Below are 952482 nucleotides of genomic sequence, written 5' to 3'. Positions count from 1 at the left end.
ACTCTGAAAGAAGCCGGCCACTGTGTCATGAGGACACTCAAGCAGCCCCATGGAGAGATCTATATGGCACGAAACTGAGGCTTCTGCCACCAGCACTAACTTCCAGTCATGACAGTGAGCCATCCGGGAAGCAAATTCTCCAGCCCTAGTGAGGCCTTCATTTGACTGCAGCCCTTGCTGATCACTGTCCCTGACCCTCAGCCACTGTGAGATATGAAGTGTTTATTGTCACTACATTTTACAGTATGTTTCAGCAACAGATCACTAATACGGAAGGTGAAGTTCACACGTGAGCTGTTGATTTTGCTCTGCAAGAATCCCTTAGAAATGCGAAGCACCTGAAGAGGGAGTGACTTTAAGCTGTAACTTGAGACCTTGTGAAGGGTAGGTTTGAAAAGGGTGAGACAGGCAGGACAGCAAGGCAGTTAGGAGGTTAGTCCAGGTGAGCAAAGATGAAGCCTGACCTTCATCTGATGAGTCAGGGCATGGAGTGTGGAGACAATGAGAGGGAGCTGAGGGGTGAGGGCTGCCTGGGGTGGGTAAAGGAGGAGGGTGTTGGTGAGGCTCCTAGGTTTCCAGCCAGGGGCCGCTGGGCAGGCGGTGGGCATACACAGAGGTGGGGTTACAGGAGACGCAGGTGGGGGAGAAATACTGAGCTCATTCCTGGGTGTGCTGGACTTGAGGCATTTGTGGGGTATTCAGGGGGAGAGGTCCAGGTATGAACTGGAGGTGTCTGAAAAGTTCTGTCCTCCTAGTGAAATGGATCCACCTGATGAGCTCCAGACAACACAGCCGTGGATATTTTTGATGCTGCACCTGCAAATAACCAAGAAGAGGGCTGGCTTCTGTAGAATGCCACCTCCTTGAAGGCTGCTGGATGTGATTGCAGGTATGTGAATGCCTGAAAATTAATAATAACAGCAGCATCTAACACTTTCAGTAGGTCCTTTTGGATAAACACCAACAGGCTCTAGCTGGCAGCTCTCTGAGGGTAGCACCTCCTCTCCCTCCCTCCCTCCCCCCTCCCCCCCATTCCTATACTCTTCAAAATCAGTGGTTCTTAATTTTGGGTCTGCATTTGAAACACCTGGGAAATTTTATGAGAATTAAGTGGGATGATGTAAAATTTCCTGACAGATGGGAGATGCTGGTTGCAGTCCTCTTTTGCCTAAAAAGTGAGACCAGATCCTCACCTCTCTCTCCCTCTCCTGGACCAAAAGGAATCCTATCTATGAAACGGTTTTGTGAAATGCAAAGCTTTATTCAACTGTAAATTATAACCTTTACCTTTAACTTCATGAGAAGTCAAAGTGCTTTTTATTTTTAACTTTTTACTATGAAAAACATCAAATTATATTAAAGAGAATAATATAATAAGCCCTTGTTAGGGAACTGTCACTCAGCTTCAGAAATGATCAATTCGTAGCCAATCTTACTTACAGTCTCACCCATTACCCCCTCACTGGCTAAATTTTTATCATTCATAAATATTTCAGCATGTATCTATAAAACATAAAGACTCTTTTTTGTAAAAAGCCACAATACTACTATCACATTTTAAGCATGATCAATAATTCCTATATATCAAATATCCGCTCAGTATTCACATCTCCCCTACTTTCTTTGTTTCTTCAGATTAGGATACAAGTAATCCCTTCACTAGATATGTCTCTCAATCTCTTTTAGTGTATAGATTCTACCCCCATCTCCTTTCCCCATGCAATTCATTTATTGAAGAAACCAGCTCATTTCTTTCGTAAAGTTTCCTTCAGTCTAGATGGCATAATCCTGATTTTTAAAAAAAATAAACTTTAGGGGCTTCCCTGGTGGCGCAGTGGTTGAGAGTCCGCTTGCCGATACAGGGGACACGGGTTCGTGCCCCGGTCCGGGAAGACCCCATGTGCCGCGGAGCGGCTGGGCCTGTGCGTCCGGAGCCTGTGCTCCGCAGCGGGAGAGGCCACAGCAGTGAGAGGCCCGCGTACAAAACAAAAAACAAAAAACAAAAACAAAAACAAAAAAACCCTTTATTTTTTAGAAGCATTAGATTTACAGAAAAATTGTGAAGACAGTACAGAGACCCCAGACGGTTCACGCAGTTGCCCCTATAATTAACCATCATAGCACGAGTGCATACCAGCCACAGGACTTACCACTGTTGATGCTGCCCTGGATCACCCGGCAGAGGCCCCACCCCTACCCCCTTCCATTATGCCCCCTTTGGAAAGAAGTGGCTGTTCCCAGCAGCCCACGCTGAAGGAGTTGGCAATTACACTTCACCATCTTCAGGGCACAGCTCCTATATAAATTATTTCAACTACTTCCGCATAGGAGATCTTCTTTTCCCCCATTTATGTACTTATTCATGATTTAGATCAGTATAGACCCATAGAGATTTATTTCATCCTTTGGGTTATAATCCAATACTGCTTTATTTTCTTGCTCAGACTGTTTCAGCTTTAGCTGTAGGGAGCTCTTTAGCTCGAGTTGGCTCCTGTGTCCTTATCCCTTTGACAAACTCCCATCGATATGGGTGTTTTTCTTTGTTTGTTTTTTCATTATTGATTTTTGGATTTTTGGTGCACTTCCTTATTTTCTGGCATCAAAAGATGCTCCAGGCTCATCATGTATCCATTGTGTATATTTCCTGCCCCAGTGCCTGAATCAGCACTTCTCCAAGGAGTCTTGGTTGCTTTTATTGGGAAATGGTAACAGAAACCAAGATCTGGGCACTGGGTGTGCTTGTTGCTCCTGGGGAATCGCTGCTTCTAGGCCCTCCCAGCTGACAGAGCAATGAAATTTATATGTGTACGAAATAACCCTTGAATATACACTTATCCAAAAATGTTTCTGTATGTAACCATCTGTATCTAAACAAATTCTTACTGATGTCTCCAACTCTAATCCACTACCACCTGGATCATTCTAGCTTCTTCCTGATATTTGAAAAAGATGTTCTTTTGTATTTCTTATAATATGGTAGATAGATTCAAATTCAAGAATATTTCATAGGTGGTGCATTCTTCCATCCATTTAGTGATGTTAGCAGCCATTGATGATCATTTCCTAGGATCTCTTAATTCTTTAAAGTCTAAAAAAAAAGCAAAGTTTTGATTGGCTCCATCTTTCTTCTCTGAATAACTGGAATTCTCTATAGAAAGAAAAACCTCCCCTCATCAACTTTTTGGTTACCCTAAGGTAGAGCCCATATAAAAAGAATAAATGCTTAATTCCTTGCCTCATTATCTTATAAATAATGAATATGTTCCCTAGCATCCTCTGAGGCTGAACACTGAGCTATTTTTGGTTTTGAACTTGCAGCATCTCTGGAGGCACATGGCTCAGCTCTCTACCTTCAGCCCCGACTGCTAGGCAGTCTGCCTCAGGAGGTGGAATAGCAGAGGGTAAGAGGCTGGGCTCCTCCGGCAGAGGCAGAGAGCAGTTTGGAAGGGGAGGCAAGATTGGAGGGTCTTGAGGGCTTCCATATTCATTCATCCTGAAAAAGCTCTGGTCTCCAGTCATTTTCTTGTAGAGCTGTTGCCTTGCTTTCATAGTTTTTCACATTGCCTTAGAAATAGCTGAATCCATCTTTAAAAGTCTCCTCAAGCAACCATAAAAGAAAAATACAACAGCCAGAAGCTCTGGAAAGTGCATGTTTGACCCTAAATCCTCAAGGAAACCCTTCTAGGAGAGAAACCAAGAAACCCTTTGGAGTGTTAGGGGTAAGGGTTAGGGCACTGTTCTCAGCCCTGGTTCCTTATTAGAGTCACCTGAAACACATATAAAAACCACTTACACTTAAGCACCACTGCCAGATTCTGATTCGATTGGTCTGGGGTGGAACCCTGGAAGCGGCAGGTCTTTTTTCTTTTATTATTTTTTTTATTGAGGTATAGTTGATGTATAATATTATATAAATTACAGGTGTATAATGTAGTGATTAGTAATTTTTAAAGGTTGTACTCCATTTATAGTTATTATAAAATATTTGCTATATTCCCCATGTTGTTCAATGTTATCCTTGTAGGTATTTTGTACCTCTTAATCCCCTGCCCCTATACTGCCCCTCCCTCCTTCCCTCTCCCCACTGGTAACCACTAGTTTGTTCTCTATACCTGCTTCTTTTTTTGTTATATTCACTAGTTTGTTGTATCTTTTAGATTCCACATGTAAGTGATATAATACAGCATTTGTCTTTTGCTGTCTAACTTATTACACTTAACACAGTATCCTCCAAGTCCATCCAGGTTGCTGCAAATGGCTAAATCTCATTCTTTTTTATGGCTGAATAGTATCGCATTGTATACCACATCCATTTGTCTGTCAACGGGCATTCAGGTTGCTTCCATGTCTTGGCAATTGTAATGTTGCCACAAACAACAGGGTGCATGTACCTTTTTGAATTAGTATTTCTGTTTTTTGTTGTTGTTTTATCTTTTGTTTTTTTTGGATATATACCCAGAAGTGGAGTTGCTGGGTCATATGGCAGCTCTATTTTTAGTTTTTTGAGAAACCTCCATACTGCTTTCCACAGTGGCTGCACCAATTTACATTCTGGAATTGGCAGTTTTTATGAGCTTTTTGCAAGGCTTAATCGTTTAACCAGGGCCATTTTCAGGCCCCCTAGAACTCTAAGAGGGGAATGAGTGTGTCACACCTACAGTCTCATCACCTCGATCCAGTTGCCTGATGTCAGTAGATACCATCTCTGCCATGTTACTCAGAAGACTAAGCTAGGAAAAATGATGCCAGGAACGTCTCACTCCACCCACATCCCCTCCCTCACCCCCCCATGCTGAGGCCTGGTGAGTGTGGCTCAGTTCCAGACAGCGGGCCTTTAACATAAGACTCTACCCCACCCTTGACTCCACAGATGGCTACATTCGCTGTGCCTGGCACTGTTCTAAGTGCTTTAAATCTCTAACATCCCTAATAGGTTGGAATACTCTGAACTTAACAGATTAGAGACTGGGATCTGAGAGAACTGACTGCCTTGCTAAGGTCGCCAGCCTGTGTCTGGGTGGGTTCTTGGGCTCTTTCGCATCACGTGCTGTTACTAACAGGCTGTGACTCCAAGCCCAGCCCCTCTCGAGAAGCTGCCTCCTCCTTTCCTTTGTGTAATAAATATTGACTCTTGAGGAGAGACAACCTGCACAGAGTGCAGGGCCTGAGAAAAGGTGGGGAGGCCTGGGGCGAGGGATTCTGAACCCCTGTTCCTCACTCAGCATCAGGTCCTGAGGAGGCCCCTGCCCTGGGGGTTCCCCACCTTCCTTCACAGCTCAGTGGTCTGAGCGTATGTGAGAGTAAAGTCTAGAAATCCTTGGGCACTTCTTCTACCTCTGACCCTTGCCCTCTCTCCTTCCTGTGCCTACAGGGTTTCACCCACAGCCCTTTCCTCCCTTACCCTTTCCCGGAAAATCTCGTGGGTCTGTCCATCCTATCCACCACCTACTGCCACCCCCAATTTCAGAACTACACTATCGTTGCTCACCCCCCTCCTATAATCCCCATCCCAGAAAGTGACAGCGCCATCCACCCTGACGTCATGCTGGCAAAGTCCCCCCCGACACTCAATCAGCTACTGAGTCCCCGCAGTGTCACCCTCAGGATGACTCTAACACCCATCGCTCCTCTGTCCCCACCACCCAGGGAAGGCCGCGGCTCGGAAGCCAACTCTGCTAACCCTTACCCCACCCCAGGCCCCGGACTTCGTGTACCATCCAGACCAACTAGCTGTGGCTCCCAGGATGCGTCCCTAATTAGATAATTAAACTCTGCTCAGCCTGCGAACCTCTTCGCAAGACCCAGCTCGCCCAACCGGCTGGGGAAGTCCCCTGGAAGACTGTGACGTCAGCACTATTAATGGCTTCCCGCCGCGTCCAGGACCTAGCCACGCCTGCACCCTTGCCCGTGCCAAGAACCACTTCCCCCGGGTCCCACTTGGCCATAGGCTTCCCGGGGCCGGATACCCGCCGCCGCGCCCCGTTCTGATTGGCTGCCGCCCGGGCCCACGGCCGCGCCCCGCCCCAGGCCCTGCAGGGATTGGTCCTGGCCGCCGGGCACTGCAGGGATTGATCCTGGCTGTCCCGCCCGCTACCCACGTCGGCCCCCTGGACAGCCGAGCGGGGAAGTCCGGTCATGGCCGGGATACGCAGGCTGGAGCTGGCGGAGGCCTTGCAGCTGGGGCCGGGCTGGCGGCACGCATGCCACGCGCTGCTCTACGCGCCGGACCCGGGGCTGCTTTTCGGCCGCATCCCGCTGCGCTACGCCGTGCTGGTGAGGAAGGGGCACGCCCGGCCCCCGCCCGCCCCCGCCCCGCGGCCACGCCGCCTTGGGCGCCCCCGGCCATCTCCGCTTCCCTCTCCCGCAGATGCAGATGCGCTTTGACGGGCGCCTGGGCTTCCCCGGCGGCTTCGTGGACTTAAGGGACTGCAGCCTGGAGGACGGGCTGAACCGCGAGCTGGGCGAGGAACTGGGCGAGGCCGCGGCCGCCTTCCGCGTGGAGCGTGCCGATTACCGCAGCTCCCACGCCGGGTCCCGGCCGCGCGTCGTGGCGCACTTCTACGCCAAGTGCCTCACCCTGGAGCAGCTGACTGCGGTGGAGATGGGCGCGCCGCGCGCCCGGGACCACGGGCTGGAGGTGGGGCCAGCCCAGGACCCCACCCCACGTCTTCCAGCTCCCGAAGGCCTGTCCCACAGTTTCCTCGTGTAGTTGAGATCTGGGTGACTAGTTGCAGCCAGCCTGGTCTCCCTGCAAAGATCAAACCCCCTCTCCACTTCACAAGCCTCTACAGGTGTCTTTGTAGAACATACCCATCCAAGTCACTCTTCTAGTCCCCCTTGATGGTGGCAGGCGTTGCACCTTAGGCCCCTGTTTTTCTTGCGTAGGAGAAGTGGCCTGATGTTTTGAGGGAAAACCCTGGCACTTAGGCGAGGGGAGAGGGGGACATTGTGTATGGTGGTGGTTCTCAAACTTTGGCGGGTATCAGAATCATCTGGGAGGCTTATGAAAACTGATTACTGCCGCACTCCCAGAATTGACGGCTCAGTGGGGGAGGGGTAGAAGGACCTGAGAATCGCAGGTTTCAAAAGTTACTAAATGGTGCTTACGCGGCTGCTCTGGGGACCACATTTTGAGGACTACTGGCGTAGGGCCCAGGGTGCATCCCGGAGGCAGGAGCCACTACTGTGATGTGGGAAGGGTTAGCTTTTGCGGAGCTGGAGAGCATGACCTGGCTCATTTGTCTGCAAAGACCTGGGCCCTTTAGGGCCACAGAGGTGTGCGTCCTCAGGCCTGGTTCTGCTGGACTGATAAAGGGGTGAGACCTCTGATCTAGAAAGATCTGGCTGGGACGAGCTCCCTGCGTTCCCAGAGTCTCATGTCTCCTTCCTTTCCCAGGTGCTGGGCCTGGTACGGGTGCCCCTGTACACCCTGCGGGATGGTGTGGGAGGCCTGCCTGCCTTCCTGGAGAATACGTTTATTGGAAATGCACGGGAACAGCTGCTGGAAGCCCTCCAGAACCTCGGACTGCTGGAACCTGGCTCTTTCGCACGCTTTAAGTTCTCAGCTCGTCCCTAGAGGCTGCCCTCCGCGAACCCATGGAACCTGCCTGAGATCAGGGCCTTTGTACTGGGGAGGGAGGGAGGAAAAAGGGAATGTTTTCTCTTCTGGGCCTGGGCCTCATAGATGATAACAGATTAAAAGGAAAAGGTGTGTAGTGTGTTCTGAGCAGAGGGCCCCGTGGCGACTCATGGCGCCAGTGGCAAAAGTCCGCAGCTCATCCTGGGTGCCCTGGCAGATTCACAGAGCCTGCATCTTCCCTGTACATGTGCGCACATACAACCTAGTGGCCCCCAGACACGCACTCACACACAAGCTGATGCCTCCCCCATCCCTCGCCATGTCCAGTTTAAGCAGGAAGTGGCACGTGTGGGGTGTAGCTTGTTGCCATACCCATCTCCTTGCTGGGGAGGAGCTTCTGAACCAGGGAGGGTTTCTCCCCACACTCCTACATGGCTGTTCCCAGGGTCTAGCCCAGCCCATGCTTGTTGGGGAGAACAGAGAAGCAGAGGACCCGTTTTCCCCCTGAAAGTAGTTGCATCCTTGCCTGGGGGTTGGCCAGAGCAGTATCCCCCCAAAAGGGTGGTAGAGGGCCCTAACCTAACCCCCTGCCCTCTTCTGGAACTGAGCAGAAGGGGTGAGGAAAAGGTTTGGCCTCCTTGGACTGACCTTGGACTTGAGACCCCTGCGTTCTGGTGCATTTCCTCCAGGGCTTTCATTTGGGATCCCTTAGACTCTGGGGACAGTGAAGGGAGCTGGCCCAGACCTGATCTAGACCTGCCCCAACAAAAAAGAGCCTCCCAGTAAAGAAGGGCTTGTAGCCGGGCCTCAAAGCCCTTCAGTTCCTTCAACAAATTAGCTGTATGAGGTATTGGTGATCTAGGGATGAGAGAGCCATAGATTGCTCTCCGTGTGGCCAGGAAACTTTTTCTTAAAGGGCCAAATGGTAAATATTTTAGGCTTGGTGGGGCACATGGTGTTTGTAGCAACTGCATAACTCTGCCAAGTCAGAAGTAGCAGTGGACAATACATAAATCAGTGGGTGTGGCTGTGTTCCAATAAAACCATTTAAAAAGGGATGTGGCCAGCCTGTGGGCCACAGTTTGCCAACCACTGCTCTAGAAATGAAGATAAGATTAATTAAATTATGATGCTTATTTTCTTGTTTTATTTATGTCCGTGTTAAGAAGGAAATAAAGGATTGCTACAGGTCCCACCTTGGTATCTTTCACTTTTAGTTGAGGTGGTCCAGAAGGGCCTCTGTGAAGAGCATTTAGGCTGAAGGATGGAAAGGACAGAGCCAGGGAGGAGTGTGGGGAGAGGATTCTGGGTGTTCCAGGGAGGAGCACGTGTTAAGGCTCTGGGAATGAATCTTGGCAAATTATCCCAGAACAGAGGTAGGGAGTAAGACTCCATTTCTCAGTTGGGGGTGGCAGTGGGGGGGGGGGAAGCAGAGAATTTGCAGCAAAAGGCCAGTGTAATTAGACTAAAGTAAGCAAGGGGGGGGTGCGTGAAGCAGGAGCCAGATGGTACAGAGCCTTACAGGCCATGGTCGGGGCGAGGTGTGTGGAGCACGGACTGGAAGTGGGTAGGAGGGGAAGTGGGAGCTGGTGCTGATCTGGGCCTGGATGGCAGAGGAGGTGGAGAGAAGTGGGGACCCTTGAGAGATGGTGGTGGCGGCATTGACAGGCCCTCTGATGCGTGGGGTGAGGGGAGAGAGGACTCAAGGGTGACTTTTCAGCTGGTGCCTTAAGGTGTTCAACTTATGGATGAAGGGAAAGCCTGGCGAAGCTGGAAGGGGGACCACAGGCTTTTGCAGGGGATGGAATCAAGGTCATTTTGGATGTGTTGTGACCTAAATTTGTGAGTCATCCACATAAAAATGGTGTGGCAATACTTCAGACTGGATGGGGTCATCCAAGGAGAAAAGAGGAGACGACTCAGGATGGGGCCCTAAGGGAGCCCAGCCCTGAAAGTCGAGGGGGCGGAGCAGGACATGTTCAGGAGGACAAGGAGGTGGGAGGAAGCTGCTTGAAGAGGGTGGACATGCCAGGCTCTCAGGAGCGTTTCGGTGAAAGGAGGGCAGAACTGTCTCTTGGATCTTAGCGTGGAGTCTTGGATGACCTGGAGGGGAGCCGTTTCAGGAAGGGGTGGGAGTTGCTTGAGTGAGTAGGTGGTGGTGGGGTGGACAGTGAGAAGCAGGTCCAGAGGGTGTGAGAAATGCGGTGAGAACTGGAGAGGGCTGTCAGGTCAGGGAGGGTTTGCAGTGGGAGAGCCTGGGTGTCGGTGGGAACAGTCAAGGTGGAGAGTGGAGAGAGGGTTCCTGAAGGGGCACAGTCCGTGGAGAAGGAGGCGGGCTGAGCCCTCTGAGAGGAGGACAGCCAGTCCTGCAACACAATGGGCTCAAGAAGAGGAGGGGAAAGTATAGAGGAGGAGGGGCTCAATTAATGGTGAGCTGAAGGAGCTGTAATCTCTTCCTGGTGAAATGAAGTGAGACCGTCAGCTGGGCGTGGGTGGAGGATGTTCTCAGAGGGCGTGAGGCAGCCCTTCATCTGCACCTGGGAAAGCAGGTCGATTACAGAAACGCAGAAGGGAGGCGGGGCTGAGCTCTGAGATGAGAATCTAGGCGCTTAGATGTACCACTTGGGGGGGGGGGGAGGTGTACACACACATGCACGCGTTTCCCCCGCAGTTGTGTTCAGGTGGGACGAGGTCACTGAGGCAGAGCTGGGCCTTTCCCAGAGGAGCGCAAGGGAGGAGGGGCAAGGCGGCTGTGATTACAGGAGACGTAATGCTGGACTGCGGGGTGTAAGGTTTAATCTGAATAAGACAGGAGTTGAAGGCAGGAGGTGACTCCGGAGGGGTTAGTGAACTGGAGGTCTTGGTGAGGTAGGACTCCAGCATGGGCTGCGGTGGGTGGGGAGGGGTACTTCAGCCAGGGAGGGTGTTTCTGAAGCTGAGGTGGAGCCATCATGGGAAAGTCAAGGTCCATGGGATGAAGCCAGAAACTGACGGCTGCTGGAGAAGGTGGTGTGAGCTACTAGCCAAGTCCTCCGCGAGGCTCCAGGAGGGGAAGGAGGGCATTGACAGGGCAGGAGCCTTGGGCGAGAGGGCTGTGAAAAAGGGGTGGGTGGGGACGGGTAGCAGCTCTTGGCCTTTGAAGGGGTGGGGGTGGGAGCAGCATTGGAGATCAGGTAGGTGCTTGGAGAGGTGGACGACTCTGTCCTTTGTCTCCTAACCTGGCCCTGACCCCCCGTCAGCTCCCCAGGTAGGCAGGCCAGGGGAAGGGATGCCTGAGAGCCTCCCAGGGCACAGCCTGCACCCGCTCCATCTGTGCTGTGTGTCCGCAGCCCTCGCTCATCCCTGTGAGGAGGCAAGGTCCCTGCGGCCGAGCGGGATCGGAGTGCTGGCACCGCTTACCTTGCCTGGAGCTGGGCCTGCGCAGACCTGGCCCGGGGCCCAGCTGCCACACTGCTTCACAGCCCTTACAGACGGCATCTTACTGCTGGGCTGTCCCGGCACGTCAGAGCCTCCTGGCAGTGCAGTCGTCAGCTTGTCTTTTTGTTTTTACTAAATCTTTTTATTTTTTGGCTCTGGGGATTGTTGACGGGGGACAGCCCGTGGCTTCCCTGTATCATCCCCACACACACTCTCCCAGTGAGAGGTTGCTGACTCAGCCAGCCCCCCTAGAGTGGTCATCTTTCTGTGGCTTGAGTTCGTTTTGCCTGCCTCATCTTCCCGTCTGCAGGCAGGCAGGGAGGTGATGGTACACCCGCCTGTGGTCTCTCCCCTCTTATCCAGCACCTTCCTGCGGCAGCGTGAGGAAACCCCCTGGCCTGGAGAAACCAGTCATCAAGGGGAGAGAGAAGCCGGGCAGCTCCGTGGAATCCTTGACCCCATTAACTGTGGTGGTGACTCATCCAGCACCTGACCTCTTCCTCATCTGAGCCACTGGGTTTGTGGTTCCTGTGGGGAGGGTAAAGCAGGCTGCACTTACCCAGCACGGTCTCCACCTCATGCTGGCCCCTCTCGCATTTTGTTTCATGGGAGGTGAGTGGCCCTGGCTGCATCCCCCCAAACACATATTTCTGCCTTTCTCAGCAGAGTCAGCAAGTTGCTCACACTTCTCATTTCTCTGGTTTTTCCTTGCAGCTGCGGCGGGTGTTGCTGAATTCACACTTCTGGGCCCCATGCTGTCCGGAGCCAGGGTCTCCTTGGTTATCGAATTTCTGGCAAAGCTGCTGCTTTGAGCAGAAACATTTCAGGAGAGTGGCTGCCACCTTCACAGTTACTCAGGCCAAAGGCTGCTGAGTAAACCAGACCAGGGCAGACGTGCAGATGAGGGAAGGCGGGGGTCCTATGACTTTGGTTTATTTCACAGAAAACTTTTTTTCTCTAAACCCTCCCCTCCACACAGACAAATGAACGTGAGAAAAAAATAGAGAAATTTTATCTGATGAAATTAGTGAATGGCGACAGAAGCTGAGCCCAGCTAAGAAACGCTGTACCTTGGCCCTCCTCAGGGACAGGCAGTGAGCAGGAGGTGGGGGTTATATTTAAAACAGGTTCACTTCTGAGGAGGAAGGACAGGGCATGGGCAGGGCAGAGGAAAGAGAAACACCCACCGTGGACTTAAGGCTACAGAAAACTCCCAGGAAAAGAAACCACATGGCCTCGCCCCCTAACACCACAAGAGGCAGGAACGTGGAAGTTCACGTTCCCTCCAGGTAAAGGCAGCCTGGTAGAGGCCAGAGGCAGAGAGATGAAGCTGCCTTCCAGGGCCTCCTCCCCCATCCCCGCCCCACCCCTGCCAAGCGCTCTGCTCACCCTGATGCGTGTACGAGCGCAGCCCTCTCCTACCACCCCACCCCCACCCCCGTGCCTGTTACACGCCACAGGCATTCCCAGGGGACCCAGTTGCTAGGACCTCTCTCCTTCCACTCAGATGACCCTGGTGGGGTTTTCAGTAATTATAAACAGCCCTTGGAAAAGCCCTGGGAGGGCGGCTGTTACCCACAGCCCCGGTCCCCCAGCCTCTCCTGGCCGCTGAAGAACAGACTGATCCATTCCCACCTTCCTGCGGTCCAGGACTGGTTCCAGGTGGGGATGTAGGCAGAGGCCAGGTAACAGGGAGGGGCGAGCAGATGAGTGAGCCATGTGCTTGTTGAGGGCAAAGGAGTAGAAGGATCGCCTCCAATTCACTGAAGTAAACAGGAAATAACAACATGGGGTCTGTTCATGAAAGGGACGTGAACTCCGGCTGGCTGTAAATGATAAAGAGCATTCTCTAGAAGACTGATTCCCCAACAGAAGCAGGCTTTGCTCAGGGAATTTAAGGAACACATGGACTGGGGAATAAGAGGAAAGATGGGATAAGACACAAACAGCTGGCAGCCCCGAGGAAAGGGTTTAAGGGGCTAGATCTCTATTACCTTTCTTTAATTGATCAAGAGTTTATCCACAATGACCACATGAATTTCAGATTATATACAGGATATCTATGGAAAATGCAAGGAGAAGTCAACACAACGGTATTGGGAGACCACAAACTCAGTCCTTGGCAGATAAAATGTCAATGTTTAAGTACAGAACCTAGGATATATAATAAAGATGATGATGGCAACAAATATTCTGGCAGTGCTTACTGTGCTGTGGGCACTATTCTAAGTAAGCTCTTTTCATGTGTTAACGTATGTAACAAGCCAACTATATCAGATAGAGATACTATTATATTATCTCCAGACTCCAAACAAAAAACTTAGGCACAAACGTCAGCAAAATGAAAGATAAATCCTGAACTCTGTTGATTGAAGCAGAGAATCTACCTTTAAGGACCCAGGAAACATTTACCAAATTACTCATCTATTGGGCCTTAGAAAACCTCAGTAAACACTCTCCAGTCTTGTACCACCTCTGAAATGACAGAGTACACATCACACTCTCTGAGCACAACGTGATAAAACTGGAAATAAATGACAGGGAGAGACACTCATAAACTTTCTTCTTTATGCTCTTTCATATTGCCTGAACCTTCTACAATATGTATGTATTTTGTTTTTAAAATGACCAGTTAAAAAAATAAAAAGGAAATTGTTTTTTTCTTGTGAGTTTACAGAAACCCAACCCAAATGAATCTAAAGAAACAAGGAAAGGATTCAGGACGGACATGAGACCCGTCTCAGGAAGAATGTTGGGTAGTTTGTTGAGTTGAAGGAGGACTGAAGTTCTTCAGCCCCAAATGAGAAAGTCACGGTAGAGCTTGAGCGGCCAGGTGTGGTCACGTGCTCACCTGGGCCCTCCCTGCCGACACTAGAACTATGCAGTCGATTGACCAGGTCAGGCTCCTCCACCCTCGTAGTGGCTGGGGGAGCAGAGAGGAGATCTAGGGATGTAGCAGACCCCCGAGGGAGGGGGCAGGGATGCTGTGTAGCACAAACAACCCATGCCTACCACAGGTGGAAAAAAAGGCTAGAGACTCAAACTTCCTCTTTGTTCCAATAGACATCTTGTTCATGAGATTCCATAATTCTTCACGTGGCTGTACTTCACAAAGTGTAGAAACTCATGCTTGCAATTTGCAGCCAAAGTGTTGCTCCCTGCTGCTACGTAGCCCCCACAGGATCCCTTTTAATGGCTGAATAATGTTCCACGCAGGCATTTCCCCTGCATTTTGATCACCTCCCCTTTAGTTTCTCGCCCTCCAACCCACCAGAGCTGAGAAAGCCACTTTGACCTCAGGCTCATTGCAGGGCAATCCTCATCCCCTTCCCCAGGCCACTGACCCTCCACCCCTGCCCCAGCTCCCCCTCCCACATGCACCTTTTGCCTCACTAACTCCCATTCTTTCTTATTTTTAATGTCACTTCCTAAGGGAAGCAGTCTCTGGTCCTGACCTTCTGGACTAGGTTAATCTACCTCATACTATATAGAAAATGATAGTATAAAATGGAATAAAAGAGTATGCAACCCCCCAAAGTAGGGAAGGATACCATAAAATCATGTCAGGTAATTAACTCATCATAATTTTATAGGTTTTTTTCCCCTGGATTTTGTCATGTTTGTGGTATTTTTCAGCTTTTAAAAGTTGTAATTGGTTGTGTTTCTACAGCCTATATCGATATTCCCTTTGGTTTCCTTTTTCTAAACTTGGTTTCTTTTTTTCCTAAAGAACATTCTCCAAGTTGTATGAGATTCATGTCTCACGAAGACTAGTCCGGCTGAGTGTGGAGGCCTCGATGCCCTCGCTATCGGCGTGGAGCAAGGCAGGCAAGGCCTGTCACCACCTCACACCCCCTGAAGCCCCCAATGCCAGGATGGAGCCCCAAAGCCAAGGCCAGGGTGTAACTAAATAGGGAATTATCTGTCATCCGTTTGACATTTTTCCAACTTCTAGAGCTAGCTCAAGTTGTTCCTTGTTTATGCGATAGACGGTAAGTTATCTAAATTTTCCATCCTAAGACTTCAGGGTGATGAAGAGGAGAAGAGGGCATGGAGAAGGTAATTGAAGCTCTGTGAGCAGGAAGTGGTCAAAACAGTGGTCTCGGAGCTCCAAGCCTTTCCCTGGTGACGCTGTTCTTGGTGGTCATGTGGAGGATTTAATGACTCTAGGCTGATCATTCCCCATGGGAATGACACCCCATCCACAAAGGGTGGGTTCCATCTGCTATGATCATGTAACAAATCATCCCCAAATGTAGTGGCTTAGAGTAACAGCAGTTCATTTATCCTTCATGGCTGGGGTCAGATCCAGGCTGGACTTGAACAGCTGCAGGCTGGTCAGGCCTGTCTCCTGCCACGCAGTCTCAGGCTTTTTCATGGTGACTGGTTTGGGTGCCTCAGAGTGGTCACCTCACGGTGGTCAGACTGCTTACCTGGCCGTAAGGGCTCCAGAAAGCAAGATGGAAGTTGCACGGCCTTGTCTGAATCAGCCTCAGAAGTCAACTTCATTTCTGCCATGTTCCATTGGTCACAAACAACAAAACTCACATAGATTCGAGGGGTGGGGAGGCTAGGCTCCATCTCTGGATAAAGGAGTGACCAAGTTCTAGAAGATCAGGTGGGACAGATATCTTTGCAGCCATCTTTGGTGTCTAGAAGTGTTGATTATAAAAGAGTGTATTGGGTGTGAGAACTCTCCTTGCAGGCCTACCCTACCTCAGCACACCACTCCAGGAACTCTTCAGAGGGATCCAGGCATGAATTTGACAGGTTTGAATTCAGAGTCCTTGAACGCAGGTCCTGCTGTGGTGCTGGCTTTGAAGCTCATCCTTCTCCCACTGGGGTGGGGCTGCCAGAAACGAGGCCGCCGGGAAGAGCCAGTCCCAGCTTAGACATCTCTGGAGATGCACGCAGGGTGGTGCCATGTCAAAAGGCTGAGGTAGACAAGTTCAGGTCCTGGGCTTTTCCCTGGTGAGTTTTGCAGTGGTGGTCGTGTGTGGGGAACAGCAGGTCTGACGTCCCCTTGTTTCCATTATTCTAAGACAGACATTAAACTCTCTGAAGTCAGGATAGGTCTTACAACTCATGCCGGGTGGTGGTCCTGACATGGTCGTCACCTGCTGCACAGGGCCTGAAAACCTGTGGGATGAATGTCAGCAGCTTGGGAGGAAATCCCAGAGACTCAGGTGGAGAGCTCTTAAGAAATGTTGCTCTTGATGGCACAGAGGTCGATGTTTTGTAGAAAAACACGAACACCTAACGCCTCAGGTTGAAAAATGATTCAAAAGAGTTGAACACTCTGCAGAAGTTTTAGGAATATTTAAATCACTTTACTTTGGGTATATTTTCCATGTATGCACAAGAGTGATCTATGATAAAAACCATGTCTAATGAAGTAAAAAAATCTTCAATATATAGAAATTTTTAGAAAATGAAGTGATAAGAAAACCTCGTGTTATGGCTTAATGGCAGAATTTTTCTTTCTTAGAAGTACATAAAATAATAATGCATGTAGCAGTCAATGATGTCTTACAGTGGGTGAAATGCAGGAGGGGAGAAGCTCATTTCTCACCCTGGAGGCATCTGGAGTCCTAAGTGACTTCTAGGAAATAGGGCACAGCATGCAGTTGGGGCTGAGAGACAGGGGTCAGAAAGGCCAACGACTGGCTGGTGTGGCTCATCCACCACTGCCCAAAGCACCAGGCAGAGACCAGGATGAGCAGCGCTGAGCGTGGAAGCAAGAGGTGAGGTGCTGGAGACCAGACAATGTGGCCGGAAGTGGTTCTGGGGCGGGTGGGGCAGGATGCTGGTGGAGGCCTCCCCAGCGTGGAACAGAATGGAGGTTCAGGGTGCAAGGCTTGGGAGGGTGAGTGCCTCTGCCTGTTGGTGCCATCGATGACCAGACCAGCCCCAAGTCTCCTGTGAAAGAGAGGGCCCAGCCAAGCAGGGAGGAGATAACAGTGGACACAAAACTGTCTCCAAAGACAAGGGCTAACGGTGTAGGACAGGCAGCCTGGAGGAGGCGGGAGCAAAGCCTTTATGGATCTGGTGTTAAGGAAGGAGTTAAAACTGTGCTGGGTCTGTGATTGGCACAAACGTTTCAGGCAGAATAACTCAGCCACTTGAACCATTCAAAGTGACTCCAGCACCATGTACTTTAAGATCTGTTCAAATATTGGCTTCAATACCCCATTTCCCAAACTAGAATATGGTTGGTTGAAATGGCTCCAACTTTGGGGGACAAAGTTGTTGACTGTTTAAACTGAACACATGGTCCCCATAGGTATCAGGCACCTGCCCTCAGGCACTGCTGAGAAAATGCCAGTCCTCGCTGTAGTAACATATTAATTACATCACATGGAGTCCGTTTCTGGAAAGACCTGCTTGCCCCAAGCCTTCTTAATGCCTACTTGTCCTTCAAAGCTCATCACCCCTTTAGGGCAGCTTTCATTCCCCTCATTTGGGCTGCCATGGCAACTTGAGCATGCCTCCACAAGAGAACCATCCCACTGGCCAGAATTCTTCCTTTAAATTTCTTTTGGCCCTACTAGAACATGACTGTGTTTCCCCAGCATCTGGCATGTTACAATAGAGTAGGCCCAGTAAGCACTCAGTAAAATGCTTATTGAATACATGCTTCTTGAAAAGTCTGTTCTCTTATGAAAACTGAGCAAGCCAATAGAAGCTCATTTTGAATATTAATTCATATTAATTTTTGTCCAAGTGTTTTCTTTTTTTTTTGAAAAAATCTTTTTTTTAATCTATTTATTTGGCTGTGTCAGGTCTTAGCTGCAGCACACGGGCTCTTCATTGCAGCACCTGACCTTCTCTCTAGTTGTGGTGTGCAGGCTCAGTAGTTGTGGCACATGGGCTTAGTTGCCCTGTGGCATGTGGGATCTTGGTTCCCTGATCAGGGATTGAACCTGCGTCCCCTACCTTGGAAGGCAGATTCTTAACCACTGGACTACCAGGGAAGTCCCTCCAACAAGTTTTTTCACATTGTGGCAAATATCACTGGACTGGGATTCAAGACTCTTGTACAAGTCCAGGGGCCTTGTGTCCATTAGGCAACTTCCTAATCTCTCTGGGTCTTGGTCTCCGCATCTCCTGTGCACATCTCAAGGGTGCCCTGTGTCTTCCATTATTTATCACACTGCCTGGTACATAATATGTGCTCAATCAATAGTTGAATAAATTAATCCGTGAAATGAACAAAAGGTTAGGATAAATTATCTCAAAGGTCCCTATTTGACTTCCTAAATAATGCAAAGAAACACTTCTCGTCACTCTATCCAATCAAAACAAATATTAGTTCTTAATCCTTGTGATACCGTTTAACAAAGTCAGCTTACACTGGCTGCTTGGAGGTATCCTACTAACTTATTACCATGGCAACATCACACTTCCTAGTCTTCAAATATGGGTACAGTCGAGATGAGCTGACCTAGTATTTACATTGAGATTTGGAACTCAAGACCAACCCGGCTGACTGTGATGTAATAAGGTTTTTGTGGTCCCTATGGAATGGACACTCCTCAAATTCTCTTCCACCTATTGGCTGATAACTGAAATTCTATGGTTCATCTCAGTGTGAAGGGCTTTATGTCCTTCAAAAAACATAGAACATCCACTTTTTTCAAACAATGTCCAATATCAGAACAAATATCTTTGTGTATTGGCTGCATGGAAATTTTAAAGATAACACTGGTGAGTTGAGAGGTCATGTTGCTTCAGTTTCATGATATTATTTTAAAGGAGTTAAACTCACAAATCATTGTTTCAGGTCTGCTAGCATGACAGCTGATGGCAGTTTATCAGACCGCAAGATAGGCCTCCAAGTGCATTCATTATAGCTAATTGTAATTACACTAAGATATAAATTATTTATAGCAAGTGTTATTTTCATACATTTTAACAGATAAACCAAGTCCATTGGATGAATGATAGATTTTTCTGATGTGAAAGAAAATCATTCTGCGTATGTAAGACTGTCCACCTTGATTATGCACGCCACTGCAAGGAATTTGGGTCTGGGATGAAATGCAGGAAGTCAAATATAATTTTGGAAAGGTATATACCTTTTCATTTTCTGATGGGCATATATTATTTATGAAGTTTTGGGTTGTAAGTAACAGAAGATCCAATTTAAACCTTTTTATCTCATATACCTGGAAATCTGAGAAGTATGTAGATTTCAGGAATAGTTGACCCAAAGTCTCAATGACTTAGTTTTATTCTCTCTCTACACTATACTACTATAGTGAGGGGTCCATCTCAAGGCTGGTTCCCCTTATTTGTATCCAAAGCAAGAGTCCTTAGCTTTGCCATGATTGACCAGCCCTGACCAACCCCTATGGTCAAAGGGCAACTGTGAAGTTTGGCCTGGGAGGCCTAAAGCTGTGACTGTGCCCAGGGGAACAGGATTAAATGAGGGTCTGTTCTATTCAGATCTCATGGCTGCTATTCAATGAGGGAGGTAAGAAAACCACAATGTCCAAACCACCCATAATGGTACCATGGAAGACAGAACATTACCTCTGAATAAGTACATAATTACTTTTGTCAATCAAAGTGTAAAGGGAGCACAAAGGAAACTTGTATTGTTCTGCCTGTATTGTATTGTATTGTTCCCTATAGTTGAAGAATTTATGTGAAACCATTGGCTCTCCTTGGCAGCTTTCCCAGTTCCGTCCCACATTCAATTAGAGACTGGAGTCAGAAATGGATTTTGTAGCTTATACACCATGGTAACGGGGAGGCCATAGCTAATCTTGTGTCCTAGCTTTTGTTGTTTAGAATGCGTGGGCAGAAAGAGTCAAATGGCCTGTCCTCTGTCTGGCACAAGCGTTCTGCTCTGAATCAAAGTGGAATAGTCAGGCCTCAGCGGCATTATCTCAAATGGCCGATTTAAAAAAATTACTCACAAATTAGGCTGTTCTCCAAAGCGTGTTTAGAAACATTGATTTGCTTAAGTGACTATAAAATCAGTAATATGGTTAAGACTCAAATTAATGGGCTGGTATAGCCTTTCAGGTTTATTTCACAGGCTCTACTTGGCCAGAACATTTTGCATTGATTCTTGTCATCCTTAAAGCAGACAAAGCACCACACTCCTTCCTCTGGAGGATCCAGAAGTAAAACACTGTCACCCCTCAAGTCCCTGGAGGTTGTGTGAGTGTGTACGTGTGTGTACATGTGTACCAAATGTGCTCACTTATGAACAGAGAACTGTGTGTCTACTCTGTACAAGCACTTAATCTAAATCATTTTATTTAATCTTCAGAGTCATCGTATTAAATATGAGTCCAGTTTCACAGATAAGGAAACAGGTTTGCAGAGGCTAATGATTTGCCAGCTGTCCTAGAGCTGTAAGTTGCAAATCCTGACTTGAACTCAGGTCTGCCTGTGATCACAACTCAGGATCTGACCCACCAAGCTTCACCGCCTCACTCTTTGTCTGGGAGTTGCATTAAAGTTTTCATTTTGCTGTTAGCTTTGCCTCCTTCCCTGCCCAGTCAAACTCTATATTCATTGACTTGCTACTGATTGAGCACCTCCCATATGCCATGTTTCAGGAGACACAGCAGAGAACAAAGCAGACAGAAATCCCTCCCTTCAGGAGCCTACATTTTATCAAGAATAAGCTCAGTTGTCTGTGTCCTGCTTTCCCAGATTTTCCCCCTAAATATCCTTTTCCTTCCAGTCCTTCAATAAACTCAGAGCCTATTTCCCAAAGGTTCCTTGCCCTGAAATATGATTCAACATTTCAGATTCATAAGGGCAATGGGAATTTGCTTTTATTCTTCTGATCCAAGATACTCAGCTGCCCCATTGTTTTGGCTTCAGGGGAGGCATCGGAGCCCTAAATTGACTGCTTGCCCAGTGGTGCATGGGCATATGCGCACGGAGGTGACCAGTGCGTCGAGGGATGGGTGTTTGGACTTAGTGCCGCAGGCCCAGTTTCCAGCGGAGCAGGTCCTGAGATAGAGATTTTCAGGCAAGAAGTTTGTTGGGACGGGCTCTCAGGCACAAACTTGATCAGAGGGAAATGAACTGCTGTGCAGCTACTTGACCTTAAACTGGCTTCCTCATTTTGGTCATACCAGGAACATGTATTTGACTGGCTTCTATTATTATTTAGCTCCTTTTTCTCTTAAGGACTATGATATTATTTTCTTTAGTTGTAGTTACATTTGGACCTCAAGTTATACAGATTATCTCCTTTAATCCTCAAAACACCCCAATGAAATAGATATCACCACCCCCATTTAACAGAGGAGGAGACTGAGGCACAGAGAGGTTTGGGAACATCCATGTGGTTACACTACTATGTGGCAGAGCTGATATCTGAACCCAAGACTTCCTAACACTGGGGCCCGAGCTTTTACCACTGTGCTACCCTGACTCTCCCCCTTTCTCAAGGTTGGCCTCAGTCTCCTCTAAGTTTAGTAGTTAAGATATACTCTTGGACTGTCTATGACCTATTGATTTATTTATCAAATCATTCAACAAGCATACCATATTCTGGACAGTGTTCAGGGAACCAGAGCTATGATTTATAAGACAGACCCTCAGAATATCTCACAGGAGGGTGAGGGGCTTCAGAGAAGTAAAAAAGCACTTAGGAGACAAAGTAATACGTGCTAAGCTGTGGAAAGCCTTGTGTACAATGGAGTACATAGGAAGGCTCTTAACCGTCATGGGGGTGGGGAGATGCTCCGTGAAAGTGTCAAGAAGGGGATGTATGAGCAGGAACCTAAAGCAAGTATCCAGGTAAACGTGTGTGTGCGCATGCAGGAGTGGGCATGGGGAGATGTTCTAAGAAGCAGAAGGTTGCTTGGAGTGGACCCAGAAATTGAGAGAAATCCAGGATGTCTGGGGCCCCACTTGAGAGGTTGGACATGGTAAGAGCTGCTACCGGGCAGGGGCAGACCAGGAAAGCCTTCCAAACCCCGTTACAGACTGGGTTTTGCCCCGAGAGAACTGGGAAGCCACTGCAGTGTGTTAAATAGGGCGACATTATCCAATTTGCTTTTTGTTTTGTCAATATGTTTTTATTTTGTTTTCTTTTTTAAAGCTTTATTGCGATATAATTGCCATACAATAAACTACACGTATTTAAAGTATACGTTTGGTATATGTATAACTGATTCACCTTGTTATAAAGCAGAAACTAACACACCATTGTAAAGCAATTATACTCCAATAAAGATGTTAATATATATATACTTTGAGACAAGAAGAACCTAATACAAAAAAATTAAGTATACATTTGGGTGAGTTTCCACACACATATATCCTGCTGAAACCATAAACACCATCAGGAGAGCGAACATGGCCACCACCCCAAGCATTTTCTCCTGCCCCTTTTTAAATCCTCCCTCCCCGCCTCACTCCTAGCCCCAGACGACTGCTGATCTGCGTTCTGTCAGTAGAGATTAGTTTTTATTTTCCAGAGCTTTGTATAGATGGAATCAAAATTTATATGTATTCTAAAGAGTACACATTTTTGTATTATGTCAGCAAGATTATGGGGACTGCCAGGTCAAGAATGGATAAGAAGACTAGGGGCTTTAGCCAGTGAATTATTATCTAAAGTAACTAACGCATTCAGAAAGGGGCTCTTTTTGAAGTCACTCTTCATTGCATCACAAAGTGGCAAAGCTACCCCCTCTCCCGTCCCCTCTTAGGTCCTTGTTTCCGGGAGTCAGAAACCTAATTCAAGCTGTCTGGAGTGTGTGCGCACGCACACGTACACAGGATTTTATTGGCTCAGCTGTGGAAAAGCCCAACAGTGGTTGCCTTTAGGCATTTCTGCTCAAACGACTTGATAGGACTTAGTTTTTCTTGATCACTTAGTTCTCACCTCTTTCACCTCCTGTAACCACCGTTTCTGTTGCTGTTGTTGTGAGGACATTTAAGATCTCAGAGCAACTTTCATTGTATACAACCCCCAGTGTTGTTAACTATAGTCTGCACACTAGCTCCCTGGAACTTATTCATCTTGTAACTGGAAGTTCGTGCCCTTTGGCCACCATCTCGCCTCTTCCCCACCCTCCAGCCCTTTAGAGAATATTTATTGTGTTTATTTAAGCTCTTGCCCAGTGAGTTCCAATCAATGTCTGCTGTTCTGTTTGTTGTCTTTAGGTGCAAGGTCATTTCACCCTGGGAACTCATGTTCCTGTTTTAAGCTATCCTCTCTGGTTTTCAGGAAGAGCCAGATCCCTCCACGGGAGTTTAAGGAGAAGGGAAGGGACGAGCCCCTGGGCAGACCACTTTGGACCCCACAGAACCCCGAAGACTACAGCCTTCAGTACTGCGCTGCCAGGCACCTCCTGTGAGCAGGGGTTTCCTAGGTTAGAATCCGTCATCCTGGGGAGCTTGAGGGGGAAGAGGTGAGTGAGCGGATGCTAAGTATCAGCTGCTGGTCCTGTTTCCATCAGCTCCTCGCACCAGCAGGGCTTCTGTGGTACTTTTACGTACCCTGAGAGCACTGGCCACCTGCGCTGATGCTGCAGGTTTCTGTGGCCAAGAGGCTGCTCTGATCCATCCAAGGCCAGGCCGTGGAGAGGGAAGAGAATTTAGAGTCCTTTCTCTGCCCATACCCTCCGTCTGCTCTGCCCTCCCGCTATCTCCCCCATCACACCTGCCTAGACAGCCTGCCTTCTCCCCAGGGGCATCTCACACTTTGGAGGTGTTGTTGATAGTTTTTCAGATGCATGACTGCACCTGCTTCTACAGCTTTTCTAGGGAGGCTCTGGGTGGAGGGAGTTGGCAAGGTGGTCAGCACGCTACTTTGTCCGAGTTAGGGAAAGGCCTGCGCACACATCTCATTTTACAGAGCAGTCAGTGTGCCTGTGAGTACCACTCCTCTCCTAGAAGGAATGATGGGGAGGGCAGGACCAGGAAACAGGGTCAAGGACCAGTACTTTCTTTTTTTTTTTTTTTTTTGCAGTACGCGGGCCTCTCATTGTGGCCTCTCCCATTGCGGAGCACAGGCTCCGGATGCGCAGGCTCAGCAGCCACGGCTCACGGGCCCAGCCGCTCCGTGACATGTGGGATCTTCCCAGACCAGGGCACGAACCCGTGTCCCCTGCATTGGCAGGCGGACTCTCAACCACTGCACCACCAGGGAAGCCCCAAGGACCAGTACTTTTTAAGGCAGAAGAAAACTGTCAAATTTGAGCCCTGTATTTTCTTCTCAAATTAAACCCGTTAGATATTCTTTTAGGCAATGACTCAGAAACTCTGTAAAGGGTTTAATAATAGCTGTTGATGATTCATATGAATATTTTACTCTGAAGTTGGTTGTCTTTGAGGAATGTTGGTATGCAACTTTTGCTCCCAGGAAATATGGGTGAAGATCTAAGTACTCACTGCTTTGTGAAGTGGTTATGATAGTAGCAATTAATAATTGTATTTCTCTATGCTCTGCCAAAGCAGTTGGGCATTGCAGAAACACTTCATTATAAAGCTATAAATAGATAAGTAGCTAAAAACTTTAATTAAGCTGCTTAATTAAATTAATTAAGTGGTAATTAAATTACCGTTTCATTCTTTTTTTTTAAAGCGTCTACAAACTTTAAAAAATAATGTTTGAACTAATTGCTTCAGGAGATACCAAAGATTACCATTTGCAGAAATACATTATTAGAACTTAAAGTCCAAGATTCTAAAATGCATTCGATAGCATTGATTCGAGTTGAAGCAAACCCTTTCCTAATGATAGAACCAAGAGGGTTCTCAGTCTGACAGTTTTAGGCCTCACCTGCTACTAGCTAGCTATGTGACCCAGGGCAAGTCTCTTACTCACTGGGCCTCAGTTTCCTCTTCTGTTAAATGAGGTCACTGGAATAATCTCTTAGATGAAAGGGCTATGGGACCTTTATGCTTGAGAAGAGGGAGAGGGTCCCAGTGTCTGCAAAATAGACATACCACCAGTTTCTACTACTTCTGCAACCCAAGGATAAGGAAGAAAGGAAGCAGCCCAGAGCAAATTCCAACCTCAACTCCAGGAACCAGGAAAGATTCTCAGCCACTTCCCAAATTATTTAAAACATAATTCAGGAGAGACTAGCCAAGATGGCAGAGTGGAAACAACTTGAGCTCACTTCCTCTCATGGGCACACCAAAATCACAGTTATCTGCAGAGCAACCATGAAACGATGAAAAAGACCAGAACTTACCAGAAAAGATCTTCTACAGCAAAACACAAGGAAGGAACCACAAGGACGTGGGTAGGAGGCACAGTCTCACAATACAGTCAAGTCCCATACCCCCAGGCACCAAATTAGCACCAGCACCTGGCTCCACCCAGCAGCCTGTGGGCACAGGTGCTGGGACCCCTCAGACTGAGCAACCGACGATCACCAGCAGACAGCCTGCCTACAGATTTCCTGAGCCTACAGCCACCTCTAAACACGGCCCTGCCCACCCTGGGAAATCTCCGAGTACAACTGGATTTAGACTCATGAGCTCAAAGTAGCTCTGCAGTTTTCAGAGGGAACTGTAGCTCTCTGGACCCTGGTTTTCATATCTGTGAAATAAAAGTGTTGGATGAGGTGATCTGTCTGGACTTTGGCAGCTGTGAAATGCCACGTTCCCTGATGATCTCTGTGACTGGTATGCTCTCACAGCAAAGGACATCAAGAAGATCCCATTATTATGCTGAAAAAAAAAAGATTATTTTGTCTGAAGTTCTCTCTAAATTCCGTTTTGGAAATAGGCAGGGTGTGCATTTTTATAGGAATTTGTACTCGTTTTCTTAAAGCACTTGCCAAAGTCACACTCTTGGTTATTGGAAGAATTGAGGGGAGGCCCTCAGTCTCCAGACCCCAAAGCCAGAATGTGGGCCATTTCTCCAAGGACGGAAAGAGGTGCCGGAAGGGGACCGAAAAGGCACCGAAAGGGCAGGCTCTGCTTCTGTAGAAGTCCTTTGGAGCTTGCTGACTGTTTCAGTTTCAGCCACACTCAGAGGTGCGCTCTTGCTGCTGCTCCCATTTTCCGCATGAAAGTTGCTAGGGCTCTTTCAGACTTTCCTTCTGAATTACTACAACACGGTTTTAGGATTATTCCTATTTCACCTGGAGGGTTTCCTTTGAATGTATAGTGTGTGTGCACACACCTGTTTACAGTTCGCTGAAATCTCAAGTGTGATTCCATAACATCTGTTTCTTTTTGCATGGGGGATGGATGTCTCCCTCATTTTAAGCCTAAGTCAGGGCTGTCCAAGTCTTTTCACATCAGGGCACTCATAAAAATTGTATTTGCACAGTGGATGGGGCTACTTCAGATCCTGAGGTGCCTGTCTGGAGACTCCAGCCTTTACGTACCCCGTCCCAGCCCAGCATCTCTGAGGACTGAGGGCATGACAAGGCCACCATCCACGGCTCACTGGTGTGCAAACTGCCCCTGGAGAAACCAAACCCCAGCCCAAGCCAGTGGGCAAACTGGGCTTGATACACCAGAGCACTCTTGTCACACAGTCTTCCAGGAATGGATGTGCTGGAGCATGAAATGTATCAGAGAGGTAGGTATCATGAGAGAGAATGGAAAATTGGAGCAGCCCAGCGTCCATCAACAGAGGAACAGTTAAACCATGGTGCATTTATGCAGTGCCGTTTATTTGTTATTAAAAGCTACAGATTAGTTAGTAAAAGTACAGATCCCATGCAAGCACATGTATGAATGTCAAAAACACACTGAGTGAAAGCTGGGCTGAGAGAACATATTGTATTGTTCCATTTACATGAAGCTGTAGAACATCCAAACCTGACCTGTAGGGGTGAGGTGGGGTGGTGGGCGTGGGGATGGAGTGGAAAGTGCAGTAGGGAGCTTCCTGGGTGATGCAATGCTCTTTATCTTGATAGAGGTCTGGGTTACACGAGTGTATGGGTTTGCCACTTAAGATTAGTGCATTTCATCACAGACATGGAAAACAAATTTATGGTTACCCAGGGGAAAATGGGGACCAGGGGGAGGGATAAATTAGAAGTTTGGGATTTGCATATACACACTACTATATATAAAATAGATAAACAACAAGGACCTACTACATAGCACAGGGAATATACTCAATATCCTGTAATAACCTTGTAATAATGGAAAAGAATCTGAAAAAGAATATGTATACACACATATATGTATAACTGTATCTCTTTTCTGTATACCTGGAACTAACACAACATTGTAAATTAAGTACAATTCAATTTTTAAAAAATGGTTAAAATAAAGATTAGTGCATTTCACAGTACATAAGCTTCATCTTAAAAAAATATTGAAGCTCTAGTTACTAGTACTATGTGTGCTGAAAAGTTTAGGGTGAAGGATGCTGGCATCTACAACTTACATTGCATTACACCACAAAATATGATGGCTGGATAAAGGGTGGATAGATGAATACAAATGTAATAGGGCAAGTAAAGTAAAACCTTACTGGTAGAATTTAGGTGGTGGCTACATGGGTATCCTCTATATAATTCTCTTAACTTTTATTTATGTCTGAAACTTTTTTTTTTTACATCTTTATTGGAGTATAATTGCTTTAAAATGATGTGTTAGTTTCTGCTTTATAACAAAGTGAATCAGTTATACATATACATATGTTCCCATATCTCTTCCCTCTTGCGTCTCGCTCCCTCCCAGCCTCCCTATCCCACCCCTCTAGTTGGTCACAAAGCACCGAGCTCATCTCCTTGTGCTATGCGGCTGCTTCCCACTAGCTATCTATTTGACGTTTGGTAGTGTATATATGTCCATGCCACTCTCTAGCTTTGTCACAGATTACCATTCCCCCTCCCCATATCCCCAAGTCCATTCTCTAGTAGGTCTGTGTCTTTATTCCTGTCTTACCCCTAGGTTCTTTTTTTAAATTTTATTTTACAAATTAAATCAGTTATACATATACATATGTTCCCATATCCCCTCCCTTTTGCGTCTCCCTCCCACCCTCCCTATCCCACCCCTCCAGGCGGTCACAAAGAACCGAGCTGATCTCCCGGTGCTATGCGGCTGCTTCCCACTAGCTATCTACCTTACGTTTGGTAGTGTATATATGTCCATGCCGCTCTTTCACTTTGTCACAGCTTACCCTTCCCCCTCCCCATATCCTCAAGTCCATGCTCTAGTAGGTCTGTGTCTTTATTCCTGTCTTACCCCTATGTTCTTGATGACATTTTTTTCTTAAATTCCATATATATGTGTCAGCATACAGTATTTGTCTTTCTCTTTCTGACTTACTTCACTCTGTATGACAGACTCTAGGTCCATCCACCTCATTACAAATAGCTCAATTTCATTTCTTGTTATGGCTGAGTAATATTCCATTGTATATATGTGCCACATCTTCTTTATCCATTCATCTGTTGATGGACACTTAGGTTGCTTCCATGTCCTGGCTATTGTAAATAGAGCTGCAATGAACATTTTGGTACATGACTCTTTTTGAATTATGGTTTTCTCAGGGTATATGCCCAGTAGTGGGATTGCTGGGTCATATGGTAGTTCTATTTGTAGTTTTTTAAGGAACCTCCATACTGTTCTCCATAGTGGCTGTACCAATTCACATTCCCACCAGCAGTGCAAGAGGGTTCCCTTTTTTCCACACCCTCTCCAGCATTTATTGTTTCTAGATTTTTTGATGATGGCCATTCTGACTGGTGTGAGATGATATCTCATTGTAGTTTTGATTTGCATTTCTCTAATGAGTAAAGATGTTGAGCATCGTTTCATGTGTTTGTTGGCAGTCTGTATATCTTCTGTGGAGAAATGTCTATTTAGGTCTTCTGCCCATTTTTGGATTGGGTTGTTTGTTTTTTTGCTATTGAGCTGCATGAGCTGCTTATAAATTTTGGAGATTAATCCTTTGTCAGTTGCTTCATTTGCAAATATTTTCTCCCATTCTGAGGGTTGTCTTTTCGTCTTGTTTATGGTTTCCTTTGCTGTGCAAAAGCTTTGAAGTTTCATTAGGTCCCATGTGTTTATTTTTGTCTTTATTTCCATTTCTCTAGGAGGTGGGTCAAAAAGGATCTTGCTGTGATTTATGTCATAGAGTGTTCTGCCTATGTTTTCCTCTAGGAGTTTGATAGTGTCTGGCCTTACATTTAGGTCTTTAATCCATTTTGAGCTAATTTTTGTGTATGGTGTTAGGGAGTGATCTAATCTCATACTTTTACATGTCCCTGTCCAGTTTTCCCAGCACCACTTATTGAAGAGACTGTCCTTTCTCCACTGTACATTCCTGCCTCCTTTATCAAAGGTAAGGTGACCATATGTCCGTGGGTTTATCTCTGGGCTTTCTATCCTGTTCCATTGATCTATCTTTCTGTTTTTGTGCCAGTACCATACTGTCTTGATTACTGTAGCTTTGTAGTATAGTCTGAAGTCAGGGAGCCTGATTCCTCCAGCTCCGTTTTTCGTTCTCAAGATTGCTTTGGCTATTCGGGGTCTTTTGTGTTTCCATACAAATTGTGAAATTTTTTGTTCTAGTTCTGTGAAAAATGCCATTGGTAGTTTGATAGGTATTGCATTGAATCTGTAGATTGCTTTGGGTAGTAGAGTCATTTTCACAATGTTGATTCTTCCAATCCAAGAACATGGTACATCTCTCCATCTATTTGTATCATCTTTAATTTCTTTCATCAGTGTCTTATAATTTTCTGCATACAGGTCTTTTGTCTCCTTAGGTAGGTTTATTCCTAGATATTTTATTCTTTTTGTTGCAATGGTAAATGGGAGTGTTTCCTTGATTTCACTTTCAGATTTTTCATCATTAGTATATAGGAATGCCAGAGATTTCTGTGCATTAATTTTGTATCCTGCAACTTTACCAAATTCATTGATTAGCTCTAGTAGTTTTCTGGTAGCATCTTTAGGATTCTCTATGTATAGTATCATGTCATCTGCAAACAGTGACAGCTTTACTTCTACTTTTCCCATTTGGATTCCTTTTATTTCCTTTTCTTCTCTGATTGCTGTGGCTAAAACTTCCAAAATTATGTTGAATAAGAGTGGTGAGAGTGGGCAACCTTGTCTTGTTCCTGATCTTAGTGGAAATGGTTTCAGTTTTTCACCATTGAGGACGATGCTGGCTGTGGGTTTGTCATATATGGCCTTTATTATGTTGAGGAAAGTTCCCTCTATGCCTACTTTCTGCAGGGTTTTTATCATAAATGGGTGTTGAATTTTGTCAAAAGCTTTCTCTGCATCTATTGAGATGATCATATGGTTTTTCTCCTTCAGTTTGTTAATATGGTGTATCACGTTGATTGATTTGCGTATATTGAAGAATCCTTGCATTCCTGGAATAAACCCCACTTGATCATGGTGTATGATCCTTTTAATGTGCTGTTGGATTCTGTTTGCTAGTATTTTGTTGAGGATTTTTGCATCTATGTTCATCAGTGATATTGGCCTGTAGTTTTCTTTCTTTGTGACATCCTTGTCTGGTTTTGGTATCAAGGTGATGGTGGCCTCGTAGAATGAGTTTGGGAGTGTTCCTCCCTCTGCTATATTTTGGAAGAGTTTGAGAAGGATAGGTGTTAGCTCTTCTCTAAATGCTTGATAGAATTCCCCTGTGAAGCCATCTGGTCCTGGGCTTTTGTTTGTTGGAAGATTTTTAATCACAGTCTCAATTTCAGTGCTTGTGATTGGTCTGTTCATATTTTCTATTTCTTCCTGATTCAGTCTTGGCAGGTTGTGCATTTCTAAGAATTTGTCCATTTCTTCCAGGTTGTCCATTTTATTGGCATAGAGTTGCTTATAGTAATCTCTCATGACCTTTTGTATTTCTGCAGTGTCAGTTGTTACTTCTCCTTTTTCATTTCTAATTCTATTGATTTGAGTCTTCTCCCTTTTTTTCTTGATGAGTCTGGCTAATGGTTTATCAATTTTGTTTATCTTCTCAAAGAACCAGCTTTTAGTTTTATTGATCTTTGCTATCGTTTCCTTCATTTCTTTTTCATTTATTTCTGATCTGATTTTTATGATTTCTTTCCTTCTGCTAACTTTGGGATGTTTTTGTTCTTCTTTCTCTAATTGCTTTAGGTGCAAGGTTAGGTTGTTTATTCGAGATGTTTCCTGTTTCTTAAGGTGGGATTGTATTGCTATAAACTTCCCTCTTAGAACTGCTTTTGCTGCATCCCATAGGTTTTGGGTCGTCGTGTCTCCATTGTCATTTGTTTCTAGGTATTTTTTAATTTCCTCTTTGATTTCTTCAGTGATCACTTCGTTATTAAGTAGTGTATTGTTTAGCCTCCATGTGTTTGTATGTTTTACAGCTCTTTTCCTGTAATTGATATCTAGTCTCATAGCATTGTGGTCGGAAAAGATACTTGATACAATTTCAATTTTCTTAAATTTACCAAGGCTTGATTTGTGACCCAAGATATGATCTATCCTGGAGAATGTTCCATGAGCACTTGAGAAAAATGTGTATTCTGATGTTTTTGGATGGAATGTCCTATAAATATCAATTAAGTCCATCTTGTTTAATGTATCATTTAAAGCTTGTGTTTCCTTATTTATTTTCATTTTGGATGACCTGTCCATTGGTGAAAGTGGGGTGTTAAAGTCCCCTACTATGATTGTGTTACTGTCGATTTCTCCTTTTATGGCTGTTAATATTTCCCTTATGTATTGAGGTGCTCCTATGTTTGGTGCATAAATATTTACAATTGTTATATCTTCTTCTTGGATTGATCCCTTGATCATTATGTAGTGTCCTTCTTTGTCTCTTCTAGTAGTCTTTATTTTAAAGTCTATTTTGTCTGATATGAGAATTGCTACTCCAGCTTTCTTTTGGTTTCCATTTGCATGGAATATCTTTTTCCATCCCCTTACTTTCAGTCTGTATGTGTCTCTAGGTCTGAAGTGGGTCTCTTGTAGACAGCATATATATGGGTCTTGTTTTTGTATCCATTCAGCCAGTCTGTGTCTTTTGGTGGGAGCATTTAGTCCATTTACATTTAAGGTAATTATCGATATGTATGTTCCTATTCCCATTTTCTTAATTGTTTTGGGTTCGTTATTGTAGTTCTTTTCCTTCTGTTGTGTTTCTTGCCTAGAGAAGTTCCTTTAGCATTTGTTGTAAAGCTGGTTTGGTGGTGCTGAACTCTCTCAGCTTTTGCTTGTCTGTAAACGTTTTAATTTCTCCATCAAATCTGAATGAGATCCTTGCTGGGTAGAGTAATCTTGGTTGCAGGTTTTTCTCCTTCATCACTTTAAGTATGTCCTGCCACTCCCTTCTGGCTTGTAGAGTTTCTGCTGAGAGATCAGCTGTTATCCTGATGGGGATTCCCTTGTGTGTTATTTGTTGTTTTTGCCTTGCTGCTTTTAATATGATTTCTTTGTGTTTAATTTTTGACAGTTTGATTAATATGTGTCTTGGTGTATTTCTCCTTGGATTTATTCTGTATGGGACTCTCTGTGCCACCTGGACTTGATGAACTATTTCCTTTCCCATATTAGGGAAGTTTTCAACTATAATCTCTTCAAATATTTTCTCAGTCCCTTTCTTTTTCTCTTCTTCTTCTGGAACCCCTATAATTCGAATGTTGGTGCGTTTAATGTTGTCCCAGAGGTCTCTGAGACTGTCCTCTGTTCTTTTCATTCTTTGTTCTTTATTTTCCTGTGCAGCAGTTATTTCCACTATTTTATCTTCCACCTCACTTATCCGTTCTTCTGCCTCAGTTATTCTGCTATTGATCCCATCTAGAGTAATTTTTATTTCATTTATTGTGCTTTTAATCGATGCTTGATTCGTCTTTAGTTCTTCTAGGTCCTTGTTAACTGTTTCTTGCATTTTGTCTATTCTATTTCCAAGATTTTGGATCATCTTTACCATCATTATTCTGAATTCTTTTTCAGATAGACTGCCTATTACCTCTTCATTTGTTAGGTCTGGTGGGTTTTTATCTTGCTCCTTCTCCTGCTGTGTGTTTTTCTGTCTTCTCATTTTGCTTATGTTACTGTGCTTGGGGTCTCCTTTTTGCAGGCTGCAGGTTCGTAGTTCCCGTTGTTTTTGGTGTCTGTCCCCAGTGGCTAAGGTTGGTTTAGTGGGTTGTGTAGGCTTCTTGGTGGAGGGGACTACTGCCTGTGTTCTGGTGGATGAGGCTGGATCTTGTCTTTCTGGTGGGCAGGTCCACGTCTGGTGGTGTGTTTTGGGGTGTTTGCGGACTTTTTATGATTTGAGGCAGCCTCTCTGCTAATGGGTGGCGTTGTGTTCCTGTCTTGCTAGTTGTTTGGCATAGGGTGTCCAGCACTGTAGCTTGCTGGTCGTTGAGTGAAGCTGGGTGCTGGTGTTGAGATGGAGAGCTCTGGAAGATTTTCGCCGTTTGATATTATGTGGAGCTGGGAGGTCTCTTGTGGACCAGTGTCCTGAAGTTGGCTCTCCCACCTCAGAGGCCCAGCACTGACTCCTGGCTCCTCAATTTGGGATGATTTGTTGTCTGTTCATGTATTCCACAGATGCAGGGTACATGAAGTTGATTGTGGAGCTTTAATCCGCTGCTTCTGAGGCTGCTGGGAGAGGTTTCCCTTTCTCTTTGTTCTCACAGCTCCTGGGTCTCAGCTTTGGATTTGGCCCCGCCTCTGCATGTAGGTCGCCGGAGGGCGTCTGTTCTTTGCTCAGACAGGACAGGGTTAAAGGAGCAGCCTCTTCGGGGACTCTGGCTCACTCAGGCCGGGCAGGAGGGAGGGGCACGGAGTGCGGGGCGAGCCTGCAGCGGCAGAGGTCGGCGTGACGTTGCACCAGCCTGAGGCGCGCCGTGCGTTCTCCCAGGGAAGCCGCCCCTGGATCCCGGGACCCCGGCAGTGGCAGGCTGCACAGGCTCCCGGAAGGGCGGTGTGGACAGTGACCTGCGCTCGCACGCAGGCTTCTTGGCGGCGGCAGCAGCAGCCCCAGTGTCCCACGTCCGTCTCTGGGCTCCGCGCTTTCAGCCGCGACTCGTGCCCGTCTCTGGAGCTCCTTTACGCGGCGCTCTTAATCCCCTCTCCTCGCGCACCAGGAAACCAAGAGGGAAGAAAAAGTCTCCTGCCTCTTCGGCAGCTCCAGAGTTTTCCCGGACTCCCTCCCGGCTAGCTGTGGCACATTAGCCCCCTTCAGGCTGAGTTCTCGCCGCCAGCCCCAGTCCTCTCCCTGCGCTCTGACCGAAGCCCGAGCCTCAGCTCCAGCGCCGCCCTCCCCGGCGGGGGAGCAGACAAGCCTCTCGGGCTGGTGAGTGCCGCTCGGCACCGCTCTTCTGTGCGGGAATCTCTCTGCTTTGCCCTACCCAGGTATGTGGGGGAGTTTCTTGCCTTTTGGGAGGTCTGGGGTCTTCTGCCAGCGTTCAGTAGGTGTTCTGTAGGAGTTGTTCCACGTGTAGCTGTATTTCTGGTGTATCTCCCCCTAGGTTCTTCATGACAAATTTTTTTTCTTAAATTCCATATATATGTGATAGCATACGGTATTTGTCTTTCTCTTTCTGACTTAATTCACTCTGTATGACAGACTCTAAGTCCATCCACCTCATGACAAATAGCTCAATTTCGTTTCTTTTTATTGCTGAGTAATATTCCATTATATATATGTGCCACATCTTCTTTATCCATTCATCCGATGATGGACACTAAGGTTGTTTCCATCTCCGGGCTATTGTAAATAGAGCTGCAATGAACATTTTGGTACATGACTCTTTTTGAATTATGGTTTTCTCAGGGTATATGCCCAGTAAGTGGGATTGCTGGGTCATATGGTAGTTCTACTTGTAGTTTTTTTTTTTTTTTTTTTTTTTTTTGCTGTACGCGGGCCTCTCACTGCTGTGGCCTCTCCCGTTGTGGAGCACAGGCTCCGGACACACAGGCTCCGCGGCCATGGCTCGCGGGCCCAGCCGCTCCGCGGCATGTGGGATCTTCCGGGATCGGGGCACGAACCCGTGTCCCCTGCATCGGCAGGCGGACTCTCAACCACTGCGCCACCAGGGAAGCCCTACTACTTGTAGTTTTTTAAGGAACCTCCATACTATTCTCCATAGTGGCTGTATCAAGTCACATTCCCACCAGCAGTGCAAGAGTGGTCCCATTCCTCCACACCCTCTCCAGCATTTATTGTTTGTAGATATTTTGATTATATGGCCATTCTGACTGGTGTGAGATGATATCTCATTGTAGTTTTGATTTGCATTTCTCTAATGATTAATGATGTTGAGCATTCTTTCATGTGTTTGTTGGCAGTCTATATCTTCTTTGGAGAAATGTCTATTTAGGTCTTCTGCCCATTTTTGGATTGGGTTGTTTGTTTTTTTGCTATTGAGCTGCATGAGCTGCTTATAAATTTTGGAGATTAATCCCTTGTCAGTTGCTTCATTTGCAAATATTTTCTCCCATTCTGAGGGTTGTCTTTTGGTGTTGTTTATGGTTTCCTTTGCTGTGCAAAAGCGTTGAAGTTTCATTAGGTCCCATGTGTTTATTTTTGTCTTTATTTCCATTTCTCTAGGAGTGGGTCAAAAAGGATCTTGCCATGATTTATGTCATACAGTGTTCTGTCTATGTTTTGTGCCAGTACCATACTGTCTTGTTTATTGTAGCTTTGTAGTATAGTCTGAAGTCAGGGAGCCTGATTCCTCCAGCTCCGTTTTTCGTTCTCAAGATTGCTTTGGCTATTTGGGGTCTTTTGTGTTTCTGTACAAATTGTGAAATTTTTTGTTCTAGTTCGTGAAAAATGCCAGTGGTAGTTTCATAGGAATTACATTGAATCTGTAGATTGCTTTGGGTAGTAGAGTCATTTTCACAATGTTGATTCTTCTAATCCAGGAACATGGTATACCTCTCCATCTTTTTGTATCATCTTTAATTTCTTTCATAAGTGTCATAATTTTCTGCATACAGGTCTTTTGTCTCCTTAGGGAGGTTTATTCCTAGATATTTTATTCTTTTTGTTGCAATGGTAAATGGGAGTGTTTTCTTGATTTCACTTTCAGATTTTTCATCATTAGTGTATAGGAATGCCAGAGATTTCTGTGCATTAATTTTGTATCCTGCTACTTTACCAAATTCATTGATTAGCTCCAGTAGTTTTCTGGTAGCGTCTGTAGGATTCTCTATGTATAGTATCGTGTCATCTGCAAACAGTGACAGCTTAATTTCTTCTTTACCGATTTGGATTCCTTTTATTTCCTTTTCTTCTCTGATTGCTGTGGCTAAAACTTCCAAAACTATGTTGAATCAGAGTGGTGAGAGTGGGCAACCTTGTCTTGTTCCTGATCTTAGAGGAAATGGTTTCAGTTTTTCACCATTGGGCATGATGTTGGCTGTGGGTTTGTCATATATGGCCTTTATTATGTTGAGGTAAATTCCCTCTATGCCTACTTTCTGGAGGGTTTTTTTCATAAATGGGTGTTGAATTTTCTCAAAAGTTTTCTCTGCATCTATTGAGATGATCATATGGTTTTTATCGTTCAGTTTGTTAATATGGTGTATCACGTTGATTGATTTGCATATATTGAAGAATCCTTGCATTCCTGGAATACACCCCACTTGATCGTGGTGTATGATCTTTTTAATGTGCTGTTGGATTCTGTTTGCTAGTATTTTGTTGAGGGTTTTTGCATCTATGTTCATCAGTGATATTGGCCTGTAGTTTTCTTTCTTTGTGACATCCTTGTCTGGTTTTGGTATCAAGGTGATGGTGGCCTCGTAGAATGAGTTTGGGAGTGTTCCTCCCTCTGCTATATTTTGGAAGAGTTTGAGAAGGATAGGTGTTAGCTCTTCTCTATCTGTTTGATAGAATTCACCTGTGAAGCCATGTGGTCCTGGACTTTTGTTTGTTGGAAGATTTTTAATCACAGTTTCAATTTCAGTGCTTGTGATTGGTCTATTCATATTTTCTATTTCTTCCTGATTCAGTCTTGGCAGGTTGTGCATTTCTATGAATTTGTCCATTTCTTCCAGGTTGTCCATTTTATTGGCATAGAATTGTTTGTAGTAATCTCTCATGATCTTTTGTATTTCTGCAGTGTCAGTTGTTACTTCTCCTTTTTCATTTCTAATTCTATTGATTTGAGTCTTCTCCCTTTTTTTCTTGATGAGTCTGGCTAATGGTTTATCAATTTTGTTTATCTTCCCAAAGAACCAGCTTTTAGTTTTATTGATCTTTGCTATTGTTTCCTTCATTTCTTTTTCATTTATTTCTGATCTGATTTTTATGATTTCTTTCCTTCTGCTAACTTTGGGATGTTTTTGTTCTTCTTTCTCTAATTGCTTTAGGTGCAAGGTTAGTTTGTTTATTTTAGATGTTTCCTGTTTCTTAAGGTAGGATTGTATTGCTATAATCTTCCCTCTTAGAATTGCTTTTGCTGCATCCCATGGGTTTTGGGTCATCGTGTCTCCATTATCATTTGTTTCTAGGTATTTTTTGATTTCTTCTTTGATTTCTTCAGTGATCACTTCATTATTAAGTACTGTATTGTTTAGCCTCCATGTGTTTATATTTTTTACATATCTTTTCCCGTAATTGATATCTAGTCTCATAGCATTGTCGTCAGAAAAGATACTTGATACAATTTCAATTTTCTTAAATATACCAAGGCTTAATTTGTGAACTATCAAATGATAAGTATGATATGATCTATCCTGGAGAATGTTCCATGAGCACTTGAGCAAAATGTGTATTCTGCTGTTTTTCGATGGAATGTCCTATAAATATCAATTAAGTGCATCTTGTTTAATGTATCATTTAAAGCTTGTGTTTCCTTATTTATTTTCATTTTGGATGATCTGTCCATTGGTGAAAGTGGAGTGTTAAAGTCCCCTACTATGAATGTGTTACTGTCGATTTCCCCTTTTATGGCTGTTAGTATTTGCCTTATGTATTGAGGTGCTCCTATGTTGGGTGCATAAATATTTACAATTGTTATATCTTCTTCTTGGATTGATCCCTTGATCATTATGTAGTGTCCTTTCTTGTCTCTTCTAATAGTCTTTATTTTAAAGTCTATTTTGTCTGACATAGAATTGCTACTCCAGCTTTCTTTTGCTTTCCATTTGCATGCAATATCTTTTTTTTTTTTTTTTCGGTATGCGGGCCTCTCACTGTTGTGGCCTCCCCCGTTGCGGAGCACAGGCTCCGGACGCGCAGGCTCCGGACGCGCAGGCTCAGCGGCCATGGCTCACGGGCCCAGCCGCTCCGCGGCATATGGGATCCTCCCAGACCGGGGCACGAACCCGTATCCCCTGCATCGGCAGGCGGACTCTCAACCACTTGCGCCACCAGGGAGGCCCTGCAATATCTTTTTCCATCCTCTTACTTTCAATCTTTATGTGACCCTAGGTCTGATGTGGGTCTCTTGTAGACAGCATATATATGGGTCTTGGTTTTGTATTCATTCAGCCAATCTGTGTCTTTTGGTGGGAGCATTTAGTTCATTTACGTTTAAGGTAATTATCGATATGTATGTTCCTATTCCCATTTTCTTAATTGTTATGGGTTCGTTAATGTAGGTCTTTTCCTTCTGTTGTGTTTCTTGCCTAGAGAAGTTCCTTTAGCATTTGTTGTAAAGCTGGTTTGGTGGTGCTGAACTCTCTCAGCTTTTGCTTGTCTGTAAACGTTTTAATTTCTCCATCAAATCTGAATGAGATCCTTGCTGGGTAGAGTAATCTTGGTTGCAGGTTTTTCTCCTTCATCACTTTAAGTATGTCCTGCCACTCCCTTCTGGCTTGTAGAGTTTCTGCTGAGAGATCAGCTGTTATCCTGATGGGGATTCCCTTGTGTGTTATTTGTTGTTTTTGCCTTGCTGCTTTTAATATGATTTCTTTGTGTTTAATTTTTGACAGTTTGATTAATATGTGTCTTGGTGTATTTCTCCTTGGATTTATTCTGTATGGGACTCTCTGTGCCACCTGGACTTGATGAACTATTTCCTTTCCCATATTAGGGAAGTTTTCAACTATAATCTCTTCAAATATTTTCTCAGTCCCTTTCTTTTTCTCTTCTTCTTCTGGAACCCCTATAATTCGAATGTTGGTGCGTTTAATGTTGTCCCAGAGGTCTCTGAGACTGTCCTCTGTTCTTTTCATTCTTTGTTCTTTATTTTCCTGTGCAGCAGTTATTTCCACTATTTTATCTTCCACCTCACTTATCCGTTCTTCTGCCTCAGTTATTCTGCTATTGATCCCATCTAGAGTAATTTTTATTTCATTTATTGTGCTTTTAATCGATGCTTGATTCGTCTTTAGTTCTTCTAGGTCCTTGTTAACTGTTTCTTGCATTTTGTCTATTCTATTTCCAAGATTTTGGATCATCTTTACCATCATTATTCTGAATTCTTTTTCAGATAGACTGCCTATTACCTCTTCATTTGTTAGGTCTGGTGGGTTTTTATCTTGCTCCTTCTCCTGCTGTGTGTTTTTCTGTCTTCTCATTTTGCTTATGTTACTGTGCTTGGGGTCTCCTTTTTGCAGGCTGCAGGTTCGTAGTTCCCGTTGTTTTTGGTGTCTGTCCCCAGTGGCTAAGGTTGGTTTAGTGGGTTGTGTAGGCTTCTTGGTGGAGGGGACTACTGCCTGTGTTCTGGTGGATGAGGCTGGATCTTGTCTTTCTGGTGGGCAGGTCCACGTCTGGTGGTGTGTTTTGGGGTGTTTGCGGACTTTTTATGATTTGAGGCAGCCTCTCTGCTAATGGGTGGCGTTGTGTTCCTGTCTTGCTAGTTGTTTGGCATAGGGTGTCCAGCACTGTAGCTTGCTGGTCGTTGAGTGAAGCTGGGTGCTGGTGTTGAGATGGAGAGCTCTGGAAGATTTTCGCCGTTTGATATTATGTGGAGCTGGGAGGTCTCTTGTGGACCAGTGTCCTGAAGTTGGCTCTCCCACCTCAGAGGCCCAGCACTGACTCCTGGCTCCTCAATTTGGGATGATTTGTTGTCTGTTCATGTATTCCACAGATGCAGGGTACATGAAGTTGATTGTGGAGCTTTAATCCGCTGCTTCTGAGGCTGCTGGGAGAGGTTTCCCTTTCTCTTTGTTCTCACAGCTCCTGGGTCTCAGCTTTGGATTTGGCCCCGCCTCTGCATGTAGGTCGCCGGAGGGCGTCTGTTCTTTGCTCAGACAGGACAGGGTTAAAGGAGCAGCCTCTTCGGGGACTCTGGCTCACTCAGGCCGGGCAGGAGGGAGGGGCACGGAGTGCGGGGCGAGCCTGCAGCGGCAGAGGTCGGCGTGACGTTGCACCAGCCTGAGGCGCGCCGTGCGTTCTCCCAGGGAAGCCGCCCCTGGATCCCGGGACCCCGGCAGTGGCAGGCTGCACAGGCTCCCGGAAGGGCGGTGTGGACAGTGACCTGCGCTCGCACGCAGGCTTCTTGGCGGCGGCAGCAGCAGCCCCAGTGTCCCACGTCCGTCTCTGGGCTCCGCGCTTTCAGCCGCGACTCGTGCCCGTCTCTGGAGCTCCTTTACGCGGCGCTCTTAATCCCCTCTCCTCGCGCACCAGGAAACCAAGAGGGAAGAAAAAGTCTCCTGCCTCTTCGGCAGCTCCAGAGTTTTCCCGGACTCCCTCCCGGCTAGCTGTGGCACATTAGCCCCCTTCAGGCTGAGTTCTCGCCGCCAGCCCCAGTCCTCTCCCTGCGCTCTGACCGAAGCCCGAGCCTCAGCTCCAGCGCCGCCCTCCCCGGCGGGGGAGCAGACAAGCCTCTCGGGCTGGTGAGTGCCGCTCGGCACCGCTCTTCTGTGCGGGAATCTCTCTGCTTTGCCCTACCCAGGTATGTGGGGGAGTTTCTTGCCTTTTGGGAGGTCTGGGGTCTTCTGCCAGCGTTCAGTAGGTGTTCTGTAGGAGTTGTTCCACGTGTAGCTGTATTTCTGGTGTATCTCCCCCTAGGTTCTTCATGACAAATTTTTTTTCTTAAATTCCATATATATGTGATAGCATACGGTATTTGTCTTTCTCTTTCTGACTTAATTCACTCTGTATGACAGACTCTAAGTCCATCCACCTCATGACAAATAGCTCAATTTCGTTTCTTTTTATTGCTGAGTAATATTCCATTATATATATGTGCCACATCTTCTTTATCCATTCATCCGATGATGGACACTAAGGTTGTTTCCATCTCCGGGCTATTGTAAATAGAGCTGCAATGAACATTTTGGTACATGACTCTTTTTGAATTATGGTTTTCTCAGGGTATATGCCCAGTAAGTGGGATTGCTGGGTCATATGGTAGTTCTACTTGTAGTTTTTTTTTTTTTTTTTTTTTTTTTTGCTGTACGCGGGCCTCTCACTGCTGTGGCCTCTCCCGTTGTGGAGCACAGGCTCCGGACACACAGGCTCCGCGGCCATGGCTCGCGGGCCCAGCCGCTCCGCGGCATGTGGGATCTTCCGGGATCGGGGCACGAACCCGTGTCCCCTGCATCGGCAGGCGGACTCTCAACCACTGCGCCACCAGGGAAGCCCTACTACTTGTAGTTTTTTAAGGAACCTCCATACTATTCTCCATAGTGGCTGTATCAATTCACATTCCCACCAGCAGTGCAAGAGTGGTCCCATTCCTCCACACCCTCTCCAGCATTTATTGTTTGTAGATATTTTGATTATATGGCCATTCTGACTGGTGTGAGATGATATCTCATTGTAGTTTTGATTTGCATTTCTCTAATGATTAATGATGTTGAGCATTCTTTCATGTGTTTGTTGGCAGTCTATATCTTCTTTGGAGAAATGTCTATTTAGGTCTTCTGCCCATTTTTGGATTGGGTTGTTTGTTTTTTTGCTATTGAGCTGCATGAGCTGCTTATAAATTTTGGAGATTAATCCCTTGTCAGTTGCTTCATTTGCAAATATTTTCTCCCATTCTGAGGGTTGTCTTTTGGTGTTGTTTATGGTTTCCTTTGCTGTGCAAAAGCGTTGAAGTTTCATTAGGTCCCATGTGTTTATTTTTGTCTTTATTTCCATTTCTCTAGGAGTGGGTCAAAAAGGATCTTGCCATGATTTATGTCATACAGTGTTCTGTCTATGTTTTGTGCCAGTACCATACTGTCTTGTTTATTGTAGCTTTGTAGTATAGTCTGAAGTCAGGGAGCCTGATTCCTCCAGCTCCGTTTTTCGTTCTCAAGATTGCTTTGGCTATTTGGGGTCTTTTGTGTTTCTGTACAAATTGTGAAATTTTTTGTTCTAGTTCGTGAAAAATGCCAGTGGTAGTTTCATAGGAATTACATTGAATCTGTAGATTGCTTTGGGTAGTAGAGTCATTTTCACAATGTTGATTCTTCTAATCCAGGAACATGGTATACCTCTCCATCTTTTTGTATCATCTTTAATTTCTTTCATAAGTGTCATAATTTTCTGCATACAGGTCTTTTGTCTCCTTAGGGAGGTTTATTCCTAGATATTTTATTCTTTTTGTTGCAATGGTAAATGGGAGTGTTTTCTTGATTTCACTTTCAGATTTTTCATCATTAGTGTATAGGAATGCCAGAGATTTCTGTGCATTAATTTTGTATCCTGCTACTTTACCAAATTCATTGATTAGCTCCAGTAGTTTTCTGGTAGCGTCTGTAGGATTCTCTATGTATAGTATCGTGTCATCTGCAAACAGTGACAGCTTAATTTCTTCTTTACCGATTTGGATTCCTTTTATTTCCTTTTCTTCTCTGATTGCTGTGGCTAAAACTTCCAAAACTATGTTGAATCAGAGTGGTGAGAGTGGGCAACCTTGTCTTGTTCCTGATCTTAGAGGAAATGGTTTCAGTTTTTCACCATTGGGCATGATGTTGGCTGTGGGTTTGTCATATATGGCCTTTATTATGTTGAGGTAAATTCCCTCTATGCCTACTTTCTGGAGGGTTTTTTTCATAAATGGGTGTTGAATTTTCTCAAAAGTTTTCTCTGCATCTATTGAGATGATCATATGGTTTTTATCGTTCAGTTTGTTAATATGGTGTATCACGTTGATTGATTTGCATATATTGAAGAATCCTTGCATTCCTGGAATACACCCCACTTGATCGTGGTGTATGATCTTTTTAATGTGCTGTTGGATTCTGTTTGCTAGTATTTTGTTGAGGGTTTTTGCATCTATGTTCATCAGTGATATTGGCCTGTAGTTTTCTTTCTTTGTGACATCCTTGTCTGGTTTTGGTATCAAGGTGATGGTGGCCTCGTAGAATGAGTTTGGGAGTGTTCCTCCCTCTGCTATATTTTGGAAGAGTTTGAGAAGGATAGGTGTTAGCTCTTCTCTATCTGTTTGATAGAATTCACCTGTGAAGCCATGTGGTCCTGGACTTTTGTTTGTTGGAAGATTTTTAATCACAGTTTCAATTTCAGTGCTTGTGATTGGTCTATTCATATTTTCTATTTCTTCCTGATTCAGTCTTGGCAGGTTGTGCATTTCTATGAATTTGTCCATTTCTTCCAGGTTGTCCATTTTATTGGCATAGAATTGTTTGTAGTAATCTCTCATGATCTTTTGTATTTCTGCAGTGTCAGTTGTTACTTCTCCTTTTTCATTTCTAATTCTATTGATTTGAGTCTTCTCCCTTTTTTTCTTGATGAGTCTGGCTAATGGTTTATCAATTTTGTTTATCTTCCCAAAGAACCAGCTTTTAGTTTTATTGATCTTTGCTATTGTTTCCTTCATTTCTTTTTCATTTATTTCTGATCTGATTTTTATGATTTCTTTCCTTCTGCTAACTTTGGGATGTTTTTGTTCTTCTTTCTCTAATTGCTTTAGGTGCAAGGTTAGTTTGTTTATTTTAGATGTTTCCTGTTTCTTAAGGTAGGATTGTATTGCTATAATCTTCCCTCTTAGAATTGCTTTTGCTGCATCCCATGGGTTTTGGGTCATCGTGTCTCCATTATCATTTGTTTCTAGGTATTTTTTGATTTCTTCTTTGATTTCTTCAGTGATCACTTCATTATTAAGTACTGTATTGTTTAGCCTCCATGTGTTTATATTTTTTACATATCTTTTCCCGTAATTGATATCTAGTCTCATAGCATTGTCGTCAGAAAAGATACTTGATACAATTTCAATTTTCTTAAATATACCAAGGCTTAATTTGTGAACTATCAAATGATAAGTATGATATGATCTATCCTGGAGAATGTTCCATGAGCACTTGAGCAAAATGTGTATTCTGCTGTTTTTCGATGGAATGTCCTATAAATATCAATTAAGTGCATCTTGTTTAATGTATCATTTAAAGCTTGTGTTTCCTTATTTATTTTCATTTTGGATGATCTGTCCATTGGTGAAAGTGGAGTGTTAAAGTCCCCTACTATGAATGTGTTACTGTCGATTTCCCCTTTTATGGCTGTTAGTATTTGCCTTATGTATTGAGGTGCTCCTATGTTGGGTGCATAAATATTTACAATTGTTATATCTTCTTCTTGGATTGATCCCTTGATCATTATGTAGTGTCCTTTCTTGTCTCTTCTAATAGTCTTTATTTTAAAGTCTATTTTGTCTGACATAGAATTGCTACTCCAGCTTTCTTTTGCTTTCCATTTGCATGCAATATCTTTTTTTTTTTTTTTTCGGTATGCGGGCCTCTCACTGTTGTGGCCTCCCCCGTTGCGGAGCACAGGCTCCGGACGCGCAGGCTCCGGACGCGCAGGCTCAGCGGCCATGGCTCACGGGCCCAGCCGCTCCGCGGCATATGGGATCCTCCCAGACCGGGGCACGAACCCGTATCCCCTGCATCGGCAGGCGGACTCTCAACCACTTGCGCCACCAGGGAGGCCCTGCAATATCTTTTTCCATCCTCTTACTTTCAATCTTTATGTGACCCTAGGTCTGATGTGGGTCTCTTGTAGACAGCATATATATGGGTCTTGGTTTTGTATTCATTCAGCCAATCTGTGTCTTTTGGTGGGAGCATTTAGTTCATTTACGTTTAAGGTAATTATCGATATGTATGTTCCTATTCCCATTTTCTTAATTGTTATGGGTTCGTTAATGTAGGTCTTTTCCTTCTGTTGTGTTTCTTGCCTAGAGAAGTTCCTTTAGCATTTGTTGTAAAGCTGGTTTGGTGGTGCTGAACTCTCTCAGCTTTTGCTTGTCTGTAAAGGTTTTAGTTTCTCCATCAAAGCTGAATGAGATCCTTGATGGGTAGAGTAATCTTAGTTGCAGGTTTTTCTCCTTCATCACTTTAAATGTGTCCTGCCAGTCCCTTGTGGCTTGCAGAGTTTCTGCTGAGACATCAGCTTATGTCTGAAACTTTTTATAACCAAATGTTAGAGAAAACATGTGGGCCTTGTCATGACCTCAGTCCTCAGTGATGATGGGCTGGGACAGCATACGTAAAGGCTGGAGTCTCCAGACAGGCACCTCAGGATCTGAAGTAGCCCCATCCACTGTGCAAATACAATTTTTATGAGTGCTCTGATGTGAAAAGACTTGGACAGCCCTGACTTAGGCTTAAAATGAGGGAGACATCCATCCCCCATGCAAAAAGAAACTGAGATGTTATGGAATCACACTTGAGATTTCAGCGAACTGTAAACAGATGTGTGCACACACACTGTACATTCAAAGGAAACCCTCCAGGTGAAATAGGAATAATCCTAAAACTGTGTTGTAGTAATTCAGAAGGAAAGTCTGAAAGAGCCCTAGCAACTTTCATGCGGAAAATGGGAGCAGCAGCAAGAGCGCACCTCTGAGTGTGGCTGAAACTGAAACAGTCAGCAAGCTCCAAAGGACTTCTACAGAAGCAGAGCCTGCCCTTTCGGTGCCTTTTCGGTCCCCTTCCGGCACCTCTTTCCGTCCTTGGAGAAATGGCCCACATTCTGGCTTTGGGGTCTGGAGACTGAGGGCCTCCCCTCAATTCTTCCAATAACCAAGAGTGTGACTTTGGCAAGTGCTTTAAGAAAACGAGTACAAATTCCTATAAAAATGCACACCCTGCCTATTTCCAAAACGGAATTTAGAGAGAACTTCAGACAAAATAATCTTTTTTTTTTCAGCATAATAATGGGATCTTCTTGATGTCCTTTGCTGTGAGAGCATACCAGTCACAGAGATCATCAGGGAACGTGGCATTTCACAGCTGCCAAAGTCCAGACAGATCACCTCATCCAACACTTTTATTTCACAGATATGAAAACCAGGGTCCAGAGAGCTACAGTTCCCTCTGAAAACTGCAGAGCTACTTTGAGCTCATGAGTCTAAATCCAGTTGTACTCGGAGATTTCCCAGGGTGGGCAGGGCCGTGTTTAGAGGTGGCTGTAGGCTCAGGAAATCTGTAGGCAGGCTGTCTGCTGGTGATCGTCGGTTGCTCAGTCTGAGGGGTCCCAGCACCTGTGTCCACAGGCTGCTGGGTGGAGCCAGGTGCTGGTGCTAATTTGGTGCCTGGGGGTATGGGACTTGACTGTATTGTGAGTCTGTGCCTCCTACCCACGTCCTTGTGGTTCCTTCCTTGTGTTTTGCTGTAGAAGATCTTTTCTGGTAAGTTCTGGTCTTTTTCATTGTTTCATGGTTGCTCTGCAGATAATTGTGATTTTGGTGTGCCCATGAGAGGAAGTGAGCTCAAGTTGTTTCCACTCTGCCATCTTGGCTAGTCTCTCCTGAATTATGTTTTAAATAATTTGGGAAGTGGCTGAGAATCTTTCCTGGTTCTTGGAGTTGAGGTTGGTATTTGCTCTGGGCTGCTTCATTTCTTCCTTATCCTTGGGTTGCAGAAGTAGTAGAAACTGGTGGTATGTCTATTTTGCAGACACTGGGACCCTCTCCCTCATCTCAAGCATAAAGGTCCCATAGCCCTTTTGTCCTCAAATTTCCTTCTGTGCCTGGAAAGGTGTTTGGAACCATGGTGAAGGAAAGGGTCAGGTAGGGCATTAGCCTCTTGCTCCCATCCCTACATGACAGTGAGGCTCTGTAAGCAGCTGCCAATGCCTGTGGCAACAAGACCCTGAGTAAGGTGTGGTGGGGGAGAGAAACAGCATTTGCACATTGTGAATGAATGGTATGGGAGTTGGGGCAGGTGATGTGGCACTGCTCCCAGGGAGGAAGTAATCTCTAACATCTCCAGCTGGATGGTGGCTCCTTTTGGAGTAGGCAAGGAAGGAGAACCAGAGCTGAGCTCCACTGGGGAAAGGGTAGAGTGCCCTCCAGCACTCTGCTCCATCAGCCAGCCTGATGCACCTGCTGCTGCCTTTTGTGGAGTCAGCTGTGTCTCCCAGCTGTGATGTGCCATCAGCCCCACCCAGGAGGAGTTTGAAATGCCTACAGGGTAGGTTTCATCACCCCCATTTTAGAGGTGAAGTAACAGGTACCCAAATGATGAAGAGACTGGCATAAGTTGCACCGCTGGAAGTAATTGGAAGAGCTAAGGCTCCAGTCAGGCTTTTGGCCCCAACTCCAGTGCTCTCAGGTCTGTAACTCAGCATAGTCGTTTGGAAAGTTCTTCCACTTTAGTATTTGTAGGGCCTTGGACAAGACACTTGAGGTTCTAGTAGAGATGATGTGAAGTCATATATGTGGAAGTGTTTACCACAGTGCTAGCAATAACAGGAGCTCAATAAATGGGCTAGGCATGGCAGGGTGGGAGTCGGGGAGGTAAAAACAAGAATAACACTGGGTTTTGCCCCTGAGGAATTTCATTGTTATGAGCAGTTAGGCTCATGACCTGGTTTTGAATCATGGCTCACTGTAAAGCTGTGTCACTTTGGGAAAGTTTCTTTTTCTCTCCATGCCTCAGTTTCCTCATCTGTAAAATGGGTATAATTGCAGTAAATACTTCCAAAGATTATTGTGGAGATTAACTGAATGAATGCATGTGAATGCTTTGGCCATGCCTGATCACAGAAGGCTTGTAAAACATGGTAGTTTTAAGTACTATTATATAAATACGTAAAAATGTAAATAAAAGATTTAGGGAACAGACAACAAAAACAAAGGAAGGAATGGCACAAGAGAAAAATGGGAACTTTGCAAGTATGTTCTAAGGAAAAAATTCGCTGCTATATTTGGAAACATCTGCAGGTACAACTCATGACCAGATGGCAAATGATCTCATTCTTAGTTGATCACGAAACAGAGTCCAGAGGATGATGCCAAATCTTTCTTTAAAAAAAGTGCTGTCTACTTATGCTATAGTTCACTCTTAGGCATCTTCTGCAAGGTCAAGTCCTCTGAACTTTCCATGTTCCACCTGGAGAAAGTCTTTGGCATAGAGCATTGTATTCTTTTCCTTTTGCTACTGTAGCAAATTAGTGCAAAGTTAGTGGCTTTAAGCAAAACAAAATTACTATTTTATAGTTCTGGAAATCAGAAGTCTAAAATCAAAGCTGCATTTCTTTTGGAGGCTTCAGAGAAGAATCTGTTTCCTTGCATTTACCAGCTTCTAAAGCCTGCCTCCGTTCTTTGACTCATGGTCCCCCCCTTCATCTTCAAAGCCAGCCATATGTAGCATCTTTCCTCTCTGACCTCCCACAGCCTCTTATAAATATTTTGGTGATTATACAGGGCCCACCAGGATAATCCAGGATAATCTCCACATCTCAATGTCCTTAACTTAATCACACCTGCCATATAAGGTAACATATTCACAGTTTTGGGGATAAATGTGTAGACATCTTTTGGATGCCATTATTCAAGCCTATCACAAGCATCTCCAAGCCAAACACATCCTTCCTTCGCTAAAATGGGCGACCTTGTTTAGAATAACTTGCAGGATCTATTATGCAAATTCTTCACCCCACCATGTGTAAGGAGAGGAAAAAATGCCAATGGTGAGGGGAAGTAAGAACCCTGTCCTACTTCATCCATATAATAATTGCGGTGGGAATTCTGGTGAGATCAGTAAGGGCAGTCTTTTTTTTTTTTAATTATAAGAATGAATTTTACTATTCATTTTTATCTTGCACATCAAAATTCATCAGGCATTGCAATCGCTGCACACACATGGGAGAAGCAATGAATGCCAGACATTTCCTTTGTTCATGTGCCAAACTCATCGGACATCAATCACAAGACCCAAATTCAAAGATGGGAGTTTCAGGACTTCCCTGGTGGTCCAGTGGTTAAGATTACACTGACAGCTTCCACTGCCGTGTGGCACGGCCAAACAAAACAAAACAAAACAAAAGATTGAAGTTTCAAGGATGCAAATGTAGACCTTTCTGGTAGGGGTTACCAGAATTGTTCCTCCTCATGGATGCTGACTAAAACACTTAACCTGCTGAAACCCGGGATTGAACCAGGGACCTTTAGATCTTCAGTCTAATGCTCTCCCAACTGAGCTATTTCAGCTCCTTAGGGGTGAGCTGCCCTGACACTCATTTTTCAAAACTGAGATTGTTTTCAATCCATTTTTAGAACATTTCAGACTTCGAAAGGGTTGCTGTCTCATTGTCCAATATATTTATCCACCCAAAAAGTTTGGAATGTCTTCCATGTATGGTGCTTGCATCCAATTCCTCGTGGTGTGGGATGGTAGGAGGAGAGAGACAGAAGAGAAATGATGGAGATTCATTGGAAAGCCTCTCAGCTCCTCTGACACAACTCAGAAAATGACAGAAAAATTTTTTTTTAAATTTCTTAGAGTCCCTTATTTTTTCTCTTCTTTTCATTCGTTCTTGAATAATATTCAAAGATTCTGAGAAATGGATTAATTTTTGTTAATGTGGAATCAGTTTTCTGTTTCCTGGTGATAATTTCAAGTGAGCTGGTTTCTTTGTTTTATACGCTTCCATCTGCTCTGTCATAGTCTTTTGGCCCCAGTGAGAAGGTCTTGGAGAAAACTGACCCAGTGGAGAAGAAACTAAGAGCAGGAATGGTAACAATTTGGGTCTAGAATTTACTATTCTTGAGCATAGCCATCCACCAAAAATAGTCTAATTTAAAAATTGTAGAAATAGTGGAGTTAACAGAATAAATTTTCTGACAAAAGGAAATAGCTTTGCCAAAGAATACAGAAAATAGGTATATTTCCTAACATATGGAAAAAAGAGGCAACTGTCACTTGGGGGTGTAGCTCAGTGGTAGAGCCCATGCTTTGCATGTATGAGGCCCCGGGTTCAATCCCCGGCACCTCCATGAGGATTTTATCTTTTTTCTCATCTCCAAGATATTTTATACCCATACCTTCCTTCAGTCCTGCGGAATATGCTCTCCTACTTTTCCACTTTTCACTACTTTTTTTTTTCCCTTGTAAACATGATCGGTGCAACTGCAGAAGGAAGAAACAAGAGAAGATGAAGGGAAAAAAAAGGCTTATTCCACATCCACGAATGTCACCAATTTAAACAGCTTTTTCACCTAGACTACCATTTTACGATACTACTTAAGAGAAGGAAGATCCAAAGTAAGACAGGGAAAAAAATAAAAAGAAAGAAACCTGTGTGCACTTTCTTTAGCCAGAATAACAAATCCTAAAGACACTAGCCATGGGAAAAATTAGGGTGCTGTGAGCAGAATTCCAAGCACCTCTGGAAAAACACTTTGGAATGCAAACTGAATACCTTAGACACATTCATGAACCTTTATTACATACCTGGAATAGAACACATGAATTCGAACAAGGGCTTCTGTTTCTCTAGTAAGAGCCTGGAAAAAGACAAAATAAGGAAAGCTCCACCACCGACATACTTTAATTTTGGAGACAAAGTGTTGTTCATCCCCTGCCATAGAGAACACTTGGCTTTCAGATAAATTCAAGTAATGGAGAGGTCTTGGTTCCTAAATAGTCAACCATCTCTTTGTTTCCTTCCCATCCCTTCCACTGAATTCTCAAAAAGTTGAGAAGCAGATGCTCAGCAGCAAGTGGGTGCTGTGGAGGCAGGAGACGTTCCCTTTCAATAAACCAGACCCCGTGGGCAGTATTTCTGCTCAAAGGTTGTCCTTTGGGGACTGGTGGAATTGACGCTGTTTCCTTTTACAGATGGCTTAAGGGATCTGCAATTTCTGAAGAGATAATCACTTTACCTGGAAGCTGATGGCAGAAAATGAGACTTTTATTGGTCTTCTTCTAAGGAAATTTTAGGACCATAACAATAACCAGTATAAACCAAAAAAGAATGAGATCAGCCTAGGAGCAATCTCATTTCTTTGTTTTTTCACAAATACTAATAATAAACTCCTTAGCTACTAGTCTTTTTTTTTGGCTGTGCCACATGGCATCTTAGTTCCCTGGCCAGGGATCGAAGCCATACCCCCTGCAGTGGAAGCACAGTCTTAACCACTGGACCGCCAGGGAAGTCCCAATATCTACACATCTTAATGCATAAAAACTCTCACTCTCTCTATTATTCAGAGAGCTTCCACTTCTAGTTGCATAAATGTCCAAACTTGAGATTCAGAGATATCAACAGAATTCCAGATTCAGTTTACAATGTGTGTAGGCAGACATCCTCAAGAGGCTATCTTGTAGGCATTTAAAATGTCATATCCAAGCCCAAACTCAACATTTCCCCTTTATTGAAGGTCAGTCTTTTTTATTGGAACCAAAAATTTTAAAATATCTTGGGAAAGGAGCAGGTCCAAAATAAATTTTATTTACCCACCAAAACACTTTTATAGCACATGATATATGCCAGGCACTGCTCTAAGCACTTCACACATAGTCATGCAATCTGTTAACAACCTCATGAAGTACATTCTATTATGGCCCTCATTCTATAGACCAGGAAACTGAGACAGGACCAAGGTGAAGGGATGAGCCCAAAGGTCACACAGCTAGAAGTGATGGCTCCTAGTGAAGTGGTATCAGATGATCGTGGACAGCAGAACCCCTGGTTCCAGTGACCTTGGGCATTCACCACCCGGGGCTTTATGTATCCTCAAACCCACAATTCTCAGAATGTCCCATCAGGGCGGCTTTTTGTATAGATGGTACAGCACGAACATGAGGAGAAGTAGTTTTCACCTACTGGCATATCTTTGTCTCACCTCTGAAAAGAATAAGGGCCCCAGGAGAGAAAGGAGGAGGTACTTTTAGAATCCAAGAGCTGGGACAGATCTTAATGATTAACCTGATTATCAAGGTTACCCAAATTTCTAACCCCGGGGCAAAGCAAAGTAGCTGAGCTAGCCTGGGGCTCCAAGTGTTTTGCTTGGATCTTCTGCCTCAAGCAAGAAAACATCTTTCAAGACTCAAACTCTATGCTGGGGGATGGTGGTGGTGGTGGTGGGATGAACCGGGAGATTGGGATTGACATATATACACTAATATGTATAAAATAGATAACTAATAAGAACGTGCTGTATAAAAAATAAATAAAATAAAATTCAAAAATAAAGAAAAAAAAAGACTCAAATTCTAGCTTAAAAATTCATGAAATATTTTTTTTTAATTTTCCTATCCTTTCTTTAAAATTGAAGTATAGTTGATTTACAGTGTTGTGTTAGTTTCAGGTGTACAGCAAAGTGATTCAGTTATATATATATTCAGTTTTATATATATATATATATATATATATATATATATATATATATATATATATATATATATATATATGCTTTTTCAGATTCCTTTCCCTTATAGGTTATTACAAAATATTGAGTACTGTTCCCTGTGCTATACAGTAGGTCCTTGTCGGTTATCTATTTTATATATAGTGTTGTGCATATGTTAATCCCAAACTCCTAATTTATTCCTCCCCCATTCTAAACCTTCAATGTTTCTCTATTAATGAACTGTTTTAATAAAAATAATTCTTTGAATAAAATTATCAGAACATTGAGGAAAAAAATTTTTTTCTTTCGTTCTCCCTTCTCCCCAGCCTTTCCCTAATTTAACTAACATTTGTAGTATTTTTTTATCTTTATTTTGGTCTTCCCAGCACAGGAAGTGTTTTGAATCTGAGGGGAGCCCTCCCATCGTAGAGCCTCCCCTTCCCCCGACAGGGGCTGAGCTAGCAGGTAGAGTACTCGCTTGCCCAAACTCCCTCCAGCCAGGGCTCTGGCCTGGACTGGTGATCTAGGCTGTGCCAACCTGATACACTTGACAAGACTTGCACTCGGGAACCGAAGGGAAGCAGTGGTCCCTGACAACATATGTTGGCATTGGAACAGCAGTGAGACATCACTTGGGGGTCTTCCCTCTGGGCTTGAAACCTGGTCCTCCAGACATCTCAACATTTCTGTGAGCCCACAGGTATCCAATGAGTAAATTCTTTAGCCAGAGTCTCCTATCACTTGCAACTAAACCCTTGGTAATATTTGTATTTGCAAATACTTATCAAACATCACATGCCAGGAACTGGTCTAAGAGTTTCTCATGTATAGACTCACTTAATCCTCACAGTAACCCCATCACACGGGCACTATGATTATGCCCCTTTTACTGGTGAGGAGACTGAGGCATAGTAAAGAAAGCAATTTGAGGCTAAGTAATTTGCCCCAAATTATTACTTTTTAAAATATTTATGTATATATGTGTGTATGTATTTATTTGTCTGTGCCAGGTCTTATTTGGGGCATATGGGATCTTTGTTGCAGCATGTGGGATCTAGTTCCCTGACCAGGGATCAAAGCCAGACCCCCCGCATTGGGAGCGTGGAGTCTTAACCACTGGACCACCAAGGAAGTCCCTTAAAAAAAAAAAAGTTATTTATTTATTTGGCATTTGCTCCAAATTATAAGCAATGAAGTAGCAAGGCTAGGATTTGAACCAAGCTGTCTGGATCTAAATCTGAGCTCTTAATCACCACACATACTGCTTCTTTACAGGTTTTAAATTTTATTTATTTATTTATTTTACTGATTACATAATAACTGCTCATCATAGAACCACTCAAACACTATAAAGAGTAGAAAAAAGAAAATAAAGCAACAGTACTGCTTATAGTAAACCATTGTCTATAGCTGCACTAGCTATTTAAGTTTAATTAAAATTAAATAAATGAAAGATTTGGTTCCTTGGTCACACTAACCACATTTCACGTGCTCAGTAGCCACATGCATCTCTTGGCTACTGGTTTGGATAGCACAGCATGAATAGAACACGTTTCCATCATCATAGAACGTTCTGATCGGCAGCCCTGAGTAATATGGCCTTTTTTCATAGTTCTCTGGGATAGTGAACAAATACATGTAATTTTAGATAAATGGAGTATTTTCCATGCTGTTTTTATTGTGGGACTCTTTAGTTATTCTCTCTTACCTACGGCTTATTTTCTCTTGCTTTGACCCTTCCCTTCTCTTGTCAGGATAAGCCAGGTGGGTAGGAGCCCTTCCGGGCCTTCCCCTGGGCTCTTACCCTCATGGAAAATTTCATATCACACGTAGAAGGGCTTGTAGTTGGTAAACATTTGCTTTTTTTTCATTAATAAAACATCGTGGAAATACTTCTGAGTTAGCCAATCCAGTTCTTACTTATTCTTGTTAGAATTCCACGGTTCAAAAAAAAAAAAAAGAATTCCACGGTTCAGATATTACGATATTTTGGGTACATTCAGCCTCTTTCCCAGGAGTAGGTTGATTAGATTGAAAGGCATGTTTATGTTTAATTTTCATAGATATTACCAGATTCTAGCCCAAAGGTGAGACTGATCCCCATGTTCTCCTGCAATGAGTGAGTATATTCTGCCTTCTCCCTTCCCCTTCTATCTCACTGCCCCCAGACACTCCACATCTTCGTCCAGCATTAGGTGCTGTCACACATCTAGATTTTTCCAGAATTATGATTGAAAAGTGGTGTCTCTCTACAGTGGCAAAGCGACCCTGGTGAGAGCAGGTGCCCAAGGTAAAAGAAATAAAAGATTGCAAACAATGTTAGTTTGCTTTTATCCATCACCACATGTAGGCCATTCTAACAATGTCAGTGATAACATACTCCACCCCTCAAAAATCTTTTGTTGCTGTTTGTGGGAATGTAAATTGATACAGTCACTATGGAGAACAGTATGGAGGTTTCTCAAAAAACTAAAAATAGAGTTGCCATATGATCCAGCAATCCCACTCCTGGGCATATATCTGGAGAAAACTCTAATTAGAAAATATACATGCAACCCTATGTTCATAGCAGCACTATTTACAATAGCCAACACCTGGAAGCAGCCTGAATGTCTATTGACAGATGAATGGATAAAGATGTGGTACATATATACAATGGGATACTACTCAGCCATAAAAAAAGAATGAAATAATGCCATTTGCAGCAGCATGAATGGAACTAGAGATTATCATACTAAGTGAAGTAAGTCAGAAGGAGAAAGACAAATGCCATATGATATCACTTATTTGTGGAATGTAAAATATGACACAAATGACCATATCTATGAAACAGAAACAGAAACAGACTCACAGACATAGAGAAGAGACTTGTGGTTGCCAAAGGGGAGGGGGTGAGGGAGGGTGGATTGGGAGCTTGGGATTAGCAGATGCAAACTATTATATATGGAATGGATAAATAACAAGGTCCTACTGTATAGTACAGGAAACTATATTCAATATCCTATGATAAACCATAATGGGAAAGAATATGAAAAAGAATATATATATGTATAACTGAGTCACTTTGCTGTACAGCAGAAATTAACACAACATTGTAAATCAACTATACGTCAGTAAAATAAATTTTTAAAAAATCTTTTTTTGGCTTACATTCTAAGCTATTGCTGTGGGTACTGTTGAGTTTTAAAAATATGTGTAAGCTTCGAGTCCCAGCTATACAACTGGCCTCAAACGCACGCAAATTCAGCCACACATATTTGTTTAAAAGTGAATTATAATGTTTTTCAATAATTCTAGCTCATTTCAGGTGTGGCTTGTGTCTCCAGTCCCTATGGTACCACACACTCGTGTTTACACTGGAGATTCATAATAAACCAGGAGAGTTGGATGTAATTTTTCTGTTTGGAGATTAAAGTACACAACAACTTTTTCAAATAGAATCAGCCTTGAATCACGTATTCTGAAGCGTCAAGCTTTAACATTGTTCCTTGAAGGTCAGTGCACAGAAACTGTGGAGAAAACCAGGAATAATACAACAACTGCAAAAAAGTAAGGAAATAGGCAATTCCATGGAAAACAGAGTCAAATTTTGAAGAAGAACTCCAGGAAACATGACAAAAGGTGCTGGTCTTCTATTGCCAGAAGAAATCAAAAGGACAGTCTTTGAACACCTGGATAGTTTTCACCAGGAACAAGACATTCATTCTAAAGCAATGGATCAAATAATTTCAATGTTCACTATTTAGTCATTTTCTCTAAATTCAGTGTAAGAGGAAAATCTTCAGGGATTTTACTAAATGCAACAGAAATTTATGATGAATCTTCTGGTGAAAACATTCCAGTGGAACTGTTTGAGCTACAGAGACATATGAAGACTGCTGAGAACAATCCTGAAGAAACAAAGATGTGGAAAATGCTGCATTTCTGACATTCATTATAAATTGAGGTTTTTATGAATCGGTCAAATTTATCTTTATGTTTAAGACCTTTTTTTGAGAACTAGGTGCCTCTCTTTTTATTTATTTATTTATTTGGTCACGCTGGGTCTCTTAGTTGAGGCAGGCAGGCTCCTTAGGTGCTGGAGGTGGGCTCCTTAGTTGTGGCATGTGGGATCTACTTCTGTGAGCAGGGATCGAACCTGGGCCCCCTGCATTGGGAGCATGGAGTCTTACCCACTGCGCCACCAGGGAAGTGGGTAAAAGTCCGTTTAAGACTTTTCTTAATGATTTGAATAACTTACTTCGAGTGAAAGAAAACTTTCAGAATTAAAATGAATAAAAACTGTCTTCGGGCTTCCCTGGTGGCGCAGTGGTTGAGAATCTGCCTGCTAATGCAGGGGACACGGGTTCGTGCCCTGGTCTGGGAGGATCCCACATGCCACGGAGCAACTAGGCCCGTGAGCCACAACTACTGAGCCTGTGCATCTAGAGCCTGTGCTCCGCAACAAGAGGCCGCGATAGTGAGAGGCCCACACACCGCGGTGGCCCCCACTTGCCACAACTAGAGAAAGCCCTTGCACAGAAACGAAGACCCAACACAGCAAAAATAAATAAATTAATTAATAAACTCCTACCCCCAACATCTTCTTAAACAAACAAACAAACAAACAAACAAACAAAAAACCTGTCTTCCATGAACTGTTAGTGAAGAGATAGGTAGGCAAATCTGGCTATGCTGTTGAACATGAATATGCAAATTTGGACCAAATCATTGACATTTGCAAAAGTTAAGGCTCATACACAAGAACTATAATGCTATTTCATCACTGATATGGCATAGGTAAGTTTTTCTTTTTCAAAAATTGCATTTATATAATTTAAAAATGTTAATCATCTTTTATCTGTTGTAATACTTATTTAAAAATTTATTTACTGACATAATTATGCACATGCAATTCAATAATAGAAACATTTACTGTCTTCATTTCCCTTCTGATCATTGTTATCATCAGTTTCATTTCATAGTTATTACTGAAAATCCTTTCGCAGTAGAGAGGAGGGTAGGCTGTTATAAAATGATTCAAAAGATACAAAATATTTTCAAACAGCTAGAATCGGCCTTGAATAATATCCTGATACACTGAGTTCCTTGAAGTTTGGTGCACAGAAATTGTGAAGCCATTGGGCACTTGGCGTGATTAGCGCAAGAATGACAACAGACATCATTCAGGAGAGGCACGACCACAAAAGGAGCCATAACTGATTGAATGAGCCATTTGCAGCTTCACTGCACCACCTCAGGTCCTTGGATCCTCATGGCTTATCTTTGAAATAAGCCCCTTTCTTTCACATGTATTTCTCTGACTGCAGAGAAGCTGAGCAGTTTTTCATGTTTATTGGACAACTGACAACCTTCTTCTATAAATTCCTCATCTGTATCCTCTCTGGGATGGTGAGACTCAAGCTGTTTGCGTCTGGGACCCCTTTGAGAATATGATGAAGCTTCTTACGCATCCTTTTCTGAGAAAAATACACACGTGTTAACTTGTGCAGACCTCCGCACCCAACTTCAGGGCGCTCAGAAACCTCCTCTTCCTCATTTTACAGATATAGAAATTCAGGCCCACGACCTCAGACTAATTTGCAGCAAGTTCCATGCCCTGTGAGGCTCAGTTTTCTCATCTGCAGAATGGGAACACTCCCACTTAACCTCACAGGATTAATGTAAGAATCGAATGAGTTAATGTCTAAACATACTAGTCTAGAAATTCCAAAATTACTGCAAGGGTTGACCTTATTTTTATTTTTTCCCCCTCAGAGCCCCCCCCCCCCGGTATAAATTAGTTCCAATGTTTAAAAATTGAGCATTCTCACACTTTAATAACCTGCAGCCCATGCTCCATCTCAGAAAACTGGAAGCTCCAGCAATACTGTCCCGTGCTAGGGAGGGGCTGGACTGGAGAAGCAGCATGCCTTTGTTAACAAGGCAACAGCACGGGCTGCAGGTTATCCTCTGAAAGCGGGGAGGCCTCACTCACTCACTTCACCTGCCAGGCCAGGTGGGCCCTTGGGCTGGGGAGTCCTGCCCTGGGCATTTACTATTCCTCTGCACATGCCTCAGGTCAGGTCAAATTAGTCACATAAAGGTGATAAGGCTTGATACTGATTGAGGTGACGCTATCTTTGTCTGGGAGATTTGCATTCTAATGGGATTTAAGGGAAAGACTGTCCTAATCCTACCACTCCCTGACAGCGAAAAATCCCAGTAATTATGTAAGAACTTTTTTGCACTCTTGGCCAGGGACTAATGGTAGAATTGTGTTGCTTTTGCCTCCAAACTATTTCGTATTCAGTCTGTTTCTCTCCATCACCACTTTTTTTTTTTTTTTTTTTTTTTTTTTTTTTTTTTTGAGGTACGGGGCCTCTCACCGCTGTGGCCTCTCCCTGCCGCGGAGCACAGGCTCTGGACGCGCAGGCCCAGCGGCCATGGCTCACGGGCCCAGCCGCTCCGCGGCATGTGGGAACCTCCCAGACCGGGGCATGAACCTGCGTCCCCTGCATGGGCAGGCGGATTCTTAACCACTGTGCCACCAGGGAGGCCCCCAAACTGCAATTCTTACGACCCTAAAAAAACTCTTGTTTGCAGCCTTCTGTGGGTTTTTTTTTTTTTTTTTTTTTGGTCGACAAGGACTAGCATAGCACCTGGCCCATAGTCCAGCTCTCAGTAAACACAGGCTGTGTTATCACTACAGATGAGGACACTAATTCAGAGAAATCGGTGGCTTATTCTAAGTCATCTAGTGAATAGATGGGAAATCCTTGGCTCAGAGGATGGGCTTACCCCTTCTCACAGCAGCCCTGTCCCTGTGGATCCCAGCTCACTGTCCGTAGCTCAGTTTGGGCACTGGGATTCCAGGACCTGTCCCCAAGTCCTTGTCAATAGCAGCTTCAGGGGACTTGCTGGTGGGCTCTCTGTCTGTGCTGTGATGCTGGATTAAAGAGCTCTAGTCCCCACCTTTAGGGACAAGAATCCACAGGTAGCTGTTGATTTTCATACCAAAAAAAATAAAAATAAAAAAGCCAAAAGATACTGATTTTCATACCAAATGCCAAAATTGGGAGGTAGGGCTCTAGTTCTCACAGGTCCTACTTTCTTTGGATTGTGGGCCAAAGGCTGTCCTTGAAGTCACCAAACGCTGAGGGAACCAGAGTGAAACTTGCATTCAGCCAGGAGATGGATGACCCAAATTCCATTACATTCAGCAGATTCCTGTGTTCATGATCTGGTCCCTGGGATCTTTCCTCTTTTCCCATCTGTAGAACGGTCATATTCACACTGAGTAGATATTTGGCCTTTTAGGAGTGAAAGCTTTAATGAAAAGATTGCATATGGGGTTTTAGGAACAATCCACAAACTTTGTGGAGAAGCAAGAACGTAGATGATTGTGGGATCATTGTTGAGGACTTTCTGATGCAAATCCTAAAATTCTGAAGCCCCAAAATGGGATGATCTGCTTGTTTCAACACAGAGCTGATCTGAGAGGTATTTGTGGGCCTTTTGAAGGATGTGATGATTTCAATCATTCTGTAAAGACTGGGTAGAATTCTGGTGGGGCTGAAGACCCATGTCCAATTATCTACTATTTCTAGAGCAGTGGTTCTCAAAGTATGGCCTTTGGACCATCAGTATCAGCATCACCTGGGAACTTCCTGAGATGCAAATTTACCCCAGAACTATTTAATCAGCAACTCTGGAGTTCAGACCCAGCAATCTGCGTTTTAACAAAACTTCCAGGTGATTTTGATGCAGCTCAAGTTTGAGAACTACTGTTCTTGAGTATAAATAACTGCAAATCTGAACAAGCCTCTAAGAACACTGGAACCCAGGGCGGTAAGGAGTGTGCTGGAAACGGGGTGGGAGGCAGAGGGAAGAGGTGAAGGACTGGCAGCTTGGTGTGTAAATCTGTAAGTAGGTACTGTGGGAGTCCCCAGGAAAGGAGAAGCAGGCATGACTTTCTTGATATAAAAGAAGCCATTTTGGGATCTAAGCCTGGCCACAGTGCTTGCCCTTGAACAGGTCTCAATAATTAATGATCTTAAGGGAACAAAAGAACAAAGAAACGAAGGACTGTTATCAGGCAAGAGAGTAACAATAGCAAAGATAAGAAATCAGGTATAAAGGATCCCAGTTCTACTTCAATGGTAAAGATTTGTCTGAAGCTCAACCACCAGATCTACTGGAACCTAAGGGATGATGATGACATTTTCTGACCCTCGTGACTTCAATCAGCTAAAGCTTAGACTGTGTTGACCTCTGCCCCAGTTCTATGCTGAATTCTCCTCTGCCTTCATGGATATGCATACACCACCCAAGCCCCTCATGAATATGCCTGTACCCTTACCTTAAAACTTCCCCATGTTTGTTGTTTGGGGGAGAAACTGCTTTGGGAAAAATCCCAGGTGTTCTCCTTATTTGCTGCAGTTAGTAAATCCTTCCTTCTCCTGATCTTTGGCTTGGTTGTGTCTTTTGGCTCAACACCCACCAAGAGGCAAACCCAGTTTTTGGGTAATAAATCTACAGATTATAGCATTTCTCCAAGTATAATTATCCAGTCTGAACTGGGAGTCAGCCTGTTACCAAATACAAGTCCATGTGCCCAATGCACAGTGAGGCCAAACAAACCAAAATGTCAGAGTTTGGAGCAGAAAAAGGTTTATTGCAGGGCCATGTGAAGAGAATGTGTGGCTCACGCCCCCCCAAACCCTGAACTCCCTGAAGGGTTTCAGCAAAGAATTTTGAGGACCAGGTGAGGGAGGGGGGATCATAGGGTGTGTGATCAACTCCTGCATAATTCTCTGATTGGCTGATTTTGAGGTAACAGGGCGGTGTCACAGGGGTTAACATTATCAATCCTTAGGTGCCAGTAGGTCGGGGGGCTCTGTGCTCATGATCATCAAGAAATTAATTTCTTCCTCTTGGTGGCGGTTTTTAGGATCTGAAAAACTCAGGAAATATAACAAATACTATTATCTGGGTACTTCAGAGAAGAGCTACAACAGAGGATATGCGGGGAGGGGTCTGTCCAAGGAAAGCCCCACAGTGTCCTGCTTGGTTACAAACCTTGTTCCACCTGTACTGGAGCACATTTATGCTTAAATGTTATCACAGTTTGAAATTTCTCATGACTCAGTTGGTTCCCAAAGCTACCCGTGTTCCATCTGGCCCTCCTCCTTTCCAGAGGTGAACAGATAGCTGTCTGTGATTGGTTTTCAAGAACCTCCTACAGAGAGATATGAGCCTCCTCTTTTTCCTTCCTCATGTGCATGCAGATTATCTTTTAAAAAGGATGATTCAGATTCCCAGCATTTGGCCTCCTCCCCTCACCTCTGCTTCCCCACACTGTAACCTGCATGCTAAACAGAGCCCAAAGGGAACACATTAAAAGCATGGGAAAGTGATGCCATAAAGGCAAGCAGGAGTCCCAACCAATCTCATCTTGCATGTAATTGACACATTATACAATCTTAATAAAAAATTGCAGACATCTAATTGCCTTTATGGCCAAACACGATGAGTCCAGACCCCTGAGACCCTTCAATATATTCCAAAGCCATAATGCCTAAATCTAGGACTGCAATATAACTCAGTAGTGGTAGAATATAATCAGAAAAAAAATCAGCTTCTGACATAGAGAGCTGTTAGGAGAGAGGAGCCTGTCTTAATCTGTAGGAAAGAAGTTGAATTACTTGGCTGGGAATCTCTGCAGAATCACATCTTGGGCTGTTGGTGCTCTGAAGGCTGCTTACTGGGAAGAACTTTGACTCTCCTTGAGCATTTCTGTCTGGAGGAGGGAGCCAGCTTGGCCCGTGTGCAGAGCAGCTGCAAGTGTCAGGAGACAATGTCCCCAGAAGTAACACTCAACCAATGACAGATGGGGAATCAGTAGATAAATACACATCTTGTCCTCACTGCTTGGTTGGGACAGCTCTGAGGAGGGTCCTGCTCTACCCCCCAGGACACCTCAGTCGAAGTGAGCTCCATTTGTTATGGAATCGGGTCCCACTGCTTGCACCTTACAAAATCAATACTCACAGATGATGGTAGAGAGGAAAGTTGCCTTTAATCAGAAAGCCAGTACTCTGGGGAGATGGTGGACACAGGGTCCCCCAAAACCACCTCTGAAGATTCTGCTCAGCCATGAAAGCTTCTAAAGGTAAACAGGGATGTAATCTCAGTTACTCATTGAGATAGAGGGTCAGAGTCATCACTAATCCCCACTGTGTGCAGGCTTGTGGTCTTTCTTCAGATACTATCTTCTTCACACAGTTTGTTCATGAGTTTACTGAAGGGGAAGCTGGGGAAGAGATCAGGTCATCTGTTAGTTACTTATTCTTCATTTCGACTTCTTTGTTCTACAGAAAGAACCAACAAGTTAGGCAAAGTACTGTGTGGTCAAAAGATTTGAAAGGTGTGCTTCAGCCAGAGATGAGTAGATCATGGGGGTGCCTGGCTTAAGGTTAGCGTCAAGAGAAAAGGGGCCTCCTGCAGAGAACCTTTTCCTGCAAAGTGGTCTTTCCTGCCAAAAGCTGCTTACAAATCCCCACTTCTCAGAACATCAATTCATTTCCATGGGATCATGGGTTAAGGTCCATCTTCTATAACTTCTTCATGATGACACAAGGTACCATGTTCTTAGAGTGGAAGATGTCGACATGGGTCTGTAGCATCTTTTTGCTGACAGTTGTAGTTGCCCATTTTCATACATGGGCAGAACAAACTGCAATTAGTTGGATGCCCACAAAGATAAGGATTATTATGAGCAATAGTGTTAATCCCACTCTCCTAAGGCCAGTTCTTGGAATTGTACTAGCCATACATTCAATACTGCTCAAGATGGAGCAGCTTATGTCATGGCTGCAGTCTGTTCATCATGCAGTTAGCTTTTTCCCTCTGGTGGCAGTTACAGTATCTGTAAGACAACTCAGGAATATTCATCAGTCACTGAGTCTGTGACTCCATTGTCCTAATCATTAGCTGCTTGAGCCTGCTCTTTGTGACTCAGAGTGGCCTGGGAGACTTCAGCTCTTCTATAAACATGGAGGGGCCTTTTCACTTGCGGGTGTGGGCACGGGTTCTGCTCGGTTTCACAGTTACATACCATGGGAGCTGGCTTCATCACACACCCTCTGTCACATTGTTCTCTTCCCAGGCCACCTTTTTTACATCTTTGCTGGAGTTTTCTCAAATCAGCTCTCAAACGACTGATCCTTAAAACCTTGTCTTGGGCTCTGCTCCTGGGGGAGGCCAGATGAAAAATACTTTAGGGGGGATGCCCAATAAGGGAAAGGGACAGCTTTAATTCTTAACAGCAGAAAGCGAGCCGTTACATTCAGGTAAATGGTATTAATGAGTTCAGTCATCCATTTGTTACCACACATTAATTAGGTACCTACTGTCTACCTGAAGCCAAGGGTAGATCTAGAGAGGTTGGGGCATGATTGTAAGAGGCCTGGGATACCAAACTAATGTATTTGAACCTTCTTGTATCAAGAGGAGGGAGCTATTGAAGAGTTTTGAACAAGGGGGTGATAGAGTCAGAGCTGGACAATGGGAAGCTTAATCTGGCTCCATAGTGTGAACTGGAGTTTAAGACTGGGCTAAGGAAGCACATTACAAAACTGCTGGAATATTTTTAGTGCATGTGTGATGAGGAAACCTGGCCTCTATGCACCAGCACTGAACTGAATCTCGGAGACAAAGTTCTGGGTAAAGCAGAAAAGAATTGCTTTGACAGGCAAAGTGGGCCACAGCAGGCTAAGGCCCTCAAAACTCTGTGTCCCAACCTGGGGTGGGGGTGGGGGTTGTGAGGAGTCTTATAGTCAATGGGCAGAGTTGCTGATAGGGATCAGGGTGCGTGCAGGGCCTGCATTCCTTCAATCTAGAGATCATCTGGTGTCAGGTGGTCTCATGATGGGCTTCTGTGGTTCTCAAGGCTATTGAACTGTGACCTTCTCTCTGGAATAAAGAATGCTCCATCGAGTACTTATCATCTTCCATTTGGTGGGGGTTTTAGTTCTGCTCAAAGAGAGTGTGATGTGTATCACTTGAGGGGGGACCAGGACCCTGCCACAAGGTTGAACTATTGTTTCTTGGCTGCTCCTCTCTTGTCTCTGCATCCCCTCCCTTCCCTGATTAGCAACTGTTTGAATCTATCCTCTGGAACTCAGGGAAGGTCAAGGAAGCTGAATGAAGCCTATTTCCTACAAATAAGAAATGGGGGACATGGAAAGACTTTTGTGCCCAGGAGCCCCACAGGGTCCTGCTCAGTTTCGTGTGCTGAAAAATACTTCTCAAAAAGTTGCATACATGACTTCATAAAAATATAAAATGAACACGTCAAAGATTTTATTCCACTCATTAGGGAACCAGTAAAATGTTAAAACTAATTCAAATGAGAATTTGAAGAACAGAGATTTACAAGAGTCAGACCAAAGAAAATGTTGAAATGAGTTTGTTCAGAGATGCAGAATTGGTTAATATCCTACAGACAATAAAGAGTAACTTTGAAGGTTATCATTTTTACAGATGGAAATCAATTGTCTTACTACCAGACAAAATCAGCACTTGTCAGGCAGCCACTGTATTGCTTTCAGGCAAAAATGATTTGCACTGCCGTCAGTTTTCTGTAAGTTTGCCTCTACCCCTACAGAGCTATAAAATAGCCTGGTCCATAGAAAGCCAGTCAGAGGAACACTCCCAACATTACTCTGAAAGAATGCCCAATAATCTCCTTGGCCTATTTTCAAGTTTAGGATAATTTTTCTTGACAGTCTCCTCTACTGGGATCGTAAGTAATCTGCAAAGTTTAAGAGGTGCAGGGAGAGTGTTAAGTAACCCTAAAGGCTTCCTCAAGTTTGCTTTTCAAATCTAGAGCCATATAGTATTGGGTAACTATATGGATTAGGAATCTCAAATTGGACTTTATAAAGTCTCTATTATTTTCTTTCCTAGGCTTGAGGAACGAAACCCAAGAAACTATGTCCACCAGATTTAACCTAGAGAACCTATCAATTTGGTAAATTCCTCTCTTCTTGAGGTCCTCTCAATTTTCAACTTTTTCAGCTTTGTGGGTGTCCTCTCAATTTTCAACTTTATCAGCTTTGTGGCCTCCCAGGAAGTGACCTTCCCTTCCGTCTGTGAGGCTGGGACGTGTCAGCCAGGCAGCAGGCCAGTTTTCCTAGGAGAGCTTTGTGGGCCTTGGCTCACATACAAAGTCAAACCCTTAATAGAATGTTTATTGTATGTGGCTGGGTCTAGGAATGGCTTTTAGTATACTGATGTGATAATTCTTTAATATTGCTCAGTGCACAGGAAAACCTGACATGCCTTGAAATCTTCCAGTTTCTACATCTGTGAAAGAAACTGGATACTTTTCTATTTTGACAATAGTTCTAAAATTTTACATAACTTTACTAACAATGAGCAGTAAAGATAAAAGAAACTTTTAAAAACTATTAATAACAATGATACTAATAATAATACATTTCAATCAACCATGATAAAGAAGAGAATAAACTAAGGGTGGGGTCAGGACACACTACTGCAAAATACGTCACCTTGGCACATTGTATATTGCTGTCGAACCCAAGCTCAGTTCATGTGCCTGACATACAGTGAGGCCAAACCAACTGAAAAACTGGAGTTTGGAGCAGAGAAAGGTTTATTTCAGGGCCAAGCAAGGACAGTGGGCAGCTAGTCCTCAAAAAACCCCCAAACTCCTTGATGGTTTGTAGGGAAAGAGTTTTTGCGGTACGAGGGCCTCTCACTGTTGTGGCCTCTCCCGTTGCGGAGCACAGGCTCCGGACGCGCAGGCTCAGCAGCCATGGCTCACGGGCCCAGCTGCTCCATGGCATGTGGGATCTTCCCGGACCGGGGCACGAACCCATGTCCCCTGCATCGGCAGGCGGCCTCTCAACCACTGCGCCACCAGGGAAGCCCCAGGAAGAGTTTTTAAAGGCAACATTTGGCGTGAGGGCTATAGGGTGTGTGACTTCCTTCTGACTGGTTGGTGGTGAGGTAAGAGGGTGGTGGTCCAGGAATCTTGTGCTCAGTCTGGTGTTACCATCCTCCACCTGGGTGGGGGTTTTAGTTCTTGTAGCAGAACTCAAACACATTGTTATGTATATCCCTTGAGGAGGAACAAGGACCCTGCTTTACTCTGCACTGTTTTTTGTTTTGTTTTGTTTGTTTTGACTGCTCCTCCTTTGCTTCTGCATCCCCTCCCTTCCCCAGGGAAGGTCAAGGAGGCTGAATGAAACCTGTTTCCTATGAACAAGAAGTGGGGGACATGGAAAGGATTTGTACCTGGGAGAGCCCCCACAGGATCCTGCTTCGTTTCAACATGAGCTACTCTGTGCATTCTCATTATTTAAATAGCCCTATTCTACCTGCCTTTGACTGTGAGTAGATGCATTTACATAAAAATTAAATCATAATATAAATCATATTTTGAGTAGAGAGGAGAGCACTTCCATGTGGAGCTGTGCAGCAGCCCCAGCCCCTGCACATGTGAGACCTTCCACATCTTTGCTACTCACACAGACTAAGGAAACAGCAAGAACCCCAGCAAGTTTTGGGACTGGTCCCACACACTGCATATGCTTCCAGGTGGGAACATAAATAGCAGTGACCAGGGAGTGTTGAAAGGAGAGATCTGGGAACCTGTCATTTGAAGAGACAGGGCAAAGGTCCTCAGCCATTTTCTAGCAATTTTACAACCTCTACGGAAGGAAGTCAGCATAACATTTGCAGCCTGGCCTGTGCTCAGGAAAAAGAAGTGACTAATAGCAATAATAATAATTCCCATCAAGGGAATTGTGGTTTGAATTCTCTCTAAACGTACATTTATTTCTTTTATCCCAGCTACATCTGTTTGCACCTTGCTGTGAAACAGTGTAATTAACCACTGGGTTTCAGAGAGAGGTGATAATTTTCAGCTTATTCTCAGCTCATTTTCAGTCCAAATTTTAACTTGAAAATGTTTTTTCTTCTCCCTTTGGCAGCAGCTCTCAGAAGTGGATTTTGCTGGAAGGCTTCTATTTTCATCATTCTGATTGCTTTATTTATGTTGCAAATCACTGATTTGGTGTTTGGAAATTGCCATGTTTGGGGCAGCAAAGTTTTTCGTTAATGGATTGATGAGTTTTAAAGTTGCTTATAAAAATTTTTTTTTTCTTTTTAAATAAAGACTTAAAGTTCCAACTCATCATGCCTTATGTTCAGGATAGCGATAAACAGTGACATCTTGCCATTTACCTCAACCCTTTGTTGCATGAAAAAGAGTGGGGCACGAGAGGATTGTCATGTCCCAGGTCTCAGGTGAATCCTTGGGACAGCCACCAAATGTGGGTTCTTGGCTTCACATGGGAAAGAATTCAAGAGCGAGCCAAAGTAAAGTGAAAAAAGATTTATTCAGGGAGATACACACTCCATAGACAGGGTGTGGGTCATTTCAGAAGGTGAGAGAGAACCCAGGGTATGGGGTTGTCAATTTTTATAGGGGTGGGTAATTTCATAGGCTAATTAGTGGGAGGAGTATTCCAGCTATTTTGGGGAAGGGGTGGGGATTTCCAGGAATTGGACCACCATCCACTTTTTGACCTTTTATAGTTGACCTTTGAACTGTCATGGCACCTGTGGGTGTGTCATTTAGCATGCTGATATGTTAAAATGAGGGTATACTGAGGCTCAAGGTCTAGTGGAAGTTGACTCATCTGCCATCTTGGACCTAGTTGGTTCTAACCAGTTTATGTCATGTCCTTGGGCCATATCGTTCTTTAAAAGGTTGTTCCCTGGCCCCTTCCTGTCTCACCTTGTTATCAGATTAAACCTGAAGACCAGGCATCTAAGCTTCCCTCAAGCACATCTTGGTACTTGCCTTAACAACCAGGTTGGATAAGCCAGTCTTTTCTCTAAACCAAATTCTGAATATCTTGTTCTCTCAATATCTGATCTTGTTGAATGCTATGGAATGAAGTAGCCATCAAAGTTGTGTGCTGGTTTGGTTTTGCCTTGACTCAGTTATGTCGCCATATCTTGATCTTTCTTGGCTCTATTTCTAATTAATGAATTAAGAAGGTTAGATTACATGGATACTAAAATTTTTTGTTTGCTGTTGTTTTCTTTTACACAACAGAGTTCTTCAAATGAAATTTTACTTGGAATTCTGATGTATAAAATCATGTATTGGTTTCCTATTACTGTTAAACAAATCTCCCCAAAACTTAGTGGCTTAAACAAGTAATAATTTATTATGTCTCACAGTGTTACCTAACACAGGTTCATGTGCCTGACGCACTGTGAAGCCACACAAACTGAAACATCAGAGTTTGGAGCTGTGTAAGGTTTATTACAGGGCCATGGGGATGGGTAGCTTCTGCTCAAAAATCCTGAACTCCCTGATGGTTTTGGGGAAAAAATTTTATAGGCAAAATTTGGGGTGAGGGCCACAGGGTGTGTGGCTTTCCTCTGATTGGTCAATGGTGAGGTAACAGGATGGTGCTCTAGAAATCTTGTGCTCAGCCTGATTGGTCAATGGTGAGGTAACAGGATGGTGCTCCAGAAATCTTGTGCTCAGCCTGAAGTTAACATCCTCCACCTGGGTGGAGGCTTTAGTTCCTGCAAAAGAACTCAAAGGTATCCTTATGTATATTACTTGAGGAGGAACCAGGACCTGCCCCAAGGCTGTACTATTGTTTCTTGACTGCTCCTCCCTTGTCTCTCTCCCTCCCTTCCCTGATTAACAACTGTTTAAATCTGTCCTTTGGAAGTCAGGGAAGGTCAAGGAGGCTAAATGAAGCCTATTTCCTGCAAACGAGAAATGGGGGACACAGAAAGGACTTGTACCAGAGAGGGCCTTACAGGGTCCTGCTTGGCTTTAACAGTTTGTGTGTGTGAAGAATTTGGGAGCAAACTGGCGGAATGGTTCTAGCTTGATGTTTACAATGAGGTTGAAGTCAGTTGTCAGCTGAAGACTTGACTGGGGCGGCACTTCTAAGGTGGATTACTCATGCATCTGGAAAGGTAATTCTGGTTCTTGGGACAGGGAGGGAGTTGGGGGGAGGAAGGTGGAGAGTTTTTCTTCATGGGAGCCTCTCCACAGGGCTGCTTGAGTGTTTTCACAGTACAGCAGCTCCCTTCCCACAGACAGGTTTCTGCCCTAACCTGGGGTAGAGTTTTTCTTCCATCCTTCCTCCAGATACATGGGCCTTTGTGCCCTGGAGACAGCAAGCTTTACTGCCGCTTCCGCAGCTGTGTAAGGCTTTTGTTTTGTAGGAGACTCTGGTTCAAGAAAGAGAGAAGGGCCTTGTGCCTTGCCCCCACTCCCAATTATTGTAGACAATTGTAGCAGGGAAGAACAGGATCTGACTCCATGTTAGATCTGTTTCTTTTACTTTATCTTTGCTTTTTGTTGCTTTTGTTACTATAATCACTAAAACGATGCTCTCTATAGCTGTAAGCATACATAATGGCCTGCCTCGGGGAACCCTGCCCCTCCACCTGCATGTTAAACTGAAGTGCCTTTGTTCAGCTCACAGGGAAACACCCTGACCCTGCCCACCTGTGAACGGCTGCAGAAAAGAAGAAATTAACACATCCCCTCCCTCAGGCTGGCCAAGCCAGGAGATACTTTGGAAGACTTATGGCCTTTTAATTTTACTTCCTCACCCACCCTCCCCCCCCCCCCGTTTTATGAAAGAAACTGGCACCCAGACCCCAATAAGATGGGACTCTAGGACATTAGTCTGCCATATTCTCAGACGCCCAGCTTTCTGAATAAAGTTGTTATTCTCTGCCACAACACCTTGTCTCTGATTTATTGGCCTGTCGTGTGGCAAGCAGAGTGAGCCTGGACTCAGTAACACAATAAGACCAGCTCACGGAGGTTTGCACCCCATTCCATTCTCTCCCAATTTCCCTCCAGGCTCATCAGAGCCAGAGGCAACAGCGTTCACAAGACGGGGGGTGGAGATGGGCTCTGTTCCAGGCTCCATACACCACCTGATCAAACCCTTTGTCATTTTCAGCTCTCCTCTGAGAAAATCAGGGGCCACAAGTTGGGGTTGGGAGGATGGGCTCCTTGGTCTCATCCGCACACATGTGTTTTGTTTTAAAAAGGCCCACAGCCTGTGCCTGATTGACAGCAGATGCTTGCGGATACTGACTTTCCTTCAGGTCACATGATGAGCCCCCTGCTGCTTGTTCAAGTTGACTTGGGGGAAAGAGTAAATGGTGGGGAGGGCTTTGGGTTTTCTAGAGCGAAAGTAAACTGCCATCTGCCGAGCACTAGCTCAGCTCCAAGTGTGTTGTGTTCGCCACCTCCTCCTTAGACCCCCGCTGCGAGCACAAGACTGAGTGGGGAGGAAAACTTCCCTTCTTCTTTTCTAGATCCTTTGGCTGGTCTAACAGTTAAATTGACATAAAACAGATTAAGGGGGGGGAAAGCAAATTTAATTTCCTATGTACGGGAGTCCCATAAAAATATGAGACTCAAAGAAGTAACGAAAGCAGGAAGCTTTTGTACATTTTAGACAAAGAAATAATACATTTGTGAAGAATTGACAAGAAAAGGGGTTTGGGCTTGGGGTAGTGAACTGGTGAAGAAGTAACAGGTGTGTTTAAACAGACTTCTGGGCCCTGAATTCCCTATTTCTGGTGATGAGGGTGCCTTCTACCCTCCTAGCACTGGGGGGTACTTTTCACATGGAAGATTCACCTCCTGCTTTCAGAAGATTCAGAGTGTCTTGTAATGGCAGCTTCTCAAGTACCTTTCATTCAAAATAATCAATATGCCCGAATGGCATGTTTTGGGGTGACATATTCTGAATCCCCACAACTACTATCTCAATTCTCCTGGCAAGGAAACAGGCGTCAAGAGGTTGCTACTTTTGCAAGTACTCTCATCTTGTAGGTGCTGGGGGTAAGTTTGAACCCCAGTTTGCCTAGTCTTCCCGCTCCAGGCTGCTGCCTTCTAATCCGGGGAAGACAGCATTCCAGGGTAGGATGAGCTTCCTGTTTGCTGTGAGAAGTGGAAAGGGCCCCCTTACAGCTGTTTTTCCTCCCTGCCTGCTCCCTGTCATGGTGGGTGGGAAAGAGGCAGGTGAGGAAGGGGCGTCTATTTTGATGGGGGGGTGGCCAAGAGGGTCAGGCCTCTGTCCCCTTACCTGCCTGCCTCCTGCCACCCAGAAGAACTAAACAGGTTCTCTTCCAGGTGGGTGTGAGGGCTGCCGGCAAGGCCCTTAGGGGAAATGGTCTCGCGGGTGGACAGCTGATAAGTCTCCGTGCTTTTCTCCCCACAGGTGGGCTCCTCTGCGGACAGGTAAGACCTAGTCCGTTAATGCAGGAGCATTTATGTGTACTGTGGTTGGAAGAGGGAAAAAGTTAGGTCCCGGCAGGGCCCATTCATAGGCACGATTCCCTTCAGCCCTCAGCAGCCCTCTCTCTGCGTTCCCCTCCTCAGCTCTCAAAGGCTGAGCCCAAGGGGAGGGGAAGGCAGGGAAAGGCAGCTCCAGGCCCAGAGAATGCTCCATGCCCCTACACACACATGCACACACACGTGCACACAGGTATATACACACACACGCACTCTCTTTCCCAGGTGACTTGGGGTGGGGCAGTGTCTCTGTATCTGATTAGCATTCTTTAAGTGACCTGGTCAGAGGACATCCAGGCTCGGCCATTGCAGAAGCAGTGGACACCAAGCTGGAGGTACCTGGCCATTTTCCAATCAATCTGACCCAGCACCACCTGGACGTGTCAAGTCCTCCAAAATCCTGGCCTCCTTAGTATTTGGGGAGACTCTTGAAGGCACATGTTTCTCCTAGTTATCGTTGCTCTGATTTCCTGTTTCTGCTGATTTCTGTATCACATTCTGTCTCTTGTGGCCATTCCCTTCTTTTGGATGTGAACCACCCCCCCTGCAAACACCAGCCCCTGCCTCCTTTCCCTGCTGCTCCCAAGCCACTCACACTCCTGTGAAGTCTCCGCTACCGATGATTTGCAGAACACCGGGGGGTTGGGGTGTCTGGGCCAGTCCGGCTGGTCTGTAAACACCAGACATCAGGGATCCCTGTTCTTAGAAGTCCCCCAGCCACAGCTGCCGCCTGTGCTTTGCCCCTCACTGTCCTACTGTCCAGCTTGACCTCCACTTGTCTCCTCCTCCCACTTCTCCATGGTTCCAGCCCCTCCACTCCCTCCCTCTGGGGCTCCCAGAAGGGCTTTACATGCACAGCTATTGCATTCTTCAATTGTGCCCTAGTTTGATCCAGGGAGTGTATTGAGGATTATCTTTCCCTAACTAAAATCAACAAACATAAATGTATGGAAGCAAATACTGATCTGTATCTGTATTCTCCCTGAGGCTTCCCCTGCCTAATATTGAACTAGCGATCATCTCTTCAGCCCCTGCTACTTTGGGAAGGACTGCATGGTGGGGAGAGAGCCATGGGCATGATGGCTGTGCAGCAAAGCGCTCAGCCTCTGCGTCTCACCCAGGATGACACATGCCTGTGTCTCCTGTTACTCATCACACAGAGCACTTTGCTCTGACGCTTCTGGTCCCCAAACGTCTGGGCATTTCCCTTCACCAAGAGATTCTCTGTGACCAGCTGGGTATCCCACAATTCAGTTCAAGTCTGACTTGGAGTTAGCACAGACCCCGCAGGTTAGGGGCTCAGTTCCACAAGACTGTCCCCTGAATGTTAGATGCAGGTCACAAGCAGTAGGTTCCCAGGTGACCCACAACTTCTGTCCAAACTGCCTACAAATCAGAGGTTCCCACAACCCCTTCCCTGGATTCCATCATTTGCTAGAACAGCTCACAGAACTCAGGGAAAATGCTCATGTTTACTAGTTTCTTATATAATGAAGGAGATGATAAAGGATGCAGCGGAATGGCCAGGTGGAGAGATACATAAGACAAGGTCTGGAAGAGCCCCAAGTGCAGGAAATTCAGTCCCTGTGGAGCTGAGGTGTGTTGGGGCCCAGGACAGGCTGCCCCCAAATATGTCTCAATACCGTATTGATTGTTTTGAATTAAAGTTATTTAAGAAACAGCTGATACGAGAGAGACTTTTACCCTCCTCTCTGTCTGCTGAGAGCAGGAAACAAATCTCCCACATGAAAGGCATCCTCCCCATTCCAGGAGGTAGAGAGACATCCAGAGGCAGGGAACCCAGGGCCGAGAAGCTCATATAAACAAACCTTGTTACTTCTTTACTAATTAAGCACCCAAACCTAAGTTTCTTTGTCCTTTCAAATTTACTGTTTCTTTGTCTAAAAAGTATAAAAGCTGCCTGCTTTGGCCACTTCATAGGTGCCATTTCTATGTGACCTCTGTGCTCACTATTTAAACTGTTTCTTTTCCACCTGTTAATCTGTCTTGTGTTAATTTCATTATTAGTCCAGCCACAAGAACCCACGAGAGGTAGAGGGAAAATTCCCCCCTCCACCACAGGTGTACCAACCCCCTGGTACCTGGATGTGTTTGCTAACCCAGAAATCCCCTATTGGGATTTTTATGGAACCTTGTCACATAGCCATGATCGATTAGGAACTCTGTTTCCAGCCCCCTCCTCTCTTTGTAGAATGAGGGGAGGGGCTGAAAGTTCCAAGCTTCTAATCATGGCTTGGTCTTTCCTGTGACCAGCCTTCATCAAAGAGCACACCCAGAGTCATCTCATTTGAACAGAAGATGTTCTTGTCCCCCAGGAAATTCCAAGGGATTTAGGAACTAGTATTAGGAACCAGGATCAAAGACTAAACATTAGAACTAAAGATTCTCCCAGCATCCCTTTTTATAAGGATTTTAGGAGCTCTGTGTTAGAATCTTGGGGCAGAGACCAATACATGTATTTCTTATTATCTCACACTCTGGACACAGAGAGACCCAGATTTGAATCTTAGCTCCACGACTTACTGGTTTTGTAACCTTGGGCAAGTTATTCAATCTCTCTGAACCTCAACTTTCTCATCTGTAAAATGGAGATATTAATGACAACCACTTTGTAGGGTTCGCAGGAAGATTAAATGGGAAAATACATATAAATCTTAGTGTTTGCTGCTTCATGCACCCTCATTAGGGAATTCTTTTATGTGAATCACTGTGTGAAGTTGAATGGACAAGGAGGTTTTTGCCAAAGGAAGAAATATAATAATGTTATTAGCATATTCCATTCCCTCTGCCAGGCCCTCTACATGCATTAGCTCAATTAATCCACACAATAACTGTCTAAATGCTACCAAACAAAAGTTTGTGTGCACACTAACACACAGTGAGGCCAAGTGTCAGAGTTTGGAGCAGAGAAAGTTTAGTACAGGGCCACGCAAGGAGATGGGTGGCTCGTGCCCCCCAAACCCCAAACTCCCTGAAGCGTTTCAACAAACATTTTTTTTTTTTAAAGAAGATGTTGGGGGTAGGAGTTTATTAATTTATTTATTAATTTTTTCTGTGTTTGGTCTTCGTTTCTGTGCGAGGGCTTTCTCTAGTTGTGGCAAGAGGGGGCCACTCTTCATCGTGGTGCGCGGACCTCTCACTATCGCGGCCTCTCTTGTTGTGGAGCACAGGCTCCAGACGCGCAGGCTCAGTAGTTGTGGCTCACGGACCTAGTCGCTCCGTGGCACGTGGGATCCTCCCAGACCAGGGCTTGAACCCGTGTCCCCCGCATTAGCAGGCAGATTCTCAACCACTGCACCACCAGGGAAGCCCTCAACAAACATTTTTAAAGGCAAGGAAAGGGAGAAACGTGGTTGGTTGTTACAAACTTCTTGGCATTGGAATCCTTCGTTCTTGCACCACATAGGTCAAGTCATAATGTTCCTGTAAACCTCCAACAGGACAAATGTTATTCTCTGTTCTGCAACTTTTTACCTCTATTTGAATGGACTCTTAAATGTCAGAGCCTTGAGAATGTGCTATCCTATATATTTCAGGCTCTAGGCAATATTCTTTTACAAAAGGTAAAGAGCCAGCATGATTAAGCACAGGAAACAGAGCACAAAGTTTAAAGTAAAAGGAACAGATCTAAATCCCACTCCTGGGCATATACCCAGAGAAAACTATAATTCAAAAAGATACATGCACCTATATGTTCATAGCAACACTATTCACAATAGCCAAGGCAATGAAAACAACCTAAATGTCCATCACCAAGTGAATGGATAAAGAAGATGTGGTATAGATGTATACAGTGGAATACTGCTCAGCCATAAAAAAGAATGAAATAATGCCATTTGCAGCAACACGGATGAAGCTAGAGATGATCGTGCTAAGTGAAGTAGGTCAGAAAGAGAAAGACAAATACCATATGATATCACTTATATGTGAAATCTAAAATATGACACAAATGAACGTATCTATGAAACAAAAAACAGTCACAAATATAGAGAACAGACCTGTGGTTGCCAAGGGGGAGGGGTGGTGGGGGAGGGATGGACTGGGAGTTTGGGGTTAGTAGATGCAAACTAGCATATATAAGATGGATAAACAGCAAGGTCCTACTGTACAGCACAGGGAACTATATTCAATATCCTGTGACAAACTGTAATGGAAAAGAATATGAAAAAGAATATATTCAGTTATATATTGATATAACTGAAGCACTTTGCTGTATAGCAGAAATTAAACAAAACATTGTAAGTCAACTGTATTTCAATAAAATTAAAGAAAAAAGATGAACAGATCTAATATGGAGTCAGGTTTGTTCTTCCCTATTACACAAAGGAGAAACTGTTGTCTGTCTTTCATAGATGTGAAAATTTAAGTCCTTTACTGAAGGCCACATAGCTGGGAAGCATGAAGATTCAAACGGGGTTGACTCTGAAGCCTTACTCTACTGTATTTTCTCCACTGGTCTTTCCACATAGATGCATAGAGCCAGGAAGGACTTTGAGAGACTATGGAGTGTATTGCAGATTGGGTTCTCCAGAAGCAGAGACTGAGATAGAGTTTGGGGCACAGGATGTTTACTAGAAATCAACACCCGTAGAAGGTGGAGGAGGAGGCAGGTGAGTTGGGATGCATGTCTGACAGAGTCATGGCCAGCCTGGCCCCTGGAACCCCTGGGGCATTCTGACATCAGTACATCAGAGTGTTTCTTTTGCGTGTGTGTGTTTCCATTCACTTTATTGAATTAAAATCAACTCATCTTCTAGGAAGTAAAAAGTATGAGTTCACTGGCCAAAGTTGCATGAAATATTTGGCATTTCTTTTTTTTTTTAATTTAATTTTATGTTTTATACAGCAGGTTCTTATTAGCTATCTATTTTATATATATTAGTGTATACATGTCAATCAAAATCTCCCAATTCATCCCACCACCACCACCCCCACCACTTTCCCTCCTTGGTGTCTATATGTCTGTTCTCTACATCTGTGTCTCTATTTCTGCCCTGCAAACTGGTTCATCTGTACCATTTTTCTAGGTTCCACATATATGTGTCAATATATGATATTTGTTTTTCTCTTTCTGACTTCACTCTGTATGACAGTCTCTAGATCCATCCACATCTCTACAAATGACCCAATTTCGTTCCTTTCTATGGCTGAGTAATATTCCATTATATATATGTACCACATCTTCTTTATCCATTGGTCTGTCGATGGGCATTTAGGTTGCTTCCATGACCTGGCTATTGTAAATAGTGCTGCAATGAACATTGTGGTGCATGTGTCTTTCTGAATTATGTTTTTCTCTGGGTATATGCCCAGTAGTGGGGTTGCTGGGTCATATGCTAAATCTATTTTTAGTTTTTTAAGGAACCTCCATACTGTTCTCCATAGTGGCTGTACCAATTCACATTCCCACCAACAGTGCAAGAGGGTTCCCTTTTCTCCACACCCTCTCCAGCATTTGTTGTTTGTAGATATTCTGATGATGCCCATTCTCACTGGTGTGAGGTGATACCTCATTGTAGTTTTGATTTGCATTTCTCTAATAATTAGTGATGTTGAGCATCCTTTCATGTGTTTGTTGGCAGTCTATATGTCTTCTTTGGAGAAATGTCTATTTAGGTCTTCTGCCCATTTTTGGATTGGTTTGTTTGTTTGTTTTAATACTGAGCTGCATGAGCTGTTTATATATTTTGGAGATTAATCCTTTGTCTGTTAATTCGTTTGCAAACATTTTCTCCCATTCTGAGGGTTGTCTTCTCGTCTTGTTTGTAGTTTTCTTTGCTTTGCAAAAGCTTTTAAGTTTCATTAGGTTCTATTTGTTTACTTTTGTTTTTATTTCCATTACTCTAGGAGGTGGATCAAAAAAAATCTTGCTGTGATTTATGTCAAAGAGTGTTCTTCCTATGTTTTCCTCTAAGAGTTTTATAGTGTCTGGTCTTACATTTAGGTCTTTAATCCATTTTGAGTTTATTTTTGTGTATGGTGTTAGGGAATGTTCTAATTTCATTCTTGTACATGTAGCTGTCCAGTTTTCCCAGCACCACTTATTGAAGAGACTGTCTTTTCTCCATTGTATAGCCTTGCCTCCTTTGTCATAGATTAGTAGACCATAGGTGCGTTGGTTTACCTCTGGCTTTCTATCCTGTTCTGTTTTTGTGCCAGTACCATATTATTTTGATTACTGTAGTTTTATAGTATAGTCTGAAGTCTGGGAGTCTGATTCCTCCTGCTCTCTTTTTTTCCCTCAAGACTGCTTTGGCTATTTGGGGTCTTTTGTGTCTCCATACAAATTTTAAGATTTCTTGTTCTAGTTCTGTAAAAAATGCCACTGGTAATTTGATAGGGATTGCATTGAATCTGTAGATTGCTTTGGGTAGTATAGTCATTTTCACAATATTCATTCTTCCAATCCAAGAACATGGTTTATCTCTCCATCTGTTTCTGTCATCTTTGTTTTCTTTCATCAGTGCCTTATAGTTTTCTGAGTAGAGGTCTTTTACCTCCTTAGGTAGGTTTATTCCTAGCAGAATTATTTCTGATCCAACCAGTGTTGCCCCAGGATGGAGGTCAGTACTAAGGGGGATGTGTCAGTTAGGGCCTGTATTTGCTAAGTATCAGACCCCACTCTGACCCCACAAGACAAATGAGGGACTGGATTTTTCTCTCACAGGAAGGAAACCTGGCCATCACCATCTCTATACTACACTTCATGATACGATCAGGGAGACTTTCATCTTTCTTAGTGCCCCATCTTCAAAGTGCCCTCAAGTTCTAAGATGGTTGCTGAAATTCCAGCTATTACATCCACATTCAGAGAGGAAGTAAAGGAACCAGGGAGGAGTAAAAAACTGTGTGTCCCTCACTGAAACCTCCCCCCACCCAACCCAAATTCATATGTAGAACCTAATGCCCAACCTAATAGTATTAAGAGGTTGGGACTTTGGGAGGTGTTTAGTGCCCTTATAAAAGAGACCCCAGGGCTTCCCTGGTGGCGCAGTGGTTGAGAGTCCGCCTGCCGATGCAGGGGACACGGGTTTGTGCCCTGGTCTGGGAAGATCCCACATACCGTGGAGCGGCTATGCCTGTGAGCCATGGCTGCTGAGCCTGCGCGTCAGGAGCCTGTGCTCCGCAACGGGAGAGGCCCCAACAGTGAGAGGCCCGCGTACTGCAAAAAAAAAAAAAGAGACCCCAGAGAGCTAGATTGCTCCTTTCCCACCACGTGAGGACACAGCACAAAGACACTGTCTATGAACCAGAAAAAGGGTCCTCACCAGACACAATCTGCTGTGCCTGGCCTCCAGAATTGTGAGAAACAAATTTCGGTTTATAAGCCCCATGGTTTACGGTATTTTGTTATAGCCACCCGAATGGACTAAGACAAAGTAAGGTGGAATACTGTTCAGCTTTAAAGGAATGGAATTCTGATACATGCTACAACATAGATAAAACTTGAAAACACGCTCAGTAAAATAAGCCAGACACAAAAGGACAAATCCTATGTAATTCCAGTTATATGAGGTCCCTAGAGTCATCAAATTCAGAGAGTAGGTTGATGGTGGCCAGTGTCTGTGGAGAGAGGGGACCAGGAGTGACTGCTTAATTGGGTCTTATTTGGAAGGGATGCACAGGTTTTGGAACTAGATAGAGGTGATGGTTGCACAGTATCGTGAATGTACTTAATGCCATTGATGTGTTCACTTTAAAATGTTTAATTTTGTCATGTTAATTTCACTGTATTAAGAAAAGATTTTTGAGACAAATAAAAAAATCCAAAAACCCACAATGAGATACCACTACACACTTATTAGAATGGTTCAACAGAGAAAGACTGGCCACACCAAGTACTGGTGAGGGCATGGAGGAACTTGAACCTCAGACTAGCTGGTGGGAATACACAAACGCTTTGGAAATCAATCTGGCCATTTCTTAAAAAGTTAGACATACATTTACCACATGACTGGTATGTCATATGGTATGACTGGAATGGTATGTCATATGATATGACAGGTATGTCATGTGACTGGAGACAGAGTAGAATAGTGGTTACTGGGGGCAGGGGAGGGTGGGGAAGGTGTTTAATGGGGACAGAGTTTCAGTTTGAGGTGATGAAAAAGTTCTGGAGATGAATAGTGGTGATGGCAACACTACAATGTGAATATACTTAATGCCACTGAATTGTACGCTTAAAAATGGCAAAAATGGTAACTTTTATGTTCATGTATCCTTTATTGCAATTTTAAAAAGCACCTCACCATCAATGACTGCTGCTTACACTCTTGTGATCACTGTCAGTTGCAAGTGAAGCTGGGAAATGTAGACTTTTGGGTTGTATGATTTTGTACCCCAAATAAAATTAGGGTGCTGTGAGAAAAAAGGGGTGTTGGGGAGGGTTCCAGTGGTCTCTGACACATAGAACAAAAGTTAGAAGCACCTTTGCTGTCCTCACTGACTTGTACACAGATGTGCCCATGAACTTGGTCTATCTGTTTTCATTATACATGCGTCAAAATCCTCTACAGGTATAATTTTTTAAAAAATTTATTTTACTGAGTATTGTTGATTTACAATGCTTTGTTAGTTTCTGGTGTACAGCAAAGTGTCTCAGTTATACATATACATACATTCTTCTTCATATTTTTTCCATTATGGTTTATCACAGGATATTGAATATAGTTCCCTGTGCTATACAGCAGTACCTTGCTATTTATCCATCCTATATATAGTAGGTTGCATCTGCTAACCCCAAACTCCCAGTTCTTCCTTCCCCCACCCTCTGGTCAACCACATGTCTGTTCTCTATGTCTGTGATTCTGTTTCTGTTTCACAGATAAGTTCATCTGTGTTATATTTTAGATTCCACATATAAGCGATATGGTATTTGTCTTGGTCTGACCTACTTCACTTAGTGTGATAATCATCTCTAGGTCCATTCATGTTGCTGCAAATGGCATTATTTCATTCTTTTTTTATGGCTGAGTAGTATGTCATTGTATATATGTATCATATCTTCTTTATCCATTCATCTGTCAATGGACATTTAGGTTTTTCCATGTTTTGGCTACTGTAAATAGTGATGCAATGAACATTGGGGTGTATGTATCTTTTCAAATTAGAGTTTTATCTGGATATATGCCCAGGAGTGGGCTTGCAGGATCATACAGTAACTCTATTTTTGGTTTTTTAAGGAAAATATTTTTTAAAATGTGTCTAATCGAATCTTGTTATTTGCAGTCATGATATTCTATAAAGCTGCCATGGACACTAGATTTGTGAACATGGAACCACTGCTCTCAGGGGAAATAAAGGGTTAGGGTCCTGGTCTTCTGGTCATGGTGTTTTTGTCAACCAATGGATACATACCTTGTTTAATGTGTGTTTCTTTTTAAAGACACCTTTTAATATATTTGATTGATTCATTGGCATTGAATTCATGGCCAATAGCACTAGAACTTACGCCTGAATGAAGCTTATTTAACACGTGTATTTTCTCCATAAGACTCATCACAGCCTTCTGCACTTAGGACCCTAGACAGCACTTCTGTACTAGGCTCGGAAAAGAGCAAAATCACCAACACAAAGCACAAAAAATGTATAAACTAGCACTAAATAAAAGTCAAAAAGGACCCTTGTTTACAGGAAGAGCTGAAGCAAGGAGGCTTCAGCCTCCCAGACCTCGGCTTGGAACATGGTGGCAGGGTCTCAAGGTTTTCCCTCCTCTGTGTCTGCAAATGACCCCAGGCCCACAAGTATTGATTTTCCATTTACAGAGGAAGTTTAGTATGTAGGCGAATTCACAAATCCATGAATAATGAGAATCAACTGTATAAAGTCAGAGTTTTCACTTTTGCCACTTGGACTTAACATCACTAATGAACACTATTTATCCAAATGAGCTTAATTTTGCTTCGGTGGTTGCTACCAATTTTCATTCCCCTCCTCCTCATCCCTTTTCCCTACAATGTCTGGGCCTTGACTGCAGGTGAGTATTGCAGATGATGAGGGTTATGAGGAACATAAAAACAGGGAGAGGGCTTCCCTGGTGGCACAGTGATTGAGAGTCCGCCTGCCGATGCAGGGGACACGGGTTCATGCCCCGGTCCGGGAAGATCCCATGTGCCACAGAGCAGCTGGGCCCGTGAGCCATGGCCGCTGAGCCTGCGTGTCTGGAGCCTGTGCTCCGCAACGGGGGAGGCCACAGCAGTGAGAGGCCCACGTACCGCAAACAAAAAACAAACAAACAAAAAACAGGAAGAGGTGATAGGTAACCTTCTCAAAGTGGGTGGTCAGGTGCAAGCTCTCAGAACTTGAGAATCTAGTCCTCTGATTGTAGTTTTCTAAAACCAAAGAAAAACAATGTGGAAGAAGGAAATACTCTGAAATCCCAACAGTGGGTGGGTGCATTTAGAGAGGTGGGTGTATGATTTTTTTCCCCTTCTATTCTGTTTTACAAATTTTCTGTAAAATGCTTATATATTTTAATTATGAAAAGTAAATATTAAGAGAAAGAAGTATTTGTTTAAGAGATCCCAGACTCCCCTTGGGCACAGCATAACTCACACCCACCAAAAGGGATTTTTTTTTTTTTTTTTGCCATTCACACTAGCCTGGGGAAAGGGTAGGTCTGAGAGGCTAGAGACATTTTTATTCATTGAACGTTTTGGTTCTTCAGCGTCTGTTGGACAACACTGGGGTTGGGTGAACTCAAGAAAGGAAGGGGCTTTCTGCAAATGGTTTCAGCCCCTGGTGCTTCCAGCCCCTCTAAACCAACAGCCTTCAGTAGCATCAGCTTATCCTGGGCCTTCCTCTCCTGCCAACCCCAGGCTCCTCTGTTTGCCAAACTGAACACTGGAAGTTTGCACAGGCCATGACATTTCAAGAAAGGTCACCTCCCTGAAGGCTTTCCCTGTAAATTTTTCTATTCCCAAAATGGTTTCCCCCCCCCCCCCCCCCGCCAAGAAATGCTGGTTTTTAGCTGAGGGCTTCTGGGTTCATCTGAAGTCATGAACTTTCTGCCTCTTTTTGGGTAGTGACCCTCATTGCCCAAGTGGACAGGTCAAGAGCAGAAACATGGACAGACACTTGGCTGGAATCCCCTTGCTGCTCCACACAATTTCTTTGTCTTTCTGAGTCTGGTGCCCACTCTGTGCTCCCGGCAGGCTGCTCACCAGCTCACTGGCAGGAGAGGGAGAGGTGGGACCTCCTTATACTAGTTCCCTGGGGAGGCTGTGACAAACTATCAAAATCTCAGTGGCTTAGAGATAAATGTAGTCCTCCAGTTCTGGGGGGCGGGCAGAGGTCTGAATCAAGGTGCTGGCAGGCTGGACTTCCTCTGGAGGCTCCAGGAGAGAATCCATTCCTGGTCTCTTCCAAGCTCCTGTGGCTGTCGGTGTTCCTGGCCATGTGGCTGCATCTTCCATCACTCTGCTTCTCCTCTTTGCCTGTCTTCTCTTTGCCTCCCTCCAGGGAGGATGCATGAGCTTGCATTTAGGGTTCCCTCCCCTAATCCAGGACAATCTCCCCATCTCAAAATCCTGAACTTCATCACTTCTGCAGAGTTCTGTTTTGCCACATAAGGTATCTTTCTCAGGTTCCAGGGATTAGAACATGCGTATCTTTTGGGGGGCCATTTTCAGTCTACCACACTCCCCAAGAAAGAATGCTTTCCTACTGCCATGTGGGGGCATTGACACTAGATGCTCTGAGACTGTGGCTTGTGCAGAAATGTTTCCTTTATTAATACTGGAGATGTGTTTTGGGAAAGAGGCAGGTGATTGTGGAGCTCGAAAGGAGAAGAATGGCTCAAAATAAGAGAAGAGCTGTTCCACATCACAGGAGAGACGAGGCAGAGGGCTTGTGTGTCAGGAGGTGGGGCGAGTCCACGCCTGTCTAGCGCTGTGGGTGTGACAACAGTGGGGAGGGTGGGGGGGGGGATATCCAGAGACCAGACCGCTACAGGGCTCTCTGCCCTGCACGCAACGGCAGCACTAGGCTACTTGGTAGTGCTTTTTAATTAAGTGAACCTCTTTCTAAAATATTGTAAAAGGGCTTGTGAATGCGATGGTCCAGAACTTGGGGGATGAGGAGTAAGAGGTCATGCTCCCAAAAGGAATTTGTTTCTTTCTACCCCAGAGACGTGAAATGCCACTTTCTTCCACTGGAAGCCAGTGCTTCTGAAGATGACCCCTCACTTCTGATCCCCTTTCCTTCATGTTTTCTCCCCCAGGGCCTCTCAGTTCTATCTCAAATCCCTCTTCCCTTCCCTATGCATTGCCCCGCTCAAATCGCCCCTGGGGGAATCGCCTGCCCCGTCTGTTCCGCAGCCTGAGAGCATGTGTGAGCATCTGCAGTGGCCCTGCTCCTGAGCCTAACGTGAGGCAGCCCAGCTGATGCTGTGAGTCTCTTCGGCCTCGTCCAGCGGCTGAGGCCAGGCCCGGGGGAGGTGAATAGCTTGGCTTTGCATCCGTGAGATCCATGCGTCTGAGGTAAGGCTTGTGAGCTAGAAGAATAGGAAATGGTGGTCCGAGAAGAGGGTGTACGGAATCAGAAATTAGGAGATCCATTCCACAATTATATCTGGAGTGGCCACTGTGTGTCAGGAGAATTCTGTGATTACCCAAGTAATTACCCGAGTAATCTCACCTAGAAGGAGGGAGGAATAGACCAAGGCTGGTGCTGGGAAAGCAGCAGCGGTCACTCAGCCAGGATAGGGGACTTGGTCAGTTTGTGGTTTAGACAATGATCACAATTTGTCTGTGTTCATATATGATTGTAGGGTGGTCTTTTTTGGTCTGCATCCATCAGCATCACAGAATGGGCTCCTCTGATGCTGATGGTCTGTGCAAATGTTATATTCCGCAAGAGGACCACAGCCCAGCAGAGAGCACCAAGCCAGCTCCCAGGTGTCAAGGACAACTTTTCTCTTTTTCACCCTACACAACTGACCAGGCATGAAGAGCAAGAAAACTCCAGCTTTCAATAAATTGGCCATGTAGGTATAACATCCAGGAGAAACAAAAAAGGCAGGGTTACCAAATTCCCCATATCCCAGCAGCAGACATACAATGCCTTTTGAAGACTCATTAAAATTTCATGTCAAAACCATTTAAATGCAAGAGCAATGAAAACATTTGAGCTTCGGTTAGGTACAGTCTAAAGACACATAATCCCAGAATCTGACCTACTTGAAGCATGCGATAATCTTTTGGGGGGATTCTTTCGTGGATGCTAAATAATTTACCATGAAATTCCATTACATTTGCTGTGGTTTTTTAAATTTTTTATTTATTATTATTATTTTTTTAATTAATTTATTTTGTTTACAACTTTATCGGAGTATAATTGCTTCACAATGGTGTATTAGTTTCTGCTTTATCACAAAGTGAATCAGTTATACATATACACCTGTTCCCATATCCCTTCCCTCTTGCGTCTCCCTCCCTCCCACCCTCCCTATCCCACCCTTCCAGTCGGTCACAAAGCACCGAGCTGATCTCCCTGTGCTGTGTGCTGTGATTTTTTTAAAAATGACAACACTGTTTCTATTTTCATTACCTTGAATATATTGTGTCTTCTCTTCCCCATGTTATAGTTGTTTTAGTAAACAAACGTCTCTGGAATAAATGTATGGTTCCCAAATTCATACTATTCAGGAGAAAATCAAATAATAAAATGTTGATGCTGGAAGGAAGCTACCAGGGCCCCAAACAACACAAGGGCCCCAGCTAGAGGGGAAGCACGATTGCTGACCCTGGGTCAACCGGACAATGAGACACTTTCCCCCTCAGTCCTGAGAAAGTCAGCTCTGGGTGGTCAGAGCCATTTTCTATCTGGTTTCCTGCTGGATTCCCCAGGGTCCAGCATAGTGCTTAATGAATCGTAGGTGCTCAATCAATGACTAAGTTACTTTTTTGGATAAACAGAGACATAAAACACATTTCTGGAAAGTCAGTGCTATGGAGGTGTAGGGACACCAGGTTCTGTTATTCAGAATATGGTCTGTGGGCCAGCACTGTTAGTGTCACCTGGGATCTTCTTAGAAATGCAGAATCTCCGACTCCACCCAGACCCACTGAATCAGAATCTGCATTTTTTAACAAGATCCCTGGATGACTGACAGGCATGTTGAAGTTTGAGATGTGCCGCCCTAGACATCACCCGGCCAGCATTTCTCAACCTCAGCTGGCTGGCTACTGCTGGGGGGAGCTTTTAATACATATGGATATTTCGGTCCCATCTCCAGAGAATCTGATGGGTGGTCAGGGTTGAAGATCACTGACGGTAGCCCAGTATCCTGTGTGACCTCAAGTCAGTTACTTAGCTTTTCCAGGCACAAGTTTCTTATCTGGTAAATGGCTTTGTCAATGCCCTCCAGCCAAAGACCATAAGGAGTACATTGTAGTTGAACAAAGTGGATTTAATGACCTGCGGCAATGCTGGAAATAGCCATCCACATGGAACCTCGAGGCTTTTCAGAAAGGGGCTGTTAGGAGGGGGCTGTTGCTGGATTTGAACCTGTGTTAGGTGATTTGGGAGAGAATTCAAAGGCAGGTGGTTTTGCTCTGACTGGGTGCTGTGAGCAGGAACAATTCTGCTAAACCTTAATAATTTTTATCCCTCAGAGGTGAGAGAAACAAAACAGAATAAAAGCTGTAACTGGTGAAGAAGTCACTTGTATTAGCTGGGAGTTGGGGCGTTTGGTCATTTTTATGGTCTGGACTGTGTTCTTGCTCTGTTTGTGCTCAGACACAATTTCAGTGATCATGTTTTTGTCCTGCTCCGTCACGGTCACAGAGTAGATTTGTTGGCTGTTGGCATGTATGAGATTGTCTGTGTCCAACATGTAATAAATATAAAAATTATTTATTTATTCAAAAATTTTTGGCTGTGTTGGGTCTTCATTGCTGTGCACGGCTTTCTCTAGCTGTGGTGAATGGGGTGCATGGGCTTCTCATTGTCGTGGCTTCTCTTGTTGTGGACCACGGGCTTTAGGTGTGCAGGCTTCAGTAGTTGTGGCTTGTGGGCTCTAGAGCTCAGGCTCAGTAGTTGTGGTGCATGGGCTTAGTTGCTCTGTGGCATGTGAGATCTTCCCAGGGTGCGAACACAGGGTGCGAACCTGTGTTCCTTGCACTGGCAGGCAGATTCTTAACCACTGGGCCACCAAGGAAGCCCCTATAAAAATTATTAATGAAATGTGTTATTCTTTTATTCTTTTTTTTTGGTACTGTGTCTTAAAATCCTAGTGTGTATTTTATGTTTACATTATATCTCAATTGAGACACATTTCAAGTTTTCAAGAGTCACATGTAGCCAGTACTTTGGAAAGTACAACCTTAGAGAACTGTTTTTAAGATTAAATTAGGTAACAGAGTAATTAGCCCTTGGTCTGGCTCAATAAATCTCAGCAATTATTATCGTCACTGATGCAATAATGGCAGAAATGATAGGCACCTTATCTAGGATAAGGCTGGAATGAATCTTCCAGAAACAGCAAAGTATTAATTAATGCCTAGAAGAGTCCGGAGAGACCTTTGTGCTGCCAGGGTGTAATAGTTCCGTAAATACCCATTAGATTAAACTTGTTAACTGTGTTGCTCAAATCTTCTATGTCCTTGTTGATTTTGGTCTGCTTCTTTTATCAGTTTATTTTAACATACCCAATAAAGATACGTTAACATTTTCTACTCTAATCATTGATTTGTGATTTTTTCCCATGAAATTTTATTTTTATATGCTTTATATATTTTGAAGTTAAATTGTTAGGAGCATACCATTTCATGATATAGCAATCCATTCTTATTTCCTTTTGGCCTGTTTTTATTTTGTCATTTCCTACCATGTTGAATGAAATTTATAATTTTAGTCATCTCTTTGAGCATCCTAAAGACATTAATTTTAAGATCTTTGTTGAACTGTTTAAAACTTTCATGTGGAGAGAATTCATTCTGATTGGTGGTTGTTTTGGCTCTTTCTTAGAGTTTGATTTCTTTTTATGGTAAAAACATAACAGCTTAAAAAAGAATTTTGTTTTTGAATGGGAGATATTTTGTTTATTTACCCATAAAGTGTATTTTCTTTTTCTCTTTTTGCCTCATTGCTCATCTGTCTTCATCTGATGTTTTTTTAGTTGCTTCTACCTGGCTCCTGAACCCTTAGTCCAGAAGGATTTCAGAAGATCCTGATCTCTGGTAATAATGAAGACTTTGCAAATCCAGTTACTGAGTCAGCAGGAACTTGGTTTATCTCTGGGTAATAACATTTATTAATTGATTGATTGACTCAGTTTGGATTTTAATCTAAAAACAACAGAAATCATTGCAGGGTTATAAACAGGAAGGGCAATATATATGTATATTTTAAAATAGAAATATAGTTGATTTATAATGTCATAATAATTTCAGGTGTATAGCCTAGTGTTTCAGTATTTTTACAGATTATAATCCATTAAAATTATTATAAGATAATGGCTATATCTATTTATATATTAAAATAAATAAAATAGCTTATCTATTTTATACCTAGTAGTTTTTATCTCTTAATCCCATACCCCTAAATTGCCCCTCCCCTCTGGTAACCACTAGTTTGTTTTCTATAACTGTGAGTCTGTTTCTCTTTTGCATATACATTCATTTGTATTATTTTTTAGATTCGACCATATAAATATCATACAGTATTTGTCTTTCTCTGACTTATTTCACTAAGCATAATATTTTCTACTTATTTCATTAAGCATAATATTTTCTATGTCCAACCACATTGCTGAAAATAGCAAAATTTAATTTTTTATGGCTGAGTAATATTCCATTGTGTGTGTGTGTGTGTATGTGTGTGTGTGTGTGTGTGTGTGTATGCTTAGGCCAGTAAATGACATAGACAAATTTTTTTTCCCTTGTCTTTATTTGGTGAGGATATTGGGATGGTGTAGCCCTTCCTCTGGCTTTGGTCTCCCCTCTTTAATCAAGCATTTTGGCCCCTTTAACTCCACAGCAACAATTTTTTTTCTCACCCATGTCTTAAGAGGCGTGTGCTTCAGTTTGTTCTCTGCTTTACATATTTTTCCTTTTCTGGTTTATTTGTTGTGGAGTCTGGCTATGTCTATTTACATATCTTGTGCATCACTGTTGTGTTTTGGAGCAGAGGGGGTGCAAAAAAGTGTGATCTCATTTCACTTTGCGGATGAGAGGTCCCAACTTGCCATTTTTAATATGACTCTTTGTTATGTATTCCTATGAGTGTGTAAGCTCTTTGGGGCTTTGAGGGACACATCTTGGTCTCCCAAGAATAGCACTTTTGTCCAGGACATGGGAGAGGCTCCTCTCTAAATGTGGGTTTAAGTATGTAGACTTGCTAAGTGCCAAACTTCTCTTGCAGCCCCATGTCTCGAGAATCCATCATCATCTTTTTTTTTTAATACTTCTCCTCAGAGAAATAATATATGCTCTTTTATTTCTTTACCTTACAGATACGACTTTCTTCAGTTCTATACTTGTGCATTAAAAAAAAAAAAAAGACCAAGCCAGTCTCAGATGAAAGCCTCACCAACCTAAAATCTTACATAAATGGTTGAAGAAGGGAAATTAGTAAGTATGCTGTGTAATCCTCTTCCTCTCCAAATCCTATATTTCCTTTCAAGCCTCACGTCAAGTTTCCTGGAGATCTTTCCTAATCAACGTCTCTACCAATCCTTCTCCAACTTAGCATTTCTTGCACAGCGATTGTATCATTCTGTTGTGTGTAGTCCTATGGTTATTTAGAATAGTTTGTTTCATTTGTGAAAGTTCTGAGGCCAATTTTGAAGTAGTTTTTCTTGGTCCCATTTCATTACAAATGCAATTTCATTGCATTCCTCATTTTCTATTCCTACACTTTCATACATGACTTGCTCTCAACCACAATTAATAAAAAAATTTTTTAATTAAATTTATAATTGAGGTATAGTACGTATATGTACACAAATTCTAAGCAAACAACTCAATAAATGTTTACATATAAACATACAGTCACGTAGCCATTACTGAGACCCAGGTATAAAATGTCTCCAACACCACACCTGACTCCTGTGAGCCCCACCCACTCAGTACCTCTATAGTAGTTTTGTCTATCCTTTTTATAAATTTTATTCTTTAAATTATTTATTTGGCTGTGTCAGGTCTTGGTTGTGGCATACAGGATCTTTATTGTGGCATGCAGGATCTTTCATTCCATGCCAGAGTGCACAGGCTCAGTAGTTGCATCACATGGGCTCTCTAGTTGTGGCATGCAGGCTCTAGAGCTTGCAGGCTCAGTAGTTGCGGCACACAGGCTTAGTTGCCCCACAGAATGTGGGATCTTAATTCCCTGACCAGGGATCAAACCCACATCCCCTGCATTGTAAGGTGGATTATTAACCACTGGACCACCAGGGAAGTCCCAGTTTTGCCTATTCTTGAACTTTATATAGATGGGACCATAACTGTGTGTATTCGTTTTACTTTCTTTCTTTCTTTTTTTTTTAGTATTTTAAAATTGTGGACATATATATATATTTTATAAATTTATTTTATTTTATTTTTATTTTTCGCTGCATTGGGTCTTCGTTGCTTCATGTGGGCTTTCTCTAGTTGCGCCAAGCGGGGGCTACTCTTCATTGCAGTGCACAGGCTTCTCACTGTGGTGGCTTCTCTGGTTGTGGAGCGTGGGCTCTAGGCACACGGGCTTCAGTAATTGTGGCATGCAGGCTCAGTAGTTGTGGCTCGTGGGCTCTAGAGCACAGACTCAGCAGTTGTGGCGCACAGGCTTAGTTGCTCCGTGGCATGTGGGATCTTCCTGGACCAGCGATCGAAACAATGTCCCCTGCATTGGCAAGCAGATTCTTAACCACTGCGCCACCAGGGAAGTCCCAACTGTGTGTATTCTTAAAACAAAAACAACAAAAGAACACTTTTTATTTGGAAATAATTTCAAAGTTACAGAGAAGTTGCAATAATAGTACAAAGAACATCCATGTACCTTTTACCTAGATTCACCTATTGCTAACATTTCGTACCCATTTGCCTTATTATCTATCTACCTATTTTATATAAATATTTTCTCCTGAGTCTTTTCCTGAACTTTTGAGAGTAAGTTGCACTCCCTATGACTCTTTTCCTCTGGATACTTCAGTGTGCATTTTCTAGAAATAAGAATTTCTCTTACATAACCACAGTAGGGTTGTCAATTTAAGTAAATTTAACATTGATACAATACCTTAATCTAAAGTTCATGGTCCAGGGGAGGGATAAATTAGGAGTTTGGGATTAACATTTATATACTACTGAATATAAAATAGACAACCAACAAGGACCTACTGTATAACATAGGAAACTGTACTCAGTATTTTGTAATAAGCTATAGGGGAAAAGAATCTGGAAAAGAATATACATATATATAGATATATAGATATGTATAATTGAATCACTTTGCTGTACACCTGAAACTAACAACATTGTAAATCAACAATACTTTAATAAAAAAAAAATAAAGTCCATGTTCCAATTTTCGCAATAATGTCCTTCTTAGCATCCCTCCCCACCTCCAATACAGGATGTAGTTTAGGATCAGGTATTACATTTGGTTGTCATGTCTCTTTAATCTCTTTTAATCTGGTATCTATACCCAGTCTTTTTTTTTTATTTTATGCATTTGACATTTTTTGAAAGCATTCATTCCCTTTTTCTTTGGGAGGAATTGCCTGACATTCCTTAATGACTAAATTCAGATTATACATTTCAGCTGGGATATGATAGAAGTGACATTTTGTCTCAAAGTATTATATCTGGTTTCATGATATTCATCTGTCCCATATTGGTGCTATTAGTTTTGATCACCTGGTAATTACTGTATAGTTAGTGTTTTCCCCTTTTAACTAGTAAGAAATCCATGGGAAGACACTTTATTTTTTTTTCCATTATGATTTGTCACAGGATATGGAATATAGTTCCCTGTGCTACACAGTAGGACTTTGTTGTTATCCATTCTATATATAATAGTTTGCACCTGCTAACCCCTAACTCCCAATTCATCTCCCTGCCCTCCCAGCAACCACAAGTCTGTTCTTTATGTCTATGAGTGTGTTTCTGTTTCATAGGTAAGTTCATTTGTGTCATACTTTAGATTCCACATATAAGTGATATCATATGATGTTTATCTTTCTCTGACTCACTTCGCTTAGTATGATAATCTCCAGGTCCATTCCATGTTGCTGCAAATGGGATTATTTCATTCTTTTTATGGCTAATATTCCAGTGGTGTGTGTGTGTGTGTGTGTGTGTGTGTATACCACATCTGTATCCAATCATCTGTTGATGGACATTTAGGTTGCTTACATGTGTGGGGAGACACTTTAATACCATGCAAATATCTTGCTTACCATCAAAATCTTTCCCTCCCTCCCCCTTGACTTAGTATCCACTGATGATTCTTGTCTGTACCATGATGGCTGCAGAACAATGATTTTCCAACTCTAGCACCCCTTCCACATTTGTCAGCTGGGCAGTCAACATTCCATTGAAAGCCATAGTCCTCCCTTCTCTCCCACTTATTTATAGGTATTATTGTATGGAGTTATGGATTCCTGTGTTTCAAATATCTTAAAATTAAAAAAACTGACTACATGTAAAAGCATCTTTCTGTATTTGTTCTATTGTTTTTTTTTTAGATCTACTTATTTGTGTGCCAGTAGCACATGGGCTTTGTTCATTCTTAAAACAGTGTTTATGGTTTAGAGTTTGGAAAGATAAATCTTTTCCCATTTACTTATTATCTTTAGAATTTCTTTTGAGATTTCCTCTATCTTATTATTCTGGATGAATTTGAGAACCATTTTTACAGAATTATACCCTCATGCCTTTTCTGTTCACTGCCTTCCCTCAACTCTGGTGGGATTATGATGGAACGGCCCTGGACCTTTAGGTACAATTTAGAAATAACAGGCAATTTTATGGAATGTTGTCTTTTCACCAGGAACAAGTCTGCCCTCCACTTATTCAAGTTTTAATGTGACCATTAACATCTAGAAGTGTAGGGTACATAAATGTGTGATTTTCCCTGTGGGCCTCTGAAATGGTTTCAGACCTTTACAAGAATGTCACTATGGTGCTTGGAGTCAACCAAGAGAAAGGCAAATAGAATAACCAAGGAAATTGAAAGAAAAAAAAAAGAAGAAGATGCTCCAGTATGTTCAGTATGTTCATTTCATTCACTTACCAAATAAGCCTTCTGGAGGTTCTGCCTGTCACCTGCCGAGCACTATGCTGGTCAACAGCATGCAGAGGGGAAGCCAGACCAGAGGAAAGAATAAGGTCAAATGAATAGAAGGAAAAATAAAATCTTCAATATGCTCATTCCATTCCCTTCTCATGTGTGCCTCTTGGAAGCCTTCCCATGTCACCTGTGAAACCTGCCCCTGGGAGTGCACAGAAGACTAAAGCTGATGTCTAATGAAGTGGGCAAGGAATGATCGAGAATCTTCCTATCAAATTTCAAAAATTTTGACCACCATGCAGCCTCTTAGAGCTTGAAGAAAGGGGTTTTTAGGATAGATAATAGGAAGTCCTGCTTAACACAGCAGGTAATAAAGTGCAGGCTGGACAATTACTAGTAGTTTGATAATGAGTTTTGAGTAAATGTAATATGATTAATTCATCATGTGTTAACTTACAGCCTAGGGGACTGCACACACATGAGGCAGAAAGAAGAAAGGAGAGTTTATATGTATATCTGACCTTTGTTTTTTTACATTTTATTGAGAAAATTATAACTTAAAATCTGGAAACTTTTCCTGAAAGCTTCACTCTTTACCTCCTGCACTAGGGGACAGAGCTGCCTAGAATGGCAGGTACTTCCAGTGGCGTCACTTGGCAGCATTTAGATCCCAGTTTTCTGGGCTCCACAATTAAGATCATGGACTCCACTGGCAATGACTGTGAATGGGTCTAAGAAGTGCTCATCAAGTCTCTTCAGCTTTTATCAGCTTCTCAGCACCGTTTAGGAGACTGTCAGCTCCTGGGATGTGGCCCAAATCACTTGCCATGCTGTCAGGCCACACCTGAGCCCCCAGAGCAAGCATCGTGCCCCTGCTGGGAGAGCAGCCAGTGTCACCACCCTGCAGTGATTCCAGGCTTGGGCCCTCCCTGTGGTTTAGGAGATGTTCCCAGGCCATAGCTCATTTCTCCCTCCTTCTCTTCTCCCTTTGTTTTTCCTTCCATCCCCTTCCCTCCATCCCCTCCACAGGTACCTGGGAAACACTCCTGAATTTAAGTCTTTAGTAAACAAGAATTTAACAATTATTTATTATGTCCCTCTTGTTCTGGATAAATGGAAGGGAATAAATTCCTTCCTGTATTTAAGTAAATTAAAGTGGAACTCAAGACTCACAGTTAAGTTTCAAATCTGCCACTCAGAAAATCCTCCAGGTGACCTCCTTCCCTTCCTACCTCCCCGCTTTCTTTCCTTCCCTGTGAGAGGTGGTGTGACTTACCATAAAAGCACATACACCGTAGGACTATATATACCTGGAAATACAAACCTAAATATTCTTTGCAGGCAACACAGATAGGAAAGATGGAGTGAGGAGAGATGATTACACCAGAAATGAGGCTAAGAATAGTTGGTTCACTTTTACTTTGCTTTCAAGGAGGCAGGTAGGATTAAATACCTTTCTTTACCTGAGTCAAGGAGTCATACTCTTTTTCACAGGAAAGACAGCTCTTCCTGACATTACTCCCTGAGAGGTTTGAGCTGTGCAGCCCCTGGTATAAAGAACATGGACAGTGTCCTCAGCAGCAGGGCTGTGACAACACCAGCCCTCTCTTGCCCTCACAGAAATGGTTTACTGGAGACAGACACAACTATGGTGTCAGTGTTAATACCACTCCCATCCTGCCAGCCGAATCACCACCTCCTACCAGGCAGACCATGTGGAGTCAGCCTCCTTCCTCCCTTGCCATGTAAAAGCCCACTCTTCCCAGGGCTGTGGACTGGTCCTGATGAAGATACTTGGACCCATCCCATACTCACAAGCTAGAGTCATATGTGCTTTTGCATTCCTTCCTGCTTTCCACATAATGGCCTAATAATTTCACCCAGGGCATTAGCTCCTCTCTGAGATCCTGGGAATTCCAAGATGGTATTAAGGGTCCTTGCTTGACTCACTGGGGGTGATAATCCAGTCCTAGGAGTGGAGAGAGAAAAGGGAAATAAGGGAAGGGTGAGCATTGCCCCCTCAGGAACTTGTTAAAGGAAAGAAAAACAGCGATAGCCTCAGTTGGAAGCAGGGGAGGAATTACTGGTAAGTGGAGGAGGAAGCCTGTGCACACCTCTCAGGGAGAGCCCAGCTACTCTTGTCTTAAATAGAGGAGATTTTGAACACATGTAACTTGGTACAGTCTTTCTGAGGGGCAATTAGGTACTCCATATCCTTTGATCCAGTCATTTCCCTTTCAGTAATTTACTTAAGAATAATTAATGATGTCCACAAAGGTTTAACCATAAAGATGCCCATCATAGGCCTGTTTCCAACTGAAAAACCAAAACCCCCCAAACTTTAAGACACTGAAGGATATATTACCAATGGAAAAAAAGACTATGAAACAACATGCACAGTAGAATCCTATACAGACATACACATGCATAGGCACAGAAGTTCTAGAAGATGTTAACAGTCTTAGTAACTCTACAAGGTGGGATCATGAAGTATTTTTCTCTTTTTTTTCTAAACTTATATAGTAAACAAATATTACTTTTATAATACAGTTTATTTTTAAGTTTTAAAAATCAGTTACTCCTTTTCTTTCATGTCCTCTTAAAATCCAACTGGATTATTGACCCATAATGATTTTTCCCTAATTTTTATTTATTCAGTCAGTGGGTTCTCTGAATGTCTCTCTAATTTCAGTGAGACTAGGAAGCACCCCTGGCTCAATGTAGAATCAACAAACAAACAGTTCAGGACGTAACAAAGAGGAATCATGCCCCCTCACTGTGGCCAGACCAATAATTCAACACAGAGATGAGCAAATAAGAAATGGTGCCTGGGAGCACCAAGGTCCTAAAAAGCTCAGGCACTTTTCTGACTGATGGTGAAATAGAAGGGTCACTAGACAATGTCTCAAAGTTGGCATGATTGTTGACCTTCTGTGTTTGATAATTAGGTCAACCTAACTTACCACATAAATAGAAGAAATGACTAATCCACAGACATTCTTCATAGGTCTCCCATCCATGAAGAGGCACAGAGTCCAAGAGTGACTACCTGCCTTGTGCAATGCTCCTTCCCACCTCATTAGATGGAGAGAAAGTTGAGACAACGTCCTTAAAAAGATGCAAGAGTTCACTATTCTATTACATTTTGAATCAATGCTTATTTTTAAAGAAGTTGGTTCAGCAGTTTTAGCTGGTATGACTTCTTTGATATTCCGGAAACTCAGGATTTTTTTAAGTCTCCTACTGTTTTACTGCTTAAATCTATTTGCAAGTCTAATCAATATCTACTAGTCAGGCTTAAGACCCTTGCTCAGGTCAAAACAATAACTATGGAGTTGACCAAGAAGGTAATATAACTATTTAGATTTGTAACGTGGAGTGAAGAGCAGATGTTTTCATCCTTACTTTCTATTCACCACTATTAGCACCTGACCCCTCAATACATACTTGGTCCTCTTGCTCTTCGAGGATGGGAAGCTAAGTTAGCCCTGCCAATAGAGCATTTCACTTGGTTGTAAATACAAGTGGCATCAACCAGAGCTCCCCAGTCTGGTGGTAGGTGATCCCCCACCCAAGGCCAGCCCTTCCTCTCACACTCACTCCCATCCAGTTCTCATCAGGCCTGGCTCTGGCAAACCAGTCTTCTTTCCACTCCTTTCCCATCTCAGGTGATGGGAGAAGAGGTGAGAAGTTGTGAATTTAAGGGACATGACACCCACCTTTTTTCCTGCAGACTTGGGAGAAACTGACTCCCAGAAAAGTTGTCTAAACCACATCGACAGGTGTGCCCTGGGGAAGGGGGCTCCTGTTTCCCCACAGCTGAAGAGAGGGCTTTCCACCAGAACAGTTAGGAAGCTGGGGCCCTGCCCAGAATGTGTGACCAGGAGTCCAGAGGGGCACGACTTTCAGTTCTCACCCAGCTTGGCCATTCACTGGATATTTGACTTGGAGATGTCACATAATCTCTGAGTTGCAATTTCCTCATCTGTAAAGTAGAGATGATAACAACTGACTCACAGGGTGGTTGAGGATTAAATGAGAGACTATGGGTTAAATGAGATTAAATGAGATTAAATGAGAGACTTGGGGGGTTTCAATAACTGTCATGCGGTTATTACCTTCAATTCCTGAGGGAGAGGGGCCCTGATGAGTCCTGAGAGGGGGACTCATTGAATCAGTCAGTCAGCTTCACCCCCACTAGAGACCCTCCAGCTCCACAGCGGCTTCTCTAGGTTCTTCTAAGGCATTCAGCCAGGAGAACAGTCTTCATCTATCCCAATTTGCATCCAAAGAAACTAAGTTAATAGATAAAGTTTTCTCCACTTTCCATTTTTCCTCTCAGTAGTTTTTCCTAAACTTCTGATACTTGCTGCAGGTGCAGGACAAGTGAAAAAAATACAATTGCAAATATTACAACAACAATAACAAACTTTGAAAACTTCAGAGGAGCTAAAATTGAGTTTGTTTCACTTGTGATCTTATCATGGAAATACTAAAGCAACATATTTCTAAGGCAACTTAGAGCAATTTTTAACACATGTTTGTACATGAGGCTAAATCACAGTTCATAATAGAGGAAACCAAATATGTCAATCTTTTAGGGAGATCTTCAAAGATAATTCTGACTCCCAAGTGTTGTGGAGAGGACACAGGAAAGTCAGGGACCCAATTTTGGTAAAAGGTCTGCCAGCCACTTGTTTGGTGAGAACTGACCGAGTCCCAGGTCTCTCATTCTGCTCATTTCCTCAGTGATCACACAGGCTGATTACTTCTTTTTTTTTTTTTTTTTTTTTTTTTTTTGGCCATGCGGCATGAGGGATCTTAATTTTCCAATCAGGGATCAAACCCTTGCCCCCTGCAGTGGAATCACAGAGTCTTACGCACTGGGCTGCCAGGGAAGTCCCAGGCTGATTACATCTAACATTTGTGTAGTTTTACAACATGCAAAGCATTTTCCCAGGGGGCACTCTCACAAGCACATAAAAACACTTTATAATATAAAATTGTACTATGCACGTATACACATTATTATTATTACATTTTAATAAAATTTTCTCCCATGTGAATTGCTCTAGGGAGGTTCCCAAATAACTGACCCAGGTGCCCTACATGACTTGCCCATCTGTACGTCATGCTGTTTCAGGCCAGTGGTTCTGAACCTTCACTGTGCTTTGTATTATCTGAGCTTTAAGAAACACTGACATCTGGGAACCAGCTCCAGAGATTCTGAGGATACTGGACTTGGGTTTTAAAAGCAACCTGCGAGGTTCTAAGTTGTAGCCAAGGTTAACAAGTACTGTGTCAGGTGAGGGTAAGACTTGCCTTTGTAAACCATGGTGAGAATTTCCTGTGTTTGACGTGGTTTGGATGGGCCTCCTCATAAACACACATCTCAATGGCTCCTGGGCCACAGAATCTTGAGCCTCTCTCTTTATGGGAAATGGCATTTAACAAAGCGCTTTGGGTCATTAAATCACAATATTCTTCCCATGGCAAAGGCGTCCTCATGGTTATTGGCTAGAGAAAGGAACCATGTAAGCAGGGAAGAGATGCTGCCGGTTCTAATTTTACAGGTTGAAAAAAGTCTAGAGTTTTTATAGAATAGATCTTTTCCTTATCTACTTTCTTTTCATCAGTTCTTTTTTCTTTGCCTACTTCCTCTGCTTTGACTCATGTTTTCCTAAATATCCATGTCCTTTGTAGATACTGTAACCTCAGCTGTGTCCCTTATGGTGACATTTCAGCAGCAGGCTGGCTGTTATTGGCAGCTGGTAAAACTCTCTGTTGGAGGAGGGAAGGAGCCCCCTCCTTACAATCACCAGTACTCCTTTGTGAGGTAAAACATCACGTTCATTGTTTCTACAGTTAGCAGAAAAAAGTGGACAGTCAGCCAACAGTTCTATTGTCATCTTTGCTTCATCATCTCAACATACCATTTTAGATAAGGACATTTATGTTGGATGCCCAAGAAAACCATTTATTATTATTCATTCTGACAGAGTCCCATTAATATCTTTGTCAGAACTTTTGTGATGCAGTTACTTCCTTCTCAAATAAAGCAAATTCAACGCAGTGCCGAACTTGATGGATATCTTATCCTTTTTCTTTGAAAAAAACAACACATTTTCTAAATGCCCTGACACATACTCAATGCTCATTAAAAATCTGCTTTAAGAGAATCAAGATCATGACTGTCACTTTCACTCTTCCTGTCGAATGTCAGGAAGGAAAAATTAGGCGCCTCCCATGCCAAAAAGATTCTTTGGCAAGCAGAGTTAAAGTCACTTATTTGCTTTTACGGTGTTATGGGTTGCATTCATTGAGATTAATTTGGCTCATCTAACTTGAGCAGGCCACCTCATTAATCTAAAAAGAATGAAAAACAATGCATGGCAGGGACTGCTGTAAGTTCTTTGGAAACAACATTTAAAAGCAGAAAAGTCAATAATGGGATGGAAGCTGGCAACCATGCACACGCAGGACTCTGGCTGTTTTCCGGAGGGGACGATGATATTTTAATTAGGTCCTCTCACTTCAGGGAATCCTGGGCAGTCGCTAGAGGCAGGATGTTGATGGCAGCTGTCTTGTACTGCATGCTTTGTTGTTTCTGGGGCCCAGTTCCCACTAGTCCTCAGGAATTACAGCTGGAAGCTGGCAGATGGGACTTTATAGCAGATACAGCAATAACACTGGAAACTGAAGGAGAAATGTCTCTGGTTACAATGAAGTCAACTTGATAGAAAATTTCTGAAAGCAGGGGAAAGTTCTTCCATCATTAGTCAAGTAAACTCTTCTGTGAAGAACCAGTTACTGTACAGAAGACAGGTAGCCACCAAGTGACGTGTGATAAGGAAGCTCCTAAAGACGTTTGCCCAAGGGGGCCTCATAGCACGAGACCTACTTTTGTCTGTCCGTATTTACATGCTCTGGGGACAACATTTCAGCAACACTGGTATCAGCAATGTGCCCCACATCATCACAAGAACACTCCATTATGAAACAATTTATAGAAGAAAGATAAGCACCACCAGCCCATTCTCCTGCCATACTTCCTGCAAGAGTAGGGGGAACTTCCAAAGCAGTGACCTTCAGCCAATGCGGGCACTAATGGGCCTTTTTTTAAAGTGTATTTTATTGTATAGTTGATCTACAATGTTGTGTTAATTTCTGCTGTACAGAAATGTGATTCAGATATATATATACTCTTCTCCATTATGGTTTATCACAGGATAATGAATGTAGTTCCTTGTGCTATACTGTAGGACCTTGTTGTTTAACCATTCTGTATATACTAGTTTGCATCTGCTAATCCCAAACTCCCAATCCAGCCCTCCCGTGCTGCTCCACCCCCTTGGCAACCACAGTCTGTTCTCTATGTCTGTGAGTCTGTTTCTGTTTCGTAGATAAGTTCATTTGTGTTACATTTTAGATTCCACATATAAGTGATATCATGTGATATTTGTTTTTCTGCCTGACTTACTTCACTTAGTATGATAATCTCTAGGTCCATCCATGTTGCTGCAAATGGCATTATTTCATTCTTTTTTATGGCCGAGTAATATTCCATTGTGTGTGTGTGTGTGTGTGTGTGTGTGTGTGTGTATAAAACATCTTCTTTATCCATTCATCTGTTGATGGATATTTAGGTTGTTTCCATATCTTGGCTATTGTGAATAGCGCTAAAGCAGGTATGTCTTGACCAGTTGGCCTTACTGAGGCCTACAGAATTTATATGAGGCCCAGTATTTACCTATTTTATAACTAATAGCTAATACCAACTAAGTATTTTTGTAACCAACTATTTTTGGTTACAAAAATTTCCTCATTTCAAGAGAAAATCTAAAACAGTGGATCAAGTTCAAGCCCATTTGAACTCCATGCCTTTCCATCTGCCAACACAGCTCAGGAGTCAGCCACTAGTATTGCATGGGCTCCAAACAGAAAGGTGAGTGACCCATGTCCAGACCATGTACTGCTTATCCATAGTAGGCAGAGTTCCATTTTCCTCGAGTTGAATATTTGATGACAAGAGCTGGAGCCAGAAAGTGACCTAAGATTCTTATCAAATCACAGGTGTTTTGCTTAGTGTCTGTTGGACCAGGCAGACTTTGGCTTTTGTACCCTGTAAGCGTAGAGAAAGCATCCTCCTTTCCCACCTGGCTCAGTAGAACTCAGGTCACTTCTTCTGGGCCACTGGAAAAGTTTGCGGGAACGGGGTCCTGAGCCTCTTCAAAAATAAGGAGCTGTACAAGGTGCAGGTGGTGGGGAGCGGGGGTGAAGTGGATCCTCTGCTCCCTGTCTGGCTCTAAGTGACAGGGCTCACACTTGTGATCCTAAAAGGTGATCAGAAAATTTCTCCTTCAAACTCAAATGCAGACACACAGTCCATCTGCAGATGTAATGGGAAAGAACCTTTGTATTGTATTATAAGTTAATCACTAAAGGGATGTTGCCTATAAGCTTAAATTATACATAATGGCCCGTCTTTGGGAACCCTGCCTCCCAGGTAATGAGCATTAAGCTAAAATACCTTTGTTTAGGTTACCCTGTTGGAGAGAGGAGAGAGTTGTTTGACTTTTACTAGATTTGTGAACTGGTTTGTTTGCTTCTTTGGATGCTAGCATTTATATGTGCCATTTGTGTTTTGTCTTTAATTTTTGTCTTTAAAAATGGGGAATGTTTTAAATATCCCTTAAAGAAAGTCCTCTGAGGTAGGTTTTGGATAAGTGATCTGATTACAGCCATGAACCCATGAGTGAGAAGAAGATGATATTTTACTGTAAAAATGTGTGGCCACTGTACCTGTCCGGATCTCCACAGGGGGTTTAGGCATGGTTATCTTGGGACCCTGTGCACCATGCACTGCTACCCTTGCTGTGTTAATTACATCATTTATGGTCTCCTGTGTCGTTGTATATGTAAAACTCCAAGACCAAACTTGAGGGTTTATTTAGGATTTACTCTTTGTCCTCTGAGTTTTTCACTTCATTTTGTTTGGTATTGTTTCTTCATTTACAGTCAAATCAATTTTGTGATATTTAAAATTTTTTACTGATGTCAAATGGAGAAAAGGAATGGGGGGAGGGGAAAGGTGTGTCTGTGGGTCATTCCTAGGGAGAAGAGAAAAAGATTACACTTGGTTCCTAAAATCACCAAAACCCTCAGCCCAGAATTCTCCCTGTTTGGTTGATGCCAAGGCAAAATGTCATCCTTTAAAGGTTAGAGATGATCAATTACTATTTATGGCTATTCTGCGAAGAAGCAGGGAAGAATGATGAAATCCTTTATGAGCAAGCATTTGTGCTATTACATCAAGGAAAATAAGAAAAGGAAGAGAATGAGAGTGAGAATATGTTGCTTCAAATATTAACTCCTCCATTCTTTTTTATTGCTGAGTAATATTCTACTGTGTATGTGTGTGTGTGTGTGTGTTTGTATATATATAACACATCTTTATCCATTCACCTGTCAATGGACACTTAGGTTGCTTCCATGTCTTGGCTATTGTAAATAGTGCTGCAGTGAACACTGGGGTGCATGTGTCTTTTCGAATTAGAGTTTTGTCCAGATATATGCTGAGGAGTGGGATTGCAGCACCATTTGCAGCACCATGGATGGATCTAGAGATTATCATACTAAGTGAAGTCAGGGAAAGACAAATATCATATGATATCACTTATATGTGGAATCCAAGAAGAAATGATACAAATGAACTTGTATTCAAAACAGAAATAGACCCAAAGACATAGAAAACAAACTTATGGTCACCAAAAGGGAAAGGAGGGGGAGGGATAAATTAGGAGTTTGGGATTAACATATACACACTACTATATACAAAATAGATAAACAACAAGGTCCTACTGTATAGCACAGGGAAGTATACTCAATATTTTCTAATAACCTATAAGAAAAAAGAATCTGAAAAAGAATATATATATGTATATACAGTATAACTGAATCACTTTTGCTGTACTCCTGAAAGTAACAAAACACTGTAAATCAACTATATTTCGGACTTCCCTGGTGGGGCAGTGGTTAAGAATCCGCCTGCCAATGCAGGGGACATGGGTTCAAGCCCTGGTTGGGGAAGATCCCACATGCCACAGAGCAACTAAACCTGTGCGCCACAACTACGGAGCCTGCACTCTAGAGCCCGCGAGCCACAACTACTGAGCCCAAGTGCCACAACTACTGAAGCCTGTGCGACTAGACCCCACGCTCTGCAACAAGAGAAGCCACTGCAATGAGAAGCCCACACACCACAATGAAGAGTTGCCCCTGCTCTCCACAACTAGAGAAAAGCCTGTGCACAGCAACAAAGACCCAAAGCAGCCAAATAAATAAATAAATACAATTAAAAAAATCTATTATACTTCAATTTAAAAAGTCTAATTCTGGGGGGAAGATAAAATACCTTAACTCCTCCAGCTGTTATGCCAATATATCCACCCCTTCCGCCACTTTCCGTTCCTATCCAACCCCAATTCCTGACACTGGAGCTCAGAACTGCCCCTCCTTATAGGGATCAATTAGAAAATCCTGTGTTAGTTCCTGGGGCACAGGGATTTGGTCTAGTATCGCTATCTAAGACCTGACAGGGCACCCAGTTTGGGCCCCTCCCAGGGCAGGGCAATTTCCCTTACACCTTTATCTCATATGGGGACTAAATGCAAATCATCAGTCAGATGTGTTTCTCAGACTTCTTTAACTGGAAAGATTGCAACCCTCCTTCATAAGGAGGGTCCTCTACAACTGGAGCCCAGTTGGCATCACCCACAGCTGAACTAAAATGGGACCCCAATGAGGGAGGAATGCCCTTATTTATAACGCTACTTATTAGTGCATCTGGGCAGGGCTTTGAAAAGGGGAACCAAAGCAAAATAGTTCAAACAAAATTCAAGAAATTCAGCAAAAAACAAATCCCTCTGAATTTTTGGAAAAGATTTATCAAGCCTACAGACATTATACTAATGCAGATCCTGAGGCCCCTGAAAATATTAGAATGATAAATTTGATCTATTTTGGGCAAAGTGTCTCAGACATTGGGAGAAAGCTGTGAAGATTAGACGGTGCATTTGGAATGAACCCTTCTTAATGGGTAGATGTTGTTTTTAAAGTGTTCAACAGGGAACAGCAACAGAAGAAGGAAGATGTAAAACAAAATGCCACTTTTTTGGCACTGGATTCCCAAAAGGGGAGTAACTGGAAGAGAGGTAAGCCCCTACTGGGGGAGAAACAATGAGCTTTCACCCTTAAGTTTTTCTTCAGAACAGCTTGACATCAGTGTTCCATGAGAACACTCTTTAAGTCTACAGATGGTTCTCATGAAAACCCCAGGAGACAGAGCTCTCCTCCCCCTCTCCCCCCACCCCAGGTCTATGAAAAGGTAAGACCAGAGTGTGTGCTAACAGCACTCCAGGGAAGGCCAAAAACACATGGCCAATAGACATCCCCTTAAAAAGGGACCCTGGGACACCTAAAGCAATATCCTCTGAGGCAAGAGGATCACTTCTCCCACAGACTGACTTGTCAAAATACCATCCAGTTTATTCAGAAAAGGACAAAGAGAGGGTCAAGGAGTGGGGTTTCACTTGGATTGCACCTTGCCTGGCTGGAAATGTAGTGCACAATTGTTTTGATTCCTGAGGTGATCTTGGACCCTGTGCTGCAGCACATTCATATTAGTACCCATTACAGGAGATGCCACCTTACAATGGATTCAAATATATATAATGGGGCCTAACCTATAGAAGACCATACAGCGAGTCACTCAGAATTGCATGATTCGTGCTAAAAACAACCCAAAGACTGCTGTTGGACCTTCCCAGATAGGGGCCCAACACAAAGGAATCTGTGCCACCAACGACTGGACACAAATGCCTTGAGCTACAGGAAATTTCAGATACCTGCTAGTGTTTGTGGTCACTTTTTTTCAAGATGGGTGGAAGCAATCTCACCTGGACGGAAAAAGTCTCTGAAGAGGATTGCCTGGGTCTTGGACAAACTGAAAGCTGAACATGAGTGTGGTACCACCATCAATATCTCCCTGTGGGAATTTGAGACCATAAGTACTATGTGACTATTACTGATGCCTCAGGACACAGAGACTTTATCAAAAACATGATTCCAGGCACATCCCAGTCTGACCGTGATGTTCTCATTGTTGCTGCTGATGCTGGTGGATTTGAAGCAGGTATCTCCAAGAATGGGCAGGCCCATGAGCATGCCCTTCTGGCTTACACTCTTGGTGTGAAACAACCAAATGTTGCTGTTAAATGGATTCCACTGAGCCACGCTACAGCCAGAAGAGGTATGAGTAAATTGTTAAGGAAGTCAGCACTTACATTAAGAAAATTGGCTACAACCCCAACACAGGAGCATTGGTGCCAATTTCTGGCTGGAATGGTGACAACATGCTGGAGCCAAGTGCTAACATGCCTTGGGTTCAAGGGATGGAAAGTCACCCAAAAGATGGCAATGCCAGTGGAACCATGCTGCTCTGGATTGCATCCTGCCACCAACTCATCCAACTGACTAGTCTTTGAGTCTGCCCCTCCAGGACATCTACAGAATTGTTGGTATTGGTACTGTCCCTGTGGGTTGAGTGGAGACTGTTTTCAAACCTATCGTGGTGGTCACCTTTGCTCCAATGTTACAACTGAAGTAAAGTCTGTTGAAATGTACCATGAAGCTTTTGTGAAGCCCTTTCTGGGGACAGTGTGGGCTTCAATGTCAAGAACTTGTCTGTCAAAGATGTTCGTTGTGACCATGTGGCTGGTGACAGAAAAAAATGACCCACCGATGGAAGCACCTGGCTTCATGCCTCAAGTGATTATCTTGAACCATCCAGGCCAAATCAGTGCTAGATATGAACCTGTGCTGGAATGTCACACAGCTCACATTGCTTGCAAGTTTGCTGAGCTGGAGACTGATCATTATTCTGGGAAAAAGCTGGAAGATGGGCCCAAGTTCGTTTTTATTTTATATTTATTGTTATTTTTTAAATTTTTGGCTGCATTGGGGCTTCATTGCTTCTTGCAGGCTTTCTCTAGTTGCAGCCAGTGGGGGGCTACTCTTCATTGCAGTGCACAGGCTTCTCATTGTGGTGGCTTCTCTTGTTGCAGAGCATGGGCTCTAGGTGTGCAGGTTTCAGTAGTTGCAGTGTATGGGCTCACGTTGTGGCGCACAGGCTTAGTTGCTCTGTGGCATGTGGGATCTTCCCAGACCAAGGATCGAACCCATGTCCCCTGCACTGGCAGGTGGATTCTTAACCACTGTGCCACTAGGGAAGTCCTGGCAACAAATTTTTGATCTGGTGATGTTGCTTCTGTTGATTACGGTTCCTAGCAAGCCCGCATGTGTTGAGTTTCATATCCTCCTCTGTGTTGCTTTACTGTTCATGACATGAGACAGACAGTTGCTGTGTCATTAAAGTGGTGGAAAAGAAGGCAGCTGGAGCTGGCAAGGTCACCAAGTCTGTCCAGAAAACTCAAGAGGCTAAATGAATATTATCTCCAATACCTGCCACCCCAGTCTTAATCAGTGGTGGAAAAATGGTCTCAGAACTCTTTGTAAAAAGACTGATTAATGATAACAATGAATTGTATAAACTTCAGAAGGAACAGAGACTTGTGCACCACTGGTTTTGTGTGTGGCAGTTTAAAATTACCAGTTTTTAAAATCAGTACTTTAAAAATTATTTTATTTTGTATTGTAGTTGATTTACAATGTTGTGTTAGTTTCAGGTGTACAGCAAAGTGATTCAGTTACATATATTTTTTTTCAGATTCTTTTCCCATATAGGTTATTATAGAATACTGAGTTCCCTGTGCTATACAGTAGGTCCTTGTTGATTATCTATTTTATATATAGTAGTGTGTATATGATAATCCCAAACTCCTAATTATCCCTCCCCCCCAACCTTTCCCCTTTGGTTTCTTAAGTCTGTGTTTCTGTTTTGTAAATAAGTTCATTAAAATCAGTACTTTTTAATCAGTTAAAGCCCTCCTTAAGGAAATTATCCCAATTTGGTTTAAGGCATTGGAACTACATTAATCCCAGAGACCACAATCAACAGGAAAAACTGAGAAAATGAATACTAACTTAACTTGGGATAAGGCCTTGCCAGTTGCCCTACTATGGATTAGTGGCTCCCAGAACCAGGCTTAAATTAAGCCCCTTTGAAATACTGTGTTGTAGTTCATTCTAGGTGTCTGCCCATACCTACCGGAGAATCTATAAATGCTCTGAAAGACCTAGCAGTTGCCAGTTATGCTAAAACTTTGGGCATTATATTAAACCCTGTTCATGAGTTTGACTCCAACAGGTCTGCCTATTGAACTGAAGTAAATGGTAATTTCATTATGGCCAGAGAGGGGTCAACCTATTTAATTTTTTCCAAATAAACAGCACAGGAACTTAGTATATGTATTGGGAACTGGAACTGAACCCCAACCCCAAGTTCAATTACAAATTAGACAACAAAGTGCTAAGGAGTTTCATCAGGTTCAAATGGTTGTAGATAAAAAAGGAAAGAGGATTTTACTGCTAAAGATTCTAAAGAATATTCATTGCCCCTGTTCAGCAGGAAGTAGCCAGAGCAGTCTTTGACCCTTTCCCCACAAGACTGTGGAATGGACATTGGCAGTGGGGAATTGTAATAGGGAAGAACCTTTGTATTCCATTACAAGTTAATCACTAAAGGGATGTTGCCTACAAGCTTAAAGTATATGCAATTCCCATCTCTGGGAACCCTGCCTCCCAGATTTGTTTAGCTCACAGGAAACATCTGGACCAGGCCCACCTGTGAATTAACACATCCCCTCCGGAGGCTGGCTGGAACCAGGAAATGTTTGACTTTACTCCCTCTGCTTTTATTATATAAGAAACTTAAATTCTAACTCAGACAAGATGGTTCTTTGGGATAGGAGTCCACCATCTTCTTGGTCTGCTGGCTTTCCTTGCCCCAACAGCTTGTGTCTTGATTTACTGGCCTGTCATGGGGTGAGCAGCACAAGCTTGGACTTGGTAACACAAACTCTAGAGGAAGATGGTGATGGGTCTGGGTCAAGCTCTCTAGTGGAGAGGACTCCCTGCCTTCTTCAAAATGCCATATGTCCTGGCTCTCCTTCTGTCATCTGGCTACTTTCAGATATGATTCCTTTCCTGCACTGTGTAAAGCATCCTTCCTGAGTAATGATTCCCCCCATCAATGGCTTCTGGGCAATTAAACACAGTGTTTCATTCAGAAGAGGTTAGGGACTCCTGATACAAACCTGCAAATACCTTATTCAGAAACAAGAGTTTATGTTCTCCCAGCAATAACTGTTCATTTGTTTTGCAAGATAACAGCTGCTTCCCGTAACTTCAGTAACCTTGACGTATCTATAAGTTCACTAAAATCTTTTGGTCAAATGCAGCTAATTAAAGGAGTAGAATTGATGCATACAGTATTCAGAATTTCAAAGTTAAATACATATAAATAGTCCCTAATCATAGTATGGGGCAAACCTAACTAATGGGTACCATTTTAAGTTTTGGTTATTCTTGAATTTACACATTCATATCAATTTTAGAATCAGTTTCAGCAGTTCTATGGTAAGTCCTGTTGAGATTTTAAAAATATGATTGAGCTGAATTCTTTACAATATTAAGTCTTTTCATTCATAACTTACAAAATGGAGAGGACTATCTTGGTTATCTTTTATGTCCTTCAATAACATCTTATCTTCTCCAATAAGACCTTAGAATATTTGTCAGGCTTTTTTTTCTCAGTAACCTTTTAAAAAATTGCTGTTGTGGATGGTATCCACTTTCCTCCCACAGAATTTCCCAATTAAATATTGCTATTATATGTTTGTATATTGATGCTGTATTCAGTCACCAGAACCATCAAAGTCACAAGTCTTAAATGAAAAGAGATGAAGTATAAATGAAAACTTTAAAAGAGATGTGGCTACAGTTGGATTTAAAACTAAGAATGAGAAATGCAATGTGGGCAGGAAAATACTGTTAGGTTTTCGTGTGATTTCCTGATAACTAATGGACTTGTTATTAAAAGGTCTAACACTGTGGTTATTAAGTCTCTTGGGTGGCCATGTGAATCAAGTCTCAGAAGATACCTGGACTTTAAAAAGTTAGACTCTGTGGATCCTCAGGAATCTGGTCCAGAGGAAATCCAGTAGTTAAATGAGGCCTGCTTATACTTAACATTTTTAAGCTTAATTATCTGTTATAAGTAGCCATTAGTAAACATTTTCATTCCATACAATGAAGAGAAACCCAGGAGCTATTAACATTTTGAGTAATAAGTGATTAATAAGTTTGTTGAGGGACTTCCCTGGTGGCACAGTGGTTAAGAATCTGCCTGCCAATGCAGGAGACATGGGTTCGAGCCCTGGTCTGGGAAGATCCCACATGCCACGGAGCAACTAAGCCCGTGTATCGCAATTACTGAGCCTGCACTCTAGAGCCCGCATGCCAAACTACTGAAGCCTGCATGCCTAGAGCCCGTTCTCCATAAGAGAAGCCACAGCAATGAGAAGCCCGCTCACCACAACAAAGAGTAGCCCCCACTTGCTGCAACCAGAGAAAGCCCACGTGCCACAATGGAAACTCAACTAAGACAAAAAAAAAAAAAAAAAGTTTGTTGAATGTACATCCATGCCATTTCAAATCCCTTTTGGAAGGCATCAAGAAAAAATAATTACAGGACTTCCCCAGTGGTCCAGTGGTTAAGACTCTGAGCTTCCACTGCAGGGGGCAGACTGGATCCCTGGTCAGGGAACTAAGATCCCGCATGCTGCAGGGCATGGCTGAAAAAAAAGGAAAAATAATTACACCTGTCTAACAGTTGAGTGATCTAACTAAAAAATAACTATACCTCCCAACAGAAGTGTAAATAAGACCCATAATTTATGATCTTATTGTGTCAGGCCTTTAACTATGACATAAACATTTCTATAATCTAGATAAAAATCTCAATTCCTTTTTCTTTTTCGGACTCAGGAAATAGTTTCTTTTACCTAAATAGGTAACACCATAGTCCCCATATGATTTGACATTGTTCCACAACCACCCTTTCACAAAGACAAATCTTTAGTAAAAGAAGCTAAATTTATAAACATTTAAGATAACTTGAGAAATACATAGTAAAAAAAGAACAAAGCCCACAAATTACAAAGATTTTACTAATATGCAAACTGCCGGTCCATCTAAATTCGGCATATTCAATCTACTTAACTGATTTGCTTAATGTGGTAATTTTTTAAATGAAATTCAGTTGGAGGATGAATGATAAATTTATGCCCTTGACAAAGATAACCAGTGTGGTATGTTGTTACCAAGAAAAGAAAACATAATTCCTGGTTATATTATTGTTCTGGTTCATCAGAATTCACAGGACATATGGGAGTCTGTCATGTCCAATGAGGTCAGGCAAACGTAATAGAAGGCGCCCCAGGATGACACAGGTCTTCATCGAACAAATCTTCTGGTAGCTCCTCTTCATCTCCGTCAGGGAAATATGTTGGGAATGGTAGATTTTTACAGAAATCTTTATATGCAGGCAATTTAGAATCTTTGATCTGGGGGGAGGAAGCAAAGATCTTATTAATAAGTGATACCAATTAAGTTATTTAAAGATAGTCTGGTTTACTTATTCATAATCAGAGAACAGCTCTTCCTACATTTCCTTTTTCTTTGTTTTTTGTTCTTTCATTTTCTAATGTGAATAACACAGCTGTTATACACTGAGTTCCTTTTACTTTATACATGTATTTTTATTCCAATAAACTTAACTAATTCAATGACAGAAATATAACCTTCCTCAAGTTAATAAGCTATCTCATGGGAATAAAATTACTCTGATTATATTTTATCCATAAACAGAACTGCCCAACAGAATAAATCATATTCTACAATTACTATATATCAATTATACCCAAATTGATTTTTCAAATATAAAGAACTGATATAAACTATATACCTAAAAGGTATTACTGTCTACTTCTCAATTATTAATTTTATTATCTACTCACATCATATATTTTAATTATTCTATATTCTACCATAAATTTTTTGAGCTTGGGTTAAAAAATATAAAATTTACCTAGTACTTTTGTTAGTCTTAATTCTAAGAGCACATAACCCAAAATATCAAGTTTTGTTAAGGAAATTAGCTTATATTTAACAAGTAGTGTTCTCTTTGAGAAGCTAAGGACAGAATAGTATTTAGCAGAAACAATAATAAACCCAGAAGTCTTGAAAACAGCTGTATTAGCTCCTTATATTCTAAAAATATTCTAATTACATTTGTACATTCATTAACTGAGGAATAGTACAGATATTGATATGATCTAAAATGTTGGGTTAAATTTTTGGAAAACACTGGGTTCTTTAAAGCTTCTGACTCATTCTACAGCCTTCATTCAGAGAGAAGTAAAAAAAACAATTACACATAATTACACAAAAAGATTAAAATAAGGCATACTCATTTTGGCAATAAGAAATTAATAATATGGTTGAAGTAAGTACACAGCCGCTAGAAATAGCTAAGCACAGAAAAACACCTATATTAATTTTTCTCATTAAAATCGTTCCAAGAAATTATCAGTAAGTTGCCCAGAAGAAAATACATTTGTTTAACCTTTTTTTTCCAATCCACTAATCTTGAGCTGAACTTTAACTTGGGAAAAAAACGTCAAATTCTTACCAATTCAATTGTCTCAGAATTTGTAACTGAAAATAAAACCCAAGCAGATAAACAACAAAACGAACAACAAAACTTTCTGTGCAAATTTGATAACTGTGAAAATTTAGTTATAAATTGCCTAAATGGTGAATTCTCAGGTACTTTCAAATTTTTATAGATTATACCCAAGAAACAGCAAGGTAATTCAGTTACACATATAAACATATTCTTTTTCATATTCTTTCCCATTATAGGTTATCACAAGATATTGAGTATAGTTCCCTTTGCTATACAGTAGGTCCTTGTTGGTTATCTGTTTTATATATAGTACGTTGTATCTGCTAATCCCAAACTCCTAATTTATCCCTCTGTCACCCCTTTCCCCTTTGGTAACCATAAGTTTGTTTTCTATGTTTGTGAGTCTATTTCTGTTTTGTAAATAAGTTCATTTGTATCATTTTTTAGATTCCACATATAAGCGATATCGTATAATATTTGTCTTTTATCTGGCTTTCTTCACTTAATATATCTCTAGGTCCATCCATGTTGCTGCAAATGGCATTATTTCCTTTTTTTATGGCTGAGTAGTATTTCATTGTATACATGTACCATGGCTTCTTTATTCATTCCTCTGTCGACGGACATTTAGGTTGTTTCCATCTCTTGGCTACTGTAAATAGGGCTGCGATGAACATTGGGGTGCATTTATCTTTTTAAATTATCGTTTCCTCTAGATATATACCCAGGAGTGGGATCGCTGCACCATATGGTAACTCTGCTTTTAGTTTAAAAAAGTCTCCATACTGTTTTCCATAGTAGCTGCACCAATTCACATTCCCACCAACAGTGTAGGAGGGTTCCCTTTTCTCCACACCTACTCCAGTATTTAGTATTGGTAGACATTTTGATGATGGCTATTCTGACTGGTGTGAGGTGATACCTCATTATAGTTTTTTTTTGATTTGCATTTCCCTACTAATTAGCGATGTTGGGCATTATTTTTCATATGCCTTTTGGCCACCTGTATGTCTTCGGAGAAATGTCTACTTAGACATTCAGTGTCTTTTGCCCATTTTTTGATTGGGTTGGGTTTTTTTTTTTTTATATTGAGCTGTATGAGCTGTTTGTACTTTTGGAAATTAATCTCTTGTTGGTAGCATCATTTTGCAAATATTTTCTCCCATCCTGCAGGTTGTCTTTCCATTTTATGGTTTCCTTTTCTGTGCAAACGCATTTAAGTTTAATTAGATCCCATTTGTTTATTTTTGTTTTTATTTCCATTACTCTAGGAGATGGATCAAAAAAGATATTGCTGCAATTTATGTCAAAGAGTGTTCTGCTTGTTTTTTCCTCTAGGAGTTTTATAGTATCTGGTCTTATATTTAGGTCTTTAATCCAGTTTGAATTTATTTTTGTATTTGGTGCTAGAGAATGTTCTAATCTTGTACACAGAGTTGTCCAGTTTTACCAGCACTACTTATTGAAAAGACTGCCTTTTCTCTATTGTATATTCTTGCCTCCTTTGATGTAGACTGACCATATGTGCATGGCTTTATTTTTGGGATTTCTATCTAGTTCCATTGATCTATATGTTTGTTTTTGTGCCAGTACCATACTGTTTTGCTTACTGTAGCTCTGTAGTCAAGAAGCCTGATTCCTCCAGCTCCATTCTTCCTTCTTACGATTGCTTTGGCTGTTTGGGGTCTTTTGTGTTTCCATACAAATTTTAAAATTTCTTGTTCTACTTCTGTGAAAAATGCCATTGGAAATTTGATAGGAAATGCATTGAATCTATAGATTGCCTTGGATAGTATGGTCATTTTAACAATATTGATTCTTCCAATCCAAGAACATCATATATCTTTCCATCTGTTTGTGTCTTCTTTTTTTTTTTTTTTTTTTTTTTTCTTTTTGCGGTATGCGGGCCTCTCACTGTTGTGGCCTCTCCCGTTGCGGAGCACAGGCTCCGGATGCGCAGGCCCAGCGGCCATGGCTCACGGGCCCAGCCGCTCCGCGGCATATGGGATCCTCCCAGACCGGGGCACGAACCCGTATCCCCTGCATCGGCAGGCGGACTCTCAACCACTGCGCCACCAGGGAGGCCCTGTTTGTGTCTTCTTTAATTTCCTTCATCAGCGTCTCATAATGTTCAGAGTACAGGTTTTTTGCCTCCTTAGGTAGGTTTGTTCCTAAGTATTTTATTGTTTTTGATGTGATTGTAAATGGCATTGTTTCCTTAATTTTACTTTCTGATTTTTGTTGTTACTGTATAGAAGTGCAACAGACTTCTATGTATTAATTTGTACCCTGCAACTTTACAGAATTCATTGATGAGCTCTAGTAGTTTTCTGATAGCATCTTCAGAATTTTCTATGTATAGTATCACGTCATCTGCAAAAGTGACAATTTAATTACTTCTTTTCCAATCTGGATTCCTTTTATTTCTTTATCTTCTCTGATTGCTGTGGCTAGGAGTTACAAAACTATGTTGAATAAAAGAGGCAAAAGTGGGCATTTGTCTTGTGCCTGACCTTAGAGGAAATGCTTTCAACTTTTTGCTGTTGATTATGATGTTAGCTGTGGGCTCATCACATATGACCTTTATTATACTGAGTAGGTTCCCTCTATGCCCACTTTCTGGAGTTTTTTTTTTTCTCTTTATCATAAATGGATGTTGAATTTTATCAAAAGTTTTTTCTGCATCTATTGAGATGACCATATAATTTTATTCTTCAACTTGTTAATGTGGTGTATCACACTAATTGATTTGCAGATACTGAAAATTCATTACACCCCTGCGATAAATCCCACTTGATCATGGTGTATGATCCTTTTAATGTATTGTTGGATTCAGTTGGCTAGATTTTCTTTTTTATTTGGTTTGATTTTGTTGAGGATTTTTGCATCTAAGATCATCAGTGATATTGGCCTGTACTTTTCTTTTTTTGTGGTATCTTTGGTTTTGGTATCAAGGTGATGGTGGCCTCATAGAATGAGTTCAGAAGTGTTCCTTCCTCTGCAATTTTTTTGAAATCATTTCAGAAGGGTAGGTGTTAACTCTTCTCTAAATGTTTGGTAGAATTTGCCTGAAGCCATCTGGTCCTGGACTTTTGTTTGTTGGGAGTTTTTAAATTACTGATTCAATTTCAGTACTGGTAACTCATCTGTTCATATTTTCTATTTCTTCCCGGTTCAGTCTTGAGAGATCGCACCTTTTTAAGAATTTGTCCATTTCTTCAAGGTTGTCCATTTTATGGCTGTATAGTTGCTTGTAGCAGCCTCTTATGATCCTTTGTATTTCTGTGGTATTGGCTGTAACTTCTGCTTTTCCGTTTTTTATTTTACTGATTTGGGCCCTCTCCTTTTTTTCCATAATGAGTCTGGCTAAAGGTTTACCAATTTTGTTTATCTTTTCAAAGAATCAGCTTTTATTTCATTGATCTTTTCTATTGATTTTTTTAAAGTGTCTATTTCATTTATTTCTGCTCTGATCTTCATTTCTTTCTTTTTTTCTGCTAACTTTAGGTTTCGACTGTTCTTTCTCTAGTTGCTTTAGGTGTAAGGTTATGTTGTTTATTTGATATTTTTCTTGTTTCCTGAGGTAACATTGTGCTGCTATAGACTTCCCTCTTAGAACTGCTTTTGCTATGTCCAATAGGTTTTGGACCATTGTGTTTTTGTTTTCATGATTTTCTAAGTATTTTTTGATTTCCTCTTTGATTATTTCAGTGATCCATTGGTTGTTTAGTAGCATATTGTTTAGCTTGCACGTGTTTGTGTTTTTTGCAGTTTTTTTCTTGTGGCTGTTTTCTTTTCTTTCTTTCTTTTTCTTGGGCTGCATCAGGTGGCTTGTTAGGATATTAGTTCCCTGACAAGGGATTAAACATGCACCCTTGGCAGTGAAAGCATGGAGTCCTAACCACTGGACTGCCAGGGAATTCCCTGGTTGTCTTCTAAACTCATAGTTGTGGTCTGAAAAGATGCTTGATACAATTTCAATTTTCTTAAATTTACTACAGCTTGCTTTGTGGCCCAACATATGATCAATCCTGGAGAATGTTCCATGTGCACTTGAAATGTGTATTCTGCTTTCAGATGGAAGGTTCTATACATATCAATTGAGCCCATCTGGTCTAATGTGTCATTTAAGGCTTGTGTTTTCCTTAGTGATTTTCTGTCTGGACGATCTGTCCATTGATTTAAGTGGGGTGTTAAAGTCCCCCATTATTATTACTGTCAATTTCTACTTTTATGTCTATTAACATCTGCCTTATATGTTGAGGTGTTCCTATGTTGGGTGCATATATATTTACAATTGTTGTATCTCTTCTTGGATTGATCCCTTGATCATTATGTGGTGTCCTTCTCTCTTGTAACCATCTTTATTTTAAAGTCTTTTTTGTCTGATATGAGTATTCCTACTTCAGCTTTCTTTTGATTTGCATTTGCAATGGGATACCTTTTTCCATCCCCTTACTTTGTATGTCTCTAGATCTGAAGTGGGTCTCCTGTAGACAGCACGTATATGGGTCTAGTTTTTGTATCCATTTAGTCAGTCTATGCCTTCTGATTGGAGTATTTGATCCACTTACATTTAAGGTAATTATCAATATATATGTTCTTATTGCCATTCTGTTATTGGATTTCTGTAGGTCTTTTGTCCCTTTCTTCTTAGTTCTCTGCTCTTGTGATTTGATGACTATCTTTGTGTTATGTTTGGATTCCTTTTTCTTTATTGTATGTATATGTATTATAGATTTTTGGTTTGTGGTTACTATGAGGTTTTAGTATAGCAGTGTGTGTGTGTATACACATAAATATAAATATATATGATTGTTTTAAGTTGCTGATCTCATTTGAACTGCATTTTAAATACCCCACATTTGTACTCTCCTCCCTTCACAATTACTGTTTTTGATCTATTTCTTTTTTTCCTTTAATTAATTAATTATTTTGGTGGGCTGCATTGGGTCTTTGTTGCTGTGCACAGGCTTTCTCTAGTTGCAGCGAGTGAGGGCTACTCTTCATTGCAGTGCGTGGGCTTCTCATTGTGGTGGCTTCTCTTGTTGTGGAGCACGGGTTCTAGGCATGTAGGCTTCAGTAGTTGTGGCATGTGGGCTCTAGAGCGCAGGCTCAGTAGTTGTGGTGCAAAGACTTAGTTGCTCCATGGCATGTGGGATCTTCCCGGACCAGGGCTTGAACCTGTGTCCCTTGTACTGACAGGCAGATTCTTAACGACTGCACCACCAGGGAGGTCCCTGATATCATATTTCACATCTAATTGTTTTGTGTATCCCTTAACTGCGTATTGTGGATACAGATGATTTTACTACTTTTGTTTTGTAACCTCCCTACTAGTTTGTGTATGGACAATTTCCCTTTGTCATATGTTTGCCTTTACCAGTGAGCTTTTCCATTTCATAATCTTCTTGTTTCTAGTTGCAGCCTTTTCTTTTCCCCTTAGAAAAGTTCCTTTAGCATTTGTTGTAAAACTGGTTTGGTGATGTTGAATTCTTTTATCTTTTGCTTGTCTGTTTTGATTTCTCCATCAAATCTGAATGAGGACCTTGCTGGATATTTTTTTTTTTTTTTTCTTTTTTTGCGGTACGCGGGCCTCTCACTGCTGTGGCCTCTCCCCTCGCGGAGCACAGGCTCCGGACGCACAGCCTCAGCGGCCATGGCTCACGGGCCCAGCCGCTCCGTGGCACGTGGGATCCTCCTGGACCAGGGCACAAACCCGTGTCCCCTGCATCGGCAGGCGGACTCTCAACCACTGAGCCACCAGGGAAGCCCATGGGTATTCTTGATTGTAGATTTTTTCATCACTTTAAATACATCATGCCATTCCCTTCTGGCCTACAGAGTTTCTGCTCAAAAATCAGCTGACCATCTTATGGGAGTTCCCTTGTACATTATTTATAGCTTTTCCCTTGTTGCTTTTCATATTTTTTCTAAGTACTGTCAATTTGATTACTATGTGTCTTGGTGCGTTTCTCTTTGGGTTAATCCTCTATGGGACTCTGTGCTTCCTGGACTTGGGTGATTGTTTCCTTTCCCAGGTTAGGGAAGTTTTCAGCTATTATCTCTTCAAGTATTTTCTCAGGCCATTTCTCTCTCCTTTTCCTAGAATCCCTATAATGGGAATGTTTGTGTGCTTGATGTTGTCCCAAAGTTCTCTTAAACTGTCCTAATTTCTTCTCATTCTTTTTTATTCTGTTACACGGCAGTGATTTCTAGTACTATGTCTTCCAGTTCACTGCTCTATTCTTCTGCCTCATTTATTCTGCTACTGGTTCTTTCTAGTGTATTTCTCATTTCAGTTATTATATTAATGTTTGGTTGCTCTTTATATTTTGACTCTTTGTTAAAAACTTCTAACTTCTTGCTCTGTGCATCCATTCTTTCCCCAAATTCCTGGATCATCTTTACGATCATTACTCTGAACTCCTTTCTCGAGTACACTGCCTACTTCCACTTCACTTAGCTGTTCTTCAGGGATTTTTATCTTGTTCCTTCATCTGAAACATATTCCTCTGCTGCCTCAGTCTGTCTAAATTTCTACTTGTATTTTTATGTGTGTGGTAGGTTAATTACATTTCTCAACCTTGGAGAAGCGGGATGTCCTGTATGTCCCAGCAGTACACTTCCCTCTCATCCCTGAAGGATCAGGGACCAGTCTGTTTGCAGACCCAGTTCCACAGGCTGTGTGATCATAGTTTTCTTGCTTCTGGTGTCTGCCCCTGGCTGGATGGGGCTGCTCTAGAGGCTTATGCAGGCTTCCTGGCAGGAGGGGCTGGTGCCAGCCCACTGGTTGGTGGAGCTGGTTCCTTGCCCTCTGGTGGGCAGGGCCGTGTCAAAGGGTGTGTCCAAAGACGGCTGTGGGCTCAGGAAGTCTTTAGGCAGCTTGTCTGCTGACAGATGCAGCTGTGTCCCTGCCCACTTGGTTGTTTGCTTGAGGTGTCCCAGCACTGGAGCCTACAGGCTGTTGGGTAGGGCCAGGTTTTGGTGCTAATGACCCAAGCAAGATGTCAGCCTCCAGCAAGAGTTCATGAAGATGAATACTCCCTAATGTATCTGCCACTGGTTTTTATGTCCTCAGGGTGAGCCACAGCTGCCCCCTACCTTCCAGGAGACCCTCCAAGACCAGCAGGTAGGTCTGGCACAGGGTCCTATGAAATTACTGCTTTTGCCCGGGTTCCAGGTGCATGAGATTCTGCATGTGCCCTTTAAGAGTGAGGTCTCTGCTTCCCCCAGTCCTGTGGAGCTCCTGCTATCAAGCCCCACTGGCCTTCAAAGCCAAATGCTCTGGGAGCTCCTTTTCCTGATGCCAGGCCCCCGGCTGGGGAGCCTGACGTCAGGCTCAGAACTCTCACTCCTGTGGGAGAAGTTCTGTGATATAATCATTCTCCAGTTTTTGTGTCGCCAGGTAGTAAAGGATTTGATTACATCACGAGTGCACCCCTCCTATCATCTCATTGTGGTTTCTTCTTTATATCATGTGGAATATCTTTTTTGGTAGGTTCCAGCTTTTTCTTTAATTGATGATTGTTCAGCCGTTAGTTGTGATTTTGGTGGGCTCATAAAAGAAGGTGGGCTCAAGGTCCCTCTACTCCACCATCTTGTCCCGAATTTGCTGGTACATGTTTTTGTGCACAGAATCTTATCCCTGGCTTTATTATTTCCCTGCTTTCAGGACTCCCTCTCATTCTTTATATATTTATGTATATTGGCAAACCAGTTCAAACACTTTTTAGGAAAGCTGGAGGTAGGATACACACACAAAAAACAGGCAAATCTGAAAATAAACTTAAATTATAAATTAGGATATAGGGACGAGCACACACAAATATTACAGTACACTATGCTATAAATAAAAGTTCTTTAGGCTCTCTTAATACATTTAGTGAATCCAAAGAAGAACAAAAAGCTTACATTAATTAAACAGGTTGGTTATCCCTAAGACTATCTTACTAACTTTAGAATGAATGACAGGCAGCCCTGTACTCTGTACTCTGATGGAACCAAAAGCTCCTGTGCAGTGAGTGGATGCCAATGAGGCTGCCTGTCCAGCAGGACGAGCCTCAACCTCCAATGGCAAGGGGCTTATTCACCTGCTATGGGATCACTGGGAAGAATGGACAAAGTGGGGTGACTGTTTTCAGAAGATTTACCAAACTTTTGACATTTAAAACATAAGCCAACAAAAAACTCCCCCAAACCCACACCTTAATGTTTGGGACAGACATTTAAGGTTATAAAAGACAGTTAAAAGGCACTGTATGTCAAAGATTTTTTTTCAAGATGAGTTCTTTTATCAAAATCTGTTTGTTGGAAATATATCCACCTAGTGTGTTAACAGTTCAAAGTGTCTAGACATTTCTCTGATGGTATAGTTTCTCAAAATGTATTTGGACTCCTCTTTTGGAATTGCCTTCATTGTACCTTCTGAAGATCTTCAGTGATAGCAGGCCACCATCCATTAAATGGATTGAGTTTTTGGAGGCAATCTTTATTGAAGTGGGTGGAAAAATCTGAGTAATAAGTGTTGTTGATTATAAACTGTTTATAACAACCAGATCAGAACCCTGCACATATGGTTTTTCAAGGCAGTTCACCTGTTCATCCTTGCTGGAGTCAAGGAGGATGCTGAGGTGAACCTGAGGAGTCACGGCAACAGTGAGGCTCAGCTGGAAGCCAGCCTAGAACTGTATACAGTAAATGGGGAGAAAAGGAGGATTTGACAATGTTTAAAACTTCATCTGCTATCCAGTATAATTTATTATGAAAAATGATCATTTTCCTTTTTTCTTTTTTATTAGGTTGTTATATTTATAACAATGTAATAAATCTGGAGGTAGGAATACACTGAATTATGAGGCCAAAATGTTAGGAAAAGCACAATGACAACCTGCTGGCTTCCAGTACCTGTCACTATGTACATGACTTGGGTCACTGGGGGACTGAAAACTTACTTAAACCTAAAAAACTGCAAACTTAAAAAAAAGAAGACCAAAAAATCTTGCAAGAATTAATCAAATGCATTTTTTCTTTAAAAAAAAACAATGAGAATACCCTAGTCAAAAAAGTGAAGAGTTCCAGAAAGGGAATTTTAATTACGGTAAGACTGAAACAAATATTGTACCTATGCTAGTAACGGAACCTACTTTAAGAAATGAAAAGAATACACAGAAAAAGACAGGTTTCTTGAAAAATCTGAGGGTTAAGTTTCAGCCTATTTTTGTTGTTATTGTTGGAAGAGTAATGAAGAATCTATTTTGGGGAACTGCTGATATCACTTCAACTACAAATTTATTTTCAGAATGGAAGATTCAAAATTCAAAAGTGATGTCTCATTTTGTATTATGTTGACTTCAATCCCACGCTGAACATTTATTTTGTATTTTATTTGATGGAAATAAATCTCTGAGAGCTTAAGAACGTTTTTTTCAAGTCTGTCTTGTATAACATGTTTTCTTCTCTTCATGTTTTGAACATAAAAATGTATTTTTAAGGAAAACACAGAGCAATGCTAGTAATAATAATAAATCTTTCCTTAAAATGTCCACCTCAAACCACCTTTCTTGTTGATTCTCATTTTATTTCCACCACACATACTTCTGGTTCCCATGTCAAAGTACTCTTAAAAAATGAAAAAGTTATTTTTTGGAAGGATAGAGATATATTGATATTTTTGCAAGTAGTTTTGCTAATATCCTTTTTGTATTTCTAAAGAACCTCTTACTGGACCTACCCTTTGTGCAGGTTCATGGTTTTAGAGACATAGGCTATAGGCTATTTTGTGCAATTTTCTCACTCAGGTGCTACTAAAAAGCAGAAAAAATAGCAAAGAACATGTGGAGAAACAGCTACTTATTTTCAAGACACATTTATGGGTGAGAGGAGAACTTATGGCACACATCCACATCTCTGAACAAGGGAAAATAAAGACAGTTATACATACCTTTACTAAGCAATTTTTGTGTCCAGGTACAGAGCCATTTACATAGATTATATTGTGCTTTGTGTTTATTCTCCACACCTAAAGTGGAAATAAAATCAAACCTTAAGAGTTAAAAATATGAGAATATACTTATATCAATACAAACAAAAGCTGAGGCTATAAGTAGCCTGTAAAGAAATAATCATGTTAGCACCTCAAAATACTGAATGAGAATAAGAATTTCAAATCCTATGGATGACTTGTACTGTAATCCTACAACAGATATGTCTCATGTAAGTGGTAGAAAACTCTCATTTTAAGTATAAATGTGACTGAACGATCAAGACTACTTAGATATTTCAATATTCTTCTGGCACCATTAAGAATAACACGTGAAAATTCAATTTTATTTTATTCTTAGTTAACATGAGCTTGCTGCAACTAGAAACTGGGAAGCTGCAACCTCTCTGGGTCTAATTTTTTTAAAAAGTGTGCTGAGCAGATGGCCTTCAAACAGATCTTCACGTGGGAAAAACATTTACACAAATGACAGAACAGTCAAGAAATGGTACTGAGAAAGTATTTGGGGGTAAAATCAAGTTTGACCCATACCTCATGGCTAAATGTTAAATACTAGGGAAGCTGAAATCTCTCTCCTGTCACACATATGCATACATGAAAAGAAAATGCACAAAAACAGATACAAATAGTTGTCTATGGCAAATATAAATGTAACAGAAGAAGGAAAAAAAATCTTAAATTACATAAAATTTTAAAAACTTCTGCTGGTTAAAATTTATAAATAAAATATACCTAGAATAGAGAATGAAAGAATATGTACCAAAATGTTACCAGTGGTTGTCTTTGGGGGTTGTTCTTTTGAATGGCCTATTTTCTTTTTTGTACTTTCTATACTTTTCACACATATAGACAGATTAGTTGTTTTAATAAAAATATAATTACATGGCACCTATTATGAACAACTCATTTTCACTTAGATATTACATATGTTCCTCAAGTTAGTAGAGAGTGAATGTAACTCCCTGCCCCTTTTAAATATATAATTATTTTACAAAAATGGATGTATACCACAATGCTTTTTTGGTACTCTATTTTCCTATTTTGATTGTCTCCTATTTTGTCTTCCTCCCTCCTCTTCCTCACTCACATCCATCCACACATTTGACATTTAATCGAAAGCAATATGATAACCATCTACTCTTCTCTGTGCTTACATGGCATGGTGACATATATATGTAGGGAGTTTCTGTTTACTCTTATATAAGAGTATTATACATAATGCTCTGAATCTCTATTTTTTCATGCAACAACACTTTGTGGAAATCTTCCAGGTCAAATAGTAGACAATTAACTTTTTCTTTTTAATGAGTGCATTTTTCATGGCTTGCATGTTAAATGAACATATATGACAACTCCAACACACACACACACACACACACACACACACACAGAGTTCACGTACCCCCCACCCCTCAATAATTGTAAAACCTATTAGAACCACCATACGCAGACACATGTTAAATATGTATGCTGCTGTGTTTGCCTTTAGGCACTAATTTAACCACTCCTATAAAAAGCCACTCCAGAAACTTACTTTCAGTCCAAATGCTGTCCTCTCTATGTTCCCCAATTGTCCAGGCATTTTAGTTCCAGGCCAGACTCTGGCAATATCCTAAAGGAGAGAAACAAAAGTAGCACTTTTAAGCAGTACTCTCAATTTCAAACACTACCAATCAAACCAAAATGCAAATAAGATATGTCATTAAAATGTTTTATTTTTTCCTCCATTTTGCTAGCCCCCAGTAAAGAACTAAACATGGATTTAGTCACATTTACCCCTAGAGAATTCCCTTTCTAAATTAGATTAGAACAAAAAAATATAGACTAAGAACGTATTTAGGAGAGTAACAAGAGAGCAGCAACTGAGCCAATAATGGCTGAGAAGGACATAAAAACATGTCACACCACCATTCAAAGAAAAAATGGACTGCCTGGCCTGTTTTTACAAATCTTCTGTATTAACTGACTTGGACTCCATCCAGTCCGCAGCTGCTGGAATGGTCCTACTCTCCCACCCTGGCTTTTGATGTTACTATCCTTCTGCAGAGTGACTAAAGGAGAGAGTTAGTTACCACCGATAGTGAGAAACTTGGCTTCCATTATCAATATATTCACTTATCTGGTCAATCCTATAATTCACAGAAAATTATCTCAGAATGGCTAACTAATACTACTAAAAAACATAATTAGAACTCAACACTTGCACACAGTACATTTTAAATTTAGACTCTGGGTATACAGCCAACAACCATGTGTTCACAAGTTACTTGAGTTATTAGTCCACTCTAGTCCCCCAATTTAGTGAGGTTCTGTTACTCATTTGAAATAGTTATGTTCATTTCCTAATTATATTCCATTATGGATCCCCCCCATTTTTATTTTACTTTGAATTTGTAAAACATTAACATGGTTCCAAAGTAAAGAGTATTAACAAAAAAGTATATCTAGTTAAGTGCCACTCCTGCCACTCCTGAGCCCTTCCATACTCTTCCCACCCAAGAGTAAGAATCCCCCAGGCTCTTTATGGTACACCTCTGGGAGAGATATTCAGTAGGACTAAATTAGCAGTACAAATCTCCTTCTCTCCTTCCTATGCTCTTATTGTCTATTTCTCCATTTTTTCTCTATTACTTTCCCCTTCATCATTATATTGTCCTTGACAACTTTTCCCAACGGTGTCTTCTAAGGCAAAAACAAATCTGTGAAGAAACCAGTGAGGGCAGATGGCAGGGCATTCTGATCCCTGATCACTTACAGCTGACTTCAGAGTGTAGGATGGGAGACAGAGATGGGACAGAAAGTAGGCAGACAAGTACTGAGACACTGGCCGTACACTGGCCAATGTACACTGGCCATAAGTACGTAGGATACAACCAAATGATTCGAGTCTGGCTCTGGAAAGTAAGGCCAGGACTCATAAATCTGTGACTTTTATTAGGACCCACCTGGAGTAAGATTCAAATAATGTGACTTGATCCCAAGGACAGACTAAAGCACCATATACACAAAAGCTGAATCTTTAGTACTAAAAAGAGCATCACTAAGTTACACTTACACCAGTTGAAATAGCTCCAGGCCTTCTGTGGGTTTTTGTTTGACCGTGAGTAGCTGGCTGGCCTTTAAATCCCCATCTTTTCATGACACCTTGGAAACCTTTACCAATACTGAACAAGATAAACATTAGAATTTACATAATGAACAGAGGATAAAATCCCCCCAAATGTATACTTTGATAGTACCTTAGAGTTTATAGCTAAGTTCCTTATCCAAATAACTAGAAAAGGCCATACAAGCAAAACTACAAATGAACATGCCTTTATCTCTGTCCTGGTTTGCACCCCTTCCTGGAGTCTCATTCTACATAAAATGATTAGTTCAAGATTGTGAGACAACAGCAAGCTAAGCAGTTCTATCATCCTAATCCTGTGAAACAACACAGTAAAAGTGGGACATTTTATAAGTTCAAAGTACTTGTAAGCGATGCAGCAGGCCACCATTAAGACCCCCACCTCCTGTAAAGCAACTATACTCCAATAAAAATTAAAAACAAGAACAAAAACCTGAAGAAACCCACCTCCTGGTACACATGCCACTGTGTGATCAAGCACCTCCCCTTGAGTCTGTGTGGACCTAGCAACTCATCTCTTAAGGAATAAACTACGGCAGAAGAGATGAGATGTCACCTCTGACTCTTGGTTACAAAGACACTGGCTTCCATCTCTGCACTCTCGGTTCTGTTATGCAGCAAGGACCTCTCTAGCCAACAACTGTGGACCTGACGCTCGCCAGTGGTCATGTTAATGAGCTTGCAGGCACTTCTTCCCAAGTTGAACCCTATGATGACCACAGCCTTGACTGTTGCCTCAGCTGCAGCTTCGTGAGAGACCCTGAGCCAGAGGCACCCAGTTAAGCTGTACTGGGAGTTATCACCACAGAAACTGTGAGGTAATAAATGTTTGTTGTTTTAGGCTGTTGTATTTTAGGGTAATGTGCTAGGCAGCAATATAGAATAGAACACAAAATAAAACAGTAATAATGCTCTAAATGCTGAACAAGTTTAGAAGATGGATCTTGGTTTCAAGGTTTGAATCAGAAGCCAATGGAGAAATAAAATCAGAGAAAAAAATCTAATATTTCAATTTTTAAACAAAACCATTCTATTTTCAAATTCTGCTAACTAGAGAAACATTATGCAGTGTAGGTAGAAACAACACTAAGGTTCAAGCAGTATTAGAGTTTATCTCTGTCAAATATATCAGGACAAATGATACAAGGAAAGGGCTAGAATGAATTGTAAGACTCTACCAGGCTTATTTTTATAGACTCTTAAGATGAACACTTCTTCCACCTTTCATTAGATAATATGTCAACATATTTTTCACGTTGTGTTCCCTTAATCTAATAAAGCTAGCTATTATTAAATAAATAGTGCCCAGTTCAGGACATTTACAAAAAGGACCAATCACAAAAGATTTTGAAAACTATGTTACTTCCACAGGACTTTGCTATGCATTTAACAAAGAATTATCAGAGAGTAATGGATTGAAGTAAGCCCACATGACTAAGATGGTTTGTTTTAGATAAATCAAGAAACCAGCATAAAAATAATATGAATATGTATAGAATATAACAGTCGAATAATATCATATCACATGTCAAGTTATTTGTATATGAATAATTTAAATGTAGCTTTTTTCACATTAATCAACTGAACACATCACTTACGGAGTACACTGACCAGCACACCTTGTTTTATTATGCTCTGCAGATACTGTGGTTTTTATAGTTTGAAAGGTTTGTGGCAACCTTGTGTGATCAGATAATGATTAGCACTTTTCGGCCAGGAAGTTTTGTTTTTTTTTTTTTTTTTAATTGGAGTATAGTTGCTTTACAATGTTCTGTTAGTTTCTGCTGTATAGCAAAGTAAATCAGATATACATATATCCACTCTTTTTAAAATTTCCTTCCCATTTAGGTCACCACAGAGCATTGAGTAGAGTTCCCTGTGCTATACAGTAGGTTCTTATTAGTTATCTATTTTATATATAGTAGTGTATGTATGTCAGTCCTAATCTCCAAATTCATCCCACCCTACCCTTACCCCCTTGGTAACCGCAAGTTTGTTTTCTACATCTGTGACTCTATTTCTACTTTGCAAACAAGTTCATCTGTACCATTTTTCTAGATTCCACATATAAGTGATATTATACGATATGTCTTTCTCTTTCTGACTTACTTCACTCTGTATGACAATCTCTAGGTCCATCCATGTTGCTGAAAATGGCATTATATTTCGTTCATTTTTAAGCCATGAAGTATTTTTAAATTAAGGCACATACATTGTTTTTTTAGATATAATGCTATTGTACAGGGTACAGTACAGTGTAAACATAACTTCTATACGCACTAGGTAACCAAAAGCTTGACTCGCTTTACTGCTGCTGTCTGGAACCAAACTGCAGTATCTCCGAGGCGTGCCTGTACATAATTGTTTTTTTTGCTTCCAAAACTCAAAATAATGCTTATGCTTGATCAAAGAGCTAAAACAGAAATTTAACATATATTCATTGAAAAGTCACTATAAACTTTGCAAGGTTAACATCTAAGAAGGGAAACTATGATAATCAAATATTTTACTGAAATTTTGCTTCAGAAACTTAACAAATATTTCTACTTAATGCTGTATTTTAGAATATATTGATATTTGAAAAACAAATGCTTTGCAATTTAAAAATAAAAAAGTACCTAAAGAGTCATTTGAACTTATGATATTGTTTGGCAAATAACATTAAAAATTTTTTTAATAAATTTATTTATTTAATTTATTTGATTTTTGGCTGCACTGGGTCTTCGTTGCTGCAAGTGGGCTTTCTCCAGTTGTGGTGAGCGGGGGCTACTCTTCGTAGTGGTGCATAGGCTTCTCATTGTGGTGGCTTCTCTTGTTGCAGAGAGTCTCTAGGTGCGCAGGCTTCAGCTGTTCTACAGCACAGGCTCAGCAGTTGTGGTGCATGGGCTTAGTTGCTCCGCAGCATGTGGGATCTTCCCAGATCAGGGCTCGCACCCATGCCCCCTTCATTGGCAGGTGGATTCTTAACCTCTGCACCACCAGGGAAGCCCTGGCAAGTAACACTTTAAAGAAAACAAGGGAACGGACTGGCAATGCCAAATCTAAAATGAGCATGTTTTCAAAATACGGCATTCTAACACTGGTCATTCTTGGTAGAAAGTTTGTTGGTAACTTCTGAGTTCTCAAACTGATTCATCTCCTGCTTAAAGAGAGAGCATGCATGTGTGCATCAGTAAAAAACACTCCAGGTAAATTACAGGAGATAATTTAGCTCATTTTACTAGCAAACGATTACAAAATCAAAGTGGTATCCTGAAAGTGCTAATTACTGTCAGCCAATTACAGACTGTTTTTCAATCTAGCTCTAGAACACATCATGTTGTTATACTGTGTACAACAGGAGCCTCTTCAATAAATAACCTTTAAACAAAAGGGTTAAGACACACGATGTGACAAATCACTGGCTGAATTGAGACTACGGAGAACAGAGCGCACCTGTTGCTCCACAGAGGGGGCACAGGTGTCTATTCTGTTGTTTCTCTCAGTTGTCACCCAACTGGAGAACAAAAATGAAACAAAAGCAAGATATGAATGAATCTACACTTAGCAAACCCATGCAGAGTTCAAACATAAGGTTTTCACAGGTCACATAAAATAATACCTTCACTTTACTAAATAGGATATAAAACACATAACATACTTTATCTCTCCCACCCCTTTTCTGCTGCAGTTTTTAATGACAGCAGAAAAAACCAAATAAAGGAAAATTCAAATCAGCTATGAACACAATGTTAGAAGTTCCAAATTTAGTGAAACATATCTGAAAATTAGGAAAACATAGAAAATTTATTTTATTTAGAGCATTCATACTTGCTAAAACCAAAACTCCATCAAAAAATCTCAGAGATGCAATTTAAATTTAGACTTTATTGCCCTTGTTTCTGGGTATATTTCCTTACTATACTTTAAGTTCATGAAGTGCAGGGATTGTGCAGCATCTAACCCTAGTGCCCTGCCTAGAGAACTCAGACTAATTTTGTTACTGGCTATAACTGTGTCTTAGGAAGAGAGATGATTATTTCCTTTATTTTGTCCTGTAGTTTCCAAATGCTGTATAATGGGTTTGTCTTTTATAAAAGTTTATGAAGATTATATTAAGAAAAGGCAATGAGGGACTTAAAGGTTTGACTGTAAGAATCTTGCAGAAGAGAATGCATAATTGTTTCCAACTGCATTCTATAAATCTCTAGAGAATACTATGAATTTCATTTCCCTGTCACATTGACAAATGCCTAAATACCTACCAGCAGACACACAGGTTTTAATACAAACCCATCATGCATTTCCCCACTTTGTGGGAAACTGCCTTTGACTGCGTGGTTCTGGATACACTTGTGTATACGCATAAAACAAAATGTCCATGAGGTGAGGAGTGCTCTCGAGTCCATCCATTCTGAGTCGTCAGGGAAATTCCTCCAAAATTCTCATCACTGAGTTTTGCCCTTGCCACTGAAGATCCCTGTAAATGCTGGGAGTCAATTTCTGCTCAACTCGGTGTTGTTGTCTAAACCTATTCCATCAGTGATATAAAACAGCTCCTGAGCACACAGGTAAGTCATGGTGGAATCTTCCAGTTGCTCTGTGTCCCATCACATACAGTTAAAAGCTGGCATGGAAGATCTGTATGGCTGTTACTCTCCAGGATGAATTTGTGACAGCATGACCTGAACTGCAGGTATTCTGTTTATGTCTAAAAACTATAAAGCTCCCATCAATATCTGGGAACATTGTTATCAACAACTGACTGCTAAGATTGCACCGTTTACAGCTTTCTGACATCAAATCTAGCTCATTCAATAGTACGAAGAGCCAAATGTGCAGTGATTCCTTTGAGTCCTCTTACAGAGGGAGCATTTTCCAGCTGTTCTAAGTAAACCCAGAACACCATGTTTGCTGTCCTGAGTTCAGTCTGCTCTTCTCAAAGAAGAAAACTCAAAAACTCAAATAATTCTGCAATATCATGAAAAGACACAACAGTTTTCTGAGTATTACTTCTTCATTAATATAGAAAACAGTGAGTTATGCCACTTGGAAAACTGAGGGATTATTTTTTGGAAACAGATTTTTAGAATTGAAAGGAAACTTAGAACATGTGGAATCTAAAAAAGAAATGATACAAGTGAACATTTACAAAACAGAAACAGACTCACAGATCTAGAACACAAATTTATGGTTACCAGAGAGGAAAAGGGTGGGGAGGGATAAATTAGGGGTTTGGGATTAGCAGATACAAACTACAAAATATAAAATAAATAACCAACAAGGACCTGCTGTATAGCTCAGGGAACTATATTCAATATCCTGTAATAAACCATAATGGAAAAGAACATGATAAAGGATATGTAATGTATAACTCAATAACTTTGCTGTACACCTGAAACTAACACGATACTGTAAATCAACTATACTTAAGAAAACAAAAACCCACATTAAAAAAAAAAAAAAAGAAAGGAACCTTAGAAACCATTTACTCCCAAACCCTTATGTTAAAGATAATGAAATCTACATCCAGAGAGGTTAAGCCACTTGCCCAAGGTCAAATGCCTGGTAAATGAAAGTATCTGGTCATGCTTTTAATCCAGGTCATACTGCCTCTTGAGAAATAGAGTAAAGCAAAAATAAAGTAGCATATCAGAGAAGCATGGAGTTATTTCAAGGGCATCCTCATTACACTGTAAATTCTAGATGTAGCAGGTATTATGTATTCTTAAAATTACCTAGAGTGTTTTGTAAAGCTACTACTTTGCTATACAACAGTCTAAAGTAAGAGGCAATAATTTGATGTATTAGAAAATACCACAATCTAATTCCTAATGACTTAATATTGTTAATTCATTTAAAAAGATATTTCCTTTAAAATTTTGAAACAAATGAAAAAACAGTAATATCACCAATAGCAATAGCAGCCAATACTCCTGAGCATTCACTATGTCCCAGATCGTGAGCTAAGAGCCTCTATGCATTATCTCATTCAGTCTTTACAACATGGCTATGAGGTAGGTGCTGTAATTAGTCTCGTGTTAAACGTGAGGCGACTGAGAGGTTAAGAAAGCTGTTTAGGTCACAGAGCTGCTGAGAAGCAGATCCATGCTTTCAGCCACTCCCTAGACCGCCTCTGATGAGACACTCACTTTGACTGACTGAAGAGGGATTATTTTTTACAGAGACTACTTCCCTCTATAGTTTACTCATTTTGAAAACTGTTTCACTAGTATACTTAAAAATTTACTGCTTTGAATAACTAGTAAATAAAGTAACTTATTAAAAATGAAATAAAATTGCAAATGTGCACAGCTGGAGAGCAATTGTTCCCTGAAGGCAGCATCCACCTTGCTTTCCCTCCGAGTTCCCAGCAAACACCCACCAGTCAGGATAACAAGCTAGTGGGGAAGGCTTTGGACCATGTGCAGGCACCCTTCTCTGAACAGTGTGCAGGACTGCTCACACAGCCCAAAGAGTCTTTGCTTTGTTAAGAACCTACCTGGCTTTTTAATCACCTTAAGGCTCTGATGGACAATATTTCTGTACATATTTTGATATTTCAGTGAAAGAACCCAAATTAACTCTCCCCAACTCCTTTCATTTTTACTACCATGGATAACATTATCAAAGTAAGCGCCTATTTTTCTATTTTGAGGCCAAAGGGTAATGAGAATTTAAAGGGCACTGTTAACTTCAAAAATAGTAAGATTATGCCAGAAATTGCTATTAAAGTAATATGACTGTGCCTGAAAATATATGTGTTGTTTTCATTAGCCCAGACTCGTAGACAGAGTTTTAGATTCTTTCACTCAGAAAGAAGTAGCTGAATGAGCTGTTTTCTGATTTCAATCTGGGATTCAAGAAATCACTTCAGGCTTCACTGTCATGAATTCAAAGTTCAGTAAGACAGCTGGCAGGAAAGTGCCCCCATGCTCACCACTATGGATGTATCACCACCTGTGTCCTTCAAGTCCTTTGAGACAGGGACCTAACATTTTCTCCTAAACACTGCAGAATGCATTTTTAGAGTTTTATTTTTATCTTACTTTAATTCTTTTCTGATTTCGTTCCTTAAAAAAAGAAAAACTCTGCAAGTTAAAATAAGCACTGCTAGGATTCAACAGAAAACAATGGACTAAACATCCTATGTTGAGGCTAGAATCAACAGTCATACTTTATCTCACCCACTCTTTATATATTATCTAGAGAGGTTTCCTCCTCAAAACTGAGAAGGAAAGGGAAAACGTTAGGCCCCCAAACCCATCATCTATTAGAAGTTATGGTGGAATATAATTACAGAATAAGAATATAATCTTTAAAAGGGTCCGAGTACAGGAAGTGCGTAGTAGTGGTGGTGTGGGGAACACATCAATATATGTGCTACACTTTAAATTTTATTTAGAATAAATTACATAAAACTGACATATTTCAAAGACTGGGCCATATTTCCTATTTATAGCATAATGAAAACTGTGAAAAATTATTCTGCTAGAATGGTTTTATATATTAGATGTAAAGATCTTTCCCATATAATCTAACTTTGTATACTCAGACCTTTTAGATGAAAAACTATTTCTGGTTTAAAAGTAAAAATTAAAAAGAACTCTAGTAAATATATATTCACCTCACACTCCAACACAACAATGGTAAATTTACTTATTTATATAGAAAATTATATCCAAATTCAGCACAGGTAAATACAATGTATCTTTCAGTGTAAGCAGATTTCCCAATGCAATCATTAAAAGAGGAACATTTTAAAAATTTAAGGAAGCCTTCAAGAGGCTGCTACTGTTGGTTACTGGTCACTAAAAAGAAAATGTCTGCAGACAATTTTATTCTTGAAGTAGAAAGATTCTATTAACACTGTATTTTCTTAAATTAGTATTTTTCCATTTTAATTTTTCTTATTTAGTTAGTTATTTCTAAAGTATATTTAATCCAGCAATTAAAATTGAAGGTATAGGTAAAAAACTTGAAATATAAGTATAGATTTAACCATTAAATATCACTATTACAACGTGAGAAAAATGAACAATTTCAATTAAGAAAAAAGTCTCAAACTAATCTCTAATGGAAAGGAGATGATGAAGCCAGTTACTAAGGAGACCAGTTTTCAGTTTCATGCTAACTAAAATGTGGGTAATACAAAGGCCTGCTTTAACTGACAATGTTATTTGAAACTGAATTAGACTTGCCTGCTTTAACACAGATGTTCATATGTTATAATTTGAGTAGAGTTGAGAAAAGGCAGGCACTGGGACTCTGTGCTGGGTAAAGGAGCAGCAGGAAAAGAAGGTCCACCGGTGAGTTTCTGACTATTCTCCAGTAGAGTGATTCTCAGAGTGTGGTCCCTGGACTAGCAGCAACCACACAACCTGGGAACTTGTTAGAAATGCAAATTCTCAGGTACTACCCCAGATCTAATGAATCTGAAGATTGGTGGGGGAGTGGAGGTAGGGGAGATTATGAAGCCCACTCAAGTGTGGGAAATGATGCTCTAGGCTGTGAACCCATGTCCCTCATCTGACCTAACCATGTCACTGCACCATTTTTTCTCTAGCGTTTGCACCTGCAACAGGATTAATAATAAAGACAATGGAGCCCAGAAGTTTCAAAATTTTAAAACAGGGGCTGAAAATGGAGGACAAGGTAGAAAATCTCTGGCTGTAAGTGAGCCATAGCAAGAGACTGCAAGAACTCAGAGCCTATGTCCAAAAGATAATGGTTCCATTTACAGTCAACAAGGAAAAAAAAACATTCTCACTGGCTGCGAGGGATAAAACGCCAAGCGGGGGGAAAAAATGAGAAGCATCAGGGAAAGGATGTAGAAGAATTTAAAAAGGAAAAAGAAAAGCAAGCAAATTCATGTGTGCGTGCACATACACATGCACAGGAAAGTCAACAGCAAAGAGACAGCTTCCACCAGGACTGGGTGTAGCTGAGACCTAATAAGCCTGCACCCAGGAGGAATCCAAAACATCTCCACATGAGGACAGAGCTCTGTAAATTCGCAAGCACTTACAAGCATCCTGAGGCCATAATAACATGCCAGCTCCCAGAGCTGCAGCCATTGGCAACATTTAGTGAAAGGTCAAAGTCTGTTTCATTTTGATCTCAAGTAATACCCCGAAAAGGTACGCACACCAGAGTACAGTGCACATGCTACACAAAGTCAAACAGAAGACGGTACTGCAGCCCACACAACAATAAGGGTTTTCTCAAATGCAGGTGCCCCTTTTCCAGAGTTGAATGTCAACTACTCTAAATCCCAGGGTTAGTTACTCTCACAGCTCTCATCAGCCATCTAGTCCTGAGGCTGGCACATGGCTGTACACACTCTTGTTTTCTAGGTACGTGATCTTAAAACACAAAACAAAACCAACACACTCTCCTTCCACTTTACACTCACAAGGAGAAGCCTGAAGTTTTAAAAATAGCTTTTAGGAAGCCAAGGAAACCCAACAGTAGCATATGAAATGAAAGCATCTAGTGAACACAGGCACTGAAAGGCTAGGCTCCAACCCAAGCTAGTCACAAACACTGCCACAGAGCATCTGCTAACAAAGGAATCTGACTTTGCAGGGCTTCCTGAATATCTCATTTACCTTGTAAAATATGTAATGGAATGCACACATTATTAACTGTGTGTAAATTAACAAATTACCGTGAGGCATTTTATCATACATAATAATTCAGGAATTTAAAAAGTAAAGCCATCTAATTCACAACACACACGTCTTCCCACTTACTCAAACCAAAGCTTTACAGCTCCAATATTTTGACTTCTTCACAAGGGCAGGCAGGACAAACGTTACCAAAAGACCAGTAATTTCAGACGCCCCAGCAAGTAAGAATGAGTTCTCAACAATCAGGAAGCAGAGAGAAAAAGAGGAAGGTTCACAGTCTCTTTAAAGAGGCCCCACTTTCCTTTACTCCACCGCCAACCTAGCCCACTCCACTTCTAAATAGCTAATCAAAAGTTAAGGCCCCTGGGCTTCCCTGGTGGCGCAGTGGTTGAGAATCTGCCTGCCAATGCAGGGGACACGGGTTCGAGCCCTGGTCTGGGAAGATCCCACATGCCACGGAGCAACTAGGCTCGTGAGCCACAACTACTGAGCCTGCGCATCTGGAGCCTGTGCTCCGCAACAAGAGAGGCAGCGATTGTGAGAGGCCCGTGTACCGCGATGAAGAGTGGCCCCCGCTTGCCGCAACTAGAGAAAGTCCTCGCACAGAAACGAAGACCCAACACAGCCAAAAATAAATAAATAAATGAATAAATAAATGTTAAAAAGTTAAGGCCCCTAGGACCTGTGTGCAATGGCCCGTATTTAAAAGTAGGCAGTAATAATGTGGAAGTGAAGAAATACCTGACCGCATTTAAGAAACTGATGCTGGATTTATCTGGTTTCCTCGGATATAAGAAACTGCTCTGTCTCAGTCACTATGATTCTAAGGTTAACCCAGAGCACCAGTGGGCCACTGTTCATTTTCAAAGGGTTCTCAGTCAGAATATTCCAAAAAGAAAACTGAGGCACATAAATCAGTGAAACTACCGTCTATGTTGATAGAACAAGAAACAAGAATGGACAAGAGCTGGGAAATTGCCTGGTGGTCCAGTGGTTAGGAATGGGCACTTTCACTGCTGTGGGCCGGGGTTAGGGAACTGAGATCCTGCAAGCTACATAGACAAGAGCTGATATCTGGAGTTAAGCTTAGCCTAGATCACGTGGATTCTAACAACTGATACTGAACAATTTATTTCTAATTTTTTTAATTTTAATTTTTTTATTTTTGGCTGAGTTGGGTCTTCATTGCTGCATGCCGGCTTTCTCTAGTTGCAGCTAATGGGGGCTACTCTTTTTTTTTTTTTTTTTTTTTTTTTTTGCGGTATGTGGGCCTCTCACTGTTGGGGCCTCTCCCGTTGTGGAGCACAGGCTCCGGACGCGCAGGCTCAGCGGCCATGGCTCACGGGCCCAGCCGCTCCGCGGCCTGTGGGATCTTTCCAGACCGGGGCATGAACCCGTGTCCCCTGCATCGGCAGGCGGATTCTCAACCACTGCGCTACCAGGGAAGCCCCTGGGGGCTACTCTTCATCGTGGTGCGTGGTCTTCTCATTGCAGTGCCTTCTCTTGTGGCAGAGCATGGGCTCTAGGTGCGCGGGCTTCAGTAGTTGTGGCACACAGGCTTAGTAGTTGTGGCTCGCGGGCTCTAAAGCAAAGGCTCAGTAGTTGTGGCGCATGGGCTTAGTTGCTCCACAGCATGTGGGATCTTCCCGGACCACGGCTCGAACCTGTATCCCCTGAATTGGCAGGCGGATTCTTAACCACTGAGCCACCAGGGAGGTCCCTAAACAATTTCTATATAAACATATTTAAAGGCTTGGTGACTTCATTCCATAGTGAGGTAACCTCAACTGATTTTTGAAAAACTACTTCTGTAAGATCTAAAGTTTCCTGGAGATTATCTAGCCAGTACTGGGCTTATCTTAACAGATGGTAAGATATTAAAAAAAAAAAAACTACAGTACCCCAAATACCACCACCCAACATAAGTATGATTCAAAGTCAGCATTTCTGTTAGAGTGAAAATTAAATGTTGATTTCTACCAAATTTGAACCCTTGTTTACACATGACAAAATATTTTGCTTTTATGGAAGAGGTCTCTTCTAGTGCCAAGAGATGATGCCACGCTGTTGAAGACGCCTAAGGTGTAATCCTATTTCTTCTTTCAGCTCATGATAGGATTTTAACACAGTTCCACAAATGCTTTATACAATTAGTTATCTTAGGGGAACCTTAAGCACAACTATCGCAAATAGTGCAAGATGTTTGTAATTTAACTGCTTCCTGTATCCTTCACCAACAAACTGTATGCCGCCTTTGGTCTTCAAACAGATGTGGGCCCAGCCCACAAGGAACCTGAGTTCCTTGTGGGAACTCAGTAATGGACCTTTCTCTTAATCCCATCTCAAGAAGCACACATCTCAGTTTAAAAGCTGTAACCCAAAGTGAACTCTTCACATACAACTAATTCGGTGCAATTTAAAAACCAGTACCATCAGTAACATTAAGGATTAGAGTCATGAATGAGAATAATGGTTACTTATCCTTTATTCACTGACTTTGAAAGGCTGCACTTCTTTCACTCACTCTGCTGTTTTTTAATATACAAGGAAAACAAAAGGAAAAAACCTGTTACGTGGACCTACGTTTTGGCCGTGACATCCACATATTGTCCTGGGCGAAAGTGAGCAGCATAAAGAGGAGTGCCTTTATGAAAAGAAAACAAAAAATCAGTATGAAATCAGCCCAAAAACAACTTCATTAAACATAAACTATATACAGGAAGACTTCTAGCTATCAGATTTCAAAATGTCAGGAGAGTCTCTTCTGCAATTTTAATTATTAGAAATGTCAACAATAAAATAATAAAACTGCTCAACAAATGTATTTTAATGGACTGTATGTAGGCTGAAGTATGGGGCACATGGTGCTGGAGTGGCCAACAGCCCATGGTCACTGGCACGCTTGTGCCTTCACAGAGGCCAACGTGATACTGGCTGAAACAGGCAACTCCTGTGACAACACTGTTCCTGCTGGTAAATACATGAGATTCTTGGTTGTTTCTGTGAATAACAATAATGTGAAGATGTATTTCCTATTTCAAATAAGAAAAATAAAAATAAGAGAATGACTCAAAAAACACTGGGGCTGGATCAAGTCTTTTTTTTTTTTTTCCTATTGGAGATAAGTTATCCAAAAATAGGAATCAACATTAACATCATCCAGTAAAAGACTTTTTTTTTAAAGCTGAAACCAATGTAGTAGAGAATGTAATCAAAAGCTATTTTTGTTTGTTTAAAACAGGGAGTAAAGTGCTGTAGGTTTAGTGTCCTTAAGGTAGGACCCAACGTGGATTTATATGGGCAGAGAAAAACCTTCATTTAAGAAAAAATAGGGGAGATTAAAAAGTGACCAAATTTCTATGAGGTTGAATGACCTGAACTGATGATATTTGACCATTTTTCACCCACACACAAAAAAATATCATATGGTTTGTGCTACAGCAAAAGTTAACGTGGACTTAATTTTTATACTTGTTAGTTTAATTCCATGTACTTTTACTTCAAAGATGAAAAACTTGCACTTCAAAAAATACCTTCAATTCTAACTTATATCAAGGCTGACTCTACCGCCCCTATTAATAAGGCCTATTGCAACTGTATTCTACTTCAAGAAATTCAGTTCAGGTATTAAAATATTAAATCTTAAAACACCCTTCTACAGTCTACTTGTTAGAGAACTCAAGTTCAAGAGATCAGGGAGCTTTTCTGAAGTTCAAAGACATCAAAATGCCATTAACTATATGAACCAATATAATCATACTGCCAAGTCTTACTTTTTGACATTCCATGGAGTAGGTAAAATACTTGGAAATTTTTAAGTAAGAATCTTTACATCAAGGTGCTATCGTCAGTCACTTTCTTGTTTCAGGCTACATTTTTTCAAATTATCCTATCTCAGTGAGGGTCTATTCTTCACTTAATAAAATGCCAGCCTACAAACAGTGAACTTCACAATTTAAAAGTTCGTTTATTTGGAGTGGCTTTTCCAAATGTGAAACTCTCTGTACGTTAAAAACAAAAGTGTTCCTCCCTCTTTCATGGAAAACAAAGAATTCTCTACAGTTCTTTCCACTTAAAAAAGAAGACTTGTTTGCCCCTAGTGATTAAATCAGATACAGTTCTATATTTAAAAATAAATGTTTGGGAGTTTATATTGTGAATTCAGCTTTATTGAAAGGGCTGACATTAAACAAATCACATATTTGGGTATTTTTACCTCCCTCTTCTCCCCGACCTCAGATTACCTGGCTTAATTACAGCATTATCTGTTACATTAAAGATTTTAACTTTCTGTTTTGGTGGCAATCCAAGTTCTCGGTAAAATTCCAATATAGATGTAGATTTCTAGAGGAAAAGCAGCACATATAAGTAACACATTAATTACAAAAAGCAGAATTTAATGCCTAGAGATCTAAACTAAGTTACTAACACTCCAGGAAAACAAATTAAAGAGCTTCCCCAATGAACAAAAGAGTACTCTATTGCCCTTATTTAAGGGAGGTGAGATTTTCATCCATCACACTCAGAATTGGCATAGTGTAGTTCATATAAAGAACTGGCATAGTGTAGCTCAAAGTATACGGGGAAAGACTCTTGTTCCACAGGAAAAGAAATACAGTCGTGCTCATATTTAGATTTTTTTTTTTCCTTTTCTTTTGCGGTACACGGGCCTCTCACTGCTGTGGCCTCTCCCGCTGCGGAGCACAGCTCCGGATGCGCAGGCTCAGCGCCCATGGCCCATGGGCCCAGCTGCTCTGCGGCATGGGGGATCTTCCTAGACCGGGGCACGAACCCGTGTCCCCTGCATCGGCAGGCGGACTCCCAACCACTGCGCCACCAGGGAAGCCCTCATATTTGGATTTTGACTGGAGACTGCCTGTATCAAGAACCCGAATCCTCGGAAATTTGACTCTTGTCTAATTTCCCTGCTATGTCCAAGCAGCTGGGAGAAAACATGACAAGTCACATTCAAATGTACAACCAGACTTCACAGTGAGTCCCAGAGTGGCCTGGCCAACCCACATTCCCCTGTTAAATACCTCTCACTCCCCAAGGCAGCTCCGCCACACCCTCTTAAAACCTCCAGCACTCTCCCCTCCTTCTCCCTGCTTTGAGCTGATAATGTTGCTTCTTATTTCACTGAAAAAAACGGAAGAATCGAGAGCCCTTCCCCAAGCTTTTACCACCAAATTAATCATCACACTCCCACCCCACTCCAGGTGCACAAGAGGCACATGGGCAGCTTTCAGAGAACACCAAGGCCAAGGCCTCAGCTTGGAGGCTGTAACTTCACCGGTCTAAGGGGGCATCCAGGTGTCAGCGTTTTTTCAGCACTCCATATGGTTCTGATGTGAATCTGGGACTGGGAACCACAATAACAGATGAACTGTCCATGTTCTTATTAAAGCCAAATCCTTCACTGTGTACTGACTTCTACCTCCTCTCACCTACTCAATGGCTTTACTCCTGAAACTGTCCCCACCATCTTCTGAATCAACAATTTCCCCCTTTCCACTGGAACTTTCCTAGGAGCATAAAAGAATCACAATAACTCACATTAAAACACAAACTTTTCCTTGGCCACATTATCTACTCCAGCTAATCTTTCTGTGCCTGCCCACGACAAGGCTTTCATCAGGGGCTTCCAGCCCCTCGTACTCAACGGAACGTGCTGGTCAAAATCACCAAATGCCCTAGTCACTACAAGCACTGCTTGGCATGGGCAGCTGCTCTCTCCTTGGAAGGCCTCCACTCCACTTCCAGCTACTACTCCCTGGTTCTTTCACAGGCTAATGATCCACTTTTCTAACATCCACCCCCAATTCTACTCTGAACTACAAATTCTTCTGCCCAATTGCCAAGTCAACATTTCACTTTGATGTCACACAATAACTCAAGTTTAACACATCTAAACTTGAACTCAACACGCCCCTGCCCCGCCAGGCCTGCTCTCCTCGTCTTCCCAATCTCAATAAACAGCAGCTCCATACTTCTGTTTAGACCAAAAATTCTATGGTCCCCTACAACTCTTCTCTTTCTCACATCCCATGTCCATCCATCAGCCACTCCTGTAGCCTCTATTTAAACACATAGCCCACATCAGCCATTTCTCACCCCGACCCCAGCCAGCCATATATTGTCTGGATTATTTCAGTAGCCTCCTATCAGGTCTCCAACTTCTATACTCCTGACCCCCTGGTATGTTCTCCATTCACAGGCTGGCATGATCCTTCTAAACTCAAGTTACGTTAGTCTCCACAATGGCCTGCATCTTGTGCAGAAGAATCGAGTCCTAAGTCCTCACCATGGTTTCCAAGGTTCTACACCACCTACTCTCCTCCCAGCTCGCCCTGCCTCGGGGACAATGTGCTCCTTACCAGTCTAAGAACTCACTAAACAACAGCCTCAGGTCCTTTGCACATACTGGTCCCCCTGCCTGAAATGCCATTCTGCCAGATTTTTTTCCCTTTACCTTTTCCTCTCCATAGTCTTAAACTGCCTATGCTATTTACAACTGTAGAAAATGTCTGCCTCACTATTATAGGTATACAGAATAACGACGTGACTTACACACATCATGGAAAGATCATCTCAATAAGTTTAGTGAGCATCCATCATCTCATATAGATAAAAAATTAAAGGAAAAGAAAACAAATTTTTTCTTTGTGATGAAAACTCTTAGGATTTACTCTTAACAACTTTCACATATAATGTACAGCAGTGTTAATTATATTTATCATGTTGTACATACATCCCTAATATTTACCTTATAAACTGGAAGTTTGTACCTTTTGACTGCCTTCATCCAATTCCCCCTCCCCCATCACCTGCCTCCGGTAACCACAAAACTGAAATCTTTTTCTATGAATTTGTTTGTTGAAGTATAATTGACCTATAACACTGTGAGTTCCTGGTGCAAAACAAAGTGATGCAATATTTCTATATATTACACAATGATCACTATTGTAAGTCTAGTTACCACCTGTCACATACACAGGTATTACGTAGTTACTGACTATATTCCCCACGCTGTCATACCCATGACTCATTTATTTTGCAACTGGAAGTCTGTACCTCTTAACCTCCCTCACCTATGTCTCTCCTCACGCCTCTGCCAGATTTCTGTATAATATGCTCCCTCACTTCATTCAGGTCTTCACCCAAATATCAACTTACCTTTCCTGATTATTCCACCTAAGATAGCACGACTTTCTGTCTCTTGTAATGCCCTCAGCACACTTTATTAATCTTCAAAGCACTTCCCTCCATCTGTCACAATACACATTTTTAAATTGTTTATCTTCTGTGCAATAGTTTCCCTGTCTCACCCCCAAGCCCACCAAAATGTAAGCTTCTAGAGAGCAGAGACTGTAGTGGCTGCTCCATCCCCAGCTCCTGGCAGGTCCTACTGTCTGCTCTTCCCTCCACCCCTGCTTTTTTGTTCTGCTATTGTAAATATCCTTGAATAGAAAATATCCTTGAATAGAAAACTTTATGGACAACTTATTTCCTTACCATAATGTCCTGTTGTCTTTCTTTTCTGTTTTAATTCTTAACTCTTGATATAGATACTGTAAGACTTACCAAAAAAGCTGTACCACTTCCTGATGTGAAGAGCCTCTTTCATGAGAATATAAGCAATAATATTTATCTTCCTGCTGTTCCCTCTCCCTCTGCTTCCCCGCTGATCGTAAACGAAGCACCTGCAGGACCCCAATGAGCCACAGTACTCTACGTATGCTTACCTGTGCCTGCCCATGCCAGTCTGTTGGCCTATAATCTCCCGACTATGTACTTCCCAAACTCACTGAAAGTCTGTTAAATACATGTCTAGTCCCAGGTCCAGTGATAAGCCACACTTATCTGAAGAACATGTATTTGAATATGCAGCAAACTTCAGGTACTTGCTAATTTCAGTTTGAAATAAGAACTGTGCCCCTTTATAACTTACTGAGTAGGCTGTCCTCAGCTGACATGAAATTGGGTGGCATTGGCCTATAAGCAGAGAACTTTAGTTTCTGGATCAGTCCACAGCCCCCCGAGAATCTCCCTGGAGCCCCCCAGTGGGACTGTGCAACAAATGCTGAACAGCTCTGCTCTGGATGTCCACAGAAGATTGCTCTCTACCTCACAGAGTTCCCTCGGGAAGCTATCCTTTCTTCCAACAGTGATAACATACATTCACTCCGGTCATTCTTTATGGTTTCACTTCCCATATGCTGAAATCTAAGACTGATATTCAACATCGCTTTTACCAAGGCCCCTGCTTTTCATCCTCAGTCATACTCATTTCTTCCACAAAAGCAAACACAAAAGTTCATTTAAAAATGTGGCTCCGGGCTTCCCTGGTGGCGCAGTGGTTGAGAGTCCACCTGCCGATGCAGGGGACATGGGTTCGTGCCCCGGTCTGGGAGGATCCCACATGCCGCGGAGCGGCTGGGCCCGTGAGCCATGGCCGCTGAGCCTGCGCGTCCGGAGCCTGTGCTCCGCAATGGGAGAGGCCACTACAGTGAGAGGCCCGCATACCGCAAAAAAAAAAATGTGGCTCCTTGAAAAAGAAATAAAAGAAATCCAGACTGGAAGGGAAGAAATAAAACTATCACTGTTTGCAGATGACATGATACTATATATGGAAAATCTTAAAAGATGCCATCAAAAAAACTATTAGAATAAATGAATTCAGTAAAGTGGAAGGATACAAAATTAATATATAGAAACCTGTTGCTTTTCTATGCACTAACAATGAACTATCAGAAAGAGAAATTCAGAAAACAATCCCACTTGCAATTTCAAATTATCAAAAAAAAAAAAATACCTAGGAATAAATCTAACCAAGGAGGTAAAAGACCTCCTACACTTGGACAACTAAAAGACACTGATGAAAGAAAGTGAAGATGACAGAGAAATGGAAAGATATACCATGCTAATGGACTGGAAGAATTAATACTGTTAAAATAGTCATACTACTCAAGGCAATGTAAAGATTTAATGTAATCCCTATCAAAATACCAATGGCATTGTTCACAGAACCAAAACAAAAAATCCTAAAATTTGTCTGGAAACAGAAAAAATAGACAAAACAATTTTGAGAAAGAAGAACAAAGCTGGAGGTATCATGCTCCCTGATTTCAAACTATACTACAAAGCTACAGTAATCAAAGCAGTATGGTACTGGCACAAAAAGAGACACATAGATCAACAGAACAGAATAGAGAGCCCAGAAATAAATCCACACTTAAATGGTCAACTAATCTATGACAAAAGAGGCAAGAAAATACAATGGGGAAAAGACAGCCTCTTCAATAAATGTTGTTGGGAAAACTGGACAGCTACATGCAGAAGAATCAAACTAGACCACTTTCTCATATCATATACAAAAATAAACTCAAAATGGACTAAAGACTTAAATGTAAGACCTGAAACCATAAAACTCCTAGAAGAAAACATAGGTAGTAAAATCTTTGACCTAGATCTTAGCAAAATGTTTTTGGATCTGTCTCTTCACGCAAGGGAAACAAAAGCAAAAATAAATAAATGAGACTACGTCAAACTAAAAAGTGAAAGAAACTATTAAGACAAAAAGACTACCTACTGAATGGAAGAAGATATCCACAAAAGATATATCTGATAAGGGGTCAAAATCCAAAATATACAAGGAATTCATACAATTTGACAGCAAAAGAAACCCAATAACCCAATTAACAAATAAGCAGAAGACATGAATAGACATTTTTCCAAAGACATACAAATGATCAAGACACTTGAAAAAACATGCTCAACATCACTAATCATCAGGGAAATGCAAATAAAACCACAATGAGATATTGCCTCCCACCTGTCAGAATGGCTATTATCAAAAAGACAAGAAATAACAAGTTTTGGAGAGGATGCGGAGAAAAGGGAACCCTTGCGCATGGTTGGCAGATATGTAAATTGGTGCAGCCACTACGGAAAACAGTATGGAGGTTCCTCAAAAATTAAAAATAGAAATACCATATAATTTAGTTACTCTATTTCTGGGTATTCTTCCAAAGAAAACAAAAACACGAATACGAAAACATATATGCACATCTATGTTCATCACAGTGTTATTTACAATAGCTAAGATACAAAAGTGACCTAAGTATCCAACGCTAGATGAATGGATAAAGATGTGTATATGTGTACACACACACACACACACACACACACACACACACATGCACATCTATGTTCATCACAGTGTTATTTACAATAGCTAAGATACAAAAGTGACCTAAGTATCCAACGCTAGATGAATGGATAAAGATGTGTGTATATGTACACACACACACACACACACACACACACACACACACAATGGAATATTACTCAGCCATGAAAAAAAGAAATCTTGCCTGCAACAACATGGATGGGTCTAGAGGATATTATGCAAAGTGAAATAAGTCAGATGGAGAAAGACAAACACCATGTGATTTCACTTATATGTGGAATCTAAAAAACAAATGAACAAAGGTAACAAAACAGAAACAGACTCATAGATACAGCGAACAAACAGGTGGTTATCAGAGGAGGATGGGGTGGAGGGGATGAGTGAAACAAGTGAGGGAGGTTAAGAGGTAAACTTCCAGTTACAAAATAAATGAGTCAGGAGGATGAAATGTACAGCATGGGGAATATAGTCAATAATATTGTAATAACTTTGTATGGTGACAGATAGTAACTGTGAGGATCATTTTGTAACGTACATAAATACTGAATCACTATGTTGTGTATCTGGAACTAAGTGTTTTAGGTCAATTAAACTTCAATAAAAATTTTAAAAATGTGGATCCTTAAAATTATTCTCCTGATGTACTGGATTCAGATTTATTAAATTTTAGAACAGACTTCAATTTTATTTTTGACCTTCACCTATTCCATCTGGTAATTTAAAAACATTATTTTATTAATATTGATTTTTAAGTATTCCAGGAGGCTTATGAGAAAAATCCTGTACTTTTTTCAGTAATACAAAATGGACAAGATAAACATCTTGACTAAGTAACTACAGACTGAGACATAAAAAGGACAAAGGTAATACATACTTCCTGATTATCTTCCAATTTCACTAAAAGTGAATAATTTTTTTCTTTTAAAATCAAAATATCATAAAACTAATTGGGTATCTGTCCTGAGAAAAACCAGATGTTCAAGTTGAGTTGAGTCAACAGCAGCGTAACAAAGGGCTTTTTATCCCTCTAACTTCCAAATAAATGATTTCAAAAGGCAATTTAAAAGACTGACAGCAGAGTCACACTTGGATAATCCTATCTATGAGGTTGCATTTTTTTCCTCCCTCTTCAGAGTTCTCTGCAATTATCCTCCTCACAATTAAAATGTTTCTCTGCTCCTAAGATGAATTGATTTAACCAACTTTAAGGCCACTTAGCTTCCTTATTCAAAAACACTATGTACCACATCAGTTTTTATTTATTATAAGGTACACAAATAGCAAAAGCAAAGCAGTCTAGTTTCTTGGAGGCATAAATTCTTTACAGATTAAAAAAAATAACATTCTAGCCTTATTAAAAATAAAACTGATTCAATCAACTCATTTTAGAATGCTTAACTATTTAATATTACCTATTCATAGGTGTCTCTTCTCTCTCTCAAACCCTCTATAATCAATCTACCTGCAGTTTCCCTGAGGGTTACAATGAAAGTTTGTATACTTTTAGTTTCAAAAATCTTTTTCCTTTCTGAACCAAAATGCTTTACTTATAAAGAATTCTAGGACTTCATTTTCACAACCTATTCTGATGAAAGGTCATTCAAAGACAAAACTTTTTTCTTAATATTATAATACATGACCTCTGGTCCTAGAAAAACAATATCTTGAAGAATAAAAGGGCCTCTGTAGCACTTCTATACCAGAGTAGTGAACAGTTTTAAAAGTTTATGTCAGATAAGTGGTTAAAATTCACCACAGGATAAGAATTACAGCATCCGAATCACGCTGCTGTGCTATATATTCATTGGTGAGATAAAGCTTAAGGTATGAAGACCAGAGTCTCAAACATGAAAGTAGAAATAAAAGTACTATCATTTCTGTAATAGTTTAGTTATTATGTTATGTTATGTTATTTATTTATTTGCGGTACGCGGGCCTCTCACTGTTGTGGCCTCTCCCGTTGCGGAGCACAGGCTCTGAACGCGCAGGCTCAGCGGCCATGGCTCACGGGCCCAGCCGCTCCGCGGCATGTGGGATCTTCCCGGACCGGGGCACGAACCCGTATCCCCTGTATCGGCAGGCGGACTCTCAACCACTGTGCCACCAGGGAAGCCCTAGTTATTATGTTAATAAGACTTCATCAAGAAGAGTATCTTTATCACTAAGTAAAATAGAATAAATTGAGCTGACAAGTTCATTTTTGGAAGGGAACTTTTGCTTTTTCTTAAAAACTAAAATATTTGAGAACCAACGTGAGACTTAGAACTGGGAGAGAATTCAGAGACGATCAAGTCCAATTCCTTGTCTTCATGGGTAAGAGAATGGCTGTTCAAAAAGGTGGAGTGAAGGAGCTACTGGCAGCCACAGAAGAACTCAGCTCTTCGATCCCACGTCCACTCATTTCCCACTACCGCACAGTCCCAAGGGAGTAATGTTCACAAATCCGCTGGAGCAGAATGGATTATCCCAACAAGACACCTGACTTACAAATACCAAGGCTGTAGAGTCATAAATTTACAAAATCGGTAATGAAATAAAGATGACAGTGCTAGTCCTAACAAAAACACAGAAATACAATGAATTAGAAAACAGAGGTGTCTATCAAACTAAAGAATTGTTCACATGATTCACAGGAAGTTGGGCAAATATTTACACACTTAAAAATTCAAACGTTTGACATTTAAAAAAAAATGTTTCCCGGGTTTCCCTGGTGGCGCAGTGGTTGAGAGTCCACCTGCCAATGCAGGGGACACGGGTTTGCGCCCCGGTCTGGGAAGACCCCACATGCCGCGCGGAGAGGCTGGGCCCGTGAGCCATGGCCGCTGAGCCTGCGCGTCCGGAGCCTGTGCTCCGCAACGGGAGAGGCCACAACAGTGAGAGGCCCGCGTACCACCAAAAAAAAAAAAAAAAAAAAAAAAAAAGTTTCCCAAAATATCACATTGTGCTTTTAATTATCGTGGTATTATCTGAACCCTGTAATTATTAGGCAATAAACTGTCAGGAATACCAGATATTACTATGAAGCCTTAATGAAAAATAAACTAACTATACTACCATAATATGCAAAAATAGCTAAGTCCTCTAATACTTACGAGATAGGCCTATTAAACCATAGGACTCCAACCAGCGCCAATTTGCTGATCAGTATATACTTATAGGACAATTCCACCTGGATTTTCTGAAACACTTTAAACACGTCTTTCCTCCAAAGCATCCCTTTCCTTGTCCCTGTCCCAGGTCATGGCATGAGCACTGACCTGCTGGGTTCTCTTCCCACACGCTCACACTCACCTGGTCTTTTATAATCCCTGCCTCTTCCAAGCCCAATGCAACTGCTCTGGGGCAAAAGACTTTTATCAACTCTCCCTGAGGGCTTAAAACAACCTCCTAAATGTCCTCCCTGCACCTGGCATCTTCTAATTTAGTTAACCATGATAACAATTTGACCACTGCCCTGGTTAAAGAATTCAGAAAGTTCCTCAAAGTTTACATGATGAGGTCTAAACGTGTTAGCCCTCCATCCTGACAACCCCACCTGTCACACCTTTATCACATTCTCCCCGACTGCACACTAAGATCCAGACATACGGGCCCTCCTCTTCCCAAGCACCAATGCTCTTCCATGCATCTGCTTCTGCAGAGCCCACTCTGCCTGGCATGCCTTCAGCACCCACCCTCCTTTCTGGTCTCCTCCCTGTGAAACCTCCTAAGATTTCCACAAGCAGAACTGGACAATGTGCTTGTTGCAGTTATAGTACTGTGTTGAGATAGTCAATTTATTAGTCCACCTTCCCTATGTATTCCCAAAGGGTGGATATCAATACACAATTAACAAAGTAAGGCTTTCAGAGTCTAACTGTCACTCTACCTCTTATTGGTGGGTGTCCCTGAGGGAGTTACTTAACTTCGTTATCTTTAGAGTCTGAAAAAGTAAGTTAATAAATGTAAAAGACTTAATGCCTACATACCCAGCATGTAATAAGTGCTCAAAAGTTAACTATGACGAGGAAATAGGAGGCAATCGAGAAACACTTGTTAGTTTTGACAGCTGCACAGAACAGGTTGTCTCCTAACTTTCATTCATGTTCATTTCATAATTTATAATGGAAAAATGTTAATCTAGAGACAAGCAACGTTTTAGTAAACCTAAAGATGTTTTAGCAGCCATTAGTGAAAACCATCACCATTTCTAGAAAGGCATTCTCTGCTTTTAGTCATCCCCAAACCCCCCAAAATACTAATTGTGCAGATTTTTTCACATTTAAACTATAAACTCAGTATTCTGTTAGTATTCTACTTGGGAAATACACTTTATTCAGAAAAATCTGATGTGACTTCATACACAGCTTTCTTCCCAATACTGAAAACTTCTAATATATGAAAAATTAATCCTCACATGCTGTTGGAGTCAGGAGTTGAGACAATTTAGGAAAAAAATGAAATTAAACATAAAACAACCACAAAATAATCAAATAGCTACCATCTTTTGAGTGTCTGTTACATGCCAAGCACACGTGAAAAGTCTCACGTAATCCTGGTACCAAACCTCTTAGGTAAGTAGTATTTTTATCCACATTTTACATCTGGGCAAATACTGAAGCTTAGAAGGTGAAGTTACTTGTTCCAGAGAGTGAAGGGAGATACTGGAGCAAACTCAAAGTCTCCCAGACTCCTGGGGTCAGTGGCTCTAACAGACTGCCTCCCCGCAAATCCACAGTTCACCTCCTGAGCAAGTCTGTGGCTATGGAATATCCTCAAAACTTAAAGAATTCAGAATCTCAAAGAATTCAGGTCTAAAACTAATGAAATGCACTATTCTAGGAATGAAAGTGCACCCTTACATGGAAACGTGATACAGTTTTTCCTCCTACAGTCAGGGCTGCCATTTTTCCATTATGATTTTCCTTTGGAGTGTATTTTAGGACGTGACAGTCTTGTACCTAAAAAAACAAACATAAAAAAACTAAGTATGTGCCAGGACCCATGTTAACATTACATACCAGCCACACTGAGGCCCTCGGACAGTTAGCAATTCCCTAAAGTTTCTTATCTCACCATCCCTCTCATACCACCCACACTCTTAAAAAAACACTGTCAAATACTGAATACAACGCAAACAGAGAAGTGCTTAAAACACAAATATACAAGATGAGTATTTATAAAGAAAATATGCATGTAACCAGTATGCATTGTCAAAAACCCCCCAAACCTCTGTGTCTCTTCCCAATTCCCCCCTCACACCCATTCCTCCTCCCCACCCTTTTTACCCCTAGAGCAGTGGCTCTCAAAGTGTGGTCCCCAGGCAAGCAGCATCAGTCACCTGGGAACTCTGTGAAAATGCAGGTTCTCAGGCCTCAGCCAGGACCTACTCAATCAGAACCTGTGTTTTATAAGCCCTCCAGGTGATTCTGAGGTAAAGCCTGAGAAGAACTGTCCTAGAAATAACCACCTCTCTTGACATTTATGGTAATCATTTAACTTTTCATTATAATTACTACCTTTGAAAGTATTGTTTAATCCTATAGTTCAGTGCTGCCTGTTGAACCTTTATGTAAATGGAGTCAGACCACATATACTCCTCCATATTTTCCTGCTTTCACTCAAGATTCTATTGGTAAGCTTCTCCCATACTGTTGTGTGCGGCTCTATTCTGTCCATTTTCACTGTCACCCAGCACTCCATCATGTAAATACACCATGATTTATTTACCCATTCTACCATGATGGACATGGGAGTTATTTCTACTTTTGGAGTATTAAGAGTAATGCTGCTATAAATCAACTGTTCACGTTTTCTAGTAACACTCAGGAGTGGAACTGGGAGACCACAGGTTCACGTACCTCAACTTTTCCATAATGCTAAACTATTTCCTGAAGCAGCTGTACCAATTTACAATCCCCCCCATCATTCCTAAAAGCTCCTAAAGTTCTGTAGAGTTCCAGAAACTATAATCCTTTCCTTGATCATTCAGAGTCAGTAAAAACTTACTAAGGGCTTACAGGCCACCTGTGCCTGTCAGCACTGGAAGCACTTACATGCATGAGGTCTCATTTTACTCCCCATCACCTGCCTAAACGCTTGTCTAAGGCTTGACTCCAATATGAACTGAGCTGTTCAAAGTGATCTGGGGAATGCAGGTCTCAACTTTATCAGTGATCTTTTTATAATAATGATAAAGACAATAACAGCTAACATTTATTGGACATTTAATATTGTTTTAAATTTTAAGTGCTTGACATTTAGCATCTTGTGCAAGCCTCACAATAACCCTTTGAGAGAGATCATAGTGATTTCTTCTACAAAATAAAATTATTCTTTTACAGATAAGACACAGTGCTCCAAGGAACACAGCTAGAAAATGGCAGAACCAACATTTGAGGTATTCTGGTTCCAGGGCCTACATTCTTAACCCTCAGAGCTTAACCTTATCTCAGAGAACAAAATGCTGCTTCCCCAGACAAAAGTGTTACATTCTGAGTTAGTAAAGAGATCAAAATTACAATTTTGAATTGAAAGAACTCCATAAATGAAAATAAGATGGGACTGAGATTTTCTTCTGATTATGAATTTAACTAGTAGATCTGTAAGAAGCTAGGTTACAATTTTTTTTTAAATTAATTGCCCCAGTTATCCCAATGCCAGTATAAAGAAAGCCACCACTCAGGCATGAGAGAGAACATTCACTGACACCATCAGAAGTAAAGCTCTTTTACAGTATCTATGCTCGACTTTATCTCTTCTTCACCACACAGTCAAATGTTTCAGGATACAAATATTGCCCATTTAGGTTTGCACAAATAGATCTCAGCACACACATAGATTTGTTACATCTTCTGTTTCTTACCTGAAGTAATGTGACCACATGCTTCTGACCACCTTTGGTCCATAAGGGCATCATGCCTAACTTCAGTGCAATAAGGCCTACTCTAGAGGAACCTGGCAATTAAAAACAAATCAATATTCACACAGACTTTTCAACATTTGTCAACACGATACAACGGTATTTCCTAAATTTTGCTTTCATATAAGGAGCAAGCAGATAAGAAACATGCTGATATATTCATACAGTAAAACACAACTGTTCCTTACAGATATAAATGCCTTCAGCCATGCCTGACATAATATACTGGTACTCAATGAATCTCTGTAAAATAAAAAATATAAGAAAACCATACAAAATAAAGAAAATAGTTACACTGATATATTCTGGTATTTAAAATAGTGGTATTAGTAGAGGGCATGATAAGTTCATCATTATGCTTTGCTTTCCTAATATCAATTCATATCCAACCTCATTAATTAGGAAACAAGTACTACTCAAATTCTAAGGAGTTAGCTGGAGTTACTGAGATGGCACGAGCGGTCATGTTGCTAAAATATGTCAGCATCCACCACGACACTTAGACTGGTTGCATAAATTGATAACGTTGCTCCACTAAGATAGCCATTAAACAATTCAACAGCCACAATAACCGCCAACCAACGACAACTCCATGAACAGGAAAGGCCTTATGCTTTTTGGTCTGGCCGCACATGGATTTAGCACTCTACCAGGCACATAGAGGGGTTATGCTTAGCAGGCGGCGTGGAGTGGCAGAATACCCCAGCTACAAACGTCTGTGTGATACATTACAGTTTAGATCACACTATTCCAGCTTTTCTTCCCTGATTTATTTTATATTATTTTTCATCTGAAGAAAACAAGAAAACGTTTGCAGAACAATTCTCTTTTCACCTACAAAGCAGTTTCTTGAGGAAGTCTTGATGATCATCAGACATTTACTAACAGTAGACTAGGATGCTGGAAATATACTTGCAAAGCAAACCACAACGAAACAGACACACTTAAGACATGAAAAATAAATTAAAGAGATGATAAATTGATTCAGAAGTCACTACGATTTTAAACGTGCCAGCCAGACAGTAATTAGGCGATGAGAACACAACATATACAAAATAACCACCTGGTTCCCAAGGATGCATAGGCCACGGCTCATCTTTCAGAGGACAGAGTTTACTTGCTAATTGGGCTTTATTTTCATCAGAGACCAACTGCTTAACAAAGGGAACGTTTTCTTCAGAAAGATGCTCATCCCACCAAGTACCACTTTTGCCATGGAGACTTCTAACCAAAAGCCAGATGTCTGTTCTGTAAAAATAAAAATTAGAAAACAAAGCACAATTCAAAAGGTTCCCCACTTAATGTACAGAAGGGAGGTCACATGAGTTGGAAAGTGTAGTCAGGGCCTTTGGAAAGGGTCTGGATTCTGTTCTAGTTTTTTCCCTGACATTCCTCATGATAATAATGGGGCTCATATTTCAACTGTTAATAGTTACCCTGGAGGAAAAGTTCTTCCTCTTCTCCTCTGGGATAAACAGATTTCGAACAGAGTAGTCCTATGTAGACAAAAGAAGCCGCAGGTCCACTAGAACACGTACGTTAACAGTTTACATCCAGTAGAGGTGACAACATGTGGTGTTACTGATCTTTCTCTGATAAACCCCTGTAATGACATGGCCTTGGCTCTGAGTGGTGAAGAAACTGGGTGTGCAAATTCTAAAATCCATAAAAGACATGACCTGTGACTAGCTGAACACACCAAGATAGACCTTACGGGACGGAGGTCAGGAAAGAGATGTGTAATTCTTGCCAGGAGGGTCAGAAAAGAAGTAAATCTTCCTGCGATCTATCTCTTTTGTAGGCAGGTAGATACATCCAGGCTAGAGTCCCAATTTTTCACTTATTAGTTAAGTGACCTTGGGCAAATCACTTTTCTCTAAGCTTCCCTTTTACCTGCAAAACGGAATAATGATAGGACGGGAAAATGATGGTATCTGTAAAACGGATGATAGCAGCTCTAACGTGAGGCTACATGACCTAAGGAGCCTAATGTTCCTAAAAGAACATTTATTACAGAGTAAACGCTCACTAATTGGCAGATGATATTATTGCTATTGGTAATGCTTGTTTTAATGCTCATCATCATTAAAAAGCAAAAAAACCCACCCCTCCAATCCTTCAAAGGGCACGTCCTTAGAGCAATGATTCTTACTCTTCAGGCCTGGACGGAACCCCCTCCTACCCCGCGCCGGGCCAGGCCACAGGTGCAGGGACCACCCCGCACCCTCGTCTCTCCTCCGCACCCACCTGTTCTCCGAGCCCCGGGCAGCGCTCAGGCCGCCCGCGCCGCGGTCCAGCACCCGGGCGCCGGTCCAAGCCAGCAGCCTCCAACCGGGCATGACTAGGCCGGGAGGGCGCAACCCCTTCACCTCCGGGCGCCCCGCCGCTCCGCTATCAGGGCGTCCCAGCGGCGGCGACCCAGTCCGCAGAGCCCTCCCGAACCGTCCAGCCGGCCGCCCCCCACTGCCCTTCCGGACGAAGAAGAGCTGGAGGAGCCACTTCCGGTCCGTTCGCAAAGCGCACCGGTGCCGAGGTGAGCCCCGAGAACTAGAGTTCCGCCTCCTGAATAGTCCTACGTCGGGATCGAGTCGGCTACGGAGGGTGGGGTCTGACTGACTCGGCTCTCCAGGGGTGGAAAAAAAAAGGATGCTCGGAGTTTAAACTTTAGGAGAATGAGGCGAACTAGGGACAGGGTTCCAAAGGAAACGAAATCACTTCTAAGTAATGCCTGTTGTGGGGCAGCTCATTGTACTAAGCAGCGCTTGATAATCTTATATTGACTTACGTTCAAAACAGCCCTGAAGGGAGGTTGTTATTTTTATATTATAAATGAGGGCACACAGACTTAGAGTTTTGGTGCTGGTCCAAAGTAGCACATCCGGCAGATGGGCAGAGTCAGCACTGAAACAGGGTTGGCATGTACTAGTAGAATATGGCCAAGTTAATGATGTGTGACTTCCAGGGGTGGATCATAAAAGGTATTGCTACTGTGTCTTGGGCTCTTGGACGGCTCCCTATGGGGAAAGCCAGCGGTCATGTCCTGCAGACACTCAAACAGCCCTGTGGAGAGGCCCATGTGAAAAGGAACCAATTTTCCAGCTAGGAGTGAACCACCTAGGAAGGGGATCCTCTGGTCCCAGGCAACCTTTCAGATGATTGCAATTCATGAAAGACTTTGAGCCTGAACCACCCAGCCAAGGAACTCATGGGTTCCTGACCAGAAGAAACTGCCACAGAGAATAAATGATTACTCTCATTTTGAGGCACTAAATAGATACCTAATACACTTTAGGTGCAAATAAACCTAATCACCATGGATGTATCTTGGGCATTCATTCTATTACTCCAAAAGTTTGTTTCCTTCTTTGTCAAATGTGTGTTTGTAGAAATTCAGAAATAAAAACTTAAAAGTTTAGCTATTTCAAGACCCTCTTTTATTCAAGATCTGGCTACCCTAGCTTAAAAAGTCCAGGCAATGGTCAATTCCTGGTAACTACTTGGGCTGTTCTCTAAAAATAAAAATTAGAAAACAAAGCACAGTCTCTAAATGTTTGCTTTGTTTTCTCATCTTAGCCTGGCTTTCCAGTTATTTGAGAATAGCCCTTTATTTAACAAGCATGTCTTGAGGTGTGCTGTATGCAAGAAGCTGGGAATAAAAAGACGTGCCTACTACTGCCAGTGGCTAGCATTTCTTGTGCATATAGTATGCTCTTATATGTGCTGAGTATTGTGGAAGCCCATTAGTCAGAGACCACCAGGGGCACGCCCAAACTCAAACAAGGTTAAGTTTAGTTAGCTTGCTGCAGCAAGAGAGAGCATACACCTGAGGATGTCTCTATACAAACGAGTTATAAGATTTGGACTTATGCTGGGTGGCATCAGGAAAACAGGGACTTGTTTTGGAATGGATGCTATCAAGGACAATTGAGCATTTGGGCGTCTCAATAATTTTGTTCTGGAGGAACGAAGGACAAAGTGAGACTAGGGATGATGATGATGAGGGAGCAGAAATCACTCAGATGAAGGAACTGTTAGTCATTTTGTAGCTGGGGTGTGACCTTGGGTGTGTTCTGTTAGAAGTATTGTGTTGACATTCCATTATAAATTAAACACCGCAGTATGATTCCTAATGGGATTCATGTTCACTCTTTCAGTGTATTTCCTCACTTGATCTTTATGATAACCCCATGTGATAATACTATAATTATCTCCATTTTACAATTGAGAAAATAAACACAGAGAGTTTGCACAACACAAGTTCACTCAACTAGTAAGGGCCAAGATTTAAATCTCAGCAGTGTGCCCACAGAGCCTGTGCTCTCAGCCATTCTGTTTCTTTGATTCTGTAAGACAAATGTGTTATTACTCTTCTGTTGGAATTCCTCTATCACTAAGAGGAAAATTGGTAAGTGATCCTATCACACACTGTGGTCTGTGAGGCCTGAGGAGTCAGCCATTCAGTCTAACTTTGCCCCTAGTGCCAAAACTCTCCTGGTCCATAATGGCAACCTTGAGTCAATGAAATCCTTAGCAGACGCTACTGCTGAACCGAATCAAAGCAAAACATGCTTTGTCTGCTGTCACACAGCACACATCTCCTGATTGCCAGCTGGGTCTGGGAGGTATCATCTTACTTGATTTAGTCACTACGGAGTGCTGCTAATTCACAAGGACCAGTCCAGTTCTCAAGCGACCCAGCCAGGTCTCCTTCAGGGAGCTGAGCTCAAGCTTCCCAGCATTTCTAATGTCATCCTTCAGAGACCACCCTGGACCCTGGGACCCTGATATCAGCCTCTCTGGGACTTCCGTTTCTCACTGGAGCAAAGATAGCCCCCATTATCTCCCTTTAGTGCTACCATTCTGTAATCCTTGCTCCTCTAATTCAGACCAAAGCTGATGTAATAAATGTTCACTTCTGAACTTCTAAAGCCACGGCCAACAAAAGAGAACCATCTTAGAAGGAGTAGGTTTCAAACCAAGGATTTATTGGAAAGTATCTTTTTCATGTGTTCCTGCCTTTAGGCCCTTCAATTAGTTCTTACACTGTTTGTGATATGTCCTGTTTGGTTGGCTGCTTGCAGAATGATACATTTTTCATTGCTGATTAGTTTATATTTTACATTCCTTTATGCTATCTCTTAGCTCATAACATGCCTTATATTTGAAATTAAAAATTGTTTTGAGTTTAAACTTCTAATTAAATTATCCTTGGCTTTCTTCCATTTTTCTAAAGTTGTGAGAATTTAGCATATTTTAAAATTGGTAGAGATTTTATGAAAGTCTGTTGAGCATTAGGTGGGAAATAGATTAAATGAACTTTAGGAAATTTTGAACTTTGAAATCCCATTGCTAATTAGAATAGAAAATTTAAATGGCCATATTGCAGAATCAGTAAGAAGACGAATTCTGCCTCAATGTCCTCCAGTAAGACTAAATTACAATTTTCAATTTCAGTATAAAGCTTTTAAAAACATAGTTTTTTATTTATAAATCCTAATTCTCCCACAGATTTTAGGGTTCCAAGAGCTGATCAGCATGGAAGCACATTTGTCTTGAAACCTAAAAAGGAAGAAGAAAAAGAGGAGGAGGAGGAGGGGGAAGAAGAACCAGCACCAGCATCAGTGTGACCATGTGGTGATGTGGGTTACAGTTTCCCAGCAGTCTGTCCTTATACTCAGAATGGTTCTGAAACTTAATGTAATTAAACCCATATACATTTCTTTACAGTTCTCTGATGGCTGAACAAAAATGTTGGTGGCAGACAGTGGAGCATCACACACCCAAGGACCAGATGCTTTCAGTCAAGGGCGTCTCCTTCCTCCTGGTCTTCTCCAGATGCTGTGTAGTTCTGATGGCTGAAATGTAGCTCTAGACCAATGAATACTCTTGTTATCTGGAGCCATGGTCGTGGTCCTGTCTGAGCCCAGAAGATACAGAGTCTTGAGAAATTCTAGAGAATGAGTTCATTTGGGATTTTGATTATAGTTGGAAAGGGTCCCATAAGAATGAGACATAACCAACACTTAAATTGTGCTAAGTGGAAAGCACTGCTCTAAGTGCTTTTCAACTCACTCCTCACCTATGAAGTATGTACTACTATTCTCATCCTCATTTACAGATATGGAAATTGAGGCACAGGGAAGATAAGCAGCTCATCCAAGGTCACAAACCATAAGTTTATCAAGTAAGTCATGGAGCCAGGAGTTGAACCCAGGCAGGCTGACTCCAGAGTCCAGTGCTTTACTGCTCTGTTGCACTGCCTCTCACCCAAGAGAAGAAAAATGTGCATCTGAAGGGTAACAGTTGAATTATTCCTTGAGGGGAGGGTAAGAGTCCCCAGGAGCAGAATAGAGAAAGGACAGCCTAGGAAGAAAATGTAGTTCCAGTTACTGTTGCTGGGTAATAAATCACCACAAACTTTTTGGCATAGAACAACCACTATTTAATTTTTTGTATGCCTCCTGTTGGTTGAGAATTCAGAAAGGGCACTGTGGGGACAGCTTGTTTCTGCTTCATGTTCCATGAGATGTCTCAAAGACCAGGTGTGATGTCAGCTGTGGGGCTGAAATCATTTGAAGGTGCCTTCACTTCATGTCTGGTGTTTGATGCTGCCTGTCAGTCAGGACCTCAACTAGGCTGTTCTCTGGAACACCTATATGTGGTCCCTCCATGTGGCTGCTTGGGGTTCCTCACAACATGAGGGTTGGATCCCAAGAGCAAGCATCCCAAGAGAACCAGATATAAGCTGTGTTACCTTTTATGACCTAACCTCAGAAATCACATGTAATTACTTCGCTTCAGACACAGCTGGCCCAGGTTCAAGGAATAGAAACCCATGCCTCAATGTGAGCATTGAGTCACATTGTCACATGGGATGGGAGACATGGTTACCACCATCTTTAGAAAGTATAGTCTGCCACAAACACCATGAGTGTGTCCCTGTGAAAGGATAGAATTGCATCTAGGCAGTTGCAGGGATTGATCAATTGCTGATTGACCAATACTGTGACAGGTCTCCCTTGTGAAAATGTTTCAGATTATGTCTGGCTGGAAAGAAAATAAGATTTATTCCAGATTTTATTCTGCTTCCTAGTACAACTTTTTGGTAAATATCTAGTATTTCCTCTATTCGGAGAGACAAAGGCCAGGCTTGAAGGACTGTGGGTGTCCAGGAAGAGTTGAATATGACCCAGCATGAACAGCACATTCTGGGACAGAAGAGGAGATTGACCATCAAACGGTTGAGCCACTGACCCTAAATGCCCTTCAAGTGGTGCCTATGCCCCCTAGTTGCAAGGACTGGGCAGCTGAGGTGGGTCCACGAGGGGTGGCCGGCTTCAGGGGCAGGGAGGGCACTGCCAAGCTGCTCAGGGGTCAGGTAGTGACAGCGGTTCCTCCCTCTGTGGTATTTAGACTCCAACCAGGCCTAGCAGGATTGTCATGGCAACTCACCTGTCTGCACCGCTGAGCTGAAACAGGATTCCCTTAGTAACCAAGGAGCCCAGAAGATGATGCTTAAAATAATCTTTTATGCCCAGGCAGAAATGCCTTTGCAGTTTTAACCATGAAACATCATGAGGCATGACTTTCACTTCCACTTTATTTCAAAATGGAACAAAATGGCTTTTAAAAGCAGGAATTTCCACCATGGGCCAAATGCTGTCTTTGCTCCGCAAAGCATGCATCCTGCTGAAACCAATGAGCATCACACCCAAGTTACTGAGAGGAGACACTGGTCACTATTATATAAATTACCTTCAAATAGGGCAGGCCATCTCTGGCTGAAATCACTGGGCTTCATCTGATCTGTTTTGTATTTCCTATTGAAGTCCCAACAAGTCTCTCAGTAGGGCAAATAGTTACGTTTGGCAAGTTTAACACTTGGGCCGTTTAGCCTGACAGCTTCTTGCATCTGATGCCCTCCCCACTCACACCACCTCTCCAATTTTTCCTCATCTCCAAGGCCTACCTCCCCACTGAGGACTCCCTCATCATCACTAGACCTGCCTGTTAATTCCTCTCTCTTAGCATTTATTGCATATATTACATTCTTGTATGGTATTATTCTCTTTTATTATAAGTAGTGAGGAGCCTTAAGTTTATAAGCCATGTGTTCCTGACAAGACTGCAAACTCTTTCAAGGCAGGGTAATATTAATGTATTTCTTCAGTTCTCCCAGAAATCCTACATTTATAATAAGAGCTCCAGGGGAATTCCCTGGTGGTCCAGTGGTTAGGACTCCACACTTCCACTGCCAAGGGCGTGGGTTCAATCCCTGGTCAGGGAACTAAGGATCCTACAAACCATGTGTTACCCACCCCCACGAAAAAAATATATATATTATATATATATATTATATATATATAATATATATATATTATATATATTATATATATTATATAATATATATAATATATATATATAAAATAAGAGCTCCAGAAACACTTGAAAATTTTAGTGGTGATGGTGGCACAACTTTGTGAATATACTAAAAACCACTGAGATGTACATTTTGAAAGGGAGGATTTGAGGTAAGTGAATTATACCTCAGTAAAAAATATATGAATCTGATGTGAAATATCAAGAGTAGTCAGAATTATCACACCAACAGGAGTTGAGGCAACCCCAGAACCATAGCTTGGGTGAAAGGGCCTGAACTTGGGTTACCAAATGACTAACAAGAGCAAAAGACTCTGTTTTGCTCACCAACATGCTCCTTTTGCCTCATCCACCAACATCAGGAACAAAGGACTTGATCTACTCATATAATAGCTAGGAGCAGAATTTTTTTAGAAGTGGGAAAGTCTAGGTTCAGATCCTGTGTCTGCTACTATTTCCATGCACCTGGGGGGAATCACTTAGTTTCTCTGAGCTTCCTCATCTATAAAAGTCATTTTAAAAAAACCCTCTTAAGGCAACAGTACAGAGGAAATGAAATGATGCATACAAAGTGCTTAACACAGTAGTTGGCACATAGTAAGAACTAAAAAAAGTGTCGACTACTATCACTATTAATAATATTTACATTCACTTTCTGTTAGATATTGCAGTAATTGTGAAAAATCTTGACTTATCCTTTTCTAACTTTCTCACTGGTATTTTGTACATGAACAAGTTCATCTTGATGCACTCATGCAAGTTTCCTAACAGGTGTTAGGACATCTGTTTGTCATTGTTTTGCCTCTAGTGTCCTTTATCTCCATGTTTTCTGATCTCCTTCCAATACTACAGAAATACAGAATATGAAAGAATAGTGTTTTCATTGTTTAAAAACATCACCATTATCATCACCATCATCATCATCGTCACCATCATTTTATCATCACCATCACCACCACCATCATCATCAGCTTTATCACCATCACCACCACCTTCATCATCAGCTTTATCATCACCATCACCATCATCACCATCATCATCTTTATCATCATCATCATCACACTAACATCAAGGAGACTGGGCTCCTTTCTGGACAAGGTATAATATGCTAAGCCTACTCTTCTCTCTTCCTTCTGTTTCTTTCTTTACCCTTGGAATCCACACTCTCCAGTCCAGGAGCAGTGCAGAGAATGCCAGGTGTGGGTAGGCAAACTTTGTCTTAAAGTTTCCTTCAAGTGAATAGTCATTATGGGAAGAGTAATTTGTCTGAGAGAATATGAGTTTTCTGGAAAAAGAACTGCTGCTATATCATAGCAGTAGCAATAGTAGTAATGAAAAGACTCATAATAATTTTTTGAGCCACTTATATAGTGTTGGGTGTAATGGTAAATGTTTTGCAAATATTATTATTTAATCCCCACAACAATCTATGAGGAAAGTATTGTGGCTGGAGAGGTTAGATAAATTTTACAAGATGGATATTTAGTAAACATCCGTAGGAAAGCCATGTACCTAGTCCAGCCTGCTTTAGAACCCAGGTCTCCTAATTCCCGTTCTATTTTTCCACTTTACATGATGCTGAGCCCTTGGGTTTGCTGTTTTGGGTGACTGAAAGTAGAAGTTATTTATAAAACAGCTCCTTGCTTAAGTTATGACCAGTAGAAAAGGTGGGGAATGATCTTTAAAGTGAAATATCAGCTAGATTGGAACTGTCTAAATGTAAAATGTCATTCTGAGGCAAGGCCTTCTGTGAAAGGGAGTTTGGGACTTGGTCAAACAACAAAATAAAATATATCAGAAATTGATTCTTGGGGAAATTGACTTTGCCACTGAAATCTGGCTCTTCCTCCCATGAGCACAGGGAAGCATCCCAGGACTGGAAATTGGAGGTCTCAGGCAGCAGAAAGATGCTGGTCCTGATAGATGCTTTCTTGGACTCTAAAGCAGAGTCCAAGGAGGAAAAAGACACTAGCCCATGGACAAGGAGCCATTCTCCCTGAAACTTCTCTCAGTTTTTCCCCTTAAACTTCTAGCAAGTTTAGAGAACACCTTAATTAGAATGTCCTTCCTGCTTCCAAGAATGTGAGAAAGATTTGATTTTAATCTCTCCTTTGTTTCTGAATTATTCCAAATCCTGAAATGAAAAATGTAATGGGTCATCATATGGGAAATAGTAAGAAGTGGTAGATATAGAATATTAAGAAGGAATAGGGTGGGTTTCCCTCAGGCAGAAGAGAGGAGAACTTTCCTTTTGCCCTTTACCTGCAATGGCAACTCATATGATTTGATCCATTCCAGAAATAAATTGCCTGTATCTCCTCTGTCTCTTTTCCATCTCACACAAGGAAAAATTGGTGAATGGGCAACATGTTTGTTTCATTCAATGAATATGCAAAGACTTTCTACGTTCCAAATCCCACCTGCTATCTCTACCCTAAATCCTACAGGGAAATCAAAGACGAGCCTGTTCTCCAAAGTCCTAATGTGGAAGACTTACAACCAAATATTAATAGATGAGTAATTTATATTAATTTAGATAGTTCTCAGCCCCACAAGGGTTCAGTAACCAGAAAGAAGTGAGGGGAATGGGTTCCCTTCATAGCTGGTGAGAGAAGGAACAGCCATGCAGCACCACCTCTCTCAACCCCTGACCTGCCATCTTTCTTCTCTGCCCAAGGTCAAGCTACATTAGTCAAAAATCTCTGGCTGTGAGCAACAGAAGTCCAACTTCAACTGGATTAAGAGAAAGGATAACTACAGGCTTTGGTGGTGGTGAATTCCAGGGGTGAGGCTGGATCCAGAGCCTGGCTAAGGTCATCAGGATGCTGCCTTCCCTTTTCCCTTTTTACCTCTTCATTCTGCACTGGCCTCATTCCCATGAGGCGCCAGCGAAGTCTTCCCCCACCTGCAGGTTCATGTCCTCACAGGGCAGCAATGTCAGGGCACAGTTACTCTCTCCCGGGAGCTCCAGTCAAAGTCCTGAGTTTGGATTTTCTGGCCTGGCTGATGTCACATGTTTATCTGTGAGCCAGCCACTGTGACAAGGGTCATCAAATGCTACAGTTTTGTGCATTTTTCATTGTACTTATTATTTTTTTAGCCATCTTTTTTTTTCTTCCAGGCTATACACCTTGCCCATTATGCTACAAATAAAGACTTAGAGACTGCTTATTATATGCCACACAATTAAGCTCAACATTTTAAAGATATTATCTCCTGAAGTCCTCACAAGGACTCTAAGAGGCAGATAGTATCATTTCCATTTTGCAGATGAGAAATCTGAGGGTCAGAGAAGGTAACTAAATTTATGTTCTCTAGGAAACATATTTGTGCCTGACACCAAAACTCTTGCTTATAACCATGTTGAGTCAGCCTTCTTCAAGAGCGTAGGACCAGCTTGTTAACTGCTCTCGCTAGAATGGATAAATGCACATTCTAGAATGAACTGAGACGTGCAGGATGGCAGCTCAGCTAAGTTCATTCTGATCCTGAGGCTATTAAATAAAAAGACACAAACAGAACATGATGGTAATTTCTCGACTGTGGCTATATTTAATGGTATTTTTAATCACTTTCAATTCATATTTAACTCTAAATGAATTAGATTATGAAATTATTTTCTTAGCCTAATCCAGTCCCTGTGGGTGTACATATTTTTCATATCCCACACTCCAGTCCACCTGGGTTTGACATTTGGTGCTCTGATCGTTTTCCATAATGCAGGGATTGTGGTCCCAGCGGATCCCAGCTGGTTGCCAACGATTTACCTGTGGATTGTTAATGAAGGCAGGTGGTACTCCTTAGCATTTTGTGTCATTTAGAAAAATCATTCAATATGCAAGAGGGAAGAAAAGATCTTTCTTTTGAAATACACCATGCCTTTTAATCACCTGTGAAAGAAATTCCTTTCTTAGAAATCACACCTGGTCATCAGGATGGGGCAATAATGAGGGAAATCCTGTCTGTTCACCTTAGAGGGAACCCTGCCAACCTTCAGCTCTGCTTTCAATTTTACAAAGTGAAAGCTAATGAATATATGTGCATATATGTACATAGATGTATAAAAGAACAGGGCACTCCATATACTATAAGAAACCAATGTATGTTTGAATCTATTTTATTTTTCTTTCAGAAGTTTCTGGGCAAGACTAGAGAAATGATTCATGATGCCAGAACTTGAAGCTGTGTTTATGTTCTGGAGAAAAGTATTCTTTGTTCCATTAGCAAGGCTGCAGTTTTCGGATCCTTTTATGTTCTCAGGAGCCACAGAAACATGCAGGAATGGAATGGCCAACTGGTGTTCCTTTGTGAATCCACACTGGGCTTTTAAAATTAGAAACCACTGTAAGTTTCATCAAATTGGAAACACATACAAAACCTCAGTGTTCTTGGGTAAATGTCAGAATTATATTATCTGCCCTAAAAATCCCAAAAGGTCAAGGTCCCAAGCAGTTACAAATCCCAACATTTATATGTGATGCTCTGCTTATGTGTAAATGGTAGAAGCACGTTTAAAGTCACAACATGAAGAAGGCTTAGATGAATTTTGACTCTAAAGAAGAAAGAAGAATGGGATTTGGGGGATAAATGTGTGCTTTATTGGCAAATGTGAAATTCTTGTAAATATTTTATGGTGTTTCTTTTTCTCTTAGGAGTTATGATATGAATGGTGCATCTTATAATCCACAAGTTCTTAGAGCAAATACGGCATCCCCTTTTACATGCATCTCCATCACATTAAAAATGTTCTTTGTTCAGTTCAAACATTCAGGAAAGCTTTGTTGAGCTCTACTGTCTGTTCTTGGCTGTACTTTGGGGAATTAAGCATGGGGACTGTGTCCATGGTGGTGGTGGTGATGGGTGGGGGGAGGTGGGGTGGAGTATGATTGAGAGAAGATGCAGCAGCCCAGAAATGTGCTAATGTGGAAGGAGGGTGATTAGCAGAAGAACCTGGAGCCACATCCAAGGTGAGAAGTGAGGGTGGGTCCAGGAGGAAACCTGGTGAATGACTGGACTGTCTGCTCATCAAATAAGCTGGGGTATATATTTTTTTTTTCTAAAATTGAGGTGAAATTCATGTAAGATAACATACATAAGATAAAATTAGTCATTTTGAAGTGAGCAATTCAATGACAGTTCATACATTCACAGTGTTGTGAACCTCTGTTTCTAGTTCCCAAACATTTTCATCCCTCTATTCTGTTGGTGTTTTTAATGAAAGGCAGGAGAAGTTTTGGAAACATCTGGATTATGTAATTGTATCACATCAACCTTGAGATACTGGTCACATTCTCTTATAAGTTTGTTATACTTCATCCTGTTGGTCTGGAAATCTTTGTGTTAAACAGTGACTTGTGGTGGAATGGAAGTTAATGCACCAGAATCTGATTTGTGTGTGGCAGCTGCATTTCTCAGAAGACTGTGGGGAGGTCTGTCACTGACCAGAAGGGCACCTCCTCTTACTGGTTTAGCCCTGCATGCTCTGATATTGTATCTGTGCTGATTGTACAATAGGAACTGAGGACTCTGCTCTCTGGGAGAAACTCAGGTCCTAGTTGGAAGGACTTCTGACATAAGTATGCCCAGATGAAAAGGGAAATGATAAGAAGAATACCAATACTTGGCCATGTCTTGGTTTGGGGGGGTGGGGGCTTCTGAGAGCAGTTACCACCTGAGCTGAGACCTCAAAGATAAGCAGAAACCAACAGAGTGAAGAGGTGGGTTGGGGGAAACGTCAACAAATGCAGTGTGAAGAGGTTGTCAAATAGCAGTGGCGTGGCCGGGGTGGGGGGCAGTGAAAGTGGGCAAGGATCCGATGGGAAAGTCAGGTATATGTTATGTTCAAGGTCACTTTAAAGTGAACTTGTTTTTATTCTGAAGTTTGTGGGGAGTCAATGGAGGATTTTAAGCAGGGCAGTGAGAGGCTTAGATTTTAACCATCACTCTGGCAATGGTATGGAGAACAGATCTGTGGAAGACAATGTAGATTAGGAAAATAGGAAAACCAGTTAGGAGGCTCTTTTATATCCCAGACAAGAGATGATGAAGACTTAAACTAAGTCAGGGCAGTGGCTATAAAAAGAAGGATAAAAATGATGCTGACAATTATAATAGAAAGTGTCACAATGTGTTAAGTACTTGCCATATACCAGGTGTCATGCATGTTGTGCTGTGAAATCCAGATCTCCCCTTCAGGACTGAAGGACTTATTCACTCCAAACCACCCCTCTTCTTTTTTTTTTTTAACATCCTTATTGGAGTATAATTGCTTTACAATGGTGTGTTAAGTTTCTGCTTTATAACAAAGTAAATGAGTTATACATATACATATGTTCCCATATCTCTTCCCTCTTGCATCTCCCTCCCTCCCATCCTCCCTATCCCACCCCTTTAGGTGGTCACAAAGCACCGAGCTGATATCCCTGTGCTATGTGGCTGCTTCCCACTAGCTATTTTGCATTTGGTAGTGTATATATGTCCATGCCACTCTCTCACTTTGTCACAGCTTACCCTTCCCCCTCCCCATATCCTCAAGTCCATTCTCTAGTAGGTCTGTGTCTTTATTCCCATCTTACCCCTAGGTTCTTCATGACCTTTTTTTTTTTCTTAGATTCCATATATATGTGTTAGCATACGGTATTTGTCTTTCTCTTTCTGACTTACTTCACTCTGTATGACAGACTCTAGGTCCATCCACCTCACTACAAATAACTCAATTTCGTTTCTTTTGATGGCTGAGTAATATTCCATTGTATATATGTGCCACATCTTCTTTATCCATTCATCCGATGATGGACACTTAGGTTGCTTCCATGTCCTGGCTATTGTAAATAGAGCTGCAATGAACATTTTGGTACATGACTCTTTTTCAATTATGGTTTTCTCAGGGTATATGCCCAGTAGTCACCCCTCTTCTTGAGGCAGCTTACATCACTGGCTGGTCTATGAGGGAGTATAAAGGCATGGCCACCTTGCCCCAACTCGGGGTAACTTGGAAGGACTATGCTGCAACCCAACATCTCCTCTGCCCAGTAGTACCTCCTTCCCTCTCCTTCCACAGCTCATAATCCCAAGAATATTCCCTTAATAATGTTCTCTTAATAATCTACCTGCACAATAATCTCAGTCTTAGAGTTTGCTTCTTGGGAAACCCAACCTGCAACCCTAGACAGGGTTACGCATATTATCTCACATCCTCAAGGAAACCTGTCAAAGTAGAAATTATTCTCCCCATTCCACAGATGGGAAAGTTGAGGATCAGGGATATCATACAACTCTGAAGTAGCAAAGATTGGATTTGTATCCAGGTTGTTCTGGCTGAAAAATACTAGGTATTTCCACTGAACTGTGCTCAGTGGGAGGGCAGAGTGTCTAGATGTATTGAGACAGTAGAATTTTTTCAGGACTGATTTGAAGGTCAGTCTCATGTAGGGGGCAGCGAGGAGGAGGAGGATGAGAATGGTTGGCAGGCTTGCTGTTTCTTCTCACGTGTCCCTACCTCTTTCCCTGCACCACGCTTCTTTCAATATTTAAGAGCATCTTCATGAGAAAGTCCTTAAATCTTGTGTGTCTTAATGTTAAGGCATGCATGGTATGTCTAACAGGATTCCAAAGTCCTAGAATCAGAGAGCAGCTCTGGGCTGGGAGCTCCTCTGGACTCAGAGACCATGTGTCCTCTGCTTCCTTCACTCCTAACTCCCCCCTACATCCTCATCCCCACCCTCAAGCTTAGTGCAGGTTGGTATTTAGCAAGTGATGGAAAGACTGAAGAAACAAGATATTCAAACAGATTTAGAGGATGCTCTCCTGGGCAGCGATTTGGAATCAGCAGGTATTTTTACCATCACTCCTTGGCCTTGTCTGTATTCTCCTTCTGTCTCCATGGGCAACCTTTTTACACTTCTTGAATACTCCATGTTTCCTTTTAGAATCATCTGGCAATATCCTGCATTCCCTCTGGGGTAGGCAGAATGGCCACTCAAACATGTCCAAGCCCTAATCCCTGGAAGCTATAAACATGTTATATTCCATGACATCAGGGATGTTGCAGATGTCATTAAGGTTACAGATCTTTGGATAGTAAGTCCTGGATCACCTGGGTAGTTCAATGTGGTCACATGAACCTTGAAGGCAGAGAACTTTCTCTTGCTGGAGTCAGAGAGATGCTGCAGAAGAAGTAAGGGAGAGTCAATGTCTGAGAGGTGCTTGACCCAGCAGTGCTGGAGGGGCCATATGGAAAGCAGGGAAGGGAGGCTGGAGGCCTCTAGGAGTAAAGACCACTCCCTCCCGACCTCCCAGCTGACAGCCAATGAGGAAACAGGACCTCAGCCTGAAGGAGCTGGGAAGCAGATTCTTTCCCAGGGCATTCCTCAAGGAATGCAGTCCCAATGACATCTTGATTTCAGCCTTATGAGGCTGAGAGGACCCAGCTGAGTCTCCCTAGACTTCTGACTTCAGGGAACTGTGCAGTAATAAATGTGTGCTGTTTTAAGCCACGGAGCTTGTGGTAATTTATTACGGAGAAATAACAAAACAATAGACCTATTGTCAGGAGGTCTAGAGCAAGCAGTTCTCAAAGTGTGGTTTCCGAAGGTCCCTCAGACCCTTTCAGGAAGACTGTGAGGTGAAAACTTTTTTTTTACAATAACACTAAGATGTTATTTGCCTTTTCCACGTTGTCGACATTTGCACCAATAGTGCAAAAACATCAGTGGGGAAAATTGTTTGTGTCTTGGCTCATGTCAAGGTGGCATCACTTTACCAGTGGTCATTCTATTTTCACCAGCACAACCTTGCAGGAAAGAACATGCAGTTTCACTTAAAGATGGTCTTAAGGAGAGAAAAATTATTAGTTTTATTAAATCTCAACGCTTGAGCCCATGTCTTTTTCATACGCTGGGTGATCAAATCAAAGCACCAGAAAGCCCTTCTACCTCGAAGAAAAGCCCGTGTTCCCTTTCCCCTCATGGAACACCATTTTTACTCAACAAAAGGCTGATACAGAAATTGGAGTTATTCACACATGGGTATTTGGGAGATATTTTCTTGAAAATGAATGAAGTGAGCCTGCCACTTCAAGAAAAACAACTGACAGTACATGTTTCCAATGATAGCATTTGAGCTTTCTAGCAAAGAATAGAATTTTGGAAAACATGAGTCTGCCACTGGAATTTGACAGATTCTCAATACTTAGACTGTCTGATGAGATCAGCTGTGATATTATACAGCAGAAGAATATGATTTTATTTATGCTGTAAACTGTGGAAGTATTTGGAACATGTGAATAACTGAGTGGGTCATCATTTTCTGAATGACCAATGCATGATGTTGCAGAATCATGCATGGGTAAAGGAACTATGGAAAATGCCAGGAAGCATTTATTGATATGCTTCCATATTCCAAATTGCAACTAACCTTCAAGAAACTACCATTGGTTGAATTTTGTCGTGGTAAAAAGAAGAATTAGCACAATTATCTTAAAAATATTCCTCCCCTTACCAATTACATAGCCACGTAAGACTAGATTTTCTTCATTGTACTTCAACCAAGACACCATTTCACAACAGGTTGAATGCAGAAGCAGATATAAGAATCCAGCTGGCTTTTGTTAAGCAAGGCACAATGCAGCTTGTCTCACTGACTGTTTTATGGTTTTGAAAATATAGGTTTTTCTAAAAATATTCTTATGTTAATATGTAATTTGACATAAATGAATTAATAAATATATTATAGCTTCAGTTTCAATTTAAAATACAGCAAATATCAATAGATGTAAACCACAGAAATAATATCTCTTTGGGGTCCTCAGGAATTATCTACTGAGGTCTGTTGGAGGGCAGGCCACACATGCATATAACTTAGTGGTTCTGAATTTGCACTCCAGCACCAACGGGAACCCAGAAGTATTTTTCATTTGATGCAGGCACTTTAGGCCTTTTAGTGTTTAAAACGATTGTTGAATTTTGAATGAGTTTTTTCTATTTACAAACTGGCAGGTTTTATGTGAAATATCATATTTTTCAATGGTCTTGAAAAACTGAACGGCCTGGCTGCACTGGGGCCATGGTCCTGCCTGACCCCTGGAGCTGGGCGGAGCAGCCCTCCTCTGCACACTTGCCTTCCAGTTTTCCTCCATCCTCACCACACCCCTTACTTTACATCCCTCCCTTTAAACCTGTTCCTCCTCAGTTGTTCATATGGTGTCTCGGCTCCTGGAAGCATCTGTGTTTGAAATGCCTCATCTACATGATCTCCTTGGTAGCAAGAAGCTGGGAAGACCTGGGTGTGTCTCGAGACTCTTCCGCTGCTCCCAGCGGGATACTATACATCACGAGATGCCAAAAGCCCACGAAAAGAAGATGAGATCACCAGATGTGACAGAGACTTCTGAAACGGAGGCAAAGGCCATATTTTAAGGCTCATTCTCTCAAATATCTTAATAATCTGCTGCTGAATATGGCAAGTAGATGGGTAAGGTGCCAGGAGGGTAGCTGAAATGGGAATAAAACGAGTTTGTGCTCAAGAGCTAGAGTATCTGGTTCAAATCCTGGCTATGTCTTTTAATAGCTGTATGACCTTGGGTTAGTCACCCAAACTCTGTGTGTTTAAGTTCCTTATCTGCAAAATGAGACTCATAATACTATCTAACTTCTGGGGCTGTTGGGAGAATTAAATGAGGTAGCCTGTGACAAGCATTTAGAACAGTGGCTGGTACAATGACTGTTAGTTATTATTTTTATTATTCTTTTGAGCTGGACTCTGTCCTTAGCACCCTATCATCCAGACCCCAGGCATCCTGGCATGAATGTAGTGGATCCCAACAGATATTTGAGAATGACATGGTGTCTCATTTTGATTGACAGCTACAGCCATTCAATCCACACCTGTTAAATCTACAATCGATTTGGCAGGAGACCTAAATAGACATTTCTCCAAGGAAGACACGCAGATCGCCAACAGGCACATGAAAAAATGTACAACATCACTAATCATTAGAGAAATGCAAATCAAAACTACAATGAGGTATCACCTCACTCTGGTCAGAATGGCCATCACCAAAAAGTCTACAAACAATAAATGCTGGAGAGGGTGTGGAGAAAAGACGAACCCTCCTACACTGTTGGTGGGAATGGAAATTGGTGCAGCCACTATGGAGAACAGTGTGGAGGTTCCTCAATAAACTAAAAACAGAATTACCATATGATCCAACAATCCCACTCCTGGGCATATATCCAGAGAAAACCATTAAAACCATTAAAAGATACATACACACGAATTTCATTGCAGCACTATTTACGATAGCCAACTCATGGAAGCAACCTAAGTGTCCATCAACAGACGAATGCATAAAGAAGATGTGGTGCATATATACACAATGGAATATTACTCAGCCATAGAAAGGAATGAAATAATGCCATTTGCAGCAACATGGATGCACCTAGAGATTATCATACTAAGTAAAGTAAGCCAGACAAAGAGAAATATCATATGATATCGCTTATATGTGGGGTCTAAAATATGATACAAATGAACTTATTTACATAACACAAATAGACTCACAGACATAGAAAGAAAATTTCTGGTCACCAAAGGGGAAAGGGGGGCATGGAGGGATAAATTAGGAGGTTGGGATTAGCAGATACACACTATTATATATAAAATAACCATGTTCTTGGATTGGAAGAATCAACATTGTGAAAATGACTCTACTACCCAAAGCAATCTACAGATTCAATGCAATCCCTATCAAACTACCACTGGCATTTTTCACAGAACTAGAACAAAAAATTTCACAATTTGTATGGAAACACAGAAGACCCCGAATAGCCAAAGCAATCTTGAGAATGAAAAATGGAGCTGGAGGAATCAGGTTCCCTGACTTCAGACTATACTACAAAGCTACAGTAATCAAGACAGTATGGTACTGGCACAAAGACAGAAACATAGATCAATGGAACAGGATAGAAAGCCCAGAGATAAACCCATGCACATATGGTCACCTTATCTTTGATAAAGGAGGCAGGAATGTACAGTGGAGAAAGAACAGCCTCTTCAATAAGTGGTGCTGGGAAAACTGGAGAGGGACATGTAAAAGTATGAGATTAGAACACCCCCTAAAACCATACAAAAAATAAGCTCAAAATGGATTAAAGACCTAAATGTAAGGCCAGAAACTATCAAACTCTTAGAGGAAAACATAGGCAGAACACTCTATGACATAAATCACAGCAAGATCCTTTTTGACCCACCTCCTAGAGAAATGGAAATAAAAACAAAAATAAACAAATGGGACCTAATGAAACTTAAAAGCTTTTGCACAGCAAAGGAAACCACAAACAACACCAAAAGACAACCCTCAGAATGGGAGAAAATATTTGCAAATGAAGCAACTGACAAAGGATTAATCTCCAAAATTTACAAGCAGCTCATGCAGCTCAATAACAAAAAAACAAACAACCCAATCCAAAAATGGGCAGAAGACCTAAATAGACATTTCTCCAAAGAAGATAAACAGATTGCCAACAAACACATGAAAGAATGCTCAACATCTTTACTCATTAGAGAAATGCAAATCAAAACTACAATGAGATATCATCTCACACCAGTCAGAATGGCCATCATCAAAAATTCTAGAAACAATAAATGCTGGAGAGGGTGTGGAGAAAAGGGAACCCTCTTGCACTGCTGGTGGGAATGTGAATTGGTACAGCCACTATGGAGAACAGTATGGAGGTTCCTTAAAAAACTACAAATAGAACTACCATATGACCACTACTGGGCATATACTCTGAGAAAACCATAATTGAAAAAGAGTCATGTACCAAAATGTTCATTGCAGCTCTATTTACAATAGCCAGGACATGGAAGCAACCTAAGTGTCCATCATCGGATGAATGGATAAAGAAGATGTGGCACATATATACAATGGAATATTACTCAGCCATCAAAAGAAATGAAATTGAGTTATTTGTAGTGAGGTGGATGGACCTAGAGTCTGTCATACAGAGTGAAGTAAGTCAGAAAGAGAAAGACAAATACCGTATGCTAACACATATATATGGAATCTAAGGGAAAAAAATGTCATGAAGAACCTAGGGGTAAGATGGGAATAAAGACACAGACCTACTAGAGAATGGACTTGAAGATATGGGGAGGGGGAAGGGTAAGCTGTGACAAAGTGAGAGAGTGGCATGGACATATATACACTACCAAATGCAAAATAGCTAGTGGGAAGCAGCCACATAGCACAGGGATATCAGCTCGGTGCTTTGTGACCACCTAGAGGGGTGGGATAGAGAGGATGGGAAGGAGGGAGATGCAAGAGGAAAGAGATATGGGAACATATGTATATGTATAACTGAGTCCCTTTGTTATAAAACAGAAACTAACATACCATTGTAAAGCAATTATACTCCAATAAATATGTAAAAAAATAAAATAAAAAAATAAAATAGATAAACAACAAGTACCTACTGTACAGCACAGGGGACCATATTCAATTTCCTGTAATAAACCATAATGGAAAAGAACATGAAAAAGGATATGTGTGTGTGTGTATATATATATATATATATATATATATATATATATACATACATATAGCTCAAACACTTTGTTGTACACCTAATAGTACAACATTGTAAATCAACTATACTTCAATAAAAATGTAAAAAAAAAATCTACAGTGGATTTGATGTTGATCATGAAGCCCATTAAGAAGTCCATTCATTCATTCTTTCATGCATTCACTCATTTGAGTAGTATTCCATTTATCCATTAACTATCTATCTATTGAATAGTTATCTATTCATTACACATATTGCTTACTATGGCCCTGGCACATAGACATTGAAGCTCATGTCCTTGTTTGGGGTTAGAAAAAAACACCAGCTATTTCTGGTGAACAGGGTCTAAGTATTTTAATTCCTTGTCTGTTAAAAACCATGATCCACATGTTTCTATGGGACTGTGAAAGAGCTATTCCTAACCTGAGGCCAAGTCACTTACATGAACACTGTTCAGAAATTGCCTTGAAAAGAGAAATAAGACTCTAAGTCTTAGAAAAAATCCCATTAAATACCAAATTTATTCATAAAATACATGGTTATTTGCTGTGGACAAGTTTCCACTGTCATGGGTCTATTGAAGACTCTTTGTGGTCATTCCTAGGGAGTGACATAAACATGGGACCTGAAGTGGCATCATCTGGGACTCAGAGCTGTCGGATCTTGGGCCCATGCAGACCTATTGCATCACAGTAAAAATTTAAACAAGATTCTCTAGTGATTTGTATACACAGGGAAGTCTGAGAGGTGTTGGATTGGGTGCCCCAGACCCGCTTCAGGAAGACCACCTCTAGGTGGCTAAGTCCCTTTTTCAGTGGAGGGACCATTCTCAGCAGGGAGGAATTATGGATGACAACTGCAAAAACAGCATGTTTTTTTTTTTTTATTTTAAACATGCAAAATACAGTCCATGCATCTGCCATTTTAAAAAGTCTCTCATCCTGTAGCAGATAAAACCAAATATGTTTTGGCTATCAACATTCAAGAAATGTTTCAAAATGCTTTACAGTGTAAAGATAATAAGAAATTTAGCAAAATTTCAACAAACCTGTATAAAAAACAGATACAGATAACATTTTATATCAAGGCAACATGCTGTAATGTAAAGAGTAAGTTATAATTATCTGTGTTTCTTTGTAAAAAGTCTTTAACAATACAAGGGCTTAGCAGATCCAGGCCTCAGGGCTACACATGCAAAAAAAATTGTTAGTTAAAAATCACCAAAACGTGCTATTTTTAAAGGTGTACCTTTGTGTCTTTTTAGGTACAGGATAATAGAAGTATTAAGTATCAGCAGGAATAGTATTTGAGGACTCTGTAAAAGTGTGTAGACTTCATGGAGCCAGTGTCCGGGAAGAGTCATACATTTCTGATGAACATTTTGGCTTAATCCCTTTGCCATTGTAATAGTCCACGACTTGGTTTGGGACTTCAGCCAACACACTCTTTGCCAGGGCAGCTGGAGATGCCTACAGGGAAGAAGAAATCACAGTGACTTTGGCCAAGGGAATCTGACCCAAATCAGCCCAAAAGACTTGAGTCCTGCTCTAAGCAGCTGGTCCCATTCATTCATTCATTCATTCATTCATTCATTCATTCATTCATCATTCATTCTGTACTTGTCAGCGTCTACTCCAAGCAAGAGTTGTCAGATTGTTGGAAAATGAACCTTTAATTTCATAATTACATTTTTTCATGTCTGTCTCAAAATATAAAACTATTCACACCTGAGGATGGGTGAACACTGGATGGCAGAGAGAATTGCCTTGCAGTTTTGTGTCTGATTTACATTCAAATCCATACACCTATTTATGTTCCAGGTACTATGCTAGCGTTTATAGGGTCTATGATTCTTGCCATTAGGAAGTTACAGTCATGTGAGGGGAGCCTGGTGGGGCCAAAATTAACCCTCCTATGAGGCAGAACATGATACATCCCACAGACCAGCAGATCTCATCAATGGGAGCTTGTTAAAAATGTAAAATCTTAGACCTATCCCAGAGCTAATGAATCAGAATCTGTATTTTAACTTGATGCCTAGGTGATTCCTGTGCATATTGAAATTTGAGAAACACTGCTTTAGGGAGTCACAGACACTGTGTGACCAGAGCACAAAAAACCAAGACTAAGCCATCTTGGAGGAAATCACAGCAGGCTTCCAAGAAGAGATGGCATTTACATTGGGCATATTTTAAAACAGGGAGAAGGAGAGGATTGGCATTTGATCATTCTAGGGACAGTGATTCATCTGATGGGGCTCTAAAGGAAGTGCGTGTGTGTGTGTGTGTGTGTGTGTGTGTGTGTGTGTGTGTTGGGGATGCAGGATTGGTGGGGCATTCAGTTGGAAAATGAGCTTGTGGCCAGGTGACGGAGAGTCTTGAATACTGTGCTAATTTATGTAGCCTTTCTTGTATCAGCATTATGGACTCACTGCGGGCCTTGGGGCAGAGGAAGGTAGAGGTTGATATTCTGCATGGACTCTGGACTCATGCAGAGCTGGGCCTGACCTCTGACCCTGGCACTCACTACTAACTCCCCAGCCACTGGGCAAGTAAGATTGCCTGAACCTCATTGTTAGCAATTACTGAAGAGGTTGAAAATTTGAAGCAGAGAGAAATGTTTGAGGTCCCTCTGGAGAAGTCCTGAAGGAAAGGGGGATGGTCTACATGCCAGATGACCAGGTTTCTAACTCTTTCTTTCCTATGTGGCTTGTCACTCAGCCATTCAACTTTGCTAAGCCCCGATATTCTGAGACAAGAAAGGAAAGAACAGGAATTCATTCTATCTCAGAGTTTTTTGGAGGCTCAAAATGTAAGAGACACGTACCTTAAAAACAATCTGAAAACACTGTGAGGAGTGTTTCTAAAGCGACTGCTCACATTTTGAAGGTGCCATAGTATGTTGGACATTGGTATCCATGAATGCTCTTTTAATTTATAAATAACTGCTCAGGGTCATGTGTTAGATCACGGTCCACTTTTACACTGGGGAAGACACAATAGTCATTTCCTCCCTTTTCTCTCTGGTCATTGCTCACACAAAGTTTAGAAAGATAAAGACTTGACTTCCCAGTCTCCCTGGCATCTAGGGATGGCCATGTGATCCAATTTCATTGTACGAGACCCAAGTGGGAGTTTCCTGAGGGGTGTTTCTTGGAGCTCTTTAACGGACATCACTGGCTCTGTTTCTCTTTCTTCTTCTTTTTTTTCCTTTAACTAGAATATGATTCCTAGGGCTATGGCAACCATTTTATCATTGTGAGGGAATAACAAAAAGAATCTCTAAGTGCTGGTCCTGACACTATTGAATCATTGAAAAAACTAATGTCAGCAGCCACCAGCCCCTAACATCTAGCTACACGAGAAAAGTATATTTGTACTTATATAATCCAAGGTTTCTCAATTTTGGCACTATTGCTATTTTGATATATTGGATATATTTGATAATTCTTTGTGTGGGGACTGCCCTCTGCATCATAGGATGCTTACTAGCATCCCTGGCCTTTACCCACTGGATGCAAGTAGCCATCAAAAATGTCTCTAGGGCTTCCCTGGTGGTGCAGTGGTTGAGAGTCTGCCTGCCAATGCAGGGGACATGGGTTCGAGCCCTGGTCTGGGAGGATCCCACATGCCGTGGAGCGGCTGGGCCCGTGCTGAGCCTGCACGTCTGGAGCCTGTGCTCCGCAATGGGAGAGGCCGCGACAGTGAGAGGCCTGTGCACCGTGATGAAGAGTGGCCCCCACTTGCCACAACTAGAGAAAGCCCTCGCACAGAAACGAAGACCCAACACAGCTAAAAATAAATTAATTAATTAAAAAAAATGTCTCTAGACATTGCCAAATGTCCCCTGGGGAGAAAAATCATCCTTGGTTAAGAACCACTCATGTAATCCACTGTGAGATGGATTTGCTGTTATTCGAAGACAAAAATATTCCTGAACAGTATGTCAAGCAGAACTTGCTCGGATGATAAAAGTATTCTGTATTTACACTGTCCAATGTGGTAGTCACCAGACACTTGCTGTCACTGAGCCCTTGCAATGTGGTTAGTGTGACAAAAAACTGATTTTTAAATTTAATTTTAATGAATTTAAATTTAAATAACAACATGTGGCTCTTTGTTACTGTGTTGGACAGCACAGTTCCCAATGATGCTCCCGCCCTTTGCATATCTGTGCTGGTGGTTCTGGGGAGCAGAGAGGGCCTGGAGTTCCATTAACTTGGAATAAGGCAGAAAAAATATGAAAGTAGCTGGCAAGAACAGTAATAAAAGTCACATTTATTAACTACCTACATGCCCCAGGCGCTGTGCTGAGCGTTATATAAGCCCCACCTCTAATCTTCCAATGTGTGTGTTATTTGCCCCGTTTTACAGATGAAAGTCTGTGACACAGAGAGGTTAAGTAACTTGCCCCAAGCCACACAGTTCAGAGCCTCTGCCTTGTCCGAAGCTCTGAGTTACCATGCAGAGCAGAAAAAGAGAGGCGATTCCTGGGTTCCTGGCTGTATGAAATGATATCAGTGCCTCACCTTGAGTTTTGTTTATGGTTTATTGAATTCAGAATAGATTAGTTTGGAGAATGAAACGGTTCTCAGTATCTAATTTGAGGTTCAGGAAGCTGAGGTGGGTGCTAAACCACAGGGAGCCGGGAGCCTAGAGCAGAGGGGCAGTGAGTGCGCCCCCTTCCTCGCCCTCATCAGGCACTTCTTTGTTGCGGGTGCCCCTCACCTCCCTGCCCACACCCCAAGGTCTGTCCTCCTCATGTCCCAGCTCCAGCCGCTTCTCTGAAGTTTTGTAGCCACAGGGTGGCCTACCTCAATCGCCCACAGATCGCTTGGTGTGAGAGTTTTCTGCGGACACCTGTGTCCCAACCGGGCAGTTCTCCAGTAAATTCCTGGAGGCTGGGCCCCATGGCTCCTCCTCTCACTGTGGTGCAAGTGCTAGTACACAGCAGGCACTCTGTGGGTGTGTGAGGGAGAGCAGGGGCTGGGTGGAGGCTGCAACAGTGCATGGCCCCATGGCATGTGTGTGTGTGTGTGTGTGTGTAGGGGGCGGGGAGAGGGTGGTTTGGAGAAGCTCTTGGACCCCTCTTCACTCAGGCAATGCTGTGGGTGGTGGTCAGTCCTGTGGTACTTCTGTCCAGCTGACAAGACGGGGCGCGACATCACAGTCTGGAAGAACACCCTCCCCCCACCTTGGGCACCATGTGAGCAAGTGGTTTCACTGATGAACACAACTGTGGGTGATTCAGCTCCAGAGCACCCCAACTTGAAGAGGATGCCCCACCTTGCTGTCCTGTGCAGACAACTTGGGGGCTTGGAAACCTCTCCTTGGGCAAGTTGAAGATGGGTTATGGTAGCAGAGTTGCCTGCTGTGCGTCACCCAGGCTCACTGCCCACACACTTGTGGGAGCTTTCACTGGGGCATGGAATGAAAGAATACAGGGGGCTGTCTGTGACACAGTGGGGGAGGCTCTGCAGGGCTCTTCAGGGCCACCGCCATCCCAGAGGGAAACTTTGTATGAATCAGAAAAGATTTTTTTTTTTAAACCCTGTGGGTCATGAACCAGTTTTGCTTCTGCCTTAGCAAACTTATTCCAGCATTTTCTCCTACTGACCACAAACAACTGTTTAATATCATCCTTTAAACTAACTTTGTTATCTTGCTGGTTCCCTCATTAATGAATTGAATAAATCTTTGATGCTACTTACTGTACATTTATACAGGATTTAAGTTCCTATAATTTTGAAAATATACTTTGCCAAGGCAAACACAGACCTCTGCCAGGGCTCATGGCTTGACAAGGAGAACGAAGGACGAATTTCAGCTCCTCTTTGCTACTTCAGCCAGGCAACCTTGAGCAGGGAACAACCTGCCCAACTGTACATGGCAGTCCTGGGTACACTGGAGACCCTAAATTCTGTGGATGAGGCCAAGCTCCAGTGAAATGTTGGCTACATAGTTAGCATGACTCCTCATCAATGACTCAGGTTATACTTCTTTCTCCAGCAAGTCAAGCTCTACATGTCCTGGGTGGGAGTCGGCCTGGCCCAGGCAGGGACAGCTGGCATTGCTTCACTATGAACACTGGTGGAAAAATGGGGGGGGGGGCTTCTGCTCTCCCAGGGGAAGCCCTCGAGATATACGTACGTGTTTGAAATTCCTGAAGGGCACGAACTGGACGATGTCGCGAAGGACGGGCTCTCCCTTGGGCGACCTCAGAATCCCGTCGTCGCCGTCCAGCATCTGCATGTCACTGAAGTCTGCGTTGCCCACTCCCACGATGATGACCGACATGGGGAGGTGGGAGGCATGGACAATGGCCTCCCTCGTGTCGGCCATGTCTGTGATGACCCCGTCAGTCAGGATCAGCAGGATGAAGTATTGCTGCCATCGGTGGGATACCAGGAGACGATGGGGATGGAGAGGTGGGAGAGACAAGGACAAAGCCAGTTACACACTCCGGCAGCTCCAGTGCATAATGACCACAGCAAGTGACAACTGACTTTTCCTGAGTGCCCGTGTTGACAACCCTCAACACTGAAGACTTAGGATGAATGGAGCTTAAATGCAGGCACAGTAATTGCAGGTTAATTCTAATAATCACCTTAGTGATGGTTACAAGGCACAGGGTGTAGACAGAGCAGCAGAAGAGTCAGGGGGGCTGGCTTCGAAGGCTCTTGCTCTAAGATGCTGGGCATTTTTTTTTTTTTTTTTTTTTTTTTTTTTTTTTGCGGTACATGGGCCTCTCACTGCTGTGGCCTCTCCCGTTGCGGAGCACAGGTTCCGGACGCGCAGGCTCAGAGGCCATGGCTCACGGGCCCAGCCGCTCCGCAGCATGTGGGATCTTCCCGGACTGGGACACGAACCCGTGTCCCCTGCATCGGCAGGTGGACTCTCAACCACTGCGCCATCAGGGAAGCCCAAAGATGCTGGGAATTTTCCCTTAACACTTCTGGGTCTCAGCCTCTTCATCTCTCAAATGAGGGGTGGGGCTAGATCATTCGTAGGGTCCTCTTCAGCTTGGAGATTTGCAAGAGTCTAAAGAAGAGCTGCCTAATATTTACAATAGCCACTAGCTCCATGTAACTATGGTGCCCTTGAAATGTGGCGAAAGCAATGGAGAAACAGAATTTTTCATTTTATTTCATTTGAATGAATTTAAATTTAACTTTAAAAAGTGGATACCCGATTGAGTTATTGGAAATCTTTTAAGTACGTTTGGAGCAACTATAAATATGTGAATCCACTTTCTCAATTATCAATTTATAAAACCTATATAAGGATCAAGTATTTTCTATGGTAGTTTAGCATCCAAATTGAGATGATGTGAGTATAAAATACACACTGGATTTTGAAGACTTAGTACAAAAAAAAAGAATGTATAATACTTTATTAGTAATTTTTTATTTGGAATACCTCTTAAGATGATAATGTTTTAGTTATACTGGGTTAAATAAAATGTATTATTAACATTAATTTCCCTGCTTCTATTCACCTTTTAAAATGTGGTTACTGGAGAATTTAAAATCTCTGCATGCCTCCCACTGTATTTCTAGTGGATGGCGCTGCACTAAAGCCCTGCTAGAAAAGGCAAGGGTCACAGTCTCTCCCTCTGAAGGCTGTGTGCCCTGGACTAGTGAGTGGCCTGCAGGTGGCTGCCCTTCTCCAAGGATGTGGGCAGAAGACTCTTCCTGCTCTAAGTCCTGGTTGGACAGGCTGGTGGGTGACTCATCTGAGCTGGAGATTGGAGAGAAGGCTCCATGCTCATCAGCACAGGAAGGGCTTGGGAAGGGCTACGGGGTCTGGAGAGGGAAGGCCCAGTGGAGGACATCACTGTCCTTAGTCGTTAGAGGCATCATGACAGCCTCTCAGGTGAGAGGGGAGGGAAGGAGGTCACTGAGATGCTGCTTATGCCAAACCCAAAAGAATTTCTAATGTAATCTTTGCAATATGTTCTACATCTACAGGGAATAAATGTGGGATGATGAAACCATTCCAAGTTGCCACATTTCAAAGGAGAAATGCTAGGTAGAATAATCACATGTTGAAAACATCTGGTTTTGAGAATCACACTTAGAAAGCTGCATATAGGCTGGCAGTGCTAAAGAGTTCCCATTTTTCTCTGTGAGTTTGAAAAAAATGTTTTTAAACAAAACAACTCAGTCAAACATACAATTAGAGAGAAGAGAAATTCACACTATGATGAAGACAGTCACATGTCCTGAATGCTTTCCATACAGTTTAATATAAAGATTAATTCTGGGGCTTCCCTGGTGGCGCAGTGGTTAAGAATTTGCCTGCCAATGCAGGGGACACAGGTTTGAGCCCTGGCCCGGGAAGATCCCACATGCCGTGGAGCAACTAAGCCCGTGCACCACAACTACTGAGCTTGAGCTCTAGAGCCCACAAGCCACAACTACTGAGCCCACATGCCACAACTACTGAAGCCTATGTGCCTAAAGCCTGTGCTCTGCAACAAGAGAAGCCACGACAACAAGAAGCCTGTGCACCTCAACGAAGAGTAGCCCCCACTCACCGCAACTAGAGAAAGCCCGTGCACAGCAACAAAGACCCAATGCAGACAAAAATAAATAAATAAATAAACAAACATATATATACATATATATATATATATATATAAGACTAATTCTGTTCCATGTCCACTAACTACCCAACCCTAGTTCTAGTTGATCAATTTTCAAATTCATTCAAGTTGTCAATTTTCACCCATACCTATGCTTTTTAAGTCTTATACATTCACAGAGAAGGTGACCTGGGAGTTTGAAGGAAGGTTTCAGTTGGGTGAAGTGATGGAGGAGCTAGGGAGTTGCAAGGAGAAGGCAACTTGGAGAAGGCAGAAGGAGGCAGCTTGGTGGCCTGGGGATGGAGGGAAGCAGTGTAGGAAACCAGAAATGACTCCTCCCAGGGTGTGCCTTGGAGGCCATGGCAGATGCCACACCTTGGAGACTCATCCTGATTCCTGAGCAGGTGGGCTCATGAGTGAATCACCCTTCTGTGCTCTCATCGTCCACTCCCCACCCTCCCCTAACTCCTGTCTGATCCAATCCTCATGGTCCAGGGCACGGATCTCCCCTACCTGCCCCCTACAATACCCCAGGAGCAAACAACCTGACAGTCACACGACCACATCAAGAAAGTTTAGAGTTGTTGTGGTCTAGAGTGGGCGTTGGCAAAATATTTTCTGTAAAGGGGCTATAATAAATACTTTAGGCTCTGCAGGCCATAATGATGTCTGTGGCAATGACAAAACTCTGCCTGTTAGAATGAAAACAGCCATAGGCAGTGCTTGATAGGAATGTGCATGGCTGTGTTCGGATAAAACTTTATTGATGGACACAAGTTTGAATGTCATATATATATATATATATATATATATATATATTTTTTTTTTTTTTTTTTTTTTGCGGTATGCGGGCCTCTCACTGCTGTGGCCTCTCCCGTTGCGGAGCACAGGCTCCGGACGCGCAGGCTCAGCGGCCATGGCCCACAGGCCCAGCCGCTCCACGGCATGTGGGATCTTCCCAGACTGGGGCACGAACCCGTGTCCCCTGCATTGGCAGGCGGACTCTCAACCACTGAGCCACCAGGGAAGCCCTGAATGTCATATAATTTTTGTGTGCTATGAAATATTATTCTCCTTTTGATTTTTTCCAACCATTTAAAAATGAAAAAGCCATTCTCACCTAGCAAGCCACTGAAAAACAGGTTGCAGAATGTGGCTGGCTTTTCATTTAGAGCAGGGGTTCTTAACCTAGGCTTGTGGACTGTTGAGTTGAAAGAATTCAGGCAGTCTGTGCAGCTGGGGTAAATTAAAGTTTTATTTTCACTAACCTCTATCTAAAACTTATCATTTTTTTCAATTCTAAACATAATCAACAAATAAAATTAGTTTTAACTGTACTTGTGACTGTGTCACTAATAGAAATCACAGAATACTTTCTTGTTATCTTACAGTGTTTGCAAATATCTCAATGTGTCATTTACATTCAACACTGCTTAGAAATTACAGAATTATTAGGCCAGCCACAAATGCTCATAATTTAATTTTATTACTATATTTATGATGCTTCTATGTCACATTTAAAGATATTTTGCTAACTGCATTTCAATATAACTGGTTTATTTTATAACATATATTTTATTTTGTGCATTTAAAGGTCCTTCTGAGGAGGGGTCCATGGGCTTCACCAGCTGCTAATGGTGTCCATGGAACAAAAATAGTTAAGAAGCTCTGGTCTGAAGAGACTGTCAAGGTTCTAGAACCTGATTCTTCCAGGTTTAATCTAGCTAAAAGTAATAGGCTTCAGACTGTTGGATCAAAACCCTGATGGAAATTTCCAATAAAGGTCGCAGTAACAGTTGCTTCCAAAGTCAGGCTAGGAAAGTGCTCATGGGTGAAATATTATAGTCTTTGAATGTACTTGAGGTCCTGCTTACATAAGGAGAGGACTTTTTTTTCTTTCTAGAAGAGTTCCACAAAACTGAGGAGAAAATCCTACAGCCACAGACTTCCTGGCACCACTTGCGTTCAAGGTTCAAGGTTAGGACCCTTAGCAATCAGTGATAACAAGGGGCCCTGGACCACACACTGTTCAAAAGATAATGGAAACTGCTGGGGGAAAGCATCAGTGTTCCTGGCCTATAGGAGTGAGTTTATTTGGGGAGATGTGGATTAGATGCTTCCGGTACTGTTTCCTGACCTGTCCTTTCAGAGCATACCCATCTGTCCCTGGAGGAGTGAGTAATAGCCAAAACCTCATGCTGGTTTGTATTAGTCCAGAACTCAGACCTGTGTCAGATTCTCTTTACTCCTATGAGTCCTGGTACCCCAGATGATTCAAATTGGGCTCCGGGGAGCCCTAGGGATGTCTTGGATGCTCTTGGGGATAAAGGGAGTCAAGGAGAATAGACAAGTTTGGACCCCATCCTTCAGCCCATATTTAGCAAAAATAGTCTGTTTTCTTAAAATCTATTTTATGTCTTTGGTTTCTGAGCAAGGTATTATTTGAAGTATTTGAACTTGAAGCCCTGGTGATGAAAAAAAAAAGGTTAAAAATAAAATGAAATACTGATCCTGTCCAACCCTATGCCTAAATCTTGCATCTGAGAGGATTCAGATTTGCTTCAAGGCCTCTGTGGGTTTGGCAAGATAGAGATGCTATTGACTTTTACAGATGTGGTCTTCACAGGGGTGTTGGGGAGCAAAGTTTGGGTGGTACAGGTGGAAGGGCCAATGGGAGGAGAGATGGAGGCAGTGAATATGGGCAGTTCTTTCAATGAATTTTGCTGTAAAAGAGAGTAAAATAAGGGACAGTACCTAAAGGGTAAAGTGGTGTTGAGAGAGAGTTTTGAACCTAAACAAGAGATATTGTAACATGCTTTATTTGCTAATAGGAATGAGTCTTCAGTAGAAAGGGAAAAATAGGTGATGAGGAGAGAAAGGGAATATAAGTATGAGGTCAGTGTCCCTAATAGTTGGGAGGTGTGTGCTGCAGTGCACAGAGCAGAGGTCGCCATGAGACAGGAGTGTGGTCCAGCCGATCCTAACATGAGAGAAGCTGAGAACACAGGCACAGGGCAAGGGGGTCAGATGAGATCACATAAGAAGGTGAGGGAGCAGCATATCATGTTCTTCATGCAAATTCAGTGTCTTGGAACCCAGGATAAAGTCACAGAGAAAATTTCAGACACAGCAATATTCTGCTACATCTGAGAAAAGGTCATAAAGCTAAAAAAGGATATAGGACAAAATGACGGTATTGAAAAATGATGCATAGAAAATCTATTACAGCAATATATTTAAGTCTAATATATTAGGGGGAAAAAACAAACTCTATTTGGCCTTGTAACCTTGGTTTGCATTTTTCTTAAGAAAACCACTAATAGGACCTGAAATAAACCTTCACTGTGATGTTGTGTGTTACTTCACTTGACCACCAGGCGGAAGAATAACCCATTGTTTTACTTCACTTCCATCTGTAGTCTGGGTACACTGGAAAGCAAGCTTAGTTTTGGACAGTAGTTTTTTTTTTCCTTCCTAGGAACTGAAGGAGAGTATGAGTATTATGAGGATGACCTACACTCCAGTGAATATAGTGGCTTTCCCTGTTGAAAGCCTTCTGTGTTCAGGTAACATTGCAGACATTTGAGTTGTGTCATCTCTAAACCTCATATTAATCCAGCAGAGATAGGCATGATTATCCCCATTTTCCAGGTGAGGAGACTGAGGACAGGGGGAAGGTTAAGTCACTTCTTCAAACTCACACAGGTAGAAATGCAAATTTATTGTCAGATTGGGATGGGTGCTATGGCCAGTATCCAGGTGAGGATAGGTAAATGCCCATTAGCAGGCAGACCACCCCTCTCCTTACCGATGCCTCCTTAGTGTTGGTCTCCTCTGATGCTGACTTGGCGACCTTCTGGATGATGGGAGCGATGTTGGTGGGGCCATAGAGCTGGAGTTTGGGAAGGCAGCTCTGGTAGGCTTCCACAACTCCTTGAATCCCTGAGGAATTGACAAAGATCAATAGCTAAATAGTCCCCCTAAATAAATTTATAATCAAACACACACACACAAATGAAGCATTAACTTCCCCCAAATAGTCCTTATCAATAGCACATTTATGTTCTTAAGATAAAAAAGAAAATACCACATCTGGGCTGGTATTTCTGCCTCCACTCCCACTAAAATCATTTTCTTTATTCATTTTACTTATTTTTTTTTTGAAATTGACTTGGGAAGAATTTATTAATGAATAATTGTGTTTGCTACAAAATACAAACAAGCTTTTTATGACAAAGAGAATATTCTAGACCCATTAAAAAATGTCAGTTACAAACCTATGTATTCCCAAATCTTTTTCTACACTTTCAAAAATAAGGGATTCATATTGGGAATATTTTGCAACCCTACAACTTAAAACTCAGAGAGAAATCATTTTGCTCTAAAATCATTTTCTTTAAAGGTTCAAATCAAAAGCGATCATTTCCACCAATGTCTCCCTTATGTCTCACCTTACACAATAGATTTCATTAGATCCTCCTATTGTAATGAAGCCAACATTGTACCCATTTTACAGTTAAGAAACTGAGGCCCAGAGAGGTTTGCTGCAGACTCAGGATTCACACCCAGGTGTGTCTGGCTCTAAGGGCCATGCTCACAGCTTTAACATCCCTCTCATTTTCACACCATTTCACACCATCCTGTTGACTCCAGTATAACCACCCCAGGCCACCTATGTGAGTGATGTGTACCCACAACCGTCTCTCCAGATGTTAAAGTCCTTGTGGGTAGGAATTGTGACTTTCTTTCTCATGAGCTCGAGGCAGGTCGGGCACATGGTAGCTGCTCCCCAAATGTGTGATGAATGAGCAAAATGACGGTCACAGTCATCTGCCGGGGACTGTAGTACAAGTGAGTGACGTCCATCACCACGGGCACCCCTCATTTAAGGGGGGCTTCCATCCAAGAGATCATGACAGGTGGGCTCTGCTGGAAGAGGCAGCCCTGCTAGTGTAGCTCCTCCCAGCATAAGTCTTGGCTGCACACTGAATGTTTTAACTGTGATCCCACAGAGACAGTCCCATTACCAATGATTTTTGTTCAAATGGTCCTCTCTGTGTCTGTGCCTGTGTTACCTCTCTCTTCCCCTGTTTCATATCATCCTCCTGCACCCCTTTCTACCCTGAAACAGCACACTGGTCCTGTTTTAAGCCAGAGAGACCCACAAAGCCCCTCCTGTGATTGTTTTCCTGTCACATCCGGCCAACCAGATTTTGGGCATCTTGGATGAGCAAGTTGTGTTCTGTTCTGCCTTTATACACATGCATGTAACAAAATGTGTATGAAAATGACTGAAAATGCTTCATTCTCTTTGTCCTGCCCCAAAGTCTGCCATTCTAAAGACAGGTGCCAAAAATCATTACATAGCCTGGTTTTGAAGTTAAGTGATGTGGAACAGAAGCTCTTTATCTGTTTTGGTTTTTGAGGTTTTGCCTAAGATAAACAAGTCTGAGTTCTCTTCCAAAAATACCAGGCAGGTGAATTCTAAGATGTGAAATGGGTTAACACTGGATATGTCCTTCATTCTGCTTTGATGGAAAACCATTCTTACAGTTGAAGAGTGGGAATGGTTTGAGATGAGGGAAGCCTAAACTGTAATAAACTTGGCGTGAGGGATGGTGAGAGGGAATAAGGGCAGAATGGAGATCTGGTCTCATAGGTTGTTGTGTGCAGACCCGGGGATATTGATGTCATGTTCTTGGACAGTTAGTGCCAAATTTGTGAAAGAAACTGTGGGATGTGCTACATCACCCACAGGATCTGAATTAACCCTGTTCAGCCCCTTCCTCCTCTACAGGAAGGAGGAGAGACACAGACATTTCCACCAGCCCACTGCAAAAATGTCTTACCATTTTCATAGCAACAGGTGTACTTGGCTCTATTTATTGTTTAGAAATCAGGAAAAATGATTCTAGGATACAATTTATCATCATAGTCATCATCATTATTTTGTGGAATGTCTTGGGGAATTTCTAGCTGGAAATAACATAATACAGACCAAAGCCTTTGAGAAGGCTCTTTCTGGCACAATACCATGAAGTGACTTGTTTGAAGTTGCTGCGGGCATATCCTTTGCCAACATGCTGAAAGTGTCACATGATCTCCACGCTTCCCCCTTTCCTTATTACTTCACAGAGAGGAAGTTGTGCAAAATAAATATTTGATGATAACTTGGAAAGCAGAAAGAGGGGTACCTCATCACTGCCCATCAGGTGATCCTTCCCTCAAATTTTTTTTTTTTTTTTTTGGCCAGAAGAATCCAGAATTGGAATCAATATGCTTGCTCTAAGCTCAAGGTCTCTTCTGCATTCTGTCTTTTCCAGCTCTTACATCTCTGCTCTGTTGTGGCCTTCAGAGTAGTGTGTTTATTTGGGTCCAGCCAGCCTACTTCTCCTCTGTGGACAATCATCACTGACATACTGCATCAAGAGAGAGAAACTAAAATGGGAAAAGTACGAAGGGAAGGGCTGTGAAACACTGACTTCCTTTCACGTTGTGATTTACCTGCACATTCTGGGTTGTCTTCATTAAAGTTGATTGCGAAGTCGTGAGATACCTGGACACCAATTAAAATTTACAAAAGGAAAAAAGGAGAATGACAACATTAATCCAGTAAGGAGGCACTGGGGCTTAGAGTTTGCCAACAGATGCTCATTACATTCATTATGTGTCAAGCAGCGGGAACCATTTTAAGCCTTTACACAATCACTCTGAGATGGAGGGTGGATTCTAAGCTCCCTGTGGAGTTGAGGTGACAGGGAGATTTTTCTAGAATCAGATAAATGCTGGCAGGAGGGGGAGAATAAGGCATATGAAAAAAAATCCAAGAAAATATTTCATAAAAATGTAACTCCAAATAGCTTCCTGATAGAAGTGGCCACAGACCAGAGACTTAGATTTGGTTGAGTTCTATTTGGACCCAGTGATTAAAAAATGATAACTCAATAACCTAAGCTGTCTGCTTGACATGGCCATGGTTACAAAGGCTCCAGCAAAGCTGTTGACATTTAAGACTCATTCTAACATAATATACAGAGCTGCCAGGCAGGAGGATTTTCACATACATACAGGTAAAAATAGACTCTTGCTTTTGGAAAAGTAATAAAGTAATAATTACAACACAAATTCCTCTACCTGGCAGGACATATGTACAAGGTCAAATAATATGTGGTTTATTTTTTTCTTTCTAAAACCTGATAAAATAAGAGGGGTGTCCTGGCATCTAGACATTTTTATTGGGTCACTTGGAATTTTACTGAGACTTCCATTTCAAAGGCTGTTTCCCACAGGACTGACTCTCTGGGGCCTAGAAAATAGGTCATTGTGTTAAAAGACCCCTCTTTTCTCAGTGGGGGTCAGAGCTGATGCTGTCGGTGCCTCGCTCACACTCCCTTGCCCTTGGCTTTTCCAGGCAACTCAACTGACTGCCAACCATCCTGCGTGCTTTATTTACCTTAAGTTTTTCTTGGGCTTCCAGAGCCTGCTTTGCCTGCCCAAGTGACAGGCTAAACATGGTGGGGAATTAATGTCCCCTGGCAGTAATGTCCCCAGGGAGTAGCTCTTCATCATGGGCTGATGGGAGGTGGTGTGTCCATATCCCAGGTCTCTTACCCCTCGGGGTCTGTGTGTGCTCTGCATTGTCTCCCGGGATTCAGCTCTGGCTGTCCATGCTGGTAATGGCTTGTTAGTAAACCCTATGTTGACTTCTCTCCATTTCCCCACTCTCTACTGAGGTTTCCTCCACCTCTCAAATAAACTGCTTGCCTCCAAATCCTTGTCGCAAGGTCCCAGGAGAGCACAAACTAAGGCGGAGGTGCTTGTGGCTCAGTTTCAATGCAAACTGAGATTTTATCCTCAAGAAGTAAGTCATGGTAATTTTGTAAACACTCTAGGGGGCACCTGAGTTGCTGAGACCATCAGGGCCTGTCTAGGGCAGAGGGGAGATGAGGCATGGAAAAGGGTATCTGAATGGCTCTGGGGGAGCAGAGTGAGAATACGTAAGGGGTGACTGTTAGGGCAGCAGTAATAAGTTAGCTGCCAGTCAGAGTGGAGCTAGGGGATCAGGACTTTAGCAAACAGCAAGAAGAAGAAGTTGCTTCAGGAGGGTGACCAGGCAGATGTCAGGCGTGAGGACAGGAAGGCCTGGAGCCAGGTATGCTGCACACCTTTGTCCTCAGCCCCACTGGGTCAAGCTGAGACCGGAAGGCTGTCTGGGGGGATGTGAGGAGGACACTCAAGCATCTCAGGGCAGCTGGACTGGTGGTTGTCCAGGTGCATTCCAGGCTCGAGACTCAGCACCTCTGTGAGGAAGGTGGGCACCCACCCGCCCACATTCTGGAACTGATATCCCATCTGAAGGGGACTGAATCTCCTGAGCTCTGGCTAATACTTTTATGTGTAATCTTTTAATTATAGTGTTATCAGGCCTTTCAGTTTTTCCAGAGAAGCCAGAAATCTGACATTTTATATGAAATTGTCTAATTCTTAAAAAAAAAAAAACAACTGTGTGTCAAATAGAATATGGCCTGACTAATGTCTACAGGCAACCAGTCGACAGCTCTTGTTCTATATTCTTCCCCCACAATGTACTCATTTCTGACAAATGCTTCTAGAATTCTGTAGCATGGTCGGCAGGAAGGCCAGTGTGGGCTGCAAAGCAAACAAGGAGGAGGACAGGTCAGGGAGACAGGCTACTCCATCATCTCTCACTCCAGCAGGAAAAGGGAGGTGAACTCCCTCTTTCACTGAAGGCCCTTGGTCTGATGGCTCTGGGGTGGAAGCAAAAGTTGGCACCTGCCTCCTGCTGTGCAGCTCAGACAAGGTCAGTAAAAGAGAAATTGATGACTGGGTGGTATTGCTTGTACTTAGCTGGGACCTCAGAGGCTTCCTGAGGCTGCAGCAGGAGCCCTGCTCCTCTCCAAGGTTCTCCCACCTGGGAGGCTGAGTCCCCTGTGGAGAGTGTCCCACAGGGCCATCTGGTATACCATGGGAGAATGCCTCAGTTCCACTGCAGCACAAATCTCTCCACGTACAGTCTCTGCCTTCTTTGTGAGAAATCGGCATCGAGACCAAATAGGATTCCAGTGTCTTTACATGAGCCTTTCAGCTCCAGATTCTCTGAGCTCGAGCAGTGCTTTCTTCAGGATTTTTCTCTGTCTCCCACAAAAGACTGGTGCTTAGGGACTTGGGATGAGAGAGTCTATAGACCTCACTGTCATGGACTTTCACTGTCAACATGGTCAATAGGGTCTTTCTCCAGGGGAGATCTGAATACATGGGTTCTGAGCCACTGGAGATCAACTTCTGAGTGTTTCCACAGTCTCTGACTATGTCTATAAGAAGCTAAACAATGGAACACTTCATTTGGAAATGACTCTGAGAAGGCCAATACAGAATACCAGGAGATTGGCTGTCATCAAAACAGAGGCTCCGAGGAGCTAAGCTCACTGGTTCTGAAGACCACTTCTGCCTCTTTGGGCCCTTACATAATTATTTCAAAGGTCGAAAGAGTGAGACTCCTGTGAGGGAAACCCAACTCATCCTTTGTTTATAGCAAAACACTCACTCACCGTGTACTCTGGGGGTATCCTGGCACCGAACCCAAAGGCTGGGAACATTTTGTCACTGAAATTAAAAAAAAGAAGTTGCTACATTTGTCCATTTAATGAGGAAGAAAAACACGAACTTGCATTACCTTGCTAGAATAGGTCATTATGCCAAATACTGACTCGTGCTTCTTGATTACCTGTGGTAACAGGCGATAGCAATAGTGTGAGCAACTAAAATCAAGAAATAATCCCCAAAGCTCATCATTTTACTGCTTTCCTATACTATAGGTGAGACGATGGGCAGGAGGAGAATAAACACTGATTGGCACTACAATATGCCAGATATGTTGCTAGGCCATGTACATACTTAGTTAATTTTCACACAATGTTTGATGGTCCACCTACTTATTATTCTTGTTTTACTGATGAATAAACTGAGTCTCAGAAAGGCTAAGAAAATGACCTAAGATGTTTACCAGCAAGCACTGTGTGATTCCAAAGCCCATGCCTTTTCTATTATACCATCATAACTTACTGATTATGTACAGCATTAAATGTGATTTCCTCTTGCACTTCCCATAACTGGGCCTCCTGACCAGATCACAAATAAGATTCTTCTTAAGCAAAATTTGTGCTGTCAGGGGATTGTTGCAGTGGGACTCTGGAGTATTGCTATTGGAAGAAGACATGCCCCCCTCAGGCTATCTACCTTTTACTTTCTCTCCCATTAAAAACACAACTGAGATTTGTTCTTGGAACTGTTCCTCCATTTCGCAGTTCTTGCAGAGCCAGCCAAGGAGAAAAGGAAACTCAGATAAGGGCTCACTGTCCCAGAATGTCTCTGGATGCAAAAGGGGAGCCCCAAGCTGAGAAGTCAAAGGATCAAAGCCAGACCGTCACCCATCACTATCTAACTGATTTAGAGGTTATCAGTAGCCAATGATGGCTTTGATAGAACTTCACCAAAATACAGCCCATTTGACCAAATTTGGGGTAGGGGTTGAGAGGTATAGGGAAACCAGAATTCTCTGAAATCAATGTCTAAATTTGCCAGAAAATCACCAGTTCCCTCTTTCCCTTTCTGTTGTGTGAATATGGGTTTCGTGGGGCATTGCATCTAGCAGGTATTAGAAAAGGTATTAATGATGATAACTAAGAAATCATAAAATCTTATAAAGGATTAGCCACAGCTCTGAGAAAAAAAAATACTTCTGGTCCTTGGAAATATTGAAATACTTTGTCTCAGAAATTCCTTCTTAGCCAAGACAAAGGTGAGCAAATGTGGGGAGGAATCAGCAAGGGAGATTTTAGAGGTACTTTCTAGTTAAGTCTGGAAGAAAACTGTTCTGGGTGGAGGATGGGTCTTGCTTCTTCCAACTTGGATGGCTCAGAAGTCAAAACAGAGAAACCTAGAAGGCTCTACTCTTTTTAATTTCTTTGATAAGTTTAGGAGGGGTGAGATTTAATATTCCACCCATTTCTAATCACAAAACCAGTGTTCCAGACATAATGATATTCCTTTTAACCCTTCAAGCCACCCTTGCGAATTTAAGCTTGCTGAGCATGATGCACTGTTATATAACTGAGTTTCAAGAGTAGGGAGGTAGGGAAAATGCCTCACCTACAAGGGGAAAAATTAATGAGTCAGAAGAGCGTCAGTTCTCTGTAGTCACAAAGACTCTAATAAACATACTAAAGAAAAATATTCAAGCCTAAGCACAATAGATTTAAGCATTCATTTTCCCTGGTTAGAAATAAAACTAGGAAGAGAGGAGTCTTATTATGCAAGAGGCAAGGGAAGGCAAGCTGAGCACACAAGCAAGCATCAGCATGCCAAAACATCAGGGAACTTAAGATAGGATCCAGCAGCACTGAGTAAAGGGGTCATTTAGCAATTATTGAGGACTTGATTGGTAGAAACTTCCAACCTGGAAAGTTCAGGGCAGATCACCACATTGCTGAAGGCAGTATTTCTTACTGTTGGAATAAAATAATATAAAATACTATCTAAGAGCCCAGGGTCTTCAGTGGCAATGAGCTTGCTGTCTTGAACTTCTTAGGGAAAGACCTTGATCAGATGATCTGCAGATGGAAGATGCATTTTTACCCTCCCTGGTAAGGAAAAGTGGGCTAAAGCAAGAGATTAATAAAAGAAAAGACAAACGACTGCATCCATAAGGAAATGGAGATGAACTCAGAGCAAAACAGCATTTCAGAACAACTAGACATTTAATAAAGGCTGTTCTCTAAAGCAGTGGTCTTAAAGCTAGGGTACATGGAAATGCAAAGCCCTTCGAGGGATATGAGAGCATGGCTTCTTTGTTTTTAAAGGAAATCAGTATTCAGTTCCTCTACCTCCCCACTGAAATTACTGAAGTTCATCTTCTGGGAACATCTCTGATGGAAATACCTGCTCCTCATTCACACCTCCCCTCTCCCAATTAACCTCCGCTCACCCACTAGGAATTTCAGCCACCATGGTGCGTTGCTCCCGAGTGGAAAAGCTCCACAGAAGAAAATAAAGAGATACTTCCTGATGTGAATGACTCACTAGCAAACAAATCCTTTTGTAAGTCAGGTACTTGCTCATTTTTGCTTTAAAAAAATTGTAGGAAGTGCTGATGTCAGGCGGTAGATCATTAAAAATACCTTTTGATGATAGATATGTAATTTTTTGATATAAAACTTAGAATTGAAAGAATTACATAATGCTCATAGGCAAAATCTTTCCATTACCATGGACTTATAAAAACAAGCTTTCTTAGTATTTACATTGATAAAAACAAAAAATTGGATTAGAATTGATGCTAGATTTTCCCATTCTGGTCATAGGTAGCAGTCATCCACAGATATGTAAACTAATTGGGAAAATAACCTACTATCTGTTTCATTAAGATTTTTTCATTTCTATTTTTTATAGACAATAATCAGGTGTTGAAATTTCACAAATATTTATGATCAATTACACACTAATAAGGATTATAATAAAAACTAAACCAGAAGATATTTTTTAAATACTTGGAATCTTTTCATTACAGTGAATTTTAGAGATTGGAAACTTAAAAATTTATATTCATATTTTAATTAGAGACATGTGTGATACAGTGATCAATAAAGGAATTTCAAACCAAATTTTTAAAGATACATTGGAATGAAGTTCTATGGGGGAAGGGAATGTAAATATGAGTTCAAGAAAAAGAAGAAACAAAATTCTCAGCTCAAACTGATGAAAGTGTTCGCGCATTTTTTAAATGGACGATGGTGGGTATCAAATAGCTATGGCATTTAGATTCTGCTGGATGCATTTGCAAGAGTTAGGTAAGAGTTTTATTTTTAAATGTCCATATTTACATTACACTAGAATTTTCATTCTTTGTCACTATTTAAACTCTTGATGGAAAATGTTAGATTTCAATGCAAAAGTGTGTGAGGGCTATATGTTTTAACACTATTTTTAGGAGTATGTGAGCCAAAAAATTTTAAAGGTCATTGGTCCAAAATGACTTTTAAGTCTGACACTATGGTCCTTTTCCCTTTTGTGTAAGAGTATTAAAGAAAATAGCCTCTATCACTTATCAAGTATGTACAAAAGGCAAAACTTTTGTATCTGATCCTTACAACCACTCTGCAGGGGAAGTTAGATAAATCTCTCATTTGCAGTCAAGGAAACCAAAGCCCAGTATAACCTCAGGAGAATAAAGGGAGCAGAGCTGGAATCTGAACCCAGGCCCTCCTGTCACCAAGACCCTGTTGACTCTGCCCTTCATAGGAGGTTGGTCTGGTCTAATGATTCAGAATAATGTGCTAATAACAACAAAGAAGAGAATTAGCAGAACTCACCACCCTCAGGAGGCCCTCCTCGACTGTCAATCTCTCTTCCCACAAAGGATAGAGTTAATCCTTCCTTCCTCATGCGTCCCCATCCTTACCTAGGCCATGTAGGGCTGTGATTCATTTATGTGCCTTTCTCTCCCATGAGACTGTGAGCCACTTGAGGGGAAACCGTGCTTATTAATCTCTCTGTGCCTTTACAGCACTGCGTGAGGGGCCTGGCACCCAGTAGGTCCCCAGCCGCTCCATCTCACCTATCTCTCCCAATTTGACTCTGGGTCTCAACCCTGGATGCCCACTGGAATTAAAAAACTCTGATCCTCAGGATGTGCACCAGACTAATTAAATCAGGGTGTCTGGGGGTAGGGCCCAGGTACCAGCTTGTTTTAAGGCTTCCTGAGTGGTTCCAATGTGGAGCCAAGGTTGAGAACAATGGACTGGTGTCAGCAGAGTGGAAAAGGTAGCACTGTGATGTGACCCTGCCTTCCGACTTCTAACCCAACCCTCTGCACTCAAACTGCACTGTGTCAGTTCTAACCTTGCCTCCGCACTGCTCTGAGCACACCTCAGAGGAGATGCCTGCCTCAGTGGTTTCCAGTACCCCTGCCTTATTCTGGGGTGGCCAAGCCTATCAAACGTCAGTATGTATTTGCGAGAAATGTACCGTATTTATACTCTCTTGGTAGCAGCTAGACCAGCCTTTCTATGAGGGACATGGCAGGTGGTCAGAGACTCACATCTCTGCTGAGCCCAAGGAATGGATACCACCTTGGCCTTGAGCAGCCTAAAGAGACCAGGTTGTTCGTAGGAGCTGGGGAAGGGCTATAACCAACCGGGAACAGATGAGTTCGTTTGTGAGTGCACGTTCTTGGGGAGTTGGAGGGGAGAGAGGGCAGGGGTCTCTCTCTCAGAGGTGCAGAGAAAATTAGCTGGTAGGGCTGCCTTCCGGGCTCAGGACCTGAGTCTGGCCTCCCCTCAAGGCCACCCTGAGAACTCCGAGCTTCACGCCTCTCTCAAGCTGTTCAGCTTCACGGATCAGCTCATCATGTCCCGTGAACAGTGACTGTACAAGGCAGGAAGAAAGCCCTTGGCTGTCAGAGGCTGGGAGGAATTTCCAAGCCTCCTGGGGATTAAAAACCTCCGTGTCGCTGCAGGAGGGGGAAAGGCGCCTTCTGTCAGTTTTTATTGAAGTGTTTCTTTTTGAGCAACAACCTCACTGACTTTGATGCAAGAATAAATTAATTCCAAAACCCCGACTTGAAACGTCCTGAATTCCTGTCTATTGTCTTTCCACCCACACAGAGGAGAAGCGGTGGAACCTTGTCAGTTTTCAAGAAGCGATTAGTGTGCCTATTTCAATGCTGAGGTGCCTTCTTTATATGAAAAATAAAAAAGCTCCACTGAGCTGAAGAAACCTGATTTTCTTGGCCAGTTGGGGCTGACAACTTTGGTATTTTATTTTTAAATTTTTAAAAGAATCATTTGCAATGATTCTTCATGTAACCCCCAAAGTGTCATCTCTTACTTTTAGAATGAATCGGTATTTTTGAGGGAATACAAAATCCTCCCCAGGCTTTGTCTGGCTCACGTTATAAAGGGATAACAGCTCTAAGATGTGCAGGTCCCTCTGACTGTTGTATCTGCATCTTTCATGCAAGGCAATCAGGAAACAGAAGTTCTGCCGCTTGTCCAGTAAATCTGCTGCAGAACCGCAGCAAGGACTCTGGGTGTCAGCATCTTAATTTCTGGCCAGGCCACCAAATCTCCTCTTTGGAATTCATTATTACACTGCCTTGTGCCTTGCAGAGTCGGTCAGAGTCAACTTTATTACTAAGCAGCTATTGTGTTGTATTAAGTGCTTTTACCTACTTTATCTCTTTTATGAGAATTTCAACATTTAAAAGTTATTAAGAATCCAGATGTTCCCTCTCTTCCTTCTTCTCTCATATGGACACACTTGTGTGTGTGTGTGTGTGTGTGTGTGTGTGTGTGTGTGTGTGTGTGTGTGTGTGAGTGTATGTGAGAGTGAGAGAGAGAGAAAGGAGAGAATTACTGTGTTGTTGTTTTGGGGATGTTTGGAGAAGTTTCTGACAGTGAGGATGCAATATATGTCCATCTTTTCCCTCCTTGGTAGAAATCTCCATATGACACAAGCCTCTCTAAGAACCTCCCCGAATTGGGGCCTAAAGAAATCAGAGCTGAGATTCAAGTTGTCTTCACAGACAATATTTCAAGGTTAAGTACAAGTATCATTTTAACAAGGTAATTAAAAATGTTATTATTGCCCTCTGTTCCAAATGTGGAAAAGAGGAAGTGTTAGCAGGGGCCTTGTGTTTAGAAATGTCAGATTTGACTGTACGTGTTCATTCATCCCCAACTGGCTTCACACCCATCTGAGTTATTGGTGATGAACAATATGAATCCAGAGACTCGCCAGTGGGAAGTCCACTGCTGGAAGCTTTCCTATTACCTGTCCTTTTCGTTTCTCTGCCCTTTCTGGTCACTAGGTTGCGTCACTCCCTGTGGTGTCTGGGTATCAGGTTATCATGGTTTATAACCAATTATGAGACTAGAAAGAACAGAAATCAGGCTATTCCATGAAATCTCCCTGAAACTGGAGGACAGAGTCACTTTCTTTATTTTCCTGGTTTAATGGGTCAATTAGTTGCTGCTCATTACAAACTAGTCCTATATTACAATCAGACCAGGCTGTCAACTGAGATTTACCCATATTTATATTTACACTGGTTCTACTTCAAAGAGCCTTCTTGATCAAACATGTGAACAACTTCACCTCAATCTGGAAATAATAGAAAGGCAGAATAAATTCAGTTCAATGTAATTTATGTAAATCACGTCTTACAGGGAATTCTCTTGGTGGGCAAGGTCAATATTTATTATCAAGTAAAAATAAATGTAATACTGATCTGATCTCAAAATCGTGTTTTCTATGCAGACTTACAAACACATACACACATTGTCGTGGGCACACACACACCTTCTGTTAAAGTTACCAACAGCTTTTGAGGTCCATGAAACCCCACTCTTACGAGTTTATGCTGTGGAATGAGCTGGATCTGGGTTTAACTCCTGCCCCTGGGCGTGGAGCAGAGCACAGGTCACTTCACCTCCCTGCACAGTTTTCCTCTTCTGTTAAACAACACCCGTGACAGGATGTTTAATGTGAGGATCAGATAGAACAGTGCCCAATAAACCAGTGCTTCTCAAACTCCAAAGTGCACACGAATCATCTGGGAATCTTGTTACAGTGCAGATGCTGATTCAGATTCTCAAGTGGGACTTGATGAAGTTCCTAGGTGACGTTATGCTGCTGGTCCATGAACCAAACTTTCAGTAGCAAGGCACATACTGAAATTACAAAAGGGAAACCAAAATTGCTATCCAGTGGTCCTGCCAGCCAAGTAAGAGAAGAAAGCTAAGAGAGGATTGTTTTGGTGGTCAATGTGAGCTTGGCATGAACTCAGTTTCTCTAGGTGTGGAGAGGATAACACATTTGGGACAAAGCTTTATTCTGTCCCCTCATGAGCCTCAGCATAACTTCATTTCCATTCTTTGGCCCAGGGTCATGCAAGGGCCACAGGAACCCACAGAGATGAGGAGTCTCATACCTGTCATAGTCTTGGCAAATCTCCCCCACAGCCACCAAGGCCTTCAGGTACTCATTGGGCTGGTAGGGGTGGATGTAGTGCAGGGAACAGCTGTTTCTGGGGTCCCCATTCGAGGCCGTGAAATCTATAGCTACCTGGAAGAGAAGATAGGCAAATGGGTGGATTTAAAATGAACACGTTTCGTAGGAATTGTGATTAGCCCTGAGAGAGACACAGCCAGAGGGTGGGGTGGGGGGGGGAAAGCAGTATGTTACACACCTGCCAATAAGCAGAGTTAGAGAAGAAATTCATCAGCTTTAAAAACTAGTTATTCAAATAATGGAGAGGATGTGGAGAAAAGGGAACCCTCCTGCACTGTTGGTGGGAATGTAAATTGGTGCAGCCAGTATGGAAAACAGTATGGAGGTTCCTCAAAAAACTAAAAATTGAATTACCATATAACCTAGCAGTCCCACTTTTGGACATATATCCAGACAAACTCTATTCTAAAAAGATACATGCACCCCTATGGTCATAGCAGCACTATTCATCATAGCCAAGATGTGGAAACAACCTAAATGTCCATCCACAGATGAATGGATGAAGAAGATGTGGTACATTTATACAATGGAATACTATTCAGCCATAAAAATGAATGAAATAATGCCATTTGCAGCAACATGGATGCAACTAGAGATGATCATACTAAGTGAAGTAAGTCAGAAAGAGAAACACAAATACCATAGGATATCACTTACATGTGGAATCTAAAATATGACACAAATGAACTTATCTACGAAACAGACTCACAGACATACAGAACAGACCTGTGGTTGCCAAGGGTGAAGGGGTATTGGGGAGGGATGGAGTGGGAGTTTGGGATTAGCAGATGTAAACTATTATTTATAGGATGGATCAACAACAAGGTCCTACTGTATAGCACAGGGAACTATATTCAATATCTTGTGATAAATCATAATGGAAAAGAATATAAAAAATAATGTATATATATGTATAACTCAGTCACTTTGCTGTACAGCAGAAATTAACACAACATTGTGAATCAATTATACTTCAGTAAAAAAACTAGTTATTAATTTGGTTGAGGCCATTTCTATAGTCTTCAACCTCCCTCTCCCCTATGCCCTCTCTTCTCCTTGTCCAAAACGGAACTTGAGATTAAAGTTCAGGTCAGAAAACCCAGCATCTGATCCATGATGTCACCAGACAGCAAGTGTAAGGGTGGAATATTGTAATTCACTAAAAAGAGTCCTTAGTGCTCTCCGGGCAGGATGGTTCCATCTCTGAGGCCTAACTAAACTCCCTCAAAACTAAATTCTGTGTTAAAGATGTGGTCTGTATAACAAAGCCACTGTTATTTTCATGAGTGACCAGTGGCAGAGAGAGATGCTGAAGTGGTTATAATAAAATTTCTGCCAGAAGCAGCTCTGTGTAAGGCTCATTCATGTAAAAACTCCCACCCACAACAGAGAAGATGCCTGAAGTCTACAGCATTGTCAGTGGCAAGTGGAGAAGAGAAACCTCTGTCTGGCTACCTAGTTGGCATTATCTTTGAACTTAAGTTTTTTCTGACACCCTACATCATCATCATCATCTAAATAAAAGTTGACTCACAGGACATTTTTTTTTTTTAAATTTTGGCTGTGTTGGGTCTTCATTGCAGTGCATGGGCTTCTCTCTAGTTGTGGCGTGTGGGCTCCAGAGCGCGTGAGCTAGTAGTTGTGGTGCGCAGGCTTGGTTGCCCAGAGGCATGTGGGATCTTAGTTCCCCATCAGGGATGGAACCTGTATCCCCTGCATTGGAAGGTGGATTCTTAACCACTGGACCACCAGGGAAGTCCCACACAGGACACTTCTTAACAACAACAACAACAAAATTCTTTAACCTGGGGTGGTGCTAAAACGGGAAGGTGTTCTGATTTCTAATATCTGATTTCTGATTTCTAATATCATCACCAATTCAATGAAAGTTAACCTAGCAAACACCTCTCCAAAGAAATGCTTAATCTTGGAGGTGGAGAGTGGGGAGAGAGGGATTAAAATGAAAGGAGTTGTAGGGAAGTAAAGGAATGTTCATGGTGCATCCAGCTCAGCAGAATCCATTCACTAGCTGACTGATGATAGAAAGGCTCTATTTTCTCTTATGATCTTGTGAAAGGCAAATGCTATTTGCATAACATTTGGCAAAATTGCATTATAACAAACCACTGGAATATCTCATTGGATTTAAGGTGGGATGTCAGTTCTGGAAGGACAGAGGAAAGGGGCTATGTGCTCTGTGTCTGCTTCTGAAAGACCAGACTCAGAGTAACATTGATGGAAAAAAATGTCACCTCATCTTATATTGTAAGCCTGCAATCAAATCAAAGTAACTAGAAGAGAAAAAGCGTTGACTAACAGTAATTCACTAAAAACCTCTCTCATTTTTCTTTATAAAGTTATTCTTTCATCACTGAATTTTCCCCTTTTCTTCCTCACCCCTCGACAGGACTATGTTGAAAGTAAATTTAAGCAGGATTCAAATTCTATTTTCAGAACCTCCAGATGTTTTCAATAAGGGAGTACAAACTGTTAAAACACTAATATAATACTAAGTGTTTCAAAAGAAAAGGTCATATGAGTATTCCCCCAACGCTTAGATGCCCTTACTTTGGACAACAAAGGGAAGAAGGGAGGGGTAACCTCTGTTGAAACCCTACTATGTGTCAGACACCTACACTGGCAGCTTTACAGGCATTGTGTTATTTCATTCTCAAAAAAACTCTGGGAGGCAGAGATTATTATTCCTTTTTATTGATGAATCTGATGCCTAAAGGTGATGAAGGTCACAAAGTCATAGGGGATGGAGCTGGGTTTAAACCCAAAGACTCTGCTCCTTCATCATATCATTATATACCCAAGAGAATGAGTAAGTCTGTGACCCGCATGTGCAGACATCTCGTGGGCATGTTTTATTCTTACGAAGGATGAGGAGGTTTGGCCTGGAGGTAGGGATATTAACCAGGAGGCAACTACATTAATGTAGAAGAGAAGAAATACCTTGAATGAACAACACTTTATGACCAAAGCAACTGTAAAAGGTAGGAAAACGGCAACTAAAGTGTGTGTGTGTGTGTGTGTGTGTGTGTGTGCGTGTATGAAGAACAGTGGGAGTTAATTTCTTCTGTACAGCAAAGTGACTCAGTTATACATATATATTGTTTTTCATATATTTTCCATTATGGTTTGTCACAGGATATTGAAAATATAGTTCTCTGTGCTATACAGTAGGACCTTGTTATTTATCCATTTTATATATAATAATAGTTTGCCTCTGCTAATCCCAGACTCCCATTCCTCCCCTCCCTTACCCCCCCACCTATGTCTGTGAGTTTTTGTTTTGCAGATATGTTGATTTGTATCGTATTTTAGATTCCACATATAAGTGATATCATACAGTACAATCAAGTATACTTCAATAAAATAAAAAAACAGAATGGATAAACAACAAAGTCCTACTGTAGAGCACAGGGAACTATATTCAATATCCTGTGATAAACCATAATAGAAAAAAATACAAAAAAGAAAGTATGTATAACTGAATCACTCTGCTATACAGCAAAAATTAATACAACATTGCAAATCAACTACACTTCACTAAAAACATTTAAAAAAATTTAAAAAGAAAAAAAAAACAAAACAGTGGGCGAATGGGTTACTGAGGACAACTGGGGGTGACCTAAAAGGACCAGTGAAATCCAGTATCTTCTGAGATTTCATCCTGAAGGTGAAACCCAAGCCACTGAAGAAAAGAGAGGAAGACAACACGAACTGTGGTGAAAAGCTAGTTGAAGCAGCAGGAGTGGTGTTGGGGAGCCTACATGCATTTTGTGAACGAGAAGGAGGTGTAAAGCATTCCAGGTCTCACCCATGGGGCCCCAACCAGACAGAGGTCCAGATACATGCAGACAATCCCTGGAAAACTTCTCCAAGGAGGACACTCGAGAGGTACCTGAGAGACAGTGTTTGGAGAAATCAAACATCTCAGGGACTCTTGGATGTACTAAGCTCCAACACACTCACCATTCTCTGCCTTTTTGTCCTGATGAAACACACTTAAGAGACCATGGAACCTCACATGTGTACATAGTGTTTAGAAGGTAAAAATAGTGCTGGGAAGGCTAGAGGTAAAGCCACCTCTTTCTCTACTGAGGAAAGCACTTTAGAGCTGTAGAAAATTCTAGAGGATCCAAGGATGTTATTATGGAGACAACCTTGATTCTGCTCTGATTTATTAATATCATTGCAAGTATTGCAAATCACTGGCAGGTTTGATATTTTATTATTAATAATGAGTACCTGTGGCTCCCCTCACTTGTGTTTATGATGCCCCTCTTCATGGAGCATCCCAATCTACCTGTGTTTCTTTTTTTTTCTTTTTTTTTTTTTTGCGGTATGCGGGCCTTTCACTGTTGTGGCCTATCCCATTGTGGAGCACAGGCTCCGGACGCGCAGGCCCCGGATGCGCAGGCCCAGCGGCCATGGCTCACGGGCCCAGCTGCTCCGCGGCATGTGGGATCCTCCCGGACCGGGGCACGAACCTGTCTCCCCTGCATCGGCAGGCAGACTTTCAACCACTGCGCCACCAGGGAAGCCCTACCTGTGTTTCTTAATACTGCAACTGACAACCTGTACCATGTGTTGATTACCTGATTGTCAAGGGTATCCTGTGATGACAAAAAATACGCTGGTGTCTTGATGTAAAACCAGAGAATGAAATCAGATAATATAAAGAACAGAGGGGAAAACCTCCATAAAGAAAAATGGCAACTCAAGAAACATAATTGAACATCTTATCTTCCCAGGCATAGGCAAGATCCTCCAAGCATGCAGGCACCAAGTGGCAGCATCTGAGCCCAGGTGTATCACCTGGATGAGTACCTGTAGTATGGGGAGAAGTGGACGTAACATCTGGATAAGCTTAACAGATTTTGGCAACAATCTATACTAAAATTAAAAAAAAAAATCATAGGGCTGGGATTAGGGTAAAATAAGAGAGGTGACTAGGGCATAAGCTCAGGAAGGCACTCATCTGAGCTGACCCTACACTTGCCTGATCTGAGAGTGATGCCTCCTTAAATTCTGCATCCTAGGTGCCTCTCTTTCTTTACTCTGGTCCCAGTGCTGCTATATCTTTTCATTTCTATCAACTCTTCATCCTCAGGCTTGGAATAATTCCCCTACACTTAACAAACTGGGGTGGGGCAGAGATGGTGGTGAGAAGAGGATTGTGATTGAAGATATTAAGCATAGAAAACAAATAGGATTCGGTGACTGAATGTGAAGTTGGATGCCAGTTAGGGAAAGGGAGCTGCCAGATCTCCTTGGGGATGGAGGAGATTATGTAGTGGGGCAACCTGAATTTCAAGGTTAGAAGGAGGTATTGTGCTGCCTGTTCCTGGTGGTCCTGTAGGGACATACAAACATGCCCAGTGGAAACTGCTCTTTTTCTGCAGGCAGGCCTCTGGGGTTTCCACTCTTCCCATGGGGATGGCTCCCATGTTTGTGACAACCACAGAGGCTATTCCAGCTCAGGAGATGTTGATGTAACTCTGGGGAAGGGTGTGAACTTAAAAATTACCTGATGAAAAAGGAAATAAACCAATGACCTTTATCACCTACTACTTTCTGTAATTCCCACAGCTCATAAAAATATTTTATCGTTTGACTAGACAGTAAATGGACAGTCTCGGGTACAAGGCAGCTAAAAGATTTTTTTTTTTTCCTGGCAACTGATGGTTTCTGGTCTCCTTGATGAGGCTGGAGATAAAATCTCTGTGTTCAGGAGGTGGCCTTCTACCAAGAATTCTCTGCGCTCTTTAAGTTAGCATGAGTGCAAAGAGAACAGAGAGAAAGGTTAAGTTTATTTTAAAAAGCAACAGGGAGGCTGTGAAAGATGGAATTAAGTTGAGAAATAAAAGCAGGAAAATGACCGAAAAATGCCAGTTTGCGGAGGAGGCTCCCGGCTCCTGGCTTCCTTAATGTGGCGGGCTTGCAGAGCTGCCGTTTTCATCTTCTGCTATGAAGCATTCAGGAAAGCCTGCGGTTCCGATGTGCACTCCCAGCTTCCCAGCGGGCAGCCCAGGAACAGGCCTCCTTTGTTTCCCCTTCTGCCCAGGAGGTCTCGCTCTTCATTAAGCAGAGCCATGGAGCAGTTTTGCAAAACCTTGTAAAGTAAGAAAGCAAAATCCTTGCTTCCTCCATGCTGCCAAATCCCCAGTGTGGGGAACTGCTTCCAGAAAAGGCTGGACGCTAAAGGTGAGTATCCTTCCTTGGACATTTTTAGCTTCTTACCTGAAACGAGCCCAGGCCTCATATCCCTTCCCTGACGGTGAAAACATGCGCCCTTTGAGAACCTCCCAGATGTTTTCTGGGGAAAGCTGCTGTGAACCCATCTCCGGTTAGCTGCCTGATCTCTCTGCAACCTTTGTGATATCACCTGCTATAGGGCAGCTTTGTTTGTTTGTTTGTTTGTTTTTTAGATTTGTATACAATTTGGACCTATAAAACAAGACTTGTAGGTGGAGATACTCTTTAGTCTGGACTATTTCTTAAATAATAGGTTTAATTATTGTGCTTTTCTGTTTCCTCAAAACCCTATAGCAGGCAAAGAAAGAAGAACCTAGGCCAGATGGGAAAAACCCCAGAGGTTGCCTGGTTCATTTCCTGGAAAGTGAGAGGCATTCTCCTCTTCATCCCAGGATTCATCCTCATTTCTCAGGGTTCTACACCAGAATCTGTCAGTGTTTAGTCTGGGATATAAATCAGGATTTAAAACTTTAAACGGAGACACAGCTTGGGCATAGGATGTCTCAAGTGCGTTAGGGTCAGAAAAGATGACATGAGAGGACCTTTAAGAGGTGCTCTTTTCTTAGGCTTCAAGGTTAATCTGGGAGAAGCCACATTCAGCTCATTATATCATATTATATTATTAAAATGTAGACTATAAAATCAGAGATAAAGGAAAGCAATACCCTCTAAATTTTTAAAAATTTATTTATTTATTTATTTATTTATTTTTGGCTGTGTTTGGTCTTTGTTGCTGTGTGTGGGCTTTCTCTAATTGCCGCGAGCAGGGGCTACTCTTCCTTGCGGTGCGCGGGCTTCTCATCGCAGTGGTCTCTCTTGCTGCAGAGCACAGGCTCCAGGCGTGCGGGCTTCAGCAGTTGTGGCATGAGGGCTCAGCAGCTCTGGCTTGCGGGCTCTAGAGTGCAGGTTCAGTAGTTGTGGCGCACGGGCCCAGTTGCTCCTCTGCATGTGGGATCTTCCTGGACCAGGGCTCGAACCCGTGTCCCCTGTATTGGCAGGTGGATTCCCAACCACTGCGCCACCAGGGAAGCCCAATACCCTCTTTAATTAAAAAAAAATTACAGATAATAAAAAGGGCCGTCTGAATATAATAAGAAAGAAATGACGACTCAGGATTCTGCTAGTCTGGTAAATCATATTTTTTCTTTTTAGTTATATACAATATATATATATCCAAAATATTTTTTAAATTTATATATAAAACATACAATATAATTATATATAAACATTTAACATAGTTGTAATCATAGGGTAGCTTTGCTTTATGTTCTTTTTTTCTTCACTTAACACTATGACATAAACATATCCTCATGTTATTACCAATCATTATAATTACCACTTAAAATGGCTTTATCATAGTCCACCTAAATGAGGAACTGCGATTTATATAGCTATTACCTTATTGTTGGACATTTGTGTTGCTTACAACCTGTCTCTGTGAAAATTCATTTTACAATGAACATTTTTTTGCATCTGGAAAGGCAATAACTTTCAAAAGAAACATTGAATTCTACCATTTTCTCTTCAAATGTCTTATGGAGTGGGCCTCGTCTATGTTGTCTGGAGTTGTGTACTTTGTATATGAAATTCTGGTATCTGGTTTTCCTTTCAGCTGCTGTGCCATGTGCCAAACACATGGAACCCAATCTCTCTCCCTCAAGTCTCTGCTTCACCTCTGCTCAGGTCCTCCAAGACCACAACACGACTGTTGCCCCGGAGTCCTTACGACTCAAAGATTCACACGAGGAAAAAAAGTTGTCCTCAGGGGTGCCCTTGACATCCTGAAATGGTGTGCAGAATTGGGTGTGTGCACTTTCCAGTGAGAGGATATAGATCTTGTATCAGATTTCAAATGGTCCATGTGACCAAAAAAGAGGAAGAATCATCGACTGGTTTTTTTTTTTATCATCCTTTATGTCCTTCCCTCCCCGGGGCCTTCTCTGCTTATTTCATAGCCTAAAACTCCCCTCTTCTCATCCTCAGGTTGCCACTCTCCTTTCCACCTCTTGTCTTCCCTTCACTGTCGGCCTTCTTGAACGAGTAGTTACACCCACTGTGTTCACCTCCTCACCGTATGTTACACCCCACCTCCTGGGTCTCCTGTCTCATTCTGCTGACGTTGCTCTTCTGAAGATGATTTGTGCCTACTCATCACGTGGCCCAGTCACCGTTTTTCATTCTTCACCTTCTATCTTCTCTTTAGCATATGAGATTATTGCCCCTGATCCTGTAACACTTCCTCCTGATCATCTGAGTTACTGTCTCCTCTGGGACCTCCCCCTCTGGCATCTCTTTACTGTTTGCCCCTCTTTCCCCTGCTGACAAATGCAGATCTTCCACAATATTCTGTCACCAGGCCCCCTGTCTTTCTGTATTTTTCTCTTTAGCCATCTCCTCCAGACACATGTATGTGCAGTTTCCACCTCTCTCCTGAAACTGAGGTCCGTACTTATAAATGCTATCTCCATTGGGATACTTGAAAATACTTCCACCGCATCCATGAGGAAGTTCATCTTGTTGTCTGGCAGCTCCTCTTGATTTCCATATTTCTGTGAATGGGACTGCCATGCTTTGTCTTCAGGCACAAAAGATTTGATTCATCCTGGACTCATCATTCTCCTGTGCCTTCCGTCTCCTCCTGTATCATAAGTCAAGGCTAGTAGACTCTCTTTCCACAGTGCCCCTTCCTACTGCTGCCCCTCTAGTTACCTCTTACTACCCATGACCAGGACGGCTACAGTGGGTTTTAATGTCTTCTTTCAGAGTCCCTTTCATGAAGCCCTCCCAGATTTACTTCCCTAAAGCCTGTGCCTGATTGCTCCCGAGTCCTGCCCAAGAGTCTTCTGGACATTCCCACATCCACCTAATTACCTCAAACTTCAAAGCCCTTCAAATTCTCAATCTAAACCATTTCCCCAACAATCCCCTAAATATATCCTGCATATTCACATTAACCCATGTAAGCTTTCAGTATTTATCATCAGAGTATATGGATGCATAAATATTTAAGTTCACAGGGGTGCTTTTTAAAGCAAAAACATAGTATCACATTTATTTATCCAATTTCTTCTTTTCCCTAAACCTTATCTCTTCTTGAAGATTTACGCTTTGATCCACCACCATTCAACAGAAGTATTCTGAGCAACTTATATCAGCCTACTGCCTGAAGGGAAAGAGGCTCTGCTCTTGATATTCTTAAGGTGGAACCAGGAGGTCCAGGCGTCAGTGGAAGGTGCAAAAGCTTTCTTCTCACCACTCTTTGTAGTGTGTATTGGTCAGAGTCTTGACAGGAAGAAAATGGTCCACTCAAAAGGGATGATTGAGAAGAATTTAATAAAAGGACGATTCTAAAATATTAAGGGAGGCTGAGTAGAAAGGGTCAAGAGGGGCAGCTAGTAGAACCGAGTAAGAGTAGTGTTTGCAGGGCAGGCCACCTGAAGGGAACTGTGTCCTTCTGTAGAGGAACGTGGTCACTGCCAAACAGCAGCCTGGTGGGTAGAGAGTGGGGAAGAAGTGCCCCAACTTCATTCTCCTCCTCTTGTTTGACCTCTGGCTGCTGCCTACCATTGGTCAAATCCAACCAAAATCCATGAGCAGGGGAGTCCGGCCGATGCACCCGAAGAGGAAGTCCTCCTGGGCACAGGGGCAGGGCCGAGAAGCCTGAGGAGGGGAGGAAACATGCAGAAGTGTATTCCACTGCTGGCTCCTGAAGGTCTGTCTCCAGGGAGATGGAGGCTTATCCTGGATGAAGCTCCGGGGCCTGCTTAGGAATCTCGGGCCATCCTCTGCACCAGTGGGAGATTTCGACTCTGGAGAGCTCAGGGGTGGGGTGACTGCAACGGAACCTCGTTCCTCCCTCCCTCTGCTCTGCCTGTCTCTACGCCAGGAAGCCCTCTTCTCATTTCTCATCCCTCTGCCACATTCCCTTCATTTTTCCAGATGGCCTCAATAAAATGATTGAGCATATAATAAATACCAAATTTATTAAGACATGTTAATTATTAATAGTGTGTATTACAGCTTACCATTTACATTAGATGGCACTGCTTGAGTAATAAGAAATTAATAATGGGAAAGCTGACTTAATTTTAGAGGAACATGACAATGAGGTGGCTGGTATGTTTTCTTTAATAGAAAGCTCATAATAGAACACCTAGCAACCTTCTCCTGCGTCCTCGGCCTGGAGCCCTCCAGGAGGAAGGGCTTTGTTGCAGGCACTGCTGATGGTCTGGTCTCCTCGGCATTTATCTGCACATGCTCCCCCTGTTCACGTGCCTTACTCCAGACTTGCTCCAGACCTCCCGCAGGTCGGTCCATGGACCCTGGATGGCTGAGAAGCTGGGGCTGGGAAAGTGGTAGTGAGAACCACTGAGGTGGTCCCTTCCAGCTGGGGAGCGTCAGCAAAAGTGAGAAGGAGGGGAGAACAAAGCCAGGAGAGCAATCCTCCTGTCAGGTGAGCCACACGATCTCCCCTCCCCTCCCCTTCATGAGTCAGGATGTAGAGCTGGAAACATTCTGGGGTCAAACGTCAGTTTTCCCTGGGGCCAATTCTTTGTAGCCCAACTCCAAGGGCAAAGCAAGTCCCTGAAGGTTGAATAAAGAGTTGTTCAAAAGCATGGGATCTATAGAGTCTAAAACAGACCCAAATTGATAGAGCTTTCCCTTGAAGAATCTAGAAATAGTTTTCTGCATCATTCCTTTGCCTAAGATCATGGGACACTTTCTCCTCTGTGACACTGTTGGCTCCTCCACCTCCATTTGCCCCGGACAGCTGGAGGCAGGGGTGTGTGCCCACAATGCACATGTTTGCTACCTTCTAAACATGCCGGTGTGTATATGGTGGGGGGGGGAGGAAGGGGTGGGTGCTGTGTGGGTGTTGTGTGGGTGTGTCTTTAGAGAAACTTAGACTTCAAAGAAATGACCAAAATCTATAATTAACTCCTGTAAGTATTCAGGGGCAAATGAACAATGGCCTGAGCTTAGGCAGGACATAGATAGACTCCTCTGAGGTTATAGCAGAGGACAAGCCTCTATCTAGGGAGATGCCTTATCTCAACCCCTCGGGGAACCCCCTTCTAGTCCTTTGGGTACCACTATCCCTCGTCTCAGGAATACATTGCTCCTGTCTACTTTCTTGGGCTCAAAGCAATTTCCTTGCCTTCCTCACATGACTGAGCCTGTCCAGGGAGTTAAACAGGGCTGAATTTCACGAGTACACTTTTGCAAGATGAGGAAAAAGTGCTGCACAAATTGGGCTCCTCTTGTTTACATCCACGTTGATTTTCCATAAGTTTTAGCAGATCTATTCCTTGTCATCTGGGTATTCTCTTTCTGCAGGTCATGTCTGCCTAAACCTAGTAGGATTTTGAATACGAAGCCACTGAAAGCAAATTGTTCCAGGGCAGGATGGACTCACAACCTTGGCCCACCCAGGCACTTAAGAAAGACCCAGTCCACCCCGACCCGCCAATATGTATTAGGAGTGTGCAAATCCCATGGGCTTACAGATTCCATGTAGGAGATGATCCTCAATCCACTCACTCATTCTATTTTTCAACCTTGCGAGACTGGTTCCCCAATCTTTTGGAATTTGCTTTCTCATTGACCGGTGAACCATTTGGATGGTTTACTCTTGGCACTGACCATTGGGCATGACATGGATGCTGGTGGTCTGGCCACACGAAAACAACCAAGACGTCTGCAGTTGTCCAGTGGGATGAGCAAGCGTGGCTCACTTCCCCCACCCTTTTCAAGCAGTGATGGCACCTGGCAACCCACCCACTGCCTCCTGCCTCACATAGTCATGGAAAGAACGGAAAGCATTAGGCTGGTTGCCCGAACCACTTGAGGTTGAATGGCAGGAATTTCCTGACATGACGCTGAAAACCATACTCACTGAGGAAAACAGAAGTATGACCTCCTTGTATGTTACTGTATGATATTTCAGTGGTGAGACGTGAGCAAACCTGACCCAGGGTCTTAACAGACTTTTGTTTCCTTGTGCCCCACACCCAGCACCACTCCCCAACCTTATTCCTGAACAAGGACAAATATGGAAACAACTCACTGTAAACTGGATTTGGCAGCCACCCATGATGTAGTCCAAGAAAGAATGCATCTTGTGGATCTGCACGGGAGGAAGAGAGGAAACTGTATTAGAAACAGTATGATCTGTGTACCTATAGATTAGAGGCCTAGACTTTGGGGTTATGCTGATGTAGAGGAAAAAGCAGAGAAAGATCTGTGGGAAAAAGATGGGTCAGCTGATTTTGTTCCATGAAAGGAGAGAAAGAAAGTAATGCTGAATTTAGATGGGCCTGTAAGGGCTGCAGCCATCCATCCCCTGCTACCCTCTCTTTTCGTTTACACATGATTTTAATCAGCCTCTGCCTCTGGGGTGAGACTAATACTGTGTTTTCAAGGGTCACCACTGGTTTGAAATGAATGAAGTCTCACACTTGGCTTCAGTCTTGCTGCCCATGTCTAAGTCCCAGTTCTGGTAACATTCCTAACACCACAGTAATCAAGATGGGCAGCTTCAAGATCACAATTACTTGAGAAGGTCTTTACTGTTAGCTGCCAGCTAGTGAGATTCCTTCCATGCCATGAGCAACAAGGATTAACATTTATTGAGCACTTACTGTATGCCAACCACTTAACATACATTACCTCATTTAATTCTTAGAACAAGCCTGTGAATGTGATGCTATTGTTATTATTGTGCCCATTTTATAGATGAGGAAACTGAGGCTAAGATGATGGAGGTGGAACTCAAATGATGGCGGTCTTGACTGCACAGTCCATCTTTTCAAAATCTAGGCTGGAAATCAGCAGGGTCCCTGCTTTTTTCCCAACCCCTGGCATCTGTGTTCTCACACACCTTACTGATTTCTAGTCTTAATTTCTGCTTCATTATGATTCTGATGCTTGAGTCTTGGTGACATTCATCTACTTATTTATTCAACAAGGATTTATTAAGCCCCCACCATGCACTGGATGCTAGGGATACGGGGATGTGAGAAACAGGCATGGTACCTGCAGCCACTGAGCTCACAGTCTGGATACTTTTACCAGGACAACTACTAGCTGATTTTTGACCCTCACTTCTCAGACTCCATTTGACGCTCAGGGCAGCTTCTCAGAGACTGACCCATAAAACCCCACGGTAGTGTTTCCAGGCACCACCTCCAGGTGGCACACATCTATTGGCAGACTTGTCTCAGGGCTGATATTTACTGGGCTCCCAGAATAGTGCCTGCTCCTGGCTTCCTTATGGCGATGCTTTGCCTGATAGTTGGGATAACCTATTACTGTCTGTACACCAAAAAAATGAGTTCGATCACCATGGCCTCTGAGTGCCAGACTCTTAGATCAAAACCGATATGTACACAATCACCTTACAGAGATGGACAGTTGACCTGGCTCATCTAGATCTTCTTTTCTCCTGCTGCTATGGGCACGGAGATGGTCACAGGTCTATTCTGAATGTACCAGGATTTGGTCTGTACAGGTAGGTAAGATGACCAGAGACAACTGCCTTTGAAAGAAGAGTTTATTACTCACAGCTCCCCAAGGGACAGGAGGCATGTCCTGCCACACAAGGGGGCCACACGGGGAAGCACTAGGGTCAGTCAGGAGGCAAGAGGAATGAGGGGAAATCACAGGCAAAAATCTTTATCATGGTTTTTGTGGGAAGGAATGCATGAAGCAAGGTAAGCAGTTAAGCAGGTTTAGGATTCAAAAGTTTGAGTAACTTACGAGGCTCTGGGTGATAGGGATGGTCTCTAATTGTCTGAAACCTGGCTCTGGGGTGATACAGGGCAGGCAGAATATTGGCTTGGTGTGTGAGAGTTCAGGAAAGGGGGTGGCTGGGGGTATAGGCTCTGGATGGATTGGTCTGCATGTCAAAGACAGGCTCACAGGCAAGTTGATTGCCACCTTTAGGAATTAGGTAACCCTGGGAGGGGCAGTTCCTCCCCAGTATGCAAGGCCCCAAGATGTCAAAGCATCATAAAATACAGAAAAAAAGCCATTATTAAAACAGTGACCCCAGACGGCCAATCATAAGCCTTATCTCCTAGTTCCAGTGATTGTTTCAAGGGGTGGGCATGTGACCTAAGCCAGACCCATCAGTCTTTTCCTTTACTCTCTTGTTATGTAAGGATGAGCTCCTGCAGCTCCTGGCAGCCAGGAAAGGCCAACTCTGAGTGAAGGAACCTGATATATATAGAGAGAAACTGGATGGCACATAAGTCTTATGTTATGGAGTCAGACAGACGGAGACTAAAATCTCAGCTCTTAAACTTACCATGTGTGTGACGAACTGGTTACACAATCTCATTTGAAAGTAGAAATCTCAGGGTTGTGGTAAGAGTAAACAGAACGCATTATAGTTATTTTCACATAGTAAGTACTCAACCAGTGGCAAAATTATTCCCAGATGGGATTTTCTGCGAAGTTAGAGCCCCTCTGGGAGGAATTTTTAGGCCCTTTAACCTTCCCCCACTGTCTTATTTTCATGGTACCCTCTCGGCATGGGGGAGGTGCCACATATAAAGCACCAAACTCTGGGATAGGCACAGAGTAGGTGCTTTAGAAATGTTGGTGACCCGCTCTGGGGACCTCCTTCTGGTGCTGCCCTGGGCAGACCAGAACTCTCCTATCTTTGGGGGCAGGACTGTCCTTGTGGAGGGGATGGTGACATTGGCCTACCACAGCTCCAAGACAATCCATGCTTACAATGTATGTCCATTAATACCTTGACTTTCTGATTTTTGTTTAAAAAAGATCATATCTCTTTGACACTCTCTCCTTCTGTCCACACAACCTTCCTCCCAGACAGCCTTAGCTTCATACCCCTGGAAGACAAGGACTATGTATATACCTTGCACTGATTCAAAATCACAATGCCCGAGTTCTTATAATTCTTCTTCTTGGCTTTGTACTTGGGGTTGATGCACTCCCACTGCACCTGAAACAAGAAAGGTTATAGCATGATTGCCAGCTCAGGAAGAAGTGGAGTCATTTGCGACGAGGCCCCTGGGCACTGTTGCAGATGGACTTGAGGGCTGACCCATGGTCTCTAGCTGATCCCCTCACATCTGGAGGGGCAGTAAGGAGGAGTGGTGCAGTGGGAGACTCTGACATTACTCTGCCTGGTTTGAATCCCAGCTCCTCCATTTTCCAGCTGTGTGATTTTAGGCAAATTACTTGATTCCTCTATCCCTTGCATGTCTCCTCTGTAAAATGGAGCTTATAATTGCAGTTATCTCATAGGGTTACTGTGAGGATTGAATGATTAACCCCTGTAATACATTTAGAACAGTGCCTGACACTTATACATGCTTGCTATTAATGGGATCAAATTAAGCAGCAGAGGGAAGGAGAGATCTGGGGACACACAGCTGAGTAACCCAAATGCTGAGTCTTAGTGTCTGGGAATTGACTTAAGAGGTAGGAAAACTGAGGGACATTGAATACTGGCTACAGGAAGCTGGTGGGGATGATGATAAGTTTGCTTAACTTCACAGAGAACTAAAATAATGGATTGACACAGTCACAACGGTGGCACATTAGATTGCCAGAGAGGCTTCTGTGAGGGGTAGAATCAGAAATGAGGAGGTAGCTGGGAGCTAAAGGGTGAACAGATCTCAACCCTTCCAGCCTACAGAAGGTTTCAGGGGACAAAGCCAACTGCATCTTGACCACTGACAAAGTCAAACATCCAAAAGTCATGGAATGCTCCTGCCCACTATCCTATGGGAGTAGATCCTTGGATTTCTACTCAAAAGACAAATTTTCACTCTCTGACAATTGGAAGTATCTGAAAATGAAGCAATTTCTGAGGCAGATGTGAGTGGGTAGACTGATAGAGCATTGGTGCCAATGACCCATTCCTCCCAGTGCACAATGACTCTGAGCTTAGTCAGGTGACTTGTTTTGACTGATGGGACGTTAGCAAAAGTGATATGAGCAGAGACTTGACAAGCCCCTGTGCACTGGGGCTTGCCCTCCTCTTGCTGCTGGGACATTTTCACCATGTATTAGCTTAAGCTTGTGTCCTGGAGGATGAAAGAGCACGTGGAGAAACATCTCAGCTACCTCAGATGTGTAGGCACAAGTGCAAGAGTGAGTCTCATTTGGAACAGAGAGAAGTTTCCCAGGGGAACTCAGCCCAGATTGCCAACCTCCTGTCCTGCCTATGGTAGTAGCCTCCTAACAGATCTCCCTGCCTCACTCTCTTGTCTCTCTCTGTAATTGATTATCTACACAGTAGCCAGAGTAATCTTTAAAAAATTAATGTCATTCTCCAGCCTAGACCCCTTTGCAGCACTGCCCAATAGAACTTTCTACAATGATGGGAACATTTCATGTCTGCACCGATCAAATGTGGAAGACACTAGCCACACGAGCACTTGGGGCGTGTGTGTGTGTGTGTGTGTGTGTGTGTGTGTGTGTGAGAGAGAGAGAGAGAGAGAGAGAGAGAGAGAGAGAGAGAGAGAGAGAAAGAGGTGGAGGAATTGAAATTTTAACTTAATGTAACTTAAACTTACTAAAATTGAAACTGAAATAGGTGTATGTAGCCAGTAGCTACTAAATTGGAGACTGTGGATTCAGTGTGCTCTCAGCACATTTATAGGAAAACTGAAACTCTTTTCTCCGAGCTATCAGAATCTGCTTTTCCTGGCCTCGGCCTCTGTCCTTAACCACATCTCATGCATGGCTCCCTCACCTTCTCTGATCCAGATACACTGGTCTCTTTCCAGATCCTTAATCACACCAAGGTCTTTCCTGACTCAGTACTTTGCAATGTTGTTCCCTCAGCCTGAAATACTGTTCCCTTGCTTGTTACATGGTTGGCTTCACTTCATCTTTAAGGGCCCTCAAGTTAAATGTCACCTTTTCAGCTGATCTCTTCTATGTTATACCTTTATAACTAAACTGTTTCAGTTTTTTTATAGCATTTGCCACAATGTATAATTACATATTTTGTTTACTTGATTCATATTTATATTTTACTCTGATGCACACTCATGTCACACCTAGAGCCTGACACTTAGCAGGTGCTCCTCAGTAAATGTTAGTGGAGTCAATAAATAATAGAACAGTTCCCTGGGTGCAAACGTGCCAGAATAGGGACTGAGTCGTTGTACCAAAACCTTTCTGGTGTCTCAGTGATACAGAGAAGTACAGTAACATATCATCCATTTCCTCAGAGGGACTTCAAGATTCACTTCTGTTTGTTTGAAAGCATCAGACTTCAGCATGCTTCAATTGTGATGTATGCTATAATATCCTCCTAGGATTCTAAAGATGAAGTGTTTCCCATGTTTACTGGTTTGGCTATTTCTATTTGTAAAGCAGAACAAGGCAAAACTTCGTAAAACTCTTTAGAACTCTACTGGGTGGTATGGATAACTGTCATTGATTTATTAGCTCAACAGAGCCTGGTCTTGTACTTTCAAAGAAGCAACAACGTCTCTGGATAAATTCCTAGTTATTTGGGTAGTGACTTTATTTATAGTTTAGTGTTCGTTTTCATTGTACCCCTGAAACTCTGCAAGCCTGCTCGTGGGTGAAGGTCTCTGTGTGTCTGACAAGTTTCCTCAAATGCTGGGTATGTAACAGTGTATATAGCAGGTTGTGGGAGCTATGCAGAAAGCTGCCCTTGACTTTTCAGGCCAAAGAGAGGTATTCAACAAATGGTCTGATTCAGATTAAGCCTCTGGTTCTAAAGAATATTAGTTTATTTCCATCCAGTCTGGTTACATCTTGACTTCATGTGAAAGGAGAAACTTGAACAGTGAGTTGGGACAATCTTCCCCAAACAGCACTTCTGAGCAGGCCAGGCACAGGGTCTTTAGGGGAAAAAGTCTTTCTCTGCTGTCACTCCTTTTTGTTCTATGGGGACAGTGGCTCCCAGAGTAAGGATGGCAGGTAGCTTGGTTTGACTTCCTCCAGAAGCTAAAGCCGAGGCAAGGATTTAAGTCCAAGTAATTCATCTGAGAGGTAATACCAGGAAGGAACAATAAAAGAGTGGGGAATTGAAATAGGGAAGCAGCCAAAAAGGGGTACGTGATCCATTCAGGTAACCCTATGGGCAACCAGGGCTGCTTCCTGCTGGGGAACTCTGGGCAACTTCACAGAGCATGCCTCAGAGTTTTGCCGCCTGAAGGGCAAGAGAGCTGGGGTATTTATATCCCATCTCCCACTAGCAGTTTGTTGAGGGCTGGTCCCTGAAATGTGTATGAATCCCCCGACATGTCCAGCCTGCAGTAGGCGTGGGTAGAGCAGGCTCCAGCAGCCACAGAAATCCCTCAGCCAAAGAGATTCAGGTTCTGCAGCTGACACTGGGAGGGTGAATCCTGAACAGATCAGAGAAGAAGTTACACGATCAGGGTCCAGACGACAGCAACTGACCAATAGATGTATGTATGTATCCATCAGAGTATGGGTGTCTGAGAGATACACAGAGGAGGTGTAGGCTTCTGTGTGATGCAATGAAATCCATTATGTACCCCTGTGGTATGTGGTAGTGTTTGGGTTTATGTCTTGGTATCAAGAGTGTAAGAGTGAAATGGTGAGACTAGATGAAAATCTGGTGCCCAAAATAAAAATTTGGAGTAATCAAATAATTTGCCCAAAGCATTAAATGTGTAATTAATGCCACAAGGTCATGGAAATGTAGATCTAGAAAGAATACTGTAACATGATAATAACACCAGCACATATTTTGGAAGTTCCAGACACCCTGCCAAGTGCGTATCATGAATTATCTCATTTAATCTTCACTGAATGCTACTGGGTAGGTACCATTATCACCTTCATTTTTTTTTTTTAGGTGAGAAAGCTGAGGCACACAGAGATTAAGTCACTTGTCCAAGGCTACACAGCTAAAGGAAATTAGAAACTTTCTCATCTGACTTCTCCATTTTGCCAGTGGAGAAACTGTACCGCCTTGGAGCAGGGTCCTGTCCAAAGTCACAACCAATTGCTATGAGCTGGGTTGGCAGTAGAACCCAGATTTCAGTTCCCACCATGCTCCCTCCTGGCCACGTTTAATCATGTATTAATGTCTCACCTCTAGCTGCTCGGTGTATAGCTGGGTGCTAAGGAGGCATTGTGAGAGGCGAGTCTGGGGGAACTGCCATGAAGGGCTTACCACGTACCTGTTTTCCTTCCATTACTCCTCTCATCTCCTTGAATGTTGAGGTAAATTCTCCAATGAAGTCATGTTTGCCATTGGAGTCCCAGTCCCATACTATGCACTGCAAGAGAAAATAAGTATTTTTTTTTAAACTTAAGAGTTCATCCACAGCAGCTGAAGGCAATGCAAACTTTATGAGGAAGACTTGATGAACGACAGTTGGTCTGGATCAAAATTCTAGGATGACAGCATGTGGGAAGAGGTATCCCTCTGGTTTATATTGGTTTTACTTAGACTTTTTGTCATAATCTTCAAGCAGCCCTGTGATGCAGCAGTGACTAATAATTTGCCCATTTTTCGGGTAAGGCCAGTAAGACCAAAAGGAGATAAGTCACTTGACAAAGGGATCATCCAGTGAATGAAAAACCTGGGATTTGAAGGCAGGTATCCTGACTCTAATTCCAGTGCTGTTTTTCCCGCAACAGAGAGCCTCTGTGGTTTACAGCTGGAATCAGGTGCCTGAGTCCATGCCTGTAGCTTCCACAGTGGCAGCTTATGTTTAATGATTTGACCATATGAATCACATTTTCTTTTCTTTTTTTCTGAAGGCAAAAGAGCGATGCTAAGAAAAACAAGTAAGAGAGCAAAAAGTGAGATCTTTAATTGTACCCACAGGAAAAATCGGCAAAGAACAGTGAGAGGTGAGTTACACTGGTAAAAAGCAGGTGTCCATCACACGTAAGATGCGACCTTCCAACAAGAGGGCTCCATCTAACACCACTAAGGCTAACTTCTGGGCTTGCAAGTAACACTTTGCAGTGTGATGCAGATTAAATCAGTAGCCATCCCTCTGCTTGGTCACACATCTTTAGATGAAGAGGGAGTCCCCATTTTTTTCTAGGGTGGAGGTTAGACTAAGGTTTCAAGCACTTCAGATATCACTTCTACATCTAAAACCAGGGATCTGCAGCCAGGAACCCCAGAAGTCAGATAAGATCGAGGCAGCAAGGAGACATTTACTCAGAGGTTTTCCCTAGAATATTGGGGTTCAAGGGGCAGCCTAGTTCTTTCTTGGGATGAAGACCCCACTGGCCAGTCTGGCCTGGAAAACCTGGTTTGTAAATCTATTTTCTGACCTGTGGGATACCACACAGACCTAAAATGAAATATGCCCCAAATGAAACATAATCCACCCCCCCCAAACTTATTCCTACTCATTTATTTTCTGTCACAGTGGATTGTATCAACATCCACCCAGTGGGAAACATCACTCAGGATGTGCACTGTGAACATCACACTGTCAAACACTTGTCTACTGATCTCAGTTACTCACAACAGGGGTTTTTCTCTCTATTTGCCAGCCTCTCCTTACTGACCCTGACACTCACACAGTCATTACCTGGAGCCAGAAGCAAAAGAAAGCTTGCCCGGCCTGGGCACAGAAAGAGAAGGAAGTGTGTTTCTGGGACCTTGCCTCTCAGGCTCTTAACTGTGCCCAGTAGTGAACACAGCCCTGGGACATCTGAGTCTGACACTTAGATACTCAGTCTTCTATCTTGGGGGGAAGCAGATAAAAAGGCAAAGGGGCCAAAACAGTCTTTTCAACACCCCCTTGTGTTTCTTTTAATCTCTTCATTAGAATATAGGAAAAGCTAGAGGGAATGTATGTAGTACTTTGGTTTGTCACCAAATCTCAAGCAAAACCACCTATCTGTCATCTCTGCCTTCTCTTAGATTTCCCGTCATGCTTCGGTTAGTTACTGCCCTCCTTCCACCTGCCACCATAACACTCAGGACGTTTGTTCTCTCTGGGGCAGAATCCCCCTGGGCTGGATGATGAGTCAGGCCCAACAGGGCTCCAGGCCTGGCCTCCTGGGGGGCAGGCACCGCTGTTTACACGGGCCCTGCTTCTTAAATCGGTGGCATTTCTCATCATGGCAGTTGCAGAATTCTGTTTGGACCTTTCTCAGAAGGGTCCCAGAGGAAAGAAGACACAGTGAGGCAGAAAAATAAAACCACGGTCTTTCTCTCCCTGCCATGAAGCTGGCTTATGATAGCTCTGATACAGCTGACAGGGGAACATGTCATGGTGAAAAGTAAACAGATCAACTGCCCTGAAGAAAAGCTGAGACCGAGGCAGGTTCTTGGTGTGAATCAATAAGGAAACTTTGACAGATTGGTGACAGAGCGGCAGCTCAAAACCGTCTACAAGTCAGGAGGCCTTCCACATTCCCACAGCTCACAGTGTAGTTTAGGTATATCATCTTAAAATGTCTGAGCTCGACAGATGGTCTTGTCAACTCCCTCATTTTACAGAGAAGGAAATTAATGGAAGAGAAAGGAAGTGACTCCTGCAAGTTCACCCAGTGCAGACGAAAGTCCAGGTTTCCTGCCTACTTAATTCCCTCTGCCAACCACAAAACAGCAAATTATAATAATTACAACATATATAGTGCTTACTATGTACCAGAAACTGTTCTGAACACTTTACATATGTAAATTCACTTAATACCCAGAACAATTTTTCATTATGCTCATTTTACAAATGAGGAAACTGAGACACAGAGAGGTGAAGTAAGTTTTCCAACACCACACAGTTAACAATAGGTAATCTTTGAACTAAAAGAAGTTAAATTTTGGAGCTTGTCCTAAATGATCATCTCTTATGAACCCAGGCCATTTGTGTTTATGGTCTCTAATCCTGTATGATAACCCTGAAATGACAGTATTATTATTGCCATTCATAGGTATCAGTCACAGGCTTAGAGAGGTCAAGTGACTTGACTAGACATCTAGAAAGTGACAAAGATGGATTTTATTACTTTTTCTTGTCTAATTGCTCTGACTAGGACTTTCAGCACTATGTTGAAAAGAAGTGGCAAGAGAGGGCATTCTTGTCTTATTCTTAATCTTAGAGAAAAAGCTTTAACAGTTTTACCATTGAGTAATATATTAGCTGTGGACTTGTCATATATGGCCTTTATTATGTTGAGGTAATTCCTAGTTTGTTGAGCATTTTTATCATGAAAAAGTGTTGAATTTTGTCAACACAGAATTGCTAAAGCAATCTTGAGAAAAAGAACAAAGCTGAAGACATCACTTCAAAATATATTACAAAGCCATAGGAATTAAAACATCATGGTACTCCCATAAAGACAGATCTATAGGCCAATGGAACAGAATAGATAGCCCAGAAATAACCATACATATATGGTCAATTGATACTTGACAAGGGTGCCAAGAATACATCATGGGGAAAAGGGAGTCTCTTCAACAAATGATGTTGGGAAAATTGAATATCCACAAGCAAAAAAATGAAACTGGATCCCTACCTTACACCATACACAAAAATCAACTCAAAATGGATGGAAGACTTAAACATAAGACTTGAAACTGTAAAACTGTTAGAAAAAAAAACACAGAGGAAAATATTCTTGACATTCATCTTGGCAATGATTTCTTGGATATGATACTAAAAGCACAAGCAACAAAAGCAAAAATAGACAAGTGGGACTATATCAAACTCCTACAGGAGCTATAAAAATCTGCTGCACAGCAAAGGAAACCATCAATAAAATGAAAAGGCATCCTACAGAATGGGAGAAAATATTTGCAAACTGTATATCTGATAAGGGATTAATTTCCAAAATGTATAAGGAACTCTTACAACTCAATAGCAAAAAAAACCCCCAATAACCTGATTAAAAAATGGTAAAAGGACTTGAACAGATGTCTCTCCAAAAAAGATATACAAATGGCAAACAGGTATATGAAAAGATACTCAACATCATTAATTATCAGGAAATGCAAATCAAAATGACAATGAGATATCACCTCATATCTATTAGGATGACAATTATTAAAAAAACCCACAAAAGATAAAAATTGTTGGCAAAGATATGGAGAAATTGGAGCCCTTGTAACCGTTGGTGGGAATATAAAACAGTGCAGCAGCTATGGAAAACAGTATAGTGGTTTCTCAAAAAATTAAAAATAGAACTACTATATGATCCAGCAATCTCATTTTTGAGTATACATCCAAAGAACTGAAGTCAGGATATCGAAGAGATATCTTCATTCCCATGTTAACCTCAGCAGCATTATTCACGATAGCCAAGATATGAAAATAACCCAAGTGTATGACTAAAAAACATGTGGTATATACATACAATAGAATATTATTGAGCCTTAAAGAAGAAAATCTTGCCATTTGTGACTTGGATGGACATTATGCTAACTGAAATAAGCCAGTCACTGACGGACAACTAGTGCCTGATTCCACTTATATGAGGCATCTATAACAGTCAAACTCATAGAGGCAGAGAATATAATAGAGGTTGCTGAGGGGTGGGGCCATTGGGGTCTTTTTGTTCAATGGGTGTAAGGTTTCAGTCATGCAAGATGTGTAAGTTCTAGAGACCTGCTGTACAACATTGTGCCTATAGTTTGTAATATGGTGTTGTGCACTTCAAAACTTGTTAAGAGTGTAGATCTCAAGTTATGTGTTTTTATCACAAAACAAGTCAAAAGGACATAAGAAAATGTTGGGACATGTGGGATCTGTCTGTTACCTTGATTCTGGTGACAGTTTCACAGGTGCAAACTCATATGCATATGAGTTTGCATATGTCCAAACTCATCAAATTATATGCATTAAATACGTACAGTTCTTTATGTAATCAATTAAATAAAGCTGTTAAGAAATCTCAAAGTAAAGGAGATTTCCTTAATAATCTGGGTAGGTCTGATACAATCCACTGAAAGCCTTAAGAGCAGAATGAGGCTTCCCTGAGGAAGGAGAAATTTTGCCTTTGGACCATAACTTAACTTCAGTTAGCCTGAGAGTTCCAGCCTGCCTTTCCTGAGGGTATGCTCTAGGGATTTCAGACTTGTCCAGCAAGCCCGCACACTAGCATAAGCCAATTCCTTGCAATAAATCTCTTAATGTCTATCTTCCACTGGTTCTGTTTCTCTGGTTAACCCTGGCTGACGCACCTTCCCTCATCTTCTCCCTTGGCATTCATACCTTCATATTAAGAAGTGAGTTTTCAGTGACAATCGGTCTTCTCATACTGATATGCCAAAGTTTATTGAACATTTACTTTGTCCCGGGCGTTGTTCTAAGCCCTTGACATGCTCTGATAGTTAATCTTCACAGCAACCCCATCAGTGGGACACTATTATTGTCATCTCCACTTTACAGATGAGGAAACTGAGACACAGAGAAGTGAATGATCTCCTGCTATTATGGAATATTTTGGGTTTTAAAGTACAATTGGCTTTAACATCAGAGTTCTCGGGATCTGAATGTGATCCAGGTCCTGGAAGGCCAGGGTGAGCTGTGGTTATAAAACTGTGGTTATAAAATTACATAACTGCAGCTCATCACTGCAGAATTCTCATGTTTAAAGGAAATCTGTTCTTCCCTTGACTTTTAAATTTTTATATATGTTTTAACATTGTAACCTGTCATTTGTCCAGGTGAAGTAGGGTTCACTGTCCACTTTCTCTTGGCTCCTTGGTAACCAAGGTTACACCTTGGTTTGGGGGTGTAACACCACCCCCAAAGTTTCCATTGCAATCTGTTTACATCTGCTTTAACGTGTCTCCAGCTATGTGGTCACCACTGGTCTCTATCAACTACTTGAAGGAAACTTCTGAGTACTCAGCTTTCTATCGGGTTTAGCACAGTTCTTGGGCACAAGTAAGAACTCAGACAAATCTGTGATGAGTTCATGAAAAAGGTCTTTCTCCTTGAGTTGAGTGGATGGCAGTCCTCAGATTGGCCCTGTTTCCACACTGCAAAGGGAAGGTACTGCAATCAACTGGTTAATTTTTATTAAAGGAGATGATCAAACTCAGTAATATGTTTGGTGGTGGTAGACATAGGCACAGGCAAAGGATTGTCTGCATGGGATTGTGGACACAGTTTAATTTTTGTAGACACAGGGGCCAGGGCCTGGGAAGCAGCAGGCCAAGTTCTGTCCTCGCTCTGCAGATAGCACTGTGAGACCTTAGGGTGTCTTCTCAGTATCTCTGTGTTTCAGTTTCCTTCTCTATGAAATGGGTGTCTGGGGAATGGGAGCTGGAGTGTGTTCTCTGAGGTCCTTTCAGATCCAGAATTCCCTAGTTACATGACATTTCATCTTTATTCCTTTTTCAACTTTCTGTTCCAAAGTCTGAGATAATTATATTAAAGTCATAAAATTCTTAATTATTTATCAATAACTGATTAATATAACACTACTCCCTTTATTTTCTTTTTTTAAATTAATTTCTATTGGAGTATAGTTGCTTTACAATGTTGTGTTAGTTTCTACTGTACAGCAAAGTGAATCAGCTATACATATACATGTATCTCCTCTTTTTTTGGATTTCCTTCCCATTTAGATCATCACAGAGCATTGAGTAGAGTTCCCTGAGTTATACATAGGTTCTAATTAGTTATTTATTTTATACATAGTATCAATAATGTATATATGTCAATCCCAATATCCCAATTCATCCCACCCACCCCTTCCCTCCTTGGTGTCCATACATTTGTTTTCTATGTCTGTGTATCTATTTCTGCTTTGCCAATAAGATCACCTATACCATTTTTCTAGATTCCACATATATGTGTTAATATATGATATTTGTTTTTCTCTTTCTGACTTACTTCACCCTGTATGACAGTCTCTAGGTCCATCCGTGTCTCTACAAATGACCCAATTTCATTCCTTTTTACGGTTGAGTAATATTCCATTGTGTATATGTACCATATCCTCTTTATCCATTCCTCTGTTGATGGACATTTAGGTTGCTTCTATGTCCTGGCTATTGTAAATAGTGCTGCAATGAACATTGGGATGCATGTGTCTTTTTGAATTATGGTTTTCTCTGGGTATATGCCCAGTAGGGAGATTGTTGGGTCATATGGTAGTTGTATTTTTAGTTTTTTAAGGAACCTCCATACTGTTCTCCATAGTGGCTGTATCAATTTACATTCCCACCAACAGTGCAAGAGGACTCCCTTTTCTCTACACCCTCTCCAGCATTTATTGTTTGTAGATTTTTTAATGATGGCCATTTTGACTGGTGTGAGGTGATACCTCATTGTAGTTTTGATTTGCATTTCTCTAATAATTAATGATGTTGTATTTCTATTCACTACTCTCCCTGTTAAAGGAGATAATGATAGTGATTTGCATTTCTCTAACAATTAGTGATGTTGTTTAATCTTTTCATGTGTTTGTTGGCCATCTGTATGTCTTCTTTGGAGAAATGTGTATTTAGGCCTTCTACCCATTTTTTGATTGGGTTGTTTGTTTTTTGATAGGGAGCTGCATGAGCTGTTTGTATATTTTGGAGATTAATTCTTTGTCAGTTGCTTCATTTGCAAATATTTTCTCCCATTATGAGGGTTGTCTTTTCTATGGTCACCTAATCTATGACAAAGGAGGCAAGACTATACAATGGAGAAAAATAGCCTCTTCAATAAGTGGTGCTGGGAAACCTGTTCAGCTACATGTAAAAGAATGAAATTAGAACACTCCCTAACACTACACACAAAAAATAAACTCAAAATGGATTAAAGACCTGAATGTCAGGCCAGACACTATAAAACTCTTAGAAGAAATATAGGCAGAACATTCTTTGACATAAAACGTGAGATCTTTTTTGACCCACCTCCTAGAGTAACAAAAATAAAAGCAAATAAACAAATGGGACTTAATTAAGCTTAAAGGCTATTGCACAGCAAAGGAAACCATAAACAAGACAAAAAGACAATTTCCTTTGTTTTCTTTCACTAGATATATTTATACCCCTTGGACAACTGAAAGTCAGTTGTTCATCTTCTCATGGTGATTCTCACAAGAGCACCATGAGATGGCAGGTCCATTTTCATAGATGGTGATCTTAAAATTCAATAGAGCAACTGAAGGTGGCTTATTCCCAAGCACAGAGATAGCAAGAGTTGAATTAGGCTGTGGACCTGGATTTATTTCTCCATACTCAGGACCCTTTTCATTATACCACATAGCTTCATAACATACTCATGCCATGTGCCTTTTCAGTGGTAGGGCTTTTTTCTTTTCCTTTTTTTTAACTAACCAACTAAATCATGGATATCTGACCTCTCTCAGGGAAGAATATACTTATATACATCTTTAATGTTCTTTTTGATAATAAGCACTCTAAGACTGCCCAGAATGATTAATCTAGGTGGGGCCTTACTGAGCTCATTTAAAGGTGGAATTTTAAATTGAGACCATCAAAATTAAATGCTAACAGAATAAGTAACATAGGAACCAAACTGTGTCCTCACATCACTTAGTCTAGACCAGTCTCCTAACTGCAGCTTTTGGGAAATCAGGCAATCTGATTTCTATCATTTTAAGGAGTTTTAGGCAAATACATAAAATTATATTTCAGGATGGCTATGATTAGGGATTTGGGACAATTTCATTCATAATTTAGTACTCGGAATGGCTTCTTTTTTGTTAAAATTTAATGACAACCCTTAACACAAATTGGTTTAATGGTTTACACAGGACTGTAAACATCTAAAAAAAAGTATTAAATGTATATTTTCTATTCTGGTGCTTGTGTGTGTCCATGGGAAGAGGGTCCACGTCCCTTTGATTATTTTCTCATCACTTGATTGCTTTTACTCACTGCAGACTTGGCAATAACCTTCGAACATCAACTCAGCTAGTTGGATGGGAATTTAAAGTAGCTCCCCGATTTGTAACATGAACACTCTGATTTGGACCTCTGAGGTTTGGCAGAGCAGGATGCCACAGGGAGCGAAGACAGAAATCTTCACAGTAGAGCAGGGATGAAGCTGGGTACAGCTCCAGAAATGGTGGGCAGGGCTGGGGCCTCAGCCATGTGCATCTCTGGCAGTCATCTTTGCTGGGCTGGTGGGCAGGACTAGCAGACGTCTGTCGGTATGAGAGCCTGAGTATCTTCTGGGGACTGAACCTAAGGTGAGGAGAGAGTGGGGCAACAAGATGGGCCCAAGAACAAAGAACCGCATCTTAGAGGAGTGGGGCAACGCTGAGTAGAGTCTGGTGACAGTCGCTCAGAATTTTCCACAGGTCTAACCCCTATGGATTCATGTCTGAGTTCTGGGGAGGGAGCTGTAAGTAGAAAAGTAGCTTGAAAGAAAAGTTTTCACAAAATAGCAGGGTCTTATGCAGGTCAGGAGAACAGAGGGGTTAGATGCACTAAGAGGCCCAGATTTGAGCATCCTGAAGGCTCAGTGTTTCTTCATGCAGGGGAGGTGTTGCTGGGGGCTGAGGGCAGAAGGACGGCAGCGGTAGCAGCAGCAGCAGCAGCAGCAGGCATGTCTGGCAGCCTCTTAGAGGGCGCAGCCTTGACATCCATACACTCAAGCACACATGTACCAAGGCAGCAGCAGCAATGGAGAGAAAATGGTGCTGAAATCTTTCGTATCTGTGGAAGGTGACTCCCCTTGGCCTGGGGGTTAATACTTCACATGAGCTTCTGATACAATGAGAGTGGGGAAGGGCCCTCAGTGAACTTCAGGGGAGGCAGAAACGGGAGGCGATGCACAGGAAGAGGATGGGAGCATGGCCCATGCCAGAGGTAGCTGAAATGACATGTGGGTGAGCATGTGCAAGAACCTGCTTGATATTTTCAAAGAAATAATTGAAAAGTGAACTTTAAAGTGGAGGGGAGGTCAGAGGTCCTGCTTTAGTTGATGGAGCAAGACCAAGTGAAATGTAGGCTCTACCATCAGTCTTTATTTTCAAATCCATACTAAACATTGGGTACAACAGCTTGCCTTAACTCCAGGTGCAGACCCCTACCTGAGTCTGTGCATAGTCATCCACCACCTGTTTTCCCTGCCTGGCCTGCCCTCACTCACTGACTCCACCTCAAGAGGAAACACTGAGCATCTGGGACATGCAGTCCAGCGGCAGTGAGGGGTGGGTGCTCTGTGCTCATCCTGGGGGTGCACCACCTTCATCATCAGCACCCTATGTCCAGACTGATGGGGCTCCTTCTAATCCTGAAACTCAAACCAGGTGCTCAGTGGGAGAAGCATCTCGAAGCACGAGTTCCCCTTGCAGACTTGGGTCAGCGCCATTTACCTCACTCTGCTCCTTACATCTTTTTTTTTTTTTTTTTCTAAATGATGGGGACTTTTTATTGTAAAAGGCAAACTGAAGTTTATTGAACGTTTGTTCCTATATGCCTAATAATATGTTTTTTTTTCATTTAATCAACTGTTGAAGTATAAATCATATACACAATAAAATTTCATGATGTTACCCACAAGCTTCTGGCTTGGGTGATGCAGTCAGTGTACCATTCACCTGGGTAGGAATCACAGGAAGAATAGGCTTGAGGCCCAAGGGATAGTTTAGTATTTGGTCATGTCAAATGTTGAATCCCACATTCTTGACCTCTAATAAACACCGTGAATCTCCAGACTCATGACAGGTAATCACTGTTTCTTCTAGAAGAATGCCTGTGTCTTTATTCCTAAATGAGCCATGCTGCTCACGGTTTATTGATTGCTGTACTTTGGTGCCTGGAGGCAACCTCCATTGGTCCCTGAGGAGGAAAAGGTGCTTGAAGACCAGAAAAGAACAGATGACTTGATTCGTATGGCTTAATCAGTCTGAAAACCACAAACTGGCAACGTGGTGCTCGGGGCAGCCAGGAGGGAGCCCCGGTGCAGCCAGGCAGCTTGATTACAGTGTGTTTCTGACATAAGCTCATTTACTTGCTTCTCTTGTTTAATTATTGCCCATGGAACCATCATAGGTGTTCAAGACTTGGAGGTTTTAAAACAAGGGAACAAAACAGATCCTAAAAGCATGGAGAAACGAGCCATTCCTAACCAATCTCATGAAATGATTTATGGAAAACAGATTTGTTGCTGCCACGCCCAAGCCAATTCTGGGAGTTTAAACTGGACTAACCCTCTATCAATAGACAGTATAAAATAACTGAAGCATTCCAGTCACAAACATTGTTCTGGATCCTCCTGCCTCATTACCACCACTGACTGGTCCCTGCTCTGTTCCCGTGTTTACAATGTTTCTTTGGCTTGCTGGGGCATCCAGCTTATCCTTTGGGCACGAGGGGACCTTGCATGCTCATGCTCTTCAGGGCCTGGCTACTCCTTGGGACCCTCTCACCCATGTCTCTTGTGGGCTGACATCACTTCTGACCTTGGTCTGGATCCTGAGTCTTCATCCAGGAACTGGCTTCTGACTGAAGTCTTGTGTAGATTTACCCCAGCCACACTTGAAACCAAGCTTCCAGTAGTCCAATACTTTTTATTAATTTCATTTAGTTCCTTGTGATGGGGTCCCTCTGTCACTTAGCCTTTCTACATAGAACCAGCCCTTCCTGGTCAATCTATACCTCCCTGAGCTATGCTGCTTACTTAGTGAGTGTGAGGAAGAGTCTACACAGTTCCTACATGAAACAAGAAAACCCAACAATAGTACTAAGTTATTACCCTAAAATTGCTACTGGTGAAACTCTCCTTGTCAGAAAGAATCATTTCTCCTCTTCTAAGCAATAATTATCATAGACAGACTTTTGAGTCAAACACTTTCGTGCGAGATAGGAGGGCTTGGTTATGAGTCATCCAGGAAGATACCTTATTCTTTACATCCGGATGGAGTCAGACACACATTTGCAAGATGGACAAGCAGAGAGCTGAGATTTTGAAAGTATAAAGCAGGGGCACTGACCTAGCTTATCAGACTTATTACCCAAGTAATTGCACCTTTCTTCTCATTCCATTTTTATCACTGTACAGAGCAATAGCTTTATTTGTCTCTGGGGAGATGACACAGATCTTCTTTACCCATGGATGGGTGGGTGTAAACCCATCCATTCACTGATAGGAAGGCCCTCCTAGTAACGGACTCATCAATAACTATTTTAAAAGGCAGCAAAAGTAGTGGAAAAAAAATTAAAATTTTTTTTCTGGCTTTCATAATAGTCAATGCATTTTCAATGGTGGTTTATGATAAATGGACCCAAGTTTCCATCTAAATTGCATTCTCCACATCAAGGTTATCATTTTAAAGGGCAGAAATCAAAATCCATATGGTAGCAAAGCATTTTAAAAGTTCATTTCATAGAGCACCAGGTTTATGGGAGGTTAATAGGGTATTAATAAAAAATAAAAAAGGGCTGAATTCTCAAATAAGCTTGGGTTACGCTGAGATAATAGAAGTTAAACAGTTTTCTCTATTGCAGACTTTGAAATGCCAACGTGAGGCCAACCAGCCATCAAGGGCACAAAATTTAAGGAGGCATTTGTTCTTAGGGCACCACAAGCACAGGGTTGCCACTTGCATAAAGCTGAGAGTGACAGCTTCCTTAAATTTTGTGCCAATACTCCTTTTGCCTTCCCCTACTCCAGGTCCTGCTAATGTGTATTGTGAATAATTTCCAAGATTAGGGCATAATACACAGTATATAATACACAGCTTACTTGGTCAAGGAACTTGGCTGTGTATTTGTAGAGTGAGTGGAAAAGAAGGATGCCCTAGGCAGGTGGACAGTACATTCTGGAGAAGCTGTGCTTGGATGCAAATTCTTTCTCCTGAATCCATCTTATTTTTCTGTTTTGGCAAGTTTTATGGTGAGCTCACATTTTCCTTAAGCTCTGTGTCAGCGATACAAAAATCCCTGTTTCCTTATGATCAGCATTTATCAGGGGATTTAAAAAAAAACTACAAAACAAAATATGTTTGTTCCTCCTTTATTGATGTATTCATTGCCTGTATCAGTATGAATGATGCCTTGGCAAAAATGGGAGCAGAATAGCCCATTATGCTAAGGGATATAAATTATCTTTGATGGAGAAGATCCCTGTTCATCAATACTGATGTAGCTGTGTCATCAATTTAATAGCTGAACACTAAGGACCATTAAACCTAGCACTGTTTGCCATACCATTATTTATAATAGTGCCCAAGAGTAACATGTAATTAACTACATGACTGACTGACAAAGCAAACTGCAGGGTGATCAATCATATTGTGTAAACACTTGTCACCAGGCTACATGTGGGATGAGAAGGTTGACTTGTGATGTTTCAGTGCTACCCTGTCTAGACTGTTGCTCTGGGCTGGTGTGAGGCCCACCACTGATGGGGACTTTATTCTCAGATCCAGATTTAAAGTTGGTGGCTGTACCTTGATATTCAGTCTCATCTTGCCATCTAGCTTGATCTTTGGGAGGGTGACCAGTATGAAGAATCTGTCAGTTCCTCTTTATCTAGAATGGCTTCCTCTTTTTAGGTCCCTCCAGACTCATGATTTTTTCCTTTGCCTAGTCCCTGCTTTCACTAAGTTTTCCTACTGCCACTTGCCTTTAAAGCAATCAATTTCCCCTCTTCTTCAGGTTTCCCCTCACTACAGCTATTTTGTAACTTGTCTTCCTCTTTGAGCCGATCAGGGATGACTTCACCACAAGCAAGCAGAGATGAGGCACAGTCAGATTTTCCCTCTCATGCAGGGACTGTTTTGTAAAGTTTACTGTCACCCCACAGGGTTAGCCTTTTGCCTGTGACAGCTACTTGTAACTTCAGAAACTCCAGGTCCCGTGTGGCCAAAAGGAAGACTGAGACTGTTATGGAGATTCATTCCAGAGAGAAAAATGGCTGATGGAAAGATATGCCTCCCCCATCAGCATGAGTTTCTTCTGTGTGAATACTGAGGCTAATATGCGAGAGTCTAACACGGCTGCCTGTAGAAATTGGATGTTGTTCTTAGGTGGGGTCTTCCCTGAAATGGGGAGGCATTATTTCAAGTATTAATCATAGAGGAAGAGTAAGTTCCTTAGGGTAGAGAAAGAGAGAATTCTGTACCTCTGTCTTGGTATCTCTTTCTTAGGTCTAGACCAGGATGCCAAATACCTGGCACAGGCATAGTCATTTCCCCACTACTTCCTGTCCATCCTCTTATCCTTGTCCATTGCAGACATCACCAGTCAATCATACTTTCCTCACTTAGACTCCTCCTCAATCCAGCATCCCAGGCAGTCATTACTTATTGTTCAGAGTTGGAATATAAGATTAAAACCTGTTTCCTACTGTCAGTCTCAAGTCTGATGAGTCAGGATGCATGTTTGTAGGGTGAGTGCTAGGAGGAAAAGAACTACCTGAATGTCATTGCCTTACCCATTGGGGAAGGGAAGGGATATAAGCCCTGAAGGTGAGCATTATCTTATAAAACACATATTTTCACTTAAGACTACTCCCTGGGTTTACTTTCTATTTGCTCTTACCTGTCTGTTAGCAACATTTGGTTTGAGTAATTTGGCTTTGTCATAGCTAGACCTCACAGCACTCAGAGGAGAACCATATGCCCATGTTTGGGTCAGAGTTAAGTGGGAAGCGGGTTACCTTGAGACTGCTAATTAATAAACACTCCTAGGAAGCCTAGGTCCCATAGTTCAGCTGCCTTTTCTTACTCTGAGATTCTTCCTCCTACTGGCAACTTTAGTGATCCTGAGTGCTCTATTTTACTTAAAACGGTAGCTTTCATTTTTGCCACCTTGCCAAGACTGTCAAGAATCATAATTAGGCAGCAAAAAATTATTTCATTCACAGAAATTACCATCCCATCCGTTTTCTTCCCACCTCTCCTATTCACAAAGTCATGTGTTTTCCATGACGAGTCCTTCTAATTTTATGTCACTAAAGCCACATATTCAGGTAGCAAATCTGAAAGTTTCCTGATGACTCAAGCCCCAACATCCCATGATGATGATGATTTCCCTGGTATGAGTTTCTAAGAGAGCCACAGGAAACTTGTCTTCTTCTCCTTCTGTCCTTACTTAGAAGCTTAAATTTTCTTTTAAAGATCTTTATTGGAGTACAATTGCTTTACAATGTTGTGTTAGTTTCTGCTGTATAACAAAGTGAATCAGCTATACATATACATATACATATATATCCCCATATCCCCTCCCTCTTGTGTCTCCCTTCCACCCTCCCTATCCCACTCCTCTAGGTGGCCACAAAGCACCTAGCTGATCTCCCTGTGCTATGCAGCTGAGAAGCTTAACCTTTAAGATGCTCTCTGGAGCTTTGATCTATGAAGAGCTGAACAAATTGGCAAACATGGACTTTGTAATATCTTATTTTTCATATTGCCAACAGTTACCTTGGCAAGCAGGTATGTGCTCTATAAACCTAAGTACTGACTTGACATGTGGATCAAAAGAGAGTTTGTAAGCAACCTGCAGGCAACTGCTCTTGGAGGATTCAGCTTGGCATGTAATCTAATTCAGCTGAAAGACGTGGACATATAACAGCTACTACACAGACCATCATTCTCCTCTGTGTCTCTCTGGTCATGTACAAATCATTCATTTGGCAGGTTCTTTGTAATTCCACTAATTAAGGGAAAACTATTGGTCTTTTTGGTCCTAAGTCAGGATTCTACAAAATTTTTCTTCAAAACCCAAACATCATCCCAACCAAAAGCAGGGTGTAGAATTAAGGTACAGATTTAAGATTTATTTTTAAACTTTTAATTGGCATTTGACCTGGTGGCTGGCCTGGCATTTGTTGTGATTCCCCTGGCCCAGCATGGAGAAACATGAATCCACTTTTTTTTCAAGCAAGTTGTCTTTGTGATTTTATTGGTTTCATAACCCAGGTAAGTGGGTAAGAGTGACTCAAAGGGCAGAGGAAGAAAAGACAGAGAGGCTTACCATGAAGGTACTGAATCCATTCTGTGCACATCTATACTACTGTTTCAACCATTACCTCATTCATTCAACCCAACAACATTCCCCCAACATCCTCTGCAGGCTGCCAGGAAACACGCAATATACAAAATGAGTTTAAAAATGTGGTCACTGCCCTCAAGGAGCTTGCCATCTAGTAGGGAAGATAAACATATATTGGAAGTAACCTAAAACCAGAGCAAAGTTGTCTGGCAATTTATTAGGAACTGTAGAGAAAGGTTTGAGTGAAAGCAAAAAAGGAGCATCATCTGTTGTGTGTCCTCACTGCACGGGAGAACAGGGACAGAGTCTTATTTGTCTTTGTAACTTGTGCCAGGGAAAAAGTAGGTGTTCAATAAATGCTTGATGAATGCAGCTGAGAGAAAACATGGAAAATTCTTGGAAGAAGTCCCTTTTGAAGCAGAACTGGAAGGAAACATGGAGTTTAGGTTAACAAAGAGGAAGGAGGAGGAAATACTATGTAGGAAACAGAAGGAACTAAGACATGGTGAGGGACAGCCTGCTGGAGCAGAAGGGAAGGACAGAGAATAGAGAAAGAGAACAAATGTACATTGATGACATTCATCCTTAGTCTGGGCTTCCTCCCAGATCTGACCCCAGTCAGAAATACTTAGAGAAATAATACACGCTCTTGTTCCTAACCAAGTGATGGGGATACTGCATTGTTCTTATGGAAGTAGAGTCTTCCTGGGGTCTTCTGAAGCTCACAAAAGTCTTAGTTCAGCATTCTTAAACTTTAGTATACACAAGATTCTTTTGGAAGGCTTGTTAAAATACAGATTTCTGGGCCCCATCAGCAAACTTTCTGATTCAGGAGATTTGGGGTAAGGCGTGAGGATTTGTACTTCTAACAAGTCCTCTGGTGATGCTGATATGCTAGTTCTGTGATCACAGTTTGAGAACCACTGTCTTAGATAAATATACAGTTACCTTCCCTCATATTTACACCATTTCCCAAGACATGGAGAGAATCAAATGCCATAAGATGGCTGTGATGATCAGAGATTTTAAAAATGTCTGCTGAAGGTGGCTGTTTCAAAGATGCTTGGTTTCAGGTGATATAAGATTTCTGCATTAATTTCCAATTTATAAATGACTATAACTCTGGAAGTTCTTACTGTTAACTGGATGTTGAGAACTCAGAACAACAAAGTTGTAAATAGTGTTTAGGTCTCCAGTTCACCACAAAAGCCCAGGTCACCTGAAATATATCTAATGCACTCAATTCTGCAATAGATAATCACAGAAAATAACACCACAGCCATACCACTAGTTAAATCAAACACAACCTTGAACATGTGTGCTTCACTCTGTCCAACAGATGATACTTAGAAGTTATATGACAACTGTATTTTGATAAGTTTATTTAGTACATTAGGAACTTCACTAATTGAATGATCTTTAACCAAAGAATAGCAGAGGTGCATGGAATAAAAATAATGAAATGGTGCATAAAGGAGTTCTTAAAACCTTTGTGCTTTTTAAGTTGGATTTTCTTTTAATATACCACAGTTACTTGTAGGAAAGAATATCTGGTTCAGATAGGCATCTCAGCCCATTATGGCACTGACTTTGAATGTGTTACTGGAGGCTGGGCTTCAGAACATCTGCTCCTCGCACATCCCTCTTCTGAGGGTTTCTCTCCACACAAGCTGCCACAATGGTGACTTTTGCCTGTGCTCCCCTGAAGTGGGCACTTTGTCTAAGGACAGCCCACCTGTAGGTTGGCCAGGAGTCTATGAGATGACCTGGTGTGGAAGTTTTGTTCATCATGGACAACAGGAACTAATTAGACCAATCAGAACTTGAGACAGAGAGAAAGAATGAAGCAGCTGGTTTTGGGAAGAGTAGTTGAAGGACACAGGGAGACTAGCCAAGTTGCCACAATGATAGAGCATGAGAATAGATATTTGTAAACTCCTGTTGCTTAGGAGGTTGACCAGATGACCCAGTCACTTGTGCTGCTCTGAATTCTGTATGATTTATTGAGTCGAACTACTTAGTAAGCTCTGTGAGACCTGGTGGTTTAGCAGTTCCCAGAATCCTGAGGCCGTAGCAAAACCCCCATATCTTCTTCCTTTTTTTCAGGTGAGTTCTTACTTAACTCACCCAAACTAAAGGCCATCAAAATTCCTGTTAACAAAAATAGCCTAACCAAAATAAACTCCTATGGAAATCCCCTAGCGACAGATTAGCTGAAGAATTGGGTTAGTATTTCTCTCCTCTCCCTCCTGATCACTCCCAACTGATGGATTAGGAAGTTAAAATCCTCATAGCTTTGAATTCATTAGAACTGAAGGCACATCAAAATGCAAGGAATTAAGGAACAGACAGTACATAAAAGAGAAAGGAAGAATGGGAGTCAGCAGATCAGCCCTTCATTTGTGTTGACAAACGAAGGTGCAAAGTCTTTGATGAGCTGCATCTATAAATAATTAGCTCTGCCACTCTCTATGAGGCTTTGGCCAATTGGTACAGGCCCACTAGGGATAATAAGGGCTAGAAATGCTTTCAACAAGCTCAGCTATAACACGAGCCAGAGGACAATGTGCTTCAGATACTCACGCTGCACTCATGTGATGTAGATTTATAGGGTCTAAGCACTGTTCTGAGGAGTGCTGGTATTCTTAGATTCATTAAATGGGAACTTATTCACCATGCCTTGTCTCAAGCATGTCACTGACATATTAATATCTTAGTTCAATAGTAATTTGGGGATCATTCCAGTAGGACTCTCTAATTTTAAGGATAAGAAAACTGAGGGCGAACTTCACAAAATTTATTCATGATACTATTGCTTTTAAAGTCTTGCTCTACTTGCTCTTAGCTCAGAGGCAGTAAAAACTTCATCTTACTGACCTATTCAGTCACTTATTTTGTGGAATCATTTATAATAGATCCCCAGACTCACTTTCCCACACCAGCAGCTATGCCTGTAAGTTTTAAAATAGCCATAACATATCTTATCTCATTTGATCCTCTCAACAACCCTTTGAGATGGGCATATATGTATCATTTCCATTTTGCAAATGAAGAGGCTAAAGCTCAGAAAGGTTAGGCCACTTTTTGGAAACCCAAATTCTCTGATGTCTAATCCAGATGTCTTTCCAGTGAATAACATATTTGAAAACAATTTGTAAACTAAAATTTGAAATAGAAGCACTAGTCCTCATCATAACCCTCACCTTAATTTCCATGCCATATTCCCTGGAATATAGCAAAGGTCCATCCTTGAGGACAGTGTCTTCTTCGTACCTTTGGTTCTCTGAACACATTGCAATTGCAGCAATTTTCCCCAAATTAAATCAAACAGGATCCTTTAGAATGCTGGTAACTTTAAAAAATTCCCCCCAAAAAACATTCTGACCATTTTCTTCAGAGGCTTTTGTTTGACCAACATTAATCTACCACCACCCAAACCATTAATTCATTCATTCACCATTTTTTGGGCAGCTACTATGTGCCAGACACTGTGTTAAAGGCTAAAGATATACAGATGAAAAGGCGGGTACCTGTTTTCCCAGGAGCTTATAATTTAGTGTGTGTAGGGAGGTGAGGTACTAGGCAGAGAAGGGGGAAATAGGAAAGACAGGCAAACGCACCAACAAATGACATATCTTTGTTATATTAGAGATGAGGACAGGATACTGTAAAACCACAGAAGAAGGTTCTAAGTCAGAAGGAGGGGTCAGGGAAGGCATTTTGGAGGAGATGATATGCATCTCAGGAACCCTCCCTCTGTAAGGACCACGTGCCCTTCTGAATCTACAGGAGAGCTCTTGGTGCCAGTCAAGATGGCTACAGATGGAGATTGGTTCAAGATGGCAGAGTGGAAAGATGTGATCTTACTCCCTCTTGCGAGAACACCAGAATCACAACTAACTGCTGAACAATCATTGGCAGGAAGACACTGGAATTCACCAAAAAGATACTCCACATCCTTGGGCGTCCCTGGTGGTGCAGTGGTTGAGAGTCCACCTGCCAATGCAGGGGATGCGGGTTCGTGCCCTGGTCTGGGAAGAACCCACATGCCGCAGAGCGGCTGGGCCTGTGAGCCATGGCCGCTGAACCTGCGCGTCCAGAGCCCATGCTCCGCAACAGGAGAGGCCACAACAGTGAGAGGCCTGTGTACCACACACACAAAAAAAAAGATACCGCACATCCAAAGACAAAGGAGAAGCCACAATGAGACAGTAGGAGGGGCATCATCACAAGAAAACCAAATCGCTTAACTGCTGGGTGGGTGACTCACAAACTGGAGAACACTTACACCACAGAAGTCCACCCACTGGAGTGAAGGTTCTGAGTCCAACATCAGGCTTCCCAATATGGGGACCTGGCAATGGGAGGACAAATTCCTAGAGAATCAGACTTTGAAGCCTAGCAGGATTTGATTGCAGGACTTCAACATGACTGGGGGAAACAGAGATTCCACTCTCGAGGGCACACACAAAGTAGTGTGTGCATCGGGACCCACGGGAAGGAGCAGTGACCCCATAGGAGACTGAAGCAGACGTACCTGCTAGTGTTGGAGGGTCTCCTGCAGAGACAGGTGGTGGGTGTGTCTCACCGTGAGGACAGAAACACTGGCAGCAGAAGTTCTGGGAAGTACTCCTTGGTGTGAGGCCTCATAGAGTCCACCATTAGCCCCAACAAAGAGCAAGGTAGGCTCCAGTGTTGGGTCACCACAGGCCAAACAAAGAACAAGGAGGGAATCCAGCTCCATCAGTCAGCAGTCAAGTGGATTAAAGTTTCACTGAGCTCTACCCACCAGAGCAACAGTCGCTCTACACACCACCAGTCCCTACCATCAGGAAACTTGCACAAGTCTCTTAGATAGCTTCATAAACCAGAGGACAGAAAAGAGAAGCAAGAAGAACTATAATCCTGCAGCCTGTGGAACAAAATCCACATTCACAGAAAGTAAGCCAAATGAAAAGGGAGAGGGCTAAGTACCAGATGAAAGAACAAGATAAAACCCCAGAAAAACAACTAAATGAAGTGTAGGTAGGCAACTTTCCAGAAAAAGAATTCAGAATAATGATAGTGAAGGTGATCAAGGACCTCGGAAAAAGAATGAAGGCAAAAATGGAGAAGATGTAAGAAATGTTTAACAAAGACCTAGAAGAATTAAAGAACAAACACCTAAAAGTATTAAAGAACAAAAAACAGAGATGAACAATACAATAACTGAAATGAAAAAGACACTAGAAGGAATCAATAGCAGAATACGGATAAGCGTATTCTGAGGCAGAAGAACGGATAACTGACCTGGAAGACAGAGTGGTGGAATTCACTGCCATGGAACAGAATAAAGAGAAAATAATGAAAAGAAGTGAAGACAGCCTAAGAGACTTCTGGGACAACATTAAATGCAACAACATTCGCATTATAGGGGTCCCAGAAGGAGAAGATAGAGAGAAAGGACCCAAAAATATTTGAAGAGATTATAGTCAAAAACTTCCCTAACATGGGAACTGAAATAGCCACCCAAGTCCAGGAAGTGCAGAGAGTCCCAGGCAGGATAAACCCAAGGAGAAACACGTCAAGACACATAGTAATCAAATTGATAAAAATTAAAGACAAAGAAAAATTATTGAAAGCAACAAGGGAAAAACGACAAATAACATTAAAGGGAACTCCCATAAGGTTAACAGCTGATTTCTCAGTGGAAATTCTACAAGCCAGAAGGGAGTGGCATGATATATTTAAAGTGATGAAAGAGAAGAACCTACAACCAAGATTACTCTACCAAGCAAGGATCTCTTTCAGATTCGATGGAGAAATCAAAAGCTTTACAGACAAGCAAAAGCTAAGAGAATTCAGCACCACCAAACCAGCTCTACAACAAATGCTAAAGGGACTTCTCTAAGTGGGAAACACAAGAGAAGAAAAGACCTACAAAAAACAAACAAACAAACAAACAAACCCATAGCAATTAAGAAAATGGTAATAGGAATATACATATTGATAATTACCTTAAATGTGAATGAATTAAATGTTCCAACCAAAAGACACAGACTCACTGAATGGATACAAAAACAAAACACATATATATGCTTTCTACAAGAGACCCACTTCAAACCTAGGGACACATACAGAATGGAAGTGAGGGGATGGAAAAAGATATTCCATGCAAATGGAAATCAAAAGAAAGCTGGAGTAGCAATACTCATACCAGATAAAATAGACTTTAAAATAAAGAATGTTACCAGAGACAAGGAAGGACACTAAATAATGATGAAGGGATCAATCCAAGAAGAAGATTTAACAATTATAAATATATATGCACCTAACATAGGAACACCTCAATACATAAGGCAACTGCTAACAGCTATAAAACAGGAAATAGACAGTAACACAATAATAGTGGGGGACTTTAAAACCTCACTTACGCCAATGGACAGATCACTGAAACAGATACTTAATAAGGAAACACAAGCTTTAAATGACACAATAGACCAGATAGATTTAATTGATATTTATAGGACGTTCCATCCAAAAACAGCAGATTACACTTTCTTCTCAAATGTGCACGGAACATGCTCCAGGATAGATCACTTTTTGGGTCAAAAATCAAGCCTCAGCAAATTTAAGAAAATTGAAATCATATCAGGCATCTTTTCTGAAGACAATGCTATGAGATTAGAAATCAATTACAGGGGAAAAAACGTAAAAAACACAAACACATGAAAGCTAAACAATACATTACTAAATAACCAAGAGATCATTGAAGAAATCAAAGACGAAATACAAAAATACCTAGAGACAAATGACAATGAAAACACCATGACACAAAAGCTATGGGATGCATCAAAAGCAGTTCTAAGAAGGAAGTTTATCGCAATACAAGCCTACCTTAAGAAACAAGAAAAATCTCAAATAAACAATCTAATGTTACACCTAAAGGAACTAGAGAGAGAAGGACAAACAAAACCCAAAGTTGGTAGAAGGAAAGAAATCATAAAGATCGGAGCAGAAATAAATGAAATAGAAAAAAAGAAAACAATAGCAAAAATCAATAAAACTAAAAGCTGGTTCTTTGAGAAGATAAACGAAATTGATAAACAATTAGCCAGACTCATCAAGAAAAAGAAGGACAGGACTCAAATCCATAAAATTAGAAATGAAAAAGGAGAAGTTACAACAGACACCGCAGAAATACAAAGCATCAAAAGAGACTACTACAAGCAACTCTATGCCAATAAAATGGACAACCTGGAAGAAATGTTCAAATTCTTAGAAAAGTATAATCTTCCAAGACTGAACCAGGAAGACATAGAAAATATGAACAGACCAATCACAAGTAATGAATTTGAAACTGTGATTAAAAATCTTCCAACAAACAAAATCCCAGGACCAGATGGTTTCCAGGTGAATTCTATCAAACTTTTAGAGAAGAGCTAACACCCATCCTTCTGAAACTCTTCCAAAAACTTGCAGAAGAAGGAACACTCTCAAACACATTCTATGAGGCCACCATCACCCTGATGCCAAAACCAGACAAAGATACTACAAAAAAAAGAAAATTACAAACAAATATCACTGATGAATACAGATGCATAAATCCTGAACAAAATACTAGCAAACAGAATCCAACAACACATTAAAAGGATCATACACCATGATCAAGTGGGATTTATCCCAGGGATGCAAGGATTCTTCAATATATGCAAATCAATCAATGTGATACACCCTACTAACAAATTGAAGAATAAAAACCATATGATCATCTCAACAGATGCAGAAAAAGCTTTTCACAATATTCAACACCAATTTATGATAAAACTCTCCAGAAAGCGGGCATAGAGGGAACGTACCTGAACATAATAAAGGCCATATATGACAAACCCACAGCAAACATCATTCTCGATGGTGAAAAACTGAAAGCAATTCCTCTAAGATCAGGAACAAGACAAGGATATCCACTCTCACCACTATTTTTCAATGTAGTTTTGAAAGTCCTAACCATGGCAATCAGAGAAGAAAAAGAAATAAAAGGAATCCAAATTGGAAAAGAAGTAAAACTGTCACTGTTTGCAGATGACATGATACTCTACATAGAGAATCATAAAGATGCTGACAGAAAACTATTAGAGCTAATCAATGAATTTGGTAAAGTTCCAGGATACAAAATTAATGCACAGAAATCTCTTGCATTCCTATACACTAATGATGAAAACTCTGAAAGTGAAATTAAGGAAACACTCCCATTTACCACTGCAACAAAAAGAATAAAATACCTAGGAATAAACCTACATAGGGAGACAAAAGACCTGTATGCAAAAAACTATAAGACACTGATGAAAGGAATTAAAGATGATACCAACAGATGGAGAGATGTACCATGTTCTTGGATTGGAATTAACAATATTGTGAAAATGACTATATTACCCAAAGCAATCTACAGATTCAATGCAAGCCCTATCAAATTACCAATGGCATATTTAACAGAACTAGAACCAAAAATATTAAAATTTGTATGGAGACACAAAAGACTCCAAATAGCCAAAGCAGTCTTGAGGGAGAAAAACGGAGCTGGAGGAATCAGGCTCCCTGACTTCAGACTAAACTACAAAGCTACAGTAATTAAGACAGTATGATAGTGGCACAAAAACAGATATATAGATCAATGGATCAGAATAGAAAGCCTAGAGATAAGTCCGTGCACCTGTGGTGAACTAATATATGACAAAGGAGGCAAGGATATACAATGGAGAAAAGACAGTCTCTTCAATAAGAGGTGCTGGGAAAACTGGATAGCTACATGTAAAAGAATGAAATTAGAACACTCCCTTACACCATACACACAAAAAAACTCAAAATGGATTAAAGACCTAAATGTAAGACCAGACACTATAAAACTCTTAGAAGAAAACATACGAAGAACACTCTTCGACATAACTCATAGCATGATTTTTACTGATCCACCTCCTAGAGAAATGGAAATAAAAACAAAAATAAACAAATGAGACATAATGAAACTTAAAAGCATTTGTGAAGTAAAGAAAACTACAAACAAGATGAGAAGGCAACCCTCAGAATGGGAGAAAATATTTGCAAACGAATCAATGGACAAAGGATTAATCTCCAAAATATATAAACAGCTCATGGAGCTCAATATTAAAAAAATAAACAACCCAATCCAAAAATGGGCAGAAGACCTAAATAGACATTTCTCCAAAGAAGTCATAAAGATGGATAAGAAGAACATGAAAAGCTGCTCAACATCACTAATTATTAGAGAAATGCAAATCAAAACTACAATGAGGTATCACCTCACACCAGTGAGAATGGGCATCATAAGAAAATCTACAAACAACAAATGCTGGAGGGGGTGTGGCAACAAGGGAACCCTCTTGCACTTTTGGTGGGAATGTAACTTGATAGAGCCACTATGGAGAACAGTATGGAGGTTTCTTAAAAAACTAAAAATAGAATTACCATATCACCTAGCAATACCACTGCTGGGCATATAACCAGAGAAAACCATAATTCAAAAAGACACATGCAGGGAGGAGCTTCAAGATGTCGGAGGAGTAAGATGTAGAGATCACCTTCCTCCCCACAAATATATCAGAAATACAGCTACATGTGGAACAACTCCTACAGAACACCTACTGAAAGCTGGCAGAAGACCTCAGACCTCCCAAAAGGCAAGAAACAACCCACATACCTGGGTAGGGAAAAAGAAAAAAGAAAAAACAGAGACAAAAGAATAGGGACGGGACCTGCACCAGTGGGAGGTCGCTGTGAAGGAGGAAAGGTTTCCACACACTAGGAAGGCCCTTCATGGGTGAAGACTGCGGGTGGCGGAGGGGGGAAGCTTCAGAGCTATGGAGGAGAGTGCAGCAACAGGGGTACGGAGGGCAAAGCAGAGAGATTTCTGCATAGAGGATTGGTGCCTACCAGCACTCACCAGCCCAAGAGGCTTCTCTGCTCACCCGCCATGACGGGTGGGGGCTGGGAGTGAGGCTCGGGCTTAGGTCGGATCCCAGGGAGAGGACTGCGGTTGGCTGCGTGAACACAGCCTGAAGCGACTAGTGCATTACAGCTAGCCGGGAGGGAGTCTGGGAAAGTCTGGAGCTGCCGAAGAGGCAACAGACATTTTCTTGCCTCTTTGTTTCCTGGTGTGCGAGGAGAGGGGATTAAGGGCACCACTTAAAGGAGCTCCAGATATGGGTGTGAGCTGGGGCTATCAGCATGGTCCCCAGAGACAGGCACCAAGTAGCCTATGTGCAAGAACAGGTGACTATCCACACCTCCCCTTCTGGGAGCCTGTGCAGCCCGCTACTGCCAGGGTCTGGTGATCCAGGGACAATTTCCCTGGGAGAACGTAGGGAGCGCCTCAGGCTGGTGCAAAGTCATGCCGGCCTCTGCGGCCGCAGGTTTGCCCCTCATCAGTACCCCTTCCTTGCCCTGGCCTGAAAGAGCCAGAGCCCCTGAATCAGCTGCTCCTTTACACCATCCTGTCTGAGTGAAGAACAGATGCCCTCAGGAGGCCTACACACAGAGGTGGGTCCAAATCCAAAGCTGAACCCCAGGAGCTGTGCAAACAAAGAAGGGAAAAGGAAATTTCTCCCATCAGCCACAGGGGCAGCGGATTATATCTCCGTATTCAACTTGATGTACCCTGCATCTGTGGAATACCTGAATAGACAACGAATCATCCCAAACTGAGGAGGAGGATTTTGGAACAACGATATATATATATATATATTTTATCCCTTTTTCTCTTTTTGTGAGTGTGTAGGTGTATGCTTCTGTGTGTGATTTTGTCTGTATAGCTTTACTTTTACCATTTGTCCTAGGGTTCTGTCTGTCCTTTTTTTTTTTTTTTTACTTAAATTTTTTTTCCTTCATAATTATTTTTTTATTTTTTGTTTTTATAAATTTAATTTATATTATTTTATTTGACTTTATTATATTTTATTTTATCTTCTTCTTTCTTTGTTTTTCTCCCTTTTTTTTTGTGAGCCATGTGGAGGACTGGCTCTTGGTGCTCCAGAAAGGCATCAGGGCTGTGCCACTGAGGTGGGAGAGCAAATTTCAGGACACTGGTCCACAAGAGACCTCCCAACTCCATGTAATATCAAATGGCGAAAATCTCCCAGAGATCTGCATCTCAATGCCAAAACCCAGCTCCACTCAATGACCAGCAAGCTACAGTGCAGGACACCCTATGCCAAACAACTAGCAAGACAGGGACACAACAGCATTCATTAGCACAGAGGCTGGCTAAAATCATAATAAGGCCACAGACACCTCAAAACACACCACCAGATGTAGACCTTCCCAACAGAAAGACAAGATCCAGCCTTATCCACCAGAACACAGGCACTAGTCCCCTGCACCAGGAAGCCTACGAACCCACTGAACCAACCTTAGCCACTGGGGACAGACACCAAAAACAATAGAAACTACGAACTTGCAGCCTGCAAAAATGAGACCCCAAACACAGTAAGTTAAGCAAAATGAGAAGGCAGAGAAACACACAGCAGATGAAGGAGCAAGATAAAAACTCACCAGACCTAAAAAATGAGGAGGAAATAGGCACTCTACCTGAAAAAGAATTCAGAATAATGATAGTAAAGATGATTCAAAAACTTTGAAATAGAATGGAAAAAATACAAGAAATGTTTAACAAGGACCCAGAAGAACTAAAGAGCAAACAGACTATGATGAAGAACACAATAAATGAAATTAAAAATTCTCTAGAAGGGACCAATAGCAGAATAACTGAGGCAGAAGAACGGATAAGTGACCTGGAAGATAAAATAGTGGAAATAACTACTGCAGAGCAGAATAAAGAAAAAAGAATGAAAGGAATTGAGGACAGTCTCAGAGACCTCTGGGGCAACATTAAACACACCAACATTCGAATTATAGGGGTCCCAGAAGAAGAGAAAAACAAAGGGACTGAGAAAATATTTGAAGAGATTATAATAGAAAATTTCCTTAATATGGGAAAGGAAATAGTTAATCAAGTCCAGGAAGCACAGAGAGTCCCATACAGGATAAATCCAAGGAGAAACATGCCAAGACACATATTAATCAAACTATCAAAAATTAACTACAAAGAACAAATATTAAAAGCAGCAGGGGAAAAACAACAAATAATACATAAGTGAATCCCCATAAGGTTAACAGCTGAACTTTCAGCAGAAACTCTGTAAGTCAGAAGGGAGTGGCAGGACATATTTAAAGTGATGAAGGAGGAAAACATACAACAAAGATTACTCTCCCCAGCAAGGATCTCATTCAGATTTGATTGAGAAATTAAAAGCTTTAGAGACAAGCAAAAGCTGAGAGAATTTAGCAGTACCAAACCAGCTTTACAACAAATGCTAAAGGAACTTCTATGGGCAGGAAACACAAGAGAAAGAAAAGACCTACAATAATAAACCCAAAACAATTAAGAAAATGGGAATAAGAATATACATTTCAATAATTACCTTAAACATGAATGGATTAAATGCTCCAACCAAGAGACTTAGACTGACTGAATGTATACAAAAACAAGACCGGTATATAGGCTGTCTACAAGAGATGCACTTCAGACCTAGGGACATATACAGAGTGAAAGTGAGGGGATAGAAAAAGATATTCCATGCAAATGGAAATCAAAAGAAAGCTGGAATAGCAATTCTCATATCAGACAAAACACACTTTAAAACAAGGATCATTACAAGAGACAAAGAAGGACACTACATAATGATCAAGGGATCAATCCAAGAAGAATATATAACAATTGTAAATATTTATGCATCCAACATAGGAGCACCCCAATACATAAGGCAAATACTAACAGCCATAAAAGGGGAAATCAAGAGTACCACAATCATAGTAGGTGACTTTAAAACCCCACTTTCACCAATGGACAGATCATCCAAAATGAAAATAAATAAGGAAACACAAGCTTTAAATGATACATTAAACAAGATGAACTTAATTGATATGTATAGGATATTCCATCTGAAAACAACAGAATACACATTCTTCTCAAGTGCTCATGGAACATTCTCCAGGATAGCTCATATCTTGGGTCAAAAATCAAGCCTTGGTAAATTTAAGAAAGTTGAAATCGTATCAAGTATCTTTTCCGACCACAATGCTATGAGACTAGATATCAATTAAAGGAAAAAAATCTGTAAGAAATACAAACACATGGAGGCTAAACAATACACTACTTAATAACAAAGAAATCACTGAAGGAATCAAAGAGAAAATCAAAAAATACCTAGAAACTAATGACAATGAAAACACAATGACCCAAAACCTATGGGATGCAGCAAAAGCAGTTCTAAAAGGGAAGTTTATAGCAATACAATTCTACCTTAAGAAAGAAGAAACATCTCAAATAAACCACCTAAACTTACACCTAAAGTAATTAGAGAAAGAACAACAACAACAACAACAAAAACCCCCAAAGTTAACAGAAGGAAAGAAATCATAAAGATCAGATCAGAAATAAATGAAAAAGAAATGAAGGTAACTATAGCAAAGGTCAATAAAACAAAAAGCTGGTTCTTTGAGAAGATAAACAAAACTGATAAACCATTAGCCAGACTTAGAAAAAAGGGAGAAAAAAAGGAAGAAGACTCAAATCAATAGAATTAGAAATGAAAAAGGAGAAGTAACAACTGACACTGCAAAAATACAAAGGATCATGAGAGATTACTACAAACAACTGTATGCCAATAAAATGGACAACCTGGAAGAAATGGACAAATTCTTAGAATGCACAACCTTCTGAAACTGAACCAAGAAGAAATATAATATATGAGCAGACCAATCACAAGCCCTGAAAATGAAAGTGTGATTTAAAATCTTCCAACAAACAAAAGCCCAGGACCAGATGGCTTCACAGGAGAATTCTCTCAAACATTTAGAGAAGAGCTAACACCTATACTTCTCAAACTCTTACAAAGTATAGCAGAGGGAGGAACAATCCCAAACTCATTCTATGAGGCCACTATCACTCTGATACCAAAACCAGACAAAGATGTCACAAAGACAGAAAACTACAGGCCAATATCAATGATGAACATAGATGCAAAAATCCTCAACAAAACACTAGCAAACAGAATCCAAGAGCACATTAAATGGATCATACAGCATGATCAAGTGGGGCTTATCCCAGGAATGCAAGGATTCTTCAATATATGCAAATCAATCAATGTGACACACCATATTAACAAACTGAATGAGAAAAACCATATGATCATCTCAATATATGCAGAGAAAGCTTGTGACAAAATTCAACACTCACTTATGATAAAAATCCTCCAGAAAATAGGCATAGAGGGAAATATCCTCCACATAATAAAGGCCACATATGACAAACCCACAGCCAACATTGTCCTCAATGGTGAAAAACTGAAACTATTTCCACTAAGATCAGGAACAAGAAAAGGTTGTCCACTCTCATCACTATTATTCAACATAGTTTTGGAATTTTTAGCCATAGCAACAAGAGAAGAAAAATAAATAAAAGGAATATAAATTGGAAAAGAAGAAGCAGATCTGTCACTGTTTGCAGATGACATGATACTATACATAGAGACTCCAAAAGATGCTACCAGAAAACTACTAGAGCTAATCAATGAATTTGATAAAGAAGCAGGACACCAAATTAATGCACAGAAATCTCTTGTGTTCCTATAAATTAATGATGAAAAATCAGAAAGTGAAATTAAGAAAACACTTCCACTTACCATTGCAACAAAAAGAATAAAATATCTAGGAATAAACCTACCTAAGGAGACAAAAGACCTGTATGCAGAAAATTATAAGACACTGATGAAAGAAATTAAAGATGATACAGATAGTTGGAGAGATATACCATGTTCTTGGATTGGAAGAATCAACACTGTGAAAATGACTCTACTACCCAAAGCAATCTACAGAGTCAATGCAATCCCTATCAAACTATCACTGGCATTTTTCACAGAATTACAACAAAAAGTTTCACAATTTGTATGGAAACACAAAAGACTCCACATAGCCAAAGCAATCTTGAGAACGAAAAACGGAGCTGGAGGAATCAGGCTCCCTGACTTCAGATTATACTACAAAGCTACAGTAATCAAGACAGTATGGTACTGGCACAAAAACAGAAATATAGATCAATGGAACAGGATAGAAAGCCCAGAGATAAACCCACGCACATATGGTCAGCTTATCTTTGATAAAGGAGGCAAGACTATACAGTGGAGAAAAGACAGCCTCTTTAATAAGTGGTGCTGAGAAAACTTGACAGCTACATGTAAAAGAATGAAATTAGAACACTCCCTAACATCATACCCCAAAATAAACTCAAAACGAATTAAAGACCTAAATGTAAGGCCAGACGCCATCAAACTCTTAGAGTAAAATATAGGCTGAACATTATATGACATAAATCACAGCAAGATCCTTTTTGACCCACCTCCTAGAGAAATGGAAATAAAAACAAAAATAAACAAAGGGTACTTAATGAAACTTAAAAGCTTTGCACAGCAATGGAAACCATAAACAAGACCAAAAGACAACTCTCAGAATGGGAGAAAATATTTGCAAATGAAGCAACTGACAAAGGATTAATCTCCAAAACATACAAGCAACTCATGCAGCTCAATATCCAAAAGCAAACAACCCAATCCAAAAATGGGCAGAAGACCTAAATAGACACTTCTCCAAAGAAGATATACAGATTGCCAACAAACACATGAAAGAATGCCCGATATCATTGATCATTAGAGAAACGCAAATCAGAACTACAATGAGATATCATCTCACACCGGTCAGAATGGCCATCATCAAAACATCTACAAACATTAAATGCTGGAGAGGGTGTGGAGAAAAGGGAACCCTGTTGCACTGTTTGTGGAGATGTAAATTGATACAGCCACTATGGAGAACAGTATGGAGTTTCCTTAGACAACTAAAAATATAACTGCCATACAACCCAGCAATCGCACTACTGGGCATATATCCTGAGAAAACCATAATTGAAAAAGAGTCATGTACCAAAATGTTCATTGTAGTTCTATTTTCAATAGCCAGGACATGGGAGCAACCTAAGTGTCCATCAACAGATGAATGACTTAAGAAGATGTGGCACATATATACAATGGAATATTATTGAACCAGAAAAAAGAACGAAACTGAGTTATTTGTAGTGAGGTGGATGGACCTAGAGACTGTCATACAGAGTGAAGTAAGTCAGAAAGAGAAAAACAAATACCGTATGCTAACACATATATATGGAATCTAAAAAAAGGAAATAAAATGGTCAGAAGAACCTAGGGGCAATCCGGGAATAAAGATTGAGACCTTCTAGAGAATGGACTTGAGGATACGGGGAGGGAGAAGGGTAAGCTGAGACAAAGTGAGAGAGTGGCATGGACATATATGCAGTACCAAACGTAAAATAGATAGCTAGTGGGAATCAGCCGTATAGCACAGGGAGATTAGCTTGGTGCTCTGTGACCACCCAGAGGGTTGGGATAGGGAGGGTGGGAGGGAGGGAGATGCAAGATGGAAGAGATATGGGGACATATGTATATGTATAACTGATTCACTTTGTTATAAAGCAGAAACTAACACACCATTGTAAAGCATTATACTCTAATAAAGATGTTAAAAAAAAAAGACACATGCACCCCAATGTTCACTGCAGCACTATTTACAGTAGCCAGCTCATGCAAGCCACTTAAATGCCCATCGATAGACCAAAGGATAAAGAAGGTGTGGTGGGCTTCCCTGGTGGCGCAGTGGTTGAGAGTCTGCCTGCCGATGCAGGGGATGCAGGTTCGTGCCCCGGTCTGGGAGGATCCCACATACCGCGGAGCGGCTGGGCCCGTGAGCCATGGCTGCTGAGCCTGAGCGTCCGGAGCCTGTGCTCCACAACAGGAGAGGCCACAATGGTGAGAGGCCCGTGTACCGCAAAAAAAAAAAAAAAAAGAAGGTGTGGTACATATATACAGTGGAATATTACTCAGCCATCAAAAGGAACGAAATTGGGTCATTTGTAGAGACGTGGATGGATCTAGAGACTGTCATACAGAGTGAGGTAAGTCAGAAAGAGAAAAACAAATATCGTATATTAACACATATATGTGAAACCTAGAGAAATAGTACAGATGAACTGGTTTGCAGGGCAGAAATAGACACAGATATAGAGAACAAACGTATGGACACCAAGGGGGGAAAGTGGTGGGGTGGTGGTGGTGGTGTGATGAATTGGGAGGTTGGGATTGACATATATACACTAACATGTATAAGATGGATAACTAATAAGAGCCTGCAGTATAAAAAATAAATAAAATAAAATTCTAAAATTCAAAAAAAAAGATGGCTACAGATTGCAGAGAATGCTTCTTTCTCTTTCTATATTCTGCTATCCCAAATCAGTGGAACTTCTATGGCAAAAAGTAAATATCAAGAAGGAATAATAATGAAACCTTGCTAACATCTAAGCCTAAACTTATATTAAGCTAGGGCACAGCGTTTCTTAAAAGTATCTTATCCAAGGATCCACTTTATAAATAAGCAGAGACTCAGTGAAATTAAGTGAGTATTCCAAAGACAGGTAGTCATTGCTTGGGATAACTGAAACCCAAGTCTCCTGAGCACAGCTGCCCCCTCCCTCAATACGTTTCCCTTTAAATTAGAAATAGGTTCTTTTGTCTTTGTTTTCTGTGTGCACTGACAGGCCAAAAGGAATAAGGCTGGGCTTTGTACAGTCCTGAGCTGTTTAGTTTCACAATAATTTGAGAGGATAAGGATATTTATTGTCTTACATAAATATAGAGAAGGCCTGTCTAATAGGATTTGAAGGAGCATGCCCCAAAGATCCTTCTGCCCCTAAAATATTTATCTTTCAGGGGCCAGAGTGTCCATCATAAGTGGGGCAAAGCTGGATGTCAGAGCCTTCTGGGAAGAAAGCACAGTCTATCATCGCAACCTTAGAGTTCATTACTTTATCAACTATGAGCAGCTTTGTCACCACAAATCTGTGAGGGAACTGAGACATCACTTTGGAGTTGGGTATAGTCCCAAGTCCCCGCAATGGCATACAGGACCCTACACAACGTGTCCCACCATCAATTCCTTAGTTAAATCTCCCAGCACCTTCCCCCTTGTTCATTCTGCCCCATATATGGTGTCCTCCTATCCCTCCTCAAATTTGTCTGGAATGTGCTTGTCTCATGGACTTTGTGCTTGTGTTTGCTTGCCCTAACACACATTTCTCACAGATTGTGACATGGTGTGTTCCCTTCCCTCCTGGTTTGTGTTAACCTGTCACCTCCTTTGAGGTCTTCTCTGACCATCCTAATGACAACAGTTTTCTTCTCTGCTCCTCATATTTCTCTTGCCTATTTAATTTTTCTCCATAAGACTTATCACCGTCCGACATGCCATATATTCTGCCATATATTATTTGTTTTCTGTCTATCTTCCTTACTAGAATTCAAAGACCATGAGGGCAGGATTTTTTGGGTCTGTTAACTGCTGTATCCTCAGAGCTTATAAAAGTGCCTTGATTTAGTATGTGCCCAACAAAAAGATGTTGATGGAAGGAAGCAAGAAGGAGAGAAAGAAGGAAAGAAAAAGGAAGAAAGGCATGTTCACTTTCACGTGGTAAGAGAGTTTGATGAGGGAGACCTGCAGCACATTTTATGGAGCAATTGGTTTCCACCTGCCCTCTCTCCAAGACTCCTCAGTAAAAAGGAGCTCAGTTTGTTGATTTGCCCCCTCCTCCCATTTCCTTTACTCATTTGTGGTAGTCATGTTAATGATGAGCAGAAAGTCTACAAGGGTGATGGAGAGCCAAGAGAAGGAGAAATGTAGAAAAGGAGGGAGAGCAAAGGGAAAGAACATGAGTCTTGTGAGAAGAGTATTGAATATAATTCATGGTTTCAAGAGGCATCTCCACCACTCACTAGCTGTGTGACTTTACACAAGTTACTTCCTTTCCCCGGGCCTCATGGTAAAACTTGTGCAGGGCACTTTGCTGCTACTTTCCATTTCAGCACCTGTCAGCTTTTACTCATTGAACTTGAACATGACCTCAGAATACCACTCAACATGACAGTCCAGGTCTCACAACTGAAATAACACCACTACCACATTTGGCTTAGACTATCTCTCAGGTGATTTCCAGTTTAGCTTATTATGCTTTAAATTTTGGAAAGGGGGCTGTGGAGAATGAGATAGTGGCTCCATGTCCATGGAGTGGGGGAAGAAAATCTGAGGGAAAAGAGAATTAAAATGAGGTCAGTTGGGATGGTGGGGAGGACTCCTAAGCATTCTATGGACAGCTTGGTGGTATTCCAAGCTACTAACAATTAAATTGTGAGTGTGCTTTCAGGAGATGGCTGATAGAGAGGAAGTTGCTATAGTGCGATGAACCTCAAAATAAAGTACATCTGAATCACCTAAGGCTTTTAAAGCACAGATCTCTGGACCTCATTCTCAAAATTTCTGACTCAGCAGATCTGGGGTGGAGCCCAAGAATTTCCATTTCTTACAAGTGCTCAGGTGATGCTGCTGCTCTAGAGGTCTCACTTTGACACTTTGCTATAGTGTCAGTAGTGGGAAGTATAGAGAGAAAGAGATGTAAATGGTTTGGGCAAGAATTCCTCAAAAAACTAAAAACAGAACTACCATATGACCCAGCAATTCCACTCCTGGGTATATATTGAGAAAAAACAAAAACACTAATTCAAAAACATACATGCACCTCAATGTACAATAGCCAAGGTATGGAAGCAACCTAAGTGTCCATCAACAGATGAATGGATAAAGAAGATATGGTATATATATACAATGGAATCCTACTCAGCCATACAAAAGAATTAAATTTTGCCATTTGCAACAACATGGATGGACTTGGAGTGTATTATGTTAACTGAAATAAGTCAGACAGAGAAAGAGAAATACTGTATGATATCACTTATATGTGGAATCTAAAAAATACAACAAACTAGTGAATATAACAAAAAGGAAGCAGACTCACAGTTACAGAGAACAAACTAGTAGTTACCAGTGGGGAGAAGGGAGGGGCAACATAGGGGTAGGGAATTAATAGGTATAAACTACTATAAGAGCATGATCATCACTCTGCACTCACTGCCATCACCTTAAGAAGAAAAAGAGGATTGAGACTTGAGACAAGTGGTAAAGAGAGAGAATAAAATAGGGCATCAGTCATAATATACTCCCAAGATTCTTTGGAAAACTAAAATGTCAAGCCTAAAATTGCCAAAAATAAAATGGGGATGGTAATTAAAATCGAGCTGATTCCACAGCACATGCTAAATGTATATATCATAATAGCATGTAGCCTGTAGCATGTGACACATATTCCTGCTGCAGGGAGACATGAGACTTTGAGACTGGTGAAGAAACTCTAGCCAGCAGGGGCCCCTGTCTAGGGTAGTAAAACTGCCATGATTCTTTCTCTTGTATAATAAAAGTCAAGCACTTCCTGGAGGCACTTCCTAGAACTATGAAGTTGGTTGACACAGCTGTGGGGGAAGATTAGATTACTTTGGGTGCTGTGAAGAAAGGAGAACCTGTGTGGACAGTTCCTTGCATACGAGAGGAAGCTGTGTGGCAGGGAGGCCTCTGAAAGCCCATGTAATTACACAATAAAGTTGATGACTGGATAGGTAAGGAAGGTCCTGGCAGAAAGATTAACCAAATGTTGCTGGTTGTCATTTTATGGCATGTGCAGTCAGTCAGTACCCACCAGGTATGAAAACCACAATACGGCAGGTACTATGGGGAGAGGCATGAAGGGCAGGGAGAGAAGATAATTCACAATCTGTGTACAGTGAAAAGTGCAGACAATCCTATTAAGTTCTCCAAACAACCTATGAACTCTTCATTGTACAGGTTCCGGGAAGCTAAGTAACTTGTCCAAGTTCACCAGCTTGAAAAATATTGAAGAAGTGTGAAAAAGTGTGCATGATTTCTCAGCCTGGCTTGGAAATATGTCTTGTCCATCATTGCCAGATAATAGAATTGCTTGGCCCCTTCAAATTCCTGCAAGACTTAGAATCAGAATTTCTAAGTGGGGTGCCTGGGATGTTTTATACACATCCTAGGCGGTTAGTAGGATCAGGTCATTTTGGGGAAGTCTTGCAATGTAAATATCACCCTGTCTTGACGAGTAGCATGAGATTGGAGAGGAAGGGGGTGGCGTAGAGAGAGATTAAGGAGGTAGAATTGTCCGACTTGACAGTGACTACAGGAAAATAAAGTCTCCAGTCCCTGATCAGCACTTTCTGTCCAGAGTTCTGTGGCTCTAAACCCCTGCCTCACAATCACATCCTCCTCTAACCAGGACAAAAGCAGCGATTGGCCCTGTGGCCACATTCCCTTGGGTGTGAGCCCCCCAAGAGAGCTTCAGCCAGAGCATATCAATATGCAGCTCTACTCATCTGGAGATGATTTTCATAATACTCATATGTGGAAAGAAATGTAAAAGGGTTTCTGGGAGAGCAGCCAACTATCATGTCTCTGTTTTCAGAACACAAAAATTACTGTAATTGGTTGATTTAAAAAATAATGATGATGATGTATTGTAATGAGATGACTTAAAGAGAGGGTTTCTTGGAGCAAGAAGTTATGTTAGTTTTAAAAGGTTTTAAATTGACCAAATTGTACCAGGATAAATCCTTTTCTTTTTAGTACAACAGGCCATTTTCCCTGAGCCCTTGGGTCCAGAGTTACTGGCTACCTGAAGGTCAGATTAACATTTGTTAATTTTTTGGCCTTCAGTGAAAATACCACCTATGATAGGCAAAATAATGGTTCTTCAAAGATGTCCACATCCTAATCTCTAGAACCTGTGAATATGTTACTTTATAAGGCAATAGGGACTTTGCAGATGTGATTAAAATAAGAATCTTGAGATAGGAAGATCACCCTGGATTATCCAGGCGGGACCAATGTAACCTAAAGGGTCCTTATAAAAGGGAGGCAACAAGGTCAGAACCAAAGAAGAAGTGGTAATGGAAACAGAGGTCAGAGTGATTGATTGCTGGAAAGAGGTCATGAGTCAAGGAATGCAGGCAGCCTCCAGAAGCTTGAAAACACAAGGAAGTTGATTCTCCCCTTGAGCATCTGTAAGGAATGTAGCTCTCCTGACACTTATTTTAGGCTGGAGAGAGACTCATTTTGGATTTCAGATCCCCAGAACTGTAAGATAATAAATTTGTGTTGTGTTAAGCCACCAAGTTTGTAGTAATTTGTTACAGAAGAAATAGGAAATTAATACACCATCATTGAGTGACTTCTGTCTGTTATTTCCATGTTGACTAGGAAGGCTCTTGAAGCCAAGAGGGACACTTAGGAAAAGCCAGCATATGGGGTCAAATTAAGACCTGAGTTCAAAGTCTATGGTGTTGACTCTGACTTGGAACCACCATTGGGCAAAAAGCCCTAATTTCCTCCCTTGACTACAAGATCCATGGAGTATTTATTCTTTATGGATACTAGTAACAGGGCCCCATCTCTATGTTTTTCCTATGGCCATCTGCTCTTACTTCTCCTGATGCTGCCACTTCAGGTGTCCCCTAGGCCATTATCCCTTAGAATTGTAGTGCTCATGGCCAGCTTCAGAGAATCTTCCCCTTTGACCATTTCAGCCTGCAAATCTCATTCTGAGGAAATTAAAATAAATGTTTGCTAGAAACGAGGCCATTTGTTTCTGGGTATCTCATTCCAATGTGTCCTTTCCTAATGATAATCAACTGGCTCTCTTGGCTGAGACCTATGCTTCATGACTCTGTAACTCAGAGAAAGTTTCTTATATGTAGTCATCAGCCCTGATTTTGGTTTTTGTCTTCTGCCTGGTTTCACCCCTCTCAGGAACCTTCTTTTTTTTTTTTAATTTTATTTATTTATTTATGGCTGTGTTGGGTCTTCGTTTCTGTGCAAGGGCTTTCTCTAGTTGTGGCAAGTGGGGGCCACTCCTCATCATGGTGAGCGGGCCTCTCACTATCGCGGCCTCTCTTGTTGTGGAGCACAGGCTCCAGACACGCAGGTTCAGTAATTGTGGCTCATGGGGCCAGCTGCTTCATGGCATGTGGGATCTTCCCAGACCAGGGCTCGAACCCGTGTCCCCTGCATTGGCAGGCGGACTCTCAACCACTGCGCCACCAGGGAAGCCCCTCAGGAACCTTCTTTAACTTCACTTCCTTACTACAATTTTGGTCTTAGGGTGTGCAGTTAATCCCCTACTGCAAAGGGGATGTCACATGCTATACTATACTAGGAAGAGCGGCAGCTTGATTTTGTTCAGCTTGTCAATAACTTAGAATATCTGAGTACCCCACACATGACCTTAAGATTGTTGTGCTATGACATGTATCACTGATTCTTGTCGTAAAGTGTGCCTCATGTAGAAGTTTTGAAGATCACCTCCTACTCCAATGTGCATGAGGAGATGTCATCTGACAGCCATTAGCTGAGAGATACACACCAAAGCAGAGTAGAAAATCAGTATGAAACAGTCTAGGAGCTAACAGTGCATCCTGGAGAACTTGTTTGATATATGGGTGCCTAGTTCCAGTAATGAAAATGGCAAAGCCTGCCCATGGGAAAAGGAGTATGTTGTCCTGTATGCATAAGCACAGCAGGAAACAGTCTTGTAATATAAAGGATGGGGGCATAATTGGCAGGAAAGGTGGGCACTTGATAGGGCATGTCACAAATGACTGTCCTCTGCACAGTGGTGAGAGGGGGGGAGATGCCCTGCAAGGCTCATACTGAAACCAGAGTTGTGTGTCCACAGGGATTTACCTCTGTCCCCGGTGCTGAAGTTGCTGATCTCAGAACACAGAATGTCATTACGGTAAATGTGGGGTTGATTCTGCATCACTGCTTGGGACTGTTGCTTGGAAGCCATATCTAGGGTCATCTATAAGAGATGAAGGTATTTTCCAAGTTCTCTTTAAACCCAGACCACATACTATAGTTCATAGAGGACAATAGGTACAAGGTCAAGGAGGGGTCAGTTAATGGGAGGCTACAAAGTGTTCATGTGATAATGATCTGTCTGCAATGTCTACAGTTTCCTATTTCTACCCTTTTGTGACACACAACTCTATTTTTATATCAGCTTTCTATGTCACTAAGCTCCACTGTAGTGATATACCCAAACTAAAAAAATAAGCCTGAAGTTTTATTTTAATTCAGTAAGATAGATGGGCATGCTGAAATGAAGTCCATCATTGGATGAGTTTTGTTCAGGTTATGAAAAATTGTAACGGCTCCGGTGGATAAACCATTTTACACATGTTGCTCTCCCCCAGTTCTGCATGTATAATTCTGGGCCACTGTGGTCTCCTCTTTCTGGGCACAGGGCTGTTGGCAGCCACTGTCCCAGGAAAGTTCCCCAAATCATTCTTCTCAAGAACTGTCATTTTGCCCAAGCTTGACTTCCTTACTCTTGAAAGATACTTTCCTTATTTCCACTCGCAGTCCTTCTTCTTGTAATAGATTTCTGCCTTAACAAAAAGCTAATACAAGATGCTGAGTTGAGTCAAGGCCCTTATTACTCAAATTAAGGGGTGAATCAGTGTATCTGTGGTAGTCACAGGCACGTTAGAAATGTACACTCTCAGGTCCCATCCCAGACCTACTGAACTAGAACCTGCATTTAAACAAGATCCCCGAGTGATTTGTATGCACATTAAAGTTTGAGAAGCATTGGTTTAGGTTATCCGTTGGCTGACTTAGAAGAGTCAGTTTTCAATATCCTAAATCTGTTTGCTGGGTTTATGTATTCATTCAATAGTTACTTTATATTAGGCATGTCCTTAGGTTCTGTGGATAAAAGGTAAAGAGGATACAGTTCCTTTTCTTTCTATTTGTCATGGCATTTGTTCACCACATTGCCATGCCATTTAGCTCTGACAGGTCTTCCCCTTTCTCACCATTCTTCTTAATTTTGAATGCCTGACTTGGCTCTATTCTCTGCTACATGTGTTTTTCTAAACTTTTCCTGATAATTTGGCTGTTTTCTTTTGTGCTGCCATGAATCCATCTGGATTTTCTGATTATAATTTGAGACATCTTTCTGACCATCAATTTCTGGCTTATTTACCAAGTTTCCTGAGACTCTTTTCCCTGTGGCCATGTCCCCTTGTTACATCTGCCTTTGGAACATAGCTTTCTCATTTTAACTATGGAACACATACTATCCTAGCTGCTGCTGAGATCTGTGTACAGGTTCTAGGAAATTTGGCTGTCCCTAGAGACTTCCAGCAACATACCACAGGGAGAAGTAACCTGCCCTTGACAGGAAAACAAAAGGCCTTATTTTCCAACTACACAAGGTAGATACTTCCTCTAGAAGCTCCTTTTTGTCCCTTCCCCAATTTAAGTGTTTCTTTTCAATATCAGAGTAATGAGTAATATCAGAGTAATAAGCCACAGTTGGAATAGCAAATGGGTCTAGTTTTTAGACAGCCTGTTAACTTTCTGTATTCTTTTCATTCCCTTTTATTGCTGACAGAACTTACTATACATTCAATTCAACCCCAAATACAAGTAGATTCAATTAAGTTGAGAGAGCTGGACTGGTACCTACAGATCTTAATTTGGAGTAATATTTTTAGGTGAGCATGATTTGTGCTTTTTACTCTCTTCAACGGAATAACATTTCACTGTAGATTGGCCCTATTTAAACATGCTCTTTCCTTCTACATTCATATAGCACTTTACTGGGTTTCTTTTATCTCATTTGATGATACAAAAACTCTGTGAGGTCTCATGTGGGTGTATCATATCCTATTTTCAGATAAGGATCTCATAGTTAGCAGGTTAAGTGAATTCACTGTACTTTTGGCAGAATTGACTCAAACACAAGTCGACCCAAGGCTGGTGCTCTCTGTCTACAGTGCCTAATGCGCCCCTAGGGGGGACAGAGGATGGCCATTTTGATGCCCAACAACCCAGAGGCCAAAAGTGGACTCTGCACAAATCCCAGCCTATGTCTTGGGCCCAATAGGCTTACGCCTTTCCAGAAATCCTCAAATGGGTTTCCCAGTTTTTGCATCTTCTGGATAAAATCTGAATGGATCAGACAGAAAGGAATATAAAAAATATTTCCTCTGCAATTTCAGTTTCAGTCTCAGGAATAACAAAATACTCTTCTTCCTTTATTTTTCTTCTTCTCTCATGATCTGACTATCTCAATTCTCACTCTGTCCTCAACTGAAGTAAGGTCCCAGAAATGTTATTAATTAAAATATTTCTAGCAATGAGCCACACGTGTTCAAGCAGAAATGATGGTCATTTGCAGAGTTTCATAGTCACCCTCTTACCCCAAGTATCTTAAGCAGTCTCCAGTTAGACCCAGAAACCAACCTGTCTAGCTGCATCCCCATGGGGCATGGTCATGTTTCTTTCTTTCCTGCTCAGCCTCTTGCTTAGCCTCTTAAGGTTGCCTTATGACTGCAGCTGCCATTGGCATCCAGAATGATGCCTCCATCAAGGAAAGTGGCCCTCAAAGTTCTCAAAGCTCCAAGATGTGGGAGGCCCAGCACCCAGAGGGCTGGGTTTTACAGAAGTGAAGAGAGAGACCCTCTGCTTGCACCCTGAATCATTACCTGGACCCTAAACCTGCACTTCTTGTACACGGAAGCTCATAAAGATGCTTATTAAACAGTGTCTTTAGCTTTCAGTCTCCCACTGTGCAAACAGGGCTACATCCTAGCCATAAAAAGAAACGAAATTGAGTTATTTGTAGTGAGCTGGATGGACCTAAATTCTGTCATACAGAGTGAAGTAAGTCAGAAAGAGAAAAACAAATACTGTATGCTAACACATATATATGGAATCTAAAAAAAAAAAAAAAAAGGAAAGAAAAAGGTTCTGAAGAACCTAGGGGCAAGACAGGAATAAATACACAGACCTACTAGAGAATGGACTTGAGAATACAGAGAGGGGGAAGAGTAAGCTGGGACGAAGAGGGAGAGTGGTATGGCTTTATATATACTACAAATGTAAAATAGATAGCTAGTGGGAATCAGCCGCATAGCATAGGGAGATCAGCTCAGTGCTTTGTGACCACCTAGGGGGGTGGGATAGGGAGGGTGGGAGGGGAAGCAAGAGGGAGGAGATATGGGGATATATGTATATGTATAGCTGATTCACTTTGTTATAAAGCAGAAACTAACACACCATTGTAAAGCAATTATACTCCAATAAGGATGTTAAAAAAAAAAAAAAGAAGCCAGACCAGGGTGATGCTGTCCCACCCATCTTAGTTATTACTGGTTGAAGGAAGCATCATTATTTTTGGTTTCAATATGAAACTAAAAAACATCCATGAAGAGGAGATTAATAGGAAATTATTTCTGCATGTTGGAACTCAAGGGCCACCCTCTGAGAGTAAGAGCAGGTGAGGAAAAAAAAAGTCTACATGCAGGAAGGGATGGCAGGAAAATTTACATATCTCAATATTGACACTGGTTAAAGGGAGGAAAAGAAAAATCTCTTCTGAGAATTTGAGCCAAAGCTGGTATTCATTCAGGGCCATGATCTGAAATCACACTACCAGAGCAGTGCAAAAAAGCCTCAAACAGAGAATTTAAAGGAGTCTCAAGTTGATCATTCCTCAAGTGTGTGGAAGGAACAAATGAAAATACTTTCTGAAAGAATTCAACTGGTACTTGTGTTGTCCAATATGGTGGCCACTAGCCACATGTGGGTATTTAAATTTAAAACAATGAAAATTAAATAAAATTAAAAATTCAGTTATTCTATTGCATGAGCTCCATTTCAAGTGTTCAAAGCCATAGGTGGCTAGTGGAGACCATATTGGACAGAACATACCAACAGCATTTCAACATTTCCAACATAACAAAGTGTTCTTTTGAATGGCACTGACCAACAGCAACAGTAACAAGCCATTGATTGTATGATGTGGTCTGATTTCTGAGATAAGAATTTGAGAAAAATGTGTGTCTTAAGACTCAGTGAAATATAGTAGATGCAGAAGTAGAGAGATGAATGAAAGCTTTGCTTTGAGGAATTGGAAGATGTGAAAATCAGGTTGCCTCAGAATCACTTGGAACTGAGTCATGACATGAAGTTCCAAATCATGGAGAATTCCTCTTCAGCCTTCTGAGTTTCTAGAGCAGTCAGGAGCCACTTGGGCTGAGAGCTCATAGTGTGTGACTGACGGGAATTAGCACAAAATCTCATTACTTGGATGACCTTCCAGGGCCCTTAGTTCTGTGAAAATTAGAATTGAATGCCAAATGACATATTTTCAGGTAGCTTTTCCCCCACAATATAGCTACCTTTGACCTTTTGAAACTCAATTAATTTTATAAAGTTACTGTGCAATCATTATAGTAATATAATCATTTTATGAGTCTCAAGAGAAGACATCAGTGGGAGACTCCAGAGTAAAAGGTTTTAAGGAGTGAATGTCCACCTCTCTAGATTTTTCCCAATCTCCATCCTTTGACATCCCTTTGAGGATTTTTGATTTTGATTGAGAGGTTGAAATAGAGGAGTTTTATGTGAAGAAAATATGTAGAGCTACAGTAGATCTAGTACATGGGACAACTGTTTCAGGCTTGCACAATTCCAAAACTGTAGAAAGACTTCATACATAATGCAGCTTAACAAGAGATACTTAAATTAATGAGAAATTACTTTGTGATTCTGTATATTTTTAAATTGCTACCTGGTTCTCTCCCAGTACAATTTATCACCTTATACAGAAAAACTCAAGTTATTAACACATTTCTTTTTCTTCAGTTCATAATAAGGGATAATTCAAATATGGTTCCCATCTTAAAGTGTGTTTAAATGAAAGAACTGCCTCATCTGATACTAAATAGTACCTACAGTGTGATAAGGCACTGAAGCAGCAGGTTTGTATGTGAGTGTAGGGTGTGCAGGAGGAGAGAAGTTGGAAATGATGGAATAGTTGTGGAAGGAGATCTTACATTTATTGAGTGCCTACTATGTGCCAGTTCTGATCTGGTGCTCTACATACCTTGTTTTCATTATCTCATGCAACTCTATGATATAGGTTATTATCTTCATCTTATGAGTGAGGAAACTAAAACTCAGAGAGGCTAAGTAGCTTGCCTAAGGTCACTCAATGACCTTTTGCCAACACCACTCTGTTAAAACTGCTCTTGACAAAGTGGGGGTCTTTTCAGTGATTCCATGATGAAAAATCCAATGGTCAATTTTCAGTCCTCATATTTCTTGACCTATCTTCAGTGTTTGACATAGCTGATCACTTCTGCTCCTTAATAGACTTTCTAGGCATGACTTTTAGTGTATGATACTCTCTTGGTTTCCTTCCAGTGTCACTGGACATATACCCTCCAATTCCTTACACCCTCCAATTCCTTTGATTGTTTATCACCTCCTTGAACTCCTAGGAAGGAGTGCCCAGAGCTGAGTCTCTGAGTAGCTTCTCTTCTCCAGCCTCTCTCATGCCCTCATGCCCCAGGGTCAGATTTTATCAACCTTGGCACTGTTGACATCTGGGCCAGATAATTCCTTGTTATGATGAGATGATCCTCTGCATTACAGGATGTTTAGCAGCATCTCTGACCTCTAATCATTACATGCCAGTAGCAACCACCCCAGTCACTCTCAGTTGAGAACAATTACCCTAGGTATTCTCATCTACTTTTATGCTTTAAAAACCACCAGCAAGCCAAAAATACCCAAGTTTATGTCCCAAGTTTGTATCTTCAGTTCAGACTTTTCCTCTGCCTCCTTGACCTCTCCATTTGGGTGTCTAACACAAATTCTCCATTTGAGTCTTTGCCCCCAAGCCTGCTCCACCTATAGTCCCACCCATCTCAGCTGCTTAGGCAAGACTTCTCTCTCTCCTACATTCAATCCTTTAGGAAATCCTGTTGGTTTTACTTTGAAAATACATCCATAACCCAATTGTATCTCATCACTTCCACTACTACCTTCCTGATCCCAGGCACCATCTCTTGCCTAAATCGTCACAATAGCTTCCTAACTGGTCTCTTTGCCCCCACCCTTGCCCCTTTCTAATTCCATTCACCTCCCCACCCTCATTCCCACCCTGCCATAGGAGTCCCTTCCATGTAGAGGAAACATACTTTTCTCAAGCATACATGAAATCTTTATGAAATTAACCTCTGGATCAAAAAAGTCAAAGAATCAGTATAAGACAGACCATGTTCTGTGATTACTACTAAGTTAAAAATCGATTTTAAAACACAACTACATCTCCATATATCTAATTTTAAAAAAACACAATGGAATATTCCTCAGCCATAAAAAGGGATGAAATTGGGTCATTTGTAGAGACATGGAGGGAACTAGAGACTGTCAAAAAGAGTGAACTAAGTCAGAAAGAGAAAAACAAACATTGTATATTAATGTATATATGTGGAATCTGAAAAAATTGGTATAGACGATCTCATTTACAAAGCAGAAACAGAGACACAGACATAGAGAACAAACGTATGGCTACTAAGGGAGAAAGGGGTGGGTGGGATGAATTGGGAGATTGTGACTGACATATATACACTATTGATACTATGTATAAAATAGATAACTAATGAGAACCTACTGTATAGCACAGGGAACCCTACTCAGTGCTCTGTGGTGCCCTAAATGAGAAGGAAATCCAAAAAAGAGGGGATATATGTATATGTATAGCTGATTCACTTTGCTGTACAGTATAAACTAACACAATATTGTAAAGCAATGATACTCCAATAAAAAAATAACTCATGAAAAAAGAATAATGGAAACTGAAAATAACTTGAAACTAGATAACAGTGAAGATACAAAATATCAGGTTTTGTATAATGTGGTTAAAGTGATCCTTCAATTAAAATTTAAAGCCTTATATATTTACAATAGTGATGAAGAAAGGTTAAAAATTGATGAGCCAAATGTTCAAATTAAATAAATTAAAAAAAGAACGGAATAAACCAAAAATCATTAGAAAGAAGGAAAAAAATTTGCAGATGATTTTAGCTCAAACTCTACCCCACCACATGTCATATTTTTTTGGTAACATTATTTTTAAAGGATGCATAAAATTCTGTTATGCAGATTGTTCTATTGTAAATATTACCTTTCATCTTATGCTGAGCATTTCATTTTAAAATATAAAATCCATAATGATTTCCATAGAATAAGCTTTTAAAAATAGAACTGTGAGGCTAACAGATGTGTATATGCTTAACATACTACATATATTTGGAGATGTTATGGTTAGCCATATTCACCTCAATTAATGTTAGAGATTATACCACAACCTTGGTACATTTAATAACAACCTACTTCCCCTGTTATTAATCTTGCACCTTGTGTGATGTAACAATGCATCCCCAGAGGGCAGACAGCAGAAGTAAGAAGAACTACAATCCTGCAGCCTGTGGAACAAAAAAAAAACACTCATAGAAAGATAGACAAGATGAAAGGCAGATGGCTATGTACGGGAAGAAGGAAAAAGATAAAACACCAGAAAAAAAAAACTAAATGAAGTGGAGATAGGCAACCTTCAAGAAAAAGAATTCAGAATACTGATAGTGAAGATGATCCAAGACCTTGGAAAAAGAATGGAGGCAAAGATCAAGCAGATGCAAGAAATGTTTAACAAAGATATAGAAGAATTAAAGAACAAACAAACAGAGATGAACAATACAATAACTGAAGTGAACAATACACTAGAAGGAATCAATAGCACAATAACTGAGGCAGAACAACGGATAAGTGACCTGGAAGACAGAATGGTGGGATTCACTGCTGTGGAACAGAATAAAGAGAAAATAATGGAAAGAAATGAAGACAGCCTAAGAGACCTCTGGGACAACATTAAAGGCAACGGAATTTGCATTATAGGGATCCCAGAAGGAGAAGAGAGAAGTAAAGGACTCAAGAAAATATTTGAAGAGATTATAGTTGAAAACTTCCCTAACATGGGAAACGAAATAGCCACCCAAGTATAGGAAGTGCAGAGAGTCCCATACAGGATAAACCCAAGGAGAAACATGCTGAGACAGACAGTATTAAACTGGCAAAAATTAAAGACAAAGAAACATTATTGAAAGAAGTAAGGGAAAAACAACAAATAACATACAAGGGAACTCCAATAAGGTTAACAGCTGATTTCTTAGCAGAAACTCTACAAGCCAGAAGGGAGTGGCATGATATACTTAAAGTGATGAAAGGAAAGAACCAAGATTACTGTACCTGGCAAGGATCTCATTCAGATTCGATGGAGAAATCAAATGCTTTACAGACAAGCCAAACTAAGAGAATTCAACACCACCAAACCAGCTCTACAACAAATGCTAAAGGAATTTTCCTAAGTGGGAAACACAAGAGAAGAAAAGGACCTACAAAACAAACCCAAAACAATTAAGAAAATGGTAATAGGAACATTCATATCGATAATTACCTTAAATGTGAATGGATTAAATGCTCTAACCAAAAGACACAGGCTTGCTGAATGGATACAAAAACAAGACCCATATATACGCTCCCTAAAAGAGACCCACATCAGACCTAGGGACACATACAGACTGAAAGTGAGGGGATGGAAAAAGATATTCCATGCATATGGAAATCAAAAGAAAGCTCGAGTAGCAATACTGATATCAAATAAAATGGACATTAAAATAAAGAATGCTTAAGAGACAAGGAAGGACACTACATAATGATCAAGGGATCAATCCAAGAAGAAGATATAACAATTACAAATATATATGCACCCAACATAGGAGCACCTCAATACATAAGGCAACTGCTAACAGCTATAAAAGGGGAAAATGACAGCAACACAATAATAGTGGGGGACTTTAACACCTCACTTACGCCAATGGACAGATCACTGAAACAGATACTTAATAAGGAAACACAAGCTTTAAATGACACAATAGACCAGATAGATTTAATTGATATTTATAGGACAGTCCATCCAAAAATAGCAGATTACACTTTCTTCTCAAGTGCGCACAGAACATTCTCCAGGATACATCACATCTTGGGTCACAAATCAAGCCTCAGCAAATTTAAGAAAATTGAAATCATATGAAGCATCTTTTCTGACAACAATGCTATGAGACTAGAAAGCAATTACAGGGAAAAAAACGTAAAAAGCACAAACACATGGAGGCTAAACATTATGTTATTAAATAACCAAGAGTTCACTGAAGAACTCAAAGACGAAATAAAAAAATACCTAGAGACAAATGACAATGAAAACACAACGATCCAAAACCTACGGGATATGGCAAAAGCAGTTCTAAGAGGGAAGATTATAGCTATACAACCCTACATCAAGAAACAAGAAAAATCTCAAATAAACAATATAACCTTACACCTAAAGGAACTAGAGAAAGAAGAACAAAGAAAACCCAAAGTTAGCATAAGGAAAGAAATAAAGATTAAAGCAAAAATAAATGAAATAGAAACAAAGAAAACAACAGCATAGAGCAATAAAACTAAAAGCTGGTTCTTTGAGAAAATAAACAAAATTGATAAACCATTAGCCAGACTCATCAAGAAAAAGAGGGAGAGGACTCAAATCAATAAAATTAGAAATGAAAAAGGAGAAGTTACAAAGGACACCTCAGAAATACAAAGCATCCTAAGAGACTACTGCAAGCAACTGTATGCCAAAAAAATGGTCAAACTGGAAGAAATGTACAAATTCTTATAAAGGTATAACCTTCCAAGACTGAACCAGGAAGAAATAGAAAATATGAACACACTGATCACAAGTAATGAAATTGAACCTGTGATTAAAAATCTTCCAACAAACAAAAGTCTAGGACCAGATGGCTTCACAGGTGAATTCTATCAAACATTTAGAGAAGAGCTAACACCGATCCTTCTCAAAATCTTCCTGAAAATTTCAGAGGAAGGAACACTCCCAAACTCATTCTATGAGGCTACCATCACCCTGATGCCAAAACCAGAGAAAGATACTACAAAAAAAGAAAATTACAGACCAATATCACTGATGAATATAGATGCAAAAATCCTCAACAAAATACTAGCAAACAGAATCCAACAACACATTAAAAGGATCATACACCATGATCAAGTGGGATTTATCCCAGGGATACAAGGATTCTTCAGTATACACAAATCAATCAATGTGATACACCATTTTAACAAATTGAAGGATAAAAACCATATGATCATCTCAAAAGATGCAGAAAAAGCTCTTCACAAAATACAACACCGATTCATGATAAAAACTCTCCAGAAAGTGGGCATAGAGGGAAACTACCTCAACACAATAAAGGACATATACGACAAAACCACAGCAAACATCATTCTCAACGGTGAAAAACTGAAAGCATTTTGTCTAAGATCAGGAACAAGACAAGGATATCCACTCTCGCCACTATTATTCAACATAGTTTTGGAAGTCCTAGCCATGGCAATCAGAGAAGAAAAAGAAATAAAAGGAATACAAATTAGAAAAGAAGACGTAAAACTGTCACTGTTTGCAGATGACATGATACTATACATAGAGAATCCTAAAGATGCTTCCAGAAAACCACTAGAGCTAATCAGTGAATTTGGTAAAGTTGCAGGATACAAAATTAATGCACAGAAATCCCTTGCATTCCTATACACTAATCATGAAAAATATGAAAGAGAAATTAAGGAAACACTCCCATTTATGATTGGAACAAAAAGAATAAACTACCTAGGAATAAACCTACCTAAGGAAACAAAGACCTGTATGCAGAAACCTATAAGACACTGAAGAAAGAAATTAAAGATCATACCAACAGATGGAGAGATGTACCATGTTCTAGGATTGGAAGAATCAATATTGTGAAAATGACTCTACTACCCAAAGCAATCTACAGATTCAATGCAATCCCTATCAAATTGCCAATGACATTTTTTTGCGGAACTAGAACAAAAAATATTAAAAATTTTTTTGAAACACAAAAGACCCCGAATAGCCAAAGCTGTCCTGAGGGAAAAAAATGGAGTTGCAGGAATCAGACTCCCTGACTTCAGACTATACTACAAAGCCACAGTAATCAAGACAATATGGTACTGGCACAAAAACAGAAATATAGATCAATGGAGCAAGATAGAAAGCCCAGAGATAAACCCACACACCTATGATCAACTAATCTATGACAAAGGAGGCAAGGATATACAATGGAGAAAAGACAGTCTCTTCAATAAGAGGTGCTGGGAAAACTGGACAGCTACATGTAAAAGAATGAAATTAGAACACTCCCTAACACCATACACAAAAATAAACTCAAAATGGATTAAAGACCTAAATATAAGACCAGACACTATAAAGCTCTTAGAGGAAAATATAGGAAGAACACACTTTGACATAAATCACAGCAACATCTTTTTTGATCTACCTCCTAGAGTAATGGAAATAAAAATAAACAAATGGCACCTAATGAAACTTAAAAGCTTGTGCACAGCAAAGGAAACCATAAACAAGACGAAAAGAAAACCTTCAAAATGGGAGAAAATATTTGCTAACAAATCAAAAGACAAAAGATTTATCTCCAAAATATATAAACAGTTCATGCAGCTCAATATTAAAAAAATAAACAACCCAATCCAAAAATGGGAAGAACTAAATAGACATTTCTTCAAAGAAGACACACAGATGGCCAAGAAGCACATGAAACTCAACATCACTAATTATTAGAGAAATGCAAATCAAAACTACAATGAGGTATCACCTCACACCAGTTAGAATGGGCATCATCAGAAAATCTACAAACAACAAGTGCTGGAGGGGGTGTGGAGAAAAGGGAACCCTCTTACACTGTTGGTGGGAATGTAATTTGATACAGCCACTATGGAGAACAGTATGGAGGTTCCTTCAAAAACTAAAAATAGAATTACCATATGACCCAGCAGTCCCACTACTGGGCATATACCCTGAGAAAACCATAATTCAAAAAGATACATGTACCCCAATGTTCATTGCAGCACTATTTACAATAGCCAGGTCATGGAAGCAACCTAAATGCTCATCGACAGATGATTGGATAAAGAAGTTGTGTTACATATATACAATGGAATATTATACAACCATAAAAAGGAATGAGGGGCTTCCCTAGTGGCGCAGTTGTTGAGAGTCCGCCTGCCGATGCGGGGGACATGGGTTCGTGCCCCTGTCTGGGAAGATCCCGCATGCCGCGAATTGGCTGGGCCTGTGAGCCATGACTGCTGAGCCTGCGCATCTGGAGCCTGTGCTCCGCAACGGGAGAGGCCACAACAGTGAAGAGGCCCGCGTACCACAAAAAAAAAAGGAACGAAATTGGGTCATTTGTAGAGACGTGGATGGCTCTACAGACTGTCATACAGAGTGAAGTAAGTCAGAAAGAGAAAAAGAAATATCGTATATAAATGCATATATGTGAAACCTAGAAAAATGGTACAGATGAACCTGTTTTCAGGGCAGAAATTGAGACACAGATGTAGAGAACAAATGTATGGACACCAAGAGGGGAAAGTGGTGGGGGTTGGGAGTGGTAACAAAAAAGAAAAAACAAACAAACAAACAAAAACCAATGCATCCTCCCTACCAACAGGTATGTTTATCCCTCAGATACTGGAAACACATCCAATAGTCTCCTGAACTTTACATACTCTGAACATCCATTAACTCAATATGTTTAGAAGACATGAATGTCAAGGTTAGCAAATGTTTTGCCAAAGCCTTATCCATAGGAAATGTAGATTAGAAAGAGCGATTCACTTTGGATCATTTCCCCAGGTAGAGCTGTCAGAACCAATGAAGAAAGTAAATAATCAAACTCACATATTATCACAATCCAATTTGGCTGAACTTCAGCCAGCAAAGCAATTCTAGGGACAATTAAACCTGGGTCTCCAATGAAGGGGCCAGGTCAATAATTATAGTCAATTATTTCATAGTCAGCCTTTTTTTGCTCATCTCCATTCTTGAGGTGAATGTTTCAGATTGGGTAAATATGATTACTTCTACCTGAAACCTACTCTGGCCTTCAGGATTGTTGTTCTTGAGCCTGACAATATGTTATAACTGGAAGGGAGATGAGAGGATAGGAAGATTATGTGGAAGCAATGTCCTTTCTGAACAGATGTGAGAAACTTAAGTTTAAAGAATCTCTAGCTATGTTTTAAGAGAGACTATTCCTTGTTTTTTTATCATTATTTTGTAAACTGAAATCGTCCTAAGTGTAAAATGAAGGGAGCGGGCATTGTTCCTGTTGGCCAAGAAAATTACTGGACACTTAAAAACATCTGGCACCATCAACTTGACAATACATCAAATATTACTCAGATACAGTCACATATGAACTTCTAAACTTCAAATTCTTTTATTGAGAGCTTAATCTTTTGCAAAATCTGATAATCACAACCTTTTAATGGGTGACATCACTCAGGATAAAAAGTGAATTCACATTTTTGGAACAATTTTTGTATGGTTTCTGTTGAAGAACTGTTATTGCACATTCTATGATTTCTTTCAAAGTTGGATCCAGCAACCTTTTGTCATTTAAAATAGACATCAAATAAGTGAAGTTATAAAAAGTCTCAGAAAACCCACTGGTCCTAGAATTATTAAAACCCATCATGAATGGAAGGCTCCTAACTTTGTCTAACTATACTAATAAACGATTAGACATAATCACTTTTGGATTGACCCTAAAAGCTGTCCACTTATTTAAGAAAAGACTGTCTTAGATTATCAATTTGTCAGTTTTCTAAATAATCTAATTATACATGTCTACTCGCTACCCTACTGGACAACACTGATACTGAACACAGAATAGAACAGCCCAGAAAGTCCTACTGGACAGTGCTAGCTGAGACACATTTATCTGATATCCTGCATAAAGAGTAAATAGGAAAACCATAATTTGAAAAGATACATGTGTTCCAATGTTCATTGCAGCACTATTTACAATAGCCAAGACATGGAAGCAACCTAAATGTCCATTGACAGATGAATGGATAAAGAAGATATAATATAATGGAATATTACTCAGCCATAAAAAGAATGAAACAATGCCATTTGCAGCAACATGGATGGACCTAGAGATTATCATAATAAGTGAAGTAAGCCAGACAGAGAAAGATAAATATCATATGATATTTTTTACATGTGGAATCTAAAAAAAAATGATACAATGAACTTATTTCCAAAACAGAAAAAGATGCACAGACATGAAAACAAACTTATCGTTACCAAGGGGAAAAGTGGGTGGTGGGAGGGAAAAATTAGGAGGTTGGGATTAACATATACACACTACTATATATAAAATAGACAACCAACAAGGACCTACAGTGTAGCACAGGGAAATATACTCGATATTTTGTAATAACCTATAAGGGAAAAGAATCTGAAGAATATATACCTGTGTGTATGTAAAACTGAATCGCTGTGCTGTACATCTGAAACTAACAGGATATTTTAAATCAACTATACTTCAATTTTTTTTAAAAAAGAGTAAATAGCGCTTAGGCTGAGTAGTAAACTCAAATGTCTTCAGAGACCAGGAAGGTAAAATATGTGGGTAGAGCAACATAGTGTAAGACTAGAGAGAGATTTAATATCTCTGTTGAATTGGACAGTGCAGAGTACATGTTCTATTCAGAGAAATAACTGCTTGCATCTAGCAGTGTCTACCCTGGATCCTGATTTTTTTCAGCCACATCTGTGATCCCACAGGGCCCTGAAAACACTTCTGCTAATTTCAGTAAAACTTTGGACCTTGAAATGTATTAGTTTATCTTGTCTTTCAGGTAAAATTACAGACTTGAAATTCAAACATACCTCTGAAATCCAAACACAATTTTCATGCATCAGTGGCCATTTAATGGCCTTATGTGATCAAGGTATATGATTTTGACACAGCCTGTACCATAGGTTCTCAAACTTTAGCATGCATCAGAATCACCTGCAGGGCCTGAATTTCTGCTTCTGTAGGTGTTGAGTGGAGCCTGAGATTCTGAATTTCTAACAAGTTCCCCCAGTGATGCTGGTGCTACTGGTTAGAGGATCACACTTTGAGAAATACTAGTTTAAGTATTTGCTAATCATTCTTTTAAGCTTAGGCCATTTTCCACGTCCAGTTTGTAGCTCTGAGTCACATTTATGTTTATGGGAGAAGAGCTCATCCATATAGAAAGTAAAACAATTCTATAATGAAGAGTTAGGAGACCTTGCTTCTTGTCTCAGCCTGTGGATTGAATCTGCAACTTCAAGCAAGTCATACGACCCTCTGGGCCTTAGGAGAATGGGAAAGGTCTAAGGATGATATGGACTCCAGATAAAATTAGCAGGAATATAAGAGGGGCATAATCAAGGAAAGTCAAGAAAAGTTGGGCACAATTTAAAGTTTAAATGGCTTTCTAGTAGTGGACAGAAGCAAAAAAAAACCAGCAAACAATTTATTCTAGCTTTAGATAATCCAAGAGCAGCTCAATAAAAAAACAGGTTTCAGATAAGGAGGGAAGAGATGGAGAGTGATATTGCACTAACAATTCGCCTCTGATGAACCAGGACTGGGAATCTATTGCCAAGAGAGATGCTTGAGATACCAAACCATCATCACTGCCTGGAAGAGGAAACAGGTAAAAGCTGGAAGGCTGAAATCACCTTGGGGAAAAGTTCTCCAAACCAAAAGGACACAGATGTCTTAAATCACACTGCTGTGTTGCTATCCATCCACTGTCCATCTATGATGTCCAAACTAATACTGCACATACCTTGAGATGAAATGAGGCCTTCACCACTAAAACCTGGAGTTATCTACGCAGACACCCTCTTGGTTACCAATTACAGATAGTATCTCCACATCTTTCAGGTTTAGCCATTTTTTTCTGGAAATCCTGACACTGTATATCGTGGTGGCTGGTGTCTCAGGGAACACATGTACATTTGATTTCATTTGGTCCCTGGCCAATAAAACATCTTAATGAATGATCTATTATAACCTCTAAGAAAGGTAACATAGCTCATGCTTTCTGAGCACTTATTATATGCTGAACGAGTTGTTTGCACTTCTTCCTTTAATCCTAACAACAGCTCTATAAAGTAGGTACTATTTATGCCCATGATGGAGGTCGAGCGAAGTATCTCACCTAATCATAAATTTAAAAAGTCCAAAGTTTCAAGTATAGAGTTTGGATAAAGTGAACTATGAGCTGGGTTTTCATTCTTTGAAGTCTCAGCATTCAAAGCCTTTGTGGCATCTGTCTGGTTGTCCTGACTGCTAAGAAGGCATTTCTAAAATAACAGGTCCTGTAGAGCAATCCAAGTGCTTTTCAGACATTCTCATTGACTCAAAACATGTCACTGGGAAGTGGGTGGGGGCATACATTACCATCTTTATTTTGTAGGTGATGCAATTTAAAAACAAGAAGGTTATTTATCTGAAGTCAGTAAGGAGAGTTTCAGAATCATTAGTGGAACTCAGACCTTGAGCTTAGAGAGGAATCAGGAAGCTGAAGAACCAGCCCATAAAAGACCTCTCTTTTCAACAGCTGCAGAATATCCAACTTCTAACGTAGGAGGTTACTTTGTGCAGAAAGCAGTCAGAATCTTATTCTTTGTGATTGACTAAGAACACAAACTCTGCTGCAAAAAGGTGACGAAGTATACACAGATAGAAGGAAGATAACAGAAAATCGTTCATTGCATATCAGGCTAAGATACTGAAGAGTTCGGGTTATATTTCTCTTAAAACATACAATGCCCCAAGAATTGAGTCAGGTCAAAGTGTTTTTCCCCCATCCACAGCAACATATTTCTTATTATAAAATGAAATGAAATTATCTAAATGCTTTAGATAATTTTATTGATAACTTTCACTGAAATCACCTCTTCTGTGAAACAAGGAAAATTCTTCCCCTACATATTATGATAGCAGAACTCACAAGGCAGAATTCTGTATTCAGGAAATCTCGTCATAAAACCTCTCCCAGGTCTCCAAGGCCCACAAATGTCACAGGGTAAATTCGGAGAGTGAGTCCTGCTGAGGACAGCTACAGTGTGTAGTATTAAGAAACCATCTCAACTCTGGGCTATTAGCATTCTTTGACATTTTCTTTGGCAATCTGGAGCAGCAGTAAATAGTCAAGTTGAAGAAGAAGAGAAATGCAAGCACATCAGGATGAGGAAAAGGGCTGGGGAGCCAGTGATGACAGCTAGGTATCATCTCTGGGCTCCACTGCTGCTAGGTAACATCTTTGCTACCTTGGAGATCATTACTGATACAGAACTTTGGTCCACAGATGGCACCATTCTGTCATCGGAACCACTAACCGCCAGTCTTTGGGAGCAGAGCCTCAAGGAAAAGATGGGGGAAGAGGGGCTTTCTACTCTACCCCCAGCTGTCTTAAGACTGCTGTGCAGATCCAGAGGAAACTCTGAATGGTAAAATAGCTCCCCCCACTGTCAAGATACTGCTCTGGCCAGAAAGAAAGTTCTGCCTTGCAAATGACAGCTGGAATGAGGATGCAGCCTGAGAATGCTGGTAAGCAAACAGCAAATTAGAGTTTCCTGATTCTCATCTGTTAAATGATTCCCTTTGGAGCACATTGGATATATCCCCAAACCTGGAGATGCTGTGAGAAATCCCAGAAAATGTGACTGCCAGGAGCCACTGCAGAGACTGCCTGTGCTAATTCCTATAGACAGGACCAGGTTATGAGGAGGGCCCTGAGCCCCTAGAACCATGCACCTGATGGTGGAGAAGAGAGGTGGGGAAGGGATGCAGATGATGGAAGAGAGAGAATACTGTTTAGCAGACTCACCCTTTTCCTGCCCTCCATCATCTCCAATCCTGCCGTACCCTTTCTTTTCCCTTGTCCCATCTAATGGTCCAGGAAACAGATTTTTGAATCTAAGAAGAGGGGTTTAGGACTTCCCTGGTGGCACAGTGGTTAAGAATCCGCCTGCCAATGCAGGGAACACGGGTTCAATCCCTGGTCCAGGAAGACCCCACATGCCGCAGAGCAACTAAGCCCGTGCACCACAACTACCGAGCCTGCACTGTACAGGCCGTGTGCCACAACCACTGAAATCTGTGTGCCCTAGAGCCCGTGCACCACAACTACTAAGCCCATGGGCCACAACTATTGAAGCCTGCGTAGTCTAGGGCCCGTGTTATGTAACTACTGAGCCCACGGGCTGCAACTACTGAAACCCGTGCACCTAGAGCCCATGCTCTGTAACAAGAGAAACCACCACAGTGAGAAGGCCGTGCACTGAAACGAAGAGTAGCCCCCGCTCACGGCAACTAGAGAAAGCCCGCGCGCAGCATCAAAGACCCAATGCAGCCAAAAAGAAAAAAAAGAAAAAAAAAAAAGAAGAGGGGTCCATAGAAAGACTAATATGAAGATCCTGGAGGGGGCTGGGTTTTTAGTAGAAAAGCATGGGCTTTGGAATCAGGCTGTGGGTGTGAATCTTGGCCTTGACCTTACTAGCTACTTGATCTTGAGGCTCTGAGTAAAATGTCAATAACAATACCTACCCTGCAGTGCTGACCAGGGGAATTAAGATTACTTAAGCGAGAAATTGGAGAGGAATATTAATCCCCCGTTCCTTTCTCCTCTTCTCCATCTGATTTCTAGGCCATCACTATTTCCTGTAAAACGTACTGCCTAAATAGTCTCCATACGACTCCTTTGCTCTCTTACACTCAATGTCACTGCACTTCAGGACATTATTATCTCTTGTCTGGACCACAGAAGCACCTTAATTGCTTTTTTTCTTGTTCAAGTTCAGGGAGTCAGATTAACTCTCAGAAATGCAAGTCTGACCATAGCTTTCATGTCTCATAGCCCAGGATGGGTGTCCTATAGATTTTTCTTTCCCTGGTATTTCTGCACTTTAAAAAATATCTGTCTGCTTACACATTGAGATCAGGTTTCCTCATCACACTTTGAATGTCCTGATGGTGGAGACATTCATCTCTGTACCGCCAGAAACTAGCATGGTGCTTCACAGACAGTAGGCCTTATATTTTTAATTGAAGTATAATTAATTTGCAATGTTGTGTTAGTTTCAGGTTTACAGCGAAGTGATTCAGTTATAGTACATATATATATTCTTTTTCAGATTATTTTCCATTATATGTTATTACAAAATATTGAGTATAGTTCCCTGTGCTATACAGTTGGTCCTTGTTGGTTATCTATTTTATATATAGTAGTGTGTATATGTTAATCCCAAACCCCTAATTTATCCATCCCTCCACCCTTTCCCTTTGGTAACCATAAGTTTGTTTTCTGTGCCTCTGGGTCTATTTCTCTTTTGTATATAAGTTCATTTGTATCATTTTTTTAAAGATTCCTCATATAAGTAATATCATATGATATTTGTCTTTATTAGGTTTACTACACTTATGATAATCTCTAGGTCCATCCATGTTGCTGAAAATGGCAATATTTCATTCCTTTTATGGCTGAGTAATATTCCATTGTGTGTGTGTGTGTGTGGTGTACATATACACCACATCTTCTTTATAGGTCTTTTTTTTTTTGAAAGGGAGGAATTGCCCCTTATTTAATTTATTTTTTTACATATTTATTGGAGTATAATTGCTTAACAATGGTGTGTTAGTTTCTGCTTTATAACAAAATGAATCAGTTATACATACACATATGCTCTCATATACCCTCCCTCTTGTGTCTCCCTCCCACCCTCCCTATCCCACCCCTCCAGGCGGTCACAAAGCACCGAGCTGATCTCCCTGTGCTATGCGGCTGCTTCCCACTAGCTATCTACCTTACGTTTGGTAGTGTATATATGTCCATGCCTCTCTTTCGCTTTCTCACAGCTTACCCTTCCCCCTCCCCATATCCTCAAGTCCATTCTCTAGTAGGTCTGTGTCTTTATTCCTGTCTTATCCCTAGGTTCCTCATGACATTTTTTTTCTTAAATTACATATATATGTGTCAGCATACAGTATTTGACTTTCTCTTTCTGACTTACTTCACTCTGTATGACAGACTCTAGGTCTATCCACCTCATTACAAATAGCTCAATTTTGTTTCTTTTTATGGCTGAGTAATATTCCATTGTATATATGTGCCACATCTTCTTTATCCATTCATCCGATGATGGACACTTAGGTTGTTTCCATCTCCGGGCTATTGTTAATAGGCCTGCTATGAACATTTTGGTACATGACTCTTTTTGAATTATGGTATTCTCAGGGTATATGCCCAGTAGTGGGATTGCTGGGTCATATGGTAGTTCTATTTGTAGTTTTATAAGGAACCTCCATACTGTTCTCCATAGTGGCTGTACCAATTCACATTCCCACCAGCAGTGCAAGAGGGTTCCCTTTTTTCCACACCCTCTCCAGCATTTATTGTTTCTAGATTTTTTGATGATGGCCATTCTGACTGGTGTGAGATGATATCTCATTGTAGTTTTGATTTGCATTTCTCTAATGATTAAAGATGTTGAGCATCCTTTCATGTGTTTGTTGGCAGTCTGTATATCTTCTTTGGAGAAATGTCTATTTAGGTCATCTGTCCATTTTTGGATTCCATTGTTTGTTTTTTTGTTATTGAGCTGCATGAGCTGCTTATAAATTTTGGAGATTAATCCTTTGTCAGTTGCTTCATTTGAAAATATTTTCTCCCATTCTGAGGGTTGTATTTTGGTCTTGTTTATGGTTTCCTTTGCTGTGCAAAAGCTTTTAACTTTCATTAGGTCCCATGTGTTTATTTATTTATTTATTTATTTATTTATTTTTTTTTTTGTGGTACACGGGCCTCTCACTGTTGTGGCCTCCCCCATTGCGGAGCACAGGCTCCGGAAGCGCAGGCTCCAGAAGCGCAGGCTCAGCGGCCATGGCTCACGGGCCCAGCCGCTCCGCGGCATGTGGGATCTTCCCAGACCGGGGCACGAACCCGTTTCCCCTGCATCGGCAGGCGGACTCTCAACCACTGCGCCACCAGGGAAGCCCCCCCATGTGTTTATTTTTGTCTTTATTTCCATTTCTCTAGGAGGTGGGTCAAAAAGGATCTTGCTGTGATTTATGTCATAGAATGTTCTGCCTATGTTTTCCTCTAAGAGTTTGATAGTGTCTGGCCTTACATTTAGGTCTGTAATCCATTTTGAGCTTATTTTTGTGTGTGGTGTTAGGGAGTGATCTACTCTCATACTTTTACATGGACCTGTCCAGTTTTCCCAGCACCACTTATTGAAGAGACTGTCCTTTCTCCACTGTACATTCCTGCCTCCTTTATCAAAGATAAGGTGACCATATGTGCGTGGGTTTAACTCTGGGCTTTCTATCCTGTTCCATTGATCTATATTTCTGTTTTTGTGCCAGTACCATACTGTCTTGATTATTGTAGCTTTGTAGTATAATCTGAAGTCAGGGAGCCTGATTCTTCCAGCTCCATTTGTCTTTATCAAGATTGCTTTGGCTATTCGGGGTCTTTTGTGTTTCCATACAAATTGTGAAATCTTTTGTTCTAGTTCTGTGAAAAATGCAAGTGGTAGTTTGATAGGGATTGCATTGAATCTGTAGATTGCTTTGGGTAATAGAGTCATTTTCACAATGTTGATTCTTCCAATCCAAGAACATGGTCTACCACTCCATCTATTTGTATCATCTTTAATTTCTTTCATCAGTGTCTTATAATTTTCTGCATACAGGTCTTTTGTCTCCTTAGGTAGGTTTATTCCTAGATACTTTATTCTTTTTGTTGCAATGGTAAATGGGAGTGTTTTATTGATTTCACCTTCAGATTTTTCATCATTAGTATATAGGAATGCCAGAGATTTCTGTGCATTAATTTTGTGTCCTGCTACTTTACCAAATTCATTGATTAGCTCTAGTAGTTTTCTGGTAGTGTCTTTAGGATTCTCTATGTATAGTATCATGTCATCTGCAAACAGTGACAGCTTTCCTTCTTTTCTGATTTGGATTCTTTTTATTTCCTTCTCTTCTCTGATTGCTGTAGCTAAAACTTCCAAAACTAGGTTGAATAAGAGTGGTGACAGTGGGCAACATTGTCTTGTTCCTGATCTTAGTGGAAATGGTTTCAGTTTTTCACCATTGAGGACGATGTTGGCTGTGGGTTTGTCATATATGGCCTTTACTATGTTGAGGAAAGTTCCCTCTATGCCTACTTTCTGCAGGGTTTTTATCATAAATCAGTGTTGAATTTTGTCGAAAGCTTTCTCTGCATCTATTGAGATGATCATATGGTTTTTCTCCTTCAATATTTTAATATGGTGTATCACGTTGATTGATTTGTGTATATTGAAGAATGCTTGCATTCCTGGAATAAACCCCACTTGATCATGGTGTATGATCCTTTTAATGTGCTGTTGGATTCTGTTTGCTACTATTTTGTTGAGGATTTTTGCATCTATGTTCATCAGTGATATTGGCCTGTTGTTTTCTTTCTTTGTGACATCCTTGTCTGGTTTTAGTATCAAGGTGATGGTGGCCTCGTAGAATGAGTTTGGGAGTGTTCCTCCCTCTGCTATATTTTGGAAGAGTTTGAGAAGGATAGGTGTTAGCTCTTCTCTAAATGTTTGATAGAATTCGCCTGTGAAGCCATCTGGTCCTGGGCTTTTGTTTGTTGGAAGATTTTTTATCACAGTTTCAATTTCAGTGCTTGTGATTGGCCTGTTCATATTTTCTATTTCTTCCTGATTCAGTCTTGGCAGGTTGTGCATTTCTAAGAATTTGTCCATTTCTTCCAGGTTGTCCATTTTATTGGCATACAGTTGCTTGTAGTAATCTCTCATGATCTTTTGTATTTCTGCAGTGTTCATTGTTACTTCTCCTTTTTCATTTCTAATTCTATTGATTTGAGTCGTCTCCCTTTTTTTGTTGATGCGTCTGGCTAATGGTTTATCGATTTTGTTTATCCTCTCAAAGAACCAGCTTTTAGTTTTATTGATCTTTGCTATCGTTTCCTTCATTTCTTTTTCATTTATTTCTGATCTGATTTTTATGATTTCTTTCCTTCTGCTAACTTTGGGGTGTTTTTGTTCTTCTTTCTCTAGTTGCTTTAGGTGCAAGGTTAGGTTGTTTATTCGAGATGTTTCCTGTTCCTTAAGGTGCGATTGTATTGCTATAAACTTCCCTCTTAGAACTGCTTTTGCTGCATCCCATACGTTTTGGGTCGTCATGTCTCCATTATCATTTGTTTCTAGGTATTTTTAAATTTCCTCTTTGATTTCTTCAGCGATCACTTCGTTATTAAGTAGTGTATTGTTTAGCCTCCATGTGTTTGTATTTTTTACAGATCTTTTCCTGTAATTGATATCTAGTCTCATAACATTGTGGTCGGAAAAGATACTTGATACAATTTCAATTTTCTTAAATTTACCAAGGCCTGATTTGTGACCCAAGATAGGATCTATCCTGGAGAATGTTCCATGAGAAAATGTGTATTCTGTTGTTTTTGGATGGAATGTCCTATAAATATCAATTAAGTGCATCTTGTTTAATGTATCATTTAAAGCTTATGTTTCCTTATTTATTTTCATTTTGGATGATCTGTCCATTGGTGAAAGTGGGGTGTTAAAGTCCCCTACTATGATTGTGTTACTGTCGATTTCCCCTTTTATGGCTGTTAGTATTTGCCTTATGTATTGAGGTGCTCCTATGTTGGGTGCATAAATATTTACAATTGTTATATCTTCTTCTTGGATCGATCCCTTGATCATTATGTAGTGTCCTTCTTTGTCTCTTCTAATAGTCTTTATTTTAAAGTCTATTTTGTCTGATATGAGAATTGCTACTCTAGCTTTCTTTTGGTTTCCATTTGCATGGAATATCTTTTTCTGTCCCTTTACTTTCATTCTGTATGTGTCTCTAGGTCTGAAGTGGGTCTCTTGTAGACAGCATATATATAGGTCTTGTTTATGTGTCCATTCAGCCAATCTGTGTCTTTTGGTGGGAGCATGTAATCCATTTACATTTAAGGTAATTATCGATATGTATGTTCCTATTCCCATTTTCTTAATTGTTTTGGGTTTGTTATTGTAGGTGTTTTCCTTCTGTTGTGTTTCTTGCCTAGAGAAGTTCCTTTAGCATTTGTTGTAAAGCTGGTTTGGTAGTGCTGAACTCTCTCAGCTTTTGCTTGTCTGTAAACATTTTAATTTCTCTATCAAATCTGAATGAGATCCTTGCTGGTAGAGTAATCTTAGTTGCAGGTTTTTCTCCTTCATCACTTTAAATATGTCCTGCCAGTCCCTTCTGGCTTGCAGAGTTTCTGTTGAAAGATCAGCTGTTAACCTGATGGGGATTCCCTTGTGTGTTATTTGTTGTTTTTCCCTTGCTGCTTTTAATATGTTTTCTTTGTATTTAATTTTTGGTAGTTTGATTAATATGTGTCTTGGCGTATTTCCCCTTGGATTTATCCTGTATGGGACTGTGTGTTCCTCCTAGACTTGACTGACTATTTCCTTTCCCATATTAGGGAAGTTTTCAACTATAATCTCTTCAAATATCTTCTCAGTCCCTTTCTTTTTCTCTTCTTCTTCTGGAACCCCTATAATTCAAATGTTGGTGCATTTAATGTTGCCCCAGAGGTCTCTGAGAGTGTCCTCAGTTCTTTTCATTCTTTTTTCTTTCTTCTGCTCTGTAGTAGTTATTTCCACTATTTTATCTTCCACGTCACTTATCCGTTCTTCTGCCTCAGTTATTCTGCTATTGATCCCATCTAGAGTATTTTTCATTTCATGTATTGTGTTTTTAATCATTGCTTGATTCATCTTTAGTTCTTATAGGTCCTTGTTAACTGTTTCTTGCATTTTGTCTATTCTATTTCCAAGATTTTGGATCATCTTTATTATCATTATTCTGAATTCTTTTTCAGGTAGACTGCCTATTACCTCTTCATTTGTTAGGTCTGGTGGGTATTTATCTTGCTCCTTCTCCTGCTGTGTGTTTTTCTTTCTTCTCATTTTGCTTATCTTACTGTGTTTGGGGTCTCCTTTTTGCAGGTTGCAGGTTTGTAGTTCCCATTGTTTTTGGTGTCTGTCCCCAGTGGCTAAGTTTGGTTCAGTGGGTTGTGTAGGCTTCCTGGTGGAGGGGACTGGTGCCTTTGTTCTGGTGGATGAGGCTGGATCTTGTCTTTCTGGTGGGCAGGTCCACGTCTGGTGGTGTGTTTTGGGGTGCCTGCGGACTTTTTATGATTTTAGCCTACCTCTCTGCTAATGGGTGGCGTTGTGTTCCTGTCTTGCTAGTTGTTTGGCATAGGGTGTCCAGCACTGTAGCTTGCTGGTCGTTGAGTGAAGCTGGGTGCTGGTGTTGAGATGGAGATCTCTGAAAGATTTTCACCATTTGATATTATGTGGATCTGGGAGGTCTCTTGTGGACCAGTGTCCTGAAGTTGGCTCTCCCACCTCAGAGGCCCAGCACTGACTCCTGGCTCCTCAATTTGGGATGATTCGTTGTCTATTCATGTATTCCACAGATGCAGGGTACATGGAGTTGATTGTGGAGCTTTAATCCGCTGCTTCTGAGGCTGCTGGGAGATGTTTCCCTTTCTCTTCTTTTTTCTCACAGCTCCTGGGTCTCAGCTTTGGATTTGGCCCTGCCTCTCCATGTAGGTCGCTGGAGGGCGTCTGTTCTTTGCTCAGACAGGACATGGTTAAAGGAGCAGTTGCTTTGGGGACTCTGGCTCACTCAGGCTGGTGGGGGAGGGAGGGGCACGGAGTGTGGGGCCAGCCTGCAGCAGCAGAGGCCAGCGTGACGTTGCACCAGCCCGAGGCACGCCGCGCGTTCTCCCAGGGAAGCCATCCCTGGATCCTGGGACCCCGGCAGTGGCTGGCTGCACAGGCTCTCGGAAGGGGGGCGTGGACAGTGACCTGTGCTCACTCACAGACCTCGAGGCGGCGGCAGCAGCCCCAGCATCCCACGCCCGTCTCTGGGGTCCGCGCTTTCAGCCGCGGCTCGCGCCCATCTCTGGAGCTCCTTTAAGCAGCGCTCTTAATCCCCTCTCCTCGCACACCAGGAAACAAAGAGGGAAGAAAAAGTCTCTTGCCTTTTTGGCAGCTCCAGACTTTTTCCCGGACTCCCTCCCGGCTAGCTGTGGTGCATTAGCCCCTTCAGGCTGTGTTCACACCACCAGCCCCAGTCCTCTCCCTGTGCTCCAACTGAAGCCCTAGCCTCAGCTCCCAGTGCCGCCTGCCCTGGCGGACGAGCAGACAAGCCTCTCGGGCTGCTGAGTGCCAGTTGGCACTGATCCTCTGTGCGGGAATCTCTCCGCTTTGCCCTACCCAGGTACGTGGGGAGTTTCTTGCCTTTTGGGAGGTCTGAGGTCTTCTGCCAGCATTCAGTAGGTGTTCTGTAGGAGTTGTTCCACATGTAGCTGTATTTCTGGTGTATCTGTGGGGAGGAAGGTTATCTCCGCGTCTTACTCTTCCGCCATCTACCGAATTGCCCTGAACTGGAAGAAGCTGAAGGAGAGCTGGTGGGAGCAGGAGCCGCCATATTCACAGCTGAGGCTTGATTCCAGTGAAGTCAAAACCTCTTTATAGGTCTTGAATGGAGATTTATATATAATTGAGTGAATGAGTACATATTTAATGTAATAAGGAAGCTGGCACTTAAAAGATATTCAGCAAATGATTATCAGTTTCAAGGAATAAATGGTTTAAATATTTGAAATTGAGATGGTTCTGAAAATTCTGGTTTTATTCCTTGATGACATGTTTTTTGGTGTGGATTGTTACGGCTGTCTTGGTATATAGTAGGTGATCCAAGATTTGTTGACCAAATGAATGAATGGATGAATGAATGAATCCTATAGAATAAGGCAGGTACTATTATCTCCATTTGACTAAGGAAGAAAATAAGGCTTAAAGAAGTTGCTACTAAGCTCTGGGACATGCCCAAGGAGGTCCAATCACCTGGAAGTAGGTGGCAGGGCCAGAAGTAAGTGCTGGTGGTTTGCCTGCCATATCGGTTCTGCAAAAGTCCTTCCTCACCAGAACACAATGCAACCAGCTGGGCAAGTGTGGAAACCAAGAATTTTTCCTACTTTGCTCTATTTTCTTAGGGTTGATTAGTGATGGATTTGCAAGGCCGGGAACATGGAAATGCAGGAACAGCAGCTGCTAGAATAGCTATTGCCAGGTGAAAAGCTGATTTACAAAAAGCAGCAGTTGGGGGCACATTGTTCTACTTTATTAGCACATCACAGTAGAATGAAAGGAAGGTCATATCAAATTGCTTCCAAGAGCTCCAAGCTCCACTGATACTGAATCATTCAACTGTTTGAACTCTCCAGCCCAATACACAATATATTTTTTGGCCCTGATAGATGGTTCTCACATAGACTACTTCTCATGTGTAACTACAGAACCCACTGTTGTCACTTAAGAGATACAGGCCATAAGATGTATCGGCGCTAAAGTAAATGCATTCAGGACAGTGTGAATAGCATAAATGGAAACTCAGTAGAAAGGCTAGTTAAGGGCTGACTTCCTTCCTATTATAGGAAGAACCAGAAGGAGAGGGGAGCATCAGGTTATCTACCTCTGCTCCCTCCCTGCCATGCTGAGGTTCTGGCAGTACCTGTGTTCCTTTGTCACCACAGCTCCTGGGGGAAAGAGATGGGTTCTACAGCTTTACTCTCTGGTAACATAATTCCTTGTCTTGTTCCTTTCAACATGGGTGGTAAAAGCTTCCTGCTATTGTTATTCCTGGGCTCTTAACCATCTCTCATTTTACATCTGTAAAACAGTCCTTCATTAAATGCCCTGCCAGGATCCTGACTGGTATAGAGGAGAAAATAATTTATCAACTTTCTCCTTAAGAGAGCAGGTTGTTAGCTGTCCTAGAAAAATGTGGGAAGAAAACACACTGCCAGAGACTTGGTAGTAAAACATAGTGTGGACTAGATTCCCTTAAGCAGAGGATATTTGTTGTCATTCTCTTAGCCAAATTGCTTGCAAGAGTAGGGCAGCCTGATATGTGTTACTTTTTAAGACTTATCAGAATACATTGTACATAGTCAGTAAGCATTTCACGAGTAGATAAAGGCATGGGGAATGTTTCCTGTTGTATTCTATAAGGTCATCTGGATCCAACAGAAGAAGTGAAGAAAGTAACTGGCTTTATTCTCAGCTCCAAGCTGAGGGTCAAGACCCTTGCCTTTCATTTCTGACTGTGGGGCCTGTGGAAAGTTGCTTAATCTTGCTGATCTCAGTTTTATTACCTCCAAATAGGTACAAAAATATCAACACCATAAAGTAGGGATGACTAAATGACATCTTACAGGTAAAGTGCTGAGCAGAGTGCCTAGTGCTTAGTGCTCAGATTTTTGACTAGAAAATAAGGTCTGCAAAACCAAAGGGGTGCAGAGACCACCCTCTGGTGTATTCATTTTATTTTATTTATTTATAAATTTATTTATTTATTTTTGGCTGCATTGGGTCTTCTTTGCTGCATGAGGGTTTTCTCTAGTTGTGATGAGTGGGGATTACTCTTCATTATGGTGTGCAAGCTTATTGTGGTGGCTTCTCTTGTTGCAGAGCACGGGTTCTAGGCATGCAGGCTTCAATAGTTGTGGCATGTGGGCTCAGTAGTTGTGGCTCGTGGGCTCTAGAGCACAGATTCAGTAGTTGTGACGCACGGGCTTACTTGCTCCACAGCCTGTGGGATCTTCCAGGACCAGGGTTTAATCCCATGTCCCCTGCATTGGCAGGTGGGTTCTTAACCACTGTGCAACCAGGGAAGTCCCTGGTGTATTCATTTTATGTTGTTGTGTAAAAAGTTACTACAACAGAGTGGCTTAGAAGAACACACGCTTGTTATCTCACAATTTCCATGAGTCAGGAATCCAGACACACCTTAGCTGCATCCTTGCTCAGGCTCTCACAGGCTGAGATCTAGGTGTGGGCTGGGCTGCATTATCATCTGGATGCTGGATTAAGGAAGGATCTGCTTCCAACCTCCCTCAGGTTGTTGGCAGAATTTGTGGCTGTAGAATTCATGGCAGCTTTTTTCTTGAAAGCCAGAAACAGAGAGACAGGGTCTCTGCTCCTTGAAGTCTCTGACTTCAGGGAAGGCATAGGTCCTCTCTTAAAGGGCCTATAGTTAGGTCAGGTCCACCAGGATGATCTCCCTTTGAGCAATTAAATGTCAACTGATTAGGGCTCTTAATGACTTCTTCACCTTTGCCATATAATGTAACATAACCACAAGAATATGTGCCACCACTTTTCATGTATCTACTGGTTAAAAGGTCACAGGTCCTGCCCACACTAAAGGGGAGGAAAATACACAAAGACATGGATACTAGGGGGTGGGAATCACCACACCCTGGGTGTGTGAACAACTGGAGTGAAAGGGGAATATTAGCACTTGCATTTATATTTATTTTTATCACAGCCCTGAAAATTTTATTATTGTATAAAATTTAAAATATACATACTGTATTAGTACAAGATTAAAGGTGTATAATTCATAAAATATGTATATGTTGAAAGTGCTTTTTTTGATAGAAATGCATCATAAAAAATTGTGATTTCAAGCAACAGCTCTTTCCCCTACTTTCTCTTCTCACTTTTGCTAATTATCTGTGATATCTTGTGCAAATGATTTAATCTATGACTCAGCTTTTTTATCTGCAAAAATGGGAATAATAATTCCTGCCCTGTCTACCTCCTAGATGAGGTTCTAAAGAGAAAATGTTGGGAAGCATTTGGAAATAGACACAATACATACAAAGTAGGCAGAAAATCAAAGGAGAGATTATCATCTCTGATTTTACACTAAGAAAAGTGATAAAGAATTGTTCAAGGTGCCATCTCCTTTCTGTCTATACTTGATTTCTCCAACATATATGCAAGATCCTCCCAAGAGATTTAAAATACTATAGGGCTCTCTGGGATTTTACAAACTTACAATAACGCTTGAGGTTCTTATTTCCTGGCTGTTCACTGCTAAGGGCACTTCACCTGAAATGTGATGGGTGATATTAAGTTTCAGGAAAGTCCTTGGTATTTCTCCTCTTCCCTCATCCTTCAATCATTGACAATGATGGATAAACAAACCTGCTATTTTGTTTTTTCTCCTACCTTGGAGACAGCAATTGAACCCATTCTCCCATTTCCCCCAGGCATCAGAATTCGAGATATAAAGAAGGGCCTCCAGAAACCTTCAGGAGGTATCAGATGGACTTCGGAGTCAACCAGGCCTAGGCTCAGGTTCTGTCCTTAAGAGGTCTGTGAATTTTTAGGGGTTTATTCAACTCTCTAAGCTTCAGTTTCCTTCTTTGTTAGTCCTGCAACTTTGCTGTGTGGATTAGAGGGGACGGAAGATGGCAAAGTACCTGGCATACCGTAGGTGAACAGTAGGGGCTTAATGCTCTTTTCCCTTCTGTAAGTCCAGGTTCAAGTCATGATTTGGTTTCTAACGAGCCATGTGGTCCAGAGCCAGTCCTTTCTCCTCTCTGGGTGTCTATTCCACGATTCTAAGGACCCCTAGGTTCAAACCCCAGCACTGCTGCACAAGATACCACGGGACCTGGGACAAGTCACAGAAGTGTCCTCCATGTTGTCCTCCTCATTCCAGTGTCGTCATTCTCAGCACACTGATTTTAAAGAACAGTTGATTAAATCTGTGGTCACATGTTTTGTAAAGAAGTTAGATGCTGCAGCTACAGTCTCAAATATACACACAGCTCTGTGTATAATAGGTTGTGATCAAGAATGAACAATGCAGAAATGGGGTAAAAGACAAATCCATTTCAGAAAACTAACACAAGTATAGGACAGTACTTCTACTTGTGTAAGTTTGTTATCACCAGACAATCACTCTATTGCCAGGTTACTTTAAGCCTAAAGTTACTTTAAGCCTTTAAGACACTGGAATTTAAGAGGAGGTAAGCCAAATTGATCTATAGTCTATTTCCTAATTTTATATAAGGTATACAAAATTATAACAAAATAAAGTATGTATCCAAAAATAATTTTTGGATACAAAAATTTTTTTGGATACAAAAATAAGGTATGTTTGCCTATCACCAGGAAAACCCGCAGGGACTTTAAAAAATAATTACTTCAATTTTTACTTTTTCAATAGGAACTAAAAAGGACTAAGCAAATAGAGACTGTTGGCATGGATACTAAAAATTGTATGTGTATTTTAAACTGGTCTTTTCTTTTTCCTTTTTGCAATAGTAACACATTCTTAAGGTAGAACATTTTTTTAAATTCTTAAAAAATAGTTTTATTGCTTAGCCACTGAGAAATGTGTACTGTTAACATCATTTTGGTGTGTTTCCTTCTAATCTCATGCATATATGCACTTGCACACATGTTCAAACACACACACACACATGCCATCTATTCATTGACAACGCTTACATTCATGCTCCAGCCCAGCTCTCTCTTCTGAGAGTCAGACTAGTGTCCTGGTTTGCCCAAGACTGATGGTTTCCTGGGATGCAGGACTTTCTGTTCTAAAACTGAGGCAACCCTGGGCCAACTGCCACTGGATGACCCACACACATTCAACTTAGCAGGTACAAAACTGAACTTATCATTCTCACCCCCAAACTCCTGCCCCTTTGATGGTCTGGTCTTAAGGAATGGTACCATTTTCCACCCATGTGACCAAGTCACGAGTTAGGGACTGATGCTTGAGGCATTTCTCTTCCTGTCTCTCCATCCAACAGTCAATCTAGTAACAAGTCTCATCATCCCTGTCTGGTAAGTAACCCTTACCTGGATGACTGCCCTGACTTCTAATCATATCTCCCACTTCAAGCCTTGCCCTCCTTCAATCCAACTTCCACAAATAGGCAGAGTATTGATCCCAAAAATTCAAGTATGACCATGTCACTCTCCTGCATAGAAACTCCAGTGCCTCCCATTGTTCTCAGGATAAAAATCCAAATTCCTTAAAGTGGCCCACAGGGTTCTGTTTACCCACCTCTAATCCACCCCTGGGGCCTCTTCCCCAACACATTAAAAGCCTGCAGCACTGGGCCTATTAATCATGATCTTCTGGGCCTTTTTACATATCTCCACTTAGATGCTCTATTTTCACAGGAAGCCTGCTCTGAAGGCTGTAAATATTTTATATTCTTTATAATTAATTTAAGTTACATGTCAGCAGAATTTTGAAGAGGAGTTGACTGAAAAAGACTTACAAAACTTCCTGAGAGATCTTGTATCAGACTGTTGTCTCCTCAGTACCCTTAAGAAATATCCAACCAGGGACTAATTTTCCTTTGTCTATTTGGTTAAAGTAGAGGTTCTCCACCTTGGGTGCACATTAGAATCACTTTGGCAGCTTTTCAAAACTTCTGATGTTTTGGGCTCATACCCAGAAATTTTTTAATTGGTCTGAAGTGGGATCAATACTTTTTAAAGGTCTCCAGGTGATTCCAGTATGTATCCAAGGTTGAGAACCACTGCCTTAGTCATGCCACTGCAGTGTCCCCTGGTGTAGCCACACAATTATTTTTTGCTCATCCTGAGTTTAACTATGGGCTTCCTTGCCTATTGTTACTTACAAACCTCTCTAGCAGGAGTCAGTTTTAGCAACAATGAAGTGATATTTTGATCTCCATCCTTCTGAAATCTGTCCTAATTGCTCAATTGGAACAAACTCAGGAAGGGATGCAATGCATTTTCACCCTTAAACCCCAACAGAGAGGAAGATAGTAAAGATACAATTGACTAGAGGAGTGGTTCTCAACTGGGATAATTTTGTCCCTCAGGGGACATTTGGCAATGTCTGGAGATGGTTTTGGTTGTCACAATGGGGAGTATATTACTGGCATCTAGTTGATACAGGCTAGGGATACTGCTAAATATACAATGCACAGGTCAGCCCCCTACAGTGAAGATTTATTTGGCTCCAAATGTCAGTAGTGTTAAAGCTGAGAACCCCTGATTGATAGATGAGATGACTCCAAAGCTTCTTTCTAGCTTTCAAATACTTGCATCAAATTGGTGAAGCCACTATGTAAAACCGTATGCAGGTCCCTCAAAAAACTGAAAATAGAGTTGCCATATGATCCAGTAATCCCATTACTGGTCATATATATAGACAAAACTATAATTCAAAAAGATCAGCTCTGGGCTTTGTGACCACATAGAGGGGTGGGATGGGGAGGGTGGAAGGGAGACACAAGAGGGAGGAGACATGGGTATTTATGTATATGTATAGCTGAATCACTTTGTTATAAAGCAGAAACTAACACACAATTGTAAAGCAATTATACTCCAATAAAGATGTTAAAAAAAATACATGCACCCCTATGTTCATAGCAGAACTATTTAGTATAGCCAAGACATGGAATCAACCTAAATGTCCATCAACAGATGAATGGATGAAAAAGATGTGATATTTTATATATATATATATATATGTGTGTGATAGAATATTACTCAGCCATAGAAAAGAATGAAATAATGCCATTTGCAGCAACATGAATGGACCTAGAGATTATCATACTAAGTGAAGTCAGACAGAGAAAGACCATATGATATCACTTATATGTGAATCTAAAATATAATACAAATGGACTTATCTACGAAACAGGAACAGACTTACAGACATAGAGAACAGACTTGTGGTTGCCAAAGGGGAGGGGGTGGGGGAGGGGTGGATTGGGAGCTTGGGGTTAGCAGATGCAAACTACTGTATATAGAATGGATAAACAACAAGGTCCTACTGTAGAGCACAGGGAAGTATATTCAGTATCCTGTGATAAGCCATAGTGGAAAAGAATATGAAAAAGAATGTATATATTTGTATAACTGAATCACTTCACTGTACACCAGAAATTAACAGAACATTGTAAATCAACTGTACTTCAATAAAATAAATTTAAAAAGTACTTGTGGAGGAGCTTCAAGATGGTGGGAGACTGAGAAGCGGAGATCACTTTCCTCCACACAAATACATCAGAAATACATCTACATGTGGCACAACCCCTACAGAACACCTACTGAAGGCTGGCAGAAGACGTCAGACCTCCCAAAAGGCAAGAAACTCCCCACGTGCCTGGACGCCCTCAGGCGACCTACACTCAGAGGTGGGGCCAAATCCAAAGCTGAATGCCGGGAGCTGTCCAAACAAAGTAGAGAAAGAGAAATCTCTCCCAGCAGCCTCAGGGACAGCGGATTAAATCTCCACAATCAACTTGATGTATCCTGCAACTGTGGAATACCTGAATAGACAAGGAATCATCCCAAATTGAGGCAGTGGACTTTGGGATCAACGATACATATATATTTTTCCCTTTTTATCATTTTGTGAATGTGTATGTGGATGATTCAGTGTGTGATTTTGTCTGTATAGCTTTGCTTTTACCATTTGTTCTAGGGTTCTGTTTGTCCATATTTTTTTTTTTTAGGATAGTTTTTAGTGGTTGTTATAATAGGTGGATTTGTTTTTTGGTTTGGTTACTCTCTGCTTTCTTTCTTTCCTTCTTTCATTTTTTATTACTTTTTAAATATTTTATCTTATTTTAATAATTATTTTTTATTTTAATAAGTTTACTTTATTTTATTTATTTATTTTTCTTTCTTTCTTTCTTTTTATCTCCCTTTTATTCTGAGCCATGTGGATGACAGGGTCTTGGTGCTCCAGCTGGGCATCAGGGCTGTGCCTCTGAGGTGGGAGAGCCAAGTTCAGCATATTGGTCCACCAGAGACCTCCCAGCTCCATGTAATATCAAACGGCAAAAATCTCCCAGAGATCTCCATGTCAATGCTAAGACCCAGCTCCACTCAACAACCAGCAAAGTACAGTGCTGGACACCCTATGCCAAAGAATTAGAAAAACAGGAACACAACCCCATCCATTAGCAGAGAGACTGCCTAAAATCATAATAAGGTTACAGATGCCCCAAACCACAACACCAGATGTGGACCTGTCCACCAGAAAGACAAGATCCAACATCATGCACCAGAACACAGGCACTAGTCCCCTCCACCAGGAAGCCTACACAACCCACTGAACCAACCTTAACCACTGGAGGCAGGCACCAAAAACAACGGGAACTATGAACATGCAGCCTACGAAAAGGAGACCCCAAACACAATAAGTTAAGCTAAATGAGAAGACAGAGAAACATTCAACAGATGAAGGAGCAAGGTAAAAACCCACCAGACCTAACTAATGAAGAGGAAATAGGCAGTCTACCTAAAAAGAATTCAGGATAATGATAGGAAAGATGATCCAAAATCTTGGAAATAGAATAGAGAATATACAAGAAACCTTTAACAAAGACCTAGAAGAACTAAAGAGGAAACAAACAGTGATGGAAAACACAATAAATGAAATTTAAAATTCTCTAGAAGGAATCAATAGCAGAATAACTAAAGCAGAAGAATGGATAAGTGACCTGGAAGATACAATAGTGGAAATAACTGCTGCAGAGCTGAATAAAGAAAAAAGAATAAAAACAAATGAGGACAGTCTCAGAGACCTCTGGGAGAACATTAAACACACCAACATTCGAATTATAGGGGTCCAAGAAAAAGAAGAGAAAAAGAAATGGACTGAGAAAATATGTGAAGAGATTATAGTTGAAAACTTCCCTAAGTAGTTAATCAAGGCCAGGAAGTGCAGAGAGTCCCATACAGAATAAGTCCAAGGAGAAATATGCCAAGATACATTTAATCAAACTGTCAAAAATTAAATACAAAGAAAAAATATAAAAAGCAGCAAGGGAAAACCAAAAAATAACATACAGGGGAATCCCCATAAGGTTAACACCTGATTTTTCAGCAGAAGCTCTGCAAGCCAGAAGGGAATGGCAGGACATATTTAAAGTGATGATGGAGAAAAACCTACAACCAAGATTACTCTACCCAGCAAGGATCTCATTCAGATTTGATGGAGGAATTAAAACCTTTACAGACAAGCAAAAGCTGAGAGAGTTCAGCACCACCAAACCAGCATTACAACAAATGCTAAAGGAACTTCTCTAGGCAGGAAACACCAGAGAAGGAAAAGATCTACAATAACAAATGCAAAACAATTAAGAAAATGGGAATAGGAACATACATATCGATAATAACCTTAAATGTAAATGGATTAAATGCTCCCACCAAAAGACACAGACTGGCTGAATGGATACAAAAACAAGACCTGTATATATGCTGGCTACAAGAGACCCACTTCAGACCTAGGGACACATACAGACTGAAAGTGAGGGGATGGAAAAAGATATTCCATGCAAATGGAAATCAAAATAAAGCTGGAGTATTAATTCTCATATCACACAAAATAGACTGTAAAACAAAGACTATTACAAGAGACAAAGAAGGACACTACATAATGATTAGGGGATCAATCCAAGAAGAGGATATAACAATTGTAAATATTTATGCACCCAACAGAGGAGCACCTCAATACATAAGGCAAATACTAACAGCCATAAAAGGGGAAATTGACAGTAACACAACCATAGTAAGGGACGTTAATACCCCACTCTCACCAATGGACAGATCATCCAAACTGAAAAAAAATAAGAAAACACGAGCTTTAAATGATACATTAAACAAGATAGACTTGATTGATATTTATAGGACATTGATCCAAAAACAACAGAATACAATATCTTCTCAAGTGCTCATGGAACATTCTCCAGGATAGATCATATCTTGGGTTACAAATCAAGCTTTGGTAAATTTAAGAAAATTGAAATCATATCAAGTATCTTTTCCAACCACAATGCTATGAGACTAGATATCAATTACAGGAAAATATCTGTAAAAATACAAACACACAGAGGCTAAATAATACACTACTTAATAACCGAGAGATAACTGAGGAAATCAAAGAGGAGATCAAAAAAATACCTAGAAAAAAATGGCAATGAAAACATGATGACCCAAAACCTACGTGATGGAGCAAAAGCAGTTCTAAGAGGGAACTTTACAGCAATACAATCCTATATTAAGAAACAAGAAACATCTCAAATAAACAGCCTAACCTTACACCTAAAGCAATTAGAGAAAGAAAAACAAAAAAACCCTCAAAATTAGCAGATGGAAAGAAATCATAAAGATCACATCAGAAATAAATGAAAAAGAAATGAAGGAAGCCAGAGCAAAGATCAATAAAACTAAAAGCTGTTTCTTTGAGAAGATAAACAAAATTGATAAACCATTAGGCAGACTTACCATGAAAAAAAGGGAGAAGACTCAAATCAATAGAATTAGAAATGAATAAGAAGTAACAACTGACACTGCAGAAATACAAAGGATCATGAAAGATTACTACATATAACTATATGCCAATAAAATGGACAACCTGGAAGAAATTGACACATTCTTAGAAAAGCACAACCTTCTGAGACTGAACCAGAAAGAAATAGAAAATATAAACAGACGAATCATAAGCACTGCAATTGAAATTGTGATTAAAAATCTTCCAACAAACAAAAGCTCAGGACCAGATGGCTTCACAGGAGAATTATATCAAACATTTAGAGAAGAGGTAACAGCTATCCTTCTAAAATTCTTCCAAAATATAGCAGAGGGAGGAACACTCCCAAACTCATTCTACGAGATCACCATCACCCTGATACCAAAAGCAGACAAAGATGTTACAAAGAAAGAAAACTACAGGCCAATATCACTGATGAACATAGATGCAAAAATCCTCAACAAAATACTAGCAAAAAGAATCCAACAACACATTAAAAGGATCATACACTATGATCAAGTGGGGTTTATCCCAGGAATACAAGGATTCTTCAATATACACCAATCAATCAATGTGATACACCATACTAGCAAATTGAAGAATAAAAACTATACGATCATTTCAATAGATGCAGAAAAAGCTTTCGAGAAATTCATCACCTATTTATGATAAAAACCCTCCAGAAACTAGGCATAGTGGGAACTTACCTCAACATAATAAAGGCCATATATGACAAACTCTCAGCCAACATTGCCCTAAATGGTGAAAAACTGAAACCCTTTCCACTAAGAACTGGAAGACGACAAGGTTGCCCACTCTCACCACTCTTATTCAACATTGTTTTGGAAGTTTTAGCCACAGCAATCAGAGAAGAAAAAGAGATAAAAGTAATCCAAATCAGAAAGAAGAAGTAAAGCTGTCACTGTTTGCAGATGACATGATACTATAGAGATACATAGAGATACATAGAGATACATAGAGAATCCTAAAGATGCTACCAGAACACTACTAGAGCTAATCAATGCATTTGGTAAAGTAGCAGGATACAAAATTAATGCACAGAAATCTCTTGCATTCCTATACACTCATGTTAAAAAATCTGAAAGTGAAATTAAGGAAACACTCCCATTTACCATTGCAACAAAAAGGATAAAATACCTAGGAATAAAACTACCTAAAGAGACAAAAGACCTGTACGCAGAAAAGTATAAGACACTGATGAAAGAAATTAAAGGTGATACAAATAGATGGAGAGGTATACCATGTTTTTGGATTGGAAGAATCAATATTGTGAAAATGAGTATACTACCCAAAGCCATCTACAGATTCAATGCAATCCTTATCAAACTACCACTGGCATTTTTCACAGAACTAGATCAAAATATTTCACAATTTGTTTGGAAACACAAAAGACCCGATTAGCCAAAGCAATCTTGAGAAAGAAAAACGGAGCTGGAGGAATCAAGCTCCCTGACTTCAGATTATACTACAAAGCTACAGTAATCAAGACAGTATGGTACTGTCACAAAGGCAGAAATATAGATCAATGGAGCAGGATGGAAAGCCCAGAGATAAACCCACGTACATATGGTCACCTTATCTTTGATAAAGGAGGCATGAATATACAATGGAGAAAAGACAGCCTCTTCAATAAGTGGTGCTGGGAAAACTGGACAGGTACCTGTAAAAGAATAAAATTAGAACACTCCCTCACACCCTACACGTAAGTAAACTCAAAATGGATTAAAGACCTAAATTTAAGGCCAGACAATATAAAACTCTTAGAGGAAAACATAGGCAGAATGCTCTTTGACATAAATCACAGCAAGATCTTTTTTTATCCACCTCCTGGAGTAATGGAAATAAAAACAAAAATTAAAAAATGGGACTTAATGAAACTTCGAAGCTTTTGTGCAGCACAGGAAACCATAAAGAAGATGAAAAGATAACCCTAAGAATGGGAGAAATTATTTGCAAATGAAGCAACTGACAAAGGATTAATCTCCAAAACCTAAAAACAACGAATGCAGCTCAATATCAAAAAAACAAAGAACCCAATCCAAAAATGGGCAGAAGATCTAAATAGACATTTCTCCAAGAAGATATACAGATTGCCAACAAAGACATGAAAGAATGCTCAACGTCACTAATCATTAGAGAAATGCAAATCAAAACTACAATGAGATATCATCTCACACCAGTCAGAATGGCCATCAAAAAAATCTACAAAAAATAAATGCTGGAGAGGGTGTGGAGAAAAGGGAACTCTCTTGCACTTTCAGTGGGAATATAAATTGATACAGCCACTATGGAGAACAGTATGGAGGTTCCTTAAAAAACTAAAAATAGAACTACCATACCACCCAGCAATCCCACCACTAGGCATATATCCTGAGAAAACCATAATTCAAAAAGAATCATGTAGCACAATGTTCATTGCAGCTCTATTTTCAATAACCAGGACATGGAAGCAATCTAATGTCCATTGACAGATGAATGGAAAAAGAAGATGTGGCACGTATATTCAATGGAATATTACTTAGCCATAAAAAATGAAATTGAGTTATTTTTATTGAGATGGATGGACCTAGAGTCTGTCATACAGAGTGATGTAAGTCAGAAAGAAGAAAAACAAATACTGTATGCTAACACATATGTGGAATCTAAAAAAAAAATGGTCATGAAGAACCTAGGAGCAAGAGGGGAATAAAGACGCAGACCTGCCATAGAATCGACTTGAGGACACAGGGAGGGAGAAGGGTAAGCTGGGACGAAGTGAGCGAGTGGCATGCACATATATACACTACCAAACGTAAAATAGATAGCTAGTGGGAAGCAGCTGCATAGCGCAGGGAGATCAGCTTGGTGCTTTGTGACCACCTAGAGGGGTGGGATAGGGAGGGTGGGAGGGAGGGAAGAGATATGGGGATATATGTATATGTATAGCTGATTCACTTTGTTATAAAGCAGAAACTAACACACCATTGTAAAGCAATTATACTCCAATAAAGATGTTAAAAAAAAGTACTTGTATCAGTGACTAGCCAAGGAAGAGTCTGAGTATTATAAGGAACTGGAGTGAATGAATGAGTTACTTAGTTTTGGCAAGAAGGAAACAATGTATGCAGATACTGAGATATTTTAAGGTGGAGATGGGTGAATTGAAGGAAAGATGTTGTTGAGGTCGTCTCTTGACTGCTTCTTCGGTATCAGTGATTCTCTGCATGTGAACTCTGGACCAGCAGCATCAGCATCCCGTGGCAACTGTGAGAAATGGAAATTCTCCGGCTCTACCCTGTACCAACTGAATCAGAAACTCTGGGGTTAGAGCCCATATATGTGTGTTTTAACAATCCCTCCAGGAGATTCTGATGCATGCTCAAGTTTGACAACATTGTTCTAGATATGTTGACCTATCTATCACATATCACATATGTTGATATGTGAAAAGGTCTGTTGAGGTATGGTACGTTATACACCTCCAAGAGTTGGTTTCATTATTGGGAGCAGCAGGGATGAGTGAATTTTAAGAGAGTGTAGGAAGAGGGCCAGCTGGTCTCCAGGGGAGATGAGCTGGAGGTAATACTTCCTGACAAGTCCATTTAGTGGTTTTACTCTTTTGTGAGATAGCTGTCATAACATATTTTAAATGAGAGTGCAACCAGGCATGCTGGACGGTCAACAACAATAAAATTTGGGTAGATGTTTAATTGCCAAGGGAAAGACAAGAACAAAAAGACAAGGAAATTATAGAAAACGTTCTGAGGATCAGAATATAGAAAATAGTCCTTTCTTTTCTCACCCACTCTGGGACTTAATTGAATCCTGCTTGTCTTACTCACCCTACCTCCGTCTCCTGATTATTTCCATTGAAAATCTTACAGCTTACAGGTGAGCTAGAATTTATCATTCTTAGTCCTAGCCTTGGTTCTAGCTATTTCAGAGATTGTCTGAAGGAGGTAAATACCTGACCAGGAAATATGCTGTGAAATGAGATCCCTGACATTTGGAAAATCCTTAAGGCTGCTTTCCTTCCCTTTTCTGAGAGGAATTTAGGCCCCTTTGGCCTCCAAAAAGTATGATGTGAGATCCAGGTGAGGCCAAGATCTTGTTTATTGTCTTTGTAGCTTTCATTCCAGGCCCTCATTCTGAAGAAGTGTCTTTCCCTATTGTTTTCTCCCTCATCCAGACTCCTCCCTTCCTTTCTTTCCTTCTTGCAACCCTACAGGGCTGGTGGAAGGAAAGATGTGCTTTAATTCGAGGGAGAAAACTATTAGGAGAGAGTATGATTGTAAATGGGCTGTAGTGGGGTGTTCTCCAAGACACTGACAATGAGGAAGGAACATTTCTATAAAGCATTTACCTTTGCCTTACATAAAGGTAGTACCCTAGGTCAAAAGTGATGAGGTGGCAATAATAAGTTAATCAGCAGTGTCAATATATGTGAGGGTAAGAATAAGTAGATGAGAGGAGTGTTTTTCTTGGAGACTTTAAAAGGGCAGACCAAATAGCAAAAATTTGGCAGGAAGTCTTCCAAAAGATGTCACTAATGTAACTAGGCATGCATACATACCATCCATCCATGCCCCCATGCATGCATCCATCCATTAGGCAGATATTTATCAAGCATTCACTATATGCCCAGCACTGTTTTAGGAGCTGAGGATATAGAGGTGAATTAGATAGGCTGATTCCTTTCCCTTGGACCTTGGTACTTGCATTTCAGTATAGCAGACAGACAATAAACATGTAAAGAAATAAACATGATGATGACAGATGATGGTAAGTGCCATCAGAGAGATTAATGGGGTGATGAGTTGGAGAGTACTTGGAGGAAGGTATGCATGAACCATGAGCTCTGGGAAGGCATCTCTGAGCAGTTGGGTTCTGAGCTGACATCTGAAATTTAACAATGTGCCAGCCATTTAGAGATGGAGAGGGAGCAAAGGAGGACAGATAGGAATTTCAGGCATGTATCACTTTCTAGAAATATGAACTAGGGGGCCAATGAGTTTAAGAAAAATTATCCATAACCTGGAAACAAGTCAAGCGTGTGACTGCAAGTCCTTTCAATGGCATACTGAAGCTTTGGTTAACAGGCCCAAGGATGATTGATTTCCCTACAAGAATGTACCATTGCATGATTTTGCTCTTTATTATTTATTAATTAAGAGCTCAGACTCTGTGAAGTTATATATGTTAAAATTACATACGATGCAATGATTTCTATCTAGTAGCAAAGATAACCCTGAAGTTTATGATTTATTGCTGTGAAGGACACTGATCAATTTTGTGTTAGAAATCTTAGTCATGTTTAAAGAAAAAGACTGTGTAAAACCTATCCCTCTTGGAAAATAGTTTATCCTCGTATTGGTTTCCTCATTCATGAATGAGCTGATTAAAATCTTTGACACATGATCATTGATAGTTGGATGGGTTATGCTTTTAATTTTTTGGAAATTATATTTTGACAGGACTCACCATGGCTCATCCCAGGGCTCTGGAGTCCAGAGATCAGCCTTAATGAGTTCATGTATTCTGCCTTTTAAAAGGCAAATATCCTATTAACTTAATCAAACTCTCCAAAGGGTCTTTGTTTCTAACTGCTGACCACAGTACAGTCTCTCAAGACTCCTCGTATGCCCTGGCCTTGATTTTTCCATGCTCACCAAGCAATGTTCTTATGGCTAACTCTGCTTCACAAAAGTTTAGACATCAGGGAAGGAGTATGGTGGAGCATGCTTATAGTTTTTATTAAATAAATAATAAATTGTATTAAAAATTTTATAAATTCATATATTGGCCTCCTGATGTATGCATCTGACTCTTACATGAGTCACTTTTTCCAGGACCCATCAAGTGTGAGTGGCTGTCTAAGCAAAGAAGCTGGAGACCACAGCTGGTGGACAGGGCCTGGGCTGGATCTGTCTAGCTGAGCGGCCACACTAGGCAGCACAAGAAGGCATCTCACTTGTTTCTAACTCATTGGGCAGAGGCCAGGGTAATGATCATTCTAGCTTTCTTCTCCTTATTGGGATGGCTCAAAGGCATCTGTATCCTCTGTCGTGAGTTTAAGGTCACAGGAAGGAAGGTCCTCACATGCTCCCAGGGGACAAATACTTTATTTCTTATAATGTCAGTCAGTCTGTTCTCCTCTGACAGTGGTTTCATGTGGTCCCCAGAGACAAAATCTTGGCCTTTCCAAACCCATTTTGGAAGTCTGAGCACCTTATAGCAGCTGGGGTTTCATGAGCACCGTGGCCTCCTCCTGAGGAGGAGGGCCTGTGGGACTGTTCTGCCCAGCACCTAAGAAAGGGTCATTTCTCTTGGCCTCAAGAACTCTATAAAAGCTGTCCTTCTTCCTAAGAGAGAGCTCTCTTAATGCTTTATTTGAAAATTCTATTGAAAAGAAAGTCTATTGAAAAGACTTTCCACAAGAAATGCCCAGGATGGCTGCAGATTGCAATACTTTTTTCAAAAAACCTACATTCCTCTTTAATGTTTAAAATGTGGGAGAGTAGCTGAATTCCCTATAGAAACGGACTCAGTACAATGGCCTCTAGGGATGTCAACCCAATTTGTGAAAACCTTCCTATTGACAAGGCTACATTTCAAAACATTTCCAAAAGGGCAAAAATGAAAATTGAGATCTTGAGGCAACATTTGCAGCTTCAACATTAACAAAGTGGTGCAATGAATGATGAAAAGTGGCCTAAATAAACACAAACACACAAGCAAACAAGAGCAACCGGCATAAGAGAATGTCCATGTTGCCCACACACAGCATTATTCAGACGGGACAGGGAGCCTCATCGGGTTGAATTATGCCTCAAGGATGCACAGAGCATCCTCATACTTTCCTTAGAACATTCCCTCCCCATCATCATTCAGCAACTTGGTCCAGCTGCCTAGTTCTCCCCAAGCATCTTCCCAGAAGCTGGTTAGCTATCTTAATTTTCAGTGCAGATGCAGGCATACAAGGGTTAAATAATGTGAGGCAATTGCTTCTCCTCACAGCAATAAATCACAATTTATTGGAATAGATGTTCTCTCTAACAGGAAAATGTCCACCTTGGAAGACAACACGGCTCCCTCTTCACTTTACACGAGAGATCTCACCAGGACACGGATTAGTGTTTATTTGTTTCTCTTAGTTCAGAATTTCAAAGTATTTTCCAAAGGTAATTTCTTCAAAAATCTTTTTTGAGTTAATCAGACAGAGCTTGACCAGACAGAGAGTGAGCGTTTTCTCCACAAAACAGTTGTACCAGATCATGCCAACTCTTCTATGCTTTTCACTCATAATGGTGCAATGAAGGACCTCCCCTGTACCACACAAGGGTTTCTGAGAGGGAGAAGGAGGAGTCTGGGCATCTGCAGAGCTGCCACACCCTCATCCCAGGCTGCAGTGAGAGCAGGAGCCATCCTAGGTGAGGTTTGCCAGGTACGAGCAGCACTCGAACACTCCTTAGTACAGTAACGCCAAGCAGGTGTTCCACGAGGGGCAAGTTCAAAGTCACATCAACAGGAAGAAGATTCTTTTTTCACACACTTTTTTTTTTTTGTGGAAAAAGATACATAACATAAAATCTACTTTTAACAATTTTAAGTGCACAGCTCTGTGGTATTAAGTGCATTCACATTACTGTGCACACATCACCACCATCCATATCTGGAACTTTCTTATCTTCCCCACTGAAAATGTATACCCATCAAGCACTAACTTGCAAAGTTCTTTTTTTTTTTTTAATGTAAGACCCGATTATATAGTTTCCTGGGGAGAAAAAAACATAGCACTTGCTTTGACAGGGTGTTCTCTCTTCTTAGGTATTGAGGAAATCAGACTTGATTCTCACTGATGAAAAGATTATCTCTGCATGGCAGTACCTACTTTTGACCTCATTTTCAGGACACCCATTCCTCCCCCTTTGGAACTTGGCAGAGGAGGGCTCCCATGAGCTGTGGAGGCTTGACACATGAAGGGGTGAAATTTTCTCCTGGGATGGTGTTTATTGGAGAAGAAGGAATGTGTTCCCAGCATGGGATGAATGAGAATAGGAAGGCTTCCTGAAGAGAAAGAGAGGAGAGTGTGGGCAAGGATGACTTTGGCCACATATGGGCAGTGGGTTACTCTCTTGAACATCACAGGTACAGAATATTCCACCAGCACAGAGAGTTTTACTGGATAGAGTCAGACAGACCTGAATCTGGTTATGTCACATGCAAGTTCCATGAATTTAGTCAAGTGATTTCAGTTTTCTCATCTGCAAAATGGGATATTAACAGTGTCTCCCCATGGAAAAGCCAGCTCAATAGTCACCAAAAACCACCCCAAATCCAACTAGACCACATTTCTCAGCCGCTCTTGCAGTTCAGTGTGGCTGTATGACTGAGTTCTAGTCATTGTAATATAGGCAGCAATGTCAAGTGCTGTTTCCAGCTGAAACTTCTAGAGAGAACACTCTTCACATTCTTTTTTGACGTCTTTATTGGAGTATAATTATTTTACATTGTTGTGTTACTTGCCGTTGTAAAACAAAGTGAATCAGCTACTCATATACATATATCCCCATATACCCTCCCTCTTGTGTCTCCCTCCCACTCTCCCTATCCCACTCCTCTCGGTGGTCACAAAGCACCGAGCTGACCTACCTGTGCTATGCGGCTGCTTCCCACTAGCTATTTTATATTTGGTAGTGTATATATGTCCATGCCACTCTCTCACTTCATCTCAGCTTATCCTTTCCCAACACCATGTCCTCAAGTCCATTCTCTAAGTCTGTGTCTTTATTCTTGCCCTGCCCCTAGATTCTTCAGAACCATTTTCTTTTAGATAGCATATACATGTGTTAGCATACACTATTTGTTTTTCTCTTTCTGACTTACTTCACTCTGTATGACAGACTCTAAGTCCATCCAACTCACTACAAAACCCTCAATTTTGTTTCCTTTTATGGCTGAGTAATAATCCATTGTATATATGTGTCACATCTTCTTTATCTGTTCATCTGTTGACGGACACTTAGGTTTTTCCATGTTCTAGCTATTGTAAACAGTGCTGCAAAGAACATTGTGGTACATGACTCTTTTTGAATTATGGTTTTCTCAGGGTATATGCCCAGTGGTGGGATTACTGGGTTGTATAGTAGTTCTATTTTTAGTTTCTTAAGGAAGGTCCATACTGTCCTCCATAGTGGCTGTATCAATTTACAATCCCAACAACAGTGCAAGAAGGTTCTGTTTTCTCCACACCTTCTCCAGCATTTATTGTTTGTAGATTTTTGGATGATGGACACTCTGACCAGTGTGAGGTGATACCACATTGTAGTTTTGATTTGCATTTCTCTAATGATTAGTGATATTGAGCATCCTTTCATGTGTTTGTTGGCAATCTGTATATCTTCTTTGGAGAAATGTCTATTTAGATCTTCTGCCCATTTTTGGATTGGGTTGTCTGTTTTTTTTGATATGGAGATGCATGAGCTCCTTGTATATTTTGGAGATTAATCCTTTGTCCATTGATTAATTTGCAAATATTTTCTCCCATTCTGAGGGTTGTCTTTTTGTCTTGTTTATGGTTTCCTTTGCTGTGCAAAAGCTTTTAAGTTTCATTAGGTCCCATTTGTTTATTTTTATTTCCATTTCTCTAGGAGGTGGGTCAAAAAGGATCTTGCTGTGATTTATGTCAAAGAGTGTTCTGCCTATGTTTTCCTCTAAGAGTTTTATAGTGTCTGACCTTACATTTAAGTCTTTAATCCATTTTGATTTTATTTTTGTGTATGGTGTTAGGGAGTGTTCTAATTTCATTCTTTTACATGTAGCTGTCCAGTTTTCCCAGCACCACTTATTGAAGAGACTGTCTTTTCTCCATTGTATATTCATGCCTCCTTTATCACAGATAAGCTGACCATATGTGTGTGGGTATATCTCTGGGCTTTCTATCCTGCTCCATTGATCTATATTTCTGTTTTTGTGCCAGTACCATACTGTCTTGATTACTGTAGCTTTGTACTATAGTCTGAAGTCCAGGAGCCTGATTCCTCCAGCTCCATTTTTCTTTCTCAAGATTGCTTTGGCTACTCGAGGTCTTTTGTGTTTCCATACAAATTGTGAAATTTTTTGTTCTAGTTCTGTGAAAAATGCAAGTGGTAGTTTGATAGGGATTGCATTGAATCTGTAGATATCTTTGGGTAGTATACTCATTTTCATAATATTGATTCTTCCAGTCCAAGAACATGGTATATCTCTCCATCTGTTGGTATCATCTTTAATTCTTTCATTAGTGTCTTATAGTTTTCTGCATAGAAGTCTTTTGTCACCCTAAGTAGGTTTATTCCTAGGTATCTTATTCTTTTTGTTGCAATGGTAAATGGGAGTGTTTCCATAATTTCTCTTTCAGACTTTTCATCATTAGTGTATAGGAATGCAAGAGATTTCTGTGCATTAATTTTGTGTCCTGCAACTTTACCAAATTCATTGATTAGCTCTTGTAGTTTTCTGGTGGCATTTTAGGATCTCTATGTATAGTATCATGTCATCTGCAAACAGTGACAGTTTTACTGCTTCTTTTCCAAATTCTATTCCTTTTATTTCTTTTTCCTCTCTGAGTGCCATGGCTAGGACTTCCAAAACTATGTTGAATAATAGTAGTGAGAGTGGACATCCTTGTCTCGTTCCTGATGTTTGAGGAAATGTTTTCAGTTTTCCACCTTTGAGAATGATGTTTCCTGTGGCTTTGTGTTACATGGCCTTTATTATGTTGAGGTAGGTTCACTCTATGCCCACTTTATGGAGAGTTTTTCTCATAAATGGGTGTTGAATTTTATCAAAAGCTTTTTGCTCCATCTATTGATATGATCATATGGTTTTATTCTTCAGTTTGTTAATATGGTGTATCACATTGATTGATTTGCATATATTGAAGAATCCTTGCATCCCTGTGATAAATCCCTCTTGATCATGGTGTATGATCCTTTTAATGTGTTTAATGTGTGTTTAATGGATTCTGTTTGCTAGTATTTTTGCACCCATATTCATCAGTGATATTGGTTTGTAATTTTCTTTTTTTTGTAGTATCTTTGTCTGCTTTTGGTATCAGGGAGATTGTGGCCTCATAGAATGAGTTTGGGAGTGTTCCTTCCTCTGCAATTTTTTGGAAGTGTTTGAGTAGGATGGGTGTTAGCTCTTCTCTAAATGTTTGATAAAATTCACCTGTGAAGCCATCTGGTCCTGGACTTTTGTTTGTTGGAAGATTTTAAATCACAGTTTCAATTTCATTGCTTGTGATTCGTTTGTTCATATTTTCTGTTTCTTCTTGGTTCAGTCTTGTAAGGTTATACCTTTCTAAGAATTTGTCCATTTCTTCCACGTTGTTCATTTTATTGGCCTAGAGTTGCTTGTCATTGTCTCTTAGGATGCTTTGTATTTCTGCAGTGTCTGTTGTAACTTCTCCTTTTTCATTTCTAATTTAATTGATTTGAGTCCTCTCCCTATTTTTCTTGATGAGTCTGGCTAATGGTTTATCAATTTTGTTTATCTTCTCAAAGAACCAGCTTTTAGTTTTATTGATCTTTGCTATTGTTTTCTTTGTTTCTATTTCATTTATTTCTGCTCTGATCTTTATGATTTCTTTCCTTATACTAACTTTGGGTTTTGTTTGTTCTTCTTTCTCTAGTTCCTTTAGGTGTAAAGTTAGATTGTTTACTTGAGATTTTTCTTGTTTCTTGAGGTAGGCTTGTATAGCTATAAACCTCCCTCTTAGAACTGCTTTTGCTGTATCCCATAGGTTTTGGATCATCGTGTTTTCATTGTCATTTGTCTCTAGGTATTTTTTTATTTCCTCTTTGATTTCTTCAGTGATCTCTTGCTTATTTAGCAACGTATTGTTTAGCTTCCATGTGTTTGTATTTTTTACATTTTTTTCTCTGTAATTTATTTCTAACCTCATAGCATTGTGGTCAGAAAAGATGCTTGATATGATTTCAATTTTCTTAAATTTACCATGGTTTGATTTGTGACCCAAGGTGTGATGTATCCTGGAGAATGTTCTGTGCGTACTTTAGAAGAAAGTGTAATCTGCTGTTTTTGGATGGAATGCCCTATAAATATCAATTAAATCTATCTGGTCTATTGTGTCATTTAAAGCTTCTGTTTCCTCCTTTATTTTCATTTTGGATGATCTGTCCATTGTTGTAAGTGAGGTGTTAAAATCCCCCACTGTGTTACTGTCGATTTCCTCTTTTATAGCTGTTAGCAGTTGCCTTATGTATTGAGGTGCTCCTATGTTGGGTGCATATATATTTATAATTGTTATATCTTCTTCTTGGATTGATCCCTTTATCATTATGTAGTGTACTTCCTTGTCTCTTGTAACATTCTTTATTTTAAAGTCTATTTTATCTGATATGAGTATAGCTACTACAGCTTTCTTTTGATTTCCATTTGCATGGAATATCTTTTTCCATCCCCTCACTTTCAGTCTGTATGTGTCCCTAGGTCTGAAGTGGGTCTCTTGTAGACAGCATATATATGGGTCTTGTTTTTGTATCCATTCAGCAAGCCTTTGTCTTTTGGTTGGAGCACTTAATCCATTCACATTTAATGTAATTATCAATATGTATGTTCCTATGACCATTTTCTTAATTGTTTTGGGTTTGTTTTTGTAGGTCCTTTTCTTTCTCTAAGTGTTTCTTACTTAGAGAAGTTCCTTTAGCATTTCTTGTAGAGCTGGTTGGTGGTGCTGAATTCTCTTAGCTTTTGCTTGTCTGTAAAGCTTTTGATTTTTCCATCAAATCTGAATGAGATCCTTGTTGGGTAGAGTAATCTTGGTTGTAGGTTGTTCCCTTTCATCACTTTAATTATATCATGCTGCTCCCTTCTGGCTTGTAGAGTTTTTTCTGAGAAATCAGCTGTTAAATTATGGGAGTTCCCTTGTATGTTATCTGTCATTTTTCCCTTGTTGCTTTCAATAATTTTTCTTTGTCTTTAATTTTTGACAATTTGATTACTATGTGTCTCGGTGTGTTTCTCCTTGGGTTTATCCTGTATGACACTCGCTACACTTCCTGGACTTGGGTGGCTATTTCCTTTCCCATATTAGGGAAGTTTTCGACTATAATCTCTTCAAATATTTTCTCTGGTCCTTTCTCTCTCTGTACTCCTTCTGGGACCCCTATAATGCGAATGTTGTTGCATTTAATGTTGTCCCATAGGTCTGTTAGGCTCTCTTCATTTCTTTTCATTCTTTTTTTCTTTAGTCTGTTCTGCAGCAGTGAATTCCACCATTCTGTCTTCCAGGTCACTTATCCGTTTTTCTGCCTCGATTATTCTGCTATTGATTCTTTCTAGTGTAGTTTTCATTTCAGTTATTGTATTGTTCATCTCTGTTTGTGTCTTCTTTAATTCTTCTAGGTCTTTGTTAAGCATTTCTTGCATGTTCTCAATCTTTGCCTCCATTCTTTTTCCGAGGTCCTGGATCCTCTTCACTATCATTATTCTGAATTCTTTTTCTGGGAGGTTGCCTATCTCCATTTCATTTAGTTGTTTTTCTGGGGTTTCATCTTGTTCCTTCATCTGGTATATAGCCCTCTGCCTTTTCATTTTGTCTATCTTTCTGTGAATGTTGTTTGTGTTCCACAGGCTGCAGGATTGTAGTTCTTCTTGTTTCTGCTGTCTGCCCTCTGGTGGATGAGGGCATCTCTGTATTTAATTTTTGATAGTTAGACTTATATATGTTTTGGCATGTTTCTCCTTGGATTTATCCTGTATGGGATTCTCTGCACTTCTGGAGTTGATGGACTATTTCCTTTCCCATATTAGGGATGTGTTCAACTATAATCTCTTCAAATATTTTTTCAGTCCCTTTGTTTTTCTCTTTTTCTTCTTGGACCCCTATGATTCACATGTTAGTGCATTTAATGTTGTCCCAGAGGTCTCTGAGACTGCCCTCAATTATTTTCATTCTTTTTTTCTTTATTCTGCTCTGTGGTAGTTATTTCCAGTGTTTTATCCTCCAGGTCTCTTATCTTTTCTTCTACCTCAGTTATTGTGCTTCTAATTCCTTCTAGAGAATTTTTAATTTCATTTATTTTTTTTTCATCATTTTTTGTTTGCTGTTTAGCTCTTCTAGTTCCTTGCTAAACGTTTCTTGTACTTTCTCCATTCTATTTCCAAGATTTTGTATCATCTATACTGTCATTACTCTGAATTCTTTTCCAGGTAGACTGTCTATTTCCTCTTCATTTGTTTGGTCTGGTGGGTTTTTACTGTGCTCCTTCATCTGCTGCATATTTCTGTCTTCTCATTTTGCTTAACTTACTGTGTTTGAGGTCTCCTTTTTGCAGGCTGCAGGTTCATAGTTCCCATTGTTTTTTGTGTCTACCCCCAGTGGGTAAGGTTAGTTCAGTGGGTTGTGTAGGCTTCCTGGTTGAGGGGACTGGTGCCTGTGTTCTGGTCTCTGAGGCTGGATCTTGTCTTTGTGTGGGCAGGACCACATCTGGTGGTGTGTTTTGGGGTGTCTGTGAATTCAGTATGATTTTAGGCAGCCTCTCTGCTAATGGATGGGGTTGTGTTCCTGTCTTGCTAGTTATTTGGCATGGGGTTTCTAGATCTGGAGCTTCCTGGTCGTTGAGTGGAGCTGGGTCTTAGTGTTGAGATGGAGATATCTCGGAGAGCTCTCGCCGATTGGTATTATGTGGACAGGAGGTCTCTGGTGATCCAATGTCCTGAGCTCGGCTCTCCCACCTTAGAGGTTCAGGTCTGACACCCAGCTGGAGCAGTAAGACCCTGTCAGTCATATAGCTGCTAGTGTTGGAGGGTCTCCTGCAAAAGTGGGGGGTGGCCGTGACTCACCACAGGGATAAGGACACTGGCAGTGGAAGTCTGGGAAGGACTCCTTGGCCTGAGCCCTCCCAGAGTCTGCCATTAGCCTCACTCAAACTTCTATGTAATATTGGATGTCAGACAACGTTGAAAAAAATTCTACAGTTAAATCCATTGCCTTTTACCTGTAGAGCCTTCAGTAGATTTTCTTTGATTATACAGGGCCTCAGCAAATACACCTCCTATGTACCCTAGGTCGAGGCATCAAACGAGCCTTCTTAGAGAGGTAAGAACCAGGTGGAATCTTGAAGGACAAGCCATGATTGGCTAGGGTGCAGCAAGCCAGAACTTGTGATGCCAAAGTTTGCATCAGAGAAAGTCTTTATTCATGAGGCAGCCAAGTGAGGAGACGGGTGAGCAAATCTCAAATCCCTGTTAGCAAAGTTGAAGGGCTTGGGATGTTTATGGGATAAAGCTTGGGTGTGGGGAAAGTGGGGAAAGGTGATTGGAGATAAGAAAAAGCTGAGGCACTCCTAGTTCTGCACAGGCACAACTAAGCTACTGGCTTCTTCATGGGCCTCGCATCCCTCTCCACATTTTTTACCCTTCTTCCTGTGGATACAAATAACAGTGAGGCTCTAAGGTATGGAGGAGCCACAAGATAGAAGCAACTTGGGTTCTGAATCACTGCACGCAGGAGAGGCAGACACTGATTAGAAAGCTTTAGTTCTGATTGTTATGTGAGTGAGAAACTTATATTTCATGGGGGCACTTTGTTACCACAGCATTGTATAACCTAGGGTAATTATAGGGTTAAATGAAGTCACTTAAGCAGTGTCCAGCGAAGCAACTGGGAGCTGGTGGGTGAATGTTCGGTGAATGTTAGCTGTCCTTCAATAGTTAAGGACAAGAACGATGGAGCATGAGAGAGCTGGGTTTAAACTAAGGCTGCACTATTTCACTGTGTAATCTTCAGCAATTTCCTTAAACAAAGAGTTTTGAATTCCTCGTCTGTAAAAAGGGGGATAATATTAATGAAAAGGAAAAATATTATTAAAATTAAGAGAATATGTAGTTTTTCTCTCATTCAGAAGTTTCTCTATTCCTGCACGATTTAACAGTATTTAAGCTGGCTGTTGCTTTTCCTTGCTGCAGTACTGTATAGATTACAGATCTCAGTAGAGGCAGCCTGCTGGGCTCAGGTGCCATTTACTTAAGTGGCATTGAGAATTCCTGTGTCAGGGCTGATCTAACACAGAGACACCTTGGTGAGTCTGCAGTCCTCTGGTAATTGCAGGGCATCTAGGGTGAGTGGGCTATCGACAGGCATAAAACCAGCAACCCTCGAGACCAGAGGCCATCAAGAAAGCACTTACATTTTAACAGATCTCAAGAAAGCTTCATAGGACCATGAGCCACCCCCAAATTTTCCCTTTCCATTATAAGGTAGGTAGAGAAGGAAGTAAACTTGCTTCCACCCACCTGGGAATGTCAGATTCTTTACTACAGGTGTTTCCAGCCACACTGAACATAGCAATGAACCCCTAAATTCCAAATTCCCATGTTTTGTAGCAAGAATAGGGAAATGCTGGTGTAAGCCATGGGCTATCTAATGATTGAAGCCCCTTCTATGAATTTGGGGGAACTATGGGGCTGAATTGGGGCCACTGTCAAGGATTGAGATCTGGGGGTTGGAACTAGGGTGGGGTTTCTTCCTTTCTAAGCAGTAAGAGCCAGAGGTTTGTTAGAGAAAATCAGCATGAAACAAGTATGGAACTAAGTCCAAAGGATCAGAGGCCAAATAAGAGGTACTTAGGGGTCCAGGATTTAGGAGTCATATGGGGTTGGGAATAAAGGGGGAATGTCCAGGGCAAATTCCAAGAACACACTCCAGGAGTCCAATCCGTTTGGCCGTTGTGAGCCAGTCTGGCTCAGAGAATAAGCAAAGACAGTGAATTTGTGGAGAAGATGGCTTGGTCACACCTGAGAAGGGAGGATGGGAATAGCTGGATAGAAGCCAAGGACGAACGAATGTTAGGATTTCATAGAGAAGGAAGAGCAAATATATACACACATTAGATTTGCAGTGAGGTGGCAGGAAAAACACTGAGCTACCTAAGAGAGGTGCCAAGAAGTCAGCTAGGTTTGCAGAATCAGTGGGAAGACACTGCTTCTTCATGTGCTCTTGGCAAATGGCCTGCACAAGAATTGTTTAGGAAAACCATTAAACTGAAGATTCTAGGACCACTGGGATTCTGATTCAACAGAGCACTTTTCTGACCTGCCAGGAGTCCAACTTTGGGCTGTCAGGAGGGAGCTTGTGAACATGCTGTTTTAAATCACCCAGGCACCGCTACAGAGGAAGGGAGGGCATGAAGAATGAGCAAGATATTAGGTGGGTAAAAATGCCATTTATGGTTGCTTTAGACTTGTGTCCGGGCCTCCTCTCAACCCTCATGGCCTCCTGAGTTTCATCACCTCTGCTTTGATTTTGGGGACTTGCTTCTCCTTCTTTTCTGCTGCTTCCTTCTCCTGGTTCTGTCTTGCTTGTGTCCACCCCACTAAGACCTCAGTTAATAACCTGGGCCTCTCTCCAGAATAAGGCCTGGGGGCAGTTGATACAGAAACAACTGGTCCTCCTCACCCTAAAGCCCTCTTCAAAGCAAGTGGCTTCTATCAATTATCCTCAGAGGATGTCCGATAAACTCTAGGGGAAAGTCTCCAAGTTACCTGTGCAGTTTGAGCACCAGAGAGAGGGACAGGAAATGACCTCAGGGTGCTTACATGGTATTTGTCTCGATTGTTCTGGCATGACCTTTACCCCAGTACTAGGCACAGTTAGGGTGTTAATAATACTTGCTGGTGGTCCCTTCTCCTTCTCTTTCTAAGACCACCATCTGGAAGAATCTATTCTGAATATCAGCACTGTCTCCTAACAAATACATACTAGGTATTAATAATGTGTTGATAAAATCAAAGGAAATGATTAATATCATATTTCATAGAATCAAAGAGGCACATATTTATTTTCTTAACAACCACAAATTGATAGAAAAGCACTGTGTTATAGTTTCATTGAGAGTGTTTTTTCCCCTTTAGTGGTATGGTGAATAGTTGATAGTTTCTCAGACTTTATGAAATATGTTACATAGAGACAAGTCTTCTTTCTGTTAAATGTTTGAATGATGATAAGCATTTTAGTTGAGTGAGAGTAATGGGATAAATCATCCTTTATCAGGATGATTTATTTTCTAAGAATACAACAAAATAGAGGCAGCACAATTCAACAAAAAGCATGAAATTTGGCATTTGACTGCATGGCGTTTTGAGCCTCAGTTTCTTCATCTGTAAAATGAACACAATGGAATCTACCTCACAGTATGGCTAGAAGTAAATGAAGTTGTGATTTTGATAAGGACTCTAATATGCCATAGAAATCATGGATAATTTCATTCAATAGCTAAATATTAAATATATTTCATTAAGTAGCTAGTATTAAATATTAAATATATATTTCATTAAATAGCTAACATTAAATATTAAATATATGTCATTAAACAGCTAGTATTAAATATTAAATACATATATTTCTTTAAATAGTTAATATTAAATGTAACCCTAAATCTACTTAGGAAGTAGTGCAATGTCTTTTACATAGTTCAGAAGACATTTCAGCTTGTCGCAGGGTTTTCTCTTGAGTTACTGAGAGAGAATCCTCTCTGAGTCCGACTGTAGGTATTTAAGGCTCAGTAGATGTGGCTGAGAAAACTCTAAGCCTCTGACACCTTCACAATTACTTTAAAAAATTAACTTCTGTCAGAATTAATGGGGAAACACCAGAGCATTTTCCACCATACTGGTGAATAAGACCAGAGGATGCCCTCCAACTCTGCTACTATTTAACATTGTGTTGGGAGCACTGGTACACACAAATAAAGAAAAGAAATAAGGAGAACGACTAGTTAAGTAAGGAGGCGCAAAACTGTCTCTATTTCCATATGATCTATATTTTAAAAACTCCAAAAAATTAACAGAAAATTAGTATAAACAACAATAAAACTTAATAAAATAGTTATTTAAGAAAACAATTCAATAGCTTTTATGTATACAAACAATAGTCACTTAGAAGGTGTAATGGAAGAGAAAGACAGAAACAAACAAAGTAGGCATAAACTTAAAAACAAACATTCCAAACCTCTAAGAGGAACAGTAAGTGCTCCTGCAAACACAAAAGGAGACCTGAATGAACTGAAAGACGAACCATGTTCTGGGCTGGGAAGACAACATTAGAAGAGATTTCCGCAAGAGGGAAGGGATATGGGAACATATGTATATGTATAACTGATTCACTTTGTTATAAAGCAGAAACTAACACACCATTGTAAAGCAATTATACTCCAATAAAGATGTTAAAAAAAAAGAAGAGATTTCCTTTGCAATCTCAATAAAAATACTATCAATTTTTTTTTTATTCTGGTACTAGTTGCTTATAAAGCTTAATGGAAAGAACAAGCAAAATATCCAAGCAGACCTGAAGACCCTTAAAAATACAAAGAATACAGAAGTGAGAGAGGCTGGTTCTATCAGGTATTAAAATGTGCTACAAAATGATTACCTGTAAGGGAAGAGAGTAAAAACTAGAGAAACAGGAATGGGAGTTAAACTTTTCTGAATATACTTTGTTTTGTAGTTTTGATTTTAGAATCATGTAAACATTTTATATAATTATAAGACAAAATTAAACTTGAAAAAATAAATTCTAAATGTTGAAAGCAAAATGAAACAAAGGAACCCAACCGTTCTATGGGTTAAAGTTTCAACTAGAGAGAGGAATTGTCTCTAGACTTTAAAATATGAGTTAGCATCTATAGAGAGATACATATCTTACAAAAAAAATAATTTCAAAATTTCAAAATTCATGAATTAAAAAAATTCATACCAGAAAGCAAGTAAACTATTAAGAACTCAAGAGCCAACTTGAAGGGATTTTAACTGGTTAAACAAGGGACGATACAAGATTTCAAAGGAATAATTATAACTGAAATAGATTGAAACACTGGGATATATTAAAAAATCCATGAATTCTTAATAATAGTGAGGGACCCCATTAGTCACCTATGAAGGATGCTAGAGAAGTAACTTGTTATACTGAAAATTGTTTGAAAAAAAGAAAGAATAAAGCATTTTCCGGACTTTCTTGTACAAATCACACCTCAGGGAACCAAACAGCTGTTAAAGGGAGCTCTTCTTTATAGAAGAACTTTAAATAATAGATAAAGAAGGAGTAATAGAATTAGAAAATTACCATTTTGGAAATTCTAATGAAATAATGAATCTAGGCAATGCTCCTCAATAACTGTTAAGACCATAAAAGAACACCACTCCTTGTAAAACGTTCTTGCTACAAAACAGCCGCTGAATCTGATCAAGTGCCAGCTAGCTGTTTATAGAGAACACAGAGTGGGGGAAATGTGACAGAACAAACCAGCCTGGTTTCTTCAAGTAAAAGAAGTTTCTTTAATTAAATTGCAAGGAAAAAAAAAAGAGGGAGAGAGAACTAACAGATTGAAAGAGACTTCAGAGACATTTCAGTCAAATGCAATGCTTGGACCTTGTTTAGATTCCAATTTGAAAAAAAAACTATTAAATAAATTAGATGGTCACATATGAATAGTGGCAGAACACTTGCTGGTATTAAGGCAGCTTAGATAATATTCTAGGTATAAAAATAGGTTCGTGGTTATGTTCATAGAAAGATTCCTTGTCCTTTAGAGATACATATTGCAGTATTTTCAGATGAAATGGTATGGTGTTTGGGAGAGGACCCCATAGTGACTTACATTGACCCCAGGTCCTTTTGCCTTCATGGACCCCCTCTCACCATAATAGATTTTGGGGATCCTAAAAATGTTATTGTTTTCTGATGTGAGAAAAAAAATGGAAACAGTTTATTCAACCTTATAAGTTCATTTTTCCTTCTCACTTTAAAATAAATTAAAACGTTCTTGTAGGTTCTTAAAAGTATCATGTGTTCTGGCACTATGCTTGCTTTCCCTAATGAATGAGTGAGCCCTGGTCCGAGATTGGCTTCAAAACGATCTAGTGGTGGTTGGGGGCGGGGGGGGCGGGGTGACAGAAAATGAGTATTGGGAGTATGGATGAAATAAAATTGGCCACAAGTTAATAATGGTTGAGGCTGTGTAATGGGTGTGGGGAGCGGGGTGGGTTATCATAACCCACTACTTTTATGGATGTTTAAAATTTTTCATAATAAATAAATTAAAGTATCAATTTCCGAAAAATACTTATTTGAATGCTTTAAAAAATTTTTCCCATAGAGGAGGAAAAAAATAAATAAAACCGAAAGAAAAACCTGGTTTTATTTAAACTTGGTGTTAGTGTGGACCCTGAATAAATGAGATTTAAAGATATCAAGTCTCATTTGGGACAAAGACCTCATTATTAGAGTTTTGCCAAGACTGAGAATCTAAATGGACAGAAGGTTTTAAAATGTTTTCTTTTTTGGTCTTTTTTTTGATGTGGACCGTTTTTAAAGTCTTTATTGAATTTGTTACAATATTGTTTTTGTTTTATGTTTTGGTGTTTTGGCCGCGAGCCATGTGGGATCTTAGCTCCTTGAGCAGGGATCAAACCCATACCCCCTGCATTGGAAGGCAGATTCTTAACCACTGGACCACCAGGGAAGTCCCCAAAGTTTTTAATTTAAAAGTTCACTTTCTGGGTTTTTTTTTTTTTGGTGGTGAGGAGATGCTGCCTGCCAATATGGTACCATTTTATTTCAGAGAAAGCTGAATGGGAACAACATTATGAGCATTTCTCAGTGGCCTTTGTGATGAAATAATCAATACAAATAAAGGGCAATACAGGAAGTCTCTCCAGCTTTTCAGAAAAGCTGCATTTGGTGATTGTGAGCAGGTGAGTGATGATATTGGGTTTGTCACCTAGTGAGCTCAGCACACCTGTGTGGGCTGATTTCCCCCCCACCCCGCCAGTGACGCACTGCTGACCTCTTAGCACCTCCCTGCTCTTCTGTCCATTCACTCCAGAAACAGTTACTGAGTATCTGCTCTGTGCCGCGCGCTGGGCTGGATGCCTGGATACACAGGGGAAAAAACATGGTTCTCACCCTGAAAAAACATGGTTCTTCCCAAACTGGGAAGAAAGAGTCACCTGCTGGGGAAAGAGATGGAAACGGAAATGTTCCAAACAAGTGGAGAAGTATCTCTATGAGGTGGGTACAGAGGGCACCCATAGAAGCTAAAGAGATCAGGGAAGGTTTCTGGAAGTGGAGGGATATTGGAGAGACCCGGAGGAAAGTAGCAGATGATGATAATCTAAGAAAAGCAGAAGAATGAAGAAGGCATCAGGCAGAGAGAGGCATGTGCCAAGCCCTGAAGGCTTGGAGAGGGCAGGGTGGGTATGAGTGCTGGACAGAGAAAAGGTGGTGGAGGGGAGGTTGGGTGGTGGAAAGTGGTGGGGGGCACTGAGCCGCGGAAGGACTGTAATGAAGAAGCAAATGTCTGTACCAGGGGTTCTCAGTGTGGGCTGGGACCAGCAGCATTAGCGTCACTCAGGAATTGTAGAATGTACATTCTCAGGCTCACTCCAGACCCACCTAATCAGAAACCCTGGGGATAACACCTAACAATCTATGTTTTAACAAGCCTTCTAGGTGATTCTGATGCATTGGTCTAAATGATTTTACCCTCTAGGGAACATTTTATGTCTGAATACACTTTTGGCTGTAAGACTGATGGGGGTGAAGTATCACTACGAGTGTTTAGTAGCCTGGGATGCTGCTAAACACCCTGCAATGCACAGGACAGGCCCCCACAACAAAGTCCAAATGTCAATGGTGCAGCTGTTGAGAAATCCTTATCCTCCCTTTCTCTGTCTCTCTCTCCTTCCTTCCTTCATTCCTTTCCTTTTCCTTCCTCCCTCTCTCCCTCTCTCTCTGTCTCTCTCTCTCCTTTATTCCCACTTGTCCTCTACAGACAGCAGAGCACTCAAAAGGCCACAAAATGCTCCTTTTCTGCATTTTTATTTATTCAATTACAGATAACCCTCCCCTTTTATCTGATAACTCCCCATGACTAAGTTGACCTATGGCTAATGTAGGCATTATGTTTTTTCTGCCCCAAAGGGTCCATTTATCTCCCTGGGAGTGGGATGGGGTGGCTCAGAGTATAGGTGACAATCCCCAACCCAGGCCTGAAGCTGTAGGTCTTGGCCACTGTGCATATGAGCTTATACACGAGACCCAAACAGCCAGAGTCCTGATTTTGGCACGAAAGACAATTCCAGTGGAAGTGGAGCCTCCCACAGGAGATATTAGGGACAACTCTGAGCAGCTCCTCCAGACCACAGAAGTAAGCATGTCCACAGATAGTACAAAGTCCAAACAAAATGGTTTTAAACAAAGATGTAAAGTCACATTAAGAGTTTGGGACTAACCAATGGATAGGATTCTAAACTGATGGATGACATTGACAAATGCAAATAATTATATCCATTAGAAGAAGGTTTACAGGGCAAAAAGAGTGAGGAAAGTGTAAAGTTACAAAGACAAATATTGGCAGTGCCCATCTAATACTTTCCAGGGGAGTCAGTGCCCCCAACATGAATGTTTAGCCTGCCTAACAGACCTATAATCCCATTGGGGTGGTAGGTGTCCCAGGCTTTTAAAGTCTCAAGCTATTAATCACCTCCACTATCCAGCTTCCCTGGCTCTGCTTTTAGGCTGTCACACAACCTTCTGACAAGTGTCCTCCCCATGGTTTGCCCACATGGAGAAAATGCTCTGGTAAAGCTGATATGAATGTTGAGTTGGCTTGAGGGTCATGTTTCTCACTGAACATGAACCTGTCGGCCTTTTGATTTATAGCTCTGGCCTCTATTGAATTTACTCAGTCGTCCTGAGTTGGTAGAGTCACCTCTGGGACACTGACAACATGGAGCTTCTGGACTTCCAAGGTAGAGAGAGAGACAGACCAGTGACCATAAGGAATGACTCTGGGAGTCTGCTTCGGGCACTTAGCCTATTGTCCTCCTTTGGTTGTCCTGACTCTTATAATGAGTCTTTTCTTCCAACTTCTACATTCCCATGATACTCAAAACGCATGTGTGGTAGACTGAAAAAAGTGGCCACCATACTCTGCAGCTCCTCCTGCCAAGAGGTAGAGTCCATGTCCTATTTCCTCATCCCTGAATCTGGGATGGCTGTGTGACTGGCCAATAGAATGCAGAGGAAATGACCTCATGTGAGTCTGAGACTGGGCCTCGAGATGTGCATGTTTTGTCCTGGCTCTTTTGGACCCTAAGGTTGCTGAGTGTGTAAGTCAAGCTAGCCTGCTGATCGATGAGAGACAAATGGCCCCGCCACCCTGATCATTCCAGATGACAGCCAGACAAACCCCAGAAGCAGAGGTGTCCTGCTCAGGTACAGCTGACAGCAAATACATAAGGAAGTCCATGCAAGACCAAGAAAAGAGCCTCCTAGATGAACTCAACTTGACAATGTACAGAATCATAAGCTAAATAAATGGCTATTGTTTTAAGTATTAAATTTTGGAGTAGTCTGTCATGCAGCAGTAGATAACTGATAACAACAGTATTTGTGTTTTTAATAACTCCCAAATATACCCTGAACTTATTGCCACAGTTTCTCTCCTAGAGGCCATGGGATTTGCCACTTAATGTAACATGATTGAGATTTATCTCATGTTATCTCAGGAGCCTCAATGGCTCCAGCAGAAAGGAGAGCCCTTGTTTCTTCCATCAAGATGCTAAGAGATTTGGGTAAATGATAAAGAAAATTTTGGGTTTGCCAACATTCACTTGAAGAGAAAGAGGAGGGGTAAATATGTAAAATTACATTTCTCAGACATAGAGTTCTGACCTTCAGCCGGCGGTCGGGATCTCCACTGCATAGAGAATTTACTGATACTTTGAATGATTTCCAGGCTGGGCTTAAGTTATTCATCACAACCTGAGGAAAAAAAGAGAGGAGTGGTGGGTGGGAGAGGAAGTGCTTGACATTTTCACATTTCAACATAAAAACTGCTTGAGAAACACTGTGGTGCTTATGAAAAGGACAATTGTCTGGAACAGGTGCCTTAATGAAAACTTGGAGTAGTAAACCTTTCAAGGGTGCCCACTAGGTGGATTGTTATAGGCAGAACTCTTGCGGTCGCTGGCCTGGCTGTTATTTCATGAATAATGACAATAATATTGTCCAGTATGTGGATGCTGGAGATGACCCCTTCTACATCAAAAGAGATTGGGATTAAGGAGATGGGCTACCTCTGCCTCTGATAAAGTATCCCCAGTTCTGTAGGACTGTCAGTCCTATGGCATAAATTCTCTTCTACTGAGGTCAGCATACGTAAAACCTATTGGTGTGTGTGTGTGTATGTGGCAGGACAATTCTGCTGCTGAAGAACTGAGCGGTCTTTGGTGACTTGTGACCTTGGTTAGATCAGATTGCAAGTCAGAAGAAAAGTTTCTAGAAGAAAAATCCCAGGAATACATTTATACTAGGTATGCGCGGGAGGCATAAGAGGGCAGATCTTCAGAACTTCAGTATCACAAACTAAGACTGCAATATCATGAAACCCTTTTAAGAGCAGTTTACTAATCATGAACTTGGCTAAATCCTGCCTGAGAGTCTATTCAAGTCAAGTCTTATTCTGCCCATCAGATGATTCAGTAATTCAATTTGGTTTAGCTTATGAGTATTTGCTCTGTGCCTAAGGTTGTACTGTGTACTCTAGGGCAGGGGCTCCCAAAGTGTGGTTCCTGGACCAGCAGGAACTTGTTAAAAATGCAAATGTCTAGATTCCACCGAGACCTACTGACAGAAACTCTTGAGGTGGGCCGCTATGTGATTCTGATGCATGATATTTGAGAACCACTGCTCTAGGGGACATACAAACGAAGTTAAATGGAGTTCTGTCATATTGACTTTTCTTTCTATGAAGTTTTTAGTTAGCAGAGCCTTAGAATTGTAAAAAAAAAAAATTCTCTATCTACATAACATAATTATTTTATAAGTGATTCCCTCTTCTCCTGAATTCCTTAATATAATGATGAATTATTGAGTATACTGTAGGCTCATTATTAAATTTCCTTTAATGCATTAAAAAGTAGAAAAATAATGTTCCTGTGTGACTGCTTTTTGCTCTCATTCCCTGAATGAGCAAAGTGATAGTGAGAAGAAAAGTTAGATAAAATTGTTTTGGTTAATTTAAATTTCTCACCTTTGTATAGAAATACTAAAAAGTGAATATGTTTCATTATAACAGCTTCATAAAACTCAATAGCAGATCAAAATTTCAACTAGAAATTTCCTCTGAAATTAAAATCTGTGTGTGTGTGTGTGTGTGTATGCACACACACATGTGCTTACCCAGAGAGAAAGGTATTGCCTGGTATTTATTTTGTATCTATTGAGTAAGAAAGAGGAAAAATCAATTCTATGTTGATTGACTCATTGGAAAACTTTACAATCACAATTCTTATGAGATTCCAGGAGCCCCTCGCAATGGGGTATGGGGAAGAGTTAGAGGGGAACAGGGAAATTTACCAAGAAGAGGGAGGGATGCCGTCAGGAGTGAATAAGAGCTCTAACAATATGCCACCCCTCTTCTTTCTACCTGCACATTCAAGTCTCTGTGCACTGGCTGGAGCAAAGGCATGAATGGGTACCACTTCTGATTCTCCCCAACATTTAGTTACTTCTCCTGAGAGAACTTTGTTCCACCAAAGGAATCTTTATGTGGGAAAAGTTCTATTTGGTGATGGTGATGGGGTGCCACTCAGGGAAACCATCGCAGTTGCATTTGAAACTATTCCCCAGGGAATAGTTTGTGACTGTCCAAATAATCACATTATAGTATCACAGGGAGTGGACATACTATCAATATTCAACTCCATTCATGTATTCATTCTTTAGTAGACACACTTTATTAAATGCTAACCATGTACCAGATGACATCCACAGAACTAGCCCATCCAAGACTATTCGATTCTTGTTTACCTTAAATATGACATGAAAAGTTCCCCTAATGCTACCTGCAACTCTGCTACTTCAGGAAAAAGGAAATGGATTTCCAGTGTGGGGTATGGGAACACAGCACCCCACTATCATCCTGAGAGAGTCATGAGAGTTCCTTCGTCCTTTACCCCACACTGGAAGCACATTTTTCTCCCAGCTCCAAGCCATTCCTCCTCATCAATGCACTTCTCACCCCCACACAGTCTCTCTTTAACTGGCTTGTATATAAAATAAAATTAAAAGTGGAGACTAGGGTTGATTGTTAAGTGGGTGTGTGGTGGTGGGTAGTGGGGGGTGGGATAGTGAAGGATAGGGTTTGGAGTCACGTGGAGAGAATGTAGGAGGGTGAGAGGGAGATGCAGCCAGACCAAGTGCCTGCTGATACAGGACAGCCGTTCGTACGACAGATCTGACATCAGTCCCGTGTGTGGACTTTCCCTGGGGAGGCAGATTGGCTTCTCAAATCGCAGCAAAACTCAGGGTCAAACTCAATTCAAACCTCAGCTCTACCTCTTGCTCACTGGGAAGGTGACTTGACCTCCTCAAAGTTCAGTTTCTTCAACTGTAAAATGGGGTAATAATAATCATGTCAATGCATAGTTGTCAGAAGTAAATAAAATGATGCATATGAGATCAGTCAGTCAAATGCTTGGTACCTAGTCATGTTTATTAAATATTAGCTAGTATTCATCTTTTTATTATTAATAAGTTGCTGGTTTTCTGCATTAAAGGTCAATAATGGAAAATCTGGGTGAGAAAGGTTCTCCTCTTATAACACCCACACTGAGAATAAAGAGCCCTCTTAAAGACTGGGAAGACTTCAGGAATTGAGGGATAGCTACAGACATTAAGAAAGGGAAGGGGTTTCTCAAAACAGGTCAGTGTTTCATCTTAAAGAGACGAGATGGCACAGCTGTAGATGGCTCTTCTCACCTCAGTTCGGTGCACAAGTTGCTGAGTTGCATCATCATTCATTCGAAAAATTTCCAGAAATGGGTCAGACTTACTGAAGAAATCCTACAATAAATAAGCAGAAATGAGTTGTTTCCCTGCCCCCTGCACAAACACATTTGATCCAGCCCTGGATAAAATACCCCTGAATTTGACCCTTCCTTGCTTTATTCTTCATCCCTGAGACCCACCTTTGGCTAGAATGAGCTATATCTTAACGCCGAGTCCTTTGAGAAGTAAGGATTGGTTGACTGAAATCCCAAGTAGTCTTCAAAGATCCACCCAAATGCTGGTTCTCTAAGAAGCAGTCTTAACATCTGCTATCTTAAAATGTTAATTCTAGTTATTGTAAAGCCTATGTCTGATGACTACAGTATCTGGAACACTGTGGGTCTGTTTTTATTATCTGTTTCTACATTCTGCCTCTTGTTATGCTTTTTAATTGTTGCTTAAATACTAGACACTGTGTAAAAAAAAATTATAAAGGCTATAGATGAGTCCAGCTTCTGGCAAGCAATTAAAATGGGAGCAGTCACCTGAATCCAATTAGGATTGAGCTCTTTAGAGACTGGTTTCTTCAAAAGTCTTTAAAGGCCCAATCTATTTCTGATTCCTTTATTCCTTAGGTATAATCCTTAAAGGGCTCTCACTCAAAAACTCACTGTTTATGAGGGCTGTTCCTTCTTGACAAGCCCTCAAGGCTCATTTCTGTTTGTGAGATTCTGAAAGACTCTGTTTACTTCCATAATCTCTTGGTTCTATAGTTATTGGTTCAGTTTCTCTCTATGCTGCTATTTGCTAATTAGTGAATGCCTTGAGGGGATAAGTCACTCCAACGGTTGGGCTGCTTCCCTTCTCTGAAGCCTCTACAAGTAACCTAAGCTTTCCCTGAAGCCCTGAACTCCAGTTTTACTTCCCCAATTCCATGAGGCTATTAATATCACTGCTCAGTTTCTCTGTTTCTTAGTAGCTATTTTCTGCTAGGCTTCCCAGCTTCTCTATCCCTGGGTTTTATGAATCAGCCTTATGGAATTGCCTTGAGTGGAAAATCTGCATAGAATGTCTGAATCACCTCAATGGATTTCTCTTCTCTCCAACTTCTCTGACCCTGAATCTTGACTGCCTTAAGACCCTCAAACAGATGTCTCTTGTATCTTGTCCAGTGTTTATAGTTGTTTTCAGTAGTAGAGTAATGTAAAACAAACAGGCACTTTAATACTGGAAGCAGACCTGTCCATATCCTTCTTTTAAACTTGGCTTTTTACACTGATAGATTATAAACTCTCAGACAGGAGCAATTATGTCTTATTTTCCTTTATATTTCTACCATAGCATCGTCCATAGCACCTAGCTTTTAGTGGCACACAGTGTTTACTGAATGTATGAATGAATACATAAATGAATGAGCGAGTGACAAGAAAACCAAGTACAGAATAGGAGGTTATCTGAGCAACAGCTTTGGTCACCACATTCTTACTATGTATTTCACTAGGTAATTCCCCGCCCCAGAAATCTAGACAGCAGCAAAGCAGAATAAAGCCTACAGCCATCCTAGTCTTTAGCTAGACAAAATACTCTCAGGGGATATGCTGATCATGGAGCCCTTGTGCTTGATATTAAGATACAAGGAAGGATAAAACCTTTTCTCATCCCTCCAAAGGGCCATAAACATAACAAAGGGCTGAGTATTAATGAATGAATGAATGAATGAATAACAGAGAAGAGGGAAAGTCAATGGATTTTGACTGCAAAATATGGTTGTGAGGAGGATGTTTCTAGGGAGGGAATGGAGTGAGTGAAGGTGTAAAAAAGTAAACATAGAAAGGACACACCAAGTAGCTGAATTACCCTGCAGCCTCAGGATGTGTAGGGGAGGAATCTGAGGCAGTACTGGTGGAGGTGGCTCCATGAGGTGAAGGGCCTTAAATGAACCAGAACCTCCCTCCCCAATTCCTAGTGTGGGCACTTTAGCTTGTTCTGTGTGCCCTTGGGGCCCTTCTCCAGGAGCCGCAGGCTTTGACCCCTGAGATAGATTGTTGGTCCCTCAGGGAATGTATATGTCAATTGTACTTAAGAATTGCTCAACACACTGGAGGAACGCTATCAGTTATTTTTCTTTTTCCTTTTATTGATAATTTTAAATGTTTGCTATTGTTTTTTCAAAAAAATAGAAAATACAGAAAGAAGGAAAAAATAGCCCATAATCCCACCCATAATACCACAACTATCAATAACATTTTGATAATTTTTTTCTAGAATCTAGACATAATTTTCTTTCTTTCTTTTAAAAAATATTTGTGGGGCTTCCCAGGTGGCGCAGTGGTTGAGAGTCCACCTGCCGATGCAGGCGACACGGGTTCGTGCCCCAGTCCGGGAAGATCCCACATGCTGCAGAGCGGCTAGGCCCATGAGCCATGGCCACTGAGCCTGCACGTCTAGAGCCTGTGCTCTGCAATGGGAGAGGCCACAACAGTGAGAGGCCCGCATACCGCAAAAAAAAAAAATTTGTAATAGTACACTAAATACACTTTGGTACCCTATTTTTTTCTCTTGGAAGTACATTACAATGTTTTTTCTGCTTTATTTCACATGATTTTTAGGATTGGCATGGAGTTGTTGTCAGGAGGATGTACTGTAACAGGGAAGAGCAAAATCTGACTCCATGTTGGATCTGTTTCTTTGACTTTAACCTTTGCTTTTCATTGCTTTTGTTACTATAATCATACATAATGGTCTGCCTCAGGGAACCCTGCCCCTCTGCCTGAATGTTAAACTAATGGGCTTTTGTTCAGCTCACAGGGAGACAATCTGACCCTGCCCACCTATGAATGGCTGTAGAAAGGAAGAAATTCTCACATACCCTCCTCGATGCTGGCCAAGCCAGGCAAAACTAACAGCCCTTTTACTTTACTTCCTCACCTCCTCCCCCTCTCTGTTCTATAAAAGAAACTGGCATCCAGACCCTGGTAAGATGGTTTTGGGGACACTACTCTGCCATCTTCTTGGTCTTCCAGCTTTCTGAATAAAGTCACTATTCCTTGCCTCAACATCTCATCTGCCAACTTATTGGTCTGTTGTGTGGGGAGCAGAGTAAGCTTGGACTTGGTAACAGTACTATAAATCAAAAAAGAAAGATCAGGATATAATCTTCATCTTCAAGTAAATAAAAAATCGAACATGTAGCACACTGGCTTTTAAATCCTGATTCCACCATATACAGTCTGGGTGATCTGGGACAGGATATTTAATTTTTCCACCTCTCAGTTTCTTTATCCATAAATGGAGAGGGTATCACCCTTTTCTCATAGCAATGCAGAAGGATTATAGCTGCTGATACACCTAAGTGTTGAGTCCAGTGCCTGGCACATGGTCAGCACTCAGAAAGCACTACTGCTATTAATTATTACCAATAAAAGAGAGAATGCTTGAGGACACTTAGTAAAGCACTATACAAATATCAGGGATGATTACTATTTTTTTTTTAATGTTAGCAAGAGCTCTTTTTTTAAAATAAATTTATTTATTTTTGGCTGCATTGGGTCTTCATTGCTGCATGTGGGCTTTCTCTGAGGCTACTCAGAGAAAGCAGGGGCTACTCTTCGTTGTGGTGCACAGGCTTCTCATTGCAGTGGCTTCTCTTGCTGTGGAGCACAGGCTCTAGGCACGTGGGTTTCAGTAGTTGTGGCATGTGGGCTCAGTAGTTGTGGCCCGTGGGCTCTAGAGCACAGGCTCAGGAGTTGTGGTGCATGGGTTTATTTGGTCCACGGCATGTGGGATCTTCCTGGACCAGGGCTTGAATCTGTGTCCCCTGCATTGGCAAGTGGATTCTTAACCACTGTGCCACCAGGGAAGCCCCAGGGATGATTAATATTAAGAAGGCATCTGATTTCTGAAAATAAAACAACTCATAAGCAGCTCAAATACATCTAAAATGTACACTCAGAGATTCATAGTTAAAAACAACAAATCTGTGTCTAATTGTACAGTTACTTGACCACAATCTGGAATTTTCAGCTTCCTCTGCTTGACCATCAGCATTAAGATGGTCCTTGGGACAGTCCAGTACAATGAAAATTAATGATATAGGCATTTTACTGAAGTTTTGCTATGGTAAAATGTTTTAATAACTTGGAGGCTATGTCCCTGCTTTTTTAGTCCAATATGAAAGAAATTTAGTCAAGTGAGAGGTCAGTAAGCAATCAGCTGAGGTTTGAAAGAGAAAAGGAAGCAGTGCATAGCCATGACAGTGATCATGAAAACAGAATATCGGAACTAGAAAAGATTGTTTGAATGATATGGGGTCATATCCAGACTCTATAGCTTCCTCGCCTTGCGACTTTGGGCAAATTCTTTGACCTCACTATGCATCATCTGTAGACTGGAAATAATAAGACCCATTTTTAAGAGTATGGTGAGTTTGTGGGGGTAATGTAGTTAGACACCTGACACCTGGTACATTGTAGATGCTCATGAATGATAATTTGCTTTCATTAATGCAGGCTGGATTAGTTTTCAGGCAGGCATACTTGAACATAGTAAAATCACAGCACAGCATGAGAGAGTTAATGTTGCTGTAGAACAGGGGTCAGCAAAGTATGGTAGGTGGCCCAAATTCAGCCCACTGCCTGTTCATTTCGGTTTTTTTTTTAGTTTTTTTTCTTTCTTTAAAATTTATTTATTTACTTTTTGGCTGTGTTGGGTCTTTGTTGTTGCATGTGGGCTTTCTCTAGTTGCAGGGAGTGAGGGTTACTCTTTATTGCGGTGCATGGGCTTCTCATTGTGGTGGCTTCTCTTGTTGCAAAGCATGGGCCCTAGAGCATGCAGAGTTCAGTAGTTGCGGTGTGTGGGCTCAGTAGTTGTGGCTTGCAGGCTCTAGAGCGCAGGCTCGGTAGTTGTAGTGCATGGGCTTTGTTGCTCTGTGGCATGTGGGATCTTCCTGGACCAGGGCTTGAACCCATGTCCCCTGCATTAGCAGGCAGATTCTTAACCACTGCGCTAGCAGGGAAGTCCCCCACTGCCTGTTTTTGTGAATAAAGTTTTATTGGAACATTGCTATGCCCATTCATTTACGTATTGTCTATGGCTGTTTTCATGCTGCAAAGGCAAAGATGCATAGTTGGGACAGAGACCATACAACCTGCAAGTCTAAACTATTCACCATCTGACCTTTATAGGAAATGTTTGCCAACCTCTCCTTCAGAGACAGATTCAACTGCTTATACAGCACCCCATCGAACTAGCATCATGGCAATATTAAAAAATACAGCTTATAATGATCATGATTACATATATGAAGAGCACCAGCGTGAGAATCAGTTCCAACACACCATCATGAATACTTTCTCAGGAAAGGGAGGAGAAAGAACACTTTGTCAGCTTGAATGTTCCAAAGGGATTACATTCATATCTCTACTTGTTAGATTAATCACCAACTAGCTGCTAATGTAATAAACGTGATTTAGGAGTTAAAAAGCCTATCTCTCCACAAAGTGAATTGCATTAACAGTAGACAAATAAGTTATTTCTTGCAAACCTCGTCTATTTTATATGCGGCTCTCATGAAGCCTACTTCTCAGATTTCAAAGACTCTGGGTTTCCGTCCTGAATAGATAGCTGCTGGTTTCCTGGACAGCATTGGAAAGGGGAGTTTAAAATGACAGAAAATGACCAAAAAGGGACATTATCTGTCATTGTGGTTTGCAAAAGTACTATTATACTCCACAATAGCAGTTCTCAAACTTTTTGGTCTCAGGACACTTTTACACTTAAAAATTATTGAGGACACCAAGGAACTTTTGTTTATGTGGATTATATCTGTCAATATTTTACCATATTATAAATTAAAACTGAGAAATTAAAAAAATATTCATTTGCTATATCATTTTAGAAGTAGTAAAGGTAAACCTATGACATCATAATAAAAAATAACATTTTAATGGAAAATAATTATATTTTCAAAATGTATAAAATTGTCAGGAGAATGATATCATTTTACATCTTTATAAATCAGTTTAATGACTGAATCAATAGAAAGCAGCCGGATTCTCTTATCTCTTGCTGCATTCAATCTGTTGTGATACTAGGCATCATGTAGCTTCTGGAAAACCACTGTACACATGTGACAGAATGAGAGTGAAGAAAGAAAATAATGTCCTAGTATTACTATGAAAATGGTTTTGACCTCATGCATTCTTCTGAAAGGGTCTTGGGACCTGGGACCACACCTTGAGGACTGCTGTCTTGTAGCATATGCACCCTCACCTTCCTCTTCTCTGGCTCCCCACTTCCCCAAAATACACGGGAACATAACCAAGTTCTCCACAGCCCAAGACCAGTCCAAATTGTATTCATTAACCCTCTGCCCTGAAGAATATTTAGATTGTAGTTAGGCAACCTGATTGAGTCCCTCTCTGTTACTGATTATCTGTGAGTGTGTGTGTGTGTGTGTGTGTGTGTGTGTGTGTGTGTGTGTGTGGCCTTTGGTAAGTCATTTGACATCTCTGAACCTCGATGTTCTCATACGTAAAAGAAGGCAATTGTATTAGGCAGAGCTTTCTGCCAGAGGTATGTGGATACCTGGAGGTTACCAGAGTTACTTCAAGGGGAGTGGGGTTCAAGATCTCCATAACTATTGTCTGAATTGGATATAGTGTATTTGCCCCACATATCCATACTGCAATTTTTCAAATGTATATAGAAATTAGTTGCTTTCATGATACTAATTGGCAAAATGTTTCAAATTAAGAGATTTTTTTATTTCAGTGGCTTTTAGTCATGGTCTATTTTCTCAATTAATATAAGATTAACTGTTAACATGCAGGTAGTTACATCCTCATTTAGTGCTAAAGGCTAGAAGGAGGTCCTCCTTGAGAACCTTTGGGAATGCTTTTTCCAGTTGTGACATGAAATAATTGTCCTCTATTATTCTGATTCTATCACAAAAATACTGTGGCAGGTTGACTTTCCACTACAATGTCCACTGTCCACACACTTTTCTACATTATGACTCCCCCATCAAGGCATGGAGTGGCTCTCCTCCCCTCGACTCTGGGCTGCCTTATGACTCACTTGCATGACTTTGAAGGCTAGGTCAGAAAAGGCCACACAACTTTTCTCTGCTTCTCTTGGGATGTTCTCTTTGGGAAAAGCCAGCCACAATGTAGAAAGTGTGACAAACCTAAGACCACCATGAAGGCAGTCTAGCTGACCGAGCTGGTGGAGCCCAGCCTTCCAGCTATCCCATGTGCCAGGCATGTGAGTAAAGCTCCTCCACCAGCTGAGTATAACTGAAGAATTGTCCAGTTGAAACCTGTCTGAATTTCTAACCTCAAAATTATGACATATAATAAAGTAGTTGTTAGTATAATTTGCCCGGTTTTGAGGTGGTTTGTGATGCAGCAATAGATAACCGGGCAGCAGTGTCCTTGTGTAAGTCATCCGGCCTTACTGAGCCTGTTTCCTGAAGAGGTTGTGTGAGATGATCTTCATAGTACCATCTTGCTCCTCAACTCTACAACTTTGCCCTCTCTCCACTTGAGACCGTTCACCCCCCAGTCCACTGGTCTCAGCAATGAGCAATTGAGGACCCTGGGCAATCAGCACAGCCGAGGGTGGGAACGGCCATCGAGAACCATGGTAAGTGCTGCATGGGGCTCTTTCAGTTCTGTGAGCAAGCAATCACTCACTTGGATGAAGGGAAACTGCTCAAACATCTTAGAGCCAATGGACCCACTAACAAACCCCCATAGCCCCTTGCATTATAAAATAAGTCAGCTAGAGGACATGACTAAGTGGAAAGAAGCCATTATAAGACATTAAGTGAGTAGCTTAAAACTGAAACACACTGACCCAATGGCTTATAACTGTCACCAGGAAAGATGCCACAAAGCAGTCTGGTGAGTTATTCTGAAACTTGAAGATGACGGGAGAGAAAGAGCACGATGATCACAGGAAGTGAGGGATAAGAGCTTACACCCCACAGACATCAACGCACTCTACAGCTCCCAGCACCTCACTCACCTAATGTCAAAAGGTAGCAATTTGTGAAAGTGTCACACAATCCCCTCAGGACAAAAAAATCCAAATATAATTCTCTCTTAAGAGCAAAGTATTTCCTAATGTCCCCAGGCAGAACGGATTACCCTTTTCAGGATTCTCTGATTGTGTATCATCCTCTTATGGCTCTAGTATCATTATATCACTTGTTGTTTAAATCGATGTGTCACTTAGATGGTGAATTCCAGGTTGTGGGTGTAAGAGTTGTTCAAAGTGTGCCCTTTTCCTGCCAACTGATGCATAACAAGCATACAACAAAGGTTTGGTAAATGAATGATGAATGAGTGGATAAATGAACAAATAAGAGAGTGAATTAATGAATGCATAAATTGACTGAGTACTTTTTGTAGGTGAAAATGAACTATGCCAGGATATAAACTGCTGCTTAAGGCTATGGGGAATTGCTTGAGTGCTTTACCTTTTTCAGCCTAATGCCTGTAAGCAATTGTTTGAAAAAGCAGTCCCACATCCCCTTATCGCCTCTTCCTTAGTTGTACGCTTGGAAAATGGAGTCCTTTGTGAATACATTTATGGATATGATGTGCTTTTTGACTCAAGGATATGATTGGAGGGAAATAATAAATATATGGTGAGGTTGGAGAGGAAACTTTTTTTTAAAGGGGTGGAGCCTGTAGAACTTTTTCTGTATATACAAGACTAATAAGGCCTGTGATAGTGTGGAAGTTGTGAGATACAACAGAAAGAGTACAGATGGGAGTCAGATTGACATGGGACTGAGTCCTCAGCTTTACCGCCAACTAGCAGGGTATGGTGGCCATGAGCACATGCTTTGCAGACCTCTCACTCCAGGGTGTGTAACCTACCATGGACCCCAGCTGCTGTGCTCCGAAATCCAGCCCTGCCCTCACTCCGAGGCCAGGCTGCCTGTGGGCTGCTCCCAGCCAGCGCTGTGTGTGTAGGGGATATAAAGTCACTCTTGGGAGACACAGGACTCTCTTGCTGGCTAGTTTCTGCTCTAAGGCTCCTTGATGGCCTTGTGGAAACTTCCTTAGACTACATGGTGTTGCAGGAGCTGCCACTTCTCTCCTGCTCTCCTTTACTTATATTCAGACTTATATTGTGGTCTGTCAGCTCTCCCAGATTTCCTCCCAATGTTCCCTACACAGGCATTTCTTCTAATAAAATCCTCGCATTGTTAACCCTGTCTTGTTGTCTCTTTCTTGGACTCTCTGGATAACACATGGAGTGACCTTAGACAATTACTTCATCTTTGAATCTGTTTCTTCACCAAGGTCTAAACAGGGTTAATAATACCTGTTACATGGGTGCTATAAGAATGACTAACTGTGATCATACTTGAAAGGCTCTTAACCAGGTACCTGGCAAATATAGATGCTTAATAAATGTCACTTTTCTTCCCTTTCACATCTCCTCTTTTCCTTTGAAAAGTTCCTAGCACTGGGGTTAAATTGCATTTACTTATGCACATATGACCTGTGGCATTTGGGAAGAAATGAAGTCTTAGTGTAATAAAGTGGTCCTGTTTTAATTATAGTCCCTCCCACTTCTCATTAACTGCTTCTTAATTTGGGGGAAGCCTAACTTTGCAGACCTCTCTGAAATCTTTGATGTGTTTAATAATGTGAGTTGAAAGGGAAAAATAGCTGTGAGGGAGAACCTTATTAAGCTTTGTGTGTTAGTTTTATTACTACCTTCAATAAAGCTGATGCCAAACACTTTACCTTGTCATCCAGTTTCCGTGCATTGAAGGCAAGTTCAACGTAGTCATCATTGCCAGATAATTCCTCAGCAATCACCTAAAGGAAAAAGGACACATCAGGTGCAGTGGCAGTTGGACAACTAAGCCCAGGAATTCATGAACAATTTAGCTCACGTTTGATCCAAAAATCAACAAAGACTGACATTTGGCATGGAGTTTCCCACAACACAGTAAAGATGGCACAGCATCTCCAGGTGTACAGGGAACTCCCTAGAACAGACCACAGAAGATAACTAGATCTCATCTGTGCTGAGCATGAGAACATGAGATATGGGGGGAAAGCTAAGAGAAGAGGTTTTGGAGGAGCAATTAGGAAGAGCTTTTCCTTCAAAGGTCACACAGCACTGAATGGCACGTCCATATAATTATATACATTTTCTTCTTTGGGAAGTGACAAAAAAGGAGGAGCAGGCCAATATTTCTTCACTGTTTTGAATCACACCAATAAGGGGCGGGGAATAAACTGGTCTCTACATCCCTTCCAGACCAATGATTACCAGGTTATCAAATAAATGTTCTAATTCCAGTGTTTCAAAAAAGACTGTCCTTGGGCTTTGAGATAGAGAGAGAGAGAGAGAGAGAGAGAGAGAGAGAGAGAGAGAGAATAAGGAACTAAACATTTAAATCTCAAGAACAGAGAATTCCTGACAAAGACTTTGACAAAAGTGAAGAGATAATAACCTAAAACCCTTTTTCATAAAAGATCACTTCTCAATATTGAATACCAACTCTCAAAACCTTGGAACAGAAACTGGTGGAAAAGAAGTGAGGACACAGGCCTGAGGAGCAGGGGTGGGAGCATCAAGAATAAGGTGGCATGAGAGCCATGTGGAGGACAGGCTCCTTGGGCTCTAGCCAGGTGTCAGGGCTGTGCCACTGAGGTGGAAGAGCCAAGTTCAGGACACTGGCCCACAAGAAAGCTACCAGCTCCATGTAATATCAAATGGCAAAAATCTCCCAGAGATCTCCATCTCAATGCCAAGACCCAGCTCCACTCAATGACCAGCAAGTTACAGTGCTGGACACCCTATGCCAAGAAACTAGCAAGACAGGAACACAACCCCTCCATTAACACAGAGACTGCCTAAAATTATAATAAGGCCAGAGACACCTCAAAACACACTACCACACGTGGACTTGCCCACTAGAAAGACAAGAACCAGCATCATCCACCAGAACACAGGCACTAGTCCCCTCCACGAGGAAGCCTACACAACCCACTGAACGAACTTTAGCCACTGGGAACAGACACCAAAAACAATGGAAACTACGAACCTGAAGCCTGCGAAAAGGAAATCCAAAAAACATTAGGTTAAGCAAAATGAGAAGACAGAGAAACACACAGCAGATGAAGGAGCAAGGCAAAAACCCACCAGACTTAACAAATGAAGAGGAAATAGGCAGTCTACCTGAAAAAGAATTCAGAATAATGATAGCAAAGGTGATCCAAAATCTTGGAAATAGAATAGAGAATATACAAGAAACCTTTAACAAGGACCCAGAAGAACTAAAGAGCAAACAAACAGTGATGAACAACACAATAAATGAAATTAAAAATTTTCTAGAAGGGATCAAGAGCAGAATAACTGAGGCAGAAGAACGGAAAAGTGACCTGGAAGATAGAATAGTGGAAATAACTACTGCAAAACAGAATAAAGAATAAAGAATGAAAAGAATTGAGGACGGTCTCAGAGATCACTGGGACAACATTAAACACACCAACATTCGAAATATAGGGGTCCCAGAAGAAGAAGAGAAAAAAAAAGGGACTGAGAACATATTTGAAGAGATTATAGTTGAAAACTTCCCTAATATGAGAAAGGAAATAGTTAATCAAGTCCAGGAAGCACAAAGAGTCTCATACAGGATAAATCCAAGGAGAAACACACAAAGAAACATATTAATCAAACTATCAAAAATTAAATACAAAGAACACATATTAAAAGCAGCAAGGGAAAAACAATAAGTAACACATAAGGGAATCCCCATAAGGTTAACAGTTGATCTTTCAGCAGAAACTCTGCAAGCTAGAAGGGACTGGCAGGACATATTTAAAGTGATGAAGGAGAAAAACCTGCAACCAAGATTACTCTACCCAGCAAGGATCTCATTCAGATTTGATGGAGAAATTAAAACATTTACAGACAAGCAAAAGTAAGAGAATTCAGCACCACCAAAGCAGCTTTATAACAAATGCTAAAGGAACTTCTATAGGCAGGAAACACAAGAGAAGGAAAAGACCTATAATAACAAACTCCCCCAAATTAAGAAAATGGTAATGGGAACATACATATCAATAACTACCTTGAATGTAACTGGATTAAATGCTCCAACCAAAACACATAGACTGGCTGAGGGGATACAAAAACAAGACCCGTACATATGCTGTCTACAAGAGACCCATTTCAGACCTAGGGATACATACAGACTGAAAGTGAGGGGATGGAAAAAGATATTCCATGCAAATGGAAATCAAAAGAAAGCTGGAGTAGCAATTCTCATATCACACAAAATAGACTTTAAAACAAAGACTAGTACAAGAGACAAAGAAGGACACTACATAATGATCAAGGGATCAATCCAAAAAGATAGAGCAATTGTAAATATTTATGCACCCAACATAGGAGCACCTCAATACATAAGGCAAATACTAACAACCATAAAAGGGGAAATCAACAGTAACACACTCCTAGTAGGGGACATTAACACCCCACTTTCACCAATGGACAGATCATCCAAAATGAAAATAAATAAGGAAACACAAGCTTTAAATGATACATTAAACAAGATGGACTTAATTGATATTTATAGGACATTGATCCAAAAATAACAGAGTACACATTCGTCTCAAGTGCCCATGGAACATTCTCCAGGATAGATCATATCTTGGGTTACAAATCAAGCTTTGGTAAATTTAACAAAATTGAAATTGTATCAAGTATGTTTTACGACCACAATGCGATGAGACTAGATATCAAGTATAGGAAAAAATCTGTAAAAAATACAAGAACACGGAGGCTAAACAATATGCTTAAATAACCAAGAGATGACTGAAGAAATCAAAGAGGAAATCAAAAAATACCTAGAAACAAATGAAAATTAAAACACAATGACCCAAAACCTATGGGATGCAGCAAAAGCAGTTCTAAGAGGGAAGTTTACAGCAATACAATCCTACCTTAAGAAACAAGAAACAACTCAAATAAACAATGTAACTTTACACCTAAAGCCATTAGAGAAAGAAGAACAAAAATACCCTAGAGTTCGCAGAACTAAAGAAACCATAAAGATAAGATCAGAAATAAATGAAAAGGAAATGATGGAAATGATAGCAAAGATCAATAAAATGAAAAGCTGGTTCTTTGAGAAGATAAACAAAATGGATAAACCATTAGCCAGAGTCATCAAGAAAAAAGGAAGAACACTCAAATCAATAGAATTAGAAATGAAAAAGGAGAAGTAACAACTGACACTGAAGAAATACAAAGGATCATGAGAGATTACTACAAGCAACTGTATGCCAATAAAATGGACAGCCTGGAAGAAATCGACAAATTCTTAGAAATACACAACCTTCCGAGACTGAACCAAGTAGAAATAGAAAACCTAAACATACCAATCACAAGCACTGAAATTGAAACTGTGATTAAAAATCTTCCAACAAACAAAAGCCCAGGACCAGGTGGCTTCACAGGCCAATTCTATCAAACATTTAGAAAAAGGTTAACACCTGTCTTTCTCAAACTCTTCCAAAATATAGCAGAGGGAGGAACACTCCCAAACTCATTCTACGAGGTCACCATCACTCTGATACCAAAACCAGACAAAGATATCAAAAAGAAAGAATACTACAGGCCAATATCACTGATGAACATAGATACAAAAATCCTCAACAAAATAGTAGCAAACAGAATCCAACAGCACATTACAAGGATCATACACTATGATCAAGTGGGGTTTATCCCAGGAATGCAAGCATTCTTCAGTATATGCAAATCAATCAACATGATACACCATACTAAAAAATTGAAGGAGAAAAACCATATGCTCATCTAAATAGATGCAGAGAAAGCTTTTGACAAAATTCAACACCAACTTATAATGAAAACCCACCAGAAAGTAGGCATAGAGGGAACTTTCCTCAACATAATAAAGGCCATATATGACAAACCCACAGCCAACATTGTCCTCAATGGTGAAAAACCATTTCCACTAAGATCAGGAACAAGACAAGGTTGCACACTCTCACCACTATTATTCAACATTGTTTTGGAAGTTTTAGCCACAGCAATCAGAGAAGAAAATGAAATAAAAGGAATCCAATTTGGAAAAGAAGAAGTAAAGCTGTCACTGTTTGCAGATGACATGATACTATACATACAGAATCCTGAAGGTGCTACCAGAAAACTACTAGAGCTAATCAATGAATTTGATATAGTAGCAGGATACAAAATTAATGCACAGAAATCTGTTGCATTCATATACACTAATGATGAAAAATCTGAAATTGAAATTAGGAAAACACTCTTATTTACCATTGCAACAAAAAGAATAAAATATCTAGGAATAAACCTACCTAAGAAGACAAAAGACCTATATACAGAAAATTATAAGACACTGATGAAAGAAATTAAAGGTGATACAAATAGATGGAGAGATAGACCATGTTCTTGGATTGGAAGAATCAGCATTGTGAAATAACTCTATTACCCAAAGCAATCTACAGATTCAATGCAATCCCTATCAAATTAGCAATGGCATTTTTCACAGAACTAGAACAAAAAATTTCACAGTTTGTATGGAAACACAAAAGACCCTGAATAGCCAAAGTAATCCTGAGAAAGAAAAACAGGGCTGGAGGAATCAGGCTCCCTGACTTCAGATTATATTACAAAGCCACAGTAATCAAGACAGTAAGATACTGGCACAAAGACAGAAACAGAGATCAATGGAACAGGATAGAAAGCCCAGAGATAAACCCACACACATATGGTCACTTTATCTTTGATAAAGGAGGCAAGAATATACAGTGGAGAAAAGACAGTCTCTTCAGTAAGTGGTGCTGGGAAAACTGAACAGCTACATGTAAAAGAATGAAATTAGAACACTCCCTAACACCATACACAAAAATAAACTCAAAATGGATTAAAGACCTAAATGTAAGGCCAGACACTATCAAACTCATATAGGAAAACATAGGCAGAACACTTTATGACATAAATCACAGCAAGATCCTTTTTGACCCACCTCCTAGAGAAATGGAAATAAAAACAAAAATATACAAATGGAGATTAATCCTTTGTCAGTTGCTTCATTTGCAAATATTTTCTCCCATTCTGAGGGTTGTCTTTTCGTCTTGTTTATGGTTTCCTTTGCTGTGCAAAAGCTTTTAAGTTTCATTAGGTCCCATGTGTTTATTTTTGTCTTTATTTCCATTTCTCTAGGAGGTGGGTCAAAAAGGATCTTGCTGTGATTTATGTCATAGAGTGTTCTGCCTATGTTTTCCTCTAGGAGTTTGATAGTGTCTGGCCTTACATTTAGGTCTTTAATCCATTTTGAGCTAATTTTTGTGTATGGTGTTAGGGAGTGATCTAATCTCATACTTTTACATGTCCCTGTCCAGTTTTCCCAGCACCACTTATTGAAGAGACTGTCCTTTCTCCACTGTACATTCCTGCCTCCTTTATCAAAGATAAGGTGACCATATGTCCGTGGGTTTATCTCTGGGCTTTCTATCCTGTTCCATTGATCTATATTTTAATCTCCAAAATTTATAAGCAGCTCATGCAGCTCAATAGCAAAAAAACAAACAACCCAATCCAAAAATGGGCAGAAGACCTAAATAGACATTTCTCCACAGAAGATATACAGACAGCCAACAAACACATGAAAGGATGCTCAACATCTTTACTCATTAGAGAAATGCAAATCAAAACTACAATGAGATATCATCTCACACCAGTCAGAATGACCATCATCAAAAAATCTAGAGACAATAAATGCTGGAGAGGGTGTGGAAAAAAGGGAACACTCTTGCACTGCTGGTGGGAATGTGAATTGGTACAGCCACTATGGAGAACAGTATGGAGGTTCCTTAAAAAACTACAAATAGAACTACCATATGACCCAGCAATCCCACTACTGGGCATATACCCTGAGAAAACCATAATTCAAAAAGAGACATGTACCAAAATGTTCATAGCAGCCCTATTTACAATAGCCCGGAGATGGAAACAACCTAAGTGTCCATCATCGGATGAATGGATAAAGAAGATGTGGCACATATATACAATGGAATATTACTCAGCCATAAAAAGAAATGAAATTGAGCTATTTGTAATGAGGTGGATAGACCTAGAGTCTGTCATACAGAGTGAAGTAAGTCAGAAAGAGAAAGACAAATACTGTATGCTGACACATATATATGGAATTTAAGAAAAAAATGTCATCAAGAACATAGGGGTAAGACAGGAATAAAGACACAGACCTACTAGAGCATGGACTTGAGGATATGGGGAGGGGGAAGGGTAAGCTGTGACAAAGTGAAAGAGCGGCATGGACATATATACACTACCAAACGTAAGGTAGATAGCTAGTGGGAAGCAGCCGCATAGCACAGGGAGATCAGCTCGGTGCTTTGTGACCGCCTGGAGGGGTGGGATAGGGAGGGTGGGAGGGAGACGCAAAAGGGAGGGGATATGGGAACATATGTATATGTATAACTGATTAAATTTGTAAAAAAAAAAAAAGTATTAATAGGGAAGTATGCTGGGAAAAAACATGTAAATACTAAGAGTTAGAAAAAAAAAATATACAAATGGGACCTAATGAAAGTTAAAAGCTTTTGCACAGCAAAGGAAACCATAAACAAGACGAAAAGACAACTCTCAGAATGGGAGAAAGTATTTGCAAATGAAGCAACTGACAAAGGATTAATCACCAAAACATACAAGTAACGTATGCAGCTCAATATCAAAAAAAAACAAACAACCCAATCCAAAAATGGGCAGAAGACCTAAATAGACATTTCTCCAAAGAAGATATACAGATTGCCAACAAACACATGAAAGAACGCTCCACATCATTAATCATTAGAGAAATGAAAATCAAAATTACAATGCGATATCATCTCACACCGGTCAGAATGGCCATCATCAAAAAATCTACAAACAATAAATGCTGGAGTGGGTGTGGAGAAAAGGCAACCCTCTTGCACTGTTGCTGGGAAAGTAAATTGATATAGCCACTATGGAGAACAGTATGGAGATTCTTTAAAAAACGAAAAATAGAACTACCATACGACCCAGCAATCCCACTACTGGGCATATACCCTGAGAAAATCAGAATTCAAAAATATTCATGTACCATAATGTTCACTGCAGCTCTATTTACAATAGCCAGGACATGGAAGCAACATAAGTGTCCATCAACAGATGAATGGATAAAGAAGATGTGGCACATATATACAATGGAATATTACTCATCCTTAAAAAGGAACGAAACTGAGTTATTTGTAGTGAGGTGGATGGACCTGGAGACTGTCATACAGAGTGAAGTAAGTCAGAAAGAGAGAAACAAATACCATATGCTAACACATATATATGGAATCTAAAAAGAAAATGAAGAAAAATGGTCAGAAGAAGCTAGGGGCCAGAGGGGAATAAAGATGCAGACCTACTAGAGGATGGACTTGAGGATACGGGGAGGGGGAGGGGTAAGTTGGGAAGGAGTGGGAGAGTTGCATGGACATATGTGCACTACCAAGCATATGATGGATGGCTGGTGGGAAGCAGCCGCATAGCACAGAGAGATCAGCTTGGTGCTTTGTGACCACCTAGAGGGGTGGGATAGGGAAGGTGGGAGGGACAGATATGCAAGAGGGAGTAGATATGGGGATGTATATGTATGTATAGCTGATTCACTTTGTTATAGAGCAGAAACTGACACACCATTGTAAAGCAATTATACTCCAATAAAGATGTTAAAAAAAAGTCAGTAGAAAAACAATAACAACAACAAAAATATAGGGACCAATGTAGCTGCATATAGGTTAAACCACTTCTAAATCATGTTAGGACTTCACCATGCATTCGGAGGCCATAATGTGTGGAAACCCTTATCAAATTTGTTATGTGGAGACACTGAGCTTTAATTCAATTTCATCTCCATTCTATCTGAGATCAAATTTTCCATTATGAGTTCGGTTCATCTGTTCTGAGTACACATTGGTAGCCTCTGGAATATTTATTTTATGCATAATATTAAAGCTAAAAGAGTTGTCTAAAGAAGGAAGGATCCCTCCAAACGTGTGAGCACTTGAAGAGTAGGGAACATGGGTCCAGATACATAGTGAAAACTGAAGAACTACTTGATAAACCAGAAATCATCATATTTCCATTTTTCATTCAATTCTCTTTTGTCCCATGTCATCTTAATGCCTCTTACACTCCACTTGAGCTGTGGTCTTTAACTATTTTGTGGTTACAGACACCTTTGGAAAGATGATGAAAGTTATGACCTCCATTTGCAAAGCCTAGAAAATTTTGCACATACTTTCAAGTGTATTCCAGAAGCTATGGAAGCCATTGTTCTGATCCAAGGACATAGGATTAAGAGGAGTATTTAAATATTTAAAATTAGGAAGGAGGTTAAGTTTTTCTGGGCTGTGTAGAGAAAGGAAATTCCCAAGGAGTCTTAGAGAAAAGTGACAAGATGAGCTTTTGTTCACCTGGGAAAGAACCGTGGCAGATCTCACACCTGGGTTCACCCTCCCAAGTCTTATCTAAGATTGTGGGCTTTGGTAGGGAGCCCATGGGTCCATGGAATTTTAGAGTACCAATGGCCTCTTTAAAGACCATTTGAACCATTTGTTCATGATTGAACCTGGCAGTCAAGAATAAACTCTGACATGACTGCATCATTTTAATATTTAATATTCAAGCCAACAAGCTCAGCTAAGTGCTTGTGAGAATGGTCCTAACTTTCACCAGTGGAAATAAAATATTTTTGAATTTTTCCTTTAAAAATGGCTTAAATTTTAAAAAATGAATCAGTCACTTTCAAGTTAAAAAGGCATGTTCAGAGGAACTTAGGAGGTTTTCCTCCCAAGACAATCTGGCTTGCAATCAATTCAGATTCTCCTGGTACTTTTTTCTACCTATTACTATTATTTTTTGTCCACACAGCTAAATGGTTAGACTATCTTTCTTAAGGGCACTAATACAAGATGCCAAAGTTTCAAATACTGGAGTTCTACTTGAACATTTAATATTTTATTTAGAAATACTTGCAGTATTGCCTTATAGAACATTCTGCAATGTTACAGAACAGAAATGTTCTGTAATCTGCACTGTTCAATATAGCAGTGGCCAGCCGCATGGAACTACTGAGCACTTGATACGTGGATAGTGGAAGGAATGACTATTTGTTTTTATTTAATTTTAAATAATTTTAAGTTCAAATAATCACATGGCTACCAAACAGAACAGTGTGGTTCCAAACTATATTAAAGAGGAGAGTTAAATGCTGGGCTCTCTCATCCTTAGGCAACAGACCAAACCTTGGACTAAATGCTATTAGAACATTTTTTTTTTTCTCAAGAAACTGAGAAGCAGGGACAGGTAGCTTTTTTTGGCGGGGGGTGAGGGGGATAGGTAGCTCTGATGATTTGAAAACTCCAGGTAATTCTGTATTCTTACTGTGCTCAATAACTCTATCTTTGTCCCCTGCTAAAACCTACATTTAATTACAGAAGTGCTTATTTGAAGTGAATGGCCTCACTTTCAAATCCTTTTTCCTACAATGGAAAGGTCAAAATTGTATTGTCAGGAAGGAGAAAGATGGAAAAAAGAAAGGGCAACTGGGACAGTTGAGCAGTTATGGGTTCAACTCCCAACATCCAGAGGGTCAGCTTCCCACGTGGCTGAGTCGGACCAGCCAGCTCCATTTTGGGCGCCTGGGCAGGTGGCTGCTTAGGGAGGGCTCACCATGATGGAGGATTTCCCTGCCGTGTTCCCGTGCTTCAACAAGGATTTGGACAGCTTTCTCTGGGAAACAATCTGTACAAAAGGAAACACAAGGTGGACATACTAGTCATATACTTGCAGGTATACTCTTTAGTATTTCCCTTACAAAATTTTGCACTTACAGCTCTCCTTGAAATTATGACATCAATGTTCATTTATTTTCCAAGGTTCTTCCACAAACCTCTCCTAAATACAGGTCATTCCCTTCTTTCCTGTGCTGTAAGTGTGAGTGTGTAAGGGATTACGGACAATTCAGTACTAATGGAGGTGGCTTAATCGTTGCTGAGACATTTATATTAAAATTAGACAAAACATGTTGGATATGTACATTAACATAAATGAGATGAAGTTTCAGAATGATCTCAAATTAGCACTAAAACCTCTGTGCAGAGTGGAGGATGGGGTGAAGGGAGGAAAGAAACTCAAGGTATAAATATACACTTCCTGTATCGATAACCTCTAGAGTTCTATTTTTAATATATTCAGTAGGAAGCAATAAAGTAAGTCATGAGGAGACTGATGCTCAGACAAGCCAAAAGGAGTAACTGGGGTCATCTCCACTGGGAGCTATTCTCAGCAGAACCTACCCCATTCTCTCTTGTTTTCTTTTCTGAAAGGGAAAGGTGGCAAGGCAGTGAGGCCCTGATGGGCCTGCACCCCATGATCCCCCAGGATTCCCAGAGGAGACAAGACTTAAAAGACTTGAGTGAAAGCCGTTCTCTGCTCTCGGCAGAGGGAGAGCATAGTCCTCTGCCGTGGGTGGCAGCTTCTATCTGGATGGCCCCAGTGATCCCCGCTTCCTGATATTCTTGCCATTGTGTAATTCCCTCCCCTTGAGTGTTGGGTGGATCCAGTGATTTGCTTCCAATGAACAGAATACTACAAAAGTGATGGGATATAACTTCAGGGATTAGGTTCCAAAATCACTGGCTTCCTTCTTGCTCATCATCTCTCATTGTCTCTCTTAGAGCCTTTGTTCTGGGGGAAGCAGGCTGCTAGGTTGTGAACAGTCCTGTAGGAGCAGCCCACATGGCCAGGAATTGATGTCCCCACTCAACAGCCAGTGAGAACCAGAGGCTATCCAGCAGCCACACAACAGCCTGGAGCAGGTCCTCGCACAAGGTGAGCCTTGAGATAACTGCACCTCAACAGCAGCCTTGTGAGAGACCCTGGTCCAGAAGACCCAGCCACACTGCCGCAACTCCTGACACACAGAAGTTGTGAGATAATAAGTGTTTTTAAGCTTTGAACTTTTGCAGTAATTTTTAATGCAGCAATCGGTAAAAGTACACATAAGAAAGGGAAGGAGATCACTGTGACGAGTGGGGACATAAACCCATTCTCTGAAATCCTTATATATTTTGTCTCTGTGTTAGAGCAATAAAAATATTAGGAGTGTGTTAATATCAAATGCAAAAAGTTCAGAGACCTTCCCTAGGCCAAGCAGATTAAAGATCCTAATGTTCAGTCTGCTGTCATCTGAAGAAGGAGTGTTTCTATAAAGAATCACCAGGTGATGATGATGATGTTGATGACATCAGTGAGAGCAATGGGAACTCCCATGTAAGTATACAGATTATGTGAGAGATGCCTTATTCATTCCAAAAATAATTATCTAGTCCCCAAAATATGACAAACTTGGTGCTGGCACTAAGAATAGAGTGGTAAGCAAAGTCAGAAGCAATAGCTGACCTCATGGAGCTTACATTTTAGTGGGGGAGATAGTAATAAACCAAATGGTCAAACAAATATAACTCATCACAAAGGAGAGATGTGCTGGCCATGGTGGGGATGATGAATGGGGTGGCTGAGAGTGGACCACTTATGAATCTCTGGCAGCAGTACAGGTGAGAGGTAATAGTGGCTATGGAGATGGAGAGAAAAGACCAGATTTATGAGATAGGTGTAAAATAGTCAGAATTTGGAAATGGATTGAATACGAAGAGAGTGGGAGGCATCTTAAATGTATCACTGGATCAGAGAATTATGCCCTTCAGTGAGTTAAGAGTCACAAGAAGGAGACATTAAATTGGAAGGCAAAGAACAAAGTTTGGGGCAGAACACAGACTGGAGTGGGTTGAAGAGGAGAGAAAGAGGAAGTAAATGGACAAGAAGAAAATTCTTTCAATGAGTTTGGCTATGTAGTGGGGAGGAGAGAATAGACCCTGAGGGGAAGGAGAAATTCAGTAAGGTTTTTGTCTTAGTGGTCATTTTGTTGCTAAATTTACAGCCTCACAAATTTGGTATTATTAATTTCCTTTTATAGAGGAGCAAAGTTGGACACAGAGAGTTTAAGTAACTTTCCTAAGGCCATAGAGCTAGAAGGGAGTGTGGCTGGGATTTGAACATAGGTCTGACTCCAGAAACTGAACTCCAGTTACATTATGACTGGTAAGTGAACTCCTAAAACAGGTTCAGAAAATGTGCACAGCTGGATTTGTACTACATGTGTTTGCTTTTAAGCCCTAGATCTCATGTTAGTGCTTAAGCCTCAATGTGTAAGCATGGAGAAGATGGTAAAGAAATAATCAAGTTAAAGCTTAAGAATGAAGTAATCTGGAGACACTGGCTTTGGTTAAGTGCAGTGTAGCATAATGATTAAGAACATAGGTTTTTTATTTATAGTTGACTATCAATAAAATGACATGAAAAAATTCAGGTGATAAAGGAATTGGCTTTCCTTTCCATAGTTAATTCTGAATTCAAACTCACCTTTCCCACCCTACTCATTAAGAATGTTCCAGTGCTTTTAGTCTTATTGGCAAAATCATTATTCCCCCCCCCCAATTCTCAGATTGTCACTTGTTCTAGAAAAGCTACCATTTCCTAGAATAATGTAGACATTATTTTTTAACTTGAGATAAACCAAAACACAGGAAACACAGAAGACAAACAAACACAGAAGACTTTGTGGTTTCTCTCCAAGGGTTTTTCAGTGGGGAGTGGAAGGGAAGACACATGAATAGAGACAAAACAAGGGTCACTGATAAGCAGTAGCCAGGTCAGTATCTCTCTAAAGAAAGGTAACAGATTTATTTGGGAACATTATACCCTGTTCCCAAATAAATCTGGTATCAGAAATACTCTGGTCCACTGTCACTGCATTTCATCCACATTGGTTACCTACCCCAATAACTCCAAGTGACCCCAACAAACTTGTCAGCCCTGAGATGATCCATGCATTGGATTACCAGGTATTGGTAGACTGTCTTTACAGACTGTGTCTTCCAAGATCCACATTCTCTTTCTTCAAGGAAGACCAAGGATGGTACCAGGTCTTTCTCACTCTTTTTTAGAAATGCCAACATTTCCATTTGTAGGGTCTGAAGAGAATGCTACCACTACCACCTCCTGCCTTTTACAAATGCTAGGAAGACAAGCAATTTCCCAGGAAATATTCCTTCTTAAGAAATGGTCATATGGGTAAACAAGTGGCTAATCAAGGAGGGATTAAAACAAACCTTCTACAGCCCCAGGCTTCCAACTCAGCTCCAAAGAATGAGTAATAATTAAGGTTTCAAACCTTTAATTGTAATAATGATTGACAATGAGTTGCCATTGGCATTGCCGTTCTTAGGACTTCGGGCAAAAATAGTAGGATGCCCAGCTGAAGCAGCGATCTATAGAGAAAAGTCTATTTGTTGCCAATCCCCTTTTCACGCAGGCTTTGTTGCAGCTGAAGCAACTGCATCATACTCAAAAACAGCCTTAGGTCATGTCAGAGGATGAGGGGTTTAGAGTGACAAGGACTTACACTTGTCCCAGCTGATACTGAGGCCAAGAAATAGGCAGCATTTAGCACTGGGCTAAAGGGGATGCACTTGTCAGAAGTCCTCTAATTTGATTCTTCTCACCCTATAGTGGGGTCACAGTTGCAATCCTTAGACTTCAACGGAAGGATGAAATATAGGGGGAGGAAACACTCTTACTAGCAAAGTCGAATCAGAGGGACATTAGTACCATCAAGTCCCTGATCTGCATTCACACATGGATCTGGGGAAGAAGTGCTTCTCTCCCTGTGAAGTGGGCGGTATTCTAACAGCAGGGATCCTCATTTTCAGGGAAGACCACTGTTTCATTTAGATAAATGGGAACAAAACCAGGAGAATAAAAAACATTTTGGTCAATATTTCAACAAGTGTTTTTTCATCTGGATTTGCTTACAAAGACTTTCAAAGCAGTCATTTTGGGAACTAGACAGTCGTGTTTCATGAGATCTCTTTTACTGAAAATATCTTCAGATTATTTCTGGAAATTGCTTTAAGACTCTATTGCAAAAACAAACATTTATTGAACATCTTTTCTGTGCCAGGCACTGTTCTGAGATAACAGTGGTGGACAGGTGAAAACATAATTACAATACTTGACATTTGTACCTCTGTTAGCCAGAATTGATAATTCCCAAAACATGTGTCAGAGAACTTTCATTTCTTAAAAGGTAAGTAAATATTGTATGAAAAAGTCTTTGTGTAGATAAGTCTGGAAATCACACGATTAGAAAAAGTTTGACATCTTTAACTGCAGGATATTAACAGAGCTTTAGTTGTGAATCACCCTGAGCACAGCCATGGAAGGAGCATTCTTTACACTTTTTTTTTTTTTTTTTTTTTTGCGGTATGTGGGCCTCTCACTGTTGGTGGCCTCTCCTGTTGCGGAGCACAGGCTCTGGACGCACAGGCTCAGTGGCCATGGCTCACGGGCCCAGCCGCTCCACGGCATGTGGGATCTTCCCAGACCGGGGCACGAACCTGCGTCCCCTGCATTGGCAGGCAGACTCTCAACCACTGCACCACCTGGGAAGCCCTCTTTACACTTTTTTGACCCCAGAACCTTTTGTCAAGGAGCATCCCTGGTGTTCTGCAAACTAGCAATTACTACTCCCATCACTACAGGGTACAACCAAGGGCTCCTGATGGCTCCTGTAGCAACAGGGGGGGACCGGTCCAGGTCCTCTCAGGCCTGACTCTTGCAGAGCTGGCTGGGCTCCCAACAGCCAGCATTGGCATTTCTTTGCCTACAGGTTCTTCTGGAGTCTGTGCCCACTGTCCACAGGAACAGTAAACTGAAAGTGGGGGGGATTAGCACCCTTGGGAGTGGAGTCAACCAACTGATGGGCTTTGGCACAGAAATCTCCCAGCTCCTTTGGCCCAGGGATGGGGGTAACTCTGCGGTGTTTGTTCTGCACAGAAGCTGAGTTTTCCCAGTGGATGGAGCTCCAGTTACTTCCAGTGGTGATTCCTTAGACATCACAGCCTTTGCTTTATTGGCCACTCCCCCTTTCCTGCCACTTCTCCACTCCCTTTCTAGTGTTTCCTTCACTTTCCAAATAATCTACTTTCCAGGAGACACTACCAAAATTCAACTCTGTGTCAGATAATGTATTGAGCATTTCACATATATTATCTCATTTACTGTCATTTAACGAGCAAAACTCTCTCTTGCCCCAAGCAACTGGTATGAGAGAAGCAAGGCTTTGAGAAATTGAGTTTATCTAAGGTCACATAGCATTATGGACTGAATTGTGAACCTTCCCACCCCTCCTCCCCTTCATATCTTGAAGCTCTGACCCACAGTGTGACTGTATTTGGAGACAGGGTCTATAATGGAGATAACTGAAGTTAAATGAAGTCATAAGGGTGGGACCCTAATCCAACAGGACTAGTGTTCTTATAAAAAAAAGGAAGATCCATCAGAAGTCTCTCTCTCTCTCTCTCTCTCTGCATATGTACACCGAGGAAAGGGTATGTGAGGACACCATGAGAAGGTAGCTGTCTGCAAGCCAGCAGGAGAGGTCTCACCACAAACTAACCCCACTGTCACCTTGATCTTGGAATTCCAGCTTCCAGAACTATGATAAAATTGCCATTGTTTAAGACACTAGTGTGTGATATTTTGTTATGGCGGCCCTAACAGGTTAATACACATAGCTTATAAGAGTTGAAGCCAGGATTCATTCCTTCACTGAGTATCATATTTATTGAGCATCTATTATGTGCTGGGTATTGAGAATAAAATGATGGCACAAGACAGGCACACAATTGCCCTTTCAGAGGTAGCTACACAAAACCCATGTCAAATTCTAACTCTGCAAGGAGAAGTAATGTCTTGCCGTGAGAGGGGGGCTCACCAGATCCAAGAGGTCAGGTAAGGCATTTCTGAAGAAACTGCCCCTGACCTGAAGGCTCATGGATGATAACTGAGTAGTCAAAGAGGAGAGGGAATAGTAGGTACCAAGGGTATATATGAGTATGAGGAGCAGGCTGAATATGAGGGACAGAAAAGAAGACTTTTAATTTATCCCCAGAGACCATGTTCTTGGCCATGTTGTCCTCTGATCGACACTAGGTACTTTAGCAACGTTGGCTATGGTAGGTAAAAAATGACTCCCTAAAGATATCCATACCCTAAATCGCTGGAATCTGTGTGTATTACCTTATATGGCAAAAAAAAAAAAAAAAGTCTTCACAGTATAATTAAGCTAAGGATCTTAAAATAGGGAATTTGTCCTGGATTATTTGGGTAGACCCTAAACGTAATCTCAAGTGTCCTTATAAGAGGGAATCAACCACTTAGAGGGGTGGGATAGGGAGGGTGGGAGGGAGGGAGATGCAAGAGGGAAGAGATATGGGAACATATGTATATGTATAACTGATTCACTTTGTTATAAAGCAGAAGCTAACACACCATTGTAAAGCAATTATACTCCAATAAAGATGTAAAAAAAAAAAGAGGGAATCAGAGGGAGATATAATTTATGCCATACACTCAGAAAGGATGAAAATATGAAGACAGAGCAGAGAAATACTTGAAGATGTTGGACATGGCAAGGAATGGATTCTCCCCTAGAGCCTCCAGAGGGAGCACGGCCCTGCTGACATCTTGATCTCAGACTTCTGCCCCCAGAACTATGAGAGAACAAATCTGTGTTGTTTCAAGCCACCAAGTTTGTGATAATTTGTAACAGTAAATACAGGAAACTAATAGACTGACTTAGCCCATGACCAGGTTCAAAGTTCCAGGAAAAGATGTCATGATGGCTTCAGTGATGACTGATTTTAGGGAGATCCCTACCTTCCCATTTCCCTCCCAAGACTGCTGGGCAAGATTACTTCACCTGATAGAAGTCAGACTCTCTCAAGATAAATATGCCTGAAGACCCTGGCCTTGACACTCTTCCTCCCTCTCCTGGTCATCTTGCTCCCACCACTGACCCAAAGGAGCCACAATCCTATCTGAGCACAGAATAACCGCTAGGAACCTTGGCATCTTGTGTGCACTACCAATAAATGGAAGCCTTAAAATGGTTTTAAACATCATTAAAAAATAGCCTTTAAGAGCTATGCTTTTTCTTATGCTGTTCCCTCTGCCTAGGATGACTCATACCTTCTCCCTTCAATTGGAAAATTTATTCATTTTTAAGATCTTCATTAGAAGTTTGGGATGGTTGCTGTGGTAGGAGGGATGTGAAGTCACCTGTGGGATGGAGAACTATTTCTTCTCCCCTCACGCGTGTCCTCCCCTTCTCATCCTAGCTGGTTCCCTTCAGCAGCAGCAGCAGCAGCAGCAGCAGCATGGCCTGGGTTTCTAGAAATGCAGGCTTTCAGGGCCCGCCGCAGACCTGCTGAATCAGAATCTGCATTTTAATGAGGTCCCCAGGTGACCTGCATGTATATTAAAAGTGAGAAGCACTGAGCTAAAAAGAACTGCACATTGACAATTTCAGTACAATATGATCAGATTTAAAGGATTTCTAGAAAAGGGCTTCAAAATGAATCTGTTCTGCTGATTTAGACTTTCATTAAAGGTAAAGCTGTAGGAGCTAAGAAGCTTTCTCAGCCATTCGGGGGAGAGAACAGTGACACGCGTGTGTACGTATGTTTTAGGTAAACTCAGTCTGGCCCTCAGATCCCCAGTGGAGACCTATAGAAGGACCAGCCTAGAGAGAATGATTCCAAGTGACAGGAGTGATGGGTAATCTGCTTGCTTGGGCTTCCTTTCTTGAGATTTCTATTAAGCAGGGTTCTAATTACTTCAAGTGTAATTACAGGCTTTAACCCTTTCTCTGACTTCATTAGTAAGGGAGGGAGAGTTTCGGAGAGAGATTTAAGGACTACCTGTGTATTAATTATGCACCTTTGCCTCCTCATCACAAATGACCTGGTCCAGAGACCACCTCCCCACCTTCACCTAAGCTGCACCACATGGCGATCAGGAGAAAGAGAAAGAGCTGCATCTCCAAGCAGCTGCTGCCTAGGGTAGGGCACTATGTCAGGTCAAGGGCACAAGGCAGCTTTTCAACCATTGCCTTGGCAGGCGGTGACTCGTCTTCAGTGAGGCTGGCAACCAAACACTTATAGTCCACAGGACAGAGGAGGATGGGAGAAAGCCCTTGACCATTTTTAAGCGAAGTATGCAAATTCCAGCTTTCAGGTTGTTAGATTAGGTTAACTAGGTTGTTAACAGGTGAAGAGACCAGAAGCTCAAAGATAACTAAGGTAATAAAGCTACTGAAGAGTCATGATACTACTGCAGGAAGAGCACTTACTGTGTGCCAGCTACTGCTCTGAAGTGCCTTATGTGTACTGATTAATTTAATTCTCATGACAGCCCTATGGAGTAAGTATTATGCCCACTTACAGATAAGAGAACGAAGTATAGAGAGTGTATTGGTTTGCTAGGGCTGCCATAACAAATTACCACACATTTACATAAAACAACAGAACCATATTCTTTCATGGCTGCAGAGGGCAGAGTTTGAAATCAAGGCATCTGTGGGGGTCGTGCTCCCACTGGAGGCCCTAAGGGCGATTTCCATATCTAGTCTTTTCAGTGTCTGGTGCCTGCCACTGTCCCCTGGCCTGTGGCTGCATCACTCGGCCTCCTTCACAAGGCCCTCTCCTGTCTGCATCCCTCCTCTGTGGTTCCTTTATAAGGACAGTTGTCACTGGATTTACCCCACATGGATAATCCAGGATGAGCTCTTCATCTTAAGATCCTTAATTAGATCTGCAGAGACTTTTTGTCCAAATAAGGTCACATTCACAGATTGTGAGGCTGAGGATGTAGACATATTTTGTGGGGCCACCATTAGGTACACTACAGAGAGGCTAGGTGACTTGCTCAAGGTTCCACAGCCAGGAAGTAGCAGAGTTGAGATTTGAACCCAGTCAGTCCAGCCCAGAATCTATCCTCTCTCTGCTGCCTCCCATAAATGACAGAGGCTGGACTTCATCCTGTGCTAAACCCTGCCAGATGTGTGTGGTGATTCACACTCACTCCTCGCCCTGGGGGAGCTGGCCTCAGAGGGTCATTCCCTCTCCCTCAGACCACTGCAGGGGCCACTTAACTGGTCCCCTAGATTCACTCTTGTTACATAATGTAGAGTAAGAGCCACACATAATGATAAAGAAGACGTGGTGTGTGTGTGTGTGTGTGTGTGTGTGTGTGTGTGTAATGGAATATCATTCAGCCATGAAAAAAATGAAATAATGTAATTTGCAACAACATGGAGGGACCTAGAGATTATCATACTAACTGAAGCAAGTCAGACAGAGAAAGACAAATACCATATGACATCACTTATATGTGGAATCTAAAAAAATGATACAAATGAACTTATTTACAAAACAGAAATAGACTTACAGACATAAAAAAACAAACTTATGGGAGACATCCCTGGTGGTCCAGTGGTTAAGAATCTGCCTTCCAATGCAGGGGATGCAGATTTGATCCCTGGTTGGGAACTAAGATCCCACATGCCATGGTGCAACTAAGCCCACGTGCTCTGGAGCCTGCATGCCACAACTAGAGAGAAGCCCACACACTGCAATGAAGAGCCCGCTCACCTCAATGAAAGATCTCACATGCCGCATTGAAGATCCTGTGTGCCGCAACTAAGACCTGACACAGCCAAATAAATTAAAACAAAACAAAACAAAACAAAAAACTTATGGTTACCAAAGGGGAAAGGGAGGGCAGGGACAAATTAGGAGTTTGAGATTAACATATACACACTACTATATATAAAATAGATAACCAACAAGGTCCTACTGTATAGCACAGGGAACTATATTCAATATCTTGCAATAATCTATAAGGGAAAAGAATCTGAAAAAGAATAGATACATAATGTATCACTTTGTTGTATAACTGAAGCTAACACAACAGTCTTAATCAACTATATTTCAATTAAAAAATTAAAATAAATAAATTAATAGAAAGAAAAAGGTCACACATGAGGGTCCAAATGCTGAGCATGGTGTGGGACCAGGCAGGGTAACCTCTCCAAGCCTCAGTTTTGTCTTCTCTGAAATGGTGATGATACTATCCATCCCACTGGTTTATCATGTGCATAATGAGTAGCAACAAAATCCCAGTATCAGGCCCATAGAGATGTTTAGGAAGTGCTCCTTCCTCTTCTCTTCTCTCTTGTCTAGTCAATTCCCACAAAGAGATGATCATAATCATTGATTGGCTTGGACTGGGGTTCTGGCAGTGGAGTGGAAAGAGAGGTAGAGAGTAAAGATATTTAAGACACTGAGTTGATGGGGCTTTGGGAAAGGCTGATGGGTGGGCTGTGGGGCAGAGGGAGTGAGTGAGTGGTACAAGGGAAGGCTCCTCGGTTTTGGGTCTCTGCATCTGGGAGGACAGAGGTGTCATTCCCTGAATGGGGCAGATGGAGGCTGTGGGCAGGGAGAGCAAGAGGACACGGTGAGTTTGATGTGGGGCTGTTGAGTCTGAGGTGCCTGTGGTCATCTGAGTGGAGTCAGTATCTAGATACTGTTGGATACATGAATCTGGGGCATGGAGGAGAGGCCTGAGCTGGGAGCCTCCAACATGTGGAGGATGAATAGAAGGGCAGGAGCTGAGGAGGAAATATATGAAGGAAAGAAAGGAGCGGTCTGAGAGTGAGGCAACCTTCCCAGACTGAGAACCACAGCAATGTCTCCTCACTACCTGCAGCCTCTGAACACATCCTGTAGGGGCCCAGCCTCCTCCATCCCACAGGTGGGGGCCTGAGGGATCACAGGCTGTGTCCTCCCTGCTCAGGCTGGGGCTATGCTCTGTGGTGGGCAGCCAATTCAGGGCAGGGGCTGTCTTCTTTTCTGTGTGCTGATGGAGGCTTCAAAAGGAAGAATATTAAAAGTGCAAGGCATACACTAACAGTGAAATATCAGAAAGAGAAATTAAGGAAACAATCCCATTTACCATTGCATAAAAAGAAGAAAATATCTAGGAATAAACTTATCTAACAGGGCAAAAGACCTGTAATCTGTAAAATATAAGATGCTGATGAAAGAAATTGAACAGGACACAGTTGGAAAGATATACCATGTTCTTGGATTGGAAGAATCAATATTGTTAAAATGACTATACTACCCAAGGCAATCTACAGATTCAATGTATTCCCTATCAAATTACCAATCACATTTTTTCCCAGATCTGGAAAAAAATTTAAATATTTATGGAAATACAAAAAACACTGAATAACCAAAACAACCTTGAGAAAAAAGAATGGAGCTTGAGGAATCACTCTCCTTGACTTCAGACTATACTACAAAATTATAGTAATCAAAACACTATGGTACTGGCATGGAAACAGACACATAGATCCATGGAACAGGATAGAAAGCCCAGAGATAAACCCATGCACTTATGGTCAATTAATCTACAATCAGGGAGGTGAAAATATACAGTGGAGAAAAGATAGTCTCTTCAATAAGTGGTGCTGGGAAAACTGGACAGCTACATGTAAAAGAATGAAATTAGAACATTCTCTAACACCATATACAAAAATAAGCTCAAAGTGAACTAAAGATCTAAATGTAAGACAGGATACAATACAACTCCTAGAGGAAAACATAGGCAGGACACTTGTTGACATAACTCGCAGCAATACTTTTTTGAATCCGTCTCCCAGAGTAATGGAAACAAAAGTAAAAATAAACAAATGGGACCTAATTAAACTTAAAAACTTTTGCACAGCAAAAGAAACCATAAACAAGTGAAGTAAGTCAGAAAGAGAAAAAGAAATACCGTATGCTAACACATATATATGGAATCTAAAAAAAAAAAAAAGGTTCTGAAGAACCTAGGGGCAGGACAGGAATAAAGACACAGAAGTAGAGAATGGACTTGAGGACATGGGGAGGGGAAAGGGTAAGCTGGGATGAAGTGAGAGAGTGACATGGACATATATACACTACCAAATGTAAAATAGATAGCTAGTGGGAAGCAGCCGCATAGCACAGGGAGATCAGCTCAGTGCTTTGTGACCACCTAGAGGGGTGGGATAGGTAGGATGGGAGGGAGACACAAGAGGGAGGGGATATGGGGATATATGTATATGTATAGCTGATTCACCTTGTTATAAAGCAGAAACTAACACATCATTGTAAAGCAATTATGCTCCAATAAAGAAGTTAAAAAAAAAAGAAACCATAAGCAAAATGAAAAGACAACCTATGGAATGGAAGAGAATATTTACAAATGATGCAAGCAACAAGAGATTAATTTCCAAAATATACAAACAGCTCATACTGCTCAATATCCAAAAACAAAATACAGCACTAAACAACCCAATAGAATAAATGGGCAGAAGACTTAAACAAATAGATATTTCTCCAAAGAAGACATACAGATGGTTAACAGGTACATGAAAAGATGCTCAACATCGCTAATTACTAGAGAAATGCAAATCAAAACTACAGTGAGGAATCACCTCACACCAGTCAGAATGGCAATCATTAAAAAGTCTACAAATAAATGTTGGACAAGGTTGCACTAACATGGGAAGAAATATTTTTATGTGAAAAAAGCAAGTTACAAAAAGCATGTATAAGTCACCAGATGGTTGTTCTTTTAAAAAAGAACTGTATGTATATGCATACATCAAAAAAAATCTAGAATAACATGCACTAGAATATTTAAAAGCTATCTGTCAATATTGGGATGTGGGCCTCATGGTCCTCCAGCAGAGCAGAGGGAGGGTCTGGGGGTCAAAGACCTCCAGCAGTTGTCACAGACCAATATCCGCTGAGTGGTCCCATTTCCACTGGGGCTGTTGTCTTGTTCTGCACATGTACTGTCTCAGAACCCACTCACCCGATTGTGGTGTGCTCCTTCCTATCCCACTTACTCCAGGCCTGGGCCCAGATCGAGGATCCCTGCTTGCCTGTGGCTTGATTGGTGAACTCTGGGACACAGAGATTTAAATTTCCCATCCTCATGGGCCCGTGAGGGTTCTTAACTTATTGATTATTAGTGCTCCAAGCCCTCTCAGGTCTCTTCTGTAATCAAAAATAATGTTACAAAATGTCAGAACCAGATGCAGAACAGGATGGGTGATACAGGCTTTATAGAGGTCGTTTCCTAGTCGTCCTCTAAATCTTGTGTTGAAAGTGCTGGTGCTTGTTACCCACAGGCCAAGGCACAGAAGTGCACAGGAGCTGCAGTGGGGACATCATCTGGGAGTCGGGAGGCCTGGGTTTAACTCCCCGACTTGAAAATGGCTTGCACTTAAGCAAGTCACTTCAAGGTTCAGGTGCTTCGCAGGAAATGTGGAAATATGGTACTTTCCCCTCAGGGGTTCTGTGAGAATGAAATGAGATGTTTGGTGCAGTTTTCAGCATAAGGTCTGGCAGTATGTAAGAGCAGTCACTCTGCCCTCTGTCTAGACTGCTTTCCTGGATTTCTCTGCATGGCTCATGCCACTTTTTTTCTGGTCTCTGCTCAGAAAGGGCCTCCCAGACACTCCTATCTAAATGAGCACTTACTCGCTTCCCATCACTCTCTATCCCTTACCCCATTGGGATTTTCCTTCACAGGACTATCACTGTCATTATTTTACGTAGGAACAGGTAAGCTCCATGATAACAGGGCTTTGTCCCCTTTTTTCACAGCTGATGCCCCAGGGTCTAGAAGAGTGTCTGGCATACAGTAAGTGCTCAATAAATGAATGAGTACATACATATTTATTTGAATGAGTGAATAAATGTATATTAGCTTTTTATTATCATTGTTGGCATTGATGTGTTTTTCACTGAATGAATGAATAAATGAATGAGTACATGTCAGTTATTTTTATCTGATTGTTATCCTTAACTGGTACATAAGCAATAGGTCCGTGCCCATCGAAGGATGAGGCCTGAATACTGTAAGCTGTTCAGACTCTGTTGTCCAGGAGTATTGCAGATAAACATTCACAAATGAGTTGTCTATTTGAAGATGGCTGCCACAGGCCTTCCTGAGCTGGGAGAAAGATACAGAAGTCAATTTATCAACGTGTGGAAAAGGTCACTTCCTTCTTGACCTCACTGAGCAGTTTACAGTGATAGCACTTAGGGAGAATTACTCTCCAGTTTTTCCAGTCTGTAAAGCGTTGTAGAAGTGGGGGTGATACTGGCCTTGGGTAACTCAGCACCTGGGATACAACAAGGCCCCCAAATATCAGTCTCCTCCCTTCAACTGAGCACTTATAAGAAAGTCAGTAGGGGGAGATTTGTAAACGGATATGGATCTTTTTCTTATTAGGTATATGAAACAGAAGTCCAGAGATAGTGCAGCTCGGGGGTGAGGGAGGAAGAGCTTAGTACTCTGACTCTGAATCCAAATGCCTGTTGTTGCATCTTGGCTCTGCCACTTAGGAGGCGTGGATCTTGGTCTGGTGTTAAAGATTTCCCTGATCACTTATGATGACAGGAAGCAGGAGGTTCTTGGTTATAACACATATCTTCTGACTTTTGGGGGAAGAAATACACTGAAGAGCAGCCACATGACAGAGAGGAGAGGACTTCACACAGTGTAACAGTCCTCCAAGCCACAGAGGAGAGAAAATGCCTGCAAGAAAAGCAATGATGAAACCCAGGGTAACCATGAATTTGGATAATGGGTTTATGCAGCATGGTTTATGGTGAAAAGACCAGGAGAGAACACCTTCTGGATGGTGAATTTGTAAGGTTCTTGTTTGGGGAGGTTAACACACTATTTAAGAAGCTGTGTTATATTTCAAGTGAATTCAGTGTGCAAACCTTAAGGAGAGATAACCAAAGCTATTTTTTTCTTTTTCTTTTTTTTTTTTTTTGCGGTATGCGGGCCTCTCACTGTTGTGGCCTCCCCCGTTGCGGAGCACAGGCTCCGGACGCGCAGGCTCCGGACGCGCAGGCTCAGCGGCCATGGCTCACGGGCCCAGCCGCTCCACGGCATATGGGATCCTCCCAGACCGGGGCACGAACCCGTATCCCCTGCATCGGCAGGTGGACTCTCAACCACTTGCGCCACCAGGGAGGCCCCAAAGCTATTTTTTTCCCCAAGAGAATTCCTATGTTGCCTCTATCAGCTTTGTACAAGACAAACTTAAGAAAAAACAAACTAGCAAGGTAAACTACAACCCGGATTTGCATTAATAGCTGCTACATCATAATTTACACTAGTTAGTGATAAACTATTAGAGCAAAAGGAAAAAAGCATGAGAGGCTTAGGAGCCTAAGAGCTCTGTACTGAAGATCCAGCTCGACCCCTCACCAGCTACGTGACCTTGAGGAAGCTACCTAGCCTTATTCAGTCTCAGTTTTCTCAAAAGGAAGTAGAGATAATGGTAGTGCTTGGCTTGCAGGGATGCTGTGCTGATTAAATGAGTTGAGATCTAGTGAGTGCCCAGCCCAGTGGCTGGTAAATAAAAGTGCCTAGCGAAAAAGTAGATGTTATATTTATTATTTTTATTATTTCGGACTCACTGTCCACTAGATTGGTGCATGAAGGAGTGGAAAAATATGGGGATGAATGAATGAGTTAATAAGCAGTGAGAGAAAATGAAGGCATCACATTAAAGAAGGTCTGCTTGCTGTTCAAGATAGTAAGGGGTCGCATTTCTCCCTGGCATGCCCTCTGTTGGGTGCAGCAGGAACGGGGTTTAGTTCCTGGTCTTCTTTCAGCCAACAGAAACCCAAGGATGGTCTCCACAGTCACCGAGAAGGCTTACACAGCTTTCCGAGCACCCTGCATCTCTGTGATTCGCTCCCCTCATCCATCTGCCGAGAACACAGTTCTGCCTTGAGTACTCTTGGAGGATGTGAGCCTTCAACTGGCATCACCACTCAGTGGTAAGTCACTTGCTGTGCTGGTACCCAACGTCATGGGCAATGCCAGTTTCTAGCATGCTGAGGGCTGCTATTTCCCCTTCCGAAAGGCCATGAGTCCTGCTGGTTCACATGGCAGAATGAGAATGTGACAAACTCAGACGGGTAGAGCAAGTACCTGTAGACAGCCTTGAGGAGAGAGGCTCTGAATGTGTGACTTTCTGGATGGGTTTTGGGAAGTCATTTTATCTTTCCCTTTGGGTTTCAGTTGTGGAAGATAAGAATCGGAACATCTGTCCCAAATTATTTCAGAGATCTTACTTGAAACTATTTTTACTAAAAATAGCCCCATAAGAGTAAATATTATACACAAACTGAATCTTTGACTGTATAAAGCATGCAAAAATCCTAAGGCAAAAGTGTAAGTTCAGTTTTACTAATTGCCTGGGACATGGGTTCTATCATAAGGTTTTCACCTGTTTTCCTTCCACATTCACTTCTGAAACGATGTTGGTCCCTACAAGTGTCTGTAGTGGTATCTCCTCAATAACAGGTTCTAGACCCTGAGTGTTCTTTCTGTGCCAGAGACCTGCTAAGCACCTTGTAAGTATTTTCTCACTTGATCATCACATTCTTTCTTTCTTTCTTTCTTTTTTTAACAAACATCTTTATTGGAGTATAATTGCTTTAAAATGGTGTGTTAGTTTCTGCTTTATAACAAAGTGAATAAGTTATACATACGTCCCCATATCTCTTCCCTCATGTCTCCCTCCCTAACACCGTCCCTATCCTACCCCTCGAGGTGGTCACAAAGCACTGAGCTGATCTCCCTGTACTATGCGGCTGCTTCCCACAATCTATTTTACATTTGGTAGTGTATATATGTCCATGCCACTCTCTCACTTTGTCCCAGCTTATCCTTCCCCCTCCCCATGTCCTCAAGCCCATTCCCTAGTAGGTCTGCATCTTTATTCCCATCTTGCCCCTGGGTTCTTCTGACCAATTTTTTTTTCTTTTTCTTTTTTTTTAGATTCCATATATTTGCATTAGCATACGGTATTTGTTTTTCACTTTCTGACTTACTTCACTCTGTATGACAGTCTCTAGGTCCATCCAACTCACTACAAATAATTCAGTTTTGTTCCTTTTTATGGCTAATATTCCATTGTATATATGTGCCACATCTTCTTTATCCATTCATCTGTTGACGGAAACTTACGTTGCTTCCATGTCCTGGCTATTGTAAATAGAGCTGCAGTGAACATTCAGGTACATGATTCTTTATGAATTATGGTTTTCTCAGGGTATATGCCCAGTAGTGGGATTGCTGGGTCGTATGGTAGTTCTATTTTTAGTTTTTTAAGGAACATCCATACTCTTTTCCATAGTGGATGTATCAATTTACATTCCCACCAACAGTGCAAGAGGGTTGACTTTTCTCCACACCCTCTCCAGCATTTATTGTTTGTAGATTTTTTGATGATGGCCATTCTGACTGGTGTGACATGATATCTCATTGTAGTTTTGATTTGCATTTCTCTAATGATTAATGGTGTTGAGCATTCTTTCATGTGTTTGTTGGCAGTCTGTATATCTTCTTTGGAGAAATGTCTATTTAGGTCTTCTGCCCATTTTTGGATTAGGTTGTTTGTTTTTTTGATATTGAGCTGCATGTGTGGCTTGTATGATTTGGAGATTAATCCTTTGTCAGTTGCTTCATTTGCAAATATTTTCTCCCATTCTGAGGGTTGTCTTTTCATCTTATTTATGGTTTCCTTTGCTGTGCAAAAGCTTTTAAATTTCATTAGGTCCCATTTGTTTATTTTTATTTCCATTTGTCTAGGAGGTGGGTCAAAAAGGATCTTGCTGTGATTTATGTCATAGAGTGTTCTGCCTATGTTTTCCTCTAAGAGTTTGATGGTGTCTGACCTTACATTTAGGTCGTTAATCCATTTTGAGTTTATTTTTGGGTATGGTGTTAGGGAGTGTTTTAAATTCATTCTTTTATATGTAGCTTTCCAGTTTTCTCAGCACCACTTATTGAGGAGGCTGTGGTTTCTCCACTGTATATTCTTGCCTCCTTTATCAAAAATAAGGTGACCATATGTGCGTGGGTTTATCTCTGGGCTTTCTATCCTGCTCCATTGATCTATATTTCTGTTTTTGTGCCAGTACCACACTGTCTTGATTACTGTAGCTTTGTAGTATAGTCTGAAGTCAGGGAGCCTGATTCCTCCAGCTCCATTTTTCCTTCTCAAGATTGCTTTGGGTATTAGGGGCCTTTTGTGTTTCCATATAAATGGTGAATTTTTTTTCTAGTTCTGTGAAAACTGCCAGTGATAGTTTGATAGGGATTGCATTGACTCTGTAGATTGCTTTGGGTAGTAGAGTCATTTTCACAATGTTCATTCTTCCAATACAAAACATGGTATATCTCTCCATCTATTTGTGTCATCTTTAATTTCTTTCATCAGTGTCTTATAATTTTCTGCATACAGGTCTTTTGTCTCCTTAGGTAGCTTTATTCCTAGGTATTTTATTCTTTTTGTTGCAATGGTAAATGGGACCGTTTTCTTAATTTCACTTTCAGATTTATCATCATTAGTGTATAGTAATGCAAGAGATTTCTGTGCATTAATTTTGTATCCTGCTACTATATCAAATTCATTGATTAGCTCTAGTAGTTTTCTGGTAGCACCTTCAGGATTCTGTATGTATAGTATCATGTCATCTGCAAACAGTGACAGCTTTACTTCTTCTTTTCCAAATTGGATTCCTTTTATTTCATTTTCTTCTCTGATTGCTGTAGCTAAAACTTGCAAGACTATGTTGAATAATAGTGGTTAGAATGGGCAACCTTGTCTTATTCCTGATCTTAGTGGAAATCGTTTCAGTTTTTCACCATTGAGGACAATGTTGGCTGTGGGTTTGTCATATATGACCTTTATTATGTTGAGTAACGTTCCTTCTATGCCTACTTTCTGCAGGGTTTTTATCATAAGTGGGAGTTGAATTTTGTCAAAAGCTTTCTCTGCATCTACTGAGATGATCATATGGTTTTTCTCCTTCAATTTGTTAATATGGTGTATCACGTTGATTGATTTATGTATGCTGAAGAATCCTTGCATTCCTGGGATAAACCCCACTTCATCATAGTGTATGATCCTTTTAATGTGCTGTTGGATTCTGTTTGCTACTATTTGGTTGAGGATTTTTGCATCTATGTTCATCAGTGATATTGGCCTGTAGTTTTCTTTCTTTGTGACACCTTTGTCTGGTTTTGGTATCAGGGTGATGGTGGCCTCGTAGAATGAGTTAGGGAGTGTTCTCCCTCTGCTCTGTTTTGGAATAGTTTGAGAAAGATAGGTGTTAGCTCTTCTCTAAATATTTGATAGAATTCACCTGTGGAGTCATCTGATCCTGAGCTTTTGTTTGTTAGATGATTTTTAATCACAGTTTCAATTTCAGTGCTTGTGATTGGTCTGTTCACTTTTTCTATTTCTTCCTGGTTCTGCCTTGGAAGGTTGTGTGTTTCTAAGATTTTGTCCATTTCTTTCAGGTTGTCCATTTTATTGGCATAGAATTGCTTGTAGTAATCTCTCATGAACCTTTGTATATCTGCAGTGTCAGTTGTTACTTTTCCTTTTTCATTTCTAATTCTATTGATTTGAGTCTTCTCCTCTTTTTTCTTGATAAGTCTGGCTAATGGTTTATTAATTTTTGTTTATCTTCTCAAGAACCAGCTTTAAGTTTAATTGATATTTGCTATCATTTCCTTCCTTTCTTTTTCATTTATTTCTGATCTGATCATTATGATTTCTTTCCTTCTGCTAACTTTGGGTTTTTCTTTCTCTAGTTGCTCTAGGTGTAAGGTTAGGTTGTTTATTTGAGATGTTTCTTGTTTCTTGTTTTTTTTTAAATAAATTTATATATTTATTTATTTATTTATTTTTGGCTGTGTTAGGTCTTCATTTCTGTGCAAGGGCTTTCTCCAGTTGTGGCGAGTAGGGAGCAAGTCTTCATCGCGGTGCATGGGCCTCTCACTGTCACAGCCTCTCCTGCTGTGGAGCACAGGCTCCAGATGCACAGGCTCAGTAGTTGTGGCTCACGGGTCTAGTGGCTCCACAGCATGTGGGACCTTCCTGGTCCCGGGCTAGAACCCGGTCCCCTTCATTGGCAGGCAGATTCTTAACCACTGCACCTCCAGGGAAGCCCCTCTTGTTTCTTGAGGTAGGATTGTATTGCTATAAACTTCCCTCTTAGAACTGCTTTTGCTGCATCCCATAGGATTTGGGTCATTGTGTATTCATTGTCATTTGTTTCTAGGTATTCTTTTGATTTCCTCTTTGATTTCTTCAGTCATCTCTTGGTTATTAAATACTGTGTTGTTTAGCCTCCATGTGTTTGTATTTCTTACGATTTTTTCCTGTAATTGATATGTAGTCTCATAGCGTTGTGGTCGGAAAAGATACTTGATACGATTTCAATTTTCTTACATTTACCAAGGCTTGATTTGTGACCCAAGATAGAATCTATCCTGCAGAATGTTCCATGAGTGCTTGAGAAGAATGTGTATTCTGTTGTTTTTGGAATGAATGTCCTATAAATATCAATTAAGTCCATATTGTTTAATGTATCATTTAAAGCTTGTGTTTCCTTATTTATTTACATTTTGGATGATCTGTCCATTGGTGAGAGTGGGGTGTTAAAGTCCCCTACTCTGATTGTGTTACTGTCGATTTCCCCTTTGATGGCTGTTAGTATTTGCCTTATGTATTGAGGTGCTCCTATGTTGGATGCATAAATATTTACAATTTTTATATCTTCTTCTTGGATCGATCCCTTGATCATTATGTAGTGTCCTTCTTTGTCTCTTGTACTAGTCTTTGTTTTAAAGTCCATTTTGGCTGATATGAGAATTGCTACTCCAACATTCTTTTGATTTCCATTTGCATGGAATACCTTTTTCCATCCCCTCACTTTCAGTCTGTATGTGTCTCTAGGTCTGAAGTGGGTCTCTTGTAGACAGCATATATACAGGTATTGTTTTTGTACCCATTCAGCCAGTCTATGTCTTTTGGTTGGAGCATTTAATCCATTTACATTTAAGGTAACTATCAATATGTATGTTCCTATTCCCATTTCCTTAATTGTTTTGGGTTCGTTATTGTAGGTGTTTTCCTTCTGTTGTGTTTCTTGCCTAGAGAAGTTCCTTTAGAATTTGTTGTAAAGCTGGTTTGGTGGTGCTGAATTCTCTTAGCTTTTGCTTGTTTGTAAACTTTTAATTTTTCTGTGAAATCTGAATGAGATCCTTGCTGGGTAGAGTAATCTTTGTTGTAGGTTTTTCTCCTTCATCACTTTAAATATGTCCTGCCACTCCCTTCTGGCTTGCAGAGTTTCTGCTGGAAGATCAGCTGTTAACCTTATGGGGATTGCCTTATGTGTTACTTTTTGTTTTACCCTCACTGCTTTTAATATTTGTTCTTTGTATTTAATTTTTGATAGTTTGATTAATATGTGTCTTCATGTGTTTCTCCTTGGATTTGTCCTGTATGGGACTCTCTCTGCTTCCTGGACTTGATTAACTATTTCCTTTCTCATATTAGCAAAGTTGTCAACTATAATCTCTTCAAATATTGTCTCAGTCCCTTTGTTTTTCTCTTCTTCTTCTCCAACCCCTATAATTCAAATGTTGGTGCATTTAATGTTGTCCCAGGGGTCTCTGAGACTGTCTTCAATTCTTTACATTCTTTTTTCTTTATTCTGCTCTGCCGTAGTTATTTCCACTATTTTATCTTCCAGGTCACTTATCCGTTCTTCTGAATCAGTTATTCTGCTATTCATCCCCTCGAGAGAATTTTAAATTTCAATTCTTGTGTTGTTCATCATTGTTTGCTTGCTCTTTAGTTCTTCTAGGTCCTTGTTAAACGTTTCTTGCATTTTCTCCATTCTATTTCCACGTTTTTGGATCATCTTTACTATCATTATTCTGAATTCTTTTTCAGGTAGACTGCCTGTTTCCCCTTCATTTTTTAGGTCTGGTGGGTTTTTGCCTTGCTCCTTCATCTGCTGTGTGTCTCTCTGTCTTCTCATTTTGCTTAACTTACTGTGTTTTGGGTCTCCTTTTAGCGGGCTGCCGGTTCATAGCTTCCGTTGTTTTTGGTGTCTGTCCCCAATGGCTAAGTTTGCTTCAGTGGGTTGTGTAGGCTTCCTGGTGAAGGGGACTAGTGTCAGTGGATGAGGCTCGATCTTGTCTTTCTGGTGGGCAGGTGCACGTCTGGTGGTGTGTTTTGAGGTGTCTATGGCCTTAATATGATTTTAGGCAGCCTCTGTGCTAATGGATGGGGTTGTGTTCCTGTCTTGCTAGTTGTTTGGCATAGGGTGTCCTGCACTGTAGCTTTCTGGTCATTTAGTGGAGCTGGGTCTTGGCGTTGAGATGGAGATCTCTGGAAGATTTTCTCCGTTTGATATTACGTGGAGCTGGGAGGTCTCTTGCGGACCAGTGTCCTGAACTTCGCTCTCCCACCTCAGTGGCACCATCCTGATGCCTGGCTGGAGCACCAAGAGACTCTCTTCCACACGGCTCATAATGAAAGGGAGAAAAGAAGAAAGAAAGAAAGAAAGAAAGAAGAAAGAAAGAATGAAAGAAAGAAAGAAAGAAAGAGAGAAAGAAGCTAAAATAAAATAAAGTAAAGTAAAATAAAATAAAGTTATTAAAATAAAAGATAATTATTAAGAAAAAAATATTTTTAAGTAATACAAAAAACAAAAAACAAAAAATGGAGAGATAGGACCCTAGGACAAATGGTAAAAGCAAAGCTATACAGACAAAATTACACACAGAAGCATACACATACACACTCACAAAAAGAGAAAAAGGGAAAAAAAATACATATTTTTGCTCCCAAAGTCCACCTCCTCAATTTGAGATGATTCTTTGTCTATTCAGGTATTCCACAGATGCAGGGTACATGAAGTTGATTGTGGAGATTTAATCCGCTGCTCCAGAGGCTGCTGGGAGAAATTTCCCTTTCTCTTTTTTCTTCACACAGCTCCCGGTGTTCAGCTTTGGATTTGGACTCACTCTGCGTATAGGTCGCCTGAGGGCGTCTGTTCTTTGCTCAGACAGGAAAGGGTTAAAGGAGCAGCTGATTCGGGGGCTCTGACTCACTCAGGCTGCGGGGGAGGGAGGGGTACGGATGCGGGGTGAGCCTGTGGCAGCAGAGACCGGCGTGACGTTGCACCAGCCTGAGGGGTGCCATGCGTTCTCCCGGGGAAGTTGTCCCTGGATCACGGGACCCTGGCAGTGGCGGGCTGCACAGGCTCCCAGGAGAGGAGGTGTGAACAGTGACCTGTGCTTGCACAAAGGCTTCTTGGCGGCTGCAGCTGCAGCCTTAGATTCTCATGCTCATCTCTGGGGTCCATGATGATAGCCATGGCTCACGCCCATCTCTGGAGCTCCTTTTAAGCAGCGCTCTTAATCCCCTCTCCTTGTGCACCAGGAAACAAAGAGGCAAGAAAAAGTCTCTTGTCTCTTTGACAGCTCCAGACATTTTCCCGGACTCCCTCCCGGCTACCTGTGGTGCACTAACCCCTTCAGGCTGTGTTCACGCCACCAACCCCAGTCCTCTCCCTGCGCTCCGACCAAAGCCCGAGCCTCAGCTCCCAGCCCCGCCCGCCCCGGCAGGTGAGCAGACAAGCCTCTTGGGCTGGTGAGTGCTGGTCGGCTCTGATCATCTGTGCCGGAATCTCTCCGCTTTGCCCTCCGCACCCCTGTTGCTGTGCTTTCTTCCGTGGCTCCAAAGCTTCCCCCCTCTGGCACCCACAGTCTCCGCCCACGAAGGCCCTTCCTAGTGTGTGGAAGCCTCTCCTCCTTCACGGCTCCCTCCCACTGGTGCAGGTCCCGTCCCTATTCTTTTTTTTTTTTTTTTTTTTTTTTTTTTTTTTTTTTGCGGTATGCGGGCCTCTCACTGTTGTGGCCTCCCCCGTTGCGGAGCACAGGCTCCGGACGCGCAGGCTCCGGACGCGCAGGCTCAGCGGCCATGGCTCACGGGCCCAGCCGCTCCGCGGCATATGGGATCCTCCCAGACCGGGGCACGAACCCGTATCCCCTGCATCGGCAGGCGGACTCTCAACTACTTGCGCCACCAGGGAGGCCCCCGTCCCTATTCTTTTGTCTCTGTTTTTTCTTTTTTTTTTTTTCCCTACCCAGGTACGTGGGGGAGTTGCTTGCCTTTTGGGAGGTCTAAGTTCTTCTGCCAGCGTTCAGTAGGTGTTCTGTAGGAGTTGTTTCACATGTAGATGTATTTTCTGATGTATTTCTGGGGAGGAAGGTCATCTCCGTGTCTTACTCTTCCGCCATCTTTAAGCTCCTCCCCCATCACACTATTTCTTGAGTCCAGCGTTATTATATCCATTTTGCAAATGAAGAGACTGAGGTTTAAGTAGCTGCAGGAATTTGCCTCCGGACATATACCTGAGCACAGCTGAGCTGGGATATGACCCTAATCCACCCAGCTTCATGGTGTAGCATCATTGAAACAGCACCTCGGACCCGATCATGACATTCCTACAGCTCCCACGTCCACCATCCCCTGCCCAACTGAACAGTGCAAGGAAAAGGAATCTTCTTTCATTGCTGAAGTTATGAAGAAGAAAAATGATTTTTTTTTGCTTGATCATAGTAGAGAGAAAAATTTGAAAAAAACAAGAAAAACTTCCATCCTCGCCAAAGGGTAACAACTTGTCAAACTATGGAGTGAAGAAGTCTGCCCCCCTTCACAGAGCTCTCATGACAACTGCATTTGTCTGTGTGTTACTCTACACATAGAAAAGGATTTTGATTTCAAGACATTAAGTTCACACTTTCACCTAAGAAAATGAAATGTTCTTACATACTCAGCGATTTTTTAAAAAAACCCTTTATGAGTTGTTCATATGTGGCATGTTCAAAGAATTTTCTTCCAAAAGTAAAAATAAAACAGTCACTTTGAGAGATCTCATCACTTTCCTGCTACCAACTACCATCTATAGGGAGTCAGCTCCCGAATCTGTGTCATCGTCAGATCCATGTGGTCAAGCCACCAAGTGGCAATCTCCTCTGGGCTCTTCCCAGACATCCTGAGCTTAAGGCATCAGCATTACATCCTACTCCCCATCCCACACCTCAGTCCAATTCCCCTCAAGACAGCCAAGTCACTCCTCCAGTAACCTAAGCCAGATGCCAGTGGACCTCTCATCTCACACCCAGTCTCTAAGACTTGCTGGTTGTTCTCTTGAACAAACTTCCCTCTGCGTCTCCTCTTCTCAACTTTCATCACCACTGCTCTCCTCAGCTGTTTTCTATTATTTTGACAACCTCCTAACTGGTTTCCCTGCCTCCACATCCGTCCTCACCCATCCACCATTTTCAGGAATGCCCAAGTGATCTTTCTAATACACACATCCAGTCTTGGCCCTGCCCTTGTTAAAGCCCCTCAGGGCCTTCAGTGCATCAAGTCCGAGCTCTCCAAACTTCAGTGAAAGGCTCATAAAACCACATGGTCAGCTCCCCCTCTCCTGCCTAGCCTCATTTATCCCTTTCCCCACTCACTTGCCCATCCCTCCATGCTGGGTTACTTGGAGTTCTCTAACGTTCTCATGCTGCTGTGCCTTGGTGTGTACCAGTCATTTTGCTTGGAGAGTCATTTATTTTCTCTGCTTGTGAATCCCTACCCACTCTTTGAGATTCAGGTCCAGAGTGAGACACTTTTCTTATGAGACCTCCTCAATGCTTAACTCTAGGCAGAGGCAAGTCTTTCCACCATAGCCCTTGGAACACAACTCATTATAGCACATAGTAATATGCATTTTGATGATTTACTTACTGGTCTGTGTCTCTTGGCTAATTATAAGCTCTTCTGGTGCAGGGCTCCTTTCTTTTTCATCTTTGTGCCTCTAGCACCTAGCACAGTATTTGGTGTACCCAGGGCACTCACTAAATGCTTGTTGAAAAAAACGAATAAATGAAAGAATGAAACTTATAATGTCAAAATAAAAGTCCATACTGATCTGAAATTTTCAAAATAAACTAATCAATAAATTTGACTTGAGCATGTGTGATATATAAAGGATGACGTTGCCTTAGACACAAAGAAGTGCTGAATGTGGCCTTTGGTTTCAGAAACTTGTAATCTGGGAACCAGATAAATATAAAAATAAGTGCTAACTATAGAGAGAAATTATTTTAATGAACTGATAAAAAGGAACTTCTCAAGGCAATGTAGAATGAGCTGCATGAATGAAATGGAGATGGGTTACAGGAGCTTGGAATTTAAAGAAGTCTCTATGGTCTGGAAAAGGGGTTCTATGGAGTATGATTCAGTCAGTTAGACTTCATGTTACAAGTAGCAAAAAGAATTAGCCTAGGGCTTCCCTGGTGGCGCAATGGTTGAGAGTCTGCCTGCTGATGCAGGGGACACAGGTTCATGTCCTGGTCTGGGAAGATCCCACATGCCACGGAGCAGCTGGGCCCGTGAGCCATGGCCACACGAAAAAAAAAAATAGCCTATAGTGGTTTAAACAACAAAAGGAAGCTATTTTTTAAAATTAATTAATTTATTTATTTTTGGCTGTGTCATGTCTTAGTTGTGGCATGCGGGCTCAGTAGTTGTGGCACACAGGCTTAGTTGCCCCAAGGCATGTGGGATCTTAGTTCCCTGACCAGGGATCAAACTGGCATCCCCTATGTTGCAAGACAGATTCTTAACCACTGGACCACCAGGGAAGTCCAAAGGGAAGCTATTGGCTGAAATTCCCAGGACAGGCTGGCTTCAGACAAGAGTCTATCTAGAGTGTAAAGAACATCACTCAATTTCTCTCGTTTTCCCCAGTAGCTCCACATTCTTCTCTTGCAGGATCCATTTCCACCTCACAGCCCTAAACTTTCTTTCCCAGAAGGCTCCAGCAAACATATATTTACATCTCATTATACCTGAATAGTTACATACCTTCCTTGAATCAATCACTGTTGCCACAAAATTAAGACATCCTGATTGATTTAAGCCAATGAGTGGCGCCCCAAAGTGTGGGAAAGGTCAATGGCAGCAGTCACATGGCCTATACTATGAGAGGGTAGTTGTCTAAGTATATGCAGGATACCCAGTAATGCCAGCAAGTCACCCGGGGGTGAAGTAGTGTGGCTTGGGAAGCATTGCTGGCTTGCTGCTCATGTCTTTACCCCCCCAAGCCACAATGTCAAAAAAATTTCTCACAACAGGGGGCCTCCCCACATTATCTTTTCCTAAATAATGGCAGAAGAAAGAGTTCTGAATTAAAGATCAAGAACTCTTGACTTCTGTGTTGGCTCTGTCAAGGCATTGAATCCTTCTGTTTCTCAGTTTTTTTTTTACTATGAAATGTGGATAATGACACCTGTCCTCCCAGTGTCATCAGGAAAGTCAAGTGAAATGGGAGTTTGAAATTAACAGATGCAAACTAGCATATGTGAGATGGATAAACAACAAGGTCCTACTGTATATCACAGGGAACTATATTCAATATCCTGTGATAAACTATAATGGAAAAGAATATGAAAAAATGTATATATGTATAACTGAGTCACTTCGCTGTACAGCAGAAATTAACACATTATAAATCAACTATACTTCAAAAAAATAAATTTTAAAAGAAGCCAGGTGAAATGATCAGTTCGAAAGCCCTTTCAAAAGCATCAAAATATACTTAGGAAGGACTATTGGTAATTCACCCTCAGTGCTCACATCTACATATTCCTCATCTTGAGAGATTAAGACGATTATGCCAATGCACCCCTCAGTTTCTCTGTTCCCTCCACTCCAGGCCGTCTGGCCATCTCTCAGTTCCTCATTACTCCATATCAACCCTGATGCTTCACACTTGAGTAATGGGAAACCTCACCCCAAAGGGCTTTGACAGCAGGACACCTTACTCCCTCCTAATGAGGAGTGCACAGGTAGGTGGGCTCCAGGTATGGGGTGTCAGGACTGTCCTGCCATATCTCTTGGCTCTGACCTCCCCAAGGGCTGCTCTCATCCACAGTCTCCTGCAAGACAACTGCGGTGGTTCCAGGAATCTTCATGTGTGTCTCTTTTTCTCAGGCTAGGAAACCTTTCCAATAAAATTTCTTATGTTTTATTGGTTAAAACTGCTCACAAGCCCACCCCTAAACCAATGTCTGGCAAAGGGGGATGGGATTCATATGACTGGTGGAGATTCCTCAGGATTCAATTTTTGAGCTAGGGATAGAGCTATTTTCTACATGGCCACATGGTGGAAAATGGTCTGAAAATGATCAGGGTCTGACAGCTGAAAGAGGGAGGAGATTGGCTACTGGGTGGGGGACAACCAGAGTCTATATAGCAGATGCTCTCAGTGACCTGCTCTTATCCCCAGGCCCTATGACCTGAGTGCACAGCACTGACTTCTGACCACTAGCACTAGTGTTTCTTTGCTTGAAAACTTCTTCTGGTCTTTCCCACCCATGCAATAAGCCAAAAATGCTAGGGGATTACTATTTCCATGCTGGGAACAGCCCTCAATGACTGTTGAGAGTGTATACACTCCCACATGTATAAAAGCTCCAGTTCCCTCATCCCAAGGGTGGGATCACTCTGTGGTGTTTGCTCTGCACTGGCCTCCAGAATGTCGTAGCCCAGTTACATTCCAGCTACCCATGTCCAGTAGCTGGCTGGACAACACACCCTCCCAGGCTGCCCTCCTGTTCCTGCCTCACTTCTCCACTCCACCATATGCTTCCTACACCTCCTTTGACTTCCTATCTCAGAGTCGGCTTCTTGGGAAGTCCAAATGAAGATACCATATGCCAAACTCCTTGCTGAATCCAGAGACTCTGTACACAGCATTCCCATCTGCTCAGAATGTGTTTCCTCTCCCTGCTCATGCTCACACTCCCTTCCAGTTTCAGTGGAAATGTCACTTCCCTCTGGAAGCCTTGTTTGAGCTCTTGTCCACCTGAGGCCATCCTCTCATTGTTTGCTCTCCTCTTCTGTATTTCTCCTTAAGAATGGTTGTGATTTAATTAGTTGTTTGTTTAATTATTTTTTTTACATCTTTATCCCAAACTAGATTGTGAGCTGCTTGAGTGCAAGGACAATGCTTCTGGACTCCCATTCTATCATTGGCTCCTGGCATACTGCCTGGCACAAAGTAGAGGGTCAAGGACTGGCTGAATATGGGAAGATGAACATTATGAAAGTTTGAGGGTCATTCACACAGAAAAAATTATGAAAGCTTTAGATAAAAGATATTTTATTTACATGACTCTTAATGGATCTACATTTATTTCTTGGGACAGAATATAACTTTTATACATAGAAGGGATGCCCATTGTCTAAGGGAGAATCTTAGAATGGTTCCTTTATATCTATAAAACTGCCATTTTAGTCACCTTTTAATTTTATTTATACATTGCAGAATTCCATCGCAAATCCACTACCCTTTCATTCATTCATTCATTCATTCAATGCTTACTTATAGGACACTGTACCTGGCAAGACTCTAGAACTATCTGCTCTCAACTCTTTCCAAAAGCCATGAGAGAGACATATAATGACCATCATATAATATATGAGGGAGAACATCCCAGGTTCTCTGTCTGCCTCCCCTCAGCTCTACTTCCGCAGTAGCCTTTTGGCTTTTACTGAAGGAGCAAGGAACAATCTTATGAAACCAATCACTATATTTGCTGGAAAAGGGTAACTGAGGGCTCGTCTATTTTGTCAGTGCTCACATGGGAGAAATTTTCTTTAGTGACAAGTGGCATGAGGCAGGGTGAAAACAGCAAACAAACATGCATCCTTGCCATCTCTCTGCCAGGCAGACTCTTTCTTACTAATCCCTAAACAAGACCCTTACCTCTGCATGGGATTAATTCAGGTTTTGTGGGGTTTATATAATTTGGAATCCTTCTTTGTGAAAAAAGTACAAAACTACAAATAAAAATGTGACACAGAGCTTTGGAAGTGTCCACACAAGTGAGGGGCTCTGAATTTTAAGCTGCACTGGTTTCCTAGTAAATCAGCATCTGACCCTGATTAAGACTGGCTGGTCCTCCCGCCCCTTAGCCCTGCATGGTTACTCTGACCTCTATGCTTCATGTTGCTTTTTTGCCTGAAAGACTTCCCTCCTCCTTCTCCTTCAATCCCTTGACCATATTTTTTCAAAGTTTGGCTCCACAATGCTTTCTCTGATTCTCCCCAGCAGAAGGCTCTCCCTTCCCTGCAGGCCCACAACCCTATGTACAGAGCCCAGGATATGTTGTCTCATGATGGCTTAGAGGGCATCATGATTGGCTCTATCTGAGGGGCATATACTGTGCCTTCTCCAATTAGTCTTGGGCACAGGGACTATTTCTTCATTTAGATTTCTCCTCAGCACCTACTCAAGTTCTGGGTATAGCAGTAAGGGAAGGGAAAAAGGAAAGGTGTAATAAAGGCAAGATGATGGGGTGTGGAGTGAGGCTCACCTGGTTGTAACTCCGCCCTCGTTAGTGCAGGACCTCAGGCAAGTCGCTTACCTCTCTAAGTCTTCGTTTCTCACTGACAAATGGATATCATAATGATGTTTATTTACCATCATTGTTGTGAGGATTAAGTAAAGCATTTATTTATTCATTCACCAAATATCTATTTAGCCCTCTCTTGGGCTATTTTTGGCACCAGAGGCTTGGAATACACGTGACTCAGGGATATTCCCTGTGTGGCTGTTCTCATAGTTGAGTTGGGAGATGGACGGTTATGATGTATCAGGATAAGGCTATAGCAGACACTCAACCGGAGCAGAGCAGGTGCTCCATAAATAGTTGTTAAATAAATGACTGACAGAATGAAGGAATTCAGAAAGCAAAAATGATTAACTTTACAAGATAAGTAACACGATATATTTGCAGCATCATCCAGATGTAAGTATAATGTTGAATATAATGGACACGGCAGTGCATGGAACATCACGAAATGCTGCATGTTAAAGAAAATAAAATCAACAGCAGAAAGAAAGCAAGGGTTGAATGAGAGGAGAGAGGACAAAAGGAGGGAGAAAGGCCCTCAGAAGGCAAAAAGGGAGGAAGGGCACCATGGCTCACCTGGCCAAGTGTGCACTCCATACCACCCAAGAAGTCAGCCTCCTTCAGCTCATCATGGTTGCTGCTGATGTCGTGGACCTCAAACCGCAGGCGCTGCACCTCCTCAAAATAAAAGTCCACGGTAAACAGTTTTGAATACACTGGGTTGATGCAGGTGCGAATCACCTCTGTTCTGTCAACCTGCAGGAGAAAGAAAGAGGAAACCCATCAGCGATCAGAGCTTCGTACCATTATCCTTCACAAGGATTCATCTTACGGTGCTCTGTCTCCTTCCAAACTGTCAACGCCCTCCACCAAGTCGACAGGGTGAGCAGTTTGAATGTCTTCAAGGATGCATCTTCAGAGAATAAGCCATGTTTCAAGGAGGAAACTCATAGAATAATCTGAGCTTTGTATTTAAGGGTTTAGAGCACCTTGTATTGTTAAGTAACAGAGCAACAAGATGGATTGATTATTAGGGGCTGCCTGGAGCCTCAGGATGAGAAAGAGTCTGAGGGCACATTTGGGTTCAGGAGAAAATAAATCTGTATTCAATTCCTGAAGTCTGAGGGGCACAGTCAGGGCAAATGACCATGTAGAAGCCCCATTTTAGCCAACCCTACTCTGGTATGAGTGTCATAGTTCATGAATCCCAGCATATTGAAGGGGAAAGGCATGAGAAGGGATATGAAGATAACTGCCTGTGGTCTCAAGTGTGCCTTTTGTTGGGTTTACGCATGTTGACTCAGTCATTTCAGTCCCCAGGGCCTCAGTTTCCTCATCAACCAGTGAGGGTTAGAGGATTAGAGGATGAAAAGTCCCTTTGTGCTCTAATGTTCCAGGAGCGAAGATTTCCCAGGCCTTCTGTGGTAATAACTCTCCATTTCTCTCTCACTTTCTGCCACACTCTGTGCCCCTGGAGGCTGACTTTTATGGACTGACTTTCCTGGGCCCCCTTGACCTCTGGGTTCTGGGCAGAGGCAGCCAGAGGGGAGACTTGGCAGGAGATCAGAAGGACATGGGCAGTGTCTCCGCCCCTCTACACACACAAGTCTGCTAGGGACTCCCATCCAAGAGGGAGATGCCGCCAGGATCTGGTGACACAGTCCTGACCCTCAGACAGAGGGATGGTAATGGCTTTCTGCTGCTGCCACGCCGTTCTTTGTCAGCTCCCTTACGCCTGCCCAGGCACATGCAAAGAGTCCCTCTGTGAAGAATTTAGCTCTTTGAGTGAAACTTTGTGTATGCCATCTGCTTTCTGCTCGTACCCCCACCACTAAAGTTCTTCTCTTCCACGTCTGTCTCAAGTAAGAATACTCAACACCATTTATATTCTGTGAAGTCTTAGAGGACCAAGTTACAGATAACCCAAGGTCCTACAGTATCTCTCAATGGGAGATATCCATCACTCATATTTTATAAGTCAGTTGGAGCATACATGAACTGTCAGGTTTCAAATAGATACATCATTTTGTGAATGAAAAATATTGCCTGCCATATCAGTAAACAAAGGATGCTGCAGTCACCAAGCCATCACATTATAGCCACCCTGATGGTGAGCCCTGAGGGAACTCAGGATGGAGACAAATGGACTGCCGGCTGTCAAGCCCTCAGCCACTGCAGCCACCCCCACGGGGCACCCTGAGGGGACTCAGGATGGAGAGAAGCAGGATACTGGCCCCAGGTAGCTGAGGTGCATATCAAAGGAATGATTTCAGTGAGCCCAGACTCTTGCATCTTCCCATACATAGAAAAGGGCTAAATTTCATTAACTTGAGATATATGGTTTTCTTTAATTAAGAGTAATCATTTGATGTTCCCACTACCTGGTCTTTGTTGCCAAAACTCCTATATATCCTGGCTCCCCACCTTGCTTCTTGGGAGCAGTCTCTCAGGGTTATTTGAGATGCTATCTCCCAGGCTTGAAGTGCTCAGAATGTCCTCTGAATAAAACATAATTCTCAACTTTTAGGCTGTGCAATTTTTTTCAGTCGACAGTTTATTGGATACTTCCCAAGAGTCATTCATTAGCACAAACTGTGAAAAACATCTCCCCACTTTCATTAGAGTACAAGGACAATTTCTCAGTAAAATGAGGGAAACCATTTTTGACCATATCATGTGTGTACATGTTATCCAGCAAAGAAAATTGGATACACTCTTGAGCTCAGGGCTTGGTCCCTGTCCCTGTCCCTTCCTATGCAGGGCCCTGTGTGAGAGAAGGTTACCCTGTAAGGAACTCCATCTGCTATTCCTGGTGGGATGAATGATCCAGGTTGTGAGGAGGAGAGTATGGTACTTTTATGTCCCTGTGCAAGAGACAGAAAAACCAAACCCCAACCCACTGCTGATTAGCAGTTGACAACAAGCTACTGTACAGACCAATGGTTATTTGACTCTTCCAGTGAAGACTCAGCTTCTATTTGAGCTGAATTTTATATCCTTTAAAATGTTCATTCTGGGGGGGGGGGGCAGGATTGCATATGTTATTGGTTAACTGTGTGGGTACAAGGATTTACTGTATTGGCATAGTTTTTTTCAGTTTATTAAGAGGTTTTGAGTAATAGTAAAAATCAGAGGTCACAAACTGGTAGTCTGCAGTTCACACTGACCAAGAGGTGTTTTATTCGTCCTACTTAAATATAGTGTTCTCTTAATTTGCCAACGGAAAAGAGGCACTATTTCTATTTCCCTCCCTTTGGAAAAAAATCAGATTATCTGGCAACCTGGGGCTACATTCATACATGGCAACCATTGGGGGCTGCACCTTTCAGATGGGCATTCATTCTCCCTTCTCCAAGCTCTTCACCCTCAATGAATTCCCCCACCTGACGTCTAGAGGCATTTTTGCAACACTTGGTCCAAATTCATAACATCATGAGCCATATGATAAGAGATTTAATGATATTCATGTGGTGCCTTTTGGTAGAAGATTTTGAAGTAATCCCCAAGAAGTAACTTATAGGTGGATTCTCAAGACACAGAAAAGGTTCTTTCCTCAGGGCTAGAAGAACAGAGTCCTAGCCAGGTTTAGATGATAAGAGACAGAAGATGGAAACCCTAGTCTTTGTTTCTCTGCTTTAACCACCCTAAAGGCGCAAATAGCTGATGTGCATCAATCCTGCTGATTTTCTTCTCACTTCTTGATTTTCAAATGCTCATCCCACATAGACATCACACCACACCTCAGGTGGACCATCCAAGGCAACATTGAATGACTTGGTTTTGTGAGGGAGAGGATTGGCTTGGAAAGAACTTAAGTAACAAACATTTGCATTACCAAGATAGATAATTCCAAGGATAATCTCAGGGCCATTGAGACCCTCGAGTATGGATGCTCAGGACTAGGAGGAGAATGGTGATGGGGAAATGCTCGTAACACTCGCAGATGTTTCAAAACATTCTGCATTCCCAGTCAGTATGGAAGATGCATTCTTTTCTGGAGACTGAAGACAGGTTTAACCTGAGCAATAGAGCCTAGGATGGCTGGTGTTTCTCATTGAAAGGGGTCAAGGTCAAGGCAGTTGTTTCCAAAGGACCAGCCATTGACTGGTGCTCCTAGTTGCATCAGAATCATGGGCAACAGTAATATTCCACTGTATATATGTACCACATCTTCTTTATCCATTCATCTGTTGATGGGCATTTAGGTTGCTTCCATGACTTGGCTACTGTAAATAGTGCTGTTATGAAGATTGGGGTGCATGTGTTTTTTTTTTTTTTTTTTTTTTCTTTTTGCGGTATGCGGGCCTCTCACTGTTGTGGCCTCTCCCGTTGCGGAGCACAGGCTCCGGATGCGCAGGCCCAGCGGCCATGGCTCACGGGCCCAGCCGCTCCGCGGCATATGGGATCCTCCCAGACCGGGGCACGAACCCGTATCCCCTGCATCGGCAGGCGGACTCTCAACCACTGCGCCACCAGGGAGGCCCATGTGTTTTTTTGAATTATGGTTTTCTCTGGGTATATGTCCAGTAGTGGGATTGTTGGCTCACAGCCATAAAAAGGAATGAAATTGGGTCATTTGTAGAGACATGGATGGACCTAGAGAGTGTCATACAGAGTGAAGTAAGTCAGAAACAGAAAATCAAATATAGTTTAATAACGCATATATGTGGAATCTAGAAAATGGTATAGGTGATCTTATTTGCAAAGCAGAAATAGAGACACACATGTAGACAGCAAATGTGTGGATACCAAGGCAGAAAGGGGTGGGGTGTGAAGAATTGGAAGACTAGGATTGACACATGTACATTCTTTCTCTCTTTCTTTCTTTGTGTAGCCATTTTTTTAATTCTTTTTTTTTTGCATTTTTAAAAAACATCTTTATTGGAGTATAATTGCTTTACAATGGTGTATTAGTTTCTGCTTTATAACAAAGTGAATCAGTTATACATATACATATGTTCCCATATCTCTTCCCTCTTGCGTCTCCCTCGCTCCCACCCTCCCTATGCCACCCCTCTAGGTGGTCACAAAGCACCGAGCTGATCTCCCTGTGCTATGCGGCTGCTTCTCACTAGCTATCTATTTTACATTTGGTAGTATATATAAGTCCATGCCACTCTCTCACTTCGTCCCAGCTTACCCTTCCCTCTCCCTATGTCCTCAAGCCCATTCTCTACGTCTGCGTCTTTATTCCTGTCCTGCCCCTAGGTTCTTCAGAACCTTTTATTTTTTTTTTAGATTCCATATATATGTATGTGTTAGCATACGGTATTTGTTTTTCTCTTTCTGACTGACTTCACTCTGTATGACAGACTGTAGGTCCATCCACCTCACTACAAATAACTCAATTTCATTTCTTTTTATGGCTCAGTAATATTCCATTGACACGTATACATTATTGATACTATGTATAAAATAGACAACTGATGGGAACATACTGTATAGCACAGGGAACTCTATTTAATGCATTGTGGTAACCTAAATGGGAGGGAAGTCTAAAAGGGAGGGGATTATCTGTATGTGTATGGCTGATTCATTTTGTTGTGCAGTGGAGGCTAACACAACATTGTAAAGCAACCATACTCCAATAAAAATTAATAATAATAAAAAAGAATCAATGGGGCAGCTTTCCTTAACACTGATATTCCTGATCCCTATACTCCAGGTCCTGATTCAATAGGAGTAAGGGAATCCCCCAAATCTGTATTTTTAAAGGTGTTCTAGGCAATTCGAATGTGGGAATATCAGAGTAAAGGAACTGAAGAGATGGAGGGTCTAGCTCTTGCTCTTGTGTAAGTTTTTTTTTTTGTCAAGGTTTTAAAAAATCTTGCTTTCTTTCTGTTACCCAGTCTGCAAAACTGTCAACACTTCTCTCCTCTGCAGTTGTAATGACTGATACCCCAGTGTTGCTTATGGTTTACAGAACATACTCACACACATTTTTTTATTTGGTTCTTATAGCAATCATGTGGTGTAGCTTTATACTATCTTATATATGAGTAAAATCAAGGTCAGATGTCAGTACAAAGTACTGGATGACAGAGTGGGCAGTGAGCTCAGGCTTTTTGACCTCAAAGTCTGGACTATTTTTCTTAATTCATATTTCTTCATGAGCATCCCTAGACAGAAGGAAAAAATGCAGCTGGGTTATGATATGATGATGATAGAATCAATCATTGAATATTGCTTTGGATGAGATGCTCTTTTAAAGAATTTCATCTAAAACATTTTTCAGTAGAACAGTAACGTTTATAATAGTTAATGCTTATGGAAGGCCTGGTGTATCACAGGAACTCACTTTTAAAAATGCATTATTGAAGTATAATTTACATAAAATAAACCACATCTATTTAAAATGTACCATTCAGTAAGTTTTGGTATGTGTATAGACTTGTGAAACCATCCCCACAATCAAGTAAAGACACACATTACCGCCTACGGTTTCCTTATGCCCCCTTTTAATTCTTCCTCTCACCCCTTCCTGCCCTTGTTCCCAAGCAGCTACTGGCCTGTTCTCTGTCACCATAATCAGTTTGTATCCTCTATAATGACATATAAATTAATTGTACACATTATGTAGTCTTTTTGTCTTTATTCTTTCATTCAGTGTAATTATTTTGAGATTTATTCATTGTTTGTGCCTTAACAGTTTATCTTTTTTTTTTCTGAGTAATATTTCATTGATGGACTGTTTCCAGTTTGGCTGTTACACATAAAGCTGCCATGAATATTCATGTACAAGCATTTGTATGGACATATATTTCTTCTCTCCAGGAGTGGAACAGGTATATGTTTAACTTTTAAAATTCTAATAGGTGTGTAGTGGTATCTCATTGTGGTTTTAATTTGTGTGTTCCTAATAACTAATGATGTAGAGCATCTTTTTATGTGCTTATTTGTCACCTGTCTTCTTTGGTGAAGTGTATGGGCAAATCTTCTGACAGGCACTCTCTTTTCATCCTTATGACAACACTGTGAGGTAGGTACTGTTACTATTCCCTTTACTGGGAGGTAGAGAGACCCTATAACTTTCCCAATATCATACAGCTTGCAAGAGGTAGGATTTTTCATCTTTATGTTATATAGTCATGCAAATTTGAAGCTTTTTCACCTAAATCCTCTTGCTCAAAGTAATGCACAAACCAGACAACAGGCATAAGATATGGAACTGTTGGGGAAAGTCAGTAGTTGTGGCTGTAGTTGTGTCTCTGGAGATCTGGTTTGTCCACTGCGCATACCGGAGATACAATGGGGGCCTTGAACACTGCCCACGGAGATTGAACTGTGTAGGGGACAAGGTCAGTGTGTCATCAAAAAGAGTTCAAGACTGTGCACAGAATGGCCACCTGTTCCCAGAGGCTCCCAAGGGCTGGGACTGACATAGGCAAAGGAGGTGAGGTGATTGGGAGGTGAGCGCTAAACAATGTGATGGAGAAGTGGGGAGAAGGTAAAGTCAGGAGCCAAAACTGATGTCAGTCACTGAATGGTCTAAGGTTTCCTAGAGAAGTACAGGCCCCTATCCCAAGGATAACAGGGCTGACGAAGAGTGACATCATGTGCCAGAGAGAGACGTGAAGGCCCCCAGGGTGGGCGTATAATTAGATATTATTTCAAACTGATATTCTTTAAATATTTCCTCAATATTTATTTAGTGAGGGTGAGGAGAAACTAATTTTCTCTGAATAAATAATGGATAATGTTATGATGAAAAATAAAGGATTGATTACAGACAATTTTTCAAACCATGTAACTTCCAAAGGGACATATTAAACCACATAAAATTTACATAATAAGTCACTGAGTCACCAGAATTAGCATTATTCAATTTCAGCTGCTTGTGACTGCTGATTTCAAGTGCCTGGCCATGGGGTTGGCAGTTTTGCCCTACAGCTGCAACAAACAAGTCGCTGGTCTTAAAATCACTCAACAGGGGTAGAGAGGTTGGTGTTAGTGAAATATGACTTTTATTTTCATAGTAAGTGGATTCTCTACTTGAATAGGACTAACACTGTAACATTTTGCTGGTTATGTAAAAAGAAGTGACCTGTGGGAACCTGAGTTTCCTGATGCCATTTTTGTGCTATGTCTTCATGCTTGCATCATTTCTGGCTGCCTGACTAGTATGACTCACAGTCGGTTCCTGCTCACCAGGTCCTAAGAGTGAAAATATGCCTGAGTATTCAGCAACCTTTGCTTCTCTTTCTCTTATCATAACATCCTGGGCTGAAGCTGATCTCTCACCTGGACACATGTGGTCCTCAATGGGGGCAATACTCACTTTCCCAGGGGATATGTGGAAATGTGTAGGGGTGTCTGGGCTTGTCACAACAATGGGGTGACATCCCTAGATGCTAAATATCCTACAATGTGGAGGTTAGTCCTAATCAACACAGAACTGAACACTCTTCAAAGCTAGTGGTGTCTCCTATTTGTCTAATCCACATTCAATCCCAGCTAAAAAATAGAGAAACTTCTCCAAGGGTCTTTGGGTCTTAGACCATGCATATGAGTGGACTTACTAGCCAAGATATGAATAAAGAGTGGGAGCCTTAAGAGAGAAACTCCAAAAGACATCCCTACTTGAAGCAATCATAATAGTTGTGTTATGAATAACACACTTCACAGAACTCACCTCCTTAGGAATTTTTACCCTTGCCTAGTAAATTATTTAAATTTCTCCTGGAAAGGGGTGAGAGGAAAAATGATGTACCTTTATCATTCACCTTCTTACATTCCTGTAGAAGGTATTTTACATGTTATTTTCAGTCCTTATCTTCATTAACTTTAAAACAAACTTTCTTTCACAATGTAACATTTTTAAAATTGGGATGCGTGTTATAATCGATGACATGCCATTGTTTAACTGAAAGTATATTTTTGTTAACTGGTGATACATAAAATAGTACTTCAATTTACCAATGACTTATATTTTACTAATAAGTCTATTAAATATACCATCCTTATTTTGCAGATGATAAAATAAAACTGCATCAGAAAAGCAGTGGCAAAAGAAAGGATCAAACTCAGTCTCTCCAATTTCAAAATATATGCTCTTTCTACTTTATGATTTATTATGGGTTGAATTATGTCCCTCAAAGTTCATATGTTGAGTATATCAGAATGTGATATTATTTGGAGATACAGCTGTTACAGAAGTTAGAAGTAAGGATGAAGTCATACTAGAGTGAGGTGGATCACTGATCTGATATGACCAGTGTCCTGGGAATAGGGGATATTGGACACAGACATGCACACAGGGAGATGCCATTTGGACATGAAGGAAGAGATTGGAGTGATGCACTTACAACCCATGAGACACCAAAGATGACCAGAAAACCACCAGAAGCCAGAAGAGAGGTGTGGAACAGATTCTCCCTAGTGCCCTCAGAAGGAGCAAAACCTGGCAACACCTTGATCTTGGACTTCTAGCCTCCAGAACTGTGAGACAATAAATTTCTGTCATCTAATCCACCAGTCTGTGGTAGTTTCTTATGGCAGTCCTAGTAAACTACACATCATTCTACCTCTCTCAAGAAACATCCAGATTCATCTCTCAAAAGGCACTCCTCACCCACCCCATGGCAAAATCTTCAAATGCTCTATAGACTAAATTGAACGAGTGATCCAGGGTTACAAAAGTCAATCCATTGACCACCCCCAACCCCCCCCCCGCCTTATCTTTCCGCTATACACTTCAACTGGCTGTCAAGGAACAGGGCCTCTTGTGCGAGCTGGGTTCTGTTTACGGAGCCCTGGGGATTAACCTGCTGGAGGACCTGGAGTGAGACAGTCCTTTAACCACTGGACTCATCCCGGGCTTGTGCTGTTCAGAGTAAACAGCAGAGCCACATCACCTTGCCCAAGAGTGGGGCTCAGAAGTGAATGAAATGAGCATCACCTAGAGGTACCTTCAGAGTTCTCAAGGGCCACAGGGATGGGTCCTGTGTCTTCTTCTTCCTTTGTTGCCCTCCTCAGCCCCTGTTGGCACGGGTCTCAAGTATGCACCTCTGCATCCTCCTCAGGTGTTCCTCTTCCCCAACATGACTGTCCATGTGTGGCTTAGTTCCCATGGTCCAGAATTCTTATGTTGAAACCTAAGCCCCAGTGTGATGGTATTAGGAGGTGGGGCTTTGGGAAGGTGATTAAGTCATGAGGTTCGAGTGCTCACGAATGGGATTAGTGCCCTTATAAAAGACCCCAGAGAGCCCTCTTGCCCCTTCTGCCATGTGAGGACACAGCAAGACGGCTAAGTATTTATTAACCAGGAAGCAGGCTCTCACCAGACATTGAATCTGCTGATGCCTTGATCTTGGACTTCCAGCCTCCAGAACTGTGAGGAATACATTTCTTCTGTTTATAAACCACCCAGTCTATAGTATTTTGTTATAGCAGCCTTAACAGACCAAGATTTTTAAACTATGTGGTTTAGAAATCTTAATGAATGCACAGTTCAGTTTGAGGACCAATAATATTATATTACCAGCTGCTATGGCTCAGCCCCAAGGTGCATGGCGACCAGAAGGACCATGTGATCTACTCTGAGCACCCCCACCTCCTGGTCAGACTGTGTGTTGGAAAGTTTCTTCTTCCTTGGTAGCTGCCATTTTGACTGCTGCTCATCTTGTTACAGGATAGGAAGACTAAAGGAAATAACGAAGTTGTGAGCTGATTTACTTGATGGATTATCCAACCGAGCACTCCATTAACTGCCACCTTCCCAATATGTGAAATGAGAGTTAGTGAATGTGGTGATTAGTCTCTTTTGCATCTGCAGATCTTTCTGTTCTGCTCTGTTCCCCAGGAGACTGGCTGCATGAATTGCTTTATTAGGGTTTCTTTGCCAACTTGCCTCTTCAGCCAATAGGAGGCATCAGTAGGAGATCAGAAAGTGGGAAGAAAGAGAGCTCAGTATGTTTTGCTTGCCCCCTTCCTGCCCCATGCTGCAGTTTTAGGTAGTGACTATGTCCCCTCACCCCCACAGTCCCCTCCTAGTAACCCTTCCTGCAAGCCTCCAGCTCTCACTGGGTTCCAGTAACACTGCCATCTCTACCTTTCCATCAAGTCCAGTGGTACCTTCCCACTGTTGCTACTCCCAGAGCATCTCATCATCCCTTGCTGATCCCTTGAATTTTGCCCACACATCACTACATGTGTCATTAACATTTCTTCTGGAAGAGACTTCAGAATCCCAAGGGCAGGCAAAATTGTGTCCAGTCTGGTGGCTCATGATGAATGAATTATATGGTCTTTTAAGAGTCTGAAAACTGGTGATCCATATATTATTCATGTGGTAACTTCCTCTTAGCCTCTATTCATCAACCATGTTCAGTAATAGATCATAAGGAACATTTATTGAACACTTAAAATGCCCCAGGCATTGTTCTAACCACTTCACATGTACTGTTCCACTCAATCATCCCAACAAACCATCCCATTATCACTATTTTATACATGAGAAAACATAGGGTCAAGGGGGTTAATGTGCCCAAGGTCACGCAGCTGTAGTGATGGGGCCACTTGGGATTGCCCTTAAAGCTCTGTCCTGGGACATGACCATCTCTCTTGAAGAAGACACATCTCTTCAGGTACCTTCTGAATATAATGGTTTCAAGCAGAGCCCTTCTCAACACTCAAGACTCCAAATGTTCTTTGACAGGGAACAATCTTTAACGTCTTCAGCTGGGTGACAGATCCTGAAAAGGCTTTTTGATGTGACTGTGAGGGTCCAGCATGCCTCTCCCTGTCTTCACACCTTCTTTCACCCCTCCTTTATATTTTTCTCTTCAAATTTCTTCCAGTTAGCTCGTTCCCTTTTGGGATAGGTCAGGAGAAATATGGATGCTCTAAGCAGAGAGGACATAAGAAGAGTCTAAAACATAAATGGTGTTTTCAATACTAAATCAACTTCCTTCTACCAGACTCCAGCTGTAAGCTGGCACATGAACATCAAATGATCAGAAACTGCCTGACAAAACTTATGCCTATCTGCTGAAGGAAGTCAGAGCCTGCCAAGGTTGGGGTGGGAAGGGACTGAATGACAGGTCACTCCGAGTTGTAGCTCCTGTCAGATCCTCCTCATGAGGGAGCTTGGAGGCTAATCCCACACAAGTGTAAAGCAGTTTGCACTTCACTCAGATGCTGGTTATTAACAGGATGGTCCCACCACCTCATCTCTCTGTCACAGTTGTAGAGTCCTCGGAAAAGGTAGTCCAAGACTGGAAAGCCTTGACAATTTCACTCCCTCTTGTGAGAGCACTGGAAGCACAACTAACTGTTGAATAATCATCGACAGGAAGACACTGGAACTCACCAAAAAAAGATGCCACACATTCAAAGACAAAGGAGAAGCTGCAATGAGAGAGTAGGATGGGCACAAACACAATAAAATCAAATACCATAAAGGCTGCGTGGGTGACTCACAAACTGGAGAACACATATACCACAGAAGACCACCCACTGGAGTGAAGGTTCTGAGCCACATGTCAGTCTTCACAACCAGGGGGTCTGGCAACGGGAGGAGGAATTCCTAAAGAATCAGACTTTGCAGGCTATCAGGATTTGATTGCAGGAATTCGACAGGACTGGGGGAAACAGAGACACCACTCTTGGACGGCACACACAAAGTAGTGTGCACAGGACTCAGGGGAAAGGAGCAGTAACCCCATAGGAGACTGAACCAGACATACCAGCTAGTGTTGGAGGGTGTCCTGCAAAGGAGGGGGTGGCTGTGGTTCACTGCAGGGGCAAGGACACTGGCAGCAGAAGTTCTGGGAAGTACTCCTTGGCATGAGCCCTCCAGAAGTCCACCATTAGCCCCACCAAAGAGCCTGTAGCCTCCAGTGTTGGGTTGCCTCAGGCCAAACAACCAACAGGGAGGGAACCCAGCCACACCCATCAGCAGACAAGCAGATTAAAGTTTAACTGAGCTCTGCCCACCAGAGGAACACCCAGCTCTACCCACCACCAGTCCCTCCCACCAGGAAGCTTACACAAGCCTCTTAGATAGCCTCATCCACCAGAGGACGGAAAACAGAAGCAAGAAGAACTACGGTCCTGCAGCCTGTGGAACAAAAACCACATTCACAGAAAGATAGACAAAACGAAAAGGCATAGGACTATGTACTAGATGAAGGAACAGAATAAAACCCCAGAAAGACAATTAAATGAAGTGGAGATAGGCAACCTTCCAGAAAAATAATTTGGAATAATGATAGTGAAGATGATCCAGAACCATGGAAAAAGAATGGAGGCAAAGATCAAGAAGATGCAAGAAATGTTTAACAAAGACCTTGAAGAATTAAAGAACAAACACCTAGACAAATTAAAGAACAAACAAACAGAGATGAATACAATAATGGAAATCAAAAATACACTAGAAGGAATCAATACCAGAAAAACTGAGGCAGAAGAACGGATAAGTGACCTGGAAGACAGAATGCTGGAATTCACTGTCGCAGAGTAGAATAAAGAGAAAAGAATGAAAAGAAATGAAGACAGCCTAAGAGACCTCTGGGACAACATTAAACACACCAACATTCACATTATAGGACTTCCAGAAGGAGAAGAGAGAGAGAAAGGACCCAAGAAAATATTTGAAGAGATTATAGTTGAAAACTTCCCTAATATGGGAAAGGAAATAGCCACCCAAGTCTAGGAAGCACAGAGAGTTCCAGGCAGGATAAACCCAAGGAGAAACATGCCAAGACACAGACTAATCAAATTGAAAAAAATTAAAGACAAAGAAAATTTACTAAAAGCAACAAGGGAATAATGACAAATAACATATAAGGGAATTCCCATAAGGTTAACAGCTGATTTCTCAGCAGAAACTCTACAAGCCAGAAGGGAGTGGCACAATATATCTAAAGTGATGAAAGGGAAGAACCTACAACCAAGATTACTCTACCCAGCAAGGATCTCATTCAGACTCGACTGAGAAGTCAAAAGATTTACAGACAAGCAAAAGCTAAGAGAATTCAGCACCATCAAACCAGCTCTACAACAAATGAAAAAGGCACTTCACTAAGTGGGAAATACAAGAGGACCTATAAAAACAAACCCAAAACAATTAAGAAAATGGTAATAGGAGCATACATATCAAGAATTACCTTAAACGTGAAAGTATTAAATGCTCCAACCAAAAGATGCAAGCTCGCTGAATGGATATAGAAACAAGAACCATATATATGCTATCTACAAGAGACCCACTTCAGGTCTAGGGACACATACAGACTGAGAGTGACGGGCTGGAAAAATATATTTCATGCAAATGGAAATCAAAGCTGGAGCAGCAATACACATATAAGGTAAAATAGACTTCAAAATAAAGAATGTTACAAGAGACAAGGAAAGACACTACATAATGATCAAGGGATCAATACAAGAAGAAGATATAACAATCATAAATATATATGCACCCAACATAGGAGCACCTCAATACATAAGGCATATGCTAACAGCCATAAAAGAGGAAGATGACAGTAACACAATAATAGTAGGGGAATTTAACACCTAACTTATACCAATGAACAGATCATCCAGACAGAAAATTAATAAGGAAATAGAAGCTTTAAATGACACAATAGACCAGATAGATTTAATTGATATTTATAGGACATTCCATCCAAAAACAGAAGATTACACTTTCTTCCCAAGTGCACATGGAACATTCTCCAGGGTAGATCACATCTTGGGTCACAAATCAAGCCATGGTAAATTTAAGAAAGTTGAAATCATATCAAGCATCTTATCTGACCACAATGCTATGAGATTAGAAATCAATTACAGGGGAAAAAACGTAAAAAATACAAACACATGGAGGCTAAACAATATGTTACTAAATAACCAAGAGATCACTGAAGAAACGAAAGAGGAAATCAAAAAATATACGTAGAGAAAATTGACAATGAAAACAGCACAATCCAAAAGCTATGGGATTCAGCAAAATCAGTTCTAAGAGGGAAGTTTATAGCAATACAATCGTACCTCAAGAAACAAGAAAAATCTCAATCTCAAATAAACAATTTAACCTTACACCTAAAAGAAATAGAGAAAGAAGAACAAACAAAACCCAAAGTTAGTAGAAGGAAAGACATCATAAAGATCAGAGCAGAAATAAATGAAATAGAAACAAAGAAAATAATAGCAGAGATCAATAAAACTAAAAGCTGGTTCTTTGAGAAGATAAACAAAATTGATAAACCGTTAGCCAGACTCACCAAGAAAAAGAGGGAGAGGACTGAAATCAATAAAATTAGAAGTGAAAAAGGAGAAGTTACAACAGATACCGCAGAAATACAAAGAGACGACTACAAGCAACTCTATGCCAGTAAAATGGACAACCTGGAAGAAATGGACAAATTCTTAGAAAGGTATAACCTTCCAAGACTGAACTAGGAAGAAACAGAAATTATGAACAGACCAATCACAAGTACTGAAATTGAAACTGTGATAAAAATCTTCCAACAAACAAAAGTCCAGGATCAGATGGCTTCACAGGTGAATTCTATCAAATATTTAGAGAAGAGCTAACACTCATCCTTCTCTAACTCTTCCAAAAATTTGCAGAGGAAGGAACACTCCCAAAGTAATTCTATGAGACCACCATCACCCTGATACCAAAACCAGACAAAGATACTACAAAAAAAAAAAAATTACGGACCAATATCACTGATGAATATAGACGCAAAAGTCCTCAACAAAATACTAGCAATCCGAATCCAACAACACATTAAAAGGATCATGCACCATGATCAAGTGGGATTTATTCCAGGGATGCAAGGATTCTTCAATATACACAAATCAATCAATGTGATACACCCTATTAACAAATTGAAGAACAAAAACCATATGATCATCTCAATAGATGCAGAAATAGCTTTTGACAAAATTCAACACTCATTGATGATAAAAACTCTTCAGAAACTGGGCATAGAGGGAACCTACTTCAACATAATAAAGGCCATATACGACAAACCCACAGCAAATATCATTCTCAATGGTGAAAAACTGAAAGCATTTCCTCTAAGATCAGGAACAAGACAAGTTTGCCCACTCTCACCACTATTATTCAACATAGTTTTGGAAGTCCTAGCCACAGCAATCAGAGAAGAAAAAGAAATAAAAGGAATCCAAATTGGAAAAGAAGAAGTAAAACTCTCAATGTTCGCAGATGACATAGATAATGCTAAAGATGCCACCAGAAAACTACTAGAGCTAATAATTAATGAATTTGGTAAAGTTGCAGGATACAAAATTAATGCAAAGAAATTTCTTGCATCCCCATACACTAACAACAAAAGATCAGAAAGAGAAATTAAGGAAACAATCCCATTCACCATTGCAATAAAAAGAATTAAACACCTAGGAATAAACCTACCTAAGGACATAAAAGACCTGTACTCAGAAAACTATGACAATTATGAAAGAAATCAAAGATGACACAAACAGATGGAGAGATATACCATGTTCTTGGAAGCATCAATATTGTAAAATGACTATTCTACCCAAAGCAATCTACAGATTCAATGTAATCCCTATCAAATTACCAATGGCATTTTTTACAGTACTAGAACAAAAAATTTCACAATTTGTATGGAAACACAATAGACCCCAAATAACCAAAGCAATCTTGAGGGGAAAAAACGGAGATAGAGGAATCATACTTCCTGACTTCAGACTATACTACAAAGCTACAGTAATCAAGAAAATATGGTACTGGTACAAAAACAGAAATATAGATCAATGGAGTGGGATAGAAAGCCCAGAGGTAAACCCAAGCACCTATTGTCAACTAATTTATGACAAAGGAGGCAAGGATATGCAATGGAGAAAAGACAGTGTCTTTAATAAATGGTGCTGGGAAAACTGGACAGCTCTATGTAAAAGAATGAAATTAGAACACTCCCTAACACCATACACAAAAATAAACTTAAAATGGATTAAAGACCTAAATGTAAGACTGGACAGTATAAAAGTATTAGAGGAAAGCATAGGAAGAAAACTCTTTGACATAAAGCACAGCAAGATCTTCTTTGACCCACCTCCTAGAGTAATGGATATAAAAACAAAAATGAACAAACGGGACCTAATGAAACTTAAAAGCTTTTGCACAGCAAAGGAAACTATAAAGATGAAAAGACAACCCTCAGGATGGGACAAAATATTTGCAAAAGAATCAATGGACAAAGGATTAATCTCCACAATATATAAACAGCTCATGCAGCTCAATATTTTTAAAAAATCAAAAAATGGGCAGAAGATCTAAATAGACATTTCTCCAAAGAAGACATACAGGTGGCCAACAGGCACATGAAAAGCTGCTCAACATCACTAATAATTAGAGAAATGCAAATCAAAAATACAATGAGGTATCACCTCACACTGGTTAGAATGAGCATCATCAGAAAATCTACAAACAACAAATGCTGGTGAGGGTGAAAAGGGAACCCTCTTGCACTGTTGGTGGGAATGTAAATTGATACAGCTACTATGGAGAACAGTATGGATGTTCCTTAGAAGACTAAAAATACAACTACCATATGACCCAGAAATCCCACTACTGGGCATATACTGAGAGAAAAGCATAATTCAAAAAGACACATGTACCCCAATATCCGTTGCAACACTATTTACAATAGCTAGGTCATGGACGCAACATAAATGCCCATCGACAGACCAATGGATAAAGCTGTGGTACATATATACAATGGATTATTACTCAGCCATAAAAAGGAACGAAACTGGGTCATTTGTAGAGATGTGGATGGACCCAGAGACTGTCATACAGAGTGAAGCAAGCCAGAAAGAGAAAAACAAATATTGGACATTAATGCATATATGTGGAATCTAGAAAAATGGTACAGACGAACTGGTTTACAAGGCAGAAATAGAGACACAGATGTAGAGAACAAAAGTATGGACACCAAGGGGGGAATGTGGTGGTGGTGGGATGAATTGGGAGATTGGGATTGACATATATACACTAATATGTTTAAAACAGATAACTAATAAGAACCTGCTGTATAAAAAAAAATAAGTAAAATAAAATTAAAAAGAAAAAGACTGGAGAATCTTAGTTTTCTTATTAGTTGATGTTTGAAATAGTGAAAAGAAACTCATCTGCAGGATGCTCCATACACATCCCAAGTCCAACCCAACGAACCAGCCTGCTGAGTGTGAAGGTGGGCTTGCGAGGCTGCCTCACCCTCCTCACAACAGGTGCCCACGTGCATGGATGAAGCCATGGGGATGGTCCCGTAGCTTGGGGTCAACCTCCCAGCCTCCAGTTCCCCCTCCCCTGACTCCTTTAGAATAACCAACATCCAGACTGCTTACAAGTCAATTCGCAACTGCCCGGATTGTGAATTAGTCACATGATCCAAGTGGATCTTCTCCAAATGCCATTGGACAGGGAGGAGCACAACAGCCTATGCCTGGGGCTCTTCCCCACAGTGCTCCCTCATTCAGTGGGGGTGCTCACCTCTCCTTGACACTTGGCTTTTCCCAGAAAGTAGATGTTGTTTATGGTGATAAGCTCAGATCTTAGCGTTCAGCCAGTCTGGGAATGGCGGCAGCCTCCATGCTGCCTCTTGGTTAAGAGTGGTTGGTGGGAACAGAGTATTGCAAAGGTGCCTGACGCCATCTCTGTATTATGGGGACAATGACCACTTAGCAATGTCTGCCCTGGGTGTAGGAGGGGTAGGATTGGCTCAGGTGTCACTTGTGTCATTCTTCTTCTCCTCTGGTGATTCAACTCGTAACAGAGGAAACTGAGACCCATAGATATGAAAATAGCATTCTCAAACTCCTGAAGCTACAGACTGACAGTAGAGATGTGGATAAGCTAGGTTCTCTGCCTTCTGGTTTAGTGCTCAGACTCCCCACACCAAACTGCTTATTCCACAACCGCCTACACAGCTACACAGGTGCTTACAGGACCCAGGGCCCAGCATTTCAGCTTCAAAGTTCAAAACAAACATCCACATATTCAGCCTTTTGTGTGTGTGTGTGTGTGTGTGTGGTTTTGTTAATGAGGGCTAATCCCCCACAACACTGGAAACAAAACTCTAAAAACCAAGTTCCCTAAAGGGGGCGATACTTTGGAATCAGGCCATGCCAGGAAATGGGACCTTAGGAAATGGGCTAGCCCACGTGCCTCCTAACACAAGCATCAGTCAGAGGGGACCTCACAGCCAGGCAGGTCAGGATGCTCGGCTAACAGAGCAGTGCACAGTCAGGCATCCTGCCTGTCCCCCGAAAGGGATGATCAGTGCTTTACGGCAGCATCCCTGAAGCACGCTCTGCAACATGCTAGCTCAACAAGCAGCTCCTGGAAATAAAGCATATGCAGTCAAAGGCGTTTTGGAAGCCCTGCCCACTGTACCCTTTTCTTAGAAAGCTGTCATGCATAGTATAGTACATTACAGACCTCTGAGGGGTTCTGCAGCAATAAGTGTGTTAGCTTGTCTAAAATTTTCCAAATGTATTTAAGTCTCCTTTTCCCCCCTCACAAAATACATATATTAATATCCAACAAAACACACTTGAAGGAGTTTGCACCAAAGTGTTAAGAAAATAGATATCTTTTATTTTCTCTAAGAGCAAAGAAGTTAAAACACAAGTGGGATGCGTTGATTTACGTACTCCACACTTGGCACAGTGCCAAACACAAACTGCTTGTTCAGTGTTTATTTACTAAATTAATGACACATGATACGCCTCTGAGTGTGTTCAATGTTTTGCACAATTTCCATGGGCCCTCCCTCTCATCTTCCCTGACCTTTCTCTTGACCAGCTTTTCTCCCTGATCTCCTCATTAAAATGTTGAGCTTCTACCTGAAGCCAAACCCAAGTTACCATAAATTCTTATCACCATGAAACTCTAGCTCAGAAGCTAGAAGACAGTGGGAGAGAGAGAGAGAGAGAGCTGAGTTTCTTCTCAGCCTGGGGCGGATCAAGACATGTGCCACAGGCCCCCTGCCTTCTTGCCACAGTCAATTTAGACCAAGCAGCTTTGTTTAGCCACAGACCACAGGCCTCGCCTGGTGACAAGTCTGGGGGATGCCTGTCTGTCAGTCCAGCCACACACCTGGGTTCTCCTTCCACTGGGGGCCAACAACCAGCACCCTTTACTTTTGCCCCATGTCCACATATTTCACTTTTCATTTTACCACTCCCTGAAAGACTTCCTTTAGAAACCAAGGAACTGAAAACTTTTCACTATATTTGCTAATTAAAAAGTTGAAGCTGCTTACACAGGGCTGAGAGAGAACACAGTGGATGGACACTCCGAGTGTAGGAAGCCCATTCTCCTCACCGGGCCCTGATTGTCTAGGCCTAAGTCTAGCCCGCAGCAGGCTGAGCTCTGGAATGTTCTAGGCTACTGTAGATGATGGCCACTCTGGCATCACCCCAAAAGTTTCCAGCTACTCCACATACCAAAAAGCTCTCCAAATGTATATACATTTCCCCCCCCATTCCTCTTTATTTCCTTGTAAACAACAGAGACAGTTTCTGATACGTGAGAAGGACTAGTAATCAGAAAAGTAATCTCAACAGATTTTTCAATTTACTTCCAACCACTTGGGAAGATGGATTCTTTATGGCAATTACCCAAAGACTGTCACAAGATAACGCCTTTATTAGAAGAGGTAAAAATCCTTCTCTGTCTTTCTTTTTATCTTTCCTATTCTCAAACTTCTACTTCCTTTGTCTTTTTTTTTTTTTAAGGGATTTTTTTTTACGTCTTTATTGGAGTATAATTGCTTTACAATGGTGTGTTAGTTTCTGCTTTATAACACAGTGAATCAGCTATACATATACATATGTCCCCATATCTCTTCCCTCTTGTGTCTCCCTCCCTCTCACCCTCCCTATCCCACCTCTCTAGGTGGTCACAAAGCACTGAGCTGATCTCCCTGTGCTATGCGGCTGCTTCCCACTAGCTATCTATTTTACATTTGGTAGTGTATATATGTCCATGCCACTCTCTCACTTTGTCCCAGCTTACCCTTCCCCCTCCCCATGTCCTCACTTCTTCTGAGTTTAAATAAGCATGTACATACAGCACACAAGGCTTCTTTATGAAGCTTATGTCTCTTTTAGAGGCATCTCCCACTGGTGCTGTGATGCTCCTCTTACTCATTTGTCAGTAATTCTGTTGACACTGAAGAGCTTACATTGCTGGGTCCTTCATTAGCTACAAACGTTATTAGGACTGGGGCCATATTTCTAAGTGGTGAAATTTCCCACCACACTCTCATCATCATCAGCATCATTCAAATGATCATCAGTGATTACAATTTATTGAAGGCCTACTTATACGCATAGGGTTAGATACTCTCATGATTACAGTTGGCCCTTGAACAACACAGGTTTGAACTCCATGGGTCCACTTATATGTGGATTTTTTCAAAAAATATGTTGGAAAATGTCTTGGAGATCTGTGACAATCTGAAAAACTTGCAAACTGTATAGCCTAGAAATATCGACAAATATAAGTAAAAGTTGGGTATGTCATTAATGCATAAAATATATGTAGATTCTAGTCTATTTTATCATTTACCACCATAAAACATACACAAATCTAGTCTAAAAAGTTAAAATTTATCAAAACAAGCACATAAACACTTACAGACCATACATGGTGCCATTTGCAGTTGAGAGAAATGTAAACAACTGTAAAGATGCAGTATTAAATCACACCTGCAGAAAATTAACTGTAGTACATACTGTACTACTGTAATAATTTGTAGTAATCTCCTGTTGCTATTGTGATGAGCTCAAGTGTTGTGAGTATCCCCTTAAGATGCCATGTTATGCTAATCATCTCTAAGTGATCAGTTTCTTTCAAGTAAATAGCATATGGCAGTAAACAGTGATCTCTTGCAGTTCTTGAGTATTTTTCATCACGTTTAAGTTCAATGCCATAAACCTTGGCACCTATGGGACCCACACGAAGTGCTACTGGTGATGCTTGCAGTGCTCCCAAGAAGCAGAGAAAGTCATGATGTTACAAGAAAAAGTTCAGTTGCTTGATATGTACCCTAGATTGAGTTCTGCAGCTGTGGTTACCACCACTTCAAGATGAAAGAATCCAGCATAAGGACTATTGTAAAAAAAGAAAAGGAAATTTGTGAAGACATTGCTTCAGCTATACCAGCAGCTGCAAAAACCTTGCACTTTTTGTGAAATGCCTTTTATTTTGACTTGGAAAAGCAGCTTTTGTGTTGGTGCAGGACTGCTTTAAGAAAGGCATATCTATAGACTCTAATATGATTTGAGATAAAGAAAAATCATTATATGACAACTTAAAGCAAAAGGAAGGTGAAGGATCTACAGCTGGAGAATTTAAAGCCAGCAAACGATGGTTTGATAATTTTAGAAAGAGGCTTGGCTTAAAAAATGTCAACATGACAGGAGGAGATTCTGTCGACCAAGAAGCAGCAGATAAGTTCCCAGACACCACTAAGAAAATCACTGAGGAGAAAGATATCTGAAGATGCCATCATTGTTATTAAAAAGCCATGAAAGCCATCAGGCCCAAAACAGTAAATTCCTTCTGGAGAAAACCGTGTCCAGATGTTGTGCATGACTTCAGAAGATTTATGACAGAGCCAATCAAAGGAAATCATGAAAGAGAATGTGGATATGGCAAAAAAAGGAGGGGGGTGAAGGGTTTCAAGTTACAGATCTTCAAGGGCTAATGGACACCACACCAGAGGGATCAACAGAAGACAACTTGTTGGAGATGAGTGCTTCCAAGCCAGGGCCAGAGGATGAGGAAGACATAGAAGAAACAGTGCCAGGAAACAAGATGACATCAGACTATCCAGCAGAAGGGTTCCAATCATTCAAGAATGCTTTTGATTACCTTTACAACATGCATCCTTCTATAATACGGGTGCTGAAACTGAAGCACATGATGGAAGGATTATGGTATACAAACATTTTCAGAGAAATGAAAAAGTAGAAAAGTCAGAAACTATGATGTATTTCCATAAGTTTACACTCACTGTGACTACTTCTCCTGCCTCCCCTCCACCTCTGCCATCCAAGACAGCAAGACCAATCCTCCTCCTCTTCCTCAGTTCACTCAGTGTGGAGACATGAGTTGAAGAGCTTTATGATGATCCACTTCCACTTAATGAATACTAAATAATCATCATGCCATACGGTTAATAAACTTATCTTCTGGGAGTAGGTATGTGTATTCGTGTGAAAATCTAATAACTGTACAGTAAGAACTGTGTAAACATTTTTGTATCATCATCATTGCCTAAGTGTTTACTGTGTAGAACATTGTGTGCAAGACTTGTATTGAAGTGGATAGCCTATCCTTACATAGGCATAAGGTGAGTAATACGGAATATAAAGTTAATAATGTATTAGTTTTTTTTTACTGTTTTATAACTTTGCTTTCAAAGAATTACATTACTGTGCAGTATGCCTGTCTCTCTCTTTCTTCCTCTCTCATAGTTGGAGAAACTGCATATCATCACAGGTAGGCAATTTTTTAAAAAGTAATAATGTTTCCAGGACTGTATTATGAATATGACTGCAATACTTTATGCCACAGACATTTTACAACAATTCACTCCTTAGTGTATAGGCTAGGTTACCATGAAGCAATCATACTGCTGCTTCTCTGTTATCAATGAATGATTCGTTATACCTGTAAAAAATATGAATTTCTTTTTCACATTATCTTTTCATTTTTGGTGTCTAGTGTTAGTAATACATACAACAGCTACAGTCTTATATTGTATAAGACAATATAGATATAGGTACTGACAGGTGATTCATCTTGCAAACAGATGACATAAGCTTACAGTATTGATAAATACAGTACTTTAAATGTATTTTCTCTTCTTTATAATTTTCTTAATAACATTTTCTTTTCTCTAGCTTGCTTTATTATAACAATACAGTATATAATACAATACAAACAGTGTTAATTGACTGTTTATGTTATTGGTAAGGCTTTTGGTCAACAGTAGGCTATTAGCAGTTAAGTTTTGGTCAAAAGTTATATGTGAATTTTTGACTGCATGAGGGGGTCAGCACACCTAACCCCCAAGTTGTTCAAGGGTCAACTGTATAAAGAAGCAGCAAATCAACAATAGCTGGAGTGCTTTGACTGCTCATCATGAGTTCTGTGCTAAGTTCCTAATGCTCATTCTCTCTTTAAAGCTACACAACACCCTTCTATGTCGGCCCCTTGCTCAACAGGTGAGAAAACCTAATTCAGAATATATTGCTTTCTTGTAAGAGCATCAGTGATTTCAGTGCCTAACCTTGGTCCCCTGGAGGACTGCTTGTTTCTTCTACTGGCAACCCAAACCTTCTTTTCTTGTGTCTTACTTATTTGCAGACGCTTCCACTTAGCACTTCGTATTCATTTCCATGCATCCTCTCATTCACTCCGTGAAGATTTAATGAGTGCCTGTGATTTTTTCAGCACGGAGCTAGGCCCTAGGGATTCAGCATTAAACGAGTTACATACCATACCTCCCAAAGTCAAGACTTCAATTTATAATACAGATGTCCTACTCATAGCCCCATCCATTCTGTGGGAAGGACATTTTGTGTGGCAGTGGCTATTGGCAACACTCTGGGGTGCCCTGAAGTGGAGGCTTTCCTACCCCAGCTAGGAGAAAGAGACAGAAAACAAATTCTCATAAGTGACATCTTTAAATGTGCAATAGGTGTGACAAATACAAGTGTCTCTTTGTCAGTTCTGTAGGCCCATTTTACATAGTTTATCTGATCTGGCAGTTATTCTGGGAGCTTGGCTGAGTGTTTTTTGTATTTGTACATTAAGACAGCAGGCTTTCAGGAATTAACAGGCCAAGGACAAAATGAAGCAGATCTTGGCTCCATAAAGAAAGGACATTTACTTACAATCAGAAAAACCTGAAGAAGGAGTAAGACGCCACCTTAGCAGGAATAAGGAAGAGATTTAAGCAACAGATGTGAGGGGTGGGGGGGAGGAATAGACTAATTCTGAAGGTTTCTTCCAGCTCTGTAGTTCTTTTTTGTTTTTTAATAAATTTATTTATTTATGGCTGCATTGGGACTTTGTTGCTGTGCATGGGCTTTCTCTAGTTGTGGCGAGTGGGGGATACTCTTCGTTGCAGTGCGTGGGCTACTCATTGCCGTGGTTTCGCTTGTTGCAGAGTACGGGCTCTAGGTGTGCGGGCTTCTGTAGTTGTGGCACGCAGGCTCAGTAATTGTGGCTCCTGGGCTCTGGAGTGCAGGCTCAGTAGCTGTGGCGCATGGGCTTAGTTGCTCCGTGGCATGTGGGATCTTCCCGGACCAGGGCTCGAACCCGTGTCCCCTGCCTTGGCAGATGGATTCTCAACTACTGTGCCACCAGGGAAGCCCCCAGTTCTGGAATTCTAAGTCTATCCCTGAATCCCAATATGGATTTTTTTTAAAACTGGCTTTGATAGCCAGAGAATGGATAGTTTTAATTACCTAGTGGATAATTTAGTGGTTATGGGTTCTCCATGGCTCATTTCCAGCTCCCTGATTTTGCTTGATCCAATGTGAGCCCTCTTTTTCTTGGTCTAGCAAATATGCACAAACATAAAACAGAATGTGTGTATTAATCATGACTTTTTGTTTTCTATATATTTTATGCTTTAACATCTTGGTCCTTGCTGACCCTGGAGGGACCCGTCCTTGTCAGGGCTGGCCAGTTCTGAGAGAGTAAGAAACCTGGAGGGTTCCCTTTCATATGCAAACCAACCAAGCCAGAGTCTACCCCCCTACCCCCATCACCTCCTTTAGCCAGCTCTTTCACTCTCTACCATGACTCTCCTGCCCTGATCATCCCAGAGCCAGTTATCAGACAACTAGGGACATCCCTTATTCACTGAAGCTCACTGAAATTATCCAAACCAGCCAATCTTAAACCTGCTTACCCTGCCTAGCCCATTCTTTCCCATGAAAACCACAATAAAGGCTGCCACCCGTGTTTCCTTTGCTCCCTCTGCCTCCTGACTGACCCCTGTGCTGCCCCGTGTGCCCCTGTGTGTCACAGGGTGTCTCCTGTTTCTAGGAAAATGTGAGCACCGACTCTCTCCTTTATAGCAATCATTTTGTATCTGCATGTCTTACCATGCATGATTGAAATAATTCCTTAAAGTACCCTACAGGTACCCTTAAAACAATGTGGCTATAGGAAGGTAGACAGTTTGATAAAGAAGGAACAACTAAAATAGAAATTTAGAGATTACTTCATGGATTTAAGTAGCTTTTCTCTGGCCTCTGTGTTCAATAAAGGAAACAAGCTGACATTTATTGAGCACCTACTGCATGTTACTGTACTTACATTATATTACTTAGGTCTCAGAATATGATATCATTGCAAGGAAGAGAAGATGAATATTGGGGAAACTGACACCTGAGGAAGTTAAGTAACTTGCCCATGGTGGTCTGACACTTAGTTCGTGTCCATGATGAGTGTGAAACCAGGCTTTCTGCTCCAGATTTTACTTATTTATTTTTTATCATATTCCAGTTACCTTTTTCTACACCAAATATGAATGTCACAGCAGCCTTCCCTGATTCTTTTCAAGGTCGCAGACACAGAATGGGAAAGGATTCTGCTCATCTCCCACCTGTAGACCCAGTTGGATTTTGAGACAACAGCTTATGCTAGACTTGGTGGATGGAAAAACATGTTTATAACCAAGTGATATGGGTACAGGATGAGACATACAAGGTATGAAACTCAGTCTGTCCCTTGTGGCTTGAGATGGAGCTGGCCTGTGACTGATGGACCAAGTGTTTCCTGGCCCTGGTCTCAGGCAGAAACTCCTCATCTATTCATAGCTAAATGCCTTAGCTCAGCCCTACAAGTGGCTTAAGTCTTTGATTGCTTTTATTTTCCCTCTACATAGGTCTCTAGATCATCTAATCTAACCTCATGGTTTTAAATAAAATTGGTAGACTGATGACTCCCAAATTGGTATCTCAAGCCTAGATGTCCTTCTTCCCTGACCATCACACATTGAATTGCGTTGTCCCCAGTCTGCCTCAGCACAGTGGCACAGAGGTTCTGCCCAAGTGAGGAAGCAAGCCTTAAGGAAGAGAGCTCTGCCTGAGGGGGCTGACTTTACTGGAAACAAAGCCTGGAGAAGTTCTGTCTAAATGCCTTGATGGCAAAAACCATAGAGATCTTGGTAGAGAGCAATTACGAGAGGGCTAGTAGTCACACTAGTAGGAACAAGCTACCTGGCAGAACAGCCATAAATTTAACAGCGAGAACCAGGGAAAAGGACAGACAAGAAAAATCCTTCTGGGAGTCAGGAAGGCTATGGGCATTCCCTAGGTTGCACCTACTCAGGAACAGTCAGAGCAGAACACAGGGCAGACTCTAAAGCATCTCCCCAGCCACACCTGATCCATCAGCAAAACACAGGGCCCTTAGTAGCTCCAGGGATTAAGCACAAATTTAGACCAACGTTAGCTGAATGTTAAGCTCCTCTGACCCAGGATGACTCTGAGGAAGCCAGGCTTTCAAAATAAAATCACATTTACCCCTGGTGGTCTGAGAAACTGTGTATACCCAAGGCTGAGCCCTCTCAGGACACACTGGAGAGATGGCCTCAGAGCTACTACCCTGTGGTTGAATAGGAGGCAAAACTGAAACTTCTTGAACTCTATGGACAGTCTCCAAGGCCCACTTAACATTTCGCAGGCATCTCAAACTTTGCATGTCAAAACTGAGTTCCTGATAACAACTCCTGATTTTTCTAAGAAAAATAAAAAATTTTTATTTTTAAAAATTTTTGGTATTTTGGTAAAAACAATTTTACCAAATTGATGAGGGGACAAGAATAGCAACCTTATCATAAAATGTGAGCAAAAATAAGGAAAGTGAACAAAAGGAAATAAAAATGTAAAACAAATAATAAACAAAATAAGGTGGAAGAAACAAAATACAGCACAATAGTCAATGAATAAATGTAAATAGACTGATTTCTCCCATTAAAATACAAAGACCATCTTACTGGCTTAAAAAGAAACCCAGTTGAATGCAGTTTACAAGAAGCACAGCTAGAGAAAATAATAAAGATTAAACACAAGGAATGAATTCAGTAAAATAAAAATCTAAAGAAAGCAGGATTGGTGCTATTAATAACAAATAAGATGGACAGGGTAAACAGGTGCTGTGTAATTATAAGTTGCACAATTTGTGAAAAATGTATGTGTCATAAACCTGAATGCACACACACACATAAAGATCATCTATATATGAAACAAAACCTATGCAAGAGAATGCTTCAAAAATGTAATTACTATTGGACATTTCAATACACATATCTCAGAAAGACTGCCTTATTAGATAAACAATAAATAAGGCCATAGAGGTATTGGTTGGTACAATAAAACAGACACTTGGTACTCATCTTAAGAAACTAGAAGAACAATAAAATAAATCGGAAGAAACTAGGAGAAGGAATTAATAAAGATAGGAGCTTATAACAACAAAATAAAAGATAAGGAAATACAGATATTAGAAAGGATAAACAAATTTGGGAGGTGGTTCTTTGAAAAATAATGTAAAATAAAACAGACCAACACCTAGCAGTCTGATTATAGATAAAAAAGAAAGAACAATCACAGATGCAGGAAGGACTACAAGAATATTTAATATTAAATATTTCCAAGGGGAAATTATTTTACAGCAAAATATAAATTACCCAAACCTATCCAAGAAGATATGGAAAACTTGAATAGACCAACTGTAGACAAGCTCAAGAGGGTGATTAGAGATCTGACATTGAAAAGGGCGCTAGGACCAGATGGGTTCACAGCTGAGATTTAGCTAATTTTACAGAATAATTATGATGTTACTTCAATTTTTCCAGGCCATAGAAAAAGCTAGACAGCTCCCCAATTAATTTCATGGAACAAGCATAAATTTCATGCCAAATCCTGGTAAGGAATAGTAGAAAAATAGAAAAGTATATACCAACCTCATTTGGAATATAGATATGAAAATTCTAAATAAAACATTGGCAAAAGAATCCAGCAGTGTATACAAAAATACATTATGACCATATAGTTTATTCCTGTGATGCAAATGAAGTATCGAGAATTTTATCAATATAATCAATTATATCAATACATTAAAGGGGGAAACCATGTTATCAGATCTATAGATGCTGAAAACAATGCTACTGAGTGAAACAGGAATGGCTGGAAACTACTTAAAAAACCAGAAGCAAATCGAATCTAGATAGAATAAATAATAAAAGCTATTTAGCAACATCTATTTTTAAAAAAATTTAATTTGAATATGCCCTTCAGCACAGCAATTCTATACCTGAGAATGTAACCCTTAGAAATAAAACCACAGGGTATGTGAGAAAATATGAATAGAATTGTGGATTGTAGAGCTGTTTTGGGGCCGGATAAACTGGAAACATGATGAATGCCCATTAACAAGAGCATGGGTGGATAAACTGTGGTTCATCCACACCATGGGATATCATGCAGCCATTTGAAAGAATGAATTGTCAACTGACTTGGTACTTTTTATTTAAAAATGCAAGACACAAGAAACAATATATAATGTGTCTCCATCAGGTAAATCGATGACTCACCCATATCAGTGTGTTTATCAATATGGCGTTTAAGATTACATGAACAAAGAGAAAAAACTAAAAGGTTATATTTTAAGTTGTTTATATTAGCGTGAGAATATACATTGAAAGACTGAAGAAGATGATGGTGAAATCAAGGAAAAAAGTACAAGAAAAAGAGAGACTGCTCTTAAAAGGTGAAGATAGGCTCATGTATTTATATAAAATTATATATACATTTTTGTGTATGAGTATTCTGTATTTGAAAAAAGTTTAGAAATTTTAAAAATACCTAAATCACCTGCAAAATACAGATGTAATATCTTTCATTATGTCCAAAACGATTAACTTTTCTGCCTATGTTGGAATAGATTCTGATTCTTTGTATGAGGGTAAGTCGTATTAGTTGACTTACATTTGCAGGCCATGTTGTGTTAAAAATATGGAACTTTGGGACTTCCCTGGTGGTGCAGTGGTTGGGACTCCGTGCTCCCAGTGCAGGGGGCCCAGGTTCAATCCCTGGTCAGGGTACTGGATCCCATATGCACGCTGCAACTGAGAGTTTGCTGGCGAGCTGCAACTGAGGAGCCTGCCAGCCACAGCTTATACCCGGCACAACCAAATAAATAATAAAATAAATAAAATTTTAAAAATATGGAACTTTGAACACAAGAATAGCTTTTAGCAGCAAGAGAGTGTACAGTAGTCCCCTCTTATATGTGGCTTTGCTTTCCACAATTTCAGTTACCCACTGTCAACTGTGGTCCAAAAATATTAAATGGAAAATTCCAGAAATAAACAATTCATAAATTTTAAGTTGCATACTTTATGCCATTCTGAGCAGGGTGATGAAATCTCATGCCATCCTGCTCCATCCCACTTGGGATCCCCAATCATTGACATTATCTGCTCCTGACATCCAGCCATCAACTCATGGCTCCATAATGTAGGATCACCCTAAGCTTGTGATTCTCCTTGTGACATACTGGCAGAATTTCAATAGTAGTCTAAAGCTATGTCAGAATGCCTATGTCATTCACCTTACTTCAGCTCATGAAGTAGGCATTTTATCATCTCACATCATCACAAGAGGAAGGGTGAGTACAGTACAGTAAGATATTTTGAGAAAGAGAAAGAACACATTCATATAACTGATTATAGTATATTGTTGTAACCTCTATTTTATTATCAGTTACTGTTGTTAATCTTTTAAATCTCTATAAATCTCTAATTTATAAATTAAATTTTATCATAGGTATGTATGTATAGGAAAAAAATAGTATATATAATAGTACTGATACTATCTGTGGTTTCAGACATCCACTGGGGGTCCTGGAACATATGCCCTATGGATAAGAGGGGGCTACTATAGTTGAATTTGTATAAGCTAGGCTCCTGTGACATGAAGCCATGAGCTCTGGCTATGAACTGTGTACACCATGTCACCCAGGGCATTACAGTGAGCTCATGGGCAACACTGGATATTTTCAAGAGAAGTACAGGGATATTTGATATCTGTTGGATATCTTGCACACTTGAAGTAGTTTACATTTTCAACATTAGATCATGATATCCTTGTGAAACCAGGTTTTTGGCAGTTGCCAAAATGTGGAACAGGAAATTAGAGTGGCTTGGTCCAATAGCATTTCAAGTTCTGAAAATATGTGCAGTGTGCAACAGGTACATATATTCCATTATCGAGTAACTATGATTACTAAAGGGTACAATTTTGAATATTTTTTCTTTCGATTCATGTGTATTATTTTTCAAATGCCTTGTTCTGTTGTTTGGACCTAACTACTTAATAAACGGAACCGGTATTTCTTTCAGCCTACATACACTGTAAGAAAATTACTGAGCCACTAAAAGAGCTGTTGAGAGCATCACCTGCTACAGGATGATACAGATGAAGCTACGGCAACTAAAACCGCCACAGGGAGGGGATAATGGTTGCAACTACTACGGAAATCACTCTATGGGCCTGGGACGGATGACCATTACATGAATGCAATAAAGCCTTTCCTCCTTTTGTAAGTTTGCAAAAAAAAAAATTTAATGCTAAATGTGCTGCCACTGACTTTACTCATATTTACCCCAAAGAGTTAATTGCTATTCCATCCACTGCCTCCATCACAACCTGCAGGGAGGAAAGAATACAAAACAATTACAAATTGATTACTGTTACATTGGGTTTTCACAGCCATAAATCTGAGCACTGCCTTGCTAGGAGACACAGTAAGTTTGACAAGTTTCTTAATATTCAGAAACCAGGTGTCAGATCTCTTCTGAGTTTGCACATTCTAGTGTTTGATTACTTCCTTTGTGTGTTTTGTAATGGGATTTGTTAAATACAAAGGCTGCATGTCTACCTTATTATATATCATTATTAAATAAATCATACTAGGATCATCTGTCCCCTTACATTAGGCATTCTTACTTTGGAGATTGTCAGCTTGTTAGTATTGTGAAGCATTTTCTGAGAGACTCTGCAAACCAATTTCGAAAAGCAAAACTTCCCTGGCACGGCCCAAAAGGAATCTTGACAGTGTGCTTCCATAAATTCTCTATTCCCTCCTGAGAGAAGCTGAGTAAACTCATCTAAGTCCTCCTGATTCAGTAATCATCCTACCACCAAGAACACATCCAAGGACCAAGTATGTGCCAAGTGTCATGCTAGGGTTTTCTGTCATGCTAAGGCTTTCTCTCTTTATAGAGACAGTGGCCAAAAAATGCCAAGAAGCTTTGGTGTCCAAAACATTTTGATATCTCTTGGGCCAAACACAAGAAGTGTTGCCACATATTGGTAATCAGACTCTCATATATTCATTAGTGCTAAAGTTAAAATGACCTCATAAAATTAACAGCTGTATATTTCCCCTGCTTGGTCTTCCCTTATCAGATGCTGGAAAAAAGCTAGGTTTTTCTCAAGGGTATTTCTTCTTAGCTAAGGCTTCAATTTTCACCTCATAAATTCTAAACCTTCATGTCCACCAGACCCACACAGGAGCCCAGGATGAATATTTCACTATCCAGAGCCAAACACTGGGAGTACCATTATAGGGCAGAGCTTATGCTACTGTGCTGCTACCCTGTTATCCCAAAGTGCCTTCACCTAGAAGGTTAAATTCCATTATCATCCATCCATGCTGTGCCTTGGGGTGGAAATGATGAGTGGAGGACGGCAGCTGGCTGGCTCACCTTTGACCAGGAGGTGGCAGGAGTGGGTCATCTTAGGGAAAAGGCAGATCCGTAAGGGGCCCCTTTTGGGACTGGGCCATCAATTACAGTTTTGGGGGATTTAGCAATTTAATAGCAAGGGCTTAAGTTGGAGGCCCAGAATTGAGGGCTGAAGTGTGTCTGACTCAGAGAGAGAACCAAGCAGGTTGGGACACCAGTGGGATTGTAGTCAGATGACAGGAACAGCAGAAAGTGGATGGAGCCAAACAAGAAGGAAGGAACAAGTCTGGAAACAGAGTCAGTGCAGGTCACTGGGCGGTAAGCAACAGCTCAGATGGATGTTAAAAACTGCTGAGCTTGGCAGGGCATGGAGCAACAAGTTGGCTTTGGAGCCACAGGCTGAGGCTCCCATTTCTAGATAAGGGAAGGTGTGACATCCCATATTCCTCTGTCAGGGTGGGCTCTCACCAGAATCCTCACTAGAAAGACAGCTGACTTAAGGGAGCTTGTCACCAAAAGCCAAGAAATCTGAGTTCTTGAAAACTTCTTCCATTATCTTATTTACTGTGGCCAAGCCAAGGTTTACCAATTCCTTCTCTTTCCCCAAAGCTCAACCTCTAATTTATAAAGTGAAGGTCCTAATATTTATCTAATGGTAGCACCAACCTGCCATTCAAACTAGTGATTGGACAGAGGGCTACTGGCCCAAGTGAGAAAGAAACTGGATTCGAATGCAAAGAAGTCATCTTCCAAGAAAAAAATAAGAGAGGTGGGGGAGAAAAATACAGAGCTATGATCAGGTACTGACAAGCTATGTTAGCTGCTTCATCATTGCTAAAATAAAGGATAGAAGATTGCATAAGGGCTTAAGGAATGTTTATAGGTTTTTAAAGACATCTGCAGGGCTTTTCTTTAAGGAATGATTAGCATTAGTGAGAAATGAGAAAACTTTGGCACCATCCCTCCGACAAATGGGAATAAATCTATAAGGCACCTTGCTAGGTATTCTGAAGGCTGCACTCCAATGTACCTTAGCTGCTGTGGCTTGCAGATAGTTGTCAATATTATGGCTTTGTCAGGTGTCCATTTTACAGGAACGACCTCAAGCAGTTTTGCCACTTCTGAAATAGTACTTCCTTCATTACAAAGAACACGCCCTGGTCACTGTGACCTGCTACAATACCCATGAATGAAATGTATGACAATGAAGCCCATCTAAGTTATGACTGTAGGATTTTGTCTGACTTAAGGGAGGAAATTATGAGCCTGACATTTTTTCAGACATTTTTGTGTGTTTATAGAACTTAATCTTCATAACTTCCCTGTAAAGTGGGAATCCTCTCCACTATTGTACAAATGAGGGAAAAGAGGCTCAGGGAGGGTTTATAACTGGCTCAAGGATGCCTAGCTGTTAAGTTGCAGATTTGAATCTAACCCTTTCTTAAAGTGAATTGTTTGGTAAAAAACACAAACAAAAACCAAAAAACTGTTGTCTATTCCTTTTCACTAATCAAACCCAGGTTCCCATGTGATATCATATATAAAATTTTATGATATATAAAATTTCACTTTCGGTGGCCTAAATCTAGCCCCAAATGTAGCAGAAAGCCCACACTTTTCCCCATTTCCATCCCCCAAATCACTGAGTCACCCTTGAGGTGCAGGGTGCATGCCCATTTGCATATTTCATGGGATGGGACAAATCCTTTTGCCCTTGAGGATGACTTACCAACCAAAGCTTTGAAAGCTCACATTTATACTCCATGAGCAACCAGATACTTCACTCCCAGGGAACTTTAACTCTGTGAGAATTTTTATTTTAAAAAGGGCAATTTGGAAATGTAGTTAACAGCAGCCCTTCTTCATCAAGCGAGGCTACCAGTCCTGTCCATTCTCATGTTTTTGGGTGGTGACTGGGCCAAAGGGACAGCAAATCATATGGGGGTACAAGCTTCGTCAAAGCAAAAGAAGGAGATTCAGGGTGACTACTTAATTTTCTTGGAAGTTAGCCAAGACTCCCTGTGGGAAGAGATACACTTTCCTTGTTGAGTAGGTGCCCAGGTAAGTCCATTTTGGGGTAGAATCTGAGCCTTCAGGACCAGAATGAGGATAAAACTGTTTAGTCTGAGACTTGGGGTAGGATTTGCTTTTTCCTCCAAAGAGGGAAGAGCCAGTAAGGGAGAGGGAGACAGGGAAAAGGGTGTAGGGCCAAGAAAACGAGGCAGGGACTCATTTTCCACATCATTTCCCAGCCTCATTTCTAACCAGGTTACCAAAGTCACAAAACACTTGAAAAAAAGGAATAGGGCTTCCCTGGTGGCGCAGTGGTTGAGAGTCCGCCTGCCGATGCAGGGGACCCGGGTTCGTGCCCCGGTCCGGGAAGATCCCACATGCCGCAGAGCGGCTGGGCCTGTGAGCCATAGCCGCTGAGCCTGCGCGTCCGGAGCCTGTGCTCCGCAGCGGGAGAGGCCACAGCAGTGAGAGGCCCATGTACTGAAAAAAAAAAAAAAAAAAAAAAAAGTAAAAAAGGAATAAAAAATCATGAAATGCCTGGGCATATTGTCTCTAGTGACAGATTGGTGCTACAGGAAAAAACTGGTGGTCATGGAGGCAGAGTCCACGAAGAAGTAGGCTTCTGAGAGGATTATCCACTGGTGGCAGCAGTAGGTGCCTTCCACAGGCCATGAAAATCTCAGGTCAAGTTCAACCAGATGCCCAAGGCAGCTAACAGCTGCATTAGCACCTGTACAACTCTGTGTTCTTACTTTCTCATTCCATTTGCCTCTCTGAGGACCCTGGGACTCTCACCACCCCACGATGATGTCTTGAGTTAACTTTAGTCACTCTGAAGAAGAGGAAGCAAAAAGAGATGTAGAAATGGAAGCAGGTAGGATGTCTGGACATTTCTCAAAAAACAAAACAAAGCAAAAAAACAAACGAAAAAAACAAAAAGACAAAACCCACCAAACCATGATTCTCCAGCTGAGAGGAGATGAAACTCTGCATTAGCATTGCTTTAATGCTCAAATGAACAAATTAGGAGGCCTTTTTTGAGTGGAAATAAATGACTGAATTACTATTTATAGACAATCAATTAGGGAGAAAATGATAGCACTCAAATGAGGTTTCCCTCCTCTGTGAAATATACATAGTGACCCATCCTAATGCCAATTTTGTTAAGGGTCTTTCTAGCAACTTTGATGTTCGCTTCAAAAGGAGCCCCATTTTTAAAATAAATGACTCCTCTCCCTTCCATTAAATCCTCACTTTCCCTTTGTGGTTAAGCTCAATTATCAGAGCGAAGCTTTCGGTTGGCTTGAAGTTGCCTGTTTCTTCCATATGTCAGAAGATTAAGTGGTGCCCAAGAAGACAGTGTCTAAATCTATTTTATGGTCTTTCTGAAATCTATTTAAGTGTACCCAGTGGTCACTCAAATTAATATCTACTAATTATTCACCAGGCTCTCTACTAAATACTTTATATACCTGAACTCATTTAATCCTTAAAAGAGCTCCAGAATGAAGGTAGTGTTATTCCCATTTTGTAGATGAGGAAACCTAGGGTCACAGTAGTTAACTTACCTCAGGTTTATCCTCCTCCCTCCCCCCACCTATTTCCTTCTTCCTTCCCTCCTTCCTTCCTTCCTTCCTCCCTCCCTTCCTTCCTTTCTATAACTATTTATAGAGCCCCTACTATGTGTCACACACTATTCTAGTTGATGAAGGTACAACAGGAAGCACAACAGGAAACACAACGGAAAAAGTCCTTGGACACATGGAATTTATACACAAGTCAGGGTTACAGACAACAAGTTAAATACATGATATAAAATATATTAAGTGATTATGCTGTCATAGAGAAAAATAAAGCAAGAATGGGTGTAGAAAGCATTGGGGGATTGCAGTTTTAAATAAGATACACTGAGAAGAACTTACTGAGATGTGGTGGTTAAAGAGGGCACGGATTCTTTGCTGCTCCTCTTATTTTATTTATTTATTTATTTATTTATTTATTTATTTATTTGTGGTACATGGGCCTCTCACTGCTGTGGCCTCTCCCGTTGCGGAGCACAGGCTCCGGACGCACAGGCTCAGCGGCCATGGCTCACGGGCCCAGCTGCTCCGCGGCATGTGGGATCTTCCCAGACTGGGGCACGAACCCGTGTCCCCTGCATCGGCAGGTGGACTCTCAACCACTGTGCCACCAGGGACGCCCGCTGGTCCTCTTATTAAAAGAAGGAAGCTATGCTATTTACAACCTTCCTCTAGAATCTGGGCTGTTCAGTGTCTACTTTAACAGCATTTGGTAGAAGTTATGCTGTGCCTAGTTGCTGGATCAGCTTCAAGAGGACTGGCAACCTCCACTTTGGTCCCTTTCTTGCTCTGAGCTGCTATGCAAGATCTTCTACTACTTTAAGGGTGCCATGCTGTGAGGAAGCCCAAGCTATGCACAGCAAGAAACATGTCGTGGGAGAGAGACAGTGAGAAGAGAGAGAGCCAACCATCCCCAAGCTGTTCCTATCTTCTCCTGTACAAGTCATCCCACCTGAGACCTCAGACTCTGGGGTTCAGAAACAAGTTTCCTCTCTGTGTTCTGTTTTGTTTCCTGACCCACAGAATCGTAATATGTAACAGTAATTAATCCTTGTTATTTAAACCACTAATTTGGGGGGATGTTTCTTACATGTGATTGATAACCAGAACGAAGTGACTTTTGGGTAATGACACAAAGAGGGTAAGGGAGCAAGCTCTTTTAGAAAGAGCATTCTAGGCAGAGGGAACAGACTTTCAAAGGCCCTGAGTGGACCTGGAGGGCTCAACAAATGGCAAGGAGGCCACTGTGGCTGCAGCAGACTGAGTGAAGGGGAGAGTAAAATTACATCAAGTTAGAGAGATGTATGACTCTGCAGGCCAGTCACTGTAAACACTTTGACTCTGAGTGAGATGGGCAGAGACATTGGAGGGTCGGAATGGGGCAAAGATATATATATACACACACACATATATATATATACACATGCTTAACTATTATTCCTTAATAGTCTGGAAGCCAAAAGTGGGTATACACTATTGAGCAAAACCAACATAGACACTGTCCTCGTTGACTTAAAAATCCCAGCAGTCAAGTGACAGAGCCAGATATGATAAGTGCTGCATGTCTCAACCAAAGGCTGTATCTTTCATCACTGTACCATGTCTGATCAAATCAAAGACTGATAAGCTTCTCCACCATATTTCATTCTCAGCTAAGTTTCAGTATCTTAGGATTTTTTGCTTAGGACAAACAAGGAATGACTTACTTTTGTTACTCAAGTTGAGAATTAATATTGAATAATATTAACATGTAGGAAAAGGAAATCAGAGGAGAAACTATTTATCAGCTAATGTTCAACCAGTTTTTACCACCATGTGAGGCATCATTGTTAAAGCTACAACTGCTCTAGGTTAAGATTTGTAATGGCTGGGGCTGAGTGCCAATTCTACCTCAAAATCTCTGTGTGAGCTTGAGAGAGTTGTTTACCTACTCTGGGTCTCTCATATCTCACCAGTACAATGAGAAGTATTTTCCAAATGTGCTTTATGAAACATTAGCTGAAAAGATATTTTTAAAAAGAAATTCTGCCTGTTTGTGTGTTATCTGTGTGTATGTGTGTGTGGGTGGGAGGGTGTGCCAAGTCAGCTGGAAAATTCTGTATATTATATCCCCTTCTTGAAGATCCACAATACTAACCAGCAAATTGAAGACCCTGATAAGTTCTGCAGTATAGCTGGGGACTGACTGCAATTAACTAAATCAACTGTGGCCTTTATGGACCTGGATGATGCATTTCACATCTTCCAGGCTAGGATATGTACCTACCTTATCTCACTGCTGTGGGCTGAGGTTAAATCATTCATCATGTATTAGCATGTCTAGTCTGTAATTGATGTTCGATGTATGTCAGTTACAGTCTTGTCTCATCCCTTCTCTTTCTGATCTTATTTAAAACACACAATTTTCTAGGTCTTTGCTTCTTGAATACAAACAAGAGTGAATAATACATGCTCTGAACACTGTAAATGACAGGCACTCATTAACAGTCACTCTATCTGTGTGGTTTGGGGGAAGAAGTGTGTCAAGTATGGAGATTAGTCAATCACCTCATATGCCCAAGAGCTTCAACCCCCCCTCTTCAAACTTCTTTCCAGAGCAAGTTAAGAAGGACAGTATGATGACATGCATGTTCTAACTTTTTTTCTCATGGATTAAGTTAATAGTCAGGCATGTGACCTGAAACGGGTAAGCAGAAATGAAGAGAGCTGACATCCAAACAACTTTAAACAAGAACTAGATAACCACTCCTTGGAATACAAAATGTGATAAGCATAGTTTAATTCCTTTTGGTGGGAAAACTCAAGTAATAACATAAAAAATATCAACTGTTTTCCCCCTATTCTAGGTATACATTATTCTTTTCCTTGACCAAGTTACAGTGGGAAAAAGCTTATGGTCTTTTTGATATTACAATTCAACTTGTACATGTTAAGACAGGAAAAAAAAGTCACACACAGAAGTGACTGGACAAGTCTCATTGAAATTCCAACGGAGAAGGAGGTAAGGCAGGAAAGAATGTATACACCACAAAATGGTTTTTGTTGTTGTTGTTGTTTTTTTGTTTTTTTTTTTTCAGAAAATAAAACTATCTTTTCTACCCAGGACATGACCATCTAGAATCTCCTTAAATTCAATAATGTATGTTCCCTAAAGAAATTCTCAGTTGTGCATGTGTCCTTAATTATGATAAAGCAGCCAGTGTTTGATTCTCTTGCACAATGAGTTTTTCCTCTTTAATCTGGACAAGTAATAAAGTATCATGGTAAACTTGATTTAACAACTGACTTAATACCTGAGATAACACAAACCACAGCTGCCATGTCAAGCAGGCTTTGTCGGACTCAGCGAATCTGAAGCCCACGCTCTGAAGTCCCCATTGTGATAAGCCTGCCCAGTGCTCACTGTGGGCGTACGGAGATGTAATAAATTGGGTTGTTATTCCTCCAATTCTTCCACTTATTTCTGGAGCTGTCTCTTTGTAATTTAGCTCAAGTTAATGATAATCCTAAATGCAATATCACCAGTTATCATTTCTCACTTTAAAACAGCACCTAAATGGTGAATGTTCCCTGCTTTAGATAGAGTCCTAGGCCAGCTAATGAGGAGATTATGATGGGCAGAACAGAGAGGCCACAGGAGACTGTGCCCCTGGCTCTCTGGTCAGCTCATGTTTACCTTCCATATTTCACCTGTCTCAGGCAGGCAAAGAATCTAAAGGACATTGGTTGCTAACATCAGAGAAGAAATCACACTCTCCTATACTGTTCATGGGATATACTTTTTGGAGGAAAAGTTAGCAATACATAACAAAAGCCTTAACTAGGTATGTGTTCTTCGATCAAGCAATGTAATATTCAGGAGTTTATCTTAAGAAATGTTCATCACAGCATTTTCTGTATCAGAAGAAAAAAGAAAACAACTGAAATGTCCAATGATATAGTTTGGTGAATTAATTATGGCACACCCAACATTGTTTCCAGCAAACAAACACATAGTGTGCCAGACTCTTTAAGTATTACGTTTTAATTTATTTAATTTCTAAAACAACCCTATAAGGCAGTAGTATCATGATCTCTTTTTCACGAGTGAGTAAAATGACTCACAAGGATGTAAATAACCTACCCAAGGTTACATGGATCCTAAGTGGCTAACCTGGCACTTGAACCCAGCATCTAGGCACCATGGTCTACATCCTTAATCTCCATTTACACTGCCTCACAACAATGAGATAATGTTCCATCAGCACAACTGGTGTTACGGAGAAATTATTTCATGGAAAAGTGTTAGATTATGTGAGTGAGTGAAAAAAAAAAAAAACAGGTTACAAAATATGTTGAACAGTGTGACCCAGTTTTCACAGAAAAAAGGAAGAGTATATTTATAGAAAGAAAGAAACCTAAAGGTCTTTTATTGACAGTGGTTACTTTGGTGTGGCATCTTTAGATGCTTCTGAAATTTTCCTTTTGCCTATCTCTTAGTTCTAAACATTGTTACACAGACCATGTATTTAAATGTTAAGCCTCCTTAGAAATTGAAATGTAAGTACAAGAAATAATAGTATAATTAAATTATAGTATATATATTTTGAATCATAAAACAATTTCAGCCATATTGTGGTGAAAAGAGTACAGTCATATTGCTGTTCGCAATACAAATAGTTACAACCTCTATAGAAAGTAAGCCGGCAATGAAAATCAAGAGCCATGAAAATGTTCATTTCCTGTTAACCCTGTGGTCCCATTTGTGGAAATTATCTTATGATCACAATTCAGAAGAAGAAAACTGCCATATGCACATAGTAAGAAATACAAAACTGAAATATTTGATTTATAAGTCCACTGATAGAACCCTGCGAGGCTGGCAGGCTACCAGGGTTCCTATTTGCACATCTTCCCAGTGGGCTTATGAGGGAGGACATTGACCAGACCTATTGAAGGGCTCTGTGTGGTTGAACAAAATCTCCTGTCAAAAAGTCCTGGTGGGGCTTCCTTGGTGGCGCAGTGGTTGAGAGTCCGCCTGCCGATGCAGGGGACACGGGTTCGTGCCCCGGTCCGGGAGGATCCCATGTGCCGCGAAGTGGCTGGGCCCATGAGCCATGGCCGCTGAGCCTGTGCGTCCGGAGCCTGTGCTCCGCAACAGGGATGGAAAAAGCACAGACTAGACTTAAATCCAGGAATGCCACTGGGTTGTGGGAGAGATGGCCTTTGGAGTATGGTGCCCTGTGCTATCACCAGTCTGGGTTTCAGGGACACGGTCAGGCTTCTGCCAGGAGGGCCCATTTGGGATCCCAAAAGCACTGATGCAGAAAGGGTCTCTTCTGCTTGAGAACTAAGATATCACACTTTTCTCTCTCTGATAAACAATACTGGGAGCAAGTGTTTTTCCTTTTTCTGTGCTAAACACAGTACTGGGAACCCACACAGGTGACTTGGTTAATTGATGTAGGAAGTACTTGCATTGGGAAGATGACAACATGAACAATACGAGAGCTTGTTGATGAAGATTAGCAGCTGGCTTATTCGGAGTTGTTTTAGGTGATCCCCTGACTGTGCCCACCAACCAGAAGCCCATGAAGTCTCTCCAACCCTGACCAGTTCCCCGTCTTTCAGGACCTGCCTTGAATCAGGGAGCTGAGACCCTGAAACCTTTTAAACCTCCTCCCCTCACCTCCCCCAATCTGAGAAACTCCTAAGACTATCCAGGTGGCCTTGTCCTTCACTGCAGGAAGTCTAACAAACTCCGCTTTCCTGACCAGCAGGTTTTCAGGGTTGTTTGCAGACTCCTCTCAGGTCCACTCAGGTCAAGGAACAGGAGGAGAAACTGGAAGCAAGAGGGATGGATGAGATGGGGGCAAACCCTGGAGCCCTGAGAAGGATGAGCTACAGCATCAGGAAGGCAGAAAAAGAAGAGGAACAACGCAGAAAAGCACTGAAGACCCTAGGATGGAGAACCTGCATCAACTCACAGACTGCTGGAACCAAATGGTGCAAGGAAGAGAGAAGAGAACGGAGCAGACCTGGCACCAGCAGCTTCGGGGCAGCCACAGACAGTGTGAACCCTTGTGTGGGCTTGTGACAGGGGAGGGAGGGACCTGGCAGTCTTGGGCTTCAGAGTTAGTTTGTTGGGGATCAGAGTTAGACTCCCAGGAATGCTACTGATCTCACTGTGGTTTGGGGGGTGACCTCTGGCTCCAGACTGCCTGCATCCGGACCCTGGCCCTGCCACTTGCCAGTTGTGTGATGTTGGGTTAGTTGCTTGACTGTCATCCAATTGTTCTAAGCCTCAATCTTCTCATCTGTAAAGTGAAATGACAAATAATACCTAACTTGATGGGGTTGCTTTGAGGATAAGTAAGGGGGCTGGCACAGTATCTTATTTGGAAAGCACTGGAGAAGTGTTAGCATTTACTTATTAGTACTTCATTATCATTATCCCCTTAGTGAAATTCTTCCAAATTCGGAATAAGAAAAAATTGGGACACTTAGTCAATCGTTAAGGTATTATACATAATAGGAACAATTTTAGAAATAAGTAATGGGGTGCTGGTAAATTGGCCATATCTGCCAATTTTCATGGTGTTAAGATTCCCACCATGGCCAATTCCAAGCCACCAATTTGAAGTCTCTGAACCCAGGGTAGAGATGAGATATGCAGAATGGGCCCCCAAGGGCTGGCTCAAGCACACCTCACCACTGGAGAGAGACTTAAACATCTGCCAAAGAAGAATGGTCAGAAGGATGTCCCTTGATAACATAATATAATGCTGTAAAAATTAGAATTATGATGCCTATATACAGCCCTACAAAATGCTTATTATAAAAAGTCTAGATTCAAAATCATATCTGTAATGAAATGGTACCTCACAGGCTTCCTTGATTCTAAGATGCACAGTTTTCAGAGTTTTGTTGATTTTCTGTGCTCACAACACATCTTACAATCCCCATTTAATGTTGTTTCATCTATTTGGTGTTGTTCTGAAATGCAGTTAATACATCAATGATGCACTTTATAAGCTATGTTGCTCTAGAATCAACAGTAAATGGCAGATAAATTGATGCCAACATTGGGATGGGGACAGGAAATGAGTAAAGCAAAGTGAACACGGTTTGATTTGTTGTTGAAGCAATGCTATAAGGGAATTTTTCCTTTCATTTGGATGAGTGTTAATATTGTATACATAATAAATCATAACAAAATTTTAAAATAGAGTCTGAACCTGGGCATAAACACATGTGTGCAAGAAAGGGGAAAAGCCCATCTTCCCTCCCTCCCTCCCTCCCTCCCTCCCTTCCTTCCTTTCTCCCTTCATTTCCTTCCATCCTTCCTTCCTTCCTCCCATCTTTGGTCTGTAGCTTATCTAAGACATCTGATTATGGGATAATAAAGGCACAAAATGTGGAAAGTGCTAGGTGTGTATGTGTGTGTGTGTGTGTGTGGTGTGCATGTGTATTGTATTTAGATATTTATTAAAAAACCTCCATCACTTCTCAGCATGGTTTACCCTCTACCCAGGAGTGATAAACCACATTGAGACATATATTTAGAGCTGGCTCTTTAAAGAAAGTTGAAGAAAACCGGTTCAGATTGTTTAAAACAAAACAAAACAGGACTCAGTAATGAAGGGCTCGACCCATCTGAGTCCAGTGAGTGGCTTTTTTTTTTTTTTTTTTTTTTTAACAAAGAGCCCAGTTGGCTCCCTTCAGCTTGGCTGGGGCACTAATGGGGGCTGAGGAGTATCCATGACCCCTTTCTCCTTTAGGCAAGAAGAGAACACTGTTCATACTCTGCCAGACTTGAGAGGAAAAAAAAAAATCACAGCTACAATTTTTCCCTCTGCTACTTCAGTGAATATTTCTTCAGAACAAGAGCTTCAGATCCAATCTGCCTATCAAAAGGATAACTTTGAGGTAGAAGAATTTCTTTTCAATTACCCAAATCCCCTCTCTCGAACACCCACACTCAGATTTCACAGGTTTTAGGAGAAACATGTTTTGAGTGTTTTTATCCAGAAAGTCACGTACGCTTATCAAACCGAGCCTACACCCTATTATTTTATTTGGAAACCAAGTCTCCAGTTTGTGGATGTTTTGGGTCTTAGGCTTTTCTGTTCTCTTGCTTTATTTGTCCTACCAGGTCTGCTTAAGGGAAAGACAGGGAAAGAAAGGTTGTTCACTACAGCTATTGGCCAGGATATCTGGAATTCCAAAGCTCGGTGGAAGAGGAGGCTATGACTTGTGATTGTCATCAAGCTTAAGCCAGTTTGCATGTATTGGAAATTTCAGTGTTTCTGCAGAAAACCAAAGGCTGGCTTTGAGGATGTTTGTACCCACTTATTCTAGAACCCAATCCTGTCTTCTGGTGGCTTGTACAGGTCACTAAGGATGCCCAGAAAGAGAGATTCGTAAGAACCCAGGAGTTTCAATTCCTAGTTTTGCAAGGAGAGGTGGAAATGAAGACAGACCACCAGATATGCTAAGCTGGATTCAGGAGAGAGTTGAAAAAAAAATACTACCACATATGTAATATCCTGAGCCCAGAATGAGTCCATCTATCGGGATAGAAATTGACTCAGAAATCTTCCTTTGTGTAAATGCCCTTTGTGGTGATCTGTAGTTTCCACTCAGTGCTGTGGAATCTCTCAATAGAATCTCTCAATTTTAAGAAACTGAAGCACTTTTAGGACCTTGAACTGGCTGAGACTCAGCTAACATTATGTGCAAAGCCCACTTTAATCAGAAGGGTCCAGAGGGAAGTTAGCTGAACAACTTCGTCTTATGCAGAGTGGGGAATAGCTCTCTCTGATCAGCTGTTGAAAGGCCTGGGAAAAACAGAGTTGCTTTCCTTCTGCTGTCGAGGATGATTTTGCCTTGTTTTTTATCCTCTGCATCATGAATTCAATGTCACACTTCCCTGTAGTGTAGCCAGATTGGACATGAATACTGAATGAATCTCCTGGAAAGAAACTAGAGCCCCAAACTAGACCAGTAAGAAAAAAAGTTTACCTGTACCCCTCTCAAAGCAATTTGCTTATTCGAGGGAAATTCTAAGTTCCTTATAGCTTGAATATGCTACCAAAAGACATTCTGAATATTTCATAGCCCAGAGGACTGGCACAGCAAATCGTTATTATATTTAGGTATATGCTGGTGTGAGTGTGTGGATTTTCATCAAATACCTACAAAGCTTGACCTCACCCAATCTGTGTTCACCCATTGGTGTTGGTAGAGATTCCCACATTCCGTTGCCCATGGAATTTTCCAGTGCTCATGGAATCCCTAGAGTTAGATGAGGTGAAGTTTGGCTCAGTGACCCTCTTCTGGAAGGTGGCAAACTGAGGGATAGGTTTCGGGGTGCTCTACAATCAATTTGCTACACAGTGAAAACAGAGAAATATGACTGGTGGGTGTCTCCCTCAGGGTTGTGGGAAGATGTGAAGAAAACTTAAGTGCCAGGTTCCCTTAGTCTGACAAACCACAAGACGTGGGTGTCTGTAGATGAGGATGCACACTTGTGTGAAGAATATATATATATTAAATCTAACATTTACTTTTGTAGATGACAGGTGATTGGTCTGTGCTGAAAAAGAAACATTCAAGTTTTTCTTACAATAAATTAGTAAGAAGCCTAGATGTGAATTATGTCCAGAAAGAAATGGTTACCTGAGACCACCAGCACCCCCCCCCGCCTCCCCAAGCCACAATGATGATGACCCCTGTTTGGGAGTGGGTGATAATAGCCTGCTGTCAACAAGTGGCTATGAGACAGCTGGCAGGAAACACAGGGCAGACAAGTCTGTTTAAGAAGCCTTTTTCTTCATTCTTATCTGCTCCCTTCCTCCTGCTGTTCCTTCCTCAATGACCAGTCTGGCTTGTCTAGGATTTAGAGTCAGCAGGGGCCATCAATTGGTCACAAATAATGGGAGGAAGGGAGTTCTCCCCCTTCTCTAGTAACTGAACTATGAATAATGATTTTTGTTCCTTATCTTTTAAACAGACCTCTGTAAAAGTTGAATAATTAAAACTGAATTATGAGGTGAGCTTTGCTTATTTCCCCTTACCTACATTTTTTTTTTCCAAATAGGGCCAAAGATAACCTTCAATTTATTCTCAGAGGTTAATTATTCTTGGCCTGGGCCCCAAAACAATCAGTTTGCATAGTTCATGATGCATTTACTCTTAACAACAAAGCATGAACCTCAAGCCTTTGAATGATTTCAAGATACTCATTTCTAAAGATGTTAAAAAAAAAGATACTTCATTTCTAAATGTATGTGGGTTTTTTTGTTTATTTATTTTCATAGCATAAAACATGTTCTGAGCACTGACCCAGCTACCATGTGGATTCGCAAGCTGTTGTTGGGTTTTAGGTTTGTGTTAGTGTATTACACATATGAAGGGATTTTAAATGGGGCTTCTCCTGTTATCCTGGAATTACTTTCATCTAAGGACACAAATGTCAAATACCTCATATTTTAAAGTGAGGAATAAATTGAAGGCCAAACACCCCTCTGAGATGACCAAACCCATAACCATCAGTGCCTCCAATCGAAGCTTATGATTAGAGAGGAAGGAAGGGAGGGCCAAGAAGGGTTGGATTTGTTCTGATTGGCTGATGGGGTGTGTGATGACTGCCCTCTTCCACCTCAAGAGGAGGTAAAGCTTCATTCTGCAAATTCATGGGAGCAGAGTCCTTGCAGGAGAGCTCTCCTCAGAGACTGGTAGGGCTGGCAAGAAGGGGATCCTTGGTTGGGCACCTGCTTATGCAGTGGGCTTGCTAATATTTCCTTGGTGTCTACCTGAGCAGTAAAAGAAGAGAGTTGGCAAGGAAGGCAAGACCATTAATGAATCTACCATTTGGTGTGGCAAAGATGGGTGATCTTTCTGTTGGTCAAGTGACCATCCTGGAAGGCAGGCGACATTGAGCTGTCTTGCATGTATCCCACTCTTGAGGGCCAACACTTGGAGGAGGCTCCAGGAGTCCCAGAAAACTATGGGATAACACTCTAGATGCAAGAGTGAAGAGAGATGGGGTCCTCTGCCCAGTGCTGTGACCACCTGCTGGTATTTAGGCCTAGAAGAGCAATTTATGAAGCTGATATCCTGAGATTTCTGCCACCTTGGAACCAGCTTAGGCTGTGTCCCTTTTGCCAAAGTTCTCACTTTGGAAAACCTCCCTGACCTACTTATCTGAGTTATATGTCATGCTCGGACCCCTGAATCTAAACTGCTGAAGACTTCACACCACTCACAAGCCATTTACTGGAGTTGTATGCTCGCAAAATATGGAGAAATCACATATTTTTTTCAGAAATGGGATATTTCATTTTATTCACCAAATCGGAACACATGAAAATCTATTTATGAAGGTAATGGCTAACCCACACACCTATGGTCAATTAATCTTCAACAAAAGAGGCAAGAATGGGAAAAACACAGTCTCTTCAGCAAGTGCTGCTGGGAAAGCTGGACAGCTTCATGCAAATCAGTGAAGTTAGAACACACCCTCACACCATGCACAAAAGTAAACTCAAAATGGCTTAAAGACTTAAACATCAGACATGATGTCGTGAAACTCCTAGAAGAGAGCATAGGCAAAACATTCTCTGACATAAATCGTACCAATGTTTTCTTAGGTGAGTCTACTAAGGCAATTGAAATAAAAACAAAAATAAACAAATGGGACCTAATCAAACTTACAAGCTTTTGCACAGCAAAGGAAACCATAAAAAATGAAAAAAACTATGGAATGGGAGAAAATATTTGCAAATGATACGACAGACAAAGGCTTAATCTCTGAAATATACAAACAGCTCATTCAACTCAACAACAAAAAAACAAACAACCCAATCAAATAAATGGACAGAAGACTTTAATAGACATTTCTCCAAAGAAGACATACAGATGGCCAGTAGGCACATGAAAAGATGCTGAACATCACTAATTATTAGAGAAATGCAAATCAAAACTACAATGAGGTATCACCTCATACTGGTCAGAATGGCCATCATTAAAATGTCTACAAATAAAAATCCTGGAGAGGGTGTGGAGAAAAGGGAGCCCTCCTACACTGTTGGTAGGAATCTAAGTTAGTAGAGCCACTGTGAAAAACAGTATGGAGGTTCTTCAGAAAACTAAAAATACAATTACCATATGATCCAGCAAACCCATTCCTGAGCATATACCCAGACAAAACTATAATTCAAAAAGATACATGCACCCCTATGTTCAGAGCAGCACTGTTCAAAATAGCCAAAACGTGGAAACAACTGAAATGTCCAATGATAGATGAATGGATAAAGAAGATGTAGTATATATATACAATGGAATACTCCTCAGCCATAATAAAGAATGAAATGATGCTATTTGCAGCAACATGGATGCAACTAGAGATTATCATACTAAGTGAAGTAAGTCCGAAAGAGAAAGACAAATACCATATGATATCACTTACATGTGGAATCTAAAATATGGCACAAATGAACTATCTACAAAACAGAAACAGACATAGAGAACAGACTTGTGGTCATCACAGGAGAGGGATGGACTGGGAGTTTGGTGTTGGTAGATGCAAACTATTACATTTAAAATGGATAAACAACAAGGTCCTAATGTAGAGCACAGGGAACTATACTCAATATCCTGTGATAAACCATAACAGAAAAGAATATTAAAAAGAATGTCTGTCTGTGTATAACTGAGTCACTTTGCTATACAGCAGAGATTGGCACAACACTGTAAATCAATTTAAAAAAAAAAGGTGAAAGTAATGCCTAAATGTAATGTCTGGTGACCATCATAGTCTTCATCTTGACTACAATTCCTTATTTCTATATGGTTTTTTGTTAAAGTTTTGCCCCGACCAAGTTTTAAGCCCCATGAAAACAAGAAGCATTTCTGATCCTTTAATGCTATGTCCTCAGTGTCTAGTGCAGAACCTGCCACATAATAGATGTTCAATAAATATTTGTTGAAGAAACAATAGACTTTTAAAATGCCACAAATGAACATATCCAAGTTATAAGGCATTTATTTATTTATTTATACCATAAAGACTTCTGGGTTTGGAATCCATATTGATTTTTCAAAATTCCCATTCTGAAGAGGTTGATGCTATCTGAAAATGGTTTCATGTGCTCCTGACTCCATCTCAGATGCCTGCTGCACAGTTCGGGGTTAGCGTCAGGTTTAACTTTTTTTCCAGCACACACATTTCCAGATACAGTCACTCCTGCCCCTGAGTCTACATTTAGTTCAACTAGTTTTAAGGGTGTTATGATCCTTTCCTGAACTGTCATCAGCATCCCTCACAATCAGTAAGCAAATGACTGAAAAACAGAAGGAGCGAGACCACAAGGAAGCTCCTGAAAGGAGGTGTCCCAGGAGTTTAGCACATTTCTTGTCCCAGAGCAGGCTCCTCATTCTACCACAGGAGTTGGGCCACGAGGGGTGGCGACATCACAGGACTGGTGGAACCATCTTCGCTGTAATGTAGAGGAAGGGATTGATGGAGAAAACAAGGCTGGGTGGCCCGTACCTACATCACACTAAGAACAGTGCCCGGTGCAGAGCAGGTACCCAACAAAGGTATGTTACATGAACAGATGGGATAAGTGCTAATTGGCATTTGCAAGGAACTACAGAGTAAGACCTCAAGAGTTTTGCCACACTCCCACTACTAGGTATATATCCTGACAAAACTCTACATGCACCCCTATGTTCATAGCAGCACTATTCACAATAGCCAAGACCACTCATACTAAGTGGAGTAAGTCAGAAAGAGAAAGACAAATATCATATAATATCACTTATATGTAGAATCTAAAATATGACACAAATGAACTTATTTACAAAACAGAAACAGACTCACAGACATAGAAAATAGACTTATGTTTACCAATGGGGAAAGGGGAGGAGGAATAAATTAGCAGTTTGGGATTAGCAGATATAAACTGTTATATCTAGAATGGATAAACAACAAAGTCCTATTGTATAGCACAGGGAACTATATTCAACATTTGGAGTAATGGAAAAGAATCTAAAAAATAACATATATATGTATAACTGAATCACTTTGCTGTACAGCAGAAACTAACATAACATTGTAAATCAACTATACTTCAATTGAAACAAAATTTCTTAAAAAAAGAAAAAAGAAAAAAAACGAGTCTTACCACTAAGTGTGGTTACAGAAGCTCTGTTGGAGAGTGTCCACAGGGTGTGTGAGCTATGAGGTGGCATCACCATGCTAGTCACATGCAAGGGAATTCCCTGACAGCATCAGAATCACTACATGCATCTCCTCCCCTATCAGGCTTATCAGACAGTCGCAGATGCAAGAAGCCATAATTTTTCCCTTGAAACAAATTATTGATGTGAAGTCACCTAGTCTTTCTATTCAGATTTGTGAAACAGATGGCTTGGTAACGCCCTGTCAGTGGAAAGGAATGAGTTCAGTGGAAAGGGATGCTGAACAACCCTAGACCTTACTACGTGTGATTCAATATCAACACAGTTCTTCCACTGTATTCCTGTGGAATTTTGCTCCTTTTGAGAACATGTGATTTGTAGGCTCATTGTGAATATGTTTGGGGGCACCAGTGAGCTCTGTCTACTGAAGGCCGGCTGCCCCTCGCCTGTGCTATCTTATACACCACTAACAGACACACCTGGGAGACAGACGGCCACCCTGAGGTGGAACATGATTGGTCAAAACCCCAAATGGTAACTTCATTTTCTTTGATCAGTGATTAATCTAGAGGTGAGTCTCTATCTAGTTTCAGCCAAAAATACAGCAAGAGAAGTCTGCTGAGTAGCCTCTGCTCTATGCTTTTACCCCTAAAAAAAGAGAAAGAAGCAGAGAGAAAGAACCTCTTTTCTTCTTGTGGACACAGAAGAGTGAGGGCATAATGTCTGAGCTATGGCCACCATCTTACCATCATGCAGAACCAGCCTGAATGTGAACCCAACATGTTCTGCATGGAGCAGAAAAAGAAGGAAAGATCCTGGGTTTGTAGGACATTAATTATTAATAATAATTAATAAATAGCTGAGTATTCTGTTGTAGTCAAAGAGTGACAGAGATGAGATTTAAATTCAGGCCGGACTGAGCACAAAGCTCAAAATCACTGAGAAGTGGGATCTGGAGGCTCCTGGGAATGCTTCTCCTTGTGCCTCAGGGGCTGCTGGCAAGAACGAGGGGGGCTACACTAGAGAGAACCCCCGCTGCCCCTCCTCCCACCTCACCCTTTAACACCTAGAGGTTCAGAGTTAGACATTGTTCTTAAAAGTTTCTCCTGATTAAAAATAATGGAAAACCATGGCACCACCCTATGCGGCCTCTTTGAAGACGGATTTTTTTCTTTAAGCCAACTCTAAACTGGTGGGTTTCTTTTGATTAAGAGGACTGCTCTTAAAATCACAGTCTAAAGTTTGCTTCAGTGATTTTGGCTGAGAAGGGATGGGGCAGAAAGGAAGGAAAAATGAAATCCAAAGGCAATTCAGAAATCACCCCTTAACTGAATTGGTCTAACTTCTTCTTTCTTATCTAGATCTCTCTTCCTCTGGGCTATTTAATAGCTAAATTTAGCTTGTTTTCTATTCTAGCTGTCCCCCCTTTTTCTTTTCCCATTTTTATTTTTCACCTGTTAGGGAATGCCCTGATGAGGAGTGAAAAGGCCATGGGTCCTACAGGAGAGAGAAGAGAGAGGGGAAGATACTCAGGGTCGTGAGGCAGTAAATTCTTTCTGTACTGTGGAAACAGCTCAGAGCACAAGTTCTTTACAACCTCTGATGGCTCCTGAGACAGATTTTAGTGATCATTTTCTTTTGTTCCAGAAGGTTAACCATCTTTGGTGGGGGAGAATTTTAGTTCATACACAATAAATATCTAAAGAATGCTAGAGAAAGAGATGGGTGGGGGGAGGGGCAAAGTGAGGCAGTGTTCCAATCACCTCTTCCATCAGTTTAAATGCCACTGGATAAACCCTTCTTTGGAAGGCTCGAACCTGAATTCTCTAGGTTTGGGCCTAGATGCAGGTACAAGTGAGAGATGGGCATGGTGCCTAAAGCCCTGACCCTCCAGGTTCTGTTTTCTCTGGATCAGGGTTCCTGATGGCAACTTGCACAGGGCCAGAGAGCAGTTTGGAAAAAAATCTAAAAATGTTCCAGGTGGAAAACAATGAGAGTTCAGGGCTCTCCATTTTCTTTTTCTTCTTTATTTGTCTCAATCCATAAGCTCAGATTTCAGAACTATAAGGTAAGAGAAACAGTGCAAATGTCATGGCTTCACTGTGCTTGGGAGAAGATCAGAATGTGTCGATGAGGGGCCTTTGTGGGCACCCTGCATCGTGAAAGTAAGTGTGTAATAAATGCAGCAGCCCAGACCGGCTGCGGGGCTCCCTCGTCCTCCACACACAATGTGACCCAGGAGTAGATAACTGTGAGGCAGCAGACAAATGCTGGCCACACTTCTCGGCTCTGGTCCCAGCAGCCTCCTACAGGGTGGAGTATCCCTCTTCCTGCTTGACCTTTCTCTCCTTAGCTTACTCTGGAGCATTTCTGACCTGGTCACTGCCTCAGTCCCAACCCAACTTCTCACTAGCTTTGCAATAAGCTTCCCAAACCAACCAAGCATCTTAGGTGATCAGATGTCAGCCTCTTCATGTATTTGTCATGGCCAGATACCAATGTAGGTGATTCCACCTCCTCCAATAAAACTGTTTCCCTTCTCATGAGTCAGGAAGGCAAGGCCCAGAGATTTTAAGACATTTTCCTATTTTCACTTATAGCAAGTGGCAGCCCAGTATTCCAACTGGGGGACTCAGTTCTTTTCACTGCCTCAGGACCTTCCAAAGCACTGGTCAGAGGATTCCAGAAGCCAGAGCCTGCAAAAGGAGAGGGAGGAGGCTGATAGCTCATGGCCGAACATTTTCCAACTTAGCATCCTGCTGCCTTCCACCAGAGACGAGGAGAGAGTGTAATGCTGGGAACTTTCTTTCAGACAAAACCATTCCAGTCAGCTTCAAATTGAGGCACTGAAGCCAAGCAAGGGAGATAGCCCCAGAGATAAAGCAGATGCCAATTTAGGGAAAGCACTGCACAAAAGCACTCAGACTGGAAGCAATCAGCATCTCCAAAAGCCAACTCAGTTTACACAAAACTCTGAAAATGGGGCCACCTCGCCTAACACACTGCTTTATCGCATCTTGCCGGACAATGGCCTTTCATTTATCAGGAGCTGACAGCTGATTAAAGGACTATCTTTAGGGAGAAAGCAACTCCCCTCCTCATCCTCCACCTGCTACACACAGATTTAAGGAGAAGTACATTGTACTTAATAGAAGTACATTGAAGTAAGTGCATAGATTTAATTAAAGAGTGACAGGGTAATTCTTTGAGTTTTATATCAGTTACTGATACACCTGTCCCCTGGCACACAGGAACATTGGTCAGAGGCTGCTGAGTTTTTATACTTTCTAGCTGGAAAGGTCATGTTCCCCCATCCTCAGAGCACAGCCACTGGACCACACCTCGCCTGCAGACTTGCCCCGTCCAACATGTGTTCTAAAATATATACATTAATCTTCCTGAAAGAGGTACTCATCTTACAATAAATGTGTCTCTTTAATGAGGAAGTGCTTCTTTTTATCCCCTGGGAGGTTGTGTGGTTAGGTGCTTTCCCTTGCAAGAATTTGAGCCCGACCTCTCTCAGTACTCACAAAGCAGGAGGAGCTTTCAGCATACCCTGCTCTCGGGTACATCCAAAACTGTAGAAATGAAGACAGAAAAAAATATGAGGTGTGTTCACCTTTGAGTTTGTAACCACAGTTTGGACCAGAGATGACAGCACTTCAAGATTTTTATTTTTATTTATTTTTTTTTTAGTTTCAAGAGCCCAATCATTTCAAATAACAAAAGCAAATCTCATTATAAATAGTAGAATTGGAAGAAACAGCTGAAGAGCAGGAAGACCTCCCCAGAGGGTAGATGAGGACTGTTTCATGGGAGGATGGATCACACTGGAGACAGAGGTCGAGAGGGACGCAGGAGCAGACTCCTGGGCTCACTGCTCATCAGGAGGCACGGGGACTGCCCTACCTGGCTGTCTTACTGATAGTAGCCATCAAGACTCAATATGCACCCCAGGACTTTATGCAATCCCATTGGTCCCACCCTTTATGGGCAATACTCTTCCACATTCTGGGAGAATCTTAAGCTCCCCCAAGACCAAGAGTGGTGGATGGGCATGTAGAGAGGAGGTGAGGGTATAGAATGGAAAGCACCTGGCATCCATCCTTGGGCAAGATTGAAGGAACCATGCAGAGACCTTCTCCTGAGCAGGCCTGGAGGCAAAATGCACCCCTTTATTAAGGCTGCTATGTAATGACAATGTGTTGGGGGAATTTCATAGCTCTGCCTTCAGGAAGGGGATTCACACTGGTTCTCTATGACTCTGGCCCAGTGTCAAAACCAAGTCTCCCAGCAGGACTGGGTTTTGCTCTCCAGTGACTGCGTTCCTTCATGCACAGGGTCCTGCCTTGCCCTCCGGATTAGAGTGTGGCTGACCTCCAACATCAGGCTTATCCTGGGGACCAAAGACAGATCTCACAAGGCTCCCTCTATTCCTACACCCTTCCTTTAGGGAATATGCACTGCTTTGTGCTAGAGCTCCTTGGGGACAGCTGCTTGCCTGATGCACTGCCTGAACACCTACTGCCCCACTCCCCATCACACACCCCTCCCAGAGGCACATGTCTAGTTCAGATCTTGTGAGATGCAGCCTGTTCTATACAGAGTATGGGTTTGGAGTAAGGCTCAAATCCTGTCACTTACAACAATGTGATATTAGGCAAGTCATATAACCTCCTTGAAACTCAGTTTCCTTACCTGGAAAGTGGGGATTATAATCACTGCCACCAGGAAGTACATATAAAGCGCAGTTTGCAGGCGTAATAGAGAATACAGAACAGAGGATACATAAATGGCAGATATACCTTCTCCCTCCACAGTCAGCCTCCCTGTTCCAATTCCAAGTGTGATGGATCAGAAGGCACCTGTGACACAGCATGCTGGGAAAATCCTCAGCATGGCCAGACCCTATGGATAGCAACTACAGATAGTTTCCCTACCTGTCTTATCACCCCTCTTGGGAGTTGGGGAGGATGGGCTGGCACCTTATTGACCTGGAGGGGCATACAAAACCAGGGCCCAGGGATGAGCACCAAGGAGAGAAGATAAGCCTGCCATCAGGTCAAAGGGGGGTGTGTGAACCCGGATTGAGAGGCACAACCTGAGGTCAAACAGATGAACGGAGGCTGGGAGAGTGGGAGAGGAGAGGCCATGACTTTTGCCATGGTGAGAACCAGTTTGCTCAGGGACCCCCTGACAGTTGCATGAGTGAGACCAACTGAATGTTTCTCTGAGGTAGGGGACAGGAGGGAACAAATATCCCTCTGAATCAATCTGTCCTTGCCTGTTGGTAAACTCAGGTGGGGATAAAATGAAATTGGGTCTAACTTTGGCCCCACTCCTACCAAGAAGTCAAACAAAGTTCTTGAGTAAGCAGAAAAGACAAGGAACATTTCCCCCAGTTGTTACATCAATTGCCTGGATAAGGCTGGAAGCGGACAATTTTCAGGAACAAATAGGCTAAAAGAGCAGAAAACCTGTTGGAAGAGACATTTCTGTCCTACCTTCCATAAAGATGAGACATCATAAATCTGGACCCCATCTTTTGTTTATTGGAGTTAAAGCTTCCAGCTGTATCCTAGTCATCTGAATATCTAAAATGAAGAAAGCAATGCATAATAAATATGCAGGGGCCATTCAGAATCTTAATGGCAGAGCAAAGTACAGTGTCCTTCTAAATAAAAGACTGAAAAATTAAATTTAAAATGTATGTAGCTAAGATATGCAGAGGAGTACAAAGTCAAGTTGAAGTCAAAAAGAACGCTTCCTGAAGTGAGGACACACAAGTGGAAATTCATGCATGTTCTCTTCTAATATTTCCCCACTGGGTCACAACTGGCTCAAAAATCAACTTTCTAGGTCTATATGCCAAGTGAAACTGATATTAAATGCACCATCTTAAAAAAATGTCCAGGCTTCCTACTTAAGCCAGGAGACCTGGTTAAAAATTGAGCCCTTTCAAATGTTAACAACCTGTTCCATTGGGTAAATGGCTTCATCTTTTTAGTCTCATTCTCTCATCACACAGAAGGACCTGACCATGCATGCCAGAACACAGATCCCAGAGTTTCGTGAAGCAGAGATAGGGTTTTCTTTTTTTTAAATTAATTTTTATTGGAGTATAGTTGCTTTACAACGTTGTGTTAGTTTCTACTGTGCAGCAAAATGAATCAGCTATACATATATTCCAACATTTTTGGATTTCCCTCCCATTTAGGTTACCACAGAGCATTGAGTAGAGTTCCCTGTGCTATACAGTATGTTCTAATTTGTTTTCTATTTTATACAGTGTCAATAGTGTATGTGTCAATCCCAATATCCCAATTCCCCCCTCCCCCAGCTTAGTATCCATATGTTTGTTCTCTACATCTGTGTCTCTATTTCTGCTTTGCAAAGAAGATCATCTATATCATTTTCTAGATTCCACATATATGCGTTAATATACAATATTTGTTTTTCTCTTTCTGACTCACTTAACTCTGTATTAACAGACTCTAGGTTCATCCACCTCACTAAAAATAACTCAGTTTCATTTCTTTTTATGGCTGAGTAATATTCCATTGTATATATGTGCCACATTTTCTTCATCCATTCATCTGTCAATGGACATTTAGGTTGCTTCCATGACCTGGCTATAGTAAATAGTGCTGCAATGAACATTGGGGTACATGTGTCTTTTGGAATTATGGTTTTCTCAGGGTATATGCCCAGTAGTGGGATTGCAGGGTCATAGGGTAGTTCTGTTTAAAAATTTTTAAGGAACCTCCATACTGTTCTCCATAGTGGCTGTATCAAGTTACATTCCTACCAACAGTGCAGGAGGGTTCCTTTTTCACCAAACCCTCTCCAGCATTTATTGTTTCTAGATTTTTTGACAATGGCCATTCAGACCAGTGTGAGGTACTACCTCATCATATTTTTTTTTGGGGGGGCTCTTAACTATGTTTATTTCAAGCCAAGTAACAACAATGAATAAAAACAGCTAAAGCTTACTAAGTGCCAGGCCATTTAATTAATTAATTTTATTTTTGGCTGAGTTGGGTCTTCATTCCTGTGCACAACCTTTCTCTAGTTGTGGCAAGCAGGGGCTACTCTTTGTTGCAGTGCGTGGGCTTCTCACTGTGGTGGCTTCTCTTATTGCAGAGCATGGGCTCTAGGTGCGTGGGCTTCAGTAGTTGTGGCAAGTGGGCTCAGTAGTTATGTCTCGTGGGCTCTACTTATCATAGTTTTGATTTGCATTTCTCTAATAATTAGTGATGTTGAGCAGCCTTTCATGTGCCTGTTGGCCATATGTATGTCTTCTTTGGAGGAATGTCTATTTAGGTCTTCCGTCCATTTTTTGATTGGTTTGTTTTTTTGATATTGAGCTGCATGAGCTGCTTGTATATTTTGGAGATTAATCCTTTGGCAGTTGCTTCATTTGCAAATATTTTCTCCCATTCTGAGGGTTGTCTTTTTGTCTTCTTTATGGTTTCCTTGGCTGTGAAAAATCTTTTAAGTTTAATTAAGTCCCATTTGTTTATTTTTGTTTTTATTTTGATTAGGAGGTGTGTCAAAGAAGGTCTTGCTGCAATTTATGTCAAAGAGTGTTCTGCCTATGTTTTCCTCTAAGAGTGTTATAGTGTCTGGCCTGACATTCAGGTCTTTAATTCATTTTGAGTTTATTTTTGTGTATGGTGCTAGGGAGTGTTCTTAGTTTCATTCTTTTATGGGTAGCTGTCCAGTTTTCCCAACACCACTTATTAAAGAGACTGTTTTTCCTCCATTGTATTGATATATTCCTGCCTCCTTTGTCAAAGGTTAGGTGACCATAGGCATATGGGTTTATCTCTGGGCTTTCCATCCTATTCCATTGATCTATATTTGTATTTTTGAGCCAGGGCCATACTGTCAATTACTGTAGTTTTGTAGTATAGTGTGAAGTCAGGGAGCCTGACTCCTCCAGCTCCGTTTTTCTTTCTCAAGATTGCTTTGGCTATTCGGGGTCTTTTGTGTTTCTATACAAATTGTAAATTTTTTTTGTTCTAATTCTGTGAAAAAATGCCATTGGTAATTTGATAGGGATTGCACTGAATCTGTAGATTGCTTTGAGTAGTACAGTCATTTTCACAATGTTGATTCTTCCAATCCAAGAACATGGTACATTTTTCCATCTGTTTGTATTGTCTTTGATGTCTTTCATCAGTATCTTATACGTTTCTGCATACAGGTCTTTTGCCTCCTTAGGTAGTTTTATTCCTAGGCATTTTATGTTTTCTCTTGCAATGATAAATAGGATTGTTTCCTTAATTTCTCTTTCTGATCTTTCGTTGTTAGTGTGTAGGAATGCAAGAGATTTCTGTGTATTAATTTTGTATCCTGCAACTATACTAAATTCACTGATTCACTCTAGTAGTTTTCTGGTAGCATCATTAGAGCTTTCTATGTATAGTATCATGTCATCTGCAAACAGTGACAGTTTTACTCTTCTTTTCCGATTTGGATTCCTTTTATTTCTTTTTCTTCTCTGACTGCCATGGCAAGGGCTTCCAAAACTATGTTTAATAGTAGTGGCAAGAGTGGGCAACCTTGTCTTATTCCTGATCTTAGAGGAAATGCTTTCAGTTTTTCACCATTGAGAATAATGTTTGCTGTGGATTTGTCATATATGGTCTTTATTATGTTGAAGTAGGTTCCCTCTATGCCCACTTTCTGGAGAGTGTTGAATAAATGGGTGTTGAATTTTGTTGAAAGCTTTTCCTTCATCTATTTTGTCGAAAGCTTTTTCTGCACCTATTGAGATGATAGTTATGATTTTTATTCTTCAATTTGTTAATATGGTGTATCATATTGACTTGTGCATATTGAAGAATCCTTGCATCCCTGGGATAAATCCCACTTAATCATGGTGTATGATCCTTTTAATGTGTTGTTGGATTCTGTTTGTTAGTATTTTGTTGAGGATTTTTGCATCTATGTTCATCAGTGATATTGGCCTGTAATTTTCTTTTATGTGATGGCTTTGTCTGATTTTGGTGTCAGGGTGATGGTGGCTTCATAGAATGAGTTTGGAAGTGTTCCACCCTCTGCAACATTTTGGAAGAGTTTGAGAAGGATAGGTGTTAGCACTTCTCTAAATGTTTGATAGAATTCGCCTGTGAAGCCATCTGGTCCTGGACTTTTGTTGGAAGATATTTAATCATAGTTTCAATTTCATTATTTGTGATTGGTCTGTTCATATTTTCCATTTATTCCTGGTTCAGTCTTGGAAGGTTGTACTTTTCTAAGATATTGTCCATTTCTTCGTGGTTGTCCATTTTATTGGCATACAGTTGCTTGTCGTAGTCTCTTATGATCCTTTGTATTTCTGTGGTGTCAGTTGTAACTTCTCCTCTTTCATTTCTAATTTTATTGAGTCCTCTTCCTTTTTTTCTTGATGAGTCTGGCTAAAGGTTTATCAATTTTATTTACCTTCTCAGAGAACCAGATTTTAGTTTCATTGATCTTTGCTATTGTTCTCTTCATTTCTATTTCATTTATTCTTGCTCTGATCTTTATGATTTATTTCCTTCTACTAAATTTGAGTTTTGTTTATTCTTCTTTCTCTAGTTACTTTAGGTGTAAGGTTAGGTTGTTTGAGATTCTTCTTGTTTCTTGAGGTAGGATTGTATTGCTATAAACTTCCCTCTTAGAACTGCTTTTGCTGAATCCCAAAGGTTTGTGTCATTGTGTTTTTGTTGTCATTTGTTTCTAGGTATTTTTTGATTTCCTCTTTAATTTCTTCAGTGATCTCATGGTTATTTAGTAGCATATTGTTTAGCCTTCATGTGTTTGTATTTTTTACAGTTTTTTTCCCTGTAATTGATTTCAAATCTCATAGTGTTGTGGTTGGAAAAAATGCTTGATACGATTTTAATTTTCTTAAATTTACTCAGGCTTGATTTGTGATACAAGATGAGATCCATCCTGGAGAATGTTCTATGAGCACTGGAGAAAAAATGTATTCTGCCACTTTGGGGTAGAATGACCTATAAATATCAAATAAGTCTATTTGGTCTATGGTGTCATTTTTTTTTTTTTTTTGCTTTATAACAAATTTAATCAGTTATACATATATATATGTTCCCAATACCCTCCATTTGCGTCTCCCTCCCACCCTCCCTATCCCACCCCTCCAGGCGGTCACAAAGCACCAAGCTGATCTCCCTGTGCTATGCGGCTGCTTCCCACTAGCTATCTACCTTACGTTTGGTAGTGTATATATGTCCATGCCGCTCTTTCACTTTGTCACAGCTTACCCTTCCCCCTCCCCATATCCTCAAGTCCATTCTCTAGTAGGTCTGTGTCTTTATTCCTGTCTTACCCCTATGTTCTTCATGACATTTTTTTTTCTTAACGTCCATATATATGTGTCAGCATACAGTATTTGTCTTTCTCTTTCTGACTTACTTCACTCTGTATGACAGACTCTAGGTCAATCCACCTCATTACAAATAGCTCAATTTCATTTCTTTTTATGGCTGAGTAATATTCCATTGTATATATGTGCCACACCTTCTTTACCCATTCATCTGATGATGGACACTTAGGTTGTTTCCATCTCCGGGCTATTGTAAATAGGGTTGCTATGAACATTTTGGTACATGTCTCTTTTTGAATTATGGTTTTCTCAGGGTATATGCCCAGTAGTGGGATTGCTGGGTCATATGGTAGTTCTATTTATAGTTTTTTAAGGAACCTCCATACTCTTCTCCATAGTGGCTGTACCAATTCACATTCCCACCAGCAGTGCAAGAGTGTTCCTTTTTTTCCACACCCTTTCCAGCATTTATTGTTTCTAGATTTTTTGATGATGGCCATTCTGACTGGTGTGAGATGATATCTCATTGTAGTTTTGATTTGCATTTCTCTAATGAGCAAAGATGTTGAGCATCCTTTCATGAGTTTGTTGGCAGTCTGTATATCTTCTGTGGAGAAATGTCTATTTAGGTCTTCTGCCCATTTTTTTTTTTTTTTTTTTTTTTTTTTTTTTTTTGCGGTATGCGGGCCTCTCACTGTTGTGGCCTCCCCCGTTGCGGAGCACAGGCTCTGGACGCGCAGGCTCCGGACACGCAGGCTCAGCGGCCAAGGCTCACGGGCCAAGCCGCTCCGCGGCATACGGGATCCTCCCAGACCGGGGCACGAACCCGTATCCCCTGCATCGGGAGGCGGACTCTCAACCACTTGTGCCACCAGGGAGGCCCCTTCTGCCCATTTTTGGATTGGGTTGTTTGTTTTTTTGTTATTGAGCTGCATGAGCTGCTTATAAATTTTGGAGATTAATCCTTTGTCAGTTGCTTCATTTACAAATATTTTCTCCCATTCAGAGGGTTGTCTTTTGGTCTTGTTTATGGTTTCCTTTGCTGTGCAAAAGCTTTTAAGTTTCATTAGGTCCCATGTGTTTATTTTAGTGTTTATTTCCATTTCTCTAGGAGGTGGGTCAAAAAGGATCTTGCTGTGATTTATGTCATAGAGTGTTTTGCTTATGTTTTCCTCTAAGAGTTTGATAGTGTCTGGCCTTACATTGAGGTCTTTAATCCATTTTGAGCTTATTTTTGTGTATGGTGTTAGGGAGTGATCTAATCTCATACTTTTACATGTCCCTATCCAGTTTTCCCAGCACCACTTATTGAAGAGACTGTCCTTTCTCCACTGTACATTCCTGCCTCCTTTATCAAAGATAAGGTGACCATATGTCCGTGGGTTTATCTCTGGGCTTTCTATCCTGTTCCATTGATCTATCTTTCTGTTTTTGTGCCAGTACCATACTGTCTTGATTACTGTAGCTTTGTAGTATAGTCTGAAATCAGGGAGCCTGATTCCTCCAGCTCCATTTTTCGTTCTCAAGATTGCTTTGGCTATTCAGGGTCTTTTGTGTTTCCATACAAATTGTGAAATTTTTTGCTCTACTTCTGTGAAAAATGCCAGTGGTAGTTTGATAGGGATTGCATTGAATCTGTAGATTGCTTTGGGTAGTAGAGTCATTTTCACAATGTTGATTCTTCCAATCCAAGAACATGGTACATCTCTCCATCTATTTGTATCATCTTTAATTTCTTTCATCAGTGTCTTATAATTTTCTGCGTACAGGTCTTTTGTCTCCTTAGGTAGGTTTATTCCTAGATATTTTATTCTTTTTGTTGCAATGGTAAATGGGAGTGTTTTCTTGATTTCACTTTCAGATTTTTCATCATTAGTGTAGAGGAATGCCAGAGATTTCTGTGCATTAATTTTGTATCCTGCTACTTTACCGAATTCATTGATTAGCTCTAGTAGTTTCCTGGTAGCATCTTTAGGATTCTCTATGTATAGTATCATGTCATCTGCAAAGAGTGACAGGTTTACTTCTTCTTTTCGCATTTGGATTCCTTTTATTTCCTTTTCTTCTCTGATTGCTGTGGCTAAAACTTCCAAAACTATGTTGAATAAGAGTGGTGAGAGTGGGCAACCTTGTCTTGTTCCTGATCTTAGTGGAAATGGTTTCACTTTTTCACCATTGAGGATGATGCTGGCTGTGGGTTTGTCATATATGGCCTTTATTATGTTGAGGAAAGTTCCCTCTATGCCTACTTTCTGCAGGGTTTTTATCATAAATGGGTGTTGAATTTTGTCGAAAGCTTTCTCTGCATCTATTGAGATGATCATATGGTTTTTCTCCTTCAGTTTGTTAATATGGTATCACGTTGATTGATTTGCATATATTGAAGAATCCTTGCATTCCTGGAATAAACCCCACTTGATCATGGTGTATGATCCTTTTAATGTGCTGTTGGATTCTGTTTGCTAGTATTTTGTTGAGGATTTTTGCATCTAAGTTCATCAGTGATATTGGCCTATAGTTTTCTTTCTTTGTGACATCCTTGCCTGGTTTTGGTATCAAGGTGATGGTGGCCTCGTAGAATGAGTTTGGGAGTGTTCCTCCCTCTGCTATATTTTGGAAGAGTTTGAGAAGGATAGGTGTTAGCTCTTCTCTAAATGTTTGATAGAATTCACCTGTGAAGCCATCTGGTCCTGGGCTTTTGTTTGTTGGAAGATTTTTTATCACAGTTTCAATTTCAGTGCTTGTGATTTGTCTGTTCATATTTTCTGTTTCTTCCTGATTCAGTCTTGGCAGGTTGTGCATTTCTAAGAATTTGTCCATTTCTTCCAGGTTGTCCATTTTATTGGCATAGAGTTGCTTGTAGTAATCTCTCATGATCTTTTGTATTTCTGCAGTGTCAGTTGTTACTTCTCCCTTTTCATTTCTAATTCTATTGATTTGAGTCTTCTCCCTTCTTTTCTTGATGAGTCTGGCTAATGGTTTGTCAATTTTGTTTATCTTCTCAAAGAACCAGCTTTTAGTTTGGTTGATCTTTGCTATCATTTCCTTCATTTCTTTTTCATTTATTTCTGATCTGATTTTTATGATTTCTTTCCTTCTGCTAACTTTGGGATGTTTTTGTTCTTCTTTCTCTAATTGCTTTAGGTGCAAGGTTAGGTTGTTTATTCGAGATGTTTCCTGTTTCTTAAGGTGGGATTGTATTGCTATAAACTTCCCTCTTAGAACTGCTTTTGCTGCATCCCATAGGTTTTGGGTCATCGTGTCTCCATTGTCATTTGTTTCCAGGTATTTTTTAATTTCCCCTTTGATTTCTCAGTGATCACTTTGTTATTAAGTAGTGTATTGTTTAGCCTCCATGTGTTTGTATTTTTTACAGCTCTTTTCCTGTAATTGATATCAATCTCATAGCATTGTGGTCGGAAAAGATACTTGATACAATTTCAATTTTCTTAAATTTACCAAGGCTTGATTTGTGACCCAAGATATGATCTATCCTGGAGAATGTTCCATGAGCACTTGAGAAAAATGTGTATTCTGTTGTTTTTGAATGGAATGTCCTATAAATATCAATTAAGTCCATCTTGTTTAATGTATCATTTAAAGCTTGTGTTTCCTTATTTATTTTAATTTTGGATGATCTGTCCATTGGTGAAAGTGGGGTGTTAAAGTCCCCTACTAGGAGTGTGTTACTGTCGATTTCCCCTTTTATGGCTGTTAGTATTTGCCTTATGTATTGAGGTGCTCCTATGTTGGGTGCATAAATATTTACAATTGTTATATCTTCTTCTTGGATCGATCCCTTGATCATTATGTAGTGTCCTTCTTTGTCTCTTCTAGTAGTCTTTATTTTAAAGTCTATTTTGTCTGATATGAGAATTGCTACTCCAGCTTTCTTTTGGTTTCCATTTGCATGGAATATCTTTTTCCATCCCCTTACTTTTAGTCTGTATGTGTCTCTAGGTCTGAAGTGGGTCTCTTGTAGACAGCATATATATGGGTCTTGTTTTTGTGTCCATTCAGCCAATCTGTGTCTTTTGGTGGGAGCATTTAGTCCATTTACATTTAAGGTAATTATTGATATGTATGTTCCTATTCCCATTTTCTTAATTGTTTTGGGTTCGTTATTGTAGGTCTTTTCCTTCTGTTGTGTTTCTTGCCTAGAGAAGTTCCTTTAGCATTTGTTGTAAAGCTGGTTTGGTGGTGCTGAACTCTCTCAGCTTTTGCTTGTCTGTAAACGTTTTAATTTCTCCATCAAATCTGAATGAGATCCTTGCTGGGTAGAGTAATCTTGGTTGCAGGTTTTTCTCCTTCATCACTTTAATTATGTCCTGCCGATCCCTTCTGGCTTGTAGAGTTTCTGCTGAGAGATCAGCTGTTATCCTGATGGGGATTCCCTTGTGTGTTATTTGTTGTTTTTGCCTTGCTGCTTTTAATATGATTTCTTTGTGTTTAATTTTTGACAGTTTGATTAATATGTGTCTTGGCATATTTCTCCTTGGATTTATTCTGCATGGGACTCTCTGTGCCTCCTGGACTTGATTAACTATTTCCTTTCCCATATTAGGGAAGTTTTCAACTATAATCTCTTCAAATATTTTCTCAGTCCCTTTCTTTGTCTCTTCTTCTCCTGGAACCCCTATAATTCGAATGTTGGTGCGTTTAATGTTGTCCCAGAGTTCTCTGAGACTGTCCTCTGTTCTTTTCATTCTTTTTTCTTTATTTTGCTCTTCAGCAGTTATTTCCACTATTTTATCTTCCACCTCACTTATCCGTTCCTCTGCCTCAGTTATTCTGCTATTGATCCCATCTAGAGTATTTTTCATTTCATTTATTGTGTTTTTAATCGATGCTTAATTCATCTTTCGTTCTTCTAAGTCCTTGTTAACTGTTTCTTGCATTTTGTCTATTGTATTTCCAAGATTTTGGATCTTGGAAATAGAATCTTGCATCATCTTTACCATCATTATTCTGAATTCTTTTTCAGGTAGACTGCCTATTACCTCTTCATTTGTTAGGTCTGGTGGGATTTTATCTTGCTCCTTCTCCTGCTGTGTGTTTTTCTGTCTTCTCATTTTGCTTATGTTACTGTGTTTGGGGTCTCCTTTTTGCAGGCTGCAGGTTCGTCGTTCCCGTTGTTTTTGGTGTCTGTCCCCAGTGGCTAAGGTTGGTTTAGTGGGTTGTGTAGGCTTCCTGGTGGAGGGGACTAGTGCCTGTGTTCTGGTGGATGAGGCTGCCTCTTGTCTTTCTGGTGGGCAGGTCCACGTCTGGTGGTGTGTTTTGGGGTGTCTGCGGACTTTTTATGATTTTAGGCCACCTCTCTGCTAATGGGTGGCGTTGTGTTCCTGTCTTGCTAGTTGTTTGGCATAGGGTGTCCAGCACTGTAGCTTGCTGGTCGTTGAGTGAAGCTGGGTGCTGGTGTTGAGATGGAGATCTCTGGAAGATTTTTGCCGTTTGATATTATGTGGAGCTGGGAGGTCTCTTGTGGACCAGTGTCCTGAAGTTGGCTCTCCCACCTCAGAGGCCCAGCACTGACTCCGGGCTCCTCAATTTGGGATGATGTGTTGTCTATTCATGTATTCCACAGATGCAGGGTACATCAAGTTGATTGTGGAGCTTTAATCCGCTGCTTCTGAGGCTGCTGGGAGAGGTTTCCCTTTCTCTTCTTTGTTCTCACAGCTCCTGGGTCTCAGCTTTGGATTTGGCCCCGCCTCTGCGTGTAGGTCACTGGAGGGCGTCTGTTCTTCGCTCAGACAGGACAGGGTTAAAGGAGCAGCCTCTTCGGGGACTCTGGCTCACTCACGCCGGGCGGGAGGGAGGGGCATGGAGTGCGGGGCGAGCCTGCAGAGGCCGGCGTGACGTTGCACCAGCCCGAGGTGCGCCGTGCGTTCTCCCAGGGAAGCCGCCCCTGGATCCCGGGACCCCGGCAGTGGCGGGCTGCACAGGCTCCCGGAAGGGCGGTGTGGACAGTGACCTGCGCTCGCACACAGGCTTCTTGTTGGCGGCAGCAGCAGCCCCAGCCTCCCACGCCCGTCACTGGGCTCCGCGCTTTCAGCCGCAACTCGCGCCCGTCTGTGGAGCTCCTTTAAGCAGCACTCTTAATCCCCTCTCCTCACGCACCAGGAAACCAAGAGGTAAGAAAAAGTCTGTTGCCTCTTCGGCAGCTCCAGAGTTTTCCCGGACTCCCTGCCGGCTAGCTGTGGCTCATTAGCCCCCTTCCGGCTGAGTTCTCGCCGCCAGCCCCAGTCCTCTCCCTGCGCTCTGACTGAAGCCCGAGCCTCAGCTTCCAGCGCCGCCGGGGCGAACAGACAAGCCTCTCGGGCTGGTGAGTGCCACTCGGCACCGATCCTCTGTGCGGGAATCTCTCCGCTTTGCCCTACCCAGGTATGTGGGGAGTTTCTTGCCTTTTGGGAGGTCTGGGGTCTTCTGCCAGCGTTCAGTAGGTGTTCTGTAGGGGTTGTTCCACGTGTAGCTGTATTTCTGGTGTATCCGTGGGGAGGACGGTGATCTCCGCATCTTACTCTTCCGCCATCTTACCCGGAAGTCTTATGGTGTCATTTTAAACTTGCATTTCCTTATTTATTTTCTGTCTGGATAATCTGTTCATTGGTGAAAGTGGGTTGTTAAAAGTCCCCCACTACTCTGCAACAAGAGAGGACATGATAGGGAGAGGCCCGCACACTACAATGAAGAGTGGCCCCTGCTTGCCACAACTAGAGAAAGCCCATGCACAGAAATGAAGACCCAACACAGCAAAAATAAATAAATAAATAAATAAACTCCTACCCCCAACATCTTCTTAAAAAAAAAAAAGTCTCCCACTATTATAATGTTACTGTCGATTTCCCCTTTTATGGCTGTTAGCATTTGACTTACGTATTGAGGTGCTCCTATGTTGGGTGCATAAATGTTTATAATTGTTATATCTTCTTCTTGGATTGATCCCTTGATCATTATGTAGTGTCCTTCCTTTCTCTTGTAATAGTCTTTATTTTAAAGTCTATCTTGTCTGATATGAGTATTGCTACTCCAGGTTTCTTTTGATTTCCATTTGCATGGAATATCTTTTTCCATCCCCTCAATTTCAGTCTGTATATGTCCCTAGGTCTGAAGTGCGTCTCTTGTAGACAGTATATATGTGTCTTCTTTTTGTATCCATTCAGCTAGTCTGTGTCTTTTGATTGGAGCATTTAATCCATTTATATTTAAGGTAATTATCAATATGTATGTTCCTATGACCATTTTCTTAATTGTTTTGCATTTGTTCTTGTAGGTCTTTTCCTTCTCTTGTGTTTCCTGCATAGAGAAGTTCCTTTAGCATTTGTTGTAAAGCTGTTTTGGTGGTGCTGAATTCTCTTAGCTTTTGCTTGTCTGTAAAGCTTTCGATTTCTCCATTGAATCTGAATGAGATCCTTGCTGTGTAGAGTAATCTTGGTTTTATGGTTTTCCCTTTCATCACTTTAAATATATCCTGCCACTCCCTTCTGGCCTCAGAGTTTCTGCTGAAGAATCAGCTGATAACCTTATGAGAGTTTCCTTGTACATTATTTGTTGCTTTTCCCTTGCTGCTTTTAATAGTTTTTCTATGTATTTACTTTTTGTTAGTTTGATTAATATGTGCCTTGGTGTGTTTCTCCTTGGGTTTATCCTGTATGGGACTCTCTGTGCTTCCTGGACTTGATTGATTGACTATTTCCTTTCCCATGTTAGGGAATCTTTCAACTATAATCTCTTCAAATATTTTCTCAGGCCCTTTCCCTTTCTCTTCTTCTTCTGGGACCCGTATAATTTGAAAGTTGGTGCATTTAATGTTGTCCCAGAGGTCTCTGAGACCGTCTTCATTTCTTTTCATTCTTTTTTCTTTATGTCCAACAGTCTATCTTCCAGGTCACTTATCTATTCTTCTGCTATTGCTTCCTTCTAGTGTATTTTTCATTTTGGTTATTGTGTTGGTCCTTACTGATTGTTCATTCTTTTGTTCTTCTAGCTCCTTGTTAAATATTCTTGTATCTTCTCAATCCCTGCCTCCATTCTATTTCTGAGATCTTGGATCATCTTTATTATCATTATTCTGAATTCTTTGTGAGGTAGCTTGTCTATTTCCTCTTCATGTATTTGGTCTTGTGGGATTTTACCTTTTTCTGCAACATATTTCTCTGTTGTATCATTTTGTCTATCCTACTGTGTTTATGGTCTCCTTTCCACAGGCTGCAGGGTCGTAGTTCCTCTTGCTTCCGTTGTCTGCCCCCTGGTGAATGAGGTTGGTCCAGGGGCTTGTGCAGGCTTCCTAGTGGGAGGGACTGGTGCCTGCACTCTGGTGGGTGAAGTTGAGTCTTTTCCCTCTGAAGGGCAGGGCCATGTCAGATGGTGTGTTTTGGGGTGTCTGTGAGTTTAGTATGACTCTAGGCAGCCTGTCTGCTGATGGGTGGGGCTGTGTTCCTGTCTTGCTGCTCGTTTGGCATGAGGTGTACAGCACTGGGGCCTGCAGGCAGTTGTGTGGGGACCAGTCTTGGTGATATGGATACTTCCGGGAATATGCATGCCAATTAATATTTCCTGGGCCAGGGAATTCTCTGGTGGTCCAGCATCCTGGACTTGGCACGCCCACCCTGGAGGCCCAGGCCTGACCCCTGGTCAGGGAACCAAGTGCCCACAAGTCACACAGTGTACCAGAGAATAAAGAAAGAAAAGGAACAGACAAACAAAACCCAAGACAAAAAATAAAACAAGAGAATAAACAAAATAATTAAAAAAATAAGAACAGTCAATAAGGACTAAACTAACAGAAACAAAAAAATGAAAAATAAAACAAAAACAGAAAACAAACAACAAAAAATGCAAAGAAACATAAAATATACATAAAAACAATCACAAAAAAGAAAATAAAAAACAAAGAACAAAAACAAGAAAAAAACACAAAACAACAAAAACATAAAGTAAAAATAAAAAGATAAAAATATATATTAAAAAATTTAAAAATTAAAATTAAAAATAAAAGATAAAAAATAAAAGCAACAACACCAACAACTGAACAAAATGAAACAAAGAAAGAACAACAGTCATAAGAATATTTTTCTGTGGTCTCCTCTGTCACAGTGTCCTTGCCCCCACAGTGAGCCAGAGCCAATCCCTGACTCCCCAGGAAGCCCTCCAATACCTCTAGTTAGGCCTCTGGACCTGCTTCAGGCACTGTGGGAGCAGCTCAGACTCTGATCTGGCCCAACTCTTGTACACACTTGCCCCCAAAGTCTACTGCTGCAAAGTCTAGACTGGTCTCAATTGTGGGAACATTTATTACCTATTCAGGTATTCCACAGATGCAGGGTTTACCAAGCTGATCTTGGAGATTTAATCCACAGCTTATGCAGCTGCAAGGAAAGATTTCCATTCCTTTTCCATAGTCGCACTGTCCCTGGGGCTCAGCTTTGGTTTTGACTCCATCTCTGTGTGTGTATCACCCTCAGGCATCTGTTCCTTGCCCAGGCAAGAGGGAGTGAAAACAGCAGCTGCTTGGGGCACACTTACTCATACAGGCCGGGGGGTGGTAGGGCGGCCACAACTGGGATGTGTGCAAGTTGCCTGTGGTGACGGGACTGGCAGGCAGCTGGAATGGACTGTGATGCGCTTGCTTTGGTGGGCTTCCCTCCCAGTGCCCACAGAGGCCGGAGTTGGCATGTGGGGGCAGTGGCAGCCCCACCCGCTGTGTGCCTCTCAACAATGGTGCTTCGCTTTCCAGGCGGACCACACTTCCTCTAGGGGCATTCCCAGCCATGCATCCCCTCACTCCCATCCCCTCTGCTGTATCTGCACAGCCAACCGTGCTTGTCTCCCCTGATCTGTTCTCCGAACCACACGTTTTAGCACTCAGCCCCTGCCAGCATTGGTGGGCTCTTGTCCCAGTCAGGGGCACCCAGCGCTGATTCTCAAGGAGGTTTTGGGATGGGCGGTGCCCTGGAGCCCATGTGGGCAGAGGAGACCCCAGCCCAAGGGGTGGGTGGGCCCACTCAGATGGGAGCCCCTCTCAGTGCCTGCAGAGGCTGAAGAAGCTGGAGGTTGGAGAAAGGGGTTCTAATGGCACCTCCACCCCTTGCACACCACTCAACAATGACACCTTGCTTCTTATGGTGTCCAGGGCTTTTTCTGTAGACCTTCCTGGTTGTGGAGCTCCTTACTCCTGTCCCTTCAGGTTGTCTTTTCACAGCCAACAATTGTCCCCTCCCTGGGTCCGTGTTCCAAACCCCACTTTCCAGCACCCAACCCCCCTTTGCAACAGGCGACTCACAACTCAGGCTGGAATGCACAGGGCTGTGATGTAGACCATGCAAACAGTTCTTACATTGTCTTGCCTTCCACAGACCACGTGTTGCATTCTCCTTTGATTCTCCAAAGGTCCTTTTCTGTCCCAGTTGATTTCCCCCTTGTGAGGGAGTTTTTCTGAGTGCAGGGACCTCCCCTCACCTTCAGCTTCCTGCCAGCGTTGCTGGTCTTTTTTTTGACTCCTCTTCTTTCTTTTGTCCTACCCGGTTGTGAAGGGATTTTTCTTGTCCTTTTAGGTGTCCAAAGTCTTCTGCTAATTTTCAGCAGGTGCTCTAGGAGAATTCTTCCATTTGTAGATGTATTCTTGATGTACTTGTGAGGAGTGATGAATTCCGCATCCTCCTATTCCACCATCTTGACTCCTCCCACAAGCAATTTCAGAGAAGGTTTTTTGAATCTTTACCTCCAAGTGCCTGCCACTGATACTGGCACAGAGAGGGTGTCAGTAGTTACTGTCTGTTAAATGACTGAGTAAATGAATAAATGAGGATATGAGATAATTGATATGGAAATACTTTGAAATAGTTAAATGAATTAAAAATACCCTGTTTCTCTCCGGGATAGGGACAGTGGGAGGGAGATGCAAGAGGGAGGGGATATGGGGATATAAGTATGCATATAGCTGATTCACTTTGTTACACAGCAGAAACTAACACACCATTTTCAAGCAATTATACTCCAATAAAGATGTTAAAAAAAGGACACTGTTTCTGCAATTCTTCATTTCTCCCCTTCAGTAATCAGGCCTCCTCTGATTACTCTATTTATTATGTTCTTAAGCATCTTCAAAATCGTTAATAGATGAGTACATCAAACCAAGAAGATCAAACTTTGTAGTACGTAAAGGGAAGTATCAATTAGGTCAATTCTGAAGATAACAGTTTCTAAAATTCATAATAAAAATATAAAATATCTTAGTGAAAAGAGACATCCAACACAAAAGATTTTCATACACTATTACTGTCTCACTCTTTTCAAACAGATTTAATGTTCCCTAACATGTCATATCTTGCAAATACTTTATAATTATATTGAAACATTTAATAATTTAATCTACACCCTCCCAACATTTGATGCACTTTGAACACATCTGAATAATTTCAGTTTGGTTTATCTCATTTAGTTAAAATACACACATACACGCACACACACAGTTCATGGTTCCTAGTTATTCTGAAAAGATTAATTTTACTCCAAAAAGGCCATACATGGTTTTTGAAATTAGGCAACTAGATTTAAGATATTTCAAAAGAGCATATGATATATTGTGAAAGAGCTGGCAGCTGGGGAACCAGAGATTCTAAGTCTCCTTGGTAGGGAATGATGAGTGGAAATGTAGATCTCTTAGTATTTCATGCACTGCTGACATTTCCTCTAGAAAGAAAGGGTAAAGCCTCTGGATTTTATCTGAAGCCGTGTGGGCCCACCTGAAGGAAGTCTGGAGATGTGGTGAGTTATCACTCCCTAGGGTGACTTTAACCAACCTCCCACCCTTTGGAGGGACAATTCTGAGGTGCATGCTACACAATTCCTCAAAAAATCCTTAGTATGAATGGGCCCCAGCTGCCCATCCTAGAAGCACCTTTATTGTCTTTTATTTCTTCCCTGTCTCCTTCTCCCCATTCCTTCATGCCTGCTTCCTGGCATCTCTTTCCAAATAAAATATCTATGTTCGAATCTCTGTCTTAGGCTTTATTTTGGGGGGGAACCCACACTAAGACGGAATTAATTACTGATGTATCTGGTCCAGGGTAATAAAAACATGAAACTATAGTTACTAATCACCTACTCTATACCCATCACTGCATTTGGCCATTCCACGTGAAGATTATGTAAAGAGCTTGGGCTTTGGAGACAAAATGACCTGTGTGTAAATCCTGGTTGTATCTCTCACGTCTTTGCGCTCTCTTGCAGTCTGAGTGCTTGCATGTGTAAAATGGAGATAATAAGAGGCTTCTTTGAGGATTAAATAGCGGATATAAAGGATCTAAAGTGGCCTTGTTCCATAAACCTGGCTCCTTTGCTTAAGTTATTTAAACTTTCCAACTCTGGGAAGTAGATATTCCTCATTTTACAGTAGAGTAAACTGAGGCTCAGGTAGATTAACTAACTTAACTCTCCCCCTCAGACACTCCCTTCCAGGTCTACACACCTCTTTGCTGGCCTTAGACATACCAGCTGCAGTTCTGTCTCCAAGGCTTTCTTTGTTCTCACAACCTAGAACTTCTTTTCTCTGATACTGCTTGGCTAACTCCCTCACCTCTTTTATGTCTCTGGTTACTTTTCACCATCCCCACTCCCAGGCCTCCCTAGTTACACTATTTATCACAGTCCTCCTGCCCATAGCTCCTTCAGTCTCCAGGGCTTTTGTTTCCACTCTTATTTTTGCCTTATTTCTTCTCTCCTTTTAGCTCCCTGCATATTTTAAAACTACTTTTAAAGTTTCTTTCAGACTACGCTATTATCTCCAGTTCTTTGAGTACAGAATTGACAGCTTGTTACATCTGCCAACTCTCTCTCATGGTGGTTTATTTCCTTGCATGTGATTTGTAATTTTTATTGTGAGCTCATCTTCCCAGGAGTGTGTTCCTTGAGAGTCTGGGTTCTCTGTGTTTAGAGGTGTCCTTAAGGGTTGGACTTTATGCTTGCATCTGCCAAGACCCTAAGAGAGCCACAAGGTAGAGACTCCTTGTGCACTGATGGATTTTTACATATTCAGAACTGTGGTAATACTCCCAGGTGATTCTATGTCTATCTGTAACTTAAGGTAAAGGACAAGCTTTCTTGATGCTTCTCCAAGTTTCTTTTATCCATTCTCCAATCTGAGTAATTCCCATGTCTATACAGGGGCTTAGGTGCAAGGCCCCAGGGCACATATGGGAGATTAAACACCAGCTCTCCAGGACTTAGGGCTGATGATCAGGTCTTAGAGCTTTATGAGCAGGTCATCAACAATTGTGCCAAATACTCTGGTTTTGTTCCCCTTCCTTTCTACCACCTGGGATTGCCTTGTCTTACTTTCAAGCTTAGATGTGTTTATTTTAAACTTCTGTAATTTCGCCTAGTATTTCTTTGTGTTTCTATGTCAGGTCAGTTTGCCAGGGTGACCAGAAGTCTTCCCATATGTAGTCCCTTATCAAAAATAAAACATCCTTCAGACAATGTGGAAATTCATGTCAGAAACCTAGAAGATAACAACACTGATAGTAAAAACTTACATGTGTAAAGTTTTTACTTTGTGACATACAATGCCTGGGACTTTATACTGCAGTACCTCATTGAGTCATCCAAACAACTCTATGAGATAAACACCATTATGCCCATTTTAGAGAAGGAGAAACTGAGGTTAGAGTAACTTTCCAAGAATATCACACAGCTCATTAGTGGCTGACATGCCTACAACAAAGTAGTGCTTAGGCTGCTCAGGTTCCTGCACTGAGTCCACCGCTTAAAATGTGCATGACTTTGGGCAGGTACTTACACTTTCTAAGGAAAATGAGGGTGATAATAATGTTTGATGTGAAGATTAAGTGAGCCTATCCTTAGAAATTGCCTATTGCACTGCCTGGCACATGGGATACTCTGTAAATGTTAGTGCTATCACACAGTGCCCATTTAGAAATCATATTTGTATTGTGCAGGGAAAGTGAATATCCTCTCTGTGGACATGAGGTGATGATGCTATGCTTCTTTCATCAGATCCTAAGAAATTAGCATAAGCACACGCTTCTGATTGCCAGGTGGTTCCCTGTACACCTTCTGTGAACACATCAGTTATTACCAGCTCGAACTTCTGCCTCTCTCTTTGTATCTTCATACATTTTAAGTTTATATTACTTGCTAACTGATGCACTAATTTCCTGGCACACTGAATTCATTTGTAAGGTTTCTCCTGCATCTCCAGAACTAAGTTTCTGTGGGTGCCTTGGAAGGGTTGATTAGCCCCCCTTGGTCCAGGGCAATACTCGAGGGAAGGAGGGTGCATCTCAGGTTAGGTTCTCCAGAAGCAGATGTTGAAGTGGGTTTGGGGGTACAAGAGGTTTATTAGGGATTAATACCTGTGAGTGGAAAGGGAGAAAGCAGGATTTGGCAGAGGGAGAAGATGAATGGCAATGCAGGGCTGATAAAGCCTTGACCAACTCGTGGGGAGCCTTGGAGCAAATACTCCTTGTCAGCATCTCCCTGCATTAGGCCCACATGGTGAGGCATTTACACCCGGCCTCACTCAGGCACCAGATGCCTTGGAAAGGTCATGTCCTTGGATGAGGTGTTCTTCTGCACCCAGGCGACCCTGAAGGCTTTGACAGTTGGAGGTTCTCTGATGACCATCCGTCCCCACCACTGGGCATGAAGCTTCCTTGAAGGGGATGTGGGTGGTGAATCTCTGCATCTTCCACAGGGGATATTGAAACTAGACCTGAGATTTCACCAATATCTTAAATAAAACCTTGAGGCCTTGACCAAAATGGTCACCCATATCCTTCCTTCTGTCTTGTGCAGGAGTTAATTCAACAGCTTGAACTTCCCCACTTAGTTACAAGTTCCTGGAGAGCAGAAGCTGGGAATTTTGCATTTGAAGACCCCACAGTGCATAGACTCCCCCTTTTATATAATGAGGGGAGAGCAGATGTTGTTAAATAAAAAACTAGGGGAGGATTGTACCAAGGACCACCAGAAACAGGACTGCTCAGTAGATCACTTTTGAACAATTGTTTAATTGAGAAAAAGAAAAGATTAATTAACACCTACATCATACCATGTACTCAAATGAATGGCAAATGTATTAAAGTCTTAACTATAAAAACTGAAACCGTAAGTGTAAGAAAACATAGATAAATATGAATCTGATTTTGAGGTATTCAAATTTTAGAAGCAAAGAAATCACAAAGTAAATTCAGAGTTTGCTTATATAATTTTTAAACTTCCATATGTAAAAAAAAGCAAAAACATTTTAAAGACAAATTAACAGGACTTCCCTGGTGGTGCAGTGGTTAAGAATCTGCCTGCCAATGCAGGGGACACGGGTTCGAGAACTGGTCCGGGAAGATCCCACATGCCACAGAGCAACTAAGCCCGTGTGCCACAACTACTGAGCCCGCATGCAACAACTACTGAAGGCTGCACGCCTAGAGCCTGTGCTCAGTAACAAGAGAAGCCACCTCAATGAGAAGCCCGCACACCACAACGAAGAGTAACCCCCGCTCTCTGCAACTAGAGAAAGCCCACACACAGCAACAAAGACAGAACACAGCTAAAAATAAATAAATAAATAAATAAAGACAAATTAACAATTTGGAAAATATCTGTAACAGATGAAGCCTTCTTTTTAGTAAGTAAATAGTTCAGACAAGTTGATTAGAATATTAAATATATCCTAATGGAAAAAGCAAATGATATGAAAGTACTTTTCCAAAAAGAAGAAAAACAAATGACCAAGAAATATATAGAAAACATCTAGCCACTTTAATAATCAAACGATTGCAATTTTAAAACTGAAGAGAAAGTTTTTCATCTATCCAACTGACAAATTTTGGAAAGATAATACTGTAGACAAAGATTGGGGAGATGAGATTTACATATAGATTTGGAGGAAGAATAAATTTATATCACCTTTGTTGAGGACATTTTCTCCATGTGCATAAAAATCTGTGATCCAAACATTCTATTTTTAAGAATTTTCTGTCAAATTATCTAAGATGTAAACACTGATAAATATCGAACAATAGAGGAATCAGGATTAAATAAATTATGGTTTATTCACTTACTGTGAAGTTATTAAAAAGCACATAATTGAAGAATATTTAATGAAATTAGAAAGTGCTTAGGTTATAATGTTAAGCTGAAAACAGTCACAGACAACAATGTGGGTCTAAATTTCCTTATAAATATATTTATTTATACACATATACATACATACTAGATGCACAGAAATTAGCATTGATTATGTCAGGAAGGTAGATTGATGATGATGATTTCTTATTCATTTTTTCCTCTGTTTTCAAAATTTTTACACAGTGCACATTTCAGAGAACTCAACCAAATGCACACACGCACACACATATACTTTTAAATAAGAAGCTAATAACAGAGGAAGTTCGGTCTGCTTCTGCCCTTTCACCAGCCACCCATCTTCAGCTAGTCACCCTACATTCTTGAAGAAATAAAACCTTAACTCTCTCAGCATCCTCAGTCAAAACACTTGAGATGATTGTCCAGTTCTGAGAGTGTGCAAATTGCTGTGGAGTGTAATAGACATGAGCTTTGGAGTTGCACATGTTTGAATCTGAATCTCAGGCCAGCCAATTACCAGCTGTGTGTCTTGGGCAACTCCCTTATACTCTCTGAGACTTACTTACCTTCTTTGCAAAACTGGGTTACATGGTTACAAATATCCACCCAATATTAATGTGGCAAGAACAGGATGGGAATAATGGTTCAAAGTGCAAACCCAGGGGTCAGACTGCCTTGCTTCAAATCCCAGCTCTGTTACCTGCTAGCTGTGGGACCAGGCCAAGTTATTAAACCTTTATGAGATGTGTGACTGCCTATTTAATGGGAGATAATGAGTGTCCACTTTACAGGGTTTTAGGAGAAGAATATGGGTTAGAGCCTTCCTGGTACATGGCGCACACTAAGCCAGTGCTTTCCACAATTATTCAATGAGGCATCAAACATAAAACTCCATTAAAGATATGCAATTCACTTAATTCAGAAATTGAGTATCTACTATGTGCCAAGTCCTTCTAAGGAATCTATGATATCAGAATATATAATCTTTGCTTTTGGGAAAATCATGATTTTGAGAAGGAGGCATGTACAGAAAGAAAGAAAAATTCCCAATAGAATAAATTAAATTGGTCTGTCATACAGAGTGAGGTTAAGTCAGAAAGAGAAAAACAAATACTGTATATTAACACATATATATGGAATCTAGAAAAATGGTACTGATGAACCTAGTGGTAGGGCAGGAATAGAGACACAGGTGTAGAGAATGGACTTGTGGACATGGGGGGAAGGGGAGACTGGGATAAACTGAGGGAGTAGCACTGACATATATACACTACCATGTGTACAGTAGATAGCTAGTGGGAAGCTGCTGTATAGCACAGGGAGAACAGCTTGGTGCTTTGTGATGACCTGGGTTGGGGAGGGTGGGAGGGACGCTCAAGAGGGAGGGGATATGGGGATATATGTATACATGTAACTGATTCACTTTGTTATACAGCAGAAACTAACACATTGTAAAACAATTATAATCCGACAAAAATGTAAAAAAAAAAAAACCCAAAGTAAATCAGGTTGGAGTTCTGAATAGGGCACCCTAGGAGCACAAAAAGGGGCCTTTCATCTGTCTAGTCCAGGAGTTCAAAGAAGGAGGTGATACTGAGCTGAAGCTTGATGCACACAGTAGACACCCAACTCATGTCCATTTCTTCCTCTATTCCATTCTCCTTCTAATCACCTCCCCTTGTCAAATCCTTAAGGGGAGACTGGGTGACAAGAAACAGGAGAGGGAATAAGGGAGAGCCATGCTTGCTTTTCTTCCAGCTTAGTTTCCTATGCCCATGCCCACTGCAGGCAGCCAGCAGTACACTATGAAATTGCACTCATGTCTGACATGCTTTTGCCATTTCCAGGTCCTTTCTCCTACCTTTGTCAGATGTGGGAGTTCTGTACTTCCCTTCCATGGGTTGGTTTGACCTTCAATGAAAGGCTATGCTAACCCCTCTGCTCACAAAACAGTAAATACCCATGTCTTGCTGTCCCAGAGTTTTAAGAACCCAGGACATCTGAAAATTAACTAAGCCTCTTAGCTAATACTCACCCTCCTTAGGGGTACTTCTTTGTTCTGCAGGTCAAATGGTACCTGTCTGGATACCCCCTACCCCAACACAGATGATTTTGTTTGCCAGTCACTCCATGCTTTCTTCTAATTGACACCTTTCTTAGGAATCTAATTTAGAAGTTTAAATCTCTCCAATGCAGGTCACGAATGGGCCAAGTCTGGGGAGAGCTAGTTGGGAAGACCAGCTGCTACATCTGGCTAGAAATTCTGTCCTTCTTCTCTCCACCTTGCTGATTCCTGCTTGTCTTCTGGGGCTCAGCTATGGCATCACCCCTTCTGAAACCTATTCTCTGACTCTGCTTCTGGCTCAGTTAGGTGCCGTCAGCAACAGCACCAACCCCACCAGTAACATTTAGAATAATTCTCTTTCCCACTTTAAACCATGCATTGTTCTGAGGGTTATTATACATTTTACCTATAGCCCAGTGCCAGCATGGTGGTGACCTGGCATATAATAGGTGTCCAATCAATATTTGATGAGTGAATAATGAATGAGTGAAGGAAAAAATGAACTTCCCAGACAAATCATGTATATAACTTAATGTAAAGATAATAGAGCAAATCCTGGGCAGAAATACATCCTTTCAGACCCCCTCTTGGACTGTGTCTCCCAGGGCTTCACAGAGGACCACTTTAGTCATGTAAAGCTGAGCATACAGCTCACTGCCTTCAGTAAAAGACTCCCAAACTCTCTTCTTGTTTCATATTTCTACCACATAAGGAATACATAATTGTCACAGGTTTTTAAATGCAGATAAATAAAGAGCCCAGCCACTGACAATATTTTTTAAATGAAATTCTTTCCAAGACCAGAATGCTAGGAGGTATTTCTCATGGGACTTATATGGCACCACAGAGGAAACAAAATTCTCAATCAGAATTATACAGAAAATAAGGTACAATTGTTCACATGCCTAGTTCTCTCTCAGCAAACACCAATAAAATACAACTCACTGATGGTAAAATTTGAGGTGCTAGAGGTTTTTTAAAATACATATTTTCATGGTGGTGATGGACACACAAGTGTGAATGTACTTAATGTCACAGAATCGTACACTTGAAGACAGTTGAAATGTAAATTTTATGTTATGTACATCTATCTATCTAACTATCTACCTACCTACCTATCTATCTATATCCTCCCAATGGTCACTTTGAAATTATCCTGAACTAAGACTGCAACACCAGGGCTCAATGGCCCGAGAGTGGCCATTTAGAATGAGGATTTGTGTCCTTGGCCTAAGAGGAACCTAAACAGCCCATAAGAAGATCCATCACACACTCTAAAAGTCATCTTCTAGCGTTGTGCTTAGATGCCCCCTGAAAGAATTTTGAAAAGCTGTGAATCCATTTAAACACTTCTAAGCTGGCATCTGAAATATTTCATCCTCGGCTTTAATAGCACATAACATTCAGCATATTTTAATTCTGCCATCTTAAAACTGCTTGAACTCTAAAGAGTGGAAATTTGATGCCATAGTGATTTAATGCTATTATCTATCAAAAAATACTTAAACAAACTCTTCATTAATAAATTTTAGAAACTTCCTTTTCTCCCTTCAAACTGGATTTCCATTTTATTTTCCTCATAGAGTTTTATCCCAAAGGAATATAATTTTATACTTTAAAATGTTTTATTCATTGGTCTCTCATACCTCTTCGTGACAAAAATATGTCTATAAATGTAAATCTTTTTTAAAAGTTTTCTGTAATGTTGTTAAAGATTTTAATTTGGATTGAGTTATCATTACAGTTATGAGTATAGGATTGATCAAAACAATGAAATATTCTCTAAATTTTGATAATTATTAGAGTTAAAATTATAATTCAAAATGTATCTCTTAATGAGATAAATGGCTATTTTTCCTATAATTACTTCAGGTATTAATGAATAAATATAATCAATCTCTAGAAAAATCAGACTCAGCTTCCATTGCATTCCTATTTTTCATTTTTATAAATGCTTAGAACTGAGAAACTTTTTCTTGTAAATAAATAGACATTAATGGAAGTTTTGTAATAGAGGTGCCATTCAATTTTTGTACCTCTTCCAAGTTGTATGTCAAAATCGTAGTGATTTATCATCAAAGTTATTTTTAATGATCTAGCAACTGACATGTCAATTAGTCCACCTTCAATTTTGTAGAAAGCAAAGAATCGGAAAACCTGACTTGCAGAAAGATTTGTTGATTATCCAGTCAGGACGGTCATCCGTTTTCTCAATACCTACACTAATATTCAAATGGCCCCTTGTTTAGAACGTAGGAGGCTTTTGTAAACCACAGGGCAATGTACCATAGACAGAGACCAGCAGCAATTTTCTTTATTTGATAGAGTAGGAGAAGGGTGAGTTCCTAGGCAGTTCAGTTCTTAAGAAACAGTACAGATGGAACTGGAGGATCTGTAATTAAGCCCTTATACTCTTTGGAAAATCTTCATGTTTCCCTTAGGGGGTGTGCCGCTCCAGGTATGAAGAATGTTGCTCTAAGTCAAGCAATCAACAGACCATACAAGATTGGGAAAGGAGGCGAGTTACTGATGTGCTTGTGGAATGGAGAAATTCATCAAGAGTGTCTGGGAAGGTACCATGCCCCATCCTCCATGGCCACTGGGTGCTCTGGAACCATGATGGAGGCAGGTTTCACCCCTCCAGGGCTGCCTGCCATCACCAAGCCAAGTTTCCCCAGTGATTTCAGTTGTTTTCTCTAACAAAAGGACTGATTGTCACCATTAAGTGAACCACTTCACTTAATGTGACCTTAATGTTAAGGTTGTCAGAAGGCATCATTAATTTATTTAAGATATTGCACTATAGTCACAAAACTGGCAGCTTTCTTCCTGAATCAGAATTAAAGGGAACTAGGAACTGAAAGTACCCCCCTCTCTTGGCAGGAGAACCAGCCTGGGATGAGGGGCAGGATAGGAACAGGACACAGTGATTCATATCCAGAGTTGCCTCTGGACCAAGGTTGTTGTCACTGCAAAGTTTATTCCTGCCCGCACCCTCATACCATCTCATATGAGATTAGAAACACCATCGATATACCATACAAACTCATAATTTTCTATGCATGGCCTGTATCTCACCCCTAAATTCCTGTTGTGAATAAACGGCTGCTAACCAGATATCTATACTTGGAAATCAACATGTAGCCTCAACACAACTTGCCAGGATGGAAGTTTTTATTCCACTCCCTCATCCTCAAAAAAAAAAAAAAAAAAGCTTCTCCTCAGGGTGCCCTATTTCTATAAATGACACCACAATACACTGAATTCCTCAAATAAAAAATCTGTCGGTCATTCATCTTTTCCCATGCCCCCAAATCCAATCCATCAGAAAATAAATACTTTAGGAAATGTGCAGGATTACAGCTCCACACTTCCCCTCTCCATCCACTTTTCCCTCCAGTAGACCAAGGCTCCACGGATATTGGCCATGGACTTCCGAGAGTTTCCCTCATACTTACCCCTTTTTAATTCATTCTCTACACAGGAGCAAGACTGACAGTTAAACATGGAAATCATATCATATCATTTCCTTGCTTTAAATCCTTTGTGGTTTTTTACTGTTCTTAAAATAAAATCCAAATTTCTAGAAGACCCTATAAGGCTCCACATCAGAGACTTTTCACCTCTGACTGGAACCACCTGGAGACCTAAAATAACAACAGGAGCAGCAACAGCCACAACAACGACAACAAAAATCAAACACCAATGCCCCACCCTAGACTAACTGAATACGAATTGCTGCAGGCAGAGCACCTGCATTTTTGATACGTGGTAGGAGTTGACAACAATTGCCCAACATGATATGACTTCTGTCTACTGCCCTGACCATTTCTTCCATTGTGATCTCCCTCACTCACTAAAATCTGAACATACCGATCTAGTTCTCTTTTTGAACACATCAAATTTGTGCCTGCCCCAGGATCTTTGCACTTGCTGTTTCCTCTCTCTGGAAGGCTTTACTCCAAGATTTTCACATTGGCTGGCTCCCTCTCACCATTCAGAAATCTGCTCAAATATCACCTCTTCAAAAGGAGAGAGTCACAGAGAACTGGGCAACAGATTGCATACCTCCGTGTCTGTGTACCTGAGATCAAAGCCTTCATATCAGGAGTTACCACCATGCATTCCCCCGTCACTCCCATATCGTGTGTCCTGTTTCTATGAGCTCATTGCCACTGGCTGCCCTCCCGTTTCCTTGCCTGTGGTGCACAGCCACCCTGAGATGGCTGTCAACATGCCAAGGATTATCAGGCTCTCAACATGCCAAGCAAGCAGGGGCCACCTCTGATCGCCTCTGAGGAATGACACTTCTCACCGGGAATGTATCCTGACACACAGACCCTTATAATCATCCTTTAGTGACCTTTCCCAAGAAAATACTTATGGAAAATCCAGTTCAATTTCGGAAACTACTTTTTCAGAGATGCAGCTGACTTGGGTGTAAAGCTCTCAGGAGTAGAATGAGTTTCAACTTAGATTCCCAAGCACAATTTGGCTATAAAGGGATCTCTCTGTAGTCCACCAATTTCAGTATCTTAATAGGACTTACACTGATAAAGAGCACGACATCTTTCAAAGAACTTATACAGATGTTCTTCCTTATGGTATCACAAAAACCTTAGAGTAAGTCTGGTACCAGAGTTTCTGCATCCAAATGTGTAGTCTGCACTCTGCTAAGGCATGCATGGTCAAGTGGGTGAATAGGGAATGAAATCCAGCCCCTCTCCAAGCCCATCCTGGAAAGTCAGTGCAGGGGAAAGGGTGTTTTTCTCAAATTCAACCACCGGGGGCAGGGGCATCTTTCTCATATCTGCAAAGGTGCCATACGTGGCAGAAGTAGACCTGGCAGTACTATTATTTTTGCTTGCTGCTTATTATTTTATTTTGCATATGGCAACTCTATTATTCAGCGGTGAAGTACCCTGTCCCAGTGTTAATTCAGTGAATCAAAAATCTGCTAGTGAGTTGCCAAAAAGTCTAAAGCTCTTTCCAGGATCACTTGGAAATGTGTTTACTATTACTTTGGGATGGTCCCTGGTTTGTAGCCAATGCCTAAAGGGAAGCAGCAGGGTCCAAGTTTCCAGAGTGAGAGGCATAATCATCAGAGCTCAAGTCAGTACACTGATGATAGCCTCCAATTCCACGGGAATCATTTAAATTCTCAGGGTTCCTTCTCCTCCCTAGGAGATTGAGGGGGTGAACTCAGTACCCAATTAAGTTCATTTGGGCTCTCACAACTTTGGCTTGAGGAAGCAGCAGAGCTTTTTCTATCTAGAGAATTTTCTTTATTCTTGCACCACAGCTGTCCAAGGTTACTTGAATCAAAGCCGTTTTGTGAGAAAATTTCTGCCACATTAAGCCATTTTGGAATCATCTTCAGCCTCATTAACTATTTAAGGGGGATAGTTTGGTCACCTTCAATCTCCCTGTTTATCAAACTTGTTTAATTGAATCCCTAACTCGGATGAAGTCAGGTGTCCCATCCCTGACTATTCAGACACATTCATCTATTCTGGATCTGCTCCCTCAGGTCAAGAGTACAAACCACCCTATAGCTTTCTGCTGAGACACATGTTTCCCAAGCTTCGTCCCTGCAGTCTTTGAAGGAAGGATGCAAAATACATTTTCTCTAAGTCAGTTCAAACTAGAGTAACTCATTGCCACACATCTATCTGCCTCTTCCTCCCCCGCTCCCCCACCCTTCTCTCCAGACACTCCATCAGTACATGGATTTAACCTCATTTGCTGCTCTCTAGGGAGAATGCATTCACCCACAAGCTTCCCAAGGTGCTTCCTGGCACAAAAAGCTGAATGTCATCGCATTTGCAAATGAACAGAAACCTCCCACTCAAAGAGCATCAGTGCCACTGCAGTTCACAGAAGCAGACCACAGGAGCCTTCCTCTCCATGCCACTGCTTTGTTGTTAGAATAATACACATATATTCTTTTCCTCTAATGGTGATGGGCAAGTTTTACTTTCTTTGTGAATGTAACAGCTCTGTTCTTCCAACCAGAAGACTCACCAGTCTTTCTTTGGAACGGGGCCGAATGGTTCCTATTCACTCCAGATGGCACTGGTCAGCTCTAGCCTCTGACAGGTATTTATTTAAGCTTCATTCACTCCACACTGTATGATCACACTCTGCAGGTCACAGTGGCTCTGGTTTTCTTAAGCTACAGAAATCTGAATTCTGGATTGAAACGCTGCCCACATCAATGCCATCTTCTCATCATTCTCATTTGTCAAGGAGAGTTGGGCTGAAAACAGGACACTTTATAGCCCTCATCATTTGCAATGACCTGTTTTCTTGGATTTAGTATTTCCTGAGCAAGTGTCCCCAAACTGGCAAGGGGAGGGTTCTGAGGAAGGCAGCACAGAACACATCCAACTCACTGGGGATCTATCTGCCCATGATTTCCTGAGCACGAATGAATCATGATGTGGCTGGCTTCATGCCAGCGGCTAATCAAAACTACTGGTTTATTCCGTCACAGAGATTCCTCCCAAAGTGCAGCCAAAGGTTAGACTGTATTACAAACTTGGCAAATGATCACCCTAGAAGGGTCCAACTCTCAGGACAATTATTATGTTTTTGTTCTATTCTGTAGGAACCAGGAACATGGAAACGAGTGGGCTCTATTACAAACCTTATTAATACCTCAGAGTCAATGGCTATAGAAAGTGGGGTAAGTATTTTACTTGCATTAGGAATGGCAATACTTGTGTCAGTGATGTTCTGAGATAGATTGACTGCCCTGTTCAGATACAGCACATCAATGCCTCTTACATGAAAACTCCCTAAGTGAGCCATGTCAAGGCTTACCCAGAAGTGCACTGGTTGAGCAAAACTGCCCAGTGAATGGACATGAGACCTCAGATGTTCTGCCATTGAACCAATGACATAATTATGAGAAGAGTGCTCCTCAAAGGCCTCAGTCACAGGCTTCTGCCAACTAAGATGGATCTATGGACATGTACACAATAATTCACTGAATCACCACCAAAGACCTACTCTGTTCCATGAATTGTGTAAGAAATTGGGATGATAACTAGGGTACAGTTTCCATCCTCAGGAACTTCACAATGTAAGAGAATTAGACACATAAACAGATACTTAATAAATACAGTAAACAGATACAGATTAAATAGTCTAAGTATGAAGTTAAGGATATCCACAGAGTGATATAAAAATTCACACCTAATAGCATCATCTAACGTGACCTATGAAGGGTGGTAGGAAGATCCCTCCTAGAAGAGATGACCCTTGAGCTGAGTGTGAGGTGGGAGTTTTGTGAGGTAGTTGGGAGTCCAAGGAAGAAGTTTTTTAACCTTCCAATTTTCTTTCAACTAGGCAAGAGTTTGGAAGAAAGAAAGCAGTTACCTCTTACTCTCTTCTCAGCCTGATCAAATAATTAGCTGAATTGGGACATTTATTTACTTTTTATTTTTTTAAAGATTTATTTATTTATTTATTTATTTATTTAGGCTGTGCTGGGTCTTAGTTGTGGCATGCAGGATCTTCGCTGCAGCTTGCAGGATCTTTTATTTGTGGCCCGTGGACTTCTTAGTTGTTGCACGAAGGCTTCCTGGTTGTGGCATGCAAACTCATAGTTGCAGTGTGCATGTAGGATCTAGTTCCCTGAGCAGAGATAAAACCTGGGTACTCTGCATTGGGAGCACGTAGTCCTACCCACTGGACCACCAGGGAAATCCCAGAATTGGGACATGTAAATACGCATTAGATGGTAGAAAACTGGTAATACTTTGTTAATATGGCATTAATACTACTGACATCATAGCTTGACTTTCACAAAAGAAAAGTGATTGCTTGGAAGTTTTTGTTTCTTCTTCTTCTTTTTTAACTAAAAACCCAAAGAAAATCAATAAGATAAAATTGTGCAAAGTTTAACTCCATCACACTTTGGAATTTATTTATATTTATCTTTATTTTTATAAACGTATTTATTTATTTATTTATTTATTTATGGCTGTGTTGGGTCTTCATTGCTGTGTGTGGGCTTTCTCTAGTTGCAGAGAGCAGGGGCTACTCTTCGTTGAGGTGCACAGGCTCCTCTTTGCAGTAGCTTCTCTTGTTGTGGAGCACGGCCTCTAGGCATGACGGCTTCAGTAGTTGTAGCACACAGGCTCAGTAGTTGTGGCTCATGGACTTAGTTTCTCCACAGCATGTGGTATCTTCCCTGACCAGGGTTCGAACCCATGTCCCCTGCATTGGCAGGCAAATTCTTAACCATTGTGCCACCAGGGAAGCCCACACTTTGGAATTTAAATTGAACTTGTATGCCCCATAGTCAGTTAAAAACACTTTTCTCCAAAATCTCCTGACAAGACATTTCCAAAGAGCTTAAGATGCATTTATTCACTTTGTGGAGTTTTAAAACCTGGCTCTGAAAGAGAAAAAATATTATGAACACTACTGTGGATATGTTTCTAACTTTTAGACTTATCCCATGAGAGACTGGGCATAATTGAGTTAGAAAAGACACAGACAGCTGGGCCAGGACTTGTTCCTGAGGTAAACGTAAACTCATTAAAGGTTAAACTCTGTGCAGTGTGTTTAAGACCAAGTCATGAAGTGGAGCTGCAATACCACATGGGACCATCATAATAATCTCATCTGAGGTGCTGAGCTGGGCTCAGAATTCTCGCACAAGAGCCTTCAGGGGTATATTCAGACCCACCATCTCACTGAATCCACTCTACAGGCAAGAGTGAGTCACAGAATTGTTATGTATCCTGAAAATAGATCATTATTTTCTATCTGCTCTCGGGTTTTGTTTTGTTTTTGTTTTTATTTTCTGATATTTTGCTGCGACTCCTCAGTCTCCAAATTGAGTTATGAAGAAAATTGGGATAATCTTCTTCCACAATCCCCTCCCTTTTCCCCATCTCTCAGTTCCTACGAATGATGCTCCAGCACTGACACAAGGGTCACATACAATCACTATTTTCAGTGGCAGACTAGACCCCCTTTCCCTAATGTAACCACTGGTGAAACACACCAGAATAATAATTCAGTGGCCTGCAGATCATCCTAGGGTTAGTGAAAAAGTGGTCAGTGCTAACAGCTGGGGTTACTGCCTTCTCTCTATTCTTGAAGAACAAACGTGAAGTCTAGGAATGGAGCAGGCTTTTGTCTCCAAGAGCCTTAGACTTCAGGTCTCAGTCTTCATATGGATTGTTCATTTTGTGTGTGTATGTTTGTGTTTGTGTGTGTGTGTGTCTGTGTATTTCAAACATCTCCTTCCAGAAGCCTTTCCTAACCTCCCCAGGAGTTTGTGCTCCCTCTGTAACCATTAAGAGTGCTTTTGCAGCTCTCATAACACCTAATAATACAGCTCTGCTTACAGGTCTCTACCACTATTACATGGCAAGCTGCTTGAAGACAGGGTCCATTTATCTTAAAAATTATATTCTCAACTCCTGGCAAGTGCCGAGCACCTAGTGGTTACTATATGGGTAGATAAATGGTGGAATGGCTTTGGGGTTGTAGCCTCATGATAAAAATGACAGAAGAAATGGTTTTGCACAAATCTTGCTAGTTTGGTCACATTCCATCGATCCATTACTGGCAAAAAATATTTAGGAGTTTGATCCTAAATGTACCAATATTTTAATTTTATGGACACTTAAAATGTCAGGGTTAGAATGGATGAGATGTTATTTGCTGAAATATTTGATGGGTAAGAAAAGGAGGGCTTCTTTCAATTCTGTTGAGGCCCTCCCACCATGTGCCTCTCACTAGTGTGGCCCATGTGTGAGTTGGGAAGGCCTGGGTGAAGATAATCCAAAAAAGAAATACTGGCGTTACAGTTGGTGAGACTTTGGATGTTAGCCTAAGGGTGGGGCCTTAATTTCATGATAAAGGTTCTGAAGAAATGAGAGGCATGATTGGATGTATGTTTGGAATAAGTGACACAATTGATATATATTAGGGAAACCACTCTGGCAACAGGAGAAGGCCAAGCACAAAGATGGACATACCTAGCAGGCAGCTAGCCCATCTTCTACGAGAGAAGTGAAGAAGGCATCCGTGAGGGTGGAAGAAAAGGAGTGGGAATTGAGAGCTACTTTAGGGGTGAACTCACAATATCACCACAGAAAGGGATCATCTAGAAAGATTTCCAAGGGGTTCACACTGATTATAAAGAAGGAAGTAGAGATAAGAAAAAGGACAGAGAGGCTTATATATCAAGTGGAGTCAGTAACCAGACATCACAGTGTGGTGCATGGACATATGTTTCCCCAGTGGTACCTGCAGGGAGCCTCCATCATTTGTCCTGGGGGCCTGAGAGAAGTGACCTGCTTCTATCAGCAATGCCCACAGCAGGCCAATCAGTCAGTATGCAGGTGGTGTCTGGAGTTTTCTAAAGAGCTCATGCTGCTTTCCTGATTGAAATGGGGTCAGGTTTATTTTTGCACTTTACTGCATTTCACAATAACTTCCTGTCCAATCACCCCAAACCACGTATACGACTGCAAAAGAGATAAATCTATACAATTCAGGCAAAAAAAGTTGCCTTGTGACCCTAAACAGAGACAGAAGTGGAATAAAACCCAGATGCTCCATCTGCTCAGGTGCCTGCCAAAGTTATATGCCAACAGAGGACAAACGAGGGAGACTAGGCTATTACTTCTTACCAAAGACAGGACTCAACCATGGGCTCTGTCTTCAAATAGAGGGCATCACTGTGCAAAAAAATTCTGGGGTATAAAATGTAGTATACTTCATGAGTGTTTTCTCAGGCTTGGGAGGGCTGATAGGAGCTTAGTAAATGTTCAGTGTCAGGACCTAGTCTGGGTACATTGACTAGTGGCCCCGAGCTCAAGCCATGCTAGGATTCAAAAGAAACCAAACCAAAAGCCAACAGGACTGCAGAGAAAGTGAAAGAGCCCCATTGCTAGGATCCCCAGATGAGACAGCAATAGTCAGTTGGGCCTACCTGCCAGGTCAAGGAATAGGGAGGGTAAGTTCCAGGAAATCATAGAAGGAGGGTCACTTTCACGCCAAGTCAGACTATGCATCCACAGTGAGAAAGGAAAAGAGTAACATAGAAAATGTTCCAGAAGGACTTGGGTGAGAATCAGATTCCACCCACCCAGTCTAAGTAGAGTGCAAATCTTCCTTTCCAACAGGTAACAGAGACTCAGGGCCATGGAAACATCAAGTCCCAGGGCAGAGAACAACCAAGAATATTAAGGATTATTATTCAAGTGCCTCAGACCTCTAGTCTCAGGTGTAGAACAGGAGACTATTACAAACTCTTCTGGTGTGCACAGCAAAACATGTTGACAAACTGCCCAGCTGCTCCTTCTGGGTTCCGGAATTGAAGTCGGGAGAGGCAGTGAATAGATGCACTGAATGTAGCTGGGATGTGGCCAGGATGGTGCTGACAGCACTAGTAAACAGGGACGCCTAAACCACACTGCACTGATCTTACAGCAAGCCTGCGAATGATGTCAAAGGACAGACGTTTAACAGAGACCCATAGCAGGGTCTCCAAAGATCAGTGTTCACAGAGGGAAGCCCTGGAATCTCCCCCAAACCTGCTAACGTATCTGAAACCTCAGAACTAAACCAACAGTCAAGACAGAATATTCGGCTTTATAGACACTGAAAAAGATGTTCCTGCTTTGCCCCTGATGATCTGCAGAGAGACCAGGTTATGATAACACAGACCCACAGCAGAACAGGTCAGCAACCCACAGAGAAAACCATCCCTGAAAGAGTACTTCAAGCCTTGGGTCTTAGCATCCTGGCCTCAGCCTGAAAACTTCAATGAACACAGGACTGAAATTAGAAGTTTCTGAGATTGACTTGGAGCATTTTCTACCTTATATATCAAACTTGGTTTCCAGAGGGGTAGTGAAAGGTAAAATTCGACAGTATTTTTAAGTCAGACAAATTTGAATTCAAATCCTGGTTCTGCCGTTAGCCAACTGGGTGGCCTTGGAATTTGGCAAGTTGCGTAATCTCCTAGAGGTTTGGACATGGGTATGACTTTACCCATGTCTTGGGTGTCGTGAAGATAACCTGAGATGATGCAGCACCGTGCTTAGCACAGTGCCTGGCATGTGGCAGGTGACAGGAAACATAAATTTTCTCCCCTGATCTCTGTCCACTCAGCCCCACTCAAATTTAGTCCCTTTTTTCCAGAAAACAAAAGTACAAGGAGGTTTGGCTGATAATTGCTTCTATAAAGATTTTCAACGAAAGAAAAACTGTGCATGTGATTTGTTCTTCTCCTAAAAGGAAATATTTGGATAAGAACACTTTGAAAGCACAGGCATCTGATAATCTTTCCCAAATAAAGAATTTAAAATGTGAGGAAAGATATTAAAAAAATATATTGTTAGGTACCTATTTTGTGCCAGGCACTGTTCTAGGCACTGAAGGCACAAAGATGAACACCTCTCAGGCCTCCTGACACATACACAAGTTGGGGAGAACATACTCTGCTCAGAAATGTTTATTGCAGCACTATTTGTAATGATAAGAGACTAGACACAATATAAATGTTTAACAACAGGGAAATGGCTAAGTAAATTATGTACTTCTAATTGCTGGAGCATTATGCAGCGATCAAATGATAGTTGTGAAAAGAATGGACAACTATGAATAAGAACCATCTTCTTACCGAATAAGAAATTCAGGTTCTTCAAACGTATGGACACCAAAGGGGAAAGTGGCGGCAGGGGTGGGGGTGGTATGAACTGGGAGATTGGGATTGACATGTATACACTAATATGTATAAAATGGATAACTAATAAGAACATGCTGTATAAGAAAATAAATAAAATAAAATTCAAATATTCAAAAAAATAAGAAAAGAAATTCAGGTTCTGATTAAGGTTGGACTCCATCTCTGAGCATCTGAGTTTGTAAGATAGACTTCCTGACACAATACACCTTAGCTCCTTTTTCTTACCTTGTTTTATCTTTTGAAGTACCTAGAGTCAACGTCTATCTCTGTCTCTCTGTCTGTCTGTCTGTCTCTCTCTCTCTCTCTCACACACACACACACACACACACACACCATTATTAATTAATCTATCCAAACAGGGTTGAAGATGTTGGTTGAAATTTCCTCCTAGCACTGACAGTTTGAGACTCTTGTGATTCAACCATCAGGTAGAAGTTCTGAGAGTTGTTATTACTTCTGCTTTCCCTATCCATTCACATTTTATCATCATCAGTATTTACACCTCTGTGGAACCCAGTTGTTAGCCCTAAGAAGAAGCCACATGATTTAGCCAAATGCAATCAGGTGAATGTTAATGTCAGGGAGTGGGCAAGTATTACCAAAACACAAATTGTAAATATCTGTTAAATATGTGATTTGAAAACTCCTTTCAAACAGGGAGGTATATCTTTCCTGAGTATGACTGCAGCCTTGGGAATAAATGGCTAGCAACTGGCCCTTTTTAATCTTTAGACTCCCCTCCATACCCTGATCCATAGAACTATCACAAAGGTTTGTACTACTGGTTAACCAAGGCCAGGACTCAGTGAACGTGAAATTGATTTTTTTTACCCCTCCCCGTGTCCCACATCCTTTACAATGTGACTTTTCAACTCTCTCTCAAAATATACAGTGTATTTCCCCACCCACTGCATCTGGCCTGGCCTTGTGACTTGCTTTAGAAATGTGGCAGAAGTGGCTGTGTGCCAATTCTAAGGCAAGGCTGTAAGAAGCTTGCATGCTTCTGCTCTTTCTCTTGGGGCTATACCACTGCCATGTGACTGACCCCAGGCTATGCTGCAGAAGAGCAAGGGAACATGTGGCCCAACCACCCCCATTACCCTTGCCATTAGCCAGGTCTTACTGCAGTTGAAGACAGACATATGAGAAAGTTCATCTGAGACCAGAAGAATGCTCAGCTAAGCACAGCACAAACTGCTGCCCACAGACTGAGTTAAATAAATGGTGGTTGTTTTAAATCACTATATTTTGGACGGTTTATTACTTAAGGAAAATAGAAGCAAACTAGATTCCAAAATGAGCAGAATTCTGAGCACTTCCCATATTCATGTGCCTTGAGTCCCGCCAGAATTCTAGTTGCCCATTTGTGGGCAACTCTCTCCTCATTCCCATCTCATCAGCCCATGAATGAATCACACAGTACCTGCTGCAAAACTGAGAGATATGCATTTTCTTACTTTCCTTGTCCCTTGGGGAGATGCATTATTCTGGATACAGGATCTGAAGAATAGTTTTTCAGAGATGTATATGACAGGGCACGCTCATGCTTTCCAAGTATTTATGGTAAGATAAAGAGCTGAACGGAAGATTAGCATCTAGAACTACAGTGAAACCACAAGCGGGTGATTCCAGCAACTTTGACACCTTTTGTTCAGGCTGTTTTTGTCCCTGGGCCAGTGTGCTGTTCTAGTTTCCTGTGACTATCTGAAAAAAAAAAAACAACAACCTAAATTTAATAGTATAGGAAAAAAATCATCATTTATTATTGTTATCTCTCACAGTTCTGGGTTCAACTATGTGATTCTCACTCAGGATCTCTCATGAAGGTGCAGCCCAATTATAAGTGGAGATGAAGTCACCTTGAAGATTCTTTACTCGCCTGGCTGGTGGTTGGTGCCAGCTGTCAGCTGGACCACTTACAACTGTTCTCTTTACATGGCTTGGAATTCTTCACAGCAGGATGACTGGGTACCAAGAACAAGTGTCCTGAGGAGAGTTCGGCAGGAGTTGCAGCTCCTTTAATGCCTAAGGAGTCACAGAGAGTCACTTCCACTGTAAAATTGACTATATGATCTGTTCCACTGTACTCAGTCAAAAAAGGTATGCTGGAGGAGACCTTCAAGCTGGCAGAGGAGTAAGAAGTGGAGATCACCTTCCTCCTCACAAATACATCAGAAATACATCTACATGTGGAACAACTCCTATAGAGCACCTACTGAATGCTGGCAGAAGACCTCAGACTTCCTTCCCAAAAGGCAAGAAACTCCCCACGTACCTGGGTAGGGCAACAGAAAAAAGAAAAAACAGAGACAAAAGAACAGGGATGGGACCTGCTCCTTGGGGAGGGAGCATGATGGAAGAAAAGTTTCAAAACAGTACAGAGTCCCTTCACTGGTGGAGATGGGGGGTGGGAGGGGGAAGCTTCAGAGCCATGGAGGAGAGCACAGCAACAGGGGTGCAGAGGGCAAAGCGGAGAGATTCCCACACAGAGGATTGGTGCTGACCAGGACTCACCATCCAGAGAGGCTTGTCTGCTCAACCGCTGGGGTAGGTGGGCACTGGGAGCTGAGGCTTGGGCTTTGGAGGTCAGATCCCAGGGAGAGGATGGAGGTTGTCTGCATGAACACAGCCTGAAGGGGGCTAGTGTACCACAACTAGCCAGGAGGGAGTCCAGGAAATAGTCTGGACCTGCCTAAGAGTCAAGAGACCATTGTTTCAGATGCACGAAGACAGGGGTTTCAGAGCACCACCTAAATGAGCTCCAGAGATGGATGTGAGCCACGGCTATCAGGGCAGACCCCAGAGACAGACATGAAACTCTAAGGCTGCTGCTGCAGCCACCAAGAAGCCTGTGTGCAAGCACAGGTCACTATCCACACCTCCCTTCCCGGGAGCATGTGCAGCCCGCCACTGCCAGGGTCCTGTGATCCAGGGACAACTTCCCCGGAAGAACACACAATGCACCTCAGGCTGGTGCAACATCACGCTGGCCTCTGCCGCTGAAGGCTCACCCCACATTCCGTAACCCTCCCTCCCCGCAGCCTGAGTGAGCCAGAGACCCCTAATCAGATGCTACTTTAACCCTGCCCTGTCTCAGCAAAGAACAAACACCCACAGGAGACCTACACACAAAGGCGAGGCCAAATCCAAAGCTGAACCCCAGGAGCTGTGCAAACAAAGAAAAGAAAGGGAAATCTCTCCCACCAGTCTCAGGAGCAGCGGATTAAGTCTCCCCAATCAACTTGATGTACCCTGAAACTATGGAAAACCTGAATAGACAATAAATCATCCCACATTGAGGCAGTGGATTTTGGGAGCAATTTTATATATATATATATATATATATATATATATATATATATATATATATATATATATATATATATATATATTTTTTTTTTTTTTTCCTTTTTTCTCTTTTCGTGAGTGTGTATGTGTATGCTTCTCTGTGTGATTTTGTCTGTATAGCTTTGCTTTTAATGTTTGTCCTAGGGTTCTGTCTGTCCTATTTTTTTTTTTTACTTTAGTTTTTAGCACTTGTTATCATTGGTAGATTTGTATTTTGGTTTGGTTGCTCTCTTCTTTCCTTCCATTTTTTATTACTTTTTAATTTTTAAAAAAATTATTAATAATTTTTTTATTTTAATAACACTATTTTATTGATGATTGATTGATTGATTGATTTATCTTTTTCTCCCTTTTTTTCTGAGCCGTGTGGCTAACAGGGTCTTGGTGCTCTGACCGGGTGTCAGGCCTGTGCCTCTGAGGTGGGAGAGCTGAGTTCAGGACATTGGTCGACCAGAGACTTCCCAGCTCCATGTAATATCAAACAGCAAAAGCTCTGTCAGAGATATCCATCTCAACGTTAATTCTCAGCTCCACTCAACGACCAGCAAGCTACAGTGCTGGACACCCTATGTAAAACAACTAGCAAGACAGGAACACAACCACACCCATTAGCAGAGAGGCTGCCTAAAATCATACTAATGTCACAGACACACAAAAACACACCACTGGACGTGGTCCTGCCCACCAGAAAGACAAGATTCAGCCTCATCCACCAGAACACAGCACTAGTCTCCTCCACCAGGAAGTCTACACAACCCACTGAACCAACCTTAGCCACTGGGGACAGACACCAAAAACAATGGGAACTACGAACCTGCAGCCCATGAAAAGGAGACCCCAAACACAGTAAGTCAAGCAAAATGAGAAGACAGAGAAACACACAGCAGATGAAGGAGAAAGGTTAAAACCTATCAGACCAAATGAATGAAGAGGAAATAGGCAGTCTACCTGATAAAGAATTCAGAGTAATGATAGCAAAGATGATCCAAAATCTTGGAAATAAAATGGAGAAAATACAAGAAACATTTAACAAGAACCCAGAAGAACTAAAGAGCAAACAAACAATGAAAAACAACACAATAAATGAAATTAAAAATTCTCTAGAAGGAATCAATAGCTGAATAACTGAGGCAGAAGAATGGATAAGTGACCTGGAAGATAAAATAGTGGAAATAATTACTGCAGAGCAGAATTAAAATAAAAGAATGAAAAGAATTGAGGACAGTCTCAGAGACTTCTGGGACAACATTAAACGAACCAACATTTCAATCATAGATATCCCAGATGAAGAAGACAAATAGAAAGGGACTGAGAAAATATTTGAAGAGATTATAGTTGAAAACTTCCCTAATATAGGAAATGAAATAGTTTAGGGCTGAGAAAATATTTGAAGAGATTATAGTTGAAAACTTCCTTGATATAGGAAATGAAATAGTTAAGTCAAGGAAGAGTGCAGAGAGTCCGATACAGGATAAATCCAAGGAGAAACACGCCAAGACACATATTAATTAAACTACCAGAATTCAGTACAAAGAAAAAATATTAAAAGTAGCAGGGGGAAAACAACAAATAACAAACAAGGGAATCCCCATAAGGTTAAGAGCTGTTCTTTCAGCAGAAACTCTGCAAGTCAGAAGGGAGAGGCAGGATTTATTAAAAGCGATGAAAGGGAAAAAGCTACAACCAAGATTACTCTATCCAGCAAGGTTTTCATTCAGATCTGACAGAGAAATTAAAACCTTTACAGACAAGCAAAAACTAAGAGAATTAAGCACCACCAAACCAGCTCTACAACAAATGCTAAAGGAACTTCTCTAGAAAGGAAGCACAAGAGAAGGAAAACACATACAATAACAAACCCAAAACAATTAAGAAAATGGTAATAGGAATATATGTATTGATAATTACCTTAAATGTAAATGGATTAAATGCTCCAACCAGAAGACAAAGACTGGCTGAATGGATACAAAAACAAGACGCATATATATGCTGTCTACAAGAGACCCACTTCAGACCTAGGGACACATACAGACTGAAAGTGAGGGAATGTAAAAAGATATTCCATGCAAATGGAAATCAAAAGAAAGCTGAAGTAACAATTCTCATATCAGACAAAATAGACTTTAAAGTAAAGACTTTTAGAAGAGACAAAGAGGGACACTACATAATGATCAAGGGATCAATCCAAGAAGGAGATACAATAATTGTAAATATTTATGCACTGAACAAAGGAGCACCTCAATACATAAGGCAAATACTAACAGCCATAAAAGGGGAAATCGACAGTAACACAATCATAGTGGGGACTTTAACATCCCACTTTCACCAATGGACAGATCATCCAAAATGAAAATAAATAAGGAAGCACAAGCTTTAAATGATACATTAATCAAGATGGACTTAACCAATATTTATAGGACATTCCATCCAAAAACAACAGAATACACTTTCTTCTCAAGTGCTCATGCAACATCCTTCAGGATAGATCATATCTTGGGTCACAAATCAAGCCTTGGTTAATTTAAGAAAATGGAAATCGTATCAAGTATCTTTTCCAACCACCACGCTATGAGATGAGATATCAATTACAGGAAAAAATCTGTAAAAAATAAAACACATTGAGGCTAAACAATACACTACTTAATAACCAAGACATCACTGAAGAAATGAAAGAGGAACTCAAAAATATCTAGAAACAAATAACAATGAAAACATGATGATCCAAAACCTATGGGATGCAGCAAAAGCAGTCCTAAGAGGGAAGTTTATAGCAATGCAATCCTACTGCAAGAAACAAGAAACATCTCAAATAAACAACTAAACTTTAAACCTAAAGCAATTAGAGAAAAAAGAAGAAGAACAACAACAACAAAAACCAACGTTAGCAGAAGAAAAGAAATCATAAAGATCAGATCAGAAATAAATGAAAAAGCAATGAAGGAAACGATAACAAAGATCAATAAAACTAAAACATGGTTCTTTGAGAAGATAAGGAAAATTGATAAAACATTAGCCCAATCCATCAAGAAAAAAAAGGGAGAAGACTCAAATCAAAAGAATTAGAAATGAAAAAGAAGTAAAAACTGACACTGCAGAAATACAAAGGATCATGAGAGATTACTAAAAGCAACTATATGCCAATAAAATGGACAACCTGGAAGAAATGGACAAATTCTTAGAAAAGCACAACCTTCCAAGACTGCACCAGGAAGAAATAGAAAACATAAACAGACAAATTACAAGCAATGAAATTGAAACTGTGATTAAAATCTTCCAACGAACAAAGCCCAGGACCAGATGGCTTCACAGGCGAATTCTATCAAACATTTAGAGAAGAGCTAACACCTATCCTTCTCAAACTCTTCCAAAATATAGCAGAGGGAGGAACACTCCCAAACTCCTTCTTCGAGACCACCATCTCCCTGATACCAAAAGCAGAGAAAGATGTCACAAAGAAAGAAAACTACCAGTCAATATCACTGATGAACATAGATGCAAAAATCCTCAACAAAATACTAGCAAGCAGATTCCAACAGCACCTTAAATGGATCATACACCAGTATCAAATGGGGTTTATCCCAGGAATGCAAGGATTCTTCAATATACACAAATCAATAAATGTGATACACCATATTAGCAAATTGAAGGATAAAAACAATATGATCATCTTGGGCTTCCCTGGTGGTGCAGTGGTTGGGAGTCTGCCTGCCGATGCGGGGGGCATGCGTTCATGCCCCAGTCTGGGAGGATCCCATGTACCACGGAGCAGCTGGGCCCATGGGCCATGGCCACTGGGCCTGTGCATCCGGAGCCTGTGCTTCACAGAGGGAGGGTCCGCAGTGGTGAGAGGCCCGCGTACGGCAAAGAAAAAAAAACCCAACAACAATGGGATCATCTCAATAGATGCAGAAAAAAACATTCAACAAAAATCAACAGCAGTTTATGATAAAAAACCCTCCAGAGAGTAGGCATAGAGGGTATTTACCTCAACATAATAAAGGCCATATATGACAAACCCACAGCCAGCATCGTTCTCAATGGTGAAAAATTGAAACCATTTCCCCTTAGATCAGGAACAAGACAAGGTTGCCCACTCTCCGCACTATTATTTAACATAGTTTTGGAAGTTTTAGCCACAGCAATCAGAGAAGAAAAAGAAATAAAAGGATTTCAAATTGGAAAAGAAGAAGTAAAGCTGTCACTGTTTGCAGATGACATGATACTATACATAGAGAATCAAAAAGACTCTACCAGAAAACTACTAGAGCTAATCAATGAATTTGGTAAAGTAGCAGGATACAAAATTAATGCACAGAAATCACTTGCATTCCTATACACTAATGATGAAAAATCTGAAAGAGCAATTAAGGAAACACTCCCATTTACCACTGCAAAAATAAGAATAAAATGCCTAGGACTAAACCTACCTAACAAGACAGAAGACCTGTATGCAGAAAACTATAAGACACTGATGAAACTAATTAAAGGGGATGCAAACAGATGGAGAGATATACCATGTTCTTGGATGGAAAGAATCAACATTGTGCAAATGACTATACTACCCAATGCAATCTACAGATTCAATGCAATCCCTATCAAACTACCAATGGCATTTTTAACAGAATTAGAATAAAAATTTTCACAATTTATATGGAAACACAAAAGACCCCAAATAGCCAAAGCAATCTTGAGAAAGAAAAATAGAGCTGGAGGAATCAGACTCCCTGACTTCAAACTATACTACAAAGCTACAGTAATCAAGACAGTATGGTACTGGCACAAAAACAGAAATATAGATCAATGGAACAGGACAGAAAGCCCAGAGATAAACCCACACAATTACGGTCACCTTATTTTTGATACAGGAAGCAAGAATATACAATGGGGAGAGACAGCCTCTTCAGTAAGTGGTGCTGGGAAAACTGGACAGCTACATGTAAAAGAATGAAATTAGAACACTCCCTAATAACATGCACAAAAATAAACTCAAAGTGGTTTAAAGACCTAAATGTAAGGCCAGACACTATAAAACTCTTAGAGGAAAACTTAGGCAGAACACTCTATGGTATAAATTACAGCAAGATCCTTTTAACCTACCTCCTAGAGTAATGGAAGTAAAAAAAATAAATAAATAAACAAATGGCACCTAATGAAACTTAAAAGCTTTTGCACAGCAAAGGAAACCATAAACAAGATGAAAATACAACCCTCAGAATGGGGGAAAATATTTGCAAATGAAGCAACTGACAAGGGATTAATTTCCAAAATTTACAGGCAGCCCATGCAGCTCAATATCAAAAAACCAAACAACCCAATCCAAAAATGGGCAGAAGATCTGAATAGACATTTCTCCAAAGAAGATATATAGATTGCTAACAAACACATGAAAGAATGCTCAACATCACTAATCATTAGAGAAATGCCAATCAAAACTACAATGAGGTATCACCTCACACCAGTCAGAATGGCCATCATTAAAAAATCTACAAACAATAAATGCTGGAGAGGGTGCGGAGAAAAGGGAACCTTCTTGCACTGTTGGTGGTAATGCAAATTGATACAGCCATTATGGAGAACAGTATGGAATTTCCTTAAAAAACTAAAAATAGTACTACCATAAGACCCAACAATCCCACTACTGGATATATACCCTGAAAAAAGGTATGCTTAGATGCAAGAAAAAGGGACATAGATTCTACCTCTAATACCCATGGATTTGGAAGGGTCACATTTAAAGAAAAGCATGTAGGGTGGAAGATATTATTACAGCCTTTGATGGAAAATAAAACTTCCCAGATGTGTGGATAAATAATAGGAAATCAGGAAATTCCTGAGTCACTTTTCTTTGCCCCAAGCCAGACATTTTGTTAACAGGCAGTTAGAATCGTACTAACTAATGACTTAGACATTAAATACTATGTGGCCATATTCAGCCAGATCTTGATTAGCACTTGAAACTTTCCCTGTCTGAGTCTTCCTAAAAGCATCTTGAAAGTTAATGAAAACCTTTCTGTTGGCTGGGTACTATCCTTCCTTCCACGTACAACTAAATGATATTTAATTTAAAATATGAACTTCGCTTTAAAGTATTAATTTCAGAACACAGTAATTTTACAGTTGTCAGCCTCTGTGTGGAGCAAAACAGAAACAAAAAGAAAAACAAAAAAACCCTAGAAATCAAACCACAGCCAACTTTGTCAGCTGATGTTAAGTCCCAGGTGCTGGGAAAAGGTGAAAATTCAAAAAAAAATCTCTTAGACACTTTATGAAGCTACAAACTACAACAGTTATTCCTGCATTTTCTTGCTCTGGTTTCTTGTAGGTGGTCTACTCCAGGTCCCCTACCTCTGAAGGAGGATGTGGTCAGGGTAAAGGAGAGTGAATGGTTTTTCAAGTCTTCCTGGATTTGTTTTCAAAACCTAATGTCTATCCAGGGGAATGGATAAGGAGGGAGGAAGTTTGCAGTTTTCACAAAAATTCTTAAATGAAGCAGGAGGTGAAGGGGCTCTCCTTACAATCACGGATTTCCCAAGGTTAGGAGGAAAAGAGAAGAGAAAAAGAAAGGTATGCATAACAGGAGAGCATAGGGACATGCATCCTGGCAGGGCCATGGACTGTCAGCAAATTCAGAGAGGTGTAGGGAAGCTTAGAGATCAGGAATATGTCATCTAAGCTGCCAGTGCTTTTGGGGTGCTGGAGGGAGAGGGGCACACAAATCCATAGAGGAGAAATGGCTATGGTAGGCATAGGTAGGGGGAAGTGCCATTTGAACAAAAGTCCCCTTTCCCCACACCAGACATGGAAGACTCATACAATCACAAGACCTCAAGGACATGAGGCAAAGGACGTTTCAGGGACCTTTCTCGGTCATATGGTCCCTGTTCCTTTCCCAACTCTGACACCATATGGAAAGGGAATAAGGAGGGTTCAGGAGCCACAGAAAAGATAGATGTTAAAGCTTCCTATTAGCTTCCTATGGTCATAAATATTAACTTGTATTACAGAAAATAAAGCAAGTTATATATCTCACTCAGCAACTTGTAGACTTAGCTTCATAACCATTGCATTGCTTCCAGAGAAATAAATATTTTTGAGTCATTATTTTCTTAAGTTCAAGAAAATTAATTTCACATTAGTGGATCAAAAATTAGAGAAATAAGGAGGAAATAGTTTTCATCCCAGTTTAGCGGAAAGAATACCTGGAGACAGGTAGTCTGAGGTTCAAATCCTGATGATACTACTGACTGGGTGTGTAATTATGAGCATTTCATTTATCCTCAATTTTGTCATCCATGATATGAAACAAATTATACTTATGTACAGGATTCTTGAATAGCTTAAATATGACAAACATGTGCAAAGCCTGCTGTGAAGTAGCGGACATGATTCCAGATGTGTTAGTCTTCATCTCCTATCTCTGCATATTATAGGCAATCATGAAATAGTTGATTTGAATATAATTAACTTGAAGTAAAAATAATGGAAAAATCCCATTCTTATTTACTGAACTTGTCATTAAAAAGTGATGGAATTAGAAATCATTTTCATTGTCTGGACTAGTTTGCCCATCACTTGCTTTAGAAATGTGGTTAAAAAGCACTGGGTTGGAACATAACCCTGTGACAGTCGACATCCAAGATAGTTTCCAGTGATTCCCAGCTCCTGTACAGCTCCCTCCCACACTGAAGAGGGCCAACCTGCACAATCAATAGGAAGTGTGGCTTCTGAGGCTAGGTCATAAAGGATGTTGCAGATTCCACCTTGCTCTCACTTGGGTCACTTGCTCTAGAGGAAACCACCTGCTAAGCATGAGGCAACCAGATATTCCTATGGGAAGGTCCCTGTGGTGAGAAACTGAGGTCTCCTGCCTACAACCAGCACCAACTCACCATCCACATAAATGGACCATCTTAGAAGCAATTGCTTCAAACCTGGTCAAGCTTCCAGAAGGCTGCAGCTCTGGCCAATATCTGACTGTAATCCCATGAGAAACCTTGAGCCAGAACCACCTAGCAACACCGCTCTCAAATTCCTGACCTACTGAAACAGTATGAGACCAAAAACCCTTATTGTTTTATGCCACTAAGTTTTGGGATAAGCTGCTAAAATAAAGCTCCATGAAACCATTTGTCCACCTCACAGCCCATATTATATTTTTCTCAGTCATTTCCCTTCAGCCATAACATTTCCTGCTAGAGCTTAAGTTGTACTCATGTATAGCGGCTCCGTGGCACATTTGCTTACTTGAGTATTAAGGTTAGAAATACAAGTTCAAGCTTGCTTTCACTTTTGTCTTTTAAAAGGCTTGTATAACTCCAGATTTGGAAAAGAACTTCAAGTTATGTGGTATAATTATCTATCTGCTCAATTTAGAAATTCATGTGGACAACCAGTCTCTTAGTGAATATCTGAATAGTGGGTTTATGAGGAACTCCTCCTCCTCCTCCCAGCATTATTAAAATTTATCTGGGGCCTCCCTGGTGGCGCAGTGGTTGAGAGTCCGCCTGCCGATGCAGGGGATACGGGTTCGTGCCCCGATCTGGGAGGATCCCATATGCCGTGGAGCGGCTGGGCCCGTGAGCCATGGCCGCTGGGCCTGCGCATCCGGAGCCTGTGCTCCGCAACGGGAGAGGCCACGACAGTGAGAGGCCCGCATACCGCAAAAAGAAAAAAAAAAAATTTATCTGTTATGTCTCTAAGTAGTTATTTCAACTATTCATCACTCATCATCATTTAACAAGCTTGGGTTTTTAAAAATTGTTTCTTAAAAGGTATATTACATATATCATTTCATACCTTTTAAAAACTATTTTGTCTGGGAGATACTTAGGTCACTACCTATAGATTTACCCTATCGTATCTGTTTCCATATTATTTCATGGTATGGACACAAAATAGAATACATTCTCCTATTGACAGATATTTATTTTCTTCCCCAATTTTTCTCTATAACAATGTGGCAGTGAATGCCCTTATGACAATGTCTTTGTGAACAAGTTCATGTATCTCCCTAGGGTAGATAAAAAGAAATCCCTGGGTCATAGGGGATGCATTTTTTTTAAGGTATATAATTTAAGTCTTGATTACTTATCTTCTAAAGTGGATATAGTAATATATATCTTAATCTGCAAAATATGAAATGACTTGTTTCCCCACATTTTCACTTATATATATTATTTTACAAATATTTTAAAATTTATGATGAATTTTAACAGCAAAAGAAATAGTAGAAAATGTCCAAATGTATCCTCCATGAAAGCAAGAACACTGCCTGTCTTTAATTTTATATATGTAGGAATTAGGACATGATAGAAGACATGGGGATTTCTGCCTACAATGTTGAAAGCTGGAAAGAGCATTACTTCTATTCTAACAATCAGAAAAAGCCAAATAATCTAAATATTCACAACTTTTCTTAAACCAATCAGAGAATTGAGGCCACAGGGTACAAGCCAGCCTGAAATCTAAGGAAAGTGTCTGTGAGGGGAAATGGTGTACAGAGCATGGGAGGAAGACAAGGCCACCATAAATGTGGGTAAAAAGAATTCATCTAGCATGGTATGAGTGTAAAAAAACAGATCAATGGAACAGAACCAAGAGCACAGAAATAAATTGACACATATATGGCTAATTGATTTACAACAAAGAAGCCAAGAACGTACAATGGGGAAAGGACCATCTCATCAATAAATGGTTCTGGAAAATTGGACAGCCACATGCAAAAGAATGAGATTAGACCACTATCTTACACTATACACAAAAATTAACGGAAAATGAATTAAAGACTTAAATGTAAGACCTGAAACCATAAAATTCTTAGAAGATAACATAGGTGATAAGCTCCTTGACATCAGTCTTGGCAATAATTTTTTGGATCTGACTCCAAAAGCAAAGGCAGCAAAAGCAAAAATAAACAAATGGGACTAAATCAAACTAAAAAGTTTCTGCACAGCTAAGGAAATCAGCAACAAAATAAAAAGGCAACCTACCAAACGGAAGAAAATATTTTCAAATCATATATCTGAAAAGGGGCTAATATCCAAAATATATAAAGAACCCATGCAATGGATAACAAAAAACCAAACAGGCCAATTAAGAAATGGGCAGAGAATCTGAATAGCCATTTTTCCAAAAGAAGACACATGCATGACCAACAGGTACATGAAAAGTTGCTCAAAATCATTAACCATCAGGAAAATTCAAATTAAAACAATGAGATATCACCTCATACATGTTAGAAAGGCTGTTAACAAAATAAAAACAAAAAATAACAAGTGTTGGTGAGTATGTGGAGACAAAAATAGGCAGATTACCCTGGAGTATTCTGGTGGGCCCAATGTAATCACAAGGGTCTTTAAAAGCAGAAGAGGGAGGCCAAACAGCAGGTCAGAGTGATGCAATATGAGAATAATTCAACCTGTCATTACCAGTTTGAAGATGGAGGAAGGAGCCACAAGTCATTAAATGCAGGTGGCCTCTAGAAGCCGAAGAAGAAAGGAAATGGAATCTCCTTTAAGGCCTCCAGAAGGGAACACAGCTCTCCCCTCATCTTGGTTTTAATCATTAAGATTCATGTCAGACTTATATAGACTGTAAGATAATAAATTTGTGTTGTTTCAAGCCACAAAGTTTGGGGTAATTTGTTACAATAGCAAATGAATATTCACACTCCCCTCATCTACAAAGCTTCAATAAATACCTAGGAAAATGTGCAGGTTCAGCCCATAACTGTGTGGTAATAAAAGTCGGATAAGATTGACAATAAATATGCCAAGGTTAATGAGAAACCAGTGGAACGTGTGCAAACAAGTAACCAAATGTGGACAAACGCATCATAAGCTACAACATTCACTTATAAGAGCGTGAATAGGTCATAATTATCTGATAGATTTTTGTAGAAATTTGCAAATTTAATACAAAGAGGGAGTAAATATCTTCAAGTAGACTATAAAATGTAAGCAGTGCTTCTTAAGTGTCATTGAATATCTTTGGCTGGTTCAAGTAAGCAGGTGACATCCCTGCATGGGGATAAATGAGAGGAAAAACAATGAAAAGGAGTCAAAGGAAGAGGAGGAAAAGGGGAAGGAGGAGAAGAAAGAAGTAGAAGAGACATAAAAGTATAAAGACGTTAATCTTGGAAATAACCTAAATATGTGTTGGAACTGGAGCCTGGAGAGAGAAATGATGGAAAGACAGTTTGGTGACTGGCTTTTACAACCAGGAGGACAGTTGCCTGGTACGAAGTGGAGTCTCTGCTGTACATTCAAAGCTCCCTCATGAGAGTCCACCCCTCCATGTTTCTTTTCTGCCCCGCCCTTGCCTCTAATTCTTTCTCTGAGAATGTTATTCAAATGAACCCTTATATAAAAGTTCTTAGTCTGCTGAGTGTCCCAGACTGTAACATGCTGCTTGGTGTGACACAGACCCCTGTATATGTGGAGCACCTCAGGGCATCTATTAGAGTTGTATTAGTCAGCAGAGGCTAGGTTATTCTACAGTGACAAATAGCCCTCCCACCTCAGAGACTTAAAACAACAAAAGTGTACTCTTTGTTCTCATTGCATGGACAGCGTAGCTTGGCAGGGGGGTCTCAGCTCATTGTAGTAACTCAAGGGATCAGGCTAGCAGAGCAGCCACTATTTTTTTTTTTAATCGAAGCATAGTTGATTTACAATATTGTGTTAATTGCTGCTGTACAGCAAATTGATTCATTTATACACAATATACATGCTTTTTCATATTCTTTTCCATTATGGTTTATCACAGGATATTGAATATAGTTTGCCGTGCTACACAATAGGACCTTATTGCTTATCCAGTCTATATATAATGGTTTTCATTGAGCAGCCACTATCCTGAACATTGGCAGCCACTGTTCCTGACAGAAAAAAGCACTCGAGGGTCTCACTGGTCTGGAAGTGTTTCGTTACTCATAATTCACTTGCAGAATTGGTCACAAGTTTCCACCAACGACAAGGGCCTAGGAAGTGCAGTCCTACTGTATGTTCAGAAGGCAGAGAACTGGACAAACATTGATAATGACTGCTACAAGAATCCTCCTTTCTCCACTGTTTATTTATTATTATTTTTTTATTTTTATTTTTTTTAGAGAAAGAAGTATTTATTACTTGCAGTAAGTAAGGAGAACAATTGCTTTCCCAAAGCAGTGTCTCCACTGTTTATTTTTCACGGAGGCGGGAGATGCTGAGATGTGCCTTCACACACCGTGTCTGAGAGAAAGTCTGTGGGGTCACAGGGCAGCTACAATCAGGAGGTGGTCTCAAAACGAACAAAACGATTTTAAGAGACTGGTGGGTCTGGTGGATAAAGGAAGATTAGAAGAATTAAATATGTATAGTTTGACTGAACAGCCTCAGTGGGGAGCAACAGTGGGTGGTGGAGGTGGACGGGTAAAAATCTAAAAATATCCACCAGACGTAAAGGACCAGAGGGAGGATTACTGAGCATGGAAATCAGAAAGTATCACTAGACATTCTAGAGAGATATATAAAGAAATAGGCTCTGGGATCATGAAAGTGGACAATGCTAACAGTATAAATAAAGTGAAAGAGACAGAAGCATCTTGAATACTTTTTCCTTGAGAAGACAGGAAAAAGAAAATTCAATGGATAAGAACTGAAGAGGGTGAGAGCCATCCAGTATGAAGATGGAGGGCCCCTGGGGTAAGCTGACCTCCCCAATTCATGTGAGAGGTTCCTGACTGCTAGCCAGATTCCAGCTTGAGGGGGCGGGAGGGAAGCAGATACATTCTCTTGGTAACACTTCTGAGAGTTCAACTGAGGTTTAAGTAAACTACGATGCACAAAGAACCCCCCCTCTACTCCAGTATGTGAAGATTCCAGAACCTGCCTATATATAATACTTGGAGCATATTTGGAAAAAAGTCCTAATATCCACTTTAATTATAGTTACTTAAGATGCATCTATAAGTATTTTAATACTTTTCCAAGTCTAGAAGCATAGTTTTTAATATGCCCAGGACTAACATTGATACTCAGGTTCTGATAGTTTTTTTCAAACCTTCCATGTTGTAACGGCAGGTGTTTCAGAAGTGGCAGAATTTAGATTTATATCTTCCCTTTACTTCCTTGCATCCTCACATCAGAGATTTGTCTGATTCATTTTGAAAAGTTGAAAACTGAAATTGGGCTGAGGAGGAGGAGTGGACACTTCTAGATATCTGAGTGTGTACATTCTAGGAGTTTGCTAGCTGTTTTCCTGTTCGTTGTTTCCTATATTTACATGAGAAGAGTTCAAGGAAAGATGAGGGGGTTTGTTTGTTTCTGGTTTTGTTTATCCAAATGAAAACAATGTTTTCAGAGTGAAGAGATTCTAATCCACACCCCTTTATAGGATTGAAATAGGGATCAACTCACTTTAGAAAACCATAAAACTAAACCAACACGAAATTTTCTAATCTTTGGGTTTCTGAGAGTCACTCTGCAAATGAAAGAAGAGCCAGCAGGGACAATGTGAATCATTAACACCAAATATTTGCTCTCATTGTTCAAAGCCAGAGGGAGTGACTCCCAGGATACAAATCTGTACTGATTTCTTTATCCACATTATTTCCGAGGAAGAAATTTACCTTCCTAAATGCCAACTACTACCTCACCCTATAATATCAGCCCACCTCACACCCACCCCATGCACCCAGAGGAACAGTTACATCCTCTGTTATTTAAATCAATTGTATTGAGGTATGATTCAGTTTCAGTAAACTATACCCATTTAAACTGTACAGTTGGATGAGCTTTGACAAATGTGTACACCTGTGTAGCCACCAGCAAAATCAAGATACATAACAGCCTGAACTTTTCCTTAGGAAAAATTATTTCTGTTGTTTCTGAAGACTTAGATTTGCCTTCTGTGGGAGGAAAGGAATTTTCAATCCAAATCAGTAATATTGGGAGGAGGAGAGGCAGTGAGGAATGCTTTCTACTGGAACTGTAGTTCATTGCATAGGATCAGAAGGTTATAAGGCCTATGGAAAAAGGAAAAAGTAGGGCAGGGTGAGGGGGATCAGGAATGGTGGAGTGGGGGTGGCCTGGATTTGCAGTTTGTAATCTAAAGGAGTAGTGGGGCAAGGCTTCATTGAGAAGGTAAGCCTTGAAGGAGGGGAGAGAGTTAACTGGGCTACTCTCAGGGGGAAAAGAGTTCCGGGCAAAGGGGGCAGCTATGGCACAGGACCTCATGTGGGAATATACGTCGTACAGTCAGAGAACACCAAGGAGGCCGACATGGCTGGAGTGTGAGGAATGAGGAGTGATTAGGAGGATAGACGGTCAGAGAGGTTGTGGAGGAATCAAAACACATTGGCTCCAGGTGGCCACTGGAGGACTCTGGTTATTACTGTCATTTTACCATGTGGTATGGTGGTGTGGAAGGGCAGCCTGGGGCCAGCAGGGTCATCAGCCAAGGGAATAGTGGTACATATGTTTTAGTCTTGGTCCAAGATCCAAAAGGATGGAGCAGCAAAGGCCAGCAAGGTATGCGTGATTCAAAAGGGCAGGCCAGAAAGACACAGAAATTCTAGGAAGTAAGTCAGGAAGCATGCAGAAAAGTCCTTTCCCAATCTTCCCAAATAAGAAGCATTTTACCACCTCCCCTAAATGAAGAGTATAAATAAAAGAAATGCCGCCTACCCACATCTGAAAGGTTGCCAACTCCTGTTTTGTAAGAATCCAAGGATCTTTTCAGCAAGGGGCTGCCTTCAAATCTTAATATGCTTGGTGCTGTGTTGCACAATCTCAACCACTTAGGTCCCCTAAGCCTTTGAGCCACAAACCCATTTTCAAATGAACACCCCAAATCCAATTTTAAAAACTAGTTATCTGATGAGCCAATTGAAAGGAGTAAATTTCTAAACATCTTACTGTCAGTGTCAAGAAACTGGTTTCTTTTCAGCAAAATACAAAATTGCTTTATTAGGTGAGTACATAAGAACGCCACAGGATTTATGTTCTTTCCTCCACACATACCTGGGTAACTCCCATTAGTAGCAGTAGGAGTTGCAACAGCCCGCACAAGGGAAAAATAGAAGCTGCACAGGGGAAGGCAACACGTGGCAGAGACACTCCATGGCGTCCTCTTGGTGACAGTGCATGATCTGCTTGCTCGTGCCTCTGTTTCTCCATCTGGCCAGTGGGTGTGAATTTTGTGCTTTTCTATCCAAAATGTGTAGGGTAACAAATTAAGGGTTTGTACTAATAGCTACAAATGCACTGACTTCATGTACGTTCTTACTACTCACAGTGTGGTCCATGGACCAGAAGCATCGGCATCAAATGGAAGCTAGTTAGAAACGCAGAAGCTCGGGCCCCAGGCCTAACCAGCGGAATCGGAATCTGCATTTTAACAAGAGCTCCCTCTTGCACATTAAAGTTTGAGAAGTATGGTGCTAAGTTTGTTTAAAACGTAATTTAATCTTTGCAACAGCTCCAAGTGGTAGATAAAATCGTTTCCATTTTATCAATTATGGAGTTGAAGTTTACTCCTGACATGACTTGGCTCCAAGTTAATTAAGTTACAAAACCAGGATTCAGACTCAGGTATATCTGATCCTAACAGATGGCATGCTGTCTCCTGTGATACTTCACCACCTCATGATACATGTGTCCAAGAGAACAAGACTGGGGGAGGAAATGAGAGGAAATCTTCATGCTTTACCTCACCATGATGTTTAAAACAAAAGAAAAAGCCCACCATTTGCATGTAGGAAAATCCATTCAGATGTGTAAGAGAGAAATATGATCTCAATACAGGTCAGATCTAGTAGGAAAAACTGTAATTAAGAAGGAAGAGAAGTCTTCTAGAAGACCACAAACCAAGACCCTTTCCCCATGTACCTTGTAGGGTAAAAGGACACACACACACACACACACACACACCCCACACCACACCACAGTTTCCTTAGGAAAACCAAATCTTGCTTGGCATGAATATGTATAATTAGATGTTCCCTGCGAGTGAGAAGTAGTAATTAATTCAGTGTTAAACATCACAATCTATTACTTGAACTCCATAGCAACTGTGGTTGCCAACAGAGAGAAAACAAAATTTCAGAGCCTATTTTTAAACGATGACATTGAAATTTTTGAAAATGTGTAGAAGCTGACACTTGCTAGTTTTAGGCTAAAACAATAATCATTAACTCAGTGAATAAAGAAGGATGCAAATGGATAAAGGCAAAAGGAAAGGGAATCTCATCAGAACCAACCTAGACAGTTATGTGGACAGAATGATTCTGACCAAGCACTGAGCCCAGCTGCTCACTCCGGGAGAGAAAGTTGTTCTTTCAGTCCAAGAAAAGATACGTTAATAATTTCTCGAAACACAGTTCTTGGAATCAAACTGAACTAGATTTGAATACCAGCTTTGTCACATAACGTGTTTCCTGAGACAAGCTGCTGAGTTCACCGAGCTTCAATTCCTTCATCTGTTACAGTGGGAAAATTAAAGATGTTTCATAAGGTTTCTTGCAAGAATTCAGTGTAAAATGCCCAACACAGGATGTTGTACATTGAGTTCCTTCAGAAGCAGGTTCTGAGTTTAGCTTCCAGTCTGTGTGTTAGGGAATGCCCTTGGGGCCATAACATCTGTGGAAGGAAAGGGAAGGGAGCAGAATGGGCAGAAGGAGACGCTGCAATGAACCCCAATAACAGACTTGGCTCATGAGAGCTCTGGAGCTTACATGGCCTGACAGAGCTGTCTGACAGTGGGCTGAAATGGCCAGACATTTTCCCCACACCCATCAGTCAGTCAATAGAGCTGGGCAGCTCAGGGAAGGACATGACCTTGGGTGAGGGGGTTCTTTGCAGCTGAGTCAGTCCCTGAAGGGGCAGACAGCATTTTTGGCAGCTGGCAACAAATCCTTTAATGGGGGATCTGGGTGCTACATCTCTGCATCCAACACATACTATGCAAGTCATGTTTGCTTCACTTCCTTTGCTTATGTAATCCTTATAAACATCTCTTACTAATAGAGATTCTGGTGTCCAGAAAGACCCTATTATGATTAACATCCTATCAATTTCTGTTTTCTGTTTTAAAAATAGCTTTTAGTACTTTGTTATGTCCTGGGATTTGGCACTGTGAAGCCCACACTCATCTCATTTAAACTTCTCAATAACTCTATGAGATAATGTTTATCTCCATCTTACAGTTGAATAAACAAGTGCAGACAGTGAGTAAAAATAATTCTGACGAGTGGCTCAGAGTGAAATGACATGATATTGGACAGGTTTTTAATGGCACTTCTTGCTACACCACTGATGTGCCTGCCCAACATCAACTCAACCCATCAACAACTGAACAACAGAGATGTCAAGGGAGCTGTGTTCCCTTTCTTCCCATTTGTTGAGAAATGTGACTCATGTATCTTGCGAACTCACTTAACCTTTATGCCATAATGTTCCCATATTGTAAAGGGTAATCAGCCTATGTCTCAGCTCTCCACCGCCCCTGAAGATGGTGGTTGGATTACAGGACCTCTAGAGCCCCTTTCAGCTTGAGAATTCTCCACTGATAAGCCAGCATATTAATTGGTGGAGTGTAATGTAGTTTGAGACAAGCTTAGAATACAGGTCTAGATCAGTTATGGTTCCTTGGTTGCACGCTATAAAAACTAGATTTGGCTAATTTACCCAAAAGAACATTTTTTTGGAGAATACTAGGAGTTTAGGGAGTCAGTGGAATTGGCAGGACTACACAGCCCCTGGGGGTTTAACAACTAGGAAGCCAGCTGTCTCCTCATTGTAAGAAGACTGGACAGATGCTGTCCATGGTGCTGGTGTAGCCACTGTGATGAATGACTCCCAAGCACTGCTTCCACCCTTTATCACTCACCCAAGATGGAAGGTCTGGAGAGAAGCCATCTGCTTGGCTGCCCCATGGCTATATCAGGAGAGGACAGAGAGGGCGCGAGCCCTTTGGTTTCCATAGTAGGTGAGGACACATGGAATTTTTCTCCCACCAAGGCTTTATGAACTGGGGGAGATTTCACTTCACAAAAGAAAACCAGGGTATATTTGGAAGGGGGAATGTAGCCGTGCACTGCAATACAAATCCCCACACTTAGTACAAGTTTGCTCACTCAGCCTTATGTCCAGGAAGCAAATCAACTTTTTCTTTGTATTCTGATGCTGTCCAAATCCTTTCAGGATCCTGCCCCCCAGCCCCCTAGGTCACTCCAGGGGTTCTTATGCCTTCCATTTATATCTGATAGACTCCTTTGGAAAATAAGAAAACTTGACATATCAACCCTGAGTAGTTCTTCAAGGGACTGCTTATTCTCTCATTACCAAGATAAATGTAATGTTAAATAACATTTCCAGAAGTAAGAAGGACTTGGTAAACATACCAATTATCTGGGGAAATTGCTATTTTATATATACTCCTGATAACTGAGGTAGAATGAAGCCATTTAATTCCCAAATTCTGTAAATTCAGTGAAATTGGATTTACAAAAAAAAAGTAAAAGCCAATGGAGCTCACGAACCAGCTGATTATGTGAATAGAACTTTTTTTTTTTCCAGGTTGTAAGTGAACTACTTAAAATATTAACCTCCAGTCAGCCTACAACAAAACATAGTTGGTCATACCTCTGTAGGAATATGTGGAATTCAGTTCTTTGTCCTGAAATCTCAAAGAGGGATTTTTATGTGTTCCATATATTGGCTGCCCTGATCCTTAGACCAGCACAGACCAATGACTGTAATTCCAGCCTTAGCACAAATGGATCATTTTCCGAAAGAATGAACTAACAAGGGTTAGAAACTAATCAATGTATTCTTTTTCTCCTTAAATATCCACCCTACTCCTATATCCCCATGTAATTCAGGATTCACTAAATTAACATGTGGCGAGAATTTGGCCATGAGTTTGTTGTTCAGCCATCAAAGTCAATGCCCTTGCTTGCCTTGGGGAGTGAACTGGCTTTTCTATCTGCACTGGGAACCAAACGCCTGCCCAGACATAGTCTTACTGAGTCAGGAAATACCTTGTTCATATAAATATAACACATATCCAGGTCATCGCCTCAATCCTGCGGCCCCAGAACAATCTATCAACCTAAACGATCATTTGGGAAGTATTCCTGTTTCATATGCTTCAACTTATTATTTTCATCCAGTATTGGATCTCTAAAATAATTTCCCCACTTCTCAGCAAGGAGGCAGAAATAAGTGGCAACTCACACATCATCGTGAGTCTTGTGTGTATGTGTGTGCGTGTGTGCGTGCGTGCACCTGCACACAGGAAAAAAGAGGAAAGGAAACTAACATTTATTGAAAGCTTTCTACATGCCAGGTATTGTTAGATGCCTCTCATATCACTCCGTCATCACCACAACCCTGCAGGATGCTGGGTTACATTCACCGAATGGACATTTGGAAATATTAGCAACTTGTTCGAGGTCCCACAGCCCGTAACTGGCAGGTCTGCATTTGACTCTAACACCAGCGCTTGTGAGCTTTCCACTATGGCACTGCCAGCAAGACATAAGAGTGATGGTGCCACAGTTCAGAAACCATCCTCTTGGAGACTGTCACATCAGTACAAACACCACCACGAGTGAGTTGTTGGAACTGAAATGTACCACGTGCTCTGAATATAGGGTCTAGACTTTCATTTTCACTGAGCACATGGCAATTAAATACCTTCCTGAAAGCAAATGGAGGGTGAGCTTTGGAGCACCACTGAAGCACTTTCTAGTGAATGCAAAAATAACCAGAGTTGCAAAATCATGTTGCAATCACACCCTCCATAAAAGTTAGGCATGAAGGCCAAGTTACTTTCATCAGCCACATTGCATATTATGTAAAGATAAGTACATGTTGTGGGATTTAAATAAAACCATACATCAAATCTATATTTTGTTTCCAGTCTGATATCAAAGGTAGCAAGCCAGATATTTCTTCTCTTCAATAATTTAAATGAAAAAAGAAATAGAGGCACTGGTGTACATACTGGAACTTAGAACGAGATTGTAAGATATATAGGAATTGTCCCATGATTCTTAGGAACCCTCTTATTACCTAGCACAGAGAGGATCTACAACAAAGTCTTGTTGAATGAATGAATGAATAAATGAATGAGAGTCTGGTTCCTTATTCTTAAGACTAAGAATCTTTAATATGCTGAACTCTCAGAGAATTAAAAACACTAGTCTGGAAGACAGAAAACCTGACTTCTACAGCTAACTACTTGGGTAAGTCATTTAAACTCTCTTTAGTGCTTTGTCAAATGAGACATTTGAAAGGCCCCAGCTAACACTGTGACTCTATGATTCTATAAATCAAAACCCAGTTATTCATATCATACATACTCTGATATCTTTCTGGTTATCCAGTAACATAGGAATTTGACATAAATGTGGCTTAGAAAGAAATGTAGAACTCAGAGTTTAGAAAAAGAACTACCCATCTCTCAGGAGGCAGCTTACTCTGAGGGTTCCTGAGTATGCTGTCAAAAGATATTGGATGCCAGCAACCTTTGTAAATGCAATGTGACCTAGTACCCAGCCTTATCCTTTAGTTGGGATGGTGGGGAAGAGGGCAGAACTGCTGAAGTTAATAATAGCGGTCAGGGGTCTGCTCAGGTCTTTCAATGTCCCTGGGTCCCAGTTTTATCAGTACTTAAATAGGTAAGCCTGTGTAAACTTCTCCCACTGGAAAAAAAACAACAGCTTGTTTGAGTGAAAGCAGATTAAGCATAGGGACCTCCTCAGAAGGAAAACATTCCCCAGTTTTTTGGTGTGTCTGCCTCCTTCTCCTTTGGAGCAGAACAAGAGAAGAGATAACTAGAGACGGAGACAATGTGTCCTTGCTCTCATTTCTAGGGCACCTTGGATTTGAAGAGCATCTTTGGTGAGGGGCCTGGAGAGGACAGCACATTAGGGAGCAGGAAGTAAGACAGGCTGATATTCCTGAAAATTCTTCATAGCAGCACAGAACCTTGCAGTCTTAGAGGGACCACACAAGTGGACCTTTAGTCTTCTTCTCATGGGATGTGACCTGAACTTCCACCGTCAATGGAATAGTTGAAGCAGTACCCTGTGAGGGACCCAAGAGTTTCAGGAACCACAGGGATCTGTCATGAGATTCCTTGGCAGCTTTTGGTGTCATAGTAATGATTTATTTCAAATGTAATTTCTACTGAGAAATAGGAACCATGTGAGTGGTTCTTGTAGCATATACTTAAAACTAATCCTCAGAAATGGCAGTTAAAATTTGGCAAAACCATTTTCACTGTTTTGAGGCCCAATCAACAAATAAAAATGTGGTAATTTTTCTGAGTAGTCATTTCTAAGATAGAGTTGTGTCCTAAGAAGGATGTCAGAATGAAGAAACATACAAGAAGTCATTCTTTTCCTACCAGTGTCAGCTGCTTCTTGGTCATGTCCTGATGCACCCTGAATATAGTAAATTGGGTATTTGCACAAAGTTCAGGTAGGCAAGAATACATCTACTCTGTGCAGGTTTAGATTGAGAGTGGTCATAAAATCCTTCCCCAGGCTGATGACTGTGATTGAGGTCACTAGAAAGAGGTCCAACCAAGGTCCCTAGGCTTCATAAAGCCTAGAACACATGATGAACTCTCGGTCATCTCATTCAACATTGCTGTCTCCAACAGCAGATCCAATGGCACAGGTCATCTGTTCCTAGCATGGCAGTTGATAACCAAAGCATGACCCAGAGCCCAGACCCTATGCCCTGGTCTTAGATGGTCATTGTGTGAAGCCAGAAATAAACAAAATAAAAGAGAAAAGGGCACAGAAAAGCTTGTGATAAAAACAGAGAACTCTAGAAAAGTTTTGGTGGAATCTATATTGGATTATTTTCACCCCTGAAGGAAAAAAAAAAACCTGAATTAATATTTTTGTAGACACTAGGGGCATCTCAAATCCCAGTATTCTAGACAACCATATAGTAAGCGTTCAATAACGTTCTGGATTTGCATGAATAAGTTAGTGAAATTAGTGAGTATTTTCAGGATTTGGAGCAAGATAGAGGGGAGATTATGCTTCCTGGAGTCGAGTCCTGACTTACATAAACTAAATCTTGGGTAAATTGTTTAATTGCTGTACATCTCCATTCCCTCACCCACCCAAAAATGGGGTAAATAATGCCTATTTAACAGGGTTGTGTGTGAGGAAAAGGTAAAATTGTGTGTATGTGTGTGTGTATGTGTGTGTACATGTGTGTGCACACACATGTGCCTGGTAGAGTGGCCTATAGTAAGTACACAGTCAAAAAGTATATTCGGGCTCTTCATGGTCTAAGGGTATTCTCATGGATCTAGGGATCTTCTGATTAAGAGTAACACAAATGGTTAAAGAATGCAAACTAAACCACATGAGGACAGTTGGGTGGATTGGAAAAGAGGTTTAAGGATCATTTCATACCTGAGAATGGTTTGAGCCAGAGTCACAGAAAGTCAGAATGGACTAAAAGGAAATTTAGAGAATCCTTATTTTTTCTATTACAGATAAGGGCTTGGGGACTAAGACGTACTTGCCCAAGACCCTGTGGGATTGAGTCCAGTTCTTCTGACTCTGTTCTGTGACTTTTACCACCTTAAGTGGCCTCCCCACTGAAGAGCTTTACAAAGGCCACTCTTCATACAATCTCTTCCACCATAAAGGTCAGAACAAAAGGAAAACAGCAAGATGGACCTGGGAGGAGAAAAATAATTTCTCAGGGAAAATTCCCATCCATGTTTTGTGTTCAATGTATCTTGGTTCTTCTAGCTCCCCTGTGGGATGGGCTCCCTTGTACCCGGTCACTCAGACGGAGGGAGACAAAGTAAATGGACAGATTTACGTCACTCAGTCTTTAAGCTAACATCCTTCCCTAAACCTCATCCTAAACACTGCTTTTATTCAGCAGGGCCATCCACTGAGGTTTGCACAGCCACCCTACCCTGTGAATGTAAACACACAGATGTACTATACATTCTACCACATTAGGTGTCTTTTTCTTAGTCACCAAAATCCAATGAGCTCTGTGTCTCCATAGAGACAATTGAAGTTACAAAGTACATTATATCTCACTTTCAAAGGGAAGAATTTGAATTATCTTGAGGAATTCTTATGGGATTCAAAAAAGATGCATCTAAAACTTTAGCCTCAAAGATATATATTTGGGAGGAAAAGGAAAGTGTCTCAGGATCACCACTTAAGAAAAAAATACCATCAAGCCTGGTCAACCCAGTTCCCAATTGCTTCTATGCCCAACCACAGATACTGAATTACTTAAAATGTGTTCTAGGAAGAAATCAAACTTTGCATTGTGAAAATGATCTATTTATTCCAAGGCTTCTTAGCTTTGCCAGTAATGGAAACCTGCTTTACTACACACATGACTTTAATGTGCATATACTCAAGGGTGAAGCAAGACCCAGTAATTTGTGACTGCTGTGACAGTCTTATGGGCTCATCACAGCAGCAGCCTCTAGCCTTATTATATTTGTAGGAAACAGAAGCAATGGACAAATAGGATACAACTGATAGCATAGCAAGACATAAAACATTTTATGATTTAAACAAAATAGCCATAAATTAAAAAATGTAAAATAAAGAAGAGTGAATCAAATCTACTAGTGTATTCCCACATTTTTGCCAGAATAAATGTCATGTTTTAGAGTATTTAATTTCAGTTTTTACCCTTATTTAATTATATCATAAGGAAGAGTGTTGAGTTGGGACTGAAGTGTAGGAGAGTGGTAGCTCTTTAGGTTGTATTTGTAGTAGAAACAAACAGGAAGTTAATGAGATAAAATGAGAGGATTAAACGTGGAGCTGATCTGGATGAGGCAAAGCACAAATACATAGTAGTTTTACCAGAACAAACCCTGGTATCTTGTATGGTTTTCCTCGGCTGAGGACATGAAAGATTCCAAGAAAATACTTTGTGACATGCATCATGCTCTCTATCACAATAAATTAGAGACTAATGACCTCATAGTTCAATGAGGGAGAAAGAAGTAGAAGCCACAGTTAAAATAGCCCAGTATAGTAAGTCATATGTATGGTGACAGTATCCCTGTAAGTCTAGGACAAGCCAATATAACACTGTATTGCTCAGATTCTAAATTTGCTTGATATAATTTTTTAATTGTTTCATGTTCAAATTTTATCCCCCCTAGTCTTTTTTTTTATTGGGGTATAATTTGCCAGCATTAAAACACACAGATTTTAAGAGCACAGCTCAATGAGTTTTGGCAACTGTGTATACTAATGTAACCAGTACCATAATCAAGATATTTCCATAATCCAAGCAAGTTTCTTCCTGTACTGATTTCTATCATCCTAGCTAATATTTGCTTATTTTCGGTTCATATATATGGAATCATACAGTATGCACTCTTTTACATTTGGTTGCCTTCAGTATAAAAAAAGTCTGTGAGATTTATCCATGTTATCATAGGCATTGCAGTTTTTTCTTTTTATTGTTGAGTAGTGTTCCATTGTATGGCTATATCACAATTTATTTATTCATTCTCAGATTGAAGGAAATTTGACTATTATAACTAAAGCTGCTATGAACATTTTTTTTTTTTTTTTTTTTTTGCGGTACGCAGGTCTCTCCCTGTTGTGGCCTCTCCCGTTGCAGAGCACAGGCTCTGGATGCGCAGGCTCAGCGGCCATGGATCACGGGCCCAGCCGCTCCGCGGCATGTGGAATCTTCCCAGACCGGGGCACGAACCCGTGTCCCCTGCATCGGCAGGAGGACTCTCAACCACTGCTCCACCAGAGAAGCCCCTGAACATTCTTATATAAGTCTTTGCATGTATATACCTTTCTTCTTGGGTGAATATGAAGGTGGTAGTGGGGATCACTGAATTCACACATTTTATTCTTGCACTTTTGTTTTGATTAATCTCTTTGTAATCTGGATCACATATTTGAATGCTTTTTGCTTAAAAGTTTGGTAAGCATTATGTTTCTTAAGAAATGGTGTATTTCTTGAGAACTTACATAAAATATCTTTGTTTTTTATGTACATAGATGACACACTTTTGAAATCCATCTCCTCTCTCATCTACTATCAATGTCATTGCTCTAAATCAGGCCTTATCATCATCCACCTGAGGTAGGGACAGTACTTTTCATCATTATGATCCCTGTGCCTGGCACATGGCCAGAAATTAGTATTTTTCACATGAAATGCATGCTTCTTTTTTTTTTTTTTTTTCTTTTTGCGGCATGCGGGCCTCCCACCGCTGTGGCCCCTCCCGTTGCGGAGCACAGGCTCCGGATGCGCAGGCCCAGCGGCCATGGCTCACGGGCCCAGCCGCTCCGCGGCATATGGGATCCTCCCAGACCGGGGCACGAACCCGTATCCCCTGCATCGGCAGGCGGACTCTTAACCACTGTGCCACCAGGGAGGCCCGCATGCTTCTTTTGAGTCACTCAAACTTAATTTCACTGGTACAGTTTAGTTATGCCCTCTTCTCCACAACCCAACCTCATCAGCACAAGGTGAAAAGTTACAAGAGCAAGAAATTAACATTCAAATCCCAGATGGAGCTGATGACGCAGTATATACAAAAAGCGTGCCCAGAACATTAACCAAATGATCCTATAAAACAATACTGTAACTACACTATAAAAAATAACAAATTAAGGAATAAAGAGCCCAAATGAAACATTGCTTGACAAATGTTGAAGATGCTAAGCTTGACTAAATCAGAAGTGACACCGCTTCACAAGAGGATAGGGAGAAATTGGTTGGATTTATATGTCATCTGTTGCTGAAATAAATATTCACATTACTTCCACCAGGACTGTTCACAAGTAGAACATGATGTTGCATTTCAGTCAAGCCACTAGGTGATAGTTTTTAGGTGGAAATTAGCAAGATCTTATGTGCCTGCAAACACATCTCTAAAAGTCAACACTGGAAGATTCTGGCAACAAGTGGTGGTCATCATTTAGATTTACATAGCTATACAGGCAAAACCCAAGTATTTTATGGATCTCTTCTCTTAAATTAACTAAAGGTTTGGAGCTTATAAAATTCCATTACAATCTGGCTGCTCAAAGACCATATTCTCCTCCAAATATATGCCTTTGCTACAGAGATTCCTTCCCAGATATTCCATCCCGTGCTGCCCTGTTGTTGACAAGTTCTTTCACACTCTACATCTAACTCCATCTACCTTCAACATATATCCAGAATATGACTAGTTTTCTCCACCTCTGCCCTGGTCCAAGTTACCATAATCTCTCACCTGCATGACTAGAATATTCTTCTGTCTGGGTCCCTGATTTCATTCTTGTTCTTCAACAGATTATTCTCAACCCAGCTGACAGCATGATTCTTCTAAAAGATAAACCAGGTCATTGTTACTCTGTTTCCCTCCATACTGTTCACCTCCTTTCATTCCACTTCTTTACATCCCCCACTATTGTTACTCAGGCATCCTTAATATTCCTTAAACATTCCTGGGATGTACTTGTTCTCTATAACTGTGATGGTATTTCCTCCTCCTTACTCTTATTTACCACCTTCAAGTCTTTGCTCAAATGTCCACTAAAGCCTGCTCAGATCCCTCTAAACAAATTCCAACACTGTGCTGCCTTCCCGATCCTTACACCATAGCACTTACCACATTCTTTTTATATACTCACTTATTATATATGTTATCTATTGTCTCTCTTCCCTATCTTCACAAAGGTAGGATCCACAAATTCTTACCTATTTTATTCACTGATATATCCCAGGTATATGCTTAGTGCACAGTAGGTATTCAATAAACATTTGTTGAACAAATGAAAAACTTTGCATTAGATGCCTCTGGTAATGAAGATCTCCCTTGAAGTTGACTTCACTATGGAAAATTTAGAAAATATATTGAAAGATACTGTTAGAATCATTGTTGTAGGTCAAATTTTTTAAAATAAATTTATTATTTTTTTAATTTTTGGCTGCGTTGGGTCTTCATTGCTGCACGTGGGCTTTCTCTAGTTGCAGCTAGCAGGGGCTACTCTTCATTGCAGTGCGCAGGCTTCTCATTGTCGTGGCTTCTCTTGTTGCAGAGCACGGGGTCTAGGCACACAGGCTTCAGTAGTTGTGGCACATGGGCTCAGTAGTTGTGGCTTGCAGGCTCTAGAGCTCAGGCTCAGTAGTTTTGGCACACAGGCTTAGTTACTCTGTGGCATGTGGGATCTGCCCAGATCAGGGCTCGAACCCGTGTCCCTTGCATTGGCAGGCGGATTCTTAACCACTGCACCACCAGGGAAGCCCTGTTGTAGGTCAAATTTTAAATTATATGTAGAATCTCAGGTAAAAGTTATTCTACCCAGAACTAGAGGGTAGAATCTATAGGAAGAAAAATCTATAGTTTTCTATGCAGTTCGTCTAGTATATAACATTGTTAGAAATTTCTCAAAGTTGAGAATAAGTTCTTCTTTACCCTGCAAGAAAAATGCTGTCATGTTCTGATACTGATATATCTCATATCCAGTGGTCCATGGCACATGAGATAACTGTGGCCCCTAGGGGAAGGGAGCATACATCATATTGTTCAAGCACTGAAATTGTTCTAAGAATTTATAGCTTCATATCTAAAACAAAATATGTGCTTCTCACATATGCCTTTCGTATACTACTAATAACTGCATTTAGATACTAATTTTTCTTTAAATCGACACATTAAAAAGTGAAGTATATCTAGCTAAACAACTGAAGCTTGACATCACTATCATAAATGGAAAATTAGTATAACTTGCCATAAATAGAGACATAAAAATATACATAATGAAAACAAATAAATAAATAAATTCTAGGTAGATACTTTTGCTGGCCCTATACTTTGAGTCTGAGATCTTTGTCCTCTTTATTGAAAATGGACGACATAAAATATTAAAAAGATATGAAAGTATACAACAACAAAACAAAACTTTCTTTTTGCCATCATCATCAGAATAGAAAGAGAATTTAGAAGGTATAACTGCCTCACTGTGTGATTCAAGATTACTTAACTCTGTGTTCAGATTTCTCCTAAAATAATCTCTGTGTCCCTAGAGCCTTAGAGTGATTAGCATGGACTCTGGAGTTCAAAATCCAGATTTAAATGCCAACTCCATCACTTACTAAGTCTGAAGCCTTGAGCTAGAGACATAATCTCTCCAAGTTTCATTTTCCCTCATCTGTGAAATGGGGCCAATAGTGCCTGTTTTGCAGACTGAGGTGACAATTAGATGGGAGAATGTTTGAAACCACCGAGCAGGTGCTTTTACTTTTTTTTCCCATTCTTATCAGTTACAATTTATTTACAGTCACTGTTTCAGGCACAGCACTTCACATATATCTCCCTTAATCTACCAACAATCCTGAGGGGGAGGTATTATTAACCCCATTTATAAATGAGGAAACTGAGGCTTATTGAAATTAAACTATTTAAATTAATTAGGAAGTAATAGATCAGGACTTGAACTCAAGCCTGTTTTCAAACCTATACTCTCTTAACCACTGGATTTGCTGCCTTGGTATCAAGTGTGAAGAGAGTTACAGGGAAACCAGACTATACCCAAAATATGAGCAGGTGCTTTTAAATATTAGTTCTCTTCTGGTCAAAAAAAGATTCTGGGCCTTTAATTTCAATGACTAAAATCCTTTCTGTTCAGGTCACCCTGAGTCCTCACTGCCAAGGGCTCAAGGTTCTATTTTATCGGTATATTTTATATTGTATAATTGACATTTATATCAATATGTTGGTGGTTTGAGTGGAGAGTGACAGTAAATTCTAGGTCAAGTGAGGCTGCTTTGGGAACAAAGATGATCTCTCAGCCCCTACAGTTAAAAATTCTATCTGTGCCAGAAGAGTATCAAGATATAAAACTTGGCTGGGCTGACTTGCTCAAGAATAATTCATTGAAATTGGGAAAATTTGCAAAGGTTACCACTGACTCATCAAGAATATCCACCATTTCCTTTCCTTTACCCTACATTTCATCATGATTCCTCCCTCTACTGAGTCACGTACATACCAGCAAGAGGAAACTGGCATTTAGGGTATATTTTCCCCATCTGTATAAAAGTGGAGGCAATTGAGGTCTGTGGTATATCTTTAAATTCATATAGCTATTAAAATGGCCAATTAAAATTATTTGAATAATCCAAAGAATTAAGCATTAAGCAGGAAAAGCATAAATGTCTGCGAACTAAGATACAATTATTTTACTTCTCTATGAAACACTAATTTTAATTCCACATTTTGAAAGATAAGATGACAATAAATATTCATATGTTTTTCATTTTTTAAAAGACAAAAGCTAGGGAGAAAAGTGCAGACTACAGTGAAAGCCTGTGGCTTAAATTCCCTTTTTAGATTTTATAATAACCTTTATCTTCTGCATTTTCTCCCTTTATTAGTTTCATAGGACAGCCAAATTTAATTATCTCCTTTTAAATTTCTCTTATTTCTTTGTTTGGCTCATTTACTTTTTTATCCCTTTAGATGTGGACTGACGAGTGGGGAGTAGAAAAGTGAAGACAAGGAGATTTTTTGTCACCTTTTATGATAGAAGTTAGATTTTATTTTCTTATGTTGATTCAAAGAGAGTGTTTGTTGGGCTTGAAGGTGTGGGTGGCAAAGAAATTCTTCTTTGAAGGAAAAAGGGCTTATTCATTCAATAATTATATCTGTTAGTAGAGAAAGAAAGGATCACTACATAAACAAAGATGCTGAGACAATTAACTATTTGGAAGAAAAAAGATCAAGTTACATCACTTCTCACAAAAGAATAAAAATAAATTCGTTGGTGATCAAGATGGTGGAGTAGCAAGACGTGAAGCTCGCCTCCTCCCACAAATACATCAAAAATACATCTACATGTGGAACGATTCTCAAAGAATATCTACTGAACACTGGCAGAAGACCTCAGACTTCTGAAAAGGCAAGAAAATCTCCATGTAACTGGTAGGACAAAAGAAAATAAAAGAAGGAAGTGAGAAGGTAATCAGTACTAGACCTGGGCCCCTGGGAAGGAGCTGTGAAAGAGGAAAGGTTTCCAAACCCTAGGAAGTCCCCTCACCAGCGGGGAGATCAGCTGGGACAGAGAGGAGCTTCAGAACCTCAGAGGAGAAAACAGCAACTGGTTTGTGGCAGCCAGAATGGAAAGTGAACTGCACAGATGGTTAGTGGCACCACCCCACACTCTCCAGCCTGAGATGTGCATCCACTGGGGCAGGTAGGGGCTGGGGGCACTCAGGCTTCGGAGATCAGACCTGGGGGAGAGGACTGGGGTTGGCTGTGCAGAAAGAGACTGAAGGGGCTGGAGTGTGGTGTGATAGCAACTGAGGGTGTACGTGGAGGAAGCCTGGGCCTCCTTAGAAGACAGGCGCCATTGTCTGGCAGGTGTGTCAGGGGAGATCCGGGACCTGCCACTGCAGACTTTTTCCTGATGTGTGCTCTCAGGTGGCAGGACACCACCTATAGGAGCTCCAGGAGTGGTCACAAGCTGCTGCTGCCATCCTCCTGGAATTCAGAAGTGGTCAAGAGCTGCTTCTGCTCCCATTGTGTGCTTCAGGGGTGCATGTGAGCTGCCACCACCACTGAGAACTCCAGGACCGGGCACCAGACACCACATCTGCACATCCCCTATCAAGGGGATAATGGCCAGCACACACTGAGGAAAGAGGAAACAGACAACCATACTAAAAATGGCCCTTCCACCAAAAATATTAAAACCGAAGAAGCTACACAGGGATATTCTCACATATAAATAGCCCTCCAAGACCACAGTAGATAATTGTTTCTCCTAAACTCTCAGAGTAAGGAAAATATATGTAAAATGAAGAAGCAGAGGAACTACTCCCAGTTAAAAGACCAAAAGAATTCCTCTGAAAGAATAAACAACGAAATAGATCTCTTCAGTCTAATGACACCAATTTGAAAAAGGAGATAATGAAAATACTGAAGGAATTAAGAAAGGCTATTGACAGAAATGCAGAATACTGTAAAAGGAACTAGAAACTATACAGGGTAACCAAGAAAAATGAGAAAACTCATTTGCTGAGACAAAAGCTGAGCTAAAGGCAATGAACAGCAGAATGAATAACTCAGAAGAACAAATAAGTGACCTGGTAGATAGAATAATGAAATCACCCAATCAGAACAGCAGACAGAAAGCCAAATTAAAAACATAAAAGCAATATAAGAGACCTATGGGATAATATAAAGTGTGCCAATCTACACATAATAAGGATTCTAGGAGGGGAAGAAAGAGAAAAGGGGATTCAAAATGTATTTGAAGAAATTATGCAGAAAACTTCCTAAACCTAAAGAAAAAAATAGATATCCAGGTACAGGAAGCATAGAGGGTCCCAAACAAGATAAACACAAACAGACCTACACCAAGACATATTATAGTAAAAATAGCAAAACTTAAAGATGAACAGAGGATACTAAAGGCAGAAAGAGAAAAACAAGGAGTTAATTACAAGGGAACCCCTATAAGGCTATCAGCTGATTTATCTACCTAAGCACTGTAGGCCAGAAGGGAGTGGCAAAATAAATTCAAAGTGCTGAAAGGGAAAAATCTGCAACCTAGGATACTCTACCCAACAAGAGTATCCTTTAGATACCATATGACCCAGAAATCCCACTACTGGGCATATATCCTGAGAAAACCATAATTCAAAAAGAGTCATGTACCACAATGTTCATTGAAGCTCTATTTACAATAGCGAGGACATGGAAGCAACCTAAGTGTCCATCGACAGATGAATGGATAAAAAAGATGTGGCACATATATACAATGGAATATTACTTAGCATAAAAAGAAACAAAATTGAGTTATTTGTAGTGATGTGGATGGACCTAGAGTCTGTCATACAGAGTGAAGTAAGTCAGAAAGAGAAAAACAAATACAGTATGCTAACACATATATATGGAATCTAAAAAAAAAAAAAGGTTCTGAAGAACCTACGGGCAGGATGGGAATAAAGATGCAGACACAGAGAATGGACTTGAGGACACAGAGAGGTGGAAGGGTAAGCTGGGACGAAGTGAGAGAGTGACATGTACTTATAAATACTACCAAATGTAAAATAGATAGCTAGTGGGAAGCAGCCGCATAGCACAGGGAGATCAGCTTGGTGCTTTGTGACCACCTAGAGGGGTGGGATAGGGAGGATGGGAGGGAGACAAAAGAGGGAGGAGATATGGAGATATATGTATATATATCTGCTTCACTTTGTTATAAAGCAGAAACTCACACACCATTGTAAAGCAATTATACTCCAATAAAGATGTTAGAAAAAAAATGAGTGATGTTTTAAGATGTTAATGTTGCAGTTATGTGTAAAACAAACAAACAAACAAACAAAAGATTATCCTTTAGAATAGAAGAAGAAAGAATTTCTCAGACAAGCAAAAACTAAAAGAATACAGCAATACTAAACCTATCCTAAAGGAAATATTGAAAGGTATTCTCTAAATAGAAAAGAAGTAAGAATCTGTAGGAAAGAGAAAATCACAGTTGGAAAGTTATCACTTAAATAAGCCAGTACACAGATTAAAAAAATAATAATATTCAAAGAATATCTGTGAAAGTGATGATAACCAGAATGAACAGCAAAAGGATGAACATGAAGACATAAAAGAGGACATCAAAATCATGAAATGTGGGGGGAGGAGAGTAGTAAGAAAATGTAGATTTTTTTTTCCCTAGAATGTGTTTGGGCATATATGATTACCTGTCTAAGGCAATTAGATATAAGTATGGGTTAACATACTGGAAAAACAGGGTAAGTGCAAATCAAAAAACATACAATAGAACCACAAAAGCCAAAAAAGAAGAGAACATAAGTATAATACAAAAAAAAAAAAAAAATAATCAAAGCACAAAAGGAAAAACAAAAAGAAAAAGAAAGGGACATAGAAGAAATATAAAATCAATGGGAAAACAAAGTTTAAAATGCCAATAAATACATATCTATCAATAATTACCTTACATGTCAATGGGATAAATGCTCCAATCAAAAGACACAGAGTGGAAGATTGGATTAAAAAGAAAAAAAAACAAGAGCCTACAATATGCTGCCTACAAGAGATCCACGGTGGGGCAAAGGATACACATAGATTGAAAATGAGGGGATGGAAAAAGATATCTCATTCAAACAGAAATGACATGAAAGCAGGGGTCAAAATACTCATATCACAGTATGACTTCAAAACAGAGGCCATAAAGAAAGATAAAAAAGGATATAATGATAATAGGATCAATACAAGAAGAGGATTTTATACTCATCAACATATATGCACCTAATATAGGAACACCCAAATACATAAAACAAATACTAACAGACATAAAGGGAGGAATTCACAGAAATACAATAATAGTAGGAGATTTTAAAACACCCCACTCACATCAATGGACAGATCTTTGAGACAGAAAATCAATAAGCAACAGAGATCCTAAATGATACAATTGAGCAGTTAGACCTAATTGATATTTTCAGTCCCCTACACACAAACATTCAAGTTGTGAAATTTCAAAGTTGCGAATGGGCATTCGCATGTCCAATTATGTAAGTTAGTTCACGTGTCTGGCATACATTGTCACGTGCATGCATTCTCTACAAGTGGTTGTGCTTTTGTGTACTTTACTGTACAGTACTGTATAGAGTACAGTAGTACAGTATCTTTATTTCAAGCCCAGGATTTCTGGAAACAAGAGAAAGGACAAAGAGAGACAAGAGGTTGAAGAAGAAACTGAAAAGAACCAAAGAGATTCACGATGCAGGAAATGGCAAGGGGATTTTCTTTATTTGAGGAGGCACAATTAGTTTTTGAGGCACAGGACCCGAATGTACAATGGTACTTGATGGTTGCAGCAGCCATTCAGAATGCAATACAGTGCTACCGTGTCATCTATGATGAGAAAAAAAGAGCTACTACCCAGACATCACAGGATTGTTTTTTCAAGAGGGTAGATAGAATTGAATCCAGCAAGGAACCAGAACCTGTACCATCAATGTCAGGCGTGAATGAAATTGCAGCTTGCCCTCCATCTCTTATTGCTGATGATCTTTCAGCTCTACCATCTCCCATCTCCTCTCCCTCCTCCAGTCAGTAACTCTTCTTGCCTGTTCACTCAATGCCAGACCCTGTATGCCAGCTGTTGTACTGTACTACTGTACTTTTCAAGGTACTGTACTGTAAGATTAAAAATGTTATCTTTATTTTTTTGTGTTTGTTTATATGTATTATTTGTGTGAAAAGTATTATAAACCTATTACAGTACAGTACTATATAGTTGATTGTGTGAGTTGTGTACCTAGGCTAACATTGTTGGACTTATGAACAAACTGGACTTACAAATGCACTCTTGGAACAGAACTCATTTGTATGTAGGGGACTTACTGTACATCCAAAAAAAATCCCCAGAATACACATTCTTTTCAAGTGCAGATAATGGAACATTCTCTAGGCTTGACCACATACTAGAGCACAAAACAAGCCTCAGCAAATTTAAAAGTATAGAAATTATCTCAAGCATCTTTTCTGACCACAACAGCATGAAAGTAGAAATCAACCACAGAAAAAGAAATGAGAAAAAAACAATTACATGGAGACTAAACAACATGCTGCTAAAAAACAAATTGCTCAACAATGAAATCAAAGAGAAAATTTTAAAAAATACCTGGAGGCAAATGACAATGAAAACACAACCATATAAAAGCTATGGAATGCATCAAAAGCAGTTCTTGGAAGTTCATAGAGATACAGGCCTTTCTCAAAAAACAAGAAAAATCTCAAATAAACAACCTAACCTACCATCTAAAAGAATTAGAAAAAGAAGAACAAACAAAACCTAAAATCAGCATAAGGATGGAAATAATAACGATCAGAGAGGAAATAAATAAAATAGAGATTTAAAAAACAATAGAAAAAAATCAATAAAACCAAGAGCTGGTTCTTTGACAAACCTCTGGCCAGGTTCCCCAAGAAGAAAAGAGAGAGAACCCAAATAAACAAAATAAGAAATGAAAAAGGAGACATAACAACTGATACCACAGAAATACAAAAAATCTTAAGGGAATACTATGAACAACTGTATGCCAACAAATTCAAATACCTAGAAGAAACGGACAAGATTCTAGAAACATACAGCCCAGCAAAATTCAATCAAGAAGAATAGATAATTAGAACAGATCAATCACTTGAAGTGAAATAGAATCTGTGGTTTAATAACTCCCTACAAAATAAAGTCCTGGACCAGCTGGCTTCACAGGTGAATTCTACCAAATATACAAAGAAGAACGTAAACTGATCCTTCTCAAACTCTTCCAAAAAATTGAAAGAAGGGTAAAGTCCCAAAGAGATTCTATGAAGCCAACATCACCCTGATACCAAAACCAGATAAAGACACCCCCCAAAAAGAAAATTATACGCCAATATCTTTGATGAATACAGATGCAAAAATTATCAACCAAGTATTAGCAAACCAAATCCAACGACCCATAAAAAAGATCATACACCATGACCAAGTGGGATTCATTCCAAGTTCACAGGGATGGTTCAACATATGCAAATCGATCAATGTGATATACCACATAAACAAAAGAAGAGACAAAACTACATGCAGAAAAAGCATTTGACAAAGTTCAACATCCATTCATGATAAAAATTCTTACCAAAATGGGTATAGAGGGAACATATCTCAACATGATAAAAGCTATTTATGACAAACCCATAGCCAATATAATACTAGATGGTGAAAAGTTGGAAGACTTCCTGCTAAAATCTGGAACAAGACAAGGATGCCCGCTCTCAACTCTTCTATTCAACATAGTACTGGAAGTCCCAGCCACAGCAATCAGACCAATTTGGAAAGGAAGAGGTAAAAGTGTCATTATATGCAGATGCCATAATACTATATATAGAAAATCCTAAAGACTCCACACAAAAACTACTAGAACTGATAAACAAATTCAGCAAGGTAGCAGGATATAAGACTAACATACAGAAATAAGTTGCATTTCTTTAGGCTAACAATGAAATATCATAAGGGAATGTAAAAAAAAAAATGCCTTTTAAAATCACATTCCCCAAAATAAAATACTAAGGAATAAACCTGACCAAAGAGGTGAAAGGCTTTTACACTGAGAACTATAAAACATTAATAAAGGAAATTGAAGATGTTTCGAAAAAATGGAAAGACATCCCATGGTCTTGGGTTGGAAGAATTAATATTGTTAAAATGGCCATACTACCCAAAGCAATCTACAGATTGAGATCCCTATCAAATTACTAATGACATTTTTCACAGAACTAGAACAAATAGTCCTAAAATTTATATGAAACCATAAAAGACCCGAATTGCCAAAGCAATCCTGAAGAAAAAGAACAAAGTAGGAGGCATAACCCTCCCAGACTTCAGTCAATACTACAAAGCAACAGTAATCAAAACAGTGTGGTATTGGCACAAAAACGGACATACGGATCAATGGAACAGAACAGAGAGCCCAGAAATAACCCATACACCTACTGTCAGTTTATTTTCAACAAAGGAGGCAAGCATATACAATGGGAAAAAGACAGTTTTTTCAGCAAGCGGTGTTGGGAAAGTTGGACAGCCTCATATAAATCAATGAAGTTAGAACACACCCTCTCACCATACACACACATAAAAACCTGAAAATGGCTTAAAGACTTAAACAGAAGACATGACACCATAAAACTCCTAAAAGAGGTCACAGGAAAAACATTCTTTGACATAAATCGTACCAATATTTTCTTGGGTCAGTCTCCCAAGGCAAGAGAAATACAAACAAAAATAAACAAATAGGATCTAATCAAACTTACAAGTTTTTGCACAGCAAAAGAAGCCATAAACAAAACAAAAAGACAACCTAAAGACTGGGAGAAAACATTTGCACATGATGTGATGAACAAAGGCTTAACTTCCAAAATATACAAACAGCTCATACAACTCAACAACAAAAAAACAAATAACCCATACTACTCAGCCATGAAAAGAATAGAATAAGGTTATTTGCAGCAACATGGATGCAACTAGAGATTATCATACTAAGTGAAGTCAGAAAGAAAAAGACAAATATCATATGATATCACTTATGTAGAATCTAAAATATAGGTTCATAAATGAACCTATCTATGAAACAGAAACAGACTCAGGGACATAGAGAATAGACTTATGGTTGCCAAAGGGGAGGGGGATGGAGAAGGGATGGAGTGGGAGGTTGGGGTTAGCAGATGTAAGCTATTATATAGAATGGATAAACAACAAGGTCCTACTATATAGCACAGAGAACTATATTCAATATCATATGATAAACCATGATGGAAAAGAATTTTAAAAAAGAATGTATATATGTATAACTGAATCACTTTTCTGTATAGCAGAAATTAACACAACATTGTAAATCAACTATACTTAAATAAAAAATTTTAAATAAAAAGGCTTAAAAGACAAAAAAATAAAGATGGGCTATTTAAATGTGAAAATAAATGAAACAAGAAAATATTACTGCTGTTTATCTGATCTTAGAATGTAAAAAGAAGAAATCACAATGGAAAAAAATCTACAGATTTGTCAAAAATAATACATATAAAAAGGCAAAAAAAATTGGAGAAATTTTATAGCAAATAAAATTATTATAAACAAGTAATACATATAAAGTATTCATATTAAATAATTAGAAAAACATTTAAATCTCATTTGAAATTGGCCAAGAAATGAACAAGTAATTCAAAGAAGGATAAATAAAAATTAATAATAAATTTAGAAAACAAATTCAATCTCACTACTAATGAAAATAAAATGATAGCTTCTGGTTCTGGTCAAGATGGAATAAATACATTTCACCCTACTTCTGTTAATTATAACCAAAACCCTGGACCCGCACAAAGCAAGTATCAGAAGATTTTAAAGGGTGAAATTAAGAGGATGATCAGGCTAAGAAAGAAGGAAGACTTGGCAGTGAGTTCCCTGAGCTTTATTTATTTATTTTTCATATATATCTTAGTCTGGGTGCTAGAGCTGCCTGCAACTCAGAACCACCACAGGGCACAATAAAAATAAATTATTCCCAGGAAAAGCCTGCTCCTTCTATCCAGAGGACTGAAAGGAGGAAGCCCTTTAGACTGGATCCCTCTTACCCCACCCTGCCCTACTAACACCACAGAAGTGGCAGCTCTGGGCAGAGTCCCTTTCTTGGCCTCTCCTTAAAAAGTCTTGGGCCTCCCTGGTGGCGCAGTGGTTGAGAGTCCGCCTGCCGATGCAGGGGATACGGGTTCGTGCCCCGGTCTGGGAGGATCCCATATGCCGCGGAGCGGCTGGGCCCGTGAGCCATGGCCTCTGGGCCTGCGCATCTGGAGCCTGTGCTCCGCAACGGGAGAGGCCACAACAGTGAGAGGCCCGCATACCGCAAAAAGAAAAGAAAAAAGAAAAAAAAAAAGTCTTGGAGTGGAGCCCCATCAATTCACTCCTTCCTACACTGAGCAAATGAGAGCAAAGAGGTGGTGACATGAACCCCTTCCCCGACCCCGACCCCGCCTGGCATTAATGCTGCATATACAGTGGAGTGGAGCTCTAAAGGGCTACCCACACCTTTCACTAAGCAAATGCAGGAGAGTCAGCATTCCCCCTAACTAGAGAGTGGGGATCGCTGAGAAGACAAGCCAGAGAAAGGTACCCTTTACATCTGTGTCTGCAGTCCCAGGCTCACCCTGAAGAGGCCCATGCATAAAACTAATCAAGAATGAACACAGCAAATGCTTTGAGAACTGAATTACGATATAAAATATCACCCAGGTTTCAGGTTGGCCTCTGGGTAGTACACAACAAGTGGGGCAGACCAGAATAGCACTTCAAAGGCTCTAAAATATAATTGGCATTTGAACCACAGCTCTCCTCTTCATAGATACAAAAAATTTTAACAGAATATTAGTAAATATGTAAAAGGAATAATACATCATGACCAAGTGGATACAAAGTTGGTTCAAAACTCAAAAATGAATTCATGTAACCTTCCATGTTTACAGTCTAAAGGAGAAAACACACATGATCATATTGATTGAAGCATAAAAGTCTTTTGATAAAATTTAACAACCACTCATGCTAAAAACTTTCAGCAAAGTAGGAATAGAAGGAAACTTCAACATGATAAAAAGCATCTACAAAACAACCAATAGCTCACATTCAATAGCTCATATTCAATGTAGCAGACTGAATGCTTCTCCATAAGATTAAGGCAAGTGTGTCTACTTTCACCAGTCTTATACAACACAAGGTGTTCCAGTTTGTACAATTGGTCAAGCAAAAGAAATAGAGTTTGGAAAAGAAAATACATAATTTCCCTTCATGACCAGGGGTTAGGCAAAGAGTTCTTAGATATGACGTCAAAAGCATAATCCATTATAGGGCTGATCAATTAGACTTTATAAAAACAAACCATAAAAAACAAAACAAAACAAAACCACTCTTGCTAGGCTAAAGGCACTCTTAAGAGAATGAAAAGACATGCTATAAAGTGGAAGAAAAATTTGTATATCACTTGTCTAACAGGACTGGTATCTGGAATATATAAAAAACTCTCTAAACTCAACAGTAAGAAATTAAGCAATCCAGTTTAAAAATGGATAATATATTTGAATATACAACTTCACCACAGATATACTGATGGCAAGCAAATAAATGAAAAGATGTTCAACATCACTAGGCATTAGGAATATGCAAATTAAAGCCATAATGAGATACCACTACACACCTACTAGAATGGCTAAAATAACAAAATGCTGGAAGTAACAGGCGTTCACTGGAGGGAAGAGCAACTGGATCACTCATACATTGCTGGTGGGAATATAAAATGGTGCCACCATTCTAGGAAACAGTTTGGTAGTCTCCTGAGTGTTTACCCTACAGAATGAAAACTTAAATTTACACAAACACTTGTACAAAATGTTCAGATCCTAAAATTGGAAACAACACAAATGTCCTGCATGAGGTGAATGGATAAACAAACTGTTGGTTATTCATACCATGAAATACTACACAGCACTAAAGAAGGACACACTATAGGTACACACAACAACTTGGATGGCTTTCAAGAGCATTATCCTGAGGGAAAAAGGTAAATCTTAAATGATTATATAGTGTGTGATTTTACTTAATATAAAATTGCCAAATGACAAGATCATAGTGATGGAGAGCAGATTAGTGATTGCCATTGGGTTATGGATGAGGAGGGAGTGACTTGAAGGGACAGCACAATGCAGTGTTTGTGGGAGGTGATGGAACAGCTCTGTATTCTAACTGCAGCAGTGGTGATACAAATCTACACGTGTAATAAAATTAATAGAACTCTGCACCCCCCAAAAAAAATAATAAAGGGAAAGTTCATGAAAAAAACTGATGAAACCCACATAATACCTGTCATTTAGGTAATACTGTTGTATCAGTGTAAAACCTCTGGTCTTGACAATTGCACTAAGGTTATTTATACATTATGTTATCTTTGAAGGAAGTTGGGTAAAAGGTACATGGGAACCCTGTACTATGTTTTTAAGAGGGTCTTTTAAAAGAAATGTAATTTTATATATATTTTATTGAGTTATAATTGATATATAACATTATATTAGTTTCAGGTGTATAATGTGATGATTTGATATTTAAGAGTTTTTTGAGGTATCATATACACACCATAAAATTCACTCATTTTAAGTATACAATTGAATGTTTTTTAGCAAATCTATGGAGTTGTAAAACCATCACCACTAACTATTTTTAGAACATTTTCATCACCCTAAAATAAACCTCACACTTATTCCACTCACTCCCTGCCCTGGCTCCAGGCTACTTTCTATCTCCATGGACATGACTTTTCTGGTCTACATGCTAGTTTTGCAACACATGTGTTAGTCTAAAATTATTTCAAAATAAAATGTTAAAAATAATTTGAAAACCCTATGACCTTCAGATTTGTTTTCCTGAAATTCTGGCAAAATTATCAGATTTTCATATTAAATCTCTCTAGGCACATGGATTTTTAATGATTTCATATACACTAAGTCCCCTACATACGAACGAGTTCCATTTTGAGAGTGCGTTCGTAAGTCCAGTTTGTTCGTAAGTCCAACAAAGTGAGCCTAAGTACCCAACTAACACAATCGGCCATATAGTATTTTATTGCAATAGGTTTATAATACTTTTCACACAAATAATACATTAAAAACAAACATAAAAAATAAAGAAAACATTTTTAATCTTACAGTACAGTACCTTGAAAAGTACCATAGTACAGTACAACAGCTGGCATACAGGGGCTGGCATCAAGAGAACAGGCAAGAAGAGTTACTGGCTAGAGGAGGGAGAGGAAGTGGGAGATGGTAGAGCTGAAGGATCATCAGAGATAGGAGATACCAGCTACATCAGCACTGATACATCTTAAGCAGTACCAGCTATATCTTTGCTGCTTTTACGTTTGCTTCCAGACATCTGGTCTTGAAATAAAGATACTGTACTACTGTACCTGTATACAGTGCTGTACAGTAAAGTACACAAAAGCACTACCACTTGTAAAGGATGCACACACATGACAATGTATGCCAGACACATGAACTTACATGATTGGACATGTGAATGCACGTTCACAGCTTTAAAAGTCCGCAACTCGAAGGTTCATATGTAGGGGACTTACTGTAGTATAATGTAAGTCAGAAAAAATACAAATGACAACATTTTGGTGTAGTTCTGTTATCCATGTTTAGAAGCAGTAGCCTCATTAGCATACCTAAGATAATTCCACATAGGACAGGGAAAATTCAGCTATTATTGGAGACAAACTCATTCCACAGGGACCAGTAAAAAGTAAACAGGTCTTCTAAGGCATTTAACAAACTTATTTCTGTAGGTGATATAATATGACATTTAAAAATACCTCCTATGAGTTTTGAAAAGTCAATGGTGAATTAAAGAAACATTACAATTTTAGATTAAAATTATAAGAATAAACATGTTGATGAACATTAAAGTATTTCTTAAAGTCTTTTACCAAAATAACATTTTCATCAGAGAAAAAAACAATATAAGAATTTCATAGAACAGAAAAAATAAACTCAAGTGACAGGATATTACTATGAAAGTATACTTCAAAATTTTCTGTAAATTCTAAAATTACTATATATATGTTTAAATGTATGCATATGTGTACATATAAGTATAATATACATAAACATATGTCTTTGTATATATTTAGTAAATATATATGACTTGCAGTGACAATGAATGTGATTCAAAATATCAAAATTCTGAGTTATTATTTTACTTAGACCAAATAAATACAAAATATTCTTAGTTTTCAGGTAATAAAAAATAATGCCTTTTAAAATAAAGCAATTTTAACTTAGTACCTTAATCAAGAAAGTCAAATAATGATACACCACTATGTATTGGTACAATTTTTTTAGAAAACAGTCCTGTAACATTTATCATAAGCCTTAAAATAGTTCATTACTTAGTTTCACAAATTACCCTTGTGAAGAAATGTGAGGTGTGGACAAGAATAATGTGCAGAGATGACCTCCATATCTTTCCATTTTAACGGTGAAAGATTTTTTGAAAGAAAATATTTGCATTGTAATGGTGAAAATTTTTTAAAATTTCTAAATCTACATTATAGAAGATGAATTAAATAATAATAGGATTTTAAAGGTAGTCTTTAAAGAACATATTTATGAAGACAATATAATACCATGGCAAGATGCTTATAATATAATGTAAAATTAATTTAAAAATCAGGGTAACATAATAAAGGCCATATATGACAAACCCACAGCCAACATCATCCTCAATGGTGAAAAACTGAAGACATTTCCACTAAGATCAGGAAAAAGACAAGGTTGCCCACTCTCACTACTATTATTCAACACAGTTTTGGAAGTTTTAGCCATAGCAATCAGAGAAGAAAAATGAATAAAAGGAATCTAGATCAGAAAAGAAGAAGTAAAGCTGTCACTGTTTACAGATGACATGATATTATACATAGAGAATCCTAAAGGTGCTACCAGAAAACTACTAGAGCTAATCAATGAATTTGGTAAAGTAGCAGGATACAAAATTAATGCACAGAAATCTCTGGCATTCCTCTACACTAATGATGAAAAATCTGAAAGTGAAATTAAGAAAACACTCCCATTTACCATTGCAACAAAAAGAATACAATATCTAGGAAAAAACCTACCTAAGGAGACAAAAGGCCTGTATGCAGAAAATCATAAGACACTGATGAAAGAAAATAAAGATGATACAAATAGATGGAGAGATATACCATGTTCTTGGATTGGAAGAATCAACACTGTGAAAATGACTCTACTACCCAAAGAAATCTACAGGTTCAGTGCAATCCCTATCAAACTACCACTGGCATTTTTCACAGAATTAGAACAAAAAATTTCAAAATTTGTATGGAAACACAAAAGACCCCACATAGCCAAAGCAATCTTGAGAATGAAAAATGGAGCTGGAAGAATCAGGCTCCCTGACTTCAGACTATACTACAAAGCTACAGTAATCAAGACAGTATGGTACTGGCACAGAAACAGAAAGATAGATCAATGGAACAGGATAGAAAGCCCAGAGATAAACCCACGGACATATGGTCACCTTATCTTTGATAAAGGAGGCAAGAATATACAGTGGAGAAAAGACAGGCTTTTCAATAAGTGGTGCTGGGAAAACTGAACAGCTACAGGTAAAAGAATGAAATTGGAACACTCCCTAACACCATACACAAAAATGAACTCAAAATGGATTAAAGACCTAAATGTAAGGCCAGACACTATCAAACTCATAGATGAAAACATAGGCTGAACACGCTATGACATAAATCACAGCAAGATCCTTATGACCCACCTCCTAGAGAAATGGAAATAAAAACAAAAATAAACAAATGGGACCTAATGAAACTTCAAAGCTTTTGCACAGCAAAGGAAACCATAAACAAGACCAAAAGACAACACTCAGAATGGGAGAAAATATTTGCAAATGAAGCAACTGACAAAGGATTTATCTCCAAAACATACAAGCAACTCATGCAGCTCAATATCAAAAAGCAAAAAATGCAATCCAAAAATGGGCAGAAGACCCAAATAGACATTTCTCCAAAGCAGATATACAGATTGCCAACAAACACATGAAAGAATGCTCAACATCATTAATCATTAGAGAAATGCAAATCAAAACTACAATGAGATATCATCTCACACCGGTCAGAATGGCCATCATCAAAAAATCTAGAAACAATAAATGCTGGAGAGGGTGTGGAGAAAAGGGAACACTCTTGCACTGCTGGTGGGAACGTGAATTGGTACAGCCACTATGGAGAACAGTATGGAGGTTCCTTAAAAAGCTAAAAATAGAACTACTATACGACCCAGCAATCCCACTACTGGGCATATACTCTGAGAAAACCATAATTCGAAAAGAGTCAGGTACAAAAATGTTCATTGCAGCTCTGTTTACAATAGCCAGGACATAGAAGCAACCTAAGTGTCCACTGACAGATGAATGGATAAAGAAGATGTGTACATATATAGAATAGAATATTACTCAGCCATAAAAAGAAATGAAATTGAGCTATTTGTACTGAGGTGGATGGACCTAGAGTCTGTCATACAGAGTGAAGTAAGTCAGAAAGAGAAAGACAAATACTGTATGCTGACACATATATATGGAATTTAAGAAAAAAATGTCATCAAGAACATAGGGGTAAGACAGGAATAAAGACACAGACCTACTAGAGCATGGACTTGAGGATATGGGGAGGGGGAAGGGTAAGCTGTGACAAAGTGAAAGAGCGGCATGGACATATATACACCACCAAATGTAAGGTAGAGAGCTAGTGGGAAGCAGCCGCATAGCACAGGGAGATCAGCTCGGTTCTTTGTGACCGCCTGGAGGGGTGGGATAGGGAGGGTGGGAGGGAGACGCAAAAGGGAGGGGATATGGGAACATATGTATATGTATAACTGATTAAATTTGTAAAATAAAAAAAAATAAAAAAAAAAACAAAACATTTTTTTAATAAAATAAAATAAAAATCAGGGTATAAAATCATATATATATAAATGCAGATATATTCATATTTTAATTTGCTATTTAATATATATTTAATAAAATGTTGATAAACATACATTTACTCAATTTACATATAGATTATATATTATCTTATACATTTTATTTTGTCAATATATTGTCTATTTTATATATTTATATATTTATTTATACATATATTTAATATGATATTGATAGTCACTATTCTGAGTGGTGGGGTTTATTTTGTACTTTATATTTTTCTCACATATGGAAATGGAAGCATGCTTTTGTGCCACATATGTAAACATGTAATAATATTATAATCAGAAAAATACATGACTTGAGGGTGAGGAGACCTGGTGTCTAGTTGCTGTGTTGCCACTAACCAGGTAACCACTGGCAGGTTGTTAAAACGTCCCAGTCCTGTTTAAGGAGGAGTGAGTATGTCATCTCAGAGTTCCTGGTAGCTCTATTATTTTACAGCTCAATTACCTAGAATATATGAGGCGCTACACAAAGTAATGCAAGATGGAAAAGGTGAACGGAACCTCAAAGACCTTAATATCTAGTTAGGGGAAACAATCATGTACATGTATAAATCCATCCATCATGAGGGAGAACTTGCTGGGAGCCATGAGAGGTTAGCAGAGGAGAAGCCACACATGGCCGGGTGAGCAGAAATATTTTCATGAAGGAGTTCGCAAAATCAGCCTTATCCCTTCCTCTCCCAGATCAGCTGATGTTCGCCTCTATAAGTTTCTCAATTGGTTTCCAATTTTATTCCATTAGTTTTTATTTCAATTTCCTCTGCAGTGAACCCCAAAGAGCCAACGAGTGACACACACCTAGTGAATTGGATTCCAAAAGAACAAATCAAAGCTCAGTTAACAAATATGTTGGCCAAATGCCAGGCTCACTAGGAAAGAGTCAGCCAAAATACTTATCAACAGGATTTTCATTCTAGAGTTTGATTTAAATTTCTGCTCAGTTGAGTGTGTGGTATATATAGCTGGTTCACTCTAGAATTCTAACCAAAGGACTTTCAAAGCAGCAAGACAAATATTTGTGTGAGCATCTCGTTGCCAACCTCAGACAGTATGGCTTTTAACACATTCAGACACCACTCTGAGTCCTAGGCAACCTTTTAAGAAGTCCTTTAGGGTGTTCGTTATCTGGCTTTTTACGTCATGCCAGCTGAATGTCCCCACATCACCAGAGTGGGCTTGTAGAACACAGATTCTGGCTTGTCAATGACCTGACCTTGGTAGGAAATGCTCTTGGAGTAGTTTTTCCAGTAGTAATGATACAAACAGGCATTCACACCATAGGGGGTGAGAGCCTGGGTATGACCATTCATCTGGGTGAGGCCACCTACTGTGTTATCCCCTTGGGGGAACTTCTCCAGGAGTGAGGTAGCTTCCTTTCAACCTTTCTGCTGTCTCCCTCCTGCCTGCACTCAGTCTCTGCTTCTGAATAGAGTTCTTTCCCAACCCATTACCACCTCCAAAGGAGGAGAAATGCCGTCCTTCCAGTTCCCGAAAGTGCAGCGCCTCCAACACAGTAAGCCTGGAATGGCTAAAAAGGAACCATTGAGCTTCTGCAGCCAGAGGAGAAATTAAATGGTGTTACATAAGGAAGTACAAGGGGAGAAGAGAGTACAGGAAATCAACTTTTGGTTCATATTCCCATTAGAACGTGACTAGGCCTCCCAAAGGAGCATAAACTGCTCTTCCTTTCACTGCCATGAGGCAAAGATATTCCTATATGAGAAAAGAACTTAAGGTATTCAGATGAGCACAGAAAGAAAGGCAACATTACATCACTTAGCAAGCAGAGAAGTCACCATCAATGTGACGGAGGTGGAGATGCACCACCCAGATCCTCCTCCATGGGAGGAGTTGCTGCCCCAGCCTCAGTACCAGCTTCCTTGGGGATCACCTCAGCTGCGCAGCCAGCTATCGTGGAGTACAGGACATCATGATATAAACTTGAAGGTGTTTTCCTGCTACACTGGGAGGAAATAAAAACTCTCCCTGTGTTAGAGAAACCTAGAGGGAGATTGAGAGATAGAAATAGAGACAGAGACAGAGATGTGGGTAGTAAGCAATGGAGATTGAGAGGGTGTGGGGGAAGAGAGAGAGAGAGGAGCCTGCTCCCTGCCCCTCCCTTCAGGAATAGATAGGATGAAACCCTAGATGGGCTTGGGTCACCCTCTGTCCTGGTTTCCCCAGCCCTGTATTGTTCAGTAAGACTGGGAGGAAGTTTTGCCATGTAGCCTTTACAATAGCATGGGCTCTCTTTCCCTGACCTGGTCTGAGTATGGCCTTAACACACGCACAGATAAATGTCCCTTGAATAGAGCAGTGGGAAGACATGCAAAGCAAGGAGAAGGGAGCAGCAAGGATGCAATATAGAAATGTAGGCAGAAAATTAATTAAAATTAAGTTTATCTTTGGTTACCATCTCTGCACACATACACCCATCTTCACCCCCTATCTTGGCTCCAGGCTGTGTTCTAGTTACAACATATACAAATGTCTGCTCGCACCCTAAGATCTCTGTTTTTAACTTGAGTCTCTTAGATAAAAGCAGCCCTTTCATCAATAAATGATCCCAAGAATTTCTGTATGTTCCGTATAAGCTATGTTTTCATTACTTATTTTAAATCCATTGTAGCCACCAAACTGTTGCTCCTTGAAGTTGTTATTGTAACAAAAATAATTATTAACATGCTATTATTGCTTATTCTATGTCAGGCAAATAATTTTAATAGATATGATCTCATGAAATATGCACAACAGTGATTGGTTTAGGTACTAACAATTATTATCCTCTTTTTACCAATAACTCAGGGGAGTCTCAAGGAGGATAGTGGATTGAAGGTCAGAGATCCATGAAACAATATAATGGGTATTTGCATCCAGGCTGTCAGCTTAGGAGGCAAGCTCTTGGGAACTAAGTTGTGATGTCCACACCTCACGGCTCTTCTACACCAGAATCCCTCATGACGCCTGGCATAGAAAAGATACTCAATTCATGTTTGTGGTCTGATTTCAACCTTGGGATTGTGGAACAAGATAAAATGTGGAAAATACATCACTTCCTCTCCCATTTTTAAGTTTTTGATTGAAGAACTTACATAAATAACCATGTTGCATTTTCTCTGGCCACAAACTTGCTCTTTCTATTTTAAAATTCTTCAGAATGGCTCTCACATGACACTAATGCATATTCTGTACACTATACAAACCACCACACTTGGCAAAGTTAAATTACTATGAGCTATAAGTTTTATTGCATCTGCTACTCCCAGTTTATATCTTCATTATTAAGGAAAAATCACTTTTCTTATTAGTTCTTTCATACTACATTTCAACATAAAGTGAGATAAGAAGATGATTTGGGGTAACAGCTAACAGAAAAAGAGACTCATTCAATGTTTTGATTCCATTTATGTATTTTTACTGGATTTGAGACTTGCTGCTGGGACTTCCCTGGTGGCACAGTGGTTAAGAATCCGCCTACCAATGCAGGGGACACGGGTTGGATCCCTGGTCTGGGAAGATCCCACATGCTGCGAAGCAACAAATCCCATGCGCCACAACTGCTGAGCCTGCACTCTAGAGTCCATGAAGCACAACTACTGAGCCCGTGTGCCACAACTACTGAAGCCTATGTGCCTAGAGCCCATGCTCTGCAACAAGGGAAGACACCTCAATGGGAAGCCCGCACAATGCAACAAAGAGTAGCCCCTGCTTGATGCAAATAGAGAAAGCCCACATGCAGCAACGAAGACCCAACGCAGCCAAAAATAAATAAATAAATAAAATTGGGGAAAAATGCTGCCTATTTACAATAGCTAAGGCATGGAAGCAACCTAAGCGTCCATTGACAGATAAATGGATAAAGAAGATGTGGTATGTATGTGTGTGTGTGTATGATGCATATATATATATATATATATATATATATGCATCATGTATATATATATGCATATATATATGTGTATATATATATATATATGCTTCACTTTGCTGTACACCTGAACCTAATACAACATTGTAAATCAACTATATTTCAGTTTAAAAAATCTCAAAAAAAGACGTTGAAAAGCTTTAGCAGATTGACTTAAATACTGACTCCTCACTGTATACAAATATGACATCCTCATAACCATCACCATAATCATTAACTTATATTGAATATTAATTCTATGCCAAGTACCAGGCTCAACCATTGAAATATATTACCCCACTTAATTTTCACAACCCTATGACATATTAACTCCATTTCACAATGAGGAAACTGAGGTTTAAAAGAGATAATTATCTTACTTGAGGTCACATCCAAGTAGCAGACACAGCACTCAAACCCAGCATTCTCTGACATCACCGTTTTTGCTGTTTACCATGCAATCTGCCTTCCAAGGTTATACTGCCTACCCACTTAACTGTAGTTAAGTCTTCTGAAAGCTAAAGTTAACTGTAACATGATTCCATTAATCTACTTAACTTTGTCACAAGAAACATGCTATACCTTTAAGAATCCATGCAACAAGAGGTACAAAGATGGAACATAGGTCATGTGTAGTTAAAATATGTCTAAGAATATTTTTCTGCTACTTTCATGTAATCCCTTTAATATAATACATGCTGAATAAGTATGTTGATTGAATGAATAAATGAATGAAGAATGATTGATGAAATAGTAACTAGGCATGAAATTGTTGGTCCATATCTTTCCTGCTTAATGACTATGTAGATATTATTAGATTTTTCTTCTGGTATTTAATGCAGCAGAAATTGGAAACTAGCTTGATTTGGATTCCCTTTGGGATATTTAAAAAATTCCTGGATGTTTATAGGCTTTGTATTTTTGCTTTGTGAGAAAAATTTAGCCACAGTGAGTTGAGAGCTGAGTCTTTTTTTAAAATTTTTATTTTATATCGGGCTATAGTTGATTTACAATGTTGTATTAGTTTCAGGTGTACAGCAAAGTGATTTAGTTATATATATATATATATTCTTTTTCAAATTATTTTCCCATTTAGGTTATTATAGAACATTGAGCACAGGACTGAGTCTTCCTCCATTATTTTTTATTGAAATGGGAAAAACCTTTTCAGTTTGCATCCTTGATTCTATTCTCAGTTATGGAAAGTTAACTGGGATTAAATCAAGCATTTGAAGCCTGATAGCACAGAGGTCAACAGCACAGGGATTAGAGCCTGACTGCCTAAATTTTCATTTTCACAAGCCATGCAATTTTGGGCAAGGCACTTAACCTTTTTGTGCCCATTTCCTACATGTAAAATGGGGTAAATAATATACTTAACTAATGGAGTTATTATGAGTTAACACATGTAAATCACTTAGAAGTGCTTGCCATTAAGTAAGTATATATTCTTCAAGAACATCTAATATAATTTCCAGGATCCAAGGGGCATTTGTTTAGCACAGATCCTCTGGAATGAGCTGATGTCTTCCCTCCTTACTGCCTAGACTTCCAACTCTCTTGATGGAATAAAATAACAAAAATTCACTCCTCATGTCCAGCTACCTGAGTTCTCCTTTTACCTTCTAGTTACTATGTTTTATTGTCAGAACTCTACCTCTAAAAGTCCTTGGTGTCACTCTCCAGTTTCCCCAGCACAGCCCGCTTCCCCTTACCTGTATTCTTTGTTGACAGGGAAAACCTGTCTAAGAATAGATGTAGTAAAAGAGGTCTAAGGGCTTGGCCTTATTCAGGAGGTGGGTAGAAGTAATGAATCAGATTGGAATTTACTAGGTACATTTATAGAAGGTGTGGCAAGGACAGAATAAACTGGCTGCTTCCTGAACTCACCCACACAGTAAAAAGTTGTTCAGTTTTCTGCCTGGTTCAGACTCTGGTAAGGAAGTGAGAAAGTATTATATTTCCTTGCTTCTTTCACACAGGGGAATGGCTTCAGATGGTAGGCTGCCTATTGAGATTCTCAGTTCGGCTCCAAGAGATTTGAAGTGTGTGAAAACTCCAGCAGCAATATTCCTTCTCCATATTTGGAGGTGCTGTAGATTTTCTTCTGTGTTTTTAGTGACACTGCAGCATAGAGTTACTACAAACTAAATGTGTTTTTATTTTAGATGACTTACTTTGCTTTTACCCTTCTTTAGCAACTTGCTTCTAGCCTTTGGGGTACAGCCTTACCTCTGTACCAAATCCCAAGATTGTGACCCATTTATGTTCACATCTCCCCTACTCTAGTTACTATGCTGTGTAACAAACATCCCAAACCCAGTGGTGTAGAGCAACCACTTCAACATGCTCATGGATTGTGTGAGTTCCTCACAGCATGGCACTTGGGTTTCAAGAGCAAGTGTTGCCCCAAACCAGGCAGAAGTTGTATTTCCTCCTATGATCCAGCCTCAGAGTTATACCAAATTTGCAGTAGTCACAAGTCTACCCAGATCTCACACTTTGAAGGGAGGATGCCAAAGTCTTATTAGGAAGAGCACGAGGAAGGGTCCTATTTTTGTGGCCACCTTTGGAAGACACAATCTGCTAACCAGCCCTCCCTCCCTGCCCGCCAAGACTCTAGCCAATATGGTATAGTGTTTCCTCTCAGGCATGATGTCATCTCATCACTGGCCCCTCACAGGTGTGTTCCTGACACTCCTCTTCTGGACCCTGGTACTTACCCTCATGGCTGTGCCCTAGGTCCTGGTGCCCACCTGGGCTTGGTTTTGCTCATCACCACTATATCCACTCAGGGTCAATTTTGTCTGATGTAAACTTTATGTATATGCCCTTCACCTCTCTGTCTCTCTTCTAACAAAGAAGCAAATTCCATTTATTTCATCATTAGTCATAACTAGTATTATTAGTTCCAGAAACCAACGTTCTTAATGATTAATTTTCTCACAATCCTGAGTGTATAGGATTAAGTACAACTGAATGCATTGCTGACCTTGTATATTCAGAGAGAAAATCTGGTTATTTTCTGTCTTGGGGCAGAACTGGAATAGAATCATAGATGAACTGAGATTGAATTCAAGCCTACTGTTAATTATGTTAAAATGCCACAGCAATAGGATTTCACTCAAATCCCACATACTGGGGTTTGTCCAGGGGAGTACAGTGAGTGTTAAGAGCCAGAACAGAAATATGGAGATTACACATCCACTTTCAGGACCCAGTTGTTTAAAAAATCCACTATTTCAATTGTGTACCAAAAATTCAAATGGAGAAAACAGAAGTTAACTGCAGCAGATGGCCTATTAGATAAGTGGTAAGGGAGAAAATGATAACTATGATTTTAAATGTTTTTACTTGATTATTGAAGACTATGTGGAATAGACAATAGAGAAAAAAAATTAAAACCTCCTATTCGTTCATAACTCAGAGATAAAAGTATGTACATTTTGGTGAATTTTTTTCCTTGTCATTTTGTGTATATGATAACACATATTCTTTCATAATTTTAAAAGATATGGGATCATATTACCCATATATATAATTATCCTTTTTTTTTTTTTTTTTTTTTGCGGTATGCGGGCCTCTCACTGTTGTGGCCTCCCCCGTTGCGGAGCACAGGCTCCGGACGCGCAGGCTCCGGACACGCAGGCTCAGCGGCCATGGCTCACGGGCCCAGCCGCTCCGCGGCATATGGGATCCTCCCAGACCGGGGCACGAACCCGTATCCCCTGCATCGGCAGGCGGACTCTCAACCACTTGCGCCACCAGGGAGGCCCTATCCTTCTTTTTAAAGTGTTATTTCATTATCTACATCATTAGATATTGCTTCAAAATCTCATTTTTTTTTTTTACATCTTTATTGGAGTATAATTGTTTAACAATGGTGTGTTAGTTTCTGCTTTATAACAAAATGAATCAGTTATACATATACATATGTTCCCATATCCGCTCCCTCTTGCGTCTCCCTCCCATCCTCCCTATCCCACCCCTCCAGGCGGTCACAAAGCACCGAGCTGATCTCCCTGTGCTATGCGGCTGCTTCCCACTAGCTATCTACTTTACGTTTGGTAGTGTATATATGTCCATGCCTCTCTTTTGCTTTGTCACAGCTTACACTTCCCCCTCCCCATATCCTCAAGTGCATTCTCTAGTAGGTCTGTGTCTTTATTCCTGTCTTACCCCTAAGTTCTTCAGGACATTTCTTTTTCTTAAATTCCATATATATGTGTCAGCATACAGTATTTGTCTTTCTCTTTCTGACTTACTTCACTCTGTATGACAGACTCTAGGTCCATCCACCTCATTACAAATAGTTCAATTTTGTTTCTTTTTATGGCTGAGTAATATCCCATTGTATATATGTGCCACACCTTCTTTACCCATTCATCCGATGATGGACACCTAGGTTGTTTCCATCTCCGGGCTATTGTAAATAGGGCTGCTATGAACATTTTGGTACATGACTCTTTTTGAATTATCGTTTTCTCAGGGTATATGCCCAGTAGTGGGATTGCTGGGTTATATGGTAGTTCTATTTTTAGTTTTTTAAGGAACCTCCATACTGTTCTCCATAGTGGCTGTACCAATTCACATTCCCACCAGCAGTGCAAGAGTGTTCCCTTTTTTCTACACCCTCTCCAGCATTTATTGTTTCTAGATTTTTTGATGATGGCCATTCTGAATGGTGTGAGATGATATCTCATTGTAGTTTTGATTTGCATTTCTCTAATGAGTAAAGATGTTGAGCATGCTTTCATGTGTTTGTTGGCAGTCCGTATATCTTCTGTGGAGAAATGTCTATTTAGGTCTTCTGCCCGTTTTTGGATCGGGTTGTTTGTTTTTTTTGTTATTGAGCTGCATGAGCTGCTTATAAATTTTGGAGATTAATCCTTTGTCAGTTGCTTCATTTGCAAATATTTTCTCCCATTCTGAGGGTTGTCTTTTGGTCTTGTTTATTGTTTCCTTTGCTGTGCAAAAGCTTTTAAGTTTCATTAGGTCCCATGTGTTTATTTTTGTCTTTATTTCCATTTCTCTAGGAGGTGGGTCAAAAAGGATCTTGCTGTGATTTATGTCATAGAGTGTTCTGCCTATGTTTTCCTCTAAGAGTTTGATAGTGTCTGGTCTTACATTTAGGTCTTTAATCCATTTTGAGCTTATTTTTGTGTCAAAATCTCATTGTTAATAGCGGAACACTATTGACTTATATTAACATAATATATGTAATCACTTTCCTATTTTTGCACATATAAGCTGTTTTCATGTTTCCACTATTATAACCACCACTGTGAGGAGAAACCTTCTCTATACATAAGGTTTACATATTTATTAGATTCTATTTCCACCAGCAATCATAGGGGGTTTAGAATATCTCCCCTGTACCCTCAACAATGCTGGATATTACCATTTTAAAAAACCTAAGGAATTATAATAATTGAAAAATTGTATCTTATTTTATATTCACACTTATTTGATTATTAACAGAGTAGAATATTTTTATATGTTTATTAGCTATTTAAGAGTCTGCTTTAAGGATTCTGCCAATAGTCTATGCACATGTCTATTGGGAGAGAGAGGGAGAGAGAAGAAGGAAAGGAAGGAAAGAAAGAATGAAGGCAGGCAGGGAGGAAGGAAAGAAGAAAAAAGGCTATGTTAAAAGGATTTGAGGTAGTTCATAGTGTCTTTAGGAAAGCTTGAAAACTAACCTTAAGGCTAAGCAGCCAGGAAATATGACTAACACCTCCCTTTTCAACTGATTCTGGAGAAGAAACTACTGTCCCTATGCAAAGCCCACCAGAAAGAGAGAACTCCTTGTCCCTTGTGTCTCATCTCACTAGCTTTTGAGTCGAAGTCTGGCAACGGGCATGGCCAATTTACTGAGCCTGAGACTCCACAGGAGGGAGAAGGTTTGCATGCGCTACCCACACTCCTGAGATGGAGATTTCCCAAATGTAGAAAGAGGTGGTAGGTGGGCAGCTGAAAGAAATGTGAAGCATCTGTTATACTTTATAGTGGGGGCCTCTTCTCTCTTTGTCCTTGGCCTGACCTGCAGTGTTAAGACGAAGCAGAAAACAGTGATGACATGAGCACACCCGGGGATAAAATCACTTCTCAATGACATGTTCAAAGAGGATGTCAGTTATGCCTCCTTATAGCTCATTAACTGATGAGAAGCACCTTGTGGGCAGCTCTCCCTGCCGGTATTCCCCACAGTGCCTAGGATGGTGCCTTACATGCACTCCTTGCACCATGTGTGAAGACTCCCAAGTCCAAAGGAAGACACGACATCTGAACACTTCCTTTAGAAAGGGTATTAACTTTTTGGGTCATGCAGCCAGCTGACCTGGCTAAGTGAGTCAGCAGGAGGGCAGATGTGAAAGGCTGGGAGCATCTAGTGAGGCAGGAGACCCACTGGAAACAAAAGCCTATAGCGTGATCAATCAACCACATGGTCTTCTTGCCCTCTCCTTCCCTCACAGTTGCCTCTACCACCCAAAAGCCTTTCTGCTACTATACTGATGAGTTTTCCAGGATTTTATCACCTTAAATTAAGCTTTTCACAACTCTGATATTAATTGAACTGACATTTCCTGGACACCTACCATGTATGTATCCACTTGAGCTACACCAAGGATTTCAAAATCCAGGTCATTGCTGAACGTGCTATGTTCTACCTAGAATTTATGTCACTTAGATAGTCCTCTCCTGATCCACTCTCTACCTTTCTCCACCCTGCTCTCTGCTCCAAAGGCTAACCTTGCCCTCTGGCTTCTGGCTGGGTTTGGGTAATGGGAGCACCAGCAGGAGACTAAAGGGAGAGAGGAGGGTGGCTATTCTCCCAGGCTTCCACCCCCTGCATTTCGCCTGTTAGGCAGCCCCCTCCACACAGCTCTGTCCCTAGTTCTAGTGAGTACCCTCTTTACCTGCCCCTCCAGGCCCCAGGGCGGCATTGGTGCCCCACTGCCCCAGGATGGCACCATTCCCATCTTTGTGAACAGTCCTCAAATTGCCCAATTTGACATGCCATCTCTTTCTTGTCATGAACCCCAGATATGTCAACAATTAATACTAAGACTATTACACTGCTCAAAGAGATTAAAACTTTTTTTTTTCATTTTAAAATCCTATCACTATGTCTGCAATGTACTTTGGAGTTCATTAAAAAAAGATGCAGTGATGGACAGAAATGTGATAAAGCAAATATAGTAAAATGTTAGTGGTAGAATCTTGGTGGTGAGTGTATGGGTGCTCATTGCATACTCTTTCCAACATTTCTGAATGTTTGAAAAGTTTCACAAGAAAATGTTGGGGGAAATCCTATTACCACAGACATGGAGAAGACAAGAAACTATAAAGGAATGTGATAAGTTTGATGAAATGGACTATTGGTGAGAAAATCTGAACTACCAAGATCGACACAAGAAAAAACAATTGGAATTGTCTAATAACTATAAAAGAAATTGGAAAAGTTCTTTCCGCCTAAAGCATGCTAGGTCATTATGGTCTTACAGGTAAGTTCTATAAAGTATTCAAGGAATTAATAAATCCCATACTATCTAATCAGTGCAGTTTTTGTCTGCATTTTTCATTCTTTCTTTCTTTTATTTATTTATTTTTTTTGTGGTACGCAGGCGTCTCACTGTTGTGGCCTCTCCCATTGCGGAGCACAGGCTCCGGACACGCAGGTCAGCGGCCATGGCTCATGGGCCCAGCCGCTCCGTGGCATGTGGGATCTTCCCGGACCAGGGCATGAACCCATGTCCCCTGCATCAGCAGGCGAACTCTCAACCATTGCTCCACCAGGAAAGCCCCTTATTACTTCTTTAGGAAAGATTCCCAAAAATGGAATGACTAGTTCAAAAAGTATGAAAATGTTTATGCATCTTGGCTCTCTTGACTGATTTATAGTGAGGATAACTAGCACTGTAGTTTCATTTGCACAGCTTATCCCTGTCCTGTGGCTAATCTGTTTTTATGTCTTACATAGCCTCTCAGTTCACAGGCAGTGCCATGCCATCCCCTCTCAATGTCCTTTTGCAAAGCAAGACAATCACATATATTTTGACATCTGTTGTGAAATCCATTGCTAATCTGAGAGAAAAGTGGAAAGTGGACAGTAAAAAAGGATAATTCATGAAGAGTCAGAATGCAGGTAGCAGTATGACCTTACAAAACAGTGGTACAGGACTGCTTTGTAGAGCAGCTTCCTAAAATAAAGAGATTTTGAGAGAAACAACAACAAAGCTGCCTCTTGATTTGTCTGTTCTTCTTTAAAACTTCTGACTTTACAGACTGAGGAAGCAGCATTTTCAAATTAACCCAGGTCTCATCACTCTAGGGGGGCTTCATAATAATTGTACACAATATTTTACTGAATCCCTGAATCCTTAGATTTTAATTTAATTTTAATTCTGTGTGAGATTCTCGGAAAGAAGTGGGGCAGGGGCAAGTATGTACAGGGATTAAGTGACCCAGTGAGCGGGGAAGTTCTACAGCTTTCCTGTAATAGTAGAACTTGCCAGACCACTGCCATCATAAAGGACAGCAACAACAGTCCAGCAGGGATTTGGAGCTCCTGGCGCTTAGAAAGAACACGCCCTACCAAAGTTAATATCAGCTAACACGATGGTGGCTACCTGGCTGAGGCACCATGGCCATTTTCCAGAATGTAAACGGGAAGCCCTGGTGCAGGAACTATGACAGATGTTGGGCCACACTGTGTGTGTCCAGGGTGATCTGCATGGACACTGGGATACACGCGTCTCTCCTCTTCATGGCTGAGGACCACTAAGAAAGGTCCAGGCAGACCACAGGACTCAGCCCAGGGGAGTACATGTGACAGCAAATGCTAGTGTTCGTGCTAATGCCCAGAGAGAAATAGTCACCATGCGACTACAAAAGGAGCAAGCAAAGGGAGGGAAAATACAAATGCAGAACCTAGAAGGAGGGTGGAATAGGGAAGGGTCTTATGATGCAAGCAGACATTTGGGAGAGTGTCAAATATAGAATGTGAGATCACATAAACTCTGGATTTAAGTGTGGGTTGGGGTCCCAATATTGTCACTGATTGGCCATGTTACATTGGGCAAGTTACCTATAAGCCAGCCTTTCTGAGCCTCTGGTTTCCCATCTGTAAACCGGAATACCACTACCTAAATCACAGGCTTTTGTGTAAAAGTTATTTTAAATAGCATATTAAGTGTCAAGACAATGCCTGGCACATAAAAGATGCTCATATACTTGACACTTACTGTCACTCGGATATCAGCTGGGGTCTCAGTGCCCATGAAGACTGAAGGCTCCAACTTCATATACTGTGGAACAATTAAAGATCCCTCCATAACTTTTAAAACTCTCAGGAATGTGCATGCTACACTTGTGTGTGCGTTTTTGTATGTGTGTTTGTGTGTCTGTGTTTTGGGGTAAATGGGCAGGGAGGAGATTTAACTCAACATGTCAGATTATGAAAATGTAGCTTCCTCTATTTTCTATTAATTCATCTCATCTTTTTCTCAATTTTGGAAGAAAATATGCACATACGAATTAAAAGTAACACTCTTCACATTAAAATATATTTCTAGTTATTTCCACTTCTCTGGGTAAGTACTATGTCAATTTAAGTGTCAAATTCCCCATCATCAAGGGTGTTCCTCTCTTTTCTTTTTTTTTTTTTTTGCGGTACGCGGGCCTCTCACTGCTGTGGCCTCTCCCGTTGCGGAGCACAGGCTCTGGACGCGCAGGCCCAGCGGCCATGGCCCACGGGCCCAGCCGCTCTGCGGCATGTGGGATCTTCCCAGACCGGGGCATGAACCCGTATCCCCTTCATCGGCAGGCGGACTCTCAACCACTGCGCCACCAAGGAAGCCCCCTCTCTTTTCTTAAAGGATCTCCCCAACCCTCCCACCTTTCTATAAGTCTACCTGGGAGCAGGGGAGGGGGTGTCTGGTCCTGTGTTTTCCTTCCTTGTAGCCCCTGATAAACTCAAGGCTGAGGACAGCTCACCTCACCCAGGATTTAGGCAGCGGCCTCTGTCCTCAGTGTAACCACTGCTCTCTATAGCTGGGGTCTCCTCCCACCTTCAGCAGCTCTTGCAGGCTCAGCAAATCTCCTAAGCTCTGACCATGACTCCAATTTAATTGCCAGCTTGGCCAGCCCTCCTTGAAGCCCTTGGCCACAGTGTCACTTTGTCCAGAGCTTGCCAAAGTGCCCTTCAGATATATACCATATTTTCACTGGGCATGGAGGTACAGTCTGGTCCTTTCCTTGTTATCCACAGTCTATGAGAACAGTGTGGTGGGTGTTAGGGAGAAATAGTGTCGAGTCCTCACTCTATGTTTTACAATGCCATGTCAATCCTGTTGTGGTTACCATATGTCACCATGAGGCACTGCAGCCACGTCTCTTCCCAGAGTCATAAAGAGGAGGAAGGTATAAGCCCTCTCACTTTTGGTTTTTTCTTCAACCTAACTAGAGTTTCTTACATCTCAGCTCCCTCAAGCAAAGCCAATGCAATGGAGAAACTGTATTCCTGTGGAGGCCAGAGTCCCCACCTGAGACGCATTTCCTAAACCCTTTCTTTCCTCGCCCTGCAGAAGAACTTCCATGTCCACTTCTTGTCACATGGTCCCTTCAGGATCATAGTCTGGATCTTCTCTACACTAGAGTTTAGAATAAAGTGCTATGATTAGAGTCAAATAAGTCTGAGTCTTGATATATAATGGGGAGCACCTGTAATTTAGGAAATTCTTGGAGCCTTTAAGACACCCAGAAGTTGCATACTGACCCTCTCTGATTGCCCTGCAGCTTTAATAATCCCAACATTCCTTGAGGCAAAGGTTTCCTTTAGTTGAATGTGGAAGTCACAAGCAAATGCAAAAGGGGAAAATAGATTAAATTCTAAAACATTCTTATCATATCAACATCACCTTCGTGGTCTCTTATCCCAGACTCCCAATTCCAATAGATCCACTCAGGTCCTGAATCACTCTGCCTCATTGCACCTGCTGGCTCTAGTCCTTCCCACCTAGACTCAGGTAGAAACTCAGATAGTCCTGGGATTTATATACATGCAGAAGCAGAAAGCAGACACCGCCACAAGCTGTTAGGATACATAGAACAGAATTATTAAAGGATAGGAAGGATACAGATGAAGGATTTATATTTCAGAAAAGCAAAGTACTAAAATTGGACAATTTTGTTCTTAAAAGTCCATTGGCCTGCTCACCACTGGTGATTTTTCACTGGCAGCTTCTTACTCCTTAGCCCAAACCATTTCCTTCCTACCTCCCTTTCCTCCTCCTGTCTTCCCTCTTAACCTGTTCCACCCTTGCTGTTCTAAGGCAGTTCTTCTCCAGCTCCAATACAAAACACGTGGGGATCTTGGTGCAATGTAGATTCTGATCCAATAGGTTGGTTGGGCCCAAGATTCTCCATTTCTAAGAAGCTCCTGGGTGTGGTCCATCATGGTCCCAGGACTATACTTTGAGTAGAAGGCTTTGGGGAATTCCACATTTTTCTTTTATACAAATCAGTTCTGCTCTTCCAGGCTCCCATTGCCACGCTACATTTCCACACCCACCATTTTGCCTTTCCAAACCCAATGTTTTGCACAACAAATGGAACTAGTATTTGGTACAGCCCATCCTCTTTGGAAGACAGCTTCCTTTTAAAAACTCAGATGTTGTTGTTTCCTCTGCACCATAGCCATAATCTCTAGGTTATCTGTCTATCGTTAAGCAGATATCACCAGTGGTTAATCTTGTTTGTGGCTCCCACCTCATTCACACCCCCTCTTCTCTGCTTACTTCATCTCATCCCACTTTTCCCTATCTCAGAATAATCTCATTTAAGAGAGCAATACTTTTAAGCTGACTTCCTTCAAGCCTGCACCATGTGGGCAAAACTGATAAACACAGAGAGAGGCAAGGACTTCTTGTTGATAAAAATAAAAAAAGGAAAGGGGAGAAAATACCAAGCCAATGAAGTAGAGTTTGCCAGGAAGGCTTCTAAATTTGTTCTGTTGTGAATTCAAACTGGAACACTGGGAACTTCATATCTTCACTACTTTATGAGGTGATTAGTAATTAAAAGTGTCTCAAAAAAATAGCACTGAAGAAGATTTGCATCCAACATGTATTTGGCTCATCTGAACACAGAAGCACTTGAGAAATGTAAAATTCTTTAATCACTCTGAATTGCCCAAGCATAAACCAGGCCAAGAGCATCAATTGCTTCTAAAATAAGATACAGGTGTTCTGAAAAATCTAAAGCAGCCTGTTCATTTAAAATTACTCTTTACTCCATATGCCCACAGGGGAGGGAGGATTGAAGACAGCATTTTCCATCACTAGTGGAATGACAGTGGTGATTCAAAAAAAAAGAAAAGAAAAGAAACAAACCTCCTCTTTCTGTCTTAGCTGCCCAACCAAGGCAGGAGCAAATACATAGCCTCAAGGGGACTTTTTGACTAATCCTCATGGTAAATTGCATCACCGGTCTCAATTTTTCACTCTGCCTGAATCCATGCCCTTTGCCAAGTGATTTTGAAGTTCCTCCCCCTAAAGGTGCAGAGTATGTTTCTCCACACCTCGACTTTGGTTTGTCCATGTTACTTTCTCTGGCCATAGAATGAAGCAGCAGGAACAGTGTGTTAGCTCTGAGCCCAGGACTTAAGAGGCCTTGTGTGATGCTTCTTGCTCTTTGGGACTTTTACCATCACCACAATAGAACATTCCTTGTCTAACCCTCTGGTCCCAGGAGGAGGATGAAAAATTCATGGAACAGAGGTGTCCCAAACAAAAAGAATGTGAAGGAGCCCAGCCCAAACCATCTGGCTCTCAGCCAAGCCACAGACACACCTAAGTCATTTCTGTGCCACTGAGTTTCTGTGGTTATTTGTTCCACAGAATGATCATAGCAATAGAAGACTAGTATAGTACTATCAGGTAGCACTGAGAGCTAGGAGTACCCTATTCTTGGTCTGGTGCTGTAAATCTATCTTTCAGTGTGAGTACAATATTCATGACTGGCATCTCCTTAATATTGAGAGTATCTCTTGGTTGCAGCAGTATGCACAATTCATCACTTCCATTTTTCTGAATTTTAAAACACTTTTTAGTTTTTGGCTAAGGTCCAGAGCTCCTCTGGAGCTTAATGTTAACTATATCTTAAAACAGCGTCTGCTTTTGAAAAAAATGCTTTCTAAGGGTTCTTGGTATAGGGTTATAACACTTCCAGGAAAAGTGTACCTTCCCCCAATGGGGCTGTGCCTGTAGGAACTGAAGGCATCCCACTGTTTGTCCTGGAAGGATACTCATTAGATAAGGAAGCAGACAATACTGAATTTGAATTCAAAATTGTTGGCTGTGTGGCCTTGAACAAGTTACTTAATCTCTCTGAGCCTCAATTATTTGATCTATAAAATGAAATCTCATGGGGCATTAAATTAGGTAAGAAATGTAGAACACCCAGCCTGACACCTGACATATGCCAGTAGCAGAATAAGTATTCACTTCTTTCTCACTCTGACTCCCCTCTCATCTTATGCAAGGAGCTACTATGGCTACATGAAAAAAATAGCCATTTTGGTGTTGAACTACGATTGTTCAATAGGATTTCCTGAGTTCCTAATATGTGCCAAATACAGTGCTTTACTGAGGATACCACATGACTAAGACATGGTCCCAAGCTTTAGTGAACTAGAGTGTAGCTGACGACACTCTGGGGTGGGTACTATTTTCTCTATTATCTCATTTAATTGCCTTAACAATCCTGTGAGATCTTATCCCCTTTTTGCAGAGCAGCCTCAAATCATACAGCTAGGAAGCAGCAGAGCAGGGACTCAAACCTGGGTAGTCTGGGTCCAGGGCCCACGCTCGTAACCCCTCTGCTATGATGGTATCAATTAAAGTTAAATATGCACAAGCTCCATGACACAGAAATCCTTCTTCCTGCCAGCTCTCCTTGCACCTGTGTGCAAGACAATGTATATAAGAACCTTCACTGCCGAACCATTTACAATATTGATAAACTGAAACAACACAATGAGGAAAGGTACTGGAAAATGGGTCTTGCATGATGCCATTTATGTTACAATTTTAGATTTTTTAGGTACATGTACGTATGCATGTAAATATATGAGAAAAGTCACCACATGGATAACCTCTTGGGAAGTGACCAGGAAAGAAAGTGGGTGGTTTTAAAATGAGACAGTATTTGTATATTACTCATTCAATTAAAAATTAATATTTTTAATCCCTCCTTAACAAAAAACTCACTGAGAAACTCCAAAGGCTGACTGGAAGAGTATTCTATGAGCTTAGCACCAGCTGTGTAACAGTTGGATGCAGGAAATATAACAAGCTGAAAAAATTAGAACTAGAATATCATAAAACGTAGATAGGATCATTACTCCCCAAATGAATCATACATACAGAAAGGCTCCAAAGTACTGAGGGATTAACATGGCAGTGAGTAAGGGTTTGAGGACTCTTTCAATATCTTATAATTTTATTTGCCAATTATACCTCAATAAAGCTGAAAAAATAAGGGTTTGACTACTGCCCTCATATTAATAGAGAGTGGGCATAAAAAAATTTTACACAGTCATTTCCTGGGAATCGGTGACGGAAGAGAGAAGAGTAACCATTCCCTGTGCTGAAATTTTTTAGTATAAGCCTTCAAACAAACAGCATGAAACAGTAAGTATTAGAAGAGGAAGATAGAATATTCCAGTGGAGAAGACAGCTGGCTTGGCCTGAGGAGACCTGGATCCTATTCCTGGTCTTCTTGTAATTCAATTGCTATCTCCAGACACAGGACATTTTACACCCAGAGGAGGTCTTAGAGACCTTAGATCCTTCTCACTTTACAGATGAGGAACTGAAGACAAAGGCAGGAGGTGAGTTGCTCAAACTCTCCTGGTAGCAGTGGAGCCCAGGCTGGAAACCCAGCAGAACCCTCCCCTATCACCATACGCTCATGGTTGAGCCTCCACTCACAGGTGAGAACAGAGCCACTGCTATGCCTGTCCGCACCATGGACAGCTACAGCGTTCAAATATGTATGAGGCACTCGGACCTGTGCAAAGGGGAAGGTGTTAAGCACGAGATTTCTTTTTTCCTTCCCATTTTATTGAGATATAATTGATGTACAACACTGTGTAAGTTTAAGGTGTAATGATTTGACTAACATATATCAAGAAATGATGACCACAGTGCATTTAGTGAACAGCTTACATAGGTATAATATGAAAGAAATAGAAAAAAAATTTTTTTTTCCTTTTGATGAGAACTCAGCATTTACTCTCATATACAACAGTGTTAATTATATTTATCATGTTGCACATTACAGGGATGTTATATGTCTCAAGTTTTTTATTAAGTAAAGCCTACTCTTGAAAGAGACATGGGAGAACCAAGGCATGTACATTTATTTGTTTATTCATGAATTCATTTATTTCTAAAATGAAATATTTTCTATGTACTTATTGGGCATTATGAGTATGATACAGTAAGGGACACTTTCACAGATTAGAAATAAATTCCCTTCTCAAGAATTAAATCTAGTAGGAGAGTATGATGACTGTGTGTCCCCTGCAATATTTAGCAATATATAAACAATATATAAAATCCAGCAATGTATAAGAAGGGTAATAGATCATGGGGGATTCATCCCAGGAATATAAGGTTGGTTTAACATTTGAAAGTGAATCATTATAATTCACCACATTAACAGAAAAAAAGAGAAAAAAACATATCATAACAAGAGATGCAGAAAAAGTATTTGACAAAATTCAGAAGCCTATAGATGTTAAAAACTCTCAGAAAACTAGAAATAGGATGGCGTTTTCCTGAGTGTGATAAAGGGCACCTATGAAAAACCTACAGCTAACATATTTAATGGTGAAATACTAAACATTTTTACCCAAGATTAGGAATAAGGTAAAGATTTCCACTTTCCCTACATGTATTCAACAGTGTACTAGAAGTTCTAGACAGTTCTAGACAGGAAGAAAAAAGATTAAAAAGGAGAATGAACATTACTCACAGACAATATTATTGTGTACTCAGAAAATCCTATGGAATCTAAAAAATAAACGAATAAAACTAATAAACAAATTAGGAAAGTCACAGGATACAAAGTCATGTACAAAAATCAACTGTATTTCCATTTACTAATAATAAGTAATTAGAAAATAAGAAAATATAATTTAAAATAGCATGAAAATAAAGTACATAGAAATAAAATGAGCAAAACATGTACAGACCTATACAGTAAAAATTATTAAAGTTTTTTGAGAAATTTTTTTTTTAAATTTAAAGAGAGACATATCATGTTAAGATATACATGTTGGGATGTCAATTATCACCAAATTGATGTAAAATTCAAAGCAATCTCAACCAAATACAAGCAAAATCTTTTGAGTAAATTGTCAAGCTGATCTTAAATTTTTCTGAAAATGCACATGATCTAGAATAGCCAAAACAATCTTGAAAACTAAGAATTTTAGAGGACTCCCAGTATCTGAATTCAAGATATACTATAAAGATACACTAACCAAGAAAGTCTGATACTGTTGTAAGGATAGAAAAGTGGTAAACAGAACAGAGTCTAGAAATGAACCTACACAAACACTTTCAACTGATTTTCTTTTTTTTTTTTCAACAAACATAATTCAGTGTGGAACAAAAAAAGTTTAAAAAATCTTAATAAGTGGCACAGAAACAACTGGATATCTGTATAAAATATAGTTTCAAATCCTCTGTCAGTCTATAAACAAAAATTAATCTGAGATGGGTGCATAAATATTTACAATTGTTATATCTTCTTCTTGGATTGATCCCTTGATCATTATGTAGTGTCCTTCCTTTCTCTTGTAATAGTCTTTATTTTAAAGTCTATCTTGTCTGATATGAGAATTGCTACTCCAGCTTTCTTTTGATTCCCATTTGCATGGAATATCTTTTTCCATCCCCTCACTGTCAGTCTGTATATGTCCCTAGGTCTAAGGTGGGTCTCTTGTAGACAGCATATATACAGGTCTTGTTTTTGTATCCATTCAGCCAGTCTGTGTCTTTTGGTTGGAGCATTTAATCCATTACATTTAAGGTAGTTATTGATATGTATGTTCCTATTACCATATTCTTAATTGTTTTGGGTTTGTTTTTGTAGGTCTTTTCCTTCTCTTGTGTTTCCTGCCAGAGAAGTTCCTTTAGCATTTGCTGTAAAGCTCGTTTGGTGGTGCTGAATTCTCTTAACATTTGCTTGTCTGTAAAGGGGATCTCAAAAGCCATGACTATAAAACTTCTAGAAGAAAATACAGTGGGATATTTCCGTGGCTTTGAAAAAGCCAAATATTACTTAGTTAAGACACAAAATGCAATAAGTATAAAAGAAAAAAAGGATTGGATTTTATTAAATTTTTAAAAAAATACTTAAAAAATACACCAGTAGAAAATGAAAAGGCAGGTCATAGAGGATAATATTTGCAATATGACTATTTGGAGTATACAAAGAAGTCCTATAAATCAACAATAAAAATACAAACAACTAATTTATAAAAATATGGGTAAAGATATGTACAGACACTTCACAAAAGAAAATACACAATGGCCAATATGCACATGAAAAGATGCCCCACATAATTTAGTCATTAGGGAATACAACTTAAAGATAATATTTCATGATCACTGGAATGGCTAAAATAACAAAGACCTACAATATCAAATGTTGCCATGGATGTGGAGTGATTGGAACTTTCATCAGTCCTCTCTAGGAGCGTAAAATGGTGTGACCACTTTGAAGGACAGTTCAGAGTTCCATATAAAGTTAAACAAAAACATATGTCCACTAAAACACTGTGTAAGAATCTTCATAGAAGTTTTATTCATAATAGCTGAAAACTGAAACTAGTCCAAATGTCCATAAAAAGGGGAATGAATAAAAAAATATTTTGGTATATTTAAATAATGGATAAACTACTGATACATAAAACAACACAGATGAATCTCCAAAACATTATGTTGAAACAGAAAAGCCAGACACAAAAGAGTACATTTATACAGACTAAAACAAATCTATGGGAATAGAAATCTGAATAGTGGCTGTCTTCTTGGGAGGCAAGAGCTTGGGAGGGGAGGGGCATGAGATGACTTTCTATATTCTACACATTGTGTGGAATATGGGTGGTTGTTACATAAGTGTATTTGATCGTCAAAATGATATGCACTTAAATGGAACTGAATAGACCTGGGAATTTTATTCACAATTTTATACTTCAATTTTAAGAAAAAGGGCAAAAAATGGTTCCCCAAATCCCACTGGGGAAAGATATTTGTGTATTCCATTTCAGGATGAAGAACTAACCTCTACACTCCAATCCAAGCTAAAACATCAATATTTTCTATTCCAATACCAAAATAAGAAACATTCAACACCATTAAAGAGAGACTCTGTGTGTTTCTTTCTTTTCTTCTTCTCTCTCTATTCCTCTCTTCCTCCTACTCTCCCTCCCTCTCTTGCTCCTTCTGGATCTCCTCCTCCCCTTCTTGGTTTTCTTCTTCTTCTTTTGAGGGTCCCTAGAAAACTGGGAAAGGATTTATACGCAGAATATAATTTCACTCAACCCAAGAATTTAAATTTTGTGAGCCCAAAGCCTGACCAACATACACAAATGCTGTCTCTCAAGCTTTCTCCACAGGTCTGGACAAGCCAACTACAAGGGCCAGGTATTCCTACTGTTCCCTTAGATCAGGAATCCAAGGAAAGGGCAGGTTCAAGAGATTTTGTTTTATGTCAGTGTATTTCTTATAAACCTCTTTCTGAGTTGAATTTCCAATGTTCAAGAGGGGTCTTTTGTGGGCCTGACCTCACCTTGATTTTTTTTTCAGTGGTGCCTTTTTCTTCCCTGGTCCCTAAGATACAAACTCCTGTGTTTTTGGACAAGGTCTCATGGTTTCCTAGCTGGGCAGAGACTGACCTGTGTGAAGACAAGGAGACATGGTCCTGGAACTGGTCCTCTATCTCCACAGCAGTAATGGGTTTGTGTCCACTGAGGCTGGACCCAATGAGCTGACATAAAGAGGACAAACACTAAAGACTCCCCATCTGCAGCTTCTAGGCACAAGCAGATATTTTTGACTCTTAACTTGCCAGTAATTGCATCATCTTTGATAGCTCTCTGATTGTAAAGTTGATTCTGCCTCCATTTCAGGAAGGTTTCTTCAGGTCTGTGAAAAGGATCTTCTCCCTCCTGCAGCTCTATGTCCTTTTTCAAGGCTTAGATTGGTTTCAAAATCATCAGTTTCACTGTCCATCTTACACCTGTCAGTAGCATAATTAGGTAAAGCATTAGTTCCTGAGTATCTGTTTTGATTTGAGTAGTCATTTGTTTTCCCATTTGTGCCAAGACAGAGAGAGAAAGAGAGAGAAATAGGGAGAGAATGTGTGTGACAAATATTGAAACCATTTAGTATTGAAGAATTTCTTTGGGCCTCTGTTTATAAAGTCCTCCACTTACAGACTCTGCTTAGTTGAATCTATCATCATATATCTAGCAATATTTGTCATCATTATCCCTGCAGCCAATCCTGATCCTTTCTAATACACAAATATTGAGTTCATGTAAAATAAAATTTATCATATGTTTCTTCCTGCACTTGATCTCATATATCTGCCCTTCTCTGAGTCTTCCTCTGGTTGAAAAGCCACTGAAACCAGAAATATGTTTGAGATTCAAGCCAAGAGATAATTTGTTGAGACTAGTCCTTCTATTTGCCAACACAGTGTGCTTTCCTCCAACATAGGCCAGGGAACTTGGATAACATAATCTGACATAGAGAAAAGGAAAATGACCAACCATGTGGTTCCATCTATAAAGTGTATTCAAGTCAGTAAATATCTCTGGGGCACTCACTATATGCAGAATCTTGGAAGACATAAATAGTACCCTTTACACTGTTTCCATATAATTTTATCTCTCATGATGATCATGCACCCATTCTAACTAGGTTAAGATGTTTTACGAAAGGCAAACTATTCCAAAATGCTATTAAAATGAGCCAGGAAATCAAAGTCTTTATACATTCTAAACATTCTATGGAGTTTTATCAGCTCTAACACTCTATAGTTGTAGAGAATATGACAAATCCAGGCAATAGCAAGATGGGATGTTCACATGTAGTTTCTGCACTAAGGTACTGGAAGAGGAAAATAACACAGATGTGAATGAGAAACATGGGGGGTGGAAAGGAAAACCTACTGAGAAATGATGGACCCTTGGAGAAGTTGTCCACAAAAGAATTTCCTGGCACTATTTTTCTTGGCTAATAACAACATTTTTAATATTAATTTTAATAATTAATAACAACAATGCTTATATGTGTCAGGTAATGTTCTAAAGCTTTACATGCCTTAAAACATTTCACCTTCCCATGAGGTAGATGTTATTGTCCCCATTTTAGAGATGAGCAAAATAAAGCACAGAAAACGTCCACAATTTCACACAGCTAATAAATGGTAAAGTTGGGATTTAAACACAGTCAGGTTCCAGAGCCCATACTCTCCCTCACAATGGTACCTGATTTCATTCACTCAGTGGAATAAGAGGGTATGCTTTTTGTCAATTATTTCTGTTTACAAGACATGGTGGCTTCACCTAACTTAGGTCATGTGTACATTCTACCTGGAAGCATATGTCAAACCTTTGCCTCAAGGATTATATAATGAAAAAAACAAAGTTCACAAGTCATTTTCCTTCATTTTTGTGTCCCTTACATACTCCTTATTTTGTTTTTTGGTTTGTTTTTATTTTTAAAAAGAAAGAAGTATAGCTGATGTACAATGTTGTGATAGTTTCAAATATACTGAAAAGTGATTCATTTATACATACGTATATAAAATATTCTATTTCAAACTCTTTTCCATTATAGTTATTACAAGATGTTGAATACAGTTCCCTGTACTATACAGTCAGACCTTGCTGTTTATCTATTTTATATATAGTAGTTTTAATCTGCTAATCCCAAACTTCTGAGTTATCCCTCCCCACCCTTTCCCCTTTGGTAACCATAAATTTGTTTTCTATGTCTCCAAGTCTATTTCTGCTTTGTAAATAAATTCATTTGTATCATATTTTAGATTCCACACATAAGTGATATCATATGGTACATATGGTATTTGTCTTTCTCTGTCTGACTTACTTCACTTAATATGATCATCTCTAGGTCCATTCATGTTGCTGCAAATGGCACTATTTCATTCTTTTTTTGGATTAGTAATATTCCATTGTATGTATGTGTGTGTGTGTGTATATATATATATATATTCTTTGTCCATTCTGTTGATGGACATTTAGGTTGCTTCCATGTCCTGGCTCTTGTAAATAGTGCTTCTATGAACACTAGGGCACGTGTATCTTTTCAAGTTACAGTATTCTCCGTATATATGCCCTGGAATGGAATCGCTGCATCATATGGTAATTCTATTTTTAGTTTTTTAAAGGAAACTCCATACTGTTAATCCATAGCGGCTGCACCAATTTACATTCCCACCAATAGTGTAGGAGGGTTCCCTTTTCACCACACCGTCTCAGCATTTATCATTTGTAGACCTTTTTATGATGGCCATTCTGACCTGTGTGAGATGACACCTCATTGTATTGTAGTTCCAATTTGCATTTCTCTAATAATTAGTGATGTCGAACATCTTTTCATGTGTCTGTTGGTCATCTGTATATCTTCTTCCTTCCATACTCTTTCAACAAGAAGTTACTAAAAAATATTTTGTTTCAATCTCAGTGCCAGATTATAGTGTTTCAAAACTGTATTCAAAGAACCTACCCTTTAGGCCCATGGGTATTTTATATCTATAGTAGCAAAACTGACTGGTTTCTTTTCCTCCCCTAAAAATCTGACATAGAACTTGCAACACAAATCAGGTTAAAGTGAGGAACGGGTCTTCCAGCTGCAGTCAATCACTCCCTGTTTGACAGGAAGTGTTCCCTTGTTTGCAGAGTTCCCAAAACAAGCAGGGAAGCTCTAGGTTTGGTGAACATCTGGCTGGACTTTTCACTGGATGCAGTGAAAAGAACAGTGAACTAGGAACTAGAAAAGTAAATTAGCTTGACTTTTGGAACATTTCTGTTTCCCTGAACCTTACTTTCTTCATTTTCCAGAAAAGAGTTGGGTGACTAGAAATTCTCTAAGACCTTTAGATATAACATTCTACAGTTGTATAGATTTGGGGCTGTTTCGCTTCAGGACAGAATGTTCTTTCTGGTCCTTACTTTCTGGGGAAAGGGTAAGTGGAAAAAATCCTCTCTGGGCTGGCAGAGGGAAACCCTGTTGCAGCCCTCAATGCCTCTCCATCTCCCAACCTCTCTGCTGCTCAATCAGTTACACTCCTGAACTAATTATGTTGCAGAATCCACTGAGGAATCTGATACAGCCTTCATTTCTCCTAATGACACAGCAATTTCAAGCAGGTTCTAGGTGGTTAAAAAAAGGGAAGAGTGAAAAAACTCACACCAGATGTAGTCCATACAAATATTACCACGCAGGTGTTTGGAGGGGAATAAGTTCTTCCACATAAATACTACCATGCAGGTGTTTCGTGGAGAATAAGTTCTCCAAATTTTGCAAATAAGTCTCTTTTATTGACAACTCAACTTTTTAAAACAGCTATACAAATTTCTTCAGGGATTTTTAAATTAATTTTAAAATATCAACTGTTCACATTTGTGAGTTAATTCACACAATTATTGATATATCTTCACACTTAATTTCTTAAAGCCAAGAGAATTAAAGGTTTGACCATGATTTTTCCTCCAAGAACAAAAGGAGTGAAAAAGGATGAATTAATTTCATCACACAGTGTAAGAGCATCATTTCAACCCTAGCTTCAGACTCTTCTCATTCAATCCTATCACCAGATCCATTAATGACAATAACAGGTGAGTCTGGTTTCTCCTTCTTTATGATGTTCTCACACTTTTTTTAATTGGGGTATAATTGCTAAACAATGGTGTGTTAGTTTCTGCTTTAGTTTCCCATATGTTCCCATATCCCCTCCCTCTTGCGTCTCCCTCACACCCTCCTTATGCCACACCTCCAGGCGGTCACAAAGCACCGAGCTGATCTCCCTGTGCTACGCGGCTGCTTCCCACTAGCTATCTACCTTATGTTTGGTAGTGTATATATGTCCATGCCTCTCTTTCGCTTTGTCACAGCTTACCCTTCCCCCTCCCCATAGCCTCAAGTCCATTCTCTAGTAGGTCTGTGTCTTTATTCTTGTCTTACCCCTATGTTCTTCAGGATATTTTTTTCCTTAAATTCTATATATGTGTCAGAATACAGTATTTGTCTTTCTCTTTCTGACTTACTTCACTCTGTATGACAGACTCTAGGTCCATCCACCTCATTACAAATAGCTCAATTTCGTTTCTTTTTATGGCTGAGTAATATTCCATTGTATATATGTGCCACATCATCTTTATCCATTCATCCGATGATGGACATTTAGGTTGTTTCCATCTCCGGGCTACTGTAAATAGGGTTGTATGAACATTTTGGTATATGACTCTTTTTGAATTATGGTTTTCTCAGGGTATATGCCCAGTAGTGGGATTGCTGGGTCATATGGTAGTTCTATTTGTAGTTTTTTAAGGAATCTCCATACTGTTTTCCATAGTGGCTGTACCAATTCACATTCCCACCAGCAGTGCAAGAGTGTTCCCTTTTTCCCACAACCTCTCCAGCATTTATTGTTTCTAGATTTTTTGATGATGGCCATTCTGACTGGTGTGAGATGATATCTCATTGTAGATTTGATTTGCATTTCTCTAATGATTAAAGATGTTGAGCATCCTTTCATGTGTTTGTTGGCACTCTGTATATCTTCTGTAGAGAAATGTCTATTTAGGTCCTCTGCCCATTTTTTGATTGCGTTGTTTGATTTTTTGTTATTGAGCTGCATGAGCTGCTTATAAATTTTGGAGATTAATCCTTTGTCAGTTGCTTCATTTGCAAATATTTGCTCCCATTCTAAGGATTGTCCTTTGGTCTTGTTTATGTTTTCCTTTGCTGTACAAAAGCTTTTAAGTTTCCTTAAGTCCCATTTGTTTATTTTTGCTTTTATTTCCATTTTCCTAGGAAGTGGGTCAAAAAGGATCTTGCTGTGATTTATGTCATAGAGTGTTCTGCCTATGTTTTCCTCTAAGAGTTTGATAGTGTCTGGCCTTACATTTAGGTCTTTAATCTATTTTGAGCTTATTTTTGTGTATGGTGTTTGGGAGTGATCTAATCTCATACTTTTACATGTCCCTGTCCAGTATTCTCAGCACCAATTATTGAAGAGGCTGTCCTTTCTTCACTGTACATTCCTGCCTCCTTCATCAAAGATAAGGTGACCATATGTGCATGGGTTTATCTCTGGACTTTCTTCCTGTTCCATTGATCTATCTTTCTGTTTTTGTGCCAGTACCATACTGTCTTGATTACTGTAGCTTTGCAGTATAGTCTGAAGTCAGGGAGCCTGACTCCTCCAGCTCCATTTTTCGTTCTCAAGATTGCTTTGGCTATTCGGGGTCTTTTGTGTTTCCATACAAATTGTGAAATTGTTTGTTCTAGTTCTGTGAAATATGCCAGTGGTAGTTTAATAGGGATTGCATTGAATCTGTAGATTGCTTTGGGTAGTAGAGTCATTTTCACAATGTTGATTCTTCCAATCCAAGAACATGGTATAACTCTCCATCTATTTGTATCATCTTTAATTTCGTTCATCAGTGTCTTATATTTTTCTGCATACAGGTCTTTTGTCTCCTTAGGTAGGTTTATTCCTAGATATTTTATTCTTTTTGTTGCAATGGTAAATGGGAGTGTTTTCTTGATTTCACTTTCAGATTTTTCATCATTACTGTAGAGGAATGCCAGAGATTTCTGTGCATTAATTTTATATCCTGCTACTTTTCCAAATTCATTGATTAGCTCCAGTAGTTTTCTGGTAGCATCTTTATGATTCTCTATGTATAGTATCATGTCATCTGCAAACAGTGAGCGCTTTACTTCTTCTTTTCCGATTTGGATTCCTTTATCTCTTTTTCTTCTCTGATTGCTGTGGCTAAAACTTCCAAAACTATGTTGAATAAGAGTGGTGACAGTGGGCAACCTTGTTTTCTTCCTGATCTTAGTGGAAATGGTTTCAGTTTTTCAACATTGAGGACGATGTTGGCTGTGGGTTTGTCATATATGGCCTTTATTATGTTGAGGAAAGTTCCCTCTATGCCTACATTCTGCAGGGCTTTTATCATAAATGGGTGTTGAATTTTGTCGAAAGCTTTCTCTGCATCTATTGAGATGATCATATAGTTTTTCTCCTTCAATTTTTTAATATGGTATATCACATTGATTGATTTGCATATATTGAAGAATCCTTGCATTCCTGGAATAAACCCCATTTGATCATGGTGTGTGATCCTTTTAATGTGCTGTTGGATTCTGTTTGCCAGTGTTTTGTTGAGGATTTTTGCATCTATGTTCATCAGTGATATTGGCCTGTAGTTTTCTTTCTTTCTCGCATCCTTGTCTGGTTTTGGTATCAAGGTGATGGTGGCCTCGTAGAATGAGTTTGGGAGTGTTCCTCCCTATGCTATAGTTTGGAAGAGTTTGAGAAGGATAGGTGTTAGCTCTTCTCTAAATGTTTGATAGAATTCGCCTGTGAAGCCATCTGGTCCTGGGCTTTTGTTTGTTGGAAGATTTTTAATCACAGTTTCCATTTCAGTGCTTGTGATTGGTCTATTCATATTTTCTATTTCTTCCGGATTCAGTCTTGGCAGGTTGTGCATTTCTAAGAATTTGTCCATTTCTTCCAGGTTGTCCTTTTTATTGGCATAGAGTTGCTTGTAGTAATCTCTCATGATCTTTTGTATTTCTGCAGTGTCAGTTGTTACTTCTCCTTTTTCATTTCTAATTCTATTGATTTGAGTCTTCTCCCTTTTTTTCTTGATGAGTCTGGCTAATGGTTTATCAATTTTGTTTATCTTCTCAAAGAACCAGCTTTTAGTTTTATTGATCTCTGTTATCATTTCCTTCATTTCTTTTCCATTTATTTCTGATCTGATCTTTATGATTTCTTTCCTTCTGCTAACTTTGGGGTGTTTTTCCTCTTCTTTCTCTAATTGCTTAAGGTGAAAAGTTAGGTTGTTTATTCGAGATGTTTCCTGTTCCTTAAGGTGAGATTGTATTGCTATACATTTCCCTCTTAGAACTGCTTTTGCTGCATCCCATAGGTTTTGGGTCGTCGTGTCTCCATTGTCATTTGTTTCTAGCTATTTTAAAATTTCCTCTTTGATTTCTTCAGTGATCACTTCTTATTAAGTAGTGTATTGTTTAGCCTCCATGTGTTTGTATTTTTTACAGCTCTTTTCCTGTAATTGATATCTAGTCTCATAGCATTGTGGTCGGAAAAGATACTTGATACAATTTCAATTTTCTTAAATTTACCAAGGCTTGATTTGTGACCCAAGGTATGATCTATCCTGGAGAATGTTCCATGAGCACTTGAGAAAAATGTGTATTCTGTTGTTTTTGGATGGAATGTCCTATAAATATCAATTAAGTCCATCTTGTTTAATGTATCATTTAAAGCTTGTGTTTCCTTATTTATTTTCATTTTGGATGATCTGTCCATTGGTGAAAGTGGGGTGTTAAAGTCCCCTACTAGGAGTGTGTTACTGTCGATTTCCCCTTTTATGGCTGTTAGTATTTGCCTTATGTATTGAGGTCCTCCTATGTTGGGTGCATAAATATTTACAATTGTTATATCTTCTTCTTGGATCGAGCCCTTGATCATTATGTAGTGTCCTTCTTTGTCTCTTCTAGTAGTCTTTATTTTAAAATCTATTTTGTCTGATATGAGAATTGCTACTCCAGCTTTCTTTTGGTTTCCATTTGCATGGAATATCTTTTTCCATCCCCTTACTTTCAATCTGTATGTGTCTCTAGGTCTGAAGTGGGTCTCTTGTAGACAGCATATATATGGGTCTTGTTTTTGTATCCATTCAGCCACTCTGTGTCTTTTGGTGGGAGCGTTTAGTCCATTTACATTTAAGGTAATTATCGATATGTATGTTCCTATTCCCATTTTCTTAATTGTTTTGGGTTCGTTATTGTAGGTATTTTGCTTCTGTTGTGTTTCTTTCCTAGAGAAGTTCCTTTAGCATTTGTTGTAAAGCTGGTTTGGTGGTGCTGAACTCTCTCAGCTTTTGCTGGTCTGTAAACGTTTTAATTTCTCCATCAAATCTGAATGAGATCCTTGCTGGGTAGAGTAATCTTGGTTGCAGGTTTTTCTCCTTCAGCACTTTAAATATGTCCTGCCAGTCCCTTCTGGCTTGCAGAGTTTCTGCTGAAAGATCAGCTGTTAACCTTATGGGGATTCCCTTGTGTGTTATTTGTTGTTTTTCCCTTGCTGCTTTTAATATGTTTTCTTTGTATTTAATTTTTGGTAGTTTGATTAATATGTGTCTTGTTGTATTTCTCCTTGGATTTATCCTGTATGGGACTCTCTGTGCCTCCTGGACTTGACTGACTATTTCCTTTCCCATATTAGGGAAGTTTTCAACTATAATCTCTTCAAATATTTTCTCAGTTCCTTTCTTTTTCTCTTCTTCTTCTGGAACCCCTATAATTCGAATGTTGGTGTGTTTAATGTTGTCCCAGAGGTCTCTGAGACTGTCCTCAGTTCTTTTCATTCTTTTTTCTTTCTTCTGCTCTGCAGTAGTTATTTCCACTATTTTATCTTCCACCTCAGTTATCCGTTCTTCTGCCTCAGTTATTCTGCTAATGATCACATCTAGAGTATTTTTCATTTCATTTATTGTGTTTTTAATCGTTGCTTGATTCATCTTTAGTTCTTCTAGGTCCTTGTTAACGGTTTCTTGCATTTTGTCCATTCTATTTCCAAGATTTTGGATCATCTTTACTGTCATTATTCTGAATTCTTTTTCAGGTATACTGCCTATTTCCTCTTCATTTGTTAGGTCTGGTGGGTTTTTATCTTGCTCCTTCTCCTGCTGTGTGTTTTTCTGTCTTCTCATTTTGCTTATCTTACTGTGTTTGGGGTCTCCTTTTTGCAGGCTGCAGGTTCGTAGTTCCCATTGTTTTTGGTGTCTGTCCCCAGTGGCTAAGGTTGATTCAGTGGGTTGTGTGGGCTTCCTGGTGAAGGGGACTAGTGCCTGTGTTCTGGTGGATGAGGCTGGATCTTGTCTTTCTGGTGGGCAGGTCCACGTCTGGTGGTGTGTTTTGGGGTGTCTGTGGACTTTTTATGATTTTAGGCAGCCTCTCTGCTAATGGGTGGCGTTGTGTTCCTGTCTTGCTAGTTGTTTGGCATAGGGTGTCCAGCAGTGTAGCTTGCTGGTCGTTGAGTGAAACTGGGTGCTGGTGTTGATATGGAGATCTCTGGAAGATTTTCGCCGCTTGATATTATGTGGAGCTGGGAGGTCTCTTGTGGACCAGTGTCCTGAAGTTGGCTCTCCCACCTCAGAGGCACAGCACTGACTTCTGGCTCCTCAATTTGGGATGATTTGTTGACTATTCATGTATTCCACAGATGCAGGGTACATCAAGTTGATTGAGGAGCTTTAATCTGCTGCTTCTGAGGCTGCTGGGAGAGATTTCCCTTTCTCTTCTTTGTTCTCACAGCTTCCGGGGCTCAGCTATTGATTTGGCCCTGCCTCTCCATGTATGTCACCGTAGGGTGTCTGTTTTTCGCTCAGACAGGACAGGGTTAAAGGAGCAGCCACTTCGGGGACTCTGGCTCACTCATGCTGGGGGGGAGGGAGGGGCACGGAGTGCGGGGCGAGCCTGCAGCGGCAGAGACCGGCGTGACGTTGCACCAGCCCGAGGCGCGCCGTGCGCTCTCCCAGGGAAACCGTCCCTGGATCCTGGGACCCCGGTAGTGACGGGCTGCACAGGCTCTCCAGAAGGGGGGCATGGACAGTGACCTGCGCTCACACATAGGCCTCTTGGCAGCGGCAGCAGCCCCAGCGTCCCACACCCATCTCTGGGGTCCGCGCTTTCAGCCGCGGCTTGCGCCTGTCTCTGGAGCTTCTTTAAGCAGTGCTCTTAATCCCCTCTCCTCGCGCACCAGGAAATAAAGAGGGAAGGAAAAGTCTCTTGCCTCTTCGGCATGTCCAGACTTTTTCCCAGACTCCCTCCCAGCTAGCTGTGGTGCATTAGCCCCTTCAGGCTGTGTTCACGCTGCCAGCCCCAGTCCTCTCTTTGCGCTCCGACTGAAGTCCGAGCCTCAGCTTCCAGCGCCGCCCTCCCCGGCGGGCGAGCAGACAAGCCTCTTGGGCTGGTGAGTGCCGGTTGGCACCGATCCTCTCTGCGGGAATCTCTCCGCTTTGCCGTACCCAGGTACATGGGGAGTTTCTTGCCTTTTAGGAGGTCTGAGGTCTTCTGCCAGCGTTCAGTAGGTGTTCTGTAGGAGTTGTTCCACGTGTAGCTGTATTTCTGGTGTATCTGTGGGGTGGAAGGTGATCTCCGCATCTTACTCTTCCGCCATCTTCCCTTGAAGTCGGCCAAGGCTCTTGTGTTCTCACCTTTGATGGACTCTAATGAGCTACTGATCAAGAAATGAGCAGCCCAATGGTAAGTGATAAGAGAAGAGAGAAGCACTGATTTTCTACACAGAGCCTTAGATAGCAGAGTTGGCTATGTTCATAAAGAGGCAGTATTTCATATTTGCTGAAAACACAATGAGAGATGGTTTTATTCCCTTTACTTGTCATCCACAGAGACGTTTTTACAAGTGGGCATCCTAGGGTAATATCATGATATTCTAAAAGTTTTATGAAAGGAATTTTAGACATTATCCTTTGAATGCCATCACAACAGTGAAACATTTGGAAAAAAATCACTTGCAAAGTCTTCACAAGCCCACAGCAACTTGAAGACCATGAGTCCCAAAACCACCACATAATGCTCTCATAATTTCAAAAGCAAATGAGACAAATCACATCTAGGATGGGTAGCTATAGAGCAACAAAAATCATTACACAAACTACCACAATCAAGCTTTATAACAGTGCCAGTTGTCACCAGCCAGCCCTCCACAAATGAATGCAAACATTTTGAGGTTGAGAAACCCCTTCCTTCTTAAGCAGTGCTTCTCAACCACGGCAACAAGTTAGAATCACTTAGAAAGCTTTAAAAGAATAATAGTAATGTCTGGACTCTACCCACCAAAATACGAATTCCTTAAGGATGGGGAACAGGTATTAGCATTTGTTTTCTGAAGTCATAGGTGACTCTAATGTGCAGCTCAGGTTGAAAACCACTGTCTAAAGAAGCTGGTGGAGCTCTGGGGATGATACCATCAAAGATCAAAAGCATTAACCACTTTCAACTGTACTTATAAAGGAGAAGTTTATACTGCTCACATGATCTTAGCATCAGAAGTCACAAATGAGACACATGCTAGGTGTGACCATACATCCCAATTTGCCCAAGATAATCTTGTTGGTTTATGCCTATTGTTTCAGTATAATAATTAATGTCACTCCTTTTCATCTTCAAAAATGTGTGGTTTGGATGATAATTTATCTGTTAACCTATCCCTGAAGAACTCCAAGTAAGCCAGTCACAAATCTCAGCTTGTCTCCTTACCTTGTCTGCCCATCACTGGCTGGCACCTCAGTGGTCTTCAACACGCTCTTCTCTACCTAACACCCATAACTGGAAACCACTTGCAGTTTACCTCTTTTTGGGTAATTTTGCAACTCAAGCCCATCTTTGCTTTTGACCCTCTTCCATACTATTTTCCCCCAAATTTAGCATTGATCTTAGTGGTTCTCAACCTCTATCTGAGTGGCTCTCAAGCTGCATTTAGATTAAATTTTCAAACACCCAGGCCATATCCCAGGCATATAAAAGTAGAATCTCTGAGGGTTAAACTCAGGCATCAGTATTTTTTAAAGGTGATTTGAATATGTAGCCAAGACTGAGACCCAGTACTGTCTAAGTGATTACAATAAGGAGATGGTGTTGCCAACTAGTGAACTCTGTGCAATTCAGATTACTCTCTGTGATTCTGCTGATGCCCAAACTTCTTTTGTTTCTAAAGAGCCTTGCATAGAATGGCAAAACTTGTGTCAGATGGGAAAAGATGCACAGAGAAGCACTGGTACTGCTAAAAGAAATTATAATGATTCTGACTCAACAGAATCTAAGCTATAAACTAACTAAAATAGAAAACATCAATGCAAATCCATCCACAGAATGACCCACCATTTCATACTTTCTCACTCAGCAATTATTTCCTCATTCCTTTCCTTTCTCAAACAAGTCACCTTTTCCTGGGTTCCAACTCTCACATACACAAAATTATAACAACCCCAAAGTCATTATTTAGACAAGCTAAGATACTTGGGTCTTTAACTGTTTGTTATCAGTCATCCTTTGTCTATATAGTTATGTTGTCACATCATCCAAAAAAGCATGACAACAAATGCCTCAGAAGTTATGTTTGGGAGATAAAGATAGCCATAATAAAGACCCAGTCCACCAGAGTTAGATGTTTCTAAGGCTAAAGACTTACAAAAGTAAAGATGTTACTAAGTTACAATGATAACATTTGAAAGCAGATTAGATATTAACTGAGGATTACTGGGTGTACAGAACATAAGGAGAGGAGGGCTAAGATATAAAATAGTCAAAAATGGACTGAGTTCATTTAAATGACTGCTATAAAACACTAAAAGAAATGGCAGAATATATAATGGGAAACAGTCAAGACAAAGTCTGCACATTCCCCAGCAGTTCCTGTCCCTGGGATGGATGATAGACTAAGGTAATAAAGACATCTGAAAATTGTGTTTACTTCCCTTTATTGAGGCTCTGCATACATTTTTAATGAAGGATTTAATGGAAACAGTGTGGACATGTTTTAAAGAGTATAGGAATTTGAGTCAGTTAGACCTAAGTGTGAATCTGAGATCTAGATTGTAATGACTAATTCAGTCAAACTCAGAGTCTTGGTTCCCTCATTTGTAAATGGAGGTTATACTGCTTATGTCACAGAAGATGTTGAAAGGATAAAATAAGGTAACTTGTATATTCTGTGTGCTAAGCAATGCAAAACAACAACAAAAATAAACCACAGTGCTTAGCACACAGAATATACTCACAAGTGACAGGTGAGTCTGTCTTTGAATGAATAACACCTGTTTCATGAGTATGTCTTTAATAACTGAGGAAAAAGTACCCTGTATGATTTCTGGACATCAGTGCAAATGTTACTTTCCTAAGCAGTTAGTTTCAGTATATGACTCCCATGTCCAGTATGTCCGGCTGCCTCTGTCATCACTGACTTAGAATTTCTACTTATCTGCTATTAACTGAATGTTTGTGTCCACCCCCACCCCCACCCTCACCCCAGCCCCCGCCAAGTCCTTATATTGAAACCTAATCCCCAGTGTGAATGTATCAGGAGGTGAGGGCTTTCAGACGTGATTAGATCATGAGGGTGGAGGCCCCATGAATGGGATTAGTGCCTTTATCAAGGAGACCCCAAAGAACTACTATGTCCCTTCTGCTGTGTAAGGACACAGAGAGAAGACAGCTATCTATGAAGTGGGAAGCAAACCCTCACCAGACACCAAATCTGCTGGTGCCTTAACCTTGGACTTCCCAGCCTCCAGGACTGTGAGAAACACATTTATGTTGTTCGTAACGCATCCAGTCTATGATATTGTTATGTCAGCCCGAAGAGACTCAGGCACCATCTCTATAAAAGTGTGTTTGGGTGTCATTGTTGAGTACAATCATAAATATATTGACATTGGTGTGGCCAAGATGGTAGAGTAGGAAAACACTGAGCTTACCTGCTCCCACAGACACACTAAAACTACAACTATTTACAGAGCAACTATCTATGGGAATGACCTGGAGACCAGCAGAAAAGATTTTCTACAACTAAAGATATAAGGAAGAAGCTGCAGTGAGATGATTAGGAGGGGCAGAGACACAGTACAGTCAGAACTCACAATTCTGGGTGGGCAAGCTACAAACAGAAAGATAATCAGAGAGGTTCTCCCCAAGCAGTGAGGGGTCCAAGTTCCACATGAGACTCTGCAGCCCAAGGGTCCTTCACCAGGAAGATGAGCCCCCAGAACATTTAGCTTTGAAGGGCAGCAGGACACCCCTATGGGAGAGCCAGAGGGCTGAAGGAAACAGAGACTCTGCTCTTAAAGGACACACAAAAAATCTTACATACTCCCAGTCCCAACACAGAGGCAGTAGTTTGAAAGGACACTGGGTCAGACCACCTGCTGATCTTGGAAAGCCTCCTGGAAAGGCAAGAGGCAACTGGGACTCCCCCAGGGACATACATACTGGTGGTGGACATTTGGGGGAGTTCATTCTACCACGAGGACACTATGCTGGCATCCACCATTTTGGAGTCCTTCCCCCAGCCTATTAGAAGCAGGGGCTTATCTGCCCACCAGTTGGCAAGCATCAGCACCAGGCCCCAGGGCTGCACAGCCAGCAGTTCAGTGACTCAGCCCCACCCAACAGGAGGCTGGCACCAACCTGGGACTCCAGAGCTAAGCAGCCAGCCATGTGAAGACCCAGCCATACCCAAAAGCAGGCTGACAGCTGCCACATGAGGCAGGGCCTGGCAACCAACCAGGCTAGGGGCCAGCCCTGCTTACCAACACACCCACAGTAATCAGTCCCATCACAAGAGAAGGGCCTGGGCAGCCTACATAGGGGGCACCACTAGAGCATATAGCTCATGTGACCAGAGGTGAGTGTGTTGCTGGGCCCCAGAGGACGTCTCCTACATAAGACCACTTCTCCAGATTGGGAAACATAACAGACCTATCTAATATATAGGAGAAAAAAACACAGAGAGAAATTAGGTAAAATGAGGAGACAGAGGAATATGTTCCAAATGAAGAAACAAGAAAAACCCCAGGAGAAGAACTTAGTGAAGGGGAGATAAGCAATCTACTCAATAAAGAGTTCAAAGATGCTCAACAAACTCAGGAAAAGAATGGATAAACACAGTGAGGAGCTTAAAAAGGAGCTAAGAAAATATAAAGCAGAAACAGCAAAATAATACAATAATGGAAATTAAAAATACACTACAAAGAATCAATACTAGGTTAGATGATACAGATGAATGACTCAGTGAAGTAGAAGACAAAGGAGTGGAAATCACCCCAGCTGAAAAGAAAAAAGAATTTTTAAGAATGAGGATAGTTTTCGGAAACTATTGACTTCTGGGACAATGCCAAGCATACTAGCATCTGCATTAGAGGGATCCAAGAAGAAGAATAAAGAAGAGGGTAGAGAATTTCTTTGAAGAAATAATAGCTGAAAAGTTCCCTAAACTGGGGAAGAAAACAGAAATCTAGGTCCAGGAATCACAGAGAGTCCCAAACAAGATGAACCCAAAGAGGTCCACACCAAGACACATTGCAAATAAAATAGCAAAAATTCAAGATAGAAGATCTTAAAGGCAGCAAGAAAAAAGCAAGCAGTTACATACAAGGAAACTCCCATAAGGTTATCACCTGAATTTTCAGCAGAAACTTTGCAGGCCAGAAGAGAATGGCATGATATATTCAAAGTGATGAAAGGAAAAAAGCCTACAACTGAGAATGTTCTACCTAGTAAGGTTATTATTCAAATCTGAAGGAGAGATCAAGAGTTTTACAAACAAGTAAAAGATAAAATAATTCAGCACCATTAAATAGGTCTTGAAAGAAATGTGAAAGGAATTTCTCTAAGCAGAAAGGTCACAAGTAGAAATATGAAAATTATGTAAGAAAAAATCTCACTGGTAAAGGCAAACAAGGTGTAAAGTTGGTGGATCAATTACTTATAAAGCTAGTTAGAAAGACAAAAAGATAACAGTAGTAAAATCATCTATATCCACAGTAAGTAGTTAAGGGATACCCAAAACAAAAAGGTATATAATACAAAATCAAAAACATTAAACGTGGGTGAGGGGAGTAAAAATATAGGGTTGTTAGAATGCATTTTAACTAAAGAGACTATCAATTTTAACTAATCATATATACATGCAAACAAACATTGTTATATATAAACTCCATGGTAACTACAAACCAAAAACCCATAATAGATACACACAAAAAAAGAGAAAGATATCCAAACACAGCACTAAAGACAGGCATCAAATCACAAGGGAAGAGAGGAAAACAAGGAGAAAGGAACAAAAAAGAACAACAAAAACAACCAGAAAACAACAAAAATGGAAATAAGTATATATGCATCAATAATTACTTTAAATGTAAATGGACTAAATGCTCCAATCAAAAAACATAGAATGGTAAATGCATTAAAAAAAAATAAGACCCATATATATGCTGTCAACAAGAGACCCACTTCAGATCTAGAGACACATAAAGACTGAAAATGACGGGCTGGAAAAAGGTATTCAATTCAAATGGAAATGAAAAGAAAGCTGGGGTAATAATACTTATATCAGACAGAAAGCTGGGGCAGCAATACTTATATCAGACAAAATAGACTTTAAAAGAAAGACAAAGAAGGACATTACATAATGAGATCAATCCAATAAGAAAATATAGCAATTGTAAATATATATGCAGCCTAAATATGATTGGGTGTATAAATACATAAAGTAAATATTAACAAACATAAAGAAAGAAATTGACAGTAACACAATAATACTAGATGACTTTAACACCCCACTTATATCAATGGACATATATCCAAACATAAAATAAAAAAGAAAACACTTGCCTTAAAAGACACTTTTTTATTAAGTACATTTATTAAGATGTACTTAATAAATATATAGAGAACAGCCATCCAAAAACAGCAGAATACACTTTCTTTTCAAGTGCATATGGAACATTCTCCAGGATAGATCACATCCTGGGCCACAAAAAAAGTCTCAATAACATTAAGAAGACTGAAATCATATCAAGCATCTTTTCTGACTGCAATATTATGATACTAGAAGTAAACTATAAGAAAAAAAAACAGCAAAAAATACAAATACATGGAGGCTAAACAATATATTACTAAATAACCAATTGTCACTGAAGATATAAAAGAGCAAATCAAAAAATACCTTGAAACAAATGAAAATGGAAATAAAATGATCCAAAATCTCTGAGATGCAGTAAAACAAGTTCTAAGAGGAAAGTGTACAGTGACACAAGCCTACACCAGGAAATAAGTAAAATCTCAATCTAACCTTACACCTAGAGGAACTAGAAAAAAAGAAAAACAAAGAAAACTCAAAGTTAGTCGAAAGAAAGAAGTCATAAATATCAGACCAGAAATAAATGAAATAGAGACTAAAATATAAATAAATAAAAAGATCAATGAAACTAAGGTGGTTCTTTGAAAACATAAACAAAATTGTTAAACCTTTAGTCAGACTCAACAGGAAAAAGGGGAAAGGGCCCAAATAAATAGAATCAGAAATGAAAGAGAAGTTACATCTGACACCAAAGAAATACAAAGGATCATAAGAGATTACTATGAACAATTATACACCAATAAAATGTATAACCTAGAAGAAACGGATAAATCCCTAGAAATATACAATCTGCCAAGACTGAATCAGAAAGAAATAGAAAATATGAACAGACTGATTACCAGTATGAAATTGAATCAGTAATTAAACAAAACAAAACAAAATAACAACAACAACAAAAAACTCCACCAAACAAAAGTCCAGGACCAGACAGCTTCACAGGTGAATTCTACCAAACAATTAAGGAAGAGTTAATACCTATCCTTCTCAAACTATGCCAAAAATTTAAGAGGAAGGAGTACTTCTGAACTCCTTCCACAAGGTCAGCATCACCCTGACAGCACAAAACCAAAGACACCATAAAAAAAGAAAGTTACAGGCCAATATTACTGATGAACATAGATTAAAAAATCCTCAACAAAATATTAGCAAACTGAATTCAACAATACACTAAAAGGATAATACACCATGATTTATCCCAGGGATGAAAGAATGGTTTAATATCTGCAAATTAATCAATGTGATGGACCACATTAACAAATGAAGAATCAAAATTATATAATCATCTCAACAGATGCAGAAAAAACTTTTGACAAAATTCAGCATCCATTTATGATAAAAACCTCTTCAGAAAGTGGGTATAGAAGAAACATAACTCAACAAAGTAAAGGCCACATATGACAAACCTGGAGCCAACATCATAGTCAACAGTGAAAAGCTGAAAGCATTTCTTCTAAGATCAGGAACAAGACGTGGATGCACAGGAGAGGACATTCAAGATGGCGGAGGTGTAAGATATGGAGATCACCTTCCTCCCCACAAATACATCAAAATTACATCTACGTGTGGAACAACTCCTACAGAACACCTACTGAATGCTGGCAGAAGACCTCAAACTTCCCAAAAGGCAAGAAACTCCCCATGTACCTGGGTAGGGCCAAAGAAAAAAGAAAAAACAGAGACAAAAGAATAGGGACGGGACCTGCACCTCTGAGAAGGAGCTGTGAAGGAGGAAAAGTTTCCACACACTAGGAAACTCCTTCACTGGCAGAGACGGGGGTGGGGTGGGGGAGTGGGGGAAGCTTCAGAGTCATGGAGGAGAGTGCAGCAACAGGGGTGCAGAGGGCAAAAGGAGAAATTCCTGCACAGAAGATCACTGCTAACCAGCACTCACCAGCCTGAGAGGCTTGTCTGCTCACCCCCTGGGGCGGGTGGGAACTGGGAGCTCAGGCTTTGGAGGTCAGATCCCAGGGAGAGGATGGGGGTTGGCTGCGTGAAGACAGCCTGAAGGGGGCTAGTGTCCCACAGCTAGCTGGGAGGGAACCTGGGAAAAAGTCTGGACATGCCTAAGAGTTAAGAGACCATTGTTTTGGGGTGCACGAAGAGAGGAGATTCAGAGCACTGCCTAAACGAGCTCCAGAGATGGGTATAAGCTGCAGCCATCAGCACGGAGCCCAGAGATGGGCATGAAACTTTAAGGCTGCTGCTACAGCCAACAAGAATCCTCTGTGCAAGCACAGGTCACTATTCACACCTTCCCTCCCGGGAGCCAGTGCAGCCTGCCACTGCAAGCGTCCCGTGATCCAGGAACAACTTCCCCAGGAGAACACACGGCATGCTTCAGGCTGTTGCAATGTCACGTCGGTCTCTGCCGCCGCAGGCTCACCCCACATTCCGTACCCCTCTCTCCCCACAGCCTGAGTGAGCCAGAGCCACCTAATCAGCCGCTTCTTTAATCCCTTCCTGTCTGGGTGAAGAACAACGTCAGAGGGCGACCTACATGTAGAGGCGGGGGCAAAACCAAAGCTGAACCCCAGGAGCTGTGTGGACAAAGAAGAGAAAGGGAAATTTCTCCATACAGCCTTAGAAGCAGCGTATTAAATCTCCATAATCAACTTGATGTACCCTGCATTCATTGAATGCCTGAATAGACAATGAATCATCCCAAAATTGAGGTGTTGGACTTTGGGAGCAACTGCAGACTTGGGGGTTGCTGTAATTGACTGACTAGATTCAGATTTATATGTCTGTCTTAGTTTAGTTTTTAGCACTTGCTATTATTGGTGGATTTGGTTATTGGTTTGGTTTCTCTTTTCTTTTTTTTATTACTTTTCTTTTTTTAAATTTTAATAATATTTTTATTTTAATAACTTTATATTATTTTCTTTCTTTCTTTCTTTTTTCCCCTCCATTTTCTTCTCAGCCTTGTGGCTGACAAGGCTATTGGTGTTCCAGCCAGATGTCAAGTCTGAGCCTCTGAGGTGGGAGAGCCGAGTTCAGGACACTGGACTACCAGAGACCTCATGGCCCCATGTAATATCAATTGGCAAGAGCTCTCCCAGAGATCTCCGTCTCAACGCTAAGACCCAGCTCCACTCAAGGACCAGCAAGCTACAGTACTGGACACCCCATCCCAAACAACTAGCAAGACAGGAACATACCCCACCCATTAGCAGAGAGGCTGCTCAAAATCACAATAAGTTCACAGACACCCCAAAATGCATGACTGGACATGGTCTTGCTCACCAAGAAGAAAAGATCCAGCCTCATCCACCAGAAAACAGGCACCAGTCCCCTTCACTGGGAAGCCTACAAAACCCACTGAACCAACTTTACCCACTGGGGGCACACACCAAAATAAATGGGAACTATGAACTTGCAGCCTGCGAAAAGGAGACCCCAAACACAGTAAGTTAAGCAAAATGAGAAGACAGGGCAATTCTCAGCAGTTGAAGGAGCAAGGTAAAACCCCACCAGACCAAACAAATGAAGAGGATATAGGCAGCCTACCTGAAAAAGAATTCAATGATAGTAAAGATGATCCAAAATCTTGGAAACAGAATGGAGAAAATACAAGAAACACTTAACAAAGACCTAGAAGAATGAAAATTAAAGATGATACAAACAGATAGAGAGATATACCATGTTCTTGGATTGGAAGAATCAACATTGTGAAAATGAATATGCTACTGAAAGCAATCTACATATTCAATGCAATCCCAATCAAACTACCAATGGCATTTTTCACAGAACTAGAACAAAAAATTTCACAATTTGTATGGGAACACAAAAGACCCCAAATAGCCAAAGCAATCTTGAGAAAGAAAAATGGAGCTGGAGGAATCAGGCTCCCTGACTTCAGACTATATTACAAAGCTATAGTAATCAAGATAGTATGGTATTGGCACAAAAACAGAGATATAGATCAATGGAACAGGATAGAAAGCCCAGAGATAAACCCACGCACATATGGTCACCTTATCTTTGATAAAGGAGGCAAGAGTATACAATGGAGAAAAGACAGCCTCTTTAATAAGTGGTGTTGGGAAAACTGGACAGCTACATGTAAAAGAATGAAATTAGAACACTCCCTAACACCATACACAAAAATAAACTCAAAATGGATTAAAGACCTAAATATAAGGCCAGACACCATCAAACTCTTAGAGGAAAACATAGGCAGAACACTCTATGACATAAATCACAGCAAGATCCTTTTTGACCCACTTCCTAGGAAAATGGAAATAAAAGCAAAAATAAACAAATGGGACTTAAGGAAACTTAAAAGCTTTTGTACAGCAAAGGAAAACATAAACAAGATGAAAAGACAACCCTCAGAATTGGAGAAAATATTTGCAAATGAAGCAACTGACAAAGGATTAATCTCCAAAATTTACAAGCAACACATGCAGCTCAATTTAAAAAAAAAACCAAACAACCCAATCCAAAAATGGGCAGAAGAACTAAATAGACATTTCTCCAAAGAAGATATACAGATTGCCAACAAACACATGAAAGGATCTCAACATCACTAATCATTAGAGAAAGGAAAATCAAAACTACAATGAGGTATCACCTCTCACCACTGAAATTGGCCATCATGAAAAATTCTACAAACAATAAATGCTGGAGAAGGTGTGGAGAAAAGGGAACCCTCTTGAACTGTTGGTGGTAATGTAAATTGATACAGCCCCTATGGAAAATAGTATGGAGGTTCTTTAAAAAACTAAAAATAGAACTACCATACTTCCCAGCAATCTCACTACTGGGCATATACCCTGAGGAAACCACAATTCAAAAAGAGTCATGTACCACAATGTTCATTGCATCTATATTTACAATAGCCAGGACATGGAAGCAACCTAAGTGTCCATCAACAGATAAATGGATAAAGAAGATGTAGCACATATATACAATGGAATATTACTCAGCTATAAACAGAAACGAAATTGAGTTATTTGTAGTGAGGTGGATGGAAATAGAGTCTGTCTTACAGAGTGAAGTAAGTCAGAAACAGAAAAGCAAATACCTTATGCTAACACATATATATGGAATCTAAAAAAAAAAAAAAAGGTTCTGAAGAACCTAAGGGCAGGACAGGAATAAAGACACAGACATAGAGAATGGACTTGAGGACATGGGGAAGAGAAAGTGTAAGCTGGGACGAAGTGAGAGAGTGTCATTGACATATATACGCTACCAAATGTAAAATAGATAGCTAGTGGGAAGCAGCCACATAGCATAGAGGAATCAGCTTGGTGCTTTGTGATCACCTAGAGGGGTGGGATAGGGAAGGTAGGAGGGAGACACAAGAGGGAGTGGATATGGGGATATATGTATACATATAGCTGATTCACTTTGTTATACAGCAGCAACTAACATAACAATGTAAAGCAATTATTCTCCCAATAAAGATGTTAAAAAAATAAAAAGACACTGATGCCCAGTCTTACCACTTTTATTCATTATAGTATTGGATGTCCTAGCCACAGCAATCAGAGAAGAAAAATTAAATAAATAAAAAGAATTCAAATTGTAAAGGAAAACATAAAAGTGTCATTGTTTGCAGATGACATAATACTACATATAGAAAATCTTAAGGACATTATGAAAAAATTGTTAGAACTAATAAATGAATCCAGTAAGTTGCAGGACACAAAAGTAACATACAGAAATCTGTTGTGTTTCTATACACTAACAATAAACTATCAGAAAAGAAATTAAGAAAACAACCCATTTACAACTGTATCAAAAAGAATAAAATACTTAAGAATAAATCTAAGTAAGGAGATAAAAGCTCTGTTCTAGGAAAACTATAAGACACTTATGAAAGAAATTGAAGACAACAGAAACAAATGGAAAGACATACGATGCTCATGGATTGCAATAATTAATATTGTTAAAATGACTGTATTCCCCAGGGCAATCTATAGAAATTCAGTGCAATCCCTATGAAATTACCAGTAGCATTTTAAACAGAACTAGAACAAATAAATCAAAATTTGTATGGAAACACAAAAGATCCCATATAGCCAAAACAGTCTTGAGAAAGAATAACAAAGAGTGAAGTATCATGCTCCCTGATTTCAAATTATAACAAAACTATAGTAATCAAACCAGATTGGTTCTAACACAAAAACCGACACATAAATCCGTAGAATGGAATAGAGAGCCCAGGAATAAACCCATGTTTATATGGTCAATTAATCTACAACAAGGATACAAGAATATACAATGGAGAAAAGACAGCCTCCTCAATAAATAGTGCTGGGAAAACTGGGCAGCTACACACAAAGGAATCAAACTGTACTACTTTCTCACACTGTATATGAAAATAAGCTCCAAATGTATTAAAGACTTAATTATACAACCTGAAACTATAAAACTTCTAGAAGAAAACATACACAGTATGCTCTTTCACATCAGTCTTAGCAAATTTTTTTTGGGATATGTCTCCTTAGGGAGGAGAAACAATAGCAAAGACAAACTGGTAGTACTTCATCAAACTTAAAAGTGTTTGCACAGCAAAGGAAACTATCAACAAAATGAAAAGTCATCCTATTGAATGGGAGAAGATATTTGTAAATGATATATCTGATAAGGGGTTACTAGATAAAATATACAAAGAACTCATACAACACAACATCAAAAAAAGAACCCAATTAAAAGATAGGCAGGGGACCTGAATAGACATTTTTTCAAAGAAGACATACAGATGGCCAACAGACAGATGAAAAGGTGCTTAACATCACTAAGCATTAGGGAAATGCAAGTCAAAACCACAATGAGACATTACCTCAGACCTGTCAGAATGGCTATTATCAAAAAGACACCAAATAACAAGTGTTGATGAGGATGTGGAGAAAAGAACCCTTATGCACTATTGGGAATATAAATTGGTGCAGCCACTATGGGAAATAGTACGAAGGTTCTCCCCAAAATTAGACAGAACTACCATAGGATCCAGAAATTTCACTTCTGGGTATTTTTCCAAAGAAAACAAAAACACTAATTTGGAAAGATATAAGCATCCCTACATTCACTGTAGCTTTATTCACAGTAGCCAAGATATTACTCAGCTATAAAAAAAGAGTGAAATCTTGCCATTTGTGACAACATAGATGAACCTCGAGGTATTATGCTAAGTGAAGTAAGTCATAGAAAGGCAAATACCCTATGATTTCACTTAAATGTGATCTCTAAAGCGCAAAACAAATGAACAAACAGAACAAAGCAGAAAGGCTCGTAGATACAAGGAAAAAAACTGGTGGTTGCCAGAGGAAGGGTGGGGAGGGGTATAAGTGTAAAAAGGTGAGGGAGATTAAATGGTATAAACTTCCAGTTATAAAACAAGCCATGAGGATGTAATGTATAGCATAGGGAACATAGTCTATAATAATGTAATATCAATAATTTTGTATGTTGTTAGATGGGAACTAGACTCATCATGGTGATCACTTTGTACATTTACCTCTATTTTAGTCTTTCTGAAACCAGACATATATTTCCATCTTTGCAGAAAACTTTTCATTTGGAGTTAGGTAATGACTGTAAAATATCACTTATTCGAAAGATTCTGAAAGACTTGGCTCAGTTCCATTTGACTCAGTTCAACACAGAGTTAATGTTTATTCCCTACCAAGCCTTTCAAAGACAAACAAGACAGTTCTTGTTTTCAAAGACTTTAGAATAAGTGCTCAGGACTGAGTTTGATTTCACTACAGAACATTCTCCTGATTGAATGATGCAGTATTTCACACTGCAAGATTCTCCCTGCTTTCTGTGAAAGCCAGTCATCTTATAATTCTGGGTTTGGGATATCCCATCTTGTAAAAAGGGATGTAAGAAGATGTTAGAACTGAGAAGAATGATACTTTCCCTTCAGAATGATAAAGAGGGACTTCTCTGGTGGTCCAGTGGTTAAGACTCTCTGCTTCCAATGCAGGGGGCCTGGATTCGATCCCTCATCAGGGAACTAAGATCCTACATGCCACACGGTGTGGCCAAAAAAAATTTTAAAAAAATGTATGTTAACAGAATGATAAAGAGAGTTCAAGGGCATTGAAAATGGGCAAGATTTGGCCAATGAGTACACAAAGGGATAAAAAGCCTTAGCAGTAACCTAGAGTTTTCTAGAACAGTGAAAGGAGTTATACTGCAGGTTAATGAGGGGAAGTGGGGACACAAATGTTTAGTCATCATCACTCTGCTCAGGATTCAGCAGTACTTATTCAGGTCGTACTAGACAAAACAGCTGTTTCCCAGGGGCTCTGTTCTTTGCAATTTTTTCTTTTATTCTACATCCTCTTTTTGAACAATATCACTCAAATGTATGGCTTCAAGTAACACAAATATTTCGGTGTATTAGGAAACTATATTTGCTACCCAGGGAAGGTTCTGTGTGCTAGAAATCTATTTCAAGTTGTTTTTCTAGATATCTTCGAGACCTCAAGTCTCTTATAATCTCTCTTCTGGCTCTTGAGAGCACCATGACTACATCTCATTAGCCAAAATTCTGTCATCTTTGACTTGCTTACTACCTGCTTCAATTTAGACTCCAAGCCCTCTTAATTCCTCCACCAAAATTTCCTAAATCTATCACACCCTCTCCGTACCCACAGTCCCTGTCTTAGTTCAGTCTCCCATCATCTGTTGCCTGGATACCCTACCAAAGAGCACTTACTGGTTTGCTTACCTCTCATCTCTTCCTACTTAATCTGTCTTTCACATGGCCAATACTTGGTCTTTCGTTAACCCTCAAATTTTCATATAACTTTGACTCTGATACAAACGAATACCAATGAATTCCCAAAGACTTATATGATGTCTTCCACTATCTGGCTTCAATTCACCTGTCTCCCCACCTGCCAGAAAATCATTTTTCTTTTTCAATCACATCACACCCTTTAAAGCTCTTGCATTTTTAATGGATACTATTCGCTTTTTGATGCCCTTTACCTCCACTTTATATGGTAACACCTCCATATCCTTCAAGTCTCCTCTCAAACCTCACATTCTCTGTGAGGCCTTCTCTGGCTTTCAGGCAGTTGTTCAATCTGTCCCATATATTCCCATATAATCATCCTATAATTGGACTCATTGCCCCAAATGAAAAGCATTCGTTTACATATCTGACTCCTTAACTAGACTAGGGCTACTTCTGAATAAGGACTGTATCTTACTCATCTTTGTGTTCCTGACCCACCACCCCCACCCCTCACCACCAAGTAAGGCATAGCACAGAGCGTGGTACTGGGTAGGATGCCAATACACATCTGTAGACTGAAAATCAATTGTAGGTATCACAGGTTGGGTCCTCCCAGTGGTCCCCAACCTTTTTGGCACCAGGGACCAGTTTCATGGAAGACAATTTTTCCACAGATGGTGGGGTGTGGGGGATGGTTCAGGTGGTAATGTGAGTGATGGGGAGCAGCAGATGAAGCTTCACTTGCTCGCCCACCACTCACCTCCTGCTGTGTATCCCTGTTCCTAACAGACCGCTACTGGTCCACGGGTTGGGAGTTGGGGACCCTCGCTCTAAGCAACAGACCCGGAGACAGAGCCTAGCACAGAGGTATGCATTAGGAGCACTCTTGGGACCAGTACCCATGAAAGGAAGGGAAGGAAAGCAGGGGTGAACAGAGGGAGAAGTCAAAGTCATGTGGACTCAATGACAGCTACTGACACCCCTACAGGAGCTCTAAATGGCCCTGTGGAATTGTCCCAAGTTGGATCAAATGGCCAGGACTTTATGTGCCCAACTGATCATTTATTGAATGTGAGCCACTCCAGAAAGGGAGTAACATTGGATGTAGAGGTTGCCTGAAACTGAATAATCCCCCAAAAGGGCTGAAAGCACTGACAGTGACCAGGCGACAAGTTCTTCCTTGCATGGGATCTGGGTGGCACATCACAGTGTTCACCAGAGACTCAATCTATTGGTTATAAATGGCTCACTTAGAAACTGCATTTAGCGGAGAGTAAAAGAGTCCCCCACAGCAGTGATATCAACCAGCAGAGGCTTTATTTTTCTTTTAACAAAAACTCTGGAGGTAGGAACTACTGACTTTTGTTTAGTGGTGCAGAGTACTAGAGCTGAGGTTGCCCTCTGGGCCTGTCTCTCACAGTCGAGGGAATGGCTGTGGCAGCCATGTACATGCAGGAAGCAGGAATGAAAACGGATAAAGAAGAAAGAGGTGGCATCGATGGGGAGCCAAGCTTTCTCAGAATCTCCAGCTAGACTTCTATTAATATTTTATTTGTGGGAACACTATCATATGGCCCCTCTTGGATGAAAGGGAGGCTGGAAATTGTATTTTTTCATCATATTTGTATTTATTAATCTTTTCCAATTTTTACTACCATATTGGACACTGCATGTAAGACATTACATTTAAGAGTATAATGAGATTTATAAGTAAGGGACATACTTCCTGGGTTTAGAGTCTTGGTGAGGAAGCAAAACACTGACACATAATAATAATTTCAGAACAAAAGAAATGTAAGCTAATGTAAGTTGTATCTTTTACTGAGGTAAAAAATGTGTAACACGGAAATCATAATTTGTATACTTGGGAGCAATTGTCCCTTTCTCACACACCCCCAAAGCAGCGTTCTTTGAGTGATAAAAGAATCATGGATATTAGGCAAATAAGAATTTCTGCCATATAGACTCGGATTTAAAAACCCAGGTTCAAAGGAGAAACAAGTGACATGTAATAAGATTGGATAACATGGAGAGAGGGTAGATTCATAAGGTAATTGTTGTTTTGTAAAGTGACTGTTTCCCACTTAGCATACAAAATTATATGAATTAATTAAGCCTGCCAGAGGAGATTAGGGGAAGAGTGGCATCCAGCTCCTGACACAGCAGATAACAGATGGCTGGGACAGAGAATCAAAGTCATCTTCAATGAGAGAGGGCAAAGAAGAGAATACAAAGAAAAGGGCAAAACAGGAAAAAAACACCACCAAGCATTAAAACAAAACAGCAAGCATAAAACACAAAGCACAGACATCTCAGCAACTAGTCAGCAACACTCCTTAGAAAGTCAGGTGAGAATTCAGAGAGGCAGCTGGTGCTGCTGGGGGAGTGGTAAGAGTTTGTTGCCAGTGTTCATACAAGAAGCTAAAGGTCACCTTTTGAGATAGAAATAGGTTTCCCCGATGTGAGGAAAGAGATGGAAAAAGGGCTGTGATGCTCAGGAGGAACTGACACCCTCTGCCCCCCAGAGCCCTTGGGGAATGGCTGCTGGAGGATTGGATAAAAAAAAAGCTGTAAAGACAAAAAGCATCAGGAGCTGATAAACTGAGAATCCTTGAACTCAGAATGTAGGAACTAAAGGACAAGCAAAACATTAAACGAATTTCAAGAAGGAGAAAAGAATGGACCCCGTAGTGTAGCCATAGGGGGGCCAAAATCAACTCTGCAACTAAGAAACAAAAGGACACAGAGACAATGTTGAATGAGCCACTCTGAATTTTAACTCCAATTACAAGGAAAGCCTGGGGCTGAGGTCACCTGAAGAGGTCCCCTCAGCCAGCCTCTGTGGAAATGCAGGTCCCTGCCAGTCTCAGAAAATTCTAGCAACTCCTCACAACTTCCCTTGACAGCTTAATCAACCCTCATTTTACAGTTGATTGTCAATTTGGGAAGGTAGGAACGTTCAGTGGATAAGATATTAAATATTCTTCCAGGGATTTTGGGTTTTAATTCTGGCTCTACCACTAACTTCTAGCTTTGTAACCTTGGAAAAATAACATCTCCTCTCTGGACGTCGTTTCTTCATCTGTAAAATGAAAGAGATACACCATCTAGCTTCCAGTTCCCTCTATCATCTATGTAGCTGGGTAATGAATGATAAGTGTTTTCCTTATAATAATCCTTCAAAAACAGATCTCAATAATCACTGTCCAGAATAAAATTTTACTTAGCAATTGCCCGTTTAAGAACTTCCTTTAACTTCTCTTTAGTTTTCTGAATTCCTACCCATAAGAATAGCCTAATAATATCTTAAAAATAAAATCTGTCAAGGATACAGTATTTAACAGTTTATGAAATGCATTTGTATCACCTTATCCTTACAATATTCAGGTGAGGAGGAGGTGGAAAAGGCTTGTAATTGCCCCCCATATCCATTCTTCTTGTCTTCAGAGGAATCAGCTCCTTGTTTTTGTTGTAAACCATGACCACATGGAATAAAATATTCCTTTCCCAGTCTCCCCACAAAGCTAGGCATGATACCCTTCTAAGTTCTGGCAGAAGCAGCATTATAATTTCCAGAAAACATCCTTAAAAAGAGGTGCCCATGTTCTTCTTTCCCCCTGTCTCCTTCTAGTTGGCTGAGATGCAGACTGATGGGTAGAATTCAAGCAACATCTTGGACCACAAGGTAGAAGCTCCAGGTGGAAGATGGCAAAGCAACAGGATAAAATGCCTTGATTCCTAATGACCCCATGAATTTGCTTTAGCAGGCTTTGTATGTCTTTAATGCATGAGCAAAATAAACTTGTGCTTTATGTAAATAACTATACCTCTATTTACTTCACTTGCAGCCCAAATAATTCCTAACTGATACAAGTACAGGAATTATTAGTTTTATTTTACAGATTTAATAAGTTACTGAAAATTTCAATAGGGTTAACATTTGAATACAGGACAATTTTGACACCTAAGCCCAGTGAACTTCCTACTTCTCTCTAAATAGATACAAGCAACCATTAGTAGATTTAAGCTGAAATACACTCTTTAAAAATGGAATTCATCCAAGACCAGAACATCTTAGAAGAAACTCATGTTGCCCTCAACGTGGAAAACTTTCCCATGAGAAGTTAAGGGGGACAATCACCTCTCTAAAATTGAGGAGACGTTGGATACCCCCTCTATGAAGGACTCTGACTCTTGTCAAAGTATCCAAGTGAGGAATAGGATATCATTCCAGAGCAGATTATATTATGACTATTAATTTTTGTCATTTTTTAAGATAAAATCCACCATGTTTCTTGCAGAAATCACATTCTCCTCTAAGACGTAGATGGATGGCACCTCTGATGCTCACAGCAGCTGGAACATCCTGTTCACAAGGAGCAGAAGAGATGCCAAAGCTCACTGTGAGCTCAGCTTTTCAATTTAAGGAAAACTTGTGGGTCATGTATCCTCCACTTCTGCATATTTTATAGTAATGGAATATGTTTAGACAAAAGCATAAATAAAAGACGTTGCTGTTTCTTTGTACAAGGCGTTGTATATATCTTATTGTGGTTTTATTTTTTCCATAGCACAATTTTAGCTATATAGATGGTACAGTTCTATATTGGGAGAAGGAAAGGGGAAAGAACATTATTCCAAGACCCCCAAAAGGGTCCTGATTTTATTAATCATTCCTACATACTTGTATTCTTATTCATCAAGAGCCTGCAGTATGCCAGACACTCTCTTTGGTGTCGGGAATATGGTGAATAAAAAATACATATGTATCTTTGTCTTGTGGGGCACACAGTTTGAAGGTGAATGTAGATAATTAATAGGCAAACAGTAAAATATGCATTTCCTATAACATGAAAAGTATAAGGAAGAATATACAGGAATCCCTCACTTGGTAAGGAAGGAAGGGGGAGTGAAGTTTGGCAGGAGGGTGTTAGGGAAGGTTTTGTAAGGAAATGACAGCTAAGCTAAGATCTGCCCACGATGAGTAGGAGATGACCTGGACGATGAGAAGAGTGTCCTCAGCAGAATGAACAGCACGGGCAACTGTCCAGGAGTATCTCAGTGGGATCAGGACAAGATACTATCCTAGGTCCCATTTGGCTGTCTTACCCAAAGTGGGCAAAATAACACTTATTACTAGTAATTTGTTCATTTAGTCATTAAATATTCAACTATGTGTCACACATTGTGCTATAATTACAGACTTCAGAGGGACACATAAGACATGGTCACTACCTCTGAGGAGAAACCAGCTTTGTCAACAGAGGCAGTCTGGGCTTAAATTGATGGTATGAGGGCTGCATCTGCTAATAATCAATCAGACATGAACAGGACACAGTGTGATCTTTAAAAGACAAGTAGTCATAATTCTGAGGGGAGAGGACAAGAAGGCAGTGGGTGAGAGGATCAAGGGACAAAAAAGGGAAGGCAAGAAGAGGGACGTTTGATAAACTCTGCATAAGCAGTTAACCAGCAAGGGCTGAACTTACTTATTTATTTTTTAATGTAGCCAATTTCCAATTTCATTAGTTTTGTTGGGAGCACATTGTTCTCCCAACTAATTTCTTTTAAATGTTCTGAGAATGGATGCTAATTAATGATGGTGCCAGAAACCAGAAGGTTTCTATTTAGAAATCATTTGACTCAGCAGCCGACATCACACTGAGCCATGTTAGAGATGCACAGGGGAGCAGCTCTGGGGACATGGAGTCATCCAGCCTGAAGGAGAGAAGGTGGAGGGGCAATTCAATAAATGCTGCCTAGGAAAAACCAGCCAAGCTTAACGACCTCTGTGAAGAGGTTCTAGTGATGCTAAGTGTGGTTGGGAGTGGGAAAAGACAAGAAGTTGGGAGACCAATTATTAAACCACTTCAATAGTCCACGAAGAAAATTCTAAATGTCTAGAGTGAGGGCAAAGGAGATGTAAAGGAACGAAAGAAGAAAGAAATATTGCAGAGATTGAAACAGGTCCCTGGATAAAGTAAGGAGGATAAGGGGGAAAGAACCAGTAACATGAAGATATTTGTAAGGGGCACTTTCAAGCTGATGGTGGCTAACTGCTGTATAACTTTGCCGAGTTAAGACAGAACAGGAGGGTGTGCTCCCAGGAGGTGATCTTGGTTAGAAAATAAGGAAAAGTTGGGATATTTCCTAATCAGAAGAGTTGAGGGGATTGCAATAAGATATACTAATAAGGACTGAAGAGATCTTCAGAAGAGGACTATATTCTTGGTTGTCAGCATCAAGAACATTCTTCAGAATGCTGCAAACGGCCAGGTGAGCAGGTCTGGAGCAGGGCTGCTGATATACTGACATTTCCTTTCCTACCATTTCACTCTCAGACCCTGGAAACATGTGCAGTCCTGTGGCAATAGGAAACTGACTACCCAGAGCATCTTAACAATTTCTGTGGGTCCAGACAGAGAAAAAGTGAGGAGGAGAATTGGGAGACTAGCCTCACAATGCCAGACTGCATTCCTCTCAGGAGTAACATCATCAGCCTGACAGTTGAAACCACGTCTTTCTTCTGAGAGAGAAAGACTTGGTAAAGCTCAGGCCCTACCATTCAAAGGAAACTAAACACAATGAACTACAGGTAATTTTCTAGACATAAATTTACCTCATACCTCTGGGACTTTACCTTTTATCTGAAATAACCATCTTCTCTTCTTCATTGGCAAAATCCCTCTGGGCCTTCAGAATCCAGCAGGAATTCCATCACCTCTAAGAATGTTTTCTGACTACCTTGTATTCTAACCATGGGCTGAGTTAGATCTGTGGGAGATGATATTTTCCAAAGATGACTGCACTGATATATATCCTGCCCCACATGCCCTTCGTTATATCATGACATTGACATTTCTCCATAGAGAGGTGAGAAATTGGTTCCCCTACCTTGACCTGGGGAGACCTTTGTAATACCTCAGAAAAAACATTGTGATGGAAGTGCATGGCACGTGAGACTAGGTCATAAAAGGCAATGTAGTGTCTGCCTGGCTCTCTCTTGGGATAATTACCTTGGGAACACAGACACCATGTTTTGAGGAAGCTCAGACCATATGAAGAGTACACATGTAGATGTTCTGAGCAACAGCCCTAGATAGGTCCCCAACCAACACATGTGAGTGAAAGAGGTTTCAAATGATTTCAGCCCTTAGCCTTCAAATTTTCTAAGCAAAGACTCCAAACATTGTGGAGTAGGGACAAACTACCCCCGAGGTGCCCTGCCTTAATCCTTTACCCACAGAAATTGTGAGAGATAATAAATGATTTTTGTTGCTTTAAGCCACTAAGGCTTAGGGTAAAGTCTTGCACAGCAATAAAAAATGAATAGAGATGCCATCTTTCATGACTCTACGGTACTCAGTTTAATGAAATCATTGCTCTTATCACACTATGGTATAATTCGTTTACTTTATCTGTCACAAGATTGGGAACTCTCAGATGTCTGGAACTACGTCTTTTCACTTGTATGTCTCCAAGACCTAGAGCAGGGCAATAAATAAATATTTGTTGGGCAGATGAATTTTCAGAAGACCCATCTCATTTTGTTCTATCCATCCCTGAAAACTACCTAGGACCACTAGGATGAAACTTGATTAGGTATTAGCAGTGGCCAGTGTAGGAACTTAGCTGTCTTGTGGAATAATTGCAGACACTCATACTCTGTGACTGACAGCTTGGGGAATGTAGGTGGGTTTGCCGATTATTAAACTCTTGCCTCCTAGTTTCAAACACACCCTTCTACATGACTTTGTGATGTTGAAGCTGGGAACTCTGAAAACCACCGTCTGCTTTGGCAGCTGGATCTCTATTAATCTCTGCCAAACGGGGTCCCTAAAGGTAACAAGGAGGCTGGAGAAGAAAGAGGAAGGGACTGGCTCCCACAACCCAGGAGCATCAGTAATCTTCCCCGACCAACACTTCTCACTCCAACAAAGGCACTTCTTCCCTTGGGAGCTGCTGAATCTGCTTTGCAGTTTTCCCAACACACACAGAACCAGCTTGTCACACCCTTCAGGGACATGACACCATCTCCTCAGAGATCTGGGTTTTAGTCCATTTTTCCTCTCCATTCTCCCAACCCTAAAGGCGAAGTCTGCTTCCTTCAGTTGCTATCGCTTTGATGCGTAGTGTCTCCTATTTGCCCTTTCATATCTTCAATTCCTACTAAACCATTCCTTATATTAAATTCTATCTCTTAAAATAACATGTAGTTTCTTTCTTCTGAGTGGACCCTGATTGACACAATGGGGGATGAAAATAATGACTCTGGCAAAGCTGAGTTCTGAGATTTGGCCAGAGAAACCTGCCTTTACAACACACTAATACTTCTACCCCTCTTCTTGATATCCTGATCTTGTAGATCAAGCTCTACTTCCCTGACTATGTAACTAGACCTTTAGACCACTCTGAGGCACCTGATAGTCAAGGAACTTCACTTACACAGGATAAAAATTTTTTTGCAGAGAAACGTTTCTTTTAGTACATTGGTGTGCCTCATTTGTGTTCACAAATATCTATGAAACACTGACTTTTAAAACATCATGTTGTAAAACCTAAATATACACAGTTCTTATTTGTTAATCAGACCTTAATAAAGCTGGGGGCGAAAAGCAACACTGACTTTTGCAGCAGTGCTGGGAATTCAGTAATGGCAAATGCCCAATCTCTGTCCCTGAGGAGCTCACACTCTAGAAGGGGGACTACCCCTAAATGGACCTCTCAATTCAGCAAGTGGGAGCTATGGGTAAGGTATGTATTGGACACTGGGGGCAGGTGGAAGGTAGGGGGAGAGCTCTGTACCTTCTCTCTGACTCCTCAGCTTCCTTGTTTGTTGCTTGTCTCTCGCTTCCCCCTCCTCTCCCCCACCAAGGCCACCTTGAGGAAATAGCTGGCCCATAAGACTATGGAAAGAGTGGGGAATGATGCTCATCCCCATAATCTCTGTCTAGCTAGGCCTTGACCTCCATAGGACAGTAGCTGTCCAGTGTAGAATACACCATTTGACCACTTCACCTTAATTTTAAAACTACTTTAGTTTTAAAACCATTTATTCATTCCATTGTTCATTTGATGAATGTTTGTTGAGCACCTACAGCATTCCAGGCACTGGCCCAAACACTGAGGAATGGGAATGGACAGAGTCCCAGGCCTCAAGATATTATGGTACATTTATAAATGGATTATTTTGAGAAATTCCACTTCCTTTCCTCTCCTAAATTCTTAAAGTGCTCAGAGGCTGCTGCAGAGTTGGACGTAAGAAGCCCCCTTTTGTTGGCTGTGTGACCTTGGCAAAATCACAAGGTCTCTGAGTTTTGATTTCTTCAGTTACAAATTAACATAACACCACTGACTTGGCAGAGTTGTTGTAGAAATTAAATGTACTGATATATATGAAAGTACTATATACATATTGGATTTAATCTAAAAGAAAATGATACTACTTCCCTTTCTTGTTATATTTAATATGTTCATTTCATTTGCAAAGATGTTTCGTTGAAAACAGTTAACTACAACTTTATGGTAAAGAATTAAACTTAAAAATTCATATCTGTAGTTCCTTGTAACAATGGGGAAAGTTGGAAAGACTCTGGCTTAAACCAAATCAAGCAAAAAAGGGAAATTACATATATACTATTGATGAATATTTCCCACATACCTATCTCTACTGTCAGACCCAAACTCTCTACAGAATATAAGATCCTGTATTTCTATATACTAACAACAAACTATCCAAAAAGGAAATTAAGAAAAAAAATCCCATTTACAATAGCATCAAAATGAAAAAAATACTTAGGAAAAATTTAACCCAGGAGGTGAAAGACCAGTAAACTAAAAACTATAAGACATTTAAGAAAGAAATTGAGGAAGACACAAATAAATAGAAAAAGATCTCATGTTAATGGATTGGAAGAATTAATATTGTTAAAATGCCCATACTATCCAAAGCAATCTACAGATTCAATGTAATGCCTAACAAAATTCCAATGGCATTTTTCACAAAAACAGAAAATAATCCTAAATTTTGTGTGGAACCACAGAAGACACCAAGTAGCTAAAGCAATCTTGAGGAGGAAGAACAAAGCTGGAGACATACTTCCTGATTTCAAATTGATACAAAGCTATAATAGTGAAAACAGTACGATATCACCTCACACCTGTTAGAATGGCTATTATCAAAAAGACAGGAAATAGTAAGTGTTGGCAAGGAAGTGGAGAAAAAGGAACCCTGATGCATATTGGTAGGAATGTAAACTTGTACAGCCACTATGGAAAACAGTATGGAGGTTTCTCAAAAAATTAAAAATAGAACTACTATATACGGTCGTGCGAGTCCGCTTCTGGGTATACATCCAGAAGAATGAAATCAGTATCTTGAAGCGATATCTGCACTCTTATGTTTACTGCAGCATTATTCACAGTATCCAAGATATGGAAGCAACCTAAGTCTCTATAAATGAATGAATGAATGATTAAAGAAGATTGATATATATGTCACTGTGTGTATGTATGTATGTGTATATATACATATATATGAACATTTATATACGCATATATATGTGGACTCACACACACGAGTCATGGAAAAGAAGGAAATCCTGCTATTATGACAACATGGATAAACCCGGAGGACATTATGCTCAGTGAAATAAGCCAGACACAGAAAAATAAATACTATATGATCTCACTTATATGTGGAATCTAAAAGAGTCAAACTCATAGAACCAGAGAGTAGACCAACAGTGGACATATTGGTCAATGGGTGCAAACTTTCAGTTATAAGATGAATAATTTCTGGGGATCTAATGTACAGCATGGTGATCATAGTTAATAATACTTTATTGTATACTTGAAATTTGCTAAAAGAATATATCTTAAGTGTACTCACCAAACACATGCATTAAAGTAACTACATGAGGTGATGGATGTGTTAATTGACTTGATTGTGGTATCATTTCACAATGTATATATACATGTATTAAATCATCATATTGTACACTTTAAAAAATTACATTGTACAATATAAATATATATAACTTTTATTTGTCAATCATACCTCAATAAAGGTGGAAAATAATTTAAAAATAGTAACCATTTTGCCTCATCATGAGAAATTTCACTGTGCTTTTAAAAACTTTAAACAGCCTGTTGGATTTTTGTTGGTTGGTATTTTCATTTTATTTTCTCACTAATACACTTTAAAAAAAATGATCTACTTTTCCACAGACAAACAAGGTCCCATATTTACCAGTAAAAGGCAAAAGCAAATAATATTTATCTAATTTATACAAAATTCCAGCTACCACCAAGTGGAAGGCAAGATTTTCATTTTTTTGTGAGAGCTGTTTACTGCTATGAGGTGTTCTTTTCCCCCTTTTCATAGAAAGTGTGTGTCTGTGTTCTATCATCAATTTTATTAACGGTTAATCTGTGTGGTAACTGGCAGAAGGTGGCAGAGTCTACTGAACCATGTGTGGGACATCACTAATCAGAAGGAACAGCTAGGTACAACATGGCAAGTGCTCCCTAAATCAAGCTCTGAGCACCAGGTATAAAGTGCACGAGCATCAGCAAAGGACATTATCTACCTTGTTAAAAGCCATTCTAGTGATATTTTCTTCAAGGCTAAAGAGGAGTTGATCGTATCAACTCCTCTTTAGCCTCTGTTTGTGCCTTCTTTTTTCTAACAGTCTACAGCAGACACTGTATTTTGTTTCCTTGACACCAAACCAACACACTTCTCTCTTGCCTTCTGCTTTACGGGCTACAAAGCCAACCACTAATCTCCCAGCTTCCCTTGCATCTAGTAGTAACAAGTGACATCGTTACCATCAAGTGATCCCTAAAATGTATGCAGATCAGGATTCTGGGGACAAAATTCTGCCCACTAGAAAAGGGTTTTAGATGTGGATGGCATAGCCTTCTGTCCACCCCCATTTTTCCTGTCTAGAATGTAGGCATCATATTTGGCAATTCAACAACTGTCTTGTGTGCAGGAGGCAACAACTACAGGAAAGAATACCCAATAAACTTACTAAGAGTGGCACAAAGAAAATGCAGAAAAATCTCAACCCCTGACAGTGATGTGGAGTAGCTGACCCAACACCAAAAACTTCTTATTATATGAGAAAAATGAACCCCTATTTGTTCAAAACCCTCTAGCCTCCTTTTCTCACAGCTGAAAGCATTCTTAGCTGGTACAGAGATGTAATGTGGTTTACTATAAAGCCTAATGATGTAATATGGCTGATGATTACAACAATTATGAATCAGGAATAGCATTTTGAATAGAAAGATATATCAATAATATAAATAGTAATCAATAATATAAGCAATAATTTTAAGAGTGTGAAGCTCCACAATAAGAGTGATGGCAAAAATGACTGTGATAGCTAAGAATTACCCTGTTTATTATTGTAACAACTACTGTAGGAGTGAAATAAAAATAGGTTGAAAAGAGAGTGACTCTTGGGTCTGGGAATGTATTTGCACAATAGAGATACAACTAAAAAAACCAAACCTTTAAATAAAATGTTTATGCCCAACAAATATATGAAAGTGCTCATCTTCTTATTCATTTAATCTTATTCAATTAAAATCCCAGTGATCTAGGACTACACATTACCTGAATAGCTAAGATGAAAAAGATAAGAAATAATATCAAATGCTGAAGAAGATGTGGAGCAATTAGAACTCTCATACACTAATGATGGGAGCGTACTTTTGTACAACCATTTTGCAAAATTGTTTGGAAATATCTACTAAAGTTAATCGTTTACTCACCTTATGACCCAGTAATCATACTCCTAGGTATTTATCCAAAAGCAACACATCAATATACTCATCAAAAATCATCCCTAAGAATGTTCACAGCAGCATTATTCATAAGAGCCCTAAACTGGAAATAACCCAAATGTCTATCAGCAGCTGAATGGATAAATCGATTGGGGTATATCCATACAACAGAACGGTATACAGCAATGAGAATGAACCAGACTACATGCAATATCAAGAATCTCACCAATATAATGCTCAATGGAAGAAGCTCGACACTAAAAAATATACACTGCACCCTCTATTTGTATAAAAGTTGAAGATCGGCAAAAACTATCAGTGCTGTTAGAAGTCAGCATAGTGGTTACTCCTGACACAGGTGGAGGGCTGGTAAATAGAAGAAGGCACAAGAGGGGCTCTGGGGTTCTGCTGATGTTCTGTTTATTAATCTAAGTGCTGGTTCTACAGTTGGATTCATTTTCTGAAAATATCTTGATCTGTACACTTATGGCTTGTAAAATTAAAAGTTTACCTAAAATAATTATCAGAGGCTGTTCCCCCAAAAACAGACTGAAACAAAATTTCACACCAGCTAGATGATTCAAACAACTCAACCCATATGCTATCAAGAAATAAGATATTCCCATTAAGAACAAACATGCCACAACTAGATAGGGTACACTGATCTCTACAGAAGAACTTCTAAATGATCAAATTCAGCAGTGATGAAACACCAACAATCTCTACAAACAAGAGGAAATCTCATTCAACTATACATTCAAACATCCATTTAGTGCCTACTAAGTACCAGACATTATTTTAGGAGCTGGAAATTCAGTGATGAGTAAGATAGATCAAAGTCTCGCCCTTATGGATCTTACCTTGCCTCACCCTAGGTTCCAGAATAAAGAACACCTAGAAAATTCATTTGTTTATTCTGGAAGATTCCATGAAAAGTACGACCAAGGCTGTCTCCTACTGTTTGACTTTTTGGCTCAGTTTCATTTGGTAATAAGCTCACTAACAAGAGTTAACTATGAATTGGGTCTAAAAGTGTGTAAGGGTATGTGTGTGTGTTTGTAAAAAACACAGACAGACTCAGAGAGTTTGAGTTTGTCAGTGAGTGCAAACCACACAAAGTGTGTGAGATTGTCTAAGAGACAAAAATATGATTAAGTGAAGTGAAGGAAGGGAGTGTGGAACACTATAGGAGAATACATGAATAAGAGTGCGTGTAACTCAGGCTGAAATCTTGTGACTAACAGAAATCTACTTCCATTAATGAGTTTTTTTCTTAAGCTCCCCCATCGTTCCCCAGGATCTCATGATGTAAAAGAAGTTAGCTGTTTCATCTGACATTACCATATCCAGTCTCCTGTGTTATATACATGGGAAAATCCTGGCACATAAGCAATCTAAATTCCAGCTCACGGCTGCATCAGGGTTATTCTCTGTTCAAAGTATTAAACCCTCAAAACTAGTCCCTGATCCCTCCTGGAACATCCCTTCCTCCCCCCCACTGAGAGCTGTTGAATACCATCTGTGCTAATAAGGTTCTGTGACTCAAAGCCATGGACCTCCCAGGGTGACTGTGGACTCCCTTCTCAAAAGGCCTTTAAAAATAGAAGAGATATTCTCTTCTTGGAGTATGGCTTAGGAAGAGCTCTAGCCAAGAAGATGATGGTCCTTTCATAAAGTCCTATCAAGGATGATTTATCAGAATTATCCAGGGTTGGTGATTGGTAGGGGTTGCCTGATCCTATTGAAGTCAGTCGTTTGCACATAGCATAATTCTTCCCTTTTTAAGTAATGTTATTCCTTATTTTATCTACCTGGCAGACTCATCACCTAAGATCTAGTTAAGTCACATCTCCTTTATAAAACCCTCCCTGGCTCCTTTTCCCAATCTAGAGTCAAATATACTTTCCTCTGACTCTTCTAAGCTTTGAAAGAATATTTTGGTTCACACATTTTCCTGTCCTTTGAGAAATATGAGTTTTATGAAGACAGGGACCATAATTGTCAATTCTGCTATCCAGTGGCAAGGAGGGTGCATGGCACATGGCAGATATTCATTAGCCATTTGTTGAATGAATGTCAGTGACCAGGTGATGTTTATAAAATGGAGCTTTTGGAAAATAACATTCCCCCTAGAGCTGGCTTAATAAATGGGACAGAAATTAAGCCATCTATCTCATGTTCAAAAAATAATAATTCTCCTACCCAGATCTCTTGTGAAAATGCATGCCTTGTGTGATGGACTTAGGATATTTCTTAAAGAGATTTCTATAGAAAGGATGAGCAGAAACTTCAATGTTTTCAAAAGAGCTCCTGGGAATTTTACCTCTAATAAGGGAAATAGAGAAAAAAATATATAAGGGAGATTTGGGGTTTAATTGAAGAAGTAAAATTAACTTATAAAATCTACATACATTGGACATGATTCTTTGGATAATAATCATTATCATTCTTAATTATCATTTAAGAATTATAAATATCCTAATTATCATTATTTGGATAATAAGGACAGCTGAGAAATAAAAGGTCATTTTGTTTGGATTCAAGACATGTTATGATTGATACTTTGCTTAGTCAACAAGTTGGTCCATCGTTAAGAATATATTTTTTAAATAGAACAGCTTAACTCCTGGGTTTCACTCTGAGCCAGAGGAAAGCATGCCCTGACATCTGGGAGCTGGCTTGGTGAGCAGACTTGGTGCTATCAGCTTGACCTTGGTGTTGCTAGGAGCTGGCCTGGCACGTACAGATAGATTTTAGTATCCTGTGGAACAAAACACTTTCACAGAACACCAATATAACACAAGGCCATGATGGAGCAAGACAAAAACTAGACTGCTCTATAATCATGCTGGAGCCAGACAAAAACATAAACACTGTCCAAACCACAAAAATGACCAAACATCTCCCATCCTGGTTAAATGATCGACTGATGCTTCTTTATCAATGATAGGTTCAGCCTTGCTCTATTCTTCCCTCCTAGATAAGATCTATTAGGGTACTCAATTACAGAATTGTCCTGGCTTCCATCCAATCCAGAGTAAAGTTGTCCTTCCTTAAATTCTCCCCAAATCACCTAACGATAGCCCAAATTCAATAAGTCCTTTCTTAAACTCTCTTACTAAGAGGCCTCTGATTTCCCCAAGGACAGTGTTCTCCCTTGTGACAAAGAGCAACAAACCCAACTTATTCAACTATAGGTGTCTTCCTGGTAGCTGGAAGGTATTATTCCCGCACATATATCTGTTCACTAACATACAAACTGACTTCTCCCAAATGCCAGCGTTTACACTAAGATATTAATTTCTCTTGACTAAATTTTACAATTTTATCCTATTGTTACCATAATTTGTTGTTATTCTGTACCACCTCAGTTAAATAGAATATTTTAGAAACCCCAGAGGAAATGATGATGGAATAAATTATTTTAAGGAATTAGAAAAAGAGAAGGAACAATCGAAGTTTCTATTTTCTTATTCCCTTTACATAAGAGAAGGGAATAGTCTTCTATAATGTAAAGCTCTGTGGTGTAGTGGTCACATTTATTCCATGGAAGCAGTATATTTTCCTAAGATCCTCAATTCACCACCATAATTTCTACCAGTTTTCTCTGCACAAAGATTCCTCCATGGAGCTGTCACAATATTTTTCTTCCCACTAAGAATACCAGAGTGCTTTTTCTTCCCTAGTTTTCTTCTTGTGTCGTATAATGTGACAGGTTATTAAATCAATTTCTCTCTCTCTCTTTAAATAAAGCACAGCATCAAGCACAGTGATCGTTCAGAATTAGAGATGACAACCTAGAGATGTTTGGATTCAGTCTCCAGTCCTAACACACACACACAACCCACATCTCCCTTGTTCAACCTCTCACTCTCACAAACCCACACACACACACACACACACACACACTGTTTAATAGTAAAAACATATTAACAGTTATGTTTCAATTTATTAGTATTTTATTATTATATCAGACATATTATATTAACAATTAATACACATATTAATATAAAGATAATTTTGGGAGAAGAAGGACAGAGCGTGAATAGAATCCCTTAAGTGACTTTGAGTCACGCCAAACCAAAGAAAGCCTCCCTCTGTGACTGGGGCAGGAGGCGACAACAAAGGTCTGGGGAGTCTATATATTAAATGCTAAATATCTAAAACATTTTTGTTAAATAATTGCTTCCTTTTCATTTCACAGTTTGCTGGTAGGAACATATGGGTATGATCATTCCAGATAGGGAATTAGGTAATTTAAAAAGCTTTACATGTGTGTGTATCATTTGATCCAACGCTTCCCCTAAGAAAACAACCTAAGTGTTAACAGAATTATGTTTATAATGACACTGATAGCTGGCAGTTAAGTGCTAGGTACTGCTGTGTATTAAATCCTCCAAACAACCCTACAATGTAGGTAATTTTATCATCTCCATTATACAGGTAAGAAAATGGAAGTAACTGACTTGGGTAGGACCTTACAGCTGATAAATAATAGAGCTGGGATTCGAACACAGATGGTCCTTAGCCACACCGTCCCTGCCTCTCACTGCTAGAAGCATGTTCACTATAGAATTATTATCACGCCCGCTCTTCCCCGAGTATTGTCATCATTGACTTAGGTGCTTAGACCTCTGGAATCAGGCTTGATTCTTCCCTTTTTCTCATACCCTACATCAGCAAATTTTATAGTCTATTTTTTAAATACAGCTCATTTCCAACCACTTCTCCTCTTCTCCATGGTTACCACCTGCTCCAACCTATCATATCTCTCCCTTGGACAAACGTAGTCTCTGTACACGGTCTGGCACAACAACAAACAGTGTTATCTCTTAAAATGCCAATCACTTCCCTGCTCCAAGAATTCCATTGCCCTCCACATTTGGAATAAAATCTAGAAGCCCCCAGGATTTCTACTGCGGCCTGTAAGTCCCTACACAACCTGGCCCCTAGCTGCCTCCCCACATCATTTCCTCTCACCCATACCTTTCAACCCCACTGTTTTCTATCCATCCTGCTTCTCTGCTCTTCCTTAAATAGGCCAGCAAACCTGTGTCATTGTGTCATGGCCTCTGCTCATCCTTCTTTAGAACACTCTTTCCCTGTAACCAGATGGCTCACTCTGTTACTGGCTCAATTTTCTGTGCAATTGTTGATAGCTCAGAGAAGCCTTCCCTAACCATAATTTTTAAACTGGTGCCCTCAGCATTCTCCACCCTCTTCCCTGCTTCATTCTTCTTCAAAGCACTCACCACTACCTGACAATAGCTTATACATTCATTGTTCATTTTCTATTCTGTTCACTTGCACAAAAGTAACCATGTGTTACTCCTTGCCATTCTCCCAGCCCATGGAAGGCACAGTGCCTTGCACATAGTAGGAACTCAATAAGTGTTTGCTAAATGAACCACTTACATGTGCACCATTAGTGGGCTGGTAGGTGAATCATGGCTCACCCATGGAATAAACTCACCTATGGGTCTCTTGACAGCAAATTATTGTGGAAAATACTTATTAGGATTGGCAAATGTGGTTGGGCAAATTTCAAGGCAGGAGGTAGGGAGTGGGCAAGAAAGGGATCAAGTAGCAAAGGGATAGAGAGAGTTGTGTGTGGGCTCAAGTGGTTCCCACAGCCATGGGTATACTTGTTTCTCAGAAAGGGGCAGGGTTAGAATCATGAACATCAGTGGGAGAGGATTCATGATGCAACCAAAGGATCCCAAACTTGGAAGTCAGAGGATTTTAGAGAGCAAGTACCACATATATTGACTATATGACCTTGGAAATGTTATTATGACATCCCTGAATCTCAGGTTCTCATCTGCAGATTGGCAGTGAAAATAATAGTACTGACTTTCATAAGTTGTTGTGAGGAAGCCATGAAAAGAACTGTGGAAGGGCTATGCAGATACAAGTTGCTCTTATTTATTCCTTTTCTTCTTCCTCTTATCTAGTTGTGGTAGCATTTATGCATTATTCTTAAAACGGTGTCTAGAACCAGAAGAGAGACTTCAACTTTTATCGTCCATGGCTTAACTGGATGGCAAACATTTGACACTCTTCTTATTGCCCTGAGACCACCATGCATGGAAGGCCACATGCAGATGCTCTAGTCGGAAGTCCCAGCCTGACATGAGAGTGAAGGACCTTCAGATGATTTGAACCCCAGCCTCAAATCCTGCCAGCCCTCTAGTCTAGCTGAGGCCCTGGACCCTGTGAATCAGGGGTAAGCCATACCCACTGTCTGAGGTCACAGAGTACATGAGATTAATAAAGTGGTTGTTTTAAGCTGCTAAATTTTAGGGTGATTGTTATGCAATGGTAGTAACTGGAGCTGGAAAAGCAAATCTTCAAGATGGACAGGCTTACATAGGCTATCCTACCAAAAATCCCAGTTCCTCAGAAGTTGTTCTGAAAAGGTTGGAATTCAAAGGGGGTGTTTAAAAGGTAACAAATTTTCTTGCTTCCACACACAGTTCCCAAACTGTAATCTTTTAACAAGAAGAACTAGTCTTCACACTCAAGAAGAAAATATCTAAGACTGAATTCTCAGATGGGAAGAAGTTCTTGAAATATCAAGTATTTGAAAACAGACTAGCCAAGATAGGCAGTTGAACTTTTCTGAGCTTGAATCAAGATAAAATATTTAATTAGCCTATAAACTGACCCCAAGAACATCTGGAGTTTCCAGAAGGAAGAATTTTCTTGTCACTTCACTTAAGACTGCCAAACAGTGCTGGGTGATGTTGGTACAGAAGCAAAGATGGAAAGGCAAGGTTATCAGCACGGCCTCTCTGATTCCCATCAACAGATTAGAGAACATGGACAAGTGAAATGAAATTGCTCCAAGCCTATTCGTCTTCTTCAAAATGCAGGGAGTGCGGGGGAGGAAGAGGCTTGGATAATTCCCTACCAGGAGAGCCAAAACAGATCAATCAAAGTAGCTAGTCAGAGGCTTGGGGGAAACTTAGAGACCTGCCAAAATTTTTGACTGAAAGTTCTCTTATTTTAACACAGACAAATGGGACCAAGAATACTTGGGCTGGGCAGCAGATCAAAAGCTTATTGCTGGCATTAAACACACCTCATGTAGGTATTACCTGATAACATCTTCTGCATACGGGGTCCTAGGTAATATGCTAACCACATTAGTTTTGCACACATTATATCCTTTAAGCATAATAACATTTAATGTCTATTAAGCACTCACTATGCCCCAGGTACTCTGTTAAGGAATTCTTAGGTATCATCTCATTTTATCCTTATAGTAAATCCATGGAGCAGGTTTCATTGATAGCCCCATGTAGCAGATGGAGAGAACGCAGGGCCAGGGAAGGTGAGGCTTCTGTGTAAGGTCATAGATGACCCAAGTGGTCCAATTCCAGAGTCCATAGCATCAGCATGCTCACTATCCTGCTAGCCAATCATTCAATCCTAACGACAACCGTTTAGAAAGGAGGTGGTGTGAGAGGCTTGGAGGGGTTAGGAGGCTTTCCGAGGTCACAACATTGACGTGTGGTGCACCTCATGACTGCCCTAACCACTCTACCTGAGCTGATTCATTTAATCTCATAATCATCCCCATATGAAAGGTACCAATATGATACCCATCTTATAGATGAGGAAACTGAGGCACAGAAAGGGCTGGGTAATTTGCCTAATAGCACAGCTAATAATGACTGGGTTGGGACTTAAATCTGGGCAGTCTGGCTCCACAGTCTGAGATCTGAACCACTCTGCCACGCACCATCATGAACCACTAGGAGGTCAGGCTGAAACCATATAAACTGGGGTTGAGGTGGATGTTTTAAGTATTACCCCCCAAACAAATTTAATTTCTATTAAAAATAAATGCAATCAGTTTTAAATGAATTCTTGCCTTTTCTAAGGAGGAAAAACATGTTCATTTAAAAGACTAGTGGCGTTATGGGTGTTACTCTACCTCCATGGGCACTGGAGACATGAAGATCTGAGTTCAAGTCCCAATACCACTTCTTACGAATCTTGTGAGCTTCAACATGTACCTTTCCTATGTGAGTGTCAGTTTTCTCACCTATAAAATGGGTAATCACAGTTCCTATCTGCTAACACTATCATGAGAATTCTATGAATATGCACGTAAAAACTCAGCACACGGCACACAGCACTCAGGGACTGGGACACATTATTCTCAGAGACGGGCAGTGATGGATCCTGGCAGCACCATCTGCAATCAGACAGACTGGGTTCAATTTGTCACAGCTCTTTCACTTAAGACTGACTTGTGTGACCCTTGAGCAAGTTGCTTAATTCTTCTGTGCTTCTTTATAAAATATCTATATAGGACAATTTTTAGGGCTGTTTTGATAATTACATATGATGACACACGTAAAGTGCTTAAGGAGTGCCTGATACACTACATGCCTACTCTCAATATATTTAAGGTATCATTATTAATAAACCACAACACACTTAATAAAAAAAGATAAAATTGATTGAAATTACAAAGGAAAGGTAATTTTAAGATGATGATTATCAATAGTAACTAGAAAAACATTAAAAAGTGGGGCCCAGAAAAGGTGTTGAAAATATCTCCTTTGAAATGTTGCAGGTGGTTTGAGCTAGAGGCAGAGGGCTCTAAATCATAGATGCCTCCTCACGCTCTTTCCTTGGCCTATATTCCATCTTCCAAACACTCAGCATGGGACTCAAGACACATTACAAAAACCATGGCAACCACTGTTGAGTCTGAGTGTCCAGAGTGTGTCTTGCCAGTTCTTCAAGCTAAGGAGGCAGTGAAGCCCACATCACAGTGCTCTCCTCTTTGTAGGAGGCCTGACATTATCCTTCCAGCTGATAAATCATCTTCTGGGCCCCCAAGAGAATGAGTAGTGAAAACAGGATTTCAGTTCAAATTGTTTCTTTTTCTCATTTGTAGCCCCAAATTTCCCATCTTGTATGATTCTGCTCTCAGACATTATAACAATGACAACTTGGAGATTTCAATAATAAGAAAGCTACTTAGTCACATATTACACAATCCAGTAATATTTCCTTTCATCCAAGTGCATCATTTTTGGGGTGAGCATCACAGCACCACAGTCTCTGGTCACAGGGATGTAACTTCCAGCAGCAGGAAGAAAACATTTTCTGGTTCTAATATTTCATTTTGTTTTCTTTTCTATTCAGTGCTCAGGATAAGATTTCTAATATCACCAAAATCAACTTCCTTTTTTTTTCTTTAAGAAAAGAAATCATTCTCATTAGGACATGTTAAGGGGGAGGTGGAAAGCAACATCAAAGTTTTCCCAAATGGGAGTTTGATGTGAAACCACAGTGGAAACGTTGTGAACAACTGAAGAAAACTGTTGTTTTTTATCATCCGTCATTCTTGGTGTTAGTCACTCAAACACTGCCAGTCAGCAAAGTGTGAACAGAAAATCTTTCGAGAAAGGAGCTTGTTTGTGATATCCAGAGGGAATGCTTTAATTGACTTATTTTTCATTTTTCAGCTCTTGTCTGAGTCCACAACTGAGAGGTTAGCTATGTTTCAGAGGCCCAGCCCAGGGACTGCAGGAGCGTGACCTGAACTCAAACACCTCCAGGGGCCATTGGAGCCATCCCAGTGAGTGAAGGAGGCTGCCTAGGAGTGAGCACAAGGACACCCTTGGATTCTGGGTAGGGGCAGCTACTGACCATCACTGTACAAGAACTAAAGGCTCCATGTTGCCAGATTTCCTGGCAAAAGAAAAAATCTGGAGTTTTAAGAAAAATCCCCTGATCTTTAAGTTTTGTCAACCAGTACAAAACTTGTTTAAACACATGAAGCCCAGATAAACTATGTCTGGAGATTAGATAGAGGCCTTTAGCTTTAAATTCGTGACCTCTGGTAAAATAGAGATAATATGGGTTAATCAACCAGATTCCAGCTTTACTATTGACTAGTTGTATGACCTGGTGATTTATTAATTCTGCCCAAGCCTCAGTTTCCTTACCTGGTTAATAAAGTCTGCATTGCAGGGTAGTTGTGAGGATTAGAAGGAAAATATGTAAAATGATGAATACATAGCTGGTATCAACAATTAGAGATGATTATTTTGTTATCACCTAAATGTTCATATTGTCTGACCAATTTTCATAAAATTCTAGCATTTTGGAACAATAGGAAATTGAAAATCTCAGGTATAGGTGAAACTGCTATTTTGGACTCTATCCTCCTGGCTCTATACACAAAAGGATGCTGGCTCACTATTTACCAAAGCATGAAAGAAACTTGTTCCACAGAACTCCTCCATGAGCCCGCTAGTCAACAAAGAATTGCTGAAAAAAGTTCATAGCCCACTTATTTGGGAGTGGGCAAGGCCACAACCATGGACCCATATGTCTCCTCTGTACTGCTAGTAGGGATGCTGGATCAGATGGTATTCAGACCCTACATCTGGGTAGATGGGGAGTGGGGAGAGAAGATGGGGAATAGTGGAGGGATGGAGGAATGATTGATTTTTAGTTCCACCCCATATATAGGTAGCCAAGGCACACTTGAAATGGTCTATCCACCACACATTGAAGGAAAGGAAAAGGTTTAAGTTAGGACCTTGTTTTGAGCCCCCTTTCTCAAGTTCACATGACAATCTATGGCTCCAGGCCTCTGGCTCTGAGATGGGCTGCGTTCTACTAGACTCTGAAGTCTTTGAGGACACAAAAGATGTCTTTTTCATAGTACTCAGTATGTGCTAGGGTTAATTTCAATGTCTGTGCCACCTTTTTATAGGGCTATTATGAGAAGTAAATGAAATAATTTAAGTAGATGGGCTTTGTGAATGTAAAGTATTATATGGATACATTATTATTATAAACAATAATAATCTTGCATTAACATCCACTGATAATTAATGTGTTAGATATAACCACACTAATTATTACTAACAATTATTATTACCAACAATCCACCAAAGCATGTGATTCATCATAACATGTTTTCATATGGAATTGATCCAAGGGTAATTCATCCTGAGAATTACTTAGAGCTTCCTATGGAGGAACTCAATAACTATGTATTAAGATTAAATGGAAAACTGGAATTAAAGGTGTTTGGCAACATCCTAGCAGTGTGGGCAATCATTTGGCTTTTTACAATGAGAACAATTACTCTGCCATCTACAAGATCTCTTCCAAGGGCCACAGTATCAGGAGTGTAGCTCTGCTTCATGGAGAGCATCCAGGTGCTCAGGGAACTGAATAAAAGGCTCCAGTTCATAAGGGTTCTTGCCTAGTTAATCCCTGAGAAGTGTTAATTTATTCCACTTGCATATGAAGTTTAGTGCCTGGGAGTGAATATCAGCACTCACTGGAAGCCAGGGGGAAATATTTCCAGGCTTCACTGGAAGACAAAATGTGTTTTAAATTATCAGCACACTGAACTGTATCACATAATGTCAACATTAAATGGCCAGGAGCAGGTACAGGGGGATTTTAAAAATGGGTATGAATTAAATTAGGGAAATTAAATGACAGGTCTGAAATTCTCCACTGGGAATATATTTCCAAGCTACAAGTTTTCCTTTCCTTCCTTTTTGACAGTTAAAATCATGGTCATTAAAGATTTACCAGAAGGTTTACCATCTCATCTTTATACTCTGAGAGGAAACAAAAAGCATCCTCTCCATCTCCTCAGCCCTCAAACATACACTCCAAACGCTGCTGGTCTGCAAAGAGCAACAATCTGTTCTACATTCCGGAACAATTGATTCCCAGTATTTCAGAGACACAGATTTATCCTCATCGACTCTTTTTTTGAAGTACAGTTGATTTACAATATTAGATTAGTTTCAGGGTTATAGTAAAGAGATTGAGTATTTTGATAGGTTATACTCCATTTAAAGTTACTAAAAAATAATAACTATAACTCCCTGTGCTGTACATATATCCTTAATGGATAAAAAAGATGTGGTGTATATATATACAAAGAAATACTACCCTACCATAGAAAACAATGAAATTCTGCCATTTACAGTAACATGGATGGACCTAGAGAGAATTATGCTTAGTGAAATAAGTCAGAGAAAGACAAATACTGTATGTTATCATTTACATGTGGAATCTAAAAAATAAAACAAAGGAATGTATATACCAAAACAAAAACAGACTCACAGATACAGAGAACAAGCTAGTGGTTACCAGAGGGGAGATGGAAGGTGGGAGGGGAAACATAAGGGAAGGGGATTAAGAGACACAAACTACTATGTATTCTTATTGACTCTTAATACCATTAACAGCACAGAAGGTCGGATTGTAGGTCCTTTTGAGTCTAACTATCAGGCTTACATTTTTATGATACACTTTAGGAATAAAATGTTCTCTTCCACAGCAAACAGGCTACAACTCATTTAAAAAAGCAAGCAGTGCCCCTGCATATGAGCTGGGCATCAGAAGGTAGTTATAATTATTGCAGTAGTAACCTGAGCTGTAAACTGGGGCATAACAGGGGCATAATGCTATTACAAAAAGCACAGGGGGACCTTCAAGATGGCAGAAGTAAGACGTGGAGATCACCTTCCCCTCAAAAATACATCAGAAATACATGTACATATGGAACAACTCCTACAGAACAAACAGTGAATACTGGCAGAAGACCTCAGACTTCCCAAAAGGGCTGTACTGGAACTTCTCTGCTGGACTCCTGGACTTCCACAAAGATTGCTTTGGCAGGGACCTTCAAGATGGTGGAGGAGTAAGATGTGGAGATCACCTTCCTCCCAACAAATACATCAAAAATACATCTACAGGTGGAACAACTCCTACAGAACACCTACTGAACGCTACCAGAAGGCCTCAGACTTCCCAGAAGAGGCTTGGTCCTCCTGCTGGGTGTCAGGCCTGAGCCTCTGAGATGGGAGAGTCGAGTTCAGGACATTGGTCCATGAGAGACCCCCTGGCCCCACGTAACAGCAAACAGCGAAAACTCTCACAGAGATCTCCATCTCAACACTAAGACCTAGCTCCACTCAACAACCAGCAAGTAAAGTGCTGGACACCCTTTGCCAACAACTACCAAGACAGGAACACAAGCTCACCCATTAGCAGAGAGGCTGCCTAAAATCATAATAAGCTCACAGACATCCCAAAACACACCACCGAATGCGGTCCTGCCCAACAGAAAGACAAGATCCAGTTTCAACCACCACAACACAGGCACAAGTCCCCTCCACCAGGAAGCCTACAAACACACTAAACCAACCTTAGCCACTCGGGGCAGACACCAAAAACAATGGGAACTAAGAACCTGCAGCCTGCGAAAAGCAGACCCCAAACACAGTAAGTTAAGCAAAATGAGGACACAGAGAAATACACAGCAGATGAAGGGGCAAGGTAAAAACACACCAGACAAAACAAATGAAGAGGGAATTCAGAGTAATGATAGTAAACATGATCCAAAATCTTGGAAACAGAATGGAGAAAATAGAAGATATGTTTAACAAGGATCTTGAAGAACTAAAGAGCAAACAAGCAATGATGAACAATACAATAAATGAAATTAAAAATTCCCTAGAAGGAGTCAATAGCAGAATAACTGAGGCAGAAGAACGGATAAGTGGCCTGGAAGATAAAATACTAGAAATAACTACCACAGAGCAGAACAAAGAAAAAAGAATGAAAATAATTTAGGACACTCTCAGAGATCTCTGGGACAACATTAAACATACCAACGTTCGAATTATAAGGGTCCCAGAACAAGAAGAGAAAAAAAAAAGGGGGGACTAAAAAATATTTGAAGAGATTATAGTTGAAAACTTCCCTAACATGGGAAAGGAAATAGCCACCCAAGTCCAGGAAGTACAGAGAGTCCCACACAGGATAAATCCAAAGAAACACGCCAACACACATATTAAAAAACTATCAAAAAAGAAATACAAAGGAAAAATATTAAAAGCAGTAAGGGAAAAGCAACAAATAACATACAAGGGAATCCCTATAAGGTTAACAGCTGATCTTTCAGCAGAAACTCTGCAAGCCAGAAGCGAGTGGCAGGACATATTTAAAGTGATGAAAAGGAAAAATCTACAACCAAGATTACTCTACCCAGCAAGGATCTCATTCAGATTCAATGGAGAAATTAAAACCTTTACAGACAAGCAAAAGCAAGAGAATTCAGCACCAAAAAACCAGCTCTACAACAAATGCTAAAGGAACTTGTCTAGGCAGGAAACTCAAGAGAAGGAAAAGACATACAATAACAAACCCAAAACAATTAAGAAAACGGTAATAGGAACATACATATCAATAACTACCTTAAATGTAAAGGGATTAAATGCTCCAACCAAAAGACATAGTTGAATGGATACAAAAACAAGTTGAATGGATACAAAAACAAGACCTGTATATATGCTGTCTACAAGAGACCCACTTCAGACATAGGGACACACAGAGACTGAAAGTGAGGGGATGGAAAAAGATATTACATGCAAATGGAAATCAAAAGAAAGCTGGAGTAACAATTCCCATATCAGACAAAATAAACTTTAAAATAAAGACCATTACAACAAAGAAGGACACTACATAATGATCAACGGATCGCTCCAAGAAGAAGATATAATAATTGTAAATATTTATGCACACAACATAGGAGCACCTCAATACATAAGGCAAATGCTAACGACCATAAAAGGGGAAATCAACAGTAACACACTCATAGTAGGGGACTTTAACACCTCACTATCACCAATGGACAGATCATCCAAAATGAAAATAAAAAAGGAAACACAAGCTTTAAATGATACATTAAACAAGGTGGACTTAATTAATATTTATAGGACATTGCATCCAAAAACAACAGAATATACTTTTTTCACAAGTGCTCATGGGATATTTTCCAGCATAGATCATATCTTGGGTCACAAACCAAGCCTTGGTAAATTTAAGAAAATTGAAATCATATCAAGTATCTTTTCTGACCACAATGCTATCAGACTAGATATCAATTATGGGAAAAAATCTGAAAAAAAAACAAACACATGGAGGCTAAACAATACACTACTTAATAACCAACCAAGAGATCACTGAAGAAATCAAAGAGGAAACCAAAAAATACCTAGAAACAAATGACAATGAAAACACAATGACCCAGAACCTGTGGGATGCAGCAAAGCAGTTCTAAGAGGGAAGTTTATAGCAATAAAATCCTACCTCAATAAACAACAAATATCTCAAATAAACAATCTAACTTTAAACCTAAAGCAATTAGAGAAAAAAGAACAACAACAACAACAACAACAAAAAACAACATTAGCAGAAGAAAAGAAGTCATAAAGATCAGATCAGAAATAACTGAAAAAGCAATGAAGGAAACGATAACAAAGATCAATAAAACTAAAACCTGGTTCTTTGAGAAGATAAGTAAAATTGATATAACATCAGCCCGATCCATCAAGAAAAAAGGGAGAAGACGCAAATCAAAAGAATTAGAATGAAAAAGGAGAAGTAACAGCTGACACTGCAGAAATACAAAGGATTACAACAGATTACTAAAAGCAACTATATGCCAATAAAATGGACAACCTGGAGGAAATGGACAAATTCTTAGAAAAGCACAACCTTCCAAGACTGCACCAGGAAGAAATAGAAAATATAAACAGACAAATTACAAGTAATGAAATTGAAACTGTGATTAAAATCTTCCAACAAACAAAGTCCAGGACCAGATGGCTTCACAGGCGAATTCTATCAAACATTTAGAGAAGAGCTAACACCCATCCTTCTCAAACTCTTCCAAAATATAGCAGAGGGAGGAACACTCCCAAACTAATTCTACGAGGCCACCATCACCCTTATACCAAAACCAGACCAAAATGGCACAAGAAAAGCAAACTACAGGCCAATATCAGTGATGAACATAGATGCAAAAATCCTCAACTAAATACTAGCAAACAGAATCCAACAGCACATTAAAGGGATCATACACCAGTATCAAGTGGGGTTTATCCCAGGAATGCAAGGATTCTTCAATATATGCAAATCAATCAATGTGCTATACCATATTAACAACCTGAAGGATAAAAACCATATGATTACCTCAATAGATGCAGAAAAATACTTGACAAAGTTCAACACCCATTTATGATAAAAACCCTGCAGAAAGTAGGCATAGAGGGAACTTACCTCAACATAATAAAGGTCAGATATGACAAACCCACACCCACCATCATTCACAAGGTGAAAACCTGAAACCATTTCCACTAAGAGCAGGAACAAGACAAGCTTGCCCACTCTCACCACTATTATTCAACATAGTTTTGGAAGTTTTAGCCACAGCAATCAGAGAAGGAAAAGAAATAAAAGGAATCCAAATTGGAAAAGAAGATGTAAAACTGCATCACTGCTTGCAGACAACATGATACAATGCATAGAGAATCCTAAAGATGCTACCAGAAAACTACTAGAACTAAGCAATGAATTTGGTAAAGTAGGAGGATACAAAATTAATGTATAGAAATCTCTTGCATTCCTATACACTAATGATGAAAAATCTAAAGGAGAAATTAAGGGAACACTCTCATTTACCATTGCAACAAAAATAATAAAATACCTAGGAACAAACCTACCTACGGAGACAAAAGACCTGTATGCAGAAAACTATAAGACACTGATGAAAGAAATTAAAGATGATACAAACAGATGGAGAGTTATACCATGTTCATACATTAGAAGAATCAACAACATGCAAATGACTATACTCTCCAAAGCAATCTACAGATTCAATGCAATCCCTATCAAACTACCAATGGCATTTTCCACAGAACTAGAACAAAAAATTTCACAATTTGTATGGAAACACAAAAGACCTCAAAGAGCCAAAGCAATCTTGAGAAAGAAAAACAAAGCTGGAGGAATCAGGCTCCCTGACTTCAGACTATACTACAAAGCTACAGTAATCAAGACAGTATGGTACTGGCACAAAAACAGAAATATAGATCAATGGAACAGGATAGAAAGCCCAGAAATAAGCCCATGCACATATGGTCACCTTATCTTTGATGAAGGAGGGAAGAATATACAATGGAGAAAATGACAGCCTCTTCAATAAGTGGTGTTGGGAAAACTGGACAGCTACATGTAAAAGAATGAAATTAGAACACTCCTTAACACCATACACAAAAATGAATTCAAAATGGATTAAAGACCTAAATGTAAGGCCAGACACTATAAAACATAGTGGAAAACATAGGCAGAACACTCTATGACATAAATCACAGCAAGATCCTTTTTGACCCACCTCCTAGAGGAATGGAAATAAAAACAAAAATAAACAAATAGGATCTAATGAAACTTAAAAGCTTTTGCACAGCAAAGGAAACATAAACAAGACGAAAAGACAACCCTCAGAATGGGAGAAAATATTTACAAATGAAGCAACTAACAGATGATTAATCTCCAAAATATACATGCAGCTCATGAAGCTCAATATCAAAAAAACAAACAACCCAATCCAAAAATGGGCAGAAGACCTAAACCAACATTTCTCCAAAGAAGATATACAGATTGCCAACAAACACATGAAAGCATGCTCGGTATCTCTAATCATTAGAGACATGCAAATCAAAACAACCATGAGGTATCACTTCACACCAGTCAGATTGGCCATCATGAAAAATTATACAAACAATAAATGCTGGAGAAGGTGTGGAGAAAAGGGAACCCTCTTGCACTTTTGGTGGGAATGTACATTGATACAGTGCCTATGGAGAACAGTATGGAGGTTCTTTAAAAAACTAAAAATAGAACTAACATATGACCCAGCAATCCCACTACTGGGCATATACCCTGAGAAAACTATAATTCAAAAATTGTCATGTACCACAATGTTCATTGCAGCTCTATTTACAATAGCCAGGACATGGAAGCAACCTAAGTGTCCATCGACAGATGAATGGATAAAGAAGAGGTGGCACATATATACAATGGAATATTACTCAGCCTTAAAAGAAAATGAAATTGAGTTATTTACAGTGAGGTGGATGGACTTAGAGACTGTCATACAGAGTGAAGTTAATCAGAAAGAGTAAAACAAATACCGTATCCTAATGCATGTATATGGAATCTAAAAAAAAAAAGTTTCTGAAGAACCTAGGGCCAGGACAGGAATAGACTCCAATGTAGAGAATGGACTTGAGGACATGGGGTGGGGGAAGGGTAAGCTGGGACGAAGTGAGAGAGTAGCATTGACATATATACATTACCAAATGTAAAATAGCTAGCTAGTGGGAAGCAGCTGCATAGCACAGGGAGATTAGCTCAATGCTTTGTGACCACTTAGAGGGGTGGGATAGGGATGGTGGGAGGGAGACGCAAGAGGGAGGGGATATGGGGACATAGGTATACATATAGCTGATTCACTTTGTTATACAGCAGAAACGAACACACCATTGTAAAGCTATTATACCCGATAAAGATGTTAAAAAAAGATGAAACAGATAAAAACGAACAAAAAAACAAACAACAAGAACAACAACAAAAATAAAATGCACAGGCCAGAAATCACAAGTAATAACAAAGAAATATCAATCTCTAGGTATGTCTTCCCCAAAAGAGGTTCAGCTTTAAAAAAAAACAGCCTATGGTAGTAATGTGTTAACAAACTCCCTTTCCTCTTCTCCCCACCCAGCCAAATTCTCTACCACCCAAGGAGACTCCGAAATCACACCAGCTACTTATTTACCCTCTAATTAATTAAAATTAAATAATTAAACTTTTCCATTCCTCAGTTATACAGTCCACCTTTCAACTGCTCAGTGGCCACATGTGGCTGTTGACTACCTACTGGCCAGCACAGGCAGAGAACATGCCCATCACTGGAGGGAGTTCTAGTGGACAGTGCTGATCTCCAGAGAGGCTCTTTTGCCAAACTTCAAAACTCTGAAAAAGAAGCTCACATTGTTTTTCTCTCTCATCCTTACACCCCCCAACAATCTCTTTATTATGCAAATCAGTTTAGCCTCTCAGGTTTTTCTTTTTTCTTCACTTAGTCATTTACCAGATTTCACATAACAAAGACACTCAGGAACTGACACAGCAGGCATGAATCCTCTTCTGCATTGCTTTCTCTGAATTCTGTAATTCTGCACACAGAAATCTCTCTGTAATTCCAGACATGTTCTAAGGGACAGATACAGGAAAATGTGCATCAGTTATGTCCCAGGGCAATGGTCATGTTTGCCAGCTTTCACTAAACATAGAAGGTAGTAGGTGTGTGGTTTAAATAGACTGTCAGGTGCTTCTCACTTTGAGCACAAGACCACGCAATGAACTTGCACCAAAAAGTAGGTGTTAGCACTAAATAAATATGCACTACTTCATGACTGAGTACATGATTCTCCCAGTTACTGTGAGTTGTCAGAAGGTCTATGTGCTAGTCAGTTACCTCTGTGCTTTCAAGTGTGTTCTGGACTCTTCCCTGGAACCTTGCCAACTGGCTTCCACCAGGGGTGTGGTCACTGGAAGGCATGGATGGGAGACTTGAGATAACACCCTTTCCTCATCTCCCTTTCAGGCAACGTTTCCAGCATTACCTGCATCTCCTTTACCTTGCTGGCTACCACTAGATAGGCCCTCCTCCCTCAGATCCAGCTTCTGCTCGATGGTCCAGCTGGTACTAACACCTCCTTTTGTCCCTCTCTCCCAGTGGTGTGCTGGTAAATGCTTAGCAACCTGTTCTCTTGGTGGGGAGAAAGTTCTGATTTGAAATGTTTGCCAATGCCTGTGGTGTAAATACTTGTACCCAGGCAAGCAAAATTCCTGAAGATTTAACAATTGACTCTCTCAAGCCTCTACAAGCTAGCTTCAGTACATCACTTCTCTACCCTAAGTCAAGTAGCAGCTTCCCATTGTTAATCTCTGGGTTTCCTCACAGTTCCTACTTAGTTTCTCAAGATTCCCAACTCCTTTGTTATTAGTTATTGAATTAAATCTTTTCTATTAGCTACATGGTGTGGGCTCTATTTTCCCAACTATATCCTAAATATATATTCTTAAGACTAAAATTTATTAGAGAAGTGCTTCTCAAAGTTCCACAGAATAAATCAGTCATATCACTAAGCATGCTGGAAGTTCAGCTGACACTACTTTTAAAGAGTAAGACTTTCTAGATGAAGGAAGCAGTGAATCAGTTTACAATGTGGCACAAGCTTCTTATCTCATTGTGTACTGGTAACAAAATGTTTGCAGGCTGGTAGCTGTGGGCAAACACACTTTATGTAACTCTGTAGAAAAGCACTTTGGAAAAGCAATTTGGCAAATGTATCAAAAGCCCCCAAAGTGTCCTATCCTTTGTTCCACTAGTTCCACTTTGACAGACTATCTCCTAGGAACTCATCCAAAAAGAAGTGAAAAGCCTTATGCTCAAAGATGTTTACTGCAGCATTATTTACAATAGGGTAGTTGTTTTTTGTTTTTTGTTTTTTGCGGTACGCAGGCCTCTCACTGTTGTGGCCTCTCCTGTTGCAGAGCACAGGCTCTGGACACGCAGACTTAGCGGCCATGGCTCACAGGCCCAGCCGCTCCGCAGCATGTGGGATCTTCCTGGACCGGGGCACTAACCCATGTCCCCTGCATCGGCAGGTGGACTCTCAACCACTGCGCCACCAGGGAAGCCCAAAATAGGGTAGTTTTGAAAGCAACTTCAAAGTGAAAAAAATAGGGAAATGATTAAATAAATCTACTTGGTGGGATATTATGCAGTCTTAAAATTATAATTATGAATATTATAACAATATGTAAAAAACATAAACTACTAAGTAATAAAATCAGGAAAGAAAAATTTATGTGCATGATAAGTATCATGTAAGAATATGAATGTCAGAAGGAAAAGACTGAAAAGAAATATATACAAACAATAAATAAATTATGTAAGGGGGGGTCCTCAGGAGACGAAGTCTTTTCCTCTAATTATCCGAGAGGGTCCTAATATCCTAATGTAGATATTCCATTTAGTTTTGTTAAACAAAAAATAAAAGACAGTAAAGCCCACCAACAAAGTCATGGAGAATATTTAGAAGGGAAAAAAAAATACATTACACATTAAGATGTCTGTGAATGCTGTTTTATATTTATAATATAAGACCTGGATGAGCTGGAAGTTAAATGAAGATTCCCTATCTGCCATCTGTCTTTCATCCCCTCATGCATGTTATGTTGCCTTCTCACCTGAATTTCATCTGCTTACCAACTTCTATCAAACCACCCTTTCAAAGAAGTGGCTTTTATCACATACATACAGGTAAGTAAACATGCTACCTGTGAGGTCTTCTGAGCCTTCTTCCTGCTGTAGAGTGAAGACCTTGGCCCCTAGAGGAGCACCTGTCAGCTCCTTGCAAACAGATGGAAGAAGGACTGAAGTCTGTCCTCAGGGATCCAAACAAGGTATTTGTCTACACTTGATCTACTCAGTATGGATTCAAACCCCTCACCCAAATTCCACTGGGCATATGGTTCCCTTAGAGACAATAACAACTGCTTCCTTGGCTGCACCGCCTGTTCCTCCCTCTCCTGCCTTCTACCTGAGACTAGATCTTTAAAAACATTGCTAACTTAGACCACGTACCAAGAACAAAAATTAAAAACAATAACAACACAACAACAAAAAAAACCCAAAACTTAAAAACAGTCCTCATCCAATTTGTTTCAACTTTTAAATAAACAAACAAAACCCAACTGCAGAATTCAACATGCAATATTGCCACACAAACCACCAAAGACTACACCAATGGCCACCGTAAGTATAAAATAGCAATAAAGAGCTCAGGCCCTGGAGCTTGACTGGGAGATATTAGATTTTCCACTTACCTAATCTTTCTGTTTCCTCACCTGTCTGTTTCCTCATAGGATTGTTGTATGGACAAAATTAGTTATTTTACATAAAGCACTTAGAACAGCACTGACACTTGATAAGCACCCAATAAAGTTCAGCTAATATTAAGTTCTCACTCCAAAAAATAAATGTGTGATGTGGCCCCTGTGAGGCAGTCCCTGTTGCCCATCCCCAGGGGCTACTATGTCTAAAATGAGCACACAAATTATGGGTAGATGTCAAAATATCCACAATATTAAAACATCACGATATGGATGTCGATGTCCATCGACAGATGAATGGATAAAGAAGATGTGGTACATATATACAATGGAATATTACTCAGCCATTAAAAAGAATCAATTAATGCCATTTGCAGCAATGTGGATGGACCTGGAGATTATTATACTAAGTGAAGTTAAGTCAGACAGAGAAAGAGAAATATCACATGATATCACTCATATGTGGAATCAAAAAGAAATTATATAAATTAACTTACTTACAAACAGAAACAGACTCATAGACTTAGAGAATAAACTTATGATTACCATGGGAGAAAGGTACGGGGGCAGGATAGACTGGTAGTTTGAGATTGATATGTACACACTGCTATATTTAAAACAGATAAACAACAAGGACCTACTGTATAGCACAGGGACCTCTGCTCAATATTCTGTAATAACATAAATGGGAAAAGAATTTGGAAAAGAATAGATACATGTATATGTATAACTGAATCACTTTGCTGTACACCTGAAACTATCACAACATTGTTAATCAACTATACTCCAATATAATATAAAACATTTTTAAAATAAATAAAAATCATGCTATAAGCAGAAATGTGATTATATTCATTTCTAGAATTTTCCATCTCACCAAAATAAACGACCTGAAGACAGGAAATGCCAGAATATTTTCAAATCACTCCTCCCGCCATGCTTCTGTCCATTTCACTGGACATGCCTACCTCAAACCACTGCCCATGGGACTGCATCTTGAGGATGACACAGGGGTCTGGTTTGGAAAGGGCATCTCTGTCGGAAATGCCTTTGCATGCCACACGCAGCTCAACTTTGGTCAGGCAGGGGCTGTTAAAGATTCCCAGTGTATTGGCAGCTGACTCATAAATGTTGCTCATCTTCTTCATTCTGTTTTAGGCAAGGAAAAGAGGAAAAAATACATGCCAATCACCACAGTATTTGTCAAAGGAGAAAGCCTCCCAGTCACCCTTCAGGAAAATGTTCAACACACACTATCGAGTATTGAATATATTAATTATCTAGCTTTCCACAGCAGGGTCAGAGTTCCAGTGAAACAAACAAACAAACAAAAACCAAAAGAAAAAACAACCAAAATACTCAATAGGTGCTAATGCACTTGGCTAAGAACACTATTTTCTTATATGATTTGCATACATTTGCATAGTAAAATTTTTAGTCTGTGAAATAATATTAACGAATTAGTGCAACAGACTGCAAACTGTAATCCAGTTCTATATTAAGTGCATGGCTTGTGTGAAATCTTACAGAGTTGTTGGTTAATCAGTTTAGTCACATTCCAAGTTGTTCAGATTCCTCCCAAATCCAGCTCTTCTTTTCCTTCTGTGTGATGGCACAGAGAAGGACATTGTCTGACCTGAAGAAACAGTCCAAATTTCCCTTCCCCAAAACCTGGCTCCCTTTCTCAAGATGCCTTCAGTAAACCAAGTCCAAGAGAGACCCAGCATCTGATCTCCTGCCTCAAGTGCATTAGTCCATTCTCTCCTTTCCCTTCCCTGCTCCTGCTACCATGTCAGAAATGTGACTGTGACCATTTGAAGGAGAGCACAAAGCCTAACCCATGGAAACAGCAGCCACAAGTAAGTACTGCAGGCCTCCTTCCTGTCCTCACATGGTCACCTTTCAATGACACTTTGCATCACCAAGGCCCAGGGCTACAGGGAACCCCCAGAACCCTCCAATACTCTCCTTCTCAGAGGAGGGCTGGGCCTGTAAGGACATCGACAGAGCCTCTCAGGGGCGAAATTAATATCCTTCTCATGAAATTCTGTTTCCCTGTAGATTCCCTATGAGAAACGGCATTGGTGTCCCACAGTGGAATTTCTTCATCTATAAAATGAGGATAATCCATCCTTCTTCCTTCCCTTCTTCCACAAATATTCAGTGAGTCCCCTTGGTACCTGGCACCATGCTAGGTTTGAGTACACCATAACCTCTTACACACACACACACACACCAGCTGGTGTCTCCAAACTTAGCAGCTAGCTCCATGCCAAAGCCAACATTTTCCAACCTGACAATGCCCCCCCACCCAGGGCAGATGTCACTGGAATTTTCTCTCCCAATGCTCTATCACAAGGCTCTCTGCCCTCCCTCCCTTCCACATGCCAACTCTCTATTTCCCTATTTATCTAATTATTATGAACACATGTTTTCCCTATATATGTTGAAGGGAAGTTGCACTGAATGCCAGAAAGTTATGTCCTAGAACAGAAGTGGACAAACTATGGCCTGTATGCCCAATCTGGCTTGCCACCTGCTTTGATACATAAAGTTTTGTTGGAACGCAGGCCTGGTCATGCATTTACATATTGTGTGTGGTTGCCTTAATAGACTGCAGCTCAGCGTATTTGCAACAGAGGCTGAATGGCCTGCAAAACCTGAAATACCTACCCTCTGGCCTCTTCAGAAAATGTTTCCCAGTCTCTGCTCTAAAATATCAGGTAAGGGGAGTTTGCAGTTGGAAGGAGTTGGGATTCTCTTTCAATATGTGCTGTGGGATTAGTCTGAGGGTGAGAGTTGCTCTATCCTCTATCATACTGAATATTAATAGGGATTTTGGGACATTTGTTTTTTTACATACAAGAAAATCCAAGCTCAGAGGGGATTGGAACCTTGCCCGTGTCACACAGTTATTCTAATGGAAGAGCTAATACTGAAATGCCAGTTTTCTATCTTTTAGCCCATGCTAATTTTTACCATATGTAAAACGTTGGCTGGAGAATTGTTTGAATCTACAAAGTAACAGCGGATATGACAATATCCTTGATTTATTTCAACCTCCATACAGAATCATTCTTTCTATTTTTAAACAAATTTTATTCATACATAGAAAATGTACAAATCATAAGTGTACAGCTTAATAAATGATGGTTCCTCTATTTTTACATACTGTGAGCAGACCAATCATTAGAGCAACATAGAAGGCAGAGCACATGTGAACTTCAGTTTATAAAAAGTGCACAGAGAGGATGGTTTTGTATCAGGCAGTACTGGAAAAAATGTTGTGAACTCTCTATCAACTTTTTTCTTTTTTTTTTTTTCGGTACGCGGGCCTCTCACTGTTGTGGCCTCTCCCATTGCGGAGCACAGGCTCCGGACGCGCAGGCTCAGCGGCCATGGCTCACGGGCCCAGCCGCTCCATGGCATGTGGGATCTTCCTGGACTGGGGCACGAACCCGTGTCCCCTGCATTGGCAGGCGAACTCTCAACCACTGAGCCACCAGGGAAGCCCCTCTATCAACTTTTTGATAAGAACAACTTATCCTTCCTGAGTTCTGTTTTCCCAAAGCATTAGCTGGCTCCTTGGATCCACACTGCTCTTCTGAGTTCTGAGTGGCCTCTCCTACCTCTGGGAGGCATTGCTACCCCTTCTAACTGGCACTATACTTACAGGCTCATGGCCATGTACATCCCCTTTCTCTCTTTCTCTTTTTCTTAAGGACTATTTTCTATTTTAGGTTCATAGCAAAATTCAGAGGAATGTTCAGAGATATCCCATATGCCACCTTCCTCCTCCATTACCTTCGTTACAATTGGTGAACCTCCACTGACTCATCATAATCACCCAAAGTCCATAGTTCACATCAGGGTTCACTCTTGGGGTTGTACATTCCATGTGTTTGGACAAATGTGTAATAACGTGTACCCCCCATTACAGTACCATACAGAGTAGTTTCACCATCCTAACAATCCTCTATGCTCCACTTATTCATCCCTCCCTAACTCCTGGCAACCACTGATCTTTTTACTGTCTGCATAGCCTTTTCCAGAATGTCACAGAGATGGGAGGCTTTTCAGGCTTGCTCCTTCCATCCAGGGCCCACTGACTCCTTTCTATATAACACAAGCTTGCGTACAGAATGGAACACCTGCTCTAATGCCAAGTATTAATTGTGAGATGTGATGGAAAAAAGACTGTCAAGGAGACACACAGTCCCTTCCAGGGTCAAATCCTGGCTCCTTCACTCCTATGTAACCTTGAGCAGGGTTCTTAACCTCTCTTGTAGTAATACCTACCTTGAAGAGGTGCTATGAAGAGCAGATGAAATAATACATGTAAAGTGATTAGCACAATGCCAGGTACACAGTAGATGCTTCAAAGGTAGAGCTATTATTATTGTAATCTGACTGCTCTCAAGATTAAATCACTCATTCTCCCACTGCCAACTGGAACTCTCTTAGATTTTCTTGCTATTACTCCAGGATTAAGATTCTACTGTACCCCTTAAATACATTCTCTCTTTGCAGCCCACACAGTCTGGGCATAACACTGTGCACCTAAGAGCACACAACCACCTCTCAAATCAGTAGTTTTTCTGAGGATTCATACACATTAGCCGATCAGAAGGCAGATAGTAAAATATAAGTGACAATCTGATCACATAGGCCAAAAGCTGTCTAAAATAATTTAAAACTATTAGGAAAGCTTCTCTAAATATGGATTTATGCCATATCCATGAATGATATATCCTAAACTGTAAGTGTACACAGTACTCTGAGATATTAGTTGGTAGTATATTTAAATCGTTTATAAATGAATAAACAAATGAAATTGGGGCACATGTTCAGAGACTTTTTTTTAACCAGTGGGGTATATGATCTAAAAAATTTTATGAATCATTCTTTTAGGCAAACACTTGGAGGATTTAGAGCTGGGAAAATAGACATGATGAAATAATCATTTGATAAAAATTAATCTAGCGCCAATACGATGGTTGGACTAGAGGAGAGAAGAAAGTTTATGATTGTCAAAGGGTGGTCATTATTTATTCCTCCTTTTTTCACTAATTTCACCCCCCCTTCTTCTTCTGCTCAAGGACCTAAGAGGCTGACCTCCACTGAATGACAGCTCACTGTTGGCTAGCCTCCTGTTGCTATGGTCTGAATGTCTGTGTCCCCCCACAAAATTCATATGTTGAAATCTTAACCCCTGAAGGTGGTGAGATTAGGAGGTGGAGACTTAGGGAAGCGATTAGGTCTGAGGGTGGAACCCTCACGAATGGCATTAGTGCTCTTACAAGAGAGAACACAGAGCTCCCTGGGCCCTTCTGCCATGTGAGAACACAGTGAGAAGAGAGCCCTCACCCAAACATGCTGTCACTCTGATTGGGATGTCCAGCCTCCAGACCTGTGAGCCAAACCCCTATATGACCCAGGTCCTGAAAGGCAACTCCATCTCCAAGGTTCTCACTGCACTTTTCTAGTACTGTTTCTTCCTTTGGCTCCTTCAGGCTTACACTCATTCTAGGGTTGGGCAGGCATAAGCCCTTAGGTTTGGTCCCTGCCACCCACTGGCTGAGAGCAATCAGTCAAGTCTCCAGAAAAAGGGCAGCTGTGAAACATTCACAGCCAACACTCATATCCACTGGGCACTGGGGGATGGATACACTAACTTGATAAAGCGGAACTGGGCAGAGCATCAACAAGGTCTATTTCACCACAGTGGTTAGTCTCCTTTAGATCAGGGACTACTTCTTATACTTTACCCCAATAGTGTTCGCCTTGGTAATATTTGTAGACTGGTGATGAAACCACTACAAATCCTCACTTTTGTGGGGACAGGATATAGGTCATGTCCATGCACAAATGAAAGGCACACCTAGATGGACATATTGGAGATCATGAGTTCCTCTGGCTGGCCATGGGTAGAAGCAGTCCTGACCTTGACTTTGGAGGTGGTATATAGGCCAGTGAATTCAGACTGTTTGGCCTTGGCCCAGCTGAAGCTCACTGCTGAAAGGTGATCACAAACTACGGCTCTGTCAACTAGTGATCAGCTACCTCCGGCCCCAGATAAGTGGAGTAAACAAGTAATTTCACACTCTGTTAGAGGACAGGATTAATATGACCAGATTATCAATACATTTTCCATGGCCTATTTAAATCCTTTTGTTGCCTTTCATACAGTAGCCTGGTTTTACAGAGACTAATGTCTGCTGAGAATTATTTTGATGAAAGCTGATTTTTGGCCAATTTTAGAAGCAAATTATAATTGTCCTTTCACTTGGATAATTTAAGTTATAAAAAAACACTCCTTTAGCATATCCACACTCTCTAACAGGACAAACTGATCCTGAAACTTAATTAGTTTCTGAATGAGTTGAAAACAATACCAAGACAATAGAGAGCTCAAGAGGAAAGAGAATCAGCTCTGGGTTCATAGGGGACCAGCTTGTCTTAAAGCTATGTTAAGAATAAGCGCATACAGGGAGATCAGGTGCCTTGTGACCACCTAGAAGGGTGGGAGAGGGAGGGGATGTGGGGATATGTGTGTGCGTAAGGCTGATTCGCTTTGTTGTGCAGCGGAAGCTGGTGTGACAGTGTGAAGCGACTGTACTTCAATAAAGATGTAAAAAAAGAATAACTGCATAATCTCTGTTCTGCTTGCTCCGTCATTATTTGGCCTTTTTAAAACATCACTGCACATCCAGGAAGGCTGCTATGCTGGATGTCTCTATCACACATTTCCATATCAATGCAAGAAATATGACAGGGCATCTGCTATGTGCCTGGTGCTGCAGTGGATCCAGAGGCCCCAAGCATCATTCACTCAGCTGAGGAGAAACCAGGTATTGTTCCCTTGACTTCTGAATTTGTTTCCTATTCAACGTTTCCTGATCTACTGTTAGATCAAAAGTAAATTTATTCTTAGGCGGCAAGTGCGGCGCTGGACACTGACGAGACAGCCCATCTCCTACATGTTCACATCCTGAAGCAGCTTCTCGGGCTGTGCACGATCATGGATCACGCAGGGAGCTTGTTAAGAGTTCCTGTTACAAGAGTCTGGAGTGGAGCCTGAGACTCTGCTCCCAGGTGTCACTGATCCTGCTGCCTATGGACCACACTTTGAGAGGCAAGGTTGTTGAGTACAAACCAAGCATTTATAAAACAAGGCAAACTGCCCTAGAAGTTGTTCTTCTGAAGACCAGATGCTCACATATGGGGTGTAGATGGTATAGAAGACAAGAGTATGGATCCAGAATCAGAATATTTGATGCTAACCCAAACTCTGCTACTCCCTGTGTATGAGTTTGGGCGAGTTACTTGACTCCTCTGTGCCTCAGTTTTATCACGTGTGAAATGGGAATAATAATAGCTCCTGCCTTGTAGAGTTTTCCTGAGAATTACATGAATTAAGCCTCATAATGTCTTCAGAAGAATAATGAAAACGATTATTGTCCTTTTTAAAAAGGATACCACTGAGTTCATGTAATATTTATCAAGCTCTTACGTATCTGCCAAGCACTCAACATGAAGTCATGAGATCCCAGGAGAATCGTTTCACAGGAAGGAAACTGCAGCTTAGAGAAGTAAAACAACTATTCAGCCAAGTGTGATGAATAAGGATTTGAACCTAGAACAGCAGGTCCAGAATTTAGGCTCTTAACCACTCTGCTCCACTCTCCTCCCTGTGGGATAGCTACTTAAGAAGACTCTCAATAGAAAAGGGAACCTTCTACATTGTTGGTGGGAAGGTAAATTGGTGCAGCCATTATGAAGAACAGTATGGAGGTTCCTCAAAAAACTAAAAATAGGGCCTCCCTGGTGGCGCAAGTGGTTGAGAGTCCGCCTGCCGATGCAGGGGATACGGGTTCGTGCCCCGGTCTGGGAGGATCCCATATGCCGCGGAGCGGCTGGGCCCGTGAGCCATGGCCGCTGAGCCTGCGCGTCCGGAGCCTGCGCGTCCGGAGCCTGTGCTCCGCAACGGGGGAGGCCACAACAGTGAGAGGCCCGCATACCGCAAAAAAAAAAAAAAAAAAAAAAAAAAAACCTAAAAATAGAGCTCCTATACGATCCAGCAGTCCCACTCCTGGGCATATATCTGGACAAACTGATAATTCAAAAATATACATGCACCCCAATGTTCATAGCAGCACTATTCACAATAGCCAAGATGTGGAAATCCATCAGCAGATGAATGGATAAAGAAGATGTGATGTGTGTGTGTGTGTGTGTGTTCACACACACACAATGGAATACTACTCAGCCATAAAAAAGAATGAAATAATGCCATTTGCAGCAAAATGGATGGACCTAGAGATTATCATACTAAGTGAAGTAAGTCAGAATGTGAAAGACAAATACCATATGATATCACTTATATGTAGAATCTAAAGTATAACACAAATGAACTTACCTACAAAAGAGAAACAGACTCACAGACACAGAGAACCGACTTGTGGTTGCCAAGGGGGAGGGCTGGGGGAGAGATGGATTGGGAGTTTGGGATTAGCAGATGCAAACTCTTATATATAGGATGGATAGACAACAAGGTCCTACTATATATAGCACAAGGAACTGTATTCAATATCCTGTGATAAACCATTATGGAAAAGGATATGAAAAAGTATACATGTATAACTGAATCACTCTGCTGTATAGTAGAAATTAAGACAACATTGTAAATCAACTATACTTCAATTTTAAAACTTTTTTTAAAAAAGAAGACTCAATAAAAGGGGCAACTGGGGACTTACACCACACAACACTTACCCAAATGTTCCTGACTTACCTGGCTCCCCTGAGTGTCACACTGTACTGCCCCTCCCTCTTTCTGTCTATCCCCCCAAACTTCCAGCGCCCTTCTCTTTCAGTCCTTGAAACTTTTAGATTCCTTATTATTTTTTCCTTCATAGAGAACCATTTATTTTATAAATTAACCTGCCCTCTAAGTTCCCTTCCTCTCACAGCTTTAATCATGATGCATCCTGCTCAGGCCCCCTCGGCTCTCGGTTTGGCAGCACAAACACTGAATCTTCCCACGAGGGCTGAAAAGGGAGAAAAGCCTATAATGCTCTATAAATCTCTTTTTAAAATAGCTTGTTTTCCTAGCCACTAATACTAACGACACCAATAACAAACTGCACAGACAGTGTTTCAATGAATTCTTGAGACAGTCTCTTGAGATAAGTGTTGCCAGTCCCACTTCATAGATGTAAAAGTAAGATTCATGGTGGTTAAATCACAGTTGCTAAGTAACAGAGTCAGGAATCAAGCCTGGGTCTAATGGGCTCCACAATCTGTGTTTTTGACCATTTCTTATAAAATGATTTACACTCTTAATTAGATTAACAATTATTTTCCTTCTAGATCATGCAAAGGCAAACTTAAAACCCGTTCCAATCTTAATAAAATCTCTAAGGTGTACTATGTACATTAATGAGATTGTGCTCTAGTAGCCTTTAAAAATTCACTTTTCTGTCTTCCCCATACTCTCAAAGCAGCCCAAGTCACTTTTGGAACTCTTTGTAACGGTAGCCTCACCAACAAGTTGAGGGGTCTGGGAACTCAGTGCCCCTACCTGGATTATTTCATCAGTGAGCATCAATGAGTTATCATTGGTGGGGCTACACCACCAGAAAACCCAGAAATAAAACCACATGAACCACAAAAGGCCATGGTGCTAATGAATAAGATTCAAAATTGACAATATGTGGACTTGAATGTTTTTCTTGGAATATATTATGCCAAATCACTCAAGTGCAGTAAATTATTATTTCAGTCATTTCCTGACTTTCTAATTTGAGACAACCGAGAGGCCAAAAGAAAAAAATCCAGCAGAGATCCTATTTACTGAAAAAGAGCTTTCTTGGGAAAATGTACATAAGGAATCAGATATATCGATGTTCTAGGAACTTCCGGGCTCACATTTGTGTCTCTGACAATGAGTCATAAACATGAGATTTTTCTAGAAAGAATTATGTCCATTGAATCACATTCCTATTAATTTTATAGCACTCAAATGTCACCCATTTTTAGGAGAAGAACTGGATATACAAATTTAACTGGACGATTACAAAGGCTGACAAAACTTTAAAAGCGAAACATGAACAAAATGTCAAAGAAAATTGTATGAATAACTGTCTCCTCCCTGTAACAGCCACTCCTTTTCCTACCACACCAAAGGCAACTAAAGATCCTGAGAGAGAAAAAGCAAATTCAGATGACGTTTTATTATTTTGGCACTGAAATAATTTCCTCCTGTTTCTCGGGCAACTAAATTTACCCAGTAAAAGATCAAATCCCAGTCTTCTTTTGTTCAGTTATTTTCCCTTTTTAATATAATCACAGGGTGGATTCTTCCATTAATGTCATGCTAACAGGAAGCTGGGGGCTCATAAAGTGGATTTCGTGCTTCTGGTCTCATATATGTGGCTAAATTTAAAAGCAAACAGGAGCAACGTTATTTTTATGTTCAACAGGAGAAACTATAGACAGTATATGAAGCCAGAAGCCAATTTCCTTGAAAAAGCATGGTAATGGATCTACTGATGGGTATTGGTCTTCTCCTACACCTCGTTTAAGACTTGCTTCTGCTTTGAACGACATCCTAGCATTAACAGGCTTTCGTTTAGTTGGCATAGGACAGAATCGTGTGTTTTGGGAAAGAAGAGGGGGGTTAAGTAGATGACAAAGTGAAAAGGAACTACCTCTTAGGATACAGAACACAACATCTAGTTCAGTGCTGCCAAGTAGAAATACGTGTGTTGATGGACATTTTCTTTACCTACACTGTCCAATACAGTGGCCAAAAGCACTTGAGCTGGGGCTAGTGCAATTGAGGAAATGAATGTTTAACTTTATTTAGTTTTAACTTAAATTTAAATAGCCACCTGTGGCTGGTGGCTACCATAACTGACATGTGCTGGACATATTGTATTAAACTACTGTTCATAACGTTCTTTTATTTTCCTTTGTTTCTCCTGAAGACTAAAACTGAATGCTGTTGCTCAAAAGAACCTTCCAACATGAATGGGATATCAAGGACCTCATCTCAAAGCAAGTCATGGAAACAGGACTCTTTTATTTTTATTTTTATTTATTTATAATAAATTTATTTATTTTTGGCTCTGTTAGGTCTTTGTTGCTGTGCGTAGGCTTTCTCTAGTTGCAATGAGCGGGGGCTACTCTTCGTTGAGCGAAGTGAGCGGGCTTCTCATTGTCATGGCTTCTCTTGTTGTGGAGCACAGGCTCTAGGCGTGCAGACCTCTGTAGCTGTGGCACGTGGGCTCAGTAGTTGTGGCTTGCGGGCTCTAGAGCTCAGGCTCAGTAGTTGTGGAGCACGAGCTTAGTTGCTCCGCGGCATGTGGGATCTTCCCCAGCCAGGGCTCGATCCTGTGTCCCCTGCATTGGCAGGCAGATTCCTAACCACTGCACCACCAGGGAAGCCCAGGACTCTTTTTATAAGAGAAATCTATTTCCCACTCTTTAGTGGAGACTTGACACAGAGGTGCTAAAAGGACTTAGCAAGTCCAGGTTTGGCCCATAGGCTTTTCCTCATTTGCCAGGGCCAGTTGCTCAGTGGTGAATGCTTGCAGTACTGCACAGAGACAGACTGCACAAGAAAGAGTGTGATTAATTAACAATGTCTGCCACCCACATGCTTGGGGTGGGGGAACGTGGCAGCCTAAGGAAGATACTGGAGTGAGGCTCTCCTTAGAACATTTTTTTTAACTTTTTAATTTTGTATTGGAGTATAGTTGATTAACAATGTTGTGTTAGTATCAGGTGTACAACAAAGTGATTCAGTTATACATATACATGTATTTATTCTTTTTCAAATCCTTTTCCCAATTAGGTTGTCACATAATGTTAAGCAGAGTTCCCTGTCATATACAGTAGGTCCTTGTTCGTTATTTTAAATATAGCTGTGTGTACATGTCAATCCTAAACTCCCTAATGATCCCTCCCCCCACCCTTCCTCCCATAACCATAACTTCATTCTCTAAGTCTGTGAGTCTGTTTCTGTTTTGTAAATAAGTTTATTTCTATCATTTTTTGGATCCTACATATAAGCGATATCATACCATATTTCTCTTTCTCTGTCTGATTTACTTCACTCAGTATGACAATATCTAGGTCCATCCATGTTGCTGCAAATGGCATTATTTCATTCTTTTTAATGGCTGAATAATATTCCACTGTATTTATGTACCACATCTTCTTTATCCATTCTTCTGTTGATGGACATTTAGGTTGCGTCCATGTCTTGGCTACTGTAAATAGTGCTGCAGTGAACACTGGGCTGCATGTATCTTTGGAATTAAGGTTTTCTTCAGATATAAGCCCAGGAGTGGGATTGCTGGATCATATGATAGTTCTACTTTTAGTTTTTTAAGGAACCTCCATACTCTTTCCAGAGTGGCTGTACCAATTTACATTCCCACCAACAGTGTAGGAGGGTTTCCTTTTCTCCACACCCACTCTAGCATTTATTGTTTCTAGAATTTTTGATGATGGCCATTCTGACTGGTGTTGAGGTGGATACTGCATTGTAGTTTTGATTTGCATTTCTCTAATAATTAGTGATGTTGAGCATATTTCCATGTACTTTTCAGCCATCTGTGTGTCTTCTTTGGAGAAATGTCTATTTAGGTCTCCTGCCCATTTTTCAATTGGGTTGTTTGGTTTTTGATATTGAGCTGCATGAGCTGTTTGTATATTTTGGAGATTAATCCCTTGTCTGTCACTTCATTTGCAAATATTTTCTCCATACTGTGTGTAGTCTTTTTGCTTTGTTTATGGTTTCCTTTGCTATGCAAATGCTTTAAAGTTTAATTAGGTCCCATTTCTTTCTTTTTGTTTTTATTTTCATTACTCTAGGAGGTGGGGATCAAAAAAGATCTTGCTGTGATATATGACAGAGAGTATTCTGCCAATGTTTTCCTCTAAGAGTTTTACAGTATCCAGTCTTACATTTAGGTCTTTAATCCATTTTGGGTTTATTTTTGTGTATGAGTTAGGGAGTGTTCTAATTTCATTCTTTTAAATGTAGCTGTCCAGTTTTCCCAGCACCACTTATTGAAGAGGCTGCCTTTTCTCCATTGTATATTCTTGCCTCCCTTGTCATAGATTAGGTGACCATAGGTGCGTGGCACTATGGACTTCCTATCCTATTCCATTTATTTATTTCTGTTTTTATGCCAGTACCATACTGTTTTGATTACTGTAGCTTTGTAGTATAATCTGAAGCCAGGGAACCTGATTCCTCCAGACCATTTGTCTTTCTCAAGATTGCTTTTGCTATTTGGGGTCTTTTGTGTTTCCAAACAAATTGTAAATTTTTTTCCTCTAATTCTGTGAAAAATGCTATTGGTAATTTGATAGGGGATTGCACTGAATCTGTAGATTGCTTTGGGTAGTAGAGTCATTTTGACAATATTTATTCTTCCAAACCAAGAACATGGTATATCTCTCCATCTGTTTGTGTCACCTTTGATTTGTTTCATCAGTATCTTACAGTTTTCTGAGTAGAGGTCTTTTGCCTTCTTAGGTAGGTTTATTCCTAGGTACTTTACTCTTTTTGATGTGATAGTAAATGGAATTGTTTCCTTAATTTCTCTTTCTGATCCTTCATTCTTTCTTATCATCACTGGGATAAGGCCCACTTGATCATGGTGTATGATCCTTTTAATGTGATGTTAGATTTTCTTTGCTAGTAACTTGTTGAGGACTTTTGTGTCTATGGTCATCAGTGATATTGCCCTGTAATTTTCATTTATTGTGGTATCTTTGGTTTTGGTATCAAGGTGATGGTAGCTTTATAGAATGAGCTTGGCAGTATTCCTTCCTCTGCAATTTTTTGGAATAGTTTGAGAAGCTTAAGTGTTAACTCTTCCCTAAATGTTTGATAGAATTCACCCGTGAAGCCATCTGGTCAGACTTTTGTTTGTTTTGGAAGTTTTAAAATCACAGTTTCAATTTTAGTACTTGTGATTCGTCTGTTCATATTTTCTATTTCTTCCTGGTTCAGTCTTGGAAGGTTGTAGCTTTAGAAGAATTTGTCCATTTCTTCTAGGTTGTCCATTTTTTTGGCATATAGTTGCTTTTAGTAGTCTCTTATGATCTGTGATGTCAGCTGTAACTTCTCCTTTTTCATTTCTAATTTTATTGATTTGAGTAATCACCCTCTTTTTCTTGATGAGTCTGGCTAAAGGTTTATCAATTTTGTTATGTTCTCAAAGAACCAGCTCTTAGTTTCATTGATCCTTGCTATTTTCTTCATTTCTATTTCATTTACCTCTGCTCTGATTTTTATGATTTCTTTCCTTCTACTAACTTTGGGGTTTTTTGGTTCTTCTTTCTCTAGTTGCTTTAGCTGTAAGCTTAGACAGTTTATTTGAGATTTTTCTTGTTTCCTGAGTTAGGACTGAATTGCTATAAACTTCCCTCTTAGAACTGCTTTTGCTGCATCCCATAGGTTTCAGATTGTCATGTTTTTGTTGTCATTTGTCTCTGGGTATTTTTTGATTTCTTCAGTGATCCATTGGCTGTTTAGTAACATATTGTTTAGCCTCCATGTGTTTGTATCTTTTACAGTTATTTTTTCCTGTACTTGATTTCTAATCTTATAGCATTGTGGTTAAAAAGATGCTTGATATGATTTCAATTTTCCTAGATTTACTGAGGCTTGATTTGTGGCCCAAGATGTGATCTGTCCTGGAGAATGTTCCATGTGCACTTGAGAAGAAAGTGTATTCTGCTGCTTTTGGATAGAATGTCCTATAGATATCATTTAAGTCTATCTGGTCTAATATTTCATTTATTAATTTTCTGTCTGGATGATCTGTTCATTGTTGTAATTGGGGTGTTAAAGTCTCCCACTATTATTGTGTTACTGACACTTTCCCCTTTTATGACTATTATTAGTATTTGCCTTATATATTGAGGTGCTCCTATGTTGGGTGCACATATATTTACAATTGTTATAGCTTTTTCTTGGATTGATCCCTTGATCATTATGTAGTGTCCTTCTTTGTACCTTGTAACAGTCTTTATTTTAAAGTCTATTCTGTCTGATATGAGTATTGCTACTTCAGCTTTCTTTTGATTTCCATTTGCATGGAATATCTTTTTCTATCCCCTCACTTTCAGTCTCTATGTTTCCCTAGGTCCGAAGTGAGTCTCTTGTAGACAGCATGTATACAGGTCTTGTTTTTGTATCCATTCAACCACTCTATGTCTTTTGGTTGCAGCATTTAATACATTTGCATTTAAGGTACTTAACAATATGTATGTTCCTACTGCCACTGTCTCAATTGTTTTGGGTTTGTTTTTGTAGGTATTTTTTCTTCCCTTACTCTTTTCTTCTCTTCTCTTGTGGTTTGATGACCATCTTTAGTGTTGTTTTTGGTTGGTTTTTCTTTTATGTGTGTGTATCTATTGTAGATTTTTGGCTTGTGGTTACCATTAGGTTTCAATATAGCAGGCTTTATATGTATAAGGTTGTTTTAAATTGCTGCTCTGTTTCCCACCTACAGAAGCTCCATTTGTTTTAAAGCTGGCTTGGTGGTGATAAATTCTCTTAGCTTTTGCTTGTCTGTAAAGCTTTTGATTTCTCTGTTGAATCTGAATGAGAGCTTTGCTGGGTAGAGTATTCTTGGTTGTAGGTTTTTCCCTTTCATCACTTTAAACATGTCATGCCACTCCCTTCTGGCCTGCAGAGTTTCTGCTGAAAAATTGGCTGATAACCTCATGGGGATTCTCTTGTATGTTATTTGTTGCTTTACCATTGTTGCTTTTAATGTTTTTTCTTTGTCTTCAATTTTTGTCAGTTTGATTAATATGTGTCTTGGCATGTTCCTCCTTGGTACATGGGACTCTGCACTTCCTGGACTTGAGTAAGTGTTTCCTTTCTTATGTTAGCAAGTTTTTTGCTATAATATCTTCAAATATTTTCTCAGGCCCTTTCTATTTCTCTTCTCCTTCTGGGACCAATATAATGTGAATATTGGTATGTTTAATATTGTCCAAGAGGTCCCTGAGACTGTCCTAATTTCTTTTCTTTCTTTTTTCTTTATGCTGTTTTGTGACAGCAATATCCACCACTCTGTCTTCTAGCTCACTTATTCGTTCTTCTTTCTCAGTTATTCTTCTCTTGAGTCCTCTGTTTTTTTCATTGCAGTTATTGTATTGTTCACCTCTGTTTGTTCTTTAAATCATCTAGTTCCTTGTTAAACATTTCTTGTATCTTCTCGATCTGTGCCTCCATTCTTTTTCAAGATTTTGGATCATCTGTACTATCATTACTCTGTATTCTTTTTTCAAAAGATTACCTATCTCTTCTTCATTTAGTTGTTCTTGTAGGTTTTTATCTCATTGCTTCATCTCTAACATATTCCTCTGTTGTCCCATTTTGTTCTGGTTTTGTGGTCTCCTTTGTGCAGCCTGCAGGACTGTAGTTCCTGCATGTGAGACCTTGTGTGCACCCTCCAAAAGTGGAGTCTCTGTTTCCCCCAGCCCTGTGGAGCTCCTGCACTCAAGCTTCACTGGACTTCAAGGCTAAATTCTCTCAGGGTTCTTCCTCCAGATACCAGACCCTCAGACTGTCTTGGAGGGCTATTCTTACATGGGAACATCCCTGTGTAACGTGCATGGGTTTAATAATTTTTGGTGTGAGCGTTGTTTTTAATATAGATGTCTGCCACCTCTTTCTTCAGTGTATGCTGCTCATTATCCCCTTGATAAGAGGTGTGACTGATGTTGTGGTGACCAGAGTCTGCACTGGATACCGAATGCGGCTCCCCCTTTGCTCTGTGGTTGTCACTTCCCTGTCAGAGTTGGGGTCTACTCCCTAGTTGTTGGGGTAGAGGTCTCCAAAGCTGTTTCTTAGCTGTGTTTCTGATTTGTGGTGCAAGGTAGGTGGGATTGGAGCATTTCCACTGGGAGAGAAGCCACTGAGTATTCCTCCTCTGGAGCTGTTCACCTGTGGGTGTGCTCTCTTGTGTCACCTTTCACCTGTTGTGTGAGCTCTCAGATTACAACATTCTTGGCACTGTTCTTGGCCCCACCTTAACTGTAGGTATGCTGGCAATTGGCCTTGGTGGTTCTCTGAAATTGTTTTCACCAGGCCACCAGCATAGATCCACTGAAGTCAGGTCCCAAGATTGCAGTAATTATGGATCTGGACCCACTGTGGGCACTATGGGGGCAGCTCAAACTCTGGCCTGGTCCAACACCCACATGTATGTGCCCACAGAGTCTACAGCTGCTAAATATAGACCCGTATTGGCTGCAGGAGGACTTGCTGTCTGTTTAGATGTTCTGCAGGAGCTGAGTTTACAAAGCTGGTCATAGGGGTGTCAATCCACAGTCTGTGCAGCTGGAAGGAGAGACTTCAGCTTTTCTTCCTTAGTTGCATGGCCCCTGGGGTTCGGCTGTGGTTTCAGCCCCACTTCTGAATGTGGGCCACCCACAGTTGTCTGCTCCTGAGATTGCTCTGGAGCACACAAGAGTGCTCCAGCAAAGAGGGGACATAGAGCTAGCAGTGGCCAGGGTCACAAGAGTGCCCATCGCAGTAGGGATGGGGTGCAGAGGAAGAGGCGGCAGCCACTGGGGTTGCAGGAGTCCCGGCCCTGGTGGGAGCCCTTCCTACTTTCCAGGGAGGCAGGAGTCAGCATGTGAGGAGAGAGGCCACAATGGCGGCCCCACCCCTTGTGCATCACTCAACAATGCCATTTCGCTTCAATGGCAGTACAGGTTTCTGCCACAAGCATTATGGTTGCGTATTTCCTCATTTCCATCACCTCAGGCTGTCTCCTCACAGCAATAGCAGTCCTCTCCCCAGATCTGCTCTCTAAACCCCACGTTCCAGCACCCAGCCCCTGTCCACACTGGCAGACACACATCTCAGGCTGGGGCATACAGCGTTGTGGCATGGACCATCTGTGTAAGTCTCACCCTGTCCTGCCTGCCACACCAGTTGCTGCACTCTCCTCCAATAAGCTGCACTCTCCTCCGATAACCCCTAAAGCCCCCTTTCTCTACCAACTGATCTTCCCGCTGGTGAGGGGGCTTCCCCGGATGCAGGAACCCCTCCTCTCCTTCAGCTCCCCTCCAGGGGCACAGATCTCTCCCGCTTCCTTTCCCCTTCCTTCTCCCTTCTTTCTTTCATCCTGCTCGGTTATGCAAGGATATTTCTTGTCATTTTAGGTGTCCAAGGTCCTCTGCTAGTGTTCAGCAGGTGCTCTGTGAGAATCGTTCCATTTGTAGATTTGTGGGGAGAGATGAACTCCACATCCTTCTACTCCTCCACCACCTTGACTCTCACAGAGAAGTATTTATAATAGATTAATTTTGCCTGTTATTCCTTCTGCCACATTTGCATTAAAATAGCCATGGAGAACCTCAGAAACTAGCAATAGCACTAAAAGGAAAAAAAATCCAAGTGGAAATCCCACTGACTGTTTTCTACATAGCAATGTGCTATGGAACCATTGTTCTATTGTGTGAGGTACTAACAGATACTCTCAAAAGTAGAAAATGGTAGATTTTATAACATAAAGCAGGTTCCTTTACAGTTGAGAGTTTCTGCTGTAGGTGAATATTCTCTGTAAACCAAAAAGGAGATATGAAATATAAAGTTTTCTAAACTTATTTACTCACAGAAAAATTTCATGGCTGCACCAACTTACATTCCCACCAACAGTGTAGGAGGGTTCCCTTTTCTTCACACCCTCTCCAGAATTTATTATTTGTAGATTTTTTGATGATAGCCATTCTGACTGGTGTAAGGTGATACCCCATTGTAGTTTTGATTTGCATTTCTCTAATAGTTAGCGATGTTGAATATCTTTCCATATGCATGTTGGCCATCTGTATGTTGGTGCAGCCACTATGGAAAACAGTATGGTTATTCCTTAAAAAACTAAAAATATAGGTACCATATGACCCAGGAATCCATTCCTGGGCATATATCTGGAAAAGATTAAAACTCTAATTTGAAAAAATACATGCATTCCTTTGTTCAATGCAGCACTATTTATAATAGCCAAGACATGGAAACAACCCAAGTGTCCATCAACAGACATTTGGTTTAAGAAGATGTGAAAAAAGTGAGACAGAGTAAGATATATATTATATGATATCACTTATATGTGGAATCTAAAAAATAATACAAATGAATCTATATGTAAAACAGAAACAGATTTATAAACATAGAAAACAAACTTGTGGTTACCAAAGAAGAAAGTGTGTGTGTGTGGGGGGGGACAGGCGTATGGGATTAACAGATACAAACTACTATACATAAAATAAATAAACAACAAGGAGTTACTGTATAGCACAAAAAACTATATTCAATACCTTATATAACCTATACTGGAAAAGAATCTGAAGAAATATATAAGTATATAACTGAATCACTTTGCTGTACACCTGAAATTATCACAATACCATAAATCGACTATACTTCAATAAAAAAAATGTCATGGGACACAACAGAAGATAAATGATTAGCAAAAAGGAAAAGCAAAACCAAACTCTGGGAAAATGGCGGAGTTTGGGCACCAAGCACAAGCATACTGCAGTTGGGAATATTTTGTTTTCCTTTGAAAATACTGTAATTGGGGGCTGAGACAGGACTACACCAGGAAGCAGTGCGGTGTGGGAAGCACTGTCTCTCAGGTATCACACGGCATAGAGGAATGTGTTCAGAGCTTCTGACTGAGTCGGAGCTCCAGTCACAGTTTGGCCAAACTACTCTAGATGAATACATGTGGGCCTTACCAGTTTGGGCCAGGTACTAGATGCCTTGGTGACCCTCAAACACTCAGCTGAGAGGCTTGAGAAGCTAGCATCCAGCGGATAGTGGGGAAGATTAACGACACTCCACTTACCCTGTACACTGGTAAATGCCAGGCTGAATAGAGTCTTCCCATCCTTGAATGAGTAAATAGAAAATAACAACAAGAGCTGTAACACGTGACCTAAGAAATGGATGGGGATAATGACAGTGTTATCTAGTCAAATGATAGATGTCATACAACAATGAGCATAAAGGGCCTCCTGATACACACACAAGCATGAATAAACTTCCTAGACATGGAGGTTCTTTTATATCTGAATCATGCCAGGTATAAAAGAGTACTTGTCATGTGATTCCAATTATATCAAGTTCAAAAACAAGCCAAAATTAACTATAATGATGGAAGTCAGAATAATGATAACCTTTTCTGGAGGCAATGATGGGAGGGATATAAAAGAGGCTTTGGAGTGCAGGAATATTCTATATCTTGATTTGGAGTGTTTGTTTCATAAAAATTTGTGAAGGTATACACTTATGATGTAAACTCTTCTGTATGTTTGTTGCACTTGGATAAAATTTTACTTAAAAATAAATAATAGATGGCATAAATAAGACCAACATATCTAATTTATTAGTAATCATAAAAATGTTAAAATTCCCCCCCAAAGGACCAAGAACCTTAGGTCTTTAAAATCTAACTATGGGATACTTACAAAGCAAACTGTAATAAGTAAATAAATGGATGAGCCAATGAATGAGTGAATATCTGGATAAATAAAAAGAGACTCCAATTAAAAAAAAGTTTAATTTTAATTAAAATTAAATTAAAAGAAAGTTTAAATTAAAAGAAAGTTTAATTGTAAACTTTTAAATTAAAAGAAAGTTTAATTTTTAATTCTTAAAAGAGATGATAATAGTAATTTGAGGCAAAGTAGAATCTCAGGAAACAAACTTTAAATGAGACAAAGAGAATCATTTCTCTCGTTTCCCCCAACTTGGATCCATTATAAATTATTCCTCATTGCAATCAGTAGGTACAAGGTGCTCAAGGGGTGTTTACCAAATTTTTCAACTCAAATTTTATCAGGTCACTCCCTGCCCCACGGCCTTCTGTGGTACCTAAATTCTACAGGCCAAAGTCCACACTTCCCAGGCTAGAATCACTAGCTAACATTTCCGACCTTTGTCCACTGAGCATACTAGTCTCCAGCCATTTACTATATTTATTTATTTATTTATTTATTTATGCATTTATTTATTTATTTAGCTAGTTACTTAGTTAAATTGAAGTATAATTTTTTTTACACTTATAGTAAGTTTATTTATTTATTTTGCTTTATAACAAATTTAATCAGTTATACATATACATATGTTTCCATATCCCCTCCCTTTTGCGTCTCCCTCCCACCCTCCCTATCCCACCCCTCCAGGCGGTCACAAAGCACCAAGCTGATCTCCCTGTGCTATGCGGCTGCTTCCCACTAGCTATCTACCTTACGTTTGGTAGTGTATATATGTCCATGCCGCTCTTTCACTTTGTCGCAGCTTACCCTTCCCCCTCCCCATATCCTCAAGTCCATTCTCTAGTAGGTCTGTGTCTTTATTCCTGTCTTACCCCTATGTTCTTCATGACATTTTTTTTTCTTAAATTCCATATATATGTGTTAGCATACAGTATTTGTCTTTCTCTTTCTGACTTACTTCACTCTGTATGACAGACTCTAGGTCTATCCACCTCATTACAAATAGCTCAATTTCATTTCTTTTTATGGCTGAGTAATATTCCATTGTATATATGTGCCACATCTTCTTTATCCATTCATCCGATGACGGACACTTAGGTTGTTTCCACCTCCGGGCTATTGTAAATAGGGCTGCTATGAACATTTTGGTACATGTCTCTTTTTGAATTATGGTTTTCTCAGGGTATATGCCCAGTAGTGGGATTGCTGGGTCATATGGTAGTTCTATTTGTAGTTTTTTAAGGAACCTCCATACCGTTTTCCATAGCGGCTGTACCAATTCACATTCCCACCAGCAGTGCAAGAGTGTTCCCTTTTCTCCACACCATCTCCAGCATTTATTGTTTCTAGATTTTTTGATGATGGCCATTCTGACTGGTGTGAGATGATATCTCATTGTAGTTTTGATTTGCATTTCTCTAATGAGTAAAGATGTTGAGCATCCTTTCATGTGTTTGTTGGCAGTCTGTATATATTCTGTGGAGAAATGTCTATTTAGGTCTTCTGCCCATTTTTGGATTGGGTTGTTTGTTTTTTTGTTATTAGGCTGCATGAGCTGCTTATAAATTTTGGAGATTAATCCTTTGTCAGTTGCTTCATTTGCAAATATTTTCTCCCATTCTGAGGGTTGTCTTTTGGTCTTGTTTATGGTTTCCTTTGCTGTGCAAAAGCTTTGAAGTTTCATTAGGTCCCATGTGTTTATTTTTGTCTTTATTTCCATTTCTCTAGGAGGTGGGTCCAAAAGGATCTTGCTGTGATTTATGTCATAGAGTGCTTTGCCTATGTTTTCCTCTAAGAGTTTGATAGTGTCTGGCCTTACATTTAGGTCTTTAATCCATTTTGAGCTTATTTTTGGGTATGGCATTAGGGAGTGATCTAATCTCATACTTTTACATGTCCCTATCCAGTTTTCCCAGCACCACTTATTGAAGAGACTGTCCTTTCTCCACTGTACATTCCTGCCTCCTTTATCAAAGATAAGGTGACCATATGTCCGTGGGTTTATCTCTGGGCTTTCTATCCTTTGCCATTGATCTATCTTTCTGTTTTTGTGCCAGTACCACACTGTCTTGATTACTGTAGCTTTGTAGTATAGTCTGAAGTCAGGGAGCCTGATTCCTCCAGCTCCATTTTTCGTTCTCAAGATTGCTTTGGCTATTAGGGGTCTTTTGTGTTTCCATACAAATTGTGAAATTTTTTGTTCTAGTTCTGTGAAAAATGCCAGTGGAAGTTTCATAGGGATTGCATTGAATCTGTAGATTGCTTTGGGTAGTAGAGTCATTTTCACAATGTTGATTCTTCCAATCCAAGAACATGGTACATCTCTCCATCTATTTGTATCATCTTTAATTTCTTTCATCAGTGTCTTATAATTTTCTGCATACAGGTCTTTTGTCTCCTTAGGGAGGTTTATTCCTAGATATTTTATTCTTTTTGTTGCAATGGTAAATGGGAGAGTTTCCTTGATTTCACTTTCAGATTTTTCATCATTAGTATATAGGAATGCCAGAGGTTTCTGTGCATTAATTTTGTATCCTGCTACTTTACCAAATTCATTGATTAACTCTAGTAGTTTTCTGGTAGCATCTTTAGGATTCTCTATGTATAGTATCATGTCATCTGCAAACAGTGACAGCTTTACTTCTTCTTTTCCAATTTGGATTCCTTTTATTTCCTTTTCTTCTCTGATTGCTAGGGCTAAAACTTCCAAAACTAGGTTGAATAAGAGTGGTGATAGTGGGCAGCCTTGTCTTGTTCCTGATCTTAGTGAAAATGGTTTCAGTTTTTCACCATTGAGGACGATGCTGGCTGTGGGTTTGTCATATATGGCCTTTATTATGTTGAGGAAAGTTCCCTCTATGCCTACTTTCTGCAGGGTTTTTATCATAAATGGGTGTTGAATTTTGTCGAAAGCTTTCTCTGCATCTATGGAGATAATCATATGGTTTTTCTCCTTCAAGTTGTTAATATGGTGTATCACGTTGATTGATTTGCGTATATTGAAGAATCCTTGCATTCCTGGAATAAACCCCACTTGATCATGGTGTATGATCCTTTTAATGTGCTGTTGGATTCTGTTTGCTAGTATTCTCTTGAGGATTTTTGCATCTATGTTCATCAGTGATATTGGCCTGTAGTTTTCTTTCTTTGTGACATCCTTGTCTGGTTTTGGTATCAAGGTGATGGTGGCCTCGTAGAATGAGTTTGGGAGTGTTCCTCCCTCTGCTATATTTTGGAAGAGTTTCAGAAGGATAGGTGTTAGCTCTTCTCTAAATGCTTGATAGAATTCACCTGTGAAGCCATCTGGTCCTGGGCTTTTGTTTGTTGGAAGATTTTTTATCACAGTTTCAATTTCAGTGCTTGTGATTGGTCTGTTCATATTTTCTATTTCTTCCTGATTCAGTCTTGGCAGGTTGTGCATTTCTAAGAATTTGTCCATTTCTTCCAGGTTGTCCATTTTATTGGCATAGAGTTGCTTATAGTAATCTCTCATGATCTTTTGTATTTCTGCATTGTCAGTTGTTACTTCTCCTTTTTCATTTCTAATTCTATTGATTTGAGTCTTCTCCCTTTTTTTCTTGATGAGTCTGGCTAATGGTTTATCAATTTTGTTTATCTTCTCAAAGAACCAGCTTTTAGTTTTATTGATCTTTGCTATCGTTTCCTTCATTTCTTTTTCATTTATTTCTGATCTGATTTTTATGATTTCTTTCCTTCTGCTAACTTTGGGATGTTTTTGTTCTTCTTTCTCTAATTGCTTTAGGTGCAAGGTTAGGTTGTTTATTCGAGATGTTTCCTGTTTCTTAAGGTGGGATTGTATTGCTATAAACTTACCTCTTAGAACTGCTTTTGCTGCATCCCATAGGTTTTGGGTCATCGTGTCTCCATTGTCAGTTGTTTCTAGGTATTTTTTAATTTCCTCTTTGATTTCTTCAGTGATCACTTCGTTATTAAGTAGTGTATTGTTTAGCCTCCATGTGTTTGTATTTTTTACAGCTCTTTTCCTGTAATTGATATCTAGTCTCATAGCATTGTGGTCGGAAAAGATACTTGATACAATTTCAATTTTCTTAAATTTACCAAGGCTTGATTTGTGACCCAAGGTATGATCTATCCTGGAGAATGTTCCATGAGCACTTGAGAAAAATGTGTATTCTGTTGTTTTTGGATGGAATGTCCTATAAATATCAATTAAGTCCATCTTGTTTAATGTATCATTTAAAGCTTGTGTTTCCGTATTTATTTTCATTTTGGATGATCTGTCCATTGGTGAAAGCGGGGTGTTAAAGTCCCCTACTAGGAGTGTGTTACTGTCGATTTCCCCTTTTATGGCTGTTAGTATTTGCCTTATGTATTGAGGTGCTCCTATGTTGGGTGCATAAATATTTACAATTGTTATATCTTCTTCTTGGATCGATCCCTTGATCATTATGTAGTGTCCTTCTTTGTCTCATCTAGTAGTCTTTATTTTAAAGTCTATTTTGTCTGATATGAGAATTGCTACTCCAGCTTTCTTTTGGTTTCCATTTGCATGGAATATCTTTTTCCATCCCCTTACTTTCAGTCTGTATGTGTCTCTAGGTCTGAAGTGGGTCTCTTGTAGACAGCATATATATGGGTCTTGTTTTTGTATCCATTCAGCCAATCTGTATCTTTTGGTGGGAGCATTTAGTCCATTTACATTTAAGGTAATTATCGATATGTATGTTCCTATTCCCATTTTCTTAATTGTTTTGGGTTCGTTATTGTAGGTCTTTTCCTTCTGTTGTGTTTCTTGCCTAGAGAAGTTCCTTTAGCATTTGTTGTAAAGCTGGTTTGGTGGTGCTGAACTCTCTCAGCTTTTGCTTGTCTGTAAACGTTTTAATTTCTCCATCAAATCTGAATGAGATCCTTGCTGGGTAGAGTAATCTTGGTTGCAGGTTTTTCTCCTTCATCACTTTAATTATGTCCTGCCAATCCCTTCTGGCTTGTAGAGTTTCTGCTGAGAGATCAGCTGTTAACCTGATGGGGATTCCCTTGTGTGTTATTTGTTGTTTTTGCCTTGCTGCTTTTAATATGATTTCTTTGTGTTTAATTTTTGACAGTTTGATTGATATGTGTCTTGGCATATTTCTCCTTGGATTTATTCTGTGTGGGACTCTCTGTGCCTCCTGGACTTGATTAACTATTTCCTTTCCCATATTAGGGAAGTTTTCAACTATAATCTCTTCAAATATTTTCTCAGTCCCTTTCTTTTTGTCTTCTTCTTCTGGAACCCCTATAATTCGAATGTTGGTGCGTTTAATGTTGTCCCAGAGGTCTCTGAGACTGTCCTCTGTTCTTTTCATTCTTTTTTCTTTATTGTGCTCTGCAGCAGTTATTTCCACTATTTTATCTTCCACCTCACTTATCCATTCTTCTGCCTCAGTTATTCTGCTATTGATCCCATCTAGAGTATTTTTTATTTCATTTATTGTGTTTTTAATCGATCCTTGATTCATCTTTAGTTCTTCTAGGTCCTTGTTAACTGATTCTTGCATTTTGTCTATTCTATTTCCACGATTTTGGATCTGGGAAATAGAATCTTGGATCATCTTTACCATCATTATTCTGAATTCTTTTTCAGGTAGACTGCCTATTACCTCTTCATTTGTTAGGTCTGGTGGGATTTTATCTTGCTCCTTCTCCTGCTGTGTGTTTTTCTGTCTTCTCATTTTGCTTATGTTACTGTGTTTGGGGTCTCCTTTTTGCAGGCTGCAGGTTCGTGGTTCCCGTTGTTTTTGGTGTCTGTCCCCAGTGGCTAAGGTTGTTTTAGTGGGTTGTGTAGGCTTCCTGGTGGAGGGGACTAGTGCCTGTGTTCTGGTGGATGAGGCTCGATCTTGTCTTTCTGGTGGGCAGGTCCACGTCTGGTGGTGTGTTTTGGGGTGTTTGCGGACTTTTTATGATTTTAGGCCACCTCTCTGCTAATGGGTGGCGTTGTGTTCCTGTCTTGCTAGTTGTGTGGCTTAGGGTGTCCAGCACTGTAGCTTGCTGGTCGTTGAGTGAAGCTGGGTGCTGGTGTTGAGATGGAGATCTCTGGAAGATTTTTGCCATTTGATATTATGTGGAGCTGGGAGGTCTCTTGTGGACCAGTGTCCTGAAGTTGGCTCTCCCACCTCAGAGGCACAGCACTGACTCCGGGCTCCTCAATTTGGGATGATGTGTTGTCTATTCCTGTATTCCACAGATGCAGGGTACATCAAGTTGATTGTGGAGCTTTAATCTGCTGCTTCTGAGGCTGCTGGGAGAGATTTCCCTTTCTCTTCTTTGTTCTCATAGCTCCTGGGTCTCAGCTTTGGATTTGGTCCCGCCTCTGCGTGGTCACCGGAGGGCATCTGTTCTTCGCTCAGACAGGACAGGGTTAAAGGAGCAGCCTCTTCGGGGACTCTGGCTCACTCAGGCCGGGCGGGAGGGAGGGGCACGGAGTGCGGGGCGAGCCTTTTGGGAGGTCTGGGGTCTTCTGCCAGCGTTCAGTAGGTGTTCTGTAGGAGTTGTTCCACGTGTAGCTGTATTTCTGGTGTATCCGTGGGGAGGAAGTTGATCTCCGCGTCTTACTCTTCCGCCATCTTACCCGGAAGTCTCTTGAAGTATAATTGATTCACAATGTTGTGTTAATTTTAGGTGTACAGCAACGTGATTCAATTATACATACATATCTACCTTTTTCTTCAGATTCTTTTCCCTCATTGGTTATTACAAAATATTGAGCATATTTCTCTCTGCTATACAGTAGGTCCAGCCACTTTAAACTGCTTCATTCGTATTACTCTTTTTCTCACTTTCAAGTCTTTCTTGTCCCTCCACTGGAATTCCCATGGAATTATATAAATTTTTTTCACATGAAAAGTTCCTCCACATTTATTCATCCTTCATGACCCCATTTTAATACACTGAACAAGTTTCCATGACCACCCCATACCCATTAGTCACTCCTTAGTTTGTGTTCCTATGGTCCCCTGACGTCAATGATCACACACATGTTATAACTATCAGCTTCCATGTCTACAAAATCCTGGTGGGTAGGGACCAGGGACTGTTCAACAAAGTTTCAAAGCAGGACAGACTGGGCATGGAGCCTCCTAAACTGCAGGATGACAGGTCAGAACCCCATGGTGTGGGGTCCTGCAAAAATCTGTGGCTCTAACTGCTGATACAAAATACATCTCCAGAACCAGAAACAGGGACTGGGGTGGCCAGCCAGACCCTCAAAATGCCAGGTGACCTAGAAATATGACGATTATGATCTATGCCATCACCTTAGAACCAAACACTACATCAGTGTGAGACTCCAAGCATTCTATCCCAGAGAGCATTTCTCTCCAATCTTCTTCCTTCCCTTTCCCTGCATTAAGCTTCAAACTGATACTGCCTCAAACACAGATTATTTCCATGGTAAATGGCTAAAGGAAAAGAACAGGGTCTGGAATTCTCACTGTGGGGATGGATAACCAGGAGTTAACACAACAGTCAGAACACAGGCTTCCTGCTCACCCCTGTTGGGCTGACAGCACTGCTCCCACCCACTTGGCACTGACTGGCTGAAACAAAGGGCAATGATTTGCCTCTGTGTCTCAGAAATCCAATTCTCCCAGAAGAAATTATGTTACTTATGGGTATAGAGCACCAATTCATTCCTATCTCTGCCACTAGCTGGTGTAGAACATTTGGCCATATTCCTTAACCCTCAAGTCCCTCTGACTCTGTGTCTGTCTATTTCACTGGAGGCTAAAATTCTAGGAAGCAAACATGGCTAATTCTCATAATCACAGACCACTGGCAAGAGATGCTCATGGTCAAGGATACTTTCCTTTCACGCCTAAGATCCCTAAAATTCAACTTGACAAATGATTATTGAGCAACTACCCAGTGCCTAATATTCTATCACATGCTAGGAGGGGCACCAAAATATTAAGTTGTGGTCACTGCCTTTCAAGGACTTTCAGTGGGATGAAGTAGATGAAATATTTTATTCATAGAAGGCAATATAGCAGTATAGTTAAATGTATATGCTTTTGAGTCAGATAGCCAGGTTCACACCCTGGATCCATAATTTACTGTCATAACTGTAGGCAAGATGTACTTTTGTTTCCTCACCTGCAAAAGGAACTAACAGTAGGATCTAACTTAGCATTGTTGTGAGGATTCAGGGAGTAACAAGGCAGATATAGAGCATAGAGTAAGTGCCAAATAATCGCTATGTTAACCAGTGCTCATGTGAAAATGATATCTGCAAGAAGGTATATGATGAATTGCTAAAGTAATTAACAAAGACAAGCTAAGTAATGATAAAGCCCAGAAAAGATAAAGATACTTTGGTCCAAAGTGAAGGGAAAAGATGAATTGGAAAAATTAATATTGTTAAAATGTCCATACTCCCCAAAGCAGATTCAGTGCAATCCCTTTCAAAATACTAGTGACATTCTTCACAGACTAGAAAAGCGATGCTAAAATTTGTATGGAAACACAAAAGACCCCACATAGCAAAAGCAATCTTGATAAAAAGAACAAAGCTGGAGGGATCATGCAGCCTGATTTCAAACTATACTACAAAGCTACAGTAATAAAAACAGTATGGTACAAAAAGCAAAGAGATCAATGGAACAGAATAGAGAGCCAAAAAATAAACCCACACTCTAAGATCAACTAATCTATGACAAAGGACTAAAGAATACACAATGGGGAAAAGACAGCCTCTTCAATAAATGGTGTTGGAAAAACTGGACAGATACATGAAAAGAATCAAACTGAACCACTTTCTCATACCATATACAAAAATAAACTCTAAATGTATTCAGGATTTAAATGTAAAACCTGAAACAATAAAAGTCCTTGGAGAAAACATTGGCAGTACATTCTTTAACATCAGTCTTAGCAATATCATTTTGGGTATGTCTCCTCAGGCAAGGGCAACTAAAGCAAAAATAAACAAATGGAAATACATCAAATTAAAAAGCTTTTTCACAGTGAAAAAAAAAATCCCAAAATGAAAAGGCAACCTATTGAGTGGGAAAATATATTTGCAAATGATATATCTGATAACTGCTTGATATCCAACATATACAAAGAACTCATACAACCCCATATCCAAAAAATAAGCAATCCAATTTAAAAATGGGCAGAGACATTTTTCCAAAAAAAACATACAGATGACAACATACACATGAAAAGATGCTCAACCTCACTAATTATTAAGGAAATGCAAATCAAAAGCACATAGAGATACCATCTCACACACATCAGAATGGCTGTTATCAAAAAGATAACCAATAACAAATATTGGTGAGGTTGTGGAGGAAAAGGAACACTTGTGCACCATTCTTGGGAGTGTAAATTGGTGCAGTCACTATGGAAAACATAAAATTAATAATAAAACTACCATATGCTCCAGCAATTCCACTTCTGGATATCTATCTGAAGAAAACTAAAACACTAATTCAAAGAAATATGTGCACCCCTATGTTCATTGCAGCACTATTTACAATAGCTAAGATGTGGAAGCAAGCTAAGTGTCCATTAATAGATTAATGGAATATATATATATGTTAGAATATTAGCCATAAAAAAGAATACAATCTTCCCAGTTGTGACAGCAGGGATGAACCTAGAGCAAATTATGCTAAGTGAAGTAAGTCAAACAGAGAAAGACAAATACTATATGATTTCATTTATATGTGTAATTTAAGAAAAAAAACAAATGAACAAACAAAACAGAAACAGACTCATAGGTACAGAGAACAAACTGGTGGCTGGCAGAGGGGAGTGGAGTGGGGAAATGGATGAAATAGGTGAAGGGGATTAAGAGGTACAAACTTCCAGTCATAAAATAAGTAGGTCATGGGGATGTAATGTACAGCATAGGGAATATGAGATTTATCATGGTGATCATTTTGTAATATTACATAACTTTCAAACCACTATGTTGCACAAATGAAACTAATAGAATATTGTGTGTCAACTATATTTCAATATAAAATAACTGATTTTTTAAAAGAAATTTCAAAATTAGTATCATGAATTTAAAAAATGAAAGCAATGGTAATTTTGGAGAAAAAACTGAAGTGTAGTGAAGAGAGGAGAAATGCAATATTTGTCACAAAGACTTCTTTATGCTAGAATTGGTATTAGGTGCTTTAAAATGAACCATTGCTATATTATTTGTAAAATGGAAGAGAAAGGTTTTAAGCTAAGCTCACAACACTGGTCTGAATGGAAGAGACTAGGAAAAGAAGAAAGGATATGCCAATCTGTATGTCCCATCATCAAAAAAAGGCAAAAACACAGAGGCAGCATTCTGTTTCTGGAGGTCATGAGATGCTTGGATGGATGAAAGTATCACCCAGATGGTGCATGACATAGGCAAAAGTGTGTTGGAGACACAAGGACTTGAATTCGTGTCCTGACTCTGACATTTCCTAGTTGTGACATAACTTACAGAAGTTAGAGAACACAGAGAGCCTTAGTGGTCTCATTCTGAAAAAAAAAAAAAAAAAAAAAAAAAGCTATCTTCCAGGGCTATTGTGAGGATTAGAGAGATCACAGACATAAAAGAACCAAACATAATAATCAATACAATAGAGTCTCTAAAAAAATGTTATTTCTATTTCTCCTGGCCTATGGTCTATAATATAGCAAATGCCCAAATGTTCCCACACTCAAATTTCAGATCATTTGAGAGAACTCTGATTTAAAGATAAATCATTATTAAATAACAAGGCTCCAAATTAAAAATCAATTCATGTTAGGTTATTCATATATTTTGGTTTGGATCAACAATTTTAGAACAAATATGTTCAATTATAATTTAGACTGGTTCATTGGACACATGGAATTTTGGGGCTAGTTCTGTAAAGAAATTAGCTTTTGGGTGGGTTTAAAAACTTAGTTAACTTCATTCTTACTGGAAAGTCAGAGTTTAGTTCAATTTTGCACAGCAAAAGAAACCATAAACAAGACCAAAAGACAACCCTCAGAATGGGAGAAAATATTTGCAAATGAAGCAACTGACAAAGGATTAATCTCCAAAATTTATAAGCAGCTCATGCAGCTCAATAACAAAAAAACAAACAACCCAATCCAAAAATGGGCAGAAGACCTAAATAGACATTTCTCCAAAGAAGATATACAGACTGCCAACAAACACATGAAAGAATGCTCAACACCATTAATCATTAGAGAAATGCAAATCAAAACTACAATGAGATATCATGTCACACCAGTCAGAATGGCCATCATCAAAAAATCTAGAAACAATAAATGCTGGAGAGGGTGTGGAGAAAAGGGAACACTCTTGCACTGCTGGTGGGAATGTGAATTGGTACAGCCACTATGGAAAACAGTATGGAGGTTCCTTAAAAAACTACAAAGAGAACTACCATATGACCCAGCAATCCCACTACTGGGCATATACCCTGAGAAAATCATAATTCAAAAAGAGTCATGTACCAAAATGATCATTGCAGCTGTATTTACAGTGGCCCAGAGATGGAAACAACCTAAGTGTCCATCATCGGATGAATGAATAAAGAAGATGTGGCACATATATACAATGGAATATTACTCAGCCATAAAAAGAAATGAAATTGAGCTATTTGTAATGACGTGGATGGACCTAGAGTCTGTCATACAGAGTGAAGTAAGTCAGAAAGAGAAAGACAAGTACCATATGCTAACACACATATATGGAATTTAAGAAAAAAAAATGTCATGAAGAACCTAGGGGTAAGACAGGAATAAAGACACAGACCTACTAGAGAATGGACTTGATTATATGGGGAGGGGGAAGGGTAAGCTGTGACAAAGCAAGAGAGTGGCATGGACATATATACACAACCAAACGTAAAATAGATAGCTAGTGGAAAGCAGCCGCATAGCACAGGGAGATCAGCTCGGTGCTTTGTGACCACCTAGAGGGGTGGGATAGGGAGGGTGGGAGGAAGGGAGATGCAAGAGGGAAGAGATATGGGAACATATGTATATGTATAACTGATTCACTTTGTTATAAAGCAGAAACTAACACACCATTGTAAAGCAATTATACTCCAATAAAGATGTAAAAAAAAAAAGCTTGCTATAAATAACTTTTGCTTTATCATTTTCCTCTTTCATGCCAATAGTAGGACCAAAGATGCAGAGGTAAAATTTTGTGTGTGTGTGTGTGTGTGTGTGTGTGTGTGTGTGTGTGAGAAATCTTCTCAGCAAACATTGTCTTTTCCCCTAGCACTCCTGCAGTTAGGCAGTATTTCTTTGGTTTCTTCAGAGATCTATTCATTATTTAGTAGCATACTGTTTAGCCTCCACATATTTGTGTTTTTTTCAGCTTTTTTAATTTTCTTGTAGTTGATTTCTAATCTCATAGGTTGTGGTCAAAAAAGATGCTTCGTATGATTTCAATTTTCTTAAATTTACTGAGTTTTGCTTTGTGGCTCAGCATGTGGTCAATCCTGGAAAATGTTCCATGTGCACTTGAGAAGGATATTTATCCTGCTGCTTTTGGATGGAATGTTCTATAAATATCACGTAATCTGGTCTAATGTGTCATTTAAGACCTGTTTTTCCTTATTGATTTTCTGTCTGAATATCTTTCCGTTGATGAAAATGGAGTGTTAAAGTCCCCCACTATTACTGCGTTACTGTTGATTTCTCCCTTTACGGGTGTTAGTATTAGTATTTGCCTTATATATTGAGGTGCTCCTATGTTGGATACATATATATTTACAATTGTTATATCTTCTTCTTGGATTGATCCCTTGATCATTGTGTAGTGTCTTCTTTGTCTCTTGCAACAGTCTTTATTTTAAAGTCTATTTTCTCTGATGTGAGTATTGCTACTCCAGCTTCCTTTTGATTTCCATTTGCATGGAATATCTTTTTCCATCCCCTCACTTTCAATCTGTATGTGTCTGTAGATCTGAAATGGGTCTCTTGTAGACAACATATATAAGGGTCTTGTTTTTGTATCCATTCAGCCAGTCTATGTCTTTTGGTTGGAGCATTTAATCTGTTTCAATTTAAGGTAATTGTCGATATGCATGGTCTAACTGCCATTTTGTTAATTGTGTTGGATTTGTTTTTGTAGGTGTTTTTTTCTTCCCTTCCTCTTTTGTTGTCTCCTCTTGTGATTTGATGACTAACCTTAGTGTTGTGTTTAGATTCCTTTTCTTTTTTTGTGTGTAACTTTTGTAGATTTTCAGTTTATGGTTAACATGAGGTTTTGATATAGCAGTCTACATATAAACAATATTGTTGTAAGTTGCTGGTCTTTTAATTTCAAATGTATTTCCAATATGCTGCATTTGTACCCCCCTCTTCTCATGATTGCTGGTTTTGATATCATATTTGTGTACAGATGATTTCCTACCTTTACTGTATGTTTACCTTTACCAGTGAGCTTTCCATTTGTAATTTTCTTCTTTCAGTTTAGGCTTTTCTTTTTGCCTAGAGAAGTTCCTTTAGCATTTGTTGCAAAGCTCATCTGGTGGTGCTGAATTCTTTTAGCTTTTGCTTGTCTGTAAAGCTTTTGATTCCTCTGTCAAACCTGAATGAGAGCCTTGCTGTGTATTCTTGTTTGTAGGTTCTTCCCTTTCATTACTTTAAATATATTGTGCCTCTCCATTGTGGCTTGCAGAGTTTTTGCTGAGAAAAAAACTTATGGGAGTTCCCTTGTACGTTATACGTTGCTTTTCCCTGTTGTTTTTAATAATTTTTCTTTAATTTTTGTCAATTTGATTACTATGTATCTCAGTATGTTCCTCATTGCGTTATCCTGCCTGGGATTCTCTGCACTTCCTGGACTTACGTGGCTGTTTCCTTTCCCATGATAGGGCATTTTTCAGCTATTATCTCTTCAAATATTTTCCCAGGTCCTTTCTCTTTCTCTTCTCCTTCTGGGATCACTATAATGTGAATGTTGGTGTGTTTAATGTTGTCCCAGAGGTCTCTTAGACTGTCCTCATTTCTTTTCACTGTTTTCTTTTTTTTTTTTATTCTGTTCTGTTGCATGATAGTTATCATTCTGTCTTTCAGCTTACTTATCCATTCTTCTGCCTCAGTTATTCTGCTATTGCTTCCTTCTAGTATATTTTTCATTTCAGTTACTGTATAATCTCTTTGTTCTTTATTTCTTCAAGGTCTTTTTGAACATTTCTTGTATCTTTATCTGTGCCTCCATTCTTTTTCTGAGATCTTGAAAATCATCTTTACTATCATTACTCTGAATTCTTTTTCAGGTAGATTATCTATCTCCACTTCACTTAGTTGTTCTTCTGGGTTTTTTTCTTGTTCCTTCAGCTGGGACATATTCCTCTGCTGTTTCATTTGTCTAACCTTTTGTGATTGCAGTTTCTGTTCTGCAGGCTGCAGTGTTGAATTTCTTCTTGCTTCTGCTCTCTGCTCTCTTTTGGGTGAGACTGTCTAAGAGCTTGTGCAGGCTTCCTGGTGGGAGGGACTGATGCCTGCACACTGCTGGGTGTATGTGTGTCTTGTCCCTCTGGTGGGCAGGGCCATGTCAGGGGGTGTGTTTATCAACCAGCTGTGTGCTGAGGAAGACTTTAAGCAACCTGTCTGCTGATGGGTGAGGCTGTGTTCCTGCCACATTGGTTGTTTGGTCTGAGGAGACCCAGCACTGGAGCCTACTGGCTGTTGGGTTGGGCCAGGTCTCAGTGAGAAAATGGGGGCCTCCAGGAGAGCTCACACAGATGAGTTCTCCACAGAATTACTGCCACCAGTGTCCTTGTCCCCACAGTGAGCCACAGCTTTCCCCAGCCTCCACAGGAGACCCTCCAATACCAGCAGATGGGTCTGACCCAACCTCTTATGAGGTCACCACTTTTTTCTCTGTGTCCTGGTGTACACGAGACCTTGTGTGCCCCCTCCAAGAGTGGAGTTTCTGTTTCCCCCAGTCCTGTGGGATTCCTCAAATCAAATTCCACTGGCCTTCAAAGCCACATTCTCTGGGGGCTCCTCCTCCCATTTCCAGGCCCCCATGCTGGGGAGTCTGACATGGGGCTCAGAACTTTCACTCCTGTGGGTCAACTTCTGTGGTAAAATTATTTTCCAATTTGTGGGTCACCCATCCAGTGTGTATGGAATTTGATTTTATCACGATTGTGTCCCTCTTACTGTCTGATTGTGGTTTCTTCTTTGTCTTTGGATATAGGGTATCTCTTTTTATAGGTTCCAGAGGGTTTTTGTCAATAGTTGTTCAGCAGTTAGTTGTAATTTTGGTGTTTCCATAAGAAGAGGTGAGGTCACCTCCTTCTACTCTGCCATATTGTCTCCTGTCTCACAACAACCTTACAGGCCATTTTTATTCCCATTTTACAGATGGGCAGACTGAGTCTTGGAGAATCTTGTTTGTTCGTTTTCTTGTGTTTCAGTTGTTTTGTTTTGTTTGCTTTTCAGAGAATCATAGAGCTGTCTGATGTCAAAATCTTGTTTGTTTCCCAATGTGATGGCCAAAATACAAAAGTGATAATTTAACTCTCCTCTCTACAGTCCTTCAGTGGACTCCAGGTGTTTTCACAATTAAGAACAAACTGCCCAGTATGTACACAGAGCCCTTCTCCCACCCCATCTCCTCAAGTACCTTTCCCAATCCACTGCAAATGGCTTGTTATTTTCTATACATTCAAAACTCAAGCATTTCATTGTCATTGCTGAATTATTCATCTGGACCCACCCCAGCCTAGGTGTTCTCAGAGGTCAAGGCTGTGTCCTATTTGTATTTTTACTCTATTGCCAAGTACAATGCCTGGTTCAAAATGAGGGCTCAATCAAAGTTGAATGGATGAATGAATGAGTCAGTCAATCAAATCATTTTTGGTTCCTATGTAAAACAATTCTCCAAATACATTCTGCAGGATAGTTTACCCTCTGCTTTGGATATTAACCAGAGTTTAATTTTTCTCTGCCTGTCCTCACACTCCACCTCCTGACCATGGTTTTCTGCCTTTGTCTTTGTAGCAGGAGGTACAGGGGGCTGGGTTATGTTTGAAAGAATACTCATTCAAGGACAATCTTGCAAAGAGGCAAGAAAAGCAATTCTGCTTTCTTTTCTGTCTGCATTCTTGATGCAAGCATTACGTGTAAAAATCATTCAAAAACATATTAGATGCATGTGTAGGATAAAAGCCCAGAAGAAAATACCCTACAATGTTAATATTAATTTATTTCAGAGTCACAGGATTATAGGTGATTTAAATTTTCAGTTTTGTGCATTTTGGTATTTTCTAAGTTGTAGGTAATAAACATGCATATATTACTTTTGTAACAGAAATACAATAAGAATTATGTTTTAAAGCATTAAGCAAGTTCTGTAGATGTATTAATTATACATATCAGTGAATTAAAGTATAAATAATTCAAAGTTTAAAAGTCTGCTTTTCTTAAAAAAATAGTTTGCACATAAAGTCAGGATTGTATTTAACACAAAAGCTTTGTAATTCATGCTTTAAATCTAGCCGGCTATGAAATCCTAAGGGAATTTCGTTGTGAAAACAACCCAAACCTATCCAAAGGAATAAGCCTTTCAAGCCGGTGGCCCCCACTGACCCTTCTCCTTTGCCACTCAGCAACAGAAGGTGACCATCTGTTACACAGAGGGGTCCAAGAGGGCAACACTACCCTGGCAGTGATTGCTTACAGCCTGTCCCAAAGTCCACCTCAAGACTTGAAGCTGTGTCCAACTGGTCATGCCTGAGGTGTGATCACCACAAGGAAACAGAGCCTGTGTCCTTTCACACCTGCACCTGGCCACGCTTGTTAAGGCAACATCCTGGAGGGACCACCTGCTGTCCACACTCCCTCCAGGCCTGATCGGAATGGATGGAAGAGTGTCAGGCCTCCCAGACCTAAGCCAGAGGAGGCTGTCCTGTGAGAAGTTGTGTTTCTTGACACCTTTGTCAAGATACAGAAAAACTGAAGGAAACTTTCAGCAGCTGGCTGCTACTGCATCGAAGCCCAGCTTCTGGTATTGACAGTGAGTGACGAGGTTCTGGACACAGTCCAGTGGAGAGGATGGAGAGGACACAGTCCCAGGATCAGCTGAGGTGAAGCAGAGCTGAAGCATCTTCCAAACAATGGCTGCAGTGATGATCACTCTGATTTCTAGTGTCCATCAAATAAGCCTTTGCCTCTGGATGGTTAAGATTTTTAAGTTCAGCCAGATTTATATGTCACACATTCTGCCACCTTCTTCTTTCTTCACCAATCACCAGTCCCCAACTTATCCCCACAAAGAAAGACATGCTGTGTTTGGATGATACCATTGAGTTGAAAGGCTGCATTTACTTGCTGCGTATTCATTTGTGTCAGAAAAGAAGCCCAGATATCACCTTATTATAAACACCAAGCCTACAGGGACCAGAGACCCCCAGGAAGGACCAAGATTCAAATGATCTTTGGTACCATTTGGGTCTCTTGAGTTTCTCAGTCCACAGACACTGACTGAGAAGTGAGTAAAAGAGATAAATTTTCTGCCTTCATGGAGTTTTAAAGCACCTTGTTCAATGGCTGCCAGGGAGGTGTGTTCAATAAACCCTTATTGAATTAATCAGTAAAGTAACTTGGACCACAAGAATGTTGTTCAGTGCATAACACAGGCAGACCTCAAAGATATTTTGGGTTCGATACAGACCACCGCAATAAAGTGGGTATCATAATACAGTGATTCACATGAAGTTTTTGGTTTCCCAGTACATATAAAAGCTATGTTTACACTATACTGTAGTTCATTAAGCATGCAATAGCATTATGTATTAAAAAAAGTACACACTTTAACTTAAAAGTACTTTATTGCTAAAAAAGGCTAATAATCATCTGAGTCTTCAGCGAATCGTAATCTTTTTGCTGGTGGAGGGTCTGACCTTGATGTTGATGGCTGCTGACTGACCAGGGTGGAGTTGCTGTGGCAATTTTTAAAGTTAAGACAATGAAGTTTGCTACATTAATTGCCTCTTCCTTTCAGGAATGATTTATCTGTAGCATGAAATGCTGTTTGGTAGCATTTTACCCACAGCAGAACTTACTTCAAAGGAGAGTCAATCCTCTCAAATCCTGTGACTGCTTTATCAACTACGTTTAATTTTCTAAACCCTTTGTCATTTCAACAATCTTCACAGCACCTTCACCAAGAGAAAGAACCCACTTTGCCTCATCCATAAGAAGCAATTCCTCATCCATTAAAGTTCTATCATGGAAGTACAGCAATTCAGTCCCATCTTCAGGCTCCACTTCTAGTTCTAGTTTTCTTGCTATTTCTGCATCTGCACTTACTTCCTCCACTGAAATCTTGAACCCCTCAAATTCAACCATGGGGTTGGAATCAACTTCTTCCAAATTCCTGATAATGTTGATATTCTGACCTCTTCTCATGAGTCACATTTGTGAATACTTCCCAGAAGGTTTTCAATTTATTTTTCCAAGATCCATCAGAGGAATCATCATCTATGACAGCTATGGCCTTATGAAATTTCTTAAGTAATAAGACTTGAAAGTCAAAATGATTCCTGGACCCATGGTCTGCAGAATGGATGTTGTGTTAGCAGGCATGAAAACAACATTAATCTTATTGTACATCTCCACCAGAGCTCTTGGGTGCCAGGTGCATTGTCAATGAGCAGTCATATTTCAAAAGGAATCTTTTTTTTTTTTTGAGCAATAGGTCTCAACAGTGGGCTTAAAATATGCAGTAAACCATGTTGTAAATAGATGTGCTGTCATCCGGGCTTTGTTTTTCCACTTACAGAGCACAGGCAGAGGAAATTTAGCATAATTCTTATGGGCCCTAGGATTTTAGAAATGATAAATGAGCACTGGCTTCAACTTAGTCACCAGATGTGTTAGCCCCTAACAAGAGTCAGCCTGTACTCTGAAACTTGGAAGACAGGCACTGACTTCTCCTCTCCAGCTATGAAAGTCCTAGATGGCATCTTCTTCCAATAGAAGGCTGCTTCTTCTACATTGAAAATCTGTTGTTTAATGTGGCTGCCTTCATTAATGATCTTAGCTAGAGCTTCTGGATAACTTGCTGCAGCTTCTTCATCAGCACTTGCTGCTTCACCTTGCACTTTTATGTATGGAGACAGCTTCTTTCCTTAAACCTCATGAATCAACCTTTGCTAAGCTTCAAACGTTTCTTCTGGAGCTTCCTCATCTCTCTCAGTCTTCATAGACTTGAAGAGAGATAGGTCCTTGCTCTAGACCAGGCTTTAGCTTAAGGGAATGTGATGGCTGGATTGATATTCTATCCAGACTACTCAGACTTTCTCCATAACTGCAGTAAGTCTCTTTCACTTTCTTATCATTGGTGGGTTCACTGGGGCAGCACTTTTAATTTCCTTCAAGAACTTTTCCTTTGCATTCACAACTTGGCTAACTGTTTACAGCAAGAGGCATAGCTTTCAGCCTATCTGGGCTTTCAACATGACTTGCTCACTAAGCTTAATCATTTCTAGCTTTTGATTTAAAGTGGAAGACATGCAACTCTTTCTTTCACTTGAACACTTAGAGGCCATTTTAGAATTGTTAATTGGTATACTTTCAATATTCTTGTGTCTCAGGGAAGAAGGAGGCCCGAGGAAAGGGAGAAAGAGTGATCAGAACACACAACATTTATTAAGTTCACCATTTATATAGGCACAATTTGTGATGCCTCCAAACAATTACAATAGTAACATCAAATATGCTAATCACAGATCACCATAACAAGTATAATAATAATATAAAAGTTTGAAATATTGTGAGAATTACCAAAATGTGACACAGAGACACCAAGTAAACAAATGCTGTTGGAAAAATGATGCCAATAGACTTGCTTGCCATGGGGTTGCCACAAACCCTCAGTTTGTAAAAAATGCACCATCTGCGGAGCTTAATAAACTGAAGCCTAATAAAACAAGGTCTGCCTGTATCTGTTTTCTTCAACTAAGGGTTTAGTCAGCATGAGTGGGAAGCCAACTTGGACACAATTCCAAGCCAACTTAAATTGCCCACCCCCTTCTCCTGTCTTCCTTCTCCATACACTTAACATGTTGCCTCTATCCCTAACACAGCACATGTGCTCCTGTATGTAATAATCTTTTCTCCAAGCTCTCCTTCACTCTCAATTGAGCTGCATGAGAGACTATGAACGTTCCCCATTGTGGAGCCAATCCCTTATTCGGTGTCTGGCATGTTGTAGACACCCAAGAAATATTTTTTGAATGGGTGAATGAATCACAAATGGGATCCAAAAGGTGGTTCTGAGTTACACAACATGGACTAATTCCAGCCAAACTCAAGTTGGGAAGGTTTTTCTGGCAACCTCTCACCAACTGTTAATAGTCCTCCTTCCTTCCCTTTATGCATAACAGTAACAGTAACTATGATGGCTAACATAGCATGAGCCCTTAGTGTGTGCCAGGAATTGTGCTAAGCACTTTAATTCTCACAGCAAACCTGAAAGGTATATAGTAGTAATAGCAGCAGCAGTAGCAGTAGCAGTACTAGTAATACATGTGGCATTTTGAAAGGTGTTATTACCATAAAATTGCTGGTTCAGTTACCAGGTCACTGTATAGAACCCTGACAGAAACCTGGCTATCTGATATATGACAGATCAGACCGTCAAATACCTCTGTCTCAAAGCAAAGCCTAGCCCAGATTCCCTTTCAATCATTGGGTAAATAAATATCTATTGAGCTCCTGCTTTGTTTCATGTTCTGGGTTGGGTGCTAGTGATTAAATGGAGAATGAGATTGATGTGGACCCCACCCTCATGGAAGAGACAGACATTAAACAAATAACTGTACAAATATATACATACACAATTGGATAAAGGCCATGAAGAAAGAGCAAACAGTGTGATGAGATATGAAAGGGGTACCTTTTGGGGTCAGAGAAGGATTTTCTGAGGAAGGGACATTTAATTTTGTGACTGGTGCATGAGTAAGACTTGGCCAAGTAAAGAGTTGATGGAAGAACATTCCAGCATATGCAAAGTCTCCGAGTTTGCCCAAATTTAAAGTCAGTCCTCTGGCTGAGACATTGAGGGTAGGAGGAAACTGAGGGTTGAGAGGCAGTTAAGGGTTAGCTCATGCTTTATAGATGGCACTGAAGATTTCAGATTTTAAATGCAGTGGTGAGTGACATGACACTTGTAAGCTCCTTAAGGACCACTCTGGAGCAATGTGAAGAATGGACTGGGGAAGATCAAGAACAGGGCTTCCCTGGTGGCGCAGTGGTTGAGAGTCTGCCTGCCGATGCAGGGGACACGGGTTCATGCCCCAGTCCGGGAAGATCCCACATGCCGCAGAGCGGCTGGGTCCGTGAGCCATGGCCGCTGAGCCTGTGCGTCCAGAGCCTGTGCTCCGCAACCGGAGAGGCCACAACAGTGAGAGGCCCGTGTACCGCAAAAAAAAAAAAAAAAAAAAAAAAAGAACAAAAGGGAGTAGAGTAGTGAGATGGTCATTACAGCCATGAAGTCAGGAAAGGATGGAGGCTTGGACTCAAGCAGTAATAGAGGAGACAGAAAGAAACAGACAGATTTGAGGAGCATCTTGGGAGAAAAAGTGACAGGCCCTATGCAAAGTGAATATGTAAATGGAAGATGAAGGGAATGACAAAATGACAGCTGTCCATATTCATGGTGTGAACAACTGATATATAGAGGTCTTACCATTTCCTGAGAAGAGAGACACCAGAAAGGAAGAAATATAGGGGCCAGAGATGGAAATTGAGTCATGTTTTCATAGCACTATGTTAAATGCTGTTTTAAATGTGAAGTCACTGAAAATAAGAGCTTAAAGTGATCCTTGGATTTAGGAAGACCATTGTTGGCTTTAACAGGTGGAGAATCCAGATTGGGATGAATCAAAAAATGAATGAAAGAAAAGGAAGAGAAAGCAGCATGTGTACAAAGGTTTTTCAAGAAGTTTATTGTAAAATGTCATAGAGAGAGATGCAATATCTAGTGAAAGTATTTTAAAGATGAACTATGTACCATGACATAGATGCAGGCTGCTGGGGAAAATCCAGTTAGAGAGCAGATAGTAAGGTTTTAGCCACTAGAGGGGATACCCAGTAATATAAGTCCTGTGAGAAAGTGAGAAGGGATGCGGTCTAGAATATCTGTGCTTCTTCTATTGAACAGAAAGGAGGGAAATGCAGGCAAGTCTGTGGGGATGGTGGGGGGACAAGAAAGAGTTCCCATTTCATGGCTTCTATATTTTTTCCGTGAACAGAAATATGTCATTTGATTAAGGTTGTGGGAAAGGACTTTAGAGTTACAAGAGGTATGGAGGAGATGTAAAATGAGTTTAATGATGAAGAAAAAACTCAATAAGGAAATGTAAATAAGCTATTTTGGCATTACTGAGGGCCCAGTTGGAGGTTGATGATCATGGATTTCCAATGATACCAGCCTTTCCCAATGTGTGATATTCTCAAGAGGCCTTGAGCTAGCTCTTTGGGTGTTGGCAGATAGTTTGGTTTACCTGGACTGAGATCAAGCAGTTATAATGATGGAGAGGTCAAGGAAGTCGAGAGTATTTTCAAAAGAGACATTAAATGAAAGCCAATAAAATATAATCTGGATAGGATGGAAATGAAACAGGAAGAGGTCAACAGAAAAATTGGATACATCAATAGACTGGACATCTTGATGAGGTCATAAAATCATTGTGCAGAGATAATTGAACAAATAAGCTGGAAAGTGGGATGGTTGAATTAGCAATACTGGAGGTGGGGCACTGTGAATTAATGTCCAAAGTCAAAAGCATAAAGGACAGATGGGATAAATGGAGTAGAGGAGAGCAAACGATCATTGGAGATAGAAAGAAATCAAGGAAATGAGAGGTCTGAGTCCTTTGGGGGATGTTCAGGCAGATGTCAATTTTCTAGGATAATAGCAGAAGGCAAGCAGCTCAGGAAGATTGAGCTAAGCCTTCAGTGATAGAATGGGCATGACAAGGTAGGAGGAGATGACAGCATGGCTTTCAAGAATAGACTTTGCTTGAAAAGGCCACAGAAAAAGTGGTGTCCTAGGGTTCAAACATATATGAACCTAGGCAAAGTAGAGGATGGAGGGTCTGCATTGAAAGTTTAAAATTTAGAGAACTTCATTATTTGGAGAATTCTAGGAAACACCAACTAGAAGTGGGTTTGGGAGAGGAGGGGTAGTGTTTGGGGTCTGTATGGATTGGTGGAGGGGTATGAATTTCCTTTTATACATTAAGAAAACCCAGGATAAATTAAAGGCTGGGACAGCCAACATACAGTCCAGGATTATGGGCCTTCTACTGTGTTTTATATTTCTTTTGTTTTGGCAGAAACATTATTCAGGACTTCTGGTATGATAATAGCTATTAACTCAACACTTACACTTTTCCTCATGAAAATCACATAAAAGTGATAAACAGGGCTTCCCTGGTGGTGCAGTGGTTGAGAGTCTGCCTGCCGATGCAGGGGACATGGGTTCGTGCCCCAGTCCGGGAAGACCCCACATGCTGTGGAGCGGCTGGGCCCATGAGCCATGACTGCTGAGCCTGCACGTCCGGAGCCTGTGCTCCGCAATGGGAGAGGCCACAACAGTGAGAGGCCTGTGTACTGCAAAAAAAAAAAAAAAAAAAAAAAAAGTGATAAACAATAAAAATAAAACTTTCAAACTCCATTTTTAGTGAGATCAAGAGATAGATTTAATCCACAGAGACTCAAAACACATTAAAGGGCCGCAAGAAGCATCTGAGAAGAAGCAGAAACATTCTGGGAGGTGAAAAATGAATAAACAGAAGAGAGAACTCAGCTTTGAAAGGATAAGCAACATTCACTTGAAGGTGAGGGCTTCACCTGAAGTGTACAAGTTGTGTCTTGGTTCTGCAATAATCAATGTGGGTTGCGTGAGTAGGGCTGATAGTAGAAGCCCTACTATCTGGTTCAGAGAAAATAAGAGGATATTACACAAGAAACACTAGGATGGGTCTGTGTAGCAGCAGAAAAGGAGAGAATCTTTGGGCTGGGATGCTTATAAATTTACCCTGGACCCTTACTACCTCAAAGAGAAACTTCCTACATATAAATAGTTCATAAAAATCCAACCTGCTCACTGAAGAGCAATGAAAGGTTAACTGGGCCAAAGCACTCTTGAGAAAAAAGAAGAAAGCTGGAGGTATCACGCTCTCTGCCTTCAGATTATACTACAAACCTACAGTAATCAAAACAGCATGGTACTGGCACAAAAACAGACACATAGATCAATGTAACAGAGTAGAAAGCCCAGAAATAAATCCACTCATTTATGGTCAAATAATCTATGACAAAGGAGGCAAGAATATACAAATGGAGAAATGACAGTCCCTTCAGTAAGTAGTGCTGGGAAAACTGGACAGTTACATGTAAAGAATGAAATTAGAACAGTTCCTCACACCATATACAAAAATAAACTCAAAATGGATTAAAGACTTAATGTAAGACTAGAAGCCATAAAACTCCTAGAAGAGAACACAGAACACTCTTTGACATAAATCACAGCAATATATTTTTTTGGATCTGTCTCCTAAGACAAAAGAAGTAAAAGCAAAAATAGATAAATGGGACCTAATTAAATTTAAAAGCTTTTACACAGCAAAAGAAACCATAAACAAAATGAAAAGACAACCTACAGAATGGGAGAAAATATTTGCAAATGTGACTAACAAGGGGTTAATATATAAATAGCTCATACAATTCAATATCAAAAAAACCCCACATTTTAAAAATGGGCAGAAGACCTAAATACATATTTTTCCAAAGAAGATATACAGATGGCCAACAGGCATATGAAAAAAAATGCTTATCACTAATTATCAGAGAAAAACAAATCAAAAACACAATATCACCTCATACCTCTCAAAATGGCTATCATCAAAAAGACCACAACAAACAAATGTTGGTAAAGATGTGGAGAAAAGGGAACCCTAGTACACTATTGGTGGGAATGTAAATTGGTGCAGCCACCATGGAGAACAGTATGGAGGTTCCTCAAAAAAATTAAAAATAGAACTACCATATGATCCAGTAATTCCACTGTTGGATATATATCCAGAGAAAATGAAAACACAAATGTGAAAAGATTACATGTACTCCAATGTTCATAGGAGCATTATTTACAATAGCCAAGAAAGGGAAGTAACCTAAGTGTCCATCAACAGATGAATGGATAAAGATTGCATAAATATACAATGGAATACTATTCAGCCATAAAAAGAATGAAATTTTGCCATTTGCAACAACATGGATGAACCTAGAGCTTAATGAAATAAGTCACACAAAGAAACAAATACTGTATAGTATTACTTATATGTGGAATCTAAAAAATAAAACAAAAGAATGTATATAGCAAAACAGAAACAGACTCCAAAGATATAGAGAATAAACTAGTGGTTACCAGAGGGGGAAAGTAAGGAGGGAGGAGCAAGATAGGGTTAGAGGATTAAGAGACACAAACTACTATTTATAAAATAAATGAAAAATGAGGATATATTGTAGAGCACAGGGAAATATAGTCATCATTCTTCAATAACTTTAAATGGAGTATAATCTATAAAAATATTGAATCACTATGTTGTATATTTGAAACTAACACAATATTGTAAATCAACTATACTTCAATTTTTTAAAAGTGAATTGGCACAGACATGATGCAAAGAAAATATAAGAAAATGTGGAGAAGAGCAGAAAAAACTTACTCTTAGAGAACAGACATTAGAAAATGACAAGAGCACATGAAAATTGTGATTAAAATATTTTACTACAAATTATACAAATTTAATGAAATAATCCCCTCTATGAAGGAATAGCACAGAATAGAAACATAAGAACTCAGAAAAGAGATGGAAAAACAAGAAGAGAAGAAATGAGTTGGCAGAACCTAGGAAATAAGCAGAAGAAAAAATAGTCACAGACATAAAGATGAAATCTGAAAGGACATGAGAAAAGCAGACATCGCAGATAGCACATTAAGGGAACAGACACCAGAAACAAGAAAACAAGGATCAAAAAAGAAAAAAAAAGACAGAGAAATGAGTTAGGGATTAGACAGACAATGAAAGTTATGTGAAAAGCAAAAAAGAACCAACTGTGAATATTCAGTTCCCCATTTATAAAACTAAATGAAAACTAAACAAAACAATGAAACAGAAAAACTAATTAAAATATGATCAAGAAGACTTACCTGAAGTAAAAGGTTTGAATATATTATTAAAAGGGTATTACATGCACCAGGAAATTTATACAAAAATAGATAATACTAAGACATATCCCAGTAAATTTATCACACTTTGAATAACTATTTGGACAACTATGCAAAACCATGGAGGATAAATCAAACTGGCATAAGATTTCTCTACAGAGAAATTCTACACCAAACACAATGCAGTAGCACTTACAAGGTTTTCAAAGAATGAAATGTTAAGCCAAGGATTTCAAATACAGACAAACTATACTTCAGATATAAAAGCCATTGACCAGCATTTTTGAACTTATAGGTTTTAAGGGTATGCTGTACTTATGAGACTTTCTTGAGAAAATACTAGAAGACAAACTTAAACAAATTACAAAATGACTAAGGAAACTATGACAAAGAAAGTGCACTGAATGTATTTAACTCTACAACTAAGACAAAAGCAATGTGAAAATTAAGATGCCAACACAAAATGTATATATTAACATCTTGACCACATGGATGTAGGCAAATAACAGAAATATGAGGGAAAAAGAGGAAAGAAATTGGGAGATAAAGAAAAAGTGGTATCCACTCTATGGAGCATCTGACAGAAATAAACATATCGTTTAAAACCAATATAACAAATAATAAAAATAAGTGCATAATTAATAGTAAAAAGTTAATCAATAATAAAGATAATATTATTGTTTAAAATTAAGGGATAAAAGAGAGAAGCCAGAAAGAGGGAAAAGAGTCAATATGTTTACTCATCACTACTAATTGCTTCTGGTAAAGGAAATGAAGGACTGACCAAGATGGTGACCTAGGAGCCTCCTGACTTACCCTGCTCCCACAGATGCACTAAACATACAGCTATGCATGGATCAATTCCCTCTGAGAAAAATCCAGAAATTAGTTGAGTGACTCCTGTACATCAGGCAACTGAGAAAATGCCCATATCAAAATGAATAGGAAAGGCTGAGACACATTCTCACCATGATCCCTGCCCTAACCACAGCACCTTACACTTCAGAGGGAACCCCTAGCTGCCAGCTTCTCCCTGAGGACCAAAGGGTTTGGGCCACACATGTAGTGTCCTAACTTTTAAAGCTGTCACTTGAGGAACGGACCACCAAATCACCTAGTTCTGAAAGCCAGTGAGGTTTGAATTCAAAAGTCTCACGGGACTATAGTGAACAAAGAAGCAGCTCTTAAATGGGTTCACAAGCACTCCCTGTGGAAATCCCCTCCAGACTCAGTGCAGAAGGAGCAAACAAAAAACCCATCTCCCAGTTTTTTTTCTTGGAAGGGATTTAATTGCAGTACTCTCTCAGCTGCTGTCTGTAGGTTCAGTTTCTAATCAGCCTGAATTTTAGGGCTGACTTGGATTCTCCTAAGAGCCTGAAAGAGTTAGTGAGCACTTCCTCCACCTTCTACCTCCACCTAGTTTCAACAGCAAAACCAAATCTCCAAGGAGCTTGCCTATACTTTTGCAACTGCCACACAAGAGATGGACCTTCAAATCATCTGGCTCTGATAACCAATGAGCTCAGCATTCATGAGTCCCATAGAAACATATTAAACAGAGAAAACAGCCACCTAGTTTTCAAACAGCTGAATGAGCACTTCCTGAAGCTACCCACTCCAGGTTCACTGCAGAGGGAGAAAGCAAAAATACCCATCTTCCAGTCTCTCCCTGGAATGGATTTACTGCATGCTTTCCCAGCTGCTGCCAGAGGTTCTGGCTTCTAATCAGTCTGAATGTGGGAACAGACTGGATCCTCCCAGGAGCCTGAAAGAGCTCTTGGGCACAACTCCCACTAACTCTCCTGGTTCACAGCAACTAAAATCATCTTGAGCTTCTCCCTGGAAGGAGCCTGTCCATACTTCTAGCACCCCAACTGTTATGGTTGCCTCTGAGGGACTGGCTCCCAAATCACCTAGCTCTGGGAGCTGATAGGCCTCAGAATTCATGAGCTACTCACCACATAAAACAAGGAGGGAATTCTGTTGGGGTACACAAGCACTCTCAGTGACTGTTTTCCCTGGCTCAACACAGAGAGAGTAGGCAAAACACTCAGCTTTCAGTTTCTCCCTGAAAGGGGCTAGACTGCATATATAACATCCTGGCTTTCCCAGCTGCTGCCTGAACGTCAGTCTTTCAATTAACCTGAATCAGGGGCTCAAGAGGCAGGTAATTAATAGCTCTCCAGGAGCCTGAAGAGGGGTATGGACATTTCCTACACCTTTAGGACACTGATAGGTCTTGCCACACCATCATTTATTGGGAGCCACTAAAAAAAAAAAAAAAGTCCACAGCTTAAACAATCACAAGGTTTAAGAGGAAGCCAGGAGCTCAGACTGGGCTGATTGACAAAGTTCATCTCCTGCACAAGGGCAGGTTGTCGAGATTGGAAAAGGTGGCTGTTTTATCTAATGAACAGAAACCAACTCAGAGTGTTAAGAAAAATGAAGAAACAGGGAATATGTCCCAAACAAAAGAACAAGATAAATCTCCAGAAACCAATCTTAATGAAGTGGAAATAAGTGATTTACCTGATAGAGAGGTCAAATTAACTGTCATAAAGATGCCCACCAAGTCTAGGAGAGCAATTCATGAACAAAGTAAAAACTTCAACAAAGAGGTAGAAAATATTTAAAAGTACCAAACAGAAATCGCAGAGCTGAAGAATACAATAACTGAACTGAAAATCCAATGGAGGGTTTCAACATCAGATGAAATCAAGCAGAAGAAAGGATCAGTGAACTCGAAAACAGGGCAGGGGAAATCATTCAATCAGAGGAGCAAAAAGAAAAAAGGAATGAAAAAGAGTGAAGATAGCTTAAGGGATTTATGGAACATCATCAGAAGAACCAGTACATGCATTATAGAAGTCCCAGAAGAATAAGAGAGAAAGAGAGAGAAAGGGGCAGGAAGTTTATTTGAAATCCTAGCTGAAAACTTCCCTAACCTGGGGAAAGAAACAGATATACAGATCCAGGAAGTGTAAAGAAAATATCAAATAATATGAACCCAGAAAGACCCCCAGGGAGACACATCATAATCAAATCATCAAAAGTTAAGGACAAAGAGTGACTCTTAAAAGCAACAAGAGAAAAGCACCTTGTTACATACAAGGGAACCCCTGTAAACCTGTAAGCAGATTTTTCAGCAGAAATCTTGCATGACAGAAGGGAGTGGGGTGATACATTCAAAGGGCTGAAAGGAAAAAAACTACTATCAACAAAGAATACTGTACAGAGCAAAGCTGTCCTTCAGAATTGAAGGAGAGATAGAGTTTCCAAGACAAACAAAAGTCAAAGAAGTTAATCATTACTACTAGACTGGCCTTACAAGAAATAAAATGAGAGTTCTTCAAGCTGAAATAAAAGTACATAATTAGTAATAGAAAAACATATGAAAGTATAAAGTTGCTGGCAAAATACTCAATATTGTAATAGTCATGGGTAAATCACTTATAACTCTAGTATTAAGGTTAAAAGGTAAAAATAATTAAAAAATAATGGTAACTACAATAATTTGTCAATGGCTACACAATATAAAAATATGTAAATTGTGACATCAAAAATATAAAAGGAGGGGGCTTCCCTGGTGGCGCAGTGGTTGAGAGTCCGCCTGCCGATGTAGGGGATGCGGGTTCGTGCCCCGGTCCGGGAGGATCCCACATGCCGCAGAGTGGCTGGGCCCGTGATCCATGGCCATTGAGCCTGCATGTACAGAGCCTGTGCTCCACAACGGGGGAGGCCACAACAGTGAGAGGCCCACGTACCACAAAAAAAAAAAAAAAAAAAAAAAAAAAAAAAAAATATATATATATATATATATATATAAATATATAAGGAGGGAGTGTAAAAATGTAGAGCTTTTGTATGTATCTGAAGTTGTTATCAGCTTAAAATAGACTGTTATTACTAAAAGATGTTAATGTAAGTTTCATGGTAACTAAGAAACAAAAACCTATAGTATACACAAAAGATAAAGAGAAATGAATCAAAGTATACAACTACAGAAAATCATCAAGAAACCAAAAGAGGAAGAAAGGAACTACAAAACAGCCAGAAAACAATGAACAAAATGGCAATAGTAGGGCCACACCTATCAATAATTACTTTAAATGTAAATGGACTAAGTTCTCCAATCAAAGGACACAGAGTGGCTGAATGGATGAAGAAACAACTGAACTCTATGTTGCCTACAAGAGACTTCCTTCAGCTTTAATGATACATATAGACTGAATGTAAAGAGATGGAAAAAGATATTCCACGCAAGTGGAAACCAAAAGAAAGCTGGGATAGATATACTTATTTCAGACAAAATAGACTTTAAGCCAAAAACTCTAGTAAGAGACAAAGATGGCTATTATATAATGATAAAGAGGTCAATTCATCAAGAGAATCTAACTCTAAATATTTATGCACCCAACACTGGAGTACTTAAGTATATAAAGCAAATACTAACAGATTTGAAGAGAGAAATAGATAGCAATACAATAACCGTAAGGGACTTCAATACCCTACTTTGAACAACAGGTAGATTATCCAGACAGAAATCAGTAAAGGAACATTGGATTTAACTACATGTTATAACAAATGGACCTAACAGATATTTATAGACCATTCCATCCAACAGCAGAAGAATACACATTCTTCTCAAAAGCACATATTCTCAAGGACAGATCATATGTCAGACCACAAGTCTTAACTAAATTTAGAAGGATAAAATCATGACAAATATCTTTTCAGACCACAGTGATATGAAACTAGAAATCAATTACAAGAAGAAAACTCAAAAAATTCACCAATATGTGGAATTTAAACAACATGCTTGTGAACAAGCAATGGATCAAAAAGAAATCAAAAAGGAAATGAAAAACTCTTGAGACAATGAAAATGGAAACACAATATACCAAAACTTATATGATGCAACAAAAGCAGTACTAAGACGGAAGTTTACAATGATAAATGCCTACATTATGAAAAAAGAAAGATCTCAAATAAACAACCTAATTTTACACTCAAGAAACTAGAGAAAGAAGAAAAAACTAAGCTTAAAGTTACGAAAAGAAAGAAAATAACAGAAATCAGAATGAAAATAAATGAAACAGATTAGAAAGACAGAAGAAAAGGTCAATAAAACTAAGAACTGTTTTAAAAGATAAACAAAATTGACAAACCTTTAGATAGACTGACTAAGAAAAGTAGAAGACTCAAAGATTCAAATAAATATAATCAGAAATGAAAGAGAAGACATTACCATTGATAACAGAAATACTAAGGAACACAAGAAACCACTATGAAAAACTAAACACAAATAAATTAGATAACCTAGAAGAAATGGATTTCCAGAAACATACAACTTACCAAGACTGAATCATGAAATAGAAAATCTCAATATATTAATTACTAGTAAGGAGATTTCATCAGTAGTAACAAACTTCCCAATAAAGAAAAGTCTAGGACCAGATGGTTTCATTGTTGAATTCTACCAAACATTTAAAGAAGAATTAATACAAATCCTTCTCCAAATCTTCCCCAAAAGTGAAGAGGAAACACTTCCAAACTCATTTTACAAGGCCATTATCCTACTAAGCCAAACCAGGGCACTACAAGAAAAAAAAAAAAAAATTAAAGGCCAATATCCCTGAGGAACATAGAGGCAAAAATCCTCAACAAAATATTAGCAAAGTGAGTTCAACAGTACATTAAAAGAATCATACATCATGATCAAGCGGGATCTATTCCTGAGATGTAAGGATGGTTCAACAACAGCAAATCAATGTGATACACCATGTTAACAAAGTGAAGGATAGAATCATATGATCATCTCAAATTTGATGAAATCTGATATCCTTTTATTAAAAAAAAAAACTCTCAACAATAGAAATAGGAGGAATGTACCACAATATAATAAACGCCATATATGAAAAGCCCACAGCTAGCATCATACTCAACAATGAAAAGCTGAAAGCTTTTCCTCTAGGACCAGGAATAAGACAAGGCTGTCTACTCTCAGAACTTCTATTCCACATACTACTAGAATTCCTAGCCAGAGCAATTAGTCCAGAAAAACAAATAAAAGCCATCTAAGTCAGAAAGGAACAAGGAAAACTGTCTATTTGCAGATGACATAATCTTATATATAAAAGTCCCTAGAGACTCCACCAAAAAAACCTGTTAGAACTAATAAACAAATTCAGTAAAGTTGCAAAATAAAAAAAATATACAAAACTCAGTTGTGTTTCTAGACACTAAAAATGAACTGTCAGAAAGAAATTAAGAAAACAATCCATCTACAATAGGATCAAAAAAGAAATAAAATAAATTATTAGGAATTTATAAATAAATAAATTTTAGGAATAAATTTAACCAAGGAGGTGAAAGACCTGTATACTGAAAAACTGTAAGACACTGAAGAAAGAAATTGAAGACAGAAATGAAAGATATTCATTGTTCATTGAATGGAAAAATCATTATTGTTTACGTGACCACACTACTCAACACATCTACAGATTCAATGCAATCCCTATCAAAATTCCAATGACACTTTTTCACAGAAATAGAAAAAAACAATCCTGAAATTAGCATGGAACTTCAAAAGACCCCAGAGAGAAAAAGCAATCTTGAGAGAGAAGAGCAAAGCTAGAAGCATCACACTTACTGATTTCAAACTATTTTACAAAGCTATGGTAATCAAAACAGTATGGTATTGTCATAAAGACACACATAAATCAATGGACAAAAATAGAGATCCCAGCTATAAACCCATGCATTTATGGTCAATTAATTTTCGACAAAGATGCCAAGAATACAAGGATAGTCTCTTCAATAAATTTTGTTGAGAACACTGGATTTCCACATGTGAAAATTAAAACTGGACTATCTTACACCATACATAAAAATCAACTCAAAATGGATTAAACACTTGAACACCATAAACTCCTAAAAGAAAACACAGGAGGTAAGCTCCTTGACATTGGTCTTCACAATGTTTTTTCAGAATTAACACCAAAAGTACAGGCAATGAAAGCAAAAATAAACATGTGGAACTACATCAAACTGAAAAACTTCTGCACAGCAAGAAAACCATCAACAAAATTAAAAGGCAACCTATGGGGCAGGAGAAAATATTTGCAAGCCACACATCTGATGAGGGGTTAATATTAAAAAATATATAAGAAACTCATACAATAGAAAAAAATAATCCAGTTTTAAAATGGGCAAAGGACCTGGATAGACAGTTTTCCAAAGAAGACATACAAATGGCCTACAGGTACATGAAAGGGTGTTCAACATCAGGGAAATGCACATCAAAACCACAGGGAGATATCACCTCATACCTGCTTGGATATCTATTATCATAAAGACAAGAGATAACAAATGCTGGTAAGGATGTGAAGAAAAGGGAACACTTCTACACTGTTGGTGGGAATGGAAGCTGGAAAATCACTACGGAAAACAATTTGGAGGTTCCTCCACACTAAAAATTGAAAATAGAACTAATATATGATCCAGCAATCCTACTTCTTGGTATATATCCAAGGGAAATAAAATAACTATCTTGAAGAGATATCTGTACTCCCATGTTCATTGCAGAATAATTCACAAGAGCCAAGGTATGGAAACAACCTAAGAGTGTGTTGACAGATGAGTGTTGATGGAATGATATATTTATATCACCACATCCCATATATATATATAGATAGATAGATAGGTAGATATATCATGGATCATTATTCAACTTTTAAAAAGACAGAAATCCTGCCATTTACAACAGCATGAATAAACTTGGAAGGCGTTATGCTAAGTGGAGTAAGCCGTATAGAAAAAGGTAAATACTGCATGATTTCACTTATATGTGGAATCAAAAAAAAAAAAAAAAAGGAAAGGAAAAGAAGAAATGAAGGACTGAGCATAATACATAAATTGATAATTACCAAGGTAATATTAGAATAGAAACACAGATCTTCCTAAATACCAAACTATAGGAAAAGAAAGGAAAATGTGACATTGTAAAAGATTTTTAAAAACTTGATAAAGCATGATATAAGTATGTGGATACTTAACATTAAAAAAATTCAACTCAAAAGACAGAATTATGTTTAATGGGCAAGCTCAAAAGGCATCTCACTGAAGTCTGGAATAAGACAGGGATATTCATTATCATGACTACTGCTCAGCATATTACTAAATTCAAACTACACTAAAATACCTATCAAATTGCCAAAGGCAAAAATGAAAGGTTACCACTATACTCTGCAGTCAACACCTTGGGGAAATGGGTGCTTTCATACAGTAATGCAAATTGGTACACAGCTTATCCTGGGAGACTTAACAATACTGTTCAAAATTATAAAGTCATACGTCCTTTGACCCAGCCACTACACTTTTCCATACTTATATACAAAGTTATTTATTGCAGCATTATTTGAAATAGCTAAATATTGTAAATAATCTAAAAGTTCAACAATAGAGAATTGGTTAAATAAGTTGTTGGTATATCCAAACAATGGAATACCATATAGCTGTTTAAAAAAAACATAGGAATGGCTGTTTTTGTGGATACAGAGTGATCTCAGGATATATTATTTTTAGGTGAAAAATGAAGCTGCAAACAGTGTGTAGAAAATGCTGTCTTTTGTGTAAAAAGGAGGAAAACAAGAAAAATTATATATGTACATTTGCTTGTATATTATAAAGAAACTCTAGAAGAATTTTAGAGAAACTATTAACAGTGTATAAGTTTAGGTAAGGATCTGAGAGAGCTGGGTGGATATGACTTCGTTTGCCTAGGATTGTCCCAATTTGCCTCAGACAGTCCTGGTTTACACCTATTGTTCCAGTCTAATTATTACTAATGCACGCTTTCACTCTCAAAACTGTCTCAACCTAGATGGTAAGTTATAGGTTAATCATTAATGCACACTGGCAGTAAACATTCATGTGGCACTTCCTGTATCAGGCACAGGTCTAAACACTTTATATACTTAGGTAGACTTAAGTATACTTAATATACTTAATTCCACAGCCTATCCTCTGCCCACTGCTACCATAGTCAGTGGCTCATTCTATCCTAGTCTCTAGCTGGCAGGGCTGGGCCAGTCAGTAATGACAATAACAGTAGCTGTCTTTCATACAGACTTACTGAATCCTAAGTAAGCACTTTATATGTACCACCTCATCATCAAATCTGGTTAATATCCCTTCCAGGTAGGTATTAACATTGCTCCCATTTTACATGGGAAAAAACTGAGTAATCTGCCCAAAGTCACACAGCAAGACAGTAACACGGCTGGAGTTTTCACCCAGGTTTGCCTGTTCCCTAAGACATGTATGTATATGTTATACTTGTGTGCCTGTGTGTGTGTGTTTGTGGGTATGTGTTCTAACCCCATCCTTGAAGTTTAACATAAGTAATCATATTGTTTTGATTGGCAAGCTTAATTCCTCATAACTGAATCATGAAATTAAGGCATTATGATGGTTTACAGATGAAAGGAAAACAGGTAAGTTTATGTTTTTAATGAAACTGTTTCCAACAATGCTCATACATAATGTATGAATCTTCTAGATTCATACATCAAAAAGTATCCATGCTAAATACTAAACTTCATATACTGTATGAACCCAATTATGTAACTTACACAAACAAAAAAATAAGGAAAAAATAAGAAATCCACTAAAAGATAATAGTGGCTCTGAGTTGTAGAACTATGAGTAATTTTGTTTTCATCTTTTTATATTTCTCAGTATTATTTCATGGTTTTTACACTGAGCATGGTTAATCTTTATATTTTGAAAGCACAATAAAATTTATATTTCCTTTATAAGGAAAATATACGGGCTCAGATACACATGGATTTCTAATCATGTGACTTAGTTGAAAATAAATAAAACAAAAAATGACTATATCAGAATCAGTGGGGTGTATATTTTTCCAATATACAGTGGAAACATCTCCCAGAACTCTCATCTGAAGTTAAATAAAGCCACAGATTTGATTCTCTAATGAGATAATGCTCTTTTCTTGGTCAGCTCTAGGATAAGAAAGCATGAGGAACTACTGATCCAGGGAAAGGGGGCAGTGAATTCCAGGCGTGCAGAACAAGTGTTTGCAAGGAGAGATGAAGACACCAAGGCCCTATTTCCTCATATTCAAGCTGACCCTTCTCACAAGACTGAGAGCAAGTGAATCGTGCTCACCAAGTTTTCCTGAGTATTCTGAATAATTCATCAAGCTAATTTGTCTTTGAAGATGGTATTAAAACTAGAGATGTTGTCATGGACTCTGAGGAGGAGGATGGGGCTTAATAAAACACAAGAGAACAGAGAAGAAAATGGAGATTTATGGAGGAACTATTAGGCAGTTTTAAAATATATGATTTCCTTTTAACCTTCATAACACCTAGTGAGTGGTATGCTGGAGCTGGCTTGCACTGGCTTCAAGAGTCAAATGTCGGGGCTTCCCTGGTGGTGCAGTGGTTGAGAGTCCGCCTGCCGATGCAGGGGACACGGGTTCGTGCCCCAGTCCGGGAGGATCCCATCATGCGGCGGAGAGGCTGGGCCCATGAGCCATGCCCGCTGAGCCTGCGCGTTCAGAGCCTGTGCTCCGCAACGGGAGAGACCACAACAGTGAGAGGCACGCATACCGCAAAAAAAAAAAAAAAAAAAAAAAAAGAGTCAACTGTTAAATTTTCAGGAATTTTTGCAAGCTGGCTGTCAAACATAGCCATTTTAGACATTACATTATATAAACTTTAAATTATACTTAAAACAAAGGTAATAAATACTCAAAACTCATCACTTCCTAATTATTTTTAGCACATTTTACTATTTTCTATGCTCTTAAGGTGGTTTACACCTATTATCTATGTAGTAGTAAGGAAGGAAATACTGTATAATGGTGCTTTGATGTTACCATAGTGGCCTGAAATCAGATGTGATTGGAATATTTACACCACAGTAATTAGGAAACACGACAAATCAGAGATTTATCCCCCTTTTCTTTCTTGTTTTTGAAGGCTGTTTGTTAAACATTTATCAGCACATCACTAGCCACACCTCTATGAAACAGATCTTGTTTATCCCCATTGACAGATAAGAAAACTAAGGCCCAAAGAGAGGCTATTTTTGAAAATAATCATGCATTATATCTGATGCTATTTTCTGTTCCTTTATGGCAAAATATTATAAAGGCAAGTTGACAAAACCTTAAAGAAAGTTAAAACTCCTGGTTCAGAAGATACACATTTTAAAACACAAGATGGGGACTACCTTTCTTAGACTCTCCTGATCTTGGCACAAATCAGGTGCTCAATAAAAAATGGCCTCCTGTGGTTTACCAACATTTCATTGTTTATTCCTAATATGTATAAAATATCATAATAATACCTTGTTTGACAGGAAAGACCGTCCTCTTATTACAACTTAGTATTAGTAAAATTAGGTTTTATTAAGCTTCAAAAGACTGCCTAAATTCTCTAATGTTACTGGAATGTTTATCACATTAGGTATTGCTTTATTTTTTTTACCAAACAATTCATTATGACCTCAAAATCTTTTTATTCCTTTAAAAATTTGTTATTGTAATTAAGTGGACTTGGATATTTTTTTTTTTTAAATTGAGAAACATCACTTATATGTGGACTCTAAAAAATACAATAAGTTAGTGAATATAACAAAAAAAGAAGTAGATTCATAGATATAGAGAACATACTAGTGGTTACCAGTGGGGAGAGGGGAGGGGGAGAGGGGCAATATAGGGGCAGGGGATAAAGAGGTACAAAATATTAGGTATAAAATAAGCTACAAGGTTATATTGTACAACACGGGGAATATAGCTAATATTTTATAACAACTATAAATGGAGAATAACCTTTAAAAATTGTGAATCACTATATCGTACACCTGTAACATATAATATTGTACAGCAATACATTAGTTCAATTTAAGAGAAAGAAAAACATTTTGTAAAACATGAATAATAATTAATAAAATTTCTACTTTAAACTTTTCAGTATTCGTGGGCAGTTAGCAAGTGGGATAAGAAAGTAATCTGTTGAGTGAACATATCAGCAAATAGTTACTGAATGCCTCTTATTTATAAGGCACTTATTGTTTTAACTCTCCCCAAAATAAGTCATTTGTCACAAAGAAATTAAAAGCCAATTTTCTAACTATAAAAGTAAATTGTGACAGTTGTGAAAAACTTGGAAAGCTTTAAGAATCAAAACCAAAATATCTATAATCTTGACAAAGATTCACCACTGTTTTCCTTCAATCTGGAGCCCATGATATTAGGCAGCTATTATCTTTCACCTCCACCTGATGAATCTTCCCAAACTGGCAACCAGTCCCCATCCCCAGAAACCTCCTTCATCACCCTGGAGTCCTTTTTTTCTGTCCAAAAGATTCATTTGAGTAACCCTGGTAAGGAAATGCTTCCATTCTTCTAAGCCCTAGAAAGCAAGATATTACCATTCACAGAAGCTAGATGAAAAGAAACATAGGTTGCCTCATCTGTAAAATGATCTTTTCCTGCCAACCTAAGCAGACAGTGTAGCAACAGGTTTCAGAGTGCAGGCTCTGGAGTCCAGAGAAGCTGGGTTCCCATCCCAGCTCTGCCATCACCTAGTTGCATACTTCTGGGCAAATTACTTAACCTCCCTGTGCCTCTGTTTCCACAGCTAAAATATAGGTAGGCCCACAGTCCCTTATCTGAAACCCTTGGGGAAAGGTTGAAGGGTATAAAGTGGATGTGAAGTATAATTTGTAACACAGGCAGAGGGCATTACACCATCTATAGTCTAATTGGTAATGTCCCCAGAAGGGTCTGGGGCCCATGCTCCATAATCAAACACATTTATAGTCCTGCAGCAAAACGTGTGGGTGTCCACACTAAATAAATAAAACCTGTAAGTAGCCTGCCATCATTTCCAGTCAAATTTTTCCACCAAGCGAGTTCAAAAGTCTACTTAAGTTTTACTGCAAATGAATCTGGAAAAACTTTTTGATTGAAGGATTTTTAGGAATTTTAGAATCCTGGATAAGGGATGATAGCCTTTTAATATCTCATAGGGTTGTTGTAAATGAAGAGAGTGCTTATCTATCATAGGGCCTGGTGCAGAGATGAATATTTATTAAGTGTTATTACAGCAACAACTAATTGTATTACTACTATTGTTACTGCGTTTACCTTTATTAATTCTTATTCAGAATAAGAATATTCTCTCACGTCCATCCCCTTCTCTCCACTGCCTCTTCCATTTGCATAAATTCTGATCTTCACCCTTTCTCACCTGGACTCCTCTATCAGCCTCCTAACTGATCTCCCAGCCTCCAGTCTCTCCCAGTACATCCATTGTCCCCTGTACACACCAATGTGACCTCGTATCTCCCCGATTTACTCTCCTCTCTGGCTTCCTGTCACTGACTCCGTTAGGTCTAATTGTTTAGTAGGATCTATAAGACCTAGTCTTGTTCTGACCCACAACCCTGGTTCCTGCTTTCACCTCTCACCACACCCCCGGTTTCTGCTTTGACTATCTTTTTCAACTCCAAATTTCTAGTACCTAGCCATGGTGAGCACTAAAAATGTCCACAGAACTGAATCCTGGATCTGACACTGTATTATAAGGTTAACCGGGCATCAAATATTTATCTCTTAAACAGCAAAGCCAAACCCCTTTCTCTCTTTTTGCCAGCAAATAATCTGTGCAGGGAAAGTCCAGAAGATACCATTTGGTGTCATCCCTTCTGCAATGAAAGCTGACAAATGACTTTACGATGGGGGCAATTTGAGGTGGGGAGGGGCTGCTATGCTCTTGAATAATGTCCATAAAAGTATGTGAAGTGAGAGACAGCAGGGCTGCGTGTGTCTGCCCTGCCCACAGGCTGCTTCTGGCTGTTAGTGTTGTCAATATTCCACTTTTCACAGCAGCAGTAGCAGCAGGGGAAATGCAATGGCCGGGGCTCACCTCAGGCCCTCAGCTGGCCACCTCCCATGACTCCAGAGCTCCAGAGGAGGAGCCGCTGTTATCGTCCACTTCTCAACAGATGACAGGAGAAGCCACAGACAGGCCAGCCTGACTGTGTCAACTTGGTGTTGTATGGTGGAAGTGGTGAGATTTAAATGAAACCAATTTACATCTTAATTTTTTTCTCCTAAGATAGTGTTGGAAATATTATCATCTTTCCAAAAGCTCCAAATGTCAATACACAACTAATGATAAGAGAAGAAGATACTTGGCACTTCTCTGTGATGTGCCAATGGAAAATAAGGCACAAGGAAATTAAGTAAAAGTACATGTTGCACACGCAGAGCTGGCAGATGTGTCTCCATAGACAACTTTACAGAACACAGAGAGTGTTCATGAAGTCCCCAGTTCCAGATACTGGGAAGAAAATCTCAGATAAGTATGTGACTAAATGGAATACGTGTAGGACATGAAGTTAGGCTGGGTTTTAAACTTGCATCTGCTACTTACTAGCTATATGGCCTTCAGGAATGTTGTTTTCTCTCTCTGAGCCACAGTTTGCTTACATGTATGCTGGGAAAAAGAATAATGGTCAATCACTTATATTCATTCCAGATGCCATGCCTGGTACTTTTACTTATCTAATTTTGTCTCCCTATAACCACTTGATGGAGATGACATGAACTCCATTTTGCAAATAAATTTCAGACAGATTACAGGACTTGCCCAGTATCACACTGTTGGTGGAGGTTGAGATGCTGTGCTCAGATCTTTCAAGAGAACCTGCTGCAAGAAGGCTGGTTGGTGGACATTCTCCAGGTGCCATATACTCAAAGCATCCATCCCTGAGGCCACACCCTTCCAGGGCTGTTCCTGGCCAATGAGAGGGAATGATTCAGGTACAAGAGATGGGCCATTCCAGCCCAAAGGAGGACTCCTCTGATGGGCAATCTGATCTGGCGATCTCATTGCCTGGATAAGCTTTTCTCAGGGCTGCACTGAAGTCTGAGGCTTTTCCTCCCCAAGCCTCCTTCCTTCTCGTTCCCCTTTCACAGGTATCAGACTTGCATCACACTCTGAAAGCCTTTCCCACCAAATGTTTTATTCCCCCTTTATTCTTTGCAGTTATTTTCCACAAATAATTCTCTTCCATATCTAATTCCATCTTGGCATCTTCTTATTAGAGGACCAAAACTGACACACATATAGTGAATATGACCCACAGAGTCAGGACCTAGGATGGTTAAATGAGGACAGGAATGGGATAATGAGATAATGCTGTGAAAGTTCCCAAGACACTGATGGCATGGAGGTCAACAGTTCACAACCCTTGGTACACATCTGAACCATTACTGTTATCTTTTCAAAACAGACAGAGTTGGTACTCATCTGAGACCTACTGGAATCTCCAAGATTGGTCATAATATTTTGAAAGTAATTTATTGGGGCGAAAGTCACATTCAATGAAATTAACCATTTTAAAGAGAATAATTTAGTGTCATTTAGTATCTTCAGAGTGTTGTTGAAATCACCTTCTCTATCTAGCTCCAAAACATTTCCATCACTTATAAGTAAAACCTCTTATCCATTAAATGGTTTCTCCCTAACCCCAACTCTCCCCAGCCCCTGGCAACCACCAATCTGCATTCTATCTCTATAGATTTCTCAATTCTAAATATTTCATATTAATGGAATCATACAATATTTGTCATTTTGTGTCTGCTTTCTTGCACTCAGCTTGATGTTTTGGAGGTTCATCCATTTTGTAGCATGTTTCAGTACTTCATTCCTTTTTTTGACTGAATAATATTCCACTGCATGAATATACCATAATTTGGTTATCCATTTATCTCTTGATAGACCTTTGAGCTCTTTCCACCTTTTGGCTATTATAAATAGTACAGCTGTGAAAATGTGTGTACACATACTTGTTTGAGTGACTGTTTTCAATTATTCTGGATATATACCTAGAAATAGAATTGAAGGGTCATATGGTAATTCAATTTTTAACTTTTTGAGGAACTGCCAAACTTCTTCCATGGTGGCTGAACCATTTTACATTCCCACCAGCAATGTACAAACTCTCTAATTTCTCCATAGTCTCATCAAAATCTATTTTCCATTTTTTTAATTATAGCCATCCTACTGGGCATGAAGTGGTACCTCATTGTGGTTTTGATTTGCATTTTCTTAATGACTAATGATGTTGAGCACCTTTTTGTGTGCTTATTGACTCTTTGTATATAATCTTTGGAGAAATACATATTCAAGTCCTTTGTACATTTTAAAATTTGGTGATTTATATTTTTGTTGTTGAGTTGTAAGAGTTCTTTACATATTCTGACCTTTACCAGATAAATGATTTACAAATATTTTCTTCCATTCTGTAGGTTCTTTTTCACTTTCTTGATAATGTCCTATGATAAACAAAAGTTTTTAATTTTGATAAAGCCTAATTTTTTTTAAGTTGGTCAGCTTTTGGTATCATGTCTAAGAATCCATGGCCAAAGTCATGAAGACTTACCCTTATGTTCTCTCCTAAGAGTTTTAAGGCTTTAGCTCTTATAATTAGGTATTTGATCCATTTTAAGTTAATGTTTGCATATGATGTGAGGTAGGGGTCCAACTTCACTGTTTTGCTTATAGATATCCAGTTGTTTCAGTACCATTTGTTGAAAAGATTATTCTTTCCCCTGTTGAAAGGTCTTGGCATCCTTATCAAAAATCAACTGGCCATAGATGTATATATGTATATATCTGAACTCTCAATTCTATTTCACTGGCCTACAAGTTTATCTTTGTGCCAGTACCACAGCGTTTTAATTACTGAAGCTTTTGTAGTAAATTTTGAAAACAAGAAGTTATTCATCTTTTTCAAGGTTTTGGGGGCTATTCGAGGGACATTACAATTCCATGTGAATTTGAGGATCAGCTTTTCCATTTCTGCAAAAATGACCATTGGAGTTTTGATAGGGACTACACTGAATCTGTAGATTACTGTGAATAGTATTGACATATTAATAAGTCTTCCAATCCATAAACATAGGATGTCTTTCCATTTATATAGATGTTCTTTAATTACTTTCAGCAATGTTTTGTAGTGTACAAGTCCTTAACATTTTTGGTTAAATTTATTCCTGGGTATTTTACTCTTTTGGGTGAAATTTAAATGAAGTTGTTTTCTTAATTTTCTTTTCAAATTGTTCATTGTTAGTATTTAAAAATGCCACTGATTTTTGTGTGTTGATCTTATATACTGCAACTTTGCTGAATTTGTTTATTAGCTATAATAGCATTTTTATAGATTCTTTGAGATTCTCCATATACAGGATCATGGCATCTGCAAATGGAGACAATTTTACTTCTTCCTTTCTAATTTCAATGCCTTTTATTTTTATTTTTATTGCCTAATTTTCCTGGCTAGAACTTCCAGTACAACGTTAGATATCAGTGGTAAAAGTAGACCTACTTGTTCTTTTCTTGACCTTAAGGGGAAAACTTTCTAGCTGTGGGTTTTTTATAAATGCCTTTTATCATGTTGAGAAGGTCATATTTTCTGTAAAGTATTGAAAGGAACCAATGTAGGAACTCAATAAGTGTTTATTAAATTGAAAACCAGAAGTGGTTTTTCCCTATGTGCTGATATGCTTTGGCATGATTATGTTGAGTATAAAATGCAATGGAGGAAAAAGCAAACAAAAATATATAGACAGAACACACTGATTATGATTCTGGGAACTAGCACCAGTATGTGAAGAAAAGAGCACAGGTTTTGGTGTCAGACCAACTAGGTTGGAATGCGAACTAGGTTGGAATGAGAAATTTGCAACTATTTTCTTTTCTGTAAAGTAGAGATAATATCAGCCTTGCTGGGTTTTGTAATGATTACATGCAAAGGACTGAACTCCGCACTCTGTACCTAGAACATAATGGTTGCTGAACAAATACTAGTTCCCTTGGCTAAGCCCATCCCTACCATTTGCAGGGCCAATGGCAAAAGAAGAAAAAGAGGACTACTTACCAAATATATGATTATTTGAAAATTACAAATCAAGGTAAACATTGTATTTCCTTCCCCTTCTCAGTTTCTTCATTAATTCACTTAAAAACATTGATTGAGTGATAATTCATGCCAGGCTCAGTGCTTCACCTATATTAAAATGTCAATCATGGAACTCCAGCTCACAATGGAGGAAGGCCAGGAAAATCTAAAACACTTCTTCCAATCTTCCAAATGAAACAATAAAACACACAAAAAATGCAAATTTCCTAGAGCACTGAAATGTGGATGTATTGGACATTAGCCAAAATCATATTTACAGGTGAAACATCAGAGGCATTCATTATGTAAACATTTATTCATCCCCCACTATTTGCTAGATTCTGAGTCAGGAATTTTAAAAAATTTCCTATTACAATTATCATTTAATAAATTCTAGAAGTTCTACCTTATGAAATAAGAAGAGAATATCAAATTTTAATTATTTACACCTTTGCAGGGAGGCATTCTTTGGCCACATTATTTAAAATTTAAAAGCACCCTACAGGGCAGTCAAGATGACAGAGTAGGAAGATGCAGAGTTCGCATCTCCTCACAACTAGGGCACCTACCAGGCGCTGATGGGGGACCTCAGACACCTAAAGGGATGGGAAGAATCCCCAAGCAACTGTGTAGGACGAGAGTGCAAGGACACTGTGGGGGAAGGATGAGGGGAGGAAAAGAGGTGGGATGAGACTGACACCCCTGATGGGTGGCTGGGGGAGGCAAGAGGTTCGCATGATCAGAGGGGCCCACCCACTGAGCAGGGGTCAGCAAGGATGGGGAAAGACCTTGGAGGGATCGGGGGGGATCAGAGGGGAATATGGCTAGCATCTCCCCCAACAACTCGGGCCCCAGGGAGCCTGCTGGGGTCCTGGGCCTAAAGCTCAGCCCTTCAGGGACCCCTTTGGCCGAGCAGGAACTGGAAGCATGGGAAAGAGGGAGGGGGAAGGAAAAGGGGAGGTGGGAGGGCACTGGCACCCATCTGGGGCAGGGGTGTTAGGAAAGAGGTTCCCACACTTGGAGGGGCCCACCCGCAGAGCAGAGATCAGCAGCAATGGGAAGAGGCTTCTAGGTATCATGGGATTGGAGGGAAACAAGGCTAGTGTCTTCCCTGCCCACTCAACCTCCAGTGAGTCTGCTGGGGTCCCAGGCCTCCGGGGCCCCCAGCATCTGCGCTGAGCCTAAGCCCCACCCCCCATAGCCTTGCCATGCCTCCCCAAGGGCCTTTTCTGGACAAGCGGGTCCTAACACAAGGCCCAGCCCCCAACTAATCCCCACCCTGCCTGAGCCCACACCCCCAAGGCCTTTTCCCCCCTTTATTTTTGCTGTTGTGTTTCTGTTTTACCTTGCTGTTTCATTTATATTTTTATTTTTTCTAATATATTTTTTATTTTTCTAATTTTATCTTATTTTTTATTCTTTGTTATTGTTCTGCTTTATTTTTTTTTTTTTAACCACATGCTCAGCTTGCAGGATCTTGATTCCCAGGTCACGGGCTGGGTCTGAGCTCCTGTGGTGGGAGCACCAAGTGCAAACCACTGGACTAACAGAGAACCTTAGACCCCAGGGAATATTAATTGGTGTGAGGTCTACTGGAGGTCCTCTTCTCAGCACCAAGATGGCTCCACCCAACTGCCTGCAAACTTCAGTACTTGATATCTCAGGCCAAACGACCAGTAAGACAGGACAACAGGCCCATCCATCAAAAATAAAAAGGAGATGACAGAAAAATATGGTACAAATGAAGGAGCAAGGTAAAAACATATAAGACCAAAAAAATGGAGAGGAAATAGGCAACCAACCTGAAAAAGAATTCAGAATAATGATAGTAAAGATGACCCAAAATTGCAGAAATAGAATGGAGGCAGGGATCAAGAAAATAAAAGAAATGTTTAACAAGGAACTAGAAGAACTAAAGAACAAACAAATAGTGATGGATAACACAATATATGAAATGAAAAATACACTAGGAGGAATCATCAATAGCAGAATAATTGAATCAAAAGAGCGAATAATTGAACTGGAAGACAGAATGGTGGAAATAACTGCCAAGGGGCAGAATAAAGAAAAAAGAAGGAAAAGAAATGAGGACAGCTTCAGAGACCTCTGGGACATTAAATGCACCAACACTCACATTATAGAGGTCCCAGAAGAAGAAAAGAAAGAGAAAGTGTCTGGGAACATATTTGAAGAGATCACAGTTGAAAACGTGGGAAAGGAAATAGCCACCTAAGTCTAAGAAATGCAGAGAGTCCCATACAGGATAAACTCAAGGAGAAAGATGCCAAGACACATATTAATCAAACTAACAAAAATTAAATTCAAAGAGAAAATATTAAAAGCAGCAAGGGAAAAGCAGCAAATAACATACAAGTGAATCACCAAAAGGTTATCAACTGATTTTTCAGAAACTCTGCAGGCCAGAAGGGAGTGGCAGGATATATTTAAAGTGATAAAAGGGAAAAACCTACAACCAACATTATGCTACCCAGCAAGGATCTCATTCAGATTCGATGGAGAAATCAAAAACTTTACAGACAAGCAAAAGCTAAGAGAATTCAGCAACAGGAGACCAGCTTTACAGCAAATTGTAAAGCAACTTCTCTAGGAGGGAAACACAGGGGAAGAAAAAGTCCCACAAAAACAAACCCAAAACAATTAAGAAAATCGTAATAGGAACATACATATCAATCATTACCTTGAATGTAAATGAATTAAATGTTCCAACCAAAAGACACAGACTGGCTGAATGGAAACAAAAACAAGCCCCATATATATGCTGTCTACAAGAGACCCACTTGAGACCTACGGACACATACAGACTGAAAGTGAAGGGATGGAAAAAGATATTCCATGCAAACGGAAATCAAAAGAAAGCTAGGGTAGCAATACTCATATCAGATAAAATAGACTTTAAAATAAAGACTGTTACAAGAGATAAGGAATGATCAAGTGATCAATTCAAGAAGAAGATATAACAATTTATAAATATTTATGCACCCAACATAGGAGGACTTCAATACATAAGACAAATGCTAACAGCCATAAAAGGGGAAATCGACATCACACAATAATAGTGGGGGACTTTAACACCCCACTTACACCAATCGACAGATCATCCAGACAGAAAATAAAAAAGGAAACACAAGCTTTAAATGACACAACAGAACAGATAGATTTAATTCATATTTATAGGACATTCCATCCGAAAGCTGCAGAATACACTTTCTTCTCAAGTGCACATAGAACACTCCAAGATAGATCGCATCTTGGGTCACAAATCAAGGCTTGAAAAATTTAAGAAGTTTGAAATTGCATCAAGCATCTTTTCCGACAACAATGCTATGAGATTAGAAATCAATTACAAATATTAGTTGTCCTTAGTGTGTAACTCCCTTAGTATGACATTTGGAGGCCAGTCCAATCTCAAAAAAAAAAAAGAAAAAGAAAAAAAGAAATCAATTACAAGAAAAAAAAGTGTAAAAAACACAAACACATTGAAGCTAAACATACACTACTAAATAACCAAGAAATCACTGAAAAATCAAAGAAGAAATTTTAAAAATACATAGAAACAAATGACAATGAAAACATGACAACCCAAAACCTATGGGATGCAGCAAAAGCAGTTCCAAGAGGGAAGTTAAAAGCAATTCAATCTCACCTCAGGAAACAAGAAAAAATCTCAAATAAACAACGTAACCTTACACCTCAAACAACTAGAGAAAAGAAAAAGAACAGCAACAACAACAACAACAAAAAACAAAAACCCAAGTTACTAGAAAAAAATCATAAAGATCAGAGCAGAAATAAAAGAAATAGAAATGAAGAAAACAATAGTAAAGATCAATAAAACTAAAAGTTGGTTCCTCGTGAAGACAAACAAAATTAATAATCTTTTAGCCGGACTCAAGAAAAATAAGGAAGAGCATTAAAATCAATAAAATTAGAAATGAAAAAGATGAAGTTACAAGTGACACCACAGAAATACAAAGGATCATAAGAACTACTTAACTACTACTATAGTTACTATGGTTACTATAACTACTAAAAGAAACTATATGCCAATAAAATGGACAACCTGGAAGAAATGGACAAATTCTTGGAAAGGTACAACTTCCCAAGACTGAAACAGGAAGAATTAGAAACTATAAAGAGACCAATCGGAAGTAACGAAAATTGAAACTGTAATTAAAACTCTTCCAGCAAGTAAAGGTCCATAATCAGATAGCTTCACAGGCGAATTCTATCAAACATTTAGAAAACAGCTAACACCTATCCTTCTCAAACTCTATCAAAAAATTGCAGATGGAGGAACACTCCCAAACACATTCTACGGGGTCACCATTACCCTGATACCAAAATCAGACAAAGATATAACAAGAAAAAAATTACAGGCCAATATCACTTATGAATATAGAAGCAAAAATTCTCAACAAAATTCTAGCAAACAGAATCCAACAACATATTAAAAGGATCATACACCATAATCAAGTAGGATTTATCCCAGGTATGCAAGGATTCTTCAACATATGCAAATCAATCAATGTGATACGCCCTGAACCAAGATGGCAGAGTAGAAGGACATGCTCTCACTCCCTCTTGTGAGAACACCAAAATTACAACTAGCTGCTGGGCAATCATCAAAAAGGAAGACACTGGAACTCACCAAAAAAGATACCCCACATCCAAAGACAGAGGAGAAGCCACAATGAGACAGTAGGAGGGGCACAATGACAGTAAAATCAAATCCCATAACTGATGGGTGGGTGACTCACAGACTGGAGAACACTTATACCACAGAAGTCCACCCACTGGAGTGAAAGTTCTGAGCCCCACGTCAGGCTTCCCAACTTGGGCGTCCAGCAACTGGAGGAGGAATTCATAGACAATCAGATTTTGAAGTCTAGTGGGATTTGATGGCAGGACTTCAACAGGACTGGGGGAAACAGAGACTCCACTCATGGAGGGCACACACAAAGTAGTGTGCACATCGGGATCCAGGGGAAGGAGCAGTGACCCCAGGGGAGACTGAGCCACACCTACCTGCTAGTGTTGGAGGGTCTCCTGAAGAGGCAGGGGGTGGTTGTGGCTCACCATGGGGTCAAGGACACTGGCAGCAGAAGTTCTGGGAAGTACACCTTGGGATGAGCCCTCCCAGAGTCTGCCATTAGCCCCACCAAAGAGCCCAGGTATGCTTCAGTGTTCGGTTGCCTCGGGCCAAACAACCAACAGGGAGGGAACCCAGCCACACCCATCAGCAGTCAAGCAGATTAAAGTTTCACTGAGCTCTGCCCACCAGAGCAACAGTCAGCTCTACCCTCCAACAGTCCCCCCCATCAGGAAACTTGCACAGGCCTCTTAGATAGCCTCATCCACCAGAGGACAGAGAGCAGAAGCAAGAAGGACTACAATCCTGCAACCTGTGGAACAACCTGTGGAAGGAACAAGATAAAACCATAGAAAAACAACTAAATGAAGTGGATAGACAATCTTCCAGAAAATGAATTGAGAATAATGATAGTGAAGATGATCCAGGACCTCGGAAAATGAATGGAGGCAAAGATCAAGAAGATGCAAGAAATGTTTAACAAAGACCTAGAAGAAGTAAAGAACAAAAAAACAGAGATTAACAATACAATAACTGAAATGAAAAATACCCAAGAAGGAATCAATAGCAGAATAACTGAGGCAGAAAAACGGATAAGTGACCTGGAAGACAGAATGGTGGAATTCACTGCTGCAGAACAGAATAAAGAAAAAAAGAATGAAAAGAAATGAAAACAGCCTAAGGGACCTCTGGGACAACATTAAATGCAACAACATTCACACTATAGGGGTCCAAGAAGGAGGAGAGAGAGAGAAAGGACAGTAGAAAATATTTGAAGAGATTATAGTTGAAAACCCCCCTAACATGGGAAAGGAAATAGCCACCCAAGTCCAGGAAGCAAACAGAGTCTCATGCAGGATAAACCCAAGGAGAAACATGCCGAGACACATAGTATTCAAATTGGCAAAAATTAAAGACAAAAAAAATTATTGAATGTAGCAAGGGAAAAATGACAAATAACATACAACGGAACTCCCATAAGGTTAACAGCTGATTTCTCAGCAGAAACTCTACAAGCCACAAGGGAGTGGCATGATACACTTAAAGTGATGAAACGTAAGAACCGACAACCAAGATTCCACTAGCTGGCAAGGATCTCATTCAGATTCGATGGAGAAATCAAAAGCTTTGGGTTTCCCTGGTGGCACAGTGGTTGAGAGTCTGCCTGCAGATGCAGGGGACATGGGTTCATGCCCCGGTCTGGGAAGATCCCACATGCAGCAGAGCGGCTAGGCCAGTGATCCATGGCCACTGAGCCTGCGCATCCCGAGCCTGTGCTCTGCAACGGGAGAGGCCACAACAGTGAGAGGCCCACCTACCACCAAAAAAAAAAAAAAAAAAAAAAAAGCTTTATGGACAAGCAAAAGCTAAGAGAATTCAGCAACGCCACACCAGCTCTACAACAGATGCTAAAGAAACTTCTCTAAGTGGGAAACACAAGAGAAGAAAAGGACCTACAAAAACAAATCCAAAACCCTTAAGAAAATGGTCATAGGAACATACATATCAATAATTACCTTAAACGTGAGTGGACTAAATGCTCCAATCAAGAGACACAGGTTGATGAATGGATACAAAAACAAGATGCATATATATGCTGTCTACAAGAGACCCACTTCAGACCTAGGGAAACAAACAGACTGAAAGTGAGGGGATGGAAAAAGATATTCCATACAAATGGAAACCAAAAGAAAGCTGGAGTAGCAATACTCGTATCAGATAAAATAGACTTTAAAATAAAGAATGTTACAAAAGACAAGGAAGGACACTACATAATGATCAAGGGATCAATCCAAGAAGATAAAACAATTATAAATATATATGCACCCAACATAGGAGCACCTCAATACATAAGACAACTGCTAACAGCTATAAAAGAGGAAATCGACAGCAACAAAATAATAGTGGGGGACTTTAACACCTCAATTACACCAATGGACACATCATCCAAAATGAAAATAAATAAGGAGACAGAAGCTTTAAATGACACAATACACCAGGGAGATTTAATTGATATTTATCAGAAATTGCATCCAAAAACAGCAGACTACACATTCTTCTCGAGTGCGGATGAAACATTTGGCAGGATAGATCACATCTGGGTCACAAATCAAGTCTCAGTAAATTTAAGAAAACTGAAATCATATCAAGAATCTTTTCTGACCACAATGCTATGAGATTAGAAATGAATTACAGGGGAAAAAAAAGTAAAAAACACAAACACGTGGAGGCTAAACAATACGTTACTAAATAAGCAAGAGATCACTGAAGAAATAAAAAAATACCTATAGGCAAATGACAATGAAAACACGATGATCCAAAACCTACAGAATGCAGCAAAAGGAGTTCTAAGAGAGAAGTTTGTATCTATATAAGCCTACGTGAAGAAACAAGAAAAATCTCAAATAAACAAGCTAACCTTACACCTAAAGGAACTAGAGAAAGAAGAATAAACAGAACCCAAAGTTAGCAGAAGGAAAGAAATCATAAAGATCAGAGCAGAAATAAATGAAATAGAAACAAAGAAAACAATAGCAAAGGTCAACAAAACTAAAAGCTGGTTCTTTGAGAAGATAAACAAAATTGATAAACCATCAGGCAGACTCATCAACAAACAGAGGGAGAGGACTCAAATCAATAAAATTAGAAATGAAAAAGAAGAAGTTACAACAGACACCGCAGAAACACCAAGCATACTAGGAGACTACTACAAGCAACTCTATGCCAATAAAATGGACAACCACAAAGAAAGGGACAAATTCTTAGAAAGGTATAAACTTCCAAGACTGAACCAGGAAGAAATAGAAAATATGAACAGACCAATCACAAGTAATGAAATTGAAACGGTGATTAAAAATCTTCCAACAAGCAAAAGTCCAGGACCAGATGGCTTCACAGGTGAATTCTCTCAAACATTTAGAGAAGAGCTAACACCCATCCTTCTCAAACTCTTCCAAAAAATTGCAGAGGAAGGAACACTCCCAAACTCATTCTATGAGGCCACCATCACCCTGATACCAAAACCAGACAAAGACACTACAAAAAAGAAAATTACAGACCAATATCACTGATGAATATAGATGCAAAACTCCTCAACAAAATTCTAGCAAACAGAATCCAAAAATCACATTAAAAGTATCATACACCATGATCAAGTGGGATTTATCCCAGGGATGCAAGGATTCTTCAATATATGCAAATCAATGAATGTGATACACCATATAAACAAACAGAAGAATAAAGACCATATGATCATCTCAATAGATGCAGAAAAAAACTTTTGACAAAATTCAACACCGATTTATGATAAAAGCAATACAGAAAGTGGGTATAGAGGGAACATACCTTAACATAATAAAGGCCATATACGACAAACCCACAGCAAACATCATTCTCAATGGTGAAAACCTGAAAGCATTTCCTCTAAGATCAGGAACAAGAAAAGGATGTCCACTCTCAACACTATTATTCAACATAATTTTGGAAGTCCTAGCCATGGCAATCAGAGAAGAAAAAGAAATAAAAGGAATCCAAATTGGAAAAGAAGTAAAACGGTCACTGTTTGCAGATGACATAATACTATACATAGAGAATTCTAAAGATGCCACCAGAAAACTACTAGAGCTAATCAATGAATTTGGTAAATTTGCAGGATACAAAATTAATGCACAGTAATTTCTTGCATTCCTATACACTAATGATGAAAAAATCTGAAAGAGAATTTAAGGAAACACTCCCATTTACCATTGCAACATAAAGAAAAAAATACCTAGGAATAAACCTACCAAGGGAGACAAAAGACCTGTATGCAGAAAACTATAAGACACTGATGAAATAAATTAGAGATGATACAAACAGATGGAGAGATATACCATGTTCTTGGATTGGAAGAATCAACATTGTGAAAATGACTATACTACCCAAAGCAATCTACTGATTCATGCAATCCCTATTAAATTACCAATGGCATTTTTTACGGAACTACAACAAAAAATCTTAAAATTTATATGGAGACACAAAAGACCCCAAATAGCCAAAGCAGTCTTGATGGAGAAAAACGGAGCTGCAGGAATCAGACTCCCTGACTTCAAACTATACTACAAAGCTACAGAAATCAAGACAATATGGTACTGGCACAAAAACAGAAACATAGATCAATGGAACAACATAGAAAGCCCAGAGGTAAACCCACACACCTCTGGTCAACTAGTCTATGACAATGGAGGCAAGGATATCCAATGGAGAAAAGACAGCCTCTTCAATAAGTGGTGCTGGGAAAACTGGACAGCTACATGTAAAAGAATGAAATTAGAACACTCCCTAACACCATACACAAAAATAAACTCAAAATGGATCAAAGACCTAAATGCCAGACCGGACACTATAAAACTCTTAGAGGAAAGATTAGGAAAAACACTTTTGACATAAATCACAGCAAGATCTTCTCTGACCCACCTCCTAGAGTAATGAAAATAAGAACAATAATAAACAAATGGGACTTAATGAAACTTAAAACGTTTTGCACAGCAAAGGAAACCATAAACAAGATGAAAAGACAACCCTCAGAATGGGAGAAAATATTTGCAAATGAAGCAATGGACAAATGATTAATCTCCAAAATATACATGAGCTCATGCTGTTCAATATCAAAAAAAAATTAAAAAATGGGCAGAAAACCTAAATAGACATTTCTCTAAAGAAGACATACGGTTGGCCAAGAGGCATATGAAAAGCTACTCAACAGCACTAATTATTAGAGAAATACAAATCAAAACTACAATGAGGTATCATCTCACACTAGTCAGCATGGCCATCATCAAAAAATCTAGAAACAATAATGCTGGAGAGGGTGCAGAGAAAAGAAAACCCTCTTGCATTGTTGGTGAGTATGTAAATTGATACAGCCACTATGGAAAACACTATGGACGTTCATTAAAAAACTAAAAGTAAAACTACCATACGACCCAGCATTCCCACTACTAGGCATATACCCAGAGAAAACCATAATTCTAAAAGAAACCTGCACCCAAATATTCATTGCCACACTATTTACAATAGCTAGGACATGGAAACAACCTAAATGTCCATCAACAGAAGAACGGATAAAGACAATGTGGTACATATATACAATGGAATATTACTTAGCTATAAAAAGGAATAAAATTGAGTAATCTGTAAAGATTTGGATGGACCTAGAGTCTGTCATACAGAGTGAAGTAGGTCAGAAAGAGAAAAACAAATATATTAATGCATATATGTGGAATCTAGAAAAATGGTACAGATGAACCTATTTGCAGGGCAGGAATAGAGACACAGGCATAGAGAATGGATATGTGGACATGAGGTGGGGAAGGGGAAGGTGGGATGAAATGGGAGATTAGGATTGACATATATACACTACCATGTGTAAAACAGATAGCTAGTGGAAACCTGCTGTATAGAACAGGGAGCTCAGCTTGGTGCTCTGTGATGACCTAGATGGGTGGGATGGTGGGTGGGAGTGGAAGGGAGGCCCAGGAGGAAGGGGATATATGCATACATATAGCTGATCCACTTTGTTGTGCAGCAGAAAACAACACAACATTGTAAAGCAGCTGTACTCAAATAATAAAAAAAAAACCACCCCACACCCCAGGACTTGATATTACCCTTCTCTACTTAATTTTCCTCCAGAGCACTCACTACCTTTTTACATATTATATACTTTACTTAGTTATTTTGCTTATTGTACCAGTCTCAACCAAAATGCTAGCACTATGAAAGTGTTCCCTTGTATGGATATAACACATTACAAACACATTACAAACAGTGAACACTATGTCTTTTTGTGAACATGTGCAAGTTTCTCTGTGGTTTATATTTGATTTTTGTTATTTGCAGTAGTTGTATTTTATATCACTGTGAACACTGAATTAGCAGATACTGTACCATTGTTCCTAGAGGAAACACAGGGTTAGGTCCCTGCAAGCCTCTGGTCACAATATTTTGGTCAACCAATCAATTAATAACCTTGTTTTATGTGTGTTTCTGCTTAAGGGCACCTTATTTAATATATATGTTGTTGATTCACTAACATTGAACTCACAGCCAACAGTACTATGACTCATGCCTGAACAAAGTGTATCTAACATACGCTTTCTCCATAAGGCATATCACAGCCTTCTTGAATTTAGGAACAGAAGACAGCACTTCAGCATATACTTGGGGGCCATTTTAAACAATGAAATCAGCAACAAAAAGCACAAAATGCAAATTGAACAAAATGGCACTAAATTGACCATGAAAAGGACGCTTGTTTGCAAACAAAACAAGAAGGCAGAGTGTCACCTTGTTTGACCTCAGCTAGGACTGTGCACATCAAGGGATGCAAACTTTTGCCACTCTCTGTCTACAAGTGACTGTGAAAGCACTGTGGATACTGATTTGAGGATTACATATAAATTTTAGCAAGTAGGCAAATTTGCAAATATGGGATCTGTGAGTAGTGAGGATCAACTACACTTAAAAGTAGTATTCCTAGATATTAACTTATAGCCATCTTCAGATTTATTAGGTGTTGGCATATTATTGCTCAAAATGGTTGTACCTATTTCACTTCATTCCTAAATTTCACTCCATCAAATGTCCCCACATCATTTCCAACCCTTGGTATTGTTACTATTTTTAACTTCTGTCAATCTAAGGCACATAAAAGGGCAATTTGTGGTTGGTTACTTCAATTTGGATTTATCAGATTACTAGTGAGACTGAGAACCCCTTTGTATGTTTTGTCCTTTATGAACTGCCCAGATGCTCTTTTCCCATTTTCCTATTGTTTGCCAATTGGTTGGTTTTGGCTATCCTTGGGTACCTATCTCAACATATAAATTTTAGAATAAGTTTGCCCAGTTTTATAAAAAATTCTGTTGGAAAATTTATTAGAATGGCATCGATTTTTTAGGTCAATTTGAGGAGAATTAACATGATTAAAAGATTTAATACTATATTCTTTTATGTGTTTCAGAGATGTTTTGTGATTTTTCTCTGTTAGAATATTGTATATTTGGGGATTAAATTTATTTCTACTCATTATGTGGTTTTTGTTATTATAATTTATATATCTATCCATACAATTTTCTAATTGATTACTGTTGCTATAGGGCTCATTACTGAAAATTTTTCCAGTTTTATTGAGATATAATTGACATATTGTATTCATTTAAAGTGTACAACATAATGATTCGATATATGTATATACTGCCAAATGATTACTACAATAAATTTAGTTAATATTCATCACTTCACATAGTTATAATTTTTTCTTGTGATGAGAACTTTTAAGATCTACTCTCTTAGCAACTTTCAAATATACTATTAGTATTGTTAACTATAGTCACCATGCTGTACATTACATCCCAGAACTTATTTATCTTATAACTGGAAGTCTGTAACTTTTGACCACTTTCACTGGTTCCCCCACCCCACCCCCAACCCCCACCTCTGGAAATCTGTTCTCTGCTTCTAAGAGTTTTTTTTTTAAGACTTCACATATAACTGAGATTATACAGTATCTTTCTCAGTTCACTTGGCATAATGCCCTCAGGGTACATCCATATTATCATACATGCAGGATTTCCTTCTTTTTTTGTGGCTGAATAATAGTCCATTTTATATATATATATATATATATATATATATATATATATATATATATATATATATATATATATATATATAATATATATCACATTTTCTTTATCCAATCATCTGCTGATGGACACAGACCATGGTTTGTTTTCCATGTCTTAGCTACTGTAAATAATTCTACAATGAACATGGGGGGTGCAGATATCTCAAGATAATGATTTTGTTTCCTTTGGATATGTAATGTACCCAGAATTGGAATTGCTGGACTATATAGTAGCTTTAACTTTAATTTATTGAGGAACCTCCATACTGTTTTTCATGACTGCACCAATTTACATTCCCATACTACTAAAGTTTTTATGTTAATGTTTATCTGGAAACATTGAGCTCTCTTTTTTATTTTTGATTATTGTCTGTAGGTACTGTTGGGTTTTTTCCCACATAGATGTGGCAGAAATGACTAATTATGCTCCCAGCACCCATTCACCATATTTTCATTATGGTAAAAGACCTTTCCCCAGTACACACACCTGTTTTAGCTAAGCACATGGCCAGCAGCTAGAAATTAAATATTTTAGTTTCCCTTGCAAGTATGTGATTAAGTTCTGGGTTTTCTGTTTTTGTTTTTGATTTTGGTTTTTTAAGTGGTAAGTCTAGAATATCCAGTAAAAAGTGGAATAGTAGCAGAAAAGTGGGCATCCTTGTTTTGTATCTGACTTAGTGGAACTATCTCTGAACTTTTAAAATATGAAATTTACCAGAGTTTTTGGATAGATATATTGACCATGTTGATTATGAGATTTTCCTTTTGTTTTATTTATTTTTATCATAAGTGTTACATCACATCCAGTGCTTTTTCTGAATTGTATTGCATCTAAATTTTTGTGTGCCTCCTGTTTCCCTCAGCTACCTCCTTCTTTTCTCTCTTGGTTGGTGCTCCAACCAACTGAATCTCCTCTCTGCTTCTGGACTTGGATGAAATGCCACATGATGGGGCTTAGAATTGACTTCTTTAGCAGTCACCATCTTACCAGGTGTACAAAAGTATCAGGTCTCTGTGGGATAGACCATGACCAATACGAAACAAAAGTGAAGAGGGAAACAGGCAGATAAACTTACCCTCCTTTTGCCCCTCTATAGAACTACTCAACAGGGCACTTTTCTCTTGTAAACTTTTTGTGTAAATCCCCATAAGCTGAGGTAACATGCTTGATGCCTTTGTAATGTATTTGGAAGTTGTGGCTAATAGGACAACACAACTGCTTCACATCTTTCCTTGCCTGATATTACCTATTTTCCTCACTCTCCTTGCTGACATCTGTACCTCTCAAAGTGTCAACTTTGTAATCTGCACCCCAGGCTCTGCTTTCTAGCAGATCCAGCCTAGGGTACTCAGGCTAAAAGTTATCACATTTACTAAAACAATGGTAACATTTTTCTCTTTTAATCTCTGGTATTAATATAGTGATATATACTGATATATAGACTGATATCGACCCATCCTTCACCCTCAGGATAAATTCTTCTTGGACGTGATATATTTTTAAAATACTGGATTTCATATGTTAGTATTTCATTCAGGAATTATTCATTTATGATTCTAAGTGAGATTAGTCTATAGTAGCCTTTTCTTTAAACTCTGAGTATTGGTTGTGGTATCAAGGTAATATAGCTAAAAAAAGTCTATAGCTTTTCTTTCTTTTTGTGTTCTCTGAAATATGCATAAGACAGGGATTACCAGTTCATTGATGTTTGATGAAACTTGTGTTCAAATTTTATTGGCCTGATGTATTTCTTATACTTGAGAGGTACAGAATTGATGGAGGCATATTTTTAACTACCAAGTCTATTTCTTTAATGGATATTGGCTCACTGTGGTTTACTATGTCACCTTCAGCCAATAAAATCTTAAGTATTAAAATGGCTTGCATAAAAACTGCAGTTTGAAATCTACAGACCAGCAAAGCAGATCCATGCCCTAAGATCCAGTAAAATTCCACTTCAATGAAGTTTTTTGACTGAAATTATCATAAATATACACAAAATTTATACATAGGGATGGAAGTTCAATAGAGCATTTATTATAATACCAATAATTTTGGAAACAATATAAATATTAAAAAACTGAGATTTGGGCTTCCCTGGTGGCGCAGTGGTTGAGAGTCCGCCTGCCGATGCAGGGGACACGGGTTTGTGCCCTGGTCTGGGAGGATACCACATGCTGCAGAGCGGCTGGGCCCGTGAGCCATGGCCACTGAGCCTGCGCATCCGGAGCCTGTGATCCGCAACGGGAGAGGCCACAACAGTGAGAGGCCTGCGTACCACACACAAAAAAAAAAACCAAAAAAAACTGAGATTGTTTTTAGCAAGGTATTTATATCCACTCAGTTGAATACCATATAGCCAAGAAAAGTTATATTCTTGAAGAATATTTAGAGAGTGTAAGAAAATACTGTGGGTTGGAAGGTGAGAAAAAATTATATATTCTATCACTTAATTTTGTTTGCAAATGGTAAGAGAGAGGGAGGGAGGAAGGAAGGGGGAGAGAGAGAAAAAAAAAGACTCATAGTATGTATACCAAAGTTTTAACCTTGCTATATTTTTCATTAAAATTTTACATATATATTTTATCATGAACATGATGATACTTTTGTCGTCAGGAAGAAAACATGTTATAAAATATTTTTTTAAAGTTCATTCCTGTTTTCTATAGCCACACTGATCTAGGATGGGGTGTTAGCTCATCCTGCATGAAAGGCATTCTCTCCTAGTTCAATGCCATATCCTACTTACTGAGTTGGGATACAAAATAATCCAACACTGGAACTCGGTGAGAAAACTGCTGACACTTATAATTGTTAGCAGAGTACATCCTCACTAGAGCCTTACTCTTGTCAGGATACATCTAGGGCATCCTCTAAACTGAAACAAAACAAACCTTACCAAAGGAAAATGATCTTGTCAGAATACATCTAGGGCATCCTCTAAACTGAAACAAAACAAACCTTACCAAAGGAAAATGATGTCCCCATGCCTGTCAGCTTGATCCTGGGACAAATATAATAGCTTCTTGAATTGAATCATGGGGATTTTGAAAAAGAAAAGTCACCACAGTGGTCACTAGCGTGTCCTGGCTTCCATTCAGTACCAGGTACACAAGAAGACTCTTATAGTAAAATAAGCTAAGAGGAGCATGCACAGAGCCTTTGGTTATCAGCATTATTATCAAACTACTGAACAGAAAATCATTTGACCTGGTAGGTATGCAGCTGTAATAGAAAAGGCATGTATTTAAATTTTTTAAAATTCTAATTCAAGCCTTTCATTGAGGAAAGCAAAACTTATAATGGGAAAATAATTCGCCCCAGGTAGCAAAGCTCTTTTTGACTTCATGCCTTCCAACTCCCTCACTTAGTTATTCACTCACCAGATATTTGTTAGGGCCCTGCTAATGGTGGGAGACATTGCAGAGGATCAAAGATTTGTTGCACACAACCCCTGTTCTCCAGGAGCTTATTCTAGCAGAAGAGTTCTGAAATCAAGTGATTCTACTGTATATTCTGTGTCTCCTCCTCAGACCCGCTGATTAAGAACTGGGGCTACGGTCCAGGACGCTATTTTTAGCAAGCCCTTCAGGGGTTCTGACACATGTGATGCTTAAGAACCACTGCTCTATCCTAAACTCTTTGAAGTCAGATATTTGGAATGAAATTCTAGGTCTCCTATGTGCCAGCTGTGTGACCTTTGACAATCTACGTACCTTCCTAAGCTTCAATTCTTCTGTATAAAGAATAGAGTTAATAATAAGTATTCCTGCATTCCCCAATCCTGGTGGGTTTTATAATGAATGAAATGAGATAAATGCAAGTATCTAGAGCAGTGAGGCTCCATAAATGATACCTGTATGCAGACTGGCCATAAGCTGTGAATCAGGCAACAGTTCTCTGACCTAAACCAATGAGTTAGCAAAGAAGACTGGAGAGACTGGGGTTAACACATCCATAGGCCCATAGGAGCTAGTCATCCCTGGGCACCAAAGATCAAAAACATCCAACAATAGGGAAATTATTCAGTGCAATATTTCAACGTCTAGGCAGCAGGGGGACCAGAAGGGTGAGAGAGAAAACGCCGGCTGTTTCTAATCAAAACCCATGAAAGAAAAATCACAAACTCAAACACTGCCCTTTCAGAACAGACTACCAGTCACAGCCAGCAGCTTCCTAAACATTTCCAACTACAAACTGGCACTTGCCATCTACCTCATCTGCAGCTCATTATTTCAACACCCCCTGAAAGGAGTTCAATGTGGAGATCAGGAATGAGGCACTTTGTGCTCTAGGAAAAACTGGCAGAACAGGTCTTCAGATAGTTAGATATTCTCAGGAGATTTTATGAGCCCAATTCTTGCATCTCCTCGTATCTAGAAAAGCACTGAAAGAATTAACAGTGACACCTGCTCCTCATGACTAGCAGCAAGCCTCTGCCAAAATGTGTGTTCCACTGCACATCCCCCTTCACTAAAATCATATATAACACTGATCTTCCCCCCACCTCTCTGGAGCAGTTTCTCAGAGATATCTGAAATGCTGTCTCCCACGTTATAGTCCTAATTTTGCCCCAGATAAAACTTAACTCACAATTCTCATGTTGTGCCTTTTTTTTTTCGGTCGACAACATTCTCATCCGAGGACCACTATGAAAGGGGGAAAGTGAAATTCCCAATTAAAAAAAAAGTCTCTCCTCTACCCAGTCTAACTTGCTTGTGTAACTTGTAACACCGAAGTGTGATGGCGCCTCTCAAAAACAGTGGAAGGCGCAAAGAATGTTTTCCACTCTCAGATGCAATTTAGGGCAAAATCCTTTTGCGCCCCTTCATCGCCCCACCTACTCTCGTATAAAACCACTTAAATTAAAATGTCATACAGTGCCCTGAATTACAGTGACAGTGAGCTATGAATATAAATGTCTAAAAGAAACTTCTTCTTTTGAATGACTAACTCCATTATTTTAAGAAATATATCTTCTGAATACTAAAACCCAATAGCAAATTCAAGTAATATGTCAAACTATGTGGTGCTTCTAAAGATTCAGGTCATTCAAATGATTCTTTTCTTGAAAAGAAAAGAATTGTGAGTCTGACTATATACTGTGTGAGGAGAGAGAGAGAGAGAGAGAGAGAGAGAGAGAGAGAGAGAGAGAGAGAGAGAGAGAGAGAGATGGAGAGAGAGAACACACTATTGTTAGGGGAAACACTGACTGAAACCGTCCACCCTGGCCAGGCAAGATAGTAGCCACTTACACGGGTTATCTTACAACAGGAGGTCCTGGTAAGGAACTTGGAACTAATAAGCTACCACCAACTGGAAGAATTCGGGAAAGGTCAAACGGAGAGAAGAGACTCCAGTCCATGTGTCCTACCAGCCTCCCAGAATCTTTTTTTGCTGGAATCCATCTCGGCTTAGTGATGCTCGCGCCATCAGGAATGACCCTGAGTCAGAATGATTGGCCAGAGACAACCCGGAAACTAACCCCACTACCGTAAAACCCAAGACTGTGAGCTACATGGCAGAGCAGTTCTCCTGGGTTCCCTTACCCTGCTGCTCTCTACCCACGTGCCCCTTCCCAATAATGTCTCTTGCTTTGTTTGCACGTGTGTCTCCTCAGACAATTCATTTCCGAGTGTTAGACAAGAGCCTACTCTCGGGCCCTGGAAGGGGTCCCCCTTACTGCAACACTCACTGTCCATGCTAAATAGCACAATATATAATCATATTAGTTTAGAAAACATTATTGCTTTGAAAAAATGCTGATAATATCTTCTGACAATGTTTTCATGTGATATTGGGTTTACCTTGAAATCAACTCTGTGGATTGGAAATATCCATTACCATAATTTTTATCAGAACAAGAAATGTTGATTATAGCTAGTCAAAACTTTAGAGATGAACAAGACAAACTCAGAGATCTCACAAGACACAAAGGCCCAGAAATGTTCAATGGCTGCTCTAAGGCCACAGGGGTGGGTGGTTAGAAGCAGAGCTAGGACTAATATCTTGATCACCTGGATCTTCATCAGGGACACTTTGTTCCAAGTGAACACGCTTTTGCAGAGAGAGAGAACTACAAAAAAAAAAACTCTTTAGAGTAATTATGACTCATAGAATGATTATTTTCCTTAAGGAATCATTTCACAGTACTGTATTATAACCTGAACATATTTATATCCTAAAGGATTAAGTTTCAGTAGCTCCTCTGTGACTCTAGGCAGGTAACTTCATCACTCTGAGCCTTAGTTTCATCACTGGTGAAAAATCAGTAATTCTGGTTAACTCCCTGTGTTGCTGCAAGGAACAAACATGTGTGATATTGCCTGACCCAGGAATCCATCCAAAGTAGCACTAAGCCAATATGCATTATCATAAGGCCAAAAGAAATGAAGTTGAGCCACTTACACACTGAGTGGGCTAAGTTATAGCCTTTCCAATGACCTGAGTGGTCAGCTAGGACCTCTGGCTGAAAGGAAACAGTCTTTGGAATATGCATTCACTGCATTACCCCATTACAAGCAAACAGGTCATGCTTCTCCAAAAGTATCCTCCTCTCCTTTCTCTGTTGTCTATTCCTGACTCTCAAGATCCAAACCTAGTAGACTGAAGGCAGATAATGTAGGACTGAAGGGAGCTTATGGTCCCTAATCACAATCCACAAAACATGGCCTTAAAGAAAGGCCAAAAAAAAAAAAAAAGAAAAGAAAAGAAAAAGAATATGTATGTGTGTACAACTGAATCACTTTGCTGTACACCAGAAACTATAACTGAGCAGGACCCTATGGAGCCTTCCTGGGATGGACCTCTCCCTCATATCCTCTGCTTTAACTCCTCTCTGAAGTACCTAGATAATGGTATCTGATGCATATTTCCTGAGTTTTTCAGATGCTGAAAACTACCACCAAATGGAAGAAATGAACTACTAGATGATCATGAGCACATAGCCCCCAAACCTTCTGGTGTCTTAAGGATTGATCACCATCAGCCAATTCGAGAATTGTGCACGAGCTGATCCCATATCCCTGCCCCCCGCCTCCTCATCTGGTCCTTAAAAATGTTTTGCAGAAACCATTCAGGGAGCTCAGTTTGGGGGACATGAGCCTCCTATCTACTTGCTAGCCCCTGCAATAAACCTTTCTCTGCTCCAAACTCTGACGTTTTGGTAGTGTTTGGCCTTACTGTGCTTCTGGCATGTGAACTTGAGTTAAGTAGCAAAACTAACACACCATTGTAAATCAACTATACTTCAATTAAAAACAAAAGAAAGAAAGAAAGAAAAACCAGGAGGTGAAGGAGTAGCGTCACCAAGAGTCACACAGACTAAATATCTCAAAACGATTTTCCATTTCTCTTTCTCCCTTCTCCCTTTTCCCTTCCCAAACCCATGTCTGCCACGGCACACACCTCTCCAAGCACACACCTCACCAAGTCCTGCTACACACTCTACTTCCAAAATGTTTCTTACTCCATTAACCTATCTCATCCAACTGGCCAAATAAAGATTCTCATTCATTAGCTATTCATTCATTTGCCCAGCAAATACATTTCTTACATGCTCAGCATGGTAGGGGGTATTAACCTGGGGGGAGATAGTTCATTAAAGAAGGTCCTCGACCCCTGGGGACAACCTCACTTTGATCACCACCACCTAACAGGTCTCCTGGCTTCCCTTCTCACCACTTTAAACCATCTTCTATGAAAGATTATTATCTTCCTACTCAAATAATAATACAAAAAAGCACTGGATTCTTGAAGTTCTCAGAATTCCATGCATATGCAAATATCCATGCCTTTGCTGTTCTTCCTTGATTAGACTCCCCTTCTAACCTAGAAAACTTGAGATTTAAAAAAAATAGATAGATGATAGATAGATAGATAGATAGATAGATAGATAGATAGATTGATTTGGTCATTCAGATGACCAAAGTATATTTCTCATATATGTTTGGTCTTCCTCCAAGTTTTCAGTGTCACAGCTCCCCAAACCCTTGGAACACCCTCAGTGTTAAGAGTGATAAAGGTATTTTTTATGTTAATGAGTTGAATTTTGGGAAGCACCTAAGGGTGGGGGCTGGTTGCCAGTAGAGTCAACCCTGTGATTAGAGGTTTGGAACTCTCAGTTCCACCTCGGATTTCCAGGGAGGGGAGAGGGGCTGGAGTGGAGTTTAGTCACCAACGGTCAATGGTTTAATCAATCAAGTCTATGTAATGAAGTCTCCATAAAACCCCAAAAGGACAGGGTTTGGAGAGTTTCTGGGCTGGTGAACATGAGGATATCTATGGGAGAGTGGCCTCGAGCACTTTTGCTATACCTTGCCCAATGCATCTCTTCCATGTGGCTGTTCCTGAGTTATATCCTTTCATAATAAACTGGTGATCCAGTAAGTAACATTTTTCTCTGAGTTCTGTGAGCTGCTCTAGCAAATTAATGAAACTCAAGGAAGGAGGGGGTCATGGAAACCTCTGATTTACAGCCAGGCAGCTAAAAGTACAGGTAAACAACCTGGACTTGTGTCTGGCATCTGAAGTCCAAGGAGGGGGTTGTTGGAACCTCCAGTCTATACCTAGTTGGTGAGAAGCACAGGTGATAACCTGGGCTTGCGAGTGGTATCTGAAGTGGGGAGAGGGGGCAGTCTTGTAGAATTGAGCCCTCAAACTCTGGAATTTGATGCCATCTCCAGGCAGAGAGTGTCAAAATTGAGTTGAATTATCAGACACCAGCCAGGTGTCCTTGTTGGTATGGGGAAGGCCCCTGCCCCGCCCCACACACCCCCCTACTGCCACACACACACATGGGAACTGGACCCAGGAACACCATTTACTTCAAGTCACTCCTCAAGGCCCTGCCTTAGTCTTAGCTCCCATAGCAAGTTGTTCACGCTTCCATTATGACTGTTCTCACAATTCATTGCGGGTATTTATTTCCTTCTGTTTCATCCATTAGACTAAGGGTCTCTCAAGATCAGAATTTGACCTTTAATTTTATTTCCCCAGTGCCCATCCAACAAGTGCTTGGTGCTTAGCAGACGCTCAGTCAAGGGTAGATGATGAGATATATTTCCCTTTCCCTCAGAATTTGTTACATGTTTCAACAACTACTCTAACAGCCAACTCTCTGAGCATTACAATCAATCCATTGCTTTATTTTCCATTCAGTATTTGATCTTCGCTCAGTTCTTCGGGGCCCAATTCTTATGCTATGAACAACAACAACAAAAATGTGCTAAGACGCCCCAGAGCAAAATACAGACCATCCTTCTGAGTGACAGCCACATAAGGATGAACATATATTAGAACTACATCCCAAATAGTCCCTCCTTCTCTTTCCATTCATTCACTTTGCTGTACACCTGAAACACTGTAAGTCAATTATACTTCAATTTAAAAAAACAATATTTATTGAGCACGTAATATGGGGAAGGTACAGTTCTAGTGTGTAAATACACTTTCCTAGGAGAGAGAATAGCTTTCAGTAGATTCAAAAAATTTAAGAACCACTATTCTAAAATCTGCTTGGAACAATATATATGTATATCTGAACAAATTCCAAGACTTTGCTATTTGTATGTAAAAAGAATGCTTATTCTTTTAAAGATGTTTCCTTTTACTAGAGTATAATAAACTCTACAAGGATACTGTGTTCTGATTTTTTTCTTTCTCCTACAGACCAAGAACAGTGCCCTGAACACGATGAGGCCTCCATAACTTACCATTCATATCAATGCACTTCAGAGCACAGGTCAAAAGAGAAGCAAAGTACCTTATTAAGATGAAAGTTGCTGCAAAATACAAATAGTTATCAAATTCTCCTCACTTCCTTTTGTCTGTTCTTGTTACTCAATGATATGAATATGCTTGGTAAGCACCATGTCAAAAAGAGTCTGCCCTTTGGAATCTGACCCAAGGACCTGGGTCCTAGGTCCTCCTCTACAAGTAACAGCTGTGACCATGGGCAACTTACTTCACCTCCATAGGCCTGTTTTCAACCTATAAAATGGATTTTTGTTAGATTTCAGTGAGACATGCCTGGCAGAGTGCCTGCCCCAAAACACATGCTTGTGGTCATAACCAGTGCTCCTCAGCAAGGGTTACCCATTCTTCTTTCTCCCAGGAGGACTCCCTGCCCTCTTCAAACTTGGTGTGGCCACATAACTTGCTTTGGCTAGTGAAGTGGGAATGGAAGGCCTCTCTTTCACACTGAATGAAGCTTTAAGAACCAGATGTGAGCTGCCATTTCTCTTTCCTGAAGCTCTGGAGATGGTGGGAGCACAAGCTGTGTAAAGCCCCACCTATTGTGTGTCTCTGAGTAACTTCAGTGAGTGGAGACACCCCACACACACATAGAATAGCAGGAGAAAAAGTTTTTGCTATGTGAAGTCACTGAGATTTGGGGTTTGCTACAGCTGCATAATCCAGTGTATTCTGACCAGTACTATGTTTACTAATATTTGTTCCTTTTCTGATTGTCTCATTACCTGCACTTTTCCTTGCTACATTTTTTTCCTTAGAAATTAGTGTAATCATTCTGACATGAATAAAATGTTTATGTTTGTTTTCCTAATGGAACATCTGGGCAAGGAGCATATAATTTACTATACTTTCTTTAAATTAAATATTTATTTAAAAACAACTTGAGGTGATGAAGATGATCATGTTTCCCCAGGCTGAACCTTCCCCAAGCTGCACCTTTCCCCAGGCTACACTGTCCCCAAGCTGCACCTTTCCCCAGACTGCATCTTTCCCCAGGCTGCACAGGTTAACTGGTGATGCTGCTCTTTACTGCTTTCTCCATTTCCAGAATTCAAAATTCATCCAGAATCAACAGTTTCACATTAGATTCAATTATCTGGCTAGATCACTTAGAACAGAACTGTAAATTTAAAGTGGTATGTGTTAGTATATGTGTGTATGGTGTTTGATGGAGGGTTGTTGCTACCTCCCATTAGTAATGTGGACATAGAGGGTAAGGGTATTTCCTAAATATCTATTCCAGCTTAACAAACTGCCTCAAAACTCAGTGGGTTAAAACAATAACCATTTCATTGTATACCACTGGTTTTGTGAGTTGGAAATTTGGGAAGGGCTCTGCTCGGTGATTCTTCTGTTCCACGTGGCATAGATGAGACCACTCACTGGTGTTTATCTGGTGAAGAAGCTGATCTAGAGAGTCCAAGGTGACTTCCCTTACATGTCTGGCACCTTGGTAGGGATGGCTGGAAGAGGGAGGCTCATCTGGATATGTTAAATGCAGGGCCTAGTCCCATATGGTCATATCAAGGTAGTTGGACTTCTTAGGTGGTGAATCAAAGTTCTCAGAGCATTACAAGGCAGAATCTGCAAGGCTTCTTAGGACCTAGCCTTAGGAGTCCCAGAACTTCACTTCTGCTGAGATTTACTGGTGAAAAAAGACCATGTCCAGATGATATGGAATTAGATTCTGTGACTCAGTGGAAGGACAAACAAAGCATTTGTAATTATACTTATTATACCATGAAACAGCAACCTCTTGACGGTTTCTCTGATTCCCTAAGATATCATTAGATTCAAAACCCCCAGTAACGACATTAAGCTTTGATGAGCAAATAGTAATTTCCTTATATGAGTTTAAATGCTTTCCTTTTGGCCCCAGAGGGTCATCTGGATTCACTTACAAAAGTCCTACTATGCTAGATTTGTCCTTGTCCCTGAAGATGCATCTCCATGCTTTACACGCTGCCATTTTTCCTGGGAGTCTGACCTGTGTGGGCTACATGAGCAGCTCCCTGGCCCTCTGGTTTCACATCAGATACAGTCAACAGGAGACACTGGCAGGGGAGAGGGAGCAAGGGTGTTATTCCTAGCTTCCTCCCTTCTGGAGCATTGTGGTTGGTCCTGTTCTCTAGCTGAGCTAAAGTCATAGCTCCTATAAGCGTCCCCTCTAGAATGACAGGTAGTTTCTCTAGTCCCAATACCCCCCACCCCATTCCTCATCCCTTCAGGCCTCAGAGTGACAACAGCTTCAAGATCAATAAAAATATATGCAACTCAAAACTAAGTCTATTTGAGGTCTCTTTGGGGTAGTATTGAGTAAAAAGTATATTCTTAGATTAATCTTTTTAATTGAACGTTAAAATATTTCTAATGAAATATCAATGAGATAATTACTGTTGAATTTGCTTCTTGAATTGACCCTATGTCCCAAAGCAATGGCAACAAAAAGTTGAACGACAGACTAGAAGATTGGAAATATTTTCTCACTTGGACTAGATGATAAGAAATATTCCCTCAGATGACAGACCTGAAATATCTTGCCAAGTAATCCCAAATTTCAGTTTTGACTGTTGGAATCAATTTAACTTACCAAATATTTATGAAGCAGTATTTTCTGAGCACACAATGGAATCACTTACTTGCCTGTCTCCCACTAGCCTGTGGACTCCTCATGGCCCAGGATGGGCTCTTGTTTGTCTTAGTGCCCCCTTCATTCAGCTCCATGCCTGCCACTCTGTAGATGTTTAATGAATATTGTGGAGTGAATGGACAGATGTTTGTGGAGTGAAAGGGATGAGAGGTCAGCAAAACACATTTACTTAAGAGAAGAAAATGCACATGACAACCAAAGTCAGAATTGGGAGTAATGAAGTTTCTTATTTTTCTATCCTAGGGAGATAAAAAATGAAAGTACAAAAAGAAATGCCTATCCTATCAGAGGACAGTAAACACTGTTCTCAGAGACTCTGAAGTCAATAAAAAGACTAAGGGCCATACATCAACACTCCCATAGCAAACAAGTGTCTTGCTGCCACTAACAAGTACACACTCCAGTAGGATAGAAAAGTCTACAGCTCTCTGCCTGGTGAATCCCCCAAGTTCAGCTAGTCCACTCAGAACCTCATCAGAACATTCAGAACCACAGTTTCTTTGTCTGAGGTCAAGTAAGTGCACAGAGCTAGAATAGATGCCAGTCCCCAGTGACATCTGATTCCCTTTTAAATAAATAGATGGCATTACTGGGGACAAAGAAGACTAGGCTTCCCTGTGGGAATTCCACAAGAGAAGCACTGCACCCCACAGGAGGCTGCTGCCATCATGGAACAAAGGATGTCCCAGGCCTCTGAGAAGAATTATCTAACAGTGTCAAAGGACCAGGATGTAGAAGAGGTGACAGTGAGGAGGAGTCCAGATGGTACTGAGGACTCAAACCATTAACAGTCCTACTTCTGAAGGTAGCTCTGGATTCAGCCAGTGGTGCTCTGGGTTCTCGCCCTGCCTCTGTCCCTCCCTGCCCAGGCCATCATTTCTAGGGTTCCACTTCCTCCTCCATAAAGGGGAGTGTGGAAGCAAATATTCCCAATGGACTCGTTCCAGCTCTGCCATTACTAGATCACAGGTTCCAAAGAAAGCCTGGCAAAAAGCACTAATACAATGAATTTTACTCTTAAACTTTCCCTGAACTCAGCTTTCTAATATATTTTATTTTTTTTCTCATATACTTTTAAAAAAGGGGGAGTTAGAAAATAACAAACATCCACAACTCAACTCAGGTTTGGTCCCATCTTCTCCCTCTCACGTGTACATACCCTCCTTGACTCATCTCCTGGCTCCAAAACTCCAGCTAGTTGTAGTAGCAGAGTGTGACTGAGCACAAACTCTCAGCACATCCAGTGGCTTGGAGAAAAGCCACTTCATGTAACTGATTAGTGGTATGATGGCCACTTCAAAAGCTACCAAAAGCTGAATTTAGGAGAAGCAAGAAAGGCTGGAAGTTCTCAAATGTGTTCAGGAAGATTTTCAGGTTATCTCAAAGAATTCCTGTGACTTCAAGCTTCCACTCAGACTCTGTTCTATGGACTTTATTATCTTTTTTCTTCTCCCCAGAGCCCATCTAAATGTAGGATGGAAAAAAATGTCAATTCTTTCCAATAAGAATTAAATGTAATAACAGAAATATGATGATGATGATGATGATGGTGGTGGTGGTGATGCGGTGGCAATGACATCTGACATTTATGTAGCCCTTAGTATGGACCAGGCACAATTCTAAGTGCTGTACATATATCAGTAAATTTCTTCTTCAGTACAACCCTAGATGGTAGAGACTATTATCATCCCAAATGGCAGATAAGAAAGCTGAGGATCAAAAAGTTTAAGCAATTTTCTCAAGGTCTCCCAGCCAGTAAGTGGCAGAGCTGGGATTCAAACCCAGGTAATTGGACACCAGAGTCAATGCTTGCAACCCAACAAACTACTTCTCCCCACATGGGAATCTAGTCTAGAGAAATCTAGAAGGTGTGTGTTTTGAACAGTTATCACCGTGGAGGAATGAGTGTGACTGTTTATTTCTAAGGTCAATTTAATCTGCAGATCTATTTAACAATTACCTGGGGAGAGTAGACATGTCACAAGCACTTATCTTGTCAAAAGAAATTGGTTGACAGAGCACAGCACTGATTTTTTTCTTTTTACCCTAAGAATTCAGCACAGATTAGCAGGGGGCCAGGCCACAAATGTGCATTCTCTGGGCTCTTTACCCTGCCTATTTGAAATATATTATCCTAAACTACAGGGCCAGACCAGTTGCTTTGAATTACCATGGCAACCAGTGTCAGTGGAGATGTCCCCATGTAAACAGACAGAAGAAGGATAAATACTGCCTGTGATAGAAAGTGGGTAGTTGGAGATAATCTGTCCTGTGGGAGATCTTCACTTTAGGAAGAAAAACATCCTTGCTTTTGTCAGAACTTTCTGTTCTCAACATCATTAATCATTAGAGAAATGCAAATCAAAACTACAATGAGATAGCATCTCACACCAGTCAGAATGGCCATCATCAAAAAATCTAGAAACAATAAACGCTGGAGAGGGTGTGGAGAAAAGGGAACACTCTTGCACTGCTGGTGGGAATGTGAATTGGTACAGCCACTATGGAGAACAGTATGGAGGTTCCTTAAAAAACTACAAATAGAACTACTATATGACCCAGGAATCCCACTACTGGGCATATACCCTGAGAAAACCATAATTCAAAAAGAGTCATGTTCTCAAATCTTCTTAATATAGTTGTTTCTTTTTTTCCTGCATGAAAGAGGTTTGAGAGAGTCCTTATCTTCTGCTTCCCTTCACAACCATACATTGTAAAATCTATGTGTGTGCATATATAGGTGTGTATATTCCCCCATTTGTACACACATATACATATATGTACATGGTGTGCATATACATATACAGTAAATGCATATGTATATACATTCATAACATGCACATTCAAGTGCAGACGCATATAGCATGACTTCCCACCTTCCTTTCACCACAGCACTCTCAGCTCATGATTCTGACAGATGCCTGTCCACCTGGAGGCAGACTCAGCTGAGAAAGGACACCAAGCAGCATTTTCTCTTCCCTGACCACCATGAGAGAAGGACCACGTGGATGTGATCTGATTCACTGAGGTCACCACTGGCTCTTCCCCTCCCCCACACTATGTCAATAGGACCAGGCCTGGCTGCCCACTATTCCCCTATCACCTAAGCATCTTCAAAAGCAATATAGGAGAGAAAAAGACAGAGAACCATCGTTTTTCCCCCAAAGTTATATCATTATTTTTTAGCAATGATTTTGAAATCATCATCAAATTGAGATGTGGGCCTCAGAGAAGTTGGCAAAAATCTCTCCTGCAAGACAGAACTGCCTGCCAAATTTTAACTAGGTTCCAGAGGTTGAGTGGGATGGTGTTTAAATGCCCCTTTCAACTGGGTCAAGAGAACCCAGTCAAGGTCATGAAGAGAAATAATAAACAATAGGAGAGTCAGCCTACAAGAAACAGAGAGACAAACATGGGCGTTTCCATGGGGTAGTAGAAAAAGCCCTGGGTGGTGAGCTGGGAGGTGCTGCCCCTCACTGGGTAAGTGACTCAGGCATGAGACTGACTTTGCCTGGATGTCCAGTCCCTCCACACAGAGAATGAGGGCTTGGGCTCCATTGCCCCATCGTCTCTCCCACGGCCAAAAGCCCAGGCTTCTAAACTATAACAAGCCTGCCTGCCGCTGGCTCCAACCTCTTCATTCCATTTGTCTCACATCCAGGGGCATCTACTCACACTATTTCTGTGGGCCCTGAATGTCTTCACTGTAGAAATAACACCCTGACATCTACATCTATGAAGGGAAAGGCAAGGAAAACTGAAGAATGAGACGGCTCTGTACCTATCGCCATCCCAAATTACTTTGCAAAGTGAGGAAATCAGGGTGGTAGAGAGCTGTATTTCTTAATGATTCTGTTTGAATATACAAATAGTTATACACATATCTGCATGTGAAGACATTTATGTCTAGTATGCATAGAATTTTATCTGACAAGTATATACATGGTTATGAGGCATACAAATAGGGACAATCACTACAGCATGACTTTAACAGTCAAAATGAATGAATGAATGAAATAACTGAAATGGCCACTGACAAAAGACAGGCAAAGTAAATTACAGGGACTTCCCTAGCGGTCCAGTGGCTAAGGCTCTGTGCTCCCAATGCAGGGGGCTCAGGTTCGATCCCTGGTCAGGGAACTAGATCTTACATGCCACAACCAAAAGATCCCGCAGGTGACAACGAAGACACTGCATGCCAAAACTAAGACCCGACGCAGACAAATTAATTAATTAATTAATTAATTAATTAAAAAAATAAAAAATAGATTATAACTTATCCATACTATACATTTGTGACAAAGGATAAAGTAGACTTATGGATGTTGATATAGAAAGACCTCTAAAATATATTGTTGGATGGAAAAAGCTTAATAAGCTGTCACTATTAGTCTTTTTAAAAAAGAGAATGCTCTCTCTTCCTTTCACTCTTCCCTTTCCCTTTCCTATGTAACATTCAATCTTTGAAGTATTTGTAGAAGGATCACAAGTAATCCTAATTTGTGGGGGGGGACTCTTAAAAGTTCAAAATATGCAGTAAATTCTTGCTAAGTCTACCACCTAAATATTTACCTAGTTACAATTTGTTCGGTAAGTGAAAAACAATACCCTGTATACATGTAGAATTTAATTCATAAAGTGGTGGACATGTTGAGGGCAAAGAAGCTTCCATCCAAATCCAACATGATCATTCCTCGGAGTTGAAAACAAGGAAGAAAAAAGTTAATTAAGTATTTGCCCTGGATTCTTCTCCTTCATGTCTGATGAGCCAAGGAAATATTCCAGTATGTCTGAGAGACTGATATCAACACTGTCTTCCAGGAGGAAACTGAACAAATTAGTTGCAGCCACACTCTCCACTGAAGCCAAGAGCTGCACAGAATCGTCGGAACCAGCTGATTTACATCAACGTGTCTTACGTGTCGCTCGAGAGTAACCATGTATTCAGGACACAAATCACTGAATTTGGAAAATCACTGATTTGGAAGATGAAACCAATGATGCAGTTAAAGATATTACAAAATAACTGTTTCATCTTTCTGTCCTTGTTTGTTGAAATCAGCATGTCTACCACTTCAACAGAAGCATCTGGGGTCAGGAGTCTGGGTTGGAAGGGAGATTTACTGTTATAGGGTTTAATTTTTTTATACTATGACTATGGTTACTTTTCCAATTAAAAAAATGATTCATATAAAAACAATCAAACAAATGAAAACCCAACATTGACAACAAAAACTTTGATAAAGTTCACCTAAGCTATTTTTATTTTTAGAGATCAGCCTATGTGTGGCCATTGGGGTCTGAGACACTTCAAGAAAAAGAATTTTTTTGGTTCTTTGTTTTTTTGTTTTGTTTTGTTTTTTGTTTTGTTTTTTAAAGAAAGTGCAGGAGCAGAGTAGGAGAAGAAAAAAGAAAAAAGAAACCTGTCCCTCTGAAGTAGTCTCCTGAAATGAACATCACAATTGTATCCAGCATCCCAGGCTGTACAATATCCAAGAGAAAGAGTAATTAAGGGAAGCTCAAGTGGGAAAAATGTCATATAAATGATCAAGGAAATTATTTCTGAGTTAGAGCCAAAGGAAATGACCTGGTTGTGTAATGGCTGGTGAAGGATTTGGCAATTGGCTTCTAAATGTCTGAAAGGAATAAACATCCAACACTAAAAAATTAATAGGTAATAAAGGAAAAACATTATCATTTCTGATAAACCTACTTTAGGTGAAACTTACTTCGTTCTTTTCCACAAAAGTCTTTGTAAAGTTAAAAATCAGCTATGAACTAATTCTATCCAGTATTCAAGGATCCTGGATTTCAAGTGAAGGAACCACAGTGAGAGGAGTATAGAGACAACAGTCTCCTGTTACTTACAAGAGCATGACAGCAGCAGAGACTCCACTGATAAGCTCCACTGTTCCCAGAATTTTAGTTTAATTGTTTAATAAGTTGATAAGTCCCAGGAAGTAATCTTCACCACATGGGCTGATGATTAATTCAAGCAAGATACCATTTTGTTGTAACAGCAATAACTAGACAGAGTAACAATTAGCTACAACAACACCTTCTCCTTTCAGGGCTGTGAAAAGTAGCACAAGTTAAGAGAAGCTCACACCTCAGTGAGGACCTGCAATTAAGGTGACATCCTGTGCTGAATAGCCAGTCAATCCATATTTAGCAATAAATCACCCAAGGAAGAAAACTTTTACCTCCTCCCTGATCTGCCACACGGAAACCACAGAGATGCCATTTAATTTCAGGCATCTCCTCTAGGTGGTTCTTTAAAATGTCCATCGTTTGATCATTGAAAGCCCTAGAAACTTTCTACATAAACATCCCTATGCTTCATTTACCAATGGAACTTATGAGATAAATTCTCTTATCACTAAGACATCCATTCAGATCTCTTAACAATTAGCCATTTTAAACGAGTGAAAAGTCTTACATATATAACGTGATTTAATAAAAACACTTGCAAAGATATAAATAAAGTGTCACAGAGATAAGAGTGAAAATACCAGAATTCAAAAGGGTCCAATCAGAAAAGGAAACCTTCCTACATTGTTGGTGGGAATGTAAATTGGTGCAGCCACAATGGAAAACATTATGGAGGTTCCTTAAAAAACTAAAAACAGAGTTGCCATATGGTCCAACAATCCCACTCCTGGGCATGTACCCAGAGAAAACTCTAATTCAAAAAGATACATGCACTTCATGTTCATAGCAGCACTATTTACAATAGCCAAGACACAGAAGCAACCTAACCGTCCATAAATAAAGAAGATGTGGTATATATATAGAGAGATATATATAGATATAGATATAGATACACACACACACACACACACACACACACACACACACACACACCCTGGAATATTACTCAGCCATAAAAAAGAATGAAATAATGTCATTTGCAGCAACATGGATGGACCTAGAGATTATCATACTAAGTGAAGTCAGACAGAGTAAGACAAATATCATATGATATCACTTGTAACTGGAATCTGAAAAAAATGATACAAATGAACTTATATACAAAACAGAAACAGACTGACAGACATAGAAAACAAATTTATAGTTACCAAAGGGGAAAGCGGGGGTAAGGATAAATTAGGAGTTGGGGATTAGCAAATACAAACTACTATACTACTATACATAAAACAGATAAACAACAAGGTCCTACTGTATAGCACAAGATATTTAATATCTTATAATAACATTATGGAAAATTATCTGAAAAAGAATATATATATGTAAAGCAATTATACTTCAATAAAGATGTTAAAAAAAGAATATATATATATATATATATATATATATATATATATATGTCTAAATCACTGTGCTGTACACCAAAGCCTAACACAACAATGTAAATCAACTATACTTCAATATCTTTAAAATGCTAAAAAAGTCAAAGGAGTCCAATCAATCTGAAGTTACTCATTGCACATATTCTATGTACTGGATGCAAACATATGCAGGTCCTTCTACTCAGAAAAATCAAGGGTCAGGTTTAGAAAGTGAAGTCACATAAAAGGAGTAATTAGTTTATCAAATATAATTATTACAATTATTATAAATAACTTTTTATCCCCTTTGCCATGATTAGAGTTTATGGTTAAAGGAAGATTGTAACTTCCACTTTGTGTACTTTGTTGCCAGGATCATTGGTGGTCTATTATTAGTATTTGCTCATGTGAGTTGTTTGTTTGTTTTGTTTATGTATAAAAAATTCTATTGATAGAAAAAAGAGGAAAGACCCAGATTTATTTTCATATATATATATGCAATATTCAATAAACTTCAAATTGGCTTATAATAAAACTATTACATATGTACTATATATGAAACTATCTAGAAATATTCTGCATACATTATCTTTATGGATACTCTGAAATTTATGCTTATGCTAAAGTTATAGATAATGCTGACTTGAGCAAACCATCTTAAAAAAGAAAAAGATGATATAATTATTTCCTAGTATCTTTAATTTGTGTCATCATTTTTGCTTTCTAAAGAATCTCACCAAAATTTTTTTTTAAATTGAAACTAAAAATATTGTAACCACATTAATATTGAATAATATTTTTGGTGAGCATTAGATTTTCTAATTAAAAACCACTAACCTATAAATATCTAAATTTTCAGGTACTTAAGTTTAGAGTCTTGGGAATTAACTCTAGTTAACTCTAGCTTACTCCAAATTTGTCTAAATTTATTTTTTTAAAAATAAAGAGATATAGTATTTTTCTTCTCTAACAGTTAAGTCCATCCTTAAAATGTATATAGTTTTGCACTGCAATTCAAAACACAGAATCTGATGTGATTACATTTATATCATACTGAGATTGTTTAATTGCTAGAATGCCACACTGCATCTTTAAAATATATACATATTATAAGTTCCTTGCTCCTATGTGGAGCTGCAAGAAAAAATTTACATTGGACAACTGAATTTATAGAAAAGGAGCTCTTTAAAGTTCAAAGCATGTAGTAAGTTCCTGCAATTCCAAAGTCTTCCATCTAAATATTTACCTGGTTGAAATTTGTTCAGTAATTTAAAACCAATACCTTATATACCTGTAGAATTTAATTCGTAAAGTGATGGACATGTTGAGGGCAAAGAAGATTCCATCCAAATCCAAAATGATCATTCTTTGGATTTGAGAACAAAGGGGAATAAAGTTATATAAGCATTTGCCCTGGTTTCTTTTCCTTCATGTTTGAGGAGCCAAGGAAATATTCCAGGATGTCAGAGAGACAGATATCAACACTGTTTTCTAGGAGAAATTGAACAAAGCAGTTGCAGCCACATTTTTCACTGAAGACAAGAACTGCACAGGATCCTTGGAACCATCTGATTTACATCAATGTGTCTAACGTGCCTCCAGAGAGTCACTATGTCTTCAGGTCACAAACTACTGCAATGCTGTGGATACAGGAAAAATACAAGGTAACTCCAAAGCCCTACAGGGAATTCAGGAATCCTGCCAAAAGAAACCAGAAGCACCTTGCTCTGGTGGTTGATGGAAACTTGGCCCCTCCAATACAGAGACCTCAGCATCTGAGACAACCCCTTTTCAAAGCACTATTCCCTGTGCTCCTCACCACAAGGAATTAACTAGGCAGGTAATTCTTCCCCTTCAGCAGAGACTCAGGGAAATTTTGCTCCTTTCAAGGCTACAAAAATAGTTTAAGTGACTGAGTCAAGACTCCACAAAAGTCTCCTAACTCCTCATCCTATGGTCTTTCTACTGAGCCATGCTGCCCCTAGACAAATCTATGCTTCAGCATATTAGAGCTGAACGGCTATATAGTACTGTTTCCCATCACTACAGGATGAAAAGTAAAACTGTACAAGGGTTTTCTGTGTGTATGTGTATGTGAGTGTGATTTTAATTCACACCAGCAGTAATGTTTGTGCCTACAAAAAGAAATTAAGCCATGAGACTATTTGTGACTAATACAGCTAAAACAAACCTTAGGAGATGAACCAATGCTTCTCTGACTATACTATCCTGCCTTTCTCAGAGTAATGGATCAGAAAAACAACCTCTGGTATAGGAAGCTTTCCCATACACAGCTACTACTGTTGGATTGATGGATTAATACCACAGCTTCCTCTACCTTCTAATGGGACAAACCTGAGTTATATCTTCTACATTGTTTCTCAGATTCCCCAGTAAAATTAAGTTCCAATTGCTAACATGTAAATTTGCTTGACAAATGCACCCTTTATTGGTTTCCACCTCTTCCCTGTCTCCCTTTCCCACTCCTCACCCACCAATATTTCCCAAGATCACCTCTCAAACTACTTCCAGCCAAATCCTTGTCTCGGGGTCCGTTCCTGCGGACCCAGCCTATGACAATGAGTAAAGTCTGACTATGTGTCAGGTTTGAAGCCTAGTGCATTGCCTGTTTTTCCTTAATTATTCCTCACAACAATTCCACAAAGGATTTTTCATTCATTTTACAGATGAAGAACACGAAACTTAGAGATGTTATAACTGGCCCACAGTCACCCAGTTAGGAGTAGAAGAGCCATGATTAAAGCACAGATCTATCTGACTTAAAAAGTCTTGTTTTTAACCACTAAGAATCATAAATCCTTTATCAGTGTTACCCCACAGGTTTACTTACAAAATGTCTGCAAAATATCTTGAATCACTTTGTAATCAGTGGCATTCAATGATCAATAGAAACCAGATAAGTCAAATGCTGGACAACCCTAAGAGAATACTAGATGCAATGAAAAACCTTAAGTGAGGTACAGTAATGAATGTTCTCACTGACCTCTGCTCTGTTATTCATGTACTGATGGCCTAAATAAGACCAGACAGTAGTGACCCTGGAAGCATGCATCTAAGGATTTCCAACTAAGCTGGATGGAAGAAACACGATAATCATGCCCATCTTCTTATACTCCCAAAGCAGTGGATGCACTGCCAATATTACTTAAACATATGATTAATTGCCAAATGGTAAGTTAGGTGTTGGCAGAAGTGAAAGCTTGAGTGGATGACGGTAACCACTTTCTAACTACTTTGCCTATATTAAGGGAATATGTGATGCAAACCAACTCTCCAGGAGGAGACTGGGGAGGAAACAGAAACTGACTGGTAGTGTTTGCCCATTTCTGTGGTGTAAAGACTCCCATCATGGCCAATTTCAAATTACCAACATGTCATCCTTGAGTGCATAATTGGAAAGAGAAGCACAAAGTCTGCCTTCACAAGCCAGTATGAGCCAGCTCCAGCATACTACCGCTCCCGTGGGATGATGAAAAAACAAGCCAAAGGCTTAAGTGTGTCTTCTCTAGGTTCTAGAGAAGGTGGGAGATGAGAAAAGCAGTTAACTGAGAAAGCAGACAAAATCTGCTCTGGGTGAGATCTGCTTCATTCTGAGAGGTAATGACTGTTCTTTCCCAGCATGGATTAAAGAGGCAGGGAGCTCTGGTTGATATAGGATTTAAGGACATACAGAGAAGTGTTCAATTTTGGCTGCAAGTTAGAATCCCTTGAGGGTTTTTTTTAAAAAATTCTGCTGCCTAGGCCTCACCCAAGGCCAATTAAATCAGCATCCGTGGGGGTGGTACCCAGGCACCAGTGGACATCACTGTGCCATCAGGGGTGAGAACAAAGGCTCCCTAGAAATGCTTCTCAAACTTGAACATGCAAGTTTTGTGGGTGGGTGTTTTGTGAAAATGCAGATTCTGAAAATGTTAAGTGAAAAAGAGTGGTACTTTACAAGTCCAAGAATGTAAAAAGCTAATAAGCTAATTAATAGAAAGAAGTAAGACTAGTGGTTACTTCTGAGAGAGTACTGACTGAAAACAGGAAGAAAGAAACCCTCTTGGGTGCTGGGAATGTTCTACCTCTGATCAGAAGTGGTAACACAGTTAACACATTAGGTTGTGCAGTTAAGTTTAGTACACTTTACATATTTTACTGTATATATGCTATACCTCAACAATTAAACAGTGGGCCTGGGGGGGAAATGCAGAACCTGATTTAGTAAGTCTGGGTGAGTCTTGAGATTCTAGATCTAATAAGCTCCCAAGCAATGTTGATGCTACTTGTCTGACTCTCAAGGCTCTCAGCTAGAGTCAGAGTGACTTAAAGTCAATGTGCTACAAATGTTTACCCAGTGCCCATGTGTGCCAGGCATAGAGCTGGGTCCAGTTGTTATGAACGACAGGCCCATGGATGTCTCTCCGGCATATGCTGTCCTTGAAGACATCACAGTCTACTGAGGTCCAACAATTCATACAAAAAATTCACTCACTGAAAAAAATATCTCAGTGAGTCTCTGCCATATGCTATAAGCAGGTACCTGTTCCCCCTCCCCAGAGTTTACAGATATTAGACCAGAAAATGCTCATCCTAAATATTTACTCATCCTAACTGGCAAAAGTGTTATAAGACCAGGGTGAAACTGAGTTGCAGAAAGAAGGCCAGTGCGGTTGTAGAGTGAGGAGTGATGGTCAGCAGTAAGCAATGGGTTTGCTGACGCAAGCAGAGGCCAGAGAAAACAGGGCTTGTGAGCCACAAGGATTCTGGTCTTTATCTGAGGAGCAACGGGAAGCCTTTGAAAGGTTTTAAGCTGGGGGATGGCATAATCAGATTTGCATTTTTAAAAAGATCACTCTAACTCCAGTGTGGAGAACCGTTAGAGGGGAGCCAGAGAGAAGGCTAGTCTAGTAGACCAAAGGAGAGGTGATTTTAACTTGGACAAGGGTGACAGCTGTTGAAACAGAGATGGTTTACAGATATTTATGTTGGAACATGAGTAGGTCTTCATGATAGATTGACTATGAGGGTGTCAAAGATGAGTCTGAGTCTTCTCGCTTGCACAACTCTAAAAATGGGGGTGTCATTTGAAAAGGTGGGGAACACTGTCCCTATTATTTTCATATATTCAAGGCTTTCCAGGATAATCCCAAATTCGTGCAAATTTATTCTTTTCCAGTAAACATAGTTTACCAATATAAGACTTTTCCTAGAAATAAGTCCACAAAATTAAAACAGAGCTTGACAACAATGGCATCTCCTTTCCATTGGTCGGCATAGCTCTTTCCCTATGTGACTGGCCTCACACAATCATGGATCACTGTAATGCCAGGCCCACTTATGTTTCATTGTGAATATAAAGCCCCCAAAACTTAAAAACTTGATCCAAATAATCCTTCTCTTTGTGTCTCCCTTCCTTCTTCTCTTTAGCACTCATAAACCAATAGCTGACTACTGTATATGGAGACACATACTTAGGAAACTGTTTATAATTGTGTGCTCTGCTGGCTTGCAATGCGTTAAATTTACTTCCCAGAGTAATGTATTGTTTTACATGTAAAACAGTGCAGTTTTTCTCCAGCTTCATTGAGGTACACATGACAAATAAAAATTGTACATATTTAAAGCATACAGCATGCATTTTTAAAGTACATTCGGAGCCCACTTCCTGGATGACAGCAGGTACCTTGCAAAGGTCATAATGACCATGACTTCTAGGAGACAAGCTGCAGACCTGAGTACATTACTGTGCACCCACTTTTGGTGACTATTGAGATCAGATTCAACACAAAAACATGGGAGTTTAGAGTTGACTGTGGTCCCTATAGGTCAACTAAATGGCCCTAAAAGCACACAGGCTTGTTTCAGGCACAAAATACTGCTCTGGAATATAAAATGTTGTTTCCATCAATCATTGTGGGTGCAGCACCAGAGGCTTTGGCTACAAATATACTTATCTTAAAAATACTTCTTGAGCACCAACAATGGCCAAAACACAGTGCAAATTTGGGGACCCATAAACCAAGAGTCCTATCCTCATTGGAAATATAATTTGCCAGGTGGACAGACACGGTAAGAAGAACAGATAATCCAAACAGAATGAAATTAGTGCTAAGAAGAGAGGGAGGCAATTTTTGTGAAAGACAGAGGAATGATACATTTTCTCTTATAGGAAAAGTATTATGAAGACAATGAAATTTGACGTAGTGGTGGCTGAGAAACAAAACTTCAACAGGCAGAGAAAGCCTGTCCAGCCTAAGATAATACCATGTCAAAAGCATCGAGAAGCAAAACTGCACTTAGATTTTGGGAAACAGGTGGTAGTCTGTTGTGAAGTTCGGTTGCCCTGGAGTGGGTAGGATTAGACTAAGCATGGAAGGTGCAGAATCCTGGGCAAAAGAGGCTGACATGTAATGCATGGTGCTCTAGGAAGACATTGAAGGTTCTGGAGCACAAGGGCTGTCGGATAATGGGAATAACACAAATATTGAATTATTGTGAATTTTTAGTCAAAGTCCATATTCTCTCCAGTTGAACTGTGATGCTCATGCTTTCACTGATAACTTTGTATACGAAAGAGACATTTAAAAATCACACATCTTCATTTATCATTTTCTGCTTATCATCAAGCCTCTAGAGACATATGACTACATCTCCAAGAGAAAAAAATTATCTATATTCAGGTTTCTTAAAGAAAAGACAAGCATCCATAGATTTTGTTTTGTAAAAGAAGAATTTCAATATCTAAATTGTGATTGTACATGCCATAGAAAGGTTTTTTTTTCTGTTTTGGGGTTTTTTTTTTCCCTAAATACTTCTCAGTTTGAGGGCTAAGGTGAGTTTTGAGTTTTACCCAATTTTTTAGTGACAAAGTCCAAATCGCCATTATTGAACAGAGGGAGAATAAATGTTATACATGTGGAGCAAATGTTGTTTTAAGTTCTTTTTCCCTTTAAAATTCCCCAGCAAATACAATAACAATTATTCAAAGCTTTTCAAAGACATATCCAATGAAATATGTAACAGAAATGTTACTCGACTTTATAACATGATGCCAATACAGAATGAAATATGAAAAGAGTTGAGCTTCTTATTTTCTTTGATCTCTTATAATAAATATCTGATTTGGAAACTTATATTTCAAAAATGGATTCAAAAAATCACTAGTGACCCTTTCTCTTTTGCTCCTAGTGTAATTTATTTGTCTGGGCTATTCATTGATAAAAGATAGAAAAGGAGTATATGGGAGGCTGAAAAGCTGATGGAGGATAAAGCACATGGCAGGGCTGGAAAAAGTTCCCGACAATGGCTCTGCAGAGCTGTAAGGGACTGCATGGCCGTGTATTAAGAGGTGGTGTGTCCACACAAAAATGTCTGCTCTCTTCCACCTCAGTGATGTGAAAGTATCACAGGTGGTGCTACAGTTCTGAAGGGGGAATACATTTGCTGTTTCCTTTGTTATGTGAAGCTAAGTAGATTGACACACAACACCCAGGTTCAGTACCTTTTTAAAATTAGGGCCCAGGAAACCTGTGATTTTTATTTCATGTTCAGCAACCTTTTGAAAAGGCAAAAGACAGTCACAAGAAATGCTGTTAATTAGAGCTATTCAAGCATGGGTTGCCTGGGCAGAAAACACCCCTGTTTTGTGGCAGGAATGGTAAGAGACGGCATAGTTCAGAGAGTGGTGAGCCAGAGGTCTGGCCGTCATTGGCATGACTTTGTCTGAAGTGGGGGTGCCTGGGTAGATGCTGACATCTCAAGTACCTCAGAAGCAGAAACAAAACCCTTTGGGTAGAGGATGAGCCCTAGAAAGTTTCTAATCCACAGAGGAGAGTCTCTTTTTTGCAGTAACTGAAAAAAATCACCTGAAGATATGTTAATAGGCAATGCGCCCTCAATTTAAGACACCACTCTTAGATCTGCTTTAATTATTGCTTGAAATAACATTCCTAGCTTTAAAAGAACCAGTAAGGCACTCTTATTCAACAATCATACTAGCGACCTTTGCTAGTACAAAAATTCCAGAAAGGAGAAATAAAAGGCATACAGATTAGAAAGAAAGAAATAATGCTGTCTCTATCCTTGGGCAAAGTGACTATCTACGTAGGAAATCCCAAATGTCTGCAAAAACGCTATTGGTACTAATAGTGAGCTTAGCAAATTGCAGATACAAAGACAATATACAAAAAACAATAGCATGTCTATATACTAGCCATGGAATGGAAGATTAACATTTTTTAAAAAGTACTATTTACAGTGGCACCAAAAACATGAAATTTAAATCTAACTCCTTGCTTCTCAAAGTGTAGTTTCAGACCAGCAGCAGTGGCACTATCTGGTAGCCCTGTCCAACCAGAACCTGCATTAACAACACGCGCTGGCAATTCAATCCACGTACACACTAAAGTTTAAGAAGCACTGCGTTTGTGTGACTTTCACCTTCAGCGCTTCCCCAAACAAATCACCCTTATTCAAAGTCTTTTCCCTTATTTAGCAGCAAAGTGCATGCAAAGGAAACAATTAAATTATTTCAAAGATGTGTTTATTTCTTTGGGAGAGCCCTGTGTAATGGGCCCTAAAGCCATCTCTAAGGTCTGAATAAACTAAAGCAAGTAATTAGCTTAATTAACACCTACTCCTCCCAAAGGACCTAAACTTTGAGAGAGTAGCATATGGGAGCGGGGAGATAAACAGATGAAAACATTTTTTCTATAATGAAACTCATTTTAGAGAAAAGCAGCTAATCAATGTTAAAAGAGAAGAAGGGATTTAACCAAAAACACATGCTGCCAAATGACTTTTTTAATAAAAATGTAAGTCTACTGCCCTCCTTGCTGTTCAGCTTTTAAGATGCCACTCACCCTTCCCTCCTACCTCACTGAGTAATTTCCTCTAAGGTAGTTTTTAATTTTTTATCTGTTCTCAAAGCAGAATTTACACACACACACACACACACACACACACACACACACACACATACACACACACACACCTGTTCTTTTGAGGGAGTTCCAACACATGACTATTTTCCAGGTTGAGCCAGGTCTGAGATATTTCTGTAAAATTACCAATAGTTTCCTTAGGTTTGTGTGTGTGTTTTATTTGTAAATCCAGTACCCAGGCCTTTTCTCCTCATGGGTCTCTGAATGATACCTCTCCCTTCAAGGTTCTGTAGAGCCCCTTGGCCTCCCATAAAAGGCTCTATAGACTTCATCCAGGTTGAAAATGCTCCTTGACTTTCCTTCAGAAAGTCTATTTACAAAGCAGCAGAACAGGGTGTGGCATAATGGATCCTGATGCCCACGCTTTCTTGACGACATCAGCAAGATGTTTCAGGGTAAGAGAAGATACCATAAAATTAGACCATTCTGGAAGGAGCCCAAGTCTCTGGAAAGCTGAAGAGAACTTGTACAATGAGGGGAGCCAGTGAGAACCATTCAGCTCAGCGACTGCCAACCTCCTTTGTGGACCCATTCCTAAGACATCAACTGAGCTTTCTGAGCACTTACTATTAAATAGTCCCACAAGCCATCACCTCAACAATATCTCTAAGAGAATCGCAATTCCCCACTTCACCATATTTAATAAGCAAGGACTCAAAATTTGTGCTATTTGATAATGTAAATGAAATATTACAGAGAAACATTCTACGAACCACTGGTCAGTAAACTCTGTCACTTCCACATGTGTTATAGTTGGGACTCCAGGGCTCATGCCGCTGAATGTGGGAGAAGTGTCGTTCGCGTCCAACATCTGACATTCATTAGCATGCTCCATTTTTTAATACACTGTTGACCAAATCAAACAGCTTTCTCCCCACTGAAAGAAACTGACTGTTACTCATCCATTTGTACAGGACACCACAAAGTGCTCTCTGTGTTTTGAAGGAATTAAGTGCCTGATTTAATCCACGTGTCTTCCTCTGGAGTTTTAATTATTCATTTCTCCATGAGAGCAAAAGGTTGGACGCCTCGGGTTATTTATAGCTGGGTGACTGTGGAAGAACACAGAGTAGGAGGAGAGAGAAGAGAACCAGAGGAGAAATTCCATTAAAAATAAAGTGAACTCAGGCAGGAACGCAGGAGGGCTTGAGACGAGAGTCAACAAGCAGGAGGGAAAGGAATTGGTGCACGAGGTGAAGGCAGAAGAAGATGAACTAGAAGGCTTCAGTCATCACCTCTCAGCTCAGCCAGCACCTGCCTGCAGAGCCCAGGTGTGATCTGATCGGATCTGTCAGGTGGGTTATGTATGAAAGAAGATCTCATCAGTTCATAATGACTGGGGCATCCCCAGCCTCCTGGGAGTTCACTCTCACAGCTGTACAAGGTGTGATCTGGTTTCTGAGTTAGAAGGCGGGATAATGAAGCCAAGGCCACATCTCTTCGGAAAAGTGTCTTCTTGTCCAGAAATGGAACAGCCTGAATTTCAGGAGACCTGGAGAGTTTGCACTAGCATTCTTGAAATATTCTAAAATGTACAAAGCACCTGCTCCAAGAATGATGGGGACCTACATGTTGGTGATGAGATTGACTGGGTTACACCAAGAACTCTTAAATGGAAATAATAATACAGGGAGAACTCTGGGGTAAGGGGGGTCACCATCAGGGTAGACACTGGCATTATGACCGGAAACGCCTGCAACTCAAGTATGGTTAAGAGTCCCTCTCTCCACCCTGGTTCCAATGCAACCTATTTTCACATCAAGGTCTCTGGATTCTAGCATGCCTCCAACTATCTAATTTGCCTGCCTGAAAAAAATTTCCCTGGATATTAAGTCTGTTTTTAATCAACAGTGGAAAGGGCAGGACACTCAGGAATAAAATTTTCAGAAATTCTAACAGCTACTGTTAGCCTAAAGACTGAAACAAATTTTACAAATCAGATTCTGCCCAAACAGTTCCCCTCCCCGACCCAGTCTCCAATGCACAAAGGGGTCTTCACATCTGAATATGCTTAAGGCTACAAGCAGGAGCCAGCAGGGGACACATGAGAAACGGTCCACTTGAGGGTGTAGCGTCTCATATTCACTTAGTCTTCCCTTATCTGGAAGCGATGTGACCTTGATAAAGTCCCTAAAATTCTCTGTGCCTTATTTTTCTTTATCTATATGAATAAAAATGAAAGATCTGGCCTAGAAGAGAGAAAATGTGCATATTTATAGATAAAAATAACCAAAGCTTCAAGGACCCATAGCCAGGATTAGTGGAACTAACATACAGCCCAATATCTTTGATTTTAAGCACAGAGCCAGAGCTTATTTTTTTAATTGAAGTATAGTTGCTGTACAATATTAGCCAGAGCTTCTTTTATTACATGCAATATGGAGAACACTTCTACAGATAGGGAAGTCCTTTCTAGGTGGAATGTCCAGTATGGTCACAGGTATGAATATAAAAAAAAAAAATTAGGTTAATGACAATAAAGTGGTGAGACTTGACAGGAACTTGAATGCTAAGCCAGGGTGTTAACATACACGATCTTTCAAGAGAGAAGGGCAGAAGTTTCTGAGGAAGAGAGTGACTTAATGAGAATGTGTTTCATGAAAAGCGATTTAAATTTCTAGAGTAACAGTGATATCAGTGACAGAAGTAGGAACATTAAGAAAACAGCCATTTTTGAAATGACATTTTGAATTTCATTTGTTGCCTTTTGAATCTGAAAAATGAGTAAGCCCTACAGAGGGAAACTTCTTTCTGGAAATTTGAGATATTGAAAATAGAGGAAAAGGTCATGCCTAGAAATATCAATTTAGTAATCACATGAGTATATGTCATTATTGAAACTGAGAGAATAGCTAGACTTTTCATCAGTTTGGGACCTTCAGTTGCAAGCAACAGGAACCCATTCAAGGCTATTTAAGAAAGAAATGTATTACAAGGATATGAAATAGATCACAGAAGTAAAGGACTTCCTCTCCTCAACTAAACTGGAAGGATGATTAGACTGGAAACCAGACCTGTGTTCTTGTCCTGACTTTTGCACTCATTCCCTATGAAGCCTTGGTTAACTTTCTTGATACTCCTTAGTTTCCTGGTCTCTGTAAAGTAGTAGGTAGGGCCGGATGATACAGAAGAGCCATTTTCAGTATGGAATTCTCAAATATTTCTATTTTCAAGAATTGTCTTCAGTGATACTGGGAAAGAATTTCCCAGGAAGGAATGGTAAGGTTTGGGAGAAAATGCAATCAAAAGACTTTTTCTATAGTGAGAATATCAGTGGGAGTGCCCACTAGTCTTCTGACTCAATAGATCAGTTAGCATTTCTATATCATGTAGTCTCAAGCTAGGAATAATCTCTTTTCAGAGAATTCAACATCAGATATCAGATTTTCCATAGATGTTATTTCTACCATGTTCTAGATTCTAGAGTTGCAGATGACAAGTCTGATGCTAGTCTTGCTGTTTGAAACGTTTTGATTTTAGAAATCCAGATATGTTTCTTTTTTAATTAATCCTGCTCAGAACTCAGTGAGGGCCTTCAATTTATAGACTCGTTTTTTTTCAAAGTAAGGAAATTTTCTTTTATCATTTTTAAAAATAACTGCCTTTCTACCACCTGTTCTTTTGTGGACCTTCTGGAATGCCTAGTGAGGATCTCAGACCTCTGGGTCTTTTGGCATCCCTCCTTATTTTCATATTTGTATATCCTTACCCTCTACGTTGAAATATTTCTTCTCAATCATCTTCCAAGCCACTCTTTTAGTTCTTAACAGCAATTATTCACTCTTTCAGTTGAACTACTACATTTTTAATTAAAAAATAATAATTTTAAACCCAATAACTTTTTTATGCAGTAAGAAAATCTTCTTAAATACTCTTATTATTATCATTATCATTGGTCAGCTTGTATCTCTAGTGGCTCAGTTTCACTAGGCAACATCTGCTGTCCCCCTCCCTATGGTTGCACTATTATTTCCTCTGGCAAATCATGACTTACAATCTTTCCACATTCCTTCCACCTTCCAGCAATCAAGTAAGCGTCACCCTAGGTGGTAGGAGACTTGCAAATAGTGGGAAGTGCAGCTGTCACTGGGGGCCAGTGAAACACTGGTCCATTTTCTATTCCTTCTCCCTGAGGAAGCCTCTGCATACAGACCTCCTGAGTTGCAAGACTTGGTTGTCTCCTCGACTTGAGGATTTGAGGATTTCATCCCATCCAATTAACTCCCTGGCAGTTACTCAGGGTCCAGGAAGATCCATCAGGCCCATCATCAAAGGCTACACTTGGACTCCCTCCTTAAGGAGATCCTGTCATCTCTCCTACGCCCATCCCTAACCACTTTTTTCCCCTGGCCTCTCAGCCTCTGTATTTCCTAGAACCTATCTGGCCCAAAGGGGAATAAAGTCCAGAGCTTGCTCTCTTATCCAGAAATCCCAGGAAAAGTGGCCTCAATAATACCTCCAGTGTCAATCCCATCTGCAACTTGGCACAGTAGTAGATAATTTGGAGTCAAGAGGGATTGACATGAAGGATACACCTTCAGGCTGCATCTTCCCAGAATCCCTTACCTCAAAGTGTCCCTTGAACTCAAATGCTGTTTAAGTGCAACTAAAAAGATCAAAGTCCAAGTTTCTAAAGCATATAACATAGGGTGTTATATTTTCTGTATTTTCATATTACAGAAAAACTCAGTTTTGCAAAATGTTACATTACAGAGTAGCTAGCACCTCCTTAGAATTACAATAGCTTGATGTTTTAAAAAAAAATAACCTGATGAATGCTTGGTCTTTCGTGGTTATGCCTAGTGCAGAAAGAGAAGCCCACATATGATTCCCCTCTTCCTTCATCAAGCTGCTCTAGATTGTCTTGATGCTATCATTTTCCTTTCCCTCAAACCAAGGAATTTACCAGAAGTGGTTAGGTTCAATTTGGGCACCGAGCAAGGCCTTAATATATGGATCCAGTTCTTTCTGAGAGAGGAATAAACAGTGAAAGGCACAGTGGAAGTTGGCTGCTTGAGTTTGGTCTCCAAATAAGCAGATTCTTTGCTGGGCACTGTGATAGGGCCAGTGCTGAGGGGGTGGCATTGTTGTGTGGACTATGCACAACTTCAACCATAACTTCCACCTCACCTCTTTTCATACCTCTGCCTATACTACTCAGGACACAAGTACACCAGTGGCCAAGGCAGAGAGAAGCTGATGCTGGGAGGATTCTCCTCCAATGTCCGCACTTGTTGTCCATTTCTTTTGGAAGATACGAGGACCCCTTCTCAACTCACAGGATGGGCAGGTCCTTTGCTTCCAGATAGTACAAGGTCAGCTGATCTGAGAAAGGAAGAACCTGGAGGTAGATGTCATCAGGAATTCTTCCTTTCTTGTCCCTCTCTACCACTCCAGGACTCTAAGAGCATAAAATGCTGACTTTTCCTTCCTTTGAAATTCAAAGATCTATTTCTGTGGTTGCAGGTATCCAAGATGACAATTCCTGAGCCAGACAAGAAATCTATGTCCAGTTGCCAACCCCACCCGACTAACTGCCCTGGTAAGGTAAGTGCTTCCTCTTTCACCCTTACCCCCTGAATCAGGATAACTGCTAGTAACTAAATTTGGAGAAATACATTTTAGCACCATTAAACACCAGGTTAATGAGCCAATCTGTTCACAACAGTTTACAAGTGTGTTTTCCATTTTGCCACCAGCAACTTCCCCCTGAATATCAAGGCAGAGGGCAGATGCCTCACATTTGCAGCTGTGACACATTTTTACCCAGGTTTTGAACACGTTTAAGGAATTGAATTAACTGCCTTCATATGACAAGGCAGGAAAGAAGACATTTTCCAGAGTGGCATTTTCTTAAGAGTTTCTGATCTACCAAAGAACTGTTATCATCTGCTCATCCCTCAAATAGATAGTGTGCACTTGTTATATGTTGAGTACCGAGGATAAAACAATGAGTAAGCTGGATGGGCCTAGAAGTTAGGAATTTAATGTATTCATTCCTGTATTCACTTCTTCATCAAATGTTTATTGACTATCTACTACATACAATGCCATTTCTGACTACAGAATTATCTAAAACTATCAAAGATTAAACTGTCATTGAGCACTTTATAGAATGAAAAAAGTAAAGCAGAGAGACCCTATCCGTACCTTACATTAGGCGAAAACAAAATTATCAGAGAACAAGAAATTCTATGCAGATTATTATGAAAGAGTCATGTGCTGAAGAGGGACTAGGTGATTACTTTAGAACAGGAGGTCAGGGAAGGCTATGATTTGAGTGATACAAAAGAGGCAGTTACATATAATAAGGGGCAAAAGTATTTCATACACAGAGAACAGCATTCCAAACACAGGAAAGAGCTGGTGCCAGGCCATAAGGCAGGGAAAAGCTTGTTATGTCTGATGACGAAAAAGGATTTCTATGACCCAGAAATCTCATCCGAGGTGTCTATCCAAGGTGAAGAAGATAGCTTTGTACACAAACATACGTGGATAGCAGCCACATATGTCACAACATCCAGCAGCTAGGGCAAGACAAAGTGTGGAATTCTACTCAGCCATGAAAAGGAATGAGTTTGTAAGAACACGGATAAACCTTAGGAACACTGTGTTTAGTGAGCAAGCCTTATGCAAAAGACAGTACATGCAGCATTCCATTTATATGATGAACTCTAGTTCAATACATTTTGAGTAATTAGGTAGAAATGTACTGATGTCTTCATTTTATTTATTTATTTATTTTTTTGGCTGCCATGCAGCTTGTGGGATCTTAGTTCCCTGGGCCCTCAGCAGCGAAAGCATGGAGTTCTAACCATTGGACCACCACGGAGTTCCCTATCACTGTTTTATTTATTTACTTATTTATTTAGCCATGCTGCATGGCATGCAGGATCTTAGTTCCCCAACCAGGGATCAAACCCATGCCCCTGCAGTGGAAGCACGGAGTCTTAACCACTGGACCACCAGGGAAGTCCCTTCATTTTACTTTTAAATGCACCAAAATATAAGATGGATTAACAGAAGAGTGAACAAATGAATAGATTATGTGATAATGCAATTAAACTAAATGTTTTAACAGTAGAACCAAATTGGTGGGTACACAGGTATTTACTGTAAAATTCTTTCAACTTTGCTGATATTTAAATTTTTTCATAATAAAAGCTTGGGAGAGAAAAGAAGGCTAGTGCAGCTAGAGTACCCTAATGTGATGGAGACAAGTATTGATCAAATAATTCACACAAATAAATGTATTTCACTAACATGATTTTTGCTTGAAAATGATACTTCTCTCCCTCTATTCAATTGGTTTCATGGTTTCTAGTTAGTAAACAATAAATTCTGTAGTCACATATCATTTGCTCAATGCAGATTGATACAGAAACAATATACAGTGAATACTCACTACACCTTGGGCACTATGCTGAAGGAAATAGGGCAGAAGTATGAGTTATTTATTCCCAACAAGAAATTTGTAGAGATAGTTGGGATGGTTGGACAAACTCATATGAAATAATCAGAGAACAAGATAGGGCAGATAAAAAGATAATGCTACCATAAAAAAATAGGATTTAAAGAAGAAGGCAGCTGGCGAGAGGGGGTAGCTGAGTGGACCCAGAAAGAAAGATGATGAAATTTGGTTCAGCTGTAGAATCTAGATAATCAGTGGAGATAAGGCAGTGTGAGGTGTCCTGGTCACAATGTGATGTTTATTAAGTACCCACTATGCTTACAGCATAGTACATTACATTAATTTAACAAATATTTACTTTATCCTCAAGTGCTAGAAGTAAAACAGGGCACAATTTTTTCTTGACTTAATAGATCTTACATTCTAATGGGTTGGGAAAGAAGGAGTGACAGTCAATAAACAAGATAAATAGATGTCCAATTTAATGGCAGTGATAAGAGCTAAGACAAAGAATAAACAGGAAAGAAGGATGCAAAGTGTTAAGGGGAGCAGTAACATTTTAGATATGATAAACTCATTGAGAAGGGAATTCTTGAGTAAAAACATAAAAGAATTAGAGAGCTGATGATTAGGGTTTTGGGAGGAAAACAAGTCCAGGCAGACAGAACACACAAGGGCAAAAGCCCTAAGGTAGGAGCATTTCAAATATCTTATACAAATGTCAGAAAAAGGAGAAGACATTATTATCTCACTTAGTCCCACAGCCATCAACCCTATGAGCTAGTTGTGTTCTATAATCATCCACATTTGACAGATGAGAAAACTAAGGCACAGAAATGTTAAGATAGCCTCAATCCACTCAAAACAAACTCTCAGTAGAATTAGTCATGACCATGTCAGAACAAAGTTGCTTTACACAACTAACTGAGGAACAACCATTGATAGGAAGATGCTGGAACCCACAAAAAAAATACTGTACATCCAAAGACAAAGGAGAAGGCAAAATGAGATGGTAACAGGGATTCAATCACAATAAAATCAAATCCCATACCCACAGGGTGGGTGACCCACAAACTGGAGAACAATTATACCACAGAAGTTCTCTCACTGTAGTAAAGGTTCTGAGCCCCACCTCAGGCTTCCCAGCCTGGGGGTCTGGCAATGGGACTAGGAATCCCCAGGGAATCTGAATTTGAAGGCCAGTGGGGTTTGATTGCAGGACTTCCACAGGACTGGGGAACACAGAGATTCCATTCTTGGAGGGCACACACAAAGTCTTGTCTGCACCAGGACTGGAGGAAAGGAGCCGTGACCTCATAGAAGACTGAACCAAACCTACTTGCTAGTGTAGAGGGTCTTCTGCAGAGGTGGGGGGGTGGCTGTGGCTCACTGCAGGGACAAAGGCACTGGCAGCAGCAGTTCTGGGAAGTACCCATTGGAGTGAGCCCTCCTGGAGGCCACCACTAAGCCCCACCCATATAGACTGTAGACTCCAGTGCTGGGTCACCTCAGGCCAAACAACTAACAGGGAGGAAACACAACCCCACCCATCAGCAGACAGGCAGATTAAAGTTTTACTGAGCACAGCCCAGCAACCAGAGCAATATCTAGTTCTACCCACCACCAGTCCCTCCAATCAGGAAGCTTGCCCAGCAACCAGAGCAATATCTAGTTCTACCCACCACCAGTCCCTCCCATCAGGAAGCTTGCACAAGCCTCTTGGATAGTCTCATCCACCAGAGGGCAGACAGCAGAAGCAAGAAGAACTACAATCCTGCAGCCTGCAGAAAGAAAACCACAATCACAGAAAGTTAGATAAAATGAAAAGGTAAAGGATTATGTCCCAGATGAAGGAACAAGATAAAACCCCAGAAAAACAACTAAATGAAGTGGAGATAGTCAACCTTCCAGAAAAATAATTAAGAACAATGATAATGAAGATGATCCAGGACCTCAGAAAAAGAATAGAGGCAAAGATTGAGAAGATGTAAGAAATGTTACCAAAGACCCAGAAGAACTAAAGAACAAACAAACAGAGATGAATGATAAAATAACTGAAATTAAAAATACACTAGAAGGAATCAACAGCAGAATAATGAGGCAGAAGAATGGATAAGTGACCTGGAAGACAGAATGGTGGAAATCACTGCCATGGAACAGAATAAAGAAAAAAGAATGAAGAGAAATGAAGACAGCCTAAGAGATCTTTGGGACAACACTAAATGCACCAACATTCGCATTATAGGGGTCCCAGAAAGAGAGGAGAAAGTGTAAGGACCTGAGAAAATACTTGAAGGGACAATAGCTGAAAAATTCCCTAACATGGGAAAGGAAACAGTCAACTGAGTCCAGGAAGCACAGAGAGTCCCAGGCAGGATAAACCCAAGGAGGAACACACCAAGACACATAGTAATCAAACTGACAAAAATTAAAGACAAAGAAAAAATATTAAAAGCAACAAGAGAAAAATGACAAATAACATACAAGGGAACTCCAATAAGGTTATCAGCTGATTTCTCAGCAGGAACTCTGCAAGCCAGAAGGGAGTGGCACAATATATTTAAAGTGATGAAAGGGAAGAACATACAAACAAGAATACTCTAACCAGCAAGGATCTCATTCAGATTTGATGGAGAGATCAAAAGCTTTATAGACAAGCAAAAGCTAAGAGAATTCAGCACCACGAGAGCAGCTTTGCACCAAATGCTAAAGGAACTCCTCTAGGCAGGAACGAGACTAGCAACTTAAATGCACACACACACACACACACACACACACACACACACAGAACTTGTACATACATAGACTGTTATATCAAAACCTCATGGGAACAGCAAACCCAAAAAATACAATAGATACACAAAAAGAAAAAGCAACCCAAACACAAAACTAAAGATGTTCATCAAACCACAAGAGAAGAAAACAAAAGAGGAAGGGAAGAAAAAAGACCTACAAAACAAACCCAAAACAATTAAGAAAATGGCAATAGGAATACAGATATTGATAATTACCTTAAATGTAAATGGATTAAATGTGCCAACCAAAATACAGACTGGCTGAGTGAATACAAAAACAAGATTGGTATATATGCTGTCTGCAAGAGACCCACCTCAGACCTAGGGACACATACAGACTGAAAGTGAGGGGAAGGAAGAAGGTATTCCATGGAAATGGGAATCAAAAGAAAGCTGGAGTAGCAATACACACATCAGAGAAAATAAACTTTAAAATAAAGACTGTTGCAAGAGACAAAGAAGGACACTACACAATGAACAAGGGATCAATCCAAAAAGAAGATATAACAATTGTAAATATATATGCACAAACAAAGGATCACCTCAATATATAAGGCAAGTACTATCAGCCGTAAAGGGAGAAATTGACAGTAACACAATAATACCGGCAAATTTTAACACCCCACTTTCATCAGTGGACAGATAATCCAGACAGAAAATCAATAAGGAAACACAGGCCTTAAATGACACATTAGATCAGATAGAATTAATTGATATTTATAGAACATTCCATCCAAAAGCAGGAGAATACACATTCTTCTCAGGGGCACACGGAACATTCTCCAGGATTGATACATGCTGGGACACAAGGCAAGCCTCAGTAAATTTAAGAAAACTAAAACCATATCAAGCAACTTTCCAATCATAATGCTATGATACTGGAAATAAACTAGAAGGAAAAAACTATAAAAACCACAAACATGTGGAGGTTAAATGATAGGCTACTAAACAACCAATGGATTGCTGAAGAAATTAGAGAGGAAATCAAAAAATACCTAGAGACAAATGAAAATGAAAGCACAATGACCCAAAACCTGTGAGAAGCTGCAAAACCAGTTCTAAGGGAGAAGTTTATAGCAATACAATCTTACCTCAGGAAGAAAGAAAAATCTCAAATAAACAATCTAACCTTACGCCTCAATCAACTAGAGAAAAAAGAACAAACAAAACCTAAAGTTAGTAGAAGGAAAGAAATCATAAAGATCGGAGCAGAAATAAATTAAATAGAGACAAAGAAAACAATAGCAAAGGTCAATGAAACTAAAAGCTGGTTCTTTGAAGAGGTAAACAAAATTGATAAACCTTTATCCAGAATCATCAAGAAAAAGAGGGAAGGTCTCCTATCACTAAAATTAGAAATGAAAAAGGAGAAGTTACAAATGACACTACAGAAATACAAAGGATCATAAGAGACTACTACAAGCAACCCTATGCCAATAAAATGGACAACCTGGAAGAAATGGACAAATTCTTAGAAAGGTACAGTCTCCCACGACTGAACCAGGAAGAAATAGAAAATATGAACTGACCAATCACAAGCACTGAAATTGAAAATGTGATTTTAAAACTCCCAACAAACAAAAGTCCAGGACCTGATGGATTCACACATTGATTGTGATTCACACAGTTGATTGATTCACATCAAACATTTAAAGAACAGCTAACACCTGTCCTTCTGAAACTGTTCCTAAAAATTGCAGAGGAAGGAAAACTCCCAAATTCATTTTATGAGGTCACTATAACCCTGATACAAAAACCAGACAAAGATACCACACACAAAAAAGAAAATTATAGGTCAATATCACTGATGAACATAGACGCAAAATTCCTCAACAAAATACCAGCAATCCGAATCCAACAATACATTAAAAGGATCATACACCATGATCAAGTGGGATTTATTCCAGGGATGCAAGGATTTTTCAGTATCCGCAAATCAATCAGTGTGATACACCACATCAACAAATTGAAGGATAAAACCAATATGATCATCCAATAGATGCCAAAAAACTTTTTTGACAAAATTCAGCACCCATTTATGGTAAAAACTCTCCAGAAAGTGGGCATAGAGGGAACATACCTCAACATAATAAATGTCGTATACAACAAACCTATGGCTAACATCATACTCAATGATGAAAAGCTACAAGCATTTCTTCTAAGATCAGGAACAAGACAGGGATGTCCACTCTCACCAGTTTTATTCAACATAGTTTTGGAAGTCCTAGCTATGGCAATCAGAGAAGAAAAAGAAATAAAAGGAATCCAAATTGGAAAAGAAGAAGTTAAACTGTCACTGTTTGCAGATGACATGATACTATACATAGAAGATCCTAAAGATGTTACCAGAAAACTACTAGAGCTCATCAATGAATTTGGTAATGCCGCATGTTACAAAATTAATACACAGAAATCTGTTGCATTTCTATACACTAACAATGAAAGATCAGAAAGAGAAATTTGAGAAAAAATTCCATTTACCATTGCATCAAAAAGAATAAAATACCTAGTAATAAACCTACCTAAGGAGACAAAAGACCTGTACTCTGAAAACTATAAGATGCTGATGAAAGAAATCAAAGAAGACACTAACAGATGGAAAGATATACCATGTTCATGGATTGGAAGAATCAATATTTTCAAAATGACTATACTATCCAAGGCAATCTACAGATTGAATGCAATCCCCGTCAAATTACCAATGGCATTTTTCACAGAACAAAAAAATCTTAAAATCTTAAAATTTGTATGGAGACACAAAAGACCCCAAATAGCCAAAGCAAACTTGAGAAAGAAAAATGGTGCTGGAGGAATCAGACTCCCCAACTTCGGACTATACTACAAAGCTATAGTCATCAAAACAGTATGGTACTGGCACAAAAAATAAACATATATCAATGCAACAGTATAGAAAGCCCAGAAATAAAACCAGGCACCTATGGTCAATTAATCTACAACAAAAGAGGCAAGACTACATAATGGTGGAGGTAGTCTCTTCAACAAATAGTGCTGGGAAAACTGGACAGCTACATGTAAGAAAGTGAAATTAAATCATTCTTTAGCGCCATACACAAAAATAGGCTCAAAATGGATTAGAGACCTAAATGTGAAACTGGACACTATAAAACTCCTAGAGGAAAACATAGGCAGAACGCTCTCTGATATAAATCACAGCAATATCTTTTTCAATGCATCTCCGAGAATAATGGAAATAAAAACAAAAATAAACAAATGGGACCTAATTAAACTCAAAAACTTTTGTGCAGCAAAGGAAACCATGAACAAAACAAAAAGACAACCCGCAGATTGGGAGAAAATATTTGCAAATGATGTGATCAACAAGGGATTAGTCTCCAAAATTTACAAACAGCTCATGAGGTTTAATATCATCAAAACAAACAACCCAATCAAAAAAGGGCAGAAGACCAAAGTAGACATTTCTCAAAGAAGACATACAGATGGCCAAGAGGCACCTGAAAATATGTTTAACATCGCTAATTATTAGATAAATGCAAATCTACAATGAGATATTACCTCCAGTCAGAATGGCCATCATCAAAAAATCCACAAACAATAAATGCTGGAGTGGGTGTGGAGAGAAGGGAACCCTCCAACACTGTTGGTGGGAATGTAAATTGGTGCAGCCACTTTGAAGAACAGTATGAAGGTCCCTTAAAAAACTAAAAATAGAGCTACTATACAACCCTGCAATCTCAATCCTGGGCATATATCTGGAGAAAAACATGATCCGAAAGGATACATGCACCCCAATGTTCATTGCAGCACTGTTTACAATAGCCAAGACATAGAAGCAACCTAAATGTCCACTGACAGAGGAATGGATAAAGAAGATGTGGTATATATATACAATTGAATATTACTCAGCCATTTAAAAGAATGAAATAATGTCATTTGCAGCAACACAGATGGACCTAGAGATTGTCATACTGAGTGAAGTCAGTCAGGCAGAGAAAGAGAAATTTCATATGATATCCCTTATATGCCGACTCTAAAAAGAAATGATACAAATGATCTTATTTACAAAACAGAAACAGACTCACAGACTTAGAGAAGGAACTTATGGTTACTGCGGGGGGGAAGGATGGGGGGAAGGGAGAGTTTGGGATCGACATGTACACGCTGGTATATGTTAAATGGATAATAAAAAAGGACCTACGATATAGCACAGAAAACTCTGCTCAATGTTATGTGGCAGGCTGGATGGGATGGGAGTTTGGGGGAGAATTGATATATGTATATGTAGGGCTGAGTCCCTTTGCTGTGCACCTGAAACTAGCACAACATTGTTAATCAGCTATACTCCAACATAAAATAAAAAGTTAAAAAAAAAAGAACAAAGTTGCTTTCATGTACAATTACAGTATCTGTTCTTCACTTTGTAGATGCAAGCGTTACAGGGAGAAAAAAGTCTAAGCTTCCAAATATTATAACCTGATCAAGAAAGCAAAGCAAATTCAACTAAATACTGATACCAAATGATTTATTTTGCTGGCTAGCGAACAAGACAGTTAACTAAGTCGACCAAAAGATTACTCAATTTGACCAGATGAAGATTTTGATTGATCTTGATTCAGAAAAAGCAGTGTAAGACACTTCCATGAAGGGGCAGAGGGGGAATCGCACCCAAGTACTGTGAATAGATAATGTCAGCAATGTGGTTGGTTGCTTTAATCAACAGACCACAGATGACATGATAAAGGCAACCTGTCTGCAAATAAAAACTATAAATACATCACAAATACAATGGAGCAACTGTTAACAAACAGAAATTCCAAGCCTGCTGGCCTGGACCATATGAAATACCTGGTGCCCTGTAGTTCTCAGCATTTAGAAAAAATTCCATCCATACTGAGTATGGACACAAAGCAACAATTCCTAAAAACAGTTCCACACCTGGATGAAGTGGATGGAAGACCAGTTCACACCTTCCTCCTTCCATGCACTCCACAAATGAGGCGGTCATCCAGAGACTTGGGGGCTACATCAAGGCTAAAACCCATATCCATCAGTCACACCACTGCCCTCCAAGTCATAGACATTATTTAAGGCTTGCCCAGTGCAAGAAATTATTGTATGTTAACTCTGGTAACCCATGTGCAACTGAATTCATTCTTCTAACTTCCCTAGGTCAGCCTCTGCTGAATAGTTTTTCTCATGTGTGATCCTTTCCAAACACTTTTATTTTCTTTAAACAGGTTATGTTTTTTCCAGTGAGTCCTGGGCTCCTTTCAAAAGGAATATCACTGCAGACACGGCAGCACCAGCTAATAAAACCCGTTAGGCTGCCAATCTCGTCATCACCTCTGCCACCCACCCCCCGTGGCAACAGCCTCCCAGAGCTGCTTTCTCAACTTCCTTTATTTGCCCCATTCATCACCTCAATAACACACCATGGTGTTCAGAACAGAATCTGAACAGGCCAAAGACCAATTGCTGTAGAGATGGGGATATTAAATTAAACCCATACCTCAGCAGAAAACCTCAGAGGGATGCAGGAAGAAGAGGTTAGTGACAGGGACCAAAGATCTCATTAATATGTAGCTGACTTGTCACTTTCATGGGGGAGTCTTGCAAGGAGTTGGACTCTGATTTAAGCAGGAAGATAAGGTATGACATTCCAGAGAAACTGCTTCAATTTTTCTTGCCACATTTAACTCAAATGCCTAAGCCTTTTTTATTCTTTTAATTTTTTGCCAAGTTAGATCACATCATACACTGTACGTAGACTATTGCAAGAAAATCTTTATTAAGCACCAGTCTTCATGAAGTATTGGCCTTTGTCCTGCAGAAGCTTACAACTTAGGAAATTAGGGCTGCAGCATTTAGGTGAGGATGTGTGTTTCTGATAAGCCTGCAGAAAATGAGCCCACAGTGCCCATTTGGGCACTTCTGTTCCTGACTTAAACAAAGAAACAGAAAGAAACTCAACCATGAATCAATCTCTTTGTTATTTGTACATCAAAGGCTATATTAAAAAAAATCATCCTTTGCAATAGATAAAAATTTAAATATCAATAGAAGAATGTATCAAGAAGCCAAGCTTTGTCAATATCTTTCTTTTTTTTTTCCCAATATCCTTTTGATAGCCTGATGACCCCAGTGAAGACAACTCAAAAGTGAGGTCCTGCAATCTGCAGTCTCAGCATCTACTGAAAACTTGCTGAAATGCAGACTCTCAGGCCCCACTCCAGACCTACCAAGACAGAATCTGCATTTTTTCAAGATTCCCAGGTGATCTGTATGCACTATGGGGTCCAAGAAGCTCTGAGTTCAATGAGAGAGTTCTTGGGTTTTTAGTGGAACTCATCATCACCAACTCGCCCTGCTGGTCTGCCCAGCACTAGTAAACACGCACACCTCGCTGTAAGCCACACAGCCACACAGGTTGTGCAGATGACATCACAGGTGCCCCTTGAGGGACTCCATGCAGTTAAGGAGATAAAGGAGGACGGGGTGGGGGGCATCTGTCACAGAGAGCAACTCCTCAGTCTACTTGTGATGACTGTCTCTGGTCAGAAGGCTTTGAGCTGTCAGTCTGATCAGCCTCTTCAGGAAGCCCTCATCAGTCAGCTCATCCTCTGCTGACCCCACACCTTGCCTAGGTCATTTGTTCCTGGGGTTCAAGCAAGTGGAGCCCAGATCTCCTTCCTTTCATGACTCAGACAGCTGGGATTATGATGACCTTGACAGACATGGGCTCCCTTTCTCTCCTGCTTCCAAAGGAAGCCATCCTCAGCTCCTGCTCCCAGGTGGCAGGCCTTCTGCTCACCCTCAGCACTCTGTACCCAGGTGATGAGTCAGTAGGAATCAGACACCAGCAGGTGTATTACCCTGTCCTTGTGTGAACCATCCTTTTTAGCACATTTCCCGAGAGGCAAGTGATTAAATTAAAATTCAACTAATGTCTCTCTTTTCCATCCAAATTCACTGGGATCTGGGAAAGTAAAAAGTTACTTTAATAAAAAGAGCCATAGAGGTCCTGATTAAAAAGACAAGGCTTCTGACAGCTAGGGGCCATGGCAGCTGAGATGCTGAAACTCACCAGCACCAGCATTTTAACTGCAAGATGACATTCATCAGAAGATACCAAATTAACTATCCAGGAAGAGCAGACGGGGACAGTGATACAGGGACTGGCTGACCCTAATTAAACTGGATTTCACAATGGAAATGATGGTTCCCTCATCTCTGGATGGAATCTCTCTCCATTCCTGCTCTCCAAACCCTCTTCTCAACATTGCCTCCAAGTTCTAAATGACTTGAAAAAGGAAACAGAAGGAATAATCTATAATAAGCACCATTTAATTCTGTGCTGTGAGACAGAATTACAAGAAACACATAAGCACTTTTAAATATGCATCCTATATTTATATCTACATCTAAAATGTATTTTTTCTGATTATAATATATCTGAGCAAAAAATTATGTTAATCTTCAAAAAGATAGTTTGGTAAAAATTTTTTTTGTAAAATTCAAAAAAGTATAGAGAAGAAAAATCAAAATAATCATTAGGCTCAGAGACTATGGCTGTCAATATTTTGATGTATTGATTTGCAATATGGAGTGTGTGCCTGTGTGTGTGTGTGTGTGTGTGTGTGTGTGTAGAACAGAGACAGGGTGACACAGACAGCAATTATCAGAGAGAGAAATTTGGAATAATAATATATATAGTTTTATATTTTGTTAGGTTCACTTAGCATTGTTTTGTGAAGGATTTTAACAATCTGTTGGAAAATATTTTTACACTGACATTTAAAAAAATTGAGAACTCCAGTTAAGGCATCCTTTGAGACAGTATCAAGAAAATAGAACAATTTCCTGAGCTAAAGCATCCTTGATGGTTTAGAAGAAATACTTTATCCTTTAAAAAAAAATGCAGTTACTGGTATAGCCAACATATAGAAACTTAAAATAGCCAGAGTTGGACATGAGTCACTGTGGTTAAACATATGGAATTGAAATCAGTATAATTTGCCAAATGGAACTGCAAGTCCATGAAAGTGTTCTGAAGAAATATCATAGTATTATAACTGTTACCTTTAACCTTTTCTGTGACTCAGTAGACGAAGTAAAACAAAGGACCACCAGTGGACTAGAGTCTTCAAGATCAATTACATCTAAATTTTCTCTTCTATGCACAGGGCAGAATTCCTCTTCTCCACATTCTTTGCTGTCTGGGAGCATATGACTAATTCCAGCTGGTAGGGTGTGACCAGTATGATGTGTGTCTCTTCAATGACCAGGGCAGGACAGTCCCAGCACCCAGATGCCCCCACTGTGGTGACTATTAAAGGACCTTGTATTGAAATGGCAGAGCCAAAGGTCAAGGCATTTCTAGCACCACTGGTAATGGGGGACAGCGGCCCTAGAGAGCTGCTTGGAGGTTCAAAGCCATTGGGTTATTTGTCAAGTTAGCACACCCTGTATTATCCTGACTAATACAGTCACCAAAACAAAACAATAAAATGAATGAATGTTCCATTCCTATCATATGTACATAACAGCTTTAGGCCTCTATGCTTCACAGAAGGAAGGAAACACTCTGCTAACACACCCTTTCCCCCATCTGCCCACTTGTTAGAACAGTCAGAATGTGTGATGAGATCAGAGAGGACAGACTCCAGGATCAGTTACATTCTCTGACATTCGAATATCTAGTAGGCACTTGCTATGGGAAACCACTTTGCAGGGGCTTCTAGGAAGAAAGAAATTGATTAGGGACAGTCCCTGCCCTCTAGAAGTTTAAAGCCTAACAGAGAAGAAAGCCATGAGTACAAAGATAGAGCACTTATAACAGCTGTGTGACTCTGGAGAATCATTTGCCTCTAAGCCTCAGCTCCATCATCTGTCAAATGGGCAGAAGACAGTGCCTTCCTCACCAGAGCGCTAAGAGAACAGAACACCTAGCACAGCGCTTAACACAGTAATCACTCATTAAATACTTATTATTGTTGTTTTTATTTATCTGTAGGAGATATTATTTAACACAGAATTTTTCCTCTTTCTATTTAAGAAAAGTTGCCCCTCCCTGAGTGTCAAAATATATGTTATTAAACACAGAGTGTGGGCTACACAGCAGTCCAGAGGTGAAAAGATTGAACAAATACCCTGGGTCCTGGGACTTCTGAAGACCTCAGTTTCATCAACAATAAAATTGAGATAATAATATCTTATTTTCAGGACCCTTGGAAGGAATTAAGGAAATCAAGCACATAACTCAAAAATATAATTCTCTTCCTCACCCCTCCCCTTCTTTCTTTAAGATAAACAGAACAAAAGATGTAAAGCCTGTTTACAACTGTAAGTAGATAATCTCTAAGACTCCAACAGGCTCTGGAATTCAGAGAGAGGTACAGCATATGAAGCGGGATATTTCCAAAGCAGGAAGACTGTATTCCCCTTCCAAAGCCATACAACTCGTAATCCTTCCAAAGCCATACAATTTGTAATCCTCCGTTTCCTGAAACTTTAAAATTGTATTCACTGTTAGCCACAATTCTTTTTAACCTGACAAAGTTTTCTTTCACCTTTTGTAGTTCTCTAGATTGAACTGTTATATTAAAAACTTGACTGAGAAATAAACTGCCTCAGATTGGCTGAACGGATACAAAAACAAGACCCATATATATGCTGTCTACAAGAAACCCACTTCAGACCTAGAGACACATACAAATTGAAAGTAAGGGGATGGAAAAAGATATTCCATGCAAATGGAAATCAAAAGAAAGCTGGAGTAGCAATTCTCATATCAGACAAAATAGACTTTAAAATAAAGACTATTAGAAGAGACAAAGAAGGACACTACATAATGATAAAGGGATCGATCCAAGAAGAAGATATAACAATTGTAAATATTTATGCACCCAACATAGGAGCACCCCAATACATAAGGCAAATACTAACAGCCATAAAAGGGGGAATCGACAGTAACACACTCATAGTAGGGGACTTCAACACCCCACTTTCACCAATGGACAGATCATCCAAAATGAAAATAAATAAGGAAACACAAGGTTTAAATGATACATTAAATAAGATGGACTTAATTGATATTTATAGGACATTCCATCCAAAAACAACAGAATACACATTTTTCTCAAGTGCTCATGGAACATTTTCCAGGATAGATCATACCTCGGGTCACAAATCAAGCCTTGGTAAATTTAAGAAAATTGAAATTGTATCAAGTATATTTTCCAACCACAATGCTATGAGACTAGATATCAATTACAGGAAAAGATCTGTAAAAAATACAAACACATAGAGGCTAAACAATACACTACTCAATAACGAAGTGATCACTGAAGAAGTGAAAGAGGAAATTAAAACATACCTAGAAACAAATGACAATGGAGACACGACGACCCAAAACCTATGGAATGCAGCAAAAGCAGTTCTAAGGGGGAAGTTTATAGCAATACAATCCCACCTTAAGAAACAGGAAACATCTCGAATAAACAACCTGACCGTGCACCTAAAGCAATCAGAGAAAGAAGAACAAAAAACCCCCAAAGTTAGCAGAAGGAAAGAAATCATAAAGATCAGATCAGAAATAAATGAAAAAGAAATGAAGGAAACGATGGCAAAGATCAATAAAACTAAAAGCTGGTTCTTTGAGAAGATAAACAAAATTGATAAACCATTAGCCAGACTCATCAAGAAAAAAAGGGAGAAGACTCAAATCAATAGAATTAGAAATGAAAAATAAGTAACAACTGACACTGCAGAAATACGAAAGATCATGAGAGATTACTACAAGCAACTCTATGCCAATAAAATGGACAACGTGGAAGAAATGGACAAATTCTTAGAAATGCACAACCTGCCAAGACTGAATCAGGAAGAAATAGAAAATATGAATAGACCAATCACAAGCACTGAAATGGAAACTGTGATTAAAAATCTTCCAACAAAACAAAAGCCCAGGACCAGACGGCTTCACAGGCGAATTCTATCAAACATTTAGAGAAGAGCTAACACCTATCCTTCTCAAACTCTTCCAAAATATAGCAGAGGGAGGAGCACACCCAAACTCATTCTACGAGGCCACCATCACCTTGATACCAAAACCAGGCTAGGATGTCACAAAGAAAGAAAACTACAGGCCAATATCACTGATGAACATAGATGCAAAAATCCTCAACAAAATACTAGCAAACAGAATCCAACAGCACATTAAAAGGATCATACACCATGACCAAGTGGGGTTTATTCCAGGAATGCAAGAATTCTTCAATATACACAAATCAATCAATGTGATACACCATATTAACAAACTGAAGAAGAAAATCCATATGATCATCTCAATAGATGCAGAGAAAGCTTTTGACAAAATTCAACACCCATTTATGATAAAAACCCTGCAGAAAGGAGGCATAGAGGGAACTTTCCTCAACATAATAAAGGCCATACGTGACAAACCCACAGCCAACATCATCCTCAATGGTGAAAAACTGAAACCATTTCCACTAAGATCAGGAACAAGACAAGGCTGCCCACTCTCACCACTCTTCTTCAACATAGTTTTGGAAGTTTTAGCCACAGCAATCAGAGAAGAAAAGGAAATAAAAGGAATCCAAATTGGAAAAGAAGAAGTAAACCTGTCACTGTTTGCAGATGACATGATACTATACATAGAGAATCCTAAAGATGCTACCAGGAAACTACTAGAGCTAATCAATGAATTTGGTAAAGTAGCAGGATACAAAATAAATGCACAGAAATCTCTGGCACTCCTGTACACTAATGATGAAAAATCTGAAAGTGAAATCAAGGAAACACTCACATTTACCATTGGAACAAAAAGAATAAAATATCTAGGAATAAACCTACCTAAGGAGACAAAAGACCTGTATGCAGAAAATTATAAGACACTGATGAAAGAAATTAAAGATGATACAAATAGATGGAGAGATATATCATGCTCTTGGATTGGAAGAATCAACATTGTGAAAATGACTCTACTACCCAAAGCAATCTACAGATTCAATGCAATCCCTATCAAACTACCATTTTTCACAGAACTAGGACAAAAAATTTCAAAATTGGTTTGGAAAAACAAAAGACCCCTAATAGCCAAACCAATCTTGAGAACGAAAACTGGAGCTGGAGGAATCAGGCTCCCTGACCTTCAGACTATACTACAAAGCTACAGTAATCAAGACAGTATGGTACTGGCACAAAAACAGAGAGGTAGATCAATGGAACAGGATAGAAAGCCCAGAGATAAACCCATGCACATATGGTCACCTTATCTTTGATAAAAGAGGCAGGAATGTACAGTGGAGAAAGGACAGCCTCTTCAATAAGTGGTGCTGGGAAAACTGAACAAGGACATGTAGAAGTATGAGATTAGATCACTCCCTAACACCATACACAAAAATAAGCTCAAAATTGATTAAAGACCTAAATGTAAGGCCAGAAACTATCAAACTCTTAGAGGAAAACATAGGCAGAACACTCTATGACATAAATCACAGCAAGATCCTTTTGGACCCACCTCCTAGAGAAATGGAAATAAAAACAAAGATAAACAAATGGAACCTAATGAAACTTCAAAGCTTTTGCACAGCAAAGGAAACCATAAACAAGACCAAAAGACAACACTCAGAGTGGGAGAAAATATTTGCAAATGAAGCAACTGACAAAGGATTAATCTCCAAAATTTATAAGCAGCTCATGCAGTTCAATAGCAAAAAAACAAACAACCCAATCCAAAAATGGGCAGAAGACCTAAATAGACATTTCTCCAAAGAAGATATACAGACTGCCAACAAACACATGAAAGAATGCTCAACATCATTAATCATTAGAGAAATGCAAATCAAAACTACAATGAGGGCTTCCCTGGTGGCGCAGTGGTTGAGAGTCCGCCTGCCAATGCAGGGGACACGGGTTCGTGCCCCAGTCTGGGAAGATCCCATATGCCGCGGAGCGGCTGGGCCCGTGAGCCATGGCCGCTGAGCCTGCGCGTCCGGAGCCTGTGCTTCGCAACGGGAGAGGCCACAACAGTGAGAGGCCCGCGTACAGCACACAAAAAAAAAAAAAAAAAAAAAAACTACAATGACATATCATCTCACACCAGTCAGAAAGGCCATCATCAAAAAATCTAGAAACAATAAATGCTGGAGAGGGTGTGGAGAAAAGGGAACACTCTTGCACTGCTGGTGGGAATGTGAATTGGTACAGCCACTATGGAGAACAGTATGGAGGTTCCTTAAAAAACTACAAATAGAACTACCATATGACCCAGCAATCCCACTACTAGGCATATACCCTGAGAAAACCATAATTCAAAAAGAGACATGTACCAAAATGTTCATTGCAGCTCTATTCACAATAACCCGGAGATGGAAACAACCTAAGTGTCCATCATCCGCTGAATGGATAAAGAAGATGTGGCACATATATACAATGGAATATTACTCAGCCATAAAAAGAAACGAAATTGAGCTATTTGTAATGAGGTGGATAGACCTAGAGTCTGTCATACAGAGTGAAGTAAGTCCGAAAGAGAAAGACAAATACCGTATGCTAACACATATATATGGAATTTAAGAAAAAAAAAATGTCATGAAGAACCTAGGGGTAAAACAGGAATAAAGACACAGACCTACTTGAGAATGGATATGAGGATATGGGGAGGGGGAAGGGTAAGCTGTGACAAAGCGAGAGAGAGGCATGGACATATATACACTACCAAACGTAAGGTAGATAGGTAGTGGGAAGCAACCACACAGCACAGGTAGATCATCTTGGTGCTTTGTGACCGCCGGGAGGGGTGGGATAGGGAGGGTGGGAGGGAGGGAGACGCAAGAGGGAAGGGATATGGGAACAGATGTATATGTATAACTGATGCACTTTGTTATAAAGCAGAAACTAATAAAAAATAAATAAATACATCCTAACAAGCAAAAAAAAACACATTACAACAACAACAACAACAACAAAGAAATAAACTGCCTTTAAGAGCAACCAGCAATCAGAAGCAGTCAGTTGACCCCCTCTCCTGCTGATTTCCTGGATCACACAGGAGTGCAAAGTGCCAAGACTTCAGGGGGCAGTGTGCGGAAGGCCCTGTTAGTTCACAGTCATGACATGACACCAACATGGCATTGCATTATCCAGCTAATTGCTGGGTCAGGAATGGAGAGAGATTAAACTTAGTTATAAAAGAAACAGCACATCTGAGCTGGATGTCATCTCCCGGCCAAGAGGCTGACTGTCTGTTACAATAACAGTTCCTCACTCCACTGCTGTTTTCTTTTCTTGTGATTAATTTTGTAAATAATACATATGGTGTATTCACCACCTCTACCAGATGGGTTTTTCTGGTATCTTGGATCCAAGCTTCTCTTGAGGAGAATGGAGAGCTAAGAGTGTGACGTGAGACAGGGCAAGGGTCTCACCGAGCATGTGACTTGAAGCTCAAAATCTGGAAAAGCAATCATTTCAGCATCTCCATTTCTCCTTTTGACCCCAGAGACCTAAGCATTTGGTTCAAAGAAAAGACAAGACATAAACCATCAAGTTTCATTTCAAGCTACTGTTTTCTTCTATTCTCCAAGCAGGAACTCTGGAGTCAGAGGCATTCCAATTGTGAGTCCCCTCCACTTCCAATGACTCCCTCTGTGAACCTGGGCAGGTAATAACCTCACTGAGTCCCCAAGTCCACGTCTGCATAATGGAGAAAACACCACTTAAATGGTGGAGTGTTGGGAGGATTGAATGAGGTTACATGTGAAATTCTTGGCACATGAGCACAGAGGCTGAACATCATTGCCACAGTTTGAATGGCATGCCTTGGAGTGCAGTACGAAACCTGCACAACTGTACGTGGCAGACCCTCCGTTCATGCAACAATTCATCCATTCAAACATTCATATACTATGTTCCAGGCACTATGCTCTCAACTTCCCTTAATAAGCCTTAATGAATTATTCATCCATAAATTTATTCTAAATCAATTCTTGGATTTCCATGACACTTGTCATGGTTTTGTATTTTCTGTCTCAGTCAATTGCTCATGCGTCAGTTACCCAACAAACCCATCACGTTGCCATATTTCACTGTTTCTTTTCATCACTACATGCTGCTCCCCTAATCACACAACACAGAGCATGACACGAAGTCAGTTCACAGTGGGTATCTCTGCCACAGGATGGAACATCTTTCCCGGAGGCAAGGCTGCAGCAGACTTGGCATGTAGACAATCAGCAAGCAGCTTCGTCTGTTTTCATTGCTGGATCCCCAGCCCTTGGATCTGTGTCTGGCACACAGTACATGCTTCATAAATGTTTATAGGAGTGAATGGAAAACAGGAGCCCTTATGTGAAAATAATTAGATTCCTGAAAGATCACGTATTATTCCTTACTGAGTGAGGATTAAGAGAGAGTATATTGAAATGGAAAACATCCACATCCAGTCCCAAGAGTGAAATGGAGGAAGTATGAGGTATAACAACCAAATTATTGAAGAGTAATCTAAGAAAATCAGCTCTATCCCAGATTTGGTATTTTTTTTTTGTAACTATTCACAAGAGAATATTGTGATAATAACAACAACATCACTTATCAAGTGTCTTCTATTCTTTGTAACTTCAAACACATTATCTCTGACCTTCACAACAATGCCATGGATGTCAGTATGATTATTCCTATTTTAAGGATAAGGAAACAGGCTCAGAGATCATAAGTAAGTCATCCATGCTGTACATGCAGGAAGTGACTTGACCTGGAATTTGAAACAGGCTCACCTGGCTTTAAGCCCCTCACCCTTCACCTGGAGACAAGAGTATGCCTGAATGTGTGTACATGGGCATAATGGTATAGGCACGTCTACACCCTACACCGTCAGCCATGGTTCAGGATATACCCATAAACCCTGTGGACTAAACTTCTAAAGATTTTTCCTGACGATTTTATTTAGCTCCAAAAATTTATGTTCTGAAAAAAGGAGACTATTTTAAAACCCACTGTCAGATCCCATAATGACATCACCCAGGAGGCAGGATGATGAAAACTCACAGGCATCATTTTCCAGCACACTAAGCCCCTGACCTCGTTAAGCTTTTACACCTGGCTATATTAAACTGGGTGACTGAGCAGCTCAGAACCCCTGCTCTGAGACCAATACTCCAGGCTGTTTATTGGCCTAGAAGTCTCCAAGTGATGTCCTGCCCTCTGGAGGCTGTGTGGGCAGAAAGCAGCGGGTCCCTGCTGAGATGCCCAGACCCCTCACCTAATAGACGCCTGCCTGGAACCAGAAGTGAGGGCTGGCGCTGGGCCACTGGGCTGCTCTAGGCCTTTCTCTGTGGCAGATGTCAAGGTCTGCAGGGTGTTTAATTAAAGGAGCAAAATGCAATGGCTTCAAGGCCTGCAAAGCCTTGGCCTGTGTGGAGTTTCAAGATCCCCGAGGAACCCCAGCCCAGCTGCTCCCGGGGGAGGGGAGGTCCCATCCAAAAACTTCTGGAGCTCATACAGCCTGTCCCCTTCCCTCCATGCTTGCTGGATGCCCTGCGTGGTTTTTAGAGGCCCTGTTGATGCCATATGCTCACACCACTGAAGCATTTTACCGCCAGAGCAGAGGCACTTAGCACAAGGAAGAACACATTGTTTTCATAGCTGGTTGGTTCTTAATACTTCCCCCAGGAGGCTCCAGGCTCAAAGAGAGAGTGTCTGGGACGTGTGGAAAGAAGCCAGCAAGGTAAAGCGTTCCCAGTGACACAGTTCAGGATGTGAGCCAGGCAGGAAGGAGGGCTCAAGCCTTTAATAGCAGAATTTTGGTGCAAAAGAAAGAAAAGTAGACAATAAAGAAATTACACGTGCAGAGATTTTTTTTTTCTTTTTTGTCAAATTAACACTAGTTCATGTCAGTGATTCTCACTTGACCAAAGTCAATTTTGTCTCCCAGGGGATATTTAGCAAAGTCTGGAGTTGTCACAACTGGGCAGAGATAAAGAACTTACTGGCATCGAGTGGGTAGAGACCAGGGATGATGCTAAACATCCTACAATACACAGGAAGTTCCCCCCAACAAAGAATTCTCTGGCTCCAATGTCAGTAGTGCCAAGGCTGAGAAATCCTGAGTTGTGTTGTCTGCACAGGTAAGCAAGCTCCCCCTGCCCCTGCAACCCCATTGCACTAGCAACACCATTAGCCACGTTTGAGGCAGCATGGACAGGCCCTGGGACATAGCATGTAAAGGCAGTATCATCTGGGTGTAGGGTCTGGGTTAGAATTTTAGCTGCAGAACTTTCTAGCTCTGTGTCTTTGAGCAGGTGATCTAACTCCAGCGAGCCTTGGTTTTCTCTTCTGCCAAATGTAAAGAGAACTGGCCACAGCTAGCCTTGTGACGTTTAAATTACATGAGGTGATACGAAAGCATTCAGCACCATGTCCACACCCAGCATTATCAAGGCCCAACAAAGTGGGGGCAAAACAGAACAAAACAAGGTTTTTAAGAGAAATACACCAAGAATTTTAGTAACCTGAGGGAACTGGAGTGTGGGTTTGACAAGATCTCAAGGAAGCTCACAAGATGCCTCTTCCCTAGAGGGTCCATGGCCCCAACGAGCCTGTGTACTCACACCCACAGTGTTCCTCACTTTCCTCCCTATTACCATCCCTTGGCTCAGCCCAGGCATCTGGTCACTCCGGTGTCCAGGTCTCTACTGTAAGAGGCCAAGCATGACCCCAGCAATGGTCTGGTCAGGGAGAGAAGATACATGGGTGCACGTCGCTGTTCTCCCTTTGCATGGAGCCAGAGGGACTCCGGCTTCTCTCCACTGCTCTGATGCTGAGAAAATCAGGCCAGACTTGGCGACACCTGCCTTTGGTCTGACACCCCGCCCCCCTGCCATGGCCTCTCAGAATCGATACTTGCCTCGACACTGTCAAGTCCAGTCTTCAGAGCCCTGTCTTCAGAGCAACCCAGGAGCCCTTCTCTTCTCATGCCCTTGGATTTACTGGCACACAGCTTTCCCCACTGGCTTCAAAGGCACTCCAGGCAGGGAAGCAGCACAGAGCACGAAGGGGACTTAGCCAGCCACGCAGATTGCCTCAAAAGGCCTTCAAATCAAAGAGCTAAGAGATGCCTTAGAAACTATCTAGCTCAGTTTCCCCGAGCAGGCAAGACTGAAGCTCAGACAGGAAGGGACAGGACTGCTGCCATCCCACAGGGCACCTTTGTGCAAGTTAGAAATGGTGTCCTTCTGGATGGAGGCAGTGCTGGGTCAGGGTGAACAGCCAGCAAGCAGCCAGATCTCAGGCCAGCAGACAGCCCTGTGCAGAAGCTCTGGGAAGGGGTTGTCACAGAGCAGAGATCAGACTGACGACCTCTTAGAGACGGAGTCATTTATACATGGAAAATACTGGCTCCTGAGCTATTTGCTGTCCTTGCAAAGCAAGATATGCTGGGCAACAAGCCTGGATTTCACACTCTGTCTTCCTTGTGTCCCCTTTAATGACAGAAAGGGGAAAGGCAGACACTTGGAGTGGTGTGGGTACCTCGGGGATACTTCACACATAGCTAGTGGCCCAGAAAAACTCAGTAATTTCAAAGGAGTGAGGGGGCTATGGTGGCTGAAAAATGGGAACCTCGTTACCCAGCTCAGGGTCAACACAGAAATGTAAGGTCAAACCTCAAAGGACAGTTTTGTTTGGAAGTTGTAACAAGCCATCGCGGCAGAGCTGTGGGAGGACAGGGTAGCATTTCACAGAATCCATGACATTTTCCATCACTGGAGGATTTCACATGACTCCTGTGATGAGGAAAACACAGCATATGATTAGGGGCAACTTCCATTGGAATTAGACAAGTTGTTATACACTACAGCCTAGGCAACAGCAGGAGCCTGTATCCAAACAGTTCAGCTACTACTTCATCCCCTTGGTTCTACAGGCAACTTTCTTACTCTCATCTTATCCTTTCTTGTCCTGAATTTCCCTACCTGTAGAACAGTTGTGATCTCTGGCTCCCTATGTGGCCTTGGGAGGACTCCCTCTCTCTACGTCTAACCTTTAGGTCAAGGATCAGCAGAATTTTTCTATTATGGGCTGAACAGGACATTTTCTAGGTTTTGTGGACCATATGGTCTCTCACAAATACTACTCAACTCTGCATCTGCAGCACAAAAGCAGCGATAGGCAATATGTCAATTCATGGGTGTTGATGCATCCCAATAAAGTTTTATTTATAAAGACTGGTGGCAGGCTAGATTGGGCTCCTTGTCTACAGTTTGCTGACCTCTGCTTGAGGTGGTGCTGGGCATGAAGTGGGCAGAACCTGAGCCCCAGTTCATTGACATGAGCCATGCAAGCCACCAAGAGTTGACACTCCTAGACAAATAGAAGTTAGTAGCCAAGATGGCAATGGTGCAAAATCCTTCCTTCCATCTTACTTTTGATTGTCATCAGGTTGGGGAGAGGGTTAAACTGAGAAGACTGGCATCACACAGTAAGAGGAGGGACTTACTCAGAGCATGGAGGCTTCATTCTAAGAGATGCATCTTCCTGGGCATGATGAGATTGATAAATTCATATAAGATTCCGAAAATCAGACTGGTCTCTCCTCTGCATTTTCCCAGGATACCAAAGGGACACAGCCAAAAAGTTAGCCTCGAGAGTATTTGCATATTTAAGAATTCATGTGTATTCTATTTCTTTATACAATTACATGTAGTTATGCCTATGTAACCAGGAGCTTTTTTTTTTTTTTTTAAGAGTGAATGAAACCCAGACAGGACTTCTCAGAAGCCTAAGATCTGGAAAAACTAACATTACTAGAGGGCTTAGCTTTTCTTGGTAAACAAGGAGGCTCTGCTCCATCCATGCTAGATGGCAGGGGGAGGGATGATGATCCATCTTCAGACATAACAACTGATCCTTTGCTAGATGCACAAGATCACAAGACCAACTTCCAACGCACCAATATTCGAATTATAGGGGTCCCAGAAGAAGAAGAGAAAGAGAAAGCATCTGAGAAAATATTTGAAGGGATTATAGTCCAAAACTTCCCTAACATGGGAAAGGAAATAGTCACCCACATCCAGGAAGCACAAAGAGTCCCATACAGGATAAACCCAAGGAGAAACACACTGAGACACATATTAACCAGACTAACAGAAATTAAATACAAAGAAAAAATATTAAAAGCAGCAAGGGAAAATCAACAAATATCCTACAAGGGAATCCCCATAAGGTTATCAGCTGATTTTTCAGCAGAAACTCTGCAGGCCAGAAGGGAGTGTCAAGATATATTTAAAGTGGTGAAAGGGAAAAACCTACAACTAAGAATACTCTACCCAGCAAGGGTCTCATTCAGATTCGATGGAGAAATCAAAAGCTTTACAGTCAAGCAAAATCTCAGAGAATTCAACATCACCAAACCAGCTTTACAAAACCAACTCCCTTCTTCATGACTGAAGCTTCCCAGATTACAGCATAATCCCTCTGGGGCAGGTACAGTAATTTTACACCCTTACCCAGTGTCCCTACAGGTTAAAGTAATAATCATTGCTAACGTTTGAGGAATCATTATTCTGTGCCAGGAACTATCAAAGTGTTTTAAGGCCCTTCTCATGTAACAACCTCACAACCCATGCCTTGGGACCCATTATCATTATTATTCCATTGACAGACAATGGAATTGGGGCACCAAGAGATTGAAAAACTTGCCCAAAATCATGCAGCTACAAGTGTGGAGTCCCTATTTGGACCCAGGTATCCCAGCTCCAGAGGCAGTGCTCTTCACTTCTATTTATACCATAGCTTCTAATAATGCAACCAATATAGGTGATCAGTAAATGTTTGGGGTGGATGACAGTAGTGACTCAGAGGTGGAGGGCAAAGGAGGAGATCTGGGTTGAAGCTAAGCCAAACTGTGTACGACTGCCAGTGAGCTCTCTCTGCACATTCTCCTGAGTGGGGAACACAGAACCTACTTGAGGGTTCCGCACTGGAGCTCGGCTCTAAGAGGGCGGCTGCTACTGGAGGAGCTGCAAGAAGGCATGTCTGCAGCTCGTAAAGAAGGTCCTTCTCCAACCGCCTCCCTGCTCTGGAAATGTGCCTACAGCTGAGAACAATGCTCTCTCTGATCCTCCCAGAGCCTTCCCTAAGGGGACAGGGTAGAGAAAATGGCCCCAGGGCAGCCCCTAACCCCTCTCTACATCTCCCCAAGATCCTGACTCTGGTGAGTGCAGGGGTCAGGCATTCCAAATTTCTCAGTGACTGGGGTAAGGACGAGCGGCATCTGAGAAGGAGGAGGAAGAGGAGGCACTATCAAGCTGGGGCTTGAAATGTTAACTTTGTTCATTAGACCACTTGGTTTTTCCTTCCTCGATGACACCCAGATTATTTTGATTTTTCTTTCCTTTTTCTTTCTTTTTTTTCTTAAAATGTTTTTGATTCAGAAACTATTTTAATCTTTTTTTTTCTTGTCTTACACTGGCATTTGGGAGTGGGAAATGTAGTCTAATTACAGTTTTGATTGCATCCCATGGTATATGGAGAAGACTGCACTTCCATTGTCTTTTAATATATTGTGTACTTGGCTTCTGTCTTTCACAAAACAGTTATTTAATAGTTTTCAAGCAACTGAGTAGCTTTTAATTAGCTTAGTGTTCTACGCTTCCAAAGTCATTATACTATGTTATGAGAATGTCGTGGGCAATAAGTCTGATTGCTTTTTGTACTGAGAATATTTTTCGAACAAACCCTATATATCTTTGTAAAAGATCTCTGTATTCTTGAAATATATTTTATCATCCATTTTAAAATTTTTTCTTAAAAATTCTGTCAAACCACTCTTAATGAAAAGTGGAACAAAGCTGTTTCCTTTATTCTGCTGATCAAATATTTATTTTTCATTGCTTTCTTTGCCTAACATATTTTGATAACAGGGTGCAAAGATTCCAGGCATGTAATTATTTCCCAGAGTCAGAGAACCTGTACTCAGATCCTGGTTTATCTTTAATCTATTGCATCACTTTGGCCCAAATCACTTCACATCTCTGGACCTAGGCTTCCCTTTTTTATAACACGGGAAGCTGCATTAAAGCTTTCAGAATTGTCCTTTGACAATATCGTCCTAGGACAGCTTTCAGTGAGGCTTACCTTTACCACCAGAGCCATCATCCCCCTTCCTTTCTGCTCCAAGGTAACCCTTTTAAACCAATTTCATCTGATGAAAGAAGGGAAGATCAACTATATCCTGAGAATCATCACAATGTCCTTGGAAGGAAAAGGAATTATTTTTACACACATACACACACGCACACACATACACACACACACGACATATACGATGCCTGAATGTGAACTTTTCAATAATCAAGTGTAACATACCAGTGAGAAAATTTCTATTCTGAGCAACCAGCAAGTATTCAGTAAAGAGATTATTTCTTTAATTAAGGGCAAATATCAAAAGTCCACAAGCCTAGGGGTACCCCAGTAACCCTGTATCTCCCTAGCAATGTTGCTGAAGAGGCTAAGCCTTGGAAAGGATCCAATGGAACAATCGCAGAGAAATGCCAGCCTCATAGGGAAAAAAACTTAGAATCTTCAACTTCCATAGCCCAGCTGTCACCACAGTATGTCGGTCATATTTGACTCAAGTCACTGCCAGGAAAGACCCAGACACCTGGCTAGGATCAAGGCTCATAAGGTATCTGAAAATCAACGATTTCTTCATGGACTGAGGATACTGGAAACAAATAATATGGATTGGCTTCAGCTTATAACACCCATCTACTATGAAAACATCCAAGAACAACAGCTAAATGTACATATAATGTGCAAGAAAAATGGGAGTGTTTCCTGAATTGGACTCAGTCACACTGGACCAGCCACATCAGGAATTCCAGCCCAAAACCTTGACTTCAGTCACTCTGAGACCTCCAGCATGTCAGACCATGAGCCCTAAAAGCAGTGCTCTGGCTCACCCAAGGGCTGACAAAAATTATTGTTGGAATTTCAGCCACGAAGCTGGAAATGACATTTCAAAGCCCCCTCTTCAGTTTAAACATCCCCTCTGAGGAGCTCTTTATGTGCAACAGAAAGTGACCAGTCTGCTGATCGTGGCAGGGGTTGAGAGAAACTGGGTGTTTCCCTTGAGCCCATCAACAGCTGAATTTAAAATGTGGGGAAAGATAAAGACCTGGAGATGAGATGGCCATGACCAGGAGAGGAAGAGAGGTTCCCTGGACTGGAACTTTCCCTTGGAAAATGTAGGCGACAAAAGAAAAAGACCAACACTACTGAGCTTTTACCCACATCATTCCCCTTTCCTGGACTGAAATTTTCTCTCTTTTCCAAATATGAAAATCCTATTTGGAACCCCAGTTTATGCTCCTTCTCTATAAGACTCTCCCAAACTCATCCACCCCATAAAAACTGCTCCATTCTCTAAACTCAAAAATGTCTCAATTCACTCATCTAACAATAATGTTCAGGCTGGGTCGGAGCGCAGGGAGAGGACTGGGGCTGGCGGCAGGAAGAGAGCCTGAAGTGGTTAGTGCACCACGGCTAGCCCGGAGGGAGTCCGGGGAAAGGGTCTGGAGCTGCCGAAGAGGCAAGAGACTTTTTCCCCTTCTGTTTCCTGGTGCGCGAGGAGAGGGCATTAAGAGGGCTGCTTGGGGAAGCGCCGGAGACAGGCGCGAGCCGCGGCTAAAGGCGCGGACCTTGGAGACGGGCGTGGGACGCTGGGGCTGCTGCTGCCGCCGCCGCCGCCGCGCGGCCTGTGTGCGAGCGCGGGACACTGTCCAACCCGCCTTCTGTGGGGCCTGTGCACCCCGCCACTGCCGGGGTACCGGGACCCGGGGACAGCTTTCCCAGGAAAGCGCACGGAGCGCCTTGGGCTGCTGCAACGTCACGCCGGCCTCTGCCGCCGCAGGCCCGCCCCACACTGCGCGCCCCTCCCTCCCCTCTGCCTGAGTGAGCCAGAGCCCCCGAATCAGCGGCTCTTTAAACCCGTCCTGTCTGAGCAAAGAACGGACGCCCTCCGGCGACCTACGCGCAGAGGCGGGGCCCGGTCCAAGGCTGAGACCCGGGAGCTGTGAGAGCAGAGAAGAGACAGGGAAATCTCTCTGTGCAGCCTCGGAGGCAGCGGATTAAAGCTCCACGGTCCATTTGATGTGCCCTGCGTCTGTAGAGTGCATAAATGGACAGCGAATCATCCCAAATTGAGGAAGTGGACTTTGAGGACAAGATTTAAGACTTTCCCCCCTTTTCCTCTTTTTACAATGAATTATCCAAAATTAAGGAGGTGGAATTAGAGAGCAAGATTTCAGACTTCTCGCCCTTTTCCTCTTTTTACAACGAATTATCCCAAATAGAGGAGGTGGACTTGGAGAGCAAGATTTTTGATTTTTCCCCCTGCTCTCTTTTTGTGAATGTGTATGTGTAATCTTCTGTGTAAGATTCTCTCTGTATAGCTTTGCTTCAACCATATGTCCCAGGGTTCTATCTGTCCGTTTTTTTTTCAATAATTACTTTTTAATTTTAATAACGCTACTATATTTCATACTTTATTCTATTTTACATTACCTGCTCTTTCTTTTTTTCCTACCTTTCCTTCCTCCCTCCTTCCCTCCGCTCCTCCTTTCCTTCTTTCTTTTTCTTTCCTCCCTCCCTCCCTCCCACCCTTCTTCTTTCCACTTTCTTTTTCTTTCCCTCCTCCCTCCCTCCCTCCCTTCTTCCATTCAGTCTTCCTTTTGCTTTCATTCCTCCCTCCCTCGCTCCTTCTTTCCTTCCTTTCTTCCCTTCTTCCTTTCTTTCCCTCTCTCTTTCTTTCTTCTACTAATTCTTTCTTTCTACTTTTTCTCCCTGTTATTCTGAGCCAGGTGGACGAAAGGCTCTTGGTGCTGCAGCCAGGAGTCAGTGCTGTGCCTCTGAAGTGGGAAAGCCAATTTCAGGACACGGGTCCACAAGAGACCTCCCAGCTCCACATAATATCAAGCAGCGAAAATCTCCCAGAGATCTCCAACTCAACACCAGCACCCAGCTTCAGTCAACGACCAGCAAGCTACAGTGCTGGTCACCCTATGCCAAGCAACTAGCAAGGCAGGAACACAACCCCACCCATTAGCAGAGAGGCTACCTAAAAACATAATAAGGCCACAGGCACCCCAAAACACACCACCAGACGTGGACCTGTCCACCAGAAAGACAAGATCGAGCCTCAACCACGAGAACACAGGCACTAGTCCCCCCCACCAGGAAGCCTACACAACCTACTGGAACAACCTTAGCCACTGGGAACAGACACCAAAAACAACGGGAACTACGAATCTGCAGCCTGCAAAAAGGAGACCCCAAACACAGTAACATAAGCAAAATGAGAAGACAGAAAAACACACAGCAGGTGAAGGAGCAAGATAAAAACCTACCAGACCTAACAAATGAAGAGGTAATAGGCAGTCTACCTGAAAAAGAATTCAGAAAAATGATAGTAAAGATGATCCAAGATTCTATTTCCAAGATCCAAAATCTTGGAAATACAATAGACAAAATGCAAGAAAGAGTTAACAATGACCTAGAAGAACTAAAGATGAATCAAGCATCGATTAAAAACACAATAAATGAAATGAAAAATACTCTAGATGGGATCAATAGCAGAATAACTGAGGCAGAAGAACGGATAAGTGAGCTGGAAGATAAAACAGTGGAAATAACTGCTGCAGAGCAAAATAAAGAAAAAAGAATGAAAAGAACAGAGGACAGTCTCAGAGACCTCTGGGACAACATTAAACGCACCAACATTCGAATTATAGGGGTTCCAGAAGAAGAAGAGAAAAAGAAAGGGACTGAGAAAATATTTGAAGAGATAATAGTTGAAAACTTCCCTAATATGGGAAAGGAAATAGTTAATCAAGTCCAGGAGGCACAGAGAGTCCCATACAGAATAAATCCAAGGAGAAATACGCCAAGACACATAGTAATCAAACTGTCAAAAATTAAACACAAAGAAATCATATTAAAAGCAGCAAGGGAAAAACAACAAATAACACACAAGGGAATCCCCATCAGGTTAACAGCTGATCTCTCAGCAGAAACTCTACAAGCCAGAAGGGAGTGGCAGGACATAATTAAAGTGATAAAGGAGAGAAACCTGCAATCAAGATTACTCTACCCAGCACGGATCTCATTCAGATTTGATGGAGAAATTAAAACCTTTACAGACAAGCAAAAGCTGAGAGACTTCAGCACCACCAATACAGCTTTACAACAAATGCTAAAGGAACTTCTCTAGGCAAGAAACACAACAGAAGGAATATACCTACAATAATGAACCCAAAGCAATTAAGGAAATGGGAATAGGAACATACATATCAATAATTACCTTAAATGTAAATGGACTAAATGCTCCCACCAAAAGACACAGAGTGGCTGAATGGATACAAAAACAAGACCCATATACATGCTGTCTACAAGAGACCCACTTCAGACCTAGAGACACATACAGATTGAAAGTAAGGGGATGGAAAAGATATTCCATGCAAATGGAAATCAAAAGAAAGCTGGAGTAGCAATTCTTATATCAGACAAAATAGACTTTAAAATAAAGACTATTAGAAGAGACAAAGAAGGACACTAAATAATGATAAAGGGATCGATCCAAGAAGAAGATATAACAATTGTAAATATTTATGCACCCAACATAGGAGCACCTCAATACATAAGGCAAATACTAACAGCCATAAAAGGGGAAATCGACAGTAACACAATCATAGTAGGGGACTTTAACACCCCACTTTCACAAATGGACAGATCATCCAAAATGAAGATAAATAAGGAAACACAAGCTTTAAATGATATATTAAACAAGATGGACTTAATTGATATTTATAGGATATTCCATCCAAAAACAACAGAATACACATTTTTCTCAAGTGCTCATGAAACGTTCTCCAGTATAGATCATACCTTGGGTCACAAATCAAGCCTTGGTAAATTTAAGAAAATTGAAATTGTATCAAGTATCTTTTCCGACCACAATGCTATGAGACTAGACATCAATTACAGGAAAAGATCTGTAAAAAATACAAACACATGGAGGCTAAACAATACACTACGCAATAACGAAGTGATCACTGAAGAAATCAAAGAGGAAATTAAAATATACCTAGAAACAAATGACAATGGAGACACGACAACCCAAAACCTATGGGACGCAGAAAAAGCAGTTCTAAGGGGGAAGTTTATAGCAATACAATCCCACCTTAATAAACAGGAAACATCTCGAGTAAACAACCTGACCCTGCACCTAAAGCAATTAGAGAAAGAAGAACAAAAAACCCCCAAAGTTAGCAGAAGGAAAGAAATCATAAAGATCAGATCAGAAATAAATGAAAAAGAAATGAAGGAAACGATAGCAAAGATCAACCAAACTAAAAGCTGGTTCTTTGAGAAGATAAACAAAATTGACAAACCATTAGCCAGACTCATCAAGAAAAGAAGGGAGAAGACTCAAATCAATAGAATTAGAAATGAAAAGGGAGAAGTAACAACTGACACTGCAGAAATACAAAAGATCATGAGAGATTACTACAAGCAACTCTATGCCAATAAAATGGACAACCTGGAAGAAATGGACAAATTCTTAGAAATGCACAACCTGCCAAGACTGAATCAGGAAGAAATAGAAAATATGAATAGACCAATCACAAGCACTGAAATGGAAACTGTGATTTAAAATCTTCCATCAAACAAAAGCCCAGGGCAGGACCAGATGGCTTCACAGGCGAATTCTATCAAACATTTAGAGAAGAGCTAACACCCATCCTTCTCAAACTCTTCCAAACAATATCAGAGGAAGGAACACTCCCAAACTCATTCTACGAGGCCACCATCACCTTGATACCAAAACCAGGCAAGGATGTCACAAAGAAACAAAACTACAGGCCAATATCACTGATGAACATAGATGCAAAAATCCTCAACAAAACACTAGCAAACAGAATCCAACAGCACATTAAAAGGATCATACACCATGATCAAGTGGGGTTTATTCCAGGAATGCAAGCATTCTTCAATATACGCAAATCAATCAATGTGATACACCATATTAACAAACTGAAGAAGAAAAACCATATGATCATCTCAATAGATACAGAGAAAGCTTTCAACAAAATTCAACACCCATTTATGATAAAAACCCTGCAGAAAGTAGGCATAGAGGGAACTTTCCTCAACATAATAAAGGCCATATATGACAAACCCACAGCCAACATCGTCCTCAATGGTGAAAAACTGAAACCATTTCCACTAAGATCAGGAACAAGACAAGGCTGCCCACTCTCACCACTCTTATTCAACATAGTTTTGGAAGTTTTAGCCACAGCAATCAGAGAAGAAAAGGAAATAAAAGGAATCCAAATTGGAAAAGAAGAAGTAAACCTGTCACTGTTTGCAGATGACATGATACTATACATAGAGAATCCTAAAGATGCTAACAGAAAACTACTAGAGCTAATCAATGAATTTGGTAAAGTAGCAGGATACAAAATTAATTCACAGAAATCTCTGGCATTCCTCTACACTAATGATGAAAAATCTGAAAGTGAAATCAAGAAAACACTCCCATTTACCATTGCAACAAAAAGAATAAAATATCTAGGAATAAACCTACCTAAGGAGACAAAAGACCTGTATGCAGAAAATTATAAGACACTGATGAAAGAAATTAAAGATGATACAAATAGATGGAGAGATATACCATGCTCCTGGATTGGAAGAATCAATATTGTGAAAATGACTCTACTACCCAAAGCAATCTACAGATTCAATGCAATCCCTATCAAACTACCACTGGCATCTTTCACAGAACTAGAACAAAAAATTTCAAAATTGGTTTGGAAAAACAAAAGGCCCCGAATAGCCAAAGCAATCTTGAGAACGAAAAACGGAGCTGGAGGAATCAGGCTCCCTGACTTCAGACTATACTACAAAGCTACAGTAATCAAGACAGTGTGGTACTGGCATAAAAACAGAAAGCTAGATCAATGGAACAGGATAGAAAGCCCAGAGATAAACGCACGCACATATGGTCAACTTATCTTTGATAAAGGAGGCAGGAATGTACAGTGGAGAAAGGACAGCCTCTTCAATAAGTGGTGCTGGGAAAACTGGACAGGGACATGTAAAAGTATGAGATTAGATCATTCCCTAACACCATACACAAAAATAAGCTCAAAATGGATTAAAGACCTAAATGTAAGGCCAGACACTATCAAACTCTTAGAGGAAAACATAGGCAGAACACTCTATGACATAAATCACAGCAAGATCCTTTTGGACCCACCTCCTAGAGAAATGGAAATAAAAACAAAGATAAACAAATGGGACCTAATGAAACTTCAAAGCTTTTGCACAGCAAAGGAAACCATAAACAAGACCAAAAGACAACCCTCAGAATGGGAGAAAATATTTGCAAATGAAGCAACTGACAAAGGATTAATCTTCAAAATTTATAAACAGCTCATGCAGCTCAATAGCAAAAAATCAAACAACCCAATCCAAAAATGGGCAGAAGACTTAAATAGGCATTTCTCCAAAGAAGATATACAGACTGCCAACAAACACATGAAAGAATGCTCAACATCATTAATCATTAGAGAAATGCAAATCAAAACTACAATGAGATATCATCTCACACCAGTCAGAATGGCCATCATCAAGAAATCTAGAAACAATAAATGCTGGAGAGGGTGTGGAGAAAAGGGAACACTCTTGCACTGCTGGTGGGAATGTGAATTGGTACAGCCACTATGGAGAACAGTATGGAGGCTCCTTAAAAAGCTAAAAATAGAACTACCATATGACCCAGCAATCCCACTACTAGGCATATACCCTGAGAAAACCATAATTCAAAAAGAGACATGTACCAAAATGTTCATTGCAGCTCTATTCACAATAGCCCGGAGCTGGAAACAACCTAAGTGTCCATCATCGGATGCATGGATAAAGAAGGTGTGGCACATATATACAATGGAATATTACTCAGCCATAAAAAGAAACGAAATTGAGCTATTTGTAATGAGGTGGATAGACCTAGAGTCTGTCATACAGAGTGAAGTAAGTCAGAAAGAGAAAGACAAATACTGTATGCTAACACATATATGTGGAATTAAAAAAAAATGTCATGAAGAACCTAGGGGTAAAACGGGAATAAAGACACAGACCTACTTGAGAATGGACTTGAGGATATGGGGAGGTGGAAGGGTAAGCTGTGACAAAGCGAAAGAGAGGCATGGACATATATACACTACCAAACGTAAGGTAGATAGATAGTGGGAAGCAGCCGCGGAGCACAGGGAGATCAGCTTGGTGCTTTGTGACCGCCTGGAGGGGTGGGATGGGGAGGGTGGGAGAAAAAAAGAAAATGTTGAGGCTGTCTTCCGGCATCTCACCTTCTTGTTTCAAGACATCATGTAATTATTCCACTATTATTTGGCTTTTCACATACTTGTACCTTGATTCCTAAATTTGATTTTAACCTTCCTTCCTGAAAGTGAAGTCCATTATCATTTTAGCTTTTTTCTCTAAGGCAGCTGTTTGATATATGCTAGCTGATGAAGGAAGGAAGGAGCAGAGGAAGTTAACAAAGTACAAAAATGTTCCCTGGTAGCATGAGGGTGGACCCGTCATGACATAAACGGCACCAAAATTCCACACCAGCTAAGAACCAACAGCACCCAGCAGACACCTGAACTCGTCTGTTGAATGGAAGGAAGGCTAGGAAAGGAAGAAAAGATTAAAGGAAATGATAAAGGGAAGAAAGTGAGGAGTGGAGAGAAAAATAGGGAAGGATGAAGGAAAAAAGGGGGGAAGGAGGAGAGAAGAATGGAAGAAAGGAAGGAAAGAAAGATGGATGGAGGAAGGAGCAGGAGGAAGGGGAGGGAGGGTGAAAAAAGAGGGAAAGAAAGAGATGGAGGACAAGTCTTACCCTTGACCTTCCGGGTCTTCCATGTTTATTCTTGTTACCTCTCTATTTCCAAAATATCTCTTGGGACCTTACAGAGCACCAAGCACCGAGTTCCAGGTTGCCTGATGCACCTGCATAAACGTGTGTGTGAACCACTTCCAAGACCAATTTGCTTTACTGGTCAGCACCCACCATCTCCTGTGAGCACACAACCCTAGTCCAGAGAAGCCAGCCCAAGAAAGGCTGTGTCTCATGGCCCAGGGCTTGGAGCTCTGGAGGACGTCTGGGCAAAAGCCTGAACACTACTGGCCCTCCACCAGGAGTGCGACAGGAGGCCTTCTCCTCTTATTTGTGCCAAGGCATCACATGACACACCCTGCCCACCAGCTTCCTGGGCAGCCCATCAGGGAATCGGGGCTCCTGGGCTCCACAGGGTGGGGGTGGGAAGTGCCCCTGAGGACACTCACTGGCATCCAGCCATGCCTCCCACACTGCCAACCCCCAGGCACTGCCCTGGCCCCTCCTGCACTCCCTTCCTCTAAGCACCACCAAGGAGCCAGACACTCAATTCAGAGCGTCCCCCAGACAGCACAAGGCACATCTCCTTATGGTAACAAAATATCCCCAGCTCTACTGCTCCCTTTCCCTCTAACAGAAATGCTACCATGTCATGAGTTTAATGTAGGTATTTTTTTAAAGAAATTTACCATCGAGAACACATCCATTGAAGAAACAATGAAGGGGTTCTTGATGGGAAAAGGAGAAGGTCTCTGCTTCAGGGAGGTCCATAAATTCCTGAAGTTTGTTGCAGACTTCTGTGTACAAATAGGTGTGTTCAATTTTCAGGTGAGAGAATCCATAGCTTTCAGTACATTCTCCAAGGGAACTGTGATCCAAACGAGAGGAAAACTACTACCTATACAAGGCAAGTGATCAGGGGCTTCTCAATCAGAGAAAATGGGCTTGGTTATTTGCCAAAGACAACAGAATTTCATGAAGATGCATTTCCTAGAATTAACCGATCTCGCTAAGATGACAACTCAATTTTGAAACAGGAGCTTTCTTCCCCTTCCACCCCCTCATCTCAAAGGCAATCGGTCTTTGGGCCTGTCTGTCTGTCTGTCCCCACCAGGCCTGCAGTGGATCTGCTGGGGATGGCAGGGGAAGACCATCGAAACATGTGATACTTCAATAAGCACATGCCCACTCTCATCACTGCTCTAAATTAAACCAATTCCAAATGAGCAAGCCTCGGAAATACTCTGCCCTCTGTCCATCCAATTGCAGTCTCCAGAAATAAGAAGTGTAGGTTATGGTTTTAATACACCATATCATTGTCTTGAAACTTAAAATATCACCGGAAGAATAACCAGGGAGCTGTGTGAAATAGTTAAGTAAGCCCCAACACAGCCCTGCTGGGGCATGAACAGTGATTCAATTTCTACAGAATAAAATGAAGCCTAGAAAACTCAGGGCATGCACTTGAGCAAGCACCAAAACACAAAATATCAATAATAGGAAAATCTGCTTTATCACTTTGTTTTTAAAAAGCCGTTAGCAGACTCTGCAGCTGTTAATCACTGCTCACATATGGCACAGCTGTCACCTTTATGAATCATGTTTTATCTTGAAAATATTGTCCTTTATTACCTTTCCTTTTGCACATGCCTTAGGAGTTGTGAAATAAGAAAATAGGAAAAGCTTTGAGATTCTCAGTGCCAGGATCAACATTTACAAATAAAGCAAGCAGAAAAGTACGTTACAGTTTTAAATTATATCCAATTCTGTGAAGTCAAGTATTAACATCTTCATTTATAAGATTGCAGAAAGGGTGTCCTCTCTTACTGAAAGGAACTTCTACTGTAAGACTTTGGCTTGATTGCACATGAAATCTTCTAAGCCCTAGGCAGTGAGTAGCAGAAATACTCAGATAGCTGCTGTTTTAGATGAAGGACTTAAATAAATACTTGACAACCTTAGCCAATGGGGTCAGACACCAAAAACAACGGGAACTACGAAGCTGCAGCCTGCAAAAAGGAGACCCCAAACACAGTAACATAAGCAAAATGAGAAGACAGAAAAACACACAGCAGGTGAAGGAGCAAGATAAAAACCTACCAGACCTAACAAATGAAGAGGTAATAGGCAGTCTACCTGAAAAAGAATTCAGAAAAATGATAGTAAAGCTGATCCAAGATTCTATTTCCAAGATCCATAATCTTGGAAATAGAATAGACAAAATGCAAGACACAGTTAACAAGGACCTAGAAGAACTAAAGATGAATCAAGCATCGATTAAAAACACAATAAATGAAATGAAAAATACTCTAGATGGGATCAATAGCAGAATAACTGAGACAGAAGAACGGATAAGTGAGGTGGAAGATAAAATAGTGGAAATAATTGCTGCAGAGCAAAATAAAGAAAAAAGAATGAAAAGAACAGAGGACAGTCTCAGAGACCTCTGGGACAACATTAAACGCACCAACATTCGAATTATAGGGGTTCCAGAAGAAGAAGAGAAAAAGAAAGGGACTGAGAAAATATTTGAAGAGATAATAGTTGAAAACTTCCCTAATATGGGAAAGGAAATAGTTAATCAAGTCCAGGAGGCACAGAGAGTCCCATACAGAATAAATCCAAGGAGAAATACAACAAGACACATATTAATCAAACTGTCAAAAATTAAACACAAAGAAATCATATTAAAAGCAGCAAGGGAAAAACAACAAATAACACACAAGGGAATCCCCATCAGGTTAACAGCTGATCTCTCAGCAGAAACTCTACAAGCCAGAAGGGAGTGGCAGGACATAATTAAAGTGATGAAGGAGAGAAACCTGCAATCAAGATTACTCTACCCAGCACGGATCTCATTCAGATTTGATGGAGAAATTAAAACCTTTACAGACAAGCAAAAGCTGAGAGACTTCAGCACCACCAAACCAGCTTTACAACAAATGCTAAAGGAACTTCTCTAGGCAAGAAACACAACAGAAGGAATATACCTACAATAATGAACCCAAAGCAATTAAGGAAATGGGAATAGGAACATACATATCAATAATTACCTTAAATGTAAATGGACTAAATGCTCCCACCAAAAGACACAGAGTGGCTGAATGGATACAAAAACAAGACCCATATACATGCTGTCTACAAGAGACCCACTTCAGACCTAGAGACACATACAGATTGAAAGTAAGGGGATGGAAAAAGATATTCCATGCAAATGGAAATCAAAAGAAAGCTGGAGTAGCAATTCTTATATCAGACAAAATAGACTTTAAAATAAAGACTATTAGAAGAGACAAAGAAGGACACAACATAACGATAAAGGGATCAATCCAAGAAGAAGATATAACAATTGTAAATATTTATGCACCCAACATAGGAGCACCTCAATACATAAGGCAAATACTAACAGCCATAAAAGGGGAAATCGACAGTAACACAATCATAGTAGGGGACTTTAACACCCCACTTTCACAAATGGACAGATCATCCAAAATGAAAATAAATAAGGAAACACAAGCTTTAAATGATACATTAAACAAGATGGACTTAGTTGATATTTATAGGACATTCCATCCAAAAACAACAGAATACACATTTTTCTCAAGTGCTCATGGAACAGTCTCCAGGATAGATCATATCTTGGGTCACAAATCAAGCCTTGGTAAATTTAAGAAAATTGAAATTGTATCAAGTATCTTTTCTGACCACAATGCTATGAGACTAGACATCAATTACAGGAAAAGATCTGTAAAAAATACAAACACATGGAGGCTAAACAATACACTACTCAATAACGAAGTGATCACTGAAGAAATCAAAGAGGAAATTAAAAAATACCTAGAAACAAATGACAATGGAGACACGACAACCCAAAACCTATGGGACGCAGCAAAAGCAGTTCTAAGGGGGAAGTTTATAGCAATACAATCCCACCTTAAGAAACAGGAAACATTTCGAGTAAACAACCTGACCTTGCGCCTAAAGCAATTAGAGAAAGAAGAACAAAAAACCCCCAAAGCTAGCAGAAGGAAAGAAATCATAAAGATCAGATAAGAAATAAATGAAAAAGAAATGAAGGAAACGATAGCAAAGATCAACCAAACTAAAAGCTGTTTCTTTGAGAAGATAAACAAAATTGACAAACCATTAGCCAGACTCATCAAGAAAAGAAGGGAGAAGACTCAAATCAATAGAATTAGAAATGAAAAGGGAGAAGTAACAACTGACACTGCAGAAATACAAAAGATCATGAGAGATTACTACAAGCAACTCTATGCCAATAAAATGGACAACCTGGAAGAAATGGACAAATTCTTAGAAATGCACAACCTGCCAAGACTGAATCAGGAAGAAATAGAAAATATGAATAGACCAATCACAAGCACTGAAATGGAAACTGTGATTAAAAATCTTCCATCAAACAAAAGCCCAGGACCAGGTGGCTTCACAGGCGAATTCTATCAAACATTTAGAGAAGAGCTAACACCCATCCTTCTCAAACTCTTCCAAACAATATCAGAGGAAGGAATACTCCCAAACTCATTCTACGAGGCCACCATCACCTTGATACCAAAACCAGGCAAGGATGTCACAAAGAAACAAAACTACAGGCCAATATCACTGATGAACATAGATGCAAAAATCCTCAACAAACTACTAGCAAACAGAATCCAACAGCACATTAAAAGGATCATACACCATGATCAAGTGGGGTTTATTCCAGGAATGCAAGGATTCTTCAATATACACAAATCAATCAATGTGATACACCATATTAACAAGTTGAAGGAGAAAAACCACATGATTATCTCAATAGATGCAGAGAAAGCTTTTGACAAAATTCAACACCCATTTATGATAAAAACCCTGCAGAAAGTAGGCATAGAGGGATCTTTCCTCAACATAATAAAGGCCATATATGACAAACCCACAGCCAACATTGTCCTCAATGGTGAAAAACTGAAACCATTTCCACTGAGATCAGGAACAAGACAAGGCTGCCCACTCTCACCACTCTTATTCAACATAGTTTTGGAAGTTTTAGCCACAGCAATCAGAGAAGAAAAGGAAATAAAAGGAATCCAAATTGGAAAAGAAGAAGTAAACCTGTCACTGTTTGCAGATGACATGATACTATACATAGAGAATCCTAAAGATGCTACCGAAAAACTACTAGAGCTAATCAATGAATTTGGTAAAGTAGCAGGATACAAAATTAATGTACAGACATCTCTGGCATTCCTGTACACTAATGATGAAAAATCTGAAAATGAAATCAAGAAAACACTCCCATTTACCATCGCAACAAAAAGAATAAAATATCTAGGAATAAACATACCTAAAGAGACAAAAGACCTGTATGCAGAAAATTATAAGACACTGATGAAAGAAATTAAAGATGATACAAATAGATGGAGAGATATACCATGCTCCTGGATTGGAAGAATCAATATTGTGAAAATGACTCTACTACCCAAAGCAATCTACAGATTCAATGCAATCCCTATCAAACTACCACTGGCATCTTTCACAGAACTAGAACAAAAAATTTCAAAATTGGTTTGGAAAAACAAAAGGCCCCGAATAGCCAAAGCAATCTTGAGAACGAAAAACGGAGCTGGAGGAATCAGGCTCCCTGACTTCAGACTATACTACAAAGCTACAGTAATTAAGACAGTCTGGTACTGGCATAAAAACAGAAAGATAGATCAGTGGATCAGGATAGAAAGCCCAGAGATAAACCCACGCACATATGGTCAACTTATCTTTGATAAAGGAGGCAGGAATGTACAGTGGAGAAAGGACAGCCTCTTCAATAAGTGGTGCTGGGAAAACTGGACAGGGACATGTAAAAGTATGAGATTAGATCATTCCCTAACACCATACACAAAAATAAGCTCAAAATGGATTATAAATGTAAGACCAGAAACTATCAAACTCTTAGAGGAAAACATAGGTAGAACACTCTATGACATAAATCACAGCAAGATCCTTTTGGACCCACCTCCTAGAGAAATGGAAATAAAAACAAAGATAAACAAATGGGACCTAATGAAACTTCAAAGCTTTTGCACAGCAAAGGAAACCATAAACAAGACCAAAAGACAACCCTCAGAATGGGAGAAAATATTTGCAAATGAAGCAACTGACAATGGATTAATCTTCAAAATTTATAAACAGCTCATGCAGCTCAATAGCAAAAAATCAAACAACCCAATCCAAAAATGGGCAGAAGACTTAAATAGGCATTTCTCCAAAGAAGATATACAGACTGCCAACAAACACATGAAAGAATGCTCAACATCATTAATCATTAGAGAAATGCAAATCAAAACTACAATGAGATATCATCTCACACCAGTCAGAATGGCCATCATCAAGAAATCTAGAAACAATAAATGCTGGAGAGGGTGTGGAGAAAAGGGAACACTCTTGCACTGCTGGTGGGAATGTGAATTGGTACAGCCACTATGGAGAACAGTATGGAGGTTCCTTAAAAAGCTAAAAATAGAACTACCATATGACCCAGCAATCCCACTACTAGGCATATACCCTGAGAAAACCATAATTCAAAAAGAGACATGTACCAAAATGTTCATTGCAGCTCTATTCACAATAGCCCGGAGCTGGAAACAACCTAAGTGTCCATCATCGGATGAATGGATAAAGAAGATGTGGCACATATATACAATGGAATATTACTCAGCCATAAAAAGAAACGAAACTGAGCTATTTGTAATGAGGTGGATAGACCTAGAGTCTGTCATACAGAGTGAAGTAAGTCAGAAAGAGAAAGACAAATACCGTATGCTAACACATATATACGGAATTTAAAAAAAAAAATAATAAGTCATGAAGAACCTAGGGGTAAAACGGGAATAAAGACACAGACCTACTTGAGAATGGACTTGAGGATATGGGGAGGGGGAAGGGTAAGCTGTGACAAAGCGAAAGAGAGGCATGGACATATATACACTACCAAACGTAAGGTAGATAGATAGTGGGAAGCAGCCGCAGAGCACAGGGAGATCATCTTGGTGCTTTGTGACCGCCGGGAGGGGTGGGATGTGGAGGGTGGGAGGGAGGGAGATGCATGAGGGAAGGGATGTGGGAACAGATGTATATGTATGACTGATTCACTTTGTTATAAAGCAGAAACTAATAAAAAAAAAAATCTTAAAAAAAAAATTTTCACTGCAAAGTAAAAAAAAAAAAAAAACAATGAAAGACTGTAAGTGACACATTGCATATGATACAAATACAGATAGTTAAAGATTCATTTAATCTTGGGTACTTCTCCCAAACACTTTTACTTAGCATCTTTACACATTTATATTAGTTTGGAAATAAATTGGATCACAATAAAATTTTTTTAGTTCTATAATACAGAAAATTGTTATATTAATAAATTTTTACTTCTGTGATCTGTTCTAGCGTTATAACATTTGGAAATTCAATAAAAATGTTCTCAGGAAGGATTTCAAAAATAAATAAATAAATAAATAAATAAATAAATAAATAAATAAATAAATACTTGATTCAAAGTAATAGGCTTGGCATTGCATCAGTCTGTAATACGACACATCTGAAAAATAAGTTTGATGAATAAAGGTAAATATACATTCAATGGGACATATGAAGATACACATATAAAGGAATAAGGAAAGTTTGTGATCAGATGCATATGATTTATCCACTTATTTTTAAAAACGAACGATAGAGGCAACCAATATAAGATGTCCAGGAAAATGTGCTTTAATGCCCTCACTTCACATAATTATGCACTTTACTGAACTGCAACATTAGCCACGCTTCAGCAGATCAAAAAGCATCCCTCTACCTCCAGTCCTAAGACTAAGGCCTTCAGAAGTTCTAAGAACTAGGAGCTCTCAGAAACAAAATGTCTAGAAAGGAACAAATTCTGCTTCTCCAGCAGACAGGCAGTCTGTCCCTGCAACATGCCTTCTAGCCATGGAGCTTAAAGGTACAAGAGTCAGAACACAGCACAAACTGCATCACGCCACTCGGCCCCATCCTGGTCCTGTCCTTTCTGTACTTCTCTTCCCAAAGGGGAGAGGGTGGCCTGGATCCTGCACATAGAAGCCAAGAGTTAGTGAGCAGGCCTCACCTTCCTTAGTCCCGGGCTGCTCACATCCTGCTTGGCCTTAGCCTTCCGACCTGCCACGGTCAGTCACTTACCAGGATGTGAGGAGGCAGGGCTGCTCAGCTGAACCCCGGCACTCTGGGGGCTGGAATTCCTGAAAGGAAAGTCTGGGTGAAGCCTGGGATGCAAATGCAGAGTCTGAGGCTCTGCTTACATCTCAGCAGAGGCAGTGTGTCACCCTCCCAAATGAATGAATAAATGATAACCCCATGTCAAATCTGTGGAGTTGAGCAGATGGAAACCCTAGCTATCTCCTCGGGAAAGGCGACCATGAGAACTCCAGGTCCTAAAGGGAGGTACAGCATAAGCTTTGAATCAGTAGTTGGCTACCAAACCACACCACAGAGCACGAGTCTTCCTTCACAATGGCACAGCTCATATTTCTCCCTGGGTGGAAGACAGTAATGCCATCACCTCTCCTTCCCTCAGTCCCCAACGACATCATCCATCTACTGCTCACCACCCCCTGGACTGTGATTTGGGACCTCAGGCACATCTAGCCTTGGTGTGTCCAAGATCACACCACGAACAACAAACGTCCCACAAAGCAACTCAGAACAGGCATTAAGCATAATTTAGATGCTCTCAACTCTTAACCCTCCTTGTTTCTCTCCATGTAAGACACACAATACACAGTAGCAGTGGATAGTCATGCTTTTTGACCCTGCCTAATAACTCCAGCTGATGCTAAATGAATATGAATGATGGGAACTCAAGAGGCTTGGCAGACTGCGGTACAAGGCATGAACGTTCAGTCGTCCAAGAAAGATTCTCAGAGATCACACGAGATACTTTGATTTTATACATGGGGGAATGTAACCCAGGCCATAAATCACTCATCTAGAAATACACAATGATTCATCCCACAAGCACCTACTATGTACAAGATCCTCACAAGGCATAGCAACAAAATTCTATCATTTATGGCTCAGAGTCCATATACCAGAATAATATTCCCTTAGATTTTTCTGAAATCTATGTATGTTTCCTATCAGGAGATGGCCAAAGAGAAATATGTCCCCAAGTGTAGGAGTCGGCAAACTTCTTCCACAAAGAGTAAGACAGCAGACTTTGAGGGCCACAGCTACCCATCCCTGCCATTGTCATGTGAGAACAGCATAGGTAACAACAGGTGTGACTGGTTTCCAACTAAGCTTCATTTACAAAAAATATGCATGCTGGATTTGGCCCATGGGCTCTATTTGGCTGACCCCTGCCTTAGCGGATCTCAATTTCACACTGACCTTTTTGACCTGCAGATCTCAAGCTGGCCTTAATCATGTCTTATTTCACCTCAAACCTCCCTTAAATGTTAAAATACATACCTATAAAAGGAAAATCACAGAACAAGATGCTTAGAGAGTAAACTTATATAAGTACTCATAAAACACAGGGAAGGAATGGAAATCTTAAATAGAACGTTTCCTGCCCACCCAAGCAAAGAGGGACAGGCTTTCCACCTAAGTAACCACATTGTACCTCCCTAATTGAATGTTGTCTTTTCTCCCCAGCTTAGGGAAGACGATGTCCCCATGACGTCAGGCAGATTCCCATCATCCCATCCCTGTGAAAAATAACTCCCATCCCTTTCTTCCAGAGGCAAGTCTAAGCTGGGCTAAAGCTGAGGTTGACTGTTGGCAAGGCAGACACAGGGCAGACACGAAGGGTCAGTGAGCAGGTCTGGTCTTCCCTGAGCCCCATCCCTGGACAGGGAGGGTGGGTGAGGAGCAGGGGCCTAGCTACCTTCCATGTTTGTGCCTGCTTTATTTATTTATTTTTTTAAATTTTTTTGGCCGCATGTCTTGCAGGATCTTAGTTCCCTAACCAGGGATCGAAACCACGCCCTCAGCAGTGAAAGTGCAGAGTCCTAACCACTGGACTGCCAGGGCATTCCCTGTGCCTGCTTTAGAAAAACAGGTTCTTGAAAGCAGCCATAGCAATCTGCAAAACCAACAGGGTTCATCACTGAGAGTTGCTCATATGAGCCCATGGAATCAGAAAATGAGAATTCTGGGCAAGAAGCTCACGACTTGACATACAAACAGCACAAGAAACTTGGCTTAAAAGGATTCCCAGGAGATGGCCCCTCAGGGCATGTATCACAGTTTCCCATTTGATGTGACAGTGAAAAGGAGATTCAACTTGCCAGTATAATTCCTTATGCCTTAGACCTTCATACAAGTGTTTATTTCCAGAAAAAAACATTTCTCTAAAATGTTATAATCACCTGGCAAAATGTGCCCTGTGCAGAGATGCTGTGTGAAGGACTCCATGCTGCCTCAGGTCAACCAACAGAGATGCTTGGTGTCAAAATTCAGCTTGTAAGGAAGATGACAAATGATCATCTCTCATCACACATTTCTGATTTGTTTGTTTTGGCTATGGGATATGCATATGTGAATGAAACATCTGGATAAACATTTTAAAAGTTTCCCCATGGAGATCAGCTCAGTGCTTTGTGACCACCTAGAGGAGTGGGATAAGGAGGGTGGGAGGGAGACACAAGAGGGAGGGGATATGGGAATATAAGTATACGTATAGCTGATTCACTTTGTTATATAGCAGAAACTAACACAATACTGTAAAGCAATTATACTCCAATAAAGATGTTTAAAAAAAAAGTTTCCCCATGAACCAGTGACCCAGATGTTTAGTGTCAAGAAGACCACACTGTCAGATAACTGGAGGCTTCTCTCTTTCCTACTTCTCATCCAAGGGTCTGCTACATCTAAATAACTGCTCAAACCTTGCTGCAGCACACACACCCCTACCCAGTTCACTGGTAATCACATTAAGTTATGGCAACTCTCATTTGGTGACTTTACTCAGTAAAACTTAATGAGGCCATAAAGCGTTCAGAGTCAGCCAGAGCATCCATGTCTGAACAACCATGGACCATTACACACCAGGAAAGTATCTACTGGGCTGTCTCATGCTCATTAGGTAATGAATACAAATGATAGGAAAGGGCAGCATGTTGGTTGTTAGCCCACGATTAAGCATGATTCAGCTGCCAACATTACATAAAAACCGCCTGACTTGAGTCCTGTCATCCATCTACTTCTCTTACTGTTAACGAGACAGCAAGAGGGATCCCTCGGCTTCCCTAGCCATGGCGTTTGCCCTGAGGAGCCCTGAAGACAATGCACATCACTAACTTTTGTGAACTGTATCTTTTTAAATGCCTTCGGCTGGGTTAGAGACACTTCAGTGAATAATAAAGTTACCATATCTTAGTTTGTTCTGCAATTGGCCGTCTAATTGGCTTTTCCTTATCATAAACACACACACACACACACACACATATTTAAAAGGGTGATTCCAAAGCAGGTCAGCCTTGTCTTTAGGAAGCCATCAGCACTAGAAATATAGGCTAAGGATCAAAAGAGGCCCTCATGTTTAAAAAAAAAATAGTTTAGGAGAAGTTTCTCATCTTTGATGGCTTACAGAAGTCATTAAAACGAGTCAGGGGGGCTTCCCTGGTGGTGCAATGTTAAGAATCTGCTTGCCGGGCTTCCCTGGTGGCACAGTGGTTGAGAGTCTGCCTGCCGATGCAGGGGACACGGGTTCGTGCCCCGGTCCAGGAGGATCCCACATGTTGCAGAGCGGCTGGGCCCGTGAGCCATGGCTGCTGAGCCTGCACATCCGAAGCCTGTGCTCCTCAACGGGAGAGGCCACAGCAGTAAGAGGCCCGCATACCGCAAAAAAAAAAAAAAAAAAAAAAATCTGCTTGCCAATGCAGGGGACACAGGTTCAAGCCCTGGTCCGGGAAGATCCCATATGCCGTGGAGCAACCAAGCCTGTGTGCCACAACTACTGAGCCTGTGCTCTAAAACTCGCATGCCACAACTACTGAGCCTAAGTGCCACAACTACTGAGCCTGCGTGCCGCAACTACTGAAGCCCGTGCACCTAGAGCCTGTGCTCTGCAAGAAGAGAAGCCACCGCAATGAGGAGCCCAAGCACCGCAACTGAGAGTAGACCATGCTTGCTGCAACTAGAGAAAGCCTGCTCTCAGCAACAAAGACCCAACACAGCCAAAAACAAAATAAAAAAAATTAATTTAAAAAAAGTCAGGGTTCAGAACCTAAGAAATATGGTACTATTTGCAGCCTGGTTTAGTGCAGCAGTTCTCAAACTGTGAACCACTTTGTTTTATTTTCTAATACAGTAAATGTTGATAAGATTTAACCCAAATAAACAAAAAATCTTTGAGGTCTTTAATAATTTTTGAGAGTGTAAAGACACCCTGAGACCAAAAATCTAAGAGCCTCTGCTTTAGTGGAAGGATGGTACATTTTGGAGCAAAATGGTTTTTAAGTTTGTTTTGTCCCCTTTGTCTCCCACTAGCTGTGTAACCTTAGCCCAGTTACTTAACCTCTCTGGTCTTCTATTTTCTATGGATCACACTAATCGCCCTTATAATTATCTGCTCAAGCATGTTTCCCTGATTATGTCTGTGGTGTTGGTTCCACCTCCCAAGAACCTAGCACAGCACATGGCATGATACACGACAGGGTCTCCATAAATAATTATGAATTGATTGGTGGGGCAGTTGTGAGGATTAAATAGGATAATACGTGTAAAGTGCTGCTGAGGTAACTGGCACACGGCAAATGTCACATGTGCTCAGTAAATGTCAGGTCCCTTTCCTCACCACCAATGCTGTTCTCAGTCATACCCCACAGGAGAGAAAATGGACAGTTTGTCTAAATAAAGTGAGTATCTAAGGCATTAGTTCTCAAAGTGTGGTTCCCAAACCAGCAGCATCAACATCACCTGGGAAGCTGTCAAAGATACATATTATTTGACTCTAACACTAGACCCACCGAATCAGAAACTCTGGTTGTGAGGGCCATTGATCTGTGCTGTAACAAAAGACCTCCAGGAGATTTCTGATTTGTGCTCCAGTGTGAGAACCATGGCTTTACAATATGAATGGGGGTCTCCCTGAAAAAAAGAATATTTTGTGCTAGTAGCATTTTGGACTTTGACAGTAGAATGTACCCAATATGTTGTCTATTGCTGGCTACCCAGAATCTTTTTCGGACAAAGATAGGAGATATATAAATACAATAAATGTCTGTTGCTCCACTTGCAGAGCAGAGTGATTGATTTTGTATTCTGGCTGTGTATCTGGGGGCCAGTGCTAAACATACTTTGCATCTGAAATAAATCTGGAATCAGCAGGAACAGAGGAAATTTTATCTTAGGGAAACCCCAGCATAACCCTTGAGTCATCTTTGCAACTAGGCATAAAATTTGTGGGTGGGAACAGGGGAGAGGGGGAAGGACGGTAAATGATTTATTGCTAGTCTTTATCATACCTTCATAAACACACTCCTTCTAGTTTTCACAACTCCCTTGCAACACAGCAAACTACTACCATTAAGGTAATTACTCCTAAGAGCTAACCTTTGAGGGATGCCACCAGCCAACAACAGTGACAACCTGAGGACTTTCCATGTGCCCACAATACGATGGGCACTTAGGGTGCATGTATCTTCTGAGGCTCACAGCCATCCCCAGGCAGAGGCTCTCAAGTTATTCTCATTTTACATCTGTGGAAATTGAGCTTCAAGAGATTAAGCAGAGCTGGTATTCAGACCCAGGAACGCCTGACTCAAAATGTATGCCTCTCACTAATAATTCTACCTAACCACACACAATACAAAGCATGGCCTTACAATTATAATGTAGCACATTATAGGTAAGGGCTATGATTCAAAGTTAATGCATAGAGTAAAACTCACACATAGTCAAAATGATCTTTGAAAAAAATCCCATAAATTGTTCGCCAAGTGCAATACATATTACATTACATATACAACATTGTACAGTAATATATCTGTACATCACACATTAATTTAGATTATATAATAGAAAGCAAACCAACCAAATGTAATATGAGTATTTTTAACAAGTGATCAAGGGTGCAGAGTTGATTTTGAGGAACTTAAATGTACACTGTAGTCACCCACAAACCTGACTCAGATGCAGGATGTAAGATAAGGGGACGGGTACACACACGGGGGACAAAAGGAGCACCCTATGTACCAGAAAGTTCTAATCACTCTGGGGTTACAGCAAGCAGAGTATCATACAGCCACTGCCTGGAAAAACTTGTGATCCACTGGGGAATCAGGAACACCCATGCACACCAATTTTACACAGCAGGAGCTAAAGCACAGTCAGCCAGGAGGGTGTGAAAACGGAGGATCTGAGCCTTCTTGAGAGAGGCAGACACGGAAGGATGGATGAGAAACAAAGACCATATGAAACACGGATTTTAAAAAAACGCCCAGGCTGAACCCTCCTACACTGTTGGTGGGAATGTAAATTGGTTCAGCCACTATGGAGAGCAGTATGGAGATTCCTTAAAAAACTAAAAATAGAGTTGACATATGATCCAGCAATCCCACTCCTGGGTATATATCCAGAGAAAACTCTAATTTGAAAAGATACATGCACTCCAATGTTCATAGCAGCACTATTCACAATAGTCAAGACATGGAAACAACCTAAATGTCCATCGACAGATGAATGGATAAAGAAGATGTGAAAAAGATAGAAATAATGCCATTTGCAGCAACATGAATGGACCTAGAGATTATCATATGAAGTGAAGTAAGAAAGACAAATATCATATGATATCACTTATATGTGGAATCTGAAATACGATACAAGTGAGCTTATCTATGAGACAGAAACAGATGCACAAACATAGAGAACAGACTTGTGGTTGCCAAGGGGGAGGGGGTGTGGAAGGATAGATTGAGAGTTTGGGATTAGCAGATGGAAACAATTATATATAGGATGGATAGAAAACAAGGTCCTACTGTATAGCACAGGGTAATATATTCAATATCCTATGATAAACCATAATGAAAAAGAATATTATAAAAAGAAAATAAATTCCGTGGTCTTGAAACTGGGGTGGGAGCACCCTAGGTTTGAGTCCTCTTCCTATCCAGTTGCCAGTACTTTGGCATGCTCAATTATTTATAAAGTGGAACTAATAATATCTAACCCATAAAATATGTATTTGTAGTGATTTCATGTGTTTACATTTCTATAGTGGAATAATCTTTTCTGCAGGATGTGTATTATCTGAAATAAATTAAACCCCCTATTTAAAAAGTAATATACCCCCTTTAACATCTTCTCTAGGAAGAATGGAGAGCAGAAGTGGAAGAGTGAGAAAGACCAACACTTAACACAGGCTCTCTGCGGTCTTATCGTTTTTTTTTTCAACATCTTTGTTGGAGTATAATTGATTTACAAAACAATTTCAGTGCTTGTGTTAGTTTGTGCTTTAAACAAAATGAATCAGCTATACATACACATATATCTCCATATCTCCACCCTCTTGCGTCTCCCTCCCACTCTCCCTATCCCATCCCTCTAGGTGGTCACAAAGCACCGAGCTGATCTCCCTGTGCTATGTGGCTGCTTCCCACTATTTTAAATTTGGTAGTGTATATATGTAAATGCCACTCTCTCACTTCGTCCCAGCTTACCCTTCCTGCTCCCCGGGTCCTCAAGTCCATTCTCTATGTCTGCGTCTTTATTCCTGTCCTGCCCCTAGGTTGTTCAGAACTTTTTTTTTTTTTTTAGATTCCATATATATGTGTTAGCATATGGTATTTGTTTTTCTCTTTCTGACTTACTTCACTCTGTATGATAGTCTCTAAGTCCATCCACCTCACTACAAATAATTCAATTTCATTTCTTTTTATAGCTGAGTAATATTCCATTGTATATATGTGCCACATCTTCTTTATCCATTCATCTGTCAATGGACACTTAGGTTGATTCCATGTCCTGGAATAGTGCTGCAATGAACATTGTGGTACATGACTCTTTTTGAATTATGGTTTTCTCCAGGTATGCTGAGCAGTGAGGTTGCAGGGTCGTATGGTAGTTCTATTTTTAGTTTTTTAAGAAACCTCCATACTGTTCTCCATAGTGGCTGTATCAATTTACATTTGCACTAACAGTGTAAGGTGACCATACGTGCATGGGTTTATCTATGGGCTTTCTATCCTGTTCCATTGACCTATATTTCTGTTTTTGTACCAGTACCATACTGCCTTGATTACTGTAGCTTTGTAGTATAGTCTGAAGTCTGGGAGGCTGATTCCACAGTGCAGTTTTTCTTTCTCAAGACTGCTTGGCTATATGAGGTCCTTTGTATTTCAATAAAAATATTTTGTTCTAGTTTTATGAAAAATGCTAGTGGTAGTTTGATAGGGACTGCACTGAATCTGTAGATTGCTTTGGGTAATATAGTCATTTTCACAATGTTGATTCTTCCAATCCAAGAACATGGTATATCTCTCCATCTGTTTGCAGCATCTTCAGTTTCTTTCATCAGTGTCTTATAGTTTTCTGCATACAGGTCTTTTGTCTACTTAGGTAGTTTATTTCTAGCTATTTTGTTCCTTTTGTTGCAGTGGTAAATAGGAGTGTTTCCTTAATTTCTCTTTCAGATTTTTCATAATTAGTGTATAAGAATGAAAGACATTTCTGTGCATTAAATTTTTATCCTGCTACTTTACCAAGCTCATTGATTAGCTCTAGTAGTTTTCTGGTAGCATGTTTAGGATTCTCTATGCATAGTATCATGTCATCTGCAAACAGTGACTGCTTTACTTCTTGTTTTCCAATTTCTATTCCTTTTATTTCTTTTTATTCTCTGATTGCTGTGGCTAAAGCTTCCAAAACTATGTTGAATAATAGTGGTGAGATTGGGCAAACTTGTCTTCTTCCTGATTGTTCAGGAAATGATTTGTTTTTTACCATTGAGGATGATGCTGGCTGTGGGCTTCTCATATATGGCCTTTATTATGTTGAGGTAAGTTTCCTCTATGCCTACTTTCTGGAGGATTTTTATCAAAAATCTGTGTTGAATTTTGTTGAAAGCTTTTTCTGCATCTATTCATCTACTGAGATGATCATATGGTTTTTCTCCTTCAATTTGGTAATATGGTTTCCCACATTAATTGATTTGCATATATTGAAGAATCCTTGCATTCCAGGGATAAGCCCCACTTGATCATGGTGTATGATCCTTTCAATGTGCTGTTCAATTCTGTTTGCTACTATTTTGTTGAGGATTTTTGCGTCTATGTTCATCAGTGATATTGGTCTGCAGTTTTCTTTCTTTGTGACATTTTTGTCTGGTTTTGGTGTCAGGGTGATTGTGGCCTCATAGAATGAATTTGGGAGTGTGCCTCCCTCTGCTACATTTTGGAAGAGTTTGAGAAGGACAGATGTTAGCTCTTCTCTAAATGTTTGATAGAATTCACCTGTGAAGCCATCAGGTCCTGGGCTTTTGTTTGTTGGAAGATTTTTAATCACAGTTTCAATTTCAGTGCTTGTGATTGGTCTGCTTATATTTTCTATTTCTTCCTTGTTCAGTCTCAGAAGGTTGTGCTTTTCTAAGAATTTGTCCATTTCTTCCAGGTTGTCCATTTTATTGGCATAGAGTTGCTTGTAGTAATCTCTCATGATCCTTTGTATTTCTGCAGTGTCAGTTGTTACTTCTCCTTTTTCATTTCTAATTCTACTGATTTCAGTCTTCTCCCTTTTTTTGTTGATGACTCTGGCTATAATGGTTTATCAACTTTGTTTATCTTCTCAAAGAACCAGCTTTTAGTTTTATTGATCTTTGCTATCACTTCCTTAATTTCTTTTTCATTTATTTCTGGTCTGATCTTTATGATTACTTTCCTTCTGCTAACTTTGGGGGTTTTTTGTTCTTCTTTCTCTAACTGTTTTAAGTGTAAGGTTAGGTTGTTTATTTGAGATGTTTCTTGTTTCTTGAGGTAGGATTGCATTGTTATAAACTTTCCCCTTAGAACTGCTTTTGCTGCATCCCATGGGATTTGGGTTGTCATGTTATCATTGTCATTTGTTTCTAGGTGTTTTTTGGTTCCCTCTTTGATTTCTTCAGTGATCTCTTGGTTATTAAGTAGTGTATTGTTTAGCCTCCATGTGCTTGTACTTTTTACAGATTTCTTCCTGTAATTGATATCTAGTCTCATAGCATTGTGCTCTGAAAAGATGCTTGATATGATTTCAATTTTCTTAAATTTACCAAGGCTTGATTTGTGACCCAAGATACAATCTATCCTGGAGAATGTTCCATGAGCACTTGAGAAGAAAGTGTATTCTGTTGTTTCTGGATGGAATGTCCTATAAATATCAATTAAGTCTATCTTGTTTAATGTATCATTTAAAGCTTGTGTTTCCTTATTTATATTCATTTTGGATGATCTGTCCATTGGTGAAAGTGAGGTGTTAAAGTCCCCTACTATTATTGTGTTACTGTCGATTTCCCCTTTTATGGCTGTTACCATTTGCCTTATGTATTGAGGTGCTCCTATGCTGGGTGCATAAATATTTACAATTGTTATATCTTCTTCTTGGATTGATCCCTTTATCGTTATGTAGTGTCCTTCTTTGTCTCTTCTAATAGTCTTTATTTTAAAGTCTATTTTGTCTGATATAAGAATTGCTACTCCAGCTTTCTTTTGATTTCCATTTGCATGGAATATCTTTTTCCATCCTCTCGCTTTCAGTCTGTATGTGTCCCTAGGTCTGAAGTGGGTCTCTTGTAGACAGCATATATACGAGGCTTCTTTTTGTATCCACTCAGCCAGTCTATGTCTTTTGGTTGGAGCATTTAATCCAGTTACATTCAAGGTAGTTATTGATATGTATGTTCCTCTTACCATTTTCTTAATTTAGGGGGGGTTGTTATTATAGGTCTTTTCCTTCTCTTGTGTTTCCTGCCTAGAGAAGTTCCTTTAGCATTTGTTGTAAAGCTGGTTTGGTGGTGCTAAATTCTTTTGGCTTCTGCTTGTCTGTAAAGATTTTAATTTCTCCATCGAATCTGAATGAGATCCTTGCTGGGTAATCTTGGTTGTATCCTTTAAATATTTAAATCACTTTAAATATAACCTGCTACTCCCTTCTGGCTTGCAGAGTTTCTGCTGAAAGATCAGATGTTAACCTTATGGGGATTCCCTTATATGTTATTTGTTGTTTTGCCCTTGCTGCTTTTAATAATTTTCTTTGTATTTAATTTTTGGTAGTTTGATTAATATGTGTCTTGGCGTGTTTCTCCTGCAATTTATCCTGTATGGGACTCTCTGCACCTCCTGGGACTTGATTGACTATTTCCCTTCCCATATTAAGGAAGTTTTCCACTACAGTGTTCAACTATAATCTCTTCAAATATTTTCTCAGTCTCTTTCTTTTACTCTTCTTCTTCTGGGACCCCCATAATTTGAATATTGCTGCATTTGATGTTGCCCCAGAGGTCTCTGAGACTGTCCTCAATTCTTTTCATTCTTTTTTCTTTATTCTGCCCTGAGGTAATTATTTCTACTATTTTATCTTCCATGTCACTTATCCGTTCTTCTGCCTCAGTTATTCTGCTATTGATTCCTTGTAGGGAATTTTTAATTTCATTTATTGTGTTGTTCATCACTGTTTGTTTACTCTTTAGTTCTTCTAGGTCCTTGTTAAGTGTTTCTTGTATTTTCTCCATTCTATTTCCAAGATTTTGCATCATGTTTACAATCATTACTCTGAATTGTTTTTCAGGTAGACTGCCTATTTCCTCTTCATTTCTTTGGTCTGGTGGGTTTTTGCCTTGCTCCATCACCTGCTGTGTGTTTCTCTGTCCTCTCAGTTTGCTTAATTTACTGTGCTTGGGGTCTCCTTTTTGCAAGCTGCAGCTTCGTAGTACCAGTTATTTTTGGTGTCTGCCCACAGGCTAAGGCTGTGAAGGTTTCCTGGTGGAGGAGACTGGTGCCTGTGTTTTGGTGGATGAGGTTGGATCTTGTCTTTCTGGTGGGCAGGACCGTGTCCAGTGGTGTGTTTTGGGGTATCTTTGAACTCAGTATGATTTTAGGCAGCCTCTCTGGTAATGGATGGGTTTGTGTTCCTGTCTTGCTAGTTGTTTGGCATAGGGTGTCCAGCACTCCAACTTGCTGGTCATTGAGTGGAGCTGGGTCTTCACGTTGAGATGGAGATCTCTGGGAGAGCTTTCCCTGTTTGATATTACATGGAGCCGGGAGGTCTCTGGTGGACCAATGTCATGAACTCGGCTCTCCCACCTCAGAAGCACCGTCCTGACACCCGGCCGGAGCACCAAAACCCTGTCAGCCACACAGCTCAGAAGAAAAGGGAGGAAAAAAAAGAAAGAAAGAATAAAATAAAATAATTAAAATAAAAAATAATTATTAAAAATAAAAAAGAATTAAAAAATAATAAAAAAGAAAGAAAGAAGAGAGCAACCAAACCAAAAAACAAATCCACCAATGATAACAAGAGCTAAAAACTATACTAAAAACAAACCAAAAAAAGGACAGACTGCACTGTAGGACAAATGGTAAAAGCAAAGCTATACAGACAAAATCACACAAAGAAACATACACATACACACTCGCAAAAAGTTTATATATATATATATATATAAATACATATATATATTTTAAAAAAGGAAGAGAGTAATCAAATCAATAAAGAAACCTACCAATGACAATAAACTCTAAATACTAAACTAAGATAAACACAGAACCAGAAACAAATTAGATGCAGAAAGCATCTAAACCCCAAGTCTACAGTTGCTCCCAAAGTCCACTGTCTCAATTTTGCGATGATTCATTGTCTATTCAGGTATTCCACAGATGCAGGGTACATCAAGTTGGTTGTGGAGATTTAATCCACTGCTCCTGAGGCTGCTGGGAGAAATGTCCCTTTCTCTTCTTTGTTCTTACAGCTCCTAGGGTTCAGCTTTGGATTTGGCCTTGCCTCTGCGTGTAGGTCACCTGAGGGCATCTCTTCTTTGTTCAGACAGGACGGGGTTAAAGAAGCAGCTGATTAGGGGGCTCTGGCTCACTCAGGCAGGGGGTACAGAGGGGTAAGGAATGCAGGGTTATTCTTCTGTGGCAGAGGCCAGCGTGATGTTGCAACAGCCTGAGGCATGCCGTGTGTTCTCCCAGGGAAGTTGTCCCTGGATCACGGGACCCTGGCAGTGGTGGGCTGCATAGGCTTCTTGGAGGGGATAATGACCTGTACTTAACAACAGGCTTCTTGGTGGCTACAGCAGCAGCCTTAGTATTTCATGCCCATCTCTGGTGTCTGTGCTGATAGCCACGGCTCACACCCATCTCTGGAGCTCGTTTAGGCAGTGCTCTGAATCCGTTCTCCTCCTGCACCCTGAAACAATGGTCTCTTGCCTCTTAGGCAGTTCCAGACTTTTTCCCAGACTCCCTCCTTGTTAGCTGTGGTGCACTAGCCCCCTTCAGGCTGTGTTCATGCAGCCAACCCCAGTCCTCTCCCTGGGATCTGACCTCCGAAGCCAGAGCCCCAGCTCACAGCCCCCACCAACCCCAGTGGGTGGGCAGACAAGCCTCTTGGGCTGGTGAGTGCTGGTTGGCACTGATCCTCTGCGTGGGGATCTCTCCGCTTTGCCCTCTGCACCCCTGTTGCTGCACTTTCCTCCGTGGCTCCGAAGCTTCCCCCTCGTCCACACCCCGTCTCTGCTAGTAAAGGGGCTTCCTAGTGTGTGGCAACTTTTCCTCCTTCACAGCTCCCTCCCAGAGGTGCAGGTCCTGTCCCTATTCTTTTGTCTCTGTTTTTTCTTTTTTCTTTTGCCCTACGCAGGTACGTGGGGAGTTTCTTGCCTTTTGAGAAGTCTGAGGTCTTCTGCCAGTGCTCAGTAGGTGTTCTGTAGGAGTTGTTCCACATGTAGATATATTTCTGATGTATTTGGGGGGAGGAATGTGATCTCCACGTCTTACTCCTCCACCATCTTGAAGGTATCTGCCTTATACAGTTTTATCCCCATTTTTACAAACGAGGAAATAAAACTCAGAGAGTTTCAGTAATTTTCCCAAAGCCAAACAGCTATTGAGTGGCAGAACCAGGATGTAATCCTAGTCTGTTTACCTTCAAAGGCTAAGCCCTTATCATAACAAAACTCAATAAACACTTACCTTTATCAAATTATATTGCAGTCTAGTGGTTTATTGGCACAATCCTGAGTAAGAGTGAGAAAGAAAGAAATAGCATTGTTCATGGAGTCAACCAAAATTTCTGGAGCAGCTGCCAGATGCCTGGCCCTGTTTGGGGTTCAGCAGTGAACAAGACGGGAAGAGTCCTGCTCTTGTAAAGCACGTAGTGGGGAGTGGAGATGGGTGCAGCTTGGGTGAGGGATTTCAGCTTGCTGGGCCTCTGTTTCCTCATCTGGAAAATGGGAAGGGGTGTTCCTAATTTTATGGGATTGTTCAGCCCTCACATTATCTGATTCCATAGGAAGCATTTGTTTTCCTATCTCTTTAAAATTCAATCAGGCCATGAGCTGTGATGAATGTTGTTAGCTCCTCCCCAAATCAACTGTTTCCACCCTTTTCCTCTGTTCAGGCCTTTCCCCCAACATGATTCACAATCAATCAAGTCACAGAACCTAAGGGGGTACCCAGCAGAAGAATTACAACATTGGCTCCTCAGGAGCTCTGCGGTCTACCTGGCCAGGTAAACTTAACTCACTTGGCCCAGGGTGGCCATCTCAGGCACTAACCTCCTTGTGTTTCCACTTTGTCTTTAAGTTACTTGTTGAAATAACTGCACAAATATAACAAAGACATCAAATTAGGCATCCTCTGCCCCTAGTGCCTACTAATAAATTAAGCACTGGACGGAGGAAGATGGCAGAAGAGTAAGACGCGGAGATCACCTTCCTCCCCACAGATACATCAGAAATTCATCTACACGTGGAACAACTCCTACAGAACACCTACTGAACGCTGACAGAAGACCTCAGACCCCCCAAAAGGCAAGAAACTCCCCACATACCTGGGTAGGGCAAAAGAAAAAAGAATAAACAGAGACAAAAGGATAGGGACGGGACCTGCACCAGTGAGAGGGAGCCGTGAAGGAGGAAAGGTTTCCACACACTAGAAGCCCCTTCGCGGGCAGAGACTGCGGGTGGCGGAGGGGGAAGCTTTGGAGTAGCGGAGGAGAGCACAGCAACAGGGGTGTGGCGGGCAAAGCGGAGAGATTCCCGCACAGAGGATCTGTGCCCTCAGGCACACACCAGCCCGAGAGGCTTGTCTGCTCGGCCGCCGGGTCGGGCGGGGCTGGGAGCTGAGGTTCGGGTATCGGGTTTCAGTCGGAGCACAGGGAGAGGACTGGGGCTGGCGGCAGGAAGAGAGCCTGAAGGGGTTAGTGCACCACGGCTAGCCCAGAGGGAGTCCGGGGAAAAAGTCTGGAGCTGCTGAAGAGGCAGGAGACTTTTTCTTCCCTTTTGTTTCCTGGGGCGCGAGGAGAGGGCATTAAGAGCGCTGATTAAAGAAGCTCCAGAGACGGGCGCCAGCCACGGCTAAAGGCACGGACCCCGGAAACGGGTATGGGACGCTGGGGCTGCTGCTGCCGCCGCCACGAGGGCTGTGTGCGAGTGCAGGTCACTGTCCACCCCGCCTTCCAGGGAGCCTGTGCAGCCCGCCACTGCCAGGGTCCCGGGACCCAGGGACAGCTTCCCCGGGAAAGCGCACGGAGCGCCTCAGGCTGGTGCAACGTCACGGTAGCCTCTGCCACCGCAGGCCCGCCCCACACTGCGTGCCCCTCCCTCCCCTCGGCCTGAGTGAGCCAGAGCCCCCGAATCAGCGGCTCCTTTAAACCCGTCCTGTCTGAGCGAAGAACGGACGCCCTCCGGTGACCTACGCGCAGAGGCGGGGCCAGGTCCAAGGCTGAGACCCGGGAGCTGTGAGAGCAGAGAAGAGACAGGGAAATCTCTCTATGGAGCCTCGGAGGCAGCGGATTAAAGCTCCACAGTCCGCTTGATGTGCCCTGTGTCTGTGGAGTGCATGAATGGACAGCGAATCATCCCAAATTGAGGAGGTGGACTTTGAGGACAAGATTTAAGATTTTTTCCCCTTTTCCTCTTTTTACAACGAATTATCCCAAATTAAGGAGGTGGGCTTTGAGAGCAAGATTTTCGATTTTTTCCCCCTGTTCTATTTTTGTGAATATGTATGTGTATGTTTCTGTGTGAGATTTTCTCTGCATAGCTTTGCTTCCACCATAGGTCCCAGGGTTCTATCCATCTGTTTTTTTTTCAATAATTACTTTTTTATTTTTAATAACGCTACTATATTTTATACTTTATTCTATTTTACTTTATATTCTCTCTTTCTTTTTTTCCTACCTTCCCTTCCTCCCTCCCTCCGCTCCTTTCTTTCTTTCTCTCTTTCTTTCCTTCCTCCCTCCCTCCTGTCTTTCTTTCTTTCTTTCTGTCCTTCCTCCCTCCCTCCTTCCTTTCTTCCTTTCTTTCTTTCCGTCCTTCCTCCCTCCCTCCCTCTCTCCTTTTTTTCTTTCTTCCTTCCTTCCTTCCTTCCCTCTCTCTTTCTTTCTTCTACTAATTCTTTCTTTCTATGTTTTCTCCCTTTTATTCTGAGCCAGGTAGATGAAAGGCTCTTGGTGCTGCAGCCAGGAGTCAGTGCTGTGCCTCTGAAGTAGGAGAGCCAATTTCAGGACACGGGTCCACAAGAGACCTCCCAGCTCCACATAATATCAAGCAGCGAAAATCTCCCAGAGATCTCCATCTCAACACCAGCACCCAGCTTCAGTCAACAACCAGCAAGCTACAGTACTGGTCACCCTATGCCAAGCAACTAGCAGGACAGGAACACAACCCCACCCATTAGCAGAGAGGCTGCCTAAAAATATAATAAGTCCACAGACACCCCAAAACACACCACCAGACGTGGACCTGTCCACCAGAAAGACAAGATCGAGCCTCAACCACCAGAACACAGGCACTAGTCCCCCCCACCAGGAAGCCTACACAACCTACTGAAACAACCTTAGCCACTGGGAACAGACACCAAAAACAACGGGAACTATGAATCTGCAGCCTGCAAAAAGGAGACCACAAACACAGTAAGCAAAATGAGAAGACAGAAAAACACACAGCAGGTGAAGGAGCAAGATAAAAACCTACCAGACCTAACAAATGAAGAGGTAATAGGCAGTCTACCTGAAAAAGAATTCAGAAAAATGATAGTAAAGATGATCCAAGATTCTATTTCCAAGATCCAAAATCTTGGAAATACAATAGACAAAATGCAAGAAACAGTTAACAAGGACTTAGAAGAACTAAAGATGAATCAAGCATCGATTAAAAACACAATAAATGAAATGAAAAATACTCTAGATGGGATCAATAGCAGAATAACTGAGGCAGAAGAACGGATAAGTGAGGTGGAAGATAAAATAGTGGAAATAACTGCTGCAGAGCAAAATAAAGAAAAAAGAATGAAAAGAACAGAGGACAGTCTCAGAGAACTCTGGGACAACATTAAATGCACCAACATTTGAATTATAGGAGTTCCAGAAGAAGAAGAGAAAAAGAAAGGGACTGAGAAAATATTTGAAGAGATTACAGTTGAAAACTTCCCTAATATAGGAAAGGAAACAGTTAATTAAGTCCAGGAGGCACAGAGAGTCCCATACAGAATAAATCCAAGGAGAAATATGCCAAGACACATATTAATCAAACTGTCAAAAATTAAACACAAAGAAATCATATTAAAAGCAGCAAGGGAAAAACAACAAATAACACACAAGGGAATCCCCATCAGGTTAACAGCTGATCGCTCAGCAGAAACTCTACAAGCCAGAAGGGAGTGGCAGGACATAATTAAAGTGATGAAGGAGAAAAACCTGCAACCAAGATTACTCTACCCAGCAAGGATCTCATTCAGATTTGATGGAGAAATTAAAACGTTTACAGACAAGCAAAAGCTGAGAGAGTTCAGCACCACCAAACCAGATTTACAACAAATGCTAAAGGAACTTCTCTAGGCAAGGAACACAACAGAAGGAATATACCTACAATAACGAACCTGAAACAATTAAGGAAATGGGAATAAGAACATACATATCAATAATTACCTTAAATGTAAATGGACTAAATGCTCCACCAAAAGACACAGATTGGCTGAATGGATACAAAAACAAGACCCATATATATGCTGTCTACAAGAGACCCACTTCAGACCTAGAGACACATACAGATTGAAAGTAAGGGGATGGAAAAAGATATTTCAAGCAAATGGAAATCAAAAGAATGCTGGAGTAGCAATTCTCATATCAGACAAAATAGACTTTAAAATAAAGACTACTAGAAGAGACAAAGAAGGACACTACGTAATGATAAAGGAATCGATCCAAGAAGAAGATATAACAATTGAAAATATTTATGCACCCAACATAGGAGCACCTCAATACATAAGGCAAATACTAACAGCCATAAAAGGGGAAATCGACAGTAACACACTCATAGTAGGGGACTTTAACACCCCACTTTCACCAATGGACAGATCATCCAAAATGAAAATAAATAAGGAAACACAAGCTTTAAATGATACATTAAACAAGATGGACTTAATTGATATTTATAGGACATTCCATCCAAAAACAACAGAATACACATTTTTCTCAAGTGCTCATGGAACATTCTCCAGGATAGATCATATCTTGGGTCACAAATCAAGCCTTGGTAAATTTAAGAAAATTGAAATTGTAACAAGTATCTTTTCCGACCACAATGCTATGAGACTAGATATCAATTACAGGAAAAGAGCTGTAAAAAATACAAACACATGGAGGCTAAATAATACACTACTCAGTAACGAAGTTATCACTGAAGAAATCAAAGAGGAAATAAAAACATACCTAGAAACAAATGACAATGGAGACACGACGACCCACAACCTATGGGACGCAGCAAAAGCATTTCTAAGGGGGAGGTTTACAGCAATACAATCCCACCTTAAGAAACAGGAAACATCTCGAGTAAACAACTTGACCCTGCACCTAAAGCAATTAGAGAAAGAAGAACAAAAAACCCCCAAAGTTAGCAGAAGGAAAGAAATCATAAAGATCAGATCAGAAATAAATGAAAAAGAAATGAAGGAAACGATAGCAAAGATCAACCAAACTAAAAGCTGGTTCTTTGAGAAGATAAACAAAATTGATAAACCATTAGCCAGACTCATCAAGAAAAAAAGGGAGAAGACTCAAATCAATAGAATTAGAAATGAAAAGGGAGAAGTAACAACTGACACTGCAGAAATACAAAAGATCATGAGAGATTACTACAAGCAACTCTATGCCAATAAAATGGACAACCTGGAAGAAATGGACAAATTCTTAGAAATGCACAACCTGCCAAGACTGACTCAGGAAGAAATAGAAAATATGAATAGACCAATCACAAGCACTGAAATGGAAACTGTGATTAAAAATCTTCCAACAAACAAAAGACCAGGACCAGATGGCTTCACAGGCGAATTCTATCAAACATTTAGAGAAGAGCTAACACCCATCTTTCTCAAACTCTTCCAAACAATATCAGAGGAAGGAACACTCCCAAACTCATTCTACGAGGCCACCATCACCTTGATACCAAAACCAGGCAAGGATGTCACAAAGAAACAAAACTACAGGCCAATATCACTGATGAACATAGATGCAAAAATCCTCAACAAAACACTAGCAAACAGAATCCAACAGCACATTAAAAGGATCATACACCATGATCAAGTGGGGTTTATTGAAGGAATGCAAGGATTCTTCAATATACGCAAATCAAATGTGATACACCATATTAACAAACTGAAGAAGAAAAACCATATGATCATCTCAATAGATGCAGAGAAAGCTTTCAACAAAATTCAACACCCATTTATGATAAAAATCCTGCAGAAAGTAGGCATAGAGGGAACTTTCCTCAACATAATAAAGCCCATATATGACAAACCCACAGCCAACATCGTCCTCAATGGTGAAAAACTGAAACCATTTCCACTAAGATCAGGAACAAGACAAGGCTGCCCACTCTCACCACTCTTATTCAACATAGTTTTGGAAGTTTTAGCCACAGCAATCAGAGAAGAAAAGGAAATAAAAGGAATCCAAATTGGAAAAGAAGAAGTAAACCTGTCACTGTTTGCAGATGACATGATACTATACATAGAGAATCCTAAAGATGCTACCAGAAAACTACTAGAGCTAATCAATGAATTTGGTAAAGTAGCAGGATACAAAATTAATTCACAGAAATCTCTGGCATTCCTCTACACTAATGATGAAAAAACTGAAAATGAAATCAAGAAAACACTCCCATTTACCATTGCAACAAAAAGAATAAAATATCTAGAAATAAACTTACCTAAGGAGACAAAAGACCTGTATGCAGAAAATTATAAGACACTGATGAAAGAAATTAAAGATGATACAAAGAGATGGAGAGATATACCATGTTCTTGGATTGGAAGAATCAACATTGTGAAAATGACTCTACTACCCAAAGCAATCTACAGATTCAATGCAATCCCTATCAAACTACCACTGGCATTTTTCACAGAACTAGAACAAAAAATTTCACAATTTGTTTGCAAAAACAGAAGACCCCGAATAGCCAAAGCAATCTTGAGAACGAAAAACAGAGCTGTAGGAATCAGGCTCCCTGACTTCAGACTATACTACAAAGCTACAGTAATCAAGACAGTGTGGTACTGGCACAGAAACATAAAGCTAGATCAATGGAACAGGATAGAAAGCCCAGAGATAAACCCACACACATATGGTCAACTTATCTTTGATAAAGGAGGCAGGAATGTACAGTGGAGAAAGGACAGCCTCTTCAATAAGTGGTGCTGGGAAAACTGGACAGGGACATGTAAAAGTATGAGATTAGATCATTCCCTAACAGCATACACAAAAATAAGCTCAAAATGGATTAAAGACCTAAATGTAAGGCCAGAAACTATCAAACTCTTGGAGGAAAACATAGGCAGAACACTCTATGACATAAATCACAGCAAGATCCTTTTGGACCCACCTCCTAGAGAAATGGAAATAAAAACAAAGATAAACAAATGGGACCTAATGAAACTTCAAAGCTTTTGCACAGCAAAGGAAACCATAAACAAGACCAAAAGACAACCCTCAGAATGGGAGAAAATATTTGCAAATGAAGCAACTGACAAAGGATTAATCTTCAAAATTTATAAGCAGCTCATGCAGCTCAATAGCAAAAAAACAAACAACCCAATCCAAAAATGGGCAGAAGACTTAAATAGGCATTTCTCCAAAGAAGATATACAGACTGCCAACAAACACATGAAAGAATGCTCAACATCATTAATCATTAGAGAAATGCAAATCAAAACTACAATGAGATATCATCTCACACCAGTCAGAATGGCCATCATCAAGAAATCTAGAAACAATAAATGCTGGAGAGGGTGTGGAGAAAAGGGAACACTCTTGCACTGCTGGTGGGAATGTGAATTCGTACAGCCACTATGGAGAACAGTATGGAGGTTCCTTAAAAAACTACAAATAGAACTACCATATGACCCAGCAATCCCATTAGTAGGCATATACCCTGAGAAAACCATAATTCAAAAAGAGACATGTACCAAAATGTTCATTGCAGCTCTATTCACAATAGCCCAGAGATGGAAACAACCTAAGTGTCCATCATCGGATGAATGGATAAAGAAGATGTGGCACATATATGCAATGGAATATTACTCAGCCGTAAAAAGAAACGAAACTGAGCTATTTGTAATGAGGTGGATAGACCTAGAGTCTGTCATACAGAGTGAAGTAAGTCAGAGAGAGAAAGACAAATACCGTATGCTAACACATATATATGGAATATAAGAAAACAATGTTATGAAGAACCTAGGGGTAAAACAGGAATAAAGACACAGACCTACTTGAGAATGGACTTGAGGATATGGGGAGGGGGAAGGGTAAGCTGTGACAAAGCGAAAGAGAGGCATGGACATATATACACTACCATACGTAAGGTAGATAGATAGTGGGAAGCAGCTGCATAGCACAGGGAGATCAGCTCAGTGCTTTGTGACCGCCTGGAGGGGTGGGATAGGGAGGGTGGGAGACGCAAGAGGGGAGGGATGTGGGAACAGATGTATATGTATGACTGATTCACTTTGTTATAAAGCAGAAACTAATAAAAAAATAAATAAAAATAAATAAATTAAGCACTTTTTTGCCACTTTATTGATAAAGATAAAGCATTTCTTTTAACCATTCTGCTGCCCTTATTATTTTTCATTTTTGTTGATATTTGTATTGACTAGATCTTTCAATATTTTAAAAACAGACTCTTGATTTAGGTTCTTCCAGACCCAACCTTTAGAGGTAAGGGTTTTGTTGTTATATTTCTATTATGTTTCCTTTAAAAATCATTTTCCTGTTAAAATGGAATTAAGTCAACTATATAGGCATTTATCTTATGATATTGATGAAATTAACACATAGAGGGCAGTAGTACAAGTTGATTGGACTTCAGAACCTCCAATAGCACAGTTAAATATACATATAAGCCAAAGTACATGCTGAGTGAGACCCCTCCCCTTTTTCCTCCCTCCACAGACCCGATTCCTTGAAATACAGGGTGATGAAAAAATTGAGTCTAAAAAACTTGAGAGATCATTTCCCAGGGTCTCTTAGACAAAGCCAGTATCTCGGTATCTCTCAACCCACATGGTTTGTTCATCTCTCTCTCATATTCTCCATCTGCCCCTCAAGCTGCAACTTTGAAACATGAGAACTCCACATTGATCCCAGTGCCTAACTCAGCTTTGGGCATAAAGGCTGTGATCAGTGATTGTTCAACAAATGGATAAGTGAGGCCCTTCTGCTGAGGGGAAGGGTGTGGGGCCAGGAGGAAGAGGCTCAAATGGGAAGGGAAGAAGGAAGTTTAGGTAGAACTCTTGAGAGAAGGGGCACAGGGATAAGCACAGCCTGCCCACCAAAATACCACTTTTACACTCCCCCCATTCACCACCTCAAGCCTCGTCTTCCAGAGGCCAACACTCACACAGGCCTGCACCTTTCAAACTGCAAGCCCAAGATTCAAGCCAGGTATTTCTGGGTCCAGAGTCCTGCCTCCGGAGAATCAAAGGGCTGTGAGACTGCAGACAGCATGTCAGGTGTCCAGTCACGGGGCCACCCGACAAGGTTGGAAGTGCCCCATCCGATGCTGAAGGCGGATCTCTGTCCCCTCTCTGAAGCAAGGCAGTTTGAGTCAGAGGCGCTCGGTAACCAGCCCTTCCTCTCTGGGCACCTCCTTGGGGTTCTGCCAACCCCAGCTCCAAGCCTGGAGGACTGGCCTGGGAGCTGCACGAGGACTCCGCTGGTGCTCCGGCGCCCTCTAGCGGCTGTCCGCTCTAACGCCAACTCTCAGCCCTTCCTGCCTCCCTACCCAGTTCGGGGAGGTGGGGCGGGGGGCTGCACTTGCCTTGGGCACCCGCCAGCCTGATTTTGTTCCTCCTTTAAGTGCCCTACAGAGGTTTAGGATCTCCTGCATAAGGAACGTCTTTTAGTCAATACACCTTAAGCCTGATAAGGCTGCTTCTAGAATTAACCTGAAATACTGTATTTCTCTACTGATGTTTCCAAGGAGAAGCAGTTCTAGTTTTCAAAGTCAGAAGAAAGTTATCAATATGATATTTTGAGCCAGAGATGGAAAAGAAACATTTTAGAAAGTTTGTGCTTTTTGAATGGACCCTTAATTTAAGACAGAATAAAGGAATTCTCCTGTGGATTCCTTAACTGGATACACATAAAATCTGTTTACTTTATTGACTCAATTGTGACATTTAAAATAGAAAGCTAGGACTGTGCATGAGTTCTTCTTCACAAAACATGCACATTAACAGGGATGGCTGCAGACAATGACTTTGTACAAATTTAATCACATCTATCGGGTAAATATTGCACTGGCTCCGAGAGAGCAAAATAATAAGACTCAAGCCTGCTCCTCCCAGTGAAGGTGGGAGCCCCCCTCCTCACCATCATCCCCTACTCACTCAAGATCATCAGTGCCCATGGTGCCACCACAGCAATTATCTCCAGGGAACCTGAGTTTCTTAGTGAGAGGAGTAATCAAGAGGGCTGTGGTTCTGAGCGTCTAAGAGTCAAAGTGATAAAATTGTTGTTCACAGTTTAGACATGAGCCCACCACAGCCCAGCTTAGATGGGTTCCCCCACACCTAGGAGTGCACCAAAATCATAGGACAAGGATGAACCTTCCCAAATAAGTCATCCTTATCGCCTTCCACTTTCCAAGACTTGCCTTCAGGCCTTCAATGTTTACTGAGTTAAAAGCTAGTGGTTCTCAAGATGCTTTCCCAAGAATACAGCAGCCAAAGAAAGGACTTCCCAGCATTTGCTAACTTAGGGAAAACATATACTATATGTCATATATATTGACTATTTAGTAGTTCATAGACTAAACAGAAAGCTCCCACATAAATGAGATTTCTAGTACAGAAAAGACTGAAAGTATATGTAGGCATTACTATGTTTTTACACTGCAGTCACAAGTTTTAGTAGATTGGCTGAATTTAATGACGATTGAGGTTCTACTCTATATTGTCCATTTCAAATAGCATAGAAAAGACAGCACATCTTGCCTGACTCATTGATTGAGCTTGATTTTGGACTTATCGCCAACCTCCACAAGAACACCTCACTCAAAGAAAGGATGTGTCACTCCAACACCCTTGATTTTAATAACATGCTTCCCTCAAAAGAAAAACCATTCTAGAATTTTTAGGACATCCTAAAACTAAAGTTCTGTAATCTGTCTTTACCATCTACATTCAATCAAGAAAAAGGCAAAGTTAAAGGGAACTTTATTATCATATGCTGGCAGGTCAGTTCTAATGCACTATAGGATGGTCTTGAACCATTTGACATTTTATTTTAAGTGCACTTAAAATTTTCTGGCTTGATATTTTGTGATTCCAGTGTACTAGCTCCTGTTGCCAAGGAAATATGACTTTCAGTTACTGCAGGGATCCAAAGGGGCTTTTGTTTGCTTGTTTTTTAAAATATTAACATGACCAAAAAAAGTAAATATAGAGAATAAATTCAGCCCCTTCAAAATGCATGAAATACAGATTCTCTGGTCACATCTCTGATGAAAAAATACAAAGATTCATGAAGTGACTTTCCCAACTGGTATAGAGACTTTCTCCCAATCACTGGGTCTGGTACCATCAGAGTACTCTTCTCCTTCTTTGTTCTGGGTTGAGACCCCTCTGACAGTGGGAGCCGTTGATTATACACAATACTAACTACTCATCTCCAACATGTGTACCCTCCATGGAAAAATCCTTTCTTTACGTGAATAAGGGTGGCCATAGAGGTCCAGGCCTTTATCATATTTCAGAAAATTTGTAAAGAGAAGACAGATAAATGCATGGTACAAACCATATAAATACATTCAGCTGGGTTCCAAAAGATTCAAATGCAGATGAGAATAAAGATTCCACCATTAACCCATTTTTTCCCTTTGTGATTATTCCTTCTGGTTAGTATAATCTAAAGGTTTTCAGTCATGATGGTGGACTCAAATCATCTGATGAAGCGAAGAATCAAAGCCTTTATTTTTTGGAATACTACATAAAACTTCTCTGGAAACAGATAACATCTTTGCTTCCTACTAACTGAAATGCAGTATTTTAAAATCAGAAGTCCACGTGCAGATCAAGAAACCCTGTAGTACAAGGCACTTTTTAATCAAAACCTCCAAAAGCAGGGTCTCCTTAAGACAAACCATGGATTCAAGCAAAATGCCATGCTGCTACCAGAGACCTGAAGATAAACAGAAGTCTTCTAAGTACAATTAAAAAAACAACTCACAAATCTCAGAGCAGCTATTTTTAAAGAAATATTCAGAAGCTGTAGCAAAGTGCTTGTCTCATGCTGGGAAGGTCACTGCTCCCAATAAATTATGCTGGGATGAGCACTCACAGGAATGGTATAGGTTTGATGTCCATGAGCATTTTCACACGGTAACATGTTAGGAGACCTTTGGTTCTATCATAGGCAAGCTCTTCTCACTGAACCATTAAAAACAGCCCAGGATTCAACAGCCACTCCTACTATGGAGGGATACTTCCTTTTATGTAACACTCAGGGGAAATCACCTAGTTTTGATGTGGTTTGAGTTTGATCCTGTGAAACCATCAGAACTTCCCACCAGAGATAAATGAGAAGATTCTGGCCTTCATTAGTACACAGGATTAACACAGGTGTCCTGGCTGTACTCGCCAACCCTCCTTCTATTTTTATCCACCTCCCTACATGTGAGTACTTTTGACCTACTCTGAGCTCAGACCCCTGATCTGTTAGAGTGACTTTGTGAGTCTTTCTTTAAAAATGGACCGGCAATAAAATGAATTTAACCTAGAAGCAGGAGCTCAGTAAGGGAAATGAAAACATCAGAAGTTATCTAATCACAGCCACAGCCATCCAGAGCTCTGTCTTATCTGCTGGGTAATAAAAATGGGACCTTCCTAAACTTGAAGGGCATCAAATGAAGTAAGTGAAGTTGTTGCTTGTCTCTGGCTTTTGGGGGGATTGCTATGCAGCTTAACCAGTGTATACTAACTACAAAACATTGGCATGGATTTGAAACACCTGTGTACTAGGAAAGTTTTTTGGGGGAGGGGGAGTGCATTTTGACATAAAGCAAAAAATAAAACACAAACGTCTTTGAGAACAGGGATTGTTAAGAGGGCAGTAGAAGGAAGGAATGGGGAGAAGAGAATATCTCCTCTGAAGTGAAAGCAGCTTTTCCAAAAGAGTAGTGTTCAGTAGCAGTTTAAGGAGAGCACTTTTAAATACTTGGACAGCTCAAAACTGCTGTTTAGGGAACCTAAAACCAAGTGAGCCAAGAACAACCACAGTAGTGCTTTAAAAATCCTGGCAAAGCAGCCAGAGGAAGAGTTGGTTTTGCATCGTTTTGAACACAGGAGTAAAGAAGCAGAGGCAGCTCCTCCCAAAGGCACTGAAATCCTATGGCATCAGTGGGTCAGTTGCAGGGGGCAGGGAGTGGGGATGGAGGGTGTTTCTCACTCAAAATCTCCCTACCCCACCCCACTACTCCATTCACCCTTCCTCTCTCCACCTCCGGAGCCCCAGGGGCAGCTCGTCTTAAGCTCGAGCCCCCAGGGACCATCTCTGCAGCCAGGATTCTTCCCAGAGCCTGGCAAGTTTTGGGACTGGAAGCCAGGATTGCAAGGCCGCCGGAGGCGCGGTGGGACCTGCGGGGGGGTGGGGAGGGCAGGGGGGACCGGAGCCTTAAAGCCCACCCACGTCCTTCAAGGCGAAGGATAAACGGATCTTCCTAACAGTACCTCTCAGGGGTCAGCTTGCTCCCCACCCGACGGTGGTCAATACTCACTAGACGCCGCAAGGACCACCTCCTAACTGTCCCCCTCAATTCCACCCTAAGGGTCCTTGGGCATCTGTGATAGCGCGGTCCTGACCACTTTAGTCGGCTGTGGCCAGCGCTTCAGGGGTCCCTCCAGTCCCATCCCCGTCCCCTCTCCGTGGTACTTTATCTAATAGAGGAAGGAGCGCAGAGGGACTTGGCTGAATCAAGGAACCTACGAGCCTATGGATGAGTTTTAAGCTAGACAGCCCAAGATGCAGTTAAATAGTATTGGAACCTATTGAGGGGGGGAGGGGGGAGGGGAGGTTAGGAAGCTGAGAGGTTGAGTCTCACCGCGGCGGTCCAGCCCCGGGACCCCGCACAGCTCCCGCTCCCTCCTCGCTTCCCCGCCGTCAGGAGGAGGGATGCTGCGACCCCAGCCGGGACTCTGCGCCTCCCCTCCCCATTCAGCTCAGGACTGGCAGGTCGGCCCCCTCTCCACCCCCGCCAGCCCGAGCTAGCCGGGCGGAGGGCAGGGGCGAGAGGAGGGAACAAAGTTCCCCTGGACTAAGACGCTGCGCGCAGCTCTTCCTAAACAGCAGCGCCGGGTGGGAGCGAGCCCCTGTACCTCAAAAGTTGGTCTTCGGCCACAGCCCGGGAACGCGGAGCAGGGTCTGGGCCAACTTACCTGGCGCGGGGACCTGAGGGCGGACTGGGCTTCGGCCGTCGGGGTCCAACCAGAGCGCAGCGGTGGTGCGGCCGTGGGCGGGGCCGCGGTCGGCCTAGGGGGTCGTGCCGACCTCCGCACGGGCTCCGGGGCAGCTCAGCGACCGTGGAGGGAAGAGACGCCGAGCGGGGAGTGAGGGCTGCGCGGAGACCCGGACTCCATGCCGGGTGGTGAGGGCGGGGCCGCTCGTCCCTCAGTCACTCGGGGAGAGAAGTGGGGGCGCCGGAGAGAGGGGCGGAGCGGGAGGGAGGAAACGGGGCGCGACCGGGCAGCTGAAGCCCGCGGCTCCGCCGAGAGCCTCCACCTTCTGACGAAACCCGCGCGCCCTGCCGACCGCGCGCTGCCGGCTCCGAGGCCTGGGCGCGAGCGCCCCCTGGGGGCCCCGGTGGAGGAGGCGGCGGGGAGCGGAGCGCGCCGCGCCGCCCCGCCCCGCCGGGAGGGAGTCCTGGACAGGGGTGAGTCCCGGATGCGGGGTCCCGCGGGCGGCGGCCTCAGCCCAGGCTCCCCGCCTGGCCCGGTCGCTCACCCCGGGCTCCTGGGGATACGTCACCTGGGGACCTCCTCTTCAGGGGAAAGCGAGAATATCTGGAAAGGGGTGGGAGTGATGCTACTTTTTGCACACATTCCAGGAAACTTATTGGATCTATGCTCAACTGCCACCAAAAAACGGTGACGAGATTGCTCATCTCTGCATCCTCTGTGTCTACAAAAGAGCCTGTCATAAGGAGCCTGGTAATTATTTTTTTAGTAAATAAGTGCATGAATAAATGAATGGACACTGTGGCTTTTTTCATCCCATAATGTCTTCCCGAATACATCCACTTCACAAATAAATATAAGATAAAGAAATGCTTGGGGAGCATCAATGTTTAAAAATAAATACAAACACACTGTCTTATGTAAGGGGTAACCACGGCCCCATGTTATGAAGCACTTTAGAAAGGAAGTGTGGCTTTACTCTACCAAACTTATTAAAAGTCGAATTCAAACAAATGAGCGCTGTAGGTGTGTACTGTGAATTGCTCCTGATTGCTTCTCCAACAGTAGATAAACTAGGCAGCTGCATTCTCTCAGCATAGAACCACACATTTGTCAGAACCACAAATTGGACTTCAGAATTCATAAGGTTCAGAAAAGACAGTCTCTGACATTGGAATGACATGGAGGATATTACCTACAGTGTGGACAGGGAGACAGGGACATAGGCGGGTCTTCCTCCCCATCTTCTTAAGGCACATCTAACAAGACCTCTCTTCGTGTAAAGAGGTTATCAGCCAAGGGCTTTTCTCCAACCAGAGTTCTCAGTTTCAAAGGCCAGAGAAGAAGTAATAGGATGAGGAACAGGTACACCACTAATGGTTCTGTAGAGGCAATTAGGAAGATCTTTGAGAGGCAGAGGAAGAGCCTTCAGAAAGAAAAAAAAAATACTTACTAACACTTTTCTTCCCCCAGCTTTCCTCTCAAGACCTTCTGAAGTAGGATAACATGAAATGTGGACCCTAGAGAGAATCTTGGGCAGCTTAGGCAGTGAAGCTCCTTTGATTCACTTTGATTGGAGAAATTTGGGCCACGTGGTTAAGCACAAGCCAATCATTGTAGCCTTAGGATGCAGGATTCCCCTAATGCTCCAGGCCTTCCACAGAGTTTGGGAGCATTCACTGTGCTCTGCAGCAGTTCTGGAGCCCAAGTGGAGGCCCACCTGATCCAGAGCAACTGAGCGTGAGACACAGGATGTTCCCCCAAAGGAAATTCAGTGTCTTCCTACAAGAAAAGAGGAGATAGATGCTGGGCAGGCAAAGTCAGCATATGTTTACTGAATATGGACATATTAAGTCAGAAAATGTTCCTTTCCAGTTTAATTAAGAAGTAGCCTTGGAGATGAACTTGAAGTTTGAGCTGGATGGAACTTGCAAAGATGAAGGGAAGAAAAAGGAAAATGATCGTGAATTTCTTTGCATGTTGATTGTGTCCTCTGAAATGTAGGTCCTATGAAGGCACGTGGTAGTCTGTTTTTTTGTCTTGTGATTTTAACCCTTATGCCATTTCAGTGTCACTTAGCAGGCAGTCAATAAACATTTATTAAATTTTCAAAAATACCTTAGAGCTTATTGAACGCAAGCCTCTTATTTTATGGGTGAGAGAAAAAGAATTAAGGTATGCTGATCATGTACTATTTCCAGACAATCTGTAAGCTATTCTATTGACCACCAACAACTGCCAACATAGGTTTTATTATCTCTACAAAAAGCCCAGGGTTTGGGTCGTCAGAATACCCAGACCAGGGAACATAGTTAATGGGAGGACAGGAGTGTTGATGGAAGCAGGCTCTGAAAGCACAATTAAAATGACATAACCAGGAACCACAGAGCAGATAATGGAGTCAGAACCACAGGGAGAGTCCAATACAACCATCGTTAGCTCCCTGTGTTAAAGACACAGACACACAGGGCTTCCCTGGTGGCGTAGTGGTTGAGAGTCCGCCTGCCGATGCAGGGGACACGGGTTCATGCCCCGGTCCGGGAGGATCACACGTGCCGTGGAGCGGCTGGGCCCGTAAGCCATGGCCGCTGAGCCTGCGCGTCCGGAGCCTGTGCTCCGCAACGGGAGAGGCCACAACAGTGAGAGGCCCGCGTACCGCAAAAAAAAAAAAAAAAAAAAAAAAAGACACAGACACAAACTGAAGACAGCACCACAACTTGTGACAAATATGGTTTCCTCTGCCAGCAGGCTTCCGCTCCCTAATTAGAAACAAACAGTCGCCTGCAAGCCAGTGTGCAGAACACACGTGCAGCCTTATGCCAGAAACTTGGAATTTTTTCTTCAAGGTATGACACTGAAGGTAAATTCAAAGATGCTCTCCGCCAGGCACAGAAAGCAGAATTTCCTCCCACCTCTCCCATGGAACCAACAGCCCATCTCTACAAATGAAGATCTATAACCAGCTCATGAACTCTGGTAGCAGATGCTGCCCCCACAGCAAGTTGCTCACCAGCCAGAGTCCTTTTAACAACTGTGACCTCAGAACCCCCTGATCTGTATCACTTACCTCCTTCCAACTCTCCTCTTCATGGATTCTGAGCCGCTGGGCTCTACAGCCATGGTCAAAATGATCTAAAGCCAAGCTACAGGGTCACAGCACCACTGGCATTCCCAAGCCGCAAAGGAGCCTCCAGCTCTGGGCAGATCCACTTGCCGGGTGTCTGTTTGATAACATAAGGGGAGGCATCCGCTCACTGTCCTATGCCAATATGAAAGGCACCCCTCCCATCAGTGTGACAAGTGCAATACTGGAATGGAGCCAGGGAACGAAAGGGAAGAAATGTGGATTCTTACCAATGCAGTTGATACCATTTTTTAAGGGTGACAGATGATGAAGGGGAAAAACAGGCAGAGAATCAGTGCCCTGCATTGAAAACCTTGGATCCTTCCCTGAATGAGTCAGGGTGAGCATTTTGTTTTGTAATTGAATTTCTGTTTTCCTTTTTTTTTTTTTTTTCCTTTTGGGCTGTAGGATGGTTACATCCTCAACTACTCGAGGGGACTGCTGTAAATAACAGAACTTATTTTTGAGGCTTCAGATGTAAAAAGAACCTTGCATTTCCCTCCCCCCCAACACACTTATTTATAGATTAAAATGTGTTCTTTTTTTTTTTTCTGTTTCATGTGATTTTGAGAATTGACTGATACATCTCCTCTGCTGTTTCTATATATGCCTGAGATGAGTTGTATTACTGGAAAGCAGAGAGGAATGCTCTGAGAAAGCCCTTCTAAGATGCTAAGAGTCAAGAGAGAGCTGATACACACATTCTAACCTGATGTAGGGATGTCATCTTCTACTGTCTGTCATTCTTCTATGTGAAGACCCTGTGTGACCTCTGGCACCTCTAACGTCACAAGCCAGCCATGAAGGGGTGCCCTATTCTTTTGTCTACCAATAGGTGGCATCAAAATCTCTTTAGCTCTTCATCGCATTTAAAAAACCATTGGCAGAGAACATTTTCTTTCTGAGATTTTATATTTTACCATGGGTGATGCTTTAAAAAACACTAAATCATCTCTCTATTATTTCAGAGCAGATTATCCCATTTACCTCTTTTTAAAAAATTTATTTTATTGAAGTTTAGTTGATTTACAATGTTATGTTAGTTTCTGCTGTACAGCAAAGTGATTCATATATATATGTTCTTTTTCATATTCTTTTCCATTTGGTTTATCACAGGATATTGACTTTAGTTCCCTGTGCTATACAGTAAGACCTTGTTGTTTATCCATTCTATATATGATACTTTGCATTTGCCATTTACCTCTTAATTAGGCCTCTCAGTCACCCCTCAGTTTCTTCATTGTGAAAAGAAGATATTTGAATTGAACTTCAGGTCTGGGATTCTGTTTTTCAGGTACATCATGTCTGCTCTGCTACACCATTCCTCATGTTTGTGATGAACCAATCAAGACTCCATTCCTTTGGGTTTAAGGAGTGTCAGCATGCAACTATCACTGTTGTAGAGAAGCTATTTGCCTAGCCTGTAATTGTTTTTATTTGTTTGTTTTTCCTTATTAAGAAAAGCACAATGTGAGGGAGGTGGCCATGTGTCAGCCCCAAACCCACATTTCCCAGCCTTTCTTACAGATGGAATAGTCACGTGCCAAAGGTCTAGCCCTGCACTGTCAAATATGATAGCCACTAGTACATTTAGCTGCTTAAATTCAAATTTATTAAAATTAAGTAAAATTAAAAATTCAGGGGCTTCCCTGGTGGCGCAGTGGTTGAGAGTCCGCCTGCCCATGAAGGGGACACGGGTTCATGCCCCAGTCCGGGAAGATCCCACATGCCACAGAGTGGCTGGACACTGATCCTGCGCGTCCGAAGCCTGTGCTCCGCAACGGGAGAGGCCACAACAGTGAGAGGCCTGCGTACCGCAAAAATAAATAAATAAATAAATAAATAAATAAATAAATAAATAAATAAATTCATTTCCTCAGTTACAGGAGCCACATTTTAAATGCTAATAGTCACAGTAGCTAGTAGCTACCATCTTGGGCAGTTCAGATACAGAACATTTCCATCATTGCAGATAGTTTTGCTTTGCAATGCTGGTCTAGCTGTTGAGATGTCAGTGGAAGTTACAGAGCAGTTTCTGTGATAGTCTTAAAAAGGAAGGAGATACCTTTGGGTACTAGCCTGTACCTTTATCTCCTAACCCCTATAGCCATCACTTTTTCTACCTGAAGTTGAAGGTGAATCAGCCATCATGTGACTAGAAAGAAGCAAGCATTTGCCAAGGCAGGCTAAGCAGAAAGATAAAAGGAAACTGGGTCTTGGATATCATGAAGGCAACCACATTGTCACCAATTTTATTATGAGAAAAATAAAACCACTGGTTGATACAAGCCACTATTTTCAGCTTTTTATTACTAACAACCAAATAGTATATACTGATATACTGATAAACTGATATACCCTCAGAAAGTTACCTGGACAATTTTCTATTAATAGCTTTGGATAAGTAAGCTTCTTTCCAGTTTTCTTTACTTCAGACAGAGTTGAGAACAAGATCCTGGCTAAAAGAAACAAAACAATGTATATACCCACAAAGAGATAATTATTAATCATTCCTTTCAATATGACAAATGGGCCAAAATGGGGGAGATGGGGCATTAATGGTGCCCCAAATAATTATCCCTTATTTTATAGTTTGGCTGAAGAGTTCCTTTGCATTATCCTAGAGGAAACGTTGGTGTGTAGGGAGAGAAAAGGAAAATAATATTTGAGCCTATTCTATCTGCTAGAAACTTGGCTGAATGATTTTACAACTAAGTCTCATGACAATCCAATAAGGTAATATGTATAACTCTCCATTTTTTGTGGATAACAAATTGAGGCTGAGAGATATTAAGTATCTTGTCAAAATCCACATAGCTAGTTAATTATAGAATGAGTTTTGAATCCAGGTCTGCTTGGCTTGACACAACTGCATAATGAAATTCCCCTAGTGAGTGAGTGCCATCAGATTCTTCTCCATACATGCTTACTTCAAGACTCTCCTTCCATCCTCTGGACCACTTTTTTGATGGCCTTGATTCTTTTCTACCATAGAAAAGATGATAACATTTATCTTCATCTTCATAAGCTGTAGAAATTGACCAGGCGGTTTAGAGCAAAAAGCTTTCCAAACAAGAAAACAACATAAAAAAAGGCTCCAAGTCAAGTGCAGGCATGGCCAACAAGGCCTCTCTAGGGAAGAAGCTTATGAGCTGAGGACTGAAGGTCAGAAGGAGCTGGAATGCAGCGACCAGGGGGAAAAGCATTCCAGGCATGGGGAACAGCAAGTATGAAGGCCCAGAGGTGGGAAAAGTTCTTTGAGTTCCTAATGGTCAGTTTAAAGAGTTTTCACAAGAGAGGATGAGGCAGTTAGATCACACTAAACTTCCTAAAGGGGAAAAGAGGAAAGAAGGTGAAAAAGATGTGAGGAGGCTTCAATATTACAGAAGACTTGTCTTGCTAGTTTTATTAATTAAACACATTTTGAGCATCTAGTCTGTACCAAACACCATCTGAGGCACTGGGGTTGACAAAACATTGCCCTTGTTCTTCAGAACTGTATAGTAAAGTGCAAAGCATAGAACAGAAAAGGAACCCCAGAAGGGTCATCCACAGGACCCCCTGGTCGGGAGTTTACTTCCACTTCCTGGACTAATGACATCATCAACCCCCATTGACACCAGTGGAAAGGAAGGCCTCTGGGCTGTGGGCTCAGGCAACCAACATACAGAGGGTTCTTTCTGAAAAAATGAGTCCATGTGTTCCCAAAAGAGATTTAAAGGAAGAACAGGAATTGCCTTGGCAGAATTCCCTCCCCCATATGACCCGCTCTTCTCATGGCCAACATCCATAATTACCTTTTGGGTCAAATACTTTCATACATGTTACGTTGTTTACTCTTTGCAATAAATCTAGGAGACATCATTAGCCCCATCATGTAGTTCATACCTTTGAAAAACACCTACTCCTTCTGGTGGAAGATGTCTTTCTGCTTCCCAGGTCACAGGATCAACCTCCGTGTGCCCAGGGACACTGGCTCCTGGGGAGGAAAGTACACTGCTATTATAGTCATGGGCAGACCTCAGGGCCCTCAAGGGCATATTCTGGTTTGACAGTGTCTTCCCTGTAAGGTTGTTGTGAGGCAGTGTGCAGAGTTTTTAAAACACATATATATAAAGATATTTTTTAATTACTAAATGAAATCTTACTGTATCTCCTGCTTTGCAACCTGCTTTTTATGTCTAAAAATATTAACCTACATCATAATTTATAAGAACTATGAGATATCCTTATATATGGACATGACAAAAGATAATAACTGAATTCCCTGTTTTGAGCATTTTTTTTCCAGTTTCTCACTATTGTACACAATGCTTCCACAGCATGCTTTTATATCACGTACCCCTGAGATGATGTGACAGGAATACCAAGACGGTCACCTCTGTGGTATTCTTTCCAAAAATTTATAACCCCAGTCTAATCATGAGAAAAACATTAAACCAACACAATGGAGGGAAGTTCTATAAAATATTTCACCAGTACAGCTCAAAACTATCAATATCATAAAAAAAGGGGAAAAAAGGAAAGACTGAGAAACTGTCACAGACCAGAAGATATTGAGACAACAATAAGTGCAATATGGAATCCTAGACTGGAACCTGGGACAGAAAGAGGACACTAATGGAAAAGCTGGTGAAATCCAAATAAACCTGGAGTCTACTTAATAGTAATACACCAATGTTGATTGCTTAGTTATGACAAATGTCCCATGGGAATATACGTAATCTCTTAACATTAGGGGAAAATGGATGAGAAGTATATGGAAATTCTCTGAACTTCAAAGCTTTTGCACAGCAAAGGAAACCATAAACAAGATGAAAAGACAACCCTCAGAATGGGAGAAAATATTTGCAAATGAAGCAACTGACAAAGGATAAGTCTCCAAAATTTACAAGCAGCTCATGCAACTCAATATCATAAAAACAAACAACCCAATCCAAAAATGGGCAGAAGACCTAAATAGACATTTCTCCAAAGCAGATATACAGATTGCCAACAAACACATGAAAGAATGCCCAACATCATTAATCATTGGAGAAATGCAAATCAAAACTACAATGAGATATCATCTCACACTGGTCAGAATGGCCATCATTAAAAAATCTACAAACAATAAATGCTGGAGAGGGTGTGGAGAAAAGGGAACCCTCCTGTACTGTTGGTGGTCATGTAAATTGATACAGCCACTATGGAGAACAGTATGGAGGTTCCTTAAAAAACTACAAATAGAACTACCATATGACCCAGCAATCCCACTACTGGGCATATACCCTGAGAAAACCATAATTCATAAAGAGTCATGTACCACAATGTTCATTGCAGCTCTATTTATAATAGCCAGGTCTGGAAGCAACCTAAGTGTCCATCGACAGATGAATGGATAAAGAAGATGTGGCACATATATACAAAGGAATATTACTCAGCCATAAAAAGAAACGAAAACGAGTTATTTGTAGTGAGGTGGATGGACCTAGAGACTGTCACACAGAGTGAAGTAAGTCAGAAAGAGAAAAACAAATACTGTATGCTGACACATATATATGGAATCTAAAACAAAACAAAACAAAATGATCATGAAGAACCTAGGGGAAAGACGGGAATAAAGACACAGACCACTAGAGAATGGACTTGAGGATATGGGGAGGGGGAAGTGTAAGGTGGCACAAAGTGAGAGAGTGGCATGGACATATATACACTATCAAACGTAAAGTAGATAGCTAGTGGGAAGCAGCTGCATAGCACAGGGAGATCAGCTCGGTGCTTTGTGACCACCTAGAGCAATGGGATGGAGAGTGTGGGAGGGAGGGAGATGCAAGAGAGAAGAGATATGGAGATATATGTATATGTATAACTGATTCACTTTGTTATAAAGCAGAAACTAACACACCATTATAAAGTAATTATACTCCAATAAAGATGTTTAAAAAATAATAAAATAAATAAATAAATAACACACAACTTTTCCACTTGTTTCCTTAAGATAAAGTAATACTAGTTGAAATGAAGCCTCTGCAAAATTTTCAGGCTCTGGGTACATTTCGTGAAATTAATAGTAATTTAACTTAACGCATCATTTTTGACTATTTTGTCAGCAAAAGCCTCATTTTATGTGCTTGACATCTTTAAATCAAATGTCTCCTGGGCAAATTCCACAGGAAGACATTCCCCAGTTAACTCCACAGAAGTCAGAGACAATATTGATGTGAACAGCCAAAGAATTAGGACCCAGCCCACATTTCCCAGCCTGATTGGTTATCATAGGGCAAAGGAATTAAGAAAAAACCAAAAAACTCCTGTGAAACAAGGACAGAAAGTCAGAGGATGCCGTTTGTACATAGTCATTTTTCTGATTGCAAGGCTGCTTTCTGCATTTTTCCAGCAGTGCTGCTTTTAAAGTGAATCACCGGTGATCAAAGGCAGACCAAAATAACACATTGTTCCTCCAGAGAAGAGAAGATAAAGTCCTATCATTCTGTGGGTATTCTTGGGGGGAAAAGGAAAGATGAGCCAGAGAAAGACCACATTGCCTCCTTTTTCTAAAAGTAAAACCTGTAATTTTGTTTTTAAAAATCTTTTTAAAAAACACTTGCGTATTGTCAAAGGCATAAGTAATGCTGAGGCATGTATAAAAAGTTTATCTGTTTTGCTTCTGTCACCTCCTCCTGCAGCACCGTGCAGGGGGTGATCTCCATTTTGTCTGATCTTGCTGTTGGTATTTATAAGAAGGAAGACATTAACAGGTACTGAGCATCTGTGTACCAGGCGCTGTACTAGGCCTCTTCAGGTGTGTTCTCATTGATTTTTCCCAACAGTGTAAGGTAAGAGTGTGGGAAATTCCAAAAAATTGATCACTATTCTTCTCCTTCATATATATATGAAAATATATATATGGATATATGTGGATGTATCCCTTGCTGTGTGCCTCTACAACTCCTCCCATGGAGTAGAGGAATCTGTTTGTCCATCCTCTTAAGTCTAGGCCAGCCTTGTGGCTTGCTTTGGCCAATAGAAAGCAGCAAAAGTTTGTGCCAGCTCTGAGCCTAGACTTCTAAGAGGACTGGCACATCTTCACCCAGTCACCAGGAGAAGTCCAGGCCATCCTGTTGGAAGGTGAGTAAGAGATGAGTGGAGATGAGCTGCTGCAGTTGAAACCCAGATATGTGAGACAACCTGGGCAAGATTAGCATACCAGCCCCCAGCCAGCCCTCTATTGGCCATAGACACGTGAATGAGCTATGCCCAAAACAGCCAAGCCTGCACAAAAGTATGCGCTCATAAATGCTTCACACTTTAAGCTGCTGAGTTTTGGAGGTGGTTCGTTATATATCAAAAGCGAATTGATACAAGTAGATAGTCATATTTCTTTTTAAGATATAAGAAAACTGAGGCATAGAGAGATTGAATAAGGTCCCAAGGTCACACAGTTAGTAAGTGGAGAGAGTCAGGGGTCAACCCGAAGACTAAATAAATCCAAGGCCTCTACTGCTTCCACTGAACCCCTGCCCATAGAATGAAAAAAAGAATAAAACCAACACAACCGAGTGTCACAGTTACTTAAATGTGGTAAAACTAGAGTTCCTTTCCTAGCTGTCTCCCAGGTAGTGAGCAGCGTGGGTGCATGTATGTACCTTTGTAGAAAATGACCTATTCAGTGGAGAGAATGGTGAGAAACAGCTATTTTTTAACTTCAATGACATAGTCTAAAACAAATGCATTCACCTTGGTGTAAATGTGTAATCACCTCAGGTTGACAAACGACTTGCTTTTGACAAACTGACTTGTTTCTCCCTTAAAAGCAAGGCCACTCTGGGCACAACCATTCAGCACTCCTTTTCTTCCTCCCTGTGGGGCTCTGCCCGCTCTTCCATCCCTCCTTGTGCTGAAACCATGTACAAGCCCCTGTGTCCTTGTGTTTTGAAGTAAAATGCTGACTCAAGAATTAATGATTGGGAAACATGAAGATGGAGAAACAGAATAACTGTTTGGTTGGGAAACTAGTAACAATTTAGACTGTAATTCTGCCACATCACAGAAGCACTGAATTCTCAGTTCTCTGAAAGATACAGATAAATGCCCGACACACATTTCTAAGTTGTTTTTTCAAGAAGTAGACCCCCACCAGATGAAAACTGCTGACCACAAGAACATAGACCCTAGACTGATTGAAACCAGAAGGTTAATTATGCTTAAAACTTCACCTTAGTGTCAACCAATCCAAGAATTGTCCACGAACTGATCATGCCCTGCTCCTTAAACACTATAAAACTCCTCACTACCCCCTCAAGGATGGGCACAGTTTCTGAGGTACTAGCCTGCTGAGTTCCCTCTTTGCCAGGCAAAGAAATAAAGTTACTCTTTCTCTTTCCTCCAAAACTCTGTCTCTGTATTTCTTTTTGACATCATTGCACAGAGGGCCAATACTTTGGCAACAGTGCCATGTCTCTCTCCAAACCTTTCTCCTTTTGTCTCCTGTGCATATCCTCTAACTTTCTCTGTCACAACCTGTATAAAAGTGGTTTAATTAATCCTTAATAGCCCCATTCCCCTAACTCCTGCATTTTTGACAACTTCCTTGTCTGGCCTTGAATGTGTCACTCCTCTAGTTCATTATTTCTTTCTTTGGATCCACAAGACAGTGAATTAGATCATGACATTCCTCTGTTTAACACCCTGCAGCCCTTTTCTATTGCTCTCAGGAGAGTCTGAACTCCTTAACATGGCCAAGTAGTTCCTACATGGCCCAGTTTTTTCTACTTTTCTGGCTTGTCTCACACTATGACCCTGTCCAGCTCCTGGCGTTGTGCTTTAGCCAAACTGAATTTCTTTCACTTTTCGCTCCTATTTCTGAGCCCTCCCACATGCTATTTTCTCTGCTTGGAATGCCCTTGAGGTGCATGAGCACATATGCATGCACGCATGTACAAGCGCACACATACACACACACACGTTTTAGAAAAAATTTCCCTCCTCCTGAGAATCCTGCCCTGAATGTCCTAAACCAGATAACATGGTCTTCTTATGTGCCCACAAGTAGCCTGTACTTACCCTACTATAACATTTACCACTCAATACTGTATTTGCTGGTTTAACTACCTGTATCCCTTAACATACTGTCTATTCATCTGCCATTGTATACTCAAGACTGTCATGGAGCTTTTTACATAGTAGACTCTCAGTAAATATTTATTGAATACATGAATCATATGTTGTTATTCTTTCTTATGTATGGTTTAGCCTCAAAAGAATTTTCATAGTTTTTAAGACTCAGTATACAAGGAAACAAAGTTGGAATATTTTTGGTAATAAGTAACAGAAAAATGAACATAAACTAGGGTAAATAGTCATGAATTGATTGGCTCATGTATTTGGAAGACTCCAGAAGCAGGATACTAATCAGGTGGGTTTTATCCAGAAATTCTGGCTATGTCTTACTGCTGTAAGACACAGTAAGGTAGTTGTAGCTGCTCAGACTACACATTCACAGATCCGGAGGATGGGAGAAAACACTTTTGTCCAGAAACCCTAAGCAAAATTTACAAGGTTTGTTCTGATTGGATCACTTAGGCCATATGGCCATCAAAGAGTCAATACTGGGGCCAGGGTAATGTGACATGATGATGGCTTAAGCTTCCCACTCCCCAAATAAGTGGGTTGTGTGGGGAAGTAGTGACCAATTAAATGAACATCGGGGTACCATTGAGAAGAGAGTCATGTGCTCACAGACATAGAGAACAGACTTGTGGTAAAAAGGGGGAGCAGTGTAGGGGGCAGATGGGTTGGGAATTGGAGATCTGCAGGTGCAAACTATTATATATAGAATGGATAAACAACAAGGTCCTACTGTATAGTACAAGGAACTGTATTCAATATCCTGTGATAAACCATGATGGAAAAGAATATGAAAATAAATTTATATACATGTATAACTGAATCACTTTGCTGTACAGCAGAAATTAACACAACACTGTAAATCAAGTATACTCAATAAAATAAATTGTTTAAAAAAGAAAGTCTTCACTTAGAACAAGTCTTAAAAAAAAAAGAGAGTTGGGCCTCCCTGGTGGCGCAAGTGGTTGAGAGTCCGCCTGCCGATGCAGGGGATACGGGTTCGTGCCCCGGTCTGGGAGGATCCCATATGCCGCGGAGCGGCTGGGCCCGTGAGCCATGGCCGCTGAGCCTGCGCGTCCGGAGCCTGTGCGTCCGGAGCCTGTGCTCCGCAACGGGGGAGGCCACAACAGTGAGAGGCCCGCATACCGCAAAAAAAAAAAAAAAAAAAAAAAGAGAGAGTTATGGGTACCAGCTACAGCTAACAATGACTCTGCATTTGTCACCACATCATTTTCCATGATGGAATTCATGATGATTCACAGGACATACGTTCTCTGTGTGGTCTGCTCTCAATATGTAGTCTTCTCACATTATACAGATTCTGATGAGCCTCTTCTCAACATCATTCTGTGATGGAACAGCCCTCAGAGTAGGGCTACTTTAACATGACTGACAGAAACTTTGCAGCCTTTTGATGAATAATCACTCAAAGTTAACATTTTAAATGCAGAGCCTTCATCAACTATTTCTAAAGAGCAGTTCTTCAAACGTGTTCTACCAGTTCCAGCTGCTGGTTGCTCCTGGCCTTGGGGATGGCTTCTCTCTCTTTGGTCTTGTTTTTCGTTTCTGTATTATTCTCACTGGAAACCTCTGTATTTCACTTATTCTGCATCAGTGGAAAAGCATTTGATATTCTGCTCTTTGGGGACAAAAAGAGTAGCTTTCAGATGAGGCCCAAACTGAAAACCTCAAGCAGAAACATCATTTTTTCTGTACTGAAACAAAACATTCTTTCTGGATTTAGCATGTCAGAGATTTTACTGTTCAGCTCTGTTCTGCCAATATTAACCAGTTTTACAATGAAAATCAGTGCAAGTAGGATAAAGAAAGATGTCAGTCAGATCATTTAAGGGGGTGATTCCGGCCATCAAATTTGTAGAAAGTGATTCAACCCATCATCATATCTCTGCTTTTTATAGATATCAAGTCAACTAGACTTCAAACCCACCTTTATTTTGTAAATATTTTTCCACCCATCAGAAATGAGAACAAGGATGGCACAGACACTACGTTTCACAGCCTCTTATTAGAGTCGCCACGAGAGCATGGCGATCTATTCATGATTCATTTTTTTTTTCTGAATCCTTCCTTCAGGGAATACAGAAGCACAGAATCAAAGGCAAGTGTTAATCGTCATTCATTCATTCAATATTTGCTGAGCACTTGCTATATGCCAGGTACTCTTCCTGTCACTGGAGAGATAAGGGGGGAAGAAAATAGGCTTGATATTGTAAGGGTGTGATGGTCAAGGTCAGATTGCTCTAATAAAGCATGGTGAGATTATGAAAGAGAATTTGCAGGGTTGTATGAAAGCATCAGGCTGGGGGAGTTAACATGGTCTAAAGAAACAGAAATGGAAAAGTTTCCTGAAGAGGTAATATTTAGGCTCAGACTTGAAGGGTCAGTACACGTTGGCCAGGAAAATGGAAGTGAGGGAGGAGGAAAAGGCAGAGAAATGGTTGTATCAGGAGATAAAAGTGACTGGGAGAGTTGGAAGAGAGAGACAGAGGGCAGGGTGAGGGAGGGGCAAGAGGTGGAAAAAAGAGATGGCATAGGGTTCAGTGAGAATCAAGAGGGGGAAGGGGCTGATAATGGAAGATCTTATAAGGCCATTGAAGAGTGGACTGTAAGGAATCATTGAAAATTTTAAAAGAGGACTAGCATGATTTTATTTCTATCTTAGAAAGCTCCTTCTAGGAATTGGGTCGAGAACTGATTAAAGGTGAGGAGACAGGAAGTAGGGAGACTATTTACTTACAATAGTGGCAGTGATCTCGGTGAAAGATGATGGTGATCTAAACACAGGTGGTGACAGTGAGGATGGAAGGGCTGTGTGATTCCAGAGATATCCATAAGACAAAAATTCATGTGACTTGGGTCAATTTAGTGTGTATCCACAATACCTCTGCTCACATCTGAGATCATCTGCAGACAGTTCATACACACAGAGGGCTGCCTGCATTTATGTCTGGGATACTCCAGCCACTGGCATGGGGTGGCCAGAATATAAGTAAGTCAATGCTCCAAGAGTGACTCTCTACCAAAGAGGGATGGAAATTTGTAGATAAATATCACAGTTTCCTTATCTTTGTGTGAGATTATTCTTGGTATCTTCTCCATTGTCTCTTAGGGGACCTCACTGAAACTGAGCCCCAGTGGCCCACAGTGGTGACCCTTCATAAATGCATCTTTATCGGCTTTCTGACTCTCTAAATCTACTGCCCTCACTTCTGCTTCCTAGGATCACCTCCCAAAAAAACTGCATGCACCAAAATCCTTGTCTCAGGGCTAGCTCTTGGGGAAACTCAAATTAAGTGTTACATTGCTGTTAGATTTATTAACTGAAAGAGACTTTTAAAAAGCTCATCTGTACTTCTTCGAGCCTTTCAAATCATCCTTCTCACGCAACAGAGGAAAATGGCCAGATCCCACTCAGGACGACTCCTCTGGAGGGCAGATGAGTAGAATATTAGATTCTAATCAAGTCACATTCCTGCCTTCCTTGCCAGGGCCTCTATCAACCAGTTCTCTGCCTGAGATTCCCTTTTCTAAACCAGTGACTAGGGGCAAGCAGAGAGGATTATGCCCACTGCAAATCATCTAAAATCAAATACCTTGGCCTTTTGCACCTATGTTATATTAATATGTATTAAACAGTGATGGAGCCTTGTCAAGAGCTGGGAGAACAAGTAGTTTATTATATAATCACATTTTTAATGACTTTCTGGATTTTACACAAATTGAATTTTAAAGGAAAATATACATACTATCTAAGGATAGATCGGAAAGCAAATACCTTCCCACCTGCACACAACTTGATCTCACCTCATACTCTTTATGTTAAATGAGATCATGATATAAGGCAAGAAAATCATCTCCCTGTCAGGCTCCCTGTCTTCCCTCTTCATTTCCTGTTGGCCGTGTCTGCAGATCAGAAAGAATAGAGGAGGGCAGCAGGGACAGGGGAGAAGCGGGAACCACATTTCCCAGCACCAGGGTTGTGTCAGGTGCAGACCCAATGCTTTGAAAGTGCCATCCCCTTGAATCCTCCCCATAAGTCTACACAACAAGGGACATTATTCCCATTTAAAAATGAAGAATCTGAAGTTAAGGTAGTTAAATGTCACATACGTGTGTGTGGTAAAGCTGGATTTAACCTAAGCTTGTTTGGCTTCAGAGCTCATATTTCTTCACTACACCATTTGACTTCAAGCCATTTTTACTGTTTCATGTGGATATTCCCCAAAGGCAGAGAAAGTTTTCCTGGTGGAACCTTCAGTAAGAGTATTTCCTAGCATCTTGGCAATGACACATGGGACTATTTCAAGTGCACTAGTGTTAATCCCTTGAATTTCTCCAACCTCAGACTTATGCAATGTATCAATAAATGATCACTGTTGCTGTAAACAGCCAGCTCGGTGCACCTCTAAGTTTAATAAAATCCTAATAATCTATAATTAAAAAGTGCTCTGGCAGATGAAGATAGCAGGTAATAGAATCTCCCTCCCCCCAATACATAACAATAATTATAACAACAATGACACATTATTCAAAAAGTAAAAAGAACCACCACAACCAACATTATGATATGAACTTATAAAAAAGGCAGCTGAGACAGAGGTATCAGGGAGAAGATTCTGGTGCAGCTTGGCAGAACCAGAGCTGGATAAAGAAAATGAATCAGTGGATCTGGGAATAATCACTAACAAATTGGTACAGTCAGCAGTTGGGGGAGGTTGTAAAAACTCTCCCAACCCTTATGCTTATCACCACAGGAACTCCCAGGAATGGAGGAATTCCTAGCAATTCATTTGGGCATCCCCTGGCTGAGAGAAATAAGAAGGAAGGGAAAATGGTAAGGATTACCCAGATGTAACCATCTCCACCAACAACAGAGAATTAACAGAAGAAGACAAAAAGTGTGCTCTTAGGATGCAGAAAGGGTGCTCTGAGAGCCCCTGATGAAGACTCAATTCTCTGCTCAGAACTATGAAGGAGGACCCAAATCTCAAGAAGATTTGTTTTTTATTACAAATTTATTTTATTGATGTATAATTGATTTACAATGTTGTGTTAATTTCTGCTGTACAGCAAAGTGATTCAGTTACATATATACATACTCTTTTTTCATATTCTTTTCCATTACGGTTTATCATAGGATATTGAATATAGTTCCTTGTGCTATATATGCAGTAGGACCTTGTTGTTTATCCATCCTATATATACTAGTTTCCTTCTGCCAATCTCAAACTCCCAATCTTTCCTCCCCCACCCCTCCTGCCCCTTGGCAACCACAGGTCTGCTCTCTATGTCTGTTAAACTCTTGCTGCTTTGTACATAAGTTCACTTGTATCATATTTCAGATTCCACATAAAAGTGATATCATCTGGTATTCATCAAGAGACTTGACGTTTTGTATTTCTTCTTCTATTGGAAGGAATGGAAATAAATATTGAGAAAAGAAGGTGAGTGGAAATAGAGATATGAAACAACCAAGATGATCTCTCTGATGTAAGCAGTGGTCCAAATAGACTTGGAGGAAAGACCAAAGAAGGATGCCATACATGTCCTCTCTCCCCTCCACACAAATAGACACTAACCCCAACCAGGTGCAAAGAGTCCTGAAACAGGACAATTGACAAAGTTTTGGAAGGAAGAAAAGTCCCAGATCCTCTGAAGGCTGCACACAAGCTTCTTTCTCCAATATCCCGCTCAAAGCTCCAGGTTATTTTTGAAAATGGGAAGCACTCACAAGGTGCAGACTTCAAAGTAGCTCAGAAGAGGAAGACAAACAAGCCACTGATAGAGTGAGAAAAGGGTCAAGGAGAATATATCCACATTATTAGAACCAATAGAAAGTCTAGGTAAGGTTGTCAACATCAAGAACTGAAGGGGAAAAGAAATGGTGTGGCCTTAAGAGACTGCACTACAGGCAGATGACAGAGCAAGGGGGGGAGGGGGAGGAGGAGGAGGAGAGAGAGAGAGAGAGAGAGAGAGACGAGACAGAATATGCCAAAACTGTTCCCAAAGCTAACATGGGAGAAATTCTCTAGCAGTACTTCGTGCTACTACACTCTTTCTGTGGGTTTTATAGAAAATGAAATCAATAAAATAAGACCACAAACCAAAGGTAATAAAACAACAGGATGACATGAAAATTGAGACTGTAAAGACAAGGAAAAAAGGCAAAACCAAAACAAAACATTATGGAACAAGGAATATAATAGATGCAGCTGAAAACAATTACTAACATGTAAGGAAGACTTAATCACAGTGAACATAGAGAGGAAATAACAAAAACAACAAAAAACAAAACAAAGTGACAAGCCTCATAGATAGCCTCATCCACCAGAGGGCAGACAGCAGAAGCTAGAAGAACTGCAATCCTGCAGTCTGTGGAACAAAAACCACATTCACAGAAAGATAGACAAGATGAAAAGGCAGAGGGCTATGTACCAGATGAAGGAACAAGATAAAACCCGAGAAAAACAACTAAATGAAGTGGAGATAGGCAACATTCCAGAAAAAGAATTCAGAATAATGATAGTGAAGATGATCCAGGACCTCAGAAAAAAAAATGGAGGCAAAGATCAAGAAGATGCAAGAAATGTTTAACAAAGACCTAGAAGAATTAAAGAACGAACAAACAGAGATGAACAATAAAATAACTGAAATGAAAACTACACTAGAAGGAATCAATAGCACAATAAATGAGGCAGAAGAACGGATAAGTGACCTGGAAGACAGAATGGTACAATTCACTGCTGCAGAACAGACTAAAGAAAAGAAAATGAAACGAGATGAAGACAGCCTAAGAGAACTCTGGAACAACATTAAATGCAATAACATTCGCATTATAGGGGTCCCAGAAGGAGAAGAGAGAGAGAAAGGGCCTGAGAAAATATTTAAAGAGATTATAGTCGAAAACTTCCTTAACATGGGAAAGGAAATAGCCACCCAAGTCAAGGAAGTGCAGAGAGTCCCACACAGGATAAATCCAAAGAGAAACAAGCCAAGACACATAGTAATCAAATTGGCAAAAATTAAAGACAAAGAAAAATTATTGAAAACAGCAAAGGAAAAATGACAAATAACATACAAGGGAACTCCCATAAGGAAAACAGCTGATTTCTTAGCAGAAACTCTACAAGCCAGAAGGGAGTGGCATGATATATCTAAAGTGATGAAAGGGAAGATCCTACACCAAGATTACTCTACCCAGCAAGGATCTCATTCAGATTCAATGGAGAAATCAAAAGCTTTACAGACAAGCAAGAGCTAAGAGAATTCAGCACAACCAAACCAGCTCTACAACAAATGCTAAAGGAACTTCTCTAAGTGGGAAACACAAGAGAAGAAAAGGACCTACAAAAACAAACCCAAAACAATTAAGAAAATCGTCATAGGGACATAAGTATTGATAATTACTTTAAACGTGAATAGATTAAATGCTCCAACTAAAAGACACAGGCTTGCTGAATGGATACAAAAACAAGACCCATCTATATGCTGTCTATAAGAGACCCACGTCAGACCTAGGGAAACATACAGACTGAAAGTGGGAGATGGAAAAAGATATTCCAGGCCAATGGAAATCAAAAGAAAGCTGGAGTAGCAATACTTATATCAGATAAAATAGATGTTAAAATAAAGAATGTTACAAGAGACAAGGAAAGACACTGCATAATGATCAAGGGATCAATCCAAGAAGAAGATATAACAATTATAAATATATATGCACCCAACATAGGAGCACCTCAACAAATAAGGCAACTGCTAACAGCTATAAAACAGGAAATCGATAGTAACACAATAATTGTGGGGGACATTAACATCTCACTTACAACAATGGACAAATCATCCAAAATGAAAATAAATAAGGAAACACAAGATTTAAATGACACAATAGACCAGACAAATTTACCTGATATTTATAGGACATTCCATATAGAAACAGCAGATTACACTTTCTTCTCAAGTGAACATGGAACTTTCTCCAGGATAGATCATATCTTGGGTCACAAATCAAGCCTTGGTAAATTTAAGAAAACTGAAATCATATCAAGCATCTTTTCTGACCACAACGCTATGAGATTAGAAATGAATTATGGGGAAAAAAAGGTAAAAAACACAAACACATGAAGGCTAAAAAATATGTTACTAAATAACCAAGAGATCACTGAAGAAATGAAGGAGGAAATAAAAAAATACCAAGAGAAAAGTGACAATGAAAACATGATGATCCAAAACCTATGGGATGCAGCAAAAGCAGTTCTAAGAGGGAAGTTTACAGCTATACAAGCCTACTTCAAGAAACAAGAAAAGTCCCAAGTAAACAATCTAACCTTACACCTAAAGGAACTAGAGAAGGAAGAACAAACAAAACCCAAAGTTAGCAGAAGCAAAGAAATCATAAAGATCAGAGCAGAAATAAATTAAATAGAAACAAGGAAAACAATAGCAAGGATCAATAAAACTAAAAACTGGGTCTTTGAGAAGATAAACAAAATAGATAAACTATTAGCCAGACTCATCAAGAAAAGGAGGGTGAGGACTCAAATCAATAAAATTAGAAATGAAAAAGAACTTACAACAGACACTGCAGAAAAACAAAGCATCCTAAGAGACTACTACAAGCAACTCTATGCCAATAAAATGGACAACCTGGAAGAAATGGACAAATTCTTAGAATGATATAACCTTCTAAGACTGAAACAGGAAGAAATAAAAAGTATGAACAGACCAATCACAAGTAATGAAATCGAAACTGTCATTAAAAATCTTCCAACAAATAAAAGTCCAAGACCTGATGGCTTCACAGGTGAATTCTATCAAACATTTAGAGAAGAGCTAACACCCATCCTTCTCAAACTCTTCCAAAATATTGCAGAAGAAGGAACACTCACAAACTCATTCTATGAGGCCATCATCACCCTGATACCAAAAAAAGAAAAAGATACTACAAAAAAAGAAAATTATGGACCAATACCACTGATGAATATAAATGCAAAAGTCCTCAACAGAATACTGGCAAACAGAATCCAACAACACATTAAAAGGATCATACACCATGATTAAGTGGGGTTTATCCCAGGGATGCAAGGATTCTTCAATATATGCAAATCAATCAATGTGATACACCATATTAACAAATTGAAGAATAAAAAACCTATGAACATCTCAATAGATGCAGAAAAAGCTTTTGACAAAATTCAACACCCATTTATGATTAAAAAAAACTCTCCAAAAAATGGGCATAGAGGGAACCTAACTCAAAATAATAAAGGCCATATATGAAAAACCCAGAGCAAACATCATTCTCAATGGTGAAAATCTGAAAGCATTTCCTCTAAATCAGGAACAAGACAAGGATGTCCACTCTCACCACTATTATTCAACATAGTTGTGGAAGTCCTATCCATGGCAATCAGAGAAGAAAAAGAAAGAAAAGGAATCCAAATTGGAAAAGAAGAAGTAAAACTGTCACTGTTTGAAGATTACATGATACTATACATAGAGAGTCCTAAAGATGCAACCAGAAAACTACTAGGACTAATCAATGAATTTGGTAAAGTTGCAGGATACAAAATTAATGCACAGAAATCACTGGCATTCCTCTCCACTAATGATGAAAAATCTGAAAGAGAAATTAAGGAAACACTCCCATTTACCACTGCAACAAAAAGAATAAAATACCTAGGAATAAACTTACCTAAGGAGACAAAAGACCTGTATGCACAAAACTATAAGACACTAATGAAAGAAATTAAAGATGATACCAACAGATAGAGAGATATACCATGTTCTTGGATTGGAAAAATCAATAATGTGAAAATGACTATACTACCCAAAGCAATCTACAGATTCAGTGCAATCCCTATCAAATTACCAATGGCATTTTTTGTGGAACTAGAACAAAAATTCTTAAAATTTGTATGGAGACACAAAAGACTCCGAATAGCCAAAGCAGTCTTGAGGGAAAAAAACTGGAGCTGGAGGAATCAGACTCCCTGACTTCAGACTATACTACAAAGCTACAGTAGTCAAGACAATATGGTACTGGCACAAAAACAGAAACATAGGTCAATGGAACAAGATAGAAAGCCCAGAGATAAACCCATGCACCTATGGTCAACTAATCTATGACAAAGGAGGCAAGGATATGCAATGGAGAAAAGGCAGTCTCTTCAATAAGTGGGGCTGGGAAAAATGGACAGCTACATGTACAAGAATGAAATTAGAACCCTCCCTAACACCATACACTAAAATAAACTCAAAATGGATTAGAGACCTAAATTTAAGACTGAACACTATAAATCTCTTACAGGAAAACATAGGAAGAAACACTTTGACATAAACTACAGAAAGATCTTTTTTTGATCCACCTCCTAGAGTAATGGAAATAAAAACAAAAATAAACAAATCAGACCTAATGAAACTTCAAAGCTTTTGCACAGCAAAGGAAACCATAAACAAGACGAAAAAACAACCCTCAGAAAGGGAGAAAATATTTGCAAATGAATCAATGGACAAAAGATTAATCTCCAAAATATATAAACAGCTCATGCAGCTCAATATTAAAAAAACATACAACCCAATCCGAAAATGGGCAGAGACCTAAATAGACATTTCTCAAAGAAGACATACAGATGGCCAAGAAACACATGAAAAGCTGCTCAGCATCACTAATTATTAGAGAAATGCAAATCAAAACTACAATGAGATATCACCTCACACCAGTTAGAGTGAACATCATCAGAAAATCTACAAACAACAAATGCTGGAGAGGGTGTAGAGAAAAGGGAACCCTCTTGCACTACTGGTAGGAATGTAAATTGATACAGCCACTATGGAGAACAGTATAGAGGTTCCTTAAAAAACTAAAAATTGAATTACCATATGATCTAGCAATCCCACTGGGCATATACCCAGAGAAAACCATAAGTCAAAAAGACACGTGTACCCCAATGTTCATCGTAGCACTATTTACAATAGCCAAGTCATGGACGCAACCTACATGCCCATCAACAGATGAATGGATAAAGAAGATGTGGTACATATATACAATGGAATATTACTCAGCCATAAAAAGGAATGAAATTGGGTCATTTGTTGAGATGTGGATGGATCCAGGCACTGTCACACAGAGTGAAGTCAGAAAGAGAAAATCAAATATCATATATTAACGCATATATGTGAAACCTAGAAAAATGGTACAGATGAACCGGTTTGCAGGGCAGAAATTGAGACACAGATATAGGGAACAAATGTATGGACATCCAAGTGGGAAAGGGGTGTGTGTGGGGGGGTTGATGAACTGGGCAATTGGGATTGACATGCATACACTGACGTGTATAAAATTGATGACTAATAAGGACCTGCTGTATAAAAAAATAAATAAAATAAAAGAAAAGAAAACAAAGCAGAAAACCCAAGAACCTAAGACAATAAGAAAAAAGATAATAGATGCAGAAAACAGAGAGGGCGAAAAAAAAAAAACCATTGCCTCCCAAAAGACATAATACTGTTCCAGAAATAGAAAGTTCAAATAAAAGGGACAAAAATATATTTAAAAGTTATTGAACAGATTTTCCTTGAAATTAGGTTAAAATTAATCTATAGACTGAAAGGACACAAAATGTTCCAGGAAAAATTAATGATTGTGAGAGGATTACTGAAATCCTCATTAAGTTATTGAACTCTAAGTCTAAAAGAAAATTCTTCAGGTATTTAGTAGAAAAAAAAAAAGTCACAAGGAGAAAATGTAGAGTCTGACATTAGAATCTCCACAGCAAAATTTAATGACAGAAGTCAATGACCAATGGCTACAAAGTTCTGAGTTCAAGAAATTCTGACCCAAAACTATCTTGAAAAATCAAGATATCTTTCTAATATAGAGGAAACAAAAAATTGCTTTTACCATGAAAGAGTTAAGGGATTAAAATGCCTGAGAAAACTTGGGGAAAAAAGAAAACTCCCAGATGGTTAAATCAAACCAACAAAGAGTTAAACTGAAATACAAAATCCAAGAATATAGAAACTGTATAAAAGTGACTATTTTTTTCAATAAAATAGGATTAAACAATTATGGGAATTGTACAAAGTAGAAGTAAAGGTTATAGATCTTGACAAGTTAAAAGTAAAATATAGCTAAAGGAAATTAGGGTATAAGGGAAAGGAAAATGGGATAAAATGTAAATGTGCAAGTTTTTCATTTTTCATAATAGAGAAACAATCAGTATTTCACAAACATGGAACAAAGTTTAAAAACATATGGGGAGGGGAGACCTTCAAGATGACAGAAGAGTAAGACATGGAGATCACCTTCCTCCCCACTAATACATCAGAAATACATCTACATGTGGAACAACTCCTACAGAAGACTTGCTGAACGATGGCAAAAGACCTCAGACTTCCCCAAAGGGTTTTGGTGCTCCGGCCAGGTGTCAGGCCTATGCCTCTGATGTGAGAGAGCCAAGTTCAGGATATTGGTCCACCAGAGACCTCCCAGCTCCAAGTAATATCAAATGGCAAAAATCTCCCAGAGATCTCTATCTCAATGCCAAGATGCAGCTCCACTCAATGACCAGAAAGCTACAGTTCTGGACACCCCAAACCAAACAGCTAGCAAAACAGAAACACAAGCCCACCCACTGGCAGAAAGGCTGCCTGAAATCATAAAAAGATCAGCAGACACCCCAAAACACACCACCAGACACAGACCTGCCCACCAGAAAGACAAGATCCAGCCTCATCCACCAGAAAACAGGCACTACTCCCCTCCACCAGGAAGCCTACACAACCAAATAAACCAACGTTAGCCAAGGGGGCATGCATCAAAAACAACAGGAACTATGAACCTGCAACCTGCAAAACGGAGAACACAAACACAGTAAGTTAAGCAAAATGAGAAGACAGAGAAACACACAGCAGATGAAGGAGCAAGGCAAAAACCCACCAGACCAAACAAATGAAAAGGAAATAGGCAGTCTACTGAAAAAGAATTCAGAGTAATGATAGTAAAGATGATCAAAAACCTTGGAAATAGAATGGAGAAAATACAAGAAACGTTTAACAAGGACCTAGAAGAACTAAAGAGCAAAGAAACAATGATGAGCAACAGAATAAATGAAGTTAAAAATTCTCTAGAAGGAATCAATAGCAGAATAACTGAAGAAAAACGGAGAAGTGACCTGGAAAATAAAATAGTGGAAATAATGACTGTAGAGCAGAATAGGGAAAAAAGAATGAAGAGAATTTAGGACAGCCTCGGAGATCTCTGGGACAACATTAAACACACCAACATTCGAATTATAGGGGTCCCGAAGAAGAAGAGAAAAAGAAAGGGACTGAAAAAAATATTTGAGGAGATTATAGTTGAAAAGTTCCTTAATATGGTAAAGAAAATAGTCAATCAACTCCAGGAAGTGCAGAGAGTCCCATACAGGATAAATCCAAGGAGAAACACACCAAGACACATAATCAAACTATCAAAATTAAATACAAAGAAAAAATATTAAAAGCAGCAAGGGGAAAACAACAAATAACATACAAGCAAATCCCCATCAGGTTAACAGCTGATCTCTCAGCAGAAACTCTGCAAGCCAGAAGGGAGTGGCAGGACATATTTAAAGTGATGAAAGGGAAAAACCTACAATGAAGATTACTCTACCCACCAAAGATCACATTCAGATTCAACAGAGAAATTAAAACTTTACAGAAAAACAAGAGCTAAGAGAATTCAGTACCACCAAACCAGCATTACAACAAATGCTAAAGGAATTTCTCTAGGCATGAAACATAAGAAAAGGAAAAGACCTACCATAACAAACTCAGAACAATTTAAAAAATGGTAATAGGAACATACATATTGATAATTACCTTAAATGTAAATGGATTAAATGCTTCAACCAAAAGACATAGACAGGCTGAATGGATAGAGAAACAAGACCCATATATACACTGTCTACAAGAGATGCACTTCAGACCTAGGGACACATACATACTGAAAGTAAGGGGATGGAAAAAGATAGTCCATGCAAATGGAAATCAAAAGAAAGTTGGAATAACAATGACCTTATCAGATAAAATAGACTTTAAAATAAACTATTACAAGTGATAAAGAAGGACACTACATAATGATCAAGGGATCAATCCAAGAAGAAGATATAGCAATTGTAAATATTTATGCACCCAACATAGGAGCAACACAATACGTAAGGCAAATACTAAGAGCCATAAAAGGGGAAATCGACAGTAATACAATCATAGTAGCGGATTTTGGCACTCCCCTTTCACCAATGGACAGATCATCCAAAATGAAAATAAATAAGGAGACACAAGCTTCAAATGATACATTAAGATGGAATTAATTGACATTTATAGGACATTCCATCCAAAAACAAAAGAATACACTTTCTTCTCAAATGCTCATGGAACATTCGCCAGGATAGATCTTATCTTGGGTCACAAATCAAGCCTTGGTAAATTTAAGAAAATTGAAGTCATATCAAGTATCCTTTCTGACCACAATGCTGTGAGACTAGATATAAATTACAGGAAAAATCTGTAAAAAAATACAATAAGTGGAGGCTAAACAATACACTACTTAATAACCAAGAGATCACTGAAGAAATCAAAAAGGAAATTGAAAAATACCTAGAAACAAATGACAATGAAAACACAATGACCCAAAACCTATGGGATGCAGCAAATGCAGTTCTAAAACGGAAGTTTACAGCAATACAATCCTACCTTAAGAAACAAGGAACATCTGAAACAAACAACCTAATCTCACACCTAAAGCAATTAGAGAAAGAAGAATAAAAAAACCCAAAATTCACTGAAGGAAAGAAATCAGATTAGGAATAAATGAAAAACAAATGAAGAAAACAATATTAAAGGTCAATAAAACTAAAAGCTGGTTCTCTGAGCAGATAAACAAAACTGATAAACCATTAGCCAGACTCATCAAGAAAAAAATGGAGAAGACTCCAAACAATAGAATTAGAAATGAAAAAGGAGAATTAACAACTGACACTACAGAAAAACAAGGATCATGAGAGATTACTACAAGCAACCGTATGCCAATAAAATGGACAAACTGGAAGAAATGGACAAATTCTTAGAAAAGCACAACCTTGTGAAAGTGAACAAGGAAGAAATAGAAAATATAAACAGACCAATCACAAGCACTGAAATTGAAACTGTGATTAAAAATCTTCCAACAAACAAAAGCCCAGGACCAGATGGCCTCACAGGTGAAGTCTATCAAACATTTAGAGAAGAGCTAACACCTCTCCTTCTCAAACTCTTCCAAAATGTAGCAGAGGGAGGAACACTCCCAAACTCATTGTAAGAGACCCCCATCACCCTGATAGCAAAACCAGACAAAGATGTCACGAAAAAAAGAGGACTACAGGCCAATATCACTGATGAACCTAGATGCAAAAATCCTCAACTAAATATTAGCAAACAGAATGCAACAGCACATTAAAAAGATCATACACCATGATTAAGTGGGTTTTATCCCAGGAATTCAAGGATTCTTCAATATACGGAAATCAGTCAATGTGATACACCATATATTAACAATCTGAAGGAGAAAAAGCATATGATCATCTCAATAGATGCAGAAAAAGCTTTCAAGAATATTCAACACCATTTATGATAAAAACCCTGCAGAAAGTAGGCATAGAGGGAACTTACCTCAATGTAATAAAGGCCATAAATGACAAATCCACAGCCAATATCATACTCAATGGTGAAAAACTGAAACCATTTCCACTAAAATCAGGAACAAGACAAGGTTGCCCACTCTCACCATTATTATTCAACATAGTTTTGTAAATTTAGCCACATCAATTAGAGAAGAAAAAGAAATAAAAGGAATCCAAATGGGAAAGGAGAATTAAAGCTGTCACTGCTTGCAGATGACATGATACTATACATAGAGAGTCCTAAAGATGTTACCAGAAAACTACTAGAGCTAATCAATGAATTTGTTAAAGTAGTACGATACAAAATTAATGCACAGAAATCTCTTACATTCCCCTACACTAATGATGAAAAATCTGAAAGAGAAGTTAAGGAAACAGTCCCATTTACCATTGCAACAAAAAGAATAAACTACCTAGGAATAAACTTACCTAAGGAGACAAAGACCTATATGCAGAAAACTCTAAGACACTGATGCAAGAAATTAACGATGATACAAACAGATGGAGAGATATACCATGTTCTTGGATTGGAAGAATCAACATTGTGAAAATGACTATATTACCCAAAGCAATTTACAGATTCAATGCAATCACTATCAAACTACCACTGGCATTTTTCACAGAAATACAACAAAAATTTCATAATTTGTATGGAAATACAAAGGACCCCAAATAGCCAAAGCAATCTTGAGAAATAAAAACGGAGCTGGAGGAATCAGGCTCCCAGACTTCAAATTATACTACAGAGCTACAGTAAACAAGACAGTATGGTACTGGCACATAAAACAGGAATATAGATCAATGGAAGAGGATAGAAAGCCCAGAGATAAACCCATGAACCTATGGTCAACTTATTTTTGATAAAGGAGGCAAGAATATACAATAGAGAAATGACAGCCTCATCAATAAGTGGTGCTGGGAAAACTGGACAGCTACATGTAAAAGAATGAAATTAGAACACTCCCTAACACCATACACAAAAATAAACTCAAAATGGATTAAAGACCTAAATGTAAGGTCAGACACTATAAAAATCTTAGAGGAAAACATAGGCAGAACACTCTATGACATAAATTACAGCAAAATCCTTTTTGACCCACCTCCTAGAGGAATGGAAATAAAAACAAAAATTAACAAATGGCACCTAATGAAACTTAAAATCTTTTGCAAAGCAAAGGAAACCATAAACAAGATGAAAAAACAACCCTCAGAATGGAGGAAAATATTTGCAAATGATGCAACTGACAAAGGATTAATCTCCAAAATTTACATGCAGCTCAATATCAAAACAAAACAAACAACCCAATCCAAAAATGGGCAGAAGACCTAAATAGACATTTCTCCAAAGAAGATATACAGATTGCCAACAAACACATGAAAGAATGCTGAACATCACTAATCATTAGAGAACTGCAAATCAAAATTACAATGAGGTATCACATCCGACTGGTCAGAATGGCCATCATCAAAAAATCCACAAACAGTAAATGCTGGAGAGGTGTAGAGAAAAGGGAACCCTCTTGGCCTGTTGGTGGAATGTAAATTGATAAAGCCACTATGGAGAACAGTATGGAGGTTCCTTAAAAAACTAAAAATAGAACTACCATACAACCCAGCAATCCCACTGCTGGGCATATACCCTAAGAAAAAGATAATTTAAAAAGAGTCATGTACCGCAATGTTCACTGCAGCTCTGTTTGCAATAGCAAGGACATGGAAGCAACCTAAGTGTCCATCGAAAGATGAATGGATACAAAAGATGTGGCACATATATACAATGTAATATTATTCAGTATAAAAAGAAATGAATTTAAGTTATTTGTAATGAGGTGGATGGACCTAGAGTCTTTCATACAGAGTGAAGTCAGTCAGAAAGAGAAAAACAAATTCCGTATGCTAACACATATATATATGGAATCTAAAAAAAAAAAAGTTATGAAGAACCTAGGGGCAGGATGGTAATAAAGACGCAGACCTACTAGAGAATGGACTTGAGGATACGGGGAGGGGGAAGGGTAAGCTGGGATGAAGTGAGAGAGTGGCATGGACATATATACACTACAAAATGTAAAATAGCTAGCTAGTAAGAAGCAGCTGCATAGCACAGGGAGATCAGCTCGGTGCTTTGTGACCACCTAGAGCAATGGGATGGAGAGTGTGGGAGGGAGGGAGATGCAAGAGGGAAGAGATATGGGGATATATGTATATGTATAGCTGATTCACTTTGTTAAAAAGCAAAACTAACACACCATTGTAAAGCAATTATACTCCAATAAAGATGTTAAAAATATATTTGTAGGACTTGTGCTTGTTAATGTTTCTACCAACTGTTTTCTCATCAGTAGAACAGTGGTCTCAAATCTTAACCATGCACAAAATCACCTGGAGGGTTTGTTACAATACAGCTTACTGGGCCCACACACATGATCTTCCGGTTCAGCAGGTGTCAGCTGAAGCCTAAGAAGCTATATTTCTAACAAGTTCTCAGGGGATTGCTGATGCTGCCATTCCAGAGACCACTGCTTTCAGTAGGAGACTTTAGGAAATAGATTCTCTTGGGAAATCATTATTTTAGTTTAAATTTAAGGGGATTTAATAATTTTTTAAACTGACATATATATATAGTGTGATCTTTTAATGTAATCATTATTTCCATCTAAACCACCCACTTTTCTCTTTTTTATTTTTATTTTTTAACATCTTTATTGGCGTATAATTGCTTTACAATGATGTGTTAGTTTCTGCTTTATAAAAAAGTGAATCAGCTATACATATACATAGATTCCCTTATCTCCTCCCTCTTGTGTCTCCCTCCCATCCTTCCTATCCCACTCCTCTAGATGGTCACAAAGCACCAAGCTGATCTCCTTGTGCTGTGCGGCTGCTTCCCACTAGCTAGCTATTTTACATTTGGTAGTGTATATATGTCCATGTCACTCTCTCACTTTGTCCCAGCTTACCCTTCCCTCTCCTAGTGTCCTAAAGTCCATTTTCTACATCTGAGTCTTTATTCCTGTTCACTTTTCTATTTTTGTATATATCTGGAGAGAAAGAGGGAAGAAGAGGAGAGAGGGATGTTTAGAATAATGTTCACTTGATGTTAATGGTAGTTATTTGTACTTTTTATATTCTTTGAATCCCTTCAGTTGAGCCTATGAAACATTTTTACAACATAGTAAGGTCATTAATAATGACAATAAACTTCATGTTTAGAAGCACAATTCATTTGACCTAGAATTCAGTTTTTCAGAGTGACCCCAAGAAATGTGTTTTGAAGGTCATGATGGTCTCCAATGGTATCAGCCATATGAGGTTAACGATTCTGCTCAGACAAACACCTCTCATTTCCACTAATTACTTTGAATGGAGCTTTCACCCTGCATATATCTATATCCTTGCAGAGAAACAGCATTTTCAGCTCTGCTACGTTTTGTTACAAATCTTATATGTCTGATGTCTGCTGCATTAAATCATACCTTTCTTTAGGGATCCTAGAACTGGCTCTTCCAATTTCTTAGGGGTTTTTTTGAACAAACTCATGTTAAGACTTTCCATAACCTTTGATATTTTACAATCTCCCTTCTCATCCTGATCCAGTGTCACAAAAGATGATTCATGTTTTTTTTCACTCCTTGTCCTGAGACCACAAATTCTCCCTGACCCATATTAACTCACCTTCTTTAGATATGTTTTACAAACACCTAACTTATATTGTTGGGCACACTTAGCTGTTAAATAAAGAGAAGTCTTTTCCCACTTGGTTGATGAGTTCCAGAGTTGGAAATGAGAAAGAAACAAAAATATTACCAATTATGAGCTGCCAAATTATATCTCAACTTCAGAATAACTTCCCATCAGTGAAGGAAACACAGGTGATATATCCACCACTGAAGTGAGAGTAAGGAAAAGCATCTACTGCAGTGAGTCCAGCCTCAGTGGTTAGAGATTACGATAGAGTCTGAGGACTGGGATGGAACTCCTTTGAGTATGTGTGAGGGAAAAGAAGAGAGAGAAATGGATAAGTGAATGGATGAGCCACTGGCGTTATTAAGTAAGGATTAATAAAGCCAATGCCCCATTAGAGCAGCTAAAAAATGACTTATAATTTGATCATGAGATGGTTCCAGTTTGACCCCTCAGGTGTGAATCCGAATTGGCTGTGACCCCATCATCAATATCCATGATACCAATCCATATTTTGTGGATCTTCCCAACTCAGATGTTTTCTGAGTGTTTGATTCTACAAACACTCCCTCCCTCTCCCTGGAAAACAGGGTGTCAGAGGACATTCTGTACCAGGAGCTGCAACTAGTCTGCTTGGCCACGTCCATCACCCAGCCTCCTCACCTCAAGCTGCTCTCTCCTGGGCACAAGTTCCAGCCAAGGAACGGGAAGAGGAGACAACTATATCTGAGAATGAAGAATGCTTTTGTAGTACGTTTTACTGAAGGGTGATATGGTATTTCTTATATTCAGTTTTCTCCCAGCCCTGGACTTTCTGAACTTCACAAGGCAGCCAATCTTCCAAAATCATCTTTAACTTTTCCTTATGCTACTCTGAGCAGGAAGAGTTGACTTTGTTTTTGCATGTACCTCCAGCATCTCAGCCTCACCCATTGACCCTTCCTCCGATTCTTGTTTGATTCTGGAAGCTTCAACCATGGCTTTTCCTATCTGATCTGTTTATCTGATACCTGGGTCAAGTTTGGTCTGCTACCCTCAGACAAGTTACAAATGGAGGCCTGAGTAAATGCAGCCTGTAATTCCCAACTCTCTTCTTTGAAATCTTGGTAATGTCACCATTTTGTAGTTTTCCTTTCTAAGTTCATTTTCTACAAAATCTGCCAACCTTGATGAATGAAAGGATGTATAAAGAGTGTTTCTATATGGTATACCCAGATGTTCTAAGTCAAAGCAGCAAGATACATACTGTGTTTGTAACTGGAAGGCCTGGACCCCAGTACTGTTTTCCAACTCTAACTAGTTGTATAACCTCAGGAATACAGGTACAGCCTAGTTACAGCCTGAGCTGAGCACTAGGCTCTGTGTCTTAAATCTAGGCTGGCAAAGCATCATCCAAGTGGGTAAATACTAGCAGCAATGCTCAGTGGCCATCCAAATTAGCATCCAGTGAGTCACCTAAAATGTAGGCAGCCCAGGAGCAAACCATAAACTCCAAATGCATAAAGGTGAAAAGCCAAGGAAGGTTCTGAAGGATGTAAGCTTGTCTGAAGGGTGTTATGATGTAGAGGGAGAGAAGCAAGAATGAAGCATTCACTGTCAGGCTGACTCCATATGGGCTTTCTTGGGGATGTCAAGAAGCAGATCCTGGGGAAGCAGAAAGAAAAAGTTTGTTTATAAAATCTGTTTTCATGGATGATAACATGAACACCCAGAGGAAGATGAACAAAACCCACAGGAGCCTAAGTTGAAGACACAGCATTATAGAGTGTAAATACAGTTGAATTATCAAATGTTAAGGATGGAAGGGATGTAAAAAGTGCATTCAAGTTGCCCAACTCTGTATTTTATAGATGAGAAAACAAAATGTAAATCTGAAGTGACCTGTCCAATAGAGAACAGACTTATGGTTGCCAAGGGAGAGGAGGTTGGGGGAGGGATGGAATGAGAGTTTGGGTTTAGCAGATTTAAGCTATTATATATAGAATAAATAAACAACAAGGTCCTACTGTATAGCACAGAGAACTATATTCAGTATCTTATGATTGCTCGGTGCTTTATGACCACCTAGAGGGGTGGGACAGGGAGGGTGGGAAGGATATGCAAGAGAGAGGGGATATGGGGATATATGTATACATATAGCTGACTCACTTTGTTATACAGCAGAAACAAACACAACATTGTAAAGAAACTATGCTCCAATAAAGATGTTTTAAAGAAATCTAAATATATACATACATATATATATATCCTATGATAAACCCTAATGGAAAAGAATGTAAAAATGTATATTTGTGTATAACTGAATCACTTTGCTGTACAGCAGAAATTAACACAATATTGTAAGTCAGCTATACTTCAATTAAAAAATTTAATAAAAAAAAGAATGGATAAACAACAAGGTCCTACCATATAGCACAGGGAACTATATTCAATATCCTGTAATAAACCATAATGGAAAAGAATATGAAAAAGAATATATATATGTGTAACTGAATCACTTTGCTGTACAGCAGAAACTAACACAACATTGTAAATCAACTATAATTCAATAAAATAAATTTAAAAAATATGAAGTGACCTGTCCACAGTCTCACATTTAGTTAGTAGCAGAGTTGGAAGCATCAACAAATAAAGCCACCATTTTTACTGAGTGCCTGGTCTGTGCCAGACCCTTCATTTCTGATTCCCACAAGTTATCCCATCCTAACTGAGAATCCGTAGCTCAGAGAAATTAACTTACCTTGACTCACAGAGCCAGTAGTCAGAGATTTCAGTATTGGTTTGGCTTCCCCCAAATATCTGTATTTATTTTGCTGCACTCTGCTGTTTTATGTCTCTCCAAAGGTTAGAAGATGCAAAAGCTCACAGGGCCCCAAATTGTCCAACTCAGTACTTGAAACACAGCCTGCACCTTTCCAGATGCTGAATTTACTTACATGGGCTATTTTTTATCCTAGTCTCAGTCATACTTTATTCTCTAGAACGTATCATCAAACCAGGTAAAAACTCCTCACAATTTTCCACAGTAACAGTAGTTGAGACACAGCTCCATTTGACTCAAATTCCTGTCAAAAGACAGGAAGACATAACTTTTTTTTTTTACAACTTTATTGGAGTATAATTGCTTCACAATGGTGTATTAGTTTCTGCTTTATAACCAAGTGAATCAGTTATACATATACATCTGTTCCCATATCCCTTCCCCCTTGCGTCTCCCTCCCTCCCACCCTCCCTATCCCACCCCTCCAGGCGGTCACAAGGCACCGAGCTGATCTCCCTCTGCTATGTGGCTGCTTCCCACTAGCTATCTGCCTTAAGTTTGGTAGTGTATATATGTCCATGCCTCTCTCTCGCTTTGTCACAGCTTACCCTTCCCCCTCTCCATATCCTCAAGTCCATTCTCAAGGAAGACATAACTTCTGATGAGCAAAGCTTCCTCCACCGGCATACTACAATTACATATTGAAATGGAAATGATCTCTTTTTGGATATTTTCTTTTCTGTACATATGGAAATTTGATTAATTAAAATAATAAAAACACTCCATCACTTGCATAATGCCACAAATGCACATCAGTTTTATCAAGGCAATGGGAAAATAAATTTTAGAAGCAGCAATGAAGAAGAAATATTGGCAACTTAATATATTCCTACTACTTTGGGTTAGGAGAGAACTTAAAGGTTCCTGGTTTGATGGACACTAGTGAGTCAGCAAACATAGAGCTGAAGTCACTCTGAGCACTGAAAGAGGAGGCAGAAGAATTACAGACAGGGACTGTGGACTCCTGAATATGAGCACCTGTGGTGGGAGGGAGACAGGGCAACAGTTAACTACAGGACACAGCAATAGACTTGGGGGTGAAAAAAAGTGTGACACAGTGTGGAGAAAGTTAGGTAAGTTTCTAAGTTGATATTAACATTCATTCATTCATCAGATACTTTCAGCTCACTGGGTCTGGCATTGCTGTGACTGGGGAAAATCATGAAGTAAAAGACAATCAAAACCAAAAATCTTAAAAATTGCCTCATTGGAAGTCATGTTCTAGTGATTGGAAATGGGGGGAATGTATATACACATACTCACATATATATATGTCAGGTGGTGGTGAATGATATGCAGGGGAGATGGAGGGGAGGGAGTTGGAGATTAAACAGGGTGTCAAAGAAGTGCCATTTGAACAAAGGCCTGAAGTTTTTATTCAATCCAGACATGTCATAGCCTAGGGGTGGAGCATTCCCAGCAGAGGGTAAAATGTGTTTGAGGGCCCTGAGGCACAGATGTTTGAGACAGCTAGGAGAGTTTGTGTCTGGGATGGAGCAGGCAGCAGGGAAAGCAGTGAGAGACAAGGAGGGAGCAGATCCCAGTGCCATTCAACAGAACTTTCTGTGATGATAAAAGTGTTCCATATCTGGGCTGTCCAGTATGATAGCCACCAGTCATGTGTGGCTACTGAGCACTTGAAATGGGGCTAGTGTGACTGAAAAACTCAATTCTTAATTTTATTTAATTATCATAAATTTAAAGAACCACATGTGGCCGCCATATTGGACAGTGAAGGTGAGCCTTTGTCAAGATTTTGGCTTTTACTCTGAATAAGAGGATAAGAAACTGGGTCAGAGCAGATGAGTGACTTGATGTGACTTGGGTTTTAAAAGATTGCTCTAGATAATCCAGTGAAAACAGACATAGGGTCAAGAGTAAGCTTGGAGAAAGCTGACTTAATCCAGGTGAGAGGTGACAGTGGACTCTGCATGAGACTTCAGATTGGGGGGTGAGGGGCTAGGCAGTAGTGGAGATGATGAGAAGTGGTCAAATTTTAGATATAATTTGAAGGTGGAACCCATGGGATTTGCTGCCAGTTGAATGTGGGATGATATGAATGCCTCATAGGTTGTCAGAAGGTTTACAGGAAAATATTCTGAGCACTGCTGTCCTTGGCAGCATTTCTTCTGTCCTTGGCAGCCTGGAAAATTCTAGGTTCATTGGAGATTATGCCTGTATTGCAATGCCATCTGAGATTAACTGAGATCACATACACGAAATGTGTAGCATGAGGCTCAGCACATAGTAGGTCCTGGTAGGTTCATTTTCTTCTTCAAGAAGCCAGAGCATAGACCCTTCTGACAAGAAGGGCTCTATTGACTAGCAACAGTCAGCACTTTTCCTGTAAAGAGCCAGATATGTAGTAAATATTTTTGGCATTGTAGGCCATACGGTCTATGTCATGACTACTCAACTCTGTCATAGCAAAAGCAGCCAGAGACACAAAACATAAATACATAGGCACTGCTATGTTCCAATAAAACTTTATTTACAAAGACAGATGGCTGGTTGTATTTGGCCTATGGGTCATAGGTTGCTAATCCTTGGATTAGAGGAAATATTCATCTATCCTACAGGGTTATTTAGAGATATATAGAGAGTGACCCATATGTCTTGTTTATCATCAGCAATCCCAATATACATCTACTGTCCCAGCATAATTATTAATACTAATTATTTCACTGTCAAGAGTGCACCAGTTTGACAGACTCACAGATATATAGAACATACTTCTGATTGCCAAGGGTGGGGGGTGTGGGGAAGAGATGGATTCAGAGTTTGGCATTAGCAGATGCAAACTATTATTCATAGAATGGATAAACAACAAGATCCTACTCTATAGCATGGGGCACTATATTCAATAAATATCCTGTGATAAATCATGAAAAAAAAGAATTTAAAAAAATATTTTTTAAAGGCAACTTTCAAGATGACGGAGGAGTAAGATGTGGAGATCAACTTGCTTCCCACAAACACATCAAAAATACATCTACATGTGGAACAACTCCTACAGAACACCTACTGAATGCTGGAAGAAGACCTCAGACTTCCCAAAAAGCAAGAAAATCCCCATGTACCTGGGTAGGGCAAAAGAAAAAAGAAAAAAACAGAGACAAAAGAATAGGGATGGGATCTGCCCCTCTGGGAGGGAGCTGTGAAGGAGGAAAAGTTTCCACACACTATGAAGCCCCTCACAGACGGGGACAGGGGGCTGGGTGTGGGGGGGGAAGTTTCAGAGGCAAGGAGGAGAGTGCAGCAAAAGGGGTGAAGAGGGCAAAGTGGAGAGATTCAGACAAAGAGGATTGGTACTGACCAGCACTAATCAGCCCGAGAGGCTTGTCTGCTCACATGCTGGGGTGGGTGGGGGCTGGGACATGAAGATTGGGCCTCAGAGGTCAGACCCCAGGGAGAGGACTGGGGTTTGCTGCATGAACACAGCCTGAAGGGGCTAGTGTGCCACAGCTAGCAGGGAGGGAGTCTGGGAAAAAGTCTAGACCTGCTGAAGAGGCAAGAGTCTATTGTTTTGTGGTGTGTGAGGAGAGGGGATTCCTTCCCTATCTGCCCACAGAAGGCAGAGGTCTACCGAGACGAGCTCCAGAGATGGGAATGAGGCATGGCTATCAGCTCAGAACACAGAGACAGGCATGAAGCACTAACACTGTGGCTGCAGCCACCAAAAATACTGTGAGCAAGTGCAGGTCACTATCCACAAACCCCCTGCCCTGGGGACCATTGTCAGGGTCCTGTGATCCAGGGACAACAAAGGCCTAGACGAACTAAAGAGCAAAGAAACAGTGATGAACAATACAATAAATGAAATTTAAAATTCTCTAGAAGGAATCAATAGCAGAATAACTGAGGCAGAAGAATAGATAAGAGACCTGGAAGATAAAATAGAGGAAATAAGTACCGCAGAACACAATAAAGAAAAAAGAATGAAAACAACTGAGGAAAGTCTCAGGGACTTCTGGGACAACATTAAATGCACCAACATGCAAATTCTAGGGGTCCCAGAAGAAGAAGAGAAAAAGAAAGGGACTGAGAAAATATTTGAAAAGATTATAGTTGAAAATTTCCCTATATGGGAAAGCAAATAGTCAATCAAGTCCAGGAACTGCACAGAGTCCAACACAGGATAAATCCAAGGAGAAATATGCCAAGACACATATTAATCAAACTAATAAAAATTAAATACAAAGGAAAAATATTAAAAGCAGAAGGGAAAAGCAACAAATACGGTACAAGGGAATCCCCATAAGGTTAACAGCTGATCTTTCAGCAGGACCTCTGCAAGCCAGAAGGGAGTGGCAGGACATATTTAAAGTGATAAAAAGGAAAAACCTACAACCAAAGTTACTCTACCCAGCAAGAATCTCATTCAGATTCTAGAGAGAAAATAAAAACTTTAAAGGCAAAAGTTAAGAGAATTCAGCACCACCAAACTAGTTTTACAACAAATGCTAAAAGAATTTCTTTATGCAGGAAACACAAGAGAAGGAAAAGACCTACAATAAAAAAAAAAAAAAAAAAAAAAAAACGGGCTTCCCTGGAGGCACAGTGGTTGAGAGTCCGCCTGCCGATGCAGCGGACATGGGTTCGTGCCCCGGTACTGGAGGATCCCACATGCCACGGAGTGGCTGGGCCTGTGAGCCATGGCCACTGAGCCTGTGTGTCCATAGCCAGTGTTCCGCAATGGGAGAGGCCACAACAGTGAGAGGTCCACGTGCCGCAAAAAAAAAATAAATAAATAAGAAAATGGTAATAGTAACATACATATCAATAATTACCTTAAATGTAAATGGATTAAATGCTCCAACCAAAAGACACAGACTGGCTGAAAGGATACAAAAATGAGACCCGTATATATGCTGACTATAAGAGACCCACTTCAGATCTAGGGACACATACAGACTGAAAATGAGGGAATGGAAAAAGATATTCCATGCAAAAGGAAATCAAAAGAAAGTTGGAGTAGCAATACTCATATCAGATAACAGGATATAAAGAAGGACACTACATAATGATCAAGGGATCAATCCAAGAAGAAGACATAACCATTGTAAATATTTATGCACCAAACATAGGAGCAGTTCAATATATAAGGCAAATGTTAACAGCCATAAAAAGGGAAATTGACAGTAGCACAAAAAGAGTAGGGGCTTTAACACCCCACTTTCACGAATGGACAAATCATCCAAAATGAAAATAAATGAGGAACCACAAGCTGCAAATGACACATCAGACAAGATGGAATTAACTGATATATATAGGTCATTCCATCCAAAAACAATAGAATATACTTTCTTCTCAAATGCTCATGGAACATTCTCCAGGATAGATCATATCTTGGGTCACAAATCAAGCCTTGGTAAATTTAAGAAAATTGAAATAGTAACAAGTATCTTTTCTGACAACAACACTATGAGACTAGATATCAATTAGAGGAAAAAATATGTAAAAGATACAAGCACATGGAGGGTAAAAAATACACTACTAAATAACCAAGAGATCACTGAATACATCAAAGAGGAAATAAAAAAATAGCTAGAGAAAAAGGAAATGAAAACATGACAACCCAAAACCTATGGGATGAAGCAAAAGCAGTTCTAAGAGGGAAGTTTATAGCAATAGAACACTATCTCAAGAAACAGGAAAAATCTCAAATAAACAACCTAATCTTACACCTAAAGCAATTAGAGAAAGCAAAACAAAAACACCCCAGAGTTAGCAGAAGGAAAGAAATCATAAAGATAAGAGCAGAAATAATGAAATAGAAACAAAGGAAACAACAGCAAAGATCAATAAAATTAAAGCTGGTTCTTTGAGAAGATAAACAAAATTGATAAACCATTAGCCAGCCTCATCATCAAGAAAAAAGGGTGAAGACTCAAATAAACAGAGTTAGAAATGAAAAAGAAGTAACAACTGACACTTCAGAAATAGAAAGGATCATGAGAGATTACTATAAGCTATTACATGACACTAAAATGGACAACCTGGAAGAAATGGACAAATTCTTAGAAAAGCACAACCTTCCAAGACTGAACCAGGAAGAAATAGAAAATATAAACAGACCAATCACAAGCACTGAAATGGAAACTGTGATTAAAAATCTTCCAACACACAAAAGCAGAGGACCAGATGGCTTCACAGGAGAATTCTATACCATTTAGAGAAGAGTTAAAACCTATCCTTCTCAAACTCTTCCAAAATATAGCAGAGGGAGGCAAACTCACAAACTCATTCTATGAGACCACCATCACCCTGATACCAAAACCAGAAAAAGATGTCAGAAAAAAAGAAAACTACAGGCCAATAACACTGATGAGCATAGTTGCAAAAATCCTCAACAAAATACTAGCAAACAGAATCCAACAGCATATTAAAAGGACCATACACCATGATTAAATGGGGTTTATCCCAGGAATGCAAAGATTCTTCAATATATGCAAATCAATCCATGTGATACACCATATTAGCAAACTGAAAGATAAAAACCATATGATCTTCTCAATAGATGCAGAAAAAGCTTTCAACAAAATTCAACACTGACTTATGATAAAAACTCTCCAGAAAGTAGGCATAGAGGGAACCTAACTCAACCTAATAAAGGCCATGTTGGCTGTGGGTTTGTGAGACCAACCCACAGCCAATGTCATTCTCAATGATGAAAAACTGAAAACATTTCCTCTAAGATAAGGAAAAAGACAAGGTTGCCCACTCTCACCACTATTATTCAACATAGTTTTGGAAGTTTTAGCCACAGCAATCAGAGAAGAAGAAGAAATAAAAGGAATCCAAATTGGAAAAGAAGAAGTAAAACTGTCACTGTTTGCAGATGACATGATACAATACATAGAGAATCCTACAGATGTTACCAAAAACTGCTACAGCTAATCAATGAATTTGGTAAAGTACCAGGATACAAAATTAATGCACAGAAATCTCTTGCATTCCTATACATTAATGATGAAAAATCTGAAAGAGAAACTTACAAACACTCCCATTTACCAATGCAACAAAAAGAATAAAATACCTAGGAATAAACCTGCCTTAGGAGACCAAAGACCTGTATTCAGAAAACTATAAGACAGTGATGAAAGAAATTAAAGATGACACAAACAGATGGAGAGATATACCATGTTCTTGAAATGGAAAAATCAATGTTGTGAAAATTACTATACTACCCAAAGCAATCTACAGATTCAGTGAAATCTCTATCAAACTACCACTGGCATTTTTCACAGAAGTAGAACAAAAAATTTCACAATTTCTTTGGAAACAGAAAAGACCCTGGATAGCCAAAGCAATCTTCAGAAAGAAAATCGGAGCTGGAGGAATCAAGCTCCCTGACTTCACACTATACCGCAAAGCTACAGTAATCAAAACAGTATGGTACTGGCACAGAAACAGAAATATAGATCAATGGAACAGGATCCAAAGCCCAGAGATAAACCCACACACATATGGTCACCTTATCTTTGATAAAGGAGGCAAGAATATACAGTGGAGAAAAGACAGCCTCTTCAATAAGTGGTACTGGGAAAACTGGACAGATCCATGTAAAAGAATGAAATTAGAACATTCCCTAACATCATACACAAAAATAAACTGAAAATGGATTAAAGACCTAAATGTAAGACCAGAAACTATCAAACTCTTAGAGGAACACATAGGCAGAACACTCTATGACATAAATCACGGCAAGATCCTTTTTTACCCACCTCCTAGAGAAATGGAAATTAAAAGAAACATAAACAAATAGTACCTAATGAAACTTAAAATGTTTTGCACAGCAAAGGAAACCATAAACAAGACGAAAATACAACCCTCAGAATGGGCAAAAAATATTTTCAAATGAAGCAACTGACAAAGAATTAATCTCCAAAATTTACATGCAGCTCATGCAGCTCAATATCTAAAAAAGCAAACAACCCAATCCAAAAATGGGCAGAACACCTAAATAGACATTTCTCCATAGAAGATATACAGATTGCCAAGAAACCCATGAGAGGATGCTCAACATCACTAATCATTGGAGAAGTACAAAACAAAACTACAATGAAGTATCACCTCACAGCAGTCAGAATGGCCATCATCAAAAGAATCTACAGGTCTTCCCTGGTGCCGCAGTGGTTAAGAATCCTCCTGCCAATGCAGGGGACACGGGTTAAGCCTACTCCTGGAAGATCCCAACTAAGCCCGTGCGCCACAATGACTGAGCCTGTGCTCTAGAGCTTGCAAGCTACAACTACTGAAGCCCTCTTGCCTAGAGCCCATGCTCTGCACAAGAGAAGCCACCACAATGAGAGGCCCACACACTTCAATGAAGAGTAGCTCCTGCTCACTGCAACTAGGGAAATCCTGCACACAGCAACAAAGACCCAATGCAGCCAAAATTTTTTTAAAAAAATAAAGTAAAATAATAAATAAATCTATAATCAGTAAATGCTGCAAAGGGTGTGGAGAAAAGGGAACCATCTTGCACTGTTGGTGGGAATGTAAATTGATACAGCCACTATGGAGAACAGTATGGTAGTTCCTTAAAATCTAAAAATAGAACTACCATATGACCCAACAATCCCACTGCTGGGCATATACTCTGAGAAAACCATAATTCAAAAAAGTCATGTGCCATAATGTTAATTGCAGCACTATTTACAATAGCCAGGACATGGAAGCAACTTAAGTGTCCAGCGACAGATGAATGGGTAAAGAAGAAGTGGCACATATATGACTATTACTCAGCCATAAAAAGAAATGAAACTGAGTTATTTGTAGTGAGGTGGATGGACCTAGAGTCTGTCTTTTAGAGGGAAGTAAGTCAGAATGATAAAAACAAATCCCGTATGCTAACATGTATATATGGAATCTAAAAAAATAAAATAAAATAAAATAAAAAACGGTTCTGAAGAACCTAGGGGCAGGACAGGAATAAAGATGCAGACGTAGAAATGCACTTGAGGACACGGGGTGGGAGAAGGGTAAGCTGGGACGAAGTGAGAGAGTGGCATGGACATATATACACTACCAAATGTAAAATAGATAGTTAGTGGGAAGCAGCCACACAGGGAGATCAGCTCGGTGCTTTGTGACCACCTAGAGGGGTGGGATAGGGAGGGTGGGAGGGAGACACACGAGGGAGGAGATATGGGGATATATGTATATGTATAGCTGATTCACTTTGTTATAAAGCAGAAACTAACACTCCATTGTAAAACAATTATACTTCAATAAAGATGTTAAAAGAAAATTTTTATAAGAGTGTACCCATTTGAATAATGAACCATATGGTTGTGGATATACACCTTCTTGTCTTATACAGAGAGAAGTTGGGTAGTGTGAGAATTCCAGCATTCCTTTCATAGTAATACATTTTGTTTTAATTTATGAAACAAAGCAAAGTTTTATTGAGTACCTATTCTGTTCAATGTTATAAGAAAGACCTAGAGCCCCACTCTTTCATATCCACAGCAGTCACCACTAATGGCTTGTAGTTGTCCCATCCTGAACCAGCTTGAATACAGCCCCATCATCTTTTCAACACACTGCTCAAGGCAGTTACTACCAATCATACCAAAATGCAATCTCCTTGTTATCCCAAACTTAGAGTGCAAGCATGGCTTCTTTCCACCAAAACTCATACCCCAGCTGGGAAGGTCAAGTTGCAATATATAAAATTCTAACGTCTGACTATGATAAGCCATGCAAGCCAAAGATATGATGAGTCCTTATTGGAAATTTTCATTTTCCAAGTCTCCCATGAAACAATGGTTTTATTTCTCTTAAGAAAACACAAGAACTTGTCAAGTGGATACATTGTGTAATATTTCATGGTCTCTTTTTTTAGAAGTTGAGAAGATTGAAACATGTCACCTCAGAGAGGACAAAATGATTGAGTTTAAAGATTTGGCCCATCAATAAGAATAGTCTTAAGGCACATTGTACAAAGAACTATTGAACTAAGAATTACAAAAAGACACAAAAGACGAAAAATAAAAAGAATGATGACAATGAGCTCATGTTTTTTACCTTCAAGCCTCTGGGCCCCACTAGCTGATAGACACACAACTCAAGATGAGTGAAGGCTGGTGTTAGCTTCCCGCTCCCACTTAGGCCAGGTGCATTTTTGTCATACACAAAAAGCACCTGTCTACACAGCAGCCCTGCCAAGGAAACTATAGCACAGTTGTAGGATGAAAAAGCATGATGTAATTTACCCTCTTTTATTAAAAGGATACTAAGTTTATCTATAAAATGAGTTTACCCCTGATCTGACCTATCTGTGTAGCTCACCTAGATTGCCTGTGGTGCGCCAAGGTGGGATAGTTTGCTGCCAAGAACAAGAACCACATATCAAGGCTTTCAGGCTCCTTTTTTTAGCCCCATGATTTACACAAAGTAGCTTTCTCAGGTACAAAGTAATGTCTGTAAAAGATATCAGCATTTGTTAATTGCCTTACCCAAGGATTTCCCCATCCCCACCACATACACACAAATCAGCTGCCTCTGGGGGACCCCCATCTTCAAGGTTTCAGGGAATCACCTGCCCTTTAATTTTCCAAGAGAACTGCTAGAGTGCCTCTGCTACCTTTAGAAAGTCCAGCACCCACACTCTTCCCTTCTCACCGCCCCCACCCCTTTCAATGTTTCTGTGGATTCCCATAGGGCTTAACTTGTCCCTTGGTCTTCTCATCTTATAGCCAGTGTCTTGCTTCTGCATCCCTCCTCCTGCAACTGCTCTGTCCTTCCTGTACATCATAAGCCTCTTGGGAATCCATGCTGGTCCTTCATTCCACATAAAGCACTGAAGACCTAGTGCAGGTCGGTATAACCAAGCATCATTCAAGATCTAAAGTAACGGAATGGGGACTACAATAATTTAAAACATTGTCTTAAAATGGAAAAGTACAGCATTTTACTCCAAAATGCATCCTTCCCTCTCACAATCTCTTCCTGGCTGTGTTTCTTCCTTTAGGTTTCCTACCAACTTAGGGACCTCTGGTTGCCTGAACGTTCTTTTGCCTGTCCCCCCCTCTCCTAGTTCCCTTGCCTCTCACATAGCTTATCCCTTCCTGGGTGGCCCTTACAAATCCAAAATCCCCCACTCCAGATTTATTAGGTTTGTTGTGCAGAGCAATCCTGCTATCCCCCTCTCCCTTAAGTTGATGCCTTTAGAGGAAGTGCTCTCAAGTGTCGCCCTCAAAGAAACAATCAAGGTAGATTCTTAATTCTCCACCTCTTTTGATGTAAAATAAAACCCTCCTCAGCAGAAGTGGCTACTTTCAATTTTTCTGCTGTTTAAAATGGTAATTTTTCTTTTTGTTTCATGGTTAATAGGGTACCTGCCATTCTCTACACATTGAGATTTAGAGAAGCATTTTTTTTTAAATCCTGTAGTCCAGTGGACCAGTTCTATACATACCTGAAAATAGCTGCACTTTTCTGACGCCACAAATATGCATTTCTAGGTAGGAATCTTTTTATACCTTTCTTTATCAGTGTTGTTATGTATTCTATTAAGATTAGAAAAAACTGAATCCCAATAATGTCAGTATCTAAAGAAAGCAGGGTTTTTGAGAAATTGGCACCCAGAAGCTAAAATTTGGAACTAGGTGCCATCCCTAGATTGTTGTAGGTATGTTGGGGGAGGTGGATTTGGCTTTGCATGGCGATCTGAAGCTAGAACCAGAAAAGGATAAAATTAAGAAGTGTTTCCTCCATTGTAAAATGGAGGATTTCCAGACCCTGCCATCTCACCCTCACTCTGCAAGTCTGGCAAAACAGAAAAAAGCCCTGCACAGAATTTTTGGGAACATTTCATTGTCCACTCTTTGGGAATGATCTCAAAAACTCCAGTTGCAATAACCAAACAATGAAGGTGTACAGTAAAAATAGAACAGAGACAAGGCTGTAGTTAATTTGAGAATTTTCTTTAGTGTCAGGTCACTGGAAATAGGTACAATATTTTGATGACTTCCCAATTCAAACTCAGGATTATTGACGTGTGGAGATGTCACTAAGGGAACAATTAAAGAGGGGGTTGACTGGGGGCTCAAGGACTGTCTTTTCCCCTCTTCCCCCCTCATCAGAAGGATAATACATTTTGCTAATCTGTATCTACCTACTATTTGCCAAGCTCAGTGCTTTTATTTGTAATATATCATTTATCCTTTAAACGGACCTATGAGATAGGTACTCTTAGGTCCTTTTATTATCTCTATTAGCTTGAAAACAATTGGACAAATAACCAAATGAGTTTTAAACAATCTAAATCTAAAGAGCTGTTGTGGGTGGAGGGAGTTGTCCACGGGAAACCCAACAAGGGGTCCTGAAGTAGGAAGGGGGTCCTGGAGGAGGACTAACATTTAGTGAGTATCTACTCCAAATCCGGCAACAGTTGTGTGATTTTATTATTATCTGCATTTTACAAAACTGCCTGCAGAGAGCTTAACCTTCTTTCCATGGTCTCAAAGCTAGTTAGTGGGATTTGAACCCAAGTCTGTTTAATTCCATTGTACCAAATAACTAGGGAAAGCCGAAGGGCAACCATAATTCAACAGCTAGTTTTTCAAAGTACTATTTTGGACAAAGAAGGAAGATTTGCCTGATGAAAATTGAAAGAATTATGCAGCTACTCCAGATGCACATACCTGGTTTAAACTACAAAGATCTAGAATAATGAATAAATATCCTGGTCATGACTTTGTAACTCAGAGTAACCTGACTCCAATATCCTTGATCACCAGAGCCTGTCCTGCTCTCTGGTTCCATCCTAAGATCTCAGTGGATGGGGCAGGCCTCACTCTCTTCCCAACCATCCCCATGAGATAACAGCAGGAGGTCCCAGAGGTGCAGATGGAGCTAAGGGCCAAATCCCTAGAAAGTCTATGCCAGGATGACAACAGAGCGTTGGCATTTTGAGTTATAACCCTGGTTTCTGATCCCAAGGTGACCCTTCCTGTGGGGGTGTCCTGTTTCTCCCCCACTCCAGACCTCACAGTCACCATGAATTCCCAACCCGGCATGGAGGCTCCAGCTCAAAACGCACTGATGCTGCTTTCCCTGCTGGCATTATAAATAGCTGTGGGAGAAACAATCAGATTTTTTTTCATCACATGATTTAAAGAAATTATAGCTCTGAGATTCGGGGGGAAGTGGTGTCTGTGTGTGTGTGGGGGGGGTGGGTATGCGTGCTCATCTATCTGTATGTGTACTTTAGTCCCTTGAATTTCTGCTCCCTTTTGAACAGATCTCTGGATTCATTTAGCAGATGGTCTGCCCAGAGGTTGATAGAGCCTAGCCTCCCACGTTAAATGTTTATGGAACTGCCGATCAGGGGTGGGAGGAGGGGTAATAAAGATAACTCAGGAAGCCCCAGAAAACAATCAAGCCCTTTTATTTAAAATACCAAATCAGAATATTTCTTTGTAGTTTACAAAATGCCTTCACACTCACCATCACATTTGACCATCTCAACCACCCTTTGATGTATATATTGATTTCAATTTTTATACATAAGGCAAATGAGACTCAGAAAGGAGAAAGGATGGGTCCGAGGCCACACAGTAACTTCACAGGTTCACTTCACAACCTGGTGGCTTTATGCTCCTTGTCCTTTTACCATCTCACTACACTGCCTAGCCCCATCCTCCAAGAGGCACAAGGAGAAAGATGAAAAGGACACAGAGTCATCCCAGATAGGACTCCTCATCCTCCAAAGCTTTCAATACACACTTTAAAAAATTAGAATAAGATGGTGTTCTTCCCATGAAGCAACATTTTTTTCCCCTCTCAAACTGATTTTTAAATACAAAGGACTCCTAGTCTAATAGGACGAATCCATAGAGGCAGAAAAGTACAGAACATGCTCATTTGTCAAAGATTATAGGAAAACCATCTCTCCCCAATCAGGGTACAGCAGGAAGTTAATTATTTGTGGGTGAGAAGCTCTAAGGCAGTTCTTCTACCAATGCATGAAACTTTATTTTTTTTAACATTTTTATTGGAATATAATTGCTTTAAAATGGTGTGTTACTTTCTACTGTATAACAAAGTGAATCAGCTATACATATACATATACATATACATATACATATACATATACATATACATATACATATATCCCCACATCTCCTCCCTGTTGCTTCTCCCTCCCACCCTCCCTATCTCATCCCTCTAGGTGGACACAAAGCACCAAGCTGATCTCCCTGTATTATGCGGCTGCTTCTCACTAGCTAACTATTTTACATTAGGTAGTGTATATATGTCCATGCCACTCTCTCACTTCGTGCCAGCTTACCCTTCCCCTTCCCATGTCCTCAAGTCCATTCTCTACATCTGTGTCTTTATTCCTATGCTACCCCTACGTTATTCAGAACCATTTTTTCTTTTTTTTAGATTCTATATATATGTGCTAGCATACGGTATTTCTTTTTCTCTTTCTGCCTTACTTCACTCTGTATGACAGTCTCTAGGTCCATCCACCTCACTACAAAAAACTCAATTTTGTTTCTTTTTATGGCTGAGTAATATTCCATTGTATACATGTGCCACATCTTCTTTATCCATTCATCTGTCAATGGACACTTAGGTTGCTTCCATGTCCTGGCTATTGTAAATAGAGCTGCAATGAACATTGTGATACATGACTCTTTTTGAATTACGGTTTTCTCAGGGTATATGCCCAGCAGTGGGGTTGCAGGGTCATACAGTAGTTCTATTTTTAGTTTCTTAAGGAACCACCATACTGTTCTCCATAGTGGCTGTACCAATTCACATTCCCACCAGCAGTGCAAGAGGGTTCCTTTTCCTCCTCACCCTCTCCAGCATTTATTGTTTGTAGATTTTTTGATGGTGGCCATTCTGACGGGTGTGAGGTGATACCTCCTTGTAGTTTTGATTTGCATTTCTCGAATGATTAGTGATGTTCAGCATTCTTTCATATGTTTGCTGGCTATCTGTATATCTTCTTTGGATAAATGTCTCTTTAGTTCTTCTGCCCATTTGTGGATTGGGTTTTTTGTTTTTTTGATATTGAGCTGCATGAACTGCTTATAAATTTTGAAGGTTAATCTGTTGTCAGTTGCTTCATTTGCAAATATTTTCTCCCATTCTGAGGGTTGTCTTTTGGTCTTGTTTCTCTTTTCCTTTGTTGTGTAAAAGCTTTTAAGTTTCCTTATGTCCCATTTGTTTATTTTTGTTTTTATTTCCATTTGTCTAGGAAGTGGGTCAAAAAGGATCTTGCTGTGATTTATGTGTTTTAGAGTGTTCTGCCTATGTTCTCCTCTAAGAATTTTATAGTGTCTGGCCTTACACTTAGGTCGTTAATCCATTTTGAGTTTATTTTTGTGTATGGTGTTAGGGAGTGTTCGAATTTCATTCTTTTACATGGAGCTGTCCAGTTTTCCCAGTACCACTTATTGAAGAGGCTGTGCTTTCTCCATTGTATATACTTGCCTCATTTAGCAAAGATAAGGTGACCATATGTATGTGGGTTTATCTCTGGGCTTTCTATCCTGTTCCATTGATTTGTATTTCTGTTTTTGTGCCAGTACCATACTGTCTTGATTACTGTAGCTTTGTAATATGGTCCGAAGTCAGGGAGTCTGATTCCTCCAGCTCCATTTTTCTTTCTCAAGATTTCTTTGGCTATTTGGGGTCCTTTGTGTTTCCATACAAATTGTGAAATTTTTTGCTCTACTTTTGTGAAAAATGCCATTGGTAGTTTGATAGGGATTGCATTGAATCTGTAGATTGCTTTGGGTAGTATAATCATTTTCACAATATTAATTCTTCCAATCCAATAACATGGTATATCTCTCCATCTGTTTGTATCATTTAATTTCTTTTATCAGTGTCTTATAGTTTTCTGCATACAGGGATTTGTCCACTTTCTACTTAGGTAGGTTTACCCGTGGGTTTTTTTTTTTTTTTTTTTTTTGGTTGCAATGGTAAATGGGAGTGTTTCCTTAATTTCTCTTTCAGAGTTTTTGTCATTAGTGCATAGGAATGCAAAAGATTTCTGTGCATTAATTTTGTATCCTGCTACTTTACCAGATTCATTGATTAGCTCTAGTAGTTTTCTGGCAACATCTTTAGGAACTCTATGTGTAGTATCATGTCATCAGCAAACAGTGACAGTTTTACTTCTTTTCCAATTTGCATTCCTTTTATTTCTTTTCTTCTCTGATTGCTCTGGCTAAAACTTCCAAAACTATGTTGCATAATAGTGGTGAGAGTAGGCAACCTTGTCTTCTTCCTGATCTTAGAGGAAGTGGTTTCAGTTTTTCACCATTGAGAATGATGTTGGCTGTGGGTATGCCATATATGACCTTTATTATGTTGAGGTAGGTTTCCTCTATGCCTACTTTCTGGAGAGTTTTTATCATAAATCAGTGTTGAATTTGTCAAAACTTTTTCTGCACCTATTGAGATGATCATATAGTTTTTATCCTTCAGTTTGCTAATGTCATGTATCACATGGATTGATTTGCATATATTGAAGAATCTTTGCATTCCTGGGATAAACTCCACTTGATCATGGTGTATGGTCCTTGTAATGTGCCATTGGATTCTGTTTGCTAGTATTATGTTGATGATTTTTGCATCTATGTTCATCAGTGATATTGGCCTGAAGATTTCTTTTTTTGTGACATCTTTGTCTGGTTTTGGTGTCAGGGTGATGGTGGCCTCATAGAATGAGTTTGGGAGTGTGATTCCCTCTGCTATATTTTGGAAGGGTTTGAGAAGGATAGGTGTTAGCTCTTCTGTAAATGTTTGTTAGAATTCACCTGTGAAGCCATCTGGTCCTGGGCTTTTGTTTTTGGGAAGATTTTTAATCACAGTCTTAATTTCAGTGCTTGTCATTGGTTAGTTTATATTTTCTGTTTTTCCTGGTTCAGCCTCGGAAGGTTGTGCTTTTCTAAGAATTTGTCCATTTCTTCCACGTTGCCCATTTTTTTGGCATACAGTTGCTTGTAGTAATCTCTCATGATCCTTTGTATTTCTACAGTGTCAGTTCTTACTTCTCTTTCATTTCTAATTCTGTTGATTTGAGTCTTCTCCCTTTTTTTCTTGATGAGTCTGACTAATGATTTACAATTTTATTTATCTTCTCAAAGAAAAAGCTTTTAGTTTTACTGATCTTGCTATTGTTTCCTTCATTTCTTTTTCATTTGTTTCTTATCTTTATAATTTCTTTCCTTCTGCTAACTTCGGGTTTTTCTTCTTTCTCTAATTGCTTTAGGTTTAAGATTAGGTTGTTTATTTGAGATTTTTCTTGTTTCTTGAGGGAGTATTATATTGCTATAAACTTCCCTCTTAGAACTGCTTTTGCTGCATTCTGTAGGTTTGGGGTCATTGTGTTTTCATTGTCATTTTTTTCTAGGTATTTTATTGATTTCCTCTTTGATTTCTTCAGTGATCTCTTGGTTACTTAGTAGTGTGTTGTTTAGCCTCCATGTGTTTGTATATTCTACAGATTTTTTCTTGTAATTGATATCTAGTCAAATAGTGTTGTGGTCGGAAAAGATACTTGATATGATTTCAATTTTCTTAAATTTACCAAGGCTTGATTTGTAACCCATGATAGGATCTATCCTGGAGGATGTTCCATGAGCACTTGAGAAGAAAGTATATTCTGTTGTTTTTGAATGGAATGTTCTATAAATATCAATTAAGTGCATCTTATTTTATGTATCATTTAATGCTTGCATTTCCTTATTTATTTTCATTTTGGATGATCTGTCCATTGGTGAAAATGGGGTGTTAAAGTCCCCTACTATTTTTTTTATTACTGTTGAACTCCCCTTTTTTAGCTGTTAGCATTTGCCTTATGATTGAGTTGCTAATTTGTTGGGTGCATAAATATTTACAATTGTTATATCTTCTCCTTGGATTGATCCCTTGATCATTATGTAGTGTCATTCTTTGTCTCTTGTAATAGTCTTTATTTTAAAGTCTATTTTCTCTGATATGAGAATTGCTACTCCAGCTTTCTTTTGATTTCCATTTGCATGGAATATCTTTTTCCATCCCCTCACTTTCAGGTGTGAAGTGGGTCTCTTGTAGACAACATATATACGGATCTTGTTTTTGTATCCATTCAGCCAGTCTATGTCTTTTGGTTGGAGCATTTAATTCATTTACATTTAAGGTAGTTATCGATATGTATGTTCCTATCACCATTTCTTAATTGGTTTGTGTTTGTTATTGTAAGTCTTTTCCTTCTCTTGTGTTTCCTGCCTAGAGGCGTTCATTTAGCATTTGTTGTAAATCTGGTTTGATGGTGCTGGATTCTCTTAGCTTTGCTTGTCTGTAAAGGTTTTAAGTTCTCCATTGAATCTGAATTATATCCTTGCTGGGTAGAGTAATCTTGGTTGTAGGTTTTTCCTTTTCATCACTTTAAATATGTCCTACCACTCCCTTCTGGTTTGCAGAATTTCTGCTGGAAGATCTGCTGTTAACCTGATGGGGATTCCCTTGTGTGTTACTTGTTGCTTTTCCCTTGCTTCTAATATTTTTTCTTTGTATTTAATTTTTTGATAGTTTGATTAATATGTGTCTTGGCCTGTTTCTCTTCTGATTTATCCTGTATGGGACTCTCTGTTCTCCCTGCACTTGCTTGAGTATTTCCTTTCCCATATTAAGGAAGTTTTCAACTATAATCTCTTCAAATATTTTCTCAGTCCCTTTTTTTTTCTCTTCTTCTTCTTGGACACCTATAATTCGAATGTGGGTGCATTTAATGTTGTCCCAGAGGTCTCTGAGAATGTCTTCAATTCTTTTCATCTTTTTTCTTTATTCTGCTCTGCAGTAGTCATTTCCTCTATTTTATCTTCCAGGTCACTTATCTGTTCTTCTGCCTCAGTTATTCTGTTATTGTTCCTTCTAGAGAATTTTAAATTTCATTTATTGTTTTGTTCATCATTGTTTGTTTGCTCTTTAGTTCTTCTATGTCCTTGTTAAACATTTCTTGTATTTTCTCCATTCTATTTCTGAGATTTTGGATCATCTTTACTATCATTACTTTGAATTATTTTTCAGGTATACTGCCCACTTCCTCTTCATTTGTTTGGTCTGGTGGGTTTTTACCTTGCGCCTTCATCTGCTGTGTATTTCTCTGTCTTGTCATTTTGGTTAACTTACTGTGTTTGGAGTCTCCTTTTCACAGGCTGCAGGTTCCTATTTCCCATAGTTCCATGGGGTAAGGTTGGTTCAGTGGGTTGTGTAGGCTTCGTGGTGGAGGTGACTGGTGCTTGTGTTCTGGTGGATAAGCTTGGATCTTTTCTTTCTGGCTGCAGGACCACATCCAGTGATATGATTTAGTGTGTCCGTGGCCTCAGTATGATTTTAGGCAGCCTCTCTGCTAATGGGTCAGGTTGTGTTCCTGTCTTGCTAGTTGTTTGGCATAGGGTGTCCAGCACTGTTGCTTGCCGGTCATTGAGTGGAGCTGGGTCGTAGCTTTGAGATGGAGATCTCTGTGAGACCTTTCACCATTTGATATTATGTGGAGCCAGGAGGTCTCTTGTGGACCAATGTCCTGAACTTGGCTCTCTGTCTGAAATGTTCCGGTCTGACACCTGGCCAGATTACCAAGACCCTGTCAGCCAAACAGTAGTTCTCTGATCTTGGACCAGGTAGTTAACTTCTCTGTGCCTCAGATTTACTTTCGTGCAGCACCTCCTCACCCTAGAGACCTAGTCAGGTGCAAGGGAAGTGCTGCTGCTCACAGGTTGTGCAGGGAGGAAGCCTGTGAGGCTAGCGCAGGATGCTGGCCGAAATTTTATTCTGACACTTTCATGTGAGCAATGAAGTTCGGGAAACTGTGTGGATGTGCAGAGTGTATTATTGGGTCTATAATGTCTGTGAATGAACTTCAGCTGTACGGTTCTCAACCCATGTAGTGAAAGGAGGGAGAGACAGGAGCCTCAGAATTCCTGTGGCCTTTGAGCGGCCATTCTCAGAAGAGAATGAAGAATCTACATGAGGGTCACATATTCAATAGACCCAGATGGAAACTGCAATATGGTTGATTAGACAGTGCCTCAAGTCTCTCTCAGGATAGCTAGAGGACCCTAATAACCTCAGTGCTAATGAGGCCCATAGAAGTAATAGTAAACTGAGACAGATCAGGACCTGAGAGTTGTGGTTCTGGGAGGGAGATGTCGGGGAGGAGACAAAAGCAGAGAAAGGCCAAGGGAAAAAGGAATCAGAATGACCAAATTGATCAATATCAGTTTTTTTGGACACAAAATTTCCTACTGGGTCACTGAGTCATGAACAGGTTACACCTATCTTTGTGTCCATGAAAACAAACACTCTGAATGGAATAACGAGCAGGTAATTCCTGTTGGAGGGCTTCAGCTCATTTTTATGGAAGGTATTTGAGACAACACAAAAGGTCAGATTGTCAACAAAAGCACCTGCAGTGTTGTGCAGTGGATAGAGCATGAACTTAGGGGTCAAATAGACCTTAAATCACCAGTTATTAGCTGAAACTGATCCTCAGTTTCCTCATTTATAAACCATTCTCTTCTTTGCCTGCCTTCTAGGATTTTTTGGCATTTCAGTGCAAAACAATCAAACTTTTCTAATAATTTCAAAGATACAGGTAACCACAAGGTACATACAAAGCAAGGAGAGGCCTGGGGACTTCTAACACTCACCTCCTATCCACCTCACTCTTGGCGCAGACTAACCTATGAGTCTCTAAGTGACGTGTACAATTTACATCACTCAGAACAGTGAGGAACACAGCTTACCTCCCATTTCTCCAGGAGCCATGACCTATAAACCCATAGATTCAGGTTGGTTTAGGGTAAGATCCTCGAATCCCTCCAAATGCATTCTATAGACAAGGACTGATATTATTTTCTAGGAAGTCTGTCACTAGCTTGTTGATTGGAAAATTTGACTGCATCTCTTGCCTTCTTTCTTTTCCAAGAATATCACCCCCAATAAAGAGAGAGTGGACAGCAGGCCTCCTCCTGCTGGCCCTTCCCTTCCTGGGATAGGACTGTGTGTAGGATGGCCCTGTGTGGTCCTGCAGGCTGACCTTAGCTCTGCTGATTTGGAAGCTGAAAACACTGCCCTACTTGTCTCCAGGTTCTGGTCAGGGTTAGAATGGGAGGTGAAGAGACAACTTGGAGGACAGATTATTCATTATTTCAATTGTTCTTTCCACTTAGTAACTGTAATTTTTATTTGTATAGCACTTTTCACTATGCAGAGCATTTCTTCCAACTGAAATGCAAAATAATCCTAGAAGGCAGTCAAAGAAGAGAATGGTTTATAAATGAGGAAACTGAGGATCAGTTTCAACTAATAAGTGGTGTTTTAAGGTTTATTTGACCCCTAAGTTCATGCTCTATCCACCGTATGACACTGCAGGTGCTTTGAAGAGTAGACAGATGGTTTGACTCAGGTGGGGAGAAAAATAACAGTATCCATGTTCCCCTTAAACTCAGAGCATTTTCCTCCAAATTCTGCTTGTACAAAACTTTTCTAACTTTGTCACGGTCGTGGTAAGGGCTAAGTGTCCTATGATGGAGGACTGCTCTGGCCCCATGAATCACTATTTTAAGAACACTCCAGTGAGAGAAGATGGATGTGCTATCCCCGCAGCTCTCATCTACCTTCTGACAGGTGCAATATTGGCAAGGGGCTTTTGATGCACTTTCTTCTCAGGCCTCTCTTTTCATCCTCTTCAACAGGACATTGATGATTGGCTTCTGGCAGATAAATGAGAAAAGGGAAGATAAGAGGGATGGATGTAAAACTGTCTTCATAATCCATCTATACATTCAAAAGAGAGGACACTGTGCAGATGCCAAGCAGGTGTGTTTGGTATGAAATGCATTATCCGTGCTGTATCCTGGTCTAGAGTCAGGCCCGCCTGGCTCTCAATCCCAGCACAACTGCTTCACCCTGGCAACAGGGCCCCCATAGTCCTCCATTGGCAGCCTGTACTAAGGCCAAGCCAGTTTCAGGCTGAGAGGTTATCGAAAGCTCTTGCCCAACACTCCACCATTCAGCTTTGCACCTGGATTGTGAAGTAGCTCTGGCCTTAAACTCTGTTCAGGGTTTAGAACTCCTTTTTTTCTAAATCAAGTTGATAACATTATGCCCTAGTCTGGTTACCTGGCCTTCTGCCTGTGGTCCCAATCTCTGCAGGTCCTTCAACCATCTTACTCTTCCTGGTAGATGGGAACTAGTGTCCAGGCCCTATATTCATAATGTCCAGACACAGACAATCTTCTGAAAGTCTTCCTGGAAATGCTGACCACAGTGGCTGAATCAACAGCCATCTATTTTCACACTGTGTTGCACCCACCTCTTGGGACATTCTCATTACTTCCTGTTGAAACCCACCTCTTGTATCACCCATTACCATATTATCTAGTGTTTGTTACCATATTATTTAGATACCATTTTATATACCTAGGCTACATTTTTTTCCAGCTTCCACAGTTAGCTCTGTTCCCTAAACTGTTAGTTGATCCCAGTAAGCTGGTAATCACAACTATGGTCTCATCCCAGTCAAACTTACCTCATTGTTTTCAGGAAAAAAACAACAATGACAAAAAAAACCTTCAAAAACAAACAAACAAACAAAAAACACCACATGCCTGCCTGTGTAAAAATATCTCAAACATAAGAAGGTCCTTTGCTGTTAGGAAAGTGTTTGCCAATCTTCAGGGAGCTGAGAAACCCTACGTTATTGGTTTGGTTTTACTATATTTTCTTTTCCTCCTAAAAAGTTTTTTTTTTGAGTTAATTTTCAGATTAAATATATTTAATTACCTTTGAGAAAAAGAGATCTTGGGGACAATCCTGGGTAAAACTGAAAACATTTGGAGGTATTACAAAACCAAAACTAAGACTGTGTCCTTGAAGTAAAATTTTAAGTCAGGGTCAAAATGCTGAGTGGGTAAAAAGGTCTTAATAACCTTTCCTTTCTCAGATCCCAATCAGCAGCTCCAAGTTATATCATACCCCAAGTACATTCTGGCTTCTTTATCAGCCAGAATGAGAGACATCATCATATCATTGAGACAAGTTTTCTGAGGGGGAGGGGGTGAAGAAGAACATGAACCATTTACAATGTATCTTGGCAGCAGGATGAAGGCACATCAGAGAACGCAGAAAGTAATGATGGCTTTCTGGACTTCTGTTCACTTTCTTCATCCTTCTCAGGGAAAGAGTCAGAAAAGGGTAATAAACACTGAATATAACAAAAGACCCTTTTTAGCCTTCAACAGACAATTCAACAACGAATTCCATCATAGAAGAAATTTTTAAATAATACACAATATTAGAGAGAGTGTAGTGTTTCAATCACTCATACATTGCTGATGGGATGCATATGGGGACTTTCAGTCTGAAGAAAAGAAAGCCTTACTTTTGAGCCTTTCTAAAGGCTCAAAAGCCTTTAGAAGTTAAAAATCCCTAAACTCAGTACTTCTAAGAATCTATCTAAAAGAATAATTAGAGATGCAGACAAAAAACATTCATAAAAGCACTATTTATAATAAAGAAAAATCAATAATATGGTTAAATAAATTAAGACACACTCAAATAATGGATGTATGTCGCCATTATATCCTAATGTAAATTGTGACAGCCACTATGGAGAACAGTATGGAGGTTCCTTTAAAAACTAAAAATAAAACTACCATATGATCCTGCAATCCCACCCATAGGCACATACCTGGACAGAACCATAATTCAGAAAGATATGTGCATTCCAATGTTCACAGCAGCACTATTTAATAACCAGGACATGGAAGCAACTTAAATGTCCATAGACAGATGAATGGATAAAGAAGATGTGGTATGTATAGACAATGGAATATTACTCAGGGAACTGAGTATTACTCAGCCATAAAAAAGAATGAAATAATGCAATTTGCAGCAAAATGGATAGACCTAGAACTTATCATACTAAGTGAAGTTAGTCAGAAAGAGAAAGACAAATACCATATGATATCACTTATATGTGGAATCTAAAATAGGACAAAAATGAACTTATCTACAAAACAAAAACAGACTCACAGACATAGAGAACAGACTTGTAGTTGCCCAGAGAGAGGGGCTGAAGGAGTGGTGAATTGGGAGTTTGGGATTAGCAAATGCAAACTACTATATATAGAATGGATAAACAACATGGTCCTAATGTACAGCACAGGGAACTATATTCAATATCCTGTAAAAAACTATAATGAAAAAGAATATAAAGAAGAATGTATATATATATTTGTAATTGAAGCACTTTTTTGTACAGTAGAAATTAACACAACATTGTAAATGTTCAATACTTCAATACTACAATACAACAATACTTCAATAAAATAAATTTTTAAAATTATATCCTAAAAATATTTAATGATGTGGGAATTTTTCAAGACATAATGTTAGTGGTAAAAGCCTGATAGAAGCAGCATATATCTTGTAATCTTATTTGTACACAAGATTGTGTCTGGAAGGTTAAGGTTATAGACAATAAAAATTCTTATGTAGACGTTTCTCTGTTTTCTGTATCCAGAGAGCGACTCATGCACTGGCCAAGTCCAGAATTAGAGTCCATGCTCCGTAACTGTCTTGTCCATTCAGCAGGGCACTCCTTCCACACGGACTCTACAGCAAAGGGTTTTTGCTCCTTTCATAGGAGCTCAGATTGCACCATACAGCTGGCTGTTGTGAAAAGAAAGCAAATGCAATTGTCCTGGTAATTTCCTAGTCACAGCACAGCTTGAAAATGGAGCCCTCCTGTTCACACCCTTGGTCTCACATCTGGCCAAGTTTACAATGCTTATTTTTGGAAATCCAGTGGCCAAAGTATTTCATGGAAGCAGAAGAGATTTGTTGTTAGGCTGGGTTCCGGGTACATGGCAGATACTTAATAAATGTGTGATAAACAAGAGAATGAATGGCCAAACCAAGCCATCAATCAATTTATCAACAATGCTGGATTCTTCCCATATACTTCAGTTATTCAGGGCACCAGGATAAACCTGACACTTGCCAGATTCCTCTCCTTTATCCTGTTGAAGTCTCCAGTGACAGACGAGAATACACCAGCCATCAAGAACCTCAGGATCCTGACTTCATCTCAATTCTGCCCCCTGCCTTCCATCCCAGCCCTTTCAGACATGGACTCACATACAGACTACTCAGTGGGTGACTTAAACCCACCAGAGCACATGTTGAAAAATGTACTTTGGGAGGATGCCTGAATGCTCCCACTTCTTCTTGCAAGGGACAATGAATGGCCCAGATGCTAGCCAGGGACCTTCAGCCAGTAGGGGTATTACAACAAATTCTGAAGGGAAAAGTTAAGTTTTAAACCCTAGATAGCCCTGCTATGGAGCCCTAGATCTGAAGACCAGAAATGAGGACAAGTTCATGGTTGGAGATGAACTGGGAGATCAGAGGATGAGGATCAGAGATTAGACAAGACCAGGAATAGACAAATGGTCAGGGGAAGGGGTGGGAAGAAGTTCCAGGTGGTGGCTACAAGCACACACAGTTGTTTTATTCTGCTTTTTAAGTATTTGGGGAAACTGGCCTGGTGTAAAGGGCAAGAGGCAGAGAGAACCATACACAATGGGGGAGGAGGTGATCAGGTCCTAATAACTCCCTGCTGTGGTCCTGGATACAGTGTATAGTTCCATGTGATTAGGAACCCCATTCCTTCCTTCCTTCCTTCCTTCCTTCATTCTCATTGGCCAGGCAAAGCCCTGAAGTGAAGAGCCAGCTGCGAAGAAGTGAGAAAATATGCAGATAGAAACTCTGAAGAATGACCCAAGTTTATCTCTGTGGCCACGATGGCTTCCTTGGTTTGTGTGCACAATGACTGGTTCATAGGCAACACTCAGGAGAGGCTTGCTGGGGATTGTGTGTGTTTTCATGATATGATGATGTTAACTAGGAACTCGGAGAACAGCCCAAATGATTCATCTTTGAATGAGTGTACACAAGGTTGAGGATTAGGTGAAGATACATTTGACTTGAAAATGCAGGATTGACAGGACTTTGGGCAGCTATGGAGACTGGGTATGTACCCTCCAATTCTCATGAGCCGTATTCTCCCTCTCCCCTCCCTCTTCCTCTCTCACTTTCTCTCTCTCTCTCTCTCTCTCTCTCTCTCTGTTCCTTCCCTTTCTCTCCCTATTTCACTTTCCCTCTCCCTCTCTCTTTCCTGATTCCTAGGAACAAGGATGGGTCCAGCTCATCTTTGAGGTCAAGGCCATATTACATACAGGTCTCTGGCAAACCTATGGTTCAGCTGAAAAAGGAACAAACTAGTATCTATAGGATTTTTGTATCTAGTATTTATAGGATAATTGTAAGGATTTAAACAAGGTGAAAATGAATAAATGTACCTAGCATACACACACACACACACACACACACACACACACACACACATTGGGCATATAGACACTCAAAAAGATGCTATATATTCCCTTTTCCTATTTCTATAGTCAGCCAAATTAAATTTTAAGTCTTTGAATTTTCCTCAGAGCATAATTCCCTAGCTATTTAGTGTTGTTTATAACTGCCTGTATAATTTCTCCCACACCACTTTTTAAAACTGCCCTTCTAAACGCCCATGACATCCCCCTCCCCATTTTCATATCTGTTCAGAATATTAGTATCTGTTCCTTTTACAGATGAGGAAATTTAGACACAGAGAGGTTAGATGAATGTTTCCACGCAGTCAGTAAGTGGCAAAAGTGGGATCCAACTAAGCCAAGATCTTTGCTATTTTAATTGTACCATGAAAAATTGTCTCAAACTGTGGTGAAAGGCTAATATTAGAGAGAAATTTCATTTATCCTGGCACAAAAGAGCCAAGCCAAAATAACCAGAATCCCTTGTTAATAGGTGTTTAAACTTTGTATATAGGGATAGCTTCAGACAGGATGACTGCAGATCCTGAAGCACACAAGGAGAAAATATAAAATCATGGGTGTGATATCAGAAACTGGTCCAAACTGTTAGTGAGGCTTGTTAAATCATAACTAGCTCAGCTTGTGGAATTCCTAAGCTTACAAAGCATTAGTTTTTGAGGGACAGAGTGGTTTAGAGAAGGGATGAAATAATTTATAAGAAAAGTATTTGACTTAATAAGGTTCAAATGTACTATTTTACTTATTATTATGAAGGTAGATAAAACCTTAGAGAACAATCAAATTAATCATTGCCTCACAATTGTTCCATCAAATTAATATAGATAATTATTGATTCAGCTTCTTTCTTCCCTTTTTGAGGTTTTTCCTATAACAGGAAGAACATCGCCATGCTAATTTTTGATTATCTGTAATCTTCTCTAAGTTAGTTTTTAAAAATTATTACAATTTAAGATTATCTTGATCTAATAATCTGATCATTGTGGCTAGAAAAAGCCAGCTACTGTGGCCCAATAGATCTTTAGATCTATTGAAAGAAAGGTGTCCAGAGAAAGAAATGCTCAGTGTGCCAATGGCCTTTCAGTTGTACCCATTGGCCCAAGTCTCTGGAGCTTAAGCAAAGATAATGTAAGTACATCCACGGACCCTCTGACACTACTGCCTCAGAAGTCAGGCCTGCAATGATACAGACTGAATTTACAAGAAGAAGGCTTCAACAAAACAAAAGATGACCCTTGTCATTCAGAAGAAAAGACAGATGTAGCATATGCCTAGTAAATCTGATGACTCTCAGGAGTGCAGAGTTTATTGCTAGCAAACAGGACATTATCCTAGCTAAGTGATGTAAGAGGAAATCCTGGTCATTCCATATTTTCACCTATTTAGTGTTTATCCAATGTTTGAACTTGAAGGAATCAGAAGCCATGCATTGTTATCATATTGAAACTGTGATGTAATTTACAAGAAAGCTGTAAACAGATATAAGTAAAGAAAATAATTTGTGGTGGGGGAGGGGATGACCACTAATTGAGGCCTTCTGGGTAACGCGTATCACATAAGAGGCTTTACAACAGAGTTCCTCAACCTCAGCATCATTATTATTTTTTTTAAAAAACATCTTTATTGGAGTATAATTGCTTTACAATGGTCTGTTAGTTTCTGCTGTAAAACAAAGTGAATCAGCTATACGTATACATATATCCCCATATCTCCTCCCTCTTGCATCTCCCTCCCACCCTCCCTATCCCACCCCTCTAGGTGGACACAAAGCACTGAGCTGATCTCCCTTTGCTATGTGGCTACTTCCCACTAGCTATCTATTTTATATTTGGTAGTGTATATATGTCCATTCTACTCTCTCACTTGGTCCCAGCTTACCCTTCCCCCTCCCGGTGTCCTCAAGTCCATCCTCTAGTAGGTCTGCATCTTTATTCTTGTCCTGCCCCTAGGTTCTTCAGAACCCTTTTTTTTTTTTTTTAGATTCTCTCTCTCTATATATATATGTTAGCATAAGGTATTTGTTTTTCTCTTTCTGCCTTACTTTGCTCTGCATGACAGACTCTAGGTCCACCCACCTCATTACAAATAACTCAATTTTGTTTCTTTTTATGGAATCTCAGTATTATTTATTGACATTTTGGGTCAGATAATTCTTTGCTATAGGGAGCTGTCCTGTACACTGTAGGATGTTAACAGGATCCCTGGCCTCGACCCAATAGATGCAGTAGCACCATTCCTCTTTCCCAGCTGAAACAACCAAAAATATCTCTAGACATTGCCAAATGTCCCCTGAATAGGGAGGTTTCCACTAGTTGAAAACTGCTGATTTAACAGTAATACTAATGGCTAACATTTACTGAAGGTGTACTGCAGATTAAGTATTGGTTTAAACTCTTATTTTCATACTTTTTATGGTCAAATATATTATCCACACATAGTAGTGCACAAAACAAAAATGTATAGTATAATAGTTTAACAAATAGGAAATATCCAGCCAGGTTAGGAAAAAAAGAAGAAGATTACCATATTTAGAAGCTTTCATTGGACCTCTTCTCAATCTCTACCACTGCTTTCCCCCCAAGGTAACAATTATCCTAAACTTTCTTGTCCTACCTTATAGTTTTACTACCTAAACATGTATCTCTAAAGTTATAGTTGAGTTTTCATGCAACATTTCTCAGTATTTTCTGGTGGATATGTGCTATTTTTTAAAAAAAGTAAACCAAAAAGAAAAAAATCTGGGTTCAGGAAACAGGGAAAACAACACCAGAATCCCCAAGGTGATAGGGAAGGGTAATCTCAGAAGAGCAGCTGCTGCCCAGGTTAGAAAGCAATTGGTCCATATTGGAGCAAGTAAGACAGTTCCAGAATGAATTTCTTCAATAAAATGAAATCAATACAATGCCTGATATATGAATATATATTGAGAGGTGAATTGGATAGCCTGTGAAACTTTGAACTGAATTTAGGGAAAGGTACATAGAAAGCAAGCAAACAAAGGACAATTTCACATTGGAAAACAAAAAGCAGTGCAAAATAGTTATTCTAGTACACTACCATTATTCAGACGTAAACACTTTATACTGCCATAGTGTAAACCCTGAGTATTGATCTAATTTATATTATGATATAACTATAGTATGACAGGAGAATGGGAAGTGTAAGGGTGGGGTTTACAGGGATTGAGAGAGAGTTAAATCCTTATTCAGAAGTCAATAGATAATACCTAATAGAAAAATGTTATTTTAAAATATGGCGGTAAATATCAAAACAATTCACTAAAGTAATGAAATGGCTCCCTCTTAAGAGGGAGAAATGGGGGTAGATAAATGTTACTGTTTTTCATATCAAACCTTATAACCCAGTTTGACTCATTAAATCATGTGCATGTAAACCTTTGATGAAAATGAATAGTTTAAAAACTGATCTAAAAAGAGTTACTTATGATGCAGATGAATCTGTAAGCAGTGTTTGAAGGAAAATGAATAGGAAATAGGTTGGCATGTTTATAAACCCAGATCGAATGCAAATTTTCCTGAATGACCACTTGCAAATAAGTAATGAGTGCTCTGAGATGCTCCAGGGATGAAATGAAATGGCAGTCAACTCATGTCATTCCATTCAAGTAAATATTTTATAAGGGATGTGTCTTCAAGATCCAGAGCACCGAAGTACAGGGAAATTAAATTGCTCGAGAAGAAAGTTCTTCCCAGTGAGATATTCACTCACTTTCTGTATTTTAATATAACCCTTGCTTTCTAGGTCAGGCCAATCAGAAGGAGAACCATCAAGAACTTGGTAATTATTTCAGTTATCTCAACCCTGAGAATTCCTGGCACTCCAAACCCAGAAATCCTTTATTTTCTCAAGGAGGTGTCTGAGATTCCCCAGTGGCCACTGAAAGTTTCCTAAGAAGGACACACGTTGCAGCAGAGTGAGCACAGACTTTTGGATCAGCTCTACTTTGGTTTGAATCTCACTTCTGCTCTTAATAAGTGTGTTCTTGGTATAATCACTTAATCTTTCTTAATCACAGCTTTGACATCTAAAAATACAAGAATAAGAGTGCCTACTTTGCTCGATGGTTTTCAAGATCACAGAGATTATTTTTCTAAAACCCTTGACACATAGATGGTTCTCTAGTAAATTTAGCTAATGTATAATTATTGTCACTGTTATAATTATAACAATAATAACCATTATTATTACTGCTGCTGTTGCCAATGGTGTTATATCCAATCCACTGTACAGTGACTTTACACAGCAGCTGCTGCTTCCTTTGGCTCCTTCTCCATGAACTCTGACCTTGCTGAGGCCATCAGGGTTATGCATGTCATTTCTGCCAGCTGCGGCCAGGGTGTGTAACCACAGTCACCAGCAGTTTTATAATGCTTCTTGTAAAGTCACATGCTTCTTAGTTTTTTTGGTCCCCTCTCTTCATGAACTTGGAAAAACTGTTCTTGAGGGTTGGGTCAGATGGAATTTAAATGACACTATTCTTTTATACAATAAATATTTATTGAGCAACTAATATGAATCCAACACTCTTCTCTGTGCAAAATATCCAAAAACAGATAGCCATGGTCTATGATGTTCAGAGGCTCAGCTCTGGTGGAGGTTAGTCATGACCTACACCAGCATTCAGAAGCATCCCTTTCTAACATTGTCCATGGTTTTTAAGTTTCCAAGTGGGGCAGTTTATTTTTGCCAAGATGACCACAAGAAGCTACAAGCTTCTTACAAGCTCTTCTTACAACACGACATTGACATTCCTGCCATAGGAGTTTGGGTCTGTGTTCCCTTCTCAGGTGGGTCTGTAAGTTTAGTGAAAGTGTTTCTGTATGACTTCCAAAGCCAGCTTGTAAAGGTGACACGCCTTCTATATGTAAACACACACACACACCTCACTAGTTTAAAACAAAACTAATCATTTTGCACATGCATCTACAATGTGAACAGGGTTCAATGGAACAACACACCTTGACTCCAAGAGGAATGGCATCAGACGAGGAGGCGAGGCTGGGTTGGAGGATCCACTTCCAAGCTGGCTCACTCACATGGCTGTCAGTTGGATACTGGCTGCCAGTTCCTCTCCACATTGACCTTTTAATGGGGAAAATAGGCTTTCTCACAGCACTCTGGTCTCAGAGGTTTTACATGGCCATTCAAGACTCCAAAGGCAATCACACAAGAGAACAAGGCAGAATATGCATTGTCTTTCCTTGTCAGCTAGCCTTCCCAACATTATTCCTGCTGCATTTTACCTGCAGCGGCAGTAGCAGGGACGTGTGCATGTTCAAGGGAAAGAACTGTAGTCCCATCTCTCAATGGGAACACTGTCACAGTTATACTGTGAGGAGAGCATGTGGAATGGAAGAGAGTGTTGTGCTATTTCTGGAAAATTCAATCTGGCACACTCACAAGATCTCATACATTCGTCCATTTGTCAGAGAGCTCCCCTCAGGCTGCAGGAAATAATTTTGCCTATGTTCCTGGAGAGACCTCCCAGTGCCTGGAAACGACATTCCCCCATAGCCCTTAACCAATTACTGACAGGTGCAGGGGCACATATATTCCACCTGGCTTGCCTCCTAATTGGGGGAACTTTGAACTCCACTGTCTCTGGATTTCCTCTATGGGTAAAGCCAAAGATCTCTTTGGGAGACTTTCCTCAACACAAACCTCTTTCTTGGACACTTCCTACCTGATCCCAGTTCCCCACTACTCCAATGACTCTTCCTCAAAATACTTCCGCATAAATCCTCATCCCAGAATCTCCTTCTTGGAAGACCCTAGGAAAAGCCTACGTAAGACACATACCACTCCATCTTAAGATATTTTGGAGGTTTTTCAAAAGAAGCCTTTAAGGAAATTTCACACCATAATAGTGGTCATTATTTTCTTCAAGTGTAAAGAGAAGTTACACATACAGATGTTAACAAAAATACACATGGCACAATGATTAGCATATTATTTTATTGTTGTCTCTGAATTTTTACCTCCTCTCCTATTTCTATTTCAAGAAAGTAGCCAAGCTCTTTGTAATTCCTTATAAATGGTGGGGGGGTAGAGGGTTTATAGGGCAGAAAGCTGAAGTTTCTGGTGATGCATATTATGACCCATATTCCTGTCACTGTGAAAGCCCAAACTCCTTGAAGTTAAGTTATATGTCTCAGAGGAGAAGGAAGAAAGAAGAGAGAGAATTCCCTTGAAGGTCCTGAAAGAAAGAGTTTGTCTCAGGTGAGAAGGGGGTGGAGGTTGTCAAGACCCCAAAATGCAGGACACTAGAACTATTCTCAGGGAAGGCCTTGAGGGATCAGCTGTGCCAGGGAGAGGCAAGCATCTGCCAGAGCTGGATCAGTAACGAGAGGTGGCTCTGCCAGAGAACCCCTAGAAAGATCTGATTCTCCTGTGTTTTTCTCTTGAACATAGTCAAAATTAACCTACAGTTTAACATTCCCTCTTTGAAAAGGGAACCTTCTTACACTGTGGGTAGGAATGTAAATTGGTGCAGCCACTATGGAAAATAGTATGAAGGTTCTTTAAAAAACAAAAATAGGGCTACCATATGATCCTGCAATGCTAATCCTGGGCATATATCTGGACAAAACTCTAATTCAAAAAGGTACATGCACCCAGTTCATTGCAGCACTATTTACAATAGCTAAGACATGGAAGCAACCTAAATGCTCATCTACCGATGAAAAAGATGTGGTATATATATATATATATATATATATATATATATATATATATACACACACAATAGAATATTACTCAGCTGTAAAAAAGAATGAAATAATGCCATTTGCAGCAACATGGATGGATCTAGAGATTATCATTATAAGTGGAGTAAGTCAGAAAGAGAAAGACAAATACCATATGACATCACTTATATATAGAATCTAAAATAGGACACAAATGAGCTTATCTACAAAACAAAAACAGACTCACAGACATAGAGGACAGACTTGTGGTTGCCCAGTGGGAGGGGCTGAGGGAGGGGTGGATTGGAAGTTTAGGATTAGCAAATGCAAACTACTATATACAGAATGGATAAACAACAAGGTCCTACTGTATAGAACAGGGAACTCTATTCAATATCCTATGATAAACCATAATGGAAAAGAATATGAAAAAGAATGTATATATATGTATAACTGAATCACTTTGCTGTACAGCAGAAATTAACACAACTTTGTAAATCAACTATACTTCATTAAAATAATATTTTAAAAATCTCCCTCTCTGAACTTTTCAGTAAAGGGCAGCATCCTCATGCCACTTGGAGTAGAATATGTTGGGGATAGCGTAATTGGGGATGGGCAGGAATGATATGTTGCCTGTCCCACATCCACCCTTTGGATGGACCCACAGTGAGGAAGCCTTGTCCCTCCAAGAGGACTGTCCCAGGGAGTACTACAAGTGACCAACAGCAAAGCAAGAGAGGACTCACCAGTTAATCATGATGCTGTGTCAGATGGGTGGCTAGAATGTGGAGGTACCCAGACTTGAAATCAGTACAGATTTAACAGTGAACATAACCACAAGCCGCTCTATGATTTGCTGTCAAATGGGGTGATGATGCCATGGCATCATCTCTATTGTAGATATGATCTTAGCTCATTAAAATAAAAAATTAGCTCCCCTAGAAATACAAGTACTTCCCAGACAATATGGAGAAAAGTGTGGAGGTTCCTTGAAAAACTAAAAGTAGAGCTACCATATGATCCAACAGTCCCACTTCTGGGCATACATCTGGAGAAAATTCTAATTCAAAATATACATGCACCCCAATGTTCATAGCAGCAATATTCACAATAGCCAAGACATGGAAGCAACCTAAATGTCCATTGACAGATGAATGGATAAAGAAGATGTGGTAAATATATAACATGGAATACTACTCAGCCATAGAAAAGAATGAAATAATGCCATTTGCAGCAAAACAGATGGACCTAGAGATGATCCTACTAAGTGAAGTAAGCCAGACAAAGAAAGACCAATATCATATATTGCTTACAAGTGAAATCTAAAAAAAATGATATAAATGAACTTATACACAAAACAGAAATAAACCCACAGACATAGAAAACAAAGTTATGGTTACCAAAGAGGAAAGGGAGGGATGGATAAATTAGGATTTGGGGGATTAACATATACACACTACTATATATAAAATAGATAACCAACAAGGACCTACTATCCTCAATATTCTGTAATAACCTATATATATAAAATAGATAACCAACAAGGACCTACTATCCTCAATATTCTGTAATAACCTATAAGGGAAAATAATCTGAAAAAGAATTATGTATATTCTTATATAAGAATATATATATATATATATATATATATATATATATATATATATATATATATATATATATATATATATATAACTGAATCACTTTTCTGTACACCTGAAACTAACACAACATTGTAAATAAACTATACTTCAATTTAAAAAAATACATTGTAATTGAAATGTGGGGGGAAAAAAGAAAGAAATACAATCACTTCCTAATCGAACCTCTAAAATGCATTTCTAGTTAGAACCATGAATCATGTCAGTCAAACTTAACTATCCTGACCAACTTCAGACCACTCAGTCATTGGAAGTATGTTAACACACTAACAGAAGAGACAAGGCAGAGGCCAACAGAATGAAAATAAGAGTCAAACTGATGTGCCGGGAAAGCTTAAAAACAACCAAGCTCGTATTGTTGGAAATAACTTTCAGAATTTTGAGAAAGGAGAAAAGCTATTTAGAATGGAATGCCTAGCCTTCTGTTTTCCTATGAAGACTTTAACTTCCTACTTGAAATTCAAACAATCTATAAATACTATATTGTTCTGTCATAGGTCCCAATGAATAAAGACAATGTCCAATCCCTTACAGGCTCCAAGCACCCATCAGATGTTGAGAATCCTTATGGTCCTTGAAAAAGAAATATTGACCAATAATCTTAGCTGATTCAAATGATGGATTTCCTTGGCTTGGATATATTCTGAAAACACTACATTATAACAAAATGTTTTTCATTTAGCTCTGAGAAATAACCCAAATCAAATTTCTAGTCAACTGACTTATGAGAACAGCCTCCTTCAAAAATGAAATTTGAAAACCTGTGTGTGGGAGGGAGGCAAACTTAGTTTCACTGCTGGAGTTTGGATTTCCACTCTCTTGTAAAACTCAGCTGGCATTTTGACTGCCCATTTCTAACCATCCATTGTTGCCTGCCAGGAACAGCTCTGAAGACTGTAGGATGGGCCTGACACCTGGCTATTTCATTTACGATACTGACTTGGAACAGGGCTGCCTCTCCGTCTAGAATTCACTGAGAAAAATGTTTGTCTCTCCGCTTACAAATATCCAGAATATCCAGTGTTTGGTGTGTTATAGACACAAAAGAGAAAGCTGGCTTAAAGGAAGGAAGGAAACAAGGAAGGAAGGGAGGGAGGAAGGGGAGAAAGCAGGAAGGGGGAGAAAGGAGGGAAGGAGAAAGAGATTGTGCTCTACTTTTCTAGTCCATTCACTTCCTACTCTTTGAAAGGACTTTATCACACATCCTCTCCTCAAACCCCCAAGACCCCTCCCACATTCTTACTCTTAACCAATTCTCACTTGCTTCTTCCTAGAGAAACTTGAAAAAATAGAAGTTGGGCAAACTTTGCCACCATTTCTACCCATCTACCATCTCCAAGGCCACATTACCCATCTTCTCATCTGCTAACATGTGAACTAACCACACTCCCGTCTAAAAACCCTCCTCAGGACTTCCCTGGTGGTGCAGTGGTTGGGAACCCCCCTGCCAGTGCAGGGGAGGTGGGTTCGATCCCTGGTCCTGGAAGATGCCACATGCTGTGGAGCAATTAAACCCGTGCACCACAACTACTGAGCCTGCACTCTAGAGCCCACATGTCACAACTACTGAGCCTGCATGCCACAGCTACTGAAGCCCATGTACCTAGAGCCCATGTTCCACAACAAGAGAAGCCACCGCAATGAGAAGCCCACGCACCAAAACGAAGAGTAGCTCCCGCTCTCCGCAACCAGAGAAATCCCAACACAGCCAAAAATAAACAAATAAAGTTATTTATTTGTTTGTTTGTTTGTTTGTTTGTTTGTTTGTTTAAAACAAACCCTCTTCTCTGCACTTGGTCACACCCCCTCTTATACTGAAAGATATTTTCCTAGCAATTCTCCATCATCTCTCCTACATCAGCAAATTTTCACCTTCTATGAAATCATCTATGTCAGCTTACAAACATTTTATTTCTTCCATCTTACAAAATGCTCTCTGGATAGACCTAGAGATTATCAAAAGTGAAGTAATGGGCTTCCCTGGTGGCGCACTGGTTGAGAGTACGCCTGCCGATGCAGGGGATACGGGTTCGTGCCCCGATCCAGGAAAATCCCAGATGCCGTGGAGCGGCCAGTCCCGTGAGCCATGGCCGCTGAGCCTGCGCGTCCGTAGCCTGTGCTCCACAACGGGAGAGACCGCAACAGTGAGAGGTCCGTGTACCGCAAAACAAAACAAACAAAAAAAAAGTGAAGTAAGTCAGAAAGAGAAAGACAAATACCATATGATATCACGTATATGTGGAATATAAAATAGGACACAAATGAACTTATCTACAAAAGAGAAACAGACTCACAGACACAGAGAAAAGACTTGTGGTTGCCAAAGGGTAGGGGATGGATTGGGAGTTTGGAATTAGCAGATGCAAACAATTATATATAGAATGGATAGACAACAAGGTCCTACTGTATAGCACTGAGAACTATATTCAATATCCTGTGATAAAACATGATGGAAAAGAATATGAAAAAGAATATATATATATATATGAATCACTTTGCTGTACAGCAGAAAGCAGAAATTAACACAACACTGTACATCAACTATACTTCAATAAAAAAATCCTGTCCACTAGTTCCCACTTTCCCTCTAGCTGCCTTTCCTTGCACCAAAACCCTTTGAAAGTGTTGTTCATACACAGTATCCAAAATTCTTCTATTTTCACTTAAATCCACTCCAACTTCACTGTTTCTATGGCTACTCCACCAGGACTGCTCTCATGAAGGTGTCCTCTGTGTCCAAGTCCAACTGGCAGTGTCCAGTCCTCATCTTTCTTGATCTATCAGCAGCATTTAACACGGTTCCTCACTCCCTCCTTCTTAATTACATTTTCTTCACTAGGATCCCAGGACACCACATGCTCCTGGTTTTCATTCTACCTCCCTGGCTGCACCTTCTTAGTCTCCTGGTTTCTCTTTTCTCTGACTTCTTAATGTTGAGGTGCCTCGAGGTTGAGTCCTTGGTCATCTCTTCTTCTCTCTATATACACACTATCCTGACAATTTCATCTAATTGTTTAATACCACATATACAATGGCTACTTCCAAATGCTCATCTTCAGTCCAGAGCTTTCATCTAAATTCTAATGTCTAGCCACCATCTAACAACAACGCTTGGATTCTAATAGGCTTTTCAGATTCAACATGTCCAAAACTAAACTCCTGACTTTCCCTCTCAAACTTGCTCCACCTGAGACTTAATCATCTCAATTGATGGCTTCTGCATCTTTCTCATCATTCAGGTCAAAACTCTGGATTTAACCATGACTTTCTTTCTCTCACACCACTTTTCAATCCAACAGCAAACACTGTTAGCTCTACCTGAAAAATATACCCATAATATCTCATCATCTCTTTGTCTGAACAAAGAGCCCTAACTGGGTTCCCTGCTTCTCCCCTGGCCTTCTTCCAGTCTAAACTAAACAACAGACAGAATTATCCTTTGTAAATAGAAATCAAATCATGTGACTTCTCTGTTTTAAAATCTTCTGATTTCTTCTCCTATTCAGAATTAAAAGCCAAAGTCCTTTATAATCATTTACAAAATAATTATAAACCTGCCAGCTCTTCTGATCTCATTTCCTACTATCGAGTCTTCATTTACTCCACTCCAGCCTCTCTGGACCCTGTGTCATCCCTTGAGCACACCAGACGTAGTCCTGCATTGGGGATTTGCAGGTAGAGAATATTCTAGAGGATACTCTAGAATACTCGCCCGCCCCCCAATATCCACACAGCAGACTCTCACTGTCTTTAAGCCTTTGCTCATCACCTTCTCAACAAATTCTGTTCTGACCATTCTATTTGAAACTGCATTTCCCCTCTTCCCACCCCCGGTAATCCTGCCGTAGTTTTTTTTTTTCATTGTTCTTATATTGTGTAACTTACTTATTATGTATGTTATTAAATGTCTGTCTCCTCAATAGCAAGTAGGACATATGAAAAAGGAGATTCATGGGCTTCCCTGGTGGCGCAGTGGTTGGGGGTCCACCTGCCGATGTGGGGGGCGCGGGTTCGTGCCCTGGTCTGGGAGGATCCCGCGTGCCGTGGGCCATGGCTGCTGGGCCTGCGCGTCCGGAGTCTGTGCTCCGCAACGGGAGAGGCCACAACAATGAGAGGCCTGCGTACCTCAAAAAAAAAAAAAAAAGAAAGAAAGAAAGAAAGAAAAAGGAGATTCTTTACTGTTTTTTTCACTGACATGTCAAAACTGCCTAGAAGAGGACCTGGAACATAGTGTGTGTTTAATACACATTTAAGAAAGGAAGGTAAAAAGGGAGGAAGGGAAGGAGGGAAGGAGAGAGCAGGATTTGGGCCTTTCCTGGGCAATTCAGTTCAGCTGCCCTCTATAGCCTTCAGCTTTCATCTTGAAATAAAACAAAGGAGCTGAAGCAGGTGAACTATAAGACACCTTCCATTTCTATATCCAACTAGCCAATAATTCTATGATCTCTGTGAATCCAAGGGGTTTCACAAAAGATATAAAGAGCATTTAGACCTTGTTATGATGCAGAATCTCAGGACAAGCAGGAGGACTGGGCTGAGCCTCCTTTCCTCTTATTCCCAGGCTGCCACGAGGCTTCCCTGGCTGAGTCACTTCAGGCTTCCTCCAGATGATACTGATTCTGGAGAAGCTGGGATGTCTAACCCACACCACCCCTGGTGTACAGGCTATACAACCAAAGCCTTCTTTATGAGATCCCAACATGTCTCTGTCAAATTTCAGTCACCAGAAATTATCACTTGATGTTAGATTAGACATCAAGATTGTGAAAGCTACACTTCTGCCTTTGACTGGTCCCTGTTACCCCTTGGTTTGTAGCAGCACGTCAGAGATGCTGTGAGCAAAGTCTCTGCCCTCTCCATGGACCATAGACTGCTCCAGGGCCTCCATCAGCAAAGGGCCCTATGAATCCTCCTGCTCTAGAGCACAGAGCTCCTGGAATAGAAGCTGCCACACTTGCTTTTCACCCACAGGATAAATGTTGTTTCCTAACAGAAGGATAAAGCCTGAGCTGTAGGAAACGTGGGATCCTGGCCCTGTGGGACACTGGCTGATGCAGAAAGACAAGATCAGCAACTGCTGTCTGATTCCATTCCCACTGCAGGGGTCAGTGGAGAACTGGCAGGGAGAGCCCACTCCAAGGAGAAGTCAGCAAGATACTGGGTCATGGTGTGAGGGCCAGATGCATTAGGGAGACTTCTTAGTGTCACTCCAGAGTCACCCTGAGAAAGAAATCTTTCACCAACAGTAAGGCTGGGGGTTGGGTCTCAGCTCTCTTCTCAAACCTGAACCCCCAGAGTCCATGTGGTTTGCCAAGCCAGGCCAGAGCATCAAGAACTCAGGGATTCTCTACCCAAAGACAAGGAAGCATCTTTTTCCTGAGAACAAGTGGCTTATTCACAAAAGACCCATGAAGCCAAACCAGAAAATGGCCTGTTCCTAAAGGCTTGTCAATGGTCAAACTTGCAGTGGACAATGAAGATGCGATAATGCATCTTCTTATAAAGTCACCACCACTAACTCCTATAAGAGGTGGGCTGATCCTTCTCCCTGAAATGTCTTCCACCTGCTTCTCCATCTAGATAACGCCTACTCATCCTTCCAGATGCAAATGATATGTCCTCCTGAAAACTTTGCCAATTCTTCCCCATCCCAAACACACACACATACACACACACACACACACACACAATAAATCACTGTCTTCTCTGTAATATCTCAACACTTTGTTTATAATTTGGTTAGCCAATCCACAAACACCTTGAAGAAATAAGCCTATACCAAAAATGCTTAATTGTGACACCCTCTCATTTCATTAATTGGATATATATTATATATTTTAATGCTATTATCCAATGATGAACTATAGTAATAAGAGTAATAAAAACATATTTCAGAGCAAGCAATAGCTAATATACATACACATGGCCATTTCTCTTTGATCCTCAAAATCAGCAATTCTCTTTTTCTTTCATGTAAGAATTTTTGGTCCCTTCCACAAGAAACAACCAAGAAAAAAAATGCAGTGTAATGTAAAGTGACACAGCCTCACAACCTTCTTTCTATTTTACCTGATGAAGATTACTTTCCTGCTTAACCTCAAACAGAAGCTGCCCACACTTGCTAGGAATGTAGGTATCAGAGCTAGAGATGACAGTTCCATCCATGGTGAATTCTTATTCAATGTCAGTTTTCCAGCTTGAAATCCCATCTTATGTCGCTGCCATTTTGAAGATTGGAGAGAAAAAAAGTGCAGGAAGGTTCATCCCAGCTGGTTGGCAGATAATGAGACAGCTAGTTCCTGTAGCAAATTGACATTTTGTGGAGATCTATCAATAGACCTTCATTAGACACTATGGGTTCAGCCTATGTTTAAGTGAATTTTCTCTAGCCTGATCCTCCCAGAATGTGGAACAGACTCCTCTTGAAACCGAGCAGGACCCTGTGGGGCTCCTGGGTACAAATCCTTTCTGTGTCTCCCATTTCTCATTTGCAGGACATAGGCTTCATTCAGCCTCCTTGACCTTTTCTGAGTTCCAAAGGGCAGATTCAAACAGTTGCTAATCAGGGAAGGGAGGGGGGTGCAGAAACAGGGGAGGAGCAGTCAAGAAACAATAATGCAGCCTTGGGTCAGTGTCCTGGTTCCCCCTCAAGGAATATACATAACAATAACTTTGAATTCTTCTGCAGGAAATAAAACCCCCACCCAGGTGGAAGATGGCAACTTCAGGCTGAGCACAAGATCCCTGGAAAACCACCCTGGTACCTCACCACCAACCAATCAGAAGAAAGTGACACACCCTGCAACCCTCACCCCAAATTTTGCCTATGAAAAGTTTTCCCCCCAAACCATCAGGGAGTTCGAAGTGTTTTAGCATGAACCACACATTCTCCTTTCTTGGCCCTTCAGTAAACTTTTCTTTGCTCCAAACTCTGACCTTACAATTTATTTGGCCTCATTGTGCATTGGACACACAACTTTGGTAACACTGTCATGAAAGACACGTCTACAGATAAGGGAATTGGATTATGACTGGGACCCAGGGCAACCATGGGAATGGGCAAAACCCAACTGGGGAGTGTTCCTCTCAGCCAAGGGCTAGCAAACTCTTCTGCCAAGAGCCGTATACTAAATATTTTCAGTTTTTCAAGACATGTGTTCTCTGTAGCAAGTACTCAACTCTGCCATTGTAGCACAACAGCCGCCATAGAAAATACAAAACTGTGTTCCAATAAAACTTTATTTTCACAAGCAGGCAACTAGCCAAAGGTTTTTGACCCCTGCTCTAGACCAGTATTTCCCAAAGTATTGTATACATACCACTGTGGGACATGGGTATACTGAGTGATTTTAGGTAGCTCTCAAAGAAATATTTTAAATTTTACATTATGTTTGTGATTTATGGTTTACTAGAAACAAATACATAATTATCAAACTCTCAATTTCAAGGATATTATTGCTTAGGATACGGCTAAATGTATTTTTAAGTTTAAAAAAACAGTTGATTAGTGAAAAGTCCCAGGACCACTTTTCATGGGAGCAGTTCAAGCTGGACGTCAAGCGCATGAGCAGGAGCACCCTGGCGCTGCTGGCCTGCGTGCTCGAGGTGAAGGTGGCGGGCACCCAGCGAGCACTCTTCAGTGGGCCCCTAGTACAAGAGGTCAGCGTCCTGGTGGGTTTAGCCACTGAGCTGCAGTTCCTGGGTCACACAGCGGCTGTGAGCACCGAGGGCAAGGAGGTTCAGACTGCCATCCTGGGCAGTGTCATGAGTGTGGTGTTGGCCTGCGTACTCCTAACCCAGTGCCTCAGGGATCTGGCTCAGCACCCTGCTGAGGACTCTAAGATGTGGGACCACAGGGAGACGCTGAGGAACTTGGGCTGTGCCATGTCTGAAGCCTGCACCCTGCTATATCAGACCTTAAGGGAGAGGTCTTCACCAGGACTTTACTACCAGTGAATTCCAATTCTGTGAATTAGCATTCCCCACCTCCCCCTCCATCTCCTTCTTCCACTCCCAGGCTAAAAGAAGATACTTATTATCTTTCCCTCTCCATTTATACCAAAGAAATCAAAGGTGAAACTCCCCCCCACCCCCCAACCCATGTTAAGTGCTCAAGAGAAATCTTCCAGAAGACAGGACAATGCATAGCATTTACACACACACTCAGAGGGCCCCCGGTGCCCACCAGCCCATACACAGTAGGGACAGGAGATAGAAGATGTGTCATCTGCTGGTTGACCCCAGCTCCTTTTTTGGAATTCCTCAACTAAATTTTATTATTACTTGGGCAGGAAGGAGGTCATGGGTTCATTTCTTTTTTGGTCTTTATTTTTCCAATTAAAAGAAAGGTTACCTCACTTTCCACTCCTTAGACATGGTTGTGAGGCAGAAGGTAGATGGGACCCAGGCTGAACAGCTGAAGTTTCTTCCCTGTGGACAGAAACTCCATAACAACAGGAGTGAGAGAGGAGGCTGGGCCCTGCCCACATAAGAGATAAAAAACCACATATTCCTCACACTCGAAGTCAAGGAGACCCTCCCAACTACATAGAAAGGCTCCTTGGAGGTCAAAAAGGGAGGGGGCACCACCCCACAGTAAGTGATATCAACTACCCTTAGGCCTCTTCGCTAGAATCCATCTTGGCTAAGAGATGCGCACGCACACAGGGGAGGACCCTTAGATATACCAGGTATACCAAATACGGACTCAGAACCAGGCAAAGCAAGATGATTGGTCAAAGGAAACCTGGAAGAAAAGTCCCATAAAAGTGATTCAAACTACCAAAAGGGCACGACTCTCTCTCTCTGAGTCGGCCTGTGTGTCTACCCACAAGTACTTTTTCCCTCCTAATAAACACTTTACTTTCTTCACTACTTTCCATCTCTATGTGGAAATTCACTTCTACACAGTTGATGGGCCAAGGCCTTGTCACTGGCCACTGGTCCCTGATGGTCTAGTGGCTAGGATTCAGCGCTCTCACTGCTGCGGCCTGACCTCAATCTCTGGCCGGGAACTGAAACTCTGCTTCAAGCCACTGCAGGCTTAGGCCACCCAAGATCAGATGTAACTACCTTTTTTGTATGTTGTTATTTTTTTAAGCAGTCATGATAGATTAGGCATATACTTGGTTTGGAAAGAGTATGACTTTGCCATGTGATTTGCAAATAGGGGGAAAAGCTACTGTGAGGGTATGTTTTATTTTTTAATTTACACTATAGAGTGATTCCACCACCACCCCCCCCAATGTAAAGTTTTAACCTTGCATGTACTGGAAGACTTATTTCATCTATTAAAATGGTATGCTTCTCAAAAAAAAAGTTAATTAAAAAAAATAATACGTTAGTAACAGGAGGATACTGAAATTGAAAAAATCTTGGAGGTGATCTATGAATGGCCAAAGCCTTCAAACACTGCTTTAAGCTTCACCTCCCCACTGGGACACTATGATCTCACTTCATCTGTATGATCACTATTATTATTATAATGGGTCCATGGAAGGTCCCCTAAGAGGCCACTTCAGACTTCTGGACTGGATTTCTCCTCTGGGAAATGAATACTACTCACAGATTTGTTCACAGAGGTGAATTATGGTTTGTCTTAAAGTCTTTCAACTATTGTATGACCATACCTATAATTTTCTTTGGAATAAATTTTTGATGTTTTTAAAGTTAAAGAAAAATAGACATTCATTCTTTTTTGTAATTTGAAAAGAAAAAATTATTCACTTTATTAATAAAAGAACCTTGGCTGAAAGGGAAATCAGAGATTATTATGTAACCTACTGAGGGATTTGTGGGGATGGGGTGGGGATTCAGGAATAGCTTTTTGTTTATATTTTTAGCTCCTATGAAAATCATGTTTCAGAACATTATATGTCTCAAACTATAGAGAATAAAAATTAAAAGGGCAAAGAATGTAAGATTTTTCTCACTTCTCTTCTGATAGTGAAGCCTTTTGACACAATTTACTCACAAGTCCCCTTTGACTTCTGAATAGAGACTTAATTCCCAGGTGAGATGAGTCACCTTCTTCCTAGAAGAGAAAATCAGCTAAGCATAGGTATCAATCTCACTGTCTTCTCATCAGCCTTTATTTTGTGGAACAGGAATAAGCAGAACAGAAGTCTAGACACAGGAAAAAGACACAGATGAATTCAAGCCCAGCTTGGCCATTTTTTGTCCTACTTTGTAGAATTGTGATAAATATTCAAGATAACTATGTAAAGTCTTTAAAATGGTTTCTGACTAGGCTTGCTAGATTTAGCAAATAAATATAGAGGCCATCTGTATTTTATCTGGCAAGTCTAATCTGGCACAGCGTACACTTGCAATACATTTTAGAAATTATCTTTATTGAAAACATGTGACCTTCTGTCTCTTCATGGTGTCAGTTTAGGAAAAATAAGAACATGTCTTGCAGTGGGCATGTAATTAACTTATTTCTTTTCTCAGAAACAGAAACTTTGTTTTAGATATAGAAAGAGGAGGGAAAGGCCAACTCTGTGTTAAACAAAATGGATTTTGGAAAAGAGCAAGTAAACTGAGAAGAAAAAGTCTTATTAAAAAAGTAGCCTCAGGGAATGAAATATAGCTATATCTCCTGATTGCAATTTCCTTGAAATTTTGCATTGAGTCCACACTTGAATCCAGTTCTTGATAGACTTCTGTGGCTTATTTAAGATGAGGCAGAGTTATTTTAGTATAAGAGGGATGAGATTAAAGTCTGGGAGGCATATGAAATATCCCATCCATTTTCAGGCTGACACCCATGCTCATCTCTTAGTGAAGCTATGACCATGGACGTCATAAGTGCTTCTAACTATGGGACAGCATGGGTCAGTGAAGTTGGTGCTTTACAGCATGTTTTTCTTTTTCTCAAGATGACTGAGCAAAAATTATTGTTCTCCGGCTTCCCTGGTGGCGCAGTGGTTGAGAGTCTGCCTGCCGATGCAGGGGACACGGGTTCATGCCCCGGTCTGGGAAGATCCCACATGCCATGGAGCAGCTAGGCCCGTGAGCCATGGCAGCTGAGCCTGCACGTCCAGAGCCTGTGCTCCACAACGGGAGAGGCCACAACAGTGAGAGGCCTGCATACCGCAAAAAAAAAAAAGAAAAAGAAAAAAAATTATTTTTCTCCATCCCAAGGTAGTCTAAAGAACCAGTGATACTCTGAATTGGCTTGCTTTCTAAGATGTTTCTCTTACAGGTTTTCTGAAGATGAATGGCTAAATGTGTGTCTACACTCAGTTGTCAAAACAAGGTGGCTTTGAAAAAGAGGGGGGAAAGGCTGCTCTAGAACCTACTTGGATTGTGATCCTGAAATAGTGAGTTTCTTGTCTTAACCATAACAAAAATATTCAGAGTGGTTTATGTGACCATTTTCAGGCACAGTATTAAAAAAAAAAAGGAATAAAATAGATCCATGCCTCCTGGAGTATGGATAATAAATATTCTGAAAAATACACTCATTAACATATAACTAGATTTTGCATGAATTACAAAATCAATCTTTTCAAAGTAGTTCTGAGCTTGCAAGAAAGTAAGAAATAAGTCATGTTAGGTGGAGGGAGGGTGGCAAAAGAGACAGTAATTATAATAAAAAAAATGAACAATGAGGAAGTGCAAAACTCAGAGTTTCCTTGAATGCAAACACTAAAACCAGCATTAGAAAAGGGATACTAGACATAGGGCAAAGTGGGAACCTAAGCTAAATCCTCTGTATGTGGCTTAAATTCCTTTGGAGGAAGTTAAAGTGGTCCCAGACTAGTAGCCCAACAGGCTCCCAGTAGAAACAAACAAATCTTCTTTGGTGACAGCAACTCCAACTTAGGCTCTTAGTAATCTCATAGAATAAGAGCAATTAAATATGATTTCACAAACAAAATTATCAATACACAGGGAAACAAATCACCATGAATAAAAGTTACAGAAAAATACACTGCATTATCAGATGTAGAATATAAAATATGAATGAAATGTTTAAAAGAAAGTTAAAACTAAAAATGAGTTTTAAAAAAAGAGCATATCAAAACGACCTAGTGGAATTTAAAATAAGCAAATAGAAGTTTTAGGAATGAAAAATATAATAGCTGAAAATGGAAACTCAATGGAGGTGTTAAAGAGAAAATTGCTTACTATAACTGAAGAGATATTAATGAACTGAACAATAGATGATGTTGGAAAAATTGGATATTCATATTAAAAAAGAAAAGAACCTTGACCCATATCTCACATATCATACAAAAATTAACTCAAAATGGATAATTCCTAAAGGTAAAACCTAACCTTACAAAATTTCTAGAAAAAAATACAAAAGAAACAATTTTGTGGCATTGAGTTAGGCAAAGGTTTCTTAAATACAACACCAAAAGATAAGAGAAAAAATGACAAATTGGACTTCATCAAAATTTATAGCTTCTGCTCTATCTTTTGAAAGACTCTGTTAAAAGAATGAAAAGATAAGCCATACATTTGGAAAAAATGTTTGCAATTTACATTTCTGATATAAGAATTATATTTCGAATACATAAATAATTCTCAAAACACAATAATAAGAACACAAACAACCTTCTCCCCCTAAAATGATCAAAAGACCTGAACATACTTCACCAAAGAAGATATAGATAGTCATTAGAAATCATTAGTCTAAGTTGTTAGCCATTATAAAATAGACAAAAGTACAATGAAATACTACTTTACACACAGTAAAATGGATAAAATAAAAAATATTAGCAATACCAAGTGCGGATGATAATGCAGAGCAATTAGAAGAATCAGACATTGCTTATGGGAATTCAACATGATCCAACAACCCCACTCCTAGGTATTTACCTAAAGAAATGAAAATTTACATTTACACAAAGCCAAAACATAACTGTTTATACAGATCTATTTATTACCATCAAAAACAACCCAGATGTCCTTCAGGTGATAACTGAATAAATAAAATGTGGTACATCCATTCAATGGAATAATAGTCAAAAATATAAAAGAAAGAACTAGTGAGTACACAACAGTGTGGATGGATTCCAAATGCATTATGCACCATTTATTTAAAAGACTATACTTTCTCCATTGAAATTTTCTCGCACCTTTGTCAAAAATAAATTGGCCCAGCATCCAGACAGAAAGACTTATGGAAACATCAAACTTTACGTGATAAACCAGATGGACTTTAGCAGACTTACAGACCATCCCTTTCAAACAGCAGCAGAATACACATTTTTCTGAAGCACACATGGAACATTCTTCAGGATAGGTCATATGTTGGGCCATAAAACAAGCCTTAATAAATTTAAGAGGATTAAAATCATATCAGGCATCTTTTCTGACCACAATGCTATGAAACTATAAATGAATTACAAGAAGAAAAATGGAAAATTCACAAATATGTGGGGGTTAACCAACATGCTACTGAAAAACCAATGAATCAAAGAAGAAACATTTTTGAGACAAAAGAAAATGGAAATACAACATATCAAAACTGATGAGATGCAGCAAAAGCAATTCTGAAGTGGAAGTTTATGTGATAAATGCCTACATTAAGAAACAAGAAAGATCTCCAATAAACAGCCTAATTTTACACCTCAAGGAACTAGAAAGCAAGAACAAACTAAGCCCAAGTTAACTGAAGGAAAGAAAAAACAAGATCACAGGGGAAATAAATGAAATAGAGACTAAAAAATTAATAGTAAAGGTCAATGAAACTAAGAGCTGTTTTTTTGAAAACAAACAAGACAAACCTCTAGCTAGACTTACTGAGAGAGAGAGAGAAAGAGAGAGAGAGAGAGAGAGGAGTCAAATAAAATTACAAGTGAAAGAAGAGACATTACAACCGATACCACACAAATACAAAGGATCATAAGAGACTTCTATGAACAATTATATACTGACAAATTGGACAACCTAAAAGAAACTTATAAATTTCTAGTAACACAACCTACCAAGATTGAATCATGAAGAAATAAACAATAGACCAATTACTAGTAAGGAGACTGAATCAAAAACTTCCCAAAACACAAAAGTCAGGGACCAGATGGCTTCACTGGTAAATTCCACCAAACATTTAAAGAAGAATTAATACAAATCCTCAAATCTTCCAAAACACAGAAGCAGACAGAACACTTCCAAATTCATTTTATGAGACCAGCATTATCCTGATACCAAAACCAAACAAGGATACTATCAAAAAAGAAAATTGCAGGCCAGTATCACTGAAGAACATAGATGCAAAAATCCTCAATGAAATATTAGCCAAAAAATTCAACAGTATGTAGAAATAGTCAAAAACCATGATCAAGTTGTATTTATTCCAGGGGTGCAAGAGTGGTTCAACATCTGCAAATCAATCAATGTGACACACCACATTAACAAAATGAAGAATAAAAATTATATAATCATGGCATTAGATGCAGAAAAAGCATCTGACAGAATTCAATGTCTTTTAATTATAAAATTTCTCCACAAACTGCAACTAGAGGGAATTTACCTCAACATAATAAAGGCCACATATGACAAACCCACAGGTAATATCATAACAGTGAAAAGCTGAAAGCTTTTCCTCTAACATCAGGAAAGAAAAGAATGTCCACTCTCACAGCTTTTATTCAACATAGTACTGGAAGTTCTAGCCAGAGCTATTAGGCAAGAAAAACAAATTTTCTGAAAAGAAGAAGAAAACTTCTATTTGCAGATGACATATATATATATAATATATATATAAAGACTCCACTAAAAACTGTTAGAACTAATAAATTCAGTAAAGTTGCAGGATACAAAATCTATATACAAAAATTAGTTACATTTCTCTACATTAATAACAAACTATCAGAAAGAACAATTAAGAAAATAATCACATTTACAATTACATCAAAAAGAATAAAATACCTAGGAATAAATTTAACCAAGAAGGTGAATGTACACTGAAAAGTTTAAGACTTTGATGAAATCAGTTGAAGAAGACACAAATAAATGGAAAGATATTCCATGCTCATGGATTGGAAGAATTAATAGTTAAAATGCCCATACAACCCAAAGCAATCTGCAGATTTAATGCAATCTCTATCAAAATTCCAATGACTTCTTTCACAGAAACTGAACAAATAATCCTAAAATTTGTATGGATTCACAAAGACCCTGAATAGCCAAACCAATCTTGAGAAAGAAGAACTAAGCTGGAGGCATCACACTTCCTGATTTCAACTATATATCAAAGCTATAGTGATCAAAACAATATGGTATTGGCAGAAAAACACACAAAAACCAAATAAACAGAATAGAGAGCCTAGAAATAAATCTATGCATATAGATTAATTTGCCACAAAAGAGACAAGAATACACAGTAGAGAAAGGATAGTCTCTTTGATAAATGGTGTTGGGAAAATTGGATAAACACATGTAAAAGAATGAAACTGGACCCCTGTCTTACACCATACACAAAAATCAACTCAAAATGACTAAAGACCTAAATGTAAGACCTGAAACCATAAAATTCACAGAAGAAAACATAGGGAGTAAGCAACTTGACATTGGTTTTGGCAATGATATTTTGGATTTAACACCAAAAACAAAGGCAACAAAAACAAAAATAAACAAGTGGGACTACACCAAACTTAAAAGCATCTGCATAGCAAAGGAAATCATCAACAAAATGAAAAGGCCACCGATGTAAGAGAGAAAGTATTTGCAAATCATATATTGATAAACAGTTAATATAAAAAATATACAAGGAACACATAGAACCAAATAGCAAAAAAGCAAACAATCCAATTTAAAAATGGGCAGAGGAACTGAATAGACAGTTTTACAAAGAAGGCATACAAATGGCCATCAGGTACATAAAATGAGCTCAACATCACTAATCATCAGGGAAATGAAAATTAAAACCACAATGAGATATCACCTCACACCTATTAGAATGGCTATCATCAAAAAGACAAGAGGCAAGAAGTAATGGTGAGAATGAGGAGAAAAAGGAATCCTCTGTTGATGAGAATGTAAATTGGTACAGCCACTAAGGAAAACAGTATGGAAGTTCCTCAAAAAATTAAAAATAGTGTTACCATATGATCCTGCAATCCCACTTCTGGGTATTTATCCAAAGGAAATGGAAATAGGATCTTGAAGAGATATCCTCACTGCCATGTTTATTATTGCCAAGATATGGAAACAACCTAACGTCCATCAATTAATGGATAAAGAAAATATATATAATGTAATTATATATAATTACATTATATATATAATGTAATATTATTCAGCCATAAAAAATAAGGAAATTCTACCATCTGCAATAACATGAATGAAACTTGAGGGAATTAGTCTAAGTGAAATAAGTCAGACAAAGACAAATGTTGTATGATCTCACTTGTATGTGAAATCTAAAATACTAAACTCATAGAAACAGAACAAATTGGTGGTTACCAGAGATGGGGCAAGTGGGGATGGGAAAAATGGGTAAATTGTTCAAAAGTTACAAATTTTCAGTTATAAGTTGTGAGGATATAGTATACAGCATGGTGATTATAGTTAACAATATTTTATCATATATATGAAAGTTGCTAAAACAGTAACTTAATAGTTCTTTTTTTTTTTTTTTTTTTTTGCAGTACACGGGCCTCTCACTGTTGTGGCCTCTCCCATTGCGGAGCACAGGCTCCGGACGCGCAGGCTCAGTGGCCATGGCTCACGGGCCCAGCCGCTCCACGGCATGTGGAATCTTCCCAGACCGGGGCACGAACCTGTGTCCCCTGCATCGGCAGGCAGACTCTCAACCACTGCGCCACCAGGGAAGCCCCTTAATAGTTCTCATGACACAAAAAATTGTAAACATTTTAGGTGATGGGTGTCAACTAAACATTGGGATAATCATTTCACAATATATACAAATATTAAATCATCATGCCATACACCTTAAACTAATACAATTATATGTCAATTATATCTCAATAACAATGGTGGGGAAGCAATTCAATGGAGGAAGAATAGCTTTTCAACTAATGGTCCTGGAGCAATTGGACGTGAGTAAGCAAAAAATGAACCTTGACCTAAACCACACCTCCTACAAAAAATTAACTCAAATGGATCATGAACTTAACTGTGAAATGTAAAACTATACAACTTTTTTAGAAATAGGGGAAAATATTCAGGTTTAAGGGCTAAGTGAAGTGTTTTAGACATGACATCACAAGCATAGTCCATGAAATGGAAATTTGATAAACTGTAACTCATCAATATTAAAAACTTTGGCTTTGTGAAATACTGTGAAGATGAAAATACAAGCTCTAGGTTGGGAGAAGATATTTGTAAACCATTTGTATACAACATTATTGAAACAACAAAGTTATAGACCTAGGAAACAGATTAGTGGTAACTGGTGGGGTGGGGAGGGGAAGGCAAGAAGGAAGGTAGTTACCGTCATAAAAGGGTAGCTTTGATGGAATCTTAGCTTCGTTGTGGTGGTAACATGAGCTAAATATCCCCCACACACACACAACACACACACACACACACACACACACACACATACGAGGGCTTGTGAAATTCGTACATCTAATTAAGGTCAGTGGGTTATATTAATGCCAATATCCTGCTTGTGATATACTCTACCTTTGCATGATCACCATTGGGAGAATGTACCTAAGGGAATGTCGTGGAATCTTGCTGTATTATTCTTTACAACTGCATGTAAATCTACAATTATCTCAAAAGAAAAAGGTTTTAAAATATATTTTAAAACATTTTTACTCCTGGGCCATACAAAAATGGTCTGGGGTCCAGATTTGACCCATAAGCTATAATTACATTTAATGTAATTATTGTTATGTTAGGATTTGTCTGACATTTTGTTGTTTTCTGTTTGTCTCTGTTTTCCATTAATGTTTCCCCTTTCCTGTCTTCCTGTGGCAGGAGGAACATTTTTAATATTCCACTTGTAATGTATTTTTGTAATTTGGGGTATATGTATGTGTGTCTGGTGTATTAAATTTACTGATTGCTATAGGGATTACAATATCTTTTTTTTTTCCTGGTAGATTTGCATTACATTTTTTAAAAATTTAGTTTATTCAAGTATAGTGGATTTACAATGTTGTGTTAATTTCTACAGTACAACAAAGTGATTCAGGTATATACATATGTACTTTTTCATATTCTTTTCCATTATGGTTTATCACAGGATATTGAACATAATTCCTTGTGCTATATAGTAGGACCTTGTTGTTTATCCATTCTGTATATAATAGTTTGCATCTGCTAATCCCAAACTCCCAGTCCTTCCCTCCTTCTTGGCAACTACAAGTCTGTTCTCTATGTCTGTGAGTCCGTTTCTGTTTGGTAGATAAGTTCATTTGTGTCATACTCTAGATTCCACATATAAGTGATGTCATATGGTATTTGTCTTTCATGTTCTGACTTAGTATGATAATCTCTAGGTCCATCCATGTTGCTGCAAATGGCATTATTTCATTCTTTTTTATGGCTGAATATTATCCTATTGTATATATGTACCATATCTTCTTTCATTCATCTGTCGATGGACATTTAGGTTGTTTCCTTGTCTTGGCTATTGTAAATAGTGCTGCCATGAACATAGGGGTGCATGTACCTTTTTGAATTAAAGTTTTGTCTAGATATATGCCCAGGAGTGGGGTTGCTGGATCATATGGCAGCTCTATTTTTAGTTTTTTGAGAAACTTCTATACTGTTCTTCTTAGTGGCTGCACCAATTTACATTCCTACCAACAGTGTAGGATGGTTCCTTTTTTTCTGCACTCTCTCCAGCATTTATTATTTGTAGACTTTTTAATGATGGCCATTCTGACCAGTGTTAGGTGGTCAGAATGTTTTGATTTGCATTTGCATTTCTCTATACAATATCTATTCTTAATTTATCAGTCTACTAATATGAACATTTTATCACTCCCTGTGGAATCTAGAAACTTTACACCTTTATGTCCCTTTATCCTCCTTCCATTATGATGCAGCTGCCTTAAGTATTACTTCTATATACATTGAAAACTGCTTCAGAAAATGTTTTCATTTTACTTTCAGCCATCAAACATCGTTTTTATACGTCAACAGGAGAAGAATAATCCATTATATTCACGCTTTACATTGCTCTTACTTCATCCTGATGTTCCAGGTTTCCTTCTGTTAGCACTACTTTCTACCTGAAGAACTCCCTTTAGCAATTCTTTCAGAGCAGTCCTGCTACAGACAGATTCGCTTAATCTCATCAATTACCTTCATTCCTGGAGGATACTTAACACTGGATAAAGTATTCTGGGTTTACATTTCTTTTCTTTCAGTTCTTGAAAAATGCTGGTTCGCTTTTGACTGGCCTCCATAGTTTCTGAAGAGAAATCTATTATCAGTTAAATCATTGGTTCCTTATAACTGTTGTATCATTCTCTCTGACTGCTTTTAAGAATTTTTTCCTTGTCTTTAGTTTTGAGAAATTTGATTATGATGTGTCTGGACATGGATTTCTTTAGTTTCATTTTGTTTGGAGTTTGCTTACCTTTTTTAATCTCTGGGTTTACATCTTCTGCAAAATTTTGGAAGATTTCAGCATTATTTCTTCAAATAACTTTTCAGCCCTGAACTCTTTCACCTTTCCCTTTGGAACACTTATGACAAAAGTGGAGTATCTTTTGTTATTGTCTCAGAGGTCCTCAAGGCTCTGTTTAATTTTTTTCAATTCAATTTCTATCTGATGTCCATATTTGAACCTTTATGTTGATCTGTCTTTAAAAAAATTTAATTTTATATTAGAGTATAGATGATTAACAAAGTTGTGTTAATTTCATGTGTACAGCAAAGTGATTCACTTATACATATACATGTATCTGTTCTTTTACAAATTCTTTTCCCATTTAGGTTGTTACATAATATTGAGCAGAGTTCCCTCTGCTATACAGTAGTTCCCTGTTGGTTAGTCATTTTAAATATAGCAGTGTGTACAAGTCAATGCCAGACTCTTTAACTATCCCTTCCCCCACCTCCTGCCTTGGGAACCATGAGTTCATTCCGTAAGTCTGTGAGTCTGTTTCTGTTTTGTAAATAAGTTCATTTGTATGTTTTTTAAAGATTCTGCATATAAGCAATGACATACGATATTTCTCTTTCTCTGTCTGACTTACTTCACTCAGTATGAAAATTTCTAGGTCCATTCATGTTGCTGCAAATGGCATTATTTCATTCTTTTTAATGGCCGAGTAATATTCCATTGTATATATGTACCATCCTCATCCATTCCTCTGTTGATGGAATGCTTCTATGTCTTGGCTATTGTAAACAGTGCTGCAATGAACATTGGGGAGCATGTATGCTTTCAGACCATGTTTTTCTCCTGATATATGCACAGCAGTGGAGTTGCTGGATCATATGGTAGTTCTTTTTTTAAGTTTTTTAACAAAACTCCATACTGTTCTCCATAGTGGCTGTACCATTTTACCTTCCCACTAACAGTGTAAAAGAGTTCCCTTCTCCCCACAGCCTCTCCAGCATTTATTTTTCATGGATTTTTTAAAAGATAGCCATTCTGACTGGTGTGAAGTGATATCTCATTGTAGTTTTGATTTGCATTTATCTAATAATTAGTGATGTTGAACATCTTTTCATGTGTCTTTTGGCCATCCATATGTCTTCTTTAGAGAAATGCCTATTTAGTCTTCTGCCCATTTTTTGATTGGGTTGTTTGTTTTGATGATATTAAGCCGTGTGAGTTGTTTGTAAATTTTGGAGACTAATCCCTTGTTGGTCACATCATTTGCAAATATTTTCTCCCATTCTGTGGGTTGTCTTTTCATTTTGTTTATGGTTTCCTTTGCTGTGCAAAACTTTTGAGTTTAGTTAGGTCCCATTGTTTATTTTTGTTTTTATTTCCATTACTGTGGGAGATAGATTAAAAAAGATATTGCTGCAATTTATGTCAGAGAGTGTTCTGCCTAAGTTTTCCTCTAAGAGTTTTATAGTTCCTCGTTTTACATTCAGGTCTTTAATCCATTTTGAGTTTATTTTTGTGTATGGTATTAGGGAGTGTTCTAGTTTCATTCTTTTAAATGTACCTGTCCTGTTTTCCCAGCACCACTTATTGAAGAGACTCTCTTTTCTCCATTGTATATTCTTGCCCCTTTTATCAAAAATAAGGTGACCATATGTGCGAGGGTTTACCTCTGGGCTTTATATCGTGTTCCATTGATCTATTTTTCTGGTTTTGTGCCAGTACCATACTGTCTTGATTACTGTAGCTTCCTAGTATAGTATAAAGTCAGGGAGCCTGATTTCTCCAACTCCATTTTTCTTTCTTAAGATTGGCTATTCAGGGTCTTTTGTTGTTTCTATACAAATTGTAAATTTTTTTCTTTTAATTCTGTAAAATATGCCTTTGGTAGTTTGATAGGGATTGCAATGAATCTGTAACTTGCTTTGGGTAGTATAATCATTTTGACAATATTGATTCTTCCAATCCAAGAACATGGTATATGTTTCCATCTCTTTGTGTTGGCTTTGATTTCTTCCATCCATATCTTATAGTTTTCTGAGTCCAGGTCTTTTGCCTCCTTAGGTAGGCTTATTCCTTGGTATTTTATTCTTTTTGTTGTCATGGTAAATGGGAGTGTTTCCTGAAGTTCTCTTTCTGATCTTTTATTTTTAGTGTATAGGAATGGAAGAGATTTCTGTGAATTAATTTTGTAATCTGCAAATTTACCAAATCCATTGATTAGCTCTTGTAGTTTTTTGGTGGTACCTTTAGGATTTTCTATGTATAGTATATTTCTAGGTATTTTTTCATTTCCTCATTGATTTCCTCAGTGATCCATTGATTGTTTAATAGCATGTTGTTTATCCTCCATGTGTTTGTGATTTTTACATTTTTTTTTCTTGTGGTTTATTTCTAATCTCATAGTGTTGTGGTCAGAAAAAAAAGCTTGATATGATTTCAATTATCTTAAATTTACTGTGGCTCACTTTGTGGTCCAGCTTGTGATCAATCCTGGAGAATGTTCCACGCACACATGAGAAGAATGTGTATCCTGATGCTTTTGGATGGAATGTTCTGTAAATATCAATTATGTCCATCTGGTTTAATGTGCCATTTAAGGCCTGTATTTCCTTATTGATTTTCTGTCTGGATGATCTGTCCATTGATGAAAGTGGGGTGTTAAATTCCCCCTCTGCTGGTCTATCTTTAAGTCCACTGATTCTTTCCTCATCACCTCTTTTCTGTTAGTGAGCCCATCTAGCTTCTTAAAAATTCCAGTTATTATATTTTTCATTTCTAAATTTCAGTTTGGTTCTTCTTTACATCTTCTATTTCTGTTCTCAGACTTTCAATTTTTCCATGTGTTTCAAGAACACTTGTACTTTCAAATGTAATTTTTTGATAAGTGCTTTAACTTCTTATCCAATTATTCTAACATCTATGTCAACTCAGTGTTGGCACCTGTTGACTGTTTTTTCTAATCCAAGTTGATATTTTCTTGCATGTTGTTTGACTATTAATTTTGGACCATATCCTGAACCTTTGAGTATTACGTTAGAAAACTCTTGTCCATGTTTACATCTTCTATTTAGCAGTTGAATTTAGAATGCAATTCTAGTCTTTTTTTGTGAGCTGTAACTTGTGTATCCATTTAGATTTAAAGCCTTCGCAGTGGTAATCTGGCCTGTCTTTTTTGTGTGATACCCAGAGGTCAATTTGAAACCTGAGAGTACTCTATGCCACAGTTCAGATTCTCAATGTTCTTGCTGAGTAGACTGTGGTCAGTTCCACACATGGGTCACTCAGCAGTGTGCCCAGGACTTCATAACAGATTTAAACAGTCCCTTTCTCCTGCTTCCTCCTGTCTTTACTCTTTCCCCCACTCTAATTGAGAAGAAAAGGAGTGTCACTTCTTTGCTGTCATTTGCTTAATATAGAGCAATGATGGTCAGCAGGGATCCAGCTCCCCTTCTCCACAGCACCTGATTTTGTGTAGGGGGTGGGTGGGGAGCCAGGAATGCCTCTTTTCTTCAGAATTGCATTGGTCATAATAGCAAACACTGGAAACAAACAAAATATTCTTGACTAGGAAAATGGATAAATTTTCAGGTGGAACTGCCTAATAGAACATTATACAGTATTAAAACCAAATGAACTATGGTTATGCACATACACACACATATACACATTGTTGAGTGAAAAAAAGCAATTCACAAAACCTACATAGAGCAGAACCCATTTTTATGAAGCACAAAGCTAAACTATGTATCATTTATAAAAACATACATGTATATTAGAAAACTATTTTGTGAAAAGGGAGGGAAATCATAAAATTTAGGATAGTAATTCTCTCTATTTAGGATAAATACAGGGGGATGCAACGAAGGAGGGCCACACAGGACACTTCATGGTACTGGTAATATTTTATTTCTCAACTTTGGTGGTAGATTCACCAAATTTTTTACTATGCTCACTAATTACATATATGTTCCATGCTTTTATTTATCTAATATTATGTAAATATCTTAATTAGATAGATTCTATATATCTGATATGAAAATATCTGTAAGGAATAGTATATAAAAGTGTAGGCTTAAAAAAAATGCACAATGTGAGAGTTGTGAGTTAAGTTTTATTTGGGGACAAAATGAGGACTGCAGCCCAGGAGACAGCATTTTTGATAGCTCTGAGAAACTGCTCCAAAGAGGCAGGGGGGAAGGTCAGTATATATGTGATTTCAGTGAAGGGGGCATACATGAAATCAAGCTCATATTTTTCACAGAAGGTTTCTTCTAGTCTCGTGCAGGTTACTGCTAGTCACGGGGAGCAGACGTCACCATGAAGGATTTTAGTGCTTTTCTAGATATGAGGAGATCTAAGAATTAGGCTCATAAAATTGGTTCTTGAAAATATATAACTATTTGAAGACTTGTTCTGCCAGTTTTTCTCAGAGCACAGAGTGCCTTATTTCAGCTCTCCACCCTGAACTCCTTTCAGGGGGTGTTGAAAGTCAGCAGCGGCAGCAGCACGTGATTTAATCCTTGTAGAGGTAGATGGCAAGTGTCAATTGAAAACTCCAATTTGTAGTTGACAGGGCCCCCTCATGGTCATGAACTCGACCATGCTTTGGGAGGCATTTCATAACAACTCTGTCCCATGGTTCTAGGAAGTCTTACTCCTAGGTCTGGCAAAGATTTCACTGATAGGCCATTCAATGTGTTATTACTGGACTAGGTCTTAAAAACAACAATTAAAGGTAGCTGTGGATCACCTGTCTTACTAATCTGTTATGGTCCAGGAAAAATTCCCTCTTGTTGTATCTTCCCATATCCAGAGTTACACTATTACAATCATAGATCTCATATAAAACTATGTATTTGATCAATTGCTTCAAGTTGCCTAGTCATCACTATTTTTGTTGGCAGCTCAGTCACACATCTGGTAATACAAGAAACAATAATCTTGTAAAACAGGCAAAATATAAATAATATAGCTAATAACATCAATAGAGTTATAAGTAAATATTTAAGCCAAAACTTCCATTAGGTACCATCCCATATATCCTCATGTTATCTTAGTCTGTTCTGTACTAATCCTTATCTTTCAGGGAAAGGGTATATTGGCATTGTCCATAAGGCTCCCAGCCCAACTTCCTAGTTACTAGGTTGGTTATCCTTAGTATAATTTAATTGTTCCTAAGATAAAGGGGTGCCTTAAAACTTAAATGACCATAGCCTGGTGTTGTGGGAGGTTTTATTCCTTGGCTGAAATTTTGCTTGTTGCTCTGATTAAGCTTGAGTAACTTTATTTCTTTTATGTTTATATGTCATTTCATTCTTATGCCAGAGATATGAGACAGTTATTATGAAATAGTTAGGCAATAGCATTTCGTTGAATAGATGAGGAAACTGAGAGGTTGTGTACCTTGCTTAAGGTCATTTGGACAGAAAATGGTAGAACCAGAACTGTAACCCAGACCTTCTGCCCAGATTCTGTGCTTGTTCCAGTGTACCCTCCACTGCCTTTCAGGAGCCTGCTCCACTTTAGAGGAAAATTCATTTTTTTATGGCTAAGGCCAGAGCAGGTATTATTAATTGGCTAGGTGAGGGGATCCCCTGAACAGGACTATAATTTCTTTCTTCTAAAATAAATTTCTTAAGGGCTATCTAATTAAAGCCTTGGAGTGGAGAAATCCACCAAGGTAATCCAGAAGTACTAGACACAGGTAACTGGCCACAAATCCAACAATTGGATTGATTTTTTAAACTAGCATAGGATCATGTCCATAATAGGAAAACATTTGACTGATATGAAAAGGTCCAAGAAGTCAAGAAAACATTAGAAAGGATCATACAAGTCAGGTCCATCATCTTGGGTCAGCTGTCTACTTGTGATATCTTCTTCTCATCCTGGTGTGAGTGTAGTTTCCTCTGTTTGAGTGTCATTTTAAGGTGAGTTTGAGCTCAGCAGTCCTCTCTATAGACCAGTATGGTGCAGGGGTCCTTTTTAATTGGGAAATATGAATCCAAGGGTGAATTCCCTTTAGTTTTGCTACACATGAGCTAGTTAAGAGTACCTGCTGTGGGCCTTCCCATCTGGGTTGTAGTGAATCCTTTAAATGATATCTTTTCCAATATACATAGTCCCCTGGTGACAGGTCGTGGGGCATCTGATCTTCATCCAAAGATAGATTATTGAGATAAGCTTCGAGAACAAACTTAGAGTGTCCTTTTAATAATTCAACTTAACTTGACATTAATATAATGTAGCAGCAAGGAACTACCTAGGAAATTAGTAAATACAGACCTCCATTAACAAAACATTCATTGAAGCATCTTTTTCTCTCTAAATTTACCCTGATTTCTACCAAGTATAACCAAATTAAGACTAATTTGTTTGCAAAATAAGTCTGGCCTCAATAAACTTGGCCTGATTATTTATATAACTATAATTGATCATGTAGGCTTCTTGCTTGCTGAAACTTTTATAAGGAGCCTCAGACTGGACTTTTAAAAGACCTCTCAGGGCTAGGAAAGTCAAACAAAGGGCTTATCACAGATTTCACCTAACAGATCTAGGTGAATTCTTCCATTTTCAGGGTTCCCAAAATACCTTGAGATTTCTGTACCTGTTAGTGAGTGGCCTTCCTAATTTATCTGATAAATCTTTTGGGAATCAAAGTGTTTCCAGGGCCTCCCTGGTGGCGCAGTGGTTGAGAGTCCGCCTGCCGATGCAGGGGATATGGGTTCGTGCCCCGGTCTGGGAGGATCCCATATGCCGCGGAGCGGCTGGGCCCGTGAGCCATGGCCGCTGGGCCTGCGCATCCGGAGCCTGCGCATCCGGAGCCTGTGCTCCGCAACGGGAGAGGCCACAACAGTGAGAGGCCCGCATACCACAAAAAAAAAAAAAAAAAAAAAAAAAAAAAAAAAAAGAGTTTCCAGTCTCTTGGGGGAGCAGATAGAGAGAAAAGACAAATGTTTCAATCCTGCTTACAAAGGTATAATTTACCAAATTACTGTAAGTCATAATTAGTTTGAGGGGAAGGTTTTCCTTAAACCTGGAAAACACAGATTTAAACCAGTAATTTTTCAGGTAGAAACCATAAAATGTATAACCATATTCACCAGTTCACTCAGTCTTATGTAACTAACTCTTTTTGTTAACAGTTTATGAAGCCATCAGCTTTCTCATTAGGATTCTTTAATTTCTTACCCAATTCAGCATTATGGTCTGAAAGTCAGAAACCTGCTTTTATCCAAAAATGCTTTTTATAAATCTTCTTGAAGAGGAAGTATTTTTGCAAAGACATTAGAATGAAACCGTGTCTATAATGACAAAAACTTAAGAAGGCACATTCAAAGTCTTATTACAGTGCAATCAACAAAGAAGTTTGGTTACTGCTGTGACATACAACACTTTAAGATAATAACTAGAATTATGACTGATAACATTTTACCAGGACATATCAGAATTTTAGGAACTCCATATAATTTCTAGAATATTTATACTAATAACATTTACCATACACTAAAACCTAAGAAGAGTTATTACTCATTTGACAATACTTCCCATGTAACTTAATGTACCAAATAAACCTAGTTTATATCTCTCTTTGGGATATTTCAGGGACCCTTTGAAGGATGAAGCATCCCAAAGTTAGCTAGAGGTCAAAAGGACTTCATTAGAATTTGATTTAGGAAGTTTTGTCAAAAAATATCAAAAGGGTTTAGAACAGTCAGTCAGATAGGATCACAGGTTACTGTGAAACAACAGTTATTCATTTAGCCAAAGTAACAATAAAAGATTTCAAAGGTGAATACAGAACAGATCACTTAAAAGGTAAAGAAACTTGAAATCTGTTATCAAAGGCAATTCAACGTTTTAAGAAATCTTGTCCTCTTGAGAGAGAGAAGCCAAATTCAAATTTTGCACCAGCTTACTTTTGAAATTTATTTACTCAACTAAATTTATTCTAAACTTAGTCAATCTAACCATGCACAAAACTCTTTTCTCAGGGTCCACTTTCCACACAGCTTTTTATCACTTTCTTTATCCATTACTTTATTTTCCCATCCAGAAGCAGCCAGCTATAAGTCAGACCTACTTCCTTTTCTCTTAATAAAATGTAATTCCATTCCTCATGCTTTTTTACTGAAAACATACATCATATTTTCCTACTGTATACTGAAATGTTTCCTTTACTATTTCTATTAGCTTTAGTTATGTGTTTGTTAAAATCCTCAGCTCTTAAAACCTTATTTTTTTTCTGTGGAAACTAAGAAATAAGCAATTATGAACTGCCCTTCATATTAGCATTCTGTAGATTGGTGACCATAAATATCAGATATATTTTTTTAAAACATTTGCTTTGTTTAGAGAATATGGCACCAAACATATTCATTAATAGCCTAAATACCTTTTGTTTCTCTGTAAAAGGAAGCCGATGTTCAGTAATTAACGTTTCAGTATCTTATTTTATTTGGGAATGACTTAGCTATTCAACAAGCTTCCATTACTTAGCTTAATTTAGCACCACTCTAGAATCTCAAGTTACCAGAATCTGGAGAGACTATTTTAGATAGACATTCCTAGAGCATACTTTTTCTTAATAGAATTTATCTGAAAGCTCTTATCTCATTTACATTTTCTCTCCTTAAAAGTTTCTTCACGTCAAGTTACTTTCCTTGTTGACAAATTTGTAGCAGATATAAAAAGATTTTATGTAGCTTATATTAAACCTAGGAACAATAAAGTATTATACTTAATGTTGATGACTCTAAAGACATGTCTATATTAATAAGATCAACAAACTTAAACATTAATACCAGATATTAATTTAATATTGAATATTTCCCAGTTCACATGAACTTGAACTTTATTTAGCTTAATTGCTCTTGTATTTAGAATTGTTTAATTTGTAAGTGCTTACTTTTCTTTAAGCCAATTAAATAGAGCTCATTTATAAATTAACCACAGCAATATTATCGAAAGACAAAGACACATACTGAGACATACATATATCCAGAGACACAACAAGAGATCTAGCTGCATTTTCTAAACTTAATCATGAATCAGATATCATAATATAAACTCACTAGTTTATAAATAACAGTTGGAATAAGAAGCAATTTTAAAAGTCTTTTTCCAGTTTTTTTAAATTCTTAATCTCAGGAATTAGAGGTGGTCTAGATAAGATAAGTGTTACTGAGAGCTCTGATCTCAAACTCTTTTCTCAAGGAGAGAAAAATCAGGTTCTCCTAGTAGGACTTATTCCTGTAGGGCCAGAATTCTGAAGAGAATTTTTTTCCCTTCAAGCTATGTTTCTCTACTGGTTGGGAATTGAATGGCAGTTGGTTAACCTTCGACTGGCATTGTGTACTTAATTGGTGCAATTGAAGTTTTATAATTTTTATAGATACCGTCTTTTCTTTCTTTTTAATTGTTTTGAAAAGTTGGTCTGATAGAGTTTCAAGTAGTTAATTGTTGGTTTCCTGCAAATAAGTTACTCTATCATTTCTTCTTTTAGAAGCTTCTAGATACCAATCAAAGTAAGCATTCTATTCAGTCTGTCTTTTTTCTAACTGTGCTTGCAAAAATATTAATTTTGGAATATCAAAAGGACCCCAATTTGGTCATTTTAGGTTGAGATCTCCTTTAGTATGAGTTCCCCAATTAAGTAGATAGTTGCAAGTATGAGTTTTTGTACATAGATAAATCTGGCTGGAGTATTAGTCAGAGGTTAGCTTTCTGACGCCCCTTGTTTCTGTGTGTGAGAGGCTCTATTTCCCATTTTAAAGTTGAATTTTTCAGGGATATAAAACACTAATGAAATTGTATGGTGGCCAGTGTGCTGCCTGTGAGCTTAACTCCTCTAGGAATCACCCTGGAGTCCTTTCAGCCCTCTTACTTGTCTCATTTTCTCCCTTCGGCAGTCTAAGACCACCACTGGTGCTTGGATCTCTGAATGGCCAATTCTTATCCATGACCCCTGGATAAGCAAGTGTTTTAATTAATGAGTGGGCTTCCCTATGGGACCACTGCGCAGTATGAGGACTTTGCCTCCACCACTCCTGTAAATTTCTCAGTCGCCTGAGAAAGCTGTTAACCAGCCAGAAGCAGTCTTGTCCCTTTTCTTCAGAGCAAAGCTCTCATGTAATATCTTCACTTTTATTCACAAATTCTACTAATGCAGCTGAATTGAGGAAAAGCGTCCTATCAGGCTCTTTCCTAACCACTCAATGCAGACCACTCAGTCTCCTCAACTGAGCAAACCCTGGTATCTTTCAACCGAGCCCCACCCAGTGTCTTTCCACTGGGTGGGTATTTCTCTGGTATCTTTCAACCAGGTGCTCCCCCCACCCCCAGTATCTTTCAACTGGAAGGAGGCAGGTACTTGCTACACCACGAAATAAAACTCAGGATCATCAACAAATACGGGAGATCTGAGAACCAGGAGAGACTTATCCAACTTCGTCTGGACTCTCCGAGGAGATGGATGGGTGCAAGGGGCCTCTGCTGGTACCAAAGCTCCAGTTCCTCACAGAGTTTGGGAGAAAGAGAGAAGTCCACTCTGGGTCCCTTATTCCTGGTCTCCATAACTGTCGAATTTAAAAAATGCACAATGTGAGAGTTGCAAGTTAAATTTTATTTGGGGACAAAATGAGGACTGCAGCCCAGGAGACAGCATTTTTTTTTTTTTTGCGGTATGCGGGCCTCTCACTGTTGTGGCCTCTCCCGTTGCGGAGCACAGGCTCCGGATGCGCAGGCCCAGCAGCCATGGCTCACGGTCCCAGCCGCTCCGCGGCATATGGGATCCTCCCAGACCGGGGCACGAACCCGTATCCCCTGCATCGGCAGGCGGACTCTTAACCACTGCGCCACCAGGGAGGCCCCCGAGACAGCATTTTTGATAGCTCTGAGAAACTGCTCCAAAGAGGCAGGAGGGAAGGTCAGTATATATGTAATTTTGGTGATGGGGGAACACATGCAATCAAGCACATATTTTTTACAGAAGGTTTTTGTTAGTCTCGTGCAGGTTACTGCTAGTCACGGGGAGCAGACGTCACCATGAAGGATTTTAGTGCTTTTCTAGATATGAGGAGATCTAAGAATTGGGCTCATAAAATTGGTTCTTGAAAATATATAACTATTTGAAGACTTGTTCTGCCAGTTTTTCTCAGAGCACAGAGTGCCTCATTTCAGCTCTCCATCCTGAACTCCTTTCAGGGGATGTTGAAAGTCAGCGGCGGCAGCGGCATATGATTTAATCCTTGTACAGGTAGATGGCAAGTCCCAATGGAAAGTGCCAATTTGTAGCAATTTGTAGCAAAACAAGGGACAGACAATTACATATAGCATAGTCCTACATTTAACATATACAATAAATATTTACATTTATATAGTTAACAGAGAAAAGCATAGAGGAAGTTTGGAAGGATCTATTATAGTATTCAGAGTAGCTAAGTTTAGGGAGTGGGACAAGGTGGAGGTCAACTCTCCCTAATAATTTTATGTACCACTTTATTTTTAGTTTTGTAATTATATGTTAATGTTTTTATTTAACTTTTTTAAAGGGAAGGAGAGGAATGTCACGTCATCCCCTGTCACAAAAGTCTCTTTGTTACATCATGTGAGCTCAAGATGTTAAAAGATGTTAAAAGGTGACATCAATTCATTTCATCCACATGGTTTTCCTTTCATTGGAAATATTTCAACATTACTTCCCAGCCTGGGAGTAGCTGCAGGAGGTCTAACTAGTAAAGCCAAGACTGAAACGCATATCCTCTCAGCCTAGGCCCGCTTCTAGCCTCCTGAACTATGGTGGTCCTGGAGGATCACTTGCCTTTTCAGAAGACCAACAAGTGGGTTAAGCAGAGGGTGATACCTGGCAGCATGCAGCAGAGCCAGCCCGCAGATTCTGTTTCATAAACAGTAAGAACATGCCTGGTATTTTTCTCTTACTTTGTTATTAACATTAAAAATTAATCATCTTCACATAAAAACCTTCATTTCCTACATCTCTTTAAAAATATCAAAATATGACAACATTGGGCCTAACTTCTCACCTGGCAGAGATCTACTCTGGGCATGTAGCAGCTGCCCCTAAAGGCAGGGCATGAGGTTTTAGTTACTCACCATTCCTCCCCTTTCCTTTCATCTCCTTTACCCTGAGACTGAGCAACAGTTTCCATTTATCACCATACCTGTGCTGCCATTTTTATTAGAGAAGTTAAATGTAAGATCAAATTTGCCTTCACATGTCTAAAATAAGTTGGAAGAGAAAAAAACAAAACAAAACAAAAACAAAAAAACCCTAGAAGGCCATGCCTTTTAAGAGATTAAGAGAAAACTTATTTCTGTGTTAGAGTCCTTTCTCTCCCTCTGGGTTCAATATTTTAAAAATAATAAAAGTGAATCTGAGTTAAATAAATGTAAGTTAAGGTGGTCTAATGAAACAAATCATAACAAGGATTCATATCTGAACAACTTCAGATATTTGAGTTTGTGACTCTGGATTAAAGGAATATTTGAACACTTTCCCCTATTATTATATCTATAATAGTTTTCAACTCTCTTTACTAATGATTTCTGTATTTGCCTAATCCAGAACTCCCTGCTCTCTCATCCCTACTATGACTCGTTTTATGACTGGGGTAAGACAACAGGTAATTTATCTAATAAGTACCAAACATTCTTAGTCTTCCAGTCAGATACATAAGTCCCACATGTTTAGGTTAAGAGAAAATGAAAATGAATGACAATTACCTATTTCCTCAAGATTTTATGCTTCATTTTAGTCCTGGTCTGGTTCTCTTAAGACTCTGGTTGGATAACAAAGGCTAATGTATTGGTCGTATATGCTGTAACTGAAAAATATCTGAGAGTTTTAGATGGGAAGATTCCCGTGAAATACTTTCTTGAGTGTTCAAAACTTTTTTATTAAACTAGCTAAAATTATGTCCTTTCAGAAGACTTTTAGAATAGAAGTTTATTTCCCTTAATTCTGCTTGTGAGATTATGGTCACTACAAAAATAATTCATGATTTGATTATTTTCCTAGAAGATTTCAAATGGAAGAGAAAAAGAACAAGGGAATAGGAAATGAATTTTGGAAAAATACCAGACACTAGCATACAGCAACAGTTAACTCTTACAGCAACCTAGAAAATACTTTTTGTCCTACTTATGGGTGAGGAAACCAAGGCTTAGACAGATGAAATAACTTGCCCAAAGTCACATAAACAGTAAATGACAGAGTCAACATTTGAACTCCTATCTGTGTGCAAAACCTCGGCTCACTCCACTGTCAAGTTCTGGAACTGTGAGCCTCACACCATCAGTATCAGCATTACCTGGGAACTTGTCACAAATGCAAATTTGGAGGCCTCATCCCAGACCTTCTGAAAAGCAACTCTGGGAGTGGGACATACAATTTATATTTTAATAGGTTTCTGGGTAAATCTGATGCATACTCAAATTTGAGAACCCCTGCCCTGTGCCAGACTGATTCACAACAAGGAGGACACAGGCCTACTGTGTAAAATGAAAAAGGTGTTGAGTGGGGCAGACTCTTCATAAAAAGAGTGCAGATCCTGGATGGCCTCTAGCTCAGACCCCGGTTCCTACTTCTATTGATATATACATTTTGATCATGAAACTTAGAGGAATAAGCAGGAATAGCTAATGCCATAAAGGGAGATAAACTCATTTAGCTCTTCCTTTGTTAGCATTTTAAAGCTGGAAACATACTGATAAGTAGTCCATTTATAAGACTCAGAAAGGTGAACCGATTTCCTCCAAGTCACACAACTAGTTGGTTAGCACAGAGCCTGCAATTAACAGGTTCCCCAATATCTAGTTTTGCTCATTCTATTGGCCTCGAATTCCTTTTCTGCACTTCACATGAACCATTAGATATAGAACTGCTGTCTTCTTCCAAGCCAAGATGAGGAATCTGAGATGATTTTAACTTCTAGATTCTGAAAAGAATTTCAATTTTTTGTTCAACCCTTCTACTTCCTGGCTCTGGGCCAAGGAAGCTGGCCACCAGTTCTTAATCCATTTTTATCAGCTGGAGAATAACTGAGGGAGAAATGCCAGCAGTAACTTCATCCAGAAATGCGGCACAGGGCCCCCTGCTAAGGAAGCTGCAGTTGGCAAGGAAATTGTGGGGACAGCTGGAAAGCAGAGATGTAATCAAGAATGAAGACACAGCAAATGCCTGCTGTCATCTAGAATTTTTTCCTTCCTAGGTTTCCCACTGTGCTGTAAGTGCGTTTTGTTGGAAGATGCACGATGGGGAAATTGAAGATTAGATATGAAGCACCAGGAACACTGTTGCCAGTGACAAGAAAATAGAGGTCAGGGATAGAAAATAGGTTCAAGGTAGCAGGAAAGAATTTACTAAAACCCTGGTTGGGTAAGCCCTTGGCAGAGGAGGGTGGAAGAACAGAATTCAAATTGCTACACAGGTTTTCCAGATAAGAAAGATATGGAGAACAGGGAACAGAATCCATGCAAATCCTGAGAACTACAAGGTGGATGTGAAAAGGGGAGAAAACTGTTTGGGCCACTGCCAAGTAAAAGTAAGAGAATGATTAGACTTCCTGATCTGGGGTTGGGAGAGGTGCTGCAGGGGGACTAGTGATAAGCAGAACGTAGAATGCAATGCCAGTCTGGGGCGCAGTGGTTGAGAATCCGCCTGCCAATGCAGGGGACATGGGTTCAAGCCCAGGTCCAGGAGGATCCCACATGCCACGGAGCAGCTAAGCCCATGCGCCACAACTACTGAGCCTGCACTATAGAGCCCACGAGACACAACTACTGAAACCCGCACGTCTAAAGCCCGTGCTCCACAACAAGAGAAGTCACTGCAATGAGAAGCCCTTGCACAGCAACGAAGACCCAATGCAGCCATAAATAAATAAATAATAAAGAAAACTTAAAAAAAATGCAATGCCAGTCTGAAAAGCTAGTGTTTGTTATAGATAATTAAAAGTTTGAAGAGCAGTATTATTCTGGTTATGGTTTTATTCCACACAACTGCATTGTGACTTGTAAGATGGTATAAAGATGAGTTTGCAAGTTGATACAAAGGACCCAGCATGGTTTGCTCCCCCATAAGGGGGGGCCCAAGGAGGCCTTGGCTCACTAAGACAAGGACTGGGGGCACATCAAACCAGCAACTGTGTTGGAACCCAGGTTCAAGATCAAGAAGAGAATTGAAGATGTACAGAAATCAAGTTAAGAAGATGTACAGAGTCAAAAATAGAGATTCAGGAAGAAAGGATAATAAAGCAGAAGGTGAGGATCAAATCATCAAAAATGTCAGCTAGCATTTTTGGCTTTTTAAATTAAGCAAGGGCTGGTTCCATAAGTGAGCTCCTGGTTCAGTGGGGTGAGGGTCAGAAGTTGGGCAAGTACCAGTTAGGTGGATTTAACTAAGTTCTCTTTCAGCCTCAGTCTGCTTATCTACAAAGAGAATGATTGAGAGTTTTTCCTTTCCTACTACCATACCCCAACTCATACCAAGTGATTGTGAAAATCTAATTAAAAGTGATGTATACAGAAAAGGCTATGAAATGAAAGGGGCTCTTTAAATGCAAATGATGTCATCATTTCTCTAAGGGACTCTGGCTTCTTGGTTCAGAGAGAGGGGTGGTCTGTTTGTGAGCTGTTAGGCTGCAGGGAGAAAAACTCAAGAATGATACTCTTAAGACAGAAGGTAAGTCCAAGCAAACAGTGCAGTGGAAGTTCCTTTATCTGGTGGGGATTTACACTCCCATTTTAAAAACCCCCCAGCTGTTAGACTAGTGCTTCTCTTTATTGTTTCCCACTGCAATAATAGGAGGGTTGATTTTTTCACTTGCCAGGTGTAGTATGCACTCCAATTACTGTCTCTGAAACTTACTACAAAATGAGTGACTATCTCATACTCAGGGACTCTGTTATTCTTTAATACATATAAAAGCAATCCAGAGAGTCTAGCTTACCTCCAGGACCCTCTGCTGAACCTATCCACTGCCTTACCCATGTCTGTATGAGCACAAAGTAGGGCAGTCTCCAGGGTTTGCATAAGCCAGAATAGAGAACCTATCACCAAAACCATGTGACCGGTGAATTATTGGCACAGACACTGCTAATTATCTATCCAATGGCCATTCCCCCCTCACATCACCCACTCCTTTCATCTTCCCCCTCAACTCACACACATGCTTCCTCCTCACTAACCTGATTTGTTCAGGGTAGCAATGTGGCCATCTAAAATTTGTAACTTCCCAGCCTTCTTTGTAGGTAATAGTAATCCTATGGCATGTGTCTGACCAATGAAATATAGGCAAACATCTCTGGATAAAATAGCTAAGCCTTGCTAAAAAGACACCCCTCCACCATTCACTTTACTTCCTTCAGTCGTGAGGCCTGGAGACATAGCTGCCTCGCCATCTTCAACCAGGAGGTGACAAGCAGGAGGAAGGAGGCTGACCCAGGAAGGGTGGAGACATAGCGTGAATCCCCAGGGCCATCTCTGGGACTGGGCAGCTGTACCACTGCCTTGGTGCTTTTTATTAAGTGAGAAAAACAAATCCTTTGTTTAAACTTCTCTCAGCTGGTCTTTCTTTTATTTTCAGATGAACATATTCCTAATTAAAAAGAGAAGCTTTCTGAGGAATATTGGGACTATGTGCCACATCACTTCATCTGAGCCATTTAATGGGAAGATAGTGAAGGCAAGTAAGAATGATAAGGAAATTCTGGAGAGATGACACACAGGGACCGGGGTTTACTGATACATCATCATTTTGACATAAGTAGAAAAAAATAACAGCATTTTAAAGGCAGCAAACTGTGGACATGGCTCTTGCAGTGTTACTCAATCTATTAACCTATGAAAATTTACTGATCTCTGTTCTGCACACAACATCTTCTTCAGGAGAATCCTATCAAACCATGCTCCCCTCTATCCTCACTTCAAAGTTACTGACAAACCAAAGCACTATGTCCCAGAGGCAAGGAAACTTAAACAAGCAAGACATCCCATCCATTGGGCTATAAAAATAAAAGCATTGTCTCTGTAATGTTATGTGTCCAGGACTCTTCTAAGTGCTTTAATACATTCCCTCATTTAATATTCACAAAACAATGCCATGAGGCAGATACTATTATTATACTCATCTTACAGGGGAGGAGTAGTGGAAGGGAAGTGAGAGGTTAAGTACGTTAGGATATAGTATGTGATAGTATAGGACAAGTACATTATAGTATAGAATAAGGACATTATAGTATAACATATAGTACATTATAGTATAGGAAAAGGACATTATAGTATAGGACAAGTATGTTATAGTATAACATAATGTATTATAGTATAGGATAAGGACATTATAGTATAGAATGTAATACATACTTTTCTTTTTCTTCCACAGTGACATATTGTTTATGAAAACTTTTATTTTGAAATGCATTTTTTAATTAAACATACCACTTTTACAAAAATCTATGGTTTGAATTTTGGTGAGGAATTCCTGAAAACTCTACATGATGTTCATATACCTGCACACCCTCTTTTTTCTTTTTTTTTTAACCATCTTTAATGGAGTATAATTGTTTACAAAGGTGTGTTAGTTTCTGCTTTATGACAAAGTGAATCAGCTATACATAAACATATATCCCCATATCTCCTCCCTCTTGCGTCTTCCTCCCACACTGCCTATCCCACCCCTCTAGGTGGTCACAAAGCACTGAGCTGATCTCCCTGTGCTATGCGGCTGCTTCCCACTAGCTATCTATTTTACATTTGGTAGTGTATGTATGTCCATGCCACTCTCTCACTTCATCCCAGCATACACTTCCCCCTCCCCATGTCCTCAAGTCCACTGTCTACATCTGCATCTTTATTCCTCTGTTGCCCCTAGGTTTTTCAGAACCATTTTTTTTTAAGATTCCATACATAAGTGTTAGAATACAGTATTTGTTTTTTGCTTTCTGCCTTACTTCACTGTGTATGACAGACTCTAGGTCCATCCACCTCCATACAAATAAGTCATTTGCATTTCTTTGTATGGCTGAGTAATATTCCATTGTATATATGTGCCACATCTTCTTATCCATTCATCTGCTGATGGACATTTATGTTGATTTCAAGTCCTGGCTATTGTAAATAGAGCTGCAATGAACATCGTGGTACATGACTCTTTTTGAATTATGGTTTTCTCAGGGTACATGCCCAGTAGTGAAATTGCTGGGTCGTATGGTAGTTCTATTTTCAGTTTTTTAAGGAACCACCATACTGTTCTCCATAGTGGTTGTATCAATTTACATTCACACCAACAGTGAAAGAGGGATCCGTTTTCTCCACACCCGCTCCAGCATTTACTGTTTGTAGACTTTTGATGATGGCCATTCTGAATGGTGTGAGGTGATACCTCATTGTAGTTTTGATGTGCATTTCTCTAATGATTAATGATGTTGAGCATCCTTTCATCTGTTTGTTGGCAATCTGTATATGTTCTTTGGAGAAATGTCTCTTTAGTTCTTCTGCCCATTTTTGGATTGGTTTGTTTGTTTTTTTGTTAATGAGCTGCATGAGCTGCTTGTAAGTTTTGGAGATTAATCTTTTGTCAGTTATTTTATTTACAATTATTTTCTCCCATTCTGAGAGTTGTCTTTTTGTCTTGTTTATGTTTTCCTTTTCTGTGCAAAAGCTTATAAGTTTCCTTAGGTCCCATTTGTTTATTTTTGTTTTTATTTCCATTTCTCTAGGAGTGGGTCAAAAAAGATCTTACTGTGATTTATGTCTTACAGTGTTCTGCCTATGTTTTCCTCTAAGAGTTTTATAGTGTCTGGTCTTACATTTAGGTCTTTAATCCATTTTGAGTTTTTTTTTTTTTTTGTATGGTGTATGGGAGTGTTTTAATTTCATTCTTTTACATGTAGCTGTCCAGTATTCCCAGCACCATTTATTGAAGAGGCTGTCATTTTTTCATTGTATATTCTTGCCTCGTTTATCAAAAATAAGGTGACCATATGTGTGTGGGTTTATCTCTGGGCTTTCTATCCTGTTCCATTAATCTATGTTTCTGATTTTGTACCAGTACCATATTGTCTTGATTAATGTAGCTTAGTAGTATAGTCTGAAGTCTGGGAGCCTGATTCCTTAAACTCCATTTTTCTTTCTCAACATTGCTTTGGCTATTCAGGTGCATTTGTGTTTCCATACAAATTGTGATAATTATTTGTTCTAGTTCTGTGAAAAATGCCATTGGTAGTTTGATAGGGATTGCATTGAATCTGTAAATTGCTTGAGTAGTATAGTCATTTCCACAATGCTGACTCTTCCAATCCAAGAACATGGTATATCTCTCCATCTATTTGTATCATCTTTAATTTCTTTCATCAGTGTCTTATAGTTTTCTGCATACAGGTCTTTTGTGTCCCTAGGTAGGTTTATTCCTAAGTATTTTATCCTTTTTGTTGCAATGGTAAATAGGAGTGTTTCCTTAATTTCTCTTTCATATTTTTCATCATTAATGTAAAGGAATGCAAGAGATTTCTGTGCATTAATTTTGTATCCTGCTACATTACCAAATTCATTGATTAGCTCTAGTAGTTTTCTGGTAGCATCTTTAGGATTCTCTATGCATAGTACCATCTTATCTGCAAACAATGACAGCTTTACTTCTTCTTTTCTAGTTTGGATTCCTTTCATTTCTTTTTCTTCTCTGATTGCTGTGGCCAAGACTTCCAAAACTATGTTAAATAATAGTGGTGAGAGTGGACACCCTTGTCTTCTTCCTGATCTTAGAGGAAATGATTTCAGTTTTTCACCATTGAGAATGATGTTGGCTGTGGATTTGTCATATATGGCTTTTATTATGTTGAGGTTAAGTTCTTTCTATGCCTACATTCTGGAGGGTTTTTATCATAAATTGGTGTTGAATTTTGTTGAAAGCTTTCTCTGCATCTATTGAGATGATCATATGATTTTTATCCTTCAATTTGTTAATATGGTGTATCACGTTGCTTGATTTGTGTATATTGAAGAATCCTTGCATTCCTGGAATAAACCCCACTTGATCATGGTGTGTGGTCCTTTTAATGTGCTGTTGGATTCTGTTTGCTAGTATTTTGCTGAGGATTTTTGCATCTATGTTCATCAGTGATATTGGCTGGTAGTTTTCTTTTTTTGTGACATCTTTTTCTGGTTTTTGTATCAGGGTGACTGTGGCCTCATAGAATGAGTTTGGAAGTGTTCCTCCCTCTGCTATATTTTGGAAGAGCTTGAGAAGGATAGGTGTTAGCTCTTCTCTAAATGTTTGATAGAATTCGCCTGTGAAGCCATCTGGTCCTGGCTTTTGTTTGTTGGAAGATTTTTAATCACAGTTTCAATTTCAGTGCTTGTGATTGGTCTGTTCATATTTTCTATTTCTTCCTGGTTCAGTTTCAGAAGGCTGTGCTTTTCTAAGAATTTGTCCATTTCTTCCATGTTGTCCATTTTACTGGCATACAGTTGCTTGTAGTAATCTCTCATGATCCTTTGTATTTCTGCAGTGTCAGTTATTACTTCTCCTTTTTCATTTCTAATTCTATTGATTTGAGTCTTCACCCTTTTTTTCTTGATGATGAGGCTGGCTAATGTTTTATCAATTTTGTTTATCTTCTCAAAGAACCAGCTTTTAGTTTTATTGATCTTTACTATTGTTTCCTTCATTTCTTTTTCATTTATTTCTGATCTGATCTTTATGATTTCTTTCCTTCTGCTAACTTTGGGGTTTTTTGTCCTTCTTTCTCTAATAACTTTAGGTATAAGTTTAGTTTTTTATTTGAGGTTTTTCTTGTTTCTTGAGGAAGGATTGCATTGCTATAAACTTCCCTCTTAGAACTGCTTTTGCTGCATCCTGTAGGTTTTGGATTGTCGTCTTTTCATTGTCATTTGTTTCCAGGTACTGTTTTATTTCCTCTTTGATTTCTTCAGTGATCTATTTGTCATTTAGTAGTGTATTGTTTAGCCTCCATGTGTTTGTATTTTTCCCTCTAATTGATATCTAGTCTATTGGGTTGTGGTCGGAAAAGATACTTGATATGATTTCAATTTTCTTAAATTTACTAAGGGTTTATTTGTGACCCATGATATCATCTATCCTGGACAATGTTCCATGAGCACCTGAGAAGAATGGGTATTTTGTTGTTTTTAATGGAATGTCCTATAAATATCAATTAAGTCCATCTTGTTTACTGTATCATCTAAAGCTTGTGTTTCCATATTTGTTGTCCTTTTGGATGATCTGTCCATTGGTGAAAGTGGGGTGTTAAAGTTCCCTACTATAATTGTGTTACTGTTGATATCCCATTTTATGGTTTGTAGCATTTGCCTTATGTATTGATGTGCTCCTATGTTGGGTGCATAAATATTTACAATTGTTGTATTTTCTTCTTGGGTTGATCCCTTGCTCATTATGTAGTGTCTTTTTCTCTTGTAATAGTCTTTATTTTAAAATCTATTTTGTCTGATATAAGAATTGCTACTCCAGCTGTCTTTTGATTTTCATTTGCATGGACTATCTTTTTTCCATCCCCTCACTTTCAGTCTGTATGTGTCCCTAAGTCTGAAGTGGGTCTCTTGTAAACAGCATATATACAGGTCTTGTTTTTGTATCCATTCAGCCAGTCTGAGTCTTTTGGTTGGAGCATTTAATCCATTTATATTTAAGGTAGTTATCATTATGTATGTTCCTATTACCATTTTCTTAATTGTTTGGGGGTTGTTATTGTAGGTCTTTTCCTTCTGCTGTGTTTCGTGCCTAGAGAAGTTCCTTTAGCATTTGTTGTAAAGCTGGTTTGGTGGTGCTGAATTCTCTTAACTTTTGCTTGTCTGTAAAGTCTTTATTTTCTCTGTCATATCTGAATGAGATCCTTGCTGGGTAGAGTAACCTTGGTTGTAGGTTTTTCCTTTTCCACACTTTAAATATGTCCTGCCACTCCCTTCCGGCTTGCAGAGTTTCTGCTAAAAGATCAGCTGTTAATCTTATGGGGATTGCCTTGTATGTTATTTGTTGTTTTTCCCTTGCTGCTTTTAATGTTTTTTCTTTGTATTTAATTTTTGATAGTTTGATTAATATGTGTCTTGGCATGTTTCTCCTTGGATTTTTCCTATATGGGACTCTGCACTTCCTGGATTTGATTAACTATTTCCTTTTCTATATTAGGGAAGTTTTCAACTATAATCTCTTAACATATTTTATCTGTCCCTTTCTGTATCTCTTCCTCTTCTGTGACCCCTATAATTCGTATGTTGGTGCATTTAATGTTGTCCCAGAGGTCTCTGAGGCTGTCCTCAATCATTTTCATTGTTTTTTCTTTATTCTGCTCTGTGGTAGTTATTTCCACTCTTTTTTCTTCCATTTATCCATTCTTCTGTCTCAGTTATTCTGCTATTGATTCCTTCTATTGATTTTTTTTTTTTTTACGGTACATGGGCCTCTTCCATTGCAGAGCATAGGCTCCGGATGCACAGGCTCAGTGGCCATGGCTCACGGGCCTAGCCGCTCCACGGCATGTGGGATCTTCCCAGACTGGGACACGAACCCGTGTCCCCTGCATCGGCAGGCAGACTCTCAACCACTGCACCACCAGGGAAGACTCCTTTCTATAGAATTTTAAATTTCATTTATTTTGTTGTTCATCATTGGTTGTTTGCACTTTAGTTCTTCTAGGTTTTTGATAAACGTTTCCTGTATTTTCTGCATTCTATTTCCAAGATTTTGGATCATCTTTTCTGTCATTACTCTGAATTCTTTTTCAGGTAGGCTTCCTATTTCCTCTTCATTTGTTTGGTCTGGTGGGTTTTTGCCTTGGTCCTTCAACTGCAGTGTGTTTCTCTGTCTTCTCATTTTGCTTATCTTACTGTCTTTGGGGTCTCCTTTCTGCAGACTGCAGTTTCATAGTTCCTGTTTTTTTTGGTGTCTGCCCACAGTGGCTAAGGTTGCTTCAGTGGGTTGTGTAGTCTTCCTAGTGGAGGGGACTGGTGCCTGTGTTCTGGTGTATGAGGCTGGATATTGTCTTTTTGGTCGGCAGGACCACATCCAGTGGTGTGTTTTGGCATGTCTGTGACCTTATTATGATTTTAGGCAGCCTCTCTTCTAATGGGTGGTGTTGTGTCTTGCTAGTTGTTTGGCATAGGGTGTCCAACACTGTAGCTTGCTGGTCATTGAGTGGAGCTGGATCTTCACATTGAAATGGCAATCTCTTGGAGACCTTTCACTGTTTGAGATTATGTGGATCCCGGAGGTCTCTTGTGGACCAATGTCCTGAACTTGGTTCTCCCACCTCAGCAACACAGGCCTGACACTCCGCCAGAGCACCAAGACCCTGTCATCCTCATGGGTCAGAATGAAAGGGAGAAAAAAAGAAAGAAAGAAAGAAAGAAGAAACAAAATAAAATTTTAAAGTTATTAAAATAAAAAAAATTTATATAAAAATAAATTTAAAATAATTTTAAAAGAAAGAAAGAGGAGAGCAACCAACCAAAAACCAAATCCACCAAAGATAACAAGTGCTAAAAACTATACAAAAAAACAAACAAACAACAACAAAAAACAGACAGACCAAACCCTAGGACAAAAGGTAAAAGCAAAGCTATACAGACAAAATCACACAAAGAAGCATACACATACACACTCACAGAAAGAGAAAAAGGATATATATATATATAACAAAAAAAGGAAGAGAGCAACCAAATCAATAAACAAATCTACTAATGATAATAAACTCTAAATACTAGACTAAGGTAAACATAAAACCAGAAACAAATTAGATGCAGAAAGTAAACCCCAAGCCTACAGTTGCTCCCAAAGTCCACTGCCTCAATTTTGGGATGATTCACTGTCTATTCAGGTATTCCAGAGATGCAGCATGCATCAAGTTGATTGTGGAGATTTAATCCACTGTTCCTGAGGCTGCCGGGAGAAATTTCCCTTTCTCCTCTTTGTTCGCTCAGCTTCTGGGCTTCAGCTTTGTATTTGGCCCACTTCTGTGTGTAGGTCACCTGAGGTCATCTCTTCCCCCCACATAAAGGACAGGGTAAATATAGCTGCTGATTAGGGGGGTCTGGCTTACTCAGGCCGGGGGAAGGGGGCGTACCAAATGCGGGGCGAGCCTGCGGTGGTGGAGGCTAGCGTGACATTGCAACAGCCTGAGGCATGCCGTGTGTTCTCCCAGGGAAGTTGTCCCTGGATCAAGGGACCCTGGCAGTGGCGTACTGCACAGGCTCTCAAGAGGGGAGGTATGGTTACTGACCTGTGATTGCACACAGGCTTCTTGGTAGCTACAGCAGCAGCCTTAGCATTTCATGCCTGTCTCTGGGGTCTGCACTGATAGCCGTGGCTCGCGACTGTCTCTGGAGCTCGTTTAGGCATTGCTCTGAATCCCCTCCCCTCGTGCACCCCGAAACAATGGTCTCCTACCTCTTAGGCAGTTCCAGAATTTTTCCTGGACTCTCTCCCGGCTAGCTGTAGCACACTAGCCCCCTTCAGGCTATGTTCACACAGCCAACCCCAGTCCTATCCCTGGGATCTGACCTCCGAAGCCCCAGCCTCAGCTCCCAGGCCCCTCCAGTCATGGAGGGCGAGCAGAGAAACCTCGCAGGCTGGTGAGTGCTGGTCGGCACTGATCCTTTGTGTGGGAATCTCTCTGCTTTGCCCTCTGCACCCCTGTTGCTGCACTTTCCTCCGTGGCCCTGAATCTTCCCCCCTCTGCCTCCTGCAGTCTCCGCCAGTGAAGGAGTTTCCTAGTGTGTGGAAACTTTTCCTCCTTCACAGCTCCCTCTCAGAGGTGCAGTTCCTGTCCCTATTCTTTTGTCTCTGTTTTTTTGTTTGTTTTTTTTCTTTTTCCCTTTCCATGTATGTGGGGAGCTTCTTGCCTTTGAGGAAGTCTGTGGTCTTTTGCCAGTGTTCAGTAGGGGTTCTGCAGGAGTTATTCCACATGTGGATGTATTTCTGATGTATTTGTGGGGAGAAAGGTGATCTTTATGTCTTACTTCTTCACCATCTTGAAGGTCTCTCTAGAATATAGTACATTCTAAGACATGACAAGGACATTATGGTAGAGGACAAATAAAATATGTTATAATATAGGATACTATACTATAGTATAGTACATGATAGTATAGGATAAGGAAGTGATAGGATAAGTATGTTATAGTATAGGACAAGTGGCAGAGGCATGGATTGAACATAGGCAGTCTGGCTCCAGAATCCAGGCTCCTAAATGCTTTGCTCTACACTCTCCCTCCCAGGGCATTGTAGGAACCCTGTTGGACCTCAGATTGAGGACTTTACTGGTTATACTCTATCTCCCCTCAACCTCTGATCCCGTTTGCACCCTTCTCTGCCTTCCTCTGTGTCCTGCAAACTGAACCCTGCCTGCATTACCCAGGCTCCCTCGGCCTCTGCCTTCCACTTGTATTTGGCCAGTGTGAAGGGCTGACAGGAGATGAGAGGAAGGGAAGAGGATATTTATTCCCCATTCCACTCCTTCCCTCTTCCTCTTCACAGTGTCAGCCAAGGCTACTTCCTCAGCAGCTCCTGCTGGGCAGCAACTCTGGTCATTATGTCCACTCCCTCCCCTCTCTAGACCCGGGGTAGTTCACAGCCCTTCTTTGTTGCCAATCTCTGGGTGTTTCCCCATCTTTCCGGGTTTGCCTTATCTCTGTCCACATTTGTTAACCTCTCTTCAACTAAAATTTTCAATCATGTCATCCATTTTACTCCATGACCTGACCTATACAAAGTTTCCTATGACAGAGACCCCTTCTTGGTCTCGGGATGGTATGCACTTGTGTGACACTTGGCTCCATATCCCTAGGATCATCTCAGTTTTTCAAAATAGGTTAATAGACAAAGAGAGTTTTTTAAAATAATAAAAGAGTCAATATGTCAGGAAGATACAGCAATTATAAATGTTACACATCTAATAGCAAAAGTTCAAAATGTATGAAACAAAAAATTGACAAAACTAAAGAGATATATAGACAAAGCCCATTCTAACCAAAGATTTTAACATACCTCTCTCAAAAATGGTAGGATAACTAGATAAAATATCAATAAAAACATAGAAAATCTGAACAATTGCCCCTGTCTTCACACCATTACCAACAATATCTGTATCAGGGGACACATCTTTTATTGGTATTTAGAGATAAAATATAATAATTTTAAATATTAGCACTCTGGTGATACTGTCAATAAAGCTAAGTGCCAATGAACTATAGAATCCCTTAACAAGGAGGATATGAAAAGCAAAGGGCTCTTGAAACTTGAAAAGGCATATAAAGGGGGAACTTATGAAAAGCCACATAAAGGAGTGTCTGGAGGCTCAAAAGACAGAATGTGGCTATGATTCAATCCATTTATGTATAGTGCTAAATGTCCTCCATGATGTTAGAAGTCAAGATAATGGTTACTCTTGGGACATAGTAACTGGAGGATGATATAAAGTGGACTCCCAGGATACTGATTAGATTTTGTCAATTGATCTACAAGCCGGTTACACTGCTGTGCTTAATTTGTAAAACCTCCTTAAGCTATACCCTCATGATATGTAGGCTATTCATCTTTTTTTTTTAGTTTTGTTAAATATTTTAAAATTTAATTTAATTTATTTATTTTTTATAGAGCAGGTTCTTATTAGTTATCTATTTTATACATATTAGTGTATATATGTGAATCCCTATCTCCCAATTCATCCCATCACCACCACCCCCTCCACCACATTCCCCCCCTTGGTGTCCATATGCTTGCTCTCTACATCTCTGTCTCTATTTCTGCCTTGTAAACCAGTTCACCTGTACCATTTTTCCTAGATTCCACACATATCCATTAATATACGATATTTGTTTTTCTCTTTCTGACTTACTTCACTCTGTATGACAGCCTCTAGATCCATCCATGTCTCTACAAATGACCCAATTTCGTTTCTTTTTATGGCTGAGTAATATTCCATTGTATATAAGTACCACATCTTCTTTGTCCAGTCATCTGTTGATGGGCATTTAGGGTGCTTCCATGACCTGGCTATTGCAAATAGAGCTGCAATGAACATTGTGATACATGACTCTTTTTGAATTATGGTTTTCTCTGGGTATATGCCCAGTAGTGGGATTGCTGGGTCATATGGTGATTCTATTTTTAATTTTCTAAGGAAGCTCCATAGTGTCTATATCAATTTACATTCCCACCAACAGTGCAAGTGGGTTCTCTTTTCTCCACACCCTCTCCAGCATTTGTTGTTTGTAGATTTTCTGATGATGCCCATTCTAACCAGTGTGAGGTGATAACTCATTGTAGTTTTGATTTGCATTTCTCTAATAATTAGTGATATTGAGCAGCTTTTCATGTGCTTCTTGGCCATCTATATATCTTCTTTGGAGAGATGTCTATTTAGGTCTTCTGCCCAGTTTTTGATTGGGTTGTTTGTTTTTTTGAGCTACATGAGCTGTTTATATATTTTGGAGATTAATCCTTTGTCTATTGATTCATTTGCAAATATTTTCTCCCATTCTGAGGGTTGTCTTTTTGTCTTGTTTGTAGTTTCCTTTGCTGTGCAAAAGCTTTTAGGTTTCATTAGGTCCCATTAGTTAATTTTTGTTTTTATTTCCATTACTTTAGGAGGTAGGTCAAAAAAGAGCTTGCTGTGATTTATGTCAAAGAGAGTTCTTCCTATGTTTTCCTCTAAGAGTTTTATAGTGTCTGGCCTTATATTTAGGTCTTAATTTTATTTATTTTGGCTGTGTTGGTCTCTGTTGCTGAGTGTGGGCTTTGTCTAGTTGTGATGTGCTGGGGTTACTCTTCATTGTGGTGTGGGCTTCTCATTGCAGTGGCTTCTCTTGTTGCAGATCACAGGCTCGAGTCACATGTACTTCAGTAGTTGCAGCACACAGGCTCTAGGGCACATGGGATTTAGTAGTTTTGGCACATGGGCTTTGTTGCTCTGTGGCACGTGGGATTTTCCCAGACCAGTGATTGAACCCCTGTCCCCTGCATTGATAGTCAGATTCTTTACCACTGTACTACCAGTGAAGTCCCAGGAATGTATATTAATCTTGAACAACAAAACATTTTAAAAAGAAAAACTCTAGGAACTTCACACTTTAATTTCAGTTCTTGGTTTATCTTCATGAATGTAAGTTGGAACAGAGAAATAACACATATACTGCATATACCACTGTAGCTGGCATGTGTGTGTTTGAGGGAAACATTAGCCCTCAATGCAGTACCACAAATCACAAAGTGATCTGCAAAGTAAATAGAAGCTCTTCCTGTTAATTCCTGGTTGGGATTGCTGGCCCCAATTCATCACTCTTCCCTGTATCCATGCACTATGTTATGAGCTTTTGAAAAAGAAATTTCCTCCTGTCTCCATTGATGGTGTACATTTCTTTAACCTTTGCCTTTGGGTTTGATCATGTGATTTTCTTTAGTCAATTATAAATGGGCAGGAGTACCAGTTCCAAGGCTCAACCTTCAGAGGCCTCATGTATTTCTATTTCCTCTTTTGTGTCTCTGCCATTGCCTTGAAAAATTGCTGTCCCTCTATCCTGAACCTCAGAATGAAACACATGCATCAAACCTGAGATAGCTGGAGCCTCAACTTGCAGCAGCCCAACAAACCAGCAGACATGTGAGCTAAGTAAATGCTTATCATAAGCAACTGAGATATTTGTAGTTGTTTGTTACACAGCAGTAGCTAACCACTATACTAGCCAAGAACCAGAAATATGTGATTGAAGCATGTTGTAAAATTCTGCCTGATTCCTTGAAGCCATAAGACCTACTCACACACAACATAGCCTGTACCAAATCTTGAAATGTTATCATTATTGTTGTTGTGGTAGTGGTGATAATGATGATGATAATGATGATGTCAGGCTTCTGACATTCATTCATATTTTACAGTTTTAGAGTAGCCAAGGGCAAGCCCAGGTCAAAGCTAGAGAACAGTGTTGGATGTCAGGTAAGAGAAGAAAAAGCAATTTGTAAATAGACCATAGAGTTCCTGACTTTCTTAGCTTCTGGCTTTGTGGTCTATTTACAAATTTCTGCCTTCTGCTGTCCTGAGTAAAGACTTCTACTGTCTAGTGAAGCCTTATGGACCATATTACTTGAAATGGGCTTCACATTCCTCATCTTCACCTTTGAGTCATGTCCTTGCTGTGGATACTCTGGCTTGGCAAGAGTCCTTCCCTACTAGCAAAGGAGGCCACTTTTCCCCATCATGCCTAATGAGAGAGTTAGCACCTTCCTCACCCCAGATTGCTATTTATTAGCAATCAAAACTATGTGCTCCGATCACATGGTACTGGAACCCCAGCTCAGGTCTCCATCCCAGAGCCTGTATGTCCCTGAGTCTCTCACCAGTCCTTATCTCCAGCCATTCCTCTCAAGATGCAGCGAGAAAGAGTGAGTCCTGTCTTGGCAAGCCCTTGAAGTTCATTGGTTTTAAAATTTTAAAAGGCACTCCTGAGAGCTTGAGCAGTGAAGGCAAAAGAGAGCACATCAATAGTCTTTGGCAGAAGTGTTGTCTTCCTGACATTCAGCAGCTCATGAGAAGGCTTCATTTGCATACTCAGCAGGTCGCAGAATGAGACTAAATCCATAATCCAGCCTCTGTCAGAATAAGAATGGTGTTTAGAGCACCTGGTAGGGATCTGAGAAAGAGGCCCAATATGGAATCAGACATGAAGTAGCAGGGCACATGCCTTTCCACTCACAAAGCAACCGACTTTTTCTTGTGACTAAGTAAATCAGAAAGGAAGTAAAATTTACTAAAGACCTACAATAGGCCTGGTAAAGTGCTTAGGCTTTGCATGCATTATCTTATTTAATCCTCATAACAACCCTGAAAGGTCTGTTTTTTCCTTTTGTACATGTAAAAATTGGGGCTCAAAGAGATTAGGCTCATTCAAGTCATGTGGCTGGTAAAAATGAGAATGGAAATTGGAACCTGGCTCTATTCCACTGTGTTCTTGGAACCCAAATGATAAATGTGGCCACAGAAGAACTTCAATAAGAAAACTACCAATATCAAGTATTTTTTGAAAGTCTACAACTGCCTTATCTGAATGACAGGATAGATATCTGCCCCTAGAATCCAAGCAGGACTTTCAGTCTCCATCAGCCATTGTCAGAGAATGTTGTATTGGATGAACTCACTTCAGGTAGACACAGAGAGTCCTCTCTCTGGTAGGTTTCTGGACACCCTAAGATCACTCTATAACAACCCAAACTTAGTACTATTGCTACCTCATAGCAGATGGCACTGTCAGGATACTTTGAGGGTAAACAGGACAGAACCGCTTCCATCACAGAAAAAGGATGGCAAATGGGGAGTCTCACCAAGACACATCTGAACACCAAGAACAACATTTTGAGATATTCATCTGCCTCGGTACATTTCAGAACTTAGACAAGGGCCAAGCTATGAAGCTCATTATGATTTTGACACAAATTCAGATTCCAGTGTAAGTAATATTTGCAAGTATTAATTATGTGCCCATCAATGTGCTAGGACTTTCACCTGGGTTGTTTTGTCTATCTTCCTCACCAGCCCTGTGAGTGAGGAAACTCTATTGCCTGAGAAAACTGAGATCCACTCATGTTACGTACATACCATGCACAGTGCCTCACAACTAAGAGCAATAAATCTTCATGTCAACTCAGCTCTCTTGAAGAGTAGTTCAGAACTCCTAGGTACAAACAGTGGTGGCCTGTTTGTAATCACTTGGTTTTTTCAATAATTATAAAATAGTAAGAATCCCACAATATTTGAACAAGTATAGCATCACTGGAAAAAAAGATGCTACCTCCAAAGGTGGAAACTTGAATGATAACTAGACTGTACATGAGGGCAGAATTCACATCTGACTCTTAATAAATATTCTTAAATGAATGCTTCTTGAAAGAAACCCAAACCAAGGCTTACACATCTGATTCTAACAGCACCACTTACTTTATAGGCAGCCAGTGTGGATTTATAATGGCTTTCCTTTATGGAGCAATACCACTTCACTGATTAGTCAAATGGTCAGCCCTAAAGATCCTTAAATCCAGAAAAAAAAATACTCTAGGTTTTAGGAAGATTTTGTTTTAATTCTTTTTAAGGAGTTAGATCCAGGATTACCAGATGGGTTTCTAGGAGATTCCTAGGAGTTCACAGAGGTGTGTCATCAACATTCTATCCACAAGCATTCAGAAAGGTTAGTGGAAATGCTTTGTTTATACTAGCATATGGCCTTATAGACCAACAGATAAACCAGGCTTATTTTAGCTGGAATTATATCAATTCATTGATTAAAAGTGCTGGTAGGAAATCATGGTCAGCAGATGAAAAGATAGGTAGAGATGTAAGCACAATGAAATCGGAGAATGATTCATTATTACTCATTAATTTCCAACAACTATAAAATTTCCAACAAAATACAGTTTGAAATAAAAGATGAAAATACTAATAAAAACAAAACTTGAGCAAAAAAATAAGAGTAGATAATTCACAGAAAGAGAAACCCCTAAAGCTAACATTACTAATCATCAAAGAAATGCAAATCAAAATAAGATGCTACTTTTTGCTCATCACATTAGTAAAAGTAAGAAAGTTAGGGACTTCCCTCATGGCTCAGTGGTTAGGAATTTGCCTGCCAGTGCAGAGGACACGGGTTCAATCCCCGGTCTGGGAGGATCCCACATGTCACGGAGCAACTAAGCCTGTGTGACACAACTACTGAGCCTGTGTGCCACAACTGCTGAAGCCCACACACTGTAGGGCCCATGTGGTGCAACTGCTGAGCCTGCATGCTGCAACTGCTGAGGCCTGCATGCCCAGAGCCCCTGCTCCACAACAAGAGAGAACCACTGCAATGAGAGGCCCACGTGCCGCAACGAAGAGTAGCCCCCATTCCCTCACAATTAGAGAAAGCCTGTGCGCAGCAAAGAAGACTCAATGCAGCCAAAAAAAAAAAAAAGTTAGATGATACCAACTGTTGGCAAGAACATGAAGAAATGGGAAACTTCATACACTGCTACTGGAATTATAAGCCTGTGCAGCCATTTTGGAAATATTAATAATCTGGTTGTAGATTGTGAAGATAAGTATGTGTGTCCTTGAAATCCCAGCACCCCCAATTCAAGGCATATTCCCTAAAGAAATCCTTGTCTAAGTCCAAAAGGAGTCAAGGATGTTCATTTGAGTCCTGTTTGTGGAAGCAGGAAATTGGAGGTTGCTTGGTTTATTCATTAGGGAAATGAAGACCCAAACTGTGGAGTACTCTGTTGGAATTAGAAGAAACTAACTTGATGCTCAACATGATAAAACATCATGACTTGGGACTTCCCTGGTGGTCCAGTGGGTAAGACTTCATGTTCCCAAGGCTGGGGGCCCAGGTTCAATCCCTGGTAGGGGAACTAGATCCCGCATGCATGCTGCAACTAGAAACTCGCATGCTGCAACTAAGAAGTCCACAACTAAACATACCACAACGAAGAGCCCACATGCTGCAACTAAGAGGCAGCGTGCCAAAATACATAAATAAATAAATAAATATTAAAACCAACAGCAAAGCAAACAAAAAAATGACTAAGTCTTAGAAACTTAATGTCAAGTGACAAAAGTAAAACTCAGAACAAAGTCTACAGCGTAATACCATCCAAAAGCACACACACATTATATTTTCTAAGAATCCACATATACTTAAGAATATGCATCTGACACATTAAAGAAGGTGCCTAGTGAACAGCAGGCCATGAATAAAGAATGGAGGGAAGCTAAGGCATAAAAGAGAAAATAAAAGGAGAGCGGGAACTCTGGTAATAGTGTGCCATGAACTGAAAAGAATGCCAATCTTAAGTCCATGCATCTGAGGTCCAAACAAAGTATGGACTGCATGAAGAGGGGCAGTGAGCATAGTAAATAGGGTAATGGGAAAACACTGAGATTGATAATGATTGTCAGGCTTTTTCAGTCGAGATTCTGCCATTAATCATTGGATGAAATCCTCAGGGTCACAGGGAAGATTGACAGTTTCTATCATTCAGTTCCAATTATTCCTATGTGATTCCGAAGAGCTCTAAGGCACACAAGCTGTCCAGTAAAAGCCCAGCCCCATCTCTAGCTCCCAGGAGGAAAGATCAATACAAATATCTGTTGTGGGTACATCTGAGCTAGCTTAGTATAACATAAACGGCTTTGCCATAGACAGAAAGGAGAAAGGTAAACAGTAGCTTTGGAGAAAAACACAGCATCTCTCATTGGCCACCAATGCTAACCCATTCTTCTACCTTTGCTACCAAAGTTGAAACCTGTTTAGCAATGGCTCTGTTGTGACTTCCCAGTTATCCCTCATTAGGTGAAGAAATTCCAGGAAATGCCAAATCAGGAAAAGATAGTTGGCGGTCCTCAGAAAGATAATTGGAGACAATTAACTTCCTAAATTGCCATCTAGACTGCAGGCTCCCTGGCTCTTAATAAACAAGCAAATAAGCAAGCAAATAAAGCAAATAAGCTGTTACATTTGCTGCCAGGGAGCAATAAGGAAAAAAAAAATAGCCTCAACAAGTAAGCAATATTTTCTAGAGCATGCAGCACAAGGCAAAACAAAAATGGGAGGAACTCTGTTGAGGTGAGCAAACAGTTGGTTAAATATGAATCAGTGGAAGAGTCTGTCATATCGAGTATAGAGAGTACAAGGAAGTTAAAAAATATATTCTGGGGGCTTCCCTGGTGGCGCAGTGGTTGAGAGTCTGCCTGCCAATGCAGGGGACACGGTTTCGTGCCCCGGTCTGGGAAGATCCCACATGCCGCAGAGCGGCTGGGCCCGTGAGCCATGGCCGCTGAGCCTGCGCATCCGGAGCCTGTGCTCCACAACGGGAGAGGCCACAACAGTGAGAGGCCCGTGTACTGCAAAAACAAACAAACAAACAAAAAAACACATTCCAACAACAACTTCACAGATTGAATAATTACTAGCATCCAAGTTTATGCTTAAGATAAAGTCCCAGACATTCATCTAGTTAATGCATACAGTCATATGTTAGCGAAAAGAAAATCAAATTGCTGTGGATAGAACATTTGCAAATATCACGTGAAAAGTCATTTTTCAGGAAACATATTATACATTCTTAAATATTTTTTAAAAGTGAGGACTGGAGTTACACAAAATTGAATCAAACGAAAATTCAAGATCTGTTTTTAAAGTTGTCAAATGTTAAACAATTCTAGGGAAATTTCGAGATTTATGGGATTAAGGGGATGGGGAAAGAAATAATTTCTAAATAATTTAGAAGTTTAGGGGACACTTTATTCCATATGTGACTTCATGAAATACATTTTTTAATAACTGGAAATCTTGTTCTTAAACAATTCTTATTCCCAAACACCGTCATCTGATCCCGTTTAATAACATTAAAAATTTGGGGGTGGGCTTCCCTGGTGGCACAGTGGTTCAGAGTCCGCCTGCTGATGCAGGGGACATGGGTTCGTGCCCTGGTCCGGGAGGATCCCACATGCCGCGGAGCAGCTGGGCCCATGAGCCATGGCCGCTGGGCCGGCGCGTCCGGAGCCTGTGCTCCGCAATGGGAGAGGCCACAACAGTGAGAGGCCCATGTACCGCAAGAAAAAAAAAATTTAGGGAGGCTTCCCTGGTGGCGCAGTGGCTGAGAATCCACCTGCCAATGCAGGGGACACAGGTCCGAGTCCTGGTCCGGGAAGGTCACACATGCCACGGAGCAACTAAGCCCGTGCGCCACAACTACTGAGCCCATGCTCTGGAGCCTGCAGGCCACAACTACTGAAGCCCGTGTCACAATGAGAAGACCACGCACTGCAACGAAGAGTAGCCCCTGCTCGCAGCAACTAGAGAAAGCCCATGACCCAACACAGCCAAAAATAAATAAATAAATTTATTTATTTAAAAAATAAAATAAAATAAAAATAAAAATTTAGAGGTATTTTATATTCTTTTCCAATGAACTTTCATCCTTCAGATGGCAACAGCCCCTAACACTTTTTCTTTGGCCACACTGAGGGGCTTGCCAGATCTTAGTTCCCCAACCAGGAATTGAACCCCAGTCCTGGCAGTGAAAGCCAAGTCCTAAACACTGGACTGCCAGGGAATTCCCCCCTAACACTTTTCAATCAGTCTTCTCTAGCCCCCTTCTAGAAAAATTTCAATCCATATATGGTCCTTATATCTTTTCAATTCTCAAGGTGAACTAGAATTAAAATGAAATCTAAGTGAATTTTTTACTACTGAAAGGGAAAAAAATCATTCCTGTATCTTCAGGTAGCTTAGAAACTAATGGGGAAGATATAAAAGTAGAGGGATAAAAGCATACAGTGTGATAAATAATATGGTAGCAATAATTACAGGATTTTATGGGGGAATATAAACCGTACTTGGGAAGGGGAAAAAGAAGATCAGAGCTAGATGCCCAGAGGATGTGATGACCAAGCAAAAACCAGCAAAACAGATCAGAGGGGTGAGGAAAGAACAATACAGACTGAGTCATCATCTCAGCTTTCTATTTCCACATGCTTTAATAGCTTAGAATGTTTAAGATCAACATGGAATATAAATGGAACTTTATAACAACAGGCCAATAACTTAAAAGTGCTAATGTTGAATGTCTATTTAAGTAATACCAGGATAGCTCTACACAGTTTATTTTATAACACATCAAGTGATGCCATGTGGGGCATCACTGATTTTTAGAGTCATCATTCTGGAAATCTTACCCATCTTTGGTTTGCTCTAAGAAGCTGTTGTGGTTCCTTGAACCCTGGGTCAACATCCTCTTTTCCCTTCTGGAATCTAGAAAAGATAATGTAGGCAATCAATAGAAATTATAGTATTTTTCTCTACCCACATCTTTGACATAGCCTTATTGCATAAAAAGAAGTACACCTGGATAGAAATATTCAAAACCTGAGCTGTGATGGTAGTTGCACAATTCCATAAATTTACTAAAACCATTGTATTTACCCTTACAATCAGTAATTTTTAAAGAGTGTAAGTTATAACTCAGTAAAGCCCCCTAAATGTCAAACTTTTAGAATTTATATATTAATTAATGCATCTTTCAATGCATTTTTTATGAATTTCTACATGCATTATTTATGTTATAACAGCATCAGCCTTACTTCTGCATCCTGGTTCCCACCTGAACCAGCTCTGTGAACTCAGCAAGCAGTAAACCCCTCTGGAACTCAATTTTCTCACATTAAGTGTGAATTTTAGTATTATTTACACACCTGTCTCATAGAACATGATGGGGAATAAATGAGAAATTACAAGATCAGTGCCAATCAGTGTTCTAATAATTAATAGAAGCTTCATAAATATTAGTTTTCTTCCTTCTCTTTCTTGAAGTATAACACTTGGTAACTAATTTGCACATTGCAACTCTGACACCCCTTCTACCAGGGGATTTGTATCCCTGCCGAAGAAGCTATTAGGATTCCACAGCAGTGACTTTTCCCCACAGTTTCTTCAGAATGCATGCCTCCACCTCTCCAGTCTATAACCTGCCTACCCTTTGGCTCCCAACTCTGGGGAAGTGCCAAGTCTTGCCAGCTTTCCCCCTTGCCAGTGGCCTTCTGAAAGTGATAACTTCTTGGTTTGCACCTTTCATTTAAGATACTAAAGCTTATACCAAGCAACAGCAGGCTTTCAAAAGAGCTTCCAGGATTCTTAACAGTGAGGTCACGAGAGAGAGAGAATTGCCACCCAGAAAAGAAAGAATCAGTTAATGTGCTACTCCTCTGCTGGCACGCAGAGTTCACCGGCTCCCTTGGGCTGCATAGTTAATGCCTCACCAGGGAACAAGGGGGAATTAAGACATCTTGAATGAGAAGCAGCTGAGAATGGGAAGCTTTGACCCTGATGCCACTTGCAGCTTAGATCTGACATGCCAATGTGTGTTTCTCTTCTCCCATGACTCATTTGGGGCAAATGCTAACGAGTACCAGTCACTCTCTTCATCTCTACAGCATTCGGTGAAGGCCTGGGATCCTCTCTGTAGCCCTCAGCTCTGTGAGCAGCTCAAAGCCACGCTCCCTGGGGGCGGGGGCTGGGGGGGGTAAATTAAGGCAAGCCCACTACTTTCAGGATAAATTTCGGGTTTCTTCTGTTTTACCTTCTAGGTCTGCAGTCCCCTTGCCCTCTTGGTCTGTTAGGTTTCTTCCAGCGAACTTCCGAACACCTGGGTCAACCTCATGTGCAAGAGAAAGAATGATGTGCTTTTCAGAAAAACTCACATCTCACATCAATTATCCCCCCACCAACCAGCTACTAACACCCGGAATTCCACTGAAAATTGTCATTCCTTTAGCCAAGGCTTTCATTCTCAAAATATTAGTGTCCGCATTTAATAATATATGTTAATAGTCTTTTAAATGTTTATATCCTTCAATTTATCAACCCCAGTATAGGAATTTAGTCAGACAAAACAGAGACATGAAGCAAGATTTCTGCAAGGGATGTTTATCACGGGATTGCTTATTACAGTCAGCTCTCTGTATCTGCATTCAGGGATTCAACCAACAGCAGATCAAAAATATGTGGAAAGGGATTTCCCTTGTGGTGCAGTTGTTGGGAATCTGCCTGCCAATGCAGGGGACATGAGTTTGATCCCTGGTCCAGGAAGATCTCACATACCATGGAACAACTAAACTCCACAACTACTGACCCTGAACTCTAGAGCCTGAGAGCCACAACTACTGAGCCCTCATGGCTAGAGCCCACACTCTGCAACAAGAGAAGCCTCTGTAATGAGAAGCCCGTGCACCCCAACAAAGAGTAGCCCCCACTCATCACAACTACAGAAAGCCCGTGCACAGCAACGAAGATCCAATGCAGCCAAAAAAACAAATAAACGGAATTAAAAAAAAAATATGTGGAGAAAAATCCAGAAATTTCCAAAAAGCAAAACTTGAATCTGCCATGCTGGCAACAATTTACATAATATTTACATTGTATTTACAACTATTTACATAACATTTACATTACACTAGGTATCATAAGTTATCTAGAGATGATTAAAAATGTGTGGGAGGATGTATATGCAAATACTACACTACTTTATATAAGGGACTTGAGTATCTGCAGATTTGGGGGGGGGTTCCTGGAGCCAATTCCCCATGGTTACTGAAGAACAACTGTATATTTAAAAAAATGAAACCAAAGCAAATGCCTTCAAATTAAAATATGAAACAAATTTGGCATAGCCATATGATAGGTTATCAAGAAAACATTAAAAATCATGATTGCAATGTATTTACTAACAGTTAATAAAAATAACAAGACAAAAATTATAGAGTGAGTCTGATCAAAACAATACACATCACACACATCACACACTATATTATGCATAGAGAAAATTCTGATAGAAAAGGCTTAAAAATATTGACAGTGTTTTCCTTCAGGTGGTGAGACTCTAGGCGAGTCTTTTTTAATTTCTACAGTTCTATTTCTCATTTAGTGAGCATATGTTACTTTTCTGATGAAAATAAAGACTCTAAAAAACAAACTGGTGAAAATTCTGCAATCTTCTAGAGAAGATAGAACTTTGATATCTTGTTTTTGCATAGGGTCTCTGGGAATGTCATCAATCATTATACTCCAAGGAGTGTCATTTTCAAATCTTCTAGGGGAGCAAGTGTTGACTGGGAGGAGGGTAGACTTACAGCACTGAGTGTTGAGTGTAGGGAGGAAAGTGGGAGTTGGCCTGGCAGTGAAGTGTGTGTGGGGAGAATCATAACACATCACTTCCTGCCCTCACTCATATTGCTCCTTCTCAGAAACCTGTAAACCTGGACACAGTATTGAGAAGACTGCTTATAAGCAGGTAGTGTGGTGTACTGAAATCACTGAATTAGAAGTACCAAGACTTTTCAGAAAGAAAAAAAGCAGCTGCTCACAGCTGCCACGTGCTAGCTGGCCGGCACTCACAAGAAGAGCCTGGTATTCTCCAGTTAACAATTTCACAAGACATTAACACTCTACAAGATGACTCTTGTCAAAGACAAAAATAAAATGTCTCTAGAATAGTGTGCAAACCACAAAGATATCCTGATATAGTGGCTAAAATGAGTGACTGCTGCCTCTTTATCAATTACAGTTTTATCCCTACTCCACTACTCTCACCTCCTGAATAAAAGTTATTAGGATATCCAGTTGTAGCTATCAAAAATTTCTTCCTAACAACACTCAGTCCAGAATAAAGCCATGCTTCCTTGAAGCATCCACCAATGCTCCTAATCCAAGCTTAATTCTATAACAAGCTTCTCATACAGAAATGCTCCTTGTTCCCCAGGGTGTATGCTCTCCCTTGCTGAAACGAATACCAGTAAGCCCAACTTGTTCCATCACACACACGTTTATTCCTTCTGCTTTTTGGCTTGTGAACATCAACATCTCATTTCCTCTCTTGGTTCTGCCACTTACTGGACATGTGTCCTGGGGCAGGTCAATTGCCTTTATTGCACACACTTTTCCTCATTTTTAAAATGGTTACAATAAACCCTATAAGTCTTACCTCTCAGGGTTTTTGCATTTTGGTGCCAATAACAGCAACTGATAAAACAAAAACGCCAAGTTTGGTTGAAAGCAAATTCAAAAACAATGAACAGTGAGATGTAGCTTGGAAAGATCTAATTCAGTGCAGCTGAAGTAGCATTCTGGCTCTTCCATGTGCTTACTGTGTGATATGGGCAAATTGGCTAAACTCTCTGAGTGTTATCTATAGGAAAACAATGATCATATAGTATACCAACCTCAGAGGGTCCTTGTGAAGCATAAATGAGAGAATTATGTAAGAAACAGTTAAATAACTGTGCATAGTAAATACAATGAATATGGCAAAAAAAGACATATAGAAGCTAGGTCTAAAGTTTATTCTTCTTGATTTTCCGGTGCCTGACACTTAGTAAACATCTAAAAACTATTTTTAAATGAATAAATGTGAGCAAATAACATTTGGAATTATTTTATTCACTGAACAAAACTTTGTGAGCAGTTTCTACATGGCATGCCATATTTTACAACCCGAGAGCATAGTGATAAACCAGCTACCATCCTTTTCAGTCTAGTGAAGGAGATAGATATTAAACAAACATACAAAATAAACTATATTTACAAGTAGTGATAATTGATGCAGGAGGGTTTCCAAATGTTGGCAACATTGACCTTTATAATGGGATAATTCTTTAGAAAACCATCCTGGGCATTGGAGGATGTTTAGCAGCATCTCTTGCCTCTACCCACTAGAAGCCAGGAGCACCCCATCCGCTTAAGCTGTGACAACCAAAGACATCTCTAGACATTGCCAAATGTCTCCGGGGGGGTGGAATTCCCCCTCTCCACTCCACATTGAGAGCCTCTGCTATAAAGGAAAAGGAAAACAAAGAATAGGATTCTCTGAGACAGCTGAATAAGGGGACAAAATTTTGGTGACAAATTAAGAAAAAGCCTGTTTGGGGAGAGAGTCCTGAACCTGAGACCCCAAAGTGGTCAGGATGTACCTTGGCAATAAGGGAAGAGGAGTGTTAAGGCCAGTCAGAGCCCGTGTAATAGCCCTGACCTTGGAGTTAATAGGAAACAGAAGTACAGTGTGGCTGGAGCACAGTGTAGGAATGAGGTGGGAGAAGAAAGGCCATTCCTAGGGTCTGTAAAATAGGAGAACTGTTAAGACACCTGGATTCTACTCTGTGACATAAACCACAACAAGATACTTTTTGACCCACCTCCTAGAGAAATGGAAAACGAAACCAAACCAAACAAAAAACAAAACTCAAATGTGACCTAAGGAAACGTACTTTTGCACAGCAAAGGAAAACATAAACAAGACAAAAAGGCAACCCTCAGAATGGGAGAAAACACTTGCACGTGAAGCAACAGACAAAGGAGTAATTTCCAAAATATACAACAGCTCATGCAGCTCAAAATCAAAAACAAACAAACAAAAACAAACAAAAAAACAATCCAAAAATGGGCAGAAGACCTAAATAGACATTTCTCCAAAGAAGATATACAGATTGCCAACAAACACTGGAAAAGATACTCAATATCACTAATCATTGGAGAAATGCAAATCAAAACTACAATGAGGTATCACCTCACACCAGTCAGAATGACCATCATCAAAAAAATCTACAACTCTTATTCAACCTAGTTTTGGAAGTTTTAGCCATAGCAATCAAAGAAGAAAAAGAAATAAAAGGAATCCAAATTGGAAAAGAAGAAGTAAAGCTGTCACTGTTTGCAGATGACATGATACTATATATAGAGAATCCTAAAGATGCTACCAGAAAACTACTAGAGCTAATCAATGAATTTGGTAAAGTAGCAGGATACAAAATTAATGCACAGAAATCTCTGGCATTCCTCTACACTAATGATGAAAAATCTGAAAGTGAAATCAAGGAAACACTCCCATTTACCACTGCAACAAAAAGAATAAAATATCTAGGAATAAACCTACCTAAGGAGACAAAAGACCTGTATGCAGAAAATTATAAGACACTGATGAAAGAAATTAAAGATGATACAAATAGATGGAGAGATACACCATGCTCCTGGATTGGAAGAATCAATATTGTGAAAATGACTCTACTACCCAAAGCAATCTACAGATTCAATGCAATCCCTATCAAACTACCACTGGCATTTTTCACAGAACTTGAACAAAAAATTTCAAAATTGGTTTGGAAAAACAAAAGACCCCGAATAGCCAAAGCAATCTTGAGAACGAAAAACAGAGCTGTAGGAATCAGGCTCCCTGACTTCAGACTATACTACAAAGCTACAGTAATCAAGACAGTATGGTACTGGCACAAAAACAGAAAGATAGATCAATGGAACAGGATAGAAAGCCCAGAGATAAACCCACGCACATATGGTCAACTTATCTTTGATAAAGGAGGCAGGAATGTACAGTGGAGAAAGGACAGTCTCTTCAATAATTGGTGCTGCGAAAACTGGACAGATACATGTAAAAGTATGAGATTAGATCATTCCCTAACAGTATACACAAAAATAAGCTCAAAATGGATCAAAGGCCTAAATGTAAGACCGGAAACTATCAAACTCTTAGAGGAAAACATAGGCAGAACACTCTATGACATAAATCACGGCAAGATCCTTTTGGACCCACCTCCTAGAGAAATGGAAATAAAAACAAAGATAAACAAATGGGACCTAATGAAACTTCAAAGCTTTTGCACAACAAAGGAAACCATAAACAAGACCAAAAGACAACCCTCAGAATGGGAGAAAATATTTGCAAATGAAGCAACTGACAAAGGATTAATCTCCAAAATTTATAAACAGCTTATGCAGCTCAATAGCAAAAAAACAAACAACCCAATCCAAAAATGGGCAGAAGACTTAAATAAGCATTTCTCCAAAGAAGATATACAGACTGCCAACAAACACATGAAAGAATGCTCAACATCATTAATCATTAGAGAAATGCAACTCAAAACTACAATGAGATATCATCTCACACCAGTCAGAATGGCCATCATCAAGAAATCTAGAAGCAATAAATGCTGGAGAGGGTGTGGAGAAAAGGGAACACTCTTGCATTGCTGGTGGGAATGTGAATTGGTATAGCCACTATGGAGAACAGTATGGAGGTTCCTTAAAAAACTACAAATAGAACTACCATATGACCCAGCAATCCCACTACTGGGCATATACCCTGAGAAAACCATAATTCAAAAAGAGACATGTACCAAAATGTTCATTGCAGCTTTATTCACAATAGCCTGGAGCTGGAAACAACCTAAGTGTCCATCATCGGATGAATGGATAAAGAAGATGTGGCACATATATGCAATGGAATATTACTCAGCCATAAAAGGAAACGAAACTGAGCTATTTGTAATGAGGTGGATAGACCTAGAGTCTGTCATACAGAGTGAAGTAAGTCAGAAAGAGAAAGACAAATACCATATGCTAACACATATATATGGAATTAAAAAAAAATGTCATGAAGAACCTAGGGGTAAAACGGGAATAAAGACACAGACCTACTTGAGAATGGACTTGAGGATATGTGGAATGTGAAGGGTAAGCTGTGACAAAGCGAAAGAGAGGCATGGACATATATACACTACCAAACGTAAGGTTGATAGATAGTGGGAAGCAGCCGCAGAGCACAGGGAGATCAACTCGGTGCTTTGTGACCGCCTGGAGGGGTGGAATGGGGAGGGTGGGAGGGAGGGAGATGCATGAGGGAAGGGATGTGGGAACAGATGTATATGTATGACTGATTCACTTTGTTATAAAGCAGAAACTAATAAAAAAATTCTACAAACAATAAATGCTGGAGAGGGTGTGGTGAAAAGGGAACCCTCTTGCACTCTTGGTGGGAATGTAAATTGATACAGCCACTATGGAGAACAGTATAGTGGTTCCTCAAAAAATTAAAAATAGAACTACCATATGACCAAGCAATCCCACTACTGGGCATATACCCTGAGAAAACCATAATTCAAAAAGAGTCATGTATCACAATGTTCATTGCAGCTCTATTTACAATAACCAGGACATGGAAGCAACCTAAGTGTCCATCTACAGATGAATGGATAAAGAAGATGTGACACATATATACAACGGAATATTACTCAGCCAGAAAAAGAAATGAAATTGAGTTATTTGTAGTGAGGTGTATGGACCTAGAGTCTGTCATACAGAGTGAAGCAAGTCAGAAAGAGAAAAATAAATACCGTATGTAACGCATATATATGGAATCTAAAAAAAAAAAAAAAAGTTCTGATGAACCTAAGGGCAAGACAGGAATAAAGAAGACACAGACGTAGAGAACAAACTTGAGGACATGGGGAGGGGGAAGGGTAAGCTGGGACGAAGTGAGGGAGTAACACTGACATATATACACTACCAAATGTAAAATAGATAGCTAGTGGGAAGAAGCTGCACAGCACAGGGAGATTAGCTCAGTGCTTTGCTACCACCTAGAGGGGTGGGATAAGGAGGGTGGGAGGGAGACACAAGAGGAAGGTGCTATGGGTATATACATATGCATATAGCTGATTCACTTTGTTATACAGCATGAACTAACACAACATTGTAAAGCAATTATACTCCAATAAAGATGTTAAAGGAAAAAAAAAGGCACCTTGGGTTCTGCTGTGGCTCCACCCACTTGCCATCTGCAAACATCCATTCTTGTCTTTGCTTAGCCTCTGTTCTTCACCATCTCAACAGCAAGGAATTATGGAGTATGAAGCTGAAGGGGCAGTGTCCACATCCACATCCAAGTCCTCTTCTTCCTGAGCAAACAGCCAAACTAAACGTACCTGTGTCCTAGTCGATTTGAGCTGCTATAACAAAATACCATAAACTGGGTGGCTTATAAACAACAGAAATTTTTGTCTCTCACTTTTGGAGGCTGGAATTCCAAGATCAAGGCCCTAGCATACCACGTATCTGGTGAGAGGTTGTGTCCTTTTTCACAGAGATGGCTCTCTTTTTCTTGTAACCTCACATGGCAGGAGAGGTAAAAGAGCTCTTTGGGGCTTCTTTTATGAGGGGACTAATCCCAAAGACCCCACCTCCTAATACCATCACCTTGGAGGTTAGGATTTCAACATGAGTTTTGGGGGTACACAAACATTCAGACCATAGCAGCCAGCCTCCCCAGCAGTAGGTATGCCCATACAGCTGAGCTCTGGCCAATGGGATATGAGCAGAAGTGGTGGGTGCTACTTCTAAGTCCTGCCTATAAGATACCACCATGCATGATCTTCCTTGCCTATCTCTCTCCTCTGGGTGAGTTGTCAGTGTCAAGGGTAATTATGGGAAGAACATACTGAAGACGGCAGCTCCTCTATTGGTCTAAGTCCTTCAGTGTTTGCAGGAACTGCATGAAGCAGACAACCATTCACCCACCAGCCTTCCTGTCAGGAACAGCCACAATGGACTGTTACAGAGCACACAAGTAAACTTCTATTGTGTTAAGCCCTGAAATTTGGAAGTATGTTACAGAAGTTTGCATTATCCTAAAAAATAGAAGCAACATCTTGGGAAACAGCTGTCTCTCAATAGAGAAGACACATTTCCCCTGGCCAACCATATAGTGCAAAAAAGTAAAACATTCTCCAGACTGATTAGGCAGCTGTGGAATATTCAGGGAACAGCAAACTCCTGGACAACTCAGAATCATAAAAGGGATAGTTTTAGCCTTAAACTTTTGATGTGGAGAATATACTGAAAATGAGCAAGAAAGCTCTCTCTCTTTTCAAAATATCATGTAGAGAATTTATTTTGTGAACATTTTAACACTGTAACCAATCAAAGAAGAAAATCCCAGAACAACAAAGATTTCTGAAAACGAATGTGGTATAGTTAAGAAACTCCAAAACTTCTGGAAAACTACCACCACTACTACCAAATTGAACATTAACTGGTTACAAATCAATTGAAGGGCACAAAACACTATTTGAAAAGTGCATAAAATCACCTACATTCCTGCCCTAAGGTATTTTATGTCACGTGCATCCTCAGTTTTTCTTACCAAACTTTTCCATCTAAGCTTATGAATCCAAATGTCAATAGCTAGCAATGACTTACACTTTTCAGCAATCACACATTTAGCAATCAACCAAGCAAAATGAACAATCTCCTGTATATTTATTCAAATGCACAACTCCAAATCCATGCATAATGTAAGAAATGGGCTGTAAAGGGGTTATCCTAGGGGAGAACTGTTGAAGTATAAGCCAGACAGACATGCTATCAGCTGCAAGAAACAGAAAACCCAACTTTCAATGGGCTGAAGATATCAAGGAGGATATTTTTGTCACTTGATAAGAAATCTTGTATTAAGTGATAATAGATGCATTTAACATTGCAATACTGTGTATATGTATGTGTGTATATACACACATGCATGTGGTTATGTGTATATATTCTGAAGTAAAATTTTAATGAAATAAAACATACATGCAATGTACTCTGATACCTTCTATTCTGTTTTATTTAGTTTTATTTAGTTGTTTGTCACTGATAGCTTGTCACAAAGCTATCATGACAAACAACTCAATTTAAAAAATAGGCGAAATATTTGAACAGACACTTTACAACAGAAGATACACAGATGGCCAATAAGCACATGAAAAGATACTCTTCAGAAGATAGTCATCAGAGAAATGCAAATAAAATCAGCAGTAAGACACCACGAACACACACCAGAATGCCTAAAATTTAAAAGACTGACAATGTTAAGAGTTGGAGAAAAGGTGAAGTAATTGGGACTCATGATCATGTTGCTAATGAGAATGTAAAATAGTACACTTTGGAAAACAGTTTTTCAGCTTTTCCTTAAGTTAAATAATCACTTACAATAAGACCCAACAATTCATAGCATACATCCAAGAGAAATAAAAACACATTTTCTCACAAAGACTTGCACATGAATATTTATAGCAACTTTATTCATAATGCCCCTCAAAAAAGGAAACAATAATCACCAGCAACAAATGAATGGGTAAACAAATTGTGGTATATCCTGACAAAGGAATACTACTCCACAACAAAAAGAACAGGTGATACACACAATGTGGATGAACCTCACAGACTATTCTGAGTGAAGGAAATAATATATATTGTATGAGGAGAGGGGGAAGATGGCGGAAGAGTAAGACGTGGAGATCACCTTCCTCCCCACAGATACACCAGAAATACATCTACACGTGGAACAACTCCTACAGAACACCCACTGAAGGCTGGCAGAAGACCTCAGACCTCCCAAAAGGCAAGAAACTCCCCACGTACCTGGGTAGGGCAAAAGAAAAAAGAAAAAACAGAGACAAAAGAATGGGGACAGGACCCGTACCAGTGGGAGGGACCTGTGAAGGAGGAAAGGTTTCCACACACTAGGATGCCCCTTAGCGGGCGGAGACTGTGGGTGGTGGAGGGGGGGAAGCTTCAGAGCCATGGAGGAGAACGCAGCAACAGGGGTGTGGAGGGCAAAGCGGAGAGATTCCCGCACAGAAGATCGGTGCCGACCAGCACTCACCAACACGAGGGGCTTGTCTGCTCACCCACTAGGGCAGGTGGGGGCTGGGAGCTGAGGCTCGGGCTTCTGTCGGATCACAGGGAGAGAACTGGCGGGGTGAACACAGCCTGCAGGGGGTTAGTGCACCATGCCTGGGTGGGAGGGAGTCCAGAAAAATGTCTGGACCTGCTGAAGAGGCAAGAGACGTTTTCTTCCCAATTTGTTTCCTGGTGCGCGAGGAGAGGGGATTAAGAGCGCTGCTTAAAGGAGCTCCAGAGTAGGGGGTGAGCCGAGGCTATCAGTGCAGACCACAGAGACGGGCATGAGACGCTAAGGCTGCTGCTGCTGCCACCAAGAAGTCTGTGTGCGAGCACAGGTCACTGTCCACACCTACCCTCCCGGGAGCCTGTGTAGCCTGCCACTGCCAGGGTCCCGCAATCCAGGAACAACTTCCCCATGAGAACACATGGCGCGACTCAGGCTGGTGCAACGTCCTGCTGGCCTCTGCCACCGCAGGCTCGCCCCACCTTCTGTGCTCCTCCCTCCCCCCGGCCTGAGTGAGACAGAGCCCCAGAACCAGCTGCTCCTTTAATCCCGTCCTGTCTGAGTGAGAATCAGATGCCATCCGGCGACCTACATGCAAAGGCGGGGCCAAATCCAAAGCTGAGCCCCGGGAGCTGTGTGAACGAAGAAGAGAAAGGGAAATCTCTCCCAGCAGCCTCCAGAGCAGCGGACTAAATCTCCACAATCAACTTAATGTACCCTGCATTGGTGGAAAACCCAAATAGACAATGAATCATCCCAAATTGAGGAGGTGGACTTTGAGGGTAAGATTTATTATTTTTTCCCCTTTTCCTCTTTTTGTGAGTGTGTATGTGTATGCTTCTGTGTAAGATTTTGTCTGTATAGACTTTGCTTTCACCATTTGTCCAAGGGTTCTGTCTGCCCATGTTTTTTTTTTTTACTTAAACAAAATTTTTTTCTTAATAATTATCTTTTATTTTAATAACTTTATTTTATCTTACTTTATTTTATTTTATTTATCCTCTTTCTTTCTTTCTTTCTTTCTTTCTACTTTTCTCCCTTTTATTCTGAGCCGTGTGGATGAAAGGCTCTTGGTGCTGCAGCCACGAGTCAGTGCTGTGCCTCTGAGGTGGAAGAGCCAAATTCAGGACACTGGTCCACAAGAGACCTCCCAGTTCCATGTAATATCAAATGGTGAAACTCTCCCAGAGATCTCTATCTCAACACCAACACCCAGCTTCACTCAACGACCAGCAAGCTACAGTGCTGGACACCCTATGCCAAAAAACTAGCAAGACAGGAATACAAACCCACCCATTAGCAGAGAGGCTGCCTAATATCATAATAAGGCCACAGACACCCCAAAACACACCACCAGACATGGACCTGGCCACCAGAAAGACAAGATCCAGCCTCATCCACCAGAACACAGGCACTAGTCCCCTCCACCAGGAAGCCTACACAACCCAGTGAACCAACATTAGCCACTGGGGACAGACACCAAAAACAACGGTAACTATGAACCTGAAGCCTGCGAAAAGGAGACTCCAAACACAGTAAGATAAGCTAAATGAGAAGACAGAAAGATACACAGAAGATGAAGGAGCAAGATAAAAACCCGCCAGACCTAACAAATGAAGAGGAAATAGGCAGTCTACCTGAAAAAGAATTCAGAATAATAATAGTAAAGATGATCCAAAATCTTGGAAATAGAATAGAGAAAATGCAAGAAGCATTTAACAAGGACTTAGAAGAACTAAAGAGGAAACAAGCAATGATGAACAACACAATAAATGAAATTAAAAATACTCTAGGAGGGATCAATAGAAGAATAACTGAGGCAGAAGAATGGATAAGTGACCTGGAAGATAAAATAGAGGAAATAACTACTGCAGAGCAGAATAAAGTAAAAAGAATGAAAAGAATTGAGGACAGTCTCAGAGACATCTGGGACAACACTAAACGTACCAACATTCAAATTATAGGGGTTCCAGAAAAGAAGAGAAAAAGAAAGGGACTGAAAAAATATTTGAAGATACTATAGTTGAAAACTTCCCTAATATGGGAAAGGAAATAGTGAATCAAGTCCAGGAAGCACAGAGTCCCATACAGGATAAATCCAAGGAGAAACACGCCAAGACACATATTAATCAAACTGTCAAAAATTAAATACAAAGAAAACATATTAAAAGCAGCAAGGGAAAAACAACAAATAACACATCAGGGAATCCTCATAAGATTAATAGCTGATCTTTCAGCAGAAACTCTGCAAGCCAGAAGGGACTGGCAGGACATATTTAAAGTGATGAAAGTGAAAAATCTGCAACCAAGATTACTCTACACAACAAGAATCTCATTCAGATTTGATGGAGAAATTAAAAGCTTTACAGACAAGCAAGAGCTGAGAGAGTTCAGCACCACCAAACCAGCTTTACAACAAATGCTAAAGGAACTTCTCTAGGGAAGAAACACAAGAGAAGGGAAAGGCCTACAATAACAAACCCAAAACAATTAAGAACATAGGAATAGGAACATACATATTGATAATTACCTTAAATGTAAATGGATTAAATGCTCTCACGAAAAGACACAGACTGGCTGAATGGATAAAAAAGCAAGACCCATATATATGCTGTCTACAAGAGACCCACTTCAGACCTAGGGACACATACAAACTGAAAGTGAGGGGATGGAAGAAGATATTCCATGCAAATGGAAACCAAAATAAAGCTGGAGTAGCAATTCTCATATCAGACAAAATAGACTTTAAAATGAAGACTCTTACAAGAGAAAAAAAAAGAAACTACATAATGATCAAGAGATTGATCCAAGAAGATGATATAACAATTGTAAATATTTATGCACCCAACGTAGGAGCACCTCAATACATAAGGCAAATACTAACAGCCATAAACGGGGAAATCGACAGTAACACATTCATAATAGGGGACTTTAACACCCCACGTTCACTAATGGACAGATCATCCAAAATGAAAATAAATAAGGAAACACAAGCTTTAAATGATACATTAAATAAGATGGACTTAATTGATATTTATAGGACATTCCATCCCAAAATAACAGAATACACATTTTTCTCAAATGCTCATGGAACATTCTACAGGATAGATCATATCTTGGGTCAAAAATCAAGCCTTGGTAAATTTAAGAAAATTGAAATTGTATCAAGTATCTTTTCCGACCACAACGCTATGGGACTAGATAACTATTACAGGAAAAGATCTGTAAAAAATACAAACATGGGCTTCTCTGGTGGCGCAGTGGTTGAGAGTCTGCCTGCCGATGCAGGGGACACGGGTTCGTGCCCTGGTCCGGGAAGATCCCACATGCTGCTGAGCGGCTGGGCCCGTGAGCCATGGCCGCTGAGCCTGCGCATCTGGAGCCTATGCTCCGCAACGAGAGAGGCCACAACAGTGAGAGGCCCACGTACAGCAAAAAAACACACACACACAAAAAACAAAACAAAACAAAAATACAAACAAATGGAGGCTAAACAATACACTACTTAATAACGACCTGATCACTGAAGAAATCAAAGAGGAAATCAAAAAATACCTACAAACAAATGACACTGGAGGCATGACCTCCCAAAACCTATGGGATGTAGCAAAAGCAGTTCTAAAAGGGAAGTTTATAGCAATACAATCCTACCTTAAGAAACAGGAAACATCTCAAATAAACAACCTAATATTGCACCTAAAGCAATTAGAGAAAGAAGAAGAAAAAAAAAAACCCAATGTTAGCAGAAATAAAGAAATCATAAAGATCAGTTCAGAAATAATGAAAAAGAAATGGAGGAAATGATAGCAAAGATCAATAAAACTAAAAGCTGGTTCTTTGAGAAGTTAAACAAAATTGATAAACCATTAGCCAGACCCATCAAGGAAAAAGGGGAGAAGACTCAAATCAGTAGAATTAGAAATGAAAAAGGAGAAGTAACAATGGACACTGCAGAAATACAAAAGATCATGAGAGATTACTACAAGCAACTCTATGCCAATAAAATGGACAACCTGGAAGAAATGGGCAAATTCTTGGAAATGCACAACATGCCAAGACTGAACCAGAAAGAAATAGAAAATATGAATAGACCAATCACAAGCACTGAAATTGAAACTGTGATTAAAAATCTTCCAACAAACAAAAGCTCAGGACCAGACGGCTTCACAGGCGAATTCTATCAAACATTTAGAGAAGAGCTAACACCTATCCTTCTCAAACTCTTCCAAAATATAGCAGAGGGAGGAACACTCCCAAACTAATTCTACGAGGCCACCATCAACCTGATACCAAAACCAGACAAGGATGTCACAAAGAAAGAAATGTACAGGCCAATATCACTGATGAATATAGATGCAAAAATCCACAACAAAATACTAGCAAACAGAATCCAACAGCACAATAAAAGGATCATACACCATGATCAAGTGGGGTTTATTCCAGGAATGCAAGGATATTTCAATATACACAAATCAATGTATGTGATACACCATATTAACAAATTGAAGGAAAAAATCATATGATCATTTCAATACATGCAGAGAAATCTTTTGACAAAATTCAACACCCATTTATGATAAAAACCCTGCAGAAAGTAGGCATAGAGGGAACTTTCCTCAACATAATAAAGGCCATATATGACAAACCCACAGCCAACATCGTCCTCAATGGTGAAAAACTGAAACCATTTCCACTAAGATCAGGAACAAGACAAGGCTGCCCACTCTCACCACTCTTATTCAACATAATTTTGGGAGTTTTAGCCACAGCAATCAGAGAAGAAAAGGAAATAAAAGGAATCCAAATTGGAAAAGAAGAAGTAAAGCTGTCACTGTTTGCAGATGACATGATACTATACATAGAGAATCCTAAAGATGCTACCAGAAAACTATTAGAGCTAATCAATGAATTTGGTAAAGTATCAGGATGCAAAATTAATACACAGAAATCTCTGGCATTACTATACACTACTGATGGAAAATCTGAAAGTGAAATAAAGAAAACACTCCCATTTACCACTGCAACAAAAAGAATAAAATATCTAGGAATAAACCTACCTAAGGAGACAAAAGACCTGTATGCAGAAAAATTATAAGACACTGATGAAAGAAATTAAAAATAATATAAATAGATCGAGAGATATACCATGTTCTTGGATTGGAAGAATCAACATTTTGAAAGTGACTCTACTACCTAAAGCAATCTACAGATTCAATGCAATCCGTATCAGACTACAACTGGCATTTTTCACAGAACTAGAGCAAAAAATTTCACAATTTGTATGGAAACACAAAAGACCCCGAATAGCCAAATCAATCTTGAGAACGAAACATGGAGCTGGAGAAATCAGGCTCCCTGACTTCAGACTATACTACAAAGCTACAGTAATCAAGACAGTAAGGTACTGGCACAAAAGCAGAAAGATAGATCAATGGCAAAGGATAGAAAGCCTAGATATAAACCCACAAACATATGGTCACCTTATCTTTGATAAAGAAAGCAGGAATGTACAGTGGAGAAAGGACAGTCTCTTCAATAAGTGGTTCTGGGGAAACTGAACAGGTACATGTAAAAGTATGAGAATAGATCACTCCCTAACACCATACACAAAAATAGGCTCAAAATTGATTAAAGACCTAAATGTAAAGCCAGAAACCATCAAACTCTTAGAGGAAAACCTAGACAGAACACTCTATGACATAAATCACAGCAAGATCCTTTTTGACTCACCTCCTAGAGAAATAGAAATAAAAACAAAAATAAACAAATGGGACCTAATGAAACTTCAAAGGTTTTGTACAGCAAAGGAAACCATAAACAAGACTAAAAGACAATCCTCAGATTGGGAGAAAATATTTGCAAATGAAGCAACTGACAAATGATTAATCTCCAAAATTTACAAGCAGCTCATGCAGTTCCATAACAAATAAAACAAACAACCCAATCCAAAAATGGACAGAAGTCGTAAATAGACATTTATCCAAAGAAGATATACAGAGTGTCAATAAACACATGAAAGGATGCTCAACATCATTAATCATTAGAGAAATGCAAATCAAAACTACAATGAGATATCATCTCACACTGGTCAGAATGGCCCTCATCAAAAAATCTACAAACAATAAATGCTGGAGAGGGTGTGGAGAAAAGGGAACCCTCTTGCACTGCTGGTGGGAATGTGAATTGGTAGAGCCATTATGGAGAACAGTATGGAGGTTCCTTAGAAAACTACAAATAGAGCTACCATACGACCCAGCAATCCCACTACTGGGCATATACCCTGAAAAAATCATAATTCAAAAAGAGTCATGTTCCAAAATATTCATTTCAGCTCTATTTACAATAGCCAGGAGATGGAATCAACCTAAGTGTCCATCATTGGATGAATGGATAAAGAAGATGAAGCACATATATACAATGGAATATTACTCAGCCATAAAAAGAAACGAAATTGAGTTATTTGTAGTGAGGTGGATGGACCTAGAGTCTGTCATACAGAGTGAAGTAAGTCAGAAAGTGAAAGACAAATACCGTATGCTAACACATTTGTATGGAATCCAAGAAAAAATAAATGTCATGAAGAACCTAGGGGTAAGACAGGAATAAAGACACAGACCTACTAGAGAATGGACTTGAGGATATGGGCAGGGGGAATTGTAAGCTGTGACAAAGTGTGAGAGTGGCATGGACATATATACACTACCAAATGTAAAATAGATAGCTAGTGGAAAGCAGCCGCATAGCACAAGGAGATCAGCTCGGTGCTTTGTGACCAATTAGAGGGGCGGGATAGGGAGGGTGGGAGGGAGGGATATGCAAGAGGTTAGAGATATGGGAACATATGTATATGTATAACTGATTCACTTTGTTATAAAGCAGAAACTAACACACCATTGTAAAGCAATTATACTCCAATACAGATGTAAAAATAAATTTCAAAAACAAAACAAAATATATATATATATACTGTATTATTCTGTTTATGTAAAATTCTATATAATTCTGTTCTTAATGACAAATATATATATATATATATATATAAAAATATAAATATAAATAAATATATATATATATATATATATATATATATATATATATATATATATATATATATATATCAGTGGTGTCTGGGATCTAGAGAAGACTGACCACCAAGGGGCACAAGGGAATTTCAGGGGATGATGGAAATATTCTATAGCTTGTTCATGGTGGTGGTTACATGGGCATCTACATTTGTCAAAACTTATGGAACTGTACATTTAAAATGACTAAGTTAATTTTGGAATATCACACCTTTATTACTGAAATTTTTTAGACTCAAATAATATCAAAATACTTTCTAGAATCCAAATGATTGGTAAAATAATCCAGGAGGCTGTCATGCTACTCATGATTAGATTAAACATGGTGTACAATTAAACATAAGACCTGGTATTCAATAATTCCAATTAGTACAGGCCTTTAGAAGTCTGTTTTCATCCTTATATTAAAATCAATGAATTTCTTTAGTAAAGATCACTTTACTCTTTGAAGAGAACTTTCACTTACATTTTATCTGACCTGAGTAATAGTTCAATAAAGCATATATTTTTATTCATCTTTTACAGTAGAGGAACTAAGGTTTAGAGTCCCAGAGCTAGTAAATGGACTAAAATCCACTTGTATCTGGATCTATTGTTTCCCATTACATCACAGATGGCTTTAAGAGCATGAGTAATGGGCTCTTGACTTTTGGTTTTAACTTCCTTATTAGCAAGCACAAGAAGACATATTTGGTACAAGTTATTTGCTTTCAAAAAATAAAGTTTAGTTCTGTTGATATCATTCCAACCCACAGATCTATACTTTATGAGTTCTATAAGATCAAATGGAAGTCACCTTTTAAGAGCTTTAAAAAATGGATGTCCTTTCCTAAATACTTCCATTTTTCTTCCTCCAAAGAGTTGAATGCTTTTTCCTCAACAGATTTAGCTAGTTAATAAAAAAAGAAGATACCAAAGAGGGAAATCTATGACCTCTTTGTCAAGAGAAATCAGATTATTCAATGCCAAGAAAGGCTATTTTTATTTTCATCTGATGGTCTGCAGGATTTTTAAAGGTCAGCACTATGGAAGTAAAAGGAGAAACTGTTTTGAAAGAGCTCTCACAAATCTCTCTCCTCCTAATAGCCTCAAGCCTGACCTTGTCTTATCAGTAGCCAGTTACCTTGGTAGTTAGAGTGTGGTGATATAAAGAGGACGAGGTACTAGTTCCACCCCTGAGGAGGCCACCTAAACCACTGTTGACACCAGTAGTCACAGTAAAGTCCAGAAAGGTAGAGCTCCCTTAACTCCTGCTGCTTCTGGAAACACATGTCAGTAGCATCTTTTGAGCAGCTAAAAGAAAGTAGCGCATTGATTGTTCACTCAGTTCTTAGAGCACGACTATGAGAGCCAGGTCTCAGGAGATAAGAAAGTTGGCATGCATTTAGTTCACATAACACAATCCCTACAAGCTGCAGCAAAAGAAATCTTGCAAAAGCCACTCATTAACTCTGTGATCATAGGCAAACCATTTTGTTTCTCTGAGCTTCAGTTTCTTCATCTAGAAAATGAGAACAATCAATCCCTACATCACCAAGTTGAGGTGAAGTTTAAATGAGACAAATGTGAAAGAGCTGTGGAAATTGGGAAAAGCAGTATAGATGTTCAGTCATTCTCTCCTAGCTATATACTCTTTATTAGAGGAAATTATTTTTTGCTCAAGATCTTTGTTGATTCATTTAATAAATATTTGTTGAGTGCCTGATATGTACCAGACAATGGGCTCTGTGTTGGAAATACAGAAGAAATAGAAGGAGATCCTGATTCTCAAAGACTATATAGTCTGTGGGGTGGGGTGGGGAGCATGAGGGTGAGGAGACAACAGGAAAAGGAGGTTAAGCATAGTAGATTTGTGATGTGGCACCCAGATCCCCCTTTGGTGTCAAAAGACCTATCCCCCAGCTGCCAGAAGTATGGGCAGTCCCTTAGAGGGAACGCCAAGACCAAAGAGAATCCCCTAGTCCAATGTCATGCCCTCTTCCTGAGAGTTCACAACCAATATGATCAGCTTAAATATCTAAAGTCACAGTCCCCTCGCTCCAAACTGTGTCACTTCCGAAGGGTCACTCCTCTTCGGATTTTCCCATGGGTTGGCTGACATTTGGACTGTATTACAGCTCACCTCCTTCCTCTGACCAATCCTGCTTCCTTCCCTTCCTTTCCACAAGTATTGATCCCAGAGAGTTCCTTAATAAAACCTCCTGCACTCTGATTGATCAGGCTCTACTTCTGTGGCAATTGGTTGTCTGTGTCAACTTGGCTAGGTTAATGGCAACAGCTTTTGCTCAAACACAGATGAAATGTTGCTATGAAGGTATTTTTGAGATGTGCTTAACAAAATCAGTAGACTTTGAGTCTTTCATAATATGGGTTGGCCTCATCTAATCATTTGAAGACCTTAAGACTGAGGTCTCCCAAGGAAGAAGGAATTCTGCTTCCAGACTGCCTTAAGACTCAAGTTGCAACATCAACTCTTCCTGGGTCCCTAGCAGATAGATAGACAGATAGGTAGGTAGGTAGATGATAGATAGATAGATAGATACATACATGCATACATAGATAGATAGATAGATAGATAAATTCTGTTTCTCTGGAGAACCCTTCCTGGAACTCTACTACAATATCAGGCATTTATGATACAATGATTAATGATCATTAGCACTAGAGCTGTCTTCACAGGCGGATGACCTGTGCAGCCACACAGGGCCTCACACTCAGAAGAACTAAGCTCTACTAACACCATCTTGAAAATCTTGGTAGCTTTATCTTCAAATTTGTATTTTGTAAGTGAAATTTTGTGGAACAATAGAGCATGTATAAGCAGAAGGAGACGTGTAATATGCATGTTCACTGCTCCTTGCTGCCTCATTCACATACAGCATCCACTCTGTATATGTACTCATTCATATAAAGCATATACTCTGACCCACTAATCCCAGTGGACTCACAATGTATGGGAGTTCAGTGAGACTCAGAATGAGTGCAGGATAAGGTTGTTACGTCTTTGATTACATGAGTAGGTGAGGAAGGACAGCTGACAGCTCCAAGAGACCACACTTACACTTCTAACCAAAAGTCACAGCAAACAACAGAAAGAAGGCAGTGGCATTCTAACAAGCATGTATGGCCAAGAAACACTATTATATTCTTTTTTATCCATATTACTTCCGTGTATCAGCCAACCATTTATCCTTAGTCCTTTCTTATTCATCAGTAGCTGAAAGTAGAGAGTGCTGATAAATGTGTGTTTATCGATAAATGTGTGTTTATCAATAAATGAAATTTAAAGTGTTTAGTTAGTTTTGTGCATATTTTCCACTGTCTGATAGGAACAAAATATGTATGCATGTACACACTGAAACATGTATTCTGTGATTTTGGTGATCCTACATATGAGGTAAAGGTTCTTATATAAAACTGGCATTGCACACTATAGAGATGAATGATAAAATTCATGTTAATTAACACTGTAAAATTTAAATTTCCTTTACTTAGAATGACATTAAATAGCACATCAATAGCAAATAGCAAACAAATAGAAAGAGACTGTGAAAGAAAAATCTTTATATTGTCGTACTTTTAATGGCCTCTACGTTTTTTTTTAATTAAATCAGTTATACATATACATATGTTCCCATATCCCCTCCCTTTTGCGTCTCCCTCCCACCCTCCCTATCCCACCCCTCCAGGCGGTCACAAAGCACCGAGCTGATCTCCCTGTGCTATGCGGCTGCTTCCCACTAGCTATCTACCTTACGTTTGGTAGTGTATACATGTCCATGCCGCTCTTTCACTTTGTCACAGCTTACCCTTCCCCCTCCCCATATCCTCAAGTCCATTCTCTAGTAGGTCTGTGTCTTTATTCCTGTCTTACCCCTATGTTCTTCAAAACATTTTTTTTTCTTAAATTCCATATATGTGTGTCAGCATACAGTATTTGTCTTTCTCTTTCTGACTTACTTCACTCTGTATGACAGACTCTAGGTCCATCCACCTCATTACAAATAGCTCAATTTCATTTCTTTTTATGGCTGAGTAATATTCCATTGTATATATGTGCCACATCTTCTTTACCCACTCATCCGATGATGGACACTTAGGTTGTTTCCATCTCCGGACTACTGTAAATAGGGTTGCTATGAACATTTTGGTACATGTCTCTTTTTGAATTAAGATTTTCTCAGGGTATATGCCCAGTAGTGGGATTTCTGGGTCACATGGTAGTTCTATTTGTAGATTTTAAGGAGCCTCCATACTGTTCTCCACAGTGGCTGTACCAATTCACATTCCCACCAGCAGTGCAAGAGGGTTCCCTTTTCTCCACACCCTCTCCAGCATTTATTGTTTCTAGATTTTTTGATGATGGCCATTCTGACTGGTGTGAGATGATATCTCATTGTAGTTTTGATTTGCATTTCTCTAATGAGTAAAGATGTTGAGCATCCTTTCATGTGTTTGTTGGCAGTCTGTATATCTTCTTTGGAGAAATGTCTATTTAGGTCTTCTGCGCATTTTTGGATTGGGTTTTTTTGTTATTGAGCTGCCTGAGCTGCTAATAAATTTTGGAGATTAATCCTTTGTCAGTTGCTTCATTTGCAAATATTTTCTCCCATTCTGAGGGTTGTCTTTTGGTGTTGTTTATGGTTTCCTTTGTTGTGCAAAAGCTTGTAAGTTTCATTAGGTCCCATGTGTTTATTTTTGTCTTTATTTCCATTTCTCTAGGAGGTGGGTCAAAAAGGATCTTGCTGTGATTTATGTCATAGAGTGTTCTGCCTATGTTTTCCTTTAACAGTTTGATAGTGTCTGGCCTTACATTTAGGTCTTTAATCCATTTTGAGCTTATTTTTGTGTATGGTGTTAGGGAGTGATCTAATCTCATACTTTTACATGTCCCTATCCAGTTTTCCCAGCACCACTTATTGAAGAGACTGTCCTTTCTCCACTGTACATTCCTGCCTCCTTTATCAAAGATAAGGTGACCATATGTCCGTGGGTTTATCTCTGGGCTTTCTATCCTGTTCCATTGATCTATATTTCTGTTTTTGTGCCAGTACCATACTGTCTTGATTACTGTAGCTTTGTAGTATAGTATGAAGTCAGGGAGCCTGATTCCTCCAGCTCCATGTTTCGTTCCCAAGATTGCTTTGGCTATTAGGGGTCTTTTGTGTTTCCATACAAATTGTGAAATTTTTTGCTCTAGTTCTGTGAAAAATGCCAGTGGTAGTTTGATAGGGATTGCATTGAATCTGTAGATTGCTTTGGGTAGTAGAGTCATTTTCACAATGTTGATTCTTCCAATCCAAGAACATGGTACATCTCTCCATCTATTTGTATCATCTTTAATTTTTTTCATCAGTGTCTTATAATTTTCTGCATACAGGTCTTTTGTCTCCTTAGGTAGGTTTATTCCTAGATATTTTATTCTTTTTGTTGCAATGGTAAGTGGAAGTGTTTTCTTAATTTCACTTTCTGATTTTTCATCATTAATTTATAGGAACACAAGAGATTTCTGTGCATTAATTTGGTGTCCTGCTTCTTTATCAAATTCATTGATTAGCTCTAGTCGTTTTCTGGTAGCATCTTTTGGAGTCTCTATGTATAGTATCATGTCATCTGCAAACAGTGACAGCTTTACTTCTTCTTTTCCAATTTGGATTCCTTTTATTTCCTTTTCTTCTCTGATTGCTGTGGCTAAAACTTCCAAAACTATGTTGAATAAGAGTGGTGATAGTGGGCAACCTTGTCTTGTTCCTGATCTTAGTGGAAATGGTTTCAGTTTTTCACCATTGAGGATGATGCTGGCTGTGGGTTTGTCATATATGGCCTTTATTATGTTGAGGTAAGTTCCCTCTATGCTTACTTTCTGCAGGGTTTTTATCATAAATGGGTGTTGAATTTTGTCGAAAGCTTTCTCTGCATCTATTGAGATGATCATATGGTTTTTCTCCTTCAATTTGTTAATATGGTGTATCACGTTGATTGATTTGCGTATATTGAAGAATCCTTGCATTCCTGGAATAAACCCCACTTGATCATGGTGTATGATCCTTTCAATGTGCTGTTGGATTCTGTTTGCTAGTATTTTGTTGAGGATTTTTGCATCTATGTTCATCAGTGATATTGGCCTGTAGTTTTCTTTCTTTGTGACATCCTTGTCTGGTTTTGGTATCAATGTGATGGTGGCCTCGTAGAATGAGTTTGGGAGTGTTCCCCCCTCTACTATATTTTGGAAGAGTTTGAGAAGGATAGGTGTTAGCTCTTCTCTAAATGCTTGATAGAATTCACCTGTGAAGCCATCTGGTCCTGGGCTTTTGTTTGTTGGAAGATTTTTTATCACAGTTTCAATTTCAGTGCTTGTGATTGGTCTGTTCATATTTTCTATTTCTTCCTGATTCAGTCTTGGCAGGTTGTGCATTTCTAAGAATTTGTCCATTTCTTCCAGGTTGTCCATTTTATTGGCATAGAGTTGCTTGTAGTAATCTCTCATGATCTTTTGTATTTCTGCAGTGTCAGTTGTTACTTCTCCTTTTTCATCTCTAATTCTATTGATTTGAGTCTTCTCCCTTTTTTTCTTGATGAGTCTGGCTAATGGTTTATCAATTTTGTTTATCTTCTCAAAGAACCAGCTTTTAGTTTTATTGATCTTTGCTGTCGTTTCCTTCATTTCTTTTTCATTTATTTCTGATCTGATTTTTATGATTTCTTTCCTTCTGCTAATTTTGGGATGTTTTTGTTCTTCTTTCTCTAATTGCTTTAGGTGCAAGGTTAGGTTGTTTATTCGAGATGTTTCCTGTTTCTTAAGGTGGGATTGTATTGCTATAAACTTCCCCCTTAGAACTGCTTTTGCTGCATCCCATAGGTTTTGGGTCGTCGTGTCTCCATTGTCATTTGTTTCTAGGTAGTTTTTAATTTCCTCTTTGATTTCTTCAGTTATCCCTTTGTTATTAAGTAGTGTGTTGTTTAGCCTCCATGTGTTTGTATTTTTTACAGCTCTTTTCCTGTAATTGATATCTAGTCTCATAGCATTGTGGTCAGAAAAGATACTTGATACAATTTCAATTTTCTTAAATTTACCAAGGCTTGATTTGTGACCCAAGATATGATCTATCCTGGAGAATGTTCCATGAGCACTTGAGAAAAATGTGTATTCTGTTGTTTTTGGATGGAATGTCCTATAAATATCAATTAAGTCCATCTTTTTTAATGTATCATTTAAAGCTTGTGTTTCCTTATTTATTTTCATTTTGGATGATCTGTCCATTGGTGAAAGTGGGGTGTTAAAGTCCCCTACTATGATTGTGTTACTGTCGATTTCTCCTTTTATGGCTGTTAGTATTTGCCTTATGTATTGAGGTGCTCCTATGTTGGGTGCATAAATATTTACAATTGTTATATCTTCTTCTTGGATCGATCCCTTGATCATTATGTAGTGTCCTTCTTTGTCTCTTGTACTAGTCTTTGTTTTAAAGTCCATTTTGGCTGATATGAGAATTGCTACTCCAGCTTTCTTTTGATTTCCATTTGCATGGAATATCTTTTTCCATCCCCTTACTTTCAGTCTGTATGTGTCTCTAGGTCTGAAGTGGGTCTCTTGTAGACAGCATATATATGGGTCTTGTTTTTGTATCCATTCAGCCAATCTGTGTCTTTTGGTGGGAGCATTTAGTCCATTTACATTTAAGGTAATTATTGATATGTATGTTCCTATTCCCATTTTCTTAATTGTTTTGGGTTCGTTATTGTAGGTCTTTTCCTTCTGTTGTGTTTCTTGCCTAGAGAAGTTCCTTTAGCATTTGTTGGAAAGCTGGTTTGGTGGTGCTGAACTCTCTCAGCCTTTGCTTGTCTGTAAAGGTTTTAATTTCTCCATCAAATCTGAATGAGATCCTTGCTGGGTAGAGTAATCTTGGTTGCAGGTTTTTCTCCTTCATCATGTCCTGCCACTCCCTTCTGGCTTGTAGAGTTTCTGCTGAGAGATCAGCTTTTAACCTGATGGGGATTCCCTTGTGTGTTATTTGTTGTTTTTGCCTTGATGCTTTTAATATGATTTCTTTGTGTTTAATTTTAGACAGTTTGATTAATATGTGTCTTGGCGTATTTCTCCTTGGATTTATTCTGTATGGGGCTCTCTGTGCCTCCTGGACTTGATTAACTATTTCCTTTCCCATATTAGGGAAGTTTTCAACTATAATCTCTTCAAATATTTTCTCAGTCCCTTTCTTTTTCTCTTCTTCTTCTGGAACCCCTATAATTCGAATGTTGGTGCGTTTAATGTTGTCCCAGAGGTCTCTGAGACTGTCCTCTGTTCTTTTCATTCTTTTTTCTTTATTGTGCTCTGCAGCAGTTATTTCCACTATTTTATTTTCCACCTCACTTATCCGTTCTTCTGCCTCAGTTATTCTGCTATTGATCCCATCTAGAGTATTTTTTATTTCATTTATTGTGTTTTTAATCGATCCTTGATTCATCTTTAGTTCTTCTAGGTCCTTGTTAACTGATTCTTGCATTTTGTCTATTCTATTTCCAAGATTTTTGATCTGGGAAATAGAATCTTGGATCATCTTTACCATCATTATTCTGAATTCTTTTTCAGGTAGACTGCCTATTTCCTCTTCATTTGTTATGTCTGGTGGGTTTTTATCTTGCTCCTTCTCCTGCTGTGTGTTTTTCTGTCTTCTCATTTTGCTTATGTTACTGTGTTTGGGGTCTCCTTTTTGCAGGCTGCAGGTTCGTCGTTCCCATTGTTTTTGGTGTCTGTCCCCAGTGGCTAAGGTTTGTTTAGTGGGTTGTGTAGGCTTCCTGGTGGAGGGGACTAGTGCCTGTGTTCTGGTGGATGAGGCTGCCTCTTGTCTTTCTGGTGGGCAGGTCCACGTCTGGTGCTGTGTTTTGGGGTGTCTGCAGACTTTTTATGATTTTAGGCCACCTCTCTGCTAATGGGTGGCGTTGTGTTCCTGTCTTGCTAGTTGTTTGGCATAGGGTGTCCAGCACTGTAGCTTGCTGGTCGTTGAGTGAAGCTGGGTGCTGGTGTTGAGATGGAGATCTCTGGAAGATTTTCGCCGTTTGATATTATGTGGAGCTGGGAGGTCTCTTGTGGACCAGTGTCCTGAAGTTGGCTCTCCCACCTCAGAGGCCCAGCACTGACTCCTGGCTCCTCAATTTGGGATGATTTGTTGTCTATTCATGTATTCCACAGATGCAGGGTACATCAAGTTGATTGTGGAGCTTTAATCCGCTGCTTCTGAGGCTGCTGGGAGAGGTTTCCCTTTCTCTTCTTTGTTCTCACAGCTCCTGGGTCTCAGCTTTGGATTTGGCCCCGCCTCTGCGTGTAGGTCGCTGGAGGGCGTCTGTTCTTCGCTCAGACAGGACAGGGCTAAAGGAGCAGCCTCTTCGGGGACTCTGGCTCACTCAGGCCGGGCGGGAGGGAGGGGCACGGAGTGCAGGGTGAGCCTGCAGCGGCAGAGGTCGGCGTGATGTTGCACCAGCCCGAGGCGCGCTGTGCGTTCTCCCAGGGAAGCCGCCCCTGGATCCCGGGACCCCGGCAGTGGCGGACTGCACAGGCTCCCGGAAGGGCGGTGTGGACAGTGACTTGCGCTCGCACAGAGGCCTCCTGGCAGCGGCAGCAGCAGCCCCAGCGTCCCACGCCCATCACTGGGCTCCGCGCTTTCAGTCGTGACTCGCGCCCGTCTGTGGAGCCCCTTTAAGCAGCGCTCTTAATCCCTTCTCCTCGCGCACCAGGAAACCAAGAGGGAAGAAAAAGTCTCTTGCCTCTTCGGCAGCTCCAGAGTTTTCCCGGACTCCCTCCCAGCTAGCTGTGGCACACCAGCCCCCTTCAGGCTGAGTTCTCGCCGCCAGCCCCAGTCCTCTCCCTGCGCTCCAACCGAAGCCCGAGCCTCAGCTTCCAGCGCCGCCTGCCCCAGCGGGTGAGCAGACAAGCCTCTCGGGCTGGTGAGTGCCGCTCGTCACCGATCCTCTGTGTGGGAATCTCTCCGCTTTGCCCTACCCAGGTATGTGGGGAGTTTCTTGCCTTTTGGGATGTCTGGGGTCTTCTGCCAGCATTCAGTAGGTGTTCTGTAGGAGTTGTTCCATGTGTAGCTGTATTTCTGGTGTATCCGTGGGGAGGAAGGTGATCTCCGCGTCTTACTCTTCCGCCATCTTACCCGGAAGTGGCCTCTACGTTTTTAACAAGGGACCCCATATTTTTGTTTTCTACTAGGCTCTGCAAATCATGTAACCAGCACTGATTAGCAACATCACTTATAGGTGCATAGAGTTGGGGTTTGAGGAAAGCTCAAAAGCTGAATCCTCAAAGACTATTGGAAATAGTTGGGGAAAGAGAGTCGAGGGAAAAGGAGGAAGAGGTTCCAGGCAGAAGGGATAGGATGTACTAAGTCCTATAGTGTAGAGAGAGCTTGGCTTCTGCAGAAAACTGGAAACCGTTTGGTTTATCTGAATCTTGAGTTGGGACAGTAGGTTTGCAAGATCTGGCAAGAAGTGAATCAGGCCAGATGATGAGGGTGCTGGTATGTAGGTGATGGGAAGCCAATGGAGGGTCCTTAAACAGTGTTACAAGAGGAGATTCATTTAGAAAGATCTTTAGGACCACGTTTGATTCTAAGGGTCTGATGCACAGAGCACTGTGCTGCTGTTCCCCTGTGAGTTCTACACTGTGTAACCTCCTGGTATTGACTTTCCTTTCACCCAAACATTACAGTCCTAGTTGTGAAGCACAGTACCATGTACCAGTTCTCAATCCCAAGGGAACAGAATGCGAGGCACTAGTTACCAGTCCCAGGGGAGGACTCTAAGCTATGGCATTTTGGTATCAGAGTTGCCAAGGAAAACACAACACAGTCAAGCACTGGGTGGAACAACACCTTCCTTACATAGATAAGAGACAAAGCAAGATCAGCCTCAGTAGTGGGTGTCATTTCTTCATGGCCAACGGGTCTCTCCTAGCAGCCAGTACAGGACAGTTTGCCCCTCTTGTGCTGCATTGGAAGGAAACCTATCCTTCCTCATGGAGGACAGATATAACAGTAGGTCTGGCCAGGTGTCATGTGACTCACATTTTAGGCAGAGACAAGACTATTCATTGCACCTGAAACCAGGAAAGATAAGGGGATAAGCCCAGCAAAGGCTGTGTGGGCTCTTTTAACCCTTGCAAAGGCCCAAGGTCCATTCTTATGGGTCTGAGTGGGAGTTGAAAGGACTGTCTTCCTCAAAGCTATCCTTCAAAATCCAGATCAAATGCCATCTCCTCCTTGACTCTTCCAGGATCATTTTAACAAGTGCAAAGGCAATTTACTGGAGAAATGATAGTCTTGCCAACAAATGGTACCAGAATTATTGGATATGCAAAGAAACTAAACTTTGATCCAATCTTGCATCATACATAAAAATTAATTGAAATGGATCACAGACTTAAATATAAAACTTGAAGCTAAAAATTCTAAAAGAAGACATAGGAGAAAATCGTTGTGATCTTGAATTAGGCAAAGATGTCTTAGGATACTGAAAGCATGATCCATAAAAAAAACAATTGATAAATTAGATTTTACTAAAATTAAAAATGTTTGCTCTTCTAAAACCACTGTTAAGAGAATGAAAAGACAAACCACAGATTGGGAGAAACATTTGCAAAGTATATATGTGATAAAGAACATAAATTCAAGTATATAAAGACTTACAAAAATTAAATACCAAGAAGAAAAACCACCCAACTTGAGGGTGAGGTTTGAATATACAACTCATCAAGGAAGATATGTAGATGTCAAATAAACACATAAAAACATGCTCAACATAATTACATTTCAATTAGAAAATTAAAAAATAAAATCTCAATCAGATACCACTAATATCTATTAGAGTGGCTGAAACTTTTAAAACTGACCATAGCAAATGTTGGAAAGGAAATAGAGGAATACTTTTGTCGTGCAAGTGGGAATGCAAAATGCAACAAATATTTTGGAAGATAGTTTGGCAATTTCCTAACAGGTTAAACATGCACCTAAGATATGATCTAGTCATTTTTCTCCAGGATTTACTCAAAAGAAAAGAAAACCTATGTCCCCACCGAGGTTTGTACACAAATGTTCACCATTATTTGTAATAACCAAAAGGTAGAAATAATGCAAATGTTCGTCAACAGGTGAATAGATAAACAAACTTTGGTGTATATGTTACAGCAGGCAGATAGCTAGGTACAAGCAGAGAAATGGGCCAGGGGCCAGGTGGCAAGAAATCATGCATCTTGTAAACAGCGGGGGTCCATGAGCAGACAAAGAAAAGCAGGAACCTCCAGACTGACAGGAAACCACACATTTTGGGTGATAAGTGTCCTGGAAGCAGACAAAGAAATGTGGGGAAAGGTGGGAATCTCCTCCATCCAAATGTAACCTATTGCTCATTATGCTCTCATTACAATAAAATTAGCCGTACAGATAAGAAGTTCCCATCATGCACTGATGCCATGACACTTCTGATTTAAGCTAAATAAGACAAAAATCCTTCCTCCCCTTGGGAAGATGGAGCTGGGATGAAAATCAGAGAATACGACCCCCAAACTCCTCCTTCCCCAGTGAATATTCTGCCCCTTCATTTATATGTCCCTCATAACTGGCTTGTCAAAGAAACCCAGGGCAGCAGCTCCTCACCTGTCTGCCTGCTCTCCCTCTGAGAGCATATTCTTGCTTAAATTCTTACTTTACTTTCTTAGCCTCCTTGCTTCATTTCCGAATTCTTTCGTGATGAAGAAAGAACCTTAAATTCACCAGGAACATAACCATACAGGGAATACTACTCATCAATGAAAAAGGAATGAACCATTGAGACACACAGCATAGATGAATCTCAAAATAATTATGCTGAGTCAAAGAAATTAGACGCTAAAAAGAGTACATAATGAATGTATTTATATAAACCTCTAGAAAACGTAAGCAAATTTATAGTGATGGAAAGCAGATAGTGGCTGCCTGTGGACAGGGAAAAGAGAGGTAGGGAAGAAATCGTGGGGAGTTGCCACAGGGAGAGATTACAAAGAGACTTGAGAAAACTTGGGGGGGGGGGATGTTAAAAATATGTTCATTAACTTAGATTGTGTTGATGGATTCACAAATCTGTGTATTATATCAAAACTTTTCAAATTGTACACCTAAAATATATGCAAGTTATTTTATGCTAATTACATCAATAAAGCTTTTTTAAAAAAAAACCTTTGTTGTCTGGAGATCCATTTCACTATTTGTATATGTTTAAAATAGTCCAGAATAAAAATTTTAAAAGAAGCACCTTTGTCTTTTTGGTACAACATAGTGAGAGTACAGAACTAGAAGTGGCCTTGAAATGACAGCATATCGATTCCCCTCCCCCTCTGGGAGGTCAACAAGCATTTTCAGTGCTTATGCATGTTATAGCCTCAGTTATGTGGCTAGAGTTTTCAGAAACATTCTGGGCTTGCACAAATTTAGTTTGACCCCTAAATGAGCCTCATTTATTCCCCCCTACCCTCACTGCACCTGCATCAGAGTAATAACGAAACATCTGTCATTTCGAGCAGTAAAGATTTCCCTACAGAGCCTGACTCCCAGGAAACAGAGGAGCAGAGAAAAGCGATGCAGAATATTCAGTCTGCGGCTCTCTCTCTCCTAGGTAGCTCTGGCTGATTTAAAGTCAGACAGGTGCTGAAATAACAATCAGACGTGGTTTTTCAATGCCACCACCACTGATAATAATCCACAACCTTGGGCAAGTCACTTCCCCTCTCTGCACTCGGTTCCCTCCAATGTGAGAGGTTTGGTGTCTAGACTGTCTCCAAGGTCTCTTCCAGGACTGATACTTACAAATGTTCTCCTTCTCTGTTCTATATCTTCACCGAATAATAAACTGCAGGGTAAGACCCACCCAAGATGTGAATGGTGAGAGCTGGGAAGGAAGAGTGTCTGAAATGGATGGATCTCATCTGGGTTATACTGTCAAGTTCGTTACACTGAAGTTGGAATATGCATCTTGGTCAGGCACAGTTTGTTGAAAAGAATAGAATCCCATTTGTACTTCTCAAGCAAATGGGTAATTTCCTAGAAACTGCAGTGATTTCTTAGAACTGAAATGGATAAAGCACAGCTAGATATTATGAGAGATTGAAACCAGGGCCCATAAAACCACAAACAGTGTTACTCACCCCATCACTCACTCTCTCTCTCTTCTGACTCTGCTTCCACAAAATATTGCTTTCTGCAAAACAATATTCTGTGCTTCAGTGGCCTATGGTGGGAAATGGCTAATAACAGTTCAGCATGACTTCTTACTCCAATGCCCAGCACCACCTAACTAGTCTTGGGAATTCCAGATTTCCAAGAGGGGAACTCCAGTGGAGCCAACTTAAGGGAGGTGGTTCCCAGGTACAAACTGCTGACCTGGTTGGGGGTGTGGAGCTGGGTCATGTCTTTGGGATAGGGCAAGGTTCTTTTAAAAGGAGGTATGAGATAATTGGTATAAAAACCACCTTTGATGAGGTTTGAGAATTCAACTTAATGCCCAGGGAGCAAGTTTCCTTCCCTAATAAGAACAGAGTTCTTAATTTCTTAGACCTCTTGAACTTTACAGATGAGGGGCCAAGATCCAGCTAGTCATGGCAGAGCTGGATCTGGAATTCTGACCACTTGATTTCCAACCGAAGGTGCTCTTTTAGGATTAGTTCTTTCAGAAGCTCTCCTCATGTCCAGGATGGTGCTGATGTATTAAGTGTCAGGAAGGATGTTGGTTATGACAAGCACTGTCATTAAATCATAAAAAGGGAATGGGCATTTGAGAAGGACTGTGTTTTCCAAAAATGACCACAACATTCTCCCTTAACCTTCATGCCTTTCTTACGCTGGACTTGATACTCCTCCAGTGAGTGGTGAGGTCTGTGTTCCCTTGGCTTAAACTCTGGCAAATCCTTATGGCTTCCTCAACCAATAGGGCAGGAGGATGCTATGCAGCTCCTGAGGCTACATTATAAAAATGACATTCACATTTACCATGCTCTTCTGAGACACTTCTCTTGGAATCTAGGCACCATATATAGGGAAGCCCAAACTAGACCATATGGAGAGGCCACATGTAGGTGTTCAAGCTGAGAGCCCCGCTGAAGTTCCAGCTAACAGCCAGGATCGACTGTCACCATGGAGTCAAGAAGCCTCCAGGTGATTCAAGCCCCCCAGGCCATTGAGAGACCCCAGAGTTTGAATCTGAGGACCCAGACCTCAAGGAGCATCAGACAATGCTGTGCCCTGTTTGTATTCCTGACCCACAGAATCTGTGAGTATGAGAAGAAAGTTATTTTATGCCATTGAGTCTTGGGCTGGTTTGTTATGATAACTGGAATCACACTGGTAAATCATCTACTAGCAAAACTTCAGGTCTTACAGACAATTTTTTCCTGGGTATTTTTATACTTTCCATCATTTTTAGAAGAAAGTTTTCCATTGTGCTACTACTGGTTGCTTAATTTAAAAATAAGACACACAAATTAAACCCAAGTCTGGAGTCTGTGGACACTTGTTCCATCCCCTGCTGCAGTAACTGATTAGTGCCGGGTGCCTGTCGGTTTGTGACAAGACAGGATTCCCTCATGACCCACAGAAGCAGTCCAAAGTTAGTCTCGATTTCCTGTATTTCATTCTACTCTTAGAATATTCTTTTTTCCATTATTACTGACTGTTCCCCCCCAGCTGTGGCAAAGCTGATGTTTCCTTCTCTTGGGCCATGAGAGAAGCTTTGGTACTGGTTCTAACAACTACAGGGGGCTTTAGTGTCCAATTCCATTGGGTGGAGAGAGCTGGACTTCAGTAGCTTCCCTCCTCACTGAGGCCTGGCCCCCTTCTGCAGCTGTGGACTCCTGGCTCTGGCTTTCATTTCTATTTTCCCATGGTCCTCACCATGCCTCACATTCATGTCTGTTCCCCAACACTTCAATTGTGCTCTGACCATTACACATCAACGGAGCCCTCATGTTATTATTTGCAGAACAATACATGATTATACCTCTAGGAACTGTGTTGAGCAGTAGGATACGAAGGTGAAGGTGATGCAGGGAAGGTCTTCAAGAAGCTCACAATCATCACCACAGAACTTGGCAACTCCTCCCTGACCAGTGCCTGCAAAACTCTGTTGCCAACCCCATGCTATTCCACACCCTTCAGTAAATAACAGCAGAGTTGCCACTAACTAACTGTGAGACTTGGGCATATTTCTTAATAATCCCGAGTCTCCATTTCATCTGCAAAATAGGGGTGATACAACTTGGTACACGGGTTGTGGGAAAGGTGAAATACATCAGCAGATGCAGAGTTCAAAGTCTAGCATATCAGAAGAACTTAATAAATGCTGTTTTTCTCTTCTGCTTTTTCTAACTCTATGCTACTATTTCACATATCTATTTTGTTTTACAATTTGAGTGCTTTTTAGACCCCATTCCTGTGACTGCCCCCCTCTCTTATTTGGGGGGAATCTGTGAAAAGGAGAAATGGTAGAGTGAATCAACATGGGCCATTCTGGCAACATGTGAAGAGTCATCCAGCCATACCCCCTCATTTTGCAAAGATAACTTCATCTCCTTTTCCCTTTCATTGATATATCTAAGAGTCCTCCTCCCACTCACAGTAAATCCAGCATCTGTGTTGCTTTTTTAGTCAAGTGGAGAATTTCTCTTCTCTGAAATCTCTCCAACTTCTGAGCCCTTCTCATCTGGGATGTATAGGTGGATGATGCGTCAAGGGAGGGAGGGTAGTAGGAGGTGAAGCAGTTATAAATAAAGGGAGAATGCAGGTATAGTGTAATTTTTAAATTTTATAATAAAAGACGATATTTTGGAAAAAATGTAAGGTGTGTTTAGTTGTTGTTGTTGTTGTTTATATTCCTGTGGTACATTTCTTGCAAAATTGGCCATAATTCTTCATGTTTCCCTGCATCTGCATCTTTTGCAACGTGGCTTTGCAGCTTCTTCCATCAAGCGGTGGAGTTTATTTTCTCACTCCTTGAATCTGGACTGTTTTGATGTTTTTCCAGTTCCAGGTCCAGGTCAAGAGGCTTTGCACACTTCTTTCCATTCTCTTGGAATGTTGTCACCACCATATGAACAAGCCTGGGCTACCCTGCTGGAGGACAAGAGCCCACCCAGAGGAGCAGGGCTCAGCTGTCTCAGATGAGGCCAACATAGACCAGCCCATAACCAGCCACCACCCAGACATCTGAGCAAACCTAGTTTTGATCAAAGTGGCCACCCACAGCTGAACACAGATGCATGTGTGAGTCCTGCTGAAACACCAACCAGCCCATAGACCTGTGAGCAAAAATAAATGCTGTTACTTGAAGCCACTGAGTATTGAGGTGTTTGTTTTGCTACAATGCCCCTGATACAAAAACTACAGAAAATAAAACTGAACAAATCTTAGCCGTGGAGTTTCTCAAAGCAGTGGATGAGGTAAGAGTGTCTGCATCTCTTCTGGCTGGAGGAATGAGGTTTTGACATTCTATTTTCTTTCCAAGGGGACACCAACTAAAACAGGCTGAGAAACACTGATCTCAAGTTATGAAGCCTCATGCGGCCTAAACGCTGTTCAAAGAGCCTGATTAACACTGAACATTCATCCACCTTTAAGCTGACTGTCTGTTGGAAATAATTAGAAAATGAAGCTGGGACTAGGGAAAAGTGTGTGGAGGGGTTAATGTAGGCAACTATTTGCATCACCTTCTCAACCCCATTCCTACTTCTAGGATGTGTTCCTTTGGATCAGGTAGTTGCCAGCTTTCTACCTTGCCTCCTTGGCATCACTGGTTGATCCAGAAATAGACACACAACCCCAGCAGGCCCCATAGAATACTTTCTTGAAATTTTAAAAAATTATTTGTTTATTTATTTATTTTGGCTCTGTCGGGTCTTAGTTGTGGCCTGTGGGATCTTTAGTTGCGGCATGTTGGCTCTTTGTTGTGGCATGCAGACTCTCAGTTGCGGCATGCATGCGGGATCTAGTTCCCTGACCAGAGATCAAACCTGGGCCCCCTGCATTGGGAACACGGAGTCTTACCCACTGGACCACAGGGAAGTCCCCTTTATTGAGATTTTTAAAACTAGAACCAAGAGGAATAGACCCTTCCTCTCTGTTGGCAGGAATGAGAATGGAGAGTGCCAGGCAGATATATTTTCTAGCACTTTCAAAGAAAAACTCACTATCTAAGAGAAGTTGAGATAAGAGGCAGTGACCACCTTGGGAGCATCTGAGTTTCTGGTTTCAGGCATTTGTGGCTTTGCCATGGTTTGATGACATGAGCAATAAACTCCCTTTTCACCTATGCAAGTTCAAGTTGCTCTTAAACACTTGCAACCAAGAGCCTGATGATAAAATCAACAGCAGAGAACATCTTGATTTTGCAACGCCGCTTTGAAGAATTTTTTTTTTTTAATGGAGAAAGATAAGTTACTTGTGTCAGACACAGAGAAGCACTATTCAGATCCTCCTTCAAGATAGAACTCACGGCCCATCTGGAAGGATTATGATTGGCTGACACCTTCCAGCTGTAAGCACTCTCATGGGCTACCTACACTTTCAAGCCAAGGACATACTATTCTGGGGACAGTCCCCAGCCAATGACTGACTAAAGCAATGGTAGTGGAGGTCTTGCTATCCTGGGGGTAGCCCCCAGCTAGTAACTAAGAAAGACACGTGGTATAAGAACTAGCCATTTCCAACCAATGCAGGACTTCTCTAGTGGACTATTTCCACCACACCCCAAACTCCCCATTGGGCTAGCAGACACTGCCAATTCAGCATCACAGTCTAAACTCTCTTTGCCCAATCCCACTCTCTCCTTTTCCCTTTCAGAGATGTTACTCCTTAATAAACTTTCTGTATTTCTAAACTCAGTGGCTCAACATTTTAGGAAGCCATCAATTTGGTGCTCCAGCAAATTTAAGATAATACAACCAAGACCTGAATATTTTCATAGACATCTTCTCTAGAATAGGCAGAAAGAAAGGGTCCTTTCTCAGAACCATAAGCAGATGGAGATGATAAATACCTCCTTCTTCTCCCTTTAGACCAAACTCTGATTCCTTGATTCTGGTTCCTATTTCTTCCCATCCTTCCAGGGACCACACTGCAATGGTGGAGCTAAATCAATGCCACAAGTCAGGAAAGCCTTCCTGATCAATGTGTTATACTTGGGGCATCAGTGACTTGCCTCTAAGCCTCTGCACCACCCTACTGTCAACAGCCCCTTCATCTGTCTCACCTCCTAATCCATCTCTGGAGCACGACATTAATTAATGAGCTGTCACTCTGAATGATGTAGACTTGCACACATCTGAATCACTTATTTTGAATTCTTTCCATCATATCTAACCTTGAAGCTCCCAAATACATGATAGATAGCTGGAAAAGAGCCTGAACCTGTGTCTTCATTTTATTTTCTACTGGTATATTTAGACAGTGTTAGAAGGTGAAGAAATTACTGCTTGTTCACACTTTGGCTTACAGAGTCACTGGTCAGGTGACTGACCTTCAAGCTGAGAGAATTCCTAGCAAAACTACATATTTCTCCAGCTTGATCAGCACAAAGCACATTCACTTCGTAATCAAGAATCCAACACTTTAAGTTCCACTAGTTTATTGGAAGTTTTGCAGATACCATTTCTTCAATTTTGTTCAAGCTCAAAGAAACAATTATTGTTCTGATAGTACAATAACTATGTAAATAGCCTCTAAATATAGCCACCAAAAATTTCTGAGTTCTTTTGCCCTTGAACCTGGGTTGGCCCATGAGTGCTTTGACCGATGTAAGGGAAATGATGCTCAGGACTTCAGAGCCCAGGCCTTAAGAGAACTGGCAGCTTCTGCTTCCTTTCCAGAAATCCAGCTGCTTTTCTATGAGATGTTCAAGCCACATGGAGAAGACAAAAAACAGCAGCCATAAGAATGAGCCATCTCAGACATTCTAGGGCAGCTGAGTCCCCAGATAACTGCAGCCCCTGCCTGTGACATAGGCAGCAGCAGAACTGCCCAAAGGAATCCAGTAAAGGTACAGAGTCATGAGAAATAATAAAATGGCTGCTGTTTCAAGCTACTAAGTTTGGGGGTGGTTTGTTACATAGCAATAGATAAATTAAACAATGATTTTTAGATATTCTTACTTAAGAAATAATAGGAAGATATGAGGAATGGACACTCTCACATAACTGCTGGTGGGAATATGAATTCAGTTTATACTGAATGCAAAAGCAAAAAACGTACACAAATACTTTACACAAAAACAGTTAATTTGGAGGGCAATTTGGCAATATTTATTAACATTTATTAACACAGGCACTATAACTCAGGATCTAAAAAATCACCCACATGTACTGCAAGGAACAAATATAGTTATTTAAATATTGTTTGAGAACAAAATGAGTGAAAAATAGAATATCCATCAATGTAGGAAAGGCTATATGTCTAATACAAATATTTTGTATCTGCTGAAAGAATAAGGTAGAACATTACAAAACAACTTAAAACATATCTCCAATATATTATTGAGTGAAAAATAAGTTGCACTACAACATATACAGTAAGACAACATTTATGACAAAAATACGCAAGGTAAATATTATATATTTGTAATTGCCTATATATCAAAATGCATAGAAAGCCTGAAGGAGTTAACTGTACTCTTAGTCAGGATAAGATAGGCTAGTCTGTGATAATAAATAACTCCAAGATTAAAGTGGCCCTCCTATGTGGTTCTCCTCCAAATGGTGACTTGGAAATCAGAGCTGCTTCCATCATGTAGTTACATAATCTTGTACATGTGGCCTTCAGGGTGTCTGTACCAGGGGAAGGGAGGGAGCAGGGAGGCACACTGGCTCTTAACCACCATGGCCTAGAACTGACAACTAGTTTCATTGGCTGGAAGTAGTCATATGGCCTTAACCTTACTGAAGTCCCACTTTTGAGACTTTTGAATTTATATTATTTTTATCGTTATGGATAGATAACACTATCCTCCATGTGCATGTGATAAGCTGAAAATCCCTTTCAACTTAGACATCACTTTACAGTTTCAAACACATTTCACATCCATTATCTCAGTCTAACTTACATGAAAACCCCACATGATAAGAGAGTGAGGTACAATGCCCCTCATTTTCCAAGAGGAAAATTGAGACCTCGAGAATGTTGACCAAGGTCTCGTGGCTGTAATGAAAGGATGAACTCTGTGAGTTCATCCTTTCATTAGAGACACGACAATCAGCGTCCACCCTACATCATCTCTTTTAAGATGGCCTCAGGATGGATGAATAAAAGAAACTTAGCCAGAGAATAAATAAGGATTCTAAGGAAATGAAAGAAATAGCTGTTTCAGGAATCTGGGTCAGAGTGATTTTGAAAAATCTTTGTTTGCACATCTATCTCCTTGACTAGAGTGTGACTTTCTAAACGGGATTGGGCCACATCCACCTCTACAATCACAATGTCTGGCACAGGTCTTGATGCATCATGAGCACCAGACAAATATTTATTGAAGGAATGAATGAATGGTGACAAAGATACACCTTCTATATCCCCTACCATAAAATCATAGCATTTTCAACCTTGAAGAAATCTAGACCCTGGTTCTTCAAATGCAGTCCCTGAAACAGCAACATCAGGATGCTGGGAACTTGTTAGAAACAAGGAATCTGAGACCCCACTCCAGATGTACTGAAACAGAACTTTCATGTTAACAATATCTCAAGATGAATCATAAATACTTTAAAGTTTGAGTTAACTCAAACTTGTTCTTGCCAAGGGGGAGGACTGGTGGGGGAGGGAAAGTTTGGGAGTTTGGGGTTAGCAGATGCAAACTATTATATATAGAATGGATAAACAACAAGCTCCTACTGTAAAGCACAGGGAACTATATTCAATATCCTGGGATAAGCCATAATGGAAAAGAATATGAAAAACAATGTATATATATGTATAACTGAATCATTTTGCTCTACAGCAGAAACTGACACAACATGGTCAATCAACTCTACTTCAATAAAATAAATTGAAATAAACAAACAAAAAAACAAAGTTTGAGTTAACTCAAATGCACTGGACTTGAGTAAGCATTTCTGTTGTTTAGATAGAGAAATTCTGCAGGTCCCCAAACCTCAGGCATAAAGCCAAGCTGGAAGTACAGTCTCACCCCTCTGACCTCACTGATTTGATGCTTTTAACACTATACACTCTTCTCAAAATAAATGCACGATAAACAGGGTTTGTTTAAATTCAATACATTTAGTGTCTAGGTGGGGTTGCCGGAGGTAAGGTGATCTTTAATAATATGATTATTTTTTTCTTATACATCTTTATTGGAGTATAATTGCTTCACAGTGCTGTGTTAGTTTCTGTTGTACAACAAAGTCAATCAGCCATATGCATACATATATCCCCATATCCCCTCCCTCTTGAGAATCCCTCCCTCCCTCCCTCACTATCCCACCCCTCTAGGTCATCACAAAGCACTGAGATAATCTCCCTGTGCTATGCAGCTGCTTCCCACTGGCTATCTATTTTACGTATGTAAGTGCTAGTCTCACATCCTCCCAGCTTACCCTTCCCCTTACCCCCCCACCCCGTGTCCTCAAGTCCATTTTCTATGTCTGTGTCTTTATTCCTGTCCTGCCCCTAGGTTCTTCAGAACTATCTTTTTTTTTTAGATTCCATATATATATGTGTTAGCATATGGTATTTGTTTTTCTCTTTCTGACTTACTTCATTCTGTATAACAGGCTCTAGGTCCATCCATCTCATTACAAATAATGCAATTTCGTTTCTTTTTATGCCTGAGGAATATTCCATTGTATATATGTGCCACATCTTCTTTATCTATTCATCTGTTGATGCACATTTAGGTTGTTTCCATGTCCAGGCTATTGTAAATAGTGTTGCAGTGAACATTGGGGTACATGTCTCTTATTGAATTATGGTTTTCTCAGGGTATAGGCCCAGTAGTAGTATTTCTGGGTAATAGGGTAGTTCTATTTTTAGTTTTTTAAGGAACCTCCATACTGTTCTCCATAGTGGCTGTATCAATATACATTCCCACCAACATTGCAGGAGGGTTCCATTTTGACAACACCCTCTCCGGCATTTATTGTTTCTAGAGTTTTTGGTAATGGCCATTCTGATCAGTGTGAGGTGATAACCTCATTGTACTTTTGATTTGCATTTCTCTAATAATTAGTGATGTTGAGCATCATTTCATGTGCCCCTTGGCCATCTGTATGTCTTCTTTTGTGAAATGCCTATTTAAGTCTTCTGCCCATTTTTTAATGGGGTTGTTTGTTTTTTTGAAATTGAGCTCCATGAGCTGTTTGTATATTTTAGAGATTAATTTTTTGTCTGTTGTTTCACTTGCAAATATTTTCTCCCATTTTGAGGGCTGTCTTTTCATTTTGTTTATGGTTTCCCTTGCTGTGCAAAAGCTTTTAAGTTTCATTAGTTCCCATTTGTTTATTTTTGTTTTTATTTCCATTACTCTAGGACGTGTGTAAAAAAGATCTTGCTGTGGTTTATGTCAAAGAGTGTTTTTCCTATGTTTTCCTCTAAGAGTTTCATAGTGTCTGGTCTTACATTGAGGTCTTACGTTGAGGTCTTTAATACATTTGGACTTTATTTTTCTGTATGGTGTTTAGTAGTGTTCTGATTTCATTCTTTTACATGTAGCTGTCCAGTGTTCCCAGCACCACTTATTGAAGAGACTTTTTCTCAATTGTATATTCTTGCCTCCTTCATCATAGATTAAGTAACCATAGTTGCATGGGTTTATCCCTAGGCTCTCTATGCTCTACAATTGATCTATATTTCTGTTTTTGTGCCAGTACCATACTGTCTTGATTGCTGTAGCTTTGTAGGATAGTCTGAAGTTGGGGAGCCTGATTTCTCCAGCTCTGTTTTTCTTTCTCAAGATTGTTTTGGCTATTCGGGGTCTTTTGTGTTTCCATACCAAATGTAAAATTTTTTTGCTCTAATTCTGTGAAGAATGTCATTGGTAGTTTGATAGGGATTGCACTGAAGCTGTAGATTGCTTTGGGTAGTATAGTCATTTTCACAATATTGAGTTTTCCAATCCAAGAACATGGTATAGTTCTCCATCTGTTTATGTCATATTTGATTTCTTTCATCAGTGTTTTACACTTTTCTGAGTACAATTCTTTTGTCTCTTTAGGTAGGTTTATTCCTAGGTATTTTATTCTTTTTGTTGTGATGGTAAGTGGGATTGTTTCCTTAATTTCTCATTCTGATTTTTCATTGTTAGTGTATAGGAATGCCAGATATTTCTATGCATTAATTTTGTACCCTGCTCTAGTAGTTTTCTGTTGGCATCTGTAGGATTTTGTATGTATAGTATCATGTCATCTGCAAACAGTGACAGTGTTACATCTTTTCCAGTTTGTATTCCTTTTATTTCTTTTTCTTCTCTGATTGCCATGGCTAACACTTCCAAAACTATGTTGAGTAAGAGTAGCAAGATTGAACATCCTTGTTCCTGATCTTAGTGAAATGCTTTCAGTTTTTCACCATTGAGTATGATGTTTGCCGTGGGTTTGTCATATATGGTCTTTATTATATTGAGGTAGGTTCCCTCTGCCCATTTTCTGGAGAGTTTTTTTCATAAATGGGTGTTGAATTTTGTCAAAAGCTTTTTCTGCATCTATTGAGATGATCATATGGTTTTTATTCCTTAATTTTTTAATATGGTGTATCACACTGATTGATTTGCATATATTGAAGAATCCTTGTATTCCTGGCATAAATCCCACTTCATCATGGTGTACGATACTTTTAATATGTTGTTGGATTCTGTTTGCTAGTATTTTGTTCAGGATTTTTACATCTATGTTCATCCTTGATATTGGTCTATAATTCTCTATTTTGTGATATCTTTTTCTGGTTTTGGTATCAGGGTGATGGTGGCTTTGTGGAACAAATTTGAGAGTGTTCTTCTCTTGCAATTTTTTGGAAGAGTTTGCGAAGGATTTTTATTACCTCTTCTCTAAATATTTGATAGAATTCACCTGTGAGGTCATCTGGTCCTGGACTTTTGTTTGTTGGAAGATATTTTTTTAAATTAATCTATTTATTTATTTATTTATGGTTGTGTTGGGTCTTCGTTTCTGTGCGAGGGCTTTCTCTAGTTGCGGCAAGCGGGGGCCACTCTTCATCGCAGTGCACGGGCCTCTCACTGTCACAGCCTCTCTTGTTGTGGAGCACAGGCTGCAGATGTGCAGGCTAAGTAGTTGTGGTTCACAGGCCTAGTTGCTCCGCGGTATGTGGGATCTTCCCAGACCAGGGCTCGAACCTGTGTCCCCTAAATTGGCAGGCAGACTCTCAACCACTGCGCCACCAGGAAAGCCCTGTTGGAAGATTTTTAATTACAGTTTCAATTTCATTACTTGTGATTGGTCTGTTTATACTTTCTATTTCTTCTTGGCTCAATCTTGGAAAATTGTACCTTTCCAAGAACTTGTCCATTTATTCGTGGCTGTACATTTAAGGTAATTATCGATATGTATGTCCTATTACCATTTCCTTAATTATCTTGGGTTTGTTATTGTAGGTGTTTTCCTTCTCTCGTGTTTCCTGCCTAGAGAATTTTCTTTAGCATTTGTTGTAAAGCTGGTTTGGTGGTGGTGAATTCTCTTAACTTTTGCTTGTCTGTAAAGTTTTTAATTTGTCCATCAAATCTGAATGAGATCCTTGCTGAATAGAGTCATCTTAGTTGTAGGTTTTTCTCTTTCATCACCTTAAGTATATCCTGCCACTCCCTTCTGGCCTGCAGAGTTTCTGCTAAAAAAATCAGCTGATAACCTTATGGAGATTCCTTTGTATGTTAATTTTTGCTTTTCCCTTGCTGCTTTTAATTTTCTTTTCTTTGTATTTAATTTTTCATAGTTTGATTAATATATGGCTTGGTGTGTTTCTCCTTGGGTTTATCCTGTATGGGAGTCTCTGCTCTTCCTAGACTTGGGTGACTACTTCCTTTCCCATGTTAGGGAAGTTTTCCACCATAATCTTTTCAAATACTTTCTCAGACTCTTTTTTTACCTCTTCTTCTTCTGGGACCCCATAATTCAAATGTTGGTGCATTTAGTGTCCCAGAGGTCTGTGAGACTGTCTTCAATTCTTTTCATTCTTTTTCTTTATTCTGCTCCTCAGCAATTATTTCCATGATTCTGTCTTCCAGCTCACTTATTTGTTCTTCTGTGTCTGTTATTCTGTTATTGATTCCTTCTAGTGTATTTTTCATTTCAGTTATTGTGTTGTTATCTCTGTTTTTTCTTTAATTCTTCTAGATCTTTGTTAAGCATTTCTTGTATTTTCTCAATCTGTGCCTCCATTCTATCTCCAAGAGTCTGGATCATATTTACTATCATTACTCTGAATTATTTTTCAGGTAGATTGCCTGTTTCCTCTTCATTTATTTGGTCTTGTAGGTTTTTTGCCTTTCTCCTTCGTGTGTGACATATTTTTTTGCCATCTCTTTTTTTTTTTTTTTATGAATGGGATTGTGTTCCTGTCCTACTGGTTGTTTCATCTGAGGCTTCCAACACTGGAGTTTGTAGGCTGTGGGGTAGAGCTGTGTCTTGGTGCAGAGATGAAGACCTCTGGGAGACCTCACTCCGATGAATATTCCCAGGGGTCTGAGGTTCTCTGTTAGTCCAGTGGTTCGGACTCAGAGCTCCCACCACAGGAGCTTCAGCCCAACCCCTGGCTTGTGAACCAAAATCCCACAAGCCATGCAGGGTGGCAAAAAAAAAAAAAAAAAAAAAAAAAAGAAAAAGAAAAAGAAGAAAAAAAGAAAAGAAAGGAGAACATTAACAAAGATTAAAAAATAAAATTAGGGCTTCCCTGGTGGCACAGTGGTTGAGAGTCCACCTGCTGATGCAGGGGACACAGGTTTGTGCCTCAGTCTGGGAGGATCCCACATGCCATGGAGTGGCTGGGCCTGTGAGCCATGGCCACTGAGCCTGCATGTCCAGAGCCTCTGCTCCGCAGAGGGAGAGGCCACAACAGTGAGAGGCCCGCGTACCACAAAAAATAAATAAATTAATAAATTAAATAAAATTAGACTAGGAAACTAAGAGATATGTTAGAAAGAATACAAAAATAAAAACATAGATGAAACAAGAACCAGAAGGTAAAACAGAGCCACAATTGCAAAAAAGAGGTGGAAAAAAAAAGTGGTAAAGGCCTTGGCTGTGGGAGCGGAGCTTAGGCAAAGGCAGGGCTTAGGCTGTGAGTGGGGCCTATGCTTAGGACTGGAAAATCCCCTGGGGGGGTTTGGGTGTGGTGCTTAGGCTCAACATAACAGAAAGGGCCCAGGAATGCCTCTGGTCTTGGAGGGTGGGGGATCTGGCCTGGGAGCTCAGCAGGCTTTCTGGGCACAAGTGGGTTGGGAAAATGCCAACTGCTCCTCTCCTGCTCCTCTGGTCCTGGAGGTACCCTCCTTCCTGCCTGCCCTGTTCTCCCCCAACCTCACTCCTAAGCCCCTAGGACCCACACAGCCCAGAGGGGGACTCTGAGGGCGTAGGACCTGGTCTGAGAGCTGGGCAGGCTTCCCAAGCTGATTGGGCAGGGGAAACACTAGGCATGCTCACTCTCACCCTGATCAGAGCACCCAAGGGTCCCTCCAAACATGGTAACCCCTCCCACCTCCCCTCCCAGCCACCCCTCAGGTCCTTTCTGGCCTCCACTTCTCCACATCCCTCAGTCCCCCCATGTCCTACTCCATCACTTGGGGGTTCCTCTTGTCTCCTTGTGTGTCGAGGTCCCCTACCAGCATCCAGCAGGCACCCTAGTTGTGGGGAGACACGAACTCTGCCTTTTCCCACACCACCATCTTGACGCCACCCCCTAATAATATGATTCTAACACCAGTTCCAATATGTGGATTTTTTCCCCCCTCACCAAGCAATTCTCCAACATTGGCTGGGTGTCCTACAATCCAACTCAATTCTGGAACCGTCTACACAGAGATGCATCAGATATCACAGGTAAGGTCTCAGTCCCACAAGACTGCCCCCACTTCACATGCCAATCTCAAGTCCAGGTTGTTACCTGTGCTTCTGACTGACTGGCTACAAATCAGAGGTTCCCATGACCCCCTCCTTGGGTTTGGTTAATTGCTAGAGCAGCTCATAGTACTTGGGAAACTAGTTTACTCACTAGATTGCCAGTTTATTACAAAGGATATTAAAGGACACCAAGCAACAGCCAGATGAAGAGATACATGGGGCAAGATCCTGAACAAAGGAGTTTTATGCCCATGGAGTTTGGAGCCCAGCACAGCAGCATGTGGATGAGTTCTGGTTCACCAACCTGGGAGCTCTCCACACCCCCTCTTGAGTTTTTACAGGGGCTTCATTACATAGTCATGATTGATCAAATCATTGGCCATTGGTGACTGAACTCAGTCTCCAACCCTCTCTCCTTCTGGAGGTTGGGGAGGGGCAGGGACTGAAAGTTTCAACCCTTTAAGGGGTTGGTTCCCAAGGCAACCAGTCCCCCTCTTCAGATGTCTTCCAAATGCAGCTTCATTAACATAATAAAAGACACATTTATTGCCCTCCTCACAGGAAAAATTCCAAGGGTTTTAGGAGTTCTGTGAAAGAAATGAACAAAACCCAAACATATATTTATTATAAATCACAATATCACAAATGATACAACCACAGTTGACCCTTGAACAGCATGGGTTTGAACTACACGGCTTCACTTATACAAGGATACAGTTCACTAAATACAGTACTACAATCCTTGGCTGGTTGAATTTGTGGGTGTGGAACCATGTTTACTGAAGGCTGACTGTAAAGTTATATGCAGACTTTCAACTGTTCGGGGATTGGCACCCCAACCCCTGCGTTGCTCAAGGTCAACTGTAGTACATTATACTTGTAGAAAATTTAGAAAACAGAGGAGATTGAGTGGCATGCAGGAAGCAGTGCTGCAGTGTTCAGGTGAATCTTCCT

At 40.4% G+C, this 952482-nt stretch overlaps 3 protein-coding genes, 2 non-coding genes and 1 pseudogene across 5 annotated transcripts; 3 read left to right on the top strand and 3 right to left on the bottom strand.

Moving 5' to 3' along the window:
• Positions 1–6098: 6098 nt before the first annotated feature.
• On the top strand, positions 6099–8771 carry NUDT16 (nudix hydrolase 16). The gene is made up of 3 exons (XM_060099962.1): positions 6099–6273; positions 6368–6637; positions 7397–8771. Exons 1-3 carry the CDS (start codon positions 6136–6138, stop codon positions 7574–7576), a joined length of 588 nt encoding a protein of 195 aa, XP_059955945.1. The 5' UTR covers positions 6099–6135; the 3' UTR covers positions 7577–8771.
• Positions 8772–16081: 7310 nt separating this feature from the next.
• On the top strand, positions 16082–106449 carry LOC132490467 (elongation factor 1-alpha 1-like; annotated as a pseudogene).
• Positions 49122–49194, bottom strand: TRNAF-GAA (transfer RNA phenylalanine (anticodon GAA)). The gene has a single exon. It is a non-coding gene; the product is annotated as a tRNA-Phe (tRNA).
• On the top strand, positions 49909–49980 carry TRNAA-UGC (transfer RNA alanine (anticodon UGC)). The gene has a single exon. It is a non-coding gene; the product is annotated as a tRNA-Ala (tRNA).
• A 3666-nt stretch (positions 106450–110115) lies between the features above and the next one.
• Positions 110116–153970, bottom strand: MRPL3 (mitochondrial ribosomal protein L3). The gene is made up of 10 exons (XM_060099030.1): positions 153735–153970; positions 152551–152735; positions 151431–151522; positions 149428–149526; positions 138639–138738; positions 136978–137038; positions 124712–124820; positions 123191–123268; positions 121597–121674; positions 110116–110529 (listed from the first exon to the last, which is right to left on the bottom strand). Exons 1-10 carry the CDS (start codon positions 153824–153826, stop codon positions 110377–110379), a joined length of 1047 nt encoding a protein of 348 aa, XP_059955013.1. The 5' UTR covers positions 153827–153970; the 3' UTR covers positions 110116–110376.
• Positions 153971–174765: 20795 nt separating this feature from the next.
• Positions 174766–780865, bottom strand: CPNE4 (copine 4). Its single transcript, XM_060099960.1, has 16 exons — positions 780528–780865; positions 597995–598175; positions 374280–374459; positions 343047–343118; positions 333023–333097; positions 323247–323330; positions 320157–320246; positions 218542–218640; positions 214257–214343; positions 211440–211499; positions 199026–199159; positions 191587–191641; positions 188522–188573; positions 185826–185959; positions 179581–179817; positions 174766–174900 (listed from the first exon to the last, which is right to left on the bottom strand). The coding sequence occupies exons 2-16, from the start codon at positions 598172–598174 to the stop codon at positions 174766–174768; spliced, it is 1674 nt and encodes a 557-aa protein (XP_059955943.1). The 5' UTR covers position 598175; positions 780528–780865.
• Positions 780866–952482: the final 171617 nt, after the last annotated feature.

Source organism: Mesoplodon densirostris, chromosome 5, assembly GCF_025265405.1.
Source record: "Mesoplodon densirostris isolate mMesDen1 chromosome 5, mMesDen1 primary haplotype, whole genome shotgun sequence".
NCBI lineage: Eukaryota > Metazoa > Chordata > Mammalia > Artiodactyla > Ziphiidae > Mesoplodon > Mesoplodon densirostris.
Note: the sequence above shows the minus strand (reverse complement) of the source record. Positions and strands in the feature narration are given on the sequence as shown.

Bases quoted from the DNA above. Each gene is read 5' to 3' on its own strand.
- NUDT16 (XM_060099962.1), top strand. From the start codon at position 6,136: ATGGCCGGGATACGCAGGCTGGAGCTGGCGGAGGCCTTGCAGCTGGGG. The intron at 6,274-6,367 runs GTGAGGAAGGGG...CCTCTCCCGCAG, and splicing joins CGCTGCGCTACGCCGTGCTG to ATGCAGATGCGCTTTGACGG. The intron at 6,638-7,396 runs GTGGGGCCAGCC...TTCCTTTCCCAG, and splicing joins CCCGGGACCACGGGCTGGAG to GTGCTGGGCCTGGTACGGGT.
- MRPL3 (XM_060099030.1), bottom strand. From the start codon at position 153,826: ATGCCCGGTTGGAGGCTGCTGGCTTGGACCGGCGCCCGGGTGCTGGAC. The intron at 121,675-123,190 runs GTAAGTTTCTGG...TTTCCACTTTAG, and splicing joins GGACAGCATTTGGACTGAAA to GTGTGGAGAATAAACACAAA. The intron at 110,530-121,596 runs GTATGTATAACT...TCCTCCCCCCAG, and splicing joins ACAAAAATTGCTTAGTAAAG to ATCAAAGATTCTAAATTGCC.
- CPNE4 (XM_060099960.1), bottom strand. From the start codon at position 598,174: ATGAAGAAGATGAGCAACATTTATGAGTCAGCTGCCAATACACTGGGA. The intron at 333,098-343,046 runs GTGAGCCCTCCC...TTTTTCCTTTAG, and splicing joins CAGGGAAATCCTCCATCATG to GTGATTGCTGAGGAATTATC. The intron at 323,331-333,022 runs GTAAAGTGTTTG...TATTTATTGTAG, and splicing joins CACGGAAACTGGATGACAAG to GATTTCTTCAGTAAGTCTGA.